The sequence below is a fragment of the Eretmochelys imbricata genome, chromosome 1 (genome assembly GCF_965152235.1).
Source record: "Eretmochelys imbricata isolate rEreImb1 chromosome 1, rEreImb1.hap1, whole genome shotgun sequence".
NCBI classification, from domain to species: Eukaryota; Metazoa; Chordata; order Testudines; family Cheloniidae; genus Eretmochelys; species Eretmochelys imbricata.
This window is the reverse complement of record NC_135572.1, coordinates 51,454,464-52,469,353: the sequence shown is the minus strand read 5'-3', so window position 1 is coordinate 52,469,353 and position 1,014,890 is coordinate 51,454,464. Positions and strand designations below refer to the sequence as shown.

The 1,014,890-nt window shown below is 40.8% G+C and overlaps 2 protein-coding genes across 6 annotated transcripts; one reads left to right on the top strand and one right to left on the bottom strand.

Moving 5' to 3' along the window:
* Positions 1–146,194: 146,194 nt before the first annotated feature.
* Positions 146,195–989,777, bottom strand: NBEA (neurobeachin). 5 transcript variants are annotated; one of them, XM_077806437.1, is made up of 59 exons: positions 989,514–989,777; positions 857,277–857,508; positions 849,408–849,508; positions 849,068–849,163; positions 838,605–838,726; positions 810,485–810,611; positions 778,170–778,289; positions 764,214–764,360; positions 740,253–740,450; positions 736,312–736,445; positions 724,353–724,461; positions 713,522–713,674; positions 710,747–710,915; positions 689,377–689,456; positions 688,364–688,426; positions 688,158–688,255; positions 684,732–684,824; positions 676,990–677,098; positions 662,375–662,456; positions 662,043–662,166; positions 661,436–661,628; positions 660,150–661,169; positions 653,715–653,932; positions 651,664–651,817; positions 638,757–638,765; positions 635,072–635,252; positions 631,953–632,083; positions 630,511–630,618; positions 628,622–628,790; positions 626,212–626,307; positions 607,461–607,899; positions 588,525–588,670; positions 583,284–583,410; positions 574,735–574,862; positions 546,875–546,936; positions 530,305–530,369; positions 514,199–514,307; positions 510,230–510,396; positions 430,294–430,418; positions 402,562–402,705; positions 379,375–379,511; positions 294,044–294,161; positions 292,292–292,394; positions 283,937–284,052; positions 271,119–271,231; positions 261,294–261,434; positions 238,850–238,969; positions 220,023–220,175; positions 205,457–205,624; positions 178,077–178,139; positions 177,665–177,754; positions 175,703–175,895; positions 171,206–171,277; positions 167,324–167,479; positions 164,731–164,901; positions 151,573–151,674; positions 149,245–149,441; positions 147,589–147,740; positions 146,195–146,285 (listed from the first exon to the last, which is right to left on the bottom strand). In XM_077806437.1, the coding sequence occupies exons 1-59, from the start codon at positions 989,775–989,777 to the stop codon at positions 146,195–146,197; spliced, it is 8,868 nt and encodes a 2,955-aa protein (XP_077662563.1). The 5 variants fall into 5 exon arrangements, with proteins under 5 accessions (XP_077662563.1, XP_077662572.1, XP_077662580.1 ...); XM_077806446.1 differs by lacking the exon at positions 178,077–178,139 and having other exon boundaries at positions 638,742–638,765; XM_077806454.1 differs by lacking the exon at positions 178,077–178,139.
* MAB21L1 (mab-21 like 1) lies at positions 375,656–376,735 on the top strand. The gene has a single exon (XM_077806416.1). The coding sequence runs from the start codon at positions 375,656–375,658 to the stop codon at positions 376,733–376,735; it is 1,080 nt and encodes a 359-aa protein (XP_077662542.1).
* Positions 989,778–1,014,890: the final 25,113 nt, after the last annotated feature.

Here is a 1,014,890-nt window from a genome sequence, read left to right as displayed (position 1 = left end):
AATCAATATTCAGGGTGTACTTTTACACAGGGCTAGGCCTGTAGCTGGTGTAACTCAGTGTAGCTCCATTGAAGTCAATGCCGATTTACAGCAACTAATATAATCCCTCACCTTACAATACAGCCTTCTCTTTAGAACAGATGCAACTTGATGCAACTATAAAGATATTTATTTATATGGCAATCAAAAGTGTCCATTAATAACACATGCTCTTTGACTATCGGCAAAACGTTGGCAGTTTCAAAGGAACAAGGACAATGTTCGTTCTTCTTAATTAAATAGAATAGGGGAAAAAACAAGTATAAAGCAAATGCTTCGTCTCATGAATGTGTAGTGTCAGTTGAAATCCATTTGAGATCTTCCTCTCACCTTTGCTTTTGTTTTAGACTCCAGGGCTATCATTAAAATAAGATGTTTGGCTCCATCGTACACCATATTGTACCACTTAAAACCTGTGTAAAAATAACCCAAGCCCCTGAAATTTCCACTCATCCCTTGCAAATTTCTGATCTTTGGCTCACATTTTACTGACATAGCTCCTATAACATTTTACAGTTACATTCTTTAGGCCCCTTAGAGAATGTGCACCAAATTGTTGAATGGGGCCTTTTCATGGTTTCCAGAAAAACTATTGGAATAGTTTAACAGTTTTAAAAGAGAGGGTATCCGGATTATAAAATTAAGGTTTCAAATAGTTACTGGTCGATGCTTGTTTGCCAAAGAAATACAAGGCCAAATTTTGCCTCTATTTACACCTTTGTAACCCCACTAATTTCCTGGGTGTAACTGAGACCAGAAGGTGTGACCCTTAGAATATCTAAACTTTCGTCAAGGAAACTGAACAGATTACGGCTAATGGACAGTTTCTAATATGAATTCAATTAAAAAACTAATATGAGAGCATATAGCATAGCAGGTTTCAGAGTAGCAGCCGTGTTAGTCTGTATCCGCACAAAGAAAAGAAAAAGAAATTTGTTAGTCTCTAAGGTGCCACTGGTACTCCTTTTCTTATAGCACAGCAGTCATTTTCCTGTAAACCATACAGTATCTTCACTTTACACATTATATTGGTGCTAAACATTAAAATACAACAAAAAAGAAAATATGCATTGTATTTACAGTCTGTAAATGCACCACTTCATTATTTTTTATGCATGTTGCTAACTGACTCTGTCTTCTGGTGCATTTACCTGCAGTAAACTAACTTCATGGTAAATGCAATACTCATATGTGATGGTGCCCTTCAAATCTTTGTGCACTTTGAGTATTGGGCTGAATAAATTTAGAATGTGTTTATCATGTGAAAATGGAAATCAGCAACCCCATTAGATATAATCTTAATAGCATTTATCTACAAAAAGATCCAGGATATTATAGTTGTACTCAGAGGGTTAACAGAAAAGCACAAGGCATGCTGATTACATTGGTGTATCCAAACTGCTTTGCTTTTTTAGCCAGTGTTTGCTAATTTTTCAGAAAATTCTTGGAAAATTTAAAGTTTAAAATAATTTAAGTGTTGTTGTTCAAGGAATTTCTATAACCAAATTAATCTTATTTTTAGTTTAACTTATCACAGGAATAATATGTATCATTAATGCAGTGTAAGTCTGTAGTTATACATTTTATTAATTCCACAAGTGATTCCAGAATTTCTTTTTAAGTACTTAATATAGAGCTTACAATGGTGGCATAGGTGACTGAGACTGTCTTTCTTTTTGGTAAACAAAAAATATTGTAATTTCAAGAGAGTCCTAAGAACCAGCTTTTCAGTTTGGTAGTGTACTAGTTAGGGAAAAGCGATCTCATTACATGCATTGTGTAAATCTTTGTAGATGAGAACTGTTCATATGAATGAACACACTTTTTTTCTTGACATTGTAGCAGAAACTGTTTACTTGTTGATGATCAACCAATACATTAATTTGCTTCAGACTGTTAAAGGGAAAAGTGAGACTCCAGTCATTGAAAATGTTATTGCTTTACATCTAATTTAAATGTGGTGCATACTACAATAAGCAAAGCCAAACCTGTGAATAAACTACTCAAAAAGCTTGGTGGTTCTGTATAAAGTGGAGTGCTTACATATAATAGTGTGTAGCACTGAGAAGGCTTGTCAGGTACCGTTGAAACTGATAGATATATATGAGCTAAATTGCAATCCTTTACCCTCTGAGGCATATTTCATTTATTTATTTATTTTTAAAGGAAAATTGGTTCAGGGGGTTGCAATGCCACAGGTCAAGTACATTAAATCACTGTTATTTGCTGCCCCATGGTACACATTAGCAAATGGCATCCTCTATTTAGTTTAGATTGTGGGCAGGGAGAGGTTTCCTAATGTTATTGTAGTGCCCTCTAGCACTGTCATGGATCAGGCTGTGTTAGTATTTCCATTCTAAACTCCTAATCTCAAAGGTTTTTAGTTGGATCGTAAAAATATGCTTCAGACGGATAAGTGGCACATGATTCCTCATCCCAGAGTGATTCTCCTCCTAAAATATGAGGGAAATCAGCTTGGACCTTTTGACATTTATATCCTAGAAGTATGTACAAAAAATGGGGAGCTTGCTTCAGACCATTTTTGTGGGGGTAATTCAAAAATGGCTTGGTTTTAACACAAGTTTTACAGATTTGGACTATAACGTTGATAGTTCAAAACTTTTGGGTGCTTTGAAAACCAGTAAGAAAACTCAGTTATTGAGAGAGAGGCTATTCCTGCAATTTTATTGCAACAAAAAACTAACAGGTATTTCAAGTTCACATGGTAATAGTGTATTCTCCCTGCTGTCTGCTGATGGAATCGTACAGTTTAAGGCCAGAAGGGACCACCAGTTCATCTAGTCTGACTTTCTGCATACCACAGCCAACCACCAACACCCAGCACCCACACATTAAACCCAACAACCAAATTAGACTACAGTATTACAGCCCAGAGGGTACTCAACTATTACATGCCACAGGCAGAGAATGGGAGGAACTGAGCTGCACCAGAGGTTCCTGCAATAGCAGGAATTAAAGGTAATTTTCATTACTAATAGTATGAGTTACTCAATGCATCAAATGCTGAATGTGGTTTTTGTAGAATTTCTGTGGAGCATATGAACTCATACAACTTGCTTCTCCTCTCACATTTAGGACTTGCTCCATGGAAGAAAATGGAATTGCACCAATGTAAAACAGGTGTAAGCTGAAGAATTGGGCCCATTGTCACTTAAATGACAAACTTATCATAGTAAGATCAGGACTGGATCCTGAGGAGCTCAGAATTGTGGAGGCTATCAGAAGACTGTTTTAAAATATTGAATATGCACACTATGATTTGCAATAAATCCATGTACTACAGGTAACCTCACTGCTCAGGCACTAATCTGAAACAAATTTGCATTTGTCAACGAGTGCAGTTAATCTCTGTCTCTACTCTCTCTCACACACACATGCGTTCTTTTGGATCCCAAAACACAGCTGTCTCCCATATTAGCTATAAGCGAACTCCTGTAGCTATTAGCAATAGTGTTAGAGATGGGCTAGTGTGGAAAATAGGTATTAAAAATTCCATAATGCACATTTTTAAAAAATTCCCAATTCTAGTCCATACAGCTCCATTTGGGAAAACAAAATTTCCAAAAGGACCTTTCATGCACTCATTTTTATAAATCTGTATTTATACTTGAACAGCCTATGTTTTAGTATATTTGGATTGCCATGCCAGATCAGAGGTTCATCCAGTCCTGTACTTTCTCTCTGACGATGGTCAGGACCAGATGCGTCAGTGGCAGGAACGAGAAACACACTAATGGACCATTGTGGAATGATCTATCCACAGTGGAGAAGTCTTCCTAACTCTGGTTAGTGATTGACTTATCATAGAACTGGAAGGGACCTCGAGACGTCATCTAGTCCAGTCCCCTGCACTCAAGACAGGACTAAGTATTAGCTATACCATCCCCGACAGGTGTTTGTCCAACCTGCTCTTAAAAATCCCCAATGATGGAGCTTCCACAACCTTCCTATGCCCTGAAACATGAAGGTTAATCCTTTCCAAGACAGTTTATCCTAAGATGGATTTTGGAATTAATTTGTTTAAATGCCCAACATCTTTAAAACAATGTAAGTAAGTGTTTGCACAATAATAGACTCTGGACTATTTAAAATGATTTTACAACGGACAACAGATTTAAAGATACTCTAATATATTTCCATAAATGCTTCCTTTTTAAGGAAGGTGTATAACAACAGAAACTAATAGTCATACACCAATATATTCAGACGATGTTAGGATCATAAGCTTATGAAAACTCTGCATTGAGATGTGTCATATTTATGGTGCATTATAAACTATTTGCATGAATGGGCCTCAGAATTAGGCCCTGACATAATAAATTAGGAGCTAAGGGTGAGATGCCATCTTTGATTTGCCTTGTTGTGCTCCAGTTTAGCAACTGAAGTGGTCTCCTATCAAGGGACCTCAGATCAATGAAAGATTATCTGCAACACATAAACACAATGGGTTGAGTGTAGGATGAAATAGCAAGGGTCTGGTCTTTCAAAAGTGTGTGATAGATTTTAATTTTCTTTAGTAAATCCCACATGCAGAAAGAGGCAATTAAATCTCTGAATTATGGACCTGAACTTTTTGACAATTTGGTATAGAGCAGGAATTTTACTTTGTAGTCTCTTTGTAATTATTTTAGGGTAGTTGTGCTTTACATTTGAGGTGAATTCAATTCTTGAAAACTTTTGATATCAGTTTTTAAAAGAAAAAATCTGTTGATGGAATTATGCTTAAATATAGTAGGAATTCAACTGATTAATTTCCCCCAGTGAGATGTGATGCAGAGGAAGGGGAAAGTCCTGAATAATTCCCAAAGGACAATTTGCCATTTACAATGACGGCTGGTGTGTACTCTGAAAAAATATTATTGAATTTGGTTCAAGGTTAAAGACATATCCGTTATAACTTATTTTTGATTTTATTAAGGAATTAATAATAGCCTTTTATATTCTGCCTGAAAGAAATTATTAAAGGATTAGTTGAGTGTGAAATTAAATAGCACTTTTCTCATGCATGCTAAAGAGGTGTCTGAGGAACTGGTTGCATTTAAACAAGTTTCTAAATGGTTTTGATTTTGTGCAAGAGAAAAATCCAGTGTTTCCTTTGAATATACCAAACTTAGCAAGTGCTAAGCGGTTCAGATGACAAAGGTTAATCTTTAATTTTCACACTACTAATTAAATAACTTTCAAATGATATGTATTGATGCATAAAGCTGGAACGAAGTTAAATGGCATTTTTCAAATCCCACTGTTTATGCTAATAAATGTAGGTTAATATGGGATGAGATCTGATATGTTATCTTATGAGCTAAGCTTTTATATTGTTGCTTGTTTTTATGTAAAACATTTACTTTCAAATAATAATAAAATAGTAGAAAATGATGTACCAACCATTTTACTTAATACCTTATCTGCAGTCTGAACTTGCAATGATTTCATGTTCCTCTAACAGAATGATGCTAGGAGGTATTTCAGTTGGCAATCAAACTACTAAGGAGTTATATCCAGCTGCATTCCTAGGGGATTTTGCACAAGGCTTTAAAAATTAGTCATGCAACCATGTTGTAGTTTTCCCCATCTAAACCTCTGCTCCAATGTGAGTCTTGATGAACATGATTAAAAAGTCAACTATTCAAAAAATTCCCACTTAATATATTAACTTTCCAGCACAGGAGGTTAGTTTGGATAAGCATATGGAAATCAAATATAGCCCTGGACTTAACTGCCTTTCCTCTAATGCCCTTCAACATTATACATACCAATTCTCATGAGAAGTGTGAATACTGTTTTACTGTAAAACCTTGCTAATTCCCACTAATGACTGGAAGATTCATTGTCGATGACTGAATTTTTGGGAATGAGCACGTGAACGAAGAGACACAAAGAAAGACCAAAGGCCAATGCATCACAAAATGTACTTTCCTTTGTTCTGATAATTGGTTTAGTTTTAATATAATATTCAGAAAGTTACCAGTAAATGTACAGGAATGTAAATCATAAAAATGAGGAGGTCTTAGAAATATGAGACCTCACATGGGCTCTCTGATTATCTTTGCTGAAAGGTAGGGAAAGTGGTACACCAATGAAAGTGCATCAATTGTCCAGACTCTCCACTGATAGCTTCTGTTTTACAGCAAGTTTATAGAAGGATTTCATATGAGGCAGATAAAGAACTGCAAAACTGAGAAGTAGTGTTTAAGTCTTCTAATATGCAAGGTTACTTTTTCATAGAAATGGTAATTTTACAACCGTGCTGTAGCAGCATACCCCTCTAATGCTGCAAGTGCCCTGTTTTGACTCCTCCTATACAAAGAATGTGCTCTCTCTCAATATTTCTACACCTTCAAGCTCCTCTGTTTGGTCTTGCAACTAAAGATTTAGTACTAACATTATATACACTACTGTGAATGTTCTGTTCTTTCAACTGCTGTTCATTATGTTGGGGTCTTTCAAAACAGACATTATTTCCAAGTGAGATATTGAAGGAAGAAGATTGCCATACTGGAAAAAAATTACACTACCTGAGCACAGAACTATTGCAGGAACTTAGTATGTGATCATTCACATTTAAACTAGGGCTGTCTAGCGATTAAAAAAATTAATTGTGATTAATCGCACTGTTAAAGAATAATAGAATACCATTTATTTAAATATTTTTGGTTGTTTTCTACATTTTCAAATATATTGATTTCAATTACCACACGGAATACAAAGTGTACAGTGCTCACTTTATATTATTATTTTTGATTACAAATATTTGCACAGTAAAAAACTAAAGAAATTTTATTTTTCAATTCACCTACTACAAATAATGTAGTGCAATCTCTTTATCATCAAAGTTGAACTTACAAATGGAGAGAGAACCTGCACTTTAAAATAAAACAATGTAACATTTTAGAGTCTGCATGTCCACTCAGTCCTACTTCTTGTTCAGCCAATCGCTCAGACAAACAAGTTTGTTTACATTTTCAGGAGATAATGCTCCCCGCTTCTTGTTTACAATGTTACCTGAAAGTGACATCAGATGTTTGCATGGCACAGTTATAGCCGGCATCACAAGATATTTACATGCCAGATGCGCTAAAGATTCATATGTCCCTTTATGCTTCAACCACCCTTCCAGAGGACATGCGTCCATGCTAATGACGCGTTCTGCTCGATAATGATACAAAGTGGTGCAGAGCGACACACATTCATTTTCATCATCTGAATTAGATGCCACCAGCAGAAGGCTGATTTTCTTTTTTGGTGGTTCGGATTCTGTAGTTTCCGCATGTGGAGTTGCTGTTTTAAGACTTCTGAAAGCATGCTTCATACCTTGTCCCTCTCAGATTTTGGAAGGCACTTCAGAGTCTTAATTCTTGGGTCGAGTGCTGTAGCTATCTTTAGAAATCTCACAGTGGTACCTTCTTTGCGTTTTGTCAAATCTGAACTGAAAGTGTTCTTAAAACAAACAACATGTCCTGGATCATCATCCAAGACTGCTATAACATGAAATATATGGCAGAAAGTGGGTAAAATAGAGCAGGAGACATACCATTCTCCCCCAAGGACTTCAGTCACAAATTTAATTAACACATTTTTTAAATGAGTGTCATCAGCATGGACACATGTCCTCTGGAATGGTGGCTGAAGCATGAAGGGGCATATGAATGTTTAACTTATCTGGCCTGTAAATTCCTTGCAATGCCAGCTACAATAGTGCCATGTAAATGCCGGTGCTTATTTACAATGTCAGGTGACATTGTAAATAAGAAGCAGGCAGCATTATGTCCCATAAATGTAAACAAACTTCTTTGTCTTAGCGACTGGCTGAAAAAGAAGTAGGACTGAGTAGGCTTCTAGGCGCTAAAGTTTTACATTGTTTTGGTTTTTTTGAGTGCAGTTATGCAACAAAAACTCTACATTTGTAAGTTGCACTTTCATGATAAAGATATTGCACTACAGTACTTGTATGAGATGAACTGAAAAACACTTTTTATTTGTACAGTGCAAATATTTGTAATTAAAAATAATATAAAGTGAGCACTGTACATTTTGTATTCTGTGCTGTAATTGAAATCAATATATTTGAAAACGTAGAAAAGCATCCAAAAATATTTAATAAATTTCAATTGGTATTCTATTGTTTAACAGTGCGATTAATCATAATTAATTTTTTTAATCACAATAACTTTTTTTGAGCTAATCGCGTGAGTTAAGTGTGATTAATTGACAGCCCTAATTTAAACATCATATGTACTCAAAAGAATGATGGAAAGGTCACTGAAATGTGTGATGAGGAAATGCCATGTTCTCACATGACTTTAGGATGGTTTGGGATTTTGGGGTGTTTCCAAAGTTTTTTACAAAAATGTAAGGATTGGGGACACCGATTGATCCTCAGGCCTCCGAGCAGTTACATGTCATAGCTTTATTATTTGATTCTATTTCATCTACATAAAGATAGATCTTTCCTTTTTCCTTGGAATGGCAACACATAACTGAAAAATGGTGGGTGGTCATTTTGAAAATTAGGACCAACGCTGGGTCCTCTTGCAGCCCCTTTGTACTATCATCGGAAGTTAGACTCTCAGCACTTGAATTCTCAGCACCAATACTGAACTACTTGGGATCGGAGGTCATTTTTGTGCCATTAGTCTTGACATGCTCAGAAAGACTTATCTTAAAGTATATTTATTTCAGGAGATACTATGCTCTAAAAATTATCACATTTAATTCTGAAAACTAAAAAATAGACATCTCTGTTCCTGGACTTCTCAAGTCATCCCATAAAGAGAGAAATCACTTTTTCTTTTCTGAATTGTTAGTTCTGTGAAAAGATAAATCCAGTGACCCTGAAAATAGATCTCCTTTGACTCTTGGCCACATCCATAATCCCATCTTTCTCAGTAAATGAGATGAAAGTCATAATTTATGTGCCACCAGCGAGTTCTCATTATTTCCTCAGAATTACCTATTCATTTATTAGATTATCCTTCTTAAGTAATGAATTTGACAGTCTTGGTTCCTTGTTAAGAATATGAAATATCTTCTAACTTTGAACAGGTGACATTAATTTAAGGCCTAAACCAGTGAAGACATTTTGACCAATATTTGTTTTTAAAAAGGGAGCCTTACAACAAGGGTTCTAAATCCCTGTCTAGTCACTGAAGTCAGTGGGCTCTATCCAGGGTCAGTTGCAGAATCAGGCCCAAAGCAGTCAGATTTTAACATGCTTCACATCCTATAGCTCTCAGTAACTTCAGTGGAAGCTGAATATGGACGTAGAAGTCCAATTTTAGGTTCCCATCTGTTAAAAATTGGTCCTTTATTTTTATTTTTCACATAAAGTGAACAGCATATTTATTGCACATCTTGATGTCCATAGTTGCCAATAAACTAGTCACAAAAATAGTAGTATCTATACAGGGAGAAATTTCAGTATGAGATGGTATATAGACCTACATAATGAAGAGATTCTTAGTGACAGCATGTTAACATCTAGATAGATGTAGTTATATTTGAACAAACAATTATACTTTTCTGTGTATTTTACAAAAGGCAAAATTCATGTAGACAGATCATGGTTTCCATTGTAAAACTGGCTATCTTTTCCAGAGACTGCATTCCCATACCTTAGTGAATAATGTATATATTAACTTAACATTGCAGATCTTCCATGCTACTGCAGCAATGATTTGAGCTATTAAAGGAGGTGAGTGGGCCAATTAGGTCATTTGGTAACTAACAAGGGAAGTGCAGAAGATACATGTATTTCTTTGTCAGGTTTATTAGATCAGATTTGACTTCAGAAAAGAGTGGTTAACAGTATGTTGCCTGACATTTAATTCAGCCAAGATGAAGGACTAGGGGTACAGGGAACTGAGGGAGCCGTGGATCTTGCGGACAGACGGGATTCAGAAGACCAGCTGGGGTTGGCTGCATTGAGAATATAACCTTTGCTTACACAATGTGGCTCTCTGTGGTTGTCCTCCCCCGCTGCCCCAAGTAGCTGGACCGAAGTTTGAATCTGCTTCTGGTTCAAAGTTGATGGATTTGTAGCTTCAGCTCAAGCAGTAGAGACTCAGACTTTTAGATTCAGAGGTCCCAGCTTTGATCCCTATGCCAACAACTCATCAACAGTTGTTGTTTGCAAGAGCAAGCCCAAAGGTGAAGTTGAACGGAGCAGGGGAAGAATGAAGACATAAAACAAGAGAGTGCTGATAAAAATGGATGGTGGGGAGTAGTGTTCCCTCTAATTTTTAACATCCGTGTGTGGAATGAATTTTGTTATGTACACCAATATGGAGGTGATGTGTGGTAGGGGTGGGGCTGAGGAGTTTGGAGTGTGGGGGGGCTCAGGGTTGGGGCAGAGGGTTGGGATGTTGTGGTGGGGGGGGTGAGGGCTCTGGCTGGGGGTGCAGGCTCTGGGGTGGGCTCCCCCAGGCCTCTCTCACTGCAGCTGCTCAGGCCCGGGTGAGAGGCGTCTCTCCCCAGCTATGGCAGCTCCAGCCGGGCTGGGCCAGGCTGGGGGAGAGGCACCTCTCCCGAGCCGCAGCGGTTCCGGCAGGGCCGGGCCGGGCCAGGGGAGGGCTCCTCTCCCTGGCAGCTCCGGCAGACCTGGGCTGTGGGGGGGGTGCCTCTCCCTGCCTGCACGGCCGTTGATGGCCTGCTGCGCAGCCGGACACTTTACAGGGAATTTAGATGGGGAGAGAGATTTGGAGAAAGAAAAGAACATAGGACAATGGAGCAGCAAATAGGAAGGAAATTGAGGGAGTGAGAAAGTTCCTAACTTAAAAAGTTGGGGAAGGGAGAGGGAAAGAAAAAAGATGGCAAGAACAAAAGAAGGGGCACGAAGGGATTGCAGGAATTTAAAAAATCCTAATAAAAATACTGACATGAACAGTGAAAAGATTCCTTCAGTGAAAAAGTGACAAACAGGAGCATATCTTTAAAATGGTGAGAACAGAGTTAGAAAGTAAATAGTAATGTGAATTAGTATGTAGAAATGTTGAGGAAATATAGAGAACCGAAAGAACAAAGATGATGATTTCATATTTATTATACTGGATATAGCTAATCATCATTTTGATCACAGAATGGTGGTACTGAAAGACTTGCCAAGTAAGTAATTTAAGTGAAATAGATAAAGCTTGCTTCTGTATCTGTAGTATACTCTTAGTCTTTACACTAGAAACTCTGCAAATACTTTAGGCCCCACTCCTGCATTGAAACTGACACAAAGGGACCCATGTGTGTCCACAAACCCTGGGTAAGCACAGGATTCTGCTTGCTGGGATTACATTGCAGGATCAGGGCCTTCTTTATAAAAGGTAATTAGCAAGAATAGTCACATCACTGTAATATAACGTATGAAATGAGGAACCATTATTTTATACACACAGAAAAACCAGAGTCACATTTGGGACACATATTGTCTGCCTATGATCGTCTCCCTGTTGATCTCACCCCTTCAAATTACTTCCCCTATTTAAAGAAGAAAAATGTACATGATTCCCAGCCCCATTGCTTGGGCCACCAGCAGGGTACCAACTGCAACTGCCCACTTTACATGTCTCTGTGTTTAGGAAGGAAAGAAGAAGAAGAATGTTCCACTTGTTATAGTGTGAGCCAGGAGTTGGGGACCCTTGGTCAATTCCCTCCTCTGCGACAGCCTTCCTATGTGACCTTGGGCAAATCACCCAGCTTCTTTGTCTCAGCTTCCCGCGTATAAAATGGGAATGATGGGGAAGTACTGTCAAGAGTTTTGAGAAAATCAATAACTATATACTGTGAGGCGCTTAGATACTAGGGTAATGGCAGCTTGTAGGCACAACACATCCTGCATCTTGGCCAGAGGTTAGACTAGATGACCCTTGTGGACCCTTCTAACCCTATGGCTCTGTGATTCTATGACAAGGTGTAGGCTCACCAGCTGGCACTGGAAAAATAAACCCCTCCAAGAATAGATCTCTTTATAGCCCTTTCTTCAAGGCTAGCTTTATTGCCAAAATGCAAACCTAAAACAAGACCACCCTAGTTCAAACTACTGAGTATTAATGGCCTTAGGCCCTGCTAGCCCCTGTCAGCTGAGAGAAGAGAGGCTGTAACTATTCCTGGTTACTAGGTGGAGATCCATGCTAAGACTTCCCTAGCCATAGAGTTTAAGGCCAGAAGGGACCATCAGATCACCAACTCTGAACCCCTGTATCTCACAGGCCACCACCCAGCCCAAGCCCAGCAACCAGAGTTAGACCAAAGAATTACAGTCCTCAGGAGATCAAACTGTTTTGTGCCACAGACAGAGAACAGGAGGGACTGAAGTGCGCCATTGCTAGAGGCCCCTGCAATGATAGGGAATTAAGTGAGATATACCCATATGATCCTGCTACAGAGAAAGACAAAAAAAAGCCCTAAGGTCACTACCAAGGGGACCGACAGGAAAATTCCTTCCTGACCCCACATATGGTGATCAATCAAACCCCAAACCTCTGAGCAAGAACCAATCAACCAACCAAGCACCTGAGAGATGAATTCTCATTATCACTGGCTCATTCCATTCAATATCCCATTTCCAGTTGTGGCCACCTCTAATATTTCAAAGGAAAGAGCCCTTCTCTCCCAAACCCTCCTCAAATTACATCCTGGCTCTTTCCTTTCTGCTACCCCCGCATAAGAACCAGAAAGCTTTCTATATGGCTTCTTGTCGGGCCAATGCTTGCTCCTGTTTATGTGCCTACTATGACTAGAGCTTCTGTTTTAAAGGCCCCAAGGTCCATAACAAGCAATAATGAACATGCACCCCAAGGCCCAGTGTCTTGTTACAGGGCCGTATAAATACTTAAAGTAGATAGAAATATTACATTTGTGAATAGTATGCCAACAATCTTCAGCAGGGAAAATAAAACCAACCTTTACCAGTGTGAAATGTGTGAATTTCCACCTAGAGATAGCATCCAGCAATGTAAGAAATTATGCTTTTATTGCAGTCAGAGTTTGCAAAGGCAGTAATAAATTCTGGATTGTGTGTGTGTGTGTGTGTGTGTGTAAAAAAGGCAAGGAAAAGAGAGCTCAGGGAGCCCTCTCCCTCCTCTTGTATTGTTGCATGGGGGACCATCAAAATCCTGGGGCTTGTGCTCCCAGAAGGTGATGGAAGGGAGGTAGAGCAGAACTACAGCCCTTCCACACTGGCTGCGTCTCTAGGGCTAATGAATGCTGCACCTACACTCCCTGAGGTGATTCTCTTACTGGTGAACTCAGTAGGCAGACTGGGAACTGCACCCTTGCTCTTGCAACCACAGGTTTAAATGCCATAGAACAACATAGTCGTAAAGACATTTTCCATGTCCTCTCTCAACATGTTCCTTTCTGTCCCACTCACCAGTTCCAGCAGTGCAGTATTCTGATTTTTAATATCTGTTTAAGTTTTCACATTCCTGTCAAGGCCACAGTTTTCCCTCACAAATGTGTCAAAAAACCTTCCATTGTTTTCCTACTAATCTGTAGAGGATAGCAATGTTTTACATTTGGAGTTTTCTTAATTGAAAAGCTGAAAACATCTGTGGATGCTTAATTATAATACATGCATCCAACAGTGTATCTGCAAATTAGACAGTGTCTTCCTGGTCTCAATACAAGCCAGAAGAAATTACTCCTCTGCCCTCAGTCTTTCCAGTCACACCCAAATTGCTCAAATAAAGAGAGAGACCTCATTGAGTTCATGTATTAATATGCTCTATAGCCTTTAATAAAACGTAGGTGGTTGCCATTAAAATTCACCCTGGAACGTCAGGCAGGGAAGCTTGTACAACGCTGCCTAGAATTGGAAGGGGATGTTACTGTGATTGCCTATACTGGAAATTATTAAAAAGTCAGCATAAAGTCTGGAAAGGTTTAGTTTACAGCTGCATCCCTCTGTATGAATACAGACTGGCAAGAAAGACACTAGAAACTCAGTATGTTCCAGAAGCTTGTGTGGGATGGAGACCAGTATGTAAAACCGCAGCCAAAGAAAGCCAAGCCACAAATAACAATGTGGGATTGAAATTTCTTAAAACCAGCAGTTCACAAATCAAAGAATATACCCAATGAGGGGTTACAAACTGAAACCGCAGAAGAGAGGAGTCTGGAAAGCTATGAAATGGAGAAAAGAGTCCAGGTTGCAAAATTCTAGTGACCATAGGTACTGGAACTAGGGGTGTGGGTGCGGGGTGGTGCTCTAGCACCGCCTGACTTGAAGTGGTTTCCATTATATACAGGATTTACAATCGGGTTCAATGGCTCACAGCACGCCCACTATAAAAATCGTTCCAGCACCCCTGCTAGTGACTTACAACGCTAAAGCTTTTGCAGTACAGTAGCCAGTGTGACACTGTTTGTTGTGTTCAATTCCTGGGAAGTGTTCAGATGACAGAGTCATGGGTGCTATTAACAGCCTAGAGAGAGAAGGAATGCCATCCAGTACCAATGCCCTCTACCACATGGGAAGTCTGTGGCAGACCCAAGCATGGAACCTAGCTATCTTAGGTCCCAGTTCAAAATAACACTAACTGTAAGAGATGAGATTAGAATTAATGGATTTCTCCTGACTCCCAAAGCAGTGAACCTCTCTCTAGTCCAAACCTTTTCCAGACCCTTCTTCCCTGATGGATGGGTGTGAGACTTTGGATGGAACAAGAATTCAGGCATCCAATAGAAAGACACATGCAATGACTTGCAGTTTCTTATTTTCAAGATGATACATTTAAAAAGAAATAAGACAGACAAGAGCTTCAGGCTCCACCCTCCCTGAAAGTATCTAGGCCTCACCGACCACAGCATTTTGATGTCATGACTCTAATAGAAATTTGGCTGAATCAGGAATCTGAGTGGGATATTAAAAGACCAGGTTATTACTTCTATGTACTCAATCAGGAAAACTGGCCTTTCACCTTTCCGTGACTCCCCTGGCTGCAAGGTTTGTTCCTCAATGACACAGGCTCTTTCTGTTGCATGCCATATTCTCTTCACCAGCCATCCATTTGTTAGCTCAGCTTTGGTCAGATTGCTGTTTGACCACATAATTCATACTTACTCAAGACATTGCTTTTCCTTGTCTCTAACTTCCTCTATGAAGTTGCTTGGATTGTCCATGGCCAGTGGTTGAGTTATTGGAAGAGGAAGTAAATTAACTGAAATTACCATATCCACCTCTAGAAGGAGAGCATTCAAACAGGAATCCATCCTCAACCCATTTACTAACGTATTTATTTGAACTCAAAGATGTCCAAATGTGTATAAAAATCACCTGAAGGACTTATATTTAGTTTTAGGTTTCATGGTATATGCTATGTTACAGACAAATTTGGCGCCTTGCCCCAGTGCACTCCCAGCATGCCACAGTTTATTTGTACATGTACAGAAAAGTACCTTGGTCTGTGTAGCAGGGTACTATTAATTCAAATTTGTTTCTTCCTCAGATGGTATTGGTATTTCACAATTGAACAGAACTTCATGTGCCTTTCTCCTAAGGTGGGGAAGTGTCATTCCCCAGTTTTACAGACAAGGTAATTTAGTTGGGGTTGGTCCTGCTTTGAACTGGGGGTTGGACTAGATGACCTCCTGAGGTCTCTTCCAACCCTGATATTCTATGATTCTAGCTGAGAGGATACACAAAGCCAGAGTGTCATAGGGCAGCTGGCCCTCAGATCATCTATTGAACACACCAATCAACATAATAACACACATTCTAGACAATGCAACAAAAACAGAAACATAAAAAAACCATGACAGGAAAGACAAAACGGAGACCAGACTCATGCCAGTGTGCATAACTCATCCCTCACTTCCAGCATCCACAGCTCCCTTTTAGGAGAACCCTGGCACTGATGACTTGCTGCATGCTCCAGTGATAGTTCTTTTTATGTCAAAAGTCCAATTAAACCAGAAGTCAACCATGACTAGTAGTCCTTGCGCAGTCCCATAACAGGTGCTCTGATCCCTTTGTTGGGAGTCTGTGGTGTGACACTCAAGACTCTGCTTCTGGGATCCTCCAATACCTTGACACAATTCCAGTTTCTAGATACACAGGAAAAAAAAGTCCCTTCATGGGATGCAAAAGACAAAGAAAAACAATCACAGACAACAGCAATAGCAGAATACTGATAGTTATTACACAACAGGGTACTCCATACCCCTGACATACTGCTCTTTGAGATACTTAGAGTAATGCCAATTAACCATACATTTGGTCCAGCATAATCCCCACCACGCAACAAGCGTTTTCCAATTCCCACCACTTCATGAGCAAAAGCATTCCCCAATCTCCTCGTACTTCTTCACCCATTTGCCCAAACATACTCCCAAAGATATCTGGGCCCATATACTGGGACCCTCCCCCAACCTCAAAAAATAGAGGCCAGACACAAAGCCAACCCATATTAAACTTGGATGTCCCTCCACCATTGCCTATCATTCTCCAGCCAGTATTTCCTCACTGCACAACTCAACCCTCTTCTCCCCCAAGCTCTTTCCAGATGATCTGCACCAGTTCCTCCAAAGAAGCCTGTGTTGGGGGCTGTTCTGAAACACCACCTCACAACTTGTCTTACAGACAAACGTGTAAAAGACCACACCTCCTGTTGCTGATATGCTGGACCGGAGAAATCTCCATATCCCCAGTGGGCCCTCTCTTGATATAAGATGACTGATACTTTCAGCATCCTCACTAACTCTGCCTGCACCTACTAAGCCCATGGACATTTCACCAGCAGATGCTCCATAGTCTCCAGGAGCCCCTTGAACACTGCTCTTGTCTGAGACACACACGGCATTGTGTTTTCATGATTTTTCCAGACTTCTCTCATAGCCATTTTATTGTGGCAAAGCCTCCAGACCACATCTTTATAATTAAAGGGGAACTTCTGGCACTGTAGAAGTCTCAAAGCTCCCTAAATAACTGAATCACCAGGGGAACTAGCCAACTGCAAGGGCTCATATACCTGAGCCTTCAGCACCTGTTGATACATCACCCCACCCCCCGGCCCGGTCTGGGGTTCTCTCACCTCCTCTCAGCATATCTGCCATTTCCATAGGTATTGAAGCACCCCATCAGGTATTCAAAAAGCTGGTTCTGCCTATTCTGCACCCATTGAAGTTGCTGCCTCCTGTGGCTCCTCCCCACTACTGTCCTACTTCTCCATCCTTGACATCACAGGCTTCTCTTCCCACCCACCCTTCATCAACTCCTCTTCTGTAGGCACTGAATCCAAACTAGAACTATATTCTGAACATGACCCTGTTGATTACTCAAGAAATGCTGCATCATTTGCAGGTAAAAATGTAGTCAAGGTCCTAAGAAACACCACTGGGTGTCTCATCCCCATGCCCCTGTGTTCCTCTCCTTGACAGACCAAAGACCTCTCAATAAATAGATACAGCTCCAACCCAACTGAAAGAGAAAAAACAGCCCTGTCACTCTCCCAGTCAACTGTGGCAAGGGCACCGGGCACACGCTGGCCAAGTGAAGGAAGAGCGGAAACAGGTATTGATGTATCATTTGTACTCTGTAAAATATGGAGGGTGTGTGCCAGTTGCACCATCATTCCACTACCCACTCATCTGACCCAGACTTCTCTCCCAATTCTGTTTTGCAGTTACTTCTCCCAGGCAGTATGCCACCCCCAAGATCTTCAATATGCCTGCCTGCTGCCTACGTTGCAGCCCTTCCAAAGAGGGGAGGTTGTACCATTGCTACCGATCCCCCTTATTAACCAAATATAACACTTTTTACTCTTCATCAAATTTAACCTAGCCCCCAACACTTGCTCATAACACTGAAGGCAAGTCCTCAGCCTAGCATTCTCCTCAGGGGTTATGACCATGACTGGGATGTCATCCACAAAAACTACAACCAGAGGTAAAACAACATGGCCCTCACCCCCAGCTCCAATATTTTCTCTGCCAAGAGCCTAACAAGAGGATCTACTGAGAACACAGAGAAGTGGGCTCAAAGGACAGCCCTACCTCACTCCTGACTCAGGGAGATAGCCCCATCTCCCCCCCACTAGCCAGTCATTAACCAAAGAATAGGAGGCAGCCCCTTTATACAAAGGTCTGCAGCCTGTCGATACAAATCCCATAGTGCTATAACACATCCCACAGATACCCTTGCCACACCCAATCAAAGGCTTTGTTTTCATTGCAGGCATCACCCTTGCCAGGAACCTACTTCCCCTGCCTCAAACACCTCTGGAAGATAACACAGTAAGTCAACTAGCAGCCTACCCTTGACTGTTCTGGCCTGTGCTGGATGCATCATTGCTGTAGCCACCCCACCAAGCCACTTCATTAAAACCTTTGCTAAGGTCTTAGAGTCTGTATTCTGTAGGGTGAGGCGTCTCTGATTTTCTAACAGCACTCCCCCACCACCACCACCACAATGCCTTTGCTCAACAAGATCAACAAGCCCTCATTAAATGACCTCTCTAACTTCCTTCTTCCCAGCCCCTGATTAAACATAGCCTTCAACACCTGAGCGAAAACCAATGGGAAAGTCTGGTACAGTTCACTCTTCAGCCCATCTCTACCTGGGGACACCCCTTTTTGGAGATCTTGACTTTCTTACAGAAACCTCCTGATACTGAATCGTGGTGCACCAGCCTTCTGACTGATCCACTGTGACTTTGTGCACTACCACAGAATCCAGCAACGCTGGCTGCTCTCTCTTATCCCACTGTACTGATGTCTGCTGTTGCTGCTCTTCTCCCCCAACAACTTGGTGTAATAAATCTGTATCATATCCAACATCTGTTCAGGGTCTCTTTTATACCTCCCTTCTGCATTTTTCAAACGGAACATATCCCTCACCTCCTTCCTCTCATTTTTATAGGCAAAAATCTGGTGCCAATTAATCTTGGCTCTTATTCTAACAGCTGCTGCTATCCTTTTATTTTTGGTCTTATCCCTGACACAAAGGCTCCTAATATCCTCCTCCCCACTCCTGAGACTGTCACTCTTACCGCTGACATCTGAGTTGGAGTGCTCCTGCCCCTCCCCTCCCACCGCCTGCCCCATGTTCCTGATGGGAAGAAGGTGTGGTCGAGTCCAGGGCTGTGAGGAAATCCTCCCCATAGAGTATCATCACTCAAAGACTATGCAGCTGCTCGTGATACTGGCACAACTTCTTTTAACTCCACCATTTCCTTTCCCCCTTTTCCATCCTCCCCTGGCCTTCCTGCCTCTGGTGTGCTAAGTAGTTCAACCTCTGTATGTACAGTTGATATCTCTCCATTTTCTCAGTCCTCCTGTCCTTGGCAAGATTCATGAAAAACTGATTCACTTCTTCCTTCCTACTTGCCCAATAGCCTGCCAAGAAGGAATATATTCTGAAGCCTTAAAATTAGCAAGGAAGTGAAAAACCCAGTCCTCTTCCCCTTTCTCCATCTAATCACTACCAAGCATTAGTTCCAAGAGCCTCAGATACAACGTCCAAATTCCCTTCCCAAACCAAATAACTGTACCAAAATGCAAAATTACCTGCACCAACAGATGATACAATACCTCCAACATGACAGTCTGGAACCCTACATGTTTCACTCCTTTCTCTATGTATAGTTGGTCAATTGTATTCTTCCTTCCCCCTCAAAAAATGTATACTCACCACCCTTCGCATCCCCTTTCTTCTGAGACTTGCCCTTCAAATTCTCTTCCAAAAAAAACCTTTCAGTTCAGATTTTTACACTAATGTACACTGCCGTTGAACATCTTCTCCCCTAGTCTATCAATACCCCTTTCTATCCACCTCACTGCTTCCACTATCCTGTACCTGAACAAGTCACCTCCAAAAATAATCGGAGCAGTAAAAAGTAAAGGAGTAACCTCCTCAAACAATAGTGTTCTCTTCCTTCCTGAGTTAGGGTGCCTGTAAACATTAATTAGGTTGGACCTCATACCATCCTTATATTCAAAGTCTATCATTATCACTCTCCAGGGTGCTAGCTCACAAATCTGCAGCTGAGGAATCTTGAAGGTGGAATACTATACCCATGCCATCAGTTACACTTTCACTCACTGACTATACAGACCACTCACTCCTTCAACTGGATCTATGGCTGGTCTACACTGGTAATTCACATCAGCATAGCTATCTTTCTCAGGAGTGTGAAAAATCCACATCCCTGAGAGAAGTAGCTATGCCAACCTACTCCCCAGTGTAGACAGTGCTAAGTCAATGGAAGAATGCTCCTGTTAAGCTAGTTACCACCTCTTGGGGAGATGGGCTATCTACGCCGAGAGAAGAACCCCTGCCATCAGCACAGGTAATATTTACACTGAAGTGCTACAGTGACACAGATGCAGCACTGCAGCTGTAGCATTTTAAGTGTAGACATACACTTTTCACAGCCTTTTCACAGTCTATTTCAGAGTGCAACCGAGTTTCCTGCATCAACACATCCAAGTGCTGCAGGTCTTGTAAAACTGCTAGCTTCCATACCTGTGCTTTTGTGTTCTAATATTATTTGTACTCAATGCTCCCACCATAAGAGGGTCCAGTTCCCCATCTACTCTGTGGGTCATAGAATCCCCCCACACAGTCAGAAAAGGCCGTCAGAAATGTTCAAAGGAAGTTTAATATGCATTCCCCAAAATCATGCACTTTTCCATCCCCCATCCTCAGTCTCTTGAATTTTCCTTCTTCCTTCCTTCCCTCTTCAGCTAGCTCCCAACTCACCCCCTTCTTACTCTATGCTTTCTTATGAGTGCGTCTCAACTGTTTGTTTCCCCATCCCCAACACTTTTGGATAACCTGGGAGCAGGGAGGTAGGCTGTGCCAGTGATACAGACTCCTCCACTGGCTGGCAAATAAGTGTTGATGGCTGTGATACCCCCACTGGACAGGATCAGTCTTCAGCAACCAAGCCAGATGCCCCAGTCAACTCCCCCCCCAACCACCCACTTTTTTCTCATCCTCCTTTCCATCTTCTCTTGATGACCTACCAATGCCTCCCCATTTCTAGCCCCTTCCCAATACCCACCACTGATTTTGTAGCCTCTATTGCCACGATTAGGGTGCTATATGCCCCTGCAATTTTTACTAGCTCATGGGCCTCCATCTTCTCCAACCACTTCGCCTGAGTAGGGTGACCAGACATCCCAATATTGGGTTTTTTTCTTATATAGGCAACTATTATCGCCCCCCACCCCGGTCCTGATTTTTCTCACTTGCTATCTGGTCACCCTAGGCCTGAGGAGAAAATTTATTGCCCTGTCCAATAGGTAAGGAAGCAGATCCTGGAAGAAGAGGAGAAGAGAAATAACCCAGGGCTTCCTCCCCAGAGAATCCCCTTCATCCACTCTAGGACCCTCCAATACTCCACCAACCTCTACCCCGTTCAAAGCTCCTATGTATGATAGGGGCCTCTGGTGGATGCCCCTCATCCAGAGCACAAGATGGAATTAACTGCCGCTGGGGTGAAGCGGGGGAATGCCATCAGGAGAATAAGTAACAGGGACAGATGCATAGAGAGCAGCCTAGAGGGAGACGGAAGAAAGGAAACAAGGCACCCAGCGCCACTGCTGGGGTTCTACCAGGAGAGCTCTCTCCTTGGGGCCCATCACGCTCCACCCCACTTGCTGCTGCTCCAGCACTGAACCCTTCCCCTTCCCCATCCCACCTCTCCTTTCTCTTCCTCTGCTTCTAAGACTCACTGGAGTCTTGCTCCCTTAGCTCCCTTCTCAACTGCCTCCTCCCCAGTTCTACCGCATGTTCTTTATCACTGCCCAATATCCAATGTCCTCTGTCGACTCACAATCTTCCCTAATATGTACTGAAGATAGTCCCACCCCGCAACATTCCCCCTTTGCTTTAGCTCCACTGCACCACCCATTCTCTCTTCCAACAGACTGGAGTCCCCTGCCTCAGAGACTTCCCCAGCTACAGCTGAAACATCCAGTAATGAACATGAGGCCCCAGGTGACCACGGCTCTGATCTAGGGCCCAGCCCAGATGGGTTCCTCAAGTACTGTTCTGTACCCCTTCTGTTCTGTACCCTCAAGTGCTGCATCATGAACATTTGTCCTTTCTGGGGCACAAAGCTGCCATATGGCCATACTATTGACATATAAAGCACTGCACCTTGTAACAATCACCTGCAAAAATGGTTCTTCAGACCCATACTTATAACAGGTGTGGGGCCCCACAGAGCTAACATAGCCTCTTCCCCCTGCCAACTCCATGAAACTGGGCAAGTGTAATAATCTATTATTTCCCAGGCTCCTCCTCAATTTAAACAGAAAATTAATTGCCAGGTCCAAATTCCCAACCAGCTATCACGCTTTTCTCCCTTTGCCAGATTTGTAGTTTCCTGCTTTAATCAGTCTTCAATCAATTCATAAGAACTGTATTGTTTCTCAAGAGAATTGTTACTTTCTGTCTGGGGTAGTTAAAGAAACGGCCACCACATGCTGTTACCCATAGTGCTTCCAAAAGTTTCCATCAGAGTGTTATTCCTAAAACAGAGGTCGATTTCCCTTGCCCCTTGTGGCTGAGCTGGGTAAAAAAGGCACAGACCCCATGGCTTTCAAAATGAGATTATCTATTAAGAGATCTCTCTCCCGTATGGGTGGTGTTAGGGAATGTGGAGCAAATGAACCAGGTACCTCCTCGCCCATCTCCAGTTATTTGTCTCAGTGCCTCCACTTCCCTTCCATCCATCCCCTGTTTCATCCCTCCCCCCTCCCAAGATTGAGCCTCGGTTCTGAATGCTGACTGCTGTCCCTTCCTCTTATTTGCTTCAAAGCCTCTGCATAAGATCCCACAGGCCCCACATCACACCACTTAGTAGTGGCAAATGCAGTGTTTGATTGTAACCCCTTGGCTGTCATTGTCCTTTTTTGCATTTCGGACCTTGGCTCCTGAGAAGACTGAGACTGTTCATTGCTCTGTTGCTGCTGCTGGGTCCATGCCACGCCAACCTCTGCAGATCTCCTGCTGTCCTGGAGAGCCTGAGCAGTAGAATTTTCATACCCATCTGCCTAAGTCAATTTTTTTGTAATCCTCCCCTTCTGCTTGGCAGACTCTTATTCCCTACTCTAGGCAATTATCCTCTGTTTATCTAGTTGCTCCTCCTTCTCCAGCTGCACTCCTTCTCCTCCTCCATTTCTATGTCCACTCTGGTTTGTCCTAAGCTGTTCACTTTCCTCTGCTCCACATCCACGTCTCTCCTCAGTGTCACTCTCAAAACAAGCTCCGTATGAGCAGCAACCGCCTTCATCACCACCTCCATGCTGGACTTCCTCCGGTCACTGGTGACTCCACCCAGCACCTGGGGTGCAGTTTACCGCACCCCCAGACCTCTGCAATTCCTCTGCTGGTCTCCTCTGACACCACCATGTCCACTGCTTCCTGCATCATCTGTTACTGCCACACCTCATGACACCATCTTCACCACCAGAGGAGAGAGACGGGGGCCCAGCTCAAGTCTCTTCCCCCCTTTCCCCCACTCCCTGGCTCTACCTGATTCAGTTGCTGTTGCAAACCCTGCCCGGCTATGGGATTTGCTGCAGCCAATGATGCCCTTCATCCAGTCCCAAGTCCTGTGGCTCTTACTGCTGTACAGCTCTTTGCCCATTCCAGGATCTTCTTCCCCAACCTCTGTAAACTACTAGCCCTCATGAAACCTAACATCCTCCCTAGTCCCCTGAACTGTTCACTGCTCTCAAGAGCTCTCTGGTTTACTGGTTTCAAGAACTCTCCCTGGTATGGCAAGCTCCCCAGAGAAACTCTTCTCCCCTCCCCCAGCCCTCCCGAGCCCCAGCCCTCCTGAGCTGCCCCAAACTGCTCTCCATTGACTCCCTTTTGTGTCCTTCCATTACTGCAAATACTTCCAGTGCCTTCTTTTGTCCTCCCACCTCCTTCTTCTTCATTCCTCCACTTGAATGACAGTCTTGCAAGAGGGAATCAGGACTTCCCTACAAATCCCCCAGCCATCTTGTCCCTCTCACCCAAGTGCATGGCTAGCCCTCGGAGGGGGGCAGTCACCCAGCCTACCTGTGACAGGTTCTGCTGGGCAGATGAGCCAACCCAGTTCCACCTTGAGTAATGAATTGCCTTAGTGTCTGGGCAGCTAAGGAATACCTGGGTGTAAAAAAGGGTTATGAGGGCAAGGACCTAAGGAGCAGGACTTCTCGGGGAGCTGGTTATGGAGCTCATTGTTTCATTAGCAAAGAGAGAGGCTGAATGCAAGATATGTTGAACAAGTGGAGCTTTATTAAAGCCTATGGACTGCTCTGTCCATGTGGCTGAGCTACTTCTACCCCAAGGCCTCACATTCCCTGTTTTCCCCTCGATAACTGTCCCTGAAGGGAACTTGGGCCCTCTGACTCCAGTCCCACTGATCACGATGCACTTACCAGGAAAGAGAGTCTTAGGAAAGGTACTCCTAGAAGGAAGAAGTTCTGCAACAGATGTGCTATGAGTGTCAAGGCCTTAGGGAGACACGGTCACAGTGAAAAGGCCTTACCAGACAGCAGCAGCAGGTGCTCCAAATCGCCAAGGAACTGCACCCTGCTCTGGGGAAGAGCTGCAGTGATTTGACCTCTGCAGGGGGTCTTGGTTCAGAGAGGGAACAAGAAGCCTGACTACAGTGAGGAAGCCTTGGTCTAGAGAGTCTTACAGATAAGGATGGAAGAGATGGATAGACTTAAATGGGGCAGACACTAAATTAGCTCCCCTGCCTGTGGTGCCAGGGGCAAAGACTTGCTTTCATATCTGATTGACCTTTGGCTACATAAATTAGATCCCTGAAGGGGGTGCTGTATACTACATAAAAGCCACATTGAATTTATTGGAAGCTGAGCCAGGGGTACACTGATGGCACACCAGCCTTGACACAGTGGAGCACTCCAGGGGTAAGTGACACATAACCCATGGGTCATTTCTGGCATAGCTCAGAACAGAAGCTAAGTCTTTAATATGGTAGAGCGAACTCTCATCCAACTTTGTCAAACTGCCTTTCAGAATGAGTGTGCCAAATTATGTGCTGGATGACACAGCCAGGAAAAGATCCCAGGAAATCCTGATTCTCAATACTCTTTTGCTGTCTAAAAATAGTTGGGTTAATCACAGGCAAACATTTTGTGATTAATCATCATATAAGAGATTATCAGGATAATGTCACATGGTCATTACATCAAGAGTTGGTAGAAAGATGCAGGGTGTCCAAGAATGTAAGATTATCTGAAGAAAACAAATTAGATTAGTTCTGAAAAACCATCCTGGAGAAATAAGCTGCATGTTTTCAAAAAAGGGCAAAGGTTTCTCCTGTTAAACTTTGCTGCAACAAAGAAAGTATCCATAAGAGATAGCAGAAGCCACAAGAATATCATGGAAATGCAGTAAAGATTTTAGTAGAAACAATATATCAGGAAAAAGTGTCAGAGTAAATATATTTATTTAAAAAATAACTGGAAACACATATTGAGAGCAAAAGGTCCTCTTGGCACAGACTGGCAGACAGTGCTTTCATCTGTGTTGCCTCTTCCCACCAGAAGGAGTGCACTGCTCCTACCCTCCTCTGCCCTGATGCAATGAAATTAGGAATAAAAATGGTCAGTAGTAGACTTCCTGTTCTGGGTCGAAAAAAGTCAAACCATTTATTTTTGATATTTTGACACCGAATCTTTTGTTTCAACATTTTTTGACACAAAATGTGTCAACCATCAAAACGAAACGTTTCAATGTTTTCGAAATTGAATGTTTTAGATTTCAGAAGGGCAAAAAATCTTTAAAATGTGCCTTTTTGTCCCCATGTGGGACAAAACAAAATTTTGAAATTACATTTTTTTATACAATGGAAATTTTATTTTCTAGCCAGCTCTAATAAAAAACCTGCTATCTTATCCTTACCAGGAATAAAAGCATGGGGAAAACTAATAATTTACACATCCTTTAAAAAAAAATCCCCATACCCTTGACGTAGGAGCTGTAGCTCACGAAAGCTTATGCTCAAATAAATTTGTTCATCTCTAAGGTGCCACAAGTCCCCCTTTTCTTTCTTCAAAAAGCATTGTTTTTCAAGCCTATATGAGCGGTTGCCTGGCTAAAGACTTGTCAGGCTCTCTCAAGAATGATACCATGCAACACACAGTTGAATACTGGCCATGCTGCCTGTCCACATGCCATATGGCAGCAGAAGCTGGCATCCTCCTTTGGCACTTCCATCAGAAATCGCATTTGATCCAACCCACCAATGACTGACTATATTTATCACCATAAACCATGTGAGCCAAATGACAAAAACCCAAGTAACCCTGTAACCTGATTCACAATAGGAATATTCTGAGAACAGACACATTGTAGCTTTTAAATGAAAGCATCAAGTTTGGTGCAGTCTAATTTATTGCAAATGAGTGAAAGGAATTCCGCTCTATTTTTATGTAGGAAATTAGGCTGGAAAGAACTATAGCTCTGTCTTGTCAGTCCCAAGGATTTTGCCAGGATGAAACCACCCCATACAGAAATGTTATGAGCCCCCAGCTGCCCATCTGTTCCAGTCTTAAATTTTTTGATAATAGTGTCTTTAATTACTTCCCTTGGCAGCCTATTCTTTAACCCAGTAACCCTTTTAGTAGGGGGAAAGAAAAATATTGTGGATATTCAATTGAAATCTCTCTTTCTCACATTTTAATTCATGTCCACTTTTTTTTCTCTTTGCTTTTCTTGCTGAGCCCTCAAGTTTGTGGCATAAGTCATTATTAATCATAGCTCCCTTCCTTTATTGGCATCCTTTTGTTCTACTAACTCAAGAGCCTTTTTTCTTTTGTTTTTGTTTTATCTGTATGCAGGACTTTATATTTTAGGATATTTGTCATATGTTTGCCCACTTCCCAATCTGTCTGGTTCCTCCTGTAATTTGATTCTTTCTTCAAATGATTCAGTTGATCCTTCATGTTATCAATGAATATGAATATCCCAAAGCTTGTACTAGCTTCAAGAGTATAAATATAAATGTTAAACCAGAACTGGTCTCAGCATTATTACATTTTGTGAAGACTTATTGCCAATATTTACAACACTCTGTAATCCTTCCTCCCACTAGCTTTCTGACCAGGTCTACAATCCGGCATTAATCTCGATACCTTGATCATTGTTACTTTGTTCGTTTATGGTGCAGAAGTTTACCAAGTGTTTCACTAAAAACATTGTTGGGCAACTTTTGATGAACTATCAGTTATATTAGATAAGATCTGTCTTTGTGGCTTTCAGTCAATTCTTTTCTTTGGCAGCATGAGCCATCAGCTAGAGGAATGTACAGTCTGAAGTACTTGGGTCTATCCCCAATTTCAGCAGACTTGCAGAGAAATGTTGGGTATGTATGTAACCACTTTCTTTAGTGCTCCCATTTGTGAACTGGGAATAGTACTGCATACCTAATTCAAAGAGGTGTGTTGTGAGCAGTGGTATATAAAGATTAAATGCGGCCTGGATTCAGTCCCATCCCCTCACAAGTGTACATAATTCATGTGCATTTGCAATATCTCTCCCAGTTATCATTAAGGATGAGGCTAGAGGGCAGGCCAGAACTCAGCCTCCAAACTTAGAAATAAATAAACAAACATTTCTAAAAATATAACCTCACCACTGCTGAGGAAAAGAAATCAAATAACCTAACATTGCCATTCAAAAGAAAATCCCCAAAAGTACTAATGTGTAAGCAGGGTCTGAATGAGCTCTCACTGGACAGCTAGTGGTACACTGGGGAAAAAGATTTCAGGAGAAGACTGTGTTTGCATAGACATGCCTATTCTGCCTAGGTGCGCAGCATGATGGATCTGCTTTGCCAAAATGATCAATCCTAGCTGGTTTTGGGTCACAAATCACTCTAGCAATTAAATGTTGTTATATTTATTTTATGAGTAAAGGGCAGCAGAACTGTGCTTAGTATGCCCTGATTGAAGGGGATCACCCTAAACTGAACCTTACTTGCTAAGGGGGGGTGGGGAGAAGGTTTAAAAATGACAAATCCCAGTGAAGATGAGAGTAGGCAGAGACATGTCCCTTGTCTGTGTTTTAATGACAGCACTGATTAGACTCAGTTGCGAGTCCTTGTTTCCAGTTGCTCATTCCTAGAGCTGATATCACTGCTGAGCAGCAGTAGGAGCTAAGTCTTAGACCTTGTGGGGGACAGTGAAAGACAACATAGACACTGTACTGGCTCTAAAGTCCCCAACTACCTACTGAAATCACCAAGAACTGGGTAAAGTGGTGGAACCTCAGACCGTGGTGTGGGAACATCAAGCAGCGATGGCAGAAAATTATCACAATGGGCAGTAGCCAGCAGCGGCAAAGAAGCAGTGGCCAGTGGTGGGAGCGCAGAAACAGTGGCAGATGAGAGCACTGCTTGATGGCCACCCCCTCCTGTGGTGGGAGGGAAACCCTGTGAATGTACCTCTGAAATCTGGGTCTTCGCTAACCAAGGAGAGCCAACTGTGACTGGGGTGAAGCATAAGGAAGAGCAGTGTGTAAAGAGACGTACGTTCATTGGACTTTCCCACCACATGGTGGGAAACTGAGGCAAAGGGCACTGCTCAACTCACTGTGGGCTTGGGTTTGCTTAGGATCACAATGTTTTAAATGTGGTTGTGGTGTTTTGCCAAATTAATGTTTCGTTCCCTTTCCCTTTTAATAAAAGTTCTTTTTTGTTGCCTACAGACTTGGTGCTTGTGAGTGGGGAAGTATTGCCTCTCAGAGGTGCTCAGAGGTGGTGTTAGGTTTTCCCAGGTTACTGGGTTGGGGCGTAAGCCCGTTCTGTTTTGTAAAGTTAAGAGGAATACCTAGATATTGAACCTGGCCCTTCCTGCTGCTCGCTCCACCTGGCAGAAGGGTTACAAATGTAGGACAAGGCACAAAACAGGTGAAAAGTCAGCATCAACATTCCCCCCCTTCCACGCCAGAAAAATCCATGCACAATATGTGAAATAATAGTAACAACTTCTTGCTTATTACTCTCACAGAATTTAGGAAATGCATGAGAAACCTGCATCAATGTTTGCTGTCTTTTGACTCATCGGTACACCTTCAGTGCCTTTCTCCTTGTGCCCCATAAGCCCTGAGAGCTTGCTCTTCTCCTACCTTGGCCCTCACATGACCTCTGAGGGTCCACCCTCCTTTTCCATAGCCCACTTCTATGCTCTGTAGCCCAATATTCCTCCTCTTCTCTCCTACTTCAAACCCTGATGTGTTTTTTTCCTGATCCACTGTCTCCTCTTTTGAGCCATGGGTCCCTTCTGCCATCAGCATAGTTTGACTTCTATGTTTGAGGGGGGAGGGGCGTTTTGGAAGCTATGGCTGGAAACCACCCAGCCTCCAGGGGTTCAGGGTGGGGCCAGGGCTGCCCCACTCCCACGTTTGGGTTTCCTGTGGACTCAGAGCTGGTTCCACATGGTGCCGCCAGGCACCTCACTGAGCAGCAGCAGCTGATAGAGCTGAGCCAGTCAAATGACCTCGGATGGCAGGCAAGCTGAGCCTCGCAGAGAGAGGCAGGAGCAACAGCTGGTCACTGCAGGGAGGAGTTGCTACTTTCAGGGAGGAGAGACTGTGGGTAAGGGGGAGCCTGCCTGGGGGGGCCATGACTCAAGATGTTCGGGGAATGGCCGAACCTTTAAATTGTCCCCCCAATTATCAGTGTATACAGTTTGTGGGGGCAATGCCCCCCAAATATCCACCAATCTCTACCCATTCCTTCTGCTCTGATTTCCACTTAGATCATTTTTTTCTAAGGATCCTCAGGACTGTATAGAGTGGGAGGAGAGGACAAGAGACCTTGCAAGTGTTGTGATTAGAGCTGTGTGAATAACTGATTTTTCAGTTCAGTGGCCAAATTGAAAAAAAAAGTATTTTGGATTGAATGAAACATATTGTTTCATTTCATTTTTTGGTTATTAAATCTTTTTTTAAAATACAATTATAGGAAAATCCTAAAGGAAAAGGCATATCAAATTAAAATATCAAAAAGTTTCATTTTTGGAAATGACAATATGAAATATTTCCATTTTTTTCAGATGTCTTTTTCAGTTTATTTTCAACCATCTATTTTCTTAAAGTTGAACTTTTGCATGTATTGTAATGCCCTGCTATGAGTATGCAGTGGATTACAAAATGGGGAGTCTGATGTTGCTGGCATTTGCTCTCTGGGGCTCCAGTTCTGCAATGGACTTTCCACGAATTCAGGGATCTGCCAGCACAGAACCCTTCTGACTTCAGTAATATTCTGTGTGGGTGCAGGGATCAGCTCCCACAGAGGTCATTTCAGGATCAGGGCCACAAAGCCTTTCTGGAAACATCCCTTCCAAACATTTCCTGGTGAGGTGGGCTGTTAAACTCCTTCAACTGAAAACTGGCATAGAGGAAGTTTTAGTGATAAGAGAGGTGATCTTTAAATTCCTTCATAAATAGCATAGTCAATAGCTACAGCAATTACCATGAATGTATTACATTGTTATTATGGTGATTCAGAAATGGTCGGTTTTGGTGTGATCTTGCAAACTGCACGGGGCTCCCCTTGTGTCTGCACTAGGTGACCAGATAGGAGCAGGTACAGTTGTGTACATAAGACAAAGCTGCTAATAGCGGGACATATGGTCACCCTAGTCTGTGCAGACCTAGTGAAGTAAGTGGTTCCTATATGGGGTTCACCCACACAAAGCAACTTGCAAGATGGGGGCCAGAATTAGCAAGTATCAATAAGGGCTTTATTTGCCAGAGAAGCTGATGATGTTGTGGCAAGACATCGGCATATTGTAAAGTATAAGAAAGGATGTTTTATGTGAATATAAAGAAAATAAGGCTTAAGTTTGTTGTACTGATCTGGGATAACCCACAAGTGATCTGCAGTGCAGATTCAGTAAATGAAACATTTCAAACCCCACATGATCTAGAAAATGTTATAAATAATTTCAGAAAAATCAAAGGAGGTTTTGTTTCTGGCAGGCAAGTCCTCTGAGGATATTGATGAATGGGTGATCTGGGTGACACATCAACTTGCTCACTGTTACTGTTAGCTCATCCTCATCTGGCCCCACACCCCTCTCAGCTGCCTGCTGGGGACAGGGGCCGAACAAGCTGGAGCCTCCCACCCTGCATCCAAGCCTGGGCAGGGAGAGGGCCGCTGCTGCCTCCGAGCCAGGCCTTCTCAGGCAGAAGTGGCTCTATACTGCTCCCAGCAGAATGTGCCAAGGGAGAGGCACAGGGAGAGGACAGAGCCCCTCCCTCCCCACCCCAGGCAGGCCAAGAATGGTTGTGTTAGCAGCTAAATTGTGCTAACAAACTGTAGCCTAGAGCTACGGACAAGCCAGCCAGCTCATGTTAAAAGCACCACGGCACTTGAGTTAAGGGATTTTATATGTGGCTGGGACTCGAATCAGGGGCCTCAGTTGAATTATAACGTGAATTAACTCTGCAGTGGACACGAGACCTGAAACAGCCTGGTCTTGACCCCACGGAAGTCAATAGCAAAGCCCTTTAGTATAACATGAAACAATGTTGGAAAGTGAAGAATGCTGGATACAGTTGAAGCTGAAAAGGGAATTTAGGCAGGAAAAAGGAAATTGGGATTTTGTCAGGACAACAGGGCCAACATTATACCCCCAAGAAGTGCCAGCGGTTCATTAATGACCGCAAGCAGTCAGGCTCTCAGTTTTGCATGTTATCGAAAAAAACAAGGGTTGCTGATGTCAAAACAACTTTGCTGCCCCTGCCTCTACTGGTCCCACTGGAGGCAGAGGAGTTGTAGCAACTTCTTAGAATTTGTCCTGGCCCTACAGTCAGGACAGATTTGACAGGGTTTACTTGATTAAATAAACCTCTGAACTGGATCCTCAGCTGACCCAGCTGAGGCTGTCTGGCACCAAAACAGGGAGCTAATTGGTCCAGAGAAGTAGACATACAAATCACCCAACTATAACTGCATCAGTGCATGGAAGCTTTGAGTATCCGTTAGTTTTATTCCTGACCCTGTTGATTCTCAGTCCTCCCCAGTTTTGATGTCTAACTGCTTTCATTGATGTTTTCATTTCTGCACTGGCTACTGTATACATGCTGACCTGCTCTATTTTTCTAACCCTTTCTTTCCCTGTAAACAAAGCCACAGGTTATTAAAAGAGTTTCCTAGCTAAAAGTAGGCCTTTAACATAGAATTAAGCAGCTGTACCCTCTATGTGGGCAGATAAGTGTGTGGTAGTTATTTAACTTCTAAAGCCAGGCAGCAGTTTGGGCTAAGGAGAAATATTGAACTTAGGTGGCCATAGACAAAAGCCTACCACCTAGTAATACTAGGGTTTGCCCTACCAGGATGATCCAGGTTCTGGGCACATGGTACAGGCAGTTGGCATCAAGCTGGACATACAAATTCAAGGATGTGTTTAGGGTCCTATTTAACCAATAGAAGAATGTTAGGTTTGTTTTTCCTTCTTATCGTTAATAAAGTTGCAGCCTGTTGTGAAAACCATGTGCTTTGTCTTCATTTGGGGGTGTCCTCAGCAAAGGAAACATTTTGAAGAGGGAGGCTTTTGTTTAACAGCTCAGATGGGAATTATTCTTCCTAGCTTGTCATTCCCTTGTTCATCTTTTGTCAATTTCCATTTGATCACAATCTCTACAGATCCATTCCATCCTCTTCTGTCCAAAACAAAACAAGATTTCAAAAAATGGAAGGGGTGGGGAGAATGACAGACACAAGAAATGATTTTCTTCCAGTGTTTCATGATTTTTTTAAAGTGCTTCTTTTGATTTCTCTGCCTCATACCCATGCAGCTTCCCCCTGTAAGCAAGAACAGATGTTGCAACAAGCAGAGTTTACCCTTTGACCTGGAGAGTTCGTTCGTCCTATTCTATGATGCATGTTTGGATTAAGACTGAAAACCTGCAAGATGCAGCAGGAAAAAATACTGATTTTCCTTAGTGTTTTTTGCAAAATGCCAAATTCCACTTGCTTCATTTTTATTTACAGACTTCTAAGTTCCAGAATTTTCAGACCTCTCAGAGGCACACAGATACCATGGTGACACGTGCAGTGTAAATACACAAAGAACTTGAAATAAATAGGGATCTTTGAAGTTATTCTCAGGTGAGTCAACCTATTCCCTTTCCAATGTGAACATTGGATTATGGATGGTTGCGTATTATCTGCTCTATTATACTTAAACACACCCTTGTAGATATAGATATGTGTGTCTGACAGATCTGCATCAGTTTCTTCCACGCACCTAAATTATTTGAAAAAGCATCAAATTTAAAATAATGCTGCTTCCCTTGCTACCCCATGCTCCTCCCTCAGGTTTTCCTTTTCTCATCACATAGATTCCTTCCCTCCCATGGCTTCCTCTGTCACTACCTGGCATCTGGCCCCTTTCTGCTTGCAGAGTGTGACATCTCCTCCCCTCTGCTCAGTGGCCCCCTCTTTTTCTGGCTGCCTACCTCCTCTGCCTGCATCTAGTTCTAGGAAGGAGATGGGAGAGGTTGAAGCTAGGATCCAGCTGCCTGCATCGAAGAACAGCAGCTGGCAGGCCAAGGTTGAGGGGTCTGTTGCTGAGCAGCAGGCAGACATGCTGTCCTGGGATGCTGGGTGAGAAAGCTGTTCTGTGGGAAGAGTTTTCAAAATCCTGGATTGTCCCAGCTAAACCAGGACTATTGGCAGGAATACTGGTGGTTTCCATTCTCCTATTCAAGTGGGAGCTGATGGGGTCAAGATTTCTTGGTGCTTCTGTTTGATAAAAACATGAAGAAAAGGCAGGTAGGCAGTTTAAAAGGTGCTCTGGCCACATTCTGCTTCCTCGCATCATCCCCTTATGGAACACTTTTGTAGTCAGGGCAGAAGTCTTACAGCTTTCCCCCAAATCCTCTAGTCTCATCTCTGCTCATCTCTCCAGCTGCTACACCCCACCTCCAGTACCATGGAGTCCAAGTAGAACACTGAGATGGAAAGAGCTCAGAACCTCGATTTCCCCCATCACTACCACTGATGGTGGTGGCTGAATAGCATTGTCAGTCACACGCAGCTGAAAAAGCTGTGCCCGTTCCCCAAGTGAAATAGTGTACTCGAAGGGGACTCACACAAAATGTTGGAAACCAACCACCAGCCTAATATTTGAGTGCCTAACTCATGGCACTTTTTCTTGTACTTTGTCAGGTCTAGTTTTAAATGTCCCAAGCAAAGGGCATCTGCTCCCTTCCCTTGATAGACTAGTCCACAGCCAAATACATTTCTCAGTCAGGACGGTTTTTCTGATGTTTAGCTTAAATTTCCGTTTCATCCTATTACTCCTAGTTATACTCCTTTGTGCCTACCTAAATAATTCCTCTTTATTCTTTTTGTTTATACCTTTCAAATATTTATAGACTGTAGCATCTCTCCCCACCACACACCACTCCCATCTTGCGCTCCTCAGACCCGTACTTACCCTTTTGCCAAAAATATATACAGTATATATGACATAATAGGCAACATATACCAGCTAGATAGATCTCTTGATGCTAAATATATTTCTTCCAGAGTTTTAAGACTCCTTTGAATATGTATGTGTTCTTTGTTTACATGTGTGCCCTGTTAAAAATCAATACTTAACAGATGCAGAAGGGCACCTTGGAAACTAATTTTCTTTAAAATAAAAGAGCGCTTTTTGAAGAGGAAGAAAAGGCTAGAGATTAGAGTTGGCAGCTCTCCACTGTGTGACCGTGCATTGTCAGGGAACCCAGCAAAATACTTTCTTGCCATTTCCTTTTGATTTCTCTGTGTAAATCTGCTCTCACCTAAAGCTTGACCACATGATGGTACATACTCACATTAAACTGATTATTTCTGTCTCAGCTGGGTGTAGAATAGGCACTCTAACTACCACATAAAAATGTTCCTCTTGGAAATAGCACCATTTGACTGCAGGAATATATATTTCCCCCACTAACACAGCAATATTTTTTCAATTAACTTCTTAAAATCCAGGCAAATTATAGGCGAGGATAATGCATTCTAACGTTCATCTAAATGTCTGGGTAAGCGAACCCTTGTGATTCACATCAGAACACATATACACCCTATTCCAAATTCCACAAACTCCAGTTAAAATAAACTGGATTCATGACTTCCCATCCTATAGGGATCCAGGCCATTTCTTGCAAAATTTACTCTTCAAATATTTACTTATCTTGAAAGTAGCTGATTATTTATTGAGCACATTCAGGAGGCAGGACCATGTACAAGAAAGGAAGACATGATCCAGGGTCTGTGGAGTTGACATTCTACAGTAAGTTAGATCAACAATACAGTTCAAGCACAGAATATAAGAACAGCTGCGTTGGCCACTAGAGGATTCCCCCTGCACAGGCGAATACTCTAGTTGCCCAGAGCTGCCATCGTAGCTACTATGCCACACTATTCCGATGGCTGGAGAACAAGCAGAGTGGCTTGTGTGTCTCTAGGATGGGCCATAGGGACCAGAGGCCAATTAGATCAGCTTGGGAATCAAATAGCCAACTGGATAAATCAGGATCAAGGAGATACACAGGCCATCTTTGTACTTCCACCCCCTCCCCCCCGCTTCTCAGCAGCAGGCAAGGATCTACACTGTCCCCATCCCTGGAGCTGCTGGAGCAATGGGTACCTAAAATCCATGAAGGGCTTGTCTATACCAACACTTAGTTTGCACAAGGCCATGATGTAAATCTAAGGCTAAGTCTACACTACACAGTTAACTTGATGCAAGTTACGCCGACAATCATAAACTGCGATTATTACATTGTTTGTGCATGTTCATACAACACTCCTTGTGTTGGTGGGGCACGTCCACAGTTGGTCCTCTAGCATCAAGAGGGAGCAGTGCACTGTGGGTAGCTGTCCCACTGTACAACTCGCCACCTTCTGTTGCCAGGTGTTGCGGGAATGGCTTGCAGTGAATCAGGGGTGTGGGCTCACCATCCCAGGGTGCAGTTTTTTCCTGTCCCATCATTCCATGGGCTTCCAACTATGTTTCATGCTGTTTTTCAACAGCCCCTGTAAACTGTGTGCCCACCATCTCTGCCTGAAAGCATGGATCATGCACTGCTCTCTAGTCTTGTGTTAAGTGTTATGAACACAACGTGGCTGATCATGCCATATATCACGAGCTGCGAAGCTGAACAGGAATCTATGGTGCCTGCCCTTCTGCGTGCCATGGAAAGAAACAATTCCCGATTACTTTTGGCATTCCGGGAGCAGCTTCACATGGTGGACCATCCCTATTGGGTTCAGGAAACAATCTACAAGTGGTGGGGATCTCATTGTTATGCAGGTATGGGATGATGAAGGGCTTGTCTACACTGGCACTTTACAGCGCTGCAAATTTCTTGCTCAGGGGTGTGAAAAAACACACCCCTGAATGCAGCAAATTGCAGCGCCGTAAAGCACCAGTGTAGACAGTGCACCAGTGGTGGGAGCTATGCCTCTCGCGGAGGTGGTTTTTTTACAGTGCTGGGAGAGTTCTCTCCCAGCGCTCTGCCATGACTACACAAGGCACGTTAATGTTGCCAGGGTAGACTTGCCCGAAGAGTGGCTGCAGAACTTTCAAATATGCAAAGTCTCCTTCTTGGAACTCTGTGTGAAGCTTGCCCCTGCCCTGCGAAACAAGGACACCAAAATGAGAACTGCCGTCTGGGTGGGGAAAGCACGTGGCAATCGCCGTGTGGAAGCTGGCAATTCCAGACTGCTACTGATCAATCACGAATCAGTTTAGAGTGGGGAAGTCCACCGTGGGGGTTACGTTCATGCAAGTTTGCAAGGACATTAATCACATCCAGCTATTAAGGACTGTAACTCTGGGATATGTGCATGAAATAGTGGATGGCTTCCTGGCAATGGGATTCCCTAGTTGCAGCAGGGCGATAGATGGCATGCATCTCCCAATTTTGGCCCCAGACCATCTTGTGATGGAGTACATCAAGAGAAAGGGGTACTTCTCTATGGTATTGCAGGCGCTTGTGGATCACCGTGGTTGTTTCTGGGGCAGGGATAGCTCAGTGGTTTGAGCATTGGCCTGCTAAACCCAGGGTTGTGAGTTCAATCCTTGAGGGGGCCATTTAGGGATCTGGGGCAAAAATTGGGGATTGGTCCTGCTTTGAGCAGGGGGTTGGACTAGATGACCTCCTGAGGTCCCTTCCAACCCTGAGATTCTATGATTTCACTATCAGCTTGAGGTGGTCAGAGAAGATCCATGATGCATACATCTGGCCTGGACAGAAGGCTGCAAGCAGGGACTTTCTTTCCAGACTAGAAGATTCCAGTGGGGGATGCTGAAATGCCCATAGTGATACTGGGAAACCCAGCCTACCCCTTACTCCCATGGCTCATAAAGCCTTACACCAGAAATCTGGACAGTAGCAAGGAGCACTTCAGCAATAGTCTGAGCAGCTGAAGAATGACCGTGGAATGTCCGTTTGTCAAATTAAAGGCTCGCTGGCACTGCCTTTATGGCAGGTCAGCCCTCAATGAGGAAAATATTCGCATGGTCATAGCAGCCTGCTGTACGCTGCATAATATTTGGGAAGCTAAGGCTGAAACATCTCCCCAAGGGTGGAGAATGGAGGCAGATCGCGTGGCGGCTGATTTTGAGCAGCCAGATACCAGGGCTATTAGAGGGGCACAAACAGGAGCTATTTGAATCGGGGAGGCTTTGAGGCACCATTTTGACAACGAGACCCAGTAATGTCTCTTTCTCTAAAGCATTCTGCCATGCTTTGTTTTCTTGCCACCTGGAATGAACATTTTGACGATTGCTTCCTGACCCTGATTTGTAGTCTGCAAATGTGCCAGTTGCCACTGTGTATTAATTCCAGCAACAACCACCATGTGTAGGAGACAAATAAAGATTGATTTTCTTTCAGAGAGTGCATTTTTATTAAACAGCAATAACAAATACACAGAAAATGCTTTCTTGATAGGGACAAAACACTGAGAGGAGCACTCTCTTGATGGAAGGTCTCATACCTGTGTGCAAGTCACTGGAGAACCTGTCCAAAGGGGTGGAGTGAATGGGGTACTGCAAAGGGCCGAGAAGATGCAAGGTATCTGTGGGTGGAGTTTAGGGAGGGCATGGCAAGCAGTTCTGTATGGGCTGCAGGGGTTGTGGTGGGGGGGGTAAGCATACAAGTGTTCTTTCTGCAGCACGATTAGGGACTTCAGCATCTCTGTTTGGTCCTCCATCTCTTTTATCATTCGCTCCTGGTCCTCTAAAATTTGTTCCTGGCCTGCTTCCTCTCCTGGCTATTTACTCTTAATTTTTCATTAAGTTCCTCTCTCCATGCCGTATGATCTTGAGCTGCGGCATCACACAGTTGAAGCACCTCTCGAAACATGTCCTCCTTACTCCTCCTGGGTCGTTTCTTTATCTGGCAGAAGTGCTCTGCCAGTTGTAGGGGGTTGCCTTCAAGGACACATCTGCAAAGGCACAAGAAACAATAAACAGAGGCATAATTGTGAGTGCACACACAGAATTCAATCATAACAGTTAAATACACCTCTTTCTCACTGTCATGTGGAGGCACAGAGCTTGGCAAACAACCTAAACATGGTGAGGTCGTCTCTGAGGGGGATCCAAGATTGGGAAAAGGGTCTAGGTGTTTTTTATGGGGATCACTGAAAGCAACTAAGGACAATATTGTAAATTCTGCCATCATTTTCCACAGGTGCAGGTCATTGAAGCCGAGATCTCATGCCTGAGGCTAAGCAAGGATGCAATGGTGTATCTCCTGCATGCGTGCAGCTTCAGACCAGGTCACTATGCTGCTCACCCGTATGCTGCTTTGGTCCCTGCACAAGTGATTACCGATTGGTGGAAAGTTTCTTACAGCGGGGAAGGAACAAAGCAGCACTGCCAAGGAACCTTTGCAAAAGATTGGTGAGTACCTCCAGGAAAGTTTCCTAGAGATCTCTCTGGAAGAGTGCCATGAAATCTCAGTGTGCATTAACACACTTTTCTGCAGGGACCCCCCTGGGTAGTTGCATAGGGGAATGGGAAGCAGACACAAACATAGCTAATCTTGGGCCTGGACTACACGACGAGTTTATGTTGGATTTAGCAGTGTTAAATCGAATTAACCCTGCAGCCGTCCACACAACGAAGCCATTTTTTTCGACATAAAGGGCTCTTAAAACCAGTTTCTGTACTCCTCCCCAATGAGGGGATTAGCGCTGAAATTGACATTGCCGTTTTGCGTTAGGGTTAGTGTGGCCACAATTTGAAAGTATTGGCCTCTGGGAGCTATCCCACAGTGCACCATTGTGACCGCTCTGGACAGCACTCTGAACTCGGATGCACTGGCCAGGTGTACAGGAAAAGCCCCGGAAACTTTTGAATCTCATTTCCTGTTTGACCAGGCAAGCTCATCAGCACAGGTGACCATGGAGTCCCAGAATGGAAAAAGGAGCTCCAGCATGGACTGAATGGGAGGTATTGGATCTGATCACTGTATGGGGAGAGGAATCCGTGCTATCGGAATTACGTTCCAAAAGACGAAATGCCAAAACATTTCAAAAAATCTCCAAGGCCATGAGGGACAGAGGCTACAGCAGGGACGCAACACAGTGCCATGTGAAACTTAAGAAGCTCAGACAAGCGTACCAGAAAACCAAAGAATCAAACAGACATGCCGGGACAGAGCCCCAGACATGCCGCTTCTACGCTGAGCTGCATACAATTCTAGGGAGGGTCGCCACCACTACCCCATCCCCGTCCGTGGACTCTGATGATGGGGTATTCTCCACCATGCCTGAGGATTTTGTGGATGGGGAAGATGAGGAGGATGAGGATGAGCTTGAGGAGAGCACACAGCACACCGTTCTCCCCGACAGCCAAGATCTTTTTATCACCCTGACTGAAATACCCTCCTAACCCAACCAAGCCAGAGAAGGGACCTCTGGTGAGTGTACCTTTTAAAGTATAATACATGTTATAAAAGCAAGCGTTTTTTAATGATTAAGTAGCCCTGAGGACTTGGGATGCATTCGTGGCCAGTACAGCTACTGGAAAAGTCTGTTAACATGTCTGGGGATGGAGCGGAAATCCTCCAGGGACATCTCCATGAAGCTTTCCTGGAGGTACTCTAAAAGCCTTTGCAGAAGGTTTCTGGGGAGAGCAGCCTTATTCTGTCCTCCATGGTAGGACACTTTACCACGTCATGCTAGTAGCAAGTAATCTGGTATCATTGCATGACAAAGCCTGGCAGCGTATGGTCCCGGTGTTTGCTGGCATTCAAGCAACATCTGTTCTTTATCTGTGTTATCCTCAGGAGAGTGATATCATTCATGGTCACCTGGTTGAATTAGGGGAATTTTATTACGGGGACATTCAGAGGTGGCCGTTCCTACTGGGCTGTTTGCCTGTGGCTGAAAAGAAATCCTCCCCGCAGTTAGCCACGTGGTGGGAGGGGGTGGGGCATTGGCGCTGAGCTGTTCGCGTTTAGCTAGCAGGGATCTTCCTTGATACCAGCCATGCGGTGGGGTGAGGGGTAAAGCAATCATAGAATATCAGGGTTGGAAGGGACCCCAGAAGGTCATCTAGTCCAACCCCCTGCCCGAAGCAGGACCAATTCCCAGTTAAATCATCCCAGCGAATTGGATGTGGGGGGAGGGAGGGGTTAATTTGGTTTCTGCTGCTGCACATTAACAGGAAAACCGCAGCACTAAATGGCCAACTCAATGTGCTTTGCTTGGTATGGGAGAGGAGGGCACTGCTGTTACGAAGGTTGCAGAAGCCGAAAGACTATGGCTTACCATGGCCGCCTGCAAGCCGAATTCTGTTGCCCAGCACTGCGTGTGTGATCTCTAACACCAAAGCCTCAGGCACTCAATATAAGATGCAAAATGCGACCTTGTACCAAAATCACATGTGCTATGTAATGTGAATAGTGTTGTTCACCATGAAAGCGTATAGCCATTGTTCTGTAAAATGTATCTTTTAAAATACTTTACTCCCTTTTTTTCCTCCAGCAACTGCAAATGTTTCAAGCCTCCCTCCTCCGTCCCAAAGGCTATCTCAGAGAGGGCAGCGAAAAAAACGCACGCGTGATGAAATGTTCTCTGAGCTCATGCAGTCGTCCGGCACTGACAGAGCTCAGCAGAATGTGTGGAGGGACACAGTAGAAGAGTACAGGAAAGCGGCCGATGAATGTGAGGAGAGGTGGCGACAGGAAGATCAGAGGAGAAATGATGCAAAGCTGGGGCTACTGCGGGATCAAACGGACATGCTCCGGCGTCTGGTGGAAGTTCATGAATGGCAGCAGGCTCACAGACTGCCACTGCAGCCTCTGTTTAACCGCCCTCTCTCCTCCCCAAGTTCCATAGCCTCCTCACCCAGATGCCCAAGAATGCGCGGGGGCGGGGGGAAGAGAATCTGGGCACCCAACCACTCCACCCCAGTGGACAGCGCAAGCAACAGAAGGCTGTCATTCAACAAGTTTTAAAGTGTCCTTTTCCTCCCCTACTCCCCTCCTCCCACACCCCACCCAGGCTACCTTGTGAGTTATCTCCCTATTTTTATAATCAATTAATAAAGAATACATGTTTTTTAAATGATAGTGACTTTATTTCCTTTGCAAGCAAGCTGTGATCGAAGCGGGGAGGACGGTGGCTTACAGGGAATTTAGAGGCAACCAAGGGGGCGGGTTTTCATCAAGGAGAAACAAACAGAAGTGTCACACAGTACCCTGGCCAGTCATGAAACTGGTTTTCAAAGCTTCTCTGATGCTCAGTGTTTCCTGCTGTACTCTTCTAACCGCTCTGGTGTCTGGCTGCGCATATTCAGTGGCCAGGCGATTTGCCTCAACCTTCCACCCCGCCATAAACATCTCCCCCTTACTCTCCCAGAGATTGTGGAGCACACAGCAAGCAGCAATAACAATGGGAATATTGGTTTTGCTGAGGTCTGAGTGAGTCAGTAAACTGTGCCAGCGACCCTTTAAAAGTCCTCTACCACCATTCTGCACTTGCTCCGCTTATAGTTGAACAGCTCCTTACTACTTTCCAGGGTACCTGTGTACGGCTTCATGAGCCAGGGCATTAAGGGGTAGGCTGGGTCCCCAAGGATAACTATAGGCATTTCAACATCCCCAACAGTTATTTTCTGGTCTGGGAAGTAAATCCCTTCCTGCAGCCATTTAAACAGACCAGAGTTCCTGAAGACACGAGCGTCATGAACCTTTCCCGACCAACCCACATTGATGTTGGTGAAACGACCCTTGTGATCCACCAGTGCTTGCAGCACCATTGAAAAGTACCCCTTGTGGTTTATGTACTGGCTGCCCTGGTGGTCCGGTCCCAAGATAGGGATATGGGTTCTGTCTATAGCCCCACCACAGTTAGGGAATCCCATTGCAGCAAAGCCATCTACTATGACCTGCACATTTCCCAGAGTCACTACCTTTGATAGCAGCAGCTCAATGACTGCGTTGGCTACCTGCATCGCAGCAACCCCCACAGTAGATTTTCCCACTCCAAATTGATTACCGACTGACCGGTAGCTGTCTGGCATTGCAAGCTTCCACAGGGCAATTGCCACTTGCTTGTGAACTGTGAGGGCTGCTCTCATCTTGGTATTCTTGCACTTCAGGGCAGGGGAAAGCACGTCACAAAGTTCCATGAAAATGCCCTTACACATGCAAATGTTTCGGAGCCACTGGAAATCATCCCAAACCAGCAACACTATGCGCTCCCAGCCCTCTGTGCTTGTTTCCTGGGCCCAGAATCGGCATTTTATGTCATGGCCCCGTCCCAGTAACACCATGATCTCCAAGTTGCCAGGGACCATGGTTTTAGATAAATCTGTGTTCATGTCCTCATCACCGCGCTGCCGTCGCCTCCTCACCTGGTTTTTCAGGTGCTGGTTCTGCATAAACTGCACCATAATGCGTGAGGTGTTTACAATGGTCATAACTGCTGCGGTGAGCTGAACGGGCTCCATGCTTGCCGTGCTATGACATCTGCTTGGGCAAGCCAGGGTGTGAAAAGGGTGTGAAATGATTGTCTGCTGTTGCTTTCACGGAGGGAGGGAGGGTTGACTGACGACATTTACCCATAACCACCTGCAACAAATTTTTGGCCCCATCAGGCATTGGGAGCTCAGTCCAGAATGCCAATGGGCAGCGGGGACTGCGGGATAGCTACCCACAGTGCACCACTCGGAATGTCGATGCTTGCTACAGTACTGAGGACACACACTGCCGAATTAATGTGCTTAATGTGGACACATGCACACAACTTGGTACAATCTGTTCCCAAAAATTGGCTTCTGTAAAATTGGAGTACTTTCGTAGTGTAGACATGGCCTTGTACATTTCTATTCCTTAACCCATTTCTAGCATATAACAAAGCAAAGGACAGCTCTTCCTTATGTAACTGAGCAGTATCAAATCAAAAAGATCACTTACAAGAGCTCCCCTCTCCACATCCTGAGTACCATAGACGAAGTGCTGGGACTGGCTTGAACCTGCTGGAGTTGAGAAAAGTTCCTGGCTTGCCAGAGTCCCAGATGACCCTTTTGCCTGTCCCATCTCATCCTCCAACCCCACTTCCTCGTCCACCACTTCAGCCTCATGGTTGAGGTCACTGTCCACTGTCTTCAGTCCCCCTGAAGTGTCCATGGGGCTTTTGGCAGTGGAGGTGGGGTCGCCGCTAAGGATGGCATCCAGCTCCTTATAGAAGCAGCAGATCTCCAGAGCAGCACTAGAGCAATGATTTGCCTCCCTTGCCTTCCGATATACCTGTCTTAGCTCTTTGATCTTTGGATGGCACTGATTCGTGTCCCATTTGTAATCCTTCTCCAACATGCCCCAAGAAATCTTCCTGTAGGTGTTGAGGGTCCTATGACTGGAGCGGAGCTGAGACTGCACAGCCTCCTCTCCCCACTGAGCCAGAAGATCCAACAACTCCAGTGTGCTACTCACAGGAATTTGTTTAGTATATGGAGCTGCCATGGTCAGCCGGAAAGATGCAATGTGAACTGTCCATGCCAAGCAAACTGGAAGTGGAAATTAAAAAATTCCTGGCCCTTTAAAGGGACAAGGGTGAATGCCTGTGTACCTGCTGCAGGTCAGTAGGGTTCAAACTGCTGACCAGGGCAGTTGGGATGGGCATTGCGAGACACCTTCTGGAAGTCATTTATAGTGACATAGCATCATAGAATATCAGGGTTGGAAGGGACCTCAGGAGGTCATCTAATCCAACCCCCTGCTCAAAGCAGGGCCAATCGCCAACTCCTCAGATCCCTAAATGGCTCTCTCAAGGATTGAACTCACAACCCTGGGTTTAGCAGGCCAATGCTCAAACCACAAAGCTATCCCTACCCTCCTTGGTCTCAAGTCATAACCAAGTGCATTGTCTACACTGACACTGCATCGATCTAACTTTGCCACAAAAAGCTCTATGCCATTCATTGAGGTGATTTTATCTTGTCACCGTAGCAGGAGAGTTAAATTGGCGGAAGGAGCATTGTCGTGTGTACAATTCCGCAGTTTTGCCAACGAAAGCAGACTTTTGTCAACAAAACTGTAGTGCAGACAAGGCCTAACTCAAACTAATTGTGCTGTGAAGACAAGCCCTTGATGTCCGTGTGGATCCTGTTGCACACACCAAAAATTCTCTAGTGCACAGTAATCTACTCCCATTTCAAAGTGAGGTTGATCAAAGTGCACAAGAGAACTCTTAGTTTACAATAGCAGGGTCTGTGTGGGCATGGTGCGCAGCAGACCAGCATAGTCACCAGGATTGTTTGTGTCAATGCAAAGAGTGGTGCACCAGAAGTAGGTGTAGCAATGTGCCACTGCCATCCGGCACAACACCCTTTGGGAACTGTGATGTTTTGGGGATCACACAGAGGTGCCTGCCTTGTAACTTTGGGTGTCTTAATGCTATGCTGCTATGGTTCAGTACTCTGACACCAGCAGCCTACAAGCACAAGACCCTACCCTGGCTTCCACCTGCCTAGTTCTTGCATGGTGACCTCAACAAAACCTTCTGGTCCTGAGTCTCCATCTCCCCAAGTTTTTAACTACCAGACACTCAGACTTTTCTCCTCTGGAGTGAAACCTCTCCCCAATTATCAGTTCATGTTCACACACACACGCCAAACAGTTTGCACAGGAGAGACCTGCAAAGATGAAATAGTAAGGAAAAGCAAACGTGTACAAGTTATACAGAAAACAAACATAAAGATGTAAGCTCAGTTTTATGCTTCTATATTAGCAAAAATCTGCTACATCTGTGCTGCTGTAAGGTCTCTCGTGTAGCCGCTCTTTGCCAACAGGAAAGAGCTCTCCTGCTGGCATGATTAAACCACCCCAATGAGCAACTCTATCTATGTCGACAGGAAAGCCTCTTCTGCTGACCGTGCTGTCCGCAACAGAACTTTTGCTGATGAAACTTATGTCGGTGAGAGGGGTGTTTTTTCACACTCCTGACCAATAAAAAAATTACTGACAAAAGTGCTCATGTAGACAAAGTCTAATACAAGTTACCTATTGCCTCTTAACAGTTTGCCAACATGTCCTCTGTCCTAGAGGTGATTCAGGCTTTCACAGACAGCACGCCAGTTAGATGTTGGGCCTCAGTTTCTAGATACCAAATCTCAAACCCAAGCCTGCTTTTAAAAGTTGTTTTTCTCTCCTTCCCCCCCCCCCTTTCTCCTGGCATGATAATTCATGGTTGTTCAGAGTGAGGGAAACTCCCTCCTTTCCAAGACTAGGGTTTCCATTTGTTTCAGTGGTTTTCGGTTAGCATTAATGGTCCACCATTGCGTGTTCCTGGCCTGACAATGGATGGATACTTTGAGTTTGTTTCATGTAGACAGCTAGCCTGGGAGATGCCGCTCCCTGCCCGATTACTTCACCCCCTGTTGCAAGGTGAAGCCGTAGTTGTGCTACAATTACTATTACACTTTTCTACACATACACTATGTCTACACTACCACATTTACAGTAGCGCAGCGGCACTGATGCTGCTTCAGGTGAAGATGCTCTAAGCCGATGGGAGAGAGCAATCTCCTGTCAGCTTCATAACTACTGCCTCAGCAAGAGACGCTCTCCCGCCAACATAGCGCAGTCTACAGTGGCGCTTAGGTGGGTAGAACTTACGTTGCTCAAGGGTGTGGATTATTTATGCCCCTGAGTGACGTAAGTTATACTGAAGCAATTTGTAAAGTAGACATAGCTACATATACATGCATGCATTCATAACTGTAACCTGTACAGACCATCAACAAGATGGCCAGAACACTTCAAGCTTTTATCAAAGAACTTACTTGACATAGATTTATACACAATAACGTTGTATACAATTAGTTGATTCAATTGCTTATTCTCTGGGTTTCAGAGCCCCCTTATTCTCCCCTGCAAGTGTCTGGACCCCAATTGTCACAGGACATTTTTGCAATGTGTTCTGGGATAAAAATGACTCATCTGAGGCTCTCTGGGAGCTAGGGAATCAAGTTCACAGCCTGCAGCTTTCTCCATACACTAATGCCACCCCAAACCCATAATCATCATGCCTTTTCTTAAAAATCAGACAAACTTGAGCAGCACTTTTCTATGTCTGCTATCTCTGACAGAAACATAGAGTCACTGACCTCTGCATTATTCTCATGAACTTTGCAAATACAGGACGCATGATTCTCCTGCATTTGCAGGCCCGCAGGAAGTACCTCAACAACAGGAGACATGACCATTTCTTAGAGTCCAGTTTGCTGAGGGACTTAGTGAGAAACAAGTCAATTTTGTCGCTGATGTTCAAGGAGCAGCTGCAGATGATGGAGAGGCCTTTCTGGACCTGAGAAACAAGTGCTGACTGGTAGGATCACATTGTAATGCAGATTTGTGAAGATGAGCTGTGGCTGCAGAAACTTTGGATGCAATAGGCCACATTTCTGGATCTGTGTGCTGATCTCCCCACAGCCCTCCAATGCAGGGACACCAGCATGAGAGCTGCACTAACAGTGGAGAAGCAAGTGGTGTTTGCATTCTGGATGCTTGCAACAATTACCAGTTAGTGGGAAGTCATTCTGGAATTGGAAAAGCCACAATGGGAGGTGGGGGTCGTGGGGAGGTGTTGTCATACAAGTTGATAAATGCAAAGTAATGTACATTGGAAAACATAATCCCAACTATAAATATAAAATGATGGGTTCTAAATTAGCTGTTACCACTCAAGAAAGAGATTTTGGAATCATTGTGGATAGTTCTCTGAAAACATCCACTCAATGTGCAGCGGCTGTCAAAAAAGCAAACAGAATGTTGGGAATCATTAAGAAAGGGATAGATAATAAGACAAAAAATATCATATTGCCTCTATATAAATCCATGGTATGCCCATATCTTGAATACTCCATGCAGATATGGTCGCCCGATCTCAAAAAAGATATATTGGAACTGGAAAACGAAAAGGGCAACAAAAATTATTAGGGGTACGGAACAGCTTCTGTATGAGGAGAGATGAATAAGGCTGGGACTTTTCAGCTTGGAAAATAGATGACTAAGGTGCGATATGACAGAGGTCTATAAAACCATGACTGGTATGTAGAAAATAAATAAGGAAGTGTTATTTACTCCTTCTCATAGCACAAGAACTAGGAGTCTCCAAATGAAATTAATAGGCAGCAGGTTTAAAACAAACAAAAGGAAGTATTTCTTCACACAATGTGTGGAACTCTTTGCCAGAGGATGTTGTGAAGGCCAAGACTATAACAGGGTTCAATAAAGAACTAAATAAATTCTTGGAGGAAGGATCCATCAATAGTTAATACCCAGGATAGGCAGGGATGGTGTCCTTAGCCTCTGTTTGCCAGAAGCTGGGAATGGGTGACAGTGAATGAATCATTTGATGATTACCTGTTCTGTTCATTCCCTCTGAAGCACCTAGCATTGGAAGACAGGATGTTGGAATACAGGATACATGTTGGAAGACAGGATACTGGGCTAGATGGGCCTTTGGTCTGACCCAGTATGGCCGTTCTTATGTTGTGTAAGTGTGCAGGGCCATTAATCATCCCTTGCCATGCAGGACTGCGAATCTCAGCAATGTGCAGAACGTAGAGGATGGATTTTCAGGAATGGGGTTCCCGAACTGAAATGGGTGATACACAGCATGCATTGTGACCATTTGGACCCCCCTTTTGGGATGCCACCTGTTGTAGTGGGATTTCACTGAGCCTGCCTGCTCCACTAGCCTGGGCTCCACCCTGTTTTGCTGAATTAGGCTCTCCGGCCTCTGGCAGCACACACACACACAGAGTTAGGGACAGTTCTGGATGCACCAAAATCACACAGAATCTGCAAACATCTCTCTATGAGAAGACTCAGCTAGAAAATTGCCAGCACTCAAGTGCAGCACTCAAGTGCAGCTCCCCTCTGGAAAGTACACCCAAAATAATATTGTCTTGCGCTGTTGAGAAATCTATACAACATAAGTTCATAAATTCGCCCCCTCCCTCAATATGGAGGAAGATATGCATAACTTCTTTCCCCCCAGTTATAAATTGTACAAAATGGGTTTAATAATAAACAAAACAAGTTTATTAAAGGCAGATTTTAAGTGATTAGCGAACAGAACAAAGCAGCTTACTAAAAAAATAAAACAAAGCACACATACTAAGCTTAAGACCTTAAAGAGACTGGTTTCAAGAAATAAGTTCTCACTCTAAATATTGTTTTAGGCAAGTTGCAGAGTTTCTGTAGCTTAGAGTTCCAGTTATTTCTCTTTACAGACTAGACACCTGTCTCAGTTTGGACTCAGCCCTGGCCTTTCCCACCGCTCAGTTCCTTTGTCTCTTCAGGTACTTTCAGCAGTCTTTCTTCTTGGACAGGAAGGCAATGGAGAAGAGACTTGTTTGCCTTACTCCCCAGCCTTCAATAGGATTTACATAAGGTGGGAATCTTTTGTTTCCCAGTCTTGACTTCCCCCTCCTTTTACTGGAAAATTACTAGAAGTCCAAGATGGTGTTTAGTACCAGGTGACAAGACCACCTGACCTAGTAATGTCACAGCTACGTCCCAGGATGCCTCTCAGGAAGGAGAGAGATTAGTATCGTCAAAATCTTATTATTTCTTCCTGATGCCCCATCAAGGCTGATGGCCTGTTGTCTGGTGGGTTTTTCCCAGGTACACACCCAGTTGTAACTGTTACATAGTCAATATTCCCCTAACTTTGGATACAGAAATGATGCATGCATACAAATTGGATAATCACATTCAGTAAATTATAACCTTCCAATGTTACCTTACAAGACCCATCTTACATGAAATATATCTCAACTATGCCATATCTATATCATAAGCGTATTTCCATAAAGAATACCGGGTGTAACGTCACACGCATATCCCTATTTTGGCACCAGCCCACCTTGTCACAGAGTACAACCACAGAAATGGCTACTTTTCTATGGTTATACAGGCATTGGTGGAGCACTGCAGATTCCTCACTGATATGAGTGTGGACTAGTCAGGGAAAGTGCATAACACTCTCATCTTTAAGAACACAGGACTGTTCAGAAAGCTGCAGGCAGGGACATTCTTTCCTGACAGGTGGATTACCATGGTGATATTGAAATATCAATAGTGATCTTGGGGGACCAACTTAATCCTTGCTCCCCTGGCTCATGAAGCCATACATTGGCCATCTAAACAGCACCAAGGAAAGATTCAGCTACCAGCTCAACGGGTGCAGAATGAGAGTTGAATGGGCCTTTGGTCAACTGAACAGATGCTGATGGTGTTTACTCACTAGATTGGATCTCTGCAAGAAAAGTATCTCAATGGTTATAGCTTTCTGTTGTGTCCTGCATAATCTCTGTGAAGGAAAGGTGGAGAAACTGTTGCCAGGGTGGAGGGAGGAAATAAAGCAACTGGCTGCTGACTTTCAACAACCAGACACACCAGCCATTACAAGAGATCAACATGTAGCTATGCATTTGAGGGAGGCTTTGAAAGAAAATTTTAACTGTCAGTCACAGTAGCGTTCTGCATTACACTGTTCTGTAGACCTGGAATTTGAGTGCTGCTAGGAATTGTATAATTCTTGCTATGCATTTATAAATATAGATTCATAGATTTTAAGGTCAGAAGGAACCATTATGATCATCTAGTCTGACCTTCTGCACAATGCAGGCCACAGAATCTCACCCACCCACTCCTGCGATAAACCTCTCACCTATGTCTGAGCTATTGAAGTCCTCAAATCATGGTTTAAAGACTTCAAGGAGCAGAGAATCGTCCAGCAAGTGACCCGTGCCCCATGCTACAGAGGAAGGTGAAAAAGCTCCAGGGCCTCTGCCAATCTGCCCTGGAGGAAAATTCCTTCCTGACCCCAAATATGGCGATCAGCTAAACCCTGAGCATATGGGCAAGATTCACCAGCGAGATATCCAAGAAAGAATTCTCTGTAGTAACTCAGATCCCACCCCATCTAACATCCCATCACAGGCCATTGGGCCTATTTACCATGAATATTTAAAGATCAATTAATTGCCAAAATCATATTATCCCATCATACATCTCCTCCATAAATTTACCGAGTTTAATCTTAAAGCCAGATAGGTCTTTTGCCCCCACTGCTTCCCTTGGAAGGCTATTTCAAAACTTCACTCCTTTGATGGTTAGAAACCTTTGTCTAATTTCAAGTCTAAACTTCCCGATGACCAGTTTATATCCATTTGTTCTTGTGTCCACGTTGGTACTGAACTTAAATAATTCCTCTCCCTCTCCGGTATTTATCCCTCTGATATATTTATAGAGAGCAATCATATCTCCCCTCAATCTTCTTTTGGTTAGGCTAAACTAGCCAAGCTCCTTGAGTATCCTTTCATAAGACAGGTTTTCCATTCCTCGGATCATCCTAGTAGCCCTTCTCTGTACCTGTTCCAGTTTGAATTCATCTGTCTTAAACATGGGAGACCAGAACTGCACACAGTATTCCAGGTGAGATCTCACCAGTGCCTTGTATAACAGTACTAAAACCTCCTTATCTCTACTGGAAATACCTCGCCTACTGCATCCCAAGACCGCATTAGCTTTTTTCACGGCTATATCACACTGGCGGCTCATAGTCATCCTGTGATCAACCAATACTCCAAGGTCCTTCTCCTCCTCCGTTACTTCTAATTGATGCGTCCCCAGATTATAACTAAAATTCTTGTTATTAATCCCTGTCATAAATATAAAGGGAAGGGTAAACCCCTTTGAAATCCCTCCTGGCCAGGGGAAAGCTCCTCTCACCTGTAAAGGGTTAAGAAGCTAAAGGTAACCTCGCTGGCACCTGACCACAATGACCAATGAGGAGACAAGATACTTTCAAAAGCTGGGAGGAGGGAGAGAAACAAAGGGTCTGTGTCGGTCTGTGTGCTGCTTTTGCCAGGGACAGAACAGGAATGGAGTCTTAGAACTTTAGTAAGTAATCTAGCTAGGTATGTGTTAGATTATGATTTCTTTAAATGGCTGAGAAAAGAATTGTGCTGAATAGAATAACTATTTCTGTCTGTGTATCTTTTTTGTAACTTAAGGTTTTGCCTAGAGGGGTTCTCTATGTTTTTTGAATCTATTTACCCTGTAAGATATCTACCATCCTGATTTTACAGGGGGGATTTCTTTATTTCTATTTACTTCTATTTTCTATTAAAAGTCTTCTTGTAAAAAACTGAATGCTTTTTCATTGTTCTCAGATCCAAGGGTTTGGGTCTGTGGTCACCTATGCAAATTGGTGAGGCTTTTTATCCAACATTTCCCAGGAAAGGGGGGGTGCAAGTGTTGGGAGGATTGTTCATTGTTCTTAAGATCCAAGGGTCTGGGTCTGTAGTCACCTAGGCAAATTGGTGAGGCTTTTTTACCAAACCTTGTCCAGGAAGTGGGGTGCAGGGTTTTGGGAAGTATTTTGGGGGGAAAGACGCGTCCAAACAGCTCTTCCCCAGTAACCAGTATTAGTTTGGTGGTGGTAGCGGCCATTCCAAGGACCACGGGTGGAATACTTTGTACCTTGGGGAAGTTTTGACTTAAGCTGGTAAAGATAAGCTTAGGAGGTTTTTCATGCAGGTCCCCACATCTGTACCCTAGAGTTCAGAGTGGGGGAGGAACCTTGACATGGTGGCATAGTGGTGGGATTAACCTGAAATCATTTTGAGATCCAGTTGAGATTTTTTGAACTAGAAATACAGATTTTAAAAAGAAATTATTTTTTCCTTTGGAAAGGAAGTCCAGAAAGCAGCTTTGAAACTGAAAGCATCTTGGGTTTTCCCTGCTTTGTGGCCAAGCAGAGACAAAAGGGGATTATCTTGTGAATTGCAGGTTTTCTTTGCCTGGAGGCAGGGTACTTAACTCCTGCAGGGAAATTCACAGTCTTCCAACCCAGAGGTTTTTTTTTTTCTTTTCTTCCTAAAAGTAAATAGGGGGTGTGTGTTCTACCCATTTGCTTTTTCTTTGGGCTGGGTAAGCAGGTTTCCAAGTAGTTTGGAGGTTTTTTGCTTTAAGTTGGGCCCAGAACAGAGACAAGGGAATTGTCTTTTTCTGTAGGCTGACAATCACTATCAGAGAATAGGTATTCTATTCCAGCACAGCAAAATTTTACAGCCAAGTTTTGTTTGTTTATTTCTAAACCTCGGGTGTAAAGTTAGTTAAAAACAGAGAGGTTAGAATGACCAAATCCTCAGCTCGACTACAGCTGGAATTAGCCAAATTTCAGGCTGAGGAAAGACAAAGGGAACATGAAAGACAGATAGAACTCATGCAGCTGAAGAAGGAACAAGAAAGGGAGGCAGAACAACACCAAGCGGCTGCTCACAGGAGAGCTATGGAAGCGAGGGACAAAGAACTGGAGGAGAAGGAAAAAGAGAGGAAGTATGTGGAGGAGATGGAGAAGATAAAGGCTCAGCAGAATATCCCAACAAACCCTAGTAATCCTTCTCCAAGTACCACTTCCCATCCCAGAAAGTTCCCCACCTACAAGGCAGGCGATGATACTGAGGCCTTCCTAGAAAACTTCGAAAGGGCCTGCCTTGGGTACAACATCTCTACTGACCAATACATGGTAGAGCTGAGGCCGCAGCTCAGTGGACCCTTAGCTGAGGTGGCAGCTGAAATGCCTAAAGAACACATGAACAAGTATGAACTGTTTAAATCCAAGGCGAGAGTCAGAATGGGGATAACACCCGAGCAGTCTCGTCGGAGGTTCAGAGCCCTAAGGTGGAAACCAGACATGTCATTTACCCGACATGCCTACCACATTGTGAAACATTGGGATGCCTGGATATCAGGAGCAAGTGTTGAATCTCCAGTAAATTTGCCCTTCCTAATGCAAATGGAACAATTCTTAGAGGGTGTTCCTGAGGAAATAGAAAGATACATCCTAGATGGGAAACCCAAAACTGTAATCGAGGCAGGAGAGATTGGAGCCAGATGGGTGGAGGTGGCAGAGAAGAAGAAAACTGGTCGCAGTTGGAGCAGAGACCAGAAGGGACCACCCCAGACCACACCCTATTACCGGGGGCCGCCCAAGGCCCCACCTACCTCCCAAAGAACCCTCCAGACCCCTTATCGTCCTGCCACCCCGTTCTCCAGCAACCCTCCTCGCCCCAGTGACCCGTCAGCTGGACGATGTTTTAAATGTAACGAGCTGGGGCATGTAAAGGCCAACTGCCCCAAGAACCCCAACAGATTACAGTTCATTGCACCGGAATCACACCAGAGGTCCACAGGCCCAGATACTTCCCAGATACCCTTAGAGCGGAGGGAAACTGTGAGTGTGGGCGGGAAGAAGGTCACCGCGTGGAGGGACACCGGAGCACAAGTGTCAGCTATCCATGCTTCCTTAGTGGACCCCAATTTAATCAACCCAGAGATCCAAGTGACGATTCAACCCTTCAAGTCCAACTCTTTCAATTTGCCTACAGCCAAGTTGCCTGTCCAGTACAAGGGCTGGTCAGGAATGTGGACTTTTGCAGTCTATGATGATTATCCCATCCCCATGCTGTTGGGGGAAGACTTGGCCAATCATGTGAAGCAGGCCAAGAGGGTGGGAACGGTCACCCGCAGCCAGGCTAAACAAGCCGTGAGGCCTAGCTCTGTTCCGGAAACTGCTATCAGGACCCAGTCAGAGGTGATGGACCTGGACCTTAGGCCAATGTCTGCAACAGCAGTAGTGGATCCAGTCCCAGAGACCCAGACGGAACCAGTCCCAGAACCGGAACCAGCCGAACAACCAACACCAGACCCTGTGTCAGCACTGAATCCAGTACTTGCAACCTCAACACCAGAGGGCCCCACTGAACCTGAACTGGCAGCAGCCGATAACCCTACACAAGAGGCTCAGCCGGAGCCTGAATCCCAACATAGTGCACCAGCGGAGAGCGGTTCACAGTCAACAGAAACAGCTCCATCCCCTATATTGCTTCCAGAGGGACCAAGCCTAGGTCCACAATCCAATGAGGGACTGATGTCTCCAGCATCAAGGGAACAGTTCCAGACCGAACAGGAAGCAGATGAAAGCCTCCAGAGAGCTTGGACAGCGGCACGGAGCAACCCACCGCCTCTCAGCTCTTCTAATCGATCCAGGTTTGTTGTAGAAAGAGGACTTTTATACAAGGAAACTCTTTCTGGTGGACACCAGGAAGACTGGCATCCTCAGAGACAGTTGGTAGTTCCAACTAAATACCGGGCCAAGCTCTTGAGCTTAGCCCACGATCACCCTAGTGGCCATGCTGGGGTGAACAGGACCAAAGACCGTTTGGGGGGGTCATTCCACTGGGAGGGAATGGGCAAGGATGTTTCTACCTATGTCCAGTCTTGTGAGGTGTGCCAAAGAGTGGGAAAACCCCAAGACCAGGTCAAAGCCCCTCTCCAGCCACTCCCCATCATTGAAGTTCCATTTCAGCGAGTAGCTGTGGATATTCTGGGTCCTTTTCCGAAAAAGACAGCCAGAGGAAAGCAGTACATACTGACTTTCATGGATTTTGCCACCCGATGGCCGGAAGCAGTAGCTCTAAGCAACACCAGGGCTAAAAGTGTATGCCAGGCACTAGCAGACATTTTTGCCAGGGTAGGTTGGCCCTCCGACATCCTCACAGATGCAGGGACTAATTTCCTGGCAGGAACTATGAAAAACCTTTGGGAAGCTCATGGGGTAAATCACTTGGTTGCCACTCCTTACCACCATCAAACAAATGGCATGGTGGAGAAGTTTAATGGAACTTTGGGGGCCATGATACGTAAATTCGTAAATGAGCACTCCAATGATTGGGACCTAGTGTTGCAGCAGTTGCTCTTTGCCTACAGAGCTGTACCACATCCCAGTTTAGGGTTTTCCCCATTTGAACTTGTATATGGCCGTGAGGTTAAGGGGCCATTGCAGTTGGTGAAGCAGCAATGGGAGGGATTTACACCTTCTCCAGGAACTAACATTCTGGACTTTGTAACCAACCTACAAAACACCCTCCGAACCTCTTTAGCCCTTGCTAAAGAAAACTTACAGGATGCTCAAAAAGAGCAAAAAGCCTGGTATGATAAACATGCCAGAGAGCGTTCCTTCAAAGTAGGAGACCAGGTCATGGTCTTAAGGGCGCTCCAGGCCCATAAAATGGAAGCATCATGGGAAGGGCCATTCACGGTCCAGGAGCGCCTGGGAGCTGTTAATTATCTCATAGCATTCCCCACCTCCAACCGAAAGCCTAAGGTGTACCATATTAATTCTCTAAAGCCCTTTTATTCCAGAGAATTAAAGGTTTGTCAGTTTACAGCCCAGGGAGAAGATGATGCTGAGTGGCCTGAAGGTGTCTACTACGAAGGGAAATGTGCTGGTGGTGTGGAAGAGGTGAACCTCTCCATGACCCTTGGGCGTATGCAGCAACAGCAGATCCAGGAGCTGTGCACTAGCTACGCGCCAACGTTCTCAGCCACCCCAGGACTGACTGAACGGGCATACCACTCCATTGACACAGGTAATGCTCACCCAATTAGGGTCCAACCTTACCGGGTGTCTCCTCAAGCTAAAACTGCTATAGAACGGGAGATCCAGGATATGTTACAGATGGGTGTAATCCGCCCCTCTGAAAGTGCATGGGCATCTCCAGTGGTTCTAGTTCCCAAACCAGATGGGGAAATACGTTTTTGCGTGGACTACCGTAAGCTAAATGCTGTAACTCGCCCAGACAACTATCCAATGCCACGCACAGATGAACTGTTAGAGAAACTGGGACGGGCCCAGTTCATCTCTACCTTGGACTTAACAAAGGGGTACTGGCAGGTACCGCTAGATGAATCTGCCAAGGAAAGGTCAGCCTTCATCACACATCTCGGGCTGTATGAATTTAATGTACTCCCTTTCGGGCTGCGAAATGCACCCGCCACTTTCCAAAGACTTGTAGATGGTCTCCTAGCGGGATTAGGAGAATATGCAGTCGCCTACCTTGATGATGTGGCCATATTTTCGGATTCCTGGGCAGACCACCTGGAACATCTACAAAAAGTCCTTGAGCGCATAAGGGAGGCAGGACTAACTGTTAAGGCTAAGAAGTGTCAAATAGGCCTAAACAGAGTGACTTACCTTGGACACCAGGTGGGTCAAGGAACTATCAGCCCCCTACAGGCCAAAGTGGATGCTATCCAAAAGTGGCCTGTCCCAAAGTCAAAGAAACAGGTTCAATCCTTCTTAGGCTTGGCTGGTTATTACAGACGATTTGTACCGCACTACAGCCAAATCGCTGCCCCACTGACAGACCTAACCAAAAAGAAACAGCCAAATGCTGTTCAGTGGACCGGAAAGTGTCAGAAGGCCTTTAACAAGCTTAAAGCGACACTCATGTCTGACCCTGTACTAAGGGCCCCAGACTTTGACAAACCGTTCCTAGTAACCACAGATGCATCCGAGCGTGGTGTGGGAGCAGTTTTAATGCAGAAAGGACCTGATCAAGAATTCCACCCTGTAGTGTTTCTCAGCAAAAAACTGTCTGAGAGGGAAAGCAACTGGTCAGTCACTGAAAAAGAATGTTATGCCATTGTCTACGCTCTGGAAAAGCTACGCCCATATGTTTGGAGACGGCGTTTCCACCTGCAAACCGACCATGCTGCACTGAAGTGGCTTCACACCGTCAAAGAAACTAACAAAAAACTTCTTCGGTGGAGTTTAGCTCTCCAAGATTTTGATTTCGACATCCAACACATCTCAGGAGCTTCTAACAAAGTGGCTGATGCACTCTCCCGTGAAAGTTTCCCAGAGTCAACTGGTTAAAATCGTCCTTGAGATGTGGAAAATATTGTTAGTCTTTATGTACTTGGTAGTATATTTAGAGATGCATGTGTCTTATTAACTCTGTTTTTCCTAGAGCTCCAGGAAGAAATCCCAGCCAGTGTTTCACCCTAGCTGAGATTTGGGGGGCGTGTCATAAATATAAAGGGAAGGGTAAACCCCTTTGAAATCCCTCCTGGCCAGGGGAAAGCTCCTCTCACCTGTAAAGGGTTAAGAAGCTAAAGGTAACCTCGCTGGCACCTGACCACAATGACCAATGAGGAGACAAGATACTTTCAAAAGCTGGGAGGAGGGAGAGAAACAAAGGGTCTGTGTCGGTCTGTGTGCTGCTTTTGCCAGGGACAGAACAGGAATGGAGTCTTAGAACTTTAGTAAGTAATCTAGCTAGGTATGTGTTAGATTATGATTTCTTTAAATGGCTGAGAAAAGAATTGTGCTGAATAGAATAACTATTTCTGTCTGTGTATCTTTTTTGTAACTTAAGGTTTTGCCTAGAGGGGTTCTCTATGTTTTTTGAATCTATTTACCCTGTAAGATATCTACCATCCTGATTTTACAGGGGGGATTTCTTTATTTCTATTTACTTCTATTTTCTATTAAAAGTCTTCTTGTAAAAAACTGAATGCTTTTTCATTGTTCTCAGATCCAAGGGTTTGGGTCTGTGGTCACCTATGCAAATTGGTGAGGCTTTTTATCCAACATTTCCCAGGAAAGGGGGGGTGCAAGTGTTGGGAGGATTGTTCATTGTTCTTAAGATCCAAGGGTCTGGGTCTGTAGTCACCTAGGCAAATTGGTGAGGCTTTTTTACCAAACCTTGTCCAGGAAGTGGGGTGCAGGGTTTTGGGAAGTATTTTGGGGGGAAAGACGCGTCCAAACAGCTCTTCCCCAGTAACCAGTATTAGTTTGGTGGTGGTAGCGGCCATTCCAAGGACCACGGGTGGAATACTTTGTACCTTGGGGAAGTTTTGACTTAAGCTGGTAAAGATAAGCTTAGGAGGTTTTTCATGCAGGTCCCCACATCTGTACCCTAGAGTTCAGAGTGGGGGAGGAACCTTGACAATCCCTAAATGCATGTCCTTACACTTCTCACTATTAAATTTCATCCTATTACTATTACTTCAGTTTACAAGGTCATCCAGATCTTCCTGTATGATGTCCCTGTCTCTCTCTAAATTGGCAATACTTTCCAGCTTTGTATCATCCGCAAACTTTATTAGCACACTCCCACTTTTTGTGCCGAGGTCAGTAATAAAAAGATTAAATAAGATTGGTCCCAAAACCGATCCCTGAGGAACTCCACTGGTAACCTTCCTCCAGCCTGACAGTTCACCTTTCAGGATGACCTGCTGTAGTCTCCCTGTTAACCAATTCCTTATCCACCTTTCAATTTTCATATTGATCCCCATCTTTTCCAATTTAACTAATAATTCCCCATGTGGAACTGTATCAAACACCTTACTGAAATCTAGATAAATTAGATCCACTGCATTTCCTTTGTCTAAAAAATCTGTTACTTTCTCAAAGAAGGAGATCAGGTTGGTTTGGCACGATCTACCTTTTGTAAAGCCATGTTGTATTTTGTCCCATTTACCATTGGCCTCAATGTCCTTAACTACTTTTTCCAAGACCTTGCATACTACAGATGTCAAACTAACAGGCCTGTAGTTACCCAGATCACTTTTTTTTCCTTTCTTAAAAATAGGAACTATGTTAGCAATTCTCCAGTCATACAGTACAACCCCTGAGTTTACAGATTCATTAAAAATTATTGCTAATAGGCTTGCAATTTCATGTGCCAATTCCTTTAATATTCTTGGATGAAGATTATCTGGGCCCCCTGATTTAGTCCCATTAAGCTGTTCGAGTTTCGCTTCTACCTCAGATATGCTCATATCTACCTCCATATCCTCATTCCCATTTGTCATGCTACCATTATCCCTAAGATCCTCATTAGCCTTATTAAAGACTGAGGCAAAGTATTTATTTAGATATTGGGCCATGCCTAGATTATCCTTAACCTCCACTCCATCCTCAGTGTTTAGCGGTCCCACTTCTTCTTTCTTTGTTTTCTTCTTATTTATATGGCTATAGAAGCTTTTACTATTGGTTTTAATTCCCTTTGCAAGGGCCAACTCTACTTGACTTTTAGCCTGTCTCACTTTATCCCTACATGTTCTGACCTCAATAAGGTAGCTTTCCTTGCTGATCCCTTCCATCTTCCACTCCCTGTATGCATTCTGCTTTTTCTTAATCACCTCTCTGAGATGCTTGCTCATCCAGCTTGGTCTACAACTCCTGCCTATGATTTTTTCCCCTTTCTTGGGATGCAGGCTTCCGATAGCTTCTGCAGCTTTGACAAAGTAATTCCAGGCCTCCCTCCTCTGCCTTTAGATCCATAAATTCTTCAATCCAATCCACTTCCCTAACTAATTTCCTTAATTTTTGAAAGTCAGCCCTTTTGAAATCAAAAACCTAGTCACAGATTTATTTCTGTTTATCCTTCCATTCAGTTTGAACTGAATTCGCTCATTATCACTTGAACCAAGATTGTCCCCTACAATCATTTCTTCTATGAGGTCTTCACTACTCACCAAAACCAAATCTAAAATGGCATCCCCTCTAGTCGGTTCAGCAACTACTTGATGAAGGAATCCATCAGCTATTGCATCTAGAAAAATCTGAGCCCTATTATTATTACCAGCATTCTTCCTCCAATCTATAGCTAAGAAGTTAAAGTCTCCCATGATCATGCAGTTTCCATTAGCATTTACTTCATTAAAAACATTAAAGAGGGCTCTATCCATATTCAAATTAGATCCTGGCAGTCTATAGCATACCCCAAGCACTGTCACAGAGGAGGCTCTAATAGTTTTCTTCCCCAATGTGATTTTTGCCCAGACGGACTCTGTCCTATCCATTCCATCGCTTGTTATTTCTTTACATTCTACCTCATCATTGATATACAATACTACTCCACCACCTTTACCTTTATTTCTGTCTTTCCTAAAGATCACATACCCTTCAATACCTGTAGTCCAGTCATGACTACTATTCCACCATGTTTCTGTTATCCCTATAATAGCTGATTTCACTTCCTGCATTTTGTTACCTAGACTCCTCGCATTGGTGTACGAACATCTTAATTTTTGCTGTTTGGCCTCACTCACATTCTGTACCCGATTAGGTACGGTCATTCTACAGCCAGTATGACCTATTAGACTGGTATCCACACTGCCCTTCCTCCTTATGTCCATTCTCCTACCCAGGGCTGTATCCTTTCTTACTTTGTTTTCTTCCCTCTCAATGCTAAAATCCGGCATGGAGATTACCTGGACATCTCCCAACCATCTCCCCCAAATTCCTCGTTTAAAGCTCTCTTAATCAGTTGTGCCAGCCTCCATCCTAGAAGTCTATTTCCTTCCCTACTCAGATGAAGTCCGTCCCGAGAGAACAGTCCTCTGTCCATGAATGCTTCCCACTGGCCATACATCCCAAAGCCCTCCTTGTAGCACCACTGCCTAAGCCATCTATTGATAGTCATAATCTTGTCACACCTTTGTTGCCCTTCTCTAGGAACAGGCAGAATCCCACTGAGCCTCGATTTCCTTAAGAGTCTTCCCCAGCCTACGTTCCAGCGAGAATCTACCGGTATCATTTGTTCCCACATGAAGGATAATTAGGGGATTCTTTCCCGCTCCCTTTAGGATCCTTTTCAACCTCAGGTCTACATCCCGTATCTTAGCACCTGGAAGACAGCACACCCTTCTATTCTCTGAATCAGCTCTGGTTACAGGCCTGTCTATTTTTTTCAGTAAAGAGTCCCCGATCACGTAGACCTGCCTTTTGCTGGTGACTGTGCTATTCTCCTGTCTATCCCCTGTTCCCTCTAGCTGCCAGTTCTTTCTATTCCTATTATCCCTTGTAATCCTCTTCAACCCAGCCTGTATTCTCCTGGGACTCATATTTGGTTTCGTCTCCATTGACTCTTCCCCTTTTCCTATAGGATTAGCTGCTCTTCTCTTCTTCCTCGCCCTTCCACCTTCAGTGACCATCTGCTGAGCCCCTTCTTCATTTTCCAACTCTGAAAACCTATTCTTGAGCTCTATTTATCCTTATATCCAGTCTAAATATGACTGGATATTTGCATGTACTATGTGCTTTAAGTATTGCTATGCATTCTACAATATATGTTGTGAATTAAGAAAGATACTTTTATTCCCCAAGAATAGAAATTCATTGAGTGTCAAAAACAGTGCAGAAAAACAATGTGCAAACCACTCCCCCCACCCCCGCCCCGCAAAACAGGCAATGTGATACAAACTTTTAACATAAGTTAACCGAACGGAATTTTAAAACTGGAAAAGCAGCAAACATGTCTGTCCATTTCATTGTGGCTACACATACACCATCTGTGGTCCTCACACATGTGAAGCTATGGTTTTCCTTGCTTTTCCCTGTGTAGTATGGGGCATAGTAGGGGTAAGGACGCAGCCTGTGATTCCACATGGTTTGTTGGGGATGTTGGGAACTGCTACAATGGCATTCTCCAAGGACTGCAACGGGCGGGAAGTCAGGGATTTTTGGACCTATAGATCAACCAGGGAATGCAGCATTTGTATTTGCTGCCTAAAAAAGCTATTATGTCCTGATGCAGCTTCCTCTCCTTTTCCTGTTGGGACTTCCAGGCCTTTCTCCTGTCTGCTCTTTCCTTCTCAATACTATCTGCCATATTGGCCTCCTAACCCTTTGTTCGCTGAACCTTTGTTCTTGCTGAACATTTTATTTCTAATCCTCTTCTTTTCCCTCCACATCAGAGTCAAGCATTTTGAGGGTGTGGAGCGGGGCACCTCTCAAGGCCACAAAGGCAGAAGCTGCTATCAAAAGCAGATGGATGTATCATAGGATTTACAATCACAATGGAAAGGGAATGATAAGCTTCAAAACTCCCTTCTTTATTCCCATAAACACTTTTCATAAGACATGCTTGTTGACAATACAGCTTTGGAGCACCTCTGCTTAGCACTGCTTTCCAGCCCCAGCCATGTTAAGTGTAGCCTGCCAGGACTGGAGGGAGAGTGGGGGAAGGATTTTTGGTTGCATGAAGCAATAAAATTTCAGTCCCTATTCCATAGATAGAAATATAGGGCAATAGCACTCGGTATTGGCACTATTTTTCACACATGGTGGTCGTTTTAGCTGATATCTTACTCCTGATGGTAACAAAGGCATGAGAACACAGCTGTTACTGGCATCCCAAAGCCATCCAGGCCTTCATGTCACTAGCCTGTTTATTTAAATGGTACCAGCCTCACTCATCGCAGAGTAGTGCAGGAAAGTGTTCTACTGTAGAAGAAGAAATAAGGCAGCCAGCCCTAGAAACCTTTGGGAGAGGATTGCAGAGTATCACCCCAAAAGTTTCATCAAGATATCTCAGGAGGACATCCCTATTGCTCCGAAGTGAAAGGCAGATGCCAACTGTACCTTTGTTTGTTGTACTTCTCTCTCTTCTCGTATGAGTAAAACAATGAAAAGTCAATACCTCTGTCTTAATAACTTATGGGGCGGGGGGGCATCTTTAAATTGAAACATTGTAAGGAAAAATGCACACTCAGTGTGACATGTGATGATTACCTGTTCTATTCATTCCCTCTGAAGCACCTGGCATTAGCCACTGCCGGAAGACAGGATAGTGGGCTAGATGGACCTTTGGTCTGACCCAGTATGGCCATTCTTATGATATTCTGGAGTGCATTCCAGACAAGTGAGAGACTGTGTCACCCTTGCCCTACAACCTGCAGTGCCTCACAGTGCTTTGCTGCTGTAGTTCCCAATCTGGGCTACTCTCAAACAGCCTGTCAGCGTGCAGGTTACACCCTGAGTGGCTATGTATAGCTACAGCCCTGGTCCAGCAACTCTGACCCAAGCAGCTTGTTAGCAAACTCTGGCTTCCAGCAGCCTTGGTTACTATTTGTGGGGTGACCCCAACACACTCCCAGTCTCAACTTTTCCCCAAAAAACAAGTGTTCTGCACCACCCAGCCCTATCTTGGACAGTTCAGATACAAAGGGTCAGTTGCCCCTCTAAGGGAATCAGTATACAAGAGTTTGCCACCTTAAATGGAGTTACCCACACAGTTCACAACACTGGCTTAGTTTTGATTAAAAAATAAGACAACATTTATTGAACTACAAAGAGTACAAATATAAGGCCCAAAAGTAAGATATGGTTAAAGGACTAACACTTAACAAGCTAGACTTGGTTTAAGATAAAATTCTTACCACATGCTACCAGCAACAGGGCTGACCAAATTTCAGGTGAGGATCTCGCCCAAAGTTAAATGGGCTGCTTTCTTTTGTTGTCTTTGGTGAAAGAGCGAGAAATGGATATGGAGAGATAATTTGAGGTGTTTTTGCCCCTCACTTTTATAGTTCTGTCACCCTTTGAAATGTATGTTCCTGAGGGATACCCCTAGAATAAAGTTCATTCCCACTGTGAGGATGGAGATGAGAAGTTTGACAGTGAAAGAGGGCTCCATATTTTTGTTTGTTAAGATTCAGATCTGTTTGTTCCTGCCCCTCTTCCTTGGCAAAGAATGGCCATTTGATAGGTGATTGCTCATCAACTTTGATGACACGTGGCTAGAGGTATCCACTTGTCCTTTGTTTTTGAGAAACAGGTTTACCTACTCCCCAGACTTGTCTGCTAAATACACTTCAGTCATGATTTCAGCTTATGGTTATACCTTTAACATACAATGTTACTGCACACATTGCCTCACACTGTTAACCAGTTAGTTACTAGTTTTCAAATGATACCGCACAAAGATTATTACAATAACGTGTAGGCTGGGAATACAGGGGCTCATTCTGGCATGGACACACTCACTTACCCAACGTCCCTTCCCTTTCATCAGGCTCATCCATTCTTGCCTGTTGGGACTGGCTAGACTACAGCAAAGTCTCAAACAGGTCCTGATTCATGGCATGACTGGAGCCCCCACTGTGTCTCTCCCCCACCCACCGCCTTCCTCCTGACTGTTTGTAGCAGGGATCTCTGTCTCAGTCTCCTTCAGGGTCTGCATGGCGGTGTGCTGGTGGGGTCTCCACCAAGTAGGTTGTCATAAATATAAAGGGAAGGGTAAACCCCTTTAAAATCCCTCCTGGCCAGAGGAAAAATCCTCTTACCTGTAAAGTTTCAGAGTAACAGCCGTGTTAGTCTGTATTCGCAAAAAGAAAAGGAGTACTTGTGGCACCTTAGAGATTAACCAATTTATTTGAGCATAGGTTTTCGTGAGCTACAGCTCACTTCATCGGATGCATACTGTGGAAAGTGTAGAAGATCTTTTTATACACACAAAGCATGAAAAAATACACATTGTAAGGAGAGTGATCACTTTAGATAAGCTATTACCAGCAGGAGAGTGGGGTGGAGGGAGGTATTTTTTCATGCTTTTTGTGTATAAAAAGATCTTCTACACTTTCCACAGTATGCATCTGATGAAGTGAGCTGTAGCTCATGAAAGCTTATGCTCAAATAAATTGGTTAGTCTCTAAGGTGCCACAAGTACTCCTTTTCTTTTTACCTGTAAAGGGTTAAGAAGCTAAAGGTAACCTCGGTGGCACCTGACCAAAATGACCAATGAGGAGACAAGATACTTTCAAAAGCTGGGAGGAGGGAGAAAAACAAAGGGTCTGTGTCTATCTGTATGATGCTTTGGCCGGGGACAGAACAGGAATGGAGTCTTAGAATTTAGTAAGTAATCTAGCTAGGTATGTGTTAGATTATGATTTCTTTAAATGGCTGAGAAAATAGCTGTGCTGAATAGAATGAATATTCCTGTCTGTGTGTCTTTTTTGTAACTTAAGGTTTTGCCTAGACGGATTCTCTATGTTTTGAATCTAATTACCCTGTAAGGTATCTACCATCCTGATTTTACAGAGGTGATTCCTTTACTTCTATTAAAAGTCTTCTTGTAAGAAAATTGAATGCTTTTTCATTGTTCTAAGATCCAAGGGTTTGGGTCTGTGGTCACCTATGCAAATTGGTGAGGATTTTTACCAAACCTTCCCCAAGAAGTGGGGTGCAAGGGTTGGGAGGATTTTGGGGGGAAAGACGTGTCCAAACTACATTTCCCACTAAATCCAGATAAAGTTTGATGGTGGCAGTGGAAATCCAAGGGTAAAATAATTTTGTACCTTGGGGAAGTTTTAACCTAAGCTGGTAAAAGTAAGCTTAGGAGGTTTTCATGCAGGTCCCCACATCTGTACCCTAGAGTTCAGAGTGGGGAAGGAACCTTGACATAGGTAATGCAGCTGATTGTAACAGCAGCAGGTCTGAGGCTCAGCAACAGATCTGTTGTTAGCTTCCCTGGCTTTGTGGCATACCTGGTGAAGTTACTTCACTTTTGCTGCTGATTCCTGTCAGCCCTTTGCCTGCATCTCCCATGCAATCTGTTTGTAATTGTCCATGTTTTTATGGCTGGTTCGTAGCTCTCTCTGCACAGCCTCTTCTCCCCACAGGCCCAGGGGATCCAATGCCTCTTGCCTAGTCCTGGCCTGAGTGTATCTAGTTCATGGAGCCATCACTGTTGGTTGGTAGTTGCACACAGCAAGGGAGAAGTGTGCTAGGTGTGCTCACCAATCTGGGCAATCAGGAAAAGGCATTGCAAAAATGTGGGGGGTTTAAAAGGGGTTGGTGGCTTCCAGTCTCTGTAACCCATGGGCAATGGAGTTTATAATTGTGATCACAGCAGTCACTGTTGCAGGGAATGGGTCATTGTGGGACAGCTGCTGGAGGACTGTTAGGGTCTATACATCCCATGCAGAGTCTATCCTCGCACTGTGTTAACATTAGCTCCACACTGTTCAGGGCGATGGTTACACTGCGTCACTGTAACAGGGCATTTACGTCAGCTGAAGACAAATTTGAGCATAGACACATGCACAAACAGGGCAATGCAAGGTGACTTACTTTGACCTAACTTTGTAGTGCAGATTAGGCCTGTGTGTTTGTATAGACAACCCCTAAACAAATAAAACCCTATCAGAAGTATGTTATTAACCCGTTACAAAATGTGCTAAGGTCATGGAATTGCGTTATTGCAGTTGTATATTTGGGCAATTAAGTTGTTATAAAACAAAGCACCCAAGTCTGTGAGCAAGACAAAGCATGTGAGCAGTACCAACATTTTGAGGAGAAGAATAGTTTATTTACGATGTAAACAGAACTCAAAATCATTTAGAAAGTCCTAATAATGAGGCCACAACACAACATTTCAAATGGTTTACCATACATTGTAGTGGCATAAAGTACCACAGGAACTCACAAAATGAATTGTTCACATCATTGAGTAGCATTCAGCTTAGAAGCCATAAAGAAGCATCTGTCAGCACTGAGAAGATTTCTCTATTTGGCTGGCTTTCACTCTCAGCTACATGGCTTGCTACTGGATTGACCACAAGAATGGGATCTAGAAATTCCTAAATTCTAATCCTATCTTTGTCACTGACTCACTGTGCAACATTTGGCAAGTCATTGAGACCCACATTTTCAAAGATGTACGTGCCTCAGCACAAGCATGAAACCCAGATTCTGGGACCATCAGTGCATTGGATACTCAGGCCATGTCTACACTACAAAGTTAATTTGACTTCATGTAAATCGACATCGAGCCTCCAATTTAAGTAAGTTGATCTTGCATGTCTGCATTACGCTCATCGTGTTGGCGGAGTCAGCGGCGTATTAATGCTTAGGCTGACAAGACCTAGACCTAGGGTGGCAAATTTGCAGGGGCGGCAAATTTATAACAGCAGCCAGAGGCTGCTTCCCCCGGTGCCGGTTCGCGCCCTCCGCCCTTGGCCCCGCCCCAACTTCACCCCTTCCCCACCCCCGTCCCTATTGGTCCCCTTCCCCAAATCCCTGCCCCAGCCCCGCCTCCTCTTCTGAGCGCACCGTGTTCCCCCCCTTCCCTACTGCTTTGCGAAGCTGTTTTGAGCACAAGCACTGGCAGGGAGTGGGAAGAAGCAGGACCTGGCGGCGCTCTCAGGGGAGGAGGCGGAGCAGAGGTGAGCTGCAGTGGGGGGGGGGGGCAGCAATTATTTCTGGGCCTAGGGGGCGGCAAAATCATTAATCCACCCCTGAGCAGAGTACATCCTCACTAGCGGGGCTTGCATCGACGCACAGAGCACTGTACTATCCCACAGTGCACACAGCCAAGTGGAATTTTGGAAGGGGCTTGCAATGCCTTATGGGACCAAAACATTGCTTCAGGTGGTTATGGGAACATGGCATTAGCCTCCCATGATGAACTTACCTCACTCCCTCACTCTCTCTCTCTGAAATGACCGGCAAACAAACCAAGCCTTTTCTGCGCCTTTTTTCGATAGCGTCGATTATCCATGCAGATGCCATAGCATGATAAGCATGGACCTCGCTCACCTGTACACTGTTGTTGTGAACATTGTAAACACCTCGCGCCTTATCCTGCAGTATTTCCACAGCTGAGACAGGACCCATCGCACAGAACAATGTGATGCCACACAAGCAGCCCTGCTGGAAGACATAGAGTGGAACAATTTGTAGTTGCTGTCAACAGTTGTGCATCACCTTAACATGGTTAAGCGCTGTTTCTGGTTCCAGGAAACAAGCACTGACTGCTGGGACAGCATTGTTATGCAGCTATGGGATGACGAACAGTGGCTTCACAACTTTTGAATGCATAAGGCCACTTTCCAGGAATTGTGTGAAGAGCTTTCCCCAGTCCTGAAGCACAGCAATACTAAAATGAGATCTGCTCTGACAGTGGAGAAGCGAGTGGTGATCTCTGTGTGGAAGCTTGCAATACCAGACAGCTACCAGTCAGTGGGGAATCAATTTGGAGTAGGTAAATCTACCATGAGATCTGTTTTGAGCCAAGTTTGCAGGGCCATTAACAGACTACTGCTAAGCAGGGTAGAGACTCTGGGCAAAGTGCAGGATATAGTGGATGGTTTTGCCGTGATGGGGTTCCCTAACTGTGGTGGGACAAAAGACGGAATGCATATCCCTATCTTGGCACCTGACCAACTTGCCAAAGAGTACATAAACTGAAAGGGGTACTTCTCAATGGTGTTGTAAGCGCTGGTGTATCACAGGGGCCGTTTCACTGACATCAGTGTGGGATGGTTGGGAAAGGTGCATGATGCATGCATCTTAAGGAACACAGCTTAAGGAACACAGTGGGGTGGTGTTGTTTGCTTATTAGGTTGGGCCTCAGTGAAAGCACTATCCCCGTTGTTATTGCTGCCTTCTGTGTGCTCTATAGTGTCTGTGAAACAAAGGGAGAAAAGTTTCCACTGGGGTAGGCGGTTAAGGCAGATCACCTGGCAGATAATTTTGAGTAGCCAGACACCAGGGCAATAAGAAGAGCACATCGAGGGGCTCTGCATCTCTGTGAGGCTTTGAAAACCAGTTTCAGCAATGAGCCAGAGTAATGTGACACTTACCTGTGTTGTTCCTTACCAAACTATCCCCTCTGTTGCATTTTCTCCTCTGTAAACTCCACCCCCACCAACCATCGTGTGCTGAATGAATAAAGAGCCTTTTCTCCTCAATCCGTTTAGTTTTATTATGCTCACAAACACTGAGAGACAGCAAAGGAAAGTAAGATAACCTGGGGCAAAAGGGCTGATAACACTGAGGGGGCAGAGAAAACAAGGACAGCTTGCTTACAGTTGGACTGCAATAACAATCAAAGGTGAGGGAAGGGGCACCTTTTGGTCCTTGTACCCTCCCCTGGTGTTGAGTGCAAGGGATACTGAACTTTCCCCTTTGCCCACCACCTCATAGGATGTTTCGGGGAGGAGGATTGAGAACTGGGCAATGACCGCAGCAAATTCAGCATAGGCTACAGAACAGACTCTAGCATCCAGCTGCCTTTCTTGAAGCTCAGCCAGATACCTCAACATGTCTTATTGCTCCTTCATAATCCACAGCATCTCTTCCTGTGTGGCATGCTCTTGTTTCCTGCATGCTCTTCTGTCCTCCCTGTCCATGTCCAGGGTCTCAGACAGTGTAATCTTCCATCTTCTGAGCTCCGTCTTGTCAATCTCGGAGGTGCACATTAACTCATTGCACATGTCCTCCCAAGTCTTCTTTTTCCGCCTTCTAATCTGGGGAAGTCTCTGTCCTGAAGTGGAGGATGCACCAATGGACAAGGTCTCAGCTGCGAGGAATGCAAAGCACAAGGGTAGCATTGACAGTGCATACATTGTTTCTGGTGCAAGGTTGATTTTTTTTAAATTAAAAAATCACCCCTCAATCCACTTCCCTGCAAGCCACAATGTAATCACAACTGCAAGAGTCAGTTTGCTGCTCTAGCCATGGTGAGTAAGGCCACGAGGCATGGGTGAGAGGTCTTGTGCTGCTGCTTTTGTGAAGACATCCTTGGGAGTGCAGGTTGGAACTTGAGAAATTCCCCTTTTCCCGTAGAAACTTGGACGATGCTTGAGGACAGGCACCAGTGTAAAGTCTCCCAAATAGTTTGTTTTATTACAAAAGTGGCCCTGGGTTGGGGGGGAAGGGAGACGAACCCTAAGTCACCACTCCTTTTTTTTCCAGTGCTGCTTCCAATACACAGTGATCCCTTTCAACCAGAGCCACGGCATGTTTGGGAAAGCCTGTGTGACCCAGATTTCACCAAAGGGGGGTGGATAACTTGTTGAATTGTTTGTTAGTCAAGGGCTAGCATTGAAAACTTCCCCCGTTTCCCCTAGGTGATACTGTGATATCACTCTCCTAAGGGTAACAGAGGTGGCAAGGGAGCAGATGCTGCAAGTGTCCGTGTACAGACCTAGTCTTGTGCTGCAATGATGCCAGCAGAGTTAATACTGGAGTGGTGCAGGAAAGTTTCCTACCATGGTTAGGGTGACCAGATGTCCTGATTTTATGGGGACAGTCTCAATATTTGGGGCTTTTTCTTACATAAGCTCCTATTACCCCCCACCCACATCCTGATTTTTCACACTTGCTATCTGGTCATCCTAACCGTGGTGGACAAAATAAGGCAGCCCTTCCCAGAAACCATCTGCAAAGGATTGCAGAGTACCTCCATGAATCTTCCTAGAGATCTCCTGGGAGGATTTCCGGGCAATCCCAGTGCACACAAACAGTCTCTTTCGGAGAGCACCCTCTGCATAGCTGGAGTGGCCACCAATGCCTACGTTTTTATTCAGATTAAACATAAAAATAATAGCATGTAACCCCTACAGTTTGATTGGAAATGTGCACTCACCAGAGGTGCCTTCCCCGGCATCACGCTCCACCGCCAACTGGTTCTCTGAAGGGATGGGCTCCAGGGTTAACAAGAGTTCTTGGCTGTTGGGGAGAATGGATTCTCCGCTTGCCTGCCTCACATTCTCCTCTTCCTCCTTCCCTTCCTCGTCAACAATGTCCTCCTCACTGTTGCTTGAGATCGTCCGGGGTTCCTGGGAGGTATCCATGGAGCGTTTTGGGACAGTGGTGGGGTCGCTGCCGAGAATCGCATGCAGCTCCTCATAAAAGTGGCATGTCTGTGGGGCAGAACCAGAACAATTGTTCACCTCCCTCTTCTGGTATGCTTGCCGGAGCTCGTTTATTTTCATGCGGCACTGCTGTGTGTCCCTGGTGTAGCCCTTCGCCCACATGCCTGATGCAGTCTTGGCATAGATGTTAGCGTTTCTTCTTCTGGATTGGAACTCTCCCTGCACAGACTCTTCTCCCCACACAGCAATATGATCCATCACCTCCTGTGTACTCCATGCTGGAGCGTGTTTGCAGCCTTGAGTCTCCATGATCAGCTGTGCTGGCGAGCTCTCCACGCTGATCGAAGAGGAAATGAAAAATCAAAAGTTCCTGGGGCTTTAACAGGGGAGCAACTCTTTCCTCTTTCCTAGCTGACTGATGTGCAGTTGAAAGTGCTCTCCAGAGCGGTCACAGCAGAGCACTGTGGGACACCGTCTGGAGGCCAATTCATTCAAATTACACAAAGCAGTGTCTACACTATCCCTATGTTGACCCATGGATGTCGAATCAAGCGCTATGCCTCTCGTAGAGGTGGAGTACAGAAGTCAACTTTACAAGCCACTTAGGTCGGTGGAAGGGATTTGGTAGTGTAGACACATACATTATTAGATCGACTTAACATGACATCTGTCACCCTAAGTTTGTCGTATAGACCAGGCATCAGTTTCCCCAACTATAAATGGAGGAAATAATTCTTTCCTACATCTAAGAGTCGTGTTATGATAAGGAGAAGTATGGGGTGTAGAAGCAGCGGTAGTACCTCTGAATGTCAGACAGTAGCACTCTTTGAGTGGTTCTATTGCATGGGTCCTCATTCCACAGCCAGTTGTAACCTGTGCCTCCAGGTAGACACTAGAAAGAGGCAGCAGCCACATCCTGGGACACTGCTTGGGCTGGCGGGCTAAAGCAGGTAGAGGGTAGCCATGAGGGCTAATGCTACCTCAGCCTACTAATTCTGCTTTGATGGATTGGGCAGAGGAAACCTCTTTGTCCAACAGTTGGAAAGGCACGGCAACAACTTATTGAGGACTATGGAATGCTTGACAAGGCACACAAGACATCAGTGGCTATCCTCGTCAGCTAATGAAGGCCCCAGTTGTCATGGTCTTTCATGCCCATTGCAGCTGACTTCTGCAGCCAAAAGAGTGAGACTTCCCTCATGCAATGGTCGTCTCATTTAAAAACCCTCATACTCAGGCATTTGCGCATCATGCATGTGTCATCATGATGACTATTTGTAAAGCACAGTATACAGAAAAGGCAAGGAGATATTATAGTGATTTACAGTATAAACTAGGTTTCAGAGTAACAGCCGGGTTAGTCTGTATTCGCAAAAAGAAAAGGAGTACTTGTGGCACCTTAGAGACTAACCAATTTATTTGAGTATGAGCTTTCGTGAGCTACAGCTCACTTCATCGGATGCATACCGTGGAAACTGCAGCAGACTTTATATATACACAGAGAATATGAAACAATACCTCCTCCCACCCCACTCTCCTGCTGGTAATAGCTTATCTAAAGTGGTCATCAGGTTAGGCCATTTCCAGCACAAATCCAGGTTTTCTCACCCTCCACCCCCCCCCACAAATTCACTCTCCTGCTGGTGATAGCCCATCCAAAGTGACAACTCTTTACACAATGTGCATGATAATCAAGTTAGGCCATTTCCTGCACAAATCCAGGTTCTCTCACTCCCTCACCCCCCTCCAAAAACCCACCCCCATACACACACAAACTCACTCTCCTGCTGGTAATAGCTCATCCAAACTGACCACTCTCCAAGTTTAAATCCAAGTTAAACCAGAACATCTGGGGGGGGGGGGGGGACGGGTAGGAAAAAACAAGAGGAAATAGGCTACCTTACATAATGACTTAGCCACTCCCAGTCTCTATTTAAGCCTAAATTACTACTATCCAATTTGCAAATGAATTCCAATTCAGCAGTTTCTCGCTGGAGTCTGGATTTGAAGTTTTTTTTGTTTTAAGATAGCGACCTTCATGTCTGTGATTGCGTGACCAGAGAGATTGAAGTGTTCTCCGACTGGTTTATGAATGTTATAATTCTTGACATCTGATTTGCGTCCATTTATTCTTTTACGTAGAGACTGTCCAGTTTGACCAATGTACATGGCAGAGGGGCATTGCTGGCACATGATGGCATATATCACATTGGTGGATGTGCAGGTGAACGAGCCTCTGATAGTGTGGCTGATGTTATTAGGCCCTGTGATGGTGTCCCCTGAATAGATATGTGGGCACAATTGGCAACGGGCTTTGTTGCAAGGATAAGTTCCTGGGTTAGTGGTTCTGTTGTGTGGTATGTGGTTGTTGGTGAGTATTTGCTTCAGGTTGCGGGGCTGTCTGTAGGCAAGGACTGGCCTGTCTCCCAAGATTTGTGAGAGTGTTGGGTCATCCTTTAGGATAGGTTGTAGATCCTTAATAATGCGTTGGAGGGGTTTTAGTTGGGGGCTGAAGGTGACGGCTAGTGGCGTTCTGTTATTTTCTTTGTTAGGCCTGTCCTGTAGTAGGTAACTTCTGGGAACTCTTCTGGCTCTGTCAATCTGTTTCTTTACTTCTGCAGGTGGGTATTGTAGTTGTAAGAAAGCTTGACAGAGATCTTGTAGGTGTTTGTCTCTGTCTGAGGGGTTGGAGTTTGTGTGTGTATGGGGGTGGGTTTTTGGAGGGGGGTGAGGGAGTGAGAGAACCTGGATTTGTGCAGGAAATGGCCTAACTTGATTATCATGCACATTGTGTAAAGAGTTGTCACTTTGGGTGGGCTGTCACCAGCAGGAGAGTGAATTTGTGTGGGGGGGTGGAGGGTGAGAAAACCTGGATTTGTGCTGGAAATGGCCTAACCTGACGATTACTTTAGATAAGCTATTACCAGCAGGACAGTGGGATAGGAGGAGGTATTGTTTCATATTCTCTGTGTGTATATAAAGTCTGCTGCAGTTTCCACGGTATGCATCCGATGAAGTGAGCTGTAGCTCACGAAAGCTCATGCTCAAATAAATTGGTTAGTCTCTAAGGTGCCACAAGTACTCCTAGTATAAACTAGTACACGAATCAACAGCTAGAGAGTCTGCAGGTTCGGTGAACAGGTTGAATCATTACTTAAATGTATGTAGTAACCTGACTAATTAGGTGAAATGTTGCTACAAATAACTATTTTAAAACCTGCAGTAAGAGTTTTCTTTAATGAACAGAGCTCTGATGATTAAGATACACAAAACTAAACTACTCTTTTCAGAATAGATTATCATGGTAAGGGACCAAGGTGCAGGATAAATTTGGACTCTGTGTCACAAAGCTTCATTTCCTTTGAACACCAATTAGAAAATACCCTATACTTTTTTTCTTATGGGATAAACAACACTAATTCTTTCTCAGTTACAGATCTGATTTCTAATTTCTAGAGAAACTTTGTTAACAGTAATTTTTAAATAGCCTTGTTGCAAATTAAGGATTAACCATGGGTTTGTTTAATTACAAAATAAAAAAGATTTTGAACATTTGCTTTTAAACTGGTTCTAAAGTTTGTGATTAGAAGAACTACTATAAAAAGAGCAGCTCATACTTGGGCTCAGTCTTTTGAATATGTCACAATGCTACTTTTACACATACCTTCCCTGTTGCTCACCACTTTTATTTATGCTACAATCTTGACTAGGTCTTGATTGCATGAACAAGAGTTCTTAGAATTTTACTCCTTTTGCTTACAGGATATACCTGTGTAATTGCAAACAGATACGGTATCCTTTTTCAATTCTCATGCTCAACTGCTGTGTAACATTGCTGTGCACTGTTCTAAAGCCGTTATGTTCCATTCTAGAGATGGCTGTGTTTCAATTTATCTATACATATCAATATAGTTGTTTCAGCTGTTGCTTGTGACAACTCCCAATTTTATCCCCCTCAAAATCTCTTAGAAGTTCAGAGCCCATCAGTGTATATAAGAAGTTTTGTTTATGTTGGGCATGTCCCTTACCTCCTACTTATTAACATTATATTTAATCTGCAATTTTGCCTCCCAGTCCCACAGGGTATGTAAATCCATTAGAGTTCCTCACAACTTCTCTATAGTATTTATTCAGTTCCACAAATATGTATTTTTCTGCAGATTTATCCAACTCCCTATTGACTTCTTGACATTAATGAACAGCCATTCATTACCGTCTTTTCCTATGCCTTAACAAGCTGATCAATCCTTTCCTTTTGTCCTTCCATAGGTTAAAGAATATAGATTTTCCTTTACAGAAACCTTACTGGTTTAAACTAATCAAGTTATGCTTATCCAAGTGCTATACTATTCTGTCTTTACTATTCCACCCCAGAAACTGAAAGGAGGCTTCCAGCTGGTAAATCCTGGAATCTCCCCCAGCTTTTTTGAAGATAGGAATTACATTAGCAACTTCCAATAGCCAGAAACAGTTGCTTTACATTGTACAGCCTCATCAGTAGTTCCACCCTTTCACACTCTATTTCTTTCAGAGTTCTCAGATTAATACCATCTGCTCCTGGTAATTTACTGCATGTGACTTTCTCAAGTTGTTTCATAATGTGCTCCTTAGAGACTTCAATCTCGGTTCAGGCCATAGTCTGTTTTCCCATGGAAAGTGCCTTGGAATAGAAACTCCTCAGTACCTTCCACAGCAAAGATAGATGCAGGGAACTTCTTTGACTTCTTTCTTACCCAAGCATTTATTCAATTTACTCATTGCCCGATGGCCTATGATCACACACACAGCTTTCTTATTTCTAATCAAATAAGTAATTTTGAATTCTTTATCTTGAAATCTTTCCACCTTGAAAGCTATTTGGGTTCCAGTCTATTCTATTTTGTATGGGTTCTTATACCACACTCAGCACCATCAAACTGAGTGCCTTCCAATAGTGCATTAAGCAACCTGACTGACATCTATCATGTATTGTTTGCCCTCTCATCTCTTCCCAAGGGGAAAATTGTGTGCAATGAAGCATCAGGTTTCGGTAGGATTTTAATTTTAAAACAAACATATATGTTGCTATGTATGTATGTTAGAGAAGTCAAGGTCAAAGAAATGTGCCTTACACTTGGAACAGAAGGTGGTGAGGTTTGTGATGCTCCTTAGTTTCTGGGGGAGACCATTCCACAGTCTCTAACTGCTCCCCGAGAAAATTCTGTCTTCTGCCCAGATGAGTTTCACCCTGACGGTAGAAAGTCCCATTGTGCTAGAGGAGTGTAGTTATCAACCCTGATCTCCCTCCTAGAACTTTAGGCAGTTTTTAGACTCCTTGAGACCAGGCTATGGGGCACCTTAAAATAAGGACCAAACCCTTGTACTTCATTCAATATTCTATATGAAGCCAGTGTTGAGAATAAAAGACAGGGCAGATGTCACAGAAGCCAGTGTTGCTGACGTGCTACAGTGTTCTGGACTAACTGGAACTTCCTATGTGCAAAAGCCTTTGCGCCCAGGTATATCGCATTGCTGTAGTCCAGCTGAGAAGTGACAAAGGGATTAATACCTGAGGCCAAGTCATCTCTGCCAGGATGGGATGGAGTCTCTCAGTGAACCAGAGATGGTAGAAAGCATTATTCACAGATGCTGTTATGTGAGAGCTTAGAGTCAGCAAGAAATACAAGCGTATGCCTAAACTATGGATGAATTGACAAATTGTGGGTATGTATCTTCAGGCAAAGGAAACTGCATGGTGACTGCAACCTCTTCAAAGTGCTTTCTGCTGCCCACCAATATCACCTCTGTCTTGCTCAGGTTTAGCTTCAGCCAGTTATTCTTCATCCAGGAGTTAATCTCATTGGTAGTGGTATGGTCATATGTGGTGAAGGAAGGGCCTATTTATAGAGTGTATCCAGAACATCCACTTTTAAAAGAATAGTTTCTTCTCCTCCAATACATTTATGATTTACTTTCCATTCAATATGCATTTTGATTTTCAGTCTGAAGCATGTAAACTTTCTGCACCTCCAATACAACATTCGTAAATATCCTTTAGGAAGCTGATTGGGTAGTTTTCTTTCTTTGCTCCCAATCCCCTATCCTGGGAGGCTTTGCCTTTAGTTGACTGCCCTTCAGTCTACATTTTCCTAATTTTAATTCTTTTAAAATGTATCATTTTCTTATTATTAAATAGGTTAAGTATTATTAAGTTTAACTTTCTATGCTTTAGTGCCTCAATTAACTCCTGCAATTACATGCAGAACTTCTTCCTTTCTCATAGGCTCCAGAATGAACTGACCAAATAATTCAGTCACTTACATTCTCAATAAACTGCTTATATGTGCCACTCAACTAATTAATACTGGTTTATTAAAATCATCCAGTTTTATTTCTCAACCAGACAATGCTGCAGCTTCTTTAATCCTTTTCTCAGAAACCAACAACCAACCAAACACATGTTAAGATACTTTATGATGTCCTGTATGCATAACACTGCTTCCTTCTTCTCCTCACAACCTAGCCTGTCCTTCCTGTATAATGTGTAGCCAGGGATACCATGTCCTCCATGCATAAATTGTTCTCCACTGCCCAAGCCAGGTTTTCCAGCTTGGTTTATAGCTTTGATCATGATCACAAATTCATTTTATTCCTAACAGCCTCGGTATTACTACTAACCTTATTTAGTTCATCTCTTGGTCTTGCTTATATTATCTGCAATCTAACCTAATGCCACAGCATCTACTGACTACTTAGCTGGCTTGGAATCTTGAGGGAAACACAGTGAACCATAGCATGAGACACCTGACTTTAGAAGCAATTTGTGTTGTAGAGAACCTCAGGACTCCTACTATCTGAGATGGTGGAACTTAATTTTCAAGTTCATACAGGTGTGTAATGAACATCCGCACTGGGAGCACTCTGCTAGCTCATCCTTGGAACTGTGCACTTTTAGCACACAGTGAGGTTTGTGCTGTGTTAGGTATCTTACAAGGAGATGGTTTTCTCCATGACAACGTTTTGTACCCACAGAGGGAGAAGGGTTCCCAACCCAAAAAGAAGAGCATCTTAACAAACCACAAATAAAACCATCCATACCCCACTCCCTCAAGAAAAGCTTTGGAGAACACACAGGTTTTGCAATATGGCCTGAAAGTCAAGAAACCTGGGCTCTAACAGATCAAGAGGCAGGAAGCATGTTCAAAGTCAAAGCACTCTCATCAAACTCTTTGTCACCACCAGCCATCTCTTACTTGAATTGGGGGGATGAAGGGGATGTTAGTGTTTCAACCGATCACAGCTGTAGTGGTATTAGATGGGGAGAAAACCAGTCTCCATGTTAACCAGAATTCAAGCCACTTAAAGATTTATACCATCAAATCCAATTCCTTAAAACATTACTCAAACAATTTGGAAGCCAGCAGGCACTCCAGAGAACAGGTATAGTGTGATTCCTGCAAGAAGTACCACTTAAATAGGCAGCTGAATTCTGAACTACTTCTGCTTTGCAACTACAGCAGATTAAATTAGTGAATCTTGCTCACTAATTACTATGTATTAGGTTTCACTAATTTGTATTCTTTACTTTTTAGCTAATTGAAGGCAGGATTGAATAAATACTAAGCAAAATGCAGGCAGCTACTGCCAGAAGAAAAATTAAAAAACTCAAGAAAACTGGATAATACTGAATTGAAGTAAACCATAGAAATGTAGGGCTGGAAGGGAGCTCAAGAAGTCATCTTCGCCAGTCCCCCATGCAGAGGTAGTGCCAAGTATACTTAGACCATCCCAGACAGGTATTTCTCTAACCTGTTCTTAAAATTCTCCAGTGATGGGGATTCCACAAGCTCCCTTGAAAGCCTATTCCTGTGCTTAACTCTCATTACAATTAGCAAGTTTTTTTTCCTAATATCTAACCTAAATCTCCCTTGCTGCAGATTAAGCCCATTACCTTCAGCTGACATGGACAACAACTGATCAAAGTCCTCTTTGTAACAGCCTTTAGCATAGTTGAAGACTGTTATCAGATCCCCCTACTTCTTTTCTGAAGTCTAAACATGCCCAATTTTTTAATCTTTCCTCATAAGTCAGGGTTTCTAAACCTTTTATCATTTTTGTAACTCTCTTCTGGACTGTCTCCAATTTGTCCACATCTTTCTCAGTGCGGTGTCCAGAACTGAACACACTACTCCAGCTGAGGCCTCATCAATGCTGAATAGAAAATTATCTCCTGTGTTTTACATATGACATTCCTGTTATTACACCCCAGAATGATATTAGCCTTTTTTGCTATTCTGTATTGCATTGTGGACTCATATTCAATCTGTGATCCACTATAACCCCAGATCCTTTTCAGCGGTACTACTAGCTCGCCAGCTATTCCCCGTTTTGTATGCATTTGATTTTCCTGTCTAAGTGGAGTACTTTGCACTTGGCTTTATTGAATTTCATCTTGCTGATTTCGGATCAGTTGTCCAATTTGTCAAGACCATTTTGAATTCTAATCCTGTCCTCCAAAGTGTTTGAAACCCCTCCCAGCTTGTTGTCATCCATCAATTTTATAAACATACGCTCCACTCAATAAAGGAATTATAAATTGTAGGGCTGGAGGGGATCTTGAGAGATTAGTTAGTCCAGCCTCCTGCACTGAGGCAGGAACAAGTAAACCTAGATCATCCCTGACAGGTGTTTGTCTAACCTGTTCTTATAATTCTTCAGTAACTGGGATTCCACATATCAGAGGGGTAGCCATGTTAGTCTGTATCCACAAAAACAACAAGGAGTCCAGTGGCACCTTAAAGACTAACAGATTTATTTGGGCATAAGCCCAAATTCCACAACCTCCCTTGGAAAGAGTGTGGGACAATCAAGGAATAAAAAGGCACTCAAAATAAACACAATGAATCATTTAGAGAATCTTTTTCTACAATGCTAGGCATTATTCATGACGTATTACCAATTGTACAACATTTGGGTCAAATGTGGTCCTCAATTATTCCACTGAAATTACTCCAGTGGGGTTGCATGGATCCGCTGATGATAGAATCTAGCATATAGGACTACAGTATACCCCCGACTATCCGAATAGTATGGGGGACGTGCATTTTATTTGGCTAATTGGGAGTTTGGATAATCGAGAAGGCTGGAGCAGCAGCATAGGGAGCCTGATGCAGTGTCATGGCCCTGATCACTCATTCCCGTGACAGCAGGGCCGCAGAGTGCTCCCTGTGCTGCTTCTCCTGCCCTCAATTCTTTCAGGTGCAAGATGCGGCGGGGAGGCTATGGTCCTGGCTGGGCAGAGGAGAGACTCCCAGCCAGGACTCTGCTTTGTCCCACCAAGACCACAACCTTCCTTGCACCTGGAGGAATCAGGTCTCATCAGCCCTGCAGCAGCCCAGGAAACCTTCTGCAGCGTCACAGCTCCACCCACTCACTCCCATGACCACTGAGCTGCAGAGGTTTCAGAGTAGCAGGCGTGTTAGTCTGTATTCGTAAAAAGAAAAGGAGGACTTGTGGCACCTTAGAGACTAACCAATTTATTTGAGCATATTTGCATCCGATGAAGTGAGCTGTAGCTCACGAAAGCTTATGTGCCACAAGTCCTCCTTTTCTTTTTGAGCTGCAGAGGGCTCCCTGAGCTCTGCCACAGGAGCCATTCAGCAGCAATATGGCCTCCTCAGCAGCTGTGGGGGGGGTCTCTGCTCTATTATCCGAACTTCTGCATTATCTGAATCCCTTCCTTGTCCCCAGCATGCCCCCCGAGATAACAGGGTTCAGAAAATCAGGACTAGTCTGTATACAGCGATTGCCATACAGATCATCAGCTGTCCATCTGTTCAGTATCTGATCTCAGGCACTGACCAGTACAATATGTTTCTGAGGAACATACAAGAAGCCTGGGAGGAGGCAGTTATGGCATAAATTGCCTGCACATGAATTTTTTCCCTAACTCCTACTGTTGAAAGGTTGGTTTATGCTTTGAGCTAAGAAGGGATATAAACCTTCCAAAAATCTTTTAAAAAATGTTTATTGGAGCGTTTTGGATGCTCCTGTGTCAATATAGTTATCCAAGCCTTTTCTGGATCTTGCTAAATTCTGGCTTCTGTGCTAACCTGTGGCAATAAATTTGCAGATTAATTGTGCAGGAAAAGGAATATTTTTCATGTATCATTTTGAAATATGCTCCTTTCAGTTTCATTGAATCTCCCCTTAGGCTGGTGTTATTAGTAAGGGTGAATAATAGAGCCCGAACTACCTTGTCTATTTCAGAGTAACAGCCGTGTTAGTCTGTATTCGCAAAAAGAAAAGGAGTACTTGTGGCATCTTAGAGACTAACAGATTTATTTGAGCATAAGCTTTCGTGAGTTACAGCTCACTTCATCGGATGCATACTGTGGAAAGTTTAGAAGATCTTATTATATACACACAAAGCATGAAAAAAATACCTCCTTCCACCCCACTCTCCTGCTGGTAATAGCTTATCTAAAGTGATCATTCTCCTTACAATGTGTATGATAATCAAGTTGGGCCATTTCCAGCAAAAATCCAGGTTTTATGACCCCCCTCCCACACACACACACAAACTCACTCTCCTGCTGGTAATAGCTTATCTAAAGTGACCACTCTCCTTACAATGTGTATGATAATCAAGGTGGGCCATTTCCAGCACAAATCCTGGGTTTAACAAGAACGTCGGGGGGGGGGGGGGGGGTAGGAAAAAACAAGGGGAAATAGGCTACCTTGCATAATGACTAAGCCACTCCCAGTCTCTATTCAAGTCTAAGTTAATTGTATCCAATTTGCAAATGAATTCCAATTCAGCAGTTTCTTGCTGGAGTCTGGATTTGAAGTATTTTTGTTGTAAAATAGCGACTTTCATGTCTGTAATCGCGTGACCAGAGAGATTGAAGTGTTCTCCGACTGGTTTATGAATGTTATAATTCTTGACATCTGATTTGTGTCCATTTACTCTTTTACATAGAGACTGTCCAGTTTGACCAATGTACATGGCAGAGGGGCATTGCTGGCACATGATGGCATATATCACATTGGTGGATGTGCAGGTGAACGAGCCTCTGATAATGTGGCTGATGTTATTAGGCCCTGTGATGGTGTCCCCTGAATAGATATGTGGGCACAGTTGGCAATGGGCTTTGTTGCAAGGATAGGTTCCTGGGTTAGCGGTTCTGTTGTGTGGTATGTGGTTGCTGGTGAGTATTTGCTTCAGGTTGGGGGGCTGTCTGTAGGCAAGGACTGGCCTGTCTCCCAAGATTTGTGAGAGTGTTGGGTCATCCTTCAGGATAGGTTGTAGATCCTTAATAATGCGTTGAAGGGGTTTTAGTTGGGGGCTGAAGGTGACAGCTAGTGGCATTCTGTTATTTTCTTTGTTAGGCCTGTCCTGTAGTAGGTGACTTCTGGGAACTCTTCTGGCTCTATCAATCTGTTTCTTCACTTCCGCAGGTGGGTATTGTAGTTGTAAGAATGCTTGATAGAGATCTTGTAGGTGTCTGTCTCTGTCTGAGGGGTTGGAGCAAATGCGGTTGTATCGCAGAGCTTGGCTGTAGACGATGGATCGTGTGGTGTGGTCAGGGTGAAAGCTGGAGGCATGTAGGTAGGAATAGCGGTCAGTAGGTTTCCGGTATAGGGTGGTGTTTATGTGACCATCGTTTATTAGCACTGTAGTGTCCAGGAAGTGGATCTCTTGTGTGGACTGGCCCAGGCTGAGGTTGATGGTGGGATGGAAATTGTTGAAATCATGGTGGAATTCCTCAAGGGCTTCTTTTCCATTGGTCCAGATGATGAAGATGTCATCAATATAGAGCAAGTAGAGTAGGGTCGTTAGGGGACGAGAGCTGAGGAAGCGTTGTTCTAAATCAGCCATAAAAATGTTGGCATACTGTGGGGCCATGCGGGTACCCATAGCAGTGCCACTGATCTGAAGGTATACATTGTCCCCAAATGTAAAATAGTTATGGGTAAGGACAAAGTCACAAAGTTCAGCCAACAGGTTAGCCGTGACATTATCGGGGATAGTGTTCTTGACGGCTTGTAATCCATCTTTGTGTGGAATGTTGGTGTAGAGGGCTTCTACATCCATAGTGGCCAGGATGGTGTTTTCAGGAAGATCACCAATGGATTGTAGTTTCCTCAGGAAGTCAGTGGTGTCTCGAAGGTAGCTGGGAGTGCTGGTAGTGTAGGGCCTGAGGAGGGAGTCTACATAGCCAGACAATCCTGCTGTCAGGGTGCCAATGCCTGAGATGATGGGGTGCCCAGGATTTCCAGGTTTATGGATCTTGGGTAGTAGATAGAATATCCCAGGTCGGGGTTCCAGGGGTGTGTCTGTGCGGATTTGATCTTGTGCTTTTTCAGGGAGTTTCTTGAGCAAATGCTGTAGTTGCTTTTGGTAACTCTCAGTGGGATCAGAGGGTAATGGCTTGTAGAAAGTGGTGTTGGAGAGCTGCCGAGCAGCCTCTTGTTCATATTCCGACCTATTCATGATGACAACAGCACCTCCTTTGTCAGCCTTTTTGATTGTGATGTCAGAGTTGTTTCTGAGGCTGTGGATGGCATTGTGTTCCGCACGGCTGAGGTTATGGGGCAAGTGATGCTGCTTTTCCACAATTTCAGCCCGTGCACGTCGGCGGAAGCACTCTATGTAGAAGTCCAGTCTGCTGTTTCGACCTTCAGGAGGAGTCCACCTAGAATCCTTCTTTTTGTAGTGTTGGTAGGGAGGTCTCTGTGGATTAGTATGTTGTTCAGAGGTATGTTGGAAATATTCCTTGAGTTGGAGACGTCGAAAATAGGATTCCAGAACTGTATCATGTTCGTGGGGGTGGAGGGGCAGAAGGAGAGGCCCCGAGATAGGACAGCTGCTTCTGCTGGGCTGAGAGTATAGTTGGATAGGTTAACAATATTGCTGGATGGGTTGAGGGAAGCATTGCTGTAGCCCCTTGTGGCATGTAGTAGTTTAGAAAGTTTAGTGTCCTTTTTCTTTTGTAGAGAAGCAAAGTGTGTGTTGTAAATGGCTTGTCTAGTTTTAGTAAAGTCCAGCCACCAGGAAGTTTGTGTGGAAGGGCAGGGATAGGATACAGAGGGACCTAGACAAATTGGAGGATTGGGCCAAAAGAAATCTGATGAGGTTCAATAAGGATAAGTGCAGGGTCCTGCACTTAGGACGGAAGAATCCAATGCACAGCTACAGACTAGGGACCGAATGGCTAGGCAGCAGTTCTGCGGAAAAGGACCTAGGGGTGACAGTGGATGAGAAGCTGGATATGAGTCAGCAGTGTGCCCTTATTGCCAAGAAGGCCAATGGCATTTTGGGATGTATAAGTAGGGGCATAGCGAGCAGATCGAGGAACGCGATCGTCCCCCTCTATTCGACATTGGTGAGGCCTCATCTGGAGTACTGTGTCCAGTTTTGGGCCCCACACTACAAGAAGGATGTGGATAAATTGGAGAGAGTCCAGCGAAGGGCAACAAAAATGATTAGGGGTCTGGAACACATGATTTATGAGGAGAGGCTGAGGGAACTGGGATTGTTTAGTCTGCAGAAGAGAAGAATGAGGGGGGATTTGATAGCTGCTTTCAACTACCTGAGAGGTAGTTCCAGAGAGGATGGTTCTAGACTATTCTCAGTGGTAGAAGAGGACAGGACAAGGAGTATTGGTCTCAAGTTGCAATGGGGGAGGTTTAGGTTGGATATTAGGAAAAACTTTTTCAGTAGGAGGGTGGTGAAACACTGGAATGCGTTGCCTAGGGAGGTGGTGGAATCTCCTTCCTTAGAAGTTTTTAAGGTCAGGCTTGACAAAGCCCTGGCTGGGATGATTTAATTGGGGATGGGTCCTGCTTTTGAGCAGGGGGTTGGACTAGATGACCTCCTGAGGTCCCTTCCAACCCTGATATTCTATGATTCTATGATTCTAAGGTTGTTTTTTTATGAGAGTATCCATTTTTGAGAGCTCATTCTTAATCTTTCCCTGTTTGCTGTAGAGGATGTTGATCAGGTGATTCCGCAGTTTCTTAGAGAGCGTGTGGCACAAGCTGTCAGCATAGTCTGTGTGGTATGTAGATTGTAATGGATTTTTTACCTTCAGTCCTTTTGATACGATGTCCATCTGTTTGCATTTGGAAAGGAAGAGGATGTCTGTCTGTATCTATACAAGTTTTTTCATGCAGTTGATAGATTTCCACTCCATACGGCTAAATGCAGTGCCTTGCATAATGACAGGTTTCAGAGTAACAGCCGTGTTAGTCTGTATTCGCAAAAAGAAAAGGAGTACTTGTGGCACCTTAGAGACTAACCAATTTATTTGAGCATAAGCTTTCGTGAGCTACAGCTCACTTCATCGGATGCATACTGTGGAAAGTTTAGAAGATCTTATTATATACACACAAAGCATGAAAAAAATACCTCCTCCCACCCCACTCTCCTGCTGGTAATAGCTTATCTAAAGTGATCACTCTCCTTACAATGTGTATGATAATCAAGTTGGGCCATTTCCAGCACTAATTATATACTTTTACCAAGCCCTTTCTCATTCATTTCTTTTCTCAAGTAAACAGTCAAATACTTCCAATCTCTCACCCTGTAGACTTTTCCCCATTCCTTTAATTTTTCTTGTTGTCCATCTCTGGATCTATTTCCGCTATATCCTTTTTTGAAATGGGATAACCTAAGTTGAGCACAATATTCCAGGGGAAGACATCATGCTGATTTACATAAAATGGCATTATAATATTTTCAATTTTATTCTCCATTCTGTTTCTAACATATGACTTACTTTTTGACTGTTGCTGCACACTGGGCAGAGGTCTTAATTGTGTTCTCCATAACCATGCCCAAATCTTCTCCCTGAGTGGGTAGTTCATTTAGAATCCAGCAAGGTGTATGAGTACTTCAAACTGCATTTAAGAAACAGGTATTCTTGAGGGCTCTGTATAAATACTGTATAACATACAAATAAATGTTCTGTAGAAGAACAATAACATGCCTCAACTCTCTAATTTGTAAGAATTAAGCCAAAAACTGAATATCTGCCTTTATTATGCACCTCAAACACCCTACCATAGGGCTGTATAAGAAACCTTCTCAGCTGAGAGATGCAAAATCACATTAGTAGTTAATGAGGAAATTACAGCCCTTGCTATGGGACAAACTAAAGGGCAATTACTTTAATGGTCAAGGCAACCTTTAAGGGGATAAAGCCAGGGATAATCATGTTTTATATTCCCTTCCAAAGTCAAACTGATGATGGACACAGTCATTCTGTTTTTTCCTGTTCTCTTAGAACAGAATGAAGTCTACAGATAACAAAACAGAGCTCTGAAATTAAAAGGAGTGTGAAGTTATAAATTGAAAGTTAGTGTCAAATACTTCTCCAGCATCAACCTAGACACAGACGGAGAGAAGATTAAATCCGTGGGAGAACTGGAGTATATTAATTAAGTGTCTGACATTTCAGAACATGTCTGGGGTGAATATAACCAATCTAGTCTTCACGGATTGATTTTGTGATCATGTCTTGAAATCTAGTGACCAGTATCCTAGATAAAAATCTTTACATCTATATTAGTGAGAGAAATCAGGAAATACGCATCACATAGGTCTATGCATTTGTTAGATTTAGCCAAAATGCTAAATTTTTGCTGCAAATCATGGCAAACAGCCATTCTCTTTCTGGGGTTACTGAATTTATTCTGTAATCAAATGGGAGAGCAACTGTGAAAAATCTTTACATAAACCTGACAGGATTCCATCAAAGTCAGGTGTTTCGGCAAGAGAAAATTTGTTGTCTGTTCTCTGAGTTTCCTACACCATTAGTGCCCCTTTTGATGTAAGATAGAAGGTTCAGCAGAGACAAGAACTGAGGTTTAACTTAGTAGGAATGGAAACCAGAGGTGTTCTGGGCATTGTAATACTATTTTTACAACTCTTCAAAAAGAGTATTTCTTATACATACATATAAATGATAAACATACATTCAAAAAACTATCTTAGAAGAAGCTGCGAGGTAGGGAAGTACAGTTATTCCCATTTTTACAAATGTGGAACTGAGGCATAGAAGGTCTGGCTACACAGCTGTGGGAGCAAGGCTCACAGCCCAGGCTGATAGACATGTTAGTGGGGCTCGTGCCAGCCCACTAGATATAGAAATTTGGATGTTTGGGCTCAGGGTCTGAACTCCACCAATCCTACGTCACTAGGCTTCAAATCCCAAGCCAGAATATCCACATGGACCCAAGTCCATCCACCCAGCCTTGCTCCCAGCAGCTGTATAAATATCCCCAAAGAGGCTATTTGATATGCCCAAAGTAAAACTGGAAGTCTGTGGTGGAGCAGGGAATTGTGCACGAGTCTCCCAAGTCCTAAGCTAGTGCCCTAATCACAGGCCAGTCCTTCCTTTTGATTACTCTTCAGTAAAGACATATCCTTACTGTAAGCATCTTATAGACCCATAGACTTTAAGGCCAGAAAGGACCATTATGATCATCTAGTCTGACCTCCTGCACCTTGCAGGCCACAGAACCTCACCCACCCACTCCTGTAATAGATCCCCTAGCCTCTGGCAGAGTTACTGAAGTCCTCAATCATGATTTTAAAATGTCAAATTACAGAGAATCCACCATATACATGAGTTTAAATCTGCAAGTGACCCAGGCCCCATGCTGCATAGGAAAAGGACTCCTCTTCCTCCTAGGTCTCTGCCAATGTGAGCTGGGGAAAAATTCCTTCCCAACCCCAAATATGACAGCCATAAGAATGGCCATACTGGGTCAGACCAAAGGTCCATCCAGCCCAGTATCCTGTCTACCGACAGTGGCCAATGCCAGGTGCTCTAGAGGGAGTGAACCTAACAGGTAATGATCAAGTGATCTCTCCCCTGCCATCCATCTCCACCCTCTGACAAACAGAGGCTAGGGACGCCATTCCTTACCATCCTGGCTAATAGCCATTAATGGACTTAACCTCCATGAATTTATCTAGTTCTCTTTTAAACCCTGTTATAGTCCTAGCCTTCACAACCTCCTCAGGCAAGGAGTTCCACAGGTTGACTGTGCGCTGTGTGAAGAAGAACTTCCTTTTATTTGTTTTAAACCTGCTGCCCATTAATTTCATTTGGTGGCCCCTAGTTCTTATATTATGGGAACAAGTAAATAACTTTTCCTTATTCACTTTCTCCAAAACACTCATGATTTTATATGCCTCTATCATATCCCCCTTAGTCTCCTCGTTTCCAAGCTGAAAAGTCCTAGCCTCTTTAATCTCTCCTCATATGGGACCCGTTCCAAACCTCTAATCATTTTAGTTGCCCTTTTCTGAACCTTTTCTAATGCCAGTATATCTTTTTTGAGATGAGGGGACCACATCTGTACACAGTATTCAAGATGTGGGCATACCATGGATTTATATAAGGGCAATAAGATATTCTCCATCTTATTCTCTATCCCTTTTTTAATGATTCCTAACATCCTGTTTGCTTTTTTGACTGCCGCTGCACACTGCGTGAATGTCTTTAGAGAACTATCCACGATGACTCCAAGATCTCTTTCCTGATTAGTTGTACCTAAATTAGCCCCCATCATTTTGGGGTTATTTATAGTTGGGGTTATTTTTCCCAATGTGCATTACTTTACATTTATCCACATTAAATTTAATTTGCCACTTTGTTGCCTAATCACTTAGTTTTGTGAGATCTTTTTGAAGTTCTTCACAGTCTGCTTTGGTCTTAGTTATCTTGAGCAGTTTAGTATCATCTGCAAACTTTGCCACCTCACTGTTTACCCCTTTCTCCGGATCATTTATGAATAGGTTGAATAGGATTGGTCCTTGGACTGACCCTTGGGGAACACCACTAGTTACCCCTCTCCATTCTGAAAATTTACCATTTATGCCTACCCTTTGTTCCCTGTCTTTTAACCAGTCCTCAATCCATGAAAGGATCTTCCCTCTTATCCCATGACAACTTAATTTCCGTAAGAGCCTTTGGTGAGGGACCTTGTCAAAGGCTTTCTGGAAATCTAAGTACACTATGTCCACTGGATCACCCTTGTTCACATGTTTGTTGACCCCCCTCAAAGAATTCATAGATTAGTAAGACACGATCTCCCTTTACAGAAACCATGTTGACTTTTGCGCAACAATTTATGTTCTTCTATGTGTCTGACAATTTTATTCTTGACTATTGTTTCAACTAATTTGCTCCGTACTGACATTAGACTTACCAGTCTGTAATTGCCAGAATCACCTCTAGAGCCCTTCTTAAATATTGGCATTACATTAGCTATCTTCCAGTCATTGGGTACTGTAGCTGATTTAAAGGACAGGTTACAAACCATAGTTAATAGTGCTGCAATTTCACATTTGAGTTCTTTCAGAACTCTTGGGTGAATGCCATCTGGTCCCGGTGACTTGTTACTATTAAGTTTCTCAATTAATTCCAAAACCTCCTCTAGTGTCACTTCAATCTGTGACAATTCCTCAGAGCTGTCACCTACAAAAGACGGCTCAGGTTTGGGAATCTCCCTAACATCCTCAGCAGTGAAGACTGAAGCAAAGAATTCATTTAGTTTTTCTGCAATGACTTTATCATCTTTACGTGCTCCTTTTTATCTCAATTGTCCAGGGGCCCTACTGGTTGTTTAGCAGGCTTCCTGTTTCTGATGTACTTAAAAAAAATTTTGTTATTACCTTTTGAGTTTTGGGCTAGCTGTTCTTCAAACTCCTTTTTGCTTTTCCTATTACATTTTTACATTTAATTTGGCAGTATTTATGCTTCTTTCTATTTACCTCACTAGGATTTGACTTCCACTTTTTAAAAGATGCCTTTTTATCTCTCACTGCCTTTTTTACATGGTTGTTAAGCCACAGTGGCTCTTTTTTAGTTCTTTTAGTGTGTTTTTTTAATTTGGGGTATACATTTAAGTTGAGCCTCTATTATGTTGTCTTTGAAAAGTGTCTATGCAGCTTGCGGAGATTTCACCCTCGTCACTGTACCTTTTAATTTCTGTTTTACTAACCTCCTTGTTTTTGCATAGTTCCCCTTTCTGAAATTAAAAGCCACAGTGTTGGGCTGTTGAGGTGGTCTTCCCACCACAGGAATGTTAAATGTTATTATATTATGGTTACCATTTCCAAGGGATCCTGTTATAGTTACCTCTTGGACCAGATCCTGCGCTCCACTCAGGACTAGATTGAGAGTTGTCTCTCCCCTTGTGGGTTCCTGTACCAGCTGCTCCAAGAAGCAGTCATGTAAAGTATCGAGAAATTTTGTCTCTGCAGTTAGACCTTGAGCACGTGGGCAAGCCGCACCAGCCAGACTACGGCTACTTATGTTAAGGCCACTATTGTTCACTATTTGGAAGAGTTTTATTTTCTTTGAGCCACAGCCTTGTTTGGATAGTAATTTTAGAGCCTATCTATAGTGTCTTAGATAGCTTGTCACTGACCTTGTTATAGCGTGCCTTTGGTCTTGCCCAGGTAGCAGACCTACCAACTGTCACATGCATGATACTTATATATTTGGCAGCCCTGTCATGTCTACCCACCTATGAGACAGCCTCCCTGAGCTCCCCCACCCCTGTAGAAAGGAAGCTGTGCTAGGCTGGGAGTCAGGAGTCTGTGAGTATATGTCTCCTTTCCCACTAACTGCTATCAAAATTTCTGTGCTGTTCACAGCCCTTATTACTGAATAAGGCTACATACCCATTAGCTACATACCCACTAGCTTAGATGGCAAATATCATCCACCTGTTTTACAAATAAGGTAGCTGATAGGTTACAGAAGGTCACTCCTAGCAGAACTGGGAATAGAATCAAGGTCTCTAATATGGCCCACCCAATTCTTCTCCACTTTGCTACATTGCCTTTCAAAATAAGCATTCTAAATCTGTGTGCTTGACTTTACTATCCTTAAACACTTCTCTGACAACTTAACTCTGAGAGCCAGGAACAGTAGAGAGATGGATTCCTGGTGTCTGTCTCAAAAACAGTCTTGTGGCAAAGTGTATATTGTGTTTCCTCTAGTGACTGTAGCATATTTCTATTACCAATCATTCCTTTAGCTCAGGTGGAAGAGATCTGAGATTCACCTTAGATGCTGCTGAATTCAAATTCTACCGATGACCCTTCTGGTAGAAAAAGTAGTATCTGCTCATGTAATTTAAAGACGATCATAATGCATATTTATAAAGAGGCAGAATTAAAGTACTGTTTGTGACCTGGATTTTGGCATTCTCTAATTTATTAAAAACTTTTAAGGCAAATTATAGTAAGATGGTAGCAGACTCCATTGTACATTACTTATTCAGGTTCAGGTTAATATCTTGTGTAAGTAGTTGGTGTGAAAGCTTTTTCATTACAAGGACAGTTCATATTTTACTATACCACAATTCCATAGGAGAGGAAGTCACATTTTCCCAATAATATGCAATAAAATGTCTAGTTGGTCACAATAAAGGAGAAATGAGTCTATTTAAAATGCAGATCTTTTACTGGAGCATTAAGAAAGCAAGTCAGGGGATCTCCAGGAAGATGGCATTTGTCACAAGATGAATCGCTTTAATAATTTCCTCTCCATCTAATTCCATCTAATTCCTAGACACAATAACCACATGTGCAACTATGTTCCCCTTTCCCTGCAACTCCTCCAACAGAGTGCCTCCCAAGTAGTAAAAGTATGATGCATCTTAACTGGAGCCACATGACATTTAGTCATTTAGTAATTTAGTCACATGACAAATAGTCATTTTTACATTTTTTTCTTTATGAGCTACACAATTTGAAGATGCCTATTCTCTTTCCCATATAGAGACCCACCAGATCAATTTCTTTGTCCAAATCCCTCTCCCGTCTTTTCATTTGTGTTGTTCTTGTTAACATCTTTTTTGATCAAAACTGTATATATCTTAGAAATGAAACCTTTTGTTACAGCTTACTTCTGAGTCAGCTCGTCATATGTGGGATAAAGGTCTATATAAAGCTGTTTTGGATGCAGATTTCACAAAAAAGTGTTTGACTTGAAGATATGACGTCTTTATATTATTTATGTTATTACATATCTCTTGGTATGATTTCTAATCAGGATCTAGGAATAGCTGTCCAAACTGAGTAATGTCAGCTCCTACCCACAACAAATAGTCACTTTGATATTTCCTAGGGATAAATTCCCGATTATTAATGAAAGTAGCTAAAGAAGAGGGCCTTATTGACAGGAATTTAGAAAATTTATCCAAAGCTGCTAAGGTGGTCTGGATGGAGGGGTGTTTTTATTTTATTTTTGGTGACCTAAATTGATTTTTAATCCAACAATTACTATAAATAGCTATATTTGGGCTCCAGCCTTGTTCATGTTTTACCCAGTGTTTAGCTGGTCTGTAGTTAATCCAATTGAGCACATCTTTTAATTGTAATGCATAATAAATAAATAAAATAATAATAATATAAATTAGGGAAAGCTAGTCCACCCTATTTTGTAGGTTGATACAGAACTTTAGAACACCCCCTTTGACTTTTTATATTTCCATATTGATTTTAGTAGCACATCCTGCCATGCTTTTTAATGTCATATCTGGGACACCAACGATGATGCACTGAAACAAAAACAGCAGCTTTGGAAGGATTTTTGTCTTTACTGCGGCTAGCCTAACTACCCAAGACATTTCATATTTGTTCCATTCCTCCAAGTCTTTTATTATTTTATTCCACATCTGAAGGTAATTGGTCTTAAAATATTTGTATGTTTCTCCACAATATTTATTCCTAAATATTTTAAACAGTCATTTACTCATTTAAATGTTTGTAGCAGACAACAGCTTGTTTTGATCCTTTTGGGAATATTATTTTCTAAAATTTCCAATTTATCAGTTTTTTTTGAAGCCTGATATCTGCCCAAATTCCAACATCAATTGTTCTATAATTTTTAACAAGGCTTCTTGATTTGGCTCCATTGCCAAAGCAAACATCAGGTGGCGGGGGGGGAGGGGGAATAATGAGCAACCCTGTCTTGTAACCCTGGACAAATTAAAATGAGGGTATTGATGACCACTAACCAAAGCAGATGCACAAGGATGAGTATAGAGGGCATATATGCCACTATAAAACTGATTTCCAAAACCAAACCTTTCCAAAAAATCTGTCTGATGTATTCCAACTACAGCTGGTCAAAGGCTTTCTCAATGTCCAGAGAAAGCAGTGCACAGGAAGAATTGCTAGAATTAACAAGAATTGCTAGAATTATGGTGTCCCTAGCCTCTGCTTGCCAGAATCTGGGATTGGGTGACAGAGCATGGGTCACTTGATGATAACCTGTCTGTTTATTTCCTTTGGGGCACTCCCATTGGCCACTGTCAGAGTACAGGATACTGCGCTTAATGGACCTTTGGTCTGACCCAGTATGGCCATTCTTATGTTACAGTACAGATCAGATTCAGAGTTCTTCTGATAGTATCAGATAGTTGGCTGCCAGCAATGAACCCAGAATGGTCAGGGTAAGCCTACTTGGGCAAGATGACACAGTCTATTTGTTAGCACCTTGGCATAAATTTTATTATTAGGGTTGCCAGGCACCTGTTTTTACAAAAAGGGACCCTGGCAGCTGCAGTCAGCACCACTGACTGGCCATTAAAAATCTGGTCAGTGGTTCAGTGGGGCTAAGGCAGGCTCCCTGCCTTCCCTGGCTCTGCGCAGCTCCCAGAAGCGGCCAGCTTGTCCCTGTGGCTCCAAGGCACAAGGGCAATCAGGGAGGCTCCCTGCACTGCTCCCATCCCGGGTGCCAGCTCCGCAGCTCCCATTGGTCGGGAACTGCAGCCAATGGGAGCTGTGGGAGTAGCACCTGCAAGTGTGGGTAAGTGTGCAGACATGCTGGCTGCTTCCGGGAGCCCCCTGAAGTAAGCACCGTCCAGCCAGAGTTGAACCCCTCCAGCATCCAACTCCCTGCCCCAGCTTGGAACCCACTCCTTCATCCGAGCTTCCTCATAGAGCCTGCACCCCTTCCACACCCCAACCACCTGCCCCAGCCTGGTAAAAATGAGTGAGAGTGGGGGAGAGTGAGGAAGGGAGGGAGGGGGGATGGAGTGAGCAGGGGCGGGGCCTCAGAGAAGGGGCAGGGCAGTGGCCAGGTAGGGGTTGGAGTTGGGATTGGAGTGTTCGGTTTTCCGCAATCATAAAGTTGGCAACCCTATTTATTATCCATGTTAATTGAAGAAACAGGTCTGGTTGACGCACAGTTTTTAAGCTCTTTTTCTTTTTGAGGAATGACCACAATTTTTGCCTCTTTCCACGACTTTGGAATCTCATTCCCCTGCAATACACCATTAACAATTCAGTTAAAATAGGGACCAGCACTTGCTTTGGAGCTCTGCTATACTCCCCAGAAAATCCATAGGGACCTAAAGCTTTATTGGATTTTAAATTCTTAATTACAGTTTCAACTTCCTCTGCAGCAATTTTCCTATCAAGAGCTGCCACATCATCCTCTGAGAGCTGAAGTAGTTTCACACTTCTCAAATATCTATTTTTAAGTTCAGGATTCAGCTTTTCTGAATCATTCAAAGGATGGAAAAAGTTAGCAAACATTTCAGTTACTTTGATGCCAGCTACTAAATTTCCCCTTCCTATTTCTTATTAGAGGGATGGTTGATTTTATCCTGTTTCTTTTTTAACTTTTTGACTAATAGCCTATCAGCTTTATTGCCCTTTTCATAATATAGTATATTTGTCTTTGCTCAGCTGTACCTGTTAGTAACATGTTCATCTTCCTTCTCATCTCATTTATTTTCTTCTACACGCTTTTACAGCCTGTAGGTTTAGGTCTACTTTCCAAAACAGAACGTTCTTTAACCAAACTCTCTTTCTCAAGAGCTCTCATCTTTGGTATGATGCTTTATTTATAAGGATCCCCCTTACTATTGCCTTTCCAGCATCCCAGAGAAAACTTTTATTAATTCCTTTCTTATCATTTTCTTCTATAGATGTCTGAAAATTTTCATCCAGCTCTTGGATTCTAAAGGGATCTGTGACATTATCCAGGGTACAATCTGGTACAGCTGGTGGACAGCTGTGTCCCCTCAATTCTCCAACCAGGGGTGCCTTTACCTTGCTTTGAGAACAACCACCTGGTCTGCTCACACACAGCCTCCAGCATTTAAATCACTCCCAGCTATGAGTGCTATGGCCATCCACTTGTGAATTACATTAAAGGGCAACACCAGCAAACTCCCAGTCCCAGACTTTCCCACAGAAATGTGTGTCTGGTACTGCCCAGCACCCTCCTGGTCAATACAAGCTCCTATAAAGTCTGTCATTTATTAATAGAAAATGACATGCTCTAATCTTGTTATCCTAAATGGAGTTTCCTAAACACTTCAATCCAAACACACTGGTTTGGATAAAATAATGAAACAAATGTATTCACTACAGAAAGATAGATTTTAAGTGACTACAAGTCACTGGGCAGCAGTGACCATGAAATGGTCGAATTCAGGATCCTGATACAGGGAAGAAAGGAGAGCAGTAGAATACAGACCCTGGACTTCAGAAAAGCAGACTGTGACTCCCTCAGGGAACTCATGGGCAGGATCCCCTGGGAGGCTAATATGAGGGGGGAAAAGGAGTCCAGGGGAGCTGGCTGTATTTTAAAGAAGTCTTATTGAGGGTGCAGGAACAAACCCTCCTGATGTGCAGAAAGAATAGCAAATAGGGAAGGTGACCAGCTTGGCTTAACAGAGAAATCGTCGGTGAGCTTAAACACAAAAAGGAAGGTTACAAGAAGTGGAAACTTGGACAGATGGCTAGGGAGGAGTATAAAAATATTGTGCAAGCATGCAGGGGTGTAATCAGGAAGGCCAAAGCGCAATTGGAGCTGCAGCTAGCAAGGGATGTGAAGGGTAACAAGAAGGGTTTCTACAGGTATGTTAGCAACAAGAAGGTGGTCAGGGAAAGTGTTGGACCCTAACTGAATAGGGGAGGCAACCTAGTGACAGACTGTGTGGAAAAAGCTGAAGTACTCAATGCTTATTTTTGCCTTGTCTTCACAGACAAGGGCAGCACAGCATGGGGAGGAGGTGAGCAGGCCTCAGTGATGAAAGAACAGGTTAAGGACTATTTAGAAAAGCTGGACATGCACAAGTCCATGGGGCCAGATGCAATGCTTCCAAGGGTGCTGAGGGAGTAGGCCAGTGTGATTGCAGAGCCACTGGCCATTATCTTTGAAAACTTGTGGTGATCAGGGGAGGGCCCGGAACACTGGAAAAAGGCAAATACAGTGCCCATCTTTTAAAAGAAGATGTGAAGAAGGAAGAATCCGGGGAACTACAGACCAGTCAGCCTCACCTCAGTCCCTGGAAAAATCATGGAGCAGGTCCTCAAGGAATCCCTTTTTAAGCACTTGGAGGAGAGGAAGGTAATCAGGAAGAGTCAACATGGATTCACCAAGGGCAAGTCATGCCTGACGAACCTGATTGCCCTCCATGATGAGATAACTGACTATGTGGATAAGAGGAAAGTGGTGGATGTGATACATCTTGACTTTAGCAAAGCTTTTGATATGGTACTCTTGCCAGAAAGTTAAAGAAGTATGGATTGGATGAATGGACTATAAGGTGGGTAGAAAGCTGGCTAGATCATTGGGCTCAACGGGTAGTGATCAATGGCTCAATGTGTAGTTGGCAGCCAGTACCAAGTGGAGTGCCCCAGGGGTCGGTCCTGGGGCCGGTTTTGTTCAACAGCTACATTAATGATCTGGATGATGGGATGGATGGTACTCTCAGCAAGTTCACAGATGACACTAAGCTGAGGGAAGAGGTAGATATGCTGGAAGATAGGGATAGGATACAGAGTGATCTAGACAAATTGGAGGATTGGGCCAAAAGACATCTGATGAGCTCAACAAGGACAAGTGCAGAGTCCTGCACTTAGGATGGAAGACTCCCATGCACCACTACAGGCTGGTAAACGGCAGTTCTGCAGAAAAGGACCTGGGGATTACAGTGGACAAGAAGCTGGATATGAGTCAACAGTGTGCCCTTGCTGCCAAGAAGGCTAACGCCATATTGGGCTGCATTACTAGAAGCATTGCCAGCAGATCGAGGGAAGTGATTATTCCCCTCTATTCAGCACTGGTGAGGCCACATCTGGAGTATTGCGTCCAGTTTTGGGCCCCCCACTACAGACAGGATGTGGACAAATTGGAGAGAGTCCAGTGGAGGGCAACGAAAATGATTAGGGGGCTGGGGCACATGATTTACGAGGAGAAGCTGTGGAAACTAGGCTTATTTAGTCTGCAGAAGAGAAGAGTGAGGGGGGATTTGATGGCAGCCTTCAGCTACCTGAAGGGGGTTCCAAAGAGGATGGAGCTAGGCTGTTCTCAGTGGTGGCAGATGACAGAACAAGGAGCAATGGTCTCAAAGTTGTAGTGGGGGGGTGGTGTAGTTTGGATATTAGGAAAAACTATTTCACTAGGAGGGTGGTGAAGCACTGGAATGGGTTACCTAGGGAGGTGGTGGAATCTCCATGCTTAGAGGTTTTTAAGACCTGGCTTGACAAAGGCCTGGCTGGGGTGATTTAGTAGGGGTTGGTCCTGCTTTGAGGAGGGGGTTAGATTAGATGACCTCCTGATGTCTCTTCCACCCTAATCTTCTATGATTCTAAGTAATGAGGCATATAAATCAGAATTGGTAACAAAGAAATAAAAGGTAAAATGCAACTAACACCTAATTTAAGAAGCTAAGTATATACAAAGCAAAGGTCTCTTTCGCCACATGTTCCAGCAGTCCCACTGGCTGAACCTCTTTCAGTCAGTATTTCCACCGCCAGCCAATGCTACATCCTTTGTTCTTCAGGTGTTGATGATGCTGTGGTAGAAAGCAAGGGACGGATTATTTGGTGCCTCTCCTCTTATAGCCATTTCTGTCAGGCAAGAATCACCTCCAGTTGATGTTCAGGAGACAAAAAGGTCTATGTGACCAGGAACCTTAAGCTGCTTCCTTGTCAAAATGTAAACTTTTTCCCACATCCTCTTTCCTGCGGAAGTGTGGCCATTTAATCAGGTGGTGGTCCATTTGATCTCCTTGACACCTGGCTGAGGCGTTGGCTAGCCCTTTGTCTCTGGGGAACTTGTTTGTGACTGCCCTCCGAAACGTGTTGGAACATATCTTGGTAATATTATACAGTGGAATCCTCTATCTCAAGGGTTCTCAAACTTCATTGCACCATGACCCACTTCTGACAACAAAAATTACTACATGACCCCAGGAGGCGGGGACTGAAGCCTGAGCCCATGCAAACCCTGCTGTCCAGGACTGTGGGGACAAAGACAAACCTGAGCCCCACTGCTCCGGGGCGGGGGGCGTAGAGAAGGGGGGGCAAAGCCCAAGGACTTCAGCCCTAGGCAAGCGGCCTGTAACCTGAACCTCACCATCCAGGGCTGAAGCCCTCAGGCTTCGACTTCGGCCCTGGGCGGTGGGGCTTGGGCTTCAGCCTCAAGCCCCAGCAAGTCTAACACCAGCCCTAATGACCCCATTAAAATGGGGTCATAAGCCACTTTGTGGTCCTCACCCACAGTTTGAGAACCACTGTTCTATCTTTAGAGAGAATGTTGCCACACTTATTTTACCATGATGATAATAATCAGCACATCTTGAGTTTCAAAATGATACCTTACACAGTATGCTTTGTACAAAATTTAACATAGTTTTGTAAAAGGGATGGACATATAGGTACAGACTGTCACAGGGTCATACAAAAACTTCCATTCAACTACCAGTCCCTTTGTTTTCCCAGTGAGTTCCAGTGTTTTAATCTAATATAGGCAGGGGCATGATCAAAGCAGGTAATAAGATCCCAGATTATTTTTGCCAAATTATCCAAGGTCCTAGAAATAAAAATTATATCAATCCTAGAATAAGTTCCATGAGTAGCAGAATAATATGTAAACTCCCTGGCATTTGGATTCATCTCCCACCAGGCATCCACCAGATCCTCATAAGTGATGGAACAAATTTCTACTTGCTCCTCCTGAAACCTCTTGGTGTACATTTGATTGATCCAAAGTGGGATGAAGTACCTCATTAAAATCTTCCCTCTAGAATAATATGCCCTTCCCTAATTACAAAAATTAGAAGCTTGCCCTTGACTGGGATCATGCACATTGGCTAAGGTGAGCAGTTTACCTCTCAAGGTCTCCTTAATTAAAATATACCCTCTGAATCTCTGAGTTGTGCTGAAATAATAAAACCGAAGTGTTTAGTAAAGAGTATTGCCACTTTTCTTCTATTAGATTGCCCCAGAGAGACATAAGGTAGCTGTGTCCAAGAAGTATGCAGGTATTTATCATAATTTTTCTTCAAGTGTATTTCCTGTAAATATATTACACTAGAAAAATCCTTTTTTCAGGGAGCATAAAACCCTTTTCCTCTTTGTTGGGTTATTCATCCCTTTAACATTAGCAGGCATGACATTAATAAACTCACCAACGAGTACCAAGTCTGCTCTTGCCAAGTATATTACCCTTTATTAAAAGCATTGAGACCACCCAGCCAGGTCTCCATTATATTTGTTCCTCTTTTTTTAAATAAGACATTTTTTATACAGTTCCCACCATAAGAAGAGTAATTTTAAAACGCTCACATATATTGTTTTTTCCTTCTCTTAACACCTGTATTCTTGTACACTGATGCTGAGTGTGATTTATCATAATATTTCTAATCTTGAGCCCCAACATTTTTAAATTAATATATTTTCTATGAAAAATTACAATATTTAACATCTGTTTCTGTTCTCTTATTCCCTGTTTGCCTGCCTCCTCCCTCCCTCTGCATTCCTCCATCGTCATATGGTGCCTTCTAGCTATGGGAAGCTAGGCTCTCCATACTTCCTCCATGAGCATATTTGTTCCCTGCTGGAGGGGGATTTGTTTCTTAAGAACCAAGTTTTATCTAATCTTATCAAACCTCTGTATAACATTGGGCATTATGATATTATTATATCACCTTTGGGTTCACTTATTCTTAAAGTTTTCCACCATTGGAATTAATATACATTTTGGAATGTTTGTGGTAACTCTAAAGTCAAACTTGCTTTGGTGGAGGAAATCTGGGTCTGCTGTTATTAACTTCATTTATAAAGCACAGCATTAAATTAGCTATAATGTTGTACTAATTAAGTATACTGTATCCTCATAAAGTGAAATATCTTGAGTGCTATAAAGCCCAGCTTCCATTTAATTATATCCCTTTATCATTATAACCACATGGATAGAATATCCATTATGTATTGTAATGTCTTAATCTATATACTAATCTTGTTCATCTGGCTGAAGACTGTTCCTTCTGCTCTCATCTTTGTCTTGTAGTCTTGATGATCCATCTTTTTGAGCTCTTGTGGCACTCTTTGATCTCACTGATTCCCAGTGATTTCTTAGTGACCTGTAGGAGTTGGACCTCTGCTTTTGGTACCATTCAGATTATTGTTGAGCATTCTCTAATTCTTGAGGGTTGATTTTGCAACCTTATTGTTCTTGTAACACGTTATGTTATGGATAGAAACATATAGCGCCCCTCTTAAATTAACACATTAGTTGGTGGAGTGGATACCGCTGATGATTGTTATCAGGCTAAGGAGCCTTTCATCTGTAAGTCATCAGTGCTTGACGGGGACTGAAAGTTGTTCCCATCTAATGGATGTCTGCTGTATGGGATGATATTGAAGAGACTCAGCTCTAGGTCCCACATCACCCACCCCACAATAAGCCTTGTATAAACAGACAGGCTCCACAGAGGAGCCAGAACACACACACACACTTTCTCCCCAGAGGCATTGGGTATGGGACCCTTGCCTGCTTCTGGCTTGTAGATAAACAGAGGACTTCCCTTACCAGGGCTGTCAAACCGATGCCTTTCATCCTCACTAAATCACACACATTTTCAAACTGGAGACTACGGTTGTATTCAAATTTTAAATATGCAGCTGAACTGATTTCCATAAGATGTCAGACTTGGAGCTGCAGGAATCTTGGCAGCTATGGTGTAGCTGGGAACGTGCCATGTTGTAGCGTAACGGGTTTTCCATGCCTCACTGCAGGTTGGGCATGAAGGTGGTTTGAGAGAGGCTGGGGGGAGTAGAAAGTGAATGAAACAGTATTTTGGGATGTGGTGGTGCCTGTGACCAGCTCTAGGGGAACAGACACTCCGGGAGGAAGGGGGAGGGGGCTATTAAAAAGGAATTTGGATTTAAAGACAATGAGGTCTTGTCTCCTTCATTAAGATAGCAGAGGTGGCGGTGGTGGTGAGGAGGTAGCATCCTTTGGCCATTATCATTGGCCATTATCTTTGAAAACTCGTGGCGAACCGGGGAAGTCCCGGATGACTGGAAAAAGGCTAATGTAGTGCCAATCTTTAAAAAAGGGAAGAAGGAGGATCCTGGGAACTACAGGCCAGTCAGCCTCACCTCAGTCCCTGGAAAAATCATGGAGCAGGTCCTCAAAGAATCAATCTTGAAGTACTTGCATGAAAGGAAAGTGATCAGGAACAGCCAGCATGGATTCACCAAGGGAAGGTCATGCCTGACTAATCTAATCGCCTTTTATCATGAGATTACTGGTTCTGTGGATGAAGGGAAAGCAGTGGATGTATTGTTTCTTGACTTTAGCAAAGCTTTTGACACGGTCTCCCACAGTATTCTTGTCAGCAAGTTAAGGAAGTATGGGCTGGATGAATGCACTATAGGGTGGGTAGAAAGCTGGCTAGATTGTCGGGCTCAACGGGTAGTGATCAATGGCTCCATGTCTAGTTGGCAGCCGGTGTCAAGTGGAGTGCCCCAGGGGTCGGTCCTGGGGCCGGTTTTGTTCAATATCTTCATAAATGATCTGGAGGATGGTGTGGATTGCACTCTCAGCAAATTTGCGGACGATACTAAACTGGGAGGAGTGGTAGATACGCTGGAGGGGAGGGATAGGATACAGAAGGACCTAGACAAATTGGAGGATTGGGCCAAAAGAAATCTGATGAGGTTCAATAAGGATAAGTGCAGGGTCCTGCACTTAGGACGGAAGAATCCAATGCACCGCTACAGACTAGGGACCGAATGGCTAGGCAGCAGTTCTGCGGAAAAGGACCTAGGGGTGACAGTGGACGAGAAGCTGGATATGAGTCAGCAGTGTGCCCTTGTTGCCGAGAAGGCCAATGGCATTTTGGGATGTATACGTAGGGGCATAGCGAGCAGATCGAGGGACGTGATCGTCCCCCTCTATTCGACATTGGTGAGGCCTCATCTGGAGTACTGTGTCCAGTTTTGGGCCCCACACTACAAGAAGGATGTGGATAAATTGGAGAGAGTCCAGCGAAGGGCAACAAAAATGATTAGGGGTCTAGAACACATGACTTATGAGGAGAGGCTGAGGGAGCTGGGATTGTTTAGCCTGCAGAAGAGAAGAATGAGGGGGGATTTGATAGCTGCTTTCAACTACCTGAAAGGGGGTTCCAAAGAGGATGGCTCTAGACTGTTCTCAGTGGTAGCAGATGACGGAACAAGGAGTAATGGTCTCAAGTTGCAGTGGGGAAGATTTAGGTTGGATATTAGGAAAAACTTTTTCACTAGGAGGGTGGTGAAACACTGGAATGCGTTACCTAAGGAGGTGGTGGAATCTCCTTCCTTGGAAGTTTTTAAGGTCAGGCTTGACAAAGCCCTGGCTGGGATGATTTAACTGGGAATTGGTCCTGCTTCGAGCAGGGGGTTGGACTAGATGACCTTCAGGGGTCCCTTCCAACCCTGATATTCTATGATTCTATGATTCTATGATTCCTTGCTGGTTATGGAGAAGGAAGCAGGAAGGTGTCTTGCATCTGCTGCTATCATACATTTCTGTGCAATTCTGGTGGTATTAATGTGTCAGTGATAACAACACTCGTTAATTTTGTTTACTTGGTTAAAAACACATGCGCTCTAAATGATTTAGAGTTCTGGGTGTAACGGTGGGAGAATTGTTTGTATTCAGGACCCTATATACGGATCTTCTCTCCTATGTATGCTGGAGTCCCTTTGTAACCATCTTCAAGGACTGGTGCAAGGTCTTTCTATTTGGGTCATCTCCTTCTTGGCCATTTTGTCCTTTCCTTCTTCCTTTAAGAATTGTTTTATATTTCACTTCCTTGAAGCAGAGTTGCTGCATCTCTCTGGGCCATTGGGCCCAGGATTATTTTAACGACTGTTCTGTTTAACTTTTGCAGAAATGCAAGGTGATGGGTGTTAGGTAAATGAGTGACGCAACAAAAGGGCTTTGTTTAGCATGGATGGGGAAGAAAGGGTTGCATCTGCAGGCCTGTTGCTGTGCTCTTTTCCCTGTGGTAAGACTACTGTTCCATGCTTCCATTAACAGGCATGCTCCTCTTTGCTGTTGCTGCTGCCGCCTGCCTCTCAGTGTCCACTGCTCTATTTAAAATGGTTAGGTGGTGAAAGATTGAGGATCAAGAAGATGGACTCTGTCTTCATTTGCCTGGGTTCCATTGTTCACCCTGTTACTATTAAAATGATTATTGCTTTTGATCAAAACTGCTCCCATCCTTCCTCTGCTGCTTTCTCTTCCCTGTAGCATTACATAAGTAAAGAATAATGCAAGCCACTCAGAGCATGAAGTCATCCATAAGACCTGATGGCTGATGTGATTGCAGAGCCATTGGCCATTATCTTTGAAAACGCATGGCGATTAGGGGAGCTCCCAAATGACTGGAAAAAGGCTAATGTAGTGCCCATCTTTAAAAAAGGGAAGGAGGAGGATCCAGGGAACTACAGGCCAGTCAACCTCACGTCAGTCCCTGGAAAAATCATGGAGCAGGTCCTCAAGGAATCAATTCTGAAGCACTTAGAGGAGAGAAAAGTGACCAGGAACAGTCAGCATGGATTCACCAAGGGCAAGTCATGCCTGACTAATCTAATTGCCTTCTATGATGAGATATCTGGCTCTGTGGATGAGGGGAAAGCAGTGGACGTGTTATTCCTTGACTTTAGCAAAGCTTTTGATATGGTCTCCCATGGTATTCTTCCCAGCAAGTTAAAGACGTATGGGGTGGATGAATGGACTATAAAGATGAATAGAAGGATGGCTAGATCTTCGGGCTCAATGGGCAGTGATCAATGGCTCCATGTCTAGTTGGCATCTGGTGTCAAGCAGAGTGCCCCAAAGGTCGGTCCTGGGACCGGTTTTGTTCAATATCTTCATAAATGATCTGGAGGATGACGTGGATTGCACCCTCAGCAAGTTTGCAGATGACACTAAACTGGGAGGAGCGGTAGATACGCTGGAGGGTAGGGATAGGATACAGAGGAACCAAGACAAATTAGAGGAGTGGGCCAAAAGAAATCTGATGAGGTACAACAAGGACAAGTGCAGAGTCCTGCACTTAGGACAGAAGAATCTCATGTACTGCTACAGACTAGGGACAGATCGGCTAGGCAGCAGTTCTGCAGAAAAGGACCTAGGGTTACAGTGGACGAGAAGCTGGATATGAGTCAACAGTGTACCCTTGTTGCCAAGAAGGCCAATGGCATTTTGGGCTGTATAAGTAGAAGCATTGACAGCAGATTGAGGGACGTGATCATTCCCCTCTATTCGGTATTGGTGAGGCCTCATCTGGAGTACTGTGTCCAGTTTTGGGCCCCACACTACAAGAAAGATGTGGAAAAATTGGAAAGAGTCCAGCGAAGGGCAACAAAACTGATTAGGGGGCTGGAACACATCACTTGTGAGGAGAAGCTGTGGGAACTGGGTTTATTTAGTCTTCAGAAGAGAAGAATGAGGGGGGATTTGATAGCTGCTTTCAACACCTGAAAGGGGGTTGCAAAGGAGATGGATCTAGACTGTTGTCAGTGGTACCAGATGACAGAACAAGGAGTAATGGTCTCAAGTTGCAGTGGGGGAGGTTTAGGTTGGATATTAGGAAAAACTTTCACTAGGAGGGTGGTGAAGCACTGGAATGGGTTACCTAAGGAGATGGTGGAATCTCCTTCCTTAGAGGTTTTTAAGGTCAGGCTTGACAAAGCCCTGGCTGGGATGATTTAGTTGGGGATTGGTCCTGCTTTGAGCAGAGGGTTGGACTAGATGACCTCCTGAGGTCCCTTCCAACCTTGAGATTCTATGATATTCTAAAGGCAGTGTCCAACACCTTATACGGCAGGTAATTTTTAACTATAAACTTTGTTCCAGTAGGACACAACTAATGCTAGTTGGGACGGAGTGAGGAGCTGTACCTATGAAACGTGTATCTGTTAAAAGTGCATCTTTAATTTAACACAGGAACAGCAAATTTTAATTTTAGTGATTTCACTGGTCTGTCTTTGTAAGTAAAACCAGCTTAATAGCTTATTAGCTTTCTGTTGTGAGGAGACTAAGTAGTTCCAGTTGGAGTGTTTATTGTCCCACACTGGCACAGGGGAGAGCTTTCAACAGCCCCAAAGCTTTCTCCCTGACTCCTTCCCATTCTACAATGAATAATGTCTCTTTGCTTTTACACTGATTTTATGCAGGAGAGGAGGGAGTTCAGTTCATAAAATGAATGAGGGGCAAGTTTCCAAACAAGGAGAGACCCATGATCAATACTCCAAAATGCGCATACATAAAACATCCCCCTTCGTTTGTATGCTAAGTGCAGTTGAGCATATCAATGGCTAATGATTTGCTTAACTAGTCATTTGTGCATGCAGTCATCCAACTTGACTATGCAGCTACTCATTATGTGTGCAAGTTTAAATGCACAGACATATGTATTTTACACATGGGCCTCTGTTATCCTTTAATAAAAGCAAAACCCAAACTGACCCAGAATGTCACAGAGGAGATCTCTGCTTCACCCAAATTAGTATTTCTACACATACATATGAAATTTCACTGTGGTGCAATGCAACTTTAGCAACGTTTTTTCCTGATGTAATATTAATGATGAAGTTCTATAATATTTTCCAACCATTTGTGAAAACATTCTGCTCTACACCATGACCTTTCTATAGTAATTAACAAGTCAAAAATGTTTAAAACTATCATCATAAAATGGAAGCACAAAAAGGGGGCTGATGTGCAGCACAGACTGTACAAGACACAGATGAGAATGGGGTAGGATAGTTAACTGCAGCCCTTATATTAGGGCAAAAGTGAATTTAGAATCCTAGTTAATACATAGTGGAAGCAATACAGATTAGTAAAATTATACCATGAATTCTAAGTGGCTGCCTTGTACACCTCTAGAGTCAGAGCGGACCTGAGGCTGGATACTGTCACTGCAGCACTGGTTGAATGAGCTCCATTTTGACCCTCAAGTGACAACTCCACAGGGAGTAACACTGAAAAATGCATGAAGACAGCCATTTAATGTCATTCTCTGGGACACAGGCAGACCTAATGTTTCGGTGTCACAAGAAATAAAAGCTGCATGGACTTTCTTAAAAGGCTTTGTGTGCTCAAGATAAAAGCCAAGGACCTATTTAGAAACACTTTGTGAAATAAGGGACTATAAGGGCTGCACAAAGATTGTTGGATGAGACTCCACTACTTGACTGGAACTTGCATATCAGCCACAATATCACTGTTCCTGTATTTGCGCACACAGTTCACATGTAATGTCACTTCTGAAACCTGTAATTCTGCCGGTTTTCTTCCACCCCTCCTTCACACACTGAGGCATCAGAGTTCCCCTAATCGTTGGGCTAGACACAGGTTCTGCTGCTGTACATTTCCCTGACCTCTCTGAAGATGGTGCTACACGTACCGCTACCGCTATCTTGTTCATCCTCTAGTTGGGAGAATGACAGGCACAGCCTTCTCTGAGACGGTCTGGTTTGTTAATATCTTTCCAGTTTCATGTCTCATCTTCTTGGCCCCATGCGAGAAGATGTCCTGAAGTTGCTATCAAACTCAGATCTCCAACATTGTTAAGATAACAGGATACCACTGTACCACAGAGGCAGCTCGGCAGCTTTGTTTGGTAATTCCTGTCGCTGAGTAGCCCAGTTAAACAGAAGTTGCTGATTATTTGAGCCAAAACCACTGCCACTAGAGAGCTACCTATATGTAATCAATGAGGGTCGACTCTGCCACCCTTACTTATGTCAAGTAGTACATCAGTGGTACTACTCAACATACGGAATAAAGTTGGCAGAATCTATCCTTTAATGCAGACCTTGGAAGATTTAAATGCTAGGGAACATACTTTAAAAGGGTAATGTCAATTTGACAGAACTCAGTATGCACTCTCTTTAAAAGCAGTTTCCTTTGTAGACTTGAAGAGGAGAATTCCCTTAATATGCTTTTCCCCCTTTTCCAGTCACTGCATGGGGAGAATTATTTCATATTGAAAGTGGTCATGACTTCTTTTATGACCCAGATATAAACAACTCCATGCGTAAGTGCTGTGGGAGAGAATGTGTCTGCTCAGATTTATTTGTGAATGTAACAAAAGATGACAGTTGCACTATTTTTAAAATACCTTTTTTTACTTTAATCATGTCAGAGGAATTCTCACTTTCATGGCTGCAGAGAAGATGTAGCCCCAAAATAAATCAGTGAGTTTTCAGTCATTGTTAACTGCTATGACATGAAATATATATTGCAGGACATAGGTGGCGGTGTTAGGCCCTTTGTGATAAATTTATGATGTGGCTTAATTTTTGGAAAATATCTGTAAAATGTACACAGAATGATATGCTCAATAGGTATTTTAACAGTCCTGGTTAATTTAATGGAGAATTATTTCTCTGCTTCAGAGTTCAGTAGGATGGTTTAAAATTACTTACAGAAAAGAATATTATTCTCCGTTAAAATCTGTTTTTAAAGAAATTACATGCAGCCTTACTAATTTCATCTTTAATAAATTCTAAAGTACTTTTCCATAAGGGTTTGACTGCCTCCCCTGTTTTCTGCCAACTATTCCATCTACCTCAGGACTTATTATAGAACCTTATTCCTAAGCAGCTTTGAACGGCTTTAAAAACAAACAAATAGGCAAAACTTTTGAGAAAATTCTTCCTCCTGCCTCCAAATCATAGAAGTGTAGGGCAGGAAGATACCTCCAGAGATCATCTAATCCACCCCCATCCCCTCCTCTGTGCTGAGGCAGGACCTACACCATCCCTGACAGGTGTTTGTCTAACCTGGTCTTAAAAAACTTCCAGTGACAGGGATTCTACACGCTCCCTTAGTAACCAATTCCAGTGCTTAACTATCACGATAGTTAAGGGTCTCAATATCTAACCTAACACTCCCTTGCTGCAGATTGAGCCCACAACTTCTTGCCCTAACTTCAGCTGACATGGAGAACAATTGACCGCTGTCCTCCTTATAACAGCCCTTAACATGTTTGAAGACTGTTATCAGGTCCCCCACCCAGTCTTCTTTTCTCAAGATTAAACATGAACAATTTTTTTTAGCCTTTCCTCATAAGTCAGGTTTTCTAAACCTTTTATCATTTTTGTTGCTCTTCTCTGGACTCTCTCAGTTTGTCCACATCTTTCTTATTCAATCTGTGATCTACTATAACCTTCAGATCCTTTTCAGCAGTACTGTCACCTAGCCAATTATTCCCCATTTTGTAGTTGTTCATTTTCACTTGTCTTTACTGAATTTCATTCTTCTGATTTCATAGCAATTCTCCAATATCATTTTGAATTTTAATCCTATCCTCCAAAATGCTTGCACCCCTCCCAGCGTGATGCCAACCACAAATGTTGTAAGTATACTCTCCACTCCATTATCCAAAGTATTAATAAAAATATTGACTAGTACTGGGCCAGGACAGACCCTGTAGAGTTCCCACTAGTAAAGTCCTCCCAGCTCAACAGCAAACCATTGATTACCACTTTTTGCATATGGTTTTTCAACCAGTTGCGCACACGCCTTATAGTAATTCCATCTAGAACACCTTTCCCTAGTTTGCTTCTGAGAATGTCATGTAGAACAATGTCAAAAGCCTTACTAAAATAAAAACATCTCATCTACTGCTTCCCCCCAATTCATTAGGCCAGTAACCCTGTCAAAGAAGGAAGTTAGATTGGTTTGGGGAATTATAGACCAGTATCTTTCCAGGTATCAAAGTTAGGCTGACTGGTCTATAATTTCCCACAACTTCTTTGTTCCCCTTTTTAAAGATAGGTATAAGTTTGCCCTTCTCCAGTCCTTTGCAACCTCACTCATTCTCCACGAGTTCTTGAAGAGAACCACTAATGGGTTTGAGCTTGCTTCAGCTAGTTTAAGTAACCTATGGTGAATTTCATCAGGCCCTATTGATTTGAACACATCTAATGATGCTTTAAATTGTTCCTTCCCCCTCTTAGTAATATTCATTTTGTTAAAACAATTAACCTTTTAAGTGAAGATTGAAGCAAAACAGGCATTAAACACCTCAGTTTTCTTAGTGTCCTCTGTTACTAGCTCTCCTTCCCACTGAGTAGCAGATCTACACTTTCCTTAATCTTTCTCTTGCTTCTAATGTATTTATAGAACCTCTTCTTATTGTCTTTTATGTCCTTCGCTATATGTAACTCATTTTGTGCCTTAGCCTTCCTGATTTTGTCTCTACATGCTTGTGCTATTCTTTTGAGGAAGTTCTCCCACAAAGAACACCCATCAAAGACCCAAGATGGTCCAGATTCAGTCCTGAGCTAGTAACAGACTTCCTAGATATGAAAGTGTCATAACTGTAGAGTCTGATACCATTGTGGACATCCAGGGCTAGAAAGGGAGCTTTATAAATGGGATATTCTGAGTGGAAAGCATTCACCTTTAGCCTTGGATGGTTCTGAGATAAGGTTTTAACATTTCGGCATTGAGGGTATAAAAAAAATGTATTCTAGGTCATGGTTTTAATGGCTCCTTCTGGATCAGGTACAGATGGACTCCTGGTAACTAAAGCACAAGGGTTTTCAGCCAAAGGATAAAAGAAATAATCCCATTTTAAAAATAAAAACTCCCTAAAATATTCCTTAATTTTTTTTTATAATATAGGTGATATGCGTGGAGTACATTGGATGTACTATGAAGGTTTCATTAGTATGCATTTGGATTAGCAGAATCATTCACAAGTAGCAAAACTGCAAGTGAGTTATGGAGCTCATCCCAAATGATGGAGATACTATTGCTTCACTGACTCAGAGAAGAGTGCCATCTACTAAATTACCAGTATCACTTCCTTCAGTACATAGGTATACTTTGGAGGACCCATCCTGATACTAATCTGTGAAACTGACAGGTTCATAATGCAAGGTGGAATGGGTGTAAGCCTCACTAATTTATTATTGATTCTGAATTAGCGCTGAAATAGAAATGGACTCTTTGACCAAAACAAACAGCTGTTTTTCTTGCAAGGCTATCTATTTTCTCTTTTAAATACCCCAAATGCATTCCTGTGTATTTCCCCTCATGGTCCAAAGGAGGAAGATTAGTTAGCTGTTTGTGTGAGCTGCACTGGAGTATGTTTTGACCAGAGCCTACCTGGCTATGAGATGCAGTCACATAATACATATGGGGTGAGATTCTGTGCTGCACCTCAAAGAGACACAGCATGCACCTCACAACCCCAGGAGAAGGGAGCTTTTAAGACAATTTTGTGTCCTTCTGATCCTGGGCTATTCCAGGGGCTGGAGAGGCCTCTGGTATAATTTAGATATCTCTGGGGGACTGTCTAAACTCTAGAAGCCTCCCTGGGCTGCCCTATGGGCTGCAGAGCAGCCTGGAATCTCTGCAGTGCTGTGTGATGCTGCAGCCCCACCCTTGAAACCCCCTTCCAGCCCAGCCTCCAGCAGCCTGCTACACTGGGACTTGCAAGGGACTCATCAGAGGAGCAGCTTTTGGCTGTCTTACATAATGCCTGTGCCAGGACTTGTCCCCTTTGCTGGATATGGAGTTATTAAATGGTACTCTGGCCCTCTTACATGACATATTGTTAATGTAGGTTCTGCTACACTAAATATAGAAAACAATTTGCTTACCCATAACTGCTGTTCTCTAATTGTAGCTTCTTCTCACTTGCTCCTTGCCACTTGCCAAATATCCCCAAACCTCAGAATATAATTGAGGATTCAGAACTGATTGCATATCCAGTATCATTAAATACAGTTTTTCAACTAAATATGAATATGGGAACTTAGAAGCCAGTTGTTCAGATCTATATTCCCCTCTTGGGGAATTACTGTATTTCTAAAACCAGTGAAGAGAAAGGCAAATGTTTTAGTCCCCCCCCAAGTGCACAAAGGGACCAGGATTTCATTAGTTAAAGGACTGAGAAACAGCTTTGCTGTAACAGTCATCTGGTCTGACTTGGTAATATGCTGGATGGTTGGGTGGTGATCTAAGCAAGATGAAGGAAACAGAGGGTAATGAAACTTAGGCTGAAACATACCATGTAAATGCGGCACTACTATGTCCTGAAAGATAGTGCAGGTAATATGAATAAAGTATTCTTGTAACTCACAAAAAAGAGTGAGAATTTGGAAAAGCCACCTTGAAAGACAAATTCAGAACAGTCATGCAGAGATGCAAAAAAGTGAATTCACTTACTTGTAGGTGACCTTGTTTACCTACCTTAAAGGTGACATTCCAAACTGGAGACTTGTGGTATAGAGAAACCCATGCAGAAATAATATGCAAAATGAATAAGCAAATGGTTTTTTTCCATGAATACTCATCTTCACAGATGAAGATATTCAAGTGCAGACAAGTATTTACTAGTCATTGTTTTCATCTGACATTCAGTAATCCCCTACTTTTAAAATTTTTTCATCCATTCAAGAAAGAGAAACAATAGCATGCAATTTAGCTGGTCAGTCTCACATCAAGAAAGCCAAATAGCAATCAGAATAGTCAAAGGTAAACAGTTTACAAACACTGCCTAGGCTGAAAATTATTTATATAAATTTGGTTAATACTTAGAGGTAACAAATAAATTCACAGAAGTCAGGATTGGCTAATGTTAATCATATCCCGAGGGATCTTCCTCAGATTTACGGGGAAATGACAAGAAAAATATTCAAAAGACAGAGGTGCTTCATTTGTTCTCTGCTGAGGCAAAAGCTTCACTTACAAGACAAAAAGACCACCTGCAACAAATGAAGCTATTTGCTTTGGGAGCAGTATTGCAGACCAGCTAGGTGGACCTTTTGGTTAGTTGGTAATACATGGCTGAAGATATGAAGATGGAGTCCACCATTGCAAATAATAGGTTTTAGACCAGCATTGTATACAGCCAATTAAATCTCCTTGTTGGAAAAACAGCATTCATAGCAGCATGATAGCAGCAAGCACCATATATAGCTATGGGTCATCCATGTTCTACACCATTGGTCCTGAAGTGATTTGATCAAGTATTGCAACCTTGACTAAGGTACCAAGATACTAAATGAAGAGGGTAGCACAGAAAGTGTAACTGACCCTTAAAAAAAAAAAGTGAAAACGTAGGTCCAGATCCTCAAAGGTATTTAGGTACCTAACTCTCATTGATTTCAATTGAAGGAACCTAATACCTTTGAAAATCTGGTCCTTAATTACTTAGCATATGTCCTTTCTCTGTTTTTCCCCCCAGAGCAAGCAGGCAGGAAAGAAATCATTGATGAGTCTGTGGGTGAAAATATTTCAACATAGGGTGTTATAAATACTATAACCAAAACATTAGTGAGATCAGATTAAACTTCTGTTGCAAATGCTCCCAAGAGCTACAAGAATGAGGCATGAAATAAAGAAATCAAATACACTGGCTTAATAGTCTTCAATATCATTGGAGGAAGAATTGTATCTCTCCATTGTCAGTTTCTTCAGGTTATTTTAAAGCTGAGAAGTTGGTTTTATAGTTTCACTCAGAAGGTAACAAGGAGTCCAGTGGCACCTTAAAGACTAACAGATATATTTGGGCATAAGCATTCGTCGGAGAAGTGGGTTCTTTACCCACGAAAGCTTATGCCCAATAAATCTGTTAGTCTTTAAGGTGCCACCGGACTCCTTGTTTTTTTTGTGGATACAGACTAACACGGCTACCCCCTGATACTTGACTCAGAAGGTAAGAATTCTTTGCAAATTAATCCACACAAGCCATTTCTATCATGAGTGGAAAATATGCTTTTCAAAATGAGTTTAGATCTCTGCTGTTTAAGGTTGAGCAAAGTCATTGTGCTGTGGCAGCAAAATATTTTTATTAATTTCCTATTAGCAAGGGGGGGGAATAAGGCAAATAGCAAAATTAAAAGGTAATTTTTATACTGATTTTCATTCCTTTCACTTTTACAAAAGTGTATAAAACTCATTTTGACTGTACACAAAATCTACTTCATTTCTCATTTTTGTGAAAGTAATTAGGCTTGCTGCAGTACCATAATTATTTCATATACACAAAGGAATTAGTTAGCAGTCTAATATGTGCTTTTGATAGGGGAATGACAGAATTAAACAGAATTACTATGGTCCATATTTGAAGACTTACAGATGCTGTGCGCTACATGGCACAGGAGGAAATAATTTAAAAAAAAAAAGAAATGGAATGCTTCAGAAGAGTCCTTCATTAGGGAAATGCTGCAGACCCACCGCATTAGTGATTTTGGGGCGTCTTTTCCTGGTAATGGCTATCATGCCATGAAAATCCATCTATTTGATGAAAGCAATAGCATGATATACAGCATACTTCCCTGAGGCCATATAAGTGCTGCTTATCTGGATGCATGCTCCAGATCCCAAGGCCCTGCGCATGGTTAAGCCTGAAACAGTTGATCGCTGTTTTTGCCAAGTGTGTACAAAGCACAATGGACATTGGCTTTTTATTCAAAACTTCCTTTTCTTGCATTATAATATTTTTTTTGCCTGTTTTGCATCTCTGCTTTTTCTTATTTTTGCCTCTTTACCGCATCTTCCTCCTCATGTAATATTAAAGTGAAAACACATGACTGCAGCCCAGCCCCTGTCCATTTACTCAGCTGCACCTACTTATTCAATTTAAATTGGAAGGAGAGTTTACCAACTTTTAAAAATAAATCCAGGATCAGTGCAGAGTATTGTATAAACAACGGTCTAATTTCATTTCTGCTTGGCTTTAAAGATTTTTTGGGGGGGAGGGAGGGAGGATTTACAAATGACCTTTCTGCTAGGGAAAAACAGAACATGGCTGTTCTTTACTTGGAATCTTCCCCTTCAAAAAGGCTATGATAAAATTAACAGGCCCTGAAACAAAACTGAGAGTTTAAATTAATGGCTTCTGGCAAACCGTCAGCTGATATTAACTCTATCATTCAACACGTCAGTTTAGGAAGCTTCAGGATAGGGCATTTGAATGTGAGACTCTTGATTAACAGATTAAATGAATTCCACTTTATCTTTCAATGCAGTGCTGTAAACCAGGACACCTGACTGGCTAATCCTCAATGACTTTTTGGTAACTATCCCTGGCTTTATCTTGGATTGCGAGTGCCATAAAAGTAAGGCAAACATAGTAAAGCAGATAGTTACTAGAAAATAGTAGCTAGACATCTGGTATTCCAACTGGCTAGTTTAGATTCTATTTAGGCTAATACTGGAATAGGCTCACGCCACAGAATCCTGATTTGGATTTCAATACAGCCTACATTTTGGATGTAGTTATTGTTAATATTTATATCATGGTAGAATCTAGAAGCTCAGCTGAGATTAGGGCCCCCTTGTGAGAGCAACTGTACAAACACATATTGCAGGCAGTCTCTTCCCTGAAGAGTTTACAATCTAAATAGATGAGAGGAAACAGGCATGGACAGAAAAAGGACTAAGCCTAGGCCTAGTCCTGTGCCCTAACCACTGGACCACCCTGACTCCCACTACTGTATCTGTAAATCTCAAGTGCAAGCATTTTTCCATAGTTAAAGATGCATTGAGGTTTGCAGATATCATAGGGATTAAATTTACATAGTGAGGGCCATATTTCAAAATTCAGATCTTAGTTTGGATTTTGAACACCCTAGAATTTGGCTGTGTGATTAGATATGGGAGTTTAGTACAGGTGTCTAATTCCTTGTACATCAGCACAAACAATTTACGGGCAGACTGATGTATTTTGGAGGGGCAAACATCAACTTCTCATGATTGAAATAACTATTTAATTTAATAATATTTAATAATAAATTATAATAATAAATTTAATAATAAATTTCTCATGATTGAAATTTAAAAATATTTTTGGGGGACAAAAGTCTAAATTCCTGTGTCAAAAAAATCCATGTTGCAAAACACATTTTGCAAAACACTGCTAACTAATCATTTGCTTTCATTTTCCTTTCCTTCTGTGGACTGGAATATTCTCCCAAATCACTTCATTTCTGTCTTTGGGTAATTTATCATGAACTTGCAGGATGATTGGGGATCTTTCTCTGGAGGGGGAAACAAACATTTGCTTTCTATGCTTTATTTAATATTCCCAAATGTACTACAGCCAACCTACTTCTCCCCTTCGTCTTTTCTTTCTGGCTTGATCAGTTGCACAAGACAACAGATGTATGCTTGCAGGTGTTAAATGCAGATTTGTTTTCTGCAGGTCTGGCGAGTGTGATCTTCCTTTCCATTAGACACAATGTCAGTCTTTTTGGCTTTAGTTTCTAGTGTAGAGCTCCTCTTTCAGTCACCCCTTTAAGTATTTTTATTTTCTTTCCAAGCAGGGTAATTTGTGTTGGTGAGGCCATGACAGTTCATTAACTCCTATCACAAAAAATATTCCTCTATTCCTGTTAAATCTCTTCAAGACATGTTCTAAGTGGGAAACACATCCCTTTGAAGAGCATGCCATCCTACCTCACTCCTTAGATCTCGTGACCAGATGTGATTAGAAAGTCATTTTCATGCGTTCCCCAAGAAATGTAACTCTTTTGACCATGCTTCAAACCTTAAAACATTGAATACTTTTAAGTCCCTTTGTCACTGTGTATGCACATCCCACCCCACCCTTTGGGGCAAGACAGGGTGATGATATCAGCACAGTTAGTCACCAGAGCAGCTCTTGGGGTGTCCACGGTTTGGTCCAGAAGCTGGGGTTACAGCCTAATGGCCAGAGTCAATATGGCAGGGAAAGGTGGGGGCTGCCACCAGAGGGGGGTGACGGCCCGGGCCCACCCAACTCCACCGGGCCCTGACCCAGGGCCCTAACAGTGACAGAGCGGTCCATCACTGGGTCAGCAGGGAATCCCACTGACCTTACTGGGGTGGGAAGATACGACTCGCTCACCCTCCCTGGGTCACTTCCTACCATAGCTCCAGAAGCTGCTGTCCGTGGGGTGCCAGAGTATCTAAGCTCCTCAGTGTGGATGGTCCTCTAGGGCTCCTTGGGCTCCAGGCCTCCAATCCATCTTGCAGGGTCTCTGGGTCTTGCAAGCAAGGGCTGTGGTAGGTCTTCAGCTGGAGCTTTGGCCAAAGATCCTTCCCCTCTAGCAGTCAGCCCAGAATAAGCTGGGCTGCTCTCTTTCATACTGAGGCAACAGTTGGAGCATGCCCAGCATGGTCTAAGGAGAGGGACTTCTGCCGCCCACATTGTGGGGTTAACCCTTTTTTCCTCTCCAGTGCGGGGTATGCATACTCCGTCATACCTTGCTGAGTCAAAGAGCACTGCAACACTTGGCAGTTCTGTAGTGCTTTACATTTAAGAATGTCACGACACTCTACAGACATGAATGAATGTGTGGAAGGGAAGTTACCACAGTCATTTAGAAGATGGGGCAGCAACAGAAGCAATAGGTTAAGTGAATTTCCAAAGATCACATAGCAAGTCAGCGTCAGTACAGTAACTTCAATCTGATACTAGTATTCCGAGTGCCACTCATCTTGTCTAAACCACAAAGCGTAAAGGGGCATTCCTTTGGCCTTTCCAAGAATTGATTTATCTCATAAAGATGTTTTTTTATTTATCCTCATGCACTAAATCTTGCTGCTCTGATAGGTGGTAGAAGTCTGGCAGTGCAGTGAGTTCCTGCTCATTGAATCTATGGAAAACTCGTACACTACTAAGAATAAGCTTCCTGGTAAGTCTCTCACTCCTTGCATAGAAGAGTCAGAATTAAATCATTCCATTCTGCTGGGATTCTCTCACTAATCAGTGCTGTGAATGGTTTCACAGCTCTTTGTTTCTGTCAGCTTAATTGTTATTGAATTTCAAGCTCACAGGAAAGTATTGTTGCTTTCTCAATTAAAAAAAATACTATGGGTAACCAAGCCACTACTATAGACTGTTCCAGCAACATTGTTTGGCCAGTACAAAGTAGCATGCTACTAATAGAGAAGTATAGGATAAATTGTACAGAGAGGTGACTGCATGGGCACTGTAAGACTGCGTTACGCATCTGTCAAGGTTCCTTCCCCACTCTGAACTCTAGGGTACAGATGTGGGGACCTGCATGAAAACCTCCTAAGCTTACTTTTACCAGCTTAGGTTAAAACTTCCCCAACGTATAAACTATTTTACCCTTGGACTTCCACTGCCACCACCAAACTTTATCTGGGTTCCTGAGAAAACGTAGTTTGGAAACGTCTTTCCCCCCAAAATCCTCCCAACCCTTGCACCCCACTTCCTGGGGAAGGTTTGGTAAAAATCCTCACTAATTTGCATAGGTGATCACAGACCCAAACCCTTGGATCTTAGAACAATGAAAAAGCATTCAGTTTCCTTACAAGAAGACTTTTAATAGAAGTAAAAAAGAATCACCTCTGTAAAATCAGGATGGTAGATACCTTACAGGGTAATTAGATTCAAAACATAGAGAATCCGTCTAAACAAAACCTTAAGTTACAAAAAAGACACAAAGACAGGAATATTCATTCTATTCAGCACAGCTATTTTCTCAGCCATTTAAAGAAATCATAATCTAACGCATATCTAGCTAGATTACTTACTAAATTCTAAGACTCCATTCCTGTTCTGTCCCCGGCCAAAGCATCACACAGATAGACACAGACAGACTCTTTGTTTTTCCCTCCCCCCAGCTTTTGAAAGTATCTTGTCTCCTCATTGGTCATTTTGGTCAGGTGCCAGCGAGGTTACCTTTAGCTTCTTAACCCTTTACAGGTGAGAGGATATTTCCTCTGGCCAGGAGGGATTTTAAAGGGGTTCATCCTTCCCTTTATATTTATGACAGCATCCCAAGAACAAGGGTGGAACTACAGTGCTAGTGCTTTCAGTCTATTCCAGCACTACAGTGGGTGCAGAAGGACCCAGTGCAACATACTACAGGGGTGAGCCATGCTCTGAGTAAGTGCCTTTGCAATAATGCTAATCATGCTTGTTCCCTCTTGCAAGCTCTTTTGTGTGCGTTATAAGCATGGCAGGGCCATGTGTGCTGGGCCATGACTTTAAATAAAAGCTATTCAGGCTAGAAGTATATGGTGGCTCTCTGAATATGAAAGAGCGTAACCTGCACTTGTATGCAAGGTGTGTATTGAATGGAAAAGCTCCGTTATTTTACAAGGGCCCCTAACAGGGGCACAAGAGCTCCAGTGCCTCAGGGTTGAAGCAAGGCAAGCTGGAGACAAGGTCAAGAAACAGAACAGGCTGGGCTCAGCTCAGGTAAAAGGAAAGGGCTATCAGCCAAGTGCACAGCAGCAACCAAGAAGCTCTCCTTGTGAGGAGACCTAGGTAAAATAAGGTTATCTGATGGAAAGGAGGGAGGCTACTGCCTTATAGGGAGACACCCCAATTTGTAGTGGGTATCACAGAATCAACTTCTAGAGGATTCACCAACCATTTACAATGTCCTTCTCCCACACCAGATAAGTACAACCCCGGAAGCCAGGGATTCCTTAATATGGGAGAGTAGGGGCAGGGTCAAAGGAATGAATTTTGCATTTAGTTCTGTATGGTGTGGTCCAGGCTCAGCTCTCCATTTTGCAGGATTGCAAAGGCCTCTGCAAAGGTTCTGAAGACCAAGTCGTGTGTGTGTGTGTGTGAGAGTGAGCGTGAGAGTGTACACACACACCTTCCCAGACTAGTCAACAGTCTAACAGGGGAATAGAGCTGCCACGGGAGAGGTGAACTCTCGTGTAGCCAGGGCCATTCCCAGGGAGGGCTTTGAGTACAGAACAGACACTTGAATTCTACTCTGTAAACAATAAAAAACAAACGCAGCGAGCTAAGCTAAGCGGCAGGGTGATGTGTTCACAGCCATGCAGTTTGCTAAGCAGACAGGCTGCTGCATTTTGAACCAAGTGGAGCTTTTTTAGGATGTGTGGTTTCATTCCTAGGTACAGTGAACTGTAATAATCGAGCCTGATGACCATAAATACATGGGTCACTGGGGTTAGATCTGTGTCTGATAGGACAGGTACAATCTTCTGCCCAGTCACAGGCATTTCTTAACACCGCGGTTATTTTGGGATCCAGTAACACTGAGGAGTCCACAGGAACCTAACTTAACAAACTTAGGGCAGTAGCCCTCAACAGAGGGGATTTTACAGAGGAGCTTCCCTCATGTTCCTAGCATCACCTCAAGTTCAACATTAGCCAGCTGCTCTTCATCCAGATGCTGATTTTAGCTAGGAATTGAGAGAGCTGGAGATGGTGCTATTTACATTTGATGTAAAGGAGATGAAAAGCAGGAGGGCACCCACATAATTCTGGCACTTTTACCCATATTATCTCACCAACTGCTCCAAACAGGTTGATTGCATCCATAGTGGATACTCTTTGTCAAGAATGGCAAATGCAAGAAAACCAGAAGGAGATACTAGCCACCCCCTAAACTACATATGCTGTGAGTGGGGACTACAGTGCAGGTGATGGTGGCAGAATAAGGCTCAAATAGCTCAGAGCTGGGGAAAGAGATGTGCCTGCTCAATAACCCATTTGCCACCCAGCTTGTTCTCTGCATTGACTGCTTAGTTAACATGGGAACTGCCCTTAAGAGTACTATGGGCCATGTCATTGCACAAAGGAAAGGATAGGGCCCATCGCAGGCAGCCCACTTTGGTTTCCACAGAATACAAGAGCCTGAGCATTTAGAATTAGGGGCTCGGCAGCAGCCATAGGACTGAATTATTGGCACTGACTGCCCTTCAAATTACAGTGATGACTCTTACAATTTTTCAAACTGCCTTTGATAACTAATTAAGGGTTACCTCAGCATTTGTAGTGTCCCTGAGGTATATCACTTTGCACTTCAGTGGTGCCTTCAATCTAAGGATCTCAAAGCACTTCACTTAGCCATATGGTCTGGATCCACAAAGGGACTTAGGTATTGTAATACTGAGCTGGAAAACTACTGAAATCCACAAAGCCTGATTTAGGTGCCTAGGCTCCCTATGCAGTGCATGAGGAGAAATAGGCACCTAGGATCTATATTGGGGTGGGCAAACTTTTTGGCCCTAGGGCCACAGTGGGGTTGCAAAACTGTATGGAGGACCAGGTAGGGACGCCTGTGCCTCCCCAAACAGCCTGGGGCCCCACCCCCTATCTGTCCCCTCCCATTTCCCACCCCCTTCAGAACCCCTGACCCATCCAACCCCTGCCCCCACTCCTTGTCCCCTAACCACCCCCCTGGTACCCCACCCCCTATCCAACCCCCCTGCTCCCTGACTGCCCAGACCCCTATCCACACCCCCGCCCCCTGACAGGCCCCTCCACACCTATCCAACCCCCTGTGTTCCCAGTCCCTTGACCGCCCCCCTCCCAGAACCTCCACCCCTGCTCCCTATCCCCTGACTGCTCCCTGGGACCCCTGCCCCTTATCCAACCCACCCACTCCCTACCCCCTAACCATGCTGCTCAGAGCAGCAGGAGCTCGCAGCCACACTGGCACACTGCCCAGCAGGAGCAGCGGACCAGAGCGCTGCCCACACGGTGAGGTGAGGCTGTGGAGGAGAGGGGACAGCAGGGGAGGGGCCAGGGGTTAGCATCCCTGGCCGGGATCTCAGGGGCTGGGCAGGACAGTCCTGTGGGCCGGATGTGGCCCTTGGGCCGTAGTTTGCCCACCTCTGATCTATATTCTAAAAAAGCCAACATGCTGGGGGGGGCAGAGAGTCATTTAGGCTAGCCAACGGGAGATACCAATGAGAGGAGTGTGATCTAAGCCCCACCACTCTCAGGGAGTTCAGCACGTAAGTGCAGGCTTCAGGGAGGTGCCTATTTCTGCTAGCAATCCACAATTGGGAACCCAGCTCCTGGAGTCAGGCAACTTAGGTACGTACCTAAGCCGTTCTTGTAACTACACACAAAATGAAAGAGGAGGCAGTTTCCCTTTACCCCAGTGTGTAGGGTACTCATCCAGAATGTGGGAGACCCCCTTGGTTCCCTTCCTCCCTCTGCCTGATGAGGAGAGGAGATCTGAATCTGGGTTTCACACCTCTCTCCAGGCAAGATTGATGTTGCCCTGCCTTTAAGGATCATGCTGAGGCTTGCATGTGAGATAGATGACTGCCTTAAGTGCAGGAGACATGCCCAGCGGCAGAAACTTGGGTGCTTAGGGAGCTTTTACAGCAGAAATTTAGGCGCCAAGTGAGTTCAGGTGCCTACAGGGTTAGGTTGCAGCTAAGCAGGGGTCTTGTGGAAGGCAGTGATGCTGAAACCTAGGACTTATGTGCCTACATGTGGGCTTTAGGTGGCTAAGTCTTTTCGTGAACCTGGCCCTATGTGGATCAATCCTCAAGGTATTGGACAATGTCTCTATAATGTTATTTGGCCAGTATAGTATATAGGATACTGCAAATACCTAGGTAACATTATCTACAACAGGCGTCTAAGGTAAGTAAACCTGTAAACCTTTTCCACTTTAGATATAGCCACCGTAGGTTATTGAATGAGACATAAGCAATGTAATAAAATTGCAGCTCTGGTCACTTTGAAAGCATGTGTATTTTATTTTGAACAACAGCTTTTGTGACTTTATGCACATGAGATCCGTTTTATAAGGTGCAATGCTTACAGATTTAAGGATTTTCTTGTTTATGAAAATAAACTGAATCAATTTATTTGACAAATTTATATACTGACAAATGCTATACTCATTTATTGGGTTCACATTTAAAAATGGCTTGGGACTGTATTTTGCTCATTATGGATTGCTCAGGCCACAACCCCCTTGCTTTGGGGGCCCATTCAGAGAACTAGGAGATGAGTATTCACAATACAGAGGAACTTGAAGTGATGTGTGGGAACACCCTACACAGCTACAGAGGGTCAGCTGAAATGTCATTTGCAGTGGCTCAGGTCCCTAGTGTAGACAAGTCTAGTAGCCATACATTGTAACAGTGTGGGCCTGTCTCAACTAGTAGTTAAATCATTCTCAGCACCGGGTGAAGGGGATGTGCTGCTGACAACCTCTGTCAGAAATGTGTCTGCTGCTCTCTTATATCCACGGCCATTATGAGCAACAATATGTCTAACATGGAGATTATGGATAGACTAAAACAAAAGTGGAGAGGTCAACAAATCTGCCAGTGTCTGCACAAAAGAGTGAAGAAGTCAGCAAATCCCCCCATGCATGTACAAGTTTCAGATTGCAGCTATCACTTCTTTTGGACATGAAAACCCCAGATGTTTAATATAGAGAGCAGTTTTATCCTTTCATTGCTAGCCCTCATCCTCCTATGCCATCAAATGTGCTTTATGTTGTCCATAGCACTGAACATTGTTGACTCCTAATAATGTGAGGAAAGAAAGAAGGGAAATGTGTTGCGTTTGGGGTTTTTGTTTACCCTGCAATAATGTTGATAAGGCTACTTTCATCTTTAAGCAATTTGGCTGGATGAAAGAAATTCTGACTGCATGTATGTCTGAATAACTAGCATCAGATCATAAATCTGAATAATCCCCATCCTCACCTCCTGGTTTTATGATCACTTAAATTATCTAGCCTCAAGTATTTTTCAAGTATTCCATGTTTCTAACCAGGTATTTGGTGATGGCGAAATGTCCTGTTTTTATTACAAGGAAGGCCCAGGCAGCAGTGAATGGATTTTGCTTTCCTAGGCCTATATAAGTGTAACCCTTCTGCCCATCAGAGTTGGCATCAATAAGGGCCGGGTTCAGTATCTAGGGGTTCCATTCCAATAACACAATGCAAAACTGGCTAGAGCCCCCACCCAGTGACCTGGAACAAATGCATACCAGCCCCCCGGGCACCTCTAAGAGGCAATGCTTCCCCTCATGCAAGCACAGAGTCTAAGTTCAGCAAAAGCCTTTTAATAACAGGGAGAAAACAATGTGGCATTATGTTGGGGAAACACCACAAACATGATTCGTAACACGAACCACGAACCATGAACCAGAAGAGCCACCCCAAGCAGATTGGGCCATTCTTTTCCCTTTGGTTCTTGAGTCCAGCAACCCAGAAGTCACCCAAAGTCCCAGAAGTCCAGCAACCTAAAAGTTCATCTGCAGAGCTTACCTCCCAGCCTGGGTAGAAAAGGGGGAGGTATGGGGGCACCTGACATGCTCCACTGCTTGTGTCGATGGCCAGCTGCCCTGCCTCTCCATGGGGGTCTGCTGCAGCCTTCACCATGAGCTGCTCCACTCAGCCAGCCATCCTGCAAGCCATTCCACCAGCCGTGCTGCAAGCCACTCCTCTCCAGCAGATGTCCTGCTAGTCGCTCACCAATATAGCTTCAGCCCCCCCCAACTTAACAGCACTCAGTGATTTCAGCTCTTAGTAATCTTAGCTTCTTTAGTGATTTCAGCTCATAGTGGGGAAGCCTCAGTGCTGGTACAACATTAGACCAAAGTGAAACCAGATCAACAGCTTATGACCAGACTCCTAATAGAATCAAAATTAGCTCCAATATTATACAGTAAAAAGAGAAAGAAGATGGAAGAGGGCAAACCACTAAGTACAAATACCTATCACCAGCCTCTCTCCATTCACTGGATTTTGGAACCCATGTCCCTTGCCTAGTGAGTGCTACTTAGTTGAGAGCGAGTCCCTCCATCATAAAATGCCAAGTACAGTTCTACTGTCCTTGATTCACATAACCAGGATAACAACACTGTATTCATCCTGCCCCAATAACAAAGAGACTGGGGATCCCACAGCAGCCAAAGTGACCAGGTGGGCAAGCAGTCCCATCATGCTAGGCGGGGTGGTGTGCCCATGCAAATGAGATCAGCCCCTGAAGTCTTTTTCCACAACTCACCACCAGATGTCAGAGTAGATCTCATTCTGACTCTGCTTACATCAGTAAAGATAGTTTTCACCCACTTTCTTCTAGGGCAGAAATCTGTCACATTCTGCACCCCTTCTCCTTTATATTTATAGTAATGAGTGCTTAGGATAAAATTCTCTCCTCCACAAAGGGCTTACACAATGCCTCTAAAGCAGGGAAGTACTACTTTAGCTCTAAAAATACTGAAGTGGTACATAGACCTTTGTCAGTAGACTTAATGGAGGATGACACTTCTGGTTTGCATCATCTTTTGAGGTTTCAGGATCTGTTTTTGTTCCCTGCTGGAATGAAAAAAAAACCTTTCAAATATTTTTGTGACAATTCAATTGTGTCATTGTCCATTTCCAGACCAAAACCTGTGCGAGTGCGCATCTGGGCTCTGGTGTGAAATGTGCAATACTCAAGTTTAAAGCCCTGTGCTCCCTGAATCAGAGTTTTTCTTCCCAGATTGCTCTGTATCGGGTAGAATAGGGTCTTGAACTGGGATCTCCTATATTTGAAGCCAGTGCACTATCTGCCAGGAATAGCAGGAATTCTGTCTACTGATCGAAAATGTCACCAAAATTGATATGTTTAGATGAAACAGCATATTTCAGCTAAGAAACATCATTTTATGGAAAGTTTTCAGAGTAACAGCCGTGTTAGTCTGTATTCGCAAAAAGAAAAGGAGTACTTGTGGCACCTTAGAGACTAACCAATTTATTTGAGCATAAATTGGTTAGTCTCTAAGGTGCCACAAGTACTCCTTTTCATTTTATGGAAATGTTCTGATCAGCTCTATTCGGCAGACCCTCATCATAGGATGATCTCATTCAAGTCCAGACTTTTTCGGGGGGGTGGGGGGAGAGATATTGTCTTTTGTCAGGCTCTTGGTAGAGATTCTTTATTAAACTGTATATCAATGGATAAAATTGTCAGAATTCAATAATAACTATCCTCACTTTCTTCCCATCCAATTCCTTTGTGGCCATCAATGGAGTTCTGAAGCCAGAGGGAACTAAAAAGCCACTGCTTTCAGGGTACGCTTATGTGCGAGGATGTATTGATAGTTTGTTGTGCTAGGAAGGAGAGCTTATGAGTGCCTCTGGCAACTGGCGGTGTGTCCTGATCTTATATAAATTTAAAGATAGCAATAGCAAAAAAAGGGTTTTCTTTAGCGAAGCCCTGTGGTAATAGTAGGAAAAGTAAACAGAGCCACGAATGTATAACCACAAAAGGAACCTTCATTCCTAAACAAACAAACAAATACTACAAAGCCCACCAGCTGAAGCTATTTAATAAAATGCCAGTAGTGTAACTAGAACTAGCAGTAGGAATTGTGATAGATTATTCTTGGTCAACTTTTATACTAAGCACAACCATTAAGTGAGAGGATTGGTCTGTAAGCAATAAAAGTCAGAACTTCTATTTTGATAATCCCTCCTGCTTTTTATTCCTGTTAGTCCTGCAACTAAGAGGGAGACAGTTGACATCCATCACAATAACACAAACACAAACACAAATATATTAATTTTACAAAAATAGATTTCATTTTAAGATAATATAAATAAATATTGAAGACATGAAAGTGAATTTCAGTGGAGTTATTGTGGATTAAGAGTAGTGTATCTGAGGGAAGAATCTGACCTTAGAGATTTAGCAGCTGTCCTAACCTAAGAATGGGTAAACCCACTAATAACTCTGTGGAAACCTCCCTAAATGTTGGGTTGAATTCAGATATTTTTGTAACTGTATCTCCTACCCTTTTCCCCCGCAAACAATACAGTATAAGTGGTACAACAAATAAAATTAATGTGTAACAAAGGTTTATATAAGACAAATAATTGTTAAAACAGCACATTAGATTTTGAAATTATTTATTTAGCTTTCTTCAGCTATTTAATGCCTGGGACCAACTTTATCTCTAAGGCCGCAGTCTTGGAATGAGTTCTGTGTGGAAGGATCCTGTGACAGAGATAGGTATAAAACACACATTCAATTGTTTAATCTATTAATCAGTTATCTCTAGTAGGTTTCTCACTGTTCTTTGGATTAGTTTTCCTTAGGTAAAGTATAGCCTGGAGGATTATTATAAATCAATGGGTTATCCAAAACAGCTTTTAAAGTAGAAAAAATTACAGGAAGCAAAATAAAAATAGTTAGATCATAATGTTCACATTGTCAAAAATTGAATTCAACCTGGAATATTACAGTTTTCAAGACAAAATAAATCAGTGCAACTAATTGAAGGTCTTATCGCCACCTTCTTATGGGGCAAACTTTTATCCTTCTTCTATACTAGTCATTGTAGGTGATTTTTAGGTATTAGCAAGGAACTACGGTTACTTAAATGATGCTCATTATTTATTTCCACTCCATTTTATATGCCAATGGAATTATGGGACTGTTCATAGCAGCTCAATCAAACTCTACAGTAGAATTTAGAAATTTAGGCAAGTTACTTAATTACCTTGCCCAGGTGATACTCATAGCCAAACTTTGCCACTTGTATACACACGAGACATTAAACTCAAACCATAATAATCCGGTCATTATTTTAAAGCAAGTCTAATTTCTCTGAAGTTTCAACCAGTACCATTATCTCTTATGCCACTTAAATCACACGTTCAAATAGTAGTAAAATCTTTAGTTTATGGGCCAGTTCAAAGCCCTTTTGGTCATAAGAATGGCCCTAATGGGTCAGCCCAATAGTCCAGCTAGCCTGCTAGCCTGCCTTCTGGCAGCAGCCAATGCCAGGTGCTTGAGAGGGAATGAATAAAACAGGCAATCATCCCCTGTTGTCCACTTCCAGCTTCTGGCAATCAAAGGCTAGGGACAACCAGAACATGGGGTTGCATCCCTGACCATCTTGGCTAATAGACATATGGAGGACAGGTTTGTGAATGGCTAAGAGTATATCTACACAGCCTGCAGGAGTGAGGCTCCCAGACAGTTTGATAGACAAGCAGTAGCGTGACTTGCACTAGTGTGCTAAAAATAGCTTTGTAGACAACTGTTTGAAGTTGTGGCTTGGACTGGAGTGTGGCCTCTGAAGCCCAGGCTGCAACTTCCACCCCCACCCTGCCTAGGTGCTCAGCATGACAGGATTGCTTGCCCAAATTATCACTTTTGGCTGGTGTTGGATCCACAGTCTCCTTGTTATTGGGGCATGAGTAATAAGGGGTTGTTATCCTTGTTGTGTGAATCAAGGGCAGCAGAACTGTACTTGGCATACTCTGACTGAGGGACTCACCTTCAACTAAACAGCACTCACTAGGCAGGGGACATGGGTTCCAAAGCCCAGTGAGTTGAGAGAGGGTGAGGACAGTTATTTGGTGGTGCAGGCTGTGCTTAAGGGTCATGATACCATCTGACCTTTCCTTTCTCCACTGTATAATAAAAGAGCTAATCTAGGCTCAATTGAGAATCTTGTTACACACTGCAGAGCTGAAGCCACTGATATCTAGGTCTTAGCATTAGACCTGCTTTGGGACAGTGTCTCTGATGCAAAAGACGGCCCAGTGTGCACCAGCAGTGAGGCTCCCCCACTACCAGCTGAAATCACTGAGAGCTGTGTTAAGTGGTGGGACCTGCGATCGGCTGGCAGGGCAGCCAGTGGAGAGGTGCGGCAATCAGCCAGCAAGGTGGCTGGCGGAGAGGACCAGAGCGGAGCCCGACAGGGAGGCGTGGCGATCGACCAGCAGGGCAGCTGGTGGAGGGGTGTGGCAATCGGCCAGCAGAGCAGCTGGTGGAGAGAAGCAGCACATAGGCTAGCAGAAATGTGTGGCAATCAGTTAGCAGGGTGGCTGGCGGAGGGGTGTGGCAATCGGCCAGCAGGGCAACTGGTGGAGAGGATTGGAGTGGAGCCCAGCGAAGAGGTGTGGCGCTCAGCCAGCAGGGTGGCTGGTGGAGAGGTGTGGAGCACTGATTGGCCAGCAGGGTGGCCAGTGAAGAGGAGCAGCAAGCAAGTGCCTGGGAAGCAGAGCGAGTAAGGTGCCTTCTTACCCCCGCTCCATCCAGGATGGGAAGTTAACTCTGCAGATGCACCTCTGAACTCTGGGTCTGCACTGACCAAGTGGAGTACAGAGAAGGGACGGGCACATTAAATACTTTTGTTTGCTGGACTTAAGAACCCAAGAGAAAAGGGCACTGCCCAACTTACTTGGGGGGGTGGGTCTTTTGCTCATGCTTTATGTTTACAAACCCTGTTTGCGGTCTTTTCCCAAATTAATGCCGAGTTACTTCCGTCCTTTTTTTCCTACACTTAGACTCTGTGCTTGGTCTTAGAGGCACCCAGAGGGTGGTTTGTAATTGTCCCAGGTCACTGATGGGGGCTTGAGCCAGTTTTGTGTTGTATTGTTGAAAAGGAACCCCTAGATACTGAACCCGGCCCTTGTTGCTGTCCACTCTGACTGGCAGAAGGGTTACACAAATGCACAGGCATAAAGTTTACCCACAAACTCTTGCTGAATTGCAGTCTAGGTACTTAGCTATTGACTCCACTCAATATACATCTCCTGGGTGTGAAGCACAGAAGCAGCATCAGATGTTTGACATATTTCAAAGGTTTAGGCCTAAATTATGTCCAGGATCTGGCCTATATGTGGGTGTGTATAGCAATATTATTAATAAGCTCTATATTTGCTGTGTAATCACAACAACTCATTTGCAGCATCAGGGCTTTATTTAACTGTGCCCTGTAGACTGGTAATGGATGTGTTTGAATTTTTACAACCTTCTGTAAGTTGATGGAGTATGGTCAGGTGAGTCTCTGGTCTACACATAGCAACTGTTGTTTTGTGCTAGGAGAAGAGCCACATTATCACGTCTTTTCATGTTGCTCTCTATTTCGTCATTATTTAACAAAGAATACATTATTTCAGGTCATAGAGCGATTTTATTTATAATAATTTACATGTGTTAGCATCTGATGCCAGAATCATGTTAAAGTTGAACATTCCCAGAGCATATGCAAAAGATCTCCTGTCTGTATGCATCATATCTGGCACTTAGGAGGCTCATTACGCTGGAAAGTAGCCATTCTTTTTGGGGTAATCTACATTCTATCCAGAATATTGTCGAATATTTATCTGCTTGATATTTATAAGATTGCTTGTTTTATCTTCAGTGTTTTCTCCAAAGCTACCTACTTTCTAATGAGCCCAAATGTACATTTCCTTTATTATATGGCTTAGCTAACCTGTAAAGCCATGAAATCTTTCTTTTTTTATTATTATTTTCAGTCTGAGGTGCTTGAAAGTCCAGAGTTTTTTCAGTGGATCCCTTCCAGACCTAAATATCAAATTATGTGTATCCATTCATAAACCTAAAACATGTATTTGATGATTGAAGCTCACTTTTAATCTTATTCCAAGGTTTTACATTTATTTTCAATTAAATCGCTGAATAATAAAGAATGTTCTTACTTTTTCTCTCATTTTGAATACTGCATGTTGAGGAGCTGAGTGTATTTCTGTGCTTTATCAAATTATTAACAGATTGGTTCATACATTTGGAGGGTTTCTATAATAGCAATTGATTTAGTCCAGTGATACTTAGACTGAGGCTTGCGAGCTGCAAGTGGCTCTTTAATGTGTCTCTTGCGGGGTCTTTGCAGCATGTGATATTAAAACACTGTGTAATTTAATTATTAACCAGTCTAAGTTATTAACCAATCAGGATGCTTTTATTATGTTATTAAGCAACTGTAGGTGATAAAATAATAATACTTGGTCAGTCATTTTGCTATGAGTCCTATATGTGTTTGTGTGTGTGTATGTATAGATAAACTAAATATTTCCCCTGTCATACTGTTTAAATATGAATATATAGTACTATAGTAAATGAAACAATGAATTCACACTACTGTGGCTCTTCTGTGTAATATTGATCACTAATTTGGCTCCTGAACCACTGAGGTCTGAGTTTCACTCATTTAACCCAAGTATTTGGGTCCAAATCCCAATTTTTCAAGTACAGTAAATTGTCAAGGTCATTTAGGCTTGAGTGCCTTTTCTCTAGTTTAAACACGTTATCTGCAATAAGGCCTGTAAGAACAATAACCAAATATTATGAAAGATGGATTTGTCCGTTATTTAAATCTTGGTTTAAACTTGGCTGAGATTGGGATGTGTAACCTGGGACATCATCCCATCAATATTTGAAGCACTTACAAAGTGAGCACATTTGGGCACAAAGTTGGAACACCACAGCGGCCTCTTTATGTTTCGGAATGGAACCACATTTGTCTAGCTTCTCTTTAATTTGCAGTTACTTCATAAACTACTGTACTGTATCGCTTGCCCTCCAATCGTGACCAAAAATGGCTTCCAATCTAAAATTTGGGTTTCATTGTCTTTGTTATAGTTAATATATTGAGCCCTTTTTCATTCTACAATTTTCTACATTTCTGGACATTCTTAAAACCAGTTTTGCACTCCCACAATTTCCTTAGGCACCACGGGCTCATTTACGAAGGGACTGAGGGGTTGCAATGCTGAGCAGGGAGCCACATAAGATAGCCAGTTAGAAATGCTGAGGAGTGGGGGAGGGGTCTAGCCCTTGCCCCTCAAAGGGAAATAGGTGCCTAAGTCGAGGCAAAAGGGAAGCACATATCTTTCTTTGGATTCACAGCCAGGAACCAGGTTGGTCTCCTGGACTTAGGTGCGTTAGCCAGGACAGGCTTTTGTCATGAAGAACAAAAGAGAGAGCAAGCCATGTCATGCAAAACACCTTTATTCACATAAAATTACATTAAAAACTATTAAAAATGTAATAACATTAAAATAGATACACAAAAATATATTAATAAAATGGAGCAAAACACGTCTGAAGTGAACATTAATACATAGATTACTAAAGCATCAGCATCACCAAGTTCACTCAAAATACTGTTAACACACCAAATCAACTGAAAAGGGTCCAGGTTACACATCAATTTAGAAAAGGTGTAATCAGTCCACAGCCGGATCACAAACACTGCTCTGCCCCGGCCACTCTGTTCTGGTGAGACTTCTAAGTTGACAGTTTTGCCTGACCCAGCAAAAAGTTGGCCAGGCAAGAAACCTACTGAATGCAAGCAATAAAGATTAGTCATTCTGAGAACAAACAGGGGGCTTGGAAAAAATGAGTCCCAAACTGCTGAAAAGCTGCTGTAAAATAAAAGCCAAAAAGAGGAATCAAATGGGGGCCATATAGGGGAAAAAATGAAACACCATGTCTGAACCCGACCTGAAGGGGCACACCTCAAGGATGCACAAAATAATTGGTTGCTACAGAGCTATGCAGGACCCTCCACTGTAAGTCACTGGAGTATTTAGGAAGAAGAGGTTTGCACAATGTCTTCCAAGCTGGGGACATGGAATCATCCAAGGACAGGGGCATACTCCAGGCTGCATCAGGGTAGCATGATGCTGGACCTACACACGTGCCACAGAGCTGCTTCTTGGTCATGGTTGCAAAAGGAAATCATTCCAGGACAACAATCTGCCTGGCTGCATAAGGATCTTGTCCAAAGAAAGGAAGACAACTGGTGAGGGGAACACAGGATTCCCTCTGGCAGAAAATCCCCACAACTTTCTGCAAATGCTGAACAGCTCACTGCAGGAGTGCCACCTGGAATGGTCTCAAGTTGCAGTGGGAATGGTCTCAAGCTTCAATGGTCTCAAGTTGCAGTGAGGGAGGTCTAGGTTGGATATTAGGAAACACTATTTCACTAGGAGGGTGGTGAAGCACTGGAATGGGTTACCTAGAATTTCCATCCTTAGAGTTTTTTAAGACCTGGCTTGACAAAGCCCTGGATGGGATGATTTAGTTGGTGTTGGTCCTGCTTTGAGCAGGGGGTTGGACTAGATGACCTCCTGAGGACATTACACAAAAATTGCATAGATCGGCTTCTGGTCTGAATAGCAAGAGCTTTCACCAACTTCCAGCTTGACTGACTAGGAACAACCAGGTGGGGCAACTTGGACAACCCAGCCTGCGTAAAGGCTGAAAACGGGCTCCTAGAGGTGAGAGCTTCAGCTAGAAAAAGTTGGGTAAAAAACAGTGGCTCTTCCGAGAGCCATGAATTGGAAAATGCCTGGTCTGACCCTGCATGTCACAGAAATCACCAGGCATTAAAACAACCATTATAGAATGGAAGCAAAGGTAGAGTCTGTAATCGGCCAAGTGTCAACAAAAATAGGTGACAGGTTTCAGAGTAGCAGCCGTGTTAGTCTGATTCCACAAAAAGAAAAGGAGGACTTGTGGTCTCTAAGATGCCAAAATAGGTGAGTGTCAGAGACCATCCCCCTCTCCCCACAACAGCACAATGGAAGAGAGAAAAAGAAAGGGACTTCCAGCCAGCAGGGAGTCAGAGTACAGCAACCGCTGAACAGATTGGAGGCAAAAGGCTGCCATTCTGCTGACTAAACCAATGAACCCCTGGTCTCCTTCATCTAATGGCAGGAACACCAAAGCAGGACAAAACCAGTGGTAACTGTTACAAAAATGGTTAATGCGCCTCTGAGTCCAGTCCAAAAAAACCTGGGGGAGGATCCAGACACAGTAGCCGATACCACAACATTGAGGCCATAAGGTTGTTGGCAATCCATCCCTGAAAGCATAGTCCAGGAAGGAGGCAGTGCAATTTCTGCCGGCAGCCTTGCACCTTCTCTTCTGCCCCCTCCCAGTTCCTTAACATTTTTTGGTCAGATCTGAAAAAGACCCCCAGCACTCCCCCATTGTATTTGTTGGGGCAACAAAGGGGGACCGCTACACTGCCAGGAGCCCAGTAAGATCAAACTGCTCTTAACCCAGTTAATGTGGGTAGCATATGCCTGTTCATACACTTGTAAACAAGCACAACGTGCCTGCATGTCACAGTCAGATGTGATAAAAACTATCATCAGCATAGGCCGACAAATGAACCAGGAGAGTATTCGGCACCGCAACGCAGAAACGCCAGTCAGACGGCTTTTGAGGATGTGCGGGAATGGCTCTAAACTAAGAGCATAAAGAATTCCAGACAGAGGACACGCCGATGAATGCCTCTGAGAACTGGGAAGCAGCAGGTAAGGCCTCCACATTAATCTTTGGGACAGTAAAGATTAAACAAATAACAGTAAAGTTAAACAAATATATGACGATTTTGGATATTTTTGTGGAAAGTTGAGACGGCCTTTCAGCCACTTGTTTATGGCAAAGTGAGTGCATGTGTGTCTGGTGTGGATGGCAACTACTCACTGTAAAAGACGTTTAAAATATGCTTTAAAAATGGCCACAGCAAAAACAGATGTTTGGAACTTGCGATAGACACAGTCCCCATTAAGGCCTAGGGCCCCAACTCTGCAAGGTACTTACACACATGTGCAATAAGACTAAGGAGACATTGCATTGGTGGGCCTTTATCTGCTGAACTAGGTCCTAATGGCCTTTGGCAAATCAAAGCCAATTCTTTCAGTGCAGCCCATCAACCATACCACACAGTTGTGACATGACCGGTGGGGCATAGCACCCAAAGATCAACTGCTGCAATTCTATTTCTGTGGATGGACTCCTCCCTTGGGCAGAGCCTCACTGTCACCATCTGGGCACAGGATCTGTGTGCGCAAGATCAGGGCCATGATACGAAAGAATTTTGAGCTGCTCTATTTTGTTTCCAAGCACAGCACTGGAAAACATTGCTCCGCCAACATTAACTGAAAAAAAGAGCAAAAACTGAAATAAACTTAATGAAATTGGTAAGAAATGTGGTGGCAGTGGTAGACCATAATATTAAGATGCATAAGTTAACAAATAAGTATATATTAAAGAAATAAGGTCATTGTTTATAGTTTAAAAGTTTGGTAATCGTAAGTGTGCCTACAATGTTGGCACACAGCCAAGGACAGTAACTTGGCAGTTTAAGCAGTTTAGCCTGTGGCTGGTATGTTGGTAGGCAAAGCGTGTACTGCAGTCAGATAAAGGTCACTTCAGCACTGCAGGGAGGGGTTGGGCAGGCATGCTCAGTAAATTTGTTGTGCAACAACTTTGATTGACCGCTAGAGTTAGCAGCTATGATTGTCCTATAAGAATGGACCAATCAGAGAGGGTCTGAAGGTGATGGGATGATAGGTATGCTAATACTAGGATTGAAAAATAAGCCAACCAAAACAGGCCAAAACATTTATATAAGGCAGAGAGCAGGCAGGGAAAAGTCAGGTTAGGAGCAGGAGAAGGAAAAGGTGAAGATCAGAGAAACCTAAAAGAGCAAAGAACAGCAAGGCAGTTGCAGGGTGATAGCAGCAGCAGTGGGCTGCTGGGATGAGCAGAAAAGGATCCTGAGACAGAGCAGACGGATCCTTGAGACAGAGCAGAAAGAAAGAAAACTACAGAGAGGAAGCATGTGAGCCATAGTATAGGCTATAGAATAGAAATAGGATTAATGAATGTTTATGATTGGGATAATAAATGTGTGTGTTTGTGTTATCAATGTTTCATTGTACTATATATATATATATATATATATATATATATATATATATATATATATATATATATAAAGGATAGGGTTTGTTAAGATTATCCTGCATATGACTGATCACCATGTGCAGAAAATATCATTCCAACTGTATGACATTATGGTCTTGGGTACTTTTAACTTATATACCTTTGCTAAGGGATTCATGTTTATATTTTAATTTAGGTTTAGATTAATTGTATGAGGAAAGGTTGGTTATACTAAATAAAGAAAATACCTTCTTTTGGAAAAGTACTGCATTGATGTCAATCCTTTAAAGGGAGGGCTGTATCTGTGTCCTCCTGCGGTGAACAGATCTAGTCTGTTCTAGGGAGTTTCCTGAAGGGCATAAGGAAATCCTTGGGCAGGCCCCCTCCTTTCACCTTGCAGGAACAGATTAATATGTCAACATCTTGGAAACCCAGAATTAAGCAAAAGGAGGGCTACTCTGGGATCCTCGAATCTGTTCTTGGGGTAACAGCCACATAATGTAATTTTTACAAGACAACTATCTCCCGTTTTTTCATTCACCCTCAAATCTTGGAAATTAAATGTAAAAGTTGCAAAATTGGGCATGAAAAAGTTTGGACATTCTGTTAACTCTGCTACATTACACATATGTAATAACTGTAATTCCTCTTTCCTTTGTTAAAGTGTAAGCCTAAGTTTTATCCAGTACATATATTACTATTAAACTATATAATATATATAGTTTTCAATGTTTGTTAATACTGAATAATACTCTAATGTTCTGAATATCAGCAATGGGGCTACAATTAGTGTATTGAAAAATGTGGGTGTAAATCACATAGCGAGGCTGTTAATTAAAACTCATGTGCATGAATCTCCTTTACCTTATTTATATGTACTAGTTTTCTTGTAACAGGAGAAGGTTCTCTTGATATTATCAAAAGTCAGCCCTTATCTTGATGTGTCTGTTCCAGATGCTGTTATCCCTGGCAGTCTGAGGGCTTGCTTGAAACATCCTGCTTTCTTGTCAGCAGGGCTGAGGCAGTATATTGTAACAAGCATTCTCCATAACAACTGTTCACAGGCCGTGTTTTTGGCTTTACAAGCACAGTTTGTGAGAATCTCTGTCAGGATAATGTTTATTCATCCAAAGTGCTTTCAATAAATTGGGTCTAGCTAGTCTTTCCAAGGGTTAAAAAATGAGGTGTCTTCATTTTCTTCTCCCCTTACTGGCTTAAGGGAAATAGATAGCATGCTTCTGTAACTGCCCCAGCCCTGGTAAGGTCTGCACAAAGGGTCTAATTCTGTTAGCTATTGCACCACTCACTAGCTACAACTTTCTTTTATAATCTGAATCCTTTGTCTAATTACAATATCTAATGTCAGAAATTTAGCCAATTTTGTAATAGATTGCTTGTGGTTAGTATACTAACTACATCTTTCTGTACACAACACCCCTCTCACCTGAGAGACAGTCGTGCCCAGTCACACGGACCCAGAGTCTCAAAGGTATTTTGGTGCCTAACTCCCATGGAAAAAAACAGTTACCTGCCTTCCGATGAAGTGAGCTGTAGCTCACGAAAGCTTATGCTCAAATAAATTGGTTAGTCTCTAAGGTGCCACAAGTCCTCCTTTTCTTTCTACCTTCCACTGTAGGTGTATGCAAGCCTCGTGCATGGTTGTTGGATTTTACTCTCAGCTGCATCCGTTAAGGCAGCGTGAGTGCCCCCTGGTGCCTCACACTGCTGCACACAGGTATAAAAGGCCTCACTGCCCCGACCCCCGCTCCTCCCCGCCAGCTCCTTCCTACTGGAGAGGCTCTGATAGAAAGGGGAAGGAGGGTGGGTCATGGAATGGACACAAGCAACACATCTCGAAGAACAACAATTCTGGAAAGGTAGGTATCCATTTTTTTTTGTTTGAGTGATAGCACATGTATGTCCATTCTACTATAGGTGACTCACAAGCAGTTTGAACCGGAGGCAGGTTCAGTGTCTACTTGAACAGGGATTGTAGGACTACCCATCCAAATCTGGCATCATCTCTAGACTGATGAGTGATGGCATAGTGGGAGGTAAATGTGTGGATCGAAGACCAGGTTGCCACTTATAAATGTCCAGGATGTGCACCCAGCCCAGAAAGGCCACAGAAGCTGACTGTGAGCTGCTTATGTGAGCCACTACTTTTTATGGAGGTTCCATATCTGCCAAAGGGTAGCATAGATTAATACAGCCCGTAATCCACAAGGAGATTTTCTGCATGGACACCAGGTGGTCTTTTATTCTGTCTGAATAGCTACAGAATGACCTGAATAATTTACTCCGATCCATATAAAAGGCCAAAGTCCTTCTAATGTCTAGAAGATGTAAGGAGAAACTACATTCATTTGAATGAGGTTTCAGAAAGAAGGTAGGTAAGTAAATTTCTTGATTGATGTGAAAACCGGAAGCCATCTTAGTCAGGGACTTAGGGTGAAGCCAAAGGAAGACCTCATCCTTGGGGTATACTGCGTAGGGCGCTTCCAACACCAGGGCTCCCTGCTCTCCTACTCTCTTGAGGTAATCGTGACCAAGAAGGTCACTCCCATAGATATGTGTAATATAGAACAAGTTGCCAATGGCACAAAGGCAGGACCCATCAACTTTGTTCAATCTAAATTCAAACTTCATTGTGGAACAGGACTGTGAACCTGTGCGTATAATCTGTTTAAACCCTTTAGAAATCTAATGGTCATAGGGTTAGAAAAGATCAATCTTTTATCAGCCAGAAGGTGGAAAGCTGAGATAGCCACCAGGTGAATGTTGATGGATCTACCAGGAAGCTCTTGTTATTTCAGGAATAGGAGATTGATTCCGCATATCCTAGCCTAAGTTTGCGCAGGGTGAAAGCCTCTTTGTACAGATCAAATGGAGAATCTCTTCCATTTTGCAAGGTAAGTAGATCTGGTTGAAGGCATTCTGCTCTTAAGGAGAATTTATTGTACTCCTTTAGAGCAAAGATGTGCCAAGGAAGTTAGCCACATAGCATCCACACAGTCAGGTGGGGAGGGCCTGTAGATTGTGATGGAGGAGGTCCAATTGCCTATTGTCCTGGGAGATCACATCCACATCTCTTGGGAGTGGCATAGGGGGTCTGACTGATAAGGCTAGTAGTGATGAGACCCAATGTTGGCAAGGCCATGCTGAAGTTATTAGTATGATGTGAGCCCCATCTTGTTTGATTTTGAGCAGGAGCAGAACTGAAGGGAAGGCATACAGCAGGCCTTTTGATCAATTCAGGAGGAACGCATACAACAGTGACCCCTGGACTATGACCCACCAGGGAACAAAAAAGATGACATTTCTTGTTTTCTTTGGTGCAAACATGGCCACTTGGGAAGTATCCCACAGTAGGAAAAAGGCATTGGACACATCCAGAGACATGCACATAATCTGCCCTCTGGAAGGTAGATTTGAGGTTAATGGACCTAGCTATGCAAAAGATCCAGAGTGAGACTGTCTCTTGTTATAACCTCATTGACTGGGCTCCCTGATCAGTTTACATGAAACACAGCTGTTGTGTTTTCTGTGAGTTCTAACAAACTCTGCCCCCAGTATGCAGGAGGAATGCCATACAAGCTGAAAGGATGGCCGAACTTTCTTTGATATTTATGTGGAGAGCGAAGTCTTGGGACAACCAAACCTCCTGAGTCTGATGGGGGCCAAACTGAGCTCCCCAACCAAGATCTGATGCATCTGTGACTAGGGTGATTGTTTTCTGAGGAGGAGCAAAGGGAACTCCTGTGCAAACATTTGATGGGTGTGTCCACAGGTCCCAGGAGGACAAGACTTGAGCTGATACCTGACCTACCCTGTCCACGTGATGGTGGGCTGGAGCATAGGCTGAGGTCACTTCTACTCTCTGACATGCAGCCTGGCATTCTGGACCATGCAGGTGTATGCCACATGTGCCCTAGAAGTGTGAGGCACTTTTGAGACATAGTGAGAGGATGCAGCTTTAGCGCAATGATCCGCAGTGCATCGAACCTTTTTGCAGCAGGAATGCCCGGGTTTGTGCGGAGCCTAGCATTGTCCCAACGAACTCTATTCTCTGAAGTAGTGTCAGGATAGATTTTTCTGTATTGATTAGGAGCCCTAGTGAGTGAAAGGCTGACTGGATAGCAGCTATGCAGGAGAGCACTTGAGATCTGGATCGGCCCCTAACTTACCCATCGTCCAGTAAGAGAATACATGGATTCCTGACCTGTGCTGGAAAGCTGCCACTACCACCATGCATTTCATAAAAACGAGGGGCTGCTGCAAGTCTGAAGGGGAGAACTGCAAACTAATAGCGTGAATTGTTGCCCATGAATCTGAGGAACTTTCTGTGGCTGCGATGAATTGCCACATGGAAGTAAGTGTCCTTTAAGTCAAGAGCAGTGCACCAGTCCCCACTCTCTAAGGAAGGGATAATGGAAGCAAGAGTAACCATCCAGAATTTCATTTTCTTCAGAAACTTGTTTAGTTGCCTTAGATCTAAAATAGGGCTGAGGCTCCCCTTTTGCCTTTGGGACTAGGAAGTATCGGCAATAGAATCCCTCTCTTTGGAAATGCAGCAATGAAGAGGAGGAGGCCAGTGGTTGCTGAGGATGGCCCTTGTCCAATTCTCGCAAAGGAAAGTCCCGAGTAACTGATTTCTCTTATATAGTACTGGTACTGGCAGAGCAGGAATGCAACCATGGTGCTCATGCCCCCCTCTTACCCCCCGTATCTACTAGATGCTGTAGGGTGTGGGGTAAAGCCCCAAGGGCTCCCAGATGGGTACTGGAACGATGGTGGGACCAAGCTGTGCACCATCCATTGATCCTTAGGTTGAGATCTGGACCAAGGTGGGTAGACAACCAACTGGGTTTGCTGCGGTTACTCTGTCCTGGCAGGGTAAGATCTGACCTTAGAATCTGAAGCAGCAGATGAGTCTACTTCCTTCGACCATCGAAGAGCTGACCCCCACAATACTGGGGACACCGGTTGCAAATCAATGGCAGAGGCAGTGTTGAACTCACTGCAGTCTTTCCCCTTGATGGACTCTGCTGAGATGCTTCAACTGTAGAAGCCACCAGCACTAACTGGTGCACCAGAACGGGAGGAGGCACCAGTGGGTCCAGCACACCCATTCCTGGCGCTAGGCAGGAATTTTGTCTCACCGCTGAAACCAATACAGACACGTTCAGTAGTTCCTGCACTGCCTCGACTGCTTTGAGCGTATACAGTACCGTCAAAGGCTCCTGGGCCTGTGGTACTTGGAGTTCTGCTGATCCTGGGATCAGGCTCAATGGGCTCTTCGAAGGCTATGGAGTCAGCAACCCCGCTTTGCTGTGCGGTTACGCTTGGGGTCCCTCTTCTTTGAGTGCTCCTCTGTGCCCTTTGCAGCACCCAGTTCCTTGCTTACAGATCACGATAGCCTGTGGTACTGAGGCCTTTGAAGACTTATGAAGCCTTATAGTTGATACCAGTGAGGCTGGCTTGCCTGACGACTCAGCTACAGTGGGCAGAGCACTCCTGACCAACTTGGACGTGTTCAGGAGCCATTCAGCGTTGGAAGGTTCCAATGGAGGGCAAAGCACAGAGTCCATGAGCAAATATTTCAGCCTGGCTACCCTGTGAATGGGACTTGATCCCTGTACAGATGTGACATTTGTCACCTACATGTGCTTCCCCAAGACATTTCAGGCATCTGGGGGTTGCTGACTGGCATTGGCTTGCCACAGGCCTTGAAGCCAAGAGAGCACAGCATGAGTCCTGTACTGGACCCACTGCTCAAATGAGCACCGGAGAGCAGGCTACACTAAGAACTAGACTAGACTTATGATAAGCTAAACTACCGCAAGAGGGCCTACGTACATAACAAGGTGAAGATGATTTTTGAACCACAAAGCTCACAGCTACTATAACTGTCACTGGTGGTAGGCTGGAATAGAAGGGGGTTGGGGCATGGGGAGGCCCTTTATATCTATGTGCGGTGGTGCCAGGCACCAGGGGGTGTTCACGTTGTCCCAACAGTAATGCGGAGGGAAGAAAAGCTCTGACAATTGTTCATGAGGCACGCACACACCTACAATGGTATGGACATGCACAAACACTTGAAGAACCAAAGCCTCCTCATCTTCCAGGGAGCAGCTATGGTTAGCCAGCTATACGGGCCCCTCAGTGATGTCAATAACACCTCTTTTTATTAAATGAAAAGTAAGACTTTCCTAATGGGATGGGGGAGATTGTGGCCCATGAACCCAAGGAAAGGCATTGGTGAGAGAAAATGGGGATCTGTTTGTGTTTGCTTAATAAGTGTTTGTGGGAGGCAGTGGCATAATGTAATTGTAAGCCATGGTCTGAATGAGCTCTCTCTCCTGACATCTCATGATGAACCAGGGGAAAAGACATCAGGAGCAGACTGTATTTGCCTAGACACACCTATGCTACCTAGGTGTTCAGGAAACAGATCTGCTTTGCAAAAGTGATCAATTTTGGCTAGTTTTGGGTTCCAATTCACTTAGTGTTGAATGCAGGAGTAATTAAATGTTATCCTTATTATATGAGTAAAGGGCAGCAGAAATATTCTTAGCATGCCCTGATTGAGGCACTCACCCTAAACTGAACCTCAATTCCTAAGCACAGGCTTGCACTTCCAAATGCCAGGGGAAGGAGGAATCAGTATTTCTAGGTGAGGATATGGATTTTTAAAGAATTTCAGATTCCATTTGACCATCTCCTTTGCAGTATTTAAAGGCACAACTGATTGGATTCAGTTGAGTCTTTGGTTTTTTTTTTTTAAGTGCTTTTTACAACTGAAATCACTGATGACCGGGGCTGTGGGCTAAGTCTTAAATGTGGTATGGGGACAGTGCTGCAGTGAAAGAAAATGAAGAGGCAGCAGCAGAGAAGTTCCCCCTGCTCAGTGAAATCACGAAGAGCTGAGTAAAGTAGTGAGTATTCAGAGTGAAGCATTGCAGAGAGTGACCATAGCAGAGATAGCAACAGTGAACCAGTCGCTGAGGCAGCGGCAGAGACATTGCTTGATGTGCCCCTCCCACCTTTCATAGCTGGGAGGTGAATCCACATGAACTCACCTCTGAATTCTGGGTCCTCGCTGACCAAGGACAACAAACTGTGTGGGATGCAGCAGAGGGAAAGGGGAGTGGTGTGTGTTAAAGGGACATTCAGACATTGGACTTTTACACTGCAATGTGGGAAAGTGAGGCAGCAAAGGAAACTGCCCAATGTCCCGTGGGATGGATGTTTGCTTATGGTTACATGATTGTGATGTTTTCACAAATTAATGATGGGCTCCCTTTCCCTTTTAATAAGACGTTTTCTTTTGTTATCCACAGACTCACTTCTTCCCCACTTCTTGTGAGTGGGGAACAGTTGCCTCTAATCTGGTTAGAGGCAATTCTAGAGGGGTAACTAGTGGTGTTCCCCAAGGGTCAGTCCTAGGACCAATCCTATTCAACTAATTCATAAATGATCCGGAGAAAGAGGTAAACAGTGAGGTGGCAAAGTTTGCAGACAATACTAAACTGCTCAAGATAGTTAAGTCCAAAGCAGACTGTGAAGAACTTCAAAAAGATCTCAAAACTAAGTGATTGGGCAACAAAATGGCAAATGAGATTTAATGTGGATAAATGTAAAGTAATGCACATTGGAAAAAAATAACCCCAACTATACATGCAATATGATGGGGGCTAATTTAGCTACAACTAATCAGGAAAGAGATCTTGGAGTCATTGTGGATAGTTCTCTGAAGACGCCCATGCAGTGTGTAGCGGCAGTCAAAAAAGCAAACAGGATGTTAGGAATCATTAAAAAAGGGACAGAGAATAGAAGGCGAATATCTTATTGCCCTTATGTAAATCCATGGTATGCCCACATCTTGAATACTGTGTACAGGTGTGGTCTCATCTCAAAAAAGGCATACTGGCATTAGAAAAGGTTCAGAGAAGGGAAACTAAAATGATTAGGGATTGGGAACGGGTCCCATATGAGGAGAGATTAAAGAGGCTAGGACTTTTCAGCTTTGAAATGAGGAGACTAAGCGGAGATATGATAGAGGTATATAAAATCATGAGTGGTGTGGAGAAAGTGAATAAGGAAAAGTTATTTACTTGTTTCCATAATATAGGAGCTAGGGGCCACCAAATGAAATTAATGGGCAGCAGGTTTAAAACAAATAAAAGGAAGTTCTTCTTCACACAGCGCACAGTCAACCTGTGGAACCCCTTGCCTGAGGAGGTTGTGAAGGCTAGGACTATAACAGGGTTTAAAAGAGAACTGGATAAATTCATGGAGGTTAAGTCCATTAGTGGCTATTAGCCAGGATGGGTAAGGAATGGTGTCCCTAGCCTCTGTTTGTCAGAGGGTGGAGATGGATGGCAGGAGAGAGATCACTTGATCGTTACCTGTTCACACCCTCTGGAGCACTTGGCATTGGCCACTGTCGGTAGACAGGACACTGGGCTGGATGGACCTTTGGTCTAACCCAGTATAGCCATTCTTATGTTCTTATGGTTTTGTTTTGCATTGTTAAGAGGAACCCCTAAATAGAGAACCTGGCCTTTGTTGTTGCCAACACCACCTGGCAGAAGGGTTACATGATGTAAAATGTGGGTGTGCATTAAAAAATACAAAGCAGCAGGAGCAGGGAAAATCTTCAGTGATAAAGGAAAGCTTTTTTTTTTAAAGAAATAATATATAAAAGTTAAGAAACAAAACAACCCAAACATTTAACCAGAAATCCCGTAACTTCATAATTTTGTTAGTATTACCCATTTCCCCTTCTCCCACTTTTTGTGAAACCCACTTGTGTCTGGTCTCATTTGGATGGTTTTTCAGGACAGGAAGTTCCATTCTGTATTTGCACATAGCATAGCACAGTAGGGTTTCTAGGCACTACTATAACTGTAAGAATTATTGTTAAATGGTTTTTTGTTTTATCACTCACCTCTTAATGACACACAGTTAGCTCTCTGAACATGCAAATGATTTTTTTCAAATAAATCTCACCTAATCTAATGCGGATAGTCTTCATGTAACAACAACACAGGAAATCATTAAATCGGAATGTCGAGTAGCTGTAAAGCTACAGTATATTTTCCAAGGACTCATCTTAACAAACAAAATACAAAATTGCAGTTGACTTTTTTTACTTGATGGCATGCTGAGGTTGTGATTTTGGGTACTTTTTTGTGTTCATGTAACCAGAAGGTTACCACACTTAAAATTTTTTTTATATATCCAGCCTCAGAAAGGCCTAGCATCTTTTTAAAGGGTTGATAAATGAAGACAACTACCACTAATGTGTACTATATTTTAATAAGGTTTTTGACATGACTCTAGTTTAGATAGATCGGGGTTCTCATAGATCGGGGTTGTACCGGGACCCTCCTTCTGACAATAAAGTTACTACATGATCCCTGGGTGGGGGTGTGTTGGAGCCCGAGCCCCCCCACCCTGGCTGGGGAAAAAGGGAGCTGCAGCCCAAACCCTCTGCCCCAGGTGGGGGCAGAGCTCGGGCTTCAGTTTCAGCCCTGGGTCCCAGCAAGTCTAATGCTGGCCCTGGCGACCCCATTAAAATTGGGTCCTGACCCACAGTTTGAGAACCACTGAAATAGATAATTGCTTGCCAGATATTTCTACAAAGGGAGATGTTAAAGCTATGGATTACTAACTAAACTGAAAATATTAACTATTACAGTTGTGTATTGTTTTTATGCTAATTTCAGGTATTGAGAGATGCCAGCATGGCCTTGATCAGACCTTCACACCTGAACAGAGGTCCATCAAAATGCATGCTATCTGCTCACAAGGATCCAAATGAAAGGACTGCAGCCATAGGCAGATTTTTAAACCATAAGTTTACTTTCTTCAAACTTTACTATTTCTTCTTTTTGCTGTTCAGAACAACTTTAGTATTTTCTCTTTATGTGTTGATAATTTACAGGATTAGAAATCAAACTGTGTATCAAGAGTTCTTTCATTCCCTTCAGGGACTGAGAACACAACCTCCAAGATATCCATTTTTATACACACTGATTATAACAGAGAACATTTCTTAAAACTATTATTTATTTCCAGTGACAATGTGGATGTTTCGGTGAAAAGTTCAATGAAATAAAAAACAATCACTGAATTCTTTGCATATTTTATTTTTCTTTTTTGGATTTCCAACTCACACACATCTGGCATATTTTACATCTTTGCAATAAAACATGGTTACAATAGCTTAAGGAATTTATATATCCAAAATATTTCACCATGATCTCAAGATGAAATGAACTGGTCTTCCAGATGTTCAGTATTCTCCCAATTCTAAGCTACAAACTCAAGATATTGCTTACAGACTGGTGATGAATAACTTAATCATTACGTTGATTCCCCATGATTTCAGAATCTTTTAAATACAAACAACAATGAAGAAGGAATTCAGTGCTAAAACTTACTAATACAAGGTGGATAACAAATAAGTAATCACATCAATAAATAATGATATGTTTCTGGTGCAAAGTGCCAATACAAAGAATCCATTATCATTTTAAATAAATGACTGCAAGTGAGTGTAAAGTCTGAGAAAATTACATTCCTGTTACATGCCTCATAGCCCTACCGACACAATATGTACATCTATGACAATACAGTCACCAAATATACAAAGAAGAAACATGAAGTAAAGTGTATATACCCCTGGGTGTGTAATTTGATTAGTACAATGTGTGGGAAATTATTCTGATGGTCATCATTACAGTATTGTAACACATGAAGTGCCTTAGGCTGAGAATGTGACTTCCGGTGAGATTTTCAGAAGAACCTAAAAGAATAACTTATTTTTGCAATAAAAGCTAAGGTTGTTAAACAAACCAAGCTATTCAGAGGAAAAATAAGAGAAAAATGTAACTGAGGCTCTCTTCTCTCAGTGGCCCGTATGCCAAATGTGATGAATCCAGAAGTATAGCACTCTTGCCGTGTGGGAGTCATTAAGCGCTATAGAGCATTACAAGACTCTTGATGATATAATGAAAATCAGAACCTTTCCACTATGCTCCCTTTCTGACTTGTCTATAAGTTTAAAAGGGAAGAATTTAACTTTCAATGTATAAGTATGGCAAATGATGGCTTCTTATCCAAATGCTTCATGAGCAAAACTCCACTTGGAAGAGAATGAGTTTAGATTTAAAAAGTGAAAAACATATTTTGGTGAAAATGTCAAAATTACTGATTGCACCCAAATTCAACCCTTTAATGCAAGCTGTACCCTTAGACAGATCTCCAGTTTGATTTGCGTGAATACCCCTGTTCCATCAAGACATCAGGTTTAAAGTACATGCAAGTTGTAACTCCACAATAAAATTAAGAAACATTTTTGTTCTTTATACAAGGTTTTACTTTTACAAAAGTATCCCTTCAAAGTTAAGATGTGCATCTGATGTACAAAGTATCAAACATATTTTTTTTTCTCAGCTTGAAAAGAGACTGGAAATGGGATGCATGTTAGATTCACAGACTAAACATTGTAACAACTGGACACAAGGTTCCTCAGAATTTTCAAAAGTCTCTTGTGGCGCATCCTACTACCTTTTCTCAATAAACAAAGATATATGAAATAATTACCAAAACATCTCCTAATTCATATAATTTACATGATACAAGCTTGCTTTTCAGCAGCTGGTGTTCAGTTGTGAAAAAACACACAAAATAAAATGGTTGCTGACTACAATGTACAGCTATTGCTGGGTGTAATGGAATGTACAACGGAGGTCAATGCAGACGTGTTTTTCCACCAGAGATTACGCCTTTCATTGTAGCACTTGTGCTCTCAGCTTTACCTTGGCTTTCAGTTCTTCATTAAGCTTCAGTATCTGTTCTGATGCTCATAATGCCACCGATTAAAATCTATATTAAAAGCTACAATGCTACCAGAAGCCATGCCAGTAATCAGAGTTCTGAAAAAGGTGAAAAGATAGATACTGTACTTGTTACATTTTTTACCCACATAGTAGTCATCTTTTAACTTTCAGAAACTTCAGGTTACGCTGAATATTAAAAATAGTAACAGAACGGGGGCTTCTCTTTGACAGTTACATATAAATGCATATTGTGCTAATTAGGTGTTCTTAAAAAGTTTCATACTGAATATGCTCCTAGTTTCTTTCTTTAGCAGAAATAATTATGACGGATTTCTAGTTACAACTGACCCCTTTAATTGTGAGTCTGAGTTTTTCTTATCTGCCTCCTACAACTGGATCTTGGATGTCAACCAATTGCTGATACCAAACAATACAAAATGCATTTTATCAGTCCCCACTTAAATGAGAGTAATCATGTGCTGAAAGTAAGCCTGTGCTTAGGTGCATTGCTGAAATGGGGTTTCAGAACCCAGCATTAGAATCAGAAGATAGACAAAGTAGTGTAGTAAATAGAATGTGCTATATTTCCTTATTGTAAACAAGAAGCTATAGAACGCAGTTCAGCACTGTAACATAAAATGGCAGAATTCCAAGAGTAAATAAGCCTTGTTCTGTAAGTTAGTTTTGATTTGGCTGAGACAGAAATCTTGTTTCAGATCATCAAATGATACACAAATAAACTGAGTAGGTATTTGATTATGGATATTTTTGGTGCTGCATCAAACAGTGGTACATAGTATAAAAATTCTAAAACGTGTAAATAAAGTAAGCTGAAATGAATACTAAAGGATTTTTAAAAATCCTTCACATTTCCTGAGTGTGAGTTTTGCTGACAAACACCATATTGGCAAATGATGCAAAAACTAAAGCCACTCACAACCCGGTATAAATACATCATTAGACTTACATTTTAATCACACTAAAACAGGAGATTCAGAGATCAGGCTCATGCATCCCTGCACTGGCCAGTGATAATACAATACTCACGCAGGCCCCAATCCTGCAAACACTTATGCATATGCAATCAAGCCAGATCCTTAGCAACCATAAATCAGCATACGAAGTCAATGTAATTTTCCTGATTTACACTAAGGGAGAAAATGGTGCATGGGACTGGGACTATGTGTCTGCTTAAAGTTAAGCAAATGTATAAGTGCCTATAGGATTAGAGCCTAAACTGTCAATTCGGCTAGATCAACAGGAAATAACAGAGCATAGTTGTATCACATATTTTAAATGAAGTATAACAGTCATTCAACATACTAACATCAAAGAGACAGTATTTAATAGTTTTGTTTAATATTTACCGGGTGATTTTAATTCTAATGCTGCAACTCACCTCTGATCATGAGACAAGTCCATTGCTCTTATGCCAGCATCACAGCCAGGGTAAATATAGAGCTGTTTAAAATCACAAGCCTGCCACACTTCCACTACTCCATTGTCCCCCCCAGTCACCAGGTTCTGTCCATCACTGCTCAGGAGGATGGCCTTGAGAAGAGACAACCAAAACCAGTAACTTTAGTTAATAGTGGGGGAAAGTGACAAACAGCCCCACAAACAGCTCTCACCAATGGAGTGTATGTTTGTGTTTCTGCCCACATTTAAAGGTGAAGAGAAATACTTAAAAATAACAAAACCTGTTTAGGGACCCCAAATCTTCAGTAAGTTACCTGTGTGCCTTTAAAATGACAAATAAATACATTTCACCTGTGACCTACAAAGCTTTTAATTGCCAAGACTTGAGTTCAGCATGCAAAACTTGGGTTTGCCCTGCAGTATTTGATGCCATCACTAACACCTAAGGCAGAGTAGAGACCTGCATTCCTTACACTGCTTCAAGTGCTACTGGTAGAACAGGTCCTGAAGTCACGTAGTTGCTAATAAGTGAAGAAGGAACTAATTTCAAACAATTTTGTTTTAAAGACATATTTCCCGCTGAAATTTAAGTCTAAACTTAAATTCCAGGAATCATCTAGTATCATAAACAATTTGTTCTTATTTATTTTGAAAAAAGCATGAGTTCACTGCTGACTTGATTCAGAGTGGTAGTTAGTCTGTATCAGTAAAAAGAACCGGAGGACTTTTGGCACCTTAGAGGCTAACAAATTTACTTGAGCATAAGCTTTCGTGGGCTAAAACCGACTTCACTGGATGCATGCAATGGAAAATACAGTAGGAAGATATATATATATACACACACGCAGAGAACATGAAAAAATGGGCGTTATCACTACAAAAGGTTGGTTTTTTTCTCTCCTGCTGATAAGAGCTCACCTTAACTAATCACTCTCATAGTGAGTATGGCAACACCCATTTTTCCATGTTCTCTGTGTGTATATATATATCTTCCTACTGTATTTTCCACTGCATGCATCTAATGAAGTGGGTTTTAGCTTAAATTTGTTAGTCTCTAAGGTGCCACAAGTACTCCTCATTCTTTTTGCTGACTTGAGGTGGACATAAAAGGGTATCTATTTGAACATTACATTTTCTGAGAACAGCAATTTTATACATGTTATTTTCTCAGGGGTGAAAGTAAGATAAAAGACTTACCAATATGGGGTCCCAGCTCCGGGTCCCCAGAAGAGGCAGGGCTGGGGGTCAGCCTCCCCCAGCCAGCCCTTCCACGCTGCCTGGCCTGCGCCGCCCAGGGCTCCAGCAGCGATTTAAAAGGCCTGGGGCTCCAGCTGCTGCCACGGTAGGGGAGGCGGCAGCCAGGAGCGCAGAGCCCTTTTAAATCGCCAGGCCACGGGGAAGCTGCCCCTTTTGTGCTCTCCTGTCGGCAGCCCTGCTTGTAGGGTGCCTACCCATCGGTGCTTTAATGTGGGCTGTGTATGGGCTGGTACTGGCGGCCACTTCTTACCAGTACGCTGTGCCAGCCCATACCGGCCCACTTTCACCCTTGTATTTTCTCTAAGTAACATTGCAAACACATTTCATTTATTTTAAAAAAGGAGTGCAGTGTCAAACGGTTGTTTGCGTTTAGATTTACCCTGGTTGAGTCATTGATCTCCATCTGAGCTAAGAGTTTGCCATTAATGCTGAAATTGCTGAACCGTCCTCGCTCATAGTAGATGATGCAGTGGCCTTCACTAGATACTGAAATTAAGCGAGGGTACAAGCAGTTTTCAGTCCCTTCAAGTGCTCTCAGCAAATCTCCAGTAATTGTGTGTACCAGACAAGGACCTTCTGTACATTGAAAACAATAAAATATATTATATAGATGCTTGTTTCACAAACTATATGCAGTATGCATACAGACAATATGTATAGACATAGGAAGACATAGTCCTTGACCTAAAATATTACAGTCTACTACAACAACAACAACAACAACAACGCAGGTGGCAGACGGAGGAAAAGGATACAGCATATCAGCAGAGTGGTATGTTTTTTAATTTACTTTAACTGTTAACTGCTTTCAGTTGTGAGTATTTTTAACTTGAAATACTTGAGAAATACTTGGGAAGCTTGAGAAGAGGAATCAGTGAGAAAACATAAGATGGGAGAACTTGAATGTATAAACCTTAGGGGCTGGCGTAACTAAGGGAAGAGACGTGGGAGAGACAGCTCAGGAGAGCAGCATTTGATGGTGGGTTTCTGGGACTAACAGTGTAGGCCCCAATTCCTCTTAATCATTCAGGGATGTATTCTTTATTTGATATGTAGGTCTTTAGTTGTCCAGCACCCAGTGCCTCTATAAAGAGCTGCATTACTAAAGCCTTACATTTCCATTAGTGTCTAATGCAGCTGTGGATAGTCTACCAGAGATCTCAGCCATAATAATAGAAGGTAGTTTGCAACAATACAGTTCAAAAGGGTACAGTCCTATTGCATTAAAGTAATATGAAACTGGCTTATGGGCTAAGAATTAACATCACTGCAAGAAAAGCTTCAGGGTAGGTTCCTAGTTACTGTGCTTTATCTCATGAATTTCTTGACCTAGCCTACCCTTCTTATATAATATGTCATTATTAGAATTAATAATTAGCATTTCCTGTTAGAATCTGCAGAATTCAGAGGTTTCAAAGTCAGCTATGAAAATAAATGATGAGCTCAAAGTTATCATAAAATGTATCAGTCCAACAAGCTTAACTGTGAATGTATGGGGCAGAGTAATCAACCTGGCCTTTTTGCCCTCAGAAGCAACAACCCTTCTTAGGAATTAGTGGAAGAATAAATTCCTATGAGGAGACATGGATGAAAGAGGCATCATCATGAGGAGAAGAGGAAGAGGGTTGGATCTGTGGGAGAAGCAATATATTGGAATTCCAGGAGGAGGAGATGGGACAGAAAGAGAAATGAGGGAGAAGGGACCATGAAGAGTCAGTAGAATAATGTGGAGAAGAGAAGAAGAAAGATCAGAAGAAGGGAAGTAAGGGAGAACACATAAAATAACAGAGGTGAATAGGAAAGGATAAGAAGAAAAAATACGCTCCTTTTCAAATCAAGAAAAGGAGCTAAATGAGAGAGAGCTGTGCAAAAAAGATTGTAGATGGAAATAAGAAAGCAAGAAAAGAAACAGAGATGAATGGAATGAACCAAATGGAAAGAGTGAAAAATAAAGGAATCCAATAATGAATGGTCAAGCTAAAACACTCAACATTTAGATTGGAATGTTTATTCAATTGAATTACTATAATTCTTTGGCAGACATCTCTACAAGGATGGGGGAAAAGGATGGGATGGCTATTTTGAGAACTTATATTAGTAATTGTTGGGTACTCTGGATTCTACAGACAAATAATTGGAGAAATAGGCAAACAACTGATAATTCAGCAGATGGCTCAAAACTTTCTAGTGGAAGATGGCAAATAACAGCATCCAGGCTCCTGCTTCTTTGGAGAACTGCCCACTGAAAAAAACAACATTCTACGTGTTGGCATCTGTGCACGGACCCATGCACAATCCAACAGGCTCTACTTCTCTTGCCCAAGAGAATGGGGACAACCCAAATATGCCTAATCTTTATTTAAAATGTGACAGCTAACTTGGGGATAGGGGCATTCCTAGCTGGCTCTCCCCACAATCCTATGTTTCCATCTGATGGTTTTTATCATGATACCATTGTGTACAGTGCTGCTACTGGTGAGTAATGTTTTCTGATATACTAAGTGTGTTTGTGTCTAAGTGTCATAGGTATTGATAGAAAGTATTATGTTCAGAGTTAGCAACTGCTGAGACTATCAGAATTAAAATATTTCTTGGTTGAGGAGACTTAGGATAATTAAATTGCACTTGGCTCAAGGGAACACTGAAAAACAGTCACTGAAGGAGACTTTGAAATTTTTAAAACTTAAACTATAAAATGACTTCTGACCTTTAGCACCGCTGATAACAAGTCCCAGCTCTGCACAGACCGATACACAGACAACTTCATGGTCATGACCAGTTAGAACAGCTCTAGGAGCAGGATAATCACCTGTAAGAAAACAACAATAGTAAGAAATTACAAACCAAACATGTTTCAGCAACGAAGGAGGAGTTTTGCTGCAATTTGTTTTAATTCAGTAAGCATCAGAGGAAGGTGCAATCTGCATAAACGTCTCATTCTTGGGTTTTCTGTGCGGAACTGCATTTAAACCTTATCAAGGCTCTCATAAAGCAACACTTCAATGCTCACTTGTTCACATAAATATACCTCTCTTATTTAGTAACAGTGGGAGATATGCTGCGTATCCTGCACAGGATGACAATAAGATACTGGAAATCTGTGCTGTGTGTTCTAACTATACTGAAAAGAGACATGCATTCCACAGAACACATGGAGTATGACACTATTAAAGATAAAAGTAACACAGTGATATGCAGTGTAACATAGCACATACTTCTAGAAAAAAGAAACTTAGAAAATTATGGTGGTTTTTTGAATCCCTTCATCATTCTGGAATCTACGTATTTCTGAATGCCTATTACATCAAGATTTAAAATATGGGAAAACAAACAGCTGGACATGTAATTATGAATTTATTTACAGATGTGTGTGTATATGACACAGGTACTTCATGCACTGACAGTCAGCTACACATGTTAAAAAAGAGGTCACTTACCTGTACAGTAACTGGAGTTCTTTGAGATGTTTTGTCTCTGTGGGACCTACACCTCAGGAACTGCGAAGATTTTTTTGTCAGTAGTGCCCACAAGTTCATGCCTGCCCCCTGCATATTCTCATGCTCCAGTGTGAGGGGATATAGGGATGGGCAGACCCATTGCTGCTCAAGTTTATTCTCAACCATGAAGCCCAGAAAAAAGAGTCTGCAGCAGAGGGGAAGAGGAGCAGATGAGGAGCACCCATAAGGACAAAACATCTTAAAGAACTCCAGTTACTGAACTGGTTAAGTAATCTCTCTTTCTTCTTCCAGTTGTTGTTCCTATGGGTGCTCCACCTCATAAGCAGAGGAGGCAGATTCAGTAGATCGAAGAACAACTTTGCTACAGGTCACATCCACCCTGGAAGCAGTTACGATAGTGTAGTGCTGGGAAAACGTGTGAACAGATGACCAGGTGGTGGCTGTGCATATGTCCATGATGGGTATATTCTGAAGTAGGGCTCTGGAGGTGGATTGAGCCCTAGTGGAATGAGCAGTCACTTTAAGTGGGGGGTGCATTCCAGAAGCTTCATAAACTAAAATGCACCCGGAAACCCATTTTTAGTAGAAATGGGCTGTTCCATCATTCTTTCTGTGAAAGAGACAAAGTCTGGGAAAGCCGTGAAAGACTGAGTGCTATCAAGGTAGAAGGCAAGAGCCCTACACACATCCAGGGTATGAAGACAAGGCTCCTTTCTTGAAGAGGGAGGCTTGAGGTAAAATACTGTCAATTGAATGTGCTGACTGATGTGGAATTCTGATGAGACCTTAGGCAGGAAATGAGGATGGGGACATAGAGTCACTTTATCCTAGTAGAAAATTGTGTAAGGAGGGTCAGCCATGAATGCCTCAAGCTCTCTTGGCCTCCTGGCCAAAATTATGGTTATAAGAAATGACTTCTTGAAGGATAAATGAAGGAGTGAACAGCTCCCCACGGGTTCAGAGGTTTTTTTAAGGCACTGAGAACTAGGCTAAGGTCCCAAGGTGAAATAGGCTGTTTGAGGTGAGGAAAAAGGTTAGACAAACTCTTAAGGAATCTAAGAGTGCTAGGGTGTGCAAAAACAGAAACCCCTTGACCTGTCATTGAAAACGGCTGTGGATGAAAGTAATGGCAGCTAGATGTACCTTAATGGAGCTAATTAACAAACCCTGTGTTTTTTAATTCAGCTGGTAATCAAGTATGTTCCCGAGGAGAGACTTGTGAAGGAGATAGAGATTGACTGGCACATCAGGCTTGGAAACGCCTCCACTTTTGCAGGTAGTTTTTCCTCCTGGTGGGTGTTGCTCAGAAGTGCAGTCTTAACTTTCAGAGAACAGTCGAATTCTCTGCCTGTGAACGATTGAGGAGCCAGACCTTGAGGTGCTGTGATAAGAGACTAGGGTGGGTTATGGTGCTTGATTCCTGTGCTAGGAGATCTGCTGTCAGAGGAAGGTGAAGAGGCAAAACAGATATGGGAACCATGCTTGCCTCAGTCTTGATGGTGCTATGAGGATAGCTAATGATCCCTCTTGTTTTAGAGCTATGAGGATCGATGGAGAGTAAGTGCACCACAAGGTGTGATGTCAAGGAACGAGGAGGCTGTCCCCTATCAGGTTGCAACTGTAATCTGCCCTCGAGCAGAACCATTGGCACTTTGCGTTGGATGCAAAGAGAGCTATCTCTGGGACGCTCCAAAACTAACAAATTGTCTGAAAGACCAAATTGCTGCGTTCCCACTCAGGGTCATGGCAGAAGTATTTTCTCAGGGAGTCTGCCATGCTGTTTTGCAGTCCCATCAGATAAACTGCTGAGATGTTTATGTGCTGGGACATGCACCAGTTCCATAGCCTTATTAACTCTGCACATAGGCACTGGTATCTTGGTCCTCCCTGATGATTTATATAGTACATGGCCACTCTGTTGTCCAACATTATTTTGGCTCAGTGGCCCCTGATGCAAACACATAGCAAACTGCTCTGAGTTTGAGAATGATGATGTGAAGTGACAACCATTAGGGAATCCAATTGCCTTGGGTTGTGAAATCCTGGAGATTTCTAAGGATGGGATTAGGACTGTTAGAGTTTCCATCCTGAATTGCTGTGTAAAGATGTACGTGTTCAGAGCCTGAGGTCCAGGACTGGTCTTCAACCTCCTTTTTTTCTTGGGGAACAGGAATGCACTTTTCTTCCTTGGCTGGAAATTATACCTGGAACAGTCAGTCTCTGTAATGTGATTCTTTATGAAATGGGTTTAAAATGCAAAAAAAAAAAAAAGTTACAAGTAAAGTATAAACTCACCCTCCACAGCATTAACCTCTCCTATCAAAGGGGGAGGTGTACAAAACTGGCAGATGATCTGGCTTTTCAGCTAGGGAGAGCAGAAAGCTGCGAGAAGCAGAAAGAGACATGTGCTGTGTGTATCTGACCAGGGATTTGCTAGAGATTGAGTTTGACTTTTGGTGGTTTCTTTGTCTATGTGGCTTTTATATATCCAAGGGTATGATGTGTGGGGTAGAATAATCTGAGGAGATGATGCAACAATCTTATGGATTTTCCAGTCTGTGTTCCCATTCTGTGGGTTCTTCTGTGAAAGGGGACTGTGACAATTTGGGAAATCAGTATATGTACAATTCATGAATTTTGTTTGAGATTATGAACTGTGGCCCAGATTCTCAAAGGTATTTAGGTTCCTAACTTCCACTGATTTCAATGGCTCCTAACTTCTACAGATTGATTTAAATGGAAGTTAGAAGCATAAATATCTTTGACGATCTGGCCTTCTGTATATAGCTGTGTCAGACTGCAAACTCTATTTTGAACTTGGGCTTTGTCTGCCTTCTGTCTTTGTACCTCCAGGTTGGACTGGACTTCTGACTCAGGGCTAACCACAAAAAAAGTCATTATATCTTGATAGTCTTCTATTCCAGTGCAAACAGATTTAGACAAAGAAGGTGGCCTTACCAAGAAAACTGGTCCGCCAAGGTAGATGGTAACTGAGCAACAGACCACCTAGTGGGTGACTTTGATTACCTGACAAGACTGATTATTGGGGTCACCCTCACAGTGGGGACTGGAACTGCATAAAAGGAAGACTCTCACAAGCTGAGAGAGAGAGAAAAGAACAAGTGAGTGCGTCCACGTGCACAACCCAATGATTCAGAGAAGTCAAGTGAAGGAGATGGGATCCTGGACACCGTAAAGGACACTGACCAAATCCCAAGGAACACCCAACAGCGGTGAAGAAACTAAATCAGGGAAGGGCATATAGCATATTTATTTCTGGACCTGTATATCTCTTGTGCTCTCTAAAGAAAAGAGTAATTGCTTTAGAATTCTTTTAGCAAAGTCTGTCTATTATGTGCTTCAACAATCATATGTCCATGGAGAAATTAAATGTAAACCAGAGTGATCACAAGGATGGAACTCTGCAAAAGGGTGTACTTAAACTACCGGAGAGTCTGAGAGATCAGCACTTGTCCTGGATGCAAGATCCCACATCTGTCAGGGAGTAACAGACAGAGTCTGTTCCCATGAAGTGTGCCATAGAGCCAAAGACACAGCAGCTGGAGCCTACTAAGATCAAGGAAAGTTTAAAAGCATGCGAGCCCAGTGTGTGGGACCCACACACAGCAGCCAGGTGAGTGTCCTGCAGGGGAAGCTTTCCCAGGGCTCTGATGGGGACAATCTAGGTCCAAGTGTTTATTTGGTTGAACAGTTACTGTGAGTCAGTATTGCCAACTCTTGCGATTTCATCGTGATGCTAGTGATTTCAGGTGTTTTTTACCCGTCTCTTGAAAACATGATGAAAGGATGCCAACTCATGAATTTTCGTTATTCAAGAGGGCCACCATCTCCTATTACTGTCAATGTGGCTAAAGCCAGCAAGATGTCCACCATTTCCCGATAATTTATGTGGGAGTCCAGCTGCCTTTAATAAAGTTGGCTGCTACTTCCTACTACAGTATTTGCAATGAAATTGAAGCCATGCCCACATGGCTTCCATGCTATGATTCAGGGGGCTAGACAGGACACAGACTGTGAGGAGTGCAGAGACACTATGGAAGGTAGATGAGGAGAGTGAGGGAGAGCAAGGCCCAGGGGGAGCAGAAGGGAGGCTGAGGATGTGGGAGGCAGGAGGGACACTGAGGAAGGAGCGGGGCAGAAGGAAGGCTGAGGATGTGGGAGACTGAAGAAGGAGCGGGGCAGAAGGGAGGCTGAGGATGTGGGAGGCAGGAGGATGACTGAGGAAGGAGCAGGGCAGAAGGGAGGCTGAGGATGTGGGAGGCAGGAGGGAGACTGAGGCAGGTGCAGATGACAGTGGTGGGGTAAGAGATGGACAGGACAGAGTGGCAGTTCCCCAAGTCCAGGGGTAGTGGTAAGTAAAGGGAGTACCCTCCGAGCAGCCAGGGTAGGCCGTCTAGAACAGACTGTGAGTCACAGGATTTTGGCATCTGCAAGAGGAGCTCTTGCAATGATATAAGAAGCAGCTCTGATCCCACAATTTCTCCTCTACTTGGGATCCAGGTAGAGATGAAGCCCCAGGAAGCAGTGAGGCAGGGAAGTGGAGGAAGTGCTACTGGGTCTGGGGAAAGGGATAAGCCCTGGAGAGCAGCAAGACAGGGGATCGAGGGAGTCAAGACAGCAACAGGAAGTGTATGGCAGTTCCCCTGTCTTAGAGATGAGGAGAGGGTAAGTGGAGTCTCCATCTGAAGAACCAGGGAGAGGTGTGCAGTTTGTGTGCATTAAAGGTTGACTTTCAACATGAAATTATCACACACACAGAGCCAGAAGAGCAGAAGAAAGTTAAAAAGCCAAAAGACAGACTAAAAATATTGCTTGGTGATGTTTTTAGACTGTTTTATGATTTGTGGGGCCAATCTCATGGGTTTTTGGGGATCCAACTCATGGTTTTTGATCTCTTGATCAAATTATTATAAAGTATTAAAGATAAGATAAATTACACAGTGTCATTAGACTATGAGCAAACTAATAAATGATTAAGTTAAATGATCTCATGTGCTTTTAAATCCTGAAAGAAAAGCAGAACATAATTTGTAACAAGATTTTTTCCTCATACTTTGCCAAAGACAACCGTATACTATCTGTAACATGTTATTCTGGAATAGCAAAACACAAGAACGTATTGAAGCTGCAAACATTTAATTTTAAATCAGCAAAGACAGAGTTAATGTAGAAAAACAAACATTTTTATAATTAAACTGGATGTTAACTATGATCCTTTTGATATGCAAACATTAAAGCCTATATATACAGACTGACGGTGTTCCTTACTACAGATTTTTAAAAATCCTATTTTTGAATATACTTCATAAATCTGTAAAATGTAGTCACAGAATTTGATTATTTGGAGTAACAGTTAAATGGTTACAAAACTTACATTATTTCCCCTTAGTGCTCAAAGAAAGAAAATAAAATTATAGTCAGTGATATTTTTCTACTGGGAAAACTGCAGCATGGGGAAGAGAACCTCACCCACATTACACTTCATCACAAAGAACAGATGTCATGAACCTCAGCAATCATTCAAAATCTAGCAAAATATTCCGTCACTGTCACATCACAACTGATAGATGCAGCTAGAGGTTAAAGGCTATGGCACAGAGGGAGCTGTAGGTGAAACTACCTCACTATGAATTGAAACACCATCACTATAAGCTCATAGTAATTTTCCCAATATGGCACCTCTGCAAAAAAATCATTACAGGGTAAACAAAGAGAAAATGCACATAAGACTTAGTCCTTTCTTCAGGCAACTGAGTTCTTCAGCAAGGTTTAAAATAAAAGATCTTCTGATCTCTGTGACAAAAATGCAATGCATAATGCATCTGTAAAGCTCTTCTGTGGAAGATGCCATGCTTTTATAATAAAAAAAGAAATATGAACAATGTCATTATTTGTTCTGATGCACTGGATTTTCTTGCCATTAAAATACCACTTAGAGGAAGTAACATATACCTATTGCTATGGGGAAATGTCTCCTAGGCTTCTTTTGGAAAAAAAGGCCTGATTTAGACATAGGGTCAAATTCTGTTCCCATTTCATCCCAGACTTTGATGGGAACAAGAACAGGCCTATAACTGAGCTATAGACGTTGAATTCAATAAATACGTGTATGATACAGAAGCATCTTATCACTGACACCTTTAGAAAAAAAAACACATAAAATAAACGCATCAGAGGTGCTTTGTTTTGGATGTTGATACAAATAATCATCTTTAGTTTTTATAGTCATAAAACATGCACACATTTTGTCAAAATTACCAGGCTACATCTGAAAATAATGCAGCTATCGAGTTAGGGAAAGTTGCCCAATTACAATGAGTTGATGTTTTACGAAGAAAGATTATTGATAGTATTAAGTTCAAGACAAGCTTCACAGTATCTTATCTTGGCAGAACTGTTCCATTATTTGTTCAGAAACATGAATATTGTGGAGCTTTAGACACCCACAAAAATCACAATAGGCAATGGACTGTGAATCTTGCATAGATGGAAGAAAGCTAAAAAGAGGAATGTAGTGTGCTCCAATACAGAGGGCCCAGGTCTCGGAGTCAGGACAGTTGGCTTCTGATCCCAGCTGTGCCACTAACTTGATAAGTGAGTTTGGGCAAATCACTGTATTGACCCCATCTTTAAAATGAGAGGTAGTGATACCCTGCTTTGAGATCTATTGATGCAATATTATATAAATGCTAAGTACTTTTTATTGCATTACTTCCGATGTGTGAGATGGAGCACTGAAATTAGTGTCTTATCTCAACATGAGAGCCCCAAAAGGGCTCACTTCCCATAGAATATAGGACAATGGTGGAGGCATATTTTGGTCACCAGGCAAATAGGTGAAGGTAGGGCAAATAGCTTCATGCCAACTTTCTTTGGATTGACACAGTGGAACACTGAATGGACCTGATTTACAATGAGGTTCTGAAACCTAGTGCCTGTTATAGCCACATTTTGGATGAACACAAGAAAAAGCCAAGTTCAAAAACTGGGATTTAAATTGCACTAACACGTAATGGTTTAAATAAACATCTACACATGCAAGCAGACAATACTGTGACAAAGTTCCTCCTCTGCCTTGGTGGCTCCTGTGCTTTTTGGTGGTTCACGGCAGCCCTCAGTTTGGCCGCTTCTGCTAGAGGCTCAAACCTGCTGTTCACTCAGCTAACCTCATCACTGGCCAGCATGAGGGAAACGGAGAACAATTCGCGCAGACTCTGTGTCCCACCTAGTGGGTCGGGGACAGGCCAGATTCCTTTCCAAATTGGACCTTCCCTTCTGGTGTTTCTCACAGACCAGGTCAACTCCTCCTGTGCCCGATCAGGAGTGGGGGGGATCGGGGTATAGAGGGTCAGCCTGGGTTCCAGCCCAGGGCCCTGTGGATAGCAGCTCTCTACAACGTTCCCTGTATCAGCTGTGTGACAACTACAGCTCCCTGGGCTACTTCCCGATGGCCTTCCCCCAGCACCTTCTTTATCCTCACTGCAGGATCTTCTTCCTGAAGCCTGATCACGCTTGTACTCTTCAGTCCTCCAGCAGCACACCTTCTCACTACCTGCTCCTTGCACACCCCCCAATAACTGATGGGAGGTCCTTTTTAAACCTGGTGTCCTGATTAGCCTGCCTGCCATAATTGATTCTAGTAAATTCTTAATTGGCTCTAGGTGTCTTAATTAGCTTGCCTGTCTTAATTGGTTCTAGCAGGTTCCTGATTGCTCTAGGGCAGCCCTGCTCTGGTCACTCAGGGAACAGAAAACTATGCATCCAGTGGCCAGTATATCTGCCTTCTACTAGACTCCTGTACCCCACTGGTCTGGGTCTGTCACAATACATATGCAAACATATCTGTGCAGGCATCTACCTATTTGTGTCCACATGGTGCAAAATATTTTGGGATATGTTTTTTTTTTAAATTTTGCCCTTTCAAGGTTTAAACTTTGCAAATATAGGGTATTAAAAGAATCAAAATATAAAGGAAAGTTTTAGTGGCTCTTCTGAGTCTAAAATAATTCTTCTTTCAGATATAAATTCACAGAACCTTTTTAATCTGGAATGTTAACCTAGAAAGAGTTTAACATTTCCATTTGTGTATTAAATCAAATCAATTTGGTGCACAAATGGAAAATTAAAAACTCTCCAGTTTGCAGCTGTGGTCACCCAGAACAGACCATGGAACATATAACAACTCAGTGCCCAATTCACAAATATGAAGGAAGCATCACAGCGATACACTCCGCTACTCCTGGCACAATTACCTGGCTTAACCACCGAAATGTGAAATTATAGTTGCTGCTCTACATCTACATCAGCCATATGAAGAAGTTGTTTAAAATTGTTGCAGAAACATTAGTTCTAAAGTCAAAGATTATAGTTTGAGGAATTCTCTATCAACCTAAACAAGAGTGCAGGATAATTTGCCTAAGCTCCTTTATTGAAGTTCCCAGCATCCCTTTCAAGCATATGTACAGATACAATGTACATTTAGCACTTCTAAGAACTATACATTATAAGAGGTGCACAAATTGAGCTCTGGGTTGATCGACAAAACGTATTTATAATGGTCAGTGCAACCACAGTTAGAAAAAGCTGTGTTAACTCACACTTCTTGTAACTATCCTGTTGGAAGCTATGGTATGTAATGAAAAATGTCAAGTCCCAAGATCAATAAAATTTCAGGCTCTAGGGACAAAACAGGAATAGCATTGATCCTTTTAAAGAACACCAGTCAGAGGCTGAATGTAATATATTGCATAGAGAGGCTCAGGAGGATAAGCGGCCAAGTCCAACATACCTACCTGACAAAAAATTCAATCAGCTTTTAGCACTAACTGCCTGCTCCGCTCTCCTTTCTTTCATGCAAGAGGCTGGTTCCAATTAAAGTGTGCAAATTAATTTTTATCACTTCCAAATTAGTGTTTGAATTTGTGTCTGTTTCAGATGAAATCATCTGTCCCTCACTCTTCTGCAGTTCTATCATCTACTTAGGTCTCTATTCAAAGATAGAGATAATTTTCTAGTTTCAAAATCACCTGTTTGAAAGAGCCATTCAATAAAGCCATCATAGCATATACAAATAAAACAGCTGTAACAATACATATTGAACATTAGTGCATATCACATAGTTTTTGGTATGCCTTTTATGAGGAATAATACAGTTACAGTAGCAATAAGCCAAACAAGTGCCCAAAAAATGTTAAAAGAGAAAAAAAGGACAAACTGGTAATTGGATTTAATGCTGTCTTACAACACTCTGCAGTTATGAGAGACTAAACACAAGAGGGTCACATTTGTTCTTCATGTTTTTAAAACATGAATATCTCTGCTGTATTATGAATTGTACATATAAACAAACTTTTACCCTTAAATTAACTGTACCTTTACAAATGAAAACTTAATGAATAGATTTCTCAACCCTAATACAAAACATTAATGGAGAAGATTTTCAAAGGCAGTTAGGTGTCCACCTCATATTTGTGCCTTTGAAAATCTCCCCTATTTGACATATATCGGGCCTGATCTTGCAAATACTTAACACTCAGTGTAGTAATGAGTAATTTTAATGAGGTCATTGAGATTGCTCCACTTACCTTGGAATAAGTGTATTCATAATTTGGCCCATATTGGACCATAGTTGGCTTTCACTCAAACCCACAGACAGACTCCCACTGAGTTCAGTGGCAGATGGATAGCCCATAATGAGTGTTTCAGACCCATTTGAAAACAGTTTGGAAATATTTCAGACTGTCCTGAATCAATTTTCTTCTACCCACAGACATATATAATGTGGTGATCCTTAAAAACTTGCTACTTGCCTCAAATAACTAAATAAAGTTACTTAGCATTTATAGTATTCACTATTGTAATTTTAGGGAGGGATAGGGAATTATTCAGATACTGAGGCAAATTTATTTCTCTAAGTCTATTTTTATGGGAAACCACTGCATTTTAAAACTTTGTAAAATTTCATTCTCCTCACATCACAGAAAATAACTAACAAATGGCAATTTAAAGCAAAAAAACCCTTTTTGTTATGGATTGCAGCAACGTATTCTAAGTTATAAATTACTTAATACATTTTGTGTAGAGAAATCCTTGTAAAATTGTAACAGAGATCCCCATCCTTCTTTCCAAGTGAGCAAGTTCTTAATCACTGAGCTGGAGCAGCACATTTCAAGACTCTTACCCAAACCAATTATTTCCCATTCCTCTGATTTAAACCAGAGCTGATCTACTAGTTCCCACACAGACAATCATGAACTGAGGTCATCTGCTAAGCACAATGTCTATACAGATTGTTTAGTAAAGAGTTCTGCATGAGTTTGACAGGTTTGACTATTGACATATGTGATGTTTAGTCAGGATTCCAACTAATATATTAGATTCTCATGAACTGTAGCCAAACCAGTAAGGAGTTCATCCTGACAATCTTTTCTCACAATACATTTGAAAATAATTTATTAATTGCCACAGCTATGTTTTCTTTAAGTCAAAACACGGTTTATGTTTTATACGTAAGTACACATACAATGTTTTAAAATACAGAATTGAAAATATGAAATAAAGTATGGTGATTTAGAAAAGAATGTTTTCTGAACCAACTAAAGTTCCTTTTGGTAATTGGATGCACTAAAGCTGAAATTGATAATTAACTGTCTTTCAGTTTAAGAGATCATTATAAAGTCAAGCACCCAGCCCACATAATTACTATAGCCTTACATTTTTCTTTGAATTCTTCACCTCCTTACAGTCTGTGATATAAAATATCTTATCTGTGTCTCCAGATGACAGCTCTTAAGAAACTAATCCTTTTCTGAAAATATCATCTGCATCTTTCTAGGGAGCCATTCTAAAGATATTAACTAATTGGATTTAACCTACACAGAACATTTTACTTTCATTTTTCCTACAAGATAAGTCCTAATCTACTAGCAATAAATGCATAAGAAATGTAGCTGCAACAAAGAAATATTTCCTAACAGAACTATTTCATTAACTTAACCCTTGTATCTCCAATAACAACAATCTTTGTGAGGACTGTAAAATGTGTACAAAACACACCATTTCATCTTTGTGAAAATGATTAGTGTGAAACAGTCACTATGAAGTCATGACTATAAGGGATAAAATCTTTCTTGCTATCTCTGCTATCAGACCTCTACTGCGACATTCCCTGGATGAGAATGTGTATATATTATATATGTACATACTAGCCTCCCCTATAGTTCCAAATCTGTGATAATTAATTCCTTCCTTCTATGTAACATAACTGTGTAAAACTTTTTAAAAACTCAGCAAATAATGCAAGCAGAATAAAAGTCTCGGAAATGCATAAATATTGTAAATATTTGCACTTTGGGCTCTTACCACATTCAGCAAAATGTCTACAAAATTCTATAGAACACTCACAGAACTGTTCTACAATTTTACAAATTGCATCTCGGAGTCCATTAGTTTTTAGCTGACAGAACAGTAAACACTTTTACTCCAATATTGAAAGACAATAGCAAACATCTTGATTACCTCAATGATCAACAAAAAATTCCTCTAATTGCATTCTTAGTGCATTTTAGCCTTTTACTATCTATTTTCTCAATAGGGACTCAGGAAATGATTACCGAATATTTATATCTATCTGATTTACTCTTGTCCCAAGCTGTTCTGGTGCACTGTTAGAAAGCTGCCCTTTTCCACCACAGAGGAATAACATAATACTAATAATAATAATAATAATAAATAATAATAAATCTAGCCTTCCCTCACAAATGACATGGAAACTTTTACTGACATTTTATTTTTCCCTATTTTTATTCCAACACACCACTTCTATACCAATATTGTACTCCCCTTTAAGACTGTTCCTCAAAGTTACTCATTTGATTCCCTGATACGTGTGACACCTTTGTTTGTGCAGGTTAACATCTGCAATACAGCATAAAAAGAAAAAAAAATGGATGGGAGAGGAGATGACCTTACAAAATAACAAAAGTTAATGAATTAAAATGGAATGGAAACAGTTACGGGGAAGGAGAAATCAAAATATGGAGTTACATATCCTGACTCTTGAGGGTACAAAGCCAAGCCTTTTTGTTCTAGTATGTTGCAACAGGATGATAGAGGTGATAGGAATAATTATGAATTTAAGAAAAGGCTCTCAAGTTATGATTAGGCCTTGAAATGATTTATCAAAAATATTTTTACCACACATAAGCCATTTAAATATCTATATTCACTTTTTTTCTGAACTAATTTCTCATCATTATTATACTGTACCTGCAATTCACAAGAATAATGTATACATTTTATAATTTTTATTGATGTTAATGGAATGGATTTAAAAATCAAGATACAGAATATAAAGTTAGTAGGTGTTTATCACAATATATACTTACTGCTATTCGGATTATCTCCTATAATATGGTGTCGGCCACTCCAGTACCAAAGAAGCAATGTAGCATCACGAGATCCAGAGACAATATAGCAATCACCACCAATATAGGATTCTGATCTGGCAAGGCAAGTAACTACATCCCAGTGGCCAAAAACAATCTGAGTTAATTTTCCTGCAGTAGAAGAAATTACAAGTTTGATTTCTGTATGTATTCGCATTCTTTTTTATACAAGTGACAACAAGCACATTTAAAAAACAGTGAAACCAAATACATTTAATTCAACATGTTTTTGGCCCTTTTGGGCATTTGTAGCCAGCAGTAATTTGAACAGCCCAAAGGCTCCTCTAACTTGATGTAGGACAGATGGTCCTGTACAGAGGCTGCTCAAGGATCAGGGAAGTGCAAAGGTGGGCTTTAAACTATTCACCTTTGCACTTCCTGGACCTGTGCTCTGTGCAGATCAGCCACACCCCAAGCCCTGACCTTAAATGTTAAAAGAACATAAGAACGGCCATACAGGGTCAGACCAAAGATCCATATAGCTCACTATCTGTCTTCCAACAGTGGCCAATGCCAGGTGCCCCAGAGGGAATGAACAGAACAAGTAATCATCAAGTGATCCATTTCCTGTCACTCATTCCCAGCTTCTGGCAAACAGAGGCTAGGGACACCATCCCTGCCCAACAGTCATTTCTCCATGGATTTTAACTTCCTGCTCTGCAAAATGATTTTACATAACAACTGGCTCTGTGGATGAGGGGAAAGCAGTGGATGTGTTGTTCCTTGACTTTCGCAAAGCTTTTGACATGGTCTCCCACAGTATTCTTGCCAGCAAGTTAAAGAAGTATGGGCTGGATGAATTGACTATAAGGTAGATAGAAAGCTGGCTAGATTGTCGGGCTCAACAGGTAGTGATCAATGGCTCCATGTCTAGTTGGCAGCCAGTATCAAGTGGAGTGCCCCAAGGGTCGGTCCTCGGGCCAGTTTTGTTCAATATATTAATTAATGAACTGGAGGATGGTGTGGATTGCACCCTCAGCAAGTTTGCAGATGAAACTAAACTGGGAGGAGAGGTAGATATACTGGAAGGTAGGGATAGGATACAGAGGGACCTAGACAAATTAGAGGATTGGGCCAAAAGAAATCTGATGACGTTCAACAAGGACAAGTGTAGAGTCCTGCACTTAGGACGGAAGAGTCCCATGCACCGCTACAGACTAGGGACCGAATGGCTGGGCAGCAGTTCTGCAGAAAAGGACCCAGGGGTTACAGTGGACCAGAAGCTGGATGTGAGTCAACAGTGTGCCCTGGTTGCCAAGAAGGCCAATGGCATTTTGGGATGTATAAGTAGGGCATTGCCAGCAGATCAAGAGACGTGATCATTCTCCTCTATTCAGCATTGGTGAGGCCTCATCTGGAGTACAGTGTCCAGTTTTGGGCCCCACACTACAAGAAGGATGTGGAAAAATTGGAAAACGTCCAGCAGAGGGCAACAAAAATGATTCGGGGCGTGGAACGCATGACTTATGAGGAGAGGCTGAGGGAACTGGGATTGTTTAATCTGCAGAAAAGAATGAGGGGGGATTTGATAGTTGCTTTCAACTACCTGAAAGGGGGATCCAAAGAGGATGGATCTAGACTGTTCTCAGTGGTACCAGATGACAGAATGAGAAGTAATGGTCTCAAGTTGCAGTGGGGGAGGTTTAGGTTGGATATTAGGAAAAACTTTTTCACTAGGAGGGTGGTGAAGCATTGGAATGCGTTACCTAGGGAGGTGGTGGAATCTCCATCCTTAGAAGTTTTTAAGGTCAGGCTTGACAAAGCCCTGGCTGGGATGATTTAGTTGGGAATTTGTCTTGCTTTGAGCAGGGGGTTGAACTAGATGACCTCCTGAGGTCCCTTCCAACCCTGATATTCTATGATTCTACATAGGCTCATGAATGATTGTCAATATATAAAATCAAATGAACTGTTCCATAACGATATTACATTATTATACTGAAAGAACATATATTTGTCCCACATTAACATCAACGGCAGACCTACAATGTTAGTCATCTTTTTCTAATACTCCAATCAATTTTTAAGTAATATGGGCTCCAAATATCTTACAGTGGAAATTTGATCAGAACACAAAACAAAAACAAAGAAACAAAAAATCCTACTGACTATGGGTAGTATATTGTGTAAATTTGCTTTCACATTAGATCAACCAAACAAAGAACCACACACTATCACTAAAACTAAACAACTGAATGTAGAGTCCATGTAAAACAAATCAACCCACAAAATCAAAAAGATTGTAATTGAATAAATAGCTTTGGTTCACCTTTTTACACAAGGAATCAATTAATTAATATCACAATGGTTTGTATAGCTTTCATTAGCAAAACAGTAAACTTTTTGGTTTTCTATTACACCCATTATCTTCAAAATAACATCCGTAAACTATTACAAGCAGATATTTATAAAGAAGAATTTCTATAATTTCTTGGGTGATAAGTAAGCACTCTACATTAAATACTGTTACTATGATTAAGCCATATAGTGACATAAGAGCCCATAAGAAACAGGCTATTGTGTTTACGGTCACCTGTTTCTGTAGAATAAACCCGAAAGCTCTTGTCCCAGAAGCCACAGATAAGAATGTAGCGATTATCTGCTGTGACCACGAAACAATGTGCATTGATCTGGATGCTCTGATCCACAAGGTCTGTGATCTGCCGTTTGTTCACACCAGAGTTATTGGCTGTAAAGAAATGCAAAACACATTTATGAATAAGCCATTCCAACACCTTCCTGTCATGCACTTAAGGGAGAAAATGAATACATTTAACTTTCAATGAACTGTGAATTTGTTGTTCAGTAAGCATTTTGAATATAAACATTTGGAGCTGTCTATACTGGATGTCAGAAATATAAAATTATTGTGAGTCTTCAGGTTTCCCTTTGAATAAGGCAAAAGATTTTATATGCTGTGACAATTCTTGATAAACAGCCTAACACGTATAATATGTGATAATATTTTAAGTATTTTGCTGAAGTATTCTCCGATAAAAAAGCTACATACTGAACTTATGGAAAAATGAACGAGGTCCATTTATAATCCCAGTCCTAACATAAACAAACTGTATGGAGTCAATTCTTGGTGGTGTACCATCTGCGGTGAAGATCCCATCTTGTGTTATGTGGCCTTGATGTAACCCACACCTCCAGAGACTTAATTGGATCATAGGGTTGACAGACCCAATCAGATGCAGCTATTTAAATCCTATGTGCATTCTTAAAATATGCCTGCTCATCAGGTATGGAGCCGGCACTGAACACAGTGTCAGGAGAGGCAATACCAGCAGGAAATCCCCCAGGTGGAGGAAGTCTGAATGGGCTATCGAGCTCAGATCCAACACTTCTAGCTGCCAGCTCTGAAATGGAGTTGTTAGTCAGGAAAGATTGGAAGTAAGGGGCTAATACGCCCAGGACATGTTTCTCCTATCAATGGGCACAGGAACTATGCAGATATTTCTCAGTAATCCAAAAATTCCTATTATCGCTAATTGGGGTTATTATGTTTAAATCCTTCACTCTTTGATGAGATAACATCTGAGAAAACAATCTTGTTTCAAACTTGGTTATAAAAATGAATATACAGAATGAGAAAGTGAAGGATAAATCCCCTGAACTACTACTTCTACACCAAGCCTTTCAGCAATTAATTAGTACAAAGAAAAGGGAACCTTTCGCTTTGAGACACTTCATATTACCGTCTTGCTTTCACTGATACTTCCAAAAAGTGCTATTAAAAGACCCTCCCACACACACAATTTCTATTGAAAATTTTTTATTAGAAAATCCCACAGCAAGGTTTTACAGTTAAAGCAAAACAATGACCATTAAAAACATAGGCCCCAACAATCCATTCTAACAGAGCTACAACATGGGGCCAAGCACAGAGGAAGTGGGAAAGGTGGTTTGCAAATAAATGAAAAACAGGTGCTGGCATCATGGGAACTGCATCCTCAAGCGCCCCATCAAAATGCCTGCTTAAAACACCCTGGATATCTATGTGGGATGGGAATTAATGCAGTTGTAGGAGAAGGTGGTCTACGCCTATAATCCCTATTCGTTTTTCTCTGCAGGTCCTGACGGGTAGCCAGGGCAGAGTAATAGAGGGATTATTGGCCTGTAGTGTTTCCTGGAAAGCGCTGCGATATACAACTTAAGGGACTTCAGAGTCATCCTTGAGTCCTTTAGCCTATGGAGCTTTATCTTTCTCTGTTCCGAAAAGAATGAGGATCACTCAGAGGGCAGGTCCTGGACAGTCTGTTGGACCTTGTGTGGGAGCCCAAGGACTGTAACCAGGAACTCCTATGCATGGTCATTGCTGAAGCCATGGACCTGGCAGCCATATCAGCCGCATCCAGAGCAGCTTATAATGAGACCTTTGCCACCGATTTTTCCTCATCCACTAGGGAGGAGAACTCTTGCCTAGCATCTTGTGGCAGCAAGTCTTTAAATTTCTGAATGGAGTCCCATGTATTAAAATCACGTCTGCCCAACAACATCTGCTGATTTACAATTCTGAGTTGTAACCCCCACCCACAGAATAAACTCCTCTACCAAAGAGGTCTAATCTTATTGAGTCCTTTGATTTTGAGGTTGCATCCTGATGTCCCTGCCTTTCTCTCTCGTCGGCAGCCAATACTATTAGGGACCTGGAGGTGAGGGGATGGGTATAAAGGAGCTGATAACTTTATGCAGGTACGTAGCACTTTTGCTCAGCCCTTTTTGAAGTGGGGGGAGAGGATGCAGGAGTCTGCCACAGACTCTTAACCAAGCTCTATAATGGCCTCATTGAGAGGAAAGACTTTAGAAGGACCTGCAGCCTCTATAATGGCCTCATTGAGAGGACCTGCAGTGGCTAAAATATCAAGGCTGTGGGAGGACTGTTTTACTGCCTCAGTCTGTATGCCCAGATTTAAGGCCATTCCCTTGAACAATTCCTGGTGAACCTTATAGTCATCTGGAGGAGGTAACATGCCACCTCCTGAGACTGCCTTGTCAGGGCAGGAGGATGAGGAGGCCAGCACTGGTTTCTGTTGCTTTTCCTCCCTTTCTTGATCTATGGGATCCTGTTGTGTCTGCTCCTGGAATCTGGTAGCAGGCTCACTACCGGAGTTGGGAAGAGGTGCCCACCTGGTGGGAAGGTGCAGGACGCCTTTTTTGAAGCCACTGAATAGGAGCACCTGGAATATGCCCTGGAAACTGGGGAAAAACACCACAAATTCCAAAAGGGCCACAGGATCAGTGTAAAACACCGGTGACCTCCTGGCCCACCACTTGATGGTATTCCTGTGACTGGATCCATGGAAGGGTGGGAAGGTCTGGAGATGTAACGAGTGCAGATTCGAGGACAAGAGACCCAATCTCCTACTCAGAAGAGGATGTCTCTTTTTCAAGTGACCACAGGGGTGCAGCCCCGATGGGGCCAGTGATTGGTGCATAGGTGGAGAGGTTTGTAGTGAGGCCAGCATCGCAGGTTTCCCCTTTGATGGTAGTGTTGGGCGAGCTGTCATGGGTAGGTGAAGTTTGTCCGATACTGAGAGTTGTAATGATCCAGCTGGTTCCCCTATGCCTGCTGACACCAATAGCAATAGCTGTTTTACTGCCAGCGACACAAGTACCAACAGCAAGAGGAAATCCCTGGCAGTCGCAAACACCTCGAGCATGGTGAGTACCAAAATAGTGTTGGTACAATGCAGTGCCGCAGATCTGAGAGCTTCTTCTGGCTCTGGACTCAACAGTACCTTGCATAGGTGCCGGAGTCAACAGTGCCAGCTTCTGCAATTCTGAGGCAGAGGAGTCCTGGGGATCATCCTCTTTTGGTAGTCTGCTTTTTATGACCCTTCCTAGGCACTGGGGATCAGGATCAGTGCTGGGACTCTGACACAGTAGAAGCAGCTCTCCTTACTGACATTGCGGCACTCGGTGCTAAGTCTGACCAGCCTGGCTCAGATGGAAATCTCAGTCCCACCTTCATGAGCAGAAACTTTAACCTGGCCTTCCCATCTTTTTCTATGTGAGGCTTAAGTTCTTGCAAATTTGGCAATGGTCCCCAGTATGAGCTTCCCCAACACACTTGAGTGTGGGTTATTCAGGAGCATAGCCTTATTACAGGAAACGCAGGGCTTGAAGCCTAGTGACTGAGGCATTCCTTGGCACCAGCGATCAACAAAAAAGCAGATAAACACAGAAAATCTACCCCAAGGGGTACCACTGAGAAATAAATATTTCTGGTGATTGTGAGTGCAGTGCGCACACACCAATAGTAGAATGCACATGTGCACGCACTGGAAAAAGAATTAATATTTGCCTATTTTCTGTGTAAAATGAAGCACAACATACAAATATAGCTTAATCAATAATTTTTGAAAATACTGTTTTCAACTATATAACCATACTTTCATCCTTGACATACCAATCAATGGATCCATTTCAATGGGAAGATGATGGGCTTGATCCAAAGAATATCCTGGGGCTCCCCTGAGGCCTACAGATGAAAGAAGGAATAAAACAAATATGGAACTAGCTTATGAAATTTTTACATTCTTTTTCCAGTATTAGAATTGTAAAATGATTATACCCCATATAAATGCTTAATTTCTTCCCATTTCTTGTTATATCAGTTTTTAAGATTCCTTTTTCCATGTGACAAAATATATAAGTTATTTACTCAAATAAATAAAATTAAATACAAATATATATGCTAACTTTGAGCCAACACCTGCTGTTGCTCACTTCAGCAAATCAACTCCTGATTTACAATGGTGTAACAGACCACCATGTTATATACAAATACTGGGACAGAGCCTCAGCGCCATTACAGTGGTACAAAAGGGGAGGGAAACTGGCTTAAACAGCCAACCGGGGATTCCTTTTCTGGAGGGAAATCCATGAGTGGTGTAAAGCTCTAATCCAGCCACTGCTAGTATAAGGAATATTTCAGGGGCCTAGCCAGGAAAATGCCACATTTAGCAATCCTAGTCCACACAAGTGCTACTATAGAGTCATTACTGTTGGTGCAATGTAGAGCTATAATAAAAAAGTCATTATTTGCCAAGAGTCACCATACAGTGTATTGCACCAGAGTTTCCTCCTATGCTTAGAAACACATATCTTGAATAAGTGTGGTTAACTGTTGGTTGTTGTTGGCTTTTACAATGATGACCCCTATATGTGTGTGAAGAAGATAACATTGACACATTTCTCTGAACTGAATGTTCAATAATGAGTGATGGAGATAGTTATAAGATGCAGCCCCTCTCCCATCACACATGGATAGTTTATATTAACTTACTATTCTGACAGAACAGATCTATCTTAAATGGCAGTATAATAGTACAAGTGCATAAATTCCGTCCATTTGGGGAATAACGTTCTAAATCCACTTCGGGTGGAAATGTTCTGCTCATTGAAACGGCTTCATTATTTTTTCAGTTTACTTAAAAAAACCCCATAATTAAAAAGAAAATGGTATCTAATTTGCTTTGTGCTGCAAACTGACATTGTGTAAAGTGAGAAGCACTTCTTATTGTCCATAATCTGTGATGTTTTAGTCAGAATTGACATTTCAGAGTTTTCTACTAGTTGTGGCCAACTTACTGAAAATACATTTATCAAATCCTCTAACAAGTACAACTCTGGACCCAGCGAATCAGTCATGTTGCAAGATCTCACGCATGGTATCCATAAATGATTGGGAGAGGGGACTAAGATTTAAATTGGGCTCGGGACATAGCATGACAATCTTTTCCATGCCGGGCCACTAGACTGTTTGCCCTTACAATGTATGTAATTTATATATATATATATATATATATATATATATAAATATAAAATGTCTGGAAAGTGATGCTTATATTTATTTATTTCCTTTCCTTCCCAAGTCTCCATAAAAGGAAATGTAGACTACTGCAGAATATGAATACACACACATATATGGTCTAGGTATACTTAATCCTGTTTTAGCATTGGGGACTGGACTGAGTCACCTCTTAATTCCCCTTCGATACCTACATTTCTATGACAGGTTTCAGAGTAACAGCCGTGTTAGTCTGTATTCGCAAAAAGAAAAGGAGTACTTGTGGCACCTTAGAGACTAACCAATTTATTTGAGCATGAGCTTTCGTGAACTACAGCTCACTTCTCACGAAAGCTTATGCTCAAATAAATTGGTTAGTCTCTAAGGTGCTACAACTACTCCTTTTCTTTCTACATTTCTATGATTCTGCATAAGACTCAGAATATTGTGCCCCAAGCCCCTGATTGTTTTAGCTTGGGCTTCTCTAGATGCATTGTCATTGTGAAGTGTATTTGCCTTGGAGAAGTAGATATAGTGAGGTAGTTTCAGATAATGTACCAGTAGTAGTATATTGCTGTGGAGTCTCTTAATATAGAGTGAGTTGCAACGGTCTAGTCCTGAGGACACTTCAGTGGTAAAGTCCTAATCTGATAGGGAGAGGAAAAGTCCCCTGGTCAACCAAAGATGTCAGAAAACACTATCTGTTACTGTTGTGATATGTGTATCCAGGAGCATGGTATATCAATGCCAGACAAATCATCCTTCTTTCTTATACAGGAGTTTGCTATACTAGGCTGTAAACATTAATGATTTTTTCTTTTCTATATTACTGAGCCACAACTTTTAGCCCCCATTTATCACTGCGAGTAATCCTCACAAAAGGGGTGGGATGGAGAGGGAAAATTGGTGGAGCAAGCACTTGTGAGGGAGGTAGCACAATTTCGGTGCAGGATAGTTGGGGGGGGGGGAGGCAAATGACTCTTTCCACAGGTCAGAAGACAAACCCAATCTTTTGTAATGTCACCAGACATCTGAAACTTACTTTCACCATACCTCTTAAATTAAGAATCTTCCACTGACAATCCTTATATTTAGTAATAACATAGTCAGTTTCGACTGATGAAATAAATGTCTAGAGTAGCATGTCATTAAAGTAAAGAGGGTCCTCAATGAACCTTGTAAAATCAGTTTTACAAATCAGTAATTTAACATCTCACCTTCGAAAGCCAGAGACTTAGTGTGCACAAGCTATTATGGAAAAATTAAGCTGTGTTTACATCTTATGATGGTACCTGAGTATCTCTGTGCACAGTTTTATGTTCATGAACCTATCCTAAATGCTAGATTGTTGGATTATTATTGTTGGAATAATTAAGTAAAAAACACTACAATTAAATAATGCCACAGTTTTATAATAGAATATACACCTTTAAAAGTTCTTGTATAATTTAAACCTAAGTAGGCAAGAGAGACCTTTTAAGACTGTAAACCAAACCAGCAAGAATTAGAAAATTCAGCATTAAGACTGATACTGTGTTCTAAATTATACTGTTGTGAAGTAACAGAAAATGGCACATACAGTGTAAAAGCTAAGAACAGTGTAGAATTTATTTTGAATTTCTTGATTGTTTTGCTTACCCTTCTCTTTTGCCTTATTTATCCAAAAAGCATTGTGGTATTTTAGATAACTACCAGGTCGCACAAAGGTGCATGGTTTAGTTCACATATGATTTGTGAACTGAATTCTGCATGTTGGCAAAGAGGTTCATATTTTACATGTATGTAAGTGAACAAAATAGTTACATGAACCTCAAGGAAATATCAAGGCCTATAAGGCTTCACTTAACTAAAGCATGGTTGCTAGGGAACACCTGAGGTTTCCTTAGCTACTGCACCAGCTATTATTTACCTTTGTCTCACTAAAGTGGTGGGAGTGGGTGCGTTTCACTACTCCCACTGCTCTACTGCCCACTAAAAGATCCTTTTAAGAAATGGAGGAGACAGTAACACATACTAGGAGGTTCCCCAAGAAGCCTGCTAATGGTCAAGGATGGTTAGCCAATGTCCCCAGAAGACCTGAAAAATTTACAAAAGACTAACAGAACAATATTATTAAAACTAGTATTAAAGTACTGTAGGAGACTGACTTGTTTATGGTATCTTACATTGGGTTCCTCAACTGCCAGTGTCACAAATGACTGTAAGCAAATGACTCTTTTAGTCACATGGCCACTACCTGTAGCAGGCTCAGATTACTAATTCCGAACAGAAAACATTTTTCAAATACATTTCCATTTCACAGTTTATATATGCCAATGACTACTTCTTGCCCTTCAAGCTTTCAGGCTATGGGGATGAGCAAAATTAATATAATTCTCTTTTAAAAAGAGATGTGTAAAACTCTGGATAAACTTTGGGTACCTCTAAATGTGGAGGTACCTGATATAATACTCAAAGGTAATGATAAATCAGATACCTGGATTTGTTTAAACTACCTTTAACCAGATAGCTGTGCATCACCATTGACATGTGTATTGCACAGTGACAGAGCACAGAAACATTTAGAATAGAAGGGAATGTTGAAATAGATCGATGACCACTTAGTTGTTCACAGGGGTAATCATTAAGTTCTTCTACTTCACCCATACCGGACACACTGTAAGTGGAGCCAAGGAATATAGTCCTTTAGTTTTTGCTTGTACTATTGGCTCTTGTGACAGACATCTGAATATAGCTGACACTCCCTCACACAGTGAACAGTGATACACACATACTAGCTAGGCTAGTATTATGTATTCCTGAAAATTGTGGCATTATATATGTGGCATCAAGAATAATAGTACTGTCCCAAAAATGTTACATCAAAGATTGATACCGATGTAGCACAAAGCAATTGGCTGCCAAGCTCACGTGGTGGCTTTAGGGAGGGTGCTTCTTGGAATGATACCATGGAAAATGGACACTGTGAGTATTCAATATACACATGGATAAATGGGTAAAAATTTGCCGCCTATCTGTAGATGAGTGGGATTAACCCAGCTACTCCACTTGAAACTAAATAAGATCCACTGCGTACAGAACATTTAAATAAGAGATCTATCTATGAGCACATACCTACTGTGTTGTGCCATCTATTCACTGCAAAAAGTCTGCTGCAAGTCACAGTTACCACTGCAGGAATGGTAAGGTGGGGAAGTGTGTTGGCTGCCACATGTGTGACAGGAGAATTTGATGGAAATTTCAGCACCATTATAACATCCTGCTGCATCTGATCTTTAAACATGAGTGGACTCTGTGGAAGGAAACACTGTTGAGTAGAAAGGAGAAGAGAGCAGAAGAAAACAGAAGGGATAACACAATTAGTGAGGAGGTCTGAGGGAAAACAAGGTTAAAGTGAGTAGGCAAACACGTGTACATACAGGGAAAACAATGCTATTCTGCACTAGCAATATAGGAGGGAAAACTATTGCTGGATCATTACATGAGGACAAATAGAGAAGAGGTATGGTTAAGGTCCATTAGGTTATCATTACAGGTTGTAAAATGATAAATCAACATTAATTCAAAAAATCAAAATACAAAACGATCAGAACAGTTAATATTCATACACTGTAGATAGGAGTCAAATAGAAGAGTCAGTTAACCCATTATTACATCAAAAACATAAAATTGTATAAAGTCCAATGGCTGAAACAAGAATTTTTAGAGGAGGAACTCAGAAATCCCACAGATGATTAGTTATATTTCTAACGTATTATAGATTTAAGTTAATCCTTTAGAGAAAACTACATGAATTGACTTTACTTTTTAATTTCTTACAAATCATATTTAAAAGTATAAATGATTATAAAATCAGGGTCATGATTCTGTAGGTAGAACATAATTTTTTTTCATGGCTAGTAACATTTTTATTATCAGTGAGATTATATGAATCATAGAATCATAGAACTGGAAGGGACCTCAAGAGGTCATCTACTCCAGTCCCCTGCACTGGTGGCTGTACTAATTATCTAGACCACCCCGACAGGTGTTTGTCCAACCTGCTCTTAAAAGTCCCCAATGATGGAAATTCCTAGGCAATTTATTCCAGTACTTAACCACCCTCACAGTTAAGAAGTTTTTCTTAATGTACAACTGCTGCAATTGAAGTTCATTGCTTCTTGAAGCCCGGTTTGAATGTATTAGATGTCTTCATAAAATAACTGCTGTATCAACTAGGATGAATTCTAGGAAGTTTAAGTAATCTTTTGCTTTTCTGAATCTATTGATTTAAACTGCTGTCTAAAATACATTATCTACATTTTTAAGATCTAAAATATCTAGCTATCATGTAAATTTGCAGATACTGTTTAATTTAAAAAAGAGCAAAACTAAAATTTCCAGAGGAACTGCCATTTGCACAATGTGATTTTCCTTATGTGTAATGGAAACTATGAAAGCTAATGAAAATATTATGATCTATTTACTGAAACTTCATAGGAAGTTTCTTGCCCTCAGCTGTTTACACCAAAGACGCTAATACAGACAGATATCAGTATTTTTCACTTTGGCTACATAATATAATTCTCTAATGAGCACATAAAAGAGTGCGTTGGTAATGAATGCTGAAGTTCAAATTGAAATTACAAGGACATGATGTGTTCTTTCACAGGAATGGACAGAAGGGTTCCATCATGATTTGAACTACATTTCTTCATTCATGACAAGCAGCCAATGTTCATAAGTCACTCTGGAACGTTTCTCTCTTTTTTTGAAACAAAATGTTTAATATGAGAAAAGCATGCAGTCATTTTTATTTCATGCGGTTATAATCAGCAAATACATATTTATGAAGATAGCAGTTTTTAAATCCAAGATTGGGCAACAGAAGTCAGTGACTGTAGGAAGTTAGAGCTATTCCAACTTCCACCTTGCTGTTCAAGAGCCTGCATGCAATTTCTGCACAGAGTAAGGGCTATGGCATTGTAGGCAACTCAGGGCATGAAAAGAAAGTGTTACTTAAATAGGTATTTTATGACCTATAAAGGATCCTCAGGTTGAAAGGAAATAAATTCCCAACCAGCAGTTATATCTCACCAGGTGCATGGCAGAGCTCCGAGGCGGATGTGGCTCAATAAGCAACTGAGATGGCGTCTGTCCAAAGTTCTGTATCTGTGCCTCCATGGCCTGCAGGGAAAGGAGAGTGATTGTCATAATCAATATGCATCAAAGAGATAGGTCAACACACTATTTGACAATGCAAGCAAATCCTAAGTCAGCCATGAAAAAAGTCCAGAAAATTCACCGGGTGCTCTTCTCTCAGGCTGCAGACTCATCCAAGTGTTAGTATTTTGTAGACAAGCTTTGCTTCTCCTTTCAAGCATGCTTCAGTTAACCAAATAACCATTCTTATTTCCAGTAGCTGGGGTTACATGTGAAAATGTTAACCTGTGAGGACATGCAGTTAAGGTCTTGAGAGATTTCTTTGCACCAAATACAACACATATACCTTAATAAAGTCCTTTGTAAGGAGGAAAGTATGAGGATCTCTAATAAAATACGCCTCTGGGATCTTAAAGGAGGGGGAAAGCAAATTGAGAAATAAAATTCATGGATAATGTATAAGGAAAAAACAATCACAATTTCACTAACACAGCAGTTAAAAATAAAAAAATAATGGAAATATATTGTTTCAAGATACACTATAGCTACAGGAGTTACAATAAAAGTCTTTAGATAATCATCTAACTTCTTGGTAGTATTCTTTTACCAGATAAGACAATATTTAGTTTTTGTATTTATTTTGGATCAGTTTTCATACCACAGAATATTGATGGTTGTAAAACCATGAAATATATAATTAGTAATTTCAACTTTAAATTTCGGGACCAAATTCTGCTCCCAGTATATGACACTGAGTAACTCCATAAACAGTAGAAACTGGCCCACAGACCGAAATGTTTCAACCACTTACACAACCCACTCAGACATATAACTGTTTTTAAGCTATATTTAAAACAATTGCTGGCAATTTTTTTTACTGCTGTCTCCACTAATGATACTATTTAAGAACTCTATATGCCTTTCAGATACACAGGCTGCATTTCAGTGGATTTCAGAAAATCCAGAACTACACTTTAAGTTAAGCAGCTGATTTTAAAAAATACTAAGTAGTATATACCCATATATTTGAAAGGACTGTGCCCTAAATAATTTTCTTGTTTGCGTCAATGATTTTCTCACCTTAGCATGCAAAGAAAACAGCACCTGAAAAAGCCCCCTAAAACATAAACCCCACTGATAAATTATATTATTTCTTCTAAAACAATTTAAGAGGCAGTAGAACCTCTTCAATGTGCAGTCTGATAAAATGTACTCTTTATAGTCCACACAAAACAACTGTTGGCCTCTCCCCATTTCTCAAAAAAGAGGCTGTAATAGATGCCATAGAGACATTAAAAATTTTGGTAATATTTACAAAATATTATTGCAATATATTTCTAATATTCAATGAATTATCATAAATAATATACTGACAAAATAAGAATCTAAGACAAAGTCTAACTGATGTCAGTTGATGACTTTCCATTGACTTCAGTGGGCTTTGGATCAGGCCCTGAGTGAATAAAGTCCATTTTGTGATGCATTATTCATGTTTTTATAATAATTGCTTACTCACTCATTAATTCACAAAACAAGCTAGTTTGCAGCGGGTCTCCTGAGGCCTTATCTTGCAAGGTGCTGAGTATCACCTAGAAACTGAGGAGCACATTCAGTTTCTATTGACTTCATCTCCTAATAGGAGCTCAGCATCTTGCAGGATCACAGATGGGTGCAAACTGGCAAATTTCCATTGTAGCTGTATTTTAAATACACAGAAACTTGATTCAATTCAACACAGACATAGTATTTTATATTATGCACGTTATTCTGTCACAACACTTTTTATTTTTTGCTTTAATTTGTGTGAATTTGGTGTTCATAAGTGCAAACAAGGACTAATAGCAACAGTTAATGCCAGACATAGTGGGATATGCAGGCTTCCATGCAACTCTGGTAATAATCAGTTGAAGCAAATAACTCCCACTTATCAGTGGTTCAGACAATTATCAAAGTTATTACAATAGTGCTTTTTAAGAATCATATTTTGAAATACAAATGTGAGTTGTTATATTTACTAGCAATATTGATCACAAAACATACATTCCTCTACCAGCTTTTATAATGGTTGCAGTACTGATAGTTTCCTCCTCTTGTAGAAGCACTGCAATTAATTATTACATTTTGTAAACTAATGCCCAGTTCTGATTCACTCATTTGGTCTCATGTTGCCCGGTCTCAGGAATATTCTGATTGTTCAGCTATAAAGACAATTTACATAAACGTTTTTGACTTTGCCTGGCAGTTCAAGAAGATTTATGATAGCAGAGGAGGGAGAAAGGAAGAATACCATGGAAAACCAGGATGACTTGTTCAGATGACAAGAGATGGACACTTAAAACTTACCTGTCAACAGTATCCATTATTTTACAACTAAAGATGTTCTAGTAAATGTTCACTACCTTTACTTTATGCTACTGATCTTGAAAACAATGAAGTTACTGGTAATCCTGGCAGTGAATTGAACGAGTACCAGGATCAAGGTCTTAATCTGTAAACAGGCAATACTGGGTATTGTTGTCAGCTTCTACTCACAAAGATACTAAATACAAAAACCCCAAACAATCCTAAATCCCTCTGTGAATGATAAGTATTATCTTTTTCTTGTGAAAATGTCTTTTTTTAAAACAATGTTTGGAACTTTTTAAGGAAATGAAACTATATAAATAGCTTTTGTTAAAATGCATCTAACATTACTATGCTACTGCACAAGGGGCACCATAAATAATAAGAATTTGCAGGTCTAGCTCTTCTTCTTCCACACAGCTCAAAATACTTTAGAAAGGTAGATAAGTCTTATCATTCCCATTTTATATATGAGGTGAAAACTGAGACACAGAGAGGTTAAATGACTTGCCTAAGGATGCATAGCATACCTGCAGCAAATTTGGGAATAGATCACAGTTCTCCTGATTCCTAGCCCTGGGCTCAGTATACTAGATCATAGCATACACAGATCAAAAGCAGATTCCCCAGAACACCTCTAGTAATTCAAGCAACAGGCAGGAATAGGAAATAGCTATTATAAACAATTTTTATATAACTGGCAGTGCACTTACAGTATTTCAAATTAATCACAGGACCTGTAGAGGCATAGAATTGTTTTTTCTAAATAATTACATCTCTTGCTTTGTATAATGTTCCTTAAAATTCTATTCCAATGCATCATTTTCCTTTCTCCCATCCATCAAGCCCTCAGTACTAATGTACAAAGCACTACCATCACTCCTTGAAACACACAATCATTCTAGCTACTTTAATATTTTTCTTATCGAATTACATTTACTTTTATTTCACCTTCAAAATGTCCTCAATGGAGAAAGAGCATTAGCTCTGAAAGCACTAGCTTACCAAATTTAAAGCCTTTGAAACAGTGAAACAGCAAAACTACAATTATATTAGTGTTAGCTTACTTAGTAAGGCATTGCAGGAAAGTAATTTGAGGAACTGAATAGAGACTCCCTGCTGTTCTACCATACATAAAACAAGATTTGTACTCAAACACTTTAGGGAGCATTTGGTAGTGTATGGTCAAGCTTTTATATCACAGAAAGATAAAACAAGGTCTTAAGGGAAGGAATTAGGGGATACCTGTCCCAAAGCTGTTAGTTGTATTTCACAGGTCCGACTGAGGAAACAAAATGAATCTGCTAAATTACTGGCTGTTTGCAAGTTGAAAAGGACATCCAGCTCAAAGATCCTCATTTATATAACCAGGAGAAATATAACTTTATAATGTTCAAAATAAAAATATTGTTTCTCCTAGAGTAGATAATGGATAAACATGTTGTACATAGCCCTGGATGCACATCAATATAGACACATCTTGGTTACAATAAGTAATACTCTAAAAATGATGTATTTTGCTCATGAGCAATAGATGCTTGTGTTTATATTTTCACATTTACAGATATGCTTGACATACGCCAGGCCACTGGGAAGCTGAAGGTGCTTGCACCTTTCAGGATCAAGCCCTATTGTCATCCTGAAGAATGAACATGCAGCTATGTTTGTCTCTCTCTTAGTGTGACCTGACTTTGGCATTTTGGGTGAGTATTTTATTTTCACATAAAAGAAACAGAAATCAATTCTTCCATTAAATGACAGAGGGAATCTTTGTTTCTACGAGGGTAGTAGGTAAAAAGGGCACATTTATTAAATGTCAAAAAACCCAAAAAATTAATGACAGGTTTCAGAGTAACAGCCGTGTTAGTCTGTATTCGCAAAAAGAAAAGGAGTACTTGTGGCACCTTAGAGACTAACCAATTTATTTGAGCATGAGCTTTCGTGAGCTACAGCTCACTTCATCAGATGCATACTGTGGAAACTGTATGCATCCGATGAAGTGAGCTGTAGCTCACGAAAGCTCATGCTCAAATAAATTGGTTAGTCTCTAAGGTGCCACAAGTACTCCTTTTCTTTTTCCAAAAAATTAAGTTTCTTCATTACTGACTGAACTTGTAAACACAAACAGAAACATTTTATGGTATAATGGCTTTTTATTATTTATTTTCCTCCAATATATTTTCAAGATGAACATGGAGAAACACAGGGACTATTATTGAGGAAGAAGCCTCTGGTCCATCTAATCCAACTAGCCCCTCTTTGATAATAATGACCAACGCTGCCTATGTAAAACATGAAGCATAAATCACTTTAATGCATGTAATTACAGACAACTAAATAGCATGGAAGGAGTGGGAGGATTTCTTAAAATTACTTATATTTTTATTTACAAATAATAAAACAATGACGTTACTGGCTACAGAGCTACTTCATTTTCTTCCCATTTGTCAATTATTCTAATGTCAGAAAAAACTACTGCCAGGTTCAGTTAAGCTTTCTAGGATATCTTATTTCACCAAAGCTTCATTACGTTTGACTTAATTTTTCTGCACTTCTTTAATTGTTAATTCCTATGATACTGGTGAGTCCACTGAAATTTTGTCCTACATGAGCCATCTGCTCCTATTGCAAAGTGCCTCCAGCTATGCCAAAATCCAGTGCTCAGTTTGCATGGGTGGAGACTGAGCCCTAACTTGGTGAGCTGAGGGAGGATTATTAATTAACTATTATTATTAATAGTTTGTATCACTATCTATTGCATAGAGAAAGGGAAGGAATGAGGGGATATCTGTCCCAAAGGTAACTTGAAAAGGCTACTTGTCCTTAAGCACTATTTGTTGGTTAGTTATGTATGTTAATAAAATGGCATCCGATTGAATGATTGGGATTCTGTGACTTCAATTAATAAATTTGAGCAAACCACTAATAATGCAGTGAAATTAATCTGTAATTAATCTGTAATCTGAAATTAATCCTACCAACACTATAAGAAGAATTCTGTGTGGACTCCTCCTGAAGGTTGAAACAACAGACTGGACTTCTACATAGAGTGATTCTGCAGACGTGCACCGGCTGAAATTGTGAACAAACAGCATCACTTGCCCCATAACCTCAGCCGTACAGAACGCAATGCCATCCACAGCTTCAAGAAACAACTCTTATATTATAATCAAAGGGGCTGACAAAGGAGGTGCTGTAGTCATAATGAACAGGTCGGATTATGAACAGGAGGCTGCCAGGCAACTCTCCAACACCACATTCTACAGGCCACTATCCTCCGATCCCACTGAGGAGTACCAAAAGAAACTACACCATCTCCTCAAGAAACTCCCTGGTATAGCACAGGAACAAATCTAAACGGACGCACCCCGGGATCCCCGACCAGGGGTATTTTATTTGCTACCCAAGATCCATAAACCTGGAAACCCTGGATGCCCCATCATCTCAGGCATTGGCACTCTTACAGCAGGATTATCTGGCTATTTGGACTCTCTCCTCAGACCCTACGCTTCCAGCACTCCTAGCTATCTTCGAGACACCACCGACTTCCTGAGGAAACTACAATGCATTGGTGATCTTCCTGAAAACACCATCTTGGACACCATGGATGTAGAAGCTCTTTATACCAATATTCCACACAAGGATGGACTGCAAGCTGTCAGGAACGGTATCCCTGATGAGGACACAGCACACCTGGTGGCTGAGCTTTGTGACTTTGTCCTCTCGCACAACCATTTCAGATTTAGGGAAAACTTATACCTTCAAGTCAGTGGCACTTCTATGGGTACCTGCATGGCCCCACAGTATGCCAACATTTTTATGGCTGACTTAGAACAGCGCTTCCTCAGCTCTTGTCCCCTAGTACCCCTTCTTTACTTGTGCTACATTGTGACATCATCATAATGTGGACCCACGGGAAGGATGCCCTTGAAGAATTCCACCATGATTTCAACAATTTCCACCCCATCATCAACCTCAGCCTGGACCAGTCCACACAAGAGATCCATTTCCTGGATACTACAGTGCAAATAAGTGACAGTCACATAAACACCACCCTATACTGGAAACCCACTGACAGATTACCTACATGCCTCCAGCTTCCATCACATGATCCATTGTCTACAGCCAAGCCCCAAGATACAACTGCATTTGCTCCACAGTCAGAGACAAACACTTACAAGATCTTTATCAAGCATTCTTAAAACTACAATACCCACCTGGGGAAGTGAGGAAACAGATTGACAGAGCGAGTACCCAGAAATCACCTACTACAGGACAGGCCCAACAAGGAAAACAACAGAACACCACTGCCCATCATGTACAGCCCCCAGCTAAAACCTCTCCAGCACATCATCAACGATCTACAACCTATCCTGGAAAACGATCCCTCACTCTCACAGACCTTGGGAGGCAGGCCAGTCCTCGCTTACAGTCAGCCCCCCAACCTGAGGCATATACTCACCAGCAACTACACACCACACCACAGAAACACTAACCCAGGAACCAAGCCATGTAACAAACCTCATTGCCTCCTCTGTTCCCATATCTCTAGCGACACCATCAGAGGACCCAACCACATCAGCCACGCCACCAGGGGCTCATTCACCTGCACAACTACTAATGTGATATATGCCATCATGTGCCAGCAATGCCTCTCTGCCATGTACATTGGCCAAACTGGACAGTCTCTACGTAAAAGAATAAATGGACACAAATCAGACATCAGGAAAAGGTAACATAAAGCCAGTAGGAGAACACTTCAATCTCCTTGGACATTCCATAACAGATTTAAAAGTAGCCATACTTCAACAAAAAAAAACTTCAAAAACAGACTTCAATGAGAAAATGCAGAACTAAAATTCATTTGCAAATTTAACACCATTAATTTGGGCTTGAATAGGGACTGGGAGTGGCTGACTCACTACAAAAGCAACTTTCCCTCTCTTGGTATTGACACCTCCTCATTATTGGGAGTCGACTACATCCACCATGATTGAATTGGCCCTGTCAACACTGGTTCTCCACTTGTAAGGTAACTCCCTACTCTTCATGTATAATAATGCCTGCGTCTGTAATTTTCACTCCATGTACCTGAAGAAGTGGGTTTTTTACCCACGAAAGCTTATGCCCAAATAAATCTGTTAGTCTTTAAGGTGCCACTGGATTCCTCATTGTTTTAATCTGAATTTGTTTTTGTATATGTTTATCTTTGTATTCAGTGAATAGTGGCACAGTGTTTCTTAATGTGTTCTCTCACACAGCCAGCATGATTAACAGCCCCTAAGCACTCTGTTCTTCAGAGCAAACATGATTGACAGCCCATTGGTGGATAGCATACACAGCCTGAAAATGTTATTGTTTTGTACTAATGGTGTGAGATATTGCTTTTTTATTTGTGTCTACAGCTGTTAAATGGCATCAGTATCTTCAGGACGTTTGATAAATTAGGTTAAGAATATTGATTTCTGTTTTATTATTGCACATTTGGAGGGGAAGAAGGGTTGCATTTTACAAACAAGCAGTGACTCAGCTAGTCTGGATTCTTCAGTGCAGTTGGTTATTTGATCAAGTGAATGAAACATGGGCTCAGGGGTGGATTTAAGTGATAGGCCACAACTTTAATAATTTAACAGTGGGGAGGGGCCCAGGTATTTTACTGGATAGAGTGTGAGATTAAATGGCCTCAAACCAAATAACTGATAATTTGGGATTGAGCCATTTCAGCCTAACCTGTACGGCTCAGTCCACCACTAAATCCTCTTTATCCACTAAATTCCACCCTTTTGTGAGTGGAAAAGAGGGTACAAAGAGGGACCTCTGTCTGTGAAGATTAAAGTCCTTACAGGCAAAAGGTCCAACAGCCGCATCCTGAGTCTCTGGAAGCTGATCCTTACCACCTTTATCTCCACTGGGATACTGGCATAGGCGGTGGGTGGCTAAGGTTATAGGGGGCTCAGACCCCCGTCTCAGGAGCACGTGCTCCAAGAGTGTTCTGGAGTGCCATTCATGCACTTGGAATCCAGGATGGTGCTATGCCCTGGCACTTTGGGAAGTGGCCATTCCCCACAATACACACATGGGCAGTGAAGCCCAAAGACATTTCTCCCTCCCGCTCATATTAACTTGCCAACAAGGTAAAGGGTAAGGCTAGAACACCACCTTAAAATGTTCGTCACTCTTCCTCCCCCTCCATGTGATGCTGGAGACCTTGAGTGAAGCCAATAGGACTGTTCTGAGCTCTCAGGTGAATAAATCACTATCTGCCCCCAAAGGGCAGTCCTCTTCATCCTGATTGCTCCATGTGGAGCGAAGGCAACCTCATGAGAGGGGGACTTGGGAGAGGGTTCCTCTTCCTGACAGCTCTAAGGGGGTGGGAATAGTTCCACGGAGGTGCTCTTCTTCCTGACTACTCCATGAGGGCTCCCCTTCAGAAGAAATGGCATGTTCATACTCTGATAATAATCATATCCCACTATTCCCTCCACTACATCATCCCCCTGCTTCCTCAGACCCTATCATCCCCTGCTACATCAACCCCTCTGCTTCCACCAAACCATGTTCCCATCAGCCCCCTGATTACCCCATCAGCCTCCGGCAAGAAATGGGATGGGGTGGGGCATCATATGGGGAGGGCGCTGTCTGCATACACATAGATGCATCAAGTGATGCTGTGGTGGGTTCCTCCAAATCTGTGAGCAGTGAGAGCCCACAGGCTGGAGCAGGGAGCAGTGCAGACCCACAGGACAGAAGAAATGGCTGTGGGGTGAGTGGGGGGGGGGAAGGTTTAACTCCTCCCAAGAATATTTTCACCAGCTGCCTATGGATACCGTGGCAAGTTACAACAAATTTAACATTCCTATATGTCTTTCCTACTATTAAAATTCCCATTCTTACTCCTTTTAAACTAGAAGGTGCCATCATGATGCTGCAAAGAAGGTGAAATACCTTCTGGACACCCTACAATTAGGCCCACTGGAAAAAATTCCCTCCTAATGCAGAAGAACAGTGATTGGTCAGATCCACAGCATCCTAGAAACATAGGTCAACATACCTGAATTACAAGGAGAGAGAGAGTGAGGCAGCAATGGCAGCAAGATGCCCCCTGGGCACCCAGGATGGCTTTTAATTGAGATGGTGAGGCCGGGTGAGAGCCATTTAGCTCTCCCAACTTTCCATTCTTGAGGATCACTACTCCACACACTTTGAGATAGGAGGAAGAGCTAGGCTCCACCATGTCTGTGGCCAGCTATACAAGTCATCAGAGACTCCACCCCTACAAAGGGGGCAGATTTGGCTGGAAGTGCAATGTTAAAACACACATTATGTAACTACTTCTGAGGAACCAGGGCCTACACAGAACATGGTGCAGTCTCAGCTCTCATGCAACCATAGCCTCTCAATGGGTAGACCATCCATGAGGCTTGTGGACTCATTGCCGCTCAGCCACTATGAGGGCAAATTTGAGCTGGATAAAGTTGTTCAAAATTTTGAAGAATTCTATTCAATTTTTTAAAAAAATTCCTCTCCAAAGCAAAAGCAATTTGCTCCTTATTGTAATTTTATACAATATGATTTTCTACAAATGTTACAGAATTATATATTTAGTGGGTGCTATAAAAAATCTAAAGCCATAATTTATATTATGCTCATGTATAATTCCTGTCCCATGATAAAATTTACTGAAACACTTTTCTGTTCATTGCAGCTGTGCCAAATGAAAAAAACCTGATCTTTCAACATCCACCCGAATGTGTAGTAAGTTTATAAAGGAAAACCTTACTTTCTTTGACCATTCGATGGCTGAGTACAGAACATTAGAAGAGGATTTCTCTGCTAACTCTAATACAAGCCAGATAAAATAATTCATTAATGGTATATCTTAGTGTCAAGAACAGGTAAGATTGTGAAAGTTGGTCAATCAGAATATTCCGTTTTCAGATAATCGATAATTTTACCCCAAAATCACTTTCCTCTTGTTACTCAAATTAGAAAGGGGGGATTACCCTGGAATTTGATTTTAGATGAATGTAGGTGGCAGTTTCTCATCACCCAGCCTGCACCCACATCAGATAACAGACGTCAAAGTCCTCCTCATTGCCCAGGCTCCAAAACTTATGGTTATATTCCTGGGGCTCGATGCAGGAATTACTAGGGGAAGCTCTATGTTCCATGTTGTGCAGGTGGTCAGACTATATGATCTTTCCCTTCAGGTGTTTAATTCTATTAATCAGCTCCTCTTAAAGGTCCTCATCCTTCAATGCAATCTACACACATGGACATTGTTTCACTGATGTGGATTGAGAATGGGGCTTATTATTTTTTGTGACTGTAATGAAGGGCAGAAGGCTCCTACAACTACAGAAAAGCATCTTTTTGTATTTAGAAATCAAAATAAAATAAAATAAAAATATTCTCTGTGGGCTCCCTGCTGTACAATTCCTGCAAGTTACCACTTGAGTCACTTGTTCATTAAAAGATGCTACTTAGAACATCATCCTCCCTGGATGCTCTGATTACTTCTGCCTTTTCTGCAATTCCACATCACCTTCAAGTTCCTCATCTTTAATTCCAAAGCCCTGCATAACATTGTCCCTGCCTATCTCTCTCCTCTTTCATTTTCTCCCTTTCTCCCCGTAGCTTCTTAGGTTCATCGCACTACTTACTCCTAGCGACACCCTTTTTCACCTGCTTCTATTTGCTGAACGACTGATGAGATACATGGCTAGTAGTCTGGAATGGGGTGAGGAGGTCTTAAAAATGTCTGTTGCCACACTGTTCTCAAAGCCACTTCCTCCACTTTGTCTTCCAAGAGGGGGACTTGCAGGTCAGTGAAGTCTAAAAAAAAACGGCTGTGCTGGAGCTGCCCCCTCCCCACTTGTTCCATCCTCCCCGCACATTTTTGGACAAGAAAGAGGAAGGAGCAGAACTGAGTGCCACTTTCCCTTCTCCACTCACTTGAGAAAGCAGCAGCATCCATCTTTGATTACACATTGCTGGATGCTGGTCCAAATGCGGCAAGTAGTTGAAAAGATGGCCACAGATGAAATGGGAGAGTTGCAGTCTTTTTAAAGACTTCCCCTGATCCTGCAAGATGGGTGACTGAATGCCTCCGCACTCCTAAGGCCCAGAAGTTCACAGAAGCAGTGAAAGCCTACCCCTGCTGTTCCCTCACTTGTTGCATCAGCAAGAGCCAGGAAGATGAAGAACTCTAAGTCCCCTGACCTTGTTTCATTGCCTTAATGAATGGTGGGAGTGAAGCCAAGGCTTTGGCATGGTGTTGCCTCTGCCGGTTTGAATGGAGTGTGATGTTACCAAAATTGTCTAACCCCCTAGATTTGTACTAATCTGAACCAGAGATCCCTCCCCATGCTGCAGATTGGTGAGGTTTTTCTGTATGCTGTCTGAGAGCTCTTTAATTGTATGTTTGGGGCTGAGTTAGAGGGAGGAGTTTTGTTTTTGGTGTCTGCACCAATTTTAGTACCATTTGATAGACCCTATTGCCTTTGGTTTTGCTTAAGACTGTTTTTAGGTGCTCTGAGGCCTTTGGGAAGGGGCACCCTACCCATAAAAACACAATATTATTACAGTAATACCAGCAGGAGGTTTCAATTAGACTGTGAAACTTTACCCACTCTTTTCTAATTAAAAATGTTTTTCAGTGGCTGTGAGATTTAACAGTGCTTGCTTATAGCTGTCCTAACTATTTTTATATTTTAAAAGCATAAATGTGAGCTTTAAAAATTATTTAAAATTAACAATAAAAAGATGAAAAGTTTCTGCAGGACACATTTGGAGAGGGAGTCATTTTCTTTATTTAATTAAAACATATTAAATGTCTCCATATCTTTCTTTGATCTTATCTCCATCAACTCTGTTCTTTATTCTCCTTTTCCTTTTCCACTATGTCTCCAATTCAGTTTCCCCCATGCCATTTCAATGTTCTATTTCCCTTTCAATCTTCTTTCCTCTCCTGCCCATCCTTTCCTCTCCCCTTCCCACTTTTGAAGATGGTCACGAACTTGAGTTAATAAGCACTAATTAGTATTTCCAAAAAGAATAAAAGACAGGACAGGTGTAGGTGATATAAGAAAAAAAAGAGACGGGTGAGTATTGCTGCCATTATCTGTTTAACATCTGTGACAAGCTCTAAATTCCATGCCAGCTGTTGTGGTAGCAAAACTGCAATAAACGAAGGCCCCTGATAATAATACATAAATAATGATTGCTGAGCATACCTATTAACAGCATTTGCATCATATTTTTATGGACTCCAGTCCATTCAAATCAGTAGAGGAACCTGAATGTATCAGATTTTCCAGACAGACTACAACAATGATGATCTTCTAAGGAACCAATCTGGCCATAATGAAAATTTTCCCCTGATAATGAATTAAGTTTTTAATGTAGTCCTCTTAATAAACTGCTAATTTAAGTTTATACACAAAAAAGTCATTGGCCTGAAAGCTAAGGACAAGTTATAAAAAAAGAAAAAACAATTTTAAAAATGCAATGGATCATGATGGGAGCCAATCTAATTAGAACAGTAAACTCATCACACAGACTGACATTGTGACAGAGTTACTGCCAGTACATTTGGATTCACACTATGGTCATTACAGGCTTGGCAGTGTTACACCGCAGAATAGACATTACTGGTGGAAAAGTTTTAGATCATCCAGTCTATCTTCCTGCCAATGCAAGATTGTTCCCTATATTTTCTAGTGGTTGTTCATTCTCGTTTTAAAAGACCCAAATAATGGGGATTCCATAATTTACTCTGGAAACTATTTTATAGCCTAATTACATCTGCCAGGAAGTTTTTCCTGAAGTTCAGCCTACATTTTCCTTTTGTGAATATCCTTCCAGACTGTGATAGATATACACTTCTGGTGACACACTAAATAATTCCTCTACCTTACTTCGTTATAGTAACCTTCAGATATTTCTAGATTTTTACTATGGCCCCTCTTTACTCAGTCACCACTTGTCAAGCTCTTTAAATCTTGCCCGTAAATCAATCTTTCCTGTCCTCTCAACATTTTGACGCTCATCGATGAACTCCCTCCAATCTTTCTAATAAGGATACATCCAAAACTTCATAAAATATTACAGATGCCGTTGCACCAAAGCAGGAGAGAGAGATGGACTATTAACTAATAGGGACTTATTCTCCATTGGCTAGGGCAGCCAAAGAGGGCACCAATGCTACAGCTCTCTTTAAAGAGCCCTGTTGGTAGAGTTTGCATGGAGTCCCAGCAGAGAGGATAATAGAGCCGCAATTGTGAGTAAACGATAGGGACTGATTTTTGTGCTAGAGCTTTTCTGGTAATTTCTATAGGGAATGGAATATTTTGTTCAAATCGGAGTAATCTCATTTTACATAGTTTAATTTTACTTCAGGTGGTCACAGGCCAAGTGCATCTTTGAATTTTTGGTATATTATAATCTTCAGATGTAGATACATAAATAAATGAAGCTATAGTGTCAAATCTAGAGAATGCTTCCTTGTGGGATAAAAAAGATTAATCGAATATCTAAACTAATGAGTAATGTCTCCCGTCATGAGTTAGGTAACGTATATACTTCGGAAAGCTGAATCGAATGAGATATACACTATATTTTATTCCACTTGCTTTACAATTAAGAACATACTCTGTGGGGAAAGCCAAGAAAAAAGCAAGAAAATAGAGAAACAAATAACAGAGCAGGCCTTTTGAGAGTTTGCAGGAATACAAAAGAAATGGTATTTAATCATGAAGGAATGCATTTTAACCGTGATTTTTTCTCTTCCGGTTTATTATTGAAATAAAACATGATCACCATAAGGCATTATTTTTTAATGCTTGGAATACACAAACAGACACAGTTAGTAAATCAAAGTATATAATAGCCATATTTTAGTATTTTTTTGGTTTATAAAAATAAAACTATATAAAAAATTAAAATGTGATGTCATGTTCAACTGCTTCTAGTTGCTTGTTGAAAGAATAGTAGTAAAACCCATGACTGAAAACTTTTTCTTGCTAATGAAATCCAGTAAATCACAATAAAAAATGTGGCTCTTCTACTCTACTGTTTTTCTAATCTTTCCTCTCCATTTTGGTGACAGTAAACTGGAGTGAAGATATTCTATAGTGAACTTTTGGAGTATCAATATTTGCTGTAGGTATATGGTATAAACTGAAGGAAAGGAGAATATTAGAGCATTCTTGTGCGTCCCATCCTCTCACTAGTGTTTTTCTCCCACAAGTCTCATCAATCTTTCCTAACACATCTCTTAAATCTTGCCTTTGCCTTTCTCTCTGACCAAAGTGCAGAGACTGTGTCAGATCCTACTGTTTCATGTTATACTGGCAGAAACATCCAAAATCTGGTAGTGCTGGTAAGGCATGAGTCAGCCCCGAGCCTTCAACTCATGTACCACAGGCCACAAAAGCTATCTTAGAAAACAGGAAAGGAATACTTGTGGCACCTTAGAGACTAACCAATTTATTTGAGCATGAGCTTTCGTGAGCTACAGCTCACTTCATCGGATGCATACCGTGGAAACTGCAGCAGACTTTATATATACACAGAGAATATGAAACAATACCTCCTCCCACCCCACTGTCCTGCTGGTAATAGCTTATCTAAAGTGATCATCAGGTTAGGCCATTTCCAGCACAAATCCAGGTTTTCTCAGGGTGGAGGGTGAGAAAACCTGGATTTGTGCTGGAAATGGCCTAACCTGATGATCACTTTAGATAAGCTATTACCAGCAGGACAGTGGGGTGGGAGGAGGTATTGTTTCATATTCTCTGTGTATATATAAAGTCTGCTGCAGTTTCCACGGTATGCATCCGATGAAGTGAGCTATAGCTCACGAAAGCTCATGCTCAAATAAATTGGTTAGTCTCTAAGGTGCCACAAGTACTCCTTTTCTTTTTGCGAATACAGACTAACACGGCTGTTACTCTGAAACCTTAGAAAACAGGAAAACCTTCACAACAAAAAGCCGAAAAGGGACTAACTGGGATGTGCTGCAGAGTTACAAATGCTGAAAGATAAGTCTTAAATATACGATCTGTGAGGCCAGAACTGTAACTTGTCTGTATATTTGTTATAGTTTTATGGTTTCACTTTTTAAAGTAGGTTATACTGTTGTTTAAAAAAATAAAAGCAGACACAGTAATGTTCAGGGAGCTTAAAGAAATAATTACATTTGGATTATTTCCAACAAAATATTCTTTAAAAATCCACTCTCTGTTCTTGACATAAATTGAAAACTATAATATAAATATGCTCTACCCAGGCTTCAAAATGGCATTAAAAAGGCACATTATCAATATGTTTAAAATGTTTTAAAAGTTTGGTTTTACAGCTCCATAACTGACACTGCTATACACTTACACTGAGTAATATCTACTCCAACAAATTAATATATGCAAAATGTGTTGAATAATAGTTAATTTATGCTGTGGTAATGACTGTGTAATATATCTGAAATCTGCTAATCAAGAAAGAGGAGCCTCTTCTAGCTATTTCCACTATAATCATCAGCCAGTAATTTTCACCCCTCCCACCTTGAGTAAAATATGACTTGAAGTGTCTGGTAAAGTATTTGCTGCTAATTTTTCAAATCAATAATTAGTACCTCTCAACAGCATGCAATAAAAATTCTGAAGATGAAGGAACAGTTTTTATATATAAGCTCTGAATTGTTCAGATTTTTGTAGTAAAAGCTGGACAGTAGTGGAATTATCTGTTTCATGAATTGTACTGATTACAAATCTAATTTTGAGATAACACTTTAAGATGGCTCCAGAGAGGTATAAGAAGTGAAGGATCAATTTGCTCTCTAGAAGTGGTCATTTGTTACATGACTATTCATTACAAATAATATTCATTATAAATTAAGCCTTCTTTTTGGTTAGTGAAGAACTCTTTTCTTCACTTCTTAATTCAAGAACTTTCCTGATTTTCTGCATTAATTCATCTACAAATAACTATCAGCTATATGAGTTATGTGCAAATTCTTCACTTGGAACATTTCTGTGTTATTTGTGTTGTGTGGTGGGTCATCTAAGTCAGATAGCATTGCTCACCTTCCTCCTCTGTGTGGATGACAAACTTTTTAAACAGGGGAATAATGAGTAGCAAATAAATTCCACACTTTTGGTTTTATTTTTTGGATAAAATCATTTGTGTTACAATTTGTCAAAGTATTAGGAATCATATATTTTCATGACTACCTCAGTTCTTTGAATACTTTGGAACAACAAATAATAGGATTCAGGAATTACAGTGAATTGGGCTCAGTGCTTTTATTCATGAAAATAGTCACAAATCAGTATTTTTCATTATTTGATCAGTTCTAATGTACTCACTTAATAAAGGCACAATGGAGAGTCACTAATTAGTGTGAAATAATGTATTCATACTAGAATAATATTTTGGTTTTAAGGTTATTTTGTGTTGTGAACTCTATGGATCAGATTCTGATTTCTGATTCACTGGTGTAAATGGCCTATATGTTACTTATACTGACTCCCCATTGAACACAGAGACTGGTTTGAGGAATCTGTCCTGAATTCAAAGTCTTCTATGGGACTGTGCCTAGCAACAAGAGCAAATGCCACTCCCTCTGAGATCACGATCCGTTTAACCAGTGAAGTTCCACCAAAACAACGTAACTGTGGATTGATTAATAAGAGAAGGCTCATAAGTGGAAAAGGCAGATCTTTCACTGGAGCTGGACCTAAACTTTGGAACTCACTCCCTGAAGAGATAAGAATGATCACAGACACAACCACTTTTATAACTAAAGGCAAAACTAATTTGTTCAAGTTGGCTTTCCCAGGATAATTTCTTCATACTCACATGCAAACACACAGAAAACACCCTGAACTAATAAAGGTATTTCTCCGACAATCTGGATGTGTGGTGAAAGAAGGAAATGTCTATTCCGGGTGCTAGGAAGACACAAATTCACAGTGGTGAGGACGTGGAGCTCCTGCTAAAGTCAACAGGATCATGTATACATTCCTCAAAGCAGAGCTTAGCCCTTAGTGAGTAACAAATAATTGCCATTTTCATTATTGCTTTTGCATGTATAAGGGTTTTTGCTGTACATCTTCCTTCAATTAAGTTGGAAAAAAGTGGATACTGACAATCTCTCAGTTATTTCACAACTTTTCATAATCATTTCGAACAATGACTACTCCCAGAGAGGAAGCCAGGAGCATCCCTTGTATGGAGGCAATTAGGCAACACTGAACATGTAAGTGGCCAGTATTGTGGGTACAATTCAATGAAGCAGATCCAGAGGGGTGGTTTTGATATTCTGTCAGATCAAAGAAAGAGATCACAGAAGAAAAAAGAAAAGAAATAAGAATAACTCAGAGCAAGAGTAAGAACAAGCACATGCTTGCAAGGGTTAGCAGTGGGTGTCATTATGTAAGTCTTTTATTCTATTTGAATGGTAAGTGTGTTAATTTTTTCCTCATAATTTTTCTAGGTTCAGCCAGCAGAAAAGGCTCCCATTCCAACTCTTTGTTAAAGATATATCTATCTTGATGGTTCTTGACAACCCTATCATGTCAGCCCTCTGTAGTAGCAAAGAGTGTTTCAGCAAGAAAGAAAAAAGTGAAAACTCTGCTTCCTGTGGGCATATTTCACTGTAGCAGATCCAGAGGGATGCTTTGTTGTTCCTGTCAGATCAAAGAAAGATAAGAGAAGAAAATATCATCTAAAATATAAAACCCAGAAAGGAGGGTAACTGAAAAGCACTGCAAGACCACCACATCATTATGACTTTTTAAATCATTTAAATATGCTGACTATAAAGTCCACAGTAAAGAAATAAAATATTGTATAGGCTGCATGCGCTACTAGCTGCCTGCAAAACTGTCCTCCTAGGATTAGTTTACGGGCATGGAGACTGACTGTCAAATGCTAGTCATTTTAATCATTTTTCAATTTGGCTGTGTGGGCTGCAGGTATGCTCAGGTATTTTGACGGGTGACTGCTCAGAACAAATATCTGAACCCAGTCTTCTTCATATTCCTTTGTTTTTTCTGCAAACATACAATTCATCTTTTGCTGAACATGCCGTACATACAAAGGCTAGCAGTTGTAATGCACTGCCTCTCTACATTTCCGACTGAGTATGAAAAAAAAGAAAAGTCAGCTAGAATGTGCATACAAACCAAAAACTGTACAGTATAATGCTTCACTTGGTTTTTTAAACACTACTAATGATGAACAAATTGTGTGCTATCAAAGTAGATGGAGATCTGGCAATAGCTTTAAACAAAAAAATAAACAGTAAGCCAAAAATATTGACTTTCTGTGAGTTTATACAAAAAATGTGCTTTCAATGTTACATGTGACTAGTTTAATTACATTTTTAGTCATCAAAATGAGTATCTCCTCTTAATCATTTTCAGTTTAATCCACAAGGCAGTACTGAAAAATTATTCACATGGTTATGTTCATTCTTTTTTAAATGAAACGTATATTAGTGTGCTGTTCATGCTTCAATCACACAATAATTTATGAAGTGGAAGAATAAGGCCCTGGCTTTTCAAAAATAACTACTGAGTTTAAGTTCTCCCATGTCCGGGTACCAAACTTGAGACACATGTTTTCAAAATAATGGGTGCTAGGAACTTCTGAAAAATCATTTCCTTTCAAAGTTTCTCAAGTTGCGCACCCAAAAATATAGGCACCGAAAACCCCTAGTCACTTTTGAAAATTTAGGCCATGAGATGTATATTGAGTAGCCTGTGAAATGCTCATTCCTCAGAGAATATAGGTGGACAAATAATACAGTTACAATTTTACCTAGTGTGCTTTAGATATCATTGTTTTATGCATTAGCATTTTTAACATCAGCTCTTTGAAATCAGCTGAACCTGCCCAGAAAAAAAGGGTTTGGATTATGATGTAAACCAACAGTAAAGACAATTCCAAATAACATCTAATGTCCAATATAACTGCTGTTTACATATTAAAAAGAGATACAGACTTTGTACCAGAGATGTTCTGTCATGTTTCTCCACAGGAGAAGGCTGTCACAGTAAATTGTTCATTATCAATTACAGCTTTACATGTACAAGATGAGTTAAGCTGTCATAATTTTCTCAGCAAGAGATCCTGTGCTGTCAAAGAATGTCAATTTTTAATCTGACACAAGGAAGAAAATTATCTGTTATTCTGACCCCTAATTTCTTGACATTTTAATGCCATAATTGCTGTGGTTAGTGCTGCAACCATGATTTCACCTGTCAAGTAAGAATGAATCAATATCCTTAAACTGTTCTTCAAATTTTAGCATTTATTTCACAATGTATGTTTTTTTAATACAATAGACACCAGTGATATACAGACACACCTGCAACTGAGAAATATTAAGATTGTAACAACAAAAAATTTCCGCTTAATTTGGGCCTGACAATGTTAATTTTTACTACTTAGTTCTTCCTCTTCTTTTATTATAATATGAATACAATTTTGCAATGCGCAGAATAAAAGAGAAGCTACTCATATTGCTAAAAAGACTCTCTTTCAAGTATTTTTATATTTTAAAAATGGAAGACTTCCCACTTCAAATTCAGCAGGGCCTAAGCCAGAAATTTAGGACTTGGATTCACTTTGGGGCACCCAGAGACACAGTTTTGGTTTGAGCTAACTACTACTTGTAATGCATTAGGGTGATTTTCTCCCTCTAGATATAAATATATATTTGGTGACACCATGAAATCTGAAGAATAAGTTTCAGTAAATATAGCATGTATATTATTGATTAGTAATTCTTCTAATTTAGTGCAGATCTCAAGTTCGCAAAGGCTTATTTCAATGAAGAGACACATCTTGACATATACAGTTATTGTTAATTTAAATTTTAAAAATCAGAGGTGGGCCACACCCATCATGATATTAGGGTGACCACCTTTTCAAAAGGCAAAAGCGGGACACATGCAGGATACCTGCCCACTCTCTGTGACCCCACTTTCTGCTCCTCCTCTTCTCCTGTGGCCTGCCCCCAGCTCCTCCTCTTCCACCCAAGGCCTCACACCTTGGCCAGGCTGGAAGTCAGAGCCGAGCCCTGGTAAGAGCTTCCCAGGGAGCCTGGGCTGCTGTGGGGAGCCCTGGAGCCTCCACCTGCCCTGGATGGGGTGATGGGGTGCCTAAGAGTAGCCCCAGTCCATGTTCGCAAGGCCCAGGGCAGGTGGATGGTCCAGGACTTGAGGGCTCCTCACTGCAGCCCAGGCTCTCTGGGTGGCTCTTACTACTACCCACCTCTGGCCTTGCCAGGGGGCGAGGCCTCAGGGAGAAAGGAGGAGCAGGGGGTGGAGCATCATGGCAAGGGGAGGCTAAGGTCCACCTCCACTCCCCCACCGGAAAGAGGCTGGCGCCACCTCTGAGACTCGGGCAAGTGCTGGGCAGTGCCGCAGGGAATTGAGGACAAATACTGTCCTGAAGTCATTCAGCCCAGGACCAGGATTTGAATTCTGCATTTTGGGACTGTCCCACCTAATTCAGGATGGGTGGCCACCCTACATGATATTCATAAAGAGGGAGATGGAGGAACCACTAATAACAGGGCCAGGGAGGTTCTTCTGCACTAGATGGTGATATAATATGGGGAAGATGCAGAAGTCATTTAGGTGACACTGGGATTCACAAAACCCCAGCTGAGCAGCTGCCTAATTTCCCCAGGGATCTAATAGTTTCTGCTATTAAAGTCCCTGAGCAGACTAAATTTCAGCACCTGGATATGCACACAGCCACCTCAGTTTTGATGCTACCCAGCAGCTCAGTGCCTAACTCACACCTACGCCCCTCTCAGTTTACCTCTGGGGCCCCATCTGGTAGATGTGCTCAGAACATGCTTAAACCTACATAAAATGTCCAGAATGAGGAATAAGAAGTGGTGGTGGCCCAGTAATTAGAACATTTACCTAGGAGACCTGGGGTTCAATTCACCTCTTTACCTGATGTACAGCAGAGATGTTAACATTGGTTCTTTCACCACTGAGCAGAGGCTACAGCAAGGCGACAGACGCATTTTAATTCTCTCTCTGGCTCAGTTACTACTGAAGCATTTATACACAGTGGAAAAAACTCAACTGGAGAGATTTAGAGAGCCCTGTCATAAAATTCTCCATAGGCCAGTGGTTAGAGCACTCCCCTAGGAAAAGGGAGATTTGAGTTCAAATCCCTGCTCCGTAAAAGGGGAATTGAACACAGGTCTTTCAAGTCCTGAGTAAGTGGTCTAACCACTAGGCTAAAAATTATTAAAGGGGTAGGGGGTGCCAGTTCCCCCACCTTTGCTTTTCTTGCAAAAGTGCTGGCCTGTCTTAGGCACCTAACTCCAGGAAAGGGTTCATAGCTGAATCCCAAGTGGAGAAAAGCACCTCCCTTTGACCCAGAGTTAGGCACCCAGCATCCTTTGATGGATGGGGTATAGGCCTCACCCCTTTCCTTGGCATTTCCTATGTGTTAGCTCAGGCAGCTCTCCTCTCAGCATGACGTCTTTTGTGAATCCCATGCTTAGGCACCTAACTCTCCTCTTGCCTTATATACATAGGTGCTGGAACTAGGGTATGTGTGTGCTGCCACACCCCCGGCTCCAAATGGTTTCCATCATATATAGGGTTTACATTTTGGTTCAACGGCTATCAGCACCCCCACTATAAAAATTGCTCCCGCATCCTGCTTGTTTAGGGGGCCTGGGCACCTCAGGTTTGTGAATTCCACTTGGTGTCAGGTCCTCTAAAAGTTAGATGCTGCAATGCTGATCGTGGCAGCACCTAAGTCCCCCTTGTGAATTCCAACCCCAGTGTTCAACTGAGGCACTCAAGCTGGGTCCTAAGCCAGGATTTCTGCAAAATAGTGAATATTTGAAACTAGTGTGCCTCAGTTGTGTGCACAAACCGGCAACTATATGGTCAGTTAGGACACTAATGTACTTTCATAAGAGTGAACATTGTCAAAAGGTGACAGAGTGCTAACTTTGTTGTGTTCCCGAACGACAGAGAGGGTTGTGGATTTGGGTCTGGATCTTGAACCCTCCTCTGAAATTGGAGGTGTTCAAATCTGAGGCATTGGGCCATCTATACTGAAAGATAGCACCAGAATAATTAGTTAGGTGTGAGGATCTGGTTCTCTCTTGCTGGGCACAAGTGTTTTTACCTAGAAAATATTTTTTTCCTAAACAAAAGCAGGAGCTGGGGATGCAGGGCAAATAATGATTTAAACCCACAGCCAGGATGGAGGGGAAGAATTCCCTTTTATGACTAGGAAGTTTTTATCTTATCCCATCAATCTGCTGATTTGCTGTTCTCACCTTTTATTTGTGGACAAACTGACATCAGCGGTTGGGGAAGGCAGTAACGAATGATCTTTTATTCAGCCTACCTGTGTTGATTATGTTGCTTTGTGATCAATGGAAGCCCCACTGGCTAAAGTTTCTGGTAGACCTGAGGTCCGAGACATCCACCATGCATCCTTTCATGCTCTGGTTTTGGCTGATCACCACCTGGCGTGAGGAACTGTTTCTATTTGGGGTTGGATGGGGACTTGACTTTTACAATGATAAAGATTAGAGATTCATGCCCAATTCTTCTCATGAGTTGGGAGCTTGGCTAAGGGACAGTTATTTGGAGCCACATTTCATTGGGAAAAGAGTGCTGGGTTCCTTGTCTGTTTTGAGACCTGTTATGGCCACTGTTGGAGGAGGCAACCACAATAATCTAGCCTGTTTCCCTGATAACAGGTGATGGGATTTCAAGCTAAAAGTAACGGTCATTTGCTTAAATCATAGCCTATGCTAAAATCTGTTCACCAACCTCCTAGTTGCAGCACAAAAACTCACTATTTTCCTTTATTTAGAAAAATGAAATAAGAGTATTTCAGATATTGTGGGGTAGGAATTGCTGGTATATCCTGACTTTTAACAGCAGACATCGTATTGAGATTGTATTGTATTGATATTGTAATGTTCAACTTTTCTTTAAAAAGATCTTTTACATTCAACTATTACCAAGTTAAAATATCAAACACAACAGTTCACAACGTGTGATATAATACATGTGATATAATGTGATATAATACATATGACAAAAAGGAATTTAATTTTCTAGTGTTTATATATTTATATTTTATGGGATTTAAAACACATTTAAAATGACCTTCTTGCTTATATATTGTTCGGTGGACTATCTGCTAAAATCAATTATAAAAATAAGAGAAAAGTATTTAGAAACCTAAAAAGTCCATTTTTTTCAGAAGAATGCAAATCATAACTAAAATATGCAGTTGTAATAAAAACATATCATCCATGCCTGAACCACTAATAAATACTGATCCAGATATCAAACACCTTTTTTATTGGACAGAGAACCTATATACCAATTTATTTGAGCATAAGCTTTCGTGAGCTACAGCTCACTTCATCGGATGCATTCAGTGGAAAATACAGTGGGGAGATTTACATACACAGAGAACATGAAACAATGGGTGTTACCATACACACTATAAGGAGAGTGATCACTTAAGGTGAGCTATTACCAGCAGGAGTACCAACATTCCACACAAAAATGGACTACAAGCCGTCAGGAACAGTATCCCCGATAATGTCACGGCAAACCTGGTGGCTGAACTTTGTGACTTTGTCCTCACCCATAACTATTTCACATTTGGGGACAATGTATACCTTCAAATCAGCGGCACTGCTATGGGTACCCGCATGGCCCCACAGTGTGCCAACATTTTTATGGCTGACTTAGAACAACGCTTACTCAGCTCTCGTCCCCTAATGCCCCTACTCTACTTGCACTACATTGATGACATCTTCATAATCTGGACCCATTGAAAAGAAGCCTTTGAGGAATTCCATCATGATTTCAACAATTTCCATCCCACCATCAACCTCAGCCTGGACCAGTCCACACAAAAGATCCACTTCCTGGACACTACGGTGCTAAATACGTGATGGTCATATAAACACCACCCTATACCGGAAACCTACTGACTGCTATGCCTACCTACATGCCTCCAGCTTTCACCCAGACCACACCACACAATCCATTGTCTACAGCCAAGCTCTATGATACAACTGCATTTGCTCCAACCCCTCAGACAGAGACAAACATCTACAAGATCTCTATCAAGCATTCTTACAACTACAATACTCACCTGGTGAAGTGAAGAAACAGATTGACAGAGCCAGAAGAGTACCCAGAAGTCACCTACTACAGGACAGGCCCAACAAAGAAAATAACAGAACGCCACTAGCCATCACCTTCAGCCCCAAAGCATCATCAAGGATCTACAACCTATCCTGAAGGACGACCCATCACTCTCACAGATCTTGGGAGACAGGCCAGTCCTTGCTTACAGACAGCCCCCCAACCTGAAGCAAATACTCACCAGCAACCACACACCACACAACAAAAACACTAACCCAGGAACCTATCCTTGCAACAAAGCCCGTTGCCAACTGTGTTCACATATCTATTCAGGGGACACCATCATAGGGCCTAATCACATCAGCCACAATATCAGAGGCTCGTTCACCTGCACATCTACCAATGTGATATATGCCATCATGTGCCAGCAATGCCCCTCTGCCATGTACGTTGGTCAAACTGGACAGTCTCTACGTAAAAGAATAAAGGGACACAAATCAGACGTCAAGAATTATAACATTCATAAACCAGTTCGAGAACACTTCAATCTCTCTGGTCACTCGATTACAGACCTAGAAGTGGCAATACTTCAACAAAAAACTTCAAAAACAGACTCCAATGAGAGACTGCTGAATTGGAATTAATTTGCAAACTGGATACAATTAACTTAGGCTTGAATAGAGACTGGGAGTGGATGAGTCATTACACAAAGTAAAACTATTTCCCCATGTTTATCCCCCACTCCCCACCCCACCCCCCACTGTTCCTCAGATGTTCTTGTTAACTGCTGGAAATGGCCCACCTTGATTATCACTACAAAAGGTTCCCTTCCCCCCCCAACCCCACCAACCGCTCTCCTGCTGGTAATAGCTCACCTTAAGTGATCACTCTGGTTACAGTGTGTATGGTAACACCCATTGTTTCATGTTCTTTGTGTATATAAATCTCCCCGCTGTATTTTACACTGAATGCATCCGATGAAGTGGGCTGTAGTTCACAAAAGCTTATGCTCAAATGAATTGGTTAGTCTCTAAGGTGCCACAAGTCCTCCTTTTCTTTTTTTGCGAATACAGACTAACACGGCTGCTACTCTGAAACCTATATACCATTTATAATTATAGTTCAAATAAATCTGAAAAGACTCCAAATCTGCCTGTATAAATCCATATGATCTTGTATGTGTGATCACATATGGACAAAAAATGAACAAGAAGGTATTTTTATTCTGCAAAGAACACAGAGCAGGATTAGTGTTTGAAGTCTTTCAGGGGAACAAGTATATTATGTGTCTAGGTATGACAAACTATTTATGAGGAAATGAAGGGGATTCAGATTTCTTTTCTATTTTAAATTGAACATTTTGCTCTCAGTATCACTAAAAATAAGCTAAAAATAAATTTTCTTCGTGTGTGGAACGAAGAAGAAAATGGAGCTGTGAGAAGTGGTTTAGAATGCAAAGGGAAGCACGAGAAAGAAGAGACATATATGTTAATGACTAAGGGGGCATAGGTTAGACGTGCATGTGGGAGCACAAAAACATCTCCCTGATTTTTTAAAAAAATCCTGACAATAAGTTGTGCATGTAACTAAGCTCACAAGAGAGCTGAAGATGCTCATCATGTCACAAGATGTTAAGCAAAGCACACTGACCTCAATCCTACAAGCCACCCTTTGAGGAGAGGCCCTTGAAGTCAGACACGGAGGTCTGTCCATGCAAATCAGGGCCTTAAGTATTGCATTACCTCTATTATTGCAAAGTTACTAGTCGTATTGAACTACTAGGTATAGCATGCCTTTGCTTTCATTGCATAAGCACCTCACTTATACTTTCAAAAATTATTCTTATTTTGTGCATGCAAATCTGCATTTTATTGCCTCTAATTATGCTCTAAGTCTCTGGAACCTGCAAACCATTATGCACGTACTTAATTTTAAGCACTTGAGTAGTCCCATTGGAATCAATGGGTCTCATCAAATGCTTAAAATGGGGTATTAGAATAAATGTTTGCAGGATCTGAACCTTAAAATACACCTTCTGAAATTCTAGCCCTAAGAATCTAATGATCAGATTTTTTTTAGTCTCTCTATTTTTGGTTAGCAATCTAAATGGTAAAAAGACATTAAAATGCATTATTCCAAAATAAAAAATTAGCCTCACTGAATCCAAATGTTTCTTTGATAGCTGTTTCTTTTTCACAATCTACTAGTTTTCTGTCTTCAAAATTAAAACAAAAAAAGCGCCAAACAAAACACTCCTCCAAGAAACAAAAAACCACAAAACAAAACAAAACTCATCCTCCTCCCTCCCCCCTCCCCAGAAAAAAACAATTCCAAAGCCTGGTAGTGTATAAATTATTACTGTTTTGCATACAACAGATGGTAGATATCTGGGGGAATGGACGATTGTGTGTATAGCTTCATCACAGCAGCACTCATCTAGCAGCTGTTGTATCTTCACACTTTTCACCTAATTTTTAATCATTTTACCCAATGCATGAATGGTATTTATAGAAATAATTCTTAATAATTTTACTAAAAACAAGCACATTGACTGTAAATAAAACACATATGAGGATAGCAACATGATTCTGCCCAGATGGCTAGTGTAAACATATTTGAACAAAACACCCGCACAAAAAATCCCACAAAACAACCCAACACACACAAAAAATTAAACCTAAAAACCTCCTTTAATGGTAACATTTGATTGCACATTACAGAAAGAAAAACTACAGTAATTTGAACTAATTCTATTTGTCAGCCTGTAAAGTATGATTCTATTGATGCACATAATTGGTATTGCATTATCTGGAAATGTTACATGTTTTCCTCTGACTCATGACCACAATGCAAAGTAATCTTTTTATTTCAGCTTTCCAGTTTTACTAAGTGTATCTATCAGATGCTAATTGTAAAGATGGTTCATTTTGTAGAACATAACTTGCACTATAATAAATGGAGTGCGTATTAATTGTATTATATATGACAGTGCTTCCTAGCAAAGAAAATACTGCCCAGCATCTAGACCTCTTTGACTTTTAAACATATTTGACTTTCCCTTTTTGGAATCACCTCGTATCCCAAGTTCTGAATAAAGTCAATAGAATCAAACCAAAAAGTTTTTTTTTTAAACTAAAAAAAGATGATACATTAATGATGCCTGGGAGATGACGGCAGTTTTTAGAATGAAATGATAGTAAATGCTTACCTCCCTGAGGACAGGATCAGTGATACTGTCCAGATTCACAGAGCCTTCATACGTTAGGTAGTGGAAAACATTGAGTGCACGCACTGCTTCTGGTCCTCGTTGCTTGTAGCCAAATATAAGGTCAATCCACTGATGAAGTTGGCATGATACAAACTCACTTTCCAGCGCCTGGAAATGAAATTCAAAGTCAGGGGACAAATACTGTTTCTCATATTTACATGCTTAAATTCTGTCTTCACTTTTCTTATTGCCTAAAGGAACTGTACTGTACAGCACTACAATTCTTGTTCATACTTACAGTATATATCTGAAGTCCTTCAAACAAACATTAAACAACCACTCAACTAATTATATGGTGAAAAAAATTAAAGGACATTACTCTTATTTTGTTCAGTTGTTAATTTCCTTTTCAAAAACAGGATTTGGCTAACTATGATTGTTTTAATTAATTCTAGAGCTGTCCGATAAATTTATTGCCCAATCTGTCTAAAAATTGATGAAAAATGGGGGAAATGAGCAAAAATATCCTGATCTGCTGCTCATTTTCCAACCAGCTCTAATTAATTTTAAATCCAAAATGGAAAAGACAGGAATACAGTATTAGTTTTAAACAGCTGTATAGAGAAAATAAGATGTTTTTGAACTCCAACCGGGGGTTGTGGCTCACTGAGAAAGGGCCAATGTTTGTCTAACCCCCCTGTGTAACACAAGTGGTGAGGAGAAGGTACTAAACTGCAGCCATAGAAGTGATGATAGCAATAAAGGTTGAGCTTGGCCTCTCCATTATAGAGAAAGATCTACCTACCTTTAGATGTCACTGCCTGCATTGGGAGCTTTGAAAGGCTCAGAGAAGGCGAAGATCTACCTACCTTTAGATGTCACTGCCCTTAACTTCCTTCCACTATAAACCACTTATCTTGCTTGCCCACAGGCTATTATCTGGAAAACATATACAGTTCTCCTCTACAGGTTCTTAGTATGTATGTAAGCATTAAAGGTTACATTAATGGATTTTCTATACCAGTTACTAGGACTGGGCGAAAATTTTCCAATAAAATTATTTTTTGAGGGAAAATTGTATTCAACTAAATAAATTTGGATATCCTGTCATGGTGCCTCCTTGGAGTTATATTTCGGTTTCCTCAATACGAGTGTAACCATCCTGAACTTTGATTTTAGAATAAAATGTTCAGTTGTTGAAGGTACAGAAGGGGTCTCCGTCCTTTTGGGGGACCAAGAAGTAAGGGGAATAGAAACCTCTTCCTTGATATTGAGGTGGCATTCACTCTATTGCCACTCACAGGAGAACGGAGTCTGTCTCCTGGCGAAGAATCACCTTATGACAGTGATCCCTGAAGGGGATCCAGGAAGGAAGTTTGCATGATGGATGGAGGGAAAGAAACTCTATGTAGTATCCTGATGGATAATTTATAAGACCCAACTGTCTGTCATTATGGAGTCAAATTATGTGCAAAACCTACAAGGCATCCCAATTATGTGCAAAACCTACAAGGCATCCCACAGAATAATGTGGGTAGATTGGATGGCACCAACAGTGGTGGGTGGATCTTGACCACGACATCAAAAAGCAGCCCTTAGCAAGTGGCTGGGAATGGGAAGAGTGCATGGCAGCAGAGGTGGCTGAAAACAGAGGCCTCTGAATCCTTTGTGGTTTACATAGTAAGTTGACTGGGCGTTGCTGGCAGAATGCCCAAGTCCCCGGTAAGGGGAGAAAAACCACCTATATTAATTATACTAAAACTTTAACTATGCTAATATGTACTATAAACTATTTACAAATTTGTTTACAGAGTAATAATACTAAAAGCTGGAGAAATGTGTGGATGTAGGGATTCTGACTCAGGCCATACGGCGGTAAGAAGGAACTGGAGAGGCGTTGGTCTGCATTGCCTCTTATGCTCTCGGTCTGGAGTATGAGGTGAATTACTGTGCATGTGCAGGCCAACCGTCACTGCTTGCTAGAATTTCCGGACTCGCATACATGGCACGCTCACGCACCTACGTGTGGAATACACATAGAACTCAAAGAAGAAGGTTAAGTTTGGATACAGATGCAAACTTCTAAAAAATTCAGATCAAGTGTTCTGTTTCAGGCCCATTTTATAAGAACATGCCTGAGTACGGTTGCTAACCTTCCAGGATTGCCCTGGAGTCTCCAGGAATTAAAAATTAATGAAAGATGATGTCATGTGATGAAACCTCCAGGAATACATCCAACAAAAATTGGCAACCCTATGCCTGAGCCACAAAATCCAGAACTGGAAAGTTTTTGGAGATTTGGATCTGATGATCCAGTTCATAACCATTCTTCTTTGATACATATGTGATCCACATTCACTACTGTAGCTCCCCGTAAAGGCCACTGGCTTGTCCTTGCCAAGAATGTTAATGGACATAGTCTTATGAAATTGTTATCCAATACCAAAACTGCCAAAACATAGGTTAAACGCAAAAGGAAAGTGAAAGTCATACAAAAAAGCTCAACAAGTCTATATGTGAAAGAGTGGTTGATGCTAGAATTGGCCATGGTTTGAACAAACATAGCTGCTAACTGTCATTCGGTGCTCGGGAACCTTTTGTGCAATGTCATAGCCCTGATCCAGGTCAAGCAATCCTGGGTGCTTGGGTGTTGGAAACCCATTGATCTGAAGCAACTGCTTGTTAGGCCTGGAGCTCTACAGGACATGGCAAATAAGATTATTAGTGGTATGACAAAGGTTGTGGTTCTTTTATTCAAGCAAGCACATCTGTTTCATGATGACTGTTGTGCTCTATGTTGGCACTATACATTCTCTTTCTCTCGCTCTGCCAAAACCTAGATATGGAGCTCTAGAGCAGTTAGAAATATAAACCATTGCGATAAGGCTGTTGCATATGTTAAATGCTGCACTGATTTATGCTGATAATCTGTAAATGTTTTGAGGATAGCATTTTTTCACTGTATATTTTGTTCCTGCTTCAGCCTTTTCATTATTCCATATACAGGGCAAGAACATAATAGTTTTAGGCCCAGCTTATCAAAATGCCACATTAGTATGGCCACATTAAACAATTTTTTGATATATAGCTGCAATTCAATGAATTGTGTCATTATCTGGCAGAATGTGTCTGGCTAGCTTTAAAAGTGAAGATATTTACTTATCTGGAGTTTAAAGTAAAGGAATTAGGCTCTTAAATTAGCACTTCTAATAAACGTATAATCATCTTTAATTTCTTGAAAATAAAACCAGCATCAACATAATTTGTTAACTAACACTTAAATCAGGTTTTCAGTTAATCACTAATTATAGGGGGAGCTGGCAGCAACCCCCTATATTTAGGTTGCTTAACATTTTCCTTTGTCTGGCTATGCCGGAAAAGGGACAGGAAGCACCAGATGTGGTTTTAATCAGGACACAAATTTATTCTTAAAAACCTGCCAATACTCAGCAGATAAAAGTGTACAGTGCAGGTAATTCCACATACATTTCTATATACTCAAGGGGCTGCTGTCAGCCCGCCGTCTTTCCAATCCTCGTCCCACTCATCCTGCTGCTGGGACCCTGCCACCACTCCCCTCCCTTATGAGGGTTAAGGGGGCTATAAAAGAGGGGTGTTTGAATTTACGTACATCAGAAGCAGGAAGCCTGCCACAGAATCACTGGGACCACTGGATGATAGAGGTGCTAAAGGAGCACTCAGGGAAGATAAGGCCATTGCGAGAAACTAAATGACTTCTTTGCATCGGTCTTCACTGCAGAGGGTGAGGGAGATTTCCACATCTGAGCCATTTCTTTTAGGTGACAAATATGAAGAACTGTCCAAGATTAAGGTGTCAATAGAGGAGGTTTTAGAAAAAATGACAAAAGAAACAGTAATAAGTCACTAGGACTAGATGGTATTCACCCAAATGTTCTGAAGGAACTAAAATATGAAATTGCAGAACTACCAATTCTGGTATGTAACCTATCATCTAAATCATCCTCTGTATCAGATGATTGGAGGATAGCTAATGTGACACAGATTTTTTAAAAAGGCTCCAGAGGTGATTCTGGCATTTACAGGCCAGTAAACCTCACTTCAGTACCAGGCAAATGGTTGAAACTATCGTAAAGAACAGAATTATCAGACACATAGATTAACACAATTTTTTGGGTGAAGAGTCAACATGGTTTTTGTAAAGGGAAATCATGCTTCACCAATCTACTAGAATTCTTTGAGGGGGTCAACAAGCATGTGGACAAGGGTGATCCAGTAGATACAGTGTACTGGGACTTTCAGAAAGCCTTTGACAAGGTCTCTCACAAAAGGCTCTTAAGCAAGGTAAAATGTCATGGGATAAGAGGAAGGTCCTCTCATGAATTGGTAACTGGTGTAAAGATAGGAAACAAAGGGTAGGAATAAATAGTCAGTTTTCAGAATGGAGAGAGGTAAATAGTGGTGTCCCCCAAGTATCTGTACTGGGTCCGGTGCTGTTTAACATATTCATAAATGATCTTGGAAAGGGGGTAAACAGTGAGGTGGAAAAATTTGAAGACAATACAAAATTACTCAAAATAGCTAAATCCAAAACAGATTGCAAAGAGTTACAACTGGATCTCACAAAACTGGGTGACTGGTGAAGAACATGGCAGATGAAATTCAATGTTGGTAAATGCAAAGTAAGTCACATTAGGAAACATAATCCCAACTATACATACAAAATGATGGGATCTAAATTAGCCGTTACCGCTCAAGAAAGAGATCTTGGAGTCATTGTGGATAGTCCTCTGAAAACATCCACTCAATGTGCAGCAAAAAAAGCTAATGCAATATTAGGAACCATTAGGAAAGAGAGAGATAATAAGGCATAAAATATCATAATGCCACTATATAAATTCATGGTGCACCCACACCTTGAATACTGCATGCAGTTCCAGTCACCCCATCTCAAAAAAGATATATTAGAATTGGAAAAGGTACAGAGACGGACAACAAAAATGATTAAGGGTATGGAACAGCTTCCATATGAAGGGCGATTAAAAAGACTGGGAATATTCAGCTTGGAAAAGCGGGGAGAAAAGGTAGAGATCTATAAAATCCTGACTGGTGTGAAGAAAAGGAATAAGGAAGTGTTATTTATTCCTTCACATAACACAAGGATTAGGGGTCATCCAATGAAATTAACAGGCAGCAGGTTTAAAACAAAGATAAGGAAGTATTTTTTCACACAACGCAGTCAAGCTGTGGAACTCATTGCCAGAGGATGTTTTCAAAACTATAATGGGGCTTAAAAAAAATAAGTTAAGTTCATGGAGGATAGGCCCATCAATGGCTATTATCCAAGATGGTCAGGGATGCAACCCTGTGCTCTGGGTGTCCCTAGCCTCTGACTGCCAGAAGAAGGGAATGGACAACAGGGGATGGATCACTCGATGATTGCCTGCTCTTTCATTCCCTGTGATGCATCTGGCATTGGCCACTGTTGGAAGACAGAATACTGGGCTAGATGGCCCATTGATCTGACCCAAAATGGCCATTCTTATTTTCCCTGATGTACCAATCAAAGGAGACCCAAGCCTCCTTTTCTCTGCTCCTTTAAAGGATGCCTCCTTTAAATCTTTTACCAATTAGTTTTATCTGATAACTGTATGTGTGCCGTATGGAGTACCTGCACTGGATATCTGCCACAAGCATAAGAAGTTGCGACATTAAAGCCTAACCACCCTTTCTTAACCTAACAGGTCCCTAACCTGCCGTGAGTTAATATTCAGCAGGGGGACTGTTCCTGAGCTAGAGAATTGTCTTTTGTCTGTCCTAAGAAATTTTGTTCACATTTTACTGAGAAACTTTGGAAAATCATCACTTGTCTTCTCTCATTTGCGTTCCTCAGGAAAATGGTGGCAGCCTGCAAAATAAGAAACTGAATACAAACATTCTGAACTGCTGTGCTTGTGTTTCTGTCAAACCAGTCACAGCAGCCCCACCACCACAAACCGTAGTAGCCAGATCAGCTATAGCAGGGGGAAGGGGAAGAAACCGGGGCCAGGCTCTCCATGACCACCCCACAGACTCAGTACATGGCCCTAACAGCCCATCTCCCCTTTGGTGCACCACGTGGGGTAGGAGCTCTCCCATCTCCTGGAGAGAGGGAAAAGGAGAGAGAGGTGATCCCGCTTCCTCCAACCCAGCATTTCACCCCACAAGTTCAGTATTCTAAAGCAGGTCTTACTGACAATGCCAGTTTTGAAGAGATACTATTTTCATGTGGATGAATTGTTCTTTAATAACTTCTACATCATATTAAGCATAAATGAGCTTCTTTTTAACAGGATAACCACCTTCTACAGCAGCCAGCTAATGTACTTAATCCTGGAGCTCAAGTTGCAGAAGTCTGTGCTGCAGTGCAGAAAGTTCAGGGTTCAAATCAAGCTAAGGATGCAAGATGGGAGAGTTGTTGTAGCTAAACAAGAGAATTTTGTTTTTACCTCTTTCATTTAAAAAAAAATCCTAGAAGCGACGTAGAAAAATACATTAAACTAATGTTATTTAGGCTGCAAAGTAAAGCAACAAAAAATCAGATTGTCTATGCAACTTTAATTCTGTCTGCTTGTTTGTAGGCAGTATGATAATACACTATTTTTTCCACAAGTCCCTTGCCTCACTCAGTGCAGAGGATGGATGCACAACAGGACAAAATTAAGTTTGCACAGGCATCCATAAATCTGGCATTTCATAATGCTGAGTGCTTGACTTCAAAACATAGATAACATTCTTTTAACTTTTTTTGTGTTTAATTATATTTCAGTCACACATTTCCCTAATTCTTTTCTATTTGCTAGTTCTACATATTTACATTTTTCAAAAAGGTTGTGTTGTGTCTGTATCTGCACCTTACATATTTAATAACAAAATAATTTACACAAAAAAGTGATAATAGGAGTCTGTTTTATTCACAGTAAACTGAAACTAGGAGTGCTGGGGTTGCAGCAACACTCCTAGCTTGAAGTGGCTTCCATCATATACAGGGTTGACAGTTTTGTTCAATGGCTCTCAGCATCCCCACTATACAAACTGTTCCAATGCGCCTGTGATCATCTCAGGCGAATTGGCAGGGTTTGAGAAAGTAGCAGCAACTGTTTAAAAAGGGGACAGTAAAATTATAAAAAAGAAAGAACTTTTAAATAAGCAAATAAGCATATTTGACATACAGTACTACAATCTCTAATATTTTCCCCTCCCCCATCATTGCTGGATGAGTTGGGTGTGTATGTTCATAGTTGCCCTGAGGCAGTTTTATCTTGCATGGCCAAGACTTATTCAGCAGCTCATCATTCCAGAGTAAGTCTTACATCCGATGAAGTGAGCTATAGCTTACGAAAGCTTATGCTCAAATAAATTTGTTAGTCTCTAAGGTGCCACAAGTCCTCCTTTTCTTACTAACACTGGCAGTTTTGATGAGGTCATATTTTCACATGTATGAACTGTTCTTTAATAACTTCTCTATTTTATGAAGCACAAATGAGCTTCATTTTAGAAGTAGAATTTCATATCTTTTGTCTGCTTTTTAAAAATTCAACAAGCATATTTATTATACTGAGTATGTGAAAAATCCCATTAAAGTGCTGTATGACTAAATGTGGTAGGAGCTTGTGGGAGTTTTGTGAGGACTTGACTGTTTCATTATTTTGAATTTGAGACTTTAGAGTTCCCAAAGGATTGTAAGTTTTCAAACAATTCCTAATACTATTGGCCTTGGATATATCTGTGTCCCTAAATTACAACACCTCATATACATTTGAATTATAGTAATATAATACTACTACTAATTGGAGATTGACAAAACATTGATTTTTTGGTTTGGTGACCAACCTGAAAAATCAGAAACAAAAATTTGTGTTGAACCAAAATAGCAAAATTTTTAAATGAAACATTGTTAGGTGTTTTCAGAATTACCTCTCCTCCCCGTTTTTTTTTTTTTTTATTCAGATGAAACTATTTGCTGAATTTGACCTGAATACACAAACATTTTGATCAAACTGAAACTGGATTTTTTGGCAAATAAACTATTTTTTCAAAAAAAAATATCATTCAGCTTTACTACTACTATCTTTAAGTTAGAAAAGTACGGCAGCGATTAATTCCAAATACATGACACTATCAGTGTGAAGAATTTTGAGACTTCTGTGCCCTAAGAGTCAGCCCTTGCGTAAGTAGCTCATTTAGATATTTTTGTGGTAGCAGATCAATATCTGGAAAGGACAATACGAGGCTAGATTCTGAGAATTCTGTCCAGTTTTCCTCAGTGAAGTTCTAGAGACGCTGTGTGGTGGTAACTTCAACCTGTATTCATGTATAATATAATCAAGTGGGGAAGTATTGGGTCCAGTGTTGACTGACATTAGTAATGCCCTCCTATGGGAGGGCAGGGTCTCAATTTCCCTTGAACAAGCAGACGTTAGGGTCTTGCTCAACAAATGTACTATTGGCTGACAATTTCACCAGTTATTGTCCTGACTACAGTCTTCCCTTTTTGGTACAGATTATTGAAATGGCTGTGATAAAGCAACAGAGGTATTCTTTGGAAACATCAGATATCCTTTCAACCTTTTACAATCTGGATTTGGCCTATGTTTGACTTTTTCCACTGTCAGTCTTGATGCCCTGTTTCTCTACCTCTCTTTGTACTGTATCTTTACTCACGCTATTCACTACACAGACTCTTCTTCCCTAATTTGGTCTACCAAACCCACTACCCTTTTCTCTTTTGAAAATCCACTACTTATATAATACCAATGATGTGTGTATCGGTTTCCTGGAGGATATGTGAAGTAGTGTCAGGAAAATGGGGTGTGGGAATTTTTTGTGTTATCATTAATTTCCAGGAACAATTGTAACATAACACACATATTGGTAATAAAATATCTTTAAGATATGTCAGGCTTATTATTATAAAACACAATTTTCAAGGGCCATTTCAGCATAATCGTTCTTTTATGGCTGGCACTGCCATGCATGTTTCCAGCCTGAAATACAAGTAAATACATTTTTTAAAATAAATAAATAAAATGTTCATGATTTTTGTCTAAAGGAAGCACAGCAATAATTAATAACTATTATAGATGTTTATTCTTAAATGGCAACCAGCTATTACCCAGTGTGTTCTCTGTCCATAATTCAAAAATACACAGAAACAAATATTTGAGGGAGGTGTGGAATTAGATTTGTTTGGGGCACTGCTACATATGATGGAAACTTCATCTTCAAATGGAGACATTCTACCGCCAAGTCACATTTTTTCCTTCATGTTTTTTTCTTTTTGGTAAAAAGATTTTAATTATTTTTTAAAAGGTACTACACCCAAATGGTGCATAAATTGTGCTGGTTCCTCCTAGTCAATGTTTTTAAGACCCAAACTTTTCTCTCTTCAACACAGATAAGACTCTAGGTTCAGACACCAACCATTTCCTGTCTTGATTACTATTATAACCTCTTCTTCTCTGGCCTTAAAACATTAAACATATTGCAATTTGAAAAAGAATTGGTTGTTTAAGGAAGGTGATTGTCTAATAACGGTTGAGTAGAATTGTATTCAATGCATTTGGGATATTTTGGGGTCATCTCTTTCCACAGGAAGATGTTTCCTGAATGGGGTTCTCTACATAGTAAGGTTAATCAGGCTTCTTTTGCTATGTAAACTGTGTTTTCTCAATAATAATTGTGTACAACTGCAGCTGTCATATTTAGATTTAAATTGCTCTGAATTAAATGTGTTTATATTGTGTTAAGTAAGAATCCTGACAATCATACAAAATAATACCAAACAAAAAATTACCACCAACACATCAAAATGAAATTTTCTCATGTTGTGTTTACTCAGTGCAAAACATTGTCAACTCCTATCAATAGATGAAAAATAGGCACTCAACCACCCTATCTACCAAAACCAAGGTTTCAATTTATATATTAAATGTTTGTTAACCAGGAAATATTACCCAACCTTCTGAGTAGTCATGAAATGATTAAAAAATGTAAATATTAGCTAAAAATTGTGTATATAAATCATTCTACAGAAAGGATGAAAATTCATCCTTAATAACAAATATAGAAGAGCAACAAAATAGGAATTACAAAAACCAGAAACCGAGTGGTCTTTCTAAAAATATCATTTATAGTAAATGCATTTTATGCAACACTATAATTTGTAATATAATACATGCATGTTCAACCATCAGAATATCATTATAATTAATGTAAATTACAGCAGATCACATCTTTTGTTTTTAAACTATGGAATGCTTACTAAAAAGGCTTTGCTTCAATGTTTCACAGTAGAGTTCTTTGCCTCAATTTAACATGCCTGACTTACTGGCTGAATATGTTCTATTTCTGGCTCTCAGAACCCCCAGAAGTCTGCTGGGATTGAGAGGCTGAGTAAGACTACAGATGCACATCTGTGGAAGTTTTTTTTTTTTAAATGGTAGATTATGATTGATGAACACAGCATTAGGGTAATGTTATCAGGGACACTTACTGCTTCTGTCCTCTGTGACATCACTGAGGTCAGACCATAATCATGTTAGCATTGAACACAATGCTTTATTAATGTTTCATGAGTAAGTCAGTAGTAATCAGTCTAGCTATGTATGGATAAATTAAACTGGTACAACAATCCCTGATGTATAAATCGAGTGCTTTTAGAATGTACCACAACAGCTCTTAAAAGTAACCTGACAATCACTTTTCCAAGCTTTCTGATTAGACCAATTTTTACAAGTTTCATGGCATTTATTTTAATGGACAGCCATTTCCACCACAGTGCACATATTTATTAAGTATGAAAAAACCCTACAAAAACCCCTCATTTCCCAATTCTAAAAAGCCTATTAACCAATAGATTAGATGGGAGCCATCTCTCTAAGTCAAATCTGTGCGTAATGCTGAAACTCTTGATTTGTTTATTTCTATTTATTTTAACAGTCTATGAATGCATAAGCAAGATGTAAATAAGTGTTTCTGTCCACATACATAGAATTATAATTTATATATGGCTATGGTGAGCAAAATGTACATGAATATCTGTCAACTAGAAAATACTGAATACCCACACTATGGTTTGTGGTATCACATACGGCTCAATCCAACATAATGGAAAGACTCCCATTGACTTCAATGGGCTCTGGATCAGGATCACAGTGTCTTGAAATAGCCTCCAGATTTCTGTGGCTTCCCTGTAAATATGTACAGTACCCATTTTGCTAAGCCTGCTGAACAAATTCCAGCTCTTGGGGCAAGCTCACCTCATTTTAGAGATATCGGTACCACTCTCATGCTATATTTTTCTTTAGATAGATTTTTGTAAGACAAGCCAAAGTTTTGGACTAGAGATGGGCAATTTGAATAATAAATCTGCTGAACAATCCAAATACATGTAGAATCAGACATTAAAAATGGGTACGATCTATTAGGACATCTCCTTCCACTCCTCTCACAGTTCAGAAATGTTTTCTACAGTACAGTTTCTTGTATATTGTCTAATCTAGTTTTATAAATGCGAAGTGATGGGGCATTAGAAATCTATTCCATAATCTAATAGATTTCAATATCAAGTTTTTCTGATAAATCCATGTTTTTTCCCCTTTCTAAGCTCAATCCTATTATTCCAAGTTCCTTGGTGTTTAACATTTTTGCAGATGTTTTCCCTACCTTAGCTATCAGTTAGCCCACTACACACATTTAGCTTAAAAAAAACCCTCCTTATTCTCTTTAAATAGTCCCCCCCTCATTTACATTATTTCTCTTCTCTGAACTCACTCTAATTTGTCAATATCCTTCTGCCTTTTAGTTGCCCAGAAATGAATGCAGTATTCCAGGTGCAATCTCACCAGAGTCATATAAAGGGACTATCTATATGCTCTATTCCATATACAGGGCTCAAAATTGCACTTGCCATTTTTGGTGCTGAATGAAATTGCATATCAAATTTGCTGTTCATTATCACCCCCAACTCCCTTTTGGCATTACTACTTACCAGATTTTTTCTTCCTATTGCATATCTATTTATCCCTTTCAAGAAGAATGTCAAATGTATTTTCTGCCCATTATTCAAACTTCTCTATCCCCCTTTTTATTCTTTTCTTACATCTCCCAATGTAGCATTATTTGTAAATTTCATTAATATGCTGTCCTGCTACTTCTGGCTTACTGAACCATATATGCTGGGGCTTGAGAAACCCCAGGCTCACTAAAGATTCTTCTCCATTAGCATTGGCAATCCAAGACTATTTTCTGCCGTACTATTGCCAAATAAGGACGAGGAAGGACTGGCGGCCTGCTATCTGAAAAACTGTATGGATTTGTGGAGGACTGGACTTAATATTCAACAACTATTAAACCACTCACTGTGGAAGAGATGTTGGGATGAATAAAGGTCATCCAGAAAATATCTCCCATCAAGAATTGGATAAAAACAGTAGGCTGCTAAAGTCAGGGGACTTAGGTAGGTTAGGATGATATGTGAATTGGATAATTCTTGGATTTAAGAGTCTGATAAATATTCAATCAATTTAAGTCCCTAATTCAACTAATCCATGAATCCTAAAATTAGCCTATCTAGTATTCTGAGCATACCTATGGGTATACAGAGTTCATTTTTTCCCTCTGCAAGCCTAACATTTGGATGGTGTTTCCAACTTTTAGCTCCAATCCTTTATTAAATGCATAGCATTGTAAATGGCATACATACCATACTTTAAATTCATACAAACAGCTATTTTCTCCAACAACCATAAATATCGCAGCACAAAACCTCTACAGACAGAACCCTTTAAGGTATTTTTCCAAAATCAGAAACAAAATGGCAGCATAGAAATCACAGATTAGCACATCATGCATACATTCAAACTGTTTCTCATCACATATTGTCTTTGTTCCCTATTTAAAATTTTACACCTTTAAACATAAAATGAGAGACCGACTTTAGTATAAAAGAATAAAAAATATTTCTAAAATTTCATGTCGGAATTGAATTGTGTGTGTGTTTAATTATTTTCTCCAAAAGTGGTGGTTTGTTTATTTTATTTCAGTAAGCAATAAAAGAAAACGGACCTGCAGCTACTCTCATTGAAGTCAACAGTAACCCTCTTATTGACTTCGGTGAGATTAACATTGGGACCCATACGTTGCCATTGTCTCTGGTAACTATTAACTTTTTAAAATAATGTTAAAATAACTATGTCTGTAAAACAAAAAATTCACAGTCAGATATTTTAGAAGGAAAATACCATTTACTGTCTCCCTAACAGTGCAAGACTCCTCTTTCATATGTGTCTAGTGTTTTATTATAAGATAGGGTAGGCGTTTTAATATTCAGTTATTCTTTTGAACTTTAGAGGGCTGTTTTTATGTGAATCCCAGAAGCACTGTTCCCTAAAAGATATATTTCTAGGAATTAAATTGCAGCATTGCTAATGTCAATATGCTGATGATTCAGATCCATTTCAGGAAAATAGTAATTAAGTTGTTGAGAACTGTGATATAGTGTATGAAATACCTTCCTTTTTCTAAAAATGTTAAAAATATATCTTATTATTAATTTTATCATGAACAAATATTAACATATGTAAGAAAACTTGCCAATATAGGCAGATGAAATAAATATAAATAATTTTTACTTAAGATAGATTTTAATTCTAGGAGAAAATGTGTGTCAAAGGTCAGACTATCTTTAAAAAGCTCAGTTTATTATGAACAACCTTGCAAAATATAAACAAGTTTTGATCATGTATGCAGAGAAAACACAGATCTAGGTAATGGAAAACACTACTGAATATGCTCCACTAAAATTCTATTCTAATTTTACGAAAAAGCATAAATACACATATCAATACTACTAATCAAGCCACTTTGTCACCAACGTAATTTGACAGACGCCCAGAAGGTGAAATACCATGGCTGAAAACAGAGAAGAAGAGACAGTCTCCTCTTAAAACCTCTATATCTTTTCCTTTGAAAGTATATTAATTTATTGAAAAATACTTTATTTATGCAAAAAAGTATACATTACAGATTAAGGTGTTTCATAGTGACAATTCTGTACACTTGGTAGTGATTTGAGTTGGAAGGTTACTTTTGCAAAACCCGTTCAGAAAATATAGTACTTGGCACAGTAGCTCAGTATCCCTGCACAAACAATTAATTCCTTTTGAATGGAAACTGAATAGCGTCATGCAAGGAGCTGAATACTTCCTGCAAACTCCCTTTGTGTTTATTTGCAGCAAATGTTCAGTATTTTGCAGGACTGGGCTCTTAATTCTTCAGGATATTTTACATTGTCCAACTGAGACCCATCAAATTGCTTGCTCCTGAGGGAGCAAATAACTGAATTTACAATTCCATTATTGGTCCTCATTGAAGAAAAATCATTGTACAATAAAGAGTCCTGTTAAATAAGAGCTGAATGGAAACTCCTCCCCCACTTTTTCTTCTTACATTTTAACCCTAATTCTGAAGAGGTGAAAAGCCAGTGATATATTAGCTTGTTAAAACACTGAACTTGTTACTAAAGCTTAACTAAAATCCCTCTTACCATCCTGTTGATCCGGACAAAGTCTTCAGGCTTCTTTGCCCAAGGGGGAAGCTCAACATCATTTACAACAACTTCATCCTCTCTGACACCTAGATTATATCCGTTACTGTTGACAAACATCTCTGGTAGGTAGTAAAACTCTGGAATTAACTCCTGGCAGAGAGAAAGCATAGTGTGTTACCTTGCACATGTACAGAACAGCTGCATGATACTTAAAGTTTTCAGAATTTCTGTTTCTCATACAATAACCTTATAAGAAAAACAAACAATCTTTCCCATTTGCACAAAATCATACTTGCATTATTTTTTATTTCTGTGGACAAGAGATGTTTAAGGAAGAATTTTTATAATATTTTTCTTATACTTAACTTTGAGCAGATATTTTGTTATAATATATTAAACAGTTTTTGTCTTCCTCAATCTTGTTTCAATAAATGATACCAGTTAGGAAGAGCACTACCTTCTCACCCTTTGTTAAATTAAATATGTTTAAATAACAGAGATCTTCCAACTGCTGTTTAACAAAACTATTTAAAAAAGGAAGAACCTGTGAAATCTTCATGGAAAAGAAGGTTATATTTTAATCCTAATTTTTCTTTGCTTTTTTTTTCATATTATCCATTGCATTAACAGATATAACACAATTTTATGAATAAAAAGATGGCACGTGATGATAAACAAAAACAGTTTCAGGTGAGTGGACTTTTCTGTAGTCAGCAACATTCAAATATGGAAAGGAAGCTAGCAGAATGGCAAAATGTCTTTAAAATTTAAATACATGCAACTTGAATTATGAAAGCTCAGTAAACAGGAAGCAAATCTGAGCTGGTATTAATATTTAGTAGTGCCCACTGTGAAGTTTATCACAGTTTAAAGGAAGTCCTAAGCTGAAATTCAATGATTTTGACACCATAAATATCACAATTTGTAGGTTTCTATTACTGAAGCAGCTGGTACTGAACTGCAATAATAGAAAAAGCTACAGCTTTAAACCCACCATCTTTTCTCTAATATCTAGATAGGGATTAAATTCACTAAATTACCTTATTAAAAGCATTAGGGCATTCTGTTGTGTAACATGATCAAAACTGATGACACAGCACCTGAAACCTTAATCTCTTTGTGGTCTTTTCAAAGGCTGCAGACACACAGAGCATAAAAAATCACTGCAGACACTAAAGTATCTAATTAAATCTGATCCACAACTCTACAGAGAATAGAGCAGTTAAAGCACAGAAGGCCCTTTCAAGTTTTACCATTAAAAAACAAATATATGAATATTTACATACAAATTTTAAGTATTTTTAGTGGAGCAATTTATTTGGTTCTCTTATACCATTCATGCTGTATGACAAACACTATGATTCAAATTAGACTAAAAAACACAACACTAATTAATATTTAGCCAACGTAAAATAGTAATTAAATGAGACATGCCTGAACATGCATTATGCTCATTATATAGCTTGTAACTACATAAAACAATAACATTTACAAAAAATTTTCACACAGTAAACAGTAAAACAATGTAATGTAAAAAAGATAAAAACCCTGCATATCATACTGGGTTAAACACAGACTGTTTGGCTGGGAATCCTAACTTGTTATATTACCACCTCTAGTTTGTTTACCTGAGGAGTTTTCTAAAAATTCACTCTGATATGGCTGAAAACAACCTGTCCATTCCCCCTCTGACTCTCATCCCATGAGTTCTTAGATTCTTGAAGAACCCCTATTTGTCCATTCTCACAGGGACAGCACAGGGTCTGATTATCTTTCCAGAGCTCAGCAAAACTACCCCTAACTGTGGAATAATGAGTTGCTGCAAAGCAACACATGCTGTAGTGCAAATCACAGCCCTCAGAGGTCTTTCAGTTGCCTGCTGGCCTAAGAGTGGTGAGCGTATGTCATCTCAAAATAATTCAAATGAAATGGAATACAACAATGGAAAAACTGACTTCTAATTTACAAAATCTTCATTTAAATTTTGAACAAAATCCATGCAGTGAATATTGCTGATTTTTTGACTGGCTATAACATTTTTACACAGTCGGCTGTTCTTGTAACATATAAGAAGACATATAGTCTCTGCAGTTTCTCAGTTGTAGAGCCAGACTGTGAAACTCCTGCAGCTGATGTAACTGTACATTTTGCATTATCCAAATAACTGTCCAATCTTTTTTTGAACCCTACTAACCTCTGGCCCTCAATGATACCTTGTGGCAAAGAGTTCTACACAATTACATATTAATAAATTACCAATTTAAAATTTGATGCCATTCATACAAATTCAATGTTTCTTTGTTCCTATAGGGTGAGAAAGGAGCATCTTATTTACCCTTTATACAATTTATTATTTTGTAGTCATTTAGCATGACCTCTCTTACTCATCTTCTCCGGAAAGTAAGCAGTCCCAGTCTTTTAATCTTTCCTCATATGGCACTCTCTCCAGGCTGCTAATCCCTTTTTGTTGCTCATCTCTGAACACCCTGTATTCCTGATAAATCCTTTTTTGAAACAAGGTGAGCAGACTGATCATAGTATTTCAGGTGAGGGAATAATATCCATTTATGTAAAAACAGTATGATATTTCCAGAATTATTTTCATTCCTATTCATTATTAATCTTAACATTTTGTTTGCTTTCTTGACCACTACCTTGTGGCATCCCACTCTTAGCTTTCTGCCGTTTTGAAAACTGACCATTTATTCCTACTCGTGTGTTTTTTACCTCTTCATCAGTTTCTAATTAGGACAATATTTTACCTCTCACCATATGACTATTTAGTTTCCTTCAAAGCATCTTCTGAGAAATCTTATCAAAGGTTCTTTGAAAGGCCAAATGAATGCGAGCTGGTTTTCCTTTGCTATTTTGTTGACATGGTTATAGAATTCTAGTAGATTAGAGAGGTAAGATTTTTCTTTACAGATGTATTGCTGGTTTGTCCTTATCATGTTATGTTCATTTATGTGTTTTATAATTCCATTTTTAAATGTTAAAAAGAGAAGGAGTACTTGTGGCACCTTAGAGACTGAGCTTAAGTTTATCTGAGCATAAACTTTCGTGAGCTGCAGCTCACCTCATCGGATGCATCCGATGAAGTGAGCTGCAGCTCACGAAAGCTTATACTCAAATAAATTGATTAGTCTCTAAGATGCCACAAATACTCCTTTTCTTTTTGAGAATACAGACTAACACGGTTGTTACTCTGAAACCTGTCATTTTTAAATGTTGTTTCAACCAATTTTCCTGATAGAGAAGTCTGGTCTGTAATTCTCAAAGTCACCCCTAACATCTTTTTTAAAGACAGATGCAACATTTGTTACACTTCAGTCCAGTTCTTTGTTATTTGGATACTAGACATATTCTAAAAAGTCTTCTATCCTTTGTGATAAGTACTTTCTATATTGTCTACCATGCAGCTAAAGATAAATCCTAGCTAAATTTATCAAATGCTTCATCCCAAATGTCTAAATAGTTTTCATCTCTGGATGCTGGTAAATTTGTAAGGAGAGAACAACTTGGAACTCAGAGAAACTTCTGAATTTTTATTTCAGGCCCAATCATATGTTCCACTTTAATACAGTGTTCTTCAGTGCTATATTGTACACATTCAGCTTGAACTGTTAATTGTCATACTTGGTCAAAAGCTTTTAACTGTCCTTCCCCATTTGAAATTATAATTCTGCTTGTAATTCTCAATAATTGTTGAGGACTAAATAGAAACTCCATTTGGAGTTTGTCAAGATTAAATAAGATCATGGCCAGAAAGCAAAATCAAGTATACCATTCAATTAAGATAAGCACATCACCCTGAAGGACATGCCGTAATCTGCTAAACCCAAGTCTTGCATGTGGTAGTACAGAGTACTATCTACTTGAGTTGTCCAGTGTCAGACCAGGATATATGCTTTTAGTTTATTGCATGTGGATATTGGAAGCAGATTATTTCCAAGATGTGCATATCAAACTTTACAATCACATGGTTTAGACCTATTGAGCCCTGTTACATTTTGTCAAATATATATCACCCAGAAAGAAACTAAATATGAGCATCTTCATTGACTTCAAAGGGCTTTTGATGGAACACTAAAACCTTAGCTAAATCAACAGTATCTCCTGCTTCTCATTCATTTGTATGGATTCTGCAATTTTCCATAAAATAATGGACTGCTACAAACCCCAAATTTCTGCCCAGTAGAAAGGGAGCACTGGTGAAGAAGTTCATGTTTAAAGCATCTTGGAATACTAGTCAAAAGCATCTGGCAGTTCAGCAATGGTGTATCTACTGGAAGTTGGCACGCACAGCTCTAAATACCCTAGGACGTATTGTCTGTTGATGCTTTCTATAAACAGATTGCTTCAATCCAAGCTATGAAGTTTCTCACTGTTCGAAGTGGCCATGGTTTAAGAAGTTGATCTTCTCAGAAAAGCCACCAATATAGGGTAAAAATGCTGATGAGAGCAAATCTAAAAGTATTTTCTTCCTAAACCACAGCAACTTCAAAGAGGATGAAATGGCAAACATGATATACCAGGGGTGGCCAACCTGAGCCTGAGAAGGAGCCAGAATTTAACAATGAATATTGCCAAAGAGCCACAGTAATATGTCAGCAGCCCCACATTCGCTACCCGCCTCCAGCCCGCAGTGCCTCCTGCCCACCGGCAGCCCTGCCAGTCAGCGCCTCCCCCTCCCTTCCCATGTCTCCCGCCTGCCCCAATCAGCTGTTTTGCAGTATGCAGGAGGCTCTGGTGGGGAGGTGGGAGGAGCAAGGGCATGGTATGCTTGGGGGAAGGGGTGGAGTGGTGGCAGGACCTGGGGCAGAGCAGGGGGTTGAGTAGTGAGCACCCCACAGCACACTGGAAGTTAGCATCTGTAGCTCCAGCCTCGGAGTCAGCGCCTATACAAGGAGCCGCATATTAACCTCTGAAAAGCTGCATGTGGACCCGGAGCCACAGGCTGGCCACCCCTGTGATATACTGTAACAGAAAAAGCTTCCCTAAGACCTATACCGGCTTGTAAGTATCAAATGGGGCAATGGGGGGAAAACATTCACAAATCATAAATATTAAATAAAAACTGACTTCTTAAAAGTATCTATATACCTACGTATTTTCTTTACAAATATATTCTTTATTGTATTTTGTTCAACTGAAGTATACTTTTGCATAGACTAACATATGCAGGATAGTTACTGGCTTCTTGACTATTGCCAAAATGTAAAAGGGTCCAAACAATTTATTTCAGATGGCATAATCTGTCACGTATTATTACTTCTTACCAAAATAAATATCTAGCGTTCAAAGAGTTAATAAAACTAGGGATTCTACTGATCTAAATCCATTTGAGATAATTTCTATCTAGTATGCCTTTACATCTCAGAAACTGGTAACCTCCTCTGCTCCTCTTTCATTCACACATCTAATAAGACAGGTTAGTTTTCCATCACTTAATAGCCAGCTACCTTTCAAGCAGCTCTAGTACCTTAGATTTTCTCAAATGAAGAATGATGCAGTAAAGCTATGAAGGAGTATAAAAATGGTCAAATGAATTTTATAACAAACATTTCATGTCTGTAAATGTGATCTCTAGTTTATTTTAATAGCTATACTAAAACCCCAAGGTATATTTAATAGTATTATATGCCTTGTTTCTTTGTATGAGAAAGCATCCCCAAACACATTTTCTAATTTACTAGCGCGTGACAAATCCGAGGTGCCTAGGAATTAAACTTTAAAAGTACATCTTGGGGTGATAGAAGACCACTATTAACACTACCATAATTGTATGCCACTTGCATCAAATCTGACATTTCATTTTAATATGTTTTGCTAAGAGTATACCATTTTATGGCCTACTAGTAAAATCAAATCCAACACAGACATTTTCACTTTTCTAATACAATTCACTTCAAGATTTTAAGCTGCTATTTCTTTCTTTCTTCCTTTCTTTCTTTTCCTAAATGGTTGATCCCCTGGCATCCATTAATTCCACAACCACCTCGTATTGGGTCAATGAGTCAGTCATGAGTATCTCCATTAACTGTATTAATTTACACTATGTCACCTTAATGACATTTTGTCATAGCTACCTTTTCTGACACCTACATACTCTATTCAAAAAGTAAAATAACAAGTTTGAGAGGCAGTAGGAAACATTACTGTTTGAACAGTAAGTTCTTTGGATGTCAGTGTTACCAAAAACTCGAGGGGAGGAGGGAAGGGGGAAAAAAAAAGATGTGAAAGCTGACTGGCCAACTTATGGTCATTTCCGGGTGACTTGTTTCCTGAAAGGTCATTCTACTAACATTCATTCTTCTTCCAGCTTGCACTGATTACCACAGGAGAAGGTCGACATTAATAAATAGAGACACAATAAAATAAACTATTTTATCCAGGTTCTCCCTTGTGTATTACCATGCTAATATAGCACATGCTGTATTAATTCTATTCTATTCAAGTCAGGTGAATGGGTTTCTTTGAAAATGAACCCAAACAGTTCAAATACACTGAGCAAAAAATGTATAAATAAATCTTTAATCACGCATTTCACATAATTCTATAATATGTTAGAGTTTTCAAAGGTATTGCACCTAATCCAAGGGATAGCATTAAGTGCAAATTAGGGTTTGCTTTTTACAAACTGATCAAACTACCACAGCCTTATTTTCATTATCTCAATGTGAAACAATTTAGCTATTGAAGAAACTGCAAGAAAGAAAGTGTGTCATAACAGCAGTTTTTCAAATAAATACACATTGACAGGTAAATGTCAGATGGTTATTTGGTGTGATTTAAGCACTACATTTTTAAAAAGAGATTAAAATATATTTAAAAGTATTAAGGTTGCAGCTGGAAAAGTAGAGCAGGCTAATGTTGTGGGTTTTCTTTGTTTATTCAGCTTTAGAATTTCAATTTACAAAACTACATTGTCAATTAAAAATTACCTGATTCATCCTCTCTCTCAAAATAAATCTCAATATCCTATCAACATATTCATAATATAAACTGTTAAGACTTTTTATCAGACAGTGTGATAAAGAATTTTTAAAAGTATGAATTTTCCTGAATGTAAGTACATTACATGAAAGCCAAAGCTATGGTAACATTCAGCACATAATACTACTAATTTTAAAAAATATATGTGCATATATGTGTTATTTTTGAAGGATTTTGTAATCTCTGCAATTTTAAATTGCTCAGACCAATAGGTTTTCAGCACAGATTCATTTAAAAAAATGAAACTGGTGCATTTAATGTTTACATTACATTTAATGTTACTATCAATTTTCAAAGATTTTACTGGTTTGAGTGGTATTTTATATCTAATACACATAATGGTGAATATCAGTAGAATTAGTAAAACTTTTATAGTGTACCCCTTGTATGGTAAATGGGATTACATTAACAAGTAATCTCCTCCAAAGAGCCACATGTGGAACTACAGGGATCATCGGTGGGGCTAGAATGAAGTTTTAGAGAAATTTGTTGCAAACTCTGATATAGTACACACATTAAGCATCATATTTATTGTATATGCAGATGCATTCACAAAGAATTTTTGCCTCTGTACACGATATTTATTTTCTTCCCACCTTAGTCCAATGACTTTCAGACCTACTGTGTAAAGAGTGGAAATTATGAAGCAAGAGAATGTGGATGTTTAGATATTTCAAATTGAGAGAGCTCCAATTACTTTTAATTAACCTAGTTTACTTCTACTAGAAATCTTCAGTCTCCATCTCCCACCTGCCCCACAATATATGAAGACTAAAAATCAGCATCTTAAGAATGTGACAGTAAGACTAACAATCTAAATTAAAGAATAAAAATTCTGCAAGAGTACTTGACAACATGGGTCAAAAGTATGCAAAGAGATCCAAGCAGCAACAAACGGATCTCAAGAAATGGGATATTTCTATAATTAATAACAGTTCAACTTCCTTTCTTTTCGTAGAATACACTCTGAGTCGTCAGGAGAAATTCATCCTGATGTCATGGCATTGAGAAATGCACCTCATGAAGATCTTAAGCCATAAGCAACAGCAACAATTAGCTGCTACATTCACTCTTGATTTATCACTAAGAAACAGACTTTAGAGATGGAAAGGTCCTAGAAGATCCATCCTCTTGCCAAGTCATGATTGCTCTAGAATATATTTCCTAGTGCTTTGCCCAGTCTCTTAAGAAATAGGGCTTTGTACTACTTCCATTGAGAGGCTGTGGCACAATCAAATAATTTTCACTGTCAGCAAGTTCTCATATTATGTGGCCAAATATTCCTTTTATAAATTTCATCCCATTACTCTTACTTATATCTCTTTGTCCATGAGAAATTCCTCTTCTTCTCTGAAGTTTTCACTCTTCATCTGAAATATTTGTATACTTGTCCTGTCCTTTAGAATCATTTAGCCAAACCATATACATTTCTTTTAATTTTTCTCTGTAAATCAATTTGTCCAGCTCCTTAATCATTTTGCTGCTCGTCTTAGTACTCTCTGCAGTTTGTCTACATAATTAAAGTAATGAGTTGTCCAGCAATGAAAGCATAACAGTTGCTTTATTTGGCATCTGTAAAAAGCCATTTTCTCTAGAAACATAATATCTGTGTAACAGAACTGAAAGAAGAACAGACCATTTAAAGTGAAATTTTGATACAGTGATATGTTAGCTATTATAATGCTAGTCTTATAACTTGTCTTAATTAAAAGTCCTCCTATTGAACTGGACAAAGTCTTCGGACCAGGAAGCTCAATATCATATAAGAAGGAATTTATACACTACAAAAAGAAGGATTCTGCGTGGACTCCTCCTGAAGGTCGAAACAACAGACTGGACTTCTACACAGAGTGCTTCTGTCGACGTGCACGAGCTGAAATAGTGGAAAAGCAGCATCACTTGCCCCATAACCTCAGCAATGCAGAACACAACGCCATACACGGTCTCGGAAACAACTCTGACATCATAATAAAAAAGGCTGACAAAGGAGGTGCTGTAGTCATCATGAATAGGTCAGAATATGAACAAGAGGCTGCTAGACAACTCTCTGACACCACGTTCTACAGGCCATTACCCTCTGACCCCACTGAGGAGTATCAAAAGAAACTACATCATCTGCTCAAGAAATTCCCTAAAGAAGCACAGGAACAAATCCACACTGACACACCCCTAGAGCCCTGACCAGGGGTATTCTACCTGCTACCCAAAATCCATAAACCTGGGAATCCTGGATGCCCCATCATCTCAGGCATTGGCACCCTGACAGCAGGATTATCTGGCTATGTAGACTCTCTCCTCAGGCCCTACGCTACCAGCACTCCCAGCTATCTTCTAGACACCACTGACTTCCTGAGGAAATTACAATCCTTTGGTGATCTTCCTGAAAACACCATCCTAGCCACTATAGATGTACAAGCCCTCTACACCAACATTCCACACAAAGATGGACTACAAGCCATCAGGAATAGCATCCCCGATACCATCACAGCAAACCTGGTGGCTGAACTTTGTCTTCGTCCACAACTATTTCAGATTTGGGGACAATTTATACCTTCAAGTCAACAGAACTGCTATGGGTACCCACATGGCCCCACAGTATGCCAACATTTTTATGGCTGACTTAGAACAATGCTTCCTCAGCTCTTGTCCCCTTAGAGCTCCCCGCAGCTCCTATTTGCTGGGAGAGAGGGACAGAGATACCATCACTAGTCGCTGGGCAGAGTCAGCCATGGAGGCAGCATCATTAGTCATCGGGCAGAGTCAGCCATGGAGGCAGTGTCACTTTTTTCCACAATGAATATAAACAAGTCAAAGTACCGAACACAACTATCTGATGCACACCTTGCTGCAATCCTGAAGGTTTCAACTGCTCAGTCACTGAGGCCAAACATCAACAAACTGATAGAACTGAAGCGTTGCCCGGTGTCTGGAAAACACCAAAAACTCTCTGGCAGGCGAAGAATTGTATAAAGTTGTATGACAGTTTTATTATTTCTAAGAAATTCAAAATAAAAAATACAAAACAAATGTTTTCTTTTCTGAACACCATCTTCAGTGACATTATTGGCCCACTGGGAGGATTTGAGGACTGGCTCTGGCCCTAAGGTAAATTGAGTTTGAGACCCCTGGTGTAAGTATTCTATAAATACATTAGGTAAAGCAGTATACTGAATAGTGGTACCAAATATGCCAGCAAGTTTGGCCCAAAGTATGTCTAATCTCACTGTAAAAGCCTTTTATCACTACACTATCAAACTAGTGTATTTTCGTTTACTAAATATGCTCCTCTTAAAGTATCATCATATTCACAAACTATGTGAAAAACACCCCATGTCAATATGTACTTTTAATATAATTTGAATACTTACCGGGCAATTCTACTTAAACTAAAGATGGAAAAAAGCAGAACTCCAGGTCTGAAAACCTTGAATTTTGAGCAAGTTTTGGTCTTCACTTCACAGAATTGGCTATCATCTCTGTAATGGGTGGAGGGAAATCCCCAGCTCCAACTCCCCTCCCCCTTCCCAGATTCTTGGGGAAATTTTATATTGAGTCCAAATTCAAACTTTGCAACTCACTGGACCATCTCTTCTTTAAAATACATAAATAGGATTCCCAAAATGTAGTGACAGTGTGTAAGCAATATTTGGCACAAGCATTAATAATACATTCTCATAAGGGCACGCTAGCAGTAATAGTTTAACCATAAATTTACCAGAAACTAAAGAGGATTTAATAGTAAAAGAAAAAACTGAATGTTAAACATTAAATTTTCAAAGCACCTTTATGGGATTTTACCCACAGTTTCCATTTGCCTTTAATTTGGGAATTGTATAGCTAAACCTCTGAGCAACTCTATGACATTTTAGGTGTTAATCCCTAATTTGAAACTGCATTATGTTTTCTATAAATTATAAGAAAAGGTTACTCACCCTGTGCAGTAACTGTGGTTCTCTGAAACTTGTAACTTTGTGGGAACTCAAATTCAGGTGCAGATGCGTCTCTCGAGTCCTTGATTACAGATTTTTTGTTGAGCGTGTATTGGGCCTGAACATGCATCCTATACATCCTCATACTGTGCACCGACACGATACATGGTTGCACAGGTGAATCACCCTCAGTTTCTTCTCTTCCAAATCTCCCACAGAGAACAGTCCAAAGCAGAGGGGAAGGAGGGCAGGTAGTGGAGCACCCACACAGACACACATCTTGAAGAAAATCAGTTATTGCACAGGGGGAGGAATTTGTCTTCTTTGAGTAGTGGGCCTATGGCTGCTCCATTTCAGGTGACTCCCAAACAGTATCCCCACAGGAAGGAGGGAGCTTCAGAATTGAGTCCAGAATGGATGATAGAACCAGAATTCCCAGTGCCACCTCAGATCTAGCAGCACGGATCAAGGAACATTGCTTAGAAAGTGTATTTATTGAAGCCCATGAAGGGGCCTTACATATCTCAGATACTGGAATATTTTTGAGTAATGCCATGGATGTTGCTTGTGACCTGGTAGAGTGCACTATCACCCTGTGGGAGCATTGAGCACTGGCTTCATCATAACAAGCAACAACAGACCCAGAGTTCAACATAGACAGTCTCTGGGTGGAGATTGTGAACTTTTTGGATCTGTCTGCGATGGAAACAAACAGTCTAGATGACTTCTGAAATTGCTTGGCTCTATCTGGACAGGAGGCCAAGGAGTGTCTGAAATCTAAGGTATGAAAAGAGGTCTCCTGTTGAGACTTATGTGGTTTGGGGAAAAACATCAGTAGATGAATGGTTTGATTAAGATGAAAGTCCAATAATACCTTAGGTAAAAATTCAGGATGTGATCATAAAGAAACCTGGTCTTTGAAGAACACCATAAAGGGGGATCTGCCATTAAGACCTCAATTTCTCTGACTCTATGGGCCAACATTTAGCCACTATAAAAGCTGTCTACATCGATAAGCGAAGCAAAGAATACATTGCCATCAGTTTGAATGGAGGTCTCATGAGGCATCTAAGTACAAATTTGTACTTAGAAATGTCAGGTGGTAGGGGTCTTTGACTTGGGGGTAGAGGTTTGCCAAATCTTGAAGACACAGGGTAAGCAAATACAGAAAACCCTTTTTATCTGGAACATGAAAAGCTAATGTTGAGATCAAATGAACCTTGATCAAGCTAACTGATAATGCTGATTTCTTTAGGTCCAACAAGTTAACCCATGCTGAGAGAGAAGAGAATCTGGATACAAGCTGTTGTCATTGACACCAGTGGCTGCATCTCTTCCACTTCTACAGGTAAATGACCTGGGTTGACTCCTTTCTACTGAGCAGTAACACTTGTACTTCCATAGAACAGATAGATTCTAACTCCACACATCATCAAGGAACCATGCTCTGAGGTGGAGGAGCCCCTAAGTTGGGGTGACGTAACTGACTTGTGTTTTGGGAGAGGAGATGGGAAATGATCAGAAGTTTGATTGCCGGGTGGATGGATAGGTGAAGCAGATAAGCATATCCAGCTTGTCTTGGCCAAGTTGGAACTATAAGAATAACCCTGGCCTTATCTTGTTCATCACTCTCAGTATTAGCAGAGTTGGAACAAGTGCATAGATTAGGTCTACAAGACAGTAGAAAGGCATCTCTCAGAGAGTGATGGCCTAGACTTCCTTTTGAACAGAACAGATGATACTTCTCGTTCCTGGAGATGGTGGAGAGATCCACCTCTGGTAGTCCCTAAGTTTGGAATATGGAGAATTTGAGAGTCCAATTACCACTCATAGTTCTGGAAGAAACATCTGATGAGTGTATCAGCTGTGGTATTCTGAGCTTCATGGAGACAGACAGCCAAAATATGGATCTGATGGGTTATATACCAGCTCCATAGCTTTATTGCTTTGATGGACAAGGAGGTAGATCCTGCTCTCTGTGCTTGTTAATATAGAACATGCAGGCTACATTGTCCATCGTGATTCTGACTGATTTGCCCCTGATGAGGGGTAGAAAATGAAGGCAGGCATTCCTGACTGCCCAGAGTTCTAACAAGTTGATGTGGAGACTGGTTTTCTGAGGTCACCATCTGCTCTGAGCTGTGAGTACTGAGGTGAGATCCCCATTTCAACAGTCATGCATCCACTGTCATGGTGATTGTCAGAGTTAGACGAAGGAAAGGAATGCCTGCACCAACACTGAGTTGATCTTTCCACCATTCTAGGGAGTTCTTTACATGACGGGGAACCGAGACTTGTTTGTCTAAGCTGTTGCTGATCAGTGAACAGACCTTTTTGACAGTTCCTTACTGAGGTACAAGTTTTAACTAGTTTCAGCCAGTCCCTGATTGGCTTCAGGTGTCCCAATCAACTTAGCGTTCTCCCTGCCTTCTGGAAAGTTCTTAATTGACCCCAGGTGTCTTAATTGAACTGGAGAAGCTGCCATTTAACTTATCCTGGTACCAGGGATACAAGGGCTCCCTTAAATGGTCCTGACCAGATTTAATAATGTTATGAATCTGTCCCTGGAGAGGTAGGCTCTGGCTGTCAATGTCCCTATAAACTGTATTTTCTATACAGGGTTTAACATGGATTTTCTTACATTGAGCAGAAGACCCAATTTCAGGAAAAGAGAAAGGGCTATCTGAGTGGTTGACAGTACTGCTTCATATGATCGGCCCTTGATCAGCCAGTCAACAAATTATGGGAAAACTAAAATTGCCTCCTGATAAAGGTAAGCAGCTACTACCGCTAAGACCTTTGAGAACACCCATGGAGCTGAGGAGAGGCCAAAGGGAAGTACTCGGTATTGAAAATGATCTTAGCCTATCGCAAAGTGTAGCTATTTTCTGTGAGATGTGTGTATCACTATATGGAAATGGGCATCTTGTAGGTTGAGGGCCAAAACCCAATCTCCTGCCTCTCATGAAGGGATGATAGCTGTCAACATCACCATCCTGAAGTTTTGAGACTTTATAAATTCGTTTAGTAGTCTTATATCCAAAATTGGTCTCCACTGTATCTCTTTCTTTGGCAAAAGAAAATACCTTGAATAGAACTCCTTTCCCTTTTGAAGAGCTTGGACCAACTCTAATGGTCCTAATTGAAGCAGGGAGTCTATTTCTTGTCTCAGTGAAAGCTCGTGAGAAAGGTCCCTGAAGGGGGATGGAATGGAGAGAGGGACATAAAGTGGATGGTGTACCCTAATGTTATGACCTCTATGTCTCTGGTGATCCACTTCCATGCCTGATGGAAATGGGAAAGTCAGTCTCTATACTGGGGGAGGTAGGCAAAAAGGTGCAGCTGTTGAACTAGAGATGTGGGAGGATTTGAACCCTTGGCTGATGAATCAAAACTTTTTGATGGTACCTGGGTACTTGAAGGAGGATGGGCAGCTCTCTTCCTCTGGAACTTGTGTCTCTTGTACGGGGATTCGGTGGGTCTATGAAACCCAGAGAATGAAACCAAGCAAGATATCTGGGCAGTTTGTGACCTGCTAAATCTTCTTTTATTCTTAGGTGTGTAGAAAACCAGAGATAGTACATTTTAATGTGTGAAAAAATTAATTCATGGTCTCTGAAAATAGCTTCAGACCATTGAAGGGGAGGTCTTCTACAGTGTTCTGAACTTCTCTCAAGAACTCTGGGAGTTGGAGCCATGATGTCCTGCACATAACTACCACATAGAAATGAATCAGGCTGCAGTGCTTGCAGCATGTAAGGATGCTTGAAGCAACGATCTGGCTAGTAACTGATCCTCAGTGATGATGGCCTAAAATTGTTCCCTTTGCTCCTGTGGAAGATGATCAATAAAAGCTAAAAATTTACTGTAATTTGTGAAATTGTGTTTAGCCAAGATCACTTGATAATTTGTGATCTAGCATAGCGAGGTCATGGACTTTTGTTCAAAGAGGTACAAGCACTTTTGGTCATAGTCATATGGGATAGACTTGCTTACCTTATTCGTTAATTGCATCCATCGCTATAGAATTAAGTGGAGGTGGGAGAATAAGAATTTGGAGTTCTTGGATGGGACAAAATATTTTTATCCACCTGTTCTCAAGTAGGCAGAACCATAACAGGTGTTTGACTAACAGTCTTTGCGAGTCTTTGCCAGGACAGCCTCGTTAATAGGTAATGCAGCTCCAGATGGTGCTTCTCATTGTAAAATGTCAAGCAACTTGTATTGCAAATCCTTGATTCTTGCTATTCAAAGACTGTCTGCAACCCATTTAATGAGGTCCTGAAATGGCTGGAAATCACTGGCCATAACTGGTGGTGGAGGCATGACCACCTCAAATTGTGATGATGATGATCAGACAGGAATCTGAGGGGTGGCCTCTTTATCTGCCCTAGCCTCTTGCTCCTCAAATGTCTCCTTGTGCTGTGATCTCTATTGAGGAGAAGAGGATTGAATGTCTCTGTTGGAGCTGGTGGTCTGGCAAATTGTCTGCACATATCTCAGGGACACCTATATGGCCATGCAGGGGCCCATATGGGAGATGGGGTGGCATCCTTGGTTGATCTCACCACCCATGCTGTTGTCCACAAGTCTTTTCCATTGGTATCAAAGAGTGGGTTCCAATGTAGATGTGTAGGGGAACCCTGCACAACAATAGACAAGACTGAAGGGAGGTCTCCTTCCTCTTCCTCAGTATCTTCAAACGGGAAGGAGAGGCACCGGCAGAAAATGCTGGTGAATCCGGTGGTACCAAAGAGTGATGGTAGCCTCGGAACTAGAATCTTCGTACTAGGAAGTGTTTGGTACCTACAAACCATGGAAATTCCGGTTCATCTGCCAATTTCAAGTCTTTCAAGCACCTAAATTCCAGTTGTACCATATGGAGGACTGGTACTAACATAGTCGTCTACTTGGTTATTGCAGCAGACACTGCCGTAGATTTACAGCATACTAAAGTTGGTACCGATGGTGTCTGATGTTTCTGTTTGCATGATACCAAGGGCCCTGACTTGGCAGGTACTGATGATGGAGCTGTGCTCAATGGTTCTGGTCGAGTTCTTATCCCTACCTTCCCTGTAATGTGTAGATGGTACTGAGGCTCAGTTGGAGCTCTGTTTGTCCTTCAAGCTCCAGAACCTTCCAGCCCCATCAGTACCAAGAGAAATCATTTTCCTCTATGGTACTGAGCTGAGAGGTCAAGGCTTCTGAGCCCATCAAGCTAGCGGGGGACTGAGGTCTTCTGGAAACAGGCTCCTTATGAAGGGAGTCAGAGCTCCTCTTCTTGAGAGCCTGTGCTGGTATCTCTAGAGTCTTCCCCTTCATAGGGGAGACTGGAGGTGAGGTCAAAGGAGCGCTTGATCTGCCCAAAAACAGGTGTTCAGGGGGTCTCCTGCCATGATTCTGAAGCAGGGTGAAGGGAACTTTCCATCAGTAGCAGCCCCAACTTGATCTCCCAGTTCTTTCTTTCTGTGGATTTAAGGGCCAGGTGGAAGTTACACTTCTGGGACATGTGAGACTCTCTCAGGCAGCAGACACAATTAGAGTGGCCATTGCTTACTGAGATAGCCTCCCAGTAAGAGAAGGCAGTGTTTGAAACTTGGAGAGCTGGGCATGTCCTGCCAGGCAGGTAAGGATCCCTGAAGGGAGGGAGACGAACAAAGTTAATTCTCTCACTATTTAACTATCCACTAACTATTAATTATCTTATGCTAAATTAATACTATAAACAAGAACTCTAGCCAAGGCACACTTAAGGCAGACACGCTAAGACTTCATATCTGACTAAGGCAGTTCAGAAGAACCTGAGAATGATTCACCTGCAAAGCCCAATACAGCCTTGGTGCATGGCTCAAGGATGTATAGGATGCATGCGTGAGCCAAAGAGACTCTGCTAACAAAAAAAATTCTGATCAGGAGAGGCACATGCACATATGAAGGGGAGCACCCCAGGAACACTGCTCAAAGAAGAGAGCTTGATCATCGGTTCTCGTGAAGAGTCTGGCTGCAGCTTCACAATCTGGATGCAAACTACTACCACGGCCAGGTAGCTCTCATCTTGGTGGCAAAGTCTCTTGGACTTAGCCTTCTGACTGTCATATACATTAGAGGTACTAAGATGACATTATGGGAAGCATTCCTTCTACAGTGATCTAGTGGGATGGATTCCTCCATAACTGAATGACAGCCAGATTGCTGGGGACAAGACTGAATGACTTGTGTGGCCCAAACTCATCAGTTCAGACTGACATCTCTCAAATCTTGTGAAGTAACCTGAATCTCAAAACATAGCAAAGTTTATTCCCTGAACTTCCTGAGAAGAGAACTGATTGGAATGCCCCAGTACAATGGTGTACCAAAGTGGAAGTTATATATACATTATATACCCTGTTCCTGCTCTTTACAGGGATGAAAACATCTGGTCAGTTTTGATAATAACTTAAATGAATAGGCAAATATAAACTCATGCTTCAGGACAGTACCATAAAAGTATTTTAAGTGTTTCTGACCTCAACATGTTTCAGGTCTCTATCACCAATCACAAGTGGGGAAACAGAGACACAGAAAATATCTTGCCCAAGGTTACACACAAAGAACAAGAAACATAACTGTGCAAAGTGAAATATTTGAGAACTTAGTCAACTTAGGCCGGGTTTAGTTGAAAAGACAAAAGCAAAACACACTTTAAATTTGAAGAAACTGCTACACATTTTTATACAGAAGAAGCTCATTTGAAATTCCAACCCAACAGGCACTGAGTTCCTCACTTTGTACTATACAGTATGTAAAACATCACAGATGTCCATGGAACACACATAAATAAACTAAGCCTCTTCCATCTCATTGTATATTTGTTTCCTCAAGTTAAGGCAGAAATCCAATTAATAAATAATGTTGTAGTACCTAGATGTGCAGAACAAATGGTATATAAGATCACAAACTCTTCTGAGACACTTGTAATGTTCACACAAAGAGAAACCCAGAATAAAAAAAGAATAGCAACTCTATAGTCCCTTTGTTTTGTCAGGTCAATTCAGATTCCTAATGTTAATGTAATCTTGGTGTTTATACTTAATAATCTCAGTGGCAGTAATGGAACAATAAAACCTCTTTTAAAATTGCTTTAAAAAGAAAAGCATGCACAATTAATATGGATGCTCCAGCTTTTGAATGCAACCTTATTACTAGAGAAAATGAGAATCAGGAAAGGATCTTTATTGTTTAACATATTGGAAGATATGGGCTTCCTTTTGACAAGGTCCCATGTATATGTACAATAACCCTTTGTATTTAACAATAGGTAAGTAATAACAACAGTAAAATTACCCTGCTCTCCAGCTGTTTCTGTATATTGTGTAGATGTTGGTTAATCTAATGCGTATTGTTGCATAATATCCCCAGGCACAGTCAAGTAAAAGCTAAAGCTGTACAAAAAAGCCTACATTTTAAATGGGTCTTGTCATTAATGCTTTATTAATTGCCCCAGGCAATGCAAACCCAGAGCTAGGCAAGCTATAACAATATGACACTTTAAGGTCAAATCCAATTTCTGCTGCGTTTTATGGACTGGGCCAAATATTGAGTTAACAGCAGGAAAGAACAATTTATTGGGCTTTTTTCATATTCTGAATTAGATCAGTTTTTTTGTGGAAACAAAACAACTTTTAAACCCTCAACATCATATAATCGTTGACTGTTTTCTATTATGGCAACAGTATTTTCTAACAGTCACCTACTTAAAGTATGTATAATATATGGGGTTTTTATATAAAGGGACTAAATAAAAAAGCCTCTATAAGCCTATGTGAAACAAAACATCATTAATGAAAATGCATAAACTACAGCTCCACATTATGTAACACAACACATTACATGAATTAATATATGTAAAATTAAACCTACCTTCACATCTGAGGTATCTCTTTGGCTGTTTCTCCAAGATCTTGCCACTGAAGAGAAGGTTCGATCTGGATGGTCAAATTTTGCATCATTTGCATTAAGAAAGAATGTTGTGAAGGGCTCCTATGACCAAACAAATTAATACACATGTAACACAACAGTACAGCAGAATGGATCACACAGCAGTTTCCTAATGAGATATGAGAAATTTTAAAGTTTAAAATGAAAACATAAGAGTAGAATAATATTTGGCATCTCATTTTACACACAAACACACACACACACACACAATTATTTTGGTAATGAATTTTGCACCATACAAATCTGATTGCTGGAATGGAAGGATACAATATTGCATACTCTGTCATAAGACTACTGTTGCCATGATAATTGGCAGGTAGGTATGCTCTGGTATGACTTCCATTGAAATCACCATAAACACTCTCTTTGTTACATATATTACTATGCCTGGTCTGAACAGCACAAGACTGTGCATTCAAATTAGATCACATGAAAGCACCTACACAATTTTTATTTTCATATAATGCCACAGTCTACGCCTATTTTCTTCTCAGTTGGTAGGATTGGGGGTGGAGATATGGTGACGCTTTTGACAGGTTACGAAGATGGGCGGGGGTCTGGCTTTATTGTTATTTTTGGGGCAGCTGATTGAATGAGGTATGGATTTTATTTTGTTCTATGAAATATTGATTCTTTGTTCATGGTAATGAGTGAAATATAAAGATAAATAACTCAGAGCCAAGGAAGGACACTAACAATCAAAATAAATGAATGAATGCCATCATTTTTTTATATTATGTTATTCTGAACAGCTATGATACACTCTACCAAACTAGGATTCTGTATCTTCAAGAAATATGCTACGAAGGGTTTAGCTCAGAGGTGGGCAAACTACGGCCCGCAGGCCACATCCTGCCCACAGGACCCTCCTGCCTGGCCCCTGAGCTCCTGGCCTGGGAGGCTAGCCCCCTCCCCTGCAGCCTAGGCTCACTGTGCTGCTGGCGCAATGCTCTGGGCGGCGGGGCGGGGCTGGGAGCTCCTGGGGCAGTGCAGCTGCAGAGCCCGGGCTGACCCGGTGCTCTGTGCTGCATGGTGGCGTGGCTGGCTCCAGCTGGGTGGCGCCGCCAGCCACCAGTGCTCCAGGCAGCACGGTAAGGGGGCAGGGGGCGGTTGGATAGAGCGCAGGGAGTTCAGGGTGGTGGTCAGGGGGTGGGGGTGTGGATAGGGGTTGGGGCAGCCAGAGGTCAGGAAACAGGGAGGTTGAATGGGGGCAGGGGTCCCGGGGGGGCAGTCAGGAAGGAGAGAGTGGGTTGGATGGGATGGCGGGGGCCAGTCAGGGGCAGGGATTCCAGGGGTGGGCAGGGGCCAGGGAGAAGGGGTGGTTGGATGGGGCAGGGATCCCAGGGGGCAATCAGGAATGAGAGGAGGGGTTGGATGGGGTGGCGGGGGAGGGCAGTCAGGGGACAGGGAGTAGGGGGGTGGATGGGGGAGGGGTCCTGGGGGGGGCCATCAGGGAACTGGGAGGGTTGGATGGGGCATGAGTCCTGGGGATCCATCAGGGCGAAAGAAGCAAGGGGGGTGGATAGGGGGCAGGAGCTGAGCCACACCTGGCTGTTTGGGGAGGCACAGCCTCCCCTAACCTGCCCTCCATACAATTTCCGAAACCCAATGCGGCCCTCAGGCCAAAACGTTTGCCTGCCCCTGGTTTAGCTCTATTTGTTATCAGTACATAATCTATGCTGTGGAACATGCATCAGAACAAGTCTTGTGTATAACTAAGTCACTGTGTAACCTAACCTTCCTAATTCCCCACTTATTGTTTGTGCCTCTGATTTGTGTCATATCAACCATCAGATAAAATAGCAACTATTAAATTTAAACACTTTTACAAAAAAGGACTGTAACCCAGAAAGCACTAATTCTCAAAAGGTGTGATAGTAGATAACTGTTAGGGGGCTCAAATTCAACATGACATCCCAGTGTGATGCTACAGCTACAAGGATGAAGATTTCCTTACTTGTTCTCAGCCTGGGAGCCTGGCCTTACTCCTCAGTGTCTGTGAAGATGAGTATATTAACCCATTATACTGTATAGGATACGATATTCTTCCTGCTGTCTAGCAAATAATTCCAAATGATGGAATTTTAATTCTATCCTTTTCTCTTTTTAAATGCCTAGGAAATTATGCACACACAAAAAGACATTAAAAGAATGCAGGTTGCAGAGCAAAGGCACTCTAAACCCTAGTAATGGCAAGTTTACCCATGCATATTTGTCCATGCAACTTTGAAGCTCCCAATAAAGTCTGAATTAAAATAATCACATACTGTTTTGGTTTCAGGACCCTAATACATGTTGCACAGTAAATAGTCCAGAGGATTTCCCACCTCGTTACTGTGGGAGTCAGACAGGAAGCGACAATGAGGCAGAGAACCACATATTAAAGCAGGGGTAGCCAAAGGGCCAAATATGAAGTGCCAGATACTTTTGAACGGACCCTGAAATCTTTTTATTTACTTATTATTTTCATTATTATTTTTGTATTTTCTCTGGAGTCTGGACCTTGACTACACCTTGACCAAAAAATTTGGACCTTGACAAAATTGACTCCCACATATTAAAGTGAGGATAAAAAATATTCAACACTGGCACATTTGCTGAGCATTGTCATAACACCAGACAATCAGAATGCAGATAGGAACAGAGTTAAACTTGGGAGGGCAACTTCAACTTTGATGTGTCCATCAGAGCACTTTGGATTGCTTTACCTGGAGACCTTCATGTATGAAATAAGTACCCAGTGGATTCACATTACATGTTTTAATTAAAGACCATTCTTATTTTGGTTTACAATTGAAAAAGCATTCTGTAATACTTACAATGGCAAGTTTTGCAAACTATGCCACTTTCCATCCTATTGACCCTGTGAACTTTAGATCTTATTAACCCTGCTTTCTAAAAGCCCCAGCCTATTTTTTTTTTTTTACATTTATACTTTAATTTGATTTGAAGACCATTGGGAAACAGTTTACTGATGGATGCTGAAATCCGAAGCAGTTGATGGATTAAAAAAAAAAAAGCAGAAGCCAGAAATATGATATAGTTACAGTAAATTATGTAAAAACATTAATCCAAAATTCCATGACATTATTTTAAGCATCTGAGACAAATATACAAAAGCAAGAAAATTCACAGTCAAGGATTAAACCTGTAATAGTTGAGCACTACAGGGTGACCTGTTATGTTATTCTGCTATGAATATTCTGTTGTACCTATCTTTGTGAATGCCTGAGAGCTGCCAGAGCAGCTGTGGTGTGGGGGTAGGAAGAAAACAGCCAGGGTGGGCTTCCTTCAATGACATCACCCCTTCCCTGGATCCAGCATCCCATCTCATGTGGCATGCACTTTCACAATTCCCGGGGATGAGGAGATGAGAGAGAGAGAGAGCTGGGGCAGGTTACCCGATCATCCCCCAGACCCAGGCATTGCCCAAGTGTCCTATCTCCCACACAGGGACATGATTTGGGACAGATGTTCCTCCACTCCTGGTTGGAAGGAGGTAAGAGAGCCACACCAGGATCCCCTGTATCCCCATATCTCTCAGATCCAGTACATGGTCCCAGTAACTCATACCCACCTCTGAGGGCAGCACAAGGACTAGAGCCCCCATGTCTGGGAATGGGAGAAAAAGAGGCAGGCCGAGCTCCCCCTGTCCACCCTCTGAACCTAGCATATGGCACCAGTGCTCCAACCCCCTATGCTAGGATAACAGCTTCTTCATGCTGCCAGCTAATGTAGTAAGTCCTGAAGCTCAAGTGGTAGAAGTCTGCCACAGTGCTGAAGGCTCAAAGTTCAAACCACACTGATAATAAAGGGCGCTGAGGGACTGTTACAGTCATACATAATAGAAATTATTTTTACCTAGGAAATTACATGTAAAAAAGTATGTTAAAAGAATATTATTTAGGCTGCAACATAAAGTACTCAAAAATTAGGAAATTGCAGGTTTGTGGTGACCACTACAACCTAAATTCAGCTCACGCTTTAAGTACATGATCATATGCTATTTTTTCCACAGGTCCCCGGCCTCATTCAGTGCACAGACTGGACACACAAAAGGGCCAAATTAAGGTTGCATCAGCAACCATTAATCTGGCATTTCCTAATTGTTTAGTGCTTGACTCTGCAACCTCAGTAACACTCCTTTAACACAGTTCCTCACAGCATCATGGAGGTACAGTTGGGGCAAAGAAGACTAGGATTTGTAGTTATTGCTTGTATGGTGGGAGTCCCATAAAACTCCATTGGACACAGTTACATGTCTAGTGTGAGAGTTGGGTGAGTGTACATCACCTGTATCTTGCGTTAAGGTAATAAAGTTGTGGCCCGCCATTTAAAATCCATTCTAATGTCAGCCTTTCAGTTACCTGCATATCCTGAGCAATTCTGTGGAGCTCAACAAAATTTACTTTCAAAATCCTATATCTCCCTTTCTAACACAGTGCAACCCATTTTAATGTACTAAGGTTGCAAATCTATACACACAAACATCAGGACATTAAAAAGTTAACGTATATTGTCCACATCACACATATGCACTCTTTTTGATTATTGAATAGGCTATTGTTGTACACTTTCTACTGTGAGTACAATATGAGGAATTTAAAGATGCTCTTACTGACTTAGGGCCTGATTCAATATCCACTCAGTTTAACTGAAAGCCTATTAGCTTCAATGGATATTGGATCAGATCTTTAACTTTTTCAAATACCCTGTCTTATTTGTTTACTAGTAAGAATCAACTATTATAAAGCAGAAATTTAAAATTTTAATGTCTACATCTGTTCTACTGCATTACATATTGAAGGCGAGATCACTATCTGGGGAGTCTCTGTGTGTTAAAGCTAACTTGCACCATTGTATTATACCAATGACACCATAGGTGCACATATTCTAAGATAGACTCACACAAACTGGCACTTTTCCACCACAGTCAGATATGAAAAGAACATGCAGGTTAAAGATCAGCTCCAATGAGAACAACAGGGCTGTGGACCTGGGAAAGGAAAACTTTTTATCTCATCATCTCAATGGTCATCACAATGTATTTCCTACTGAGTAATGGATTTTATTGAAATGTGTCCATAAATTGTGTTAACTTGGGCTGATTTTTATTATACTATTAGTATGTACCTGTAAAGCTGGTGGGTTGTTTTTTTCTGAAATCTATTGTCAGGTTAGTTAACTCTCTATTCAAGATCACCTAACTACAGCATATATTTACATTTTAATGAAAACAACACAAAAAAGAAGCCAGGAGACTTCAAAAATCAGCTGAAGGAACAAAACAGGAAGATCTAGTATCACAGGATAGAAGTTTGAAAACAAATGTCCTGCACTTCCTTTGTTTTTACGTTACTGTACATTTTTATTGAAGCAGATAACTTATATGGCACAAAGTCTATGAAAATATTTAGACAGAGGTCTCACAAAAACAAACAACTGAATTAGGCTGTAGGACAGTCTGGCTTCAAATACAGTGCTGGAAACTCTTAGCTGATAACTTTGTGGTGCTTGGCGTACTATAAATATCAATACTTCTGTGATGGAGATTTGTACCAGCTTTGTTTCAGTTTTTGGAGAATGACAGACTGAGGAGGAACATAGTAACAGGGAAAGAGTTACCCACGCAAACCTATGAGTTTTTTTTCATGCCCCTTAGTAGTTGGGATGCATGTGCTCCTAACGAAGTGCACTTTATAGATTTAATCATAATCATATCATCTGGAAATATCTTCAAAATGGCCAAACATTTCTTCTATGAAACCATAAATTTCTTCCATGAAACCAACCAAACCTACCTTCCATCGCAAACCAGCAGACAAAAAGAACCAAGGCTACACTTGAAATTCATGGCCACACTGAAGACTCTCAGGATGTATGTAAAATGCATGCTCTACTATGTCTGATTTTTTGTTTTGGTGAACATCACGATTGTTGTTCCTCAAGGCCAATAGATCTCAGGCAATATCATCTTGACATTCAACCCAACAGAAGTCTGGATATTTCAGATTTTCATATTGGGTAATATTGCTATTTCTCACAACCACTTTAGGCTGTGCTTTTTTCCCCTTTGAATAACAAATGCTTCTTAAGTTAACTAATAATTTCATATATAAAGATATGAACTAATTTTGTCACTGTGGTCCAATAGTCTCCATTAAACTGAACAATACTACAGTAATTCACTTTGTAATTACTAGAAAGTTTACTAATTTAATCATTTTATTTTAATAGTTGCTTTTGAAAAACGATATTTTATTACGCTCTATAGTGTTGACTAATGTATGATGGTTAGCATACATACATATTATGCTGTTAACACTACCCACAATATATATTCCAAGCATTTAAGTAAACATATTATGATGCATTAGTATAGCAGTTATAAAGCCCATATTGGCCTGTACCTTTGTTATAATCCTGTATACTTATACTAAGTATCCCATAACACCTTGCATTAGCTGAAGTAAGCCTTGGCTTGAGTAGATAGGAAAACTCTAGGTTATTATCAGAATGCAGTCTAAAATGTACAATGTATTAGTTTAAATAGAGGTTAACTAGACATTAACTGCTTTTATTCTGTTTAGCATTAACAATTCTTAATTGTATAACTTTTATTCTATATTATCTTGGCCTGGGAGAGTTTCTGGGTCAGCTGTACCACTCTCGTGAGTGGATGTCCACATCTGATGAGGTCTCATCATGCTGAACTGACCTTTAAGCTGTATCAATTTTTAGAGTGTTCTTGGGAGATGAGATGACGTGTCCCAGAGTTCATACCAAAAGATTTTAAGACGTACCCGGGGCAGTTGTTTTCACTGTAATATGTTCCGCTTATTAGCAACCCCTTGGTTTCCAGCAAAAAGTTGCCATTATCTGACAGTTGCCCAATAAGTGCAAGACAGGCTTGCGGGGCTGCAGCCAGGGAAGGAAGCACCGGGACTTGCCTTCATGGGCTGCCTGTGGGTGGGGCAGCAGTGAGGAAGAGGCTGCAGCTTGGATGACAGGGCCTTTCCACAAGAAGGAGAGACTGTCCAGGGCAGCAGCAGTGTCACTGGGAGTTTATAGAGCTGCACAGTGCCTCTCCCTGTGGGTAGGACAACAGTGGGGAGAAATACTGTGCAGCTCTGCAGGCTCCCAGCAACCCCATGCCCTGTGGAAAGCCCTGACACCCAGGCTATAGCCACTTTCCCCATTGCTGCACTGCCCAGAGCCTCCCCTCCCAGCCCACAATGCCAAGATTCTGTCCAGGGCTCCCTCATTGGGCAGGAGGTGGGTGCTCCAGCGCCTTATCTCCTGTGCAGTCCCAGGGCACAGGCAGGTTTGCAGGGCTGTAGCCAGGGAAAGCACATCCCACCGCTTCCTTTCCTGGCTGCAAACCTGCCTGCAGCTGGGGCCTTTCTTCCTCCAAAACTTCCCATAAGCTGCATGCTATTGCCAATATCTGTATGCCATTAACACTAAAGTCACTAAAGATGGGATTAGTTCACAACAAAATGCTGGTATTGACTGGAAGTTGTTAATATCAGGGTTGCTCTTAAGTGGCATCTAATGAAGGTTCGGATCAGTAGCAGAATGGAGGTGAAAGCTACTGACACCATAAGAGTGGATAGAGTCAGGGACAAGATCTGAAAGGCACTGAAAGTAAGAAAAGTCCAATGTATTAGAGAAGGGTGAACCAGTGGTGGAATGCAGAGAGGGGTGATTGTCACAGTGATGAGCTAGAGAGATTTTTTTAACAACATTGTTTTGAATTGACTTGAGGGGAGCATGATTGCTACTGTCAGTGCCAGAAAGGAAGAAGTTATAATAGACAGGACACAAGTAGAACACTTACCATTTCAAAAAATGAATTAAGAATAATACCTAAAAAGAATAAATAAAACCCAAACTATTATGTTCTGCATGCAAATTGCTAAGACCAGAAGTCCCAATACATATCTGAAGCCCACAAATCACAGTTTCACGGTAGTAATTACCTGCTTCTTTATACACGCCCTCCTCAACCTCTCATACAGTCTTTGATACGGTGGATCTATCCCTCTTCTCTTTTCTTTCTTTCCTTTTATTTCCCTAGGTTTCTTCTACTCTGTACCATTTTTGTTCTCTTCCTACTTTGACCACCTAGCTCCCAGCACACTTTGGTAATTCCTCTTCCTCCTCCTTCCCCCCCTCATTTGTTTCTTCTTTTTCTCACAGTACCCATTCCTTGGGCAACTCATTCTGCTCCATGGATTTAGCTACCACATTCACTGGTCTCTCTCTCTCTCTCCCCTTTGTCTGCATCCGATGAAGTGAGCTGTAGCTCACGAAAGCTTATGCTCAAATAAATTGGTTAGTCTCTAAGGTGCCACAAGTACTCCTTTTCTTTTTGTCCCTTCTGTGTAATCCTGTATCTCCAACATCTCCGCCTGGTGCCCTGCCAATTTCTCAATCTACAAATTGAGCTCAACTTTACTCCCTTTGACCACAGACAACTCATTTACACTCCTTGACCTAAGACTGCAAACTCCTTGGTATATTTCACTCTTACCTAGTCTTCTTGCCTCACAAACTCTTGTCAAATCTTATCACCAGCTCCCAAATCCACCATTTCCTCTATGTCCTAACTAGTAAACCTTTGTTTTATCCCTTATCTATCAACTTACAGCTCTTCTTCCTTGGTTCTTTGCTACAGCCAAAATCATCTTCTGCAATTACCATTCTGACCATATTACCCCCCATAGTCCTAATGCCCTTTTACTATCTCTTTACACAACTGTTCCAAAGTCTTTATTCTTGCTTTCCACACTATAGAGAACTCTGATCACAGTTTGAGTTTCTTCCTTCTCTTCTCCCTTTTCACTTTGCCCCCTCTCTCCTTCACTTCCTTTGTTTCCTTCCATTCATGACTGCTTTTTTTTTTCTTTTTTTGGCATGCCATTCCCTGTGCTGGGAATACTCTATCATCCCTATGTGCTCTCTCTTCTCTAAATACTTCTCAAAATTCACTTATTTTGGCTATATTGCCATCACTGGTCTCCTCTTTGGCACTATCTACCCCCTCTCTAACATATAACTACATTGAAGTATTTTAAAACAAGAGAAAATCATGAAACAAAATAATTATCTTAATCCTTGAAAATAACACTATCCTGCAAGCAGTTTTTTTTTCATTCTTTCTCCTTGTTTCATCTTTCTCTTCCCTATGGTCTTATTATTTCTCACTATGTTACTTGTCAGATTTATATGGCAAGACCATCAAGGCAGGTACCTGGCCCTCTTCTTTCTTGGTTAGTGCTAAATAAACAACAACTATAATAATAATGACTAGATAGTAGCTTAATATAAGAAGTGAGTACTTCTTTGTGTATTGTACATTCAGTCAATAAGAGGAAGTTACTCATGTTATGCAGTGATGATGGTTCTTCGAGATGTGTATCCCTATAGGTGCTCCATTGTAGGAGTATCAGCGCCCCTTTGCCTCTAATCGGAGATTTTTGGTAGCAGTGTCCGTTGAGCCGGCACATGTGCTCTCCCTCCCTCATGGTCTGCCTAGAGGCTATCGGGTGCTGCATGGGCGAACTCCCCTCAAATCCTTCTCTGTTGCAGAGCCCTTATGGAGAATTCTGAAGTAAAGGGGAGGAGGGCAGGTACACACACCTCAAAGAACCATTGTTACTGCACAAGGTAACTAACTTCCTCTTTTTCTTCAAGTAGTGTCTCTACGGGTGCTCCTCTGTTGATGATTCCCGAGCAGAACCACCACTGGCGGCTGGGACTTCGGAGTGGAGTCTGTTACTACAGAGAGTATTGTAGAGTTGAAGATGCCATCAGATTCTGAATTTCCAGTGATCGCATAATGTTCTGCGAAAGTGTGGGTAGAGGCCCAAGTTGCTGCTCTCCAGATTTCCATAATAGGGACATCTTTAAGAAATGTGACCAAGGTAGAAATTGATCTCATGGAGTGCATACAGACTCTGGATGGAGGCAGCAGGTTGTGCCCTTGATAACAATGATTAATGCAACCAGAGACCCATTTAGATAGTGTTTGAGCCAATACTGTGCAGTGCTTGAATCTTTCCACAAGTGAAAGGAAGAGTTTAAGGGACTTCCTGAAGTCCTTAGTCCTGTCCAAGTAGAATGCTAGTGTTCTTCTAACAGCTAGCATATGCAGAATCACCTCCCTGATGTCACAATGAGGTTTTGGGGAAAAAAAACAGGAAGATAGATCTGTTGATTCATATGGGAAATGGAGGCAACTTTAAGGAGAAACTTGGGTTCAGCCTCAGAGTTACTTTGTCTTTAAAAAAGACTGCACGGTAGGTGTGCCATCAGGGTTGCTATTTCTCCTATGCGGCTAGCTGAGGTGATGGCAATAAGAAATGCTGTATTCATGGACAGGTATAAGAGAAAGAAAGCTGCCATTGACTAAAAGGGAGGTCTAGTCAAAGCCCTGAGAACTAGGTTAGGATCACAGGCTGGAGCGCATGGTCTTACAAGCAGGCAGAGATTTCCAATGCCCTTAAGGAATCTATGTGTCAGTGGGTGAGCAAACACAGAGCATCCATCTACCTGGTGGTGGAAAGCCATTTTCTCCACAAGATGTACCTTAAGGGAGCTGACTGAGAGTTTTGATCTCTTGAGTCTAAAATGTAGTGTAAAATCAGAGGGAGAGAAGATGAGGTTGGGTCTATGTGCTTAGGATGACAACAGACTTGGAATTGTTTCAATATTGTAGGTAAGTACACTGAGTGGTCAACTCTGGGCTGTATAGCAACATGTCTTTCACCTCACCAGAGCATTCTGCCTCTAAGCCTTAGAACCAAGAAGAAGCCAAGCCTTGAGGTGGACTCGCAGGTTGGGGTGAAGGATCATCTCATGGTTTTGAGAGGAATGGGCCAAAGAGGAACTGGAGGGCATATTGCCTTTTGTGTCAGGTAAGGGAACCAGACTTGTCTTGGCCAGGAGGGGCAATCAGAATAACTCTTGCTTTGTCTCACTGAATTTTCAACAGATAGAAGAGGAAACTAGATAGAATAGGAAACTGGGGAAAGGCATATAAGAGGTCCCCATCCGATGGGAGGATGAGGGCATCTCCCAATGAATGTTTCCGCAAGCTGGCCCTGGAGCAGTAATGAGGACATTTCTTGTTCCAATAAGTAGTGAAGAGATCTGTAAGTCACGGTTCCCCAAAGGGTGAATATATCTTGAAGCACTTCTGAGTTCAGTTCCCATTCATGGTCATGAGAAAAATTCCAACTGAGACTGTCAGCTGTCACTTTCTGTATCCCTGGCAAATAGACAGCTGAGATGAGCACATTTTGATGGTTACACCAATTCCAAAATTTGAGTGCTTCCATGCAGAGGGAGGGAGATCTGGCACCCCACTGCCAATTTATGTACAATATACAGGTTATATTGTCCATCATGACTTTTGTGTGGGTGTTCTTGATGAAAGGCAGAAAGGTGCACAGATGTTCCTTAGCTCCAAAAGATTGATATGGAGGGTCACTTCTGTGGAAGGCCACTTGCCCTGAACCTTGTGGTTGTGTAGATAAGCTCCCCAGCCTATTAGGGAGGCATCCATCTATGAGTCTGTGTAATGGAAGGAATGCTCTCACTTGTACTGCATCGAGGTTGACGCTGATAAACTCCAGTCGCTGTACTGGGGTTAATGCACTGCTATGATGGAGAAGACCTTGGAGAACATCCTGACTGGAGCAGTCTGTACTGATAATGGTCCTGCCCAAAGGTTAACTGTAGGAATCTCCTGTACTATGGTTGTATCGAGATATGGAAGTCGACATCTTGTAGGTTGAGGGCTGGAAATCACTCTCCTTGCTCTAGAGCTGGAATAATGGCTGCTAACATGACCATCTTGAATGTCTCTGCCTATCCATTTTTGTTTAATGCTCTTAGATCTAGAATGGGCCTCCAATCTCCTTTCGCCTTGGGGATCAGGAAATAATGGGAGTAAAACCCCTTGCTCCTGAGCTGCACCAGGACTGGTTCTATGGTCCCTAGGTATAAAAAATGATCTATTTCCTGATGAAGTAAGTTATCATGAGAATGGTCTCTGAAGAGGGATGGGGAAGGAGGGTTGGGATGGGGGAGGGACATGAATTGAACACCATAACCCTTCAAAATAATCTCTAGGACTCATCTGTCAGAGGTGATATTCTCCCAACCGCTGTGAAAGAGGGCCAGGCGACTTCTGAAAGGGCGTGACAGTTCTGTAGATGGCAGCTGTGTTGCAAGGAATAATTGTTCGGGCCCTCAACCAATCCGTTAAAAGAGCTCAGAAAAGGTGGTCTGAAAGGTTGCAGATTGGAGTGCTGACTGCTTTTGCTTTTGAGCCCCAGTTCTAAGTAATGGGGATTGCGGTTTTTCCCCAACCATCAGGTCTCCAGAGTACCAGAGATCATGTGGAACCATAGGTTCACTCGGTACCACAGAGGAGTGTCAGTGGTACTTTGTCGGTACTGATGGTTGAGAAGTGCAGAGCACTCTCTAGATGAGAGTTTTGTCGCACTCAGTAGCAAAAGTTTTCTTAGTGCCTCTTTTTTAGAGACGGTAAGGTAATTGCCTTCCCCTGGTTACTGCGGCCCTGGAACTGAGTAACGGGGATTGTGGTTCTTCCCCAACCATCAGGTCTCCAGGATACTGGAGCTCATGCAGTACTGTGGCTCACTCAGTACCGTAGAGAGTGTCTGTGGTACGTTGTCAGTACCGAAGGTTGAGAAGGGGCAGAGTACTCCCTAGATGGGAGTTTTGTCACAGCCGGTACTGAAATTTCTCTCTGTGACTTTCATTTAGAGATGGCATGCTAATTGTCTTTGTCTGTGGGGGAGTGGTACAGCTGCCTCAGAGCCTGAGCCCCTGGCTTCTCTAGGCAGTGCAGCAGAGCTCACAATGGAGGCCCCCTTCTGGGAACCATGCTTCAGAGCTGCTGGTGTCATCGGTACCAAGGTGGCCAACTGGGGAATCCCTCTGGCTGGCCAACGACTCAGAGCCCATTTTTTCTAGCCTTTACAGGGGGAGAGTGTTGAGTTTTTTTCCATGACTCTAACCCATTTGAAGTTAAAGGTTCTAGGGATGATCCGGGGTCAGCACTGGAGACTGAAGTGCCTTCTCCATAAGAGGAGTTTTAACTCCAGCTCCCAGTTCCTGAGAGCTGCTTTAGCTTTAGCAGCTTTAGCTTGGCAGGGGAAGCATTTCTGAGGGATATGGGAGTCTCCCAGACACCAGCCACAGTGAGAGTGCCTGGCTCACAGGCGCCAACTTTTGTTGGCGCCGGTGGGTGCTCGCGCCCCCCCCCGCTCCAGGCCCTGCCCCTGCCCCTATTGGACGTCTCCCCAAATCCCCGCCCCACCCCTGCCTCTTCCCCTAGTGCGCTGCATTCCTTCTCCTCCCCCCTTCCCCCCAGCGCTTGCAGCACAAAACAGCTGTTTCGTGGCACAATCGCTGGGAGGGACAGGGGAGAAGCAGGAAGTGGCGGCGTGCTCAGGGGAGGAGGCGGAGGTGAGCTGGGATGGGGAGCTGCCGGTGCGTACAGAGCACCCACCAATTTTTCCCCATGGGTGCTCCAGCCCCGGAACACCCATGGAGTCGGTGCCTATGGCCTGGCTATTACAGGAATTGACTCCTTGCAGGAGAAACATCTCTTGGAGCCAGGAGAGCCAGGTATGCCCCTGGGTGCGGGTCTGTCACCTTCTAGCAGTGAGGAATGCAGAAGAAAGTCTTCTTTTCCTCTTTTTTTGTTAACTGAAAAAACTTAAGAGCCTTTTAAATGCCACCCCTTCCCCCCAGACACAGCAGGCAATTTAAACAAAAGTTCTTTTTTTCCCTCTTTAATCCCAATGGAACAAAAAGAAAACACTAACTTTTAAGGAGAACAAAAGAAACAAAAACAACTACTACTTATGCTAATGATGCAGATAAGGAAGGGACAACTGCTTGCTCTGTTTGAGGCCAAAGGTGGTTGAGAAGGAACTGAGGGGGGGTCGCCTGTACAGTGCTAGATAGCTTGTAGGCAGACCATGAGGGAGGGGAGAATGCATGTGCCGGCTTAACGGTCACTACTACCAAAAATCTCTGATTAGAGGTGCAGGGGCGCAGATACACCTACAGTGGAGCACCCATAGGGACACTACTCGAAGAAGAAGCAGAGTCTTCATATTAAGAACTTTCAAACAAACAAAAAGAAAAGGAGTACTTGTGGCACCTTAGAGACTAACCAATTTATTTGAGCATGAGCTTTCGTGAGCTACAGCTCACTTCATCAGATGCATACCGTGGAAACTGCAGCGGACTTTATATATACACAGAGAATATGAAACAATACCTCCTCCCACCCCACTGTCCTGCTGGTAATAGCTTATCTAAAAGCCATTTCCAGCACAAATCCAGGTTTTCTCACCCTCCACCCCCCCACACAAATTCACTCTCCTGCTGGTGATAGCCCATCCAAAGTGACAACTCTTTACACAATGTGCATGATAATGAAGTTAGGCCATTTCCTGCACAAATCCAGGTTCTCTCACTCCCTCACCCCCCTCCAAAAACCCACCCCCATACACACACAAACTCACTCTCCTGCTGGTAATAGCTCATCCAAACTGACCACTCTCCAAGTTTAAATCCAAGTTAAACCAGAACATCGGGGGGGGGGGGTAGGAAAAAACAAGAGGAAATAGGCTACCTTGCATAATGACTTAGCCACTCCCAGTCTCTATTTAAGCCTAAATTAATAGTATCCAATTTGCAAATGAATTCCAATTCAGCAGTTTCTCGCTGGAGTCTGGATTTGAAGTTTTTTTGTTTTAAGATAGCGACCTTCATGTCTGTGATTGCGTGACCAGAGAGATTGAAGTGTTCTCCGACTGGTTTATGAATGTTATAATTCTTGACATCTGATTTGTGTCCATTTATTCTTTTACATAGAGACTGTCCAGTTTGACCAATGTACATGGCAGAGGGGCATTGCTGGCACATTGCTGGCCGTGACCTGGTGGCTGAACTTTGTGACTTTGTCCTTACCCATAACTATTTCACATTTGGGGACAATGTATACCTTCAGATCAGCGGCACTGCTATGGGTACCCGCATGGCCCCACAGTATGCCAACATTTTTATGGCTGATTTAGAACAACGCTTCCTCAGCTCTCGTCCCCTAAAGCCCCTACTCTACTTGCGCTATATTGATGACATCTTCATCATCTGGACCCATGGAAAAGAAGCCCTTGAGGAATTCCACCATGATTTCAACAATTTCCATCCCACCACCAACCTCAGCCTGGTCCAGTCCACACAAGAGATACACTTCCTGGACACTACAGTGCTAATAAATAATGGTCACATAAACACCACCCTATACCGGAAACCTACTGACCGCTATTCCTACCTACATGCCTCCAGCTTTCACCCTGACCACACCACACGATCCATCGTCTACAGCCAAGCTCTGCGATACAACCGCATTTGCTCCAACCCCTCAGACAGAGACAAACACCTACAAGATCTCTGTCAAGCTTTCTTACAACTACAATACCCACCTGCGGAAGTAAAGAAACAGATTGATAGAGCCAGAAGAGTTCCCAGAAGTTACCTACTACAGGACAGGCCTAACAAAGAAAATAACAGAACGCCACTAGCCGTCACCTTCAGCCCCCAACTAAAACCCCTCCAACGCATTATTAAGGATCTACAACCTATCCTAAAGGATGACCCAACACTCTCACAAATCTTGGGAGACAGGCCAGTCCTTGCCTACAGACAGCCCCGCAACCTGAAGCAAATACTCACCAACAACCACATACCACACAACAGAACCACTAACCCAGGAACTTATTCTTGCAACAAAGCCCGTTGCCAATTGTGCCCACATATCTATTCAGGGGACACCATCACAGGGCCTAATAACATCAGCCACACTATCAGAGGCTCGTTCACCTGCACATCCACCAATGTGATTTATGCCATCATGTGCCAGCAATGCCCCTCTGCCATGTACATTGGTCAAACTGGACAGTCTCTACGTAAAAGAATAAATGGACACAAATCAGATGTCAAGAATTATAACATTCATAAACCAGTCGGAGAACACTTCAATCTCTCTGGTCACGCAATCACAGACATGAAGGTCGCTATCTTAAAACAAAAAAACTTCAAATCCAGACTCCAGCGAGAAACTGCTGAATTGGAATTCATTTGCAAATTGACAGGTTTCAGAGTAACAGCCGTGTTAGTCTGTATTCGCAAAAAGAAATGGAGTACTTGTGGCACCTTAGAGACTAACCAATTTATTTGAGCATGAGCTTTCGTGAGCCACAGCTCACTTCATCAGATGCATACTGTGGAAACTGCAGCAGACTTTATATATACACAGAGAATATGAAACAATACCTCCTCCCACCCCACTGTCCTGCTGGTAATAGCTTATCTAAAGTAATCGTCAGGTTAGGCCATTTCCAGCACCTGACGATTACTTTAGATAAGCTATTACCAGCAGGACAGTGGGGTGGGAGGAGGTATTGTTTCATATTCTCTGTGTATATATAAAGTCTGCTGCAGTTTCCACAGTATGCATCTGATGAAGTGAGCTGTGGCTCACGAAAGCTCATGCTCAAATAAATTGGTTAGTCTCTAAGGTGCCACAAGTACTCCATTTCTATTTGCAAATTGGATACTATTAATTTAGGCTTAAATAGAGACTGGGAGTGGCTAAGTCATTATGCAAGGTAGCCTATTTCCTCTTGTTTTTTCCTACCCCCCCCCCCCGATGTTCTGGTTTAACTTGGATTTAAACTTGGAGAGTGGTCAGTTTGGATGAGCTATTACCAGCAGGAGAGTGAGTTTGTGTGTGTATGGGGGTGGGTTTTTGGAGGGGGGTGAGGGAGTGAGAGAACCTGGATTTGTGCAGGAAATGGCCTAACTTCATTATCATGCACATTGTGTAAAGAGTTGTCACTTTGGATGGGCTATCACCAGCAGGAGAGTGAATTTGTGTGGGGGGGTGGAGGGTGAGAAAACCTGGATTTGTGCTGGAAATGGCTTTTAGATAAGCTATTACCAGCAGGACAGTGGGGTGGGAGGAGGTATTGTTTCATATTCTCTGTGTATATATAAAGTCTGCTGCAGTTTCCACGGTATGCATCTGATGAAGTGAGCTGTAGCTCACGAAAGCTCATGCTCAAATAAATTGGTTAGTCTCTAAGGTGCCACAAGTACTCCTTTTCTTTTTGCGAATACAGACTAACACGGCTGTTACTCTCAAACAAACAAAAGGCGCTCTTTTCTTGAATACAGGCCAAAATTAGTAGGCAAATATGCAAATGAAATCGCTCTTTTAAAAACACTGGAGGAAGACAGTGTACAGGAACCATATGTGAATCACACAATGTATTCAGAGTACATGAATAATTTAGCAACATTTAAGAAGAATATAGCAATCATCAAATACAGCAGTTTAATAGCCAACAAGTTCTTTCCCTGGGGTTTGGGAGAACTATACCCTGAATTTGTAGTGAGATGAACTCTTTGATCTAATATATATTAGGATTTTAATTTAAGATATATTAAAGAGGTTATTTGGTAAAATAACACTCAAGACTGGCCTCAGGTTAATGGCTTTACCCTAAGCAAAGATAGATTTTGTATTTTCCCTACTAATTGCTCCCTGTATTCCTCTTCCCACCAGCTCACTCAGAAACTTACGAGGTCATCTGTCATCATTTCCTTCTCAGAACAATATCTCAGCTTCTGACCAGTCACGTGTAAGAAGTACTCTTAAAGATCTTGAACAAACGCCAGAAAGCTAAAGATTCTTGGGCATATGAGAGGTGGACACTCATAGCTCATGACTAAGCAGAAACCGGGACAACACCTTTTAGAAGGGAGTTGGTGGAGTTGACCACCACCAGAAAAAAGGATGTTGGAGCTGGCCCAACCGCAATAGCTGGTGCAGTCCGAGCACTATTCTAGTGTTTCTTCCCCAGACACATTGCCTTAAGTACCTGACTACTTAGCCTATGCATAAGGCTACTCTTGATTATAATGATAAATGAAGTATGAAAAATGTTCAAGAAACCCTGTCATCACAAGCAAATGAAAAAAATATAAAACAAAAATACCATTATTTTCTGATCACTGCATATAATGTATTAGTTACTCCCGTCTTAACTCCCTCCAGCACAAAAATGATAACATTTAGAAAAAGTAGCAGTACAAGGAGAAAGAGAATAATGTTTCAAAGATTGTATATTTTTTAAAAGTATAATAGTGGTCATCTTGAAAAAAGTATAGCTTTTAGGTTTTTTTCTTCTGTAGACTGAGATTGTGGGACAAGAGTGTATATTAAAAGTTCTACAATCAATTAATAATTTACTGCTAAAATGGCACAAGGAAGTGGGTGTTTGTTTTTAAATAGAACAGTATGTGTGCATTGGGTGTTTATGACTTGAGTGTGGGTAACTGCACTGACTAAAACAGTACATAGAGCAGACAGGCCAGTGCAAGTGTCTCAGGCAGCTCTCCAATGCACCTCAGTCTCAACATGCAACAATCCACTGTTTTCTTCCTCACTCTCATTTGAACAGAGGCTGCCAAACATGCAAACTCATGTGATGGTTTGGGGAAAATATAAAATTGACTACACAGCTTATGAACATTGGTTGATCACATCCAATGTCCTGATTATGACAAAGAGGTCAATGCAGCATCCAAAGTTTCAGAAGAAGGTGCAACTTCCCCAGATTGCATCAAGTCAACTGTGCTGTTCTCTCTACAGGGTGAAGGTGGGGAGGGGATATATTTCCTGACCCTTTCAGAAAATTATCTCAAGTCACAGAATTTGATTATTGTAGTTTTCATAACTACACGTTATACTCATAAAATTATCCAACCCTTTAAAAAAATCCAGTTAAAGTTTCTCTCAATTAGAAGGGTTTCAGAGTAGCAGCCATCTTACTCTGTATTCACAAAAAGAAAAGGAGTATTTGTGGCACCTTAGAGACTAACCAATTTATTTGAGCATAAGCTTTCGTGAGCTACAGCTCACTTCATCGGATGCAGTAGAAGGGCATTTAATCTCACGGGCTTATTATGTGCTATGTCAAATAACATTTATTTGTTCTAAATTTGCCAGCTATTAATTTCATTGAGTAACTCCTTGCTGGTAATATCACTGGCCAGGGAAAAAGGAAGGCCAGTGGTTTTTTTACGATTGCTTTTGTAATTTGGAACACAATTCTTTTTAAACTAGAAAATCCCAGTTTTAAAGCTACCATATTTTAATCTTGCCATATCTCTATTTCTGCCGCTCTTCAACATTTTACTTACTGTAGAATTTTCTTAGGGCCAGAGGACCAAAACTAGACCAGCACTCCTGAAAGCAGCATGCCATTATCCAATGGAATTTCACTGTTCCCTTTTCTATCCAGTGAGCATTCTATTTGCTTTATTAACTGCTAATGAACATTGGATACAGAGCTTCATTGAGTGATCCCCAATGATATCTAAATCTTTTTCCTTAGGGGATCTGGCAAGTTCATGGCCCATAAGTATAGACAATAGAAAGTTTAGAATATTTTTGCTAAAGTGCATTTCATTGCATTTATCCAATTTGAACTTCATTTGCTGTTGTGCCGCCCAATCTCCCACAGCATTTATGCCTATCTGGAATTTTGCACACTCCTTCACATTTTTTATTAATCAAAACAGTTTCGTGTCATCTGCAAATTTCAACAAACTTGTGTCCAATTCTCTAGTCAAATTAATTGACACTACTTCCAAAGCTGAACCCTGGAGAAGCAGGCATTAGAGGAAAGATAATAAATATTTTCACTTGTAACCTAAGCAGGGATGAGTCCGTAAGATATAACCGCAGATCTGAACACCCTATCATTGCCAATATGGGAAATGCACACTCTAGTCAGCAGGGTTGGATTTTGATGGTGACAGGAGCAATAGAGGCACCCCTTTGGTTTAGGGAGGTCTTTGGGTCAGGGAAGCATCCTCATCCTGTTTCTTCCCCCCACCCCGAACTCTGCTGCTTGGATTTGGGTTGTGTTGGGTGGCGAGGGAAATAGGGTGTATATCGTAGTAGTCTCTGGGATGGGGCAAACTTTGGGCCATGGTCCTGACTGATTGGCTCCCACCACCCCATTTTGGACAATTTAGGGGGCTTCCTGGATTTGAACTGCCAGCTTCTGATGCCCTTAAGTTGCTCCACCCTTTCCTTGCTTCAGATAGATTCACTGGATCTCCTAGGATGTCAAGGGCTCAACTAATCACTTTTTTCGGGCCTTCAAGAGTTTTTCCCACAAGGTAGAACTTGCAAACTGTTTTGTGGGTGTTTTCACCTTGTTCTTGACACAAAAGAGGCCTGGCTGGTTCAGTCAGAGTACTGATTAATGCAAATTGTGGCTAGTTTCTAGTGAAGATTGCAGGGTAGCAAGGGTCATTTTGGGGACCTTCCAATTGTGGAATAACCAGGCATTGTTCTGGGGTATTGGCATGGAATGGCAGATATGTGCAGTCTTCAATGTTTGTGCATCTTGAAGCTCCTCTCAACTCACGTCTCCAATTTCCTTCAAGGAAATGGGGGAGGAGTCTGGCTTTCCATGTCAGGTCCCATTGGCTGGCTGTGAGACAGGGGTGGCAGTGTCTCATTATTGATACATCGTACGCAATCTGTTTTTGTTGGAGTAGAGTGCTGTTTTAACTCAAGTTCAGTAATTCTATAATAATTTAATTTTATAGTAATTCCATAAAGTTGAAGCATTTAATCCATATTTCTATGTCTATGCCTCATTGATCTGGTGTTCAGGCTGGATCCAAACTTTGTAGTTTGGACCCATTGCTTAATCCATTTATAAAGATTTATTTAATTTATTTAATGCCAGATTTCCAGAAATGAAAGAACATTTCAGTACCCTAATGTGCTGTGCACATTTCAAAATATCTGAAAATACACACTTGTCTTTGATTCATTTGGAAACATACATTCTATTTTTCTGTCAGTGGGAATAAACCTTCAATTTCAGTGGCCCATAATTTTGTGTCTGTTTCAGTATAAAACTTGAGTTCTATAATGACTGCATCACAACTAAGGCGGGGCAGAGTTTGTCTGGGCCTTACCCAGGAAGGACAGCTCTGCTTTATGTGGGGGGCAAGGAGGTCAGAAACTGCTATAAACAAGGTGCTCAGTAGTCAGCTTTGCAGCAATGACTCTCCCTGTCCCCCAGAGTGTGAGGTCCAAAGGGCATAAAGGTATGAAACCTGGGTGGGGCAAGTCTCTTTGTTCACCTATACGGCCCTCCATGGAGGGCGGTTGTTGCAGTACCGGCTCAAGAACAATGCAGCTGCTGGTGCCCCTTGATGATCACACATGGGACAATGGGTTCTTTCTCCCCAATAGGGCTGCTAGGCAAGAGGCCATTTGGAGATGTCTGGGAACCTGGCTTGGTTGTGGGGGAGGCAGCCAAGCACATTGCTGGTGCCTCCTTGTGGTAGATGTTCAGTGCAGGTACTCCATAGGGAAGGCAGCCAGTGATCAGATAAATGGCCTGGTAAAGGACTTAAAAGGAGATACTGGAAAAAGGAACAGAATGGGGGAAGGGGTTGGGGACTCCTTTGACTGGTACGGCAGGGAGCCAACCCCCATTCTCACAGCCCACCTTAACTCTCTTACGAGGGTGGTGGATGGCAAGGTCCAAGCCATGGGTCGGCTGGGGGACCTGGATGGAAACAAAGGAGGGCTAGTGGAAGTCCCAGAGAATTTATTTGAATGAGCATGGATTTGCCTGCACTGTACACGTTATCTGCCGGGTAGTCCCAGACATCTATATAATAAAGTTGCAGCCTGATTGAAATCCATAATAAGTTTCTCCTGTCCTTCTTGCGGTGTACCCAGACAATTCCCCCACTGGTCTGATAAAGCCTAAGGTGTTTGCTGTTGTTGGGTATTTTTTGTTTACTTTATTTTTTAAACTTCATGACATTGCAAAGCCCACCAGTACCTCAGATATTAAACTGAGAGGGTAGCTTGAGTGGGTTGAACGTCTTTTACTGTTTAGGAACTTTTCTTTGAGTTGACTTTTCTTTGTTAAGTTAGTTACTTGTCCTAGTTTCCTCCACACTTCAAGTTCTAAGCATGCCTCTGATTCTTAGGGCAGTAGGACCCTCCCCCCACCCCAGTGGCTAGGGATTAGTAGACAGAGTGCAGATGGAAAATTTGTGAGGCTTTTAAATGACTAGACATTCATTGGGAGGTTCTGATTGGAATGTATTTATATAACTTGAAATATAGGTACATATATACTAGAGAAAGAAACACAAGTAAACATATTAAATGAAAAGCAGGATCCAAAAAACTACTTACAATACGAACAAGCCAGGACAGTGTAGAAGTAGATGTTGAATAATGGGTGTTGTAGTGATAAGGTGGAGTCTGATCATCTTCCCAAGTATCGTAGCGCTCAGCATAGAACACCGCTCTCTTTGGGTTCAAAGCACCAATGGGCTGCAAAGACATGAAAAAATGAATAATTATAACAGATGAAGGGTAGTACGCTTTGGATCTGTGTGTCACTTTTATTCTGCATACATTAGCTAAGATTCACTATATATGAAATTCAGCAGCCAAGTGTAGATAATTTATTCCACATTGTGCTAATCCATTTAGATTACTGAGATGGATTTGGAATTTTATTTCAAAGGCTGGATCTACTAAAACTCTCATAACTTTTCTTTTCTTTTCCTTTTTTAATTGACAAATATATGTGATCCACATCTGCAAAGTTTCAAAGACTTTCTTGAAGTTAGAGTTGTTTCCCAATTAATGCAGTAACATTGTTCTGGAAATACACTTTTAAACAGCATTTAAAATGCATTAAGACCAAACTAATATTTCTGTTATTGTCATTCACCATAATGATACAGCTAATGAAAAGCGACTTTTGCTCACACGGGATACTTTGTAATGCACATTTCATGATGAAAAGATTTCACGCAGAACTGGCGGTGGTGTTTGGTGATCCTAAGCAGAAATACTTGAAAACATTCATAGTCCTACAAGACAGCATCTACATCTGACTGAATAAAAACCAGGTTTCACAGACAGAAACCAACAATCTTCTTACTTAAAAGAAATATGAATACTTTGTGAGTTTTAATTTCTGTCATAATCCTTTGTAAAATGTACTTGTTATGGCTGCCTGTCTACATTATGTGGCTATTGTGGGAAAATATAGAAAGGTCCTGGGATAAAGAAAATACATTGGGAAGGAATATATATCAAACTGAGAGATAATACATGTAAAGTGATCTTAAATATGTATTTTTCAGGTAAGATATTACTAAATTATTTATCTAGTATTAACAACTGTAACAACAAAAGGAATAGTAATCTGCTAAGAACCGTCAAGGATTAATTTTAGTATTAAAATTAATAAAATGTGGTTTCATGTTCAGAGGAACTCACATTACTACACACTAGAATGAATAGTTCAAAAATGTATTGATATTTTTATTTATTAGAATCCCAAAAGACTACTTCATGTACATTACAATGATACAAATAGTTAAGAGTTTTGGTGTTTTTATAATAAACCCCTATTAATCAGGGGTTTACAACTTGAACATAAGCATTTACTCATGGATTTTGTAATATTTTTCTCAAAATACTAGAAGTTGTTCAACATTATTTTGACCCAATCAGCACATTTCAATATATACTCAATATCCAATATTCTATATCAAAGCTATAACCTCAAACTTATTTTACTTTATTATTACACTTGTATCTTTTATAGAAAATTGGTCTGGCCATTGGAAAAATGAAAAATGTGTGCTCCAAATTTCATTCTGGAGCATATTTTTCATGGTTAGTTTAAACTCATCTTACATTTGGAAATAGTAGACTATCAAACCAGTACGAATGCCATCATCATTATATTATTTATATCACTAAAAGGTATTACTAGCAGAGTTTTAATCTACTGTTTCTGAATTTCCCTGGTCTTTTGATATGTCTGCGTGTTAATAAGACTGAAGTAGAGCACATTTGTTTCGCAATTTAAATAGTGTAACTAACTTCTAAGATAGTTAATATTGTTCAATTCTGTGAATAATTATACTTCAAGTCAATGCTGTACCAGCATTTTGATTTACCCTAACCATTGAGTGCTTAATATTTTGCTGTGTCATGGGTATGCTAATAGCTTTCTCATATGTGTAAAATGTCTGAGTAATCCCTAAGGATCAGCCTTATCTGATACAGATTGCACTGCAAGGCCTCACAAAACATTCTTGAAAGAGAAGCATGAGCCATTCCCTAATCTCTTCCAGGCATCTTCTCAACCACTGAAAAAAGAATAAAATAAATATTTACATTTTTATTTTACTCATGTGTCATCAGTTATTCAATCTCTTCAGTCTTTTACAGTTTAGCTCTTGTGTCTACAGAAAATGCTCAGACATTGTTACAGTACATAATTTGCAAAAATCTTTCCTTAAACAATTAATATCTAGGAAGAGTAACTTATTAAATGACTATTTTCTTTTCGTATTGATCTGACATACTATACATACTATACAAATACACTTCCAGTCACCACAGAATTCACACTAATGTCTGGGGTCACTTTGTGATTAACTGAATTCTGCAAAAGGGTGAAGGAAATAAAAATGTACTGACCAGGAGCAATCTCACTGCTGCCAGTTAGGGTTCACTTCCCAAATCCCTATGGTTATTTGAAAGTTTTAAAAGCTTTATTTTCAATTGCAAGGGTATAGTTGATGATGCTTGTTAACAATCAATGCTCATTCCTTTTGAGAAGCAAATACAGAATGAGTTCGCGTGACAGGATTTTGTATCTTCCATAATGTAAAAGCCAGTGAGAGTTCTTAGTCCACTGTAACAGCACTGGCAAATATTGGGAGCTTCAAATGACAAAGATGTGACTATCAAGGTTTTATTATAAATATGTGCAAGATGGCCTAGTTGGGAGTGAATGTGTCTAATGGTTAGAGTAGGTTGGGAATCAAAGCTCTAGAGTTCTAATCCTATATTTAAAACTGATTTGCTGTTGCATGGCCTTCACCAAATGAATCACAACCTCTTTTGCCTCAATTTCTCCATCTGCAAAATGGGTATAAACGCAAGGGGACTTTTGTGAGATTTAAATGATGCTTGAAAAGTATTTTGAAATATTTTAATGGAAAAAGTTATACTCTAGCAAGATGCTGTTATTCTCTTTAATGGAGATTTACAACTATATTTCAAAGATATATTTCTGATGTGAGCTTCTATGCTTTTGTCACATTTAATGTAAAACGTACTGATGCTTCTGTTTCTCTCAAGCAGCTGACAATATGATTTCCAAGAATCATAGAAAACATTGATGCAAACACCACTGTGCTTCCGAGGTCTTTTAGGCTGAAGAAATGATATTTCAGTTTAGCAATCTGATATTAGATATAAGATTATACACTATTATTTTCATGTCATAAAGAGACAAGCTACTGCTTCTAAAAGATACATGTTCAATCTACTTCATTAAACTAAAAAGTTATGTTCTGAAGACTACACTTATTCTCATGAATATTCTTTTCAGACTTAGAATTCAGCTTTCTTTCAATTACCTTAGGATTCATTGCGAAGGGGGGATCTGAATCACACATAATGTGTTTGCTGAATAAAATGGATAATTTAGGCAAAACCAATTGTCACTTCCTGCATGAAAAACCATGGAAGAGAACTCATGTAGGAATCTCCATGAGGAATCCCTTGTCCCAGAGAGGGAACAAAAAGGATGGAGAGAGAGATATGAGGTTTGCTTCCATGTGGAAGGTGTCAACTTGACTCTCACCCTCTACCCTTTACAGGTCACAGACTGCATGGTGAAAGTATGGGTAAGTAGCTGGGGAACTAGCCTGGTACTCTGAAGACCCATCTTCAATTTCCCACTGCATCACAGACTTCTTGTATGGCTATGGATGAGTCACTTCGTCTTTTTCTTTGCCTCAGTTCTCCATCTGTAAAATGGGGATAGTACTTGCCTACCTCAGTTGGTGGTGCAAAGATAAGTCCATAAATACTTGGGAAGCATACAGATTTTGCAGGGGGCCATAAAAGAACCTTGACAGTTGACTTTCTGTGTTGACAATGCCTCCATGAGCTCCGGGGAATATGGCCAACCACCCTATACCTTTTGAATGACTGTAGCATAAGCTTCTCACTCTCACAAGGCTATTTCTGCTGACCAGTGGAGAAGGCACAGCGAGGGCATGGTCTTGCCCATACCCCTCTCATTATTTCCCTCTTTGGGGATGCTAGCACTGCTGTGAAAACTAGCCTTGAGAAGTTCTAATGCTTGCTGAGTGTAAGAACTGGATAGTTACTAGACTAGATGATCTGTGCAAAGGGTACAGTTCGGAATCAACTTGGAATATGTTTCAGGTTAGGAATCTGCCATTTATTTAAACAAATTTTCTCTTGAAGTAAGTTTCTTGATTTTGCTAACACAAGCTAAAATTTTCAGATGAATCTGCAGAACACTTAATGAAACAAAAAAATATGATTTAACTCCACCTCCATCCTTAGATTTCCTGCCCCAACATGTCTAATAGTCATGCAGAGAGAGATTACACCCCATAGCCAAACATGTGGAGAGGTCCTCCGGACATGGATCTCCCCTCACCGCACAAGAAATGAAGTGAATGGGATCAGAAACTTCCTAGGCATTGTCCCCACCCCAGATTTCACAGAGAGTATCTATACAGCCCCCATTATCATAGCATCTGAGCATCTCACAGCATTTAATCAATTTATCACTAACACCATCCCAGTGAGTTAGGGAAGTACTGTCTCCATTTCACTTATAGGTCATTGAGGCACAAAGGGATTAAATGACTTTCCCACAGTCACACAGGAAGTGTAAGGCAAAGCTGGTCACCCATATATCCTGAGTCCCAGTCCAGAGCCTTAGATGCAAGTCTAATTTATTAGAGGCTAATTCATTGTTCTGACACTTCATGTTAAAAAATTTATTATGGGAATTGTTACAAAACGGCCATTTAATCTAAATATATTGTTTCCTTTGTTTTATAAAAAGAGTATCTTCATATTTCTTTAACTTCCTATGTTTAACAAACCTCTTCTGCATAGGCTCAGATCAAATAATATCTAATTATTCACTCTACATGAAGAGTTTCTAAAATCTACCAACAAGGTAATTAACTATTTTACTACAGCCAAACACTTATCTCTACAAGTTTGTAAAACAACAGATTCTATAGCCAACCATTTTACTTTTAATGTACTATACTGCACAAAAAACAGGTTGTTACAACCTATTTTAGTCAACACAATTTGTGCTGAATTTTTTCCATTAAAAACAAAGTTAGTATTTGGTTTAATTTAACAACAGAAAATTGCTATTATTTCCTCCATGGCATGTTATCTGGATAATTGACTAATCTCTTTTGGTTTCCAGTCTTTCAACCAGAGTATTGCTGATAAATTTAGTGCTTTTATCCATTGGACATGTTATGCTAGCTCATGTGGTATTTGCCATTCTACTGGCTGTATTTATAGAAGTACATTCCTCACTACAGTAGTGCCAAATTTATCCTCCTATTGGTTTGGTCACTAAAATACTGCTATTATATGGTCCTGACCTACACAGTATCTATTTTACTTATTTATCTGCAGTTCTAATGCATGCAACAATGTGGTATTTGATTGCCAAGGAAATAATACCATGTGTAGATTTAATTTGGCTCAGTCTAAACAGTTGATTTTTTTTAATTGATGTAAAACAACACTTTAAGGTAGAAAATTTTAAAACTTAATTGAAGAATTCAAATGCTAAAAACTACTTTAAATTTATCCAAAAATATAAGCTGTTTTATGACTAGTAGATTAATATATACTTTTCTTACTCCATTAACAACTCATTCAGATTCTGAAGTATAGGAGTTTTGTTCAATACATTAATTTTTAAAGTAAGAAAAGTAAATGCTTAATTTTGTGGCTTATACCAGACTGAAATTTAACTCATTTCCCTGTTGGTGGTATATTTACATGTGGTAAGGGGCAAAATTAAAAATAAAATGAAGAAATTTGTGCAGCTTATGTCTGGTTAGAAAGGCTTTGGCTAACCACATAAACTCCATTACATAGTATACAGACATTTGGCAGTATTAAGTGTGGTTTTCCTTGAAATACTCACACTTTGGTGCGTTCATTTGCATTATTGCATTTAGAAGCCTTGAGGCATTATCACTTCCTTTTCTTAAAGTGGCACAGTAATATGGGAAAGTGGTTATGCTTATCATCATCTGTCAGTCAAACACCTTCCGCATTAACAAAATATAATTTTTCCACTCAATGAATGGGCGTGTGATGGCTCATACACATGTCAATATTAGTAGGACTTTGCCTTACGAAGAAACCATTTTACTTAACAGGATGCATGACTGGAAGTAAATGAGGAAAAATTCCCATTTACACTTTAATGAGCAGGGACAATGTAGCTTGTCAAACTCATGCACTCACTGTAATTTAGGAATAAACATCATATAATTTTACACAAACAAATCACATTAAATTCTAAGTGCTATCCTTAAAGACATTCAGTGTACAATATGACCTGAACACACATTTTCTCATGTGAATACTCACTGCCACTGGTATTTTTGCATGGGAAATCTCAATAAATGAGAAAATAAACAGATCACCTGATGGTTTGGTAGTGAAAAGATAATCTATGTATCTATGACAGCCTCTTTCATTAGCTTTTCATCCTGTCAAACAATAAATATAACCTTTAACCTTGTATATGTAATGAATAAAACTTGAGCCTACACTGTCTAATCAAATGAGGGATCCAATATATCTTACAGCTACAGCACCTTGATTGCTCCCGTGCCCTTTTTTATAAATCTCCAATTAAGCATATAAGGGGGGAAAAAACCAAGGGATAGAAAATTTGACAAAATACTATGAACAAAGAGAATGTGCTTATTTTTAAACTAGTATTTAAATTTAATTGTTTGTGACTGGACAAGCAGTTCTTTAAACGTATGAAGATAATATAATGATAGGCGCCGTATAGCAACCTGAACAATACAGAATGGAAACACTACCATAGCATGTAGGCTCAAAATTATTTTGTTTTCTGGAAATGTAAATATTTAACTATGGTACTAAATAAATGTCAAAAGGAACATGACTTACTATAATACTATTTATACTTGTCACTTATATGGTGAGCAAATTACCCAAATAAAAATTATTTCCCACAAAATATAAAACATTAATATTATATAACATACCTGACTCAAAGTAAACAAAGATATGGAAATGTAAGGTAGCTGAATTTTTATTTCCTTGCTTTTGTGGGTTTGTGTCATATATGTTAAGTGTGTAGCAACCCTAAGTGCTTCCGGAAGAAAATTTTAGGGTATTAATTTCCTACAGGTTTTTTTTTTTTTTAAAGGATGGGGACTTGGGCAAGAGGGTTGAAGGCAGACCTCTGAGGAGGCAGAAGTGCAGCAGCTAACAGAGAAGATTTTATCTATCAGTGGCTATGCAGGAAGTCCTTATGTGCCAGCAGGAGTGCAGGAACATTTGTTCGTTGTAGATTAAAATCTAACAGAAAGGGATAGCTCCTGATGGAGAAGATTTTACATGTGCCCATCTCCCCATCCATCTGACCTCCCCATCCATGCATAACACATAACCTTTCAGCTGTAATGTGAATAATGACTAAAAACAGCAACTCCATTTTTTTTAAACCCTACCCATTGCACTAGACCTACACAGGATCCATCTCTCTACCAAATTTTGTGGAGACAGACAATGAAAGTAGGATTGCCAAGAAAAAATTTCAGCCACAGTCCAATGACAAAGACTTCCTATTGAAAATGTATGAAGAGGAACCAGACAAAAACTACACAGAATAGTCAAAAGGCCCCAAAACTAACCATGTGTGAAATTTCACATTGGCTAGTCAACTACCTTTAGAGAAAAATAAAAATCTATGCTCCATTTAAAGACCATTTTGAAATGCAACCTATTTAGTTGCTACTAGGCGCCACCAGAATAATGTGTTAATGAAAGCTTATAACTACTTTCCTTTTATCCATAAGAACCCCAACATGGTTTGCACAATACATATAGGGATGACTTTTCTACCACTGAATACACCCCACATCTTGGTTGCAATGCAGCAGCCATTCCGCTGCAGTAACTCTATATACAACAACAGGTTTCAGAGTAGCAGCCGTGTTAGTCTGTATCCGCAAAAAGAAAAGGAGGACTTGTGGCACTTTAGAGACTAACAAATGTATAGTCTAAGATGCTACAAGTCCTCCTTTTCTTTTTACTATATACAATGGATTTCAACAGAGGAACTGCTGAGCACTCCGAGCTTTCCCAGTTTGAACTATAGGGTAATTTTAGATTAACAAAGTAAAATTACCCAAATTGGGCAGTATAGGATTCTGAGGTAAAGTATTATTGTAAAAGTGGCATAAGATTCTTTAATGAACACAAGTAGTCAGGGACTTGCTTTTGAATCTCCTCTAAAAGAACAGCACAGCACTCCTTAATACCACAATTCTAATTCACTGATGAGTCACTACTGACTCAGAAAGACAGAAAGAAAAATGAACCTTCTAAATCTGTAAGCTACTCCCTGTAACAACTATGTTCCTTGATTGGATCCCATCCAAATATGGACTCAATCAGACCTAAATTGTTTAAAAAAAATCTCTTGAAACCACACTCTGGAGTAATTTCAGTGCATTGTCCTATGCAGGCTGCTGCATGCCAATGCAAGTATCAGGAAAGCAAACTTAGAGATTTTGAAGAGATGAAGATTCTTATTCATATATTTTATCATCATCATAAACAATACTGAAAAGTGAAAAACATTTTCACTTGCTTGGGAAGGAACTGACAAACTGGTACTATCAATGCTGATATCCTAATATTGTAGATTTTGTTGTCACTCGTGATATAAATTACAGTCTCATTATATACTTGCAGAGAATTACTTTGGAAATTTTTAAATAATATTGTAAAAGAGCAGAGTGCCCTGCATAACCTAAGACTAGACCTCAACCAGTTCATTTAGATCTGGCTTTTTTTAATTTAATTTAGGTATTTATGTTTTTAAAGAAAAAATGGGATTATATGCGGGTTTACCATTGAATAGGTCCCTCCAGCTGCTTTATCTATCCATACATGCCAAGTGCAAAATTAGTCTAGACATGTCATGAGAGAAGGCTTCCCAACAAGATTACAGTATTTCTGGCTTCTAGAGGTACTGCAAGGAAAGTCCTTCTAGCATTTATGCTTCCAATCCCCTCTTTATCAAGGAAATTCAGAGATGCATGGAAATGAAATAAATATTTAAGAGTTAACTACATGTGTGTCTAGAGATGTTTATTTCTATTTATCTTTCTCTCATTTTGTAAAATTGCTAATAAAATATCTTTTGTTTACAACTATTTGGACGAGATCTTGATATCTAGGAATACACAGAGCTACCCTCCTGTAGTCAATCAAAAAAGGATATAAAAACACCACAATATAAAGATTCAGTATAAAACAGAAAAGGCTTATCTAGGTGACATCCTAAAAGAACAAATTTTGTGCCATAGAAATTGCCTTCTACTTAGGAAATTATTTTGTCATTTATTCTTTTAGTGTGCCATGTAATGGCAGCCAAGGTAAAGAAATCTATCTTTATAAATCCGAACCTAAAATAACACAACTGCAAAAATAGTTCTGACATAGGTGCCAAATTTTGTCTTTAACAGGGCGTGTTGGGGATTTGATGCTTGCTTTCCTAAACCTACATTTGAATTTTTACCCAAGTCCATTAGGCTGAAAACCACTTTCTTTTTATATTTACAGAGGTTTAATATGTCTCAAACTAGTTTTGCCACTGCTCTCATAAAATACCCCAGACACCTTAAAAAAAAGTTCCCATTTAAAACGTATTTGATATAACAAAACAATACCAATCTTCCACAAGAAAAAATATCAAAATAACTTCATGAGCCTTTATAAAATAATTATCTTTTCCTGCCAAACATATTAATTCCACCTATTTAATAACAAAAATTAAAAATATTCTATTTCATTAAGAAGGTTGGCTAGATTTCTTTAACATAAATGCTTGAAAAATACCTTTGAAAGATCCCTGAAGTTGCCTGGTAAGGTCAGGTCCAACTCTTCTGATTCATAGTTCGTTAACACCCATGGAAATACAGGGTATTGGTTTAGATCATTGTACGTTCGTCCTAATGGAGAAAAAACAATCTTGTAAAAGTTATGAAATATTGCCCATCTATGCTACTGATAAACAATCTAGTAGTAAATTATCTTTATATTTTTTGCATCTCCTAATTATCTGCTATTATATTAATACAGTTATCACCTGAAGGCAAAAACATGTTCCCAGTTGCATGTGTGTGAATGAAAATTCAGAAGACAGCAGCCACATAGGTTATATATAGGAAGAAGAGAATAATGTTCAGAGGTGGCAAAAAAACAAAAATCACATGCCACTTAATCCTATTTGATAGCCTCCATTAATGACATTCTACAACATTCTTAAACATCTGTTGAAATTTAAAGTTGGAAGACTCATTTTTGTTTTCACATACGTGTATCAGTTATGAGGAGTATGATACAGATAGTAAGTAACAAACAAAAGAAATGGGTCCAAGCTGCAAAGTTCAGAACTGGATCTAGTCTTTTCCAAAGTTTGGGCGTTTGAATCTCAGATTTTGAGGTTTGGGCCTATCTCTCCTAATCTTGTTTTACCCTAAGGTTTAACTACACTCCATCTCCCACGATAGTGGAGGGTGCCCTTCCTGAGAAACAGGTGAAATTCCACTGCAGTGGTGGGACTGGGACTGGAGGTAAGTGTGGTACACTGCCTGCCCAGCCTGAAGCCCTGTTCTCATGAGTTTTTTACATAGTAGCTCAAAGGGAGTAGGAAATCTGCAAAGGGCCAGGAGGATCTGCTACTATGCAGATTCTCTTATCTTCCCACCACTAGGTGTGCATCTAAGCCCCATGGAGGCTCCTGCAGCCAGCAGGCTTAAGTAGCTTCTGCAAGGCAGCTCTGTGCTTGCTTCTCAATTCAGGGACAACTGCACGCCACTCCTTGACCCCAATATATGTCCAGCATCCAGCCCATCTACTCAGGCTGGGTATTAGGCTTGTGATGTGAGCCTTAATAAATTATATATTATCCTCTACACGTTGGACTTAAAATCATGGAAGAACATTGTGGAGAACTATCTGGACTACATACACAAAGTAATGTCAATACCATAAACTATAGTTTAATCTAAAGTATTGAATGGAAGGAGGGAAGGAAGGCGGGAGGGAAGGAGGATATGTATGGGTGTGCATGAGCGTGTTGTAATCCAAGGTATCAACCAAACTTGTATTACAATAATGTTGATCTGGGCACGGTGGCAAATGAGAACAGACACAGGAATGGATTTTAAGCAGCAGCCCACATCTTCATTAATCTTAATGCAGGGGAGGAGTCCTATCCTCCCTGTCACATGTACTCACACCCCAGGCACTTTAAGTGGTTCCAGTGTGGGGGTTACAGGTACATATAACCCATAATTCAGAATAGCTTCTCATCTGCCTATCCCAGGACTCAGCTCGCTCATCTGAGACCTACCACCCTCACCCCCAATTTCACGAGTGGGACAGAGGGTATTAAGGGGGACCTCATCTTGTGAAGATCAAGATTTCCCCATAATCCACAAGCATGAGGCCGAACAGCAAAATCCCAGGTCTTTTACTTTTGGGAATCATTTAATCATCACACTAGAAACTGACCACAAGTTGCGACGAACTGACGCTGCTACCACGAATTACTAAATCTTTATTTCTATTTAACTTAACTGCTCCTCATGGATGCTGAGGGAGAGTGGTTACTGAAACAGAGCAAAAAAAAAAAAAAAGACTCCACATGGCCAGGGTTAGGGTTTAAACTAATGAAAGGAGAGAGCCAGGGGCCAATCAGCTCCCTTTCTCCCCCAGCTGGTCAAGGAATAGCTAGAACCTCTGGAGGAAGAGGGTTCCTGGGTTCTCCCCAGCATGTATTCTCCTCCTCCCATCGTCTGGAGCTGTCACCACCGGCCCCATCAAGTTTCCCATCTGTTGAGATGGGTGGGTGGAATTTGTTTTAATGTTGCTTCCTAACTATTGTCAAGATTAAAAATCTCCTAAAAAAGACTGAACTTAACTCGAACTCCAAGGCATCTCCCCCAAATCTGAGAAACAAATCCCCATTACCACAAGTAAGTAGTTCAAATTAGCAAAAGCACTTTATAGATCCAATTCATAAAAATAATTTGCAGTTAAAATCCATCAATTGAAAATTCTGAATGAATTGCCAACTAGAAGATGGTAAATAGGAAAGAACCTTATATCCACATCAACTAGTAGTTAGTAGTAGTAAAAAATACCCCTCAATTATAAGAAACATTAAAAAAACAAGTCCCTTAATCCTGCACCAGCTACCATATTGACTTACTGAGAATCACATAATATGCAACGTGATTCTTTAAAAAAAAAATCATGTAATAAATATGTGTGTGTGTGTTTATATTAAACTGACAGACTGAAATAACCTACGTTAACAATTCCCAGTCCCGCTGCAGATTTACAGCCCTGTCTCACTAACTGCTTCCTTCCAGATTCTGGACAGATTCCTGGGGTACAAAACCCGGCACAGGGAAACACAGGCTTCCTTGTTCTGGGCAGTTCTGCAGAAAAATCATGTCTGCTTTAGTGAAATATAAAACTTTCATTGCTCCACAAACACCCTATTTTTTCATGGATGTTGATGAACAACAAGCATTTCTCTATTTTTACATACAGTCTCATTGATACCAGTAAACGTTGGCAGTATTAACAGGTTTTGTGTTATTTTGTACCTTTAATGAATCAGTGTTATATCAGCAAATATCCAATTAATTTAGCCACAAATAGAAATTGGAAGGGAATATTGATCTAATACCTATATATGGGCAATGTATAAATAAAGAAGAAATAAATGCAAATATAATTCTCACATAATCTCAACAATTACTATATCAGTGAATATATGCTCTGATAAGACTCCTAGAGCAGATGAACATTTATCAAACATATGATTCAAGGAGCATACAAGAATTTACCAGCATAAAGGAGAGAGGGGAAAGGTGTTCATTGGCTAAAGCACAGGAGTGAGTATTAATAGTTTTAGGTTTTTCCCCCCTGTCTTTGCCAAAGTTTTGAAGTAACACCCTGGTATAGTTGCTTAACTTTACTGTGCCTTCATTTTCCCCATTTGTAAAATGGGGATATTAATTAATAAAAAAGGTTTAATTAATATTTGTAAAGCTCTTGGAGATCCTTAAATGAGAACACAGGAACATAAGAGTGGCTATACTGGGTCAGACCAATGGTCCATCTAGCCCAGTGTCCTGTCTTCCAACAGTGGCCAATGCCAGATGCTTCAGAGGGAATGAACAGAACAGGCAATCATTGAGTGATCCATCCCCTGTTGTCCACTCCCAGCTCTTGGTAAAGCAAACAGAGGCGAGGGACACTGAGAGAATGGGGATGCCATTGATGGACCTATCCTCCATGAACTTATCTAGTCTTTTTGGAAACTAGTTATAGTTCTTTTAAAAAAACTTTTTGGAAACTAGTTATAGTTTTTTTAAAAAGGTGCTGTAGAACTGCAAAGAATTTTATTATTTTAAAATAAATGCGCTGATGTTGCTTTCCCATATCATAATATTGATTGAAGCCAATGGGACTACTTGCATGACATAGTTAGCAGTTTGAGCCTGATGTTGGGCCATCACAGGAATCTTTCTCCCTGCTTTCCTCTGAAATCTCTGTACTTCAATACTACTGTACAGGTTGTTCTTTCATAAATGAAGAAGAGCATAATAATGCCACTTCATAAAGCAACTCAAGGAGCAAGACTACAATAAATTATAAAATATTCAAAATAAAATAATGTAACTATTGAATACATAAATCACTCGTATAATTTATTCTAACATTTATTTATACATATTCACTGAGAGGTAGTATGGCCTGGTGGATTAAGCAAACAATCGTAAATCAGGAGACCTGGGTTATGACTTGCCGTGTGGTTTTGGGCAAGCTACTTAATCTTTTTTTGTTTGTTTCTGATCTATAAAACGGGGAGGATAATATTTCTCTCTCACCCTCTCGCTGGTGTATCGTATTAATTAGTTAATATTTGTAAAGTAGTTGATTATATAAAATACTATATAAACACTAACCATGGCTGGTATAAATGTTGTTATTTATAAAAGGTTATTCAATATTCATTCAACAATTTTATACTATTAACATATAAAATAAATTGGGTAAATGAATGTTAATATACATTGTGAATGTAGACATAGTATGTACAGGATGTTATAAGGTACTGTATTTATGAATATCTGGATGGACAACAGTGATTTAGTGGTATTATGGGATTATATATCTTAATTCTAAACATGCATAAATATCACTGTTTTAACTCCACAAGGAACAGTTTCCTGATTGGTTTTGATTCTCCTATGATCATTTACTGACTATAAAGAGCAGACAGTGTTTCATCATAATACCACTTGTTCGGTGTTTGTACACAAGCATTGCCACTGTTTCATTCCTTAGTAGAATAATTATAAAACATAAACCTGTACTGCTTTTGGTAGACATTGTACCTTTTCAGCAGCTGCAGATTTTTCACTAGCTAAGCTTTTAGAGATTAATGTTAAAGACTGAATATTAAATATTGCAAGCCTATGACACTAATCTACTTGAACAATAAAACTGAGGCACAGTAAATGAGATCTCAGAAATACTGGATATGTTTCTTCATTAAAAAAAACTTTTTAATTAAACCATCCAATTTAATGTTTTTATATGGCACTTTAGTTTTGAAGGTAAAGTGATCTAGAGACAGCTGACAAAGAAATTATAACTGCAATTCCATGGTGAAAATGTTAATGACAGCAAAATATTGTTTAATTAGATGATTGCAGCATCTGGATTAACACTCTTTAAGAGCGATGTTCCTGTGCTTGTCTGCTTCTTCACACTTTACAGACATTTTGTCATCTCTAGGTCATTAGGAAAGAATTTTTAATGATTTTTCTAGAAGCAAGCAGTTCGAGTTACATCTAATTAGATGACAATAATAAGCCCAGCACATGCAGTATCTAAATATATACATAATTAACCAGTGAGGGCTTGTACATCACAGGGTAAAAAAGTGGAAAATGCTAAACAGGAGAAAAAGAGGAAGGAGGTAGAAGTTGGTCTATGTTCATTACCTGAATGTACCATTTCCCCCCACCAACTTTCAAAAAAGAATAATCCCCAGCCCTTACAGGAAATCATTTAAAAGAAACTCTGTACATAATTACTCCGCATATTTGTTAGAAGCCATGGCATACAGGGATTTTTTTTTTAAATGTAAGGTAATTTACATATCTCAAAAAAAGCAGAAATCAGTTAAAAGTCTGGGAATTAGATCTCAAATTTAACACGTTAAAATCTGGGCACCACAGAGAGACCTCAGCACAGATTTGTAGATATAACACTCGTTCTCCCCAATTCTGATTATTGTATCTGACTGTTTTTTGATTATTTTAAAGGTTCCCCCCACCTATATTCTTACCAAGTGAGAATAGTAAGAAAAGACCTTTTTTGTATCACCTAGAGTGTTCAGTTTACCCACATTCTGTTAATATATCACACGGCCTTTTTTCTGTGAATCTGGAGAAAGAACACCAAGTCAATTAGTATAGTTACTACTCCTTCTACAGCTTCAAAACTAAGGAATCCTTGAGAAGGGGGTAGAGGGAGTTTGGCCAGGAAGGCTTATGTCTACAAGACTAGGACAAAAACCAGGGGCACAGAGAGTATAAAACTGAGATTGATTGATAAATAACAGAGTGCAGTGTTTACCTTTGGGGAAAAAAATCCAAACTCCCTCAAAAAAAAAAAAAAAAAACCCAAAAACCAGAGCTGTAAGGATGATGAAATATGCTCTCAAGTCAGAAGAGAGGGCAGAGAAGAGGTGAAGACCTTAAAAATAGAATAAAAAGGCATGAAAATAGAAGGCTTGGAGGTTACAAAGACAGGTTGAAACAAGCCTTTGGAGATTTTAGAAAATGAAGAGGGCAATTTTGAATTGAATTTCCAGAGGGACAGAAAGCCAGAGAAAGTTATGGAAATCACATGTCCTTGAATGCGAGTGTTCTGGACTACTTAGGCTTAGAGAACAGTGATTTAGGAAGAAAGCACTACAATAGTTGACACAGACTGTGATTAAGGTCTGGCTAAAGATTGTAAGAGAAGCAGAGTGAAAGATGAAAGTGGACAGTGTTTCAGAGGAGGTGATAGGCAGACTTACAGATAAGAAATAAAGTGGCACAATGAAGGCTTTTCAATGAGGAGTAATCAGTATATGAAGGATTGATTAGGGAATTATGCAATAGCTAGGAACTGAGAATGTGAAGACAGGCATATTGTTTCATCAGGGAAAGAGTTGAGGATCAAGTTGTAGATTTTGGTGTTTGGTTCAGTGATTCTGTTGCAGAGACAGCAACCAATTATCCAAAGCTAACAGTATTACCAGTGGGCAAAGGAGATCTTATGTGAAAGGACAGAGTCACAGATGTCAAGAGAAAGGAAATGGGTTTGAGTCAGAAATCCCACTGGTGAATGTATCCAGCAGTTCCCAAGGCTACTGTGTTTGAATGATTACAATGAAGGATAACATGAGAACATGTGGATGATTTCTTAAGGTTTCATAAAGTGCTAGATGCCAAAATTGGTATAATGGCAGGAAGGAGGATAAGCGACAAAAGAATGGACAAAAGAAGTAACAAAAATATTTGTGAGTTGAAATCTACTGTTTTTGAGAAGAGGAAATATAACCAAAAGAGCTGTGAACTATTTACCAGGATACAATTTGGCAAACATCCATGCTACTTAAGTGGCTAACGTGTGATTCAGATGAAATGAACAAGTCAGTTAGCAGATGCACAGTGACAGAAAAAAAAAAGAATTAATGGGGGGGTATATCTCTCCGTGGTTAAAGATGAGGATATTAAACAGGATGGTGCCATTTAAACAAACAGCTAATGGTCTAAAACTAGCCCATCACTTGTCTGCATGAACATTCTTGGTAAAAAAGCTTACACCTTTAAAACAAATATTTCATATTTGTTCCCACTGTGAAGGACTATAAATCTAAAAGTAAAAGAGAGTGTTAGAAATCACACTTTCAGAGAGAAAGCAAATAAAATATGTAATGTCTCTATTGAGTAAGAACTCATTTTTACCACAAGATTTTATAATTATATTAAATGTTCCAAAGTTGCCTATGAAATTGCACACACCACATTTTGTTTTAATTGACTGACTCACATAGTTTATTGAAGGTGTTCTCCTGCCAGCAGTGGATATACCTTTTGCTTGAAACTTGTGCATTTGGACGGTTATCATCTCTACTGTTTTCAATATAGGGAAAATGTTTTGTAGGCAAGTGCATTCCCATATCCTTTTAAGTCTATAGTTTCTTTTTGAACTGAGCAGTTGATTAGGCTGTCAATGATAAATTTTATTCTCCCTTTCAAAACAAAACATTGAGAACATTCTATGAGCAGCAGAAGAGAAGGCAGAGAATATAACAGCTTTTGGAACTGAAATGTATTCTGTAAATTAACAGTTTTGCTGCTTACTAAATGAACTTTCAAAAGGTAAGAAAGCAAGATAAATATGATTTCACGATGATGAAGATGCATTTGTGGTTTTTCATATGCACTTTGCATGGAAGGCCATGCCTATTTCATAATAATTTTGCACCATTTGACAGGTTAAGAAGATTTATCGTGTCGCAAGAGTTATAGGACTATTGGAAGAGGTGATAGGACTACAGTGTATGAGGGCTGGAATGAGCCATTTTCAACAGTGTTTGCTCCCAGCCCCGTAGGAGGGATCTGGCCTTTTCTTAGGTATCTTTGTAGGGGCGTTTTAGGAGATGGTATGGTGGTACCGCATTTTCAACACAGCACAAACTTTGAAAAGTGAAAAGTGATTAGAGAATTTGTAGATCATTAAGGAAGAATCTGGCAGTAGTTCCAAGCAATGCAGACTGGTTTCAGAGAAGGAGCAGCTTTAATTAATGTTCTGCATGATACAGGAAAGCTCTTCAAACATTAATTGCTTAACACCCTATTCACATCCTACTCTGGGTAGCGTGCACAGGAGCTAATGAATGGAACTCATTTAACATAACATGCATTATGGTCTTTGAATCCTTTACTAATCAGCACATTGGTTCCCCACATAGAAAAGACAAATTGTGTTAACGTGTGTGGCATCAAGACATCATCAGCAAGGGTGAGAGAGTTAAGAAATACATTAGTCAATCTAAGATTGACCAAAAGGATCAGGGAACATAGCTTATCTTCTTCTGATGACCTAGATCTTTACACAGGTTAGGCAATATTACATGCGGATGAAACGTCCCTTATCTAAATTTTAGTTTGAATGTCTATTAAGAAAGGCTTCATTAAAGTTGGATATTAATCAGCAAAACGTGGGAAACATTTGGTTAGGCAAGGCGCACTGCATCCATTGCACAGTGAGATTGTGAAGCCATGTCTACACTGGCAATTGAACCACAAAACTTTTGTCTTTCAGAGGTGTTAACACTCCCCCCGCCAAAAGTCAAAAGTTTTGCCATGACAAATGCCAGTGTGAACAGTGCATTGTTGACCGGGGCGCTTTCCTGCTGACAACACAAACTCGGCTAGTTGGGGATGGACGTTTTTTGTCTGCAGAAGAGCAGACAAACAGCGCCTACACTGCACGACTTTTAGTGGCATGGCTGAAGCGACACAGCCATGTCGCTAAAAGCTGTGTAGTGTAGACATAGCCTGAGGCAGATGGAATTTGCAAGCTTTCCGAAATTTGATGAGCTCTCAGCTGGGTGAATACAGGTGAGTCAGTTCACAAAAACACACCATCAAGGTAGCGATCAATTCTGTGTTCAAAAAAAGGAAAGAAGAAGATAACAGAAGCACACAGACAAGCAAAAATAAGAAAAAACAAGCCAGTATTTCTTCAAATCTTGCATTCGATAGCAGCTGGGTATCTAGAGTGTATATGTAGGGTCACACCGTTACAAGAGAGTTGAACGATGTGAAACCTATAGCAGAGAAACCTTCCTGAGGTCCCCACCCAAATGAGTAATAAAAAAAGCCTGTCTAGCAGAGATAGTCTTTAACTATAGGTTAAATAACAACTTTACTGGAAACTTTTGGGATACTTTAAAGAGGTCTTTGAAGTTTGGAGCTTGTCTATTGAGGGAGACAACTGTCAGCGTAAATATCATTGTAATTTCTATACCACTTCAGACATAAGAATGTCTTTCAAGTCTGGATGTGTTGGTGATATCTGTAGGCATAAATGAGTGGGCATTTCAAAACTGATTAATAATGTACAGTGATTTATCAAGAATATGCTTTAAAAAGGAGCTTTGGAGTGTGTCCACTATCATTCTTTGACAGGGTAACAACCCTTGGGGATGGGGGGAAGCAGTAGACATGGTACATCTTGACTTTAGAAAGCTTTTGATTCTCGCATGACCTTCTCAGAAACAAACCAAGGAAATGCAACCTAGATGGAGCTCCTATAAGATGGGTGCAAAAACTGGTTGGAAAATCATTCCCAGAGAGCAGTTATCAGTGGTTCACAGTCATGCTGGAAGGACATAATGAGTGGGGTCCTGCAGGGATCAGTTCTAAGTCCAGTTCTGTTCAATATTTTCATCAGTGATTTAGATAATGGCACAGAGAGTATACATATAAAGTTTGTGGACAATACCAAGCTGGGAGGGCTTGCAAGTGCTTTGGAGGATAGGATTAAAATTCAAAATGATCTGGACAAACTGGAGAAATAGGCTGAAGAAAATAGGATGAAATTCAATAAGGACAAATGCAAAGTACTCCACTTAGGAAGGAACAATCAGTTGCACACATACAAAATGGGAAATGACTTTCTAGGAAGCAAGTATCAGAGTGGTAGCCATGTTAGTCTGTATCCACAAAACCAATGAGGAGTCCGGTGGCACCTTAAAGACTAACTGATTTATTTGGGCATAAGCTTTCGTGGGTAAAAAATCCACTTCTTCAGATGCATAGAGTGAAAATTACAGATACAAGCAGAAATATATATTGGCACATGGAGAGAAGGGAGTTACCTTACAAGTAGAGAACCAATGCTGAAGGCCAATTCAGTCAGGGTGGATGTGGTCTACCCCCAATAATTAATGAGGAGGTGTCAATACCAAGAGAGGGAAAATTGCTTTTCTAGTGAGCCAGCCACTCCCAGTCCCTATTCAAACCCAAACTGATGGTGTTAAGTTTGCAAATGAATTGTAGCTCTGCAGTTTCTCTTTGAAGTCTGTTTCTGAAGTTTTTTTGTTGAAGAATGACTACTTTTAAATCTGTTATTGAATGTTTAGGGAGATTGGCTCACTACAAAAGCAATTTGAAATTTAAACAGTGTAACGCTGTTGCAAAAAAAGTGAACATCATTCTGGGATGTGTTAGCAGTAGTGTTGTAAGCAAGACACAAGAAGTACTTCTTCCGCTCTACTCTGTGATGATTAGGCGTCAACTGGAATATTGTGTCCGGTTCTGGGTACCACATTTCACGAAGGATGTGGACAAATTTGAGAGAATCCAGAGAAGAGCAACAAAAATGATTAAAGGTCTAGAACATGACCTGTGAGTGAAGATTGAAAAAAATGGGTTTATTTAGGCCAGAAAAGAGAAGCCTGAGAGGGGCTATCATAACCTTTTTCAAGTACGTAAAGGTTGTTACAAGGAGGAGGGAGAAAAATTGTTCTTCTTAACCTCTGATGATAGGACAAGAAGCAATGGGTTTAAATTGCAGCAAGGGAGGTTTAGTTTGGATATTAGGAAAAACTTCCTAACTGTCTGGGTGGTTAAGCACTGGAATAAATTGCTTGGAAGGTTATAGAATCTCCATCACTGGAGATTTTTAAGAGCAGGTTAGACAAACACCTGTCAAGAATAGTCTAGATAATACTTAGTACTGTCATGAGTGCAGGAGACTGGACGAGTTGACCTCTCAAGGTCCCTCCTAGTCCTATGATTCTATGATTCAAAGGGGCTAGAAACAGATGTTATTTACAAGAGCTGCTGACAGAATTATATTAAAAACATAATAAGGAAATTATGGAGGAAGGATGGTTTTGTGGTTAATGCACTGGACTCAGGATATCTGAGTTAGATTCTCAGTTCTACAACAGACCTCCTTGTGTGGCACAGAGCAAGTCACTTACACTCTGTGTCTCAGTTTTCCAGCTATATCATGATAACACTTCAATAGCTCACAGGGGCCCCTCAGTCTCTTCTGTTGGAGCTGGTGTACTTTGTATATATAATTTAATATTTATTGAATCATAGAGAGACTGAATGACTCTAGAGCCTGGTGGTTAGGGAACCCACCTGGGAAAGGGGACACGCAGGTTCCATTCCTTGCTCCAGTTAATATTTAATTATTATACAAAGAAAGTAGAACGATTTCAACAGAAAAGATTGAGATCTACTCCAGAATATCTTCCTATAGCCTAGTGGTTAGGGCAATCACTTAGAAGGTGGAAGATCTGGGTTCTAGTCTCTGACTCACATCTAGCAGAACTGGGATTTGATCCTGGGATTCCTGGATAAGTGCTCTAATCACTGATCTATTGGGCAAAAGGGGTTCACAGCAGAAGCGCCATATTTCCTTCTTTCTTCTCCAGTGGTTTTGTGAATCTATTCCCCTCGCCCCATCTCGTCCCCCCAAAAATGAAAAATAAAAAATTGTGGCGCCAAAATTATTTGGTGAATTATTTGGCATTTTTTGGCAAATAGATTATTGGTGTGAAAAAATTCACCCAGTTCCAGTCAGAGTAAATGAACAGGTGAGGTGTTAAACCTGGTTTTGGATACATGAGTTCCTTCAGCTCTCTGGCCTGAGGAACATATTAGGGAGGACCATCTCAAGCATGAAAATGAAAACTAAGTCAAGCGGTGTGTCAACTGTAACACTGGAGTACAAAGTGATGTTGATATGCTTGGTGGAGTTAGTTTTATTCACAATTAGAGCTCATTGGTGTGGGACACATGAGAAAGTTTTCCTATGGTGAGATTCATGAGCAATTTATATGCTGTGCTGCTGGAGAAACAACAGTAACTGGTGTTCGGTACATTTTTTGTACATCATACAGAAAGCTGCATCTTTTTACATTTCAAATCACTCCTGTTACCAATATATAGAAAACAGGAAGATGGAAGTGGGATTGCCACTATTACTGTTTAATTAGTGACAACTGCCAGAAAAACTCTTCTTTTACTAATAAAGAATGGATATCTATAGAAGTTATTTCTCATTTTAAATACCTAATCTGATATTATAATTCAGTACAAAGAACTAAAAGAGAAAAGACGCTGTAATCTAATCATACCACAATCCAGGTGACAACCGTACTAGGCAGAATACTGTTGTTATTCTGCTGTCTAGTTGCTGTTGCTGAGAATGACAAAGTAGCGAAATTACATTTTCCCATTATTATTTCCAGACACACTCTGGCAATGGTTTGTTGACTCTAATAAAGCTTCAGACAAAGCTGTCAGCAGAGGAAATGGCAGAAGCAGAGCAAGGAACTACCTTCACAACAATAAATGAATCTAAAGCCTCAGTGATAGGTTGTGCGTTTTCTGATAAAATTTAATGTGAGTGTTTCAGAATCTATCATAAAACTGCAGCTGAATTCCAGAGGGATAAATATATTCTATCAAGTCACGGTACTCAAGATTTTGACAAACATAAACATATTACGAGGGATTAAAAAAGAGTTAGAACCTTACCGGCTATAGTATTGAGGAACATCAAGTATTCAAAGTTAGAAATCTCCCGTCGCTGCCAGCGCTGAGTCATGTTGGAGGACTTATAAAGCTGTCTGGGAGTGGCCAGAGATATTCTCCTGGGAATTAAATGTAAAGAATGTTTATTTTAAGAGACTTGTTAAATTTTAAAATACAGAGCAAACGTATTGGTGTGATTTACTTGACGGTGTCTCAAAGCCTTTTTATTTTGTTTAATGAAGTCAACAAAACACTACCACTCTTATTTGAACAAAGAAATATTTCTTATACAGAAATCTCTCTATATTTTATTTTAGCAGTGCTATAGCACTGCTAAAAATGCTAAATCCTCTGTGCCTTGGTTTTCCAGTTTTAAAATAGGATAACACTATTTCCATACATCACAGGGTTGTTTTGAGGATAAATACATTAAGGGGAATGAAAGATGGCTTTGAGTGCAATATATTCCAGAATCACAGATGGAGGATATTTACACACCAATGAAGTTAGTGAATCCCCTCCCTGCAGCCTGCCTCCCCTGCTTTCAACTCCAACAAGCTCCAACACCAGAGACTTTACCTTATATTTACTGTAATGAGGGCAGGGTTTGTTGAGGAAAGAAAAGAGGGTGGTGTGGAAAAAGGCAGGAATTATTCCCTTTAGCTGTTGGCGTTAACTGTATTCAAAATTAAGAGTGGCGTTTGCTTGCAAATCCTGAGAACTGAACTTCAGGGCAGGCATTTATTATTTATTTATTAATAATCAATTAATAATAATAATAAACTTTTATGCTGTGGTAGCATCCACAGTCCAATGAAGGATCAGGGTCCTATTATACAACACATTGTACAAACAGAGTTAGACACAGTCACTGTCCCAAACAGAGTTACCAAAGTACACATTTTAGCTCCAATACACAGCCATAATAACCCCATATTTATGGACTTCCAGACTTTATTACTGAGATTCCTATCTAGTAATGAAGCTACACCTCATAAAGCTCTGTTGGTATGTCTATAGTCGGAACTCTGGTGTGGTTCCCACCTCCAGAAGAAATATGCTCGCACTCATTGCCAAAAACTGTAGTGTAGCCATGGTAGCAAAGGCAGCTACCCAAGTACATACTCACGGTGTCTGGACAGGTTTGTACTCAGAGCCGCTACTCCCTCCTGCTGCTGCTTGTGCTACTACAGCTACACTATCTTGAGTGCACTAGCTCAATGTGCGCTAATACGTATATGTCTCTTCAAGCTGCGAATCGCACCCCCAGCACCTAGTGGAGACATACTCTAAACATTATAAAACATAGCAGCCCATCATCTTAGCAACACATACAGGTTGCTAAGTCTATAATCTCCGTCCCTCCATAGGAATAATGCTAGCAGTCTAAGAGATCGCGTTGAGCTCCATGAGCATGAACGCCCACAACAGCTACATTTCAATGGAAAAATATAACTGTTGACTAAAAAGGGGAGATTTGAGTCTGCAGGAAACAGAACTTTCACAGCAGCTTGACCAAGTCTCTGGAATTTATTCCTACAAAAGAGTGCCTGTGTACCTCACCACTTTCAAAATTAATTCAGTACTCCTTTCTTTGACTTAATTTGTCCTGAATAAGTTCTTTACATACACATATACACACTCTCTTTCACACAGAAACAAATACATCCAATAAACTAAGCAAGCTATGTCCCCTACAAGCTAGAAAGGAAGAATGAGATTGTTATTTCTATTCTTAAATACTTTGGAAATGCTCAGATATTACAGTTCTAAGGCCCATATTAATACCCACATATATAAAAATATTGTGTACATATATCTATGAGTGAAAAATATAATTATGTATTTACAGATCTCTAAAATGAAGATATTGCTATTTGAAAAAGATACCTTTTAGAAATACAGTATGATCACATTTATGATAGACCGTATTCTGGTACTGACCTCAACCTTAGCTATATTAGCCCCTGGCTTTATGGGTGTTTGTATAAATTTATACTTAGGGACTTTTATATTACAATTTGTGACATCTAGGCCCTTTTGGACACAGTTTGGTATATGGATTCTTGACTCAAACACTAATATCTCTGCTGTTGTAAAGAGTCCTGCTCAGAGATTTCTCAGTCCGTAGATGGCTGAAATAATAGTCCATAATGGCTCCAAAGGAACCAGTCAGATCTAAAGATGTTAATTTAGCTGACGTGTATTCAGGCTTATGTGTATGCTGCCCTTTTAAAGAAACAAAAGACAAAAAATTTAATGCTGCAAAGTCACCAGAACATCTATTATTTGAGTTTCTGTGGCTGAGGTTTCAGATCCACCTTTCTGCCAAATAGCGTTAAATCCCTGCTTTCTAGTTTCTACTGTGTGCCTTATTCTTGTCCAATCCACAATTTTCCCAATCACATTTTATTAGTGAAAAATAACATAAAACATTATAGTAACTGCAACTTTTATTATAAGTAAAATAAACAATATGCAATTAAAATGGGAGGATCTGAAAAGTTTGACCAACTATGAATAAATATATATAAATTTTATTTAATTATTTGTGGCCTACATTTTCAACAGTGACTAGTGATCTGATGTTTCACAAATTCTGGATGCCCACCTTAAGACACTTTTAAGTGGCTGATTTTCAGAAGATGGTTGCTCAGCACTTTCTGAATATCCGGCCCCTTTAAAAGTGTCTAGTTGGGCAAAAACATTAGTCATTATTGAAAATGTGAGCCATATATTTGCACACACAGATGTTTACATACCTGCATATAGAGTGGGACTCAATTTACAGATCAGAGAATGAACATTTGTATGCTTAATTTGAACACACAGTTACCTTGACTTGTGGATATAAATTACCAGTGATTTGCGAAAAATAGTGATGCTTACTACCTGCACACTTATTTGAAAACCTTAGCATCCATCTCTCTTCAACAGCTGCTGAACTGTTGCCAGTTTTTATATTCTTATTTCTCTACAAAATCTAGGGAATCCAATGGTACAATACATCTGACAAATATGCAGCATACAACGCTCAGATTAATTTACAAGAGATTTCCATTATGTTGTATGTCCCCCCCCCCCACAGCCTTCTGAAACAATGTGAAGAACTGACTAAGCATATTAGTAACTTATATAAATTATACATAGATTAACAATTAGTTTGTAAAGTGTAAGCTCTTCCCCTAAGACACTGTGTGTACTATCAGATACAAAAAATACATTCATTAATTAAAATAAATAAATAAAATACTACTACTAATAATAAATAAAGATCAGTACAATCTACTAATTTATTTTAACTTGACCCAAAGTCTCCAAGGGATTCTCACAAATCTACAAAATGTCCATGAGTGCTACATTTTGCATTTGAATATCTGATTTAACTTAAACACATAGGAAAGCAAATGTACCCAGAAAGCTCCCTACTGACTATATATCTAAGGAATTTCAAAGAGTGTAAGTTATTTCAGCAGCGGCTGAAATAAATTATGCACAATAAATTGGTTCCATACCTACTTGTTTCAGGTAGCACAGGAAGAATCTACTGCTGTATGTTTTGCTAAATCCTCCCATCTTTGATCAAACTACACCTCTTTTCGGAAATGCTACCACAAATGTGGAGATGTTCATATGGATCTGCTATCCTGGCTTTTTGGAAGATAGTAAATTCCCATCAGATCAATACCTTATTGTGCAGATTGCAGGCAGACCGCTGATATACAGTAAGATATTCCAACTTGTAGAGCGGTACAGTGTTCTAGATAGATTTACTAAATATCCTTATGACACTTTGTAGGAAAAAAGTTACTACATAAGTGTGGAAGAAGCTCTTTTATTACATTCATTTTCCATTTAATTATCCCCAAAGCTGTCTGATACAAAATCTCCATTAGTACCTCACTAAAAAGACAACACCTGGGAAGAAAAGGCTTGGAAATGTCACAGGCTCTTTCTGACTGAGGAATAGTCAATGTTCACTCTTAATCAAAGCCGTAAAAGGCTCTTTATGCTAAAATGACATCCAATTTGATTTTCTCCACCTCTCCTTTCACCAAGAGCAATGTCTACAACTAGCTTGACTGAGGTTTGGAAATCCGTAACTAAGTCACTGATACAGAACAAGGGGCAGTACTGAGCTGACAGTGAATTGAGTCACCATGCCAGCTGAAAGAGATGTTGTTCTTCATCAAGTGACTTCATCATTTGTATTTTCCCCCCTAATAACTTGAGGTATTGTTTTATATTATGGACGATGGCCCGCACAATTTCAACTTAAGGTGCAAGGACATCTTTAACAGTGAAGCACAATAAAGCATCTTTTACCAATTCACTTTGATTTTTGCACTCTTACAAATTAAAAATCACTAAATCAAGTATTTTAATTCTGAATTAAGGTATGCAGGGATTCATCCATTTTTTCCACAAACAACTTCAATCTGTCAAAAGAAAGGTCCTCAACTGTATTTTGGACTTCCCTTAGAAAACTAGAGAGCTGAAGCCAGGAGGCCCTCCTCATGACTATCACCAAGGTCATAGAATCAGCAGATATATCAGCGGCACCCAGAGAGAGGCCTGGAGAGATGTTCTTGTGAGCAGTTGACCCTCTACGACAGGGGTGGCCAACCTGAGCCTGAGAAGGAGCCAGAGTTTACCAATGAACATTGCTAAAGAGCCACAGTAGTATGTCAGCAGTCCCCCATCCACTACCCCGTCCATCCCCCAGCGCCTCCTGCCCACCGGCAATCCCACCAATCAGCGCCTACGGGTTCCTCCCCATGCCTCCCGCCCACCGCGATCAGCTGTTTTTCAGTGCGCAGGAGGCTCTGGTGGTGAGGGGGGAGGAGTGAGGGCATGGCAGGCTTGGGGGAAGGGGCAGAGTGGTGGCAGGACCTGGGCCTGAGCAGGGGGTTGAGCAGTGAGCACACTGGAAAGTTAGTATCTGTAGCTTCAGCCTCAGAGTCAGTGCCTATGCCAGGAGCCACATATTAACCTCTGAAGAGCCATATGCGGCTCCGGAGCCACAGGTTGGCCACCCCTGCTCTACGATGACCCCCTGGAACTGCTCCTGCTGGTCTGTTGGAAGATGCTCAATATATGCATTCGACTTTGAATAGTCTGTATGGCTGTATTTCACTACTAGGGCTTGATAATTGGCAATCTTTAATGGTTACATAGCCAGTGAAAATGACTTACACCCAAACAAATCAAGATGCTTTAAGTCTCTATTGTATGGAGTCGATTTAGCATCATGCTCTCTGCCATGTTCATTCTCAGCATCAACCACAAATTCAGAGTTCTTGGAGAGGCCATAATATTTTTTATCTGCCTTCTTACAGGTGGGTGGTACTGTACCCGGGCTATGTCAAATTATTTTTGCAGGGTCTATCAATTCCTCGTGAATAGGTAGTGCGATGCGGGCAGATGATGAAGTGTACAGAATGTCAAGTAATTTATACTGCGACGTCCTCCAGTGGAATTTGTAAAGAATCCGCTATCTTTTTAATGAGGTCCTGGAACTGTTTATAATCATCAGATAAGGACAGTGGAGCAGGCATGACAGCTTCATCTGAGAAGGGGGAAGAGATATTAGTTGCAGAGGTATTCTCTTTGTCCAATCTCATTTCCTGCTCCTCAAAGGTCTCCTCTTGTGGATTAGGAACCCTAGAGAGGGAGGCAGGTGAGGACTGTCTGCTCTTCTCCTGGTGAGAAACATTAGGGGCCCTTGAGAAAAGCTGTCCAATGGTCCTAGTACTGCCACTGATCAAGCGTGGAGGCACCCAAAGGTGGCCATATCAGCCAGGTGGAGCATGACTCTCACAAGGATCACCCAACTCCTTAGAGGTCTCAGGATAGAGAGTTCAATGATAATGGAAGGGAGAGTGCTGGACAGAAATGTGGGAGACTGAGGAAAAGTCCCCATTGTCTTCCTCATTAACATCACTTAGTAGAGGTGGAGAAATCATAAAGAAAGGCAGAAACTCAGTTGGTACTGGGAAAATCTTCAGAGATTAAGAGGTGGGTCAATACTGAGAGTGGGTCGGTACCGAATGAGAGATTCAGGTGTTTCTATTACTGCCAAGTCCTGAGGAAATTGAAACTCTTGAGGTACTGGAACAGTGGATGGTACTAATGAGACAAGCTGGGCAGAGGTAACGGTGGCAGATGGTGCTGATGGTACCAAAGGTCTCATGCACTATGATGAATAATCAGTAGGTGTCAGTCTGGTCTTTTGCAGAGCCAAAGGGCTGCATACTGAGGTCCTAGTAGAGACTTTTGGTACTGATTTAGAAGAGCTGGTCTTCTTCTCTGCACCAGTCCAATCACCTGATAATACTGATTTTTCAGAGCCAGAACCTTTAGAATTCTAGGCTTGCTGGTGGTCACAGTAGCTGAGGAACCTGCAGCCTCGTGGGTACCAAGTCGGAGATCAGTAGGTGCCAAAGCAAGACTGCTTTCTGGAGTCCTTTTGAGAGGATTCCAGGGATTTCCTCTTTGATGCTCTAAAGGAGTGTTGCACCAAGGAGGTAGAAGCAGTCGACCTGTTTGGAAATCATTATACCAGGGGAGTACCCTGGCTGGGGTCAGAGGCTGATCAAAGCAAACTCTCCATCATAAGGAGATGTAGTTTTAGTTCCCAGTTCTTTCTAGCCCTCAACTTTAATTGCAGACAGAAATTACACTTTTGGGGAATATGTGACACCCCAAGGCAGTGAACTCACTGGGAGTGTCCGTCACTGATTGGGATAGTCTCTCAGCATGAAAGGCAACATTTAAACCAGGAGAACGGTGGACTTTAAATTTAAAGGGTTTAATTTCTCCTGAGGGGGAGAAACAAAGAAAATGGATGGAGGACAATGGTCCTTATCCTAAAAGTATAAGTAAAATCTTTTATTTAAAGTTTTTTTAAATTATAAAATTACTTCTGCTAACTAACACAAAGGAAACTTGAAGAACTAACACTAACTATTAAGAATGATAGAAAATTACAGTTAAGGTAAGCTCAACTCAAAGGCTGCTGAAGCTCCGTCTCAGGCTGAGACAGTTGAGAAGGAACTGAGAATGGTTCGCCCACACAACTCTACATAATCTTGGTGGAGGGCACAAGGCTGCGGGGGCTCCATGCATGGGCCAAACAGACACTGCTACTTAAAATCTCTGATCTGACACACATGGGGCACAAGTGGACCTAGAGTGGAACACCCATAGGGACACTACTCAAAGAAGAAGGAAGAACTTCTTCACACAATGCACAGTCAACCTGTGGAACTCACTGCCAGGGGATATTGTGAAGAAGTTACTCACCTTGTGCCGTAACAATGGTTCTTCAAGATGTGTGTCCCTGTGGCTGCTCCACTGTAGGTGTATCTTTGTTGGGCACGGGGTGCAGATACAACTACAGTGGAGCACGAATAGGGACACTACTTGAAGAAGAATACCAAAAGTATAACTGGGTTCTAAATAGAATTAGATAAGGAGGATAGGTCCATGAATAGCTATTCATCAAGATGGTCTGGGATGCAATTCTATACTCTGGGAGAAATAACAGGATCCAAAATTTTAAAAAGTGACTTCTCTTTTATCCTCAATTAACAGGTGCCCAACTTGAGACACTTTAATGGAACCAGATTTTCCAAGGTGGGTGCTCAATACTTTCTCAAAATCAGGCCCCAATAAGGTGTTTCAAGCTGGGCACCCAGAAATTCAGGCACCTGAAATCACTAGTCACTTTTGTCCTAGTCATAGTTAGGAATGTGTGAGGAAGGAAGAGTATTCATCTTGTTCATTCCTATGGCTGTTGGGATTTTTGTTTTTAATTATCTTATTAACACTATAATCCCTGCTCTGGAGGTGAGGACCTTAATGACTGGGCTATTGGCTGTTCTGGAATGGGCTCTATTTCACTTCAGCCACTGGAAAAGGCAAAAAATCCAAGCAAAACTGTTTGGCAAAATCAAAATATGCCTGACCTCAGTTCATGTCTTTAGTTTTAATACTCAAAGCAGCATGTCAATCTTTGCAAAAATGTCACCTCAAAAACAAACAAGCACACTGTTCTTTCAGTGTTTAAATAACAAACAATTTCAATCAGCTGTATTCTGTTTGCTCATTGGAGTGTGCTCGTTTGCTAAAATGGTAAAAATAATTGCTGATTTAAAATACTTTTACATAATGCTGGTTTTCTATAACAGCATAACACATAATTAAGTTAAAAATATTGTTGCTCAAGAGATCCTGAAGTGATGGGAATTCCAGACCCCGTGCAGGAGTGATATTTTAATATTCACAAATATCAACCATTCTGAGTTTGCAAGCATATAAACACAATACGGCATGAAATATTTTAATGACAATTACCTTGCTTGTGGCAAACCATAGCTGGTCCCCACTCCAACACGAGGTAAGCTGTACACAACCTTTTTTACTGTTGCTTGGTCAGGAAAATTAAACATAACCGAAGCTGTGGTAAGAAGAAAAAACATGACTTAAAACACCACAAAAGTACAGAACTCTGTTTCTCTACCAGATAATTCACAATATATTTTCAAAAGGCTTCTCAGAATTTATTTGGAAAGATAATCCAGCTAACACATTTATCTTCCTGTGAACCAAGGGTCTTTAAAACTTTCAGTATCATCAAGGTTGGAGAATGGGTGCTTCTGAAAATGTTCTGTGTTCTGAGTAATACAGTGTTAAGCTAATTATCTTATTTTGCATTAATGTGTATCCCCATCTTGCAGGAAATATAGATTGTGTGTTGCAGGGGAAGGGTGGTATGTCACACATTCAAGTCTATCGTTAGGTTGTAGAGCCTTCCAATGGGTTGTATGGAATTTAGTCCAGTGACTAGTGCAGTCAAAACCTGCCAGATCAGGGACTGGCTGAATACCTCCCCTCTTCAGCTGAAGGAAAGAACTTACATCACTGCTCCCACATACTGACTAGACTTTCAACTCTTTTACTATTTTTGAATTATTCATGAACAGAACTACAAATATTTCAAATTAATTCATTATTCAAAATTATTCACTTTTTTCAACAAATAAATTCTAGCTCAGAAGATCTTTCATTAACAGTTCATTGTGAATAGTCAACATTTGTGCTGTTATTGATTAGCTTTGTTAACTAAATAGGCAACTTGGACAAATAACAGTACAAATTTCAAACTGTATTTTGAAATATAAAATTTGAAAATTTCACTTGGTTAATTAAGCTATTAAAAAATCACTTTTGGCATATATCAGCCACTCAGGCTTAAACCCTCCCTCCCATTGTTGTTGTTGAGTATGTGCGGTAGTAAAGCTATTTCACTAGAATATTTTCAGAAAATGAAAGCAAAGAGTATGAGGACATAGCAGAAGCAAATCTGTTTAAAGTTCTGGACAATAATGCATGTGTGACAGAGTGCATGGAGTGAACAGATGAGCCTGCACTCTGATCACTCAGCTGTTAATTAGGTGCCCCTCCAGAGGAAGCTGACTGGGGTAATCAGACTGGCAGGTTGGGTGGGATAAACATTCAATTAGCCATCAGCCCAAGTCTCATAAAGAGGTACAGGAAGGAAGTGCCAGGGGAGGGGGAAAGACAGAAAGGAACAGAGCTAGTTAAGCTCAGTCACATAAAAGCTTCAGAAAAGGGACACCTCTGTTCTCCCCAAGTCCTGAGGAGAGGGCCAAAAGCACTGCATATATTGTAAACAGATTGTTGTATGGGGACTAAAGTGATATTGGTGGAGGGAACTTGAAATAAAAGGTCACTGACTGCACACCTCATGCAGTCTGTGCAGTTTCTGCTGGGAAATAGATAGGAGAGGATCCGTGCCCTGTGACAGCATGGAAAATAGTAGCAGCATTTACCAACTTCAGTGTGTGGTCTTTATTCATCAAACTTGCTGTCAGAGTGCCAAATTAAAATCCATATTAATGGCCTATTGGCAAATATTTTCTATATCAGATGTAGTGAATAAATACAAGTGTGAGGGATTACTGAAGGAAAATAGCATTTTTCAAAACAAATGACAAAGTTTTAATTTGGGGATGAATGGACACCATCCATAAAAACTACAAGCAGATACCTTATACCAAATGAATGAACAACATAAAGACATACTTCTATTTGCCATAAACACTTCCAAAGCAGTGTTCTGGAGAAGATAACGTCTTGAAAAAACAGCTCGAATCTCGCTGAACATCCATTTTCCATGAAGGCCTTCTGTGTAGGCAAGAACCTAAAATAAATAAGGGAAAACAGACACTTATTAGAAGATGTTTTGACAGTACCACAAGTTTTATGCTTCAACAAAGTCAGGGTAAGCTTATCTTGTTGAACTTTATGGCACTCAAAAACATTAAGTTCAAAGGTGGACTGAAATGTTTTTAAAAGATAAAGCCTGGTTATAGTCAGAGATGTGGCTGTAAACATGGCACCTTCATAATGTGTATATATGCTTCTCATGTGTCATATCAACTTATTTTACTTAAAAAAATTAAAGTAAAGATTAAAGATTAAAAAAAAGTCCTGCAGTCAAGCACAGGGGAGTGAATAAAGGTCACTTGCAGATAAGCAAGCTATAGTCTATTTTGCCACATGCATGAGACAGAATTGCCTGTTAAGTTCTGAATCCACAGTTTTATTGTTGATGATGTGTTGTATAAAGTAAAGAAATAATATGACTTGATGGTCAAATCTCTAATTTGAGTTTACAGGGCTGTGAGTTAGAAAAATCCGTGAACCAATATATGAGAATAATTGAAGTGCAAGATGTCATTGTTACAATAATTTTTCTAAGATGAACCACATTTTATTATTCCAAATCATTACAAAGATATGGTGACATATATTTCTCTATAATTTTAAACATAATATGAAGATATTTTAAAACATGAGCTGGAAAGTAGCACTGCTTTTCTAACTTGCAAGTCCTAAATTTAAGGTTCCGTTTGCTGTAACACTTATTGACAAGATACCTAGACCATTTCACTTTTTGTCATTCCTCAAACTGCTTGAAGTGATGTCTCTTCATATTAGTGCTTAGGTATTAATGATGCATGTTCATATATACAAAGCTGCTTAGTTCAGTTTTAGAATATTCCATTTATGTTCAAGTTACATATATTTTGTTAGAATACCAGAAACTTAATAAATTTTTGTTAAGCACTTCTTTTCTTCTTTGCATAATAAAAATGACAATCCATTTCAGAAGGAATAATAATAATAATTGTAAATCAGCTTCTGAAACAGTCTCAGATATTAGCTGTTTCTTAGAAGAAAGCGGGACAGGAAGAGCAGTGAACTATGATGTTCTTCATGGTCTGTGTAGGGTTGATCTGGAGACAACACCAAGTGCTGATGGTACTGTTCTATTTTAGCTCAGCTGTGCACAATTCCTAACACTCAAGATTCACAGAGTGTTGGAGCAGTGGCTTGTTGGGCTGACTTTGCTTGGCAATTCCCTGGATGGATGCCAGGGGCTCCTTGCCCCTTCCAACCAATAACAGTTTTGCTTGGTGTCAAGCCGCATGGTAAACTTCCAATGGTTAATTACATTCAGTGTTAAAAATTTGCATTTGATTTATACTTTGAACTTCATTGACTTCAACTTCCAGCCACTGGCCTGTCTAACTCCTTTGTCCGCTAGATTATAGAGCCCTCTAGTATCAGATATCTCCTTCCTGTATAGGAGTTAGAGACTGATTAAGTTGTCTCTTAACCTTCTCTTTGATAAGCTCAATAGACTGTGCTCTCCTTTTGTCTTTCATTGAGATCAGATGCTAGGGTACACTTGACATCATGTATGTGGTAGCTAAGGTCACCAAGAACAATACACCTCAAAGATTCCAGCACCACACTCATTTGCATTTACTTGCATCTACCACCCTATAATACACACTTTGTGATAAATGTGTGTGTACTCAAGATGCTGGGAGGCGATAAGGAGGCAAATCTTTGGATTTAAAAAGCTAAAAGTAGCTAATGGACAGTAGCTAATATAACTGGACTTTTTTTAATCAGGTGTGTAAAATGTGTACAGTTCTAATGAGGGTCCCGTATATGCTGCAGCTAGTGGCTTTGCCACAGAACTCATCCCTTAACAGAAAAATTGTGCTCCAGTACTTCAGCTTTCATTAAAACAATAAATATTTCTTACCCTCACATGAGACTTGTGATGGGGTGGAGTTAGGAAAAATATTTTATTTACTGATATTACCGGTCATTTACAATAAAATATTTCAGTTACGGTGTCTTTGCATATATACGTATTGAAAATATTACAATATTTTGTAGAATAGTAACAATATTTACAAGCATATTATATATTGACCATAGTTTGATATCTCATTACTTCTTTTCTCCCCCCTCCAAATTATTCAAACAACCACACAACTATAACTGGATATACATATATTTAACCATTCCTATTTACTTTTTTACTGGGAAGATGAATGTTCTCTTGGGGCAAAGGTGTTGAGTGTCAGGAGACAGAAAGCATGGGAAATTAGAGGAAAGCAGGATGTATTCAATTATTGCCCTCTATTTCCTTCCTGACTATCTATTGTTATTATAAACATAAGATTATTGTGTCCATATCATAGCATCTCAATTATTTAATAGACAAAATCCCACCACACATCATCAGTCCTGTTTGGAGTTCTAGCTAGCATTTTATTTATTTATTTCAGCATAGATTTCCAAAACATTTTTACCATCCAGCATTCCCATATCATGTGTAGGAAACAGGTTCTGGCTCTTTTGCATTTCATACAAATAGCTGGGGCAATACTGTATTTTTTTATATATAGATGGAGAAGCATAGATTCCATGTACCAGATAGTACTGAACGTGTACTTTCTGATTAGTGCTGGATCCACTACTTACTGTCTGCATTATATCATTCCAGCCATTCTTTTGTTATTTCACATTTACAGTCTGCACTCCATAACTTAACAGATTCATGCAGTTTGTCTCCTAAAAAGAGAGTCATGAAGTTGGAGAGACAAGGTGGGTGAGGTAACATCTTTTATTGGATCAACTTCTGTTGGTGAGAAACACAAGCTTTCATGTGTCACAGAGTGCTTGTCTCTCTCACCAACAGAAGTTGGTCCAATAAAAGATATTATTTTACCCACCTTGTCTCTCCAATTTCCTTGGACCAATACTACTACAACAATACTGCAGAGTCATGAAGTCGTATATTCTAGATAGACATGTTGGTTACTGAAACTTCAAGCTCTTGTATGAAATTTTCAAATGAAGAATACTTTGTTCCTTTCTTTTCTGAAAATGTTTTAAATACGGTAAACAATCAGAATAAACTCATAGTGCTTTTTTTTTTTTTAATATCTCCTACATCAATTTGTTTTAAGGGTAGTCCATCCCTGAAGAAATCATAGACCTATAGCCTATATAAGGTCAGAAGAGACCATCATGATCATTTAGTCTGACCTCCTGCACATTGCCACAGGAGGCCACAGAACCTCACCCACCCACTCCTGTAATAGTCCCCAAACCTCTGGCTGAGTTACTGAAATCCTCAAATCATGATTTAAAGACTTCAAGTTACAGAGAATCCACCTTTTACAGTAGTTTAAACCTGCAAATGACCTATGCCCCATGCTGCAGAGGAAGGCGAAAAAAAACCAGGGTGACCCGGGGGAAGATTTCTTCCTGACCCCAAATATAGCAGTTAGACCCTGAGCATATGGGCAAGACCCACCAGCCAAACACCTGGGAAAGAATTCTCAATAACAACTCAGAGCCCTCCTCATCTAGTATCTCATTTTTCCTTCCTTTATGTGATATTTGTCTCAATTTTAAAATAATTCCTTATGTAGACCATGTTTGAAAGCACTATTTTTTTATTTTTGATATTACTGAGATCTGCTCTTCTCATCTGGTTAAGTTTAGGCTTTTAAAGATTTTTTTATCTCTGTATCGATTTCACTGTACACACAAACTGACAAAAAGTATTTCCATCAATAATAACTGAAATTTACAGAAAGTCAAAGTAGAAAAATCCTGCTTGGGAACTCACTAGAGTTTCATTTAAGGGTATTTACTTTATATATTTTGACAAGTGATGTTGAAAATGTGTCTTTTAATGGTTATAAAGCTTTATCTTTTTGAATCTCAATGTCTGTTGCCATTAAATAATTGTCAGATTCCGCCCCCCCCGAATAATTTCCTACAACTGTGTAAATTTAAACCAATAAAAAGAGAAAAAAGACTTAAAAATAAACTTCAATATTATCTACAGAAATTATTTTAAAAAATTTAATTCTGCCAACCCTACATACGTTCAATTACTATGTACATTTTAAAATAACAGGTATTGTTTTATGGGTGCTGGAATTTTGAAATATGGAACAGAATTATATACTGAGATTGTGTTTGTCAGTTTCAGTTCTTACACCCAATGGTTTCTCTTGATTAGAGATCCATTCTAGTTCTGCCTTGATTTATGCTGCCCGTAGTATCTCTTGAAATTTAGTAGCACCAGACCTCCCATCTCACTTGGTCATCCCAATCATTCCATTTTGATTCATGGTTTCTGGTATAACCATCAAAATCTCTGCATAATTTTTAATTTTGTGGTAAAAATTTTTTTCCAGTCTGTAAAGGGAATCATGGAAAATGTACACAGAACCATGGGTAGGACATTCATTTTAAGTACTTTAATTCTACCAATCAATGTCGTTGGTAATCATGTCCCTTTGCCTATGTCATAGTAAATAATTTTCATTAATGGCTCAATATTTAGTTTCAACAGCTCCATCACTTTAAGTGATACATTAATGCCTAAATATCTAATTTTATTATCCACTATTTTCAGTGGATATTATTCATTTCAGTATCTCTGATTTAGAATAGTTTAGTCTGTACCTTGATTCCTGACCAAACACTTCAATTATTTCTAGTAATACTGGAAATGTATATCTTGTATGAAAAGCATAAGATTGTCAGCGTATAATGAAACTTTGTTTGCTATTCACAATACATTTATTACCTGAATTTCTTCTGTGCCCCTGAACTTTTGCGCTAATGGTTCAATAATTAAGTGAAATAAGGTTGATCAGAGACATCCTTGTCTTGTTCCCCTGCGTAATGGTATCAGCTCAATCTTTGTAACACTTCCCCAGATATATGACAGAGGGTTTTTATAGACTATTTTAATGTACTCCTGAAAGTATAAAACATTTCTCTTACATTCTTAATAAAAATGGACATTCTACTGTTAGTCCCATAACATTCTGGGGGCACCAGATTGTCTCTGACTCTATTTTACCCATTTTTCAGAATATTCAGTACTGTCTTTCCCTTGTAATACCTTTCCCATCTTTTCCCACCATAACCCCCAGATATCTGTATCTATACAGTATTTGTTTATCAGCTACCCTTCAATTACATTCAATATCACCCCTAATTATAACAACCTTGATTTATACATTTCAAACAATCTAGTTTCCATTTTCTCTTTATATGTTGTGCTATATTTTCTGATATCCTTAATAATTACAAACATTAACTTTTGTACCATTATTTGTTGAAAACTCTTACCTAACAATACTCCTTCTAATACATGTAATATAAAAAATACTCTATATATGTTTGCCATCAAGGCAGTACTTTTCTTACAACACATAAACCACTGTATTTTACCATATTCAAAAATCATTCCAGTTCCCCTTCCCCGATATTTAGCAAGTCCTCACTTGAGATATACTTATCCTGAATCTAATCAGTTCCCTCTACTACTTCATCTACCACATTTGGCTCTGAGACTGAGGTCAGGAACTTTTGGGCTTCCCCATGTGTAGAAAATATGGGTTTGACCCAGCTGACATATTTTTGAGATTGCTGGAAACATCAGGCAAATTTAAGCTTTTCCTTGGGAGCTCTTTGCAGACTTTTGTAAATTAAGCCATTGTCCGCCATATATCCATACAATAATCTTCACAGAAGAATCCTCTCCACTCTTAATTCTGTCAACTTCCTGGCTGTATGTGAAGAATCAAAACCAGGTCTTCTGAAGTTGTGTAGTCATACTATGACTGGATGTAGTCTAGCTGGATTTCTGTTGTGTGCTGGTATGTCGATCCAGTGTACCCTTTCAATCAAAGCTTTAAGGAGCCATGTTTCTAAGTATCATAGGGAGTATTTGCCTTTGGTCCTCATTGGCAGTCCTCGAATCCGATTTCCCATATCATCTGTTTTTTCGGCCAGTGTTTTAACGTGAGATTCCAGACCACAATTCTCTCCACCCAACCTTGCACGTTTCTCCTCAGTGTTGATAATTTGAGAGTCCATGTCTGTAATGGCTACCACTAGATCATTTTACTACCCACCGTGGACACTTTGTCATTTAACTTTTCTTTGAACTTGCTGAAACAGGTTTCTAGCACAACATTTAATCTGAAAGTAATCTGTACTACTATTTTACTAGCTATCCCCACAACTGCTGATTCTTCTGACTCCTACTCCTTGGCTTTTTGTTGCCCTCTTTTCTTTTAATCTCTCTCTCCCTTCTTTGTGTTTTTCATCCAGAGCTCCCACCCATTACCCAAATTTCTGGGATACACACATTAACTACAAGTTTAGGAAGAAGGATGGGGAGAGACAGCCCTCAGTTCCTGTTCATTCATCTTCTCAGCTTCCTGGCAAAAGAGACAAACTTGTCTCCTGCTGCCATGTTACCAGTGTGCTTGGTTGGGGGAGAGGAGTGGGGGTTAGATGGCCTCAGGCCTGCAGCTTTGACATCTTCTGGCAAGGGAGGAGGATGGGCCGCTGTAACAGAATGCCTCCCTATAGTCACACACTACACATCTTTGTAATAATCTTTGTATAAAATATGCCTTGTAAGGTATCATCTGAAAACTAATAACTCCCTGGTCTATAATATCAGGATGGAATGTGCATAACAACATTATATGGAAAGTTATAGACTCCCCTTGAATGATGTTGGTAGCACATGTTCAAACCCATGTAACTCCAGTTAAGCAGGATGGGGCAAACAGGTCTTAAAGAAAGGACTGTGTGTTTACCTCAATTCACATATAAGTTAAAAACAGGGTCCTCAGAAAGTGAAAGGGGGAAGACAGAAGACAAGGAAAATCCACATTTCAGCAAACAGAGGTGAGACAAAACAGTGTGCAACCTCTTTCACCACCACAGACCATTGTTGCCTTCTTTACTGTTTGAATGAACTTTAACGAGGGGTAATCCTCAGGAAAATGCATTTCAAAGGGTGACTGAACTATAGAAGTGAGGGGAAAAACACCCCAAGTTAGCTTGCCCTGTCCATCTCTCTCTTTTTCACCTAAGATGACAAAAGAAACAGACAATGGACTTTAGGAGCAGATTCTGACCTGGGAGCATGTGATCAGAATTTTATGTGAACCAAGTCTAGTTTGATAAATTTAACACTAGAAAACATTCTACCTTTATTTCTCTAGAAACCATTTCTGACTTTAACACCCTATACTTGCACTCACTTTGTAGTTAAATAAACTTGTTTTATTCTTCAATTAAAACTAATCCAGTGTTGTTAATTGTTTGGGTAACTCCATTTAGGATAACAGACTGTTGTATACTGATCCCCTTAGAGGTGCAACTGGCTTAATATATCTGGACTGTCCAGAAGAGGGTTCCCAAACCTGAGCCGTCTTTTGAGGGTGACAGATCTGAGGAATTGTCACAGATTGAAGTGTCAGTAGAGGAGGTTTTGGAATTAATTGAGAAACTTAACAGTAACAAGTCACCAGGACCAGATGGCATTCACCCAAGAGTTCTGAAAGAACTCAAATGTGAAATTGCAGAACTATTAACTATAGTTTGTAACCTGTCCTTTAAATCAGCTACTGTACCCAATGACTGGAAGATAGCTAATGTAACAGCAATATTTAAGTCTAACGTCAGTACCAGGCAAACTAGTTGAAACAACAGTAAAGAATAAAATTGTCAGACACATAGAAGAACATAAATTGTTGCGCAAAAGTCAACATGGTTTCTGTAAAAGGAGATCATGTCTTACTAATCTATTGGAGTTCATTGAGGAGGTCAACAAACATGTGGACAACGGTGATCCAGTGGACATAGTGTACTTAGATCTCCAGAAAGCCTTTGACAAGCTCCCTCACCAAAGGCTCTTATGTAAATTAAGTTGTCATGGGATAAGAGGGAAGATCCTTTCATGGATTGAGAACTGGTTAAAAGACAGGGAACAAAGGATAGGAATAAACGGTAAATTTTCAGATGGAGAGGGGTAACTAGTGGTGTTCCCCAAGGGTCAGTCCTAGGACCAATCCTATTCAACTTATTCATAAATGATCTGGGAAAAGGGGTAAACAGTGAGGTGGCAAAGTTTGCAGACAACACTAAACTGCTCAAGATAGTTAAGACCAAAGCAGACTGTGAAGAACTTCAAAAAGATCTCACAAAACTAAGTGATTGGGCAACAAAATGGCAAATGAAATTTAATGTGGATAAATGTAAAGTAATGCACATTGGAAAAAATAACCCCAACTACACATACAATATGATGGGGGCTAATTTAGCTACAGCTAATCAGGAAAGAGATCTTGGAGTCGTCATGGATAGTTCTCTGAAGATGTCCACGCAGTGTGCAGCAGCAGTCAAAAAAGCAAACAGGATGTTAGGAATCATTAAAAAAGGGACAGAGAATAAGATGGAGAATAACTTATTGCCTTTATATAAATCCATGGTACGCCCACATCTTGAATACTGAGTGCAGATGTGGTCCCCTCATCTCAAAAAAGATATACTGGCATTAGAAAAGCTTCAGAGAAGGGCAACTAAAATGATTAGGGGGTTGGAACGGGTCCCATGTGAGGAGAGATTAAAGAGGCTAGGACTTTTCAGCTTGGAAAAGAGGAGACTAAGCAGGGATATGATAGAGGTATATAAAATTATGAGTGGTGAATATTGGAACTAGGGGCCACCAAGTGAAATTAATGGGTAGCAGGTTCAAAACAAATAAAAGGAAGTTCTTCACACAGTGCACAGTCAACCTGTGGAACTCCTTGCCTGAGGAGGTTGTGAAGGCTAGGACTATAACAGGGTTTAAAAGAGAACTGGATAAATTCATGGAGGTTAAGTCCATTCATGGCTATTGGCCAGGGTGGGTAAGGAATGGTGTCCCTAGCCTCTGTTTGTCAGAGGGAGGAGATGGATGGCAGGAGAGAAATCACTAGATCGTTACCTGTTAGGTTCACTCCCTCTGAGGCACCTGGCATTGGCTGCTGTCGGTAGACAGGATGTTGGGCTGAATGGACCTTTGGTCTGACCCAGTATGGCCATTCTTATGTTCTGATGACAGTGCAGAACACATGTTTTGGGGGGAAATCTGGGACTGGGAGTGTGTTGAGGTCACCCTGCAAGTAGTAACTAAGGCTGCTGGAAGTCAGAATGTGGCTGGTATTTACTAACAGGTTGCTGGGGTCAGAGTTGCTAGATCAGGGAGGTAGCTTTACACAGATACTTAGGGTGTGACCTGCATGCTGTTTGGCTGTTTGGGAGGTGCCCAGGTTGAGAGCTACAACAAAGCATGGTGAGGCACCTCAGGCAGCAGAGCAAGAGCGACATAGCCCCTCACTGGTCTGGATTGCACCCATTCCTTTTCTCGTCTTCCCAACAAATGAAGTTTGTCTCCAGCAACTGTGCTACCAGTGAGTTCAGAGAGAGAAAGAGAGGTGTGTGCAACCACTGCCTTTCACGCTATATACACCGGCAATGAGGCAATGACCTCTCACTCACCTCTCCAACAATACTGATGCCATTCCGCCAGTGGGTGGGGCAGGGAGTCCCTCAGTCCACTCTCATTGTCATATCCACTCTTGCCACTTTCTGCCCTATTCTCACTTGCCCCCTGTTCTTCTGGGCTCCTCCAGGTCTTAAGCTTAGGTATAGGATCTAGTGGGAGGCTTTGCTGAGAATGCTACTGGTAATTAGGGAAGGGACGAATGCGAGCTCATCAAGTGTGCTTCCTCACTTGGCCATGACAGGCATATCACCTCCTAGCCCTCATGGTTGTGAAGATAACCTTGAAAATATTAATGTGGTGTAAACTAATGCAGCAAAGTTTGCCTGAGTCTGAAACAATAGCTCTGATAGGTGGGAATTGCATCATGCATTTCAACTAGGGCCCCATGGACCAGTGAGCCAGAGAATTTGGCATTTTTCCAAGTTGACACAGAATTTAGCACTTTTGCTGTGGAATTTGCTATTTTTCTGTAGCCAGGTGGCTATCATTTCCCCCAACCTCTCTGCCTTGTTAGGACCTGCTTGCAGCTGCCTCTTTCTCTTCACATTTGTCCATAAGAGTGAGTTAAATCTGACTACAGTGCCTGAAGCCAGAACCAGAGTCCACAACTCAAAAACACCTTTTTTTGTGCATGCATAAGCAGAAGGGGAACAAGGGGAAACCATCACAATCACTCAATGTCATGGCCTGACTCCTATCTTCTTGGTACAACAGGAAACCATAGACAACAATGCTTTTCAGTCACAGAAGCAACAAGCCAGAGTTAATCATTTCTTAAGTTGCTGGGAGGCCTAGTGGGACCAAAATGGCCAGCTGACTCTAATCTAAAACCAGAAGACCATTCATAACTAACAAATATGACCAACTCCAAGGAAGACTATAACCCAGACCGGAACCTACCTAATAAATCACTAATGATGAACTGTATCTGGAATTGAATAGATACTGCTTCTCAATCTCCTGCTCCGGAAAGAGAAGTTTGTGACTTGGTGGTAATTGACATGAATAATGTTTTTTCTAAAAGATATGCTCCAGGAATTATTTTAGGGAAGTTCTCTAGCCTGTTGTACACAGGAGGTCAGACTGCATAATCAATGGTATATGGTTGCCAATTTTCTAACTGCACAAACCGAACACCCCTGCTCACCCCCACGCCACATCCCTTCCCTGAGGACATGCTCCTGCCCCAGCCCCTCTCTGAGGCCCTGCCCCCAACTCACTCCAGCCCACCTCCTACCCTCACTCACTTTCACTGGGTTGGGGCATGGAGTTGTGGTGAGGGCTCTAGCTGGGGATGAGGTCCCCAGGATGGGGCCATAAATGAGGTGTTCGGAGTGTGGGAGGGGGCTCTGGACTGAGGCAGGGGGGTGGTGTGAAAGGGGGTGAGGACTTTGGCTGGAGGTGGGAGGGCAGGGGTGCGGGCTCCGACTGGGGCTGTGGGCTTGGGGGTGGAACTGGGGATGTGGGGTTTGGGGTGCAGGAGGAGTCTCTGGGCTAGAGCCGAAGGGTTTGGAGTGCGGGAGGGGATTGGGGGGGGTGGACAGGGGGTTGGAATGCGGGCTCTGGGATGAAGTTTGGGCTCCAGGAGGAGGCTCAGGGCTGGGGTAGGGGGTTGGGGTACAGGCTCCAGGGGGGAGTTTAGGTGTAGGAGAGGGTTCTGACCTGGGGCAGGGGGTTGCGGTGTGGGTGGGTGTGCGGGGTCTGGGAGAGAGTTAGGGTGAGGGAAGGGATTACGACTTGGGGTAGGGGTGCGGGATCTGAGAGGGAGTTAGGGTGTAGGAGGGGGTTCCGACCTGGGGCAGAGGGTTCAGGTGTGGGCTCCGTCTGGGCGGCACTTACCCCGGGCGGCTTCCAGTTGGCAGCACAGTGGGGCTCTACCTTGGCTCTGTGTTGCTCCTGCACCCCAGCAGCTCCCATTGACCATGGTTCCTGGCCAGTGGGAGCTGCAGAGCCAGCGCTCGCGGTGGGGGCAGAGCACGGAACTTCCCTGGCAGGCCCTGCGGCCTTGGAGCCACAGGGACATGCCGGACACTTCCGGGAGCTGCGCGGAGCCAGGGCAGGAAGGGTAGCCTGCCTTAGCCCCGCTGTGCCACTGACCAGACTTTTAACAGTTGAAAACCAGATGCCTGGCGACCCTACAATGGTCCCTCCCGGCCTTAGAAACTATGAATCATTCCAGAGTCAAGAGTTTTTCTTGAAGAGAAAGAATATTTAAGGACCACTGACATTCTCCCCTGGTTGAGAGACATTAGTAATGCCTGTCAATAATGACATCACATCTACACTAATGGTTTTCATAAACAGTTTAAGATCCTAAATATTGTATATACTCTTAAAAATTAGAAACAAACATAGGCAAAATAGCTGAAAATCATTTTCTCCATCATCTCCCAAGACACTGAAGAGACTTAAGTCTTTAGGTCTAGCAAGAAAAATACAAATACTGTAACTAAACAGGTAAAACAACTGTACTAATATATGTAAACATATAAGGGAAGCAAAATATATATTTTTAAAAGACAAAAATAATTGCTCAAAAGATGAAAACATCATGTGTATAAATTCCCGGAAAAAGGGAAAATACAAATGCAAACAGCCAGTAACCACACAGCTTAAATGAAACTAGTAAAATGCTCTTTATTATCCAGAACGTTTTCATTGCCATTTCTGGATTTTCCAGGATTATAAAATGTATTCGGGCCATTTTGGTATCATCCATTCTTTTGCTTCAGTTCCCAGCCACAATAAAAATAACCATTTGTAAGATCTCACCCATTATATTGTTTTATTTTCTGTACATTTTTTAAAGTTCACAACTGTTTTATATCTTCATATATTGACCTCACTTCCTTTTGGTTAGATTGTGTTTTTGCCTTTCTGAACTGCTTCGGTTTAAGGTTTTTTATTAGTAGTAAACCTTAATAGCTTTACTCAAATAGTCTTGGAGAACTGTGATCTCCAGGATGAGCATAGAAAGTATGTACTATTGCAATTCCTCAGTCCACATCAGTTTTTAAAACCTCTCTCAGAACGTTTTTAAACAAATATTGGCACTGTTGCTTCATTTTTCTCCTCCTCTTTGGGGTTTTCAAAAATGCAGATATTTTTGTGGTTTTGGTTCTCTTTTTCCTTGCCAAATTTTACTCAGCTTGTTTTTCTCCTTCCAACACTATTTTTTTAAACTTTTTTTAAACTTTCAAGAGGTCACCTCCCAATGTTAAAATATGAGGCTCTGCTCATTCCATTCTTTTATAAGTTTAGATTGCCATGTTCAGAGTACTTATCCTTTTATATCCACAAAAACAATGCCCACTTGTCTGATAAATTCAGTACTGATGACTGACTTTCTCTAATTCCCACATTCATTTTTCAGTGAGTCTGCGAGCTACTACAACATTGGACATTTTTATCTCAGCCTTATTTCCTCCTTTTGTGAGCAAGGTGTTTTTGCTACACCTTATGATTGTATGTTCTGTGGAAACATTGGCTAGGATATGATTGGGAAGCAGCAGCAGCATGTAACTAAGTAGATTGCCCTCATTTGAATTATTAGAATAAAAGGCTATTTATAGATGTGCAAACAGTCTTCTTGAACAATATAATCCTGGTCAAAATAGTTCACTCACATATCACTAAAAAGAAGATCCTAATTATTCTAAAGCCATAATTTCTAACTTAGCTGTCATTGTGAAACATTGATGTAGGGTACAAAACAAGTGAATAATTGTTACTGACTTTGGGTGTTACTGTCCTTTCAAATACTGTGGATTCTAAAGAATGATTTTATAGTTTAATTTGTGGGCATTACACATCTGTGTGCATATGGAGCTTTTCCCCTCTGTATGATCAACACACATATCACTAGTGCAGATAATTCTTGGAATGCTGGGTATGGTATGAAATTCCTGGAAACTCTTAGTATCACCAGGAAAAGATGGAACAGTATTGGACACCACTACCTCAGGGAAGGTAAACACGTGGTGTTTTTGTCTCCTTTTCCAAATCAAATTCTAACAGTAAATCCTTCAGACAGACCTTTAGGAGGATCTTCAGCTTAAGAATTCTGGAGGAGGCTATGTGATAACAGCACATGTGAAGAAGGAGAGGACAACTGGACCCAGATAATGGCATAAAAGGCTATATGGCGCATGGTCAAACTTTCAACAGAGGGGTTGAGGGAAAGGGCTGTCATTGACAAAGTGCAAAACAGAGAGGGTTGAGGAGGATTAGCTCAAAACGAAGCAAGTTGTGTTCACACCCCAAAAGGATCTTGTACTGGGGTCAAGAGTACAACATTAAGTTGGACTCAATTCTGGTCAGAAATTTGAAAAGATCAGACATTTCAGTTGTCACTAAACATTCAGTGCTGTGAGGATGACTTCAACGGGCTAGTGGTAGGTGCTAGAGTTGGTATCAGTAAGGCTGCATGTCTGTCACAGACGTCACGGATTCCATGACTTTCCACAGCCTCCATGACTTCCGTAGCTACAGCAGACAGTGTGGCTGACCCTGGGAGCCGGCTGCTCACGTGGCCTTGAGGAAAGCCACATAGACCGCTGCTGGAGCAGCCCTGCAACCAGCCGCTCGGACGGCCCCACAGTCAGGCACATCGGCCACTGCTGGAGTGCCCCAGGGCCAGCCGCACCAGCCGCTGCTTGGGCGGCCCCGGGCAGTTGGCCCCAGCCGCTGGCCCCGGAGACAGCCTGAGTAGCAGTTCTGGAGGCAGCTGGAGCAGCATCCATGGGGGAGGCCAGAGCAGCCGCTGCTCGAGCGGCCCCAGACAGCTTGCCCTGGGCACTGCCTGAGCAGCAGCCAATGTGACTGGCCCTGGGAACCACCTGAGCAGCGGTTCCGGGGGTGGCCGGAGCAGCGGTTGGTAGGCGGCCTCAGAGGTGGCCAGAGCAGCAGCCTCGGAGTAACCGCACCAGCTGCTGCTCGGTGGTTCCTGGCAGCTGGCCCTGGGGTCCGCCTGAGCAGCAGCCGGTGGGGCCAGTACCAGGGCCCCCCACAGCAGCGGCGCCCCTGGGCAGCTAACATTGAGTCAGGGGTATTTATAGTAAAGGTCATGGACAGGTCACAGGCCTGTGAATTTTTGTTTATTGCCTGTGACCTGTCCATGACTTTTACTAAAAATATCCCATGACTAAATTGTAGCCTTAGGTATCAGTCCACACCATGCAACTCAACTACACTGAACACTTCTGCTTCAGCATCACATTTTATGAATCACACCTGATGTTATTTCCAGATCCTTCCCAAGGATTTATTTTTCTTTTATCCCTTAGATAATATTGTGTCCAAGTGGGAATTTGCAGTAATATTTTTATTAATGATATGCATGGCAGTGACTTACTTGCCTAGGGATTGCTACTCAGCAGATGCAAAAGGGTTTAAAAGCTGCTCTTGGGGCAGAGCAGGATACATGAGATGTGTGTGTCATGTAGCTCTACTGTCTGGGGCAGTATGATTGGGTCATTAAAGGACTGGCTGACATGAAGGATCCAGAAAGACAATGGGAACCCCAAGGACTGAACAATTGACACCTAACAACAGTAAATTTCAGCAGGCCGAACTTGTGAACTTGGCACAGATCCTGCAGGAGAACAATGAACTGAAAGTCGTCAGATGACTGTGTTAAGAGTTGGCCTTTGGAGAGACACAGAAGCTCTCACCTGGGACTGAGACACAGCAAGGGTGCATGCCAAAATGGATTCCACTTCACTGTAGCTGGTTAGAGCCCTGACAATGGATATCTGTCTTAACCTTTGCTTCTCTGTGCTAACCTAAGGACTTTCCAATGCTGCATTCCAGTTGACTAAGTGTGTCCACACTGCAATGTAAGCTCAGGCTCGGACTTGGGCTTACACTCAAACTGTAACCCCTCTTCTGTCAACACACAAATTTCTTGGACTCGGGATTATACCCAGGTCCTAGGATACTGCCAGGGTCCAAGCCCAAGTCAAGGTGGGACCCAGGGATTAAACCCTATCGTTTTGCAGTACAGACACATCTCCCACGGACTCAGGTCTTTGGAGTCCGCCAAAAATATCCCAGACTGCTATGGGCCAACTTCCTTTGTCCCCTCTCTCCCAAGAATCATCAATAGACTCCGGGGAAACAGAAGCACCCTCTGCCTTTCTAGAACAGCAGTTTGGCATTTAATCCTTCCATTTTATTCTGACTGCTGAGCTGCAAACACACCTTAGGAGAACCTTCTGCGTTTGCAATGGATTGCAACCAGAAAAAAATCCTTTAGAAAGCATGTTGCATCATGGTCGTGGGAGCACAGCCAGATTTTGGTTAATCTCTGGTGCAAGGTCAGCCAAACAATTGATTTTAGTAAGAGTACCAGGAATGACCATGCACACCAGAAAACAGTGAAGAAACTGACAGTGTTGGAAATTTACCAGGCTGATGACTAGTGCAGGGAATGGGTTAAGCAACTCAGGACTGAGTATCAGAAAACCAAAAACCGGAATCACACTTCTGGCAACTCACCAATACCATGCTCATTTTATGACAGGGTGCTGGGGGCTGCACCGAACATGAGCTGGTGGTACACAATGACTTGGTCAGCCGCAATGGCAACCTGCTGGCTCCAGAAGCCAGTATGGGAACAAATGGTAGCCAGCAGCAGGCACTGAAAGAGGCAAATGAAGTGAGTCTGCTGATGAAAACAGATCCAGAGGAGGCTTTGCCTCAGGAGCAGCTGCAGTACACCCCAAGGCCCTACTTGGAAGAGCTTTTTGATGCACCCCTGGAAGAACAGCCCACTGTGAAACCAGCAGCAGAAATGGAACAGGAAGAAGCTGCCCTGGACCCTGATAAGTTTCTAGTTCCCATTTCTGGGTTTACTAATAGGAATGGGAGGGATTTCCATGCTATGCTCCAATACAAAAGACATTATATAAACCCCAGGCAGCAGTGTGTATCTGCTAATGGATAACAGGAAATGCAAACAGTAAAACAAGCATGTAAAAGTGAATTTTTTTAATGGCAAGGTTCACATTTTTGCTACTATATTCCAGTCTATTAAAATAAGAACCTTACATTACCTTCTCTGTACATATGCTGCTAAAAGGTTCAAATATAGTCATTTTCAAATGCAGTCCATTTCTGTTAAATGTAGTCCATGCATTCCATGGGTGGCAAAATCATTAATCCAGAATATAACCAGTCCCTTGAATTCAGTCTAGAAATTTGCCAGCGGGGCAAGGGAAAGGGAAATGGCAATGGAGTTCTGTGTGTTTGCATGCAGTCCTAAAGGCTGCATCGTAAGCTGTGGAGAAGCACTAAGCCATGTGGATTATCATGTTGATTCCCTCATGAATTCTGACCAAATCCTGGGTGCTGAAAGCTTCAAACTCTTCCAGTAGCAGGAACTCCAGATAGGTAGGCACATTTCAGGAATGGGCTTATTTTTCAGGGCCACCTCAGTAGCTCATTAACCCACTGCACTTGTAGATGTTCTGTTTAGTCACCAATTGGGCACCATAAGAACTGTTATGGTCTCCAACATATGCAATGCCTGAAATGATAGAAAAAGCTTAGGTAGCACAGTGTGGCCACCAACCTACACCCAAACTCAATTTTTGGTGGCGAACCCTTCAAAGTTGTAATTTTTAACTTACCATTCTCTCAGCACTTCCTTCACTGTGATTAACCTGGCTGTGTCCAGGGAGCTTCTGTGGTCTGAAGCAGCCGTCTGCCAACATAGTGAAGTTCAGTTGTAAAAAGTAATGTTTTCTGTCCTTGAAATTCCAGAATGACTTTTTTCTGTGCTCCTGCACTGAGCTACTTTAGACAATAACCCTTTGTGTCTTGTTCTACTCCAGGCTCCTTCATCTCTACAAGCTGCAATACCTCCAAAGCTTGCCCACACTGCAGAAATCTGGCTCCCCGTACCTTTGTGGACTGTTCCAAGAGGGAGTGTTTTGTGGTTAACTTATTGCTGAAGTTCTGGACAGGGCCACCAAGCAAGCTGAGTACCAAAAGCAGAGGGACTTGTGGTGAGAGGAAAGACATGCCGAGCAGAAAGGCTAAGGCTGGCTTCACAGCTTGAGGACAGAGTAGCAGTGTGGAGTAAACACTTGCTTCACAGTTTCTGGAACAGTAGCGGCAATTAAGGGAGGAAGATATAGCGCAACAGAGAGAACAGTTAGAGCAGCAGCTGTCTCTTATGACCACAAGAATGCAGATTCCTGCTGTGCTTGCACCATGGGCTGCATCCCCTCTGCAGTACGCTGCATTCCAGGAACAGCTTGGACAACTCCATGGCTGGGAGGCCCATACAATCAGGCCCTATAAGCAACCTCATGCAGGTCTCAGTGCTGAAGACCTCTAGTGTGGGTGCCACCACCCACCTGCCCCAGCACCAAGTACATGGCAAACATGGAAAGAAGGGAAAGGAGAATGCAATAGTAGGGGGGGGCTTGTACATAGTGTCACTGTTTTCATTTATTTTATGCACTTTGTTCTTGGTTATGTTTAAAGCTTTTGGTGTTTTGGTGTGCTAATGGCAGCTAGCCTGCCAGGCAATGGTTTCATATTGTACTTTTCCAATAAATGTGTAAAAATAAAGGTTTTTATTTTATAAAGAAATATTACTGCCATCACTGCAATACATCATATAGGTGTATTTCAGATAATAAAGGTATACACATGATCAGGGACAACTGGGAAGTTGTATGCAAAATCCATGTCTCAATATAGCTGTATATATCAATCCACACATTAATTACTGACATCAGTCCATACTGTTTCTGCCACCCGCCCCTCATTTCATAAGTGGTCATGTCATTCATAAGTACAATGCATGGCAATCAACTTCCCATCCCCCCCTCAAGGAATCAACGCCCCCTCCCAAACACACACATTCATAAAGGTAGTATTCTCCCTTTTCTGTTGGCCCATGCAAGTCCATAACATGGGAGCACAAAACATCCCTGATTTCTGTTGCCTGGGGGCATCCAGCTCCAGGTGTCGTGGGTGTACTTTCTGGTTGAGTGTACCAGTTCAGTGGCCTCTCACTGATAGGTCCAATCAGGGGGAAATGGGTCACTTTTGGCTTCACAAAGATTGTGAAGAGCACATGGTGCTGTGGAGAGCATTAATGACATTAGAATCCAAATGGGTGTGTAGACATTGCCAGTGGGATTTCAATCTACCAAATTCACATTCAACCACCATTCCACACCTGCTGATAGTGTAATTAAACCTTCTTTTGCCAGGGCCTCTGAGATCAGGGTACAGTTTCAGAAGCCAAGGCAAAGAGGGTACATGGTGTCCCTCAGTATAATAGTAGGGACAGTAACTCCATTTATGACAATGTCATGTGATGGGAATAGTGTCCCAGCCTGTCCATGAATGTAGACTTCTGGTTGGCAGAAAACCTTGGCATCATGAACTTTTCCATTGACATTCATAAATTGGCCTCTTTGGTCCACAGGGGCCTGCATAAGTACAGAGTCAACCCTGTGGTTTATGTACTCATGTTCTTCTTGAAGAGGGCAAACTATGGGCACATGGGTCCCATCCATCACCCCAGAGCAGCTTGGAAACCCCATTCTCGCCGCAGTTACTTCGGGAATATCTTTTATGTCTGCCACCTTGGGGTAAACCACATGCCTGATTGCCTCAGAAACCTTCGCCACCACTTTACCCACAGTCGTCTTTCCAAAACCAAACTGGTTGGCAATGGGCCTATAGCAGTCTAGGGTAGCCACTTTCCAGATGGATATAGCAACCTGCTTCTGGACCAGCATGGTCACCCTCATGCTGTGTCTTTACACTGGGAAGGGTTGGGGTAAGCTGCTCACAAAGCTCCAGAAATGTATCTTTCTTCATGTGTAAGTTCTGGACATACTGCTGGTCATCCCCTTGTAGCCCTGCTCCAGGAGCATCAGGCCATATTGGGGGCATCAGCCACTATACCAAGTCTCATAAGCAGCATCAGCCACTTTGAGTCTGCAATGTCTGTGTCCTCCTCCTGTTCCACCATTAGCTCTGTCAGGTGCCTTTGGTGGGTCAGAGGACACCACCAAACTGTCCACTAGCATCCCACAGAAGTTCTGCCTGTCTCCTGAAACAGGTGTGAAAGCCCAAGGCAAGAGAAATTCTTGAAGTGTTGACTCCTCCATGTTGCTAGCTCCAGTTGCCGGAAGCACACAGACCAAAATGACGTGTTGACGGGCCAGTCAAACTTTCTGTAATATGCAACATGGATAGTCAAGTTTTCACACACTGCACCATAAACAAAGGGATAAAGCAGCCATATTTCAGGAGGGTGCCGGAACGTCTGGGGTCTGGCTGGCTGGACTCAGGCCTGTGTACTACACTGTTGACACCAGAGCCCTGGGTTTGGGCCCAGGTAAAAAAAATTCTTAACCTAGGGTTGGCAATATGTGTAGATGCTCAAGCCCTGGGTTCTCAAAGCCAGGGTTCGTTGACTTGAGTTCCACTAACCTTGGGCTTACATTGCAGTGAAGACATACCCTAATAAACCTTACTCAGTTTTGAAAGGCTGCCTGGTGTCACTGCATGTACTTGCTGAGGTGCATAGATCCCTGAAGAGGGCAAAAGGTCTCTGGAAAGGAGTCTACCTCAGTTGAGCTGGCTGGGTAGAGCTCATGGTATCAAACAGGAGTGTTGGAACCCAGAGCCTCTGTCTTGGAAGTGTTAAGGCTATATGGCCTACCATTAAGGAAGAGAGGGCTCTGTTAGGGATCTGGCACACTGAGGGGGTTTTCTCCAAGGGACTGTTTAAAAGTTGGGGCATAGCAAAAAAAAAAAAAAAAAAAAAAGCATTGTGGAGCTGTCAAATGCCAAGAGTACAAAAGGAGCAGACACAGATATACTTGTGCAGAGGGTGAAGATACCAAGGTAGTTATAAAATCTGGCATAAAAGCACTCCCAACTAGCAGCTGTAACTTGAGGATTAAGGAGGTATGTGATTCTCAGAATGTTCCTCTCCCAAACACAGCAACTACAATGAATGCTGGTCTTAGAGGAACAATGTATTCTACATTTTTGCAGAACTTGAGTGCTAATTTATCTCCTTTGGGGACCAACATGATAAAGAAATTTCTGAAAACCCAGAAGTTTACAATTATGCAAAATTTTAAAAATTATAATAAAATAGGACAATCAAACTTATGAATAAATATAAGAAAAATGTGAAAACTGAGTTTGGTGAAATATTAGCAGTTTCAAATAAAGACAGATAGTAAAAAAAGGAATTGAGGAATCAGGGTTCTTTCCGTCCTTCTATAGTTGTGGTCTTGATGCTGCACAGCAGATACATGGAGACTTGTAGCTTGAGCCAGGCTTATCGTATTTTAAGTCAGATTTAATCAGTGCAAGGCCCCCAAGAGCTATGATCTATGGAAGCAATTTGGAAGCAAGCTGAAGACAGCAATTTTTCTACTGCATAGGCTAACTTTTTCTAAATTATGCTGATACCATCCTTGCCTATATAATGTTTGACACCCGCCTCCCCCCAAAAAACCCCAACTAATTCTCTGTTGTGTTGACTAACTTCATGTATAAAAGTAAATGCACTTGCTTCACTAATCCCAAAATTTAGGACTACCTTTTGATCAATTTATTTCTTTGAGATTTTAGCTGTTTTTAAAACTATCACATTTGTTGTACAAAAATAAATGTAATACCTAATTTATAAAGACACATGATGTTAGATACCACATATATGAGATCATCCTTACCAATCCCTGATCCACAAAACTACTTCCTCCAATGCAATGTAGCCAAATGCATGAATGGGTAAAAAATTAAGGTTATGCATAATGTTTCATAATTGAGATCCACAAAACTCAGAAAATTCAAAGTTCTGTGGTTAGAACTTCAATTACACCACAGATCTGCTCATCTGAGAGTGGAGAGGGCAAAGATGGCCTTTGCTCTACTACCAGGAGCTGTTGGAGGTCTATTTGTGTCCAGTGTAATTCAGAGCTGTTTCAGAGCTGCTCTAAATTATGCCAGCTTGTAATGGACCCCAACAAACCATTATGATGACCAGAAATCATTGGAATGAAGGGCATTCCAGCTATACCTCCTTCCCCTGACTTATCCTTTAGTTGCCCATTTAAAACAACTCCATAGCCCATTTTGCACTGCTGGAGGAGTACAAAGAATGTCTAGCATGGGAAGAAAGCTGGACCATGGTTCCTACAGCAAAACTCAGTGGTATTTTCTGTTACTGTATATGCTAATTATTTTCATGCCTTATTGAATTGTGTGCAAGAAGACAAAGCAATGGATATTTTGAGACTCTGAGTATTCTGACATAAGTGCTAGTAAATTTCCAAACCATAACTAACACATAACTATATTTTGCATTTCATTTTCCTTGTTTTGCTTACAAGGGAAATAAAAATACGCATACATACACCTTTTAACACACATTTACCATATAAAGCACCTATCACACTGCAACTAAGCACTGCACAGTAAAATCAATGTAAAACATTATAACCACAATATGCAGAAATCAATATAGAATATAGAACCAAATGATTAACATGTGGAAACACCACATGATTTTATTTCAATGTTCTCAGTATGTAATCAGTCAAATAAATCACTCAAATAAACACAGCTGTATTTATGTATTTGTCCAACAGGGTCCTGGGCATGATTAGGCACTATCGTAATATAAATAATAATAATTGTATGTACAGATATTCAGATATACGGTTTGTACACTCATATTAATTTATCAGCTTCGTGTTTAATCTGAACCACTGTAAAGTCCAGGCTGCCTGGATCCGTGAACATTTTCTTAAGGTCCAATCCTGAGCCAGGCTTTACTCATGAAAACTACAAGGGAGTGATGGAAGGCTGGTGATAAGGGTGGAAGGAATCCTCAGTCTTAAACCAGAAAAAATTGCAGGGCATCCATCCAGCCCAGCCATGTTCAGCTACTTATAGGTATGGATGGGCAGTAGTACACATTACCTATTACTCTCGCCTGTATGCATTTGTAGCCATGTGGAAGTGTGCTATGTGCAGACCCACAGGCCATAACCTTCGGCATACTCATGACCTTCCCTGTGGTGAGCTGTGGAGCTTCAAATGTGCAGATTACTGCAGCACCTGTCAGGATGCAGAATTACTTTGCATGATCTCTTCTCTGTTTATTCCCACTCTCAGCCCCTCCAACACAGCAGAGATTCAGCTTCTTAGCAGCTGTTGGCTCTTACATGCCTGTGAGCAGGTGTGCTGTTCCCAAACTTCTTTCAAACATAATCCCTACATGATGTATGGTACAAATTCACCCTTTCCTAGGGTTTGATTTTATAAACACAGAAATTAGCAAAACAAAGTTCAGCTCAAACCTTCTCCTGGGCTTGGTTATTCCTAGCATTCCAACCTTGGGACTGTTGAAATCCACAGCCTAAATTCTCTCTCACTGGCCTAGATTCCCACCTTCCTTATACCCATGAGGGTAACAAGCCAACTGGTTCAGTGAGTTAACAAAACCCCTAAAATTGTATGGGAAAATATACTGTCTGCAGAATGACTAGTTCTAGCTATTGATATTAAGTCTCTGACTTTGATGAGCATTACATTCACTCTAAGAAAAGAATAAAAATGTACTATGCAATAATTTACATACTGTAGACCCAATTCTGAAAGGTGCTGAGCATCTTGTGTGTGCTGCTGAGCATCGTCAACTCCTACTGACTTCAATGGGAGCTGAGGGTGCTCAGAAACTCAGAGAAAGAACTCAGAATCTTGCAGGATTAGGCTGTGTTACTGAAAGACAAAGAAATCTGAACACACAAAAAATATTAAAATGTTTTGGTTATGTCAGAAGTTAAGAAACAAGAAAATTGATCTGTAGTGAAACGTCTTATACCCTTCAACATATGAGGGTATGCGCCTCTAAACTATTTGTGCCTAGGTGTTTGAGGACACACAGCATTTTCATTTTGTGATGATCTTTGCTTTTGTTTTATTACAGTAATGTTATTCTATTCTAAGTTTTATTTGTATGTGTGAATGTCAGTATTACTAATGGAATACTCTAATACAGGTCAGCTACATAAGGAAAATCTATCATAACTAAAGAGATTTGAATCAATTATTTGAATGTTTACAATCTATTAAAGAGCTTCTATTCTGTCTCCCATACACGTGCATTTTTTAAACACAATTCTGATTGCTAATTGCCATTCTCATGTGACTATTCTCAATCACTATACTCTATACACAAAAGTCTTGCTGTGCATGTGGCTCTGGATAAAATGTATTTTTGTTCATAAAGTCTGTCTTCAAATAAATGCCTATCCACTCATGCATAAAAAGAAATCCATGATAAGTCCAAGCTAAAAATAATTACCACTTCCCCCTCAACATTTTAGCACCAGGACAGGTTACTTTCATAGCAGTCTTTAAAAGAAAATCCAACACATGCCAGCTGACAATTGCAAACTAATCCCTAGCCTGCTTTCTATTTCTTTTTATGAACTGCAAAGCAAGGTCCAACAGACAGCCTCTGATGCATCTCAGGTCCAGTACATGCTTTTCAAACCTAATCAAGGGGGTGTAAAAATGTATATAAAAAGATGAAAGTGCCTTTGCCGTTATACATATGGCAAAAAAACAGGGAAAGGCTGAAAAAGAAGTGAGATGTTTCATAGGGGAAGGTTAAGTCTGATGCTAATGCTTATTTAAAATGGTGACAGTCTGGAGTAGTGAAGCCTTGCTGGGCTGCTTTAATTTCTCCCTGGAATAGCTCTCTCCCAACCTTCTGCAGCACATCAAAGTCTCTGGAGCTCAATTAAAATTGGATTATATTGAAATGCTCTATCTATGGGACTGTGTGCTCACTAACACTTTTCTCTCAGTAATACTCCAGATGACAGTTGCCCATCCCAATTTAAACAGTTGTCATAGAGACCATGAACTAAAGCAGCAGTAACTAACGATACAAAGGAAAGGTAAGTAGTAGGATTTCTGTGAATGAAAGGCTTGGTTTTCAGCAGCACTGTTTACACCATAAATGGCTAAATACACCAAATATAAAAGGCTGTAACACTCTAAGCAGAGAAGCAAAATAAATGAAATAGCACAGATTTTCATTTGTTCAACCCCCGCCCCCAATAACTAGACAAGTGTCTTGAATATGGACATATTTTAACTATTTAAAATATCCAGAATTAAATGACTCTCTCTAAGGAAAGCAGCAATCAGCAGGTAAGGTTGTAGACCGACTACTGACAATGGTCTGTAAATTAAAGATGCCAATAGCTACTTTCTAATTACAGGATCAACATGATAAGAATAATTACTAGGTAAAGTATTTAGGTTTTTTCAATAATTATAAAAGATTATTCATTTTTTAAGAAGTACAAAGGCTTTGTTTCCATGACTAAGTATAAAATTGGTAAACCTTTGATACAAATGTATAAAAATTATAAACACAGTTTGAATCCATTTAATTAATTTTGTTAGTAACACACAGAGAGCTATTCAAAATACAGCAACTACTGATAAAGTCTAGTGTTTTCAGATTACAGATCACAAAACAATTAAACCCAATTAGAAAGATATTCTAGTTGCATTTTGTTACATTCTATCAAAGACTGTCAATGCCACCAGCAAACTCTGGAAGCTTCCAAAAAGCAAAATAATGAAGACAGTTTAAATTTCTGGCAGCACCAGAGAGCAAGGTATTTAACAGTCTAGATTTCTTGTAATTATACTATTTTCTCATGTAGATGGCATGTTTCTGGCACTATAAAAGTCTTAACTTTTCTTGTAATTAGTTTACTGAGAGTCCCAAGGTTGTTTTTTTACTCCCATTGTTGTTGATCACAATGGAAATGAACAATTATTGGTATTTTTCTGTATTGCTCTATTTTTCTTTCAAGCCCTCAGTAAGCATGTTTCTTGCTCTCTTGGGAAGACAGTGTTAGGATTTTGAAGCTGCAACAAGGCAGAGTGCAAAGAGTGCAGGCCAAAGGGGATGAAAACAAAAATATGTCAGAAAATCTAAAAACTGCACAGATCAAAATTTGTCAAAACAAGGCCTTGGTTTAAACCAACAAGAAGGCCCCTTCAGCTTGGGCCTTGACAAAGCGCAGCCTTTCTTATTTTATTTTTATTATTATTTTTAGACCAGCTGCAGAAAACACCATCTAATGAACCTGTCTGGGGCTGCTGTCCCCATCCTGTCAGGCATGTCAGAAAATGACAAGCACTGGGGACAGGCCGCCGCCAGTCATAGACAGGTCTGCCAGCTGGAGAGTTCAGCCCCAATCTAATCACACCACCAGAAAATAACTTTCACGCTTTCAGCCTGACAGGATGGGCTCAAGAAAAATAATAATAAAAATTACAACAGAAATAATGCTTTTTGTTTCAATTACATACCTTTTCCACAAAGAAATTAAACAGAAGATACTACGAACCAGCATTTATATGGTATTAGGATTAGCAATTGAAAAACACAGAACAACTACATCAGACCCCAAAGTAACGGGCATATTTGGTAACACTCTGAAACAAGGCTGCACAGCATAGAGATGTCAGGGGTACAGGGCATTTATATGGTATTATACTAGAACCAGCCAACATTCATGCTGGTTCATATTAATGGAACCGTGTGCTCATGTCTTTATTAAAACAGAAGCACATGTACAAAAGTTAACCATAACTATCATACAAGAAGTCAAGATAAGACTATATATACTGTACCTATACCTACAATTGCCTCTCCCTCTCTTTACATGCACATGTGCATGTGTGTGAATGAAAACACACACGTGCTGTCACTGGTGAAGCTCAACTTTTGAAAATCTGAGACGACTCATATTTTTATAATTTCACCTTCTACAGACAATGTTTCTCCAAAAGCAAGGGTTCCTACCAGGAATGATGGCTTTTTGAGTATATTGCCACTGCAGATCCACACTCTGGGATGCAAATGCCCACAATGCCATTGATCAAAACATTCTGGAAAGTAATGGTTGAAAGGACCGTTTGAACTCCCCAAGTGGAACTGAACATTTACGCCTAGTAGTAAAAATGGGAGCAGAGTCCCTACCCTGAACATTCTCAGCTCTTTCCCACTCATTCAAAGATTCATTCAAAGACTCTGAAGAATTGAGGAATGAAGGTGGAGCATATCTCTTTAAGGTAATATACTCAGAGAACCACAGTTACAGGTAAGTAATGTTTCTTTCTACTTCAAAAATTGCCTCTGCTGATCACCATTCTGGGAGATTAATGAGCAGTAAACCCCCAAGAGGAAGAGCTGACAATTGTTAATTTAACAAAAATTACAGAAATGCTCTGTGCAAACAAGCCTTAGACTGAAATGCTGAATAAAAAGTGTAGTGCCTCAAACTATATGAACAGAGCAACATGCAGCCGTCTTGCAAATCTCTACTAAAGACATGTTGCAGACGTGCCACAGAAGCTTGCCTTGGAACTGGTGAAGCAGGGGTCTCAAAGAAAGAGACCAGCTAAAAAGCAACAGGTCAAATAAAATAATCCAGTTCGAAAATCTGTAGATGGAGATAGCTTCCAGTAGTCTTTAAACACAAAAAAAAATCTAGAGATTACTGAGTGTTCCCACTCTCAAACAGTAACTATATGCTCATTTAACATCTAATTCTATATATTTTAGCTTTTTCAATTTAGCAAGTTGGTTACATGGTTTTGAAAAGAGAACTGGGAGAGAAACTCACTGGTTCAAATGAAATTCAATAACGACCTGAGGAAGAAATATTGAGTGAGGCGATAGGACCTCACTACCTTTCACGTCGGGTGGAAAAGGGAAACATACTGCCTTTAAAATCTGTGACTCAAGTTGTCTGTCAAACAAGTAACGTCTTAAAGATTCTGGCATGACATCCATCTTCAAAAAGATGCAACACTATGGCATTATGTGTTTTCCACAAAAGTCAGCTGTGTGTCTTCTATTTCGTTTATGAGAAAAACCTTATTAAGAGATGTCATTCTAATAATCTTGAGTGCGAGGAGGAGTTTGCCTTTCTTCTTCTCAGGAAAATAAGATGAGAGAGCCTGTGCTTTTTAAATTGTTATGACTTTATCTGATCAGTTTTGCTATTCAGATCTTTTGGGCAGGCCCTCAGAACCTCCAGTCCTGTTATTGATAGTCTAGATCGGTTGTCTCCGAATCATAGCAAGATTGCAGTCCAGTCATGAAGGGTGTCCATTTAGCTGCTTGGATTCTTGAACTTCTGAGGTATGGGTACTGAATGGTCTACAGAGATACAGTAGATCCTTCTTCAGATATACAAACTATTGAGAAGAAAATCTTATGCATTAGTGGAAGACATTTTCTGACTTGTCGTCAAGTGAAAATATATTGCCATTTCTACTTGGTTTCCTAAAATTTTGAATTATCTCCTTGTAGCGGGGCAGCCATCCTGCTCTGGTGTGGAAGGGGTTAAAAACAGCCCTGGGAAAGGCTGCCCCAGGGAGCCAATCAGGGCTGGGCTGGGAGTATAAGAAGGTCATGGTCTGGGTCATGGTCTCTCTCCAGCTTTGGAGGGAGAAGGACTTATCTACCTGGGAACAGAGTACTTGAAACAGAACAGAGCAAGGCTGGGGAAAGGCAAGAGGAGCTGGGGAGCTCCAGCCTGGCAACTCCCCAGGCTGAGGCCTTGATAAAGGCCTATGCAGGTACTAGGGCTGGGAGGTGCAGCCTGGGAATAGGCAGAGGCAGCTGGTCCAACCTCCTTGCCAATGATGAGGTTACAGACTGCAGTTTGCCCCAGTGAGAGGGGGCTAGATGACGACTGGCAGTAGTCACTGAGGCAAGGTGGATGTAGAGGGTTGGGAGTTCCCCTGGGAGGGGAGACGCAGCGTGTGAGGTTACTGCAGTGGGCAGAACCCCAGGGTAAGGAGCACCGGGGTCCAGGAGACACTCAGAGTACTGGACGAGCTAATTCCCAAATGGACAGCAGGAGGTGCGCGCTGGTGAGTCTTCGCTCTGTTACACTCCTACACTACTGAAGAGCATTATTAGCCATTTTTTCAGTATGTGTATATACAGCAGCTGATTCTACATACCTCTCTCTCTCCTGGGTCATGTTTTTTGTTAGAGGAGTTAAGCATGCCTTTCCTCCAATTCATTACTCTCTATTCCAACTTGGTATCTAAACTAAAGTTTAACAAGATTATTATAGCCTCTGTTTCAGTCCAGGAAACAGAGGTGTTATAGACAGCAAGCTTTAAAAGTGGCCTTTCTGGTAGCTATCCCATCAGATAAGAGAGTGAGTGAACTACAGGCTCTGATGGTTGATCCTTGCCTTACATTATTTTATGAATAAGTCTGTCAGACAGTAGGTGACACTTACCTTTCTGGTGAAGGCTATAATACAAGGTAAGAAATGAACTGGCCTTTAAGAATGATACAGGAGAACAAGCATGGGATCCCAAGTCCTGAGACCTCTCTTCCAGAGGGGACAAAACCCTGTCTGTACCAGGAAGCCACAGGCAGACAAAGTAAAAACTCAACCGGGAATGGTTATCCTCAATTTAAAATATGAGGTACAGTCTGTGAGCAGTCTAGAGGGAACTGTGGAATTATGCTTCGTTTTGGGTGAAAGTGCCAACCACACATGAGAACCCAGAGAACGGACAACAGAAGATTTTCAGTCTTTGGATGGGTATGTTCAAGTTTTCGAAAATCCTGATCGAGGAAAAAAACTTCCTTTTGGAGATTAGGAAGTAAAGAAAGAAGAAAGCTGGATACTTCAGAGGAACTCCTTTATATCGATCTCAGCTGAAGAGGACAGCAGCTAAAAAGTTGCCCACTTAATATTTTTAGGAGATAAAATGATGTCGTACTAGAAAGGATGACATGGAAATCAGATGACCTGCTGTACATGTTGGTGCATCTTGACATGCTGAGGGCTAGCAAAGTGGCGGATTTCAAAACTGCTGTACACACACAGATATTCTCCTGTGACTAGATGTAGAGTAATAATAGTACTTTGCATTACTGTTTAATCACACACAGAAATCACCACTTATTCACCGATGAAACGCGTTCACCACTGGGGTAGAATGCAGCAGCTGCTGAACAGTGTAACACCACTACACAACAGTGTGGGTCACAAAGTGATAAAGAATATTATATCCTTCTGAAAAGACAAACTTTAAGTACTCAGAATATAATTACTAAAATTAGAATTTGGCCAGAACATCAGAATAACACCTCTGTAGTTGTGAAGGGTACCATGGGAACTTTAATGTCCGCAAGTGGTCAGAATATCCATTTTATGTTCTATCTGAAAAACAGATGAGACATAAAAAGGCATTAGTTTGTAATCACATTTATAGACACAATATATTTTTCCAGTACACTGTATCTTTATCTAAAACTTCCATGTACTGATTTGTCATTAGCTTCCGTGCTGCTGCATTATGGTAGCATTATTTAATTCATTTCATTCATCCAGAAGAAAAGAGAGCTCTGGCCTCCTGACCCCAATTTTCACTTAAAGAAACAAATTTCTTTTTTGCAAACTAACTCAATTTTTCTCCTGTCAACCTTTAGCCTCGCTTTAAAATAGTAACCTTTTTTTCAGCTTGATAAGCATTCAAGTTTCTACTATCCAAATTTAATGTTAATGTTATTTTCAATGTTAGCTACCTCTCTCAAGCACTCTGAAGTAATATAAAAAATAAACGTCCCTTTGGAACTTAATATTTCAGCATTTTTGTACACATTCAAAATATGTAAATCTAATTTAATGAATAGTATTTCTTTTGAGCTTTATTGCTTTTTTATATTTTGTACTCCACAAAGTAAGCTAGAAGATATGCCATTGCTATGAAGGAGGAAAACAGACAAGTGGAGTCAAAGTCTGAGGACATGTTTCCAAATGGATGGTTCTGCAGTGAAAATAACTCAACAGCATGGGAAAACAACATCCTTACTTTCCTGCCCTTATGCCTGCAGTCATTACCCAAAATAAGCATATAGTTGTATAAAGGGAGCAGGCATAGCTGGAGGAAGACTGAAGAAGTAAAGCAGCCATTAAATCAGTGAGCCAGTTTTCTTCTCACTCTCATACTGGTGCTGCCCTACTGATTCATTAGATGAGCATAAGCAGTATAACAGAGGAGAATTCAGCCCATGTTATTGCTATGCTTAAATTATTTAATCTATGCTCATTTAAGTCCACAGGTAACAGATATAACAGCAATTTTCTCTAAATCTCTCACAAATGAACAACTCCTTAATATGCCATATCAATTACTGCAAATATTAGCGCTGATTTAGGGTTTGATCCTGAAAAGTGCAGAGCGCTCTCAAATCCCATTGATTTTGGTGAAAGATGAGAGTACCTTGCAGGGTATATACTAAATAATACTGTAACAGGAACACTTCGATTTGGAGAAAATGCCCAGTGCTAGAAATGTGATAGAGGCAATTGTGTTTTGCCTTTCGACAGCCCAGAGAGAACTGCTGAGCAATACACCCATTTGCTTCAGAAGGCAGGGCTATGCAAATTTCTCTTTATTAGCAGTAGCCTTTTACCCTTAAAAACCAACATTAACATGTAGCTTAAAGATTATAGCTCATAATCAAAAAGGCGACCTAATAATTAATTTATGAAATAGCTCACTGAGTCAAAATGGAGACTCACTGTTTGGACAGCTTAATCTTCCAATGTATGTGTACAAATGAAAAACACATGTGCCACAACAACGATTGTAATGCATTTACCAAGAAACGTGGCAAACTGTATTTTAAAAATAAATGACATTAAAGAGATTATTTTTAGAAAACTTTAAAAAAAATCATGTTGTTTGCCATTGGAGCTACTTAAACAAACAGTAAAAAGAAGGGGGGAAGGGAATTTGTACAAATTTTTAATGAAAAATGTTCAAGTTTCATTTTTTTCTTATTGTTGAAAACTTTCAATCACCTCAGTAAAAGACCTGAACTTTTTTGATGATCTTTTTATCAATTTTAAGGGTATTTTCCATCAAAGATTGAATATTTGAAGGAAAAATTCGTTCAAACTCAAAATTCAGGAAGCTTCAATAAGGTCTAGTTGTAATCTTTCTTTATGGTCTTGAGGAGGACAACATTCCCTGGACAGTTTCTAAACTTTTATATCTTTCTGTTGCAAGATCCCACACATAGCGATCTGTCTTTATGCAGCAACAAAGGCAGCTAAATAAACCTAGGTGAATGTAAATAATGCCCTTATACACACTTTAAATGAAAACAATACTTCTCATGCTGTAAAAATGATCATGAGGAATTCCTGTGGATGAGCTGTATCTTCACAGAAAGCTGAAATAACCCATTTGTCCATTTGGGAGGTAGAAGTGCTCTTCACATGGGAAAAAATTATGAACTGAAACATCAGCAATATACACAAATATCATAATATAAAAATATTCTATTTTAAAAATTAACACAAAATGTGAAAATTGAAATAAGGCTAGGAGAAACCTGGCAGCAGTATGATCTTGAACAGGTTTTTGGAGACAAAGTCAATGGAAGGAGATGATGGTATGGCAGACAATCAGTATGCCCAAGGTGTGAAACTAAGGGATTTGTAGTCACAAAGGATGGGAACATTTTCTGTGAGTGACAACTGTTCAGATTCGAACAATGATACTCAGCTTGTGGCTTCAGTTTCTGGGCATTATACTTAGCTCTGCATGAGTTCATGGTTTTGATCAAAATTCTTAGCCTACTTGACTTCTGTCATAAAAGGCCTGATCCAAAGTCCACTAAAGTCAATGGGAGTACTTCCAGTAACTTCCATAAACTTTGCATTAGACCCAATGAGGGGAAAGTTGATGACAAAAACAACCCCTAACACAAATAAAGCAAAAGTGTGGGATGTAGCATTAAGATCCCTACCTGCCTTTCTAAGCAGAGACTGAGAAAAAGAAAATACATCCACTCATCCTGTTCAGTAATCAGCAGGGCTAGGAGGAGGAAAGGGACAATTTTGTAGTATTGAATGGAGATGCAAAGCAATATTAATACAATATGCTGATCAGGCCTCAGTGTTTCTGTGATTTATATCAGATAAAGTGCCCTCAGTTTACAAGTAAAGGATGAGTTTTTTTCTAAAGACATGCAAACTCAACGAGGAATCTGAAAGTCAAACTGGATTCTTTCTTGCTTGCAGATCATCATGAGTAACTATGATCCAACTGACACGTATGACACATGTACCTGTGGTATAGTGGAGGTGCACAGAACATACAGTAAATTCTTAGGGATGACAATTATGGGGAAATAGTTTATTGATGTTTTATTTTACTTGTAAGCTGAGTAAATTTACTTCTCTGTGACTCCAGGTCAAAGAGACAAACATGGAACTCCATGATGCTATTTTGAGTGTCCCTTTTCTTAGTAGAAGGGGGAAAATCCTTCCCTCCCTACCAACTCACAGGCCTGGACGATTTTCTTTGAAGTCAGACAAGTGTGGTTCTGCTGGGTGGTGGTGGGAAGAATGAAGCAGGATTTGGGGAGTCCATGCAGCAGGTGCTCACCCTCTGCATCTTCTAGAGTTTCCTATGCAGGGGCTCCCTGCAAGTCAATGTGCTGTAGGGCTTTGAGGATTGGGTGAGGTAGGCCATGGGAGGGGCCTGAGTGATTAATCCACTAGCATCTTTCTTTCCTGAAGAGTTGGAGACATCCACTGGCTTCTCTCTTTCATGAGAGTTATGATTGAGGAGGAAGATTCCTTCCCACCCAGCCCCAAGGAGATCTGCTGGGCACAGCCAAATACTCAGGATGTGTGCCGGGAAAAGGTTTTAGAGATTTCTGCAGCCTAACCTCCTTGGTAAAACTAGCAGGAGAGACATTAATTTGGCTTTAAAAATCTGGCATGTCTCTCCAGTTTGAATCTGTTTCTGCTATTTAGCTTCAGAGTAAAATGAATTCTTGCTAGGCTTAGAAGGGTTGTTTGATTGTGCACTCGGGATGCATGTAGTTTTCAGCCTTTCAAATGTGGAAACAGAATTGCAAACTATGAACAAGTAACTGAACATAATCTTAACTACTTAGCACAAAGGGACAACTTGTCTGAAGGAGGGCCCAGTTTCTAAATGAAAGAAAGAATGGTTTCAGCAAGGTGTTTTGATTGATGTCTGAGCGTGTGACCTTGTGGACTCTAAGGAAACCAATCAAGTGATGGAATTTGAGCCTTCTGGTCCTGTCTGGACCTCATTTGGTTCCTTGACTGGTCTAGTCTGCTAGGACTACCTGCCCATAGACTCCTACTAGTTTAATTATATGGAATGGTAATACTGAATACGGTTTCTGTCTAGTCTTTCCAACAGTGTCTGTCCTCGTTCAAACATGTCCTGAGCAATATAATGTTAAAAGAATCCAAGAGCTAGCTTATTTTCCTTTTTAAAATTATTTATTTATTAGTGTTTGCCCTGCTATTATGAAAGCTGTTTCTGAATAAAAGCCTCCTTCTTTACCTCCCCTAAAAGCTTCTCCTACAGTCTCATTCAGTGAATGTGGTGTTGGATGCTGGAAATCACATATTTTGCTCTGATTTCTAGGGTGGATGCTGTACTCTAGATTTGCCCATTACTACACATGAACAGAGTGCTATTTGTAAAGGTGCATAACTTGATCAAATCAAAAACAGGTTTCATCAAAGAAACCCCCGAAAAGGCACTTTCTTCATCAAGGGCTGTTTCCCTATCAAATTTCAACTTTCCACTTGCAGCAGTTCCAGTGCTGAAGCTCATTGAAAAATGTCATTTTTTAAATAGTGGGGAAATACATTTTCACTCCACTCTCCTTATACTCCAAAATGTCAGAATCATTCTTAATCAAACTTCCCAACTGCCCCGCCCCCCAAATCCACAACCCCCTCCTCTCCTGCCCCACAAAAATAGCACTCCATCAAACACATCTTAGGAAGAGACCAAGTCTGTAAAATTTCAGCTTGAAAGATGAAAGTTTTGGAAAGTTATGAATGTTTAAAAATAGTATCATGGAGTGGAAACAGTTATGTAACCTTAACTAAAGTGCTCACTGCCATTCTAAAGAGAACCTTCTTTACTAGAAAAAATATGTATTTGCATTGAGCAAAAATTTAAGTTTCATAATATGCCCAAACATTTCAAACAGCAGTCAAAATACTTGGTGGGTTTTTTATTCTGTGACAAACAGTTGCTATTTTGTTAGAAATACGCATACCGAAATTAAGAAGGACAACTGAATCTATTGGTCTAATGCTGGCAACTCTTACTTAAACAACAATTTTCACAGACCTCAGTGGAAATTTTATGTAAGTAAGGATTGTAGACGCAGAATCATTTTCTGCCTCTTCATTTTTACAGTAATAGAAAATGCTTGATTCTTTGACACAATTTTGTCTTTCATAGCACTACCATCACTAACACTACAAGAGGTCCCAGACTACCTTTTTGTTCAGAAGAAGGTCTTCTACACACAACTATTATAAATACCGGTGTTACATTTAGAAGGGTGCAAATGCAAACACTTTGTACAGGACAACCAATACATTTCCCTCCTATCAGCCAATAGAGGCGTCTAGTTTGAAAGGCTGGGAAAAAAAAAAAAACCACCAGTAGCTCCAAAGAACGAACCTACCACTGGTTTCACGTTGTGGCTGCTGGAACACTCAAGGAGTAATAGCCATTGTGTGTTTATGGAAACTGGGAGTTGACTAAAAAGTGCCCTGTCAGTTTTCTGCTCATTCTTGCCAGCTGCATTAAAATGCAGCCCTGAGCAATTTTTTTTTGTCTGGAATTTCAGGAGCATAGAGTACAAAAGAGCTGATGAGCAATGAATGCTTCACCCTTCCTCAATTAATCTTGTCTCCCTACCTTTGCTTTTGCTTTCCCTCTACATGAAGGTAATAATGACACCCTCATCCATTATCCTTTTATCCCTGTTATTCTCGTGAAATTGCTTAATAATATGTTACAGATTCGTCTTCACTCACATAATTCTTCCTGTCATTTGCAGTATATCATCCTGCAAACATACAGCCCACTTTCACTGGCCGTTCTTTGAAGATTATTGTCAGTGACATCTTCAGGATGCGTTTGGAATCTGGAGCATCATTTCCGTTGCGATGGGGAATTACACTGACTTATCTGTCATTGCCAAAAGCACAACAAGCAATTCAGTGTTAATGCAAAGGTAACACAGGTTTTTATCATGCCGCCAGAACAAGAGCGCTTGTAAATTTATGCTAATATGGCCCTTTTATAGTTTAATAACCTTCTTCTCTACTGGAAAAAGGCACATACACGTGCATGCATGCACGCTGGTAGTTTAATAATCTGTGTCAGAGTGTAGTAGGTAATTTGTAGCTGATCCTCTTGTAATTATTTATTTTAAATCTTTTTATGAAGGCTAATCTCATAGCACAGCAGATCCCGAGTTTTGTTATAGAGAAGTAGTAAGAACCAACAGAACAGTCTCTATTTCTAGAGGCAGAAATTAACTGTAAATTGTTCCTGGAGCATGAATTCTTTATCTCTTAGTAAAATAATGACAGATCTGGAAGGGAAAAAAGTGTGTATGGCTGCTAATTCAGTTTGCTTTCCTCACCAAAAGATCAGCAATACTACAAACGAGCAGTTTTCCCTGATCCAGGGTGGCATTCCAGAGGGACCCAGGCTATCCTGCATGCATGCCAAATCTGACAACACATGACAAGCCGGTCGGCGTGCAGTAATTTGACTAATTATACCGGATTAGAGCATATTAATGCAAGCTGTTTTCTCCAGAGTTAATGACCTGCTGACTGGGTTCTGTAAGGCCTCACTAGGTCTACAGACAGCTAAAAAACAAAACCCTGCTTTCTAAGCCCTCGTCATTTCACATCAGCAAATGAGTATATCAAACTACTGAGCAGCAAAATTCAAGCGACATTTTGTCTGCTACAGACCCATGCCGTCTTCCCTAACTTTCCACCTCAAGGGTTTCTTTGATATAAAATTAAAATCAGCTTTTGTGGGGTGAGGGCTCTGCAAAGCAGAGTCCAGAAACTGAGGAAGAAATGCCTTTCTAGATTTTTTTTTTAAAGGAGTAGGAGTGGACTCTGGATATAGTGAGATAAAAATAACTATCAGCCCATATTGCATAGCCATGTGATTTCACTATGATGTTAAAGTCTACACTTTTCCTCATATAACTCAGTACTTCAGAAAAAAATTAACTATATAATATAGTGTTGTCACCACAAGATATTAGTGATGGCTCTGGAGACCCTTTCATTAAAAGTCACTTTTTTCTTGTAACTTTTGGAAAAAAATAATCTTTGGGCTGTCTTTTTTATTTGCTTGTTTTTTCTGAGTGCATAGTGTGTTTTTAAATTGTTTAGCCATTCTGAAGAATTGAATATGAATTAAATACATTTTCCATATTTGACTGGATCATTTGAAAAAAGTTTCATTGTAACATTTAAAACTTGCAATGCATTTAGATCTTAATGGTGACGAGAACTTTTGACATGTCTGAAATAATATGATTTAAAATGATCACTTTTTTCAAGAATCACATACTGTGCGTGCACACTAACTGATTTTTCAAAAACTCAGTAACACAGTTAAGTGCAAAGTCCTAGTTATGCACCTACAATAAGGAACATCACATACTGAAATAAAGAAATGTGCCATGCATGATTAGACTTAAAATAAACATTTGACTCTATCTTATGTATACATGTGAAAACAAATCTGAATCTCACATAATGCACAGTGAAAAGCTATTGTATTTATATTCAGAGTTTTGAATATTTTAATCTTATATTGCATATTGAAAAGATGGATGTACAATATGAGAGTGCAATTGAGTTTGTTGGGAGGATTATGCTTACATCCCATACTAAAATAAATGTATGTATCATCACTCGCTGTTTTACTTTTCTTTAAGTAAAAAAAGAGGCTGTAACCTATTAATGCAACATTATGCATTAGACTATACATGCGCAAAAGTAAGGAAAATGAATTGCAACACAGACACATTAAACATATATTCATGGCATAAATTTAACTGTATATTCATTGATACAAAATATGGCATGTACATGTGTGCAAAGAACCATAACTATGAAATTCCTGACTTTTACATATTTAAATTCACATCTCTCACATTGCATGAACGAGTAAATAGTGTAAAATAATTAATCAGCTGTTTAAAGGTAACATGTTGGACACAGTAGGCCAAATTCTGCTCTCATTTGTACACATGTAAATCCACTGTAATGGAGTCAATGGAGTTACTCCAGATTTATACTGGCATAAATGAGATCAGAACTTATCTAAGGATTTGAGTTATGCCATTGAAAGCCTTTCAGTCAAAGTCTCTCCTGTTTTAAACCTATTGCAACTCCCACTAAAATTAGAGTAGCTTTGCACTGCATAAGCCAGAGGAGAAATTGACCATTTATGACTTCCATTTAGAAAAGGCACTGAGCTATTCTCTGCTTTTAGTGTGTGACAGAAGAGGGGTCATGGAACATCTGAAAAAAGTCCTAAGAAAATTAGATGGTTTGGGAGACTGATACTTGGGTAGGGAATTTCACATTTAACTTACTAATTAAAAAAAAGCCAGGGAGCCAAATCCTGATCTTGCCACTGACCACAATAAGACCTATTGGCTTTGAGCTGTAGTGACTGAACATCATCACCATCTGATTGGTGTTGAATAGTCTGTGTAAAATGAGTTGGTGAATACACTTCACTTTACAGTAGACAGGTGTCCACAACACTAAAAGTACCACCACAACTGGCACTTTTCTGCACTCTGAGCAGTGAGCCCAAGGATTGAATAGGTATGAAGACTACTAAACTCTTACTGCCGAGGGGGTTCCTTCAGATCAGCGGTGAAGCACATTGGCAGAGCAGTGCGGGAAAGCTTGCTCTGCTGCTGCTCAGGCATAAATAAAGGACACTGGTCTTCGGCGCTGTCAATCCAGCACCTTTCAAGAGAACTAAATTAGCTGTACACACAAAGTGTACATATTCCTTCCAAAACGAATAAAAAAAATTACTCATCCAAAGCAGACATTTAACACTCCTCTACATAACTATGTAATCAATTTTATATGTAAGTTACTATGACAGAAATAAATTGTAATTACTTTTTAACATCTGATTCTGTTTATTTAGAAAGAAAAAATACTGCAAAGGGACAAGATACATGGTGGCTAAAAATGAAAAAAAAATTCAAATATCATAAGATCTAAAAAGAACATGTATAAACTTATAAGAAAGTATCAGTATTAGATACCATTAAACATTACTATAAAATCAGACACGGTAAAAACAGGATGTTTATAAAAGTTCTGAATGTGAAGGCACTGTTCATCTAAAATTCCAAGCTTTGTAACTTACAGAAATTTGGTGTCTGCACCCATGCAGCCTGATTACCACTGATACCTTCAAATCTGTGTCACATTGGCCCCAGATGATCTTCCTGAAACTGGCACAGAGGCATAAATCATGTTGTTGTCTTTCCTCCTGTACTGTTATATAAAGTCTGGCAGAGGGACCCAATGTTTGTGACACTATGGGCTGCACTGACAACTTGCCAAGAGCCCAGTGGCTGAGACTAATTTACATATAAATTTCCAAGTTTTACTTACATACATTTTTTCTTTTCTTTTAATCTTCCTTGATACATAAATAGAAATTACTTGCTGTTTTACTTCACCAGAAAAAAAAATGCAGATTAGCTTTGTTCCTAACATGGAGTGGCTGTGGAACCCACTTTTTTCCCTGCAAAATGCATGTGGTCCAAAGGAGAGACACTGCATAGACTTGGAATACGAGGATCTCTCTGGAAGTCAGTGATATGCATGGAGCATGTCTGGGAAATCCATTATTTCATCTGAGGATAAGTTATGTTCATAAGACACCATGATATCTTGAAATTGATAAACTGCAGAAGGTGATAAAATTTTTCTGTAAAAGACTAACTTATGAGTACTTTTGCCTTTGAGTTTACTGATATTTTGCCAGAAGCACAGCCAGCTCATAAGCTGCAGGTCCTGAAATCTTAGAATTGGGTTACCATTCGAAATTTAAAAAGAGCCTCCATATTCAGAACAACATTTTGGGCCATCGTGAACATGGCGGAAGGTTCCTTTAACAGGCAAATGTCTGGAACCAGTCTGTTCCACAGTAAAGTTGATTTTTTAAAACAGGCCTACTGAAGTGCAAAAGACCTGGTTAATGGGAAAGAAAATATTGTTCCTGGTGTAGCAGTTCTAATGTAGCATCTGGCAAAGTGGACCTTTAAAATCTCTATCAAAAAATAAAATACATAAAAGTAGAAAGAGACCAAAAGATTTTCCAGAACTTAATTTCAAGAGACATCACAAATGTAACAATCAAAACAGAAAATCAAATCCCTTTTTGAATGAGAAGTTGACAGATTGAGTTTAAAGTTATTTCTTGTCAGTTCAGAGTACATTAATACTTCACAGACAGTTGAGTATTTAAAAAACAACATAGATTATTTAAGGATGTTCAAGGCCCTGGAGCTACCCCTGTCCAAATATAAACAAAGATCTGATTGACTACACATACAGCCAACATTAAAGCATAATCACCATTTATTATGCAGAGTTTACTATTGGAGCTAAACTCTCATCAAATTAGATTAATAAAACAGGTAAAGGACTTAAAAATTAGCGTTCTGAGTGAGACTTTCAAAAACATGAATTCAGTGGACAAACACCACATGTAGAGTTTATCTGGCTTACTAATGAGGGCAATAAATAAAAACCACTAGAAAGCTATAGCATCTGAAAGACAACAAAAAAGGCTCACAGCAGAGACTCCATTAAACATTTAGCTGGTATTTTCCATACACTGATCCAGTGAAAAAGGGTAAGCTGTAAAAATGTGCTTCTGAGAGTTTCAAACCATATTGTACAGAAGTCACATCAAATTAATACTGAGGACCATTTAAAGCTTTTATTCTGAAAAGCTTTTGAAAAAGGATTAAACTATGAAAACTCGCATGATACTAAAGTACCTATTAATGGGTTTAGGGGGGGGAGGAACAATGAAAGTGTTATTTTTAGATAAATCGTTACTTTGTATGTAGCAGCACAAAGCATTTGCTAAAGAGATACTGCAACAGCTCTCTAGCAATATCCCACACATCTAAATACTAGTTAAAAAAGGGAATTTTTGTCATTATTAGGAATAATCTTAAATGGAAAACAGTGTCATATCTTTTTTTAAACAATAACATAAAAATATCAACACTTCATTTATTAAATTCACTAGCACTCATGTTCAAAACTTGCACAAGCAAAACCAGTATAGTGTGACCTTTATACAATTACATATTTATGTAGAAAATACTACTGAATGTTTGTAGTCTCGAGTACACACGATATTCTCAAGACTTCTAACAAACTAGTCTTTAAAAAGTCCATACTGTACAATACACTTGACATGCAGAAAATTATGTTTTCAAAAATACAACAGGAAACAGCATGAGCAGTGAGAAGAAGGAGCTGGGTAGTTGTCATCTCATCAAAAATAATGAATGCTCAAGAGGTTTCTAACTTAATGTCTTCCCAGTCATTTGTCCAATAACAATGGGCTACCAGGAAAGAAAAGAGTAGGCGTAGAACACACTTCTTCTTCATCAGCTCTAGCTAGCACCTGTAACCTCTAAACAACTATGTACCAGCTGAAATCTACATCACAACATCCCCAAAAGACAACTGGAAATGTTGTTCCTAGCCTGCTGTGCCTCCATTCAGTTAAGGGATGCACCACATGGTGGATGACAGCTTTGTGTCTGCCCCATCTTGCAGCCTCCCCTCCTCTCTCGACACACAGTCATGCACACAAAACAGTCTTATGGCTAATGATGCAAACATGAAGTGTAAAGTCTCCTTAATTTGACCCTTGTTAAACTCCTAATTGGATTGAGGCGGGCTCAGAGTGGAAAGCAACCCTGGATTATTCAAGAAAGCTTTTACAAAATGAAGACCAAATTACAAAAGGCTTCCACTCTGGCTGCAGGACACCACAAAGAACAGGCGATGAATTGCAGCTGTCACTTAAGTTAAAAATCTAATCAATTGCCTTTTTTAAACAGGTAACTTTTTGAACAGGTTCTTCATTGTGATACTCTTCAGAGTGTGCTTGACCCAAATTTAATAAGCTGCTATTAAAAGCAGAAGAGCAGCTGTAGAGCAAACACTGTAGAGTGATACTCTGCATTCAGAGTCTTAATGATTTTAAAATGACTACAACCACTGCTTCATTCAGGAGGAACAAAGCTCAGGGCTCTTTGCTCAACAATGTCTTAACACAAACTGTCTGAACAGACAGCATTCATTTGTCCTTCATGAACCCAAAAGGTCAGCTGCATTGCTGAGAACATCTCAACAGTTTAATTGTTTCTTCTGTAGGAAGACAGAGGAGAAACTTGGAATTCCTTATATATGAAAACTAGCCTTTTTTTCCCAAGGAAATATACAGCTTAAGTACAGAGACAAGGGGTGCATGATATGCAGACAGGTGTAAAACATGAAGTAATTATAGAAGCTCAAATTAGTTCCTAGGCCTGAGGCAAAAAAGAGAACAGTGCCTTGACAAAAGAGAATAGCAAATAAGGATAGCAAACAAAAAATGGCTTGAGTGTGTAAATTAGCAAGAAAAATGAGACCGAAAAGCAGCTTTACTCTACTATTATTCACCACATGAGAACAGAGCAGCTGAACATGATCAAGAGGGCTTTGGAGGAGAGAGGCAGGCATCAACACTGAAACGAAGCCAAAGAGTGGCAGGCCCGCACTTTCTAGTCAGTCACTCATTATGTGGTGAAGTGCTCTTGAGAAGTGCCTCTTATACTTGACCTATCATATTACTTCTTCTGTAAACACATAATCCCTGCTTGTTAGGTGGTGTCAACACTAGCATTCATTCACTGTGGTAGTCCTTTTGTGTAGAGACACTTTAGAAGTGCTGCCAAAACCAAAGAATTGACACCATAATAAAACAATTTGAATTTCAACCAGGTAAACAGATCCTATGCGTTTCTGTAAAAAGCTGTGTGTAGAGCAGTACATCAATTTTCCCTTATTTGAGACCAAGCTGTTTTCTTTTCGCAAGACTATTTTCTCTGTGTGTCTTTTTAGAAGTGATAATGAGTGCCTAGAAATTAAGATGATTTAATGAATAGATCTAAGGCCAAGAATAATATCCAGTGCAATTTATTTATATTGTGTATGTAAATAAAAAGAATTTAAATATTTTCAATGGGGGAGAAATGTGGAAAACCCCAAGAAAGACAAACTCAATGAGTTTGTGAAGAACTTAATGCCATCAACATGATGTATGTGGCCGGCATGAAAATTATGAGAAAAGCAGAAAAGTGACTGAGATTTTGTCACATTATAATTTCATCAGATCAGCCATATATCATTTAAACTTAAACTTAGATTTAAACTTCCATGCAATGAATGAATCATTATAAATAGGTATATAATGCAATATTGTGCCGTTACGATTATTTTGTTTCTTGCTACAGAACCACATTCAGATTTAAATATCAGTTCAATTTCTTCTTACTTAACTAATTTAAAATTATAAATGATCAGTTCTGTTTCTCTAACATAGGATAGGATACTACAGACAGGGTAGTGCCTTTGAGTGAAGTGCCCAGCACACTTTTGGGTACCATATAAATAAGGCCGCAAGTCTGTCGCAGAAGTCATGGATTCCATGACTTTCCAGGACCTCTGAGACTTCTGTAGCCCTGGTGCGGCTGATCCCAGGGCTGCCCAGCTGGGGCAGTCCCGAGACCTGCTGCACCTGCCGCTGCTTGGGCAGCCTCAGGCAGCTTGACCCGGGGGAGGCTGGTGCAGCAGTGGTTCTAGAGCAGCTGCAGGACCCTGGGGAGCCCCCCTCACCCCAGAGCTGCCTCGGCACCCCAGGCAGCCCTGCTCCGCCCAGGAGCAGCCATGCCACCCCCGGCAGCTCCCTCCCCCCAGAGCAGCAGCAGGGCCTAGGGCCGCCCCCCACAGGACTAGCAGCCGGGCCAAGGAGCCCCTGCCCCGAGCAGCAGCAGTGCCCTGGAGGCTCCCAGAGCACCTAAGATTTAGTCAAAGGTATTTATTAGTACAAGTCATGGACAGGTCACAGGGCCATGAATTTTTCTTTATTGCCCGTGACCTGTCCATGACCTTTACTAAAAATATCTGTGATTAAAACGTAGCCTTACATATGACTAATCAAATCATCACTACCTTTCACGCAACATATGATAAAAATGAGTAAATTCTTTTGTGATAGAATAGCAATGAAAAACACTGTTACAATAGAAGAATCTGGTTTTATACAGAGCCTTTTACAAGAGATCCCAAAAAGATTGACAAAAGGGTAATGTAAATCAATGGTACTCTATTTTTCACAGCCACTTCATCACTGAATGCATCTGCACAGAGCCACAAAATAATCACACAATTGTTCCAACTTGCATCAGTCTGGTATGATGCGCTGTTATATCATTATAGAATAATATATCATGTGTTGAATAAATGCCATCACCCCCTCTCCTGTCCCCCACCCCACCTCGCCCACACCACCACGGCAGGGGGAAACTATGCATCCTCCACTCTTATCTGCAGGTGGATTTAACAAGTATATTTCTTTATGCACATCCACTTAGGTACGCATTTGAAGGGAACTTCAACAACTCCAGCACTACCAATCTGTTTGGTTAACGTATTTATCAGGCAACACAGAAAGCTTTTCTGTGTTTGGTCTTCAGTTTGCCCTGCCTGAGGTCCACAAAAGCGCACGGAATGTCAGTGAGATGTGCACACTCTTCAGTAGCTTCTGCGTCTTGTTCAAATATCTTTGACCAAATACTCTGCTGGCATAACTCCACTGACTGGAATGAAGTCATGCCAGCAGAGAGTTGAACCATTAGCTTCGCTTCCAAGATAGCTGTGCCGATCCCTGCCTCGTCCAACATCTGTTGTTATTACTTCCTACCTTCCACCTCGCAACCTAGGCCGTTCTTATCTTGTGGCTATTTCTCATTTCCTCCCCATTCTTCCTATTTTCTTCTTTTCTGAAACCACCTGACATGGACCTTCCTTTTTGTATTCATCAAGCATCTTCACTTTCCTCCCACTTTTCTGCTAGCTTTCTACTCTGGCATTCACTTCAGCATCAGGATGTACAAGCTTCCATATGTATGTACATAACATAATACCAATCACATTATTTACTGTAGGTCCTGTCCCTTCCCCAATGCCCTTCATTCATCTGTTGTCATGATTTCTTGCATTTGTCTAAATTTGACTAAAAACTACTCAAGATTGGGGATTGTGTCTTTTTATTTCTGTGCAACATTGCAGAAATGCATGCTATTCTATAAAATTAAACAAGGACAAAAATAAATAATGTAGGCTTGAGAGTGGATGGCTCTCTAAACAAGCGGTATATTTAGTAACACTAGCTTAAGTACCTGGTATTGTCATGCAATACAGGCAAATACAGCAATTTACGGACTTGGCAATAGCTTACTCATTATTGAGCATTAGAACCCATTTTAGTGAGGCAGGGACTGTTGTCAGTTTTATCCTCTACCTTTTTTGTGTGTGTTTCTTTCTAAGAAGTGACAGGACATTTTTCCCTGTCATTAATCTTGTCCCTTCCCACCTGCCCCTCATTTCAGCCCCCTTTTTTCACCTCTCTCCACTTTCAAACACATTATTTTCCCCCATTTTGATAAAGTCTTCCCCTACATTTCTCTCTCATAACTCTTCCCTATATTTCCTTCCCCAATTTTGTGCTTTGAGTTCACTTTCACACATACGCTCCAACCTAAAATTGGAACAGTCATCTTTGGCATGCTGCCAAATGCTTTTCTCCTCCTTCAAACACACATATCTCATTAGGTGCTCCCATCTTGATTTTATTGACAATGTTTCCATAATTTCCCACTCTGCAGTTATCATCTCATGTATGTCTGACTGACCCTGTAAGCTGGTTGGGGTACAAACCTTATAACAAATTTTATAAAGTGCATTCTATACAGTGCCTCATAATTAACAACCACTATTTAACTTCTACCTGCACAGTCTGCAGACATGGACAGATGGGGGTCTCAGCTTAACATCTTCTCTGAAGTACTGGTCTCTGGCAAGCAGCAGGTAGCCACTTGAATTTTAACTAAACCAATTTAACAGGTGCAACTTGTGTGTGTGAACTTTTTGTATTGGTTTAAGACTAGTTATATTGGTTTAACTTGTGCCTGTAAATTTACCAGCATAAGCTACATTAATGGAAGCCTGGTTTAAACTGATCTAAGAGTATCCACACATAGAAGTTGCACCAGTTTAAACTAAATAAGTATAAAATCATACCTTTGGTTAAACTGATATGTTATGTGCACACCAGGCCTTAAAACGGCATTGCAGAGTCAGTTCTAGATGGGAGTTCAAATAGCAGTATGCATTTTGAACTTACTACATGCTGTCCAAGAAACAAGCATGCCACTGCCAAGTTCTGTTTAATCACAGTAGGTGGATGATCATCTAACTATTTTTACATTTAACGACTTGTATATAAAAACTATTTTACATGAAGGTAAGTTATAGAGTAAATTATATGCACTGGCCTAAATGCAGCATGGTATAAGTGGTGCATCTCCCATGTAAACCTCTGGGTTAAATTAAGCAGAGACATAAAAAGGGTTCAATAAATGTTAGGTGTATGTTGGTCATAGAATAGATGTAAAGTGGTAAATTAGTGCAGGTGCACAAAATTATTATTATTATTACAAAATAAGAAAAGCAGGAAAAGGACTACAGAGTCATTCAAACTCTCCCTCGTGTTTAATGATTTATCTACAATGGAATGTGGGGGGTGGGGTGGGGAGAGACAGAGAGTGAATGACTCTTTAGTCCAGTCACTAGGGCACCTACTGAGAGAAGGAAGATGAGAGTCTAGTTATACTGCTCCAATCAGTCTTTCACAGAATCATAGACTTTAAGGTCAGAAGGGACCATTATGATCGTCTAGTCTGACCTCCTGCACAAAGCAGGCCACAGAATCTCACCCACCAACTTCTGTAACAAACCTCTAACCTATGTCTGAGCTATTTAAGTTCTCAAATCATGGTTTAACGACGTCGAGGTGCAGAGAATCCTCCATCAAGTGATCCATGCTCCACGCTGCAGAGGAAGGTGAAAAATCCCCAGGGCCTCTGCCAATCTCCCCTGGAGAATAATTCCTTCCCGACTCCAAATATGGCCATCAGCTAAACCCTGAGCATGTGGGCAAAACTCACCAGTCAGACACCCAGGAAAGAATTCTCTCTAGTAACTCATACCCCACCCCATCTAACATCCCATCACAGGCCATACTACTAATAGTTGAAGCTCAATTAATTGCCAGAATTAGGCTATCCCATCATATCATCCCTTCCATAAACTTATCAAGCTTAGTCTTGAAGCCAGATATGTCTTTTGCCCCCACTGCTTCCCTTGGAAGGCTGTTCCAGCACTTCACTCCTCTGATGGTTAGAAACCTTCATCTAATTTCAAGTCTAAACTTCCTGATGGCCAGTTTATATCCATTTGTTGTGTCCACACTGGTACTGAGCTTAAATAATTCTTTTCCCTCCCTCTGATATATTTATAGAGAGCAATCATATCTCCCCTCAGCCTTCTTTTGGTTAGGCTAAACAAGCCAAGCTCTTTGAGTCTCCTTTCATAAGACAGGTTTTCCATTCCTCCGATCATCCTAGTAGCCCTTCTCTGTACCTGTTCCAGTTTGAATTCATCTTTCTTAAACATGGGAGACCAGAACTGCACACAATATTCCAGATGAGGTCTCACCAGTGTCTTATATAATGGTACTAACACCTCCTTATCTCTACCGGAAATACCTCTCCTGATGCATCCCAAGACCGCATTAGCTTTTTTCACGGCCATATCACATTGGCAGCTCATAGTCATCCTGTGATCAACCAATAGTTATTTCATTATTAATCCAACTGGAATAGCTTCAACAGGAGAGCTAGATGGAGCCCCATCAGAATAACCCATAGTTCAGAGCATTCTCCTGAGGTGTTCAAATCCCTTTCCCCCCAAGCTGGTGGGGAAGAGTTGAACTGGGGTCTCCCACATCCCAGATAAAGGCTCTAACCACTGAGTTAAATGTTATAAACTAGGAGATGGTTGTACCACCACCTCTTTCTCTAGCCATACTTTGAATAGGTCCCAATCTGGTATGCAGGCTCTGAGCACCCCTAATGGATCAGGCCCCACATGCAAATTAGGTGGAAAATGCCTATCTTCCCCCAGTTTATGAATTGCACTGGGGCAATGATTCCCGGCCAATGGAAGCTGCGGGGGCGGTGCTTGGGGTGGGGGCTGCGTGCAGAGCCCCCTGGCTGCCCTACGTGTAGGAGCTGGAGCGGGAACGTGCCACTACTTCTGGGAGCCACATGGAAAGCCCCTGACCCTGCTCCCCAGTGGGAGCTCGAGGGCCGGATTCCGGACATGGCCTGCAGGCTGTAGTTTTCCCACCCCTGCTCTGGGGCTTATGCAGGAGTTAAGCATCCATATGCCTAGAATGAGGCAGTGGTGCACATGCCCAGAAGCAGACACTTAGGCACCAAATGAATTCAGGTGCCTACAGTGTTCAGTGACGGTTTTATGGATTGCAGTGGAGCCCATAACTAGGATTTAGATTAGGCACTTAAGTATCTTTGTGGATCCTGTCCTTAATCCCTTAACTATTCCTAACACAGAGGACCACCAAATTCAGCCTTCACATAAACAGGTGCAGTTCCCACTAATTTTAATTGTACTGACTTAAATAAGAGTTTAATTCAATTGATTAAAATTTGGTCTGCACAAAATATTAAATTGGTATAAGTTGCACTGACCAATTTACACCTGAAGTAAATGAACCCCCCACCATTTAAGCTGCTGCTAAATGTGGCCCTTTGACATATCACTTTTTCAAAATGAAATATTTGTAACTGTAGAAATATTTTATAAAATGTTTAACTCCTGATATATTTAACAGCTGAAATACAAGTAAACAAGAGAAGATTATTAAAAACACAAAATTATATTACATTATTTTAATGAGGACCAGAATCTCTAATTGCAATTATTTTTAAATATGTAAAGTTCTCTTTCCAACTAAAAAAAACCTGATCTGTCCTAAGCATTTCTAACACACCCATTGTTCTAGTATTACATGCCATGTTCTTTTAACACAGGAAAACACAAAAATGTTAAAGAACTCCCATAATGGACCTTATGAAATCTGCAAATATTGGTTTTATCTGTGAAATGAAATGAAGTTCTGAGGAATTCAATGTCAAGTATGTACTGCTGATCAAATGAACCTGCTGTAATACAACCTACTTTACCTTTTAAACACTGTTCCAGGCATCAGTTTAAGAAGGTAATATGAGTCTGATCCCCAAAAATAAAAACCTATTACATTTGTTTTGCCAGTGAAGGTCAGATTTCACACCAATCATTGTACCAATGATCTTGTAGAGAATGTATTCAGAACAGAGTTTTATAAATGGATGAAAATCAGAAAGTGCCATCAACCAAAATATCCCCTGCTACCATAGCCAGAAAACAAAATCTACCTATTGTAAACCTTTTAGTAGACCTTTTAAAGTATATTTGTGAGCTAATACAATAAATCAGTCAATCAGCTTTTATATATATATATACACACACACACACACATATACATACACTTACTACAGCTTTGATTCCCAGCTATCCAATCTATCTAAAGGTTTTATGCTGCCACGCAGCATCTTAGTATCTAAGCACTTTCCACATACCATCAACAGCAATAGTGAAGTCTGGACTCCCATGCGTCTCTGGACTTCATGGAGTCTGTAACAATTCTCTCAAGGACAATCTCTGCTCGGGGTAGGAAAGTTTTGTTTGCTTTTGGGGGCGAGGACCACCTTGGGAATGGAATGGGATGTTTATACTGTGAGTCTCACTTACAGTGGAAAGGCAAGGCCATGACGAGACTGGAGATTTGTTAGAGAGATACCCCGTGAAGGGGTAGCTTAGGAAAGCCCTCTTCTACAATGCACTTGTGATCTAAAGATTTCTCGTCACCCATGATGAGCTAGCATGATCCTGTGACTGTTCATGTGCTCAAAAAAGTTTAGATGAGAACCATTCTTATTGTGGTTATACATGTAATAATAAGAATATGAGGTATATTTCTTTAACAGCAGGTTTACTTTCCTGTCTGAGTAACAGTGTTCATGAAGTGCATACTGAAATGAATTTTTGGTTCACTTCCCCCAATCCCCTCTTTCCTATATACAGAATTATAACTTTCAGACTCGCATCCGCCACATCAGGTAAGCTTTGCAGGAGCATCTGTTTAAGCACTGAGGTGGCAAGATTTAATAGATTCGTCAGTTATAAAACCAGAAGGGTCCACTGTGATGATCTAGTCCGATCTCCTGTATAATGCAGGCCGCAGAACTTCCATGAATTAATTCCTGTTGGAACTACCACATATCTTTTAGAAAAAAACATCCAATCTTGATTTATAAATTGGCAGTGATGAAAAAGCCACCACAACCCTTGGTAAGTTGTTCCATTGGTTAATTATACTCTCTGTTAACAATTTTGGACCTTATTTCTAATCTGAATTTGTCTAGCTTCAGTTTTTAAACCTTTCAATGTGTGCCATGTTTATTTTGTATCATTATTATTTCTTAATCAAAATGTGTGGTACCAACTCAACTGCCTTACAGAAGTATATTACACACTGTTACCTTTATCAACCTCAGCAAATGTACTTTGATGTAAAACCACAGCAGTTAGTTTGATAGGGTCTATTTCTATAAATCTGGGTTGACCAGCATAAAATATATTACCTTCCTTAAATTCTTTTAATCAAGTCCCATATCAGCTCTTATTATTATTTTGCTGAGGATCAAGGTCAAGCTGTCAGGCTGAGTTGTTCTGTTTACCCTTTTTAAATATTAGCATAACATTAGCTTTTTTCAGTCTTCTGGAACTTCTCTAGTGTTCCAAGAGTTACTGAAAATCAACAATGAAGATCTAGTGAGTTCTTCAGTCAGTTCTTGTAAAGGTCTTGGATGCAAGTTATATAGATCTGCTGATTTAAAAATATCTAACTTTGGTAACTGCTGTTTAATATCCTCCTGAGTTACTACTGGAATTGAAAGCATTTCATCATCATCACTATATGATGAGACTACATAAAATGGTCACTCACCTTCTCGTAACTGTTGTTCTTTGAGATGTGTTGTTCACGTCCCTTCCAATCAGGCGTGTGCATGCGCATGTGCAGAGTAGCTGGAGAATTTTTCCCTTAGCAGTATCTGTGGGTCGGCCTGGTTGCTCCCTGGAGTCGCGCCTTCATGGCACTCAATATAGGACACTACCAATCTGCCAGCTCCTCAGTTCCTTCTTGCTGGCTACTCCGACAGAGTGGTAGGAGAGTGGGTATTGGAATGGACATGAACAACACATCTCGAAGAACAAAATTACGAGAAGGTGACTAACGTTTTTTTTTTCTTCGAGTGCTTGTTCACCTCAATTCCAACCAATTCCAATTCACATGCCCAAGTTCAGGAGGCGGGGTCAGAGTCTTCCACGGATTGGAGCACTGCTCGTTTGAAGGCTGCATCACCTCTGGCCTGTTGGGTAATTGCATAGTGCGTGGTGAAAGTGTGGATGGAGGACCACATCGCCGCTCTGCAGATTTCCTGAGCGGGGACCTGTGCCAGGAACGTTGTTGATGAAGCCTGCGCCCTGGTACAGTGCGCAGTGATTGGGGGTGCGGAAACCCCTGCCAGCTTGCAGCACTCATGAATACAGGACGTGATCCATGAGGAGATGCATTGTAACAACACAGGCAGAACTTTCATTCTGTCCGCCACTGCCACGAATAACTGGACTGATTTTCTGAAAGGCTTCATTCTCTCGATGTAAAAGGCTAGAGCCCTGCGGACATCCAGTGACTGAAGTCTCTGCTCCCTGCCACTGGAGTGTGGCTTAGGGTAGAATACGGGGAGAAAGATGTGCTGGTTAATGTGAAACTGCGACACAGCCTTCGGGAGGAAAACAGGGTGAGGTCTGAGCTGAACTTTGTCCTTATAGAACACAGTGTAAGGAGGCTCTGATGTTAGGGCCTTGAGCTCAGACACCCTCCTGGCCGAGGTTATCGCTACCAGGAATGCCACCTTGTAAGAGAGTTAGAACATGAAGCACATTGCCAAGGGCTCAAAGAGTGTTCCCATGAATCGGGTCAGGACCAGGTTGAGGTCCCAAGCTGGAACAGGCTGACGGATGTGAGGGTATAGGCTGTCAAGCCCTTTTAAAAACTGCCTAACCATGGGGTTAGCAAACACTGAAAGGCCCTCCTGGCCCGGGTGGAAGGCCGAGATGGCAGCTAAATGTATCCTTATTGAGAATATAGAAAGTCCCTGCTGCTTCAGATGGAGGAGATAGTCGAGAATGAGCGGTACTGAGGCAAACGTTGGGACAAACGGTGCTCAATCTACCAGATTGAAAATCTCTTCTACTTGGCAAGACAGGTGGTTCTCGTAGAGGGTTTTCTGCTGCCAAGGGAGGACCTGTCTAACGTGGTCTGAACAGAAAAGCTCCATCAGGTTCAACCATGGAGTTTCCACACCATGAGGTGAAGCAACTCGAGGCTTGGATGTTGAAGACAATCGTGATCTTGTGTCAGAAGGTCCGGGAAGAGTGACAGGGTGACTGGAGCTTCCATGGACATGTCTAGCAGAGATGTGTACCAGTGCTGGCAGGGCCAGGCTGGAGCTATGAGTATGACCTGAGATCGTTCCCTTCTGATCTTGAGGAGTACCTCGTGAATGAGCAGTATGGGAGGAAATGCGTATAGAAGACTGCCTCCCCAGTGGAGGAGGAATGTGTCCGCTCTGGAGCCTGGGCTGTGATTTTGGAAGGAGCAGAACTGCTGGCACTTCCTGTTGTGCAACATGGCGAACAGGTCTATGTGGGGAAGGTCCCAGTTCTGGAAGATTAAGTCATGACATCCGGGTGAAGGGACCACTCGTGGCCATGAAAGGACCTGCTGAGGTGATCCGCCAGCTCGTTCTATACCCTGGGGAGGTACAACGCTTGTAGGCATATTGAATGTTCTACACAGAAGTCCCAGAGAATAAGGGCTTCCTGGCACAGGGGAGAGGAGCGTGCATCCTCCTGTTTGCTGATATAGAACATTGCTGTTGTGTTGTCCATCAGGACTGATACACACTGTCCCGTTAAGTATGCCTGGAAGGTCTGGCATGCCAGGCACACTGCTGTCAGCTCTCTGACGTTGATGTGGAGAGCCAGGTCCACCTGAGATCAAAGACCTTGAGTCCTGCGGTCTCCTAGATGTGCTCCCCAAGTCTGATGCGTCCGTCACTAGTGAAAGAGATGGTTGTGGACTGGCAAAGGGGACCCCTGAGCATACCTCCTGTGGGTCGAGCCACCACAGAAGAGAGTCAAGGACCAGGCAAGCCAGGGTCACTATCCTGTCCAAGTTGTCCCAGGCTGGGCTATACACTGAAGCGAGCCACGACTGAAGAGGTCGAAGCCTGAGTCTGGTGTGCTGTACCACATAGGTACAGGCAGCCATGTGTCCCAGAAGCTTCAGGCAGTTTCTTGCTGTGGTGGTGGGAAACTGTCTGAGGCCTTGAATTATGTTGACCAGGGCCTGAACCCTTGCTTCCGGCAGCTTTGCCCTGGCTTGGGTCGAGTCCTGTAGTGCCCCTATAAACTCTATCCTCTGGACAGGAGTCAGAGTCGATTTTGCTTCGTTTAGAAGAAGACCCAGGCTGTCAAAGGTGGCTCTGATGAATTTGACATGAGTTTCCACTTGGGTCCTGGAATGGTCCTTGATCAGCCAGTTGTCGAGGTACGGGAACATCTGTACCTGGTGCCTGCGCAAGAACGCATCGACGATTGCCATGCACTTGGTGAAGACTTGAGATGCTGCTGACAGGCCAAATGGAAGGACTGCTAATTGGTAGTATTGTTCACCACAAACCTGAGGTACTTTCTATAGGGCTGAGTGATTGCGATACGAAAATGTGTCCTTCAAGTCGAAGGCAGCCTACCAGTCTGCTGGATCCAATGAGGGGACGATGGATGCCAAAGAGACCATGCAGAACTTGAGTTTCTTCACAAACTTGTTGAGTTCTCACAGGTCCAAGATGGGCCTGAGGTCACCCTTGACTTTCAGTGTTAGGAAATACTGGGAATAGAAGCCCTGGCCCTTCTGCTCCTGAGGAACCTCCTCCACTTCCCCTAGCAATAGGAGTGAGTGCAGCTCCTGTATAAGGAGATGCCCATCAGAGGGGTCCCTAAAGAGGAATGGGGAAGAAGGGTGGAAGGGCGGGAGGCACAGAATTGGATGGAGCATCCCCTCTCTACCGTGTGGAGCACCAAGCGGTCCAAAGTACTACGGGACCATGCACAGTAGAAGGGGGATAGTAGGGAGGAAAAGGTAAGATGGGGTGAATCCAGATCTCGCTCTGGTGCACCATCCTTGGCCTCACCTTCAAAAGGCTGGTTTGGCCCCTGAAGATGGCTTGGATTGTCCCGAACTCTGGCCAGAGGGTTGATGCAGCCTTCTCCTGACACCCTGATTCCTCCTTCTGGAGCCATCTTGGTGGTTCTGATGACTGAACTGCTGAGGAGGCTGCAGACGGAAGTGTCTCCGCTGCATTACAGCGGTTTAGAGGCCCCGGGACCTAAGGGTGGCTCTGAAGTCTTTAAGGCTGTTTAGCCTTTTCTCAGTTTTCTCTGAGAAGAGAGTTTCACCATTGAAAGGCAGGTCCTGAATGGTTTGCTGTACCTCATAGGGAAGGCCAGAAACCTATAGCCATGAGCCCCTTCTCATAGCTACTCCTGTGACCATAACCCTCGTGGCCATATCTGCTCCATCAAGTGCCGCCGTAAGGGATGCCCTTGAGAACAGTCTCCCTTCCTCAACCAACGCCGAAAATTTGGCACAGGAGGGGAGCAACTCCATGAATTTAGCCATCGCCCAACAGGGGTGTTTTCGGAGTACCTGCATAAGATGGCCTGCTGCTTGGATATTCAGAGTTGTAATTCCCCCGTGGAGTAAACCTTTCGTCCGAACAGGTCTAACTTTTTTGCGTCCCTATTCTTGTGGGAAGGGCCCTGGAAACCTTGTTTCCCCTGCTGATTAGCAGCATCCACCACAAGAGAGTCAAGCTGGGGGTGGGAATAGAGATGTTCATAACCCTTGGAGGGCACAAAGTACCAGCACTCATTAAGCTTTGTGGTAGGTGGCAGAGGCCGGGGTCTGCCACAGGGTCTTATTCATGTCTGTAATTGTTTTAATTAATGGCAAGGTGATATGGGAAGAGCCAGAGGGGGCCTGGATGTTGACCGTAGGGTCTGCACTGTCTGCAACTTCCTCCGCCCTAATGCCCAACCCCTGGGTGACCTAGTGCAGCAACTGCTGCAGCACCCTGGAGTCTTCCCAAGCTAGGGCCACTGAAGTGCCCGCCAGGGCCTCATCTGGTGAGAAGGAGGCCACCGGGGAGGTGGTTGCTCCCTACCATCCCCACCCGAGGGATCTCGTGAACCTGGGGGGACTGCAATAGGCTGGCCTGGTCCCGGTGCTGCAAGAGACATGGGGGCTGGTACCGGCGCTGGGCCCCATGCCAGTGCTGGTGTTGGTGCCTGGTGCAGCACGTGCATCAGGGTTGTCGTAGGTGTTGATAATGGAGGCAGTGCCGGAACATTGTGCAACAAAGTTGCTATCTGGGTTGTTGCCGCCTCTGGTGCTGAAGCTGTGGTCGAGGTAGGCGCTGCGGTCAGTGCCAATGCTGAGGATGGCAAAGCAGCTGTCAGTGTTAATGACACGAGGCAATGGCTCCATCACTTATCATGGCAGAACGAAAGTCGTGGACGCCACTGATGGTGCTCCCGAGTGGGACCCATGGCTCTGACCTTGGGCTTAATGAAAGGCCCAAGGAGTCCAAAAGGGCCACTGAGCCAGATTTTGACAATGAGAAGGCCACTGCATAGGGTGGGACCTCCTATGGTGGTGAGAGGTGGATCTTCTGCTCGTTCTATAGGCAGAGTGGTATGAGTCAGACTCCGATTCAGAATAGGAGGACCAGCATGGCACAGCTCCTCTCGATGTAGAGCGTTGAAAACTGGGGGACCGACTGCTCTCCTGTAATGGAGGTGCGCTGAGGTGATGGGAATCGGCATGCCGTCATCGCTGGCTTCTCTTTAGACCGTCCAGGGTGCCAGGATGGAGCCTGCGGTGCCATCGTGCCCTCCTGTCTTGGCAGCAAGAACAGTGCGTGAGGCTGAGCAGGTCCTGTGCCGCCACTAAAACCTCTGGGGTGGACGGGAGCGGCAGGTGCTCCGATGGGTTCGGTGAGTAAGATGGGCCCGTACTCAACTGCCTCGCCTGAGCAGGAGTCAACGTAGCCCTACTCTGAGCCTCGGAGCTGTGGTCCGACTGAGGTGCCACTGATGGCTGGTCACTGCGTCTTGATGAGGGGAATCTGCCTCTCTCTGACCTCTTTTTCTTTTGCGCTGGTGATTGGGACCAGTGCTGAAGGCTGGAGTGGCCCGGAGGGGCTCCATGATGGTGCTGAGCTTCCCTGCTGGTGTCTTTCTTTGACACCAGAACTTTCAAGGATGGCACCAGCGTGCTTCTTGCCGAAGACGATGTGATGGGAGCAGGATCCCTGGTGCCTGCGTCCAACTGAGGTCAGAGAGCTGCCTCCCTGAGGAGAATTTTTAGACACTGCTCCCTCTCTTTAAGGGTTCTTGGTCAGAATTCCTGACAAATCTTGCAGCAGTCTTTTTGGTGCCTCACCCAGGCACTATAAACAAGAGGTGTGGAGGTCACTTTTTGGCATGCGCTTCATGCAGATCTGGCAAGTCTTAAAGCCTGGGGATCACAGCATTCCCTGTAACAAAAGGGGGCAAAACGGGGGGAAATCCCCCCGGAACAAACTTATGGAAGAACTAATATACTATACTAAGTAACTATGTACAGCATAAGTAATTAAGGAACTGCTAAGCCACTTGCTGAAGCAAGAGCCAGGGAAGTTCCAGCTACCGTCACTGGCGGTAAGAAGGAACTGAGGGGGTGGTGGGTGGTCAGGGCTCTATATTGAGCACCATGAAGGTGCGACTCCGGGGGCGCCCAGGACAACCCAAGGATGCTGCTATGGGAAAAATTCTCTGGCTACTGTGCACATGCGCTCGCACACACCTGACTGGAATTGGCATGAACAAGCACTGGAAGAAAAACATCTGTTTTCTCCCGAAATACAGAACAGAAATATTTAACAAAACTTCTGCTTTTTCTGCATTATTGACAAATCTACCATTTCAATCTAGTAAAAGACCAATACTATTGTTTTTGTTCCTAATATTCTTTAAAAGTTCTTATTGTCCTTAACTCTGCTGGCCGTAGATTGCTTTTGTGCTTTCCTTATCAATCTTGAGAAATCCCAGCTTTTGATTTATATTCAATACTATCAACTTTCCCTTTCTTCCATTTCTTATTATTTTTATAACTGCCTCACTTCCCCTCCAGCCCAGGTTGGTTCTTTAACCAGTGCAGTCTTCTCTCTCGATTGTAGCTTTTTGGGTATACAATACAAAGTTCTTAAACACTTCCCAATAATCATTCACATTTTTTGTAAAAAGTCTTTCTCCCAACTGATCTGGCTCATAATTGTTTTCAGCTTTGTGCAATTGGTCCTTTTAAAGCTGCAAGTATATATATGTTATTGGTTCACATTTTATTCTATTTGCACTCTGTCATCAGTCCAGGCTTCTCCCCAACTTCAAAGTGTACACTGCCACACTCAGTCTTTTGCAAGGAGGTTTATTTTCTTAACAGAGGTTAACGAACAAAGAGAATGACCTAGACTCATAGATATTAAGGTCAGAAGGGACCATTATGATCATCTAGTCTGACCTCCTGCACAATGCAGGAAACAGAATCTCACCCACCCACTCCTGCAATAAACTTCTCACCTATGTCTGAGCTATTGAAGTCCTCAAATCATGGTTTAAAGACTTCAAGGTGCAGAGAATTCTCCAGAAGTGACCCATGCCCCATGCTACAGAGGAAAGTGAAAAACTCCCAGGGCCTCTTCCAATCTGCCCTGAAGGAAAATTCCTTCCTGACCCCAAATATGGCAATCAGCTGAAACTCTGAGCATGTGGGCAAAATTCACCAGCCAGATACCCAGGAAAGAATTCTCTGTAGTAACTCAGATCCCACCCCATCTAACATCCCATCACAGGCCATTGGGCCTATTTACCATGAATAGTTAAAGATCAATTAATTGCCAAAATCATGTAATCCCATCATACCATCTCCTCCATAAATGTATCGAGTACTCCTTCCTTAGCCTCATGCTTCAGGGCCACCCTTTCCAGGGGTCTCTCGCACTCCTGCTCCTGGCACCTTCCCAGTTTCAGTCAGCTCTGCTCTATTCCTGGAATGGCAGCCCCAGAACGGCTTCTCTGAGCCCTGGCCCTTGCTCCAGGGACCCACCACAGGAGGTAGCTCCATTCCAGTGTGGTTTTCCATCCCTAGGGTGCAGGCTATCTCTGTCCATCTTCTCCAAATGCCTACTAGCAGCCCTTTATAGACTTCAGGGACTAAATCAGGGAGCCCAGATAATCTTTATCCAAGAATATTAAAGGAGCTGGCACATGAAATTGCAAGCCCATTAGCAAAAAAATTTAATGAATCTGTAAACTCAGGGGTTGTACCATATGACTGGAGAATTGCTAACATAGTTCCTATTTTTAAGAAAGGGAAAAAAAGTGATCCGGGTAACTACAGGCCTGTTAGTTTGACATCTGTAGTATGCAAGGTCTTGGGAAAAAAATGTGAAGGAGAAAGTAGTTAAGGACATTGAGGTCAATGATAATAGGGACAAAATACAACATGGTTTTACAAAAGGTAGATTGTGTCAAACCAACCTGATCTCCTCCTCCGCAGTGGATCTAATTTACCTCAATTTCAGTAAGGCATTTGATACAGTTCCACATGGGGAATTATTAGCTAAATTGGAAAAGATGGGGATCAATATGAAAATTGAAAGGTGGATAAGGAACTGGTTAAAGGGGAGACTACAATGGGTCACACTGAAAGGTGAACTGTCAGGCTGGAGGGAGGTTACTAGTGGAATTCCTCACGGATTGGTTTTGGGACCAATCTTATTTAATCTTTTTATTACTGACTTTGGCAAAAAAAGTGGGAATGTGCTAATAAAGTTTGCAGATGACATGAAGCTGAGAGGTATTGCCAATACAGAGAAGGGATATCATACAGGAAGATCTGGATGACCGTGTAAACTGGAGTAATAGTAACAGGATTAAATTTAATAGTGAAAAGTGCATGGTCATGCATTTAGGGGTGAATAACAAGAATTTTTGTTATAAACTGGGGACGCATCACTTGGAAGTAACAGAGGAGGAGAAGGACCCCAGAGTATTGGTTGATCACAGGATGATTATGAGCCGCCAATGTGAAATGGCCGTGAAAAAAGCTAATGCGGTCTTAGGATGCATCAGGAGAGGTATTTCCAGTAGAGATAAGGAGGTGTTAGTACTGTTATATAAGGCACTGGTGAGACCTCATCTGGAATATTGTGTGCAGTTCTGGTCTCCCATGTTTAAGAAAGATGAATTCAAACTGGAACAGGTACAGAGAAGGGCTACTAGGATGATCGGAGGAATGGAAAACCTGTCTTATGAAAGGAGATTCAAAGAGCTTGGCTTGTTTAGCCTAACCAAAAGAAGGCTGAGGGGAGATATGATTGCTCTCTATAAATATATCAGAGGGAGGGAAAAGAATTATTTAAACTCAGTACCAATGTGGACACAAGAACAAACGGATATAAACTGGCCATCAGGAAGTTTAGACTTGAAATTAGATGAAGGTTTCTAACCATCAGAGGAATGAAGTTCTGAAACAGCCTTCCAAGGAAAGCAGTGGGAGAAAAAGACATATCTGGCTTCAAAACTAAGCTTGATAAGTTTATGGAAGGGATGGTATGATGGGATAGCCTAATTCTGGCAATTAATTGAGCTTCAACTATTAGCAGTGGATATGCCCAATGGGATGTTAGATGGGGTGGGACCTGAGTTACTACAGAAAATTCTTTCCTGGGTGTCTGACTGGTGAGTCTTGCCCACATGCTCAGGGTTTAGCTAATCACCATATTTGGAGTCGGGAAGGAATTTTCCTCCAGGGGAGATTGGCAGAAGCCCTGGGGGTTTTTCGCCTTCCTCTGCAGCGAGGGCACGGGTCACTTGCTGGAGCATTCTCTGCACTTTAAATTCTTTAAATCACGATTTGAGGACTTAATAGCTCAGACGTAGGTTAGAGGTTTGTTACAGGAGTGGGTGGGTGAGATTCTGTGGCCTGCGTTGTGCAGGAGGTCAGTCTAGATGATCATAATTGTCCCTTCTGACCTTAAAGTCTATGATTCTATGAACTAGAGATGTGTGGCAAGTGGTTCTCTCTCGAACTTGAAGTTCTGTAATTCACTCTCCACTGACTTGAGATGGTCTGCAAGCTTGCTGGCCCTTAGGAGGGGAGCCATAAAATAAGTCCATGTTATTGCTTTCCCTGCATTGGAGTCTTGTTTCCCACTTCTGTCCCTTATCTGGGCCTCCACTTGTTGCGGTGGTCATATTTAAGTCTCCAGGCTCGCTTGTTTAACATATAGTTCTGCCTGGGTTCCCACAGTACTGAGTTAAATTTGGGATTCTGTTTAGGTGCCAACAATATCCTGTGCGGTTTGAGATTTCATTTGGTTTCTCATGATGTCCTGACAAGCCAGGGACTCTGTCTGGCTCTCCAGTTGGAGTTGAGCCAACCCTGAAGGCATCTCATGTACAGCCTGGTGTATCTGACCATGAAGGTGGTTGCTGCCATTTGACCAAGAAGCTGAAGGCGGTCCATGCCTGTATTCTGGGGTGAACAGAGATTATGCTTATGAGATGCGTAACAGTGAGGAATCGCAGGAAGTGTCTGTGTGCTGGATGAATGGATATATGGAAAGAGGCGTCTTGTAGTGCGAGGGCTGTGAACCAGTCCCCTTGTTCCAGCGTGGGTATTATTGTACCCAATGTGACCATCTTGAATTTTTGTACACGTACAAATTTGTTCAGTCGGCGTAGGTCCAATATAGGTCTCCGAGCAATGGCGCCGGGACGTACTGTCACCGTACTCGGTTTGTTTTCCTTATCTGGGCCTGGGCCAATTATTCCTGCATGGCCAAACACTGTTGCTTCTCCCCCTCAACCTCCACCCAAACCTATGCTAACTCTTGAGCTAATATAACCAGTTAGTTGATGATTTTCCCTTATGAGGTGCTTAGGTCACCCAACTGATGTTGGCACTTCCTAAACTGATCCTTCAGTCCTTGGAGAAGGTCATGATTTCCCTCTCAGTCTCCATTTGACATCCTTATTCCAGTTACTAGCCCTTCTTACTTCCTGTCCTAGTTGATTCTGGACCTTCTCAGTCTTGGACAGTTGTTCTATGATATATGCCGTCTATGTTCTGTGATATATGCCATCATATGCCAGCAATGGCCCTCTGCCATGTACATTGGCCAAACCAGACTGTCTCTACGTAAAAGAATAAATGGACACAAATCAGACGTCAGGAATTATAACATTCAAAAACCAGTCGGAAAACACTTCAATCTCTCTGGTCACTCAATTACAGACATACAAGTTGCAATTCTTCAACAAAAAACCTTCAAAATCAGACTCTATTGAGAGACTGCTGAATTGGAATTAATTTGCAAACTGGACACCATTACATTAGGCCTGAATAAAGACTGGGAGTGGATGTGTCATTACACAAAGTAAAACTATTTCCCCATGTTTATATCCCCCCCCCCCCCCACACACACACTGTTCCTCACACGTTCTTGTCAACTGCTGGAAATGGCCCACCTTGATTATCCCTACAAAAGGTCTTTTCCCCCCAAAAGGTCTTTTCTCCTGCTGATAATAGCTCATCTTACCTCTTTCAGAGTAGCAGCCGTGTTAGTCTGTATCTGCAAAAAGAAAAGGAGGACTTGTGGCACGTTAGTCTCTAAGGTGCCACAAGTTCACCTTACCTGATCACTCTCTTTACAGTGTGTATGGTAACTCCCATTGTTTCATGTTCTCTGTGTATATAAAATCTCCCCATTGTATTTTCCACTGCATGCATTCAATGAAGTGAGCTGTAGCTCACGAAAGCTTATGCTCAAATAAATTTGTTAGTCTCTAAGGTGCCACAAGTCCTCCTTTTCTTTTTGCGGATACAGACTAACACGGCTGCTACTCTTAAACCTGTCATTATGCAAGGCACTGCATTTAGCCGTATGGAATAGAAATCCATCAACTTCATGAAAAAACTCTTACAGATACAGACAGACATCCTCTTCCTTTCCAAATGCAAACAGATGGACATCATACCAAAAGGACTGAAGGTAAAAAATCCATTACAATCTACATACCACGCAGACTATGCTGACAGCTTGTGCCACACGCTCTCAAAGAAACTGCAGAACCACCTGATCAACATCCTATACAGCAAACAGGGAAAGATTAAGAATGAGCTCTCAAAACTGGATACCCTCATAAAAAAACAGCCCTCCACACAAACTTCCTCGTGGCTGGACTTTACAAAAACTAGACAAGCCATTTACAACACACACTTTGCTTCTCTACAAAAGAAAAAGGACACTAAACTATCTAAACTACAACTTGCCACAAGGGGCCACAACAGTGGTTCCCTTAACCCACCCAGCAATATTGTTAATCTATCCAGCTATACTCTGAGCCCAGCAGAAGAATCTGTCCTATCTCGGGGCCTCTCCTCCTGCCCCTCCACCTCCACGAACATGATACAGTTCTGTGGTGATCTAGAATCATACTATTTTCGACAACTCAAGGAACATTTCCAACACACCTCTGAACAGTATACTAACCCACAGAGACCTTCCTACCAACACTACAAAAAGAAGGATTCTGGGTGGACTCTTCCTAAAGGTCAAAACAACAGACTGGACTTCTACATGGATTGCTTCCGCTGACGTACACAGGCTGAAATTGTGGAAAAGCAGCATCACTTGCCCCATACCCTCAGCCGTGCAGAACACAATGCCATCCACAGCCTCAGAAACAACTCTGCATCATAATCAAAAAGGCTGACAAAGGAGGTGCTGTCTTTATCATGAACAGGTCAGAATATGAACAAGAGGCTGCTAGGCAGCTCTCCAACACCACATTCTACAAGTCATTACCCACCGAGGGTTACCAAAAGAAACTACACCATCTGCTCAAGAAACTCCCTGAAAAAGCACAAGAACAAATCCGCACAGACTCACCCCTAGAACCCCGACCTGGGGTATTCTATCTGCTACCCAAGATCCATAAACCTGGAAATCCTGGCCACCCCCATCATCTCAGGCATTGGCACCTGTTAGAGGGCTTATTCCTTCGCTCTCCCACTTCCCTGGTCCTTCTCACATGAACAGAGAGCAACAATACCCGAAGTCCGAAGGTGCAAACAATTCAACGTTTATTGGGGTGAACTTTCAGCAAGCTTAAATCCAAGTTCCTTTTTTCCTTATTTTCGAATCCCAACTTACTTCCTGTTTGCCTCTAATTTATATAGTAATATTCTTAGCTATACCTTAACCAGTCATTCTACTGAAATTTACCTAACCAATCCTAACATATTGTAACATGATTAGCTAAACAATTATATCCCACCACCTTAATTAGTTTACACCCAGCAAAATTAATTATACAGCAGACAGAAACAATCACAGAACCAGACGGAGACCATGCAAATAAACAACAGCAAAGTGGGAACTATAATGACAAAACAATACAGAAGTCAGGATTTCACAACTACATCTATAAAGACCTAAGGGTTTCCCAGCTGTGTCTGTTGATAAGTGAGCTCTTACCAGACAGAAAACTATCAACCTAAATTTCCTTTTACATCTTCTAGGCTCTTCCCTTTCTCTGGAGGTGATAGATCGGATCACCTTCCTAACAACCCCGATATTGACTAGTTTGGAATGTGAGGATGTGACCGTTCTCTTCTCAGCTTATGGCTGTCTCTGCTGCTTAGCCAAAGGCATTGGCCTAAGAACAGGGCCTCAGACTGTCACAGTGAGAAAAGGCCCTTACACAGATTCTTTCTTGTATACCTCTATTACTAGCTAAATGATAAACATATACCTACATTCTTAAACTACAGGCCTTTACAGACAGGCCTGAATATCTATATCCTAATAGCACCCTGACAGCAGAATTGTCTAGCTATGTAGACTCCCTCCTCAGGCCCTACGCTACCAGCACTCCTAGCTATCTTCGAGACACCACTGACTTCCTGAGGAAACTACAATCCATCGGTGATCTTCCTGAAAACAACATCCTAGCCACTATGGATGTAGAAGTCCTCTACACCAACATTTCACACAAAGATGGACTACAAGCTGTCAGGAACACTATCCCCAATAATGTCACAGCAAACCTGGTAACTGAACTTTGTCCTCACCCACAACTATTTCAGATTTGGGGACAATTTATACCTTCAAGTCAACAGGACTGCTATGGGTACCCGCATGGCCTCACAGTATGCCAACATTTTTATGGCTGATTTAGAACAACGCTTCCTCAGCTCTCATCCCCTAATGACCCTACTCTACTTGTGCTACATCAATGACAACTTCATCATCTGGACCCATGGAAAAGAAGCCCTTGAGGAACTCCACCATGATTTCAACAATTTCCAACCTACCATCAGCCTCAGCCTGGACCAGTTCACACAAGAGATCCACTTCCTGGACACTACGGTGCTAATAAGCAATGGTCACATAAACACCACCCTATACCAGAAACCTACTGACCGCTATACTTACCTACATGCCTCCAGCTTTCATCCAGACCATATCACACGATCCACTGTCTACAGCCAAGCTCTACGATACAACCGCATTTGCTCCAACCCCTCAGACCTACAAGATCTCTATCAAGCGTTCTTACAACTACAATACCCACCTGCTGAAGTGAAGAAACAGACTGACAGAGCCAGAAGAGTACCCAGAAGTTACCTACTACAGGACAGGCCCAACAAAGAAAACAACAGAACTCCACTAGCCATCACCTTCAGCCTGTTGAATGAAACTCTTCTTGAGTTAGGAAATTGTCACCTATAAAATTTAGAAATTCTGAAGAAACTCTAATACTGACAGCATAAGACCTTCAGCATATGTCACTCATATTGAAGTCCCCCATGATCATGCAGCTTTTTTCCTACAATGTATAGATACTTATGTCAGGAGCCAGTCACCCTATGCCCTAGTGTGGTCCCTAGGAGATATCAACTAGTACCTCATTGTATGCTTCATCTGTAAGGACGTAGATCTATAAACAGTCAGATAATTTTCTTCTGAGTTGTCAGTGACTGAGAAACAGTAAAGTAATTTTTGACATAGAGGGTCACTCCTCCTCCCCTTTTGCCCCTCCAGCCTTCCTAAATAGGTTATAATAATTGATTTTAACTTTCCAAATGTGCAAATCATAGCAGCAGGTTTCAGTAATACCAACTAGATCAATTTTTTGTTAATAATGAGCAATTCCAATTTCCCTTGTTTGTTACTCAGGCGCTTAGCATTGGTGAATAAGCAATTAAAAAGCATGTCCTTTGTTTTCTTGATTAACTTTCTTCTCAGTATCTCAATTTTGTGCTAAATGAATTTTCATTTGACCACTCTTTTCACCTTCACCCTTCTGTTATTGGTTTAACATCCTTCTGACTAGTCTATCCAGCCCATTCCTGAAGAAATTGGTCCCCCTTCCCCATCCAAATTGTATATCCCCTGCTCCTCACAGAAGGTGGACTTTTGTTCCAAAAAACACAAAGCCTTACACCACTAACCTTGCCAGTGATTCACTTCCAGAATCTTCTACCTTCGGTCTTCCTTCATTCATGGGACAGGAAGTATTTTGGAGATCACAACGCAGTTCCATTAGTACTGATATGCACCATCATCAGTGGATCCTGGCCTGTCGACTTCAGAAGCCTATCCCAGCCTTAGAGTGACATCCTGTGTCTTGGCTCTGGGAAGACATCAGCCTGTTGTCCGCCTGTTCCTTGAAGAATGTTCTTTCCGTTCTTCTGAGCATTGACTCGCCAACAAGGATCATCTGTATTCCTTGGATAGTTGGAGGTCTCTTTGTGGACAATCTTGATTTTCTTACAGGCTGGGATGAGCAGTCTTCTACAGGTGCACCCCAAACACCTTTCTGTTCCTTTCAAACATCTGGATCTTCACATATTTTCTGTAGTTTCCACACTGAGGACCTGGTATTGATTGGATGCTCATAGCTCTGTGCAATTCCTCCTGGTCCTCTCCTCTCTCGACTTACAACCTGTACATACTTATCTGCCTCCAGCCATGTAAAATGCGCCCTCATCCTTTTTCTGGTGGTTACAAACTGAGAAGCCTCCTCTCCGATTTCTTCTCGCTTTGATTCTTTGGTGGCCAGTTCCTGTCTTCCTTGAATCTGGGGCAGCAGCACTTCCCAAATCTGACTGTCCTGGAATTCTTCAGCTTCTCTGATGCTTTTCAGTGTCTGTACTTGCCCTTCCAAGCCAAGAATCTTTTCTACCAGAACAACCATACACAGGAAGTCCCTTCTGGCTTCAGGGAGGAAAGAAAACATTGAACTTGGGTTGCAGGTCACAACCACTGTTCCCACACTGGCCATCCCAGCATTGAGCATAGTACTGTAACTAAAAGGACAGCTTCTCACACTCCCTCTCCAAACTCTCTCTGAAACTCTCCAGTTTACTATCCCTGTTCAGAGCCCCTGAATAAGCACCTGAGACAGGTTTGTTTGTTGGTGTCTTGGTAAGAACCATGTGGCTCAGACCCTCAGATTTTTGATCAGTTCCCTTGTTTGACGTCTAAGTGGTTAATCTCTCCCTTGTCATGGAGAGGTGGAGCTGAGCAGGGAGGTTTAGAAAAAAAAAGGTCAGTTGCTTGGTGAATCTGTGAGCTGTAAACAGGGGCAAGAATCAGGAGTTCTGGAAGGAGTCAAAAACTTCCAAATCTGAGTACAGAGTTTGGAGGTGAAGAAAGGGGAAGCAAGCACTTAGTTCAGTGACTGAGTACCAATGATAGTGTTCCAGCAGGAGTGACTAGTCTGTTACTGCAATAAATGGTGGTTCAGGCAGACTATTTGAAAGGCCCTGGGGCTAGTGTACTTTATAGTCTCATGACTGTGGAGGCACCTCGGGGTCTTTGAGAAGAGGCTTAGAACCATTCCTGAAAACTTAAATACAGCTTACAAGAGTAGTCCCAATGAACTACTTGCATAAGGGACTGATAAATGAAGATCTTAATTAGGATGGGTGTGGAATCAGATCAGTTTGACACTGGATAGAACCCAGGCTTCAAGAAATGGTTGTTTGTGTGTAAAATTGCAGGATATTTTTCTTCCAACCAATAGATCTGTCCTCACTGAACATACAATCAGGTATCAGAACTTAGCCTGCCCAGTAAAAGTACCATTCACTAAAAGAGCTATAAAAGGAAACCAAACCAAACTGGTGAAATTCAGAGCGACCTTGAGGTACTGAACCAGTAAAGCTGATTAGATCACTGCAAAGCCCATGACAGCATGCAAGAACCACAGTAAGGAAAAAAATACCCCATTACATTACAGAGTTTATTTGTAATTAATATTTTATTTATTTTAATTTATTTTGAAAATTCACTACAAACAGAAAATGTTTCTCACTTTACTACTTACAAGTTTTACACAAGAATTTCTTCAGTGATTTAAAGATGAGTGATACACTTCTATTCCTTCCCTAAAAGTTTACCAACATAAAATTCAATTATTTACAAACAACTTCCTTATAAATGGGGCTTTCATGAATTCCTGCCAATTGTATTACACAACTCTGGAGAATCAATGCTGTAAAGTGACATTCCGCTCCATTTTGGGAAATGGCAACAAATTTTACTTTCCTGAATTTTTCTTTTTTTACAGGCATGCCTACCCAGCCTCTTCAGCCTCATAACTAGTTTATGATACACTGAAAATCAAGTTGACTCAATCTGTCTAAGAAAACTGAAATAACGTCAGATACCCCCACACTTGTCCAAAATGGTGTGCATCATATAACCGTTTTACAGAAATCTCAAGAATCAGACAGGAGCAGAATAAATCATGTTGTGAACAAGCTGTGTTCCAGGCTTCATTAGTTATAATTACCCCCAAAATATGCTCAGCAGAATGCACACGTGTCATCTGGGAGTGACACACAATAGAACGGGCAACTTATAAACTCCTCCAAGCACAGAAACAGTCCATAAAACAACTGGCTTGTGCATTTGGATTCATGTGATAACACCTCCTATTGCATAAACCACCAGATGACACAGATGGGGCAAATCCAAACATGCAAACATTTCTTTTGTATAGACACTGGACTTCATTTTAATCCATTCAAGCACAAACTGCACAAAGCTGTGTATGAAACACTACATCTTTGTCCTTTTTATTCCCCAGATTGTTCCACAGTTGCACAAAATATATGCAACATGTATAGTTACTAAATATTTAAAACATAACAATTATTATAAAAAAATTAAGAACAGCTAAATATCCTTACGTGGCAACAAAAACATCCTAAAAAGGAAAACATTTCTAGTATCTATTAAACAGCATACATATTTAATTTAAAAAAATTACCAAAACAGTTAAGGAAAGTACCAAAAAGTAAAGCTAATTGACAATATTCATAAGCAGTGTTTTCTCCTCCTACCCAAAAAAGAAATGGAAGTGAAGAAATATAGACTGGTATATGGTTTTACAATTACTTAAAGTACTATTATGGGGACAAACTTACTAAAACACTGCAACAGTAATTTCATTTTCAAAGCACAACATAATCCAGTTCAAATTTCCCTGCCTGTTTATATATTTATCCACTGCCTTGTGCTCCAGTCTACCTTAGAGACCTCCCATTCCTTATCATCTGGCACATGACTTTTCTCACATACATTTTGGCCACTGTTTGTGTGAAAGTCTTCTCTACAGCTCTTACCATTTCTAGCAGAGGTGGGCAAACTACAGCCAGTGGCTTGGCACTGCTTCAGCGCTCCAGCCAGTGTGCTGGGTCAGGGACAGGGAGGGAGGGCTGCACCACGTGGCTCCCGGAAGCCACGGCATGGCCCTGCTCCACCTCCTACGCGCTCCAATGGGCACCGCAGCGGAGGTGCCTGCGCATGGGGCAGCGTGCAGACCCGCCTGGGCACACTCCGGCTGGGCCACACCATGCCGCTCAGCCCCACTCTGGCTGTGGCGCTGGGTCGAGGGTCGCACCACGCCACCCCCACTCCAGCCAGGGCACAGGAAGAGGAGCCGCACCACACAGCTCCCGGAAGCCATGGCATGGCCCCGCTCCGGCTCCTATGTGCTCCAATGGGAGCTGCCTGCAGATGGGGCAGTGTGCAGACCCACCGGGGCGCACTCTGGACGGGGCGCTGGGTTGGGGCCACACCATGCGGCTTGGGCCCGCTCCAGCTGGGGCACAGGGCGGGGGAACAACACGCACGCACCACGTGGCTCACGGAAGCCGCAACATGGCCCCCCTCCAGCTCCTATGCACGCCAATGGGAGCAGCAGGAGAGGTGCCTGGGGATGGGGCAGCTTGCAGACCCGCCTGGCCGCGCCTCCGCATAGGAGCCAGAGAAGGGACATGCGACTGCTTCCAGGAGCCACTTGAGGTAAGCGCTGCTCGGAGCCTGCACCCCGAGCCTCTCCCCAGGTCCCAACTCCCTGCCCCAGCCCTGATCCCCCTCCCACTCTCCAAACCCCTCGATCCCAGCCTGAAGTACCCATCTGCACCTCAAACTCCTCATCCCCAGCCACACCACAGAACCCGCACTGCAACCCCAATTTTGTGAGCATTCATGGCCCGCCATACAATTTCTATTCCCCGATGTGGCCCTTGGGCCAAAAAGTTTGCCCACCCCTGATTTATAGTATCCTTTTTCAGCATCCCCATCTCATTTACTTTCCAGGTTTATTCCAAAGTCACACTGAACACACATTTGCTTTCTCTCTCGCTTATGTCTCAGTTTCTCTAACCTGTCCCTTTTCCTGTTATTGTTCTTATTACTAAATGCTTCAACAAAACTGTTTACTGTAATTCCCCATATACTGTCCACTGTTTCATAATTTTAATAATGTAAAGATTTTCTAAAAAAAAATTCTTAAATATTTTTACTACAGTAGGTTAACACATTTTCAGAGTATTCGTGACAATTCAGAGATAATTTAATATTCTCATGCAAATACAGTTCACAACACAAATTGATTTTACCGCAAAAGAAATGCGCACATTAAAGAATTTTCCAATAAATTTTAATTGTTTTAATAGAAAGTAAACTAGAAAAATACAAATGTTTATACATATATCTGTGGGTGCACACATTCACTCCTATATACAAATCCATATACACCCCAGTATGCAAATATATGGATATATATATGCACACACTCATATAAAGACATGGGAATGTATGCATGTGTACATACACACACACACAGAAATATATAAATAGATATAGATATTATTTTTGCCTATAGTGTGTTATTCATTCATTCTATAGCACTGTGAACTCATTTCCCCGTAACATAAATTATAAAATTTCAAGACATTTTAGAGATAATTGATATTAATTCTTTCATGTTCATTTCCATTAAGAACATTCAGGTTTACACTGGAAAATTAAGCTCTAAAACTTCAGTTCAAAAAGGTACATATACATATGCTTAACTTTAAGTACATGAGTAGTCCAACTGAATTCAACAACACTACTCAGGTCCTTAAAGTCAGACACTTGCTTAAGTACCTTGCTGATGTGGGTCCTAAATCAGAATCATATGTTTAGAAATGGTCACATGAAATACTTATTAGAGAAATAAGTATTCCCATACCTTTTCATAATATGTAAGCACAATCAAGGTTTATTTAAAATATCTAGGGCTAAATTCTGCCCTCAGTCACATCTGTGCATCAAAGGGGTTATACAGGTATAAACAATGGCAGAGTATTGGCCCTCTATATCCATTTAACAGTACAACTGAAGGGTCAGTTTAAGAACTCATGCACTCATTCTGGCAAACTGCATATTATGTTCACAGCAGAATGGTGTCAATTTCCTACTTTTAAAGCAGCAGAGAAGCATGAACAATTTATAACTATGAGCTTCTATGGCACTATTTGAAATTTTAGCTCTCCCCCCCCTCCTTTTTTTAATAAAAGAAACAGATATTGAAACTCTCCTAGCTAATAATTTCATTCTGACACTTGAGTTTAAAAGGTTAAGTTACTATCTGAAGAAAGGTAATCTGGCTGCCTTCATAGCAGCCTACAAGATCTGCAATCTGCATAGAGAGGGGCATTTGTCATCATTAGCTGAGCAGTGACAGCTGGCACCCAGGGTGTCCCAGATTCAAGGAGTGGCAAAGAAAAGGCACTCTCTTAGTTTAAGTTGCCATTAAGTATAGCATGCTTCATAAGGAGCAAGACTTCCTTTTTGTAATACACCATGATGTAACAACAGTGATACAGCTGCATTTTCTTCAGCACCGGGAATACACTGATATCATACAATCACCAGATGCCTTTAAACAATAAGATACAAGGTTTTAATATGAACGAACATGAAAATGGCTAAATCTTTTTCAAAATTAGGATAGTATGCTTTTCTTCAAAGATGTTTTAGACTGGTTTATAAATTCCATCTACAGGAATAATAAATTATGAATAAAAAACCCAGTTTTCAGAGAGATGTATATAAATGTGTCTTGAAACCACTAATGGCCAGTCACTTAAGTCAGACAGTTTAGAATGTATGAAAAAAAAAATTGGTCTCACACTTGGAGTGAATACAAAGCTGATCGCTTTTATGAATATGTGATCAAGCACCATTTTAATAGCATTATTAGAAACTAAAAACATCTTCTTAGTGTCTATTTAACAACTTGCAACAAGATTTTTATCAAAACGGTTACATGAGATTTTGGAAATATACTCGTGTTTAAGATTATTTTACTCACAAATGTATGGATGTAAGCTCTAAAAGAGAAGTCCAATTCATGCCAGCATCAATAATTAAAGTTATGAAAGCCTAGAGAAAAAGGTACATAAACATTAAATGTTCCTGAACTGATGATTTTTTAAAAGTAAAGCTACATAAAGTAAAACCTACACACTAAAACACCTTAAAAATATCTTTGCAAGAAAAAGAAAATTACAATGCTCTACAGTTTTCTAGGTTTGGCAACATAATCCATAATGCTAGGTTTTGCATTATTATGTAAACTAGTTTTTCACAAATAAAACTAATTTTTGTGTTAATGTAAAATCTATGCAAATACATGCAGTCATTTATCAGGAAAGCTGACAAGCATTCCATATTGGAGAGGGAAAACAAAACTGCCTCAAGAATAGAGGCAATTAATTATTTCTGTATTTTCTCTTCCTCTGTCTTGAGGCACAAAAGTTATCCATCCAGTTAAAACAGCAAATGAAATAAAGAGATTTTTTATATTTAAAACACATATGGCTTTTGCCTGCAATACTGATCACCACAAGGTCTACAGATGCCCGTGGCTAAATTGTACACTGGCAGATGCACACAGGGGAGAACTGTGCTAATGCAGCGTGGTGAGCAAAACAAATGAAGTACTGAATTTTCTGGAAAAAAAAAAACTTTTTTTTCCATTGAGATATGCAGTTTGCCTACCAAGTGTAGATTAAGTTAGCAATAAATTTAACCTGAAAAACACTCTCTTAGTCTAGTACACCAAAACAGCTAAAAGAAACCTAGCAAAAAAGTGTGTGTGAAATGAAATAAAATACACATACACACACCAGTTGTAAGGAAGGTACAGTCTCTACGTAATGAGTTTGCCAAGATAAACAGTTATGCAGTTTTATTCTCACAATTAAAGACTAATAACACATAATGAACACACTCAAAGAATACAATGAGACAACTGTTGTCGTACATATTTGCCGTTATTTTTACTTATTTGAGGAGCAATCTCTTGAGGTGCTGTTGAAAATTGCAAGCATTAAGGCACAATCTAGCTGATGTGATATTACTTACATACACTTCCTAGTGCCAATAAGAATTCTGTATTTATTAGCTGTTTCCTTTTACAAGTTTATTAAAAAAACATGCACGGGTCAAAGTTAGTCTTTCTATACCTGAGAAATTACTTGCACAAGAGAACAAAAAAGCATGGATGGTAAAACATTTACTGGAAATTACTCAGAATCATTTAGACTGCCATAATTTTGCTCCTAATAGGCCTGTAAACATGCATAACATTAAAATTACTGTTGCAATTACCAAGCAAAAACTTCAGTAAAGACTGTTATTTACATTTTATTTTTGTTTAATGAGAAAAAAATGTACGAGTACCCATGCCACATTACATAAGAGAAGCAAATTCAACCCAAAAATTAGTTTTAAGAAATGAGATTCAATTAATAAGTGTTTCTCTTTTAATTTGTATAAATTAATTTTTTTAGATCAACTGAAAATATTATGTTTCTGAAAAACAAGGAAGCAACATTAACATCCACACCGACAAAAGAGAAAAAATTACTTCACAATGTGTGAGTATAAACAAAAGATAAAAATGTAAAACAATAAAAGTAATATTCACAGCACCATTTAAATCTTAATGAGATGGTTATTTTTGTTTGTTTGTTTAGTTTATGAAGAAAATTTTGTCAGTACTATCTTTTTCTTACTTTGGAATGTACTAATACATTATACTACTATTGTACATTCATACTAATATAGCCTACTTTTTTTTCCAGTAACAAAGTGCAGAAATTTCTGTAGCTGGGTAATACCACACACTTCAAGAACTGTATGTTTAATTTCTGAATTAATAGCATACATTTTACCTCTACATAAATTCTCATCTTTGTTATTTTTGGTGATGTTTAGATTTGTCGTCGTGTGTGATGAAATATCATGGATTGTGTCTTGCCACAAAAGGCCTGATTTGGTAGACCTCACTCCAGTACCGTGCTGACAATGGACATGGGGATTTCTAGTACTCCAGTTAAAATTCCACTCCCAATTTTAAAGAAGGGTTGGAGTAATTTCACTGCTCCTAATAGAATTTACCTCCTCTCCAAATACTAAATCATACCTTCTAGAGAGACTTTTACTCCACTAGTTCAGAAGTAATTGCGGGTTTGTTTTGTTTTGGGGTTATTTTGCCTTCAGAACGCAGCAGATTACAAGTGTCAGGTATTTTCTAATGAAACCTTTAACCTCATAGCTATTCAAATTACATAAACTGTTATACAACCAATATACTCAGCATATTTTTCAGGAACAGAGTATACATGTTTCCAACAATCACATCAAGTTGTTCATATCTATGTTTGTCAAGAGGCGCTGCTTCTTTTTAATTTGTGTTTATGAAACCACACCCCTCAATCCTATTTGTGACAGTGTGTGCATGCATGCGCACACACACACTCACGTCCTCTAGTACATGGGGCTTATGACAGGCTAAGGAAGAAATTTTGTGGGAGCATCTTGCTAAAACATGGGCAACATGGCACTGTCTTTTTTAGGCAAAACTCCTCAATGACATCGTTAGAGATTAATTACATCAACGGGAGTTCTTCTTGAGAAAGGAGAGGACTGGGCACAACATACTTTTTCCACAACAATGATCACATATGAATGTAAAAGCTTTTCAAGACAAATATAAGACACAGGTAAATTTTTAGATATGGTGCATTTCATATTTTATGTGGAATTAACTCTCAAAAATTATTCCACTTAAGCACGGAATTCTGTGTGGGATCAAGGCCTAACTGTAAAGCTTGAGAAGGCCCATTGGATTTCAATGAGAATAATCATATATTGACTGTTAAGCAAGTGTGTGTGCAGAATCAGGGTCTTTCTAAGGTTCAATTAAACGTATTTATCATTCATGACCAATTCACTCAGCCATCTGCATCCACATTATTCTGGAGGAAAAAACTGTGGAAGCTATACACTAAATTCTACAATGAATTACCAGTTTCTCAAGGCTATACTAAAATATGTAAAGCATGTATTCTTATGCCTAAATCTAGATTAAGTGACATGCACAGATGGTTACCATACTTGACCTCCATAATGCAAGGTGAGGGAGAACAGGTTGGTTCTCCAGGTAGAATGACTTGGTATGCACATATTATTGATGGCATTAAAAATATCAATGAACACAGGCTATGAAAAAATGTATGTGAAGAGATAAAGCACTAATAGCCGTTCTGTCTGATTTTTAGGGATGTTGAGCACCTGCAGTTTCCATTGGCCTCTACACAGGAGTTGCAGATTCTTAGCACCTAAGAAAAATAAGTCATTTATGTTTGCTAGCCAATGTAAAAACTATTTTACAAAATACCTATGACAAGGTATTTATGTTCCTGTAACACTGTTCTCTTATTTGGGTTAGACTAATAGATGTTGAGCAAACCACAGAAGGTGAATACACAAGCAGAGTAATGTCATAATTTACACAAATATACATCTTTAAATGTTACTGCACTTTGGTTTTGATTTACTTACATTCTCTACTCCTTTGGTCCTTCCATCACACAGTAAATTTCAGAAATATAAGTTATCAAGAGGAAAGGTTATTTTAGACATGCAGTCATTGGAAGCTGCTCATCCAACACATACAGCTTTATTCTCAAGGTCAGTGTTGAATTCTTTCAGTTGCTTAATCATATACAGCATGAAACAGTAATGAGAATTCTGCAGTGTTGGATGACCCACTACAGATGTAGTAGATTAAAAGGCGCTAATCCCTACTGATTCCATATTCCTCCCTGGGTTCAGCAGAAAAGAGCATTCTTAAAGTAGGAAACCTTTAAAAAAAAATCAGTGTTGGATTACTTAAATAAAATCCTGTGTATGAGAAATGTCTGGTTTTGATGAAGCTGATATAGAAGTGAACCAAATGAATAATACAATGCATTTCTCCTGTATGAAAGTTTCTGCAGTTTCCAGCAAAAAGTGCAATTTGCAGTTGTGCAAAATGTGTGTTTGCTCTTGAAATGTAAAATGATAGAGAAAACAAATTAATAGTTGTTTTTACATAAGAACATACAAAACAGGGACATTTTAAATTAAAAAAAAATTCGGTACTTTCCAGGATGACAAAGTCCAATACTGACACGTGATAATTTATATTAATTTTTAATATTTATTTTTAGTGAGGGGACTAATCCATCAAATTGTGCAATTAAGATTCTTTAGCAGTCACATTTGTAATAACTTATACTGTAAACATCTGAATCTGATTATTTTTCATCTCAAAAGATAATTATAAGGCTCTGCACAAAACTGCATACCATTTAATATAATCAAAGAAAATATTTTTAAAATTATAAATAAGTATTCATTCATTCATATATAAAACTTATTTGCTATATAATGAGTATTAATGTCACTAACATGAAACTTTTGGGGGAAACTGTATGAACTTCTTTACTTTTTAAATTTACTCTTGTTTTATTAATTCCTATGTTTGAAAAAGAAGTCAACAGTAAATAAATAAATAAAAAATAAAGTACCTTCAAGTTATATTACAAGAAAAGATTCTTCCTATCTGCTTTTATATAAAATGGCATCTAAAGCAAACCCTCTAAAAATGTGTGTCCAATTTCTCTAGTGTCAAAACATAAATGTATTGTGGCTGGCAGGATGATACAGATAAAATAGCCAGAGTGCACTAAAAAAAAAAAATTAAGATCCAAGAAATCAGATATGTTCAATCAGCCTTCAAACCTTCTCCAGCAGCAGGGATAAATAATTTAATAAACTCAACTTCATATTCTTTTTCTTTCTCTAACACAATAAACAGATATTAAAAAAAATAAAATTTTACATTCATGAATAGTTGTGTGTAGAATCACAACTATTATATAAGAAGAGATACAAAGAAATATCAATATAAGCACTTAACATATGTGCTTATATATTCTAGCTAACTTATACTTTCTTTCCACATGAAAGAACAGTATTGCTTAAATTTATGATCTGGCAACTGAAATTTTCAAATTAGGTTTACTGAAACACAGAATCCCTGTATTCGCACATTTTTCAACACAATTGGGCTTTTTGGCTAATAAGACGACTGCTTAAGCAACACATTTTGAAATGACTAAATGTAAAATGTGTTTCCGGCAGATGTGGTAGCAGTGGGTAGACCTAAATAATTAGGAAAAAATACCTAGAAAACAGTAATTTGGGAAAACTTACCTCTCTCTATTTCATAGGCCTCCAACTCCTAACATCACAAATGATCAATCATCATTTTAATGAGATGATTTTAATCTCACTCTTCCAGTATAAATCATTATCTCTAAACATGAAACTGAATGACAGAAAAACCCACTCTATAGTTTTATAATTTACTAAAACCACAGCATTTTAAATATAGGATTGCAAAGTGAACAAACTCAGATAAATGCTCAGAAAACATTCCTAAAATGAACAGATTTTACCATGCCAACAATTAAAGGGTTCATTCCTTCATTCATGGATAAAACTTTAAACGGGTGCAATGAAATTAATGGCAGGCTTTAATAATAAATGCAACATATGTAACATTAAATTTTATATTTTTGCATATTTGCATTAATCATCAAAATGTAACAACTAAACATAATTATCTACATTGCTCACTTGCTTTTAGGTAAACCTTTACATTTTATTCTAAAGCTTTTGATTCAGGAAAGATACAACCTTAATTTTCTATTTTAACATATTGTACTAATAAATAATTAGCAAATTAGCACACCCGCTGAAAGTTCAAGAAATTATTTTGTTTTTAGAAATAGCAAAAATCTCTCTCTCTCTCTAAAATACAACTTTAATGTAACTGAAAATTAGTTGGCAGACGAACTAAATTAAATGTAAGGACTTTGGAGTATGTGTCATCTCCCCAGAAAGCAGCAGTTACCATGACAAGGATGGAGGAAAACACATGCCTTTGTCTGAAGTTCCAGAGTAGCAGCCGTATTAGTCTGTATTCCCAAAAAGAACAGGAGTACTTGTGGCACCTTAGAGACTAACAAATTTATGTAAGCATAAGCTTTCGTGAACTACAGCTCAAATTTGTTAGTCTCTTAGGTGCCACAAGTACTCCTGTTCTTTTTGTCTGAAGAGTTTCACTTTCGGTTTTAAACAACGATGCTGTCTAAACTCCACCGGAAGGATTTATTTTTCAGTTGTGTGGAAACAGAGGCAAACAAAAACGAAGTTAATTATTTTTACATTTTCAATGTCTAAAGGAAGCCACGGTGCCCCACGCCGCCTAGGACTAATATTTTGGGGCAGCCACTTAGTAACAGTGATAAGGTATCTGCCTGTGTCCTTTTGTGCTGGTTATTGTCAGATCCAGATGCCCAATGGGGGAACGAGATGGAGTTAGAAAACAATTCAGCAAGTTCATTTTTCTTACTAAGGAAACCTCCGGGAGCTGACTTCACTTTGTCGGAATAGGTCGACTTGGCCTACAAATTTCCCTGCAGCTTCGCACCGGGCTTTCTTCCCCGCAAGTACCAGATTCAGTTAAAGAGCACTCAAATGCACCCAAAACGCCTACCTAAGGTTTCACTTAGGACCCGTTCCCCCTCCGATTCAAGTCAGATTGGCCAACGTCCTCAACGGAGCTGGATCGGGCCTTTGGAAGCAATTAGGGGCGTCTGGGACTCTCCCCCATCCCCAAGCATGCCTGCGCCTGTTCCCGCTGCGGCCTCTGTTCACAAGAAGCTCTCCTGGGACCCGATGGGGGCTTGACCTGAGCAAGGTGGGTAGGATGGGGTCCTCCATCCGCGCAGCCGGCTCCACCTGGCCACATGTGGGTTGTCGAGGCAATACACGTGGGGGTGGCGATCGCGGCACACGCGTTACCCTTCCTGTGCCCAAGGACCTCGGGGCGGCTTCTTGGTAGAGCGGGGTGTTCTCTCGCTCCTCTCGCCCACGCACACAGCTGCGAGTGACACGGGCGCCTGGAAGCTGGAGCGGCACGGATTAGTGGAGGGGCTAGTAGCGCTGCGGGCAGAGGCGAAGACGCGGCCACCGCCCCCAGGATGCGAAAAGGGGGGAACTAAAGATAATCGCAGCAGGCGACAGCGATGATCAGAAAGCATCTTCTGCCCCCTGAATTAGGAGAGGGCATGTACAGGGGTGTGGGCAGGGCAGAGGGGCGACCGCGCGTGTGGAGACGAGGAGCGATGCGCTGGTTTGTGATGTGGGGGATGAACGCGGGCAGCTGAACGCCCCACTCCCGGGGCTGCAGCCGGCGGCAGCTCCGCTCCCGCCTCCTCCTTGCAGAAGGAGCTGCGCGCCCCGCCTGCCCAGGCCAACGAGCCGCAGCAGCGTCGGGGTCTCGGACCCGGGAGCGTGGCCTCTTGGGGATTTCTGATTTTCAAAGCGCAGTTGTTGAGAGAGCACCGGGCCAAAGCATTTTGCTCCCAAGCTATATGGCTAAATCTGGAAATAATACCCAGCCCGTTCAGCAGAGGGTCAGAGCCTGTCTGCTCACCAGCCTGGTTTTCGTCCCCTGGACATGACACTTTGGATGAAGCGAAGAAAGCTAAAGACTATGGAAAGTAGCTATTCCTTATAAAAAAATACCAAGAACGTGCTGCGGGCACATTAGGATGCGATTGAGGAGGGGAAAGCTCCTTAAGGGTGAGCTGATGTCTGCAGTTCCTGGGTTAGGAGTCTAAAGACAACCCCGGTTTCATTTTATTCATGAGTAGAAAGTTACAGACGCCCATCAAATTCTTCATGTGGATCAACAGTCCCCGAAATACAGGAGCGTCTGCACTAACGCTACGTCGAGCAAGCAAAGCACAAAATAAACTCTTCCACACCTTGAATGTTGCCGCATTAATAGGCTAGTGACAGGAAAACGTTAATGGCATAAGACATCCCTGTGCAAGCCGATAGATGTTTCTCAGAAAATAATTTCAAGGGACAGTAAATTTAAAAATTAAGAATCTGAGTCATAAATTAAAATTTCTTAAAGACACTAGAGGAAAAAGCGCGTGCTATGGATATAAATCACGTTTATTCTTAAACAAAGCACGGAAGATGCTGCGAAATATGTTTGTCGTACCAATCTTTGCAAACAGGAGGACCGATTACTGACACTTAAGATACTAAAGAAGAAATTTGTTTAATTATATATCACACACACGAAAATCCAAACTGTCAGATTAGTTGTCTGCCAGCATGTCTGCACTCGCTAATGTCCCTCCCGTGTGCACATTTATTAAAACACAGCTTGCAAATAGAGTTCACATTAAAATAAACTGTCCAGATAAGGAGATTAATAGATATTTATTTTGCAACGATGTCCTGAAAGGCATCTGAACATATATGGCGTTGCAATATCTTGGTGACATATACCGAATATAAAAATGAAGCTAAGCACTAGCAAATAAGATTTACACTAAGTATCTGCTGCTTCTGAGACTGAATATGAAAATAAACTGTTAGATGCGTTTAGCAAATGGTATTTCCTTCATACGTTACAAATATATATATTAAAAAACAGGCAGAGAGAATGCAATATCTGCGTAACCTTAAAATCGATTATACCTCGTCAGAACATGCTTTAAAACAATTTAATTAGCGGATGCTGTGTAATATTTTATTCCTGCAAACATTACATTGCCGAGAATCTATGGCCTTATACTCTGGCCAGTTCATGAGGGGAAAACTTCTGACCTGCAATTACAGACAACTTATCAGGAGAAAGGCACACCATGATTTGACGCCAAGAGCGAGTTAGTGAATTTACGTATCTGTTCTTTAAAGAGTGAATCCCCGTATATAGCTCAGTAGTTGATGGCTCTCCATTAATACACCTGCATTCACATTTCAGCCTTAAGGAGACAAACAGGGATTTAGTGCAGAACACCACAGTTTTGCCAAGTCCTTTCAAAACATCAGTACGCTTCAAATTACACCAAAAGCCGAGAGATTCTTCTTGATTTCCAAATATATAGGTGGCCTGGATGCTTTTCTGCCAGCAGCCGCCTACCTTTAGTTTGTGTATACATATATACGTGTATATATAGCCAAGAGACGGATTAATTAGCCGGGTTTGAGCTGAAGGAGGCTGCAGTGACGAGACCAGTGGCGATTGGCCGCCCGCCTGCCTGGCCCTGCCTTTATAATTTCCACACGAGAGCATCTGGGCTCTTATACTAACCAACAGCCAGCTTCTCCTGACACATACACACACACAACACACCGACACCCAGCACTTTTCCCACCATCTGATTAACAACCCTGCACACACACACACACACACACACACACACACACAGTGATTACTACAGGAAAACATAAATACATACGAAGAGGGTTTGTTATTTTGACTACTGGAAGCCTTGCTGTGTCTCAGTTCAACTTTTGTTTTTATTGCTGCTGGGGAATTGCCGATCTCAAGGCTTTGCTCTCACTCAATGATCCTTTAAAAAAAGAAAGGAAAGGAAAGAAAAATATCGCTCCCCCCTTCGAGACGGCTGCTCTGAAAAGGCAGGAAGAGAGCATCTGAGCAGCAGTTGCCACAGCGTATTTTGAAAGACATTTGTTACGTTTCAGAGCGCTGCAGCCTGTTTCCCCTCTGAAGTTGGCTCCAGCCTTAGCAGCCGCATTGGATCCCACAGCCTATTGCGAGACTCCGGTATACAATCCGGATCTCTGCCCCAATATGATCGCGGCCCAGGCCAAGCTGGTGTATCATCTGAATAAATACTACAACGAGAAATGCCAAGCCAGGAAAGCCGCCATCGCCAAAACTATCCGAGAAGTCTGCAAAGTGGTTTCGGACGTACTAAAGGAAGTGGAGGTGCAGGAGCCCCGGTTCATCAGCTCTTTGAACGAGATGGACAACCGCTATGAGGGCCTGGAGGTCATTTCTCCCACTGAGTTTGAAGTGGTCCTTTATCTGAACCAAATGGGAGTTTTCAACTTCGTGGACGACGGCTCTTTGCCGGGCTGCGCCGTGTTAAAGTTAAGCGATGGGCGCAAGAGGAGCATGTCCCTTTGGGTGGAGTTCATCACGGCTTCTGGTTATCTTTCTGCTCGCAAAATCCGGTCCAGATTTCAGACTCTGGTGGCCCAAGCCGTGGATAAATGCAGTTACAGAGATGTGGTAAAGATGGTGGCTGACACGAGTGAAGTGAAACTGAGAATCAGAGATAGATATGTCGTGCAGATCACTCCAGCTTTTAAATGCACAGGGATCTGGCCAAGGAGTGCTGCCCACTGGCCACTTCCCCACATCCCCTGGCCGGGACCCAACAGGGTAGCAGAGGTCAAAGCTGAAGGATTCAACCTTTTATCCAAGGAGTGTCACTCTCTAGCAGGCAAGCAGAGTTCAGCCGAGAGTGATGCCTGGGTGTTGCAGTTCGCAGAAGCGGAGAACAGACTGCAGATGGGCGGCTGCAGAAAGAAATGCCTCTCTATTCTCAAAACCTTACGGGATCGTCATCTGGAACTGCCGGGCCAGCCCCTGAATAATTATCACATGAAGACTCTGGTTTCATACGAGTGTGAAAAGCATCCCCGGGAATCGGACTGGGACGAGTCTTGTCTGGGCGACCGGCTCAACGGGATTTTACTGCAACTCATCTCCTGCCTTCAGTGCAGGAGGTGCCCACATTACTTCTTGCCCAACTTAGACCTGTTTCAGGGAAAACCTCATTCAGCCCTGGAAAATGCAGCCAAACAAACTTGGCGACTGGCTAGGGAAATACTCACCAACCCGAAAAGTTTGGAAAAACTTTAGAGGACAATTAAAATATGGGCCTAACTGATCAGTCTTCTTATTTTCAGATAAAGTTTAAACTTCCTGTTCGAAAAGTCAAATATTTCCACTTGAGAATGCTAATAATATTCTCTTTAAAAGGAATATTGCTTAGGCTCCTCACACACACTCACAACAGCAAACACTATGACATATCTTCATCACAGTTTTGAAATTCCCCCTGAAAAATGTATCTTAACACCCGGAAACAAATTCGGCTGTAATTTAACATGATTGTGACCATTCTGCCTAGAAACGGCACCAATGGATTATAACAAACCCCAGTATTTTTGTGTAAATCCCTCTGTGAGTAAAAGCTATTTGGATATGCCATCTGAACAAAACCCTAATGTACATTTTAATTTGTATCAAATATTGTGATCGCACATTGTCTTTGAAATTGTGGATGTTGGTGTTTTGTGATTTGGTGAACAGAAGTTAAATTGCCATTTCGGATACTTCAGGACATTTTCTGCTAAAGAAGATACCATTTAAAAAGGTAGATTTTATCATGGTACTTTTGTTAATTGTCTTTTGAAGTGTCTGAACTTAAAAGTTTACATTTTTCGTTTCATATATATTGCTTGTTCTATTTCTAACATTCCATAAATATACTTGAAATGTTATTTAAATATATTCAAAAGAAATTTGGATTCTGCTTATATAATAACGCTTGAATATTGGAATTATATATTTGAAAAATGCACTTGAAATACACTGGATAATGACTTTTTGTGATTTAGATTTTAATTTCTGTTGCTGATTTTATTTAATTACAAGCTAATAAATGAAGTAAAATAAATATTGTTAAGCGTTTCAAAACTGGATCAAGTTTTCTATTTGAAAATATGGCCAATGTAATGTTTTGCAAATCATAAGGGAGCAGCCCTTTTCCTACTGACTAGTTTTGTAGGAGAAGAAAATATTGGTGTATTATATGCACCACAAATTCGTGTGGTAATTAACAGAGCAACACTTTCTTCAGGCATCAGAAAATAAATTTACTTTTGAAAGATTCGCTATACCAGGTTAATGTTTCTGCATGGTTTTGAACAGTACTGAGGAAACAAAACACAGCACTGAAGGAGAGGCTACTGAATGAGCAATGAGTCTGATTCCTGACAAAAATCAATATTTTGGAGCAAGTAGTAATAAAGAAGAAAGCAAAATTTACAGGTGAAGAGGTCAAGCCAGTAGCAATAAAATGAAGAACAATATAACTTCCGACCTACAGATCCACTATGGATGTAACAAGATTGCAAGTTGCATCTGTAGAAATCAACTCCCTGTGTTCAAAGGGCATTCAAAGAGAATAGCATGTGCACATCCATAAAACTGTAAGTGATCACAAACTATCTGTTCATACTCCAACATATGATTATTCAGAACGTATATTTCCTTAAAATATTTTAAGATTAAAATGCAAAATAATATACACCCAAAATAACAACGTATATCATTTATTTAGTAACTTAATAGTCAACAAGTGCTGAACTAAGCAAATTGCCTATATAATAATGTCCAGTTGAAAGAACTCATAGTGGGTGGGTATTTGTGATACCATTACAATGGCTATTGTGCAAGAATCTTTTTTATTTAATGCTACGAGCATGTTCTGAATGTCAGACATTATTCCTCAATAGAAAACCTGCTTTATTAAAACACACCTTTTCAAAAGCGATAACTGCGTTTTTAAAAAGTTATCACTGAAAAGCATTTACAGTGAAGGTCTTTTTACAAGAAACAATATTGGAGTGACTTTTAAAAGTATCTCCTGTATTTTTCTCCCCTACTTAAGAAACTTGTAAAATTGTTTTGTGAATGTATAGAGAATAAAACAATAATAAGAAGAATAAACTACATGTCAGAAAGGTGCCCTATAGATAGATCCCTATAACAATCCCCCACCACATCCCCCACCACATGTATGCTCGACTTTAAAAAAAAATCGGATTCAAATTTTTATTCTCAACGCTAATACAGGTCAAATATATGTAAATCGCTCTTAAATTGATTGGATCTACTTCTCTTGCAGATGTCAAGGTGTTTTGTAATATTAAACAATGCAAAAAATTAGATATTTGCCAAGAATTAGCTCTTGTGCTCAGGCCCACATGATAGCCATTTTCTTTTTCAGAAAGAGAACATTAATTTCAGTATTTGAACAGATAACATTTATTAAAACGTGCAGCTTTTTCCTATTTAGAAACTAACATTCTTGAAATAAAGGGATTCTATAAAATCCACTGCAAGAGAAAAGCCCATCACTGTGTCTTAGGGGACCGCAGTCTGGGACCGCTGTTACCTCAAGGGATTTCAGAGCAATTGGCTTAACTGCTAAATCTGCCCATGTTCATACAGAGGCATTCAGAGAAAGATTGTTAAAAATGTGCACGCTGTAAGTAATAGAGGATTTGCCATCATTAATACATTTCGCTTTTTAATAAAACACAGTAAAAGCCCACAGGAGTAAGAGGCGTTTGGGGGGAGGAGGGGACCTTCCGCACTCTAGGCTGTGCGTTCCGATTGTGTTCTCCGGGCAGTGTTTTAACATACAAATCGCGTCCAGACAATGCGTACTGTAAACACACCCAGCCCACGAGGAAACGCACTCTACTCACTTTGGGGTCAATCTTCTTGAAGGCCGGATCATCCTCATCCACCTCGAAGTAGATTTCCGTGGTGGTGATGGAGAGGGTCCCTTTGGCCACTACCACAGGGGCGATGAGCTGTGCCGGCGTGCTGAGAACCACCGGGCCTGCAAGACAAGGGCAGGGGCGTCAGGCCGTAGCAACTCCAGCCGGCCCTCCCCCCTTCCTTACTGAATGCAGGCACCTAACAATCCGCCTAATAAAGTCCATTTGTAAGTTGCTTTGTATCTTTCTTGCCAGGGCTCACCACTCTGCTCTCTCGTGAGTAGTCTGACAAGAGTTTGTGAGCGGTAGGGTGAGACTCCGAGATGAATCAATGACCAAAATTCAGGGGGGCTAGAATGAAAAATTACTGCCCTTCTCCTTTCGTGACCTTCTTATTCCTGATTAACACTAACACTGTTTAGATACAGGAGGTTGCAAGTAGCAGTGACACGTTACATATAGTTCTCAATAAATAGGGTCAGCCGGTTCAGGCGAAGGGAGTCCCAAAAGCTCATGGTTTGCACAAAGTCTGGGGATTCATCTCTAGATATCGGCGCTTTCCTGGGAAAAGCAAATACAGCCGTCTGTACTTTCATAGAAGCCGAAAACATTCCCTTTCATTAGTGTTAACTCCGAGTCTACAGCTTAAATCAGAAGACATCACAAAAGAAAAACAAATAGCCACATGTGATGTCTCAGAAAGCGGCACCCAACGTTTTATACCTTTCCAGAAAGATTTTTATTTCAATGTCTCACCGCTAAGAACTTTAAAAAATAATTTTACCATAACATTTTACACAAAATATAATTCTTTGCCACCCATGTGTGTGTATTGAGGAACGGGGGTGGCGTAATTTGTATTTAACTGCCAGTCTTTAGGGCGCATTGTGGGAGGTTTTAATTTTAGGAAACCATTTCTGCTTTAATACAAAGAGGCGCTGATCTTTAATCCGAATTCAGTAAATCTGCCGTTAAACTGCTAATGTGATTTAGGAAGCTCACTTATTTTAAACAAAAATAGATTAAATATAAAATTCTCTTACAAGTCCACAACTAACTTGCACGAAGAAATCTATACCTAGACACATGAAGTATAAGTAATAAAGGCTTACTCGACATTTTGGAAACTCAGTGAAACCAAGATATTTTATATATACCCCTTTTAAAAGCTATTCATCTCAATGTACAAAAAAGAGAGATCCTGTTCATATTTATGCAGTTAAAATGTTCTGTACAAAAATCCGGATCGCGCGCAAGGTGACCATCAGACCGGTGGATCTCCAGTTGCAATCCGCAGGCACTGCCGAGACTCTCTGTGGTGGGTGAGTGGTGTTTCACACCGGCACGGGCAGGACAAGCTTTGGGCTTGCTCTGCACAACCGCACCAAGGCTAATAGGCACCGGTACAATCTTCTCCTCCTCCCACAATATTTTACATACACACGCACACTTTACAATCGGATGGTGTAGCAACACTTCAAATTACACACTTAGCCCAACTTAGTCGTGTATCAGCGCATCTAGCTGTCAGGTGAAACACCCAATTTGAGACTGTGTTGCACAACGTATTGTCATTTCCTTTGCAAAATAAACGAAGGGAAAGGCACGGATTATTATGTGTACAAGAGGGAATCTAAAACTCACTGTTTCACTGACAGCTTTCAGCAGCCCAGTGTGGCAGGCTAGATAATATTGATACAAACTCTAGTATTCCTTCATTTTATTGTTTTCTATCTCCTAATAAACCAGTGTAGCCTCTTGAATCCAGTCAGCTGATCTGAATCACATGCCGAGGGTTTGCTTTGCTCCTGTCCCCTTTAGCCTCCATCTTCTCTCCGTTATTCTGCTGTGGGAGCCGAGCCCAGCCGAGCCGCGCCGCTAGGAAACCTGGCCTCTCTGCAAAGGGCAGGGTGATCGATCTGCAACGGCGCTTTAAAGGCTCATCAATCTTAATCTAGGTTGCTCAAGTAATTATGCCCGATTCTGTTGTACGATTACAAGTGGATTTGGGTTTCTATTCCCTAGGCCCCTCTCCTTTGTGTTTATAGGAGGAGGATCTATCTATACGGACAGCAGCTCCCTGCCCTGCAGAACCACTTGCCCTCTTAAGCAGACCATTCCAGCCCCTCTTTTAACCCTTACCCAACAGTAGCCCCAGAGCAGCCGTGTTGCCCTCCCTACTCATTATGCTGTACACACAGCAATGGGTTTACGGGCCTTTGTGCTAAAAGAAAACTGCGTTAAGATGATGCATATTGGAAACAACTTGATATTCTATCATTTTAAGGAGGCGTTAGTGGGCCTTACTGAATCCCAGAAGGAAGATCATCTGTTTAATCCAATTACCTCTCTTTCCCTTGTGTTATGCGAATAAAATAAAAACAAAGTTACTAGTATTTAATGGTCAAACAGCCAAAGCCTATCACCAGAAATCTACAAGGACAATAGGGGAACATAGTGAGTAGATTCCTATGGGTACCTGTGTGACTGGGATAGACAAGGCAGGAGGGGTTCACTTCCAAGACTGTGATTTAACTCCGGGATCAGTGAATTTCAGATCCCGCCCCCCCGAGAAAGTCTCAAAGCGCCTTAAACAGTAAAGTGATTTTGACCAAAAAATAGTGCCCCTGTATTCAAACGACATTCTAAATGTGTAGAAACGTAATACAAGCGAGCTATGGAAATACCGTTACGAATAACCTTTATTGTACTTTCTAAGGAAAACGGATAATCTTTATGAAATATTTTTCCTTCCAATGAGGGCGTCCTCTGAATAAGGTGTAAGGGATTTCTTATTTTGTTACAGGGAAAATAGATTTTATAATTCCTGCCGCCGTCTCTCCTCCCTCCCCCCGAAGACGACACAAAATGAAATATTCAGTCTTATTAGTGTGTCATTTTTACACTAGTCCTTTGGAAATCTCCAATTACAACTTCCAATTCCATAGCACGTTTAAGGAGCACTGAGTCTTTTTGTTGTAGCCTTCAGGGAGCAAACCAGCCACTGAGAGAATACGAAATTAATCCACTACAGCTATAGAGAGAGAGGATTATGTTTTAATCCCCTTTGGGACAGTCTCTGGATTTTAAGGATCCGATATTAAAATGTTTACATAAGGCATAATCAAAATACTGCAGATTTTCCATATGGTACCCAGTTATCTGGAAGCTTTGGGTTCTTTTCCAAAACACAGCCGACCGTCTAGTGAAGCAATAGCGCGGCACACCTGACGCCGGAAAGAGTCCGATGGGCTCGTTCGGTTTTGGAAAGATAACGAGCTACGGCGACCAATCCAACCCACTCACCTTTGGGGCTGGAGAACAGCGCTTTTGGCTTGGAAGCAAATATTCACTTCAAGCACAGTCATAGTAATAAAAACGTGCATAGTAATGAACCCTCCCAGCACATACCAGTATGATATGTGGGGCATTAGGAGGCGGTTAAAAAATGAATATTGCTTATATCTGCTCCTAATGCACGTATATTCAACTGCAACTAAAAATCCGATGCTCCCACCTGAGCTCTAGAAAGACTGGACCTGTTTTCCTGCACTATTTCACTATACAATTTGGGGTTTGGTTGTGGGTTGACAGGCCACCACGCCCTGTTACTTCTAGAAAAGGAGACAAAAAGAAGAGTGGAAATGCTTGTCAGGAATTTGGACGCTTAGAAAGAGAATATCTTTTCCAGTATAATTTGGTTGAACATTTCCAACCATTTTGAAGTAGACCAGGGGGCCAACAGTGTAACGGAGGAAACGCAACGAACACTTACAGTTAAGAATTCACTTTAGATCCACAGGTTTTTTAATCGGCTCACGTGTAGGACTTTCCGCCTGGTGTCCCCTGTGGTAGGCACACGTGATTTACATTTCTAAAACAAACGATGTAGCGAATAGACACTTTTAAAAAGTAATATTTGTTTTTTCAAAAGTAAATACTTGTGGGATTGGGCGGTTCTACTGAAAACGCAGAAATCAGTATCTGTTTTTTCCCTTCATTAACATTTTGATATACAGGGAGTTGGTTTCTTGTATTATAAGGATAGCAAAGAAGGTCAATGCAAATGAAAAGTTTTACGAGCTGAGGGACAGCTTACAATTTACAAAACCAACATCGATAAAATTACTTCTCTGGAATCTGGCCTTTTATGAAAGCCCAAAGAGTAACATTCTGAAATATTATCTTAAAGACTTCAGCTTTCTCAGAAGTGCTTTGAGGTGGTTGTTTTTAATGGTAAGAGCTAAAAAGAAGTTGGTGTTTACATTGCAGGTGTATTTGCTAAAACGAGAGTGCCCAATAATTCTTAAATGGAAATATGTTTTTAGTGCACCTGTTGGATTATGAAAAAATATTTTCATAGCTGGCACAGTTTTACAATATAAACCTCAACAGGAACATTTGAGAGTTGAAAACAGTAGATAAAGGAAATTTAATTTGTATGTGGGTAGTTTAAATGGAAAACCTGGTTTTGCATAACTTCAAAAAGCACACCTTTTTGTGTGCCATTTTAATTTGATGACCTGCAGTGCTACATATATAGTATACAATAAAAAAGAGTTCTGGTATCAACAACAGAGAGAGATTTTATATATATGAAGTAGATTTTGCTATTTTAAAATAAAAACCCAACCTGTTTTTTCAAACATTGTGCTGAGTTGAAAGATGGCATCAGAAACAGTCATGTATCTGAACTGTAAATCTACTATGCTGCTCATCATTTAATTTCTTTAAATCTAAATGCGCACTTGATCTACACCTCTCAGAAATGAACTAAAATTTATAAATACAAATAATAATAATTAATGCTTTAATTGTAAAGAGCAAGGAGAGCAAATTGACAATGTTACACTTTAAAATAGTTCTAAAACTAGATATCTGAAATGGGTTCACATTTTAAAATAACTGGTTTAAAATGTGCACTGAAACTTTTTTTAAATTTAAAAAGTAAAAAATCCAAACCCAACTATATAATCACAGAGTAAAGACAGAAGCAGAAGTAGCTTTAGGCACCAGATAAAAAAGAAGGGAAAGGGATTTGGAGTCAAGGGAACCAAAAATAATGAGAAGGATATAGATAGAGATAGCTAATTAAGCTGTACAAATATAAGGAAATTTATAGTACTGATGTGCAGAATTCAAAGATTTAGCCATCTTTGTTCCTATGACTTTTATAAATCTGACCCCAAAAAGCATTATCAGAAAAATTCTTCAGTCAATATCCTGAAATTTCTCACATCAGGAGGTCAGACCTCATTTATTATAAGGTCAGGAAGAAGTGGTAGTTAACTTCCATTCAATGATACATCTTAAAAAGCTAAGGCCAGCTTATAGCACAATGTAAATTCAGCATCCATTAAACAGTGTTACTAACAGATTTCAACACACACTAGTATTGACAAACTTGTTGATTGTAAATATAACGAGATTCTAAATTTGACTACTGTGCTTTCTTCTTATCTCTTAATCACCAGTAAACATCAGTTTAATCCTGCCTCCGCACTACAACCCACTAGTGTTTGTCCTTGCCTGCTAACTGACATTTTTTATATTAAGGGTGAGGAAAATTTTATGGTGTTTCTTTTTAATGGACATTATCAAACTGAACAGATAGACTCCAAATTCTAAAATTTGACCCAAGCTTTTTTCCATTTTTGCACTATTCATGTACTTTAAAAAAATAAAGAACTGCTTTTTATGATCTTTCCAAAGGCAACAATGAAACAATTTCAGCAGCTCAGCTCTCATGAGTAGTGTCATAACAACAAACAAATGTATTTGCATGAAGGGTAAAAAAAAATTGAAAAAAAAGGTTTAAATATTTCTATAGTGAATGACATAAACAGCAAGTAAATAATCTTATTTCAATTATAAAAAATACTTAGCATCTCTTTGAAACATGATGGGACAAATGCTTCCATATGGTGTATATGTATGTAGCTCCCATTTCAGTGAGAGCCACATGCATACATCCGAAGGAAGATTTTTGTCTGAATTATATATCTTCTGGGTATTGTTTAGAGAGAAATGTAAAAGAATGCTATTTTTTCTCTGAAAATGTTGTGCTTTACGATATTCATAGAAGTATTGTCCTGTTTGTATTGTTCAAAATATGGCGTAAGGCATCCATGATATAAGGTTTGATCCAGCTCCCATTTAAGTCGATGGAAAAACTCCATGATTTGATGGTGCAGGATCAAGCTATTGATGAATGAGGTCCTAGAACAGGGAAAATACATTATGAAAACATGCCGAACCATGCACCTGCTGGTAACTGTCCATCACCTGACAAAACTCATGGCTGCAAACCCAGGGATGAGCACTGATCCTCCATTACCCAAGGAAGTATGAAGGCCATCCAAAAGCTATGTAATGGATATTCTGCTGGGTTTGATGGTATTCCACCCAAGCTGCTCAAAGGTGCCTTGGAACCAGTGAACATCAGCCTGCATCAACTATTGTTAAAAGTGTGGGCAACAGAAAGTACCAGCTGAATGGAAAGACAGCATCCTAATGTCCCTGTATAAGGGCAAAGTATCTTGCACCAAGTATGGCAACTATAGGCTGATCTCATTATCAGTCCCTGGAAGGGTCTTTGCTCCCCTTCAACTTGGTAGGATTCAGCCACTCTAACAGCCATTGGTGTCCACAGCAATCAGATTTCACCGTTGTGCAATCGACAATGGATACCCTCTAGCTTCTGGGTGAGCTGCACCAAGAATTTAATTGCTTGCTTCATGTAGCATATACCAACATCAAACAGGCTTTTGATCTGGTCATCAGGGCAGCACTTTGGCTTGCACTGAAGTAACTGGCATTCCAGATGTTCTGCTAAATCTGGTGTATGATCTTTACACTGGTACCTGTGCAAGAGTGTGCACCGGTTTGTGGCTTTTGCTGTGTTTCTACACAACCTCACTATTCTCACCCCGGCACTATTCTGTTGAGCTATCAACTGGTTATTAGGACTTGCCACTCCACATGTTGGAATCAAGATTGTCCAAGGAGTGTTCACCAACCATGACTACACTGATGACACTGCCCTGCTTGTGGAGACATAAGAGAATTTCAGCCTTGCCCTCAAGGTCTCCAATATGCCACCTAAACTATGGGATTAAAGTCTCATGGCAGAAGATCAAATTTCAGAATCTTTGGGGTGGGCCAGCAGACCCTCCAATGCACAAAGGGATGAGTATCATGGAGAGCACTGTTGAGTTCATCTACCTAAGCTGCAAACAGAGTTCAAATGCTCATAGCAAACCTGATGTTTTTCGAGGAACAGGTCTCACCGCCACCTGCATGAAGTCCAGGTCTTGCTTATGGATGCAAAAATATTTTCATTGAAACCATGGGCGGCGGGTGAACCAGCCATTGGGACAGGCTAGCTCCCGGCCCCTTCCCTTCTTCCCAAGGCCCCTCCCCCTCTCCTTCTGCCCCTTCTCCACCACCGGAGCCCAGATCACCTCCACTGCGGCCGCTAGCTCCCTTGCCCGAGCCCTGGGCCACCCGAACACCCCCAGAGCCCACAGTGCCAGGCAGGCGGGGCTCAGCCTCCCCCAGTCTATGATACCCACTGCCCATGGCTGAGACAAAGTTCAGGATCTATCAAATCTTTCTATTATCTGCACTGCTAGATGGCTAAGAACCTGGATCTTCTTATAGACAGACATGGAGCGGCTAGAAATTCCATATGTGCTGCCAGCACCAAATCCTGAGCATAAAGTGGTTTGACTTTGTGCAAAATTTCAGAATCTCACAGAGATCTGACCTTCCCTCAATCATTCATTATATTCAAAAGCAGCATTGCATGCTTGTCAGCCATGTCACCAGAATGGACAAAAACACCCCAGACACATCAGACTCTAGAACTCTCTAATGATTCGCGAAGGGTTGTGTGCCCTGACCCCACCTGGTTCTGCCCATGCAGCTGTCTCAGAGATTTGTGGATTTGCAGGATTGTGCCAGATCTGAGAACTTCACTACAAGATGCCTGGTGCAGCACCTTCAACCATGGTCACTCTGGCTAGCGCAGTGGTTCTCAGTAGACTGTGTGTGTTTGATGATCATGCCTATTGTGTGCTGGGCTCACTTCAGTCAAGCACTTTTTCCCCACCATAGCGGAAACAACCAATGGCCTGTCTAAAGGACCACCACTTCAACAATTTATGGGGCCAAGCTGAAGTATGTTTTGTCCCACTGATGCAGTTAAAGCATGGTTCCAATTTGCGTGTAGATGAGATCTTAACAATGTCCTTGAACTGAGCAAAAGCCTTGAACAGTTCACATGGACTTAGCACAGTTCAGGGACATGGTTAAGATTCTGTTTCAACTGCTGCCAGATGATCCTGTATCAGTGATTGCCAGGACTGTACTTAATCATTTGCATCTGGCCAGAAGCTTGTAACTATTCAAGATTTGGAGCTCACTGTCATGATTCATGCATTTATCACCTCGAGATTAGACTAATACAGTGTGCTTTGCATGAAACTTCACCTTCAAACCCTACGGAGACTGAGGCTGGGACAAAAAAGAGCAGCTTGCTCGTTGAGCAGTATGACACCAATGTTCCATGCTGACTGCTGGCTTCCAGGGAGAGTTGAGGATGTTGTTTTTGAACTTGAAAGCCGTAAATGATCTGGGATCTACCTATCTGAGAAACAATTTCTCTTTTTTTGTGATACTATTACAATTCTCTGTGAGGAATAATAAAAGATGCTCATCAAAAAGTGACAAGGAAAAACTTCACCTGTGTCTGGGAAAAGGGAGCATGGCAGCCAAGGTGGCATTATGCTACATGGCAACCTGCCCTGGATCAGAAACTGAGTCTAACAACAAATGGACACAGGATCAAACACCTAACATACCATGTGGCAATAACTTTGATGGGTTGTACCTGCTTCTGAAGAGCTATCTGTGGGGTCTATCTTTTACTTTGGCAACAGTAGTATAGCTTGTCATGCCAATACATTTACTGAATTGAATCAAATTGTGAGGACTTCAACTTTGGAGTTGTGAAAGAGCCCATTCCACTACCTTCAGGCCATGTGCAAGGTTCTTATTTCCTCCAGTTGTGAAGAAAGAAAGGGTAAGATGGCAGAGGGATAGTAAGCTCAGGGAGTGTGGGGTAATTTGACTGCTTACTTGCTGTGTGCATGTTGAATTTTGGGGGAGGAAATAAGCTGTAGAATGTGTATGTTATATATTATGTACATGTTTGTAAAAGGTGTCCAGGGTATAGTAGAGTCACTATTTCAAATTTATTTTAAACGGAAAAAGTTGTAAAAGGGCACACCATTTCCCCGTGGCAGACTAACTTTAGGGGACTGTCCACGCAGCAGATGAAACTTTACTGACAGTTGTTTTTGAACACAGTTGATGCTTGCATGATTTCCTTGACCAGTGAGAACAAAGATTTTGTTGGAGACCTGTTGCAGGCAGACTGTGCTGCTACCTCCTTGACTACTTTGTATAAAACAATGTTCAGAAAGAAATTCCTGTGCATACTGGTCAGTAAAACTGCGAATATAGTAACTTAACTACCTTTTAAACACAATTGTTGCTAGGATAATTTCAGATTTAGGTCACAGCCCTGCAATCTAATCTGTGTAGGTAGATTCTTACACCTGCATGGAGCCCAATGAAGTTGTTGGGGCATTGCCTGTGCAGATCAGAGTGCATGAGGCAAGGCTATAGTTTGGATAGGGCCTAGATCAGGGATTGGCAACCTTTGGCACATGGCCCATCAGGGAATTCCGCTGGCAGGCCAGGACAGTTTGTTTACCTGCAGTGTCCACAGGTTCAGCCAATCGCGGCTCCCACTGGCAGCAGTTTGCCGTTCCAGGCCAATCGGGGCTGCGGGAAGCGGCGTGGGCCGCATGCCAAAGGTTGCCGATCCCTGGCCTAGACAATGCAATGACATAATGAGTGCCCTGAGACAGTGATTCTTGGGGAGCTGAGAGGCTTTGCTTGCTCATTTGCAGAGACAGTATTAAAACAACCCATCAGAAGAAGGAGAATGGTGTCCTCTAGAATCCTGGCGATCTACGAAGGATGGGAGAGCCTTAAGGACATGAAAAGCTGTCTCAGTATCCTAACCCTGAAAATAAGCCCAGAGTAGCCGGCTAGTCAGTTGGAAGTCAGGTATAGCAAGAAATCCAGCTGCCATTTTAGGAGTTAGGGAACCCAGCTGCCCAGACATCAGTCCACGAGGGAGCTCAGTATCCAACATGGGTGGATAAGAATACACACTTTTAGGGACAGGGTGGAGGAGAAAGGCATGTTAAGAGGAGCTCTTCAAAGTTGTGCTTGGGAGTTCATTCATATATGACTTTGAAAGGATATTTTGGATAATGTGAAACCAAATTGTTTAAAATGCTGAAATGCCTAAAAATAGGATGTTTCTGAAATTGTTGCTTTTGACATTTTCAATGTAGGAAATGACTATACAGCAGAAGTTCTGTCTGTTTGTGTGTGTGTGTGTTTGTGTAGTTTATGCCTGAATTTAAATTAAACTCATGTACACAAATGATTTCCTTCTTTACATGTTGATTTAAGGATCAAAATTTGAATATATAGCTGTCACAGTCTGAAAATCTGGCTCAGTAAATTTTCTATATTTGGAACCACAAGACTAAGATGGCTATATGCCCCTACAATAAAGTAAAGGGCCAATGAAAACTCTGGCAGACTAGACTGTAAAGAATGAATGAAGAGATGCAATCTGCACTGGTCAGAGTGAGAAGTTGATGAAACTGAGGAAAGGGGAAATCAAAAGATGTCCTATAGTATTCGTTAAAATTCGTCAACTATATACAGTGGCACAACTTACTAGAAGATCTGTATAGTTGAGTCCTTGTAAAGAAAATTCAGTTGCAGATTTTGGGCACAAGAGATGCTCCTGACATTGAATACATTTTAAAATACATTTCCCTCTCCAAATTCAGTTTACAACTATATAAAAGACAGAGATTCAGTAAAAATCACACTCAGGTTCTCTACCACCTACGTTTTATTTTTTTAACAAGGCTTTGTAATCTTGCAATTGTATCCCTAGTGTGGAAGCAAGACAGTTTTTACAACAGAATCTGGCCCTATGTAAGGCTCCTAAAATCGTGTCAGAAATGTAAATGAAGCTCTTGTTAGAAATTGTAATTGAAAATATCCCTTAAGGGCTAAATGATTTACTTGTTTATTTAAGATTACGTTACATAGTTTTAATATACTATAACTTTTGGAACTGTTCCAATTTTCTCTCAACAAAAACATTCAAAACCAATTTTCATTGGAAATTGCTCAAAATTGTATTGATTTCTGTGATTGTGACTGAAACGAGACAAACAAGTAATTTTGCATAGGCAACCAAATAGATGTTGGTAACTTTTGCTTGCTATCAATCTTGTCTGGATTTGAACAGATGATCTGGAAATGAAAGGTCCTGTATCTCATTAATACTACTACAAGCTGTCCAATTCCCATGATCCAACTTATTTTTCATAGCCCAGGGCAGGAAGTCAGTGCATCCACTATGGGTATGTCTACACAGCAAATGAAAACCTGCGACTGGCCCATCCCTGCTGACTTTTCCCTCTGCAAATATTTTTGGAGCCTCATCTACTCCCGTCTTTATTTCCTTTCTCTCATTCATGTCCAGATATTAGTCACTATTTAGAGACTGATCAAAAATATTGCCTGGACTACTTTGTCTGTCTGGTCCTAACCGTAAGTTCTGAAAGATTACAAATGCCACATTACGGTGCAGATGACATGTATGCACATCATGGGACAACTCCCATGACTGGAGTACCAGCATTGAGGGGTATAGCTTGTTCTGAAAGGATAGGTATGGGAAAAAAGGGAGAAGTGTTGTGCAGTACGTCAAGAATGTATACTCTTGCTCTGAGGTACAAGAGGAAGTGAGGGACAGACCTACTGAGAATCTCTGGGTGAGGATAAGAAGGGAAAAGAACAGTAGCAATGTTATGGTGGGGGTCTGGGGGGTACAGACCATCAAATCAGAAAGAGGAAGTGTTACAAGCAGGTAATAAGATTAGCTAACATACATGAGCTAGTATTAATGGGGGATTTTAACTGCCATGATATCTGTTGGAAGATTAGCACAGCAAAACATAATATGTCCTGCAAATTCTTAGCATGTGTAGGGGGCAACTTTCTGATTCAGAAAGTTGAAGAAACAACTAAGAGATCATCCATTTTGGATCTGGTTTTGACCAACAGGGATGAATTAGTTGCGAATGTGAAGGCGGTTGGGAACTTGGGAGGAAGTGATTATGATTGGATAGAATTCAAGATCCTTTGGAAAGGAGGACATGGGAACAGAAAAACAAGGATGCTGAACATCAGAAAGGTAGATTTTAACCGACTCAGAGAAATACTAAGCAAGGTCCCATGGAAATACCAATTAGGAAGAAAAGGAGTCGACAGGGGCTGGCAGTTCTTAAAAGATGTAATGCTAAAGCTCAACATCAAGCTAGTCTGATGCAGAGGAAAGATAAAAAGAGCCACAGGAAGCCAATGTGGCTGCACACGCAGCTTTTTAGCTATCTAAAACCCCAAAGGGATATATACAGGAAATGGAAGGAGAAGCATATCACCAAGGAAGTATACATGGGAATACTGCAAGCATGTAGGGACATAATCAGGAAAGCCAAGGCAAAGAATGAGTTTCAGCTGGAAAGAAATATTAGAGACACCAAGAAGGGGTTCTTCAAGTATGTCAGACAAAAAAGATTAAGGATGGTGTGGGTCTGCTACTCAATGGAGAAGGTGATCTGGTAATGGAAGATGACAGGAAGGCAGAGCTGCTCAATTCCTACTTTGCGTCAGTCTTCTCACAAAAAATAATATGTGACTGGATGACTGGCAAAGTTATTATAGACAATAAGGGGGAAGAAATGCAGATTGGGGTAAGTTAAGAACACATCACAGATCTTCTGACCAATTTGAATGAATTCAAATCAGCTGGGCCCAATGCTATTCACCCGAGGGTACTGAAGGAATTAACTGAAGAAATCTCGGAGCCATTGGCAATAATATTTAAAAACTCATGGATGAAACGGGAGGTCCTGGAAAACTGGAGAAGAGCTAACGTAGTGTTCATCTTTAAAAAGGAGGAGCTGGGGAAATATAGACCAGTCAGCTTGATTTCGACACCTGGGAAGCTACTAGAACAATGTATAAAACATTCATAGATTCATAGATATTTAAGTCAGAAGGGACCATTATGATCACCCAGTCTGACCTCCTGCACAACGCAGGCCACAGAATTTCACCCACCACTCCTACAAAAACAAAAACCTCACACCTATATCTGTGCTATTGAAGTCTTCAAATCGTAGTTTAAAGTCTCAAATCAAGGAGCAGAGAATCCTCCAGCAAGTGACCCGTGCCCCATGCTACAGGGGAAGGCGAAAAACCTCCAGGCCCCTGCCAATCTGCCCTGGAGGAAAATTCCTTCCCGACCTCAAATATGGCGATCAGCTAAACCCTGAGCATATGGGCAAGATTCATCAGCCAGATACTACAGAAAATTCTTTCCTGGGTAACTCGGATCTCACCCCATCTAATAGCCCATCACAGGCCATTGGGCCTATTTACCATGAATATTTAATTACCAAAACCATGTTATCCCATCATACCATCTCCTCCATAAACTTATCGAGTTTAATCTTAAAGCCAGATAGATCTTTTGCCCCCACTGCTTCCCTTAGAAGGCTATTCCAAAACTTCACTCCTCTGATGGTTAAAAACCTTCGTCTAATTTCTAGTCTAAATTTCCTGGTGGCAGTTTATATCCATTTGTTCTTGTGTCCACATTGGTACTGAGCTTAAATAATTCCTCTCCCTCTCCGGTATTTATCCCTCTGATATATTTATAGAGAGCAATCATATCTCCCCTCAACCTTCTTTTAGTTAGGCTAAACAAACCAAGCTCCCTGAGTCTCTTTTCATAAGACAAGTTTTCCATTCCTTGGATCATCCTAGTAGCCCTTCTCTGTACCTGTTCCAGTTTGAATTCATCCTTCTTAAACATGGGAGACCAGAACTGCACACAGTGCCTTGTGTAACAGTACTAAAACCTCCTTATCCCTACTCGAAATACCTCTCCTGATGCATCCCAAGACCGCATTAGCTTTTTTCACAGCCATATCACATTGGCGGCTCATAGTCATCCTATGATCAACCAATACTCCAAGGTCCTTTTCTTCCTCCGTTACTTCTAATTGATGCGTCCCTAGCTTATAACTAAAATTCTTGTTATTAATCCCTAAATGCATGACCTTACACTTCTCACTATTAAATTTCATTCTATTACTATTACTCCAGTTTACAAGGTCATCCAGATCCTCTGGTAGGGTACCCCTGTCCTTCTCTAAATTGGCAATACCTCCCAGCTTTGTATCATCCGCAAACTTTATTAGCACACTCCCACTTTTTGTGCCAAGGTCAGTAATAAAAAGATTAAATAAAATTGGTCCCAAAACCGATCCTTGAGGAACTCCACTGGTAACCTCCCTCCAGCCTGACAGTTCACCTTTCAGTAGGACCCGCTGTAGTCTCCCCTTTAACCAATTCCTTATCCACCTTTCAATTTTCCTATTGATCCCCATCTTATGCAATTTAACTAATAATTCCCCATGTGGCACGGTATCAAATGCCTTACTAAAATCTAGGTAAATTAGATCCACTGCGTTTCCTTTGTCTAAAAAATCTGTTATTTTCTCAAAGAAGGAGATCAGGTTGGTTTGGCACGATCTACCTTTTGTAAAACCATGTTGTATTTTGTCCCATTTACCACTGACTTCAATGTCCTTAACTACCTTCTCCTTCAAAATTTTTTCCAAGACCTTGCATACAACAGATGTCAAACTAACAGGCCTATAATTACCCGGATCACTTTTTTTCCCTTTCTTAAAAATAGGAACTATGTTAGCAATTCTCCAATCATATGGTACCACCCCGAGTTTACAGATTCACTAAAAATTCTTGCTAATGGGCTTGCAATTTCATGTGCCAATTCAATTTTTGAATACCTGGAGAATGAATGGGTGATCACGAGCAGCCAACATGGATTTACCAAGAACTAAGCATGCCAACCCAGCTTGATTTCATTCTTTGACGGGGTAATTGGATTGATGGATGGGAGAATGTGATGGACATAATATACCTGGACTTCACAGGGCTTTTGACACAGTCCCCCTTGACATTCTGATAAGTAAGCAGGAGAAATGGGGGCTTAGTAGAACTATCAAGTCAATACATAATTGGTTAAACAACCACAAACAAAGAGTAACTATTCATTGAATGATGTTGGACTGGAGGGAGGTCTCAAGGGGGGTTTCATGGAGATCTGTCCTGGGTCTGGTGTTGTTTAACCTCTTTATTAATGACCTGGATGTAGGAATAGAGAGCACACTGATCAAGTTTACAGATGACACAAAGCTGGGAGAGGGGAATGTTTGCCAACACATTGGAGGACAGAGCTAGAATTCAGAGGGATCTTGATAAATTGGAGAACTGGGCTATAGACAACAAAATGAAATTAAGCCAAGACAAAAGTAAGGTGCTACACTTAAGAAAGAAAAATGAAATGCACAAATACATAAAGGGGAAAAACTGGCTTGGGAGCAGCACTGCTGAGAAGGATCTTGGAGTTGTGGTAGCTAACAACTTCAACACGAGTCAGCAATGTGATGCTGTTGCCAAAAAAAAAAAAAAAAAAAAAGGGGCAACCTAAAATTGCTTTTCGTTTAACAGAGGCATAGAATGCAAGTCACGGGAGGGGATAGTACTGTTCTACTCGGTGCTAGTTAGGCCTCAGCTGGAGTACTGTGTTCAATTTTGGTCACCAACGTATAGAAAGGATGTAGAGAAACTAGAAAGGATCCAGAGGAAAGAGACAAAGATGATCAAAAGGATGGAATGCAAGCCATATGAGCAAAGGCTGAAGAAAGTGGGTATGTTTAGTTCAGAAAAGAAGAGAGCAAGAAAGGATAGGATAGTGATCTTCAAACACTTGAAAGACTGCCATAAAAAATGGAGAAAAGTTGTTCTTTTGCCATAGAGGGCAGAACAAGAGGCTTTGGGTTCAACCTACAGCATAGCAGATTTAATCTCAGGAAAAAATTACTAACTGTAAAAACAGTAGAACAATGGAACATACTGCCTAGGGAGGTTGTGGAATCTCCTTCACTGAAGGTTTACAAACAGAGGCTGGATAGCTATCTGTCTTGGATGGTTTAGACACAACAAATCCTGCACCTTGGCAATGGGTTAGACTAGATGACCCTTATGGTTCCTTCTAACTCTATTATTTGTGGGACACAGAATCTTTCCAAAGGTTCACCAAGGCCAAATTCTGCCCTCAGATCTGTGCACACAGCTCTTATTGAAGTCAATGGGAATTGTATACATGCAGCAGAGGTCTGAATGTATTCCTAAAACTTTCAGCCCATGTAATCCAAGTGGTTTGAAATTTATTTTAATCTGTTCTCCAGTTTAGCTTGATTTTTTTTTTTAAAAAAAAAGGTTGTAAAGACAATACTAATGATCAGTTAATACATATTCCACATTGGAAGTATAAACTTATCATGAAATAACATACCAATATATTTTTCATTATGAAAAAAATAATTTACTTAGAGTAAAACAAATTATTAGTAAATTTGCATATTTAGACTCCTAAATGAAATCACAACATTAGAAAATGGAAAAGAAAAAAAACAGTAAGGATACAGAAGAGTTAGGGATTATCTCTGAACTACAACTGGTTTGATTGCAATACCATTGATTAACAATTTATTGTTAAAAACTGGCTACAATAGACTGGGCTATCTTAGTCATTAGTTCTCACAAACATGTGACTTGCCTCTTGAAGTGAATGGCCTGGGAAGGAAAAGAGCTAAAATTGAAACAGAAAATGGTAAAATTTTTAATATGTAAATACTAAGAAAATAAAACCAAAAGTTTTTATAATTGACCACACCACAAAATCCTGTTAAAATACTCCTGCAATTGAAAATATTGAGAGTAAACACAAATTTTCTTTGAATCCATCACACACACAAAAATGAAGTAATTCTGTGTGAGCAATGAAATTCACTACATCACTACTATTAACTAAAACCAAAACCAAATATTCTGAATAGATTAAAACTAAATTATCCTCATTATGACATGGAATACTAGGATTATCTAATGACAAAAAAGATCCAGAATGCAATTATTTAAAAAATATGACATGTCATATGTAATTTATAGAAGTATGTTCTACAATGATTTGTGCCGTATGGTTGATGAAAACCTATGAAGGAAAGTCTTTGGAATGAAAGATACTTAAGGTCCACTCATGTGGGCGTTTGCAAGATTGGGCCCATAGTCTTTTTCAAATTTCCTTAGAATTTTTCAGTTTTGTTTTAACTTTGCAAATCAAGGTATTACAATATTTATATTTTCTGAGTGAAAAGTTTTCGAACAACTAATATCCCTCTATATTTAGAGTTGCATTGTTTTAATAAAATGTGTTTTTAAAGACTGATTGAGTTAAATGTGTCCAAAACCCTGTGTGGGCACTCTTAAATCTATTTTTACTTGATTTACATTGATTTAGTTTAACTTAATTCTTTAGTGAGTCAAGCTAAATCAATATAAACCAGGTTTGAATTGAATTCAGAGTGTCTACATAGGGTTATGGACCTATTTAAGTAACTGGTTTTTTTAAACTGAGCAAGTTAAACCAGTACATCTTTGAATACAGACAGGCCTAAGTGTGGTCTTCTCTGAAAAATAGAAGTAAATGGCATTGTGGAATCCTATATTTACTGTGTTTCAACAACTTCCAGATCAAATGTGTTCAGTTTACAAATAAACATGTTATTTTCAGTGGTAAATCCTGAAAACTGAACCTGAGATCTGAAAGTCAAGCTGGGTTCTTTATTTCTCACTCCACCACCAGTTCTAAAGAATCAACAGTCCCAATCTGGTCCTTAATGAGACTTTGTGCAAATCCATGGCCTTCAATGACTACTTCACAGAGTTAAACTCTTCAAGGCAGGGTCTGTCAGTATTTGTATAGTGCCAAGCACAATGGGGTCCTAGGGTTGTCAACAGTCCCTTATTGCAAGGGACATCCCTTATTTTTTCATCTCTATACAAGATTGGGAGTGGTTGAGTGCTGTAAAAGCAGCAAGAAATACCCCTGGTGAATGTAGGAGAGTACTACTTATTATTATTAATACTAATGATTATGATGATAATAATCATATCAAGAGGAGTAGTGAGCCACAAGTGCTAATAAATCAGCCCCTTATTTTTAAAATACAGTGTTGGCAACCCTAGTCCTCATCATGATAGGTTTCAAATATTACTGTAATATAAATAATAATCATAATAAGGGATTGTTCCTGTACTTTGAACTTTGTACAACTCTGTGCATAGTTAAGAGCTAAGTGAAATTCAGAATTCTTATCCACTGGGAAATTCCTATATTTCAGTATTTGTTTTCATCCCAATTTGGGAGAAAAAAAATTTCAACATTTTTCATGGAATGGAATTCCAAACAAATTCCAATTCAGAAAGTCAAAACATTTCATTTTGACATTTTTGATCAAAACAAAACATTTTGACATTCCCTATGTTAGAATGTTTTGGGTTGTTGAACTGATTTTAAATGCTTCATTTTGAGTCAGTTCAGTATTAAACTGCACTTTCCCACAGGGGTGCATTACCTCATGGCAGTTGTGGCTTGGAAGTCTGATGTCCCCATTTTCCCTTATGGGCCAGGAGTCCTAGCTTGACTGCATATCTCATAATGCATCCAGAGTCATGGGTCCCACAATGCACCATGAAGCTTCATCAGAGGGAAATCTGAATTGCATTATGGGAGATTTAGTTCTCTGGGGAGCACAGCCAACAGGAGAGAATGGGGGCCCAAACGACAACTCCCATAAAACAATGCACTGACAGGGAAATGTAGTTTAATATTTGGTTGAACGGATTTGAAACAAAACATTTCAGGTTACTTCAGAAAATGAAATATTCTGATGTGTGTCAAACCAGAACACTTAGATTTGGCAGAAACTGCATTTCCCATCAGAAAATCATTTGTATGGACAATTCCCAATCAGCTCTTTCCATAACATATGAACTTATGAAGAGAAAGATAATTTACTCCACTCTTAACTGTGTTTGCTCTGCTAACAGGAATAAAAGGTAGTAAACTTACTTTAGGGTATGTCTACCCTGCAATAAAACACTTGTGGCTGGTCCTGAATGTAAATGTTCAGTCTTGGGCTCGACCCCTGGCTCTGGGAACCTCTAGATTTGCCAACTTTCTAACTGCAGAAAACCGAACATCCTTGTCCTGCCTCTGCCCCACCCCACGGCTCACTCCATCCCTCTCCCTCCGCTGCTCATTTTCACTGGGCTGGGACAGGGTGAGGGAGGGGATGAGAGCTCCGGCTGGCGGTGTGGGGATGAGGGGGCTCTGGGCTGCGGTGGGGAGGGAAGAAGGGGTTTGGAGTGTGGGAGAGGGCTCTGGGCTGTGGCAGGTGGTTGGAGTGAAGGAGGGGAAGGGGATGCAGGCTCTGGAAGGGAGTTTGGGTGTGGGAGAGGGTTCCGGGCTGGGGTAGGGGGTTGGGCTGTGGGGTGGAGGCGAGGAGTTTTGAGTGTGGGAGGGGGCTCTGGGCTGTAGCAGGGGGTTGTGGTGCAGGAGGTGTGGGCTCCAGAAGGGAGTTTGGGTGCAGGAGGGGGTTCCGAGCTGGGGTAAGGGATTGGGGTGCAGGAGGGGGCTCAGGCCTGGGGGTTGGGGCGTGGGAGGGGGTTCGGGCTCCAGGTGGCGCTTACCTCAAGCAGCTCCCAGGAAGCTGCCACAAGTCTCTCCAGCTCCTAGGTCGAGGGGCGGCCAGGGGGCTCTGCGCGTTGCCACCACCTGCAGGCACTGCCCCCACAGCTCCCATTGGCCACGGTTCCTGGCCAATGGAAGCTGCGGAGCTGGCACTTGGGATGGGGGCAGCACATGGAGCCTCTGTGGCTCCCCCTGAGCTGGAGGGACATGCTGGCCACTTCTTGGGAGCCCTGCTGCGGCCAACCAGACTTTTACGGCCCAGTCAGCAGTGATGACCAGAGCCACTAGGATTCCTTTTCGACCAGGTGTTCTGGTTGAAAACTGGACATCTGGCAAACCTAGAACTCTCCCCCTTGTGGGGTCTCATATCCCAGACTCTAGCCCAAGCCCAAATGTCTACACTTTAATTTTACAGCCCCACAGTTACCTCACCTGGGCCAACCATAGATGGTTTCTTGCACTGTAGATATACCCTAAGTCACTAACGCAAGCAGATATGTCTCTGGGTACATTTCGGTGACAGGTGTAGAAAAGGTATAGACAAGGTGTAGAATTTTTACAGAAGAGAACCATACTTCAGTTTTTTCGAATTATAGAAAGAATGACTGGCCTTGCTTCTGTGGGGTCTGCTCTTGGCAGGGCTGTGGGTTATAATTTTTCTCATGCAGAAGAATAGCTAACTGTTGTCTTTTTTATTTAGGTTGCTAGGACTTGTGTTTTGGAATCACCCTGTGAGCATGAAGATCTTTGGAAAATAGCTTTCTTATCCAGTGTAAAATCATGCAGTAAATAATTCTAGGGATTGGAGGAGCTGACACAGCCCCAGGAGGATGTTTTCTGACAATTAACTCCTACATTTATTTTCTCTCCACTTCCCTCGCCCCACCCCTCCTACCCTTAACTTAGTTTCAAGGATTTGGGTTAGTTTGAGGGTAAAAATGAAATTATGGGAGTTTTTTTGGTTGGTGTGTGCACATGCATGTACTGCTGACGCATTTCTTGCCACTATTTTCATACGGTCAGAAAGCCTCCCCTATAGTACATGGTACAGCAGCATTTGTCCTACTAGAAGTGGCAATTGCAGGAAGGAGACTAACCAGGAGGTAGTAATACTTCTGAAGTCCCTTGATGGTGCAGCTGAGACACTACCTGATATTATACAAGAGGCCAAAGATGATGGGATCCACTTTTTAGAAATGGCACTGACGTGTGTTTGTGACATTCAGATTTACTTATGGAAGTGTCTTGCCAGCATTCAGGCAAATTTCTGACATTCCTAAAGCAGATTTCCTGGCAGTGTTTAAGATGTTAATTTTTACCAATATCCATAATCCAGATTTGAATTATATAGGGCAGGGGTTCTCAAACTTCATTGCACTATGACCCTATTCTGACAACAAAAATTACTACTCAGCTCCAGAAGGGAGGACTGAAGCCTCAGCCTGTCTGAGCCCCGCCTCCCTGGGAATGGGCAAAGTCAAAGCCCCAGGGATTCAGCCCCAGACAGGGGGCCTGTAACCTGAACTGTGTCACCCAGGGCTGAAGCCCTCGGGCTTTGGTCCCAGAAGGTCTAAGACAGCATTGTCGACCCCATTAAAATGGGGTTGCGACTCACTTTGGGTTCCCAACCCACAGTTTGAGAACAGCTGATATAGGGAAAGAGCTAAACTCTTAGGGAGGAGGGTCATACTCATCTGCATCTCAGAGACCAGAAACACAGGACCCCCTCTGAAGTGTCAGTTTCTTAAAGAAGGATAGGACCATGAGGCATTCCTTGCATCTCAGTGTTTTGACTAGTAGGGCAGTGTCAAGTATGTACAAGAGCCTACAGTTTGCAGAGGGATTATAGGGACTTTCAAGATGCATAACAGCTTTATCAGATTACCATGCAGGTTCAATCAACATTTCAGTATAGCTAAGTACTGTAGCCTTTAAACCATAGAAATTGTATATAAGTATTTATCTGGGGTGTATGTCAAAGGTGGAGCTTGATAGAGAGGTCTCCGACCTTTCTCTGCTTTTAAATGAAACCTACCAAAGGAATCTAGATTAAGCTATCACATTAGTTGTCTAAACTTACTATTTTACCAACGTGAGACAGCAAGGTGTTCAGTGATGGGCACAAAAATGGACATCTCTAAACAGATAAATATTGAATTGCCATACTGACTGTTGATGATTATATTGTTTATTAGTTGGTCCCAACATGAGTGCTTTTTTATAATTTAATATCAAACCGCTAGACTAACTTCATTCATTATTTTTTGTCATTCATGCATGATCTAATTTCTGACTTCAAATTTCCACTGCCTGTGACATCAGAAGGAAGTACTGGAGTAAGGAGAACTTAACCTTAAACCCAGTGATGTTTCAAGTTTCCTTCAATGCATCACAAAATCCACATTTCCCCAGTCATAGCGCAAATTAACAAATATATCTTCCATAGTAAAATTAATCGTTTAATACCCATACCTCATTCCAGACACATTTCTCATATTTTCATTTCACGTGAGACAACACACTGGAGCATGTATTAACTCCCAAAGTGTCATTATTTCATATCTCTTCCACAACAAGTAACATGGTGCTTCAATGCAGAACATACAAGAACTCACTGGAACACAATTCTAGGAATAAATCTAAGACCTGACCATTCACCACCACTCCAATGGAATGTGTTGATAAGAAAAGTTCTACTCACTCCCAACTTGCATTCTGACTAACAATGTTCATTCTCCAGTTGCAGCTTCACCCCTTTTCAATCTCTGCTTAGTGCTTGCAGCCAGGAGGCCTCCCCTTTCCCATCCTATTACTGTGGCAGACAGTATATGCTGCTCTACAGTCCCTCTGGTTTCACTGAGAGGTGGCTGCAGGGTAGAGTGCAGGAGCAGAGAGACCTCAACAACCTCCCTTGACGTAATGAGAGAAGTGACTGTGAAAACTGGGGAAATGTAAATACACTGACTTAAAAAAACAAATTCTTTCTTCCTTGTTTCAACCGTTGTGGTCTTCTAGCAATTCAACAAGGTGCAGTAGGAACAATGCCCAGGGCTTTGCTTAACCCACACTGCACTAACAGAAGACCATTGTAGAAGGACTTATAACTTAATTACCACTAGTTACCCTAAATCACAGTAATAGAACATCTACTGGACCCAGAATATAAGTAATCTGTTCTCATTGTAATTGTGGGCACTATTAGAAGTCCATTAAATTACTGTCAACACAGGGCACTGGTTACAGGAGTTAGAAGTTAAGATTTTTACATCATCTATTTATTGATACCATGTTAGTGATAAAAAAAAAATTACCTGCAAGGTTGTCAATCTCTTTCTCTTGGAGCAGACTGACAGCATCATCATCCCCTTCCAGCATGAGCTCGGTTTCTGCATTCTGATTCACCACAGTCTGACTTCGGAAAGTTTTCTTTGACTTTACCACATCCTCTTCAGTGCCTAAATACAAGTTAAAAATATTGTGAACTTAGTTGAGTGTTTATTTTTTGTATAACACACCAATACATCAACTATAGTACTACCATAAGTCCTGTATATTAAAAAGAAAATAATAACGTTTTTTAAAAGTACTTATTTTAAAAGGTAGGACATTTGAAAGAGATAAATTGTATGAAACTTTTAGCAAGGATTATGGAAAGTGCATCTTCAGTCTGTCTTTCTGAATAAACTGTGACTTTGAAACAGGTTTTGCTTTTTAAATACTCTTTTCTTCTTTTCAATAATTGATATTTTGTTTGTCTTCTATATTTCTCCTTCAGCTTCTCCGAGTGGGGGTGCACACAGCAGGAGCTGTTCTTTCACTTCTAGAGTCCTGCCTCCCAGTACCTCCCAAATACAGTACTGACCAGTTCCTCTCTGAGTGAAGAGATGCTGTTAGGCATTTGGAACTTCAAGGGTTTCTTCTGATTTGTCTGTAATTATTTCACTAAGTCATAAGCAAAGGAGGGACAGGATGGAGGAGTGAGAAACAAAGAGGAAACATTCAGCATGGGGTAGCAATGAGAAGTGACCATTTCAAGTGTCCAAGAGAGAGACAAAAAAGGAAAGGTGAAAGGGGATGATTTTCTTAAATTAAAAAACAAAACAAAAAAGCCCAGCAAAAATCTTGGTACCAAGAAGACACATACCAATTACAGATTGTGTGTTTCATCCCTTCTTCCCTGTCTACATCCATTTTTGTCTACTTAAATTGGCAGCTTTTCAGAGCATCTTACACTTTAGAGAGGCACATAGTAATTTTATATAGTGCTCAAAAGTGTGCTAACTAATAATAGCTTGGTTTAAATGACAAAATTATAAAGGTGATTAACTCTTCTCAAAACAAATATAGAGATATTAATAAAATTTACTTGAAAGAACTGGAGATGGCTAGTCCAGACAAAGCATGCTTTACTCTGGTACCCTGTACATAACATTGTGAGGCCAGCAAAACAATTCTTTCACAATTTGAGACAAATCATAAGTCTTTTTTCCCCCCAGAGATAACAGACCTCATAGCAGGTTTCAGAGTAACAGCCGTGTTAGTCTGTATTCGCAAAAAGAAAAGGAGTACTTGTGGCACCTTAGAGACTAACCAATTTATTTGAGCATGAGCTTTCGTGAGCTACAGCTCACTTCATCGGATGCTCATGCTCAAATAAATTGGTTAGTCTCTAAGGTGCCACAAGTACTCCTTTTCTTTTTTTAGACCTCATAGCAGTTCTCAATGCCAGTATGCTTTCTGTTACTATCCCCCACTTTTTCACAGGAAAATTAATAAGAAGGTTATATATCATATACATCCTCACTTATCTTTATGCATCTCCACCTTGGACTCCTAGATATTAATCTTAGTAATGAACCTACTGTTATTGATGGAGACACGGGAGATACTAGCTTCCTTTTGAGTGTTTAGCTCTGAAAATGTAACCTCTTCTTTGGGGTTTTCTATCTAAGGATTATGGCACCCAAAACAGTTATTAATATTAATGTACTGTATATCAATCTAGAATTTAGCATTTCCTAATTTGGTTGTCAGAACTAAGAACCAACTCTAAATTTCTCTAGGTGTAGTATAATTTAGACATTTGTTTCCTATTTGGCTGGATCTTTTCACCCATGGCACTGACTTTAGTGGGCTCAAGATTTCACCTTATAATTACTGGTATTATTTTAAAGTAGATGTAAGGTGATGGGATGAGAATCTTGAAGACTGAAGTCCACTGTTCATCCACAGAACAGATACAGACCAGGCACCAGAAGCATGTTGCCTCACCCTAGATTAGAGAACAGCATCTCTAGTTTCCATGTTCTTTCAATTGCTGCCATTTCTGCTGAGATTGTACAAAAGGGTCTCAATTAGCATCTACTACAGTGATAGTTTTTATGATGTCGCCAGAGCAACTGGAGCAAGACCGTCAACTCATTTTGCATAGGCCACTTAACATCTACCAGATGGCAACAACTTGCTGTTACTGCTGACCTGGTTTAAATTTGAATCAATGATCAAAAGGTGAAAGGCTTCAAATATCCAGCCACATACTACAATTTTAAAAATAAAAGTCCACAAAAAATGACTAGAGACAGAGTTTGGAAAGAGGGAGTAATGTAATACAGTAGCCTATCTAGTTTAGGTCACAAGTGCACTGAGTGTTAAGAGCTAAATTAGAACTTTGTGTATATTTGACCCTATCATAAGACACACAATTTAGCATCACTTGCCACAAGTAGTCTCTGCTTTGAAACATCTTAGTACTGGCGTAGTGACAGTGCTGTAGACCATTCCTGAGATGAACTGACAGCATGGCTGGAGGAAGTGTGCACAGATTGTTCCTCCCACCCCCCCCCCGCTCTTCCTGGCTCTAGTTTATGTTATAAAAGCCTCTCACTTTCATAAGAACGGAAATTCTCCAAAAGTAATAGTTGGGTATAATTGCAGAATAATTCCAGTTCACCAAAATCACTTATTTATGTGTGAAATTATCATCTCATAAATCAGCAAAAGTGTACTGCTGGTACCACGAGAACCTGAAGGCAAACCTCAGAAGCGGAGGCTGAAATCTAGCTTATTTTAACTTGCCTGTCACACTGCTGGCAGTTATCTTGTTACAGAAATACTACAATACATCAACATAAGAAATGTAATGTAGTAGAAGGCACTAAGTTAGTCTGGCAAATTTGGATCTCAGCAATTCAGATAAATCTTTCTAAAATCAATTTTGTTTTACAATATTAAACATACATTTATCTATAAGAAATATAGCAAACTGAGCTGCTTTGGTTTGATAGAAGCTGCTTTGGATTGTCTGTTCTTTAAATTTATCACTTTGTTGAGTGCACCTTAGTTTTGCTGTACTGTACCAAACATTTATCTAAATGAAACTATATGAGACCCAAAATTGCCCTTCAATCACTATATCCTTTATGAATTAGAGTTCCATTTATCAAAATTACAGCAAGAAGAGGTAAGGTCTCGGAGGGCTGTCTCATTACAAGGCTTGTAAACACTGTCCTTACAAAGAAATGGTTTAACACCTAACAAATCAAAAACTGATTGGGAATAGAATTTATTTGAGATCATCTATCTTCAGAAGACTTGCCGTCTTGAGAGCACTTCTTGGCCTTTCTACCCATTCATCAAGAAATTAACAAGCGAATACCACAGACCACCAGATCTCCTTGGATCCTGAAATGTAAAATATGTTTAAAACAGATCTGTCACAGATGTTCTATTTTTATATTCCTGGGATGACTTCAAAAGGCCCTAAAAATAAGAGAGTCTCTCAAACTAGGAGTAAGAAGGAAAACAGCTTATCTTTAAAAGGAAACAACAAACTGAATAAAAAATTACTTGGCATGAAACTATGTTTCATATAGTTAGCAATGATATAAAAAGAGTGAGGAACAAATGAATAGTTTATATATTATATGTCAGCATTTTAGTAAAAATTCTAAATATTTTTATCATAACTTTTTTCAAGCCACAACAAAACTACTGTGTAAAGAAACTAACTATAGTATTCCCTCATTATAAGACAGTTCTCAGGAGACAAAGAATTTGTGTTCTAAAGATACTCTTTGAATGAGTAGGTAGCTACAATGCAAAGACTTTATATTAAAGTAACTTTTTAATGAGGTTCCATTGGAAAACAGATAATAAAACAAATTAATAAAACAAACTGTTTTAAAGTATGGCAAGAATTTTAAAATGTGGATGCCCAGAACTGAAGTCAACAAAAGTTATGGGTGCTCAAAACCTTGGGTAATCAGAGGGCTAATTTAGGGACTAAATATCAGTTTACATTGCAATTTTCAATGACGCCAAAGGAAAGGAGGTACTCAGCTCTCACTGAAGTTTAGTGAGAGTTGGATGATGTACGTTCTTAGGCCAGGTCTACATTTTATTGCATGTCAAATGTGGGTGTGAATGTGAAGCGCATCAGCACAGACACTGTTATAGAGCAGTGAAAGTTTTGGAGTGCCACAAAGAATATTATTGCAAAGCAAGTTGTTGTGCTGTATTTTCATACAGTGGCTTGCTATGCAACAACTCACCATGTAGACAAGCCCTTAAGCTCCTTTGAAAATTCCAGCCACAGGATTCTGGATTCAGCAGAGCATTTAATCTTATGTTTAACTTGAAGCACTTGAGTAATCTCATCCCTATTCAGAAAAACACTTAGACATGTCTTTAAGAATACGCTTAAAGTCCACTGGCTTTATGTGCCCAAATATTCTGTTGAATAAAGATGGAAATACTAAAGTACTTCAAGTTAAACATGCACTTAAGTGCTTTGCTGTACTGAAGCCTGGGTACCTATCTCTAGGCACCTAAGTTTTAAAATTTTGGCCTAAATCCTTATATTTAAATCCTTACATGAGGTTACTGCAGTTTCATGTTTGCATAAAGTGGATATCTTAAGAATCATACCACTCAAAGAAAAATGAAAATTAATTTACAAAATCAGTTTTTCAGACAGCTATTATTTAACCAAAAATCCATTTTTGTCATCCCAATTACCATCTTGGGCACTGTTCATAAATGTAGAAAATTAACATTGTTAAAACAACAAAAGGTGGCTTCCTATAGTAGTTACACTATACATAAAAACAAGCAGAAAGCTCATTTTTTTAAAAAAAATCAAGAATATGGAATCTCCCCCACTCCCATGAAAATATACATGCTTTATATTTCTGAAAAGCTGCAAAACTACAAACTGCAAAGTCAAGAAAGTTTTTTTTTTTTAGGTTTTTTTCATTATTAAGAATGGGGATCAACAACTTGGGAATCCCCTCAAAATAAACATCTAAAAAATTCTAATGAATGGGAAGACATGAATGTCATAAAATAGATACAGCCTCTATAAACATTCCATGTAAACAATGAAATGTAAAATATCATATCTTTCTTCCTTTAGTAAATCATCTATTTTGTTTGGTTGCAGAGATTTTTATTGTTGTAACATCTGTATTTTCCTGTTCCATTTTCAATAAAACTAGTAAATTCCAAGTTGGATTATTCCAGTCACAGCAGATATTACATATTAAGTTAACTTGCTGAGTTCCAAGCCTACAAACAATGTCTTTCTGGAATAGGGTTGTCAATCCTCCAGGATTGCCCTGGAGTCTCCAGAAATTAAAGATTAATCTTGAATTAAAGATTATGTCATGTGATGAAATCAGCCAAAATTGGCAACCCTATTCTTGAATAAGATTTAAACATGTTTGTGAACATAATTTGTGGTTCGTTACAGGGAGTACTATAATGTTCAGGATAAATGCAAAAGAAAAAATTCTGAACTACATATATCACCCGCTGCTTATTATCTATTAAAACAGAGTATTTTTAAACAGACCTAATTTTATTTTAAATATAAAGGGAAATATTATTAATTTTAAGAGAATTTTGCTTGGTAGCTATGGTACTAGCAAAAGGAAACTACTGCTTCTTACAAAGTTGATTCCACAGTTTACTTCAGTGAATTACAGATAAGACAATTTATGCAGAGAACTCTCTTTCATCTTTGAAGAGGGTTGGCAGAATGGAAAGTTAACCCCATTTTAATGTTACCTAAATGTACTGACAGGAAATTCTAATGTTTCCAAACATCTGGAAATCAGCTTCATGGGATGGTGCTCTTCTTTTATTTAAGAATGTTTTTTCATATATTGTCTTTTACAGCTTTATGTGGCTTCTAAAGAGCATTTTGACAGAAGTAGTCTGTCCACTTTACAGCAAAATGCTGCATTTAATTAAAAAAATTCTCTTTTATAGAAGGTAAAGAAAAGTTTTTGTGAACTTCAGCTCCCCTGGGAAACTTTCTAAAAAAAGGGTGGTTTTCCTCCTCAAAGTGCACTGACATGTAATGCTTTGTAAAACACTGCTTTTTGTTGTTGCATTTTTATTCTCTAAAATGGTTTTTAATTTCTAATTAAACAAGGGAACTAAGGAATTAGTTCCTCTCAAGGGATTATGTCATATGTGATGACATAACCATGACATGATATCATGAGTAAAATATAACAAATCTCATAAGTTTGAAAGACTTTGGCAGGTACATTGTAAGATTATTTCAAAAGCAGATAACATAAAAATGGTAGGTTTCAGAGTAACAGCCGTGTTAGTCTGTATTCGCAAAAAGAAAAGGAGTACTTGTGGCACCTTAGAGACTAACCAATTTATTTGAGCATGAGCTTTAAGTCATGCTCTGCAAGATACATGAACATATTACAGGAAAAGCTTCAGAGTGTCAGTGCACAAGTGCATTTTTTTCCTGATTTATATATTACATAGTTGAGAATCCTGCCTTCAGTAACCATATTCAAGAGATTAGCTAGGCATTGGGGATCATTGTGGGGTCCAGGCTGTGGAGCATAGCTACTTAATAGCCCATTTGCTCCACTTTGCCAAGACCAGTAGGACTGGCGAATCTCCATGCTCACTATCTCCCATACATATTAAACCCTGCTGTGCATTTATATGCCTGGAGCCCCTGGGGAGCTGGATTCATTGCATGTAAAGGGTGTGACGTGCACTCGGGTGCATGGTCACAAAATTTGCCCTCCTCTTTTTCCTCAGCAGATCACCACTTGTTGTGCTACAATAGGGCCCTCCATACTGGCAGAGAGGGTTAGGATTTGCCCATTAGAGTTATTATATTATCATAATGTGTTTCTGAAACTTCGTAGCACTGACTGACATAGAATTATTTCCTGGGAAGACCATAATGGTAACTATTCTCAAGGGAAGCCTGTATCTTAATAGGCTGAAGTTAAGTATTGCCACAGGAACTTAAATTATATTACACTTTAATGATTAAACATATCTGAAGAAATGAGGGAGAAAAACTATCTGGACATGAAAAATTATTGTATACTTATTATAGATACTGCACTCTTAACAAAAAGATAAATTTAAAAATATCAAATTGTTTAAAAAAACCCACACACACAAAAACTGGTTTTAGGATACCACAACAGACAAAACCAGAAGGTTTCACAAAAAAGTTTGTCCTGCTTTTTTATAGCTAATAGCTTATGTTTTCCTCTTGTCCTCTAACAGTAATATACTATACTCTTTGACATTGTGTAGTTTGTAAATTAATACTTTATTCTTACTGTAGCGGGGTGGTTACTCACTCTGACCCTGATAGAGTTGAGGCCACCGCTGGGAGAGGGCTGGGGCTGTGGGGAAAAACCCAGGCTGATTAAGGGAGCAGCCGCAGCTGTGGCCAGTTCAGTCAGGCCCAGCTGGCCCCTATAAGAGGCTGTAAGCCAGGAGCCCAGCTAGTATGCCTCTGCAGGGAGAAGGGCCTGGCTGCAAGGTGCCGAGCAGGACACCTAGATTAGAGCAGGGCTGGGGAAAGGCCAGAGGAACTGGGAGCTCCGGCCTGGAAAGCCTCAGGCTGAATAGGTGCAGGGTTGCAGAGGTGCAGCCCATAGGTAGGCGGAGTCCAAAACCCCCTTGCCTGTGATGAGTGGTGTGTACACTGCAGTCTGCCCCCGATACAAGGGGCTAAGTAGGGACTGGCAGTAGCCCAGACTGAGGGGAGGTGGGGTTAGAGGGAGGGGGTCCCTCTGGGTGGGGAGACCCAGAACCTAAGAGTGTGGGGGTACTGCTGGGGGAGGCAGCACCCCAGGGAAAGGGGCACTGGGTCCTGGGAGGGACATGGGGGCCAGAGGTAAGGCGGCTCACCGGCCTGCAGAGGGTGCTCCGGTGGCTGGACAAGCTAATTCCTGATGACTACCAGCAGGAGGCACTGCTGGGTGAGTCCAAACACTTACTTATATACCACTTTTTCTTCTGTCAAACTCAAAACCTTTTACTTTAGTAAGTACATATCACCATTGTAATTGTTACTCTTGGGAAACAGAGCTGCAGAAGTTAAACAACTTGCCCAAGGTCAAAATCAGTGACTTGTGTACTCAAATGTAGTAGATTATTATTTATTGTAAAAATTATCATAAGGAAAGTCATAACATTTGTATGCAGTGTTATAGCTGTGATGTTTCCAAGACATTACAGAGAGAGAGAGAGAAGGAGGTTGAGGGAATGTCTTTTATTAGATCAGCTTCTGTTTGTGAGAAGACAAGCTTTTCAGCTCCACAAAGCTCTTCTTCGGGTCTCTGTGTAAGCTCAAAAGCTTCTCTCTCACACTAAGAGAAGTTGGTCCAATAAAAGATATAACTTCCATCACCTTGTCTTCATAATAATATTTAGCATTTACATAGCACTTCTGTCCACAGATTTTAAAGCACATTACAAAAATCGGAAGGCATTTTTATCCTATTTTACTGATGAATAAACTGAGGTATAACTGAGGTTATGGGCCTGCTTTGCAGAAGTGATAAGTATTCACAGCTTCCATTAACTTTAGCTCAGATTGCAAGTGTTCCACACCTCTGAAAATGAAGCCCTTACTGACTTGTTTATGACTGTATAGTTGAGTAATGACATCTGGAAATACCCAATTCAGCGCATGCTGCAACGCATTCTCAGATATAAGAGAGCAGAGCCCCTTATTCTACTTCCTGGATTTCTTTCAAGATCATCCAATATTTGGATTGGGCATAGAATGTAGTTTGTCACTGGAACTTCCACAGATGGTATGGCTGAAGAATAAGCCCATATTGTACGTAACTCGTGTCAGTTACAAACTAATATAATGTCTTACATAACGTAAGAACGGCCATACTCTGTCAGACCAAAGTTTTATCTAGTTCAGTATCCTGTCTTCAGATAGTGGCCAATGCCAGGTGCTCCAGAAGGGATGAACTGAACAGGTAATCATAAAGTAATCCATCCCCTGTTTCTCATTCCCAGCTTCTGGCAAACAGAGGCTAGGGACACCATCCTTGCTCATCCTGGCTAATAGCCATTGATGGACCTCAATGAATTTATCTAGTTCTTTTTTGAATCCTGTTATAGTCTTGGGCTTCTCAATATCCTCTGGCAATGAGTTCCACAGGTTGACAGTGCATTGTGTGAAGAAATATTTCCGTTTGCTTTAAACCTCGACTGTCAATTTCATTTGGTGACCCACCTAGCTTTTGTGTTATGAGGAGAAGTAAATAACACTTCCTTATTTACTTTCTCCATACCAGTGATGGATTTTATAGATCTCTATCATATCCCACCTTAGTTGTCTCTTTTTTCCAAGCTGAAAAGTCCCAATCTTAATAATCTCTCATCATATGGAAGCTGATCCATACCCCTAATCAGTTTTGTTTTTGTCTTAAAATTAAACCACTTTGTGTACACTGTAGTCTAGTAAATTAGATAGCATTAATTTTTTCTGCTATTTTAGGGATCACTTAGAATTGTCTTAAATTATTAAATATTACACGTAAGAAAATTAATTTCAAGCAATAGAAACAATATCCCTAATTGTGCTTGCAACCATTTTACGAAAACTACAGTAACAACTAAGAGGAAAATAACTACATAAAACTAACAGTTATTGCTCAGTGGAAAGGACACCAAGGACACTTGCAAGTAAGAGAATTGGATCAATATTAACACGATTTTCATTTCATGCTTCCCCAACTCCAGTAAGCTGACAATATACTCTGATTATGTGAACTGCCTGCAAGTAACACAGAAAAGGTTATTAGAGCAAGAGGTGGAAATGAAATGCACTTTTTATATTGACAGGTCTGCTAATAGAGTGTACTGATTTTCAAAGCCATGCAATGCATTTTCATAATTTGGTTTTGACAGCAAAAAAGGAATTTCATTTATTCCTAATTCAAAATATTCCTATGTAAGCAAAGATTTCTTAAGAAAGACCACCAAAGAGGGTATTCATAAATAGCAAAATACAATTAAAAAGTTAAGAGAAAATGTGACTGAATTTAAATGTGGTACTACATAAGTATGAGAGGTAAATATACTAATCCTCTTAATGTGAGTACTGAAAAATGCATTCCATGCTTTTGAAAGAGAATTTGATAAAATGGGTTTTCTAAGATTAAAGATAAATGGCAGATGTGCAATCCTTCAAAAACTAAGTTTGGATTTTGCCTTGATGGGCTTTAGTTTAAATATTCCAAACTCAAAAACAAGCACACCAGCACATGTGCTACAGAAAAAATGTGCATTCTGTATCTTTATCTGCCTTCAGAACATAGGGACTCCAGGTCAAAGTCACCAGAGTTGTACCCATTTATGCCAGCAGTTAATGTGACTTGCTGTTAACAAAGTTTATAAATGAAAAGGAAAAGTTGCTCAACTTGGGAGATATAAAATTTAATATAAATAACTTCAACCCCCCATTTTAGAAATATCAAAACTTAGTACAGACAAATAACTTCATGATAGTACTGGTCATAGGGTTGCCAGGTGTCCGGTTTTCGACCGGAAAGTCGGGTCAGAAAGGGTACCTGGCAGTGTCCAGTCAGCACTGCTGACCCGATACTGAAAGTCGGGTTACCTGCAGTAACCAACCTCCACCACTGGAGGGGCAGTAAGCACAGTAGCTACTGCTGGAGCCTGGAAGAGCGCACAGGAATGGCTCTGGTGGAGAGAGGTAGTGGCAACACCCTCACCCTGCCCCACTCACCCCTCCATCCCCAGTGTGCATGCCTCTTCCTCCCCCATCCTGCCCCACTCACCCCTCCATCCCCTGAGCATGGTTCTCCTTGTCCCATCCTCCCCATCACCCCCCACCCCTGAAGTGTGGCTCTCCCTCCCCTGCACTGCACCATTCACCCCACCCCTGGAGCCCTGCTCAGCGGGCAGGGGGAGGGGGATAGAGAGGGCACCATATGACACTGTGGGGGGGGGATGTAAGAGGAATGGGGGGAAGGGCCTCGGGGGAAGAGACAGAATAGGGGGCAGGGGAGGTTCTGCAGCTCAGTGTCCAATTTTCACAAATTAGAAAGTTGGCTATCCTAGCTGTGCAGTGCCATGTGAGAAACATGTTTTGGTTTCAGTCCTGGAATCTCCCACTTTTCCAGTACTACCGATCCCCAAAGTTCAAGAATTGAGTGCCCCACCCCCCCAAAATGAGACTGCCCCAAAATAATGATGATAAAGATTCAACTATTTTTCCACTGTCTTCTACAGTTTTTTCGCATCCCCAGTGCATGTGTGACAATTACTGCCAGCTCTAACAAATGTTTAGTATGGCAATTTTCACCTTTACTACAGGAGATGTGTCTGAGATCCCATCAAGATCAGGGCCCCATTGTGCAGCACAGAGAAAGGGACAGTCCCTGACCCAAAGAATTTATAATGCACCGCAAAAAATGGTGGTGACTTTATGATGTGAGAGCAGGAACTGGAACTCACCAAACATCTCACATAGATACTAGTAAATATCCATGAGATGGGAACAACTTTTAAGCTCTACTGTGGGTAGGATTCAAATTGGTGATCTACAGGTGAAAGGTGCTCTAGCTCATCAGCAATGCCTAGTGGCATCCAATAATTGCAAATGTTGCACCTTCAAGAATGAGGTTTGCTCTCTGGAAAGATAAGTTTATCCAAGTGAGTTCTGACCTTCTGGGAACTTACACAAGCAGGGTCTCTGCTCTTTGGACATACACAAAATCTCTTAGTCAGCTACACTTATTCTTAAAGGGACAGCTTCCATTAAACAAATGCAAATAATAAAATTAGAATAGTAAAGCAAACAGCTCAATATGCAGATTCACTTTTAAATATGTTTTGCAATATAAAATCATTCCAACAATAATTCTATGGTCCTTGCACTAACTTTTATACATAGATGCAAATTTTATTTTCACTCTCACATAGGTCATCATTAAGGTTTGACTCCACAACCTTCTGAATCCACAGTACAGTTCATTTTCACTTCAACTACAGCAGTAGCTTCTGGGAGAAAGCCTGTTCTTAGCCTCTGCATGGGCCAGCACATACAGGGATGCACACACAGAGCCAGTGCTGTTGTGAGACAACAGAAGAATGCTGAGCATCAGGATTCATGGTTTCTATTCCTGGCTCTGAAAGCAGTTTTCTAGAAGTTAAAGAGAGCATGGACAAATATAAAATGTCCCTGTCTGGGACTGAACCCAGGACCTCTGTAAAGGCATGAGCTTCTAAAGAACGAGGGCTGAAATCATACCTCACCGCACTCAAGCAGTGTTTTGCTATTGACTTCATTGGGACCAGGATTTTAATCCAGATCTCTTAGCACAGAAACAGCAGCAGAGTCATAAACCTCTCTATGTGGTCTAGTTGCTAATGGGTCACACTGTGTTAGCATGAATTATAAAATCACCTAATTTGATATGTTCTTTGAAATGATGTGTGGCAAGTGTACAAGATTTGGCTCAGTTGTATTATAGCCCTGGGTTCTATTCCCAGCTCTGCCTGAAGTGACCTTTTGCACAGTCTTGGTTTCACAGTCACCTGTGAAATTGGTGAATGGTAGCTACCTTACAAGGTTTGAATCCTGGGCTCATAACAAAGATTAACCACAAAAATCTTAACCGCACAGAAGTCTTAGTAGCAGTCAGAATTGGGATTAGGGGTTTGATTTACGATATCTTCTCCTAAACTATAGAACATTGTTTGAGTTTCTCTCTGATTCTCTAGTTTTGCTTTCCAGGAATGCAAGAAAGATTCAAACTTCTCATGTTATTGTGAAACATCCTTAAAAATCTCATTATTCACATTATATTCACAGGAGTTGGCAAGACCACTTTCCAGGCTGGCTGGAAGTGAGATGCTGTTGAGACAGCATGCTCAGCTGTTTGAAGAGAGGGATTGAGTGCTTTCTTGGGTGGCAAAAGGAAAACCAATGAAAAACTCTTCAAGAGTTGAACACAGTTCTCTAGCTAGAAAAGAATGACTATTATAAAGTCCAGGGCCCTATATAAATAATGGGTAAGAGGATCCCTAGGTATATAAGGATAGAGCAGAACTGCTGTAGAAAAAGCCAAATCTTAATATAATGTGCATCATATTAAAATAAATATATTATGTGTTTTGAAATATGCATGAGATGTTGGCTGATAGATCTCTGTAATAAAGTCTCTTTCCAAACACGTTGGCTAGTGGTGTGTTTCAGAATGTTTCCTTAGAAATAGGCATTCCTTTTAGTAAGTACAGAACATTGATAACCCCTGGGTGCTTCTGAATACCATAAGCTTATAATCTCAGCTGAAGAAAAGCACTTTGCTGAAACACATAAGCATCTGATTTGTCCCACAACACTGCTGGCTTTTTGTGAACCAAACGTAATACCATAATACAAGTGGTACATGAAGTAAGGTACAGATCTTGAAACTCACTCACTTGTGTAGGTATGCAGTGCCCAATGAGCATATATGTGAGCATGTGTTCCAAACAGCAAGATGGTATTTCCTATGTACTTTTATGTTCAAATCCTACTACTTTTAGTATCCCATAAATATAATTTGAACTGGTATGGGTTTTGAAGTAACAGAGTGGAAACGTTTAGGGTGGGAGGGAGGGGCAGAACAACAACAAAACAAACAAAAGTCACTTCTTTCTTTGTTGAAAATAAATATATTAGCCCTGATTCACAGTTCCTCCATTTCTTCATTCTGTGCAGAGTTGTTCTGTTAGTTTTTTGTCAGCTGAGAAATCTCATTATCCAGGAGATATTTCCCAGGGACTGTTACAGTCCACTAAAGTGTGTGTGTTGTGTTTTTTTGTTTTTTTTTATGCTACTGGAGCAATGTAAATGGGAAATTAGGACTTGTAACCTGAAACCACTGAGTAGACATCCATACTGTGCCTCTTAGAAGCAAAATGCAAAACTCACAGCCCAAGAGGAGTGGGGAACTAAGGTATTTTTAAGCCATTATTATATGCCCTCCTGATTCTAAGTAGCTGTGAGAGCTGCAGTCCCACCAATGACATACTCCTCCTTCCCCTGCCTATCCTCTCTAAACCAGGGTTTGTGATGATGTCCTCTGAGGACAGCCTGCTGTGGTCTTCCTCTGTTCCTGTGCCAAGGGAATTCTTTCTCACTCGGGTCCCTTTTTATACTCTGGCCCCTTTAACTGGCATAAAAGGGCTAAATTTTTCTGTAATGCTGTATGCATCAAGAGCATGGTATAGGGAGCAGGGAATGGAGCTAGTAACCTTACATTTTTTGTCTATACCAGCAGGCTAGAAATACATTCATGAGACCCCACGAGCTCCCTCTGATACTAACTGTATTTGATGGGCTTTGTTCTCTGTTATTAAAATCAAAACCTTTGGGGATGATTTAGGCCCAAATAGTGCTTGCTTAATCTTCCTCCACTCAATCCAGCTAATTCAGCCCCTGTGTCCTGTTAACACACCCATTCATATAAAGCACTTCTCTACAGGAAAACCCCTCTAGGTGCAGAGTTTTCATCCTCCATCTGAAGCAACAGCAAAGGTAAAACCACAAACAGGCAAGAAAACAAACAAAACCCACCTAAAGAGCAACTGAAACATTGCAGCCAACTCGTTACTAGAGTGAAAGACTCCTGCAACCAAGTGGAGGAGGAGATGAAGAAATGGGGGTGGGGAAAGGAATTTTAAAAATTGTTAAAACTGAGTAGGGGTGCTCCTATTCTACCATCAAACTGAGTTTTTAAGCAGAAAGATGGGAGGTGTGAAGGGCAGATGGAAATCAGACTCTGAAGTGCTACTCAGAGCCAGCTGTGAGAAGTGTGCAGGATGTCAAACTCCCACTTCCAGAACACTCTCCTAAAGCATCTCTATGGAGTGCTTTGTGCACAGAACCTTCTCCCCAGGCTTAATGACTTCTATATTTGCTATTCAGCAATACAACTGAATGCAAAGAACAAGAGTACACCCCATACAATTTTAAACACGTTTTAAATCACAATGCCTTATTCTTTTCCTTGGCACACAAGCGATCCATGTTGAAAAGAATGGAAGGTGTCATGGGTGTGTTTGTGCATACACAGTGGATGTGGAAGGAAAAGGATAAAGCAGCAGCTAGAAGAACGATGAGGCTGTTCATTGTTATTGGTAGTTTTGGTCCTTTAAGAAGTTTCACATATTTATATTTGCTTTTGGGTATTTTTTTGTTCCTTTTGCACATTTTGGAGTTGACTTGATTCAGCTGAAGGAAGTCAGAAGCAGAGGTGGCCATATCATATGCTGGCAAAAAGAATGAACATTCTACAAAGTGACATCTATTATAGAAGCCATGGGATAGGTTAAGGCAGAAGGTATCAAAAGGTATAAATTTCAGAAGATATCAGAGGAAAGGCATTTGAAACATAAAATCAAGATATTTCAAAAGTGATTTGCAGTTTTGACATAAATTTTGGATATCTGACAAGACCTGAACTTTGGATAACAGATTCTGATACACAAAGCTTGGAAAATCATTAATGAAATTTGCAGATTTGCTGGACATTTAGTAATGGGCAGATATAACTTCCTGATTCAAGGGATGCAGTATATTATACTGCTGATGGGGCATTGACCATCTGCACCAGCATCCTCTGTCCTTGCACTGCAAACCTAATCCTTGCCCACTAAGGAGGGAGAAGCCTGAAGAGTGAGCCTGTCCCACACTTACCCTGTATCAGTGGATCTTGTCCCACAGGTCTGGGCTTCCCACTCCTGGTCTATGGGGTCACAGCACTATTCAGGATTCACCCCAAGGTCAATAGAATCATAGAATATCAGGGTTGGAAGGGACCTCAAGAGGTCATTTAGTCCAACCCCCTGCTCAAAGCAGGACCAATCCCCAACTAAATCATCCCAGCCAGGGCTTTCTCAAGCCTGACCCTAAAAACCTCAAAGGAAGGAGATTCCACCACCGCCCTAGGTAACGCATTCCAGTGCTTCACCACCCTCCTAGTGAAAAAGTTTTTCCAAATATCCAACCTAAACCTCCCCCACTGCAACTTGAGACCATTACTCCTTGTTCTGTCATCTGCTATCACTGAGAACAGTCTAGATCCATCCTCTTTGGAACCCCCTTTCAGGTAGTTGAAAGAAGCTATCAAATCCCCCCTCATTCTTCTCTTCCTCAGACTAAACAATCCCAGTTCCCTCAGCCTCTCCTCATAACTCCTGTGTTCCAGTCCCCTAATCATTTTTGTTGCCCTCCGCTGGACACTTTCCAGTTTTCCCACATCCTTCTTGTAGCGTGGGGTTCAAAACTGGACACAGTATTCCACATGAGGCCTCACCATAGAGGTGTCTAATAGAGGGGAAGGATCACATCCCTCAATCTGCTGGCAATGCCCCTACTTATACAGCCCAAAATGCTGTTAGCCTTCTTGGCAATAAGGGCACACTATTGACTCATATCCCGCTTCTTGGCCACTGTAACCCCTAGGTCCTTTTCTGCAGAACTGCTGCCAAGCCATTCGGTCCCTAGGCTGTAGCAGTGCATGGGATTCTTCCATCCTAAGTGCAGGTCTCTGCACTTGTCTTTGTTGAACCACATCAGATTTCTTTTGGCCCAATCCTCTAATTTGTCTAGGTCCCTCTGTATCCTATCCCTACCCTCCAGCGTATCTACCACTCCTCCCAGTTTAGTGTCATCTGCAAATTTGCTGAGGGTGCAGTTCACGCCATCCTCCAGATCATTTATGAAGATATTGATCAAAACCGGCCTGAGGACCCACCTTTGGGGTACTCTGCTTGACACCGGCTGCCAGCTAGACATGGAGCCATTGATCATTACCCATTGAGCCCAATGATCTTGCTGGCAAGAATACTGTGGGAGACCGTATCAAAAGCTTTGCTAACGTCAAGGAATAACACGTCCACTGCTTTCCCCTCATCCACAGAGCCAGTTATCTTGTCATAAAAGGCAATTAGATTGGTCAGGCATGACTTGCCCTTGGTGAATCCATGCTGACTGTTCCTGATCACTTTCCTCTCCTCTAAGTGCTTCAGTATTGATTCCTTGAGGACCGGCTCCGTGATTTTTCCAGGGATTGAGGGAAATACATCTAAAGTGGGGAGCTGACCCCAGCCAAATGGGACATTAGTCACTACTGCGGGGTGAGTATGGGGCAGGGTCACTCCCCAACCTGTCCCCAAGTCTCCCCTCCACACTTGACCAAGAGAAGCATATGTTTGTCTGTTTTTACAGCCCTGGTTTCATGATTTCTGTGCAAACAACTGAACCCATGATCTTACGCTAAAGTTATCTCTGGCAGTTACTGAGAACTAACCATAAAGTAACTATGAAAATTCTTGTGCTTCGAGTGGCTAATAATTTCTCAGGTAAACACAGGAAGTAGATTTTTACACTTTACAGTTATTGTAAAGTAACCTGAGAGTGCTTCTGTAAATCAGGTCTCCTTAGCTAGTCAGAGTACAGGAGCTTCCATAATGAGAAAAAAAATCAGTATCACTTTGAATATTTATTGTATTATATTATGGTAGGTTATCATTCCAAAGGAGATCTTCATCATGGCAGATCGAAGTATTGAGAATATAGTTAAGAGTTTTTTGGGAGCTAGAAATCACTAGGAAGAGGTTTGTGGCAACATCCTGTGTATTTTTTATTTAATTATTGTTTCAACTAAGATCTTGCATTGCAAATCTGCTTAATTACCCCTCTTGAAAAACTTTAGACTATGATTGGATCTAGGTTTCTTAAAAATAATTATATACATGAAGCATCCTCGTATATATGATAATTTTTAATGGAATTCGATTACAATGTAGTGTCTTTCTTAAAACTAAATTGGGAAGAAATGTATTGGAAGATTATTTGGAGAAGCAGTGGATGGCACTGTTGGGCTATAATATAAAGCTGCAGATGCAAATCTCAAATCACAGTATTTCAAACTAATGCACATATTTTATATTGTACTTCAAGACATACAATTTAGGCTTAAGATAGTTGAATTTATGTTGGACATAAATTCTCCATCTAACTGTGCTAACATGTTTAGGGGATGATGGATGATGAATTTTTGGTTGAAAATATGAGAGAATCAGCAAAATTCTTGAGTCCAATATTTTGGCCAGGGTAGCTTTATCTATATTAAATTGGGGAACTGGCTGCAAACAAAAAGACTTGGTTGATAATTGGACTAATGGCAGCAAAAAGTCAGACTGAGAAAATGGAAAGACAATGCTGCTCCAACTGAAGCGGAATGGTTTACATGCCTGTCTCACATGGCTTCCTCTGTAATGATCACATTTAGATTGAAGAACAGAGGGGACTTATTTGATAACATCTGGAAACCTTTAATGCATTAGTACTACTACTATCACATACATATTTTAAAGTACTCTTCATTGTAATATCTAGATTAGTATCTACATAATATCTGCCCATAAAGCAGATGCTACTCCTTAAAACTGCTTGTAAGTGTCATCTTGTCCTTGTATATAGGTTAAAACTAAGCATGCATTGCATTACAGATTTTCTTTGTAGTCATTAGCTTTTTGCTTTTTCCTTTCTTTTATACATGTATAAGTGCAATGTTTCTTAAATAATTAAATCAGGATTGGAAGGCTCTTGGGCCATAGGTATGGGTTGTGTATTTCTAGTGGCCAACATTTTTTGTATTGTGTGTGTTACTATTTTCTTTAGATCAAGCACTAACCTATCTTGAAAAGTGGCTACCTAAAACATTTCTGTTGCTTGTACATTTAGGGGAAAGACAAGTATGAATTATAAGAAAAATCTGATTATCCATCAACAGAATGACATCAGAGATGTTTTAGGAGGACCTTGATTATATGAAAATCTATTGTGTACAATATACCTAAAATTGTTCACGACAAAGCTTTAAAGATATTTGGATGGTGTTCTTTAAAGTATTTTTCTCCTGAAGATTACATTCTTAACCTCAGTCAATTGCTTCTTTTTTTGTTTTGTTTTCAGTCCATGAAAAGTACTAACATAAAAGAAAAGGCTTGATAATAAAAACAAATTAGTATTAAATATAAAAGCTAAATTAAGTTGTGTCAGCCTCGGATTTAATTTTTCTTTAATTCATGTTTATTAAAATATTACATACATTTCAAAGTTTGAAAATTGTTAATGTGCTGTCTTACACTGAAAATTGACTCTAAAATGGTGTTTTGGAGATCTGACTCCACAACAAATCTGCTCAGTTTACAAGTAAAATATTTTTTCTCCAATGCCTGCAAACTTGATCAGGGATCTGACAGTCAAGTTGGGTTGCACAGTATAATTCTGGAAGAAAATGGAGTTTCACAGCTAAAACTGAAGTCATAACTTGGTCTGCCACATCTTTACTACTGGCAATAGATCACTCTCATTGTAAGTAAATGCTTGCTGAATGTAACTGTAACTAGATTTTACCTATCTTGTGAGGATGTTACTGAGACCTTTAGCTAGAGATGATGCTATATCACATACCTTTAAATTTGCTTTTAATAATGTTCAATTTATCTAAGAAATTTGCTTTCTCTAAGACATTTTTTGAATTTAGACTGTCATTGGCTATTCTCAGAGACAAAAGGAAGAAACATCTGTTACCTGAAGAGATACTGAAGGCAGGTAATAAGGTACCAGACCTGGAGCAATAAGTGAAGATGTGAGACTGAAGGATGCTCATTGCTAAAAAGTGCTTTCAAGAGACTGACTGCAATCAGAAAGGGGCTTGAAGAAACTGTAATGATTGCTAGGAGTGACATGAAAGGAAGCCTCAGGTTACAATTTTTCTTGAGTAGCTGAGATTAAAATGTTATAGGGATGGACAATTTACAAAGCAGCTTTCCATAGGCAGCCTAGAAGTTGCTCTGAACAGTGGTAGCATTTTACCAACATTTTTACAATGCTACAGCAGAGCAAAAACAAGAGGTGAAAATCTTGACACTTTTGGGTAAGGGAGGACAATTAAAATAACATTTAGTTTCTCTGACAAGCCAACTTGCAAGAGCATGGAACCTCAAATGTGGAGTGCCCAGGAACTAGGGGTGGGAAAAACAGCTCTCAGATAGTCAAGGATAGACATGGACTCAAAAGTCCAGGCATTTGTTTTAACGGTGGAGCTCCTGAAGAAATGAAAGCAAACTGATTTTCAAGGATTGAACACATACAACCCTCACTGAAACTTTGAGCATTGGTGACAGGTCCCAGAAAAAGCCATGTATAGGTAGCCTCCTTCAGCTAGAACAACTCTTGAAATCGGGTCACTTTTATTTAGATGCTTAAATATGAATTAGAGGCCTTGCTTTTGGCACACAGGTTTGAAGCTGTTGCCATATTGCTCATTTAAAATACAACCACAATTGCACTTCAAAGGTTGGACATATAATTGGCAGGTTTTTCATTCTTGGAATTCATGACCCATCATTGTGACCACTATAATCAACTTAATTGGCCAAGTGTTCCTGAGCACAGACAGTAACAGGGGTTCAACACATTTTATACAAATGTTCAGATACTTGGGCACCAATCTATTCATCTTTACTTTCTCTAGTGCAGGCTGCAAGTATAGTCTTTGCTGGACCTGGTCTATTAATTTTGTAATGCACAACACCACAACTGTTTGTGGAAGTTAAGCTTTTGGGGAAGCAGCCCTCAGAGCTTGAATAAGCTCCCTATTCTGCTCTTTAAATGTCCTTTAGGGCAGTACTCTGTTTCACAGTCCTAGCTGGGTACTGTAGTGGCTCATCTAATCCTGCACTGTTTGCAAGCTATTCAATTAACTGTATCAAAAGAGCAACTTCTTACCACACATATGCTTACCAGGTACATATGCCATCATATCTGCACACTAAATGACAGAACTTAGTGTTTACTGCTTTTCACTCATGTTAGCACTGCAGAGCCCAAAAAAGTATGGGGGAAGGAGATGGATTCTATTCTCTCTTGTGCATTACTTTTTTTTTTTTAGCTAAGACTCAGTTAGTTCTACCTGTGCAACTCCATTAGAGCTTCAATTTAAACAAAAAACCTTTCAAGTGTGAAACCAAAACCTCACTCAGTATTGCCAGCTATTGTTAATTCAAACATGCTGCATTACATGCATTACAACATCTAGTTGGCAGCCGGTGTCAAGTGGAGTGCCCCAGGGGTCGGTCCTGGGGCCAGTTTTGTTCAATATCTTCATAAATGATCTGGAGGATGGTGTGGATTGCACTCTCAGCAAATTTGCGGATGATACTAAACTAGGAGGAGTGGTAGATACGCTGGAGGGCAGGGATAGGATACAGAGGGACCTAGACAAATTGGAGGATTGGGCCAAAAGAAATCTGATGAGGTTCAATAAGTATAAGTGCAGGGTCCTGCACTTAGGACGGAAGAACCCAATGCACAGCTACAGACTAGGGACCGAATGCCTAGGCAGCGGTTCTGCGGAAAAGGACCTAGGGGTGACAGTGGACGAGAAGCTGGATATGAGTCAGCTGTGTGCCCTTGTCGCCAAGAAGGCCAATGGCATTTTGGGATGTATAAGTAGGGGCATAGCGAGCAGATCGAGGGACGTGATCGTTCCCTCTATTTGACATTGGTGAGGCCTCATCTGGAGTACTGTGTCCAGTTTTGGGCCCCACACTACAAGAAGGATGTGGATAATTTGGAGAGAGTCCAGCGAAGGGCAACAAAAATGATTAGGGGTCTGGAACACATGACTTATGAGGAGAGGCTGAGGGAACTGGGATTGTTTAGTCTGCAGAAGAGAAGAATGAGGGGGGGATTTGATAGCTGCTTTCAACTACCTGAGAGGTGGTTCCAGAGAGGATGGTTCTAAACTATTCTCAGTGGTAGAAGAGGACAGGACAAGGAGTAATGGTCTCAAGTTGCAGTGGGGGAGGTTTCAGTTGGATATTAAGAAAAACTTTTTCACTAGGAGGGTGGCGAAACACTGGAATGCGTTACCTAGGGAGGTGGTAGAATCTCCTTCCTTAGAAGTTTTTAAGGTCAGGCTTGACAAAGCCCTGGTTGGGTTGATTTAATTGGGGATTGGTCCTGCTTTGAGCAGGGGGTTGGACTAGATGACCTCCTGAGGTCCCTTCCAACCCTGATATTCTATGATTCTACGATTCTACATGGCTTATTCTAATATGCTAAAATAAACCGGGGTAAGAATGTATGACTGCATTCCCTTGTAATCTTCACAAAAATGAGATGTGCAACTGCATTTTACCATACCTATCATAGTGAGAAAAGAACAAAACAAGCAACTTGGCATAGTGTATAGGATATTGGTACATTTACAAAAGATACTTGTTAAAATCTTTCTAATTTTACACTCAGCTGTGCAAATTACTTTAACAGCCTACAAACACTTTTGCCTTCATGTATAGTATTCACAGATTTCAGAGTAACAGCCGTGTTAGTCTGTATTCGCAAAAAGAAAAGGAGTACTTGTGGCACCTTAGAGACTAACCAATTTATTTGAGCATAAGCTTTCGTGAGCTACAGCTCACTTCATCGGATGCATACTGTGGAAAGTGTAGAATATCTTTTTATACACACAAAGCATGAAAAAATGGGTGTTTACCACTACAAAAGGTTCTCTCTCCCCCCACCCCACTCTCCTGCTGGTAATAGCTTATTTAACGTGATCACTCTCCTTACAATGTATATGATAATCAAGGTGGGCCATTTCCAGCTCAAATCCAGGGTTTAACAAGAACGTCTGGGGGTGGGGGGAGGAAAAAACAAGGGGAAATAGGTTACCTTGCATAATGACTTAGCCACTCCCAGTCTCTATTCAAGCCTAAATTAACTGTATCCAATTTGCAAATGAATTCCAATTCAACAGTCTCTCGCTGGAGTCTGGTTTTGAAGTTTTTTTGTTGTAATATCGCAACTTTCACATCTGTAATCGCGTGACCAGAGAGATTGAAGTGTTCTCCGACTGGTTTATGAATGTTATAATTCTTGACATCTGATTTGTGTCCATTTATTCTTTTACGTAGAGACTGTCCAGTTTGACCAATGTACATGGCAGAGGGGCATTGCTGGCACATGATGGCATATATCACATTGGTGGATGTGCAGGTGAAGAGCCTCTGATAGTGTGGCTGATGTTATTAGGCCTGTGATGGTGTCCCCTGAATAGATATGTGGGCACAGTTGGCAACGGGCTTTGTTGCAAGGATAGGTTCCTGGGTTAGTGGTTCTGTTGTGTGGTATGTGGTTGCTGGTGAGTATTTGCTCCAGGTTGGGGGGGCTGTCTGTAGGCAAGGACTGGCCTGTCTCCCAACATTTGTGAGAGTGTTGGGTCATCCTTCAGGATAGGTTGTAGATCCTTAATAATGCGTTGGAGGGGTTTTAGTTGGGGGCTGAAGGTGACGGCTAGTGGCGTTCTGTTATTTTCTTTGTTAGGCCTGTCCTTTAGTAGGTCACTTCTGGGACCTCTTCTGGCTCTATCAATCTGTTTCTTCACTTCCGCAGGTGGGTATTGTAGTTATAAGAATGCTTGATAGAGATCTTGTAGGTGTTTGTCTGAGGGGTTGGAGCAAATGCGGTTGTATCGCAGAGCTTGGCTGTAGACAATGGATCGTGTGGTGTGGTCAGGGTGAAAGCTGGAGGCAGGTAGGTAGGATGGAAAAGACCTAACAGATCATCACCCTACTGTTGCAGGCACAACTGTGAAACAGAGCACTACTTAAAGGGTAGTTAAAATACATCCATGGGGATTTGTTTTAAACTTTACATTGCTTCAATTTATTGAAGTGTTTTTACCTATTAGTAACTTCAATCTTTTACAATAGTTTGTACCAAACATGGAAACCTCAATATGTATAAACTGGTCGACAATGAGCCTATAGTTAAATACTAGCTGTATTGATAACACTTATAGGAGACTTCTTAGAATGTAATCATAATACACCTAGATAGGTGGGTGAACATTAACAAAACAGATATTTCCTATAGAAAGTAGCCATCTCCATGGTCAGAATAAGCTTTACACCCCCCACCCCCGTTTTAGTTCTTTAAGGAGGAAACAAACATTTTGATATTGCTTCTCTGGAACAGGTGTACAGACCGTAGCCATATTTGCCATTCCCAAGACTTTTCTATTCCTTTATGACTGCAAGCGTCATATTATTACAGTATCCATGCATCCACCATCAACACTGATTTAATTCTAGATTAGTTGTAGAGCAGTCTTTTACTCATCAAGGTCATATCTTGATGGCTACACAAGCTCAAATAAATCAGGTGTTAAGCAGGCACATCTCCAAGGAACACAGAAACTCTCATCTGCAATCCTCAGCATATCTTATTATTTATTGCCAAAGAAATGACTGATTAATTTTGTCATCTTTGCTCTGTGTTTTTTTGCTCGGCTGAAGATGCCTGCTCTCTTTTGCAATGCCTGATCAGACCTATTTAAGTTGATGCCTTTGATCGTAAACACGGAGGAGCTTGCTGACTTAGGCTTCGACTAAACATTCCTCCACTGCCATATTTATGTACAAAACCTTGTCTGATAACTGACAGTCAATGTAGATAACAAAAACTTATAAGACGTTTTCCACTATTATACTCATACCAAAAATAGCATTTCTTGTACTAGTGATCAGTCTAGATTTAAGGTTGCTATTGAAGTAACATTTAAAAAAAAACTTTTTTTTATCAATAGTTCATTTTCCACAAATAAAATATGTGAGGTCAGGGAATAACCTGTTAGTTGGAAACTGCATGTTATGATTCTTGTGTACCGTGACATTATATTGCATTTTTGACATTAACAGCATTTTACTATGAAACTATTCCAACATAAAATTATCAAAACAAAATGAACAAAAAATGCAATGAAAGTAAAATACCATGGAAAAAAATTCTATGCCTCTAGGTCTTTATTAATCACATTCCAACACCAGAGGCTGAAAGTACATCAAACTGCACCAAATCCTTTTCACATGACAACCTCATAAATTATTCAACTCATTAGTATCACCAAGAGGCATAAAAATAACATCAGTGTTAAGGATGTTTTCTCACAGAGAAAGGTCAACTAAAAGTTTCAATATTAAAATCCATATGCACAAGCCTCTGAAAAGTAAGTACATCAAGGTGGAATCTATGGGTTTTAACTTCAATGCATGCTGTTTAAAATTCCTCCAGAATGCTATACCATGCTTTTAATTTATTTATGGGAAAGCTGCATATCAGACACATTTATTATACGACTGCCAACAAGATAACTTCCATCTACTGTCATTTGAAACACAACCAATGAGAGTTTGACTTGCACCACCCTAGCAATACTTCAGCTTTGAAGGTAAATGTGTATAACTATATGGGGTTCCCTTTTGTATGCTGAAATGTAACAGAAGTGGCACATTAAGTTGTGGTGTGGAAGGGGAAATAAGAGGACATCATTTGCATTATAAGGGCATGAAACAAAGTCCACTTAAGTAAATGGCAAAACTTCCATTAACTTAAAAAATGGTGCTGAATCAGGCCTTAAGAGGCCAATGTTAGGGATTATAAACCAGTTTCCTTCTTGCTTTCAGGCTGGTTTGAAATCAGAACATTTACATATTTAAATATTAACAGCCTCCTCAAAATTGAAATTCTGTATTAAAGTAGAATAGAGACTAGGGCTAAAATTAGAATTTGTTTCTGAAAAGGAACACAGTAATTTTTACAGCAGTTCAAACTAAAGATTTGACATCTGCCTTTGACAGTGGCTCTATACTGGATGCCTCAAAGGAAGGTGGGGGAAAATAAACACACCACTGTGTCAAATGTGCAATACCATATGCCATAAGGGAAAATTAGTTCTTGACCCCAGCTATTGATTATCTTATGGCCTGAAGCATTACAATTGACAGCCTTTATATTTTAATAAATAATATACTAGCTAGTATAATTGTACATGCTGATATTCATTTAAATATCTAATCTTTTCTGAAGCTTACTACAAGCTATTTGTCTCAATAATATCCTGAAGTGGTGAGTTCCACGGATTAACTCTACAGCATGAATTATATCTAACACAGTCAAAACTTCCAGTGACTTCACTGAAAGCTCTGGCTACAAATGGACTGCATGATTTAGCTCATATTTGCATAAAATGATTTTCCTTACATCAATTTTCACTATGTGGCTTTTAAACTTATTTAAGAATAATGTTGGCTCAAGTTTGTTTACCCCTAAATACAGTGAAAATTAATACTGGGACTACTTTATTTTCAATTATAAATATAATTTAAAAAGGTAGATAGGAACCTTTCCTGAAAAAAAATGCCTTTGTGGATGTCTACAGAACTGCACAAGACCTAGGTCTGAAAAATGTATCTCCTTCTCGACTCTTGCACCACTAAGGTTCAGCCTGCTGGCCAGAGGTGCAACGCCATGCTCCAGGTGTCCCTAAAACTCTAACTGCCAGAAACGGGGACTGGATGACTGGGGATGGATCATTCGATAATTGCCTTGTTCTGTTCATTCCCTCTAAGCATCTGGCATTGACCACTGTCAGAAGACAAGATACTGGGCTAGAAGAATCACTGGCCACTCTTATGTTCTTATAAACCCCTGAAACTAACTCTCTGGTGTCACAGGTGAGTCTTGTAACCATGTCCCAGTAAAAGACCGTCCCCAAAAGCCTATCATCCCTCCAGGTGTTTGGAGATTAGCTGTGAAGTTCCTTTGTCCAACAGAGCAGTGGTTCTCAACCACGGGTCTGAGGCACGTGGGGGGCTACAAGCATGCTTCAGGGGGTCTGGCAAGCAGGGCCAGCATTAGACTCGCTGGGGCCGAGGGTAGAAATCTGAAGCTCCACCCGGAGTTGAAGCTGAAACCTGAGCAATGTAGCTTCATGGGGGGGCCCCTGTAGCATGGGGCTCCAGTCAACGGCCCTGCTTGCTACCCCCTAACGCCAGCCCTGTCTTTTACAGGCAGATAACCAGTTGTTATGGCACAGGTGGACCATGGAGTTTTTATAGCATGTCAGGTGGGCCTCAGAAAGACAAAGGTTGAGAACCCCGAGATAAAGTGCTGGGCTCATGACTGCCCTAAAGCACTGAGCAAAACTGCTAAGCAGCTTTGTTTAAACAAGGATTTATTGACGTATTTCACGATTTTCAGATAAACATTACTCCTGGTTTAGATTATGTATGCCAAGTTAATGCTTTCAATATTTTTATAGACAAATTATAAACCTCATTGAAAAGAGGTCTTAGTGTTGTGCTATATCATCTCACTGGCCTAAGAGTCATACTCTGCCAAGCAGGAGAGTCAGGTTTGATTCCTTATACCAGTCTGAATCCTAGGGCCAATGGAGTCTGCGAATGCTCAAAAGGCAGTGGAAGAGCTAATAAGGGGTACCAGGGCATAAGGGGGGTGGCCTTTATGTATATGTGCGACACTTTTTCAAGCCAATAGGTATAATTGAAGGTGGCACTGCCAATGGCTCATCACCCCCTGAGCTCTGCCGTTACTCTAAACCTGGTTCTGCTACTGCTGAAAAAAATACTGCTAAGCCTTGGGGAACTAGGAAGAGTGAGTGTTTCACAGCATCCAAGAGAAATTCCTCTGGCCCAACAAGAAATGAGGCTGAAAGAATTCCTGTTCCAGCTTCCTAAAACTACGATGTGAGAAAAAAAATGACAAACCTCAGCACTCTAATATGGACATAGAAGACAACAAAATAGCCCCATTATTAAAAAGGGGGTGAGTTAGTACTGACCATATTCCACAGCAGCTTTGAGGAGGGCATCAGAATGAGTGGATCCGAAAGCATTGCGAACAAATCGCCTTCGCCGGCGCAGATCATCCTCCCAATAATCCAAGCGCCAGAAGTCATGCAGTTGGCTACAAAATAGAGAACACGTCAGTACCTACTAGAACTTGCACTGTATTTACATATAGCATACACATATCATTACAATACTGCTTCTATATTTCAGTGGCATTAAGGAAAATGTTCCAGCAAAAATATATATTACAAAAATGTGCAATATTCTAACATTTTTACTAGTATTTCAGCATTAAAGAGCTCAGCCCTGTCTGTCTCAAAATGCTCTGTCTACTGCTAAAAACATTAATCACAGTGAGCCCATTAACAAATGCAGCATCAAATTACAAGTATTAATGGCACAGCTTGATTTCTTTTACAGTGTTTTTAACAAGGTTAGTAAATCATAGAATGGATCTCAGTGCAAATAGTTTGCAATTTAATGACTATGGTCCCTTAGCAGACTGAACTTAGAAGTATAAAATATTGCCCACTTGAATTTTGTGGAACTATGATTAAACTAATGTGCTGAAATATTCATTGAAATAATTCCCCACTGCCCCCAGCAACCTGAGAAAATTGCAATTTTATTCATTATTAATAACACTGAATTAGAGCTGCAAAAAATTTCACCATGTGGTAATTGTCTTGGCAAATTATTATTCCAACACTAACAGAGTCCTTGGATGATTTTATAGCTTCCAGCTAATACAAGCCATTAACAACCATGACCATCTTCATGTTACGTTGCCTTTTTGCATTCAGAACCAATATTAAAGTTCCACAGATTGAGACAGAAACCATTGTTAATCTATATCCAACTGAAAATGCAAATTCATGTCATTATTTGGTGTTCAATTTAACTTCATTACTAAATATGGGACTGGATGGCTGTTTAGTAAACATCCAAACAAAATTAGTACTAAGATTGTGGTGGAATATTTCATCTACCTGTCCAATATTTTAAGTACATTGTAGGATACTCTACACAAGACTGTGCTTTAAATGTTTGCCTGCCTTCATTATGAGGAGTAGTTGTACTGTCAGCCACTCCTAGAGGCATCATGACCGTGTGCAAAGGTACAACAGACCCCTTCCACAACCTTTTAAAGGGAATTCACTACATGTTTGCCCATTCACTGACCCAGCTGTACTGGGTGGTGCAGTGGATCATATGTTAGCACCAGGAGTGCTACCCTGTAGTTGTTACTAGACTCACATGGCTTTTATGTGCCAAGATTGCAAGGACTACGCTGTGTCTGACCCCTGCTTAGGGGCTCAAAGGCTCATTGAGCAGAAATGAGGAGACAGGTACAATCTAGGTCTCTTTTTCTCTGTTTTGATACAAAATGACCTTTATTTAGATTTATGAAACAGCATCAAATCCACACACACATTTTATCATATTATCTTTGTTAATAACCAATTAAAAGATTTTTTTACTGTGTGGAGAGAAGGAAGAAAAATCTTTAATGAGTAACTATTAACAGATTAGCAAAATCCCTTTCTTGCTCCTATTTAAAAATATAAACATATTGGAACAGGAGCAGGAAAGGCCTTATTTTTTAAAAAACACATGGATTTTGTGGCTGTTCTTTGTGAAAAAAAGGCCACTGATCTGAGAAGAATAACATAATATTGTACAGATAACAAATCCACACTAAAAAATTAGGAATATTTGACTTTTGAGATATATTTTGATTTCAAATCATGTTCCATGATGATAGAACATTAATCAGTTTGAACAAAGAAAAATACTGTATTCTCTTAACCAGCAATAAAGCAAAACAGCTTTCAAAGCAAGTGTTTTAACAAAGGAACAACAAAAAACAGGTAAGATTGTACTGGAAAATACTCTGCTTAAGGGCCTCATAATAAAATAATTTAACACGAGCTTGAAACCTGAAATACAAAATCTTGCCTTAAAATCAAAATTTCAAAAACAAAACCCTCAAAAGAATCTCAGGTTTGGTTTTACCTTGTTTTTGATCACAGAAGTAAACAGCTTTTCACAGTACAACAAATTTTTTCTCCCTAGATTTTCCTTTTTCCTGTAAAGGTGCTACAATGTCACCAATCTCAAACTACAGCAACCCCCATCCTTCCAACAAGCAACCCTATGCCTTACAATCTCTGCTGATCTAGAACCAGTTCCACCACACCAAAGTATAATGGGACATGAGGATGCACACCACCTCAGAGGATTGAACCCCAATGATTAGGCCCCTAGCCATCAGTATATGGCTGGCAAGGGTCAGGTAGGAATTTTGTTGCATCTTCATACAGGATGATGGATGATCCAGACAAGATTCCTACCTAATGCTTTCCACACAACTATTTGATTCAACAAACTAAGAAGCAGAAGACTCTTCACTGGAAGGATGAGAACATGACTTTAATGAGACTCCCAGCCCTTTGCCAACCCTTGGAGAGAGACTAAGTTCATAACCACATTGTTATTGCTTACATGGTACTGTGCAACATTAGCACTGGCTCACTCATCATGGTCTATAGTGTAATTAAATTAAAATTATTGTGTAATGAAAAATTATCTTGCATTTAACAGTGTACTTCACCCAGTGGGATCCAAAGCACTTTACAAACTATATTACCTGTAAATACTATTCCAACAAAGAGAGTATATTAAGAAAACTTTAAGGATGAATGGTGCATTCAAAAATTAGAAAATGCCAAAGTTAAGGTTGCACATGTGACCTCATCTCTGTCCCCTTGTGCATATGCCTTACAATATAGTTTAATTTTAACATGATCACACATTATTTCTCAAATACAATATAATTCTGCATAAATGTATTTACAGTCTTAAAGACACATTTAGCATCTTGCATTTGTTTTCATTCTCAAAACACATGGCATTTACATATTTAACTTCTATAAACATTATATAAAGAGGAATTATTTTTTCTACTCTTCTCTTATTCAACAGCCACTGAACTGCCTTTGCTCAGCTCATATTTTCTGGGGTGGCAGCGAAAATCACCTTCAAGCTGAGTCTAATTCGTAAAATTTCAGCCTAAAAGGTTAAAGTTGGGGAAAGTTATAAACAATTGAGAATTGGGATTATAAAAGAAACCTTAACTGTAGCAGTTACTGCGCTGCCCGTTGCTAATGACAACAATGTATTACCTATCACATGATAAAGGAGAAGTGGTGATGGGGGGAAGGAGGTGATATTAAGCTTCCTATTACCTCTGAGCAGGGGATATGCTATAGCTGGGGGGAGAGAAACTGACTAAAAATCTGAAATCCAACAGGGGTGGAATTACAAAGTTAACACATATGGAAATTGAACCAAGGAAGAGAAGAAATACTCTTGGGGAGCAGGCAGGAAACTACCACTCTGGCATTTTCTTTTTCAAACCTCTGTGAAACATAAGTGAGATAAAAAAAAAAAAGTAACACAGAACCAGAAAAGCAAATCCTGCAAAAATAGCAGATTTTGGATCACTTAATACAACAAAGAGCTCAAGTTCTGGTGGAGTCTTGTGGGAGTTAATACTGTAAAAGTAACTAAGCTGCTAATTATTGCCATCTGATGCAAGGATGTTGTCATGGCCTCACAGGCCAGAACATAGGTTGTGCTACAGTGCTGGGGCATTAAGCTGTTTGTGTAGAAGTTGGTAACTGACATGTAAACTAAGGGTTTCTGGATCTTAACCTGATATGCTCCCAACCTACTGTCAACTCTCTAAGCAAAATCTTCAATATGATAGAAACCCCTCCTTGCCTTATTGCTGGAGACAACAGAGGGATGAAAAACAGATGGGTTAACATACAGTAACTTCTGAATTGTTGAGTTTCATCACGGTAAAAATCATTAGGGCTTCTTATATATTATTGATATACTGGGGGGACTGTTCCCCCATATTCTATTTTGCCACATCTTTCTTGGGATCAGAGTAAAGATATAAAGAAAAAAAAAGCTATGAACATAATCCCTAACCTAATGCTCTCAGACTTATTTGCTCTAAAAGTCTGGCGCTAAAGAATGCATCATAATTAAAGTTGTCTAGCATCTGGATTCCATACTTGGATGTCACAGTGGTAGTCACCTTAGAAATACTTAAGATAGATAACACTGACCTATGAAAAATTTTCAGGAGTGAACAATCTTTAATGACTCTTAGTGGCCAATACTTCAGCTTAGCTCATCCAAAAGATTCAGCACCTCAAGCAGAACTGTTTTTCCCTAACACCATGCTAGGCACTGGTTCAATCCTGACAGAAGAAGAGTAGCAGTGAATCATCAATAACCCTGCCTGCAACACCTGGATTTTTCCTAGAGGTTCTAATTATTGACCTGACTTGATTTCGCCGTGCCTGAAAAGATAGCTTGAGGTGGAATGCCAGCAGGCCTCGTCGTATCTACCCTGTATGGTGTATTGATATCCAACAAATCCTGAATTATATTTTATAGACAGATCCAATATTTTCCATGTTCAGTAAGATGGCAAGACATATATACATCCCAGAGCTATGTAAGCATGTCTTGTATCTGTCCAAAGATATACAAATCTGTTACCGGCTGCTACTTCTTTCCTGTTTCTTATCTGTAGCATTCTTTCTTACCTGTAGTGATTTATCTTTTGCTGATTACTAGCAACACTATCTCTACTTCCTAATTTATACTGAAACACAAAACAAACCCACAACTGACAATTAATATTTTACCTTTTTCAAAGTTTTAAAGATAACATATTTCTTGATAAGAGGCAGTGCTAGCCACCTGGGGTCCCTAAACAAGAATATTTTTGCCCTCCCCTCCTTACTCATACCTCACCGATGTCCTAAAGATACTAATTGCATTATTCCCACAAACCAAAAAACATACCAACACAACACATATTAATACACTCATTTAAAAGTCCATGTTAAATAAGATGAATGGTATTTTGGGCGTAATACTAAATTGGGGTCCCCTTGAGCTGCTTGAGGCCCTAAACAATTGCTCACTCTGCTTGTGCCTAGAGGCACCACTGTTCTTGACGTAATGGAAGAACTGACCATCTAAAAACAATGAAAATAAAAACATGATATATATATAAACTCATTAAATTAATTAAAGTTAAAACATGAGTTGGATTAGAGACTGGAATCATTCCATACCTTTAGAAATGAAGAATTATGTTTAAACTCCTGTACAATGTGCTTGAAAATGAGAGTATGTAACATTTTAAATTTAAGAACATGTTAGTAGGATTGCCTAATGTAATTCCTTACCAAATAAAAAATGAAAAAAAAACGTATACATGACTCAAAGCTATGTTTACTTCTGTGAAATACTGGGAGCATAGAATCAAGTCACTTGGTTCATTTATTTTAGTGAAAAGCACAATATTTCAATAAGCCTATCTTTATTAATACTATTTAATTATTAATATTTTTCGTTTCTAGATTATATGCAATTTCTCAACCATCCCCCACTCCCCAATTTTACATCAGCTAAGTGACATTCAGCATCAGGTCCGTTTTAAAGAAAAACTGCATAGTTATGCATATATAATAGAAAAATGCATCATTGTGACAAAATATATACATTTGCTATTTAAATTCTTGTAGAACCAAGAGTTTATAGTCTCCAACAATGGAAACAATTTCTGGTAGTTTAGCACAGTATAGCAGAGGGAAAATTTTACATACTTCAGGAATAGATTTTTCACCCTCTAGTTGGGCAAACATTTCAAAAGTTAACTCCATAACATATGACCTGGAAAAGTCTTCATAACAGATTTAACTGTAAAAGTATTTTTTTTTGGCAAACAACAAAATAATTTAACAATACGTATCTTTATTATCCTCTAATAGGAAATAAGGGACTGCAACAAAATGGTGATAATACAGTGTTATCTATAAAAACATGAAAGGTTATCTATAACTACAGGACACCTGTAAAACATTTAATTTAGAATGGTTTGGTATATTTCATTTAAAAACCAGGAAATTATAAACCTCTATGAGCGTGTTGCTCTGGAGCTCATGATAAATCACTGCATGGACTCCAGCAGGAGGCAAACCAACAGAGGTTTATTGAGGGCAGTCATCCCCTTTGGGGTGGAGGGGTGTCAGCAGCAGCAGTCTCATTTAGTCCACAAAAGGTCCTGAATATAACAGTGAAACATAATACCCCAGGTCAAAAAGGGAACAAAATAGTCCCAGGTAATAAAATAAATACAACAGTCCTGTGTCAGGCCTACCTCCCCTCAGGCAGACTCTGGCATCTAGGCTAGGTCCTTGGCCCCAGTCAGGCCCTCCTTCAGAAAGTTAGCACAAGAGATCTGCTCTTTCTCCCAGCCTCCCCTCAATGGAGCTGGCCTAGCTCTCTTCTTTTAACCACCTCCTTCAAGCCGATAACTCTTGCAGGTGCAGCGAGATAGGACTGATTGACCCCACAGCAGTTTATCAACCCTTTTCAGACCAGTGTAGCGTTTATACACTCCATCAAAGCCTAACTGAATTTTAGTTGTATAGCTTTTATAACACACTTTGGAATGATAGGAAATTTTAGCAAGATTCTGTTCTTGTGGCAAGTAGGGTTGCCAACTTTCTAAGAGCACAAAATCGAACATCCTTGCCCCACCTCCTGCTCTGCCCCTTCACCGAGGCCCCACCCTTGCCCCGCCCCTTCTAAAGCCCCACCCCTGCTCACTCCATCCCCTCTCCTGCTGTCGCTTGCTCTTCCCGATTCTCACTTACAAGCTCACTTTCACAGGGCAGGGGGTTGGGGTGTGGGAGGGGGCGAGGGTTCCAGCTGGGGGTGCAGGCTCCAGGGTGGGGCCAGAAATGAGGGGCTCAGGGTGTGGAATGGGGTTGGAGTGAGGGAGGGGGTGCGAGTTCTGGGCTGGACGTGCAGGCTCCAGGGTGGGGCCAGAAATGAGGGGTTCAGGAGGGGGCTTCAGGCTGGGGCAGGGGGCAGAGGTATAGGGGGAGGTGAGAGCTCCGGCTCGGGGTGTGGGCTCTGAGTTGTAGGAGGGGGCTCTGGGCTGGGGTAGGGGCATGGGAGAGGGTGCAGGCTCCAGGAGGGAGTTTGCATGTGGGAGGGGGCTCAGGACTGTGGGGTAGGGGTGCAGGCTCTGGGAGGGAGTTTGGGTGTGAGAGGGGGCTCAGGGCTGAGGCATGGGATTGGGGTGTAGGAGGGGGTGAAGGCTCCAGCTGGGGGTGCAGGCTCTGGGGTGGGGCCAGGTGGGGTTGGGATGCAGGAGGGAGCTCTGGGCTGGGGCTGGGGCGTTTGGAGTGGGGGAGGGGGTGTGGGTGCGGGAGGGGGCTCAGGGCTGAGGCAGGGGATTGGGGTATGGTTGGGGGTGTGAGGTGAGGGCTCTGGGAAAGGGCAGAGGGCTCGGGTGTAGGAGGGGGTGCAGGCTCTGGGAGGGGGCTCAGGACTGGGGCAGGGGTGAGGGAGGGGTTGTGGACTTTGGATGGCACTGACCACAGGTGGCTCCCAGAAGCAGCCGGCATGTCCCTCGGCTCCTAGGTGGAGGAGTGACCAGGCAGCTCTGCGTGCTGCCTCTGCCCGCAGGCACTGCCCCTGCAGCTCCCACTGGCCGCGGTTCCCAGCAAGTGGGACCTACGGAGCTGGCACTTGGGGGAGGGGAGCTGCAGGCAGAGCCCCCTGGCCGTCCCTCCGCCTAGGGGCCACAGGGATGTGTTGCCGCTTGTGGCGAGCCATGTGGAGCCAGGTAGGGAGCTTGCCAGTTGTGCACCAACTGGACTTTTAACAGCCTGGTCAGCAGTGCTGACCGAAGCAACCAGACACCTGGCAACCCTAGTGGAAAGTGCATAATTTCTATTAACGTTATCCGTTGGTGTAAATGACATTGAGAAACAGACTTAAGCATACTGCATAGCCCTGAAATTGCACTTCAGTCCTGACCTGAACCCAAAGGTCCTATAGAACTACTGGCCCTCTCTCAATCAAAGATTTCTAAGCATTTCAAATTGAGTTGCACAGCTGTGCTGCATGCAGGAGCTGCCACCATGATAAGGCAAAGTATAAAAATCTGGATAGATTAGATAGATAAGAGGGATGTCTAATGAAGAGTAGATTGAAAATGTGAAGGTTACTTACTTCTAACTGGAGTTCTTCAATATGACATCTGTACGGTCTTACTTTTTAGGGATGCACTAACCGTGGCCCCTAGACCAACTCCCAGGCTGCACTATTGGCACATCCAAAGATAACCAAGAGCAGGAATCAGTAGAGGCCACTTGATCACCACTATCTCATGTCACTTTTGATGAAAGCCACAATTCAAATTATGTTTTCCCATAGTCTTAATAGTTCCACAGTTTCAAAAATGTATCAGATTTTTTTTTTTAATGGAGAGAGATTTTTTGTCTCTCAGAAATGTAAAGCTAAAATGGAAAGTGTCCTACTTTAATACAGTTTATTCAAGGAATACAAATTTTATCTTCTGCTGCCAGTATCTTCCTTTATGCTTAAGTCCCCTGATATATACTTATTTCTCCTTTAAACAATTTTTCACCTTGTGAAAGTTCAGCACAGTGGGAGGGAGGGCAAATGTGGCTTTAAGCCACCTTTACACCCTTGAGATTCTGGGCTGTTCCAGAGAGTCAGTGTGGTCTTTGATGTACATTTATAGCAGCCTTCCAAGATCTGCCTACTCCCCACTTCAGAATCCCACGTGGTGCTCACTACTATAACCCTGCCTGCTCCTGCCATGTCCCCTGGGCCAAGGTTAGTGGGATGTGCAGCAGCCTAACATAGTGCCTATACTGTGAGAATTCTCCCATGGCTCCTTGTGGGCTGTTTATGGCCCTGATATGCCACTGAAACAGTATATAGACGACCATATACAGAAATATATAGAGGGTGAAGCAGAATCCCTCCCACTTTGTGCAGGTCATATATGCATGCTGGATTCATTGGGGAAGGAGCTGTGAAAACATTTCATACTCTGTTAAGTCTCCAGCACATCACTTTGGTTTGGAAAGAGAGCATTTTTTTTTGTTTTTCCTTTAAAAAAAATAAACTTTTAAATCTCTATTGTCATTTGTAAGAGTAAGGAGAGCAAGTCTCTATCCATCCTTCAGCCAATCAGCATGGTAGCTCTGTGACAGCAGCTTCACTGCTGTGAATTGTGCTCCGTTATGCTGCTGGTGAGCCTTCATGTTTGCATGGGATGCTCTCACTCGTAGTTTGCTACATGTCACCTATAGCTAGTGCAACTGGATGCCGATGAGCATGGAGGACAGTGTCAGTGCACAAATCCAAAGAGATCTCTGGGCAAGGGATTGGCTGCTAGATGGAACAGATTAGGTTTGGATATGTTGTATTAAGGAAGAGGAACAAGCCTGCAGGCCTGGGAGAAAGGAGAAGGGAAGTTGTTTGGGTAAAAGTGTGGGCCACTGCTTTAGAAGGAGGGGATCACAAAATCCTCTCTCTTTGTAAGACAGGGGTAACAGTACAGAAAAAATGGAGAATTGCTGAGCTGCAACAATTTTAAGAATCAATTATATTTTTCCATAATATAAACAAAGAAAGAAAAAGAAAAAAATTCAGTCAATACTTGTGGCAGTTTACATGATAAGAGCTTGTGTGAGATGAAAGGAAATTATATATTGGTGACATTTTCCAATAGAAGAATGAAGAAATCTTTTAATGTATTAGCAATGGCCGTTAATGAACATGAATTGGTCCCTTCTGCTTCCTAACAAAAATAATACTTTAAAGTATAAAAACTACAAGTTAACTCTCACACATTGCACTAGGTGTAATTTAATTTAGCTTTAATTTAATCAGTCAGAATATCTAAGAAGCAAATGAATTAAGTAAGAATGATACAGTAGGTGGTAGTTCAGAAATATAAATCAGTAGTTAATGTGATCATGTTAGAGGAAGTTATTTCTGACTGCTGCTTCATTGAGAAACAATGACTGCTGCTTATGCCAAGCTGGTGTGACATGTTACTCAAAATCACACACTATGTTGCAATGACTTAAAAAAATAAAGAATTATTGTACTTAGACAAAGACTAATATTTTCAGCATAAACTAACATGCCTAGGTTAGACAATTTATACAGGGAAAATGTTTTAGTCATAAAAATCACAAAAGCTGTGTTATGATTTTCCAAGTAAGATTCAGAGAATGTCAGAAATATGTTCTTGGAGACTAGAAACATCAATACAGAGAATAAAGACATTTATGACTCTGATATGACTCCCAATTCAATGCAAGTTTGAAAAGAATTCAGGGAAAATAATACCAAAGTAGATTAAGGATCATCTTGGGCAAGCTTATAACAGGAACTGTTTGTGGTTGTATTAATTAAATAAGCACCAGGATATAATTACTGGTAAAGCACCAAGAGCATTATTGGCATGGTACAGGACACAAAAGACAACCCAGCTCTATCAAAGAAGAGCTTAAAATTTAAACAGTCAAATGCTAAATACACTAGGAAAATGAGGGGAGGATTCAGTCTTTTTAAAAATTGTTATGAATATAATGGTTGAGTGACAGTATTTTTAATTAGGTGGGTTGGAGATAGGGAGCTTTGTGAAAGAGGCTGGGTGGAGGGATTCCAGGGAAGGTACATGGATGATGCAAGGAATGCTGGGTTAAAGGGTGGAGCTAGCTGAGAAGTGCTTGGAGTATCTGAGTGGTGAGTAAGTAGCTGGATGAGGTTCCATCAGGCATCAAAGAAGAGGGGGTGAAGAAGTATATGGGGAAGTTGGATGACTGGGGACTGTTGGGAAATGCCTTGGGCAGTGGCTGGTTACTGGGCCACCTAGGTGGGTGGGTGGGCTGCTGAGGTTGTGGGAGTTAGTGAATGGAAGTCTGTGACAGCCGGCTTGGATGGGTGGGTGGTGTATGGCGTTGGTGAGGTATGTACTGTCTCCCCACTTTACCTTCTTCCTGGTGTCACCATTGCTGTCTTACTGGATAAGTTATCTGTCTGCAAACTAACAATAGGAGCAGAGAGAGAGAGAGGAGGTAGAGTGCTCCCCAGGTAAACTGAAGAGCGAGTATCACTGAGGCGTCTAATGGTAGGAACAAATACTGTGCAGAAAGCCCTGCGGGATGAGTTACATCCCTATAGAATTGCAGGAAGGAATGATGGGGCTGCCTAATGAGTGAATGTCATGACAGATAAATGACACTTTGAATGCCCTGTGTAGGGCTGCCAAGATGTGAAAGAGGGAAGCAAAAGGAGACATAAGCAGGATTCACTGATGAAATGAGAGCAAAGATCTCACATTCAAAGACAGAGTCTTGAATGTGAGAATAAGAAGCTTAAACTTGAAACAAAGGACAAGAGAAAGTTAGTGGTTCAGTGAGGAGAGTGATATCTGGTGGGGCCTCGCAGGGGACTATTGACATTCAATACTTTCTTTAATGACTTGGATAATGGAGTGGAGAGTATGCTTTTATAATTTGAAGATGACTTCAAGCTGGGAGGGGTTGCAAGCACTTTGGAGGACACGATTAGAATTCAAAACAACCATGACAAATTGGAAAACTGGTCTGAAATCAACAAGATAAAATTCAATAAAGACAAATGCAAGGGAAAAATCAAATGAATAACTACGAAATGGGGAATAATTGACTAGACAGCAGTACGTCTGAAAAAGATCTGGGGATTTTAGTGGATCACAAATTGAATATGAGCAACACTGTGATGCAGTTGCAAAACAGGCAAATATCACTTTGATTATCATATATAAGGCAAATATCACGATCAGGATATAAGACACAAGAGTTAACTGTTTTGCTCTATTCAGCTCTTGTGAGGCCTCAGCTGGAGTACTGTATCCAGCTTTGGGCACCACACTAAGAAGGTTACAGACAAATTGGACATAGTCCAGAGGAGAGTTATAAAAATTATTAAAGGTTTAGAAAACCTGACCTGTGAGGAAAAGTTTAAAAAAATGGGGCATGTTTAGTGCTTGGCTACACTTGCAAGTTAGAGCCCATTAAAGCAGTCCCGGGCACTCTAACTCCCGATGTGTCCACACTGGCAAGGCACATAGAGCACCTGGACTCTGCAGCTGGAGCGCTCCTGGTAATCCACCTCCACAAGAAGCATAAAGCTTGCTGCACTCTGGCTGAAACGCCCCGGTGTCAGTGTGAACGAGGTGTTGCATTACTGCGCTGTGATTGACCTCCGGAAACGTTCCATAATCCCCTGAAGTCCAGCGGCCACTCTTGTCATTGTTTTGGAATCAGCTGCAGGAATGCAGATATGCCCTTTCAAAGCTCTGATTCTGACAGCCGACATGCTTATCTGCTCTGGGACAAAGCAACCACTACTGTGGAATGCTGCTTGCTGTGAGTGTGAGAGAGAGAGAGGGGCAGGGAGGAGGAGGGTCTGCTGCTGTCTGAACTTACGAGACAGCATGCTGCAACTCTCTCGGACCCCCCAAAACCCAACTCTCTCTCCCCCCACATACACACAACACACTCCACACCACCCCCCAGATTTGAAAAGCATGTTGAAGCCACTTGCATGCTGGGATAGCTATCACAGTGCACTGCTCTTTGTGGCATTGCAAGCAAGAGCTGCTAATGTGGCCATGCTAATGCATTTGCAGCTGACAGTGTAAACACATGGCAGCATTTTCCCTGCTATGCTCTCTGAAGGCTGGTTTAACTGAGACTAGGCAGTGATCCAGAGGACATAGTGAGGCGGTGTGGCCTCCCTCTGACCCAGAAGGGGAGGGATGACCACAGTTCCAGTTTAGGTGGCATTAAAGGTCAGTTCTCTGGCTGAGGTCAGGTTGTAGCGACCCTGGGTGTTTGTGAGGGTTTTTGGTGACCAGCATCCAAATAAAGGACCATTGGAACTTTGTAACTGTTTTTACTCACCACTTGTAACTTTACCGGAAGGACAGTGTGCACTGTGATAATGACACAACCTGCATTATGTCAAAAAGAGCAGGCTACATATACTGTCCAATGTTAACAGCAATTGAGGAAAATGGAAGGAATTGGGTTGTAACCACTGTATTGTTTTTACTATGCCAAAGAGTAAGAGTGAGATTCTCACCCTCTGCTCTGGCCCTTTATTGCCAGATAAAAGTCCTAGAACATCGTAAAGTAGCCCTGAAAGCCCAGGCATTGGGGGAAGCATTCCCCCAATGCAGGCACTGCAGCTACTAGCAGCAAATAGCTCCAATGGCTGGGGGTGGGACACTAGCTCGGGAGGGCTCTGAGTTACCACTAAGAATTCTTTCCCAGGTGTCTGGCTGGTGGGTCTTGCCCACATGCTGAGGTCTAACTGATCACCATATTTGGGGTTGAGAAGGAATCACAGAGACTGTGGGGTTTTTTTGGCCTTTCTCTGCAGCATGGAGTTTGGGTCACTTGCAGGTTTAAACTGCTGTAAATGGTGGTTTCTGTGTAACTTTAATAATGATTTGAGGACTTCAGTAACTCAGCCATAGGTTAGGGGTCTAGTACAAGAGTGGGTGTGTGAGGTTTTCTGGCCTGCAATGCACAGCAGGGCAGACTAAGTGATCATGATGGTCCCTTCTGACTTTAAAGTCTATGAGTTTGTGAGCAGACATCTATAAGACTATCTGTCATGGATCCTTGTTCATGGGGCATGCTTGGGCCAGGAGGGGTGTGTCAGATGTAGGGTCACAGCACACATTTCTGCAGAGTCCAAGCACTGCTGCAACCCATACAGAAGCCTTGGGAGACATGTCCTCAGGGAAGTCAAGATTACAGAGGAACTTTCTGCAGAGGAGCCCAAATTTGGAAGATACAAAGGTGGTCTAAAGCCGCTTTAGCCCCACCTCACCCTGGGCTGCAAGCTCTGTGCTGTGCCTGTAAGAAGCACAGCACAAAATCTCACCTTGAGTATTTTGGGAAGAACAGGATATGGGAAATTATAAAGTGAATTGTTCAAACATTTGAAAAAAAATCAGTTTCTCTCTTTTACACATTGTTTAATGCTGGGTTTTTTTCATTGCAGTAGTGCCCAATATGCTAGGTAAAATATGGTGTATGCAATAAGGGACTCAAAGGGCTGGGTGGCCTAGGGGTTAGCGCACCAGATTCTGGCCCCTTGCCTCTCTACTAGGGCAATAGAGATGCCTGTTCCTGACCTTAAACTGGGAATCTTCGGCTTTCCACCTGCATCTGTGCCTCAGCCCTTAACAGGGTATGGTAGGGAGAGCCTGGCCCTCCCTCTCTACTGGGTCTCAGCCGAGAGCCCTGTGGGAAGCAACACCGGCAGGGTCCTCTCTGCAACAAGTCTACGATCATTCTCTGGGCTACTTCCTACCAGTAGGTCCCTTCTGTTGCTTCTATAATCCAAACAGTCAGTTGTTCAACAAGATCAGAGTCCAGAGGAGCAGGGCCCTGCCGGAAAGGCTGGTTCTTAAAGGGGGTGGTGGTTAAAGAATGCACTGCCTGTGGGCCTTACAGCTCTGTAGTCCGCTTTCAGACTCAACCTTTGGCCTGGCTTCCTGCAGATGGATTCCTCTCCCTGGCAGTCTGCCCACCATGATTTGTCTGGCCTTCTGAGCTCCCTTTTAACCCATTCCTCCAGTGGGAGCATGCTCGGCAGGCCTGGGAAGGTGAGGCTACCTGGGCCCAGTATTGCTTTTTAACCCCTCTGGGCCCAGTGTGGGGTTTATATACCCCATCACAGTATATACTCCATAAAGGCTGCATCCCGACAAAAAGTCAAAAGTCAAATTGACAAAGAGTAAGAGAAAGGGATACTACATGCTTGCAGACTGGTTAGGGTGATGACTAAAATTGTTTGTTCCTCCTTTTATTTATTCATGTATTTATTTTTAAACAAACAGATTTATCTAATTTTATTTTTGCCCATGCGGAAACATGAAGATGAGAACTTCTGAACTGTGGTTATCCATGTATATCTTGTAGGTCTTCCTAAGCTGGATTACATAATCAAATAACTAGTTTCTGATCATCAACCATTGAGGCCAAAACAAAATTGAAGGTATTTACCAAGCACTGAGGGGTTTAAGCATGTTGCATCAAGTCCTAAATCCCAAGGGTCCAAAGAACAAATTGTTAATAAATATACTCAAGAAAACAAAGGAGTACAATCAGAAGACCCAGACTGTCTATATTTCCAGACAGAAATATTTCTCAAATCTAAGACTCTCACTCCAGAATGTCTGCCCTATTGTTAATGGGTAAATATCTGAAACAAGATTACTTATTCCAAGTGGTTCACTTACACAAAGAAATGGTGACTTTAATGAAAGAAAACTGACCATTCATAAATAGATACCAAAAGATAGTACAACAGGAGGGTAAAGGCCACATCTCAATTTGAATGCTAACAACAAATTAGCAAAAGTGCACCTGATGAAGCATTGGTCACAGACAATATTTAAAGATCCTACATAGTACAATTAGAGCTAAATACTATTATTATTAAAGTTATTAGTAATATATTGATCGTAGTTAAGTGGGAAGGGTACTTAATATTAATGAAGATATGGTAGACTCAGGAAAGACTGATTTAAATCAAAGTGATTTAAATCACTTTTAAAACATGATTTTAATCAGGAAGCAGGAAACCTAAATCATTTTAATTGTATTTTGTATATGTACTTTTTAGTTACTTTACCAACCAATATCTTTTTGTTAGGAATCATTAAAACATGTTTTGCAATTAAATACAGCTTTCACACTAAATTGGGTGCTTCCCCCTCCCCCCCCCCCCGGCAAACCAGGAGAATACACTATATATACATTTATTTAAGCTATATATATAGTGATTTCCTGTGGGCAAGACAGGCAAGGCAAGCAAGGCAAGAGTTGAATGGTCTTGAGCCAATCAATGACCTTTGAATCAGCCACGTTCTGCCTGAGAGTCCAACACGAGAAGAGCAACCTCCAGCTTTTGTGCAGCATCCTCTACAGCACCAGAGATGCACAGTGGGCTGTCCTGGTGTCCCAGGCATGGCTGGTCTTGGTGAAATAAACCATGGCACACCTGAACTTGTTAAGCTGATTCCAGAGGTGTCATGGGAGCTCAAAGACAGGTAGCCATTCATCTGATCTGATAATGAGGTAGGAGTTCCTGGTGGCATCAGAAGCTCTCTCCTATTTTGTCTGTTATGGTGAGATGATGATGCTATGAGCTGCTTAGGAGTCAAAATGGATCTTTCTTTGTTTGCACAGATCCCCAATAATGTCAGAAGGTGGAGTAAGAATCTGGCACTGATGGGATCTCCTAGCTTGATCTGCCTGTTAATAGCCATTTGTCCAGGTAAGGGAAGACAGCATAGTGGCTGCATCTCATCTGGGCCACCACCGAGACCTAGGTGCTGTCGCCAGCCCCAGACAGGAAGTACTCTGAAATGGCAGTGCTTGTCATACCTCAAATCTAAGAAACCTTTTGAATATCCACATGAAAATAAGCACCTTTCATGTTGAGAGCTGCAAATCATATGTTCTCCTTCAGGGAGGGAATTATTGGTGCCTAGGTCACCAGAGAATGGAAGGCTGTATTTAGACTCCTAAGAGAACGTAGAGACTTGTCAGTCTGCTCACTGAAGATATTAGACTCATTAAAGGGCAAGTCCTCGATGGTATTCTGGGCCTCCCTAGGGAACCCCAAAGAGTGAAGCTACCATTCATGCCTCATGGCTCTGGCTCTAAACACAGTGTGCATTCACTGCTGCCTGGAGTGATCTCATAGCTGCCAGCCTGCTTTCACTGATGAGGACTTGGAACTAAGCCCTGTTCCCATGGGAAGTTTGTCTCTGAAGTCCACAGATTTGGAATAAATTGTGAAATTGTACTGTGCTAACAATGCCTGATGGGTACCAATTCTGAATTGGAGGATGGCTGATGAAAATACTTTCCTCCCAAGATGATCAAAGCCTTTTACTCCCTTGTCCCTTGATGTTGTCTTGGGGCGCTGCATTCCTGTCCTTGTCTGTAGCCATTAAGGAGCTGGGCATTGGGTGGGTAAATAGGAACTCTGTCCCTTTGACTGGTACAAAATAGCATTTTTCAGCCCTTTTTAGAGAAGAGGCACAGGAGGCAAGAATATACCATAGTCTTGGTGGTTCCAAAATGGCTTCATTCATTGGGAGGGCCACAGGGTTGCAAGAAGGCCAAGAGACACTATTGAGTATCTTGGACTTCTTCCAGAGGGATCTGGAGCTCAGCTACCCCCCACCATTTGCAAAAGCTTCTGTTGCTGCCTGTGGTCATCAGGTGGTGAAGGGGATGATGGAACAATTGCCTCATCAGGTGAGGAGGAGGATGTACTCGTCAGAACTGTCAGGACCAGTTGGTCCAGCTCAACTTCCTCTGTAGACTCTGATACAGCTGGTTGGTATTGGTTGGAAGAAGAGGGCAGTGTGATTCCTGCACAGATGTAGGGCTTCTAGTATACTGATTCCATGGAGCTCAGTAGGAAGGATCAACCAGCCAGAGGACATAGGATACCAGTGGTCTACGAGGCAGTCATAGCCAGGAGGAGGGCAGCTTCCTATGGAATCTGTCTGGGCTTGTCTCCCTCAGGGGGAAAGGCTTGTCTGGAACATTGGATTTGTCTGATGAGAAGGTAGATTCCCACTGTTCTGCTGGTGGAAGAATGTTCCGACTTGTGGATCTGGTAAGAGATGATCCTCTTCTCTTTAAGGTAGTTTCTTCTGTTGTTGAAATTTCTCTGAGAAGGACCAGGCCCAACAGGAGAGGAGATTGTGGATAGGGTAAGGTGTAAACATCCTCCTGTGAGGTACCGGTTTCAGTCCTTCCTGGAGTTGAGGAATCCCAGGGGTGGGGACCAACAGAACTGGTGCGTCCAGTGACCTGGTATTCAGAGGATCCAACCCAGAATGTGCTGAAACTGTCAAATGGGGGTCCAATGTGGAACCCCAGTGGAACTAGCTGGTGCCAGTCATTCAGCCTGTGAGATAGAGATTGAGTTGGTACAGTCAGATCCTTTTTACTTTGCACCTTCCCTTCTTGGACCAAAGATTTATGCGGACCTAATTCCTTATGGTCCACATATGAGGATTCATCTGACTTGGACCAAGAAGGGAAGGGATCTTTTTTCTTAGAGGCAGATCTGGATGGGGATCTCTTCCTATGCCTATTATCACGTCTCCTACTTTCATTAGAGGGTTTCTTAGATTAACTGTTTTGGTATCTACTCTGGAGCTCATGCTCAGAGGGATGTTTCTCAAAGTCTGAGGTTGTGCTACGTGGGGAGGGAATGTCTCCCCAGTCTGGAGCTTACTGGAATCTCATAGCATTTGCCGTGAGATGTTTTCATAAATGGAGCTTTCATCCCCCACAGGTTCGGGGAGGGAAGAAGCAGCAGATGCTGCACTTGGTGGCAATGTAAGCCTCCGCAAGACAGTAAAGGCAGCACAGGTATTAGTTACTGACTGAGAAAGAAAGGGGGCAGGAGATACACATTTTAAATTGCCATACTCTGGGCATAATCCTTCTCCCTGGGGAGATGCTTCCCATTTTGGAGAGGAACTAGACAAACTACACTAGCTATAAAACATTAAAACAATACATCTACACTTATTAAAACTATTTACAATATATATTTATGGATTCTGAAAGTAGAGGAAGATCATAAGACACAGAGCATTCTGACTCATGCTATGCAGTTGTAAGAAAGAACTGGAGAGGCACCATGCCACCCTTTATGCCCTCAGTTCAGAGCATGAGAAAAACAACTGTACAAGTGTGGACCAATGGAAATACTTGCTACAAATCTCTGGTCTTTGGTGCATGGAGAACATATGTACCCAGGTGTGGAATACACATAGGCATCAGCACTTGCAGACAAACTTATATGTATTCAGATTCTTAATTTTTGTACATTATTATTTTAGAACAGGGTGAATGATGCATTTCTTATTTTGCTAGATTTTTTTAAATTGTGATTTGTGTCAAGTTTTATTTGGATAACAATTAGAATTCAATAAAAATGCACAAATAACTTTCACTTTTTTATTAACTAAAACATATTAAATGAGTTGAATACATAAGAAAAAAGCTCATCAAAAAGTTTACAAAACACGTTTTGTATTTGAAACTAGCAGTTATTAAACAAAGGAAGTATTTAGTAGTTAGTGACCCGAACCAATTGTTTCTGGTCACCATGTCTTTCAAGATTTTAGAATTAGTAGATCTCATCCTCTAATATCTAGCTTTTATTCATAGATTGAAAGAGGAGGAAAATAAGCTTTCCTGCTTTTTCAACTCCCAATTGGTTTGTTAAATGAACTTTGCACTGAGCTAACTGAATAATGTGAAATGAAGAAAATATTCTCTAAATACCCGCAGAAGAGGCTAGTGCTGTCAAAAGCTGGTTTAGCACTTAAAACTGTGATTTCAGGTCTTTAGCCATTGACTTTCACCAGTTCAGTGGTTTGACTTTCTTTAAAATTTGACAGCAAACATGTACTGCTTAATATTATTTTTTTTATTTAATTTAAATGATTTCCACAGATTTAGATCATAGGTTTAAGCCTCAGCATACATTCTCAATTTCAAATTTAATTGTACATAGGTTTGTTTAAAAAAAAAGTTGTACTTAATTTAAATAACAAAAGTCTGACTTAAATAAAAGAATCTGACTCTTTTTTTAAATAACTGATTTTTATCTATCCTCGTTAGAACAACATTGATTATCAATGGTAGAGAAATAAGGAAAGTAGCTAAAACAATTCTGTATAAATGTGCCAACTAGTGGTGACAATATTATTTTACTTGTTATGTAACTCATATGCTGCAATAAAGGAAGAACAAACATGGCTGCCTCCCGAATACAATATATAGAGGTCCTCAGCATGCCATCCACATTTTCAGCATCACACAAGAATTTTGACAGCATTTTGTCATTTTACACCTATAAACTCATAAGAAACCTATTAAGCAGTACGTTGGGGGGAGGAAGTAACTTAATTTTAACAAAATATAAAACTGATCTAGATTAAAAAATATTTCCTTTATTTGTGATTAGTAGATAATTTTCACTCAGGTTAATACAGTTTGCATTTCTATAGTGCTTTCCACCTAAGAACTTCAAAGTGCTTTTCAGATATTAACACAGGGATTCAAAAACTGGTTGTTGTGACCCCAGCTTGGTCACAAGAGGGTGGGAGGTTGTTTTGTGACAAACCCACAAAAACCTAATCTCCACTAGCATCCCATGGGGAGCAAGGTAAGGAATGAGAAACTCTACCCTATCCCCTTTCTGTTGGAACTCTGTTCTGCCCCCAGTCCAGCTTCTCCTTCAGGCAAAGTTAATGAACACACTTGAAAATGTAAACCTAAGTGACTTGCAGAAGGTTACACACTAACAAAGTCTGTGGCATTCAGGAACAAAGTCTGTGGCATCCCGGTCTTGTGCTTTACTCAGAAAAAATAAAGAACAATGTTTTACCTACATATTTAAATATTGTTATTCTAAACTATATCACACTGCTTATCTTTTCTGTCTTATGACAATTTCAGAAAAGCCATAATGAATTACTCTTTCAAACCTTTATAAATTATTCAAGCTGCAACTGTTTAATGACAGCTAATTTATAAGCCAGGCAATGTGGAGAAATAATTAGTCTCTTTGATGTTTACCTACTTACATCAACAGTACACAAAGTCTAGTAAATAATAAATAATGTTTTGCATGAGATCTTGTTATTTTAATTTCCACCGCACATAGTTCTTCATTAAATTTTAAAATCTGAAACTTTGCAATTTTTACAAATCCTGCATGCAGCCTGGTACCTGGAAGTTGCAGAACAAACATTTTAATTCCAGGAATCTATAGGATGGAACTTGCTGCCCAATTTTTTGTGGGACAGCATCATTTCTCTCTCCGTCTGTCTCTCTCTCCGCTAAAGTATCATACTCGGGTACAAAATGTTTAAACAATGTTTAAGTTAAGATAAATATTCAAAAGCAAACAGATTCTGCATTAAACTTGGTACTGTTCTTAAGAACTGAAACACCAACACGTTGCACAACTCTTTGGATGGTTCTTCACTAATAAATTGTATTAACTGGTAGGCAAACAGTTATTCTTACCAACAAATGTGACCCATGCTGATGAAATAAATATTTCCCCAAGTGACATATCAATCAGTGCTGCAAAATGCTCTGATAAAGACCATATTTATTACAATATAAAGTAAATGATAAAGTAACTTTAATTTAGAAATTTCTTGTTCATGTGAATTTTTGTTGGAGCTGAGAAAGCAGCTTGGCAAGCAAATCAAAACTGTTCTATTTATACTTTATTATTTCTGACAGTCATGAGATTCTTTAGATGTACAGAAACAGTCTTCTATAAAACTTCGTGAAACATTATCAGCATGTCCTAATGATTTATTTTTGGCTTTGAAAAATATTATGGGAAAAAGAGTGGACATGATATATTGAAAAAATATTAAACAGAGGAATATTATTACTTTCTTATTTTCCTGTCTTGAGAAATCCTGGCATTTATTTCTTTAAAATAAATAAATAAGCATGAAATAATGTTTGTCTACAAGGTATTCTGTAATACTATACAATTCAGGATATATTTTTCAGCAATGCTCTTTTTTTTTCCTTTTAGCCATTTAACCTAACCATCAGATAATCCTCTGTGTGACAATCATTAGACATAATTGATTTTTTTCCCCCTGACTTGTATAAATCAGTAACATATGACCATCTGTATTCTCTTATATTTTCAATGTACTTTCAGAGTAAAAAATTCCTTTATAGCTGATATTGGATAGTATGACTTCTTGCTCGGATATGATTTTATAAATATAATACAGAACACACATTTAGTTATATATCCTTAGATTATTTGAATAGATGCTTCTAGATAAAGAAATATCAGTAGGGACAATGAAATAAAAGTACAATTAACATGTTTTAATAAATTAGATACCTTTCAAGGTGATTATCATCATGTTTTCTAATTTAGCTAATTTTGTTCCCTTGAAGTTCATTGTTCAATTTATTAAGGCTTTGATGCCATAGTTTGAATGGTATTAGATTAGTAATTAGGACAACAGTTTTAAAAGGGAGATTTAAGGGATATTTAGTACATAAACACCCCAGGTCTCATCCTGTGTGTAGCAGCTTAATCAATTTCATGGGTCCCTTTAAAGAAAGGAGTTCTCTGTGTTTATAGCAATGACAAAGAAACATGGCTAGCAAATCACAGGATCAGACTTTAAAATTCCCTAATCCAGATTCCAATTGCTTGACCTAAAACAGAAGTTATTTTTGAATCTACATATATGTAATGAGCATAAAATGATCCACACAACTCATAAAAAATGACCTTAGCAGTTCTTCAAAAACAGACTACATTTTTAAAGCTCTAGAAAGAGGAGAATGAATAGTGAAGTATTTAAAGGTTCAATAACTTTTTGTTATGTATAATTAAGACTTTGAAAAAGATCAAGTTATTTTAAACAATCTGTATTTGTTCTACATATTTTTAAAAGTAGTGTCCACATTCAGACCCTGATCCTGCAAAGATATACACACCTGCTTAATCTTAAATACATAAGTAACTCCATTAAAGTGAATGAAACTACTTGCATGCTTAAAGTTAAGCATGTTTATACATTTTTCAGGATCAGACAATATTTTGAAGTCCTGGAATTTAACTCCATCACAATTTGAAATTTCAACCCCCCACTCCACCCCAACCAAACAGAAGGACCTGGACTAACAAAGGAAACAAATCAAGTAAACCAAATGGGTGGGTGGTGGAGCCAGAGACTTCATGGGTATGTCTACGCTGCAATAAAACAACTGTAGCTGGCTCAGATCAGCTGACTTGGGCTCAGGAGGCTTGCGCTGGGGGGCTACAAAACTGCAGTGTAGACATTTGGGCTTGGGCTGGAGCCAGGGCTTTGGGACCCTGTGAGGCCTGTGCTGGAACATCTATACTGAAATTTTATAGCCCCGCGAGCCCAAGTCAGCTGACACTGGCCAGCAGTGGTGTTTTATTGCCATATAGACATATCCCATGAAGTCCAACAGAAGTTTCAGTATTGCTAATCAATTTTACATGAAAGGTGCTCAGATACCATGGAGATGGGCAGCAGTACCATACTCTTAGATAAAAAGTAGATCGATATTTTGTCATTCATGGATTCCAGTTCATTTTGTAGGACTGTTCCTTATATCATTATCACTGATGTCTCATCAAACTTGTTCTAAAATAGCGCTAGTTATGGTGTCCTTAAAATGGCCAATCCTATGTGACTAGTCCCAAATCCATGGGACTAATCATGTGAGTAAGGATTGCATGTCAGGCACATAGTCTATTCCATTGCCCAACTGGTTTGTTAATTCTTCCTAACGTCTAACTTTAACTAACATAGCTTCAGGCTATAGCTTTTTGCTCTATTAGCAACAGACTAAATAATTCAGTTCCTTCATTTATTCCATTGCTCTGAAGATATTTATAGACCATGATCATGACCTTGAGTTTTTTTTCCAGACTATCTACATTTAGCTGATTTAGTCATGCTTATATGTCATCCTCTAATTTTGTTGCCATATTTGTGCTCTTCATAGTGATTTTCTATAGCCTTCCTCAACTGTGTCCCCATACTGCACACACTCCAAATACAATGTACAGCATATCTATTTACAGTTTTAAGTGTGTTCTCTGGTATATATTAGATAGGTTTAATTTTGGTGCTGGAAGCCCACTGCTCCTGTTGCCAATCCAGACTTTGCCACAAACATCCTGTGTGGCCTTGAAAAGAAAATTGCTCTGTTTTGCTCTTTCCCTTCTGTAAAAAAAGACACAACACTAACAAAGTAGCTCACAGGGATGTTGTGAGGATAAGTGGTGGGAAAGTGCTTTACAGATATGTAAGCGCGGGAATAGTCCCGCTCTTGAAGCGGGTGAATAGTCCCGCTCTTGTGGGGAACTTTCCTGGCTTCTGCAGTACCCCGGTGAAGTGGGCTAGTGAAGTGCACTACCCCGGTGAAGTGGGCTAGTGAGCCCTTGCTCCCACTTCCTTTACCCAGTGGCCTCCCTGCCCTTGAGGAATCCCCTTCCACTCTACTGCCTGGCAGAGTCCTCGTAACCCCAACAAGGCTGGGCCCAGGATTCCAGGGGGTCTCGACCCCCAACCCTGCTGTTGTCACCTAGGACAGGGGTTGGGTGTCCCCACTCTGGGGTACTCTCTCTGCACTGGACACTTCTCTGACCCACTGACCATTACATACAAGTTAAAGCAAATGCAAGTTATTTAATCAACAATTAATTTCAAAAAGAATAAGGAAAAATGGGAAAGGTTAAAGGAAACACATCAACCTGCTCTGTGGCAGGGAACATCACAAACAGTGTCTCTGGAATGTCAGAGCAGTTCACAGTCTGTTCCTTGTAAGTCCCAGGCCTTCTTCTCAGGCCCTGGCTGTGCTGCAGGGATGCTGCGGGTCGGACACTCGCTCTGGTGGTGGCCACACGCTCTCAGGCTCTAAGTGGTAGGATCCTTCTTCTCAGTATCGCCCCGCCCTGTCAGGGTTACGATCCAAGCCTGGCCTGCAGAGCCTCTTGGCTGAGGAGTCTCCCTATGCTGGGCCCGCTGCCCAGGGTCCCCCTCGCTCAACCCAACTGCTCACCGCACCCAGCTCCAGACTGCTCCAGCCCCAGCCGCACCACTCTGTCTCAGCACTGCTCCTGCTCTGCCTCCAGCTCCGTGGGCTGCTTCTTTGGCCCCTCTGGCTCTGGTTGCTACAGCTCTGCTCCCACGACAGGTCTGCTCTGCAGGCTGCTTCTGTGACTCTACTCCCAGCACTGACCTGCTTTGTGGGCTGCTTTTCCGGACCCTCTGGCTCTGGTTGCTGCAGCTCTCCCCACAGGGCAAGCCTGCTCTCTCTGGGCTGTGCCTCTGGCTTTGGGGCTGCAGCTCTGCTCCCAGGACAGGGTCTGCTCTCTCTGGATCTGGCACAGCTCTGTTCCACAGCTCAGCTTGCACCCCTGCTTTCTCCTTAGCTCAGTCCCACTCTGTCTGACCCAGGCAATTTCAGCTCACACGGAGGATGGGACCTCCCTGGCCTCCTGACTCCCTGAGTAGCCTGCCCGCCCTGTCATTCAGGCTGACCTGGAGCATTGGCCTCTCCCCATTGTTCTGAGGGATTGTCAGTCTCTGGGTCCTGATTCCCCATCGACCCTTCCCCCTTTTAGTAGTGGGAGCTAGCAACTAAAACACCCCCACTGAATGTTAGTAAGGGGGAAACAGTCCCCTTACACATATACAATAGTAGAGAAGTATTATTGAGCCTTCAGCCACCACATTCACAGTTATGTGTAACAAATTCTTTGCTGAGAGCATTAACATACAACTTTCAAAAGCAGATAAGCTACCAGACACCCTAAATAATTCAGTAGTCTGGCAAATCCTGGAAAATCATATACTTATTAACGATCTCCCCAACTATAGCATTGTCTGCAACTTCCCTTTTCTTGTTAGTTCATGAAAGTTAGTGCAGTTCAGGGAAACTCCAGCAACACCTTTTCCCTGTCAATATTTGGATCCCTACTACTCAGGTTTCAGGCCAGGACATGATACAAAAATGGTGGTGTGGTGCTGCCTAATGAATTCCTGCCTGTGGGCAGCAAACAAACCACTCTGCAGCCTTTAATCCTGCTGAAAATATGGCATGGATAATATACATGAAAGATCATTACAAAGCAAATTGGCTTCACAAGTTGTATCCATTCATGAGTGAGTGAACACTAAAGTGTTCAGAGACAAATCTAGAAAGCTGTGATGGTCACCCACTCCTCACCAACCAGGCCTCTATCATGCAAATAACTGCAAAACTCAATTCCATCTACAAGCAATTACATGAGACCAGTCAGATAAATTTTAAGACATCAACGTCTCATGCAACAAACGTACAAACTCAAATATGTCTCCCCTTCTCTAATGTAGCCTCGACCATTAATAAGATGTCCCAGTGACTGGAAGAGTTCAGTAGCTAGATTTAGAGAAGTTAGTTTTAGATAAATCCAGGGAAGACACAGGTGGTGGAAATAGGAAACAACCTGAGGAATCACAGGATGAGCTGACAGCAACCTGTATATTTCTGACACTAATACTTTCCATCATAAAGGATTCTGAACAACTCTAACACTTCCATTGTTTGCAGCAAGCCTTTGAAATTCAGCAGGGGGAAACCACTTGGGCAACAGAAATGCCTTTTCTTAGCCATATGAAATTCCATTCAGGTTTTGCTGAGATATAAGAACATAAGAGTGGCCATACTGGGTCAGACTAAAGGTCCATCTAGCCTGGTATCCTGTCTTCTGACAGTGGCTAATGCCAGGGGCCTCACAGGGAATGAACAGAACAGGTAACTATCAAGTGATCCATCCCCTGTCGTCCATTCCCAGCTCTGGCAACAAGAGGCTAGGGACACCATCCCTGCCCAGACTATTGAAAATCAGCATTTCCCTTCTCTTACTTGGGTTCCTCAGGAAAAAAATGTTGGCAGCCTGCCAAAACAATAACTGATCATGAACATTGTAAGTCTGAGCTCACAGTGACACCACAGCAACAGTAAAGATTACTTAGAAATTCTGGAAAGCTGCTGTAGCTCTGTGTGTGTGTGAGAGAGAGAATTTAATGATAAAGGCTTTAATTACTTGATAACATACAGTTTTTGCCACAGGATTCCAGCCTCATTCAGCACACATGATGTATGCAAAAGGGGCAGAATGAAGGTTGCAAAAGCAGCCATAAATCTGGCATTTTCTCACTTTCAAGTGTGTGAGCTTGCAACTTACATAATATTCTTTTAACATAGCTAGGTTGGTAGGGTGGGGTGTTGTTACATAATGTACTCTAACTTCACCGATGTTCAAAGGAATCAGACTACAAACCAGAAAGGTGGCATTAAGTCTTGGTGTCATGCTGGACTCCTCACTACACTTCGAAATATAGATTGTCACAGTAACTAGGAATGCCTTCTTCAAACTTTGATCATCAAGAAAGCTGTGCTCTTTTCTTTCAGACTTGTACTTAGCAACAATGAGGTGTGTTATCTCTAGGTTAGACTATTGCTCTACACTCTATAGACTCACTCTACCTGGAGCTGAATGCAACCAACCCAAGAAAGCTGATGCTGGTGCAACATGCAACAACTTCTCTCAAAAGCAGTAACAGCCAACACAAACACATCACACCCATTCTTCTCAATCGTGGTTGGCTCCCAGTTCTTGAAGAACTGAATTTAAAGTCCTGTTCCTATCCTACACAGCCCTTAATAGATGGGGACCTACCTCCCAAGACCTACCATATATCCTCAAGACAACTACACTCTGCAGGAAAGTTGCAACTGGAAAGACCCAGGTTTAGACTATCACGCACTATTTTATTTATTTCTTCACATTTAAAAAAACACAACTATAGGCAATCATTCTATTACATAAAAATCATAAACATAGCAAGGCCCATAAATATATCCACCTCCACGCACATCCTCTCCAAAGTACTTTTGCAGTGTGCCTGGAAGGTTAACAAATCTGGGCTCTGGCAGATCAAAAGGCAGGATTGAGTTCAAAATCAAGGACTCCTCCCAGAGAACACCCTACCAGCAGCTTCCTCATGCTCCAGCTCAAGCACCACTGCTGATCTCAACTGTGGCAGTACGCCATGGAGGGAAAGGCAATCTTTCAGATAAACCAGGGCCCAAACTATTTAGTGCTTTAGAGGCTAAAGTCAACACCTTAAACTTCACCTAGAAGCCAAAGCACATCACTGGACACTGGGTTCATGTGCTCCCAACATGTGAGCCTGCTGAGTAAGCGGCCTGCAAAGTTGTGCACTAGCTTCTGCTTCAGAACGGTTTCAAGGTATAGCCCCAGATAGTGCAAACACAGCAATCTAATCTTGAAGAAACAAAGGCATGGGTCATTATGGGAAAGTCTGTACTGCAGAGAAAGGTTGCACTTGCCTTGCAAGGAGGAGACGGAGAAGAGCACCGTTGGCTACAGCAATACCTGAACATCCAGGAGCAGCGTAGGTTCTAGCACTATCATCAAAGTGTTTTACAAATGGCGGTCACACCCTTCTATGAGGAGTACAGTACAGATACAAGTCCGCACAACTCTTCCCCTGCTTCCCCCCGCCCACCAACATTACCTCAGTCTTTTCTCATTGCAGCTCAATCAGATAGCTCTCATCGAAGTCCCACGTTCATCTAGACACTGGGTAATTTGTTCATTGTTTGGTCAGACAGGGCAGTGTGCTCAGCAGCAGGACCCCTGGCATGGAACTCTTTCTTAGATTAAATTAAAGTAAGCCCAAACTTGACTGTGTTCAGATCAAAGGGTGTCATAAATATAAAGGGAAGGATAACAACCTTCCTGTATACAGTACTATAAAATCCCTGCTAGCCAGAGGCACAAAATCCTTTTACCTGTAAAGGGTTAAGAAGCTCAGGTAACCTGGCTGGCACCTGACCAAAAGGACCAATAAGATACTTTCAAATCTGGGGCGGGGCTGGGGGGGAGGTTTTGGTCTGTCTGTTCTGTGTGCTTGCTGGACACAGATCAAGGAAGCAAGCAATCCAACTCCATTAGAATTAGTAAGTACTAGCAAGGGAATGTGTTAGCTTATTTTTGTTTTGGATTGTGATTTTCTCTGTGCTGAGAGGAAGGTGTATTCCTGGTTTTCTTTTTGTAACTTTAGAGTTTAGCTCAGAGGGAAATCCTCTGTGTTTTTGAATCTGATTGCTCTGTAAGATTATCTTCCATTCTAATTTTACAGAGGTGCTTCTTTTACCTTTTTTCTTTACCATAAAGTTCTGTTTCTTTTAGAATCTGATTGGGTTTTTTTTAAGTGTCCTAAAAAACCCCAAGGTTGGTCTGTGCTCACCTTGTTTATTCTCAAGCCTCCCCAGGAAAGGGGGTGTGGGGTTTGGGGGGATATTAGGGGGAGTAGGAACTCCAAGTTGTCCTTTCCCTGAGTTTGTCTAAATCACTTGGTAGTGGCAGCGTTACCTAATCCAAGGTACAAGGGAGAATTTGTGCCTTGGAAAGTTTTTAACCTAAGCTGGTAGAAATAAGCTTAGGGGATCTCTCATGTGGGTCCCCACATTTGTACCCTAGAGTTCAGAGTGGGGAGGGAACCCTGACAAAGGGTAATAAGACAGACCTATAAATATAGTAAATTTCACTGGTCTTGGAGCAATAAACTACACTGTGGATATTAACAAAAACAAAAAACCCTTTGCTTTGTTTCAGCATTTAATTGCCAAAAAAAGCACAAGGCATGTGTTACCCAAATAGCCCATCAGTGCCAAATGGCAGATGGGGCACAATTCTGTAACTCCTATCAGGCCTGACACACTCACTACACCTAACATATTGCTATAATAGTATTTACCTGCAAAGATGTCATATGAAGAATCAAATGAAAACTGGTGACACACTGGTCATTAATATCACTGCATGAGGTTCGTATGGATGTTGCATAAAGAGTTAGGTATGTGTGCTAGAAATATGTTCCTAAAATATATTTGTGGGCAGAGTTGATAAACAAGTTTGTCCTGCACAAAGGAATCTTGATTTGCCTGTTTGCCTGTGTATATAATGTAAATTGAGCATGGCAATGCCAAACACATTGGGCAGTTCATTTGCATATGAGGTAAACAGCAGTTGCCTGGAAGATGAGGAGCAGCATGACATCAACACATAAGAGGACACACTGCATTGTGAACCCCAGCTAGTCACCCTGACTCTCAAGACAAAGGCTGGGGAATATAGGGAGAAGCAAAAGGACATCTTGTTATCCATTATGGAGGGAACAAAGAGGTCAGCGCTCTTTGTATCTATGAATGGTGGATCCCAAATTATGCAGGTTGGTAATGCCGAAAAGCAGTTGTAGGTTAGAAAACTGCTTTTAACAAAACTTGGAGCCTTCTAAGGTTATATGTAGTCTCTCAGAAACATATTATACTTTTGTTTCATTTGTAACCATTTCAGTTTCTATTACCTCTCCTTAGTATCACTTCAATCTTGTTATTTATTAATAAACCTATTCTTGTTTTTATTATAAATTCATCTCAGTGCTGTTATATTGAAGTGAGGAAGGCATCCTCAGTTGAGCTACTAGGCTGGTGTGTATTCTGTCTCTTTGGAAACAGTGAATGTGTAATTTCTGTGGATGCTGCACAGAGACTCTTCTGGAGAGTTCAAGAAGTGAAGGAAACCAAGGGTTAACCTGCAAGGCAAAATTAGTCCCATGGAATTTGGCTGGCTAACAGACTGGGGTGGCAGGGAGCTGCCAAACAGCAGAGCACCAACAAATCCCTCTTTTGCTAAGGCACAGGGTAACAGGGTGACTTACAGTTCTGGACACTCCTAAGAAAATGTCACATTGTTTTTCACCTATTTTCACTTATGTCATAAATATTCCTTAACTGATTTATCAAGTAATTACTGAACTATTCTAACTTCATACATTTAAACTGTTTGCATCAGTGCAGTCAATAAAAATGTAAATTGGTAAATGTTAAACTCAAATTGAACGACTGGGTGGACATTTTCTAAACTAACTGACATCTGTACCAAGATTTTTAAAACCAGTTCTATTGTGGAGAAAATATTCACATCCAAATTCTAAAGCCTGGAAAATAAGGATTAATAATGGACGTACTGGCAAAATATTGACCAGTTAATGACAATATAGGAGTAGAATTAAGCCAACTGCTTTTTTATTAATCTGTGCTCATGTTAACTGTACTATTTTTGTATTTCTCTGAGTTATTTATGTTGATATTCGAAAATAAAACAATTCAATGAGTGCTGGAAAGAACCCATTTTATAACACTAAATAATCAAGGGAAAATGTTGGGAGTATAGAGGCCAGTTTCTATGTATCTGTATTAAAACTGATCCAAATTCATGTATATGCTTACTTGTATTATGAATGGAACAGACAAAAAAACTGTTTGAGCAGAGAGTATAATTTAACCTTCGCCTAGGACTAAATTAAAAGGAATATTAGTTATCACCAGTTATAAGTGAGTTATAAAGCTTTTCAGTATTATGGTTTGTTGCTAATATAGAAAAGGAATTTTGAATCAGCCCTAGCTATACCTCAACTGATGACAATAGAGACTAATTCCTACACGCTGTTATTTCTAATCAGCAGCATCTTGTCTGAAAATTGAGTGCAAGTTTTGAAAGAGGATTATTATACAGTACTAATTCCAAAGCAAAGGTAAAAGAAAACGTAAACTGTTTATAATGTACATATTTTTAAGACAGGATTTATGGAAGGAGCAATCTTATTGCTATACTTGTATCCTGTTCAGCATTGTCTCTGAAGTGCACAGTAGGAAAGTATATATTAAAATATTATAATCAAAGAGCCTTTAATTTTAAATGGTTTGTTAAAATTATGACTGACTCTTTTCTATATAATTGAAACTATGGAAGAAAAAGAAGTGCGAGATGAAACAAAAGAAAAAATTAGTATATTTAGGCAACAGTTTATCCATTTACAAATAACACCACTTTATCTGTTCTCTTTTCCTTTTCAAAATCCAATAAACTGCCATTATATTCCTTTTAAATGGTTCCATTACAAGGATTCTGTAACAACAGACTAATCTCCTGATAATTATAATAAATGCCTGTAATCAAAGCAGGAACCATTTAAAATAGGGAGAAAGGCTGTTTTCCATCAAACTCATTGTAGTTCTGTGACCTTTTGAGCATTAAGCTACATCACATACCACCACCTATAACTGCAACATAGCTTTCCAAACCATCTTATTCAAATGAAAATAAAAGGGATGAGAGAGCAATGGAAATGTGAACTGACACATTAAGAGTTTTTACTTTCTAACTTTGAACATTGTAGAACATTTTAAAAATAAATTCACAAGCTTCCAACTGGCTCAAAATCTACACAATTTAGATGGAGCCCCTCATGGTTTGATTTGGAATGTAATGCTTCCTTTGAAAAAAGTAGCAGATGATATTTTAAAAAGCTCTTCTACATCTGTATGAGCTGCATACCACTGCTAGGCTTAAGAAAGTATTATTTTCCTAAAAGACAGCACATCTTAACACAAAACTCGGTATTGTATTCACATGAACCAACAATGATTTCCAGAGATCATTTAAGTAACTGAAGGCTGATAAAATTACGGGAAATGACTATATATGATCAGAATGGCTTTCATCTGCATTTTGTTAGACCAAGCATTGATTTCACTTTTCAGCTGTGAACAGCAAGAGGCCAGCTGTGGCCAAGGGAGGGAGCAACCAATGCACTAGGTCACAATAGAGGCTGAGTTGTCAGAAAATTTAACACTTTTAATGATTAAATCTCTGCAAAAATCTTCAAGTTACAACCATTTGAAAATTATATCCAGCGGGTCCCAGAAACTGTCACAGAATAGTGGATTTAATTTATGACAAAGTAAAACCTTTGAACTCTAGTTATGTGAATAAACAGAATTATAAGGAGAAAACAAACAAAGCAAGGAAAATATAAAATATACTGCCTTCAAGGCAGAAACAACTACATTTTACTTGGTATTCCCAGATGTGTTAACGGGAAATTTATGACAGCATACTGAAAAGCAAGATTCCCATTGTGAAACCTTTCACATTTATTTAACTAAGCACAATCATTGAAAATGACCTTTATCCAAACCTTTCACAGCTGTCTTAAAATGATCTAAAACTATTGCCAGATATTCTTTAAATAACATTACTTAACACAAAGTCATTACCCAGGGGCCATATTACACTACTGGCAAGTAAACATGAATCCATTTTCAACAACATGCTACAAAGTTTTAATATTGATAACACACTGAACACCCCTTCTTAAAGAAATGCCAAACAATACAAATCATCACAGTTTTTCAGTTTTAGTAATAAATATGATTTTCTTGGTTTTGGCATCTGGCTTGCCATTTAATGAAAATTAATGGATATAGAACAATGGGAAAAAAAAAAACCCTTTTTAGTTTTACAGTTAAAACTCTATATACTAAATGAGATGTCAATTATTACAAGCAAAACTGTTCTAGCAACATAATTTGAAGAGGCATCATCTGCATTTTATTTCATGAAGAAAACTGAGTGCAGTGCTCAAAGGACAGCACACTCAATGGTTTGCACAGTTTTAATTAAGGGGATGCTGAAAGTAAATTGGTATTGCTATTTTCATTGCAGCACTATATTATTATTCTCATAAATTTAAAATTAGACACAACGTTTGATTCTTAGGCTTACAAAATAGTGTGTCAAAATGCTGAACATCTGAATCTTTCTCCTCTTTCCACTTCAACACTGAGCATTAAGGCTAAAAGACTGCCTTAAGGGGATGGCCTCTTGCAGGTCAAGATCAATTGACTACAGCTAGAGAAAAAAATATATTTGCAGATCCCAAATAGAACAACTGTTCACTTTTTTGAATAGTAAAATTGTATTACAGTTAAACTGGGCACATAATGAAAAAAAAAGATTCTACTCTATTAAGAGGATGATTAGTTCAGTAAATCATGGCTTTCAGATAAAGATGATTATGGTAGCCCCTTGATGTGAGAGGAAGAAGGAGAAGGGTACAGGAGGTTCATTTCACCACAAAGTAATTATGCTGACCCGGAATGTTACCATTTATCATGGCTGAAAGATGACACTCACTATTAGCCAAGGGAAACTGCTACTCAAATGCTTCCATATAGATCAATACACACCACATTCTTCCCCAGCAAAAGGTAATTATACAACAGAAAACTTCACAATCAATACCGACTCAAGCTAACTTACAGTCTGTGGTAGAGGCATGAAGGTATGGCACTGTCAACTGTCATTGAGGGCTACAGCATTAGACCCAGTTTAAGGCTGTTTTCTTTCTCTCATGACCTAAGATTTTGTAGTCTATTTTCAGATATACTGTATGCTATTGCTCTTTCCTGAATAAAAAAGATTACCCACATGCTTCCTTATAAAAAACAAAGTACATGTAAATTATGATTACAGGCCACAATTATAATCAGTAACTAAAACAGATTTATTTACTTAGTATTTTTTTAAAGCCTAACACAAAATAAAATAAAATCAATCTGTTAGGCAAGAAATCAATCCCCGTACTCACTGAAAGCTAAAATACTTCCTGGAGCACTAGTTTCTAAAAGCTGCAGTTGAGAATCTGACCTTTATGAACTCCTGAGATCAGTAAATGGAGGAATATACCTACCTGAAATATTAAATTAATTATTTTCAGCATTAAACATTTATTAATGTTTGTTTACACACACAAATACCTCTATTAACATACCAGATAGTAGATAAAATTAGGTTTTAGGACTTCAGAAATTTTTTGAAAACACATCTAAATGTCAGTTTTGACAACTGCTTTCAGGAAGGTAGAGCTCAGTCTTATAAACCAATCTAATACATCAGGAAAGGTTAAAGGGCATGAAAAAAATCACTATTTCAGTGAAAAAAAATTTGACATCCAATTTTCAAGCTGATTTATCAGTGGAAAGCTAAAATTGATAGTTTGCCATTACTGGGTAGCAGGCTGTCTAAGAAAGCTGTTATAAAGCCTTTCATTTTGATTTAGCCACATGGATCAATACAAACCTATACTGTTTCAATTTTAAAAATATTGATTTTCTGATATAACCTCAGTACGAGAACATTTATCATCAGCCATATTGAAAATAATATTGAAATTTATTTCATAAACTTTATTTTCTCAACGCAATATACTGAGTGTTCTAGTGAAATTTAGTTTTTATTCACATAGCATATAATCATTGTTAAATGATACTCAAAGTAAAATAATTTTGTCTGTTCACTTTAAAGTTTGAGTTGTACTGTAAATGTGTAAGGGAACTCATACAGGAAATATTAATAAAAGTTTCATTCATTAGACCAGGGTATTTTATTTTCTGGTCAATTATGTATGTGTTAATCTTTTCTTAAATTTTTACTAATATAAGGGCAATGATGTCTCAAAATCTTCAAACTAGAAGATTTTGATATACTTAATATTTCATTCCTCAACATCAAGAAGTCCAAGAAACACCATAGCATTTCACATTGGCAAATTTTTCTAACGTTAGAAGATTAGAGAAAGATTCTAACATCAGAAGATTAGGAAAAAAATAAACAAGTCTGTCCAATAAAATATGAGTATCTAAAAGAGGTTATATTTCTCAGTGTTCAAGGCATCCTATCTTATGTTTCTTTAGTTTTGTTCATATTTAATATTTCTATTTGATAAAATCCCTTTTAAACTGACGAGAATATTGAGCTCCTAGGAAAGCCATGGGGGGCCTTGGAAAAAGAAGATATTGAACCTTTTAGAGTTCTATGGTATTTTTTAAAAATTATTTTTGATTTCAAACCCACAAAACATGGTAATGTTTGGGACAAGTTTAGATGCAATTGCCTTTTCAAACCTTTATATTATTTTAATGAAAAGTACCTAAAAATGATCATATAACCCTGAATCAGCAGCCTCTTTTCTCCCAATGGCAGCAGAGCCAAAGAACACAGTGATTCAAATGCCAAAAGATACACACAGGCATCTTTGAGCCCCACTCCATCGCTGTAGAGTTTAGATGCCAGGTCACTGAAGGAAACACTTGATAAACAGGGCAATAACATGGTAATAGGAGACTGAATACATTGCAGGAAGAAATAACCTCCCTGAATAAAAAATTCAAGGTATTTCTAAGTGATGATAAAAAGAAGAAACAGAAGAATGGCCATACTGGGTCAGACCAATGGTCCATCTAGCCCAGTATCCTGTCTTCTGACAGTGGCCAGTGCCGGGTGCTTCACAGGGAATGAATAGAACAGGCAATCATCAAGTGATCCATCGCTTGTTGCAAATTCCCAGCTTCTGGCAAACAGAGGCTAGTGACACCATCCCTGCCCATCCTGGCTAATAGCCATTGACAGACCTATCCTCCTTGAATTTATCTAGTTCTTTTTTGAACTCTGTTTATAGTCTTGGTCTTCACAACATCCTCTGACAAAGATGTTTGATATCGTATTTATATTTAACGTTGTAGTGCCATGAGCTAATTATGAACTCAAAACAACAAGAAGAAATGATCTTGCCAGATCAGTAAAAATTTGGACAGTTAGAACACCTGCTAGTGACACAAAGCTATTCAGATTAGCAATTGCTAAAAGTGATTGTGAGAAACTCTAAATATCAAGTTGAAGTTGAGGCAAATGAAACTGCTCAGATAAATGCAATACAATCATTATAAGAAAGAATATTCTAAACTTTTTGTGTAAGATGGTTTCTAAACCAGTAGGGTCTTCTCAGAAGTAGTACCTAAGACTCATTGATAATTTTCCCAGTAGGAAGTAGCACTCAAAAAAGCAAACAGTATTGTTGGACGTATTAGTAAATAACACAAACATTATTAAGACCTTATATGATATACTATGGTGGCCCATAATAGGAGTACTTTGTTCAGCTTCAGCTGTTCACCTGAAAACCATACATCACAGACACTGAAATGTCTGACAAAGGCAAGAAAATTTTTGGCAATAAGGCAATGTGTAGATAGGATAGAAGACCACAGAGACTGTAATTATTTAACTTGGAAAGAAGGAATGAAAGGTGAGAGGAAGAAAGGGAAGAGATAGCCTGACTGAACTAACAAATGAGGACTCACAGAACTGATCAGACTGCTTTTTGCTGTGTCCCACAAGCACTAGATATGGGCATGCCCAAAATGAAAGGATGCAAACCAAAACCCCCCAAAACCCAAAACTTTCTTTGTAATAAGATAATCAAATAATAATAATTAATAATTAATACTTTGCTCTTCTCATCCATAAATCTTAAAGCACTTTACAAAGGAAGGAAGGATCATTTTCCTGTTTTACAGATGAGGGGAAACTGAGGCACATGGGTGGAAGTGACTTGCTCAGTGACAATACAAGTGGGCAGTGGCAGAGCTGAGAATATAACCTCTTTCTTTAGGGCATAAAACTGATCACCTGCGATGCTCAAGAAGGACTCTCGCTCTCAAATAGATTGTACAATCAGGTGTATTTTTGGCAATGAGTAGGAAGGGAGGGAGAGGTTTGGTGCTTGAGAGTGGTTTGCCTTCCTCTGAAGCACTATGAACACATGTTCTGATTTGTTATAGCACTGACTACGTACACTGTTTCTGTTTTTATATCTGTGTCTTGATATGGCCAGATTACAAAAACTTTGACAAATGAGATGAATTATTATTCTAGTCAACGTACATTACGGAATTATAGAAAAATGTTTCAGCACAGTACTGATGTCTAGAAAAATATAAATATGAAAAGTAACTACTGCACATGATCAGAAACTATTCTTCAAAATTATAAACCTGGATAGTTTAAAAAATATATTTTGATAATTTTGTGAAAATATTTCTCAATAATCAAATTATTTTTGTCCATTGTTTGGACTGATTTCTCCAGTTGCTAGATTTCTGTATGAAAACCAGCAACACAAACAAAAAATCCTTACTGACAACCTGTGTGCCAGTGATCACCAGGATATGATCAGCAATGGCAACAACTAAGAAAACAGAGTTTAGAGTGAAAATGTTAACAGATTCATTTTCTTTTGAGAGATTCTTATACCTAATTATATTCAAAATAAAGAGGAAACATCCTTCTAAAAAGTAATAATGGTGGTTATTCTGTATAATGGTTCTAACATGCAAATACAGCAGCACATCAAGGAACAAAAATCAGACAGCAACTTTATAATGCTTAAGGGCTTCATATTATACAGCACCAGCATTAATGGAAAAGTTAATGTAGCATTGAATAACAGTCAGCAGCTCAGCTGCTGCTGCAGAGCATTTAGATCATGAAAATAATGCATCATTTTTCTTCCCCTATTGCTTTCATGACCAGTTTAAAAAATACATAAAGTATTTCCTACATTACCCAATTAATCTCTCAGAAAATGTATACCCAGACACACACATTATGTTATACTAGAGTCCTCTCAGGGGAGAAGTAAGAGATATAACTATCAAAAGTCAAATGTTTAAATAATTTCAACCACAAAATTCAAAGAAATTAAGAGACTGCTGAAGAAAATCTGGAAAACTACATATGCTGTTTACAAGTGTAACATGCACAATAGCTCGACTGAGCGCTGACATGAAACTTGATATTTATCATAACTCTGCCTCTTAATTTTCTTGCTTTTGTGCATTAACATTGGTCATTTAACATTACTTAAATAATTGTTCTGTAAATGTATTGCCATTGTTTTATATAGAGAATTTAAAAACAAAACTATACTTTGCATTTTGAAACCATCTTCAGTGCATGTGCGGGTGGAAATTAGGAACCTTTGAAAATGTGCAGCAGCCATCATTCTGAATAAATATGTAATTATAGAATTACTGAAACACAGAAATCGATCCCATACTGGTAACCTGAAGCTTAGGGGAGTAGTGCACAACACACATGCTTGCCCTTTTATCTATTTCTAGCCCTTTTATATTAGAACAAATTACCAGAAAAAAATAAGTTTGAGAAAATGAATTGTTATGAAAATTAAAAAGCTTTAGTTTTGCACCCATCTATCAGTCCCAGGAAATCCATATATTACTGAAGAGACACACACCAGTTATGCTGCTTCCTACGTGGTGTAAAACTGTTTTAAAGTGAAATTCACTCAGTACGAAGGGTCAACACAAGGTGCTCAGCACTCCTTAAGGTCTTCAGTGAGGTTGTGAGGGGAAGAGCCTCTGAAACTCCCATGTGTTGTGAAAGGGAGCATAAAATAAGGTCCAAATCAATGGGCATGCACAAGTGGGTTTGGGGATAATCTGAGGAAGGAAACACAGAATCCACGACTACACAGATCCCATGACACTAAACTTCTTCTCACCACTGCTGGTTGAGGGAACAAAAAAAGAAGGGAAAGTAGTATTTAAAAGATGAGGAAAAGTTGGGGCATGATATCATTCTTCCCTGCCTCCCAATTTAACCAATGACCCTCAAAACTCTGCTAGGTCTTAGCACAAAATTATAAAATTTGTTATTGATTTTGTGGACATTAGAAGCTGCAGCAGAGTTTATAACTTCCACAGAATCAAGGGTCTGACATCAGAACATAAAGGACTTTAAAGCGTAAGGTTTCTGCCTTGAAGTTGGACTGGCAGTACTTCTCTTCCATGGACCAACAGTTTCATCCTGCCATGTTCTGCTGCTGCACTGCTTGTCCCACTGGAAGAGTAGAGAGAACCAGTGTTTCTGACAATACAAGGAAACAGTGCAAGGAAAGATGACCTGCTGCACTCCTATCTACTTTCTGGGGTGTGAAGAAAGCACCACTGATCTGACTTCAGTGGATAAGATTGAGCACATTTTTGTGCTAAAAATCAGTGTCTGGTAGATTATACTTTCAATGGTAATTTCACACCTGAGCATAAAATCTGGAGAATAATAACCCTTGCTTCAAGGGAAAAAATGGTTACTGACCGGTTCTGTTGTCCTTTAAAATATGTTGCACATGTCCGTTTCACTTCAGGCCAGTGCACCAGAGTGGGCGATTTTCCCCATAGCATGCACCTGTCGCAATCTCATGCTGGTGTCTGAGGATATAAAAGGCGGCACTGCATCCCAACCCCCACCAGTTCCTTCTTAATCAGTTCCTTCTTAACAGATAGAGACTCAGTTATAGAGGGGAAGGAGGGTGGATAATGGAACAGACATGTTTAACACAGTTACAGACCAAGAGTTACAGAACAGGTCAGTTACCATTTTTTCTTCAAGTGATTGCACATGTCCATTCCACTTCAGGTGACTCTCAAGCATTCAAACTAGAGGAACATTTCAGAACCTACCTGAACAATGATTGTAGAAATACTTGTCCATATTTTGCATAATCTCTGTATTGTTTATCTATAGCACAATGACCTGTAAAAGTATGCACTGATGACCCTGTTGCAGCTTTACAAATGTCCCTGCAAAGAACCTGAGCCAGGAAAATGGAGGAAGCTGATTGGGATCTTGTGGAACATGGTACCACCCTGGTTGGTGGAGGTACTTTGGAAATGTCATAACACAGACTTATTATGTAGGAAGAAATCCAGGATGAAATCCTTTGTCAAGAAACTGGGAGGCTTTTCATCCTGTCTGCAATTGAAATAAACGGCTGAGATGATGATCTAAATGATCTTATTCTATCCAAGTGAAAAACCAATACCCTTCTGACATCCACAATACAAAGCCTTTCTTCATGCTAATAAGAATGGGGCTTAGGAAAGAATGTCAGTAAGTATATTGCCTGATTATGGTGGAAATCTAAGAGAACCTTAATTAGAAACTTCAGATGAGGACAGGAGTATGTATACCTTGTCCTTAAAAAATACTATGTAAGGATCCACGACCAACACACGTAACTGACACCCTTCTGTGGAGGTAATGGCTACCAAGAAAGCTACATTCATAGATGCAGGAAAGAACAGGTAGCCATCAGTTTAAAGGGAGAATAACATTGCCCACCAAAATCAAGATCCAGGGAGAGGTGGGATCCAGGATATGAGGATACTGTCTGTCCATTCCATTTAAGAATCTGATTGATATAAAGTTAGAAAATAATGAGTGGCTGGGAGACAGATGTCAGGTGAACTCTGAGGGAACTAACAGAGGTTTTTTTGCTTGAGGAAAATAAATATCTAAAACATGCTGGATTGAGGCCAAGACTGGTGAAAAACCCTTCTGCTGTACCCATAGGGAAAAACACTCCCACTACAACAGGTAAGAGTACTTGTAGATGGCTTCCTCATTTGTATGTCCACAGAACACCCCACCTCTTAAGGTGTTAACATTGGAGCATTCATGGCCTGAGATGGAGAGTGGATGGGGTTGGGAAGTAGCATTTGACCTTGGTCCTAGCAAATTAAGTCAGTATCCCAAAGAACAGCCAACGGAGTCCTGACTTATAGTTTCAGAAAAGTGGAAAACCAATGCTGGCAAGGCCAAGCTGGTGCTATGAATATCATGTGAACACGATCCTGTTTGAAATTGTATAATACCATGAGGAGTTGAAGAATTGGAGTTGAGGAACAGAGAAACTTTTCTTTCCAAGGGAGTAGGAAATAATCTGTCAGAGAGCAAAGAACGTGATCTGCCCTGGAACAAACCAGGTGGCATTTTCTGTTCAATCCAGTAGCACATAGATCTATGTATGGAATCACCCAAGTCCACAGAACTGAACCTTGAAACATCCAGCCTGAGAAAGCACTCATGATCGCTGCTGAATGATCTGCCAGGCTGTTCAGAACATCAAGAAGGTGGGAGGCTTTGAGATGTATTGCACTGCTATCTAAAACTCCCAAAGATTCATCACCTCCTGAGAGAGGCAATCTGATCTGGCCCCACCCTCTCTGTAAAACATCACTACCCTGTTATCTGTTGACTTGTAAGGTCAGTTCTTTAACATGAGGGAGAAAAACAACATGCAAGCTGAACTGAACGCATTACGTGGAGAACTAGACCTTGATGCGACCCATAGTCCTTGATTCCATGTTGATAGGACCCGTAGTCCTCAATTCATAGTTCTTTCTTAGGTGAGCTCCCAGCTTAAAGAAGTGTCAATAATGACAGTCTTTGTGGGCAGAGACAGGGTAAAGAGAACTTCCATGGCCAAATTGGTAGGATTCATCCATCAGTCTAAGGAGGCTAGGACTCCTGCAAGCACATGAACCAGCATGTCTAGTGGATGATGAGACAGGGAATAAACCAACTTTAACCAGCCTTGCAACTTCCTGAGACGAAGTCTGCCATGCCAAATCAGGTACATATAGGTCAAATGCTTGAGGAGTGAAAGATGGTTTCTTACTGTTGTGAGCAGATGGATTTTGAGATCTGCAAAAATATTTAGCATTGTGTGGAGCCTGGCTTATGACAGGAACACCCTGGCCACTGTACTAGAGAAAAGACTGACTTGTCCTTGTTGATTAACAAGCCCAGATATTTGAAAAGGAACTGACTCCTGGCCACACTGACATCCACTTGGAGTTTGGACTGAACTCATACCAGCCAACCATCCATGTAGGGACACACTTACATACCTGCTTTCCTTAGAAATGCAGCTACTACCGCCATGCATTATGTAAATACTCACAGATAGCCACATGGAAATAGGAATCCTTCAAGTCAAAGGCATACCAGCCATTTGGATTTACACAGGGGATAATGGAGGCCAGGGTGACCATACAAAACCTTATTTTCTTTATTTGTTCTAATTTTGCAGGTCCAGAATAAGCCTGACACCAGGTTTTGCCTTTGGCATCAAAAAGTTTTGGAATAGAAACCCTTCCATCAATGGAGAGTGGGAACCTCCTAGCTGGCAGCCGGTGTCAAGTGGAGTGCCCCAGGGGTTGGTCCTGGGGCCGGTTTTGTTCAATATCTTCATAAATGATCTGGAGGATGGTGTGGATTGCACCCTCAGCAAATTTGTGGATGATACTAAACTGGGAGGAGAGGTAGATACGCTGGAGGGCAGGGATAGGATACAGAGGGACCTAGACAAATTGGAGGATTGGGCCAAAAGAAATCTGATGAGGTTCAATAAGGATAAGTGCAGGGTCCTGCACTTAGGACGGAAGAACCCAATGCACAGCTACAGACTAGGGACCGAATGGCTAGGCAGCAGTTCTGCGGAAAAGAACCTAGGGGTGACAGTGGACGAGAAGCTGGATATGAGTCAGCAGTGTGCCCTTGTTGCCAAGAAGGCCAATGGCATTTTGGGATGTATAAGTAGGGGCATAGCGAGCAGATCGAGGGACGTGATTGTCCCCCTCTATTCGACATTGGTGAGGCCTCATCTGGAGTGCTGTGTCCAGTTTTGGGCCCCACACTACAAGAAGGATGTGGATAAATTGGAGAGAGTCCAGCGAAGGGCAACAGAAATGATTAGGGGTCTGGAACACATGACTTATGAGGAGAGGCTGAGGGAACTGGGATTGTTTAGTCCGTGGAAGAGAAGTATGAGGGGGGATTTGATAGCTGCTTTCAACTACCTGAGAGGTAGTTCCAGAGAGGATGGTTCTAGACTATTCTCAGTGGTGGAAGAGGACAGGACAAGGAGTAATGGTATCAAGTTGCAGTGGGGGAGGTTTAGGTTGGATATTAGGAAAAACTTTTTCACTAGGAGGGTGGTGAAACACTGGAATGTGTTGCCTAGGGAGGTGGTGGAATCTCCTTCCTTAGAAGTTTTTAAGGTCAGGCTTGACAAAGCCCTGGCTGGGATGATTTAATTGGGGATGGGTCCTGCTTTTGAGCAGCGGGTTGGACTAGATGACCTCCTGAGGTCCCTTCCAACCCTGATATTCTATGATTCTATGAACCTCTCCTATAGCTCCCAATTGCAGAAGACAATCGTACCTCTTTGAGGAGACAGCCTTATGAAAATGGTCCCTGAAGAGGCATGAGGAAAGGGGATGGAAGGGAGGGATGGAAATAAACTTCAGAACGTAACTGTGTTCCACTGTGCTTCGAACTCATTGATAGATGGTAATATGGGCCCAAGCACATAGGAAGTGGGACAGCCGGTTGGAAAATATAGGGAAAGGAGAAACTGGAATGTGGCCATCTGGTACTCTGTCCTCAACAAGGCAGTCAAACAGACTTCTTGGAATTCCCAGTCTGTCTCAAAGAACCCACCAAAGAATAAAACTGAGGATTGTGGGGTGTCTCCTCTAATTATCCCTCCATTTTATGGATTGGTCAGGTTGCTTATGTAGGTAAAATGAGTATTTTTGGAGACACTGAGGGTGGAATTATTATTTTTTTAGGAAGAGGCTTGTAAATTCTCAGTGACTTGAATGAGGCCCTTGAGTCTGTAAGATTGTACAGTGTCTTATCCATCTTTTGTGAAAGGATAATCAGACTCTCAAAGGTGGACACAAAGCTCCATAAGAATGTGAAGCAAACTCACCCCCCTCCTTTTTAATACATGGATTGAAGTCTCTTTTTATAGTGATCTTGAACATGGCCCTCACCCAGGCATCTACAATGAGGGTCACTAATGGGCATAGACTTCTAATAACTGGCAGAGGGCTTGAAGCCCTGGACTAAGGCATTCCCTGATACCAAACATCAACACCTGTCCGAAAATAGGGATTTGATGCCAGAAAATCGGGAAAAAACCAACAACGAGAAAACAACTACCAATATGAGTACTACTAACTATACACAAAGAGAAGAAATCCCACTGTTCGTGCAGAAAGGACTTGAAAAAACAGTCCATGAGCTCCGACTACTGATCACAGGTGGTAAGAAAAAATGGGTGGGGGAGCAGGGGTGGAGGTGGCCCTGCCTTTATACCCCTGGACAGCCGCACAAGAGCACTAAGGGCACATGTGCCACCATGACCACTAGGGGAAAAATCTCCAGTTCTGGTGTACTGGATGTGCACACACCTGAAGTGAAATGGACATGTACCATCACTTGAAAAAATTATAAATTCTGTTAGCCTAATAGATCCAGTTCAAAGATCTTACACATTCTAAAGTTAAAACTGGCAAAGCCTATACCTTCCTATAACTGGAAGGCATTTGTTTCTCAATTAGATAGATATTATGCAAATATCTTTATTCTGCTTAAATCCCTTTTCTCTGACTACTTTCAAACATATGTCCACAACAGTCATAGACAGAGCAACTTCTAACCACTTCCCATCACCCAGTCATCCCAGATAGTAAATGCAATTTTATCAAAAAGAAAGTCTCTATTACTGGGAGGGGAGGAGGCTTCACAAGAATGGTGGTGAGAAGGTTGGGGAAGATAGTGGCCTCCTATGTTGTAAGTATACGGAAGGGAGCTCTGAGAGCACTTGTTAATCAAGACAGAGCAAAGGGCCAAGGTGAAACAACTGAGCCCATTTCTGTGTAACAACAATTTTAGATTGTTGGGACATGTTGATTGCTACAAATCCCAGCTTTTGGTCTCATAGTCTATATAGTCCTGGAGATGGTTACTATAATACAAAAGGGAAGCACCCATATAGTGCAATTCTACCCATTAAAGTGACAGGGTATGTTCTGGCTTGTCAAACCTCTACTAGTGGTGATGATGACAGATAGAAAGAACCCCTACTTGACTGTTATGGTGAACTAAAGGAGCTAGTAGTTAGAAAACCAACCAACCATTCAAAGGACCTCAGCCCAGCCTTTAGGAGAAGTAGTTTGATTAACTGACAGAGTTAAAAAAGTTTACAATTTATTTAATTATTGTTTGTAAGTAAGTGTGTACATGCATAAATGGAGCAAAAAGCTTGCAGACCTCCTTATTCAGCCTAAATTAGGTCCTCATTTAAACCCACACAATCCCATTAGCCTTTTTTTTTATTTGTTAACAGAACATATATGACACAGAATCAGTTAGACACCTTTCAGAGAAGAACCACATTTTAAAAAAAATCTCCTGTGATTAGACATCTTGTAAGTGTTGCTGGAGCCACAAGTTACAGAATTAGAAGTTCTGTTGGAAGGTACTGTCCACTGTGACCCTTTTCATTTCAACATTACCACTGTTTCTAGACAGCGGAATTTCTGTGTATTCCCAAAAGGTAGTGTTACAAATTAGCTGTATATATTGTGAGGAATTAAAAATAAGAGAATGTAAAAGATTTCAGAAATAATTTTCTGAAATTAGTACACACAGAGAAAATCCATTGATTAGTTTTAAGTAATTGGAGTTCTCTAAATATATAGTACACTGAAAGAGCCACACTTTTCTTGATTTGAGAACCATTAAAAAAAGTGGATTCAGAACCATCCAGACTGGTTAAAATTTTGATTTTGGGTGGTCAATGATACCAAGACTGCATTTATAAAAGGAAGCATACATACCTACACCACCTATCTGGAATCAGAAAAAGCCCAAAATTAAAAGCAGGACAGAGAGAAACTGAGTACGGATATTTGGAGACAAATAGTCTACATTCAGATATTCCACTTTACAGTAATTTATCTATTTTTCTTCTTTATTAAATTGGTCTCTCCAGATGTACAGTATTGGAGATCAGTCAGCATTAAACTCCCCTAAGAGGTTTGAGGAATATCAGCTAAACATGGACAGCAAAATTGCTTTAACAAAGCAGACATATAAGTGAGCTTGTGCCTCTAGACAAGATATATGTTTAAAAAAAAAAAGCTTTGCATTAGTGCTGTGTATATTTGGGATACGGAAACTTTGAAATGCATTCAGCTATCTGTTTAGACAAATGCTGACATGATATTATTTTCCCTTTGGACTGTCCTCATATACCAAAAAATGATGAGACTTTGGAAAAACTGAAAAACAGAGTGTGTTCTGTACATAATTAAAGGAGACTGACCTCTCCTTAAGAAATATGAAGGAGGAGGAAAAATGGAACTCCACAACCACTGTGGACAAAAAGCTGTTACTTACCTTTCTTTTCTACTGTAGGTGTATGCATGCTGCATGCGCAGTTGTCAGAGATTTTTCCCTCAGCAGTTCTTGTCAGGGCTGCGTGAGCACCCTCTGGTACCCTTCTATCACTGTATGCAGGTATAGAGAGGGCTGCGCTGCTCCTATGCCCATCAGTTCCTTTCTATCAGGATGACTCTGAGAGGGGAAGGAAGGCAGGTCATGCACTGGACATGTGCAACACATCTCGAAAAACAGTAGTTACAGAAAGGTAGGTGACCATTTTTCTTCTTCGAGTGGTGGCACATGTCCATTGCAGATGACTCACAAGCAGTTCAAACTGGAGGTGGGCTCAGAGTTTACTTGAACAGGGACTGCAGAACCACACATCCAAATCTGGCACTGTCTCTAGACTGATGAGAGACGGCATAGTGAGAGAGAAGTGTATGGACTGACACACAGGTTACCAACCTAAAAATGTCCAGTATAGGTACATGAGCCAGAAAAGCTGCAGAAGTTGCATGCAACCTGTGTGAGTGAGCCACCATTTTATTTGGAGGTGCAATATCAGCCAATCAGCACTATAAACAAATACAGCTGGAAACGCAACTGCATGGCCCTTTTCTTTGTCTGAAACTGCAGTGAAGAGCTGAGATAAAGACCTGAAAAGGCTGAATCCAATCCAGATAAAAAGCCCAAGGTCTTCTAACATCTAGACTTCGGAGCTTTTCTTCCATTTACTTGAATGAGGCTTTGGAAAGAAAGTGGGTAAATAAATTGCTTGATTATTGTGTAAACTGGAAACCAATTTAGACAGAAATTTTGGATGAGGTTGAAATAAAACCTTGTTCCTAAAGCTCTGATTCATAAAGCTTGCAGCTCTCCAACTCTCCTAGCTGAGGTTATAGCAACCAAGAAAGCCACCTTCATAAACAGGTGTAACAGAGAACAAATTGCTACCGACTCAAAGAGGAGACCCATCAACTTTGCTAGAACTAAATTTAAAGTCCACTGTGGAACCAGGCTGTGAACCTCTGGGTATAATCTGAGCAAACACTTTAGAAATATGATGGACATAGGATTTGAAAAAACTGATTGGTTATCTACAGGAGGGTGGAAAGTTGAGATAGTCATCTAGTGGAAAGTTGAGATAGTTCCATCAGAATGCATTATATGACTAAGAGCTAATCATCTTGTTTCAGAAACAAAAGTAGTCCAAATTATGGCAAATTGGATCTTGAACGGTGGGAATGCCTCTTTGTATGGACCAAACAGAAAATCTCTTCCATTTAGCAACAAAAAAGACCTATTAAAGGCTTCCTACTATTTAGAAGAACTTCCTGCACCCCCTTAGAGCAAACTCTTTCCGAGTTTGTCAGCCATGAAGCATTCTTGCTGTCAGGTGGAGGGCCTGAAGGCTGGAATGAAGGAGAAAGCTGTGGTCTTGGGAGATCACATCTTCATTTTTCAGGACCGGCAGTAGAAGACTTTGGGCAGGAGCAGAACTGGAGGAAAGGCATACAGCAGACTTTTTGACCAGGGTAGGAGGAAAGCACCTGTCAGTGAACCCAGGTTGTGATCCGCTCAGGAACAAAAAATGACATTTTTGTTTGTTCTTGTTGCAAACAGGCCACTTGGGGAGTTCTCCATTGCTGGAAAATGAACTTGGACACATCTGGGTGAAGAGACCACTCGTCACCAGCAAACGACCTGCTCAGGCAATCTGCCAGAGTGTTTTGAACTCTTGGAGGGTAAGCAGCGTTCAGGCTGACGGAACTGGCAATACACAAATTCCAAGGAGGATTTCCTGTTTGTACAACTCTGATGAATGCCCCCCACCCCATTTGTTTACATAGAAGTGTGGCTGCTGTGTCATTTGTGAGTTCTGCTCCTTGATATTTGGAAGGAATGCCATGCAAGTGAAATGGATGGTCCAAAACTCCCTGATAATTTATATGAAAACAGATCCTAGAGACTAAAGGCCCTGAGTCTGAAGGGGACCTAAGTGACCTCCCCAGCCTAGACCCAAAGCATCTTCCCAGCTTCTCTGAGTAGTTACTACAACTCCTGAGTAAGCTCGTAGAAGGAAGGTAATATGGATGGGCGGTGTTCAGCTCTTGTGACCTGTACTGGATGTGCCATGTTTGTCTTTCTTCCATAGGACAGAAGCGACTTTGTCTGTACAAAGTGCAAGCTGGTCTCCATATTGAAAGAGAAGGTTCAAGGTCTGGAGAAACAGGTATCGACCCGGCGTTGCATAAGAGAAACTTTAGATTTCCTGGACAGACGTCAGGATATGCTTCTATGGGCACAACGTTCTGAAGATTCAGAGCAGGCTGCGCAGCGGGGACAGGAGGACGGTGAAGAAATTTGGCAGCATGTGACCTCCAGAAGAAGAAAGGGGAGTGTCCATGTACCAGCAATGCAGATACAGGTAAGTAACCATTTTCATGTTCTCTCCACAGGTACTAATGCGGAGAGTGGACTAGATGATACATCTGAGGGAAGGGAACAGAAGGAGACTCCGCCGATTGGAAGGTATGAGATGCACTGTCCCAGGGTTGGTGGTTCCACGACCACCGCTCGTAAGAGAAAGAGGCGGGTGGTGGTGGTTGGGGACTCTCTCCTCAGGGGGACTGAGTCATCTATCTGCCGCCCTGACCGGGAAAACCGAGAAGTCTGCTGCTTGCCAGGAGCTAGGATTCACGATGTGACAGAGAGACTGCCGAGACTCATCAAGCCCTCGGATCGCTACCCCTTCCTGCTTCTCCACGTGGGCACCAATGATACTGCCAAGAATGACCTTGAGCAAATCACTGCAGACTACGTGGCTCTGGGAAGAAGGATAAAGGAGTTTGAGGCGCAAGTGGTCTTCTCGTCCATCCTCCCCGTGGAAGGAAAAGGCCTGGGTAGAGACCGTCGAATCGTGGAAGTCAACGAATGGCTACGCAGGTGGTGTCGGAGAGAAGGCTTTGGATTCTTTGACCATGGGATGGTGTTCCAAGAAGGAGGAGTGCTAGGCAAGATGGGCTCCACCTATCGAAGAGAGGGAATAGCATCTTTGCAAGCAGGCTGGCTAACCTAATGAGGAGGGCTTTAAACTAGGTTCACTGGGGGAAGGAGACCAAAGCTCTCAGGTAAGTGAGATACCAGGAGGAAGCACGAGCAGGAGCGTGCGAGAGGGCAGGGCTCCTGCCTCATACTGAGAAAGAGGGACAATCAGCGAGTTATCTCAAGTGCCTATATACAAATGCAAGAAGCCTGGGAAACAAGCAGGGAGAACTGGAAGTCCTGGCACAGTCAAGGAATTACGATGTGATTGGAATAACAGAGACTTGGTGGGATAACTCACATGACTGGAGTACTGTCATGGATGGATATGAACTGTTCAGGAAGGACAGGCAGGGCAGAAAAGGTGGGGGAGTTGCACTGTATGTAAGGGAGCAGTATGACTGCTCAGAGCTCAAGTATGAAACTGCAGAAAAACCTGAGTGTCTCTGGATTAAGTTTAGAAGTGTGAGCAACAAGGGTGATGTAGTGGTGGGAGTCTGCTATAGACCACCGGACCAGGAGGATGAGGTGGACGAGGCTTTCTTCCGGCAACTCATAGAAGTTACTAGATCGCAGGCCCTGGTTCTCATGGGAGACTTCAGTCACCCTGATATCTGCTGGGAGAGCAATACAGCTGTGCACAGACAATCCAGGAAGTTTTTGGAAAGGGTAGGGGACAATTTCCTGGTGCAAGTGCTAGAGGAACCAACTGGGGGCAGAGCTCTTCTTGACCTGCTGCTCACAAACCGGGAAGAATTAGTAGGGGAAGTAAAAGTGGATGAGAACCTGGGAGGCAGTGACCATGAGATGGTCGAGTTCAGGATCCTGACACAGGGAAGAAAGGAGAGCAGCAGAATACGGACCCTGGACTTCAGAAAAGCAGACTTTGACTCCCTAAGGGAACTGATGGGCAGGATCCCCTGGGAGAATAACATGAAGGGGAAAGGAGTCCAGGAGAGCTGGCTGTATTTTAAAGAATCCTTATTGAGGTTACAGGGACAAATCATCCCGATGTGTAGACAGAATAGTAAATATGGCAGGCGACCAGCTTGACTTAACAGTGAAATCCTTGCTGATCTTAAAACACAAAAAAGAAGCTTACAAGAAGTGGAAGATTGGACAAATGACCAGGGAAGAGTATAAAAATATTGCTCGGGGATGCAGGAGTCAAATCAGGGAGGCCAAATCACACCTGGAGTTGCAGCTAGCAAGAGATGTTAAGAGTAACAAGAAGGGTTTCTTCAGGTATGTTAGCAACAAGAAGAAAGTCCAGGAAAGTGTGGGCACCTTACTGAATGAGGGAGGCAACCTAGTGACAGAGGATGTGGAAAAAGCTAATGTACTCAATGCTTTTTTCGCCTCTGTCTTCACAGACAAGGTCAGCTCCCAGACTACTGCACTGGGCAGAACAGCATGGGGAGGAGGTGACCAGCCCTCTGTGGAGAAAGAAGTAGTTCGGGACTATTTAGAAAAGCTGGACGAGCACAAGTCCATGGGGCCGGATGCACTGCATCAGAGAGTGCTAAAGGAGTTGGCGGATGTGATTGCAGAGCCATTGGCCATTATCTTTGAAAACTCATGGCGATCGGGGGAAGTCGCCGATGACTGGAAAAAGGCTAATGTAGTACCCATCTTTAAAAAAGGGAAGGAGGAGGATCCGGGGAACTACAGGCCAGTCAGCCTCCCCTCAGTCCCTGGAAAAATCATGGAGCAGGTCCTCAAGGAATCAATTCTGAAGCACTTAGAGGAGAGGAAAGTGATCAGGAACAGTCAGCGTGGATTCACCAAGGGCAAGTCATGCCTGACCAAACTAATTGCCTTCTATGATGAGATAACTGGCTTTGTGGATGAGGGGAAAGCGGTGGACGTGTTGTTCCTTGACTTTTGCAAAGCTTTTGACACCGTCTCCCACGGTATTCTTGCCAGCAAGTTAGAAGTAGTATGGGTTGGATGAATGGACTATAAGGTGGATAGAAAGCTGGCTAGATTGTCGGGCTCAACGGGTAGTGATCAATGGCTCCATGTCTAGTAGGCAGCCGGTATCGAGTGGAGTGCCCCAAGGGTCGGTCCTTGGGCCGGTTTTGTTCAATATCTTCATAAATGATCTGGAGGATGGTGTAGATTGCACCCTCAGCAAGTTTGCAGATGACACTAAACTGGGAGGAGAGGTAGATACCCTGGAGGGTAGCGATAGGATACAGAGGGACCTAGACAAATTGGAGGATTGGGCCAAAAGAAATCTGATGAGGTTCAACAAGGACAAGTGCAGAGTCCTGCACTTAGGACGGAAGAATCCCATGCACTGCTACCAGACTAGGGACCGAATGGCCTGGCAGCAGTTCTGCAGAAAAGGACCTAGGGGTTACAGTGGACGAGAAGCGGGATATGAGTCAACAGTGTGCCCTTGTTGCCAAGAAGGCCAATGGCATTTTGGGATGTATATGTAGGGGTATTGCCAGCAGATCGAGGGACGTGATCATTACCCTCTATTCGACACTGGTGAGGCCTCATCTGGAGTACTGTGTCCAGTTTTGGGCCCCACACTACAAGAAAGATGTGGAAAAATTGGAAAGTGTCCAGCGGAGGGCAACAAAAATGATTAGGGGACTGGAACACATGACTTATGAGGAGAGGCTGAGGGAACTGGGATTGTTTAGTCTGCGGAAGAGAAGAATGAGGGGGGATTTGATAGCTGCTTTCAACTACCTGAAAGGGGGTTCCAAAGAGGATGGATCTAGACTATTCTCAGTGGTAGAAGAGGACAGGACAAGGAGTAATGGTCTCAAGTTGCAGTGGGGGAGATTTAGGTTGGATATTAGGAAAAACTTTTTCACTGGGCGGGTGGTGAAACACTGGAATGCGTTACCTAGGGAGGTGGTGGAATCTCTTTCCTTAGATATTTTTAAGGTCAGGCTTGACAAATCCCTGGCTGGGATGATTTAGCTGGGGATTGGTCCTACTTTGAGCGGGGGTTGGACTAGATGACCTCCTGAGGTCCCTTCCAACCCTGATATTCTATGACTAGAGTGAGTGCCTATTGTGGAGGGGCAAAGGGAACTCCCTCACAAACATCTGCAGGTTCTACCCACCAGTCCACGGAAGACAAGACCTAAGCAGGTACTTGAACCATCATGTTCATATGACGACGGGCCAGTGAGTACACAAAGACTAGCCAACCATGTAGTTCTCAGACGTATACCCTGGTACGCAGCACCATGTAAGTGCATTACACCAGGGGTCCTAGAAGTTTAAGGCAATTCTAAACTGTGGTGACTGGGTGAGCATTTAGATCTAGAGCAATGATCCATATTGTATGGAATTTCTGCTCAGGCAGGAAAGCTCTGACTTTTGTAGAATCCAGGCCTGCCACAATGAATTCTATTTTTTGAACAGGCATCAGGATAGATTTCTCTGTACAGATTAGGAGTCCCAGCATGTTGAAAGTGGACCGAATAGTGGCTACGCTGGAGTATACCTGAGATCTGGACCAATCTCTCACTAGCCAGCTGTCCAGATAGGGGAACACATGCATTCCCAATCTTTGCCGGAATGCTGCTACTACAGACATGCATTTTGTGAATATGCGAGAGTCTGCAGACAGGCTGAAAGTCAGTACTACAAACTGGCAGTGAAATCCATTGACCATGAATCTAAGAAATATTTTGTGGCTCTGGTGAATGGTCACATAAAAATAAGCATCCTTTAAGTTAAAAGTAGGATACCAATTCCCAGATCTAAGGAAGGGATAATAGACACTAGAGTAACCATCCCAAATTTTGTTTTTTTCAGGAAGTTGTTTAACTGCGCCAGGTCTAAAATAGGCCTGAGACTCCCCTTTCTCTCTGGGATAGGAAGAAATGGGAATAAAATCCATTCCCTCTGAAGTACATAAAAGTACATAAAAGATTGTTACAAGGAGGAGGGAGAAGAATTGTTCTTCTTAACCTCTGAGGATAGGACAAGAAGCAAATGGGCTTAAATTGAAGCAAGGGCGGTTTAGGTTGGACATTAGGAAAAACTTCCTAACTGTCAGAGTGGTTAAGCACTGGAATAAATTGCCTAGGGAGGTTATGGAATCTCCATCATTGGGGACTTTTAAGAGCAGGTTGGACAAACACCTGTCAGGGTGGTCTAGATAATACTTGGTCCTGCCTTGAGTGCAGGGGACTGGACTAGATGACCTCTCAAGGTCCCTTCAGTTCTGTGATTCTAAGACATGTGAACTTCCTGTGTGGCCCCATAAGGAAGAGACATTGGACGTCCTAAAATATTGCGTTCCCTGAAGAGGGACAGGGAAGAGGGTCAGACAAATAAACTGAAGTGTGTATCCCAGTTCCATTGTGGTTAAGACCCACTGATCCTTCGTGATATGGGTCCAAGCACTTAGGAGGTTGGCAAAAGTTGGGGTGGGGAAAGATGGTAGGCTGGTAAGTGGCAAACTGCTCTCAATCAACAGGTCAAAATGGTTGTTTAGGGGATCCAGTTTCCCTAGAAGAACTGGCAGCTGCAGAAGAGGGAGAAGGAGGAGGATGCCTCTTCTGCTCCTTTTTTGGACAGGTCCTGAGTATGAAGCAAGGTAGGGTAAAGGCCTGGTGTCCCTGTGTCTCTTTTTTGTTAGCAGCAGTGACTACTAGGGAGCCTGGAGGAGGGTGGTTTTAGAAATACTCAAATCCCAGTGAAGGGACACATTATCGTCTCTCCACCCATCTAGCAGTGGGATGCAAGGAAGATGAGGTTTGCCTTAAAACCTCGACAGGTTCCAGGATAGCCTCATTAATAGGGAGAATTACCTTAGGGGGTCCTGCAGAGGCTAAAATATTGATGAGTTTATGAGACTCTTCCTGTAGCTCTTATGGCTGGATATCCAGAGCTGCAGCCACCTTCATAGAATATCAGGGTTGGAAGGGACCTCAGGAGGTCATCTAGTCCAACCCCCTGCCCAAAGCAGGACCAATCTCCAATTAAATCATCCCAGCCAGGGCTTTCTCAAGCCTGACCTTAAAAACTTCTAAGGAAGGAGATTCCACCACCTCCCTAGGTAACGCATTCCAGTGTTTCACCACCCTCCTAGTGAAAAAGTTTTTCCTAATATCCAAACTAAACCTCCCCCACTGCAACTTGAGACCATTACTCCTTGTTCCGTCATCTGCTACCACTGAGAACAGTCTAGATCCATCCTCTTTGGGACCCCCTTTCAGGTAGTTGAAAGCAACTATCAAATCCTCCCTCATTCTTCTCTTCTAAACAATCCCCGTTCCCTCAGCCTCTCCTCGTAAGTCATGTGCTCCAGTCCCCTAATCATTTTTGTTGCCCTCTGCTGGACTCTTTCCAATTTTTCCAAATCCTTCTTGTAGTGTGGGGCCCAAAACTGGACACAGTACTCCAGATGAGGCCTCACCAGTGTCAAATAGAGGGTAACGATCACGTCCCTCGATCTGCTGGCAATGCCCCTACATATACATCCCAAAATGCCATTGGCCTTCTTGGCAACAAGGGCACACTGTTGACTCATATCCCGCTTCTCGTCCACTGTAATCCCTAGGTCCTTTTCTGCAGAACTGCTGCCAAGCCATTCGGTCCCTAGTCTGTAGCAGTGCATGGCATTCTTCCGTCCTAAGTGCAGGACTCTGCACTTGTCCTTGTTGAACCTCATCAGATTTCTTTTGGCCCAATCCTCCAATTTGTCTAGGTCCCTCTGTATCCTATCGCTACCCTCCAGGGTATCTACCTCTCCTCCCAGTTTAGTGTCATCTGCAAACTTGCTGAGGGTGCAATCTACACCATCCTCCAGATCATTTATGAAGATATTGAACAAAACAGGCCCAAGGACCGACCCATGGGGCACTCCACTTGATACCGGCTGCCAACTAGACATGGAGCCATTGATCATTACCCGTTGAGCCCGACAAACTAACCAGCTTTCTATCCACCTTATAGTCCATTCATCCAGCCCATACTTCTTTAACTTGCTGGCAACAATACTGTGGGAGACAGTGTCAAAAGCTTTGCTAAAGTCAAGGAACAACATGTCCACTGCTTTCCCTTCATCCACAGAACCAGTTATCTTGTCATAGAAGGCAATTAGATTAGTCAGGCATGACTTGCCCTTGGTGAATCCATGCTGACTGTTCCTGATCACTTTCCTCTCTTCTAAGTGCTTCAGAATTGATTCCTTGAGGACCCGTTCCATGATTTTTCCAGGGACTGAGGGGAGGCTGACTGGCCTGTAGTTCTCCGGATCCTCCTCCTTCCCTTTTTTAAAGATGGGCACTACATTAGCCTTTTTCCAGTCATCCAGGACTTCCCCTCCTCGCCATGAGTTTTCAACAAGTCCTGATGAGCTCTAAAATCATCAGGAGGGAAAGGGGTGGACTCAGTCACAACTGTCCCATCAGGTGATGAAGAAGAGGCTAAGGGTTGTTTAGAAGGTCCCTCCTCCACCTCCCCCAAAGGAGAGTCTTGATTCCTGTACAGGGGGATGGGATACTTTTGACCAGGTGCTCCCAGCGCCTAGCCCATGTAGAAGGGTGGGAAGGAAGCAGAGATGCTCTAGAATGTGTAGGGAAGCCTCAAGAGGTCCAAAAGGGTAACTGGTATAGAGGTGGGACCCAGCTAGGTGCAGGCCATTTGTCTTGGAGCACTGAGGTTGTGGCCAGCACCATGGAGGCAGGCACCTCACTGGGGCTACTGGGCATGATCAGGTCCAGACACACGTGCTCTAATCTCAGAGTCTGATGAGGTGTCTACTTCCTCCGACCACAATGGAGCTGACCCAGTTAGTATCAAGGAGATCACCTTCAAGTCTGAGGAATGGGTACTGGTGAGATAATTGCTGGCTTCCCTTTAGCTGGAACCCTACAGAGAGGAGGTGGAACTGTAGAAGCCACCGGTACTGAATGGCTCTCTGGAGCTGGGACCTTGGGAGCATGCATTTCCAATCCTGGTACCGGGTGAAATTCTTGACCAGCAAGGAAAGTCAGCACTGATAGGTTAAATCAACTCTCTGGCTGCTTTAAACCTTCGGGTACAGATGGCACTGGAAAGGACTACTGAGTCTGCAGTACTGAAAGGTCCACTGATCCTTCAGGGATTGTTTTAATGGACCCTTTCTGGGCTCCAGAGTCAGCAATACTTCCTGGCTTATGGACTGGACCTGGGGGTGTTTCTTCCTTGAGCACACCTCTGAGTCCTTGCCTCCACTCGTTGTCTTCATTGTAGACTTGAAGTCCTTGGTGCTGACTCTTGGGGAGACTTAAGTTGTCTTTCCTTAGGTGCCAGTGACGAGGATCTGCCTCTAGACTCAGAACAGGGGGAGCCTTCCTAATCAACTCTGACACACTTGGTACCCATTCTGAGCAGGAAGGTTTTGACAGCTGGTGAAGCACAGGCTCCATAAGCAGGTACTTGAGTCTGGCAGCTCTGTCCTTTTTTGATTGGGGTTTGAACCCTTTACAAATGTGAAATTTGTCACTCACATGCCTCTCCCAGACACTTAAGGCAGCTGAGGTGAGAGTTACTCATTGGCATAGACTTGTTTCATGAGTAAAAGGCCATGAAGCCAGGAGAATGAGGCATTAGTTCAATACCAAGCCCAGTATCCAGCTGGGACCTGGGAATTCCACTCTAGAAAATTACAGATACAAAGTTCAGAGCTCCAACAACCATCACTGGCAGTAGGACAGAACTGTTGGGGGTGGGGTCCTTTTACCTGCATGCAGTGGTGCGAGGCATCAGAGGACACTCACACTCTCTTGATGGGTACTGCTGAGGGAAAAATGTCTGACAACTGTGCACGAGGCACACACATACCTACAGTGGAATGGACATGTGTATTAACCTGAAGAACAACAAACTCTTGAGAGAACTTGGAACTTACTATCTGCCTGGCTAGGGATGATAAACCAATAGAAAGGCATTAGTTAATGGGTTAGAACAGAGGCCCCACCAGTATACTCAACACTCGTGGACAAATTCTGGTCTTACTGAAGTAATGGGCAAGACATCTATTGAATGGCCCTCTGACTTAGGTTTAACTTCAGATCCCATGAATGTACCAGGCATTTAACGGGAATATGTATATAAAGGAGTCTTGGAGGAACTGATTAGAGGGAAGCAAAGAAAGATCTTACATACATCTTCCTGGAAAACAGTAATGGTTGTCAAAATATCTTTTGAAAAGCCAGTCAGAGCATTTTTAGATAATGAAACAAACTATTCCAATACTAGTGGAACATGATACGCATGAGGAAGAAGGCCTTTGTTTTGTATGAAAATAGAAATTTGAAAGAGTCCAGCAGAACCTTCTGCACTTTGAGAAAAGCTACGTTTTGACACAGCAGGCCGTAATACTTTTTCATGATTCAAATATTATATACAATCACAGCTGAGCTGCCTGTAGAATCTACCACATTTGACTTTAAAATACTGAAAATATTGCAGCCAGAACCAAGCATACAGCCTGTAGCTCTACTTACCCATAAAGAAAACTGAGTTTCTTGAGCCTAGACACATGGGGGATGTATTTCCCTCAAACAAGCCTCCAGCTGAGTTTAGGCATCTATGTCTTTCTATGGATGATGTTTACTCAAACAGGTATAAGGAATAAAATATATGCAAGGTGTCACTAATCCAAAAGTTGAGGTGCAAAGCCAAACCATATCATCCATCTGATGAAGCAAGAGACCAGTATAAAAACAATGGGAATACAATAATTTCCTATGTACAAATTATTTCCCTATTCATAATGCCCCTCTATCTGCATTGAAGTGAACATACTGCTCCATTCTTGCACAGCTTGAAGCAATACCTTTAAACTAAGCCTAGTACTCTTTTCTTCATTTTACCAGACTAGCTGCCTTCACCACACTTTTGTTAGCAGAGCTATTATATAGCAGAGGTTCTCATTGAGGCCATAGGCAGAGAAATTGATTATCATACTGTAACAACATCTAACTTGTGATTTTTCTGCATTTCTTTCATTCCTAGAATATTCAACTGCAATTCTATGTCTTTGATACACTGAATATCAACACCAAGGAAAGACCTTTAAAGATAAAAAACAATGTACACCTGGAAAGAAGCAGTTTATGTTTCATCTAGGCCCACAAGGAGACAACATAATTTGAAGCTTTCTGATTAATCAGATAAACTACCCTTTTACTATCCATCTCAACTTGAAAGGCTATTATGGAAGAAATTTTTCCTCAGTGTACAGTCTTCCACAGCTACAGCATTTAGCTATGTACTAGTGCAGAATAGCCATTGCTTCATGGAAGATTTTTTCTCCATCCATCTCAATGGTAGTCATCGGAGGTTAAATCAGTATAGTTAGCCAATTATGTTTTGTTCCCGATGGACACACTTCACCTCACGGCTAGCTGCTTTTCTTTTCTGACAGGTTTCAGTCAATTCATTTTCATAGACTTCTGGCTTAGTAGCTCAGCATAAAACTATGCCATTGAAGATGCTGTTGGAGGTCCTACAGATAAATTCCCTTCACCTCCAAGGAGCAGACCTCAACTTTGAAAATAAGACTTTTTTCTATGCACAAAATTATAAAATGTACAGGGATTTGGGTTTTTTGATGCATGTCAACACATGCAGACAATAAACACTACAATACACTGGCACTATTCAACCCAAAGTCAAGTACTTGGCAAAAATTCTTATTAAAAAAAACGTTAGAAACCTGACTAGCCCCACATTAACATTTCTTTTATTTATATCCACAATCACCAGGAGGCAAATCTATCATGCTTTAATTTATTTTTATTGTTATTTATATTATGAGCTGGGTGAAACCTTGTTATGAGTTACGTTAAAATGTCATCCACAGGCCCTATACAATGTGCAGCAGTGGGTGACACTGGCTCAAACATATCAATTATTATTAGACCAGACACGCTAAAAATACTAGGGAATCCAAAACTGAACCATCTACCTGGTCTCAAAGGGTATCCGTAACTGGGCAAAGGCTCCCGTCCAAAAACTTGGAAAATTGGGTTTGAAGATTGGACCTCTGGCATTAAAGCAAGAAGTCTGGATGGCTGAAGTACTGGGTGTGTTCATAATTGGACGAGGTTTCATTATGGCTAACAATTATGTAGTCAATGCCCGGCAAGACGCCCTACAAATTCCCTTTAAAGATATGGCCCAGGTGAGAAAAATGGTTTGTAGGAATTGGTTTGTAGTGAGTGAGTGGTTCTTCCCCCAGCAGCAGAAGCCATTATAATAGCTATATGTTATGTTAGCTTTCTAGCCAGGGAAAGATGGGGAGTGGGTGAAACCTGTTTTGAGACCTATAGCGTTAGGGGACTCTTAGCTGCTAAAGCTCTTGTGGATCAGAAACAAGAACTGACCCTTGTTCATTTGCTGCTTCTCAGAATCATTCAGCAAACAGTTAAAAAGGGAAACCATTTTGGTGGTCAGCAACATGTGATTTAGCATCTTCAGAGTTGAAAAAGGTTCTTGGGATTGTGCCTGGTTTTGACCTTTCCATGTTTCAAAACACCATTCCTACTGGATACAGATGTGAATGCTTACAGTGTGGGATACAGAATTTCAGCTTGGCTTCCTCCTCATCCTCACATCTGAAAACGTATCTGGAAGCGGAGGCTAGAGAAACTGTTAGAGGTGAATCCCCCATTGAAACAGAATGGGCAGGGTATGACTCAGCCAATGAATCCCACAGAATCAACAGGCATTTCCAGGGCTGATTAAAAGGTTAAAATCCTCCCTGGTCATAGAAAGGAAATCCATGGAGAGAAAAGGCCCAAAGTGATTTGGGTGGGAATAAAGTTATTTTATGTTCATGTTGTTCACAGGTGTGTTGGAAATATTCCTTGAGTTGGAGACGTCGAAAATAGGATTCTAGGTCACCACAGAACAGTATCATGTTTGTGCGGGTGGAGGGGCAGAAGGAGAGGCCCCGAGATAGGTGCTGTGGTTATCATGAATAGGTCGGAATATGAACAAGAGGCTGCTCGGCAGCTCTCCAACACCACTTTCTACAAGCCATTTCCCTCTGATCCCACTGAGGGTTACCAAAAGAAACTACAGCATTCGCTCAAGAAACTCCCTGAAAAAGCACAAGAACAAATCCACACAGACACACCCCTGGAACCCCGACCTGGGGTATTCTGCTACCCAAGATCCATAAACCTGGAAATCCTGGACGCCCCATCATCTCAGGCATTGGCACCCTGACAGGAGGATTGTCTGGCTATGTAGACTCCCTCCTCAGGCCCTACGCTACCAGCACTCCCAGCTATCTTCGAGACACCACTGACTTCCTGAGGAAACTACAATCCATTGGTGATCTTCCTGAAAACAACATCCTGGCCACTATGGATGTAGAAGCCCTCTACACCAACATTCCACACAAAGATGGACTACAAGCCATCAGGAACAGTATCCCCGATAATGTCACGGCAAACCTGGTGGCTGAACTTTGTGACTTTGTCCTCACCCATAACTATTTCACATTTGGGGAGAATGTATACCTTCAAATCAGGGGCACTGCTATGGGTACCCGCATGGCCCCACAGTATGCCAACATTTTTATGGCTGACTTAGAACAACGCTTCCTCAGCTCTCGTCCCCTAATGCCCCTACTCTACTTGCGCTATATTAATGACATCATCATCATCTGGACCAATGGAAAAGAAGCCCTTGAGGAATTCCACCATGATTTCAATAATTTCCATCCCACCATCAACCTCAGCCTGGATCAGTCCACACAAGAGATCCACTTCCTGGACACTACGGTGCTAATAAGCGATGGTCACATAAACACCGCCCTATACCGGAAACCTACTGACCGCTATTCCTATCTACATGCCTCCAGCTTTCACCCAGTCCATACCACATGATCCATTGTCTACAGCCAAGCTCTACGATACAACCGCATTTGCTCCAACCCCTCTGACAGAGACAAACACCTACAAGATCTCTATCACGCATTCTTACAACTACAATACCCACCTGCTGAAGGGAAGAAACAGATTGACAGAGCCAGAAGAGTACCCAGAAGTCATCTACTACAGGACAGGCCTAACAAAGAAAATAACAGAACGCCACTAGCCATCACCTTCAGCCGCCAACTAAAACCTCTCCATCATCAAGGATCTACAACCTATCCTGAGGACGACCCATCACTCTCACAAACCTTGGGAGACAGGCCAGTCCTTGCTTACAGACAGCCCCCCAACCTAAAGCAAATACTCACTAGCAACCACTCACCACACAACAGAACCACTAACCCAGGAACCTATCCTTGCAACAAAGCCCGTTGCCAACTGTGTCCACATATCTATTCAGGGGACACCATCATAGGGCCTAATCACATTAGTCACACTATCAGAGGCTCGTTCACCTGCACATCTACCAATGTGATATATGCCATCATGTGCCAGCAATGCCCCTCTGCCATGTACATTGGTCAAACTGGACAGTCTCTACGTAAAAGAATAAATGGACACAAATCAGATGTCAAGAATTATAACATTCATAAACCAGTCGGAGAACACTTCAATCTCTCTGGTCACTCGATCTCTGACCTAAAAGTCGCAATATTACAACAAAGAGACTTCAAAAAACAGACTCCAACGAGAGATGGCTGAATTGGAATTAATTTGCAAACTGGATCCAATTAACTTAGGCTTGAATAGAGTCATTCACACATGAGTCATTACACAAAGTAAAACTATTTCCCCATGTTTATTCTCTCCCCCCCCCCACACACACACCCTGTTTCTCAGAGGTTCTTGTTAACTGCTGGAAATGGCCCACCTTGATTATCACTACAAAAGGTTCCCACCCCCACCCCGCTCGTAATAGCTCATCTTAAGTGATCACTCTCCTTACAGTGTGTATGATAACACCCATTTTTTCATGTTCTGTGTGTATATAAATCTCCTCACTGTATTTTCCACTGAATGCATCCGATCAAGTGAGCTGTAGCTCACGAAACTTATGCTCAAATAGATTGGTTAGTCTCTAAGGTGCCACAAGTACTTCTTTTCTTTTATTCTGACAAAAGACACTGTATATACATAAATAGTTATGTTTATATAATTTGTAATCCATTAAATTACTTCTTTTCAGTTTGGGACAGGTATTGTGTTTTCCAATTTTAGGCCTCATTGGGATGATGAGCAAAGCTGGGTGATACCTCATTATGGGCTGAGTTAAAACATCTTTCAAACTGATTTGAACAGAACATGCCCTTCATTTAAGGCAGTTAAGGGGCCTCACCTAAAACAAAGCCTAATAGAATCTGCCCAGAAACTAGTACCATGTAGGCAGGGGGGGATATTGTGACCAGGGATTTGTGAGGGTGTGTGAGAGAACACACAAAGGGAGAGGCAAAAAGCAACAAAGCCAAGCAGAAGCTGATGAACACAGTGTGACCCTGGAAAAAGCTAGGGAGAGAACTTTTGGGTCTATCAGCTAAAGAGGCTTGGGGCTGCAAGCTAAGAAACTGCTCCTCTTGGTTTTGGTTCGTCCTTAGTCGAGAGAAGCAGGATTTTGTACAAACCTTGTAAATAAACAAGACTGCATCAAAGGAAGACCTGTCCACCAAGTTCTCCTCCTAACTGGAACATCCCCAGAGCCCTGAACTTTGACTAGCTGCTCAGGTCAAAAAGGGGCAATACTATAATATATGAGTCACTGTGGGTACAAATTACGGCCCTAATATAGCAAAGGGATTCACCTATACAGAGTCCCTATGTCTACATCTGAGAGCTCACAGCGGCGCAAATGTACTGATGCAGCTGCACCACGTAATTAATTTGTACCAGGGCTGAGCCCCAGCACTGGTAGGCTTGGCAGTTTATAGCCCCAGCACCTTTGGGGTTAACATGTCAGTTATGAAAGTAAAAAAATAGTTTGAGTCCTGGGCACCTGTTTCATTACAAATGAAGCCCTGGTGGTGCTACCATAAGATCTCGTGTGTAGCTGCTCTATGCTGAGGGGAAAGAGCTCCCCACTCAACATAATTAATCGACCCCCAATAAGCAGCGGTAGCTCTCCCACCAACATAACACTGTGCATACTAACGCTTATGCCAGTGTAATTTATGTTGCTCAGGGGGTGGAATATTCACCTCCCTCTGCAACATAAGTGGTAGTGTAGCCATTGCCTCAAATACTTCAATAAATTCTTCTGAAGCAGATTGCTGTAGATTGGGCTTAAGAAAATTCACTTCAGATTATTTTGCTTCCTCCATATATAATTTTTTTCCTGTTTCCCAGCCTCAGAACAAACTTGATTTTTGATAAATCTTTTAAAAGGGATTCTACTCATCTTAAAATTAATCTTTGCTAGACTTCAGGGTAATAGATTTAGAAAAAGCCCCACAACAACAAACAATCAAGCAAGCAAACAAAAAACACCAAAATCCCTTCTCCTCCCAAATTTGAGAGGAGCTAAATGGGGAAAAAATAGTTGCTAGACTCTTAAAAATAATAAATATGCACGTGCTATATAATGAAAGAAAAAATGAAATAGTTTACTATTGGAAATTATCACTAAGAAAAAAATTTTTTTACATCAGCCTATTGGTATAAGTATACATAAAGCACTTTTAAAAACTGATTGTTTATAGTCTCAAATTCACCAATAATGTGCATATTCCTGTGTGTCTTCTTCTGGTTTTCCTAATAATCCAACCAATTAGATATTTGTTACATAGCAATGTTTTAGAATATTGAATGCATAAGCCCTATTTTTGGCATAAGGCAGTTTATTCCTGAAGCTGCAATCACCATTAGATTCTGATGTTCATCTATTTATTGAACTACCCACAGGGAGTTTTATGAGAATACTATCATGTCAAGGTCACAGGATTAAGTGAGCAGTGATGACAGTAAACAAACCCTTTCTGTATATTCTAAAAGGTTTTACGGAGTTACTTAAAATGCCATAAACATAAATAGTCTTCTATCTCTACAATGCATCCATGACACATGACTTCAAAATACAGCACTCCCGGGCAATGGAGCTTTACAACCTACCAACAGCCTTTATTATTGACAAAAGATATCAATATACTCAAGATCACAAATATCAAGAGATGGTTGCAGTCTAAGTTATCCTTAAACATTTTGTGAGCGCACGCGCATGTGTGTAAACAACATTTGTTTATATTATAAGCCACTTTGAGAACAGATAATACTACAACAGACAAGAGAGCGAGCTTGTACAGTTTACATTAAATTCACATAGAAAAACAGCTGCTCTAATTAAATCTGTACATGGACACAAATCTATACATACCACTTAAAATAAATAATAATACTTTGCATGCTTCAGCATCTTCCAAACAAATATCTTTAAGTGTTATATTGATGGGAAGGATTTAATCTCAGTACCCCTCAGAAGTAAAACAGACAGCAGTATACCTGTTTTATCAAAGAGGAAACTGGCACAAACAAGTAAAATGACCTCCTTAAAGTCATATGAAATCTGAGGCAGAGATGGGAATCTTCTGAATCTCAGTGCTAGGTTTAACCTCTAGACCATTCTACCTTCCTAAATAAAAATAATCAAAATGAACCTGGCTAAGCTTACCCTTTTCATTCTATTCCCATTTATAAAAATGAAAAGCATAACAAGTGATCTCAAATTATTTAGGGAGAACACAATTAGACAAATAATAAATTATAAAAATGTTTAAAACGAAAAAAGTACAAAGAGTAAGAAAAAAAATGCCTTTGAGCAGCCCAGAAAGATATCCTCATCAGTCTAATAATGTGGTGTTTCCAATTATTCCAACACAAATGCCTGAGAAGTCTGCCAAAGAGCCAGATGTTACTGTTTGAAAAATATTTTCTGTAGCTTTGCATTTGGATACTGTAATCAGCATCTAAATAAAGAAAGAATGATAGAACGTGACAGTGCTACCACAACCCTAGGCACCTCTTACAAATGTGAAATTTCCTAAGCTTTATATATTTTCATGTGCTAAACAATGAGGACGATGTAGCGTTCAGATAAATCCATTTAAAACCACAGAATAAATGCAAGCATTTACATTTCTGCAGAAGTTGCCACCTTAGAATTTTAAGACCTTCTTTTTGAGATTTTCCCCAATTTATGCTTCTTGTTTTTCACATTCCTTCCCTCAGCTACTGAACAGGATATGGAGAATATGGGAGACTTGTCTGTATCATACAAAGTGCTTACCAGGGTGGCAACTGATAAGGCAAAAGAGACAATGAAAAAATAGAGAAATGGTCCGGTATCACCTACATATGTGAAGTTAATTTTTTAAATCCTGTCAGACAGACATCTTACCTTCTTCAATACCTTGGTCTGTTAAACAATCCTACCCTGGGTTAAAGCCTTAGATTGCCCCAAAGGGATGCACTAGGTATGTTGCTTGCCTACCGAAGGAAAACTGCATTATTTTCCAGGCCTCCTGATTGGATTCCACCAGTTCTGTTATGGGGGGAAAGGGAGAAAGAAGAGGGCACCTGTGAGAAAAATGGTTGCAAGATACTTAACTCCTGGTTTGAATGCCAGCAAATCACACCAAGTCCCAGAGTGGAGAGAAATTAGGAGGCAGTAATGGAAAGGGGAAGGTGGCTTTGATAAGTCCTAGTAATGACAGAAGAGCTTCGCTGATATGATGGAAGCTGGACTGCCGCACATGCTTCTCCCTGTTGCTGGACTGAAGGAGGAGCAGAGTTCTTGCTTAACTTGTTAAGCACGAACCTTGGCCTTTCTGTTGGCAGAGAGTTGTTTGTCACTCTGAAATACTGTATGAGGACTTAGTTTTTCCTTACATCTCAGAAACTTTTCCTGACTTGGAGTTGTCAAAGACTAATATTTCTTTTCTTCATTTACCACCTTCCACATGTTCAGATGGGAAAAGAACTGCCTTGTAGCTAGCTATCTTGCCACAGAGTAAATCTTGGGATTCTCAAATTACTGCTACCATGAAAAATATTGGTAGTCAGTTGTATAAAGTCAATTATAGAAAGTTTTAGATTTTTGTTGTTGTTTTAGGTAAAGGCAGAGATCGGTAGATCTACTGTTTTCACAGCTTGGAAGGAGAGAATATTGGTAAGGCTTATCTCTTTGTGCCAGTCTTGGAATAAAAGGACTGATCTGCTTTCAAATACTAGGCAGTGAGAGGAAATGCATTAAAGATTGTGTGGTGTGAAGAAGATACTGTAAAGGAATAAATAGAAATGAAAGAAAATAACCTGAGTGGAAGAATGGAGCAGCTGTAAGCGCCATCAAAACTGAAACTCTGTAGATGGGGAAGACAACGAAGAGATTTAGACAGCACTTCACTCTATCTGCAAGCAATGGATGACAGTGAAAAGGAAGACAATCAGAAGGTAACCACCTTATTTTGGCCAAGCCCTTGGTCTCATCAAGAGGGTACACCCTTTGGAGAGGCAGGAAACCAAAACAATTGAAGAAAAGTTTGAGGACATCTTTCAGGGGACAGAGAAGCTCTCAAGAGAGAGCAGAATGTAGATCAAAGAGCCCAACTATTCCACAGCACATGCCCGTAGGAAAGTTTCCCTCACTCTAAGGCAGAGGCTAAAACAGGAGCCGGATAGGCTCATTGCTCTGGGAATCATACAGCAAGCTGAAGAAGCAACAGAGTGGGCACACTCATTGGTCATTGTATAAAAAGAGACTAAAACCTTCACTTATGTATAGACCCCAAAGAAATAAATGTGTAAAAATGGAATGTTTTCCACTAGCTACAAGGGAAGAAATTTGGATCGATATGCCTGATGCCAAATAACCTTCTACACTGAATACATCAGCAGGTGCTCTTAGAAAAACAGTGCACACGTGTGCACATTCAGCACCCCCTTTGGGAGACACTGTTTTTGCAGGCTTGTATTTGGCACCCAAAGGGTTTCACTGGAAAATAAAAAAAGATTTTTGATGATAGACGGGTTTGTATAGATGATGTTTTGATCTGGGAGAAAAACGTAGAAGAGCATAACCAAAGATTCTGGGTATCTTTGGAAAGAACCAGAACTCCTAGACTAAAGTGAAACAAACAAAAATATGAATTATGTGTAATGGAAACAACATACCTGGGAGAGAAGTTAATACAGCAAGGTGTACAGGTACTTCACAATAAGGTTGAGGCGGTCATCAACATGCCTGCCCCAACAGACAAGGAAGGGATACAAAGATGGAATGAAGAACTATGTATGGAAATTTGTGCTTGATCTAGTTGCTTAACCAGCAACCTAATGGACTTGGGATGCTAAACTTAATAAATATTTTGAGAAATTGAAGGAGTTAAACAGGCCGCCGTCCTGAGGTACTACGGTGGAAAATGCAAAACTAAGTTGTTCACAGTTGCCTGGCACAGTCCTCTTACAGCTTTATGGTTAAAACTGCAGAACAGAGGCTTATGAGTCATGGGTACTAACCAAAAAAATGTAGTCTCAGTAACTCAAAGAGAGGAGGCAGCTTTGGCCTTACTCCATGAGCGTAAAAGGTTTCATGTCTTTGTTTATGGAAGACAAGTGTTAGCTGAAATTGACCATAAACCACTTATATCATTGCCAAATGGGACTGGCAACCATCCCCCTGAGAATACAGAGATTATTTTTTCAATTACAAATATATGATTTGCAAATCTAATACAAACCTGAGAGATATTTGGTGGCTGCAGATACCCTCTAGAGCATTTGACAAAGGTAGAGTGGAACAAAGTCCAGTGCTAGTCACTGTATATGTCAATTTGATTTAGAAAGACCTATCCAGTCTCAGATGAAATGTGAACTGTGATTGCCAGAGCAACAGTTCAGGATGAAAATCTACAGAAAATGATTAAGGATATTAGCACAGAGTGGCCAGCACAGCACGTTCCCAGCCTCTATCACCAATTCAGAGGAGTATTCTCAATACTAGATGGGATTTTGTTTAAAAGCACCAGGATTACAATCCCTAAGGCATTACGGAAAAATATGTTGAAAAAGATTGAGAAATGTCTTACTTGATAATTTCCTCTCTGTTAGCAGCTTCTCTAGGAATTAATTACCCATGGACTAATGTGCCCCACCTGTATTTGGAGGCTGTCTAATGTTGTACCTGGAGGCTCCATGATTTAAGCTCCAGCCACCAGAACAGTTCTAACACAGCAGCAGAAACACTCCAGCAACAAATTATCACCATTAAGACACTTTGATATGATGTATTATATTAACCTTAAGAAAATATATGTCTTCATCTTCCTTTATAGCAAATTTTCAATTTGTATTTTTTGTTATTTGCTAAACTACCAAGGTGGGTTTAAATCAGAGAGAAGTTGCTAACAAAGAAATCATCAGGTAAGAAATTTCTCTTTCTATTGCACAGCTTCTCTCCTCATTTGTTACTCGTGGGAAGTAGCCAGCAATAAATCCCAAAAGTAGGGAGGGAAAGGATAAACAAAGTTTAATTATTATAGTGGAATAATTGGCAGGTATGGAAGTTCCCCCATATAAAGCAAGAGCTAAAACCAAGGAATTACGTGGGCACCAACCCAGGAGCATCTTCCTCCCAAAGGATGTCCTTGCAGAGGAATGGTAACTTACTTCATAAATCTTCCTCAGATGAGGCTCATACACTTTTCCCCTCAGTGCCTCAGGTACTTCTGTGAATTGTTTCCAAGATGCCTAGCATGCCAGCTGATGCAGAATTTTAATATCTTTCTTGCAGCAGCTTTGAAGCCCTATGGCCTTGGCATTTTGGATACAAGATGAACAAAGTACTATTGGCATATATATTCCACATGCTTGAGATAGATCTTTAGAACTCTAGGCATGCCCTTTTATACCACAACTTTCCAAGGGTTAGAACAAAATGATGGGAGAACTATCTCCCTGCCATGGTAGAAAAGAGAACCTACCTTAAACAGAAAGGTTTCTGGAGTTATAAGAATAACCTTTTTCTCATGACAAAAGCAGTGTGAGTCTTGTAAGGATATGGTAACTAATTCCAAAACTTGTCCTTTGGAGGTGATTAGAAAGTCCTGGCTTGTCTAATTTGTCCATGCAATTAAACTTAGCACCGGATACTCAAATTGGAGGATCCAATGTGCTGGGCTAGAAAATGCTGTCTTGGCTGGTACCCACATTTCTATGGTGCTGAATTGTAGGACATCAACCAATCCTCCTGGAGAAACTCTAGTGTAGCTAAGATCACCAGAACTTTGGGATTATTATAATATTTGTATCACAACCATAACTAAAAGTCAGGACCCCACTGTGCTGAACACTGCACAAACAAAGAGGCAGTCTCTGCCTCATACAGCTTTCTATTTCCCCTCACACCAGAACTATAAATGTGACCAAACCAATGAATGAAACCTCCTGGTTCAGTGAGGGTTAATGAAGAATCCATGCTGAACTATACTTCCTCGTCTGTTACCCCAGCTGTTAACTGTAGATGTTCCCAGTCTGGATGAAGGAGTCCCTGATTCAGGAGGTTTGGTGTTTTCTGCAGGTACAGTGTTGGCTATGTAACAAGTCTAATGTGCCTTCTGGACCAGTGGAGGACCACAAGAGAACTTGAGCTATCACTCTTCCTCTTTTCTGTATCTTTTATGTGAACTGTCTTGAAAGGCACAGATTGTTCTCTACCCAGGACATTATTTCCATTGCCATGGAGAAGCTTTGACCCTCTAGTTACGCCCTGGTTTCAGAAAGGATATAAGCACTCATGCCTCAATCATAAGCCAACCCCTAATGGGACGTAGGAGGAGAGTGCCTCTGTGAGTACCATAATTGTCCACTACATGGTTTCTTGCACCTTACACTGATGCAGCTGGTACTGGTCATGATCATAAGACAGGATTCTGGACTTGATGGACCCCTGCTCCAACCCCATATGGCCATGTTTCTGTCTTCTTTTTTAAAGAGGCATTGAAATGATTTTGTATGATGAGATTTTGGAAATTTGTCTTCCAAGTTTGCTTGCTTCTATAGTGAGTATGCAAGGGTCTAGAGTGAAAGTTGGGTTGACTTTCAGCATGTTGTTGGAACTACCTGCCCACAAAGGGGCATTGGATGTTATTGAAGAATGACACCTAGCTTTCCATTGTATCAACCAAAATGTGTGACATTTCTTTGTTTTATATTAAAATTATTATTTATGACATTTCTTTGTTTTATATTAAATTTTTAAGTTTAACATTTGGTTTAATCAGATATCCTTATCTGGAACTTATGACACCTTCAAAGGAGGCATCGACAGGAAACCATGTACCTAATAGTACTTGAAGAGGAAAATATTTTATTAATATTGAGTTCCTTACAAGCCACCGACTGATATCCTGTCCTTGAAAAGACTTGTAGGTGGTGGTGGACTTTTGTCTGTGCGTGTGCAATTCATGGCTGTTTACAAGGGGGAAGTACTCCACTATTCATCCTGGCACAGGGACCACAGAACAGAAGAGAGTTACTGCAACACATACCTTGACCATGGAAATAGCTTGCTAGATGTCCCCAGGAGCCTGAAAGGCTGCCTACCTGCTCTTTGAGGCTGTCTAGGACTCAATTAAGTACTGGTTTTATTCAACATCTTTATTTATGATCTGGATGATGGGATGGATTGCACCCTCAGCAAGTTTGCAGATGACACTAAACTGGGAGGAGTGGTAGATATGCTGGAGGGTAGTGATAAGGTCCAGAGGGACCTAGACAAATTGGAGGATTGGGCCAAAAGAAATCTGATGAGGTTCAACAAGGACAAGTGCTGAGGGAACTGGGGTTATTCAGTCTGCAGAAGAGAAGAGTGAGGGGGGATTTGATAGCAGCCTTCAACTGCTTGAAGGGGGGTTCCAAACAGGCTGGAGTTAGGCTGTTCTTTGTGGTGGCAGATGACCGAACAAGAAGCAGTAGTCTCAAGTTTCAGTGAGGGAGGTCTAGGTTGGATATCAGGAAACACTATTTCACTAGGAGGGTGCTGAAGCACTGGAATGGGTTACCTAGGGAGGTGGTGGAATCTCCATCCTTGGAGGTTTTAAAGGCCCGGCTTGACAAAGCCCTGGCTGGGATGATTTAGTTGCTGTTGGTCCTGCTTTGAGCAGGGGATTGGACTAGATGGCCTCCTGAGGTCTCTTCCAACCCTAATATTCTATGAAGGAGCAACCCAGTACCTCTCAGGGCTTTACTCCAGAAATCAGGATGATTTTGAACATGGAAATGGATTTTTCACTTTGTCCTGTAATCCCATAAAGGTGCAGCTTCATGGGGAGTGAAATCCTCCTGTGCCTCTCTCCTGATCACAGACAGCCTGAAGTGCTCCTATGGCTTTAATGTGGAGCCAGCCTGTGGAGTGGGGGATGGGTGGAGAGAGAGACTTAATTCTGACTTTCAGAATCTGAGCCCCTTTCCCTGGCAGAGCAAGATTTTATGGCTGATGATCAGAAAACACAATTCTCATTCAGCTGCTGTCTGAAATCTGAGTCCCCTTCCCTGGCAGAGAGGGGTCCTTGGGCTGAAAGCCAGCCAGCCACAATTTTCAGTAGACTGCAGCCTGAGGCCAGGTTGTGGAGGAGGAGCAGGCTTCTCTGCATGCACAGAGACACTGCAGAGTTGGGAGAAAGGTGGTAAGCATGATACTGACTTCTGCAAGAGAAACTGTGTGTAGGAGAAAAGCCCCAACAAACACTCCTTCGGGGGGAGCGGACAAAGGAGAAGAGGTTTAACCCCTGATTTTCACTCCACTTGTTCATTAATAATATTAATTGGTGCTTTGCGAAGGACACTCTTGCTTTGCCTTTTTGGGAGTCTCTAGGATTTGCAGTTTATCCCTGCGTATCGTGAGAGTTCCCTGATTCATAATGAAAGGAAGGGAGCTGTGTAGGAACCCTACTTCTCAGTGAAGGGAGCAGAGTACCCACTTCAGTATTCTGGTGTGGGGGAGGAGAGTGAAACCTTTCAGGGTTTTTCCCCATCCAGCCCAGGTCTGGTACAGGGCATACCATTTGAGCTGGCTGGATAGCTTCCTCCTCATCCTTACACTCTCCTCAAAAACTCAGAAGCTCCTGATTGGGTGTTTTGCTGATGGACTCTTGGCTCCTTGGGGCAGGAGGAGACCCAACATGTCAGTCTGACTCTGAGCCCTGGGCTCTAGCAATGCGAGGGTTGGCTGGCTGGCAGGCAAAGGCCTGGCATAATTCACCCTCTGTAGAGCCTGTAAATGCTACTTCACATAGGGATCACACTTTGATTTAACCCAGGTGTCTGCAGGACAGCTCTAATATGCCTTAGGGGGGCAGAGTCTTCCTGCAGGGAAGATCATGAGAGTGGAAGATCCAGGTAGTTGAAAGCACTAACCTGCTATTTACCCAATCTAGGGGAAGGGGGTGATGAAGGAGGAGGAGAATTATATGACATAACTACACAAAAATGAATAAAAATAAAGGTTTTAAAACAAAATGTGTGAGAGAAACCAAACTGCCAACTTGTTCCACTGCCCGAGGCAGAAAATCTGGTGGCCTGAGCTGACGGGCAAAACGTAGTTCCAGAGCCTCCAGCAACAACACTGGATCCCCTCCAAATTCCACAGGTGGGGGGCATCAGACCATGAGTAATGAATGAGTAGAGAGGCTGTGCAACAGAAACATGAAGGTCATTTAGGGACTGCAAAATCTAAGCGAAGGGCTGGATATGTTTTATGCTGGCTTTAAATGAACAGCGACATGGAGGAAGCTATTACGGCTTGTCACATATGACAAAAATATAGCCCGAGTCAAAGAGCCCTTATTAGTGGCATATGAAAAAAAACCTATGTACTCACTTCCCTGTCGCAGCCTTGCTAAAAAACAATACAACTAAACTAAAAGTGATTGTGCATGGCAAATTTATTTCTGCCAGACACGGTATACCAGACGTATTGATGTCTGACGATGGGCTGCAGTCTGGTGGGCATGAGTTCAAGCAGTTTGCGGTGATGTTTGAGTTTAGACTTGTAACTGCTAGTCCCAATTATCTCCAATCCAATGGGTTGGTGGAAAACGGTGTTAAAATAATAACTACTGAAAAAGACTGAAGAGTCACTCTGATCTGTATTTAGCCCTGTTAAATTACAGTGCAGCGTCTGGTTTGAAACATGGTTTCTTAACTGCAGACATTTTGTTTAACAGAAAACTAAGAACTAGAATGCCTGTAATGGTAGATGCTGATGTTAGCAGAACTGGGGATTTGCAGAAGTATAAAGAGATAGACACAGGTAAAATAAAAATGCAGTAAGATCCCAGGATCTGCTCTCAGTTCATGAACATGATGCAGTGTGCATCTATGATGGAAATCAACGATTGTAAATAGTGGTATCCCATGAAGTTTCCCCAGTCTTATGAGGCTTTCACCCCAGATGAACATATATCATGCAGGAACAGGTGATCCTTTTGGAAGTTCAAGAAAGTGAGTGCAATAAGGGACACTGAGTTTGCTGTGCTGCCTGAGAAAGCCTCAGTTAGGCAACAACCACAAGAGGTTAAGACAACCAAGACCCAGGACATAACACTGCCTGAAGAAATTGATTCACCACTTCCTGATAACAGCAGTATTGATATTCAAGGGAGAACCACAAGTCCAAGTGACAGTACAAGGCAGCTCTGAGAATAATTGAACATTGTTAGCAAGTTGATTATAAATACTTGGAATTTTGTGTTATATCAATTTTGTTAAGTGTTGTAACCCACACACCTCCTGGGTGTGGTGCTCTGTCTCCCCTCTAGTGGCACCGAGACTACTTAGAGATTAATGAGTCGGCTACAGCCCTAGCTAAGAGCCATGTGGCTTTTAGTTCATGCATTGAGCTTCAGAGGTCCCAGGTTCAATCCCACCCGCTGACTGGGGTCTGTCGGTGTTACATTGTTATTAGTAAGTTTTGGGCTGGAAAGGATGATGTGGTATTGGAAACTGTATCTTTAAATTGCTTAGTTTCCCAGACTGGAAGTCTGGAGAAGGGTTGCTGCTGAAGCCTTCAATGCAGAGGCAGCTGGGAAACTGAAAGAAAGCCATCTTTATTCAGTGACGAACACCTGGGGTCTAGAGCACAACTCTACACCACTGACAATAGCAGAGGCTGTCTAGAAGAACAGTACTCATGGTGTTGAATATCTCCAGTCCAAAAGATGAATGATCTTTGTGCAAATAATGCAGGATAGAGCAATACTTTTGTCAGATGAATTAAAACCTACCCATTGAGTTGTCTGTTAGTTAAGGGGCAGGTGGTAAAAGTTCTGTGTGTAAACAGCAGCCAGTACCAATGTGACAACCTATAGATTAAGCCTGCAAAGACGAATATCTTGAGCAATACGCAACCTGAAGACTGTGAACTTAAAGGTCCTCATCAAATCTAGGCCTGAGATATCCATATTCAGCATCAGCAGAAGACTTTGGCCTAATGCAGAAAAATGACATATCCCTCAAAACAGGGAGTTCACTAACGGTTTACAGAGGGATCTTTTAAAACAAAAGAATTCCTAAGGAATAAAAATATCTGATGTTCCAGAGATGGGTTACATGTACTACAGCACCAAATGAAGCAGGCATATCGAAAGGAGACATGGAAAAGTATGATACTAGTAGACCAAATGTCCTGAGGCACAATCTGTTGACAACTAAAGTATTTAGCTGAAACAGGGAGACGTGTTAAAATGTCCCTGCAATTAGAGAAAGAAAACCCTAAAAAAATTAGATATTGTCTTTAGGTAAGTACCAAAAATTCAGAAGGTGTTCAGAATGAAGGAATTAGAATTCTGGAAGGAAGCTAGAAATAAACAAAGAAATACTGGAACTGCAGTGTCTGATGCCCACGGGATATAAGCTGACCTCATATTTTTATGACGAGAATGAGCCAATCCCATTAAGCTAGATGAAAGGTGAAAAGGAGAAAAAGTGTGTCTTTATGTTTTGCTATGATAGATTCCGTCCTGGAACTAAAAATTTGGATCTTTCCTCAAAAAGACCTCAAGTTCTTGGCTTGAGTCTCTAGGGTTAGGTCCAAGTTATGCCACCCAAAATGTCACTGGAGTAGTTGCTGAATTATCTGAAAAATCTGCAGCATCATATGTTCCATAAAAGCCAAGAGATTCAAGAGGGCTGGATGTGGCTCCAGAACCTTTTCTTCTGGTCTGCAGCTCCCTCTGCAATTAAGAAATGGATCAGGACCATATCTGGCTCCCTGCTCAAGTTAGAAGGGCTGGGAAGGAGCTGCAGCTCAAGTAGGTGGAGTTTAGGAGAGAGCTTGAGCAGGGATAGGCACAGGCACTTCAGTGTTCCTGTCTTTCCCCTTGGTAACAGCCACACAGGTGGTGACAGTTCCAGAATGCCCCAGAGCCTGAGTTTAAGGGAGGCTCCTTCACCGACAATCCCCTGCCTTCTCTCTGTGTTCCAGTCCCTTTTGCTGTGAGCAATCAATATCTGGCTCAGAGGAGGCATCTTTAAACAATCTTCCTCCTGCTTCTGTAGTTGCCAAGTCGCACAGGTTCAGAGAAGTGCTTTCCTCCCTCAGCCCTTCCCCTTTCAATGAACAAGCACTCAGAGGGGAATGCCCCAGCGGAAGAGGGAGGATGAGAGAAAAGTGGGGAACAGGGAGGTTGAGAAAGTGGGAGAGGATGCCAATGAGCAGAGAAAAGAAGGTGAGTGGGTGGGTGTGAGAAAGAGAATAGACTTGGGAGGATGAACAGCCCCAGTGCTGCATTAATGGACTGAAGAAGAGAGGTTCCACAAAATGTAGTAATTGTCTTTATTTGCTTTATTTAACTCTGGTCTCTAGAGAGGCACATTCTGCGTCCAGAGAGGACTGTAAAATTAGCGTCTTGTCAGGGAACGCTCTACTCCTATAGCTCCGAAGTGAAAAGGTAATGTGGCCCTCACTACAGAACAAGTTTGACAGTCCTGCCTTACAGCATTAATGATTAATATGTTTCTTGTATCCAAGATTACGAAAGCTGGTTGTAAACAGAAAAAAGCCTAAATCCAGTTTGTATATGTATTATTTAATAAAGTCTGTTAAATCTAGGTAGAGGTCAGCTTCAAGCAATTGATTTTAGAAGGATCCATCAAACCAAACTTTTTTTTTAAATGACTACTTTCTCATTATTGCAACCCCCCTGAGAACATCAAACAGTTACTTTCAAAACACCTGTGATGGATATTTAACATCAACATTTAGACTATAACTTGAACCTAGACTTCTTCACATGCTCTGGATCTGCCATGATGAACATACCTGAAAGTAAAGTCACCACACCTGAGGAAAAGCAGTAACCTTTTTTTTTTAAAGCAACAAATAGAAAGTGTAACAAAACACTGAATAGACTCTTCTTAAAAACGTCTACTATTTTGTGGCAGGGAAATTTAAAGGAAAAAAACCAAACAAATGCTATTTATTCATGACCCTGCTATATTTTCCCTTTGATACAATGGAGTTTGTCAATATACCAGTAAGGAAGGAAACAAAATCATTTTGTCTGTACTAAAACTGGAGTGAAAAACATCTATCTGTGAAGTGGAAAAAGATAAAACTGATAGTTAAATATTACTTACAGCCTTTAAAAGGCTTTAAACAATATAATATAAATGATTTCCAAAATATATATTATTTCTCTCATATAGGTAAAGCAGAAAGGTATTGTTGAACAAATTAGTTCTCAGACCAGCAGTGCTAGTTTACATAATCCTTACCCATGCTTGTGGGAACTTATTCTCTCTCGTGGAGTAGTTAAGTAAATGCTTACTAATGTAAGTTGCCTACAGTAAGAAGCTATGCAAAAGGTAATCTGAACTGCAATTCACTTGTGATTTTATGGCTACTTTTAAGGCTAATCATTGTCTACTCTCTGTAGAGTACAATTAGCATAACTGAAATATTTTATGTGGCATATTATTGAGTTTATCCATACTTATTCTTGTTTTTCAGACCTTTTAAAGACAGATTATGTTAATATATTCAAAATTCATACTTTGTAAATACTATAAAAGTTCACTCAATCTTGAAGCATCAAACTTCAAAAGCAATTTGGCTAGCCTTTTCTTATCCTATTCTTTGGAAATCTTGTCTGCCCTTTCTGAATCCTAAGACAGTAGTCATTCATTGTTCACATTTTTCCTCATGCTGCTTCCAGTATTCAACCTCATTCTGTGTTCCATTACCAAAAAACCAGACAGCTAACAGTATGGCATCCCAAGAGGAAGCATATCAACCATTGGTAGTTGCTTTCTCCAAAGGCAGCATATGCAAGGGTACAAAAACTGGGAAGATGTAAGGTAAGAAGAATTTATTATATTGGATCCCAAACACAATACAACTTGTATCTATTCTACACCTGTGACACACACCATGAAACCAGATCTTACTTTTCATACCAAAAACATTTGTGCTAAAGACCTTTAAAATAGTCTTTGGACATGTATTATACATACTAAACATGAGGCTAGCTTGATTCTAGAGACTCCAAGCTTCCAGGAATCATACCCACTTCTTAAAAGCACTTCCTTACCCATCTAGATGCCAAACCTCTTGGATCTTACATAAGTTTTATTTTGTGGAACCAGTGGACAGGTTTCTTTCACATGCTCCTTCTTGGGACAATTGGCTACTCCCTATGTGTAGTGTCAGGGCCTCTTTCAAATACAAAAGATCTTCAGGAAATAAGTTTTTCATTCTGCATTGGGAACTAGGAAAAAGCTTTTGCCATTAGAAATGCTACCCTGACAACACAGGTCTAGAATCTCATGACCCATATTATGGTAGCTAAGGAACCCCTGAGTATTCCCTAGCAACTGTGTGTTAGGAATTACCTGGCATGCCAGTTAGCCTGTGGCAGCTAGGGATTATATTTGTGGAGTCCCTTGCTACCATGTAAAGGTTTATGGAGAGTTCTATGCCCCTGCAGTCACTACACTAGCACTGGCAGTGGAACATTTTCCCCGTATCTGCTGCCAGACTGGGAGATGTCCTAGTTCCCCAGTGACTATTATGGATTTGAGGGAGGGGCAGTGGCCCTTACCTGGTAAGGCTAAAACTGTAGATTAGGGGAGCAACCACGTCTCCCCCCAAAACCCAGGAGAGAAGCTATTTGGCCCCAGCGGGAAATGGTAGATCACCTATCACTTCCAAGAAGACAACTGGCTCATGGAGATGGTGGCCTACAGCTGTGCAAACAGCAGCTCAGATTTATATCATCATCAACTTGAGCTGGTTTTCACAGAACACAACAGAACTGAAACCCACCTCATTTTGAGCAGGAATTTTAAAGGAACACTTAAGATCGATGAGCCCAAAATTACACCTAACTTTTTTAAAAAAATATAAACTACTGTATGTTGTTCTCACTGAAATCTGCATTTTTAGTTAAATAGGAAGCACCTTCCCATTCACAGAAATATTAAGTCTAAATAGAAATGAAACATCTGTTTTTACACTTCTTACTTGCACTGGTTGTGTTGATTCCTCCATTACATACTTGAAAATAAATGATACACATGCAAACATAGTGACAATAGGGTGAGAACAATATACACAGTATTTATGAGATACCTTAATATTTATGGTCATATAATATTCATTATACATCTATTCTAATGAGGCTTAACTCTAATTCCCTAGAACATATATTAGAACCTCATTTACTGTATTGTCAATTAAAGTACAGTTTAGTACTATTATATTTTGTACTATTATATTTTGAACCAAATTTTCAAAATATGTCTGCAGAAGGGAGCACGTACTTTTCTCATGCCCAACTTGGGCATGAGATATGCTTGGGTACACATGTGCAAATATTTGACTTGTGCACGCAGAGTTTGGTTGCACACACTAGGTATTGACCTTGTTTGTCTGTGAGGATAAAGATTTACCAGTGTATTGTATCAAAGTATATACTGATTATTTATACAGAAATAGTTTAGTAGATAGGGCACTAATCAGGTGAGCTGGGTTCTATTCCTTGTTCTACCACTGACCTTCCGTGTGATCTTAAACAAGTCATTTTGCCTCTCTATGCCTCCTCCCACCCTTCATCTCTCTTTTCTATTTACATTGTAATGTCTTTGGGACTGGGACTGTCTCTCACAACCTGTTCATACAGCAACTAGCCCAAAAGGGGCCCCGATCCTGGTTGGGGCCTCTAGGCCCTGTTGGAATACAAATAATAGTGCTACATGATGATCAACAAGCATAAGTATCTACAAATTATCTAAAACAAATTTTAATAAAATATTGTGTTGATGGGCTATGGAGAGCATTGTATCTGCACATCATGTACTAGAAGAGGAATCTCCACACAGGAAGACTTTTGAGGAAAAACAAGAGAGATATAAAGAAGACAAAAGTTTTCTTGAAATGATTCCCACCATCAGCACATCCAATTTTCAATTGTACAGAAATGGCTGATTCATTTTAAATTTTGAAACAAATGTTTATAATTACAGATTTATGATTACAGCTTACCTGTGAGAGACTGCTCCCCAAGCACCATGTTTGTTTGTTAGGATATTCAGTATCTTCTGTTTCAGCTGATTGGCAGTAACATGATCGCGATGTTTAGCAGCACTTATAAGGTGGTCACACATCTTTTCCTCCTCTCTTCTATCAGCAGCATATTGAGCACACTGTGACTAAAAATTTAAAAAAAAATAGTGAATAGTAAATAGAATAATTTAGGAAGTGCCTACAAGTTGCTTAGGACTGATTTTCATATATCTGAATTCTCCTTTCTACCTACATCTTAGTCACCTTTGTTCTCACTAAACTCAGCATTTCTAAGTACCGTAAATAAGAAGCACCTTACCATTCACAGAAATATAAAGTCTAAATAGAAACACAACATCCATTTTTAAACTCCTTACTTGCACTGGCTGTGTTGATCCCTCCATTACATACTCCTAGGGAATATAAGAGCATTAATGCTAACTTAAGGTTTAGAAATTAAGTCATCAAAAGTGAGGAAATGCAGAATTACAATGAAAACACACTTAACTCTGCCTCTTTGTGCTTATGTCTTAAAATATGGCCTCTTTTTAGATTATAAATTATTTGCCAATTAATACCTTATACAATACTTTATACTCTGTAATTTCTTATTCAATATTGCACATAGAAACCTACAACACTGTACCTGACAGACTTAGCTTGACTTTTAAGTCTCACTAAGATCTACAAAACAAGATCTTAATAGTTCACAAGTTCAGTACTTTTATAATTATGGATCTTAAAGTAGATTTCCATTACCTTTGAAATTAAATGTCTATTTCCTTAATCTCCATATGTTAAAACACACCACAAGTTACATACAGGTAAAAACAGTTGGATAAAGTGAAACGGGATAAAAAAATCTATCAGAAATACTTGAAACTGAAAACAAAGCTAGAAATAATTATTTGATCATGTTGCTTTCAAAATCCATCTCTCAAGGAATTTCAATAATTATTGCCGTTTCCGTTACAGACTGATTGTGAAAAAGATTCCATTATCGAAACACTGTTAACTTTAGTTTCTATCTTCTAATACTTTTGTTCTCTTTGTAGCATATAGAATTATACATTTATCTACTTTATTCTCTAAAAGCGACTGAATTCAAATTCTCAATACTCCTCTAAGTAGGGATCTGTTTGAAAAGTCTGAATAGGGCAAATGTGTCTATGGCGATTAAAAAAAAAATATCACAGTTTTCTTACAGAGATATGTGGTAAAAAAACTACATTATTCTCAAATTATTTTGAATAAATTGTGTTGGTTATTTAATGTGTGTGTGTCCAATGATCATTTCTGAATAAAATCCCTCATTTTGAACTAGGTATTCTTAAGCTTATGCATTCCATAATAACTGATTGTTTCCCATTTTAAAACAAATTCAATGAAGATTTAATACTACCTAAACAAAGTACTATATAATATTGATTATACCAGCAGTTGCAATTAAGCTAACATTCTACTGGAGACATCTTATTGCATTTCATGAATTCAGGTGTGCATACTTCTATACATTAGTGTTTTTATTACAGAAAATGGCAGTACTTGGTAAGATTTTAACTATGTACTTCATCTACTGTATGTAAAACTATTAGTGCAAGACATCTATTTAAGACAGGAATTACATTACTTTTAAGGGGTTAATTCATTTTTTCAATTTATCTTCATGTACAGGGAAGCACCAATTAGTCCAATGATCTGCCTCAGTAATGAGGTTAATATTTCACCAGCTCATTGGACAGTAAAATTAAATTTTCATTTTTCTTCCTGAACAGTTACAGAGGCTAGCAAAATGAATGTTAACTGGAAGCAATCATTCTGGAAAAACTGGACTCTTTCAATAATAGCCGTAGTCATAAGACAAAATTCACTAGTGTTAACTTTACACACCCTTATGCTCACATCTACACACCCACATGCACCCACACTGTGTCACTATATAACTTTAGTCCAGTAGTTCTATCAGTAATGATATAATTGAAGTTTGAGAGGTAAAAGTGAGATAACTTGACTGGTAAAATACTCATTCACTTTTTTTCCTGCCGTGAACAATAATTGGCATACTCAAAATAATCAAATATTTACAAAATAAATACATTTAAATATTGTTTAATAAAATAAAACTGATTTATAATTTAAAATGCAGTAGATGGTAAAAAAACTTTCACACATCTTTTAAGTGGGATGCATGCTAATATGATATGATGCCTATGTAACATTATTACAACATCAATATGTAAAACTGTTTCAGACTTTAAGCACCATCTTACTTTAGTTATATCTAAGATTCATAGTGGTACATGATTACATTTAATTTTTTTTATTTTAATTACTTACAGATTTTATCTTGCCAATTTCAAACATATTTCTAAGGCTTTTCACAAGACAATAAGTATAATAAAAATGTTATAGAGAAATGTCTTGGTTTCCTTACTAGAAAATAAGATTGACTTAAGGCTGTTCCTTTAGGGAATTTAGTTAATATTCTAAATCTTATTTGCTAACAGAAGCTGGAAGTTAATTGAATTTTCTCATTTTGTCTAGAGTTCTGACAGATCTTATACCTCAACATATTCTTCAAAGAGCAGATAACTCAATCTTCTATTGTCATTTTAGGTTACTGTATGATGCCCTGATAAATATCAAATGTTATTTATTGTTGAGGCAATATGAAACTTCACTCTGACATACACTTAATTATAAATGTGATTTTATCTAAGCTCAAAATATCCAGTATATGTTTCATAATAAAGTTGTTGCAATCCCATCTGACAAGTGTGTGCTGTCTGGCCTGACAAAATGAAGTAAAGGTTATATGTATTCAAAATGACAACAAGATATCTCTGTGTCTTATATTTTTCTGCTATGTCAAGGAGCACAAGAACTAGTACATCAAAGCGTAGGTTTTAGCGAGCTGCTTCGATGAGATAAAAACCTCATCAAAATTGAGATTACTGGCTTCTATGTCTTGCCACAAGGTGCTTGTTGGCATTCCCTGACAGATGAATATGTTCATACAGCTATTTATTATCTTCAAGGCTACCAAATCAATCAAACCTAATTCTAATGCCATGCCACCCAAACATTAAAACATGCTTTTGTGAATTATTTTATATATGAGCATATAGACACACAAACATATACACATAGGCAAAAACAGGAATAATCAAAATTTTTATATTGAAATATCATAGATAAACTTTTTAATATCAAAACATATTGCCTGATAAAACCATGTTAAACAAAAAGATTTTTAACATTGTTCTATCAAAAGTTCTCAAATATATCAAAATATATGTTTGAAAAGGAACATGAGAAATTCTAAGTAAACAAAAAGAAAAAAGTTCATTCATCTCCAGTAATTAATTAATTCTTATTAGCTTAGCAAGTAGAAAAGGTACTGAATATCATCTTCCAATTTATAAGTTATACCCGGTAAATAAGATGAAAAAGTACTAGAAAGCATTGGTATTGGTAGTGAAAATACTATACTATTTACAGAACATCAATATTTATTATTTTTCATAAAGCACTTCAAGTGTGCTAGCCTTTAGTTTTATTTATTATACACAAAACTCACATTCTATTGATAAAATCCAGCAAAAATAATTTCACTATTAAATGTTGTTTGTTTTACTACTTGCAATAAAGTCAGACAAGTTCTTTGTGAACCTTAAAAATCTGCCATATCAAGTTAGTAGGCATTCTGATTAAGGGGTTTCTTCAAGCTGTAAATATTTTCATGCATTTCAGTGAAGGGATAAGAAGATAAACTAGTTCCTTGTGTTTGACATTTACCAAAGCTTTCAAAAACTGGCTTTCAAATGCCTTCAATGTAAATTTGTCTCTCTCTCGGAAAAAAAAAAAATCTGTATTGTATGAGGTTACAGTCTAAGTGATGGCTGAGTGAAAACAGAAAAGCAGGAATTCATCAAGTCTTGAGCTTACCTCAAATTCGGCATGTTTGTGTACATCTTCAGCTCTTTGTCGGTTCAAAATAAACTCCGCCTCATTTGCAACACGCACTATGTGGTCTTTCATTGCATGACATAATAATCTAAAACAAAATAAAACACTTGAAATCCATCTTCATATTTGACTTTCTTTGAATAAATTATTTCAATAAGTTTGCCTTAGAATGGAAAAAGTTGAAGATTTGCCAAATGAAATATAATTGCTAAATTAGTTTACATTAATAATTTAACTTTTTCAGAAGAGTTCATTGTAATTTCATATTTTTGTGAAAAAACAGAGAAAACTCTCTACAATGAAAGAGGCCTTATGCAGTGAGTTTAGTATCAGCTAGCTAACTAAAGGAAACACTGCTTACAGAAGTGTTGTAATTTGGACCTGTTTTTAGTGAGACTGCAACCACAATTATAGCATGAATATAGGAACATTATTTCTTTTTTTGGAACAACTGCTTAACTGTTACTGGTAATTCATCTAGCTAACTAAAATTTGAATGCCCACAGTGCATAAAAGTTGCAATGTCTTTATATTTTTATGTATAACAGCAGCATAAATCAAAGAAATGCAAAAAAAATGCACGATATAACTTGAATTATTTGAATGCACCATTATTAAAATATCAGTATTGCCAAAAAATCAAATATCCAAAAATCATGAGACTCCTGTCATAAAATCAGATTCTTAATACATAAATTACTTTGGATTTTTTCCAATTTGCTTTTGGTTTTTGAACCTTTTGGGTGAATTCAGGTAATATTAAGCTTTTCTCTTCATTCAAGAGGGCTAGAAACTCACTTTTTTACAAATATGAAAGCTGAGATTAAATGAAAATAGATTTTCTTGTAATCAGAAGTTTCCAGTAGCTGGGGATTTAAGAAAAATATCATGAGACTCATGATAAAATTGCAATTGGCAACACTACATGTCATAATAATTGAAAAAAAACCCTGGATTGAGAGCTCTTTTTCAAAAATGACATTGCTCTCTCTCCCCCTATTATTGTTAGGAGTAGCTCTTTGGGTGGGAATGTCAAAAGTGCTACAATACGGGCCTAATTTTGCTCATTGAAGGCAATGAGAGTTTTGTACATTTGTCCCATGGGAATTAGGTGTCTTGACATTTTTGAAAATCTCGTTAGGTGCTTATTTGCATCTTTAGTGCCTAAATATCTTAAAAATCTAGCCCTGAGTGAACAGAGAGCAGTGAGATTTATTCATGGTTATCACTACATTAGTATTTTTCAATTTATAAAAAGGAAGATGTGTCTCAGTTTTATGAGACTCCTGGAGAGGGAAAGAGGCTCAAGGCAACTGCTTCAGGGGATAGGTCAGTGGTACTTTATCAGAGATTTCTGAAAAACAGAATTGCATTTAAAGTTTGTTGCCATTTCTATTCAAGGAAACAGGACTTTGTACAGTTAATAAATAAACTATGAAAATACTTTACTTGGTGTCACTGATTTCTGCTTCAAACAGGAAACTGGCCTAAAAGGCCCCAAAATACACTTCCATTCAGCAAAGAGGTGGTAGCAACAACATCATTATCGCTATCTTGTCTGAATTAAATCACAGTCCGCTAGCTCTTATCCAATCCCAAATTCATGTTGACACAGTGGATTTCATTCAGCTATTCTAGTTGGGTCAGATGTGATGGAGATGAAGAGCTGTGTGTCATCATCATATTAAATATACTGCAGCTCTCAGGTTTCAGAGTAGCAGCTGTGTTAGTCTGTATTCGCAAAAAGAAAAGGAGTACTAGTGGCACCTTAGAGACTAACCAATTTATTTGAGCATAAGCTTTTGTGAGCTACAGCTCACTTCATTGGATGCATTCAGTGGAAAAACTGAAGTGAGCTGTAGCTCACGAAAGCTTATGCTCAAATAAATTGGTTAGTCTCTAAGGTGCCACCAGTACTCCTTTTCCTTATATTGCAGCACATAACTCCCCATTAACCAAACCAGCAGCCTCATGTATGACTTGAACAAGAGCGGTGACAACATAGGAAAGTCTTCTCAGGGGCATCATTTTCTATGGAGCAGTGGGAGCAGTTGCCCTCCACAACCCCGAACTTTTCATAGCTCCCTGGGTAGCCAGGCTGTGGTGTCTCCCCCAAGCCTGCAGGGAGTGCTGTTGGGCAGGCTGGGGTAGGTCACCTAATCCTTACATTATCAGTGATGCCCCTGCCGCCCCCGCCTTGGTCCCCAACAGCTGCACAGGAAGCAGCAGCAGGGGTGTGGGCCAGAACAAATCACACAACAAGCGAGGCCCTGATCCAAGCCCTGCGTCAGCGATTGGTGAGACACCCACCCTGGCTCACTGTCTGCCCATATACCTCCCTGCTCCCCATCCCTACCCCCCACAGAGCAGGGAGCAGGAGCAGGGAGAGAGAAGCAAAGATGCCCCCAAGCCCCTGAACTTTTCTGAAATGACGTCCCTGACTCCTGTGGCATTAGTATAATTGCTTACAATTACTATTTGGCATCTCTCAGAAAGATAGCAATGTAGCTAGTGTGGTTCAGGGATCCTTTGGTGCCAAGAGAGCCAGGGTTAAATAAGGTTTTACAGGGATCACCTGGGTCTGATATCTGCATAATAGTTCACTGAAGGGTAGCATGTGAAGTCTCTTCTGAGAGCTTGTAGCCCACTGGTCATCATAATCATTGTGAAATGTATGGATGGATATTTAAGAAGTTATGCATCTGTACTGAAAATTATGTTTTTAAGATCTTGGAGTTAAGGCAGGTCACCAGGTGGTGACATACCTCAGAGCTGTTCCTTTCAGGCAGAGGGTAACAGACACCTATCTCCCTGCCTGGTCATTGGTGTATTACATACCTCACCCAGCATGTCTATTTCCAGACTGAACCATGTGCCAACTAAGTGATTGTGGAATATAGAAGAGAGGAAATCTACAGGAAGAAACAGTCAGCAGGGGGTGTCCTGTTTATGAAGTATATCTTGGAGTACAAAGAGATACAATGACTACTTCAACTAAAAGGCAAACGGACAGCGTACCTGCCTCATGAAAGAACAATCACAGCCAGGATGGCTGTAAAGCACTGCAAGGATTTTGGTGAGCAACAGCCTACCCTACTAGACATGAGAGGATCGTGTTAATTAAGACAAGGCTCGAGAATGTGTATTTCTATGTGAAGTACTTTGCACTTTATTAAATTTCATCTGGTTGAAATCAGACTCATTCTCCAATTTGTCAAGGTTGTTTTGATTTCTAATCCTGTCCTCCAAAGTGCTAGCAACCCCTCCCAGGTTGGTGTCATATGCAAATTTTATAAGCAAATTCTCCACTACATTATGCAAGTGATTAATGAAAATATTGTACTCTATTAGACCCATGACACACACCTGTGGAACCCCATTAGATACACCTTCCCAGTTTGACAGCAAACCATTGATAACTTGTCTGAGTATGGTCTTTCAACCAGTTATGCACCCTCTTGATAGTAATTTAATCTAAACCACATTTCCCTAGTTTGCTTATGAGTCTGTGTCAAAAGCTTTACTAAAATCAAGATTATCACTTCTTCAACTTCCTCACATGGACTAGGTCAGTAACCTTGTCAAAGAAGGAAATTAGGTGTGACATGATTTGTTCTTGACAAATCCATGTTGGCTATTACTTATACTCTTTTTAGGTGCTTACAACAGATTGTTTAATAATTTCTTCCAGTGTCTCTCCAAATAGACTGACTGGCGTATAATTCCCCACAGCCTCTTTGTGCCCCTTTTTAAAGATAGGTACTATATTTGCCCTTCTCCAGTCTTCTGGGAGTTCACCCATGCTCCAAGAATTCTTAAAGATAATCGCTAACTGTTCTGAGATTGCTTCAGCTAGTTCCTTAAATATCGTAGGATAAATTTCATCGGGTTCTGCCAACTTGAATACATTTAACTTATTTAAATATTCTTTAACCCAGTGGTCCCCAAACTTTTTACCTTGTACCCCACCTTACCCCTTACTGGGGGGGTGTGTGGACAGGGGTAAAGAGTGCCAAGACTGGGGCAACAGCTGGGGTGGGCGCAGAACAGGGTCAGAATCCAGGACCCCAACTGAGGGGCTGGGGCCAGAAGTGGAGCAGGACGGCGCTCCCTCCCTACACTCTGTGGCGGCTGGCCCGGGACCCAGGCCGCCCCCCCCACGGAACATTCCTCGTTCCCCCCTCCCAAGGGGCACGCTCCACAGATTGGGGACCTCTGCTTTAACCTGTAATTTCCACATTGTGGTTTATGTTAACATTAAGTATTTTGTCACAATTAGCCTTTTTAGTGAAGACTGAAGCAAACTGGGCCTTAAACACCTCAGTCTTCTTGATGTCACCAGTTATTAGCTCTCCTTCCCTGCAAAGTACTGGGCCTACGTTTCCCATTATTTTTCTTTTGCTCATATTGTATTTACAGAACATACTATATTTTATGTACTTTGTTAGGTGAAATTCATTTTGTGCCTTAGCCTGATTTTGTCCTACATACTTGTGGTATTCTTTTGTATTCATCCTTAGCAATCTGTCCATGTTTCTACTTTTTGTAGAATTCCTTCTTTGATTTTCAGGTAACTGAAGAGCTCCCAACAGCGCCATATTGGCCTCTTATTAGTCTTCCTATCTTTCCTCTGCATCAGGGTAGTTTGCTATTGTGCCTTTAATATTGCCTCTTTGAGAAACTGACAGCTCTCATTTGCTCCCTTTTCTCTTAGATTTTCTTCTCAAGGTACCTTTTCTACCAATCCTACCAGTTCTCTAACTTGGCTAAAGTTTTCTATTTTGAAGTTCACTGTCTTTATCCTGCAGCTCTCACTACTTCTTTTCCTCAGGATAATGTAACTGTTTCATGATCTCTTTCACACAAATTGCTTCCAACTAATTCCTCTCTGTTAATCAGAATCAAGTCTGATGTCTAAAATTTGTAGACAGTTAAGTCTTTTTATGGTGAACTCCCTTTGCATTACGTGCTGAACACAGGTCTAAACTTTCTAGAGGTGACTTACTGAATTGCATTCCAGATAGCTGCTCTGCCTAGGAAAGAGGCTTAACTAATACGTTGAAGCCATCAATACAGTAATCTGAGGCTGTCAGCTTTGAATGATTCAACTACAGGTACCCAAGGAACAATGGGTTTTCTACAGAGAGGTGGATGAAGCATAAAAAGGGGTGGTGGTAAGGGGCCAACCATCAGAACTGAAAGCCTTGCAAGAACAAGAGGGCAGCCTGAAACGCCAGCAGACTCTGACTCACAGAAGGGGTGAGATCGACTCGGGGAGGATGCATCTCAGGACTCTGTTGTTTTACAAAGAGCTGTAACACTCAAGTGCTTTTAAATGTAAAGTAATTGTGGTTAAGAAATTCCTTTGCTAAGTCTGTGTTCCTTGCTTTCCTGCCATGTTGACCCCAAGGAGGTTAAACTAAAAGCCAAGAGTGCCCACAGCCTTGGCTGAACTCTGGGAAAATGTATGCAAGTGACTGGGGAGCTTGTTTCAGGGGCTAGAACCACTAGATTGTGGATCCCATGGCCAAAGAAAGGACTCAGGCAAGCGATATAAGCCAGGGAGTGAGCCTTAGAGTCCCAGAGCTAGAAACAGTGAACAGACTTTGCCCAAACTGAGTTGACTTGGAAGCATGTAGGACCATGTGGTTGGACTACTCACAATAGAATGGTGTCCATACTGGGTCAGGTTGTGACAGTAGTCATTAATCCTCCTACCCAAATGATGTCTTCAGATATGAATTTTCACATTCATCAATTTTCTTTTTTAGTTTTGCTATGTTGCAGTCAGTTCTTGCAAGCAACATATCTTGCATAGACTGGAAGTAAAGAGGACTCTTAGTTTTTTATATTGCTGTAAAAAAGTCATGCTTATGTCCTGTGACAAAGTTCCTGCTCTACCTTGGTGGGTCTTGCGTTTATTGGCGGATTTGCTCGCCTTGGAGCTTCACGGCAGCCCTCAGCTTGGCCATTTTTCTGAATTCACAGTCCAGATCGACTCCTCCTGTGTCTGACCAGGAGTTGTGAGGATTTGGGGGGAACCCGGGCCCGCCCTCTACTCCGAGTTCCAGCCCAGGGCCCTGTGGAATGCAGCAGTCTAGAGTGCCTCCTGGAACAGCTGTGCGACAGCTACAACTCCCTGGGCTACTTCCCCATGGCCTCCTCCCAACACCTTCTTTATCCTCACCATAGGACCTTCCTCCTGGTGTCTGGTAATGCTTGTACACCTCAGTCCTCCAACAGTCCGTGTTCTCACTCTCAGCTCATAGTGCCTCTTGCTCCCAGCTCCTCACACGCATACCACAAACTGAAGTGAGCTCCTTTTTAAAACCCAGGTGCCCTGATTAGCCTGCCTTAATTGATTCTAGCAGCTTCTTGATTGACTGCAGGTGTTCTAACCAGCCTGTCTTAATGGTCTCCAGAAGGTTCCTGATTGTTCTGGAACCTTCCCTGTTACTTTACCCAGGGAAAAGGGACCTACTTAGCCTGGGGCTAATATATCTGCCTTCTATTACTCTCCTATAGCCATTTGGTCCGACCCTGTCACAGTCCCCCAATCTTTCTGGATGCTCCAGATTAGTGAAAAAAGCAGCCTATTCCTAAATAGCAACAGTCAAAATGTATTACAGAATGCACATTTGATATAGTTTAGCTAAGATCCCGCTCCCTGTCCCCACTCCTGAAGACCTGCCTGCTTACTTGTCCAGAGGAACAGATGTACTTTCATCAGATGCTCATTGATGAGATCTGCCAAGATGCAACTTAGACAAGCATTGGAGCTTAAACAGAGCTCTGTGTAAGCTTGAAAGCTTCTGTCTCTCACCAACAGAAGTTGGCCCAATAAAAAACATTACCTCACCCACTTCGTGTCTCTAATCTCATTGCTAAACAGTCAGTCCACAACAAACTTGATACACAGCTTTGTCCTTTGCAACATACAACACTAACATCATCAAGCTAGCCCAGTGCTTGGGCAACCTCAACTCATGGATGAAGAATAGCAGACTGAAGCTAAACCAAACCAAAACAGTGATTATGCTGGTTGACAAAGAAAAACATTTTAAGGAATTTTGAGCTATCATGTAGTCTCCTCTGCTTTGAAATGCCAACACACAATTAGTCATGTCAGTCCACAGTTTAGAAGTGCTCCAAAATTCTTCACTGATACTGAGCTCTCACATACAAAGTGTAATTCAGTGACACCACTAACATCTATGTATGAGTAAGACACCGTACCGCATCCTCACAACTTGTGACCTGCCTTATTAATAAATTGCTGTCATCTCCGGACTAGGACTAGGGCATTGCTATGTGTTTAGACACGAAATCATCAATCCTGAGGAAAATACAACTAGTGCAGAATTCAATAACTCAGCTCCTCAAAAACACAGGCTACTGTGAGTATATTAAACCTGTCCTCTGACCATTACACTAGGTCCCCATTCCTCAGAATATCATGTCTACTTCAAGATCTTTGGCCTTATCTTCGGAGCTAGGGGGGGTGTAACTAAATGATTACCTAAAGAGAGGCTTCCAGATCAAGACAAGGTTTATAGTTGATAACTCTGTTTCTCTAGTGTCTGAGGCATGCATTACTACCTACAAGGTTATCTTGGCCACCACTTGGCCTTCCTTAATTATGCCCTTACGCTGTCCCCTCTACTGCATGAGAGCTCTGCAAAGAAGGGTGTCAACCTGTCCCATGTAAGAAAGTCATTCTTGGCCAGCAGGGCCTGGCAGTTTGCCACATGCAGTGAAACTGAGGAGTGTGCCTTCCTCCCAAATAGGTCACTCATTTGGGGACTGTGTCTTTCGGTGTACCTTTGCTCAACCTTAACTTCTCTTGTACAGCTGATGCAACCAAAGGGCCTGGATTGGCTTGAGTGCAGAAGTACTCAAACGCTAAAGGGGGAACCTAGTACCATTTCTTGACTCATTTTGCTGTTGGTACTATAGTGAATCATATCTGCCACAGAGATTTTAGCTGGATCTAGCAGTCCCTCATCAACAGGGAGCGTAATCCTGATTGACCAGAAGCTGACAGCATGTCACACTGCATATGGGATTTCTTTGATATGACCAAAAAGTCTTTATGTCTGGGGTCTCAGCAATCCTCACAAAGAGCTCCTGGAACACTTTAAATACATCCAGTGCCTGGACTGATGCTGGAGATACCACTTCATACAGCAATCATCTTCTTTTTGTATTGCATTTGAAAAGCAATGGGCTGAGATTATAAGTGAGATTCAAAAGCCATTCTAATACTTCTGGATTAACCAGATGGATCCCCCTGGTGCCACCACTGCTAGCGTGAATGGGGCAGTTGTCCATGATGTGTTGCATGGTTTGTACCTCATCACAGTCACATTTTGGCAATTCTTTGATTTTCCATTTCTGGAGGAAATTCCACACCTTCTCTGCATTGTCTGAATGCATTAAGTACAGTTCAGTGCTTCCTGGGATTCTGGTTTCTCTGTACTCCTTTCATTGAATCTTCAATCAAGTCTTTGTTTGGGACATCACAAGTGGCCTCCTGATTCAAGTCAGTAAGTGTGGTGTCCTTTCTATTGGCCTGTAATGTTGGCGTGTGTATCCAGAAATGCGTCCTGGATTTGAGTTGAGAGGGTGGCAGTGAATTGAAAACTTGTATCAGCAGGTTCAGAGCAACCAGAATCTTCTTGTACTCCTGGACCACGGAGCAACCAGAATCTTCTTGAACTCCCGGACCACAGCATTGTCTCACTTGATGTTGGCAGGTGCAATGCCCGCCAAAACTAGAAGCCACAGTATTGGCATTGATTTGAGAAAGCCGTTAAACATTCTTAAGTATGGCATTAATTCAGTGTCAACAATATTAGCATGGGAGCTGTTGCACCAGACTGGTGGACAACATTCCACTGTTGGCAAGAGCCTAGCTTGTATTGACGTTTGAAGTGTGTGCACATCATATCCCCAGCATGTGCCAGAAAGTTTCTGGATGATGTTAACCCTTTTCTTTATCTTCTTTAGGTGTTGTCAAGGTGTTGGCTAGAGCTCAGTGTCTGATTACAGGTAACGCTAACGTACTGTGGATTGTGGCCACACGAAAGAGGCAGATGAGAAAAGTCCACTTTCAGAGGCACTTTGGCCTCATGGTTACTCAAGTGGAAGGCAGAGAACAAGTGTTTTTGAAGCACTGGGTTTCAGTCGCCAAGCTCTGAAGTACATCTTAAGTGTCTGGAAGTCGTCGTTCATGACTTTTTCTGTGGCCTTCAGAGAGAACACTTGTGTTGTTAGTTCAATGTCATTTGCAGAGATGAATTTACAAGATGATGGGACTGGAATGTCACTGGTATAGAGATTGAACAATGCAGGTGCTAAAACATATCCCTATGGGAGGCTGTTGTTCAATCTCTGTGATTTACTGGCAGATGTGCTAAGGTGTACGGTAAATCTTCTGTTATTCAGCATCTAGGTGATGAGTCTGATGGTTGATTCACATGGGAAAGCTAATGGTAACTTCAGCATGAGCCCTTTGCACCATACAGTATTTTATTCAGAAAAAAAAGGTCTATGAATGCTGATGTTTGTAATTTTCACTGATAATCAGATTCTAGGTAGCTGGTTAAGGTCACAGCAGTTGCGAGCAGTTCTAAATCCAGCCTGCTCTTTGGGGACCAGTTGCTCCAGTGTCAGCTGTAACTTTAAAAGTAGGAGCTACTCCAACAGTTAAAGCAACTGGTAAGGAGGGAGATGGGCTGGTAACTTTTTAGGTCAATGGCCTCTTTTCTGGCTTAAAATGGTTATAAACTTGGTTACCTTCCACACTTTTGGTATAATACCAGAAGAGTGGATGTTGCTGAAGAAGCCTACCAGCCGCTTTCTTGCTTTTGGACCAAGTTCTTCAAGAATTCTGGATACAGTCTGTTCATTCCGCCCTATTTTCTGATTTAGTGTTGGAAACACCCTTGGTCCACTTCATCTACTATGTAGGGGGCAGAAAGGGGTGAAGTTACCAGGTGCTGATTTAGTGCACAGTAAAGTTGTTTGTGGACTTGCCACCTGGATGTTTTAGTCATCGGCACAAGGGAGTTGGCAATTAACTGCGTGGAGATGGCATGTGCACTTAGTTGAGGTAGTTTGTAGGCTGCTGGAGCCACACTGCCTAAAAGACAGAGGAGCTTCCAGGCTTTGTGACTTGACCCAGTGAAGTCAAGCACCATCACCATTTCATACCACCTTGTTCTTGCTGAGTTCAAAGATTCAAGCAATACCATTGCAATTACAGGGCTTTTGTTGGCTTGACATTGGTGGAAGAGTGCCTCGCTCTCTTCTGTCCAACAAGGAGTTGTGACATCACCCAGGGTACAGTCTGAACTGTTGAACAGCTGTGTCCCCTCAGTTCTCCAATCTGGGGTGCTTTTTACACTGCTTCGCTGTGTAAGCAACCACGCCTGGTCTGCACTCACACAGCCTTCAGCATGTAAATTACTCCCAGTTACACTGCATGGTTGCTATGGCCAGCCACGCATGGATTACACTGCAGAGTAATACCAGCAAACTCTCTGGTCCCAGACTTTACCCCAGAAATGTGCATCTTTGTACTGCCTAGCACCCTCCTGGACAATACAAACTCCTCTAAAGTCAGTCATTTATTAATAGAAAATGATATGCACACGCCTTGTTATCCCAAACGGAGTTTTCCAAACACTTCAATCCAAACGCACAGGTTTAGATAAAACAATAAAACTAGTTTATTAACTATAGAAATATAGATTTTAAATGATTACAAGTAATGAGGCATAAAAGTCAGAATTGGTTACATTTATTGGGAAATAAAAGTAAAACACAACTAATACCTAACTTAATAAGCTAAATAAATTCAAAAGCAAAGGTCTCTCTCACCACATGTTCCACCAGACTTTACTGGCTAAATCCCCTTCCAAACAGGATCTCTCCCGCATTCCAATGCTGCTTTTTTTTTGGTTTCTGCTGGTGTTGTTGGCGACATGAGTAGAGAGATAAGAAGAGAGAGATGTTTTGGGGCATCTGCCTTCTCTCCTTATAGTCCTTTCTCTTGCACAAGAATCATCTCCAGCTGAGGTTCAGCAGATAGAAATTCTGTTTGGACAGGAATCTCAAGCTGTTCCTTTGTCAAAATGTAGATTTTCATCCACACCATCTTTCCTGCCAAAGAATGGCCACTGAATCAGCTGATGGTCCATTTGATTTCATTGACACCTGACTGAAGAGTCAGTTTGTCTTTTGTCCCTGCTGTGGCTCCCAATAGAGCCCTGCACCTTCTTGGATATCTGCTTTATATCCATGGCTATAAACTGGGGGGCTCTACACCAGTAGTATTCTGGAGTTCATTTCTTTGGATCTGATGAGACCTTCATGGACTGATCTAGAAAGCAGAGTTTCAGCTTCATGACTTGTGCATTCTAGCAGAGAAGGATAAGCACACTGAACATCTGCTTGGAATATGCAATTCTCCCAGGCAGAAGAGACACTTACTGTCTCTAGCCTTCAAGGGAATAAGTTCATCACAGGATGGACATGGCTTGAAGCCTGCAGGTTTTGGTCCACCATGTTAAGGAGCCCACTACAAGGGACTCTGTATGAGGAGGTGTACGTCTGACCAGTTGTGTTAGGTCCAGACATGTCAGGTTAGTTCACAGCAGTCAATAAAGAGTTTAAAAGGTTTTGAAGACATTTAGCCTGAGCTAAAAATTAGCAGGTTGTATACTCCCCAGTTTTCATCTTGCTGCCAGGGGCAGTAAGGAGGAAGTGAGGGAGGGTTGCGAATATCCCATCCTTTCTGAGTTCATATGGTAGCAAAAGGTGGCACAAGGTGATGAACAGCCTGGATGGAGACTGCTACTAAAAAACCCCAAACTTCTCTGTCACATTCACAAGGTGCAGGTGTACCTCTAGTGAGTTCCACATTGATACATACTCAAAAGAAGAATAGTGCATATAAATGCTTTTGATTGAACTGCGGTTTTCTTAAGGTCCTCAAAGACTGCTTACTACTTTTTATGCTAAATATTTTTCACTGGTATGTACTGTGTATCATTGTTAAAAAGTTTCATCACTTTCATTATTGGCTGTCATTAGTTTGGCTCTGAGCCAATGAATTTCCAAATAATTTTACATGTATATTTCAGCAAATAAATGGAAATTTGAAATCCTAATTTTCAGGGACTGATATAACAGCTGTTAATGGGGTTCTTGATTTGTGAGACTACTACCATCAACTCTGCATATTCCCAATGTGAAATGAATTAAAGAGGCAAGCATAAAGCTGATAATTTACAATCAAATGCACAACTACAAAATGGGGAATAACTGACTAGAAGATGGTAGTACTGCTGAAAAGGATCTGGGGGTTGCAGTGGATCACAAATTGAACATGAGTCAACAGTGTGATGCAGTTGCAAAAAAGGCTAACAACATTCAGAGGTGCATTAGCAAGAGTGTTGTATATAAGACATGGAAGGTGATTGTCCTGCTCTACTCAGCAATGGTGAGGATTGATGGCTGGAATACTGTGCCCAATTCTGGGTGCCACACTTTAGGATGCATGGACAAATTGGAGAGATTCCAAAGGAGAGCAACACAAATGATAAAAGATTTCAAAAACCTGACTTATGAGGAAAGGTTTAAAAAAACCGTGCATGTTTCGTCCTGAGAAAAGGAGACTGGTGGGGACCTGATAATCTTCCAATGTGTTAAGGATTGTTATAAAGAAGATGATCAGTTATTCTCCTTGTCCACTGAATATAGACCAAGGAATAGTTGGCTTAATCTGCAGCAAGGAGATTTAGATTAGATATTAGGGAAAACTTTCTAACTATAGGAGTAGTTAAGATCTGGCGCAGGCTTCCAAGGAAGGCTGTGGAATCCCCATCACTGGAGGTTTTAACAACAGGTTGGACAAACACATGTATAGTGGGGAGGGATAGCTCAGTGCTTTGAGCATTGGCCTGCTAAACCCAGGGTTGTGAGTTCACTACTTGAGGGGGCCATTTGGGGTCTGGGGCAAAAATTGGGGATTGGTCCTGCTTTGAGTAGGGGTTGGACTAGATGAGATACCTTCCAACCCTGATATTCTATGGTTCTATGTCAGGGATGGTCTAGGTGTACTTAGCCTTGCCTCAACATCTTGATGATTTTTCAAGGTCCTTACAGCCCTACATTTCTATGATTCTAAGGACTGAAAAATTTTGCAGTGGCAATGTTCTTTTACAAATTGATATTTAATGGAATTTTCCTAGAAGATATTCTTCTTGCAAATATTACATTTATGTTTAAACCAGAAGCTCTTTTTATACTGAAAACTACTAAAATAGTGCCTATGAATAATACTTAACAATTATGCAACTTTTTAATTTTAATTGTCAAACATTAACTAATCCTCATAACAGCCCTTTGAGGCAGGTAAGTATTATCTCAATTTTAGAGATGAGAAAACTGAGACAGAGGTAACATAACTTGTCTAAGATTAGAGAGAGAGTCAGGAACAGAATCAGAAATAAACTCAGGAGTACCTGGGTAGTAATCCCATGTTCCTATAACTGGAAAATCGTGCCAGAATGTCATATAAATCATAACTACACAAATAAAAGCAGTTCAGACACCTATAGCACAACATTACCTTGAGTAAGCTAAAATACAAATATACTAATACACATTATTTAAAAACAGGATGCTATTTATCAAAACCCAAGCAACAGGAATGTGGACAATATGTTTTTACTTTAGGAGTCAAAACTAATTATTATAATGAAAAGTCTTGTTTCATTATATTTCCAGTGAAGTCATTAAAGATTACAATGGTACACAAATGTTTTGATGCAAAAACAACAAACAGGAAATCAAAATTAGGAAATCTTTTAATAACATCCATATTTTAAAACCTGAAGTTGGTGTAAGACTGAATGATTTAAAATTATGAACTACTCCCCTTGTACTTTTAATTTTGTTAAAAAAAGATGAGCTAGGCAGGGTTTATTTTGGTGAAACTGTTGATTTATTAAATAGATCATTCACAATCTAATTCAGACTTTTAAACTATTCTTACTCTTCATTTTGCACTTTAATAATTTAAAATCCAGTCGTTATTGCATAGTGATTATATGCAATTTTACATCCCATTAACCGTGCTTTGTTTTAATTATAAAGATCCTTTGTTAGATTCCTCTAAATGATCCAGTTTATAATTTCAGGCTGTCCTAGGGAGCACTTTAATTCAGCTGCACATTCATCAACTGTTTATGTCCTGTTAATTGTTGACAACTGCACAATTGCATTCTCTAGCTATGATTGATGAATCATATTCACAAGTTTAGCTATTAAGTAGAATAAATATTTATAACAATTTCCACTTAAAGGATTGTTATCTTTATCCCCAGAAGGGTAAATTAAAAACTGATCTGCTAACTGTGGAGGAGAACAAGTGTCCTAGTAATACACACACACATATTCTGAAACATACCTTTGACAAAAATATGTGGAAGAAGATGTACCTATGGATAGTTTGGTTAGACATTCATTTGATTGGGCCGAAAGAGCAAGTTCTTTAATACTGCTCCTTTTGCTTTGAAGGTTACTGCTAGATGGATGTACACAGTCCACTGATATTTCACGGTTATTGCATATGAACTTAAAAAATGCGGTTTATACATTTTTTCAGCAGTGTAATTTTATCGAGTGTGCAATAATCAGATGTGATTTTACTATCAGATGTTGTAAACAAAAAAAAAAATTGGGTGAGTTTTCCAGCTAAAATGGTTAAGTTTAAAAATCATGGGAGACAAGCCAAGAAATTTGGACAAAACTATAGAAACCAAGTTTACTGTACAGTTTACTATCATTTAATATTTATACAACAAAAGGCTTCAATAAATGATCCAGTCAGGATCATTTCCCAATTGTGATAGGTGCTCTACAAACACATACGAAGACATGATTCCTGCCCAGAAGAATTTAGTCACATGGGCCAGATTCTCAGATGACGTATATCAGTGTAGCTCCATTGCCTTCAGCGGAGCTGTGCTCATTTACACCAACTGAAAATCTAGCCCAAGTGTATAAACTTAGTTTCTAGATAGAGCTGTTTGCTGCATTATTTTTCAGTGTTTACTAGTCATCCTACGGCAAGAATGTACAACTGAACCGCATATGAATATATCATACAATTAGACAAAAAATTATGCTCCTTCAATAAAGATAACATTTCAACAACGGAAGATTTGATGTTTCTGTATTGTTAATGTCATACTACCAGTAAAAATGAAACTATAAAACAAACTGCAAAAAAAATCTTCAACAAGTGTATTATTATGAAGATTTTTGTTCAGCACCACATGTATCATCATCAAAGACATCTAGGTTTAAAAGGCTTCTACTCCTGGGTCAATAGAAGCTATATAGGCAATGGAGGTGATGACTACATCTGCCTTGGAATATCTTCTGCCAGCTAAGCCAGAGAGTGTACCATTATTGCTCAGCTGGCTGGATAGAGAGTATTGAAAAATGATGGCACAGGACAAAAGATAAAAGCAGACACAGACCAAAGTAACATTAAGATTACTCTAGTGTTAATAAATTATCTTAACTGCTTGTAAAACTAGGTAGCTCACATAAATTTGATGTTCAATCTGTTTTATGTAGTACCTTAGATAGAACCAAGTAGTCTAGATAAAATAATTTCTAATCAACTGAGAGTATAAGGAAGTGCATCTGTACAATCAATACTGTGCTCCTAAAGCAGATGGAGTGGCAGATGGGTTTACAGATTGGGCTCCCTAGATCCTCTGTGTAAAACAACCTTGCTACTCAGTAGGATAATGGCTCAAATCTCAAATAAACCTCAAACCTTTACACAGCACACAGGGTGTTTTCAGTCAATTATTAAGAGTTTAACATTTTATACCTTACTAAATTAAATATTTGCTTTGCACAGTATTTGTGCAGTAAATTTATTTTAATTAAAATGGCCTTTTCTTGAGTCTTTCTGGAGCAGATGGTGAGAAAGTAGTATCACCCAATGGAATGAAATGCAAAATGACTACTTGTCCAAAAGCTTTAAAATTAATTACCTTCCTTCATTGATGAGCTCAATAAACGCCAGTCCTGCGTTCTTCTGAATAGAATTCTGCCATTCCTAAAGGGAAAAGAATACCATGTTTAAAAAGCAGCAAGGAATTTTAACAGGAAGCCTGAATTTGACCTTGATGAGTGTCTGAGGATTATCTGATCAACATTTTGCATGGGATTGTCTGCTCACCATATGCTTTGTCTTTTAAAATACACCTTCGTACTTCTGTAACATAATAACTGAAATCCTATCAGTGGTAGATGAGCAGCCAATATAACAATTAACTGAAAAGTTTGAAAAATAACTATTAAAGATGACTTAGATTACCATTAACAAATCAAATTCTATTAACATGAAAAAATATTTCAAATATTCTCCTCAGTTTCAACCCGCCAGTGCCACTTTAGAAATTGAATGTAGTCACTGTCCATTCCCAATATGCTCTAAATATTCAGGAGTAGCCATTTTCCATGTATTTGGAGGGAAGCAAAGAGATGAGAACAATTGGGATGCTTTGAAGAAGCCAGACCTAAGTGGCCCTCCTGCTCTCATCTGATAGGAAACCATTATTATAACTGGTCTAACCTCCCACTTTGCCTTGCATCCCTGACTGCTTGATCCAATCTCTTCTCTCAAGGGGGAAGAAGCAGTACAAGACTTCCTGGCAGGAAGTTCACAGTACTTCTGTTCATTTGCTTATAGAAGTGCGGTATGTGAGTAGAGTTAGGCTGGCTGCATTAGGCTAAGAGGTGTCAGTAACAGAGAATTGTACTTAAAAATAGTGTGTTGTTATTGCTTCCATTTAGCTGAAACTTTAATTTTTGAATTGTACAGGTACTGTATTTCTCTATTGTCCTTGCATTTTTTACTTTTTTTTATTTGACTGTATTTCCACAGTGTTTCTTTTAAACCCTCCATTTTTATTCTCTTTTTTAAAAAAATAAGGGCCTGACATGTCACACTGCCCCCTGTGTAGTGAATCATACCTGTGCAAAGTGGATGTAAAATGCTACCATTCTGATTTGGTAGCATTTTACACCCGCTTTGCACAGGTGGATATGACTGCACAAGGTGCAAAGAAGCACTGGAGAACCATCGCTACAGTTAAAATCAGTTTATTTGATATGGTCTTCCAAGTTAACCTTTGACAATATCTTGCTTTTTGATATTAAATGTGAAATGCTCAGGGACAATGTGTTAAATTTTGTGATAGTAGTAAAAGGTAACATTTTCAATAACAAGATTCAACAACTAAAATTTTTCTGATTATAAAGATTAGAGACCCTTAAAGTCTGTCCAATGTCTCTACAAACTCTAATAAGTGAATAAGTAAACTTTAGGAGTTCTAAAAATCATCCTGCAATTCTCATTCCACTATAAGAGAGAGCTGAAATCTCAATTAATATTATCTTTATTGTAGTCCTCTCTTGTCTGTCTCCCCAGGAACTTAATTAGTCTGAATATTTTATTTCTTCCTTCATTTTTATTGCAACATTGAACCTTAATTGAATATTCAATTCTAAGATTTTAATAACCTAGTTAATTCCTCAATTACAGTACCTTAATCATAACTTCTTTTCAGAGAAACAATTCAATTATTTTGGTCCTTTTGTTTCTGTTCCTTGAATATGCCTGGAAAAATAAGTCTGAGGTCAACTCTATAGTTGTGACCTTCCTTTTCTTGGGGGCAGGTTCTCTGGGTTTTATAAAAACTGTCCAGGCTTCATGAAATCCATGTAGTTTAACCCTAGGATTATCCTTGATTTGAATTTCATATTGCAAGATTTCTTACTAATGGGGTGGTCACATCACATCTCTAAAATCATGACCTAAACCATCTTCAAAGTAAAGGCTCATAGGAAATTTCATTTTGATTACAGAAAGTGTTTCCTTAAGGCAGAAAGAATGGATCTGGAGAGGGAATGAAGCCTAAACAAACTTGCCAATACTGATCAGAGTGAGGATTAGGATCTAAACACTCCAACTCCCTCCCATTACTTCTATTACCATTACCTTTACCCTCCTTCATCCCCTCCCCACACACTCATTCCTACTGTTAGGGTACACATAAGAGAGAAAATATGGACCTGAGAAATTATTTTTCCAGGTTCTGCAGCTAACTGCTGATGAGCGAGAAGAAAAGACATGAGGTTACATGTGGGCTAGTCCTCCACATAAATTTTAAGCCAATTTTAGGACTCTTATCAAAGACGCCTCCTTGTACTTGCCTACTCTCATAATAAATGAGTTCCAGAATGACTGGCAACATGCTCCTGGAAGGCAACCAGCAAATATGGGGACCTCTTGGGATATTAGGTAAATCACGGCAATGAAAGAGTGTTAGGAACTTTTGAAGCAAAATCTGTATGAATCTCATTTTCCAAGTGAGGCTTTTTATAGATGGCACAAAGATGCCATCATGGTGGGTACAGTCTGGGGAGACTAAAGCTTCAGCTGCCTTTTATCTCCTTGACCTGCAGAGAAACTTATGTTCACCTTTTTCTGTCTCCCTTTGAAGCACAGAGAGCCATTTGTCATGGAGTCTGCAATTATACTCTGCAAAAATTGACAAATTTAAATGATAGATTATTAACCCCAATATCCACTATGGAACGATTAGTGCATCTCCACAATTTCAAGATTTTATCTGGTTTACACGTCTGAAAAATTTATATTAACCTTTGTAAGTCAGGATTTTCTGAGGTGTAGCAGACTACACTTGTAAGGTGGAGGGTGAGAGCTAATAGACACGACTCCATGCATTCTGTCCTCCTGGAACCAGCTAGCTCTCTCCACTCTTCAGGATGTACCACATAACTGTTTCCTACCTATAAGGTCTTTGCAGGATATATCCAGTATAAGCCTTTGCCACTCTGGTATCTAAGACCATTCACAAATACAAATGTCCTGATAGGGCAGTCAGTGAGAAATATCTTGACAGATTAGGAAGTGAGGGGATAGAAGGTACTATAGTTTTCTCTTTTATGACTGGTCTGGTAGGAGCACAGAGAATGCCCAGATCAGGATGTCATTGAGATAGGCATAGAGGTATATCACTTCCAGATAAAAACTGGCCCCTGGAACAACCAGGATCTTCATGAAGACCTAGGTATGAATGAGGCACCAAAGACAAGAGAGTGCTGATCACTGAGGGCAAATCAGAGAAACTGACAGTACCATGGGTGAGGGGATATACAGGCAGGTGCTCCACAGAACAATCTAGCAAAGGAAATTGGCCAGCATGAAGAAATGAATAAACTCTGAAACTTACATTAACAGAGGCAGATGCTCAGGATATGGAGGTCGAGGATGGGCCAGAAGACATTCCCACCATGAATAAGGATTTAATGGGAGTAAAGTCCCACTTCTCTTGCTTGCGGTTGGGAGACCAGGCAAATGACTCTTGCCAGAGGATCCTGAATTTCAGAGTGCAAGGCACAGGCACTCGTGTAAGCCTGAGAGATAAAAGGCTCAAAGGGAAAAGAAGCTCTTTACTTCCTCTATAGATGGGAAGAGCTAGCTCTGTCAAGATTAAATACTCTCACACAGTATTCTTGTCAGCAAGTTAAGGAAGTATGGGCTGGATGAATGCACTATAAGGTGGGTAGAAAGTTGGCTAGACTGTCGGGCTCAACGGGTAGTGATCAATGGCTCCATGTCTAGTTGGCAGCCAGTGTCAAGTGGAGTGCTCCAAGGGTCGGTCCTGGGGCCGGTTTTGTTCAATATCTTCATAAATGATCTGGAGGATGGTGTGGATTGCACTCTCAGCAAATTTGCGGATGATACTAAACTAGGAGGAGTGGTAGATACGCTGGAGGGCAGGGATAGGATACAGAGGGACCTAGACAAATTGGAGGATTGGGCCAAAAGAAATCTGATGAGGTTCAATAAGGAGAAGTGCAGGGTCCTGCACTTAGGACGGAAGAACCCAATGCACAGCTACAGACTAGGGACCGAATGGCTAGGCAGCAGTTCTACGGAAAAGAACCTAGGGGTGACAGTGGATGAGAAGCTGGATATGAGTCAGCAGTGTGCCCTTGTTGCCAAGAAGGCCAATGGCATTTTGGGATGTATAAGTAGGGGCATAGCGAGCAGATCGAGGGACGTGATCGTTCCCCTCTATTCGACATTGGTGAGGCCTCATCTGGAGTACTGTGTCCAGTTTTGGGCCCCACACTACAAGAAGGATGTGGATAAATTGGAGAGAGTCCAGCGAAGGGCAACAAAAGTGATTAGGGGACTGGAACACATGACTTATGAAGAGAGGCTGAGGGAACTGGGATTGTTTAGTCTGCAGAAGAGAAGAATGAGGGGGGATTTGATAGCTGCTTTCAACTACCTGAGAGGTGGTTCCAGAGAGGATGGTTCTAGACTATTCTCAGTGGTAGAAGAGGACAGGACAAGGAGTAATGGTCTCAAGTTGCAGTGGGGGAGGTTTAGGTTGAATATTAGGAAAAACTTTTTCACTAGGAGGGTGGTGAAACACTGGAATGCGTTACCTAGGGAGGTGGTAGAATCTCCTTCCTTAGAAGTTTTTAAGGTCAGGCTTGAGAAAGCCCTGGCTGGGATGATTTAATTGCGGATTGGTCCTGCTTTGAGCAGGGGGTTGGACTAGATGACCTCCTGAGGTCCCTTACAACCCTGATATTCTATGATTCTATGATTAATTTACATACTATAATTCAATCCAGTGCTGATCTGTACAGTGCACTATGCTTTATCATTTTGGAGTTTGTGATCTTGTTTTGGAAATATTAAATAGTGCATGTAAATATAGTTATGTATGGATGAGAGACTGTGAAAGATATAATCTGGGGAAAGCGTATCATCCTGACAAAACAGGTTGTGAACATTGGGTAGTGAGCCCAAATTCAACTAACAAACCAGAAATTCTGCCACAGCGACCAAACATTCTGTACAGACTTTGCCTTGTTTTGGGTTTCCTATCCAAATATTCTCGACCCTATGCGGAGATGACTTTGTTGAATCAGAACTGTGCAGCAGCTGAGCTAGGTGAGCTGACTTTGATCTGTGACTGCCTGGTTCTGGTGCAGTGGGGCAAGACCTGTTAGTGAGGACACTGCTGGACTGCAGCAGACAGGTTAAGGGAAGCCTCTTCCTAGATGGATTCTAACTGGATTCATGACAGAGGTTTAGATGGGTGAGAACTAATTTGTGAACAACAGTTTTAGGCCTCAATAAGCTGGGGGCAATTAATAACTGGGACTTTGGAGTCGACCATTCCCTCCACAACACTGCTGGGATTTTGCTAACTTCATTGTATTATGTAAATAGGTATCTATTGTGCTTTTCCAAATAAAAAGTATATGTGGTTTCCTATTCCCAAGAATTCCTCAGTGTTGTCAAGTAGGGAATAACACCTATAAAAGTCACCAGGGTATATATATTTTGAGATCCTAAACCCGAAGGGTGGATAAGATTTAAACAGTGGCTCATTTATCTATTTTAAATGTGAGACCAAGACATGATCTGAATCTGGCCCATACCCTCCTCTCCCTCTACTTACCTTCAAATGAGGTCCCAAAGCAAGTTCTTGCACTTCTCTTCTCTTCCAGCTCCTCCCCTAACTCTTTCTGGTGTCATAAACCAGCCTCTTCCTTTTATAGTTTGTCCTCCACCAATTTCAGGGCTGATCCAGAACCTGAAGACTGAACTACAACCATCTATCCCCCTCTGCTCTGCTAACCCATCTTAACTGCCCTACTGAGCTGAGACTAGTCCAGCATTTTTCCCCTGGGCACATCACAGGATTTGAGCTCCGTCCTCTCAGGAAACATAGGTGAGAGAAATTGTCTCAAAGGGTTCCTACACTGGTTACCTCCCACATCCCCACTCCAAGTGTAATCTTTCTGCTTGGTGTCATTAGCAGTAATAAGGGCCAGGCTCAGATGATGTCTAACACTTCCATTTAAAATAAATAAAATTAGTCCCTACTTAAAGCTTTTGCAGACCCAACAGCTCTCTACTAAGGCAGTCTGGCTCTGGGGGTGGCTTTACTTTTTTATTCATGTCAGGTTTAATATTGCAGAGGGGGCCCCAGCTTCAGTCTCTGCCTGTTCTGGTCCACTGTAGTGTTTGTCCACTCGAACACACCCCTTCAAGGACCTTGATACCCTTATAAGGAAATCCCTGAGTTTGGATTTTGCACCCACCTTGGTGTTCCAGTTCCTCAGGAAAGAAGGACTTGTAACGGGAGAACCATTCCTAAGGGACCCCTTGGAAAACCAGGACCTGTAGCAGGTCAGGCTGTGATTGAAAGAGTTGTGCAGTAACAACTCAGGTTGTTTGTAGTAACTGGAGGTTGTCAAATAGTTTATGAGGAGCCAATACACCTTGCACTTTGGAGACAACAAAGATGCCAAGATCCATAATCAAAGTTATATTTGTGACTTCCTAGAATATTCTACTTGTACAACTGAACCTTTAAAATGCCTTAAGGAGCACAAAGAGTAAAGGACAGGCACGCCTTTGTACAGACTATAGAGCAAATAAATAAATAATAAAAATGGATTGCTTATTTTGAAAGAACACTGCAGTCTAACAGATGTCACTATTAGGAGGATCATCCTTATATACAGCAGCCTAAATGTATAGATTCTTAATTACAAACCATTAGCTTCAACTATTTCCCCTTGTAGAATGCCAAACAAATTCCTCTCCCTTCCTTGATGTTTACATGCTTCAAATATTTGCAAATGGTTTTCATGTTACAGTCCTGTCCAAATTATACACATTTAAATTGAATCCTGCAAACACTTACGCATGTGTTTGATTTGAAGTCATCGGGATTACTCATGTGCTTAAAGTGAAACACGTCTAAATGTTTGCAGGACTGTCACATGCTGTAATTAATCACATGTTTAAGTGTTTAAAAGTCTGGAGTTACTTCATATAAGGGTTTATCTAGATCAGAAAGTTGCACCAATTTAATTCTGTTTTTAAATTGATATAGAATGCAAATACCTATGTGGGCACTCCAATTTTGCTTTAAGAGTGGCTTACCAGGGTTTATCCTAAACCTGTTTCTGTGGCCTGGTCTACACTACAAGTTTACGTCGAATTTAGCAGCGTTAAATTGAATTAACCCTACACCCGTCCACACAACGAAGCCATTTTTTTCGACATAAAGGGCTCTTAAAACCGATTTCTGTACTCGTCCCCAATGAGGAGATTAGCACTGAAATCAACATCGCCATTTCAAATTAGGGTTAGTGTGGATGCAATTCGAAGGGAGCTATCCCACAGTGTACCATTGTGACCGCTCTGGACAGCACTCTGAACTCGGATGCACTGGCCAGGTGTACAGGAAAAGCCCCGGGAACTTTTAAATCTCATTTCCTGTTTGGCCAGGCGAGCTCATCAGCACAGGTGACCATGCAGTCCCAGATTCAAAAAAGAGCTCCAGCATGGACCTAACGGGAGGTACTGGATCTGATTGAAGTATGGGGAGAGGAATCCGTGCTATCAGAACTACGTTCCAAAAGACGAAATGCCAAAACATTTCAAAAAATCTCCGAGGCCATGAGGGACAGAGGCTACAGCAGGAACACAACACAGTGTCGCGTGAAACTTAAGTTGCTCAGACAAGCGTACCAGAAAACCAAAGAATCAAACGGACGCTCTGGGACAGAGCCCCAGACATGCCGCTTCTATGCTGAGCTGCATGCAATTCTCGGGGGGGGGAAGGGGGGGAAGACACCGCCACTACCCCACCCCTGTCCATGGACTTCGATGATGGGGTATTCTCCACCATGCCTGAGGATTTTGTGGATGGGGAAGATGAGGAGGAGGAGGAGGATGAGCTTGAGGAGAGCACCCAGGACACCATTCTCCCCAACAACCAGGATCTTTTTATCACCCTGACTGAAATACCCTACCAACCCAACCAAGCCAGAGAAAGGGCCTCTGGTGAGTGTACCTTTTTAAATAATACATGTTATAAAAGCAAGCGTTTTTTAATGATTAAGTAGCCCTGAGGACTTGGGATGCATTCGTGGCCAGTACAGCTACTGGAAAAGTCTGTTAACATGTCTGAGGATGGAGCGGAAATCCTCCAGGAACATGTCCATGAAGCTCTCCTGGAGGCACTCTAAAAGCCTTTGCAGAAGGTTTCTGGGGAGAGCAGCCTTATTCCGTCCTCCATGGTAGGACACTTTACCATGCCATGATAGTAGCAAGTAATCTGGTATCATTGCATAAAAAAGCCTAGCAGCATATAGCATCCCGGTGTTTGCTGGCATTCAAGCAACATCCGTTCTTTATCTCTCTTCCCGGATACCAGCCACGCGGTGGGGGGAAGGGTAAAGCAATCATCCCAGAGAATTGGATGCGGGGGGCGGAGGGGTTAGTTTGGTTTCTGCTGCTGCACATTAACAGGAAAATCACAGCACTAAATGGCCAACTCAATGTGCTTTGCTTAGTATGGGAGAGGAAGGCGCTGCTGTTATGAAGGTTGCAGAAGCTGAAAGACTATGGCTTACCATGGCCGCCTGCAAGCCGAATTCTGTTGTCCGGCACTGCGTGTGTGATCTCTAACACCAATGCCGCAGGCACTCAATATAAGATGCAAAATACGACCTTGTACCAAAATCACATGTGCTATGTAATGTGAATAGTGTTGTTCACCATGAAAGCGTATAGCCATTGTTCTGTAAAATGTATCTTTTAAAATACTTTACTCCCTTTTTTTCCTCCAGCAACTGCAAATGTTTCAAGCCTCCCTCCTCCGTCCCAAAGGCTATCTCAGATAAGGCGGTGAAAAAAACGCACGCGCGATGAAATGTTCTCTGAGCTCATGCAGTCGTCCGGCACTGACAGAGCTCAGCAGAATGTGTGGAGGGACACAATAGCAGAGTACAGGAAAGTTGCCGATGAATGTGAGGAGAGGTGGTGACAGGAAGATCAGAGGAGGCATGAGGCAATGCTGGGGCTACTGCAGGATCAAACGGACATGCTCCGGCTTCTGGTGGAGGTTCATGAATGGCAGCAGGATCACAGACTGCCGCTGCAGCCCCTGTTTAACCGCCCTCTCTCCTCCCCAAGTTCCATAGCCTCCTCACCCAGAAGCCCAAGAACACAGCGGGGAGAGAGAGGGGAGGCTCCGGGCATCCAACCACTCCCCCTCAGTGGACAGCCCAAACAACAGAAGGCTGTCATTCAAGAAGTTTTAAAGTGGCCTTTTCCTTCCCTCCTACCCTCCTCCCACACCCCACCCAGGCTACCTTGTGAGTTATCTTCCTATTTTTATCAGTTAATAAAGAATAAATGTTTTTAAAAGATAGTGACTTTATTTCCTTGGCAAGCAAGCTGTGATCGAAGGGGGGAGGGCAGGTGGCTTACAGGGAATTTAGAGGCAACCAAGGGGGCGGGTTTTCATCAAGGAGAAACAAACAGAAGTGTCACACAGTACCCTGGCTGGTTTTCAAAGCTTCTCTGATGTGCAGCACGCCCTGCTGTACTCTTCTAATCGCCCTGGTGTCTGGCTGCACGTATTCAGCGGGCAGGCGATTTGCCTCAACCTCCCACCCCACCATAAACATCTCCCCCTTACTCTCACAGAGATTGTGGAGCACACAGCAAGCAGCAATAACAATGGGAATATTGGTTTTGCTGAGGTCTGAGCGAGTCAGTAAACTGCACCAGCGACCCTTTAAATGTCCAAACGGCACACTCTACCACCATTCTGCACTTGCTTAGCCTATAGCTGAACAGCTCCTTACTACTGTCCAGGGTGCCTGTGTACGGCTTCATGAGCCAGGGCATTAAAGGGTAGGCTGGGTCCCCAAGGATAACTATAGGCATTTCAACATCCCCAACAGTTATTTTCTGGTCTGGGAAGTAAATCGCTTCCTGCAGCCGTTTAAACAGACCAGAGTCCCTACAAACATGAGCGTCATGAATCTTTCCCAGCCACCCCACGTTGATGTTGGTGAAACGTCCCTTGTGATCCACCAGTGCTTGCAGCACCATTGAAAAGTACCCCTTGCGGTTTATGTACTGGATGCCCTGGTGGTCCGGTCCCAAGATAGGGATATGGGTTCCGTCTATGGCCCCACCACAGTTAGGGAATCCCATTGCAGCAAAGCCATCTAGTTTGAGCTGCACATTTCTCAGAGTCACTACCTTTGATAGCAGCAGGTCAATGATTGCATTGGCTACTTGCATCACAACAACCCCCACAGTAGATTTGCCCACTCCAAATTGATTCCCGACTGACCGGTAGCTGTCTGGCCACGCAAGCTTCCACAGGGCTATTGCCACTTGCTTCTCAACTGTGAGGGCTGCTCTCATCTTGGTAATCTTGCACTTCAGGGCAGTGGAAAGCAAGTCACAAAGTTCCATAAAAGTGCCCTTATGCATGTGAAAGTTTCGGAGCCACTGGGAATCATCCCAGACCTGCAACACTATGCGGTCCCACCACTCTGTGCTTGTTTCTCAGGCCCAGAATTGGCGTTCCATGGCATGCGCCTGCCCCAGTAACACCATAATCTCCAAATCTCCAAATAGAAATCTGTGTTCATGTCCTCATCACCGTGCTGCCGTCGCCTCCTCGCCTAATTTTTCAGGTGCTGGTTCTGCATAAACTGCATGATAATGCGCGAGGTGTTTACAATGGTCATAACTGCTGTGGTGAGCTGAACGGGCTCCATGCTTGCTGTGCTATGGCGTCTGCTGGGGCAATCCAGGGAAAAGGGCGCGAAATGATTGTCTGCCATTGCCCTGACGGAGGGAGGGGCAACTGACAACATGGCTTACAGGGTTGGCTTACAGGGAATTAAAATCAACAGAGGGGGCGGCTTTGCATCAAGAAGAAACAGAATGGCTTCCTCAAGGATAGAACTCAAAACCCTGGGTTTAGCAGGCTGTTGATTTCACGGAGGGAGGGAGGAAGGGAGGAGAAAATGAACACAAAACAAATCTGGTCTATTTCTTGTTTTGATCCACTTCATCTATCTTTATACATCTTGCTGGCAGCAGATGGTGCAGTACGACTACTGGCCATCGTCATCTCCTGGGTGCTCGGCAGAAGACGGCGCAGTATGACTGCTGGCCATTGTCATCTCCTGGCTGCTCATTAGAAGATGTTGCAGTAGGACTGCCGGCAGGACTGAATTGCCATGAGACGAAACTTAAAAGGGAAATGACCCAGCTGAGTCACTCCCATGTTTGCCCAAGTCCCTGCCTGACCTCACTGAGGTCAAAAAGAGCTAAAAGAGCTCGGCTAAAAGAGCGCCCTGGAGAACAGTGATGATGACTACCAGTCACACTGCACTGTCTGCTGCCAAAGGCAATGAGCTGCTGCTGTGTAGCAACGCAGTACCGCATCTGCCAGCACCCAGGAGACATACGGTGATGGTGAGCTGAGCTGGCTCCATGCTTGCCGTGGTATGGCATCTGCACAGGTAACCCAGGAAAAAAGGTGCAAAATGATTGTCTGCCGTTGTTTTCACAGAGGGAGGGAGGGAAGGTGGGGCTTGACAATATGTACCCAGAACCACCCGCGACAATGTTTTTGCCCCATCAGGCATTGGGATTTCTACCCAGAATTCAAATGGGCGGCAGAGACTGCGGGAACTGTGGGATAGCTACCCATAGTGCAACGCTCCAAAAGTTGACAGTTGCCTCGGTACTGTGGATGCACTCCGTTGACCAAATGCCGACTAAATGCACTTAGAGCATTTGTGTGGGGACACACACAATCGAGTGTATAAAAAACACTTTCTACAAAACCGACTTTTATAAATTCGACCTAATTTCGTAGTGTAGACATGGCCTAATTGACTTAAGCTAAACCAAAAAATAAACCACTCAAACTGAAATAAGTGTGTCCACATCAGGATTTGCACCATTTAACTAAATCAGTTTAACTGAACCATAATAAAACCAATGCAACTTTTTTGAATAGCCAAAGCCCTACATCAGTCATTCTTCCTAAAGATTCTTTGTTGTTTTTATATACATTTCTTCCAACCTTCCTACATCTTTTAGTGTTAAAGTGACTACAAATAAACATAGTATTCTAAGTGAAATCTCACCATAGTGATAGAGAGTGGCTAGAAATTCTCCAATCCACTTTGTGTACATTGCCCAATATTATTTTGGACTTTTGATACCATAATAAACTGCAAAGCTCATATATGCTTTACTGTACATTCACTCCAGTGTTTGCATCTACTATGTTTAATTTGTCCACTAATTCTGTAATTCTCTCTCTAACGCTATCAAAGTAATCTAGCACAATTTCATTTTTGTAAACCATTTACAGTTCCACAGCTTCTCAAAGAAACTATTTTCAAAACCTATTTACACCTGAACTGCAAGATTGAAGTTTTGAAATGTTATCTCTATGAGAGTCTCATAAGACGTTTTATTTGTTAATTGTAAGTAAATCAATCATTTTTGCTCATTATATGTGAAATTTCCCTCATAATTCTCCAGGTGGCGTCTCTTGGGAGATCTTGTATGCAATGTGTAATGTCTAAAATCCAAGTCTTTCCTTAAGAAAAGGAATCAGGAACAGATCTTTTCCTTGCAACACTACTCACTCTTAAAATGCGTCCTTTGCAGACCCTTGGGTTATGATCCTGATTAAACTTAAAGCATAGTGGGGAAAATCCCTTTTAGTTAATCAGAAGAATAAATGAAACATAACTTCAAAACTGCCAAGCATTGAAGTTTGTTAGCTATTAAGAATTTCAATTTGTTACTTTATACTTTTAAAGCAGGTGAACTAGTAATGTATTTTAAATAAAAAATGTCTTAGTATTTAAGAAAATAAACCTCTCTTGTTGACAGATAAGGTACAGAAAAATGTAAGTGATATCTGATAAGGCTTTATTATAAAAACTTGAAGAATCCTATGGGATAAAATCACTCAATTTATGCAGAAGCTGTACCTCTGAAGAAGGGAAACTTTAAAAGAAATCTGGAAATAATTAGAAGCTATTGTAGTATTGCAAAAAGATTGGAAAAAATATTGAAATCTATATCTGCTACATATCAAAGAAGAAAATATAATGAAAAAAACTAATGTAAAGCACTTTTTAAAAAAATTGCATGGTTTGAGAAATCTGCCACTCAAGGCAGCATCACAGCTGTGACATAGAGTACTAGGCAATGGGGAACAAAGACTATAATCAAGCACAGATCTTGTCAAAAATAACACATCTTCATCATTTTTATGTGAAAATATACTGCATCCAGGATGAGGATGCCTGCTTTATACAACATGCAAGTCATTACATATTACCAATTTTCCAGAAAAAAATATTTTAAGTATTTGAAGAACCATTTTTGTTCTATGTAAATATAAAAAGAAAATAAACCTAAAATTAATTTAGTTTTAGTCTAATAAAATGGGTGTTGTTATGGTTGGTTAAAAGAAAAAAAATACGGAAAGATATACCAAAAATACAGAGAAGAGAAAACAATTCTTAAAACCAAATGATGCACTATAGCTACAGAAGTTCCTTAAAGCTTAAAATGTATTTTTCACAGAGACTCAAAATTCCTTTGGGGGAATGGACTTGATTGCATATCCTTCAGAGTCTAAAAGGCTACCCATATGAAATGAATTATCCATGACATGTACCTTCAGACATTTGTAATGTGATATTTCATGTAAATTTAGACCATACCTTGGACGTGAGCCACTGGCAATGTTAAGTTTATTCAGGAGCTCAGATAAGAAAAAAAATTCTGACATCCTCGCTAATCTGTAGTCGTTAACATGGAATTTCTAACATAAAGAGCATAAAAGCATCTAATTTGCTGTAGCAAATGAAAGGAAAACAAACTTTGCATTTCCCTTTCCTTTTTCGATGTCTAAAGTTACCCTGTTCTAGGCAAACAAAATCTTACTTTTCAAAGGTTTCTAGATCATCTGTCTTTTGAAAGATAAAAATACACACGGCAAACTTCTACAAGTAATCTGGAGAATGTAATACATTTTGAACACCCATTTTAAATAAAGATTTGCTCATGTTATCAAAAAAGCCGTAGTTACAACACAAATATTTAAAGAACACACAAAACATATAGTACTTCCAAACTGTATTTCTCAAATCATCTTATGGAGAAGGGCAGGTACCATTATCCCCATTTTATATAAAAATCAGTGGCAGCATTAAGAACGGAACCCAAGTCTCCTGACTCCCGGTTTTGTGGCATACACAGAAAACCACACTATCTCCCTATATGTAGTTTCTCAAAGTCTCTCTCCTCTTAGCCAATATTTTCAACTATTTTCTTCATGTTCAAATTCTTGAATATTTATTTAGTATTGACCTTTTTGACAGCTAGTTTTAAAATTAAACAGAAAAGAAAGTCTATAAAATTACTTTATATAAAATATTGGAACTGCAGGTCTGGTGGCTTGGTGGCACTACCTGATGTCATACAATGTTCTGGTTAGATTCATTTTAGTAGTAGTATACTCAGGCTTGATAAAAAAGAGGGGAGAAGAGTTGTACCACTACATTAGAACCCACTGTTGATCAATTCCTATAGGAACATTTCATGCCATTCTGTCAGAAGGCAACAATATAGAAGGAAACAATGTAATGTTACAACAGCCATCTCTGAATTTCCTAGTGACAATGGGGTTCTAAATCTTCTTAATAGGATGCAAATGGAAGAATCCTTAAATGCTACGAAATGTCAGATTTGGGGGACACAGTAAAAATTCTTCTTTATGTGGGTGATTGGGTAGAGAGAGGAAAGCTTGTTTATACAAAAAACATTAAAATTCTTGGTAAAATAGAAACTGAATAAATAATTCTATTTTTTAAAAATCTGTGTACACGCTTTTTTCACCTTTGAAAACTGGACAGTTATACATTTTGAATCATTAAATAACTTTTCTAAAATGCATAAAATATCAAATTGATTTAGCTACATTTGTTAATAGCTTCACTAAGAAGTCTAAAGAAAAAGCACTGCAGAAAGAGCTTAAATTTCTCACTCTTCCTTTCAATCAATATTTGAGGCAAAGTTTCATCTCAAGGGCCCTTAATGGCAGGAATTCCTGGAGCCAGCAAATGAGTAATGTTAAACCTATGATTAGATGATGAGGCCATCAAAGACACTAGACCCTAATGCTACATTCCACTTTATTCCTGTGATTTGCAGTAAAACCAAAGACTAAGGGAGAAGGCATTGTAAGTTATTCCTTCCCTCAAGTAAAGGCTTCAAAAGCTGTTAAAAAAAAGCAGCATGACATGAAACTCAAAGGCCTTAATGGATCTTTTGGAATTTCCCTTGAACCCAGGACTTAAGCATTAGGTAACAAATTTTTCAAGTGCCCTGCAGGAGAAGGTTTGAAGTTCAAACCCCACTGAGGATTCCTGCCAGTGATGTATTTTTCTTTAACTTCTCCCTAACCAATATCCATCTTGGCTAAAAGAAAAACAGGATCTAATGATTTCCTTATGGGTACAGGCTCGAAGAAATGTAACCTACGGACTGGCAAACAGCAGGTAAGTTGGAAAAAAAGCAGCTACATTCAATTGTAAATATTACTAATTTTCAGCTCTCTGTACTTTTGACCAGTCTTCACTTAAGCTGTCACTAAATACTCATTGTTTGGGCATATTTCAAATATGCACAGTGGATTCTATAATACAAACTAAAAGCAAGTACAAGCTTAGTAATGGGGTGTGTGTGTGTGTATTTATCTATATAGGCACCTCATTTACACACTACTCTGTATACATTTAATTGTTATTTAGGCATTTTTGTGTGTGTGTGTTTGTTAAATAATATGAAATTAAAGCTTTGGAGAAAATTTAGAAGCTGTTTTGGGATTGGGGATCTAACAGGGTCATACATATTTGCTGTAGAAAATGAATGAAACCAAAGAATATTTGTTGATTCTTTAATACAACTACCTTTTACAAGATGACAGGTATGTATGAAATCTAGCCAGTGACACATTTTAAAGAAGTTCTTCAATTTAAAAATATTTTTAATGATTTTGTATTCTCAAATTTTTCATCTTTTTAGATTTCTCACAGAAACACTTAATTATGTTGAATAATTTGAATGTATGATATTGGAAAAATGGAAAATAAAAAAGATCCAAACATCTGAGGGATCATTAATAGCCATTTTACCCAGCTTTTTAAATACTGACCAAAAGCTCACATTAAATGTGCAATAACTTATGTCATATATCCTAGAGGTAAAAGTTAATGTCACTACATAATAACGTTTTAAAAATAGCTAATTCAGGAAGATAAAAATTTAATGTGAAATTATGACCAAAAATTCTGCATAACAGGATAAAGTATATCATGTATATGCATATATATTTTACACATAACTATTTAGAAAAGATTAGTTTGCATGTCAATATGAATGTACTGCTGCTCTACAACATGTACCAAGAAATTACACTGTACAGAAATGTGTGAGAAATGACATTTGTATTTGCATCGTATTCAAATAGAAAGAATGAAAAGAAAAAAATAAGCAAGAACAACCAACTCAAAATTTAGTAATATGTCACTGTGTGAAGAAACTAATACAATTAAAGCCAAAAAAAGTCTTACCTGTGAACAAAGCAGCATAACAAGTTCAACCACAGAAGTACTCGACTTCATGCAAACAAGGCCTGCAGTAAACAAACAATCAAAAGTGAATTAAAAAGGTTACTTATATTAAGTTGTCAAAACTCTGTGGTTTCATACATTCTATAAAACTGAATTTGTTTCCTTAAAACCAATCATTCCAATTTACTGAAACAAGTTTGAAGTGAAAATGGCCTTAAGAACTTTTGATTCAGGTATACATAAATGTACAGAAAGGAGCACACAACTGTTTAGAATCATCATTGTCATATGTAGGTCATAGGTTTTTATTTAATCATATTTTCTATTTAAAATAATTTTTTTTGAGGGTTAGTGCATTTCAGTGACTAGTACAGTAGAAGGCAATCTTACCCAAGAAAACTTCATATAGAAATACATTGTGAATATACCACAACAATCTTTGGAGGTCTGAACCTACATAGACTTATGCATATGAATAACTTTAGTCACATACTCTTGTCTTTGCAGGATCAGACCCTTGTTTAGTAACTAGTTAGATTTTCTTTTGGAAAATTCCCCTTCATGTAGCTGAAAATATAAAAGGTATAGTTAAGGAAAATATGATTGCCATAATAGCTGTCATTTGTTTAATGTGCTTCTGAAATAATACAATTAACTACAGGCTTCCACTAAAATGTCTTAATATAAATGTTACTTTGTTTCCCCCAAAATATGGGTTGAAGATGTAAAAGAGAAATAAATTTTCTTAGTTACAGTGTCAGTAAAAATAAAATCAACACTTAGAATGATGAATGAATTTTGTCATCTGTAATTCTTAGATCAATCATTTATAAATTAAAGCAACATGAGCATAGTTAAATATACAGAACTTTATACTTAACTCTGAATAACTATTACAATATAATGTGTTCATATTTATTTGCAGCTTCAGAACTGTAGATTTCCTTTTGGAGAGAGAATCAGTGTCACATCTTTGCATGTAAAAGATACATTTTAAATAGTGGATTGATTCATTTGAAATACAATAGGAGAAAGGCAAAATTATTTTGTTAATTTTAAATATGGTAGTTTCAAATTTTAAAATTAAATAGGATATACATTCATTTTAGTAGTTTGGGACATAGACACGCTTCCTAGGATGTTGAATAAAAATGTCAAATATAGAAAAAGTTTCTTCATAGCACTAGTTACTAAATGGAAAGTTGAAAAGCAAATGGATTTGTTTTAAGTAGGTTTCAACAAACAGCCATTCAAGACAAAAGTACTCCTACACAATAACATGTATATTTATTGCAGGTAGTGGATAAATACTCTTTTGTGCCCACTTAGCTAACAACCCCATCCTTATTGTACTGTAAGACAGAACAAGCTGTAAGAAGCCACTAGTATTCCATTTTATCAGTTCTATGAGCAGACAGTTAACTAATGAAATAAGATGTAGATGTGAAAAGCTCATTTAGGGAGACAATTGCTGTAATTGATCAGCTATTCTTATGCTCAAGTGCTAGAGGATCAAAAAAGATTAATGGGACACTTTTCACCTGCAGGCTACCTCAACTATTTGAAACCTGACAAAGAAAAACTAAAGAGGATGACCAAACTATATAGCTAAATCAACAAAATTAGCATGGATAATCTGAGTATTTCAAGACAGAATGTACTGTTTGCACCTATATAAATCCACCTTAGGTTCACTGGAATTCAAAATTCTGTTTCTGCCCCACATACATATTTCCTTTCAAAATTAAAACATTTGTCTTTCAGTGTGCGATTTAGGCAAAATAATTTATAAAAAAATAATTCCTGTTAAAGTAATTTTCTCAAAAATTACTTCTTGAACCATTAATTAATCCTTTAAAAAGAGAACAAATGTTTCCAGTCATCACATACAACTGAGTAGAATAAAGACAAGATAACTACATTAGATAAGTAGCTAGGTCTTCCTCTGTATACCTTTGATACATTTTCAAAAATAAACAGAGTGAACTATGTGGAAAATATTTTGTACACAGCACAAATATGCCCAATGCACATTTTTCTGTTTGTTTCATAACATTAGAAATGTCTGAAATCCAAAGGCATTTTATAGTAGTTAAGTCATGTGCAGAGCTCTCACTGACATAGACAGTTTGGTGTATGGAACAAAAGTTGAACAAGACTCCATCTGACAGAAAGACAAAATTATTATTCATTATTTCTATTATGCTAATAATTTAGTATCAGGGTCCTTTTGTATTAGGCAGTGTGCACACAACAAAATACCTGCCTAAAGGAACTTACAATCCATATTAGAGCAAATGTAGCTATTTGTAATATAAAAAGTTACCATAATTTATCAAACTTTGAAAAATCTTCCTTGTATTATTATTGGCTTAGTGAAGCGAGGCCCCACACTCTACTTCATAGCATTTATCTGTTTGTCTGGATGTAATATGATAACTTTGGAACACTGCGCCTGATCAATTCCAAAATTTCAGGTAGAACCCTATTGATTTGGGTGAGGGAAAAAAAAAAAACCAGACTGGGGAACTGAAGGACACAGAGCCTCTGACATCTGGTTAGCACACCAATCAGGTCTGTAATTGTCTATAGATCAAAGGCAGTTGATGACAGCTATTAAACACCTTTCATCATAATGCTGTTCCCACCCATCTCATTCCACTACATTTTAAAATGTTGACACCCTGAATGACTTATCTCTCAGACAGAAAAAAGGAAGTTATTTAACAAATTACAAATTGTAAATATTTAACCATTTACACATGAAAACAGGTGAGGAGGGAAGGCAGCTCACAGGAAGCCTGAGCATGTGTGGAGTGTGTGTGTTGGGCGGTGGGGGGGGGGGGCTTGCAGGGAGTGCAGTGATGCAAAGAGCCTCTGCCTACTGAATAGGAAGGCCACTTGTCTGGTTTTAACATAAGAACATAAAAGCAGCCATACTGGGTCAGACCAAAGGTCCATCTAGCCCAGCATCCTGTCTTCCGATAGTGGCCACTGCCAGGTATTCCAGAGGGAATGAACAGAATAGATAATCAGCCAGGGATCCATTCCTGGCAGCCCTTCCATTCCTTCCTTAGGAAGAGACAGGTATTAGTAATTTTGATCTGGATAGTCCTCTTATCAGGTGGTTTCTTCCATCTGGTTCTGAAACAAAACTGTACGTGGATTTCTCCCATATTGGACAGGGGAACACCACTTTGAAGAGCGTGCAGTACGCACCCCCCCCCCCAACCCTGCCCGGTGCGACCCTGCACACACCATGCATGCAAGGGTCATGCCGGCAGGGGCAGGGCAGCACACTCTTCAAAATGACACCTCTCTGTCCAGCATAACCTCGCATGTGCAGTCACACCAGCGGGGTGGGCCATGCCGACAGAAGCAGGCCCACATTATTCCCAGAATAGCAGAATGTCCGGTGTTCCAGGAATGTTTGAGTGGCCACACTACAAAGCAATGAAGTGTGCAACCCTCTAGACAAAGGTGGCCTAACAAAGGAAAAGTGAGGGGGATGCACAGAGCTTCTAGCATATAGCAGAGGGGGAAGTGGTGGGGCACACAGAGACCCTGCCATGGGGGCAGGGAGGATACACAGTGCTTGCCATATGGAAGAGGAGAGACTCGGAGGTACAGCAAGCCACTGGCATGGGTGGGAGAATAGAAAACCCTCATATGGAAGGAACTATATCCTGTGTCCAAAGAACTGGGGACATACAGAGCCCCTGGCATGAGGGAGTGGGGAGCAGATTTGCAGGGAGTCACTGAAATAGAGGGGAAAGGGAGGCAGGCACTCAGGGAGCTTGTGAAGGGGAACTGAAGGATGCAAGGAGCCCATAGTGTGTACAATGAGTTTGGCCTACTGAAGCAATCAAGCGTGCAACCCCTTCTAGCTACGATAGTACCCAGAGGCCCATGCGGATACTGGGGCCCCATTGTGCTAGGCACTGTACAAACACACAGGTAACACACATTTTTTCCCCTGATGGGCTCACAGTCTAAATAGCCAGGCAAAAGGTGGGAGAAAAGAAATTTTATCCCCATTTTACAGATAGGAAAGTAAGGCACAAAGTGATGGAGTCACTTCCCCAAAGATCACTCTGTGCCACAGATAGGAACAGAATCTGTGTCTCCTTAGTCCCAGTCTTGTGCTTGACTTGCTAGCTTACCCTTCTTTAAATGAAATAAACATCATTCCACAGGCAATGCATGGGGGGAGTCAAGTGCCCCCCAAGATTGCTGCTTGGCTTGCTGCGGGGCAGGGGGAGAGGGGTTCTGTCCTTCTCCTGCTGTGTCTACCCCGGTACACTCAGCCCCTCTCCCCAACAGCCAGCCCACCACTCAAGGTCACTGGTCTGTGCAGTGCAGCAGCTGCCTGAGAAAGTCTGGCCGGGCAGGCGGCGGCTTCCACTACTGGCTAAGGCCTGGCTGCCTGGGACAGGGACCAAGTGAGCCGGAGTCCCTTCTTCCCCCACCCGGCATGTTTCTGTCTCACTTGGCCCCTGTACCCGGCCCACCACTGCCTCCCCAGCTAGGCTGTCTCAGGCAGTCGCCATGCTGCACAGAGGAGTGACCTGGCGTGGCCAGCTTCAGCTGCATGAGAAGCGGCTCCGTCCCACTTCCTGCCCTGCCCGGCCCGGCTGTCAGGAAGAGCAGCCAAACGTGCTGGGGGGCAGGCGCAGTGAGAGAAAGACAAGCCCCCCTCTCCCTCCCACAGGTAACGTAGGGTGGGGAGAGCGTGTTGGCCCCAGGGTGCGTGCAGGGCGGGGAGGTCACTGGGCAGAGGAGACATGTGGGGCGGTCACGTGTCCTCCCCTTTAGATTGTGTCCCGTCCCCCCCAGTCTGGGGAGGACGAGTCATCTGTGCATCATTCTTATTTCAGAGTGATTTTTAGAAATTATACAGTCATTAAATTGGGTACAGATTGCTACAGCAAATTAGAGGGATACAAAACTGTGGCTTTTGTGATTGTGGAAAACACACATCGATTCTTCCCCCTTCCTCCCCCCCCATAGCTCCAGTGATAAAATGTGTTGTAATTTGAAAGAAATAACTAACTGTTGCCTGCGTTTTTCAGCTTCCGATGGGTTGTCCATATACAGTCTATATTAAATGCTATTAAAGAAGCTTAACATAATTATTAAAATACAAGTAGATACTTCTCGCATACATCAAGGTCTTTGTTCAACTGAATGGACTCTATGCTGTCTCTATTTGCTCTTCTTAGTACTTTCTTCATAGTCTAGTCTCAGTTCATTAAATATAACCACCAAGTTCAGCAGTTTGATGGCAACAATGACCACATGTATGGATACAGTAACTGGGGGCACCAAGTGCACGACCTTAGCTAATCTGTAATAAATGATGTATGGCTGGTAATTAGTTGGAAATGCTCTGGTTTTTCAGTGCTCTTCAGTTGCCTCTTAATATATGGTAATTATTTCTTTTGCCATCACTGTGACCTAGTAATGCATAAGAAAGATTAATTTCAACTTTACTACTTTAAGTTATGTCTGTGGCATTAATACAATGAAAGCTTCAAAACTTTAAACTCACCATGCAGAACTAGTCAATCTGTATGAATTTCTTTTTCTCAATAAATACAAAGGAGGATGATAACATCATTTTTTAAAAAAACCTTATGAAAAAAGATCATGGTTTTGAATTTCTTTTTATTATTATTAATACAATGTGTGTAGGAGTCTAACTGAAATACCATCACTATTTCGTCTGGTCTTTATCAAGGTTTGTCTGCAGTTTCTTTCAATTATTTTACTTTGGGTTAACTTAAAACATTATTGAACTAGAATCAATTGTAATATTAGCATGGAAAAATGTTTTATATCCTTTATGGAACTTAGAAAAACTCTTAATAATTAACCAGATCATTAGAACCTGCAAATAACTAACTCAATTACAGTTCCTAATTTACTGAATAAGTCTCAGGTATGTTTATGCAGAGAGTGAGAAAGCAGCTTACTTATTATAGACTTAATTCACATAAAAAACTTGACACTCTCTCACCAACCCATGGCATATACTCAAAACTTAAGAAGGTCTATATAGAATATAAGCATGTGTGAAGAAACAAAGCTATATTATTGTTATATGCATTATTTTTATTACTATGTGGAAAGTGCATGAGATTAAGAATATTTGGAAATAAACATTGCTTAAATCTCAAATATTGAAAAAACTTGAACGGGATACACCTTTTCCTTTCCTCTTCTAACTTCTTATTGGCTATTTTTGATTTCTTTCCCACTCATATAGGGTTTTCCATGTCCTTGCAACAAACCTAAATTCCCTTAGTTTATCTGTAGGGATTGCTATTGAGTATCACAAGACACTCCCCTTCCACAGGAGCTGAGCACTCTGTCTCCACCACAAGTCCCACAGTCCCACCTGGCCTATATATCCAGGGATGGAATGGAAAACCAAACATGGATCTCTCTACCTGACACAGCACAGATAATTACAACTGTCCAATTGTATTCAGCCTTTCCATTGTATTTTATTAGTGTTTATTAGAGATGGTTCACCAAAGTGGTGATGAAATTAGGTTTAGTCTGAGGGGTCGTATTGGTGACTGGAGCAGGATTAGTTTCGGGTTTAATGACATTAAATCTATTACAAACGTATTGTGAAATTTTGGTTGAAAATGGCAAAATGTTTCAAAATTAGCAGTTCTTGTAAGATTTCCTCCACCTGGGGCCAAAACCTTATGACTGTTTACTTGAGGGATTCTGGCCATATCCAAAGTGGAGCTAGAAAATAATCTTCCAGTTTTTGAATTTAGAAAAAACAAAAATGTTATGTGTGGGTTCACATCTGTAACCTTCCATTTCCCAACCTAACCTGACATTCAAAGGGATTTGGATTCAATGCTCTGGCTTTGGCTCAACTGTAGTACTGACTCTGAGAGATACACGAAGGGTAAGCCAGTACTGAAGTGATAAAGGTTGTATAGGGAAGACAAAGAGCTCAAGAAAGAGTGCAACAACAGAGATGGAAATGTTGGAAATGAGTGATATATGTATAAAATTAATTATTAATTGAAATGAGACAGCTTAACTCTTGGACAGGGAAAAAGTGTGAAAGGTTATTGGAAGGATGAGATGACTTAAGTCAGCTCACAGAGGATCACTGTACGAGGTACTTGCCTGAGCCCAGCTCTGGAAAGACAATGAATTAAGCAGTACTTAATCAGTAGCCAGCAGTGGAAAAATCCTTCCCTGTTCAACTAACCCATATGACAGTTTTTTATAGAAATATTGTTAACTTGGTACTGGTGGAATATTAGTGGCTCCCTGAATCAGGTGGGCTGTGCCTTCTCAAGGGAAAAGATGAAGGAATACTGGGAAAGATGATACAAAAGGAACATGCAGCAGGATATAACCCTTTGCAAGGCTTACATTGAAAGCTGAATTTCAGAACTGACAGTATTGCATAGCTTATATGTAACTGGGTTATGTTGGTGGGCTAGATTTGCCAATAGTGTAAAGCCTGTCAAACATTCAGTAATGGTGGAAAATCTGCTGGGGAAATGCCAGCAGTGGCAAAAACCGACTACAACCTCACATAACCTGGGGGTGGGGATGGGGTCACTGTAGTCTAAGAAGTTGGCACCAATCAAAAATGTGGCAGGTAGAGTCAGGGTCACTGACTGAGCACTGATCCTCAGCAGGTCTTGCTGGCAGAATTCCTATGGAGAGCCTCAGGGCAAAATAAATCAGCCCCTATGCTAGGCACCATGAGAGATGGGCTACATAACCATCATAGCCTGATGCCCCCACAAGGGGTAAATCCCCAATAGAGTACAAGGGGCTGCTAATGAGAGGTGTCATTTAAGTGAATATAAATTTGACCCTGCGTTTTTATAGTTAATAAAAATTGTTATGTTTACATCTCAGTCTTGTCTGGTCCTGGTACCAAGTACTATACAACATGTGTAACTGTTATTCTCTGAAGTTAGTATCTTATATATAGAAAAGCCATCACCTTGTTTCTTAGGCCTGGTCTACACTGGCGGGGGAATCGATCTAAGTTACGCAACTTCAGTTATGTGAATAACGTCGCTGAAGTCGACGTACTTAGATCTACTTACCGCTGTGTCTTCACTGCGGTAGGTAGACTGCTGATGCTCCTCCATCGACTCTGCCTACGCTTCTCGCTCCAGTGGAGTACCGGAGTCGACGGGAGAGCACTCAGCAGTTGATTTATTGCGTCTTCACTAGATGCGATAAATCGACTCCCGCTGGATCGATCACTCTGAAGGTAAGGATAGACATGCCCTTAGATATCAAATAGGTCACTGAGGAAGTATCTCTCAAAGTTTGTGGAGATTTCTGGAACTCCTATCTTAAGAACACTATTGTGAGCATTGATAGGTCATGTAAATAACACAAAATGCCTCAAATTGTCAGTTCAATTTGGGCTAAGATGTAAGAAACAGATCCTAATTCTAGTCTTACAGTAAAAAAGCATGTGGATTTCTACAAGATTCAAATACTCTTTCTAAAAGAAAGAACAGCTACATATCCTTATCCATTCTGGTTACTAAAGGGAACCTAAAGTAAAAACATAACATATATAGAATAGTAACATAATGGCAAAAAACCACAACAACACTGTGATTATAGGAAGGCCATTTAGTGCAATATATACAAAATTTACTCTTAAAAATTACAGGCTTTCACACTATCTCATGAGCTATAATGATGCAAATATTACAGAAACTGGTGCCACATTACTCTTAGGAATCCAGTCTCTCACTAGAATTTTTGTCCAAGATACATTAATGTGAATAGAAGTCTTATATATAATTCTCATTCATCAAATGGAGATGAAAACACTTAATCCATTAAAAAAACACCACAATTTAATTTATAACATTGCACAAAAGGGTTTTCAAACATCATCCATTTTGTCCTTTTCCACATCTGGTAATTCTTCAGTAAGACATCAGTTACTGATGTTCTTAATGTATTATATTTGTGTTTCCCTCTTTTAGTAAAAATAGTTAGCTCCGGGCACCTTTGAACATATTTTGCAGTGATAGATTGTATTAATTTGTCTTCTCCAGCTGACATAAAGGGGGCAGATCTTCAGCTGGTGTAAACTGACATAGCTTAATCAAGAATCTATTAATATGACACGCACTAACCGCCAATGGTACAAAAAGCACCCTAAAAGATAGTTTTAAGGCACCAATTTTGGTGTCAACTGAAGGGAATGGGACCACTTTTGAAGCAAGGTGCTATTTAATATGAGTAAAAGTATCAGAATTTGGCCCTAAATTATTAACAGCAGAGCAACTAAATTCACATGTCTCAATCTACTCAATCTAGTTCTTTTAGCACATCTATACCAGCAAATAAAAACCCAATGATCACACTTGAATTTCTTCTCATTCATATTCACTAATATTTCTTTGCCCACTGTTGATCTACCACTTTTGGACACAGTTCAAACTGACAGATAAGGAGTGGAACCAGCCGAGCTGCAAGCTGTTAGCATAGCACAGTCCTGAGGTCCTCATGCAGTTTTATAGATCCAAAATATTTTTTAAGACCATTATGATTCCTGCACAACACAGACTACAGAAATTTACCTAGTAACTCCTCTATCTAGCCCCATAATTTGTGGATGAACTAAAGCTTCTCTTTTAAAAAGACATCCAAACTTGAGTAAAGACTCAGTAATGGAGAATTTACCAACCCAAATCATAGTTATTTTGAAATATTTATTTTTGTTTTTCAGTTTCCTTTATTTCAATGACAGTAACCGTCCTGGTATTGTTATCAGCTCCCCATAAACCAGCATTGACATCACTCTGTCTCCTTCATTTGTCATCCTACATTTGTCTCCACAGATAGACAAATTATTTTGCCCTCATTATTTATTATTTGTGATTTGCCATTATAAAAATGTCTCCATAGACCAGAGGTTCCCAAAATGTTTTTTGCTGAACCCTCTTTAGAAATTCATGACACATGTATGCCCCCTTTGTCACAGGGGAAAGGGGAGACTTAGATGGTGGTGAGTTCAGAGTCCGTGTGAAGGGGAAGGTAAAGGTGAAAATGCCAATGTGACCAGCATGTGTGCAGAAGAGCCTCACGTGCCCCATTCAAATCTCAGCTGCCCAGAGAGGCAACTGATGCACGGTGGCTCTGCAGACTCCCTGTGTGTATGTATGCATGCAGAGTGCAATGTCTTTGCTGTGGGGCCAGCACGTATGCATGGCACCACCGTGGGAGTGGGGATGGGGGTAGGGTGGGTGAGAGAGAGAGAGAGAGAGAGAGGAGGAAAAGGGAGTACGTTCTCACAAGGCTGTGGCTGTCGTGACAGTTGGAGGGGCAGCAGGTTGATGGCACTGTTAAGTAATGGTAACAGGGCCCCAGAGTGTTGGGATCCTGGGTTCAGCCTCCCCCAACTCACCCTGTCCCAGGGCACACAGGGGATAGGGTTGGATTAGCACTGGCTACCCTGAAGAAATAAAAAAAAAAATCTTAAGCGGTGATGTCCTCGTGCTCTCCCGGTGATCTCATTGCACCACCCAGGGGTCTGTGCCCCACAGACAAACACCACAATTAGCATAAAATAGTTTTGATCAAATGACCCACACCAATCAATGAAAAATAAGTGTAAAGACTAGACAATGTACTGTTTATGCTTAGCAGTTAATTTAAAAAGGTAAATGCCATTAGCACCTAAACTGCTAAGCAGGACAGAGTAAGGGGTATCTTTTTATACCTTTGTTGCAGTTCTTTTTTATTGTATAAAAATGTATCCAATTCTGGGGGAGTGGGAGTAGTTTGTTTTAATTTCTAAATAAAACAGGCTTGATAACTTCCTAACATTTATGCTCAAGTAACATTGACATGTGGTTAGACAACTTGTTTATCAAGTTTAAAACTGGTGCAATTTGAAACAGCTCAGCTACTAACCCTTCAACCACCAAATTGTATCTTAAAATGGAAAAAATAGCATTTAGCTAAGAATATGCATATAATTATTTTAAGTGTAGTAGCATGAGGCGAGTTAAATAGAAATCATGATCAATAGATTGTGAAATTAACTATGTATTACTGCTAATTTTTGTAAACGCCTTTTAACAAAAACTTTCTTTGAGTTATCCTTCCAAACTGTTCTAATTCAGGATTTAACCACACCTTCTCTGATCAGTAAGTCTTGGTTTTCCCTGGATGTGGTTTCTTGAATCTGGGCTGTGTCCAAATGTTGATGCTTTCTCCTCCACACCATTTATAAAATCTAACTTTTTTCCTCTCTGTCTAGATAGCAAAAACTTTTGTGATCAATCTTGATTACTGCAACGTCCACCTTTATGGTCTTCCTGCCACCCACATGTTGACCCTACCTCAACTTCCTTGTAAAATATGGATGCTAATATTTTCTCCTGCATATCTTAATCCAATCACTACACTGCAAATGATACCAGTTTCAATACCCTTTTTCTGTGCATCTCAAACAACTGTTTCTTAAAGTATCAACTATTCTGTTCACAAACTTTGTGAACTTATTAGTGACCAATCACTCTTTCTGAATCCCGATGCTTCTTTTCTAACCTCATCATCTTATTTTCTTTATACCCCTTTTTGTGTCTTCTGTGAAATTAGATTGTAAGCTTTTTAGATAGGGAACACTTGTAATTATATATTCTGTAAGGTGCCTTACAGTTTTGGGTGCTGTAAAATAATAATGTTAAGTCTGGTTAACGATATATTAATTAAAAGAAAGATGTGAGCAAGTCCATACACTGGAGATGCTTGGAAAGTGTAGTTTTTCTGTGGAGTGGTGTCTCCACTACTCAAAATACAGAAATACAGATGTCCACATGGACCTCTTTAATTTTTAATCTATTTGTACAGGATAGCTTTGGCTCGGTCTATTGTGAATGTCCCCAAAATGTCCAACAGCCATTAACATACACAAAATTCTAGGTTCTTAGTAAGGTAAAACTTTGCTGCCCTCCCATGAATCCAGACAGCGAAACTGTTTTACCCTGTCATCTGAGAAAGGCGGGGGGAGAGAGAGACTTCTGCACAAAGGAACATAATCAAAATCACCTTATTTTATAGAAGATATTATACTAGGTTGTTAAGTGAGAATGACTATAGAAGGTTACGGACTAAACAACAGCTAAAATCAGAAATCAGCATATTGTCCATAGGGCCAAAGGGAGGCTTGCACAAGATCTCTAAATCACAATTTAAACTACAGATTAGGACAAACTCCCAGACAGAGATCTGTGTCTTATAAGTGCCCTTAAGAAACTAATCATCAGCTTGGGAAACCAGTGAAAAAACAACAACCCTATATTGGACACACAGAGGGCAGAAACCCAACCTTTTGAAATACTGATAGTCAGGTACATACCAAAAACTTCCTGCAGAAGATCTAGGACTTTGTTCAAGGCACACACACACACAGAGCTGTCTCTTAGGAAACAAAAAGAACTTCTTCCAAATAATGTAATAAGTAATGGAAGTAAAGGGACTCCTTCCTCCAAGAGAACTAACCCCTTGCACGTGAAGTCATCAGAGATAGGATCTGGAGTATAGGGGTGCAGAGCCTATCGCTAAGACAGGAGGTTGGGAATTTGTGTAAGGAGTCACTACTTGTACACGAACAGCTGGAATGTTGACAAACTAGGCTCTTCTTGGGCAAGCAGAAATAGTTACCAGGGCATACATCTGCCTCAATCTTTCAGACAACCTTGACTAATGGGAAGCTGGGGATAGGAGGGAGTCAGGTAAAGCAGACCCATGGACCAAGGGACAAAAAAGATTCTATGGTAGCCCACAATAGACCACATCTAGGTTCCCACTGCAATTCTTCTGGAATTAGGTACTCATCAATGACATAAACAGGTCATATATGGGAACTCCCACCTGGACAAAGGAGTGCTAAATAATAAGAGGGAGCGACCACTCCCTAGGAAAAACTGCATTTTAGTTTAGCCTGCATGGATGACACTTCAACGTACATAGTATGAAGTTGTGGCTCTGATAGTGAAATAATTTTAAGCCTACTGATTGGAGGAGACTGACAGAAGCTAGCTTGTCTATAGATGGAAGTTATCTCAATATAAGTTGAGATGTAAATTTAGACACATACAATTATACTGGTATAACTCTGCGTGTGGACACTTTTATTCTTGCATAATAGTGCCCTTTTTTGCTTGTTGGTTGTTTTTTGTTTTGTTTGTCTCAAGCCTCTTTGGAATGGGTTTAAGGTAAACCAAAAAAACCACTAATTCTTGAATAAGAGAGTCCATCTGGGTAGTTGTACCAGTAAAACTTTTCTATATAGACAAGCCCAGAGAATGGGAGGAAGTCAAAGGATATGAGTTATCATTCAACATGTTTCTTTCCACCATCTCTGAAGGCCCTAATGCAGTTTCTTAATTTTCTATCATCATTACTAAACCTTTGAGTCAGTTTTCAGCAATCAATTTTGGTTTTATATTTAATCTATTGCATTTTAGACTTATAAACAGTGTAAAATAAATTCTGTATCCATAACACCTCAACTGTAGTGTTTTTCAAGTTAACTTGAAGTTGGCCAAGAGTTTTTCAAGTTCTTTCCTGGTGCACATCTTGAAGGCAAGTAACAAAAGCATGTACACAACCAACAGGATGTATTGCAGGAGTGTATATAAAACACGTGGACAAGCAAGGGAGTTTTGTACTGTTGTAATGTTTAATTGGTCACCCAATTAAAGGTTTCAATACATGTCATAAGGGCAAGTGCTAAACAGATATGGGTTTAAAGGCACATTGAACACTTTGAAGGCTGTGAAAAACAACCACTACCAACATCAATTTTGGAAAACCTCTGGGTATTGAGGTCAGACTGAAGGTAAAGAACTATTATATTGTATTATAGAATAAATGTTCCAGAGCAAAACCTGACACTGGGATGTTATTCACATCCTACAGGTTTATCAAAGGCTAGATAGTTCTCTGGGAGAAATTGCTAGGATCCCTGTGTAGACTGATTCTATTTTAAACCTCATGGGGGTAAGGAGTGGGGCAAATACCAGTCTAACCATTTCAAGTCCAAAATCAAGCAGAGTCCCCTGCTGGGTTTTGAATGATGAATTAAGTAGAATAAGAGCTGGAGAACCTCTGCCTGCAGGGAACCGCAATCACAGCATGAACATCCTTTAGATGCTGAATAAAATTCTGGCACAGTGCCTCATTTTTCTTTGGACCTCAACAGAGGAGGAGAAAATAATATAAGAAAAAAGATGCTTGTCCTTAAAAAAAAAAAATTCTACCACGTAGTCCAGTGTTATCATGCACCAGTTCCACTTGTTTGATGTGATGAGTCCACCTACAGGTTATGTTACAGTAGTGCTTACAAATGAAATGGCTTGCTCAGAAAGCCTTTATAAAATTCTTTTCTTGGAGCAACATCAAGTATGTCTCTCCAGGTTTGCTCCAGGATGAGACAAATTGGCAAAAAAAGAAAGAGAAATTAATTCTGCATAAAAGCAGAAGGCTAGCTGGCTGCAAAAGAAAGGTATGGGGGTGGGATGCAACACATCAGTTGGCTAGCGGGATCCTTGGTCCGACCCATAATTCCCATTCTTAAGGTCTTAAGCCACTGACCCTAAATGTACCAAGACCAAAGGAGTACAAGTATTTCCTTCTTTGATAGAGTTACTGACCTAGTGGATAGTGGGAAAGCAGTAGATGTGATATATCTTGATTTTAAGAAAGACTTTTGACACTGTCTCACATGACATTCTCATAAGCAAACTAGGGAAATGTGGTCTAGATTAAATTAATATAAGGTGAATGCACAAATGGTTGAATGACCATATTCAAAAAGCAGTTATCACCTCTGTCAAACAGATGGTATATCAAGTGGGGTTCCACAGGGGCCTGTCCTGGGTCTGGTACTATTCAATGTTTTCATTAATGACTTGGATAAAGGACTTATAAAAATTAGTGGATGATGCCAAACTGGGAGGGGTTGCTCACCCTTTGGAAGACAAGATTAGAATTCAAAATGACCTTTACAAATTGAAGAATTGGTCTGAATTCAACAAGATCAAATTAAATAAAAGACAAGTGCAAAGTACTTCACTTAGGAAAAAAAATCAAATGCACAACTACAAAACGGGGAATAGCTGGCTAGGTGATTGATAGTACTGTTGAAAGGATCTGGGGGTTACACAGTGGATCACAGATTGACTATGGGTCAACAATGTGATGCACCTGCAAAAAAGACTAATAATCTGGGGTGTATTAATGGGAATGTCATATGTAAGACATGGGAGGTAATTGCCCTGTTCTATATGGCACTGGTGAGGCATCAACTGGAATAGCGTGTCCAGTTCTGGGTGCCACACTTTAGGACACATATGAACAAATTGGAAAAAGTCCAAAGGAGACTAACAAAAATGATAAAAGGTTTAGAAAACCTGATCTATCAGGAAAGATTAAAAAACAAAAAACCTGGGCATGTTTAGTTTTGAGAAGAGAAGACTGAGGGGGAACTTGGTAACAGTCTTCAAGTGTGTTAAGGGCTGTTATATAGAGGATGGGGATCAACGGTTCTCCATGTCCACTGAAGGTAGGACAAAAAGAAATGGGCTTAACCTGCAACAAGGGAGATTTAGGTTAGATATTAAGAACAACTTTCTAACTATAAGGGTAGCTAAGCTCTGGAATAAGCTTCCAAGGAAGATTGTGGAATCCCCATCACTGGCGGCTTTTAAAAACAAGTTGGACAAACACCTTTCAGGAATGGTCTAAATTTAGTTGGTCCTACCACACTTCAGAGGGCTAGACTTGGTGACTTCTTGAGGTCCCTTCCAGCCCTACATTTCTATAAAGTCTTCAAGGGGATATTCTACTACAGTTTTGGACACAGAATTTGGTCCAGGTTTTCCTCAACGGCTTGAGAGCTGAAGAGTGACAACTAGCTTAAAAAAATCAAACTGCGATGCGCTATCCAAGACTGCACAGGACAGACAGGGCCTGAGAAATCCAAGAATGTCCCCTGGTCCAAATTTCTATATGTTCAAATTTTCCAAGTACTTCCTTACCTGCTCTCTATGAAGAGTTATTTGTATTAAGTCTTCCTTGTTTTTTAATAATAAAATTTCCATTTTTGTTAATGAAATTTTAAAAACAAAATTCAGCATTTCAGCCATTCTCAATACTTCTTTCCAACACCTCTTACTCATGAGATTTCTTAATTTGTCAAAATTTACTTTCCTGAAATCAAACGCCTTCTTCGAGTTCTGTTCTATTAATCCATTCCTTATTATACCGAATGAAAGTAATTGGTTTGAGGCTTTCATATTATTCTCTCATTTTCAATCAATTGTTTGCTATACGTAAGAAACAGATCCAGGATAGTTTCTGCTCTACTTGTAATTTTTACATTTTGAATCATAAAGATGTCTTTTTTTGTTAACGGGTGTAACAGTGATGAGACAGAGTCCAAGTACCAATTGACAATCTCTATCATCCTAAAGTTAGACTTGAATCACATAGGCTAAAGACAAAGAAGAGGGCATAATAATTAACTTCTGTTAAACAGTGAAAAGCATCTTTGTAACAGTCCAAATCATTAGACCATGATGGACTTTTTCTGCAGAAGTACAATTATATGTGAAATTAATTACTGTAGATTCACTTTTCAAAAAAAGTGCCAGATGATATGCATTTTCTAGTGGCTATCTGAAACTCCGATTTGTAATATTTCCGGCCATGTTAAACGTGTTCAGAACATACACTTCTGGGTGGGAATCTTAGCAATTCAGGAGTTAAACCTGAAAGATCAGGACAACATACCTTGTTTCCTACTTCACACAATTCCTACAACCTAATTAAATGGCTCATCAAGCTAGTAGTAGATCATTGAAGACACAGGGTGTTCTTCTATAACTATCGTGTGGCAGGTGCTCAGGGAAGATTGCACTATGGCTAAAATAAGCAGAGGTTTCTGCTATGACAGTTTTCAGTTCCTGTGTATCCAAAGATCTGTGAACTATCTGTCAAATAGTGTTTTCTGCCAAAAAGAATAGAAGCTGTAAAGTCTTGAATGTTGGTTCTGTTGAATGGCATGCATCTACATATGCTGATTTTTACTGTCCCTTTAACCTTTCATCATTCTCTGATCCAGATATATGGCAAATTTGTAATATGGGACCTCTTTATATTTATTTGACTTGTCAGAATGTCCTTTTGTAAGAAACATTTCATGTCCTAGTAGCCTTTTAAGTGGTATGACTGTACACAGGGAGGCTGTTTCAGTAATATCTCTTTTGGTAATCTCAATTAGGGAAAGAATCTTGCATAACTGATATATATGAAATTCCAGCAGGCTGTACACAACAGTTTAACCTAATTCATCAGCAACTTGTTTCTGTTTAGGAAAGGGATGTAAAATATGCACAGTAGGATTCCAGTCTGTAGTGATACTTTCTGTTTGGAGCTTTTTGTGTAATAAACACCTGCTGATTTTCATGTGGTTGGAACCAAATCCTGCAAATTCCATTCTTCATTACAAAAACTCATGAAATACCACATGAAAGCAATGTGCAAAACATTCCACATGTGTAAAGCCACCCTCATCAAATGCTCTAATAATATTCAGTTGTTCAATGCATTGTTAGTGACACTGAACACTCTTCAGAAGTTCGGAAGAAAGTCACTTATCTCTACCTCAAGTTCTTGTTCCAATTTTTAGCCATATGAGACTTGTTAAAGTCTTTCAGAGACAGCAGTGTTGTTTTGCTGGGATTTTGTTGCAAGCGTTTTATAGTAGATTTAGAAGATAAAGGAAAACAATAAGCAGTGAGATGAGTAAATAACTGTTTGGTTGTGCAAGTCAATGGTGAAATATACAATTCTCCCTGACCAGCTTCTAGGTACCTTAACAGCTGAAAATTGTCCAAGCCAATATATTTTGGGAATTTAAAAATATTGTTCTGAGGATCTATGAACTGAAGGAGTGACCAGAATTGGGCTCTGGTTGCTTTTTGCTACAGAAAATGGTATACGACAATCTCCATCTCCTCAGGTATTTTAAGAGTGAAAGCTCTGTTATGAGTTCTGACAAAGCGTTTTCTCTCCCCCTTTCTCAAAGATGTGTTAACATTATTAGTGTACCCCTTGAAAAAAATTATACTTTCAAGATGGTCCCTAAACTGGGCTCTTTGAACTCTGTGAACAGTGACCAGTGCAAGTGTTGCGGAGAAAACAAAAAGATGACACACACATAGTAGCCATTTTGGAGGCCCAGAAGGAGTCCATAGGCAGGATCTGTACGGAAAAGGGATGTGAATCCAAGAAGGTAATGTTACTTATACAGAGTTTAACTTTTTTTCTGTTACATGTTAATGCTGATTGCCTTGCCTAGCCTGCTGGAGAGTGCCAAACAATTAGCAAAATAATTTGATTAGCTGAAAGGAATAGTTCCTGGGCGTGTGAATAAAATTAGGAGTCTGGATGTGGCAGAAGGGGAGAGAAAGAGAGAACAGTGTGCAGCACAGGAGAGCTGAGGCTAGCAAGGAGACAGTCAGCTTAATAGTAGCTGTGCTCCAGACCACAGGAATGACAACAAAAAAAAAAGCCTTGAAAAATCTCAAAGAGAAAGGTAGAGAGAAATTTTGAGCACACAGGACTACCAGTTTTTCAGCAAAGCGTTCCAAGGAATTCTTAGATTGTCACAGTCTATTGGCAGAAATTGCTACCCATGTATATGCAACCACAAAAACTACAAGTCAGGCAGGTTTTAGACCTGGAAATGGAACAAACTGTGCAGGTAGTATCGATAAGTTTTCTCCTAGTGATAGGACAGGGAAAAGTGTTCATGCTGACTCTTAACTCCATGAGCGGCTATGAATACCACTGATCACTATGTGCTGCCATATTTGAGGAGTGGATGGTACTGCTGCTTGTTATTGGCTAAATTCCTTTCTTTAGTCCCAAAGGATTGTTTTGGGCAACTGTTCCAAGAACTCTCCCATGCAGTGTTCCACATAAATCTTATTGTCACATCTCTTGTGCAATATATACACAAGGCCATTTGATAGGTTAATGAGGAGGCATAAGCCTGTGCTGCCATCAGTATGATTATCTTTGTTTCATGTAATTTGAATGGTGCAGTGGAATGTATAACACAGTATTTGTAAGAAAATGACCCTTGGAGAGGGCTACCTGGTTGAGGCTCCATTCAGACAAAACTGAGGTAATAATGAAGAGGAAATCAGAAGAATTGGTAAAGATGATATTAGCATCCCTCACTTGAAGAGTGAAAGCACCATATAGAATCACAGAATATTAGGGTTGGAAGGGACCTCAGGAGGTCATCTAGTCCAACCCCCTGCTCAAAGCAGGACCAATCCCCAATTAAATCATCCCAGCCAGGGCTTTCTCAAGCCTGACCTTAAAAACTTCTAAGGAAGGAGATTCTACCACCTCCCTAGGTAACGCATTCCAATGTTTCACCACGCTCCTAGTGAAAAAGTTTTTCCTAATATCCAACCTAAACCACCCCCACTGCAACTTGAGACCATTACTCCTTGTCCTGTCTTCTTCTACCACTGAGGATAGTCTAGAACCATCTGCTCTGGAACCACCTCTAAGGTAGTTGAAAGCAGCTATCAAATCCCCCCTCATTCTTCTCTTCTGCAGACTAAACAATCCCAGTTCCCTCAGCCTCTCCTCATAACTCATGTGTTCCAGTCCCCTAATCATTTTTGTTGCCCTTCGCTGGACTCTCTCCAATTTATCCACATCCTTCTTGTAGTGTGGGGCCCAAAACTGGACACAGTACTCCAGATGAGGCCTCACCAATGTCGAATAGAGTGGAACGATCACGTCCCTCGATCTGCTCGCTATGCCCCTACTTATACATCCCAAAATGCCATTGGCCTTCTTGGCAGCAAGGGCATACTGCTGACTCATATCCAGCTTCTCGTCCACTGTCACCCCTAGGTCCTTTTCCGCAGAACTGCTGCCTAGCCATTCGATCCCTAGTCTGTAGCTGTGCATTGGGTTCTTCCGTCCTAAGTGCAGGACCCTGCACTTATCCTTACTGAACCTCATCAGATTTCTTTTGGCCCAATCCTCCAATTTGTCTAGGTCCCTCTGTAGCCTATCCCTGTCCTCCAGCATATCTACCACTCCTCCTAGTTTAGTATCATCCGCAAATTTGCTGAGAGTGCAATCCACACCATCCTCCAGATCATTTATGAAGATATTGAACAAAACCGGCCCCAGGACCGACCCCTGGGGCACTCAACTTGACACCAGCTGCCAACTAGACATGGAGGCATTGATCACTACCTGTTGAGCCCGACAATCTAGCCAACTTTCTACCCACCTAATAGTGCATTCATCCAGCCCATACTACTTTAACTTGCTGACAAGAATACTGTGGGAGACCTTGTCAAAAGCTTTGCTAAAGTCAAGAAACAATACATCCACTGCTTTCCCTTCATCCACAGAACCAGTAATCTCATCATAGAAGGCGATTAGATTAGTCAGGCATGACCTTCCCTTGGTGAATCCATGCTGACTGTTCCTGATCACTTTCCTCTCATGTAAGTGCTTCAGGATTGATTCTTTAAGGACCTGCTCCATGATTTTTCCGGGGACTGAGGTGAGGCTGACTGGCCTGTAGTTCCCAGGATCCTCCTCCTTCCTTTTTTTAAAGATTGGCACGACATTAGCCTTTTTCCAGTCATCTGGGACTTCCCCCGTTCGCCACGAGTTTTCAAAGATAATGGCCAATGACTCTGCAATCACAGCTGCCAATTCCTTTAGCACTCTCGGATGCAACTCGTCCGGCCCCTTGGACTTGTGCACGTCCAGCTTTTCTAAATAGTCCCTAATCACCTCTTTCTCCACAGAGGGCTGGCCATCTACTCCCCATGTTGCGATGCCCAGTGCAGCAGTCTGGGAGCTGACCTTGTTAGTGAAAACAGAGGCAAAAAAAGCATTGAGTACATTAGCTTTTTCCACATCCTCTGTCATTAGGTTGCCTCCCTCATTCAGTAAGGGGCCCACACTTTCCTTGGCTTTCTTCTTGTTGCCAACATACCTGAAGAAACCCTTCTTGTTACTCTTGACATCTCTTGCTAGCTGCAGCTCCAGGTGCGATTTGGCCCTCCTGATTTCATTCCTACATGCCCGAGCAATATTTTTATACTCTTCCCTGGTCATATGTCCAACCTTCCACTTCTTGTAAGCTTCTTTTTTATGCTTAAGATCCGCTAGGATTTCACCGTTAAGCCAAGCTGGTCGCCTGCCATATTTACTATTCTTTCGACTCATCGGGATGGTTTGTCCCTGTAACCTCAACAGGGATTCCTTGAAATACAGCCAGCTCTCCTGGACTCCTTTCCCTTTCATGTTAGTCCCCCAGGGGATCCTACTCATCCGTTCCCTAAGGGTGTCGAAGTCTGCTTTCCTGAAGTTCAGGGTCCGTATCCTGCTGCTTACCTTTCTTCCCTGTGTCAGGATCCTGAACTCAACCAACTCATGGTCACCGCCTCCCAGATTCCCATCCACTTTTGCTTCCCCTACTAATTCTTCCCGGTTTGTGAGCAGCAGGTCAAGGAAAGCTCCCCCCCAGTTGGCTCCTCTAGCACTTGCACCAGGAAATTGTCCCCTACGCTTTCCAAAAACTTCCTGGATTGTCTATGCACTGCTGTATTGCTCTCCCAGCAGATATCAGGAAAATTAAAGTTACCCATGAGAACCAGGGCGTGCGATCTAGTAGCTTCTGCGAGTTGCCGGAAGAAAGCCTCATCCACCTCATCCCCCTGGTCCGGTGGTCTATAGCAGACTCCCACCACTACATCACCCTTGTTGCTCACACTTCTAAACTTAATCCAGAGACACTCAGGTTTTTCTGCAGTTTCGTACTGGAGCTCTGAGCAGTTATACTGCTCCCTTACATAGAGTGCTACTCCCCTACCTTTTCTGCCCTGCCTGTCCTTCCTGAACAGTTTATAACCATCCATGACAGTACTCCAGTCATGTGAGTTATCCCACCAAGTCTCTGTTATTCCAATCACGTCATAATTCCTTGACATCACCAGGACCTCCAGTTCTCCCTGCTTGTTTCCAAGGCTTTGTGCATTCGTATATAAGCACTTGAGATAACCTGCTGATCACCCCTCATTCTCAGTATGAGGCAGGAGCCCTCCCCTCACAGACGTTCCTGCCTGTGAAAAAGGATCACAATTTAGGAGCCTTGTTAAATCCTAGGACACTCCAGTGCAGCTATAGTGAAGAGTGCTTTTTTTTTTTTTTTTTTTTTTTTGGGGGGGGGCATCTGTGCCCAGGAAGGAGGGTGTATATACTTTTCTTTTCAATACAGACCATGTTACAGTTATTCAAACCATTGTCATCTCAAGGCTAGACTATTGTAATGCAGTTTACATGGGTTGCATCTGGAGACCATCTGGAAACTGAAGATACCACACTATGTGTCTGCCCAACAGTTAAACAGAGATTCACAATGAAAGCTGCGAATCCCTGACTTCTGTTATCTACCCAGGCTGGCTGGCTGTTTTGGGGATGATTCTAAGCTGTTGGTTTTAAACTTTGTAACTCCTGTTGCACAAGGTGGCACTAGCCAACCTGTCTGACAGGCCTGAGTTTGTAAGTTGGGTGGCATTGATCTGGCTTGTAGTGTCAACTGTTTAATGTAAACTGAATTTGATATAATCAATTAGTAGCACTAAAATAGTAGCTCTACCTTGAATGTGGGAACATGTATACCTATCTCCAAGAATAGTTTTAACCTACATAGTGTTTTAAGAAATCAATGAATCATATCAAGATACAAACAGTAAGAAGTGCAAGACACTAGGAGAAAAAAGTTTATTGGGAAAAGAGACAAATAAGGGGAAAAGTACTACTTTAAAAAGCAAGTATAAAATCAGTATATCGGTAAACACCTCCTGCATCCCCAGTCAGCAACTACACAAAGTCCTTGTGACACCAGTAGTCTTACTAGAACATGAACAACTAACAGTTGTGAGAGCTCTACTTGTCTCTGGCTCAGTCCTGACCACAGCAGCCAGTTCCCCATCTCTCTTCTCAAAATGTAAACCACATTGTACTTATTATCTGAGCATGGACTGGAACTGTGCTTCAAGCTATTAACTAAGGGAAATCCTATGGTCTGCGTTAGACAGGTGGTCAGATCAGACCATCAATGGTCCCTTCTGGTTTTATAATCTATGAATCTATAAGTTTAAGGCATATATGACAGCATAGTATAGTACACAGTTTTATCATCCACAGTTTGAGATTGCTGCATTAACCAAGAGGTGAAACCATGAAGGAGTTATGCAGGTCTTCTCAAAAATGTGCCAATAAAACTTTATTATGCATATATCTCATACAGAAATTGTTTTAGAAATGGAATTAGAACTGTGCAGGTCATGGAGGAAGAGAACAATTATAACTAATATTTCAGAAAGCTCTAACCATAACCTAAAATAGACTTTCTAGTATTGTGAACTTATGGTCTGATATCTCATGATCTATCAGGGATAAAATGGGTGCCATGTATCAATGAATAGGTTTCTATTAGTTTAAATGATGGGCTACTCAATTTCAGTCCTTAAATTATCACTGTCTTATGTACTGAATACTGGTACTGTGACACTAACATCGAAATTCCATTATTTGGTGAGGTAAGGAACACACACTTATAGAACAGATTTTTTTTTTTTTTTGAAGGGGGAGAGTATAAGCGGGGAGTTTTTAAATTTGAAAGTAGTGGCTGTTTGAAGTTGCTCAAAGGTTTGGAGTGCTAGATGCTGTCTCAGCCGGCATATATTAGTAAGCAGAGTGCTAGGTAAAGTGGGTTATAAATGCACCCATGATTATGTAATTTATTACATGGATTTCAACAACTGTGCAATTACAAATAAAACCCAGACACATAAAAGAGCCTAGATCCATCAGGGCTGAGGATCAACATCTTCTATTGGCGTCAATGATAACTGATGGTGTTCAGCACCTCACAGAATTAAGCTGTTGGTAGCTATGGTAGACACTTTAGAACCATGCAAAAAATAAAATAAACAAAACAAACCAGGCATGCAGATGTTGAAAGACAGAAAGAAGAGGAATGAAATATTTATGCTTCAAACTTGAGTAATTAAAAGGAAATATGTTTTACAACATACAAACAAATTTATGTTGATCAATTTGAAAAAGAGGCAGCAACTGCAAACTAGATGAAACAAAGTTTATTTACTACTTTGTAATCTTGTTATAATTAAAATGTTTAAACATCTAAAACAGTAGATCAAATTCTTACAAAGAGAACAGACAAGCTAATTGTTGTTCGCCAATAAAAGATTCAGCTTACATTATCAAGACGCTACACAAGATTTCTGTGCACTCACATTCTAGGAAGAATTCCATTGGTAAACTCTATTCAATAGAGTCAGTGGAGATGCCCTTTGAAGGGACAAGGGGATCATACTCTTTTTAATAAAGAAATGCTTGGAAATTATTCTGAATACAAATTTTTCCATTTATATAATTACTCTGATTGATCAATGCTTAGGTATCAAGATGATAAGCACAATATACATATCCAAGATAGACAAATTAACTCCTAAGCACATTTATTATATCTAACACTACAATAAACAAGTAGTTTCTTTTTCCTTTACAAGTACCATTGAGTGTGCCTAAGACAGCTTGCTTGTCAAAAGCCATTATTTTAATTATCTTTATATCTTAAAGAGGAAATAGTACTCCTTGATCAACAACAACAACTAAGTACACAAGAAATATCTTTTTGCATTGAGTGGAACATTTTCAAAGATTGGTGCCTACAAACTAGGCACCCACGTAACGGGTGATACTTCAACAGGAGCTATGAGTTCAAAGCATATGTGAAAATGAAGTTACTTATGTAGGTGTCAGCATATAATTTAGTTGCTTAACTTTGGATGTCCAATTTTGAAAATTTTGAACTGCCCAGGTAACAACTCATCTTTCCAAAAGGGAAATAAATGAACCATGTATAGATGTGAATATGATATAGATTAGATATGCAACAATAAGTTACAGGACATGATTAATTATCTTCCCTTGGGTGAAAAGAATGATCATCCAATGTGGAAGAATTATTTTTGCTGCCATTCCATTAGTACATATGGGTAACAGACAATCTTGGATAAAGAAAATTTTGTTCTATCTACTTTTCAGACCTTTCTAGTAGTAGTCTGAGTAATTATCTATATCAACAGCAATTTCTTTCTGCTGAACATAATTGCATATTTTGATGAAAACTTTGAAAATCAGAAGAGACCAGCCTTAAGAGCACTAGAGAAATAATAAGCAAATCAAATGGTGTAAGGGAAGGAGTTTAAAATGTAATGCATTAGGTCAAAAATGAAATTCTTTCTCTCTTTTTTAATGAGATAAATATACTCCTGTTCAGCTAAGACACCACCCAGTGTAGGTTCAAAATCTGGTCTCATGTAAAATTGTTAAAAACTTGCAGTAAAAGTTCACTGGGTTTGAAATATCTTTTTATTAAACACTCTGCTCTTTTGTTATAAAAACACAAAAGCTCCAAAAGATAACAGCTGTTGTGTCAGACTATAAAAAGTTTTGCTTTATTTCTTTACAGGCAAACAGCCAGTAGATGAAACACAAAGCAACACATATTCTCAATCCCAGAGTTTTGTTAATATCATTAATGATGCTGATATACAGTTGTGACAACCAAAATGTGAACCTTTATTTCACAGCAACACGATCTATCACCAGGAGATCACATTAAAATACTGCTCTTTACTGCAGCAAGGTACATGTAATGACAAGATAAATGCTACCTTTTTAGGTTGCACTTTGTTTGTGTTGTAAAGTATTATAGAGAAAATTCCCATGCGTGCTGCCACTGATTCAGTTGCATTGCTGGGAGCCTAACTGTGGTCAGGACTCCTGTGGCTTCTGACAGTTTAATCTCTGTCACTTGCCAGAAGCTGCAGGAGTTCATGCTGCGGCTCCCACCACTGATGGCACTGATACAGCTAAACCAGTGCTATTACCTGTAGGAATCTGTCTTAAGAAAGGACCTAAATGAAACTAAGCCAAGCTTGTCTGCACTCTGTAAGAAAGAGTGAAACCAAACAATATCTGTCAAATATCTGCTATGAACTGTGATTTTTGTTTTCCTGATTTTAAGAGATTAATTCAAATAATGTTGTAACCAAAGTTGCAAAGATGTGCCACCAGTAATTTCACTGAAATAAGTTTTCTAAGACAGGAACCCACTGAAGCAGCTTAGAATCACCTCAAATTTCTGGGAAAATCCCTGGCCAGTAGCTTTACATGTATTTAAATGAAATCAATAGTTTCCTTTCACAATTGTAAAACTATGAGACACTAGAAAATATTTGAACCCATGTGGGGAATTATTGCATTCAAATGGCTTTCCTTGTGTTACAGAGTAACTAGACAAATGACCGCACTGCACCTTTAGGAGGGGAGAAGGTTGTCCGACTGGCCAAGGGAAAGGGAACAGTGTTCTAGGGCTGTGGGGGAGGGGGAAAATGAGGTCAGAAGTGCTGCAAAAGTTGGGAATGGGTCAGACTGGCGATGGTGACTCATCCCTGGGACCAGAAGGGTTGAAAAGGGGCAAACCCAGGCCGGAGAAGGCTTCTTCCACAGAGCAGGCGAGGCAGCAACCAACCCCTGTCCCCTTTAGGTGGCAAAGTACCAGGTTTGGTTAGGACCTTCTGGGCATTGTGCTAGTCGCCCCTTTTTAGGGGGGGTGGGAAGAAATTTTTCCTTCACCACCAGATTGGTGGAGTTGGGTGGGGGTTCACCTTCCCCACACTGGGTTCAGGAAGGGAGTTGTTAACATGAGGCATGAAGGGAGTTAGGCTATATGTTGCAACTCATTATGTAAGTGTGGGGCGGATGTCCAGTGCAGGAACTCCTTACTAGGGAAGGTGTACAGTGACCAGATAAACGGCTTGGTAAAGGACTTAAAAAGGAGGTATTAGTTAAAGGGTGTGTACGTGTTCGGGGCTCCCATGAATGGTATGGCAAGGAGCCAACTCCCCTTTCTTATAGTCCACCTCAACCCTCCTATGAGGGAAGGGTGATGGTATGGTCCCAGCAATGGGTTGGCTGGGGAACCTGGATGAAAAAAAAAAGGGGGGGGGGTTGGTAGAAGCCCCCTGAATAGTTATTGAATGAACATGGGGTTACCTGCACTGTACACTGTTCTTTGTAGTCCCAAACTTCTAATAATAAAGTTGCAGCCTGATTAAAATCATATCAAGTGTTTCCTGTCCTTTTTTGGATATAGCCGGACAACAAACATAAGACCAACTGCCCAACAGCCAGAATTATCAGACACAAATACATTGAGAATTAAGGATAGAAGAAGGGCATGTGGTGGGGGATGTTGGCTCTGGGCAGTGGGAGAATTACATATTAGTATTTGGGTGATGCATTTGCAGGAGAGAAGGAATTTGGCTGGAGAATTAGAACACAAAGTTATGTTTTTCACAATAGCCCTTATGTAGATCATTATATGTATAAACTTTGCTGCTTTGCATGAATATCTAGGAAGTCTATTCATTTGTGGGAACAAAAGTAGTCAATTTTCATGAATCCACAGGCATTACTCAAATAGAAAATAAGTTACAGGAAATGAAACTATATCTACCTAAATTTCTTAATGCACCACTAAGTAGTTATATAACTTCCTCTGAAAAGGAAAGATTAATTCACAGCTCACATGCATATAGCATTTTGTGCCCTGTGCACAAAGTAATAGCGAAAATATTAGTAATTTAATAATGGTTCAGTACCTTCAATCAGCAGTTCTTGTCCATGACTGCCCAACAGCGTACGGGACAAGAAAGGGGCGAAGTCTACAAAAATTTCACGCAGGAGTGGGGCCACTTTTTCCAAAGCTCTTTCAAGCTTTGCAGTGATACTGTTGAAAAGAAAGCACATGAATTAAAGGCAAATAAATATAATTGATTAAATGATATCATATTATGTCTATTTACTAATCAAGGGTGTAAGTATCAGTGTCTCTTCTGATAATGGAATGACTGATTTGATTAACAATACAGTGTTTACAAAGCATTATTTAAGTTAGTAAAGAAATTGTAACACTCATGTCCAACTCAGGAAAATGACTGTCTCACTTACTTAGCAGGACTTATAAATCAATACAAAATAGAAAGCATTTTATTTTCATTTTTAAAGGATGATGAGAGAACTCCAGGCATCAAAATGCAAGTCCTCTTTATCTATCATCTCAACTAATGATGTATGTTTGTTGTGCTAAAAAAAGACCATGGTTTTACTACAAAAACTTATGGTAGTAAGATATAAACCTCAATGAGTTTACCTTTTAATTACAGAAAATTCAATTAAAAGGTGAAAATACTGCAACATGGAACATGTCTAATTTTTAAGTGTTCTCACTGTATGCAATTTTTTCCCAAATGAACTTTCACATCCATGAGGCAAGGATTCTCAATATTGAAATAGCGAAACTGGATGTGCCTGATTTCACCAGAACTTAATTGTCCCCTTTTATATCACCTTCCATAATGAAGAGTCTAGTATCATTTTTTTGTTTGTTGTAATGTTTATCCTGTTTGTATTATACAAGTGAACAAAGTATCAATAACTGCATTTTAAATCTCAAAAATAGTATGAATGTGCACTGGCAGTTGATCTGCAGCAACAACTTTGCACTCTCAGTATTTCACCATTTTTTTCAAACTTCAGAAGCATGAAGAGGAGAATTTTAATGGCTAAGACCACCTCATACAAACTTGCTTGATAAACTTTCAGACAACAACATCTAGCTTTGAGATGTTAGGTAAAATGCTCCACATGATAGGAAACTGAAGTGGGACTCAGGAGACCTGGATTCTACTCACTGGCTTTGCCACTTACTAGCTGTGTAACCTTCGGTAAGTCATTTCACCTCTCTATACCTGTTTTCGGACTCTTCTTTTCTCTGTCTTGTCTATTTAGATGGTAAGCCTTTTGGAGTAGGGACTATTTCTCAGTATCTGTTTGTACACCACCTACCATTGTGGGGGCTTCCAGGTGCTACCCTAATATAAATATTAAGTAATAATCCTTTGTCTAAAGCAGTGGTTCCCAAACTGTGGGATGCACCCTCATCGGAGGAATGTTCAGGGGGCATGTGGCGGGGCCTGGGCCAGCCCCCCTGGGGGTAGGGAGGGAGCACCACCCAGCCCTACTTTACCCCCAAGTCAGCTCCACCCTCATTCCCTCTCCCACCCCAAGCCAGCTCCGCCTCTAGCCCCAGCTCTCCCCTCGCATTTCCCACTTCTGCCCCCAACTCTGCCTTCAGACCAAGCTCCTCTACTGAACCAACTGTGCAGTTATGGAGGGTGGGGCATGGACAGAATCCACTACTGGTAAGTGGGGAACACTGGTCTAGAGTTCCAAGTTTATCAGTGCTATTAAATACTCAACATGTACTATTCCATCGTGACTGAGTTACTATAGTCCTTGGGCTTCCCCATGCATGTAACTCCCCTCCCCATCAGTGGCTTGACAAGCTACTTCCTTCTCCTCTTTCAAATCTGTACTAAAGATTCAAAGTATTTTGTGTTTCCCACAACAGATGAATCATTAGTTTAAAAACACACCAGGAAACTAGGTTTTTCCTCTTTTGGGCTTTCTGTAGTCTCTGCCTCTAGACTGCATGCCATTGGGGCAAAAAACATCTTTTTGCTTCTTTTACAGCACTGAGAACATTATTGTTCTTAATTATCTAAGTGCTGACATTTTAAGTACAGGAAGAATCTAAAATTATTGATGATACCTGGAATGATGAATTCTGAGTTTTCAAAGGCATCCACTACATATAGAATTATATATAAATAAAGCTCATATGAAAGCCTTTAACTTATAATAAATAATATAAAACAGATGACATTAATACAGATCAGAAGCTCTCTTCCAACAACTCAAAATCATTTTGATTCTTTTCTTGCAGTGTATTGCGCCGCTGTTTGTACTAGCTGAAATTCAGATACTGGATTTGAAGATAAGGAAAGGGATAAGGAAATAAGAGATAAGGAAACAAAACAGAACAGTGCAAAACCCACCAATTTTTATTTGTTTGTTTCACTGTAGATATGCTCCTGAGTTTGGAGTTCACTTCACTTCAAGTGAAATTTGAGTGTACGAAACTGGATGTTTGCAAGTTTTAAAATGTATATGAACTCTCGTGATCTATCCACATAATAGGGATGGGAGATTTTGTGGCCTGTTACTCAACATTGTTCTTGATGACTTTGAAGGATGCCTTTCTAGGCTCTTCAAGTTCAACTGATTAGCAGACTGCTGCTATCTTCACTCCTCATGGGGATTGTCACATTAAGCTAGCCTCCACAAAGATCCAAAATATATTTTCAAGGGAGTGTGTGACGTGCTGGCTGTTCCCCTACCCAAACACACACATAGCAGTAAAGGGGCAGCGAGACAGACTAGTCTGGTCCCCCAGCTGCCTGCAACAGCCACTTACCTATTCTGTGAAGCTAGAATAGTTCAGAGTACAATGTGCAGTAATAAGGAAATCCCATGCAGGGAATAAATATAATCCCTCTTCACTTCTGAAATAAGGGACTTTTAAGAGTGTTTTGCAATAACTTGATGCTGCATTTTCCACTCAATTTACATATGTTCAGGACAAATTGGAAATTCTCTAATCCTTCGTGTATTTTTTTCAGTGTAGTCCAATTCAACAGTGGATCAAATTTCAAGTATTTGAATTGTCTGACATACACATGAAAGACTCTGCATCATATTACAAATACCCTGTACCATCCAGTTCTTCTCTTTTGAAGGGGCCGGTTTTGTTCAATATCTTCATTAATGATCTGGAGGATGGCGTGGACTGCAGCCTCAGCAAGTTTGCAGATGACACTAAACTGGGAGGAGTTGTAGATATACGGGAAGGTAGGGATAGGATACAGAGGGACCTAGACAAATTAGAGGATTGGGCCAAAAGAAATCTGATGAGGTTCAACAAAGACAAGTGCAGAGTTCTGCACTTAGGACGGAAGAATCCCAGGCACTGGTACAGACTAGGGACCGAATGGCTAGGCAGCAGTTCTGCAGAAAAGGACCTAGGGATTACAGTGGACAAGAAGCTGGATATCAGTCAACAGTGTGCCCTTGTTGCCAAGAAGGCTAACGGCATTTTGGGCTCTGTAAGTAGGGGCATTGCCAGCAGATCGAGCGACATGATAATTCCCCTGTATTTGACATTGGTGAGGCCTCATCTGGAGTACTGTGTCCAGTTTTGGGCTCCACACTACAAGGATGTGGAAAAATTGGAAAGCATCCAGCAGAGGGCAACAAAAATGATTAGGGGGCTGGAGTACATGACTTATGAGGAGAGGCTGAGGGAACTGGGATTGTTTAGTCTGCAGAAGAGAAGAATGAGGGGGGATTTGATAGCTGCTTTCAACTACCTGAAAGGGGGTTCCAAAGAGGATGGATCTAGACTGTTCTCAGTGGTAGCAGATGACAGAACAAGGAGTAATGGTCTCAAGTTGCAGTGGGGGAGGTTTAGGTTGGATATTAGGAAAAAGTTTTTCACTAGGAGGGTGATGAAGCACTGGAATGCGTTACCTAGGGAGGTGGTGGAATCTCCTTCCTTAGAGGTTTTCAAGGTCAGGCTTGAGAAAGCTCTGGCTGGGATGATTTAGTTGGGAATTGATCCTGCTTTGAGCAGGGGATTGGACTAGATGACCTCCTGATGTCCCTTCCAACCCTGATATGCTATGATTCTAAGTTGTTAACATAGTAGAATAACGACAGGATTCGATAGACAGGATCCCTGTTTGAATAAGTGGGTCAACTAATAAAGAGGTGGTTCCTGCTCTCTCTGAAGTGAATGGGAGTTTGCCACTGACTTCAGCAGGAGCCAGAGTACACCCCAAATTGCTACCAGCAGGTAGAATAAGTAAACATTTGCCTGAAGTAGTACTGAAGATTGAGTTCCCTATTCATGGTCAAAAGTAACTGAGGCTTTCTCCCAATCACTGGTCTCCATTTCTAGCTATAGGTCATACAAAACTCTACAGGACAGCATATTATAGAAAATGCACTAATTTCATGCATCAACAAAATATTCTCAATAACCTGCATTCCATTGGCCACTTGAATAGATTTATAAGAATAAAGAACCTTCTCAGATCATTCTCCTCTATGAAACATTATTAACCTGGAGTTGATGATAATAGGAAATTATAAAATATGGAGATTACATACTACTCCTTATACAGACCAGACATTTACTGCCCACAGTACATTAAATCATAAAATTAACATCTCTGGAGGCTTCCCAGTAACACTCTAGGAAGTTTTTAAAGTTTGAGAATTAATAATTTCTTATTTTACAGACTGAACAGAACACAACCCAGAAGTAGAGGAGAAGTCTGGAAAGATTAGATTGGAAATGTAGGTTTTAAAACAGAATAAAGTAGATTGAAATGAAAATGATTTCTTAAATGCAGGGACTGGATAACTTTTTACCCAAAGTAAAAAGTATGTCACCCTGGGGAGAGGTCTCGCTACTTATTAGTATGGTTGATTACACAGGATGTAATAAATTCATCTCTACAATTAATAATTGATTTCAATCATACAGTTACAAAGTGGGATTGAAGAAGTTTTCTTTAAATTATCTAGGAGGTTATATAATCCAAATGGGAAGACAGAAAAATAAACTAAACGACTAACTGGCAAAATGCCAGCTACATAACCATGACCCGTATTAAAGGTTTTACTAGATGGAAAAGTAACCAGGGAGAAAATTAGGTATGCAATTAGTTCACTTCAACCTGTACAACTTCCAGGCTTAGACGGATTGCCTGTCGGATTTGATTAAACCTACCAAGAATGGCTATAGCAGCTTTTATTAAATATACTTTTATACAGAGTACTATTTCTCAAGGGAAGCTAACCATCTGTCCTGAAATATCTCCTTTTGCAATATGCTTTGAGCTAAATAAAAATCCAGATTCTCAAGACCTATATGTTTCCTTAACAATGACTCCAAAATTCTATCTAAAATCTTACCTTTTTCAGTAAGGATTTATTACATGACAATCCACCAGTTTGCACTTGGAAAAAGCAATGCTATATAAAAACGTAGTCAAGAGAATCTACTTAATCTAAAAAGTGTGCAACTCACTCAAATGAAAGATTTTTCAAACACACAACTAGTGCAGTTGAGCATTTGCATTTATATCCTCAGTTGGACTTCAGATTCAAAGAGGCTAAGTTGCATACTGGTAGATGCTCTACAGTTTCATCTCTTTTCTACACAGAAATAATACGGTCATAAATGTACAACTTCCACTGGTCATCAGTCACTAGAATCAATAATTTGTTTTTCATCTGACAATTCAGTTATTCAGCTCTCAGGTACTGAAACGATTCCTTGTGACTTCTATAGATCTCTAAGGACTCTAAACAAGAGCCAAAGACTTGCAATAAGATCCTTTATACAAATGTAAACAACAAGAAAAAACAAACAAACCACCTTATATTCTAATGCATTTTAGTTCAAATGGACAGAGCATTGGACTGGGAGCCAGGAGGTCTGGGTTCTATTCCTATCTCTACTATAGATCAGTAGTGTGACCTTGGGCAACTCACTTCACCACAGTGTGCTTTTTTTCCTCCCTTCCACTCTAGCTCAATCTTGCCTATTTAGATTTTAAGCTCTCTGGAGCAGAGACTTATTTCTGTGTATATTCAGCTTCAAGCACAATGGGGTCTCAATTCCATTTGAGTCCTCTAGGTGCTGCTAAAATATATACCATATATGAAAAATAATAAATAATTTTAGAAAAAAATATAGGGGTCTCAAATAAAAAAAATTAAGTAAGTTAGAAATTCCATGACATGCTATTTAAATTAGTTATTGTTTTTAATTTATACTTAAATGTAATGAATTACTTGCATTCAGTTGTTTTCTGCACTGTCACCTCTTCCCTTTGCATGGTAACATAGGTACAACCACTGACAGCTATCAGTTATGCTATTCACCGCCCTGCACTTTAAGCAGTGTGGGGGTTGTCTGGCTGGCTGGGAGAAGAGGGCTTTCTGGCTTGGGGGAGGAGGAGAGATGTAAAACTGCTGGAAAAGCAGTCAGCATGGTGGATGACTCACCACCAAGGAATGAGGGGTTTAAAAAGGTCAACCTGGGCCTGGCCCTCCCTTCCTACTTAGGTCAGAAATGTGCCAGGTGTTTAGCTATATCTCCTGTGGGGATTACGCTAGCAGCCATGTTAAGGGGGGCTGAAAAGGAATTTTTCCCTTACCACCATATTGGCCAGGTGTAGTGCGGGTTTTTTCCACCTTCCTCACTGCAGGTTCAGGTGGGCTCTGTTCATGCATAGGCAGTATGGCCATATGTTGCAACTCTTTATTTAAGTGTGTAGCGGATGTTCAGTGCAGGTTCTCCATAAATTAAGGCACAAAAGAATGGATAAATGGCTTGGAAAAGGAATTAAGGAGAGGAGCTTGGTAATTGAGCAAGCTGAGGGCAGTTGGGGACTCCTCTGATTGGTACAGCAGAGAACTAACCCCCCATCATTATAGTCCACCTTAACCCCTCCTACGAGCGGGGGTGGTCGGTAAGATCCCCTCTCCCGGAATTGGCTGGAATTGGAGAGTCGCGGCAGTGGATCTGCTGGAGGGACATAAACGGAAAGGGGTGTGTGTGGGGGGGTCCTAAAAAAAAGCACTCACCCCCTCCCCCACCCCAGTGAATTGTGGGGGTTTTCACCTGCACTGCACATTTTATCCGCCAAGTTAGTCCCAGACATCTAATAATAAAGTTGTGGCCTAATTAAACTCATATCTAATGTCTCTTGTCATTCTTTCGGCATAGCCAGACAGTCAGTCAGTTTATGTCAGTTGGCCTGCCTGCTGCACTGGCTCTCCCTCCACTCACTGCTTTGCACAATGTTTTTATTATGGCAAACCATATAAGTGGTGAAAAAAGACAGGACAATCCCAGAGGAATCAATTATAGAATTAAAGGAAAATATGGCTAGCAAGCTCTACTATCATTCAGAATTGGCACATAGATGGAAGTAGGGGCCATGGAGCCAATGCTTTGAAGTGGTGATAAAGATGCTTCTCTTCTTTTTTTCAGTTATACCAACAGTTTTAAAGCTGCAGCATTAGAACTGGTGCTGGTCAGAACATGGAATTTCTGTTCCATGGGAAATTCCGACATTTTGAAATTTATTTTCATTCCAAATGAGAACGAAAAGTCTATTTTTTGAAATTTCCCACAGGAAGGAAATTACAAACATTTTAGAGTAATAAAAACCAAAACTTTGTTTCAATAGCATCAAATTGCTTTGTTTCACTAATGTCAAAACACTTCATTTTGACAAGGAAACATGTTTCATTTCAATGAGGCAAAATACAGAATATTAAAGAAATATATTCAATAGAATATAACTACAGTATTAAAATAGATATTTTCATATATCAAAGTTGAAACACTACGAATCAAAACAAAACATTTTGACATAATTGAAACAAAACATTCCATTATCACATGAAATGATCAATTCAAAATAACTTGTTTATCTTTTAACTGTGGAAAATTTTATTGGAATTGACACATACCTCTGACAGGTTTCTATTATGATGAAACTGCATTTTCTGGTGGAACACTGTTGCACTGGAAATTTTTCAACCAGCTCTAATCAGAACATAACTGCTGGAACAGAGTTCTAGTTAAAAGTAAAGTTCTAGGATATATTCTGGATCCAAAGCGTTTCTTAATAAGCATTGCAACAGTATTGTTTCTAATGTGCTAGAGGAAAACATTATGACTTTTGCACTGGTTGCAATGGTTTAAAAACAAACTCCTTAGAAGATCATCTTTAATTATAAAATTGACATAGTTTGGTGTCTGAGCACTTCAAAGACTGATTTTATCCCTTTTATTATACAGTAATTAATTTGTTTGCTCTGCAAAGGTTTCTGTTTCTACTCGCCAATGTGGGCTCTTTTAGAAGTTTTGTACGGAATTTTCTTATTAACCATATTAAATGTTGTAAAACATCACCACTTAAAACACTACTGCAGTGTTGTGATTAATTGTTAAGCCACATCTAGAAAATAATAAAATAAATACATACATAAAATTGAACTGACTTGAAGGCTAGCAGTATTTTTCAGTTATTTTAATAACTATTTAGCATCCTCCCAGGATATTTTATAAATTTCATTTTTGCATTATTTTGGTTATTGCCTCTGAGTGATTTTGTTGTGCCACAAGAAAGACAACTAAAATAAAATTATAAAGTATGCTCACCTCATGTTTTCAGCTGAATCCTCTGGCATTGGAGCAACAGTCTGTACAGCTGGAAGGTTTTTACTGGTAGCACCATTCACAAAGCTAGAGGATGAAGAGGAAGAAGAAGATCCTGAATCCACTGCACCTGTAGCCAAAATAAATTTAGATTTTATTTCAGTTTGAAAAATAAAAATTTTAAAGGTTTTAAATACCATGGTATTTCCTGTCATGACAGTCTTTTTTAAAATAAGTAATAAATCTTATCAATTAAAAAAAAATAAAAGCGCTTTAACATATAAATAACAGAATGATTTACTATGGCTATATGTTTTTGATATTGCTCTGCATATATACAATTAAGTTATGTCTACTACTAAATTAGATAGCTGTATGTTACAAATTAGAATGTATTTTTACATAAAAATGAACGGAAACCACAGATCAAAGTACACTGTAACATAAAATGAAATGGCCTGAAAATAAGTAAGGACTCAGTCACTGAAATATACATAATTTAAAAAAAGGTTCAAAACAAAAATGTTCCTGCCTTCTAATTTCACTGCCTTTTTAATTATTTTTACAGATCAGTGATTAACTCTGCAATTAATGTTAGTATTTTATATAGCATTTTTCATTCTCAAAAGCCCTTTTACAAACATTAAATAGCTGTTCTGGAGAAAAATAAAAAATAAAAATGAGTCTTACCTCTTGTTCTCAATGATCCTAAAAATAAATTCCACAGGCTAAAATATTGTATGAGACAAACCATCATCAGAATGATAAAGCCATATTCATTATCGTTTTGAGTAGAGAATGAAAGTTATGTATATTTTCTTTTTTTAAAAATAAGTATCACATATACCTAGGGTGACTAGACGTCCTGATATTAGGAGCTTTTTCTTATATAGGACCCTATTACATCCCCCCTATACCCCGTCCTGATTTTTTCACACTTGCTATCTGGTCATCCTATATGCACCTCAGTTTACCTACTTGGTATTCTCTTGCCTGACTGCAATGCCATAACTCAAAAAAGGTTATACTGGAGGAAACTAAACAAGAGAGAATACCAATGGCCCTTGAGGAAACAATGGGGAAGCTATTAACTGGGGAACATCCCTACCTGACTCCAACCAAGCTGGAAAGGTTTACTTCTTTCCAGTTTAGGATCAAAGGGGATATTAAAATCCTAAAAGATGTTGCCCTAAAAAAAGAAGGTTTCAGAGTAGCAGCCGTGTTAGTCTGTATCTGCAAAAAGAAAAGGAGGACTTGTGTCACCTTAGAGACTAACCAATTTATTTGAGCATAAGCTTTGTGAGCTACAGCTCACTTCATCAGATGCATGTAGTGGAAAATACAGTGGGGAGATTTATATACACAGAGAACTTGAAACAACGGGTGTTACCGTACACACTGTAAGAAGAGTGATCAGGTAAGGTGAGCTCTTACCAGCAGGAGAGTGGCGGGGGGGGGGGGGGGAACCTTTTGTAGTGATAATCAAGGTGGGCCATTTCCAGCAGTTGACAAGAACATGTGAGGAACAGTATGTGTGTGTGTGTGTGGGGGGGGGGGGGGGAATAAACATGGGGAAATAGTTTTACTTTGTGTAATGACACATCCACTTCCAGTCTTTATCCAAGCCTAAGTTAATTGTATCCAGTTTGCAAATTAATTCCAATTCAGCAGTCTCTCATTGGAATCTGTTTTTGAAGTATTTTTTGTTGAAGAATTGCCACTTTTAGGTCTGTAATAGAGTGACCAGAGAGATTGAAGTATTCTCCGACTAGTTTTTGAATGTTATAATTCTTGACGTCTGATTTGTGTCCATTTATTCTTTTTACATAGGGACTGTCCAGTTTGGCCAATGTACATGGCAGAGGGCCATTGCTGGCACATGATGGCATATATCACATTGGTAGATGTGCAAGTGAACGAGCCTCTGATAGTGTGGCTGATGTGATTAGGCCCTATGATGGTGTCCCCTGAATAGATATGTGGACACAGCTGGCAACAGGCTTTGTTGCAAGGATAGGTTCCTGGGTTAGTGGACCTTATCTGATCACTCTCTTGTTACAGTGTGTATGGTAACACCCATTGTTTCATGTTCTCTGTGTATATAAATCTCCCCACTGTATTTTCCACTGCATGCATCCGATGAAGTGAGCTGTAGCTCACAAAAGCTTACACTCAAATAAATTTGTTAGTCTCTAAGTCTAAGTCTCAAGTACTCCTTTTTTTTAAAAAAAAAGGAGGTGGATTGTCAGAAGCTGTATAGGAAGGAGATGCTAACACAAACACAGAAACTGCAGTAAGCAGACTGTCTCTCCCAACCGAGAGGTAAATGTAACTGGGATGAAAGGAACTTACAATATAATATACACTATAATTAGCCACTGTCACAGGCTCCCAGAGGAAAAGGGCTTGCAGATGTCAAACCCAGTTGGGCATGTCCAGTTAAGACAGTTGGGAAACAGGATGGCTGTGCCCAGAGATCTAATCTAAGAGTGATAGGAGTGCATGGGGTACACACAGACAGGAGTCAAGGTACTAAAACCTGTCCCCAAAACGGTGCACTTTAGACATACTAATAAAGGTCTAAAATCGAAGCTTGTCCTGTGACAGTGGTGATAACAATGGGCTGTTGACTGTGATACGATGATTTGGAATGTGACAGCTTATTTTTGTATTTTGTTTTTTTAAATAATTGTCCTAAGGACCTTAGCACAGAATACTTTACTAAGATGAAGTTATATCCATGTGACATTTGTGGCATATGGTAAAAACTACAAGAAAGAGGATGTGGGGGACATCTAGAGTCTCTAAATGACTGAACAGAATTTTTCCCACCTCAGTAAACTATTGCTTAGTTCATTTTACAGTGTAGTATTTGTTTCACTGGCTTTTTACCAAGGGATTTTTAAACACCACAGCAAGTACATAAACTGGACAGCATCTGGATACTTTGGGCAAACATGCCTTAAGAACAGAACCATATAATTCATTATATTAATTATTGCAGATATGACTGAATCATCTGAACTGTAAATCCCACACTTCAGCTAATCCAATCACAAAAACAAAGCAAACCCCTCCCCCACAAAACCCCAAAGCAAACAAAAACAAAAACCATCATAACTTGACTCTCAATGTAAGCAACACTGTGATGAATATGTTTATATTTTCAATGCGTCAGATATATCCAATAGCTTCTGATTTGCAATTTATCATTGCCACATATACGCTTTTTAAAACATGGAAATTAAGTTCTACCTTTTGGAAATGGAGGGGGGCAAAGAACAGCTTTTAAACCATTTCCTGAGATCGGAGAGCTAGAATAAATGTTCATTCAGGTGAATTCAAGCATAAAAAGCTTTAGAAAAAAAGGAACAAGCCCAAAATAGCAATGAACTGCCTTACCCAAAGGTGAGTTAAGAACCTCAGTATATTTGTAGTTCTGAGGAATTAAATTGGTAAAATTTGCTGAAATAATTTCCAGTCACTATTTTCCCAAAAATCTGCTATGCATAGCCTGCTTAGACAAAAATGGGTATGATAAAAAGAAAACATAGAAGGTGCAGGGATAACTATGAAAAACTAACATTTACCCACAGTCAACACACTGTGGCATCTGATACTGCAGTATTTTCCTGTGCTGTACTTGGAATCATTGTGCTTTCTTAATAGCAATCACTGTACAAAGAAGAGCTACTCAGTTGATTTAAGGTATGGAGTGTTTAAAGTTATGATGTGAAGAATGAAGGTCTGAGGCCTAAAATATCATTTGGGGAAAAAATGTCAATATAGGACTGTCTTATGGTATATGGATACCTAAAACAAACAGAACTTGAACTAAACAGAAACAGGTAAACAAATAGAACTGTTTACAAAAGTGTTAATTTATAAAGCAGATTTTTTTCTCAAAAGATTAATTAACATTTCTACTGGCAAAGTCCTGTTAGTGAGAGTTAAAGGTAACCTGCAAAGGAAAAAAATTAGTGTATTTCCTATTTTATTTTATGAAGCAGAAAGAAGGCTGGGAAGATTTCTGCTGCCCCATTCCCCAGCCCTCTCCCCCCAAGCTAAAAAGATTTTATTTTTATCAACCCTTGACTTAAGTTGAGGAATGTTATATCTTTGAACTAACTCTCAAGTGCTTAGGTGCATTGTTATAAACAAACACTGTCCAATACCTATATCTATAAGTAAGAATAACTTCCTCTCTCAACTCTATTTCATTGCTCTGATATCTGTGATATGATATAATCCTACTCAGTCTCCAGTCATTCATAGTTTCTTCCAGGGTAGGCAGCCTCTGAACTTCTAATGTAACAAATAAAAATTAAAGCCCCACTCCCCTGTCCCAGCCCGGAACCCCCTCCTGCACCCCAAACTGCTCATCCCCGGCCTCACTCCAGAGCCCACACCCCCAGCTGGAGCCCACACCCCCTCTTGCAATCCAACCCCCTGGCCCAAGTGCAGGAAAATGAGCAAATGAGAGAGGGTGGGGGAGAGCAAGCAATGTAGTGAGGGGGGGATGGAGTGTATGAGGGTGGGGCCTCGGAGAAGGGGTAGGGCAGGGGCAAGGCCTCAGGGAATTGGCAAGGAAGGGCAAGGGCATTCAGTTTCTGCAAATAGAAAGTTGGCAACCCTAACTATAAGGAAACAAACAAGCCCCTACCTCTCTTTTTAAACCTTTACAGGTTATCTCTAAGGTGAAATTAAACTGTTACTTGAAGAATGATCCATGTTAACATCGATGGGTATTCATTGAAAGGCCTTATGACTTTTATTCACAAATACTAATATATAGATTTGGGGTCAAGAAGGAATATAAAACCTGTTCCACTCTAGGGTATATTAGCAGCACCGTAGTAGGGTTTTTACCTTATTGGGGTGTTAAATAGGGAATATCTACTAGCATTAAGTGTGTATATCCCCTACAAATATGCTATCACAGGAGAGAGGAGGCACTGGGGAAACTCATTCATTTCTGTTGTAATCCTCTATGTTTCTAAGACATCATTAGGACTATATCTTCATCTATATAAGGTGGAATAATTTTCTTAAACAATAATGGTGAGAATACACATACAGCAAGAGGAAATTATGTCCTTCATAGAGGACAAAAAGATATAATTGAGCTTTCAAGGTTTTTATTTTTAAAAAAGGTATAGTAAGAATAGAAAGGAGACAACTGAAGGGAAAAAAAAACGACAAAAAGAAAAAGATGAGGTTCACAAAAATATTTAAGGACGATACCTGTTGTATTAATCATACTTTTTGGTGTAGCAGCAAATATGTTTGGTGTAGTACCCGGTGGCAGAACACCTCCAGCACTGGCAGCTCCAACTGTGGTAACAGCTAGGCTGCCTGGAGGCGGTTTCTTTACAGGTACGACAACACTCCTGCAGAGAAAGAAACGTCAAGTTAATCCAACACCACAAAGAAGTGACGCAGGGGTTTGGTTTGTTTTTTTTAACCGCTTTTGATAAAAAATACATGAAGGATCATACAAATGTAGGGCTGGAAGGGGTCTTGAAAAGTCATCAAGTCCATGACCCTTGTGCTGAGGCAGGACCAAGTAAATTTAGATCGTCCCTGAGAGGTATTTGTCCAACTTGTTCTTAAAAACCTCCAGTGATGGGAATTCCAAAACTTCTCTTAGAAATCTATTCCAGAGGTTAACTACCCTTATGGTAGGAAAACTTTTCCTAACATAAAAAGTAAATCTCCTTTGCTGCAGATTAAGCACATTACTACTACTTCTACATTCAGTACACGAGCAGAATGATTGATCAATAATTTAACAATCACAGAGAACAGGTCCTCTTTGAAGAGTTATCAGCTCCCCGCTCAGCCTTCTTTTCTCAAGACTAAACATGCCCTGTTTTTTGTTAAACTTTCCTTCTAGGTCAGGTTTTTTAAAACCTTTTATCATTTTTTGTTGCTCTCCTTTGGACTCTTTCCAATTTATCCACATTTTTTCTATAGTGTGACATCCAGACTGCTTCAGCTGAGGCCTCACCAGTGCCGAATAGAGCAGAACAATTACCTCCCATGTCTTACGTATGACTCTGCTGTTAATATACCCCAGAATGATATTAACCTTTCTTATAACAGCATCACATTGTTGACTTGTGTTCAATTTGTGATCCACTACAACCCCCAGATCTTCTTCAGGAGTAATACCACCCAGCGAGTTTTTCCTCATTTTGTAGTTGTGCATTTGATTTTTCCTTCCTAAAGGAAGTACTTTACACTTATCTTTATTGAATTTAATCTTGTTGATTTCAGACTACTTATCCAATTTGTCAAGGTCATTTTGAATTCTAATCCTGTTCTCTAAAGTGATTGCAACCCTCCACCCCCATCTTTGCGTCAACTACAAATTTTATAAACATTCTACACTCCATTATTCAAGTACAAGTGAAAATACTGAATGGTACCAGACCCATGGGACCCCGCTAGATACGCTCTCCCAGTTTGACAGTAAACCATTGATAACTACTCTTCGAGTAGTTTTTCAACAAGTTGTGCACCTGCCTTATAGTAATTTAATCTAGAGTGCATTTCCCTAGTTTTCTTATGAGAATATCACATGGAACTGTGCTAAAAGCCTTACTAAAATCAAGATATATCATGTTTACTGCTTCTCCCCTATCCATTAGGACAGTAACTCTGTCAAAGAAGGAAATTAGGTTGGTTTGGCTTGATTTGTTCTTGACAAATCCACGCTGGCTATTCCTTATAACCCCTACTGTCCTTTAGGTTCTTACAAAGTGATTGTTTAATAATTTGTTCCAGTATATGTCCTAGTATCCAAGTTAGGATGACTGATCTGTAATTCCCCAGGTCCTTTTGTTCACCTTTTTAAAGACAGGTACTATATTAGCCCTTCTCCAGTCCTCTAGGACTTCATCCATTCCTCATGAGATAATTACAAATGGTTCCGAGATTGCTTCAGTTAGTTCCTTAAGTACCTTAGGATGAATTTCATCAGGCCCTGATGAGTTGAATACATCTAGCTTATCTAAATATTCTTTAACCAGTTCTTTCCCTATTTTGGTTCGTTCTCCCTTGCTGTTAATATTAATTGTTTTGAGTAGATGGTCACCACTAACTTTTTTAGTGAAGAGTAAAGCAAACTAGGAATAATTATACCTAAATATTTTCTTAACTTTTATGGGATAATGCGGTCTAGTTGACCAAGCATGAAATTGAGAGCTAGGAACTTCCAAATTCTAATCCAGGTCCTGCCACTGTATGGTCATAAGAATCTCAATTAATCTCTGTTTTACTTGCAACACCTGTAAAATGAAAATATCTCCTCTTTCATAAGGATGTTGTGAGGTCTAATAATTTATAGCACTTTGAATTTTCAAATTGCTTTATAAGTGCAAATACTGCAATTATTGAGGCAATGCAGTATATACTGCTAGTGCACATCTGTACAATCTTAGATGAAACTGAAATTGAATAGATGCCATTATATGGTCTTATCAAAGCCATCAAAATTACAGTTATTATAGAGAATATATGAATATAGGACCTGATTCTCCACTGCCCTGCACCTGGTGCAGTCAACTATACCTATCAAAAGCAGTGTAAATGTACCAATCAGAGTTCTGCACTCATACTTGAAGTGGTGTTTTATATCCACTTTGCTCTCAACAGCGCCAAGGAGTAAACTGAAAACACAATGTGCAAGACAGTAAAGACTCAAGCCCACAGTGTATATAATATACTTAACTTTATTCATTTAAAATTAAATTTCTAAATTTAAAATTTATAAATCAAAAAAAGCTTGTTGCAGTATTAAGACTTTATAAACTTTAAAAGAAAAAGAACGTATAGCCCATATACAAGCAGTGATTATTGTACTGATACAAGTACATATTCATCACATCTGAAGACAGTATTTGTCTTCATCCTACTTGTAACTAAATGTCCTGATATATACAGTTCAAAATAAAAAACGGAATATACCAAAGGGACATTTAAATAGTGCTTTTCTTAACAAGAGGTCTCTGTCTGGCAGAAATGAAATCTGTCTACTTTTAATGTCTCTCTCTTCATTTTATAAAAAGACTATTTCTGTGGCCCCTGCTTCATAACAAAACTAGAAAGTGAAGAACAAATCTGAAACAGAAGGGATTTTTAAATGCAAGAAAAAGAAAAAAAAAGATGCTTATCATTTTTATTATACCCACATGCTTTTTTTTTTCTGAACACATGCACTTCATTTTTCAACTAAAATAGGCATAATATTGTAGTACTGAAATAAAAGAACAAAAGAATGTAGCTATTTAGGGTAATATGTCAGCTTCCTGGCTACAGTTCTGCACTTCAGAAAGTGCTTTTAGTAAGGATTTCTCAGTAAACCTGACAAGATTCTTTCAGAAAAAAAGTGTGTTTTAAGAAGAAAGGGTAGATAGATCTCTGATTCTCATTTATTAAGTAAATGAGGTCCAAGGTTAACTTATAGACCAATATTTCACCTCCCCTTACAAAAAAATACTTTAAAATATTTCACCTCAGAATTTGTTTTTATTCAGGACAGCCCAACTTTCTGGTTGGGGAATTCACCCTTCCGGTCTGCTGACAAAAAAGGAGAAGGATTTTTAATCAAACTACAATAGTCTCAAAGGACTCTTTGGGTTGGTATGTTTTTAAAAAGGCCTCCTTCCAATGGTTTGACTTCGAGGTTGAGTAGGATACAGAAGAGAACAGACCTTTAGGAAACCCTATGTATACTAAGTCTAACCCAGAAAGTCAAATACAATTAGAATGGATGTTTGTTTACTGTCTATGTCCAACAGAAGTCATTAAGCAGTGTGGCCTGTGCTGTGTCTGTGCCTCATTTAAACCTAAAACTCAACTGGGAATGCTGACAGGTGTCACATGCACTTGCAGATAGTGATTTGCTAAGTTCTCAGTCATCTTGCTTAGAAACAGAAGATTAGACACTGGGTAGTACTGGAGAGATAGGTTGCATCAAGAGTCGGTTTCATTAGTACCAAGCTTGAGTAAATGTGGGTGACAGACCCCTCTCTTTCAACGACACTGACCATAGGGTCAACAAACTTGATAGTAGTATCAACCTGTTAGTAGCATCCCAGGGGCTCTCAGCTATCCTTTAATATCCAGGGCCATCATGTGTCAGAGTTGTCAGTGGAGAGTCAGATTTCCTGTGCAGTACTGTGCCACGTTCTGAGAAAGGGTGCTGTGTGCCATCTGAATGTGACTGTTGAAAGCTGGAGACTAGAGTAGCCATTTCAGACATGCATGATTATTTCTGTAAAAATAGGCCAAGATAGTTCCACAGAGAAGGTACAGGAATTTAAAGTATTGGTTGTGCCTTTCCCTCTCCATATCTGTAAGTATTTTCTGCTTTTGGTGTTGAAAATCTATCCTTCATGTTTTTTCGTGACAGGTCATCTGAGAATATCTATAATCTGTGGGATAATGAGAGTGGGAAGGGCATGTTTCTACCTTGTATGCCTTTAGATCTGTGTGACTTAACTTCTTTGCCTGGTAGGATTTTCCGTGAGAATTTTTAAGAAGGTAGCTGGGAACACACATTCTATGGTGGGCAATCAAAATTGGGCCTTTTGCTTGCTAAGAAGGGGGAAAGAGCTCAGATATCAGCTAAGAGAAAATGATTGTCTGATCAGGATGCAGTGCACATGAATTGATGCCTTCTTTGAAAGCAAGAGAAAAGATAGTCATGTGGTTAACAGACTGACTGGCAGCTCAGGAGATCTGGGTTCCCTGCCTCTGTAAATAGATTTCCTACCTGGGCTTTGAACCATCTCTCTGTGCCTCAGTTCACCATTTGTAAACATGTGATACTGCCCTAACTCATAGGGATGTCGTGAGGGTAGATCCACGAAAGCCTGGAAGATGCTCTAACACTACGGTGATGGAGACATACAAGTACTAGAAGCATAAGTCTTACTTAATAAGTGGCCAGGTGTCCCTCACTAAATGTTGGCCATCTGGGTCAGCGGTCACTTTTCAAAGATAGAAGAATACATGTTCTTCAGTCTCTATGGCTTTGAATTGTATGTTCAGTCCAAATTTCATCAAGACAGAGGTCAGATGCCATTTCTTGGGTCTTCGAGGCTCTCTGTTTTTGATTATTTTGTTTGCAAAGTGGGCCAGGAGCTCTTGATTTCACACAAGACTGGGGTCTTACCACAGGTCCCAGGACCATTCAGTTTCTCCCTCTGCTGAACAACAGTCTTCACCACTACCACCCTACAGTATCTATTGCAGGAGTCCCGGCATGGTTACGGCTCCCTTTCTCCTCCTCATCTATGTGAAGAGAAGCAGCGTTTGTTGATGCTAAGCTCTCACATAGCAGCATCCATGACTAATGCTCTAGTTGCCTATGAAAATATACCATGCTGGCTTCCCATAGAATGCTGAGACATGTTAAAGGTCTCGGTCCTAAGTACTCAATGGCCTGAGTCTAGCCTACCTAAAAGATAATCTGAAGGTCTGGGTCACAGACTGTGTCCAATAATTCCACTCCTCCTCCATAATGGAACTTCCTACTGTAAGGGTAAAGCTAATCTGTGCAGGACTCTGAACTTTCTTGGCATGTAGTCTGAGACTGTGGGACAAACTCACATAGGAATTAAGGACCATTACAAACTTCAACATCTGCGAATTAAGGACCATTACAAACCTCAACATCTGCTCCTGCAATTATGCAATCTTGCCTTGTCTAACATAAACACTAAGCTGTATGTACATTTAAACAAACACACACAAACAACCCCTCAACCAAAATCCTACCACAACAACACATGACAACACATACACAATTTTCCCATTGGGGAGAGGATGAGAGAAGGAACAAACCACACTATAGAGGTTAGTCACATTGCTTAATGCATCATTGGAAGGCACTCAAATACCATGGTAATGAGAGCAGTATAAGAACGTATATAAAATAAAACAGGGCAGTGTATCAGCATTGTCAGAGGCCCAGTTTGTTTTGTCTCCTTCCAGGCCTGGACTGCACAGTGGGCCTCTCTTGCACTTTAAAGGTGTGACATCAAAAAGTGCTTTGTGTTGGCCTAACTTTGCTCCCATTGAAGACAATAAGCGTTTTGCAATTAGCCACTATGGGAGCAGAGGCCAAAAGTGAGCATTTTTCAAAATCACACCCAGAATCTGTTTAGTGATGTAGTGAGAAATTACATTCTAACATATAATTTAAATGCTTCATTCTGGTTACTGGATCATATGCTCCATTGTGGTGCTCCCAACTGGGTCTTTCCTCTATATTGTCAACAAAGATCTTGTAAGATCTGGAAGTGTCTGCTAGGCCAGCAGTCCTTTTTATATCTTGCAGCCTGTGGGACTTTTTCAGGTGAATGTCTTCAGAACCCTCTAAAACAATTCTGATCCCCAGAACTTCCAGAATGTATGACTGGTAAATTTGCTGAGATCTTACAATGGGCAAAACAGGATCTCAGAAAAGATAGAAAGATATGCTAGATTAAAAGATTGCTGAATCTTAGGAAAGGAAAGAACAGTCCAGAATTGAAACACAGGAATTGCCATTCTGGATCAGACTTGAAGTCCACCTAGGCCAGTTATGGCTCCGGGGAAGCTGTGCCTTTGACCCATCACTCAGTCTCTCATTAAGCATCCTTCCATTTTACAGGCCCATATCTGTACTACACTTACAATCCTGCGACTGACCCCACTTTTAGTCTGCATACCCAGGTCACAGGACACTATATCCTCAGGTTCTGGCACCTGCTCTAGACTTTTTTCAGGACCTGTGACCAGTATGAAAATGGAGTGTCAGAAAACAAAAAAAAAAGGAGTACTAGTGGCAGCTTAGAGACTAACCAATTTATTGAGCATAAGATTCCATGAGCTACAGCTCACTTCATCCAAAGCTTATGCTCAAATAAATTGGTTACTCTCTAAGGTGCCACTAGTACTCCTTTTCTTTTTGCGAATACAGACTAACACGGCTGCTACTCTGAAACCTGTCAGAAAACAGTTTGTTCAAAACAAATTACTATTTATCTGTCCATATGAACATAAATGGAGAGGAAGGGGGTTAAAACCACTAAGGGCTTACTCTCTTTGCAGGATACATCCCTAGTGGTCTAATATATGTGAACCAATCTATGTGAGAGATACGGGATAGATGATCAAAGTCACTGATATTTCTTGATATGATAAAGTACATAGTACCTCCTGAATTTCTAAATGAACTTGGCACTAAAGAGGTGTCTCAAAGCATCAAAACATGCAGTTCTAGACATGTTAGCACATTCAAACACAGCGTGATAAAACAGGGTAAAACCATTACATGCCTATGGAATAAAGCTCGATAATTTGGAAATAGAGGAGTGACAAACTGCGAAGTTTTAGCGACCAAGTGCTCAGACTGTTCTTATTGATATATTGTTATGTACTGGTACATATGAAAGACCATAAAAAAAGGGTAATGATAAATGGTAATTTTATCAGGTTATAAGGGTGGATGTGAATGGGCTGGAAATGTGCATCCAATAGAAAGCGGTGAAGGTGGGTTGGTGAAGGGTTGCTTGATTTTTTTATTTTATTTATTTTTTAAGTGAGCTGTAAGGGATATTAATACCATGGAAATTATATTCTCAGGTATACCTCTATGAGGTGGTGACACAACACTGAAGAAATAAAAAATTTAAAAGGGGGATAAGAAAGTTATGAAACAGGAAGGAAACAAAATAAGTCAGCAAAAAAATAAACTAATATATTTAGTGGAAAATAATCAAAAAATCAATAATAGTGCAAGTTGAAATGCAATAATTTGGCCAAAACCAATAATTTGGCTAGTAAAAGGTGCATATATACAATATTGCAATAAAACAAGATGACAAAAAAGCCAGTGTGATTTTGAGTGCATATCCAGTGGCACAATGCTACATACTGTCCTTTGGAGAAGCAATAAAAATAATTATCATAGAATCATAGAATATCAGGGTTGGAAGGGACCCCTGAAGGTCATCTAGTCCAACCCCCTGCTCGAAGCAGGACCAATTCCCAGTTAAATCATCCCAGCCAGGGCTTTGTCAAGCCTGACCTTAAAAACTTCCAAGGAAGGAGATTCCACCACCTCCCTAGGCAACGCATTCCAGTGTTTCACCACCCTCTTAGTGAAAAAGTTTTTCCTAATATCCAATCTAAACCTCCCCCACTGCAACTTGAGACCATTACTCCTCGTTCTGTCATCTGCTACCATTGAGAACAGTCTAGAGCCATCCTCTTTGGAACCCCCTTTCAGGTAGTTGAAAGCAGCTATCAAATCCCCCCTCATTCTTCTCTTCTGCAGGCTAAACAATCCCAGCTCCCTCAGCCTCTCCTCATAAGTCATGTGTTCTAGACCCCTAATCATTTTTGTTGCCCTTCGCTGGACTCTCTCCAATTTATCCACATCCTTCTTGTAGTGTGGGGCCCAAAACTGGACACAGTACTCCAGATGAGGCCTCACCAATGTCGAATAGAGGGGGACGATCACGTCCCTCGATCTGCTCGCTATGCCCCTACTTATACATCCCAAAATGCCATTGGCCTTCTTGGCAACAAGGGCACACTGCTGACTCATATCCAGCTTCTCGTCCACTGTCACCCCTAGGTCCTTTTCCGCAGAACTGCTGCCTAGCCATTCGGTCCCTAGTCTGTAGCGATGCATTGGATTCTTCCGTCCTAAGTGCAGGACCCTGCACTTATCGTTATTGAACCTCATCAGATTTCTTTTGGCCCAATCCTCCAATTTGTCTAGGTCCTTCTGTATCCTATCCCTCCCCTCCAGCGTATCTACCACTCCTCCCAGTTTAGTATCGTCCGCAAATTTGCTGAGAGTGCAATCCACACCATCCTCCAGATCATTTATGAAGATATTGAACAAAACTGGCCCCAGGACCGACCCCTGGGGCACTCCACTTGACACCGGCTGCCAACTAGACATGGAGCCATTGATCACTACCCGTTGAGCCCGACAATCTAGCCAGCTTTCTACCCACCCTATAGTGCATTCATCCAGCCCATACTTCCTTAACTTGCTGACAAGAATACTGTGGGAGACCGTGTCAAAAGCTTTGCTAAAGTCAAGAAAATTAAGGGCTGGAGGGACTGAATTATGAGGAAAGACTGAAAGACCTAAATGCATGTAACTTGATAAATGATGACTAAGGGGAATATGATAATATTACAAATATTTGAAGGATGTAAATATCAAGGAAGGAACAGAATTACAGTATTTAAGGTTTTCTCCAAGGGGATACGCCTTCACATACTGGAATAAAAATAAGCTGCTGGACTACCATAATAGTGGTGATGGGTGCTACTGCGGTACTCATGGGCAAGCTCAATCAAAAGGCAGTGACATAATCACAGTGGATCATCAGAGTATTCCCAGCACCTTTCTTACCACACACAAGGCACATATGACTGTGGAGAAGCGTATATTGCCTTCTTCAATTGTGTCTTTCATTTTAAAAAAAATCTGATTTGGGGGTCAAAACCAATTTTTTTCCTTCTATTTTTAGTTTTTCAATTACCCCCCCCCTTTTTTTTTTAACAAAACCAAATAGTTTAATGAACATTTCTATTCTGTTGAAAAAACTATCTTCCATCAAAAACATTTAAATGGAAAATTGTAAACCAGGAAAACTAAATGCAGGGCTTTAGAATTGAAGGGCCATTTAAATCTCAAACAGCTTTATTATGGTAACACTATAACTCAGTACGTACTCACAGCCAAAATATGTGCAAGAGGGGAAACAATGAAATGGCTACCAAATCTCTCCACTTACTATCCCATTTATCTTTTCTTACACCCAGAAAGAAAATCTGTTTTTATATAATATTACTTTATAATTTCACCTGAAGATTTAGGGTGACTTAAATGGGAACAGAGCTAGGACAACATTAAGAACTTTTGCAAGTACGATTTCTTCAAAATGACTTTTCAGCTGATGGGAACATTTTGGAAATGATAAAGTATATGAGAAAGTTCATTTTACCTGATCTGAGTGTACTTGTACTCTCTACACCAATAAAGATACAGTACATAATTGTGTTTACAAGTGTCCTTTAATCCACAATTACCCTTTGAATTCACACCCACTTTTTCTTCTCCTTCAACCAATTAGAAACTGTTCAAATTGGAAGCTGAGTAAGGATTTTGGGCTAGAATTTTAACGATATTTAAGCACCTAAAGACTGAGAGGCCTACTGGCCAGATTTTAGTTTTTGTTTTTTATTAAATTAGGTGCCCAAAGATGCAGATTGGTGCCTAATGGGATTTTCAGAAGTACACAGGTTCCCATCTCCCATTGATTTCAGTGGGAGTTTGGCAACTAGACGCCTACAAAATTGGGACATCTGGTCACCCTATTTACAGATCTGTGGTATATGTGCAAGCTGCACACTGCTATCCTACCCAAAGAGAGATTATCTGGCATTCAAACCAACTGAATGATGTTGAACAGCAGCAAAAATGTCAGACTGCTTTCTCATTTGTTCCAAGACTTCAAAATATAGGAATTTCTGCATAAATACAGATGCAGAAATGCTTTTTATTAAAATGACTCTCCAAAGTATGGAATGTTTATAGCACTCATTACACAATTTAAAAAGAAAAGGAGTACTTAGAGAGGTGCCACAAGTACTCCTTTTCTTTTTGCAGATACAGACTAACATGGCTGCTACTCAAACAATTTAAAAAGAAATCCATAAAGCACAAAAGCAAGATGTCTCGAAACTTCAGTAATTTCTGTTTAGGAACTTTCTAGCAGGAAGACTAGTAATGTATCAAACAAACTGCAGAATATGAGCACCACATAGAATCACTCGAACAGTTTCACAATGCTCAGTGTCCTCGACTGATTATTTCTGGTGTGCCAAACCACATTTAGAAAATATATTCTGATACTAGTAATAATTAGAACTGAGTGTTATGGTTTTTTTGCCATCAAAAAGATGAGAATGGAAGAAAATTACTGGCACGTTATGTTCCATTACAATTATAAGTCTAGGACAGATAACCCTCCGTGCTTGCCTCTAAACATGTCACCCTGGACGTTATTTTCAAGGAGTTCAGTTTGATGTTAAAAGACATGTCATAACTTTGAGAATCCAGGCTCCAGTGTCCCAGAAATCTGTTTATATAGCTCATAATGTAATTACAGCTACCTTAACACAGATGAGGCAGAAGGCAGCAATATATTGAAAACTAATTGAAAAATGCAGTTGTCCAGAAGCACTTGCAGAGAAGAGGTCTCTGAAAAGCTACGCAAAGCTTCAGAGTTTGAAGTGAAATTTTTGATGTTGTCACTCTCAATCTATTGAATGGCTGACAGACAATCAAACCCGTCTGGCTGGCTGGCAGTTCATTTTGCTGGCAGGTGGCAAACAATTAGACACACCAATTTGTGCCTCCTGATGACATTAAAGCATGAAACTAAGTTGTATGCAGGGCCTAGTGATTTGTGTGAAAGCATTTCAAAAATAATACTCTTTGCCGTGGCAACTCATTTCAGACTGCCACCTCCCATTATAGCTTTGAGCAGTGAAGATGACAGGCTTGAGTTACGTGCAGCGCAAGGCCGCTTCTGTTCAATCCGTCATCAGCACCCCTCGAGACCTCAATCCCCTCCTTTCATCAATATCACCTCATCATTTACATTCGATAGTACTTGACCTGCTGCATACATTAACTACACAGAAGTCCCATTTGATAAAATGTGCTGGAACATGTTTTGTGCTTTTACATTTCATTTATAGTTATACAAGTTCTAAGAAATAATGCCCTGCAACACACATATACGTTATTCTGAGCAAGTACCATTTTGTTATAAAAAAATAAATATTCAGTGTTATAAATACTGTTTTGGATAATAAAAGTGAACACTGCTTTGAACTTTATTTACATGAGTTTTGGTAAATTTTCATTTGACCCCAATATATATAAGAGGTTGCAATTTAAAAAAAAAATTGCTTTAAAAGCACACAGCTCTTCAAAGAATAGTTTGTTAATTATTTTACCATTATTTGAGTGATTTCTTTCATAAGAATCACCATAACCAACAGTGTAAGAAATATATATCTTGTACCACATGGTAATGTACATCAGCTTTCAAAGAAAATACCGTGTAAAATATCAATTATCTCCAATTTCTTAAATAAGCTGATAAACAATACAAATCTATTACAGATGTTCCAACAAATAATTAGTTCAATACTTTCCTTCTAGACAAAAAAGGGCTTTAGGTATAGCCCGGAAACACCAGGACAGAGAACAACTAGGCTGCAATTTACTTCAATCTTTCAAAGATAATGGAGGAAGAACAGGAGGAAAAAATTCACAAAGCATTACAACCTAAAATACAGATGTATTGTTTCTAAGTGGCTCTCTTAATGCATTTAAATGCCCATCTCTTACATATACTTTTAAATCTACTATCAGGTGTTTCTTAGCCCATGGGTTGTAACCCTCAAAACAGGTTTCAGGAAAGTCATGGTGACACTCTCTTTTTCTCCATTTTATAGTCTTTCATTAATTTTTTTAGAAAAAAAACAAGATGTCTCCATGGCCTATGTCTCCTTATAGCTAGTAGGATAACACTGAAAACATGAACGAAGTGCAAACTGATGCCATGATACCTGCCTGAACCTGCAGGCAGCCCACATTAATACCTTTGGATATGACTGCTCCATTCATCTCTGCCTAGGCCCTGTGGACTCTGATACTGCAGCCATGACATTTCGCATTTTTTCCAAATTGTCATGGAATCCAGTATTTTTCTATTTTGTCATACACAACATTATGGTTTGTCTCCCTGCCCTGCTGGGACCTCCCTGCAGCTGTCTTTTGATCACTCAGTTGGAAGTTAATTAGATTACAATGCATGTTCCCTAGACTTCCATGGAACCAGGCAGCAGGGTGTCTTTTTTCCTCTCTTCTATGGATCTATCTCTTGAAGCTTTCCCCTATGGCAGATTTAGATCAAAGCTTGCACCAGAATGTTTTTCAGCAACCACAATACCTCAAAGAAGCCATTGCAGCAGATGACAAGGGAACGTGGGCAGGCATACAACCATTGAAAGCAGGGAGCACTGAGCTATTTGGGGACCAAGAATCCATCTTTACAAAAGAAAACCTTTGGATTCTTCTAGTGAAAATTTATGGGTTTACAAAATCAGAAGACAGTTTTAATAGCAATATCATATACACAAAAACTCTGAGCATTTCCCAGCAACACCAAGTGTAATAGCCAAAGCTGCCCAGCCTCACATAACTGGGCAAAAAACTGAATGCTCCCTGAGCCTCAGATGGGGGAAATCTGCTGCTACCAGTCAAATCAAAGCTGTTCACTTTTTCCAGTGACTAATATAATAGCTGCAAGAACTGCTGTTTAGCCAAGTAAGGACAACTAGTACTACTTAGTACAAGTGAATGAAGATACAGGTGTGTCTTCTTTTGCCAGCTTTTAATATCTATCTAGTATGAGTGGGAAGGAATCAAACACAAGAACTTCCTCTTTTCCTGTCCACTGACAGGATATGCTATATTCCTTGGTGAATACGACTCTGCTGTTACAAAATACTTCACTGATCAGCACCGGCCTTCTCTGAATTATTCTTTCTAGAGGTGGAATGTGGTATGTGTCAAACTAGAATTTGTCAACGTGTATCAGGAGCAGAGTCTTGTTGCAACCACTCTGCCCTTCCCATATTAATAAGTGGGAGGGAGCCCTCAGCTAACGGGTGTCCCAGGACATGCCTGATGAGGATAAGTTGTGTGCGGGGGTGTTGGTATAGAAAAGATTGAGAACCACTGATCTACACTGGGACTAAATCCTGAGATAACAATCTGCTTTGACTAGCAGGCAGTGTATTCAAAGATTGGGACTCAGTCTTTTCAGTCACTCTCTTTCACTGGGCTCTCTTGCTGCTCAAGGGATGGAGTAAACTGCACCACACATAAACACAGTGCAGCACATGCTGTCAAGTGCAGTGGTACAGCCATGCCACCCAGCACAGTAAGGGGTAGAGCCAATGGTCTGCCCATTTTCTCATTCCATTACATCCCATCTCCCCCACAGGCACCTCTCACACACCTGTGCCACAGCATTAGCCAGGACACAGTTTGACCCTGTAGTAACAAGAAAATAAAACCAACAAATCCTTAATAAAGTTATTAAAAAGCTGACAATTGCATATAACCTTAGCTCCTGAATCTGTACTGAGAACCATTAATGTAGATGCACAAGTTCACCTGGAGTCTCACTGAAATTAACAGGACTCTGTGAGTGAAGATTCTGATGAAGGCTTAGAGCCCACATGCAGTGTTACAATCAAAAAGGGAAATTAATGTTAAAGTTTGAGTGTTTACTATTTCTTAAGCAACTATCATGTAATTTGTAGTGTACATCAATGGTTCCCAAACTTTTCTGCATCACGCCCCCTTTTTAATTGTCACGCCCCCCACCTCTCCTTTACCATCATCCAACCACCCTTTTAACAAATTCAGTTTGTAATTTAAAATTTAAAACAAACACAAACTTGGTATACATTTTTTTTTAATTTAAAATTAAAAATAAGCACAAATAGTTTTTCTTGGCTCAAAAATTTAATAAAATGTAATTTAAAATAAGAAATAGCATGAACAAAACAAATTTAATGTGAAGGATGATGCTGCATTTTCTTCACGAGTTGGGGAATCCTAGTTTTGAAAGATGAAAGTGCACAATGCAAATCGTTTTTGACATCCAGTCGATTTCTTTATTTTGTTTATTATTATGACTAAACTTGAAAAGCTTTTTTCACAGAGGTACACAGATGAAAATGGAAGAATAATGGTGCTTCTTCTCCAACTTTTGGGTAAACTGTGAAATATTTTATCCAAAATTCCTCCAGGCTTAAGTTTTTGAAAATATCTTTCGCACTTGAATCGTATTTCATTCTGAGTGCTTATTCTTGCAATACTTCTGGCAATGAATCCACATCAATGTTGAACAGATTACGTGCTAATTTATGAACGGGGTTGCCAGAAAAGTTGTCTGGAAAATAGCGGATGAATTCATCAACAAGGCAGTCCAGACGAAACACGGTTTTGTTCTTCGCATCTGCTTTACAAAGTTCTTGGAAACCTTCATTTTCAAAGAGTGATGAAAATGTTGGAAAAGACAAAAAGTTAGGCATCTGAGCTTGCATTCGACATTTCCAAAGCTTGATTTTTTTCCGTAAATGCTTTGATGGCATTGTGGTGCACTATAATGTTTGCAGCATTGTTTCCTTGCAGCTTCAAATTGAGATTGTTCAAAGATTCAAAAATGTCCACAAGGTATGCCAGTGAAAGTTGAAACGTGTGGTCCGTAAACACACAATATAACTCTCCTTTTTTCTGTTGCTTCAGGAAAATTTCCGCTTTGTCTTTCAGTACAAATAATCTCGAAAGCATATTCCCTTTGGAAAGCCATCATACCTCCATGTGAAACAAAAGAATTTTATGATCCGCTCCCAAATCCAAACAAAGAGCTGCAAAAAGTTTCGTATTTAAAGCGCTGTTCTTCACAAAATGGACAATTTTGATGGCAAAATTCAACAAGTCAAGTAGGTCATCTGGAAGGGTTTTAGCAGCCAACACTTGTCTGTGTATGACGCAGTGAGCCGCGGTTATGGCTGGATTTTTTTCTTTCACCAATGTTACAACTCCAGAGCGAGAGCCACATATCGCTGGAGCACCATCTGTGCATACGCCAACCAGTTTTCCCCCTGAAAGTCCATTTTCTTCAAAAAAAGTCAGAAATCATTTTCATAACATCAGAAGCCTATGATGTGGTTGTCAATTCCTCTGAAAAAAGCAGTTCTTCTTTCACAGTTCCATCGTTAATTAATCGAATGTAGACGAGCAACTGACAGCATTGTGCTACATCAGTGGTATCGTCACACTGAATTGCAAAAAAGGAGAAGTTTTCACTGCCTCTACAACTTGAAGTTTTAAATCTTTTGCCTTATCGATTCAACGTTTCACGGAATTGTCGGAAAGTGAAATTTCCGCTATTTTTTTCTTGCTTTCGGCACCAAGCACAATATCAGCTGCTTTCAACAAGCAAGAGTTTCTCCTATTATGTGCGCTTTCTTGGCTTTAGCGATGAGCAATGACAGTTCATAAGATGCTTCTACCACTTTGGCCGACGCTTGATGAAAAGCTACAGTAGCGTCCTGCCTCACACATTTTAAAGTTTGAAGTTTAGCAGCAAAACACTCTTTTGGTTTGTCTTTCAAAGCCCTGCGGTTCTTTGTCAAGTGTCGCTCAAGAAGACTAGATCTCAATGAATCATTACTAGAACTGTGTGGCATACTATGCATTGAGGATGATCTCTCCAGTTTTTTCTCCATGACGGTGAAACCATACTTAATGTAGTCTTCACCATACTTCCTTTTCTTAATCATAGCCATAATATACTAATAAAAAAATCTATAAAATAATTTTCCTGATTTGTGAATAATAACTGACGCAAGTTAATTTGAGTTATCCCAAATGTATATTTACTACTACTATTATGTACAGATGTGTGCTGCCCTATATATACCCCACCACCAGTCTGGCAAGTAGCCGGTCTTGCGCAGTGAGTGGTGGAGGTAACCACTGCCATGATAGAACAGTCTCAAACACTCTTGCAAGTGAGCTAGGAAGTTTTAAGAAGTTCCACTACTTTCTACATCATTCTTTGGCCTCCCCGCAAACTGAAACGGCACTCCAACACATTGAAAGGCAAAGAAATAAAAAATATTTGCATTTTGTGGTATGAAATTAAAACATTGCAGTAATATACTTGTATTTATAGTTGTATTTTTATTATTGTACTTTGTTATACCTTTATTCTTGTCTACTTGTATTCATAATAAAAATGAGAAGATTTTTAATACTTTATTGTAGTTAAATAATATAGTCCTGTAATTGGACAATTTTATGAATAGTTATAATTATGTATACAGAATATGTATAATTTATTGTCTGTTGGTCTATTACAGGGGTGGGCAAACTTTTTGGCCCAAAGGCCACATCAGGGTTGCACACTGGTATGGAGGGCTGGGTAGGGAAGGCTGTGCCTCCCCAAACAGCCTGGCCCCTGCCCCCTCCCACTTTCTGCCCCCTGACAGCCCCCCTCAGAACCCCGACACATCCAACCCCCCCAATCCTTGTCCCATGATCGCCCCCTCCCGGGACCCCACCCCCTATCCAACCCTCCTCACCTCCCCACTCCCCAGCCCATTACCATGCCACACAGAGCAGCAGGACAGACTTATTGGAAAACCTGGAAAGTGGGCAGGTGCAAGCTGTGTTGCCCGTGCTGCCCGCATGGCTGCAGAGGAAGGGGGACAGCGGGGGAGGGGCCAGGGGCTAGCCTCTCCACCAAGAGCTCAAGGGCTGGGCAACACGGTCCCGCGGGCCGTAGTTTGCCCACCTCTGGTCTATTAAATAAATAAACAAACAAATAAAAAAATGTTTACACTAATAAAAAAATTTCGTTATGAAAATTTCACAGCCTCGTACCCCCCTTGGAATTTCTTCACGCCCCCCCAGGGGGGCACACCTGCCAGTTTGGGAACCAATGGTGTACATGCTGTACTGCTCAATGTAAAAGAAAACAGCTTTGAATATATTTGAGAATATGATGGTTGCTCACACAGAAAAAATCTCCAACAATACAAGGTTTTTCATCTATTCCCCCCCTTGAAACCAACCCAAATTACCATATGTAAGTTGATGAATGGAAAAAAAAAAGCTTCTTCCTAATAAACTAGGCAATACATAGACTCTCTCTCTCTCTCTCTCTCTGAAATGATCAAAAGAACTAAGATATTTTTGGGAAGACCACATTCCCTTTTTGATATTCCAGTCCCAGTCCATTCCCTGCCTCTCTTCCAAAAGGTACAATCTTATTATTTATTGAATTAGTTCACTGAGGCAGCCTCCAACAATTTTCTCTTATCAGCTTCACTACACTTGTGTAGTGCTTCCTAACATCATATTATAAGTTTTTATCCTGTAATTTTCATTTATCCTTTTTCTCCTTACTATTTACATTAACCTGGAACTATTGACTGGATTTTGTTTTCATTAATATTTTGTGGACAATAATTTAATCCTCTATTATGAGAATTTGTGTATTTCATACATCTGTAGTGGTTTTCCCATGTCATATTTTAAACCTGAAATATTTATTTTTGAAGTTCCCTCCGAATTTTTTTTTTTAGGATGTGGTTATATGAACCACAAGTAATATATTTCTAAAGCACTATTTTACAATTTTGCCACACATCAGAACTTGTGCTGGATTGTTTAATTGATTCTTTGTTTAACTGATTCTTCTGATTATCTAAATATTTTAGAGGAGAGACTAAAACAACCACATCATACTGGAAAATTCAGTCATGTCAATGTACTTCAGAATTAGACTCTTGCATAGGTTTAGAATGAACACACAATACAAGTAACTCATTTTTGCGGAATGTTGTCAATTACATCTCTCCACACAACTCCTATATTAAGACTCATGCAGCTGGTGTGGTTGCCTCAAATTAAGCTACATTAACCAGTAGTGCGAGTATTTTCAGTCAAACGTGAGAAATAAAAAAATTATGGCTCGCAATTTAAAATGTGTTCCCTTCAAATATAAAAAAAATTGGGCTTAAAACTTTAAAAATGAAATACAGGAGTCAGTCTCAATCTTGTTCTTATTGACATATGCACACAATCTGGCATGACTGATTTCACTACTGGAAGAGGACTGGTATGACAAACATTTGGAAGCAGTTTGTTGAGACTTCACACGGCCAGTCTCTTGTCTATAAACAGACTTTTTTTCCCATTCAAAATACGGTTTTAAAAGAGAAAAAAGTTTTATTACAACAACAGTTCTTTAAAACAGGCTTGTTCTTCCAGCACCACTTACAGTTTTATTTGGTGCTTAGAGAGAAAAACAATGTGAATAACTTTTGCAGATGATATATGTTCTGGTTTTAGTAATGCCATGAAGAAGTAAAGCAACAGTATTTTCTTAATACTATCTAATCTGAGTTCACATTGGACTATCAACATGTTAACAAATAAATACTCCAAATCTCAGTATTACACAACATAAAATAATTAACTCAGCCATATACCTGTCAAAGGAGTGAAACTGCATGGGAAGAATTGACTGAGCTTCCCTCTTCAACGCAGGATCTGGGTAAGGGATAGGATCAGGACCACACTCTGCAATTTCAATAGGGGCTGCCACAAGGCTTTTTAGTATCTCCTTGACATTCATGCCTTTGCTTTGGCTGATGCTGGATATGGAAGGTGCAGGCTTCAAGATTTCACTGGGACTTTCTGTTAAGCTTTCCTGAGATTTCTTTACCTCAGAAGACAAAGTAGACAATAATTCACTCATAGCATCAGGGCCTGTGCTTGTCTCTAAGTCTGTCCCATTTAAGATGCTGGGCATCTGCTCCTCTCCAATACCAGAATCTGTATGAGGAATGGAGCTTTCCAGCTGAATATCTTCAACTGGTGTTGGTGTTTCTTTTTCCTTCATATTCTCTGGAAATACAGCAGGAGTCTCTGTAGCGAAAAAGGGTTATAAACAATATTTAAAGGTTAGTCTGGAGTTGTATAACAAATATATATCATTGAAGCTTAATAAGATAGAACCTATCAAGTCTTAAAAGCATATAAATCTTAACAAATTAACAACAGAGAATCCAACCCTGCAGAAAGCCACGGTGCATACAAAACTTTCATTGGTTTCTATGGACATTTTCTGCACAGGAAGGGCTGCATAATTGAGCCCAGAGTTGTGCTATATAATCTCAGTGACATTTTAAAAAATACAACCCACTCCTTATAAAGTTATTAAATGGCAGGACATTGCATACTAGAACATAGCTTGACACATTTATTGTGGTAGTCTAAACTCACTACTCAGCTACAAATCAGATGTCAAAACATTAATTTATGTATTTCCAGTGTCCATACTGGTAATATATGTGCAAAAAAGCTATGCTATTTCACAGCTTTAAAATATCTTCAAGTGCTTAATTTTCTTCTAAATGGAAGTTTAAATTGTCCTGAAAGCGGTAGATCTATTAAGTGTCTAGCCTTTCTAGTATCCTAGATAACATATATATGTGAACCAATACTGTGAATCCTTCCTGAGTCTGTAAACAAGATAGACAAATAATAGCTCAAAACTCCAATAGGGTTTTTTGGCACATCTTGAGAGAAGAATGAACACAACTTTGAGATCCCAGGTTGATTCAAATCCCAAATATCAACAGAAACTGAGGGGATGGGGGAAGTGAAATCAGTGGAATTTTGCAAAATGTCAAGGGACCCTATTAATAACGTCTTGCAAATGTCTGCTTTTATCAACTATTTACAATGAAACACACAGACAACAACTTCACTATGAAAGCATAGCAATCTGACGGTCCCATTGGAATTCAGCTAGAGCTGTGAAGACCTGCCTCAGATGGTCAATATTTTGGATTACTCTTCAGGGAGATGCACATTGTGGTTATCTTTTCAATGCCAAAAAGCCTGAACTCAAACTGAATATTTGTTTATTTATAATATCAATTTATTTTTATTAAGGACACTTGACATAAAAACCCTGAAGGTAAAATTTGAATAGCCTGTATATAAATTATGGCCTCATATGTATTTGTTATTTGTATTTGCCTTTGTGTTTCTGAGAAAATGGTAAATCTGGTTACTTTGGAAGATAATGTGCTCCAATACATGTAAATATAATTCTGCTTTACTAAGGGTTCTAAATAAAATATTTTTAACAACATAACTATCAGAAATTGTATGGTAACAGTTTAGGACTTGAAATTGTAATAGACAAGTGGACTATAATGTCAAAAATTATAACAGTATATTAGGTACAAATATATTTTATCTTTATATATATTCTCTCTCTCTCACACACACACACACACACATATGTATTTACATTGTATATGGGAACTGTATACAATATATTTATATATTATACATACATGCCTTTGAACTAATTTCAACTTAGAATAATTCATATACACTTGTATACCAACAATGTTATACACCATATATTGGCAGATCACCTCCTAAGGTCTCTTCCAACCCTAATCTTCAGATTCTATGAACTGCAAACCCTAGAGAAGACCCAAGGGAAATAATCTGTTACTAGGAACACTGTTTTCTTCTTCTAAATGTTGCATGCGCTCCCCATTACACATATATACTTTCACAAACAGAATGACATGTCTTTTCCAAAGTGGATACCAACCCCACTTTTTGAATCAGAAAGCAGAAACTGGAATTATGTACTTGCAAAGCTGACAGCCACTTGAAAAGATATATCCCCATTACACACTTATCCTTTACTAGTCCACAGAATATTTATCATCATAGATATCTAGCATGATAGAGTTTAGAAAAAGTAATCAGATCAGTGACATGATCTTAATGGATTTTTTGAGACTCAGTTTCCCCATACAAAAATAAGAAAGATAATTCTGGACTGGAGGGAACAAGGGGCTTTTGACATCCAGTCCAAGAACACTGTTGCTCTCCTTAAGCCGAAGCTGCTTTACTGGTTTCCTATCAATATCCTGCTCCTTGGGAAGACAAGTGGGTCAAATTGACACAATCTGGAGCGGAGACCTACAGTAAATATTCATGTTGACTAAATCCTGCAGAGGAAGAGACGGTGACTATATACAGTATCGCTCAAAAGTAGACACACTAAAAGATGGCCCACAGTTCGAATGTTTATCTGGTTTACAATAAAAATCCATAATCTACATGTACAAATGTAGGGAATTTAGTGTTATGATATATTGCTTCCTGTATAAAGGAATTTCTCTGAAATTGCAAAATTTCATACATACAGTTTTCAGCAATCACCATGGGGTTATTTTAAACAAAGTAAAAATGCCTGTTTATTCTCTCTCTAAGCAAAAGTCAAGTCCCAATGCTAGTGCACTTTTTGAGGTTCAAACTGAAGGGCGAATTATACTTTAATCTGTCTTTGTAATGGCTAAAAATTTCTAGTCAGATATATAGAATTTTGATATGCAGCCATTACAACATACTAGACAACCACAAAACTGGGAAATGTTACGATTCTAACTTAAAATTACTTATTCCTCCAGGTAAAATTTACGACAAATATACCACATTTCCTACAATATCTGAAAACAAAAGAGAGCATTAAAAAAGTTAACTTGCCCCCATTTATTGTCCCCAGTTACTACAGACAATTGGTAACATTTCCGCTCTAAGATTAAATTTGATTTATTTATGAATGCAATCTAGACCCTGATCATTAAACTATAATAATTATGGATTGTTATTTACAATAATTTAGAAATAATAAAAACACTTTCAATAAAACCACTGCATACAAGTATATTAAAAACTATTGTACTTCCAATGAAATCAAACTTTTATCCTCTGATTGCATTAAACCAACTGATCAGAGTTATCATTGATTTATCATTATGAACAGTAATGTCTGCATAAGAGTTACATTTTATAATATTTCTTATTGGGTGTATTAAAGCTATTTTCCAAAATATCACAGTCCCAATAAGTAATATACGTTAAATGCGCCAAAGTTGCTTTTTATTTGTGGCCACTCTGCTCGCTGCCTCTGCCCACAGGCACCACCCCTGCAGCTCCTATTGGTTCGTGGCCAATGGGAGCTGCAGAGCTAGAGTGCAGGGCCAGGGGGTGGGGGCGGTACGCAGAGTTGCCTGCCATGCCTCCACCTAGGAGCAGTCGGGACAGGCCGCCACTTGCGGAGAGCTGCCCAAGGTGAGCAATGCCTCGGATCCGACACCCTGCACTGCCTCCCGTGCCCCAACCCACTGCCCTGAGCCCCCTCCTGCACCCAAACTCCCTCCCTCTTAGTTAACTATAATTTTTCACTTAGCTGTCCTCCCCCATTCTCCCAACATGCTAGATAAAACAGCTTTTACTGTATTTACATGCCAGATATGCCAAACATTCATATGGCCCTTCATGCTTCAACCACCATTCCAGAGGACATGCTTCTACGCTGATGAAGCTCACTAAAAAATCATGCATTAATGAAATTTGTGAATGAACTCCTTGGGGGGGGGGGGGGGAGAATTGTATGTCTCCTGCTCTGTTACCCGCATTCTGCCATATTTCATGTTATAGCAGTCCCAGATGATGACCCAGCACGTGTTGTTCGTTTCAAGAACACTTTCACTAAAGATTGGCAGCTCTGCACACTGCCTCCATCCTCACTCCCTCCACGAGTGCTGACTCTGCAGCTCCCAGCCCATTGGCCAGAAACTGTGGCCAACAGGAGCTAGAGGAGGTGGTGCCTGCAGACGAACGTAGCATGCCTGCAGAGTTCCCTGGCCCCGCCTCTGCCAGCAACAGCAGGGACAGGGCACCGCCCGAGGTGAGCCTCCCCACAAGTGGCCCCCCCATCCCTGCTGTTGCTGGCTGACGTAGGCATGGCCAGCAGCTCTGCATGCTGCCTCCGTTCCCCCTCCCCGAGCGCTGCCTCTGTGGCTCCCAGCCCATTGGCCGGGAACCGTGGACAATGGGACCTGAGGGATGGCACTGGCTGCAGCTCTGCGTAGGAGCCTGAGGGGGACATGCCACTGCTTCCTGGAGCTGCTTGAGGTAAGCGCTGCATGGAGCCTACACACACTCACACATCCTGTGACCCACCCCACTGCCCCAGCCCTGATCCCCCTCTCACCCTATGAACCCCTTGGTCCCAGCCTGGAGCACCCTCCTACACCCCAAACCCCTCATCCCTAGCCCCACCCCAGAGCCTGCACCTCCAGCTGGAGCCCTCACGCAACCACCCCCACCTCCTGCATCCCAATCCCATGCCTCAGCCCGGAGCCCCCTCCTGCCCCCTGCCAATGTCTGTCACTAACTCCAGTAATTTTGTCAAATGTCCATCGTGCAACGTGGTGGTGCTAACCCTGCATGGATGAGTGTCCTCTGGAAAGGTGGCTGAAGCATGAAGGGACATATGAATCTGGCACATACATATCTTGCAACACCAGCTACAAGAATGCCATATGAACACCTGTTCTCACAGTCAGGTGACATTGTAAACAAGAAACGGGCACCATTATCTCTCATAAATGTAAACAAACTTGTTTGTCTGAGCAATTGGCTGAACAAGAAGTAGGACTGAATACACTTGTAGGCTCTAAAGTTTGACATTGTTTTATTTTTGAGTACAGTTACTTTTTGTACATAATTCTACATTTGTAAGTTCAACTTTCATGATAAAGAAATTGCAACACAGTACTTGTAATGGAGGAATTGAAAAATACTATTTATTTTGTTTTTTACAGTGCAAATATTTGTAATAAAAAATAAATATAAACTGAGCACTGTATACTTTGTATTCTGTGTTGTAATTGAGATAAATATATTTGAAAATGTAGAAAACATCCAAAAATATTTAAATAAATGGTATTCTGTCATTAACAACACAATTAATCGTGCGATTAATCACAATTAATGTATTTAATTGCTTGGCAGCCCTATTAGAAAGTTTTTAAGATGAATTACAATTTATACACAGGACCAAAGAAACCAATTGATTTACCTATAGCACTTCATGTAAAGCTTTATTACATTCCCATTGATTTTCTTTCATAATACTTTTCTCTTCTATGGACTGCAGGAATGGAAGAAAGAGTATATCTTTTCACACAATGCAGTCAAATTATATTTATCCAATCCTCTTAAATTTATAGAGTGGGTGCTCTTAGAACAGAAGAATCTTGAGTACTCAACTCATCTTAGCTAAATGAGAAGTTAAACATGAACAGCAGCAAAAATATAACTGATTACATCTGTCTATTGTTATAACATTCTGACAGCCAGCTTGTAAATTTTCAACAACCCTCATCAGTTTTCTGTAGCATTAGGCCATGTCAGTAGACAAAGCAGGAACATTACTAGACCTAGTGATCTTAACCCTGTCAGAAGTTGGCAGTTGGATACCAGATGCCTCTTTCTTACTGTTTTTCATTGTAACTAATGAGTTCACCTACTACATTATGGAAAAAATATGGGCTTAAGTTAAGTAAATGACATGACGTCTATGTGGTGACCTGATCTGTCACATTCCTTCCCTAAAATATCTTGTTTTACTGTGATTTATGAAGTGCATTGCCATTTTTTTTGCCTATTAAGTTATCTAAATAGTTCTTACTATTTAGACACTTTAAAAATAGTGTAAGAAACAAACATATAGCCTTCCTATTATTACAGACATGAAAAGTATATTCATGAAGGTAATATATATGGTTTTGCTATTCCAATAAATTGTCATTAAAAAGACAGTCTGCTTTTATCTTTACCCCACGCTTCCCAATCCTAAGTAATTAATCATTTGTATATATTACAGGAACTCATTTTGGATTTCTTTGCCACATTTATTCTGTTTCTTTTATTACATACAAAATAAAGTTCAAAGTTTGCAAAAGTCAAATATTTGAAAGCAACAATTTTAAACTGCTAATAGTAAGGCCAAATCAAAATAGTTGTTCATGAAGCTAGCAAATTCAACTCCCCAATCCATAGGCGGCAGGTATCATAGGCTGGGGGAGGCTGTGCCTCCCCAAACAGCCAGGAATGGCCCCCACCAATGCTCCACCCCCAGGCTCCCTCCATTGCTATGTGGTGGTCCCAGCTCAAGCTGGGGCCACGCCGCCCACCCTCCCAGCACTCCAGGGCTGGGGCTGTGCTGCCAGCCCTCCCAGCGGGCTGGAGGCGCTAGCCTGGCAGCTGCGGTGGTAGGGGCTCTCTGGGCTCTGGCGTGGGGTGGGCGCAGAAGGGGCAGGGCCTTGGGTGGAAGGTTAGCCTCCCCCAGCCGGCAGTTCACGCGCCGCCAATGCCCCAGTCCCACAACTATCCCGATACCATATGTCAAAGTCCTGTTGCAAACCACGGAGATACCAGAGCTCTTAAAAAAAAAAAGTCTACTTTTTTTTTTTTTTTTTAAATAATGGAAAGTGTAAGGCAGCCTTAACAGGAGAGTCGTTGCCACTCTACCATAATTAAAAGCAACATAGTGACATTTTGTTTATTAGCCTGTCCATTAGCCCTTCTATCGCCACATAGAGAGCACCATCAGTGAATGGTTCCTGGTCTTCTGGTCACAAGGAAAGAACTCTAAACACATCCCTTTCCATTGTCAAGTACCAGGTACTTTTCTGTACCTGTAGAAGAAGCAAGACCACCACAGAACAACTACACCTACCTACTTTGTTCTTAACCTACAAAGGACACAAGTGAATGACTCAAAATTACAGGAAACATGTGGAAAGGGATTATGATAACAACAAGTGGAGTTGTGACAGAAACATGCAAAGCAAGTGAACACAAAAGTAACAGAAAATGACAATGGAACAAATGTATAAAACAGAGAGCTTTTATCCAACGTGACAAACTACTCCAAGTCCACTCTTATTCATCTCTCAGTTCCCGGTACTGGAAACTTCATTTTGTATCATAGGCAGAACTTACAATGGGGAGTGGTGAGAAATCCTTGCTGTCTGGCCCTGGTCTTAGCCTGAGCAAGTTGCTGCACCTGCTGATTAGTCTGTACTGATCCTGTCACTGGCAGCTAGGCTTTCCATGTGAGTTTAGTATGACTGTTTGCATGTGCACCACTTATTAGACATGATTAATCTTTAACTCCATTTATTGAGACCGTCCTCATTCGCTCTCTCACTTTGGCTTTCTGGGCACTGCTATGTGACTCATTTTGCTTTTTATTCTAATTAGATCTCATTTGCTGCTGGGCCTATTTAAATAATTTTTTTCTTTGCTAACTGAAGGATAGTAGGGATAGGGAAGAGGAAAGGAAGAGCCCACTTGATTTACTTGGCTACTTTTATTTCTTTTGCCTCCTCCACAGGCTGAACATATGTTTTTTCACAATTCTCTCTGGACTCAGGCAGACAGAAAAGAAGGCCCCATCTATCCTGAGTTAAGAACCGTATTAACCAAGCCATTTCTGCATAACACAGCTCCTACCCCAGTGTAGATGGGGTCCTCAGTTTACGTATTCAAAAACCCCAAAACTTGACTCTTCTTTGCAGTGAGGAATAATTTCAAACAAGTATACATGGGTTGCAAACCATAAAGGTGGTGTTCAAGGGAACTTTCCTGTCTTTACCAAATATTCACTAAATAATATTTTTAAGCATCTGCTGTTATGGTACCTGGAACACTGGACAATCACTTAAAACATCATAAAAAGAACATAAAATTTAAGGAACGATATAAAAGCCAAACAATGTGCTCATTAAAATACAGATAATGGGGGTATTTTCCAGTTGTTAACAGCTACTGGAAAAAATGTTTTTTTACTATCTCATTTCCTCCCTCGGCATGCCTTCCCCCGCATTCTCTGCAGTAGTGCTGCCCAGCCTTTTCCACCAACAGCATCTGCTAAGACATCTATACACCAGTTTTGAACACCTACCCCTGGTTGCCAAACTAAACAGCAAAAGGTTTCAAAATGTTTCAAGGCCTACTGGTCAATGGAGAAGTAGCAATAACTGCAAGACACAGGGAAACTGAATACACAAGGAAATACTATATGTGAGTTGTAGAAATTCCAGCAAATAGAGGAAAAAAAAGAGTACTGACACCAGTTTTGTTTGTAGTTAAAAACCTATATGAATACAAGGTAAGGACAAATGACAGCACACATTTATTGTGAACTCTATTTCCCTTGCTTTTGTAGGTTTATGTAATAGCCGGCATGTGCAAATTCAGAAAATACTTGTATGATGTGGAAATAATTTTGCAGATTAATTAGGGAATATTTTTTGGGGAAGTAAGATGAGGGAAATAGGGAGGAATCTAGGGAATGGTTCTCAATTATTTGGACAATGATATTGTCTCCACAAACCTTTGGTGAAGGAGGCTAGTTATAACAATGACCTCTTTGAAGGGCTGGGAAACCTTGCAAGTCAAACAGTTTCTGAAGCGCTGGGCTGGGAAACCTTGCAAGTCAAACAGTTTCTGAAGAACAGCCTTCATGCAATGTTGAGATAACAGAGATTTCAGACCGTGTGAACCAATGTCCACGTTACAAGGCTAGAGATTTAAGACAGAAGTATGTTGTGGATCTACTACTGAAGCTCGCACTTTGCTGGTTGAGCGAGCCACAAGACATTCAGGTACAGGGACAGCAATTTTGTAGCTTCACTAGATGCATAAGTATTATCCACTTAAACAGCCTTTGGATCAAGATGACTTGAGTCTCAGATATTTCTGCAAAGACAAGTAGTCTGCTGAACTTTCTAAGATATTTAGTTCTGTCTAAGAAAAAGCCAATACTTCAAACATTCACAGTGCGTAGTTTCATCCCACCAGTCCGCTAACAGGACTTTGGGGAAAAAACAAACAGTGATATGGACTGAGGTGAAAATCCGATTAATTTTCTGGCAAAAAATTGGGGGTGAGATTTAGGTACCACTTGTCTTTGTGGAATATTGTATAAGGTGGTTAGCCGATGGTATCTGCAACTCCAAGATTCTCGTGGGTGAGGCAATGTCCATTAAGTGGTACAAAGAACAAGAACATCTGGGTTCAAAAGGCCTTTCCATGATTTTATTCATCATCAGATTCTAGTCCCAAAGATTATTGGCTACCAGATGGGAGGGAACCAAAATTTGTTAAGCTCTTTATATTTTCCCTTCTCAGGATGACAGACACTATGGTTCTGAAGAAGTGCATCTGAAGAAGTGGGTTTTTTACCCAGGAAAGCTTATGCCCAAATAAATCTGTTAGTCTTTAAGGTGCCACCGGCCTCCTTGTTGTTTTTGTGGATACAGACTAACACGTCTACCCCTAATACTAGACACTATGGTTCTCTTTCACAAGGACATAGTAGGAAAAAATATCAACTAAGTAAATCTTTAGAGTAGCCAGGGATAACTTTGGTTACACCAGAGACAGGGGAAACCTATGATAATTAGATCTGGACAGGAAACTATCTGGAGAAAACTTTTCAGACCAGTTCTATTTAGTAGCATAACACTTCCTAGCACATGGCTTTCTGGACTCTATCAAGACTGCCTGGATCTCCTCAGGTAATCATAAAATGTCTTGTCCTAGAAACCCTGCAGCCATACTGTCAGGTTAAGGAACCTGAGATCTGGATGTTTTTCTACTGACAGCAGATCTTGACACAGAAGAGAGTGAATGGATGATCTTTGGACAGAAACCAGCAACTCTGAAAATCATGCCAGCTTGACTAAAAATCATTCTGAGTCTGTCCTGCTAAACATTTCCTAAGTATTCTGGGGAGGAAAGAAAACAGAGAAAAAAAGCATAAAGGAGCCCTTTTTCACAGCATAAAATAGATGCATCTGATATACTGTGAAACTGTATCAGTTCTCAAGTAAAATGTGGAACACGTGTTCTGACTTGTAGAAAATGTGTTCATGTCCAAATGACCCACCTTGCAACTAACAAACATGCCACTGAAGATCTAAGTGACTGCTGATCTTCATCTATCCAGCTCAGGATTTTGGCTATGTTTTGGGGAGAGGGGGCACTTTTCTCCAAATACTGCATTCCAACAGACTAATTTCCTTCTGACACCACTGAAGCACCCAACCTCTCCCTTTTCTCCCTATTCTATTAAAGTGATACGTGAGACCCACACTGTCTGAAAATCTGTGCTGGCTACTCTCTGATCTGTAGGAGAAAGTAATGCCCTGAACTCTAGCAAGTTATATGCAGAGATCTAATTCCTGAAGCTTCCAAAAACCATAGGCAATTAGAGTCTAAATTTTCACCCCAATTTAGATGAGAAGATATGTACCTATCATCATTTGAGGAACCATCTGAAAGGACAGCCACTACAAGACATTCTCAGTCGAAGTCAACCACAGCATAGAGTCTTCCAGCTGCTAAAAGGGTAAGTTACCATATCTGAGATAAGAATCTTTGTTTTTTGTACCAGATGCACAAGGGTTGTTCCCACTAACTTGCAAAGGTGGTGACAAAAGGTACAGGCCACTATCCAGCCTATTGCTCTCAGATAAAATGTCACTGGGTCTTTTTGCTTGGACCACTTGGATGACATCATTTGGATGAGCTCACAGAACCTGACTTGAGTTAGGACAGAGCCCTGGTAGGTTCTAGGGTGGTCTCTATAAAAGTCAGAACCAAAATTGAGGCCAAGATAGATTTCTTTGCTTACTTGCAGATTAAGAGATATGAATAGGGGAACTCATATGATTGAAGTGAATTACTATGCTCTAAGATTGAGGTCTTTTGAGTCAGTTGCCCAGATACAAACACACTGGAAGGATCTAACAACGTAGATGAGCTGCAATCCTAGGCGAGCACTTGGTGAATACCTTGGGGGCTGCTGTCAACCCAAAAAGTACTATCTTCTGGGGGCAGTGGTCATGACCCACAATGAACCTGAAGCACTTCCTGTGCCTTTGCCTTATTGAAAATTTACATGCTAAGGGACAACTAATGTCATCATCTGAACATCGCTCAGTGAAATCCCAGAAAGTACAACAATGGAAACAGTGACTCCCTCCAGATCCACTTTAAGAGACTCATAGGCTCATCACTCTGAATTTGCCATGGCTGAAGATATGTCCTGACCAAAAAGTGACTTCCTAGTTCACATTATGCAGAACAACATGATTGACATCATCCTCCTGCAAGAAACTGAACTGCGGCCTTAGGCGGAGAACAGTGAACAGCTCGGTGAACAGCGGAGAGGCTAACAGAGGGAGTTTCCCTGGGATCTGTCCGAGAGGAGGTACATTAAGTGCTGCATTAGGGGGGCTGTGTTGGTGAGTATCTGAGTGTCTGTTGCGGGGACAGTTTGTCAGTTTGACCAGATGCTTGATTTTTTAAAAAGTATGAATTGGGAGTGCTTTGTTCCAGGTGAGCCTTGAGTGGGCCTGACTGTTATAAAAAGGCAGTCAGCTGCAAACCAGCTGAGCAGAGAACAGCAGAGAGGTTAACAGAGGGAGTTTGCCTGGGGAAAGCCCACTGAGGCTTTCATCTTGCAGGCTTCTATGAGTAGTTACAACAACACCCGAGGAAGCTCTTAGAAAGAAGGTAATATGCATGGTGAGTGTTCAGCTGTTGTGACCTGCACAGGATGTGACATGTTTGTCTTTCTTCCACAGGACAGAAGCAACTTTGTTTGTACAAAGTGCAAGCTGGTCTCCATATTGGAAGAGAAGGTTCAAGGTCTGGAAAAACAAGTATCGACCCTGCGTTGCATAAGAGAAACTGAAGATTTCCTGGACAGACGTCAGAATATGCTTCTACAGGCACAACATTCTGAAGATTCAGAGCAGGCTGCGCAGCGGGGACAGAAGGATGGTGAAGAAATTTGGCAACATGTGACCTCCAGAAGAAAGGGGAGCGTCCATCCAGCAATGCAGATACAGGTAAGCAACCATTTTCATGTTCTCTCCACATATGAATAATGCGGAGAGTGGACTAGATAATACATCTGAGGGAAGGGAGAGAGGGAGACTCCGCTGATCGGAAGGCATGAGATGCATTGTCTTAGGGAAGGGAGTTCCACGACCACTGCTCCCAAGAGAAGGAGGAGGGTGGAGGTGGTAAGGGACTCCCTCCTCAGAGGGACTGAGTCATCTATCTGCCACCCCAACCGGGAAAACCGAGAAGTCTGCTGCTTGCCAGGAGCTAGGATTCACGATGTGACGGAGAGACTGCCGAGACTCATCAAGCCCTCAGATCGCTACCCCTTCCTACTTCTCCATGTGGGCACCAATACTGCCAAGAATGACCTTGAGCGGATCACTGCAGACTACGTGGCTCTGAGAAGAAGGATAAAGGAGTTTGAGGGGCAAGTGCTGTTCTTGTCCATCCTCCCTGTGCAAGGAAAAGGCCTGGGAAGAGACCATCAAATCGTGGAAGTCAACAAATGGCTACACAGGTGGTGTCGGAGAAAAGGCTTTGGATTCTTTAACCATGGGACGGTGTTCCAAGAAGGAGGAGTGCTAGGCAGAGACGGGCTCCACCTAACGAAGGGGGGAAGAGCATCTTCGCAAGTAGGCTGGCTAACTAAGTGAGGAGGGCTTTAAACTAGGTTCACCGGGGGAAGGAGACCAAAGCCCTGAGGTAAGTGGGGAAGTGGGATACCGGGAGGAAGCACAAGCAGGAGAGCTCCTGACTCATACTGAGAAAGCGGGATGATCAGCGAGTTATCTTAAGTGCCTATACATAAATGCAAGAAGTCTGGGAAACAAGCAGGGAGAACTGGAAGTCCTGGCACAGTCAAGGAATTATGATGTGATTGGAATAACAGAGACTTGGTGGGGTAACCCACATGGCTGGAGTATTCTCATGGATGGATATAAACTGTTCAGGAAGGACATGCAGGGCAGAAAAGATGGGGGAATTACATTGTATGTAAGAGAGCAGTATGACTGCTCAGAGCTCCGGTATGAAACTGCAGAAAAACCTGAGCGTCTCTGGATTAAGTTTAGAAGTGTGAGCAACAAGGGTGATGTCCTGGTGGGAGTTTGCGATAGACCACCAGACCAGGGGTATGCGGTGGATGAAGCTTTCTTCCAGCAACTAATGCAAGTTGCTAGACTGCAGACTCTGGCTCTCATGGGAGACTTCAATCACCCCGATATCTGCTGGGAGAACAATATAGCGGTGCACAGACAATCCAAGAAGTTTTCGAAAGTGTAGGGGACAATTTCCTGGTGCAAGTGCTGGAGGAACCAACTGGGGCAGAGCTCTTCTTGACCTACTGCTGACAAAAAGGGAAGAATTAGTAGGGGAAGCAAAAGTGGATGAGAACCTGTGAGGCAGTGACCATGAGATGGTCGAGTTCAGAAACCTGACACAAGGAAGAAAGGAAAGCAGCAGAATACGGACCCCGGACTTCAGAAAGCAGACTTTGACTCCCTGAGGGAACTGATGGGCAGGATCCCCTGGGAGAATAACATGAAGGGGAAAGGAGTCCAGGAGAGCTGGCTGTATTTTAAAGAATCCTTATTGAGGTTACAGGAACAAACCATCTCAATGTGTAGAAAGAATAGTAAATATGGCAGGCGACCAGCTTGGCTGAACAGTGAAATCCTTGCCGATCTTAAACACAAAAAAGAAGCTTACAAGAAGTGGAAGATTAGACAAATGACCAGGCAGGAGTATAAAAATATTGCTCAGGCATGCAGGAGTAAAATCAGGAAGGCCAAATCGCACTTGGAGTTGCAGCTAGCAAGAGATGTTAAGAGTAACAAGAAGGGTTTCTTCAGGTATGTTAGGAACAAGAAGAAAGTCAAGGAAAGTGTAGGCCCCTTACTGAATGAGGGAGGCAACCTAGTGACAGAGGATGTGGAAAAAGCTAAAGTACTCAATGCTTTTTTCACCTCTGTCTTCATGAACAAGGTCAGCTCCAAGACTCCTGCACTGGGGAGGAGGTGACCAGACCTCTGTGGCAAAAGGAGTGGATCAGGACTATTTAGAAAAGCTGGAAGAGTACAAGTCCATGGGGCTGGATGTGCTGCATCTGAGGGTGCTAAAGGAGTTGGCGGATGTGATTGCATGGCCATTGACCATTATCTTTGAAAACTCAAGGTGATCAGGGGAGGTCCCCGACGACTGGAAAAAGGCTAATGTAGTACCCATCTTTAAAAAAGGGAAGGAGGGGGATCCGGGGAACTACAGGCCAGTCAGCCTCACCTCAGTCCCTGAACAAATCATGGAGCAGGTCCTCAAGGAATCAATTCTGAAGCATTTAGACGAGAGAAAAGTGATCAGGAACAGTCAGCATGGATTCACCAAGGGAAAGTCATGCCTGACTAATCTAATTACCTTCTATGACGAGATAACTGCTCTGTGGATGAGGGAAAAGCAGTGGACATGTTATTCCTTGACTTTAGCAAAGCTTTTGATATGGCCTCCCACAGTATTCTTGCCAGCAAGTTAAAGTAGTATGGGCTGGATGAATGGACTATAAGGTGGATAGAAAGATGGCTAGATCGTCGGGCTCAACAGGCAGTGATCAATGGCTCCATGTCTAGTTGGCAGCTGGTATCAAGTGGAGTGCCCCAAGGGTTGGTCCTGGGGCTGATTTTGTTCAATATCTTCATTAATGATCTGCAGGATGTTGTGGATTACAGCCTCAGCAAGTTTGCAGATGACACTACACTAGGAGGAGAGGTAGATACACTGGAGGGTAGGGATAGGATACAGAGGGACCTAGACAAATTAGAGGATTTGGCCAAAGAAATCTGATGAGGTTCAACAAGGACAAGTGCAGAGTCCTGCACTTAGGACGGAAGAATCCCATGCACCGCTACAGACTAGGGACCGAATGGCTCGGCAGAAGTTCTGCAGAAAAGGACCTAGGGGTTACAGTGGACGAGAAGCTGGATATGAGTCAACAGTGTGCCCTTGTTGCCAAGAAGGCCAATGGCATTTTGGTTTGTATAAGTAGGGGCATTGCCAGCAGATCAAGGGACGTGATCCTTCCCCTCTATTCGACACTGGTGAGGCCTCATCTGGAGTACTGTGTTCAGTTTTCGGCCCCACACTACAAGGAGGATGTGGAAAAATTGGAAAGCATCCAGCAGAGGGCAACAAAAATGATTAGGGGACTGGAACACATTACTTATGAGGAGAGGCTGAGGGAACTGGGATTGTTTAGTCTGCAGAAGAGAAGAATGTGGGGGGATTTGATAATTGCTTTCAACTACCTGAAAGGGGGTTCCAAAGAGGATGGATCTAGACTGTTCTCAGTGGTAGCAGATGACAGAACAAGGAGTAATGGTCTCAAGTTGCAGTGGGGGAGGTTTAGGTTGGATATTAGGAAAAACTTTTTCACTAGGAGGGTGGTGAAACACTGGAATGCGTTACCTAAGGAGGTGGTGGTGGAATCTCCTTCCTTAGACGTTTTAAAGGTCAGGCTTGACAAAGCCCTGGCTGGGATGATTTAGTTGGAGATTGGTCCTGCTTTGAGCAGGGGGTTGGACTAGGAGACCTCCTGAGGTCCCTTCCAACCCTGATATTCTATGATTCTATGAAAGGTGGATTGCTTATAAGCAGCCAGTGTTTCTTCCTGAATTACTAATGTTCCAGCCCTGAAGAGCCCTGACATAATTCCAACAATAGTGATAGAACATGCTGCTAATATCTCACCAAACTTTCAACACAATTATAACAATAGGCTGGCAAAGAATGAACTCTTAACATACTCAGTGTAAGGCCTGGTTAAATCCAATATATATGTTCAATAAATATATGACTTTAATAAATGAGACAAACTTACTGCCCATTCCTGAAGGCAAAATTATTATTGTAATGTACAGTAGAGGAGACATGATGGATATAAAAAAAGCCTCCTCTTAAATATTTTGATTTACTCTGTATGTCCACCCATCCGCTCTATTTTAAGAATCTATACTTTTTTTTTTTTACACTCTTGCTACTTATATTTTATCTCAAGAACCATACTGCATATAAATGGCAAAACTAATCTTTTCTATGTTTGCTACCTGTCTTTATTTCAAGTGCCATATTTTGTACAAACAACAATATTAATCTTGTTTATATATCCTTTTTATTGCATAAAATTTAATATTTTTTTTTAAATTGTCTGTATTGCTCTGTATGTTTTGATTTGCAAGCAGATGTGGCTAAAAATGAAATATCCTAATGCCTGCTATATAAAAAGGTGCTATAAATGCGGAACAAGAAGGTAATGAGGAAACAGGATTCAAATATATTTTAGGGTTTATTTTGCAGCACTTCTGAATTAACAGCATACAATTCCTTTTATAAAGGGTGGATAAGTACGCCGGTTATGTCACAACTAAGATTATTAAATTAGCACACTGAAATGACAAAAAGCTCACTGAATGATCCTGAAGTAAAAAAGATTATATATATATATTATATTTATTTTTGGCAATAATGGGGAAACTTTATGGGAGGAAAAATACTGAAATTCAGGTTAGAAACATTTGAATTTGAAATGAATTATTGAAGTCATAAACTATAAAGATTCATAAATGAGGGACTGAGACATACAGAACTTTATCTAATAGATCACCATTTCTCAAATGCGTCCACCAGTGGCTTTTCTTGTGGCCACAGGCTCCTGGGCAGTGATAGGGCCGGGAGGAGCAGAAGCTCCTCACCTGGGGCCGCCAGAAGGGGTTGGGCCCTGCCTGCCTCTGGAGTCACAAATGCAAGAGGAACAGACAGCTGGTGTGAGTTCCCTACCTTCCTGGAGCCAGTGGGGCGGCAGGCTCTGGGCACACAGCAGCGAGCTCCAGGTTTCGGTGCCATCCCCAGGCTCACCACCCCCCACGTTGCCCCAGCATCCGCTGCTGTCCCTAGTCCCCCACCCCCATTGCCCTAGCCCCTGCTGCCGCCCTACCCACCTCCCCATCCAGGCCTTAATTTCTCCCTGGTTTGCTGGGGCTGAGCAAGTCTCTGCTGTGAAAAACAATATTTGTATGTTTGTTAATATGACTTTTCAGTGTCTCCCAGCTAGCTTACTACCTAGCAAGTCTTAATTATAAAAAAGCGCAAAAGAAACAACAAAAAAGACAAGAACATGCAGAGCACCTTATTTGTGTTGCGATTCCATTTTGGTTCAGTAAAAAATAAGAGACAACTGTACATTATTTTTATTATTGCGTCTGCAGACAAAACCCCACATAAATAAATAACAATGATTTGGACATGTATATGTGCATGTTTCTTTGTTTTTGCTAAAGTTAATTAAGTATTTTAGGAAAAATTGTCAGAGCGGTCACCAGAAAGAATTGATGACCACACTCCGAGGCCACCAAACATTGTTTGTGAGAATGCTTGATTGAAGGGTTTAACATTGTAAAGCACTTGGAACATGAAAAGCACCATATAAGTGCTAAGTATTCTTAGTGAACTAGGAAGTCATCCTATTCCTCATATTTTATCAGAAGTAGTTACAGAATTAATTACTATTTTTTTCTTTGTATTTATCATTCTTTTTACTCTTTGGGTTTTTATCAGAGTGACACAGAGAGCACGATCATCAGATAAAGTGTGGTTGTATCCATTCACTTTTTGCACTTCCACCATAATGTGCACACAAGTTGGGAAATTCACATGCACACTTGGCTACAAATGTACCTATTTAACTTTGTACATATGCAAATCCCTTACATTTGAAAAACATAGTCCATGCATATGCATATTTTCTATCTGAAAAACCAGCCTGTATTACAAAACATTTGCTGTGACTGCAGAAACTGTCTCTCTCCAGAATAGCACAGTACAGCAATCAACAACACACAAAATAAAACTTTACATTATATACAATATAAAGGTTTACATACAAACAAAAAGTGAAAGAAAAAAGAAAAGGAAAGGAAGAAAAGGTAGGGGGTGTGAGGAAAGGGGGCACAAAAAAGTAGTACTAAAGATTTAATTTATTCCCTGTATGCAATATCTTTAGAATAGGTCTGATTTGTTTTCATAACTAAAGGAGGTATTGTTGCAGCAAGAAGAAAAAGAATAAGCCCAAACCAAAAACATTCAAAACTTCCTTCTCATCTCTCTCTACCTTAACACTAATTTTTTGTTTACCTACTATTAATTAATTTAGTAGGTGTCACTGAAATGAACAAATGGTAGAGGAAGTAGGAAAGATATTTCCTAAAGAAAATGTAGCCAGGAAGAAAGCCTTGTCTTAAGGGTATCCTCATCAGGTGACAGTCTGATCTCCATGTAACCTGAGGCGTATGCTTATTTACCAACAATTACATCACGGTTAGTTATTTAATTACATTACATTAAATAAGGACACCCAAACAGGTTAGGAGATGATGTTAATATTACCTTTGTAAAATGAGTGGGCAAAGCTCTGCTCAGGAATTAACTTGGCAAGGAATCCATGGTTCAAACTTGGGTGAGGGATAGATGGTATGACCACAACTGTGGAGAAAATCATGGAATCAAATGTGAGCCAGCTAATAATCGCCTGTGATCTGATCCACTGTGGATCCATGGCAGAAGTCCTATCTCACTGAAACATGCAACTATGGAACTATTAACAAAAATGCATTTCTGAAGGAAGGAAACAAGTTATGTATCAAGAGATAGGAAACATCAGACCAATTAGTAGGGAATCATAAGAAGAACATTTATAGGGAAAAAGACAAAGACAAAAATGGCTGAAATAGTTAATTGAAACAAGCAGTTTCCTACTCCAGCACCACAGCATATGACCAGGAAGGACACATTAAATACAACATAAAATTATGGTTTCTCATAGCTGACCATTTAAATATAAGTTTATTAAATGAAAACAGCCAATGAAGACATGGATTTTTTTTAAAAAAGCTTAGCATACAAAGGTAGAAAGTAAGCAAGCTAAGATATAACAATGAATTAGATAAAATGAATAAAAGGTCTGTCAATATATAGGGCTGTCAATTAATTCCAGTTAACTCAAGTTTTAATGCAAAACAAATTAACTAGATTAAAAAAAAAGTCGTGATTTAATTGCAGTTTTAATCACACTGTTAAACCATAACAGAATTCCAATTTAAATTTATTATAAATATTTTGGAAGTTTTTCTACGTTTTCAAATAGATTGATTTCAACCACAACACAGAATATAAAGTGTACAGTGCCCACTTTAAAAAATTTTTGTATTACAAATATTTGCACCGTAAACAAAAAAAATAGTACAATCTACAAGTCAACGCATGAAGGGACGTATGAATATTTAGCATATCTGGCACTAGCATGTCTGGCACCTTGCAATGATCGCTACAACAATGTCATGCAAACACCTGTTCTCCCTTTCAGGTGACACTGTAAAAAAGAAGCGGGCAGCAATTTTCCTGAAAATGTAAACAAACTTGTTTGTCTTAGCGATTGGCTGAACAAGAAGTAGGACTGTAAAACTTTAGAGACTACACTGTTTTGTTTTTGAGTGCAGTTATGAAGAAATAATGCTACATTTGTAAGTTTCACTATCATGATAAAGAGATTGCACTATAGTACTTGTATGATGTAAATTGAAAATACTACTTCTGTTCATCTTTTTTACAGTGCAAATATTCGTAATAAAATAATATAAAGTGAGCAGTATACATTTTGTATTCTGTGTTGTAATTGAAATCAATATATCTGAAAATGTAGAAAACATCCAAATATTTATAATATATTTAAATTGGTTTTCTATTATTGTTTGAAAGTGTGGTTAAAACTGATTAATCACAACTTTTTTTTATCTCACTATTAATTGCAACTTTTTAAATCATTTGACAGCCCTAAATAAAAGCAAATAGGACATGAATTTAAATTACATTATATGTGATATGTAAATCAGCAGTTCCAGAAACTAAGACAGCAAATCAAATTCAGTACAAGAAGCAACATGTTCATGAAAAACAACATGCAGAGATTTGGCCACTGATTTCTAATCACTCTTTTCCAATATATTTATATGGCTGTTCTGAGAGAGAAAACAGAGCACAGTCATAAACCAATCTGCTTAAATAAGCCATTGGACTGGCAGACTGAACATTACAAACAGTGGAGGAACGTATTTGGATACTAAACTCTTGGCAGGTTCTGCAGCTGACAGATAGTATCCCCAAAGACTGGGATATCAGTTGCCATGAAAAAATAAGAATTCACACTAATCAGGTAAAGAATGCAATAAAGGCAACAATTCTGGTATATTAGACTTCCAGGAGCTTTTCAATGCAGACCCAAACTAGCAAGACAGCAGGACTCAAGAGAGTTAGCAGTCCTTGCTATATTAGCTTTTCACAAGACTAAGTTTAAACAGAAGTAACTTCAACTACGGAGCTAGCTGTATTTGCTGATTACAAACTTCAGACAGTGCATTTAGAGTCAGAGATAGCTGCTCACAGTAGACAAATGGCAATTTTTAGGTTTACTTTGACAGTTTAATATCTTGTCCTTTCAAAACTTTAAATTCACAAGCATCTCCTTCATTGAATGTACATATAAATTTAAAAATGGATGCATAAATACAGAATAAGCAAATGAAAGTAAGTTAAACCCAATAAGCAGAAGCTCATAATTTAAATCTAACTTATTAGCAACCAACATATTAAAGAAGCTTGGAGAAACTAAAGAATAACAAAATAGTCTAATTAGCCATCACACCTTTCAGACAATTTAAAAGAGTTTTTGTAGTCAAATATTTACCATTTCAAGGAAATTCTGAAAAACAAAATGAAAAATAAGTGGGGAAAATAGATGTACCTGTACTTGTTGGTGAATTTATTTCTTGTCTGATATTTCTACCTGCCTGGCTCCCACATCTTGCAGTCTCCCGTTGAGGTTCTAGTATATCACGGTACTTGGAGACCATCAGCACAGAAATAAAGTAAACTACTGCCAAAGCCAAAAATTGAGCCTGTTTGCTATCATCCTGAGTGAGAGGAAAAGGAACACATGTATCATACTTCATACTTACATGGAACTTTTAAATCAAGATAATCAATATGTTTTAGAAAAATCAACCTTTTTAGGTGTTATACTTGCTTACAATTCAATTCTTGAATTACCTATATACTAATTGGAATGTTAAAATAATTTAATAATGATTAATAATAAAATAATAATAAAATAATAGAATAATCATTTAATAATAACCTATTTAGGAAGGACAGTGTGGGAAAAAGAGGAGGGGGAATAGCCCTCTGTGTCAAAAAATAGCATTATCTGTTTCTGATGCACTCAGAACAAAATGATCTTGAATGCTTACGAATCAATGTCTTAACAGATAGACACCAAATAATACGCCATCTTGTGCTTTGCTACAGACCACCAAACCACACTAGGGAACAGGATGACCATCAATTTACATACCAATCTACAACATGTAGAAAAAAAAACGTGTAATCATAGGGGACTTCAATTTGTGTGCCATATGCTGGCAGTCTCATGCTGCCAGTACTAGATCATCCTCTGAATTTGTAAAAATTATAGGTGACAATTTCCTAACTCGAAAAGTGTTGAAACCAACACAAAGGAATCCTTTATTAGACCTTCTTCTAACAGGTAAATAGTAACTGATCACAGAACTAAAAATTAAAGTTAGCTCAAGTACAAGTGATCATGACTTGATCACATTACAATGTGAAAGAAGACTCAAGTCCAAATCAGCAATATGTATATGCTTGATGTGTTAAAGCCAGTTACACAAAGCTGAAAACAATTATGAGCCAAAATCAGCTAGGATTTCTAGGATGGAGTGTTTCTCCATCACGGATAATTTTTAAATCAAGATTAAATATTTTCTAAAAAGATATACTCTAGCAATTAATCTGGGAGTTCTATGGCCTGTGACATAGAGAAGGTCAGACTAGATGATCACAATTGTCCCTTCTGGCTTTGGAAATCTATGAATCAATGAACGGATAAGCCTAAACACAGAAAGGTTAAGTGACTTGCCCAAGATCTCACAACAAACAAGTGGCAAATTCAGCAATAGAACTAAAGAGTCAGAATTCCCAGTCACTTGCTCTTACTTCCAGACCACACTATAAATTTATAGCATAAAATGAGTGAAGATATTATATTTATTTCTGTGCCATTTACAGATGCAGCAACTATTCTGAGAAGTCTACATCAGCATTTGTGGTTCAGCATGCATTCCCCTATAATACTGCCAGAAGGGATACTAAAGTTATTTAGCATAGATGGGTTATATAAAGCTACTCAGCACCACCACAGAACTGGATCTTATATGATTATAAATATTGCATCAATAAGGAGGTGCAACATTTCACCCCAGAGGTTGCTGCATTTCAGAGGTTGTTGAAGTTTTCCTTGCATGTAGTTTGCATATCAGTTTCAGCTTGTAAAGTGCAATGAAATTATATAAGGCATCTTTCTTACCAAATAAGATCACTTTTATTAAACACTTCATTTTGTAAGAAAAAGGAGAAAGACAAATTATGTAGAATTTGGCAGATTTCTTCCCCCAAAATATGGAAAGCATTTTTTGGAGGTGAACACAGATTTTAAGTCCATCCAGCTTCCAAGGCTGTCCTTTTTTAAAATGAAAGTTATTTGTAACATTAATCTTTCTTTTAACTATTAGTGCATATATTACAAAAAGAAAAACCACAGTCCATATTACTCACCACATCACGGAAAACAACTGCTCGCAGACGATTAATGTCAACATCCTGAAGAAGTCTATCAGGATCCTTTATTGGGGAAAGGTTACCAGGAACATTTTCCAATGGTGTCTAAAAATGTAAAATTATTTTTCCAAACTGTACAGATATTTTCATTCAATGCATTTATTTGATCCCCAATAAATAAATTAAATACATTAGTACTAACTTGAAGACAAAAAAGGCAACATTCAGTTACTGGTTCTACAAACACAGTGATGCTTATTTTAATGCATTTGTAATGAATAGTCAAATACATAATTGTTTATGGTCTTCAAAAGCAATGTTTTAATCCTACTAGACAAATACACCACTCTCTAGTAGTTAGCATATTTACTGTACCCAGAGGAGACTAATTTTTTTGTACTATTAATAAGAAGTATTTCCTATGCATGTGATAGGCTGAAAATGTGTTTGTATAATTGAAAATAACTTAGAAAATTCAGCCTCATTCTATTTTATACAAGGAATTATTATTAGAGTCCCATGCAGGCCATGCATGTTCAGTATTCTACTTACAGTAATGTGACCTGTTTTCTTTAAACAATAAACACTGCAATCCAAATAATAATTAACATATAGAAGTGTTCTATTTCTACTGTCCAATGTTTGTCTTGTGCGGAGTTTGGCAAAATTGCTAGAATATATTTTTGGTATGGTTTTATAAAATAATCTAGCAATATTTGGGGTAAACATATTTGTGGATATAAGTCTTATCTGAACTGTATTTTGTGGCAAGAGACTATATTGTGAAAGTAGTAATGAGATTATCATAAGTAAATTTGGGCTGCATATACCAAAGTATCATCTTTGAGACCAGGGATGGTCTCTGTACATTTAGTTTAGGGCCCTTCAACCCCCAAAACTGTGAACAAATTGGAGAATATTCAGAAATGAGCAACTTAAATAATAAGGACACCAAAGTGACTGAAATGTAAGTGACAAACAAATTTAGACCCCATTCTTGGAGTCATATCCACAAAGACAGACTGCGATTTACACACAGAGCCCCACTGAAGTTAATGGGATTCTACAAGGATCTAAGAGTCCACCAACAAAGATTTGATTGCAGGCTTTGGCCATGCATCTCATGAGGCGTTAGAAATTAATGAAATATGTATAGATAGGTCAAATTGCAACAGGGTGGGGGAGCAGATTTGCTCTCTGGAGCAGAAGTAGGAGAGAGAGTAAAGTGTGGAGAACAGTTCTATTCACACCATTAAATTAACTATTTTCTTCCTTTTAATTTTTTTCTTGTTTCAATGAAAAAGAAAAGGTTTTCTTTTGAGAGCCAGGAAATGGGTGACAATTCAGCTTCTGTTTTAAAAGAAATCTAGAAACTAACTACTATCATCTTCTGCTCATTTTAAGCACTGGTACAATCTATGTAAACAACATTAGATTACCTTGGTCATTGCTGTTGCAGTGACACCCTGAAGAGTGTCCTGAGTTTTACTGCTGATTAGTGAAGATTTGTTCACCCTCTCTCTCTGTCTTTGTCGACATTCTAAACAGTTTCTCACAGCAACACAACAAACTAAAAAAAAAAGATGTAATTGAACATTATCATTAGGTGATTACAGTGTTACCATTTAACGAAGTGCCTATAGCTCTAAAGAATGATTATGTCCCAGTAGCAATTGTATAAATAAATAGGCATCACAAATCTCTTAAATTATATTCTGGTGATACTGAAAAAATATTATGGTGACTTTTCCAATTTCACTCTGTTTTTAGTTAATCAGGTTCCTTAATTTTATGACTAGCTGTCTTAAACAAGGCTTGTATATAAGGCTACAAGAAGTTTGAAAAAGGCAAAATATTCCCCTGTAACTGAAGTTCTTAGATTATGATCATATTTGTCCCTGTTGAGCCACTCTTTTTGGAAGCATACTCCTTAGTGTTGCCAAAGCCAACCTTAACATTTTTTGTGGCTAGAAGACAGAAAACAAAAGGTAGGAATCAATGGTTACTTTCTGTCACGTCAGAGATTAGCAACAGACTGCCACAAGGTTCCACATGAGGACTGAAAATAATAATTATCAGTGATCTGAGAAGGTGGGAGAAGTGTTGTGGCAAAACAGCCTTAGAGGTTTTTAAGACCCGGCTTGACAAAGCCTTGGCTGGGATGATTTAGTTGGGGTTTGTCCTGCTTTGAGCAGGGGATTGGACTAGATGACCTCCTAAAGTCTCTTCCAACCCTGATATTCTATAATTCTATGAAAATTTGCAGCTGACAAAAATTATTCAGCTCAGTCAAGAACTGAGAAGACTATGAGGAATTTAAGAGGGACTTAGCCAAACTAGATAAACAACATGCAATATGATGGCAGATGGAATTCAACATTGACAACTTAAAGCAATGCACAACAAACAGAATAATTTGAACTACACTTGCTGCTTCTAAGGTCCTACATTAATTGCAGCAATTTAGCAAAAAGCGTTGGGCATCACTGTGGACAGCTCAGTGACTTTCTGCTCAATGCACAGCAGCAGAAAAAAATCCTCCCCAAAACCAAAAAAAATATATAAATGTAGACTGCATAAGGAATAGCATGGAGAATAACACAGAAAATATTATAATGCTCTTATACAAATCAATGGTATAACCTCACCTAGAAGAGTGCGCTCAGTCTTGGTCACCATATCTCTAAAACTATATAAAGGGGTTCAGAGACAGGTAACAAGAATAATCAGCAGAATGAGAAGACTCTTTCTTGAACAAAGATGGAAAATATTTGCATTCTTACTATAAATTGATCCAATTCTCCATTTCAAAATGGGAAGTGGGAGCCAGAAGGTAGACACCCATTTTTTGTCTTCCCACTTCTCCATCAACTTCCCTTATCCCTCCACCAAAACTCTTCCCTGTAATATCCCCAAGAAGTGTCTCGTTTTCTCCACTTTGACAGCATGACTCAACTGTAGGATACTGGGGGGGGGGGGGAGGGAGACAGGAGACTGCTACCTGCAGCTCCAATACTTATTTTGGGAACTAGCTGTCACTGAGGTCAGGTGCACTTATTCTCACAGATCATACTGTTTGGAGTAACAGCTTAAAATAGACCATAGCCAATCTCAGTATCTTCCAATTCAAAATATAGTCTAAGGAATCTGAAGGAAATGGGAAAAAAGTGTGGGCAGGTTTGGTTCTGAACTAGCAGTGAGAATTCTGAATAAACCTTGTCAAGACTTCCCTTTTAGGGATCCCTACACTTGAGAAAATTATTAGAAGTTATAAAACACTGAAGGACAGTTGATGAATAGCTAATTAAAGACTGGGGAATCTGAAATGAACATCATTTTTAATGATGAACATGATTTAATTGGAGATTGGTCCTGCTTTGAGCAGGAGGTTGGACTAGATGACCTCCTGAGGTCCCTTCCAACCCTGATATTCTATGATTCTATGATCAACCATGGCTCCAAAATCAGAAGGATATTGAATGAAACAAAATGGAGCTCCTTATGGTATTTTTATAGATTTCAAAGCTGGAAATATTCAGCCAGCTTGCTGTGGATTTGTAACCACCTTTGAAACAAAGGTGTGCTGTTATACGAGGCTTTCCTGAATCCAGAGTCTGTTTTAAAAATAAAACCATAGGACATCGGTGCACCAGAATACTATCTTTAACGCAGGCTTCTTTGTTCCATTGTGGTTCTGCAGCTCACTCCACACCACTGAGTCTGGATCCTTCAAGGTCGCTTTCATTAAAAACATTATTTTCACAACTATAATATCTAACAGCTTGTGAATAAAATTTGATATAGTGTTGTTATATAGACAGCATGAAAATAACAAAATAGAATTTGCCTTCATATTGTATGTTGTTCATGCAGTTTGATTAGGCCCCTCTTAAATTCCTCATGAGTCTACTCAGTTCTTGACTGAGCTGAATAATTTTTTGTCAGCAACAAATGATGCTGCAATTCATTTGAAAAGACAATATTTCCAAGACCTGCTGCCAACAGCAACAGGAAAGATAACGAGGACACACGGGGTCACAGTTCTTCATACCCTTTCAAAGAATGTTTTCATTTACAAAACTGTGTACACATAGTCCAAACTATCACTGTTTGCTAGATGCTTTACAGGCACATGGGTGAGGTGTATTCTCCCAAAAGAGGATCTGCAGAGGCAATTCTTGGAGAACCAAAGACCACAATTAAAAATCTTACAACAGAAGAGCAGAACAGCAGATCAGTGTTTGAAGGAAACAGTATTTCTTCCTTTCACTAGTTTTCTTGTGTTAATATTTTACTATCCTACAACCTGATTTACAATTTGAATTTCATCAATGACAACTTTAAATCTGGACATGTGATTGATTCTCATCTATTTTTGTGTTTCAATAGAACCATCATAACTATTGTAACAAGTCAATAAAAACTCTGTGGTATTTTAGTCTATCACATCATAGTCAAAACCAGGTTAATTCCTACTTTTATTCATTGTAGCCTTAGCTCATTGATCTGTAAGTAATTATTTAATGCACACTGTCTGTGTTGTTCTATACAGACTTACCCAGCCTTAGGCACTGTCGCATTAAGCCTCCAGAAGACATGTTTTTTTCAGCTTCAATCTCACTGAAGTTTAGAGAACTGGCAAATACCAGTACATCAACCATAGCCATTAGACGGCTCAGGAAAGTCACTGCTGTCTCTGCTGACATTCCTTGGGTCACTTCAATATTTTCCAATTCAGTCTTTAAGAGAAAATAATTATATTAGACTTAACAGTTTCAAACAACAAATATAGCACACCCACATCTCAATTTTAATGGTTAACAATAAATAAGTAAATGAGAAAAATTACAAAAAAAACTATTTCCTATATTTAGGGTTGGCAGAATTCAGGTTTGTTTTATAATTTCAATGGTTAATATTGTTTTATATTTTAAGACATTTTTCATTTTTCCCCTATTTTTATTTTTACAGTTGCTGCAAATTAAAGGGGCAAAGGGTTGACTTAGGATAGCACTGACTGCAAGGGGCTCCCTGTGTAGATGGGGGGTTCAAGGCATCAGGGCCCAAGGTACGGGGAGGCTGTGGTCCTGGCTTGGTGGAACAGAGACTCCTGGCCAGGGTTGCAAGGAGGATGATCCCCTGGCTATGGGATGCTGCTGCTGAACAACTTCTGTGCCCAGGGATGGCTGTCACATTCCTGGCTGGTGGGTGAGTGACTGAGTAGGACCGTGACAGCGGAGTTGCAAAGGGCTCCCTGAACAGCCGTGGGGCTGGTAACACCTGATCCTGGCAGACGCAAGGTACAGGGAAGTTCGTGGTCCTGATGGAGCAGAGCAGAGCAGACACACTCGGCCAGGGCTGCGAGAAGCTGTGATTATCCCCAGCCATGGGTGAGGCCACCCTGCTGCTGAATGGCTCCTGCCTGAAGCAGGGTGGCCTCCTCCTTGCAATCTTGGCTGGCGGTGTCTACTCTGGCCCACCAGGGCTTCAGCCTTCTCTGCACCTTGCACCTGAAGAGATCCAGTGTCACTGGCTCAGTGGCAGCATAGAGACCTCTCTGCAGCCCCGCTGTCATGGCCCCACTCCTGTGACAACAGTTGATGACCGATCCATACAGGCACAAGGGGAGAGAGAGGCTGCACTCCCGCTGACTTTTACCAATCACTCTATTTTTCACTCGTTTCAGTATGTCAGTTGAAATGAACATTTATCAAAATCTGTTGATTGAAATTGAATCCTGCCAAGCCTATCTATATTTTTCATCAATGTAAATTACTTATGAGTGAACTTAAAACAATGGAGTGGGAAAATGAATTAACACTTGCATGCTGTAATAGGTATTATGAAGTCTAATATCTGTGAGAAAATTATTACTATTTACATAGAACCAAATTGTGGCCCAGCTACCACAGCCGTACAAGGCATAAGGGAGTGCATGACACCCCTTTACGTCTCTGAGCAAACTAACTGCATGACAGCACAGGAAGGAAAATGGGCTCTGCAGAGCTGCTATGTCTCCACCTGCCCCTACTCTCACAGACAGGTGGGAGAAGTGGAATGGGGTGGGAACTGGGCAGAGTCTTGGCTCCAACTACACAATAAATGACACACTGAGGAATGTACACTGTATTGGGCATCAACCTAGCACAGTTTACTCCCTCCCTGGATCAGCAGGGGAGGGAGTTTAGTCCCTCCCTGCTGCTCTAGTGAGGGAGGAAATCATGTCAAGTTTACACCTGTTGCAGCATTCATTCCATATGGAATCACAGTCTTCATCTTGGGCTGTTCCCTTAGTCTAGGCTCAAGGCAAAGTCACTCCTGAGTCTGCAATTGTTTTATAAATGTAAAAAAGGGTTATGATTTAGGGTAACATTTTCAAAAGTGCCTAAGTTGACTGGAGCCTGAGCCTCATTTTCAAAAGTGAGTTAAGCTCTTAGGGATAGATCTTTAAATTAATTTAGATGTCTAAATATGCAGGTAGGTGTCTAGTGGGATTTACAGAAGTGCCTAGGAAGCCAACTCCCATTAAAATCTCTGAGAATTAGGTGCCTAGGTGCTTTTGAAAATCCCATAAGGTGCCTATCGGCATCTTCAGGCACCTAAATACCTTGGCTTTAGGAGCCTAAGTCTCACTGATAATCAATGGGACTTAAGTTCCTAGGTCTTTTGTGAAAATGGGGCTCAGGTGCTTGTGAAAATTTTTAGCCTTTTGGTTCCAGTTTCAGGGATTCTGTAAGACAAATAAGGAGCTTAAAATACATTATTTTGTCCTGTTATACACATTTCTTTCCGTAACAACAATAGAGAAAATTCTTTTAAAACCCTTTATTTTCCTATTGCTGAGAATTTAATATCCTCAATGAACAGTAACTTGTTGAAACAGTTGTTTAGGTTTAACAACATACCAACAGTGCAAATAATGCCAAACAATATTAAGAAAACAATTGTTCTGACACGTGAAAGGTATAACGTGTCTTTCTGTCATCAGAATGATAAGATAACATTGCATTTTATTTTTCTAAAGAACAAGACATGTCAGTTACATGAGTATTCTGGGAAGGGTTGTCACTATTTAAAATCTGTCCAGCAAGACAAAACAAATGATATTATGACAATCAGACCTTTGAAACACCATTTCCCCCTTTGAAGGGCTGCCACTACTATTCCTCTAGGCAGTTATTCCCTGCTATTTTCTGTTATTTTTCTACTGTGACCCCCTTTTCATAGTAGAAAAAATTTATTAATTCACATAGAAAAGTAGCAAATTGTTTATATATAAAACACTTACACAAATGAAATTTAAACTGAAGAAGCCATATCTGAATATCAAGAAGCCATGCCAGGGTATACATTAGTAGGCTGCTGGTGCAATTCTCAGGGGGTTATAGAAACGTGGCCTTTGGACTCACCTCAATATACACCAGAAATATGCACCAATGGCCTATTAATGGACTCCCTGTTGTGGATTATTGCTATAATACAATTAACTATGTTGAACCATATACATTTTCTTAAGGGCGTAGATCTTCTTTTACCTCCCAATGTGATATGTCCAGGTTTATTTTCACATGACATAGTAAATCCATGTAAAAGCATGTATAGTTTTTACATGTATAGTTTTTACCACAGAATACTTTTTACATGATTTTTGCTAGCATTACATAGAAGAAAAAATTAAGATTTTCTTTAGGAAATCTTCCTAAATGCTGCCAATTCATTATGAAGACAATATATAGCCTTCTATTAGATCTAATTACTATAATGAAATCCACCTCTTAAAGGTAACACACTAACATGTATTCTGACTACATTTAAGAGACATTTTCTTGTTTAGCAAACTGTTTTCAGCAGCTAGAATGTTTTAGAATGGTATGGTAAAATTCATGCTTACTATGTAAATTTTAAAAGGAATAACTAAATTCCCAGATGGTTATACATCCAGAGCTTGAACTAAATCAGATTTTCACAGCAGACTGACACTTCTGCAATTTATATTAGATCATAGACTTGTCTAACTTTGACTTGGTAGTTTACAATAAGCAGCATATAATCACTAGCCAATGCATTAGATTACACTAAAATAAATATTTCAGGAAAAGTCCATAAATGCATCTAATTTACCCCTGACCATATCCTAAAATATGGCATGAAAATTGTTTTTAAAAAAAGCCAAAATATCAAATTATCAAAAATAATAAAATTTGAAAAACTTAAAAACTGAAACTTACAGCAGTAATACTAACCTTAGAACCCTGGACATGCAATAGACAAAACAGACAACAGATTACAACAATAAAAGAAAAAGAAAATTATTAAAGTTAACTGAAAATACAATGTAAAATTGAAACAAAGTAATATCTTGGAATCATATCTTTATCTGATTAATTTATAATAGACATAAACATTGCATCTTAGAAAGTGAACATTTGAAAACAAAGACTTAAAAAATAACTAAACTGCACATAGTGTGGACTTTAAATCTATTCTTTTAATCTTATTATACAGCTCCTTTCCACATTGATCCATCCAAACCGAAATACATATTTTAAATATATACATTGAGAAAATGTGTTAGTAATGTATGCCCACAGTAGAATTTTACTTGTTATATAAATCACGGAAGTACATGACATAATTGTGTCATTCTCCAGTTAACTGAAACTGAAAAAAGTAAATTCAGCCTTAGTATTTATGATTTGAGAGATAAATCATATGAATAAAATTAATTGACAAAACATACATATAAATCAGAAGAAAAAATGCTTGATTCTTCAGCGGTAATGCTCTTTGGATTGGAGCACCACAACATACCTTGTTACACATACACCAGAGTTGTGCACAATTTTCACACTTAATCCCAAACTGTACTAAACATTTGAATGAATTTGAGCCACCAGTGGAAGTCCAAGTTTTGGATCACCTCAGGGAGTTTGGGGCTAGTCCCAGAACACCAATCTTAGCAGTTCTGCAGGGTTTCTTGTTTTATTTTCAGTCAGAACCCCTTGCTCTCAGTAAGAGCCCTCTCCCCACAACAGGCCTGTCATTTAAGTTGTCAGGAGCCATATTTTTAAACATTATTTTGGGGGCCTTTACAATTTTAAATCCCCAACCTGTTAAACCTTAAAGGGTGGGTGCTGAGCAAGTGGGGTATCTAAAAATTGAGGGACTCAAAATCACAAGTCATTTTTGATAATTTAGGCCCTAACTACCTTGGAAAAATAGAAGACTACTGCACCTCCAGCACTGAAGACAATTTATGGTAGTCAATATTAAAATGTAATATATTACTAACAGTTACCACAATGTGCTATCTGTTTTTGCCTTGTACATAGAACAAAATCTTGGTGTCTCAGATGCTGTGATGTTGTACACAATAGATTTGCAGCACAAGAAAGATTCTCCAGATATGAAAGTAAAAAAAACCTATTTTTCAAGAATATTTTAATACTGTCATAATTCAGATAGCACATTTTTGAAACCAAAAGCATTCCAGCTATGTTACACTAATAGTCCATCACAGTAGCGACTCCAGCAAAATGAGAAGGAAGTTTTCTTTTCTTTTTTGGCAGGAAACGGTGTCTAACCATCCTTCCACATGTGGAAGTTTGGTCCGGACTCTAAGCTTAAACCCATCTTTGGGACCCACCCACATTTTTTCTTTAGCGTTTGAAACAGGTGAAACCCTGGTCCCATCACATCCATGGCATAACTCCCACTGATTTCAATGGGACGAGGATTTGACGTTAGGTTCACTGAAGCCCTGTTTGAGCCCCAAAGTTTCCATTTTCTCCTTTAACCCACATCTTTAAGTCCCTGGTTATGGCTGCCATTTTATATGAACTAATGACTAGCTGGAACTGTCAGTCTGTCCACCCCATGCTTTAACTGGCGACATATGTTGCTTTTAACAAAATGCATTTTTCACAATCCTGAATGCTCTTTGTCTTGTTTTGCATTTTCACATTTTGTCTTATATGGTTGCAAAAATTTTGGGGCACACGGAGTGTCTTATTTGTATTTATAAAATGTCACGTAAATTTAAGACACCAAAAATAGTGTAAGTGCTAAAAAGATGTATATTAATATCTCCCCATGCGAGGTCTTTGAAGGACTACCTCAGTCCCTGCTACCCCAATGAACAGTAAACTAGGACTGGGAAATGAACTCTTTCTGGCATATCATCATAAAACAACATTATTAGATCAAAATATATGCTTATCATTTTTATTTATTTTAGTATTTTCATGTATTATTTCATACATCCCATTGGAAATTAAAAGGCACCTATCCTTGGCTCTATGCAATTTTTATACTAAATCACATGCAATCCCCCCAACAAACAAAAAGCCCACCAGCAACTACGTTAAAAGCAAATTGTTAAAGTTGCAATGTCAAGCACTCAAATTAACACCTGAATATTTTGCCTGTGTGACTTTATTTCAGCCCTCTTGTGTGCATGCATTATGATACAGTCTTTAATTATATGATCACCTACTATGTTTTCCACAAGTGCCCTGCCTCAATTCACTGCACAGAACAGATGGTGCTCACTTAATAAGCAGAAATTCAATATTTTGTTGTATCTTCATTTGCTCAAGGTGTGTCCCTAGACCTTATTTACTCCACACTATCTAAAAATTGCTCGGAAGACGCATTAATAATTTCCTCATGGTTTCCTCTATGGTGCTCCTCACTAGAGTGCTTCACAAACATTAATGAATTTATTTTCACAACAACTCTGTGAGATGCGGGTTATGATCATCCACATTTTACAGATAGGGGGCTGAGGCACAGAGATGTTAAGGTCCGCAAGTATCTGCTAACTTTGGGTGCCCAATTTGAGACATCTAGAACCTGATTTTTCCAAATTCTTAGCATTATATAGCATTTCATATGTTTAAAGCACAGCTCCAGGTCAGTTGCAGTTGAGAGTGCTCAGCTCTTCTGCAAATCAGACCTCAGGTTCTCAAGTCAAGCAGTCAGAAAATGAGGTATACACAACAAATGACCACCTGTTAAAAGCTAGGTTAAGCAACTTGCCTAGCATCAGAAGAATCAAATCCTCCACAGCAGGATTCAACTACCTTAACAAAGAGACTGTCCTTTCCGTTCCTGTAATCCCCTTGCTTCATTCCCTGCATTTCTGCAACAAATGGAGCAGGGGTCCTACAAACAACAGTTTCCTTCACTAGACAACCCTGACTCATTCCCAGAGCAGGTCTATCCTCTGAACTGAATGAGGCAGGGATCCTGTGGGAAAAAAAACCAGTATGTGATCACATAATTGGAGACTATCATAATGCATACGCACAAGAGGACTGAATTAAAGTAACATAGGTAACCTTAATTCTGGAATTTCCTAACTTTTGGATGCTTGACTTTGCAACCTTAATAATGACCTTTTAATGTAGGAAGGGTTTGTGTGTGTACAATTTCCTAGGTTTAAAAAAAAAGCAAACTAAAAAAAACCCCAAAATTCCAGCATGTGTCATCATATTGACAACCATATAGAAAAGGTACGGACAAGGGCAATGAAAATAGTTGGGGATTTGTCCTGCTTTAAGCAGGGGGTTGGACTAGATGACCTCCTGAGATCCCTTCCAACTCTGATTCTATGATATTCTATGATTCTATCATTCTATGGATTCTATGATAATTAAGGAAATGGAACCACTTCCATATGAAGGGAGATTAGAAAGACTGGGTCTAATTCAGTTTGGACAAGAGGTAATGTGTAAAGAGGCGATGTGATAAAGGCCTATAAAATCATGAACGGTGTGAAGAAAGTAAGCGTTATTTACTCCTTCACATAACACAAAAACCAGGGGTCACCCCATGAAATTAATATGCAGCAGGTTTAAAACAAACAAGTCCTTCTTCACACAACGTACAGTCAAGCTCTGGAACTTGTTGCCAAGGAATGTTGTGAAGCCCAAAACTGCAACTGGATTAAAAAAAGAAATAGATAAATTCATGGAGGATAGGTCCTTCAGTGGCTGTTAGCCAAGATGGTCAGATGCTGGGACTGGATGACAGGTGACGGTTCACTGGATTACTGCCCTGTTCAGCTCATTTCCCTTGAAGCATCTGGCATTTGCCACAGTTTGGAAGACAGGTTACTGGGCTAGATGGACCATTGGTCTGACCCAAAATGACCATTCTTATGTTCTTATGATTCATCAGCAGGATAGGGACCATTCAATCCATGGCATAGACCTCTGCCACTTCAACCAGTGGAATAACTGATATCAGTAGTCAGCTGCCATCTGTTATGTGGAGCAGCACTAGAGGAGGATGAACACGTTGCCAGTTTTCACAGAGACTGATAGCAAAGGAATGGTGGAGACTCAGGAATTGTGGGTCCCATTCCAAGCCCTGGAGAGGAGTGCATTCTAGTGAGCACAGACTCTTCTGTCCATTTCCTGTGTGACCCCTTCTGTCCCTCCTCTTCAATCTATCCCTGTCCTGTCCTAACCCTTCAGCACCCCTCATCCCAGTCCCATTCTCCACATTTCAGGCTTCTCATCCCAGTCCCCGTCTCCTTGCCCAGCCAATCATATCCTCCCTCCACCATCCCAATTTCCTTCTGCCCAGTCTCCTTGCCCAGGTATTTCCAGTTCCCTCCTCTTGATTCCTCATCCCATCTTTCTCCCTCACCCTGACCTCCAGTTGTGCAGCCCCCATCTTCCCTGTCCTAATCTCCATCCCTGGGCTCCTTGTCCAACCTCATTGTCCCTTCTCCACCATCTCCTTTCCAGTTTCTTTGCCCAGAGAATACCAATTCTGCCCTCGCACCCCTGTTCCTTGTCAGACTGGTTTCCCTTCCTTTTAACATCTTCCCCCTGTCCCACTGGTTTTCAGTCCCAGTCTCTCCGCCCTCCCCCAATCCCGTCAAATTTCAGTGTACCCCAACACCTACTGGTTCCTCTTGTTTCCCTCCCAGCTCGCAATCCCCCTGCCCAACCAATCCCAGTTTCCTGCCTGCTCCCAATCCCAGTAGCCTTCCAGCCCGTCTCAGTCTCCATCCCAGCTCTCAGTCCCAATGTCTGAACTTTTAAAAGAAAAAGTCACTAGAGTTTTACCAAGAAAAGGTTGCAAGAATTTCTGAAGATGGGCAAAGCAATGTATCCCTACTTTTGTTTTCAGAATTGACTGAACCAAAAATTCAACTTGAGACAGACATCCAGCATGGAACATTTCACCACAAGTCGTTAAAGTTTGGCAAAGTTATAAGCCGCTGAGAACAGGGTCTTATAATGGGAAATGTCAGATGGTGTTTCCCCCTCCCTCCTGCCACGTGGCGTTGAGGGAAAACTGTAGCAAGCCAGTCAGAGACTTCAGCAAGTAGTGGTATAAGCAGCCAAAGCAGGAACCTTTGGTCCTTTGCATACTCAGAGAACTTTCTACAGTTTTGACTGGACTTTTTCTGCCCTGAGTTGATTGGCTGCTGCTCCAATCTTTCCTCTTCACCCCCCTCACAATCTTTTCACATCAGCTTCACTCCCATTTGACCCTCTTACCAGGGCCTCTCTCCATCATCTCTCTTAACTCTTCCCCTCCTAAATAACCTCACCCTCTCTCCAAAAAAAGGGACATTTACTGCCATCACATAATTCACTATGGTTGTGTGTTATACCCCTTTCTCCACCCCGGGTCAGTCCTATCTATTAGATTGTAAGTTCTCTGGGGGCAGGGACCACCTACTATTCTATGTTTATACAGTACCTAGCACTCTTGATTGCCCCTTAGGGACCACCATAATAAACATGATTAATAATAAAAATATAAAAATACCATAGTCAAACTACGTTGTAAAGCTATTTCTAAATTTACTTCAAGGTACTGCTGCCATGAAGAAACCACTCCTATCTTACTTTCATGAATAGTAAATACTACCTGCATTTATTGAAAATGTAAATTTATTTAATATCCAGGCAATGGGAAACCGCAATGTGAGCTCCATCTTAAAGATTAGTTTCTGTTTTTATTAATTTTAACAAATGAACCTAATTTAGGATTTTACTTTTGGGAGAATCATTTTCTTTTCAAAGTTTTTCCTTATGCTCTAATTTCACTTTTCTCAAGGATGTACTAATTTGGACCATGATTATAAACTCAATGTGAGTTATGCAATAGGAGCAGGACTGAGCCCTGGCTTACTTATTTTACCCTTAGATGGTCCAGGTTGGAAGTACATGGTGATTCTCTTTTTCTCCATCTTTTAGACTTTTCTCTTTAAAATTTCTACTTTCCCTTCTTCTGTATCCACTGCAATGAGGGATGGTACAGGGCTTTGTTGGAGTGTTTTAAAATTAAAAAAAACTGTTGATATCAGCTGCTCTATGCATCTCTTGGCATACAATACTCTGCTTCCAGCTGATCCCTACAGTTTCACAGCAGATTGAATCATTGCAGACCCATCTCTTTCAGAACTGGAGAGCAGAAAATTGAGTCCAAAGCTGACACCTGATGTAACGACACAGAGACCCCGTGCTGTGGCTTTAAAGAGCTAATTTTGACTAGACTGTCCCTAGTTATGCAAATAAAAATATAGCAATATCACAATGAAAATTTAGGTGAGTACAACATAACCATTCTTATGACTGAGCTTTCTATTTCATGATGAATGCTACAGTGGGTGATATCAGAACAAAGAGAACCTCCAAATCCACTTCACTGATTGTGAGACTTTTCTTATAGTAATGTAGCAGAAAGGATCCTGGGGAGCTTTTGAATCTCAAAGGCAGTTAGCTCCTGTTCTGACCTCCTCAAAACCAGCTTGTAAGAAAAACAGTTAAAGACAAGGCAATATTAGCATAGCCAGAAGGTGATTTTCTAGGAGGAATTAACAAATGATTATTGCAACAAAGAGTCCTGAACTATCCTTGGTCAAATCTGAGCCTGTTCTCAGGTGTGATGTCGTATTTTCCTATCTACTGGCTGCATGCATACTAAAGTAAAAAGCTTCCAACTTTGGTGCCTGAAATAGTTTATCATATTATGGTTCCACTGAAATCAATAGCATTTACAGATACCCAATACTTCTTTAAAAAAATCAGGCTATTTACATGTTTAATATGGAGTTAGACGCCTAACTTCAGGCAGTAAAGTTTGACTTTTTTGCCATATAGAAATTAGGTACCTTAGATCATTCCAGAGCCCTTTCAGCAATGCAAAGAGCCAACCAGGACTATACTAAGACACCTCAAGGAAATTTTTTTGTTAATATGCTACATACCATATTGTGTATTAGAGAACAGCTGTGGTTACTTTGTTATAAATTTATTAGGCCTATTTATTAGGCCAATTAACCGTAAAGTAGAGGCGGTTGGGAATTTTCCAACAAAAGGAGGTTTGTCAGAAAACACCCATCTGTTGACCCCAAAATATTTCTAAGAACATAAAAACGGCCTACTGGGTCAGACCACCAGTCCATTTAGCCACGTATCTTGTCTTCTGACAGTGGCCAATGCCAGGTACTTCAGAAGGAATGAACAGAACAGGTAATCAAGTGATCCATCCCTTGTCACCCATTCCCAGCTTCTGGGAAACAGAGGCTAGGGACACCATCCCTACCCATCCTGGCTAACAGTCATTGATGGACCTTTCCTCTATGAACTTATCTAGTTCTTTTTTGAACCCTGTTATAGTCTTGGCCTTCACAACATCCTCTGGCAAAGAGTTCCACAGGTTGACTACGTTGTGTGAAGAAATACTTCCTTTTGTTTGTTTTAAACCTGCCACCTATTAATTTCATTTGGTGACCCCTACTTCTTGTGTTATAAAAAGGAGTAAATAACACTTCCTTATTTACTTTCTCCATACCAGTCATGATTTTATAGATCTCTATCATATCCCCCCTTAGTCTCTTTTCAAAGCTGAAAAGTCCCAATCTTATTAATCTCTCCTTATATGGCAGCTGTTCCATGTCCCTACTCATTTCTGTTGCCCTTTTCTGAACCTTTTCCAATTCCAATATATCTTTTTTGAGATGGGGCAAGCAGATATGCATGCAGTATTCAAGATGTGGGCATACATGGATTTATATAGAGGCAAGATCATATTTTCCATCTTATTATCTATCCCTTTCTTCATGATTCCCAGCATTCCGTTAGCTTTTTTCACTGCCACTGCACATTGAGTGGATGTTTCTGGAGAACTATCCACAATGACTCCAAGATCTCTTTCTTGAGTGGTAACATCTAATATAGGTCCTATCATTGTATATGTATAGTTGGGATTGTTTTCCCATGTGCATTACTTTGCATTTATCAACACTGAATTTCATTTGCTCTTTTGTTGCCCAGTCACTCAGTTTTGTGAGATCCCTTTGTAATTCTTCGTAGTCAGCTTTGGCCTTAATTACCAGGAGTAGTTTTGCATCATCTGCAAATTTTGCCACCTCTTCTTATCCCTTTTTTCGGATGATGTACGAATATGTTGAATAGTACTGGTCCCAGAACAGACCCCTGGGGGACACCACTATTCACCTTTCTCCATTCTGAAAACTGACCATTTATTCCTACCCTTTGTTTCCTATCTTTTAACCAGCTACTGATCCATGAGAGGACCTGTCCTCTTAACCCATGATAGCTTACTTTGCTGAAGAGCCTTTGCTGAGGGACCTTGTCAAAGGCTTTCTGAAAATCTAAGTACACTATGTCCACTAGTTCATCCTTGTCCACATGCTTGTTGACACCATCAAAGAATTCTAGTAGATTGGTGAGGCATGATTTCCCTTTATAAAAACCATGTTGACTCTTCCCCAACAAATCATGTTCATCTGTGTGTCTGACAATTCTGTTCTTTACTATAGTTCCAACCAGTTTGCCCAATACTGAAGTTAGGCTTACCAGGCTAATTGCCAAGATCACCTCTGGAGCTTTTTTAAAAAACTGGCGTCATACTAGCTATCCTTCAGTCATCTGGTACAGAAGCTGATTTAAATGATAGGTTATATACCACAGTTAGTAATTGTGCAATTTCACATTTGAGTTCCTTCAGAACTCTTGGGTGAATACCATTTGAGTCTCTCTTTAGCTCTTTTATTTGCTCCTTCCTGCTCAGGACCTAAACAAAATCCAAGCTTTAAATGCTCAACTACTGCACTGCTAATGTAAAACAGCTGAGTGAAAGATATCCTCTTCCCCCTTTTATAAATGGTAGCTAGACTCAAGGGAAGAATAATTTGTATCCTGGGGCTCTTATTAACTACTATCAAAAGATCAAATTCTTAAGAACTGATTTTCTGTAACAAGTACAACATTTTGGATTGTAAGGGAACTAGGAAGCTCAAGAGACACACTCATCATATAGATCAAACCAAAGAGAAACCCGAATCTAAAAAGAGACTGAAATGTTTGTGAGGTTCAATAAATGAACTAGAAACACCAACAACTCTCTCTTTTTGAAACTGGATAAGTGCTGGATTAAACACAGCTAGGTTAAAAAAAATCTACATCACAACTACGAAACTAGAAAAGCAACTAACTACCTTTCTTTCCATCATAAATTAATAATCAGATAGGATGACAAGTGTTAATTATTTTTCTTTTTTGCCCAGTGACCATGTCCCTCTTCACATTTCTAATACACTGGGAATCAGATTCACTAATGCTGTGAAAGGAAGGTGTAAATTAAAAGTACTATGCCACAGGGTTATATCACCTGAAGGAAGTTATGTGATATTAATATTTTAAAGCTTCAAAATGGGCACACAGTTTTCAGTGAGAAGTACTATACATGCCTTGATACATGTCAAAAATATGGTTGAGAAATACAGTTATGAAACAATGAAGTAAAATACATGTAGCATATGAGTTCATTCTTTTTGATAAACTGAATAAGTACATATCTAGTGGCTGACTTGGAACACCGCTTCCTCTGCTTTCGTCCCCTAGCGCCCCTACTCTACTTGCGCTACATTGATGACATCTTCATCATCTGGACCCAGGGGAATTGGCTCTTGAGGAATTCCACCAGGATTTCAACAATTTCCACCCCACCACCAACCTCAGCCTGGACCAGTCCACACAAGAGATCCACTTCCTGGACACTACTGTGCAAATAAGCAATAGTCATGAACACCACCCTATACCAGAAATATTCTGTCCACTATACTTACCTACTTGCCTCCAGCTTTCATCCAGACCACATCACATGATCCATTGTCTACAGCCAAGCCCTAAGACACAACTGCATTTGCTCTAATCCCTCAGACAGAGAGATCTACAGGATCACCTACAGGATCCCTACAAGCATTCTTCAAACTACAATACCCCACCTGGGGAAGTGAACAAACAGATTGACAGAGCCAGAAGGGTACCCAGAAGTCACCTACTACAGGACAGGCCCAACAAAGAAATAGAATGCCACTAGCCGTCATCTACAGCCCCCAACTAAAACCTCTCCAGCGCATCATCAAGGATCTACAACCTATCCTGAAGGATGATCCCTCACTCTCACAGACCTCGGGAGACAGGCCAGTCCTCGCTTACAGACAGCCCCACAACCTGAGGCAAATACTCACCAGCAACCACACACCACACAACAGAAATACCAACCCAAGAACCAATCCCTGCAACAAACCACATTGCCAACTCTGTCTGCATATCTATTCAAGGGACACCATCATAGGACCTAACCACATCAGCCACACCATCAAGGGCTCGTTCACCTGCACATCTAACAATGTGATATCTGCCATCATATGCCAGCAATGCCCCTCTGCCATGTACATTGGACAAAGTGGACAGTCTCTATGCAAACGAATAAATGGACACAAATCAGACATCAAGAATTGTAACATCAAAAACCAGTAGGAGAGCACTTCAATCTCCTTGGATACTCAATAACAGACTTAAAAGTGGCAATTCTTCAACAAAAAGCCTTCAAAAACAGACTTCAGCAAGAAATTGCAGAACTGGAATTAATTTGCAGATTTGACACCATCAGATTAGGCCTGAATAAAGACTGGGAGCAGCTGGGTCACTACAAAAAAATAATTTTCCCTCTTTTGATACTCACACCTTCTTGTCAAATGTTGAGAATGGGCCACATCCACCCTAATTGAATTGGCCTCGTTTGCACTGACCCCCCACTCGGTAAGGTAACTCCCATCTTTTCATGTGCTGTGTATTTATACCTGCCTACTGTATTTTCCACTTTATGCATCTGATGAAGTGAGTTATAGCCCATGAAAGCTTATGTCCAAATACATTTGTTAGTCTCTATGGTGCCACAAGGACTCCTCGTTGTTGTCACATCTAATGTGATCTACAATGTGTGTACATACTATCACATGGAAGCAAGTCTCACATCCATGTCTACCCAGATTCCTCTATGTCTTTATATCTACTCATTTTTAAACCTCCCTCACCTACATGGCAAGCTCTCTCTATTACTCATTGCCCCCCTCCCAGCTTTTTATTCAATGCCACTTAATCAGCTTTCATCTGGGATAGCATTTCAGCAGTACTGTTTGGCACACTTCAAAGTTATAATCTTTCTTAGTTTTAAATCCACTTAATTTTGTAATAACTTTTAATATAGAACAATACCACACAAGTAATTGAAAAATGACTATACCCTTATGTATAATATAAGGATGTATTCTAAAGGGTTTCCTTTAATAAAAAACTCCAGCTCAAGAGAAAAGCTTGAGCCACTTACATGTGACAAGCTCTTGGGCTAAATATACATCATGTATGTACTTACATTTTAATTAAGAAGTGTGCTGTACAAATTCTTTCGCTGTTACTATTCTAACATGACGACGAAATGGAATGTTTTGTAAGGGACTTTGCTATACTCTAGTTAAGAAAATGTTTGTTTTTAAATATTCAATCTTTTAATTTTGAAATCTCATGGAACATAGAGCAAAATCACCTTAATTAAGAACATCTTATTGTTGCAAACCAGGATATTATGATGTGTAAACACAACACTATTCAAAAGATAAGGGTAATTTATAAGACTTTATTGGATGTTCATGAATTATACACAATAAATAAAGGGCAACTCTGAATTGCAGGACTAAAGGTTTTATCAAATGGTTTTGCAATGACATAGATCATGATAGCAAAGCTAGAGTCACCAAGATCCAGAGATGGAATTATAGCCAAGTAATTCAAACTGTGCCTGTTTTATATTTTATATACTATGAGGATTCCACATAAAGCATCTTTATTTTCAAACAAAGCCCCAGCTGCTTGTTTTGAAAAACGTGTTTAAGTGCCCTTCCTCTAAACACTAGCAGAGAAGCTTTCATCTTAAGATGTATTGCTGTAGTTTTTCCCTGTACACATCACAAAGCAGCTTTCTTTGCAATGTAACATTCTAGAAATCTTTCCTTTAACATATTTGATGTCATTCTTGTGACTAAAGTGCAGGGTGGAGTCATGCCTGTGAATTACAACACTTTTTGTTCATAGCAAATAGAACAAAAATAAAGTTGCTTGCCATTTGAGATGGTGCAAATATTATAGGTACAGTATATACATATCCATTGTCTAAATCAGTATCATATGATTCTGTTTAGACAGTTGCTAGCCCATTAATATGTTTGAGTGCCAAATACTACTGGTCCAGTTAGTAGAGCAATAGTGTGAAACTATTTCTAGTTACGTAAGTACTGGTAATAAAGAATATAGGCAAAGAAGTGAGGGTTGTCCAGCGGCTCGGGCAGGAGATTGAGTCAGGATCCTTAACATCTATTACTGGCACTGCTGCTGATCTGTTAGGGAAGTTTTACTTTACTTTAGGGAAGTTACTTAACCCATTTGTATCTCATTTTCCCCATCTGAAAATGTCATTAATAACCACAGCTCCTTACATGAGTGTTTGAGGTATAACACTGTTTTTATTTAAAATGTTTTTAGATCTTCAGATGAGATGTTGATAGCAAAACATTGCTATTACTAATTAAATTGCATTTTGCATGCTAAATGAGGGGCCTTTCCTTCACCCTTCCCAATGCAGCCCCTTAAACACTGAACCTTAACAGTTTGGTTGATATTGATCAAACTTTTGGAAGAAATAAATTGTGTTTTCTCCTGTTAAAAAGAAACCTATTCAGTCATAGACAATCCTGTGTTATTATTTTTAACAGCAATTTTTAACATGACCACTAGATGGAAATATTGTACTTACAGTTGGAGATGTGGCTGCAGACAACAATGGTAAAATCCCTCCACAAGCAATGATAATATTGTCTACCATCTGGGAAATGAGGTGGATCGTGTTGTGTACAAAAATAATGTTTTCATTGCTATTGACAAAGTCCATTACAGATTTTGTAGAATGACTATAAAAATAGAAGAAAAAAAAGATATATTGCAATACCAATGTTTTTTAAAAGTTTAGATTTTCTGCTTTTTGAAACCAGAACTTGAATGTTTCTTAGTTGTATGGCATTGTCTTTGTAATAATAAAAAGATAAAATGAAAAATATTTTAAAATACTGATAGGAGCTATCCTAGCATAACAACTTTGTGGTATTTTTATTTTATACCAGACTATAACGATTTCTATACTATCCATTATAGAGCCCAGACACTGCCAACCTTATTCACACTGTTTAGTGCCTTACTTCACAAACAATTCTGTTGGAACCAGTGGGACTGCTCACGGACTAAAGTATTGTTCAACATGAATAAGGGCAGCAGAATTTGGCACTTGATACCTTTTAAAGCAGCTCTGATAATAACAAATGATCAGATTGTCTACAAGAGAGGTCCCTAGACTGATCTGTAGGCCACCAGTAGTCCACAAAGCACCTGCTGGTGTTCTTTGGAGAGCTGGTTGGTCACAAGCGTCAACTTCTTTTTATTTCCATTTGCTATATTCCACTAAAAGATAGCTAAAAATATAGAACTGTGTTCCTAATATTAATTTTCCATGTTAGTAATTGCTGTAAATGCCACAAGGATCAAATGATCAACAGGAGGCACAACCATCCCCATGACTGCAAATAGGTGGGAAAGTGTCCATAGGACAAATTACTTTCAAGATGTAATTCACATTATGAAAATGTTTAGGAATCTTTGGCCTATTGCTTGTCCATACCACAGTATGAGTAATTAAATTATCCAGTTTATGAAATTAGTGGCCAGTAAAACAAACAATTGGTCTTAATTGGAGAAGCAATTACAAACTAAACTTCTAATTTGCCTGTGAATTTTAGGTAAACAAAGGTGGCAAACATAAGGTGATTGGTATAAAAAACTACTACTACTGACTATTTTATAGTAAGGTCACACAAAACTGGAAATCAAATGTAAGTCAATTGGTAATCTCATTTAATTAAGTGATTTCTCAACTACTGATATTACAGCCTTTGCAGAATGAATTATGTCATTCTGGGAAATCGATGAAATAGTGCCTGATGTACCACTGGACTTTGATGACAAGTCATAACTATTAAGGTAGTTTCTTTGCTTAACTAAAAGGTAGAACAGAAGAGTCATCAAGGTGAAAAGCAATGTATTTAAACAATACAGTCTTCTTTTTTAAAATGGTAAACTGATGCTTTTTAAAAAGGCACAAGATCACTTGTACTATTTTTTAAATTTTGAAAATGTGTTAAATACATAAATGAATTACGATGCTATGTCCAAAAATATACAGTTAGTAGCAATGTGGCCGTTAAGTCTAATCAAGACAAAGCATGTCTTTATTGTTTTATAATTAGAAATCTCTACAGAAATGAAAACTTGTTTTTCAGCTAGATGTGACTGCCTAGTAAATTCTCCTGTATTAAGTCATCTGTATTAAGTCATAAAATAAATAAATTATTCAAATACAGATATACCCCTTAGGATGAAGGCTGGTGTGTGGAACAAATATTTCTGGATTAAGAATGCAAACACTTCCAAATGCTAGTAGTGGCTACTAAAAATAATGGCACAGATATTTGTCATCCCCATATTAAATGTAGTGGTTACTAGTAAAAAGTCCATTAAGACACAGTAATTCAAAAAGGATAGGTGAGATACTGCAGTTTTTATCCCTCACAAAGAATAGGAAATAACTGAGGCATGTCAGATACTATAATAAGGTAAGTCTGGTAAAGCTGACTTTACAATGGAAATTTACCTTTAAAAAAGTAGTTATCAATATATGTCTTGTATCTAATTATGTTTTTACTTCGCTGATAAACAGATATATAATAAAGTTAAAAAGAAGAAATATAGCTTTTCTACCTTCTCCAAACATGTACATCTGTTTCTAATGCAAACAGCAAATCTGTCAGCAGCCTCTGGTGCATTGGAGACCATTTAAACTCTGGAATACGAAACATAGTTGTGCGTGGACCTGGACTAAACTGGCGTCGTTGTTCTTCTGTCATTGGCATTCCTCTAAATCCCAAGTCAACTCGCAAGTCTCTGTCTTGCTGGGTAACAGACCGACCTTGCACAGCCTATGTTAACAAAAAGTTCAAAGTTTGTGTTAAACATATGCAATGAATTCTAAAACTGCACATGGATAAGATTTGGAGAAGGAGGAGCTATAATTGGAGCTGAAAATAAAAAATAAAATATACCAGTAGTGCCATCCAGAAAAAGTTGGTGTAATTTGATGTAGCCTCATTGAAACTACTCTGATTTACACCAGCTAACAATCTAGCCTCACATCTGGGCCTTCATTTCAGTTGTTTAGTGACATTTTGCATTTCAGGTTCCTCAGCGTACACCCTGAAGGGATTTTGTTTATAGTGTGTTTATTTTTGGCAAGTTGATCTTGTCTAGATATTTTGAGGGGGGTGTGTGTGTGTGTGTGACACTCTATACTTCAGGGGAATGCCCTGTAACCCCCATATTTATATATAATTGTGATAGTGCACATAAATCATGCCCTGTGAGATGTCAGGGGAAAGGTTATGATATGCTGAAAGCCATTGTTCTATATAACTATGGATATAATCAATGCATATGAAATAATAAGAATTGTATTGTATGGTTTTCACTAAAATATGCTGTGGGTTTGGGAAGTGCCCAGATACTAGCTCTCCAGAGACAACAACAAGGGAGGTAACTAACTCGTAGGCAAGTGCTGAGCAGACATTGTCCAGTAGAGGAGTTACAATTCAATGACTCACTCACAGGAGACGTACTGGGGTATTGCTTCACCTTGTGAATCAGCAATGCCCACCTGACATGCCTGGACTTGTGTTCTCCAAGCACATGGGACTAAGGGTATAAACAAGAACACAATGGCCCCATGATTGGCCTTTTCTCTCCTCCCTACCCCACCCCGTCCCCCATCCCCGAACCTATGCTGCAAGCAACAAGGACACTCAGAAGACTGAAGACTCCAACAGAGGAGACTGGCCCAGGTGTCGAGGGTGAAACCTGTGTACTGTGAACTGCAATATCCAGAGGGGTGAAAAAAAACTGCTTTATCCAGATGTTGCCCAGTCTAATAGGATTTAGATTGCAAACTTATGTATATATATTTTATTTTATTTTGGTAACCACTCTGACTTTTTGCCTATCATTTATAATCACTTAAAATCTACCTTTTGTAATCAATAAACATATTTTACTGTTTATCTTTACCAGTGAGTTTGCCTGAAGTATTTGCTAAATCTGCTCAGGTTTACAAAGGCTGGTGTATATCCACTATCCACTGATGAAGTGGTGAACTAATTAATAAACTTTCACTGCTCATTCCTGAGGTACAAGGCTGGGAGTTGGGGGGATTTGGCTGTGTCTTTCTCTGTGTGATTCATGAGTGGCTCCGGGAGCATTCATGCAATCTAGCTGGGTGTGGGGCTCCACATGTGGTTGTGCTAGTGATAACAGCACCCAGGGGAGTTTGCTGCTTGTCACTAGCAAAGCATTGTGAGACACAGCCCAGGCTGGAAAACTAACAAGGCACAGCGGTCCCACAGTCCCAGGCTGCACCCCAGGAATCCCGTCACAGGGGTAGTAATTTATATATATTTTAGGAGGATCATCATCATAGTCTTTTTTTTTCAGAAGTACAAATCTAGCTTTCCAGGTATCTTGTACCAGATTATGTCTTAATTGAGTAAGTTTTCTGGCCTCCCAAGACAGCCTTTAGTGTCTCCTAGCTGGTGGCTGATTTGTGGGTTATATTGTTTTAATTTCTAGGTAGTCCTGAGCTGTTTTCCCTTGGTGAACAAACACAAAGGGAAAAAAAAGGAATTATTTAGTGTAATACACAAGATTACTGGGAGGAAAATTTTTACAGAGAAAGAATTTAAACTGAATGTTCGGAAAATCTTCCTAATGATGAAATCACTTAGACTGTGGAACAGACTCCCAAAAAAGAAACAACAGAAGCCAGATTGCTTGGGATTACTTTAAAACCAGACTAGACAACATAAAAGACATTTTATTGTAAGGAATAATATTGCATTAGCTGAAGATGCATTGGGTGATCTTTTCTTTTCGTTTTTTCTATTCTAAACAAAACAAATTTAGAACAAGTTGCTTTAAATGGACAACATTTTAGTCAGTGGATTTTTTTTAATCACATTCAATTGCAAATTCCTGAATACTGCATGCCGATTGTCAGCAAAAGACATCTATGGTGTATTTATTTTTGCATTGTAAAAAGCAGAATAGTACAGAAATCCAGCTCTAAAGTTCACTTGATCTTTAGTCTGAAATGTTGTAACCTCCGTTTTGAGAGCAGTAGAGGGACACATTGTTAACAGACCCGTTTGACAATTGAGTTAAGATCTAAATTTCTGCTGCTGCTTGTCTATTTTATATCTCATCAGAATAATTTTTACAGACTTGATCCTATACCAGTGAAATCATGGGATTTTTACCATTGATTTGAATGAGACCAGGATCAGCTCCTAAAACCTGGGAGAGAACAGTAATTAAAATCAAGTGTGTGGGAACAAAAGGAGGTGGAAATTTCACCTAAAATGGAATCTGGAAATATCAAGAATATTTACACAATTTGGAGAGATCTTTTAGTCTTGAATTCTGTGGCCATAGTTTTCCTAGTGATTATATCTGTAATGTGGTTTAGTCTTTTTCTGTATCACATCAAACTGAAACAAGTATTTATAATAAACACTTAATTTTAGTAGTGTTTAGTACCCTCAGTAAGGATAAGGGTGCCATTGTGCTGGGGACTTCTAACTCTAACATAGATTAAAGACATGGTCCCTGGCCTGAAGAATTTACAATCTCAACAAAAGGCAACAAGTGAATTTATCAAAGGAGGGGGGAAGGAGGAGAGAGGAGAAAACAGAAGAGTAACAGTGACAAGGTAAGATAGCGTAGCTCTGCCTATTTTGTTATATCTCTGTATGTATAGAGCTATATATAGATATTGATTAAAACAGGACAGAAGAGGAAAATATCCTTACATCCCTCTCCCTTTGATATTTTAACCAAAAAACCTACACTCCACAATAGAAGCAATCTGTTCCCCATTACTCCCCTATTTCTCAGTCCATTTGCTGATTTTCCTGGAATCAGCAGTCTTTGTTTGATGATTTAGACTAAGAATAAAAACCATCTGGCAACTGAAAAATCAGAGTTTGAACGGCTTTGACACTTTCTTCTTCACTGAAGATTTTGGGGGCTTTTTCTCTATTATGCAGAGTGCCTTAAAATATGGGGGATCCTATACCTTGCTTGAGGTGCTGCAGTAATTTTGAGAAGGTAGGTTTTCACCAATTTGGGAGTTTGCATATAAAAGAACCCATGCCTCCCTCTCATAGCACTTGTCAATGCATAGGTCAATGTATTGTACCTACATGCCAAATGCAGGAAGTGGAGGAAGAGGCTCAGTACCTCTGTTCACTGAAGGTAGCATTACTCTTTTTCAGTCTCCTTGTTAAAGGAACTGTTCTTCTCCCTGAACAGTGGGGGTAGATTCAGGGAAGCCAGAGTCTGTTACTTTGAGAGGAGTACTGTAGCTTTTGTGGGGAGGGAACTGCCTTTGGAAGCCCTGAATCCCCAATATCTGAGACACACCACTACAGATTCTGGACTACTACTTCATGCAGCAGTGTTCTTCAGAAAGACAAGGTAGCCTTAGATGTTTGATCAGATGATGACCATTATGCTGCTACAGATATCAGTATTCCTCTCAAGGTGTTCCTGATGCTATGTTAAGTGGTGCCTGCTGCAAACTACTATACATAGCTCTACCAGGCCAGCATCTGTATCAGCTCTACCTGTCATCCCTAGTTTCAAGGGACTTGGTTAACAACCAAATCCATCTGACCACCTCCCTAGAGGAGTAACCTGTGTACACGGTTGTTTGCAGAAAGTTATTTGGTCATTTTAAAGCTCTCTCTAAATCAGACTCTCTTTTTGCCAAGTAAGTCATTACCAAGAATCCTTAAGTCGATGTGGCAATCTCAAGAGTGGCAAGGTGATGTCATCCATTTCTGCACTCTGGAGATTCTCAGCAAAGATCTCAGTGTCTTTCTGTAACACTGAATACAAGAGCCTCCATGGTGCCAACAATGTATGCACAATCCTGGAAGTGAAGTGAGGCTTGTCCTCCCACTTGAACAGCTTGAAATAATCTTTATCCTGTACCTGAGGATCAGGTAATTCTGGGACTGTCAGTATTCTTGTAAGGGGAGGGGCAAACTGAATTGAAGTGCTGTCTGTTGAGACACAGCCTCATGATGGTGGAGTGAGACCAGTGATGTAAAGCCTGGCCATGGAGGGAGACAGTAGAGCTGAAAGATGGGCAGCAATCAGGCAATCCAAACTGGAAAGTGAGTTCCTTTTCCCATGCACGTGTGAATTGTTGGCCCAAATTGGTGATGTTTGCTAAAGCCAAGCGGAGGGCACAGGAACTTACCCCTGTGCACAGCAGGTAAGGGGAGCAGCAGTGGTCAGGAAGGGAGGAGAAGGATAGTGGCTAAATGAAGTTGTTCTGGCCTGGAAGCCCTTAGAACTTCAGCGGGGCCAGCCTAGAATCTAGGAGGGGCTCTAAGTCTGGTGGGATCCTTGGCCCTACTGTGAGATCCGCAGAAGAGGTGGAGAATTTCCCAAACCCTAGGCGCTCCTGACCTACTCAGCAGAGCGCTGATTGTGTATCATAGTAAATTAGTTTGATCTGTTTTCTGCCTAGAATCCATAGCCATTAACAGGGCTTGGGAAGAGATATCTTGTCCACTACCTTGCTCCTTTTTTCCTGAGCATGATCCACTAGACTCCTTGAAGGAAAAGAAGGATTTCCAGTGGCTACCTTTGGTAGCCAGGTAAAGCTTTCCCAGAATAGTCCTCTGGGATCTGAGAGAGTCAGATGTTGAACCCCTTATCAGAGACCCCAAAGTAGAAACACAATCACAGACTAAGGATGTGAATAATTCTCTTTGGGTACAGCCAGGAGAGCCATATACTGTGGGTGTTCCATTATCACAAGAGTTTCTCTGAAGTTTAGGCACTTCTTTTCTCTACGGTTCTCTGTATAAACCTATGATGGAGACAGCAAGAACTGGTAATGATTAGGGCTCAGTGTCTGTCACGGAGCTCATGGAAATCACAGATTCTGTGACTTTCCGCGACCTCCATGACTTCTGCAGGGCCTGTGTGGATGACCCCAGCGCCAGCTGCTCAGGTTGCCCCAGGACAGTCTCACCAGCCACAGCGGCCCTGGGAACAGTCACACCAGCCGTTGCTTGGGCAGCCCCAGCAGCAGTCCCGAGGCGGCTGGAGCATCTGTGGTCTGCTGGCTCTGGCAATGGTCCCTGGGCGGGCGGCCAGAGTAGCCGCAGTCCGCAGCCCCCAGAAGCTGGTGCTGTGGACCCCAGGCAACCCCAGCAGCAGCCCTCCCACATGACCCCCTCCAACATTTAGTCACAGGTTTTTTTTAATAAAAGTCATGGACTGGTCACAGGTCATGAATTTTTATTTATTGCCCATAACCTGTCCATGACTTTTACTAAAAATACCCGTTACTAAATTGTAGCCTTAGTAATGATGAGATAGTAAGGCTCTTATATACCACCAAAAAAGTTTTGAGTACTGTCTCCAAAGTTGGAACTCTACCCAAACACTGGTTGGCACGGAGAAACAAAGAGAATTAAACCATTAAAAACAGTGAAGAAACACTGGAAGTTATATTTTATTATACTCTGTCTTATAAAAAAGCCTAAGTAAAATACAGCGTGGTTGTAGCCATGTTGGTCCCAGGATATTAGAGAGACAAGGTGGGTAAGGTAATATCTTTTAATGGAGCAACTCTATTGATGCAAGAGAAGTGGGTCCAATAAAATTATTACCTCACGCACCTTGCTTAAGTAAAATACAAACATTTCTAGCCTTAAAACAGAAAAAAAGAATTTAGATGCATACAATAAACCTTTATAATTATTAGTCACATTGTCCACAAGAAATAAATCATGTGGGCTAATATAGTTCTCCAGCAAAGTTTTTAAAAGTAATATTCCATAATTGCAATGAGTGAGATTTTCGTATAGTAAGGTAAGATCATTAAACATGGACCACCCATTTTGAAAATAAAAATGTTTGCAAGACATACTTATGCTATGATGGTAAAGAGAATACCTTTAAAAGTTGGCCACAGCTGTGATTAGATATACTTTTGTGATTGGATTAATTATCCTGTAATCAAATACATATATGTCACATACTGATATAATTATAGCACCTCTAACTTACTTGGGTTGTAGTAGTTGTCTGGATCTTCCTTATCTCCTTCCCTGCTTCTTTACCATCATCAGATCTTTCTGTATCTGATATTATACTTCCTGCATCAACATTAGGTAGACTTTTGCTACCAGAAGACTCTGTCTCCAGGGTTGTAGCAGTCATCTCAGCATATTCTAATCCTTTGGATGATGAAGCTAACTCCCTTTCAGAAAGGCTGCTCATTCCATCTGAAGTTGTATGAATCTTGAACTCCTTATCCTCTATTATACTTGAAGTACATGTTATATCTACACTACCAGTCATGTGAGCAAGCAATCCAAGATCACCACTCACACCAAGATGCATTTGAGTCTCTTGTACATTTGGAATAGTAATGTGATTACTGGAAAGTTCAGGTAGAAGTTTCTCTTCTTGGTTGGGTATTTTATCAAAAAGAAATGAGGTATTGTTAGTAGAAGGTTCATCTTTCTCATCAGCCAGTGTTATCAAAGGCCCATTATCCTTCTCTTCGCTTTTCTTAATGATACCAACACTACCATGGACATTGTTTTGGAGTTTCTCAACAGCAGCACTATATACATTATCTAAAAGGGATTCAACTTCCACGAGGGCACCATTCTCTCCAGTTACCAGAGTCTCTGGTGATAAATCCATATCATCAAGCTTTACTTCTGTGGCTTCTACCTTTTCAGCTTTTATATCAACTAACAGATCATGAACCTCAACATGTACACCCCCTCCTGGTCTATCTGAACTTCCAAGCACATCATCTGACACCTTTGTAGCCATGAGCAAGTCCCTGGTATCTGTGCTGACAGGGTAATCTGTTTCACTTTCTGGGCTTTGGCTTTGTGAAAGGTCTTCTATCTCTCGAATTTCCAGTCCACCTTTTGCTCCTGTTGTCTGAGATGAAAGGCCTGAGATAGTGCTCACATTCCCCTTTTTCCCCTTTTTTATGTTCTCTTCCTCTTGCCTTTGATATTCTTCATACATTTTTGCTAGATACTCCTTGTGAGCTTCATAGGTGACCTTAAATGGAACATGACAGATCATAATTTCAGAGTAAATATATACTTTGTTAATTTAGGGGGGAATCAATAGTATAATTAATGTATAGTTCATTAAACATTTCACAGTAAAGAACTCACACTAATAAAGAAAAATGCTAACCTATCACGTCCTATGCTATCCACAAGATGGCACTGAATCACTTTATATTGTATTTACTGTATTACTGACCCCTTTGGCTTAGGAAGATATTGGGATCAACAGAAATGCCAGAAACTAATTCTTACCTTGGAATGTGCTATAGAAAGAGTATCCACCCAGACCCTCCAGCCTCCCCATTCATATTTTATTGCATGGTACAAGAGAATACGGAAGATGTTGTACACCATCTCTGTGATTTTCTGTTCTTCGGAGTTCTTAGGGTTAATATATCCCAGAGAAAACATCCAGTCCTGCCACACCGAACACTGAAGTAAACATCTAAAGAAAAATAATTAGGTCAAAATATATCCAAAAGAAATTCAACTTTTTTTTTCATTTTTTTTAAAATTCAGATGAGAAGAACAGGATGAAAAAAACAATTTAAATAGCCTCTCTCCTATGAGTGTCAATGTAATCTTAATAGAGCACTTATTTTTGTTTTAAATTCAGGATCTTAAAATGTTGTTAAGTTAAACATTGTGAACAAAACAAAAATATCTATCACTGATTTAAAATTAACTACCGGGTGTTCATACCATTTGTTTTAACCACATATTTACTGCACATTATGTAAAACTGCACAATACAATACTCAAGACTATTATCCAAAATTTGTTATGTGTTAACAACATTGAGTGTGGCAACAGCTGACCTATTTCTGTTATTGGGAGAAATAATATTTGATTTACATACCTTCTGTTTTCACGACTATTACTGAAAAGTTTTATCATATCAGATAAAAACAAACGTCGAACTTCCATCAGCTCTGCACTTGGTGTGGAATTTTTTAACAATGTTGCCACCACTTTAAGAATCACTGTAAAAGAGCAAATATGTTACATAACACATTTTTAAATCCCATCCAAAAACCAGCTGTTGACATCATAAAATAAAAGTATTGAATAAAAGCCTATTTTCTTTCAAGGACTCAACATATTAACTGCTCTTGCAATCTGAAATAACACTTTCTTAAAAAAAAAACCTCTCGCCATTAATTTGAAACAAACATAAAATAATCTCCTTACTTGGATTCTGAATTTTCACTGTAGAATCTGGCTCTGGATGTGGTTTATGAACAACTTGAGTGCATACTTGTTCTGTCAAAATCTAAAACAAACCAATTATTTTTTACCATCTATTAATTTTATAGCATAAACTTCAAATTTCTATTTGACCTTATTGAGCTGTGGTTTATTATGAACAATGGAACAATGTGTGTGTTTGGCCTTGATACAAAAAAAAACAAACAAAAAACCTTTAATAAAATAATAATGTTGATGCAATGATGCAAAGGAAGAAATAGATTTTAATTACAAACCAATCCTGAATGCAAAGAATCAAGTTTTCATTTCATATATTAACAAATAAATTTATTCTGGGAAAGCTATGAACTTTTTAAAACACTTTTTAACTGTCAAAGCACCCCTTCTCCCCTGGTTCCAATCCACCTTAATATCTAGATTATTTTAATTAGAGTTCAGTATCACCTCAGAACATTTTGCTGTAAAACTGCCAAAATTCCACATATTTCCACTACAGATAGGTGTCTCAAATGTGAACATTTTATAAATGAAATCTTGGCTGACTTTTGTGTAATAATATTATTTTGAATATATAGACCTGTTCAAACCATATGCTGCCAAAAAACTGTATGGTTTCAAGTACTGATTCAAACCCTTATATCATGACGAAGGTTAAGGCAGGCCCATGACTGGACAGGTGAATGAACTAGTATTCAGCACATCTCCAAAATTCTAAGTTGTTCCCACTAAAGTAATAATTATCTGCTGTCTTCTGGGTAGGGCTCGGGGCACCAACTTCAATAGGAACTGTTGGGTGCTCTACACTTTTGAAAATCAGGCCACTTATTAAGGAGCCTAAATACGGACTGAACAGCCTGACTTTTGAGATCCATTTTTAAAAATCTTCTCATATTCTTATGCCAAGGTGTTAGATGATATGGTGGTAGAAATGCCTGCACCCAGTTTACCCTAGAGAATACATTGTTGGCACCTTCTGTAAGGTGGGCAAGAAATTTCCTATCATAGAGAAGATTAAGAAGTGGTTAAAATAGTAGTCCATGACCAAGAGCAGCCTCTCCCAGAAGACACTTAAGTATAAAGAAGGGGCAGGTGGAACCTTTAGCCTGTAGGGAAGATCGGGGGTTGAAAGTATGTGTTGGTCAAGTATCTGTTTAGCTGCGAAAACTTTGTCATTTCATAATTAAAGAATCATATTTCCCATTTTGTTCACCATTGTGTGGACTTTGGGGTTTCATATGAATATAAAACTGAGCAAAACTCATGGATTTTGGAAATCAGTAAATAAAACCCATCAGATTTTCTTCAGTTAAACTGTACAAAGAACTACTCAGTTGGTTTTGTCCTGTTCTAATTTTTAAGACCTACATACAGAAGCTGAAAATATATAAACTAAATTAAAGAAAGCCACAGTAAACAGAGATTTATATACAACTATGCAGCATATGGCTCAATACACAAAGAATCCTGTAGAGAATCTAAAAACTTTCAGCATGAGGATTAAATTAATGATGCTTGGTGAAACTGTGCAATGAATTTTGAATGGTTAAAGTACAAATCCCAGTTGGAAAAACTGACCTGAGTCTACTGAATCTGGTGCTGGTTAAATAAACTAGTTTTATTATTTAAGTTTAAGATTCATTAAGGAATAATGGTAAGAAATGTAAGAAAATATTTTTACAGTTGGTAGTAAGGACAAAAACCAAAACAAAACAAAAACCACCACCCCTGATGAACAGTGCAGTCTCTCTGGAACTGCACCGAAGTCAGGGGAAATGTTCTCTACTATATCAAAGCTTGATGATATTGACAACTAAATTGGTTCTTTGGAGTGTAGGGAATATATATTACTTTTGTAACGTAAAAAATGCAGATTCTTACTCTCTTAAGTGGTTAGTGATATGTAAACTATTATGTAGTTTTACTATGTACAGTTAAAACTCATTGATTTGAGATCTACCATACCATTCTCTCACTAGAAGGGAAAACCTATAATGGCAGCAGACCGTAAAAGAGACCCAGTTTGGGAATATTTTAATGAAGTTCCTCTACCTGTGGGTAATACAGACATGCATGCAAAATGCAAACAGTGCAACAAAGAAATGCAAGGCCTGGTTGCCCAAATGAAACAACATCATGAAAAGTGTTCCTTCTCAGCAGGAATCCGCGTTGAAGATGATGAACGGAATGTCTGAACATGCAGGATGTTTAGGTTGGTAAACTTTTTTATTTCATACTTCTTTCTTGTGGACTGCCTGTCTTCCTTTTTAAATTCTCATGTTTGAGCAAAAAATATAGTTGTTACTCTATGGTACTATCATTTTAGATGCAATTGTGATAAAAAATAAATAGCTGAAATAGGCAGATCTTCTTTTCATCTTTAAAGTAGTACTGAGTGTCAGTGAATTCAATGAAGAAAAATAACTTGAAAAGGCACCCTGAAGATACTCATACTTAGTTAAACCTCCAAAATAAGAGATTTAAATCTGCCTCACATGTTAATGCAGGGCCAAATTAAGAGAAAAAGTAGGCAATATTCACCCTTTCATAACTATTATTCTTCTAGATGCGTTGCATATGTCCATCACATTGTAGTTGTATGTGCAATTTTCCCTAGTGTTGGTTGGAGGAGTGGCCCCGCCCCTCTCAGGCTCCTCCTGCTTTGATAGGAGGGTATAAATGGCAGAGCCACCCCAACCCTCCTCCCACCAAATCCTCCCTTATGCAGAGGTAAGTGCATACAGTCTAGTAAATATGCAGACAGATGACCATGTCGCTGCTCTGCAGATGTCCACAATAGGGACATGTCCCATAAATGCTGCAGAGGCTGAATGCACTGTCTAGTTGAGTGCGCTGTCAGCTTCTCAGGATGCACTGTGCTTTTGGCAGTGTAACACAGTGATGCAGTTTGTAATCCATTTTGAAAGTCACTGTGCTGTAACTGATTGACCTCTAACTAATTCCACATAAGAAACAAAGATCTGGGAAAATATCTGGCAAGTCTTTGTCCTGATCAGGTAAAATGCTAAAGCACACATCCAAAATGTGCAGGTTTTGTTCATCCTTGTAAGCATGCATTTTTGGAAAAAACCCAGCAAGTATATAGACTGATTTAGGTGGAAATCAGATACCACATTTGACAGAAACTTAGGGTGAGGCTGAAGTTGGACCTTGTCTTCAGAGAAAATGGTGTTTGGAGGATTAGTTTCAAGGGCATTCAGTTCACCTACTCTCCTAGCCCAGGTGATGGCTACCAAGAAGGACACCTTTGCTGAGAGGTGCAGAAATGAACAAGATGCTGAAGGCCTAAATGGAGGGCCCACAAGAGCAGACAAAACTAAATTCAAGTCTCAAGGTGGCACCGGATCGCAAATAGATAGAAACAGTCCATCTAGACCATTGAAGAACCTGGTAATGATAAGGTTGGTAAAAACATTTCTACCATCAATTCAAGTATGAAGTGCTGAGACTGCAGTCAGAGGCACCTTAATGCAGATGAGTACTACACCTGACTCCTAAAAATGCAAAACATATTCAAAACTTGATTAAAAATTTCTGTACTAAGAGATATGTTATGGGTACAGGCCCAGATAAGTGCTTCCATTTACACGAAGGTAAGGAGTTCTAGTGAAAGGTTTCCGACTATTAAGGATGCATACAGTGTTGTAGCCATGTCAATCTGAGGATATTAGAGAGACAGAGTGAGGTAATATCATTTATTAGATCAAATTCTGTTGGTGAGAGAGACAAGCTTTTGTGCTACACAGAGCTTTTCTGTCTTGAAAGCTCATTTCTCTCATCAACAGAAGTTAGTCTAATCAAAGATATTACCTCACCCATCTTGTGTCTCCTCTATTAAAGATGATGTTCTGGACTGCCACTGAACTGTGTGCCTCCTCTGTATTTAACTACTGATGAATCAAACCATGAGGTGCAACACCTGAGAATTCAGGTGCAGCATGTACCTGTGATTCTGAATTATCAAGTCTCTGATCAGTGGTAAGAGCAAGAGTTCCCAAGTGGACAGCTTGAGTAGGTTGGAACAACATAGTTGCCTCGGCCAGACAGGAGCTATGAGAATCATTTTACCTTGATTTTGGTTCAGCTTGAAAATGACCTTGGGAATTAGAGATGCCGGTAGGTATGCATACAGCAGGTCCTTGTCCCAGAAAACAATGAAGCTGGAACAGCAGCGTTGAGAGACCATTTGTGGTCTAAGCTGAAGGATCTGCTCAAGTGGTCCAACAGGCCATCTCAAACACCCGGCAACTAAGATGCCCTGGGAATGATCAAGCTCCATATGCACAAGTTCCAGAATTTGTTCCACATGGTCTTGACCTAGTGTCCTCGTTTGTTCATTCAGAACACTGCTATGGTATTACTGGTGGGCACATGTGAGTCTTGCCCTGAATGTGAGGCAGGAACTGCTCTCAGAGTATATTGCATGCAACTTAAGAACATATATGTGTAAATAGGCCTTATGGACAGGCTGAGCCTGAACATCGTCCACGTTCACTCCCCACCCACCCCAGGGCTGAAGTATTTGTTACCAAAGGAATAGAAGGGGAGGCAGAAAGAAGGTGATTCCTCCCCCCACCATGTTGTCTTGTCTTATCCACCAATTCAGAGATCACAACATTCTGTCCAGGATGTACACAAGCTTGTCAAGTTGGTGAACATGAGGATGATAGACTGACTTAAGCCAAGCTTGCATTGCTCTGAGGTGCAGCCTGGCATAAGGGATCACATATGATCACATGCAGTTGTGAGACCTAGAAGCCTGAGGCAATTCCTCTCTGTGGCTCGTGACTGATCCTTGAGTGACACACACAGTGTATGAAGAGATGTTGGCGGACCAGCAAAATGCCTGCACCACTACCAATAATTATTGACAAAGCAGCCAAGTCAGTAAGCCTTTAGTGGGCTTGTACAGTAGCCTTAGCAAGAAGCCAGGAGCAGAGGTGGGAGCTGGCCCTGTGTCCTTCCTGATAAGACCTCTGTTGAAATTGCTGAGTTATGTATTTTAGAAAAAAAGGAAGGTTATCTATGTCTTCCCTTTGGGATCTGTTTCTCAGGGTCCTCAAAACATGTGGGCTCTGCAAAAACCCATCTGTCTAATTAATGGCTTGATGGAACCTCTTGCTTAAACTTAGAAATTGTTTGCTTAACAAGCTGGGTTTTTTTTATTGACATGTTATTGTTACACTAACCCAAACAAATAAGGAGAGAAAGTATGGGGTAGGTGGACTCTTCAGGGACACTTCATAGACACAGCTTAGGGTCTCCAAAAGCAGCTGAAAGACTGGCCAATTGGACGGCTGTCATTGTACCACTCAAAGACCGCTCCAGACTTCAGTAATTATTGATTTTGGGGGTGTTTTAGTAACCTGTTGTGGACGTGTGTAAGTGCTTGAGACTAAAATAAAGTGCAGCTTTAAGTGAAAGCACTCTTGTATTGTACTGATTGTGCTAGCCACCTACTGGTCAGACAGCCATGTCTCCATTGATTTATTTACTGCCATCACCTCACCCAGAGTAATAATTACCAAGAACTTTGGGTTTTAAGAGTCATGGTAACAAGAGGTCCTGAATAGTGTGGAACCTGGCAGAGGTCTAGACTAGGACCATTCCAATTAACTCTTTATTATTTGTAGAGGTGATAACACTGATGTCTCTGTTTACATTAAGGGGCAGGTTGCTGAACAGTTAGATAGTCTGACAGACAGTGGACTTTACTTGGTACCCAGAACAACCCCAAACCAACCAAGCTTCCAGGCAAGAGTACACACTGACATCTGTCTGGCAGGGGTAGGCTGCATTTACTGCCATGCACTTGGTGAAAAGCCTCAGTGATAACAACAAACCAAAGGGCAGAACTGTGAATCTTAATGAGCCTCTCCTTCCACACACTTTAGGAACCTCCTGTGACCAGGGTGGTTTGCCACATCGAAAGTAGGCATCCTATAAGTTGAATTCAGCATAATAGCCTCCTGAATCAAGGGGAGGAATAATAGGAGCAAGGGGCACCATATGGAACTTTATATTTTTGATGTATCTGTTTAGACTCCAAAGGGCTAGGAAGGGTCTGAGACTCCTCTGGCTTTGGTTATTAGAAAGTATTGGCGGGGGGGGGGGGGAGGGGAGAGGGGGGGAGAATCCCCACCCTGAAGAAGAAGTGGCACTTCTTCAGCTCCCGAAGAACCTAGAGTCTGCACTTCTTGAATTACTACAGGCTTTTGAGAATGGTTCCTGAAAAGGGACCGGAAAGTGGCACGGGAGTAGAGGATACAAAGAGTTGTAGAGAATATCCCAATTCCACCATGCTTCATACCCACTTGTTTGAGGTGATAGCATGCAGGAAATGTGATAAGCTGTTCCTGAAGGGAGGAGAAGGGCCAGAAAGATCTGGCTAGTTAAGGCTGCTGTCATCAACATAGGAATCAAACAGGGGGGCTTTGAGACTTGAGGCTGCTGGATGATGTGACTGAGGTCATGGAAGCTGGAGGCCTCCTGCTCCAAGAGTTTTGCTTGCCCGTAGAATGGTCAGGCTGTCTATAGGACTAGAATTGCTGTCTTGACTGATATTGAGGATGATATTTTGTCCTCTTTGTATCCTGGATGTATAGACCTAAGAACTTTAAGACTGCTCTAGAGTCCTTTAGTGTGTGTAATGCCTCATCCATTTTGGATGAGAATAAGGCACAGTCCTTTAAAGGGAGGCTCTCAATCATCTGTTGTACTTCTGCAGCTATCTTGGTATCTTCTGCAGAGATCTTGGGTTTTTGCATCCTTTTCTGCGGGGAGACCCTTGTCCCTGGCCTTGATGATATCTGTAATTTCCTGCAGCTAATAGTGAGCCTGGAATAGCATGCAAGTAAAACTGCTCAAAACCTCGGGGTGTAAACTGGTGTTTGTAATCCGTTCATTTAACCACCAGTGGAACAGATGAAAGGGTTTGCCACAGGGTCGTAATAGGCCACATGATGGCCTTATCTATAGGTAGGGCTACCTTTCCAACCATAGCTGGATGCAAACTATCTCTACTTGTATTCTTCGGAGGAGCTCTTGGTAGACTTTAAATTCTCTGGTACCACTGAGGACACTTCCAGTTCCAGATCCTCATCCAGAAGACAAGCCAGTGTGAGCATGAAAGGCTTCCTAACTATTGGAATCATGCAAAGATATGGAGTCATTACCAGAGGTCTAAACAGAGATACAGAGGAGGCAGATGAATGTATTAACAGGCCTAAGGTTGATGGGTCCACAGCAGACTACACAAGTGTGGTACCTGTGACTGTTCCAGAATAGCTTCTTCACCCTGAATCAAAGGTGATGGCAGTACCAAATGGCATAATAGGTCTCTTGCTGCCATATAGGACTCCACAATTGTTGACACCAGTATAGGAGGTTGTCTCACTGTGATCAGTGAGGGCTGATGTACTGTCACAGCCGAAGTAGTAACTGGTCTTGATGGTCTCTGGGGGGAGGATACTGGAGTCAATGGCTCAGGTCTATGGGTGTCAGTGTGAGCTGGTACCAGGGAGCATTAAGCCAAAGAGCGCACTTTACCCTTGGTACCAGACTGACCTTCTGTAGGAAGTCTCATACCATGAACCTCAAAGAACCTGATGGCAACTTTTTCTTATGTTTCTGAGACCTGGATTGTTCTCTGCCTTAGATCTTGAAAGAGCAATACTGGCAATGGGGATCTCCCAAGACTTTTCTCTGTTGGCAATGCCAAGGGAGCACACCCGGAAGGAGCTGTGAATGAGCTCCCTCACCATGACCAAGGGGGTTTGAATACCAGACAAAGAGCCACTTTCATAACAATATATGGAATATATGGAAAGTTGAGGTGCTCCTCTTTCAGCTTTTTCATTCTGCATTTAAGCCCCAGCAGATTGAGCACTTGTCTGTTAGATGGTCTTCAATGAAGCATGTTACCACAAATGAAGGTCACTGTCAGACATTGGCTTTCAACAACCAGAATCAGGCTTGAAACCCAGAGACTTTGGTATTGGCTCCACCAGTACCAGGCAAGGCACGGATTAGAAGAATGAAGAAAAGAAAAAAATGTAAACAAATTAAAAAGTAGAAAGGGAAAAAAAAGTCCAATGTATGAAGAACAGTACCACTGGACAAAAAGTAAGCTGAAGTACCCACAACTTTGTTCTGAATCCTCCAGCTACTGACCACAAACAGTCAGAAGCGACTGAAGGAGGGGTGGGGCAGCTTTGCCCTTTATGTCTTTCTCCCTGAACACAAGGAGCCAGGGATGGATGAAGCCACCCCTATTGGTACTGCTAGGGATGACTCTCCAGCACTGGTACATGAGACATGCCCACACAGCATAACGGACACATGCAAACACTCAAAGAAGAAAACAAGGCTCAAATAGTATTTACATATCCTCTGTGTTTTGAGAATTCATAACATACTTGGGCAGATATCACTCTTAAAACTATCAGTTCACTAATGATCCAAATTCTATTTCAAAACATGGCAAGCCCATTTGTTAACTGGTAATCAAGCTTGTTCCGGTTGTAAATATTTAATATCTTTGTTTACATAGAATCCTTTTATCATCACCAGTCATTTAGAAAACACCACAAATGCATGTGACACTTTACAAGAGATAGCAGAACAAAATCCCTGTCTCAAAGGCTTACAATACAGTCTTGGGGCAAATATCTTTTACATATTATGTAGCCTTTCATCTCAGTTCTGATCACATGCAATTATGGTACCTGAAAGTATTTGAAACAAAATCATTCAATTATTTTAGATCAGCCTCTCCTGCAACTTTGAACTTTTATCAAAGAAATGTAGGCACTGCTATATAGTAAGCAAGAGTCTTCACTGGGTCATTTAGCATCACTTACTTTCAGAAGCTTATAATTATGACAAAAATGTGTGTGTTCAGGATCATCAAAGGTCAATATCATATTTATAAATCATAAAAATGATTCAAGTCAACTACCATGTTTCATGAACTGAGCACATTTAGACACTCCATATCTACGGCCCCTTATTCTTCTGATGCATGCTTGTAACTCTGAACAGAAAGTTAGTAGTATTAAAACACAGATCTAACTGAGCATGAGAGACACAATAGTTCAATTATCCCAACTCAACTGTCTCAACCTAAGCAAATTGTCTTGCGTTTTTTCTAATTGGAGATTGATATAGCTAATCCCATCAAACTTTAAAATTTACATTGAAATGGTACAGAAACATACCATGGGGTTTTTTGTGCCAACCTGAAAACTTTTCTGACAGCTTACCACAAAAAGATGAATCAGCAATTTGGTAAGTCCTTCTGGCTTCATAAAAGGAGTGTGTGTTTAAGGCCATAACTAGCAATTCAAAAGCAAGTAAATTCAAGAGGTTTGCTTTCTGGCCAGATCCAAAAAACTACTGCAGAATATTTCTCTCACTCCCTAGGAAAAGAGCTTGCACATTATTACTCCATATTATTTCTCATTTTACAGTGGGAAAACTGAGAAAATGAGATTTTCCTGAGGCCACACTGTGAATCACTGGCAAAGCCAGGATTAGAACTCAGTAAAGCAAAGTAATGTTAATGTAACTAGAGGTTCTTGAGATAAGTGGTTCTGAATTCCACTGTGGGCACACTTGTGCTCCATGTACCTGAGACTGGAGAATATTTGCAAGTAGCGTCCATTGATCTGTGCTCCTGACCTCCTCATGCTCTTTACCAAAGGAATAAGGAATGAGGCGGACTGACCACCTCTCCAGTTCCTTCTGTACTATGAAGTCAGTCATGAACTGATGCAGAGGGGCAGGAGGGTGTGTAGTGGAATACAAATAGGGACCACACATCAAAAAGAACTCATTACAATAAGGTAAGTAACTTCTTACCTTTCTTCTTTGAGTTGTGGTTCCTATGTGTATTCTTCTGTGGGTGACTGACAAGGAGTACTTAAAGAGGAGGTGGATGGGAGGATGCTTGTGGTATAGCTGCTTGCAGGATTAATGTCCCAAAGAATGCATCAGTGGCAGAGTCCTGGATTAAGGTGTAATGTCTTATAAATGTGTGGATGGATCTCCATGTAGCTCCTCTGCAAATATCAAGAAAGGGTACCTCTTGAAGTGATGCTATTGAGGTTGCCTGAGCCCTTATAGAGTGAGCTCTTACCCATGTGAGGGAGGAAGCTGTGTCAACTGAAAGCAGGATACAGCTAGAGGTCCTGTGAGAAGACATGGCTTATCCTCATACTTGTTCTGCTATGGCAATGAACAGTCTAGGTGACTTCCTAATATGTTTTGTTCTCTTCAGGTAGAATGCCAATGCTCATCATAGGTGGAGGGAATGAAGTCTACACACCTCATTAGAGGCGTGGGGCTTTGGGAAAAACACAAGTGAATTGACTGGTTTCTGAAACTATTTTAAGACTGGATTTTGGGCGTAGTAATCGCAAGACCTTATCCTTATGGAATATTGTGTTTGGTGCATCCACCATTAAGGTGCCTAGTACTCCTACTCTTCTGGCTGAGGTGATGGCAACAAGGAAGGCAACCCTCACTGATAGGCAAGAAATGGAACACAGAGCTAGCAGTTTTATGTTATGGGAGGTTTAGCGAGTGCCGAAAGCACTAAAGAAAGATTCCCCTTAGGGGACTGGTTTCTTCGCAGCTGGAAAGTTTCTGACCAGCTTTCAACAACCTGACTGTTATCGGGTGCTAAATATCAAGGAACCATCCACTGGGAGATGACACACACTAATTACTGCTAGTGAACTTGCAGGGAGCTAAGGGAAAAGCCCATAATCTTGAGGATAAGAATATAATCCAAAATTGTGGGAATATCAAGTGCCTCTGGAGACATAGTTTTTCTGGGCCCAGACAGATGAAGGTTTCCACTTGGCTAGATTACATTTTCCAGTGGACTCTTTTCTGTTACTAATGAGAATAATTTTCACAGCTTCAGAACAGGAATGTTCTAGGCTCAGTGCCCATCCAAATACCAAGCCATGAGAAGAAAGCACTGGGGTTGTGATGTCTGACCATGCCATTTTTCTGGATCAAGAAATCTGAAAAGATTTGAATATTAAGTGGACGGGAATGACATTTGTAGGAGGTGTGGAAAGCAAAATTGCCTGGGCCATCTGAGGGTAATGAGGATGACTTAGGCCCTGTCTTGTCAAATTTTCAATAGAACCAGAGATAATAGTGCAATGGGAGAGAAGACATAACTGAAGTGATTTGCCAAGGTAGGAGAGGACCATTGCTCACTGGAGCAGTTTACTTTACCTTTCCTGTTTCCCATTGAGTGAAGATGCTGTTTATTACTGAATCATGTAATTCCCACTTGTGATAGGTGGCAAAACGCCTGCTGAGGCTGTCCACCAGCACATTTTTGGTGTCTGGGAGGTACATTGTAGATAGGGTTAACGTAGTTCTGCATACAGTAGGTCCATAAGTTGACCCCTTCTATAAAGAGCAGTCTCTCCCTCTTATTTATATAGAAAACAGTAGTTATGTTGTCCGACATTATCAGGATGTGCTGGGATTGTGTGAATGGTAGGAATGCTTTGTTGTAGGGCTCTCAGTTCCAGAAGATTGATGTGCATTCTGGCTGCCAGAGTGATCCTAGTGTCATGTGATTGTCTATGTGAGCTCCCCATCCTACCAGGGAGAGGTTTGTAATTATCTTGTTGGATGTGAGGGATAGAAATGGAACTCTTATGCACACGTGTCCAGCATCCCTCCACCATTCCCTCACTTGGAAGGAACTGTCCCTATGGTATTCATGCTGTGTGTGTTTGGTATACATACCGTTTGGAGCCAGCTTACCGGCAATGAAGGTTAAATCTGGGATATGGCCCTGGAGAGTAAGGTACATTACACACTGAAGTTTGTGAGTAACCAGGTCTATCACAGTGCCCATGGAGTGAAATCTGTGGGAGGTATGCCCTCACTTTGACTGAATCCAGTGTCGATCCTATAAAGTCTATGGCCTGTTTTGGAGTCAAGATAGACTATTCCATGCTTACAAATTACCAGGGATACTAGAAAGTGCATCAGTGATGAAGCTGACATTAAAACTTCCAGGTGAGACTGGCTGGTTAGAAGCCAGTTGTCTAAGTATGGGAAGACAGTGAAGCAGCCTTGTCCCAGCTGAGCTGCTATTATGAAGAACACTTTTGTGAAGATTCTGGGAGCTGTAGTGAGCCCGAATGGAAGCACCCTGTATTGATAGTTGTGTGGGCCCACCACAAAGCTGAGGAACCATCTGTGAGAGGGATGAATAATCACAATGAAAGCATATCTGTTTCATATTAAGAGCCATGAATCATGTGCCTTTTTGTAGGGATGGTATTATTGATGCTAATGTACCCATGTGGAATTTCAGTTTTTGAAATTGACACAGGTTGAGAATGGGTCACGAGCCTTTTTTCTTCTTGGGAATGAAGAAATAGTTTGAATAGAACCATTTCCCTCAATATTGAGGGGGTATCTGCTGTATTGCTCCTCGTTGGAGAAGAGATTGTACCTCGTGAAGGAGAACAGCCTTATGAGACTGGGTCCCTGAGAAGGGACAGGGAAGAGGTTTTGGAGGAGGGGGGCAGAGAAACTCTATGGTACAGATGTAATGGATATCCAGCATGTACTTGTCTGCTGTTCTCACTGCCCAGTTTTGGGAAAATTTTGCTAGTTGTTCCCCAATGAATCTTGGTAATAGGCAGAGATGACATCTCTGGTGTCATGTTAAAAATATCTCTTGGTTGGAGGGTGAGGCTGGGTAGCCACAGCTGAAGTGGAAGATGCATCTTTTGTTGTTTGCAAGGTGGCTTGTATGGACAGTGATAAAAATTCAGGAAATCAACTCATGATCTTTGACAGTACCAGCAGTTCCCGATCTTTTGGGTCTCAGTGTTTCATTTTAGGTAGCACCAAAGTCAGCCTCTGAGTCAATGTGGAGGTTGCTACTGAAGGACTTTCACTCCTATGAGTCTTTTGAACATGCCCATGCAGCTTAGGAGGACCTAATTTCTTATGGCTTGAGCATGAGGGCTCACCTGACTTGGACAGAGTCGAGGCAGGTCTCTCCCCTTAGATGGTCTATGAGGGGATCTGTTTTTATGTTTGTAAGAGTGTCTCTTACGCCCATGAGGGGGCCAGACAAAGGCTCATCCCACTCAGTTCCAGAGTCAGACATAGAACTAGGGATCTTGCTCCCTGCTGACACTGGCCAATGTTCAGGAAGGTCTCCCTGGCCTGGGTATGAATGGGGATTCATTGCCTGCTCTACAACACGTTTGTGAAGTTGAAATTCTAGTGCCTGCTGAATTAGGCTGGGAAAGGAGGGCAGAAAATGCAATTTTTGTAGCCCAGACTCTTGGGCATCCTCAAAATACCATTTTGGGAGCACAGGGTTTGGAGTCTAAAACTGGTCAACAAGATCAAAACACTAACAAGAAAAACTAAGAATAATTTAAAACTTTAAATATTTACAGGAAGAAGAGAAAGGATCAGCTTGGGACACTGGAGGTTTCTGACTCAGGCTTTGAGGTGGTAAGAAGGAACTGAAGAGGTGGATGGTCTGCCCCACCTTGCCCCTTATAACCTGGGTGTAGAGCACAAAGGGAGCAGGGACACAGGCACAGACCAACAGACACTACTCACAGGAATTCTTGGACCGCATGCCTACCTACAGTGGAATACACATAGGCACTCAAAGAAGAACTCCTCACTCCCAGCTTTGTGCTCATTCCTCCAGATCACTTTGTCTTACTGCCAGAGGAGATGAGCATACACTGCTCCGAATTCAACTGCAGCTGTGAGCGTTCAGCACTTCTGAAAAATCAAGGTGTTTCAAATTGTGCACTCCAAAAATTAGGAATACACAATTAGTTTGCCAAAACTTCGTTTAACTGGATTGCTCATCATATACAACGTCTGTGACATATGCAGAGTGACAATTGAGCCCTCTCAAGTCACAGTCACCCGCAACCACAACAGCAACCTTTCTCTTCCTGCAATTCTTTGCCTCATTCTGTACATACCTTACAACTTCTAAAGCAAATGACGCAGCAGTCCCATACACCACCTAACTCATTATCCGATTGTAATTCACCATACAATTTGTTCCCGGAGTCCCAGTACCAGGAGTTGCGAGGTTCCTATACTCTATGTTGCCACCAGCGAAGGGTATGGACCCCTGGGGTCATTTGGTGGGTCCCAGAAAAAAAAAACAATAGCCCAGGGATTTCTCCCACTGAATTTCAAAAGACTGCTGCAAAAACAGGTTTTAGAGCTCTCAAAGTTTCTTTTATAAAGGAAAATGTTTAACGATCTAAATAAAATATCATTTCTAGCTCCATCTATAATGCCATAGGCGTATGTAAAGCTTTACAGACAAGTTGCAAAAATTATAACAGTGCTTATGAAAAAAATCTAAACAAGCATGATAAGTACTTGCTTGATTCAGAGAGGATCTTTTAAAATTTCAGATTTTAATATAGTCATAGTGACCTGAAGATTGGGATCTTTTAAATACAGATTCATATAAACATTTTTCTAATCATACACATTTTTTGCAATAAATATTATTTGCATGTTTAAGTAATTGGTACCTCATAAAGTGTGTTATATGTTGTAACGGTCACAGTGTTTGTATGCAGCATCAACCTCTCTCCGAGAAGAGTGAAAAGACTATGGGTATGCATGATTTCAACCTTTCGTCTGGAGGAAAGAACATAAAAATACAAAACGTAAAACGGATTGAAGATTATAAGTAACTGCAAAACCAGAGAAGTAACATATTTTTTTCATGCTATCAAAAAACATTTTACATCAAACTTTAGACTTTATAATATCTATGCTTTAAACTGTTTATTATTTCTTTAAGCATGTAATGTTGCCTATTACTTTAAGCTATTTCTGAAAATTCATTTAAGTTGTTCTGGCCATACTTAATGGTTGTGAGAATGTAGTTTTATATGCAGGATGTGTTCCTGTATGTAACCACCTGTAAACCTCCTTGCCCTCAAAGATGTTCATCACAGACACCTTTCTTTGGTAGAGGACAGACAGACTAGGCTGTACCCCTCCCCCACCAAATCTGTCAAGGATGTCCCTACATTGGACAGATGGGTGACTGATGAGCAACATGAAGTACTGCCTTTCCCTCACAGGACTCAGTGTTGTGCTTCCATACTTCTTCCAAGAAAGGTACTTTAACATTTATGGGTTTTATTACCATTGTCAGTCTCTGTGCACGGCTTTCTTTCATACAGACAATAAAACAGTTCTCATATATTACTGTTAAAAAAGTCCAGTATGAGCAATACAAAATTCTGAAGAGTTGTGAAATTCCAGCTGAGTGGAATACTGTTTTAGCATATTGTAACACAAATCAGAACAAACTATACCTTAAAAGTAGAGAAGGAAGAAGCTCTGGTTCCAAAATAAAACATCAGGGAAATTCAGCCAATCCCCCAAATTGTATTCTGTTTAAACATGTATATAGCACCATAAATATGCACAGTACTTATTGTATAGTGCCATAAAACTACACAGAGCTTTAAGAAAAAAATATGGAAAATGAAGTGCAAACTCCCTATCCAGAAGCATTTACAGTCTATATGGAAGAATAGGTACAGTATGGATTAAAACAATATATAATGATAAAGAGTGCTAGTGGTCATATCTAAAATGCTTAGAATAGAAAAGTTTTCATGACTTTCCTCTATGGAGCTACAAAGGCAAGTTGGACAAAGTGTTCTGGTGGTATATAGCCAAATATCTCTAATTTATTAAATTCACAGATATTTCTGTCAATTTTCGCAAGAGAGATGAGAATAAATATAACATAGCATGCTTTTGTTAATTTTTTCAGACTTTTTTAAAAATTTCTTTAAAAAAAGCCACAGATAAAATATTAAAGTTGCATGGTTAACCATTAAAGAGTCAGGAAATGCAATCTTATCTCTGCCTCTTGTGTATATTCATTACAGTTCAGTCTTTAGTTTCATAATTACATACCACAGTATTTCTGAATTAATAATATACAATACAATTTTCAACAACTTAAATACATGCGTAGCATCTTGTAGTACTATGTACTGTTCTGTACATAGCAAGGAGTTCATGAGTCATTTATATGAACACAATACAGGTGTATGTAACATACTACAGATTGAGGATACAAAAGAATAATAGTGAAAACTTACTGGCTTATATATACTACATGTGTTCAAAGCAATATTGGCTTCATAGTTAACTGACTTCTCACTAACACTGCTCCCAAGGAAGGATTTGCTGCTCGTTGAAAGAAAATGTATAGTACCAAGGCATTTTAAGAAGTTTTGTGAGCACCTATCTTACAAAGGAGAACTTGCATAGAAATTTGATGAGAACGGTCATACTGGGTTAGACCAAAGGTCCATCTCGCCCAGTATCCTGTCTTCTGACAGTGGCCAATGCCAGGTGCCCCAGAGGGAATGAACAGAAAGATAACCACCAAGTGATTCAGCCCGTCACTTCTGGCAAACAGAGGCTAGGGACACCATACCTGCCCATCCTGACTAATAGTCATTGATGGACCCATCTTCCATGAAATTATTCAGTTCTTTTTGAACACTGTTATAGTTTTAGCCTTCACAACATCCTCTGGCAAGGAGTTCCACAGTTTGACTGTGTGTTGTGTGAAGAAATACTTCCTTTTGTTTGTTTTAAACCTGCTGCCTATGAATTTCATTTGGTGACCCCTAGTTCGTGTGTTATGAGGAGTAAATAACACTTCCTTATTTACTTGCTCTAGACCAGTCATGATTTTATAAACCTTCATCATATCCCACCCTCCCCTTAGTCATCTCTTTTCCTAACTGAAGAGTCCCAGTCATGGAGATGGGGCAACCACATCTGCTCACAGTATTCAAGATGTGGGCGTACCATGGATTTATAGAGAGGCAATATGATGTTTTCTGTCTTATTATCTATCCCTTTCTTAATGATGGCCAACATTCTCTTCACCTTTTTGACTGCCGCTGCATATTGAGTGGATGTTTGCAGAGAACTATCCATAATGATTCCAAGATCTCTTTCTTGAGTGATAACAGCTAATTTAGACCCCAACATTTTAAAGGTACACTGGATCACTGGGGGTATGAAATTAGTGTAAGGAAGAAAAATATTACAGATTACCACACTTGTGCCACAGAATTTAAGGCCAGAGGGGACAACCAGGTCATCTACTCTGATCTCATCTCTAGCAGTGGTGCGCCCCCCCTTTACCGTTAACGGAATCTGTCCACGCCCCTCACCTCAATTACTGCACAGCCAAAGCTTCCTCTGTAGCAGAGCTTGGGCTGAAGGTGGAGCTGGGGACAGAACTGGTCTGGAGGCAGAGAGGGAATGATGGCAGATCTGGTCTGGGGGCAGAGTGGAGCTGGGGCATGGGCCAGAGTGGGGTTGGGTGTGGAGTGGGGCAGGGGACGGATCTGGTCTGGAGGCGGAGCAGGACTGGGGGCTGAATGGGGTTGGGGGCAGAGCTCGTCTGGGGGTGGAGTGGGGCTGGAACTGGGTGTCCCTCCCTGCCCCTAATGGGCATTGGCCCGGGCCCTGCCTCACACCCCCTGAGTGTTCCTCTGTGCCCCATAGCGGAGCTCACCCCACAGTTTGGGGACCAGTGCTCTATGTCACAGGCCATTAAACACTATCCAACCAAGCCCAACAACTAAAATTAGACCAAAATATCGCAAGAGACTAAATTATTCTGTGCCACAGGCGAGAACAGGGACTGAGGTGCATCAATTCTTGAAGCCTCTGCAGTGGCATGGAATTAATGTAGTAACATATACCTAAAGGATCTTCACAAGTGACTCATGCCCCATGATGCAGAGGAAGATGAACACCCCTAAGATCACTGCCAATCTGACTTTGGGGGATTTCCTTCCTGAGCCTGAATATGGTGATAAATTAGACCCTGAGCATGTGAGCAAGACTCACCAGCCAAGCACCCGAGAAAGAAAATTCTCAGTACCACCCCAGTACCAGCCCATTCAATGTCCCAGCTGCAAATATGGTCATCTTACATGCTTGAGACAATGTATTTGAGAAACCGTATGTTTTCATAAAATTTAACTATTGTGGTATGCACACACAAGGGGACATATTTATGGCAATGTGTGCACCTTTAATTTTGAAATTTCCTGACTTGTGCTTAAATGTGCAAGTGAACATTCTCTTAACATATATTCTGTACAAAAACAAAAATCAAGTAAATACAACTGGGGGGAGAGGCAACACACAGCTTTGTTGACTTTGTATTAAGGCAGTTAGAATAGCCAACCAACGAAAAACATAAATAGGAAGGAAAAAATCAATTAAGCCACTCGACATATCATCTACACTCCACTCATCCATTAGTTCCCCTGCTCAGCATCAGCTATCTTGACTCTTCTACTAAAGAGCCAATGGACACCTACAAACTACTGCAATGTTAAATAGCTTTATGTTTATGTGTTTTAATTATTAATATTGATGCAGCTTTTGTAAGTTACATTGTGTGTAGCTTCATAGGTGGTTTTGTACTGGTGTGTGTAGAACTGCAAATAATATCACTTTTCTGTAATGTTTAGGAAAAATGTATGAGAATGAGTGATTTATGTTAGAGATTATTCTAAAGTTATTTCTGTACTTAAAAATTACAGAGTTAAAGTCAATGTATGCATAAACATAGGTGTATTTTATGGTGAGTTAAGTCTACATGTTTAGACAAACCACCTCTCTATCTTCTCCTACTACCAGCAACTTAGTGCAAATTTCACTTTATCTCCATGCTACCATAACACAGACCTGCTCCTCCCTGTCCCCCACAATCTCACCCATCCAAATCCCCCACATAGATCTGCTCACCACCTCCTCCTCCTCCTCTTTCCTCTCAATGGTACTGTTTCATAGTGTACCATATAAACAGAGAATGGGGTTGTGAGTGGGGGCAGGGGGTGGGATAAAGGCTTTTGGTTGGTGGAGGAAGAGATCAAGGCTGTATGTGGGGAAAGTCAAGCACGTCTGTACTGAGGCTGTACAAGATCTCCCCACGGCACTATTGCCTTGATGGGCCAGAAAGCTGGAGTGGCTCCCCTCCACCCTAGGCTTCAGCAAAGCCATAATTCTCTCTAGCTCAGGGCTCATATTACACACAAGTCGCTTTGCCCTTGGGTCTCAAAAAATCTCTAATAAATCCTATTTCTCCAAATTCTTTAGTCCCCCCAAGTCTCTTCCCTGCCCAGACTTCCTCCCTAGCTCACTAGAGGTGCATGCAGATTGTGGCTGGTGAATCAAGCTTGCAGTGTCAGAAAAAATGACTTGATTGACAGAACTCAGCAGTTCTTCTGGCTAATCATTGCACTACTCACAACAATTATTCTTTACCAGAGAATAACTGTTTAGTTTTAAAACTTCAGAAGTGGTCCAAGTCCAAGATATCAGAAAAAAAAATCAGATAGACACGCACAGGTATGCATGTGTGTGGTTTGGTGTTTATAAGGATTGTGGGTTTTTAGCTGTTCAAATGCCCAAAATGTGATATGAACAGGACAAATTTCAAAATGGTAGCATTTTACAATATTTCAGCTGTAAAGATTCACTAAAAAATTAACATAAAATTCTTTTATGAAGAGTTATGGCATCAAATTTGGAAAGCAAATTCAGTAACTAAAGTGCAAAACAGAAGGGATTTTATTTCTTCTCTAACGATGTGCTGATTTGTATTTAACTATGGAGTCCCTATTGATGCAGTCATAATTGGCTGGATTCTCCAAAGAGCCTCAGGGGTTTAGGCAACCAACATTTTCAGTGGAAGAACTCCTTTAGGCACTTTTGAAAATCCCACCCTTCATTTCATATAGCAGGGGTTCTCAAACTGAGGGTCGGGACCCCTTAGGGGGTCATGACGCTATTACATGGGGGGTCACAAGCTGTCAGCCTCCACCCCAAACACCGCTTTGCCTTCAGCATTTATAAGGGTGTTAAATATATAAAAAACTTTTTAATTTATAAGGGGTGTTGCACTCAGAGGCTTGCTATGCGAAAGCGGTCACCAGTACAAAAGTTTGAGAATCACTGTCCTATAGTGTTCCTGGGAAGCAACAGAGCTTGCCATTGATTTATTAGCAGAAGGACAATTTTGTAGTCAATTCACTAGACTGGTCACAATATGGTTATTGGACAAATCACAACTGCTTCAGGCCTCTTTACCCATTTTTAAATTGGAAATAACTCCTGTGTAACACAAGCGTTTTGAGGTTTTAGCCAGTAATATTTTTAAAACACTTTGAGATCCTCAGGTGGAATGCGAATTAGAAATACAAAATACGATTATCAACAGCAATTTGGACTTATAAATCCCTTGAGAAAAATTCCATTTAGGCATCTTTTCCACAACTAACCATGTCTCAGTTAAGTGGGTGTACTTTATTGATCATTCAATCCTAAAGCCCTCAGGAAAAAACAGTGTCTACAAATATCCTGTCCTAGATTGATTCCTACTTTTCTAACCACTTCCTCATTTCTGATGAAGGCATGAAGCCTCTTCATCATGGAGTTGATCATTATTTTTCTTCTTCATCTACATTCTCTTTCTGGAATATCATATTGTTAGTTTCAGCCTTGGATGTCTCTCCAAATTACATGTCCATCAACTCAAAGTCCCTATCTATCTACTTTTCTTATTCATGTCAGCTCCTCATCAGATCATAACTTCCTACTATCGAACACTATGAAAGACTCAGCTTTTGTGTAAAACATACTACCTGTTATGTGTCTTATTCCACAGCAGATTTCCTTAAATTAGACTTTTACTTTTCCCAGGGACAGAAATCTTAGAAACACTCTTTATTCAAAATGTTTTTTCTTCTCATAACTCAATTGTTTAACTAGGCCAATCACCATCTCTAAAGTGTCAGAATTAATCATCAAGTTGAGCTAAAATTCTTATCCCTGCATCCCACATTTATTAATAAAATTCCCTCTTATATTCTTCCTAAATCACTACCCTGAAATTTCAGGTAATACTGAAAAGTGAAGCCAGATAACATTCTCACTCCAAGAAAAAAAAGAGTATATATTCTTGTCATAATCATTGGCCTTTTTAATTTAAATCAAAATTATCCTAGAAAAGCATACCTTTTTTTTTTTCTTTTTAGGTTATCCAGATCAAAATCTAAAGCATTTTGTGAGTCATATATGAAGCACAATAAGCTAGGTAAAAATTACCTATTGTATATACAGATTTTACTTTCCAAATGATTAAGTGCTTGGCTCTGCTGTGTCATACAGTTTTCCTTGATGCTACTCTACCATACCTACTATAATCGTGCCATCAATATGGTTGTAGCTACTTGAATGAAATTAGGGAGGCAGGGTAGCCTAGATCACTGAGCAGAGGGTTTGCTACCAGATACTCCTGAGTTCTCATGCTGGCTCTGTCACTGATGCATATGTGTAACTCCATGCATGTCATTTAACCTCTAGCGCAGTATCATCATCTGTAAACAGGGATTAATAATTTATTTAACCTTGCAGGGTGTTGAGGATTAATTATTCAGTGTATGAACATTATTTTGAAAATGTAAATTACCACATAATAGCACATTAGAAATAATTTGGGGCTTGTCAAAATAGCATTTGGGAAACTAAACAAAATCTGTCTACATGGCACCGACTCATTCTAAATTTCACTTTCTACATCTTACTTCTGTATTTAATTTTTATCACCATTTACATACTTCATTTGCTGTTCCTTCTGTATTTGTATAGCACAGTGATAGCTAATATTTTTATGAGAATGTTTTATTATTCTTCAATTTTATTTATTTCTATCATTTAAAAATGTTTTGATGTAGTTCCTCCCAGATGTTTACTCCTAACGCAACTGAAAATGCAAATGACTGACCAACAATCTTTAATGATCCATAAAACATTGAATTTCATATCTATTGCACTTTCAGAGATGTACGGCCATATGAGAACAATACATTTAGTTTATAAACAGCATTACTGGGTTTTTTTGTTTTGTTTTCTAAAGCAATTTTGGTTTAAGACTTATTATCACAATCAATTACATTTTACCAGACAATGTTTTCTACCTTTTGAAATTACTATTTAGTAAGAAATTAATTTGAAAATTAGGTATTTTTCCTCACTGTGTATCTATAAAAACAACAGAATCTGCAAATTAGTCATCATAGACACTGCATTTAATGCATTCTAAGCACTTTCTAGGGTCATGTTTTGTATTTTAAAGTGAGTATTACAAAAAAGAAAACAAATTATAATCATTTTATGCCACTACTTCAGACAGTACACTTACTTGTGACCCAGGTGTTTGAGAAAATATCCCAGTACCTTCAGAGCCTGCACCCAGATACTTTCACTTTTGGAAGCCAGTAATTTATAAATGACTCTAAAATGAAAAAAAAAAAAATCAGTCAGCATATTCTCTCAGTTTACCACCACAACACCAGCCATTTCCACGGAATCATTCATAGTACTGTGAAACTAAACAATAAAATAGTAAGAAAAGCTAAGAAAGGAACATACATATATGAGTGAAAGGCAGTATTATGGTGGGATCACAAGCTATGCTCGTGGATTGTGGTCATGGTCCCTTTAAGGTAGGTCCCAAAATGGAGGGGAAATAATTTCAGTTTCAACCAAATGAAATTAAACAGTCAAAAGGCTTCTTCCTTTGACTATTGGTCCAAATGGAGAAAAACGAACAAGACCCCCTTCAACCTAATCCAAGGTTCCACAGACTCAGGGTTGCTTCCTTCAGCCAAAGTCCCACTTGGAACAAAAACAAAAAAACATTCTACAGTCCTTGAGCAGTTCGACAGTTTTGCTGTGTTCAAGATGGGTGGTTAATTCCACAGTTAGGCCTTTAAGTTAGCCAAAGCCAGGTTCAGGAGTTTTATGAGACAGCAGGAAACTACAGAGCACTCCTTTCCCCTCCTACCAACACTTGACACTCACTCTCCCACCCTGGAAGCCTTTTTTATTTATTTTTTTAATGGTTTCTGCCATGGGCAGTGGGTATAATTAGTCTTTCCTGGTGCTGTCGCCAACCCACCACTGGACACCTGAGCCACAGTGGCCCTGCCCCTTCCCCGAGACAACCACAGCCTCCACCCTGACTTTAAACATTTGTTCCTTATTTCTAATATGAATTTGTCTGGCTTCAGCTTCCATTGGTTCTTGTTATGCCTTTCTCTGCTAGATTAAAGAGCTCATTAAGTAGCTGGTATTTTCTCCCTTTGAAGGTACTTGTACACTAAGTCACTTCTCAGTCCCCTCTAGGAGAAACCATACAGATTGAGCTGCAAGTCACTCACTTTCAGGCCCTCGAATAATTTTTGTGGCTCTTTACTGCACCCTCTCCAGTATTTCAACAGAATACAGTATTCTAAAATTGATATTACTAATGTCTTATTCAGAGGTAAAGTCACATCCCTATTCCTAACTACCCTGATCCAAGGATTGCATTAGCCTTTTTCACCACAGCATTACACTGGGGAACTCATGGTGAGTCGCTTATCCAGTGTGACTCCTAAATCCTTTTCAGTCACTGCTTTCCAGAATACATTCTGTAGGCACAGTGTGCATTATCCCCCTAGATATATGACCTAGCGTTTGTCTGTATTAAAACACATTTTTTTGAATGGGCCCAGGTTACCAAATGACCCAGATTGCTCTGTATGACTGCTCTCATTATTATTTACCCCCCTGCCAAGCTTTGTGTCATCTAGAAATCTCACCACCAATGACTTTATATCTACTTCCATACCATTGAAGAAAATGCTGAATACTGTCAGGCCTAGTAGTGCTCCCTGCAGAACCACCCGAGAAACACCAATAATGATTCCTCAATTAATTATTTTTTTGAAATCTGTCATTTAGCTGTTCTTAATCAATGTTACATAATTTAAAAAAAAAAGCAGAATGCTGTATAGTACCAAGTCAAATGTCTTATGAAAGTCTACATGTATTCAATCTATGCCAGGGGTGCCAGAAGCAGCCCCCACTTTTAAAAGTTGGAGGGCCATGCCAGCCCACCTTTTAAACATGGGCGCAGTTTGGGGGACGGGGGCTGCACTGCCCCCCAAACTGCAAGCCTCAGGCAGGCATGAGTGGCGCTGACAGGGGCTGCGCTTCTCAGCAGGACAGCTCCACAGCTGCAAAGTGCAGCCCCTGACAGTGGTGGCAGCCTCTTCCCGGTGAGGGGGGCCTTAGCCCCCCCTCACCACGAGGCCTGGCCCCTATCCATGGCCCTGCCCATGCTCCTTCTCTTCTCCCTGAGTTCCCACCCCCTAGCCAGGCCAGAAGCCAGAGATGGGCCATATTAAGAGCTGCCCAGGGAATCCGGGTCCCAGTGGGGAACCCCAGACCCTCCACCTGCCCTGAGGAGGGACTGGGGTGCCTGAGAACAGCCTCCAGCCCATGTCCCCACCCCCAGACTGTGCCACCCAAGTAGGGTTGCCAATCCTCCAAGATCAACTTGGAGTCTCCAGGAATTAAAGATGAATGTTTAATTAAAGATTATCATGTGATGAAACCTCCAGGAATATTTCCAACCAAAATTGGCAACCTTACGCCTAGGGCAGGTAGAGGGCTCAGGTCTCCCCACAGTGGCCTGTGGCTCCCTGGGCGGCTCTTACCACTACCTTGCTCTGGCTTCAGCTAGGGGGTGGGGCCTCCAGGGGAAGAGGAGCAGGTTACCTAAACCATGTTATGTTCACCAGTTACTCCCCTTACTCTTTTCCCATCTCTCCTTTCCGTAAATCACCATTTCTTTGGTATTTAAGATGACTTAACTCCTCCAGCTCAGCAATTGGCCCTTCACCATATAAGGGGCCTCCTCTTAGAAAAGTGTTGGAATAGAGCCAGAAACAAATACTGAACAAATCACAGATGAACAAAAGTATGACAGAAAATTAAATTCTGCTAGCAATAGCTAGATGGATCCCACCTCTTGATTTTGATTGGCATTGCTAATTAAACAGTTTTGAATATAAAGACTTCCAGGAAGATTTTAATATTTTTAAGACATTGTTTGACTAAACTATTATAAAAAAACAGATGATGTGCAGGTTAGTAGCTGGTTTTTCTACACAGTATCTCAGTCATATTGAAATTATTTTTCAGAATATCACAAGACAAAGAATCCACATTAAAACACATTTATTGTGTTAAAATATTGACCTTTTTTGTTACTATATTAGATATAGGAAAATGTCAAGATAGCACTGTTTCTCTTATTGTACTCAATTATAAATTACTAACAAACATACATATGTACTGTAGACACAACATTTTTCAGCTTGTGGAGAGAATATGAATATAAGTTTAACTCAGAAAAATGTTTATAAAAATGGCTAAAAATAGTCTCCTGTAACAGTTAAAAGAAAAGGGAACCTTCATACCCATATCTGAATTTTTCAGTGTACCTTGAGAATGGCACATTATATTCCAGATCGAATTGCAAATAAAAAAAATAATTTATCCCCAAGCATGTCTAGTTTTATAAACAGGAGCCCAGCTGAAATATTTCCATTTAAATCTCCCCATGACATGTTATAAAAGCTTTCATATTTTGAAAGAATAAAATGCTAGATTTAGTATATTCCATAAATGTATTTGTACTCCAAAAGCAAGCAATTGCACTTTTTATGTATGTGGGAAAGGAAGCAGGTTGGAGGGAGATTAGTTTCAGAAGTATGCTGTCATTTCTCCTTCTTACCGTATCCCGTTTCTTTGATCAAATGCAGGTATCATAGATGCTGGATGTTCTGACATTAGAGCCACTAGCAACTGCAGCACATCATGAATATTTTCATCCTGTGTGACAAGCATCAAAATCTTTTTACAAAATATTCTTAATTGAATGCTTTCCATAAAGTTGGTACAATTGATTACAGTAAAAGATAAGTAATTATAGAAACCTACCTCATGCATTGTTAATAAGTAATTTAATATACTCTGCAGCTCATCTTCCTTGACTCCTCTATCCTAAAAAAGAATGGATATTTCTTCAGAGAGAGCTTACATTCTTCACACTCTGACTAAGAAACCTATTGCCTACAAAGTCTCTCTAACATAGGATACCATTAAAAACTAACAATGCCTAGAATTATCTTATGAATGAAGTACCAGCTAAAGTCAGAGGGCTAGATTCTCTCCTCTCCTCTACCCCATCTACCACTTGGACAGTGCAAAAGAGACAGATTTGTCCCTGTCCCCACTACACGGGATTTGTAGTGTTGGGGGAAATCTACAGCAGACAAAGCTAGCATTGCCAGCTACAGCCCATTCCAACAGTTCCCGAAAAAAGGAGCATATCTGGAGAAAGAAAGAATGAGAGAAGGGGTGTGGGCAGAACACACTGAACCCTGCACCCTGGTTATTCTCAAATGACGGATGATCCACTGCTTACAATGTGTCATCTGGGACACACAAGAGCAGCTCAAAGACTACTCTAAGTTGTACCAGGGCCAGATGGAGAATCAAGAAGCTGTAGCTAACTTCCTGACTGACCCCTCCCCTTTTTGTACCAATTAGATCTCTACCACAGTTTGGCAGAGTAGAGAAACTGGCCCAAATGCTTTAAAGGACTCTATAGCAGCAGGTTAGGAGTCTATACCTTTTTGGTCTAAAAATAAATGTGTTAAAATAGATATAAAAGCAGTGTAGTATGACTGATATGAAATATCTTAAACATTCATTGCATTCAGGGTAGGTCCGAGGGTTTTTTTTGGGGGGGGGGGGAGAAGGGGATTGTTTGTTTGTTTTTAGAAGTATTATTGGCACAGACCAATGTTAACATTAATCAGGTTTAGTCAAAAAAATTGCCAGGAATTATGTATCAAGTGCTTCATTAGAAACTATCAAATATCTACCTTGGGCCTTTGAGTTTGTTACATTTATTAAATTGCTAACATTCTCAAATAAGATTATTTTACCTTCAATATAAGCTGTTTCAAAAACAGAAGCATAAATGCTCGGAGTGATATGATTTCTTTCTGTGATGGTCGAGGACCCTCTGGAAGAAATAAAAAACACCACCTTTTAAATGTACTATATGTGCCTGCTCTTACTGCCAGCAGCATTTTCAAGGGATTGCATTTCTTGCAGTATATTGAGTACTGTACTAACTAAATGAAAGTTAGTATCTGCAAATGATAACATATAAACATTTCAGAATTATATTATGTATAACCAAAATTCCTTATGTGATTATGTTTCCTTTTCAATGGAAAACTAATGACAGTTTTTACAGAGACACAGAAACATCAAATGTTAGGCAATGAAAATCTATTATGGGCTAACAATAACTAAGCCATCAAAGTTATACCAGTTGGATGGAACACTATACAGAAGGATTTTTTAAAAAAAATTCTAACCTGATTATGGCATTACTTGCATGAAAGACTAATCCTACATAATCAAAGAGAAATTGCAGCTCAATAAAATAATAGATCCATGCCACCTAAAAATACATTGTCTACAATAGTTTATAACCAGTATTTCTCCATTCGAACAACAGACTATAAAAAAGAAATCTAAAAAACTCAATGGAGGTTAACAATAAGATGCAATAAACATCACTGTCTATTCATTTGTCCTTTCTTCTTTTTGATTCCCCATTCTTCTCCTATACTAATTTATTGTATGTTAAATTGGAAAACTCCCTTGCAGCTTTCCCATCTTTTTGGTGATGCCTAGCACACAATTTGTGTGGTATAAATAAAATAGCCTAGTTTACTTTTTCAGGAACAATTTAGCTTGCACAAAACAACATTCTTTATTTCAGTGGCTATATTTCTGTCCCATTTCATGGATAAAACATTATTAAGAACCACGGTGAAGCACATTTTCTAGTCTCTGAGGTCTTTGTCTGAAATATAGTCTCGGCCTTACACAGGATATTTGAAGATATGGACATTGTTATTAGATCCAACCCAAAAGAAGCAGCCTTTTAAAAAGAGAAAAATATTTTTATACACGTGAATGTTTTATGCTATCATGCAACTGACCTCTTCCCACATAAAATGCCGAGATGAATTTGGATTTCAAGGTAGTAGCCTGAAACTACATCAACAGACGCATGAATTATTACAGTGATACTGTGCTCTGAGCCAAAAGGTCCTACAATGCTATATGCTATGTACTTGCATCATTATGGACAGAAAGCATACCCCTAATTACTTCAGATATATGCATCTCCTCATGCCTCTCCATGTCAACCCACATGAGTTCCACTGGCGGAGTAGTGCTAGTCTACTTCTCCACACTGTGGAAGCAGTATTCTCTCCAAAGTCTACACTAAGGCACTGAACCTCCCCCCTTGAGAGATTATAATGAAAGAACCTCAAAACAAAACTTAAATCATGGGAGACAGCCAAGGGTGTGATACTGAGGAGAAGAAAAAGACAGGAAGAATTTCTAGGAGAAACAGATTTTAAGGAATGATTTGCAGGAAGGTGTCCCAAACTAACAGGTACTGGGAACCTACTCATAGAAAGATTAGCTTCATATTTATGTTCCAATACCTGTTAATATACCTAGAGATGTGGGTGAGCCATTCAATGTTTTAGCAGATGATGATCAAAACTCTGTTTGAGGTCAGGTTATAGGCCAAACACTGAAAAAAACATTCCCTCCTTCCACAGTTTACTGCTACTTATTATTGGTATTCTGGTTGCCGAGAGGCTAAGGCTCTGTGGTAGGCATGATACAAACAGAACAGAAACTGTTCCTATCCAAAACAGATCGGGTCAAAGTCAGGCTAGGCAACTGCAAGAGAGTGGTTCTGTTTGGTTCCAGGAAGTGGGCGGGTGCAAGCCTGCCTGCAGCTAACAGCTCCTTCTGCAGCCTAAGGGGAGGAGCTACTGAGGCTGGGACTCAAATAAATATGGGGGACAACAAAAGAGAAAACAAGGACAGGTGTGAAGGTCAAAGGGTCAAAAGTACAGAACCTGAACGGGACACCGAGCAGAGAACCCCGGACTGCGCCCACTGCTCCTCAAAGATGTCAAGGAAGCCAGCAGACACGGTCCAGAGGAACATTGTCCAGATACATGAATGGAGAGAGAAACGGAAATAGGCCCCACAGTCACAGACCATCCCCTCAGCCAACATGCTCTCCGAGGTGTTATAGACTACCACTTTGGCCATTGTTAGCAGGAGGTTGACGAAGAGGTCTCGCAATTTCATGGGGCCATGGATGTGGTGTGCATAAATTAGAAGCTGGGGGGGAGAAGTGCAGCCAGAACCGCAAAAGCAGGTCCCAGAGGAGCCGGAAAAGGGGGGGCAACCAGGCGCGCTCAAGGTAGGCGTGTGCCAGGGTCTTGCTCATGCAGCAAAAGGAACAGGCATCACGTATAGAGATGAACCGCGCCAGGTACATGCCATGTACATCCTCGGCAGGCCGTGGGACCAGGCTGGAATACAGACTAGCCCACTAGGGTTCCTTACCCACAACAGATGGCAATAGGTTCCTCCACTTAGTATTGGGGTGGGACACAAGGGTCAGGATATGGAGAGTATGGAGCATGAGTGCATACGTATGTGCCCTCAGCATGGTTCGAAAGTGAACCAGCTGCAGATCTCACAGCTAGCTCCAGGTATACAGGGGGACGATGGCTGGGAGGAAGGGCTCACAAGGCAGGGGTGCAAGAGAGTGGTGGAAGGCAGATATGTTAGCCTTAGAATGATAAAGGACCATTTTCCTATAAGCTGGGAAGGGGTTACCTCAGGTCAAATAGGGACATCAGAACCCAATAAAGCACTGCCTGAAACCTTTAAAAACCCTTCCTCTGGTGAGAGAAGGGGAGGAGAGACAAGCTGCTGCAGGACTAGTGGCAGCACAGATATAGGCTTCTCTAGGGTGAGAGGCAGTTCTCCCTATAGAGGAAACAACCAAAACTGAGTGCCCTGTTTAGGGAAAGGACTGACACCGCAGCTAACAACAGGTCGACAACACCGCACCCCCATGCCCAGCGAGGGGGCAGGGAAAGTGTCCCCCTTTGTTTTGTGTTTGAAAATTGGTTTCTTTTTGTTTGCTGGAGGAGCACTCCTTGTGCCTACCTGGAGGCCTACCTTGAAAATACTGATAAGAGAATAACAGAGGAGGAAGACACCCACTGTCCAGAGTGGGGCTGATTTACCATAGCCCCCAGCACTGCCAGAGGGGGAAATGCTAAGTCTGGCAAGAGGGAGGAGGTGCCTTGCCACAAGATGATCACAATCTAAATTTAAAACAAGACAACTCAACAGGTGGATAAAACAAACAGATGGGAGGAGCACAAGGGAACAGTAAGATAGTTATGAACAGCAGAATAAGCAATGATCACAGCAGTTACAGCACACCAGCTGCCTAATACTAGACTGGGTACAACAATACTGGAAAGTAGGGAAGCTAAGTAAATTGGATTCTGCTGCTGTAAATTTGCCTCTTTTATGAGTCTCATTTGGCTTTGATGCTAGTAGGGGGACTAATGCAAACACAGCCTTATTTTCTGGAATGTAGTACTGCCATCCCCAGAGTTCAAAAATAATAAGTCAGACCTCAAAGATTATGAGGTAACAAAAACAAAACACCACCATAATCTCAATTTTTGAGCCAAAAGTTAAACCATGGTTTATTTTCTGACCTTTTTAAAATCATCCTCCCTGTTTCCAATGTGTGAGACACAATTACAGTGTTGTCATCTTTCACAAGTTTATCAAGAGTAATCCAATTCTGATTCCTGCTGCAGGACCTCTCAATAGAAGACCCAAACAAAACAAGGGTCCTACTGTACTAGAGTCTGTAGAACACATAGCAAGAGGCAGTCCCTGCCTGAAAGAAGATAAATTCATCCCATGCTTTGCACTAGATTGTGTCACGTGGGAGCTCAAATCATTTAGTGGCTATGAAACTTCCATTAGATGGGAGTAACTTTTAATCTCTGCTGAGCTGAACCTGATTCAAACTAGTGATCTACAGGTGAAAAGCTCTATATCTCATTAGCAATGTCCTGAGGCATTCAGTGCCCAGTAAATGCTAATGTAACACTTTAGAGAATGAGGCTTACTTTCTGGTAAGATAAGCTTATTAAATCACATGCTGACCTTTTTGGAGCTTACACAGACAGGTTCTTCCACTCTCTGGAGATAGTGCAATGTAAGGGAGAGATTTTGCCTGAGTCTCAAACACACTCTATAATAAGTTGCCACCTCCTGCTCTTAAAGGGACAGCTCCCATTACCCCAAATATAAACACTAAAAATACAACAAGAAAAATATTAGCACAACACCCAAATTCACTTCTAAATACTTTTTGCAATATGAAATCATTCCAACTATTACTTCAGGCTCCTCACATTAACTTGTATACATATATGTGTGTGTATATTTTTTCATCCCCACATGGGTCACCAGCAGGGTTTGATAAACAGCCTTCAGAACCACTGCACAGACCTCTTCTCCTTCAGCAATATAGGAGTACTTGATAGTAAGATGGACAACATGTGTGTGGATGAGTACATAGAGAGAGAGAACACATACTTTGTTAGTATACTGCGTAAGTATTTGTGAGACAGCAGAATGCTCGGCATCAGGATTCTGAGCTTCTATTCCTGGATCTGGGATCACAATGTGATCTATTGGCTATGAGCAGCATAACCAAATATAACAACCCCTCTGTTTGGGTCTTCTGCTGGGATTGACCATGGGACCTCTGGATTTAAAAAGCATGAGCCTCAGGCTAATAAACTATACTTTTTAGCATTGAAGCAATACCAGAATCATTAATCCTTAACATGTGGCCTCTCCACCAGAGGTGACAGACCCAGAGCGGGTTCGTGCAGGTCTCAGAAACACCTAATTTATTTATTTTTTTTTGGTAAGATTACGTGACAAAGTGGATCAGACATGGGTTCATCAGATTGGAGACATGGGTTCTATTACCAGAAATGCCAGAACAGATTTTATGCAAGTTGCTCATCTGTAAAATGGGTGAATGATAGTAATCCCCCTCCCTGCATCTCTTATTCCCCAAGGTAACAGTATGAAGTTTTGGGTTCAGAATAAGGATTGTGAAGGGCCCATTAACGGCAAAAGAGGTGGACGAGAGTTCACGGTTTATAGGTTTGTACATTCCCTCAGATTACAGGGCACCAGTAGAGAAAAGTCTCTCTCTGATTTTGCTACTTGTAAGTCATGGGAAGACTGGAGCTTTGCATCTGATGGCTTGAAGCAGGAGCCAAAATCATGTTACTTATTACAAATTTGTGATAGTTAATAACACTGAGAATAAAACAGAGGTGGCCTGTCCTCCGAAATGAGACTTTTTTCTTAACTTTTTTCTTGTTTCTCTCACTTCTTTCTGTGGTGGACAGACCTCAATTATTACAAGTTATTTTTAATATTAGGTAGATATGAACTTGTTTACACATTTACTGAATATTAATACATAGCTGCCAGGATGCTTGAATATAAAAATACATAAACCCCTGCCCTGATAGAACGCTACCCAATATAGCATGGATTCGGATATAACACATTAAAGCAGCGCTCTGGGTAGCAGGCCTGCGTGCTCCGGCGAATCAGCACATCAGCGTGTCTGGCTCTGAGCAGCATCTTAAGGGTGCTGGGCCAGGGCCCAGGGGTTGGATAAAGGGCAGAGGATCTCGGGGAGGGGGAGAACGGGACAGTCAGGGGACAGGAAGCGGGGGGGGGCTGGATGGTTTGGAGGTTCTGGGGGTAGGGCAGTCAGGGGATGGGGAACGGGGGCGTTGGGTAGGGCGTGGGAGTCCCAGGGGATGGGGGTGTGGATAGGGGTCGGGGCAGTCAGGGGACAGGGAGGTTGGGTAGGGGCTGAGGTCCTGGGGGTGATTAGGGACGGGGCGGTCTCTGGAGGGGGCGGCCAGGGGACAAGGAGCAGGGGGGCTTAGATAGGGGGTGGCATCTTGGGAAAGGTGGTTAGGCATGGGGGGGTCTCTGGATGGGGTAGTCAGGGGACAAGGAGCAGGGGCGGGTTGGATGGGTTGGGGGTTCTGAGGGGTCAGTCAGGCGGTGGGAAGTGACTATTAATAATGGAAATGCTCGAGGCCAAAGTAAATTTGATATAACACAGTTTCATCTATAACACGATAAGATTCTTTGGCTCCTGAGGACCGCGTTATATTGGGGTAGAGGTGTATTATGTTTAGCTAGTTATGTTGCAAAGTGTACAAGGCTAATCAAAGAAATTCCAGGGGGGTGTTTGTCTCCCACCGAAAAGCAAATGTTAGGAAGACAACCCCTCCTTAGCCAGAAAACCTTTTAACTTTCTATGCCAATTTCTTTTATTCTACGTTTTGAAAAATGGATGTAAGCTTGTTTACTGTGACTGATGTTTTGTATAAAAATATTTGATAAGACTTTTAACTGTAAAGACTGCAACTGGTAAACACAAGAAGGACTTCAAAGAGAAGCAACACTGAAGTCCTTATCAAAGCATAAAACACAGGGGTAAAGTAGGCCTACACCAATCCACTCTTCCCCTTTTTCTCTTTTCAAATAAAACCCTCTGTTTGTGTCCTTAAAACTCCAGGAAAAAGATGTGTAGTTTGAAATGTTTTAATCCTCTAGGTTATTTCTTAAATGTTGAAATGGCAAGCACATTTGTGAAATACATACTTACAAATATGTTAGATAAATACAGAGCTCCTAGTATCATTGCTCGGTACATGGTAAAATGCTTTATCTATTAACATGGAATCAAATAATCTTGCTAAACTAATTACAAATGTAAGAAGACATTTAAGTATAGAATATTTGTATTATTGGGAAATTAATTACTGGTAGCACTCAAGCAACTCACTACCCAACTCAGGAAAACAAGAAAATAATTGCTTCAAAATTATTAAAGAATCAGCATCTGCATTGAGAACTATTTAAGCTGAAGACTTTCTCAGTGTTTATATAAAACTTTTACATAAAAGAACAAATGTAATTGGAAGAAGAAAGGCAACAAAAATATGCATATTCATCAAACAGACTGCGTATGCAGAAACTGAACATGTCACCTAAGCCAACTACCTAAGGCATGGAGGCAATGAAAAAGTGACAGCAACCAACTTGAATCTAAATAAGTCTGAAAGAGATGTGTTCTTCTATAATGTCATGAAAACAGGAAGAAAAGCATAAAAACTCACATCCCTCACACCCACCCACAGGCCCGCTGCTACCCTGCTTAAACAGCAAGCACTCATCCTGCCCACCTCTACAGCAAAAATAGAGAAGGATTCACAAAGAAATCAACCCAAGGAAACCTCCCCAATATTTCAACACTGATTGTAAGAGAAAGTTAAATATGACCATGCCAAAGGATTAGATTTAAAATTCTTAAAAGGTTTTACGGGGATATGAAAATACTATTGCAACTTAAAATACTGACAGTTTCTCCAGGTAATCACCAAAGGCTAGATTCCCAAAGAAACTTAAGCACAAGGACACCTATCGTTTAGGTGCCTAGAAAATCACTGGATTTCACAAAGCCTGAATTTGGTACCTAGTTTCCCTATTCATGGAATGGAGGGAGATAGGGCCCTAACCCAAAGCGGCCAATGGAAGATGTCAAGCTGGCATGTGTCCTAAACCCCACCTCTCTTTTGGAGGTAAGTGCCTAAGCCCAGACTGCAGGGATGCATCTCCCTTCATTTGGGATTCCTAACTGCAGACCCTATCTTCATGAGATATCCATGCAATTTTAGCAAGAAGCCGGGGATCTACCCCCTAAAACTTTTAATCCAGTGGTAAAGGTATTCACCTCACCTGTAGGAAACACTCAGTTCAAGTCCGCCCTCCATATGAGAGGAAGAATGGATTTGAACTGGGATGTGCTACTTCTCAGGTGAGTGCCCTTGACACTGGGCTATGGCTCAGTCTGATGTGGGGCTCCTTCAATCTCTCCTGGTACATGAATCACTCTGGTTTCACAGATGCCTGGTGTGGGGTTGCAACGTGCACGTTCACAAGCAGAAACAGAGATTCTTAGGGAACTTCTACTGCAAAAATGTAGGTAATGAGCAAATTTAGGTGCCTACAGCATTCAGAGGCAGATGAGCTGGGGCTTTGTGAATCCCCATGGGGCCTGATTCTCGAATTTAGGTACCTAAAATGGGAGCTAGGCACATTAGTCCTTTTGTGAATCTATCCCCACATGGTTAGACCATATGTTGCTGGACAGGAGACAGGGCTTAACAGCGGTAAGCAGAGAAATAGTGGGATTTAATGGATTTAAGATTCTCAGTATTTGTAATTGGCCTGTTTTAAGGCAGATCCTTACACGGCTTCCTCTAAGTAACTGATTTAAGTTCAGTTAAGATAGCTTACTTTGTACAATTATAAACTGGCTGGTTATTAACAACAACTAAACAGGTTTCACCAGTAGTAAAATTGACCAGAAGTAAAATTATTTTGCCCATTGTCTTTAGTTATCTAAGGACAGACTGACTGGCTTCACAATAATTTTGAGAAATAAGACCTTGTTCTTAATTTTCCAAGAGAAAAGTGACCCCCAAAAGGTGGGGTTCACACTCAGAAGTGTAATCTCTCCTTAAAACTCTCCCCAGAGAGGCATACAGAAGTGATTGTAACAGAAGTAACTAGTCCCAAAGCTGAGTCACTCTTTTTAGGTGACAAATCTGAGGAACCGTCCCAGATTGAGGTGTCATTAGAGGAGGCTTTGGAACAAACTGATAAATTAAACAGTAATAAGTCACTAGGACCAGGTGTTACTCACCAAGAGTTTTGAAGGAACTTAAATGTGAAGTTGTAGAACTACTAACTGTAGTATGTAACCTATCATTTAAATCAGCTTCCGTACCAGATGACTGAAGGAAAGCTAATGTGATGCCAATTTTAAAAAAAAGGCTCCAGAGGCAATCCTGGAAATTACAGCCCAGTAAGCCTAACTTCAGTACGGGAAAACTGGTTGAAACTATAGTAAAGAACAGAATTATCAGACACTGAGATTAACACAATTTGTTGGGGAGGAGTCTACATGGCTTTTGTAAAAGGAAATCATGCCTCACCAATCTACTAGACTTCTATGAGAGGGTCAACAACCATGTGGACAAGGGGGATCCAGTGGATATAGTGTACATAGATTTTCAGAAAGCCTTTGACAAAGTCCCTCACCAAGGCACTTAAGCAAAGTAAGCTGTCATGGGAAAAGAGGGAAGGTCCTCTCATGGATCAGTGACTGGTTAAAAGTTAGGAAAGAAAGGGTAGGAATAAATGGTCAGTTTTCAGAATGGAGAGAGGTAAATAATGGTGTCCCCCAGGGATCTACATTGGGACCAGCACTGTTTAACATATTCATAAATTGTCTGGAAAAAGGGGTAAGGTGAAATTTGCAGAAAATACAAAAATACTCAAGATAGTTAAGTCCAAAGCAGACTGCAAAGAGTTACAAACTCCTTGGGATGAAATTCAATCTTGATAAATGCAAAGTAATGCACATGGGAAAATATTATCCCAGCTACATATATAAAATGATGGGGTCTAAATTAGCTGTTACCACCCAAGAAAGAGATTGTTGGGTCATTGTGGATAGTTCTCTGAAAACATCCGCTCAATGTGCACCAGCAGTCAAAAAGCTAACAGAATGTTAGGAACCATTAGGAAAGGGATAGATAAGATGATAGCAAATATCACAATACCTCTATATAAAGCCATAGTACACCCACATCTTGATTAATGTGTGCAGATACGGATGCCACATCTCAAGTATATTGGAATTGGTACAGATACAGAGAAGGGTAACTAAAATGATTAGGGGTATGGAACGGCTTCCATATGAGGAGGGATTAAAGAGACGGACTTTTCAGCTTGAAAAAGAAGAATAAGGGGGGATATGATAGAGGTCTATACAATCTTGACTGGTGTAGACAAAGTGAATAAGGAGATGTCACTTACTCCTTCACAGAACACAAGAATGAGGGATCACCCAATGAAATTCATAGGCAGCAGGTATAAAACAAACAACAGGAAGTACTTCCTCACACAACACATAGTCAACCTGTGAAACTCATTGCAAGGGGATGTTCTGAAGGCCAAGACTATAACAGGGTTCAAAAAAGCACTAGATAACTTAATGGAGGATAGGTCCATCAATGGCTAGTAGCCAGGATGGGTAGGGATGTACCACCAAAACAATGTATTGCTGTTGTCGCCATTACTTATTAAGAGTGACCCATAGAGGAAAATAAGTTTTTAAGCTTTTCTTCGCAGGTTTATGACATTAAAAATTCAGGTATCACTTAGCGCTTTTGTCATAAATATAAAGGGAAGGGTAAACCCCTTTGAAATCCCTCCTGGCCAGGGGAAAGCTCCTCTCACCTGTAAAGGGTTAAGAAGCTAAAGGTAACCTCGCTGGCACCTGACCAAAATGACCAATGAGGAGACAAGATACTTTCAAAAGCTGGGAGGAGGGAGAGAAACAAAGGGTCTGTGTCTGTCTATAGTCTTCTTTGTCGGGGATAGACCAGGAATGGAGTCTTAGAACTTTTAGTAAGTAATCTAGCTAGGTATGTGTTAGATTATGATTTCTTTAAATGGCTGAGAAAAGAATTGTGCTGAATAGAATAACTATTTCTGTCTGTGTATCTTTTTTGTAACTTAAGGTTTTGCCTAGAGGGGTTCTCTATGTTTTTGAATCTAATTACCCTGTAAGATATCTACCATCCTGATTTTACAGGGGGGGATTTCTTCATTTCTATTTACTTCTATTTTTATTAAAAGTCTTCTTGTAAGAAACTGAATGCTTTTTCATTGTTCTCAGATCCAAGGGTTTGGATCTGTGGTCACCTATGCAAATTGGTGAGGCTTTTTATCCAACATTTCCCAGGAAAGGGGGGGGTGCAAGTATTGGGAGGATTGTTCATTGTTCTTAAGATCCAAGGGTCTGGGTCTGTAGTCACCTAGGCAAATTGGTGAGGCTTTTTACCAAACCTTGTCCAGGAAGTGGGGTGCAAGGTTTTGGGAAGTATTTTGGGGGGAAGGACGCGTCCAAACAGCTCTTCCCCAGTAACCATTATTAGTTTGGTGGTGGTAGCGGCCAGTCTAAGGACAACGGGTGGAATATTTTGTACCTTGGGGAAGTTTTGACCTAAGCTGGTAAAGATAAGCTTAGGAGGTTTTTCATGCAGGTCCCCACATCTGTACCCTAGAGTTCAGAGTGGGAGGGGAACCTTGACAGCTTTTCAGGAAAAACGGAGTATGGATAACTGGAGAACTAATAGGCTTACATCACCATTACCATTTTTTCTTTCCAGGTCATGTTAAGATTTTTAATTTAAACTGCAACGTTCAGGAATTCACTGTTAATAAGTCCTTACCTTGATTTTGTTTTAAATATTCATATAAACACATTTTGAAATGGTGAAACTTCAAATAAAAATGTAAATAGTAGCAACATACCACCAAGGTTTCCTGGGCAACTTGAGGAATACTCAATTTGTAATACCATCATTAAAGTGCACCATCCATCATAAAGAAATAGAAAGGAATTAACTATCTTCTTTTCTACAATTTCCACAGAAAAATAATTTAAGAGGGAAGGAATACAACTGTTAGGAACCTTACTCTCAATTGCCTACTGCTAAATATCTTTATATACTATGGCTATAAATATGCAACCTTGTGAAAATCTCCTGTCTTGACATTTTATCACACGAGATTCATCAGAACAGAGTATGATTATAGCAGAATGGCAGCTCTGCTGTAGTTTAAGGTTAAGACCAGATTTCTGTTTAAAGTCTGACTATTCTAAGTGCTCTAAGATCTGTAATGTTACTTGAATTGCCTTGACACATTTGGTGTGCTTCATGGGAGTACAAGGTACGGTCAGTGATGGGTTCCTGAGGTGCAGTTCTCCCACCCCAGCTTTTCTTAACCTATTTTGGCAATGCTTTTTTGCACCCACGGAGAGATCAAACCAGGATTCAGATAATTGCACCGAAGTCTCCAAAGTTCAGAAGTTACCCCAACACAGTGCATAGCACCAGCTCTAGGCTGTGTTGGGCCACCCATATCAAGAACCTTTTCCATTTGGCGGAGTTTTCTTCGTGGGAAGCTTCTTGCTCTGTGCTAAGATTTCCTCAGTGTGTGAGTGGCCATCCCTTTCCATGGCACTCAGACAGTCAGCATCCTGGCCATCAGTTTCAGCAACTTTGGGTCTGGATGGAATGCTTTATCTTGATTTTGTGACACGAGGTCTGGGTGGCCAGGGAGCCAGACCAGCGGTCGTGTGGACAACAGGCTGCTTCGCTAGCAGGGAGCTGTGAAAATAAATTTGTCATGGTCTCATCTGACCTTGGCAATGATCCTGGGGATTAGCAGAATCCAGGGGGAGGCGTAAAGGTGGCCCTGATTCCCCTACAAAAGGAAAATGTCTAGCACAGATCCTGTGGCTCCCGTCTCCTCTGGAATAGAAGCTTGGGCACTCAGCACTGTGCTTGCTGGCAAACAGGTCTATCATTTCTATTGATGGAACAGTGACTTGGTGATGGATTTCAGCAGTAACCACGCTGGTTCATGACAGATTGTCTGCTTAGGAAATCTATCAAGATGTTCTTGGCTCCCAGAAGGTGGAGAGCTATCTGGATTATGCCATGCAGTTAGCAACAGCTCCATAGTTTGATTGCCTCCTTGCAGAGGGAGAAAAAGATGGTATTCCCTTGCTCATATGGCATATTGCTGAGGTACTGTTTGTCTGCATCTACTCTACAGAATGTTATAAGATCAGAAAAAATGCCTTGTATGTGAGCCTGAAGACTCTGAGCTCCAAGACATATGTGCAGTTTCATGTCCTCTGGGATTCATGTTCCTGTATCTGCAGGGTGGTCCATATGGGGTCCCAAGACTCATCTGTGACTTATGCACTGGATGGCAATGGGGTCATAAATGACACTCCTTTTGAGCATTGTCTGGATGCAGCCACCAGGTCAGTACTGTGAGGGCAAAACACCAAATTAAAATTGTGCTCAATTGATGCTCTGTGGGGGAGTATACTTACCTGACCCAGAGTTGTAGGGAGCTTGGGCAAACTCTGGCAAGCAGCATCACATATGTACATTGGACATATGCCCAAACAACATGAGGCAAGTATGTACTGTTGTCTCTGGATACACCATAGTGTACAGTTATGACTAAAGTGCAAGCTATCTGTCAGTGGTAAGACACCCTTGCTGTTGTGGAATCTATCCTGGCCCCTAGGAACTGTGAAAGGGTAAGTGACTATTTTTTTGTTTTTCATATAAACATATCATAAGGACATGAGAATGGCCAGATTGGGTCAGACCAATGACCCATCTAGACCAGTATCCTATCTTTTGACAATGGCCAATGCCAGATCCTTCACAGGGAATAAACAAGACAGACAATTATCGAGTGATCAATACCCAGTCATTTGGCTTGGGGACTCCCAGAGCATGGGGAAACATTCTTGATCATTTTGACTAACAGCTATTGGTGGACCTATTCTCCATGAACTTACTTTATCCTGTTTTGAACCTAGTTATACTTTTGGCCTTCACAACATCACCTGGCAATGAGTTCTACAGGCTGATTGTGCATTGTGTAAAGTAGTAATTCCTTTTCTTTGTTTTAACCCTGCTGCCTATTAATTTCATGTGGTGACCCACAGTCCTTGTGTTATATGAAGGAGAAAACAACACTTCCTTATTCACTTTCTCCACAGCATTCATGATTTTATAGACCTTGTGCTTTTTCAGGGACTTTCTTGAGCAAATGCTGTAGTTTCAAGAAGCCCTTGAGGAATTCCACTATGATTTCAACAATTTCCATCCCACCATCAACCTCAGCCTGGACCAGTCCGCACAAGAGATCCACTTCCTGGACACTACGGTGCTAATAAGCGATGGTCACATAAACACCACCCTATACCGGAAACCTACTGACTGCTATGCCTACCTAAATGCCTCCAGCTTTCATCCAGACCACACCACACGATTCATTGTCTATAGCCAAGCTCTACGATACAACCGCATTTGCTCCAACCCCTCAGACAGAGACAAACACCTATAAGATCTCTATCAAGCATTCTTACAACTACAATACCCACCTGATGAAGTGAAGAGAAAGACTGACAGAGCCAGAAGTTACCTACTACAGCACAGGCCCAACAAAGAAAATAACAGAACGCCACTAGCTATGACCTTCAGCCCCCAAATAAAACCTCTCCAATGCATCATCAACGATCTACAACCTATCCTGAAGGATGACCCATCACTCTCACAGATCTTGGGAGACAGGCCAATCCTTGCTTACAGACAGCCCCCCAACCTGAAGCAGATACTCACCAGCAACCACACACCACACAACAGAACCACTAACCCAGGAACCTATCCTTGCAACAAAGCCCATTGCCAGCTGTGTCCACATATCTATTCAGGGGACACCATCACAGGGCCTAATCACATCAGCCACACTATCAGAGGCTCGTTCACCTGCACATCTATCAATGTGATATATGCCACCATGTGCCAGCAATGCCTCTCTGCCATGTACATTGGCCAAACTGGACAGTCTCTACGTAAAGGAATAAATGGACACAAATCAGAAGTCAAGGATTAGAACATTCAAAAACCAGTCGGAGAACACTTCAATCTCTTTGGTCACTCGATTACAGACCTAGAAGTGGCAATACTTCAACAAAAAAAACTTCAAAAACAGACTCCAATGAGAGACTGCTGAATTGGAATTTGCAAACTGGATACAATTAACTTAGGCTTGAATAAAGACGGAGTGGATGGGTCATTACACAAAGTAAAACTATTTCCCCATGTTAATTCCCCCCGCCCCCGTTCCTCAGACTTTCTTGTCAACTGCTGGAAATAGCCCACCTTGATTATCACTATAAAAGTTTTTTTCTCCTCCGCTCTCGTACTGGTAATAGCTCACCTTACCTGATCACTCTCGTTACAGTGTGTATGGTAACACCCACTGTTTCATGTTCTCTGTGTATATAAATCTCCCCACTGTATTTTCCACTGAACGCATCCAATGAAGTGAGCTGTAGCTCACGAAAGCTTATGCTCAAATAAATTTGTTAGTCTCTGAGTGCCACAAGTCCTCTTTTTCTTTTTGCGGATACAGATTAACATGGCTGCTACTCTGAAACATACCACAGAGTAGTAGTTCTGCAATTTCATATCTGAGTTCCTTCAGAAATCTTCGGTCAATACCATGTGGTCCTGGTGACTTATTACTGTTTAATTTATTTAATTTATTTCCAATACCTCCTGTATGGACTCCTCAAGTTTGGATAGTTCCTCAGGTTTGTCACCCAAAAAGAATGGCTCGGTGTGGGAATATCCCATCTTGGAGACTGATGCAAAGAATTCATTTAGCTTCTCTGCAATGGTCTTGTCTTCCTTGTACCCACAATTACCCAGTGGCCCCACTGATTGTTTGATAGGCTTCCTGCTTCTGATGTACTTACCAGGAGGCTAGGCTGGATGAACAGAGAAAGGGCGCAACTAAGACTTGGAGTTTCCTGATGTGATCTCCCTTGATCAGCCAGTCATCTAGATATGGACACCCTCTTTTTTTTAGGTGCATCACCACTACAGTGAGGCATCCCGTAAAGAATCTCCGTGCCATGGAGAGTTCAAAAGGTGCTCGTAATAGTGATGATTTAATTATTGTAGGACCCTCAGGTACTTTCTGTGGAGTCAAATACATCAAGACCTACAAACCAATCCCGAATCTGAAGTGATGGGATAATGGAGGCAAGCATTATTACCATCCTGAATCTGAGGCAGCATATATTTTGTTCAGTATCCTCAAATCTAGGTTAGGATTAGCATGCCCTTTTCTCTTTGGAATAAGGAAAAATACTGAAAATAGAAGCCTCTTCCACAGCTACTACACAAAGCAACAAGGTCATTTCTTTTTACAACAGGGTCTCATGAGAATGGTCTCTAAAGAGGTATAGGGAATGGGAAAGGAATTGGATATCGTAGCCATGGATGAAGATATCCAGCATCCCTTTATCAGCTATAATCTCTGACGATGCCCAGTGGAAGGGGACAAGGCTGTGGGAAGGTGCTGGTATAGCCCTCTACCATCTAGTCAAACCTGTTGCCTCTGGGATGGGGCTAGGTGCATGATGGGGGAGAAGGATGGGTTACTCTTCGAGTAAAGGGATCACTTTCTGGGCAGGTATTCCAATTAGCAATTGTGGGAATAAGATGTTGTTCGAGGAGGCTGGTACCAGAAGGGTTTATGCTAAAGTGCTGAAGTTTAAATATCCAGAGATCTCAGCCTTACACTTCAACCCTTGAGAGAATGGAGTGCTTCTTCTATTAAGGAGCTGAATCGATCCATGCCTTTGAAGGACAGATTTTATGTTGTTTCCTGGATTTATTTCAGACCATTGCAGGAAGGATATGACCCTGGATCAAACAACCATATTGGAATCATCCACTGCTACTTGTAGCACTGTTTTGGCTACCATGTGCCCCTCCTTAAAAGCGTCTCTTGGTTCCTCCATGTACTGCTGATGGAATGTAGAAAGGACGGGGGTCACTATTTCCCACATTAAAACTTTTACTTCATGAACAGGTCCTTGTACTTTATAATATGGAATTGAAAGGAGGCTAACAAGTAAGTCTTTGAATGAACAGGTCCATTTTCTTGGGGTCCTCATACTTTGCTGTTCCCTCGGTGGATTTGGTCTTTTCTTGGACAGCAGAAAAGTCAAGTGATCCCAGCATTGGATGTGCATAGAAATGTCAAACCCTTTGATGGAACTTGGTATCTCTATTCCACTCAGTTTGAAGTTGATGGAAGTGATGGCAGGCTGTGCCACAGACCCCTCATTAATTGGAAAGGCAATGCTTGTGGACATAGAGGAGCTGAAGTTATTGAATGGCTTGTGTGTGTTCTCCTGGATTACCATCTAAATTTCCAAGGTTTCAGCTATCCCCCAGAGCAGTTCTTGGGAGGTCCAAAAATCATCAACAGCTGGCATTAGGGCCACAGTGACCACCTCGTCTGGGGAAGAATGTCATGACTGCAGCTTGGGAATTCAGACCTACGGATAGGAGCAGTGGTGGTCAGAGGTCAGGAACAGTGCTGCAGGACACAGCTGGAGGTCAGGAACTAAGAGCTGGAACTAGGAGTCAGAGCCACGGGTCAGGATCAGGAGCTTAAGAGCAAACTGAGAGGCAGGTTCATCACTACAGCTGGCAGAGAGTCCACCTTGTTGCACTGACACCTCCTAGTACTCTTCTCAGGCTTAAATAGGGTGCCTGAATCAATCAGCAGACACAAAGGAGGCTGTCAGTTCAGCCTTCGGAAGCAGTATATATGGGATTTAATTACACAGGGTCTATGTGGTAGTACATGCGGCCTCTACTATGGCTGCCAGCTAGTGAATAGAGGTGTCAGCCATCCCACACCTTGCAGACCTGGGTTCCAGTCCCATCCCTGCAGAACCTCAAAAAGAGGAGGATTCCTTAGGTTGGGAAGGCACTTGGAGGGTCTCCCAAGCCACCTCTGCTCCCTCAAAGGGAGAATTCTCTAATTCCAGAGAAGGTGCCCTGCTTATCAATGCAGGCACTGAACAGGACTTCCTACTTTTTTTCCAAAACATGCAGTGGGGCTCCACTCTGGGACCTTCAGGAAGGTTGATCCCAATAAAGCCAGTACAGCCATGGTACTATATAATCTTGGTATTGGCCAGATTTTGGATGGCCCATTTACTGCGTGTCATGCATCAGAGCCTGGCACAGGTTGCTTCCAGAATACCCTTTAGATACAATTTCTGTCTCCGGAAGGAAAGGAGGAGTAACCTGGAGTCTGCACAAAGTTCATGTCCAAAACAGCCCAGCTGCAGAGCCTGCCTCAATAGCTCAGATACACGCACCCCCACCTTCCCAGAGCCCAGCTGTGGGGGGCACCCCTAGCCCAGATACCTGCGCCTCCTCCCCCCAGCCACAGGTCTATCCCTAGTGCAGACACCACCCTGGTACCCCTCAGAGCCCAGGGATCCACAGGGAGAAACGGCCTGATGCTTGTTTCCACGGTTGTGTAGAGTTTCCTGCACGCTGTCATCTCCTTCCCTCAGAGCGTGCGGGGAATTGCAGCTGCCAGGAACCCTCTAGCTCCTCCTCCCCCTCCCCCAGCAGTGTCTTCTGTGTGTGAGCTGGGCTCTGCCAGATCCAGCAGCCCCTGGTGGCAGCAATCAGCACTGCAGCCCATTTCTGTGGGGAAAAGGAAATTCTGCGTACACAACATTAATTTCTGCCAAACTCTGCATTGCGCAGTAACACAGAATTCCCCCAGGAGTAAGAGGGTGTCTTGGGGTCTGTGCCAAAGTGGTCAGTGCTGCAGTCATCAGTGCTGAAGTTGTCAGGTATTGGTGTTCTGTATAAATAGACTAAGTGAAAAAAGTATGCCTATGTTATTCATGAAAAAGTTAATGTAACTATACAAACTTAATGTACTGTACTTAGCTGTTAATCACAAAGGGGTAATACTGAATGCTGAGCTTTTAACACAGGAAGAATATGGAATATTTTTTAAAGAAGGTGAGCTACGTTCTCTCATTTTAAATTTTTAAACTTTTAAATAACTGTATAATAGCCAGTGAGTACATATTTGCTTTACACGATACACTAAAATACACTTTGATTAAAATTTGGTGAGTCAGAGAAGTATGATAGAAACAAATAGAATTCTACAATTCAAGAACTGTTGTTATAGGAATTATCTTTACTGTAAGTATTCCTCTGAGACATAAATCCAACACTACAGACCAAAAGGAATGATTTTTTTAAAAAAAATAATTAAAATAATTATTAAAGCATTTGTTAACTTTAACACAATGCCTTGAAAGGACTGGATGAATGGAATAGCTAATATGGACTGAAGCAATTCAAATACAAAAAAATTATGAGATCCATATAAGTATTTCTATATTTTTTTCAAATTGTGATCAGTTAAGCAGTTTTTAAAACTGTAAATAAAATCAAAAATTTAGAAATTCTTGCATTCCTTTTCAGTGTTTCATAAGCTATTTGAAGCATGACACTATCATTTTTTTTTAATTTAAACTGAAAATTAGGTATACTTACACTTCTAAGGTTTCTTATAAAACTTTCAACATATTCATTAGCAGACAGGCTTTAAAGGCTTCAACATGCTAGTGCTACTAATTTGCATCCAATTATCTCTCATTACTTGCTTTGGAAAGGCTGAGGTTTATTAGCTCCTTGATGCCAATGGAAATATAATGCCTGATAGCACATACTGTAGCACTCTACAAATACGGAAGTACTGTTAAGTATCCTGTAGCTTTGAACTCTACATTGCTAAGAAATCTACAGACTGAAAGCAACTGCGTATTATCTGAGCTTGACTGGCATATTCTGAAAACCCCATGACAGCATCTGCAATTTGAAGCAGATTGAAAAAAAGTTAGGTACACTATGAGGTGGATTTTCTGAAGGGGAAAAAAAACCTTGATATCAAATTTAAAGCCCTGAATTAATTTGACACATTTTCAGACTGTAGTTTAGGCCTTATAGACACTATGATTTTTTGAATCTAGCACCCCCAATGAATGGTGTTCCACTAATAGCAACATTGGAATCTGTAGTGTAGACAAAGATCAGTTTGAGGTTTGATTGGTTGGTTGGTTTTACCACACAGTCATCTCACCAGGCTCAGAACAGAGTAAGATGATCTACGGCAATAATTCCTGAACCTAGCATACTCTGCAGCCTCTGCCCCTCTGGTACTACCAAGGTTCTACATCCTAAGAAACCTGACTGAGACACGCAAGAAGCACCTCTATGGGTGCATCAAAGTTTCCAAACTGTAAAGTTACTGAAGTTACCACTTGCTCTTATGCTGGAAGCAAGACAACAGTGGGAATCCACTGAGGTGGGTATCTATAGAAAAACTATTTCTGTACTTAATCACCAGTTACCAGAGGTAGTTTTCATAATTTAATATAATATAGACTGCTCATTCACTTTAATGGAAAATGTAAGCACACAAAAGTCATTTGCGGTTTTTTATAATTTTATCATAGAAAGAAAGTTAAGCATCATGTAGCGGAATGAGCATAAGGCTGGGAACAAGGAAATCCTGAGGTGTAATCCCAGCTCTGGTAGTGACTCCTTTTGAGATCCTCTGCCTCCTCACTTCTCAAGTGGGGATCTCTCTCTATGAGATGCTCTATCACTGCATTTGTATGATTATTCATAAACATAAGAAATAGAAAAAACTTATTAAGCCAACAGCTCCCTGACAATTTATGGTTATTCCAAACTATTCACATTCTTCCTTAATTTGTGTATTCTCAAACTGTGATACTATTATAGCAGAGAAATAAAATTTCCCTTAAGTTTTCAGTTTGTCAGCAGGATAGGAAAGATGAGAGAATATTAGTAAGCTTCCAGTGGCTCTCAGAGACTTTGAGCCAAAAGTTTGCTTTACACAAGAGTAGTCCATTAAATGCAACAGGAGTACTGCAGTATGTAAAACCAGGATCTGATGTTCTGTTTATGCACATATACTATAGATGTAGTTTAGCCTCTTATATATTATTGTGGTTTCTGCATTTAATTACTTACTGAGCTAAATACCTGAATGTAACTAAATGCTGTTAAATTAATCTCTTTATTTTGATAAGAGTAGAGGGAAAATATTACTGAGTTTAAAATACAGTATTAGAGGTCTCAGAGACAAAACTCAGAGCTGTCCGCATAGTTTTAAGGGTCACCTATGACAGTAGTCCATCACTAAGCAAAAGTCAAATCTTGTGCAGTGAAGTTTTCTTTTGCCTATAAGACAGGCACAATGTAAAATGCTTTTTCTGAGAGTACTGTAAAATTATTACAAACTACAGCAAATCAGAAGACAGGTATTACAGAAATATAGAACTACAGAATTATAGCATGTGAAGGATGACAGGTTAATAAAAATCAGAAAATCAGAAATTTCTGAATTCTTTTTTAATGTAGCACAGATATCTATGAAGACACCTAAAATTGATTATTTTCAAAAGTACCCAAAAATAGATGCATAAATAATAATATCCTTCAATAAAACATCCTTTAATATTTCATAAAAGTAAGTATTTATATAGTATTTAAGCTGTAAACCAGTTTCACACATTGGCACCTATTAACAACTTTCATCTAACTCCTTCTCTACCGGCTACACAAGCGCTCACGTTTCCATTGCCGTTACTGTAGTTCATTATGAGAAAGTTGAATAATCAGTTTGTTATAAAATTGAATTGTACTGTATTGTACTTACCTAGCCCTTTAGGAGTAATGCCACTGCTATCAGCAGGATTAACTACCCAGTAGTAGTATTTCAGTGTATGCATTAGCTGTAGTACTGTTCCTACTCTGCGTATGGTGGTGTAGATAGTAGCAGTGCCAATAAATTCAGCAGACAAATAGGTATACAGTGAAAGCTGCACCTGAAGAATAAAATTAGAGCCCACAAATATAAAGTTAAATTTTATTTTCACATTAAATAGAGACGTTAACAGTAAGTGAATAAAAAATTATTATCTAATGAGTTTCAGAGTAACAGCCGTGTTAGTCTGTATTCGCAGAAAGAAAAGGAGTACTTGTGGCACCTTAGAGACTAACGAATTTATTTGAGCATGAGCTTTCGTGAGCTACAGCTCACTTCATCAGATGCATACCGTGGAAACTGCAGCAGACTCTATATATACACAGAGAATATGAAACAATACCTCCTCCCACCCCACTGTCCTGCTGGTAATAGCTTATCTAAAAGCCATTTCCAGCACAAATCCAGGTTTTCTCACCCTCCACCCCCCCACACAAATTCACTCTCCTGCTGGTGATAGCCCATCCAAAGTGACAACTCTTTACACAATGTGCATGATAATGAAGTTAGGCCATTTCCTGCACAAATCCAGGTTCTCTCACTCCCTCTTACCCATAACTATTTCACATTTGGGGACAATATATACCTTCAGATCAGCGGCACTGCTATGGGTACCCGCATGGCCCCACAGTATGCCAACATTTTTATGGCTGATTTAGAACAACGCTTCCTCAGCTCTCGTCCCCTAAAGCCCCTACTCTACTTGCGCTATATTGATGACATCTTCATCATCTGGACCCATGGAAAAGAAGCCCTTGAGGAATTCCACCATGATTTCAACAATTTCCATCCCACCACCAACCTCAGCCTGGTCCAGTCCACACAAGAGATACACTTCCTGGACACTACAGTGCTAATAAACAATGGTCACATAAACACCACCCTATACCGGAAACCTACTGACCGCTATTCCTACCTGCATGCCTCCAGCTTTCACCCTGACCACACCACACGATCCATCGTCTACAGCCAAGCTCTGCGATACAACCGCATTTGCTCCAACCCCTCAGACAGAGACAAACACCTACAAGATCTCTGTCAAGCTTTCTTACAACTACAATACCCACCTGCGGAAGTAAAGAAACAGATTGATAGAGCCAGAAGAGTTCCCAGAAGTTACCTACTACAGGACAGGCCTAACAAAGAAAATAACAGAACGCCACTAGCCGTCACCTTCAGCCCCCAACTAAAACCCCTCCAACGCATTATTAAGGATCTACAACCTATCCTAAAGGATGACCCAACACTCTCACAAATCTTGGGAGACAGGCCAGTCCTTGCCTACAGACAGCCCCGCAACCTGAAGCAAATACTCACCAACAACCACATACCACACAACAGAACCACTAACCCAGGAACTTATCCTTGCAACAAAGCCCGTTGCCAATTGTGCCCACATATCTATTCAGGGGACACCATCACAGGGCCTAATAACATCAGCCACACTATCAGAGGCTCGTTCACCTGCACATCCACCAATGTGATTTATGCCATCATGTGCCAGCAATGCCCCTCTGCCATGTACATTGGTCAAACTGGACAGTCTCTACGTAAAAGAATAAATGGACACAAATCAGATGTCAAGAATTATAACATTCATAAACCAGTCGGAGAACACTTCAATCTCTCTGGTCACGCAATCACAGACATGAAGGTCGCTATCTTAAAACAAAAAAACTTCAAATCCAGACTCCAGCGAGAAACTGCTGAATTGGAATTCATTTGCAAATTGGATACTATTAATTTAGGCTTAAATAGAGACTGGGAGTGGCTAAGTCATTATGCAAGGTAGCCTATTTCCTCTTGTTTTTTCCTACCCCCCCCCCGATGTTCTGGTTTAACTTGGATTTAAACTTGGAGAGTGGCCAGTTTGGATGAGCTATTACCAGCAGGAGAGTGAGTTTGTGTGTGTATGGGGGTGGGTTTTTGGAGGGGGGTGAGGGAGTGAGAGAACCTGGATTTGTGCAGGAAATGGCCTAACTTCATTATCATGCACATTGTGTAAAGAGTTGTCACTTTGGATGGGCTATCACCAGCAGGAGAGTGAATTTGTGTGGGGGGGTGGAGGGTGAGAAAACCTGGATTTGTGCTGGAAATGGCTTTTAGATAAGCTATTACCAGCAGGACAGTGGGGTGGGAGGAGGTATTGTTTCATATTCTCTGTGTATATATAGAGTCTGCTGCAGTTTCCACGGTATGCATCTGATGAAGTGAGCTGTAGCTCACGAAAGCTCATGCTCAAATAAATTCGTTAGTCTCTAAGGTGCCACAAGTACTCCTTTTCTATCTAATGAGTGTTTCCCTCCCCCACATGGCTCATATTTTGGCTACTTAAAAGTATGATTTTTCTGATTTTAAAGCTGTATTGCATTTTGTTTTCATTCCTACCGTCTTAAAGCATAATGCATGAAAAAACCTGCAGGTTGATTACTATTGGGGATGAATAATCATATTTCTCAACACAGAAAAGATGAACAATTAAAAACTCAGTATACATGTTAGATATAAAACTGCAAATTACAGGATTTTTTGCCTCTGGTTTACAATTACAAATATTTAATACTGCATTAAAAAAAAGTAAGCTGCATTAATTACCATAGGTAAACGAAAACGTGTATGTCACTTTACAGTACAAGAAGCAACAACACATTTACACTGTATACATACCTTTGCAGGGGTATGTATCCAAATAGCAGGATTAAAAAGGATGTGATCACACAATTGCTTCAGTAAAGGTGCTCCATGTGACAATCCATCCAGATATTTTGCAAAAGACAGAAATTGCTCCAGAACTGCCCTGGTTATATGAACTCTAGATGACTGAACAAAGAAAAAAATCGGAAAACATGTAAACTCGGTCTTAATACACTTTCTTCTTTTAGAGTACGGCTGGGAGATTGAATAAGATTTTAACTGAGGCAGTATTTACTAAACATGAGTAAAAATGCTACATTCTTATTCTTAAAGACAAGAATAAAATCAGACAAATACATATACATTCTCATAACTCATATTATTGGTCTCTCTCACAGAGAAGAAAACTACTTTTTGGTCCATACAGTCTCCCAGTTCAAGAGATGAATACCGTGTTCACGAATAATTCGTCTCAGTAATGGTCAATATTTAAATGCTCCTTTTTGCTTACTGATAAGGTGTTTGAATCTTATTAACTTCAATATTTGCTTTGAAACTATGCTCAAATATCTGCAGCTAAGATTATTTTTTTCCTGTTTTCTCCATTTTATTTTCCTCCATATCATAGTCAGTCTTCCGCTCTTTGCAGTGTTGTGCCTTGTTAATTCCTTTGAAGTCTTCAGCATTTCTTCAGTGCTGTGAACTATTTAAATATTTTATGGTGGAACATTTTTTTTTCAAGTCAGTGGGTGTCTCAATACACAAATAAAAAACTGAGAAAGCAGGTTTTTGTTTTTATAGAGTAGTTTGAGTTCTGATTTTTTTCTTACTATCTTTTTATTTAAAGAAGCCTTCAGTTTCATAGCATACAGTGTAAAATCATGGATGAAGTGCAATTTTCTCACTTGAAGTATTATGACATGTAGATCCATTTTACATGTTTTTGTTTGTTTGATTGTTTTAGTAAACAAGAGAAACCAATAGTGCTGAGCAGCAACACAATGCCATCGTAAGGGTATCAGTTATTTTTAATGCTCTATGTACTGTTAAGGAATATACCAGATTTTCTCAGTTAACAAGTAAAATATTTTTTTTCTAATTGTTAATGCTGCAACCCAGCCTGAGATCTGAGACTTAAGATAGGTTATTTCTTCTTCATTTGTATTATTGTAGCACCTAGAGGTATGTCTACACAGCATTATGGGGTAAGGCTCCGGAGCTCGCCTCTAAAGACTTGAGAGGGGGGTGAGCTTCAGAGCCTGAGTTGCAATTTCAAAGCTCTAACTATGTTTAAGAGTGCTGGCACAAGCCCACTAGCCCCAGTCTACCAACTAGGTATTGGAGGCTTGCTTCAAAATGTTGTGTAAACACACCTTAGGAGGCCTAGTCATGGACCATGACTCCATTGTGCTAGACACTGTATGAACACAAAACAAAAAGATGGCCCCTGCCCAAAACAGCTTACAATCTAAGTATAAGACAGAAGATAACAGACAGAGAGACACAGGGACAGACAAGGGAGTATAAAGGAAACAATCAGACAATATTGATGATAGGCAGTGGCCACAGCACACCAGCAGCCTAACGGTTGTCTATTATTTTGTAGGCATTATGGCAAATTAGAGTTTTTAATGTAGATGATCAGGTAGCTTTGTGCAGGTTTTTGGGGAGCTCCTCGGAAGTATGAGGGGCAGAATGGGAGGAAGCATAAAGGTGTTTGAAAATTTAACAAGTGGGCTATGGGGGCTAGCATTATGCATGGGCCAACTGGAGGCAAGGGTCAACATCTTGATCACAAATCAGGGGGTAGGGAGAGTGGGAATAACGCATCACCACCAGTAAAAACATTTTGCAACTGACACATAGATAAGAGTTCATTTGATGCGCAAGTCAGAAAAGAATCTCTCTCCATTCACCTCTCTATTCTATTCAGTCATATGCATGTAAGTGGAGAGAAATCTACAATAAGAATAGTGAGGCTAGATGAGAAATCAATAATAATAATTCTTCTCCTATAGCTGCAAGTTTGACAGGAACATTTACCAGTGAAGTAAAAAAGGAGGTTACTTACCTGTAACTGGAAGTTCTTCAAGATGTGCGATCCCTATTTGAATCCTAAATGTGGGTGCACATGTGCGCCATGTGCCGGAAGGTTTCATAGCAGGGTCCATAAACCTGCATGCGTTATGCATCACCTCATGCTTCCATCCAAGGTTATAATAGGCCATGTGGGTTGATGCCCCTCCATTGCCCATCTTACTGCTGAGCATTCCGGTCTGAAGCAGAGGAGAAGGAGGGCAGATATTGGAATCCAAATAGGGACCACACATCTCGAAGAACCTCCAGTTACAGGTAAGTAACCTCCTCTTCTCCTTCAAATGATGGTCCCTATATGGATTCCAAATGTGTATGAGTGGCGAGCAGTGATCAGTATGGAGGGTGAGTGCGAGGATGTGGGTGAAAGTGCTGAGTGCAATACAGCTTGCCCTATTGCTGCGTCCACTGCTGCTGCTGCATGGGCGATGGTGTAATCTGAGGTGAAAATAGGCACGGGTGACATGGCTGCTTGAGCCTGGGTAGAGTGCGCCGTGATGACATAAGGTTGCCTCATGTTGCTGAACGTGTAGCATTCCTGGACACACCTAGAGACCCATTTTGAAATGAGTTGCAAGGAGAGGGTATGGTCCTTGCATCATTTGGCAATTGCTAACAAAGAGTTATGACGACGATCGGAAGTCAACGGTTTGTTGAAGACATCAAGGGAGTGGAGGAGTCTGTCCGCAGTTGAGGCGTAGGGTTTGGGGTAGAAAACTGGGAGGTGTGTACACTGATTGAGGTGGAACTTGGGCACCACCTTCGAAAGTAATTTAGGGTGTAGATGCAAGGACACTTTCGTCTTTGTGGAATATGGTATATGGGGGCTCAGCCATCATGGCCACTAGTTCACTAACCTATCTAGCCAAGATAATGGTCACTATGAAAATTACTTTCATGAAGAAATGTAAAAGGAAGGACATCACCAGGAGTTCAAAGGGTGGTTTTCTGAGAGCGGTCAGAGCAAGATTAAGGTCCCACAAGAGTGTGAGTTTTTGTACTGATGGGAAGGTGTGTAGCAGGCCCTTTAGGGTACAGACTGTGGTAGAGCGTGTAAACACAGAAATGCCATCCATCGGGTGAAGGAATGCACTGAATGCCACCAGGTGGATGCATCTGGAGCTGAGGGCTAGACCCAAAATCTTGAGTTCAAGCAAAGGCAGTCCAAGACAATAGGTACGGATATTGTCATGAGTCGGTATTGCTGGTGGTGTGCCCGGAAGGTGAAGCACTTTGATTTCACTTGCTAGCAGGCTATGGTGGATGTTCTTCTGCTTTGGGTAAGGATACAATGCACTGGGATGAAGCAGATCTTGCCAGAGCTTGAGCTCCATTCAAAAAACAAAGCTGTGAGGGGAAGAGGGCTGGGACTGGGATGCCGGAGCTGGCCCTGGTCTTGAATGAGGAGATCCAGCTGTGTGGGGAGGCAGAGCAGTATGCAGGCAGACAGGTTCAGGAGGTCCATGAACCAGCACTGGCATGGCCAAAATGGGGCTATGAGTATCACCCTTGTTTGATCCTGATGAATCTTGGAGAGGACTTGCAGGAGGAGGGGAAGGAGAAGGGTGTAGCTCTGTGAGTCATCTCCCACCACCCCTCTGGAGCAATAGAGTGGAAATTTGTGGTTCTCACAAGTGGCAAAAAAGGTCCCAACATGAGATGCCCCACTCATGGAAGAGGAATTGGAATGTGGTGTTGTGCAATTCCGATCCGTGGCTCATATAGCACATTCTGCTGAACATGTCCATGACGGAGTTTGGGTGTCTGGGAGGTATGTGGCTTACAGCATGACCTGGTGTTTGATGCATCAGGTCCATAGGTGAATGGACTCTGAACAAAGACCTGGCACCTCCCTGTTTGCTGACGTAAATCACTGCTGCAGTGTTGTTGGAGAGTAATTGGATGAGCTTTGTTTGGACGAGGGGGAGGAATGCAAGGCAGGTGAGGCGGACAGCCCTCAACTATAGGACATTTATGTGCATCTTGGCCTCTTGAGGCATCCACACTCCCTGTGCCATGTGACAGTCCAGGTGAGCTCCCCAACCTGCAAGAGAGGCATCTGTTATGTCTCGTGGTGTGGGAGGGGTGAAGTGCACACCTATCAGGACTTTGAAGGGTCAGTCCACCAGGTGAAGGATGTGAACACCAGCTGTGAGATCAGGACTTTGTTGTCTAGCTGCTCTGTGTTTGGTTGGTAGATGGAGAGGAGCCAGAGTTGCAGGCAACACATGTGAAGGTAAGTGTGGTGTCACTAAGGGTACACGCTGCCATGTGGCCATAAGAGAGAGTAGCAGAATGTGACCTGGGGCTTGTGGTGAAGATCTGTGATTAGGGTCATGAGGGGGCAAAGTGGTCCATCAGCAGGAAGGCTTGTGCAGCAACAGAGTATAGTCATGCTCCAATGAAAGCAATGGTCTGGGTACATATGAGAACTGATTTCTCCATGTTGATACAAATGACAAGAGACGCAAGGAGAGAATGGAGGGCATGGATGGCGGAGAGGAGGGTCTGGTGGGAGCACTGAACAAGGAGCCAGTCATCCAGGTAAGGGAAGATGGATTAGCCAAAATGGTGCATGCATGCAACTATGACAGAGAACACTTTGGTGAAGATTCATGGAGCCACTGCTATGCCAAAAGGCAGCACCCCGAACTGGTAGTGGCTGGGCTCAACTTGGAATCAGAAACTTTCGATAGGCTGGGTGAATATCGATGTGGAAATAGGCATCTTTCATATAGAGATCCATGAACCAGGCTTTGTAGGGGAAGGGGATGGGATAAATCGACTAGCGTGTCACCTTACAGAACATGGATTTTTGAACAAAGTTGTTGAGCTCTCTGAGGTGCAGAATGGTGCAGCACGGGACGAGTAGAGAGGGGGTCACAGATCGTGACATAAATATCAAAACTGGTGCTTGGCCAGCTGCTGGGGGTGGGGGTGGATCTGAGAAGGTAACTGTGGCGGAGGCTGGGTAGCATGGTCTCTGGGATCACTGTTGGCGACATGGTGCTTCCTGCTGACAGTGACAATATGAATAGGGGGCCTGCATGCAAGGACGGTACAGTTGCTGTCTACATCTTAGAGCCGGAGTATAAACTCCCAGGGACCAGAGTGTGATGCAGGAGTCCTTGAGCAAGTGCAAGGATTCTTCAGTCTTTTTTGCTGAAGAGCTTTTGGGCAAATGGCAGGTCCTCTGTCGTGATCTGGACCTCTTTGGGGAAGCCAGAGTATTGCAGCCAGGAGTCCTTCTGCAACACCACTCCAGTAGCAAGTGAGCAGGAGGCCATGGCAGTCGCGTCCATGGCAGCCTGAAGACCCACCTCGGCGACCAGGTGGCTCGCATCAAGGAGCGCCTGGAATTGCTGCTATCAGTCCAGAGGGTGGAAATCTTTAAACTCTGCTAATTTAGTATAGTTCTTGAAATCATATTTTGCCAGGAGAGCCTGGTAATTAGCAATCCTGAACTGGAGGCACGCAGAGGAGTAGGTCTTGTGGCCGAGCAGGTCCAACTTTTTAGCTGCTTTGTCTGGCAGCGAGGGAGGTTTATTTTTGAGGGTGCTGTCAGCCTCACTCCACAATGGCATGGACCATGAGGGAGTTTGGGGGAGGGTGGCTGAAGAGAAACTCTACACCCTTGGAAAGGACAAAGTTTAGGGGTGGAGGCACAGGAAGCAGGAATGTGCCACACCATTTGAGCCAGACGCAAGATAGCATTGTTGATGGGGAGAGCAGTTTTTGCCAGTCTGTGGGGTTACAGGATATCCAGCAATTGGTGTCGGGTGTCCTGGACCTTCTCCAATGGGAGTGCAAGGTCCATTGCCACACACTGTAAAAGCTCTTGGTACTGGCAGTGGTCATCAGGTGAGGAGAGGGAATTTGGGATGATCACCTCTTCAGGGGAGGAAGAGGCATCGTGGGAACTGGCGGTACCAGTTCCTCCTCTCCTTCCTCCTCCACATACACCAATGGGGCAAGTGGTAGGAAGCCATGTACGGAGCGGGGCGGGTCTAGTAGGAGTGGCAGGGTGGCAATCGAGCCAACAGTAAGAGTCGCCAGGCACCAGAGGGCTGCATACCACTGCTCTGCAGAAGGGTCATAAGCCAAGGGGTGAGGAAGTCATTGTCCTGAGTCTGGATTTTGGGCGGGAGGGGGGGTGGGGGGAATGAAGAGAAGAGGGGTCTGGTTCCAAGAAACCTTCAGACTTGAAGGATGGTGCTGAGAATGGTGGAGCCATCACTACCGTTTGGGGCTCTGGTACAAGCAGTAAGGGTTCATCCCCTGGAGAAGGTAGGACGAAGGAGTCTGGTGGTCTTAAAAGCAGGGCGGAGCCTGGGTAAGCGAGAAGCAGCTCCTTAGCAGACAACAGTGGGACCATGTGGTCAGGAGTGCAAGGGGCCTCGCAAAACAATGCCAAGGGTCCAGCTGACGTAGATGACACCGGCAGTGCAGGGATCAGAGCTGGCATTTTACCAGCGGGTCCTGTTTGTGCTTCTCTTTACACTTCATCCAGAGCAACTTAGGAGCTGGGGCAGCCGGGTACACACATGACAGTTCGGGGACGCGATGTAGCATTTGTGGGCATTCCTGGATGGGCACCTGCCTTTATGCCCATGGCCATGCTTCTTAGTCTCATGGTGAGGCTTGTTCACCATCATTTGTTACGTCGGATCTGGCACCCGAGAAGTGAATGGGGGGAGAAGGGTAGGGACTCGCTGTCCTATAAGGCACATTTAGACCTGAACTATGGCAAGGCCTTCTGATTTACAAGTAAGGGAAGAATGAAGCATTTCCAAATGATTATGAAATTAAATGTGTATTTTAATAATTTTATAAATGAACCAGAAAGTGAAAATGTACTTACTAAATTCATATTAGACAAAGGTTAAGAAAATGATAGAAATGAGACTATAACTGCCCCCACTATTTCCCCATTGAAATGTTCACGAGGGCTTTTACGGTAAGGTTTTCAAAACAAAAAATACCCACACATGCATTTATTAAAGAAGCCAAATATTCCTAAGGGTTTGATTAGATAAGGAAATAGGGTTGAGGTTAGCTAGATGTAGGTGTGACACAGAGGCCCATTGGTGATTCACTATTCTGTGTTAGCACCTCTGGTCAAGCCTGACATACTCACTACATCTAACACACTGTTGTAATGATACGTACCCAAAAGATGCCATGTAATATATCACTGCAAAACTAATAACTCACTAATCATTGATATCCTTTTATGATGTACATATGTACATTCTTAGCCTCTGTTTGCCAGAAGCTGGGAATGGGCGACAGGGGATGGATCACTTGATCACTGCCTGTTCTGTTCATTCCCTTTGGGGCCCCTGCATTGGCCACTGTTGGAAGACAGGATACTGGGCTAGATGGACCTTTGGTCTGAGCCAGCATGTCCATTCTTATGTGACGTGTGCAAAGAGTTATGGGTATGTGCTAGAATTATGTTCTTAACATTTGTTTGGCAAGCAATGCATAAGCACAGTCTGCCTTAGCAAAGGCTTGTGGTGTTTGTTTGTCTGTCTGACTGGCCTGGTTGTCAGGCAGAGACAAAGGTGATGTATTTACATAAAAGGTAAACAAAGCCATCAAGCTAACAAGGGGAGGAGGTAATGACTCATCTATCACCAGCAGAGGAGGAACCAGCATGAAATCTTTACCAGACCACATGTTCTCTTTCCAGAACAGGCAAAGGAACTTTATCTGAGAATATATTTCAATGGTTTACTGGACTATATAGAGACAGGGTCTGAACACTAAATGATAAGTAGTTGACTCAACTGATCATATAAAATGTTACTGTATTATAAAAGTCCATCAAGTCAGGTCTTTTCTGAAAGCTAATGATACCCTGGTAATTAATATTATTGTGGCATGTATGTATTAACACTATATGAGAAAATATGGATATTTGATATTGTGGTTTAAACTCTGTGACCAAACACAGGGAGAAACAGGTTCTCCCCCAGTCAGGAGGGAAGGTAGTACTGTGGAATCAAAACAATGGAAGCCCCTTATTTACATACAAATCAGCAGGGGGTTGGGAAGTCCACAGAAAGGGAAGAACAGCATGAGGTCATACTGAGTCTGAGGACAAAAGCGAGTTTGGGAAAATATAAGGAGAAAGAAGCAGCTATCTTGGCATCCAACGCTGAACAGACACAAGGGGCAAGAGCTCTTGCACGCTGAGAAAAATAAGTCCTTCAGCCAAGGAGAATAACCTCTCTGGGAACTGAATATAGGTGAGAAATCTGCTTAGGCTAAGATCTTTCACCTAGGAAGACAAAGGAAACCAGCACCTCATACTTCTGTGGATGGTCCTGACAGAGAAAGTCAGCCATGGCTGGAAAGAAAAAGATTGGTGCAAAATCTGCCTTGAACCAAGGCTGTAGCTTTTTGAGCTACAATGCATAGCCACTAGAAAGCTCATTTTACTTTTATTTGCTTGTAACCATTTTGTCTTTATCCCTTGTACTTGAACTCACTTAAAACCTCTCACTTTTGTTAATGAACTTGTTTTGTTTTTAATTGAAATGACTGTTAACTCCAGTTGAGACAATAAGCTGTTGGGATTTTGTCTCTTTAAAGGAGCAACAAACCTTATTAATTCTCTGAGTGTTCCAGAAGAGGGCTGGACACTACAGGGCAGACAGTCAGAAAAAAAATCTCTCTCTGGGGGACTGACACCTTTCATTCACCCTATGTCTTGTGTGTTTTGGAATATCCTTTAAACACTTTCAGAAACCTATTGCACTCTTGTAGGCCTAGATCATCATACTTAAAATAAAAGTAACTTCCAAAGGGACTAAACAAATTGAGTTTTATCATTCTTCCAGAGGCTTCCCAGTGTTTTAGTAACCTTGCACAGCCTTCTACAGTACAGAAGCCATCTGGCAAGGAAAGCAACTGAATTATGAATAAAATGCTCTTAAGAGAAGTTTGTTCATAAACTTAAGTATCAGAGGGGTAGCTGTGTTAGTCTGGATCTGTAAAAGTGGCAAAGAGTCCGACGAAGTAGGTATTTACCCACGAAAGCTTATGCTCCAATATGTCTGTTAGTCTATAAGGTGCCACAGGACTCTTTGCCACTTTCATAAACTTAATCACTTAGTGATTTGCAGATGCCCTGAAACATGAGGATTTGTAGTCAGTCTTAAAAAAAAAAAGTTATCCTATAATATAAGTTATCCTATAATATATATAAATATATATATATTATATATAATATAATAAATAAAGTGTGTATGTGGCCATCCTGGCACTGATAGCATTATCGCAGATGTTTGTCAGCTCAACTCATGCAGCTGGTCAAACTTGATCTCATGCTCAGAATGGAAAAGAAGGTGGAAATTATACCCTTATAGATCAGTCATTGCCTTCTTTGAATTTCACGTTGGAACTCACTTCTCCTAAGGTGATAAGCCATTTTTGATGGTCCACCCTCAGAAACCAATGGAACCAGTAAATTTTCAGAAGGCTTAATGTGAAAATACTGTTATATTAAGAGACCCACATTTATGATTTGAGGGAATTTTATAGCACATTTTGTCCCCAACTGTCAATGAATTTTCCTAAGTTTCCTCTTTCACGCCTTCATCATAGGTCACCTAAGTTTACAGTAACTGAAATAGGCAGTAGGGTGACTACAATGCTAGTGGTTCCAAGACTAGGGCTCATTAAGGTGTTTTTAAAGTCTTGTGCTTTGGCAGTACAAGGAAAGAATGTTTCCATTTCTTTTGCTCCATGACAGCATCTACTAACTGTCAGCGATTTTGTTTCAAGTGGTGAACACCTTGGCTACTCTAAACTGTCTCCACTTGGCTGCTGGTACAAATATTTCCATTATGGGGGAAATTACTCTGTGGACTAAATTGCAAGAATTTGGTCTGAATTATCTGACACCATGGGAGCAAAGTACGTTCTGGAGGGAAAAAAATGTTACATCTCTGCTTGGAGGTGTTGGGATCATTTGTTCCAACAGCATGGGTTTGGATGATATGTTCTTCTTGGTTGCCAACAAGTACTAGGTCCATACTGGTAGAGAATGTTCATTCCTTCCTGAGTCAAGGAGGAAGCTGGTGAAGCTCATTTGACAAGAACTCCTCAGGTTTCGGATTCACTCCTCATCCAATCATAAATAACCCAAGCTTAGTGAACTTCAGGACATGATGCAAGACTCATTTGTTTTTCCTAGATATGAAGGAATGGGAAGACTTTGAAAGGAGACTGCTCTTGATGGTAGCCCATTCTTTATTATTGTTGTTTTGTTAATTAATGGTTGAAGGGACATTACAGCATTTGTCTATTCAAAACTGTATATTTAAGGAATTTTCAGGGATGCCTAGAAGAGGAGATAGTTACTCCTTTTAATGTGGATTGTATGTATAAATAAAATGAAATTAAAAAAATAAACAACTGGAGGAACTTTTAAAGAGTGCCCACTATGTTTAAACTTGGCTTTCCAGTTTTACACAGGGTTTGAGGGGTAAGACTTATCTAAGCTTAAAGGGAAGTTACTAATAAATATGAGGAAAGAGAAAAGGGATCTCTAAACATTAGTATAGGACGTGAACTACCAGGCCGGAAAAGAAGAAAAGCATCCTGTAAACAGCATATAAAATAGTCAAATTACAGAACTTCCTAGATACTTACTAACACAGGGAACTAAAAGGCTACACAAAAATACAGGACTGAAAATAGTCAGCTAGATTTTCAGAATGATAGTATTAATACTAAGAATAATATTAGTAAGACTTACCTTTTCAAGGAGGTAGCCAATGACTAAAAAGCCTTTTCCACCCAGCATTTGTTCTTGCATGGCTACTGAACTCTTAAGAAGTTCGACCAGAAAAGCCAAAAGGGTGGCACTGCATGTAAAGTACAGGCATTAATCAGATTTAAAATGTTCTAAAAGCAATCTTTTGTGTTTTCACTAGTCATCAGTTATTAAGTGAGAAGAAACAGGCTTAAAGTGAACTTTATTTTTAAGTATGAGATGAGAAATTTCACACTTTATGCTGAATAGTTTTTAGTCAATTATTCACATATTACATTACTTTTCGATCATATTCCAACTGGGAGTGGTGATCATCTATGTCAACTCTCCTACTTTGGCCAGGACTGCCTCAGGTTTTAAACACCCACTTCCAGAACTTGCTAACAAAGTCTTGGGCAGTTGGATGAGGCAGGAACTGATGAGTAAGATCTAGCTGACAGAGCTAGATTGGTGTAGACAGGGGGTTGTCTCAGCAATCTTTTAAACTTTAAAATCAAGAGAAATCTTGTAAATTTCAGACCAAACTTGTGGCCGCTATACACCATTCCAGTCTCTATGGTACTACTAAAGATGATACGTATTCACGCAGGCAATACTATCCAGAACAGAGCACAATGGAGCAGTGGTGTTGAGTGTTTCTTCATATTTCCTCCCCAACAACCCTGAGGACAGAGTCCAGACATCAATATCTGGCCACACAACAGGGTTCAATTTGCACCTTAGTATAGGCTAAAGATCAGTTTCACCTGTTGGGAAAAGTGTAAAGAAGAGACCAGTCCAGGAAAATCAAGGAAACCAGCCTCCAGGCCGGTAGTGCTCAGCCCCTCTCTGTGAATGAGGTACTTAGCTGGGACGGAGAGACAAAAATAAGTGGTCACAAATGTCTACTATTTGAAGGAACAGAAGAAAAGGTGGGAGAGAATATAGAAGACAGACTTGCCAAAAAAAGGTGAAAATATATATTGTGAGGACCTGGGGTGATAGACAGAGGGATTTATGAGAAACCAATTAATTGAGAGGAAGAAAAATCAACTAACAAAGCTGGGTCAGAGCAACATAGCAAGGAAAAGAATGCATTAATGAGGTGGGGTCAGAGGAAGGGAAAGAAATGCATTCACCTATTGCTCAGAAGTACAAAGAAGGGGGAAAATAGGAACTCATGGCAGAGATTAAAAAGAGGAGCACATATTTTTCCACAGGATGATTTTTTAAATAAGCCAGAGAGCTGTAGGATGGTTGCAAATGAACTGTAGTGTATCAAAGGTAGGGGCCTTAAAAAGAAAGTAACAAAAAAATACAGGAAAAATATCTATTTGTCTCCATATATTTAGTTTGTTACAAGAATTCTCCCTGGAAAATTAATTGGTGTACTAGCAACTCTGGAAGAATGAATTAAAGAAAATATCAACCCTACACTTTTCAAATTTAAATGTTACTTAAAGAAACTAACCAGCCAAAGGTTCTACTCCTCCTCAAACACAACTTTTTATTTCTGAATACATTTTGAGACCAGGTAATCCTGGTTAGCACCAAAAAAATTATCAACATGAGGAGGGAAACAGGAAGCAGTATTCCTGGGGAGCAGCGCTGAGATGAAAGTACACAGTGTAGTCAGAATGTATGCTGTGAACAGGATATAGTGTCTTGTCTTGCTTTATTATTGTATGGTCACAATAATCAGTATAAAACCACACACACTATTCTCTATGAGTTGTCAGGAGTAAAGAACACAGACAATGTCCGATTACAAAATCTTTTAATGAAATCAGTCTATCATAACTGTCATTCATTTCAAATCAGGTTAAATTTATCAGCTTTATATTTTATCCTGATAGAAAAGCACTGTATTTTATTAAGTATATCTATAACGAACAACTTTACTCTCTAGAAGCTCAGGTGAGGCAAAATGTGTTTTGCATAAAAATGACATATACAACATTTCAGATTGACCTACATTTAGAAATATAATTGTTTAACCTATTCACAACCTAATATACCAATCCTGCATAGATTTTATACTGTACTTAATACCATGCACTGTGAATAGTCCCCTTTACTTCAAGAGGACTGCTCACTATGTGTGCAAAGTTAAGGAAAAGCATAAATCATTGTGAGATTAGGTCCTAGAATTATAATCATGAATAGGATTGATATAAAAATTAGAAATTATTATAAGAAATTATAATGGTTGATGGACTATTTCATATGGGGCTAAACTGCGATTCAGAATACTTGGGTTTTTCCCAGTTCTGCCAGTGACCTACTATGTGATCCTGGGCAAAGTTACTTCACCTCTCTTTTCCTCTAACATTTGTTTGTCTTGTCTATATTGACTGTAAGCTCACTGATAAAGACTTACTCTTACTGTATATTCATACTGTCATTAGAACAATGGGGCCGTAGTCTCATATGAGACCTCTCGGCACTACCGTAATATAAATATATACCACAACCACCACAATAAATGGATATGGTATTTTATAGGGGAAAGCCATTAGTACCATATACAGTATAATCAAATCTTTGAGAGAGAACACGTTAATGGGCCACTGCAAACCTAAAATAATGAAAATGACAAGTACCAGAGAAATTAGAGGTTAAACAGAGCCATCTCACATTCACCTAAAGATATAACCATCAAGAAATTTGGGGGAAATACTGTATAAGACACAACAGAATTGACTACATTTAGCCTCACAGTTAAACATAACTAGAGAAAAAATGGTTTATGTGTATTACTAAACAGAACACAGAGCTATTAAGGGGTGCCTAACATCTCAAATGATATAAGAAAGATCTGTAAAGTCACTTCACAAATACTTGCTTTTAAACTGCCATTACACATACAGCATAGAAATGAAATGATTAAAGGAAAGGACAGAAAAATTACATGCTTGGCCTGAGTTTGTTGTGGAAGTCTTGCATACACCTATTAAGTCATTGGCTTGAGAAAGAGAGAGACTACATTAAATAAGAGCTCCTGTACAAAATATTAATTAAAAAGAAAAGAGGACGGAGACAGGCCTCTCCTCTTTTATACACTGTACGTTATTTAACATGTATGTTTTACACTACAGAAAGTTTAATCTGCCCACCCGAAGAATCTAACAATTACACAAATCTGAAAGTTACTTCCTTTCAAACCCTGCTCTCCCCAACCCATAAGTTCCACTTTAACATCTATTGAGATGGACTTCCCAACGAAGCATATAGATAGTACTAGAACAAACAAGTAATCACTCTCTCTGACACTAAATTCTAAGGGTCTTGTTCGAGAAGGTAAGGATCATCTCATCAGAGGATTAGGCCCCTAAAGAAGCTTTAAAAATGGTTACTGTTGACATAATGGAAGTAATATTGTTTAGAAGGCCATCTTCCAAGATGAAGATTTTTCAAACAGAATTTAACAAACTTACCAGTAACCAAAATGCACTGGATTGCTGCAGGGATCACATTAAACCTGCAAAATTCTGTGCACTGCCATATGAAATTTCTCTCCATTCTTGCCTATTTCCAAATCCCCTAGATACAAAGGCAAATATAAAGGATACTTCAGCCCATTCCTACATCTCCTCTATACCATGTCCCATCTAGAACACATCAGGTTGCCTGCACAACAGCTAAAATATAGGATATACACAATGAATCATAGAATCATAGAATCATAGAATATCAGGGTTGGAAGGGACCCCTGAAGGTCATCTAGTCCAACCCCCTGCTCGAAGCAGGACCAATTCCCAGTTAAATCATCCCAGCCAGGGCTTTGTCAAGCCTGACCTTAAAAACTTCAAGGAAGGAGATTCCACCACCTCCCTAGGCAACGCATTCCAGTGTTTCACCACCCTCTTAGTGAAAAAGTTTTTCCTAATATCCAATCTAAACCTCCCCCACTGCAACTTGAGGCCATTACTCCTCGTTCTGTCATCTGCTACCATTGAGAACAGTCTAGAGCCATCCTCTTTGGAACCCCCTTTCAGGTAGTTGAAAGCAGCTATCAAATCCCCCCTCATTCTTCTCTTCTGCAGGCTAAACAATCCCAGCTCCCTCAGCCTCTCCTCATAAGTCATGTGTTCTAGACCCCTAATCATTTTTGTTGCCCTTCGCTGGACTCTCTCCAATTTATCCACATCCTTCTTGTAGTGTGGGGCCCAAAACTGGACACAGTACTCCAGATGAGGCCTCACCAATGTCGAATAGAGGGGGACGATCAATGGCAAGTATGCATGTAAACGAATACAGAAGAAAACAGATACTGTAATTTCTGATGAAAAATGTGGTGATCTCAGGACATCAGAATATGTTTCCAGCAGTACTTTTCAATCCACAGCACAAAATTGCCACACTTTTCAATGGATGATGCTACACCTCTTATTCTAGAATTAGCAAGTAATGGAGATGATAGTCTCTCAGGGATTATATGTACTTTATCATGATAAATACCTGAACTGGTTACATTAATAATCTACTACAAACTTTTTTTTCACAAATTTGCCAATGAGCGTACTCTTGGAAGGGTAAGAAATCTTCACCCTTCTGATTAAAAGCTATTTATCAGAAAATGTATGTGCTATGGGAATAACTTTGGGGCTCAACAGGGAGACAAAAATATTCCTTATACTTGCACTTGTTGGCTATTTTTCCTATATAATGTAGGCACAACATAATTTGTTTTGCACTTGCATTACAAAGTCAGTACATTAATTATCTAACTTCTCTATAAACTGATCTCCTTCATTCAGAAACATGATTTAATATTAATCCCTATTGTGTGTAAATCATCTTCTGTTGAAATCTTTTCTGAAAAGCTACTTAGCAATTCCACCCTTTGAACAGAAGATGGATAGTTTGATAGCTTACAGTCGTAAAAAGAACAGATTTTGGATAATTGGCTTCATAATTCCAGAATGTGAGAATGCTCATTCTTAAAAAACAAAAAAAGCAATAACCTTGCTTGTGACATGTAATTCAATCAAAATAGCTTCTTGTATAGTTCCTTCAAGTTGCCTAGTCAGAGACTCTGAAACATGTTCACGTATAAAGACAATTCATTTGTAACATTTGAAGATCCCAGCTGTATGGTCTAGACTGAGAGAATCAATGAACAATAGGCAACTCTTTTTAATAAATTCTAAAATGAATGTTGTTTCCCCCTTTGAGAGCAATTTATTATTGCTTTATGGATCCAAAACACTTGATTAATTGGAGAATTGGCTCCTAAATGGGCTGAAATTTCACTATGTCTCTTACAAACCAAATCACCTAACAGACACATCATTTATTCATTTCAAACAACAAATGTTTCAATAGAAATCTGGGCAGGGGGGAAGTAGAGGGGAAGTTTGTAATAATAATACATTGCAGAGATAATGAAGCAATGGATAAACATGGCACGGTCTGTATTAGCGAGGGAGAGTTTTAAGTCCACAAATCAACCAAAGATGCTAAAAGAAACTTTGGCCACTGTTGCTTTCAGAGATGCTATGGACATTGATTCTATAACAGCTTGAGAGGGTGTGCCATTGAGACAAAACAGAAAATATTCCTTAATAGAGAAAAGTCATGTTGTGCCTAAATTCTTCTATTTTTCCCCTGCCCACCAGCATTTCCTACACATATTTAAGTTAGCTGTCCCCTGGGACTGTACATAATTTAGGCAGTTGGATGTAAGAAAATTATCGAAGTTAGGTTTGATGGAAACAGAAGGAAGTGCTGTTACAAAGGTCTCACAGTCTCCACTAGCAGCGTGACATGTACATTGAGCAGGAGATGTGGAAAGATGGAAAACTGCAACATTCTGTATTAACTTCAGAGAGGATTCATTAAAAACTGATCCCATTCACATTTCATAATACCCAGAGGACACAAAAGCACCAACTGATCTATTGTATCAAAAGTTAATATATTCACTAGTATTTGCTAGACATAAAGAGAGAAAATTAATATAAAGGAAAAATATATATAGTCCTACACCTAAAAGCTGTGTTCAGTTCTGACAAAGAAATTTACTAAACTACCTGGAGTTAACTTTTCCAATCCACTGACAAATACAATATTGATGAACGTCTGTGATTTGGGGATAATTATAAAGAAGGTAACAAACCGGTAGAAGCCTGTAACATCTCACTTTTTCAACAAGAGTCATTGCTGTTTGGAAAGGGTTAAATGAGTTTTGCTGACTCACTGAAGTAGGTGACTCATCACTTTAGAAGTAATCATGCCAGAGGGAGACAGTTTAAGCTGATCTTCATTACCATATTGTTCATTTCTTCGTTAATAAGATCAAACCACAGGAAGAGGTCTTATTTGGACCTTACTTACTGTGTTGATTGTGTTTGTAGTGCAGGTTGGGAAAATTACCCACTTACAGAGTGCAAAATAGAATTGTATCAGGACTCTAAAGTTGAAGTCATCCTGCTGTGCATATCTGGAAGCATCCTTTTGTTCAGCTAATTAAATAGACTTGTTCAGATTTAATCATGCCTTCTAAAACACGTCAGTCATAAAATAGGAAGGGCCCTGATGCAATGGAACAACGCTGTCAAGTACTTTGGGGTGGTTACCCCAGGAAAGGTAACAGTTATAAATAAAGTTCTGGCTTCCATATTTAATCATACTGCCGTGTGCGTGTCTCATTATTTCCATTACCACATCAATGAGTGGAACATATTAGCCAGATCAGAACAAGTATGCTCTTAACAGTGTTGCTGTAATCTAGCAGATTAAAAGAAAGAAACCTATGGTAAAAGTTTGACATGCAAACTATTTTCAATCCTCCCCATTTTGTTCTTCCTGTGCGCCTAAATTCAGCTATCCAATACATGAGATATAACTTCAAACTGAACATAGGAACAAACTAAAAACAAATACAAAAAGACTAGAAAAATCACTGATACTGCAAAAAGAAAAGGAGTACTTGTGGCACCTTAGAGACTAACCAATTTATTTGAGCATAAGATTTTCCTTTTCTTTTTGCAAATACAGACTAACACGGCTGTTACTCTGAAACTTGTCATTATGCAAGTCACTGCATTTAGCCGTATGGAGTGGAAGTCTATCAACTGCATCCGATGAAATAAGCTGTAGCTCACGAAAGCTTATGCTCAAATAAATTGGTTAGTCTCTAAGGTGCCACAAGTACTCCTTTTCTTTTCGCGAATACAGACTAACACGGCTGTTACTCTGAAAACTGATACTGCAAGGTATTTGACTGATGAAGGCAAGGCAGACACTGAAAACTATTCAGAGGTGGAGATAAAGAAAGAACAGAAACATGGATGCAAGGCTGTCATTTTTTTTCATTCACACTTCTCTCTCAAGAGGCAGACAACATCCTTTCAATCTGGACTAACTGAGCTAAAAATACAGAAAAATGCTATTACTAGAGATGGTTGAAAAAAGGGGATGAATTTTATTTTATTTTTTTTTAAACAATTTAATCTCTACTTTGTCTAAAATCAGTATTTTGAAAATGTTAACAGCTTTAGTTATTGTATTTACTTCCTACATATGTGATATCATCTTTCTGATTCTTCTTGATTTCCTCTGTCTAAAGTATGTAGTCTGTAATCCTGGATTGTCATTTCTGGAATAAGTGTATGAAAGATTTGGTCCCAGTCTTATTTTGCTTCTAAATGCTTTAACTCTAATCTGGTCTACCAAACAATTTAAATCCTCTTACTTCTTTCAGGATTTTTCTCCAGATGTACTGAATCATTATCAGCAAAACCAGAAAAATCATCTGAATTAGCATGTGTCACCTACGATTTGCACAGGAATTGAGTTAGCATAGAAGATTACACTTCATACACTGTCAAATTCAATATTAATGTCAGATGAGATGAGAAGTACACCTGCATTAATACCAACAGTGACACAAATATAAGACCACTGCTGAACAATGTTAATCCTCTGATATTGTAATCCCAATATACATTATCAAAAGGATCTGCAGCTGTACTACAACACATGTAGGTATAATACCTCTCTTGTTGTTAGATAAATATCTCTGACTGAAGCTGCAGAATTTTCTACAAAAACTACTATCTTTGGGAAGCAAGAGGAAAAGAAGAAATTGTTAGCATCCAAGTTCCCCCTTCTGAAAGGGACACAAGGATGGATGGTCTAAAATCAGACCAACAACTAAGTTTAGTGTAGACTGCAGATCACGTTGTTCTGCTGCTCTCTTCTCCAAGCAGATAAGTACAAGAATCTCTACAGTGTTTAGACAGCAAGATTGTTGGATATTTCATTACTTGGCCTGCTGGAATGGAACAAACAAGACAGAGCTATAGGATAATAACAAACTCAGCAAGAATATCAGCAGGTCATGGGGTTGCCCAACACAGTAATTTTTTTATATACTAAATCTATCATTTTGGAGGAAATTAAGGTATCAGCATGTCAAAGAGAATAAAATTTAATGTAGGCACCTTGTTGGGACCATAAATCCTTACACAGCCCTTTAAATCTAGAAAAACACATTTCAAAAGACTTGAATTCATTAAACAGATTTTGATTCTTTGAGAAAATAAAAGGGAAAAAAGGTTGGAAGCCTACAATATTTATTTTGGAGCATCAGGCCTCCCAGCCACATAAAAGGCAAGAGATATCACAGTTATTCTAGGGGTCCACTTACGAAAGAGTCACCCAATTTGCCCCCCACCCAGAGAGAGAGGTGACAGCAATAGTAGCCGGTCTTCACAAACCAACTGACCTTGTGACATCAAAAGTCATTTGGACTTACTTTCTGCAGGGAGATAATACATTTTATGTTCTGGCCTAATTGCTTTTTATGAAGATGGAGCTTAACTGTTTTGTTTGAAAGAACTGGAATGCTATTTTGTTAAAACATATTGTAATAATCTCTCTTTATAAATTTACATAGGACAGACAAGGTAATGATTGCATTTATGTTTAAACAGAAAATAGGCAAAGATTAAAAAATTGAATTAAGAAAAATCAATTATAAAATTTTGAAAAAACAGCAAAAAGCTAAACTTTACAAAATAGAAAAGAAGGAAAGTTAACAAAAATTATACAGTTAAAGGATCCTCTCCTCTCCATCACAATACTTCCACACAGCAAGCCTTAGTCTCCCTAATGTCTATGCCTCCACATCCTTCCCCCTCTAGCGCCTTTCCCCTTCTCCTCAATGTCCCTTCTCCCCTTTCTTTCATTTTCCTACATCCTTGTTTATTTTAACTCCACTGTCCTACCATAATCCTCGTTCCACCTCTATCCCATAAGAAAGTAAAATAAAAAGATAATCATTGGATTTACAGTGTGTAACAATCACCAGCTTGATCATTTTTGTTCCATCTCTTTCCGCAATCTGTCATCTGTTTGGATCTTTTTTATTATTTGGTATTCAGAAAAAGGACTGCATCTTGGTACAGTATGTTTGCATAGTGTTTAGTGTGACGGGTTCCAGATTCTGATTAGAAATTAAATAATCTGATTTAATAAGAACATCAATATCTTTAAAAAAAGGAATTTATTGCCTTATTCAAGTAGAGCAAATATCTTTCTCGTTAAAGTTCCACGAACTCCATAAACGGCTATGTGCATTTTAAATTGGATTTAGTGTTTTCAATAGGGAAACCACAGAGTGAAAGAGGGTTTTCTAAAACACACATTATAATCTCACTTAAGTGCTTCAAACAGAAGAGTCAGGGCAATTTATTATTTTACTGTCTACAAAACAAGTTTAATAAATTGAATATAAAGTAGGTTTTGTCATATATAAAGCTTCCTATGCGTCATTTTGTTTATTTCAATGCTATTAAGTTCACAGATAAATGCATACTCCCTTCAGTTACTTCAAACCAAGCATTTTTCACTTCTGCATTTACAAACTACAAAGTAAAATTAAACTTGTGAAAAGCACATAATTAAATCTATATTAGCAATGAGTGAGTATTCCACCTATGGAAGTACACAACTACCATATCTGGGTAAAACGTGGAGGAATTGGAGCAGGGGGGAAATCAGTACCACTGGCGTACAAATAGAGGATAGTTATTTCAGGGAAAATCCAATGATTAACTTATATCTATGTACTGGAAAATATACACATTGCATATAGGAATTTTCAAGACTGTTTTTGGAAATCATTTCTGTTTCAGTACCCAATTCAAGTGAAAGGTGCTTAAGTCACTATAAAGGAAGCAGACAATTTGCCACTATGTCACCTCACTGGACTTGCTGCTAAAAATATAATGAAATATAGGAAATTTATCTTACAACTGAAATGAATGCAAAATTTAAGATTTTCCACATTCTATCTGTCAAAAGTTTGGTGTTACTTTAATACTAGTTTAACCATTCTTCAGTTAACCACTCTTTCAAAAATACCGCTGAACTTGCAAGTAACTGAAAGTCTGATTTCCCATGTATTCTAATCTTGAAGTGCATTTTCTGTGTCTAAGAATTAAAAACACAACAGAGCATAAAATGTAACAATTTATACACTTCCTAAATAACAATCTAAAATGACTAGAAATTACTCACAGCTATTAATTACAATAAAATACACAAAAGGATTGATTTTAAAAAAACTTGCCAATGTTCTTGGCAGGGGAAGAAGGCCCCTATGCCAATGACTATCCCTGGAAAGAGGTTTGAGTTGTACAGCCCTTGTGCAGACTCTAAACATTCAAATCTGGGGATGTTTAGTCTACGGAAGAGAAGAATGAGGGGGGATTTGATAGCTGCTTTCAACTACCTGAAAGGGGGTTCCCAAGAGGATGGCTCTAGACTGTTCTCAGTGGTAGCAGATGACAGAACAAGGAGTAATGGTCTCAAGTTGCAGTGGGGGAGATTTAGTTGGATATTAGGAAAAAACTTTTTCACTAGGAGGGGGGTGAAACACTGGAATGCGTTACCTAGGAAGGTGGTGGAATCTCCTTCCTTAGAAGTTTTAAAGGTCAAGCTTGACAAAGCCCTGGCTGAGATGATTTAATTGGGGATCGGTCCTGCTTTGAGCAGGGAGTTGGACTAGATGACCTCCTGAGGTCCCTTCCAATGCTGATACTCTATGATTCTATGAAATCCATAGGAGGGAGTGCTCCTACCCACCCAGAAAGACACTGTTTTCTAGAAGATTCTTAAAGATTAGCATGCCCTTTGTACATATCTTACACCTGGGGAAACACAGAGACAATTCTCAAAGTACACTTAGTCAGACAGCACAGATCTGACAAACAGCTGAAGCCCTTCAACACCAATGATATGCACTGAGCCACAACCATCATTCTGGATAACTCAGAGCTGTGCCTATGGCTAATAGACCAGGGTCCCCATCTCTATCCTGATGCAGCATGTGCAGTCTCTTCCAACAGATTTATTCACCACAGCCATGCCCTTTATTAATTTGGGATAGTACACCAACTGAAGGAGAATTTTAATTAAGCAAGATCTACGCCAATAACAAAATATACATATTTGTACGTGCACCCCTGGTAGATTGAACCACATTAGTTTCATTTTCCTATGGAATTTCCTTTAGTTTAAAAGCATTCTTCAGCATGATACTATACAGTATCACGGTAAATGCTTTAGGTGCCAACTCTGGGTGCTCTGGGACTCACACATCCATGGGAAAAAAATAGTGGGTGCTCAGCACCCACCAGTCACAGCTGTTTGGCAGCTGGGGGAGGGCGGAGAGCAGCAAGTGCTGGGGGCTTTGGGAGAGGGATTGGAGCAGGGATGGGAAGAGGCGGAGCAAGGGTGGGGCCTCGGGGGAAGGGGCAGGGAAGGGGTGGAGCACTTCCAGGGAAAAACAGAAGTCAGTGGTAAACACCATTTAAAAAGTTTCTGTTTCTAGCACAAAAACATAAAGAAGAGTGCACACAAGTCACAGCATTTATATTAACCAAATTACCACAAGAGAAAGAAAAACACTGCTAGCATACTTTATGTAAATTGCTTGTAATAAGCTTACCAGACAGTTGTTTCCATTTGACTGTCATTTAGTTGTCGATTGTCTAACTGGGCAAAGAGAGGAAAAAGAACCTGAATCCCTCCAATCGAATGAATTGCACTGTGAATTGAGTGGGTTACTATAGCTTTCACATCCTATATTAAAAAACAAAGAAAGGTTCTCAATGTTAGTTTGTATTTGCCATTATCACATTGTACCATAAATGTCTAATAACTAAAAATTAGTCACTAGTGGCACTTCAAAGACAAAAGATTTACTGTGCTTTTTATTTTCTGTCAATTTAGTCTAAATGCTATAAAGATAATCTCTTTTCATAACTTCAAGCCATCCAAATATGTAAAACACCAAAAAGTTATGTTTCACACACAGTCTTTACAAGTAACGTATACTGTAAGGTCCCTGTGGCCATTTTGCCACAAAAGGTGTTATTAAAAATTAGGGCTGTCGAGCAGTTAAAAAAAATAAGCACAATTAATCGCATTGTTAAACAATATTAGAATACTATTTATTTAAATAGTTTTGGATGTTTTCTTCATTTTCAAATATATTATTTCAATTACAACACAGAATACAAAGTGTGCGTTGCTCACCTTATATTTTTTTTATTACAAATATGTGCACTGTAAAAAAAACAAATAGAGATTGCAATACAGTACTTGTATGAGGTGAACTGAAATAGTATCATGAAAGTTGAACTTACCAATGTAAAATTATGTACAAAAAAACTGCATTCAAAAATAAAATAATGTAAAACTTTAGAGCCTACTCAGTCCTATTTCTTGGTCAGCCAATCGTTCAGAGAAACAAGTTTATTTACATTTTCAGGAGATAATGCTGCCCGCTTCTTGTTCACAATGTCACCTGAAAGTGAGAACAGGTGTTCGTATGGCACTGTTGTAGCCGGTATCACAATATATTTACATGCCAGATGCGCTAAAGATTAATGTGTCCTTTCATGCTTCAGCCACCATTCCAGAGGATGTGTCCATGCTGATGATGGGTTCTTCTCAAAAACAATCCAAAGCAGTGCAGACCAACGCAGGTTCATTTTCATTATCTGAGTCAGATGCCACCAGCGAAGTTGTTTTTCTTTTTTTGCAAAAAGAAAGGGAGTACTTGTGGCACCTTAGAGACTAACAAATTTATTTGAGCATAAGCTTTCATGAGCTACAGCTCAACAGAGTTGTGTATATAAATCTCCCCACTGTATTTTCCACTGCATGCATCCGATGAAGTGAGCTGTAGCTCACGAAAGCTTATGCTCACATCAATTTGTTAGTCTCTAAGGTGCCACAAGTACTCCCTTTCTTTTTGTGGATACAGACTAACATGGCTGCTACTCTGAAACCTTTCTTTTTTTGGTGATTCGTGTTCTGTAGTTTCCGCATTGGAGGGTTGCTCTTTTAATACATCTGACAGCATGCTCCACACCTTGCCCCTCTCAGATTTTGGAAGGCACTTCAGATTCTTAACCCTTGGGTCGAGTGAAGTAGCTATCTTTAGAAATCTCATATTGGTACCTTCTTTGCATTTTGTCAAATCTGCAGTGAAAGTGTTCTTAAAATGATTGTGTGCTAGGTCATCATCCGAGACTGCTATAACATGAAATATATGGCAGAATGTGGGTAAAACAGAGCATGGGACATACAATTCTCCCCCAAGGAGTTCAGTCAACAATTTTATTAATGCATTTTTTTTAACGAATGTCATCTGCACAGAAGCATGTCCTCTGGAATGGTGGCCAAAGTATGAAAGGGCATACGAATGTTACCATATCTGGCATGTAAATACCTTGCAATGCTGACTACAAAAGCCCCATACGAACGCCTGTTCTCGCTTTCAGGTGACATTGTAAATAAGAAGCGGGCAGCATTATCTCCCATAAATGTAAACAAATGTGTTTGTCTTGGCAATTGGCTGAACGAGAAGTAGGACTGAGTGGACTTCAACAAAGATAAGTTCAACAAGGATAAGTGCAGGGTCCTGCACTTAGGACGGAAGAATCCAATGCACCGCTACAGACTAGGGACCGAATGCCTAGGCAGCAGTTCTGCGGAAAAGGACCTAGGGGTGACAGTGGACGAGAAGCTGGATATGAGTCAGCAGTGTGCCCTTGTTGCCAAGAAGGCCAATGGCATTTTGGGATGTATAAGTAGGGGCATAGCGAGCAGATCGAGGGACGTGATCGTCCCCCTCTATTCGACATTGGTGAGGCCTCATCTGGAGTACTGTGTCCAGTTTTGGGCCCCACACTACAAGAAGGATGTGGATAAATTGGAGAGAGTCCAGCGAAGGGCAACAAAAATGATTAGGGGTCTAGAACACATGACTTATGAGGAGAGGCTGAGGGAGCTGGGATTGTTTAGCCTGCAGAAGAGAAGAATGAGGGGGGATTTGATAGCTGCTTTCAACTACCTGAAAGGGGGTTCCAAAGAGGATGGCTCTAGACTGTTCTCAATGGTAGCAGATGACAGAACGAGGAGTAATGGCCTCAAGTTGCAGTGGGGGAGGTTTAGATTGGATATTAGGAAAAACTTTTTCACTAAGAGGGTGGTGAAACACTGGAATGCGTTGCCTAGGGAGGTGGTGGAATCTCCTTCCTTGGAAGTTTTTAAGGTCAGGCTTGACAAAGCCCTGGCTGGGATGATTTAACTGGGAATTGGTCCTGCTTCGAGCAGGGGGTTGGACTAGATGACCTTCAGGGGTCCCTTCCAACCCTGATATTCTATGATTCTATGATTCTATGACTTGTAGGGTCTAAAGTTTTACATTGTTTTGATTTTGAGTGCAGTTTTGTAACAAAAAAATCTACATTTGTAAGTTGCACTTTCACAATAACTACATTGCACTACAGTACTTGTATGAGGTGAATTGAAAAATACTATTTCTTCTATTTTTCATTTTACAGTGCAAATATTTGTAATAAAAATAATAATATAAAGTGAGCAGTTTACACTTTGTATTCTGTGTTGTAATTGAAATCAATATATTGGAAAATATAGAAAAACATCCAAAAATATTTAATAAATTTCAAAAGGTATTGTATTGTTTAACAGTGCAATTAAAACTGAGATTAATCGTGTTAATTTCTTGGAGTTAATTGCATGAGTTAACTGTGATTAATCCACAGCCCTATAAAAAATAAATTTAACCATAGAATGCTTTAGTTGGTCAATTTTAATGTGAAACTGGACCTATTCAGACTGCTTGGTTTCGTTACCTATATGTTTTGCCCAAATTGACTGGGATGGAATATAAGGCAAGCATTAAACTGATAGCCCTCAACATATAATTTGACAAACTACTGTTCACTGCGTAATACACACATTTCTTTAATGACTCATTAATAATTTTGGCTGAAGAGAACAAGTGAAAAAGTAGCTAGGTGAGAATGATAGCTACTCATTTAAAAACAAACAAATGTTAATCTAGAACTAAAGCAATTCTAAATGAAAACAGCAATGGCAGCAGCATACCGTATCATCATTCAAATGACGTCAATTGGGTAGAGACTGCAGAATTTTTTGTGTTAGCAGAGTTTGGCCTACACACAAGATACTTCTGGAGAAGTATAATTACATACATCTTGCTAAACAATGCACCTCAAACAATTAATAGGTTATATAGTTGATGATAGCCATAGAAGCGGCAGTGTTTGCGGTCCTTCATGCTGAAGGAAAGATACAGAAATGTTAGCCAGTACAAAAGGAAAGGAAATCCATGGGTTAAATGGAGAAATCCATGGGATAAATGGAGAAAATGACTCAGCCTCAGTTAGATGAGGTGTCAAAGGGGCTAATGGATACCTAGGAAAGACTACACACACTAAAAGATAATAACAATACTAATTAGAAACAGACCCTCAATCACACTTTGGGAGCCTGTATTGCTGTAAGCTCCATTAACAAAAACATGAAAATAAAGAACCAGTATAAACGAACCTGAAGCATAAGAGCATGTGGAGAGTGTACAAAAATTGAAGGGTTTTCCTTTGGTGAGGATTCAAGGCATAGTTGAGCATCAGTAGCCTTAGCATTGTAAGTAAAGGCAATACTACTTGCAAGTTTCCCATCATATAGAACTTGTTTGTGGTGCTCAGCCAGATGAATGTCACTCTCAGATTTAAATTTGAAAGTACTCTGGAAAAAAAAAAGTGACTTGAAAAGTGTACATTTTAAATGAATAATAAAAATTGCACGTCACAAGATCTGTTTGTTGTATTATATGAAGGAAGGGCAGGCAAGCAATACAGAATTTATCATTAAACTATATTTTGTATTTTCTGCTGTTTTCAAAATGTTTTCATACATTTAAGCCACAAGTTTATATCTTGATTTTTATTACCATTAGTAATGTAAAACTGGGATAGGGTTGGGAATCATATTTTCACCCTAAATGAACTGATCAAAGTATTTACTACATTTTACCATTAGTATGTCATTTTGTTCATTTATCTGGTATCATTTATTCTTCTTGGCAGCAGCATTAATGTTTTAACAGGTTGCAATTAATCTACGCTTCAGAAAATGCATCACAAAAAGCAGATATAAATCTGTTAATATTAACAGTAATGCAATATACATCTTCCAAAGTACAGGACATTTCAATTCTTCCACATTTTATTTAGGATAATAAAAGTTTAATGATCTAGAGATTATTTGTATTACTTGTTCTTTATTTGTGAATCTTTTTTTCCAGACCAAACTCTTACTTTGTTATACTGGCAATCCATGTTAAACAAAGATAATTTTTTCAGTGATACCATTCAGGATTGCCAAAGATATTAAAAACTGCTTACACACTGTATGGGTTCTTGTGCTTTCAACAGATTTCCGTACGTTCTTAATCTTGCTTCTTTGACTTTTTACCAATTACACTACATGTCTACCAAGCCCAAAGAAAATATTTTAATGGAAGAGCTTATACATATATACTTCCCACAGCTTCTACAAATATCTTTTTGATTTAATAGAAAGGGTTTTTTTATAAAACAGCATGCATCCCATGCTTCATTAACTAACAGACAGTAACACATTCCAAAGAGCTACCGATGTGAAAAACTACTTACAAAAATAAAAAAAAAACAATTTTCCAAATGCCAGATTTCAAGAATAATAATTTTCAAAGTTAAGGGAAGACTGGAAATCTGTATTACTCTTAAATATATTGTGATTCTTATTTGATTAAAAACCATGTTTTCTGGCAACACTGTCAAACTGACCAAGCATGAAAAGATACATTCATTTCCTTCTGCAACAAGCTGTCAGCTTTACTTGACTTAGTACTTTAGCATGCTATAATCATTTGACAGCTGTGGGAAAGCAACTAGTGGTAAAACACAGTATACATAAAAATAAAACAAAATTGTTAGAAATTATTACCATTAAAGTAATGAAGCTTGAATTTCAATATAATGATTTCTAAAAACATCATTTATATTAAATAATCTGTTCCAAAGGCAAATCAAAATTCACATTGCTCAAACTGCATATAACCAACTGCATTTCAAAATGTGCAACATTTTTATCACTTTCTGTCCTCCTCAACTTCTCCCATTTACACCCTCCCAGCAAGTGTTGTATGTAATAATTAGATCAGGGGACTGGTGGAATGCTATCCGAGTCTACTGATGTCCAGGCTAGTAGCAAACAAAGAGTTTGTTAGGAGGCTCCTCACCCCCACCCCATAAATTGTGCTTTCTTACAAATATACAGCTATTCTTCATGTAATGCAGCTAACTTTTGCTGATAATGCTACCTAGACCTCACTTATCAGTTAATAAGCATAGTTAGATTACCTCACAAACATCTGCCTGAGAAAAAGGGAGTATGTCTCTTTAAAAAATGGGACAATTTCTTTAAATGTACAAATCATGAAAGTATCCTGTTCATTGCCCCTCCCCCAGTGTCAAAAGCAGTGTTTTACATATTGAGCAAATCTACATTTGCCTTTTTATTGATTTCACAAAACAGTTGCATTCCAGCTTTTGACATGTTTTTAAGTTTTACCGCCACATGAAATCTCTTCCTATACAGAAAAAAATGCTATACCCTTTAGTTTTGTAAAAATACATATTTATGGAGCAAAAACCCATGTATTTGGGGGTGTTTTTTTTTAATAAGTTGCCGAATTTCTAGGTTTTGCAACTATAAGCATGGCAGAAATAATAAGTTTCATATTATTATTTGCCCCTTACATTTTGGTAGCACTTAGAGACCTAAATAAGGTGTATTTAGACACAGAGAAATGGCAAAACTCTACACCATTTTTGTCACTGTAAATTATTATAGATTTTTTATATAATTCTTGAAAGTAATTTCAGTAGCTTCTTATTACTCTAATATCTACTGCTTCTGAGCACTAGGAAACTTGTTATCCAGTTTAAAGTTTACCAGAAATCTAAACTTCTAACCACTTCAATCTGATATCATTGAAAAATGGAAAGAAAAATGCAATTTAAACTGAAATTACAAGAAACATTTTGACTTACTACTTGAGGAGAAATACGGGCTCAACCAGGGAAAGGAAAGTAGGAAAGATATGGATGACAGATCAAGGAAAGAAGCCCTGAATTCACACAGCTAGTCTCTTATTTTAAAACAAGCCCTCTCATAATCTTGTTAAAATACTACTAATTGAAAAGGTGAGTTTTGTTTTGTTTTTGTTTTTAAATTAAATACTTACCTGCTGAGAAAAAAAACCAAATGAAAAGAAATGATTGAGGATGAGTAGAGAGGAAAACCATGATTGTCCAACAACATTTTAGGATCTTACAACCCATTTGGACTTTTTCATTATATTGGAACCAGAGACAAGAACAACTTAGTGAGATCTAGCATGAACACTCCCTATTACTGTTTGCAGCAGGTTCTATGAACATTTTATTCAGAACTCAATGCCCTGAATTTCAAAAAGGTTTAGATTCAAACAAACCCATTTTATTTAATAAGTTTAAGATCTGTGCTGCCTACTGGCTTACGATGTTTACACTGGTTTAAAAGAGAATTAATGTTGTAGATCACTGCTTGAAAGCCAGACACACACAAACTAAACATCTCTCTTGCATTTTGTCAGGCTTCTGACAACAGCAGACAGGAAGCTTTTGCCCGAAGGAAGTGATCATAACCTGGAGCTCCCGTAAGATCCACACTCGGAATCATCATCAAGGGAGGGAAAGAAATGCAATAAATGCTTGTACATAACAATACTTTGTTATCTATATTGTTTGTTAGTATCATGAGGGAAGAGACTCACTGTATGTACACAGTAAACACTCTGACTACTTATATTGCACTAGAGCAAATGGCATAAATCTGTGATGTTGGCTCATGGAGAGGTTCCATGTCTTCACAAGGTGTGGCCCTTTCCCCATACTTGCAGAGAGAGCTGCTCTCATACTGGTTTCTATTCAAGTTATCTAGGTTGAATTTAAAAAAAAAAACAAAGAAGAAGAAGAAAAACGCATATACAAAGACACTTAAAAATTTGAAAAGGTAAATTTAATAGAATAGCAGTGTTTTCCTAAAATATCCCACACTGTCACATCTGTTGATCCTGCTCAGAAAAGGTTAAATGGGATCTACTGCCTTATGCAAGCCAAAACGCCATTAATCCTCATGGGAACAAGCGGTGGGAATGGCTCCACGAGAAAAGGGATGGAGGGTGTGAGCTGAGGTCTCCCAAGGGAAGAATTCTAGCTTCAACCTTCTCCCCAGGCATCATTGCTTCTAATCTTGGTTCTCTTATTTGTGTTTTCTTTATTAATGAAGACAAGCACCAGGAATAGGGTAATTTGCAATTTTAATAATATGCATATAAGGTATTTGTATAGCAGTTTGGGAGAGGCATCAGATCACACTGCACTGGAAAGGGGTGAAATCTATTTATGCAGACTAGCTTTTAATGATGTATAATGAGAGTCTGAAGAGGTTAAGAGATTATGAGTAGGGCTGGGCAAATTTTTTTTGGTGAATAGTAAATTTGCCAAAAAATTGATTTTTCAGAGCACTGAAGCTATTCACAAATTTGGGTCAAATTCAGTGAATAATGTGTCTATTTTTTTTTTCTGAACTGTAACACTCAAATCATGTCATTTAATTGGGACCTTTTTTTGTTTCAGTGATTTAAAAAAGGTCAGTTTTGATTTGAAACTAACTGACCTTTTCTCTGGATTTTTCAGTTCAACTGCCAAACCAAAAATCAATTATTTGCTCAGCTCTAATTTTTAGAAATTGTGGGGAGGGGAGGTTAATATTTATTCAACTTCTTTGTACTGTTGAAATAGAATTTCACATGTTGTTCTCTGTTTTAGGCAGAGAACTAAGGAACTGTACTAAGAGCCCTCAATTGAAGACACGGAGGTTTTTAAAATTTCACAAAGAACCTTTCTCCCAATCATTCATAAACACTTAGCGTTAAAAACTGTAGATGTTTCTTGTTTAAATAAAAATATTTTAACCAATCCAAATAAAAAATTCCTCCCCCTTCTCATTTATTTGCACTTCTGCCACTCTTCAGTCCTCCAGCACAAACAAGGAAAGTCAAGAACTAGCATATCTAGAGTGGAAAAAAAGGAAGGGACAAAAACATTTCAAGCCTATTTTGTAAAACAAAAAGCGGCAAAAGGGCACCATTATATTTTCCTTTGCAAGTAACATTTAAAGGATTATTTATAAATTCTGCTGAAAAACTAGAAGGGATTCACAGAAGTTTCATATATTACATTCACAACAACTAAGTGAAAAGAGTGTTAAATTGCAAAGTCAAACTGTTGAAGTTAGGAAAAGCCAGAATTAAAGTTCTTTGTGCAGTATGGCCTCCTTGTGCATCTGAATTATCATAGCCTTTAGTTACATGATCACATGCTATTCTTTTCCACGGGACCCATGCTTCATTGAGTGCACAGGATTGATGGTGATCAGAAAATCATAGAATCATAGAATATCAGGGTTGGAAGGGACCTCAGGAGGTCATCTAGTCCAACCCCCTGCTCAAAGCAGGACCAATCCCCAATTAAATCATCCCAGCCAGGGCTTTCTCAAGCCTGACCTTAAAAACTTCTAAGGAAGGAGATTCTACCACCTCCCTAGGTAACGCATTCCAGTGTTTCACCACGCTCCTAGTGAAAAAGTTTTTCCTAATATCCAACCTAAACCTCCCCCACTGCAACTTGAGACCATTACTCCTTGTCCTGTCCTCTTCTACCACTGAGAATAGTCTAGAACCATCCTCTCTGGAACCACCTCTCAGGTAGTTGAAAGCAGCTATCAAATCCCCCCTCATTCTTCTCTTCTGCAGACTAAACAATCCCAGTTCCCTCAGCCTCCCTCATAAGTCATGGGTTCCAGACCCCTAATCATTTTTGTTGCCCTTCGCTGGACTCTTTCCAATTTATCCACATCCTTCTTGTAGTGTGGGGCCCAAAACTGGACACAGTACTCCAGATGAGGCCTCACCAATGTCGAATAGAGGGGGACGATCACGTTCCTCCATCTGCTCGCTATGCCCCTACTTATACATCCCAAAATGCCATTGGCCTTCTTGGCAACAAGGGCACACCGCTGACTCATATCCAACTTCTCGTCCACTGTCACCCCTAGGTCCTTTTCTGCAGAACTGCTGCCTAGCCATTCGGTCCCTAGTCTGTAGCTGTGCATTGGGTTCTTCCGACCTAACTGCAGGACCCTGCACTTCTCCTTATTGAACCTCATCAGATTTCTTTTGGCCCAATCCTCCAATTTGTCTAGGTCCCTCTGTAGCCTATCCCTGCCCTCCAGCGTATCTAACACTCCTCCCAGTTTAGTATCATCCGCAAATTTGCTGCGAGTGCAATCCACACCATCCTCCAGATCATTTATGAAGATATTGAACAAAACCGGCCCCAGGACCAACCCCTGGGGCACTCCACTTGACACCGGCTGCAAACTAGACATGGAGCCATTGATCACTACCCGTTGAGCCCGACAATCTAGCCAGCTTTCTACCCACCTTATAGTGCATTCATCCAGCTCATACTTCTTTAACTTGCTGACAAGAATACTGTGGGAGACCGTGTCAAAAGCTTTGCTAAAGTCAAGAAACAATACATCCACTGCTTTCCCTTCATCCACAGAACCAGTAATCTCATCATAGAAGGCGATTAGATTAGTAAGGCATGACCTTCCCTTGGTGAATCCATGCTGACTGTTCCTGATCACTTTCCTCTCATGTAAGTGCTTCAGGATTGATTCTTTGAGGACCTGCTCCATGATTTTTCCGGGGACTGAGGTGAGGCTGACTAGCCTGTAGGTCCCAGGATCCTCCTTCTTCCCTTTTTTAAAGATTGGCACTACAGTAGCCTTTTTCCAGTCATCCGGGACTTCCCCCGTTCGCCACGAGTTTTCAAAGATAATGGCCAATGGCTCTGCAATCACAGAGTTAGGACCTTTTCTAACTTATGACTTCGCAATCTTAATGTTCTTCTAATATAGTTTTATGGATGGAATTTCCTTGGTTTTTAAAAAAGGAAACTGAAATAAAAGAAATTCCATCACGTGGAACCTTTAGATCCACAGCACATACCACAAGCTAACAGAGTCACTGATAGCAGTAGAGGGCTGTTATCCTTTATATGGGTCAGCTACTATAAGGCACATATTTCCCAGCAGGTTTCACAGGTATTTGCTGACAGTAGAGGAATGCTGACACTCAGGAATCCTAAATCCCATTCTAGGTTCTGAGGGGAGTGTATTCTAGTGGTTCCAAACCCCTCTGCTTCTGTCCCTGTAAGCCTGACCCCATCTGCCTCTGGCCCCGACAGTTTGTTCTGGTCATGTATTATGATCCCTGGAACTAGAGTCAGAGGGCCCATATTCCATGGATGGACCATCATTGATGGGACATAAGTGGAACTGGGAAAAGTGGAGAGTTAGGTTGGAAGCAACTCAGCCACATAGACACAGCAGTGCACAGGGTTCTACTTAATCTGCATTCAGTTTCTCTCTGTGTGAATGAAACATGGTGGCAGGGCAGAGCTGTGAGATCTCTGAAGTGCAGCACCTGGCACCATGAGCCATGGAACTTAGTCTGAAGCACCCTGGAGCCCTGGATTTCTAGCCCAATGATGAACCCAGAGGAAGGAGGAGTTTGTGCTGTATGTAGACCTCGCCATGCAAAAGGATGACAACAGCAGGCAAGTAAAACTTTATTTTACCTTATTGGGCATAAGGCAGAGAGGTCTCCAGCATTCTGAAGCTCAACATTACCTCAAGCCTCACAGCAGTCCTAGGAGTCCGGGAGACATATTGCTCCCCAAAGCAGAAAAAGAATCCTGACGAGCAAAACTTTTTTCTCTAGAAATCAATGCAAAGGAGAGAGGATTGATTCCTATATTACAGCCTTACACACACTGGCCGTTACGTGTAATTTTGGGGACTTGATGGACTCCCTGATTCAGGACAGGACTTTCTGCAGGACTTGAGACCAACACCTGTGGAAGTGGTTGTTCCATGAAGGTGATCTCACATTAGATAGCTGCTTAGACATCAGGCACGCAGCAGAAGCCTCAAGAGAAATGATGAAAGCCCAAGCAGGCATAACACCCCCAGAAGTACATGCAATGAGACAAAATGTCAATTGCATGTCTCATTTGCCTGGTCCCCAACAGCAAGCATTTGATTTGTTGAAACAAAAGGTAACAGATGCCCCTGCCCTTAAGTACTACCACAGTAGATCAGATATTGTCCAGGAAGATTACTGGTACCTGACACCCTTAGCAGGGCATACATACCCAGTATCACCAATCTGAGCATGCAGGATGGACTTACATTTTGAGGACACAGAGCTCTCTCCCCACCTAATTACATAAGGATGTCCAAAAAAATAGGTGTGTCATACCCGGCTATTTACAGCTGTCTTAGATAGCCTTGAGTGTGTGTTTACTGGCTGGGAACGAATATACAACTCTGCTCCTTGACACCTTCCAGTTGTGTGATAACTGCCAGCTGAAAGAGACTGTTCCCACATGAGCTGCCCTCCTGACCATGGGAATAGGTGGAAATAAACTTATTTACCTTCAAAGAAAAGCAGTACTTGATTACAGTGGACTACTATTCAATTTTTGGGGAGGACAATGCCCTGCCTGATACAAAAAGCAAGTCAGTGATTGGCAAACCGAAGGCCCACTTTGTGAAATATGCATTCCAGAGTATTCACCAACAGATCCCAATTTCCCAGAGAAAAATTCCAGGAATTTGACCAAAACACCACCTCCAGAGCGTACACACAGATTAATGATAATGTAATCAGCTCCGAAAACAGCTAAGATACTGTTAAACAAGACTGTTTCTTGTCATTAGCATTTTTGGCACACAAGAATACGCATTACAAAGGTACCAACGCCATCCAGTGAAGCAACTATAGGACAAAGGATCAAAACCCCGATACCAATGAAGGGAGACCTGTTGCAGCCGGAAAGATGGAGATACCACAAAGTGAAGATGGCCAACAATCAGAAAAAACAGGAACCAGAGTATAACAGGTCAGTCAAACCTACAAGGCGTGGAGACAGGCACCCCGATGAGGATTCAGCCATTAGAAAGATACCAGAAAGAATGGACTAAAGGAATCATGAAGGGGGCACTGTCATCTAGCTCACACAAGTGACAAGTAATCCAAAGGAACAGGAGACACTTGCAAGTCAACAGACAACAGCCAGAGAAAACCTACAGAGATAGAGAGATAAACTACTACCACAGAGTAGTAGTATGCTGCCAAACACTAGCGAGTTTCTATTGAGCATTTGTGAGCTGAGATTTTCAAAGGCTTTCAACCAAATTTGGGTGGATTTTCACACAAGAAAAGGCACTTCCCTGATGCCAGAGCAAGATTGTTTGTTTGTTAACACAGATAAAATAACTTATTTTCCCCTAGCCACATTCTTCAGAACCATTTGCTGAAATAACCCAACAAAATTAAGCCATAGGCAGGTACTTGGGATTGAAAATTTCAACCTAAATAGTTAAAGTTTAGCTACATTATAAGCAACTGAAAACAGGGTGTTACAAGAAGCAACCTGTTAGTTTTGCTTTTTTCATATACCCTGCTAGATTCCACTACAGCAGTTTACCAACCTCAGAAATAAGGAAAGAGGCCTGATTACATAGTACTATCAACACATTAATTCTGTTTATCATCACCTAGATCAGCTAGTTGAGCTGGGACATTTCTAATTTCTGCAGAATTATATTTCTACAATAGACAGTGATATTCAGCCCATAATGAAAACAAAACAAATGTTTTAGCTATCATACTGCACTAAACCATCATACTGCACTAATTAAACCATTAAACCATCATACTGCACTATTAATTAAACCATCATACTGCACTATTTCTAGTTCTTCCCATGTACAAGGACTAGTATTATGCACAGACTAAGATCAAAAGTGTACGATAAAGTTAACCATGGGGATATTATTTCAACAGATAACACACTTTACTACTACTGTATTTGAGATTTGATATTCACCTCACTGAAACCTGCTGGATGGTTGATCACTTATGAAACATTGTGATTGACAGTAAAGTTAATGTTTTAACTTATTCAATTTTATTTCTCATTTGCAATATCTTACTATGATTCCTGCAAAATTGTACAAGAAAAGTGATTTTTATTGGAAATTTTTGTATTAGAACATTACACAAATTCATAGATTGAAGGTACAGACAAATTTTAGCATGCAACAATTTTAAGATATAGGATCATACACTATAAATCCTTTGGCTGTTTTTTTTTTTCTATCAGTGAATGAAGAATGTCATATTTAATCAAGCTAAGTACTCCACATGCTCTCAATACTGCTATCTGATGCAGTCAGTATGTTTTCAATTAACCAAAATAAAAATATTAATCTCAACGAGGAATATCGTTAACATTAAAAATGCAATGAGTCATCCAAAGTAATTTAAACTATTTTCTACACCGGTCATTATTTAAATTAAATAAGACAAAAGAAAGATCCTTACCAATAAATGTACATTGCCTCTGTAAATCCACAGTGTAGGAGTTGTGTGCCATGCCTTGCAAGCCGTAAAACAGCTAGTTAGTAAAACCATTAGGGGAGGCTTGTACACTCTACAATCTGAACACTCCAAAACCAAAAGTTTATAGAAGCCTCATCCCCTATACAACTCCTATTCTGGAAAAGAGAAGGTCAATGTGGATCTGCAAATGCACTACATTCAGATAACTCAATTTAATGGAATCTAATCTTCCTTTCTCTATCATGAACTGCCTCTGCAGATCTTCTCTATATATAAGACTATTCAGCAATATCAAAATCCAGGATTAGGAACAGAGGACCAGCAAGATCAAGCAACAGATTTCTGAAATAAGAATGCTCATCTCTTGAGAGCTTGACTGTATGAAGCATAGCTTCTTTTTATTCCCATTTAAAAGGAATGGTTAGAACTAAGGACTCGCTATGGCAGCCATGTGTACCAAGGATGGTCTAGATAATACTTAGTCCTGAGTGCAGGGGACTGGACTAGATGACTTCTCAAAGTCCCTTCCAGTTCTATGATTCTATGATCCCTAGGATCCAGTAAAGCAGAAGGATCAGAAAGACTGGAACATTACTGGTCTTCCCCGCCCCCATTCCCGAGGCTCAAGCCTTTAAAAAAAAGGTCCTCCTTTCTCAACACCAAACTGCTTTGACTGTCCTCTATGATCCAAGGATTTCTCCTGAAAAGTAAAAATTAAGAACTCAGCCTAGTAGGACATAACCAGGTGAAAGACCAATTCTTCTGTCAGCAACATGTTCAGTCTATGAATCTGATCTTCCTCACTCTTGAGATAAAGGCAGTGCCAATTTAATGGATTCCAGTCACACACAGGGGTCTGCAATAGATATCTTGCTACTCCAGAATGAACAAATCTCGAGCCTTTTGTGGATTCAAAATATTGCACCAAGAGCTCAGCTGTGCTAAACCAATTTTTAAGATAGTAGATGATTTGTACTTCTTATAAAAATGTTGCTCTGTGTGTAACAGAGTAAACAAAACAGGAGAGATATGGGGAAAAGGAAGATTAAAAGTGAAGAATTTTGTGGAGATGGCATTTCTAAGGAAACGTAGGACACAAGAGCTCCCATGCTGGATCAGATTAATGTTCCATCTACTTCAGTAACCCATCTCCAACAATGGCCAGTTCCAGATTATTCAGAATAAGGTGAAAGAAAACCGCAAATGAACTATGGAATAATCTCCCCCCAGGGAAAATTTCTTCGTAGCCCTAGGAAGTTAGTGATTGGCTTGTAACATGACAAATGGGGGTTTATGCCCTTTACAATATTTTATCCCTTCTAATGTAGCTATCAATATTTTTATTATTGAAAACATATTGGTTTTCACACAACTGAACTCTAGGCATATTTTCAGCTTTAATATAGAAATCACTAGAGCCAAAGTGTTTCTATACCTAATTATCTTTACCAGTCATATGTAGAGGCATTAATATCAGGGTGGATAAAAATCAATGATTTAATAAATAACTAAATAAATGAATTTTTTTAATTTAAATTGGATTTATTTGATAAAATGCTTTTTGAGGAAAAAACTATCTAAAGATAGTTTTAATTAAGATACATTATATCTCAATGGAATAGGGATTATAAATTCTAATTCTATAGTATGAGACAATATATTCATGTAATGTTTAGGAAAAATTTTGTAAATGAGTTCCAATAGGTCAAGGATTAGGGACCAAATCTTATCCACAGGCTTCTGTATAGATTATTTAGGTTAATCTTTCTATCTACCCAATGGGACTCAGTGCTCAGTCTAGAAGATACCATCAGAGATGCTTAGTTTTGCAGTTCTCAAACTGTGGATTTGTGTCTTCAGAAGTAATATGCTTGTTAACATAAATAAATAATATACAGAGGTGAAAAATATATTGTCCCTCTGCAAATCTGTGGACACAGAGTTAATCCCTTACCTCTCTCTAAAAGTGCAAGGTTTCAAAAAGTTCAATGAAGAGAAGGTTGTTGGGGGCGGAATAGATCTGGACAAGGAGAAGAAGACTGGAGATACAAATGAGAAGCGAGCGACATATGCTTGTTTTGTTAAAATATTATATGTTTGCTGTTGAAGAAAAATATCCAGAATACTTAATGTTGTTGTTTTAGTTAAATAAAACAATTTAAATGTCTGTCTGGTGATATTCTCCTCCTAATACAGCCTGGTAAGAAAATCCTCCAAATATTAATGATTAACCTGTTGAATTGGAGATATTTATGAAGTCATTGGGAGGTGAACTATCTGCTTCAGTTACCTTTGGTAAATGAAAAAACCAAACAAACATTCATTTTTTGATATAGCTGTAAAACTAATCTGAAAAGTTTTCAAAATAAATCACTGTTTAAATATGTACAGTGTGTACCTTCTAAAAATGAAACCAACATCTCTCTCTGAAGAATATGTATTAAAGGTTATAACAACCAACAAGAATGCACTTTTTATGCTCTAATAAATTTGTTAGTCTCTAAGGTGCCACAAGTAATCCTTTTCTTTTACTTTTTTTTGTAGAAAATCATGATTAAATTGAGTCTTCCTTACTAGTGATTTAAATCAAATCCACCCTGATTAATATATTCCAACGATCCATAAGACGCATAGGATTGAGAATAATATGGTGTTACTGAGATCCAATTATTTAGGGATGTTGATACCAATACTATATTTTCTGTATATATTATATAAAATTTTGGTATTAATCATTAACAGATAAATGTTCAGAATTGAGCAGCCTTTTATTTGAGCATCCTCATCATGGTTTTGAAAACTTGCCTTAAATCTGAATCTTAGTATATTTTTGACTTTGGCATACTTCTTAATTGTCTGGTATAATTTTGATAGTGCCTCAGGCATGCAGCTTCTCTATTTTTGTTCCTATCTACCTGACTTGCTCTTTTTTTGTGACTGCTAAAAGATGTTCCTGCTGCTAGGCTTTTTTAGTATATTATCGATTTATAGTAGTACACTAATCTATCATGTCATCTTGCTCAAAAAAGTAAGGGTTCGAATGCTTTTGAACGAAGTCTAAGAGAATAGAAAGTATGCTATCTTCTATAAACCTGGCAGTTGTTAAAGTAACAAGAATAAAAATGATGAATACATGGGGTCTCAGAACACACAGAAAGGCTGTTTCTTCAGTGAGGAACCAAACTGAAATAGTTTCTCTCATGACTTTTCCATTCCACTCCATTTTGAAGAATTATGAGGAAATAATTAGGAATACTGTACATTTCCTAGATTACCTTTCGCTAATACCAAAATAGATTTTTTTCTTAAGATTGCATATTTGCACCTCAAATCAATAAAGTTGATATTTTGTTCATGTTGGGGAATTTTTTCTCCCAAAATGTTACAGAACAGTTTAGCTGGAAGATTTTTGGAAGCTCACCATGACAAAAAAGAGCTTACTTGCCAGTAACTGCTGTTCTCTACAGTCAGCTCTGTACATTCACACTTGTAGGATTTGGTGCTCTGGCATTGAGCTGCAGAACGGCCTTGAAAAATCAGGACCATGCAAAGGGTACCAGAGCATTCTCACCTGAGGGTGACATCATCTTGCCATATAAAGAAATGCATCTCCCAACTACCTCTATTCCTTCTCCCAAACCACAGTCCTGATGTTATACAGAACTCAGAGCTGGGAGGGTAGTGTGAATGTACAGAGGTGAGTCTCAAAGAACAAGTGACTCTTTTTTAAGGGCCTCTGGGCATTACTTCATGTGAAAAATTAGCAAGCTATATCAGATGCATGGTGGGTGAAGAGTTCTAGCTAAGTATGGTCTGTAGAACTATCCCAAACTGGGAATCAGAGCAGAATGCTAAGTCCATGGGTACTGCCTGATGAAAACATCCATTGAACTCCACGTTGTTGCTTTGCATAGCTCCAAAGGAATAGCATATTTTAGCAGTCAAATAAAAAACAAAAAACAAAACAGGTAGACAGGAAAAAAAATTTGAAGAGTAGAGTAAATCTTTAAACTAAAATACATTCATGAGTCAGGGAGTATGAAGGAGGAGAAATGATACTTCCTCTTTTTCATCTGTTTATGATCATCTTATGGGAAGATGTGTTTCCTCTTTTTTTTCCTTTTACCTGAAGAGGCAACTGACTGGACTTAAAATCTTGAAGCAGAGAATAAATTGGGAATTGGTGGAGCAATAGCACCAGGTGAAGAATAAGCACCATTACACATGCATCCTGCATCAGAGCCACGGCTATTCAGGCCTTGAGAGACAGTGCCATTCTGGTCTTTGGTGCCAATATAGATTTAAACTATGCCAGTGGTGCCATGTAAGGGACTCACTGCCAGTACAATGCTGAAGAGATCCCAATGTCCAGCTTAAGGTAGACAGAAGTGCTAAGGCTGGAACAAGTAATGTCTTGAGTCCTGTGTCAGAGGATCACATCCCAGAGGTTAGCCTCAGTACCATCAACAAGCGCACTGTGATTTTGGGCTGTAGGCATTGGTAAGACGGTTGCACCTGGAGCCTTCTGGTGTGGTTAAGTGAAGGTATGGCAAATCATACATTGGGTTACCCAGTAGGCCTCAGCCTGACAGAATTCACTGAATGTGGGCATCAGTCTCTGATATGATCATCAGTCAAGAGACATGCCTCGTAAAGCCCTTATTGGGTTCAGGGCTTGACAGTCTCTGTAAGGATCATAGGGCTCCTGGGCCAAGGGCAGGGTGATTTCTATTAAACTATCCTATCCTATTCAAACTGTTTACAATAAGGTCTTGAGCTAGGCTAAGGAAAGGTCTAGTTCTGAGGAAACAAGTCCTCTGGCGTGGCAGCAAAGAAGTGAGGTAGTTTGATGTGGGAGGTACTTCCTTATATAGGAGTAGGACAATGAAGTCACTCTCACATGAGAACACTCATGCATGACCCCAACATGGCTTCTCAAGACAGTTGCACAGCTCAATGCCAGGAGCAGCAAAATCACACAAGTATGAATGCACAGAGAAGTAACAAGCTTCAAAATACTATCTTGGAGAAATAGAACTATATATTTGAGTCAATCCATTCATAGTAAGAGTCAGGATTTTTCCTTCAGTAAAAAGGTCTTTCACCAACAATATTACTGTATTTATACTATATATCCTAAACTTATTATATATTTTGAGTTTTGAAATCTATCAGACATGCCAACAAGGTTAAATAAAAAAATCACAGGGGTGTCGCAAAATAATTCCATGGTGTTTCCTGGGACTTCAGACAGGGGAAAAGTCTTTATCTGTAACTTTGGGAAGAGTTTCCCATTCCACCTGTCTTGGCCAAAGACAAACAAGTAAAAACCTTTCAGCATTCTCCCAGGATTATACTTCAGCTGTTTGGGATATATTCTCTTTTTGATTTTATTCAGTTTCTTTTTTTCCTCTAAGAATGCAGTAATATGCTTTGTTTTACTGTATGTTATTGAGAAAGTAGTGTTTCCCTCCCACTTTCTAACAGTGGATTTACATAAGCAGGATGTACCCCCCAGTAGCCATAAAATCTAAAAAAAGCCACGGTGAGAATGCCATGGTGATATAAAACATTCAAAAACTATTTTTCAGCAGAAGACAAAATTCATTCAGTATGCCAGAAATACCAGGAGGCCTTGCTGCCTAATTCTGGAATGGGACTTCTGGAGGATTAATCATGATGCCATCCAACCTAGCAGTTTAAGACTAATGGTGTCCCTTTGAGTGAGTACAAACTAATTAGATTGTCAGAGTTAGTGCTAAGATTCAGTCTCATGGATAACGCAATTTTAGTTTTGTGTTCATAGTATTTCCAATTAATATTATCACCCTCATTATAGTGAAAATGGATTTTCCTCAATTTATTTTCAATCCTAGGAATTAGAAAATAGTATGTTGCCAGTATGTCTAATTGAAACTCCTAAGGTGACCAAGCTTTTCTCATCAGCTAATGATGCAGAAAGGTAAAAATATGAATAGTTTTGTTTCCCAGAAAAGTATGAATATGAAAGGTAAAAATATGAATAGTTTTGTTTCCCAGACTGCTACACTGTAAGACATTTTGAAGACTCTCAAAACTGTAGAGAGGCTACCAATACAGAGTTCTCCCTTTTGGCAATCCTCCCACAATACTGAAATTCAGAAACTTCCCATGGCTTGGCCTGATAGATATGTGGAAGTAAGCATCCTTGAGACTGAGAATTCTGAACAATTCATGGGAGACAAGGAGGGATTAATCGACGATAGGGTAACCATTCTGAAATTCAGCTTTCAGATTAATTTGTTCAGTCTTATCAGGACTAGAATGAATAAAGTATCCTCATTCATTTGAATATATCAAAAGAATTTAGAAAAAAACAACTTTCCCCAGCAACACTGAAGGATTTATTTTACTGATCCCATCTGAAAAAATGAATTGACTAAATTGTCTAAGAGGGATAAAGGACATTGGTTTTGGGGCAGCATGGAAGTTGACACATGAGAACCTTCTATCATTTCCAAAAGCCAATTCACCAGGTAATTCCTCGGCATGCCATCTAGAAGAATAACTGTATTCCTTCATACTTCTCACTAACTTTCCTTATCAAAATGCTTCTCCTGTGACACCCCAAAACTATATTGTGCCAGTTTTACACTTTGATATTATCATCAAACTGCAAGAGAATGTGTGGCTATAGATTAGAGCTGATCATAAAATAATTTTAGTTCTACAGGCAATTCTGACATTTGAATTTTTTTCCCCATTCTGAATGTTTTGACGTTGCCTGCAGAACAAAAATTACAAAAAAGAATTAGGACTATTATATAGCTTCATTTCAATACTGTTAAAATGTTTTGATAAGGTAAACACTGCTTTGTTTCAACAACACAGAATATTTATATATACAATATTAATTTTAATATTTTATTTGATATAAACTGCAAATGAATGTCAGCATTTAAATAAAAACTATTGACATTATTGAGAAAGTCAGAATGATTTGCTTCAACTTTTTCCCCCCATCAAAAATTTAATTGTAATAGACTAAAGCTATCAATTAATAGCAGTTAACTCACGCAAGTAACTCAAAAAAGTTAATCATGATTTAAAAATTTAATTGCGATCAATCAGTTTTAATCACACTGTTAAACAATAGAATCCCAATTGAAATGTATTAAATGATTTTGGATTTTTTCTACATTTTCAAATTATTTTTATTACAAATAGTTGCACTGTAAAAATGATAAAAGAAATAGTATTTTTCAATTCACCTCATACAAGTATTGTAGTGCAATCTCTTTATTGTGAAAGTGCAACTTACAAATGTAGATTTTTTTTGTTACATAGCTGCACTCAAATACAAAACAATGTAAAACTTTAGAGCCTACAAGTCCTCTCAGTCCTACTTCTTGTTCAGTCAATTGCTAAAACAAACAAGTTTGTTTACATTTAAGGGAGATAATGCTGCCCACTTCTTATTTACAGTGTCTCCTGAAAGTGAGAACAGGTGTTCACATGGCACTTTTGCAGCCGGCATTATAAGGTATTTACATGCCAGATATGCTAAATATTTCTATGCTTCTTCTTGCTTTGGCCACCATTCCAGAGGACATGCTCACATGCTGATGACTCTTTTTAAAAAAAAAATGCGTTAATTACATTTGTGACTGAACTCCTTGGGGGAGAACGGTACGACTGCCGCTCTGTTTTACCCGCATTCTTCCATATAGTTCATGTTATCGCAGTCTCAGATGACCCAGCACATGTTCATTTTAAGAACACTTTCCCTGCAGATTTGACCAAACGCAAAGAAGGTACCAATGTGAGATTTCCAAGGATAGCTACAGCACTTGACCCAAGGTTTAAGAATCTGAAGTGCCTTCCAAAATCTGAGAGGGATGAGGTGTGGAGCATGCTTTCAGATGTCTTAAAAGAGCAACACTCTGATGCAGAAACTACAGAACCCAAACCACCAAAAAAGAAAATCAATCTTCTGCTGGTGGCACCTGACTCAGATGATGAAAATGAGCATGCACTGCTCCACACCGTTTTGAATCATTATTGAGCAGAATCTGTCATCAGCATGGACACATGTCCTCTGGAATGGTGGTTGAAGCATTAAAGGAAATCTGAATCTTTAGCGCATTGGGCACAAATATTTTGTGATGCCAGCTACAACACCTGTTCTCACTTTCAGGTGACATTGTAAACAAGAAGCGGGCAGCATTATCTCCAGCAAATGTAAACAAACTTGTTTGAACAACTGGCTGCAGAAGAAGTAGGACTGAGCGGACTTGTAGGCTCTAAAGTTTTACACTGTTATTTTTGAGTGAAGGTTTTTTGTACATAATTCTACATTTGTAAGTCCAACTTTCATGATAAAGAGATTGCACTATAGTACTTGTAATGGAGGAATTGACAAATACTATTTCTTTAGGTTTTTTTTACAGTGCAAATATTTATAGCAAAAAAATATAAAGTGAACACTGTATATTTTGTATTCTTTGTTGTAATTGAAAACAATATATTTGAAAATGTAGAAAACATCCAAAAATATTTAAATAAATGGTATTCTATTATTAACACTGTGATAAATCACACAATCATGAATTTTTTAAACCATGCTATTAATCACAATTAATTTTTTTAATCGCTTGACAGCCCTATAATAGACATGTTTTTGCAAAAGGCTTTGATTTCAGTGAAAATTGAGGTCACTTACCTGTAACCACAGGCTCTTTGAGATGTGTGGTCCCTATATGTATTCCATGCATGAACATGCATGCAATCCATGTGCCTGAGATCACAGATTTGTAGCAAACAGAATCCGGTGATCCACACTTGCTCAATTACCTCTCTCATTCTCTGAAACAACACACAAATGCTGGTGCAGGCCAATGGCTCATCAGTTCCTTCTCCTACCATGAATCAGATAAAATCTGAAGCAGAGGGGAAGGACAGCAGACAGTGAAATGCAGATAGGGACCACACATTTCAAAAGAGGATCCAGTTAAAGTTAAGAGACCTCCATTTCTTCTTCTTCGAGTGCTGAGCCCTATGTTTTCCACATGAGGGTGACTGGTAAGCAGCATTCAAACAGGGGGAGGGTGTGAGGATGCAATTGTTATGGGTATCTGAAATACTGATGTCCCCACAGCTGGATCTGCAGAAGACACCTGGGCTAGGGCTTAATGCTTCATAAAGGTGTGGAGCTTTACATAGCTATCCTACACATATCCAGTATCAATACCTCTCAAAGAGATGCAGTCAAGATTGCTTGTGTTCTCATAGAGCAGGTCCTCAACTCTATATGGGGGAGGAATACGGGCGAACTGATACCAGAGAATAATGCATCCAGAGATCCATGCAGAGTCTCTGGGTAGATGACGCTTGTCCTCATGATAACTCTGCTATAACATCAAATAGTCTTGGTGTTTTCCTAACTGGTTTCATTCTTTTATGATAAAAGGCCAAGGACCATCTAACACTGAGGGAGTGCAGTCTTTTCTTCACTGAACATATGTGGTTTTGGGAAGAATACTCGTATGTGAATATATTTGTTCATGTGAAACTCAAAAATTACTGTGGAGATGAATTTTTCATGGAGGCAAAGGGAGACTTCCTCTTCATGAAATATGGTGTACAGTGGGTCAGCTATGAGTGCTCCCAATTCACTCACCCATTCTGCTGATCTGATGGTGATTAAGATGACAACCTTCATGGAACAATAGAACATGGACCATGTGGCCATATGTTCAAAAGGTGATTGGATAAGGATAGAGTACTAGGTTGAGGATGCATTGTGGTGTTGGTTTCACCACTAGAGTGCCCCATCAAAAGAAATTCTTGAGTGATATTGGGCAGTAACAGATGACATGGAGGAATTCACGTCATTCACATGTCTGGGTCTTTGCACCTGTCATTTATGTGGCAGTTTGTAAGGGTGTTGTTGGTAAAATGTGCATGAGAGAGGTCTGGAGATATAAGGTTGTTTGTGGTGTTTTGGGGGTCAGAGTGGGGGAAGGTCCTCGATGATATTCTGGACCTCCCTTGGAAACGCCCAAGAGTGAAGCCACAATTCATGCCTCAAATATGGTTGTGGTGATGGGTCTACATGCAGTATCAGCTGCATCTACTGCCACCTAAAATGATGTCTTAGCTATCAATCTGCCTTTGTTCCTTAGGGCATGTCATCCTGTGGAAATTTGTCCCCAAATTCTAGAAACGTGGAGTAATTTGTGAAGTCACACTTTGCTAATAATGCCTGGCAGTTAGCAATTCTAAATTGGAGACTGGTAGATGAAAATAATTTCCTCCTCAAAAGACCAAGGTGCTTAGTATTCTTGTCAGTTGGAGTGATCTTGGGGTGCTGTAACTTGGACCTCTCTATTGCTGCCTGTGTTGCTGAAGAGTTGGGTGTTGGGTGGCTAAACAGAAACTCTGTCCCTTTAGATGGCACAGAACGTTTTTCAGACTTTTTGGGGTAGGGGCACAGGAGACTGTTATGCTACCCAATACTAGTAAGTTCCAGAAAGGCCTCATTGACAGGAGCACCATCCAAGAGGGCCAGAGGGTAATAGAATGTTCAATAGACTATTGGGTGTCACGGAGCTCCTTGAATGGAGTCTGGAGCTTGGCTGACACTCTGCAAAAGCTCCTGGTACTGCCTGGTCATCAGATGGGAAGGAGATTGATAGAGTAATCATCTAGTGAGAATGACAAAATACTCATCAGAACCACTGGTTCCAGTTCTACTTCCTCCTCTGCAAACTCCAACAGAGCTAGTTGGTATCTGCTGGGACAAGAGGGTCAGTTCCATTCTTGAACATAACTGGTATATCTGCTGTATGGATCCCAAGGAGACCAGTAGTGCCGGTAGAAAGGACTGACTGGTCGGGAAGGCCCCCAAGGGAGTGGGTACCAACGGTCCTCTTAACTGGGAGAAGGGCAGCTCCAAAACCACCTATGGAATCTGTCAGGGTTTGTCCGCCTTGGAAGTAAAGGCTCACTTCAACCTCCCTGGTCACTCAATAACAGACTTAAAAGTGGCAATTCTTCAACAAAAAAACTTCAAAAACAGACTCCAACGTCAAACTGTAGAACTGGAATTAACTTGCAAACTGGACACGGTCAAATTAGGCCTGAATAAAGACAGAGTGGATGAGTCATTACAAAACCTAATTTTACAATACTAATTTCCCGCTACTGTTACTCACACCTTCTTGTTAACCGTTTGAAATGGGCCACCCTCATTACCATTACAAAAGTGATTTTTTTCCTCCCTTGGTATTCTGTTAATTAAATAAACTTGTTAGTTTCTAAGGTGCCACAAGAACTCCTCGTTGTTTTTGCTGATACAGACTAACACAGCTACAACTCTGAAACCTGTTTTTAAACCTTGGGACTCTGGGCATAGTCCTTCGCAAGGAGAATCTCCACGAGATGGGGAAGCCTAGACAACTATACTATGGATATATTCAAACACTAAAAATAATAAGTCTAATCTTACTAAAACTATTTAAAATATATATTTACAGACTCTAGAGTAGAGGAGGATTTGTAATGGACACAGAGGATTCTAACTCAGAACATGTGGTGGTAAGAAGAAACTAGTGATGTGTTGATCAATGCTGCAATTTATTAACTCAGTTCAGAGCAAGAAGACGGCAACTGAGCACGCATGGAGCAACGGACACTACTTGATACAAATCTCTGGTCTCAGGCATATGGAGCGCATGCCTACCCACATGTTGAATACACATATGAACCAGCACTCGAAGAACTGCATTTTCCAATGGGAAACTGTTCCATCAGAAATTTTTTGACCAACTCTAGTGTAGAGTCTCAGATTGTGATCTACAAACCCACTACTTATTAGGGGCAAAAGCCATCTATGGGCTTATAACTAAAAGTTGCTCAGCAGATCCAAGATGGTGAAATAGCTCAGGATAAGTAAATGCCCCCAATCTTTGTCTAAAATGTATGATCTTTACTTCTGGGTGTTTGTTCATCTCAATTGTTTTTCTATCCAAGCACAGACATTTAGAAGTTGAAAAGCCACTAAAAAAAATCTCTTCTAGTGTTTCCAGCCCAGGATAATAACTACAGAGTTTTCATATAGTTGGGCAATGTCCGGATACTTACCTGAACTGACCTACAAACCTTTTGAGAAGTTTCCAGAATTGTGTATTCTAATGTGGCAGACTACAAATTCTGCAGCTTTTTTATTTGAGTTTTTAAATTAAATATGAAAATAAGTGATACAGTCAGTACCATTTACTGTGATATTATACTTCATTATACACTGTCACTACATTTTCTAGTTCTCTGTATAACAGCAACTTTATATACAATGCATAATAGAAGTTGACAAGAAGGAAGTGAGATTTTTGGCAGCTCGGAAGTGAAACAACTAACACTTTCAGCATGGGGGATGTGCACCAGACCATCTGGAATTGAGAGAGAAACCTGGTAGTTGTATGATTCTAATAAAATTATCAGAAGTGAAAGAGTTAACAATGTTGCTATTTAAACTGTCTGCTTTTGGTTTTGGAGTTCACAGATCCCAGACTTTCTGCAAACTCCAGTAGGAATTGTTGAATTGATTTATCCTTAATGTTTGCAAGATTATCGTTACAACTATCAGGATTAGATATTTAATTTTTCTATAAAGGAAAGCTTACATCTCATTGCACAATATCAGTGCAAGAGTTGGCCAGTGAATATATACCACAACCACCTCTGTAGTCAAACATAATAAATGAGACAGGATCCTGGACACAAAACACTGAACTAAAGCAACTTTCATTCTGCTAAGCATTAAAATACAGTCTAATAAGTACTGTTTTCTTTCACTGCTAGTGAATATGATTGTTTTGAATTCCAGAAAAACCTACATATACCAGTCACATAGGACATATTTCCTATTATCTATGTATTTCACATATACTCTCCTATTCATATAATACACATAGCATGAGACACATGTATAGTCTCACTGTATATCATGACAACATTGTTTTTACAGGACCATTTTCTAGATGTCATCCCAAATGTTAATGGAGTTTAAAGGTATCTTAGCTTATTTTGATCTGTTAATTTAAATTCTGTATTTTGCATATACATAGCACCTGGCTTCTCAGGGACTCAAGCGCTTTAAAAACAAAATCACAAGTTTTACCATTTTACAAACGGGGAAACTAAGGCTCAAAAAGATTGACACTATGTCACCAAAGAAGAGTCTGGAATAGAATCCGGCTCTGTCTCCCATCCTCGTGCTTTAACTGCTAGAGTTAGACAAACCAGCTAAAATAATGCTATTTACAGTTTCCACAGAAAATAATAAATATTGCTTTTATTAGAGAACAAAGTAAAGTATGTACCATCAATTTGCCAAAAATAGTAGCATAAGGGCATCAGCACAATCATGAAAAACAAAGGACCACTGATATTTCAACTGTAGAACCATTTGAAACTCTGAATTTGCACTTTATAAGAGTAGATGGTTACATTTTGATTAGTCTTGGTCTGTTACCTCTCTCTGAGTTTGGGGTATAAAACAATAAAAAGGCTTGATTTCCCTTGTTTGGAATAGATTAGAATTGCAATTTCACATGGTTTCTTTTTGACCCAAATACACGTTGTACGCTCAAGTATGTTTCAAAGGAAAACAAAATTTAGTGAATCTTTTAAAAAGCTGGTTGAATTTCAGATTGGTAACGAAGTTTTGAAAAAAACAGATGTGAAATGTTCTCAAGGAAATATAAACCACAAAGCTCTACTCAAGCAGTTCCAAAAGAGGTGCATTCAAACAAAATCTTTGGCTAAAAAAATAAAAATACCTCATTGTGTTTTTAACTGGAAAACTATTTTTATATTTGTGAAATAAATTAAGTTTTTACCTTATATCCAGGTCCTAACTGATGTATTGCAAATATCTGTGCTGGATTGAGTGCTTCAGTGAACACATATACTGCTCCAAGTTGACCACAAAACACTCTGTTTGCATCAGCTGTCTCTGAAGAGCCAAGAAAACATTTATCATAGCTCTGTATAAAAAAGAAGAAATTTTAATGAATTTAAAACACTTGGGGAATATTCAAAGAAACAGTCCTTGTTTATCTTTTAACGAAGAACAAACTAGTTTATTATTGAATAAAGTAATATCAAGAAAAGAAAAAAATCCAACTTTAATTAGTGTAACCCTCTCTGGAGCTGGTTGTTTCAGTCATATTACTCTAAGCCTCAAGGAGACTCTCCTGTGTACAACAGCAGTAATGGTTACAAAGGCTGAGGACTAAGTTTCCCAAATTGCCTAGAGTTCAGGGTGAAGATTGAACAAGTTGAAAGCTACTACAAGAACCATTCATAAACTCTGAGACAAAGGGTTTTGTTTTACTTTCGGTTTTGGCTATTGTTGGTGTTGGGTGGACCAGAGAGAAGCATCACAGCCTGGAAGGTCCTCATTAAACTACTCAGTTCCTACCCAAAGGGAAACTTTGAACTCTGTTGGTGGTTACTGCATTGTTAAAGGATGTCAGCCCATAAGACCAAGTATGCAGGAGGCTGAGGAGGAATTCCAGGTCAGACTACCAAGAGCCAACCTAATTTTCTACTGGACTCCAGACGAGTGAGCCTCAGGAAGAAACTAACCTTTTAGGGGTGAAGACCTCATAAGGAATCCTATGTCTATTTATTTTATTTGTGAGTTTTAAGCCAGCCAACAATTACAGTGCTGCATCACCCAGTAAAGAACTGATTCTCAATTCACTATCTGCCTAGGTGGGCTTTGGGAGGGAGCAGGGAGGTTTGGGCCCATTGTAAATGTTGGGAGGAGAAGGGTGTAAGATATTGTTATTTTATTATTCTAGTTACTTCTTCTCTTTCCTTATCCCTTATACTTTGTTCCCTGTACCTAATAAAGTTCCCTCTGCTGTTTTACTGTTACTTTGGGAATAGTGATAATTTTATTTTTTGCATATTGGACTACTGTCCTAGTATATTATTTGGTAGTAAACATTTTCCCAAGGGAAAACCTGCTTGTGTTCCAGGCACTATAGGGGGCACCTTTGGTTGGAGGCACCAGGTTCCAAGATAGAGAACTCAGGACCCAGACTCCTAAAGTGAGAAGAGAGAAATCACTCCAAATAGCAAGGAAAAGGCTTACGCCACGCCTCAGGGCTGGGATTACATTAGTTATTACAAGCATATTTATATGATGACCGATTGCCATGGTTGGTTTTCATTCACATTCTTCTTCCAGTAGTAAAAACAAATAGCCAATTCAGCAAGTATCAAGCATTCTCCTACATTTGGACCCAGAACACATGAAATATTCAAATCTGTCTCCTTTTATTCTAGAACTGTAAATAGGTATTCAGTCAAAACTACACACTGGTGTTCAATGAATTAAACAAACAGCTTCTTCCTTGCATATTCTTTCTGAGTTAACAAGGAAAATAATTAAGTGTTTATCATACTGAATGGAAAATTGTACAACACACACACATACAGAGAATGAGGAAGTTGCCATACAAACTGTAAGAGGCTAATTAATTAAGATGAGCTATTATCAGCAGAAGAAAAAAACGGTTGTAGTGATCATCAAGATGGTCCATTTAGACAGTTGACAAGAAGGTGAGAGTGACTATGTTTGTATGTATACTGTGTTAAGTATCCTCATACCTTCATCTCAACTAAGGGGGCCATCTTGATGATCACTACAAAAGTTTTTTCTCCTGCTGATAATAGCTCATCTTAATTAGCCTCTTACAATTTGTATGGCAACTTCCTCGTTCTCTGTATGTATATATATATCTTCTTACTATATGTTGCATTCTATGCATCTGATGAAGTGGGCTGTAGCTCACGAAAGCTTATCCTTCTTGCTATATGTTCCATTCTATACATCCGATGAAGTGCGCTGTATCCCACGAAAGCTTATGCTCTAATAAATTTGTTAGTTGTTAAGGTGCCACAAGTACTCTTGTTCTTTTTGTGGATACAGACTAACATGGCTGCTACTCTGGAAACTACTCAAGATAGTTAAGTCCCAAGCAGACTGCGAAGAGTTACAAAAGAATCTCACAAAACTAGGTGACTGGGCAACAAAATGGAAGATGATCTAGCGGATCTTAAACATAAAAAAGAAGCTTACAAGAAGTGGAAGGTTGGACATATGACCAGGGAAGAGTATAAAAATATTGCTCGGGCATGTAGGAATGAAATCAGGAGGGCCAAATCGCACCTGGAGCTGCAGCTAGCGAGAGATGTCAAGAGTAACAAGAAGGGTTTCTTCAGGTATGTTGGCAACAAGAAGAAAGCCAAGGAAAGTGTGGGACCCTTACTGAATGAGGGAGGCAACCTAGTGACAGAGGATGTGGGAAAAGCTAATGTACTCAATGCTTTTTTTGCCTCTGTTTTCACTAACAAGGTCAGATCCCAGACTGCTACGCTGGGCATCACAAAATGGGGAAGAGATGGCCAGCCCTCTGTGGAGATAGAGGTGGTTAGGGACTATTTAGAAAAGCTGGACGTGCACAAGTCCATGGGGCCGGACGAGTTGCATCCGAGAGTGCGGAAGGAATTGGCGGCTGTGATTGCAGAGCCATTGGCCATTATCTTTGAAAACTCGTGGCGAACCGGGGAAGTCCCGGATGACTGGAAAAAGGCTAATGTAGTGCCAATCTTTAAAAAAGGGAAGAAGGAGGATCCTGGGAACTACAGGCCAGTCAGCCTCACCTCAGTCCCTGGAAAAATCATGGAGCAGGTCCTCAAAGAATCAATCTTGAAGTACTTGCATGAGAGGAAAGTGATGAGGAACAGCCAGCATGGATTCACCAAGGGAAGGTCATGCCTGACTAATCTAATCGCCTTTTATCATGAGATTACTGGTTCTGTGGATGAAGGGAAAGCAGTGGATGTATTGTTTCTTGACTTTAGCAAAGCTTTTGACACGGTCTCCCACAGTATTCTTGTCAGCAAGTTAAGGAAGTATGGGCTGGATGAATGCACTATAGGGTGGGTAGAAAGCTGGCTAGATTGTCGGGCTCAACGGGTAGTGATCAATGGCTCCATGTCTAGTTGGCAGCCGGTGTCAAGTGGAGTGCCCCAGGGGTCGGTCCTGGGGCCGGTTTTGTTCAATATCTTCATAAATGATCTGGAGGATGGTGTGGATTGCACTCTCAGCAAATTTGCGGACAATACTAAACTGGGAGGAGTGGTAGATACGCTGGAGGGGAGGGATAGGATACAGAAGGACCTAGACAAATTGGAGGATTGGGCCAAAAGAAATCTGATGAGGTTCAATAAGGATAAGTGCAGGGTCCTGCACTTAGGACGGAAGAATCCAATGCACCGCTACAGACTAGGGACCGAATGCCTAGGCAGCAGTTCTGCGGAAAAGGACCTAGGGGTGACAGTGGACGAGAAGCTGGATATGAGTCAGCAGTGTGCCCTTGTTGCCAAGAAGGCCAATGGCATTTTGGGATGTATAAGTAGGGGCATAGCGAGCAGATCGAGGGATGTGATCGTCCCCCTCTATTCGACATTGGTGAGGCCTCATCTGGAGTACTGTGTCCAGTTTTGGGCCCCACACTACAAGAAGGATGTGGATAAATTGGAGAGAGTCCAGCGAAGGGCAACAAAAATGATTAGGGGTCTAGAACACATGACTTATGAGGAGAGGCTGAGGGAGCTGGGATTGTTTAGCCTGCAGAAGAGAAGAATGAGGGGGGATTTGATAGCTGCTTTCAACTACCTGAAAGGGGGTTCCAAAGAGGATGGCTCTAGACTGTTCTCAATGGTAGCAGATGACAGAACGAGGAGTAATGGCCTCAAGTTGCAGTGGGGGAGGTTTAGATTGGATATTAGGAAAAACTTTTTCACTAAGAGGGTGGTGAAACACTGGAATGCGTTGCCTAGGGAGGTGGTGGAATCTCCTTCCTTGGAAGTTTTTAAGGTCAGGCTTGACAAAGCCCTGGCTGGGATGATTTAACTGGGAATTGGTCCTGCTTCGAGCAGGGGGTTGGACTAGATGACCTTCAGGGGTCCCTTCCAACCCTGATATTCTATGATTCTATGATTCTATGAAATGCAATGTTGATAAATACAAAGTAATGCACATTGGAAAACATCATCCCAACTATACATATAAAGTGTGGGGTCTCAATTAGCTGTTACAACTCAAGAAACATCTTGGAATCATTCTGGATAGTTCTCTGAAAACATCCGCTCAATGTGCAGCGGCAGTCAAAAAAGTGAACAGAATGTTGGAAATCATTAAGGAAGCCATAGGTAACAAGACAGAAAATATCATATTGGCTATATATAAATCCATGGTATGCCCACACCTTGAATACTGCGTGAAGATGTCATCACCCCATTTCAAAAAAGATATATCGGAATCAAAAAAGCTTCAGAAAAGGGCAAAAATGATTGGGGTATGAGGAGAGATGACTAACAGGGGATATGACAGAGATCTATAAAACCATGACTGGTGTGGAGAAAGTAAATAAGGAAGTGTTATTTACTCCTTCTCATAACTAAGGCTACATTTTAGTCATGGATATTTTCTGTTGAAGTCATGGACAAGTCAATGGCAGTAAATAATAATTCACATCATGTGACCTGTCCATGACTTATACTATATACCCCTGACTAAATCTTGGGGGCAGGGGTGGGGAGCAGCCCAGGGGTGTCGGTGGAGGGGTGGGGGTGGTCTGAGGGTGCTGGATGGGCAGCCCAGGTGCAGTACAGGTGCTGGGGGGAAGGGGGCTGGCAGGCTGCCTACCTGGCTCCGCACCTCCCTGGAAGTGGCGACATCCCCCTCTCTCAGCTCCTATGTGGTGGCATGGCCAGACAGCTCTGCACACTGCCTCCACCCAGACCACCAGCTCCGCAGCTCCCATTTGCTGGGAACCACAGCCAATGGGAGCCGTAGGCAGAGGCAAGGAACTGGGGGACATGTTGATGTTTCCGGAGAGCCTCCCGAGGTAAGCACCGCCCAGAGCCCTCACCTTCTCCCGTGCCCCAACCCCCAGCCTGTGGAACTCCTTGCCCTAGGGTGTTGTGAAGGCCAAGACTATAACAGGATTAAAAAAAGAACTAGATAAATTCATGGAGCATAGGTCCATCAAGAAACCATTGGCTAGTACAAGTAACCATTTCCAGTGTTTTTCTGGTGTTTACTGGATGAACACCAATTTCTTCTAAAAAAAATCACTGCTGTTTTTTCAGAGCTAATTAATTAAAATAAAAAATCAGAAGCCTTGTATACATTGTACAGCATCTAAGACAATGGAGCCACAACCTGACTGTGCCCTTTAGGTGATACAATGTAAACAATATCATTTAATAACATGGTGGATAAAATACTTGTTTTTTAAATTAAAGATTTTATTTACACTATTTTTATTTAAATCAAATAAGTTTATTTTTAAAAATAAACCTGCTTAAAATTCAATATAAAAATATGATAACATATGACAAGGTATAAATTTACTATATATTCTATAGATCAGAAGAGACCACAAGGGTCATCTAGTCTAACCCCTGCCAAGACACAGGATTTGTTGTGCCTAAACCATCCACGACAGTCTCCTTTTGAAAACCTCCAACCTCCCAAGGCAGTCTGTTCCATTGTCCTACTGTTCTTACTGTTAGGAAGTTTTTCCTGAGAATTAATCTAAATCTGCTATACTGTAGTTTAAACCCATTGCTTCTTGCCTTGCCCTCTGCGGCAAAAGAGAACAACTGTTCTCTTTTTTATGACAGCCTTTCAAGTATTTGAAAGCCACTGTTCTGCCCCCTCAATCTCCTCTCTTCCAAACTAAACATACCCAGTTCCTTCAGCCTTTGCTCATATAGCTTGCATTCCATCCCTTTGATCATCTTTGTTGCTCGCCTCTGGATCATTTCCAGTTTCTTCACATCCTTTCTATATATTGGTGACCAAAATTGGACACAGTACGCCGGACGAGGCCTAACTAGTGCGAAGTACAGCAGTACTGTCACCTCCCATTTCTTGCATGCTATGTCTCTCATTAATGCAACCTAAAATTGCCTTTGCTTTTTTTTTGCAACAGCATCACATTGCTGACTCATGTTGAAGTTGTGATCTGCCACAACTCCCAGATCCTTCTCAGCAGTGCAAACCAGTTATACCCCATTCTATATTTGTGCATTTGTTTTTTCTTCCCTAAGTGTAGCACCCTACATTTGTCTTTGTTGAACTTCATTTTGTGGCTATAGCCCAGTTGTCCAGTTTATCAGGATCCCTCTGAATTTTAGCTCCATCCTCCAAAGTGCTGGCAACCCTCCCCCATAGCTTTGTGTCATCTGCAAATTTGATCAGTATGCTCTCTATTCTTACATCTAGGTCATTAAAGATGTTTAAGAACATCGGTTCCAGAACAGATCCCCACTTGAGACCTCCTTCCATTAATAGTTACTCTGTTTGTGGCTGTTTAACCAATTATGTATCCACTTGGTAGTTGGCTAAACCTGCATTTCCCCAGTTTACTTATTAGAATGTCATGAGAGACTGTGTCAAAGCCTTGCTGAAGTCCTATATATTATGTCCACTGCTTTCCCCCTATCGACCAAATCAGTTACCCTGTCAAAGGAGGAAAATCAAGCTGTTTTGGCATGATTTGTTCATGGGTAAATCCATGCTGGCTGCTAGTGATTAGCCCTTCATCCTCCAGGTATTCGCAAAATAAATGTTTTATACATTGTTCTAGTAGCTTCCCTGGTATCGAAGTCAGGCTGTACGGTCTATACTTCCTGGGCTCCTCCTTTTCCCCCTTTTAAAGATGGGAACTATTTTAGCCCTTCTCCAGTCTTCTGGGACTTCTCCTTAAGTCACATCAACTACAGCCACTGCAGTCCACACTATGTTCGGTCAGTGGTACATGTCCTCACCAGGAGCGCTTGCACCGACAGCCCTCAGCCCTATGCAGCAAAGACGCGATGTAAGCAATACAGTGTCTACACAGACAAAGCACTGACCTAATTACATTGGCTTAAGCACTACAGCTCTCATGGGCCTGGAGTTATGATGTCAGAATAGTGGGCGACTTACATCGGCGGGAGGGATATTTTAGTGTAGACGCTTACAGAGTTAGGTCAATGTAAACTGCCTTATGTCCACTTAACTCTGTAGTGTAGACCAGGCTTAAGTCCACAGCAGACTACTGCTGCACAGATTCATACCCCAGCTTGCCATGAACTAAAGTTGGTGTAGAGAAACCCACAGGCAACACATCTCGAAGAACATCAATTACTATAAGGTAAATAACCTCTTTTTCCTCATTGAGTTTATCTAGGACTTCCACTCTTAGAGACTGAAAAGCAGTTTACAGATGGAGGTGGGTATTGAAGTCTTACATAAAGACAAATCTAAGTACTAATCTATCAAAGCCTTTATCTATTCAAGTTGCCGGTCCAATTACATAATGTTTTCTGAAAGTATGAACAGAAGCTCATGTCGCTGCCTAACAAATTTCTAAAATGGTGGTATTATTAAAGGAAGTTCAATGGGGATTACTAATTACTAATGGGGATCCTGATCTGAAAGCATAAAACACAATTTAATGTCTTAAAATTCAATTTGAAAGCTTCTGAGAATATATCTGTTTACCTTTAACTCTTGGCATATGCCATAATAAATTTGGAAGAATGCCTAAAAGATTTAGTTCAATTTAGATAAAAGGCTAAAACTCTAGATATATCTAAAGATTGCAGCGCCCTTTTCATTCTACTGGCACGAGGTTTTGGGCAAAATATGGTCATAGCTTCCTTCTGACTTGAAGGGTTAACAGCAACAACTTATCTCTGGTTGACTATATACCTTTTCAAGAGGATTGCAGCAGCTCTGGAAATACCACTTGAGTTGGTATCTAACAAATATCATAAGCTTTTAGATATTGTATATTCCTTTGCTCATGACAGGGTAGCCATACCCTAAATGACTAGTTATGAGAACGAGTGCACGCTTTAACTCCAACCCCACCAATTATTGCAGTTACATCAAAGAAAGCTGATAGGACATATCAAATTCCCAGTGAGAACTTTGAAACATTTTATACCCATCCATTGCCCACCTCTTTGGTGGTCATTGCTGCTCTACAGCATACAAAGCAGCACCTTATAAAATGACTCCCAGGAACAAGGAGCCTGTGGGTATGTCTCTAATGCAATTAAAAATCTATGGCTGGCCCATGCCAGCTGACTTGGGCTTGTGGGGTGTAGATGCTTGGGCTGGAGCCTGGGCTCTGGGACCCACCCCCTTTACAGAATGCCAGAGTCTGGTCTCCATCTTAAGCCTGAACATCTGCAATGCAACTAAACAGCTCCTTAGCCTGAGTCCCACAAGCCTGACTCATCTTGGGCCAGGCTAATTGGTGTGTAGACAATCTTCTGGGTAGAAAGAGGTATTCCTTGGCTGTACTCCAAACAAGCATTTGTTACTATCATGCTCTTCTATCTAGATATGATTGTCTGTTGGCAAAAACCGTTGGCATTTTTTGATAAAGCACCTCAGGAATCTCAACAAGAAATGCACAATTTTGTTAAAGAAGAACTTTTAGTCTCCAGAATTGCTTTACAAACAGCTACAGACGCAGCTGACACAGCTACCTGTTCAGTTGCATTGGTGATAGTCATGACAAGAGCTTCATGACTTCAGTCCTCTGGCTTTCCACTTGATGTTCAGAATACAGTGGACGAGTTACCCTTTGAAGGAACAAATTTATACAGTCCCAAGACTGCTAATTGCTGATTCATTGCACACTGTGAAGGTTTCAAGAGCTGCCTAAAAGATCCTTTTTTAAAAGATCCTTGGAATTTATACTTCACAAATCAGAAAGAGACCATATAGAGAGCCTAATTACCAGTGACTATAATGCTTCACAGAGGTACTCAAGATTGTGAGGAACCTCGTTATCTCCCAGCTTTAGCATCAGGAAGCCTTGTCTGTGCCTGCTGTGGGTCAGCTCCTCAACTCCATTGGCCATGGACAACACAAGCACTCCCCTCTAGGCCTAAAAGGTCCCAGGGTCACTCTACAAATTAACAATCTGCACACCCCATTACCAGTACCTAACAACGTTAAACCTATCTCAAAATACTAATTAAAACTAAAATACTAACAAAGAATTAATCTAAAGCTAACTGACTAAAACAAATATTTACAACAGACTAAACTAATGAGTTTAAAACAAAGATAATGGACTGCTAAAACGTTCTGCCTGTAGCCTAAGGCTGCATTAGAAGGAACTGAGTAGCAGTTGGTCTGCACTACCCTTTTATTCCCTCGGGGGATCAGCTGTGGGGCAGGCATTCCATGAGCATGGAAGGATGGACAGGGGACAGCTAGCAGGAAAAGTTTCTGATTTCTGGCAACAGGAGGCACACAATACCATGAGTGAACGGCGTGTAGACTACCACATGAAGAAGTGCTATTTTAACTAAGCTAAGTATTCTGTTTACAGAGTTAGAAGGAAAATAATGGTCTTTTTAAAACAAATTAAATGGTTTTCCTCTTTCCCCATTCCTTTTGAATGTTCACTTCCCATTTATTTGCCTGCTCAAAAAGCTGACATCAAATTAGGAAGGAGGGGTTTATTAGCTTGTGTTTCAATGAAGGAGTCTAATTGGGTTCTAACTATGTCAAGTTCCTCTAAAATTAAATTATTAAAATTAACTCAATTAACTTATCTCCTTTTCTCAATGGCTTTGGTTGCTGCTGGGACTTTTTTTTTAAATACAAAAAGCATACAAAGCAATATTTCCTCTTGTGTGCATTAAGATTCCAAATCATGAATGAAAAACAATTTATTTCCAGAAAGAATATTTCATTTACAAATTCTATAAAGACTATCTTTAACATAACTTGAGAATCACCAATTAGCAAAAGCTGTGGCACTATATTTACCTTCTAATCAAAGGGATAGACATTTGATTGAGTCATACAATTAGAGATACACAGCCAGATTTAATAATAGAAAAGAGAAATATGACTATTCTGGAAAACAGATTTGATGAAAAGACCCCTTACGTTTGGATTCTGTACCATTCAATCAGTAACATGTCCTGAAATCTATGCAGATGAAGTAAGAGAACGGTTAATACATTTGCCAAGAAGATCTATATAGAATTGAACATCTTGAGCAAGAAAATCTTTGCATATAATTAAAAAAAATTAGCTCCACTGGGAAATATATTCTAGAAATCTTATGTTCTATGTATCTTTTCATCCATGAACAATTATATATGTAAAGTAATACCTTATTATTTAAGGCAGTGGTTTTCAACCAGGGGTCTGAGGCCCCCTGCAGGGCCATGAACAGGTTTCAGGGGGTCCTCCAAGCACGATCAGCGTTAGATTTGCTGCGGTCCAGGGCAGAAAGCCAAAGCCCCACCACACAGGACTGCAGCCTGGGACCCCAAGCCCCACCACCATGGGCTAAAGCTTGCTACCCCTTAACGCTATGGCCTGGGTTTTATATGCAGAAAAACAGTTGTTGTGGCACAGCTGGGCTGTTGAGTTTCTATAGCATGTTGCAGGGGCCTCAAAGAAAAATGTTCAGAACCACAGATTTAAGGTGGCAAGTACTGCCTGCCATTTAGAAAGAGGATTATTTTATGCTGCTAGGAAGCTTCTACCATTGCTCCCGTGCTGATTAAGAAGCATGTTGTCTCAAAGTGGGTGATGAGAAGGATCTTTGCAGGAAAAAAAGATAGCAAAGAAGAGTCGGAAAGGTGGATTTCTCAAAGTTCAAAACCCTTCTCAAAATCTGCTGGGGATGAAGGTAGTTTAAGGTATTTATATCTGAATCCTTCCTGCATTGTCAGACGTCACTTATGCCAGAGCATGAACAAGGCTCTGGCATCCCTGGAGGAGCAAGCGGGCCAGGTGGTGGGGTATGAAAGGAGCCACTGTGCCAGACCGAGGGGTGCGGGAAAGGGGAAGTGGTGGCATAGGGGAAAGAAGTTGAAGAGGCGACATTGAAACTGTTGCATTGTGAGCAGAAAGGAGACCAGGCTGCACAGGGAAGGGGCAGTCACTCTCTCGCACACAGAATCTGGGGCGGTACAAAGTACAATCCTGAGCTCCACATTATGCTACATACTGCCCCACAAAAGTTTTTCCTGCCCTACCTGTTGTGTAGATCTGGTGCAATTAATATTTTTTAAAAGAAATACTGAGGATTAATGGTCATTTTTGCCATTCGTTTTCATAGTTGAAAGGTTATCAGCAGATACTGAGGCACAAAACCTTAAGAGAAACTTAAAATAATTGTCCTCTATCAAAATGGCCACTGCCTCCAATAGTTCCCAAGGAAAGCAAATTTCCTGTCAGAGAAGCTAGTACTTATGATGTCAGGAGGTGAAGAGGAGCTCTGTGAGAAGACATGTATGGAAGCAAGATCCATCTTTGCTAAGGGCAGCCTTCTCTCAGTCCCACTGAGAACAATATGAGATGGTCTTAAATTTGAAAGAGGGCAATTCTTCACGGAATCCTCTGTAGTAGAATATTATTCCTCAGTCTCTGCTGAAGCAAATTCCTTCAATTATGAAGAACAGCAGTAAACAATTACTAGTGATCTTAATAATGTCTTCAAATGTAGCTGATTCACAAGATTTCAATGAATTAACAAAGGCTACATCTACTCTATGAGCTAGGGGCATGATTCCCCAGTTTGTGTACGCATACCTGCACTTGCTTGATGAGAGCTGGAGTCAGTATAAACAGCATAGCTGAGGTAGCACCGGGAGCAGCAAAGGAGGCATGGCTGAGCCATGACCAACACAACCACTGGTTTCAGGTGGGTTTGTACTCCGCAGAGCTCAGCCATGACTCCACTGTTACTACCTGTGCTACTGAAGCTACACTTCTATTTATACTCATACAAGCTCATTAAGCAAGCGCAAGCATGTGTACACAAACAGGGGAATATCATCCTTTGATTGCCAAATAGGTTATGTCTCCACTACAATCAATTAGGCTAAACAGGCAAATAAATGACAAGCACAGGGATGGATTTAAATGGCAGGCCTCAAACTTTATTAATTTAACACCACAGGGGAGGGGTCACTATATGCCCATCCCCACTCTCACATACCTGGCATTTAACTGGGTTCAGAGTGGGGTTACCAGATCCCAACACAAATCAAGAACTTGGAATAGACCTTCCATGAGAAGTGGGAGGAGGGGGAAGAGAGTATCAAGGCGGGAACTGCAGATCACAAATATTTCAGGTACTCCCTTTTCCTAAAGGAACACTGTCCACCTACAAAATTCCAGCTTTCATTTACCCTTGGGAGCTGACCCTTTTAGTTTTTGTCCATACAGAACACCAGCCACAAATTGCAATGAGCTACACAGTCTTACCTTTCCTAATCATAAACTATCAAGCCTATTTCCCTTCAACCCAACCGGGCCTCCATGACTTTGTGAGGAAGGCAAAATATATCAGCAGAACTGGGTCAATTTGGCCCAGTGGACCAAACAGGCAGTGAGTCAGACTGCAGCTTCCTAAAGAACACAGCTCTTGTCCTACAACTAAGGGGAATGAGGAAGGGACTGCTGAAAACTGCAAGAGGCCTTTGAAAACCCCATGATGAGTTTAAATAGATCAGGATGAGGTGAAGGGGAGTATGAGAGCCAAACAACCCAGCCAATAGGAGGTGGAGGACATCAGGAGGAGAAGAGGCCTGGTTGCTGCTTCACCAAGCATGCACTCTCAATTCCACTTCACTTCCAGATGCTGTCTCATTGCTGCAGTCCAATCAACCACAACTCCCATTGCGATGGGGATGAAACATGTTGCTATACTATTTAAAGGACATGTTATAAAATTGATCTCAACTCAAAACAATTAACAGATTTATTTATAGATTCTCATTTATTTCATTCAAGAAACAAAAAGTAGTGCTGTAATTTTGTAGCGAATATGTTGCATTTTAAATACACAATAAAAAGACTGAATCCCTGCTTTAACATAAAAAACTCAACATGCTTAACTGTGATGCCACAATGGGCACTTAATTAACATCATGCCAACTAATATGAGTCATGAAAGACAATCTTGTTATTAAGAAACAGAATTCAGACTACAGAGACCTGAGTTCCTGGACCTGCCACACACATCATAATGTGACTAAAGGCATGTAATTTAATTTCTCTTTGCCTCTGTTTTCCACCTCTCAAGTGGGAATATTTAATCTTTAAAATTGATTTAAAACATTTCAATCTGGACTGAACACAGTACAAGAACTCCAGATATACAACAAAGGTAAACTCATTTTTATTATGAGACATATGTGTGGTAACTTGGCTGAATGAGACTCAACATTTTTTTTGTTACTCAGATATAATGTTTAGATTGAATTTTAGCTATTTCAGGAAAAAACCTATATTATAAAATTAATGTCCCACAGGTAAAAAAAGATAATTACCAATCGATTGTGTTATCCAGGGACTGTATATATTATCATACAATAAAATATTTTCTATAATCTGAAAATACTTAGTCTGAATTTCACATTAATATCTCTTCAAAATAGACTCAACATAAGATATTATATGGTAATAAAGATAAGAAATAAATTAACCCTAGAGAGATGATGTTCTCTTAAAATATATAACTAAAAAAGAAATAACTCAAGTATAATCCAATTCTTGATTTTTTTTTAAATTAAAAAAAAACATTTTAAGGAAATAAACATGCCTGATATTTATACAATCCTATTTTTTTAACCAAATACGAATGTACAAGTGAATTATGGTTCTATGCATGCACTTAAGAGGATAGAAAACAGTCACTAAAAAGAAGGAAAGAAAAATCTCTTACATCGTTCGTGTTAACATGCCAAGCCATATCACCATAGGATACCAGTTGACCATTAACGTAACACCGAATTTCACTGTTTCTCCAACGATTGTAGATGTGCACAATGCTGATCATGTACCACTAAAAATAATTTGAAAATATATTAATGTTATACAGCATTATTATTAAATGCTAACAATCAGCATATCACGTTTGACTCCAATCTTGTAAAGTAATGTAGGAGTAGGAATCCTTGCATCTCCAAAGAGTCATTTTAAATCAGTAAGACTCCACATGGGCTTAAGTGCCTGCCCACTTGGATATCTTTGCAGAATCAAGTCCAAAAATTGCACATATAATCACTGTAGAAGAAATGTGTTTTTTGAAAGTACAATTTAACTTTTGTTCTGCACACAAAACATGAACAAGGAGGTTCAGATAAAGAAAATTAAGTGTTAAGCTTAGCTATAATATCCTTTTATTTTATAAGATCTGCATGTCTAAGGACCATTTAATAATAAAGCATATCATGTTGAATACTGTATTAAAACATATTGTTTGAATTGGCCCCACCTGGCTGGACATCCCGATTACTCTGTGTGACTACCTTGTTCTCAGAATTACTAACCACGTGGCCAATATGTGTGTAGTCGTCCACTAATTTTTATCAGCAGTGATTTATCTTCCAGATCACTGAAGAAAATATTGAATAGCACTGGGACTAGAACAAATCTCTATGGAATATTACTGGAAACAGCCCACCATTCAATAATTATCCATTGACAATTATTTTTTGATATCTGTCAACCTAAAGGAGTAGCAACTACAGAAGTCTCTGAAACAGGTTACTCAGCAACTCATATCTGAGAGTCCATGGTAAACAAGTTTTAGTATACACATTTAAAAATCCTCTAAATTGGTCCTTCAGAATAAAAATAAAACCAGACATCTGGAATAGAATTTAAACTTCAGCTCTTCAGTTTGTAAGTCATCTCCTAGTAAACTTTTTGTTTGCTTATTTGTTTTAACAATGCAGACACAGATAACAGTCAATTGGTTAGAGTTGGCCTCACTTGAAAGTAACACTCCATGTTTTGGGAAGTATTGCATCTCTTTTCCAGATTGACCTGGATTAAAAATGTATTCACTAAATGAGTAAGCATTGACTAGAAGAGAGATCAAGCAGTTCTGATACCAAAGGTCAATCCATACTGAAGTAGTAGTAGTAGTTTTTTGTAAAAGTACTGTTTATTTTGCAAATGTTGACTTTAACTTCACCTACAAATGGTTCAGCACTAGCTGGGAAGGGAGCGGTTTTGTACCCTTCATCAGCTAACTTTATACACGGTATTAGTGCCAAGATTCTGGTGTTTCAGGGACAAATGTTCCACTACTGTATTAAGTGATCCCATCTTACTTAGAACAATATTTCGTATTTCTATAAGTGCCATTGATTGAGCTTACGGGTGTTAACTATCAAGATAACTTGTCTTCTCTGATAGTTCTTGTTCAGTGATAATCCTCCTCCTTTACTTTTATGAGTAAAATGGTATGCTACAGGAATGTTTAAGCACTGTGTCCCTTTCCACATGAAAATAAGTTTCAGAGTAACAGCCGTGTTAGTCTGTATTCGCAAAAAGAAAAGGAGTACTTGTGGCACCTTAGAGACTAACAAATTTGAGCATAAGCTTTTGTGAGCTACAGTGAGCTGTAGCAAAGCTTATGCGCAAATAAATTTGTTAGTCTCTAAGGTGCCACAAGTACTCCTTTTCTTTTTATGAATACAAATGGGGCCCTACCAAATTTGTAATCCATTTTAATCAATTTCATGGCCAGAGTGTTTTAAAATTGGTCAATTTTATGTTTTCAGATATTTACATCTGAAATGTCAGTGTTTTAACTGTGGGAGTGCCAACCCAAAAGGGGATCAGGAGGGTCACAAAGCTAATGCAGGGCGGTTGCAGAATTACCACCCTCACTTCTGTGCTGCCTTCAGAGTTGCAGAGCTTCCTGAAACTGGGGGAGATTCCCAGGGATGAAGGTGGGTCTAATCTCCCCCATGCCACTGGGAGTTTCAGAGCTGGTAGCAGTCACAGAGCTTCCTGCAGCTGGGGGAAGTACCTGAAGGTGGGTCTGATCTTCCCCCCAAGAGCAGCCGTACAGGAGAAGAGGAAGTCCCTTCCCTCCCCAGCCTGGTGGATAGCAGCTGGAGCCCGGTGAACCGTAGGAGCTCCTGGCTCAGACATGCCCTTTCCCCACCCCTCCAATAGCTAGATTTCACAGGGGAGGTCTGATTTTACAGTCTGAGACATGTTTTTCATGACCGTGAATTTGGTACGGCCCTAAAAATAAGATATGTATCCCATGAGGTTTAGCCTGGTTAGCAAAAGGCTTCAGAATGAACAAAAACTTGTCAAGGGCAGAACAACTATTATTGGTAATAGTAGAACCTCAGAGTTAGACACCTCGGGAATGGAGGTTATCTGTAACTCCAAAAAGACATTACGGACTTCAGCCATTGGGGAGAGAGGACTGGGAGTCAGAGCTTCTGACCCTCAGGAGCACTAGAGCTCAAGGCTTTTGATCTGGGGGGGTGCGGGGCTCTAGCTACGGGGTGGCGAAGGGAGCGCTGCAGCTGAAACCAGTACTCCCGTCATTGCTAAAGCCCCGAGCCCCTGCGCCCCCCACGGGGCTGAGAAGCTGGGAACAGAGCCACAGGGCTAAAGCCCCGAACCCCAGCACCTCCTCCAGATCTAAAGCCCTGAGCCCTGGTGCTCCAAAGGGTCAGAAGCCCTGACACCCCCCCTTCACCTTGAGGCTGCAGTACTAACCCTCCCTTCCCCCCCGGCTGAAGCCCTGAGCCCCAGGGCTACATTTCCAAGGTAGTAAAGTATTTGTGTGCATGTGGGTGCATGCATGCATGCATCTCTGCTGCTGCCCAATTACTTCCGGTTCAGAGGGTGTCCGGTTGACTAGTAAGTCCGGAACTCTGGTGTTCATATATTTGAGGTTCTCTTGTATCTAACAGCATATCTTCATTGAAGAGTTAACTCGAGTTATCTACACTTGAGCTAACTCCTCTTGAATTAGCTTAGTTCAAGTGAGAATGGCCACACTGCAAAACACTCGAGCTGCACACTATCGGATTAGCAGCACAATTTTTTTTTAAATTTTCTTAAAAGGTGGCCTAGAATGATAAAGCTGAAAATATTAGTATAAAGCTAATAAAGAAAACTGTATTACTGGGCATACTTTGGAACAATTACATTATGTACCCATGCAATATGGGCTTTTCTAGGTTGACCTAATTTCATGGTTTTCAGTGGATCATCACACCAGCTGCTAACCTTTTGATTTACATAATACCCAGTGGATGATTTTCTGCTGAATGAGTCAGTGTCTCAACTCTGAAGACAATCTTTTAATATCCTACATAAGTAATTCCAATGTGTTTGGTCTAATTGCATCTCTAAGCCTCTGCCAAATTTCTTTACGATCATTTATATTAGGGTATTTTTCAGACTTGGCCACAGATCAATAACTACAGTAAATGTCTACAATCCAGAAACAGTATTATTAATTTAATCCATTTATAGGATGCTTATAAGGCATCCAAGTGCCAGACCATGAAGACAAAATAGTACACATATTATAAAGTAAATGATTTGAGTATAGTATTTTTAAGGACATTAATAGTTAATTTTAAAATTCCAGAAGCTAGTTGATAATATTGACCACATTAAAAAAATACACTGAGGAAAAATTGTTTCCCATGCAGCCTCCCCCTTTATATCTGTTTGAACTCAACAAGTGCCTTTTATTAAGCACTACTTTTTCTAAGACAATGGGGAAGGAGGGCAGAAGCTTCATGGGCAAAGCGTGACCTGTCTCCCCACATCCCTAGTTCCTTTGCTGTAGTTAAAGAATCCCTTCCCAAACAGTAAATTTAGATAGAATTCTCTCTCAAACTATAAAACAATGCTTAACTGACTGGAAGGGTTACTCTTCATTAAAAGTCTCACTTCTACCTCCATGACCACGTAACTACAAACTGTAGTTAACGATGATTAGTAAGTGTTTGTAAGATGTGTTAACATTCAATTTCTGGTCATACAAAAACAAATAAGATCATTTTAATTTGTCACAAGTTTCTGAATGTGTTTCAAGGAGGACTTGCAAAAGTTGTGTAATTTGAATGTGCCTAACAAGTGTCTAATTTACCTATATCTTAAAGTCTTGACTGAGTGGTGAAAGTTTTGTCTAAGTTTTTTTCTTTATGCTTCTAGGTATGAAAAAATTCAGTCCTGGGCTTCTCATGCGCCATAAGCTAGCACTCATGGATTCAGTCCAAAATTTCACAGGCAGCAGTTCCCAGATTGTTCTTTAGGCTTTTTTCTTCTTGAAGTTAAAAATAAATAAATAATTAAACATGAAACAAGTTTGCTCCCCTCAGGCTGCATAGACAAGTTTGGATAATTTCACATTTATCTTAATGAGCTAAGTGGTGCAGTCTTTTCAATAAAATATAAATGTGCAAGCCAGATCAATTGTGACCATCAAACACTCAATCACACTGTATATAAGAAAGGGGGTAATAAATGCTACACATCCTGGCCAATTTTCAACTTGGGTAATAACCTTCTGCATAGCTTCATTCCCCCCTACTGTTTAAACTAGAAAGTCTTTCTTTCTTTTTAATATAAAATTATCATTCACTTTCTGTTTTAAACTGTAATGTTGCTATGCACTGTTAAATTCTTTCCCCTCTCATAAGTGGCTGCATTTAAGTGGTAGGTGTCCTGATTCTTGAACATAAAGTTTGTATGTCACAACTGAATTCTTTTGAATGAAAAAGGATTATTTGGAAATGAAGAAATATTAAGTTTAAAATCAATTACATGCTGAATGCCCTGCTTACACTTGCCAATTTAAGTGTTTGATATATAATCCTAAAATTGATGGAATTTTAGTAATCCTATTTATGGGCCACATTTAACTGTTTTTCCTCCTACATCTGTTGGAAGAGCTGATATTCCACTGGAGCAGTAAATGTGGACATACAATAAATTAAATAGATCAAGTACTACAGAGCAGCCATTGTGGATTCTAGAGTGAATGGTGATAACTCCTGCTATGGAAAAGACTGTGCAACAGTATGTATTAAAATCACGTGAATTTATCAAAAAAAATTGCCAACAAGTTTTCCTTCCTCTCTCTTGCTCTGCTCAAAGGTGCTTGGTGGTTTTTTTTGTTGTTGTTTTTCTAATTAACAAAAAGTTTAAGTAAAATGTGTTCAGTGGAAATTAATTTTGACAAGGAAAGAAAAAACACTCCAAACAAAATTCTAACCGCATGCTGATTTTGTTGGGGTTTTTTCCCCTCTTGATAGCAAAAATCAGTCCTCAATGAGGATTAGTGCAATTTATTTGCTTGCAAGAGAGAGAAAGATTTTAAATAAGTTATGGGCAAGTGAAAACTAAGCACGCATCAGTGGATATCTGTTAATATTTAGCAGACTAATTAGAATCTTGCCCCTCTGTGACTTCACACCAATTATTGTTTCAACATAGCTTTGTAGACGTAGTCAGAGACTCCTACTCTACCTGACCTGAGTTCTGCAGGGATGGGGGATACTGATAGAACAATCTGCCTGAGGGAAATTGAAAATGTCTGAAACAGAGTGCAAAATGTTTTGACCATTCTACCTTAAAATCAGGAACAGGATAAAATTATAAACGCATAATAATAAAAAAATCAAAACCAGTAAATCCTGCAATTCCTCTAGTTTCCCAGAAAATTTTACTGCATTCTATTATAGCTTCAAAACAAAGCTTTCATTTAAAATATATGTCCTAACTTTTTCTGTTGTGAAGATACAGCCATCACAATAAGCCTATGGGCTCACAAAGAAATACCACAATTTGCAGAAAAACATCTCCCAGTCATACAACAGCAGCACTGCTTGCCTTCTCTGTCTAAGAAAAGTATGTATGTAAACAAACTCCAGTAGGGACAATTTAAATGTTATTATTGAGCATGGACATTTTTTCTTTCAAAGAAACAAGAACTTTAGCATAAAGAGTTATATTTAATACAAATAGTATTACACAGTTAATCTTAAACCTCAAGAAAAGCAGTAGTAAGGGTTCGGAGAGCTAAACTAATTAAGCCACACTGCATATACAGTGTGAGTTATGGACACCTAGGGAATGGAGGTTGTCTGTAACACTGAAATGTTCGTAACTCTGAACAAAGCGCAGTTCAGGCTCCAGATCCAGCAGCTGAGGGTATGTCTACACTACGAAATTACGTCGAATTTACAGAAGTCGTTTTTTTAGAAATCATTTTTATATATTCGAGTGTGTGTGTCCCCGCAGAAAATGCTCTAAGTGTATTAAGTGCATTAACTCAGCGGAGTGCTTCCACAGTACCGAGGCAAGCGTCGACTTCCGGAGTGTTGCACTGTGGGTAGCTATCCCACAGTTCCTGCAGTCTCCGCTGCCCATTGGAATTCTGGATTGAGATCCCAATGCCTGATGGGACTAAAACATTGTCGCGGGTGGTTCTGGGTACATATCGTCAAGCCCCCGTTCCCTCCCTCCCTCTGTGAAAGCAGCAGCAGACAATCGTTTCATGCCTTTTTTCTTGAGTTACCTGTGCAGACGCCATACCATGGCAAGCATGCAGCCCGGTCAGGTAACCGTCACCGTATGTCTCCTGTGTGCTGGCAGACGTGGTACTGCATTGCTACACAGCAGCAGCAACCCATTGCCTTGTGGCAGCAGATGGTACAATAGGACTGGTAGCCTTCATCGTCATGTCCGAGGTGCTCCTGGTCACGTCGGCCAGGAGCGCCTGGGCAGACATGGGTGCAGGGACTACATTAGAAGTGACTTGTCAGGTCATTCTCTTTAGTCCTGCAGTCAGTCCTACTGAACCATCTTATGGTGAGCAGGCAGGCAATACGGATTGCTAGCAGTCCTATGGTACCATCTTCTGCCGGGCAGGCAAAAGATGAGGATGGCTAGCAGTCCTATTGTACCATCTTCTGCCGAGCAGCCATGAGATGTGGATGGCTTGCAGTCCTTCTGCACCGTCTGCTGCCAGCCAAAGATGCAGAAAAGAGATGGAGTGGCTCAAAACAATAAATAAACCAGATTTGTTTTGTACTCATTTGCTCCCCCTCCCCGCCCACCCCCTGCCCCGTCTAGGGGACTCATTCCTCTAGGTCACACTGCAGTCACTCACAGAGAAGGTGCAGCGAGGTAAATCTAGCCTGTTCCAATAAGAACAATTACTTAGGTGCACCATTTCTCATTGGAACCCTCCATGAAGTCCTGTCTGAAATAATCCTTGATGTAAAGCCACCCCGCTTTGTTGATTTTAATTCCCTGTAAGCCAACCCTGTAAGCCATGTCATCAGTCGCCCCTCCCCCCGTCAGAGGGACAGCAGACAATCGTTCCGCGCCTTTTTTCTGTGCGGACGCCATACCAAGGCAAGCATGGAGGCCGCTCAGCTCACTTTAGCAATTAGGAGCACATTAAACACCACACGCATTATCCAGCAGTATATGCAGCACCAGAACCTGGCAGAGCGATACTGGGCAAGGAAGCGACGTCAGCACGGTCATGTGAGTGATCAGGACATGGACACAGATTTCTCTGAAAGCATGGGCCCTGCCAATGCATGCATCATGGTGCTAATGGGACAGGTTCATGCGGTGGAACGCCGATTCTGGGCTCCAGAAACAAGCACAGACTGGTGGGACCGCATAGTGTTGCGGGTCTGGGACGATTCCCAGTGGCTGCGAAACTTTCACATGCGTAAGGGCACTTTCATGGAATTTTGTGACTTGCTTTCCCCTGCCCTGAAGCACATGAATACCAAGATGAGAGCAGCCCTCACAGTTGAGAAGCGAGTGGCAATAGCCCTGTGGAAGCTTGCAACGCCAGTCAGCTACTGGTCAGTTGGGAATCAATTTGGAGTGGGCAAATCTACTGTGGGGGCTGCTGTGATGCAAGTAGTCAACGCAATCAAAGATCTACTGATATCAAGGGTAGTGACCCTGGGAAATGTGCAGGTCATAGTGGATGGCTTTGCTGCAATGGGATTCCCTAACTTTGGTGGGGCCATAGATGGAACCCATATCCCTATCTTGGCACCGGAGCACCAAGCCGGCGAGTACATAAACCACAAGGGGTACTTTTCAATAGTGCTGCAAGCTCTGGTGGATCACAAGGGACGTTTCACCAGCATCAACGTGGGATGGCCGGGAAAGGTACATGACGCTCGCATCTTCAGGAACTCTGATCTGTTTCAAAAGCTGCAAGAAGGGACTTTATTCCCAGACTAGAAAATAACTGTTGGGGATGTTGAAATTGCCTATAGTTATCCTTGGGGACCCAGCCTACCCCTTAATGCCATGGCTCATGAAGCCGTACACAGGCAGCCTGGACAGTAGTCAGGAGCTATTCAACTACAGGCTGAGCAAGTGCAGAATGGTGGTAGAATGTGCATTTGGACGTTTAAAGGCGCGCTGGCGCAGTTTACTGACTCGCTTAGACCTCAGTGAAACCAATATTCCCACTGTTATTACTGCTTGCTGTGCGCTCCACAGTATCTGTGAGAGTAAGGGGGAGATGTTTATGGCGGGGTGGGAGGTTGAGGCAAATCGCCTGGCTGCTGGTTACGCGCAGCCAGACACCAGGGTGGTTAGAAGAGCACAGGAGGGCGCGGTACGCATCAGAAAAGCTTTGAGAACCAGTTTCATGACTGGCCAGGCTACGGTGTGAAAGTTCTGTTTGTTTCTCCTTGATGAAACCCCCCGCCCCTTGGTTCACTCTACTTCCCTGTAAGCTAACCACCCTCTCCTCCTCCCTTCGATCACCGCTTGCAGAGGCAATAAAGTAATTGTTGCTTCACATTCATGCATTCTTTATTCATTCATCACACAAATAGGGGGATGACTACCAAGGTAGCCCAGGGGGGTGGTGGAGGAGGGAAGGAAAATGCCACACAGCACTTTAAAAGTTTACAACTTTAAAAATTTATTGAATGCCAGCCTTCTGCTTTTTGGGCAATCCTCTGTGGTGGAGTAGCTGGCCCCCCCACCGCGTTCTTGGGCGTCTGGGTGAGGAGGCTATGGAACTTGGGGAGGAGGGTGGTTGGTTACACAGGGGCTGTAACGGCGGTCTGTGCTCCAGCTGCCTTTGCGGCAGCTCATGCTGGAGCATATTGGTTTGATCCTCCAGCAGCCTTAGCATTGAATCCTGCCTCCTCTCATCATGCTGCCGCCACTTTTGAGCTTCAGCCCTGTCTTCAGCCCGCCACCTACTCTCTTCAGCCTGCCACCTCTCCTCCCGGTCATTTTGTGCTTTCCTGCACTCTGACATTATTCGCCTCCACGCATTCGTCTGTGCTCTGTCAGTGTGGGGGGACAGCATAAGCTCAGAGAACATTTCATCACGAGTGCATTTTTTTTTCTTTCTAATCTTCACTAGCCTCTGGGAAGGAGAAGATCCTGTGATCATTGAAACACATGCAGCTGGTGGAGAAAAAAAAAGGGACAGCGGTATTTAAAACACATTTTATAAAACAATGGCTACACTCTTTCAGGGTAAACCTTGCTGTTAACATTACATACATAGCACATGTGCTTTCGTTACAAGGTCGCATTCTGCCTCCCCCAACCGTGTGGCTACCCCCTCAACCCTCCTCCCTCCCCATGGCTAACAGTGGGGAACATTTCTGTTCAGCTACAGGCAAACAGCCCAGCAGGAACGGGCACCTCTTAGTGTCCCCTGAAGAAAAGCACCCTATTATAACCAGGTGACCATGAATGATATCTCACTCTCCTGAGGATAACACAGAGATAAAGAACGGATGTTGTTTGAACGTCAGCAAACATACACTGCAATGCTTTGTTGTACAATGATTCCCGAGTACGTGCTACTGGCCTGAAGTGGTAAAGTGTCCTACCATGGAGGATGCAATAAGGCTACCCTCCCCAGAAACCTTTTGCAAAGGCTTTGGGAGTACATCCAGGAGAGCCGCGAATGCCAGGGCAAATTAATCCTTTCACATGCTTGCTTTTAAACCATGTACAGTATTTTAAAAGGTACACTCACCAGAGGTCCCTTCTCCGCCTAGTAGATCCGGGAGGCAGCCTTGGGTGGGTTCGGGGGGTACTGGCTCCAGGTCCAGGGTGAGAAACAGTTCCTGGCTGTCGGGAAAACTGATTTCTCTGCTTGCTTGCTGTGAGCTATCTACAACCTCATCATCATCATCTTCGTCCCCAAAACCTGCTTCCGTGTTGCCTCCATCTCCATTGAAGGAGTCAAACAACACGGCTGGGGTAGTGGTGGCTGAACCCCCTAAAATGGCATGCACCTCATCATAGAAGCAGCATGTTTGGGGCTCTGACCCGGAGCGGCCGTTCGCCTCTCTGGTTTTCTGGTAGGCTTGCCTCAGCTCCTCAAGTTTCACGCGGCACTGCTTCGGATCCCTGTTATGGCCTCTGTCCTTCATGCCCTGGAAGATTTTGACAAAGGTTTTGGCATTTCGAAAACTAGAATGGAGTTCTGATAGCATGGATTCCTCTCCCCATACAGCGATCAGATCCCGTACCTCCCATTCAGTCCATGCTGAGCTCTTTTGCGATTCTGGGACTCCATCATGGTCACCTCTGCTGATGAGCGCTGCATGGTCACCTGCAGCTTGCCACGCTGGCCAAACAGGAAATGAGATTCAAAAGTTTGCGGTTCTTTTTCTGTCTACTTGGCCAGTGCATCTGAGTTGAGAGTGTTGTCCAGAGCAGTCACAATGGAGCACTCTGGGATAGCTCCCGGAGACCAATACCGTCGAATTGTGTCCACAGAACCCCAAATTCGACCCGGCAAGGCCGATTTAAGCGCTAATCCACTTGTCAGGGGTGGAGTAAGACAATCAATTTTTAAGAGCCCTTTAAGTCGAAAAAAAGGGCTTCATCGTGTGGACAGGTGCAGGTTTACATCGATTTAACGCTGCTAAATTTGACCTAAAGTCCTAGTGTAGACCAGGGCTCAGTCTTCATGGAAATCTCGAATGGCTGCAAGGCAGGTATGGGAACAGGACTGGTTAGTGGGGTGGAATCATGGGGAAGATCTGGCTTAAGAAATGGGCCCCTCTGTTTGAGAGGTTAAAAAAGGAGAGATGTGATAACCATCTACAAATATTTAAGGGATAGAAACACTACGGAGGAAGAGGAATCATCATAAGAGAGGGTATAACCAGGAGCCTTGGATTAAAGTTAAGGAAAAGAAAATTTTAGGCTGAATGACAGAGAGATCTATTACTCTGTAGAATAATTTCCCAAAGGAAGCATTGGGAGCCCAAACATTTGGCATACTTAAACCTAGACAGTGCAAAATTCTAATTAAAGTACAATATATAAGAGAGAGAATGCAACACTCATAGGGAGAATGAATAAACAACCTGCCAGATCTTTTCTATTTTAGTGTGAGATGGCATATGACCTGTACCCAAAAACAATGATTGGCTAGAGCCAATGGTGAACAAAGAGAGGTATCACCCTGTGAAGTTTCTGCCAGGTCTATCCCCCTATTGTGGTGGTGGAACGGCAGCAGGAAATTGGCTAACAGACCAACAGACTGGCATTGGGAGTGGGGGTGCAGGAATGTCACTTTTGAACAAAGACAAGAGATTGATTACCAATGAATGGATTTTCACTGGAGAGGAGAGATGCCACTACAAAACCATTAGCTAGGTTTTGCTGAGGGTCACTGGATGACTTGGAGCCAGTCATTGGGAGAAAAACCACTATTCTAGATTCAAGTTCTTGTCATTTTCTACCCAGTGAAGGCCTCTCAAGCCTTATGGCCCACTGTCACACAAATCAAGGCCCTGTTTCAAGGTGTGGCACAGCAAGCAACATACATTGGCGATATTGAAACTGAGAAACATACAGCCATTTCAAACTTTGGTACTCCACACTACAATCAGTATAGATTGTATATACTCTTTATACCAAAGAGCACAGTTTACAAGAGTGCATTAAGAGACTTGTGTGATTCAAAACCACATAGTCTTGGGTCTCAATTGTAAGGGCAGAGAAGCAATGAAGAAGCTTTCTGACTTCCTCCGGGTGCTCTATCTGCTATGCTGCTCCTGCTTCACATGATGTAGTTGCACAGTATATAGGGAACTGTTCTGACAGTTTATATGCTCAGTAATCTCTGTTCTATACATCAAATTGTTCTCAAATTGTGGATCAGGACCCCAAAGTGGGTCACAACTCCATTTTAATGGGGTCGCCAGGGCTGCCTTAGACTTGCTGGAGCCCAGGCCTGAAGCCCAAGCCCCACCACACAAGGCCGAAGCCTGAGGGTTTCAGCCCTGCACATTGGGACTCAGACTACAGGCACGGGGCTTGGGTTTGCTCAGGCTTCGGTCCCGTAGTAATTTTTATTGTCAGAAGGGGGTCACAGTGCAATGAAGTTTGAGAACCCCTGCTATAGATCATAGATGCATTGGTGGGGGGACAGTATCAACTTCAGGCAGAACTTAGGTGACAAAAAAGGCTCATTAGGGCACAGAATATAAGTGCTCCTTCAGCAGCTGGCCCAAATTGTAATGTTCCAAAAGAATCCAAGCATAAATACAGTCTAATTCTCATTCATCAAAGAACAATTTTCTTGCCCCATTAGAAAAGACAGTTCAAAATGCGGAGAGGGTTTAAAAAAGATAGGTCTCTAAATACCAACAGGTTGACCTAAGAGCATGCATACACTGGTGATCTGATGTCAAGAAATACAAGCAGTAAAGCACTAACAGGAGTAGCTCTGTTGCCACAAATGTAGACTCAAGCACTTTTAGACTCTGGGAGGAAGCCTGACCTTAACCTTGTTACTTACATAGAAGTCGAGATCTGGTGAAAGTGCCTTTATGTAGCTTCACCTGTTTGTGCAGCAGATGTTATGGATATGCTAATGACTCTGAATTGCTTCAGGTTACCACTACACCTAAATGTACACCACACATCAAAATGGCATCAATCTGACAGCACTGTCAGAAACACATCATATGCTCTGTGCTGAAGCCAGTGCTAAATTTGTAATGAAAAAGGTGCTGGAGAGAGAGGAGCTCATAATAGAGGGAGAGACCAAAGGAAAATGTAACTGAGCTATCAAAGCAAACTTAAAGAGTCTCAAAAACAAGTACTGCAGTTGCAGTAGACAAGAGGAGGTTACTCACCCTGTGCAGTAACTGAAGTAACTTCGAGATGAGTGTCCCGGTGGGTGCTCCACTCCAGGCGTTGGTGCATCCCTGCGCCTTCGTTCAGAAATTTTTACAGCAGTACTTGTACCAGTTGCGCACGTGCAAAGCTTGTCCCCCCTCCCCCACTCTGAGTGTACCTTAATAGTACGCGTGCGTGACCGGTCTCCTCAGTTCCTTCTCTACAACAGAGACTACCCCAACTCTGAAGTAGAGGGGAGGAGGGTGGGTAGTGGAGCATCCACAGGGACACTCATCTCGAAGAACATCAGTTACTGCACAGGGTGAGTAACTTCTTCTTCTTCGAGAGCTGTACCTGTGGGTGCTCCACTCCAGGTGACTTAAAAGCAGTGTATCTCAAGGAGATAGGGACTTCGCCTTGGGTAGAAATGCAGTAGATAAAACAGCTCTGCCTAATCGTGCATCCGAGAGGGGGCCCTGAGTAAGGGCATAGTGCTTAGCAAAAGTGCGTTCAGCAGACCAAGTGGCTGCTTTACAGATATCAGTCAGGGGAACTTTGCTTAGAAAAGCCACGGAGGTAGCCATCGATCTAGGTGAGTGAGTTCTGATGTCTGCTGGAGGCATAACTTTCTGTATCTGATAACAGAGTTGGATACAGTCAGAAATCCATTTTGAAAGTCTCTGGGTCAAAATAGGTGTCCCCCTGGATCGCTCTGCGACGGAGACAAAGAGTCTAGAAGAATTCCTAAAGGGCTTGGTTCTATGCAAATAGAAGGACAAAGCCCTGCATACGTCTAGGGTATGCATTATGGATTCAAAAGAGTTTGCATGTGATTTAGGAAAGAAGGTCGGCAGGTGTATTGGTTCATTGATGTGGAATGATGAATGGACCTTTGGAAGAAATTTGGGGTGTAATTGAAGGGTAACTTTGTCCTTAAAAAATAGGGTATATGGTGGGTCTGCCATGAGAGCTGCTATTTCTCCTGCCCGTCTGGCAGAAGTGATTGCCACTAAGAATGCTGTTTTCATAGAAAGGTGTAAGAGGGAGCAAGGGGCTAGGGGTTCAAATGGTTGTTGAGTTAAGCAAGATAATACTAAGTGAAAGTCCCGTGGAGCAGTAGGATGTCTAACATCTGGGTATAGGGATTGAAATCCTTTGGTATGATGCAAAAAGAAAAGGAGTACTTGTGGCACCTTAGAGACTAACCAATTTATTTGAGCATGAGCTTTCGTGAGCTACAGCTCACATAATTTTGGTAATTAATTGATCTTTAAATATTCATGATAAATAGGCCCAGTGGCCTGTGATGGGATGTTAGATGGAGTGGGATCTGAGTTACTATAGAAAATTCTTTCCTGGGTATCTGGCTGGTGAATCTTGCCCATATGCTCAGGGTTTAGCTGATCGCCATATTTGGGGTCAGGAAGGAATTTTCCTCCAGGGCAGATCGGAAGAGGCCCTGGAGGTTTTTCGCCTTCCTCTGTAGCATGGGGCACGGGTCACTTGCTGGCGGATTCTCAGCTCCTTGAAGTCTTTAAACCATGATTTGAGGACTTCAATAGCTCAGACATAGGTGAGAGGTTTTTCGCAGGAGTGGGTGGGTGAGATTCCGTGGCCTGCGTTGTGCAGGAGGTCGGACTAGATGACCATAATGGTCCCTTCTGACCTTAGTATCTATGAATCTCTGAGAAAACATTTAGTGATCAGATGAGCAAACACAGAGGTACTGTCAATTTTATCATGGAAAGTTGTCGTAGCAGCCAGGTGGACTTTGATGGAGCTAAAAGAAAGGCCAGATTGTTTGAGGTCTAACATGTAGTTGAATATAAGAGGAAGAGGTGGAGACATAGCAGGCAGTTGTTTAGTTGAGCATCATTGCGTAAATCTTTTCCACTTTTGGAAATAGGTGGTGCAAGTAGACTGTGTTGTGCTATGTAGGAGCACTCTGAACTTCGTCAGAGCTTGCTATTTCGTTTTGGGAGAACCATGTCGGAACCAAGCTTTGAGGTGAAGCATGGACAGGTTGGGGTGGAGAAATCGGCAGTGTTGCTGCAATAGGAGGTTTGGAATGAGAGGCAATGAGGTTGGTGGTTGAGTTGACATCCTGGTGAGGAATGGGAACCATGGTTGTCTAGGCCATGCTGGAGCAATCAGGATCACCTTGGCACGATCTGTTTGCATATTTGTCAGAACTCTGTTGAGAATCGGGATTGGGGGGAAAGCATAGAGTAAGTTCCGGTGCCACGGAATCATAAATGCATCTCCCAGGGAGTGTTTGCCCAGTCCTGCTCTAGAGCAAAATTCGGGGCATTTCCTGTTTTCCGCAGTTGCGAATAGGTCTATGGTTGGGTAGCCCCAATGCGGAATATGTTGATTATGATCGTTTAGTTTATCTCCCATTTATGGTCCCATGGAAACTGTCTGCTTAATTCGTCCGCTGTGGTATTCATAGCCCCGGGAAGGTAGGCGGCTGATATCCGGATATTGTTCGCAAGGCACCAGTTCCAGAGTTTCACAGCTTCTGTGCAAAGCAAATGAGAGCAAGCTCCTCCCTACCCATTTACACAGAATATGCAGGCAATGTTGTCTGTCATTATCTGTACATGTTGGTTCCGGATTAATGGGAGGAAGTGACGGCAGGCATTGCTCATAGCACAAAGTTCCAGGACGTTTATGTGCATGGAGGTTTCCATTGGAGACCATAGCCCCTGGGCTGTGTGATGTAATGTGTGAGCACCCCACGCAGGGGATGCATCACAAGTCATTATGATGGATGGAGCCTCCTGGAGAAAGGGAAGAGGTTGGAGGCAACCATCCACCACAGGAGACGGTCCTTGACTTGGAAAGGTATGGATAGGGGTTTGTTTAGGGAATGCACATTGGGTCTGTAAACCGTGGCCAACTAAGCTTGGAAGCACCTCATGTAGAGTCAGGCATTTTTGACCACGAAAGTGCACGAAGCCATGTGACCTAGTAGTTGTAAACAGTCTCGAGCGGTGACTTGAGGACTGTTGAGAAGTTATGTTGCCAGCTGCTTTATGGTGTTGAAGCAATAGGACAGGAGAGATGCTATTCCCATCCGGGAATCGAGGTGTGCTCCGATGAACTCCAGGTGCTGGGTAGGAATTAATGTGAATTTGTCGTTGTTTATTTGTAGGCCAAGGGACAGGAAACTATCGATGGTGAGTTGCGTGAATCAAAGCACTTCGTTGAGCATTGAGACTTTGAGGAGGCAGTCGTCTAGGTAAGGAAATATTGTGACTCCTTGCTTCCTGAAGTGGGCAGTAACTACATCCAGGAGCTCGGAAAAAACACGGAGGGCAGTGGATAGGCCGAAGAGTAGTATCCTGTATTGAAAATATGTCGAGCTGAGGGTGAAATGAAGGAAGTGTCTGTGGGCTGGATGTATTGTCACATGAAAATAAGCATCCTGTAGGTCGAGGGCTCAAAACCAATCACCCTGCTACAGCACTGGGATTATGGTGGCGACAGTAACCATTTTGAACTTTTTCTTGATAAAATTGTTGAGCCACCTGAGGTCCAGAATTGGTCGCCAACCCCCTCATTTTCTTTTCTGTTAAGAAATAATGGGAGTAAAACCCCTTCCCTCTGTGTCTTTTGGGCACAAGCTCCACTGCTCCCAAGGAGATGATGTACTTCTTGCGGGAGCAGTTGCTCATGAGAGGGGTCCCTGAAGAGGGACGGGGGAGGGTGGGTGGGTAGGAGGCATGGATAGGAAGGGGATGGAATAGCCAAGTGTGATGACCTCTAAAACCCACTTGTCAGTGGTAATGTTGTACCATTAATGGAAGAATGGTTGTAGGCAGTGTCCAAAAGTAGGGACAGGTAGTGTAAGCGCTGAAGTGGGAAAATTGTTTTCAAAACCCTCGACCAAGGCTTCAAAATCTGCTTGTTATTCGGAAGGGGTTGAGATACTACCGCAGAATTGGGGCGGCAACGCTGGTATCTGGGTCTCTGGTGTTGTTGCTGTTGTTGGTCGTGTGATCTCTGGAAGTGCTGGGTATATGTGGGGTAGTGTGAACATTGGTAAGGTTGGTATCTATATTGTTGCCTTCTGTTCGTAGGGGTTTGTATTCCTAAGGACCGGAGAGTTGCCCTTGAATCCTTCATTGAGTGAAGGACATCGTTCGTTGTGGAGACAAACAGTTTGTCGCTGTTGAATGGAAGGTCTTCAATAGTAGTCTGGACCCCTCTCGAGGAAATGAAGAGGAAGAGAGCCACGAACCTCGGTGCATGACTACTGACGTAGCGGTGGATCTTGCTGCAGTACTGGCCGCATCAAGGGCTGCTTGAAGAGCGGTACATGATATGATTTGTACCTCAGAGACTAAAGCAATGAATTGTTGTTTCTTTGCTTCTGGAATGTCCTCAATAAAGTCCATGAATTTGTTGTAATTTTTGTGATCACATTTTGCCAGAACGGCCGTAAAATTAGCAATTCAAAATTGTAGGGTGGGAAGATGCGTATACTTTACGTCCAAGCAGATCTAAACGTTTACAGTCTTTATCGGCTGGGGTGGAGCGGGGATACTGGTGCTTGTTCTTTTGGTTGACTGCGCCATCTACAGCAAATTAGGTGCTGGATGCGTGAAAAGAAATTCAGAGCCCTTGGAAGGGATGAAGTACTTGTGGTCCACTTGTTTGCAGGTAGGTAAGCTTGCAGCAGGAGTCTGCCAGATGGCTTTGGCAGGTTCCAGAAGGGCTGGGTTGATCAGCAATGCAACCCTGGAAGAAGGCGGCGGCTGCAGGACGTCCATTAACTCATGCTGCTGTTCAGGAACCTCCTCCAGATTGATTCTTAATTTACTGGCCACTCTTTTGAAAAGGTCTTGAAATTTTGAAAAGTCATCTGAAGATGACGGGGGAGGAGGAAGCAGGGCTTCGTCAGGCGTAACAACTGGGTCTACTGGGTTAGAGACAGGTCGTGCCTGATTCTGCACTTCTGATGGTGCTGTCTGGTGACTGGCACCAGTGGCAGGTTCATGAGCTTGTGGTGCCGGGCCAGTGTCGGGCCTGGTTGAGGTGGCATAGCGAGTGTGGTCTTGAGGATTGGATGCCCATGGGATCAATATTGCCACTGTGGTACCATCCACGGGGCAGGATCCTGAGAGTAGGAGAAGGCGATGTTTCTGTGACCTGTATTAACTGAGGTCTGAAGACGAAACTCTTCATATGGTGAAAAATCCTCCTGGAGACCAGCTTCCTCCTCACTGGAGGAAGGCTGTTCGGACTGGCTGAGCATTTGTCAAGAAGTAGGCATTCAGTAAGGGTGACTGCAGAATGGGTGACAAGCAGGTCACTTGACTGTGTAAATTGCAGTGCTGAAGCGCCTCTGTGTGGTGAGGGCTGTGCAAAAGGAATCTGCTGCAACAAAAAGTTCCTCTACACCGGTGTTCTGTAAAGTTGTTTGGCTGCCGGCCAGCTCAGCGGGTGTCGGTGACGGGACGGTGATAGCCTGTTGGGGGTCAGACACGGCTGCATGTGTCGGCACCGCTTCCACCGCAGTGCCGAAAGGTGCCACCTGAGAGGCAGGCAACTGGAAGCCTGAAGCCTCGGCACCGGAGCAGTGCGCTACTACCACACCTGCAGGCAGGTTGCGCCCAGTGCGTCAAAAAACTGTTCAGCTGGGGAAGCTCTGGGAGGGAGGCAGTAGACCTGCCGGGAGAAGCCTTCTCCCGCGAAGTTCGCTTCGCAGGTGACAGAAGGTGATGGTTTTTTGAAGTTTTCTTCATCTTCTTAGATGTGGGGGGGGCTGTGGCATGGAGCGGAGCCAGAATCAGTGCCTGGGTCTGAAGCGGACCCTAAGGATCTTTGCAGCAGGAGCAGCTTTAGCCTCAACTCCCTGTCCTTTCATGCCCTAGACTTAAGTTTGTTGCAGTGGGCACATTTTGGGGGGATGTGGGACTCCCCCAAACATTTTATGCATTTTGAATGGCCATCTGACAGAGGGATGGCATCCTTACAATCAGAGCAGTGCTTAAAGCCTGGGAAGCCAGCATGTTGAAAGTGGCTGCGCTGACAGGAACTAAGAGAATTTTATTTTTTATTTTTTTTGAGAGAGAAACTAACACTACTGGTAACACTAATAACTAATACTATTGGTAACTAACTATCTAACAGGGTAAGAGTAACAAGGGAGAAAAAGTTTTCTAACGAGTCTGCTGAGCTCTGTCTCAGGCCAGGGACGGCAGAGAAGGAACTGAGGAGACCAGTCGTGCACACGTACTATTAAGGTACACTCAGAGCGGGGGGCAAGCTCTGCGCATGCGCGACCCGTATGAGTACTCCTGTAAAAACCTCAGAGCGAAGGCACAGGGACGCACCAACACCTAGAGTGGAGCACCCATGGGGACAGCTCTCAAAGAAGAATGTTCAGTACAGAGCTCTTGCAGGGAGTTGCTATATAGGCTATGGCTAGAAAATAACTGACAAGGTCCTAGAGGGAGCTGAGGCAATGAAAGATGGAATGGAAGATGGGAGCTGTTCCTACTCCTACCAGAGTTTCAGAAGCTGATAATTTTAAGACCTTGTCTTGCACTAGCAAGCTGAGGTCCAAGAGTGAAAATCCTGTGTGCATTGTATTGTTAAAGAATGATATTTAAAAGGAAAATATATATAGAGAGAGAAAGGGAAAGCCACTAAAATAATTTAAATGATGTTCAGTTACAAATGAAATAAGAAAAGGAAGTTAAAAAACATGATTCACTCTACTACTTTCATCTCATTCAGCCTGCATTGCTGGGTTCTGGAAAGCATGACAACAGAAGCTGGCTTCTCAGGCTCTCAAAAATAATTAGTGCCACAAGATGTCACACTTTAAGTGAATTGTTCTGCAAGTAGTGCAAAAAGACGTATCAGTCTGCGATGCTACAGCTATATGTTATAATCTCCAGATAGAATAGGATGAGTTAAGAGGCTCACTCTATAATATGGCAATACCCAGCTGAATAGAAGATTTAATGATTATATTACTACATAATGTTTCTCTAAATAAAAAGTTCACTGTTGCAACAATTCACATTTTATTTCTTAAATTCACATGGCCATGATTTATAAACTTTTAAAATCAAATCAGTCACCCCCAACTTAGATTTTTTTTCTCAGTGTGTGCATCTAAGTGTGTTCAAGAAGTATCTATGAGCTTAGTGCCAGTGAAATTTAAACACTCAGTCCAGATGAATACACACATAAAATGAAGGTATAATGAATTCCTTCATTATAACAAATGTAATGTGTTTCTCTTGGATAGTACAGAAAAAGTATGCAGTATGTTAGAGGTTGTCATGGGCTAATAATTACACAAGTGGCTCAAAAATAAAATGATTACAAGTTCAGGAGCAATTTTAATAAATGAAGGTTTTTTAAAACTGTTTTTATTTATTTATGTAGGTGTCCAAAAAAGAGGGAGTCCTTTATAGATACTCTTAGCTTGAAAAATTGTGTAATTTTTAAAATAGAAGTACTCCACATCAGTGTTCATAATCTGGATTGTCTTTTAAAAATATTTCTAGGGCCTTTAACATGCCTAATTATATTTTAGTAAAAATCTCCCTTTTTATAGTTCACTATTTTTATTACATATGCTTTATATTTGCCTTGCTGTTTTACATATTTTATATATGTAATATGTATCAAAATACATTAAAATTAAAACCAGTGGCAGTATTAATATTGGAAAAGGCTAGCTTTCATGAATTTTAGTGGTGTTTAATTTTAAAACAGTTCATATCATTTTGTCAGTGAAGTGGAAAAATCTGGAAATGACAAAAAATATTTTGTTAGTCAAAACTAGAGACAACTAGGAAGATCTTCAGAGGAATGTGATCTCTCTCTCTCATTCTCTGGAAAACTTGTCTAACAGAACAATTCTATGTTGCCCATAACTTGAGCATGGATAGCTTACCTGTGGTTCAGTAAAGAATAAAATCAGTTGTTCTTCAGAGATGGAGGATAATACAGTTTTTGCCAAAAAATATCTATGACAAGTAAATCCTTAAGAAAATCACTAGAAGATAAGATTACCTACCACTAGGAAGTCAAAACTGGCATTTAAGTAGCTAAAAACACCAATCATCAATCCACCAGTTTTAAAATTACAATTTAACTAGCCAGTTGTTTTGTCAATAGGTGCATCTTTTGAAGGTCTACATGCACATTTTATGCTGGAGGAGCATCTGATCACAACTGGAGTGAAATCTCTAAACAAGGCAACAAGAAATCTAGGTACAAATTGCAAAGGACACTGTTTGGATTTCTTATGCTGGAGTTGGCGATTGTATTTGCTGGTGGTATATTCCCCCAATATACTATACTGCATGTGCACATCATACATATACACAATATTAATGGGAAATAAAAGATGCATATAAGATCTCATTACAAAATACCCAACTTTATCCAATGAAGTCTTTCTTTTCAGCACCTCCTATACCCAACACATGATGCTAAAAAGTGTAATCTCTGTTGAATACAAAATTGGTAAGCAATCATCCACACTAGATACACTTGGCAAGTCAGTGAACACATGATCACCTGAAAGTGATACTCACATAATGAAGCATACATCTGTTACTAGTTCAAAGTTAGTAAAACCTCAGAGTGAACACAGAGCCAATTTTGCATAAACTAAAACTGACATTTTTCCAAGGATGGCCTACAGCAAGATCAGAGTTACAACCAAACAAACTATTCTCATTTATGGTAAAAATGAGTGAGATGACTTCTTCTTGATAAAATAAAGACTGACAGTTCTAGCAGTAACAAGAAAAGAAACAACAACTAAGACCCACAGCATCTTGGTACTGAAACCTTAATTAAAAGGTAAGCGATTTTGTTTTGGCCTGGGATTGTAATACACGTATAATTGTTTCCAAAAAGCACAGACAAAAGAGCTGAAAAAGGATCAAGTCCCAGAAAGACCATGGCAAAATAAAGGATTTATTTGAATTCATATAAAATTAATTTACTATTGATTGCTACTATAGGTTTGTACTTTCAAAACTAATCTATATCAAATCTGTAAATCTTTAAATCAGGACTTGGTATCTTTCTAAGGGCTTAGCTACACATGGGGCAAGGAAGAGTGTATGCTTGTGGATTAGGTTTCTGTTAAACTGTTGCAGAATAAACATTCCAAAATAATTGCATCCACATGGTCGGGTTTTCGCTGCTTTGCTCTGAATCAGCGCGTACACATGGTACTGACTTTTTTCAAAGTGAGCACTCAGCATTCTGGGCAGCTATCCGTAGTGCTTTGTCCCCAGCTGTGACACAGCACCCCATATTCATCATAGTTGTATCATTATATGATTATGACATAGTTATGATGTATGATACAAAATGTTATGATACAAAATGTGCCATGTAAGGTGTCTATGAAAAATATGAATATCCTATTTGTGTGCATGTATCGTTTTCATATCTGAAGTTATGAATATTAACTATTTATCTGTATTTCAGATGTGGTTACACCTGAGTAACACCCACTCGGCAAGATGCTTCCAGTCTAGACAGCTGGTTGTGAAGGGCCTGTTCAAGGTAATGGGCCATTAAAGGAAATAGTAGACTTTAGGAGAAGCTTATCCCCCACCTGGTGAGCCTTCCTGAGAATGCTCCAGACAGCCTATGAGTAATGGCTGCTATGACTCAGCACAGCATGTAAGGGCATGTGACCAGACTACATGACATTGAACTGCATTTTGGTACCTATATTTTTCCACAAACCGGGCTGGAAACTTAGCTTGGAACAAAGGGTTCCTGCCATATGGAAAAACTATACAAAAGAGAATTCTTGAGGAACAAAGACTGAACTGGCGGAAGTGCTGGTCCCAGGCTAAAGGGATTTCTAACCTACGTATGGAAACTTGGTGGACTGCTTGTATAATCAATCAGGGTGAGAAATTGCTAATCCAAATCCTTTCGATCTAGTATATTAGGATTAGTTTGCAGTTTCTGTTTGTTAGATAATCTGCTTTGATCTGTTTGCTATCACTTATAATCACTTAAAATCTATCTTTCTGTTGTAAAGAAACTTGTTTTATGGTTTATTTTAACCAGTGTGTCTTTGAAGTGAAGTGTCTGGGAAAATCTCACCTTGGTTAACACAGGCTTAGTGCCTGTAACTTAGTCCCACACTGAGGGGAAAGCGATCTATATTAATGAGCTTGCATTGTACAGATCCCTGTGCAATGCAAGATGGTATAATTCTGGGTGTATATCCAACAAGGGGGCAAGGCTGGGGAGATGGGAAATTAGCTGTTGTCTTCTGTTTGTCGTTGAGTGACTTAGATAAAGCACTCAGGTAGCTCAGTTGGGTGTTTGATGCCACCTGCTGTCATTTTGGGTGAGAACAGGGCCTGGAGAGGCTAGCTGAATCACCAGCAGAGTAGTGTGAGAAGGGGCAACCCAGTTGACTGGTTAGGAAGCACAGCAGTTCCCGTGGCTCCCAGACTGCACCCTGGGAGTGACAACCCATCATGTAGTGCATACACATGGCATTGACTTTTTTCAAAGCAAGCACTTAGCATTCTGGGCAGGTATCCCATAGTGCTTTGTCCCCCTGCTGGGCTCTACAGATTCTGGAATTTTTCTCATGGCACATTGTGGGATACCTACAGGAAGCCCCTAGAATTCTGGGACTTAAGATCAAACTAAAATTTCCATGATTCTTCTGTCTTTTGTGAGCCAAAGCCATTTTAAAACTGCTGTCAGGCTCGGGGGACGTCAGTTACTTGCCACTGCCCAGGCACCAATTAACACACAATTTCTGATGCACACACATTTATAATCATGCACCCAGACAGATCTGGAAGCTAGCTGCCATACTGCTGAGCCAATTTTGGTAGAGGAAGAAGAGGAGGAAATTGGACAACTACTCATGGATACAATTTTTCTGGAGCAGCTTCACTTGATTCTATGCCATTTCTGGGTTTGGGAAACCAGCATCGACTATTCGGAAAGGACAGTGATCTGGTTCTGGGATGGCCAGCAAAGGAGGCAAAATTTCAGACTGACATGCCATGTACATAGGGGTCTAGCCAGAGCTCACCCTGAAGCTGCACTACCATCACACCAACATGAAACCTTCCCTTAATTTTGGAAAATGTGTGGCCATAGCCATCTGGAAACTCACCATCTCCAACTGATACGGATTAATAGCTAAGCAATCTGGTGTTAGTAAGATCAGCTGTCGGGGCTGTTGCCAGGGAGGTGTGTGCTGCTATAAAGAAGTTGTTGATGGTATGGCTTGGAAAGCTTGGCAATGCACAGGAAATTGGTGGATTTGCAGTGGTTGGGATTCCTGATTTATACTGGGGCCACTGATGGGAACCTTGTGCCCACTCTCCTGCTCCCCCCCACCCGCCAGGCCTCAGGGTTTACAAACAGAAAGGGGTATTTCTCCATGCTGCGCCAAGGTATAGTTGATGAGGTAGCCTGGAAAGGTTCATGATACTAGCATCTTTTAAAACTCATGCCTGTTTTATTTAACAAAAATTGGCATTTTTGCTCCCAGGACAACTATATACCATAACGGTGTTGTGATTCCCACTGTGATTCTGGGATAGCCCGCTTATCTTTAACTTCCCTGCCTTATGAAGCCTTTTATTGGACACTTAGGATGCCAGAAAGGACCTTCTGAATTATATCCTGAGTAGCTACAAAATGACAATGAAGTGTGTATTTATAAGTCTGAAAGGAAGGTGACCTTGTCACATAGTGAGGCTGGAGATTCCTGTCACAACTGCTTGCTGGGTTTTGCATAATAATCTGTGAGAGGGAGAGAGAGCACATCAGTAACAGGTGGGAGGCAGAGATGCAAAGAGTTTCAGGCAGCTATGAACAACCAGTGAGGCTTCCTTTGCCAACTACAGCAAATCATCAGGGCCACAGGTCAGGGATGCCCTGTGCTCCTATTCTGAGGCTACGAGTTGAGGTGTTGAAATATAATTTTATTATGCACTGTGGCATGGTTTCATAACTCTGTGTATGGTTTTACTCAAACAGAAGATTTGGCTTTTAAAATGCTTTATGCAACTGACTGGGGTGTTTATCATATTTATGGGAGATCTGGTGTTTTATGAGACTTTAGTGAAGTTTTGTGAAAAAAATTTTACTGATCAAATAGCACAAATAATAAACACCATTTATAGAACAAAACTGCAAACTTTTATTGATTCCAATCACAACATAAAACAAAGCAAACCTTATACAACATTACAGTGAAGATGTGTAACAAATGCCTAGAAGTTCTGAGTTTGTACAAATGTTTGTGCTGTATTGGTCACATGCATGTGTAGGTAGGAGATTTCTGCATGTTATCTTTGCCTTCTGGTATAGGATGGTGTGGGAAGAAACCATCATTTGTGGGTGTAGAAGTTAAGGAGGGCTCCCTGCATTCACTGTTTTCAACATCCTGGGTGGTGGTGGTGGAGGGACGAAAGTACCTCGTTTGAACTTTAGAAACAGTACTGCTGCTCCCAGTACGCGTTATTCTCCATGGGCTGCAGGACATGGTAGGGCTTTGGTTGAGATGCTGAGCCAGAACATTGCAGCAAAATGCTCTCCATCAAGACTAATTTTTTATATCAGGTCCAGGAGCTGTTTTTGCCCATCCCTGTCTTTCTCAGTGGTTTCCCTTGTCAATTCTGTCTTCTTCTCTCTCAGCAAGGACAATTTCTCAGTCCTTCTGTCTCTCTGCAAGGAGAACATCCCTCTACTCTTCTGTTTTCTTAGCCCTTTTCTGGGATGCTGACAAGTTTTGGTCTTTTTTTTCGTGCCCCAGAGACTTTCCATGCATTTTGCAATTTGTGACAGTCCTGTCCTTGGGTGCCATGCACCATCAGGCACAGGAGCTGGGGAAGCTGAGAAACCAAAGTAGTATTTATTGTAGTATTTCAGGTCTCTAGGCTTCAATAATAAACTGTTGCTTTTGTCTCAGTTTTGGAATACCATTTTCACAGTCTCTTCCTAGTCTGGGGAGAACTTGCACATTGTAAGACATTTTCCATCTTACTTGTCTTTTGTATAATAACCCTAATACTATGTTGTTGTAGAGATTGGCTAGATGTGCAGCATGGTTTGGGGATTAGGTCTGGTGTTTTATGTTCGGCTAGCAGGCTGAGTGGACAAACAACAGCATTTGAGGTTTGCATAGGCTAGGTGGTTGACTGGGAATATGCAGGGGGAAGGTTAGTAAATGCACATAGAATCATAGAATATCAGGGTTGGAAGAGACCTCAGGAGGTCATCTAGTCCAACTCCCTGCTCAAAGCAGGACCGATCGATCCCCAACTAAATCATCCCAGCCAGGGCTTTGTCAAGCCTGACCTTAAAAACTTCTAAGGAAGGAGATTCTACCACCTCCCTAGGTAACGCATTCCAGTGTTTCACCCCACTACTAGTGAAAAATTTTTTCCTAATATCCAACCTAAATCTCCCCCACTGCAACTTGAGACCATTACTCCTTGTTCTGTCATCTGCTACCACTGAGAACAGTCTAGAGCCATCCTCTCTGGAACCCCCTTTCAGGTAGTTGAAAGCAGCTATCAAATCCCCCCGCATTCTTCTAGTCCCCGTAGACTAAACATCCCCAGTTCCCTCAGCCTCTCCTCATAACTCTTGTGTTCCAGTCCCCTAATCATTTTTGTTGCCCTCCGCTGGACTCTTTCCAATTTTTCCACATCATTCTTGTAGTGTGGGGCCCAAAACTGGACACAGTACTCAGATGAGGCCTCACCAATGTCGAATAGAGGGGAACAATCACGTCCCTCGATCCACTGGCAATGCCCCTACTTCTACATCCCAAATGCCATTGGCCTTCTTGGCTACAAGGGCACACTGTTGACTCATATCCAGCTTCTCGTCCACTGTAACCCCTAGGTCCTTTTCTGCAGAACTGCTGCCGAGCCATTCGGGTCCCTAGTCTGTAGCAGTGCATTGGATTCTTCCATCTTAAGTGCAGGTCTCTGCACTTGTCCTTGTTGGACCTCATCAGATTTCTTTTGGCCCAATCCTCCAATTTGTCTAGGTCCCTCTGTAACCTATCCCTACCCTCCGGCGTATCTACTTCTCCTCCCAGTTTAGTGTCATCTGCAAACTTGCTGAGGGTGCAATCCACACCATCCTCAAGATCATTTATGAAGATATTGAACAAAACCGGCCCCAGGACCAACCCTTGGGGCACTCTGCTTGACACCAGCTGCCAACTAGACAGGGAGCCATTGATCATTAACCATTGAGCCCGACAATCTAGCCAGCTTTCTATCCACCTTATAGTCCATTCATCCAGCCCACACTTCTTTAACTTGCTGACAAGAATACTGTGGGAGACCGTGTCAAAAGCTTTGCTAAAGTCAAGGAACAACACGTCCACTGCTTTCCCCTCATCCACAGAGCCAGTTTTCTCATCATAGAAGGCAATTAGATTAGTCAGGCATGACCTTCCCTTGGTGAATCCATGCTGACTGTTCCTGATCACTTTCCTCTCCTCTAAGTGCTTCAGAATTGATTCCTTGAGGACCTGCTCTATGATTTTTCCAGGGACTGAGATGAGGCTGACTGGCCTGTAGTTCCCAGGATCCTCCTCCTTCCCTTTTTTAAAGATGGGCATGACATTAGCCTTTTTCCAGTCATCCGGGACCTCCCCCGATCACCATGAGTTTTCAAAGATAATGGCCAATGGCTCTGCAATCACACCCGCCAACTCCTTTAGCACTCTTGGGTGCAACGCATCCGGCCCCATAGACTTGTACGTCCAGCTTTTCTAAATAGTCCCGAACCACTTCTTTCTCCACAGAGGGCTGGTCACCTCCTCCCCATGCTGTGCTGCCCAGTGCAGTAGTCTGGGAGGTGACCTTGTTCGTGAAGACAGAGGCAAAAAAAGCATTGAGTACATTAGCTTTTTCCACATCCTCTGTCACTAGGTTGCCTCCCTCATTCAGTAAGGGGCCCACACTTTCCTGGACTTTCTTCTTGTTGCTAACATACCTGAAGAAACCCTTCTTGTTACTCTTAACATCTCTTGCTAGCTGCAACTCCAGGTGTGATTTGGCCTTCCTGATTTCACTCCTGCGTCCCCGAGCAATATTTTTATACTCTTCCCTGGTCATTTGTCCAATCTTCCACTTCTTGTAAGCTTCTTTTTTGTATTTAAGATCAGCAAGGATTTCACTGTTAGCTGGGGGAACTGAAAATATCAAGGAATAATCCCCTTCAGATCTTAAATTCCCAGGCACAGATACCAATTTTTAGAACACAACATGGTGGGGAGGGAGGACTGGAAGCTGACCAGGTTTGGAAAGGCTCTTAACTCTTGGTGGTGCCCACTGGACAACAAGAACAAAATATTTTTTAAGTTACCCATACAGTTTTATTGTAATATAGGCCAGAATACTTACTGTGAGAGGTCTCCTTCCCAGCACTATCATGCTGAGTATACACCTGGGTTTGGGGAATTGTTTGTTTCAATGGGTTTGCCTTAGGTTTGCATGTGGGGAAAAGATCCTGGGCTCCACAGGAAATCTGGTCAGGGTAGGAGACTGTGTTCTCTTTGATGCCTTCAGTACTGTCCGTGACATACCAGGTGGTTGCCTTCCTGGAAAAAAATTGATCCTCAAAGTAGAGGCGAGTACTTGGAGCACTGCAAGAGGTCCTGTTTCTGTTCTTTGTGTGGGTTTTCCCTATAATTCTGCAGGTGGACATTCCCTGTGTTGCAGCAGTCAGAAGTCCGAAGAGTGACCCCTCTTAGTTCTTTGCTTTGATATACACTAGTATATCTTCACATTATGGTATCTGTTGTTAAGGCAGGACTGAATGGTCTTCTCTCCCCAGATCACAAGAAAAATCCCTGACTCTGTGCATGGCTCCATGCTCATGTAATGCTCCAGAAGTGTCTCATCACAAGTGGGGTGTTCCTGACTAGCGGTGAAATTTAGTCAACATGACCACAGAGAAATAGAGGGGACACAGGCAAACACACTAAGGTCTTGGTGTAAAGCAATGTAGTATGGGATGGCAGTGGGAGGACTGAAAAATTAATCTGATACATAGATGCATCCACACAATTGAATTTAACCTTCTTTCAAAGTGGATTATCCAATTTGCACTAATTGGCCACCTAATTTGGAAGGTTTCAGAGTAACAGCCATGTTAGTCTGTATTCGCAAAAAGAAAAGGAGTACTTGTGGCACCTTAGAGACTAACCAATTTATTTGAGCATGAGCTTTCGTGAGCTACAGCTCACTTCATCGGATGCATACCGTGGAAACTGCAGAAGACATTATATACACACAGAGACCATGAAACAATACCTTCTCCCACCCCACTGTCCTGCTGGTAATAGCTTATCTAAAGTGATCATCAAGTTGGGCCATTTCCAGCACAAATCCAGGTTTTCTCACCCTCCGCCCCTCCCCCGCAGAAACTCACTCTCCTGCTGGCAATAGCCCATCCAAAGTGATCACTCTCTTCACAATGTGTATGATAATCAAGGTGGGCCATTTCCTGCACAAATCCAGGTTCTCTCACTCCCTCACCCCCCTCCAAAAACCACACACACAAACTCACTCTCCTGCTGGTAATAGCAGGAGAGTGAGTTTGTGTGTGTATGGGGGGGGGGTAAGAAAACCTGGATTTGTGCTGGAAATGGCCCACCTTGATTATCATGCACATTGTAGGGAGAGTGAGGGAGTGAGAGAACCTGGATTTGTGCAGGAAATGGCCCACCTTGATTATCATACACATTGTGAAGAGAGTGGTCACTTTGGATGGGCTATTGCCAGCAGGAGAGTGAGTTTGTGTGGGGTGGGGCAGAGGGTGAGAAAACCTGGATTTGTGCTGGAAATGGCCCAACTTGATGATCACTTTAGATAAGCTATTACCAGCAGGACAGTGGGGTGGGAGAAGGTATTGTTTCATGGTCTCTGTGTGTATATAATGTCTTCTGCAGTTTCCACGGTATGCATCCGATGAAGTGAGCTGTAGCTCACGAAAGCTCATGCTCAAATAAATTGGTTAGTCTCTAAGGTGCCACAAGTACTCCTTTTCTTTTTGCTAATTTGGAAGAAACTTGTGTCATGTGTATGCAGGGCATTTTAATTTAAAAAAGAATGAAACACCCGACCCAACCATTTGTGTATGAGCCCTAAATTTTAATGAAAGTCATGGTCTTGATGCAGATATTACTGGGTTAGTTTCTATGGCCTATGTTATGCATGAGGTCAGAATAGATTACCACAGATTTTCTGGCCTTAAAATCTATGTAATTACAATTTGCAAGGCATGGAATACCACAGAGTCTGATTACTGCTAATAGATCCAGCAGGAATCCATTAGGGCCTACCAGTTTGTGTACACACTTCAGAGTAACAGGCTAGACAAATGAGCTACTCACACAGGGAAAAAATCTGACAAAGATTTACTCCTTGCCCCTTTTGGATAATAAATACACAGTAATAGAAGGAATGAGTTTGCCAGTACACATGTTAATGAGCAAACAAAGATTTTACAAAGCAAAGAATATACCAATGCTACATATACCATTGGAAGAAACAGTAAACTTGTTTGTGTTTTGCCTAACAGACATATAAAGCTGTTGTGCAAACTGACAACTGGATAACCAGTCCAAATGAGAATGAATGTTAAAAAACTGGAAGCCAACAGAATCACTATCCCCATAGAAGCAGCAGGATTACATATTGTGGAAATGAACAGTGGAAGGTGCTAGAGAAATGTTCATGTTACCAGGAAGAGACATCACAAATCTCTACTGATACAGGAGAAAGGTGAAAGCTTGTTTCTCCATGGAACAGATAAGGCAACAAAAATCTGCATCACTGCCAGTAGACTCATTACAGGCACTAACATCACCAAAGTCACCGAGCACAAAATAAATTCAGTAAATAAATTTCAGTATTTTTATTCAGAAATTAAATGACCTAGGCAATAAAACATATTTGTTATAGTAAAATGCTGACAAATTCAAAACAAAAAGCTGGGGTCCAGAGCAATAAAGCAACAGGACAAAATTGCAAAGTATTACTACTGGTCAGGGGCAGCTAATTATTTTCCCCAGCATCTTTCCATAGGTCAACTTTCCAAAAATGTACTTTATGAAAGCCGGATCATGAGATCAGGCCTCTGGAGATGCAGATGACCAAGTGTGTCACAATTTTGCAAGAGTTACCAAGAACTCGCTAAATGGAGGGTAGAGGTTTTTGAAAATCCAACCACATTTAAAATATTCCTTAAAAAACAGATTAAGAATTTGCCCATCACCAAACAAAATTTCCTTATTATAACAGCTCAAGCAGTATTTAAATATGTAGCAAACCTCAATTCCACAGATTGCAAGTGAGATTAAACTTAATCCATACTGCACATCACTATGTATTGCATAGTACTAATTTAACTTTCAGGAACCTTAGAAATGTATACATCAGCCACTGAGTTTCATTTCATTACTCAACATAATTTTCCATTACAAAATTGGGAGAGGCAACTGTCAGTATGGTTAGCTGGATATTTTACTTCAGCTCTCATCAATGTACAGTTTGATACATTCTTTGAAAACAAAAGGCCAAATTTTTAGAAGAATGTTGAAGCTTACTGAACAGAAACATATATAGCTTTTAAAAACAAAAGTAAATCAGTTCATCAGGATAATAAAAATACCCTGGCAATCTTTCTTTGACTGAAACTCTGTTTCAACAGTATTTAAGCACTGGGGCAGGGACTGTCTTTTCATTCTGTGTTTGTACAGCACCGAGCACAATGGAGTCCTGGTCCATGACTAGGGTGCCTACGCGCCATGACAAACAAAATAAACAAATAAAAAGAGTTGGCCCTATATATAGGTATGTATTTCTTCATAAACCATTACTATATACCTCCCATGGTTTCTTGTGCTGATGCCCTGTTCTAACTTTGACATATAATTCATATGACAGAGTCATAGAAACTAATTATAAATAAGAAGTGAGAAATGATCACTTTTACTGTGACACCAAGGGAGTCTGTTTCCTCATGGAGGTATTTGATCCCACTTCCATAATCATTCTTCATTGTGAACACTATTTTGCTTACCTTGCGTGGCTGAAAATCATACTTCACACAATGCTGAAAACCTTTTCCTTTTGATTTCAACGATGTAACTATTAAGCAGTTGCCAACGAAATGAGCAGAGTACCCAACTCCTTTGCTAGTGCGAAAACTGAAAAGAAAGAATAATTAAGGACAAAGTAGTATAAAACGCTCTGGGACAAAGGGAATTTTGGGCACAACCCCCAGTAAATCTTTACAAGCAATACAACTTTTGAAGCACAGATCAAAATATTTTCCTTTCTTTTAGATTATTAGCTGATGTATCAGGGAAATAGATTAAATAGATCTACACACATTAATCTAGGTATTTAGACAATATTAAAGCTCAGTTCTCTCAAAAACAGCAGTTACTCATATAAAACTCCTGGGAAGTACAAAATATCATCTCCACTTTACAGAGAGAAATGTTGCACTAAGACATTAAGGGCCAGATTTTTTAAAGAATGTAGGCACCTAAAAATGAAGATAGACGCCTAAAGGTAATTTCAAAAGAACCTAGGCAGCTAACTTCCATTTTAGGAGTCAGGGACCTTAGTGCTTTGAAAATCTCATTAGGTGCCTAAATTCCTCTAAAAGTATGTCCCTAAGTAACCACTAGGAACTGAACCCAAATATCCTGAGTCCCTGTTCAATGCCACAATCACAAGATCATTCTTCCTCTTTGTTACATATTATGTATCATATCATATATATGTAGGTCAACAATTAAAGCCTAAAATTAGGCTCCTAATCCATATTCAGACACCTAAACAGAAGTGACCTGATTTTCAAAAGTGATGAGCATCTACTAACCCCTCAATGCGCTATGTCCTCCCAATTATCTCCTGCCAGTTCTGATTACCCTGACTCCCTGTATCATCCTGTCCCCTACACATTTCATCTAATTTCTTTTCCCCTATGCTTTCTAATACATGACTGAATTACCCTCTCCTAAAAAAGCCTCTTTTAACCCCATCTGCCACTGCATCTACTATCCCTTTTCCTCCTCCCCTTTAAATCCAGGTGCTTTGACAATGGTATTTTTTCCTTTGCCTTGACTTCTTCTCCCCCCGCCACTTAGATCCTCACCATAGTCCTTTATAGACTTACCATAAGGATACAAATCACAGTGCTTTTTAGTCATTTCTATCTTCATCTTACATTTACGCCTGTGCTTTCAAATGTCATTTGCTCCCTCCTTGGGCTTTCTCGTTTTTGTATTCAGCTGATTTTTCGATCTTCCACAACTTCATCAGGAGCTCTTCCTTCTTCTGCCCTTGCCCGCTTTTCATCAGTGTCCCAATGGATATTGTCCTTGGTCTTCTCTTCTCCTTCTACAACTTATTCCTTGGGAATCTCAACTGCCCAATCCCACATATGCACCTCTGTCAACTACCAACTAAAGACTTAACTCAGTGAAAACCTATTTCCTCTCATCCAAACTCTCTCTTCTGTCTCTTCTCTCTATCATCATCAATAGCTCAATTATCCTGTCATTCATCAAGGCTCACAACTTACGTGTCATATTCCAAGACAAAAAAATATGTTAAAATGCAGTTAAGGTTGAGACTACATATCAGTAACTTAAAAGGGAAAATACATTACAGGGATTAATTATCCCAAATGCAAGCATTAAAACCCAAAGAAATTCATTGTTCAGGTTATGCTTTAAAAGAAATCCAAACATGTTAAGATATGGAAATACACAGTTCAGGCAACCAAACAACCTTAACTCTTCCTGGTAGCAATGCCATGACAGCAATACAATTATGAAAACACATTAGTGTTTATGGTCCCAGATTGCATTAAACTGATTTTTAAAAGACATTTTTCATATATTTTAACCCCATCATAGTGTTCACTATAGGACAGAGTCAAAGTTGTTTGCTTGCCTTTTACTGTGCACAAATATGTCCAGTCTTCCTCATATGGCTGACTAGTTACAACTAATAAAATTGTTGCATGCAAAATATTTCCTGACCTGAGCTTAACTGTATTATAACAATTAGATAGTCATTAATAAATTAGCTAATTACAACCTACTTTAATCAAATATAGCCTAAGCACAAAATTTCAATTAACGTTAACTCTGTGGAAAGTTTGAAGAGCCTATGTTAGTCAGTTAAGACAATCTGGGATGATAAAGAGACACTCAGATTCTAAATTTCTTAAAGGATGCAGTTTTTAATTAGTTTTTAACAAACTAACAGCTCTGCTTTTCAATTCTTAGAAAATCCATTCTGTACTCAAAGAGTAAGTGTTCTAAGTTTAGGGAGGATATGTTACATTGTCCATGCATAATAAAGATGATGAATCCCTGCTTTAAGCACAAAAGAACACTCAACCTTTACTATAGAGTCACAACCAACCCCTACACAATTACAATTCATTATCTCCCCCTTATATATTCATAGATTATTAAGGCCAGAAGAGACCATTGTGATCATCTGATTTTAGTCTGATCCCCTGCATAACAAAGGGTATAGGATTTCCCTGTAATAATTTCTGCTTCATGTGAAATAGCACCTCTTTTAGAAAAAATCCAGTCTTGATTTAAAAATGTCCAGTGACAGTGAATTTAGCACAACCCTTAGTAAATTGCTCCAATGATTATTTCTCTCCACTATTAAAATGTGCACCTTATTTCTAGTCTGAATTTGTCTAGCTTCTATGTTTTACTGGTAGACTGGTTGGCTGCTTTAAGCCTAATGCATCTTTTACAAAGGACAGGACTTTGTGTTGTTCTGAGTTTCCTCCACTGAGCTGGCAAGTTCAGATTCTGATAGGGTGATCTCTTCCACACAGAATGTGCTTGACTATGCTCAGTTTGGGCATTCAAATTTTTGTGAGATTGCACTCCATGCTAGCTCATAAATGTGGGGTCTTTACCTAGGCAGCAGGAAGAAAGAAATCTCCGCTCCATTCAGAGCCCTCCCCTTGGGTTGGGAGAGGGAGAAGCATCACCTGAGCTGGTGAACTGCCCAGAGAGGCTCAGATAAGCCATTGGCCCCTGGACACTTTGCTGGTGAAGGTATATATGCCCTGACCCCTCCTGTAGTATACTGTGGTACGGTCTCTTGAAAATTCATCATGCATAATCACCGGAAGGCCTCCCCACATAAAGGGTCCCTCATATGATGCAAGCATACTTAGAGGTCTGCAATGTATGCTCAGAGTTGATAGAGCCACCTTGCTATGCATCTATTAAATAGGGTTGCAGTTTAAAAAGACAGTTACCTTTTCTGTAACTGGTGTTCTTCAAGATGTGTTGCTCATGTCCATTCCATATTAGGCATGTGCGCTCACCACACGCACCGGTGCTGTAAGTTTTTCCTTTAGCAGTATCCGTAAGGGACTGGCTCTGGTGCCCTCTGGAGCGGCGCCCACATGGCACGATATAAGGGATGCAGCCAGCTCCCTGCACCCTCAGTTCCTTCTTGCCAGAAACTCCAACAGTGGCAAAGGAGAGTGGGTTGTGGAACGGACATTAACACCTCATCTCACAGAACACCAGTTATGGAAAAGGTAACTGTCTTTTCTTTTTCGAGTGCTTGCTCATGTCCATTCCCTGTTAGGTGACTCCAAAGCAGTACCCCTGGAGGTGGATAGGAGTTCACGGATGTGTAGATTGCAACACAGCTTTGCTGAACCCAGTGTCGTCCCTGGCCTGCTGAGTGATGGCATAATGAACGTTAAACATGTGGACAGAGGACCACGTCGCAGCTCTACAGATGTCCGGAATAGGGATTTGCGCCAGAAAGGCCGCCAAAGACCCCTGCACTCTTGTCAAATGGGCTCTGATGATCAGCGGCGGCAGAACCCCCGCCAGGTTGTAGCAGGTCCTTATGCACAAAGTAATCCAATTGGAAATCCTCTGCGAGGACACCGGATGACCCTGCATCCTATCCACTGTAGCGATGAAGAGTTGAGTCGATTTATGGAAAGTCTTGTTACATTCTAAGTAAAAAGCCAAGGCCCTCCGGACGTCCAGGGCATGAAGACTGCTTTATTTAATCGTCTTGTGTGCTTTGGTACAGAACCCCGGGAGGATGATGTCCTGGTTCATATGGAAGGTGGAGACCACCTTTGCCAGGAAGGCCAGGTGGGGCTGCAACTGAACCTTATCTTTGTAGAAGAATGCGTACGGCATTTCTGAGATCAAGGCTTTAATTTCTGAGACCCATCTCGCCAATGTCACCACCGCCAGGAAGGCAACCTTCCATGACAAATGGGAAAGGGAGCAGGAACCCAGTGGTTCAAAGGGTGGGTCAGTGAGCCTAGAGAGGACCAAGTTAAGATCCCACTTCGGGACAGGAGCCCACAACTGCGGGAAGAGTTTCTCCAGCCCTCTCAAGAATCTGACCATCATGTCATGGGAGAATACCATCTGTCCTTGGATCGGCGGGTGAAAAGCGGAAATGGCCGCAAGACACACTTTAATGGAAGAATGCGTCAAGCCATGGTTCCTCAAATGGAGCAGGTAGTGCAGGACAGCCTGTATGGAGGAATACGAGGGAGAGATGTCCCATTCGGACACCCAGCGGGAAAACCTTGTCCACTTGGCTAGATAAGTAAGTCTAGTTGAGGGCTTCCTACTTTCCAGGAGGACCTGTTGGACTCCTTCTGCTCCTCCGGGTTCAGCCACACAGCATCCATGCCGAGAGGTAGAGGAACCTGAGGTTGGGGTGTAGGAGCTGACTGTGGTCCTGCGACCGCAGCTCTGGTGGGTTGGGCAGGGAGGGGCTGCTGACAGGCTCATGAGCATGTCGAATCAATACTGGCGAGGCCACGCCAGGCCGATCATGATAACCTGTGCCTCATCTCTCTTGATCTTTGCCAGGGGCCTGCTGATGAGTGGAATCAGAGGGAATGCGTACATCAGGTTCCCTGACCACAACAGGAGGAAGGCATAGGAGAGGGAGTCCTTGCTCAGACCCTGTTGAGAACAAAACCAGTGGCATTTTCTGTTCACTACCAGACAGAACAGGTCCACTTGGGGAGTCCCCCACCTTTGGAAGATCAGGCAGGATACCTCTGGATGGAGCGACCACTCATGGTGAAAGTAGAAGTCCCTGCTGAGCTGGTCTGCCAGCATATTCCTGACACCAGGAAGATGACAAGCTTCCAGGTAGATTTTGTGACTAATGCAGAAGTCCCACAGGCGAAGCGCCTCCTGACAGAGAGCCAACAAGCACGCTCCCCCTTACCTGTTGATGTAAAAACATCGAGGCTGTGTTGTCGATCAGGACTCATACCACCTTGCCCAACAGGTGGGGCAAGACTACTTTGCGCGCCAGCTGGACTTCTCAGAGTTCTTTGATGTTTATGTGTAACCACATCTTCTCCGGGGACCACATCCCATGTCTGGAGGTAGCAGAGATGTGCCCCCCAGCCAAGGTCCAAGGCATCCGACACCAACTCGAAGTGTGGAGGGTTGTTGAACGGAACTCCTTCCAGGACTGCCCTGTGGTCAGTCCACCATATCAACGAAGTAAGTATCGCCTGGGAAATGATAACAATCTTCTCGAGACTGGGAATAGACTGACACCAGTCATTGTTGCAGGGGCTGCATCCAGAGCCTGGCATGGCAGACCACACAAGTGCACACTGCCATGTGGCCTAAAAGGTTCAAACAGACCCTGGCTGTAGTCAGAGGGAATGTGGAGACTTACGCGATGAGGTTCACCAATGTGTGGAACCTTTTCAGGGGCAGGAACGCTCTGGCACAGGTAGAGTCAAGTATCGCTCCACTGAACTCTATCCTCTGCACTGGCACCAACGTTGACTTTTTGTTATTCACCAGTAGGCCCAGAAAGCAGCATGTGGCTTGAAGCACCACAATGTTCCTTTGGTCTTGAGACCTGGAGCCGCCCTTGATGAGCCAGTCGTCGAGGTACAGGTAGATCTGGATACCACAACACCTGGGGTAAGCAGCAACAACCAACATGCACTTGGTAAACACCATCGGTGCTGTCACCAGACTGAATGGGAGGACCGTAAACTGGTAGTGCTGGGGCCCCACCATAAACCAAAGGAAGTGTCTGTGCCCTTGAAAGATCGCTAAGTGGAAATATGCGTCCTTCAAGTCGAAGGTGGCATACCAGTCCCCCAGATCCAGGGAGGGGATAACAGAAATCAGAGACACCATGCGGAACTTTAGCTTCTGTAGGTACTTGCAGACCACCCTCAGCCTTTGGGATTAAAAAATACCGGGAATAGAACCTCTTGTTCCGGTACTCGAGAGGAACTTCTTCCACCACACCCAGCTGTAGTAACCCTTTACCTCCTACATGAGGAGACTCTCGTGAGAGGGGTCCCTGAAGAGGGACAGGGAATGTGGGTGGAAAGAGGGGGCGGGGGAGAGAAAGGAACTGAAGGGTAGGACCCAGTGGTCTGAAGTTATAGTGGTCCACGCTGGGAGGAAAGGGGAAAGGCAGTTGGAGAACACTGGGAAAGATCAATCCGGGGTATAGTCTGGTAGGTCGCCCTCGGGCGCACCCTCAAAATGACCGTTTGCCCCCCTGCTTATTATGGGTTGAGCCTGACTGGGTAGAGGATGGAGGCAGGTGGTTCGGGTGGCACTTGCAACTCTTGGCTTGTTTACAGGGCTGGTCCTGCCAAGGCTGGCTCCCCTGGCCCTCAGGTTGCTGCAGTTTGAACCGCTTACATGCTGCAATGTAGAGACCCAGGGTTTTCAGGGGGGTGCGGGAGTCCTTGAGGCCATGCAACTTGCTGTCTGTTTGCTCCACAAATAGGGCCCTGCCGTCAAAGGGCAGGTCCTGCAATGACTGCTGGGCCTCAGTGGACAACCCAGAAAGGAGCAACCAAGAGACTTGCCGCATGGAGATAGCGGAAGCATCTCCATGCGGAAACATGGTGCGGGCAGCAGCATCAGCAGCATCTGACGCCACCTGGAGGGCCACCTGGGCCGCAGTCGTGCCCTCATCAAGGATCACTCAGAACTCCTTCTTAGAAGCCTCAGGGAGTGATCCTTCGAATGTGGCCATGGCTTGCCACATATTAAAATCATATCAGCCAAGGAGGGCTTGGTGATTGGCCACTCTCAGCTGAGGACTGGAAGACTAATCAACCTTATGTCCAAAGAGATCCAGCCTCCTCGATCTTTATTTTTGGGGGTTGTCCTTGCCTCTCCTTGTGGTTAAGCACCTCAACCACAAGGGAATTAGGGGCTGGGTGGGAGTATAGGTATTCATGTGCCGATGTGATTGCAGAGCCATTGCCCATTATCTTTGAAAACTCATGGTGATCGGGCGAGGTCCTGGATGACTGGAAAAATGCTAATGTAGTGCTCATCATTAAAAAAGGGAAGGAGGATGATCCGAGGAACTACAGGCCAGTCAGCCTCACCTCAGTCCCTAGAAAAATCATGGAGCAGGTGCTCAAGGAATCAATTTTGAAGCACTTCAAGGAAAAGAAAGTGATCAGGAACAGTCAGCATGGATTCACTAAGGGCAAGTCATGCCTGACTAACCTAATTGCCTCCGATAATGAGATAACTGGCTCTGTGGCTGAGGGGAAAATAGTGGACATGTTATTCCTTGACTTTAGCAAAGCTTTTGATATGGTCTCCCACAGTATTCTTGCCAGCAAGTTAAAGAAGTATGGGCTGAATGAATGGACTATAATGTACAGAAAGCTGGCTAAATCATTGGGCTCAATGGGTAATGATCAATGGCTCCATGTTTAGTTGGCAGCCGGTGTCAAGCAGAGTGCCCCAAGGGTCGGTCCTGGGGCTGGTTTTGTTCAATATCTTCATTAATGATCTGGAGGATGGTGTGGATTGCACCCTCAGCAAGTTTGCAGATGACACTAAACTGGGAGGAGTAGTAGATACGCTGGAGGGTAGGGATAGGATACGGAGGGACCTAGACAAATTGGAGGATTGGGCCAAAAGAAATCTGATGAGGTTCAATGAGGATGAGTGCAAAGTCCTGCACTTAGGACGGAAAAATCCCATGCACTGCAACAGACTAGGGACCGAGTGGCTAGGCAGCAGTTCTGCAGAAAAGGACCTCGGGTTACGGTGGATGAGAAGCTAGGTATGAGTCAACAGTGTGCCCTTGTTGCCAAGAAGGCTAACGGCATTTTGGGCTGCATAAGTAGGAGCACTGCCAGCAGATCAAGGGACGTGATCATTCCCCTCTATTCGGCACTGGTGAGGCGTCATCTGGAGTACTGTCCAGTTTTGGGCCCCACACTACAAAAAGGATATTGAAAAATTGGAAAGAGTCCAGTGGAGGGCAACAAAAATTATTAGCGAGCTGGAGCACATGACTTATGAGGAGAGGCTGAAGAAACTGGGGTTATTTAGTCTGCAGAAGAGAAGAATGAGGTGGGATTTGATAGCTGTTTTCAACTACCTGAAACAGGGTTCCAAAGAGGATGGATCTAGACTGTTCTCAGTGGTAGCAGATGACAGAACAAGGAGTAATAGTCTCAAGTTGCAGTGGGGGAGATTTAGGTTGGATATTAGGAAAAACTTTTTCACTAGGAGGGTGGTGAAGCTCTAGAATGGATTACCTAGGGAGGTGGTGGAATCTTCTTCCTTAGAGGTTTTTAAGATCAGGCTTGACAAAGCCCTGGCTGAGATGATTTAGTTGGGGATTGGTCCTGCTTTGAGCAGGGGGCTGGACTAGATGACCTCCTGAGGTCCCTTCCAACCCTGATATTCTATGATTCATGCCCTTTGCTTGGCACGAAGAACTTGCATTTGGCCCTGTTAGAGATAGGGGAAACGGAATAGGGGGTCTGCCACAGGGCATCAGTGATTTTGCAAACCCCTTCATGAAGGGGTAGAGCCACCCTGGCAGGAGCCGAGGACATCAAACAGAGTCTGAGGGCTCTTACAGTTCCTCTGACTGACCCCCTAGGTTAGAAACAACCCTCTTCAAAAGTTCCTAGTACACTTTGGTGTCATCCCTAGGAACTGGGTCAGGGGGGCCCATGATAGCCTCATCCAGCATTGATGAGGATGATGCCAGTGCTGCAGGTAACCTCCACATCTATCGGTGGTTCCAGCAGCTTGCTCCCCTGGGTCCTTCTGGACCTGTGGGGACTTACCCCCCTGAAGTCTCGAGCACCGGCGTGGGATGGGATACTGAGGCCACTGGCCTCTCTGAGGCTCCCAGTATTGATCGGGCAGCCTGGGAAGGTTGGATGAATCCTCAAGAGTTCCACGGATACCATGGCACTGGACAGTACACTTAGGGTCATGGGATTCAGTGCCGATAATGGAGTCGACACTGCCAGTACCAGGGTTTGCCCTACAGTCAGGGTACCTTGCTCTGAGCCCGGGATACCAGCAGAGTGGTCAGTATCGGGAGACCAGGATCGCGCTGAGCAGTGGCTCTTGTCCAATCGGTGCCGGCTGCTGTGTCCCGAAGCCGAGCTGTCCAAGTGAGACTTACTTGGTCAGGTTCCTGGGGACCAACGGTGTCCAGTGGATCTGTGGCAGAGACCCAGCGATCCACGCCTCACGCTACTTGACCAGTACTGGGATGTCGAATGGACTGGGATCCACTATGGGCCAGTTGCTGGGAGGATTATCCTAAGTAGGGCAACCTCCTTCTTGGAGACAGGCGAGGACAGCCCAGCAGTCAGCGGTCGCTGGTGTCCAGTCAGTCCCGGGATCAGTACCAGGCCCTTGGAGACAGTCGGGGCCAGTCCCGGAGTTCTTGCTAGGTGTCGCATGCCTCAGAGGGTCTTCACCAATCTACCAGTGAGGTACATCTTGAGTCCCTCTATTGGTGCCCCCAGTGTGGGAACCAAAGAGGGCTCCGCTCAGCATGCCTCTCCAGTCCTGAGGCGTGACAACTGTGGGCAGGTGAACGCTGGCGGGACATCCCTCTCGATGGGGATCAGTACCACTAAGGCAGGGACACACACAAAGGTCCCAACTTGGGTTTTCCCCAAGACAGGGGTATTGCAGGAGCAGTGTGGATGGCACTGGGACCGTCAGGATCTCTTGAGCCACTCGAAATTGGGCATCAACGGCACCTGAAGCTGGCTAGGGCCTGCACTGCTATCTGGGGTCACAGGTGAAGCATGGGATGGGATGGACCACTCGAATTGAGCTGGAGCCCAAGTTCCCACTGGGGATGTTGAGCTGCCCGGCATGGGTCATGGTTAACTCTCAGCCCTCTCCTTTCCCTTATGGGAAGTAGGAGATCTTCCCCTCTCAGTCTTTTTTGGCTTCTTCACCGGAGCCATGGAGGGGGACTGATGCCAGCTCATGGTTGGTGCTGGTGGAGCACTGTGCACCGAGGCCACAGTGCTCGGTACAGAGTGGGACCACTGTTCCAGTGCCAGAGTGAGTGCTGACTCCATCAGGAGTGCTTTCAGATGGATATCATGCTCCTTCTTCATCCTAGGTTTGAAGGACTTGCAGATATGGCACTTGTCACTTATGCGCCCTTTGCCCAAGCACCTTAGGCAGCTGATATGTGGATCACTGATGGACATCGCCATTTGCAGCGATCACAGGGCTTAAAGCCTGGGGACCAGGGCATGCCCCATCCCCTGGCTGAGTCCTGTTCGGGACTAATGAAGAGTTGACAACTACTACTAAGGATAACTAAGAACTACTAACTATACGCAAATATATTACAGATTTTCAAAGTTTGCAAGAACTGAGAATGAAACAACGTTAGCCAAAGCAGCAGACATTCCAGCGCCATCACTGGCGGCAAGGAGGAACTGAGGGAGGGGGTACCAGTGGTGCCCCTTATATTGCACCATGGGGGCACCACTCCAGAGGGCTCCAGAGCTGGTCCCCTACGGATACTGCGACGGGAAAAACTTCCGGCATCAGTGCATATGGCAAGCACACACATATCTAATATGGAATGGACATGAGCAAGCACTCAAATAACTTTCTATGCCTAGTCTGACTTGGGGCTCCTAAGTACGAAGACTGCAGCATACTCACAAGGAAGATACTCTCAGCTGCCTGGTCATGCTAGAAAACACAACATGGTGTCAGAAGTCACCACATTCTGCAAGCTGTGGCTGCTTTTGTCGGGAAAATGGTGGATTTGTAAATTCTGTAAACTGCTACACACAGAAAAGAAATGCAATCCACAGACCAGCAGGAGTCAAACACAAGGTACAGAGTACTGAAATACAGAGAGTACACAAACACAAAACCAAAAATAAAGCAATTAAACTAGAAAATAGTATTTAAAAAATCTGAACGTGGAGGGTTGCAAGCCATTCTGAGCTTTATGTTTTAATTGGTAATCTTGCTGAGAATTCAAAGAGACAGGAACAAAGCTACCACTTCTGTATGAAAGCTTCAAAAGCAAATAAAAAAAAAGAGGATGACATAAGTAGCCATTTTACTGCACAGAGTGGGAGAAGAGGCTCTTAAAGTTTAACACACAGTCTTACAGCAGCCAACTGAAAATGCTCCCACTTTGGATGAGGTATTAACAATGCTTAGGAACTACTGTAACTCTAAGAAACACATGATGGCTAATGATACCAGTTCTGGTCTCACCCACACGTAGGAAAAGAGTAAATAGGTAAGTATGTCACAGAGCTGAGGCAAAAAACAAGAAATTGAGAGTCTGAAAATGGCATGTTCAGAGACAAAATTGAGTTCCGTGTCACTGATAAAAGGACAAAAGTAAAGGTTGAAGCAGCTCATTTTAACTTGCAAAAAGTAAGATTTGCAGAGCCTCACAAACCACAAAGAAACAAAGAGAGATCATGTGTGGGTGGCATACTGACAAGCTGATCCAGGCTCTTTCACAAAAGAGTATTCAGAGCAGCACGGTCAAGGCCTAGCCACTTTTTAGGGCAAAGCAGACACACCAAAGCTCACACAAAGAAACTGAGCACACTTTGTGGAAAGATACACCCACGCAGAGTCTGCCCAGCTTTTGGAGTAGCATATCTCAGACATGGAAAATTAAATTACTATTCATCCACGTTATCATAGCAAACTTACACAAAAGACCAAGCCACAAATCTCTGGCTGAAACAGAATGTGAACAATCTCATCTGGTAGATACAAGTATCCACACTCCACAGAATCTTAGTATTCCACACTGTATACGAGGAATGTACTTAATGTTCAACCTTAATACTGGGGCAGAAGCTAAGGCTTTACCAGTTCACCTTTTCAAAAAGATACCAGGTCTCATCCAGATAAAACTGTCTGATGCTGCACTTATAACATATGGCAGTTCCAGAATAGACTCTGAACAGGGCACTCTAACAGCAGCAACAGACAAGAACAAGCTCAATCCTCAGTTCATTACCACTAAGGGATAGCATTCCCAGCTCACATATATGTTGTATGTATGTGAGCTGGGAATCAATGTATAGTGCAAGCTCAATGAACTAGCACAAGTATAAATAATAGCATAACCACAGCAGCCTGGGTAGCAATGGCACAGATTAGTACTTACCCCATAGAGGTTCAGGTGAGTTTGTACTCAGAATGGCTAAGCCGTGTCACCCCTGCCCATGCTACCGTGGCTACGCTATGTTTATAATCGCACAAGCTCTCATTGAGTTATTTTAAGTATGTGTACATGAGCTGGGAATACCATACCACCACTTGTAGGCAGAGAAGCTTGCATACAACCACACCTAATACCCGGAATAGGTATGCTGCACACCAAGGCACCCAGCACTGAATTGACTCTGCAATATCTAGCAGTATTCACAGGAACAAGAGAGTTCTGTGGGAAGCATCACATATATAAAACCCCATCAGTCACCCCTATCATACACAGCTGCAGAAATACACCTTTCATAGTAACACATGCAAGATGCACTCAGGCAGTTAGAAAAGGAAAGTGTCATACCCAAAGTGAACACACCCACTCCATGGATTAACGGGCTAGTGATAACTGAAGAAAAATAGCAGGATTAGGATTTGTTTGCATCCCAGGGACCTGAATAAGGCTATACTGGGCCAGTATTATTCCATCCCCACACAAGCAGATGTTCAGTGCCAACAAGCTCGTAAAAGCATATTCACTACACTAGATAAGAAAGATGGATATTGGGAAGTTACATTAGCTAAAGAGTCATCTCAATGGTTCCCTTTCAGTACACCATGGCACAGATACAAGTTTCTCCATCTACCTTTTGGAATAAGAGGCAACTAGTCAAGTATTTCAACAAAAGAACAGTGATACATATGGAGCTATTTCAGGAGTCCATATAATAGCAGATGACATGATAATAGCAGCATCAACTCAAGCAGAACATGATCAGATACTGAAGAAACTGAAGGCACGTCTCAGAGGGCTCACAGCTCATTAAAGCAGCTTCAGGAAATACAGAAGAAATACTATGACTGGACAGCAAATCCACTATCTGTGTTCCATTACTGAGATCTATTATGCACTGAAACAAAACAAGGATGGTAATCAGAAAGTGTTGCGGCCACAGGTCCAGAGCCATTGTCATAACACACTGAGATATCTACAGAAGAAACGTACAGATGTAAGAGAAAGCACCTAGACACCTGACTGTACCATACCAAAAACGGATACACAACAGACATCTAAATCAGAAGAATCATATGAGCAGCAATTGGTAACTGTACAAGACGACCAGAAATCAGAATAAAAACCAACATCTTCTGAGAAACAGGTTGCATCAGAAAATAAATTCACAAGAAGTGGACATTAGGTGCCCATGCCAGTGCAATACTGGGACTTGTGTGATAATTATATACAAGAACTATATGAGCAGAAAAAGCCAATGGTAAAGGCTAAGATCCAACAGGGTAAGTATTAACTTCTAATCTGTATGGATGAAGATTAAGCAGCAAGCGGTCAGCAGTGCTGTAAGAGTCTCCTCATGCCTCAGGTCTGGTGCTGAGGCCATTGTTTGAGAAGTTGTTTTTTGGAAGAATTTTAAGAATTAAGAAAGGGAGATGTGGTATATTGTGATACTGTTTCTTTAATACTAGCCATGCATCATCACCAGAGAGCCTTTGAGTGTAAGGGGTCTCACATCATCACATAATCATAAAAATGTAGCACTAGAAGGGACTTTGATAGGCCATCTAGTCCAGGAGTTCTCAACCTTTTTTTCTTTCTTTGTCACCGCACCCCACCCGCCCCGCCAACATGCTATAAAAACTCCACAGCCCACTTGTGCCACAACTGTTTTTCTGCACAAAAAACTAGGGCCAGCATTAGGGGGATAGCAAGCAGGAAAATTATCCCATGACCCATGACACAGGGGGCCTTGCGAATATAATTTGCTCAGGCTTTGGCTTCAGCCCCAGGTGGCGGGACTTGGAGCCCTGGGCTTCAGCCCCAGGTGGTGGAGCTTTGGCTTTCTGCCCTAGGCCCCTGCAGGTCTAATGACAGCCCTACTTGGCGGACCCCTGAAACCTTCTCGTGGCCCCCAGACTCCTGGTTGAGAACCACTGATCTAGTCCAATCCCCTGCATTGACGCAGAACTAAGTATTATCTAGACCATCCCTGACAGGTGTTTGTCTAACCTGTTCTTAAAAGTCTCCCTAAGTAATTTGTTCTAGTGTCTAACTACCCTGACAGTTAGGAGGTTGTTCCTAATGTCTAATCTAAATCTCCCTTTCTGCAATTTACTTCTTTTCTTGTCCTCAGTGGATAAGAGGAACAACTTATCATCCTGCTTTTTATAACAACCTTTTAAGTACTTAAAGACTATTATGTTTGCTCAGTCTTCTCTGCTCCAGACTGAACAAAACCATTTTTTTCAATCTTTCCTTGTATGTAATGTTTTCTAGATCTTTAATCTTTTTTTTGCTCTCCTCCAGACTTTCTCCAATCTGTCTACCTCTTTCCCAAAGTGTGGTGCCCACAACTGGGCACAGTACTCCATTTGAGGCCTTATCAGTGGTGAGTAGAGTTGAAGAATTATTTCCCCTGTCTTGTTTACAACACTCCTGCTAATAAATCCTAAAATGATGTTCACTTTTTCCCCCAACAGTATTACACTATTGACTCATTTAGTTTGTGATCCACTACAACCCCCAGATCCTTTTCTGCAGTACTCCTTCCTGAGCAGCCATTTCACATTTTGTGTTTTTGCAATTGATTATTCCTTCTTAAGCATAATACTTTGCATCTGTTCTTATTGAATTTCACCCTATTTATTTCAGACCACTTCTCTAGTTAGTCAAGATCATTTTGAATTCTAATCCTGTCCTCCAAAGCACTTGAAAGCCCTCCCAATTTGGCATCATCCACAAACTTTATAAGCATATTTTCTATGCCATTACCAAATCATTTATGAACATATTGAATAGATTAAGACCCAGAACAGATCCCCACTGTGGGACCCAACTCAGTATGCCCTTCTACAGCTAATCTGTGAACCACTGATACCTGCTCTCTGAATACAGTTTTCCAACCAGTCGTGCACCCACTTTATAGTACATTCATCTAGACTATATTTCCCTAGTTTATGACAATGTCATGTGAGACAGTAACAAAACCCTCACTAAAGTTGAGATATATCACACTTACTGCTTCCTTCCATCCACAAGGCTTGTTACTCTAACAAAGAAGGGTATTCGGTTGTTTTGACATGATTTGTTCTTGACAAATCCATGCTGACTGCTACTTATCACCTTATCTTCTATGATGTAGGCACACTCAGGGGTCTGCATGTTCAGAGTCTGTATGTATCTAATAAGTTAGATTCCAACTTTGATCTCACTCAAGGTTTCTGCAGTACAGAGGCAGCAGTATACTCAAGGAAGATGTTATTGGCTGCCTGACCAACCTAGAAAGCACTATACTTTTGGCTGGAGCCCTCTCACACACCTAGTTCACTGTTTTCCCTTACTGGGGAAACTGTGGTACAGCTAAGACCCCAGCTGACAGTGAGAAAACTGAGGCAGTTCAGGAGTACTGCATAATATGGGATTCCTACCCATGCATGGGAAGGATATATAAGAAGCGGCCATGAGGCTGCTACCTATACTAGAGGACCCTTTTCAGAAGGTGGCCATGGACACTGAGGGACATCTTAGTCAAGGGACTCTGATTCACCGTCCACACGGAAGCGAAGCAGAGAGAGGAATCTGTCCGTGGGGAAGGAACATAAAATTATCCCAGAGAGGTGAGATGGTTTCCTCATATACAGACAACACAGAGGTGGAAACAGACACCTGCAGAGGGTGTGCCAAACTTGGGGAGGGATACCAGGGTACACCTAGTCAAGGGACCCTCCATCAAACCCCACACAAAAGTAGGGCAAAGAGAGGAATAAGTCCCTTACTGCTTTAAGATCAGCTTTGCAGGGGTCTGGGACCATCTAAACTATCAGGAGGGTGCTTCCTACACCACCCCAAAGGGAGGCACTACTATCACTTAAAGTTAGATAGTGATGGACAAGAGAGGTGATTCTGAAGTATAAACCAGGCCAGAGTCCATGTTGGCAACTGCCAGGTCTTCAAGTCACTCAAAGTATGAGAAGGGCAGAATTTGAGAGCTGGTGCTGGGAGCTAGCAAAGACCCCATCCAGGCACAGCAAGACCTCCCTGGAATCTTGGTTCTTAACCAATTCTGTCTTAGTGCAAAGCAACCAGCACCATGAACGTTCAAGTATATTCTGTGGGGGGAGGGGGGATGGAATTTACTCAATGTGGGGCGAATCCTCTGTAAATCTGAGACAACAGGTTGAGGTTGTGCCAAATCTTTAGACGCTGGGCTTGGCCTGTGAAAATAATTTGGCCCTAATATAAGGATGGTAAACTGGGCTGGCATCATAGGTAAATTTGGGTCATTATTGAGCAGCATATTTTGCATGGGGATATCAGACTTTCAGAACCCTAAGAGCAGGTTTTAATTAGGTGACAAGAGAGGTGGTTTGTATCAGAACAACAAAGGGTCAGTAAAGGAGGATTTACAAAGGGCTCCAGAGTTTAAGGACCTACAAAGTAGGGAGCCCTCTGACACCCTGACCCTCAGAATTCCAAAAAACACTTAAGGGATGACAAAGTGAGTCATAACTACTGCCAGAGTGAGGGAAGGCTGGGACTGGATTGCTCAGTCAAAGCAGTACAGATTTGAATAGTGTAGAGGCTGTTGGTGCCAAGTTTCCTCACCGGGAGGGGAGTTACCTTAGAAAAGAAAATTTAAGTTCATGGTGATGTTAAAAAGTGCATGTTGTTAGGTGAATTGGGATCCCATTCATTCAGGATTGGAGGAATTATATCTACAGGATAGTAGCCCAATGAATAATGCCCATGGTGGCATTCGAATACATACAAAGCTAAGGAGGCCAGTCGGGGAAAATAATCCAGAGGGGGGTGTGTGTGTGTGTGTGTGTGTATATATATATATATGGTAAATTCTTATTTATCCCTTCATCCTGGATCAAGTGAAAGGTCATATGAGAAGGTGATGATATATGGGCACAATACTGTTTATCTGACCCACAGACGAGTGGACAATTCCTCTTGGAAGTTCAGTTCCTGGGCCTCAGCAGTGAGGCTGCTCCGTTCAGGATAGACAGTCATGCATGCTCTGAGGGCATGGAAACAGATCAGGACAGTGAGTGTTTGGATCTGTATGCAAAGTATTATGCATTGCAGCCACAGACAGGCAGTCAATTCACTTGGAGGGACTCACAGTTCAGCCTTCATGGTCAGGTGATTCTGAGTTGATATGGCAGGAGGGGCATGCTCTGGAACCAGCTGATGCCCCTCTTACACTCCTTGACCACCAGGAAGTAGCCACTTGAAATCCTTATTGTACACGGAACAAAAACTACTTGGGATTTTGTAAGGGGTTGGCTTAATCAAAGCAAAAACCAGATTTAGGGCTGATCCCGGACCTTTCCCCAAGTGTGATAGTAAAATACTTTACAAGGGAAGGATATGGCAAGGACCTGCTTGGCCTGCATGATGCAGGCAAAGGACCTCTGCCATTATGTTTGTACAGTGCCTACCACAATGGATACCCATTCTTGGTTGGTCTTTAAGCACGACTGTAATAAAAATGATTAATAAGAAAAATATGGGTGATTTGGCAAGTGGTTAAATTTGTTTGCGATTATATTTGGTACCTGAATTATTCAAGGGAGATGGTGAAGGAATCTTCTAGAGAATCCTCTCTAACTGAGGAGCAGATATATTTTTGAAGGAGAAAGGAAACTGAACTATCTGGGAACACAACTGGAGCGTGGAGGGAAGTCAGTCAAATTAATATCCAGTACCTTCTTGTGGCAGATGTCCACTGCCTGGAGCTAGAATTCAGGATGTGACGGAGTGTCTGCCGAGACTGAACAAGCTCACGGAACTCTATCCTACTTCTCCACGTGGGCACTAATGATACATCCAAGAATGACCTTGAACTTCTCACTGCAAACTATGTACCTCTGGGAAGAAGGATAAAGGAGTTTGAGGCACAAGTCATGTTCTCATCCATCCTCCTTTTTGAAGGAAAATGCCTAGATAGGGACCATCGAATTGTGGAATGCGTGGATACACAGGAGGTAACAGAGAGGGGGCTTTGGATTCTTTGACCACGGGAGGTTTTCCAGGAAGAAGGATTGCTAAGAAGAGATGGGGTCCATCTAAGGGAGAGGGGGAAGAGCATCTTCGCAGGCAGACTTGCTAACCTAGTGAGAAGGACTTTAAACTAGGTTTGCCAGGGGGTGGAGACCTAAGCCCTGAGGTAAGTGGGGAAATGGAATACTGGGAGGAAACACAAGGAGGAGGGAGCAACAGGGGTGACCTCCTGATTCATACTGAGAAAGTAGGGCAATCAGCTAGTTATCTTAGGTGCCTGTAGACTAACGCAAGAAGCCTGGGAAACCAGCAGGAAGAATTGGAAGTCCTGGCACAGTCAACGAATATGATGTGATTGCAATAACAGACTTGGTAGGGTAACTCACATGACTGGAGCACTGTCATGGATGGGTATAAACTGTGCAGGAAGGGCAGGCGGGGGAGAAAAGGTGGAGGAGTTGCACTGTATGTAAGAGAGCAGTATGATTGCTCAGAGCTCCAGTGTGAAACTGGAGAAAAGCCCGTTGAGAGTTTCTGAATTAAGTTTAGAGGCGAGAGCAACAAAGGTGATGCCGTGGTGGGCGTCTGCTACAGACCACGAGACCATAAGGATGAGGTAGACGAGGCTTTCTTTGGACAACTAACAGAAATTTCCAGATCACATGCCCTGGTTCTCATGGGGGATTTCTATCACCCTGACATCTACTGGGAGACCAATACAGCAGTGCACAGACAATCCAGAAAGTTTTTGGAGAGTGTTGGGGACAACTTCTGCTGGAGGAATTAACTAGGGGACATACTCCTCTTGACCTGCTGCTCACAAACAGGGAAGAATTTAGTTTAGTTTTAGTTGGGGTTGGTCCTGCTTTGAACAGGGGGTTGGACTAGACCTCCTCAGGGCTCTTCCAACCCTCATCTTATATGATTCTATGAATTGGTAGGGGAAATAGAAGTGGATGGCTACCTGGGCAGCAGTGACCATGAGATGGTCGAGTTCAGGATCCTGACAAAGGAAGAAAGGAGAGCAGCAGAATATGGACCCTGGACTTCAGAAAAGCAGACTCCCTGGACTCCCTCAGGGAACTGACTGGCAGGATCTCCTAGGAGAGTAATATGAGGGGGAAAAGGAGTCCAGGAGAACTGGCTGTATTTTAAAGAAGGCTTATTGAGGGTGCAGGATCAAACCATCCTGACGTGCAGAAAAAATAGCAAATATGGCAGGTGACCAGTTTGGCCTAGAGAAATCTTCAGTGAACTTAAATATAAAAAGGAACCTTACAAGAAGTGAAAACTTGGACAGATGACTGGGGAGGAGTATAAAAATATTGCTTGAGCATGCAGGGGTATAATTAGGAAGGCCAAAGCAGAGTTGGAGTTGCAGCTAGCAAGGGATGTGAAAGGTAACAAGAAGGGTTTCTACAGGTATGTTCACAACAAAAAGGTGGTCAGGAAAAGCGTGGGACCCTTGCTGACTGTGGAAGACAACCTAGTGACAGAGGATGTGGAAAAAGCTGAAGTACGCAATGTTTTTGCCTCAGTCTTTTCAGACAAGGCCAGATCCCAGACTGCTGCACTGGGCAGCACAGTATGGGGAGGAGGTGAGCAGCCCTCAGTGGTGAAAGAATAGGTCAAGGACTATTTAGAAAAGCTGGACATGCACAAGTCCAAGGGGCCAGATGCAATGCATCCGAGGGTGCTCAGGGAGCTGGCTGATGTGATTGCAGAGCATTGGCCATTATCTTTGAAAACTATGGTGATTGGGGGAAGTCCCGGACAACTGTAAAAAGGCAAATATAGTGCCCATCTTTTAAAAAGGGAAGAAAGAGAATCCGGGGAACTACAGACCGGTCAGCCTCAACCCAGTCCCCGGAAAAAATCATGGAGCAGTTCCTCCAGAAATCAGTTTTGAAGCACTTGGAGAGAGGAAGGTGATCAGGAACAGCCAACATGGATTCACCAAGAGCAAGTCATGCCTGACCAACCTGATTTCCTTCTATGATAACTGGCTCTGTGGACATGGGGAAAGCAGTGGATGTGATATACCTTGACTTTAGCAAAGCTTTTGATATGGTCTCCCACAGTATTCTTGCCAGCAAGTTAAAGTAGCATGGATCTGATGAATGGACTATAAGGTAGATAGAAACTGCCTAGATTGTCGGGCTCAATGGGTAGCGATCAATGTCTCGATGTCTTGTTGACAGCCGTTATCAAGCAGAGTGTTGCTCCTGGGGCTGATTTTGTTCAACATATTCATTAATGATCTGGATGATGGGATGGATTGTACCCTCAGCAAGTTCATGGGTGACACTAAGCTGCGGGAAGAGGTAGATACACTGGAGGGTAGGGATAAGGTCCAGAGTGGAAGCTTATGCTCAAATAAATTTGTAAGTCTCTAAGGTGCCACAAGTAGTCCTTTTCATTTTGCGAATACAGATTAACGGCTGCTACTCTGAAACTAGACAAATTGGAGGATCGGGCCAAAAGAAATCTGATGGGGTTCAACAAGGACAAGTCCAGATTCCTGCATTTAGGATGGAAGAATCCCATGCACTGCTACAGGCTGGGAACCGACTGGCTAAGCAGCAGTTCGGCAGAAAAGGACGTGGGGACTGCAGTGGACGGGAATCTGGATATAAGTCAGCAGTGTGCCCTTGTTCCCAAGAAGGATAACAGCATATTGGGCTGTATTAGTAGGAGCCCTGCCAGCAGATCAAGGGAAGTGATTATTCACCTCTATTCAGAGCTTGTCAGGCCACATCTGGAGTAGTGTGTCCAGTTTGGGGCCCCCCACTACAGAAAGGATGTGAACAAATTGGAGAAAGTCCACCAGAGTGCAGTGAAAATGATTAGGGAGCTGGAGCACAACTTATGAGGAAAGGCTGAGGGAATTGCGCTTATTTAGTTTTCAGAAGAGAAGAGTGAGGGGGGATTTGATAGCAGCCTTTAACTAACTGAAGGGGGCTTCCAAAGAGGATGGAGGTAGGCTATTCTCAGAAGTGGCAGATGACAGAACAAGGAGCAATGGTATCAAGTTGCAGTAGGGGAAATCTAAGAACATAATAATGGCCATCGTGGGTCAGACCAAAGGTCCACCCAACCCAGTAGCCTGTCTACCGACAGTGGCCAATGCCAGGTGCTCCAGAGGGAGTGAACCTAACAAATAATGATAAAGTGATCTCTCTCCTGCCATCCATCTCCACCCTCTGACAAACAGAGGCTAGGGACACCATTCCTTACCCACCCTGGCTAATAGCCATTAAGGGACTTAACCTCCATGAGTTTATCTAGTTCTTTTTTAAACGCTGTTATAGTCCTAGCCTTCACAACCTCCTCACGCAAGAAGTTCCACAGGTTGACTGTGCGCTGTGTGAAGAAGAACTTCCTTTTATTTGTTTTAAACCTGCTACCCATTAATTTCACTTGGTGGCCCCTAGTTCTTATATTATGGGAACAAGCAAATACTTTTTCCTTATTCACTTTCTCCACACCACTCATGATTTTATATACCTCCATCATATCCCTGCTTAGTCTCCTCTTTTCCAAGCTGAAAAGTCCTAGCTTCTTTAATCTCTCCTCATATGGGACCCATTCCAAACCCCTAATCATTTTAGTTGCCCTTCTCTGAACCTTTCCTAATGCCAGTATATCTTTTTTGAGATGAGGACACCACATCTGTATGTAGTATTCAAGATGTGGGCATACCATGGATTTATATAAGGGCAATAAGATATTTGCCATCTTATTCTCTGTCCCTTTTTTAATGATTCCTAACATCCCGTTTGCTTTTTTGACTGCGGCTGCACACTGCATGGACGTCTTCAGAGAACTATCCACAATGACTCCAAGATCTCTTTCCTGATTAGTTGTAACTAAATTAGCCCCTATCATATTGTATGTAAAATTGGGGTTATTTTTCCCAATGTGCATTAATTTACATTTATCCACATTAAATTTCATTTTCCATTTTGTTGCCCAATCACTTTGTTTTGTGAGATCTTTTTGAAATTCTTCACAGTCTGCTTTGGTCTTAGTTATCTTGAGCAGTTTAGTATCATCTGCAAACTTTGCCACCTCACTGTTTACCCCTTTCTCCAGATCATTTATGAATAAGTTAACTAGGATTGGTCCTAGGACTCACCCTTGGGGAACACCACTAGTTACCCCTCTCCATTCTGAAAATTTACCATTTATTCCTACCCTTTGTTCCCGGTCTTTAAACCAGTCCTCAATCCATGAAAGGATCTTCCCTCTTATCCCATGACAACTTAATTTCCATAAGAGCCTTTGGTTAGGGATCTTGTCAAAGGCTTTCTGGAAATCTAAGTACACTATGTCCACTGGATCCAGGTTGGATATTATGAAAAACTATTTCACTAGGAGGGTGGTGAAGCACTGGAATGGGTTACCTAGAGAGATGGTGTAATCTCCATCTCTGGAGGTTTTTAAAGCTCGGCTTGACAAAGCCCTGCCTGGGATGATTTAGTTGGGGTTGGTCCTGCTTTGAGCAGGGGGTTGGACTAGATGACCTCCTGAGGTCCCTTCCAACCCTAACCTTCTATGATTCTAAGTACTCATTCTACAGAGGTTCCAGTTCCCTTATAAATTGGAACTAGAAGTGGATTTAAGGGAAGGCATCCACTGAAGAATCTGAGGAATGGGGCTGGGTCTCCTAATGTCTAGTACAGCAAGAAGACAACCCCATTTCCATAGACTCTTAACCCAGCAATGATGATCTGCACTCTGAGTTATTACTAGATAGTTTCCAGATAAGTTAATGAAGTTGCGGTCTGATTAACCACATTCCTTTTATCTTGTGTTTCTTCCTGCTTGTGAAGGACACTGACTTTCTTGTATGCCCATATGAAGAACCTGAAGGGATAATAAATGTATAAATGTGCCCCATTAAAGTTTTATTTTTAACTCATGATAAAATCCACTGGTTTTATTAATATCTTCAATAAGAGATGACAGAAGAAACCGAGGACCACATCACCACCCTGCAGATATCCTAGGTAAGGACTTGGGCTCGGAACATCACTGAGGAGGCCTGCGCTCTTGTGGAATGTGCTGTTAGTGCAGGAGCTGGTACTTTTGCCAACTCATAGCATTCCCGGATACAAGACGTGATCCACAATGAAATCCTCTGTGACCAAGTAGGACACCCGCCCCCGCAACAGACTCAGGGCACATGAGCTCCATCGGGTTTCGCCATGAAGCTTCCAAGTTGTGAGGTGAAGAGACTTGAGGTCAGAATGATGAAGCCAACAGCAGTCTTGGGTGATCAGGTCCAGAACCAGGAATAATGAGATTGGAGTGTCCACTGACAGCTCCTGGAGCATGGTGAACCAGAGCTGGTGAGGCCAGGCCAGTGCTGCCAGTGTGACTGCTGCCTTGTCCCTGTGGATTTTGAGCAGCATCTTATGGACGAGTGGAAACAAAGCAAACACATACAACAGATGGTCCATTCAAGAGAGGAGAAACGCGCCTGCGAGAGAGCCCAGACTGTGATTATGGAAGGAACAGAATCAAGATCATTTTCTGTTTCTCTGAGTGGTGAACAGCTCAATTTGGGGAACTCCCTACTTCTGGGAGATGTTGTGGACTACGTCCGGGTGGATAGGCCACTCGTAATTGTGGAAGGATCTACTGAGGTAGTCTGCCAACTCGTTCTGAGAAACCTGGGAGGTAAGCCACTTCCAGGAGAATAGAGTGGGCTATGCAGAAGACCCACAGCTTGAGGGCTTCCTAACACAGAGGAGATGAACAAGACCCACCTTGCTTGTTGATGTAAAACATCACAGTCATGTTCTCCGTCATGACACCCATGCACTTCCCTCACAATTGGGCTTGGAAAGTTTGACATGCCCATCAGACCGCTCTCAACTCCTTGATGTTGCGTGAAAGCTTGTCCTGCAACCAGAGACCTTGAGTCTGTAGTTCTCCCAGGTGAGCGCCCCATCCTAGTGCCGATGCATCTGTCACCAGGGATAGAGTGGGCTTGTTGAATGGGATTCCCCCACATACATCCTGAGGGTTGAGCCACCAATGTAGAGACTCGAGAACCGGCACAGGAACGGTGACCATCTTGTCCAGGCTGTCATGCCCCGGACAGTAGGCCAAGGCCAGCCAAGCTTGGACAGACCTGAGCCTCAGCCTCGTGTGCTGTACCACATATGTACATGCCGCCATGTGGCAGAGGAGCCTTAAGGAACCCCTTGCTGTGGTAGTAGGGTACCATCTGAGGCTTTGTATGATGTCTGTTATTGACAGAAAATGAGCCTCTGGCAGTGATGTCCTGGCCTGGACTGAGTCCAATACTGCTCTGATAAACTCGATCCTCTGTGTCGGGGATAGGGTTGATCTGTGCTTGTTGAGTGGGAGATCAAACCTGTCAAAAGTGGACCTTACAAAGCTGACCTCTCTCTCCACTTGGTCCCTGGAATGTCCCCTGAGCAGCCAGTCATTGAGGTACGGTTTTACCTGCACCTGCCTCAGGCGTAGAAAGGCAGCTACGACCAACATGCACTTGGGGAACTGTTGAAAGGCCAAAGGGGAGGACTGTGAATTGGTAATGGTTGTAGTTGATCACGAACCTGAGGAATCATCTGTGGGCAGGAATTATAGAGATGTGGAAGTATGTGTCCTTGAGGTCGAGGGTGGCATACCAGTCTCCCAGATCCAGAGAGGAAATAATTGCAGTTAGAGAAATCATGCAGAACCTCAACTTTTTCATGAACCTGTTGAGGCCTTGCAGGTCGAGGATGGATTTGAGACCCCCCCCTTGGTTTTGGGGATTAGGAAATAATGGGAATAGAATCCCTTGCCTCTTAGCTCTTGAGGAATCTCCTCCTGTGCTCCTGTGGTGAGGAGCATTTGGACCTCCTGTATGAGGAGATGCATGTGAGAAGGGTCCCTGAAGAGGGATGGGGAAAGTGGGTGGGAGGGAGGGGAGGAGCAGAATTGCAGAGGATATCCCACTTCCATGTGAAGGACCTAGTGGTCTGACGTAATCTGTGTCACAGAGATTAAGCACTGTAGAAGTGGGACAGATGGTTGAGAAAGCAGGGAGAAGGGTCCGTTTTGCTGGCTGGTGCATCGCTCCCAGGCCCACCTTCAAAAGGCCTGCTTAGAGCCCGACGATGGTCTTGTCGAGCCCTGGACCTGGCTGGGTGGAGAAGGAGGAGGGCTTGCACCTGCCACTCTTGCCCCGCTTCCTGGAGAAGTCTGGGCCGAGAGGGATAGAAGCGCTGCAGCGGATGGGGCTTAAAATGGCAGGGTTATACATGCCCAACGATTTCATAGTTGCCTGTGAATCTTTTAGGCTGTGAAGCATGGAGTCTGTTTGCTTCGCAAATAGGCCCATGCCATCAAAAGGCAGGTCCTGAATAGTTTATTTGACTTTGTGGGGAAGTCCGGATGCCTGCAGCCAGGAACTCCTCCTCATGGCTATGCCAGAGGGCAACATCCGTGCGGCTGAGTACACAGCATCCAGTGAGGCCTGTAAAGAGGTCCGTGCCACTGACTTGCCCTCCTCCACTATGACCACAAATTCTGCCCTAGAATGAGACAGCACAAGCTCCTTAAATTTCATCATGGAGTCCCATTAATTAAAATTGTATGTGCTGAAGATTGCCATCCTCAAGTGGAGCCCTCCGGTCAAGCAGACCTTCTGGCCAAAAAGGTCCATCTTTTTGGAGTCTTTTGACTTGGGAGTCAGGCCCTGTTGCCCCCATCTCGCTCTCTCGTTTATTGCCACCAACACTAACAAGCAGGGCTGCAGGCGAGAGAATAAGTGCTTGTACCCTTTAGAGGGTACAAAATGCTTCCTCCCACCCCCTTTAGCTGTCGTGGGGATGGAAGAAGTAGTTTGCCACGGAGATTTTGTGGTGGTTGAATGGTTTTTATAAGGGGCAGTACTACCCTGGATGGCCCTTTGGGGGCTAAAATATCAACCATCAGGGCCTCTGACTCAACCACCTTCTCAGCCTTGAGCCCCATATTGTGGGCAATCCTGCATAGCATGTCCTGGGGTGCTCTGCTATCAGTATGGGGGTGGCCTGAAGTAGAAAGATCCCGCAACTGCTTGGTCTGCAACTGTGCAGCCTTGGGTCTGTTCATATCTGAAGAAATTACTTCTCATTTTGATGCAAAGACAAATCTCTTCCTCAACATCAAGCCATTCCCCATCCATCGTACTCTGCATCCCAAAAAGGACTAGATTTGAACTAGTCATCCTTCCTTCACTTGAGCATTCCTACAAGCTTTTGTTCCCCAAATGACTGCATGTAGTTTTATTAGATACGTCCACATAAATATCAATGTTACTTATGGTTACTTGTCTAATGTGCCCTCCTCTGTACCTGATTTATTGAATATTGTAACTTTTTTTTCTATTTTATAAACTTACAGAAAGTCAAGACAGATAGGAAACAACTTTAAAACTTCCCTTTTATATTTGTCCAAACTATGCAGAAGATTTAAACATATAGTAATATTTGACACATTGATCAGTAAGGAAAACTATAAAAAATACATTATTTTCAGATATTGTATAGGAGCTGTCTTTTTGTTTGTTTGTGTTTGTTTGGTGGGTGTGGCAGGATGTGGGGGACCCGCATACCTGGTGAAATTATATGTACATTGCTGAATGTTCTATAACTTAAACAGCTTTTGTGGTTTAAAAACAATAGAAGCAGACAGTAAAATGGAAAGATACAATGTACAAGACAATGAACTAAGTAATGCAGAGAATTTGAGAACACTGTGGATCTTTCACTAACACTGAGGCTATTTCTCCTATTCATATATTTACTGTCTCCTATCTTTTCCCATTCCAACTAAGGCTACCTATTTTGAGCAAACACCCAAACTGATTTCCTCTTCCTTATAATGAAACAACCCATGTTTTCATCACCCAGATGAAGCACCTGTTTAAACTGAATAAAAATAAATTTAAAATACTAACTGCTATAATAAAACCATCACCATTATTTATCTCCGAGATAGTACTATTAATCCATAGTGCTTTACAAAGGAGTCATTTTCTTCATAGCAGAGATAGGGAAATGGAGTAAAGATTTCTCCTTCCATTTTCGGCATTCATTGTTAGCATACTATTAGGAACTAGTGCTTACATTTCATCTTAATGGGACCTGTTTGGGGGTGGAGCAGGCATTTTTCTTTTTAGAGATACTTTATCTATCATCAACACCTTAAAGAAGCCTATAATAAATGTGTAAAAAGCAGTGCTGAGAGCTCAGCAAATTTCTCTCATAAGGTCATAGAACTATGAAAATCAGTGAAGCCTTAAATGTCTCTAGTGAGAAAATATTACACTACAAAGGCACATCCCCAAATTGTCCTGATAGGAAATAATTTCTTTACAAATTCTTAAAACACAGTACATTTTGTTTTATGGTTGATCTAAAAAGCATATTGCTTGCATTGTTGTATTTCAACTGTTAAGAAATAAATAGCATAGACAATCTTAGAGAAGTTTCTAACAAAAGTAAAATTTATTAAAATCTGGAAATGCTGGCAAAAAAGAGCTTCAACTACTAATTTGTATTTTACAATTAACTATTTATAAGGAAACCAAAATAAAATCATATATACGAGTTACTTACCAATAGAGATAGGGCTTATCCTTATCTACATTAATATTGTTTAATGGATCCATACGAAACCAGGTGTTAAGAGTAAACCCATTTTGGTAAGGCCACTTAGCAATAGGAGGTAACGCAATTGCCTACAAAAAAGGAAACAGTAAAAATTAGTAAAGTAAGTATGTGGATTTACAGTGTTTAATCAAACAACTCTTTCGAAAGGATCCACAAAAATGGCAACCACTGCACTATAAATGCTTTAATGTTTAATTACTCTTATGAGATTTTCTTGTTTTCAGTTCTCCAACTACATACATTATATCGACGAAGGAATTGAGGAGATATTAATAAAATCAATTAAATTATATATTGAATACATTACAGAAGGGATAGCATTCTGAGTAGAAAATGCCAGGGAGTAAATTACTTTTATAAGTGTTAAAACACAAAATTCAACGTCTGAAAATTGCAAAATCCATTTAAATGCCAGGAGCACATTATTCATGCTCAATAACAAGACAAAAGATTCAATGAGTTACAATTTAAAAAAAAATATGCCCTGTAATCATTTAACAACATTATACTGCTGTTTCCCTGGCCTTTGAATTGATGTTATAGAGTGAAGAAGTGGAGAAGTTTAATAACTGACTCTGATGATAAAATTAAATAAATGTTAGAGAGTGGCCTGTGTGGAAATCAAAGGATGTGATTTAATGCTGTGCCATGGATGCTGGTGTTTATGAAAAATTGTTTGATTTTCTAGGCTGTGGCTGACTGAAGACTTTGGCTTGTTGTATAGAGATAATTATACAAGATATAAACCCCTTCTTTTCTCAGTATGGTACCCATAACTAAAGTATATCACTTTAATGACTTTTCGGAATTAAATGTTTATGATACTACAGATTATTATGGCAAAGCCTCGATTATGAGTGCTTTCTTCAAACAAAATATAGCATATTTCTAGATAATAGAAATTAAGGAACATCAGCCCTCTCTACAACTATCTACACACAATATCTTCTCACTTTTTGTACTATATAAAAGTATATAGAAGGAAATATTTTTCAAGGTAATTAGGTGAGTTTAATTCAAAGACCAATGAGTACCTTTTTCAGTTCTAGCAAGGTCATTTTAAGGAGTACCTTAGTCAATCAAACTAGAATAACCAGGATTCCCTGAGCAGGGAAAAATTAATACATTTCAATAATTTAACAGAGAAAGTTAGTATTTGTGGTATCCTAATTAGGGAGTACAGAAATGGGCAGCAACTTGGTGGACTGCTTAAAAGCAGAATAAGTTAATCACACATGACACTCCTACTGGGAAAGATTTAGAACTGCCACAACTCCAACATAAGCTAGTGCGTAATAAACTCAGTTTGCATAAAGAAATGGAGTACTTGTGGCACCTTAGAGACTAACCAATTTATTTGAGCAGTTTGCATAGGGGATTGTAATTTATTTCCCTGTTTTGAGGGGATGGAGGAGGAACATTTGATACTACGAACAATAAGTGAATACAAGTAAAGTGTTCTAATCAGACAGAGTGGTGTGAAATTGTACTGAGCTCCTCGGGGAAGGGAGTGTTTCTTCTTGTGTATCCAGAAAGGCACTACTATACACAAATACAGAATAATACCTGTTATTTATATAGCATCAAAAAGCATGCTATGTGCACACCTCTCAAATGTTCTCCATTTTGAGGGGTGTCACTCTTTTTAGTCCCGAATATACTACAAAAGTTTAATTCTATTGTTGAAAATTCACAAATTCATAGAAATATAGGGGTGTAGGGGACCTCAAGAAGTCATCAAGCCCAGCCCCCTGAGCTGAGGCATGACCAGATATACCCAGACAATCCCTGACAGGTGCTTGTCTAACCAGTTCTTAGAAACTTCCAATTCCACAACCTCTGTGGGAAGCCTATTCCAATGCTTAACTATTCTTGCAGAGTTTGAATTTTTTTTCTAATATCTAACTTAAATCTCCTTTGCTGCAGACGATGGTCATTGCTTCTTGTCCTACTTCAGTGGACATGGAGAACAATTGCTCACCATCGTCTTTATAAAAGTGCTTAACACATTTGAAGACTTATGAGGTTCTTTCTCATGACTGAACATGCCCCCCCCCTTTTTTTTTTAACCTTTCCTCATAGGTCAGGTTTTCTAAATCTTTCATCGTTTTAGTAGCTCTCCTCTGGACTCTTTCTATTTTGTCCACATCCTTCTTAAAATGTGGATCCCAGAACTGAATACAGTACTTCAGCTGAGGCCCCACCAGTGCCAAGTAGAGCAGGACAATTACCTTCCACATCTTACAGACAACACTCCTGCTAATACATCCCAGAACGATAGAGGAGATTACTTGTAACTGGAGAATAGTCAAGATGTATGGTCCTTATCTGTTTTCCACTGTGGGTTATGTATTGTGACAGTCAGGCCAGATGTCTGCAAGAAGGTGCTGGAAGGCAGATGTGTTAGCCCTAGAACTTTAAAGGCGCTCTTCCCTACTAGCTGAGACAGGGTTACCTCAGGTCAGTTAGGGACAACCAAATCCAATTAAAGGCTGCCTGAGGCCTTTTAAAACCCCTCCTCTGGTGAGAGAAAGGGGGAAGAGAGAGAGAGAGAGACAGACAGACAAGCTGCTGCCAGGCTAGTGGCAGCAGGGAAATAAGCTGCTCCAGGGTGATGGCTGAGCTCCTTGCCATAGGGGAAACAGCCAAACCTGACTGCCTGCGAGGGGAAAGACTGAAATCCCAGGGCAACCAAGAGGAGGCAGCGACAGGTATCCCCTTGGGTTTTTTTGTTCACAAGATTGTTTCCTTTTTGTTTGGTGAAGGATCACCCTTAAGCCAATCCTGAGGCCTACCCTGAAAATATGACCAAGAGAGCACAGAAGGGGGAAGGCAAGCCCTGCCCTGAGTGGGGCTGATTACTCCAGACCCGCCATCCCCAGAAGGGGAAGTGCTAAGTCTAGCGAGACGAAGGAGATGCCTTGCCACAGTATGGGCATCATGCACCCGAAGACGGAGAATTTGAACATAGTATCTGTTGGTCTGCGCATGTGCCCTAGCTCACCTCATGCCTCTGACCGACAGGATAATGGACTGACTCTTTCCAGTTCCTTCTCTACCGCAAGTCAGATAAGATCTGAAGCAGAGGAGAAGGGCAGGTAGCACAATACAGACAGGAACCACTCCTCTCAAAGAACCTCCAGTTACAGATAAGTAAACTTTTCTTCAAGTGATGGTCCCTATTGTATTCCACTGCAGATGATTGACAAGGATATCTAAGGAGGAAGAGGATGCAAGGATGTAGACAGTAAGGCTGAGTACCACAACCAAATGAGGCATCAGCAGAAGAGTCCGGTACCAAGGCATAATATCTGGTAAATTTGTGAATGGAGCTCCACGTGGCTGCTTTACAGATGTCCAGGAGGAGTATCTCCTGAAGAGACGCCATAGTTGTTACTTGCACTCTGATGGAATGAGCTCTTACCACATTGGGGAGGTAGGGAAAGGTCTGAAAGCTGACAGAGTAGAATGCAGGCAGAGATCCATTTGGAGATTCTCCAGGTGGAGATGGCATGGTCTCTGACTCTTTCTGCTATAGTGATGAACAGCTTCAGGAATTTCCTGATTCATCTTAATCCCTGTATGTGGAAAACCAAGGCCCTCTGAACATCAAGGGAGTGGAGTCTTACTTTCTGTGCAGAAGCATGCAGTTTGGGAAGAACACAGATAAGTGAATCAATTAGTGTTGGTGAAATTCTAAGCTACTTTAGGGGTGAATTTGGAGTGCAGATGTAAAGAAACCATGTTTATGGAAGATAGCGTGTGAAGAATCTGTCATTGCTCCAAATTCGCCAACCCTTCTCGCTCAGGTGATGGCTACAAGAAAAGCGACATTCATGGAAAGGAGAGACATGAAGCAAGTAGCTAAAGGCTCAAAGAGGGAGTTTTATGAGTACTGACAGAACAAGGTTCAGTTCCCATTGGGGTGTAGGCTTCTGAATAGGTGGGAACATTCTTATTAGGCCTTTCCACAATATTGGTCAGTGGATATGCAAAGACCAAGTAGCTCTGAGAAAGTGGATGGTACGTGCTGATCGCCACTAAGTGAACTTGCAAGGAGCTGCTAGACAAACCTGATCTCTTTAAAGATTGGATATAGTCCAAGACAGGCAGAATATCCCTAGTCTCTGGGAGAATTCCTCTTTGTTGGACCCAAGAAGAGATGCATCCTGGAGGTTGGGAGTAGTCAAGGATGATGGTACCAACAGAACACGGTTCAGTACTGGACTTATTGTGGCTCTGGGACTTAGAATGTACTAAGTCCTCATGGGCTGAGCTGCAAGGCTTGCTTACAGCTGAATCTGACTTCTTTGAAGTGGACTTTGAGGAAGACTTAATATCATGCTTATGAGAGTGTTTCCTAGCTTCCTGCCATGGCATCTGTGGGGGTAGATACTCCCACACCAGAGCTTGATTTCACAGCAGGAGGTACAGTCCTTGATTAATCAGGCCAATGCACAGGGGGTGGGGAGTTTCCCCAGCCTGGGTTCAGTTGAAGTCTCATGGCCTTCTCCATGAGGTATTTGCAGAGACGAAGTCCCTACCTTTCTCGGGTATGGCTGGAGAACAATTGGCTGATACTCCACCTTGACACAATGAGAGCTTTCCCAAGGGAGTACAGGCAGCTCTGGTGGTAGTCGTTGATCGAGAAGGATTGCAGGCAAGAAGCACAGAGTCCTGAGCAAGGTCTGGTACCCAAATGGAGTATGGGTGGGGAGGGGTGTCTGGAGACTAATCTATTTTTAAAGGATAAAATTATTAAAACTATTTACAAACTAGAATATTTTTATTTTGTCAGATGAAGTTGAAGCTGTGGACACTGAAGAGTCTGACCCAGACCATGTGGCACTGAGAAGGAACTGGAGAAGCAGCCAGTCTGCCCATCCGTTTAACCCCTCAGTCAAAGGCACCAGGTGAGCCAGTGCCCATGCGCAGACCAGTGGATGTTACTTTCCAATTCTCTGCCTCAGGGCACTATGGTACACATGTATAAACCCACAGTAGAAAACAACAGGGACCATCACTCAAAGAAGAGCTAGCCTTTTTCCATCAAATTATTTCCATCAGAAATAAAGAAATTTATTAGTACCAAAACAATAAATCCCGCACCATATATAGGTTCCCCATAGGAATAAGTTTTGTGTGTCTAATTTTGGAGTCTGTCATACACTGTGCCCACTTTGGAGCAGTGGCAAGTTGAGAGTAAAGGCTATGTGTTTTACATTTATATAATAAGACAGGTGTGTGTCCTGAAGAGTTTAAAACCTGAATGAGCAGTCCTCTGAATACTCCCATGCATTGGGCTTATTCTCTGAAGCCTATTGACTCTTAAGTAAGTCCGTATTGTCCCTAAATAAGACAATATGATACATGCAGAATTAAGATTTTAATTTTGATATTACATTTTTTCAAGGTGTTTTTTAATCCTATCCTTTTATTTTTATATATTAGGAAATAAAAATGAGGATATTGTATTTGTTTACGTATATAAGCCATATATAAAATCTTTCCAAATTTTCCCCATTATTATTCATACTTACTATTCTTTTATCCTCCTTTGGCCTCATTCCACATATTATTCAAAATGCATGAAGATCGTGTGTGTGTGTATGTGTGCGCGCGCGCATATCTCTCTCTCTCTCATACACACACACAAAAATCCACTGGCAAAAGTGTGTGTTCCCTCTAGAGCTGGTTCACATGAAGGACAACAGCCTACTATTGCTATCAACTATTCTATTAGCTCAAGTTGCAGATGACTGTGCTGTGGATCTAAAGGTTCCAACAGGGTAGATAAAAAAAGATTTTTTTAAATCAATTTTTTGGATTATTTAAATTAAATTTTTCTTTTTAAAATAAACCGGTTTAAAATGAAATCTGAATTTAATATAAAATGTATTAAGAGCCTCTGCCAAAAGAGTTAAAGGCTGATTTTCTGTATAAAGAATCAGAAGAAAAACAATTAACTTTTGAGGTCAAGCTTTATAAATATGGCACAATAGTCATGTACTGTATATTAAGGGCTTGTTTTGGTTAATAAAAATGAAGTTTATATACCATTTTGTGTGTTTAATTAAATTCCAGTTAACATCCTAAAGGAACTTGACACAAATCAAGAGCAAAAAGTTAATCATCTAGTAAATAAGCAATATATCATTCATCATGTTCATCATTTTTAACATACTAAAACTGTACAATTAATAACAATGTGAAAATATTAAGCTCTGATTGCTTAAATAAAAGCTCATAGTTATAGTGTTGTACCCTCCTAAACAATAAAAAGATGTACGAAACCTAGTGTAAAGACTCTATTTAGTTTTTGCCATTAAAATGTAGTGATTTACATCAACCACTGAAAATACGCTTTTCTTTAGAAACTGAGTTACAAATGGAAAAGTTGATTAAAATCTATTATTTAAATTGAGGCTTTTCACTTGGTGATTTAAATCATCCCACCCCTGGTTCTAACCCTGATCGTGAACAATGAGGGTGTCAATATCATTCCATTTGAGGAAATTTGTGTTTGTTTTCAATTTGCTTTTTAAAAAATCTGCTCACTCAGTAAGCAGGCTGGATCTATGCAGGGGACAAATCAGGGTTCTGCAGTGAAGGAGGCTGCTGTGTGCAGTATCACTACTTCATCTGTTGCAGAAATTGGAAGGTGGGTTGTGACCGAGGCAAGGGTTTGCAAAAAGAGAAAGGATGTCTCATAATTGGGACAGCTGAATGCTGCCCTGGTGAACTGGATTCTATCCCTGTCTCTGTTACAAAGTTCCTGTGTGATGCTACACAAGTCAGTTAAATTTAATTTTCAGTGATGGTCACTTATTTTGTGATCCTCAGTTTCTGGGTGCATAGCTTGAGATCTTGGAGGCTAATTTACACAAGTGCTGAGCTCTAATAGCTGCAATTAAAGTCAGTGTGAAATATGGTTTGAACATATAAAGGATTATATAATGCTGAGCACACTGAAATATCAGTTCTTAGGCATCTCAAACTGGACGCCCAAAATCAGTGGATATTTCTGAACTTCACCTCTCTTTCCCACCTCTTCATCTGTAAAATGGCCTCATTACTGTGGATTACTGTGTCCAGTTTTGGGCCCCACACTACAAGAAGGATGTGGAAAAATTGGAAAGAGTCCAGCGGAGGGCAACAAAAATGATTAGGGGACTGGAACACATGACTTATGAAGAGAGGCTGGGAGAACTGGGATTGTTTAGTCTACGGAAGAGAAGAAGGAGGGGGGATTTGATAGCTGCTTTCAACTACCTGAAACTGGGTTCCAAAGAGGATGGATCTAGACTGTTCTCAGTGGTAGCAGATGACAGAACAAGGAGTAATGGTCTCAAGTTGCAGTGGGGGAGGTTTAGGTTGGATATTAGGAAATACTTTTTCACTAGGAGGGTGGTGAAACACTGAAATGCGTTACCTAGGGAGGTGGTGGAATCTTCTTCCTTTGAAGTTTTTAAGATCAGTCTTGACAAAGCCCTGGCTGGGATGATGTAGTTGGGGATTGGTCCTGCTTTGAACAGGGGGTTGGACTAGATGACCTCCTGAGGTCCCTTTCAACCCTGATATTCTATGATTCTATGAAAATCAGGATATCATCATCCACCCCACCTCACAAAGGTTTTGTGAAAATAATGTGTGTGAACTACTCAGATACCATAGTGACGAGCACCAGACAAGCCTGTCATAAATGTAAAGGGAAGGGTAAACCCCTTTAAAATCCCTCCTGGCCAGAGGAAAAATCCTCTCACCTGTAAAGGGTTAAGAAGCTAAAGGTAACCTCGCTGGCACCTGACCAAAATGACCAATGAGGAGACAAGATACTTTCAAAAGCTGGGAGAAGGGAGAGAAACAAAGGGTCCGTGTCTCTGTCGATATGCTGCTTTGCCGGGGTAGAACAGGAATGGAGTCTTAGAACTTTTAGTAAGTAATCTAGCTAGGTATGCGTTAGATTATGATTTCTTTAAATGGCTGAGAAAAGAACTGTGCTGAATAGAATGACTATTTCTGTCTGTGTGTCTTTTTTGTAACTTAAGGTTTTGCCTAGAGGGATTCTCTATGTTTTGAATCTAATTACCCTGTAAGGTACCTACCATCCTGATTTTACAGGGGTGATTCCTTTACTCCTATTTCTATTAAAAGTCTTCTTGTAAGAAAACTGAATGCTTTTTCATTGTTCTCAGATCCAAGGGTTTGGGTCTGTGGTCACCTATGCAAATTGGTGAGGGGTGCAAGGGTTGGGAGGATTTTGGGGGGAAAGACGTGTCCAAACTATGTTTCCAGTAAACCCAGTTAGAGTTTGGTGGTGGCAGTGGTTATTCCAAGGACAAAAGATAAAATTAATTTGTACCTTGGGGAAGTTTTAACCTAAGCTGGTAAAAGTAAGCTTAGGAGGTTTTCATGCAGGTCCCCACATCTGTATCCTAGAGTTCAGAGTGGGGGAGGAACCTTGACAAAGCCCATGAACAAATGAATGAATTCTGTATTTAGAGCAGGTTAGTAATAAGGCCTAGGACACACTGAATGAGGATAAAACAAAATATTGAATAGCTGCTCATTTACTGAGTACCACCCATTGTGTGCACTGAATGAGGCAGGGTTCTTGTGGGAAAATAGTATATGATCATGTAACTAGAGACTGTATCCCTAAGGCATATACACAAGGGAGCCAAATTAAGGTTGCATAAACTACCTTAATTCTGGCATTTCTTAATTTTTGAGTGCTTGACTTTACAAGCTTGCTAATTTTCTTTTAATGTATATTGTGGGTAATATTACATATACAGTATTTTATATATACAATATATATCATGTAATATATGTAGAGAGAGAGAGAGAGAGAAAATGAATGAATGAATGAATACACATGATGATGTGGAGCAGGATAAAGTGTTTATAATTAGATATTTGGATTGGGCATTACTCTCAAAGCCACAAATGAGTTATGCTAGTCATCTCAAACAAGAGGTGACAAAACTCTTATACACCACAATATACTTTAATTTTTCTGTAACATATATAGCCGGGGTCTCAAACACATGGCCTGCAGAATTATTTCCTGCCGCCCACCATAGGCTCCGATCCCACCAACAGCGGCGCACTCAGGTGAGAAGGCAGGGCCAGGGCAGGGATTTGGAGAAGGAGTTGGAACAGGGACAGGGAGGGGGCAGAATTTAGGCAGGGACTTTGGGGAAGGGGTTGGAATGGGGGTGGGGAAGGGGACAGAGGGGCGGCTTTAACCGAAGTAACTCTAAAAGCAAAGGCGTGTTTTGTCATTTGAGTGAGGTGCACTACTGAGTGTTTAAATTTTATTAAAACCCCTCTTCACATTACAGTTTTAAAAAAATTAATGCATTGATTTTTAATAGCATACTGTATTACCCTTCATTTTTTTCATTTTTGACTATACTTTTGTATCGTTGTATGAAAAGGTTTCAGTGATGCCGTCCTAGGAACAATGCACTAGTCCTCATGTGGCCCTCGTGGTAATTTGAGTTTGAGATCCCTGATATATAGCATGCATATGTTAAGAGTTTATAAAAAATACTGCCGGTATTGTTTTTCCTATTATTTGATCTATAAAGGTATGTACCTTAGTTACCATGAGTCCAATTTACAGATCTCAGAGAGCCATACCTGTATACATGATCTGAAATTGCTTTTCTTGAATAAAAGTACCACATTTTGAGGTCAGAAGCTAGTGCCTACTCCAGCTGGTTACTGCAAATCATCTCTTTCCACCAACATACAGCTTCCAATTTAAGCCATGATGGTGCATGAGATATTCCACCTTGACCCTGTCCAGAACTGAAAATTGCTTGTCCTGGGACTCAGGCAGATGTATTTTGCAGAGTACAGGAAAGGGATAGTACATAACTGGGGGTGGGGGGGGAGAGATGGGCTTTTATCTGGCAAGCTGCTTGTAAAAACATTAGCAGTAGTCTCAGTGGACACTATTCAGGTGAGGCAGTTAAAGGCACATGATAAAATTTAGAACTGGGCTATCACCAATATAAATGTGTAAGCATGTATACACGCACACACCACACACACTTCTAATTATATAGTATCAGCCTCTTGTTTTAATCATTTACTATTATTGTAAACTTTCAATTTAAAAAATATGTTTCCCCACAATACTTCTCCTCTCCTAATCCATCTCATGCAAAAAATCTCCTTTTACTTTTGACATTAAGTACCTTGGGGTATGGTATCACCTCAGTATTATGCCAAGCTTCCCTGAACATCCAAGACCTAGTCTATTCTGGAAAAATTATACTGGGTAATGTTTTCCCCATTTCTTTATTAAAAAGGATATCCAAACCCGATAAAGTAATGCATACAAGAAAGTTATTTTATTATTCCCAGAAATAGAAGCATTTTGGTTAAAAACTTACTGCAGCACTACAGCCCGGAAAGTTGAAAAAGGTATCAGGACCATGTCTCTGTGGCATCTGATTAAGGACTGACAGTAGTTTAACTGCATGTCTTGGCTGTTAAAACAACAGAATTGTAGAAATGTCAATGCAACCAGTAAATGATATTCTATAGCTTTATTAGCCACTGGATAGTTTTCAAACAAACCGGTAAATTAATTCTAAAACTGTTTTTAAAAACTTTTAAAAGAGTAATTCAATTAACATAAAAAATTCAATTTCATATGCCTCTAGAGACAGTTTACATTAACCTCAGGCACTAATGCACTGACACTTAATACTTTATCTAGCCACAGCTTACCCAGATTCCATTTTCGCCTCGAAGCATGCTGAACAAAAGCTTCAACTCCTTGACAGTGATGCTGTAGCTGGCAAGAACCCCCAACATATCAACTAGAAGATCTTCAAAGGAAAATAAAGTTATTCTGAACTCTGAATTACACTGTTTGTCACAGAAATTATTTGCAAGTACAAGCTGAAAATGGCAATTTCATTAAAAGTAAACTTTATTCACAAATGTTAAAATCAAACTGTGACCTTAAAGATTGTATAACAAAATATGAATTCAAGAATGTCCACTTTTCCCATAACATCATTTAGGTTTAAAATATACATATGATTACATGCCCATTTCTAGAATTTCCAGTTTTTAACAAAACAGTAAATAAGTACACAGAAACAATCCTATATTTGCAGTTTTATCACAATAGGCTAGGAACCTATTGCTGAATATTTATCACCATTGTATTGCACATTTTAGGATGTTTCCTCATTATTCTAGTAGCATGTTTCGAGCATGTGAGAGCTAAGATGTACACATCAACATTCTTTGAACTGTTTGCTACGTCATCTTGCAATTTTATTTCTCTGCATTCTTCTTTAATTTGGTACCCAAGTATGAAAACTTTAGATTTGACCACAATGCAATGCCAAACAATGAGGGGAAAAGAGGATCTGCTAAAGTCCATCACTACAAGTGACAAAAACTGCTATAGAATAATTAATAGATGACATATCGTCCGTTACAGCATTTCAAAATGCAAGAAACGTATACAGATAATAGGAACAAAAAAATTCACTTTTCAGAGAAAATATCATTCAAGATTAATAAATAGATTTTAGACTTTTAAAAAATGAAATATTTATGCTCATTTTAAGGTTTTGGATCGTTTGGGGAATCCAGGTTCTTTTCATGTTCTCTTTGCTTTCCCTCAAAGCCCAATACTTCTAAGAATTGCTATTAGTGTCCTCAGATGCCATCACAGCAGGAGGAAGGATAGTATAAGTTTTGGCCCTCAGAGAGAAAACACAAAAGCTGTTACAATTTCAAGGAGCAGCTTCCAGTGCACAGAGGATTCAGACCAAACAGATTAAGGCAAACTAGGGCCCTTATTCACCAATATTTTAGACATGCTTCTAGATCCCCAGGGTCATTCACCAGTCAGACATCTTTCTCCATAACATTCTTTGTTCTAACAAAACTCAGATTTTTTTCTCTTCCTTATCTCCAAAGAACACCTCTCTCCTACTCTGTTCCAATGGTTGGTTTGGGGTCAGAAAGCTGCCTGGGACATATCTTTTCAGCTGCTAAGGAAGTTCACCATATTTCCCTTCAATTTACCAGAACATTTTGCATTACAGCTGGAGGATATAGGAGCAGTTATAGCTAAAAGATAAACATTTTCTCTAACTAGCCTTTTTCAGTTGCTCGTAATTACCAAACTTTTACTTTCTGAGCTGAAATTTTTCAGATCTTGTATCCAGGAATTATCCAGGAACATTTTTTAGTCATTTAGTTGTTCGTAGGCAGTGAAAGAAACCTTCTTTTAAAAATGTGGTTTTGTCTGTGTTTAAAACTGCTCTTATACATCAGCAGGAAGGCACAGAAACTTGAAATCAGTCTGGGAAATGGTGAGATGTGTGATTTCACAGGTCTAATGAATATCTATTTGATTTGTCTGAGTTAGAATAGTTTACATATTGTACTATAAGCATGTTTTTTTTAAATGATTTCCCAGTGTTCTAACAGCATTGAAACATGTGCACACAAGTACCTTTTTTAAAAACCTTATCTTATTTGATGCACATATGCATACTGAATGATACAGGACTCTGAAGGAAAGCCCCTAGAAAGTTTTCAGGAGACAGTTATAGGACTGTATCCTAATTACAGGATCACACACTTTTTTCTACAGAACCACTCCCTCCTCTTGTGTTCTGATTGAATGGTACACTGGTGCATAGTAATTATAATAGGGTCCTCTAGATCCACACATCATTTTGAAGTGAATTCTATTTGTAATTCCCACACTATGTGCTATGAGTAAATCCACTGGATTTGCTCTAAATTTGTACCACTGAAAGAGCAGATTATAGCTCTCAGTGAGCAAGTTGGAGCATGCAGTGAATGAAGCCTCATTTAGTGCACAGGTTGCATGGCGGACAGTTCATGAAGCACTAGTTCACCCACTGAACAGTGAAGATAAAAATTAAAAAAAACCACCTAGGCACTTATGGCAACTTTCATCATAGGGTCCAAGCGCCTCCCAAGTATTTAAATAAAAGAAATAATAATAATGATCTCTTTCTCCTTTCCCTGCCTGTAGGATAAATCATTTGACTGGTTAAGAGGCTTTTTTAAAATGTATCCTGCAAGAGTCGGTGTGTGAGGTCTGTTTGTGAAGAGCTTATTGAAGGAAAACAAAAATCAAAAATATTTTAGTTTGAAAGTGATGATGTGTGTGATATCTCCTCATCCAATGGGAGTCCACATCCATTTCCTATCAATGTTCTGCCTCATTCACTGCATACCATCCACCCTGCATCCTGACTGTGGCAGAAGTCCTGAGGAAACAACAGCATTTGATCTGGTAATTAAGGACTGTAACACGCTGAATATGCAGAAAGGGGAAGAGTTGAGACTGCAAGTCAACTTTCTCCCTGACTTTTGAGTACTCCACTTTGCAACCTTAACCTTCTTCTAAGTTTGTTTCTTTTTTTATGTGTGTGTACACTTTGAGGGTTTTTTCCTTTAAATAGAAAAAGAAATTGTGTAATATGGAAGTATTTGGTAGAAAGCAGAAGATCCCTCAAAAATTCCATTCATCTTCAATGCCTATGTTATCATGCCTCCAACAGAACAGGGATAAATTTAAAAATTCTTTTTCATTCAAGTTACTACACACATGCAGAGTATATTTTAAATAATCCTTATGATCACAAAATTAAAACAGATCTTCAGTGGACCATCAAAATACATGTTCTAGCCAGGGACACACTCCATGGCAAATTTCACATTTCTGTTCAAACTGCTGCTGAGCTAGAGTTTTTCAAAAAAGCTGCTTTTTATAATAGCAAAATTATTTGCTCCCCTTTTACTCAAACTGGGCTGAAGTGTTTTTATTCAAACTTAAAAACACAGCAACATCACATACACACTGAACAAAAAGCACTGAAAGATTCAAGCCCAGGACTTTGTAAGTAATAAACAAAAGAAGAATGCCCTTAAAATGCAAACTCTTGGGCCACTTTTATTACTGGTTTTGCTACATGCTCCAGTTACAAAGAGTTAGATTAAATTAGATTAATTTCTTTTGATATAATTGAAGTTAAAACTAACTTTTTTCTTTCTTGGTTTCTGATTAATAAATCCTAGTATGGCATATCACAAGTCTTGTCTGAAAAGATTTAATCCATACTTAGTATATATACACACTATACTAATCCACTCACCATATAGGAATGGCAATGTCAAAAAGCATGGCTTTTCTGGGGTTCTTGTCATTTTATGTGATACGAAGTCATAATAAGTATACCACACAGGTTTAACATGTATCTATAGTCTCGTTTTGTAAATAAAACTATAAAAATGAAATTATGGGGGGAGGAGAGAAACCTTTTCTCCTTATTTTAATGCATTTCAAACAATTAATGTAACAGGTTTTACTTGCAGTAACTGCCACCTCATGTACACTTGTCAAACTGTGCTTAGGGTTGCCAATTTTGGTTGGATGTATTTCTGGAGGTTTCATCACATGACATGATCTTTAACAAAAGATTCATTTTTAATTCCTGGAGACTCCAGGGCAATCCTGGAGAGTTGGCAACCCTAACTGTCCTTAATATTTTACATTTACTCTTTAAACTCAACTGAAAGAACCTTAATTCAGTCATGTAAGGAACAGCTTAAAACTAACATAGCTCAGTTGTCTCTAGCATCAGACAAGAGATAACATGGCATTTCCCTTCATAGTTCATCTGCATGGAAGGCATTGGCAACACAACTTCAGAAGGAACTACATCGTGTAAAGCTTAAGTTTAGTAACCAAGCTTTACAAGCTGGCTGTGAAGTTTAACTTTCACTTAATAAGGCAATCAGGTTTTCCAAAATTTTCAAATGGATGCATTTCCAGGAACAATTTCTGTTAACAGCCCAGCTGCCTCTATAGCATTATTTGGTGGGAGCAACTTTAGTTTAACTTTGCTTTAAAATAGTTACTGTTTCAGTGCTCAAAATTCAATTCAATCAACTTTCGAGCATCCTAACCATCTGCAGCATAACAACTAAGCTCCTGGAGATGAAATAGGTCTCAATGAAGAAAAGGCAACTGTAAATTGTACTTTGCATGACAAGTTAGGCTAGCAAACACCAATTCAGATTTTGCTGTTATTACTAATATACTATCTAAAGAAACTATTGGGTCAGAAGACTTGCTTCATTAGTTCTTACCCAAAAATTTAGGGACTCAGTTTTCTAAGTTCTCTGAAGGAAAATACTTTATATCTGTTAAGGCCATCTGCCAATCATCTATCTGGTCATTATAGTAATCTTTTGCCCTCAACCACTCATAAAATGGATCAACATCCCTTCCTGTAGTATAATCTTTAGATTGTCAGGGTATCCAGATGACCTGTGACAAACAAAGTTTCTGGGAAAGAGACAAATACCAATGATAGTCATCCCAATTTTCACTGCAACTGATTGCAGAGAAATGCGTTCCAATGCAAAAGCTGTCATGAAGATTAAGATATTATTTCCTCTGCCACAGCATCTGCAAAATCTCAGCACATGAAATGCTTCAAGTAGATGGCAACCTCATGTATCTGAATTGACTCCACTCAAATGAAGTCAGCTTTTCCCCACTATGAAGTATTTTCTAGCCATTTTGTATATAGAGAATGTGGACTGAGACTTATGTAGATTGCTGTCTGAACATGACACAATGTAGACAATCTGTTCTGCTTGATTTACCCCTAACTTTGATCACAGTATTTCAGGAAGTACTGAGAGAGACAGAGCCACAGTTAATGAGTTGCAAGAAGGATACCTGTACTTTACAAGCCAGCTTGGAAATACTAGGCCCACCACTGACAGACTGACTATTTTGGAATAGAGTGGAACCAAATCCTAGAACTAAGTTATGGTTTGGCCCGTGTTCAAAAGATCCTCACTGAATGCAAGGAAACAAACAATTACTGTACCACCACATTTTTCACCTCACCATTTTAGGAAAGTGGGTAGGAATGATTGCAGCGAAGCAGCTCTGGCATCATCTGGAGTCATCCTGTCAACCTTGACCCCTATGTATCAGCCTACCTTAAGGCACTGGTTATTGTCAGGCAATAGCCTCCTGGTGATGATCAGCTATTAGGTACCAATGTTCATTCATTTTTGATTTGTTAGTTGCCAATGCCACTATTGACCATGAGGTGGTAGTGAAACATCTGCAGAAGCTGGAGAAGTAGAAGCAAAGCAACTAACTCCGGTGTCTCTGTTCCTTTCTTTCAAAGGTCTGATAGGTGACTCATCCACCCATAGGGCTCTCTTATGAAGGGTCCAGCAGAGTTATTGTGAACAGGAATTGAACAGCACATACACAGGGGTTTTACTAGTGATTGACATACATTCTGAGCTGCAGTGCCATCAGAATTCTGATATTCAATTTGTCTTGTAATCAGATCTGTAGAGTAGTTTCCACTCTTCCACTTTCATAGGAGCAGAGATAAAAGCAAACTTGCCTAAGCTCTCTCTTAAAAACCTTCTCTGAAATGCTGCTGATAGGCAGGAAAAAGCATTCTTAGAAAAATTAATGGAGTAGGCATCCACTCCCTTTACTGATGAGGTATGCCAGCCTTTTATCAATACTTGCAAACTCACGGATCTTTGATTTCCCAACTGTTTCTGGATCCCAAATATTACACTGTCTTCTGCCATCTTCAGTTACTTAGGCACCTTCTACTCTTTCCCTATGATGTTGGCATCATCAGAGTTACATGTGCCTCATCAGAGTTACCCTTGAGACTATTTGGAAAGTGGAGAACTCAATGGCTTGTTTGCTTTCTTAGTGAAGCAGGGTTTTGTGAGCACATTACAGTTATTGCACTGGTTTCTTATGTGTTTCAGTCTAAAAACCATAATGTTAGTTTTAACAGAATAATACCCTTTACAGGTAGAACTTGACTGCCCCTTTCCTTGTGTATCATTTTAACAGTTTGACAGGTTGGTCACAGGTCATATGTAACGGTGCATCTTTGGCTGTGTGACTATATTGATCTGCTACTGCTTGAGTATGTAGTTCTTCACACCACAGAACAAGGATCATCTACTGGCTTACGCATTTACTTGAGGGGCACAAGACTATGCACCATGTTTCTCAGTGATGTTAGCAGTGGGTATCTATTACTGCTACTTAGTAGCAATATTATTTGATGTATAGTCTTGAATTATAAGCAGCAAATTCACACAGACTGAAAAGAACAAATCATTTACAATTTTGAAACATACTTAAAAAGACCCAAAATATGCTAAGCACCTCGCAAAGGCACTTACTCTGGAGAGAGTAAATGGCGCCATTTATGAAGATTTAGTATTACATACAATTTGATATTTACTAAACCCACCAAGATGCACAAATCTCAGTAAACACATTTTCACACTGCTGTTACCATCATCCTTTCCCCAACTCTTGTCTTGATTATAGCTTCTTCACTTAAGGAATCTCATCTATATTTAGACTCAAAATTCCTTTTGACAGGTACCATATTTTTACTTCTTCTGTAAAGCAGCTAGCACATATTTGGGCACTAAAAATAAAATAACCACCTATATATCCTCTCACTTAGCAACTATTTGTAAATCAGCTAGAATTTATGGAAAGAAAAACTATTCAACTCTTCAAAAATTTCACTATTTTTTAGGTCAATTACACTACTCTCAAACACAGTACTAAAATACATAAGATGAAAAAGCTAACCCTAAACTGAAGACAAGATGGCCTTTTGATTTTCTCCTGCATCTCCCCAACAACTGTAATGAGTGAAAAATTACTTCTGTAAATCCTACTGATCACATTCTAAAAGTGGAAGCTTAGCCTACCCTTCTAACCAGAGTATCTCAGATTACTTGCAACTAAGAAAACAGGAATAATCTCCAGATACTGAGGGTATGAATAAATTGGAAGCCTCAGACAGGCAACATCTTCTGTAATCCCAGACTCTCATGAGTTCTCATAGATGTGCAAATAAAGTATGCTATGTTTCAGTAGAAGGAAACACAGGGAATACTAAGAAAAAAAGTATTAAAAACTGAAAAGCCATCTAACATGAAAATTCAAGAGAGGCTATGAAGAGAGCAGAGATGTTTTAAAAGGCAGGCAAAAATTGAAGCATAGAAACTAAAATAAAAATGCTTAATACAGTCCAAAAATACAATATTCAATAAATTTGAACATTTCTAGCGTTCTCTTGGTTTTTAATCACATAAAAAATATTGTACTATTTATTATTTAAAAGGGCCATAATAATGGTTCAATTCTTTTACTATAACAATTCATAGCAATTAATATTTTTAGAAACTGAGAATAAGTGTCAGAGATGCTCTTATGAGATATATTGAAAGTTGTCTTATTTTATCACTAAGATCAGGCAGTCATCTATTTTCTTTTTAAAAGAATTGTGCATACTAACTAAACTATTTCAACATTACTTCAAAAACAAGAGTATTTTATAATCTTTGCCCATTACATTTAGATAAAGTTGATTTAGTACTGTTGACTCAGTATCAATAATAATCAAATAATTTACTGCTTGTGAAATGTAAATAATGACTAGGCTTGCAACGCTTGAGTGTTCAGGAACACTGAAGTTATACATATCAATCAGTAATTTATACCTGCAATCATGTCGTCCACTGTACTCATCTTCAGCAGTACCTGTTCAATTAAGCCAACTTCCGTGCTGGTCTGTAAATTACGGACACTTTTACGTAGAATGGCTGTGAACATACTCCAGATTTCTGCTTGGCATGTTACATCACAGTGTTCTAAAAGCTCCGACATACACGTTATGCTCTCTGCATCCTGGATTATAAAGTTCATCTCTAGATCAAACTCTCCACCAACCAGCTAAAAAGAAAAAAAAAACAAACAAACAAATGTTAGTATTTGTAATGTATAATTTGAGTCTTACTGAGGAGTTGAGCAGTGTGTCTGAACTGGCTGGCAGCTTTACAGATCCTTATTTCAACCAATACTGACTACTTTTTGAGTGTTAAGGGAGACAATCCAAATAAATTTGATATGAAAACTCACATCTCAATGGCAACAGATCAGGAAGATAATCAAGATGGCAAAAGCACAATGGCCACTAAGATCATATAAGAAATTAACTGAAATTTTCCCTCAGTATTGGATAGCATGCTTTCAGAAATGAAAACTTCTCTGCAGTCCTCCTTATGCCAACTAATTCAAAGGGCAGATTGACTCCAATAAACAGAAGTACAAGAATAGCAGCATCTGAATTGGCTCAGAAATCAAAATATCTTTGCAATCCTCTTTAGACCAACTCACTCAAAGGGAAGGCTGACTCCACCAAACAAGTGCATAAGTAGCAGCATTAGAATTGGCTCAAATAATAGCACACACCTGTCTGCAGCTCTTGGAAAAGAAAGTTGCTTACTCAAAGGATAAAACTGGAGATATGTGAACTCAATGTATTACTTCTGAGACTCCCTGATGTAGAAAATTCCAATCCAATGAGCTTTATTTCTGAACAGATCCCAAAATTACTTGGGGTGTAGGTAAAACTGAACAAAAAATGGATAGAGCCTATTTGGCTCCAAATATAGCCAAAATAAAGTGCATTCACCCCAACCTGCAAATATCTGCCTACATAACTGAAAAAAGGCAATCCATGAAAGAGATCTTACTCAAACAAGGAACACTTGTCATTTTTTCAGAATTTTTCTCCTCTTTTATAGCAGCAGAAAACTTCATTCAATCCAGGAACAAAACAACTCAGAGATCAGAACATTAGACATATTATTTATACCCAGTAACAATAAAGATTCTTGAAAATACAAATATTTCCTTATAAAGACGCCAAATATAGTCTATAATTTGCTAAGAAAAAAAAACAAAAAGTCTTAAGGCACAATGCTATATGTTAAATGAAAGATATTTTTAAAAGTATGTGATTGTGATAAGTGCTTACTTTCAGTGATTATGTGTTGATAGGGAATAATTTTATGACAATCTAACTTTTCAGGGTTTGATTGAGAACATTCTGCACTTTCCACAGCCTACAGACTATATAATAATTAAAGTGGCCAGTATGAAACAAGCACATCTTTTTCACATAGGTAGACCATCCTGCATATTCAGTATTCTTTCCTTTACTTTTGGCCCCAACATCCACAATTGTTAATCCTCAGACCTGACTAATACTGAAAGTGATCCACACAGGTTTCCAATTTAAACAACCAATTTAAAATATTCTAATGATATAATTCAGAATTTACTAAATGATAAATCAGTTGACTATCAATTTAGACTCTAGAGATAACCAAGTTACATTCAAATTAATTTGTTGCTTCAATTATTATTAGTATTTGAATTTTAGGTTTATTAGGAGATTTAAATGAACGTGAAAAATGTAATTACTTAGAATTTAAGCAATCATTTATAATGGATGCCTCAGGTGATCATATTTTTCAAAGAAAAAAACTGGAACACTTTTCTGGAGACACTTTTAGAGTCATGAAATAGTCATATGAAAGACTAAAGTGCACTTCTCAAAAAACTGTGGGTTTGTTTTGCTATTTCTGACTTAGTAGTAACACGTGTGTATCCTATGTGGAGGATTTTTCCAGTAAATTAGCGTTGTGTATTAGAATAATTTACAATAATGAGTAAGTGTCATTAACATTCTCTTTGACCAAATAGCTTTGTACTGTTCACATTGATTCAAATTTTCTCATCATGCCAAACACTATTGAACACTTGTTCCACTGGACAGTTTGTACCTGCTAATTTCTACGCAACATAGCAATACACAGTGGTTAAAATAAACTGCAATAAGAAGGGAAATTCTCACTGCACTAGTCATGAAGGAAGGGGAGCTTGGGGGGACGTTCTGCTTACAGATGCAAAGGAGAAGAGAGGGCTCTTTTGCTTTGTTTTCAGCAGAAGCTGAAGGCAACAGTGCTCCCACATAACTTTAATCCCTAGCATTTAAACATGTTCTACCTATAAAAAATCCAAATGATTTCTGTTCATGCAATATCTTAGAGACAAGGATTTAGTAAATGTGCTGCATTTTAAAGTATTGACAAGGCAGGTAATGTAAAGCCTTCTATTGGGTTAAAATAATGTGGACTATGCACTACAATTATTAAGACAAGATACTGCCTTTAGCTGATGTACAGATTACACCTGAAAGGAAGACCTTTTTGGACAGAAGACTGCATATGTATTTATTTGTGTAAAAGGCAGCAGATGGTTCAACTTGCTTGCTTTTTCCTCAAATATCCATGCTAATACAATGTTTTTTCTATTTTCCCAAAGTACAGTAATAATTTAGTATTCCCTCAATGACTTTTTAAGTATATTACAGTTTGACATGTTAACCGGGTATATAAATATACATTATTTAGCTATGAAAAAGATGCATACACATTATAAGTTGACATACAACTTTTTATTGAAAAATATGCACATTATTTGATTAGACAAATTGATAAATATGCAGGAATTGGTTCAAGAGGTAAACATACCTGAATCACTAAGTAACAGTAAACACAACAGGGTGGATAAAAATCCATGATGAAAGTAAAATAATTTTTAAAAATCTCTATTTAAAATTTTATTTTTATGTTTAATTTAAACACATTTTTTCTGTTTTAAAAACCTATTTAAACTATTAGAAATTATGAAAACTTATACTAAGGCCTAAACTTAAATATTATAATTATTTAAATTACATAAATATTAAGCAGTATGTTTGCCATCAACGTGTTAAAGAAAGTAAAACTACTGAACTGGAAACAGTTGACCAAGCACCTGAAACCAGAGTTTACTGAAAAAAGAAAAGGAGTGCATGTGGCACCTTAGAGACTAGCAAATTTATTTGAGCATAAGCTTTCGTGAGCTACAGCTCACTTCATTGGATGCATTCAGTGGAAAATACAGACTTTACTGGAGTGCTAAGTTAACATTTGACACTGGTAACCTCTTCTACAGGTGCAGAGAAAATGTATTCTTCATTTCAGTTTATTCAATTCATTCAGTTCAATGATTAGCCCATTTAAAGTTGAGAAACCAGTTGGGAGTTGAAAAAAGCAGGAAAGCTTGTTTTCCTCTTCCAATGTATGGACAAAAATCTAGGTGTGAAAGGATCAGATCTACTAATTCTACAATGCTGAATGACTTGACAGAAGCAATCCATCTAATTCACTAACTACAAATATTCCCTTTTTAAATAAGTCAGTCAGTTTTAAAAGCAAAATGTGTTTTGATAAACTTATTTTCTTATGTATATAAATTTAAGGTAGTTTTATTTAATTAGAAAACCAATTTTTAAATGAAATTCAATTAAAATGCACAGAGATAGCAATTTCCATCCAAACAGAGCTAAACAAATGAGAAAAAAAATCATCATCTAGCAAATAAGAAATGTATCATTCACCATTTTCTAAGATAAAAAAATAAGAATATGAATAAATTACATTAAGGTACATAATTATTTAAATGAATGTGCATAGATACAGGGAGTATCTTCCTGGTTAGCAAAAAGACGTACCATTTTGTGTAAAAGCTATATTTAGCTGCACATCAACATGTTTAATTGTTGCCAACCAATGAGAATCAACCTTTCTTTAGGAAAATAAAGTATAAATGTAAAACAAGATAAAAAGCGATCATTTAGATCAAGGTTTCCCTGTTGGTGATTTAACTAAATTCATCCCAGTCGACAGAGGAAAGATATAAAAAAACTAGCAATAACACTAAAAATTTGTAAATGGGGCAATTAAAAAAGGGTGGGGAGGGAGAAGAGAATTTTAAAAAGCCCTAAAGTCAAAAGAAAAAAAAATCCTGAAATTTGGCATCAATGTTAGTTAAGACGGGGGGAAAGTCTCGAGACACAAACATACCAATACAGGCTGAAAAAAAAAAGTGGGAACCCAAAATGTAAACTAGTGTAGCTAAAATGGTAAGGATCAAGAGGTAATTGTAGCCAGAGAGACATCCTTCAGAACATGGAGAGTCAGCAAAAAGGAGCATTAACCACAAAAGGCAATATGTAAGGAGGAAGAGTTAAGATTGGGTATTTATGGAGATGAGGAGACTATCCAGGTAAATTACAGTGGTAAATAACAAAACCTGAGTTTTGGAAGATATAAACCCTGCACTGAGAGACATAAGCCAATCTACAGGGGTCAGAAAAACTTTAGTGCAAGTTATACCATAACTGCCTACTGCAGTTTCTTGTTTGTTCCTCTGAAACGCCTGGTACTGGCCATTTCAACACAGGATACTAGATTAGAGGAACAAAATAACTAAGAAACAGTTTTAATTTGCCTTGAAATAAGTTTCCTAATTTTTAGGGTTCCCAAACATTTTTTACATTTATTCCAGGTTTATATCAAAACAAAGTATTTATATGAAACAAAATGTTTATATGAAACCAAATATCCTCGTTTCCTTCCCTCCCAGTTTTCACATGCTCCAAAAGAGAATTTCTGAAGTAAACCAAATGTCAGCGACCTTAAAGTATATCTCAAAAGGGTGGGACACAAACCCTTATAGAAGATCAAATGATACTATTATAAATCATTCCTGGTTTTATATCATATATGTAATAAATTCCTCCTCCTATGTCAAACTTACAATTTTACTTTTGAGTCTTGATTGAACAGTCAATATCCAATTTAAGCCAGTGCTTTATTTCTATTAACAAGTCTCTTGAATTGTATCAAGATCATGTATCGCTGTTTAATAGTCGCTTATCCTACTCTATAAAATAGTAATAAAGGAGGAAGCAAACTAATTCCCAGATTGTGGTTCTGAGATAGATGGATAACCTTAAGACCACACAATTCAGAATTGTTTGGCTACACTATTCAACTAATGTTATTTATTATTTCTGAATAACTGACCAATGTGTTCACTGGTGTAAAAAGCATACACCAGTGATTTGTTCTGTGCCTCTTAGAGACAGCACAGAGCAGACATTGCAGAGGGTGAGGGGCATTTGCACTGGTACGACCGTAGCTTGAATACTGTGTCCAGTTCTGGAGTCCACAATTCAAGATTGTTGATACATTGGAAAGAGTTCAGAGAAAAGCAGTGAGATTGATGAAAAGATTATAAACCTTGTCTTATAGTGATAGACTCAAGGAGTTCAATGTATTTAGCTTAACCTTTTCTTTGTTAAATGGTGCCTTGATTACAATTTATAAGTATGTACATGAGGAACAAATAGTTAATAATAGGTTCTTCAGTCTAGCAGAGAAACATATAACATGGTCCAATGGCTGGAAGCTGAAGCTAAACAATTTCAGATCGAAAATATGGGTTAAATTTTTAACTGAGAGAGTAATTAACAATTGCAACAACTTACCAAGGGTTGTGATGGATTCTCTATCGCTGGCGCTGGGGAGCGGGGTCTGGGGCTTGCTCTGATCTGGCGCTCCAGCCAGGGAGTAGGGTCAGGAGCCGCTCCATGCAACTCCCAGAAGCAACCACATGGCACCGCTCCTACGCATAGGAGCAGCCAGGAACCTCCATACCCCCACCCCGCTTCCTACCTGCATCGCTCCCCAGCAGTAGGGGGAGGGGTCACTGTACAGGGGGCAGCTGTGGTGCTTCTTGCAGCCAGGGGATGTTCCTGGAAGTAGGTCTGACCTGGCTCTGGGAGCAGCATCTGCAGGAGAAGCCCAGCCAGGACTAAACAGCTGGAGCCCAGCAAACAGCAGGAGCCCAGGGCAGCACTGCAACTGGGGAGGGCCTAGAGAGCCATTACCTCCCCCACCATTTTTAACATGGTCATACTTTGCGGGTAGGGGTGGCATTGCCCCCACAATCTGCAAGCCTTGGACAGGAGCTGCACTTCATAGTGAGGAGGCTGATCACGGTTATCAGCTCCATCACCACAAAGCACAGCTCCATCAGTGCTGCTTTGCATCTGCCTGAGACTTACAGTTTCCGGGTTGGGGGAGGCAATGCCACCCTGTCTTCCAAACTATGCCCACGTTAAAAAGTGGTCTGGCACCTGTGCCCCCCCCCCCACCTTCTACAAAGTTTCTGGTGCCCTTGCCCCCAGCCCTGCCCCTCTCTGGCTCCAGGCTCAGAACTTGGGGACTAGAGGGGCGTTGGGCTGGCTGTGGGCAAGGGCACCAGACTGACTACTGGACCCTGGATAGTCAAAAAGTAATGACCTCCCTCCACCATGCGATTCACACTTCTGTGCTGCCTACTGCTCTCCAGCTGCCCAGCTCTGAAGGTAGTGCTTTCGTCAACAGCAGCACAGAAGTAAGGGTTGCAATACTGCAATCCCCTTACATTAGCCTTGTGACCCTCCCACAACCCTCTTTTGGGACACGACTGCCATGGTTATAACACCATGAAATTTCAGATGTAAACATCTGAAACCATAAAACTGACAATTTGTAAAATCCTATGACCATGAAATTGACCAAAATGGACCATGAATTTGGTAGGGCCCTATGCGTCCAGAAGCTCTCTTTCATACAAAGCGGGCTCCCGCTCAAATATCTTATGGCAAACCTCAAATTTGGCAAACTAAGATAGAGAGGGGTGGTTTCAGATAGATATACGCTAACTGGCCTACCGAATACTGCAGTAAAAACCTGCGGCACCAAGTCTCAGAGACTGGGTCAATTGACTCAGGACTGCAGGGCTCAGGCTGTAAAGCTAAAAATTGCAGTGTAGACATTCGGGCCTGGGCTGGAGCCCAGGGTCTGAGACCTACCCTCCTCACAGGGTTTCAGAGCTCGGGCTGCAGCCTGAGCCTGAGTGTCCACACTGAAAGTTTTAGCCCCACAGCCTGAGCCCTGCAAGCCTGAGTCAGTTGGCTGGGCCAGCCATACCACAGGTCTTTTATTGAGGTGTAGATAAACCTTGAGCATTTCATAAGTCAATACCAACACTATAAATTCCTATTATATAACTATTTCGCAGATAAGGTCAGTAGGTGTATGGTGAGGGAGTTGGGTAAACTCATCCACTACTGAGTGGGATTGGAACTATTCATACCGGGCACTCAAAGTTACTTAGGGAGGATGAAGTATACCTATCCAACCAGGAGCAAATATGTTTTTGGCTGTTATTAAGGAAGAAATTGGTAAATATTTGGGAACCAGGCTAGAGGTGCAGCAGAGGCAGCCAAGACAGTTGTTTGTGCTTCCTTGTGGCAGATGTTCAGGACAGGCACTCATTACTGAAAGAACACAATTCTCTGATAAACCTGATTTGGCTGGAGATTTAGGGGAAAGCAACCCTTAAGGAAGGTGGGGAAAGGAGTCTGGTGGTCATAAAGGCAGGTACAGCAAGGAGACAATACACAATTTTTTTCTTCAGCCTCCCTCAACCCTCATATGAAGTACAAATGGCAGGGTCCCATCACTGGGATGGGACCAGGCTAAAAAGGAGAAGGACTGACAGCGGTCCTCCAGAATAGGTGGAAACAATTAAGGAAATATCTAGTAACTTAAGCCTGTGCTGTAATTCATCATGTGTTAAAAAACCTGAAAAAAGAGACTCATGTTTCCATGTGCCATATTGTAGTGAGCAATGTTGTTGTTTGTACATGTTCCTCAAAGTATGTTCACACAGCTGCCTCCTGACTGGAGATACAACCACCTCTGTTATCCCACACAGTTGATCAGAGAAGGTGGGAGTAACAGCTATCACCTTCCAACTGCCACAGAACCTTTAGACTCCAACATTCCATCTGGTTATCCCAAGGTCCAGTGATGATGAGTAAATGTGGTGATATACTAAACAAAAAACATGTTTGTAGCTGTTCCTCTCACTTCACACTGACTCAGAAAGACAGACATTCTAGGCTTCAGAGTGACACACACACAATGACAATGACACTGCTGGAAGATTTGAGCAGGCAGCAAATGAAGGGTATGTACTGTGCTGGTTTGGAGTTAGTGTGTGCGCGCTGGATGTGTTGTGTGCGTGGTTTTGAAGAACTGTGGCAGTTGGGTGAAGTAATCCACTATGTGTGCAGTCTCCCTCATAGAGCCAATACAATTTTTGCATACAAATTAGTTGCAGAATAAGGATAGTGATTTGTTACATTACCTCCGATACCACAATGGTCTAGGACTTTTGGCATGACAGATTACTGTAGCTATCCACTGTGGAGGTGTAATCTTGTAAAAACAAAATGGCTGAGAACTTAAAAATGGTATGGCTACAGACAACAAAACCCATTGATGATTCAACTTGGTGATATACTGAACAAAAAGAGCTCTTAATCACACCTGTAGCTATTTCCATCGCTTCACACTGACAAACATTTTTGGCCTCAGTGACACACTGAGTGACATTTCTGGAATCTTATTATATATTATATATTATCTTATTATTACATGCACTGTACAGTATATTGCTGGGTATTCTGAGATAGGTTAATTGAATAAAGTTGTGTCTTAAACCAATTACATTTATTGTCTTTCTACCAGCGTGGTCGGAACAATGCCCAACTCAGTACATTGTTCTTGAATGACAATGCAGATGAGGTAATACAGGTTATTGGACCAGCTTTTAATTGGTGAAAGAGTCAAACTTTTGAGCTATGTAGAGCTCTTCTTCAGGTCTGGGAAAGGTTTGTCACATCTAAATACAAGGAAGCACCAATTGTATAGCATAAGTAGTTAACTCACATTATAAGACTCCATTCACACTGAACTGACCCATTAACACCCCAGCAACCATGGGACCAAAAAGGGAGTTAGTAGGTTACAGATTATTGCAATAAGGCATAAATCCAGTGTCTTTATTAAGGTGATGACTCTTAGTGTCTCGCAAAGTTATGAATTTAAGCTCCCAGGCTTGTCTTTTGACGGTGCTGTGCAGGTTTCCTTTGAGGATGAGGACAGAGGTTCAGTATGGAGTGATTGTTTTGTGAAAAGTATTGGCCGACTGGTGACAATGTTTTGCCTTATTTTTCTGAGAGTACATTCAAGAGCATAGCGATTGTCTGGTTTTACCCACATATTGGAATATTTAGTGCACTGAATGAAACAGACCACATGTTGCGGTAGGCATGTATAGGACCTATGGATCTTGAAAAGTGTATTGTAGGAGGTATGGATCACCACAGCAGTGGAGATGTGTCTGCAGGTTTTGCATCAGTTATGTAAGAATATGGTGCTTCTTTGTATTCATGGGTGCTGGTCTGTGGGGAGCTTTCTTCTGGTGAGGAGCCTGGAGAGGCTGAGGGGGTTGTTTGAAGGCCAAAAGTGAGGGTTTAGCAAAGATTTATTTCAGGATGTGGTCCCCATTGAGTAAAGGTTGTAACTGTTTAATTATATCTCAATATGGGTTCCAGTATGGAGTGGTAGGTGACAACTTGGAGTGTGCAGTCAGAGGGGATTTTTTTCTCCTGTATTGAAGCAGGTTCTCTTGGGTATTTGGGTGGCCTGTGATGTGGTCCTCTTCTCTCATGGAGTGTTCTTGTTTGGTGAAGGTGATTTTAAGTGTTTCATTCATCCCAGACTTGGTCCTCAGAGAACTTTCTGTGGTATCTGAGGACTTGGCTATAACTATCAGATTTTTTGGTGAGTTTGGGGTGATTACTGGATCTGTGAAGGTTTAAGTGTGGTGATCTGTGGGCTTCTTGCGTGTAGCTGCCTGTCAGGTTCCATTGTTAAAGCTGATCTTTGTGTCTAGGAAGTTGATACTGGTGCAGTATCAGTGTTCTAGAGAGAACACAGTGCAGTGGAGTGTTCTAGAGAGAGTTTGATGGTTGCTGAAATTGTGATAGAAACCTATGAGGGAGTTTAGGCCCTCAGTCCAGAGGATGAAAATATGAATGCATCTCAAGTATACAATTGGTTTTGTGGTGCATTTGTCTAGAAATTCTTCCAAAAGGTGGCCCAGGAAGAGTTTGGCATATTGGGGAGCCATCCTAGTACCCATGGTTTCAACAAAGTATTGTTGAATGTAAAATTGTTATGGGCGAGGATGAAATGGATGAGTTTAACAATGTGTTCGGGTGGATATTAATGTTGTCCACTGATACCAGATATTATTGTCCACAGATATTTGAGCAGGCAGCAATGCTGTGATTTTGAGGAAAGTTGGTGTATAGTGAGGTGATATTCACTGTGGCAAGCCTGTTTTTTTGCCAACAAAAGTTGGTCCAATAAAAGTTATTACCTCACCTACCTCATCTCGCTAATATCCTGTACTTTCTCTAAAAGTTTTAGCTTATGATACAGTATTTTATAGAAACAACTCTCTCTGTGTTTGGCATGTATAAAATAGTACAATACTACATAAATATTGCATAATGACTTGGTAGAAAAACCTAAATTACTTTGTTTAAGCAAATGTCATGTAATTAAAGGCTTTCATAATGAACATGCATGGAGTATATAGATCAAGTTGCATGTTCAGCCTTAAATTTGGGGGTTTCTTACCTGAGCATTTAAATGTACAGCCTTAAAATTGCATTGACATAGACTTTGAATTTAATTTCTTAGGTTTTCTTTAAGAAAACGTGGATCAGTGTTCAAGTTTTCAGAGTTTTCAAGCCCTGCTAGTTTACAAAAAATTATACGTTTACGCCCTATTCCCTCCAACTTGTTACACACATAGATAGCTGCACCCCACTGAATTCAACAGGCCTCTAGGTGGGTTTGGGGGGGGTCTCTCTTGGGGACCAAAGTTTGTAAATTGCATTATATCAAATTACTTGGATAGACAGATATGGCAAACCTCAACCAAAACCACCTGTATCCAGCCGGCATTGACTGTGGCCTGCTGAGTTCCCAGAAATCAGCACAAAACCTTTATTTGTTTGTGTGTTCGTTCTAAAAGACTTGAGCTTAAATTTAGCTACTATGATTTAACACATTTATTCCCTACTCTGGACAAAGCCTGTGTGCTACGTATTTATTACATCAATCAGGGAAGACAGTGCTTTTATTACCCTTTCTCCATCCCATAAACATTAAATATAAACCAACTGATTTGACCATATGTACGTAAGTCTGGGGGGGGGGGGGATTTTTTTAGATTTTTTCAAGAGTCATTTGAGCACAATGGGATACACTAAAATATATTAATTTTGTCCTCAAATATGTATTTGAAATCATTTGAAGAGAATATAAGAAGTCATGAAAAAACAAAGATTTTATAAACAAAACATTGTAATTATCAATGACCTCCTGTTACACTTATCTGCCGCAGAACATTAGCTTTGCTGGGACAAACCATGACAGAAGAAACTGTAAAAATTATTATAACAGCTGTCTGCTTTCTAATTTCCTTAAGGAAGAAGATCAGTTCTCACTAAAGTCTCCAGTACCAGGAGTCAGATTTTCCCAACACTAGACATGGGCAAACCAGAAACTCTACCTAGTAAAAAGGGATACTATAGGGTTATTTATTTCTTTTAAATCACTATTAATCTGGAATAGGATAATATTGTTTCAATTAACAGATGGGCCAAACATATCTAACACTTCAATTAAGTCAATATAGTCACAAAAGAGATTAATTTGGCCCATTGTATTTAAGCCTGTAAAACAATTACTACCAATGCTTAAATAATTAAAAGGTAACTTACTCAAAATAAACATGATTCTTTAAGGGGATTGTCCCAAAACTCTTGGAGAATGTGTTTCCTAGGCTCTCAAACGCTGAAGCTGCAGTAAAGGAATGTCCATTGAATCTATTCACCTCCCCCTTGCTCCAGTGTACCACCAGGACTTGAGTATGTTAGGCAAGTCCTTAAATAGACTGCAAAGAAGTGGATGGACAGGGAGTGTGCATCAAGATGGGTAATCACAGGGTACATCTACAGTGCAAAAACTACCCCACAGCAGCAAATTACAGGGCCCAGGGCCAACTGATTCAGGCTCACACTACAGGGCTAAAAATAGCATTGTAGACACTCCCACTTGGGCTGGAGCCTGGGCTCTAAAACCCAGAGAAGGGAGAGGGTCTCAGAGCTCAGGATCTAGCCTGAGCACTAATGTCTACTCTGCTATTTGTAGTCCTGAAACACAAGCCCTGCAATCCCAAGTCAGTTGACCCAGACTCCAAGCCTTGGTGCCACAGGGTTTTCTTTGTTTTGCAGTGTAAATGGACCCACAATTATTTTGGTAAGTAACCATATATTCTTCCTTTAAGAACTACTAGCATGGATCCCCTCTTCCCCTAGAAGATTAGGTGGCATCTGTGGGGGATGTACGGGGGGATCTGAGAAGTATTAACTGAAAAGCAATTACAGGACTGCTCCTCTGAACTGGGCATTAGATCTAAAGGTTAGGTAAAGAGAACAATGCTGTTTGAGAGCGTATTCAGAACTCCAAACAAGCATCACTAGACATTTCCATTATAGATACACTGCATTATTATATGCTGGAAGCTGCCTACTACTTAGATGAGTGTGCTCTAATTCCCACAGATTTTGTTTTTTTGGAGGGGGCGAAGGGGAAAGAGAACTGCCAGATCACAGAAGTTTAGCATACACAGCATTATCTATATGGACAGACCTCTGGTTTTAGTCGCATATGCCAAAAAGTCTGTCAGACTTCTGGTTTGGTCTGGCCTTGTTTTGTTAACAAAGGGTCTGTTTTACATATAAAACTTGAAGTCTTACATCGGCTGGATGTCACTGAGGCTTAGAGAAAAAAAACAGGAAGGGCTAATGGCATGAATCTCACTAACCGTTCCGGCTACTTAACTATGAAGAATACCTGTTTTACACAGGGTAGTACATAACTGCATTAGCATGAGGTTCAGATCCCATGACAGAGATGGTTATCCACCAGAGGGAATACCCAACGTACATTTAAGAAACATCAATACAAGATAAACCTAGACCAACCACCCATGGACTAGAAGCTGGAAGGCTGGAAATGCACTCAGGTCAACTCTGACAGAGCTCCAAGAGTTAATATGACTGTTTTACTTACAAGTACATATACAAAATTAAACTAAGATGATTGTCTACTTGGGTTTAACCCCTTCTGAGGTACCCAAAGGACAATCCCTTCCCATTTCATTAGACTAGTTTCTGGTAAAAGCTTCCTGTTTCAATATTTGAGATCTGAGCAGAGACTCTTATCTGACCCTGAGACAAGAAATCTGCAAGACTGGTAATCAGGACTTGCACTTCTGTTATCAGTTCAAGGATGGAGAACCACAATTGCTGAGCCAGTCTAGGGTTACTAACCATATCTTGGCTCTACCTTATGTCACTTAGTAGTTCCTCTTATACATTCCTTCCAGTTCTGATCCCCATCTAAAAGAGAGGGCTGGGTCCTGCCTGCCCAAAACAGAGGAAAAGAAACTGGGCATTTTCCTTGGTGGCAAAATGATCTGAGACTTGCCACATCTTCAAAGGAGTCTGAAAAATGATGTCCTTCCATTACCATCAGGGCATCAGTAATAGATCTCAGTTGCAGGAACCACAGAGCTTGAAATCAGTCCCAACAGGTCCTAAACAGATAGATAATAAATAAAAGAAAAAGTCTGAAAAGGACCAAGACACAAGAGAAGGGGAAGGAGCCCATGAGGTCTGAGTCACAGACGTTGCCTGCAGCCATGCACAAACCAATTTTTTTTCTTCTTAGTTAGTGACGACTGTTATAGAGTAATGGGAAAAGGGAAGGGAGATAAAAACAGACTACAGTAGTGTCATAAAAACAGTGTGCCCACTGCTCCTCCAGACAGTTAGAAAGAACTGAAGAGCCAATGGAACCACACCTTTTTATATTCTCCAATGCCAACGTGAGGGAGGTGGTTAGAAAAACAAAGTATATCTACATTGCAATTAGACACCTGCTGCTGGCCCATGACATCTGACTCGAGCTCATGGGGCTCAGGCTAAGATGCTATTAAAATGCAGTCTTGGCATTCAGGCTGCAGCCCCAGGCTCTGGAATCCTCTCAACTCACCAGGTACCAGAACTTAGGCTGCAGCCTGAGCCCAAACGCCTACTCTGCCAATTAAACAGCCCCTTAGCCCAAGCCCCAAGAGCCTGAATCAGCTGGCACAGGCCAGCTGCAGGTTTTTAATTGCAGTATAGACATGCCCAGAACAGCCTCAACAAACACTACTTGCTAGAAGCTATCAAGCTCCCCTACTAACATTTCCATTCCTGAGCTAAGTACTGCCTCAAGGAGAGAAAGGTAGTTTCTGTTTATACAAATCTTGGCTTCTCCAATAAGATTGTAAACAACGTGCCAGTTGAGATAATGGTTTTGTAATGTAGATTCTTCTATTAGTAACTGTGCTGAGACCATCAGCTTGCTAGATGGCCTTATAACTTTTAGCCCCTAAAAATTAATGGGATGATTCAAACCTGTGAGCTAGATAATCATAGAAGATTAGGGTTGGAAGAGACTTCAGGAGGTCATCTACTCCAACCCCCTGCTCAAAGCAGGACCAACCCCAACTAAATCATCCCAGCCAGCGCTTTGTCAAGCCAGGCCTTAAAAACCTCTGGAGAGAATGGAGAGTCCACCACTTCCCTAGGTAACCCACTCCAGTGCTTCACTACCCTCCTAGTGAAATAGTGTTTCCTAATATACAACCTAGACCTCCCCCACTGCAACTTGAGACCATTGCTCTTTGTTCTGTTATCTACCACCACTGAGAACAGCCTAGCTCCATCCTCTTTGGAACTTCCCTTCAGTTAGTTGAAGGCTGCTATCAAATCCCCCTTCACTCTCCTCTTCTGCAGACTAAATAAGCCCAGTTCCCTCAGCCTCTCCTCAAAGTCAAGCGCCCCAGCCCCCTGATCATTTTCGTTGCCCTCCGCTGGACTCTCTCCAATTTGTCCACATCCTTTATGTATGGACACAAAACTTGACACAGTACTCCAGATGAGGCCTCACCAGTGCCAAACAGAAGGGAATAATCACTCCCCTCCATCTTCTGGCAATGCTCCTACTAATGCAGCCCAATATGTCATCAGCTTTCTTGGCAACAAGGGCACACTGTTGACTCATATCCAGCTTCTCGTCCACTGTAATCTCCAGGTCCTTTTCTACAGAACTGCCACTTAGCCAGGAGGTCCCCAGCCTGTACCAGTGCATGGGAATCTTCCATTCTAAGTGCAGGACTCTGCACTTGTTCTTGATGAACCTCATCAGATTTCTTTTGGCCCAATCCTCCAATTTGTCTAGTTTCAGAGTAGCAGCCGTGTTAGTCTGTATTCACAAAAAGAAAAGGAGTACTAGTGGCACCTTAGAGACTAACCAATTTATTTGAGCATAAGCTTTCATGAGCTACAGCTCACTTCATTGGATGCATTCAGTGGAAAATACAGTGAGGAGATTTATATACACACAGAACATGAAAAAATGGGTGTTATACACACTGTAAGGAGAGTGATCACTTAAGATGAGCCATTACCAGCAGGAGACTGGGGGGGCGGGGGGCATAGCCCATTGCCAACTGTGTCCATATATCTATTCAGGGAACACTATCATAGGGCCTAATCACATCAGCCACACTGTCAGAGGCTCATTCACCTGCACATCTACCAATGTGATATATGCCATCACGTGCCAGCAATGCCCCTCTGTAATGTACATTGGTCAAACTGGACAGTCTCTACGTAAAAGAATAAATGGACACAAATCAGACGTCAAGCATTATAACATTCATAAACCAGGTTTCAGAGTAACAGCCCCGTGTTAGTCTGTATTCGCAAAAAGAAAAGGAGTACTTGTGGCACCTTAGAGACTAACCAATTTATTTGAGCATGAGCTTTCGTGAGCTACAGCTCACTTCATCAGATGCATACCGTGGAAACTGCAGCAGACTTTATATATACACAGAGAATATGAAACAATACCTCCTCCCACCCCACTGTCCTGCTGGTAATAGCTTATCTAAAGTAATCTTCAGGTTAGGCCATTTCCAGCACAAATCCAGGTTCTCTCACCCTCCACCCCCCCACATAAATTCACTCTCCTGCTGGTGATAGCCCATCCAAAGTGACAACTCTTTACACAATGTGCACGATAATGAAGTAAGGCCATTTCCTGCACAAATCCAGGTTCTCTCACTCCCTCACCCCCCTCCAGAAATCCCCCTCCAGAAAACCTGGATTTGTGCTGGAAATGGCCTAACCTGAAGATTACTTTAGATAAGCTATTACCAGCAGGACAGTGGGGTGGGAGGAGGTATTGTTTCATATTCTCTGTGTATATATAAAGTCTGCTGCAGTTTCCACGGTATGCATCTGATGAAGTGAGCTGTAGCTCACGAAAGCTCATGCTCAAATAAATTGGTTAGTCTCTAAGGTGCCACAAGTACTCCTTTTCTTTATTCATAAACCAGTTGCAGAACACTTCAATCTCTCTGGTCACTTGATTACAGACCTAAAGGTCGCAATATTACAACAAAAAGACTTCAAAAACAGACTCCAACGAGAGACTGCTAAATTGGAATTACTCTGCAAACTGGATACAATTAACTTAGGCTTGAATAGAGACTGGGAGTGGATGTGTCATTACACAAAGTAAAACTATTTCCCCTTGTTTATTTCCCCACCCCCACCGTTCCTGTTAACTGCTGAAAATGGCCCACCTTGATCATCACTACAAAAGGTTTTCTTCCCCGCCCGCCGCTCTCCTGATGGTAATAGCTCGTCTTAAGTGATCACTCTCCTTACAGTGTGTATGATAACACCCATTTTTTCATGTTCTGTGTGTATATAAATCTCCTCACTGTATTTTCCACTGAATACATCCAATGAAGTGAGCTGTAGCTCACAAAAGCTTATGGTCAAATAAATTGGTTAGTCTCTAAGGGGCCACTAGTACTCCTTTTCAATTTGTCTAGATCACTCTGGACCCTATCCCTACCCTTCAGTGTATCTACCTCTCCCCCCAGCTTAGTGTCATCCGCGAACTTGCTGAGGGTGCAATCCATCCCATCATCCAGATCATTAATGAAATCATCTCCACTTCCCTCACCAATCCTCTTTAGCCCTCCAACTCCTTTACAAAGAGGTTGGATTTTATTTCAGAGAGGGTCGGAGTGTTTTCCAGGAGTAGGAGGTCACATGGTTTACAGAGGAGACTGAAGATGTGAAAGAGGAAGTTAGTCATGAGGATTACAACAATATATGGCATATAATGTATAGGGATTCAGTACACTGGTTAGTTTATATAATAAACTCTCAGAATACATTTTGCAATTACATATCAGTAGACATGGCAGAATTTGATTTTTTTTTATAATTTTGATGGATAATATTGATATTAATTTTTAAGTATTTCCTCTATTCCTATTTCAGTTTTCACAAATGCACAAATGTGTGTGTTTTAAGCATGTTTTAATTTTTATTAATTTAAATTTTCCACAGTTGTGGGAAATTGGGGAGGGGGGGCTCAGAAAATTATTTCAAGACAGATGTTGAGATTCAAAAATGTGTAGCTTTATAACCATTAAAAACACAAATGTCAAAATCACATGTCAAAATATACAAAGTAAATATCCTTAAATCAAACTCTAAAGCTCTCAAGCAGCATTTTTCTTACTTTATTTATCCATAGATTTTGATTATTATAGATGGAAATATTGTATCATCATCTTATGGGTGTTCAGTGAAATCAATATTTACTGACATTTAACCAATAAAAATCTAATCCTTCCAAGACAGCTTATAAGCACCTCAATAGTCATAGCACTAACTCCTAAAATTTCACAAGAAGCAATTATTTTTATCTTTTCGCACCACCTCGAACAGTGACGCCCAAACTTTTCTCTTGCATATCCTCTTGCCAATAATGGAATGTGTCTGGGCTCTGCCTCCAGGCTGGGAGCAGAGTCGCAGCCAGACCATGGCCGGGAGTGGAGCAGGGGCCCAGAGCTGTAGGCAGATGGCACTCCCTCCCCACCTCCTTGTTGGAGCTGGCGCAGGCCCATCCAGACATTCCTCCATGACCGCCTATGGGGCGTGCCCCAGTTTGAGGACCACTGACCTTGAACCTCAGACACATAATAGCTGCTTCAGTCTCATTTAATTTGGGATGTAGATCATCTCAAAAGAAGCAATACTATATATGTAAATAATAATGTCCTATGCTGCCCTTATTATAGGCGGACTGATGGCAACACCTATTATTAAGGTTGCCTGATTCTTCTCATTATGAAACTCTATTTAAGAGTTGTTTATAACTTTACCAAACTAACCACATGTGCTGAAATTTTCGATGCTGGGTGTCTGCCTCAGGCTAAAAGTTTTTGAAAGATTTCACCCAAAATGATTCAGTTTTTTAGAGAACAAGGCTAGAGGGTAAATGGTTGTTTTGCCCATGTTAAAAAAAATTCTTGAGTTTTTTTGTTTTCTTTTTAGATTAATGTCCTCATGCTTTGGAGCAGGAATGTGAAATTGGCAGGTGCTGGCCTTTTTGTGAAGGGCCTTTTGCCATCCCATGAAAATCCAGTTATAAGGCTTTGAGATACCACAGTTCACACATGCTCAGTACAGACTTGCTAGAATGCAACAGCTAAAATCTCCAAAAATTCTGTCCTCACTGAGCACATTTAAGTCTCCCAGCTCATATTTGTGACCAGCTTGTGCACATCCCTCACCAGAGCAACTGAGCATGATCCATCCCATCATCATGGCTTCTATTTGTGACTGGACTGTGCATGCACCACCTCCCTCCCGCAAGTGAGCATGCTCCAGCCAAGGAGCACTATACAACTTCAATATTTAGAAAGTTTGATTTTGCAAGCGTAACAATGTTCTCTTAACATAGGCTGGGTTTTTTTGAGAGCAACATTATATAAAGTAGTGTATTTTCACACACACTGCTAATGTTGCAGATTTCAGGGAATATTATGACCTTTGAGTTTAACATAGTACTTAATGATTTCAGTAAGAACTATAACTACAAAGATTGTGTCTTTGAATAAACTACTTAATTCTCCTGCAATTAAAAATTCAGATTTTCAAACAAATCCACTTACAAAAGATTTGGACAGTTATTCAAAATAATATTTAAACCTTTTGTTCTACATCTCATTCAAACACATGCAATGTAACATGTCACTTGATTCACTTTAATGACAAAGCCGGTCTCTGTGCAACAAAATTCAGTTTAATATGATTAAGGTATTATTGATGATGTCATGCAGTCTCAAGAGCTTTGCAGACAAAAAATAATCTATTAACCTGGCTGTTTCACATTAGCTAGCTAAATAAGATCATCTGAGATATAGGAGGGCTGATGAAAAAGGAACATGTAATTATGGAATTGTGAAGGACACAAGCATTTTAATACAAACAATAAGGTGTTTCGCCAATACAGTTTTTACATTAAAGTCAAGTTAACAAGAACAATTTTTCAGCTGTCTTGCTTGATATCAACTGTAACTATCACAAGCAGAGGAAATTATTACTGAATTACATAGAGTATGTCTAGCTGCCCTCTGAAATTTGGCTTTCAATATGTCTTCCTCTAATAATAGATAGGTTTGAAGTCTCTAAGATTAGATGGCTGTATTCTTCTGACTTTTCTCCCTGTTGGCAAATACATGCTCCTGGATGGCTTCTTTACTTTTCTTGTTCATGGAGTAATGTACATAATTTAAGAATCTGAGATGATCCACGTTTAGTTGTCTCATCCCCCAGAAATATCCAGGTAGTTAAAATATTCTGTCTTTTTTTATTTATAATAGATCCAGGAATTTCCTGTTCTTGATCTCATTCTAGGCCAAAGGAGCTGTACTGCAGTTTCCCACTTGCTTTGCTTTTCTTCTACATTGACCCAATATATTTTTATGCTTTTCTACACTATCAAATTTTATATCGCTTACGGCATAAATTCTTGCCCTCAGTCCTTCCAGTCCTATGTAGTTTATACACCTCAATGTAAACATGTAAGGTCTCGTAATCATCCCACTAAACTTGAATTATGCCCACTGATCATGTTTTCCATTATTGTTACTTCTAGCTCATCTTGCTTAAAAGATGATTACGTATCTAAAACCAGTATATATTCTGCTTTAACTGATGAAAATAGCTGTAATATTGTAATGGTTTGGCCAAAATTATATCCAAGTGCGGACAAGCCTATGAACTCACCTCCCTAATATATGTTTAGCATTTGTAGCCACTACCAACACAAACTTCACTGAGCATCCTTGGGTATTCCTTGACTGTCACAACCATCCTGACTGAAAAGCATTCCTATCCATGAATACATAACAAAGCAGTTGCTTATTTCCTGTTCTCAGACAGTATCTTAGGTATTTATACAGTGCCAACCACTGAAGTATCTATGTTCTCTCCTCTACTGTTGTCCTTTCAGCAGACCCTAGGGCTGTCAATAGAGGAATGCATATTCCAAGTATTATTCCAGATCCATGAAATTTTGCTATTACAGGCACTGAATTGAAATTGCAATATACATCTTACAGAAATTGTCTGATCAATTTGTGCACTTTCACAATGAGACTAGAGTCAAGATTTTCACAAATGGGTGCCTACAGTTAGCCTCCTACATGCAGGCCTAAGTGGCCAGATTTTCAGAAATGTTGAGCACATAAATGGAGCATCTAAGTACATTATTATTGTTATTAAAAATGAGAAGAGAGGCTGGGTGGGGAAGTGAAGAAAGCATGGACTTCAATGGAAAGTTATTGCTATCAGTTAGCCAGCTGAATTAGGCAGCAAAAAAACCGAAGCACTGGGTGGAGGTAGCGGGCAAGAAGGCTTTCAGGAAGCAGCAGCTGTTATTTGGGGCTCCTAAGCCTCATGAGTTTACTGTTCTACTATTGAAAGACCTAAATATCAAGGACAAATATCTCAAAATGTAGATAAATTGTGCAGCAGAGGAACGCACTTGCCATGTGGGACTTCTCCTGTGCAGTTTAGAAGTCCCAAATGCCAGCCACCTCCTCATGAAAGCCTCTGCTTGTTTTCACCAAGGCACGGTTTTAGTTTCGTAAAATTCTCATACTCCTGCAATTCTCCCAGTGGTCACTCACTTCTCCTAGAGAATTCTGAAAACAGAAGTGGTCGGGCTCAGAAATTGGTAAATAGAAGATAAATGTCTTTTTTCTATGCTGCACAGTGTGAGTTATGTGATCTACTAGCAAAACACTAAAGTATACAGCCATTTTCACAACTGCACAATCACATTATACACAAGGCTGCAGGTATACACCTCATCCATCCCTTTAGTCAGTTTTCCACTCCTGCCCACGCTGAAGTAGTGAGGGACAGCAGCCCAGACACTGAAAGTGCAAAATTTTGAATGTATGAAACTTAAAGATCTGCAATTATTTGCTACTAAAGGAGAGATATACTTAGTTTGGCATTTGGGAAGTGAGTTGGAATTTGGGGATGGAGAAGAATTTGGGATTGGGATTGTGTGGACCTTGATTAATGAGAAATACAAGGAACTGGGAGCTAATCAGAGGGTGAGGTTCTGGAACCATCTGACAGTTCCTGTCTCTTCAGCAAAGAAGTACATTGCAGTTGAGAGAGGACGAAGAAAAATTGGGGCTCCTGTACCAGAGGAAAGCAGGAAGATTTGGCAGCTAGAATAAGGTAGTTTGGGTTTACTTGTAACGTGGAGAAATGGGGCTGGTAAACCGTAGAGCCTGGTCTATCCTCTTCCAGTGCTATGGAGCTGAACTACCCAGACAGGGGCTTTTTGCAGAGAGTCTTTTCATGAAGTTGGCCCTGACAGCATGCTGACATAGAAGGAAAAACTGCAACAAGACTTTTAGAGCGGGGCAAGAACCTTGTTCCATCTCAGTTTAACCACTTTATGGATTACAGATAAAATGTTGGCATATGAAATAATTCTATTTAATTCTCTTCAGCTGACTTCATTAAGCAACAGCCAATTACTGATTGATGAGAAAAAAAAATCCTTAGCCAGCATTCCTTCTACCACAAAGCTTTTATAAGAATTTCAACAAGCACCAAAAGTTCTGTAACTGAAGTAAACTCATTCATGAATCTTTTAGAAAAGGCATTACAGCAGAACCTTGTTAATTCTCATTCATGACTGGAAGACCCATTGTACATTTCTGAATTTTGTGCATTAGTGAGGACGCAAATACACAAAAAAGCATAATGCATCTCTAAGTTTACTTTGTTCAGCCGATAAGTGCATTTTTAATTGGTAGCATGCTAGTAAATGTGATATACGTTGTACAACTAAGGTAACTGTATCTTAGTAATACAACACTGCAGTATAATTCTATTTGGTCTCTGATCAGAGGTGGAGGAACCACCAGATTGTGTGTATAAGTGAATTACAGAAGGTGAGGTTTAGCAAAATTCAAATTAACAGGGCTCCACTGCAACTGTAATGCAACTCCTCAGTTAAGGTATTATCTGTAAACAGATGTTTCCAGTAATCATCATTTTCATACAAAACCAAATTCATATTTTCATACAAAACCAATCCATATGTTTTCTTTCCAAAACCAGTAATGTATATTAATCTTCAAATTTTTTTCACCTGAAGTCTGAAAAGCAATTCTCCGCTGAAGTCCTAAACACCTTGAGGGAGGAGAAGGATTCTATTTTTTAAATGTTTCTAAAATTTAAGACAAATTTTTCAAACCTGCTCCTTACAAGTAGAAGCATTTCTTGAAGCAATGCCATAGATATCACTTGTGCTGTTGTGGAATTAGCCCTTATCCCATGAGGGGATGGAAGAGCTGATAGAGCAAAATATAGTATATGCCACATTTCCTGTTTGTTTGGGAGGAGAACAGGTTCCTAGTGGAAATCTTCCACAGAGCAAATGTGAATGTCTACGTGGAAGTAGGTGTTCTTCATATTGAGAGTTGTAAACCGCATGTCCTTTTCTAGGGTTGAGATTATAAATGCCAACATGAACATGCAAAACTTGAGTTGCAAATAAAATAATTCAGATAGTGAAGATCAAGAATGGGTCTCCAACCACCTTTCTTTTTGGGTACTAGGAAGTACATTGAGTAAAAACCCCTCTCTTGGTACTGAAGAGGAACTCACTCTATCACTTCTCGCTGCAAGAGCAATTCTACTTTTTTGAGACTCTTCTCATGAGAGTGGCCCCTGAAAGGGGGAGGAAGGTATTTTGAAGGGCATAGAGATGTAAGCTATCATATATCCAGAGTGGATGCCATTCAGCACCCATTTCTCCATTGTTATTGCACTTTAGGTGTGGAAAGAGAGTGCCAGATGACCCCTGACCCCCAAACAAAAGGGGTGTGTGCAGATCAGCTGGTACTTAGCCGAGGGCTGGGACTGGGAAGAGGAAATTGATGCAGAAGGTGTGGGGAAGCAGGATTTATGAACCCTGTCTCTTACAGGGTGGCTCGTAAGATTTCCAGTGGTAACCTTCTTGAGCCATCAGTACAGGCTTTTATGACTGCCTAAGAAATTTTCTTTCCGGGGCAGGAGCATACATACCCAGGGGGTGGAGGATGGCCCCGGAGTTCTTCAGGGTATGTAAAGACTCATCAGTCTTCTGGTTGAGCAGATCAGTCTCATAAAAGGGCAGGTACTCCACAGAGCTCTGCATCTCCCTGGAAAACCCCAAAACATGAAGCCATGACTCCTTGTGCATTACAAATGCAGTAGCCATCACCCTTGAAGATGTATCGGCTGCATCTACCACTGACTGAAGAGCAGTCCTGGCAACCATCTTGGCCTTCCTCTATGAGAGCCTGGGAATGAGCTCTGTTATTCTGCAGAAGCTTGTCTGCACATTCTGAATAGTTCAGGAAATCATACTTAGCCATCCATGCTTGGCAGTTGGCTATCCTGAACTGAAAGCTAGATGAAGAAAAGACCTTTCTTCCCAATAAGTCGAGATGCTTGACTTATTAGTCAGCGTAAAATGATCATGGGTGTTGTCGCCTAGATCTTTCCATGGCAGTCCGGACCGCTAAAGAGTTAGGGGCAGGATGAGAGAACAGAAATTCCAATCCACACTTCTCTGCCTTCATAGGAGTAAGGACACAAGAAGCTGGGGTATTCCAGACTTCTCTAGCTGGTTCCAGGATGGCTTTGTCAACAGGGAGCACTATTGGACTGGTACTGGAAGATGTCCAGGAGCTTATGTTGAGGATCCTGAACTTCCTCAAGTGGAATCTGCAGTTCCCCTGCAATTCTGCGTAGGAGTTCTTGGAACTGCTTATAGTCACCACTGGGGATGAAGACATCGGAACCACCACCTCTCATCTGGGAAAGATGACGACAACTTCGTCAGTTCTAGCAGAACTGCCAGATCCAGAACATACTCCTGTTCCTCAACAGGATCAGGAGGCAGTTCCGGCTGCCCTCTCCAGGGGAGGGATGTGATGACTCCCTAGCAGACCAGACTAACTCTGTGGGGTAGTACAGGTCCCACAGCCCCCAGTATGGCCAAAAATTGATCCAATGGGTGTCGCGGAGGTCCCCATGGCATAGAGTACCAATGGCTCCAAGGAAGATAAAACTGGTGTCAAACTGGTCAAAGCCTCCTGTTCAGGAAGACACGTCTTGAAGGAGAAAATAATGGTTCATTGAGTCAGTCAGAATCTCCCAAGGAAGGGAAAGGTGATTCTGGATTCATTGGCAATACGAAGGGTGCCACTGGAGGGAAGTTACCTTTTCCATAACTGGAGTTCTTTGAGATGTGTTGCTCGTGTCCATTCCGTATTAGGTGTGTGTGCTCGCCATATGTACCGATGCCTGAAGTTTTTCCCTCAGTGGTATCCATAGGTTCTAGTGCCTCTGGAGCGGCACGCACATGCTGCAGTATAAGGGGCGCTGTTGGCTCCCCGCACCCTCAGTTCCTTCTTACCACCAGTGACTGTGCTGGAACATCTGCTGCTTCAGCTAGCTTTTCACTTTGTTCAGTGTGTCGCTAGCCATTGCTGTAAGAGCTGCATCCTGAGCCAGGCATGGCAGACAATATATGTACATGCTGCCATATGGTCCAGCAAGTGCAGGTAAACCTTGGGCATGGTCAGGTGGAACGCGGAGACTCTCATGATGAGGTCCACTATCATCTGGAACCTCTCCTGTGGTAGGAACGCTGTGGCACAGGTGGAGTCAAGCACCACTCCAACAAACTCTATCCTCTGCATCAGAACTAATGTCAAATTTTTGTTATTTACCAGCAGGCCCTGGGACTGGCATGTGGCCTGCAGTACCACAACATCCTTCTGAACTTGGGACCTGGAACAGCCTTTGACAAGCCAGTCATTGAGGAACAGTTAGATCTGGATACCTCGATGTCTGAGGTAAGCAGCTACTACCGATGTGCATTTGATGAACACCCTCAGTGCTGTTGTGAGGCTGAACAGGAGGACCACAAACTGATAGTGGTCAGGTCCTACCGTAAAACGTAGAAAGCGTCTGTGGCCTTGAAAGGTTGCTATGTGGAAATATGTATCCTTCAAGTCGAGGATGGCATACCAGTCTCCGGGGAGGTGGGGGGGGGGAAATGATAGAGGCCAGCGAGACCATGCAGAACTTCAGCTTTTTTAGGTATTTTTGAGGTCTTGCAGGTCCAGAATAGACCGTAGACCACCCTTGGCCTTCGGGATTAAAAGGTACCAGGAATAGAACCTCTTGTTCCTGTATTCATGAGGAACCATTTCCACCACAGCCAGCTGCAGCAACCCTTCTACCTCCTGCAAGAGAAGACTCTCGTGAGATGGGTCCCTGAAGAGGGATGGGAATGGGGATGGGTAGAAAGAAACTGAAGGGTGTAATCCTGCGCCACAGTATTGAGGAGCCAGCGGTCCATGTGGGGAGGAAAAAAGAAAGGTGGTTGGAAAACAGCAGGAAAGATGGAACCACGGTATAGTCTGGTAGGTCACCCTCAAGCGCACCCTCAAAATGCTTGCTTGCCCCCCTCCTTATTACGGGTCGAGCCCAATTGGGAAGAGGGTGGAGGTGGGTGGCTCAGGCAGTGCTTGTAGCCCCTACTCTTCTTATGGGGTGGCTCCTACCGGGGTTGGCTCCCTTGACCCTGAGATGGTTGCAGCTTGAACCACTTACAGGGTGGACTGGGGACATACAGCCCTAGAGCTTTCAGGGTAGTGCGGGAGTCTTTGAGTCCATGCAGTTTACCATCTGTCTGCCCTGCAAACAGTGCCAGGCCATCGAAGGGGAGGTCCTACATTGACTGCTGAGACAGACCCATGAGGAGCAGCCAGGATGCCGTCCGCATGAAAAGGCCGAGGCCATGGTGCGAGCTACAGAGTCTGCTGCATCTGAGGCTGCCTGGAGGGCCGCCTTGCCCTCTTCAAGGGTCGCCTGAAAAATCCTTCCTGGATCCTTTGGGCAGCAAGACCTGGAATTTGGCCATGGTCTGCCACATGTTGTAGTTGTAGCGGCTAAGGCAGGCTTGGTGATTGGCCACTCACAACTAAAGGCTGGAAGACTAAAATTTTTTGCCCAAACAGATCCAGTCTCCTCGAGTCTTTATTCTTGGGTGTAGCCCCAGAATAACCTTGCCTCTCCCTTTGATTAACAGCCTCAACTACGAGGGAGTTTGGGCTGGATGAGTATAGAGATACTCACAGCCTTTAGCTGGCACAAAGTAGTTACACTCAGCCCTTTTTGAAATGGGTGGCAGGGAGGAGGGGGTTTGCCATGGGGCATTAATAATTTGATACCCCCTCATGTAGGGGTAAAGCCGCCCTGCCGGGTACCGCAGGCCACAGGACATTGAACAGTGAGTCTGATGGGTCCTCGAGTTCCTCTGCATGGAGCCCCAGGTTAGAGATGACCCTCTTCAAAAGCTCCTGATGAGCCTTGGTGTCATTTTGCGGAACTGAGTGAGGGGGACCCGTAATAACTTCATCTGGCGACGATGAGGATGAAGCCAGTGCCGAGGGATCTACCACATCCCCTGTGATCCAGCTGGCTGCTCCCCTGGGTCCTCATGAGCCTGGGGGAGGATTTTCCCCGTGAGGCCTCCACGTCCAGAGGAGGGTGGGATGCTGTGGCCGATGGCCTATCCAAGGCCCCTGCCACTGACCAGGTGTCCTGCAAAGGTTGGGTAAACCCCCAAGGGTTCAAGGGGTACCACACCGCTGGCCATTGGCCCAGGGGCCCGTTGTGGTGCCAATTATGTCAATGGTACCGCCAGTGCAGGAGCTTGTCCCACTGACAATGACTGCTGTTCAGCACCAGAGCAGTAAGCAGAGTAATCACTGCAGAACGGCCATAACTGGCTGGACTGTGGCCCTCCTCCATGCAGTGCTGGCTGCTGTGCCTTGACATCGACCTGTCTGACCGAGACAAGTCCCTCATGTGAGTCCTTGGCGTCGGCAGACTGGAGATCTACGCCTCACACTGCTTGATTGGTACCAGGACCTAGAGTGGGACAAGGAGCCGGAGCGAGCCAGTCTTCAGGAGGGTCTCCTTTAAGAATGGGGATTCATGTCTCAGAGACAGATGCCAGTGGGTGGGTGACCGGAGAGTCCATTCAACCGATCGGTGACGTGATCAGTGCGGAGACATTGGAGACGCGAAGGGTCGATATCAATGCTCATGCTTGGGGGTGCGTGCCTTCGCAGGTCTGCACCAGGTTACTGGCAAGCCTTGCCTGGAATCCCGCTGTCGGTGCCCAGGGTCCGGAGACTAAGAGGGCTTCTCTGAGCCTGCCTCCCTACTTCCGAGGTATGACGGCTATGTGTGGGCGAGCGCTGGTGGGACCTCCCCAGTGATGGGGAGCAGTGCCGCTGAGGCAGACACACATGGAACGATTCCAAGGCAGGTTTACCCCGGCGTTATGTACTGCCGGAGCCGGTATGGATGGCACCAGTACCATCAGGATCTCCTGCGTGTCTGCAGGGCCTTGGGCATCGATGGGACTTTAGTTGATGGAGGCCCTCGTCACTGTCCAGTGTAGCAGACATAGTATGGGAGTAACTCGACCACTCTACTTGAGCTGAGGCCCAACTCCCTGATGGAGATGTTGAACCACCCACATCTTGAACGCAGGTGACCAGAACAGTACACAGTTTTCCAGGTAAAGTCTTATCAACCAGTGCCTTATACAATGGTATTAGTACTTCTTTATTTCTACTGGAAATACTCATCTGATACATCCTAGGATTCCAACTGCCTTTTTTGCAGCTGAATCACATTGGTGGCTCATAGTCACGCTGTGATTGACCAACACACCCAAAACTCCCCCGCCCCATTACTTTCAACTGATAAGCACGCAGCTTACAGCAGAAATTCGTTAGTCTCTAAGTGTATGAGCTTGCACTTCATATTATTAAATTTTATCCCATTTCTATTAAACCAGTCCTCAAGGTTATCCAACTATTCCTGTATAATATTCTGATCCTCCACAGAATTGACATTGCCTTCCAACTTTGTATCACCAGCAAATTTCATGTGAAGAGCCAATTAAAAGTAAAAAAAAAAGCCACTGAGCTGGCAAAAGTGATTTGTAAGAACTAAATTTGCATTGCAAAATTATTTTTTACTTTAAAAATGCACATTTTTCATTTGAACTTACTATTTCTTTTTAAAAATCTGAAATCACAAAATTTTACAATAAATTGTTTTCCTTTATATGGCACTGACATTCAGAAAAAAATCCCCCCAGAGGTTTCATAGTGGTTAGAAGGATCAATTACAAATTCCACTGGAAACTCAGGGTTATGTAACAACTGGCCCCACCAACCAAAAAAAAAAAAGCTACTTAATAAATAAGTCTTGGAGAAATCAATACTAACTAGCCTAGGAATAAAATTTATTCAGTTGGGTTTTTTTTTTATAATTGCTGACAATGAAAAACTAACATTTTATTTTACTTGCCCATTTTAAAAATGTGAGAGCATATGAGTAAAATATTTCAAGGATGTAAAGGCATTAAAAATTACAGAACAATTTTGATCAGAACTTCAATTACATGAATGGTTCCTCTAAACAGGGTCATGTCCTCCAATGTTTATTATAGAATAAACCTCCTTTTATCCATGCTTTATAGAATATACAATCTTGATTATACAAATATTATGGTGTACTGTGCAGACAGTTTCCAATTATCTTACCAAATGACCAAACAGTCCAATGACTATTCCTCTAGTTCTACCATAATGGGGATATTTCAATTTCAAAAGTTCAGGGTCTATTTTCCCCATCAATGCACACACAAATCTCATTAACATTAATGGACGTTACACATGTGCATCAACAAGATAAAAGCATAATTTGCATTATACCAATGTCCACAACACCAACAGTATTTTTCCAATTCCAACAGGTAGAATAAATGTTCTGTTTGTATCATTTATAAACGTTTTCTCACTCTGGTTCTGATGGGCTAAACCATAGAACAAACTGGCTACTTGCCAGTTCAGGATATATTTGGGAAACATGGCAAAACATAAGAGAGGAAGTACAGCAATGAACAATGACTGGCTGAGCAGACTTCAGAAACCATTCCATGCTGTTAACCCCACAGTCTAATAGGGAATGCTGGTTGAGAGCTAATAATATTATTGTAAAGCTGAAAAAGTCACTATCTTAAAAATCTAATGGTCTCCTCTTCTCATAGTCTTTTTTCCACCGGTAGTTCCCTCAAGGCTATGTTCCTGTCCCCTATTGTTCTCTGTCTTCCCTTAGCCTTTTCCATCTGTCCTGCCAAGGCTCTCATTCAGGCCATCACGTTGCACCTGAGCTCCTACATCTCTGGCCTTGACTCCAGCTACATTGTCCACTCAAATCTACTCAAACTGCTGCTGCTAGGATCATTTCCCTGACTCATTTCTTAAGCCACATTATTTCCCTTTCTTTGCATCCCTCCCCATCTCCCTCTGCCACTGCCTCAAACACTATCTCCTTGTCCTTATCTTTAAAGCCCTTCACCCCATAGCCCCTCCCTCTCTACTAGTCAACAATCCTGCTGAGTCTCCATTAAGCACCTCCTTGCTCTTTTTCTCCATGTTGCCCCCTACACATTCCTCTGCGTCAAAATTTGCAAAGCCACAATCTTACCTTCCTTTAAATCATTCTTCAAAACCTACCTTTGCTGTGATGCCTACAAATTGCTAGTCTGGCATTGTGATGTAGTAGTGAACCAAGTAATTTTTTGCTAAAATCTGTTCATTGTGTTACCTCAGCCTTTGTCCACCCCATTTGACTTCCTTGTCCATTTGCTGCATTATGTCTGACATAGTCCCTGCACTGGAGAGTTTACAGTCTATCTTTTCTTGGTTATTTGTCTATACAGCAAAATGGGGTCCTGAATGTTGACTATGCTTTAACTTTATGACTTTAACAACCATGATATAAGTAATAATAGTTATGCACCGCATGTCTGTAATTTTCAGAGATTGTACAGTGTGCTACAACCTTGGATCTGAAATTTTATAGCCTGAACTAGTGAGTCACTGATTCTCCATATATAAATTGCAACTTCTGTTTTGCACAAATGATTTCACTGGTATTAAAGCATGGTTTTTATTAAAGCCAGTTATGCAAAAAAATAATTGTAACAAACTCCATATCTTCCTCTATCCTCCTCCTTCACTAAGAGGAAGACTCTGGGCCCCAGTACTCCACATCAGAAGGGAGCAGGACTTTAGAGAGCCTTCTCCCTCATGGGTAGAGAATTCATGGCTTCCCCACAAGTAAGAGAGAGAACCAAACCTTCCTACCAACCCCAACATAAAAAGAGCAAGAAAGTGTCTCCGTTCATGTATGTCACCTTCATACTGAATTACTGCATCTCACTAACTCAGCCATTGTTGACAGCAAATTAATGAAGAAAATTGGCAGCAGCAGCTGTGCCTCGATACGAGGATGTCATCTGCCAGGGTGAACAGTCATTGCTGAGAATTAAAATGGCCAACGAGTCCAATTGTGCTCTACAGGTTTTTCCACATATGTGACAGGTGATTGCTTGGAGAGAGCACAACTGCTGGCCAGGATGCTGTACCCTATCGTTCCTCTTCAGCCTCTCGAGCAAGGCGATTCTCTTCAAATCAGACTAAGGCTTGATGTATGATGTGACACCACTGCAGTCTATTGCCAGCCAGTTCTTTACAGGTGTCCCTGTAGTGTTTCCCTCTGTCCGCCGGGTCCTCTTACCATGACGAAGTTGAGAAAAGTGGACTTACTCATCTTCTGAAGCATCAGCCATCCACACACAAGCGAAGATGTTTCATAATCTTTGCCTCACCACTGGTGACGTTAGCTGTAGAAAGAACATTGGCATTGGTGTGATGTCTTTCCATGTAATATGGAAAAATCTTCCTAATGCAGCACTGATGGTACTACTCCAGATCCTTAAGATGGCTTCATTATGTCACCCATGTGTCACACCAATAAAGAAGAGTGGGGATGACTACTGCATTGTAGACCAAGATTATTTCCATCTGCAGATCTCGGTCAATAAAGACATGATGGAACAACTTTCTGAAGGATACACTGGCATAACTGATTCTACATTCAATCACCACATCAAGATTGGCTGTCTGGGAGAGGAGGCTATCAAGGTAAGAAAAATGCTCAACATTTTCCAGGAATTCACTACCGATGACAATTAGTCGTAGAAGAAGGGCAATTTGTACTAGGACAGGCCTGGTGGAGAAACGTAGTCTTCCCAATGCTGAGGAAAAGTCCCAGGCTAGGATAGGCACCTGAGAGGAGATCTAGGGTGGACTGCAAGTCAGCCTCAATGTGCGTGAGAACAAACACAGTCAGCATACTGAAGGTTGGTAATAACAGTCCTGGTGATTTTAGTTTTAGAATGAAGACACCACAGATTGAAGAGCTGGCCATCCATGTGATACTCAGTCCCAATTCCAGAAGAAAGGCAGTCGTAAATACGAACCAAGATTACAGCAAGAAAGATGGAGGGGAAAAAGAAGGCTGGGGCAATAACATAGCCACAGTTAACAGCAGTACGGTTGGTGAATGGGTCTGTCTTCAACCCATTACAGAGGATAGTGGTGGTCATCTCTCATGCAGTAGCCTCAGACCACGAATCAACTTCAATGAAAAATGGAACCCAGACAACACCTTCCCTAATGCCTCAAGTTTGATGGAATCAAAGGCCTTAATTAGGTCAATAAATGCCATAAACAATGGCTGATGATGTTCTCTACACTTCTCTTGGATCTGTTGTACAACAAAAGTCACGTTGGTGGTGCCCCAAGACAGTCTGAAACCCCCCTGGGATGAAGAAAATACAACTGATATAAAACACAGCAGATTGTCTCTAGAATGGGTCATTTTATGGTTTATCTTACAGTGGTCACCCTTAGAAGGTCAGCACTTTATCGCAGTTACTGTTTAGTAATATTTGAAAAATCACAGTATTTCCCTATAGTAAGGATATGAAAATAGTGCAGCATGCGGTAAGTGTTGTGTAGTAACTGTGGCTAACCACTGAACTTTTAAGAGTGACTGCTGTTTAATAAGGCTTAATGCATACCAATACACAATGTATGCTGAAGAAAGGGGAGCTACATTTCAGGTAGATCTAAATGTTCTCTAAATGTATCCAAAATAATCACCTTTGAGTTAAATACAAAAGAGCAATATCAGAATAATTTTTTTTCCAAAAAACTACCAAAGCTATCTGACAGGGGTATAAAACAGAAGTGCCTCAGCAGTACCGAATGCTGATTCTGGAACAGCCATCACTACACAGTATTTACTAAGTGCCATGATTACGCTTGGAGTAGACAGAACAGGAGAAGGTACTAAATCCCTGCACCACAGAACTTTAACTGAAATTAGACAGCACAGTGTGAACATACAGTACACTGGATTACTAGATAAAGGCCTATTCTAAAAGCAGTGCAGATTTTAAAAGACTAAAGATATAAAATAGATGTTTAAATGAACTACCATGTCCTATTTCATAAGCATATTTAACTAATTATGCTTCCTTGAAGATGAAATTAGGTAGGATCTCAGCAATTTTCTTTTAAAGTTTAACTGTAAATATACAGTAGTTCAATACCAGTGATCATAGCTGATTATAAAGTTTATCAGATTTTTTAAAAATCCTTTTGTCTTAATGAAATAAACAAGCTATTAAATATTTAAGTATTTAAGTAAAAGTATTGTAGAACTGGCAAATCAAAAAATACTGTCGGAACACAACCGCTCACTTAATAAACCTTCTTATTAATATTAATTTTGGTTTCACTTAATTCTTGACAGGCTACTCTGTTTCCCTAGCAGCAAAGTCTTTGCTTTTTGTATTTGTATGTCTTGAACATTGATGTCCCAACTGTAGGTCGTTTTAGGTGACTTCGGAGTCTAATTACAATAATAATTTTACTAAAAAGGAGACTGAACAATTTTTACCAGTTACAGCATATGTTAGCATTATGTAATTCAGGACAACATGACAAACACATGAAAAGGGCTTGGAGAGAAAAATAATAAAATGCCCTATTGTTATTGGGGGGTGGGGGGGAGAATCAAAACCTACACTCTACTGGCATTCCTCACTCAACACAGTATTTTAAAGTTATGAGCAGCAATCTCTCTGGAGTACCTTCATCTAACTCACCCTTCAGATTCCAGACCAAATTACAATACTAGAATATTTCTCAAATACAGTACACATCTCCTTAAAGCTCTCTTATTTCACTGCCACAAACACAATTTCAAATACAATTACATTCATGAGATCTATTTAGTTTCAGTTTTAAAAGGAGTTTAAAATGCTACAAATATCTTACTCAATGTTATGTATTAAGTATCCCCAGTGTGCTTACAGCTGTATGTACAGCACACAGATTCATTAATTTCTAAGAGGCTCTCAATTACTATACCAATAGGGATCATACAAATACTTAGAAAACTGATCAGAAAGTCTGGTAGGGGCACTTATAAGTAGCCAAGAATAAGGGGTGGATATGGCATGCTCTAATTAAATTTTGCATTTCATGTTCATGAAAAATCTTGTCTTGGAGCCTGAAGTCCAAGAAACCAGTATTGAACTCACAGTTCTCTACTTTGTCTTGTCAACATAACACTGCCCTGAGTGACCACTTTGAGGGTAATTAAATTTCCATGGCCCATTCAGTAATTGGCCACTCTACTGAAAATGCTACCATGAAGCAATACAACTATTGGCACAGGACTTCAGGGATATTGACATTTTAGAATTCACTTTATAATGAATTGAGAAAATTCCTTTTCAATTTGTTTTCAGTTTTTAGTACTTCGATCCATTAGTCTATACAGTTTACTTAAATCTATTATTTCAGAGAAAACATTTTAGCATGACTTGTGTGATGAGAGGCCAAAAATAGACGGTCAGTTAAGTGTGATCTGAGAAGAATTATTTATTATCTGTATTATAACACCTGGGAGCCCTAGTAAAGGAACAGGACGCCACTATGCTAGGTGCTATACAAATGGAACATAAGGATCGTCCCTGATAAGACTGATGGATTCATGAAGACATGAGAGTAAAAGAAAAACAGCATGACAGTACTGATCAGCAGGATAGTGAATTCAGCACACACCAGTGTCCTACCCACTGTCATGTTTTTGTAGGCATCTCGGCAAAGGAGAATTTTAAGGAGGAATCTGAAGGTGTATAATGAGGTAGCTGTGGGGAAGTTTACAGGGAGTGCGTTCCAAGCATAAAGGGAAGCATGGGAGAAAGCACAACACTGCTTGTTTGAAACTTTAACAAGTTGGAGGCTGGCATCATGGCCAATTGGAGGGGACAGTCAACATTTCAATAGCAAATGAGAAGTGATACATAGGGTAGGGATAAGGCATGAAAGCGTTGTGCAGGAGGTCAGACTAGATGATCATAATGGTCCCTTCTGACCTAAATATCTATGAAAGGGCATGCAAAGTGAAGACAACCTTACATGTTTTAGGTGATAGAGAAGTGGATGCAAAGAAAGGGGGAACACGGTCAAAGTGACAGATGATGAAAATTAGACAAAGTGGGTGATGTAATATTTTATTGAACCAACTGCTGTTCGTATAAGAGACCAGCTTTCAAGCTACAGAGTTCTTCAGGTTTTTGCATTTTGAACAGATGAGCAGGGAAGCTTACATTTGTCAAGGCCAGAGAAAAAGATATTGCAGTAATGACGATGTGACATGATGATACCCTGGCATGAGAGTTTTTCTATGTGGATGAATATGAAAGGCCATATCTTAGAGATGTTATGCAGGAAAAATCTGCATGTGTTCGACATAACTCGGATGCAAGGACCTACAGAGAGGTTCAGAAGATGATTCAGAAGACTGGAAGTTGGATATGTAACTTTCACCTCTAAGCGGTTAGTTCAAATAAAGCTCAGTTTGGTAGAGATCACCAGAGCTTGAAAAAAACTACTTCCCATGAGCAAGTGAAGCGTGCCCTGTGAAGTGGAGAGACGTACAGCAGGAACTGCAAAACCTCAGCATTTCTTTAAAAAAATCCTCTATATTTCTAGCCAATAGGTTATCAAAAGATAACCTTCCAACTACGTGTAACCCAGGGCACTTATCTTCAGAAGTCTACAGATAGGCCATTCCAATGCCTCTACTGTTGCTCAATAGCTTTGATAGTAAACAAGTGAAATTAAGATGACACTGGTCAGTTTTACTACAGAAAGAACGAGGAGTACTTGTGGCATCTTAGAGACTACCAAATTTATTTGAGCATAAGCTTTCGTGGCTAAAGCCCACTTCATCAGATGCATGGGCTTTAGCCCACGAAAGCTTTTATGCTCAAATAAATCTGTTAGTCTCTAAGGTGCCACAAGTACTCCTCGTTCTTTTTGCTGATACAGACTAACACGGCTACCACTCTGAAACCAGTTTTACTTCAGTTATTTACCTTTTGGACAGCAGGGAGAAAGTCAGAAATCATGTAAATTTCATGCTAGTGCCATCTGACAAAGCTACAAGCAGCAGCAAAGGCAGGCACTGAAATTATTCATGAGTGAAGGGGACTGAAAAAACTGAGGAACAGAGAAGTGGAGATTAATCTCTTTCTTTCAAAGCTGTCAGAAGGTTCTGAAATAAGAACAAAGTAGTGAAAATTCCTCTCCTTCTCTGTCCCTAGATGGATCTAGAAACAGAAAAAAGAATAAAATTGCTTCTCCCTACCAGAAACTAGAACAATGGGATCCCAATTTGTAAGAGACCTACTACTTAGAGATTAATAGGACAAAGTCCTGTATACAGCCCCAGAGTCCACTGACAGTACACAAGTAGAAATCCCACTACTTTCTGCATTCCTAGCATCTACAGATGGTAGGGGGCTGCTAGGTTTCTCGCCACTTCATTGCCAATCGACCTCTCTAGTAGGACCCCATTCTTATCTTTCATATATATCTGAGTAGAATATTTAATAGTACATATTTTGAATCCTAGGATTAATATGCTGGCTTTTTCCTTAGTTCCTGAATTTTCCTCCTTTTCTCATTTGATAGAGCCTGAGTCTGCAGAACTTGAAAACAGTGTAAGACCCATCTTTTTTCTCCAAGCTTCTACATAAGGAAATGGAGTTTAGGCTATTTTTAGGTGGGAGAAGTGGTCTTTGACATTGTACAATATTCTGTCTGTTTAAAAATATTGTGCATACTCCCAGAGACTGGTCCTTATATAAAAAGTGATCATAAAATGACAATGTATGGAGTCGTGAACAGAGTATGTATGAAGGTTTTAAGGTAAGTAACTATATTTTAAAATTATAGATGAAAATACCCATTTCCATCATTTATCTGCCAATACTTGTGTTTAAGCTTCTGTGATTCCCTTGCAAGAGCAGATAACTTCACTCATATTTAAAAGAGCTAAATCAGAGAAGTAGGATAGTCCGTGATTATATCAAAGAATGGAGTCAGGAGATATGGGAGCGCTATCCTTGTCTGTCACAAATACCTCTGACTAGTATATTTACCAGCTCAAAGTTTCAAGCCTCGGCTTAATCTGCTGGCTTTTAGAATCATAGAATATCAGGGTTAGAAGGGACCTCAGGAGGTCATTTAGTCCAACCCCCTGCTCAAAGCAGGACCAATCCCCAACTAAATCATCCCAGCCAGGACTTTGTCAAGCCTGACCTTAAAAATATCTAAGGAAGGAGATTCCACCCACCCCCCCTAGGTAACGCATTCCAGTGTTTCACCACCCTCCTAGTGAAAAAGATTTTTCCTAATATCCAACCTAAATCTCCCCCACTGCAACTTGAGACCATTACTCCTTGTTCTGTCATCAGCTACCACTGAGAACAGTCTAGAGCCATCCTCTTTGGAACCCCCTTTCAGGTAGTTGAAAGCAGCTATCAAATCCCCCCCATTCTTCTCTTCTGCAGACTAAACAATCCCAGTTCCCTCAACCTCTCCTCATAAGTCATGTGTTCCAGACCCCTAATCATTTTTGTTGCCCTCTGCTGGACTCTCTCCAATTTTTCCACATCCTTCTTGTAGTGTGGGGCCCAAGACTGGATACTGTACTCCAGATGAGGCCTCACCAGTGTCGAATAGAGGGGAATGATCACGTCCCTCAATCTGCTAGCAATGCCCCTACTTATACAAACCAAAATGCCATTGGCCTTCTTGGCAGCAAGGGCACACTGTTGACTCATATCCAGCTTCTCGTCCACTGTAACCCCTAGGTCCTTTTCTGCAGAACTGCTGCCAAGCCATTCGGTCCCTAGTCTGTAGCGGTGCATGGGATTCTTCTGTCCTAAGTGCAGGACTCTGCACTTGTCCTTGTTGAACTTCAGATTTCTTTTGGCCCAATCCTCTAATTTGTCTAGGTCCTTCTGTATCCTATCCCTACCCTCCAGCATATCTACCTCTCCTCCCAGTTTAGTGTCATCTGCAAACTTGCTGAGGGTGCAATCCACACCATCCTCCAGATCATTTATGAAAATATTGAACAAAACCGGCCCCAGGACTGACCCTTGGGGCACTCCACTTGATACCGGCTGTCAGCTAGACATCGAGCCATTGATCGCTTCCCGTTGAGCCCGACAATATAGCCAACTTTCTATCCACCTTATAGTCCATTCATCCAGCCCATACTACTTTAACTTGCTGGCAAGCATACTGTGGGACACAGTGTCAAAAGCTTTCTAAGGTCAAGGAACAACAAGTCCACTGCTTTCCCCTCATCCACAGAGCCAGTTATCTCGTCATAGAAGGCAAGTAGATTAGTCAGGCTTGACTTGCCCTTAGTTAATCCATGCTGCTGTTCCTGATCACTTTCCTCTCCTCTAAGTGCTTCAGAATTGATTCCTTGAGGACCTGCTCCATGATTTTTCCAGGGACTGAGGTGAGGCTGACTGGCCTGTAGTTCCCAGGCTCCTCCTCCTTCCCTTTTTTAAAGATGGGTACTACATTAGCCTTTTTCCAGTCTTCCGGAACTTCCCCGGATCGCCATGAGTTTTCAAAGATAATGGCCAATGGCTCTGCAATCACATCCTCCAACTCCTTTAGTAGTCTTGGATGCAGCGCATCGGGCCCCATGGACTTGTGCTTGTCCAGATTTTCTAAATAGTCCTGAACCACTTCTTTCTCCACAGAGGGCTGGTCACCTCCTCCCCATGCTGTGCTGCCCAGTGCAGTAGTCTGGGAGCCTAGTTCGTGAAGACAGAGGCAAAAAAAAAAAGGATTGAGTACATTAGCTTTTTCCACATCCTCTGTCACTAGGCTGCCTCCCTCCTTCAGTAAGGGGCCCTTTCCTTGACTTTCTTCTTGTTGCTAACATACCTGAAGAAACCCTTCTTGTTACTCTTAACATCTCTTGCTAGCTGCAACTCCAGGTGTGATTTGGCCTCCCTGATTTCACTCCTGCATCCCCGAGCAATATTTTTATACTCTTCCCTGGTCATTTGTCCAATCTTCCACTTCTTGTAAGCTTCCTTTTTGTGTTCAAGATCGGCTAGGATTTCACTGTTAAGCCAAGCTGGTTGCCTGCCGTATTTACTATTCTTTCGACTCATCGGGATGGTTTGTCCCTGTAACCTCAACAGGGATTCCTTGAAATACAGCCAGCTCTCCTGGACTCCTTTCCCCCTCATGTTATTCTCCCAGGGGATCCTGCCCATTAGTTCCCTGAGGGAGTCAAAGTCTGCTTTTCTGAAGTCCAGGGTCCGTATTCTGCTGCTCTCCTTTCTTCCCTGTGTCAGGATTCTGAACTCGACCATCTCATGGTCACTGCCTCCCAGGTTCCCATCCACTTTAGCTTCCCCTACTAATTCTTCCCGGTTTGTGAGCAGCAGGTCAAGAAGAGCTCTGCCCGTAGTTGGTTCCTCCAGCACTTGCACCAGGAAATTGTCCCCTACCCTTTCCAAAAACTTCTTGGATTATGTTAAATCATATAGTGCCTATCAGTGGAATAACCATTCCATTAAGTTACTTCTCTGTTACTCAATTCCCCTGTATATAAAATGGACATATATTTAACTACTTCAAGGCTACATTGAGAAGTATTTCATTCTAAACTGATTTTAGATTCCTTAATCAAAGTTGCTATAAAAATGCAATTACTCTTTTTACAGTATATAGGAAGTAGTACACAATATTTCTTGTCTTACACTACTTTATTAGAAAGGTTATTTGATTGTTTTTTTCTTACTGTAACTAAATAAAATCTTGGTAGGTAAGCTTTCACATAAAACTGTATTTCTTTATATTTTGAACTACAAATCAGTGATTTGGAGTTCTAAACAGTTTATTTTTTAAATCTCACTTCTGTTTACCTTTAAGTTCACTCTCAATCTCTTCTGAAGGACTAGAACCAAACGTATAATAAACAAACAAAAATGTGCAAGAATTTATAGTTGGTCATTTCCTGTAATTTTTTAACAATTCTTTGCATATTCAAATGCAAAACTGCAATGAAGCCAATCAAAATTGATTATATTTAAATTAATGAACATGTATTAAAAACACTGCATAGTACAGAGCATTAAGACATCACTATTGCTTTTTTCAGTACAGTAATTTGAAATTAGATTAATTCTGAGATTAGTTTTATATAAAAATATATTGAAATAAAATTAGAAGCAACATGTTACATGCTCACATCAGCTGTTGTTGGTGACTCCTATTTCAAGAATACTTTTCAATATTCACTATTTCTAGAATTAGATCATCGACTTTAATAAAGGTGCTCTAAGCTAAATGTGGGCACCAGCATTTCACTGCTGGTGAGAATAAACTTGAATAATTTGAGTTTCAGAAAGCCAGAGAATCTTATGTTGATTAAATGATGGAGGCTGGTGTATCCTGATGTTTATGTCTTTCACTATCAACCCTCCTAAAACATGGAAGCAAAGAATTCCTCTGAGGATCATGTAAGTATTGTAGTCTATTTCAAGTTTATATTTTCATGAAAAAAAAGCATGTGCTTGTTAAGCAGGTATATGTTTCACTGATTCTCAACCGTATCATGTCGTCTAGCCGTTGTGGCTGAGCTCCCTCAAGAAAGTTGTAGAATACCTCTTCTGTACCATCAAATGCTCATGTGAACCAGTACATTGATATGCATTCACAGGATATTTTAGCATATGTTACTACCTCCCTTGTCAAAACTCATTACTACTTATTCATGCACCTATTTTTTTAGATCAGACTTCGCCCATTACTTCTCAAGAAACATCCCCTTATTCAGTATCAGTGTAAACATTTTAACAGTTTTCCTTTTTAATAATCCATCACATACTTCACTGAATCAAGTGCTTTCTTCAACTTTTGAAAACTCTCTGTACATTACATAATCATGGATGCAAATTGGAAGGAGGTCCAAAAGAAGTAAAACATGTAAATGTAAGAACTCCAACCTTCTCTCTTTATTCAGAGTTACTTCAACCTGTTTCATAGACTTCACACAAATAGTAAAGTGCTCCTTCTGTCAAAGCAACATGAAAGAGAAATTCACACACAAAAGTTTTTGGGGTTTATTTTATTAGGTAGTACTGTAGTAAGTTACTTCACATATTACAAAACTACCACCTTAATTTCAACACTAAGCACAAGACCCATAAATACTCGCTTCAACAGTTGTTTTTATATACAACAGTGTTTCCTAAAAATAGCTGAATTGCTTAAAACTTGTAAATTTAAAGGCTACACTGTCAAAAAAAATTGAAGAGGTCTTTCTAAAAGCTATCTCTAAGCTACCTATGACCACAGTCAAGTAGACATAAGATATACGTATCAGAGTAAGCCAAGGCAAGGAATTATACAACAGAAGACATGGATGACTGAGCTGCTCATCTATCACATTTTACAATAAATATTGTTACTGCCCAGATGATTCTATAATTTCTTTACCAACTATTAAAATGGAAGTATTACAACCTGCTATTTTTCCTTCTACTTAATTTAAATCCTCAAATCTGAAAATCTAGGAACAAAGTCATTGTCTCCTTTGCAAATAAATATTGCAGAGAAATTATTATAAAAGGATGACAGCAAATAAAGCTAACATTAATATATATATATATATATATATATATACACACACACACACACACACACACACACATATATATGCTTTTATGCACCAAATAAAACTCAAATTGATATGATATATTGGATAACACATAAATCTCAATAGTCTTTCAGTGCTGTGTGAACTAACTACAAAATAAATGTCTAATAGCAATCTTACATCTGGACCAGGTCATTACCAATCTGTGATTATGATTTGAAAGTCCATAAAGAAAAATGTATACCTGACAAAAAACTAACTGCTCTACTGGAATTAAAAAGCAAACACATGTGGACTTACCAACTCTTATTAAATATTGATTACCATCCCATTTAAAGTGGTTTCTTTTAACTCCACATTAAGTCCCAGATTATTATTATTTTAGGTCAATCCCCATACTTATCAATTTCTGAAGAGAAATTTCATTCAAGTGAGTTACTTTCAAAAGATTTTTAGAAGACACCACACCACAGGCTGGGACATAATCATAAAAATGTAGGGCTGGAAAGGACCTCAAGAAGCCCAGCCCTCTGCACTGACACAGGGCCCAGTAAATCTGCCTTGTCCCTTGCAGGTGTTTATCCAACATGGTCTGGAAAACCTCCAGTGATGGGGATTCCACAGACTCCCCTGGAAGCCAATTCCAGAACTTAACTACTCCTTTAGTTAGAAAGTTTTCCCTAGTATCTACCCTAAATCTCCCTTGTTGCAGAATAAGCCCATTACTTCTTGTGCGACCTTCAGCAGACAGAGACCTGATCACAGCCCCCTTTATAACAGCCTGTGATGCTGTATGATTGAAATATGACTATGTATATCATTGACATTGCCACTGAGAAAATTGCAACAAATCTTGTACAAATTATAAATGTAAGGTGTCAATGGAAAAGTTATGATTTGCTAAGTATGATTATCCTATTTATATGCATGTATCATCACTGTATCTGAAATTATGACTATTGCCTATATACCTATATCACCATTGTGTTTAATGCCAGGGTAACACACCCAAGGCAGTTTAGATTCAGTCTAGGCAGCATATTGTTTGCCCAACATGGACTTCACTCTCACAATGGGCCATAGAAGAAACTCATTCTGCCCAGATAAATCTTCCTGTGAATCAGCAAGCCATGGAAGGGCATGTGATAAGCTCATGTAACCCTGGACTCCATTTTGTGCCAGTAACTTTCCATAGACAGGAACTGTGAGCTTTGTTTGGGATGGTAAAAATCCAAGCACATGGCAGAGGATATAAAAGACCCCAAAACATCTCCATGTTGCCCCTTTTCTATTCCGATCCTCTGGACTATGGACTTATAACTAAAAGGAGCATTCTGAACTATGGACTTAGGACCTTCCAACTTTTGGAAGTTACCAGAGAGACTTTACAAGCCCGGAGTCTATAGCACCATGGCACAAAGCTGATAAGGATTTTGCAATCAAAGTATGTATATAATCTGTTAGCCATTTTAACCATTTTCCTTCTTTTTTTTTTATTAATAAACCTTTAGATTTTAGTTACCAAAGGACTGGCAGCAGTGTGATCAGTGGGTAAGATCTGAGTTGTATCTTGACCTGGCTATGCGAGTGATCTCTTGAGAGCAGAACCACCCTTTGTTTGATTAAATCAGTTTTCAATGACCACTCATCATAAACTCTAGTGTCAGGGTGGTGAAATAAGGGCTGGAAGCCCAAGGAGATTGCATTTTTTACTTCTTGTTAACCAGTGTGTTGAGACAGAAGTTTACTTTTGTTACCGACTTGCTATAGCTAATGATAGAATAACCACCAGTCTGGGGTGAGTCCGCCCTGTTTCTCAGCAGTTTGTCCTGAATCGGGCATCCTCAGCTGTGACCCACTGAGGCACGGTGACACAACCCTGAACATATTTGAAGACTATTTTAAGCTTTTCTCAAGACTAAACATGCCCAGTTTTATTTCACTGTTCCTCATAGATCAGGTTTTCTAACCCTGTTCTCATTTTTGTGGCTCTCTTCTGGACTCTTTCTGATTTGTCCATATCTTTCCTAAAGTGTGGTGCCCAGGACTTGACACTGTCCTCCAGTTGAGGCCTCACCAGGCCTAAGTAGAGTAGGACAATTACCTCCCTGTCTTACATTCAAGACTCTGTTAACACCCCTGAATGACAAGCCTTCTTTGCAAATGCATCACATTGCAAACTCTTATTCAACCTCTGGATCCTTTTAGTCAGTACTACCACCTAACCAGTTATTCCCCATTTTGTAGGTGTTCATATGATTTTTTTCCTTCCTTAATGTAGTACTTTGCACAAAGTTTTTCCTATGTGGGACTGTGTCAAAATCCTTACTAAAATCCAGATACATCACGTGTACTGTTTCCATCCTAGCCACCAGGCCAATACCCCGTCAAAGGAGGAAACCAGATTGCAACTTGCAACTAAAGACAAACTACATGAGGCACACGTGCCACCAAGCTCTAGTATAGCAAAGGTGTCTGGGTAAGCTTGCTGCTAGTTGCTAGCACTTAACCAGTCCTAATGCTATTCCTCACAAAGGGAGACATAACACTCCATGAAAAAACTTGTTAGTCCATGCATGCACCTTGCCCCCAGAAAGGTATTCACCACCACACCTTCCCCCATTCTATCATGTATGTCTGGCATCCCACTATTCTGTTCAATATAGGTCTTATACCATGTGTGAGAGAAACAGCCTATATTTGAATGTAGATTTAGTATAAACTTCAATTGTTTCTACTTTAAATGGAACTTATATTGAAGTTTTAATAAAGCTTCGTGCTTCTAGAAGGGACAAGAAGCCATGACCTTTAACACAATTATGGCTTTGTGAACCTTCACCCATGTAAACAGCCAGTACCTTAATTCTTGGTTTGACTTCTGTCATAAGACATATTGTGGATTTATTCTAAGAACTATAAAGAAAGTATGTGAGAAGTGAATAGTTTCATTGGGTAATAAAATATTTTAGGGATTTGTTGAAGTCTACATCAGACAGTAACACTACTGTATAAGCTAGTCATCTATCCCAGAGATGTGTGCTGAGGTTACTTCCCTAAGATTTGCCTCATTGTTTCTTTTCCACCTTTCAAGGCCCACTTTGCATGCAATTGTAGCAATAGACATCTAAAGGGAACTGCTGGCTAAAGAGGAACTTTCCTAACTAACCACAGGGGTGAATTTGGCCACTTTGGTGGGGTTGGACCATGCCATCTGTATCCAGGGCATTTCATGCCCCCAATTTGCCCACAGCTCTGAAGAAAGTATTACAAGGAGTAAGAATTATCCATTACAAGACAAAAATCAAGATTCATGGAAAGCACTGTCTGCCTTTCAGGTAACAAGCCATCACATGACGACTGACCTTTCAAGACCCTGAAATTGATCAGCCCAGGAAGACAGGAAGCCACGAATAGAGCTTCTGTATTAACTTAGACAGAATATATGGGCACAAAGAGTTGAAGGTGTTAACCTGACCCTGTCATTGTCCAACATTAAACAGTGTTACACGAAGTTTGGGATTTGGCGTACAGAGAACTCAGAACATGGCACAAACAATTAAAAATCCTTTTAACTTTTTGTTAAAGGTGCAGAAAAGCATTTGAAATGTAAAGTATTATATAATGCTTTCATTTTAAAACCTTTTGTTCCCTTTCCTTTTAAATTGAGAGGTTTTTTCTTTTGTTTTTTTTTAATAAGGAACCCCTTCCCCATCTGACAGTCTTTTCAATGATAAACACTGCCCTATTGGGGGGTCGGGAGACAGTAGTAGAAATCCAACCCTGTTTCTGAGAAAACAAAACTAAACACACACATAAAAGGGAAGAGAAAAGAATAAAAGAAATACAAAATTCAACTTGTCTCTAATATTGACTCAACTGTAACCTCATTTCTGGAAAACAGACATGGCACTTGGTCTTATTAATCACTCAAAGACCCGGCAAACTCGTACCAACATCAGACGATTTAGGGCATTGCTTTTAGTTGCCTGTCTAGTCACAGGCTTATAGGAGTGTTTAGACTTGGTCAGCAAAGCCAGTCTTATTACATAGGAGGGAAAAAGGAGAGAGATAGGAAAGAGAAGAAATAAGATGGGGAAGAAAAAGGACACACAATAGGGCCAGGGGAAAAAGTCTCATATTCCCAGATAGGATTCAGCCAAAGCCAGTATAGACGGAAATGTTATCTGGGTTCCCCTCTCTGGCCCAGTCTGGTCAGGACATCTCTCAAGATCAGGACGACAAAGGCCCATCGATGTTATGGCAGATCCTAGGGTTCTAGGAGACAATGGGGGTGGCAGCCATAACAGTGAAGCTCATTCCCTTTCACCGTTTTTCATTCAACAATGGTCCCCCTTTGCTTCACCTCAACCAACTTTCTAAAAAAAAAAAAAAAGAAGTCTTTTCTTTTTAGGAACCCCAAAACCAGGTGATGAATGGAAAAGCCCATCCCCTTTGTTTGGTACACCAATGAGGTCTGTATTCCTTTTACCTTTTCACACCAAGATTTATTGTTATGGGTTATTTTGATGCAGTATGAACTTTCACTTTTATAGCGACTGTACAATTAAGGTAATTGGTAGGCCCAATTAGAACAGAACTGTGTGAATAACTGATTTTTTGTTTTTCGTTCACTTACAGTTCTAAGAAAAAATCACTTAAGGAAGAACCAAAATTTTATGGAATTTTTGGCAAATTGAAAAGGTTGGGAAAACTATTTCAGGTCAACCAAAACATTGTGTAACCCAAAACAAAACGTTACTGTAATAAAAATTATGAAAAAGGCATATTGAGTCATTTTTTCTTCTATAACCAATTTGCATCAGAAAACCAGAGTAGATCAGCTGATCCATCTCAGACTCAAGATAGCTCCTCCCTTAAATTAACCCTCTGGTTCTCACAAGTTCTCCTTACAATAACATTTGAGCACCTTACAGCAATGTGTTAAACAATGCTGGCTGTGCACATTAAATTCACACTATTCCCCAATGAAGGCACCAAGTTTCAACAGCTCCCTCCTTCCCACTCATTTTCTCCTCTTCACCAGATAGAGTGTTAAGGTGATACTCTTGTTTTCCCTCTACTTTAGTGACAGACTTTTTACAATATTAAGGATTGTTTTCTTCTGAAATGAAATGACAGAAGGTTAAGACAGAAATATTTGTTATGAACATTTTTTTTTGACTCCTGCTTCCAACATTCAGCATTCAAAAAGAGAAAATATCATGGCATTTATCAAACACATTTTGTCAACCTAGTCTTTAGTTTACTAGATGGAAGAACAAGAAAGGAGACAGGGGGTGCTTAATGTCACACTTAAGTACAGTACACACATAGCTTTACCTGAGGGCATAACTAAGGCTTTGTCTCTGCTATTGTAAAGCATAGCCAAAAAAAATACTGTAGTAGTGTGCACCAGGTAATTGGTTTAGACTTTCAAATATGCAAAGCCTAACAAAATAAGCAGCTAAATGAAAAAGTTTCCAGTCTATAGTCTTTAATGTATAGTGGAAGCGTGGCTAAACAATGATGGATGATGTAGCCGCTTTGTTTACCTACACAGGTGCTCAGATTAATTTGGCTCCAAAAACTTTCACTTGATAACGGTCTTAAACAAAAAGAAAAGGAGTACTTGTGGCACCTTAGAGACGAACCAATTTATTTGAGCATAAGTTTTTGTGAGTTAAAGCTCACTTCATCAAATAAATTGGTTCGTCTCTAAGGTGCCACAAGTGCTCCTTTTCTTTTTGCGAATACAGATTAACACGGCTGCTACTCTGAAACCAGTCTTAAACAAGAGTTCAGATTTGTAGGCCTAATTTACAAATATTGTATGTTGGTTATTGTGAATGATGCATAATCGAACTCTCGAGTCAGAAATCCCTGGTGGTGATTAGTAAGTTTAATGGTCTGGGAATAAAATTTGTAAGTGGTGTCAAATCCAAAGAATGTGAGCACCTCAAGGTCCTAACCAAGCTAAGTGAATAGGAAACATATCAGGTGAAATTCAATGTCAATAAATGCAAAGTATTGCACATTGGAGGGAAAACTTCAAATTACTCTTAGACCTTATTGGGTTCAAAGTAAACTTAAGTCACCTTGGAAAAAGGACCTTGGCATCGGATAGCTCAATTAATCATAAAACCTCAGAAGTGTAGTACTGGAAAGGACCTCGATAGGTCAGCTAGTCCAATCCTCTGCACTGAGGCAAGACTAAGTATTTTCTAAAACATCCCTGACAGGTGTTTGTTTAACCTGTTCTTAAAAACCTCCAATAACGGAAATTGCACAACCTCCCTAGGTAATTTGTTCCAGTGCTTAACTATCCTTACAGTTAGGAAGTTCTTCCTGATGTTTAAATTAAAACTTCCATGCTGCAATTTAAGTCTAGTATCTTGCCCTGTCCTCAGTGGATAAAGAGAACAATTTATCACCTTTTGCTTTATAGCAACCTTTTACATACAGACGCTCCTTGACTTATGCAATCATTCTGTTCCGGAACGCCTTGCGTAACTCGAATTTACATAAGTCGGAAACGTATATCTGACCGTTATGCCAAAAAAACCCCAAAACAGGGAAAAAAACGTTCCTATTTCTAGCTTACGGAACTTTTTCCTTAAGTGCGGATTTGTGCAAGTCGGGTCTTGCATAACCTGGGGAGCATCTGTACTTAGACTGTTATGTCCCCCTTCAGTCTTCTCCAGACTAAACAAACCCATTTTTTAAAATATTTCGTCAGAGGTCATGATTTCTAAATGTTTAACAGTTTTTTTTTTGCTCTCCTCTGGACTTTCTCCACCTTGTCTATATCTTTCCCAAAGTATATGGTGCCTTACTCCACTTATTCCTTCCTAAGTGGAGTACTTTGCATTTGTCCTTCTTCACTTTCCTCCTATTTAATTCAGACTATTTCTCCAGTTTGTGAAAATCATTATGAATTCTATTCCTGTCCTCCAAAGTGCTTGCGACCTTTCCCAGCTTGGTGTCAACCGCAGTCTTTATAATTGTACTCTTTATGCCATTATCCAAATCACTTATGAAGAAATTGAATAGAATCGTACTGATCCTGGAGGGACTCCCCTCAATATGCCCTTCCAGCTTAATTGTGAATCTTTTCCAGCTAGTTGTGCTCCAATTTTAAGGTAGGTTTGTTTAGGCAATATTTCTCTAGCTTATGAGAAGGTCATGTGAGACTAAATCAAAGTGAAGTCTAGATATATTGCATCTAATGCTTCCCCTCTCTCCACAAGGCTTGTTACCCTGTCAGAGAAGGATATTAGGTTGATTAGACATGATTTATTTTTGACAAATGTATGTTGACTGTTAATTACTTGTCTTGTAAATGTTTACAAATTGATTGTTTGACTATTTTCTCCGTTATCTCTCTGGGTACCAAACTTAAGCTGATTGGTATATAATTCCCTGGGTTGTCCTTATTCTCTTTTTTACAGATTTGCCCTCTTCCAATCCTTGGGTATATCATCCATCCTCCATGAGTTCTCAAAGGTGACTGCTAATGGCTCAGAGATCTCTTCAGCCAGTTCCTTAAATATTCTAGGATATATTTCATCAGGCCCTGTTAACCTGAAGACATCTAAGTTGTCTAAATTCTTAACTTGTTGTTTTGCTATTTTAGTGTCAGATCATATCCCATTTCCACCGATATTCACTGTTAGTCATTCAATCACTGCTAACTTTTGGTGAAAACAAACAAAGAGCATTTAACACGTCAGTCATTGCTGCATTTTCTGTTTTTGTCTTTCCCTCCTCATGAGCAATGGGCCTACCCTGTCCTTGGTCTTTCTCTTCTAATATTTTTGTGAAATGTTTTCTTGTTACCCTTGTTATGCCTCTGCTCAGTTTACAGATACTGTCAAAAAAGCTAACAAAATTTTACGAAGCATAAGGAACAGAATGAAAATAAAAGAGCTATTATATAAATCAGTTGTATAGGCCTCATTTGGAATACTGTATGCTGTACTGGTCACCCCACATCTAAAAGAATATTGTATATAGAGAATGGGGTAGGAGGTAGATGATGAACATATATAACACATGGAAGAACTCTCTTCATAAGACAGTGAAAAGACTGGGATTGTTTATGCTAGGAAGATGATGAACAAGAGGGGACATCATACAAGATAATGAATAGTATAAAGAATGTGGATTTGGAGTTTGTTTTTTATGAGGCAAGGAGAACAAACAGAATGAAATTGAAAAGTGGCAAAATCAAAACTGATAAAATGACCACATCGCACGTTAGGTGGTGGGGGCTGTCTGGCTTGTTGGAAAAGTGTGTGCCCCAAGAGAGCCAGGGAGTGACTTTCTGCTGCAGACCAGGTAGCGTGGGGATGCTGACCCATATCCCCAGGTGACCACTAATCTGATGGCCTGTAGTTGCCTAATAGAAATGTTACAAAAATAGAACTTTATAGTAACATTGCCAGCGATGCTGTCTGTCAAACATATAGCTGACACTCAGTCACTGATTACTGAACAAACACTAGACCCTTTGTTCCATATTCCGTACCTACACCATTTCAAAATAGGCAAAATGACCCCATTGAAATAACATACATTCTTGAGTGTTGCCCGAAGGATGCCACAGCTATACCCTGGTTGATGTTTGTTCCAGAGAGGATAATGCTTGGAGATTTTGGTAAATGCAAATGTGATGATTATTTAATGGACAGCTCACCAGTAGATAAGTCTATATGCATGTTTCTGTAGGATTCTGGAGAAATGAAGGGGTCAGCATTAGCTGAACATATGATTCATTTTATGTTTTATGATTCATATTAACTTAAATTAGCAAGGGCCACCATCTTATTTAGTCTAGTCTGAGTGTCGCAGCGCCTGTACACTAAACTCAACAATCGAAATTAGACCAAAGTACTACAGCGCACAGGAAACTAGACTATTATATGCCACAGGCAGAAAATAGGACGGACTGAGGTGGACTAGTGCCTGAGGACCCCCACAGTGGCAGGGAAATAATAAAGTGAAATATACCCTGATAATCCTGGCAAGTTACCTGCACACTCATGCTACAGAGGAACGCAACCCCTGCAAAGGTCACTGCCAATCTGACCTGTGGGAGATTCCTTCCCAATTCCACATATGGCAAGGAGACCCTGAGCATGAGTGCAAGAACCAGCCAGCCAAGCACCTGCAAGAAAGCATGTGTGGTGCCAACTCAGAGCCCTGGTTTTCCCCATCTAGTGTCTCAACTCCAACCACAGCTATCCCCGATGCATCAAAGGAAGGAGATTAAAAACCAACAAACAACCCCCTCTTCCCCAAAGATATTCCTGACCCCTGCAGGTGGCTGGCTGAAACCTCAAAGCATGAGCTTTTAGGAACCTAAAACAAACTGGAAGTGAGCTCCAGGGCTGTTGAGCCCTGTCCCCTGATAGGCTCTCTGCTTACTTCTAATAATAGTCTTTATTGAGGTGGTTATTCATTCAGCTGGGTCTGGAGTCTCTCTTCAATTTTTGACCCTTGCCTGGGATGCAAATTTCAGATTTTGTACAGTTGATTTAAAAAAATTTAAGCCTCTTCCACACTGAAGGACTTGTGCTCTTCAGTCCAGTTGACTTCTTTATCTAGTTCCCTTAATTTCCCAAAGCTTGCCCTTTTGAAATGAAAAGTCATAGTTGATGACCAGGTTTTGATTATCCTTCCATGTAATTTAAATTGAACCAACTTGTGATCACTCAGTCCAAGTTTTCCCATGACCAGCTCTTCTATGATGTCCTCACTAGTTACCAAAACCAAGTCTTAAATTGTGGCACCTCTGGTTGGTTTGGTGAGAGTTTGATGAAAATGGTCATCTATCACCTCCGAGAATAACTGGGCCTTGCCACTATTAGCCGCATTTATGTTCCAGTCTGTGTACACAAAGTTAGTCTCCTGTTATGACACAATCCACAAAATAATTTCTCTCAAATAGTATTAAAGAGATCTCTGTCCATTTGTTTGTAACCCTGGGGCCTATAACAGACCTCTAACACTATCCAATAAAACTTTTTTTTATAATCCTTGCCCAAAGAGACTGACTCTTTTGTCCATAAAATCATAGAATATCAGGGTTGGAAGGGACCTCAGGAGGTCATCTAGTCCAACCTCCTGCTCAAAGCAGGACCAATCCCCAATTAAATCATCCCAGCCAGGGCTTTGTCAAGCCTGACCTTAAAAACTTCTAAGGAAGGAGATTCTACCATCCTCCTAGGTAATGCATTCCAGTGTTTTACCACCCTCCTAGTGAAAAAGTTTTTCCTAATATCCAACCTAAACCTCCCCCACTGCAACTTGAGACCATTACTCCTTGTCCTGTCCTCTTCCACCACTGAGAATAGTCTAGAACCATCCTCCTGGAACCACCTCTCAGGTAGTTGAAAGCAGCTATCAAATCCCCCCTCATTCTTCTCTTCTGCAGACTAAACAATCCCAGTTCCCTCAGCCACTCCTCATAAATCATGTGTTCCAGACCCCTAATCATTTTTGTTGCCCTTAGATGGACTCTCTCCAATTTATCCACATCCTTCTTGTAGTGTGGGGCCCAAAACTGGACACAGTACTCCAGATGAGGCCTCACTAATGTCGAATAGAGGGGAACGATCACGTCCCTTGATCTGCTCGCTATGCCCCTACTTATACATCCCAAAATGCCATTGGCCTTCTTGGCAACAAGGGCACACTGCTGACTCATATCCAACTTCTCGTCCACTGTAACCCCTAGGTCCTTTTCCGCAGAACTGCTGCCTAGCCATTTGGTCCCTAGTCTGTAGCTGTGCATTGGGTTCTTCCGTCCTAAGTGCAGGACCCTGCACTTATCCTTACTGAACCTCATCCGATTTCTTTTGGCCCAATCCTCAATTTGTCTAGGTCCCTCTGTATCCTATCCCTGCCCTCCAGCATATCTACCACTCCTCCTAGTTTAGTATCATCCGCAAATTTGCTGAGTGCAATCCACACCATCCTCCAGGTCATTTATGAAGATTTTGAACAAAATACTATTGCTTCTTACTTATTTACAGTTTACTGCGTCATTGATGTATGATGCTAACCATCCCCCTTTATTTCTCTCTCTTCTAAATAGCACATAGCCTTCAATACCTGTATTCCAGTCATGATTGCTAGTCCACCATATTTGTGTGATCCTTACAATATCTGGTTTGACCTCTTGAATCAGTAGTTCCACTTACTCCATTTTACTGCCCAGACTCCTTCCATTCACAAACATACATTTGAGTTGTTTCCCTCCGACCTCACCCAGTTTTCTAGATGGGTGTGATTACTAGAAATTTAGATATCCACCATTAATACTGTATTGTTAACTGTGTGGAAATTTCTATGTGCCTATTTCCCTAATTCAATATTCATAACTAAAAGGTTACAAAGATCCCATTAAAATGAAAATTTAGGTGTAGTCTTAACTTTGATCATACTAGCTTGTCATCATTTTTAGATTTCATCTTGGAGTGATCAGCCTCTTTCCTTCATCTGTGTATTTGATCTCACTGTTCAAGTAATTTTGCCTGCTGTCTTTGAACTTTTCCATATAGTTCACCATTAATCTGTTCTTTGGTAATTAGCTGTGGATGTTTGCTGACCTTGTATTGTATTTAGGGTTGACAGGATTTGATTTAAATTGTTAGTCATCAGTAACGACTGACTTCACCTGACACACAAACAGACAAAAAAATCCATTGATAATAGTCAAGTGCAGCCTTCCCTGCACATACCAGCCACGCAGGGAGCCCTCTGCAGTTTCGCTGTCATGGGGTCACTCACTCATGGGGGGGGTTGTGGGGGGGGTTATGCCCAGCAGAAGCCATTCAGCAGCGGCGTGGCCTCCCTCTTGGCTGGTGGCTCATCATCATCATCCTTGTACCCCTTACTGAGAGGTTTCTGCTCTGCTGGGGCATGACCTAAGCCTCTGCTGCACCTTGCAGCCACGTGTCTCAGGGCCTTCAGCAGTGCTACAGCAGTACCCTAGACCTTTTCCCTTAATCTCATGCAACTCTGGAAATTAAAATACATTAAAATATGCTTAAAATAAAAACTGAATTCTGCCAAGCCTATTATAACCCCCCCCACACACTCCCTCCTCTCTACAGTGCAAAGTCAAGCACTAAACATTTAGATAATGAAAGAATTAAAGTTGTTTTTGCAACCTTAATTTCATCCTCTTCATAGAATCATAGAATATCAGGGTTGGAAGGGACCTCAGGAGGTCATCTAGTCCAACCCCCTGCTCAAAGCAGGACCAATCCCCAATTAAATCATCCCAGCCAGGGCTTGGTCAAGCCTGACCTTAAAAACGTCTAAGGAAGGAGATTCCACCACCTCCCTAGGTAACGCATTCCAGTGTTTCACCACCCTCATAGTGAAAAAGTTTTTCCTAATATCCAACCTAAATCTCTCCCACTGCAACTTGAGACCATTACTCCTTGTCCTGTATCTGAGAATAGTCTAGATCCATCCTCTTTGGAACCACCTTTCAGGTAGTTGAAAGCAGCTATCAAATCTCCCCTCATTCTTCTCTTCTGTAGACTAAACAATCCCAGTTCCCTCAGCCTCTCCTCATACATCATGTGTTCCAGTCCCCTAATCATTTTTGATGCCCTCCGCTGGACTCTCTCCAATTTTTCCACATCCTTCTTGTACACAGTACTCCAGATGAGGCCTCACCAATGTCGAATAGAGGGGAACGATCACGTCCCTCCATCTGCTCACTATGCCCCTACTTATACATCCCAAAATGCCATTGGCCTTCTTGGCAACAAGGGCACACTGTTGACTCATATCTAGCTTCTCATCCACTGTCACCCCTAGGTCCTTTTCTGCAGAAATGCTGCCGAGCCATTCGGTCCCTAGTCTGTAGCTGTGCATGGCATTCTTCCGTCTTAAGTGCAGGACTCTGCACTTGTCCTTGTTGAACCTCATCACATTTCTTTTGGCCCAATTGTCCAATTTGTCTAGGTCCCTCCGTATCCCATCCCTACCCTCCAGCATATCTACCTCTCCTCCCAGTTTAGTGTCATCTGCAAACTTGCTGAGGGTGCAATCCACACCATCCTCCAGATCATTTATGAAAATATTGAACAAAACCGGCCCCAGGACCGACCCTTGGGGCACTCTGACACCGGCTGCCAACTAGACATGGAGCCGTTGATCACTACCCGTTGAGCCTGACAATCTAGCCAACTTCCTATCCACCTTATAGTCCATTCATCCAGCCCATACTTCTTTAACTTGCTGGCAAGCATACTGTGGGACACAGTGTCAAAAGCTTTCTAAGGTCAAGGAACAACAAGTCCACTGCTTTCCCCTCATCCACAGAGCCAGTTATCTCGTCATAGAAAGCAATTAGATTAGTCAGGCATGACTTGCCCTTGGTGAATCCATGCTGACTGTTCCTGATCACTTTCCTCTCCTCTAAGTGCTTCAGAATTGATTCCTTGAGGACCTGCTCCATGATTTTTCCAGAGACTGAGGTGAGGCTGACTGGCCTGTAGTTCCCAGGATCCTCCTTCTTCCCTTTTTTTAAAGATGGGCAGTACATTACCCTTTTTCCAGTCTTCCGGGACTTCTCCGGATCGCCATGAGTTTTCAAAGATAATGGCCAATGGCTCTGCAATCACATCCGCCAACTCCTTTAGCACTCTCGGATGCAACGCATCCGGCCCCATGGACTTGTGCACGTCCAGCTTTTCTAAATAGTTCCGAAACACTTCTTTCTCCACAGAGGGCTGGTCACCTCCTCCCCATGCTGTGCTGCCCAGTGCAGTAGTCTGGGAGCTGACCTTGTTTGTGAAGACAGAGGCAAAAAAAACATTGAGTACATTAGCTTTTTCCACATCCTCTGTCACTAGGTTGCCTCCCTCATTCAGTAAGGGGCCCACCCTTTCCTTGACTTTCTTCTTGTTGCCAACATACCTGAAGAAACCCTTCTTGTTACTCTTAACATCTCTTGCTAGCTGCAACTCCAGGTGTTATTTGACCTTCCAGATTTCACTCCTGCATGCCAGAGCAATATTTTTATACTCATCCCTGGTCATTTGTCCAATCTTCCACTTCTTGTAAGTGGAATATGATCTCATCTTCCATTCCCCTCAGGGTTAGAAAGTGTTTCTCACTTAATGGAAAGTTTAGGGTCTGAAGTGTTACAATTTTATTACAGTTGAAATTGAGAGATATGGTTTCACTTAAGGTCCTGAAATGGAAAGTGTTAGACAATCTTGTTTTCCACTGCTTACAACTTTGCCAAAATTTAAACCATTTATGCTGAAGTTTTCCAGGGCAGGTATCTACCTCAGTCACATGTAAATTTTGTGTTTTTTTAAAAGTGTGAGCAAAAATTGTTCAGCCTTTCCTGACCAAAGAAAAGAGTTGACTAAATCATTTTTTCTCCTTTGTGAAACATTTCTTTGGAGATGCTCTAGCTCTAGCTCCAGCTCCATACTTCAGAGCAGAAATTTGAGATTTGGCAGACCACTATCCTGGTGACAACAATGTGTCTTTTGCCATTCCTGTAAAAAATCACTCAAATGTGGCAGAGTTAGGAACCTCCATTAAGTATCAAACGCACAAGTTTTCAGCATTTGGCAGTTAAATAGTGCAAATATATTCCTATGTGATTCTGAGCAAGTCACTTAAACTTAACTTTTCACCTCATTTTCTGGGCACCCAACTTGAGACACTTGGGGTCTAATTTGCATTAGCGCTGACCACTGAGGTGCAAAATTCAAGTCAACTGGAGCTGTGCTTTGAACATATGAAGTGCTATAAAAATGCCAGCTACTCAAAAATCAGTCCCTAAGTGTCTCAAAATGAGCAGCCAAGATTGATGAACTCTTCTGACATTTTGGCCTTAATCTCTGTTCTGCAGTTCTCCAGTTGTAAAATGGAAATTCTGTTACCTTGCTAAGCTATAGGGGCATTGGGAAGATAAATTCATTAACATTAATAAAGCACTCAGATACTATAGTGATGAGCACCACAAGAAAGCCCAAGAGAAAATTAGTATTTCTTTATTCAGTGCAGAGTTTGGATACCGTACAGTAAATAATACATGGTGTACACTAAATGAGGATAAATATATTAGATTATTACCCATTCATTGACCACCACCCATCATGGGCAATGAAAGAGGCAGGGATCCTGTAGAAAAAATAGTATCTGATGTTGTAATTAAAGACTGCACCATAATGTACACTCGGAAGGTGCTGAATTAAGGTTGCACAGAAAACCTATAAATGCTGGCATTTCCTAAATTTGAGTGATTGACATTTCTTTAAATATTGTTTTTGGACTGCAGAATTAAATATATTACTGCTTGCTGAATCAATTTTTAAAGGCATTTTTATGTGAGACTATTTCTAAGGGTAACTTCACTGTGGTACATTCGAAAGAAATCCTTACAAACTCTCCTAAGAAGCAGAAGAATCGAGTTGGCTGATTTGGGGCATTTGGTCAAGGTAACATTCGTTAGATACCCTTACTCACTTCAGCAAGTAGGTATGGGAGTTATTTGACCATGAAGAGAGGCAAGAACAGCAGGTTGGAAGTCAGTATAAAGCTTCTAAATAAAGTCTGCAGCATAATAATTTAGAACGTATATTTCAATGACTGACACTTCAGGCTCATCCGTTAAGTACCACCCTGTGACAAAATGGGAATGTAATTAATGTTTTCTCAGAATACTGTTTGCCTCAGTTTCCCTTGTGTGTTATTCAAATATTCAGGTGGTGGGATAAACGTGTATGATCACTGCAGCAACTCTAGAGGACAGGTGTGACTGCTGATTGGCTGCTGGGGATAGAAAACAGTGGACACTCTGTAGCCTGGCAACTGATGGCTGGGCCCTCCTCCTCTACAAGAATCAACTGGAGGTGTTGATGCAGATCTGGTGACCTGCTGGCCTGGGAAAAAGACAAAGGGAGGAGGAGGGGCAACTGGCATGATGGCCACCAGGCAGCTGGAACTGGTTCAGTCTGGGGTTTTGGGTCTCAGGGGACAGAGCCCAGGGTTGCGGCTTTAAACTCTCCCCCCCCCAAAGATGGACTTTGCTGAAAATTCCTGATTTCTGTCCTAGCAAGATCTGTCCTACACTGCGTTCCTGTCGACTAATAAACCCTTCTGTTTTACAACACTGGCTGAGAGTCACTGCTGACTTCAAAGGTGAGGTACATGGCCCTTTGAGGTCATATAAGGCTTCCCCAGATGTTCCAGGTAGATTCGCAGAGGAGAGCTCATGGGGTGAACATGGGTGCTGAACACTCCAAGGTCAGACCCAGAAATTTCTGAAGCCGAGCAGGCTCCTTACGCTGGTGAAAGAGTGCCCTGAGGGGAAGTCACACTGCACCAGAGACCTGGATGAGCCTCATACAGAGCGGTTCCAGAGCACAGACTTGTGACCTCTGTACACACCCACTATTGGACTTTTTCAATAATCAGAATGATTTTTGTTAAAGGTTTTTCACAACTTGTGCACAGTACACACTTTTCCCAATATTTTTTCAGCTGAGAAAAAAGTACCAGAATTGGGACCTGGTAATTACAATTACTTGCACTTGCAATAGAAATTATAATTGATACTCCTGACCAAAGGTTATTTGAAATAACTGCCTGTTATTTTAAACTAGATGAGTTTGCTTTGGCATTATTTCTACCTTATAATGCAGCATGAATGGCATTATTTCCTTTTACATAAGATCTTTGTGTTTCTTTGTAATCTTGCACCCATACTGATTCAAGTATCAGTTGTGATGGAAATACTAGAATGAGACCATTAACTCATATTAGAGACCAGTAAAAATAACATCCAGATAACAATGATTTTCAAGCATAACTTTCAAGATTGAATGTGCTGCAGGTATACTTCAGTAGAAACACTGCTTTGGACTTGAAGCAGGAATTAATACAGGGAAATCTTATGATTGTGTTATGTAGGAGGTCAGACGAGACAATCAAAATGGTTCTTTCTGGCTTTAAAAAGAAAAATAATGAATAACTGATCTGGAATGAATTAAAGACAATGAACAAATGTGAAGATACTATGCATGCCCTTTGTCAATAACCTGTAACATCCAGCCCTTTCTTCTAGCCTTTCAGTTTAGATTCTTATGTAACACATACGTTAACTTAGTTCACTTACATTGTCAGTTATATTTAGGCTTGAAATTAGCTTTTTTTTAAACCAGTGAATTACAGATAACGTAAATTTCTGTGAACACATACAAATGGATGAAAGGATATTTCCATTGGTGATAATCTAAATTTACAGAAAGACAAAGAAAGAACATTTAAGGATGATATTTTACTGGTCTCTAAGAATAATCAATTGCATGTCAATATAACAGTTAATATACTTATCAATATATAAACAACTGTTTCAATTGTTATAAATCTTGAACTTTTTCTATCTCAATGTCTGACATTAAATAACTGATCTGCCCCCTTCTGACACCTCCTATAATTTCCCACAACTGTGAACATGGAGACTTTAACTTCCCAGATATAGACTGGAGGACAAGTGTTAGTAATAATAATAGGGCTCAGATTTTCCTAGATGCAATAGCTGATGGATTCCTTCATCAAGTAGTTGCTGAACCGACTAGAGGGGATGCCATTTTAGATTTGGTTTTGGTGAGTAGTGAGGACCTCATAGAAGAAATGGTTGTAGGGGATAATCTTGGCTCAAGTGATCATGAGCTAATTCAGTTCAAACTGAACAGAAGGATTAACAAAAATAAATCTGCAACTAGGGTTTTTGATTTCAAAAGGGCTGACTTTCAAAAATTAAGGAAATTAGTTAGGGAAGTGGATTGGATTGAAGAATTTATGGATCTAAAGGCAGAGGAAGCCTGGAACTACTTTGTCAAAGCTGCAGAAGCTATCGGAAGCCTGCATCCCAAGAAAGGGGAAAAAAATCATAGGCAGGAGTTGTAGACCAAGCTGATGAGCAAGCATCTCAGAGAGGTGATTAAGAAAAAGCAGAATGCATACAGGGAGTGGAAAATGGGAGGGATTAGCAAGGAAAGCTACCTTATTGAGGTCAGAACATGTAGGGATAAAGTGAGACAGGCTAAAAGTCAAGTAGAGTTGGACCTTGCAAAGGGAATTAAAACCAATAGTAAAAGGTTCTATAACCATATAAATAAGAAGAAAATAAGGAAAGAAGAAGTGGGACTGCTAAACACTGAGGATGGAGTCGAGGTCAAGGATAATCTAGGCATGGCCCAATATCTAAACAAATACTTTGCCTCAGTCTTTAATAAGACTAAAGAGGATCTTAGGGATAATGGTAGCATGACAAATGGGAATGAGGATATGGAAGTAGACATTACCATATTTGAGGTAGAAGCGAAACTCAAACAGCTTAACGGGACTAAATCGGGGGGCCCAGATAATCTTCATCCAACAATATTAAAGAAATTGGCACATGAAATTGCAAGCCCATTAGCAAGAATTTTTAATGAATCTGTAAACTCAGGGATTGTACCGTATGACTGGAGAATTGCTAACAGTTCCTATTTTTAAGAAAGGGAAAAAAGTGATCCGGGTAATTATAGGCCTGTTAGTTTGACATCTGTAGTATGCAAGGTCTTGGAAAAAATTTTGAAGGAGAAGGTAATTAAGGACATTGAAGTCAATGGTAAATGGGACAAAATACAACATGGTTTTACAAAAGGTAGATCGTGCCAAACCAACCTGATCTCCTTCTTTGAGAAAGTAACAGATTTTTTAGACAAAGGAAACGCAGTGGATCTAATTTACCTAGATTTCAGTAGGGCGTTTGATATCGTGCCACATGGGGAATTATTAGTTAAATTGGATAAGATGGGGATCAATAGGAAAATTGAAAGGTGGATAAGGAATTGGTTAAAGGGGAGACTACAACGGGTCCTACTGAAAGGTGAACTGTCAGGCTGGAGGGAGGTTACCAGTGGAGTTCCTCAAGGATCAGTTTTGGGACCAATCTTATTTAATCTTTTTATTACTGACCTCAGCACAAAAAGTGGGAGTGTGCTAAGAAAGTTTGCAGATGATACAAAGCTGGAAGGTATTGCCAATTTAGAGAAGGACCGGGATATCCTACAGGAGGATCTGGATGACCTTGTAAACTGGAGTAATAGTAACAGAATGAAATTGAATAGTGAGAAGTGTAAGGTCATGCATTTAGGGATTAATAACAAGAATTTTAGTTATAAGCTAGGGACTCATCAATTAGAAGTAACAGAGGAGGAAAAGGACCTTGGGGTATTGGTTGATCATAGGATGACTATGAGCCACCAATGTGATATGGCCGTGAAAAAAGCTAATGCGGTCTTAGGATGCATCAGGAGAGGTATTTCCAGTAGAGATAAGGAGATTTTAGTACCGTTATACAAGGCACTGGTGAGACCTCACCTGGAATACTGTGTGCAGTTCTGGTCTCCCATGTTTAAGAAGGATGAATTCAAACTGGAACAGATACAGAGAAGGGCTATTAGGATGATCCGAGGAATGGAAAACCTGTCTTATGAAAGGAGACTCAAGGAACTTGGCTTGTTTAGCCTAACCAAAAGAAGGTTATGGGGAGATATGATTGCTCTCTATAAATATATCAGAGGGATAAATACCGGAGAGGGAGAGGAATTATTTAAGCTCAGTACCAATGTGGACACAAGAACAAATGGATATAAACTGGCCACCAGGAAATTTAGACTAGAAATTAGACAAAGGTTTCTAACCATCAGAGGAGTGAAGTTTTGGAATAGCCTTCCAAGGGAAGCAGTGGGGGCAAAAGATCTATCTGGCTTTAAGATTAAACTTGATAAGTTTATGGAGGAGATGGTATGATGGGATAATATGGTTTTGGTAATTAAATATTCATGGTAAATAGGCCCAATGGCCTGTGATGGGCTATTAGATGGGGTGAGATTCGAGTTACCCAGGAAAGAATTTTCTGTAGTATCTGGCTGATGAATCTTGCCCATATGCTCAGGGTTTAGCTGATCTCCATATTTGGGGTAGGGAAGGAATTTTCCTCCAGGGCAGATTGGAAGAGGCCCTGGAGGTTTTTCGCCGTCCTCTGTAGCATGGGGCACGGGTCACTTGCTGGAGGATTCTCTGCTCCTTGAAGTCTTTAAACTACGATTTGAGGATTTCAATAGCACAGATATAGGTGTGAGGTTTTTTGCAGGAGTGGTGGGTGAAATTCTGTGGCCTGCATTGTGCAAGAGGTCAGACTAGATTATCATAATGGTGCCTTCTGACCTAAATATCTATGAATCCATGAAAAACATTCAAATTGATAAAAATTTTAAAAAATGCTTTAAAACATTGATATTGTCCATCAAAATTATTTTAAAAGTCAAATTCCACCAAGCCTAGTTATACTGGTTAAAGACTTTGTGGGTTACCCTTTTCTGCTCAACATAGGAGCGTGAATTACCTTTCAGTGCAAATGGTTAATTCCTTGATCTTTCAAAATGAAAGAGCAATTGACTGAGAATCAACAGATCTAGGTTCTAGTCCCAGTTCTGTTACCGACCTGCTGTGTGACCATGGGATGGTCCTCTCTCTGTCCCTGTGTTACCCCCTGCCTATGCTTTATTCATCTTGTCTATGTAGATTGTAAGCTCTTTAGGACAGGAACTGTATGTTTGTACAACCCCTGGCACAGTGGGGCTCTGATCTCATTTGGGACCTCTCAGTACTACTGTAATACAAATAACTAATAGTCATTTTTGAACACTTTTTCCTCCAGGTTTTTTTCCCCCTCAAATGAACAGGCATTAAAATAAGCAAAGGCTAAAAGACATGCGGCAAGATTCAACTCCATTCTCCAATATTAAAGGATCACATTCATTTTAATTCAAAATGAGACATTTATAACAACTATTCAATTTAAGTTCAAGTTTAGGTCTATACATCCCACAACTAATTCTCAAAGTGACAGCTGAATGAAACTGTCCTTTTAGCCCTTGATCTCTGCTTTTTCAGAATGCTTGGCTCTTAAGTTCAGTCATATCTTTACATTATCACTTAGAATTGCAAATAATTAATTTTGAACTTCCACGAGACACTAAATTATGCCCTCAATAACCATGATGCCATTAAACTAACTATCATTTCCTCTAATACACCTGTGCTGCTCTGCCTCTTAAAAATCCTGCAGTTAAGCCAGATCATAGCATTAGGAAGCAGTGTTTTACTGGGGCTTCAGCAAGAAGAATTTTATAGTCTTCCTTTTTGAAGAAGAGGATTTGACAATTCAATAGCCCTTATTAAAACACAGATAGTGTCTCAAAGTTGTCAGCTTAACAGACAAAAAAAAGAGAAAGTAAAGTATATGCCTTCCAGGTTTAAAGAGTTAAGTAAAAATATTTCAAATGGTCAAACTAAGCCCAAATTACTTCCCTTAAATAGTTTATTTTGCATGGACACCAAAAGGGCTAGAAGCCACTTTGCCATAACGCTTTACTTTGGCACAAGATGAAAGAAATGGAGAAACAGCTTGCTTAGTCTCTAGAGGGAGTGACTTACTTAGTTCAACAGTGTCCCCTTCAGTTATTAAAGAATCTGATGCTATCTATACGGACTTGGAGAGATGGTAACTGACATTTGACATGCAAGAGGATGAAGTAATATATTTTATTGAGCCAACTTATGTTAACAGTTGGTTTAATAACAGATATTACCTCACCCACCTTGTGTCTCTAATATCCTGAGACCAGCACGCTACAACATTGCATGCATTTGGCGTCCATACAGCAAGTGTTAGTGCTCAAATGCTACGGTGATGAATACAGTATAAAAGCCTAGAGAAATTGTCAATGTTTCAGAAAGTAATATCAACTAATTAGCAGTGTTCTGTGATGTCATAACTACAATAGGAAAGTATGAGTAACAGAATGTCATAAGAAATTAGGTGTTACTTTTCTGATATTTTGTGTAAGTCATGCAACATGAAAAGTCACGTCCAAAGATTTTATATCCATTTCTAATTTGCCAAAGAAGAAATCATAATTCAATATTTAAAAGTAACTGAAAAGGTACTTCAGAGGTAGGTTACCTAACGTGTTGTTGAAAACTGTTCTCCAATTTTAAAAAGGTTTGACAGAAATTAAGTAGGTCCATCAGTTAAAAGCATTTCTCTAATGTGATGTAATAAAGTAATACTCCATAAAGTCCTTTATATTTAGCTTATGAGGAGTAAAAACTTTGGAGTAGAGAATTTTTTTAAGCTTCAGAATTGAAATTTTGTAAATTTTCCAAATCCAGTAAATGCAGTATGTTTAGACTTGGAAGGATCGGTTTTTTTTTTTTTTTTTACTGGAAATGTCAAACAGATTTCACTGCACATACACAAAAAATCTCCCTCAATAACAGAAATTTACCGATAGGCAAAATAAGAAAAATACTGTTTGAGAACTTGGTTTGATTTAAGGATATTTAATTTATATATTTTGACATGTGATGTTGCCATTTTGTATTTTAATGGTTATAAACTTAACTTTTTAAATTCCAACATCTACTGTCATTAAATAATTCTTGCCTCCTCAGGTTCCCACAACTGTGAAAATTAAAATTGATAAAAATGTTAAAATATTAAATGCTTTTGCATAAACATGAACATTTAAACAGAAAATTGAAAATATGCATAAAAACACTGATCTCTGTGGAAATTATGAAAAATTAAAAATAGCATTCTACCAACCCTATATATTTAAGAATAGGCTTCTACTTTAGTCATTGGATAAATCCCTGAGGAAAGGCTATGACAGTTAAAACTAAAAAGATTACAAACTAAACTATGCAGTCATGAACACGAGTGGAGAAGTATTCAGATATAGATCAAACAATATAACTGAAAAATAAGCACAAAACAGTTTAATAAAGTTATTTAATTGACATTTATATGAAAGACATACCCCATTTTAAAAGCAGAATGGGAAAATTATATTTATTTATGACAACAAAGCTAGTATCAGCATAACAAGATTCACTCCAGTCTAACTCAGGCAAAGCTAAGATTTTTTTTAAGTATATAAGTATTGAATAAATGAAGCCCCAAGAGCAAAATCCTATCATAGTGAAGGAAGTCACTCAGTCAAGATTTTTCTTCTTTGTAGCATATTGGCACCCTGTATGGCTTCGCAAAGAAAACATTATAGTCTCTATTACATGATCAAGTTATGTAAATTGTATGTGCTGTCTTTAGAAAGCCTTGAGTCTGCTGCTGACCTTTAACTGGTGTGGCCCTTTAACTAAGCTTTTGCAATTTAAAGTAACATTCACACCTGAAATTAATCGTGACAACACAAAAAACTTCAGAACAAGAAAACCGGAAATATTAAAATAAATGCATGTATGCAAGATACTGCTCTCACAGCCCTGGTATACACTACAAGTTTAGGTCGAATTTAGCAGTGTCAGATCACCCACACAACGAAGCCATTTTTGTCAACTTAATGGGCTCTTAAAATCGATTTCTGTACTCCTCCCCGACAAGAGGATTAGCACTGAAATTGACATCGCCGGGTCAAATTTGGGTTAGTGTGGATGCAATTTGACAGTATTGGCCTCCAGGAGCTATCCCACAGTGCTCCATTGTGACTGCTCTGGACAGCACTCTCAAATCTGATGCTCTGGCCAGGTAGACAGGAAAAGCCCCGTAAACTTTTGAATTTCATTTCCTGTTTGGCCAGCATGGCAAGCTGATCAGCACAGGTCACCGTGCAGATATCATCAGCAGAGGTGACCATGGAGTCCCAGAATCACAAAAGAGCTCCAGCATGGACCGAACAGGAGGTACTGGATCTGATTGCTATATGGGGAGACTAATCCTATCAGAACGCCATTCCAAAAGATGAAATGCCAAAATATTTGAAAAAATCTCCAAGGGCATGAAGGACAGAGACTATAACAGGGACCCACAGCAGTGCCACATGAAACTTACGGAGCTCAGGCAAGCCTACCAAAAAACCCAAGAGGCAAACGCCCCCTCGGGGTCAGAGCCGCAGATATGCCGCTTCTATGATGACCTGCATGCAATTCTAGGGGGTGCCCCTACAACTACCCCATACCTCTACATGGACTCCTGCAAGGGAGTCTCACGCAACAGGGATAAGGATTTTGGGGACTAGGAAGATGATGAGGAGGGGGAGGTTGAAGATAGCGCACACCAGGCAAGCAGAGAAACCATTCTCCCTGACAGCTAGAAACTTTTTAACACTTTGGAGACAGTACCCTCCCAACCCGGGCTCCGGGACCTTGAAGGCAGAGTACCTCTGGTGAGCGTACCTTTGTAAATATAATACACGGTTTAAAAGCAAGTGTGTTTAATGATTAATTTGCCCTGGAGACTTGGGATGCATTCGCGGCCAGTACAGCTACTGGAAAAATCTGTTAACGTGTCTGGGGATGGAGCGGAAATCCTCCAGAGACATCTCAATGAAGCTGTCCTGGAGGTACTCCCAAAGACCTTGCAAAAGGCTTCTGGGGAGGGCAGCCTTATTCCGTCCTCCATGGTAAGACACTACCATGGCAGGCCAGCAGCACATAGTCTGGAATCATTGCATAACAAAGCATGGCAGCGTATGGTCCCTGTGTTTGCTGGCATTCAAGCAACATCCGTTCTTTATCTCTGTTATCCTCAGGAGAGTGATATCATTCATGGTCACCTGATTGAAATAGGGGAATTTTATTAAGGGAACTTTCAGAGGTGGCCGTTCCTGCTGGGCTGTTTGCCTGTGGCTGAAAAGAAATCATCCCTGATGTTAGCCACACGGTGGGGGGGAGGAGCGAAGAAATTATCCCAGAAAATTGGGTGGGGGGGATTAGTTGGGTTTGTGCTGCACGTTAACACGAAAACATCAGCCCCTCCTTTTAAATGACCAACGTGTCTTTTTCCATTTTAAACTTTTTTCCTCCTGCAGCTGCAAATGTTTCAACGCTGCAACTAGCATCTCCGTCCCAGAGGCTAGCGCAGATAAGAAGGTGAAAAAAAAACGCACTTGTGATGAAGTGTTCTCTCAGTTTGGGTGGACTGCATGAGCTCAAAGAGCCCAGTGGAATGCGTGGAGGCAGACAATGGCAGAGTCCAGGAAAGCACAAAATGAATGCGCGGAGAGGAGGGACGCGCAAGAGGACAAGTGGCAGGAGCAACAGGAGAGGTGGAGGGAGCAATGCTGAGGCTACCGGAGGATCAAACTCTTATGCTCCAGCGTATGGTTGAGCTGCAGGAAAGGCACAGACGGCCACTGCAGCCCCTGTGTAACCAACCGCCCCCTCCCCAAGTTCCATAGCCTCCTCACCCAGATGCCCAAGAATGCAGAGCGGGGAGAACGCTCCGGGCACCCAACCACTCCACCCCATAGAACTGCCCAAGCAACAGAAGGCTGGCATTCAAAAAGTTTTGAACTGCAGTGTAGCCTTGTCCTTCCCTCCTCCGCCACCCCACCCGGTGCTTCCCTCCTTGTCCACGCCTCCTGGGCTACCTTGGCAGTTATCCCCCTATTTGTGTGACAAATTAATAAAGCATACATGAATTTGAAACAATGACTTTATCGCCTCTGCAAGCGGTGACCGAAGGCGGGAGAGGAGGGTGGTTGGCTTACAGGGAAGTAGAGTGAACCCAGGGGGTGGGTTTTCATCAAGGAGAAACAAACGGAACCATCACACCGCAGCCTGGTCAGCCACGAAACTGGTTTTCAAAGCTTCTCTGACGCGCAGCGCGCCCTGCTGTGCTCTTCTAACCACCCTGGTGTCTGGCTGTACGTAATCAGCAGCCAGGAAATTTGCCTCAACTTCCCATCCTGCCATAAACATCTCCCCCTTACTCTCTCAGATATTGTGGAGCACACAGCAAGCAGTAATAACAATGGGAATATTGGTTTTGCTGAGGTCTAACCAAGTCAGTCAACTGAGCCAGCATCCTTTTAAACATCCAAATGCACATTCTACTACCATTCTGCACTTGCTCAGTTGAACAGCTCCTGACTACTGTCCAGGCTGCCTGTGTATGGCTTCATGAGCCATGGCATTAAGGGGTAGGCTGGGTCCCCAAGGATAACTATAGGCATTTCAACATCCCCAAGGGTTATTTTCTGGTCTGGAAATGCTGCAGCTGTTCATACAGACCAGAGTTCCTGAAGATGCAAGCATCATGTACCTTTCCCAGCCATCCCACATTGATGTTGGTGAAATGTCCCTTGTGATCCACCAGTGCTTGCAGCACCATTGAAAAGTACCCCTTGCGGTTTATGTACTGGATGCCTTGGTGATCCGGTCCCAAGATAGGGATACGCATTCCATCTATCGCCCCACCACAGTTAGGGAATTCCATTGCAGCAAAGCCATCCACTATGTCCTGCACATTTCCCAGAGTCACTGCCCTTGATAGCAGCAGCTCAGTGACTGTGTTGGCTACCTGCATCACAGCAGCCCCCACAGTAGATTTGCCCAGTCCAAATTGATTACCAACTGACCGGTAGCTGTCTGGCATTGCAAGCTTCCATAGGGCTATCACCACTTGCTTGTGAACTGTGAGGGCTGCTCATCTTGGTATTCTTGCACTTCCGGGCAGGGGAAAGCAAGTCAAAGTTCCATGAAAGAGCCCTTACACATGTGAAAGTTTCACAGCCACTGGGAATCATCCCAGACCTGCAACACTATGCAGTCACACCAATCTGTGCTTGATTCCTGGGCCAGAATTGGCGTTCCATGGCATGATCCTACCCCATTGCCACCAGGATGGCCAATTGCCAGGGCCCATGCTTTGAGAGAAGTCTGTGTCCATGTCCTCATCACTCTCGTCACTGCGTTGCTGTCGCCTCCCCTCCTGCTTTTGCAGGTTCTGGTTCTGCATATACTGCATCATAATGCGCGAGGTTTTTACAATGCTCATAACTGCCGCGGTGATCTGAGTGGGCTCCATGCTTGCCATGGTATGGCATCTGCAGGAGAGAAGAGTTGCAGGGGAAGCGGTGGTTGGATGACCAGTTTTGCAGACCTACTGTACTGTCTGCTGCCAGGACACAACAGCTCAGTGGGCTGCCCACTTGCCGTGGTATGGTGAGACAAGAGCAGTCGATCAGAGTTGCAGCAGAAGTGGCCCTGCGAGACCACCAGGAGAGCAGAGTGGCAGTGGAAGCAGTGGATGACGACAGTCATATAGAGGACCTGCGAGGTGGAGTCATACCATCAGGAGAGCAGAGTGGCAGTGGAAGCGGTCGTTCGATGATGATGGTTTGCAGACCTACTGTACCGTCTGCTGAAAGCAGTATGGCGCCCACACGGAAAAAAGGCGCAAAACGATTGTCTGCCATTGCTTCCACGGAGGGAGGGGTGACTGATGATGTACCCAAAACCATCCGCAACAACATTTTTACCCCTCAGGCATTGGGAGCTTAACCCAGAATTCCAATGGCGGCGGAGACTGCGGGAACTGTGGGATAGGTACCCACAGTGCAACACTCTAAAAGTCGAAGCTAGCCTCGGTACTGTGGACGCACTCCACCTACTTAATGCGCTTAGGGGGGACACACACAATCAACTGTATAAAATCGCTTTCTAAAAAAATCGACTTCTATCAATTCAACCTAATTTCATAGTGTAGACATACCCACAGATAAACAGAAGTAGCTAGGGCAGTGGTTCTCAAATTTCTTTTTTTCATGGACCACTCATTTTAATATCAGTAGTCTTACCTTTCTAATGCAATGGATGTGCCCTCTCTCTCCCATGGGGGCTGGGAAGGAGGGAGGTCTCTCCCCAGCAGCCGCAACCCTGGAGCTACCCCGTATTCCCCCCAGGGCCACCACCTCACCTTACATGTGCATCTTCTCCAAGGTCCAGGCACCTAATTAGTGGAGCCACCCCTGCGCGGCTCCACTAATTAGGTAGGTAGCCCTTCATTCTTTTGTGTGCAGCTGCCCAGGCACGCATCTTAGAGCAGGGGTGGCCAACCTGTGGCTCAGGAACCACATGCAGCTCTTCACAAGTTAATATGCGGCTTCTTGTATAGGCACCGACTCTGGCTCTGGAGCTAGAGAAGCCAACCTTCCAATTGTCAGGAGGTGCTCAATGCTCAACCCCTAACTTTGCCACAGGCCCTGCCCCCACTCCACCCCTTCCTGCCCCCTCCCAAGCCTGTTATGCCCTTGCTCCTCCCCCTCCAAACCTCCTGCATGCCACAAAACAACTGATTGGGAGGTGCAAGGAGGGAGGGGGAGGCGCTGATCATCATGGCTGCACAGGAGGCGCTGGGAGTGGGGGGGGAGCTGATGGGGGGCTGCTTACATATTATTGTGGCTCTTTGGCAATGTATATTGGTAAATTCTGGCTCCTTCTCAGGCTCAGGTTGGCCACCCCTGTCTTAGAGGGAACTATCCGCGGACCACCTAACTGGAGCTTGTGGACCACAGTTTGAGAACCTCTGAGCTAGGGTAACCAAATAGTTGTAGAGTATAAACTTAAAAAAAACACTTTAATTCAATACTTAGGGCAACAGAAAGAGAGGAACAAGTCAATGTTTATTATTTGCCACGAACATGGGCTCTAGATCATACAAAATATATTAGATGTCAGAGTCATCTCCATCTTAGGAGACCTGTACCTCACCTTTCAATCTAAAGAACCAACTAAAAGATTGCTTGGATAAAATCAGTGTCAAAAACTCATAAATCTAACTGAGAATTTCTCTTGATATCAGTGGAATATTTCCACTTTTTGGTAGAGATATAGAGTACAATTTTCATAAGTGACTATACAACTTTGGTCAACCTGTTTATCTAAGAACAAAACAACTTGAGGAATACAACTTCTAATCACAGGTATGACTAGGAGAGACCATTTGGTCATCCAGTTTGACAATCTGCATTCTTGAACATTCTTTAATTTATAATAAAAGCGCTTTATTCAATTTTTAATATGGATTCCAAAAATATGGACCAGCTCATTGGCGCCTGCTATGGACTATTTGCACCACTGTAATACCACGAAGAAGTCAAATATCCACCTTTAAAAAGTGGGAATTTAAAAGGCTGGTGGGAATTCTCTTTGCATAGGAGATTCCCAATTAGTGTGAAACTAAATATCCATGTTTTATGCCACCTCCTTCACCAGTGTAAGTGGCAAGCTGAGGGTGTACCTAACAAAGATTGCCTTTAAAGCCACACTTTTGCTCACATACACCAAGCAGAGATCCAAGGCACAAAAGGATCTCTTCCTATCTCAACAATGGCAACAAGTTAAGATGATTCTGGAGAACCTCAACCAAAGTGTAAATCTAAATACAAAACATTTCCGTTATGTTGGCATCTGTACTGTAAGTTGTTTAGATAAAGTAAATTTGCTGCTACTGAATTCAACAGGAACAAACATTCACTGTTATCCCTTAAACATGTTTACTAACAGTAGCTATTTGTATACTGCATACCAAAACAACGTTAAAAGAACATTAAGAATGCAAAGAACTCAAAAGTTAGGAAGTGCAAGAATTAAGATTACTTAAACAATTTTAATTCAGCCCCATTCTGTCTATGCATTATGACAGTCTTCAATTGCATGATCACATGGTTGTTTTGTTTTAAAAAAGAACCACTGCCTTATTCAGCAAGTTGTATGTTCAAACCACAGCTCCCGTTGACTTCAGTTGCAGTTGTAAGTGTTCAGTACTTCTGCAAATCTGGACCCACATGTCTCAGTTTGGGTACCCAGAAAATGAGAACACAAAACACAGCCACCTGAGATGAGCTTTGTTTAAGTGCCTTTTGCAGCATCACATGTGAACTTTGTATTCAACCTTTGCCTCTCCCACAATACTCTAGGATGACATTCCACGTCTTAACTACAAGACTACACACTCTCTTTTCAGGCTTGTCTACACATGCATGTCCAGAAAAATTAATCCAATTTAATTAAAGATGTGAATTTGAAGTGGCTTAATTAAATCACACTGGCACTGTTATTCAGAATAAAAGTGGCTTTAATTGGTTTTATTTTAATTCACTAAACTAAACTGAAATAAGCCCACTTTAATTCTGAATGAGAGTGTTCACACAGGTTTAATGTGGTTTAATTGATCCACTTCAAATGCACATCATTAGTTAATTCAGATTAACTTTCCCAGATGTCCACATGTAGATAAACCCTTCCTGCAACCTTCCTCCCCTTCTCTCCCACCCCGCTCCTCATTCAGTATACATCTTCCAACTTCTACAACAAACAACGCAGGGGTTCTACAGTCAGTAGCATGAATCACTAAACCAACCTGATTCATTCCCTGAGCTCCATCTATCTTGTGCACATAGTGAGACATGGGTCCTATGGAAAAATATAATATGTGATCGAGTTATTAATGACTATTATCATGCATCCTTTGCATCAAGGTATCAGAGGATGCACAGGCTACTTGGATTCTGGCATTTCCTTGTTTAAGTGCATGACTTTGTCAATCAACATGGTTCCACATTATGGATTTTCCCTTTAAATTTGCTTTTTAAAAAAAACTTCGATAGACAAAACTATATTAAATGAATGTTATGGTTGCAATCTTCTTCGGGCAAAATGTATTAATATTTTAAGTGTAATAAGCCAGTAGGTGGTTGCAATGCTGTGATGCAGTCTGCCAAACAAGAAAGTTGGCTTCATTTAACTTAAAATACTTATCTCTGAACTAGACACGATACTTGTGTAAGGGAGAAGACAAGACAATTACTACTCAAACTCGTAAACAAAAATCTGACAACACACAAAATGAAACAGATGGAAGAAAATGGGGTAGAAAAAGCTCAGCATGACAGCATGTGAAATACTGACCAGAAAAACAGATGCAAGGGAAAGGCTACCTCTTGCTCCAACCTACCTAACAAAATCTATCCTACAGTTGCATCTAAAATGGTGTTTATCATCTTCTTCCCATTCACAATGCTCTCAAGTTCTAGCCACAGAATGTCACTTACATTAAAAACAGTGATTTATGTCTTGAAGCATGCTTTATCTTGCCAACTATGCTTTCTCCATAAGAGAGATTCTTTTAACTACTGACCATTGTCCCCGAGTATTTCAGCAAGTCAGTGATTTAGTCTTGAGAGTTATGAACTTTACATATGGCACTGTCACAGCATATGACAGATCAGTATCATAGCTAAAAATTATGTTGTATGCATTCTATACTAAACTGAAAAGCATAAATCAATGTCATACATATTACCACATCTTTAGATCTTAATTACTAAATGTCCTAATTTGTAGGAGATAAAGATTTGGGGGGGAGGGGGGGTTTACTTCCATTTTCTGTACTTTAGATATATATTGACATCACATTTGTTAAAGATAAAATGTGCTGGGCATCATCTTTATGTTCTCAGTTGTAGTAGCTGTCTTATTATGGCAGCTCTCAAATCTGTGTTCATTGCTTGTAATTACTTCCAGCATTTCCACCTGCTTTCACTGTCAGCTGCCCTCACATTACGCTTATTAAGCACAAACAAAAGGATCTCAAGTGTCTTACACGCCTTTGTGTTTCAGTGCTCAGTGATTGTTCCAAATGACCTTGCTGTAATAAAACTAGAAAGATATACAATGGTGTCCTTTGCATAGGGCCAGCTGGCTTGGTTTTTATTCCATTTTGTGCACACTTCTAGCACCACGCTTCTGAGAAAACTAAATCTGTATGTGGAGATTTGACAGATTTTAATAACTAACAAAACCATTTGCATTGAGACAACCATACTTTACTAGATTAATACATAAATGTTTATTCTGGCAAAAAAATCTTTAAGAATCCAAGAAACACAAAATTCACTGTCTACAGAAAGCCCTTTTATAAAGTTTTTTATATTAAATAATTAGCTTTATCATTAAATAAGCAAATTTTTTAATGGGAATTACAGTCTGCTCTTTAAAAGAAAACCAAAGTAATAAAATTCTCATGTCAGATATTTTATATTTACTGAATAATATATTTAAAAGTTCATTTTCCTAGCAGTTTTTCGAGAAGCCACTGACTTTGTTTCACACTCTGTAGGGGTGATATGAATGGTCTGAAAAGCTGCTGTTCTGCTCATACTTCCAGTTAAAAATTGGTAAGACTCACTCAACTATTCAGAAGTTGTTTTAAAAAAAAATATGAAAAAGAAAGTGGTTTGAGGAGAACTGTAATAATCCATGGAGAATTTGGAAGGTGGAGGAGAGGGAGTTCACCTCTTTTTATACAAACTATGTAGGGACCTGGGTTCAAAGTCTTCATAGGCATGGTCTGGAAGCACACAAAATAAATCTACTCTGCAATTTCACTAAGATGGTTCTTACTCAAGAGAAGCCATGGAATGGAAAACTAAGACAGATCAGGACTGAGAAACATTTAAAGAGTTATGTGGAAAGCTTGCACACTAGTTCACCATACATTCATTCATAAATATAGGAGCCTCAGTAGAAAGATATTTTAAGATGAAATTTACATATCCAAGTACACAAAAAAAGCAAAACCACATACTGTGTTTCTAATGATGGTGAGGAGTGTTCCCAAAATAGTTAGATTGGAAGAGAGGAAAGGAGAGAAAAAACTACACTTTAATTTCCTTATTTTTACTCTATCCTCCCATAGCTTTAGTAACGTCAGATAAGCAAGAGTTTAGTAGGGCTGATATTCAGCTACACAGAGGCCCTTGCAAACACAAATAGAAAAAGGTTTGGAATCAGTCAGGTTTACATTATTGTTTAAGTCAGTTATGCTTGAAATCCCTCAGCATGCTGATGCAATTCCCCAAGATGTCTGAGATCAGAAGACATGAAGGTGCAAGCAGGCAACTATTACTGTATGCAAAACTAGAATTTTAGAATAACATTAAATATTTTTATTTGCAATGGAAATCAATGTATTCAATTGTCATTACATACATCAGTTGTGTATATCTGAATTGTACAACCTGGTGTTTCAAAACAGTAGTCATTAAGATCTACGTTCCTGAAACAAATAGACCATTCAACTCCTTACTTATGAAGCAAGTTAACAATTCATAGTAATTTTGAAACTTGTAGCAATTTTGAAGAAATGAAAATTCTAAAAGACAGGTATATGTGAACTATAGTACCTGGAAACTCACTGAAGAGAGACAAATAAAACAGAATCTGGAAGTCACACTACTGTAGACAACAATGATCATTTGCACTGAATAGTAAAAACAGTACAATACCCAAGACTATGGTCCCAGAGTCCCTTAACAGCAACAGAAATTATATACAAGAATGTAAGTGCAGGAGGAAGGCAGAACTGAAAATAAAGAGACATCAGATAAATACCAGCTTGGCAGACAGAAGTCCATTAACGATTACAAAGCAATTACCAGGAGAACGACCTACACATTACAACACAGTAAAAGGAACTTATTTTCCCCAAAACAATGAAAAAGTAAATTTAAAGTAGAGTAGATATGCTAGAAACTATATCAGAAAGACAAAAGCACAACTCTGGAGACATCTACAAATATTCTCAATTCATTCCTGTAAGAAATAGGATTACAAATTCTGAACAAACACACTCAAAAATCCCATTAAATTTCTTTTAGACTACCCTCTCATATATACACAAGTTAAAATTGTGCAGCTATAACAGAAGTAGCCATTTCACCTCTGTAATAACTATATGAAATCTTCCACCTGTAAAGAACGAGTTTTCTTGCCTAACCACCATGAGACAAGAATACTTTATTTTTGCATCAGTATACATAGATTTTTAAATAATCACCACTCTTATGACACATGTATAATTAGTATACTTAAGTTATAAAATATTGATCAAGTTAAAGATGAGAAATGTACTTTAAAAAAACACACTGAGCAAGCATCAAGAAAGAAATAACTGAATAATTTGAAAAGCAGACGGGGCAAGGTCCAGTATACAGATACAAATGCAATACTGATGGCACACTAGCAAGGCAGCTTAGATGGATGGAAGCTAACTGACAGGGAAATTCTCTCAGAAAATTGAGAAGGAGAGCAAACTCAAGTCAATGTACTGACATAAGGAGGTGCAGAATATGGTATGAGAAGTGGGAAATGCAGTGTGAATTTTGGATGCATTAGCAGGGGAGGTTCAGGGACTGAATCTAACAGGCCAGAGAGGAAGATGAGAAAGAAGTTTAGCAGTTATTGTGATAGATTAGCACCTGGGCAAAGAGGAGTAAGAGATATATACATTGAAAACAAATTTAGCAGTATTCAGAGTAACAGCCGTGTTAGTCTGTATTCGCAAAAAGAAAAGGAGTACTTGTGGCACCTTAGAGATTAACCAATTTATTTGAGCATAAGCTAGGAGACCATAGGTGGAGAAGAGGAGTCAAAAGATAAAAGCAGGGCTGGGATCATGAAGGAAGGAGAGAATAGCAGAATTGCCAAAGGCAATAGATAAAGGAGAAAGCAGATTTTGAAGACTTGTTTTTCCCATTCTGGAGAGAGAAAGACGGTGGTGAGTAGTCAGGATGAAAAAAGAATATCTGTGATTCATCATAGAGGGAGTATAAACAACTATTGTAGCCAATTAGTTCATTTTATTGTCTATTTATCATTTGGTATTATGGTCAACTCAAATAATATTTCATTGACTTCACTGAAACCAGAATTTCACTCACGGCGTTCTGCAATGAAGACGGAAGTGTAGAAGTAGTACCCAGACCCCAAACAACTTTACTTAAAAGCCAGAGGGGTTGAAGTAGAACAATATACCAAGAGCTAGGTTAACAGCACTCATGTGGCCACCAGAAATAAGGCAATTTACTAAGAGCATACAGAATGCCTTCCTAAGCAAGACTCCCAGTAATCAGAAATCAGGTTTCAGAGTAACAGCCGTCTAAGTCTGTATTCGCAAAAAGAAAAGGAGTACTTGTGACACCTTAGAGACTAACCAATAAAGTATCAATTACTGTAGATTGTTGAATCTGATGATTTTTCTTTTATGGTTACTTGTGGGTTCATGTTGTTAAAGGTGACTAGAATTTACAATAAGCACTTTTGTTAAAATTTTATAAATCTAAAGAAATACATTCAAATCAAAAACAAAATTTCCTCTGGAACAGACACTGCTTCATTGTAGGGCTGTTTACGTACCAACCCCAGCTTTCTAAATCACAAGTCATTTTGATTTGTTCAGAAAAGTATATTATTTTTTCCACTCTCCTCATGTACAGAATTGTCTGAATCACTATTTTGCTCATACTTCATCCCACGCACAGTAAAAACTGCCTTCAGGCACAGGCCAAGCCTGGAAAATTTAAGCTTGAAAAAGACAGAAGTTTCAGAAAGTTATGGACCACTGAAAACAAGGGGGTGCAATGAAAAACACTCATTTCAGCTATAGCAGCTCTTGCTGCTCCTAGTATAAAATAAGTTTTAACTTTCTCGTAGAAGACGATTCTGTGGAATTAACTGTCTCATACAAGTGCTAAAGCCATCCATAACAATAGGTTCTTCAAAGAGATTCTTTAAAGTTATAGGTTTCAGAGTAACAGTCGTGTTAGTCTGTATTCGCAAAAAGAAAAGGAGTACTTGTGGCACCTTAGAGACTAACCAATTTATCTGAGCATAAACTTCCGTGAGCTACAGCTCACTTCATCGGCATCCGATGAAGTGAGCTGTAGCTCACGAAAGCTTATGCTCAGATAAATTGGTTAGTCTCTAAGGTGCCACAAGTACTCCTTTTCTTTTTTTAAAATTATAATACTGACAGATCTATTTTTATTTTTTGTTTTCATGGCAGAATGGCGGTCCCCAATTTCCTTTGAACTTGTTTTAATATAAAACAGGTCTTCCTTCTGAACGCATAAGTTACTGCACTTATCCATTCCTATACTCTTTAATCATGTGAAACGCTGCAGATCACATTACTGTATTTACAAACAATAGCAACAAAACATAAAACCATCAAATATTACTACTACCTAAAATTAAGTATTAGAGAACAACCTGACTATCCCCCACGCTTTCACACATACAAATATGCATGTGCCAATGTGTCTGATAGCCCTGTCCTTCCAGCTGTTTCTCAATTCTCTTAGAATAGATCTTCCTGTCAGAACTTCTGAGAATGTCACCTCACCAGGATTTCTGATTTACTATATTGCCACTGTCAGAGTTTAAGGCAACTGCACCTGTCTTCCCACCTGTGATCCAGCAGCGACACCCCCACTTTTTAGGCTTCTGGCTCCCAGCTGTCACCTCTCTTGGGCAGAGAGCTGTGTCTACATCCATCCTAACCAGATCTTTTTCAGGCTACACAGTTCCCTACCTACACTGTTATTACTCCAGCAAGCCAGGCTGCCTAACAAGACAGCATCTGCATTTCCCCTCTGCCCCCATTGAGACTATACACAGCATAATTCCCACAGTTTAAAGTACCACATAGCTCTAAGTAAGCACATTTATTCTTAAGGTGAAAGCATTACAGAGATTTTAAAAATAATAAAAGAAACTATGCACATGGTAATAAGTTTACCAAAGATCACCCCCCCAACTCTGCAGGGGCTCTTTAGGAGTCAGACCTTCAAACCTCAGAAAGGGTTTTTTCTGTGGTTACAAGTTCATAATAGTTTTAGCTCAGACCAAGCACACCAGCTGGGTAGATCAGCCTGTTTCTTTATATAGCAAGGGCCTCTGATCTTCCGATTCTGGGAACACTTCATCAGTAGACAACGGTCCCTTTCTCAAGGCATTGCTTTTAAAGGCTGTTTTTTTGCATAACCAGTGGAGGGCTTTTGCATTCAGCATACCTTCAATATTTCTCAAGAATTCCACTTCACACATTGTCCCAAAAGACTATTCTTGTGCACCAGATTTTTCAGTATAGCTTTGATCATCCAAGCTCATTATAATACATAAATAAGGCTATGATTTTAGCATGGGTATTTTTATTGAAAGTCACAGACAGGATGTGGGAACTAAACAATAAATCATGGAAATGTACACAGGGCTGACATTAGGGGGTAGCAAGCAGGGCAACTGTCCAGGACCCCACACTACAGGGGGCCCCATGAAGCTAAGTTACAGGCAGCAGGGCTCAGGCTTCCTCTTCAAGTAGGATTATGACAATGCAAATTAGGAACTTTTTAGTTCTCGCTTTTTAGTTTAGGCCACACAGGGGAGTTACAAGCCAGCATTTGGATGCTCACTGCTATTCACACTGCTATAGTCAAAACTCTGGGGTAGTGTAGACATAGCCTCGGTCTTCTAAAAGCTATATCTGATACTAACTACTATGAACAGATGGTTTGTTTGGGGGAAAGGTTGTGAATGGTTGCATTTATTAGTACTTACAGTTGAAAAGTTAGGTAAATAAAATGTATTCTCTTCTTTCTCCTCCGTCAGGAAGAAAGTTGCCTTTGTTGAATAGTTAGATTTTGCAAATATAGGGCTTGAGCCTCTAATATAAAATGCAGCCTCCTACCATGCGAAGACAAATCAAATGAAGTTGGACTAAATTATTATTCCTATAGTAATTCTGTCCATAAATCAAAAGTAGAAAACAATGCAGATCTTATGTAATGTCAATTCACCTAAAATAGTTAAGGTACAGAAGTTCCCATAATTTAGGCAAATTCACCATTCTGCTGGTGATGGCATTCTGATTAAAAACTAAACACTTGGTTAATTTTAAATCCTTAGTATTGTTTTGTGTAATAGATAATGTTTTAGTTATAGCAAAATGATCTAAGTTTTAAGGCCTTTATTGTGCTGTAAATGAAACCAGTTTTAAATGTTAAATCATACTGAAAAGCAACTGACCACCTTCGGAGGTTTATTGTCCTGCATAGACAAGACCAAATTATATATTAATTAAAAGGAAAGACTTCCTGGGCCATATTTTAAAGACCTAGTCCTGCAGTATCTTGTCAGATCAGCATATGTTAAGTGCCTGAAGTATAAAAACTTAGATGTTATTTAAATTGAGGTATCACCTAAAATATGCCAGGCACTTTCCAAAGATAGGAAGACTGTCACCATTCAAAATATATTACAATTATGATAAAATGAAACAAAGGAAAAAAAAGAAAAGCATTGAAGACATGAGGCACAATGCACAACCTCCTCCAGCACCATGCGACAAAAAGCTTTAATTTTAAATTGAGATTCTACTTTCTCTTTAAAAAGAAAAGGAGTACTTGTGGCACCTTAGAGACTAACCAATTTATTTGAGCATAAGCTTTCGTGAGCTACAGCTCACTTCATCAGATTCATATTAGCTTTCAATATTAAGTATATCTGAACAAGTAACAAGGGTTTCAAGGAACAGCAGCTATGCTGCTACAAGGGGAACCAGGAAAGGTCCAAACAATTCCACACACAAACACACACACTTTTCACTTAAAGGTAAGTTACATACATTTCAGGTATATCCCAAATTAGAATTTTACAAGCACCTTCATTAAAAAACAAGTCTTAGAACAGCCCTGTGATCATGATTGATAGTCAGTTATATTTAGGTATCTGATGACTAAAAAGTTATTTGGCAGACTTCCCCATAAAATAAGGTTGGCTCTCTTCATTGTGTCTAGTGTTTGAGCCATTATATGACCTTAGAGTTTGTTATCTCATAGCACTTTTTACATTGTGTTTTGATTTGATTTGCTTTAATGGGAGAGAGAAAATAAAATATTAAACATTGGGATATTTTAGATACATTTCCAACTGGAATAATCTAAGTATATGCTCACAATACTTGCATATTAAAAATGTATAGGTAGCCTGATTAAAATTAGCTATGTATGACTAGTATATTTTGTATTGCAGTAAATATTCAATTTTAAAAACACAGAAGCAAAGCAATAAGCGCACATTATGGATTATTTCTATACAAATAAAAAGACTGTAAGAAGTTCGGGGGGGGGGGTTAAAGTTTTTTCCTTTGTTACACCCAGAAAATAGCCATCAGATTCGACTTCACAAATCACTCAGACAAAAACAACGATCATTACCTGATCTAGTCAACAGAGAATAGCTGTAATTATATTTGAGTAAAAAGCAAAAGATTTTCCTTCTATGCTTTCCAGTTTAGGAATTTATAACAAAACAGATCCCACAATATTTTAGACTTAATTTTGATCTAGATATAGCTTCATTAAAGCCAATATTTGCGATCCTGCTTTTTAAGTTCTATATTATATAGTAAAAAGAAAAGGAGGACTTGTGGCACCTTAGAGACTAACATTTATTTGAGAGCTGTAGCTCACGAAAGCTTATGCTCAGATAAATTTGTTTGTCTCTAAGGTGCCACAAGTCTTTCTTTTCTTTTTGCGGATACAGACTAACACGGCTGCTACTCTGAAACCTGATATTATATAGCGGAATAGGCTTTTAAGGTTTGAGAAAGACTAGTGCCTCTGACTTGGGACAACAATTTCACAGCAGCCTTCCGTCATCCATCACTCTTGATATACTACAAAATACCTTGATCAAGACAGAGAACTGTAGTATAATAATTATACCTCTAATACAATTAACTTTTACCTGGATTGTCACACTAATTTGTAATTAAATATTTGCTAATTTAAGTACATCAGTCAAAACAGTTACCTTCCTAAATGAGCAGGAAGTGCAAAAAGCATGGTTTGCCTTAATGTTATAGCTTGAAAACTAAGCGACAGTAACTGAAAATGTTATTCCTATTTTTTTTTTGCTGCTCATAGAACAAATACTCTGCTTTATAATTACGCTCAGCTAGTGAAAGGGGGTAGTACACTTGCAATTGTTTATCTTCACTTTTCTGAAGTTACTCCTGGGTTGAATTCTGCACCACCGCACACGTGCAGAATTCATGTCCAATGCAGAATTCCCTCCCCCCCCCCCCCCCCCAAAGAAAATACATTCAGCCCAAGAAGTGCCACGGTTCCACCTTTTGCATACCAAAGGCCACTGGGGTGTCAGAAGAGCTGTCTGACCAGCAGTAACAGCTAGCATCCGGCTGCATTCATTACAGCAGCCTGCCAGTAGAGCCAGGTTAGGAAGCACAACGGGGCACACAGAGCTGCTGGGGCGGTCAGACTGGGATTCAGAAGAGCTAGTGGGTGGGGGGACTGACTAGGGCACGGGCTTTGGAGCTAGTGGGGTGACAACATTGAGCCACAGGCTAAATGGGTTGGAGGGCTCCAGGGCAACACAGAAAGGGAGGGTGCAGGGCCACACAGAGATGGGGACACATGTTCCTCACTGAATGGAAGAGGCTTGGGATCAGCCAGAGTCTGCATGTTCCCTGACATTCCCCCTCCAAAAGAAACTGTTCCATACTTCTCCCACCCACACCCTACAACCTTCCAGGTTCACTCCCAGGCTCCCTCCCTCTCCCTCAGCTCCTTCATTATCCCTGACTTCCTCAAGCCTTTGCGCTGCTTCTGAGGGACGTGGAAATGTATTGTAGTTTAAATGAATTACTCAAGTTCTGTACTAATATGCCTAGTAAGGAATCTATTTGTCCAAAAAATCATCTCCTGAATCTTTTTTATTGTCTGTATTATTACACATATTTGCTGGCGGGTATTTTGAAATAAAATCACCAAAATAATTGAAACTGGCATGTTATTACAGTGTTATTTTGACAAAATATGCTGAATTTTACAGAATTTTAAAATATTGTGCACTGAAATTTTAATTTTTTGGCATAGAATTTCACCAGAAATAGTCTTATGGATGTTTGGTGGAAGATATTTAGATTTCCAAGAGTGAATTCACCATCACAAATAATGCTTTTCTTTGTTAGAAGAGCCCCCCTCTACTCTCTCAAAGATTTATTGCAAAACACTCTGCTATCATAATCAGTAAGTCAAACTATACTGTGCAATGTAATGGCATCATTTGAAAGATGGCTTTCAAATAACTGTAGAATTTTCGTTTATTAGCTATGAATACATTTAACAACACTGAAACTTAAATATCCCTGACTACTTGTCTAGTTGGAAATAGGAAACACTTAAAAATATTATGGATGGAGCTGAAATTCATATGGGGCCTGTGCTCCTTATGCAGGAAAAAGTTGTTTCCTATCAAAAGATCACTGCATACCAAGTACAGGATCAGGTCTGTGGTTTAATGCTTGCTTCCTTGTGTTCACAACAGTTTCAGTTTATCTATATAATCCTTTATGCTGGGTCATTGTGGGTCCTGCTCTTTTATACAACAGCATAAATCATCTCGTAGAATACTAGTAATAACAGCATGCTTACACTGTAGAAATACAAAGAAAATATATTTCCATAAAATTATATAAACCTGAAAGAGAGAAACCAACATGATGCCAATGTGTAACACACAGGCTGGAACAACTGGAAAGTGTGTAGAATGCTATGGAGGTCCCACAAAGACAGTGGCCCTTTTTAAACATGTGTACATTCCCCGACCCACCTCCCAGGGCATTCATTAACTAAGACATTGGACTCGTTTAACAGCAAGTGAAAACAAAAGAATGAAGTTTCTAGGACACTAGTTATTGTACAAAAGAATTTAATAGGCTTTACTTGCAGTGCTAGATTAGGGAGTCCACCTTTCCCTCATGATACTTTTTCATATAATTTAGTTATGTTATGGCAGAAACAAACAGATGATGCTGTTACATACACACAGTCTGACAAGTCTGTTCTTTTTTCTTACTGTACAAGCAAGTTTTTAGGCTTGGAAGAAAAGGTTGGCTTGGTTTTCTGATGCAGGTTCTTCAGGAGATTTGTAGCTAATAGCACAGGAATTTACTCTCTGCCTTAATCTTTCTAACTAGAGCAGAGTTGCTTCCTGGTATTCTGGCAGCAGTCTTCCCTAAAAGAGGGGATTGCTTGCATGTTACATTCTCCTACATGTCTAGCAGGTCTCCAAAGACTTGAGCTCAGATTAGGGAATACAAACAACTAGGAAAAGGTATCTATGAAACTCAGAGCACTTAACTCATTTATCTCCTTCCTGTAAATGTCTACCACACCTTTTCCTCCCTACAGGTCAACAGCAGAAGTGTCACACTTATGTAGGTATTTTGTTACAAGTGTCCACACAGACTAGCATTTCAGAATATCTATACATAGACGTGCACCAAAAAAACTAAAGGTATGACAGATATTTCAGTTCCAGTTTGTATGCAGACAAGGCCTCTCTCTGTGCATCAGTAAAATGGGAATAATGTTTGCCTATCTCAGAGGAGCATTAAAATAAAATCATTAATATTTCTCACACCCCCATACTGCAGTGACGAGGGCCATAACCAGATAAGACCTCTAATGAATGTGGGATTTTTTATACCCAGGATGTTACAATTATTCCAGACATTTCACCTAGTTACCCTCACTAGAGAAAAGAAGCAGGGGTGGCCAACCTGAGCCTGAGAAAGAGCCAGAATTTACCAATGTACATTGCCAAAGAGCCACAGTTATACGTCAACAGTCCCCATCCGCTCCCCAGCTCCCAGCGCCTCCCACCCACCGACAGCCCCACCAATCAGCGTCTCCCTCTCTACACCTCACAATCAGCTGTTTCCTGGTGTACAGGAGGCTCGGGGGTGGGAGGAGGAGCGAGGGCATGGCAGGCTCAGCAGAGGGGGCGGAAAGGGGTGGAGTGGGGGCAGGGCCTGCGGCAGAGCCAGGGGTTGAACAGCGAGCACCCCCTGGCACACTGGAAAGTTGGCACCTGTAGCTCCAGCCGAGTTGGTGACTATACAAAGAGCCGCATTTTAACTTCTGAAGAGCTGCATGTTGCTCCAGAGCGTTTAAAGCATAAGGTATACCAAACTAAAATTTACAGATGTTCAAGTGCATCCTGTAATGCATTAAATAAATCCTATCAATTTGTAGTTGAAGGAGCACAACATCAGAGCCTGTCAGAATAGGAAAATGATAGTCATACTAGCCTGTAGCAGGCAGAATCCCATCTCATTCTAAAATAGATTTATGCTTCATTAGTACTTGGATGGACAACCATCAAATTCTCTAATGTTGTTACTTCTATGGACTTTTTTTTTAAAAAATTCTTACACTTCACGTCTTTGAAGCTTTGCTTACTTAGCTCCAAACAGGAATGAAAGGAAAATCTCCTCCTTCATTAACTCATTATATAACCAACTTCTATAAATATTAGCTCTAAAAGTAGTTGGCGTAGGATGTACTCACAAAGGATGTTTGCTCGTAACTTTCTACATTCTGTACTACCCATATAATGCTTTGTATTCTTGCCAGAATTACACATTACACTTGCAGATTACCAGTTTTTTATTATAAACTTTACTTATTATTGAGCAGTTATACAGATAATATGAATAAGGAGGACTAGAAAAGAATGAGAAATTTACAGCGTATTAAACAATGCTCTATAGAGAACAAAAGAATACAGACAAAACACTGAAGTCCACCAATGACCTTCCTATTACAATCTCAGGAAATGATTTCGTAGGATATCCCTAGGCTGATCCCAACATTTGGTCTTCTCTCACTGTGACTTTATAGTGAGTGACTTTTCAGAGAATGCAGTTAGTTTTCCCAGGCCTTAGCTCCACCTCCTGATTTAAGGCAGATCTGGTGATTATATCAGGGCAGAAGCAAATAGATTAATACCTACCAATAAAAAAATTACAATCAATCTTGAACACAAAGTCTGGGCAGAGTACTGAGCATTCATTCCAGTATCCTCTTTAACAGTGGCCAACAGCAGATGTTTTAGAGAAAGACACAAATACATCCCAAAAAGCAAACCAATTTGCGATATTATAAACAGTTTCTTCCTGGCACAAGCTGGTGACCAACTTTGGCCTTAGGAGGAAAACTCAAAGCCCTCGCTTTTTTCTCTCAGATCTTTTAAGTGCAGATTCAGTTCTTATTCACATTTAAACACTTTGAAACTTAATAAAATAGCAATTGCTTCAATATCTAGTGGTAAAGAGTCCAATAGATTGTGTATAACAAAAATACTTTTCGTTCTATTTTAAATTAGTTGCCTAATTTTTTTATTGCCTTTTTGCTCCTGTATTTTGCTTAATTGGGCCTCTCAGCCCCATTCGTTACTCATGGTATATGGCTGTGCCTCAGGGCAACATCAGCACAGGATATGAGATAAGCATGTGTGAGGACAAGGCTGCACACCAATACATATACTTCCATCTCACTTAACAGAAACCACATCTACCAGTATCATTTATTTGCTGATCTATGCTGAAATAGATCTCTCTTTCATAAATACACTTAATACTTCAAGAAACTGATTTCAAAACTTGAACGGTTTTAAGAGCTGTGTAATGGAGGGCAGAGATCGGGAATTTTTTTACTAGAATTTCTTACCTGGAGAAGCTTATTTATCAAGTACCTCTATGCCACCCCAGACAGTAGGACCAACAGCAGCATCTAACACTAGAGCCCGCATAGGACAAGACTACTTCATGCAGGATCTGCCTCCCAAAGATGTTACAAATGCAGGTGACTCCATTAAATCTAAAGTGACTTTTGTTCATAAAAGATGCCCAGGTATCTGCCTTAAGTAACTGCAAGATAATATCGCCTTCTAAATTCATTATTAATTGTACTGTAGAAGAACTCAAAGGCCCTTTCCACACTGTGCAAACATAGTTGTCACCTGCCAACCCGCACTGGAACCCATACAGGGTATCAAACAGCTACAGTCTATACCCAATGGGAACCCCATCCTGAAAGAAATCTTTCCTGAACCCCCTCATCAGCCTCCAAACCACCCCCCAGTCTCATCAGAAGCAAGCTGCCCATTGACCAGGACACACCAACTCGAAGCAGCACCGGACGCTGCCAGAACAGATAGCAAAACATGCAAACATATCTCCACTCCATAGGCACTGATACCGTGGGTGCTCCAGGGATAGAGCACCAATGGAAAAAAACAGTAGTGGGTGCTCAGCACCCATGAGCAGACCCTTCCTCCCCCTGCCCCCCAGCACAACACTCCCACTGCAATCACTTGTTTGGTGGTGTGCAGAAGGCGCTGGGGGGACAGAGCGGGGGGAAAGGAGGGGCGGGGCAGATTGTGGCAGGAAGAGGTGGGGTGGGGCTGGATGACACATCATGGGGGACTTACACAGATGCTGGGGAGGGGGACCAGCCCTTTCCAGCCACTGGGACACTGCTCTTCAGCGTGGTGGGCAGGTGGCTGCCTGAGAGACCCTTGCTGCGGAAGCAGCCTCCACTCCTTGCCCAGGCTCGTGTGCCACGGATGAGCAAGCCAGAGCCCCCCTCCCGCCAGCACATTTCCAGCTCACTCAGCCATGGTCCCCAGCAGCTGAGCCCGGCAAGAGAGCAGAAGCTCCCTCCCCAGCCAGGCGCTCTCAGGCAGCTGCTGGGATGCATAGCAGCAACCATGAGGAACCGGCATTAGAAGCGACTCCCTCTGACTCCCCACCCATGCTCCCTCCCACCTGGAAGAGTGGTAGAACATTCCAGGGGGCCAAAAGCAGCAGCAGGAGTATGGAGCCTCCTCGCAGACAACTTGAGGCAGGGAGATCGTGGTGGCCCTGGGCTGAACACAGGGAGGGTTGGCCGGGGGGCACGTGACCTCCCTTTTAGATCATGTCCCCCCACTCCAGTATGAGGTGAGGCAGGGATGGGGCAGAATGGGGGCAGGGCCTGGGATAGAGCAGGGCTCAAGTACCTCCCAGAAAATCAGGAAGTCGGCGCCTATGACTGCTACAATGATCAACAACCCACACAACACACCTTTCAAGATCCATGGGTCCCACACATGCCTATTACAACATGGGGTGTACCTCTACCAGTATATTAAATACCCCAATAGCAACTATGTAGGTGAAACCAACAATTGCTATGCTCTTAAATGAATTCACACAAGAAAGTTATAAAAAACACCACCACATCACCCATGGGTACACACTTTTCACAAAGCAATCACTCTATCTGACCTATCAGTCCTCATCCTCAAAGGAAACCTGCACAACACTTTCAAAAGACAAGCCTGGAACCTTAAATTCATAACTTTGCTAGGCACTAAAAATCAGACTGAAGAGAGACACTGGATTTATGGTTCATTACAACCATCTACAACCCACTAACAACCCCCCAAGCTGCTTTCTCTCCCCTGCCCCTTTCTTTCCTCCCTATGACTGGAGAGGTGTTAACAGGCCTTGGAAGGGTGGGCTAATGAGTTGCAGGAAAACAAGGATAGCAGAACTACCATCAACTCTGGCTACTAAATAAAGAGTATTAGAAGTGACCATGGCTCTTCCAAAACAAAGATCAATGAGGGGAAAAGTTACTGAAAGCACATAACAGCGCTGCAAATTGCAACCAAGCAAAATTCTGTGGTGAAAACAATGTATTGGCATGCTACGGAAGCAAGGACATCTCAAGGTGGATGAACACGTGCCTAAACCTAAGAATTGTTTAAGAGCCCAATTCAGTTGAGTGCTGCATTAGATTGACCTGTGGTCTCACCTGTATATGCCTTAAAGGTCTGGGGAACTTGTGGATAAGTTTGGTCCCATACAATAACCCGTGAATATGCAAAGTATGGGGAACCTATCTAGCTGAAAGAGATGGAAATCGGAGACCCTTTTTAGACAGGACCACATTTTCTGTACTGAATAGGATATATGGAGGAATAACCACAAGCCTCTCTCTCTAACTCCAGGTTGAAACTGTGGCTATAATGAATGGTATAGTCACAAAAATATGAAATAATAGACTCACCAGTTCCGAAAAGAGGCCCCAGAAGTTTTCTGGCAGAAGCAGTTCATGCATCAAAGAGAATATTTCCTAGGGCAGCACCAATAAATCTACCCCATTGCAGCACCCACACCCATTTTGATGAATCTGGTCTCTTTTCCAGTGGCCATCACAGCAAAGCTCAAACCACTTTTGGGAGAGGGACAGCAAAGCTCAAACCCTTGGGGGGGGGGCGGGAGGGATAGCTCAGTGGTTTGAGCATTGGCCTGCTAAACCCATGGTTGTGAGTTTACTCCTTGAGGGGGCCATTTAGGGATATGGGGCAAAAATCTGTTGGATGATTTAATTGGGGATTGGTCCTGCTTTGAGCAGGGGGTTGGACTAGATGATCTCCTGATGTCCCTTCCAACCCTGATATTCTATGATTCTATGAAAGCAACTACTTTAAGCAGCCTTGGTGATATGCAAACCAACCCTTTCAGAAACTTTGTTAGTGGATCTTCACGGAAAGGGTAGAAAGCCATTATGACAGCCAAATTTACCCTCACCAAACTACAAGGCAGTTTTAACTGGTCCACGTGTCAGATATTCAACGTCTGAAGCAAAGGAACATCCCCCCCCAACCTCCTTTCTCAGGTCCCCTCTTTGAGCTGATTAGATAGGGAACCTATTCCAATTCAACTGAAATGGACTGTCTGGTCAAACTCTCCTGCTTTCCAACAGAATCTTTCAATCTCAGCACAACACACTCAATTGAGTGTCCCAGCTGTCGAGAAGTCAAGCTGACGACCTGAGAAACTTCTTACTGGCTAAAGATTAATCTCAACCCTGGAGTAGCAGGTCCAGTAGTTTGGAAAGTAGAGCTTATTGATACCCATATCAGACAACAAAACTGTCAACCTTAGCCAGGGTTATTGATAGCTTCACCCTCACTGACTTCCACAAAGATCTACTACAATCAATGGATTTTGAGAGAACATTTAAAAGAATTCCTGACACCAGTTTGGAGGACTGGATGGGGAGCACTATTAGTGAGATTGAGTCTTCCTCTGGTCTGGAGCAAAAAAAGAAAATCAGTATTATCCTTGGATGGAAAAACCTAGCTGGACTTACCCACTCACACAACAAATAATGCAAGATGGAGACTTTTGTTCAGAGACTTTGGACAGTGGAGTGCAAACTCAGCTCTAAGAGTCCACCAAAACACGATCCTTCCCTATCAGATAATTCACTCAAGTGATCCAACAGTGGATTCTGCACTCAGAAGAAGAAAACTCCCTACCCTAGTTGACTAGATCAGAACTCATTGTGGTGTTCATCAGAAATTGAATAGATTTATATCTGACCAGAAGCAGGAAGCCTTAAAGGCCAAACAAATAACTCTGAACTGTAAACTCATCCACTGCAGAGTTCATAAACCTACAAGAGAGTGGCGATCAAAGTGAAAGAAACAGTCCACAATCTGGAACTATTGTGGCAAATAGCCCTGGACATAAAATAAAATGTCCTTGATGGCCAAGTCCTCCTTTTGTCTTTTGCAGTCAAGCATCTTGAAAAGTTTTGAGCCACAATGTTTCAGGTATTCACAGCATCAAGACTAAGGTTGTTCACCCATAATCAATTCTAGTTTTGGGGACTACCAAAGCCCCAATGGCTCCACCTTTTATAATTGGGTAAAAATGAATTGGATTCAACATTCTTTGTTTCTACAAAGTTCCAAAGACTGGTACACTATGCACAGTTTCCTGAGGGAAAACATTTACATATAGTCAACTGGGCCTCAAGAGATTCCCCATCAGCAGGCAGCCCTTCTTCCTCTGCAGCCCAGACAGTGGCGGATTAGCCACTGGGCCAACAGGTCCTGGCCAATTGGGGTGCCACTGTACCCTGACCCCATTCACCCGGTGCTCCTGCCAGGAAGTGGGATCAGGGCATAGGGGCTTCCCCAGCTCCTCAGCAGTAGTACTACGGGAGGCAGGAGGAAGAACACCTGGGACCACTCCCCCAGCTCTTTTATATGCTCGGAATTCTCTCTAAGGAAAGGGGGAGGGAAAGGCAAGTGGCCCAATACACCGTGCTCTCAAGAAGGTTCTATAAAGCTTCCAGCACAAGCACGCAAAGGGGAATGTGCAGAGATCACTAAGAACTGAATTTCTGGATTCTTTCCCTATTTAAGACAAGTCTGGCTCAAGCCAAGGGGCAGAAATATTCCTCATATATTTTCTTTAAATATTCCTATTTTGTTATATTTCTGCGTCTTTGTTCCAAATTATGTGTACAATTTAGAAGCTTGAAAACAAAATATATCCTTAACTTTGTCCTTTTTCAATTGGCGAGCCAACTGACTCCCTACATTTTACATGGAGCTTCAGTGCACATTGCTTTTTTTTTTTTCATAATGTATTTTGAACACATCTAGCCAAAGCGTCTGGAAACTGTTGAATCACATGCAAAAAAAAAGAACATGATTTTCTTTTAAAAAAATCAAGAGGGATTTTTTTTCCTTTGAAATAAGGAAGAACTCTCCTCTGGAGAGCCACCCTCATCAGATTAAAAATAAATTATGTAGGACAAATCAATTTTTTGGCCTTTACAAGATTGTCAGTATCTAACTCAAGTCTTAAAAGCCACCTGGCCAAAATTTAATTTGGGAAGTATCTAACTCACTTTGTAAACAAGCTATAACTCATTTGAGTGGTTTATCCATCAGTATAACAGCTGTTCTAAGACCTAATATAGTTTCACTGGATCTATATAGGCAGGCTCAAACTCACAGTAACCATTGAATGAGGTGTTATTTTGGGAAAGCCTATTATAGGAAAATGTGAAGCAAAACCAAAATATAACAAGAAATATAGTACAGCTTTTTTTTTTTTAAATTGAGTTTTGTCAAATCTGCAGTGAAAGTGTTCTTAAAATGAACGACATGTGCTGGGTCATCATGGGAGACTGCTATAACAGGAAATATATGGCAGAATGCAGGTAAAAGAGAACAGGAGAGACAATTCTTCTCCAAAGAGTTCAGTCACAAATTTAATTAATGCTTTTTTTTAAAAAAAAACAAGCATTATCAGCATGTCTTCTGGAATGGTGTCCAAAGCATAAAGGGGCATACAAATGTTTAGCATATCTGGCACGTAAATACCTTGCAATGCCAACTACAAAAGTGTAATGTGAACGCCTGTTCTCACGTTCAGGCGACATTGTAAATATGAAGAGGGCATTATCTCCCGTAAATGTAGACAAACTTGTTTGTCTTAACGATTGGCTGAACAAGACGTAGGACTGAGTGGACTTGTTGGCGCTAAAGTTTTACATTGTTTTGATTTTGAGTGTAGTTATGTAACAAAAAAAAAATCTACATTTGTAAGTTGCACTTCCATGATAAAGAGATTGTACTACAGTACTTGTATGAGGTGAATTGAAATGTACTATTTCTTTTATTTTTATAGAGCAAATATTTGTAATAAAAATAATATAAAATGAGCAGTGTACAGTTTGTATTCTGTGTTGTAATTGAAATCAATATATTTTAAAAATTTAGAAAAACATCCCGAAGTATTTAATAAATTTTAATTGGCATTTTATTGTTCACTGTGATTAATGACCAATAATTTTTAATCAATTAATTTTTGGAGTTAATTGCATGAGTTAACTGTGGTTAATTGACAGCCCTAATTTCATTTTATGTGAACCTCAGATTTCCTTGATCACTGTCAATCTGGCTTTTAGCCTAGATATCACGAGGAAATACACTGATTATAGTATAATACAGGGTAATGCTGGGCAGCCGCAATATTGTAGGCAGATGTTATTTTGCTAATAACAGCAGAGATAAAAGATTAAAGCCCTTCACAACCCTGTCTCACCTATACATTTTCTCCTCCTATATCCTCAACACCTCTGAGTAGGGTTGACTGACTTAAATCAAGGTAACTTAAATCACCAAGTGGAAAGCCTAGATTTAAATCATTAGTTTTAATCAACTTTACACCTTTCTTTGGAACCCAATTAAAAAACAAATGGAATTCTCGCTTTATATAAACATTAACACATGTTGGTTTACAGCTAAATAGAGCCTTTACACTAGATTTGGTATATCTTTTTGCTGCCAAGGAGGGTACACTATCATGATATACACTTATTTAAGCAATTACATAGCTTAATATGTTCAGATTCCTAACAATTGTACATTTTAGTATCTTAGAAAATGGTAAACGATGTTGTTTATTTACTAGATAATTAATGTTTGGTCATGATTTGTATCAAGCTACCCTGTGATAACTGGAATTTAAAAACACACAAAACAGTGTATAAAATTTTTATTAAACATAATACCCTTAAGAATGTTATAGAAACTTCTTTTAAAAAAACATTTCACATTTACAAATAAAACAATTTCTTAAAGGAATAGAGGGAGTAACCATAGCCTGTGAATTAATCTGATTATTTCCAGTCATGAATTGCTGGGTAAAGAGGACAAACTTTTCTACGTTAGTCATTTGGATGGAAAGTGACCATTAGCTCAACTCCTGCATTTTGAATTTAAGTATTTTGTACTTCAGTTTCAAGACTGGTTTCAACTTTTACATACTAAAATTAAGCGAAAAGAATTGAATCACCATCATTAGTGTCAAAGCGGTATCACATTAACTTCTTTTTATAGGTTATTTTATCTGACACTTTGCACAGATTCTCTTAAGAGTAAAAAAAATCAAAATGATATACTAATGAAGCATACAGAAACTTCTGTATGAAGTTTTATGAAAGAGCTCTTGATTTATAATTGCATAACATTTCAATCTCTCTTCTATAAACAAAAATCTTGAGTAGAGTTTTCTATATTCTACTGACCTACACAGGAAAGTTTCCACAGAGACTCAAACTGGATTGGAGCTATTTGGTATTAATGTTTACAAAGGAGACAACAGGGAAGTTTGGGGTGGACTGGAAAATAAGGGCTGAGTGGGCACATGAACTTGAAAAGGGGTCCTCATGATAAGGCTAGCATGTGGAAAAACAAAAATGACTACAGAACTATGCTGGAGCCAGATAGATTGAAGCATAGGCTCTGGAAGCATAGACCAGAACAGTCAAGAAGCTGAAGCTCCCACCTCAGCCATGTCTGCAGTAACAGTTCTTTCATGCAGCTGTAGAAGCAACTCAGACATCATTCCCTCTCAAATGACCTTCATGTATTTGGGGGAAGTAGGCACAAGTATTCCTGGATAATGGCTTCAACAGTCAATAACATTCAACCCCTAACTCTACTTAATAGTCCGAGTTTGCATAATTTACGCACACAATTCTGGTAAACGGAGCAGCAGTATTGGTCGTTGCTTAAAAGACATGATCTTAATTAAAAATCAAACTTTGTTCATTTTCATTTATTGTAACATTCTGTCTCCCTTTCTTTTGGTTCCCTCCCTCCACTACCAAGACATTGTGGGGAGCTTCTTTCTCATCCTGTGTCCCTTCATATTTATTTTTCCTTCATACTAATTTCTCCTTCTCTCCCTCTAGCCTCTTCTGTTCTTTTCCATCTCTCCTTGTGGTTTCTCCCTCTGGAGCTTCCATGTTTTCATGAGAACTAGTCCTTATTGTGGATGATCTTTCTTATCTTCTCCTCCTTTCCAATTCCCAGTGTGGCCCTCATTCTTTTTTCCCCCGCACTCAGCCACCAAATCTCACCTTACCTCCATTCTCTTCAATCTCTTCTTTCTTCCTCCACACCCTGCTCTCAACCACTGCCACTGAAACATCTATACTTATTCATCTCTCTCAATTATTCTTTCATGAATCCACCTTATGCACACGTGTCCCTCTTTCCCCCAGTCAACCACCACATCCATGCACTCACTCCTCACTGGGCACTGAGTCCTTTATTTACTTTTGTAGAAAAGGGAATAGGAGGCATGTGTCAACACACCGCCCCATTCAATCTGGTATAGGTAGTTCTCATAGTAATCCTCTGCCACCACACAATACTACGTGTAGTTCAACAAGGCCAAAAAAACAAAACAAAAAACCATTTTCCTTATGTCATCAATGGAACTATTTTTTAATTTCTGATCCACTTTAAAGATGGACTAACCGTGGCACACTCCTTTAACCAGCTGTTCTGATATTCTCAACAGAAAATCATGTCCTCAATATCTATATTGTGAGAGCTGTTTCCTGACTGAAACGCCCATTAGTTACGACGGATCAGGACTAACTTACATGTCAGCCCTACAGCTGCCTGGGTTTTGGATATAAAAACTGTTTAGAATTCCCTGTACAATACTACAAGTGATCTCTCTGCTAGATCTTTGTGTAAGCACAGAGACATTTGTCTTATGTGACTACTGTTGTTCTAATTGATGTAAAAAACACACCCAACTGTAAGGAAATAGACCACAGATACTTCTGGCAGAAGGTTTTAGTTATACCATATCAGGCGCATGAAAAAGCAGTTCACATTATAAGGTGCTATACCTACAAAGACCAGAAATAGACAACTACATCACAAAATTGAATTGGGGACAAATTTAATCACAAAGGTGAATAAGAGCCCAGGACCTAGTGGGCAGAAAGACAAGTAGTTGTCACACAAGAACAAGATAAACACGGAGGTATACACAATCTGGATCTACTGCAGCAATTTTTTTTAAATGGTGGGAGGAAGCAGATAATAGTTGATCTCAAAGAAAAGCAAATATGGCAAGTGGTAGACAGACTGATCCCCCCCTCAGGAAACATCAGCTTGATCCTCCATGACATGCCTGCCTCTCACTGCTGCACTGATATTCCACAGAAGTCACTATTGTTCCTTCTGCAGCAGCCTGCATTTTATTGGCATAAACTCTGATTTTGAATTAAATTCATGTTTAAGGGGAAAAACACAAATATTCCAATTCTGCCTTCTAACATTCCGAGTATGGATACTGTGAAAAATATCATTTAATTTATTTAGGACTGCTATCCTTGAATGTAAGGGAAACAAGATGGATAAATGTTTTTTTATTGAAACAGTTTTATTTTCATTTTAATGAAAATCAGCAGCTCTGCCTGATCCTGCTGACTTGACTAGTAGTGATAATGTAAATAGCGAGTGGGGGACTCTGATATTATATATCAAGCTGCCCTCATCACCTCGGGTACAGCACAACAATGTCACCAAGATTGGTTCAACAAAAATGACCCAGAAATCCAGCAGCTACTCACTAAAAAGAAAACATGAGATACACTGTCAAATTCTTACTGTGCCTACAGGGACATGGGATGCAACAACAAAGGAATCTGTGTCATGACATCTAAACTTAGAGACATGCAGAATCAATGGTAGAATGCCAAGGCAGAGGAAGTCCAGGGCTATTGCAACAGACATGAGACCAAAGACTTCTATGCCGCTTTGAAAGATGTACACATACACCACTACAGTGCCTTTGAACAGTGCAAATTGCCCAACTGACAAAGAAGAAATCCTTCAAGGGTGGCGACAGCATTTTAGAGATCTTCTGAACTCAGCCTCAACATCATAGATGAGACAATAATAAGAGTAGTGGATCAGCCAACATGAATGTAGCCTCATCCCTTGAGGAAGTCAGCACTGCAATCAATGGCACGAAGAACTACACGGCCCTCGCCCCCACGTGATGGCATTCTTGCAGACATTCATGTATGGAAGTGAGATCTTGCTGAAGCAACCGAATGCCTTTCCCTCTCCCTCTCGAGAGCACGAGATGGAATACTGAAGATGTTCTGCAAAACTTCAAAGACACTACCATTGTCACCATATACAAGAGGAAAGGTGAAAAGTCCAACTGTAGTAACTATTATGATCTCGTTACTCTCCATCACTGTACAGATTCTGGAGAGAGTTCTCAGTCTGCTACACAAAATGCTAATCACAATACTATCAAAGTAGCAGTGAAGTTTCAGGACAATGGGAGGAACAGCAGACATGAAATTTGTAGCTCATCAGATGCAGGAGAAATGCAGAGAACAACCACAGAACCTATACATTGTTTTCATCAGCCTGGCAAAAGCACTTGACTGGTCAGCAGACCTGGACTTTGTCAGCTATTATGCAAGTTTGGTTGTCCAGAAAAATTAGGCTGTTTCAGGATGAAATGTTCACACAAGTCTGTGTAGATGGTGTTCTATTTGACCCATTTATCATCACTAAAGGTGTTAAAGCAGGGCTGCATAACTGGGCCAATCCTGTTCAGTCTTTTCTATGCAGCAATGTTCAATGATTCTAGAAGAGACCTGAATGACAGTATCAAGATCCTCTGGAAAATTATTGAACCTGAACAGGCTACAATCTTCCACGAAGGCCACTGAGGCAATTGTTCATGATCTACTATATGCCAGAGACTGCTCTAGAGGCATAAACTCAAGAAGAGATACAATTGATTACAGACAGATTCAGTCTGCAAAACGGTATGGGCTGACAATCACCAGAAACAAAGACAGAACTCGCTTATCAACCTGTGTCAGGGAAACCAAACACAAAACCAAAAGTCACCATCAGCAACAGGCAGCTGAATGCTATTATAGATTGCTGTTATTTTGGCAGTACATGTCGAATGATGATAATATAGACAAAGAACTGACAAGTCGCATCAACACAGCTAGTTCATCATTTGGCAGACTATCAGGCAGAGTCTGACACCAACATGGTATTAAGCTTCAAAGCTAAAAATCTATGAAGAGGTTATGCTGTCCAATTTTTGTATAGGTACGAGACCTGGACCTGCTACATGCATCAAATCAAGCTTCTAGATGAGTTCTATTTATTACATCTGTGTGCCATACTTGACATCAAATGGCAGGATAAGGTTACCAATAATGATGTTCTGGAATGCAGCCACTCCACAGGGATTGAAGCCATGAGCATCACATCACAGTTATGCTGGGTGATCATGTGTTGAGGATGGATGACGCCAGAATGCCAAAGCAGTTCCTGTACGGTGAACAGTAACCACATGATATGACCAGAAAAAATGCTTCAGGAACACACTCAAGCAGAACTTGAAGCAGTGCAACATTAATGTCAACAGCTGTGAGTCATCAGCAACAGAGATCACAGTGAGAGCAGAAGTCAACAATGGGGTTACTCAACTCAAGAAAACATAGGAAAATGGGAAGAAATTCTTTGCTTTTGTGTGTCTGCTGATGTATTCCAGAATTTAGCTGAAACAGCTCCAGGGTTGTGTAAACCATTATACCTGGTTTGTCTCTCTTACTTGTAAGCCTTTGATCTGTATAAATAGCAGGGTGATAGAGTGTCATGAGGGAACTGTTAAGTTCATGCGTGCTCCCCTTCCCCCCCGACTAGCTAACAAGCAAAAACTGCTGGCCAGAAAAACAGATGAGTAAAACAAACAATTGGATGAAGCCAGTGGGATTAACAGCAGAGAATAGATGACAGAAGTAGACAGATAAAAATAAGTTTAGTACAATAAGCAAAAATATATTAATTTAGGTTAGTTATTGAATGCAGTGTTAAACATTTAACCGGTAAAAATTAGTCTTACCAGTTAACCCACCTAACCATTAATCCCCAGCCCCAGGCCAGCCGGCAGAAGCAGCCGCAGCCCCAGCTGCCCCAGCCCCTGTCCCTTTAATTGGTTAACAGATTAAACGACAATTTTAGTTGTTTAAATGGTTAACTTTTAAACAGATATTTACATCCCTAATGCAGTGTTGTACTTGTGTTGGTCCCAGGTGTGATGCTGTATCATTAATATTGGCACTGGATAATAGCTATTGCTACAAAACTTGTACAAAGTAAATGTCAGGTTTCAATGGAAAAAGTTTGATTTGCTATTTATGATTATTCTGTGTATATGTATCATTTTTGTACCTGAAGTTATGAATATTGGCTATAGATCTGTATCCCAAATATGTTTGTTCCTGGGGTAACACCCACCAGATAAAATCTACATTGAAGCCAGACAGCTTTGTGCTGATGACTAAGATTTTGTCATGAATATTTAGTAAAAGTCCCAGACAAAAAAGAAAAATTCATGGAAGTCCTGACCTGTCCATGACTTTTACTAAAAATATACCTAACAAAATGGGGATCTGCAGGTCCCAACAGTGCCTGAAGCAGGGCAGCTGCAGGGGCTACAAGATGCCTGCAGCAACTGGGGGCCATGGGGTTCCCGCCGCCACCTGCGGTGGCTGGGAGCTGCAGGGTTCTGCAGTGGCTGGGAGCTGTGGGGTACCTCGCCACCCACAGCAGCTTGGAACTCCAGGGGGCCGCCAGAAGCACCATGGGTACCCTGCAGATCCCTGCCCCTGCTAGAGGTAGGGGACCCTGAAGCTCCTGTCCACATCAAGCTACAGTCATGGAGGTCACTGGAAATATCGGATTCTGTGACTTCCACGACCGTGATGACTAAACTGTAACCTTACTGATGACCCATTAAAGACAAGTAACTCTCACAATGGGCCATAGAAGAAACTCACTCCACCCAGCAAGTCTGCACACCCAAGTGAGCAATAGCTGCTCCTGAGAATCATCAAAGCCATGTAAGGACATGTGATGGGCTCATGTGTCCCTGGATTCCATTTTGTGCCTGTAATTTTCCACAAACAGTGGAGAATAGAGGAAGAACAAAGACTAGAAGATAAAAAGTCATCCTGTCCCTAGGAGATGTAACTTGGCTAATTATCTTTCTTCCCTTATCTGTTTTTGCATGTATGTGTAATTCATAGGTGGTAACAGTAATGCCTTTAAAAACATACAAAATAAAGGCTACAATGAACTGTTTAAGCCTATATTGGAGTGGATCTCATTTGTCACCCAACAGGATTATCAATGCCAGCGTGACCATGAGGAATTTTGATTTGTGGATAAGAACATTTAGCTACTGTACATCAAGAATTGGTCTCCAACATCAATTTTCTTGGGAACAATGAAATACAGGAAGTAGAACCCTTTCCCTTGATGTTGAGAGGTTACATTGTTTTATAGATCCTCGCTGGAGGAAAGAGTCCATCTCCTGATGGAGGATTTCCCCTCATTGAAAAGGGGCCAGGAAGGGGCTTTATGGATGGGAGGGAGGTGAACTTGCTTGTGTAGCCAGAGTGGCAATCTCTAATACCCATTTATCCACTGCTATTGCCCTCCAGTTGTGGGAAAAGTGGGTGAGGTAGCCACCGAAAGCTGGGAGGCAGTGAGGAATGGCATCGATAGAAACATGTAGTTCTTGAGCATCCCAACAAAAGAAACTCCTGGGTGGTGGATGGGGTTAAGTCAAGTAAGCCACATGCCTAGCTCTTTATACACACTGGCACTTGAGTGGAAGTTCAGGTTTATAAACCTGCTTGTGTTTTCTCTTGGGGGGGGGGGGGAGAGGGAGGGGAGAGGAGAGGAGAGGAGAGTATAAATGCCCTGAAAGCAAAGGGTTGTCCTGGAGTCCTTAAACAAGTGTAACTCACTTTTCTCATTAAAGAGATCAGACTCAAAGGACAAGTCCTGCATGATATTTTGGGGGACCGCAGGAAGTGCAGGTCTATGGCGGGGAGATGCCTCTCTTCCCACCCTCACCCCACCTGCCTCTCCCCCTCTTTGCTTTAAAAGTTAAGCATTTTAAGTAACATTCTCTAACTAGCTTATTTCTTTTACATGGCTTTTGTTTTAAGTGTATACCATTTTGCCTAAAAGTTTAAAAGTCAAGTAATGTCAAACTGCTAAAGCATTTACAAAAATCTTGCTGTTTTACAGTGTAGTGAATGGTATTGGAGTGTTGGAGGGTGGGAACAAAGGAGGAAGATTGCTAAAATATTTTAGTGATGAGAAATGGCTGGCATTAACTGCCAGTCTGAATGTTGAAAACATGTACAACTTGCAGTAAAACTCAAAAAACTCAGTCATCAAAACGTAAAAATGTCTTATTTTAATATTGCTCTTATCATAAAAGTTTGTAATGCAAGGAATTTACAGTTTCTATGAACTATTTTTTAATTGCTGGTATAAAGCACAGTTTCCCTTTGCTTTTAGCCCTAGCACTTGAGGATGCAGCATCATTAGCATGTATTTTGAGTATCCAGACACCTCAGAGCAGCATTACTGAAAAAGAAACATTTTGGAATTTATGGGGGCAGGGATTATGGTTCAGGTCCACACTAAATAAATATCTTAAGTAGTCTATCTTGTTAATTATCCCTTGTTTTAATATTCTCTTTCCTCATAGACTCATAGAAGATTAGGGTTCGAAGAGACTTCAGGAAGTCATTTAGTCCAAACCCCTGCTCAATGCAGGACCAATCCCCAACTAAATCATCTCAGTCAGGGCTTTGTCATGCTTGGCCTTAAAAACCTCTAAGGATGGAGATCCAATCACCTGCCTAGGTAACCCATTCAAGTGCTTCACCACCCTCCTTGTGAAATAGTGTTTCCTAATATCCAACCTAGACCTCCCGCACTGCAACTTGAGAACATTGCTCCTTGTTCTGTCATCTGCCACGACTGAGAACAGCCAAGCTCCATCTTCTTTCGAACCCCCCTTCAGGTAGTTGAAGGCTGCTATCAAATCCCCTTCACCCTTCTCTTCTGCAGACTAAACAAGCCCAGTTCCCTCAGCCTCTCCTCATAAGTCATGTGCCCCAGGCCCCTGATCATTTTCATTGCCTTCTGATGGACTCGCTCCAATTTGTCCACATCCTTTATGTGGTGGGGGGTCCAAAACTGGATGCAGTACTCCATATGTGGCCTCACCAGTGCCAAATAGAGGGGAATAATCACTTCCCTCAATCTCCTGGCAATGCTCCTACTAATGCAGCCCAATATGCTGTTAGCCTTCTTGGCAACAAGGGCACACTGCTGATTCATATCCAGCTTCTCATCCACTATAATCTCCAGGTCCTTTTCCGCAGAACTGCTGCTTAGCCAGTCAGTCCCCAGCCTGTAGCAGAACATGGGATTCTTCTGTCTTAAGTACAGGACTCTGCACTTGTCCTTGTTGAACCTCATCAGATTTCTTTTGGCCCAATCCTCCAATTTGTCTAGGTCACTCTGAACCCTCTCTCCACAGCTTAGTGTCTATCCCATCATCTAGATCATTAACAAAAATGTTGAACAAAACGGGCCCCAGGACCAACCCCTGCGGCATTCCGCTTGATAGCGACTGCCAACTAGACATCAAGCTGTTGATCACTACCCATTGGGCCCAACAATCTAGCCAGCTTTCTATCCACTTTATAGTCCATTCATCCAATCCATACTTCTTTTAACTTGCTCGTAAGAATATTGTGGGAGACCGTATCAAAAGCTTTGCTAAAGTCAAGATATATCATGTTCACTACTTTCCCCATATCCACAGAGCCAGTTATCTCAGAGAAGCCAATCAGGTTGGTCAGGCATGACTTTCCCTTGGTAAATCCACGTTGACTGTTCCTGATCACCTTTCCTCTCCTCCAAGTGCTTCAAAATGGTTTCCTTCCATATCTATGGTAACTTAAAAAATATACGTTATATATAGGTTTTTTGTTTCTACTAGTGGCACACATCACCTCAATATTGGTGTTGCACATAACAAAATTCATTCCGCACACATCTGCAAAATTACAGGGAACATTGGTTGTAAGATGTCTGGGGGTTTCTGATGCATACCATGGACTTCCTCGAGAGAGATCTGGAGCTTGGTTGACAATCTCTGCAAGAGCTCCTGGTATTGTTTGTCGTCATCAGGCAGGGATAGCATTAATGATGTGATCGCATCATTGGGTGAGAAAGAATCTGGCCGTTGGAACAGTCAGTAACAGTAGATCCAGTTTGACTTCCTCTGTATATTTTGACTGAGTCTGTTGGTTTCTGCCAAGAGGAGAGAGACAATCCCAGTGTGTTTAATATACCAGTTCCATGGACCCAACTAGGGCCAGTATGAAGGGTCAACTGGTTGAGAAGAGTCCCAAGGCACTGGGTACCATCAGGTTCTTGGGTAGTCCTATCTGGGAGGATGACAACTCCAAGAGCTTCCAGAGATTTGCTCTGAGCTTGCCTCCCCACAAGAAGGCAAGGACTCATCTAGAATGTTGGACTCAGTCTACAAGAAGGCAGATTTATGTTCTACCAGCAGTACCAGCATCTCTAGCTAGTGGACAAGGTAGAGTGAATTCCCTTCTTCCTGAAGTGGTTTCTTCCAGGGCTGAAATGTCCCCCAGGAGAATCAGGAGCGATAGGAGAGGAGACTGCAGTTAGGGCAAAATAAAACTATCCTTTGGTGAGTAAAAGTTTCAGGCCCTCCAGGAGTTCAGAGTCCCAGAGATCAAGACCAACAGACCCATAACAGCCAAGGGTGTGGTGGTCAGCAGATTCTGCCTCGAGTGTGTTGGTAGTTTCAAAAGGAGTCCTACGTGGAGCTTCCAATCAGTGCTGGAGGGTGCTAATTCTTTGGCTTAAGAGTTGGAGCCAGACTCAGCACCCACATATCCTCCTTCCTTTGCACCCTCTCCTTTCAACATGTTTTAATAATTATACCAACCCATGAGAGTGACTCTCTCTTTAGGAAAATATCTAAAAATTGCAAAACACAATATTCAAATTATTGATTTGAATCAAGGTTTCCTGCTTGCTGATTTAAATCATGGTAAAAAAAATCAGTGATGTAAATCACTGTTATAGCAATCCTCCCTGGGGAAAGAACAAGGAAATAAAGAGCAACAGAGCAATTTAAACATCTCTACTTGAGAGCATATAGGACTCCATAGTAAATAAGTGTACAGTTACACTAAAAGCGGAGCAAGAAAGTCTTGACAAGATTGTTCCTGTGTCAAATTCTCTCTTATTTAAGTCATAAAAGGTAGGCGGCCCCTTCTGCTAGACCAGTGGTTTTCAAATATTTTAGGCTGCATACCCCTTTGCAAATAACAGTCGACCACAAACCCACATCTCAGATAACGTCATAATATGCCTATAAAAACAGGGGAGAAAAAAAGGTCTGAAGGGGATAGCATGATGCGTTGTCCACCATTACAGGATTTTTCTCATGAACCTCCTGACAAAAACCCGCATACCCCAGGTTTGAAAACCACTATGCTAGAGATAGCCCACGAAAGCTTATGCCCAAATAAATTTGTTAGTTTCTAAGGTGCCACAAGTACTCTTTTTTGGTCAAATTAATGTGCTTGTCCACAGTCAGATGCAATTTCCTGTAAAAAATAAAAGAAAATTAATCATCTTTTCTTTTTCAAACACTGACTTTTGGAGTCCCATGCCAAAGCCTAAGGGGCAGATGGTCAAACCTAGCACTGCTTGTAAGAGAGTCTATTGCTAGAGACTTCAAACTACTACGGGTAACATTTCATACCAATGAAAAAATTCCCCACTTTTAAAAAAATCATGTCTGTATATAACCACACAGTACAGTACATACCATAAATAATTTATATGAATTTGTAATCCTTTTAAATACAAAGTAAGGATGATATCAGCAGTTAGGAAAGTAGTATATCACTCAATGTAGGAAAGAAAAGGGTTACATTAGCATAGTTTAATGAAAAAAACCATACTTTGTAGTTTGTGTGTAAAGTGCAGGTTTTGTTAGGTGTCATGGAAAGGCTTTGAAAGAATATAGCTTAATTGGAAAAGCTGGACCTGAAAGGTAACTGCTGAGATAGGAGGAAGAAGCAGTCCCAATTATCAGGGCTGGTTAAGAAGAAAGGATTGTGGACACTGAACCAGCAATGATCCCAAACAAGCAAAAACTTGTTTTTTAGCTAAGTTAACAGGCAATGACATCACTTGTTTATTAAAAGGGTTCATTGCTAACACTAGCCTGAGCAATTTGGATCCGACCAACATGGTTCTAAGCACCCCTATGGTTAGCCTTTTTATAAGTATTTTGATCAAATGTTTTGTTACTGTAAATGTAACAAAATGTAGTAAAATCAGCCAAAGCAGGAGGATGGTGCCACTTTATCACTTTTAACCTGTAGCCCATGAGGTTAGCTTGCTAGCTTGCTATATTGCATAATATGTTTTCTTCATTGGTTTGATTGATATTGTTATTTTCTTAGGGTTTTGTTTATACTGAATTCCAGTATATATTACTCATATTAGTTGACTGTAATATAAGCAACCTACAGGCCTGTATCCTGTATGATTAAGCTAGAGCAAGTTAGCATAAGTGTTTGTAACCTTTGGCATAGATAAATGGCCTACCAGTTACCCCTTTGTCTTTGGGGAACTGAATGGGGAACCAAACAGAGAACCTAATGTGTTTATCATGAATCCGGAACAGACCAGTAACCACAGGGTACACAGCAGAACATGGGAAGTCATGATTTAGGTCAAAGGTAATGGTTTCAGGGATAAGATAATTGATATTAACACTTATGAATATGTGTCATAATATGTTAGCCTAAAGAATAAGGTTTATATGGGTGAGGAAGTAAGATTTAGGCATGGTAGGGTGGACACTGATATGAATATTCAGAGCATTGCCAGGACCCTATAAAAGGGCAAACAACCAACCAGGTAGAGGGGTTGCTCTTTCTATCTTCTGTTAAGCGATCAGTTCAGCTTTGGCAATATAGCTTAGCTACTCAACATTCGAACCTGATCTCTACCAACTTGGGGAACCTAGACCATCAAATTCATTGGGCATGCCAGAGACAAGGCCGGTCCTCTATCTCCTACTACCACGTCTCCAGGGAAGGGTGGGAGTATGCTAGTTTAAATAGTCTTTTAGAATAGAAATGTTACCATCAGGGACAACAGAATTATATTAAGTCTTTGTGATACTGTATTTTCTCTCTCTGATTATCCTTTCATTCGTTTTAATAAAGATATTGAAATTTTGGTACTGTCCTCAGTATAAAAGTCCTTGCCACACACCCCAAGAGTCCACCCACCACATAGAACTCTGTTTTCTAATCCTGTTGCCTGAACTGCGACAAGAAATGAAATATCTTCTGGTCAGATCATTGGCAAGCTGTAATAAATTAGCCCCATAAATTCAGGTCAACAAACCCAATGGTTAACATTCACCCAGGATGTGGCAGAGCCCCACTCAGACCCTTCCTCCCCCTCTTTCTGAGGCAGAAAATTAAGCTGAGTCTCTCACATCCTAGGCGAGTGCACCAACCTCAGTGGGCTAGAAGCTATACATTACTTCCTGTTTAGGCTTTGGGGCACGTTTAGAGCAATTGTACAAATATCATTTCACCTTTCATTTTAATAAAGGAATTTATGGTTAAATTACTGTTGCGGTAATACTGTGCATAAATAATAATAATTCCAACACTCAAAGTTCAATCTATTTCTATATTCAAATGAAGACAGGACACTTCTCGATCTTCTGAGGATTCTCTTCCACAAAACAAACCTGAGTGTCTTCAGGAAAATTAGATAAAATAATTATGAAGGCTATTTCTTTAAGATAAGTTTTCTAAAGGTCTTATGCCTTTATTACATACAACAATTCCCACTTGATGTTGCAGTAGCTTTTAGATTTATACTCCCCCAGGAAAATATTCCTGGAGCTCACAGCTATATTTGAATAAGGTACTATAGCTGAGCTCTTATGACCGCCTCCTTAGTGCAAGTAAGAACACAGGATAGACTGTAGACCACCAATACAATTTACAGTCTTTTACACAAGAGTTTCAAAAACTAAATGAAAGCTATTTAAAGTGTATTACCAACAACAAATTCAAACTGAAAATAAAGTGTAATTTTTTGACAGAGTAGTTAACAGTCAGAACAGTTTACTAAACTAAGCAATCATTTAAAGATGCCAAACGATAGCTTTGAGATTGGTTGCCTAACACATGAGGTAAAATTTTCAAAAGGGGACTTAAGCCTTAGTTGTACTACAAAAGTTTTGCCAGCATAGCTATATCAGCTGGGAGTGTGGGGAAAAAATTATCACATGCCAGCCCAAAATAGCTATGCCACCAACCCCCTGCCCCGCAGTGTAGATGTAATGATGGTAACAGAAGAGTGCTGTCAGCATAAGTGGCGGTGTTTGTGGAGGTGATGTAGCTAAGCCAGCAGAAGAACGCCTTCTGCCATCTTACACTGTATCTACAGTAGGGGGGCTCCGCTGGCATGGCTATACCACCCAAGGTTCTGTGAGGTAGACACGAACTTAGGTTTCTAAGCACTTAAGTCACTTTTAAAAATTGGGCTACAGTGCTTTTTAAAATGTTACTAATGATCTAGTTCAACTACAAATTATTGGGTTCAACAGTATTCACTAAATATATGGGAAGCTGTATTGACTGTTATGCAGGAGGTCAGACTTCATGAACATTATGGTCCTTTCTGACATTAATCTATGAATATATTAATCTAGTTAATTTTTAAAAATGAGTTTGCAGTATTTCAGGTACTACATGTTCCTGAGTCTCCCTGCCTGTTTATATGCATTTATAATAATATTTTCTCCATTTTCTTTACATATTTCTCTTCCTCATGTTGCTTTACTGGAGACCCACATTAAACCAAGACAAGACAGAGCAGTACTGGGCTAGGAAAGCCCCATCCCTCAGCAGCTGCAGGGCATGCTCCAGATGGAGGGATAGTTTAAGAGGCCTCTAGAATAGCCCAGGGGTCAGGGAAAGTATACCAGGAAATGAGGCGGATGCCTACAACTTTGAGAGGAGTAGCTGAGGCATTCGTAAGACTACTCTGGAAGCAGTGATCCAGATTCTCCCCCATTCACACTCTTTAGGCAATGGAAACTCGCAAGAGACTGAAAAGAACAGGGCATTGTCCTACTAACAGATTAAACAGATACTCGAGAGTGCAACTACACCCCATACAGAGAAGCCACAGCCTGGTAGGAAGCAGCATAACTTGGGATATACCAGCAAGTAGTCCAGATACTGTAATGCCCCTCTAGAGCCCTGGATTGGGACCCAGTACACTGGGAGGGCTCAGAGCTCCCTACCTCCTTCAAGAGGAATGGAGACCCAATGCACACAATTCAGCTGGGGCCCCTGTAGAACAATCAGGCCAGAAAATGTTAGAGCCACTCCCTGACCACTAGGCCAGACGACTATCAGACTCATCTGCTACAGAGGGTAATACAATGTGGTGGTATTATAATCTTATTCTATATTCTAGCACAGTGGTTCTCAACCTTTTCAGACTACTGTATCTCTTTTAGGACCCTGATTTATCTTGCATACCTCACTTAAAACTACTTGCTTACAAAATCAGCCATAAAAACACAAAAGCACACTATTACTGAAAAATTGCTTACTTTCTCATTTTTACCATATATTTATATTCTAATTAATTTATTTTGTATTGTACTTACATTTCAGTGTATAATATATAGAGCTGTATAAACAAGTCGGTCTGCATGAAATTTTAGTTTGTACTAAATTTGCTAGTGCTTTTATGTAGCCTGTTGTAAAACTAGACATATCTAGATGAGCTGATGCATGCCCCAGAAGACCTCTACGTACCCCGCAGGGGTATGTGTACCCCTGGTTGAGAACCACAGTTCTAGCATGTAGTCAATGTATTCCAGTGTACATTATGAAGAAAGCCTTAAAACATACAATATTGAAAAATGTCTGATATGCACTGGACCTCTAAGTAGCACCCTGTAACCCCCATATTCATAATTTGTATATTATAGTGAGATTTCATACAAAGCATGCCATGTAAGATAACACATGAAAGGTATCTGCTGAAACTCATTTTTATCTCAAAATATGTATATCGTTATTGTGTATGAAGTTATGAGATTTTGCTATATGGCTGTTATTCAAAAATGCTGGGAGTCTAAGAGACTCCCACTGCTAACTCTCCAGCGACTAAAATGCGGCTGACCCACACTCAGGCCAGCATAAAATGACCTTTGACCAGCAGGGGAATTGTAAACAAGAGATGTACAGTTCTGGAAGAGAGTTGCGCAAGCACCACAGAATGGGGACTGCTCAATTCTGTGACTCAGTAAGGCCCACCCGGACATGCCTGGGCCAGTCTCTTTCCAGGGTCATGGATTGAGAGTATAAAATAAGGGACAGTGGCATCATGAGACCATCCCTCCTAGCCCACCTACTCTGAAGGCAACAAGAACACTGAGAAGACAAAGGCTTTGAATTAAGGAGATTGGTCCCAGGCTGAGAAGGAAATTCAGCCTGTGTATTAAGAACTATAACCTACCTGCAACAAACAGTGGGGGTGAGAAAAGAGGTCTGATTCAAATCTTGCTTAATCTGAAAGTTTAGGATTCAGAATGAGTGTTTAGTTACCTAAGAAAATAAAAAGTATCACTTATAATCACTTAAAACCTATCTTTCTGTAGTTAATAAACTTATTTTAATGTTTTATCCTTACCAGGGTGGTTGTCTAAAGTGTTCAGGGAATCTGCTCAGATTACAAAGGCTGGTGCATGTCCACTATGCTTTGACAAAGTGGCACCTAATTAATGAATTTGCATAGTTCAAGAGAAGGTCTTGAGCAGTGTAAGATGGTACATTTCTGGAATGCAAGGCTAACGGCTCAGGGGATTTGCTGGTATTTCCCTGTATATAGTTCATGAGTGGCTTGGAAAGCATTCATAAAACTTAGCTGGGTGCATCTCTGTATGCTAGTAGCTAAGTGATAACAGCACCTGGAGGGGTTGCTGCTTGTCACTAGCAAAGCATTGCGAGCGTGCACCCAGGCTAGAGAGTTAAGAGAACACAGCGGTCCCATAGTTAGCGGTTATACCTGGGAGTCCCATCACAATGTCAACTTCAGTCATCAACAAACTATGAACTCTCAGAACATTTGAGGGAAGGATTTGTGCAGGAATGGACTTTTAAAAGGGCTTACAGATTTCAAAATTTACAAAATATTTGTAGTTAAATGACATGGAAATTCTGCTCCTAAGAATAAGTGTCAAAAATCACCAATGACAGTTAGGGGGAAAATAAGATGATGTTTCAGCAAGTTTTCATTAGAGCAAGCCTGAGGGAATGGTCGGTACAAAAAAAAAATACCTGGGCATTATTTTAGTCCTGTTTGTTAACACCAGCACCTTTTATTAACCACCTTCCAAACACATCAATTCAAGATATTCATATTTTAGTAGAGGTCCTCCCTCAAAGTCTTTCTGCTTAATCAGAGTACAGCCATAGTCCTGTGTTAGAGATCAGTTTATTAATAGGCATATAGAGTCACAAGTTTATCATCATTGCAAGATCAAATAGATTGGCTGTGGTGAAAACTAGTATTGTTTATGATCAGTAGCAAAGATGATACAAAATGGACATACCGTACCTAAGATTTCAGGATGCGAGTCATTTTAACTCTGAATTTCCATCCTTGAATAAAATGAAGTTAAGCTGATTGTGCAATATGTAAATACCTTTTTCCATAAGTCACCAGTTTGCTAATAAAGTCACATGGGACTGCTAAGTCAAAGTGGAGACCTATTTTAAAGAGTATGTAAAAATGGTCCCTAGCAATTCAGCACATATGCTTCTGTGTATAAAGAGTCATATTGGTTTAGTTTATCCTAAAGCGTACATTTTTAATTACTTTTACTGCAGTCAACCTTGTAGAGCCAGCACTTCTCAAAAGGTGAATTAGATTCATTTCTAAATCATGCATCATTATAACAACTAATAACTAATTTCCATCTGCCAGGCCACCAGTGTAAACCCATTGAAGGCAGCAGAGTTGCACAGGCCTCAGCTGCACAAGAACCACAGGGAGAATTTAGAAAAAACAGTAAAGGTTTGTTAGGTGCTACTTCTCCTTCCATGCAACTTAAAAAACCCACTACTGTCTTTGCTGTTATCCATGCAACTAAAACACTACACAAAACCCTCCAAGGTTCCATCTTCAGCTCTGGAGGTGCTCTTCAGTACCCTAGCTTATTCGTCCCTCCTGTCTCTCTTTACATTTGCTCTCTCTATGTGTATTTACTGATCATTCCATTTGAAGGCACCAGGATGTACAAAAAAGGCCTAGAAGTGCCCACGGAGCAGCTAGCTTCCCTACCCCATCTTCCTTCAACTCCTCACTCACCAAAGCACTACTGTAGATGTCCTTAAGTTAGAAAAATTTCCTAACTTGTTTAGAGAAATGGTTTCTGTATCAAGGTGGCCTGCCCCTCAAGGACCAGGACTGGGAGGCAGACCCAAAACTTCCCTGCAGTCTCCCAGAGATCCCTTATCCTGCCTTCCAGGGTGCAATGAGGGCCATTGATAAGGTATCCCCAAGCCATGTTGGAGTACACTGCACCGCAAGCCCTGGGGATGTACTTCACAGCTCCGCAGGCAGCAGCCAGTCTGGGGTATGTGTTTTTCCTCTGAAACCTACATGTTATGTCAAACGTAACTGTAATATTTTAAAGTTTGACAGCTCTTGAAACTGCCTTAATTGTCCTCCAAACAGGTGCCCATGGCATTTTCCTGCCAACGTGCCTAGAGGTGGAAAGCCCAAATCTCAGATTAGATGGTAGTTCAGTGTAAAGCCTTCTCAAACTGCAGTCATTCTGAGACTGCCACCAAAGAAGCTAACTATGCAGTTTATGTACTCGTGTTCCTTATGGGCACCTGAGTCCTATCAATAGCACTGCCACAGTTAGGAAACAGGATGGGCAGTACAGTTTTCCCATAGTGCACTACATTTCCAGGGCTAGAGTGTCAACATGCTGCGAGTGGGAGGGCGGAGGAAGGGGAGAGAGGCGCTAGACACTTTGGGATATGTTTACTTTCACTAGGGTCTGTGCACTGTAGTGTTGACACCAGAACCCTAGGTACAAGCACAGGTCAGAAAACTATAAACCTAGGGTTAAAATGCAGTGTAGAAGCTGAAGCCCAGGTTTCCCTGACATGGGTCAGCTTACTTGAGTCCCACTAACCCTAGGCTTTCCTTGCTGTGTAGACATGCTCTGGGATAGAGCCCTGATTCCTAGGGTCAAAAAGACTTAAATGTAACCCAGAACAGTGTGGGAACTGGAGTCAAGAGGATGGGCTGAAGAGGAGCCCAAGAGGGCAGAAGAATCTTATTTGCTTGTGACTTTTGTTATGCTGGAAGGGTTCTGAACTCAGAGTAACCCAGATGGAGGGTTGAGCCATGTCAATCCCAGAGAGAGAGAAAACCCAGGTGTGGGGAAGTAGATGGGGAAAATGCCTGCAGTACTATGCTCAGCCAGAAGGGGGGAACTGCAATAATTCTATTTTCAAGAAAGAAGTGTCCCTTGAGCTCTTATCACCACTCTTTTTCAAAATATGTGTGTGAACATATGAATAATTGTTTAAGTTGCTCAATTTTAACATGCTTATTTCCTTATTCTCAATCCTACTCACTTAAGGGAAATGAATAACCCACTCACCACCGGTGAAGAGAAAGCATTTCTATTAACTTCTGCAGAATCTAAACATTCAGTTAAAGAAAAAGTTTCATCTTATGGTTGCACAGATAACCTATGAAACATGTACTGAATATAAACCACCACACTTGGGTTACCTCCATATTGACAGGTAACTACAATGCCTCTGCTCCTCAGATTTTCCAAGATGCAGCTGAGTGAAAAACTAACTAATCTTGGCAGTTTTTACTGCTGCTAATGGAAAACTATGAGCAACCACGAGGCATGCACTGCAGCTATTCACAAGGGAGGACAACTCAAAGCAGAAACTAGAAAAGACTAAACCCACATGCAAAGTATGGGGACACTACCCTAGTGAGAACAACAGCATCTTCCCTTGTTTCAGCAGCTTGCTGGGGGGGGGGGGGGAGCGATAGCAAGTTTGTCTTATGTTTCTCAAGTAGGCTTGCCCCAGAGAGTAGGGACTTTCGTTGGCTTAATAATTTAGTTACTAGATGTTTTGTAAAGCCCTGTGTCTGAAATGGTAGGTAGAATCAAGAGCTTGATGGGAGTAAGTTAGCAAAGAAATAAGGGTACTGAGAAATTTGGAGGGACGGGATGGAGAAAAAACAAAGGAAGAAAGAAAAAAGGAAACACACTGAGGTCCCCACAGGAAAGGAAAAGAGGGTACAAGAAACAAATGAAAACTGTTAATTTCTAAAACATTAATATGGTATTATTCACTTTGGGTTAGTAGGCTTACTCCTCAGGTTAGCAAGCGTAAGGTAAGCTTTTCAAGCCCTACTTTATCTTTAAAAGATTTCATTCTTTTCCATGTATTTTCCAGTGCTCCTTTAGGATTTATGACTGAAGTCAACAACTAGAGCGTAAACCAGTAAAACCTACAATTCAAACATATTGTATAGGTGAGAGAGCTGATATCCTGCAGTGCATATTAAAGTATTTGGAGGCAGGAAGGACGGTGCACACAAATGGAGTTGAGCTTGGCATTTGTTTCATGCATATTTCTTTGACTATTTTTAACCAAACCTTTGCAGTTCACCTTTAATACCCCAGAATCCTATAGTTTAAATGTATATTGTATATATGTGTGTGTATATATATTAGTATATAAATTATATTAACTGTATAGTTTAAATCCTATAGACGTTAATACATCCCGTTAACATATTTCATTTTGTGGAAATGATACCAAAAATGCTTATATTTTCATTTGAGTATTAGTACCCTTGTTCTCCTCCCTTTTCTTTTGGTATGGTTAAGATTTTCAAAGGCAATCTAGCCACACAACTTGCACCAAAATCAGTAAATCACACGGCAAAATCCTCTAGTCTTTCTGAAAATCTCAATATGCTTATTTAGAAAGTTTTTCTAAAAGTATTATGATTAATGCTACCCATATGAGAAATAAATCTACTTCTAGTGTGTATAATAACATTGGCAAATAAATTAAGATAGTCAAATATTTGCATGTGCCCAAAAACAAGACTCTAGAAGATCATTAAACAGCAAGTACTATAGGTGGTGGTAGTAGTAAGCGGGAGAAGGGAGAGAAGAGTAGTGAGTTTAGCTGAGAAAACCTCGCTTCTCAACTCTAGGAACCAACTTCCCAAGTTTTAAATGTCAAACAACTTTTTCAGGACCTGCGTCCCAAGGCATGATTTAACCCTGCCCTACAAGGAATCAGTCAGGTACATTCTGCGCTACCAGAAGCTTCCAGAGCTACAATATAATTTGACAGCCACTCTGGTCAACCTTGCTTTAGGATCCATACAAGATTTTGGGGTATTTTTAGAATTCTCTTTCTCAAAACGACACATTTTAAGAATCTGCCTGATACCATCACTGCTGAGCATTTTTAAATATCAACATTTCATCCCATCCTCGCCACCCCATTCCCATACTCACTAAGAGTTTGCACGATTTGGAGCATACAAAATCAAGATAGAAGAGTTTTAATACATGAAGTGCATTTATTTAACATTTGCAATATCAATCAACACCTATCCATATTTCAATACGAGGGAAAAATGAGGAGGAGCTTGGGGATATAGAATAGACCTCAATTTTCATTTGATATAATGACCACTAATGTGAAAAATATGCAAATTATAAATATACTTAACATAATTATAGTAATTTGAATCAAATATTTCATTTTGGAATTGTAAATGATTATTAGTGTTCTTTCTAAAAGTACAGGTAAGTGTCCTAATGCAAGTAATACAGTCACTACTTGTCATTGCACTGTACTCTACAAATGATAATGCTGATTTTGTCAGGTCACTGCAATCTGATTAACTTCCAAATACTTGGAAGAATAAGATCAACATTGTTTGGTACAGTTTTTGGAAATAATTTGAAACAATTATGTATTCATCCACACAACAGTGGATCCAGTAGGGGTGGTGTCTGGATCCAGTGCGCTTTTCCTCACACATATGCCTCAAGATGTACTTGTTTTATATTTCCTATAAATGTTTCAGTTGTCTGTGGTAAGAAATTGAGCTCTGGTGTTGACTGATACCCTCTGCCAATTCTTGCTGCTCATGATTTCTGCCATGGTGGCACAATTTGATCGTAGCTTGCAGCCACGAATTTGGTTGCCTGTTCAATTACATCAGGCATTACTGCACTGATGTCACCCAGCAAAGAGTTAGTGTACCCAGCTTGTCAAATCTTTGGCACAGTGGTTCCTGTGGGAGCCAAGATAGGATGCTCCTGCCTCTTACACTGAGAGTGCAGAGTTCCAGTGTTGCTCAGCTGAAGCGCAGCAGGTTGTGATCGTTCTCCCTTGAACTGCAGGATTCCATAATTACCAGAGAGGTTAGACCCTGTTCAAGGTAACCATCACCATCTTTTCCAACCATCACCATTTGTTGTAAAAGGATATTAGCTTCCCCAGGCAAGATAGCCACCTATTCTCTGTTCATCACCACAATTCCCTGGTTTACTTCAGCTGGGGTGTTTTCTGCCTGTGATAACTACTTTGTGCTTTAGAGTGTGTTGGAGTAACTTCTTGTCTTACAAGTGCTGCACAAATGAAGTCAATCATTTATAATTTTATGTAACCAACAAGACAACATTCTGTGGAGCTAGCTGTGTACATGTAAACCGACGCATTCTGCTCACTTCTGTAGCTCTGCTAGATTTTAGACACTCTGAGCTGAAGTCTTTGTACCTATCAAAGACAAGGTATACACCGCCTGCTGCTAGTTTGCGTTCAGTGTAGTCTCTGAAATTGGTCACACAGTCCTTGATGATACCACTTGCTGGCCAGTGTACTTACCTAAAGGTTCTGCAGAACCTTCAATGACTATGCAGGTGACTTCTTGTGAAATATGTCAAGTTGACAAGTCTGTCTACAGCTATTTCTTTAGGTTAGACAGCCTTGGGAATCTTCATGTCATCAGGGATCACTGATGTTAGTATAGGAGCCAACACATGGGCTTTTGAGTCTCAGCAGTACACCAAGACCAATTTATAGGCTGGGTGGAGAATGTATCAGGACACTTGTAATGATACTGTCAATAAGAAGAGCTAGCAGAGTTTTGTCTAATTTAGAGGATAACTTAGCAATCAATGCTAATTCAGGATCACTCAATTTGCAGCAGTATCTTTCTTTGTGCATATGTTGTAGTGTGTCTTATCTGATACAATAGTTCTGACCTACTGGACAAACTGTTTTCCATCTCTGCTTATTATAATGTCAAAATCAACATCTTCATCACCAGTGACTAACTTGAGCGCATTTTATGCCTTACTTCTGAACACAATTATACCTGCAGTGCCTAGAGACAACAGCATAAGAAGTTCTTCAAAGTGATGTGACATGTGCTTGATCAGTTATCTGCATGAAAGCTTCTGGCCTCCATGGGCTTGGTAAACCAGAAACAACTCTGTAGCATTTCAGATGCGAAATACGTCCTGTGTTACAACTGTAACTCAAGTGACTCAAGCGCTGCATCCATTTCCTCGTGCTGCACTTGTGCAGCTGCTTTTACCAATAGCAGCCCAAATTTGAAAATTAATCATCATGAGTGAATGTAAGAATTTAAGAGCACGCTCATAGTACTAGAATATGCCTGTGTCTTGGGTAAGAGGGATAAGGGGGCATACTAGCAAAATATACTGCTAATACAGATACTGATACAGACATAACATATGTAACTCCTAGCTAATTACGTAACTAAATATTATCATATGGTTTTCATTAAAAGTAACTGAAATTTAACTAAAGTGGTTTCACTGTCCTCTTGCTTGTGAATCATAGAATCATAGAATAGAATCATAGAATATCAGGGTTGGAAGGGACCCCTGAAGGTCATCTAGTCCAACCCCCTGCTCGAAGCAGGACCAATTCCCAGTTAAATGATCCCAGCCAGGGCTTTGTCAAGCCTGACCTTAAAAACCTCTAAGGAAGGAGATTCCACCACCTCCCTAGGCAACGCATTCCAGTGTTTCACCACCCTCTTAGTGAAAAAGTTTTTCCTAATATCCAATCTAAACCTCCCCCACTGCAACTTGAGACCATTACTCCTCGTTCTGTCATCTGCTACCATTGAGAACAGTCTAGAGCCATCCTCTTTGGAACCCCCTTTCAGGTAGTTGAAAGCAGCTATCAAATCCCCCCTCATTCTTCTCTTCTGCAGGCTAAACAATCCCAGCTCCCTCAGCCTCTCCTCATAAGTCATGTGTTCTAGACCCCTAATCATTTTTGTTGCCCTTCGCTGGACTCTCTCCAATTTATCCACATCCTTCTTGTGGTGTGGGGCCCAAAACTGGACACAGTACTCCAGATGAGGCCTCACCAATGTCGAATAGAGGGGAACGATCACGTCCCTCGATCTGCTCGCTATGCCCCTACTTATACATCCCAAAATGCCATTGGCCTTCTTGGCAACAAGGGCACACTGCTGACTCATATCCAGCTTCTCGTCCACTGTCACCCCTAGGTCCTTTTCCGCAGAACTGCTGCCTAGCCATTCGGTCCCTAGTCTGTAGCGGTGCATTGGATTCTTCCGTCCTAAGTGCAGCACCCTGCACTTATCCTTATTGAACCTCATCAGATTTCTTTTGGCCCAATCCTCTAATTTGTCTAGGTCCTTCTGTATCCTATCCCTCCCCTCCAGCGTATCTACCACTCCTCCCAGTTTAGTATCGTCCGCAAATTTGCTGAGAGTGCAATCCACACCATCCTCCAGATCATTTATGAAGATATTGAACAAAACCGGCCCCAGGACCGACCCTTGGGGCACTCCACTTGATACCGGCTGCCAACTAGACATGGAGCCATTGATCACTACCCGTTGAGCCCGACAATCTAGCCAGCTTTCTACCCACCTTATAGTGCATTCATCCAGCCCATACTTCCTTAACTTGCTGACAAGAATACTGTGGGAGACCTTGTCAAAAGCTTTGCTAAAGTCAAGAAACAATACATCCACTGCTTTCCCTTCATCCACAGAACCAGTAATCTCATCATAAAAGGCGATTAGATTAGTCAGGCAAGACCTTTCCTTGGTGAATCCATGCTGGCCATTCCTGATCACTTTCCTCTCATGCAAGTGCATCAGGATTGATTCTTTGAGGACCTGCTCCATGATTTTTCCAGGGACTGAGGTGAGGCTGACTGGCCTGTAGATCCCAGGATCCTCCTTCTTCCCCTTTTTAAAGATTGGCACTACATTAGCCTTTTTCCAGTCATCCGGGACTTCCCCGGTTCGCCACGAGTTTTCAAAGATAATGGCCAATGGCTCTGCAATCACAGCCGCCAATTCCTTCAGCACTCTCGGATGCAACTCGTCCGGCCCCATGGACTTGTGCACGTCCAGCTTTTCTAAATAGTCCCTAACCACCTCTATCTCCACAGAGGGCTGGCCATCTCTTCCCCATTTTGTGATGCCCAGCGCAGCAGTCTGGGAGCTGACCTTGTTAGTGAAAACAGAGGCAAAAAAAGCATTGAGTACGTTAGCTTTTTCCACATCCTCTGTCACTAGGTTGCCTCCCTCATTCAGTAAGGGGCCCACACTTTCCTTGGCTTTCTTCTTGTTGCCAACATACCTGAAAAAACCCTTCTTGTTACTCTTGACATCTCTCGCTAGCTGCAGCTCCAGGTGCGATTTGGCCCTCCTGATTTCATTCCTACATGCCCGAGCAATATTTTTATACTCTTCCCTGGTCATATGTCCAACCTTCCACTTCTTGTAAGCTTCTTTTTTATGTTTAAGATCCGCTAGGATTTCACCATTAAGCCAAGCCGGTCGCCTGCCATATATACTATTCTTTCGACTCATCGGGATGGTTTGTCCCTGTAACCTCAACAGGGATTCCTTGAAATACAGCCAGCTCTCCTGGAGTCCTTTCCCCTTCAAGTTAGTCCCCCAGGGGATCCTGGCCATCCGTTCCCTGAGGGAGTCGAAGTCTGCTTTCCTGAAGTCCAGGGTCCGTATCCTGCTGCTTACCTTTCTTCCCTGCGTCAGGATCCTGAACTCAACCAACTCATGGTCACTGCCTCCCAGATTCCCATCCACTTTTGCTTCCCCCACTAATTCTACCCGGTTTGTGAGCAGCAGGTCAAGAAAAGCGCCCCCCCTAGTTGGCTCCTCTAGCACTTGCGCCAGGAAATTGTCCCCTACGCTTTCCAAAAACTTCCTGGATTGTCTATGCACCGCAGTATTGCTCTCCCAGCAGATATCAGGAAAATTAAAGAATCAGGAGTAAGGCATTAATAAGTTCTCATATTTCAAAGTGCTCAACAGTGACAAAGTGTCATGGGGCAGTTTCTTTTGAAACTAAAGTCTTAAAATTTGGAGCCACAAAATACTCTGTATGGACATTAAAACAAGGTACTGCCAAAAATTTGCATTTGCCTACTATACTAATAACCCTAAGTACCATTTGCCTTGTTACCACACCATGGTGTCAGATATTTGCAGTTTTTACCTCCACATAGAATAGGAAATAGTGGTTACTATATGATAGGTTGACAACTGATGATATTTTAATTAGTTCTACAACTTAGAATGAATTATAATATTCACCTACAGGCTAGAATAAGACAGTTATTACCATTGCAAAGTTGCACTATAGAAGAATAGCCTTCTGAGCAGCTAGACTTTATTAAAAGCAATGTGGTCCAACATGGACGCCTCAGAATCTAGATATAATGCTAAAACAAGATCTCAAAGCTCTAAGCCATCAGGGTGAAAGTTGGGCACCTATTTTTAATAGCATAACACACTCACAAGCCTTCATCCATTCACTGAAATGCCTCCCCTACTAACAAACATAACTTGTGTCTTGGCTAAATTGACTTCTACAAATCTCATACTTTCATCCCAATCTCAAACACTGGATGAGTAGAACTATAGACTTTGGGATTGATTAAATATGAAAAGCTCAGTGCCAAAAGTTTACTGGTAACACTCCCCCTCTAGAAGTCTAAGTAGCTTCACATTCATATTGAAAAGCAGAAATTACCCGACCAATCCATGTACAAAACCTGCATGTGCAAGTGCTGTGGAGGACAAGCACCTGCCCATCCCTATTCTGCATGACCTCTCAGAGGAAAAAGTGAAACTACTAAAGAGTGAGATTACTGTTCAGCTCAGCATGATCCTTTAAATGAGTCACTTGGACTTCATTCTGTCAACTATTACCAAAACATCTAGTAAGGTCATGATGGACACCCTACCCTTGTTCATCACCAGGAAGAGATCAAACCCATTTATACAATTCCACCGTCCACTGCATACATCAAGCTGAACCCATGACTATTAGGAATTGAGAGAATGTAGAATTCAAATACAACTGGTTTTGCTCCCACAGCAGCTTTGAAGGTGGTCACTAAAATGACTAATAATTTGCTGTGTAGTTTTCTGAGCAAGCGCTTAACAACCACTTGTTTAAAAATGACTTGTGTCTTGGCCTTTTCAAGTGAGGTATTAAGCCACAGATGGCACAAAGTTTCTCCATATATTTAGCATGAAGGACAGTTTCAACTCCCTAAGCAAATCTATCATCTCAGAAAACAAAGCTAGGTCGCAACAAAGCGGACAATGCACTTCTCCCCTACTTGACAATGTCCCCATAGACAATGAGGAACAATAGCTTTTCCATGCATTTTTTACTTAATTGATTTAAATAGTTTTCAAATATTAGTGAAATAAATATCTAAGGAAAAAATAAAAAATTATAGATGGGAATGAAAACTCCGGATCTGCTTTTGTCTTCACTTAAACCAGTGCAACTCCATTCCTTAAAATTATTTACTCATAATTTACAGTAGTGCAGATGAGAGAAGAAATCAGACCTATAGCATTAAAAAAGTGCTACAATTCAAAAGGCTGAAAACAGTTTACAATCCATAGTAATGACTGGAGTTAACAATTGTTGCAAAATGCTAAATTCCTCAGTAACACAACTGTAAGCAGTAATGTTCAACAATGCCTCAGCATATTATTACAGTGCTAAAAAGAACTCATCTCACTAAGATATGTAATCCTATTTAGCTAGGATTTCAATTTGCAGACTAAACAAAAAATACTAGCTGTAATTTTTCAAGACCCAGCATTTTGTTTTGAAAGCACAAGCAAGCCTCCACAAAACTTCAAGTTTCTTAACATGGATTTTCAATCAAACTCATGTCTTAATAAATTATAGCCTGCATCACTTCCTGTGCATCCTCTGATTCACTTCTTGGTCACACATAAAAACATGTTAAATTACACCGTGCACACGTGGTAACAATTAAATTTGTATACAAAGGAAACCATTTTTAAAAGACCTTGTGAATTTTCTCTTTCAAAAACTGCTTTCATCTCAAATATATACAATCGGTTCAAATAAACCTATACAAACCATGTTTCTAGGAAGTTACAAGGATCTAAAGTACCCAAAAGTACACAAACAGAAAATAATTTAACACAGAAGCTGAAAACCTGATATCACTATTACACTGGGCTAGCAACATCGCTACAGTGAAGAATGAGATTAGTTTCTTGTTTAAACAATGGTTTGTCCAAGTGCTGCAAAATCCATATGCCTCTTCAGATCACCCTGAAAACTGTAATGCCTCAAGGGAATCAGAATAGGGTAAATGGTCTAAATAGGAGGTCAAGAGGATCCCAAGATTCAGTACCCTAGAAAAATCACCCCCCTATCAATATTTTATACCACTTATAACTTTTTTCTGCCCACACCTGGAGTTCATACTATGCCTGTGAATCTCCCCAGCCTGATAGTACCTATTCAGGACTTCTTAGCTAGAGTCTGGAATCCATTGCCGCTTTAGGGAAACTATGTTTAACAAGTTACTTAGGGTAAAAGCTGAATCTGCAATGTGGCTTGAGCCAAGTTGATTAGTTAAAATCATTTGCACATCTACAACAGCACTGGAGCTCTGCTGAAAGCCTGAGTGTATGCAGACAGCTTGATGTCAATGGTAGTTTCAAGAATGATATGATGTGGCCATTGAACCTGAACAGCATCCACATACTGCAAGTTTGAATCCTGCCTTTTGTTTCTTTCTGAGCATGTATGTTGTGCACATTAGCTGCTCTCTGCCAGCATCCTGCAGGGGCTCCTTCTGGAAGTTTAATCTTGAGAGCAAAGCTTCTGATTTTAGAGCCAGTATTTCAGAGGTCTCTAAAATCCACATGCAGATGCAAATTTTACTTTAGAAGCATTATCAAGGAAAATAGCATTAAACAAATAGAAGAAAGATGAAAGCATCTAGCAAGTACCAGCACAAGGGCAATTTAATCATGCCACATGTTTCTTGCCCATCTCCTGAATAATGGGTCTGAGTCTGATCGAAAGAAAAGGAATCAGCTGCAAATCTCAATGTCAACAGGTTCTACAGCAGAGGTAGTCAATAGGCACACTGAAAGCCAAAACCGTACCGTCAGACGCTTTTGAACAGACTCCAAAATCTTATTATCGTTGTTATTTTTATTATTTTCTCTAGAGGACCTTGACTATACCTTAACAAAAAATAATTGACTACCCCTGTTCTACACGGTTGCTGAACATCAGAAGAGCTCTATTTTAAGGACTAGGATAAGGTCACAGGTTGACATTGACTAAAGTGACCAGGACATGTTTGTTTATATTCAGTATGTTTATATTCATCAAGGAAACTGAACAAAAATCCACCTATCAATTTTACCTTTTTAAAGTGCTGCAGATTCTGTGAAAAAGGAAGTAAACAAAATTGACACTAGAAAAGTGTTAGTCACATGGTCAACAGTCATAGCAACTATATACAATATGCAACTATTCAGTTCAATGACTAGTTGAGTCAAGGTTGAAACACCAACTGGGAGTAGAAAAAATAGGGAAGCTTGTTTTCCTCTATCTATGAATAAAAATTTAATGTGATGCTGAGATCTACTAGATCTAAAATTTTGAATGGCATGATGACCAGATCAGTTTATTTCACTAACTAAAGACAGTATTTTGCTTAATAAATCTGTTATATTAACCACATTTTGATAATTTAATGTATCCAGCACATTTAAGGTAGTTTTATTAACTATAAAAAATCATTCTAAAATGTTTTCTGCATTTTAATTTCCATCCAAACAGAGCTTCACACAAATAGAATTAAAAACATCAATCCAGTGAATAAGAAATGTATCATTCACCATACTCTGACAAAAAATTGAAAAATTAAGTGTCTGAATAAATATAAGTCAAGCTATGCAATACCTTAAATGTGTAGAGATGGAGCATACCCCCTGGTTAGTAAAAGCAGCACCAAACAGTGTAAAGGCTATATTTAGTTGCTGTCATAAATATAAAGGGAAGGGTAAACCCCTTTAAAATCCCTCCTGGCCAGAGGAAAAATCCTCTCACCTGTAAAGGGTTAAGAAGCTAAAGGTAACCTCGCTGGCACCTGACCAAAATGACCAATGAGGAGACAAGATATTTTCAAAAGCTGGGAGGAGGGAGAGAAACAAAGGGTCTGTGTCTGTCTGTATGCTGCTTTTGCCGGGAATAGAACAGGAATGGAGTCTTAGAACTTTTAGTAAGTAATCTAGCTAGGTATGTGTTAGATTATGATTTATTTAAATGGCTGAGAAAGGAACTGTGCTGAATAGAATGACTATTCCTGTCTATGTGTCTTTTTTGTAACTTAAGGTTTTGCCTAGAGGGATTCTCTATGTTTTGAATCTAATTACCCTGTAAGGTATCTACCATCCTGATTTTACAGAGGGGATTTCTTTACTTCTATTAAAAGTCTTCTTGTAAGAAAACTGAATGCTTTTTCATTGTTCTCAGATCCCAGGGTTTGAGTCTGTGGTCACCTATGCGAATTGATGAGGATTTTTACCAAACCTTTCCCAGGAAGTGGGGTGCAAGGGTTGGGAGGATTTTGGGGGGAAAAGATGTGTCCAAACTACGTTTCCCAGTAAACCCAGTTAGAGTTTGGTGGTGGCAGTGGAGATCCAGGGACAAAGGATGAAATTAATTTGTACCTTGGGGAAGTTTTAACCTAAGCTGGTGAAAGTAAGCTTAGGAGGTTTCCATGCAGGTCCCCACATCTGTACCCTAGAGTTCAGAGTGGGGGAGGAACCTTGACAGTTGCAAATCAATGTTTTAATGGTTACCAACCAGTGAGACTCAACCCTTCTTTAGACAAATAATTGAAAAGCACAAATCCAAAACAAGATTAAAACAATTTAAATCAAGTTTTCCTGCCAGCTGATTTAAATCATGATTAAAATTGGTGATTTAAATCAATCCACCCTGAGATTATATTGCAATACTATAGCTTGCAAGCCAATAAAACTGTATAATCATATTAGTTATTATTTGTATAATCATTGCCTACAAGTCCCAGTTGCAGATCAGAACTCTTTTTGCTTGGCTCTGTACAAATACTGAACAAAAAGACTAAGTACCTACTGGAATAATCTAAAGACTGCAGATTCTTTCCTTGCATATGGAGTTAAAAGGTAAGCTTTTTCCTGCTCATTTATTCATACAAATTATTTTGGACAGTATAGGTACACAAAACACTTCAACGAAAGAAATATATAAACATGGTTATTGAATAGTGAGTCTTTTTTGTGACAAATGTTAGATAGGTGCAATATTTAATATTTTAAAGTCACTGCATGCCTAGCAGGTCTTAAAGACATTGTCAATTTAAAACAAAAAGTTTAAAGTAAAGTAATTTCAGGTACTTCCACTGGCCTTCTAGTAATTGTGGTTTTAACAGTGATGGTTGCTTTATAAAACCCTAAAATAGACTTCCCCCAGTGGGAAGGGGGGCAAAGTACACTTGCCATTCTCTAAAACCTTTAAACTAAACTATAATCAAAACTTCTTGATTTAAACAAAACCCTATCTTTAACCTAGGTAGCTGTAGGAGAAAATGCAGATAGAATCCCTGCAGCAGAGTGGGGGCTATCCTGTTTATTGCACTCGGTGTAGCATGTATGATTACCTGCCCTGTGGGCGAGTGGCATATGTGTGCGTTCGGTGCAAGGAGCTCCTGGCCCTCAGAGACCGTGTACAGGCTTTGGAGGCCAGGGTGGCGGAACTGGAGGAGCTAAGGGAGGCAGAGAGGTATGTTAATGAGGCTTTCCGGGACACTGTAGATTTGTCCCACCTCCGCTCAGACAGCCCCTGCGCTGTTAAGGAGGATGAAAGCCCCAGAGAAGGACAGCAGTCAATGGGAACAGAGGGAAACCTTCCCATAGTTGGGACCCTCCTTCCAGATGATGTTGGGGTATTCTCTCACACTGTGGTTACCCCTCTGGGGGAGGAAACTCTAGTCATTAGTAAAAGGCAGGTGTTAGTAATGGGAGATTCGATCATTAGAAACCTAGATAGCTGGGTTTGTGATGACCGGGAGAACCGTATGGTGACTTGCGTGCCTGGTGCGAAGGTTGCGGCTCTCTTCATGCATCCAGATAGACTAATGTGTAGTGCTGGGGAGGAGCCGGTGGTTGTGGTACATGTAGGTACCAATGACATAGGGAAGGGTAGAGAGATGTCCTGGAGGCCAAATTTAGCCTGCTTGGAAAGAGACTGAAATCCAGGACCTCTATGGTGGCATTCTCAGAAATGCTTCCAGTTCCACGTGCAGGGCCAGGTAGGCAGGCAGAGCTTCAGAGTCTCAATGCGTGGATGAGACGATGGTGTAGAGAGGAGGGGTTTAGATTTATTAGGAACTGGGGAAACTTTTGGGATAGGGAGAGCCTATACAGGAAGGATGGGCTCCACCTAAACCAAAGTGGATCCAGACTGCTGGCACTTAGTTTAAAAACTGCTCTGCAACCTTTTTAATGTTAAGAGATGGGGGAAAGCAGATTGCTGCAGAGGCGCACGTGGATCGGACAGAGACTTCTCTTAGAGGAGAGTCTATTGATAGAGATTCTCTAGGTTTTAGTCAGGAGGAGGGGATGAAAGAGGACAAAGTATGGGCCAGATCAGACGAGAAACATGCACATAAAGAATCTGACACATCAGAAAAGGGCAGACAAATAAACAGTGACAAGTTTTTAAAAAGTGCTTGTACACAAATGCTAGAAGTCTAAATAATAAGATGGGTGAACTAGAGTGCCTCGTGTTAAAGGGGAATATTGATATAATAGGCATCACAGAAACCTGGTGGAGTGAGGACAATCAATGGGACACAATCATTCCGGGGTACAAAATATATCGGAAGGACAGAACAGGTCATGCCGGGGGAGGGAGCGGCACTATATGTGAAAGAAAATGTAGAATCAAATGAAATAAAAATCTTAAATGAATCCACATGTTCCACAGAATCTCTATGGATTGTAATTCCATGCTCTAAGAAGAATATAACAATAGAGATGTATTATCAACCAGCTGACCAGGACAGCGATAGTGACGATGAAATGCTAACAGAGATTAGAGAGACTATCAAAATAAAAAATTCAATAATAGTGGGGAATTTCAATTATCCCCATATTGACTGGGTACATGTCTCCTCAGGACGAAATGCAGAGACAAAATTTCTTGATACTTTTAATGACTGCTTCTTGGAGCAGCTGGTACAGGAACCCACAAGGGGAGAGGCAACTCTCGATCTAGTCCTGAGTGGAGCGCAGGATCTGGTCCAAGAGGTAACTATAACAGGACCGCTTGGAAACAGTGACCATAATATAACAACATTTAACATCCCTGTGGTAGGAAGAACACCTCAACAGCCCAACACTGTGGCATTTAATTTCAGAAAGGGGAACTATGCAAAAATGAGGAGGTTAGTTAAACAGAAATTAAAAGGTACAGTGACTAGAGTGAAATCCCTGCAAGCTGCATGGACACTTTTCAAAGACACCATAATACAGACTAACATGGCTACCCCTTTGATACTCTATCCCATGGACTCCCTCAACATTTCAGCTCCCCCACAGTTTGACCCTAGAACCTCATATCACCCTCCGGATATCCCATTTCCCCTCCATCACCCAAAATAGACCCTTGCTGCCTCTGGGCCTCCCAGTATGCCTCTTCAGACATTCCAGTTCTCCTCCACAACCCTTCAAGTCACATTTATGTTCTCTGCTCCATCTAGGGTTGCTTCCTTTCAACTTGCTGATAACTGGACCTCAAGACACGACCTCTGCTCCACCTAATCCCCTCCACACCCCCTCCCCGACCCAAGACCCTGCCCTCCATCACTCACTCCTCTCCCTCACGTCCCTGTCGTTCGCTGGATCATCTCCACCTCCCCTCAACCAAACTGTGCTCCCTCTGTTCTAGGGCTGGAATGGGAGCTGCTGCAGCCTGACAAGGAGCCTGCCTGCAGGTAGGAGGCAACCCTGGCTGAGCAGGCTTTTTGGCTTTCTGGTTGAAAACCAGGCACCTGGCAACCCTAAATGGCACCTGGACACAGAAGCCAAAAACCAGACTGTCTGGGTAAAACCCAGATGCGTGGCAACCCTAGCTCTACCTCACAACAGACTGAGTACTTTTTTGGGAGCCAACATGCCCTTAGAAACTTAAGTGAGCTTTAGGTGCGGACTTCTGAAGAGCTTTTGTGCCTTGGCTTCAGCTCCACTTTCCCTGATGGTCCCATCACCATATCACATACACCATGCATATATACTCCAGACAATTATGTAAAGACAATTATGTATACACAAGGAGAAATTGAGAGAAAATCATAAGTTTTATATTATGCAGGTTTTGGTTCCAGCTCAATAGTTCAGATTGACAGTTCCTTTCTAAGCCACATTTTGATATACATCCCCATGTATACGAAGGAGTTATTCACCTTTCCCCCTTTCTGTTTAACGATATACAAATTGGATGTTGATGTAAAAATGTTTGTAACTTCAGTTTGTTATTTTCGTGTTCGTTTGTGAATACTGTATTAAATATTCCTGTGTTTAAATGAAAACCCATTATTAGAAATCCATCATTGGTGTAGAATGGCTATTCATTCTGAAACAAACATTAATTTGAAGGTTTAATTTAAACAAATGCAATTGTGCTGCCCTTTTTTTTTTTTAAACTATGTGCAATTCCAGACACATGAAATAATCATCTATTCGGAATGTCACTGTGCATTTTTTTTTAAATGAAAATAAACATGCTAAGTAGTACTTTACTACTTCTAACAATTATTTTCAATCTTAAGAGCACATTCCACAAGTGACTGCACTCATGACAGTTTTTTACATAGATATGTAAACACAACATTTGATTTAGTGCACTACAAACTTTCTGGAAAATATTTTACAGCATATTTCTAATACTTGAAAAAAACTGACAGATTAACCAGATTTTGCTTTTTTAATGGGACTGTCCATCAGAACTTTCAATACAAAAGGCAAGTTAGAAATTGCCAAACACCTGAGTTTAACCATTAAGTATACCATCAGTAATACAGTGCTATCATCATGATTTCATATGCTTTTGTTTGTTATTAGATTTATAAAGAAAGTTTGTTTCCAAATACACTGTAGCAAGAGAAACTGTCAGTGCCAAGGGCGATAAAAAGCTAATTCCCTACATTGAACTATCACTAGGAAAGCCATAACATAGCATAAGGCTTGACTCAAAGGGGAGAGGAAACTTCCACTAGTAAACAGGGATCTTACCTCATCTGCTACAGCAAATTAAGCTTTCATTAAAAAGAAAAGGCATCCTAGCCTTTACAGTTAAGAAACCCTCCCAAGTGCAAATAAAATGTAAACTAAGACAGCATTTACTTCTAACATCTGGAAGACGCACACCCTGAAACAATAACTTTAAGATACCTTAGGCTCTATTTCACCCCACAAATCCCCAGTGCAGATGTGCTGCACTGCACCAGCCTAAGATGCATCTGTAAGTTGCAACCCCCATTCTACATCAATGCCATGTATCTACATTAAAGGGCTGCACCAACATAACTACACTGATGTAGTTATACCTGCGCAAGTTCCTCTTTAAACACTAATTCTAGCTCCAGCACACAATCTGAACAGTTCTTGTGTGGGGGAGAATTCCTCCAAGGCTAAGGAAATAGTTCTTCCTCCACACGAACCTCAGAGCTTTGATAGCCTCCCTACCAATTTTATTGCCACTAAATGTAAGAGGAGAAATAGAATAGTCAGATTCCACAGTCTCATCCACCAAATTGATCCTGCCCAATTCTTTTCTCACACCTTATGACACAGAAGAGTAAAACTTTAGTTACAGAAGGTCCATGCACCACCATGAAGGGGGTAAATAATCCTGCTCCTAAGAGAGCTATGAACTGCATCCAATTGGATATTACAAAGCCTGTCTCCAAGTCCATCTTTCTTAGCCCTTTAAAAAATTCTATGTCTCGAAGTTATGCCAAGCTTCAGCCATCCTCTTTCTACCTGGCTTCAAACCTTAAACTTACTTTGAGCACTGACAGGAACCCTATGCACTCTGGTTAGTGACCCAATAGATGCTTTATTGACAGTCAACATAGCATCTTCTACAATTACCATTATCTAGCTACCCTTTCAGTTTCAAGATGACCTTTCATAAGCAATATGGGGAAAGGAGTAAATTTGATACTAAACCCCACAACTGATAGTTCAAAACTAACCTATATCAGAACACATGGAGGTAAATAAAACTCGTGGACAATTTGACTCCACAAGACAAAATCTTCAAAGGAAAACATCCCTATAGTAAATATTTGACTAAGGAATAGATAAATGTTTTAATGAACCAGTTATTTAATTCTGGAACATTCAAACCAGTGCTGAGATATCAATATAAATATAATTAAGGGCCAAAGTCTACCATGACATATGTGGGATTGCATGAGTAAAAATGAGAGTAGGATGTAGCCTGAGTGTGCTGTTTTGTTGCTACAGAGGGCACCATTACATACCCAATATTCCCACTCCAGAAGTACCTGCGGTTGTCACAGTATCTTCCTGTACTACAAGATACAATGGTACTACGTCACTGCAGTGTCAAAAGTTGATTTTTAAATAGTACACGACGTACTACTTCAGACTGGATCACTTGATGGGATAGGTTAAAATGCAAGAAATGCAGCATAATTTTGGAATACTCAAACAGATTTTTCAGAGTTAATTTAAGGTAAGTTATTTAATAACTTGATTACACGTAGGCAGCAGTTTATTTTAAACAATTGTGAACAGCTATAACACTTAAACCTCAATCTTTGTACCTTTCCCATATGCCACAGATGAGCAGAATTTCTCAGTCAAAACCTAGTCCATTTGAGACAAATACAGTATAAAAAGTGATTCAAGGGCATTCTTAACTAAAAGTGAATAAACTACTTAAATGTAGTGATTAGAATAGTTGATGGTTATGTTGTAGTTTTACTTTAAAGATCTCACACCAGGATTTCCCAACATTATCGCCAGCTCGGCATCAATTCAGAGACTGCAATTTCTTAATTCTATGGTATGTTTGGATACAGAGAATATTTCATCATACTGTATCACAGAGGTCATTTTTCAAGAATCAGACATTACTGTAACAGCCACCTGTAAGGTAACAAGAAAAGCCCAACCCACTGTATACTCCCTTAAACAAAGGAAAGCTAGATAACTCCAAATGGCTTGTGTACATGCTACGGGATAGTTAAAGGCACGATGATTGTCAGAGACTGGCACACTATATCATTTTATCCAAGGAGTCATTGAAGACAGCACTTTAAACAATGCCCATTCACATTAGCACACACAACTAAAGGACACTCATTCATAAATAGTACAGTTTAGCAACTATAAATTGTTTCCCTCAACCTCAAGCTTTTCCTCAAAAAAGAAAAAACGCTAAAAATAAAGAAATGCATTTCATTTTAAATACTTGGAGCTAAAAATCAATAATGCAGCAGCAGGGGAACGTTGGTAGTTTACGGGATATACCACCATAATTTTGTTTTCTAGCTTCCAGGCTCATTTTGTTTGTTTTACTTGTGAGTAAATTAACTTCCAAAATATAAGCATAAATGCACACTAGTCATTCAGTGCACTGGAGAGTGTTAGATTATATTTCCACATCAAAGAAAGATGATATTCTCTCTGCTACTGTATGCCCGAGTCCATCTGTTAAGCAATGACTTATCCAGAATGCATAGATACTGCAGTAGCTTCCCAAGTGGTTTTATGTTCACGTGTGTCCCCTGATGCTGAAAGCATTACTATAACCTTTATTCATATTTCTAGATTTAAATGCGTACCTTTCAACATTAACTAAACAGAGGGTAGTCCTGTAACCAAATAGTTTAAACAAACATTTTATGACTTTCTGAGAAATATCACCAAACAAAAACCAAACACAAAAAGTAATGTTAGTCTTTGTATCAGCAATTAGGCTGTCAGATTTAAGCTTCCTCCCTTTTCATTAGCAATACCAACAAAGGAGGATAAACACAGGAAAAAGATTAAGCACTCTACACTTATGTAATGATCTATCTGAAGCTACTAAAAGAAATATCACTTCATGTTATTTCCCTATTCCCAGTGCTACTGTGAAATGAATGGATAATATCCAATAAAGTGATGAATATCAAGTTCTGACAACTTGTACCACAATAGTTTATCTGAAAGGTTACTTGTAAAGATAATTTTAAGATGACAAAATAGTTTGAAAAGACAGACAGTTGTCTGTCTTTGACTTGACACATTCACAAAACAAGAGCTTTAACTCGTGTATCCACATAAACCATAAAGATTAAAATGATCTAACCAACCCACATCTCTCTCTGAATGCTGCAGCTCTTCCATTCAGCCTGCGTTAGGTCAAAATGCAAATAATTGTCAACCATTGGAAGAATACATGGTTTTAAAGTGCCAGATACAATTTTATCTCTGTGCATGGTTTTGTTACAAAATGAACATAAGTTTAACAGTTTAAACTTGTTTGTTAGAAGGGTAGTTTAAATTAAGCGCCCTTCAGTCTTAAGCAGTGGCTTTCTATCCTACTTCATAAGTAAAATTGAGGATATATTTTGTTGACTGAACTGCTTTCAAAAGCTTTGCTGCAGTGATTCATTTTTAGATCCATTTTTTTCCTCTCCTTAGACTTCTGTAGGTTTCCCAGGCTTTGGTGTAGGTAGCGCAAAAACATTAAGTCATACAATCTTGCAGTAACTCTTTCATACCATGGAGTGAATGACCGAGGAGTTACACTGTAACATCCTTTTCCTGTTGTGTCTTTTATACACATGCAATAATGATTTTCCAACACACAGACCTTTTTGACACCCTTAATTCTGGAGGCAAGAATGCAGTTTGGTACACTAGAACAGGGGATTAAGACATGAGCAAACTAATCCCTTACAACAGAGTGTAGCAATACATACTTATTAAAATGACGCAAAAACTCTCCTCCTCAACATATCAAACCCGATTAGCTCCAGGCTAACAGGGTTAAATCTTTCAAACATTTGCATCTCCAAAGAAAGATACCAGCTCACGCTGCATTTCAATTTTATACAATTAAAAACAGATACAACATCAAATGTCCCTTTTCTTCAGAGGAATAAGTCGTCAGGCTATCTGGCAGTCTGCAAGCACCTGAAGTTTTCGATTACTGGTTCTCATATATAATAAACATAAATTGCACCCACTCCACTTCCACAACAGAAGACAGCACAGGGGGAGGAGGAAGGAGATTAGACTGTAAAGAGTACGTGTTTGTTTCACTAGCTGAGGTCCTGTGTGGAGTTTAGGCTGAGCAGATGGGTCTCTCGCACAAGGTGAGGAAGGAGCCATTAGGTACACGGCAGAGCAAGTGGGTTGCATACGGATGAGCGTGCGGCTCACAAACCGGCATTGTGGGGAAGGGTGGAGTATGCGAGAGGAAAGGGTCTCTCCTAGGGGTGAGGAGGGAGCAATGGGTGCATGCAAGGGATCGGGGCGGCGAAGAGGCAATCCATGGATACGCATGGTTTGGGGATTAGGAAGGAGCAGTGGTGGGAATTGGCAGGGGGGGAATGGGTGGGGTTCGTGGGGAAGGGAAGTCGCCGGCTGGGGAGGGTGCGTAGTGAGTCCCTGGGTCCCACGGGGGGTCGGCAGGGGGCGCGGGCTGCCCTGACCCTGCCGGCGGGGAGGAGTGCCGGCCCCTTACCAGGTTGAGCACGGTCTCCACGATGTCCCGGTTGCTGACCTCGCCGACCTGGATGAGTCCGATGAGGACGGCGAATTTCATGCGGATGTTGCGGATCGGCACCGACGGGTTAATCATCCCCGCGGGGAGCACCACGGACCCAGAGCCCGACGCTCGCAGCTCCCCCATCACCGCGGCGCTGCCGCCACCGCCTCCTCCGGCCCCGACAGGGACGAGCCCCGCGGGCTGCGGGTCCGGCCCTGACACCGGCTTCTCACTCGCCATCTACCCCCCGCGCCCTCCGGCACCTGCCCCCGGCCGAGCCCAGCCCAGCCTCCACAGCAGCAGCGCCCGGCGGGGCCGCAGGGAGCCGGTCCGAGGCGCAGGGACCGTCCCGGCAGCCGCTCCACTATAATGAGGGATTATTATGGGCGCCGCTGCCCCGTTAGCCGGAGCCCGTCCGCCCGCCGGGGGCCGGAGGAGAAGCAGCCGCCGCGCCCGGCCCGGAGACGGCGCTGGGAAGCGGACTGGGCACAGGTCCGCGAGCCACCAGCAGCACCGCCGATGCCGCCGCCGCTGTTGTTGTGGAGCCGGAGCCGGAGCCGCTGCCGCCGCCGCCGCTCACTCCGCCATGTTGCCGCCCCCTGCCTGCGCTAGCCGCCAGGGCGCCTGCGCTGAGCCCGGGGGGAGGGGGGCGGGGCCGGGCCGCGCGCCCCCCCTCTCCTCGGAGCTGCGGACAGGTGAGCAGGTGCGTCGGGCTGCGCCAGACCCAGAGCGGCCGGGCTTCAGTGTCGCCGCTCCCGCAGGGCGCACCCGGGTGCGGGTTACCCACTTGAGGCTGCGGTGGCAGAGACACCACCCCCGCCGGAGACACCGCCTGCCCCTGCCCTGACCCCACAGCTCCCTGCGGGCGGGGCACGGGGGCACTGGGGCTGCCCCGCCCCGCCCAGACCCCCGGCAGCGCTGCGGAGAACCTGGGGCCCTGCTGAGCCTGTGTACTCACCGCCCGCCTCTGGGGCCACAGCCTTGATTGGGGCCCCTGTCTCGCTGCTGATGACCCATCTGCTGCGAAGCCATCTCTAGCCCCCACTACTAGGGGTGCTGGAACAATGTTTTATAGTGAGGGGGTGCTGAAAGCCATTGAACAAAATTGTAAACCCTGTGTATGTACATTTCAAACCAGGGGGTGCTGCTGCCTACTTCCCCTATCTGTGCTAGGCACTGTGGAGGCACAAGACAAGCTGCTCACTCCTAATGAGCCCTGCCTCTGCTTCCTGACTGAAGTTTTAGAAAGCCGATTTTGAAACCCCAGCCCTTCCACTTTGTCATACCAGGGCTGAAAGTTTAGGGAAAATCACCCAAGCAGTTTCAGAAACAGGGATTTTAAAGCTCAGTGAATGAAGCAACAAAGATTTTCCTAACGTTCCGAGGTTTTGGTTCTGAGACAAAGATAGTGCTTAGCCAGACCGTTAACTTCAGTAGCCTCGCATTGACAGTGGCTAGCACTGGCTATTTGAGAGGAAAAAACTCCCACAGTAGGCAGTTATCAAATATCTTGGCCTCAGGGAAAGCTTTCCACCTACCCTCTCAGTAGTTAAAGGCTGGGTTATGCCCCAAAAATTGAGGGTTTATATCCCTTCCCAAGTTCCTTTTAGTATTTATTGTATAACACTGACTGTTCTTATCATGCCATATGACTGTCTAATCCTTATCAATTCTGCTAAATTCTTGGCTTCAGTGATATCTCATAGTAATCAGTTCCTTCAAGCCTATTTCTTAAGCTAGACAGAGGAGAGAAGTGTCTGTTACTTGTTCTGAGCAAGCTCAAGTAACAATTATTTGAATATTTAAAGTTATATACACAGACTTTTCTCACATACACATGGGAGTAGTTCCTACTTTGTTCAAAAACACTAATCAATTGTGTGGGATTCAGTTTTACCCTCAGACTTAGTTGATTCTAGAGTTCATCTCTTAGAACATCTTGATTCCAATCCTTAAAATAATCTTATTAAAGTGCTCATTCCCGCCCCTCATATCCAGATTGGGTTAACAAGCTGCATCTGCCACAATTGGTTAACAGAACTCGATTAGCATCCCCCTGAGGGTTACAGCACCTGGTGATAAGGTGGATCAGTGGGAGTTAAGCACCTATGTACCTTTATGAATCCCATGCAATATGCATAGCCCAGACACACACAGCCATGAAGAGGGTACATGCTGTCAGAGAACCCTGTCTGTCTCCTCCTATATGGAAGAAGCAAAAGAGAGAAAGCAACAAAAAGTTCAATAGGGGAGAATAGGGAAACAAGAGGCTATCTTGAAAGGAAAGAGATTAATTTCTTTACAGTTCACAAGATTCCTCCTGCAACTTTGCACAGCTTACAGAGTTTGCAGTGAATTCTGTTGCTCAGCAATTTAAAAATGTTTGTAAAAAACTAAGAAAGTTCCCAGGCAAAAACCTTAACCTCAGTAATAGATTCTTTCAACTATAGCTTATTTCACTTAAATATTTTTTTAAAAGAGAATACATGGTAGTCTTCTCAAAAAAACCCACAAACCTGTGAATGCCTGTCAATTTCAAATTAAGGTTTTACCTTGCAAACAAACCAAAGGTATACAAATGCTTAATTAAAGTTACTCAAAAAACCTTAACGCTGTCTGATTGCACCACCCTGAAAACAAATAAAAACATTAATGACCATTTCAATGAACCTGCATGATGAATGGGTGAGTTTGTCACAGAGTTGAGCGGTTCTCAAGTTTGTGTGGTGGTGGTAGAGTTTCAGTAAGCTTGTTTCTGTTATTTTAACTGTTCAAGGTGTTTTTCCAGTATGTTTATTTTGTAAAATGTAATCTTATCTTAGAATTTTATCTTTTTTTAAGAAAACCACAACGTTTCTTAAGGGTTTTGTATTAATTTTTGAGGGCTAAAGGTATAATTAACAGAAACTTTCAGCTTTCAAGACCACCACGTTTCCCACCTATTTCAAAGACCATATCTATTCCCCATATTTAGGTAGCTTCATTTAAAAACAACAGAATCATAGTTTGGACTCCTATTGTATATACTTTCTTATTGCAGACCGTTCATGGCAGACTGTGCTTTAATTTACACTCTTGATCTTTAGATTACAAAAAAATTGTGTGTCTCTGCAAAAGTTGCAAGAGGAAAAAGTTGTATTTGTGAAACACTATATAAGTATGATATTTTCAATTCAGGACTTGAACTGAGACAGAACAATGTTTACTGTTGTTTCCTCTGTTAAAGTAATTAAATATGCAGTACGGAATATAAGGAAATACTGAGAGAGAGGGGAAGAAAATTCCCCACATCAGCTGTTAATTACAAGCTTCTTTTAATTCTGAAGATCACATTTTTTAGAAATAAATTTATGAAATGAGGTGGTTTTGAAGCTGGATCAGTGTATAGAATAGTTGTCTTTAATCAATACCCTTTGCTTTTTGATCAGCAACATTTAAATGTGAGGAGTGTTCATCAGCTAATGTGAACATTATTTTAGCACTGACTTTCTGAAAGGAAAAAAATCTAACATTAAACTCTGCTCTAAACTAATCTCAGCTTTGGTGCTTATTTGCTGCTTCCTTTGCACTTCATCATATTGAAAATTAAAAGGGAAAAAAATCCATTTTTTTCTAACTAATGTTCTCTTTGATTTTGATATAGGCTGTGCACACAGCTCCTATTGAAATAAGTGTTCCATTCATGGACCAGACAGTCACCTAGGTGTTACAATGCTCAGCATCACAATGCGTAACTTTTAGGTGACCAGAAAAATCACACGCACAATGCTGTGATCCACAAAGCCTGAGTTAGTATGATGAATGGGGAGAGACAGGCAACTTTGCACATGATCTACAAAGCCAGAACACTAGATGGGGAGCGATTTATGTTAGTCAGTGGGAGATGCTGATGAGATGGGTATATGCTAAGCCCCGCCCCTCTCATGGTGATTGGCACCTAAGTGTGGGCTGCAACAAGGCAGGTGATCTATGAAGTGGGGGAAGATAGGTGCTCCTCCACCTAAGATGAGTATGGGACCTGATCCAGTAGTTGTGCGCAGAGGCTGCTTAACTATACAGAAAACAGCCCTGGAGGAGCTCCCTTATAACTTTTAGCCCAGTGGTTAGAACATTCAGCTGGAATGTGACAGACCACTGATTCAAATCCTCCCTCTGCCTAATGAGATGGGATTTGAACAGGGATCTACTACCTCTCATATGAGTGGTCTAACCCCTGGGTTCTGGGCTAGTCTACTATGAATCTCCCTCAGTCTCTCCTATTGAGGTTGTTCCACTTAACTCAGTAACTGAATGATTAATTATTCATTGAGCCAGAGAGAGTGACTCTATAGCCCAGGGGTTAGGGCATTCACTTGAGGTGACAGAGTCTTGTTCAAATCACTTCACCTCATGAGGCAGAGAGCGACTTGAACGGATGGTAACACACATGCCTGATGAGTGCGCTAACCCCTGGGCTAAAGATTATAAGGGAGGTCCTTGTCTTTCTTCCATTATTGTGTGTGATGTGTTAGGAGGCCGCTAAGCATGCCAGCTGGGTAAGACAATACATGTGACTTAATTGGAGGAGTGGTTACCTTCCCTGTTCCCATAGTTTGCTCTGGGACTTAGGCAGGAGATAGGTAGCCAGATGCCTAGTGTGAGGCAGCAGTGCACATGCTCGGAGGCCAAGACTTAGGGACCTAGAAAACTTTTACTGCAAAATCTTAAGTTCCAAGCAAGTTTAGGTGGGAGCTGAGTAGCAGTTTGGGGATCACAGTGACATCTAAAAACAGGACTTATGTGCCTAATTACCTTTGTGGATCCAGGGCCTAACCCCCAATCTTGCAAGATGTTCTGGGCAGGCAAATCCCTGCACTTGCATAAAGCCCCAGTAACTTCAGTATGCAAGATCAGTGCCATAGTCATGGATATAATGGGATGTGATATTACCCTAGAAAATCTCTGGATCAAACTGGTATGCAGGGGGAGCACATTCACTGCTACACTCCTTAAAGGATTCAGTGTACTTGTCCGTACAGGCTTGTGAGAAAGGGGATGTAGGGACATGGCCGTACTCCCTTTCTATTTTTGGCAATATGCTCTCCAGTGACACATGGAGAAAGCAAAGTCTGTGTTCCTTGAATATGCCTTTGCCTGCCTCCCCTTTCTCACCACCATGCCAGGAACTTGCTGGAGGAGGGGGGCCTCCTTCTATCCTTTCCCTAACTTTGCACAGCTTTATAAAGAACTGTCAGAATCTGGACCACAAGTAATGGAACTGTTCAACTTAATAAGGACATTAATTTTGCTATGCTCTGTCTCAATTATAAAATTTTAATGAAATACAAAAATAGTGGGCTGTTGCAGCTCAGAACTGAGATGCATTTGAACTGCACAGAATCTGCCCTTGTAGCATCCAAATCCTAATTTTTTCAATCTTTCGTCATAGGTCAGATTTTCTAGATCCTTCATCATTTTTGCTGCTCTTTCTCTGGACTTTCTCCAATTTGTCCATGTCTTTCCTGAAATGTGGTGTCCAGAACTGGACCCAATATTCCAGCTGAGGCCTTATTCGCATGGAGTGGATCGAAAGAATTACTTCTCACATCTTGCTTACAATATTCCTGATAATATATCCCAGAATGATGTTTGCAGGGTTTGGGTTTTTTTGGTTGTGGCTTTTTTTTTTTTTTTACATCAGTTTTACACTGTTGACTCATGTCATAAATATAAAGGGAAGGGTAAACCCCTTTAAAATCCCTCCTGGCCAGAAGAAAAATCCTCTCACCTGTAAAGGGTTAAGAAGCTAAAGGTAACCTTGCTGGCACCTGACCAAAATGACCAATGAGGAGACAAGATATTTTCAAAAGCTGGGAGGAGGGAGAGAAACAAAGGGTCTGTGTCTGTCTGTATGCTGCTTTTGCCGGGAATAGAACAGGAATGGAGTCTTAGAACTTTTAGTAAGTAATCTAGCTAGGTATGTGTTAGATTATGATTTCTTTAAATGGCTGAGAAAAGAACTGTGCTGAATAGAAAGACTATTCCTGTCTGTGTACCTTTTTTGTAACTTAAGGTTTTGCCTAGAGGGATTCTCTATGTTTTGAATCTAATTACCCTGTAAGGTATCTACCATCCTGATTTTACAGAGGTGATTCCTTTACTTCTATTAAAAGTCTTCTTGTAAGAAAACTGAATGTTTTTTCACTGTTTTCAGATCCAAGGGTTTGGGTCTGTAGTCACCTATGCAAATTGGTGAGGATTTTTACCAAACCTTCCCCAGGAAGTGGGGTGCAAGGTTTGGGAGGATTTTGGGGGGAAAGATGTGTCCAAACTACGTTTCCCAGTAAACTCAGTTAAAGTTTGGTGGTGGCAGTGGAAATCCAGGGTCAAAGGATAAAATTAATTTGTACCTTGGGGAAGTTTTAACCTAAGCTGCTGAAAGTAAGCTTAGGAGGTTTTCATGCAGGTCCCCACATCTGTACCCTAGAGTGCAAGGTTCCTTCCCCACTTTGACAACTCATATTTAGCTCGTGATCCACTATAATCCCTAGACCCCTTTCTGCAGTATTCCTTCTAGGCAGTCATTTCCCATTTTGTATGGATGCAATTGGTTGATCCTTCCTAAGAGGAGAACTTTCATCCTGTTTACTTTACTTTCATCATATTTACTAGTTTGTCCAGATTATTTGAATTTGCACCCCCTGGTATCATCTGCAAACTTTATAAATGTTCTCTCTCTGACATTATCTAAATCCTTGAAGATATTGACCAGAGATGGACCCAGGACAGATCCCTACGGGACCCCACTCAATGTGCCTTGGACTGAACTGTTGATAACTACTCAGTGGGAATGGTTTTCCAACCAGTTATGCACCTGCCTTATAGTAGCTCCATCGAAGCTATATTTCCCTAGTTAGTTTATGAAAGGCTTATGCGAGACAGTATCAAAACCCTTACTAAAGTCAAGATATACCACGTCTACCGCTTCCCCCTAACCACCAGGCTTGTTACCCTGTCAAAAAAAGGTATTAGGTTGGTTTGACATATCCATGTTGACCATGACTTATCTTCTGGGTGTCTGCAAATTGATTGCTTAATTATTTGCTCCATTATCCTTCCAGGAACTGAAGTTAAACTGACTGGTCTGTAATTGGCCACATTGTCCTTGGTCCCCTTTTTATAGATGGGCACTATATTTGCCCTCTGCCAGTCCTCTGGAATCTCTCCCATGAGTTTTCAAAGATAATTAATTACTAATGGCTCAGACAGCTCCTCAGTCAGCTCTTTGAGTATTTGAGGATGTATTTCATCAGGCCTCACCAACTTGAAGACATCTAACTTGTCTAAATAATTTTTAACTTGTTCCTTCCCTCCTTTAGCCTCAGATCCTACCTCATTTTCACTGGTGTTCACTATGTTAGACATCCAATTGCTACTAATCTTTTGGTGAACACAAACAAAACAGTCATTTAGCACTTCTGCCCTTTCCACATTTTCTGTTGCCCCCCCCCCCTTTGTCCTTGGTTGTCTTCTTGCTTGTAATGTATTTGTAAAAGGTTTTCTTGTTACCGTTTCTGTCTATAGCTAGTTTAATCTTGTTTTGTGCCTGGGCATTTCTAATTTTGTCCCTACCTGCCTGTGTTTGTTCACTCACAAAACTTAACATGTTTTTTAAAAGCAAGGAAATATAGGCTGAAGAATGAGATGCTAGACATTTCAGTTACAGGAGAAGCATTTGACTAGAATCTTTTAATTTTATTGTGAAATATTGCCCACATAATTCAATATAATGTCCATGTGGAGTTGACGCTATTGAAATTTTTCTCTTCTGTTTTTAATATTCTGCATAATAAAATAGACTTTGAGTTTGCTCTCATGACTAGTAGTAAGTTCCCATACCCTTTCATCTTTTAAAAATTTAAACACACACACACAAACCTGGAAGTAGTTAAGGTAATAAAGACCACCAAAATCTATACATTTTTAAAAATCTAGATAAAAATATTTATTTAGTTTGTAGTTTTTTTGCAACATTGTTCACATTTTTATATAAATGTACCATAAAACAATCAGGTAGAAGAGATTCTAGCTTTTAGGAGTCACTTTTCTCCTAGTGTGAAGGTTCAAGAGGGAAGGGGAAAATGTAGCATGCGAGTTCTAGTAATAACAAACCTCTAAAAGCTATGTCTACAAAACCATACTCCCATATTTTCTCAAGTTCAGTAGTAGTACTCTGTAAGTAGGCAGAATGAAATCAATAAAACTGCTTGTGATGTAGGGTGCTACTCAATCTTAGTAAAGGTAACAGACTTGGGTCTATAGGGAACAACAGAAATTACAATCTAAACTTGCCTTTGACTCCTTTTTGTTAATATGCAAAATTAGAAATGTAACAGGTTTTTCTATTGTGCCTGATACTAGGTCAGGTGGACCACTGGTTAAAAACCAGAAAGAGGAAAAAATGTGACAACATGAATTGCTAGAAATAGTTGAAACTAGGGCTGTCAAATGATAAAGAAAATTAATCGCACTGTTTAACAATATCATTTATTTAAATATTTTGGGAAGTTTTCTACATTTTCAAATATTTCAATTACAACACAGAATATAAAGTATACAGGGTTCACTTTATATTTTTGATTTAAAAAATGTACTGTAAAAAAATAATAATTTTCAATTCACCTCATACAAGTACTGTAGTGCAATCTCTTTATCATGAAAGTTGAACATGCAAATGCAGAATTATGTACAAAAAATAACTGCATTTAAAAATAAAACAATGTAAAACTTTAGAGCCTACAAGTCCACGCAGGCCAACTTCTTCTCCAGCCAGTCACCCAGACAAACAAGTTTGTTTACATTTGTAGGACATAATGCTGCCCACTTCTTGTTTACAATGTCACTTGAATGTGAGAACAAAGGTTTGCATGGCACTGTAGCTGGCGTTGCAAAATATTTGTGCCAAATGCACTAAAGATTCATATGTCCCTTCATGCTTCAACCTCCATTCCATAGGACGTGCGTCCATACTGATGACGGGTTCTGCTCGATAATGATCCAAAGCAGTGCAGACTGACATGTTCACTTTCATCATATGAGTCAGATGCCACCAGCAGAAGGTTGATTTTTTTTTTTGATGGTTTGGGTTCTGTAGTTTCCTCATTGGAGTGTTGCTCTTTTAAGACTTCTGAAAGCATTTGCAACACCTCACCCCTCTCAGATTTTGGAAGGCACTTCAGATTATTAATCCTTGGGTTGAATGCTGTAGCTGTCTTTACAAATCTTACGTTGGTACCTTCTTTGCATTTTGTCAAATCTGCAGTGAAAGTGTTCTTAAAATGAAGAACATGTGCTGGATTATCTTCTGAGACTGCTATGTATTTCATATTATAGCAGAATTTAGGTAAAACAGAACAGGAGACATACTATTCTCCCTCAGGGAGTTCAGTCAAAATTGAATTAGCACTTTAGTTTTTTAACGAGCGTCATCAGCATGGAAGCATGTCCTCTGGCATGATAGCTGGAGCATGAAGGAGCATACGAATGTTTAGCACATCTGGCATGTAAATACCTTGCAGTGCCAGCTACAGAAGAGCCTGTTCTCACTTTCAGATGCTCTTGTGAATAAGAAGCCAGCAGCATTAACTCCTGTAAATGTAAACAAACTTGTTTGTCTTAGCAATTGGCTGAATAAGAAGTAGGACTAGCTGGACTTGTAGGCTCTAAAGTTTTACTTTGTTTTGAGTGCAGTTATGTAACAAACAAATCTATATTTGTAAGTTGTACTTTCACAATAAAGAGATTGCATTATGATACCTGTATGAGGTGAATTGAAAAATACTATTTGTACAGTGCAAATATTTGTAATAAAAATAATATGAAGTGAGCAGTACACACTTTGTATTCTGTGTTGTAACTGAAATCAATATATTTGAAAATGTAGGAAAACATCCAAAAATAGTTGTTAAACAATAGAATACCAATTGACATTTAACAGTGTGATTAAAACTGCGATTAATTGTGATGATTTTTTTAATCACCATTAATTTATTTGTTTTTATTGCATGAGTTCATTGTAATCAACAGCCCTAGTTGAAACACTTACCTCAGAAGCATGCTCTTTTTCAGGAGATGCTAGTTCACTAAACTGAAGTATTGCTCTAACTTTAATCTTCTGAGAGTTCACAATTAGCCTGTTTAACGTATGATCCTTTTTGATTTTTCTCTTACAATCAGGTGACTAAGCTGAATCTCAAAAACATTTAAGAGTTTTGTGACCAGGATCCCAAGTGGGCACACTGGAGTTACTCAATTAGGGTGAACTGCAAAGAATGAGGCAGACAATCCCCAAAGCTGGTGGATATTCCAATACTTAGATTTACCAGACCAGCACAAAACAGCTTCTATAATACCTTACTGGTTACCCAGAAGCCAGCAACACAGTTCCCTTAAAGCAATACAGCCTTAGGCTCCACTCAGACACCCAAGTCAAATATGAGGAGGCTTACTGAAAATCTTAATCATATAAGAATGTTCTACCAATCCTAAGGGATTGGACACATTACCTCCCAGGTTTCAGAGTAGCAGCTGTGTTAGTCTGTATTTGCAAAAAGAAAAAGGAGTACTTGTGGCACTTTAGAGACTAACCAATTTATCTGAGCATAAGCTGTCGTGAGCTACAGCTCATTTCATTGCTGAATGCATCCAATGAAGTGAGCTGTAGCTCATGAAAGCTTATGCTCAAATGAATTGGTTAGTCTCTAAGGTGCCACAAGTACTCCTTTTCGTATTACCTCCCAGGTTAATGAATATTCCAGTTTACAGCCAATCCTTATTAACTAAACAAATTTATTTAAAAAAGTATTGATTAAAAGATCAGTATACATACAGACATAAGTACAGTTCTGAGATCAGATTCATGGTAGAGATGGTGAGCTTTGTAGTTCCGAACAGTTCTTTCAGAATTAGTCCATGTTATGGTCCAATGTTCATATTCAAGGTGATCCAGATTAGGACTGGATATCTCCGGCTTATGATTTAAGCTTCCCCTGCATGAAGCATCAAACAGATCTGAGATGAAAAGGATCAGGACCCAAAGGGTTTTTATACAGTTCCAGGCCTTCTCTTGACAGATCGGAGTCTGTAGGCAAACAATAGGCAATCATGGAGACCTTGAAGTAGACCTATTTCCTAAGCATCACCGGTAATTAGCTACATAGATTAACATCAAGCAATTGCCTGTTTTCCACCAAATTATTCACAAGGTAAAGAGTTTGTTAATTAGAATAGGAACTCAGCCTTACTTATTATAATGCTATAATAAACAGACATTGTTTTAATCCCCTAGCATCTGAACTCAGTTACTATTGTTCTTAAATTATTTTTATGTCTACAAGGAGAATGTGTAAAATCAGTATGCTGAGTATTACTCTATTATGAAACATTCCTTATGACATTATCACAAGTTACTAATTACAATTATATCAGTTGGAGAAGAGGGAAATCTGGTATGAAAATACCTCTGCATGTGTTAAAGTAATTTTAATTGGCAGACAGAGTTTATGCTGTGTTGTATATTTAATATTTTAGCTACCTAGAAGAGAATGAAATGTTTAGATAGATGATCTTTGCTGGCCATTGTTCTCTGACTGGGCTTCACAGCATTGCCAACAGCAGGAGACACAAGTAGAGTAAACTATCACACTTCATTGCAAGCATTTCCCCAAACAATTACCGTTAAATTACAACTATGTTGAAATAGCATTTACAATGTGCCAAGATGGGAGTGGAAGGTTTAAAAGTATGAATAGGCTCGTTTGTGTGAATAGTTCATAGATATTTTAGTGCCTAATTGTATCATTTTTGATAAATTGATGGTATTTCTGAATTTCATTGAAATTGACAATTTGAGCCTACAGTAGCTGAGTGAAAATGTGTATGGCATAACATATGCTCATAAAAGGCCTGATCCTATACTCACTGAGGTCAAAGTTCCCTTCAGTGGTACACAATTCGAGCTAAGCAGGGTAGTTTGGCAAACTTTTTTTAAAACTATCAAAAACAGCTTAACATTGCTGACCTACTTACTTGTCTCTTGGTTTGTATAAATATTTTGAAATTTTCGTCTTGATGTGTATTCAGCCATTGAGTCTATGACTTCATTAAAAAATGGTTTGTTTCCATCCTGCATCATGATTCAATAATGCAGATCCATACTGACTTCAGTGGGACTCCAAGCAGACATACACAGGTCAGTGCAGACAGACCCAGTGCAGAATTAAGGGTCTTGATTGGTAGCCAAAAGAATCTTAAGAGCAAGATCATTATCAGCTTGAAATGGAAGACTATCATAAAGACAAGAGCCAGTTTCTGTTTTTCATTTATATCCATGCAACCCTATTGATCTCATTCAGGTTTCATGGATGAAAATAAGAATATATAAGAACAGCCATACTGGGTCAGACCAATAGTTCATCTATCCCAGTATCTTGTCTTCTGACAGAGGCCAACAAAATATTAATCTTAAAGCATTAGCCCACTACATAATATAACAATAATATCCTCATATACACAGTTCAAGCAATAGGATCATATTCAGTGCAAACATGAAAACCTGCACAAACCTTAATTCTAATCTTTCAATGTTACATTTGAATAAGAATCTATTAATGATGGATCTGTCCTTATTTAATAAGGAAGAAGCAGCTGTCTGCAGTGCAATGAGGAGAAAACTGGGTGCTGAAAAGGAGAGATTCCCCTGAAGGAAGCACCTTTTTTGTGAGTAGAAGGTGGTGCAAATAGGCAGTAATTTACACCACAATTACTGTGACCCCTGAGCAGGCCAGAAAGCAGCCCTTACTGGGATGGATCAGCTATGCTGTAGAAACCCTTGAAAAAATTATTTTAAAAGGTACAAATTCTATCTACTTATCACTGGGGGCGAAAGCCTGATTAGAGGTGCAAGCCCTATGTGTTTGAGAGCAAACCATTCTCCTTCTGTGCTTACTAGAACTCAATATCAGAAGGGCAAGAGTCACTTCAAATGAGCTTATTTGCACTGTGCTCTACAGTGCATAGCTAATGAGCTGAGTTTATCTAATGCATCCTAAATACCAATGATGACAAGGCTATGGACAAAAAAAGTGCTATGTAATAACTGAAGGGCAAGCTTAGACGATTAAATCACCTGCAGTTCTGCTTCTCTGTGTGAAATACAAAAAGATACACTCTAGATGCCCCAGTTGTGGTGACATCAACTCTCCAAGCTTAATTTTATTTGCAAAGAAAGTAATCAGAGAAGATAATAAGATGAATAACCTTCAAAGTTAAAAATCTCTGGAAGAAGAAAGGAATAGAATAAGATACTAGAGTATGACTTCTGATTCTGTTAAATAACAGGGAAAGTCTGAATGAAATAACAGATTATTTGATGAAATTGGAGTTGATGGAGCTATCCTATATCCAACACTTAAGTTAAAGGTGGAAGTAAAGATTGGCTTCAATTTGCAGCCACATCAAAACTGAACACATTCCAGGCCACCTGTAAAAGAAATTAAAGATGGCATTGATGTGTCTAGCCTGCTGCCTGAAGTAGTAAAAGCACATAACTGAACTTTGTGGAAGATTATAATAAGGCCAGTATTCATCCAAGAAAATAAGTCAGAGCTGTGGTTCTTGAAAGGCTTTATCAAGCTTTTTTTTTAAAAAAAAAAAAGTACTCAAACCTTGAGGGATTCTGTGTACTAGTAAGAGTGAGAAATTGACAGTGCTGAGCAATCAAATATAGTGGGATGTGGGCAGTCAGGTCTAAACAGTCAGAGCTGTGGGGGTGACCAGGCCCAGAGGTTAAAGCAGAACTGAGTTGGAGTAAACAATCAGGGCCAGCTGGGGTAGAAGGGAATAGTCAAGAGCAGAACCAAAGGTCAGTGCCAAGGATCAGAAACTGAATGCCAGAACTAGTGAATGAGCTAGAGATGTGGTCGGGAAGCAGACCCAGGGATCAGAGCCAGGGTGTCAAGAATGAAGAAGGGTAGGAAGTGGATTGAGCACAAGACCAGGCTGGGGTGGCAGGCACAGACACAAGAAGCAGGATCAAACACAGCTTTGGCATAAAATGCATTGAGCAGCCAGCAAGCTCTGGCTGCTGTTGGGTCAAGTAATAGCTTAGCTCCACCCCTCCAGCAATCAGAAAGTGCAGTGAATCAGGCAGCTCCTGCCAGAATCACCTATACCCAGGATGTTGCTAAGAGACTGAGGCTGCTGGCTCCCTGACATGCTGGCACTGTGTGGACAGTGTGACTTAGTTGAGATGTCCCTGCAACCTGCAGGAAGAATAGAACATGCTATAGTACATGCCCATATTACTGTAAACAGAAGCAGGCTGAAGTTATTTCAATGTAAATAAATAAACTTGAAATTAAACAGAAGCCAATGGAAGATTATTGTATCTTGAACAAGCTGGATTAGCTGATTAACTGAACATTAAATGCTGTCTTTCATTTATTCCAGAAAGTTACATTAGAAAAATATTACAATTGTAAAGTGAAACACTCTATACTCCAGAAATACCAAAGTTAAGGTTTCATAAGAAACCATAACTACTCCCTTGGACCTATGCATTCTGATCCAACTACTGATTACCAGTTTTCAAATGATACATTAGAAGATTTTGCAATATTTTTTATAATCTTATAGGGCACATTTTGTAAGGTGCAGAGCAAATGAGGTAGGACTCTGCTGGGGACCTTTCCTCATTCACTTGGTATCTTCATACATAATTGCCTTTCTTATGTACTCTATTTGATTTGCACAATTGTAGAACATGCTAGATATGTGTAAATAGCTTGCAGAAAAAAATCCTATTATTTGAGAAATAGTATGAATGAGTCAATGGTTTGAGCATGTATGCTGAACTCCTCTTTCAACGCTGGAAGCGGATCCCTACAGGTCAGGGATGAGTCACATTGATGGGGTAGAAGTTTTCACTCCCTCTCTTCTGTACCTGTTCTGTAGACAAATAAAGGTTTTTTTATTTCTAGAGCTGTCAATTTGTTCTTTATCCTGGGCATAGGATTGATTTAAAAAAGAAATGAGATATTAAAATAAAGTGTTTTGTTTGTCATATTAATAGAAAACAACAAACAAAAGGAATCCCTTTGGACACATTCTCTACTCTTTATCTGTAATTCAAAAAAGGCTCCAGACACCCTCAATTACAGGTTGGTAGGCCTAACTTTAGTACCAGGAAAATTGGTTGAAACTATAGTATAGAACAGAATTATCAAATACATAGATAAACACAATATGTTGAGGAAGAGTGAACACAGCTTTTGTAAAGAGGAATCATGCTTCACCAATCTACTAAAATTCTTTGAGGGTGTCAACAAGCATGTGGACAAGGATGATTCAGTAGATGTAGTGTACTTGATCTTTTAGAAAGCCTTTGACAAGGTCCCTTACCAAAGGCTCTTAAGCAAACTAAGCGTCATGGTATAAGACAGACGGTCATGTCATGGATCAGTAACTGGTTAAAAGATAGATAACAAAAGGTAGGAATAAATGGTTTGTTTTCACAATGGAGAGAGGATAAATAGCAGGATATGCTGATTTACAAATATTCCTGTCGTAGCTTTGATAATCTAGGCTAACTGATATGAAGTTGGCCAACACAGCAACAGCCATGCTTATTGCTGGCAATCATTTTCAGGCTCTGGGTTATGCTCAGAGGAAGGATTTCCCCGATTATGCTCTGCTGGAGAGGTGAGTAATGGTACCTATTGAGCAGCCCTCGTCTGGCTGCAGGTTTGTACTGTGGTACATGTAGGTAGCTCCATCGCTGTATATTTATGTAAATTCTCACCTACTCTCCCCAATACACATGCACCACTTTTTCTTATTTTAAAGTATTAATTTAGGGCTACCTCATAACATTACAGACTATGTGGCTCTAAGAAGAGGAATAAGAGAATGAGCCGCAAGTGGTGGTCTCATCTGTCCTCCCTGTGGAAGGAAAAGGCCCGGGTAGAGACCGTTGAATCATGGAAGTCAACGAATGGCTATGTAGGTGGTGTTGGAGAGAAGGCTTTGGATTCTTTGATCATGGGATGGTGTTCCAAGAAGAAGGATTGCTAGGCTCCAGCTAACAAAGACAGGGAAGAGCATCTTCGTAAGCAGGCTGGCTAACCTAGTGAGGAGAGCTTTAAACTTGGTTCACCGGGGGAAGGAGACTAAAGCCCTGAGGTAAGTGGAGAAGTAGGATACCAGGAGGAAGCACGAGCAGGAGAGCGCAAGAGAGGAGGACTCCTGCCTCATACTGAGAAAGCAGGATGATCAGTGAGTTATCTTAAGTGCCTATACACAAATGCAAGAAGCCTGGGAAACAAGCAGGGAGAACTGGAAGTCCTGGCACAGTCAAGGAATTATGATGTGATTGGAATAACAGAGACATGACTAGAGTATTGTCATGGATGGGTATAAACTGTTCAGGAAGGACAGGCAGGGCAGAAAAGGTGGGGGAGTTGCATTGTATTTAAGAGAGCAGTATGACTGCTCAGCGCTCTCTTATGGAACTGCAGAAAAACCTGAGCATCTCTGCATTAAGTTTAGAAGTGTGAGCAACAAAGGTGATGCCACGGTGGGAGTCTGCTATAGACCACCAGACCAGGAGGATGAGGTGGACAAGGCTTTCTTCCAGCAACTAACAGAATTTACTAGATTGCAGGCCCTGGTTCTCATGGGAGTCTTCAATCACCCTGATATCTGCTGGGAGACCAATACAGCAGTGCACAGACAATTCAGGAAGTTTTTGGAGAGTGTAGGGGACAATTTCCTGGTGCAAGTGCTGGAGGAACCAAATAGGGGCAGAGCTCTTCTTGACCTGCTGCTCACAAACCGGAAAGAATTAGTAGGAGAAGCAAAAGTGGATGAGAATCTGGGAGGCAGTGACCATGAGATGGTAGAGTTCAGAATCCTGACACAAGGGAGAAAGGAGAGCAGCAGAATACGGACCCTGGACTTCAGAAAAGCAGACTGTGACTCCCTCAGGGAACTGATGGGCAGGATCCCCTGGGAGAATAACATGAGGGGGAAAGGAGTCCAGGAGAGCTGGCTGTTTTAAAGAATCCTTATTGAGATTGCAGGAACAAACCATCCCAATGTGTAGAAAGAATAGTAAATATGGCAGGCGACCAGCTTGGCTTAACAGTGAAATCCTTGCTGATCTTAAAACACAAAAAAGAAGCTTACAAGAAGTGGAAGATTGGACAAATGACCAGGCAGGAGTATAAAAATATTGCTCAGTCATGCAGGAGTAAAATCAGGAAGGCCAAATCGCACTTGGAGTTGCAGCTAGCAAGAGATGTTAAGAGTAACAAAAAGGGTTTCTTCAGATATGTTAGGAACAAGAAGAAAGTCAAGGAAAGTGTGGGCCCCTTACTGAATGAGGGAGGCAACCTAGTGACAGAGGATGTGGAAAAAGCTTATGTACTCAATGCTTTTTTTCCCCTCTGTCTTCACGAACAAAGTCAGCTCCCAGACTACTGCACTGGGCAGCACAGTATGGGGAGGAGGTGACCAGCCCTCTGCGGAGAAAGAAGTGGATCAGGACTATTTAGAAAAACTGGACGAGAACAAGTCCATGAGGCCAGATGTGCTGCATCTGAGGCTGCTAAAGGAGTTGGCTCATGTGACTGCAGAGCCATTGGCCATTATCTTTGAAAACTCATGGCATCGGGCGAGGTCCCAGATGACTGGAAAAAAGCTAATGTAGTGCCCATCATTAAAAAAAGGAAAGGAGGAGGATCTGGGGAACTACAGGCCAGTCAGCCTCACCTCAGTTCCTGGAAAAATCATGGAGCAGGTCCTCAAGGAGAGGAAGGTGTTCGGGAACAGTCAGCATGGATTCACCAAGGGCAAGTCAAGCCTGACTAATTAATTGCCTTCTATTATGAGATAACTGGCTCTGTGGATGAGGGGAAAGCAGTGGACATGTTGTTCCTTGACTTTAGCAAAGCTTGTGATACGGTCTCCCACAGTATTCTTGCCAGCAAGTTAAAGAGGTATGGGCTGGATGAATCGACTATAAGGTAGATAGAAAGCTGGCTAGATCGTAGGGCTCAACATGTAGTGATCAATGGCTCCATGTCTAGTTGGCAGCCAGTATCAAGCGGAGTGCCGCAAGGGTCGGTCCTGGGGCCGGTTTTGTTCAATAACTTCATTAACGATCTGGAGGATGGCGTGGATTGCACCCTCAGCAAGTTTGCAGATGACACTAAACTGGGAAGAGTTGTAGATATGCTGGAAGGTAGGGATAGGATAGGATAGAGGGACTTAGACAAGTTAGAAGATTGGGCCAAAAAATTGAGGTTCAACAAAGACAAGTGCAGAGTCCTGCACTTGGGACAGAAGAATCCCATGCACCCCTACAGACTAGGGACAGAGCGGCTAGGCAGCAGTTCTGCAGAAAAGGACCTAGGGGTTACAGTGGACGAGAAGCTGGATATGAGTCAACAGTGTACCCTTGTTGCCAAGAAGGTTAACCGCATTTTGGGCTCTATAAGTAGGAGCATTGCCAACAGATAGAGGGACTTGATCATTCCCTTCTATTCAGCATTGGTGACACCTCATCTGGACTACTGCATCCAGTTTTGGGCCCCACATTACAAGAAGGATGTGGAAAAATTGGTAGGAGTCCAGCAGAGGGTAACAAAAATGATTAGGTGCCTGGAGCACATGACTTATGAGGAGAAGCTAAGGGAACTGGGATTATTTAGTCTGTAGAAGAGAAGAATGAGGGAGGATTTGATAGCTGCTTTCAACTACCTGAAAGGGGGTTCCAAAGAGGATGGATCTAGACTGTTCTCAGTGGTACCAGATGACAGAACAAGGAGTAATGGTCTCAAGTTGCAGTGGGGGAGGTTTAGGTTGGATATTAGGAAAAACTTTTTCACTAGGAGGTGGTGAAGCACTGGAATGAGTTACGTAGGGAGGTGGTGGAATCCCCTTCCTTAGAGGTTTTTAAGGTCAGGCTTGACAAAGCCCTGGCTGGGATGATTTAGTTGGGGATTGATCCTGCTTTGAGCAGGGGGTTGGACTAGATGACCTCCTGAGGTCCCTGCCAACCCTGATACTCTATGATTCTATTATTACAATCTGCCCAGTGTCAGGGGCATTATGGTGTTGTACTGCTGCTGGAGCAGCCAGGGATACAATCTCCCTCCTGGTCTCGCCACTACTCTGTAATGGGAGTGGCTGGATCGATGAATGCCAGGAACAGTTCCTGGTGTTCTCCGGAATCTGTTGTGCCACAAAGATCATGTCAGTTGTGCCTCAGGATGGCCTGAAGCCACACTCTGATTCGAGGAGGAGTTTCTCGGCAAGGGGGAGAAGGCAGTTTAGTAGGATCCGGGCAAGGATCTTCCCTGCGATGGAAAGGAGGGCAATACCTCTGTAGTTCCTGCACATAGTTTTGTCCCCTTTCTTGACTATTGTAACAATGTAGGTATACCTGACAATCAGCTCCCGAAGCAAGTACAGTTCTCTGTTAACTCAGGGAAGAAGGGCTTGCAGAGGGCAGCGGAAGACATACTGAAAGTACACCTTAAAAAGGGAGTCATCAACCCAATATACTGGGAGGACTCAGCACGCTGCAGCTCACTTTGAGGAGACATGCTCGTGAGACAGAGAAGCAACAAAGGAGGAAAGAAAGGGCACAACAGTCCAGCCAACATCTATGTCTCCTCCAAGATTACTCCTGTCATTTCTGTGGGAAAATCTGCAGGGCACGAATTGGGCTCCTCAGTCACTTAAAAACCCACTAATGAACCCCTTTGGCAGACATCTTCCTCGCATCGAGGGAATAGCCGAAGAATGGGAGTAAACGGCCAGGTCTATACTAGTGCAGAATACACCGTCTGACACACTAGCATAACTATACTGGCACATTGAGGGTAGGGGGCAGAGCCATAGCTCTGACCCCTTCTCACCCACTTCTGCAGTGGAGTAAGAGCTTTATGCATCCTGACTTCCCTCCCACAGTTACCTGTGGTGTGGGTAGCTGGTGCAGAGAAGTATGGAGTGCCTTGCACACCTATATTGCCCTACTAGCTGGGACATGATTCGGCCCTTACATTTCACAGATTTCCAAATAATGATCCGATTGTCCATACTAATATACCTACAGCTAATCCTGTTGAGAAGTGTGTCCAACTGACCACTTTAGGAAGAGTGAAAGGGCATCAGGAAAATCTCCTACTTCACTGTTACATTCTTAAAGTCACCAGAAATTGTTGCTGGATTTTTATATATATTTGATTACTATTTATAGGCATTTTTAATGACACTTTTTTCACCATAGTATCTGTGAACCTCGCAAGCATTAATGGATTTACCCTCACAACACTCCTACAAGGTAATGGATGATATTATACCATTTTACAGGTGGGAAACTGAGGCATGGGGAGGAATGAATCCAGATTTCCTGAGACCCAGTCTACTGCCGTAACCACAAGACCATCTGTTGCCCCTCCCTAGCCTTATCATGTGTTTCCAGATATATGTTCTTCTCCATACAGGTATTAAGAATGGATTTAGACACACATTTTCAAAACTGGCCTCTGTTTCGGAACCTGTAACTAACTAACTTACTTAAATTGCAACCACAAATAGTCGAAGTCCCTGATTTGTGGGCACAGCCAAGTACTTAGAAGTTTAAGTGAGTTAAACTGGGCCACTAAAAGAGAGGCCCAGTTAAGACTAGGATGACAATTTGGTCTTTAGATTTCATCATAGTTCTGTAAAGACCCATCTGTTCTTCTCTGAGATTGGCAGTTACTTTTAAAACCAAAATTAAGCAAACAACTTAAAAGAAACAAAAAAGTAAGTATATATAATAATTTCCCCCAAATGTATATACATTTTCATCACTTTTTCCATAGTGATGCAAATGTGTCAAAGGTAAAGTGGTCAATATGTACATCATGCATATCCTTGTAGTCCTGAAGAAATATTATTCTTCAAAAACTGCTTTTGCCTAGCACATACTTTCTTCCTCTGAAATACTTGCATCTATTCTTTCAGATTTATGGCCCTATCCAGTCTTCATGTAACTCAGTTTACTGTAATGTACATAAGAGTCCTATAATCTGGCTCATTTGTGTACAGTACATTAAAGAGCTGTTATGTCCTTTGTTTTGTTTTTTTATTTACAATAAAAATTATTCTGAACCATTGAGTTTTGCACATAGCTAGTCTTTATAACATGTATTTCTATTACTGTTAACCTGATCTGCCTCTTTCTCCATCCACCTTCTTTTGTATTATCCTATTCTAGTTTATTAGATTAAATAAGAAGCTCTTCAAGGCAATGGCAGTGTCTTTCTTTGTGTTTATATAGACTAAGCACAACAGGCACTGATCCAGACTGGGGTTTCTGCGCAGTACTATAATACAAATGCTAAGTAACAATAATAATTTGTAAATTAGTTTCTTAGGCCGTACAAGATGTGATCTGCTGGAACACTGGGTGATGTGCTTGAGTTTGGGGAAGAGAGATTTCTTAGCCTGATTCTGAAACTCACTCCAGGAACAGAAGTGCTCCGTTGAGAGGAAGGGGGTGGGGGGGAAACTAACTTGTTTTGAGTAAGGGTTTTAGTTTATATACCAACTTTTATTTTATTTTGGATAAGCTACTTGGGAAGGAAAGGTTTCAGAGTAACAGCCGTGTTAGTCTGTATTCGCAAAAAGAAAAGGAGTACTTGTGGCACCTTAGAGACTAACCGATTTATTTGAGCATGAGCTTTCGTGAGCTACAGCTCACTTCAAGTGAGCTGTAGCTCACGAAAGCTCATGCTCAAATAAATCGGTTAGTCTCTAAGGTGCCACAAGTACTCCTTTTCTTTTTGGGAAGGAAAGAAATTTAAAATATGTAAAACACTTCTGTAATGTGTGAAAGAGCTCAGATTTTGTGGTAATCAGTGTGCGATAAAAACTTAGGGCCAAACAGGCCCTTATATAGGGGCAAGGGTGGGTACCATGTAGGCTGTCTCCTAAGCATTCTTAATTATTGCTAATAGTCTTTGTGAGGCAACATTATAACACAAGCAAGTGCCTGGTTAATGCAAAACTACATAGCCACTCTCTATAGGGATTTCTAGCCATTGTCCAGCCAGAAAAAGCAGTTAAAGTCTTTGCTAAATTTCAAAAGAAGCATCCTTATACAGCACTACTTTACTATACTTTTCATTATCTTAAATTCCAGATTCTCAAGTTGGCATAACTCCCCTGAAGTAAGGAAAGCAATACCTACTTACACTGGCTAATAATCTGGCCCAAGCCTTTTCCCACGGTGAACTGATAGCTACATTTGTACTAAGTGTAAATTAAAAGAAACATCTAGAGTGTAAACATTACAAATTGATCACCTTCTGTGTGGGACTTAATTTATACTCATCAACGTAAGTGAATGTCTTGAACTTAACTAGAACACGTTTTAGCATAACGAGGGGCAGGGGGTTACAGAGCTATTAATAAATGTATTTATTACAGGTAATGCTAGTGTGGAAATCTTAAGGCCAGATAATCAATAACAATAATAGAATTTTATCTGCAACAGCTGCAGCACAGCGGTCCCTTTCTCACTCTCACCTCCCCCATCCACCACCAATGCATATTTCTCATTGTGTATATTGATGCTACTGTGATAGTTTGGGGCAAAATGGAAGACCCCATAGGTCGTGAAGTGACAGAACTAGCTTTCTTTTGCTATAATAATGAATGCATTTATTTATTGAATTTTCAGCTCGTTCAATATGGTGTAGCAGAGTGTGTATGTTGAAAGAGAAATAATAAATTAAACTTAGACACTGAAGCAAGAACTGCTATTACTGTAAGCTCCACCAAGTTAGTTATTATCTTGATCATGGATTTATGGGTATAGAGATGGAGTGTCCAATATTACCCTTTGCTCCTATCACAAAGAACAAGTGTTATTTTTATAAATAATTGCCACCACAAATGACTTTTAAACATAGAAATAATGTCATGCAAGAGAATTTCCTGATAATGCAAATACTAAAAGCAAGGTAATAAGAAATTAAGGTGACATTTACACCCATTAATCTTCAAAGATTAGCCCACTGCTCTTATGATAATTAACTTAATACACACACACTTCAAACAATAGTATCCTATTCAATCCATGCATGAAAACCTGCAGAATTTTAATTACCAACATTCCAATGTTACATTTAAAAGTTATTTATCATTAAGTATAAATTTTTAAAATTACAACTTTAGCATCTGCTTTGAGCAGGGGGTTGGACTAGATGACCTCCTGAGGTCCCTTTCACCCTGATAGTCTATGATCTCCATATATCATACAACAGAGGATTAGAATGTGGACATTCAAAATTTTACCTTTTCAAAACTACAAACTTCCGTTATGTTTACCCACAAACTTTAATCAGCACCCATATTTACATATTAACTTTTTTCAAAACTAAATCTCCTTAACTCTACATTTATATAGTTATTAAGTGTATATTTAAAATGCTCTTAAATGTAACACTACATAAAATATATGCAACAATTAAAGAGGTTTGAACCCAGCCTTTAATTTTGTACCCAGATAGGAATTTGCAAAATTGCATACAAAATAAGAAGCCCCTTTACAGATCTGGCCATATAAATAAAGAGTCTTGTGTGCAGTAACTTTGTCTTAATTAGTTTGTCATTTAGAATTCCTTAAGTAATGTCAGTTTACTAAGTGGTTTCCAGTGAATACTTGTATTTATACATTAAATAGAGAAGAAAAAAAAACTAGATGGCAAATTACCTGTTGTATTTTGACAGGTTTCAGAGTAGCAGCCGTGTTAGTCTGTATCCACAAAAAGAAAAGGAGTACTTGCGGCACTTTAGAGACTAACAAATTTATTTGAGCATAAGCTTTCGTGAGCTATAGCTAACTTCATCTAACTACAGGATGCCCCTGTTTGGTAATTCCTGAATGATTTCTAGGTAGTTTGCCAGAGGTTATAAAATAGTAAAGAAAAGCATAATAATCAAGCATTACAATGAAATAAGCATAGACATTTCTAATATAAAAGGTCTCTGACCATCTAGGTCAATATTTTAAAATTTGTGTACCTAACATTTGGCACCTAAATCCATATTTAGGATCTAAATAAGTGGCCTGACTTTAGAGGTGTGGCACACTCAAAGCTTCCAATGACTTCAATGGAAGCTGAAAGTGTTCAGCACCTTTGGAGAAAGTCAGGTTACTTACAAGTTTGTGTGCCTAACTTCAGGCACTGGAGTTCAAATATTTCGGGCATAGTTATTTCCTGCTAATGCAGGATTGTTCTTTACACTATATTCAATAATGTAATTTACAAAGTAACAGAGTTTCCACCAATTCCCCTGAGCAACTATGCCATAGTTTAATGGATCTCATTGTTAAGAAAATCAAAATAGTTCAAAACCTCACTTTTGCTATTACTCCAATTTATGGTGACTTGGACCACCTTAAGCAATTCCTCTCCTCACTTATGTATAGACCTTACATTTTTTTTTTTGCAAATGTTATCATATTCACTCTTATTTATCATTTGCTAAAAAGTGTCATCTTTCATCATAAATCTATCACACCATCTTAATAATTTGTGAGACAGCTCTGAATTCCCTGAAGTTTAATAAAGTCTTTCTGGCATTGTGGCGTTGAGATCTGAAGGAACTATTCTAGATGCTGCCTTGACAGTGCCAAATGAAGAGGAAGAATCAGCTCCCTCCTTCTGATGTGATATCTCTATTGACTGAAAAAAAGTCAGCAACCTTAACTATGTTTTAATGTTGTTTGGTGATGTCTTGTACCCCTTTCCAGAATACTAGGTTCAGCAAAACTCATACCTCTGAAAAACAGGAAATACAGAGTTGGAGTACATGCCAGCAAACTTAACTCTGCCCAATCTGGGTAATGGTCCGGTGTATCCATAACACCTACTCTCACACTGCCTTTGCAGACAGTTCACATCACTCAGGGAGTAGGGCACATGACCTCTGTAGTACAGAGTTTAACACCTCTTTATGACCACCTGTGTAGAGGTGAGCTGTACTGAAGAGGAGGTACCTACTCCTGTTCTACATGCTAACACTGAGCCTATTCCCCAGAGACAACCGCACACTTGCTAAATTTTACAACTCCTTCACCTTTACCAACAAGATTCCATCTAACACTATGTTTTCACTTACCCATCTTTATATCCACAGACTACTCTGATTCTCTACCTGATGAGAGTCCTCATGATAAGAAGATGCATATGCCTCATTGTTCACACAATCATAAAAGATTAGGGTTGGAAGAGACCTCAGGAGGTCATCTAG

Bases quoted from the DNA above. Each gene is read 5' to 3' on its own strand.
- MAB21L1 (XM_077806416.1), top strand. From the start codon at position 375,656: ATGATCGCGGCCCAGGCCAAGCTGGTGTATCATCTGAATAAATACTAC.
- NBEA (XM_077806437.1), bottom strand. From the start codon at position 989,777: ATGGCGAGTGAGAAGCCGGTGTCAGGGCCGGACCCGCAGCCCGCGGGG. The intron at 849,509-857,276 runs GTATAAATTACT...TTTCCTTTGAAG, and splicing joins AGTGGACGACATGATTGCAG to ATCTTCTAGTTGATATGTTG. The intron at 713,675-724,352 runs GTAAGTCTTACT...TTCTTTGTTCAG, and splicing joins TTGGCTACCTCCTTGAAAAG to TCATCTAGAGTTCATATAAC.